The sequence below is a fragment of the Rhinatrema bivittatum genome, chromosome 4, assembly GCF_901001135.1.
Source record: "Rhinatrema bivittatum chromosome 4, aRhiBiv1.1, whole genome shotgun sequence".
In the NCBI taxonomy this organism is placed as follows: domain Eukaryota; kingdom Metazoa; phylum Chordata; class Amphibia; order Gymnophiona; family Rhinatrematidae; genus Rhinatrema; species Rhinatrema bivittatum.
Genome location: NC_042618.1, coordinates 324,677,728 through 325,640,943, shown reverse-complemented (window position 1 = coordinate 325,640,943; position 963,216 = coordinate 324,677,728). Strand labels below are relative to the sequence as shown.

Sequence of the window (963,216 nt, the reverse complement as noted above, 5' to 3'; positions counted from 1 at the left end):
TCATACAAATATTGTATACAGCAGTTCCTATGTATAATGAAGAGGTTGGGAACCAGTGAACTTGACTGTTATAAAGAAAGTTTGTTTTAACAGAAAGCAAATACCGTATAGGATTTTCTGTATGGGAAATCTGTTTGCTAAAAGGGGGGGGGGTGTGTTATAAAGAGGGAACGGATTGTGGAAAAAAAAAAGAGGAATCGTGCTATTTTCATTTGAGATGGAGATCACTAAAGCATAGACATCCGCTTCGTCAGCAAAAAATACTATTATTGTAAATGAAGATTTTTTTCATTTCCTATATAGACACAATATTAAGATACTTCTAAGAGGAGTGCCAGCATAGGCTTGGTTCCTAAAATAGCTGCATATCTAGAATTGGATATCTGTACTGTTGGACACAGATATTCCTGTTAACATTACAAGACTGCAATTTCCATATCAAGAGAAATGATCTCTGAGATATTTACCCATGATGCAGAAGCTGGATTTCACTCTTGTATCACAGCACTGCTGTTTAATGTTACAAAAAAAGAAAACTCGCTTCAAATGTATAATCTAATGAACCAATAGTACAGCAGTAAATTAATGTATGTACTCTGGTGCCAATTCAACTTTATTTCCAGTGAACTTATTTTCTCTTGAGTAACGGTCACCAGTAGGAGAGTGTCAAATTATTAGTACAACAGGAAACAAACCAAAAAAAAATTAGTTTTACAGTACTAGACTGGCCCACTCAATCTGCTCCAAGTCTCTGGCAATGCAGCCACAAATATTTACACAATTCTGCAGAAAGTTCAGTAGCCAAGTGCACAACTTTATGAAGACATGCTCACTGCAATAGTTCATGAACTTGCAGCCTTCCTTCTGACCACATTCTTTAATTTGGATTTAGGCTTCAGCAGGAGATTGCACATCTTACCATACTTAGCCATGAAAACTCACAGGTTGCTGCTGAGTGCTAGTAGTTAAAAGAAGGGCCAGCACACTAGTATAAGAACCCTGTTTCTTATTTCTTTTAATATCTGATTCTGAATGACCAGGTAAAAGTCTTGATTAAAACACAGGTATAGAAATACACAAATACTGGGTAAACACAAATACGGGCTGAAAAAAATAATTAGTACATGAAAAATGTATTGATCTCTAACAATGCAACAGAAGGACCTGACTATGTGCAGTATTGGCTCATGGCATGGTGTGGACATTCACAATTCCCTTCTGTTTGTACATCTGCTTGGATTCTAACACTGAAATGCTAAGGTACTGTGAGTAGTGTGAAAGCAATAATATTTTCAAGAAATGTAATATAGATTTTGTAACAGGGTAAAAGGATGGTTAGCATATGCATCCTGATTCTGAAGGGCAGCTAAAATGCCAAAACAGTTACAGTAAATCATATAGATGTATCATTTCAAAAGGGGCTGCTTTTTGTGGTGTCTCCATCTGTCAGTATTCATTCTTTCCCCATTACACAGACCTGTCTGAATCCTGCATTATCATTTCTGTTAATATCCTGTATTGTAAATTTTATTTAGTTTTGGACACGGCATACTTTTTGGGGGTGTGTTTGCAATGTTTCTTTACAATGCATACTAATATATTATGGTTATTATATATGAATATATTTAATGACACGTGAAAAGTTGTGGATTTTCTTTTTTTTTTTTTTTCTTTTTTTTTAGATGGTTGTAACTCATCCAGAAGGAACTTGTAACTGTTGAGCACCCACTTGGTAGGACTAAATTAAAAATAAAAACAGTTGAATAATCTTGTAAAATGTGTGGCTTATTTCATGTTATCTTCTAAAGAATTTATTAATGATCACAGTAGGAGAAAAATGATTTTATGCTTCATCTTCTGGCTGAATATTCAATTAAGGGATTTTCAAAACAGTTTTCAACTAGAGAGGATAGAATACAATAATTTATTTGCATTTCAAAAACCAACAAAGTTGTGCACAACAAATAACCAAAAACTGTAATAAAGTAAAAAACAAACAAACCAAAAAATAAAAAAAACAAGTTTGTTTAACATAAATTGTGCTTCTATAGATGGCAGGAAGAAGTAGTCATTACATGTGGGAGATGTCATCCAATGGTACTGAATGGACTCTTCTCTCCAGCAGGCCGATACGCCACTGGATGCGCATTTTCCCTTACCCCTTATTCAGTAAGGGGCCGAAAACGCGCGTCCAATCTGCCAAACCTAATAGCGCCCGCAACATGCAAATGCAAGTTGATGGCCCTATTAGGTATTCCCGCGCGATTCACAAAGCAAACTGTGCAACCAAGCCGCACATTTTGCTTTCAGAAATTAGCGCCTACCCAAAGGTAGGCGCTAATTTCTTCGGGCACCGGGAAAGTGCACTGAAAAGCAGTAAAAACTGCTTTTCTGTGCACCCTCCGACTTAATATCATGGCAATATTAAGTTGGAGGTCCCAAAACTTTCCAAAAGTAAAAAAAAAAAAAAATAATAAAAATTTGAAGTCGGCCGGCATCCGGTTTCTGAGCCCGTGGCTGTCAGCGGGCTCGAGAACCGATGCCGGCAAAATTGAGCGTCGGCTGTCAAACCCGCTGACAGCAGCCGCTCCGGTCCAAAAGGAGGCCCGTTTTTACTGCCGGGCCTCATTTAAATACAGAATCGCGTGCACAGGAGAGTGGCTTGTGCATTCGCCCCCCCCCCGGACTTTACTGAATCGGCCCGCAAGATAGTAGAGCTTTGAGCTCTAGTGAGCATGTGCAGGAATTCCTGTGCAGACATGCCTCATGAGTCTTCTCACTCTGACCTAGAGCTAGAATAGCTATGTAGTTGACTCGCCAGGGAGGAGGGTGAGGATTTAATGGCTAATTCATCCCTCTACAGCTCGATGAGGGGCTGCCTAGTCCCAAATCAAGAATGCTTCCTGGAAGAGGGGCCACAATCCAATGGCCATTTGGTTGTCAGTGCAATTTCTTTTATTGCTTGAAACTCCAGAAAGTTGATTTAGAGACTTTTGTCAAGGGACAAGGTGCCTTGAATTCAAGCTGATCTGTTGTGGATACCCCAGCCCTTTGTGGAGGCACCTGTCACTAATGATCCATGATATGGAAGCTGGAGAAGTGGAGCTCCTTTCTTAGAACTAGAGGGCTCAACCACCATTTGAGTTCTGTGCTCATGTCCTTGGAAATCTGAATGACAGTCGAGAGTGGTCCCATTGGGAGCGGAGACCCCATTGGAGGTAACAGATGTGACGGCAGTTCAGCTGCTGCCATATGATCTAAGATTATGAGTAGTGCCCTAGCTGTTCAGTGTGGAGAGGAGAGCAACTTGCATATGAGTACAGTCATGGTGGCCACGCGAACTGAGGGTAGGATCTTAGATAGGGAGTCTATCCAAGATTCTATAAACTGGATTCATTGAGTGGGCACTAAATAGGTCTTCTTGAAATTGATAAGGAACCCCAACTCTTGAAGAAGCAAATTTGTTCTGTGCAGAGAGTTGATGACTGCATCCCAAGACCTTGCTGTGATTAGTCCAGGAAAGGGAAGACCTGAATCCCCCGCTGACAGAGATAAGTCGCTACCACTGCTAGGCATTTGCTAAACCGTCTTGGGGCTGCCGACAGGCCAAACAGAAGCACTTTGGGTTGATATTTGGAAGAATCCACTTGGAATCAAAGGGAGCACCAATGCAAATAGTTCCAGCACTTCAGGCTTAAGAGGCAGAACAACAGGTATGTTCCACTCCATCCCCTCCCCCCCTCCAGGCAGCCTGCAGGAAACAGAAAAAGATGAGTTAAGGTTGGAGCATGCAGAGAACAGTCATTTTGCTTCCTAATCTAACCCTCTCCTCTTGTTCCCCCTTTCTTCATTTTGCAAAGAACCTCTGGGGAAGGGGAAATACTGAAACAGATACTGCAAAGAACAGACACAAGGGTTTGAATCAGCACAAGCTTGAAACTTGTGAGCATTAGTGCCAAGTGTCAAGCATCATCCCTTGACGTTTTGCACTACTTGGTGAATGACACTATTGTTCACAACTTTCAAACTTGTGCTAATTCAACCCCTTTTTATATCTATTACTGAGGCCTTAATTTCTGGCAGAACATCCCAGAATGGCGGTCTGCCACCTTTTTTCTGGGATCCAAGAAAGCAAAGCAGAGCAGAGCCAGCAGTGTACATCACTTCTTGGTCCCCTAAGGAAATGGAACAGAGCCAGTAGTTACATGGATAATTTATGGCCTCCCCAGACCTTGGAGGAAGCAGAGATCAGAGACTTTTTGAGCTGTTTACCCTGAGACAAGGGCAGCCACATAGCTTTGATTCAGGTATTGATGTATGTGAGAGAGTTCACACCTGGCCCTGGTCCCGCCCCTTTGCAGAGGTCACACCTGACATTGGCCCTGCCCTTCTCCCCCTCCCCCTCCACAGTTCCACTTCCTTTTTGTCTACAAATTAAGCCTTGCATATAGGTGTCCTTCAGATCCATTCACTCATTTGTATGTACAGAAAGATCATGCCGAGTGTGTTCATTTTTGAATGTCTTGAAGGAGGTGCTTGTTCAGCCGGCTCAGGAGAAAACTTGACCGCAGTCCTCCCAATTTCTTGGGATGAGGAAGTAAGGGGAATAGAAACCCTGTGCATTTTGAGAGACAAAGAACACTCCTATCACTTGTTAAAGGGGGTGATTGGACTTCCAGGTGAAACTGAGACGGTTGAAATGGATGTGAATGGGGTGCTGAACAATGAAGAAGGAATAATATGCAAGACAAATGTAAACAGTAATCGGACCTCACTATTTGGAGGACCCAGTTGTCCTTCCCCCACCACCGCCAAAGGGCATGGTTTGGGGGGGTGGAGTGTATGTCTAAAACTTGGCCCAGATTTAGGTTGGGTTTATTGCATGGTCTTCAGTTGCCAGTGGTTGTACCGTCAAAGCCAGGCCAGCAACGTTTGCTGACGTTGGGCTGGAAGCAATGAAATACAGTAATGTTCAAAGAGGCAATAAGGAAATTCATTAAAATATGGTCGCTTAAAAGTATAAAATGGCCTTGTAGTGGTAGGGTGTTCAAGGCCCATAGATAAAGGACCAGAATATAGCTGCACCATCCCTATATGCACGACTGTGTCTCTGAGCTTCTCCCTAAATAGGTTCTCTCCTAGACATGGGTGATCCACCAGTTTTTTGTGAATTTCCTCCCATACGCTGCTGGCTCTGAGCCACACCATGTGATGGGCTCCAATGGAGGTGGTAAAAGTGAGGAAAATGGAATTGAAAGCCTCATATACCAATCAGAGGAGTGGCAGCTAAAAATGGCAGAGGGTAGCAGGAAGAACTGTTATCGGGTTGGAGGAAAAGCTTCAGGTTTTGGATGGAATGTGAATGTACTGCTCCATATAGAATTGCTGTATGGTAATACGAACCATCAACATTCTCAAAGTTGAACAACCCTAACCTCTTTAGCCTTTCCTCTTAGGGGAGCCTTTATCATTTTTTTTGCCCTTCTCTGTACTTTCTCCAGTGCAGTTATATCTTTTTTGAGATGCGGCGACCAGAATTGTACACAGTATTCAAGGTGTAGTCTCACCATGGAGCAAGAAAACAAAGAGGCATCTATTCTGTTTTGTTTTCCTGACTGACTGAGGCATCTATTCTGTTTTGTTTTCCTCACCATGGAGCAATACAGAGGCATTACGACATTTGTTGTTTTACTCATCATTCCCTTCCTAATAATTCCTAACATTGTTTGCTTTTTTGACTGTCACAGCACACTGAGCTAATGATTTCAATGTATTATCCACTATGATGCCTAGATCTTTTTCCTGGGTGGTAACTCCTAATGCAGAACCTAACATCGTGTAACTACAGCATGGATTATTTTTCCTTATAAGCATCACCTTGCACTTGTCCACATTAAATTTCATCTGCCATTTGGACTCTCAAACTTCCAGTCTCACAAGGTCCTCCTGCAATTTATCACAATCCACAGGTAATTTAACTATTCTGAATAATTTTGTGTCATCTGCAACTTTGATCTCCTCATTCGTCTTATCCCTTTCCAGATCATTTATAAATATATTAAAAAGCACCGGGCCAAGTACAGAACTCTGAGGCACTTCACTGTTTACCTTTTCCCACTAAGAAAATTGACTAATCTTACTCTGTTTCCTATCTTTTAACTAATTTGTATTCCACCAAAGGACATCACCTCCTATCCCATGACTTTAGTTTTCTCAGAAGCCTCTCATGAGGGACTTTGTCAGATGCCTTCTGAAAATCCAAATACACTACATCTACTAGTTTATCTTTATCCACATGTTTATTAACCCTTCAACATTTTTTTCGGGTATCTACGATTTCAAGACGAACCAGTAGCTCTGAACATGGATCCTTGTCTTTACAGATATGAATGTTGTGGGCTGAAGCCATCTTCTCCACAAACCTGGAGTATGTGAGATCCTCTGGCGGTGAAGTATGGTCTGGTGGTTCTGGCAGAGTTAGAAGGTATCCTCCTGGAATTCTCTTCTGAGCCCAGTTGAATTGGTTTGCTCACCCAGGAATGGAGTGATGACGGAGAGCCCAGGGAGTTGATCTGGAAGCAGGATGGGATGTTCCACAACATCTGACCTACTAGACTCCACTGCAACTAATCGGGATGACAAAAAAACTGGAAGGGAATCTGATGACATATTCCTCCATATAAGGAAATAAAGGGCACCCATGGGAGGGATCATCACAGCTATGTTGGAATGGAGAGGTTGTAAAGAGCCCTCCAACTCCTTGGATAGGTAAGTGAAGAATAATTTGACTAGTTTAGTAATTTGCTCAAGTGACTGATGTGTCCTCTGACCTGAGATGGGTGGTGAGACATCCTCCTCAGATACCAAGATTGGTTTCTGCATCTGGGTATGTGGCCTCCTAGAGATAAGCAGGACCAATGAGCATATGGGGCAGATTTTCAAAGGGATACGCGCGTAACCCCCGAAAAGATGTCCTTGTGCGCGCTGAGCCTATCTTGCATAGGCTCGGAGGTGCGTGCAAGCCCCGGGACGCGCGTATGTCCCGGGGCAGGTCCAGGGCCTTGGCGGAGGTCTGGGGGCAGTCCCGAGTCCTCCGGCACAGCGGCCTGTGCTGGGGGATGGTGCGCCAGCGCGTGCAAGTTATGCCTGCCTCTGGCAGGTGTAACTTCTGAAATAAAGGTGGGGGGGGGACTAGATAGGGCTGGGGGGTGGGTTAGATAGGGGAAGGTGGGGGGGGGAGTGGTAGAAAAGTTCCCTCCGAGGCCGCTCCAATTTCGGAGCGACCTCGGAGGGAACGGAGGCAGCCTGCGTGTCTCGGCGCCGCAAGTTGCACAATTGTGCACCCCCTTGCTTGCGCTGACCCTGGATTTTATATGCGCGCGGCAGCATGCGCATGTTATAAAATCGGGCGTAGATTTATTTGCGCGAACAAATCTGTGCCCGCGCGCAGGTTTTAAAATCTGCCCCATAGAGTCTAGCATCTTCGTGAAAACCTGCAAGCAGCATCAAAGGTAGAAAGCCATCTTGATTGGAGGGGGCAGAGGCAATTTGACCCCTTCCCTGCAGATCTAGGATGAATCTTATACAAGTGAATAGGCAAGGCAGCCTGAAGAACTGGATGCTTGGTTGGAGCTGAATGCTTATAGGACCTCACAGACTGGGCTTTTAATTGATTCGAAGTATCTCTATCTCATTGCTTCAAGGAGTCAGGAATGCTGCTTCAATGGGAGCGCCATGCAAGCCTACTTTGAGACGAGAGTAAAGGTTCAGGTGCATCGATGAGATAAAGCCTAGGAACCTTAGGGTACATGGATGCAGTGTGTTCCATAGTCTTCAGCACATCAAGCCTGGGTATATTGATGCATTGTGCATCAGGAGCTGTGATCCAGTCTGCGTCAGATGCTTCGATGCAGCTTGCTTCTGCTTCCTTGAGACCTCATGCATAAAGTGCTTCAGTGCACCAGTGGATCTTGCACCGGGGATCTCGGTGACCATGCATTGAGCATTTTTCTGCATGCATGTGTGGTGCCAATGAAGGTCACACCAACAACACTGGCACAGCTGCACCATGCTTTGAGTGCTTTTTAGGATGCTCCAGTGAAATATGGTGCTTTTTCTTTGATGCAAGATGGGAGTCTGATCTCGACCCTGTGGCTTTGGCCTGCACAGGCAAGGAATTCTTTGAGGACCTGCCACTGAGCTCAAATCCCAGAGAGGCAAATGATGCTGCACTGCAGGATGAGGACTTGCTGTAACTTTGAAGAGATTTATGCAGCTCCTCTATGCGATGTGCCCTGGAGTGTTGCAAGCATGCGGTCCACAAGCATAGCAGTTGTTGGTCATGCACCGGTCAGAGGCAAATATAGCAGAGCTCATGGCCATCAGTTAAGGACATTACCTTCCCACAGATGCAGCGTTTAAAACCTCTAATCATTGGCTCTTTCTTCTGTGCCATCCCTTTCTTCTGAGGTTTCTTTTCTTTTCTTTTTATTGTGAAGAAGCAGGCCTCCAATAGAGAAGACAGACAGACCATCTATCTCTGTATGGTAGAAATGAGAAGTGCTGTTGTGGGGCTGCAGAAGCAGTCAGGCAACAAAAAATTGAAGAAAACTGTTAGAATATAAGAGAAGAAACTGTTAAAGTAAGAGACTTGGTACACATTAGTGCAGTGCTCAGACAAAAAAAGATTGAGGCGGCTCATGAGGCAACACTTGCACGGAACTCAAAAGCTCTATTATCTTGGAGAGATGAATCTATTCAGTGCTGCCGGATGACATCACCTACATGTAATGGCTAATTGAGCCTGCTTACCATCAGAAAAATTCTGAAATATATAATGCACAGGTATTACCCCAGAAACATGGATATAATCATCTCTTGGATGAATATCACGAGCTTTGTAATCATGTAGATCATGCCCATTTTACCACCCCATCTTGGATTGCAGTTTTCTACACACACCAAAATAATGTGAATATGTGAAAAAAAACAAAAACCAATCTTTATCTATAAAATTGTAATTTTTTTTTCCTAACGTCAAATTCTTTAACTGATCCAAAATCTTATTATGGTTGAAAAGCCAGTTCATACCACTATTGCTGTGGTTATCTTAGTGCTATCATTTTATAGCAATACCATGTTTGCAGACTGAAATGTTACAATCACTGGCGAAAAAAACATCCATGTGAAACTCTACAACATAAAATAAAAAACTGATAGAATGGCATGTGACAGCTACGATAAGAAGCAAGCTTGCTAAAAAAAAAACCAAACAATCAATTATGTATAACCTGCTTCTGTTAACTACAGAGACTTACGTTATCTAACAGCAAATGCTCTCAAATCAAATTGGAATAGGGTTGACAAACTTTGTTAAGTTTGTGTGCTTTTCTACTTCACCAGCTGCTTTTTTGTTTCAACTGTAGTCACATAACCCTTCTGACTTTTATAATTCAGAAAACAATTTTACCACAGATAAAAAAGCATTTTACATGCATTAATTGTCTGAAAACTGCCCTCTCTCGATGCGGATAAAAATCCACGCGTGCTTTCACAACATGCATACTTTTAGCCACATTGACAGGAGACATTCCTGAGTGCATACTAGATCGGGGGAGGAAAAGGACATATATATAAACTGCCTTCTCAAATCTACACGCGCTTTTTCCCAGCAAAATTCTACCTACAGAAAATGCAGATGCAAATGACGATGCCTACTTGGTGCCTGCAGCAAATTTGAAAGTGAAAGTACATGTGAACTTTTGCTTTTACAATTGGTGCAAAGCCTGCATCTAAAAAGTAAACAGACTTTGCCCCATGCGGACAGTTCGAAAATTGTCCATTGTATTGTAATGGTCCCTATTTATAGTAAATAGAGTGGTAGCCTGTAATTTTGGTTTCACATGGGAGAATGCAACTCCTTTATGACGCGAAGCGTAATTTCCAAACATCTCGCATAGGCTACAGCCTGCGGGTCCTTTTACCTGCAAACTTTAACCAGAATTTTCAACACAGATTTATCTGTGGCTGTGTGTGTAACTGGCACCAACATTCACGTACTGAAATATTGAAAATGTGTGTAATTTGTCCCACCCTAACCCCATATGCTTCTTTGTTGTCCATGTAGAAATATGCGCAAAATGATTTTTGTATGTACTTTTACATGTGCAACTTCCCCGTGCAATTTTTAAAAGTCCATTTATATGCATAAAAGTGAGGTTTGTGCACACAAATCTTTTTGAAAATTACTTCATTGTTCAATATTTACTTCATTGTAAAAAGGGTTAGTGTCATACAGAGAAATCACTGCAGTATCACTCAGCTTTTTAAGTAACAAAAATGATCTGTGAATTTGCAGTTGTTCTCATAGAAGTAAATTTTCAAAGGAGTTATGCATGTAAAAGTAGCATATAGAGGTAGATTTTAAAAACATACGCGCACGCGTACTTTTGTTCTCGCACTAGGCGCAAACAAAAGTACGCTGGATTTTATAAGATATGCGCGTAGCCGTGCGTATCTTATAAAATCCGGGGTGAGCGCGCGCTGCCCGTTCCCTCCGAGGCCGCTCCGAAATCGGAGCGGCCTCGGAGGGAACTTTTTTTTCTACCCCCCCCCCCGGCCCTATCTAGACCCCCCCCCTACCTTTATCGGAGAAGTTACTACTGCCTCTGGGCAGTAGTAACTTACGCGCGCCAGCGCGGCAAGCCCCGACACAGGCCGCTGTGTCGGGGCACTCGGCCACGCCCCCGGACTGCCCACACGCCCCGGACACGCCACCGATCCCTAACCGTGCCCCCTGGCCACGCCCCCGACCGCCCCTTTTTTCAAGCCCCGGGACTTATGCGCGCCCCGGAGCTTGCGCGCGCCGCCGAGCCTATGCAAAATAGGCTCAGCGGCGCAGAGGGGGGGTTTGGGGTAGGTTTTCGGGGGGTACACGCGTATCGTACATATGTACCCCTTTGAAAATCTACCCCATAGTGTAGCAATTTTCAAAAGCCCATTCCTGCACATAAAGGGCTGGATTTTCAAAACGTTACGCGTGTAAATGGACCTATGCGCGCCGGATCTATTTTTAAAAGGCCCAGTGACACACGTAAAGCCCCGAGATGTGTCTAAGTCCCGGGGCTTTCAAAAAGGGGCGGGGAGGGGTGAGGTGGGGCGGTCTGGGGGCGGGGCTGGGCGGGGTCAGGGGCTCCCTGCACAGCTGCCATTTGCCGCTGTGCCGGGGATCGCGTGCCGGCAGTCGGCCAGCGCGCACAACTTACTTCAGCCCCAGGGCTGAAGTAAGAACAAACGGAAAAGAAAGTAAAAGGTAGGGGGGAAAGGGTGAGGGAGGTAGGGGAAGGGAAGGTGGGGTGGAGGGGTAGGGAAGTTTCCTCCGAGGCTGCTCCGATTTTGGAGCAGCTTGGGAGGGAATGGAGGAAGGCATCACGGCTCAGCACGCGCAAGGTGCACAATTGTGCACCCCCTTTCGCACACTGACCCCTGATTTTATAACTTATGCATGCAAGTTATAAAATTGGGCATACATGTGGGTGCGCTGGGTAGCGCGCGCACATGTACGCCCGCGCACTGTTTTGAAAATCTACCCCAAGTCCTTTTGAAAATTACCTTCCCTATAATACTGATTTAAAGGATAATTGTCATTTTATTTCCCTGCTTCAATTAATAGGCTGTTCTATTCGTTTTCATTAAAACGTTTGGTGATCACGGAAAAGGCGTACACACAAAATAATCTCGTAACATTATCTTACAAGACTGGGTTATCTTCGTATAATTGTAACTTTTCTCAACTTATTTTATCCAATTAGTGGTTCTGAAAGATGTGAATTTACAGCACTGTCAGTGTCAGTGGTAATTTCTTTTCCTATTCCCCTACCCCCCAATAAAATACACACACTCACACAACTGCACCCCAGTAATGCTCTATCTATAAGCCTAGATAGAGTTGTTCTCTATCTAGGCTTATACAATCCTTGATCCCTAGGGTGCCAAATTCAGTGTCAGATTTAATGAACACCTGTCCACTGGGAAATGAGGTAGGACCACCAATTCATTTCCTACAGGCAGTAAAACACCCTTCTGATAGCAATGACTTTTGGTCAGTAAGTGACAAGCTGCAGTGAAATATTGTTTTACTTTTCAAGTTAATTTGTTTTACATCTGGATAGGGGCACATGATATGAGTGACCTAATTTCATGGAGCCTAAAAGATTATGGGAGGTCACCAGTGTAGCCTGCACAACTGCAAAAGACAGATCTATATAGCCCACGAAGCCAAGAAACATTAACAAGGGATATAAATTTGCCAGAATATTACAGTGAATTTTTTATGAATGAAAACATGAAACATTTCTTTTTTCAGGACAGAAGAGCTCTGATTTGTGATGTAGCTGTTTCCAAAGGCATGGCATAGTTTTTACAAATGTATGGAACAAATGGTTTTCCACAGCTGGTTTGCTCTGCCTTGTAATTTGTACATGGAACATTTTTATTTTTTCTTTAACTATAATACCTTTTCAATATTTATTCTTGGACTGTCTTGACAGGAATATAGCAAAGAAAGAAAATACTTGGACATAACAGCTTCAATTGCACAAAAAGAAAAAAAAATCTTATTCCTTCTCCACCAAAATAAGTCCACAAAAGCATGAAGAGAAACCAATTATACAAGATGAAAAACTTAAAAAAAAAAAAGGGGGGGGGGGAATGAAGAAATCTCTCAATTAAGAAAAAGAAACAAAGAAAGGTCGAGCAGGTCTGTAATAATGAAAAAAAGAGCTTAATACAAGAAATATACTTATATATACAGAAAAAAGGGAAAGCTGATTTTCCAGAAGGAACTGGGAGTTCTCATAAGGAGAGTAATCTGGGAACCTATGACCTTATTTTTAAGAAAACACAAGGAGGTCAATATCTAAATTCATTTAGATGTATAACTCAGAAGCTATCCATCTAAAGGGCAAGATTTTGAATACTGAGCTACTTATCCAGCTAAGGGGTAGATTTTAAAAGCCCTGCGTACATAAATCCTGTCGGATTTATGCGCGCAGGGCACTTGTGCACCGGCGCGCCTATTTTGCATAGCTCGCCGGTGCGCGCGTAAGTCCTGGGGCTTGCTGAAATGGGCGGTCCGGGGGGGGGGGGTGTCTGCGGTCCAGGGGCGTGTCTGGGGGGCGTGTCTGTGGTCTGGGGGCGCGGCCTGTGTTGGGGCATGGCCAGCCGGCAGGCGTAACTCCATCAAACAAGGTGTGGGGGGGGGGGGTTAGATAAGGGAAGGGGGGGGGGGACAGAAAAAAAGTTCCCTCCGAGGCCGCTCCGATTTCAGAGCGGCCTCGGAGGGAACGGAGGCAGGCTGCGCAGCTCGGCGCGCGCAGGCTGCCGATTTTGCACAGCCGTGCGCGCGCCGACCCCGGATTTTAAAAACTACGCGCGTATCTTTTAAAATCCGGCGTACTTTTGTTCGCGCGCCTAAATCATTATCTGGCTAAAATCTAGACTGATAAAAAGAGAAGCATTCAGCGGCACCCCTAAGTTATCTGGCCAAATTTAAGTTCTATACAGCTAAGACTGTAGCTCTGACACAGCCATGCGGGCACACATGCATGTGCATGTTATAACGTTCGCATATATGCGTGCATGGGATAAAATATGCTGCACACGCGTACATACGTGCACAATTTTATTTGGATGCGAGCATGTGCGCGCAAATGCCGCCTCTACTGCACAAGTGAGGGTATTTTAGTTGACACGTGCGCCAGCGCAATTACCAGTTTCCCCAGTTAACCAGGGAAAGGGTGGGGGAGCACAACCTACAGACCCTGGAACATTATTTTCAAATACAGGAGGGATTTGGGGGGGTGGAGGGTGCATGACCCAGTAGGGCCATATATGAAATTTTTTTTTGGGGGTGGGGGTGGGGGGGGGAATAGTTCTACAGGCCCCTTTACGTCATTTTTCATGGTATCATTTAACTAGATAACTTTGAAGATATTTGGTTAAGTAACAAGTTATCTGGCTATACACGGCTGGATAACTTAAAAACCTAACTAGTTATATTCAAACATATCCAGTTAGGTCTTTAAGTTATTTAGCTACAAGTAGCCAGATAAATTTGGGCCAGATTTTGTAATCTACGCCCAATTTTATAACATGTGCACGCAGCTGCGCGCATGTTATAAAATCCGGTGTCCTAGGGGAGACCCGATGGCTTTCCCCATTCCCTCCGAGGCCGCTCCAAAATTGGAGCGGCCTCGGAGGGAACTTTCCTTCCACCCCCCTCCCACCTTCTCCTCCCTTCCCCTATCTAACCTGCCCCCCAGTCCTATCTAAATCCCCCTCTACCTTTGTTTATTTACGCCTGCCTGCCCCGGGGGCCGTTGCACCGGAGGCCTCGTTCCCACCCCCGGCCTGCCCATCTTTTCAAGCCCCGGGACATAACGCACGTCCCGGGGCTTGCGCGCGTCGCCGAGCCTATGCAAAATAGGCTCGGCGTGCGTAACCCTTTTAAAATCCGCCCCTTTATGAGTATAGTCATTGGAACATTTATCCCACTGAATATCCACGACAAATTATCTGGTAAACTTTAGCTGGATAAATTGTCTGCCTGCCAGCTCACTGAATATAGATCTCCATTTATTTAAAAAAAATGTTAAAAATCTATTCTTCTTATGATTAATTATTAACAATGAAACTAGACTGAACTCAGTGCCTAATTATGCTGTTTCCTACTGGAGACTTAACTTCTTGGGGCCAATATTCAAAAAAAGCTGAACTCCTATATTTAGGCTCCTATTTTCCGCTGAACTTAGGAGCCTAACGGGAAGCGTTTTCAAAATGTTACGTGTGCAAGTTCTCACCCAATTGGATTTCAGGACACTGGTCCATATTACCAACTTTATGAAGAGCGGAACTAATCTAGATGCCTTTGGGAACAGGTTTACTCATTGGGTAGGAACAGAAGATGATGCTTTAGTGGATGAATTGATGAAAATTTGGAATTTGAACAGTCGTAAGACCTTAGAAGCTATCGTTCCAAGTATGGCCTAGGATTAAATTAAATCCCCCAAAATCTGGCTGGGAGTCGGGCAAGCTACGTCAGCTAAAAAGATCCATTCAGTGGCTAGAGAAATGCTTATTACTCAGTAAAGCTCCATCTGCTGAAAAGATGTGAAGAACAAGGGCTGCCAATCGGTATTCTGCTAGGACTTTAAGGGGTGAATTTTCAAAGCCATTTACGCACATAAAATCTGGTTTTGTGAGATTAAATAGCTTTTTGAAAACTGTTTAGTGGATTGTGTATAGAAAAGTATGTACAAAAACAATTTCATCTTTACTTTTACATACACTACAAAGAAGAGTGCTAGAGTCTGGATTTGGGATGGGGGAAATCATTTATGCGCATACTCTTATGAGGCCAACTGTAAATGTGTGCTGTCATTGATTTTAGGTGCACCCAGGAATTTTCAACATGATCTTATGCACAGAATGTTTTGAAAATGTGGCCTATCATCTGTGCTGTCAGCTAAAAGTTATACTCTGTAAGCTAAGAAAGCTTAATATGAGAACCAGATCATGTCAGCTACAAATAATACAGAGGAATTGTTTTCAGTAATTATAAAGCTGTATGGTAAAAATGTTGACAGTGGAGGACTCCAGCATGTTCTCAAACCCAGCTGCAGAGGATGGCATGATGGTCTGGCTGGCCTGGATATTTGGAACTGTGAAAGAAAGAGCATCAGCACTGCATAAAAAAAGAAAAATAATCTCTTTATTAGCATCTTGGAGGCTGAAAAGCTGCTGGCCTACCAGTTTCCTTGAAACAACTGCTGGAGGAGCAGGCCAGAGCTGACATTATGCTGCCCTGTGCAAAGTTCCAACAACGCTGCTGAATCCTGGCTCAAGATCGGGAGAGGGCCAGCTGACCTGGACCTATCAACTGCAACAGCCTTCTGTCGCCTTCTGATGTTGCTGTAGCTTGGGGCTGAAAAAACACAATTTATTTGATTCGTATTCTGCCTTTTGGCACTTCAAAGCAGTAGTGTAGGTATTTTGCAATCCCCAGAGTGCTTACAATCTAAGGTGGTCATTTACTAAGTCACTGTATTTTTCTCCCCAGGAGAAACTATGTAGTATTTTTCTTTGACAGTAAAAATCCGTGTGGAATTATAGCATGAGTAAATGAAAAAAAAATGCCCTGCAATGGCAGCCAGGGTCACCATCTTCTTACAGGGCCATCATACCCCAAAAGGCCCTCCTCAACATATGTACCCCTCCCCCCACCTCTATTGGTGGCCCTCATATGGTAAACTCCCCCCCCCCCCCCCCAATTTTAAAACATGATAGGGCACCATTTTGAAGTGAGCGAGTACTGGGCCTGGAGCTTGGGAGGGGGTACTATATAGCTCCCCTAGGCTATTAGCTATGTCTGGTGGGATGGGCTATGGTGGGTCAGGGCGGGGGCATGAATACTACTGCCGGGAGGAACCTTTGAAACCCAGAGGGGGCCATCTCTAGAGGTGGTGGGGGTAGGCAGAAGTCTCATAAGACCCCCCCATGGAGGTTATACATGTTGGGGGAGGTCTTTCAGGCTATATTGGTCCTTTTAGAACTAGCATCCCGATGCTCCTAGGGAAAGTTACACAGCTTTTGCTTTCTGAGGTAAGCTGGTTGTTTTATTAGCATAAAATTACCTAGTAATGAGCATTAGCAAAACTTAGGCATGCAAAGCAGATCATTACCGTGTTATTTTGGGTTAAATAATGTGTTATTTGCCATGGTAAACACTGTTTAATGTGTGATAAATGCCTAATGAAGCTTAGTAATAGACCCCTAAATTTGTACCTGAGATAATGGCGCATTGCCTCCAAAGAAGTAACCCAAAGGATATTTTCCCCTTTTGAGTGCCTCAGAGTGCTCCCAGGAGGGAGTGGGAATGAGTCGGGGTGAGTCTATGCAATATGTTAAATGATTTGGTACTACAGGTCTTTATTAGGCTGAGGGTAGAAGGGATTTTATAGCCTTGGCCTATCTCCAGTGAGAATGAGGACCAAGGCTTAAGAGTTGTGATTTTTATTATGTGATGGCATGTATGAGGTATTTATTGTTGTATATTTCTGAAATGATAGTTTTGCTGTGTTGATTTTTTATATTTTCAATTCTACTGTATTATTTGTAATTCTTTAAACATTTTCAAAACATATCAAAATATCAATAAACATATCAAATCAATTCTATTATATTATTATTTTAACTATTTTTTAAATCTAATTTAGAACATACATAATCAAGAAAACTTGCAATTCACAACAAATTAAGAAAGCAAGAAACAATAAAAAGTAGGAAAACTTAAGGTTCCAAATAACTTTAATATGGAGGGAAAACAAGAAAAATAAAGGAAAATACAGCCTGCATTAAATTTATATTGATGCTCAAGATGAATGTTCATATGTGAATGCTTGTTCATCGAGGAGAGCTCATTACAGGACATTCTCTATTACTAAGAAAACCTTTCAAAGAGATAGGATCAAATAACACATAGTTATTTAATATAATCATAAATTTGCAAGAAAACTGAAGCATAAATGTGCCTCCTAAGGCCAACAAGCACTGGGGCGGATTTTAAAACCCCTGCGCTCGTAAATCCTTCCGGATTTACGTGTGCAGGGCCCTCGCGCGCCTATTTTGCATAGGCCGCCGGCACGCGCAGAGCCCCGGGACGCGCGTTAGTCCCGGGGCTTCCTGTCGGGGGTGTGGCGGGGGGCGTGGCGGGATGACGCAGCGTTTAGGGGGTGGGGTGTTTCGGGGGCGGCGACGTGGGTGTGGTTTCGGCCCGGGGGCGTTCCGGGGGCGTGGCCACGGCCTCCGGAACAACCCACGGGACCGGACCACGGAGCGGGGCAGCCGGCCAACGCGCGCAAAGTTAAGGTGGGGTTTAGATAGGGCCGGGGGGGTGGGTTAGGGAGGGGAAGGTAGGGGGAGGGCGAAGGAAAGTTCCCTCCGAGGCCGCTCTGAAATCGGAGCGGCCTCGGAGGGAACAGGCAGCGCGCGCTGGGCTCGGCGCACGCAGGTTGCACAAATGTGCACCCCCTTGCGCGCACCGACCCCGGATTTTATAGGCTACACGCGTATCTTATAAAATCCAGCGTACTTTTGTTCACGCCTGCTGCGTGAACAAAAGTACGCGCTCGCGCAAGTATTTAAAATCTGCCCCTATGCTTTTCAAACAAAAAGACTTTCACCTCTATTGAGTTTCATGTGCAACATCAGGAAATATTGAAAATCTAGAACCAAGAAACATCTTGGAATGAAAAAACATGTCCATACCTCTTCAGATTCTAATACATACATAACAAATAATGTAGATTAGCTAAATCAACAAGCAATTCTTCATTAGCCAAGGTTGTGTCAGTATTCCCAGTTGTAAGGTAAAATATCTTAGATACTGAGGAAACCAAAGCAGCTGGGTCCTTCAAGAAATCAACATACAATTCGTTTTTTTTTACATTTCTCTAGGAGCAATTATAGATATTTTAGAGAAATTCAAGAATTGAAGATTTCATCTTCTTGTAAAGTTCTCAAATATTTCTATCTTACGATGTAAACTATTTTTATCTTGAATCATTGCATAATCAAATTCCTATAACATTTTATACGAGTTTCATTAGCCAATTTGACTGCATTATCTTGAATACACTGATTTTGAGAATTGACTTGAGACTTAAGATCCCCTATAATAGATAAGATGATATCAATTCTACTATAGGGACTTAAATACTTTTGCAGCACTCCACAGTGTCTACAGGGTAAATAGGGCTGATTTATCCCCCGAAGGGTATAAGAACTCTAGTGGAGCTGTCCAATTTTGCACCTTCTTCAACAACTTTTGTTGTACTGACTTCATCCAAGCAAACGCTGGCCCATCTTCAGGAAGAATTGCTGTAGCACCAACAGGCACAGTCCCTATAGTGGAAGAAGCATGTATATCAGGGCTCCAAGTTATAGATGAAGAATCCAAAATGGAGTAGAGTTACATACCTGTAACAAGTGTTCTCAGAGGAAAGCAGGATGTCAGTCCTCACACATAGGGTTACATCAACGGAAGGAGCTTGGCCCAGAACTTGATTTCAAAGATTCTAGAACTTTCAATCATGACTTACTGAGCTTGTGCAGCTGTAGCTATCACTCAGCCCCCTAGGCAGAGTCCCTTAGTCCATGATATAGATAATACATGGAGAAATCAACTTACAGGGGAGGCAGGTAGGTTTCATGAGGACTGACATCCTGCTGCCTTGGAGAACACCTGTTACAGGTAAGCAACCCTGCTTTTTCCGAGGACAAGCAGGACGGCAGTCCTCACACATGGGTAAATCTCTAGCTTCAAGCTGCTCAAACAGGAAAAAGCAGAGAACCCCCACAGTGCTGAAAGCACCTTTCTTTCATTTGGCTGTGAGGCAAATAAGAAATAATAGACTGAGACACATATAATAGACTGAGACACAAATACCCCGATGCGCAGCAGAGGCACCTAAGTCCAACAAGAAGCATAGTTTGCAGGACAATTACAATCAGGGTTTTGGATCAGCAAACCCTGACAAACAAAGTAGGTCTAGATCCTCCTGGATACAGGAAAAATCCTAGAGAATCAACCAAGAGAAGAACTCTTGGACAAAGAGCGCACAGTTTCCTTCAGTGTCACAAGACAATCAAAAAACCAACTGAGGCCAGAAAGCCCTCCAGAAAGAAACTGCGGGCCACTAGCATCTGAAGGACAGAATGCATTTGCAGAAGCATGCCCAATGATTGGCTGATAGGCACAATGGGTAGAAAAACCTAAGCAACAGTTGGAAGAGAAAGCGGCAATAATGGCCAAATCTGTCGCAGACCTTACCTGCCAGACAGATCTGACCACCCAGGACAAACGCCAAGAGTGTCATGGGATGAAAACAATCCCTGAAACTGGATCATTACCCCAAAAACCCCTGAGTAGAGAGTTAAGCTAGGCCTGATGCTAACCACGCTTCACCCTTTCAAGGGTAGGCCGATCCATACTGTCCAAAGGATAGTTCAGGTGAGCAGGAAAGCACTTTGGTCAACCCAGTGAAGTATGAAAAGCTAAAGACAGCACTGGCCAGAACTTGGTGAAAAACAAAGTGGTATACCAATCCCTGCAGGTATACACTAAGATATACCATGAATGCCCTAGATTTCTTACCCCCCCCCCCACCCCTGACATTCTGAACAGAAATTGGAAGGAGTGAAGAACACAAGGAGGCAGACCCTGGGGCTGTAGGGATAAGAAAAAGCTGCTAGGCTGTATTTATCAACACCCAACCAAACAACTCACTGCTGATTCCAGTAGGGAGTTTACCCCCGAAGTAGACCTCTCAGCATGATAGGAACAGCCAAAACCGAGAGCGAACCTCCTGGGGAAGAAATCCACAAAGAGACAGAATGTAGGGATGCCACAAATGCAAACCCCTGTAGAAACAGGATTTGTATACCTATGATTACTTTCCCCAAGGAATCATGCCATCCAGTAAGGGAATCAGTGCCTTCCTGCCCGCAGACATGGTTATCCCAAAAAGAGGGACGTTTAGCCCCCAAACCACCAAAAGTGTAACACCTCTGTTGCGGGGTCCTTCATCCCCTAACACATAGCCATGGATATGGATATGGCTATGGCGAGAAGTTGAAAGGTACCAAGGTAGGGTCCCGCATGCGAGAATGACTGGCAAAAGCCGTCATCTGCAAAAAATGCACATTATGCTCCGCAGGTATCAAAAAAGTGATTCCTGCATGGGAGAAACCCCTAATCTTTGCTGGGGAGCTGCCCAGAAGAAGATACCCCAGGAACGACAGGGAGACTGAATCTGGAATAACTCCCTCATGAAATAGACCTGCTGTGCCTTAGGATGACCTAGGAAAGCACGCAGGGAACAGAGAGCGACCGCCAGTCAGAGATAATGAAATCCCTTTTTCTGGAAACGGAGGAGGAGGGCCACCTCTTGTAGGGGTGGACAACCTAGCATCCAAGGGTGAACCCATAAGGGTCACCACTGGAAACCCAGTCATATCTCCCCTGTCTGAAGGGACTGTTAAAGCAACTGGAATCTCGATCCTAAAAAATCTTCCTACTCTCCAGAGGAGAATAGGTTACTATCGCTGATCGCTGAGGTTCATAAGCAACGAAAACGGCCATAGGTGGCTACCTGGTCAAACAGGTCACTACAGTAATCCATAGATCAGCAAGAACAGTCCAAAGACCACCATTTCCATCCCCCCAATGCCCGCAAGTCCTGGCCTGCAAGGAGATGCACAGGTTCAAAAGAATCAAGGCTCTAGTTTGGAGACTCGGACCTGCAAGAAATGGAGCCCCAGAGGCTTACCTCCCTAAGAGGATTCAACGAAAGCTAACATAGAAAGGGTTGAAAGACATACCACTCTTCCATGGTAGGGAACACTACTCTCCTGGTATCCACATCCCTAGTGGTTCGAGTTTGGTTTACCCTCGATTTGTGTGTAGTAAGCTGCTATGGGGCACTGAGATGTCCTCTTACTGATGAAGTACCTAGATTTAAGGAAGAGAGAAGTAACTTTTCGGTTTCACCTATACATAGAAACATAGAAATGATGGCAGAAGAAGACCAAACGGCCCATCTAGTCTGCCCAGCAAGCTACGCACTTTATCCATTTTTTTTCCCCTTTTTCTCTCTCCCACCTGTTACTATTGGCTTCCAGTACCCTCCAGCCCTAATTCCCCTCCACCCCACCACCAATTTAGAGATCAGCTCTGTATCTGCATCCAAGTGACTTCTAGCTCAATTAGGGGAAGCTCAATTAGGGGAAGCAACCAAGTGACATCCAGCTCAATTAGGGGAAGCAACCGCTGTAACAAGCAGGCCACACCCTTGCCCCATACTCTTACCCACCCCTGTTTTTATTTTTTTGTTTTGTTTTTGGAGATAGCAGCCCTCCATCCTTCTGCTCTGTGAAGGTGGAACACTAACTACTGGCCACTGGCATCCCGCTCCGTGAATGCCTCTGTGGCTACTGCCGCTCCGTGCAGTGTTTTGCTGCCTCCACTTTATTCACGCCCTCTAGACTATGAACAGATCCATGGAAAATTGTTGATACTATGTGGAGAATAGTATCCATGCATACTGGTGATACTGGGACTCCTTCTCATATGATTAAATCTGACATTTTGGGAGGGGGGAAAAAAAAAAAAAGAGGTTGGAAAATACATTCCTTATCCCTGGCCTGGTGTAGGTGGTGATACTAGGATGGAATCTTGCACATCTTCTGGGCTCTGCAAAATTTGTACAGGTGGCCAGTTAGATGTGAGAGGTATTGGAGAATAAATAGGGTCTGGCATTTCTAGATGCAGGCCTTGCTCTAGTAACTTCATAGAAACATAAAAACATGATGTTAGAAAAAGACCATATGGCCCATGCAGTTTGCCCATCTGTCCAATTAATTTAGCATTATAATTCTTTCACTTCCTTAGAGATCCCCTGTATTTATCCCATGCTTTCTTGAATTCAGATACTGGTTTTGTCTCCAGCACTTCCACTGGAAGGCTGTTCCACACATCCACCAATCTCTCTGTAAAGAAATAATTCCTATGACTACTCCATTGGTGAAAGTGTTCTGGGAATTGGAGGGGGCAAGTAGATCATATCTCCTCGTGCCCATGATAAAATTCCCATATGCATGGTAGTGACTGGTAAGTCAGTGAAAAGGTGCATCAGAAGCACTGCAGCCCAATGTGTTGATGATGGAGCAGTGTTTTCAGATGCTTTAAGGTTCAATTAATGCATTTCGAGCTCCGTGGCTAAATGCGTCAAATGTGTCATGACCTTGTGCGTCGATAGTGCCAATGCCCCATGTGTCGGTGGCATCAAGGATTGATGTGCCAGAGAATGGCAGTGCTTTTCAGTGACAGCACCACTGGTGGATCCCCAGAGTGGTGCTGTTTTTTTTTTTCAATGCATTCCTTGACTTTTTCTGGATACTTGATCCTGAGGACTTGACCTGCTCTGCCGAAGGGGGAGATATTTTTTAGGAGCTCCTGCTCAACTCAACACCCAGAGAGTCAGTTGAGGTTGCACTCTGGGAACAGGATTGACTGCAGTTTCTCAGAGACTTACACAATTCCATTTTCCAGGTCCTTGACTTTTGGGAATGCAGGGGCATCTGGCTACAATAGTAACAGTTCACTTGGTTGTGGTTCGGTCTGACGCAGTGGTAACAGATGTCATGTCTGTCGGTAATCACATTTTCCTACCACATGTAGGGCCAGATTTTAAAACTAGGCACGGGCGTAGATTTGTGCACACAACCCGGTGTGCACAAATCTATGCCCGATTTTATAACATGTGCGCATGTTATAAAATCCAGGGTCGGCGCTCGCAAGGGGGTGCACAATTGTGCAACTTGCATGCGCCGAGAAGTGCAGCCTTCCTCTGTTCCCTCCAAGGCTGCTCCGAAATCAGAGGAAACTTTCCTTCCGCCCCCCCCCCCCCCCCACCTTGCCCTCCCTTCCACTACCTAACCCGCCCCCAGCCCTACCTAACCCCCCCTCCTTACCGTTAACTTTTAAGTTGCGCCTGCCTCCGGGCCTATGCAAAATAGGCTCGGCTCGCACAGGAGGGTTTTAAAAGGGTTACGCGCGTAACCCTTTTAAAATCCTCCCCATACAGTTTTTCAAGCTACTGATTTTGTGCTTTTTGGAGCTTAACATCTTGCTAAGAAAATTTCTTCCTTTTTTTTTTTTTATTTGAAATAGCACTGAAAAAGGCAGCGAGGCAACTTTTGAGAAAAAAAATAAACTTTAAAGATTTTATTTATTTAACACTTTTTTTTATACCGACCTTCATAGTAATAACCATATCGGATCGGTTTACATTTAACAAGGGTATAACTGTAGCGTAACTAAAAGAAAAATTAAACAAAAGAAATGAATAAGGCAAAAGTTACATTCAACAAGGATAAAGAACTTGGAAGCTTATGTAGCTGGAAGGAAGTAAAGGTGGTAATAATTAAGAAATACAATAGAGGATACGGGTTAAAGCTTAAAAGTGCTTTAACCTAGAGGTGCCATAGTCTATCGTTCATGAAGATCATAGTAAAAAAGGAAAAAATTATAGAGATAGGTTACACATCTATGCTGATGCTCAGATGAAAAAAGCCAGAGGGAAACTCATGAGGTGACCCCTGTGCGGGAATTCCTGCACATGCTCTTTGGAGCAAAACTCTATGAGCTTAAGAGAGAAGGGTCTGTTTGGTGCCATCAGATGACATCACCCACATGTCGTGGCTATTTCAGTAATTCGGCCCTGCTTATTTATGGAGAATGTTTAGTACATCTTGGCCATATAATAGCACTTATTAGCTCATATATAAATATGCTATTGAGGGATGATGGATTCCAAATGTATGCCTGTATTCCAAGATAGGGAGTGGAGTAGCGCAGTAGTTAAAGCAGTGTGCTGTGAACCAGGAAAGCCAAGGTTCAAATCCCACTGCCACTCCCTGTGACCTTGGGCAAATCACTTCACTCTCCATTGCCTCAGGTACAAATATGATTGTGAGTCCTCTGGGGACAGGGAAATTCCTACAGTACCAGAATGTAATTTGCACTGAAGTGCCTAAAAAGCAGAATATTAAAAAAAAAAAAATGTAAAAAATGTTAAAATAGAGATTGGTGAAATAAAGAGGTTTAGTTTAGTCTGTAGCATAATATTAAAATCTGTGCTCTGGTTAAATATTGATATGACTACATGAAGCAAATATATCCATTTTTGTTATTTTCATCTGAAGTATGTAATGGATTATTTGTTAAATCGCACAAATTGGGAAAGGGGAATGTTGAAAGATATTATTCGGCAATTTAACATTTTACATTTTGCTGTAATCTTCTCTTCTATCCATACAAGAAAGAGCTCAGAAAAAAATGTAGATGTTGTCAGGCAATATGGTGCATTTGTAAAACAGTTATATCCATGTCAAAATAAAATATAACAAAGGAGCAGTGAAGTAAAATAAGGTGTAAAAACAATGTTTATATCTTTATTAAAACTTAATTTGCGTTAACTATTCTATGCCAGTATGCTATTTTACTTTGTTGAAAACACTTTTGCCTACATAACTATCACAGCACCACTAAACTACAGCGCAGAGAAGATGGGCATGTACACATTCAAGCCTTTTCTTTCTCACGAGTTCTGCAGGATGTCTCTTATTATTGTTCCGTCATTGGCATCCCATAGAATCTATTAACTGTTTTGTCAACCAGGAAAAGCCTTTTCATTTCTCTGTGGTGTTGCAAAGGGTTAATAGTGCCTAAACAATTACTTTTAACTTGGTACTGCTCATATCAGTTAATATTAATATTATATGTCAATATTATATCAACTAATATTGATATGTCTTGAAAGGTGAGTACTATTGTATAGCACATACTTTGTGGATTCCACTGTTGCAGCAGAACGTGCTGTATATGCAATTGGTAAGCTTTGGAAAATATGTCCCTATGCACGTTTTTTGGTTAAAGAAATACTACTGATACATCACAGAACAATTTGTTTACATTTCCACAGGAATCTCTGAAGTTCAAGGTCACATAAGAATTCTTTCAAAATCAGTCAACTGCAATCAGTGATATCTAAAAATCATAGCGAAGTCCTATAAGTATAGAAAAGATTGAATACTGTGGATGCCTTTGATTGCTATGGCAGCCATGTTCTTCTGCTTAACTGAACATAAAGTAAGCAGGAAGACATAATACTGGAGTAATTTTGTAACATTGCGGCTAATTTATACAGCATTTAAGTGCATAAGTTACACCAATTTTCAGAACAAAAATATGTGAAAGTATGCTAATGATCTCATCTGCAAAGTTACTCCTGCTCTTTGCAACACATGACTTGTGTGTGAATTTATGCGCATACTTTATAAAATCAAATGTACGTGCATACATTCAAGCTCTGCCCACATTCCCCCGGGAATACCTCATTTTTGTGCATTGGGTTATAAGCATACTTTCATGTGCACAATCCCTGGGTAATTTTAGAACAAGCCATTCATACACATTATAGCCTATGATTTATGCATGTAAATGGCTTTGAAGCTTCACCTCTGCATATGTAACAGTGCAGTCTGATCCATACTGATGATGAGAGGAGCATCACTGGTACGGAGTGGGAGATTTATAAGAGGAAAGTTGGCAGAGGAGGCAACATTACTGATGAATGTATCAGTCAATAACCAAGCATTAATGACACTATGCTGCAATCTTTTAACAAGGCCTAATAAGTTACGCATTCCCTGCAAACTTTCTGCCTTTGTGCATCTAAAAGCACATCATACAGCCTAACACATTCAATGTTCTTTAATTGCTTTCACTTGGAAAGGCAATAAGTTTCGATTTCAAGCTACTCATTTGTGTTTGCTTTTTTGTCTATTTATAAAGCAGCAAGAGAAGCTTCCCAAAACCTGCCCTCTAAGTACTGCCAAAGTCCATCTCATTTTATTTCCTTGCTAACCATACTACTGATAAAAGGAAAAATAATCTTCAGTGTGGCTCAGTTAAATATTTTCAACATATATGCCTATGTGGTTCTCCTTCTTTTCCATATTGAAATAATAAGCATTAGTTCAAGCAACAGCAAGTAAGAAACTGTCTTATTAGCTTCAATGGCTCCAGTTCAGCTTACTGTGGAATTGTTTTGCATTTTTTAACATCCTAGTTAACATATGCTGAAGTTTTCATTAAAACCATCCAGCTGAAAGCTTTAAAATTAATTAAAATGTACAACATCCAAAGCCTCCTGATTATGTAACTAAGTCTGGCATATTGTCTTATTGATTACTTAATTCAGGTAAGTATAAAATGAATATACGAGTACATATCTTCTTTTGTTTTATATTTATTAGTATTTAGCAATATATACCAAGAAACATGTCAGATAATGACATTGATTCCAGGAAGCAAATTCAAAAGTTAACACCCTCACCCCTAGATTCATCAAAATGCTATAATAACACATGGATAACAACCACCCTGAGAAAAAGGGGTGTGTTTATGGAAATTTTAGAATTACAGGAAGGAGGGAGGGAGAGAGAGAGAGACTATCTATAAGGCCCTCATAGTAGTCAAGTATTTATATCGCTATAGGAGGGCCAGCTAATAGCTCGAGGTGAGGTGTTGGTGGTGGTTTAGGGGCCAGTTTTACATGCAGACTAAGATATATGAACAGCACAGTACAACTCGGTGAAGATTTGACGTCATTTGGAGTGAGGAAAGTCTCACAAAGATGACATTTCTACTATGTTCTCTCGCCCTAGCTTGATAGTCTCTATAACAGGGTACCATCAAGCTAGGGCGAGATAACATAGTAGAAATCTCTCATACTTGATTACTATGAGGGCCTTATAGATAGTCTCTCTCTTACTCAGAAATGGCCGAAATGCAATTCGAAAAATTTATTGAGAATTGCGTTACGGCCATTTCGGTCATATTGCACAGCTTAATGCCTAAAAAACGTGTAGTTATTTCTGGCATTAAAACCATGGGATAACATAAGGCATGCTATCGCATAGTGTGATATTGCCCCTCATTTCCATAAATCCCACCCAAACTCCTTCCTAATCCCCTCTTCCAAAAATTTGCATTTGCGCCGTGTGCTAGCGTTATTATCGCATGCAGTATGGTGTTAACGTCATAACGCATTGGATGAATGATCCTGTTAGTTGGCACAACCAAGAACTAGGGAAACAAAAGGAATATCGATACAGTTTGAAGGACAATTTTCAAACCATTTAGTAATTTATCAGCCTAAATCAGTTATCTAATATTTGCCCTCCCTCAATGCCTCTAAAGGTACACAGATTCTTTTAGCCAGATTAAGAGATGATGCTCTTGGGAGAACGGTTTAGTTGGGAATGCGCAGTGTGTGTGTAATGTCAACACAACGCATGCTATTTTCCACTCAAAACATGCCCACAGAAAAAGTAAGTGCAAATGTTTGCAGACACTTTTACCTGCTGCTAGCTTCACAGTGAATGTGTGTATGTGCCTTAGCTTTGAAACATGGCACAGTCTGAGTCTAAAGCACCTGCTGACTTTTATCCCATAGCACACAGTTTGACATTTGTCCCTTTTTGAGTCCAAAATATGCAGAAAGAATCCAAGTCTCATCACCAAGAAAAAAAACAACCATGCTGCACTTAATTCCAGTTCCTGGAAAGAAAAGGACAGTAAGAGCAGATGTACAGCTAATTCACATTGTAGGTTACAACATCCATAGTGAAAAACTCAAATAGTTACAGGAGGAAAAGGCGGCAGCGGGATAGAGGAGAGAATTCATAGACTAACTTGTCACCAAGGAAAAGAACCAACTGCGAGGACTCAAAATATATAATTTTTCCATTTGATAATTAATGGCACACTTACATAGAAATTAACAAAAACAAAGTTCTTAAATGAATGGCTCTGAGTCCTATTTCCAAAAACTGCCACTTTTCTGAGTAGCTTTTGCCACATCAAGAAAAATTTAAACTTTCTAATTTAAAAACAATGCATCATGCCGCCTATAAAAAACCCAACCTTATGTGCAGAGTGGAGCGTCACGTTTCTAGGAAAGTGAGACTGCTATGGTTCGTGGGCACAGCACCTGCAAGCCGCACCCGTGGCGGCAGACCCCGACGGGACCCCCCTACCGGCTCCGATGCTCCTCTTCACGCTCCGCACCGCGAAAGGCCTCCTAGAGCCTGCCGCATGGCTGCTGACGCTGTCCTGCTTCCCTCAGCAAAGGCTCCTCCTTGACACGCGCGGGAAACTCCGCCCCTTTAAGGGGCAGTGACGCAACAGAGGATGATCTCATAAAGAAGGGAGTATTTAGACCTGGTAGCTGCTGTGGAGAGTTGCCTTAGCAACAGGTTGTCTCTCCTGAAGGTTCAGTTGCTGTTCCTGCTCCATGCCTTGTTCCTGCTCCTGCTCCTGTATTCAATCCTTGGCTTGATTCCTCGGTTTGACCTCAGCTTCGTCTCCTGACTTCCTTCTTGTCTGCCGCCTGCCTTGAACCTCTGGACTGTTATTGACTCTTCTTGCCTTCCGCCTGTCACAACTTGGACTGCTCACTACTTCTCTCATCTCCAAGACACCTCCTAAGTCCTGCTGGCCCTCTCAGTACCTAAGGGCTCAACCTGCAGGGAATGAGGGCTGGTATAGGTAAAGGCTCTGTCAGGTCTCCTGGTCTTGATCCACCTCCCAGCTACAAGCATCGCTGCAGGCCTTCCTGCAGTAGCTACATCTCTCACTCTAGCCGGCCCAAGGGTCCACAAACTCAACAGTTTGCTAAGGCCATGGACCCGGTGGATTTGTCCGGCATCCACATTATCCCTGGTATGGCCCAACGAATACAACAGCAGCAACATCTAGAGAGTTTGTCCGCCACGGTGGAGCGCTTGGTCAATCATCTGGAATCTGCTCCAGGGCTGGGGGCAGTCGCCCCTCCCCCTTGGTTCCAGTTGCTCCCTCTCCTCTGACTCATATTCCGGTCCTGCCTAGGTTTGCCGGAGATCCAAAGCAGTGCCGGGGGTTTTTGAACCACTGCTTTATCCAATTCTTGCTCCAGGCCCAGCAGTTTCCAACAGATCAAGTTAAAACCTCCTTCATCCTGTCCTTATTGGATGGCAAGGCCCTGGCCTGGGTGTCCTTGCTGTGGGAGCGCGGGGATCCCATTCTCAGAGATCTGTCTCGCTTTATCCAGACCTTCCGCCAGGTTTTTGATGAGCCAGGTCGTTTATCCACTGTCACCTCCGAACTGTTTAATCTCTGCCAAAGGTCACGCCCGCTGGCCAAATTTGCAGTAGAATTCCGCACTTTGGCATCCAAACCGGGTTGGCGTGAGGACAGCCTACGTGGTATTTTCCTTGGGTTGTCTCCCTGTATCAAGGATGAACTGGCTGCTCAAGACCTCCCGGGTGGACTTGAGTCTCTCATTGATCTGGCCGGCAAGATCGATCGGCGGTTGCAGCAACATGCAAGAGAACTTAAGCCTGCTCGTTACCCGGTTCCCCTGGCTCCCTCCTTCACATGCCCAATGGCTCATCAAGTGACATCAACGGGTGCACCAGAACACGGGGAGGAGCCCATGAAACTGGGGCGCAGTCGTCTCACTGCAGAAGAAAAGCTGCATCGAAGAATGTTGGGCCTATGCCTTTACTGCGGTGGTAAAGGGCATCTGTTGGGCCCAGTGCTCCGAGCGTCCGGGAAACTCCCGGGTCTAGGTGTCTCCAGGGTGCTGACCCTAGGCTGCATCAATCCTGCTCCCCCAATGTACTGTTCCTGTCTCTCTTCAGTTCCCCGGGGGTTCGCTCACGACATTGGCTTTCATTGATTCTGGAGCTGGAGCCCACCTTTGATCATCTCGTCCATTCAAGGGGAGCCATTCCCAGGTCGAGTTACCTCCTGCACAGCCCCCGTTACTCCCTTTACTGGAGTCCTCCATAAGGAGGAAATTTCTTTCTTCATCCTAGAAAAGGCGGTCCACCCAGTTGTATTGGATCTCCCTTGGTTATAGAAACACGTGCCTACTGTTGACTGGAAAACTCTTCAAATTACGGCTTGGGATTCCGAGTGTTTCACTACCTGCCTGCACCAGAAGCCGCAACCACGGGTCCAACTTGCTACTACTACTACCCTCCAACTACCACCACAATACGCCGACTTTTCAGACGTCTTTTCCAAGGAGGAGGCAGAGACCCTTCTGGCGTATCGTCCCTTTGACTGCGCAATCGACTTGCTACCTGATACAGTTCCACCCCAAGGACTGGTATACCCGCTATCCTTGCCAGAGACTCAAGCTATGTCCAAATACATAAAAGAGAACCTGGACCAGGGGTTCATTCGTCCTTCTTCGTCCCCAGCTTGTGCCGGGTTTTTCTTTGTATCCAAAAAGGATGGATCATTAAGACCCTGCATAGACTACCGGGGACTCAACGCCATCACCCGCAAGGATCGCTATCCTCTCCCTTTAATTCCTGAGCTCTTGGACCGTCTTCATGGAGCCCGAGTATTTACCAAGTTGACTTGCGGGGTGCATGCAACTTGGTCTGGATCAAGCTAGGGGATGAGTGGAAAACCGCGTTTAACATGTGTGACGGTCATTAAGAGTATCTTGTGATGCCATTCGGACTTTGTAATGCGCCCGCAGTCTTTCAGAATCTAATGAATGAAATATTTCAGGATATGCTACACAAGGGAGTTATTGTTTATTTGGATGACATCCTAATCTATTCTAGGGATCTAGCCACCCATCACTCTGATATCCGCCGGGTTCTCCAACGTCTCAGAGAGAACAGTCTATTCGCGAAACTCAAGAAGTGTCTTTTTGAGCAACAGTCTTTACCCTTCTTGTGCTACATTGTCTCCACCCCTGGCTTCCGAATGGACCCAGATAAACTAGTCAGCATCCGGGAGTGGCCGCAACTGGTGGGCCTTCGCTCAGTACAACGCTTTCTTGGTTTCACCAACTTCTACAGAAACTTCATTCCTTGCCACTCTCATATTGTAGCGCCAATTACGGCCCTGACCAAGAAGAGTGCGGATCCTAGACACTGGCTCAGTGAGGCTGTTCAAGCATTCAAGGAACTCAAGGCTGCCTTCCTGCAAGAACCCTGTCTCCATCATCCAGATCCAACCCGGCCATTCATTGTGGAGGTGGACGCCTCTGACCTTGCGGTGGGGGCAGTCCTTAGTCAACATTCTAACCAGGGGACTCTACTTCCCTGCTCCTATTTCTTTCATAAGTTTTCATCAGCAGAAAAGAACTATGGAATTGGCGATAAAGAATTGCTAGCGATAAAGATGGCTCTTGAGGAATGGAGGCAGTGGCTGGAGGGGGTGCAGCACACCTTTACGGTCTACACCGACCACAAAAACTTAGAATATCTCAGCAAAGCTCAGCGACTGAACCCATGTCAAGCCCACTGGTCCTTGTTCTTTAGCCGTTTTGATTTCATATTACGTTACCGCCCGGTGGTGAAAAATGTGCGAGCAGATGCTCCCTCCAGACTGTATGAATCTGAAGACTCACAAGACTGACCTAGTTATGTCCTGAATCCAGCTAAAATTCTACTAGCCATCATGGATACGGTACCACCAGTGAAGACGGTGGTCCCACTCCGCTTTCACCAAAGTACTTTCTTGGGCGCACGACTCTCACTCCGCGGGGCACCCAGGGAGAGCACGAACACTAGAACTTTTATCCCGCTACTACTGGTGGCCTCATATGATGCAAAATATTCATGCCTACGTTAGCTCCTGCCCAACTTGCTCCCAACAAAAACCGCTACCCGACCGACCTTGGGGGCTTCTTCAACCTCTGTCCCCACCACGAGAACCTTGGACTCATATATCTACTGATTTTGTGGTGGACCTACCCATGTCTTCAGGGAATCAAGTAATATGGGTCGTGGTTGACAGGCTTTCCAAAATGGCGCACTTCATTCCATTGCCCAAGCTTCCATCAGCTCCTGAGCTGGCACATCTGTTCACCCTATACGTGTTCTGGCTGCATGGCCTTCCATTACACATAACATCAGACCGAGGTCCTCAATTCATAGCCAAATATTGGGAGGCACTGTGTAAAAAATTCAGAATACAGTTGGACTTTACCACAGCATTCCATCCTCAGGGAAATGGACAAGCGGAACGTGTCAACAGGGGTTTGAAGACATTCATCCGCTCATTTGTGAACTGCCATCAGGACAATTGGGCCACATTCTTGCCTTGGGCGGAATTTTCACATAACTCCCACATACACTCCGCTACTGGGAATTCCCCCTTCCAAATCGTATATGGCAAACTTCCGAGACTGCCGCTGCCACTGCCACTTTCTGTAACTTCCCCAGTGGCTCAAATTACGGCCGAACAACTACATGCCCTATGGGAAGATACTAACTCCAACTTAGTCCAGGCTGCCAACGCTGCCAAACGTATGGCTGATAAGCACCTTTCTCTATTACTGATCGCCTGGGACCGGTAACCTATCGCTTGCAGTTTCCCACAAGTCTCCGGATACATAATTCCTTCCATGTATCCCTTTTAAAACTGTTAGTACTCTCTCCCTTCCATGCGGCCCCATCTGAACTATCTGTCGCGGTGTCTGATGATGACTGTTTATCAGGTTCAGGAAATTCTTCATGTCCGCTGGCACCATAGACGCTGGGAATATCTGATTGCGTGGGAAGGCTTTGGTGCTACCATCCTCCAACATTCTTGACAAGGCATTGCTTCAGCACTTTCATCAGACACACCCTGGCAAGCCTGGCCCTTCTCAGAGGGGGCGTAAGAGGGGGGTACTATTACGGTTCGCGGGCGCAGCGCCCGCGAGCTGCGCCCGTGGCAGCAGACCCCGACGGGACCCCCTACTGGCTCCGACGCTCCTCTTCATGCTCCGCACCGCGGAAGGCCTCCCAGAACCTGCCGCATGGCTGCCAACGCTGTCCTGCTTCCCTCAGCAAAGGATCCTCCTTGACATGCATGGGAAACTCCGCCTCCTTTAAGGGGCAGTGACGCGACAGAGGATGATCTCATAAAGGAGGGAGTATTTAGACCTGGTAGCTGCTGTGGAGAGTTGCCTTAGCAACAGGTTGTCTCTCCTGAAGGTTCAGTTGCTGTTCCTGCTCCGTGCCTTGTTTCTGCTCAGTGCCTTGTTCCTGCTCCCTCGGTTTGACCTCAGCTTCGTCTCCTGACTTCCTTCTTGTCTGCCGCCTGCCTTGAACCTCTGGACTGTCATTGACTCTTCTCATCTTCCGCCTGTCACGACTTGGACTGCTTACTACTTCTCTCGTCTCCAAGAGACCTCCTAAGTCCTGCTGGCCCTCTCAGTACCTAAGGGCTCAACCCGCGGGGAATGAGGGCTGGTATAGGTGAAGGCCCTGTCAGGTCTCCTGGTCTTGATCCACCTCCCGGCTACGAGCATCGCTGCAGGCCTTCCTGCAGTAGTTACATCTCTCACTCTAGCCGGCCCAAGGGTCCACGAACTCAACAGAGGCACCCCTTAAAAATGTCCCCCTTCACATATGGTGCCACAATATTCCCTTTCTCCTTTTGCTATAGCCTTTTTATCTTGATTTATTACCTCATATCACTTCACCTACTGTCACAGTTCTCCCAACCTTTTTAATCTTTTGGGAAAGGACAAGCTTTCACCTATTGTATTTAATTATGACAGTGCTGCATACTTTACTGGTTATGAAAAGAAGAAAAGCAGTCCTCCAAAAACGTATCACATGTTCAAGGAGGCCATCAGAGGATAGGAATTCAGCATCTGCCATTTTGCTTAAGTTAGGGTTTCACATTCAAATGGCTTAATAACTTTTTAAAACTTGAGCAATTGAACCAACCAGTTAATACCTATCTAAACAAATTCTGAATCTTTTCTTTTTCAAATTTATTGCAGAATATTGGGAGGACAAAACCACAGCCATATCTGCAGATAAAATCCGTTTTACCCTCGTAAATGGGTTTTTTGATTACTGCCCACTCTCTATCAGGTCGATACAGTAACGTTGAGTTAAAGATTCCCCGTCTGTAACGTGCTGGGAGCGCACAATACAGACGAGTAAGGCCATCCAGCGATACAGTCTCCAGTTTCACACGTCCCTAGCGCTTCCTAAAATAGACACATAACCCTTTCCGCACCCAGCATGTAAATGAACGAAAAAGCTGTATAATGAAGGAATTAGCTATTCCCCTCCGATACTGTAACGGGCGCTGATACTACCTCCTCCGTAACCCGCTGTTCTGTCGCAGCCTTAACGTGCTAGTTTACCGCCTCCCCCTAGTAGGAGTTAGTGTAAGGAGAGACAGAAGGTCATGAAGCACCAAGCAGTGCAATCGGAAACCAGAAAGATGCTGCAGCAAGACAAAGAAATGGAATCAACTGAAGCCACCCACCTGATTAACAAGACTTTCTGAGTGCACTTCGGCATGTTGCTGGTATATATTAGATCTTAGGAGCTCCAGAAGGAAGCTTTCTTTGGTACAAAGCAAACATCCCGAAGAGCATTAGCAGTACATTTGAGACTGAGATCGTACTCAACAAACCCTGACTTGTGAATGAGGTCCCCGCCTATCATGGCAACTCTGACCCCCAGAGGCACCCACTGCCCTGAAATACCTTCTTTTAACCCACCTCTCACAGAAAACCAGCTCGGCTTAATAGCTCAATGACAAGGCAACCCCCAACCCATGCCTCAGGCAGTGGCAAGGGCTGTAAAAAAAAAAAAAGAGGCACCTGTTTTCTAAAGGGATTGGGGGGGGGGGGGTGTTCGATCGGGCGGGCGGGTAGGTGACAGCGGCGCAGCAAAAAAAACCAAAGCGCCAAAAGTAACTTACTTTTCCGCGGCAGCGGGGCCGGGGGGGGGGGGGGGGGGGGGGGTTCGACCGGGCGGGCGGGTAGGTGAAAAAAACCCAAACTTTTCTGAGCCATCAGTAGCCATCAGTAGCTCCCCCGACGAAGACAAAAAGATGGCCGCCTGCACGGGGAAAGCGTGCAATTGGCCGCTGAGGACGTGTCTTCAGCGGCCAATTGCACGCTTTCCCCGTGCAGGCGGCCATCTTTTTGTCTTCGTCGGGGGAGCTACTGATGGCTCAGAAAAGTTTGGTTTTTTTTCACCTACCCGCCCACCCGGTCGAATATTAAATCAAGCAAGCAGTAATGGAAAGAATCCAGGTGTTTCACCTAACCCATAATATTAAGTATAGACAGCAGAAAGGCATACTGAAGTGATAAGCCATCAGAAATGAAAGGACAGAAATTATTTCTTTATATCATGTAAAAACAGATAAATGTAGTAAGAGAAAAACATATGATGGTTTGTCTATCTGCCACTGATATATTTTTATCCTTTTACATGTCTGAACTTTGGGGAGAAGTGGCCTAATGTTAGAGTTAAGTCAGATGACATCGAATCCCCATGGGATCTTAGGGCGGTCTCTATTTCACTGTGATTTGCATCTACTAGGACCCAGCTGAAAATAAAGAATGAACTTAATCAGGCTTTCCCAGTCAATACATCACAAAATACATTTTTAAGCTTTGTCTTCTTAGCATTTTTCATGTCTGAAAAGCGCCTATTCAGAAGCTCATTCTGTCCATCTGTTGGTTAGATAACATTCATTAACGTGGACTGATCAGGTTCAAACTCCACGCAAAGGCCAATCTTGCCTTGCAATTTACCCAAATGAACTTCATCATAATCAGTCCTACAAAATCCATGCATATGCATTGTTTTGACTATCTTGTTTTTAATCTGCTGCCTTGCTATCTATCCCATATAGAAAGTCTGCTCAAATTATTCATAAATGGAAATCAGTTTTACTATTTTGTCACTGATCCAATAGCTTTAACTGGAAAGATATAAAAGAAGACCATATTATAAAGATGAAAGAAAAACAAAAGAAATGAAATTGCTAGAAAAAAAAGAAGATATGTATTACATTTTTTTATTATAATTATTGCTGTATCAACATTACAAATCTGCTTGGCATGTAACAAAACAATGACTTCAGAAAGATATTCATGAAGTGAAATACTTTTTCATAATCATCTTTATATAGTAAAGGGGTTTGCATCTCAGGCTGTTAGAATCAGTTTTGGGAAGGTGAAAACTTCGGAAATCCATGCAAATGTTAATTTATAAGATGACTCTGATATAGTCCCCATATGGCACTGTTCATCCATTTTAATGGGAAAATAAATTCAAAAAGCTTATTAAAGTTTGTTCAGCTCAAGGGATTTCCTTCTTGTGACATCTTGGTTCCTACTTCAATACTAAATCTTGACAATGCAAAATACTGGCTTCATTCCTATATGTTGAGATTAACACTGCCATTTCCTCAGATGTGAGCAGACCATATACTGGAAATGTAGAGTTAAGTCAAGAAATCTGTCTTGACTTTCAGATCCTAAAACAAACTTTGTCAAAGCAAGAATTCAGTGATCACAGATACATCAAAAAGGCAAAACCTTAATCCTACATTACTTACAACAGCTTCCTCAGGGCTTGCATGTCATATACAAGCTGTGGTAGGTACTATGGGCCCATTAAAATGACTGACATATGACTTAGCCCTACTCCAATTTACATAAATCAAAACGAGTTAGGGATATGGTTGATCCTAGCACTGCCTGGTCATCTCTAGGTTTCTTTTACAATGAGAAAAAAAAGCCACTGCATTATGACATTTGTTCCAAAAATAATGCACCCGGGTCCCTTGGCATTCTGCTAAGGCAATGAGGACGAGTTTATGCAAAAAAGACTACACTAGAAATCACAACCATATGGAGTTGGGTTGAATTTATCTCATGTAATATACATAAAATCATGGACTTAAAGGGTGTAATTTTCAAAGTCATTTAATGCACACAAAACCTGCTTTTATGCACTTAAATAACCATATTAAATCACTCAGGGCTGAATATGTGTACTTTTATGTGAATTGAGTTGAGGTGTTCTGGGGTGGGGAGGAAGGAAGGGGGCGGAGTATGATTTTTTTTATTTTAAAAAGTATGTGAGGACATTACGCCCTCTGAAGAGGAGGGGTAACAGCACAAATGAATGTGTGTGTGTGTGTGTGTGTGTGTGTGTACATGGGCAATTACCTAAGTCATTTCAAAGCAAACTTATGGGTATAAATTTGAAAATCCTTGGTAAAGTCTGTATGTACAATGTACACACAGACTTTACTGCCATGTGGATCATATGAAAATGACCCTCCCTATGTATTCTTGTGAGAATGGGGCACTGGTACACACAACACTTTGCTGTTAATGACACGTGTGCCTGTGTTCTTTCAGGTTTCCTATAAACTTTCCCCTTGCAAATATTCACTTTTCTGAAGCATGTAATATGCTTAGCGTCCACAAACAGCCCGATGAAAAGGAAGCAAAGAAATCCTGCAATGAAATGAGGAGTTAAAGCACAAAAAAATAAACTTTTTTTCTAACCAACAAATGAATCTTGAGGTCAGTGAAAAAAAGAAGGGAAGATGAAAAGCAGAATGCAAGAAAGCGTTACCAAGAGTGGATTACTGTATAGTGCTGACCCAACCAATTATAAGATTCATGCAGTTTCAGTGATAGGTCCTTCTAAAGATCAACCAACCAACGAGAAGTTCATTTGAGGTCCAGCACACCGATGAATGCATAGTATCCCATCTTGCTTTGTGCTGTCTTTGGGTGTGCAGCAGAGGTTAGGCGAAGGCTGCAGCGTTCCAGAAGGCGCAGAGTTTGCACCTATGTCTTGTTGAAGCACAAGAATAGTTGGTTTTTTTTTATGACACAGAAGTACTCTGTGTCCCAGATAAGTTGGATCTGTGAGAGCTCATCTTTTTCTGTGTCATTTCGTCGGCCAGACCGCAACTACCACAATCGCAATCAGCAACAGTACGATCACCACTAGCATCCCTAAACAAAGAAAACAAAAAAGCACACAATGAATTTCCTCATTCAGTAATCAGTTAAAAACAAATAACCTTTTGGTGGGGGTGGGGAATAGAAATAAAAAAAACAACAACCCTCAGCGATTAAAATAACCAAGTAATTTTACCCAGTTATCGTTAACTGAATTTTCACCCATACCTAATCATCTAAGTTTGTGGCTAAAAATACCTAAATCTAGCCAGACATAATACAAATCCAAGCTTTATATTGTGTATATAGAGATATACACACACATACTACAATCGCTATATTTGCATATTACACAGGAACATTATTCAATGTACATATAACAATGTACATATTTGCTCAGAAAACTTTAGATAGAAGGCTGCAATTTCATTTACAACAATTGTTAAATTTAGTTGAACCATTTTAATTGTATAAGGGCTATAAAGTGCTCATGCTCTGATCATCAGCATATACCTCTCTCAGGTAGATAAATGTATAGATTAGGGATAGGCAACTCTGGTCTGAGTGCTGCAAGTCAGTTGGGTTTTCAAGATATTCACACCGAATATTCATGAGATACACCGCCTCCATTGTATGCAAATACATCTCAGGAATATTCTGATTGGTTTTCAGGACTTGAAGACTGGGGTTGCCTACCCCTGAAATGCATATACAGTTTCTTTAAAACAAATGCAACGCCATCCTCTCACATACTGAATTTCCTCAGATCTAACTGGTTAATCTGCTGACAGTCTTATTACTGGAAATCATACACAGGTCACTAGCAACAAAATGTTTCAAAATATGAAATCTGCTGAATTCAAAAGACAACATAATAATAATAATAATAATGTCTGTTGGATTCAAAGATAAGTTATGTAGTATTCTGGAATTAAATGATTTACTGTAGCAGGATTAACTGTAGAAGCTTCATTTGACATAGTAAAAAAGAATTCCCTCCCCCCATTTATTTTTCAACAAAACATTTACATTTTGAAATTAGCAGGAATAACTGCAGTTTCAATGACAGGCATGAAAGTCCTAAATTGTGCCAAACCACCCAAAATAATGGCCAACTTCTAACTTGGCAAAATCTGGGCAATGCTAGCTTTCCACTCAACAGTCCAGTCCATATGGTCAAACTGCTTTTTCATGGAAGCATCACTGTAGTATTTAAACAGTTTTGGGGGGGGGGGGGGGTTTATATCCATCAAGAAATACCCTGTAGAGTTGTGAGAATCTCATCAGGATTCCATGAGTGGGGGGAAAAAAATCCTTGCATTTGGTCTGAGAGCAAATGAATATTACTCAGTCATTTTGCATATTTATTTGCAAGTCCAGTCCATAGCAATTTAAAAAAGGATGCATTTAAAACTAAACTTCTTCCAAGTTGGAAAAGGATATTATACAGCCTCACCATATAAAGTGCCATATGTGCTAGGCAGAAAGAGGAGCTCTATGCCAGCAACCCTCACTGAATGTGTTTTGGCATTTTAAAAAATATTTGCTTGTCAGTATTCTCATCATTGGTATTTACCACTGGGTAGTGTGCTCCAAGTTTCATCACTGAATACAAAGTCCAAAGCAAAAAAGGAAACCTTTAGATGTAGGACAACTGCGAATAACTGATCTCATTGTGGTTTTAACTAGGGATGTGAATCGTGTCCTCGATCGTCTTAACGATCGATTTCGGCTGGGAGGGGGAGGGAATCGTATTGTTGCCGTTTGGGGGGGTAAAATATCGTGAAAAATCGTGAAAAATCGTGAAAAATCAAAAAAACGTAAAATCGCAAAACCGGCACATTAAAACCCCCTAAAACCCACCCCCGACCCTTTAAATTAAATCCCCCACCCTCCCGAACCCCCCCCCAAATGACTTAAATAACCTGCGGGTCCAGCGGCGGTCCGGAACGGCAGCGGTCCGGAACGGGCTCCTGCTACTGAATCTTGTTGTCTTCAGCCGGCGCCATTTTCCAAAATGGCGCCGAAAAATGGCGGCGGCCATAGACGAACACGATTGGACGGCAGGAGGTCCTTCCGGACCCCCGCTGGACTTTTGGCAAGTCTTGTGGGGGTCAGGAGGCCCCCCCCCAAGCTGGCCAAAAGTTCCTGGAGGTCCAGCGGGGGTCAGGGAGCGATTTCCCGCCGCGAATCGTTTTCGTACGGAAAATGGCGCCGGCAGGAGATCGACTGCAGGAGGTCGTTCAGCGAGGCGCCGGAACCCTCGCTGAACGACCTCCTGCAGTCGATCTCCTGCCGGCGCCATTTTCCGTACGGAAACGATTCGCGGCGGGAAATCGCTCCCTGACCCCCGCTGGACCTCCAGGAACTTTTGGCCAGCTTGGGGGGGGCCTCCTGACCCCCACAAGACTTGCCAAAAGTCCAGCGGGGGTCCGGACGGACCTCCTGCCGTCCAATCGTGTTCGTCTATGGCCGCCGCCATTTTTCGGCGCCATTTTGGAAAATGGCGCCGGCTGAAGACAACAAGATTCAGTAGCAGGAGCCCGTTCCGGACCGCTGCTGTTCCGGACCGCCGCTGGACCCGCAGGTTATTTAAGTCATTGGGGGGGGGGGTTCGGGAGGGTGGGGGATTTAATTTAAAGGGTCGGGGGTGGGTTTTAGGGGGTTTTAGTGTGCCGGCTCACGATTCTAATGATTTATAACGATAAATCGTTAGAATCTCTATTGTATTGTGTTCCATAACGGTTTAAGACGATATTAAAATTATCGGACGATAATTTTAATCGTCCTAAAACGATTCACATCCCTAGTTTTAACAGAAGTCTATCACCAAATGCACACAGGATTCTGCACCTTGCAAAACTGAATTTATTCTGCTATCATGTGTGCCATAATGACTAGTGAAACTGTCATTTGAGTCTACAAAACTTACAAAACTGCCTAGGACAATATGCACTTTATAGAGATTACATTTAGGGAGTAATTTTACAAGCCATTTACATGTATAAATCACAGGTTTATGTATGTAAATGGCTCATTATAAATTGGCCCGAGATGAGTACTCGTAAATAGTATGCATGCAATCCAATTTCATGCCTACTTTTGCAGAAAGAATAAGCTTTGTAGGACGTAAAGTTGGGATTTACACCCACACCTCAGATTCTAAAAAGTATGCTTATAAAAAATTCTGCTACCAAGCTTTAGACCATGATAAGAGGATAAGAACGTTGGAAGAACAAGTTAGCAGGATGGGCCTTCAAGTTTCAGCACTGCATAATACCGGTTTGGCACATACTAAGTCTAACTTGATTTTTACTTTCTAAATGGAAAGCTTTGGAGAAAGAAGCTAGGGTCAAAAAGTTGTGTGTCTTTAATCTTCCAAAGACTAGGCTGTTACCTCCTCAAGAGCTTATCAAGAAATAACAGGCCGCGTGTTTTCAACGCGCTAGCTTTACCACTTATACAGTAAGGATGTGAATCGTTTTTTGATGATTTAAAACAATCGTCAGATATATTTTAAATCGTCAAAAATTGTTAAGAGTCGCGATACAATAGAAATTTCCCCGATTTATCATGAAAAATCGTAAATCGGGGGAGGGCAGGGAAAACCGGCACACCAAAAAAACCCCTAAACCCACTTCGACCCTATAAAACGAATCCCTTACCTTCCCCCACCCTCCCGAACCCCCCCAAAACTTTTTACGAGTACCTGGTGGTCCAGTGGGGGCGCGGAGACCGATCTCCCGCTCTCGGTCCATCGGCGCCATTTTGGCTGCCACTCAAAAATGGCGCCGATGGCCCGATAAAAAAACAACCCACCCGACCCTTTAAAAACGACCCCTTAGCTTCCTCCACCCTCCCGATCCCCCCCAAACATACCTGGTGGTCTAGTGGTGGTCCCAGGAGCGATCTCCCGTTCTCAGGCCGTCGGCTGCCATTCATAAAGATGGCACCGATGGCCCTTTGCCCTTACCATATGACAGGGTATCCATGCCATTGGCTGGCCCCTGTCACATGGTAGGAGCACTGGCTGGCTGGCGCCATCTTTAAAGATGGCCGCCGCCGTATTTAAAGATGGCCGCCGCCGTATTTAAAGATGGCCGCCGCCATCTTTAAAGATGGCACCGGCCATACAGTGCTCCTACCATGTGACAGGAGCCGGCCAATGGCACGGATACCCTGTCATATGGTAAGGGCAAAGGGCCATCGGCGCCATCTTTATGAGTGGCAGCCGACAGCCTGAGAACGGGAGATCGCTCCCGGGACCACCACTAGACCACCAGGTATGTTTTGGGGGGCTCGGGAGGGTGGGGGAAGCTAAGGGGTCGTTTTTAAAGGGTCGGGTGGGGTTTTTTTTTATCGAGCCATCGGCGCCATTTTTGAGTGGCAGCCAAAATAGAGCCGATGGCCCGAGAACGGGAGATCGGTCCCCGTGCCCCCACTGGACCACCAGGTAATCGTAAAAAGTTTTGGGGGGGTTCGGGAGGGTGGGGGAAGGTAAGGGGTTAATTTTAAAGGGTCGGGCCTCACTACAAAAAAAATAACAATGTGAATCGGAACCAATTCCGATTCACATCACCCACGATCAGATTTTTTCCCCCCTCTGGCCGAACCCGATCGTTAAGACGATCGGGCACACGATTCACATCTCTATTATACAGTAAGGGGTAATAGTGCGTCAAAAACGCACGGACAACCCCCCCCCCAAACCATTAGCGCCCGCAACATGCAAATGCATGTTGATGGCCCTATTAGTTATTCCCGCGCGATACAGAAAGTAAAATGTGCAGCCAAGCCACATATTTTATTTTCAGAAATTAGCGCCTACCCAAAGGAAGGCGTTAATTTCTGCTGGCACCAGAAAAGTGTACAGAAAAGCAGTAAAAACTAGGGATGTGAATCGTTTTTCAACGATTAAAATTATCGTCCGATAATGTTTATATCGTCTTAAATCGTTATAGAACACGATACAATAGAAATTCTAACGATTTATCGTTAAAAATCGTTAAATCGTGTTAGTGCGCACTAAATCGAGTTAGTGCGCACTAACTGAAAATGATACAAATAAACACTTTCCAGGTCACTGAAGGTCAGTTAGGAATGAATATGTGTTCCTATTGGCTGGCTGCCCTCTTATCTATTGATGTTACCAAGGTTACCACTGAGGTGATGGTTGGGGGGATGGGAAATGGAACTGGAAACTAACGAACACCAACAGAAAATGAAACAAAGTGTTCACACTTCCCAGGTCAGTAAAGGTCACTTAGGAATGAATATGTATGTATGTATTCCTATTGGCTGGCTATGCTCTTATCTATTGATGTTACCAAGGCTAACACTGAGGTAATGGTTGGAGGGATGTGAAATGGAAACAGTTGGAAGCTTGACAAAAAAAGTAATGTAATGATCAGCACTCACGTGACTAGAACTTGTTTGTTTATTATTTTTGTTAGCAGGCACCTGAAATGCTAGTGCATGTTGAATTTGCCAATCACTGTGCATTTTAGAAAGGTGGTCCTGGCTGGAACTGTACACAGTTCAAATATATGTAATTGATTGTTGGTAAGTGTATTTTTTAAGTAGCCACACTGGCACAAGTATGTTTACTTTTCCTCCTACTTAACTCACTAGCTCAGCTTTGTAAGAAGGGCTTCTCTGCTTGTGTGTTGTTTTTGTTTGGTGTGAGGAGAGCAGAAACATCAGATCTTTATTCAATCTACTACAGTCATCTCTTACAGTGCCCTATCCCTATTAATACCAGGAGTGTTGTGATCTTCCTGCACACAGTGCCCTAACCCTGATACCAGTCTGAGACAGCTCCCTCCCTGCATTACTAGTGAGAGGCTGGCTTCACAGACAGGGGGGAGCTGCCTGACCCTCACTCCTGACTACCCCATGTCCCAGCTAGTGAATGGTGTGTGGGTGAGGGGGGGGGGGAGGAGGATGGTGAAGTCTGAGACAGCTCCCTCCCTGCATTACTAGTGAGAGGCTGGCTTCACAGACAGGGGGGAGCTGCCTGACCCTCACTCCTGACTTCCCCCATGTCCCAGCTAGTGAATGGTGTGTGGGTGAGGGGGGGGGGGGGGAGGATGGTGAAGTCTGAGACAGCTCCCTCCCTGCATTACTAGTGAGAGGCTGGCTTCACAGACAGGGGGGAGCTGCCTGACCCTCACTCCTGACTTCCCCCATGTCCCAGCTAGTGAATGGTGTGTGGGTGAGGGGGGGGGGGAGGATGGTGAAGTCTGAGACAGCTCCCTCCCTGCATTACTAGTGAGAGGCTGGCTTCACAGACAGGGGGGAGCTGCCTGACCCTCACTCCTGACTTCCCCCATGTCCCAGCTAGTGAATGGTGTGTGGGTGAGGGGGGGGGGGGAGGAGGATGGTGAAGTCTGAGACAGCTCCCTCCCTGCATTACTAGTGAGAGGCTGGCTTCACAGACAGGGGGGAGCTGCCTGACCCTCACTCCTGACTTCCCCCATGTCCCAGCTAGTGAATGGTGTGTGGGTGAGGGGGGGGGGGGGGAGGATGGTGAAGTCTGAGACAGCCCCCTCCCTGCATTACTAGTGAGAGGCTGGCTTCACAGACAGGGGGGAGCTGCCTGACCCTCACTCCTGACTTCCCCCATGTCCCAGCTAGTGAATGGTGTGTGGGTGAGGGGGGGGGGGGGGAGGAGGATGGTGAAGTCTGAGACAGCTCCCTCCCTGCATTACTAGTGAGAGGCTGGCTTCACAGACAGGGGGGAGCTGCCTGACCCTCACTCCTGACTTCCCCCATGTCCCAGCTAGTGAATGGTGTGTGGGTGAGGGGGGGGGGGGGGGGGGAGGCTGGTGAAGTCTGAGACAGCTCCCTCCCTGCATTACTAGTGAGAGGCTGGCTTCACAGACAGGGGGGAGCTGCCTGACCCTCACTCCTGACTTCCCCCATGTCCCAGCTAGTGAATGGTGTGTGGGTGAGGGGGGGGGGGGAGGATGGTGAAGTCTGAGACAGCTCCCTCCCTGCATTACTAGTGAGAGGCTGGCTTCACAGACAGGGGGGAGCTGCCTGACCCTCACTCCTGACTTCCCCCATGTCCCAGCTAGTGAATGGTGTGTGGGTGGGGGGGGGGGGGGGAGGATGGTGAAGTCTGAGACAGCTCCCTCCCTGCATTACTAGTGAGAGGCTGGCTTCACAGACAGGGGGGAGCTGCCTGACCCTCACTCCTGACTTCCCCCATGTCCCAGCTAGTGAATGGTGTGTGGGTGAGGGGGGGGGGGAGGATGGTGAAGTCTGAGACAGCTCCCTCCCTGCATTACTAGTGAGAGGCTGGCTTCACAGACAGGGGGGAGCTGCCTGACCCTCACTCCTGACTTCCCCCATGTCCCAGCTAGTGAATGGTGTGTGGGTGAGGGGGGGGGGGGAGGATGGTGAAGTCTGAGACAGCTCCCTCCCTGCATTACTAGTGAGAGGCTGGCTTCACAGACAGGGGGGAGCTGCCTGACCCTCACTCCTGACTTCCTCCATGTCCCAGCTAGTGAATGGTGTGTGGGTGAGGGGGGGGGGGGGAGGATGGTGAAGTCTGAGACAGCTCCCTCCCTGCATTACTAGTGAGAGGCTGGCTTCACAGACAGGGGGGAGCTGCCTGACCCTCACTCCTGACTTCCCCCATGTCCCAGCTAGTGAATGGTGTGTGGGTGAGGGGGGGGGGGGAGGATGGTGAAGTCTGAGACAGCTCCCTCCCTGCATTACTAGTGAGAGGCTGGCTTCACAGACAGGGGGGAGCTGCCTGACCCTCACTCAAGCAGAGAAGCCCTTCTTACAAAGCTGAGCTAGTGAGTTAAGTAGGAGGAAAAGTAAACATACTTGTGCCAGTGTGGCTACTTAAAAAATACACTTACCAACAATCAATTACATATATTTGAACTGTGTACAGTTCCAGCCAGGACCACCTTTCTAAAATGCACAGTGATTGGCAAATTCAACATGCACTAGCATTTCAGGTGCCTGCTAACAAAAATAATAAACAAAGAAGTTCTAGTCACGTGAGTGCTGATCATCACATGTCAAGCTTCCAACTGTTTCCATTTCACATCCCCCCAACCATTACCTCAGTGGTAACCTTGGTAACATCAATAGATAAGAGCACAGCCTGCCAATAGGAATACATATTCATTCCTAAGTGACCTTTACTGACCTGGGAAGTGTGAACACTTTGTTTCATTTTCTGTTGGTGTTCATGAGTTTCCAGTTCCATTTCCCATCCCCCCAACCATCACCTCAGTGGAAACCTTGGTAACATCAATAGATAAGAGGGCAGCCAGCCAATAGGAACACATATTCATTCCTAACTGACCTTCAGTGACCTGGAAAGTGTCTATTTGTATCATTTTGAGTTAGTGCGCACTAACTCGAGTTAGTGCGCACTAATCGGAAAAAACGATTTTTAACGATTTTTCAATGAAATAATCGTGCCAAACACGATTTTCTTCTCCTGCCACACGATTTCTATCGTTAAGACGATATGGAAAACGATTCACATCCCTAGTAAAAACTGCTTTTCTGTACACCCTCCGACTTAATATCATGGCGAAATTAAGTCGGAGGCCCCAAAAGTAAAAAATAATTTAAAATAATTTTAAAAATAATTTTAAATCAGCCTGCGGCTCGAAAACAGGACGCTCAATTTTGCTGGTGTCCGGTTTCCGAACCCGTGGCTGTCAGCGGGTTTGAGAACCGACGCCGGCAAAATTGAGCTTTGGCTGTCAAACTCGCTGACAGCCGCCGCTCCTGTCAAAAATGTGCTAGGGACGCGCTAGTGTCCCTAGCGTCTCTTTTTACCGCGGGCCTGTATGTATCAGGCTGTATGTGAGGGAAGTTCTTCAAATATCAAGTGAGGATGCAGTTAGACTAGCCAAATTGTATTATGTCCCACAAGGAGAATGTGGCAGGAGGGATGCGTGACACTATTCTTACTAAGGGCAGTTTGGATATTTCAGATTTTTTAGAGTCTTTGCAGGATGAGATTATTACTAGGGTGACTGTGCTTGTTTCCTTATGTTCCAAAATGGAAAAGAAATTGGTTTTGCAGTTATATTTTAAATTTAAAAATGATCCCTTTTGTGGTCAAAGGGTGATGATTTTTCCCTGACATGGCACAAGTTTTACAGTTTACAAGGAGGATATTTTTGAAGAAGAGGGCCACATATTGGTACTGGGTGCTTCTTTTTAAAAAATATTTCCATGCAAATTCATAATCAGACTTCAAGGGAACAAGTACTGGAGGCTGCTGACTTAACTCAGGTCAGTAGGGAATAGACTCATTGGATGGGCCATACATTAGATTTACTAATTCTTGAAGGCTTCATTTCTGGTTTAAAAATAGACAATGAAGGTTGGTCTGATCATTATTTATTACATTTTAGATAAATGTTGCCAATTACTTTAGGACAAAGGGAAAACAAAGTGGTGTGCCTCATGTTGATGTGGAAAGTTTTACCCGAGTATAGGATAGGTGATCTTTGCCAATAATGGATTCGTCCACCAAATCCTTCTACCCTAAATAATAAAATAGATTCTGTGATAAATTATGTGGCTCCTCTGCAATTGTGGAATCTGCGTAGTTTCCGATCACATGTTCCCTGGTTTTCTAGTGAATTAATGGAGAGCAAGAAGGTATTGAGACTTGCTGAGCATAATTGGCAACACTTACCAACAGAGAAATTTATAAGTTGCTTTATGCCTATAAAAAGCAGTTTGAGAATGCACCCAAGAACAGTTGCAAACTTCTTTGAATTATCTGTTTGAATTGTTTGCATTGGTAAACAGTTTAATTTGACCTGCTAAGTTGGCTGATGAAACAGAGGTTCTAAATTGTGGGAGATTTGACAGCTATTGTGAACAAAAGGTCATAGACCTATAGAATGGACTGGGTGTAACTTCCCCTGTTATTGATAACACTGGTCTACATCAATTTTGCTGACTACAAGATAACATGGGATCTTTATGTATTTTAGTGTGCTGAATCCATAAATCACACATCCTTTTCCTCCAGTCACATCCAGTTTTTCCGCAAAACACTGTGTACTCAAACTCTTATAGCAATAATGTAACATTATTATTTAGATATGCTGAATACGCAAAAAGATAATTAATGTGCAGAAAGACATGCTGAATATGCAATCGATATAACCAATAGGAAGACTGCTTATTAAACAGTTTAAAACCACTGACGTCGGCATTTTATGGCTATATAAGCAGCGTGAAAACCGACAGCAGCATTCAGTCATTCAAGAGGTTTAGAAGCAGCAAATTTAACTCTGTTAAATCTGTTTTTGTTGAATATGTCATCCAACACTCAAATAGTTTGGGGATGGTGCCGGAATCATCCTGATATATTCTGTTACATTTATGGTTGTTTTACAACACCCAAACAAAGGTCAAATATATCTGACTTTGTACGAAAAGCTTAATCATGTATATTTCAGGATTAAACTGGGTGACCAGGACAAACCTTGGGCACCACATAAAGCATGCAGGACATGTGTTGAAAACCTGAGACAGAGGACTAAAGGACAAAGAAAAACATGAGTGTCAAATTGCATTTCTTTGATAGCCACCTGAACTACTTCCCCTCAAATCTTGGAGCTATGAGTGAAGAACAAGGAGAACGCTTCCACCAAGACATCAAGACCATGGAACACAAACGTGATGGCAGACTACTGCTGGTGTTTACAGCATGACAACCCTGATCATAACTATTCCAGAGCATCCAAAAAGAGAAAATTTCTCCCTAACAATTAAAATTTACACAACTATTGCTCTCTTGGTTAGACGATAGACTCATTTTTTGCATGAAACAAATATATTATGTGCTATCGCTTCTTCAGAATGTATTACCCTTGATATTCGACTTTATAATCTTTAATCAAACATTTCTCATTTGTGAAAAAATTTGACGTATTGCATATTTTTTTACTTCATATTTGGAAACAGCACCTTTCATTTGAGTAAAATCAGCAAAAATAATTAGGTCAGTAGAAAACCTTTTTTCAAATGTAGACCAGTGTAATATTATTGTTAGTTGTTCAGGTAGGCATGTAGTCTGGGACACTTTTCCGATATGTTACTTGAGGTCAAGGAAATTTTATCATGCTTGAAATCATCTCATTGCCTTCTTGATTCTTTTTCCATTGGGATCTTTCATCAGTTATGTTCAATATATTTTTATTTTGTAATTAATAAAAACAAAGAGAGCCAAGTGTGTTGGTTTCTTACACACCCCACAACCAACGAAGAACAATAAGCAACTATATAACAAAGTATTGGCTCTAAGCCCCATACCCCCTTCCTCCCATTTCCACCCAAGACCAATTACCAGATAGACACAGATAACAAGAATGTCCAGGCAATCATGTTGCAGCGTTCATCACTAAGCTTCTTGCACTCGGAGAAAGCGACCAAAGATAAGAGTTCCACATTGCCAAAAAGGATCTTTGACTCTTAAAAGACCTTAATGATGCTCTGCGGTCAGCAGCGGATTCCCGATGAAGACCAGCCCGGGGATTTGCTGCCCAGGCTGGCCCAGGAGATACCTCGTGGTCTGCCGAGCGTGGCTCTGTCACCGGGGGATGCCCGATCCCCCGATAGGCCAATCCACCCCTGTCTGCGGTCTGTTTGTAACATATCATGTAATAGATTACACCACTGCTAAAAAGATGGACCTTTGGGTTCCCTCCAAGTCAACAAAATAGCCTGTTTACCCAGCAGTTAGGCTTTTCTGAAGAAAAGGGCATCTCCTTTATTTTCCCAAGGCCAATGGAGGAAAATGTTTAAAGAGAACAACCTCTGGATGTATTAGAGTTGGATAACTCAGAAGGTTGGTTACATAGTCTGTCAGTCGAGTCCAAAAATGTTGGGATTTCAGGCATGACCAAAAAACATGGAATAAGGTACCGGCCTCCAATTTTGCAATACACACACAAGTCTGAATCTGCTATGCTAGCCCGGTAGGCTTGAACTTTAGATATATACACGTCTCAGGAACTTGTGATGAAATTCACGTAAAGAAACCTTTCAAACAGCTCCTTGAAATGACGAAAGCTGGATCATAGTATGGGGTCCGTAATGATAAGTCCACCATCTACTTTCATCAAAGAGTAATCTCTTGGGTATCTTCACTAATTGGTTAATTTGTCTTTGTCAAGTGGTAAGGCCCTGGATGCTTTATAAAGTGTCATATGTCTGGTTTTAAAGAAAGGAGTTAAGAATTTTCCTGGTCCATCTGGATATTGTTCAATATCTAACCTATCAGTTTTGTGTAAGTTGCTATAAAAGGCAGTGTTGGCTCAATAAACTCATTTATTTGGATGGTTTTTGTAAGCATAACAGCATAGAAATGTTATCTGTTCATGATCTTTTGTTACATCAACTTGATAAGGGACAACCATGTATTTTAGTCTGGCTGGATATTTCAGCAGCATTTGACATGGTTAATATCAAGCTTGTTGCTAGACATACTTTCTTTGTTGGATATTGGGGGCAAGGTTTTACATTGGTTTCGCAATTATCTTCATTAAAACAGGCACAGTTGGTGGGACGCATGTTAACATGGCATCTACTCAAGGGTGAAGTCCCTCAAGGTTCTGCCATTTCTTCTATTCTTTTTAATATTTATATACAGCCATAATGTTCTGTTATTTAAAAGTGGGGACTGCAATTAATGATTTATGCAGATGATGTATAGATCATCTGCCTTGTCAGTCATGATTTGGATTCTGCTACTAAACCTTTTGTCGTGCTTGCATGATGTATGTGTCTGGTTGACCCAACACTGTCTCTCATTAAATATTTTAAAAAAACCCTGAGGCTGTACTGATAAGCTACGCTATTGCAAATATGTACCTGCCTAATCTTATTATAGATGTAATTCCATTGACTATTTCATCTGCTGTTTGAAATTTTAGGTTTTTATTTCATACCCATTTATCTTTAAAACCTGAGTTTCAGTTTTTGTCAAAATCTTCCTTTTCTAAATTATATATGGTGAGATGACTGAGGTAACACGTCAAGAATTTTATACAGTAGTCCAGGCATTTATTATCACATCCTTGAACTACTGTTACTCATTATATATAGTTTTACCTAAAACTAGGTAAGGATTTTTCAAATGATCCAAAATGCAGCCGCATGGCTTATTACATCCAGCTCTGGCTTTGATCATATAACTCCTATATTAAAGCACATACATTGGCTACAAATTCATTATAGAATCATGTTTAAGGTGATTTGTTTTTTAAAGTTCTGCATGTAGGGAAGCTGCACTATTTGTGGGACATATTACATGCATATGTGCCTCAGCAGTCATTGCATTCTTAGGCTCAAAGGTTAGTAGTTATTCCTTCAATGAAAGATGCAAAGGTGGTCACTATAAGGGAATTGGTCCTCAACCGTCTCAGCTGTGACCACCTCGCCTCCATATAATTGCCCATGCCCCCCTCTTCCAATTGTACTGATCACATATGTAAGAGACAACTCGGACACAGTTTTCGAAATGAAGATCTTTATTAGATAGATATGCTGTAGCATAGGTCAACTGAATATAATTCAGTAACTATAGATATCAATTATTAAACATATTCTCAAACATCAAGGATGACCATGCCCTTGGTTGATGAATTTCAATTCACAAAGGCTAAAAAAGTATCATACTACAGCAATTTAGCACTGTTGGGGATGCAGGGCTGTTACAGATTCAACCATGAGGTTATCTTGCAATTGATCCTTGATTACTGACAAACGTTCTCAGCGATTCACTAACTTCCTGGTCCGTAAAAGAGTAGGAGTCATTTATTAAGGATGCCAACACAATTTTGAGTAGTGAGCAGGCCAGTCCTGGCCGTCAAAGTTGAAGACTTGACAAGCAACTTGTCTCACTCTCACCCATTGATACAATGTAGCAGCAGGAATACCCACCACATGGTATTCCCTTCCCGGCCAGCTTTTAAACATTGCACTTGCTGTGAGCCCTAGAATATGATCAACCCACCACAAGCCCAGGGTAACAACACCTCGCTTGCAGTGGGCTTCCCACTAACCTAACTGCTGCCATATCTTAATCGTTAATGCTGCCTATAACTGTAAAGACCATGGTAAAGCAATAATATTGCTGCAGATATAACAAGACTCGCTGTTTATTGCTGCTGAGATGATAAAACCCATCCAAACTGTATACTGCTGCAGATATAATAAGGTTCACTCTATATTGCTGCTGAAAATAAAGCTCATCTGAGGCCAGAGAGTGTATTGCTGATTGACACTAAAGAATAATGTTGATTGGCTCCAAAACGTGCAGTTGCCCCCATGCAGTCTCGGTAGTGCATGATATATATTGCCACAAGTCTGTTAAGACCCTTTCCAGTAATTGCCACTGCTTATCCACAAAATGAGCCTATAATTCACACTTTTGTACAATATAAGGCTCCTCCTGGGCTAGTGTTGTACATAAGACTTACAAACCGAGACACCTGGTGAAACAAGGTAGTGATGACCAGCAATGCAAAGTGGAGCACAACAACAACAATGCTACCATGTCTCCAGCTTTGTGCTTATCAAAAAAAATCTACAACAAAGGGAAAAGATTCCAATCAGTATTGCGCTGCCAGATATAAAACACAGTCATGTATTACAAAACACCTTTGCTTGATAGAACAAAGATGCAATTAACCCATACTGCCTAGCCAACAGCCCCATATCAAAACAGCAATAGGCCCCAAGCTGAAAACATAGCCTCAGCTGAACTGATCACACATAGGATTATGAGATGTGCAGGAAATAGTACTCTCAAAAACAGAGCAATGAATCAGTAGGTTCTGTGGTAGAAATAAAATCACCTTAGTGTGAGGTTGCAAGAGCTGCAGGAAACCATGTGAAGATATCAAGGCTTTATGATCCATGCAGTGAGACTGTAAGGCATGGTGGAAATCCTGAGATATGGTGATGTAGCTGCAATGTCTCTATGTAGCTTCGTCAGGAATTTCTAAAGCTTGCTTATCTGACCTAGATGCTAGACCAAGAGTGCAATCCATACCTAAATGAATGAGGAAAGTGTCACAGATGAGGTGATTAACCATCAAACAGTATCTCTGCTACCCTTCAGTGTCAATTTGCCAAATGGAATATGTGGGGAGAAAGGTGAGAACATGGCACTGGGCGCCAGAACCACTTTGGACAATGGCACCTAGGTGCAGGGCTGTCTGATCGAATTGAAAGTCAAAAAGGCCAAAATCCATGTTGGTTAAGGAAGTGTGAAATGGCCAACTAAATTATGTGATTCACAAGAAAATATCTGTGAAACTGCATAGCAATGAGTCTAGAGACTTTGCAGTTAAGAGATATAATTACTGTTCTAGAGTGCAAGGTTGCGAGAGCCACAGAATTTGCGGAAAGATCTTCAGAATACATGGTGGAAAAAGCTTCAGAGATGGTGACAAGTCCCAGATATTACTAGGGGTGCATACCAACCATAACTGAATTCACCTGACGGAATGAGATTAGCCACCTACTAGCACCACTGCCGTGCATTGCTATGTTCTTGCCTCAGCAAGGTTGAATAGCTGAAAAAGACTGTCCTGCCTGGAAAAAACAACCTGTCATCAGTTGAAGCAACAGCTTGTGGAAAAGAAAAATGGCTTGAGAGAGCTATGGCTGCTAGAGGCCATGACAGAATACGCCATATAGATATGTTATATATACTGGTATTGAGCAGATAAATTGCTCTCTGCAAAAACCTGACAAGCTTAACGTGTCACGGTTCTCATCTACAGGAATACCTGCATATCTCGAACATCAGAACATAAGAAATTGCCATGCTGGGTCAGACCAAGGGTCCATCAAGCCCAGCATCCTGTTTCCAACAGAGGCCAAACCAGGCCACAAGAACCTGGCAATTACCCAGACACTAAGAAGATCCCATGCCACTGATGCTAGCTTGCATCTATTGTACTGTACCATCAGTGCTTAGCCCTGTATCTCGCACGGATTCTCATACTTGTAATGTATCCACCTGCATACTGAAAATTCTTCACCTGCATTCTGTATTATACTCTGTTTTATATTATATTATATTCTGTATGATATTCTGTATTATACTTGCACTCCACCTGCATTCTGTATTATACCTACACTCTGCACATGTATTGCATCCACCTGCATCTATTGTATCCACCTGCATATATTGTATTTTATCCGCCTGCATCCACCTGTTTTCTGCACATGTATTGTATCCACATGATAACTTAAATGACATTACAGCACCTCGCATGTATAACCTAAGTAAAGCCTTTCTAAACAGTCACGCTATTTACCTCAAAGGACAGATACACCGCCAGCAACCGGTCAGACAACTCCATTCACAACTACGGAGGACAGAGCACTCCTCCAGCCGAACCAACAAACTTACAAACACTCTCAACAATCTTCCCAATCTCTCTTCAATCAGACAGACACCTTCTTTCAACCATTCTTCGCAGACTAAACCTCCTCCAGAATTCCACGCATCATGCACATTTACAACATCCCAATCATCCACAACCAAAGGAGAATACCTTCAACTAATTCCACTAACGTCATACAAAAAAGAATTATCCCTATCATGACATCTCCATTGAACCAACTTCTAGGCCTCACGCTTCTATCAGTCACCCTCTTCAATGCGCAATCCTTAACTAAGAAGAGACATATCCTCAATGATTACCTTTTGGATTCCAACCCAGACATCTGTGCCATCACAGAAACCTGGTTAAAAAACTCGGACATAGCCTTAACCAACCAACTACCCATCCAGACGTATGACATTTTCACCTTCCATAGACACAAAAAAAGAGGAGGTGGACTCCTCCTAGCCTCCAAGAAAGAACTCAGACTGACCGCACTCTCAATCAAGACAAAGTCCAAATTGGAAATGGGTCTAGTCAAGTCAAAACATCTACAAATACTCTTAGTCTACGCTCCCCCGGGAGTTCTAGAAACGGACCCGTCACCCCTCATAGAATCCATCGTGAAACATATTAACTCAGACCTTCCAACAATGATCATGGGGGATTTCAACCTCCATACAAACGCAACACCTCTTTCTGCAAACTGCGAAGCCCTCCTCACCACCCTCAGCGCTATGGGATTTACTCAGACCATCAACAGCCCCACACATAAAGCTGGACACACTTTGGATCAAATATTCATCAACTCCAATTTCACATGCACTATAGAACCTTCTTGTACCCCGATCCCTTGGTCAGATCATTTCCTGATAGAATCTTCCTTCTCCACACACAAACAGACACACACCGCCCCACTCCTTTCCACCATTCAATTTAGGAAAGCATGTCCATCGGATACTCTCAGCGATCAGCTCTCCAAAGAACTTTCTAACTTAGACCTAGCTAACCCCGACTCAGCCCTATCCTCCTGGCAAAAGATTACAGAAGCGGTCGCAAACAAATGGTGCCCTTTAGTCTCCAAATCAATCAACCCAACAAAAAAGGGAAATCAACCCTGGTTCAGCGCTGAACTTAAACAAATGAAACAGACCTTACGCCATAAGGAAAACAGATGGCGAAAAACCCCTAACACTTCTACCCTTTCTACATACAAGGGATTCTTACATCACTACAGGACCGCCATTCTACAGAAAAAAAAGGAATACTATGCAAACAAAATACACCATTTCCAATATGATGCCCAGGCCCTATTCGCCTACGTGACACAAATCACCAAATCTACCCCCCCACCTATTCCAGACGAACAAGCTCTTTCCAAGGCTAATGAGCTCGCTACATTCTTCCAACAGAAGATCTTAAATACACTCGCCCTACTGCCTTCAAATACTACACCTCCCAAGCCAGGTGAGAATCTCCAGTCTCTTACTAGACCCAAATTTGACAGTTTCGAGTCAATCTCCACTAAAGAGATTGAATCCCTTTTAAAAAGGCAGAAACCATCAAGCCATCCGGCTGATAACATCCCATCGAGACTCCTGCTTCTCATCCCAAATGTGATCTCAGGACCTCTGACCAGCATCATAAACAGCCTTCTAACGCAAGGAAGCTACCCAGACAGTCTAAAAACCGCCTCACTCAAGCCCCTCCTCAAGAAACACAACTTAGATCCTAATGTACCAGCTAATTTCAGACCCATCTCTAACCTCCCATTTGTTGCCAAACTAACGGAGAAACTGGTAAACACCCAGCTTTCTGAATATCTTGAAGACCACAAGATCCTATTCCCATCGCAATATGGGTTCCGTAAATCACGCAACACGGAAACCCTTCTCATTTCACTTACTGACCATATTATCATGGGGTTGGACAAAGGACACTCCTTTCTGTTGGTCCTGTTAGACATCTCGGCGGCATTTGACACCGTCAACCATACCATCCTGCTGGATCGCCTAACAGACATCGGCATCTCCGGATCTGCCCACAACTGGTTCAAGTCCTTCCTCAGCAATAGGACTTTCAAAGTCAAAATCAACAATAAAGAGTCACCCCTAACTAAATCAACTCTTGGCGTACCTCAGGGTTCCTCCTTATCTCCTACCCTCTTTAATATTTACCTCCTCCCCCTCTGCCAATTGTTAACAGACCTCAACCTAATTCACTATTTGTACGCAGACGACGTGCAGATTCTAATACCGATAACAGAATCAATCTCAAAAGCGCTCACCCATTGGAACAACTGCCTTCTATCCATCACTAATCTACTCAACAGTTTAAACCTGGTTCTTAATGCCTCCAAGACAGAGCTGCTCCACATATCCTCAAACGAAATCAATATCTCCCCACCATCTCCACACATCTCTCACATTACTTGCAAGCAGGTTAGAGACCTTGGGGTAATACTAGACAATCATCTAAACCTTAAGAAAATGGTCAACACAACCTCCAAAGACTGTTTCTTCAGATTACAGATTCTAAAACGACTTAAACCACTCTTATTCTTCCACGACTTCAGGACAATCCTCCAAGCGCTACTGTTCGCCAAAATAGACTACTGCAGTGCCCTTTTCCTAGGCCTTCCCAAATCCACTACCAAACCACTGCAGATGTTACAAAATGCGGCTGCGAGATTGCTGACCAGTACCAGCCGCAGCGAACACATCTCTCCCATCCTCAGGAACCTACACTGGTTACCAGTTAATTTCAGAATTCTATACAAATCAATCACCGTAATTCATAAAACTATCCATCATCATCTTCAACTCGACCTGGAAATCCCATTCAAACTCCACTCCTCTAACAGACCAACTAGAGATACTCTTAAAGGCACCCTGAAATTTCCCCCTACTAAAGCTTCACGCCTCTCGATGACCAAAGACAGAGCTTTTTCGATAGCTGGCCCATCTATCTGGAATAGCATCCCTTCAAGTCTCAGAGTGGAGCCTTGCCTGTTAACTTTTAGAAAAAGACTTAAAACCTGGCTCTTTCACCAAGCCTTCACCGACCCACCAGACAATCACTAGTTGTCCTTCACGCTTACCCGTTATGATGATTATACTCACGAATGGACTCTGACTCTCCCAGGTTAAAGCACCATTAAGCTTTAACCCGTACACCCTATGGCATCACTTCATATTTATTTCCTGCCTTATCTTCTTTCCAGCTTGTTGCAAGCTTCCAAGTTCTCTTCCCTGTTGATTGTAACTTTGACTCATTCCTACTTACTGTTTATCTTTCGTTTACTTGAATAGTTACCCCAGTTTTTTATTCTTGTTAATTGTAAACCGATCCGATATGGTTATTTACTATGAAGGTCGGTATATAAAACTGTTAAATAAATAAATTAATTAATAGCAGTGGCTATTCCCTAAGTAAATTTGATTAATAGCCGTTACTGGACTTCTCCTCCAAGAACTTATCCAAACCTTTTTTATACCCAGCTACACTAACTGCACTAACCACATCCTCTGGCAACAAATTCCAGAGCTTTATTGTGCATCGAAGGAACAAGGATATGCAACAATCAGTTTCAAAGGCAGAATAAGTAGTGTAGCAGATCAACTCACTTTGGAAATGCCAACAACCATAGAATGGATGCCTGCAAACCAAATACAGGAAATAACTTATCCACCAAAAGAGAACAATGAAATTCATAACAATGCTAATGCGTAGGAACCAGACATGTGATGTCACTGTAGCGAGTCGGCACATTTGAAGAAGTAATCCACCTGGAATTAGTTGGTCGTTGCTTGAGGAAGAAGAGAAGGCATCTAACAAATTAAAATGCATTATGTGATGTGGAAAGCACGGCTTGTGAGAGCTTCTGTTGGAGGTTGTCAAGAACAGAAAAATGAAGGGATGCCACAATCTCTAGGGAAGATGAGAGAATTTGATTAGGTAACCAGTTCGCTCCCTAACGGCAACAAACATAGAATGTGCGCCTGAAAATGCTGAAATGCAATAAGTACCGGACATGGCCAAGGGCAGCAGAGAACATTATAACATCACCATGCCTAGGGACAATGACATGTGCCTATCACCACAGACTATGTATATATGAAATTAGTCATTCTAACTGGAAATAGATACATGCTATCCTACCTCAATGCTGATATGAAGATCCCTCACAAATGGAGGGATGTGCGATCTGTACTGCACCGATGAAATTAGGCACTCCTTTTGGAAACATATGCCTGCTGACAAAATGCAGGATCTCCCAGTGAATGGAGGCAAAGGCATACATGCACATTCAGTAAGCCTACTGATTTGTGAACTGATCTGGATATCACCTTCTTTTGTTTTAATGGATGTGTGGAGCTGCAGTTAAATTCAGTGTAAGCAAGGGATTACTGGATATAAACAAACAGTCACAACAGAGCTGCTAAGCCAGAGGAGTGTATGTGTTTAGAACGAATCACGCATGCTTTACACCATCGGGACGTAAGGGATCATGTCAGACCGGTAGGGCCTAGCAAGGAATGTTCTGCTGGGTGTCAATTATCTAGAAATTAAAGGAAGCACCTCGGATGACTGCAGCATGAATAGAATATGCATTGTTAGTATACAGTGTATGAAGTGATATGTGGTTATTAATTAATTAGGATGTTCCCACTGGAAAGCTGAAACTCAGCTTACCCCATACCCATTGATCCAGATACCACAGCACCATCACCTTACATAACAATGTAACTGTTTACCATCCCTTAAGACATGCCTCCAGGAAATATTATCAGCCAATCATTGTATTGCCAAGCCCAGATATGTCAGTCAACTAAATATTTATCTGCATTAAAAACACTTGCATAAACCAGGCAATGTTACAAATACAAAATGAAATGACTTGAATTCACTTTAGACACACTGCTTTCTGGGACTGGGTCAAATGGGTGTATATACTATAGCCACTATAGGTAATTTATCTTCTGAGTCACTGGACATTTTTTATAACAGATAGAAGCAGCTATGATAATATTGCATACAGATGGTTGCTTAGTAGCATTCAGATCTCATGCTAGTGAACTTAAAAAAAATGATGGTGAATACTGGGAAGGAGGGGGAATCTTTTTAACTCTCAGTACCTGCTCAGCAAAAGACAGTTTATGAGACTCAAGATAGTCTCTTTCTTTTCAAAAGAAAAATATGTTAATACTTTCTGATGATGTCATTGGAGGCAAGCTATGCTCATAATGAAAAAAACATGTGCATTAATATGATTTTAGGGTAGTAAATCAAGAACAACTGACTGGGAAGTCAGGGAGCAACCGTGTAAGGCAATTCAAAGGTGTAAGTTTTACAAAGTGGCCTCTCACCTGAAGGACATTTTAAGATGAGACAAATCTGTACAATCAGAAGATAATACAAGCAATCCAGAGGAGGGCTACTTAAATGTTCCTAAGGCTATACCATAACCTTTACCAGATGAAAATGAAAATCCTAAATGTGTATACTCTAAAGGAGGAGGCAGAGAAAGTTTGCTTAGTGTAAAAGAAGTTCTCTGTAGATAGCAGGATGAATTAGCCATATCATCAGACAGCATTGACTGGATCCATCGCTGTAGCTCAGTAAAGTTTTATTACTGAGCATGTGCAAGAGTTTCTCTCTGTCTCATGAGCCCCTCAATTGACTGTAGAGCTTAACTTTAACTCTATAGTTGACTCTCCAGGGAGGTGGGCAGGTATTAAGCATGGCTTTCTCGGACAATAAGTAGGGCTGAATAGGCCATGACACATGGTTGCATAGCAGAGCATTTACTGAATAAGCAACCTGGACCCTGGTGGAGAGTGGAGTACTGGATGAACAGGCTTTGCAAATTGCTTACCCAAAGTTACTTTTTGACAGACTGACAGTAATGGGACATGAAGGTGTGAAGTGATGACCAAGTTGCAGTTTTACAGATATCTTCAATGGACAAGGCTCTTAAATGAGCCACTGAGGCAACCATGGCTCTTACTTGATGAGCCTTGATATGGATTGTGATCTGGAGGCCTGTCAGAGCACAACAATCAGTGATACAGTCTGCTAGCCAGTTGGACAACATGCATTTGGCAACAGCTACTCCCAGTCTGTTAGGATCCTAGGAGATGAAAAGTTGAGAAACCTGATGATGTCACTGAGGTCTCTTCAGATAACTGGCCAAGGCCCTGTTACAGTCCAGTGAATGGAGGGAATTCTCCCATTTATGTGCATGAGGTCCTGGAAAGAACCTGGACAAAATAATCATTTGATTCAAATGAAATGCAGAAACTACTTCTGGCAGAAACTTGTGTAAGTGCGGAATACCACCCTGTTGTGGAAAATCTGTAAGTATGGAGAGTAATGAAACCAATGCTTGAAGCTCGCTGACTCTTCTAGCCAACGAGATGGTGACTAGGAGTACCACTTTCCAGGCAAGAAGCTTTAGGGAAGCAGAATCCAACAGCTTGTAGGGAGACTTCATCAGATGTGCCAAGATGGATATTGAGATCCCATGGCATCAGTGACTTAACAACCAGAGGACTCATATGCCACAAACCCTTCATGAACTTTAATACCAGTAGATGGATGGATGGAGATCATCTTTCCATGCACTAGAAAGCAGTAAGTGGCAATGGCACCAAGATGCACTTTGACAATGTACTGAGGCCAGAAGAGAAGAGAGGAAACAAGACCAAAGCAGATCTTTTGAAAACAGTCAAAAAATGCTTCCATTTAAAACTGAATACTCTTCTGATAGATGACTTTCTGGCTGAAATCATAGTGGCCTCAATTTCTTTAGACAGTGGCAAGAGACTATTGTGTGCTCGACATCCATGCTATCAAGTTGAGGGAGGGAGGCTCAAATGATGACCCTCCTCTTGAGTTAGAGGAATCAGTAGGTAGACTTAACAACCTGACAAGGTAAGAAAATCAGATTTGCCTGAGCAAAGTTGGAGCAATGAGAAAAGATGTTCCTGGTCTTTGAGTACCTTCTGCACTGTCCTCACTACTAATAAAAGCAGAGGAAAAGCACTTAAGCAGAAAAACATCCAGAGTGGATTGATCTTGCTTTGAAGAATGGACCAGAATTTGTCAACTTTTCTGTTGTTTTCTGATGCAAACTTGTCAATTGATGGGCGACCCCCAGAGGTTGAATAGCCTATTTTACCACTACCTGGTCTAGGGACCCTCATAGGGGCAAAAAAAACCCTGCTGAGGCAATCCACCAGTGTGTTAGAGATCTGAGAAGTTAAATTGTTTGGAGAAAAGCTCTGACTGTGAGCCCACTCCCAAATTTCCATAGCTTCCTGGCAGAGGGACCTGGCTCCTATGCCCCCTTGTTTGTACATATCAAACATTGCCACTTGGTTGTCAGTTTGGATCAGAATTATTTTTCCCTAAAGGAGATGCAGAAAATTCTTAATGCATTTTGAATGGCTCACAGCTCAAAGAGGTTAATCTGGAACATGTGTTCCACTGCCGACCTAAATTTGGAAGGAGCCTATGTGCACACTCCACCTCCGGTGGACACATCCATCGCCTGCATTACCTGATGAGGTAGAACTAGAAGAAGGGTGCCTATCGCCAAGACATTTGGATCTAGCCAACAACGGAGGGATTATTTCATCTCTATGGTTACCTGTATAGGATGCAACAAGGGCTGACACAGTTTATTTAAATGAGAATGAAGGCTCCAAGGGAGAATACTCATGTTCAGGTGACTCATGAGGAACACATACACCCATTACCGCCATGTGTGCGAGGACCCCTATGATTATTCAGGCTGATAGTTGATCCTGCTTCAGCAAATTCTAGACCAGTGCTCAAAAACACAACACCCAATCTGATGGAAGGAATTCTCTCTCTTCCATGCCCTGATGAATTTGATTCTCTGGGTAGGGACAAGGTTCGACTTGGCAAAGTTGACTATGAAATCTAGTGATTTGAAGAAGCTGGATCGTCTTTTACAAGGGGTCCAACACCTCTGCATGAAAAGATCCCATCACTAGCCAGTTTTTCAGATAAGGAAAGTCAAAAATCCCCTGATGATGAAGGTGTGCCATTGCTACTGATATGCATTTCATAAAGTCCATTGGGGCTGCAGAGAAGAATCCATCATGAATGAGAATGGATGTGAATGTGAGCATACAGGTCTTTCAGATCCAAGGTCCAAATCCAGTCTCCAGTATGAATGAAGGGTAGGATAATGAGGAGAGCATTCATTAAAAACTTTTCCCATAAAAAGCTCTTATTCAGTCTTCGTAAATCTATATAAATAAAAATGTTAAATAGTTTGAACAAAATCGCTAACCTCAGAAACCACTGAACTGATTGCTTTCAAATTTGGACACAACCTTCATTTCGCATACAGGAAGGTTCTTCTGTACTTACATTACAGATATGTCACATCTGTGACAGGTAAAATAGGTTTAAATTTTTTTTTGAGAAAACAGTGATATCTGCTGGATGTAAGCGCCATCTGTTACACCTTACACTAACACACGCTACACTAATCATTTCGCCAGTCCAGGTCTACGTTTCACTTCCATTTTAACACATTCGCACACTTTTTTTCGCCGGAAGATAACTATTTCCTTTACAGATAAAATACACCCACCACCCTCCTCACAACCCCCACACACATGCCAAATTGATTTACTTCCCAGGCCCTCACAACACACACAAAACCTGACAGAAGTCCGGGAGGCTCCAGTGGGGGGCCAAGACTGGTCCGGGACACATCTCCTGCACTACGGCCGTCGGCTGCCAGCAATCAACAGGGCGTCGACGGCCCTTTCCCTTACTATGCCACTCAGGGACACCAATGGCGGCAGTAGCCCATGTGACATAGTAAGGGCGAGGGCCCCTCGGCGCCATTTTCAGGACTGGCAGCCGGCGGACCTTTGCCCTTACTATGTCAGAGGACCTACTGCTGCCATTGCTCCACCCCACTGACATAGTAAGGGCAAAGGGCCATCGGAACCCGTTTCAGTGCTCGCAGCTGATGGACCAATGCCAATACATCGCTCCTGGACCGCTCCTGAACGCCCGCTCCACCGACTGACATTTGTATCAGGTCTCAGGGGGTCTGGAGGGTGGGGGGTGGTAATGAATTTATTGCGAACATCTTGGGGAGGGGTCACGAGGGGGGGCAAGGTTCAATCATTCATTCAGCAACTCTGGGGGGCAGGGGGTGGGCTACTGTTTTCGCAGGGCTGGGGTGGGGGGGGGGGGCAGGAGAGTGTGGGGAGGTTAGTTTAAGAGAATTTTTCTCATAGGGTTGTTTTTTGGGGGAAGGGGGAGGTTCACACACAAATACATACACTAAACTTGCATGATCTCAGGAACGCACCAAAATAGCCCTCCCCAGACCACAAAACAAATTTGGAAGTGCAAATTTGGTTAGGCACTCCCCTATTTGGCGACATAACACGCTCAGATGCCCAGGGACAGACCACATGCAGCATCAACAATTTTAATTTCCCAGGTCTTGGGAGGGGGCAGGAGGGTGGGGGGTTATTATTTGATTTAAAGGGTTGGGATTGGGGGGGGTTTGGGGTGGGGGGTTCCCACAGAAATAGAAAGACAAAGGTTTTCTGATCTGAAGGGTAGGCAGTAAGCGGGGGGAGGTGACAGTGAGGGGAGGGAGAATGAGGGGAGAGTGTTGGAGTGGGGACAGGGGAGGGAAGGGGGGGTGAGTGACCAAGGGGGAGGAGGATGAGTGACTGAGGTAAATGAGCAAGGGGAAGGGGGAGGGAGGGTAAAGAACCTGACTGTGCCACTGCAACGTGTGGCCTGGTACCGCTAGTTTAGGATATATCTTAATGCTGGGAATAGAACCTTTTGCCATGATCTTTGGGAAGGATAGGTTCTATTGCCTGCTGAGTGAGAAGAAATTCTACCTCCAGACTGACCTGCATCGAGTGAAACAGATCCAGACTGAAGGCTAAACACTGTGGAGTGCTGGGGAACAGAAGTGCAAATGGTAACTAGATTCCACAATTTTGAAGAATTCAATGATTTTTAGTGATTTTCCATCATTCTTCAAGGAACAGGTGACTCCTTCCCCCTACCAGAGTGTGGATTTTTAAATAACCACTTAAACTGACAGTTAGAAGTACTCCTGGAGCAAAAAAAAAAAAAGAAAAGAAAATACTGCACACAAAAATTGAAAATTCTGCAAAATTCTGCATTTAAAATGTAATACAGAAAAAAGTTATTACTTAAAAATGCAGAGTTTTAAATTGTTTGAGCAGAATTTCCTTAGAAGTACATTGTAAGAATGTCCCTTCCACCCTTTCTCCCTATTCCCCTGGCTACTTTCACTTTGCCTTCTTAGGCCCCCAACTCATCCACCCTCCACTATCTTTCCCCTTCCCTGTTAGGCTCAATCCCTTCTACTCTTTCTCCACTCCCAGAGACTGACCCCTCTCCCTCACTATTGCCCCTTCAAACAGGCTCTCTTTGTCTTTCTTTCTCTCACACACAGGTTCCCTCTCTCTCTTGCGCACACACCCATAGAGGCTCCCTTTCTCTCTTATACATACACTTCACACAGACTTTCTCTTTCTCTCACTCACTGTACATTGGTTCCCTCTCTCTCTCTCTCAAACACCCACCAGCTCCCTCTCTCACACATACACATCCCTTCACACAGGCTCCCTCTCTCACAAACAAGTCCCCTCACTCCCTCACATACGCACAATCCTTTTTCAATGCACATCAGCTCCCAAGGTTTGGATAAGTTCTTGGAGGAGAAGTCCATTAACTGCTATTAATCAAGTTTACTTAGGGAATAGCCACTGCTATTAATTGCATCAGTAGCATGGGATCTTCTTCGTGTTTGGGTGATTGTCAGGTTCGCCTCTGTTGGAAACAGGATGCTGAGCTTGATGGACCCTTGGTCTGACCCAGCATGGCAATTTCTTATGTTATGTTCTTAGAAACCCTGCATATTTTGAGTTGATAGACTTGGCTCTATTGCTTGTTGTTGAAGCGATTGGATTTCCAGACAAAGTTGCAGTAGATGAGATTGAACAGAATGGAGTACTGAAAAATATGGAAGGGATAGTGGCCAGGAGAAATGTAACCAGTATACAGACTGCACAATTTGGAGGACTTGAGGGACCTTGGTGATCTGACACCATTCCTCTACAAAATGTTGCTAATGTTATCTAGAAGTTTGTGGTCTTTTCCTGGAGGAGAATTTGAACAAATCTGTGTCTTCTTTGCCTTTTTGTAGCAGATTCAACCACTATGGACCAGTGAGGAAGCTGAACACCACCAAAGACTGGTGCGTGCTGGACTCTGAATGTGAAGTCTAATTTTCTAGCTGTAAGAGTGATCAAAATGGGAGTTTCCCCACATACTCATTTTTAGAAAACTGAGGATGTTGTAAACTGGATGGGCTGCCGGTTCAACTGGAATGTCCTGTATTTGAAGACCACCAAGGAGTTCAAAGTGGGGATCTTTGTGCTGAAATTGATGCCCAGTGATGTACCCATCATTTCCAGAAACTTAGAATAAGTAAGATCCTCTGGTGGCAAGGAGTGGCCTAGAAGATCTGGAAGAGGATATGTCAGTAGACTTAACATCTGAGCCTAACAGTACAAATTTAGATAGGGACAGGAAAATAACCTACAGTATCTGAATGTGATCTGATTTGAAGTGACTGAAAGGCAGATTATAAATTGAATAAATCGATCAATAAAGGTACTGGTTTACTTATCCAGGACTCCAATAACAAAGAGGGTGAACTGGGAGAGGCTTGGTACAAAACCTCTGATCTACTTACTAGAATCCACTGCAAAAAATGAAGTACCCCTACTCAAGGATTCTCATGATGAGTTCACCCCGTAGGTGAGAGAATGAAAAAGGATTTAAGAAAACTGGAAAAGTAGTCAAAGACTGGTCAAAGATTTGGCAGCTGGGATTCAATGCCAAGAAGTGCAGAGTCATGCATCTGGGATGCAGTAATCCAAAAGAGCTGTCTGTGATGGGGTAAAAAATTGATGTGCATGGACCAAGAGAGGGATCTTAGGATTATAGTGTCTGGAAATCTTAAGATGGCAAAGCAATGTGGAGTCATGGAATATTTTTTATTTCTATTTGTTTGAATTATTGGACTTTATTTGATATGTCTACTGTTTTGAAATATTTTATTGGTGTTTGGTAAATTTAAAAAATGTTTAATATATTATTAATTATTGGATGCTATTCTTTTCATCAGCTCTTTTGAAATATTTATGAATGATATTGAAATATGATTTAACTATTAAGATGTTTTATATTTCTTGGCCTTATTGTTTTGTGAGGAATGGTGATGTTTCTTTTTTTCCATTCTTGCACTATATAAGGAGTCTGGCTTGTTGTTTCCAATTGCACATTTCTGTTTATACTTTATGGTCTCTGTATTTGGTGAGGATCTGTCTGTTCTGCATGTGTGACCTACATGCGCTATTCTGCTAGTGTATATTTTCTGTATAGGGATCTATAGAAGCCTGCCTTGTTCTGTTTCCTAATAGGAGGTATATTGGTTTTAGGGCCTGAAGTAATATTTTAAGTGTCTTTTCTTAGACAGGATTTTTGAGTGCTGGCATATTGTTTTCTTTTGGGAGGTTTACTATACTGTAATTCAGTTTACTCATGGCTTTCTGGTAGCCAAGCCCACACAAAACACACGTTATAATAGGCCTAATACCACATGGGTTTCAAGTATTTTTTTTTTGCAGGATTTTTGTTTGGCACCATAGCAGTGCACGTAAATATAATATACATGTTGTAAGTCATATTTTTTACCCCAGAAGACTGTACTTTGAAGGTCCTTTTCCATGTAAGATCTGTTATAACTGCATAATTTTAACTGTGTGTGAGGAAGGGAGTCACACAAGGCTATAAACTTTGCCTAGGGCACTTCATACTCTTGCACCAGCCCTATGATAGCAGTGGTGGGTAAAGGGGTGTCATATTAGGTTTAAAAAAAACCCAAAAAACAAGATAGTGGGAACAAGTTGGGGTTTGGTTGCATGGGAACAAGTTCATGTTTGGTTGCATGTGGGAATATGTATGCTCATCTACCCAAAGCTGAGAATCTCAACTGGGCAGACTGGATGGACCAATTTGGGCTTCATCTGCGATCATCTATATCTTACTATGAAACTGATCACTAGCTTAAAAGATAAACTGTAATGGGACAAAATAGATTTAATGAGTTATTAAAAAGTTTGTGCAACCTGAAAATGACAAGTATTTGTGATTCCTCAAATCAAATGCACATTTTCCTAATGATGGGGGTGGCAGTTGTTAAGTAATTGTGGTTTTTCTGACTGTTCTAATAGAATGTTATTGGTATTTTTATATTTGGGATCATATAGTTGCTCCTTGGATTTGTGCACAGTTTTCTAGCAATAAGGCAAGTAATAAAAGTTTAAAATAAACAGTTGTGTGGAAAGATAAAGGTGAATATTTTCTCCATTTGTCCAAGTGTTCGGAATTTTCACATTTGAAAGTTGGCAACCCTAGGTGAATGGGAGGGAACGAGACACACTTAGAATTACCTACCTTTCTTTTCTTTTTATCAGGTACACACATTTAGAATTACCTACTTTTCCTTTTTAATGAAGCTCACAAACTAAGGATTAATTTACTCTACAATCTCACTCTCCCCCAAGCCTAAGTCCCCAAATTACCCAGCAATGTGATACTCACCAATACTCTTTAGCCACCAACAAAGTCTTCTGCTTTCAGTGCTCCCTCAGAATTGTTCTGTTTCCTTAATCAGATAAGACAAAAACTCTTCACCAAATGTGCGATCTGGTCAATTGACTGATGTGTCCTCTAGCCTGGAGTAGGTCGTGGGAAATTTTCTTCTGAGACTAGGAGAGGCTCCTACATGAGAGTGGGTGGCCTATTAGAAGTAAGTAGTACTATAGAGGATACTGATTCTGCAATCTCCAGGCAAAGTTCTTCCACCACTAGTTTAGGTGAGGTGAGTGCCCTGGTTATTTGAGGGGGGAGGGACAACCTGACCCCCATCTCCTGTGTACTTGTGCTGACAAAACAGCCTGACAGATTGAAGCTGGGGGTGGATGTGCCAGTGGCTTCAATGGGGTAGAGTGCTTGGATACCTTTGATGACTTAGCATGCTTTGACGGGTCTTTGGAGATACGCATTGAGGAATCCGGTGTTGGTTGACGATATTGTGTCAGTTCCATTGAGGCTGCACTGTGTATCCTTCAACTGAGCATCACGGGATTATGTGGTATAAGATCCTGATCACCATGTGACTGAAGAGGTAAGGCATTGGCGAGCAGCTGCATTATGTTTCAGTGTCGTCAGAGCATCAAGTATAGAGTTCATTGGTGCATTGTGTGTTGACTGCATTGGAGCTCCGTGCGACAATGCATTGAGCACTACTTCAATGTGCTGTGCTAAGAAAGCATCAATGGAAGATGTGTTGGGCATGTTGATGCATCATACATTGAGGACACAGATGCTGTTTACGCCAACAGTGCCAATGCACCTCACTTAGAATGTTTGTACTTTGATGCAGGCTGCAATGGCTACAGTGAATGATGCCATTTATAGTCTTCAAAGCAGGACAGTTGGTGGAACTTGATTCTGCGGCTTCAGCCTGACTGAAGGGGAGAGTTTTAAAGAAGCTCCTGCTCAACTCTTTATCTGGTGAGGCAGGCGAGGTTGCACTGCAGGACGAGGATCTACTACGACTCCTGAGAGATTTTTGCAGTTCCACAATGCTTAGAACCCTAGAATCCTGCGAATGTAGCAACATTCATCTACAGTCATAGCAGTTCTTTTGATCATGTTCCGGACTGAGGCATCGGTAACACAGTTCATGCCTATCTACAGATGCAACTTTTAAAGCCACTCACCACTGATGACTACTTTTCTGGCAAGACATAATTGAAAAGAAGTTCAGGTTCCTTTGTTTTTAACAACACTGAAAAGAGCTGTTGTGGGGCTGCAGAGGCAGCAAGGAAACTCAGTAAGGTGAGTTCAAAGAAAAATGTATAGAATTTAGAAGATTTTAAGGATTTCTGAGGAAAAATTATTAGGAGAGACTGAACTCATGTTTGTGCTATATTTGAACAAAAAATGACCGAGAAGGCTCACAAGGCAACATACAAATCTGCACATGCTCATTGGAGCTCAAAGTGCTACTAGCTGGGAGAGACGGGCCTGTTTGGTGCCATCAAATGATGTCACCCACATGTAATGTGTAATTCAGCCTTCTTATCGATGGAAAATATATGGAAATATTATTTCACAGAAAAGGTGATGGATGCATAGAACAGTCACTCAATAGAATGGGTGGGTATTAAAAAAATAGCAACAAAATTAGAGAAAGCATTGAAGACAGAGCCAATGCTTAGTAGCAATAAAGTTTATTTTGTGTTATTTATATTCCACCTTTCAGACACTTGAAAGTGGAATACATTTAGGTAGGTATGTCCCTATCCCCAGAGATCAAGTAAGATTTGCAGTATGAAGGGAAAATGAGCAAACTAGAAAATCCTCATAGTTGTTTTCTGCCATCATAATGTATATTTCTGTGGCATCCTGCTTAATATTCTTCAAATACTGAAATGCAAAAAACCCACACACTTCAGAGTAAGAAAGTGGAAAATGGTACAACCAATAATCAGTGGGGTTAGACAAGAGTGAAGATTAAATTCCTGTCATGCTGTACAATAGTTGTATTATAATTCTATCGCCTAACAAGTCTAAAGTAGGAGTAAGGATGAACTTTAATCAAACCCCCTTCGAGTTGCATGTTCAATAAAGTTTGAAACTGAGGAGCACTGACCTGAAATCCAGAGATTTTTTTTTTAAATTAAAGACAATTTCATAAAAGAAAGTACTATACCAAACTTTTCTAATCTCTCCCCCCAAAATCCACATACATACACACCATTGTGTTTGTACTGCAAGGAAGCATTGAAGTCTGCTACAGATACAGCTCTGGCAAATAGACATGGGAAGGTTTCCAACAAGCTGATTATGCTGTATTTAGCAAGCTGCTAATTAACAACAGTTGAAGTCTTGAGACACTGAATTGACACAAAGTAGGATCAACAATAAGATATCAAGTTCTCTTCACTAAATACAGTCCATGGTATGAACACGAGAATAGCTATGAAATATAATTTGCCCTGAAGAAGCCTGTATGACGAAACAGAGGCCTCTGTAGGGACAGAGAGAATACAGAACATAGCAGAAGTGTAACAGAGACTACACAGAATACTGGAAACATCATTGGGACAGAGTCAATACAGGACACAGAAATGGTAGTGGAACCTATATGAAGTGATAGAGATATGCATGCATGGGACTCTACATAACATTTCTGTGAAACAATTACAAAGTATCCTTTCTTGTGGACTGTTGTGAAGGTGTCTTTCATGTAACTCATTTGCAAGTCACAAAGTATCTTTTTGAAGATCAACTCTATTGCAAGTGTTTTGTTTCATTACAAGCACTCTGTATATATTTTGGCAATGTTTTAAATGCACAACTAAAGAGAGTTTAGTAGTGGTGTGAATGAGGAATGACTGACTAGGATAATTGATCAATATATATGTGTGTGTTATTGTGCCAGTTTTATCTTTTGAATAGTTTTGATATTCTTTGTCATTGTGTAAAAGTTTGCAACATTAAGCGTCTTTCAAATCATTTAAAACAATAGTGGTGTTACCCTATTTTAGGGTTCTCTGACAGGTATATCCTTTACAAATAACCATTTTGTTTACATTTATTTTTATTTTAAAGAATCAAAACTAAAAAAACATGTCTGAAAGAGATAATGCGACATGCATATTTTCACGATGCCAATAATACATTGTGGCTTGGAGCAAGGGCTGCCTCAAAAGCCTCATTAGCAGTTCACCAATGGCCTTTTCCCAACTATTTGGGCTTCTGGAGCCAAATTTTTCAACCACAGGACAGAGTTCTAAATATTTACCAGAAATCCCTAATTGTTACTCGCTATGGCGTCCTTTTCAAAATCTGAGTTGTAACATAAAACTTCTTTGGGTACTAAACATTAAATTTTGAACTACCACCAAATTCTTTCTGCACTTTGCATGATCCAGCAAAAGAATATTGATCAGAGAAACAAATTTATAACACTACCCAACCCAGCATGTATGAAAATAAGGCTGTGATTAAAAAAAAGTGAAGTGTGTTAATGTTAATTTTTATTTTTATTAAGTGCATTTAAAATTTAATTAATTCATCCAAAGTGAGCCACAGCTATTCTTTTATGTTGTCCATATTCAAATACATTTGTCTTATATGAACAGGAAGAACAACTCCACAACAAGGGAAGGAAAATTTATCAAAAATCAGTTTCATAAATCAAAAAGATATTATAAAACTGGACAGCCTACCGGGACAAGTGGCTCTTAGCCCTTGGAATGCTTTATTGTGCTATTAGTCAGTTGTCCTGGTAGATAAATGGAACAGCTAAGTCAGTCAACCAAATGTTGATTACTCATGGACTCTAGCTATCAGGATAAATTAAAAAACAAAACAAAACTGGAAAACCAAATAAATAATTTTTCTTAACACGTTTATTTTTTTTACAAAGTGATAGTCACTTCGCCATTGGGTTCTATCTTGCATCACATTGTATAGCTTTGGCCAGAAGCCACATATTAACTTGCATCACATGGAGTAGCCTAAAGACTGAGACCATTCTACTCGGAGCACTGATGCTTAAATGATACCCAGTTTTTTAATGACAATATTTGGGTTTTTTTGGAGGCGTAATTTCTTAGCGAAATGCCTGTCAACAGTTCTTCATGCTCTGTATTTGAAAATAGATGCTTTTTACTGATCTGGCCCTAGCATAGTAAAACATTAACGCAGTAATGACAGCAGATAAAGGTCAAATGATCCATCCAGTCTTCCCAGAAATTTGTTCATGTTAGTAACTGCTGTTCCGTGCAAGTTACCCCCATTTGGTCTGTTCAGGATAGTAACTGCCGCTTCATGAAGGTTTCCCCCATTCTGTTAAGGGTAATAACCGCTGTTCCATGCCAGTTATCCCCATTCAGAAATGTTACACCACTCCTTTCTTCTTTTTCAACTTCAAACCTTTAGGGATCCACAGCATTTGTCCCATGTCCTTTTAAACTCATTTACTATTCTCATCTTCACCATTTCTTCCGGGAGGGCATTCCAGGCATCCACCCCCCCCCCTCCCCCCCCCCCCCCTCTTTGAGAAAAATATTTCCTTATATTGATTGTGAGTCATGCCCCTCCCCCATCACCCGGAGTTCATACCTAGAGTTTCACATCATGACCCCTAGTTCTACTGCTTCCTGTCCAACGGAAAAAGTTTGATGTTTGTGCATTGTTAATACCTGTCAGGTATGTGAAGGTCTTATCATATCTCCCATGTACCTCTTTCTCTTCCAGAGTATACATATTTAGATACTTCAGCATATCCTTATAAGTATTCTGAAACAGACTCCACACCATTTTGGTCACCTTCCTCTGGACCGTTTCCATCCTTTTTGAGATAGTCTCCAGAACTGAACACAGTACTCCAGATGAGGCCTCACCAAGGACCTGTACAAGAGCATTATCATCTCCTTTATTCTGCTGGTTATTTCTCGCTCATGCAGCCAAGAATCTTTCTGGCTTTAGCTACTCCCTTGTCACATTTATTTATTTAAAAATTCTTCTAACCTGCATGTTCTATTTGGAGTTCACAGCAGCTTACAGACAGTTACATACATAATAAAAACACTAAAAAAACAAAGTACAATAATCAAATTAAAGATTATGTTTGATGGGCAAGTTCAAATAAATACTACTTGAATATTTTTTATGATGCAACTATATGTATCGATTCCGGGAGGCAATTTCATAAACGAGGTGCGACTACAGAAAAAGCTCTGTTCTTGGTAATTTCCAATCTCTCTATTTTTATCATCTAAATCTCCAGAAGGTTTTCATCTACTGATCTCAAATTCTGTGCAGGATTATAAAGTCTGAGCGCTGATGCCAGCCAGGAAGAAGATTCAGTATTTAACAATTTATATACCATGTTGAGGACTTCGAATTTAGATCTCCAAATGATGGGCAGCCAATGTAGGTTCATGACAGAGAGGGTAACATGCTCTCTTAGCTTTGATCCTGTTAATATTCTTGCTGAGGTGTGCTGGATGATTTGTAATGGGCGAATTGATGAATTTGGGAATCCAAGATAAAGTGAATTACAGTAATCTAAAGTACTGAGGATCAATGCTTGGAGTACTGAGCGAAAGTTTTGCAAATCTAATAAAGGCTTAAAATTTATCAATAAATGCAATTTATAAAAGGATGACCTGACTACATTCTTAATATGTTCATTCATAGGAATTTAGTGATCTGTAAGGGCGAGTGAAGTAGGGAATGGGCGGAAAGGATTTTTTATTGTTGAACGTATGACTATTTCAGTTTTGGAAAGATTAAGTTCTAATCTGTGATGAGTTAGCCATTGCTTGACTGTACTGATAGGGATGTAAAATCTAGTGTATTGTTCCATGTAATTGAATATGATATAAAAAAAAACTGAATATCATCTGCGTACGTGTTGTGGTTAACACCCAAGCAAGAGCATAATTAGCAAAGTGGAGCCAGATAAATATTAAACAGAATGGGAGAGACAGAAGAGCCTTGTGGAACCCCAGCATTATTTTTGAACCAAACTGAGTTAAATGAGCCAATGTTTCATTGTTTTAAGTTCCGGGGAAAACCATGGAGCATAATGGTTCCTTGTTTTGTGAATATTTCTTTTTTAGCCACTTCATCTAAAGTTTTATCCAACAGATTCTTTCCAATTAGTTCTATTGAGTTAATGTCATCAGAATTGTTGGACAAACATTTTGGGACCAAGCCCATTGAAAAATCTCTGATTGATGTAACCTCTTCTAAGTGAATTACCAGAGGGGTGTTCTCAATTATAGGGGACAGCAATAATTGGTGCACAGTAAAAAGAGATAAGGAGGTGGTCTGACTAAGGAGCTGGTTTGTGTGATAATGTTATAGTGGCTTTATCGCAAAACAAAGGATTAACACATAGAAAGTCGAGGGTGAATGTGTGTGAGTTGCTCCCAACCCAACGCCTAGCATCGTGTCTTGTAAGACTTGTGCTGATGATGGTAATGGCACACTGTCAAAGTGTAAATTGAAGTCCACAAGGATTATGGTTTTATTTGAATCATATTGTAAAGTGGAAAAAAATTCTATGAGTGGTGATACATTTTGAGCTAAGAGACTACGGGGGATAGTATACTGTGCAAAAATTTAAAAATTTTGATGAAACTAATAATAAAGGCATTACTTCACTGCCTTCAGATCACTAGACACAATAATCCCAAGGTCTTTCTCCTGGTCTGTGCATGATAGTCTTTTGCCCCTCCCCCCATCACATACAGTTCTTTTGGATTACTGCACTCCAGGTGCACAAATCTGCACTTCATAAGAACATGCCATACTGGGTCAGACCAAGGGTCCATCAAGCCCAGCATCTTGTTTCCAACAGTGGCCAATCCAAGCTATAAGTACCTGGCAAGTACCCAAAAACTAAGTAGATCCCATGCTATTGAGGCTATTTTCTAAGTCAACTTGATTAATAGCAGGTAATGGATTTCTCTTCCAAGAACTTATCCAAACTATTTTTAAAACCAGCTACACTAAGGGGCAGATTTTAAAAAAGTACGTGCGCGCGTACTTTTGTTCGCGCAACAGACGCAAACAAAAGTACGCCGGATTTTAAAAGATACGCGTGTAGCCGCATGTATCTTTTAAAATCCGGGGTCGGCGCATGCAACGCTGCGCAAAATCTGCAGCCTGCGTGCGCCGAGCCGCACAGCCTGCCTCCGTTCCCTCCGAGGCCGCTCCGAAATCGAAACGGCCTCAGAGGGAACTTTTTTTTTGTCCCCCTCACCTTTCCCTCCCCTTCTCCTATCTAACCCACCCCCCCTCCCTAACTAAATCCCCCTCCCCTATCTTATTTCGTTGAGTTACGCCTGCCTCTGGCAGGCGTAACTTGCGTGCGTCGCCGGCTCCCTGCCCAGGCACAGGCCACTGTGCTGGAGCACTTGGCCCCGCCCCCGGATCGCCGCCACGCCTCTGTACATGCCCTGGACACGCCCCGAACGCCTCACTGCCCCCGACACGCCCCCCAAGCAAAGCCCCGGGGCTTATGCATGTCCCAGGGTTTTGCGCGCGCTGGCGGCCTATGCAAAATAGGCGCGCCGGCACGCAAGTGCCCTGCATGCATAAATCCGGCAGGATTTACGCACGCAGGGCTTTTAAAATCTACCCCTAACTGCACTAACCACATCCCCTGGCAACAAATTCCAGAGTTTAATTGTGCATTGAGTGAAAAATAACTTTCTCTGATTAGTTTTAAATGTGCTACCTGCTAATTTCATGGAGTGCCCCCTAGTCCTTCTATTATCTGAAAGAGTAAATAACCGATTCACATTTACCTGTTCTAGACCTCTCATGATTTTAAAAACCTCTATCATATCCCCCATCAGCCATCTCTTCTCCAAGCTGAACAGTCCTAACCTCTTTAGTCTTTCCTCATAGGGGAGCTGTTCCGTCCCCTTTATCATTTTGGCCACCCTTCTCTGTACCTTCTCCATAGCAACTATATCTTTTTTGAGATGCAGCAACCAGAATTGTACACAGTATTCAAGGTGCGGTCTCTCCATGGAGTGATATAGAGTCATTATGACATTTTCCTTTTTATTCACCATTCCCTTCCTAATAATTCCCAAAATTCTGTTTTCTTTTTTGACTGCCACAGCACACTGACCTGACAATTTCAATGTATTATCCACTATGACGCCTAGATCTCTTTCCTGGGTGGTAGCTCCTAATGCAGAACCTAAAATCGTGTAACTACAGCATGGCTTATTTTTCCCTATATGCATCACCTTGCACTTATCCACATTAAATTTCATCTGCCATTTGGATGCCCAATTTTACAGTCTTGGAATTGAAACACAGCTGCCAAATCTTCTATCATGCTTCAAGTTTTATTAAGTCAATTTTCATTCTGTCTACTCTTTCAGGCATGAACACTCCATCGCAGATCTTAGTTATATCCACACAAAAAAGCTAACATTTCCTTCTAACCCCTCTGCAATGTTCCTCACGAAGATATTAAACAGAACTGGTCCCAAAACCAATTCTTGAGGTACTTCACTTCACTGTTTGCTCATCAAGCAGGCTCTATTTACCATATCACATTGCTGTCAACCAGCTATTAATCCCCTCTACCAGGTTGGCACCCACACCCAGGCTTCTCTTTTATTCACAGGCCTCCTATGTGGAATCATATTGAAAGCTTTGCTGAAATCCAAGTAAATTATATCAAGTGCTCCTCCTTGATCCAATTCTCTAGTCACCCAATCAAAAAAGTCTATCAGATTTGTCTGACAGGTCCTTCCCCTGGTGAATCCATGCTGCCTCGGGTCCAGCAACCCACTGGATTGTAAATAGGTCACTATCCTTTCCTTCAGCAGGCTCTCTATTAATTTTCCCACCACTGCGGTGAGGCTAACCGACCTGTAGTTTCCAGCCTCCTCTCTGCTACCACTCTTGTGAAACAGGACCACAATTGCTTTTCTCCAATCTTGCGGCACTACTCCCTGTTCCAGGGATCTATTGAACAGGCTTTCAGTGGATCCATCAGCACATCTCTGGCCTTGTTCACTTTCAGTTTTCCTCGCTCTTCCCATTTATTCTTTTCTACCCTACTCCCATCCATGGTCTTCTCAACCAGCAATGATCCTTCTCCAGTGTTTTCTTTAGTGAACACCAAACTGAAGTATCTATTTAATACTTCTGTTATTTTTTCGTCTTTCTCCACACATTGCTTCCTGTCACCTTTCAATTTTACTATACTGGCTCGGGCCTTCCTTCTTTCTCTGAGATATCTGAAAAATATTTTGTCACCTCACTTTACGTCTTTGGCAATCCTTTCTTCCACTTGAATTTTTGCTTTCCTGATTTCTTTTTTTGCCTCCCTCAGTTTCACCAAGTATTCTTTCCTGTGTTCCTCATTGTAGCATCCTTTGTACTTCTTAAATGCTGTTCTTTTGCCTTTATTTTTTCAGCCACATCCTTTGAGAACCAGATCAGTTTCTTTTGTCTCTTACATGTGTTTACTTTTCTGATATATAGATTTTTTTGCCTTAGTAGTAGCTCCTTTTAATTGGCCCTCTGTTGTTCCACCTACCCCATTTTCTTCCAGTCTTCTAGTTCTTCCTCCAGGTACATCCCCATTTTGACGAAGTCCGTATTTTTGAAATTCAACACTTGAATCCTCATGTGACCTCTCTGTATCCTATTTGAGATATCAAACCATACCATCTGATGATCACTGGTGCCAAGGTGGGCATCTGTCTGGATATTAGAGACATCATCCCCATTTGTGAACACTAGGTCAAGTATCACACCCTCCCTCGATGGGTTCCACTAACATTTGTTTGAAGGACATCCACACTCCCTCTCCTCTTCTTGTAGATTCTGCAGTAGGGATAACTCCAATCCACATCTGGCAGATTAAAATCTCCAAAAAAACACGACTCTCTTCTTTCCCATCTTTTGGATGTCTTCAACCAGATCTCTATCCAGTTCTTCTGTTTGAGTCAGAGGCCTGTACACCATGCCAGTGTAAATGGAAGCACCATCTTCTTTTTTCAGGTCAGCCCATAATGCTTCTTCCCTATTCCATGTGCCTTGCATTTCAGTTGCTTGGATATTGTTTTTGATATAAAGAGGTACTCCTCCCTTTTCTGTCATCTCTGTCCTTCTTTAATAAGCTATAGCCTGGGATGGCCTTATCCCAAACATGAGGCTCAGTGAACCATTTCTTTTTAACAGCAACAATGTCCAAGTCTGTTTCCACCATTAGGGCCTGCAGGTCTGAGATTTTATTGCCCAGACTATGAGCATTTGTGGTAATATCTTTTCAAATTTTCTCCCTTGCTTTGCTGCTTTTCCTAGTCACTTTTTCTGCTTTTTTGAGCTGATTATATTCCATTTTCTAAATTGCTTGGGGGGGGGGTGACATATCGATTTCATTTGCCACCTCCTGCCACTCCCGCTCACTAGTTTAAATGCCTGATAATGTATAATCTGAGTTTCTCACTTAGCATCCTCTTTCCTACCACAGACAAATGTAGGCCATACAGCCTTTTACTGCTCCGTGCATGGCCCTCGTCTCCAATATATCCAAACCCACTTTCTTTATACCAGGTTTTGAGCTAGGAATTGAAAATATCTATATGGCTTAGCCTTTCCTTTCCCTTTCCATGAAAAGGTAATACTTCCAAAAAGGCTATAGTCTTTGCTATGTGTCTAATCTTCTTCCCTAAATTTTGCATGATCTGTGTTTGCATGGTTTGAAATCTGTCTTTATATTTATCCTGGTTATATAGAATTATAAAAATCCTTGCTAGTCTTTGTTAAAAAAAAAAAAAAAAAAAAAAAAAAGGGAAGGCTGGTATCTTTTGAGTCTGTGACCTTGGTTTAGGTGTGCAGGTAATCGGCAACTGGAGTGCTATCCCTGACCAAAGTACTTGCTGTTGTCTGCCTTTCCTCCCCAGTGCACTTGGTTTCCAAATATCATAGTAAATTTAATTTCTGCCATTTCCTCCATAGCTGTGTAATTTTAGTATCTGAATTCTCTGCCACCAAAAATAGATTCTGCCATTAAAAAAACATCCCCAGTGATCACTCATTTTTAACAGCTTAGGAGCAAAGGGATATGTGTGTATAAAGGTGGTTTGTCATAGCATAGCTACTTCCAAACGTGTTCCTCAAGAAACCTCCAAAAGTCTGGTCTTCAGAGTAATCAAAATGTACAAATTAATCTAGATCTCAGACTTGAATAAGAACGGAGCAGATAGGAATAACTGAGCAGACAATGGGCCAATTGGTCTTTTTTTCCCCATCATCTGTGTTATTATATCATCTTACAAACATTTATTGTAGATATCCTGAAACCCAGAGCTGTTGTGGCTTCTCAAATAATGGATTTAGGGACCGCTATTAAAACAGAATGCAACAGCAGTAATGTACAGTAGACATGTAGGGAGAGAACAATTGTCTTCTTCTTTCTAAACATTTGTTATATTATGATGCTCGGCCATAGCTGATCTGAGGGCTTCTGCTAAGATAAAAGCTGTTTTTGACTGGCTCCACTGTTTTGTCATTTTTAATTAAAGAAAGAAGATATTAAATAATAAAATGCTAAGTAGAGAGCAATTAAACAGGGTTGTTTTGTGCAAGGAGAAAAGTAGATATTAGGAATGGACAAGCCCTTAAAAAAATAATCAGAGTAATAGCTTGACCGGATAAGAAACCAAGACAATCCTTCGCAATATCCTCTCAAAACAATTGATTGTTGCTTGTCAAACTGATGTTTAACGCCTGTTTTCCGACACGCCAATATGTACCGTGAAATATCTACTTATTGTACAGCATGTAACTCTTGGGAATCCAAGTGTGTTTAGAAGCTGGCAGCCATTCAAGTGCCTTTGAAAAGGCAGTCAGGAACTCTGTCATAAATATGTCTCATTTTGACAACTCCCTCTTGAATAAGTGTCAAAAGATTTCTAGTCTGCTTCTATCAGGCAATTGATTTACTGTTAAAAGTCACTCTGTAGTCTTTCGTTTGCTGTCTGTGTATGGAATGAGTATACTTAATATGGTATCAATTAGGAACTAGAGTAATAGGCTTCTAATGGATCATGTGTGACATGTAACAGGTTTAGCAGTTAAAAGATAATTGGTGCAAAAAAGCTATGTCTCAGTGCTGAAAAAGAGGGAGAAGAATATTATTTTCTTAGCTATTTCGGTTTGCAGTTAAACAAGCAAGATCCTTTCTTTTTCCATGCTGATTTATAGTGCATTCATCACACTGGACAATGTCACTGGAAGCAGTGGAATATAATATTTTTTTGAGGCAATACTAGTGTTTTGGATACTTGTATTACTTAGCCAAGCCCTCAGTTATAAACCAAAATCAATCTGACCACTGCCACATAGTAATTTATAAAATGACAGCAGAAAAAGACCAAAATGACCTAGCCATTCTTCCCTGTCTACTCTGGGCAGATGTACACACAAATTCCCACATGGAACCCAACATCCATTCCACCTTCCCCTATGTTTCTCACTAAACCTCTCAAGTTATACCATTGCCCTTTTCAGATTGTAACTGCTATTCCATGAAGGTTACTTCAGTGCTTCATTGCCATCCTTTTTCTACTATCTTTATCATAAACAAAAAGTATGATATAACATGGAGCCAAAAATAAAACACCTCTTATTTCAGAAAACTGTAAATATAATACATAATTCCAACTAACTATGGTGGGCTTGCTAAACTCCCTCTCCCCCTATAAAAATAACATTCTTTATAGAAACAATAAAAATATCTCCTTATTCTGAGTTATGTCTTGAAATATTGCATGGCATTTTGTTATTTTAAAAACGAATCATCTTATAATGCTAAAGGGTGTGGTTAGAATGCTACAATGGGAATCTTGTGTTTTGACTGGCCCAGTATCTAAGAAAATTAGGCATTAATGGCCAAGGAAAATGTCAGCCCCGATGGACATTTGATCTCCTTATAACTAAATCAACTATATAGCCATGCAAAAGATGACAAGGGTTTGCTCCTAGTAACCTGCAATTTCACTATAATACAAAGTTAAACATTTTTACCTTTTTTGTTTAAAAAAATTGTTTTATATATTACTAATCATATTTCGGTCAAAACGTTTCTTAGTTCACTGTTGGACTATCCTCCAACAAGACAAAAAAAAACCAGAAGAAGTCTGACATGTACATAATTATTTTTTACATTTTCCTCTTAGTAAATGCTGAATGGGGCAAACTGTGGAGACTGTCCTGGGCTCTTTACCCACTGCCCCCACCCCCCCTAAAGATGCACCATGATTTTCTCATCCTGCTACCATCAAGCCATGCTAGAATAGACCCAGAGGGGCCTTGCCATGCTGTGATTGAAAATCAACAGTATGGGCTGGATTTTCAAAAGGTTACGTGCGCCGAGCCTATTTTCAAAAGGCCCAGCGACGCGCGTAAAGCCCCGGGATGCGTGTAAGTCCCGGGGCTTGCAAAAAGGGGCGGTCCGGGGGGCAGAGAAGAACCCGGCTCAGTGGCAATTTGCTGCTGTGTTGGGGATCGCGCGCTGGCCAACTGCCGGCTGAAGTAAGTTTAGGAATAAAAAAGTTTAGGAATAAAAGAAAAAAAAAAGAAAAAGGTAGGGGGGAAAGGGCGGGGGAGGTAGGGGAAGGGAAGGGAAGCTGGGGTAGGGGGTAGGGAATTTCCCTCCGAGGCTGCTTCGATTTCGGAGCGGCCTGGGAGGGAACGGGGGAAGGCAGCGCGGCTTGGCGTGGGCTTTGCGCGCCGACTCCCGATTTTATAACATGCGCGCACATGTTATAAAATCACATGTCCATGTGTGTGCGCACATGGACGCGCTTGCGCTGGTTTGAAAATTTACCCCTATGATTTCCTGAAGGGGTCTCCACACTCCCGCTCCATCAACCTTGCAGGAGAGTCTGAAATATATATGCTTGGGCAAGGAGCCCCACACTTACCATATTGCCTCAGGCCCTTAAATTCCCCAAGGATCAGCCCTAATTCTAAAATGATACTGAGCAGTTATCAACATTAATATTAATATTCCAACATGGAAAAGAAATAGAATAAAATCTCTTCTCATTATCTCCAGTCCATGTTTTTGTTATTTCTGGCCTCGGACTTTACAAGTTCCCTTCTAACAGGCCTTCTTTGCATCAGCAGTATAACTTTAATTTATAACCACGTTTTATTTATTTAGTGTACAAATCAACTCCTCTTGTTGGAATTTTCATCACTTATAAGGTCTAAAATTCTTTAATGATGTCAATTTTACAATGGATACCTCTGAATGCGTCTGTAACACCACCTCCCAAAAGCTCCCCCCAAATCAGTGATCCCTTACGATGGTCCGTATACAGAGTATCAAACTGAGCCTTATAAAGAGTCTCTCTCTCTCCCTGCAGACATACGCACGTGAAGAGTATTTTATAAACTACGCATACAGGGCCGGATTTTAAATCACCTATGCGCGCCGGGGCAATTTTCAAAGTCCCAGGTTTTGTGAAAGGGGAAGTCGGGGGGGCGGAGTGGGGCGGTCCAGGGACAGGACGGGGCTAGAGTTGCCTGGCACAGCAGCCATTTGCCGCTGTGCCGGGGGACACAACTTGCGTCTGCTCAAAGCAGGCGCAAAAGGTAGGTTAAAGATTTTTTTTGGGGGGGGGGGTTTAGGATAGGGATAGGGAAAAGGGAAGGGAGGTCAGGCTAGGGGGTTGGGAATTTCCCGATGCATCACCGAGCGTAACTGCGAAAATCCTCCCCCCCCCTTTCGCGCACCGACCCAGCATTTTATAAGATGCGTGCCCCAGTACACACATGTTATAAAATCGTGCATCCATGTGTGCGCCCGGGTAGCGCACGCACATGGACACGCACGTGCAATCTTTTAAAATCTACCCCACAGTTTATAAAATAGCGCGTATCTTTGCATGCGGTGAGATGCGTGCATTTATTGGCCCACGAACGGCCCTTTTATAATCTACCCATATGTGAGAAAAAGCAAACAAAGGAACTTTTTCTTTCTGCTTCAAAAGTGGTTAAAAAATCCATGATAAAGAGCTATTTGCTGGGGGCAACAATTGGTTTTTTTTTTTTGGCTAGGTTGCGGGGAGGGGGGGGGAAATGGGGTTGCTGTCATTGATGGTTTCTAATTAAGGGATTTGGACATTTTCAGGTAAGTACAAATTTATTTCTAGCTGAAGTTATTACTTGTGCTTTTAATGAAATAGATTCAATGGTTTTAACTTCAATTAATCTGACATTTTTTTCTGTTTAGTTTAAAAAGGCTCCAAGGTCATGGCTGTCCTATGTGATTCCTGTAGATGAGATTTTGTGTTGCATGCAATACATTATTTAACATTCCTTGTTTATCCCTCTACCCCTCCTTTCCCCATGGGCTGCCAAAAGCAGGCAACAATGTTCCTACAGAAAATAAACAAAATGCTCTCTTTACCACTTGTCTACTTCTTAGGAAAAAGAGTAAAAGGAAAACTCTTCGCTGGTGCCATTCTTTACTACTGTTTTGATGTATTATGGGAACTTTATGCAAGTGTAGTTGCCATGAAATGACATCAGAATACTTAAGCCAGCACAGCCTTGTGTTTGAAGAAAGAAATCTATGTCAAGGGCAACTAGATGAGCCAGTCCTACGTTTACTCTATTGCACACATGGAGAGCAGTCCTCCCGTTCTTAGGGAAATCAGAGCTACAACTCAAGGTAGGACTGGCTCAGATGTCTGCTTTGACATGGAGCTTATATATGGTCACCCTATCCATACGGTATCTAGTTGGAATTTTAAACTTCTTAGATTTTATGGTTTGATCATAGGGTGCATTGTTAAAACAAAGTTGCTGAGCTCAAATCAGAGACTTTGCCATTTAATGGGATTTAATTAAAGAGATCCAAGATCAGTTCAATAAGCCCCACCAGGGGTTTGCAATCACTAACCACAGATTTTTGATCCATGAAATGGACTGAAAAGGCTGCATGTACTTTGGGGTGACATTTATTTTTAGTAAAGTAATTTTTTGAGCATGAATACAGCAGCACCTACTCAGCTAGTGAACAACTGCAGAGAGTCACCCATACGTCTCCCTTGAGCAGTCCCACTGTGGAACTGTGTAGCCTTATGCCTTTGACTTCCGACTGCAGACAACAGGATAACCATAACTAGCTGTAAGTACAGAGGTTAATATTCAGCAGCGCAAGAGGACAATTTATTCGGTTAGATAAACTGTCACAGATATTCAGCGGAGCACTGCTGAATAGGTGCTCTGCTGAGTATAGCCAGATAAAAGTTCTGGTTAGCTGGATAAACTTATCTGGCTAACTTTAGAACCGCTGTCTTAGCACAACCAGGCTTAGCTGAATAAATTATCCAGCTAACTCTGAATATCGAAATTTTATCAGGCTAGCATAAACCGGTCCTGGAACCCCTTCAACTTAACTGGTTGGCCTTTATTCAGTTAAACAGTCGGATAATTCGGAGGCATTCAGAGTGGAGGGAAATTAAAAATTGGGGATTTGTCTGGCTATGTCCTGAACTCAGTTATATAAACCATCTAAATATTGACCCCCCACAGTATTTAATTTCCAATGTAGGTTTTATATTATAACTAGGATAGGATATAAATAGTATGAAATGGGTATCATATGGAATCCTCTCATTTTAAATTTTTTTCTTCTATATACAAGTTACTTTGAATGCATTTAACTATGAGGAACTGACAACTGAGAGTTGCCTTAGACTAAAATACATTACATATTATAAAGTGGGCATGATTTACCATAACATGCACTATAATATATCTTTCTGCAGGCTCTTTTGTTGACATATACATGGTACTTTTGTGTTTAGAAAAAAAAGTTTAAATTAATAATTCAAAGATGAACAATATTTTTAGCAGCTTGCTCACTCTCTGGCAATTGAATCCAAGCAACGTACAAACTGTGGAAAATCTGTAACTAAATATTTAAGTTATTAGCGCAGTTTACAGATGTTAATAGCTACAAGGGATCTTTTTAAAAAGCCAAGGGAAATATTAGACAGTGCGAGATAAACTGGAGCATATTTTTTCTATAGCCAAGTCAATAAATATCAAATCGTGATGAGAGATCATGTTAGAGTCACACAATCAATGTGCAGTCTGACAGCCTCTTGGTTAGCATTATGTACTGCCAAGTGAGACACAGGAGTTGAAATTCTTGGCTCTGCTGAAGCTCATGAGGAAAAAAATAGTGGTGCAGTAGCACTTAAAGTTCCTGTTATAAAAGCATTCAGGGGCCGATATTCAAAAAAAGCTGAACTCCTAAATTTAGGTTCTGTACCGTAGGATTTATCATTTTGCTATAAATATAGTGGAATGATGACCCATGGCCAGAAAAGGGACAATGGGGGCAATAGTGTGCACCCGGCCACATTGTGGCAATTTTCACCCACCACGATTGCAGCCACAGCGCACACTATCGCCCCCATAACGTATAGGGCGCACATTATCGCCCCTGCAAAACATGTAGTTATTTCCGGCGCTATTGCAGTTGATAATGTGTAAAACATTATCGCTCGCAGCGCAAGAGGGCCCAACATTTTTTAAACCTGCCTAAATTCCTCCCCTTTCCCTCATTTAAATGTTATCGTCGGGAGGACCATGTGATGCCGTGAGAGCAGTAAGATGTGATTTGCTGCTCTCCTGGGTTCCCATCCCACCACCCGTAGCTTTCTGGGATCTATCCCGGCTAAAATGCTAATATTTTGGTTTGGGACAGTCTGCTGATTCAAACGGTACCTGCATTGTAGTGGAGAATGTCTCCAAGGCCGGTGCAGAAGGAGAGAGAGAAGGAGAAATTAAAACCAAGCTCCCCCAAGATGGCCGTTGGCAGACCAGAAAACATGCAGGAGGCTGCTCCCACGCTGGCAATCAACGAACTCAAAGCCATTGTAGTTACAGCACTGGAACCAGAATTTAAAAAGTTTGCCGATAACTTGGATGATGTTTCTGCCTCACTTATTGGGATCGAATGCCGCATGACAGAAGCGGAGCAACGTATCTCAGACACACAAGATGGCCTCTTAGGCACAAAATCAGAACTGAAAGAAATGCAAGGAATCCTAGAATGCCAGGAAGTATGGCTTGAAGACTTAGAAAACCGGTCTCGCCACAACAGTTTGAGGCTGGTAGGTATCCCGGAGTCAGTGGAAGATCGTAAGCTTGCACCATTTTTGGAAACATGGCTCTATCGGGAATTTAACATGGAAAGCAAATATGTTGACTTACGCATTGAACAAGCACATTGCCTAGCCCCTAAACGAGAGAACTCTGAGTGCCCCCGAGTAGTCATCCTTAGAGTTCTAAATTTTGACAGAAGGTGGAGCTGCAGCAAGCACTTCGGGCCGGGAAGCAACTCACGTTCGAAGGAAAGAAGATCCTTGTGTTTCAAGACTACACCTCTAAATTATCTGCCCTGCGCCAGGAGTTTTCTCCTGTTTGCGCTAAGCAGTTTCAACTTGGCCTTCAGCCAGCGCTCTTCTATCCAGCCCAACTTAGAATCACTCACAAGGTGGAAATTAAATGGCTAAATACAGTGCAAAAAGCAAAAAGGTTCCTGGCTGCCTATGAGACCGAGCAAACCCCCACCTGAAAGTACTCAGTCAGCTACCTAGGTATTGAACAAAGGATTATCGGTAGCAAGAACAGGTTATAGCTCTGTACTGAAAACAGAACGGCCCTCCAGTAACTCTTGAACTGGATTACAATTTCCATGTATGGATATTTTCATGCCAGTTTTTTGTGCAGGCTAATTGATATTTTGTATAGCCATATTATTGCTGTTCCTTTACAACTTGAAGTCAATCTTTTGGTTAATGTTTTGAATTTGAACTGTTATTTAACTAAGGTACCGGGTCACTGCAGCCCTCAAATGCAAGGGGATTATAGTTTGTCTGTAAGCGGGTGGTGGGAAGACGATCCCTAGGCTCCCTGGGTGATCTCCTTCACAGATGTGGGTGTTTGTCAGTAGAAAAGGGGAGGGGGAGGGGGGTGGGAAAGAATTGGGTTGGCTCATATGATTTTTCTTGTTTTGGCACTACCACAGATTATTTCAGAGAGAGAGAATAGAGGTTTAGTCAGGATCGATGGTCTGGTAACGCAGGGGAGCTCGGGCTGGGGGACCCCCTTGTATTAGTACACGAGTACAGTTGTCTTTATCTCTGTAACTGAGAAACATGCCACAGGGGAAAATAAATTTAATTTCCTGGAATGTGTGCAGAGTAAATTCAGCAATTAAGAGATCCAAAATTATTTCCACATTAAACTGAATGCAGATATTGCACTCTTATAAGAAACGCATTTAAGTGATGCTGAACATCAAAAGCTTAAACGTTGGTGGGTGGGCGAAGTTAGGTATGCTTCGGCATCTACAAAATCAGCAGGTGTGGCCATTTTGATTAGAAAAAATATACCGCTCATGATACACCAAGAAATTCTGGACCCTTCTGGGCATTTCCTGATATTGATAGCAGAATTACATCGCAAGCCCATAATACTTTGTAATGTATATGCCCCCAACTCTTATAATCATGGTTTTTACGAATCTTTATACTCTCATCTCTGTCCTTATATGGCTGATAACTTGATTTTAGGTGGGGACTTTAATTGGGTCAGGGATCCAGATATGGACAAATCACATCCCTCATGAAAGGATAAATCTCACTCTCATAAGGGCATAGGTTATCTGGAAAAGGGACTGCAACTGATTGACGAATGGCATCTCCTTCATTCACTAGACAAAGATTTTACACACGTTTCCCGTGCACATGCCTCATACTTTAAACTTGATTACGTCTTAGTTTCCCACCATCTATTCATATATATCTTTGGGGCATCCATAAATAATATCACCATATCCGACCTTGCACCAATTGTGATCCAGTTATTAAGCACTTTGGGAGAACAGACCTGCCGAGCTTGGAGGTTCCCATATTTTTTGGCCAGACCCCAGTTTTCAAGGATATCTTAAGGAAAAATGGCAGACCTTTGCAAATTCTAACACAGAGCATTTAGATAACCCCATATTATTTTGGCAGATAGGAAAGGCAGTAATTCGGGGGGGAGATTATCTCCTTTGTGATCAGAAGATGGAGGGAAATAGACAAACAATTGGTCGAGGCAGAAAGACAATTACAGAAAGCCAAACACAGGTTACTGGGTAAAAATAGCAAGGTTGCTAGGGAGGAGTATTTAGCTCTTCATACCCACTTAAATACTTTAACACATCAGCGAACAAAAAAGAGTGTAGCATATTATAAATACAAATTATATCAATATAGTAATAAAACTGGTAAATATCTGGCCAACTTTGTCAGGCCCGCAAAGGGTTCCAGTTACATTCATAGGCTTCAAACAGCAACTGGGAATGTAGAGAAAGATAAGGCAATTGCTAATGCTATGATGGAGTATTATTGTGAACTTTACACCTCCCATCATAGCGCTCCGGAGTCGAGAAAGGAATTCTTAAAAAAGTTGAATCTACCCAAATTTTCAGAGACTCAATTAGCTTGGTTAAATCAGCCGATTTCGGAAGAGGAAATTTGCATACAAATTGGCGAGGCAAAACCCCTGAAGGCTTCTGTGCTGGATGGCTTTAGCGGGGAATTTTACAAAATTTTTAATGACCCAATACCTAAATTATTCGCAAGAATCTTTCCAGCACTCCTGGAAGAAGGGCGATATCCTGAAGGTGAAAATCTGGCCCAAATCATAATTCTTCCTAAGAAGGGTAAGAATCCCATGTCACCAGACTCCTACAGACCCATATCTTTATTGAATTTTGATCAAAAACTTTTTGTTAAAATCTGGAGAGACAGATTGGCCCTTCTTTTACCTAAATTTATCAGCCCAGGCAGGTTTTGAGCGTGGAAGACACGCCCTCACCAATGTCCGGCTGGTGATGTCAGCTATGCTCACTGCCGGTAAAATCAGGAGCCCTTCTTGGCGGTTAGTTTAGATGCAGAAAAAGCATTCGATAGGGTAGAATGAGATTATCTATTTGCAGTTATGAAGACACTAGGCTTGAAAAGCTCTTTTGGAAATGCAGTGAGACTGCTTTATTCCAACCCTTAAGCATTTGTGATGGCTAACCAAGCCCATTTTGATTGATTCACTATCGAAAGGGGTACATGACAAGGCTGCCCTTTGTCTCCACTACTCTTTCTGTTGTTCCTAGAACCTTTTCTGTGTGCTATGCAATATGACGATTCCATAGTTGGAATCCAACTGGAGAACTACCATTTTAAATATGCAGCCTTCGCGGATGTCATCCTAGTCTTCCTCACATCGCCGCCCACCTCTTAAACCTTTATACTGAATCTTTTTGCGCAATTGGGAAAATCTCAGGACTCAAACTTATTATAGACAAATCTGAAACACTAGTTTATCCGCCCTCTCTGACATCCAGCTGGTGCAATAACTTCCCGTTAAAATGGGAATATTTCTGTCTACCGACCCTACTGAACTCTATGAACTTAATATGAGCCGATTATTGACCTACACTAAAGATAAACTAAATTTATATAAGATGGTACTTTTCCCTAAGTGGCTCTATGTAATACAAACTCTTCCTCTGCGCCTGGCACATAGTGATCTTAACACTCTGAACGCCCTACTTTCCAAATGTATCTGGCAGGGAAAAAAATCACGCATTTCATTCACTTGCTTAAAACAGAACTGGGAACAGGGGGGACTGGCCTTACCAGACCTTGTAGAATACAATTTAATAAGTTTATTGTGAATAATACAGGACTGGGTGTATAATAAGTCTGATTGTATCAATATAGGGGGCAACAAAGCTTTGGTAGCCCCTTTAGATTTGTGGTTTATCCTTCTTGCCCAACCCAAGTCACTTCCCACTGGTGTAACTAACAATGTTTTAATATCCCCCTTGAGATGGGCATGGAAATGCTTAATGCAACGCTACAATCATTCCTCCACTTGTTCACAATTGCTACCTATACAAGGAAACCTGAACTTTACTCCAGGTAGCCAATCGAGGGACTTTAAGAAATGGTCCACTCGTGGAATCACCCAACTGCAACAAGTTTTGTCCGATGTGGGGAAACTGCAAACCTTTGCTACCTTGAAAGAGTCATATGATCTTACGGACTCAAGCTATTTCTCCTGTCTTCAGTTGAAATGTTATGTGGCCTCCCTGCCCATTCAGGAAGTAAACATCAATATTTTAGACTCTCTGGATGACCTCTTTTGCCCAGATTTAGACAAATGCTCAGTGGCTATTCTACGGAGGAAACTACAAAAACACTCTTCTCAGCCTGAACACATAGCAGTGGTCGCCTGTTGGTCGCAGGTCAGAGATCTACAAATCACGGCAGCCATGGTCGCTTACGGTTTTCTTCACTTGAAAGACCTCTCAGAGAACATAGCTCTATGAGAACTCCATCAAAAATTCTTGCGAAGAGCCTACATTTCACAAGTGCAAGCATTTCGGGCTGGCATTGCACTGTCACCACTCTGAATGTGATACCTTGAGGAATCAGGTGTATTAACTCATGCCTTCTGGTCCTGCCCTAAATCTCAACAATTTTGGTCATAAATCATGACATATCTCTCTAAAATCTTGTCTTATTCCATACCACTGAATTCCGAAGCTATTCTTTTTGATCATCTATCTCCAATATGCCTTTAATCTCAAGGAGAGGCCTTACTTTTTCGTAAAGCATGCCTATTGGGCAAAAAAGTCATTCTGCTGAACTGGAAAAAAGCTGCAGGCCCCTCTTTTTGGACCTGGCGCAATCTGTTCCACAATCTACTCGTGATGGATTATAAAGCTTCGCACCACTCCTTTAGGAAACAACAGACCTTTAAGAGGACTTGGTTAGGTTACTTACACACTCTCTCTCCAAAAGCCAGAAGTTTAGTCTTGAACAATGTTATATGACTCTCTCTCTATGCACACAAGGTTTTTCTTTCCTTTCCTTTCTTTTTTTTAAGTGCTAAACATTTTCTGTGTGTTTTGTGATTATTCAGGGGATGAGGGTGAGGGTGGGGGTGGGTGGGTTGGGATGATAATCTATCATCGTTAGAATCAATGTTATTATGATCTGTGTTTATGGGGTATGTAAGGAATCAACATACTCCATTTCATGCTATGTTTGTCATTTTATACTATTTTATAATAAAGACAGATTAACTATAAATTTTATTGTTGTGAAGCGATCATTATTGCGTGCATTAGGGCGTTTTGAAAAATGACCCTATAAGTTAGGTGCTTATTTTTAGAACAATTTAGGAGTCTAAGTTTTCAGTTGAAAATTCACATAAATGTAGGAGTCTAAAATTTAGGTACCTAAATTTAGGCCTGCTATTCATTTGCCTACATTTGTGCTCCTAAATTAGGTCCAAGAAAACAAGCCGGTAGCCGATCCAAGGTGGCTGTAGGCAATGAAAACGAGTAGATGGATCGGAGTAAACAAGAGTTTATTCAAGCATGCCCGACTCTGGCCGAGTTTCGCTCAGAGAGCTGCCTCAGGGGCTTACAAGCCACATCAGTTGGCTTAAAACATCGCAAGTGAAATCAAGTTGAAATAGCATAAAGGGTTTCTTTGGTTTTGAAGCAGAGCTCTGAAAATATTGGTATTGCATACCAGATTAGTAAGGCATTCGAAGAAGAGAGCTCGCATAGTCAGCGTTCAGCAGCGGGTATTCGCCAAAAAGGCTCCAATGTCTTCTCACCAATTCCTTAATCTTTGATGACTTTGACGAATATGGGATAGAGCAAATCATTCTGGATGGTGTTTCTTTCTGTGCTTTAATCAATAAGTTATCCCTATTAGAGAATAATGCTCTTTTGTAAGCTTTTTTCACCACTGATCTTGAATAGCCACGTGCCAAAAATTTGTCACTTAATATTTGTGCTTGCTGTTTAAAATCATCAACGGATGAACATAAGCGTCTGTATCTCAAAAATTGGCCAGTGGGAATGTTATTCTTCAACTGCCTGGAGTGAAAACTCCGAGAATGCAATAAATTATTTTTGTCAGTAGGTTCCTATATACTGTCGTGGCAATATGGTTCTCAGCCAAATAAACCCTCATATCCAAAAATGAAACCGAACATGAATCCACGGTAAAGGTAAATTTCAAATGTGGATCACCCTCATTAATCTCCTGCCAAAAAGAATTCAAATCATTTATAGACCCCTTCCAAATCAAAAAGACATCATCGATGTATCTTGCCCACCAAACCACCCGGTTCCACCAAGAAGATGTATACACCACTCTATTTTCAAAGCGAGAAACGTATAAACATGCTACCGTGGGAGCTATGGGAGAACCCATAGGAATCCCTGTGGTCTGTAAGAAAAAACGCGCTTTATAAGAAAAGAAGTTACATGTTAACACCAATTCCGCAATATTAATCAAAAAGTGCAACTTTCTATCAGAAAAATCCATTGCTGCTAATTCAACCTTTATGATCTCCAGCGCTGCCCATTGAGGTACGTTCGTATAAAGCGCCGTAATATCAGCTGTGGATAATAAAACTTCATCTGCAAAAGCTGAAAATTGTCCTACTTGATTAATAAAATCGATGGAATCCCTAATGTATGATGGTATCAATACTAATTTAGGCTGTAAGATCTTATCCAAGTACTTCGCTAAAGGCTCTAAAATAGAGCCAATGCCTGACACAATTGGTCTCCCAGGTGGAGAGGACAAGGATTTGTGTACTTTAGGAAGAATGAAAAAATGGGGTATTGATGGATGTACCACTGATAAAAAATTAAACTCTTTTCTAGAGATGATCTTATTCTCATAAACCCTCTGTAATAACTTATTTACCTTTTCATGCAATGCTGGAATAGGATTACTGTTTACTTCTTTATAAAATTGATCATCACTTCGGAGTCATAATCCACTTCATCCATTATTACCACGCCCCCCCCTTTATCCGCAGATGTAATTTTGATAGAAATGTCATCCCTTAAAAGCTTCATAGCATTCCATTCACTTTTAGTTAAGTTATATGATGGAAACTCAACTTCTTCCAATGAAGAAAGTTCACTAAGAATCAGAGTTTGAAAGGCTTGTAACAAAGCACTGGGGGGAGATGGCGGAATCCACCGAGAAGGTTTATACAGGGCATTACTATCAAAAGTGCTTTGTGTGGCACAAAAAAATTCCCTAATATGTAATCTTCTAAATATTTGTGCAATTCAACACGAGTCTGAAATGAATCATACGCGCCAAAGGGAGCATACGAAAAACCTTTATCTAACAATGAAATCATGGGGTCCGTCAACGTTTTCGTAGACAGATTAAACACCACAGAATCTCTCAATGACACCAGCATAGATTGTAACGGGTTTGCGTTTGTTGAAATCTTTGAGGTCTTGAACCCCTGAAATTTCTGCCTCCTTGAGCCCGAGACCCCAAAAAAGAAGACTGACGAACATCAGAACTTTCAACTAACAATAGGAAATGTAATTTTAAAAAACATGGTGATTTTTCATCTTCGGATGATTCTACTGATGATTCTGGAGAAAATTTGAGCAAAAATAAACATGATACTCGTCATGTTGGTTTTCAAGAGCCGTTAGTTGAAAGTTCTGATGTTCGTCTTTATACCACCCTTGGTGTGAACTTCGAGGGCGTTCCCTCATGCTGACATCGCGCCATCCGGGTATATTACCTTCACTAGTTTGCTAGCTCATTGAGGTAGCAAGGACTCAAATTCGTTTTTGTCTACGCTACTCTGCCGCTTCCGTGCTGCCGCTGGAAGCTCTCTCTCTGCCCTTCGGGGTAACTGCTAACCTGGGTACCCGCTCCTCGGGGGCCCTCTGCTTTATTTCAGGTGCCTTACAGGGAACAGGTATTCGCTCCTCGAAGGCCTGCACCTTCTTCAACATACCTGGTGGAATTGCATACCAACAGCAAACACCTAGGGGTAGATTTTTTAAAAAAGCACCAGGCGCAAACAAAAGTACGCTGGATTTTATAAGATACGCGCGTAGCCGCGCGTATCTTATAAAATCCTGGATCAACGTGCGCAAGGCTGCCGATTTTGGGCAGCCTGCCTCCTTTCCCACCGAGGCCGCTCCGAAATCGGAGCGGCCTCGGAGGGAACTTTCTTTCGCCCTCCCCTCACCTTCCCCTCCCTTCCCCTACCTAACCCACCCCCCCGGCCCTATCTAAACCCCCCCCTACCTTTATCCATAGATTTACGCCTCCCGGGGGCGGTTCCGGAGGGCGTGGCCATGCCACCGGAACACCCCGGGCCGAAACCACGCCCCCAGGCCCGCCCCCGAAACGCCGCATCCCGCCTCCAAAATGCTGCGTCGTTCGGCCCCGCCCCCGACACGCTCCCGACATGCCCCCTAAAAAAAACCCCAGGACTTATGCACGTCCCGGGGCTCTGCGCGCGCGCCGGCGGCCTATGCAAAAAATAGGCGCGCCAGCGCGCGAGGGCCCTGCTCGCGTAAATCTGGGCGGATTTACGTGAGCAGGGCTTTTAAAATCCGCCCGCTAGTGAGTACTCTAACTCTCAGTTTATCTCATCCACAGTATCTCCTAGCTGGGAAACCTGCTGTGGAACCTCCTATCATCATCAAGGAGAGAAGGGCTCCCTCTGCCGAGGTCCCTGAGACTGCAACTACCAGACTGCCTCACTACTGCCACCTCTGGTGGCTCCCTTCAAGCTGTTTAATAAAGAACTAACTGTGTTTTGTGCATTACGAGTCTAGCCCAGTGCTGTGGCTCCTCACAGGGCTCCTCCCCGTGGGCGTGGTCATCTCCCACAGCACCCAAGGATCCACCAAAACACACTTAACCATAACAACTATCACTCCAGAGAGATTTACACAGCTCTTCAATCCTAATTGCCCTGGAACGTTGGGAGCATGGGGACAACTTTTCTGATCATGGTCCAACCCAAATCACCGACAGCAGAGCTAATGGCCATTAGTGAGGGACATTAGCTTGCAAGAGATGCAGTTTATGAAGCCACTTACTGTAGCTTTTTATTCTGGCCCAACATGTTGAGGAGGCAAGGCCTTTAGAAAAATTATTTTCTTCCTTTTTTTAAATTTTATTTTAAGTACCATTGAAAAGTGCTGTTGTGGATGCTGCAGAAGTAGCAAGGCAACTAGAGAAAGAAATACTGAGGTAGAAAATATCGAATTCAAGAGCTTATAGAAAAATTATGAAGGAAGATTGAGTAAATGACTGAGAAGGCTCACAAGGCAATACCCACGTGGGAACTCCTGCACATGCTCAGTAGAGTTCAAAGCAATATTAGCTAGGAGAGATGTGTGTTTTGTGCCGCCAAATATTGTCACCCACATGTAATGGCTAATTCAGCCTGCTTATTGACGGAAAAAAATAATATGCATAAGGTCATTTTGATAATGATACAGGTCTCTCCTGGGACTCCATTAAAATATAGATTACTCTTCTCCAGTAGTTTCTTTTCATTTGAGTGCTAACAGAAGATCTTTCTAAGAGGGAAAGACTTATGCTGAAGCCCACACACATACAATAACCTTTGACATCTAAACATTGGTGTACAACACACAATTATTTTGGTTTTAGAAGACTCCATTGTCTCTTCTGTTTGGGGTGGCAATTCCCTTTGTTTAAAGTCCTGTCTAGAGCTGTGCCAAAAAAGTTAAATTTATGCAAGCATGGTGCACAAGGTCCCTTTTCATTTATATGAAAAAATGTTGAAGATAAAAAAATCTTTACAGTGATATTTTGTCTCTCTATTTTATCTGAGCCTTGGTATTTTCAGCAGCTTATAGCTTCAGTACATTCCCTTTTGTTACATTTATAAGCTGTCATAGCAGCAGGGAAAGAAAATGTCTAAGACTAACAAGGACATAATTGTACCAAGAATAAACAGAAGGAAAAATGTTGGAATTGAGAGTTATCACCAATGTAGCTTAAATCAGATATACCCTTAGGATCAAATATTACAGCATTTGTTGCTTATTAATACTGGGCATCCTCTTTGAATGCTCAATGCATATTAAAGACCAGTTTAATTCTATATTAGACTAGAAAATATAAATTCAACTTTCAAACAAATTATATTATCAACTATAAAGCAATATTCTTACTTTTCCAATAATTACAACTCAATAACAATATGTATTTTCAAAACGAAAATATGATTTTGTAACTAAATGAGAGTAATGCAAAAGATTCATATGTAGAAAAACAGGGATTCAAAAATTCACCTAAGACTCACTCACTGACACCTAGATTCATCAAAATGCTTTGTTTATTGCACGCCTATTGAGTGCGAAAAACGGCTTGCCACAGCACACAAAGTAAAGCACGTAGCTGTGCGTCATCGTATGCGGCAATGCGTCATCACGGTGCGTGGTACGTCATCATGCACCCAATATTTTTTCCTAGTATAAATGCTCACTTGCTGCTCCTCCTTTTTTGAGAGTGTATCAGGCGTTAGAGTGAGAGGAGAGGAGGTTAGTGGTGTTAGTGGAGTTCTGGTGGTGTAGTTTTGCGATTTCTGACTGAGTTGTGCTGTTTAGTGTTGTCTTTTGTTTCCCTTTCCTTTTGCGATATTTGTTGGAGTGAAAAGGAGCGGAGGAGTGTGTGTAAGGAGGAAAGCATGGAGCATGATAGGCCTGAGAAGAGAAGAGAGAAGAGGGGTGAAGATAGCAGTGGAAGGCAGTGGAAGAAGGAGCGGGAGGAGGAGGAGGGCAGGAGTGCCAGGAGGAGTAGGAGTAGGAGTAGGGACAGGGTGAGAAGTAGAGATAGGCAGGAGGGAAGGGATAGGAGGGTGGGGGTGGGGGAAGGGGTAAGGCAGGAAAGAGTGGTGGGAGGGGTAGGGCAGCAAAGGGTTAGAGAGGGCAGAGGGGAATGGAGTTGGTAGGCCAGGGTGAGGTGGGGAGGAGGAAGGGAGGGGAGAGTGGGACGGAGAGTGAGGGCAGGGAGGACACCTCTCCAGGAGAGGAAGTGGCACCCCCTTCGGGCAGCCAGCCAGCAGTACGCCAAAGGCAGCAGGCAATCAGGTTTGGTGTGGCAGAAAATGAGCGTCTCATCACTGGTGTCCTGTAGCACTGCGCCAGTTTGTTCAGGAACAGAGCAGCCAAGATGTCAAAAGCAGCTAAAGGACAAATTTGGCGCAAAATTGCCTAGGCCATCACCCAGCACAGCAGCATTCAAAGAAGCGGGTTGCAGGTAACCCATCACTACTGGGATGTCAAAGCCCAGCTGAAGGCCATGCTAGCAGAGCGATCCAAATATCTGCGGCAGACTGGAGGAGGGGCCCCCTGTCCCATTGTCATCAAAGAAATGGAGCAGTGACCGATTGATGGGCTGGGACTGGATGTGTTTGAGGGCATGAATCAGCAGCTAGACACCACACGAGCTGCCGCTGGTAAGTTCACCTCACCCATAAATGGGCAGACAGCAACGGCTGTAGACACAGGGAGTATTTTACTAGGCGTTTTTCCCATAGACACAGAATGGCAAAAACCCTTTAGTAAAAAGACCCCAGAAATTGGCATTAGATGATCACTTTGTTAAGAACCAAAGTGCACCTCTGTTGGCAAAAAAAAAAAAACAACTAGTGGCACTATTATTCCTGATTCAGTCAATCTCTCTAGAATTTAATGGAAATTTAGTAAGTTTAAAGTTTTTTGTATTGAAAAGTATTTTTTCAAATTTAGAGAACTAGTTGTCCCTCTCATTTTTTTGTTTTTGTTAAAAAGGAAAAAAAAAACTACTTGCTGCCATATGTACTTATGTTTTTTCTTCTTCTCTGTTTCCACAGCACTCGAGCAGAAATGTGCTGGTCCCAGCCAGGAATGCCCAGGGACCAGCCAGGATGCTCCTGGGAACAACCACCCAATATCCATGCTCCAGAGGACCTTAGTGATGGATGCAGACACACAGTGGGAGCAGGAGGAGCAGCAGCAGAAGGCAGAACGATCAGAGCCCCTGTATTTAATGCAGTCCCCAGGTTCAAGAAGTCCTATTAATGTTGACCTCGATCTCGACACCTTAATGGACTGGCAACATTCGGATGAACAGCTGCCAGGAACCAGCACCCCTTGCCACTTTGACAGAAGCTCAGCTAAGCCTACATTGCAGCTTCTGACACCACCAGCAACTTCACCACCGGCACCAACACCACCACCACTGGGCCAACCGCCAGCAGCACCCACACCACCACCATCAAGGCCACTGCAAGTAGCACCAGCACCTGCAGCAGCCATCTCGTCAGAAGTCTGGGAGTTGCGGGGAGAAATAAGGGTCGTGCGAAAAAGTATACAGCATCAAAACAGGATCCTACAGCAAAGTATGGTAGCCAGCACACAAAATGCCAGCTGCAGCCATCAGCAACCTAACAAATGTGATGACACAAATATTACAGCGGATGCTGGACCAGCCATCTGAATCATCAGCTACATCCCTCGGCTCGACACCCTGCAGCAGTCCAAGAGAATCACAATGCTGCAGGGGGCGGCCCAGCAAAACAAAATGCACCCCCAAGTGGGAAGTCACAGCGTGGCAAGGGGCCTTGAAAAAAGGAAAGACATGGAAAGTAAGGGGCAAGAAAGAAAATTTTGAAAAAAGACAGGGACGGGCTCTTGACAGAGTTGCTGTTCTGTCTAGATGGAAGAAACTGGCTCTGTGTGTGCTCACTACAGAGTTGCTGTCCCATCAAACACATTGCATGCTGTTATGTCAAGCATTTTCAAGCAGCACAGTCACTAACAAGCTGTCCTTCAGCCTTTGGGCCTATTACGGCCTACTTTAAGTAGCCTACAATGTCTTCGCAGATGCTGTCTCTTGTGAGGCTGTCCCATCTCCTGCTCCATGCTACAGGGTGTCATCTCTTCTCATCTCCTGCAAGTGCTGGCTCCATGCTGCGGGATCCTGACATCTCTTCTCATCTCCTGCAAATGCTGGCTCCATGCTGCGGGATCCTGACATCTCTTCTCATCTCCTGCAAGTGCTGGCTCCATGCTGCGGGATCCTGACATCTCTACTCATCTCCTGCAAATGCTGGCTCCATGCTGCGGGATCCTGACATCTCTTCTCATCTCCTGCAAATGCTGGCTCCATGCTGCGGGTGTCATCTCTTCTCATCTCCTGCAAGTGCTAGCTCCATGCTGCGGGGTGTCATCTCTTCTCATCTCCTCCAAGTGCTGGCTCCATGCTGCGGGATCCTGACATCTCTTCTCATCTCCTGCAAATGCTAGCTCCATGCTGCGGGGTGTCATCTCTTCTCATCTCCTGCAAGTGCTGGCTCCATGCTGCGGGTGTCATCTCTTCTCATCTCCTGCAAGTGCTGGCTCCATGCTGCGGGATCCTGACATCTCTTCTCATCTCCTGCCAGTGCTAGCTCCATGCTGCGGGATCCTTACATCTCTTCTCATCTCCTGCAAGTGCTGGCTCCATGCTGCGGGATCCTGACATCTCTTCTCATCTCCTGCAAGTGCTGGCTCCATGCTGCGGGATCCTGACATCTCTTCTCATCTCCTGCAAATGCTAGCTCCATGCTGCGGGGTGTCATCTCTTCTCATCTCCTGCAAGTGTTGGCTCCATGCTGCGGGGTGTCATCTCTTCTCATCTCCTGCAAATGCTGGCTCCATGCTGCGGGGTGTCATCTCTTCTCATCTCCTGCAAACGCTGGCTCCATGCTGCGGAGTGTCATCTCTTCTCATCTCCTGCAAGTGCTAGCTCCATGCTGCAGGGTGTCATCTCTTCTCATCTCCTGCAAGTGCTAGCTCCATGCTGCAGGGTGTCATCTCTTATCTCCTGCAAATGCTGGCTCCATGCTGCAGGATGTCATCTCTTCTCATCTCCTGCAAGTGCTGGCTTGTCCTGGGCCTCCTGCCTCCCTGCTGCTGCATCTTCTGCTGCTCCTGCGGTGGTGATGCATCACTTTGCAGTCCTACTCCTGCTGCCTACATGCTGAACTGTTTGCTCGTCCTTCTGCTGCCTATATGCTGAACTGTTTGCTTGTTCTCCTACAGCCTTAATGCTGACCCTTGCTGCCCTTAGGCTGTTCTCTTTGAATGCACTCTTTCAACATGCACTGTCTGGGGCCTTTACTCTAATTGGATCCTCACTTTAGGTCCAGTGCCTTGTTTGCCCACACTACTTTGGCAGGCCTCTGATACATGGACAGAGAAAGGCATGTCCTTGGCAATGAACTGCATACAGAATCACAGACGCCAGGTGTTATGCAACTGATCGTGTCCTACCCCCCATTTGGGTGGCATTGGCCACATACCCATAAGCATTGATGGAAATGAGAAAGAAAAGGGTGTCTTATCTATGAGCCAAACGTCACCATACAGGCCAGCCTCAAAATTGTCAAAGAGGCCTGATTTCCTAAGAATAAAGGAATCGTGCGTGGCTCCAGGATGCGCATTCGAGCGTCGCAGACCACTTGCACGATGATGGAGTGGAAGAGCTTTCTGTTGCGGTACGTCTCCTCTCTCTGATGGAGTGGAACAATGGCCATGTGAGCGCGGTCAATAGCTCTGACAACATTGGGAAAGTGTGTGAAGGCATAGAAACCTCTAAATCCATCTTGCCTGTCACAAGGAAATTTTATGTGTCGATTAATGCGGTCAGTTACAGCTTCAATGACCTGTAGTTTGGAAGGAACCGCTTGCCGTGAAATGGAGGGTGGCCAACAGTTTGGTGAGGCCAGGGACAGCGTGGGACCTTGCCGTGACCGGTTCCAGATCCCCTCGGATGTCTTCATATAATTCCAGGATTGCCCGAGAGCTGAGACGATACCTGCTAACCACAAAGTCCTCAGGCATGCCCATCAAGGATGTTCATGGAGGAAAGGTTCACTCCCTGTATCTCCTGAGCCCGTGGCTGGATGTGTGCCTGTCACTAGGCCGAGCCCTGAGCCTGCAGCAATGGACCCTCTTCCTGCGCTGCTGGTACTTCTCTCGAACGCCTTGGAAGTGGCCTTGGGTCCTGTTCGGGTTGCTCATCTTCCACATGTTGTTGCATGCGGCGAGGCTGGCATGGCATGAAGAATGCATGTACAAGTACACTTGCCACTCACCAAAGCTATTAGGAAGGTTGACCTGCTAAAAACAGCCGTTTTTATTGGTCCAGGAATGCTAGGTAGGTGTGGGTGTATTGACTGCATTGTTTATCGAGCAATCAGTACACACGCCGCGATAATACCTGCAATCAGACCGTATCACCCAGAGAAAAGGTGTAGCTATTACCCGCTTTACTGACCTGCGATAACATGCGATATGTATTGCACGCCGCGCTACCACCCCCTACTTTACATTTACCCCGCCCTAACTCCTCCCACTTGAATATTAAATTTTTTTTTGCATACACATTTTGAGATAGTCCCTTAGCGTGCGCATTATGGAATTATCACACGCAATATCGCCGTAACGCGTGCGATAACGGCCTATCGCATTTTGATGAATGACACTGTAAGGAAGACTAACCAGTTTAATGAGGCATGAGCTTCCCAGGACCAGAGTCCACTTCGCCAGTTGATTCTGAGGAAGTGGACTCTGTTCCTGGAAAGCTCATGCCTCATTCAATTGGTTCGTCTATAAGCTGCCACCTGACTCTTGACACTTTTTTTTTTTTAATTTTCTCTTTATTAAATTTTTCAAAATGTTACAAAATTTGTAAACATTCAAAGAAAACTAGTGATATACAGTTCAATTATATCAACCACTTAACATAATAGGAAATAAAATACTACTGTCTCACTATTATTTAACCCTCAATAAACCGGGGAGATCCTCACAGGAGACATTAGGAAATTAATATTACCATTTACCACCTCAAACAATCAGAAAGCATTAGGTTGGAGATGGATAATATTACATTATATTGAACAATTTTACCCTTAAGTGAGGTTTACACAGGTGCTACTTCTGAGACATCCTCTGGCAAGGCATTAATTCTATCATTCAAAAATATTTTTAACTGCTGTGGTTAAAAGAAAGTATAAGATATATCTCAGAATTTTATGAGACATTTACAGGGAAACCTTAAAAAAAATTGGGCACCCATTTGGACCACCCACTCTCTTAATTCAAGAAACTGTTTCCTCCTGGTCTGTGTCTCCTTTGCATAATCTGGAAAAATTAATACTTTCAGTCCACAAAATAATTCCGTTTTGTTTCGAAAATATTGCCTAAGGACCCAGTCCCTATCGGAATCTGGCAGAAAAGTAATTATTAATGTTGCTGGCTGGGCTTCTTCCTCCATTGATGACTCCAGGATCGCTGATATATTCAGAGGAGATAATTGTTGCAATTCATTACCTTCTATTTGAATCTTTTTCCTTATAGGGAAATAGTAAATTTTTGATAATGGGGGAAGGGCTATTTGAGGTATTTTCAAAGTCTCTAAGGCAAACTTTGTCCACATATCTGTTGGTGTTACTGACATTTTTTGGGGGAAATTGATCAGTCTCAAATTTTTACTTCTTTTTTGATTTTCCATATTTTCTAATTTTCTCAATATATACAAGTTATCTTTAATCATGCCTTGATTTAACTTTTTCATTTCCCCCATTTCGTATTTTAATTGTATTTCTTCCCTTTTGTTATCTGTAATTTTCTCTTTTATTTTTTGCAATTGTAATTCAGTCTGTCTGATTTTTCTTACTATAGGTTTAAATTGTGCAATTATATTGTTGTTCATTGCTTCATTGCCATCCATATTGATTCAAGAGAGAAAGTTTCTGGCCTTACTAGTGTTGTTAATTCGGGACATAGATCCTGCAAATCTTCCTCTCTCAATTCAGCCACTTGCCATGAAATTATCTCGTCGAGTGCCTGCTTCTCTCCTCCCTCGGGTATTTTACCCTCAGACCCAGTGGTTTCTGGAAGTGTCGTCCTCCTGGAGCTGTCTCCAGCTCTGGCTCTTGGTGTTTCCTCCTTCTCAGTTTGCCCTGGAAGAGACTCCGGGTGTTCGAGAGTAGCTGTCCGACTTTCCTTGGGGTTTCCGGGGGCTGTTCTATCATCCGAGGAGAGAGACAGTAATGAGTCAAGGAGGACGCCGGCTGTATCCGCGTCTCCAAGGCGTTCCCCCAGCGACTCCTCACCCAGTAAGTCTGCTCCTCTGAGGAGGTGAGCGTCCATCAGCCCCCGTATCGCTCCAGCTGGGGACTCCAAATTCAGCCTTTCTCTGGCCCTTCTTTTGTGTCTAGAGTGGGGCACGGGAAACCTAGAAGATATGGTAGGCCTAATTGACAAGCTGAAGAGTAGTAAATCACCTGGACCGGATGGTATACACCCTAGGGTCAAACTATTATGTGTTTTATTTCAGTTCCATTTTGGGTTCAGCTGCAACTGAAGTATCCGCAGACTTTAGCTCGAATTTTCACCGTGGACTTATGCAAATAAGCCTGCTTTGAAAATTTGCTGGTACTGTTGGTAAGTTGCACCTGCGTCTGAGCTGCTGTAACTTAATTCATGTACATGCATTCTTGCGAAAATCTCACGTATGTGTGTAAATGTTTTCTCCACCCCAACCCCAGCCCCCAAAACACCTCTCGCTAGTCCGTGAAAAGCTGCATACAAAATTCATGTTCTGCTGGTACTTTTACCCGGACTATCTCCCAGATAATTTCATAAGCAGATTTACACACACAAAGTGGTGATGTGTGTAAATTCTTTTGAAAATTACCCCCATAATGCATTTATGTGCTGTGCAGGTCAGTACGGTCTTTGTCCGTGACCAGCCGTATGGGCTGAAAGAAGGCTCAGGAATTGGCATCCAGCCCATGTGGATGGAAGAAAGTTGATGGTAAAGCCACAGGACAGCAACCCTCACAGGTAGCTAGAAGAAGCAAACAGCTGGATTTCTTGATCGGGGTGTGTGGAAGAGTGGAGAGAGAGCAGCAGTGGCTGGACAGGGTCATGAAACTAGGGGAGTGAGTGCTGGGGTCAGAGGGGCATGAAAATATTCATTCCTCCAGGAAGGTTTTGACAGTGTCTGCTACTGTAAATAATGGGGTAGATTTTCAAAGGGATATGCGCGTAACCCCCGAAACCTACCCCGGAGCGCGCGCCAAGCCTATTTTGCATAGGCTCGGCGGCGCGCACAAGCCCAAGGACGCGCGTATGTCCTGGGGCTTTCCAAAATGGGCGGTCCGGGGGCGATCCCGAGTGCTCCGACACAGCAGCCTGTGCCGGGGCATGGCGTGCCAGCAGCTGGCTGTCAGGCGTAACTCCTGAAAAAAAGGTAGGGGGGAATTTAGTTAGGGCTGGGGGGTGGGTTAGATAGGGGAAGGGAGGGAAATGTGTGTGTGTGGGGGGGGGAAATCGAAAAAAAAGTTCCCTCCAAGGCCGCTCCGATTTCAGAGCGGCCTTGGATGGAACGGGGAAAGCTATCAGGGCTCCCCTTGGGCTTGGCGCATGCAAGGTACACAAGCGTGCACCCCCTTGCGAGCGCTGACCCCAGATTTTATAACATGCGCGCGGCAGTGCACACATGTTATAAAATCGGGTGTACATTTGTGCGCGCCAGGCTGCGTGCACAAATGTACCCCCGCGCGTTTAACATTTAAAATCGGCCCCATAGTGCACATCAAATTGAACATTTACAAATAGGAGTGGACCAAGCTAATATTGACAAATCCACAACAGACTGGAAAAACCTTGTCAAACAACAACCCAAAGCAAGACAAAGATAAAAAATTAACAATATTCCTAATCTCACCACAATTGAAACAATTGTTGTCAAGCCAGAGACTCATGTGGCTAACTTGCACCTCTGTCAATCAGCTCTTATCATTTTCCTCCACAAAAACCTTTTTTTAAAGATAATTTTACACTTGCAAAAAAAAAATCATATGAGTAGACTGAAAATCCAGAAAAATGTTTTCTTCTTAGAATAAGCAAATCTGCAGACTAAGATTAAAATAAACAGACAACCCCTTTTGTCCCAACATGTTATTTTATAATAATACCATCATTGTCTTATTGTGAGCAAGTTCACAGACATCTTGTGCAACTGAAAATAACAAATGGTCCCGACACCAGCCGGTGTTTCATTCAGGCAAACTGCTTCAGGGGAAACATTAAATAGTATTTAACTCAATGTGGTGTTTTCCATCAGACCACTCCATTTTAAATTTGTGAAAGGAGTCAACTAATAGCTAGACATACCAAGATGTATGCATGAAAGAAAAACATTCTGGGCCTGATTTTCAAAAGCATTTACTAGCATAAAACCTGATTTTTTGCAGGTAAATGGCCTTTTGACAATCCACTGGGGATATGTGCAGATAATATGAAAATCTCTTAAATTTGTGTATACTTTTACCTGCACTTATGACAGGCATTCTGGGGGATGGAGTTAGGGTGGGGAAGGATTCATTTTTCAGGAGCAGGTGAAACTTTGAGTGTATAAACACAGTGAACCTGTAAACTTTTTTAAAGTGGACTTAAGTGTATAAGTCCACTTTGAAAGTTTTGGCTAAAGTCTGCAGGTAGGCACTACTTAGTCCTATGCAAGCATTTTCAAAATTACTCTTTATCAGTACTTAATAATAAATTTGAAATACATATTTTACTTGTTCCATCAATCCTGAAATACAAATCCTTCCAGATAATGATTTCAAGTAAATTTTTAAAGCCTTGCGCATGACCAAACTGGGAAATATGTGTACAAGTCAGGCTGGCGCGAGCCGAATGGATTTTAAACGCCGCTCATGGACGTGTGTATCTCCCGCTGCACGCACAAGTAAAACATTTCTAAAAAGAAGCGGAGAGTGGGCATGTCGGGGCCTGGCCAAGAAATGTGCACATAAATACTTACCTGGCGTGCAAGTATTAAAAAACAAAATCAGGGCTAGTCAGTGGGGTTTTAAGGGTCAGGGTTAACAGGGGGGAAGGAAGCTATTAAACTAGGGTGGGTTGGAAGTCCTATCCCTTAACTGGGCAATCTGGGAACGAACTGGGAAAACTAGATATGGCATTGGCGTGGGTCCCTTATAAAATCTCCCTACTTATGCAGTAGAAGCGGCATTAGCGCGCATATGCATGCGTTCATTTAAAAGTTTGCGCACATGTACGCATATCAGAGCTATTTTATAATATGTGCCTATACGTGCATATGATATAAAATGAATATGTCTCTGGATGCGAACCGACAAACGTGCCGGGAACTGCGCGCACATGGATGCGCGTGCTGCTTTGAAAATCTACCCCTATATTACTACAATCATATATACAAGTCCTCCTCCCCCTCGTCCCCCCATGTCATCTCCATACAGACTCTCCCAAATTGGTGGGGAGCGGTTTAACAAAGTTTGCACTTAACATGGAAACCCTACTACATAATAAAGTCATTGGGGCATGTCAACTAATCCACTGATTGGACTAGCTGAAAGGCCCCCACTCTACCCCCTCCCCTCGGTGCTTTACAGTTTTTCACTGAACAAGACCTTTATTTTCTTTTGAAATTCCACAAAAATATTTAATAAGATGACTTTGCTTCTCTCCCCCCAAAAAATACAACTAGCATCATGAAAAAATATGATACATGGAATTAATCGAAATGCAATGCACATCATCCATCAACGTTCAAGAAATGAATCACAGTACTATGTATATCAATCTATTTCCTTATATCTCATATGAAAGTATTAGAAAACTTTTTTATTTTATTTTATTGTTTTTTGTTTTTTTTTTAGAAGAGATTGATGGTTTCATATAAAGTAAAGGCTGTTACCATCCCGGTACTTAAAGCCACACTGTTTATATAATCATGAACCACCAACTACCTTTCTCTCTATAATGTTCTTTTTTTTTTTTTAAACAAAATGTTTAAAGAAATTTAAAGGCGTTTCAAAACAATGCTACCAATAATCTTTTTAAAAATATGCAAAAATAGCGCTCTGTTCAACTGGTGCCTGTATCGGATGCATTAAGTTGACAATACATTAACTTCAAGCTGGTAAAGGATAAAACAATACCATAAAGCCACACTAAAAAATGTGGAAAGATAAGCAAACCCACTAGAATGAATATCATGGAGACAGGTGTGTGGCAATAAAATATATACAGATGGTCCAACAGCCACAGAGTGAATATTTAGAATAAGCAATAAATGCCCACAGAATGTGTATATAGCAAAATTTATTGGATTCAGCCCATGCGAAACACTGTTCCGTGTCGGGGGACTTATTTTCCAATAAATTTTGCTATGGACACATTCTGAGGGCATTTACTGCTTATTCTAAACATTCACTCTGTGGCTGTTGGACCATCTGTATATATTTTATTGCCACACACCTGTCTCCATGGTAAAGGATAAAACAATGGCCTCAAATAGTAATGTCTCACTGCCCTCCTAACGAGAACACGTTTCAGATTAAATCCTTCGTCAGGGGAAATTTGTTTTAATTTGAAGCGTAGTCTCGTTGGGAGGGCAGTACGACATTACTATTTGATACCATTGTTTTATCCTTTACCTGCTTGAAGTTAATGTATTGGCAACTTAATGAATCCGGCACAGGCACCAGTTAAATAGAGCGCTATTTTTGCACATTTTTAAATGATTATTGGTAGCATTTCTGTGAAATTTCTTTAAAAAAATGTGTTTAATAAAATAAAATGAACATTATAGTGAGGAAGGTGGTTGGTGGTTCATGATTATATAAACAGTGTGGCTTTGCGTACCGGGATAGTAACAGCCTTTACTTTATATGAAACCATCAATCTCTTCTAAAAAAAATTTTTTGTAATACTTTCATATGGGATTATAAGGAAATAAATTGATATACATAGTACTGTGGTTCTTTTCTTGAACACTGATGGATGGTGTGCATTGTATTTTGTTTGGAGTATCACACCTTCTTGTGGTAATTTTATATACATGAAATTAATCTACACATGCCACTGTAGTTTTCTTCCTTGCATCTTCAGCTGTCTTCATAGAATAATCCCCTTTCATCACCAGAAAGAAAAAAAAAGGCAGGTGTCTATAAATTACATGGATCATTTGACTGAATTGAAACCTGCCCTGTGAAGTTGAGGGAATACCAGATGCTTTCTCAATACTGCTGTTTTCATAATATTACCATGCATGTCCTATATTAATCACACTTACTACGAAAGGTCCTTTACAGACTATTCTTTTCTTTATTGCATTTTTCCAGTTTTATTTTAATTTATTAGCAACTCACAAAATAATATATACATATATACATGTTTTCACTTCCGTCGCCAAAGGATCAAGATTCAAATATGAAAAAGTGACTGGCGTATTACATCACCCATAGCAGATGATATATTTGGACCATTTTGCTCTCCCGGCATCCTACTACCATCTGAGACACCATATTTCAAGCTTTCTGCTTTGCAAATAGCTTTACAACTTCAGATTTCAATGCCTGTGATATCTTAGAAGGTTGTAAGGGATAAGCATGTGACCACTGGAACTTCACATAAATTCAAATTAAAATGATTTTTTTTCCAGCTTACAGAAACATAGTAGTTTGTGTGTGATTTTATAAGGTATGAACTGCAGTTCTATACCTGCATCTCAGGCATGTTATGAGAAATGAGGTTTCTTACACAAATTGCAGACAAAACATGTATTCCCTTTGCACAGCTGTGCAACCTTAGCCTGGTTCAGACAATGTTTTTCCACAGAGAACATATTGCACCATCAAAACCCCCCAAAAGTAATTTTACAGTGTCATCAAAACAGAATTTTTTTCTTTTTTTTTTTTTTTTTAGCAGTAGAGAGTATGATGTCACTATTTCGGAGCACAGATAATGAGGTAATGTCATGGATATTTTTTTAAAAACTAGTTTGGTTCTCTATTATATACTACTAGAATATAAAATTTAGAACTGAGGTACAAACAGGGGGGAAAAAAAATCAGACCACTGTGGCAGCACACTTTGATCTGGCTGCTACAGGGGTAGGAGGTGGGTCTAGGCATTGCTCTCTTTATTCTTAACACCCTGTACTGCTCATAAATTTCTGGTTTGGTTGATATGTCTACGGATGGGGGCAAAATGCAACCAATGCAGCACCCAACAAGAAATGCCCCACTTAGGGTAAACATATTGGGGTAGATTTTAAAAAGCATTTACTCGAGCAAAACTGGTTTTTGCTCGAGTAAATACACTTTACTCAAGTAAGTGGGCTTTTCAAAATTGCTACAATATATGCCATTGAATTGTCCATAGGATTTACTCAAGTAAGTGCACTTTACTCGAGTAAATAGCTTTTGAAAATTGCTTCGATAGAATGTCACATTTACATGCGTAACTCCTTTGAAAATGACCCCCATTGTCTACAATGGGGCCAATGCAAAAAGCTGAGCATTAAAACTGTGCACTGAAATTCAGCTCATTTTTTTAAAACTCCTGATGCAGTAAGATAATATGCTAATGCATCAGGAATCAAAAAAATGTGCACAAACTGGAAAGTGTGTGCAAAGAAATGGCTTAGTACACAGCAAGCAAACAGCGCTTATGATTTCCACTCACGAAAACGATCATCCAAAAAGTAAATCCCAAAACACATACTTTTAAACTTCAAATGCCACTTACCAATGTAATATAATAGCAATGAATGTGTCAGTAAATTTTTTATGGCCGCATCATCAAGCCTGACAGCGTGCCCACCTGGTATTCAAAAGGAGGCCGCCCGGTCTTTTAATCATCTGCAGAGACGATTGGATGGTTTCTCGTTATAAGCTGACGCTTGATTTTGAGATGGTCTCTGTTCCTGTTGTTTGAACACCTCGAGACGATGGTCGTCCAGATTGCAGGTTCGGTTGTTATGCCAACACCAGATAAGTAACATGTTAAAGTTGCTAGTATTATAAGATATATTTTCTGTTATGTAGGAATCTATACAAATGGAGCGGTGACATATATATAGTTGAAAAATGGACTATTAATAGCTACAGCTCCTGTTGAAGCAGTTTCCTGCGAAACATCGGCCGGTTGTCGAGCTGATGAAACCACATACGGGCGGATTTTAAATGCCCTGCTCGCGCCGGCATGCCTATTTTGCATAGGCCGCCGGTGCGCGTAAGTCCCGGGGCTTTTTTAAGGGGGCGTGTTGGGGGCGTTGCCAAATGACGCGGCATTTCAGGGGCGTGACGCGGCGTTTGGGGGCGGGCGTAAATCCATGGATAAAGATAGGGGGGGTTTAGATAGGGACGGGGGGGGGGGGGGTTAGGTAGGGGAAGGGAGGGGAAGGTGAGGGGAGGGCGAAAAAAAGTTCCCTCCGAGGCAGGCTGTGCGGCTCGGTGCGCGCAGGCTGCCCAAAATTGGCAGTCATGCGCGCGCCGATCCCGGATTTTATAAGATACGCGCGTATCTTATAAAATCCAGCATACTTTTGTTTGCGCCTGGTGCGTGAACAAAAGTACGCGATCACGCTATTTTTTAAAATCTACCCCATAGTATTTTGGAATAGAGTTTACGTGAAGCGAGTTGATGAAACAACCTATATCACCGAGATATGAAGTTTACAAACAAATTAGTGATAACACCATGACTGTTCATGTCAAAAGAGTGCTGAAGAAATAACACTATCGTTTATATAAAAAAAAGATTGTGACCGCAGATGATTAAAAGACCATGCGGCATCCTTTTGAATACCAGGTGGGCAAGCTGTCAGGCTTGATGATGCGGCCATAAAAAATTTACAGACACATTCATTGCTATTATATTACATTGGTAAGTGGCATTTGAAGTTTAAAAGTATGTGTTTTGGGATTTCCTTTTTGGATAGTACACAGCAAAACATGATTTATGTGCATAACTCATTTTATGTGCAGAAAACATGGTTTATATGCACAAATCATGTTTTCCGCATATAAAGTTTGATTTAAATGCAAAAAAAAAAAAGGCTTTGAGCAGAGAGCATTTTTGTACACATAAATCATACTTTATGCAAGAAAACATTTTTTCTACACAAAGGGGTAGATTTTAAAAGGGTGCGCGCGCTATCTGGCGTGCACACGTGTACACCCGATTTTATAACTTGCGTGCGCTGCCTTCCCCCGTTCCCTCTCCCCTAGCCTGACCTTCCTACCCCTTCCCCCCCCTAGTCCTACTCTAAACCCCCCGCCTCGGCTTTTGTCTTACCTTTTGCACCTGCCTCCAGGCAGGTACAAGTTGTGCGCGCGCTGGCAGCCTGACGGCACGCAACCCTCTGACACAGCAGCAATGGCCGCTATGTCGGAAACCTCTGGCTCCGCCCATGCTCTGCCTCGCCCCACCCACGGCCCACCCCCGGACCGCCCCTTTAGTAAAGCCCCGGGACTTACATGCATCCTGGGGCTTTACGCACGTCGACAGGCCTTTTTAAAATAGGCCCGGCGCGCGTAGAGCTTTGAAAATCTGGCCCAAAGCATGTTGTACCTATATAAAATACCAAATACAGGTATCTACAAGAAGTAGAGAGATAGTAAATGCCCTTCAAGAGGCTCTGCTGAAACAAATGGCAATGGTAATGGAACCTACAAGGGACGGTGTAATCCTTAATCTAGTGCTCAATGATGGTGATAATATCTCTAATGTTCAGGTAGGGACTTACCTGAGCACCAATGAAAATAGAATACGGAGAAATAACACGAAGACCTGTGTTTTGAATTTCACATATATGGACTTTCTAAAAATGAGGAAGTACCTGGGGGAAGCACTGGAAGACTGGGAGAAAATGGGTGAGGTGGAAAACAGTGGGCCAAGTTAAAAGGAGCTAGTACAAAAGCCACAAATCTCTATGTTAGAAAAGTAAACAAGAGTAAGAGGAAAAAGAAACCGATCTGGTTCTCTAAAGAGGTGGCTGAAAAAAGAAAGGCAAAAAGAACAGCGTTCAAGAAGTATAAATGATCCCAATAAAGGGAACACAAGGTAGAATATCGGTTAAAACTGAGAGAAAAATAAGGAAAGCAAAAAGTCATGCGAAGAAATGATTGCCAAAGAGGAAAAGTGAGGTAACAAAACATTTTTTAGATATCTCAGAAAAAGAAGGGAGGCCAGAAGTGGTATAGTGAAATTGAACATATAGCTAAGCATAGTTTAATGGGACAAAGCCAACATGGATTTAGCCAAGGGAAGCTTTGCCTCACAAATTGCTACATTTTTTGGAGGGCGTAAATAAATGTATAAAGGTGAGTCAGCTGATATAGTATATATGAATTTCCCGAAAGCAACTGTCAAAGTCCCTCATGAGAGATTTCTTAGGAAATTAGAAAGTCATGGGATAGATGGCAGAGACCTATTGTGGTTTGTAAACTGGTTAAAAGATAGATAACACAGAGTAGGGCTAAACAGTACATTTTCCCAATGGAAAAAGGGGAATAGTGGAGTGCCCCAGGGATCTGTTCTGGGACCAATGCTTTTTAATATATTTATAATTGACCTGGAAATGGGAACAAGTGAGGTGATCAAATTTGCCGATGACACAAAATGATTCAAAGTTGTCAAATCACAAGAGGATTGTGAGAAACTGCAAGAGGACGTTGCAAAACTGGGAGACTGGGCATGCAAATGGAAAATAAAATTTAATGTAGACAAGTGCAAAGTGATGCACTTAGGGAAGAGTAACCCTAATTATACCTACAAAATGCAAGGTTCCACATTAGGAATCACCACTCAGGAAAAGGATCTAGGGAGGTGTCAGTTGAAAATACATTGAAATCTTCTGCTCAGTGTGCAGCAGCAGCAGCCAAGAAAGCAAATATAATGTTAGCGTTTATTAGGAAAAGAATGGAGAATAAAATAGAAAATATCATAATGCCTCTGTATCACTCCATGGTGTGACCTCATCTTGAGTATTGTGGTTACTGCTTATCAAGAAAGATATAGTAGAATTACAAAAGATACAGAGAAGGGTGACCAAGATGATAAAGGGGATGGAACAATTCCCCTATGAAGAAAGGCTAAAGAGGTTAGGACTCCAGCTTGGAGAAGAGATGGCTGAAGGGAAATATGATAGAGGTCTATAAAATAATGAGTGGAATGGAACAAGTAAATTTTAATCAGTTGTTTACTCTTTTGAAAAGTACAAAGACCAGGGGACATATAATGAAGTTACTGGGTAATACATTGATAACTAATAAGAGAAAATATTATTTTACTTAACATATAATTAAGCTCTGGAATTTGTTGCCAGAGGATGTGGTGAAAGCTATTAGTATAGCTGCATTTAAAAAAGGTTTGGACAAGTTTCTGGAGGAAAGGTCCATTAATAATTATTAAGGTAGAGTTGCAGAAATCCACTTCTTATTCTTGAAAACCGGCACACTAAAACAACCCTAAAACCCACCCCGACCCTTTAAAATAAATCCCCCACCCTCCCGAACCCCCCCAAAATGCCTTAAATTACCTGGGGTCCAGAGGAAGGGTCCCGGTGTGATCTTTTACTCTCGGACCTCCAGTGCGTTGTAGAAATGGCGCCGGCGCTACCTTTGCCTTGTCATATGACAGGTCAAAGGTAGCGCCGGCGCCATTTTGTTTTTTGTCGTGTTGCCGTATGGCCGGCGCCATTTTGCGCAAAATGGCGCCGGCCGTATGGCAACACGATTCGACTGCAGGAGGTCGTTCCGGACCCCCGCTGGACTTTTGGCAAGTCTTGTGGGGGTCAGGAGGCCCCCCCAAGCTGGCCAAAAGTCCCTGGGGGTCCAGCGGGGGTCCGGGAGCAATCTCCTACCGTGAATCGTTTTTCCGTATGGAAAAACGATTCGATTGCAGGAAGTCGTTCCCGTACTCCTGCTGGACTTTTGGCAAGTCTTGTGGGGGTCAGGAGGCCCCCCCCCAAGCTGGCCAAAAGTCCCTGGGGGTCCAGCGGGGGTCTGAGAGCGATCTCCTATGCTCCTGACGTCGGGAGACAAAAAACAAAATGGCGCCGGCGCTACCTTTGACCTGTCATATGATAAGGCAAAGGTAGCGCCGGCGCCATTTCTACAACGCACTGGAGGTCCGAGAGTAAAAGATCACACCGGGACCCTTCCTCTGGACCCCAGGTAATTTAAGGCATTTTGGGGGGGTTCGGGAGGGTGGGGGATTTATTTTAAAGGGTCGAGGTGGGTTTTAGGGTTGTTTTAGTGTGCCGGTTTTCCCGTCCTCCCCCTTCCCCTCCCCCTTCCCCCGATTTACGATTGTTTGACGATAAATCGGGGGAATTGTTATTGTATCGCGGCTCTAACGATTTTTGACGATTTAAAATATATCGGACAATATTTTAAATCGTCAAAAAACGATTCACATCCCTACAAGACACTAACATGGAGCCTTGGAACATTTTCCTACCTAGACCATCTAAGAATTTTTGCTCTTTTCCTGGAGGGGTTGAGGAATGAGGCTGCAAGCGCATTGCCTTTTTCTGTGCAGATTCAACCACAACTGAATGATGAGGCAGTTGTGGTTTTTGGAAGCCTGGAGCATGTTGAACGAGATATGTGGCATCTGTTTTTCTGTTGACAGGTGGAACAGTGCCAGGATGCTCCCATAGACGGTGTTGAAGGTCTAATAAGACTTCATGCACAGGAATGGCCATGATTTCTTTAGGCGCGTCAACAAATTGCAGAACCTCCAATGTCTTGTGACAAGGGTCCTCCTCTGTTACCAAGTTGAAAGGGATGGTTTCTGACATTTCTTTAATGAAACTGGCAAAAGAGAGGTCCCTCAGAAGGCTCTGAAAGTAATTCCTCTGATGTAGAGGAATCGGTATCCACGTCTTCCCATGAATCATAAGGAGTGTTTTGTCGAGATCCGGAAGGAGAGTGAATAGGCATTGAAAAAAATGTCGATGGCGGGTGTATTGGCATCGAAGGAGGCTTTGAAGGAATCGATGGCATCGGGGGAATCGATGGATGTTTAGGTCCAGAGAGTCCCGATGGTCCTGGAAGTGGTTCCCACTGCGATGGACCTGGAGCCGGACTGGACGTGGTGTCATCATCCTCCGAGGATCCCGGGATGGGTATCAGGAACTGCGGAGGTCTCAATGGCCGACTCGGCACCAATGGAACAGGCTGAGTCAGAAAGGCACGATGGGGACATCGAGTCGATGTAATAGCGGTGCAAACATCGATGGTTCAGTAGTCAGTGCCGGTACGGGGGCCGGCATCGGTGGAGGCTGGAGGTTTTGGACGGCATCGAGCACTGCCTGGCAGATGAGGACATTCAGTTCCTCCCTGAAAGCTGGTGTAGACAGAGCAGATACAGGGGGAGGCAGGCTAGGCGTTACTGGCCTTTCCACAATAATTTGTGAAGGCTCAGTACCCAGCACCGGTATCAGTGGGGAACGCCTCGGAGCATCAGGTGCAGAGGAGGATGGAGGCTCCTCTGACCGGGCCCTCTTCGATGGTGGCTCGGTGGCCTTCGATGCCGATGGGATGTCAGTGCTGGCATCGGGCAGGGAATCGGGTCGATGCTGATGCTTTATCCGATGCTCAGTGCGGTCTTTCCCAGACACCGAGGATGATGCAATAGATGTCCTGGATGGCGTCTGTGACGGACGGTCACCGGCTCTGTGTTGGTCCTGGCAAGGTTTGTCGGTAGATGGAGTTTTAGACGCCGGTGATGACTGGGCAGAAGTCAATGGAGCAGATTTTAACTGGAGAAGAGATTCCATTTTATCCAGACGTGCTTTTCTGCCCTTGGGAGTCATTTGGGCACATTCAGGACTCAGATGGACGTCGTGAGACGAGTCCAGGCATCGCGCACACACAGTGTGGGGGTCCGTGATGGACATTGTTCGCGGACAGTCTGGGCATTTTCAAAACCCGGTCGCCATGCCGGTAGAAAGGGTGCAAAAACGGTCGGTGGCCTGTGGAAACCGAGTGGCAGGCAGGAACCGGCCGGAGACGCGAGAGAGTACTCACCGAGCGACCTGATAGGTAATTTCTAAGAAGTAAACTTCAAAACTTTTCCGTGAGGAAAAAAGGAGTGAGAAAATTTCACAGAGCTCCTAAACCGTGAGGCAACTGCAGCAAGAAAAAAAAGAGACTGAAGGGAGACCCCTGTGGCTACAGGGATTATGGCATGCTGAGCATGCTCAGAGTGCCAGTCAAAAGTTCTAGAAACTTTGACAGAAAAGTTTCCGTGATAGGGCTCCGTCCAGTGACATCACCTACATGTGAGGACTACGATCCTGCTTGCCCTGGGAGAAAACATTTTATAAGTAGTTTTCTCAAGTGCCATGCTTTTAAAGATACTGGTACCCTATCCAGATACTTGTCATTACAGACAGCTACATGTTTGATAGAAAGTGCCATGCTTTTAAAGATACTGGTACCCTATCCAGATACATGTCATTACAGACAGCTACATGTTTGATAGAATGGTACTATCTAAATGTAAATCAGGGATTTCTGTGTTTGCTAACTGCAGTTTTGTTTTAGGTTCTGTACAAGGCTTCAAGGACTTTTCTAACTTAAGGCTGAAAGAAACATTTTTGGTGTGATCAAATGGCAAGGAACATCTCCCTGTAAACTTCCCTAGACATTAATCAGAGACTGACACTAGCACACAAGATTATATCTGCAAATCCAATCCTGCCACAAAATGCACTTTTTTTCCAAGCTGGTTTTGCTGATTTGAATAAAGGAGGGGATAAGGAAGGCGAGCAGGAAAAAAAACATTACAAGCAAAACTAGCAGTTTCTTTTTTACATTTTAGCTTTTGAAATACAGAGTGTGGCCCACAATATTCCTCACAAAAAAGGATGCATTTTAAGATTTCTTCCTCACTTAACCTGCAAATGTATATGGGAAACCATTAGCCCAAGCTGCTACAATTAACTCACAGATTGTCCCTTCAAAGGCTCAGACAATCCTACTTAGCATGCAAGCAACTTGGGAGATTCTTTCTACTTGTAATGCAGGAAGAGTGGTAAATTACTGAGATAAATAGATTATTGGAGGGAAAGAGTCACACTCAGAGGCCTCATGAGATGATTAGACCATGGGAAATTCATATTCTAAATCCCCAGTCTTCATTACAGGCTTAAATTTTTTTTTTTGGAGGGAGGAGAGGAGTACACTTGAGAGCTCTCTCTTGATGGCACTGAAACAGCCCACTCCTCTTTTTAAATGGATACTGAAAATCCTCAAAACTCTGCAGGCACATTTCGGCGATTTTTAAATCAAAGCTGGAGACAGGTACAGGACAGGTAAGTAACTGCACTACTTCTGCAAATTTCTGAATGCACTAAATATAAAAGTACCTCTATTACTAAGAACCTAGCATTTTTTTCTACATAAATTATGACCATTTATATTTATGAAAATAAGAAAACAGCATGACTACAATTCTTCAAAGAAGCAAACTGCATAGCTGATGACATCTGCATTAAATCTATACCATGTTATCAGCTATGGAACAGTTTGCCCCAGAGTAGTATTAAGGTAGATCAGCTTCCACTATACTACCAGCATGTAAAAGTGACAAACACTCAAGCTGTTTTATTAGAGAAATGTGCACCGAACAGAAAGAATTGTCAATTCACTTCATTAATAGAGCATTTTAAAAGCACACTTGCCACTATTACTTGACTGAATGTTATGACAACAGATATCAAGTTTTGGACACTGTGGCCTTCAAATTAGGAAAGGAGAAGGAGTTACATTACAATTACCCAGCTGCAGCCACAGATTCCAGTTTGTTACAGGTAGTGCTTTTGGTATCTATCATTTTTGTTGATGTCTGTGACTTGGCTATAAGTTTAGCACAATTTCATGGCTTAGCTAGGACTTCGACAGTTTCCATGTTGTCTTCATTTTATACTCCTCTGGGATTCTGTGCACAAAATTTTAAATTCTGGACACAAAAATTTTAAATTCTGCAAAATTCTACATATATATTGGTCAAAATAGCACAATGTACATCACAGTCTTTGAGTAATACATTTAAAATGTAATAAAGAAAAGTTATTTCTCAAAGATGCAGCATTTTAAATATTTTGAGCAGAATTTCCCAAAAAGTACACTGCAAGAGTGTCCCTTCCACCCTCTTTCCCAACTCCCTGGTCATACTACTTTCACTTTGCCCTCTCAGGCCCCAACTCCTCCATCTTCCACTATCTCTCCCCTACCCCTCTAAGCTCAACCCTTTCCACTCTATCTTCACTCTTCAGCCCTCTCTACTCCCAGAGTTTGAGCCCTCTCTCCTACAGGCTCCTTCTCTTGCATACACAGCCCCACACACAGGCTTCCTCTCTTTCTCATGCACACACACCCACACAGGCTCCCTCTCTCTCTCTTGCACATACACCCACACAAGCTCCCTCTATCTCTCTCTCTCACACACACACACACACTCTCTCTCTCTTAAAACATGCACCCTCATTCCCTCATACACACACATACACCAGCTCCCAAGTTCTCACTCATACAAACACCCTCATAATCTCTTCTCACATTCACACATACCCATGGCATGCACACTTACACAGGCTCCCTCTCTCGCACACATGCACCCTTAGACTCCCTTCTCTCTCTCACACACACACCCTTGCACACAAGCTCCCTCTCATACACATCCCCTTGCATACAAGCTTCCTCTCACACACACCCTTCACACAGCTCCCTCTCTCTCGCTTACAAAGACACCCTTCACACAGGCTCCCTCTCTCAGAAACAAACATGCACCCTCACTCCTTCATCTCCCAATCTCTCCTCACATTCACACACACCCATGGCATGCACCTTCACACAAGCTCCCGCTCTCTCTTGCACACACACACACACACACACACACACCCATGCACCCTCACAAAGGCTCCCCTTTCATACACACACACACACACACCGGCTCCCTCTCTCTCACATATACACCTCTGAACACAGGCTCTCTCTCACTGGGCATCTCATTCCTCCAAGCCTGTCACATCTTCACTGCAAGAGGGATGTGCTCCGCTCGCAGCCGCTGGACCTGCCAGGTCTTCATCTTTGCCACGAGTGGGATGGGCTCCACTCATGGACCACTGCCACTCTCTCTAAATTCTGCACAAAAAATGGAAATTCTGTGGAGGGAAATTCTGTGCTCCGCAGTAGCACAAAATTCCTCCAGGAGTGATTTTATATTATTTTCTTTGGGGGGTAAACACTTTTAAAGGCTTCTGGGCAAGGCAACAATGCATCATTATGCCAATTGTTCCACAAATCAAAAAGGTGAGTAGGATTTTTTTTTTTTTAATATAAAATGTCAAAGGTTATCTTTCTTTAAGATGTTGGCAATGAGGCTTCCTGTTCCAACCCCAGAATGATAATCACCTGTTTTGTAAGCTTGCAGTTTTAGGAAATGAAATGAAGCAAGTTTTATATTGAATGAACATCTGATTCTAAATTTATAAAGGAGATGTTGCCTTGTATAATGGGGTGATCATAAACTAGGAGTGAAAAAGCAGTTAGAAAACTTAGCCAGACAAAAGATTTTAGGACCTGGAGATTATTTTTTCCCTTTTTTTTCCTCCATTTTTCTTTTGCTTATTTTTAATTTTTTTCTTTTGCTCATTCTTTTTTGTGTCTTCTCTATTTGGGGGGGGTATTTTAGGTTCTTTTCCTTTAATTTAAGTTTTTCTTTCCTCTCCTCTTCTCGCTTCTCCAGCAACTCTCCCCCTTCTCAACACTCTCCTCTACCTTTGCCAACTTCTTCTCTTTTCTGCTGCCTTTCTCTGCTTCCAGATATCATCTCTTTATTATTTTTTGAAATATTTGTCTTTGTTTATAATTATTTTTTAAGGGTTATACGATTAAGTATATATTTTTTTGAAAATTTCTTTAACCTACTCTATCAAAAGAGAATTGTGACAAAGAAAATTTTTAAGGAAAGAGAGGGAAGGTTTCATACAATTTTCTGTATCACTACATCCAGTAGTGTATCCCATATAATCATTAACCAACCCCCTCCGACCTTTTATTAATTGTTATTTTTTATCAGCGTGTTATCAACTTTATTTATTCAATTAGTTTAAAACAACTCTTCGTATATCTTGACTGTCAATCATACATTTCTGTGCGTCATCTGCACTATTGCTCAACTCTCATCGATGTCTTTTCACTTAAACCTTTCCACAAACGCCAAAATTGATTGAAAGTTGAAACTGAACTGTTACCACATACAAAATTTATCCTAAACTTATCTTATTATGTTTCTTCATCCCAACAAGGCCTTGTTTCAGATCAACCAATCCTTCATCAGGGGATTTTCATATGCTTCTAGTTCAACAGGTTCTCATAGCGTTTCTCAAATGTGACTCTCACATCTTCCCAGTCGCTGAGTTGTAACTGGCGCCTCTCTTGCTGACTGCTTATATCCTACCCAATTCCTTTGCAAATTCGCCAATCACGATGCACGTTATCATGATGTCATCTCGTTTAATCCTAATATACGTCTCATGATGACATTTCGTCCATTTAACACACAGCCCTTCGACATGTCCAATCAGTCTCTAGCACCCATTCACTCCATTTGAACCTGGTTATAGAGTAAAGTACCCCATTCCAATTCTTCATTTAGCCCACTCGGTGATTGTGTCTGAAAAGTAAAAATCCAGTAAGCCTCTCTTCGATTCAGTAACTTAATATGGCTGCCACCATGTATGGATGGTTTCACTTGGTCTATAATTGTCCATTTTATCTGAGAAACGTGTGCCAATACTATAGGTGCTGTTAATGTCTGCGTATGTAAATGGAACTTGTGTTCATTCAGTCTCAATCTCATATTATGTGTAGTTCTTCCAATATACACCTTTGGACACTCACAAATCAATGCACACACTATATGGTCAGAATTACATGAGGTGAACGATCTCCGTTCCACTCTATACTTAGTTACCGGGTCTGTCCATATTTCACCTTCAATACAATTGATAAGGTGTGTACACTGGCCACATCTGAAATGGCCTTTCTCTACTTGATCCATATTTCGCCACGTTTGTGCATGGACAAGTCAGTCTCAAATATTTTCCCCTCTTTTCGTGACAATTAATGGAAATTCCTGAAATATCCCATGTAGACCTAAAATGTGCCAATGTTTTCGAATGGATGTTGCGATCGCAGTTGTGGCTGTTGTGTGTTTTAACACGCACACTAATTGTGGATCCTGTTTTCTAGGTTTATATGTTAAAAGAGATTGTCTGTCAGAGTATTTTGCCCGTTTATTGCCTGCTTAACTGCTTTCTTCGGATATCCCCACTGTAAAAATCTATCCCATAATGCTGCTACCTGTATTTCAAATTCAGATGTATTAGAGCATATCCACCTGATATTCGAGACCGACTTGTCCATGCACAAACGTGGCAAAATATGGATCAAGTAGAGAAAGGCCATTTCAAATGGTTGGTTAATGATTATATGGGATACACTACTGGATGTAGTGATACAGAAAATTGTATGTTGATGTGGACATTTCCCCTCTATTAACCTACATTATCAAAAATACAAAAGTAAAGCATTAAAACATTTAGCAGAACTCAGTTTCTGATTAACTACATTTATGACAGAGAGATTTCAAATAATTGCTATTCAAATTGTATGAAACCTTCCCTTTCTTTCTTTAAAGATTTTCTTTGTCACAATTCTCTTTTGATAGAGTAGGTTAAAGAAATTTTCAAAAAAATATATACTTAATTGTATAACCCTTAAAAAATACATATAAACAAAGAAAAATATTTCAAAAAAATAATAAAGATGTGATATCTGGTACAAATAAGATTCAAGATATATATCCCTCGGTATACTGGCATGAGTGCATCGATTTGATTGGTTTCTCTGCTTCCAGCCACTTCCTCCTGTCTCCCCATCTGTGTGTCCTCTCTGGGCCTTGGTAGCAGCAGCCATGACTCTCCCTGGGCCCAGGTACAGCCAGCTAGCAGCAGCCTGGTTGTGATCGGTGGTGGCAGCAGCAACTGCATCTCTCTCCAAAACCCGATAGTGGTGACATTTTTCCTGTTCTGGTGCTATAAGCCTAGGTGATATGGTGCCCAGGATTTTTCCAGCCCTGCCATATACTAGTATATTAAATTAACTGGGGGACATTAATCTTTAATGTACTGTTTCTCACTTAAAAATACTGTTTCAGTGTGCAACCACTATGGCACATGTTCATGTTTCCTGCATGGGATCAGTGGGGCTCCAGTGCATTACAGAGGTGAGAGAGAGAGAGCACATCTCTCCCGTATTAAAAGATCTTCACTGGCTCCCAGTAAACTACAGGATTCTCCATAAAATGCTCACAATTATTCACAAAAGCATTCACCATCAGACCCCTCTTGACCTGCTTCACCCTCTCAAATTTCACTCTGCGGCCAGACCCTTAAGGGAAGCCTACAAGGGATCCCTACATGTTCCTCCAATCAAAGTGGTGCACCACGCAAACATCAGAGATCGTGCATTTTCAACAATAGGTCCCTCCATCTGGAACACCATGTCCCCAGACCTCAGGCAGGAAACATGTCTACTAACATTTAAAAAGAAACTTAAAACATGGCTTTTTGGTCGAGCCTTCCCTATTCCCAGCCCTACAGCTTAACTCAGAATTATTCTCACCGCCTCTGTAAATGAACAAATACTAAAGCATACAAATACGTCACAATGAGGCTAGATCCTCTGCCTCCCTCCTACATCTTCATTTGTATATAGTAAACTATCTTTGTTCTCCCCTCTTTATTTCTTTTCCCCAGTTTACGTCCCCTGTGTTACAATGTAACTTTATGCTTCCTCAAATTTTGTCTCTTGTTACTTGTTTCTGTTAATTGCTTAGTTCGATGTAAACCGAGTTGATTTGATTTGTATCAAGAAAATCGGTATATAAAAGCCTTAAATAAATAAATAAATTAAATAAATGTACTTAATCTCCAAGGAGAAAGAGAAAGCAGCTGATTTATGCTTGCATAAGAGTCTTCAGCTAGCAAGGAAAACTGAATTACCTGGGTGAACTACCTGGGGGGGGGGGGGGGAGGGAAGAACTGGAGGAAAATTATGGAGGAAAAAAGTGTAAAGGACAACGCAAGCTTAGTTGATGTGGACATTTCCCCTCTATTAACCTACATTATCAAAAATACAAAAGTAAAGCATTAAAACATTTAGCAGAACTCAATTTCTGATTAACTACATTTATGACAGAGAGATTTCAAATAATTGCTATTCAACAAGCTTTACACAAAAGCCATTTAAATAGCGAAACAGCATTTTTAAAGATGTACTCTAAAACCAGAATAGTGATTAATAATCAAATATTCCACTGACTACTAGATAGGCAACCGATCCAAGTTAGTACACTTCCAACATACTTGAAACTTAAGAGATACCCAGACCTTTGAAGCCTACATCTACCACTGACATTCCAACAGGACCCAGGAGCACTAGTGTAAAACAGATGAAAGTTATTTGTATTTTAGAAACAGGGACTATAATGGCAGATAAGGATCATAAGGCCCATCTAGTTTGCCTAGTTTCATTATTCCTGGTGCATAGCTATATCCCCAATTGATCTCTGGCTATATAAACACTTCTTCACAACTAGGGTTCCTCTCTGTCATCCTATACTTTCTTGAATTCCATTACAGGATGGTTAAATAGATAAACAGCAAATGTGGCATATTCAGCCACATATTTGGCTAAATTATAACTGGATAGGCAATTATCCAGCTATAATTTAGCTTGTACAGCTTGTACAGCTTGTACAGCTTGTAGAGTTGACCAGAGGATGCAGTAGTGAGTATCTGTGAAATATCTGGCTAACTTAACTTCAAAGTTCAAAGCAGATTTAAAGTTATCCAGCCACACAAGGTCCGGCAGGGTCCCACCATAGAGAAGTCTCCTTCTATGGAATTAAAGTGGAATAGGCTTCTAGCTTGGTCCAGCACATACAAACAGGAGGAAACGGTGTTAATCTGTCACATAACCACCCTCCCTCAGCTTGGACCCATCGGTCCGAGTATCACTACTAACTCCTGGATCCCATCCAGGATAGTCCAACACATCTCATTCCCCTTCAACTGGCCTCCCACAAGCTAAGCTTGGGGATGGGCTTCCTGGGTCATGCTCACCCCCACACATTAGGGTTACCCCAGACCACACTGTTAGTACCACCCACTGCTACCATCGTCCAGCATGTACCCCCAGATCTTTGTCTAAGTCCATCTTTAGCTCCAGGTTCCACTTCCACCCTAGCAGGTGTTATGGTTTTGAGGTGTTTGGTGGATTTTTACGTTCTGCAGAGATGGACACGCCCACAGGGAGGAGCCCCGCGGGGAACTGCAGTACCAGGCTAGACTCCGATGCACAAACACAGAGATAACTTTATTGTACAGCTTGTAGAGTTGACCAGAGGATGCAGTAGTGAGTAGATTCCTGCAGCAGTAGTCCTGGGTCCTCGGCTGAGGAGACCCGTCCCACAATGGTGGTGCAGGGAGCTCCGATGCAGATTTCCAATAAGGAGCTGTAGGTGAGACAGACTGATAGATGTTAAGTTACTCACTCTCTTGTAGCTGTATTGGTAGAGTTCCCAGCAGATAGAAGTATTGGTAGCAGGCAACAAGGTAGACAACTCAGGCCCTCGAGGAGTGAGTACCTGGATACTGGATAGGCACCTGGAAAGAAGCATAGGACCCCCAAGGAGCGGGTACCCAAGTTAGTAGAACCCCGAAGGGTGGAGAGAGCTTCTAGCAGCAGCGAGAAGTGGCAGAGCAGCTTAGACCTGACGAGTCCAATCCTTGCTAACTCAAAAGTCAGTTAGCAAATGGGCAAACTAAATACCCGGATGTTGTGACATCACTCGAGAGGGACGCCCCCGAGGTTCACGCCATTGCTGGAATAAAGATGTGGGTGACGTGCGCGCGCACCCTAGGAGGCCCTTAGATGAATCATGGCGGAATGCCTTGCCATAGCTGCTCCGGGGACGCCGGGGAAAGTGGCAAGCAGACGCGGCGGTCGCCATCTTCCCGAGGCTGGTGGAGAAAGCATATAATGAGGTGAGGCATGTGGGACGAAGCAGTCTGAGTCCGACGGATGCAACAGCAGGACTCCTCTGCTCATCTCTGCATTGACTTCCACATCCTCTGCACTGTCATGATCAGCGCCCTTTGGCGACTCCATCGCAGCTCTTGCTGACTCTTTGTCGTTGCCACACATTGGCTCCTCTGAGCATCCTCTCACTAGGGACTCTGCCGACTCCTCTTCAGGGATTGGGCACCCTACAGGGTTTTCCTTAGGCCTCGTAATACTGCTTCCTCCTGGACAATCTGTGTTGCCCCTCCCAGGGCTTTCTGTGACCTCCCTTGCTCAGGGTTCTTCGTAGCCCCAGTCTCTGGGCTTCTCACAGGAGCTATTTCTGGACTCCCAGTAGTGTTTAAGTACCCTACAGGGTCTTCGTCATGACCTCCTGTAGTGCTAATCTCAGGCTGTTGCCACAATTTGACGAGTTCCTCAGACATTTCTGCCAGCAACTCGTCCATTTCCTCCACGAACTGTTGGCACTCTGTGTCCAGTCACTCCAGGCATCCACTCTCCTACCTGGCCTGGACTCCTGGGAGTGGGTTCCCTTGCTCCATCCACTCTCCCTGCCACACCTCGAGCCTCAGGTTCTCTCTCTCACTCTGAGAGATTGAGGAATTCCCACCTACACAGAAGTATATGGCTGTTCTTCTTTTAAGCCCACTGGCTTCTCTTTTCTTTTTTCTTCGCCTGCACTGCAATATACCCACTGGATCCAGATTAGGATTTTGGTAATACTGACAGGCCTCTAAACAGCTGCACTTTCACTCTGGGCCACGCCCTGCTCCAGCCACAATGTACATCTACTTTTATTTTTTCTTTCATGTTTTTTCTTTTAAAAGGAAAAAAAGGTTACAAAAAAAATCCTGCATCATTGGTACTTACACCACCATGAAACACCAACCCTAAACGTCATACAGAGCTGCCTCTTTAGTCACAAAACAAATGTCCCCCTGCCTAGCTTTCAGGCCCCTCAGCCCACTCATTAGCTAAAGGCGGTTTTGTTTTTGTTTTGTTTTTTCTCTGTGCTCTGCAACTCCAGCAGCACTGCTCTTTTTCGGTGTGCTCACAGAGCAACACCCTTTTACTTTTGATTTCCAGTGTTCTTGAGTACAGTTTAAGAACAGTGGTCTGCTTCAGTGTGCACCCTGTGCCACACCTTTTTGCTTGGCAGGCTATACAACAATCTTTCTGTTACAGTTCACCCCTCTGGAGGCTTGGATTTTTCTATTTGCGAGGCTTAGAGAAACCGCCCCCCCCACGAATGACACCAGTTTCCCTGGCTGGAGACAGAAATCCATACGGACTCCAGCCTGTCTGGTACAAATAAAACTTTATTAAACAAACACAATATTTCAGAATGGACTTCCTACCTTAGCAGTAGTCCCGCTCTCTGGACTCTTCCCTGGCCCTGCAGGGACCCACACACAGAGCATTCTCCTTCTATGGAATTAAGTGTACCAGGCTTCTAGCCTGGTCGTGCACATACAAACAGGGTCACTCTGTCACACCCAAAATGAATGAAACTAATGGGATATGTTTTATTTGTGGGATGGCCCCCATTCATTTCATAGACCCCAGAAATGAAACTAATGGGACCCATTTGTTTCAGATGTACATTTGTTTTAAAATGAATGCACATCCCTAACAGACAGACCACTTCTGTTCAGTTAAGGCCATGCTAGTAGAGTTGTGAGCTAGAAACAAAACCATCACTTAAAATAACAGGGTATTAACAAATAGGAAATGACTGAGAAGCCACTATTAATATTTAAATTATCAAATTATTAAAAAGAAGCCTCTGCAGAAAACTGAAGTCTTTGTAGAATGTGACATCTTTTAAAGGAGTAACTAGAGATATTGTAGCACAGTATAGAAGGCTTTTGAGACCTCAAAAGGCCTATTCTTCAAACATTACCTGTCTAATCCACAAATAGACTTTTCCAGTATTTATAAACAGTAATTATATCACATTTTAGTTTCTATCTCTCCAGCCTAAATATTTCTAGATTTTATGCCACTTTACATACTGATTATTATCAGTGGCAGGAAAACACCATGCTAATATTTAGAATATCAGTAAAGATACTGAGATCTCTAGTTAGCACTATTGCTACCAATACGTCGACCATCCAAATGACGTGCAACAACCATTCCTATTTACCACGATGTATCATACTATATTTGTCTAAGTTGAAGCTCATTTGCCAATTGCTTCATAGATTGCTAATCAATTTTGGATGAGATGCAAGGATGCTTGTAAAGGAGATACAAAAGTTTTTAGAATAGACCATAACACCTGGGAGGAAATGGCAGCAGAGAATCAGCAAAGGCCTACAAATTAGTGAGGGAGGATGAAATGTTCCTGACAAGCAGAGCCAAAGAGTTACACGTAGAACTAACCTTCTAAATGAGTAATATTAACAAACTTTGCAATAATTATATTAAGAATTTTATCTCACACTGAACCTTTTAGTTATAAACTAAAGGAATCTGAAAAACAAAGAAGGCTCAAATTCCATTCTCTATTTAGAGGCCTATAAAAATATGTACACACACACATACAAACATACATACACAGTTTGACCACAGAAAAATGAAAAAAAGTTTTATCTATTTTATGTAGTGCTAAAGCTCAAAGTTCTAACTAGAATGCCAGAGAATTTGCAACCTGTATGACAATGCATGCTCTATTGCGTTTGTAGTGTTGTAATTCAGCATACAATGGTATACACACAGTGAAAGTTCATTAGATCTTAGTTTGCGAAAAGATTACTCAACTTCCTGCATTAGATGTGTTTACTCTTCTTATAAAATATTTTTTTTAAAAAGAAATATAAAAAGATGACCTTTTACCAAACTCCAGCTTGCACTTGTTAGTGTCTGCAGTTTGGCAACATCGTACAAAGGCAGCATATAGGCATCCACTTTGTAAGCAGAGCCTCTATTCACAGGGGGCTGGATCTTCGCACATAAGGGGTCTCTAAGAAACAAAGCACTCAAGTTTCTCAATTAAGTCTGAGTGAAAGACAGATGAAAAAAGCATCCTGTAAATCTTCTGAGTACCTTTATTCTAAGCTTTAAAAAAAATCAGTGCTCCTCAAACCAGAGGAATTAATAGCTGGATTGCAGGGATAATTTTTTTTTTTTTTAATCATAGAGCTTTGTCCTTATTGAAGACTCTTCAAGCCCTCTCACACTCCCCTTGCAATTTTAGATATGTCTCTGGTTTATCCAATAGGAAACAAAGGGACTTGTGTGTTGCTGAAGGCACTCCAGAAGGTCTGCATTTCATGCCACTCTTCTCGAAAAAGTAATACAGTGTCTGGAGAGCTTTTTAGCTGGCTTCATCTCATTAACATTTCTATTAGGGATCCACGAATACATTAAACAATCTCATTTACAATTCTTGCTATGGAAACAGAATAATCATAATTAAAATGTTTTAAAAATGCATGTTAACTTTCTTTCCCTTGATCTATCACTTTATGTCTGTACCTTTAGGAATCCAGCTTTTAATATCTATTAAGGTCCTGATTCACAAAGGGCTTTTCCCATAGATAAAAAAAAATGGGAGAATAGTCTTGGTGAATCAGGCCGTATGTCTGGTATTCATCCAGTCATGTAGAAATCTCAAATAAACGCAGTTCCTTTGCAAAGTCCATTTTCCCAGCCTAAGCTTTCCTCCTTTCCAGTCTTGCTTTCTGTGTACCCAAGCAGTAAAATGTACACATCTAGTTTGATTCCCATACTCAACTACTGCTACTCAAGCAGGTCAGGGATAATGAGGAGGCAAAGTTCACAGCATTCAGAATGGGAGAGGGAATCTCCTTTTAGTGATCAGACTCAGATTATATATGTACTGGATTCCATACTAGGGTGGCCAACTTTTCAATGGACCATAACTGGATACCCCACTAAACTTCATGCTTTGGGAGGGGAGGCGGGGAAGGTTACAGACTACTGTTAGTTGTCGATCCACTCATTACTTGGTTTTCAAGAACCCCCCTCAATATACTTGGTTTTATAAAATGTTATTTCAACTATCCTCAAATCCATCAGCCTCTCTCATGCAGTTTTGCTCTCTATCACAACTAAAGCCTTTCTAATACACACACCCACCTTCATACTTCCCCATAAACACACAGTGTCCCCTCTTATACACACACAACCAAACATACAGCCTCCTCTCATCTACACATGCAAACTCCCAAACTGCACAACCTCCTCTCTCATACACACAGCCTCCTGTCAGACACACTCCCAAACACATAGCCTCCTCTCTCATAAGAAAATAAGATATGCCATACTGGGTCAGACCAAGGGTCCATCAAGCCCAGGATCCTGTTTCCAACAGTGGCCAATCCAAGTCACAAGTACCTGGCAAGTACCCAAACATTAGACAGATCACAAGCTACTATTGCTTATTAATTACCATCATAGCAGTTTATTGATTTATCCTCTAGAAACTTATCCAAACCTTTTTTAAACCCAGTTACACTAGCTGCTGTAACCACATCCCTCTGGCAATGAATTCCAGAGCTTAACTAAGCACTGAGTGAAAAAGAATTTTCTTTGATTTTTTGTAAATGAGCTACTTGCTAACTTCATGGAGTGCCCCCTAGTCCTTCTCTTATCTGAGAGAGTACATAGCCGATTTACATTAACTTGTTCAAGTCCTTTCATGATTTTGTAGACTTCTATCATATCCCCCCTCAGTCTTCTCTTCTCCATATCGTTTTGGTCGCCCTTCTCTGCACTCTCCAGTGCAGCTATATCCTTTTTGAGATGCAGTGACCAGAACTCACACAGTATTCAAAATGCAGTCTAAAACGGTTTGTGATGAATTGCAGGAGGATCTTACAAAGACTGGAAGACTGGGCTTCCAAATGGCAGATGAAATTTAATGTGGATAAGTGCAAGGTGCATATGCATATAGAGAAAAATAACTCATGCTATAGTTACATGATATTAGGTTCCATATTAGGAGCTACCACTCAGGAAAGAGATCTAGGCGTCATAGTGGATAATACATTGAAATCGTCGGCTCAGTGTGCTGCGGCAGTCAAAAAGGCAAACAGAGGGGGTGCTGGTCGAGAGCTGAGAGGAGAGGCCCCCAGAGGTCTGGAACCAACCCGGACTGTTTGGTTGAGTGTCCCCGCTGAGAGAAACACCTGAGCCCCGATTTGAGGGGCGGGACCAGTGACGTCATCGGGGAGAGACTCCCTTTAAAAACGAGTGAACAGCGGCGTTTTACCTGGGGTGCTGGTCGAGAGGTGAGAGGAGAGGCCCCCAGAGGTCTGGAACCAACCCGGACTGTTTGGTTGAGTGTCCCGCTGAGAGAAACACCTGAGCCCCGATTTGAGGGGCGGGACCAGTGACGTCATCGGGGAGAGACTCCCTTTAAAAACGAGTGAACAGCGGCGTTTTACCTGGGGTGCTGGTCGAGAGGTGAGAGGAGAGGCCCCCAGAGGTCTGGAACCAACCCGGACTGTTTGGTTGAGTGTCCCCGCTGAGAGAAACACCTGAGCCCCGATTTGAGGGGCGGGACCAGTGACGTCATCGGGGAGAGACTCCCTTTAAAAACGAGTGAACAGCGGCACATCGCCGCCGCCGGCGCGCGCCTAAGCCGCGCGCTCCAAAGGGGCGCGCGGCTTTGCCCGGCTTAGCCCGGAGAAGACCGGAAGAGTGGAGACAGACTGAGAAAGATCGAAGGGAGGAAGCAGCTGGTGAGTTCCAACACCATTTTTTGGATTGTGGAAGCTTTTTTCTGAATTCTCAGTACACCTCTTTATGGGGAGGAAAAGAAAGATAAAGAGCTTCCCCATATCCCCTATAACATCAAGGGGCCCAATGGACAACCATGTCTATAGACATGTTGATTTGCCACAGGGGAATAATTCAGGGGAGCAGTTGTTAGCCTCCCTGAGCCCCGGCTCTGGACCATCGTCTCCCACAAAACCTTTGCCGCCATTACCAGATGGATTTCTTCACCTAGAGGCTACCAGTTCACCCAAAGAAGGTGATGGTTGTGTTTCTGGTGTTATTGGAACTTTTAATAAATCTGAAGGGGAAGCAGTAGAGCCATATCAATGGCCCATTGAACCTCCGGACGATGTATCATTAAGAGACATTTGGAAAATGATGGCAAAAATGACTGAAAATGTGTTACAAATGAATAAGTCTGTGTCAGCTACTGTGAATATTAATAAGCTGCAAATAGAGGAACAGAAACAAGGTGTCTCTAGTTTAAGGGAGGATATGGGGAAGGTAACAACGAAAATAAAACTGTTGGAGGATACCGGGACAGCACATATAAAGGATAGTTTTACTATCCATAGGGAGATAGAGAAATTAGAAAATATGATGAGAATTAGAAATCTACGAATAAATAATTTCCCACAAACGAGATTATTATCCCCAATAGAGATGATCAAAAAGTATATGAGAGATATACTGCAATATGAAGAGAAAGACTTCCCATTAATTTCTAAAATCTTCTATTTCCCTGATAAACTAGTGGAACAGAAAAGAGAGAATATCGAGGCCTCATCTATTGGTGTCTCTACATTCCTAGAGGAATCTATAGACATCATACAGAAGAGAGCTACTTTATTTGTATCATTACAGTTTGAATCTGATAAAGACAGAATGTTTAGAGATTTTCTCAAACATAAAGATCTACATTTTTGTGGTCAAAAAATATACATTTTTCCTGATGTCTCAAGAGCCACTCAGGCTAGGAGGAGACATTTCCTATCCTTGAAAGGAAAGTTACTAGCAATTGGGGCTAGTTTTTTTTTTAAATATCCTAGTATTTGTTATGTCACCTTTCAAGGGAATAAATATAGTTTTTTGGACCCATTACATTTGGAGACATTTTTACAAGATAAAAATATAGTGGAAGATATTGTAGATGGTTAAAAAATTCTGAACCTCTCTCCTCTTATGTTTCTTTTTATATTATTGTTTGTTAAATGCAAAAATATGTTTTCTCCCCCAGTTATGGGATGTAATTTTGATACAAATTGATTTTTTTATGGGTATGAATAATTATTTTCTTTGTTATATTGTATCAGTTACTTACGTGATATTTTTGTTTCAAAGTTTTGAATGAAAATTGAATAAAGATTAAATTAAAAAAAAAAAAAAAAAGGCAAACAGAATGTTTGGAATTATTAGAAAGGAAATGATGAATAAAACGGAAAATGTCATAATGCCTCTGTATCGCTCCATGGTGAGACCGCACCTTGAATACTGTGCACAATTCTGGTCGCCGCATCTCAAAAAATATATAGTTGCGATGGAGAAGGTACAGAGAAGGGCGACCAAAATGATAAAGGGGATGGAACAGCTCCCCTATGAGGAAAGACTAAAGAGGTTAGGACTGTTCAGCTTGGAGAAGAGACGGCTGAAGGGGGATATCATAGAGGTGTTTAAAATCATGAGAGGTCTAGAATGGATAAAAGTGAATCAGTTATTTACTCTTTTGGATAATAGAAGGAATAGGGGGCATTCCATGAAATTTGCATGTAGCACATTTAAAACTAATTGGAGAAAGTTCTTTTTCACTCAACACACAATTAAACTCTGGAATTTGTTGCCAGGGGATGTGGTTAGTGCAGTTAGTGTAGCTGGCTTTAAAAAAGGTTTGGATAAGTTCTTGGAGGAGAAGTCCATTACCTGCTATTAATTAAGTTGACATAGAAAATAGCCACTGCTATTACTAGCATCAGCAGCATGAGATAAACTTAGTTTTTGGATACTTGCCAGGTTCTTATGGCCTGGATTGGCCACTGTTGGAAACAGGATGCTGGGCTTGATGGACCCTTGGTCTGACCCAGTATGGCATGTTCTTATGTTCTTATGTAGTATGCCCTGATGTTTCACTTTCCCAGGCAATATTTGGTAATTGAAATCTCCCATGATTACTGCACTACCAGTTTGGTTAGCTTCCCTCTTAGCATTTCACTGTCCGTCTCACCAGTTTGGCTAGGTGGACGGTAGTATACTCCCATCACTATTCTCTTCCCCAACACACAAGGGATTTCTATCCATAAAGATTTGATTTTACATTTAGTCTCAGGCAAGATCTTTATCCTGCTGGACTCTATGTCATCCCGGACATAAAACGCCACCCTGCCACCAAGATGCTCCTCTCTGACATTGCGATATAATTTGTACCCCGGTATAGCACTGTCCCATTTGTTATCCTCTTTCCACCATGTTTCAGAAATGTCAATTAATTCTATGTCATCATTCACTGCTATACACTCTAGTTCTCCCATTTTACTTCTTAGACTGCTGGCATTAGCATACAAACATTTCAAAGTGAGTTTTTTGTTTGTATTTACATTCTGTTTTTCAGTTGACAGGGATAACTTGGAATCTTTTAACTCAGGTGAGTTTTTAATTATAGGCACTTGGACTACTTTTCTTATTATTGGAACCTCTGTTGGGATGCCCTAACTCTAATGCTTCATTAGTATCCTTTGAAGATACCTCCCTCTTAACCATGCGCTGCTGAGCGACTGTCGGCTTTCACCTTTGTTCTTGTTTAAAAGAACATAGAGCCTCCTCATTCAGACACATTCCCAAACACAAGGCCTCCTCTCTCATTTACAGATGCAGACTCCCAAATGTACAACCTCCCTCTCTCATACACACAGCCTCCTCTCTCAGAGGTGGTTTGCTCTCCCTTTCCTTAAAACCTTCCCAGCCTTTCGTCTGTGTCTCCTGTTTCTCCAAATGCCCTCCCCCTCCTCTGTGCACTCTTCTCTTGTGCTACTTTCCTGTATCTAGTCCCCTCCCTCCCCATTTTTGTTTCTCTTCCTCCTTTCCTCCTGTCTCCCTCTCCTCCCCATTGCCTTCCTCTTCTCTATCTCCTTTCCTTTGTGCCTCTTCTGTCTCTTCCTTCTCTTCCCCCATTCTCCTGTTGTGCCTCTCTCCTCCCTTGCTCCTCATGTGTCTACCTTCCTTTCCCTCCCTTTTTCTCTGTGTCCCCCTCTATCTCTCCCCTTTCCTCACCCTGTGACTCTGACTGCCTCTTCCCCTCCTCTGTTCCTGTATCCCTCGGCTGTCTCGCTGCAGCCCTTCTCTCAGGTCTTGGCCCGGCACTCAGAGAGGGAGGAGGAAAGAGCCAAAGGGCACTGCTGCAGAAATCTATGGAGGCAGCTGGGAAATGAGGGCTGTGCTGTGCCCCGCCTCCTCTCTATATCCCATCCAATCACAACACAGGAAAGGGGGCAAGGGAGCGGGGACACAGCTCAGCTCTCGACTCTGTCTTTCCCTATAAACCAGGAAGCTGTGGGAAAGAGAAGTAGCCTCTTGCAAAATACCTGATTTTCAATGTCCGATCAGTACTTCTGACCGGACACTGTACAGCACATCTGAAAACCTGGCTGTCCAAAACCAGGCAGTTATCAACCCTATTCCATACAGAATCACAGTCTGTGGTCCCTGGTTGAGGCCTGTTGCTGCATTAACCGTGCTGAAAAAGAGGGGCAGGTACCTTTAAAAATGGGATAATATCCCAGGTAGTTGTGAATGAAAGACTGTGACATCAGTTCCCCAATAGAAGTCAATTCAGATAGGGCTAGAAAGTCAAATGAGCAGGAGGAAAATATTGGACCAAAAAGGAAATCAAGTAGCCCTACTGATCCTGGAGAAAACTGGAATCTTAGTAGGTTGTGATATCTTTTATTGGTCCAATATAAATAGAGTTTATAGTACAGGAGCTTTTGGATGTGAAGATTTATAAAATCAGATTAGACAAATATCAGCCTGGGACGCTTAAGTACAGTGACTCCTACCTGGAGACAGGGGAATAGACAAATTGATCTCTCAAAGTCCCATTCCAGTCTTATCTTTCAATAATTCGGATATACCACACTATCATATAGCACTAGACACCTGCAAGTTATATTCTTTTGAAATATGAGAGCCAGCATATATCAAAGAACAGTGAACTCCTTGCCCAGTACATAAGGAAGACTCTGCTTTTAAGAGACCAGCCAGGAATTTGGGACCTGGAATTGGTCCTGAAATTATAAAGTGCTTACTATTTCAGAAAACCAGGCACACCAATATCAGTAATATGAAGGGTTTTTAAAATCTATATACTCACCAACATTTTGGTCTTATTTTTAAATTGAATCATTGGAATATTTATAGATTAAAATGCCTGAGTTTTACAATTTTTTCTATTTCTGAAATTATTAATGTAAATAATGTTTTTCATTATATTTTTTTTTATCTCTCAGTGACATACAGTGCTTTCTAATGTGACTATGCTGTAAGGCCGTGTGTGAAATGATAATTTAATACAATGCGCAGCATGGCTGCATGGCAATCTGATACACTGTATTCTGTTAAATCACATTAACTGGAAGTTACTGCTCACACCATAAGCATTTGACTCCCAACCTTGTTTAAACTGCAACAATGCTGTGCTTATCCCAGGAAGTCAGTAAAATGTCTTGGATTTCAAATATTGCTCACGCTGGTACATGCTGGAGAGATGTCACAAGTCTACCATACAAAAGACTAATCAAACATTTGAGTATCCAGAGAAATACACTTGCAACTCAAAAAGTGAAAAATGAAAAACACTAAATTAATAGATGTAAAACAGTTGCTTGTAATTAACCCATTAGAGCTTTACACCACACAAATCAGCTAACAGCTAACTTTCATGTAAATTATTCCTGCTGTAAAGTAAAGAAAACAAAAAACCCTACAGTCAATGTATCTTATAGTGAGCCTGTGTTTCTCAGAATAAAGATCACTAAGGGGTGTATTTACTAACTAGAAGTAAAGCAGCGCGCCACCCACTGTTTTACCATGGTGTTTATTACTCCTGGGGGAATTCTGCGCAAAAAAACTTAAAATTCTGTGCAGAAAAACTTAAAATTCTGCAAAATTCTGCAAACTTTATATTGGTCAAAATAACACAATTTACATGACAGTCTTTAAGTAATTACATTTTAAATTAATACAGAAAAAAGTTATTACTTAAAGATGCAAAATTTTAAATATTTTAAGCAGAATTTCCCTAGAAATTCACTTGAGAGTGTTCCTTCCACTCACTCTCCCTACTCCCCTGGCCACTTTGCTCTCTCAGGCCCTAACTCCTCCACCTGCCAGTATCTCTCCCCTCCACCTCTAGGCTCAACCCCTTCCACTCTCTATTGCCAGTCCCAGAGTTTGACCCCGTTCTAAGTACTGCCTCTCACACAGGCTCCCTCTGTCCCTCCCTCACATACATACTCCCTCTCTCTAGTGCACATACACACACCCTCATACAGGCTCCCTTACTCTCTCGCACACACACATCCCCTCATACAGGGTTCCCTCTCTCTCTTGCATACACACAAGCTCCCTTTCTTTCTCATGCATACACCCTCACACAGGCTATGTCTCTCTCTCACACACATACACAATCCCTTCACACAGGCTAGCACCCTCACATATATATATGATCCCTTTTTCATACTCACCAGCGCCCAATCTCTCACACACATACACACTCCTTCACAATCTCCTCATATAGGCTCCCTCTCTCTGGCATCCACACTCAAGCACCCGCCCTGCTTACCCTCCCTGGTCTCTCTCTCACCCCCTGCTCTCCACTCTCCTGTCTCACCCCCCCTGCTCTCTCACACACACACATACACACACACACATACCTCTCTACACACATTCACTCTCACCGGGCCTTCATCTTTGCTGTGAACGGAGCGCATCCCACAGCACGCAGGAGCCTTCATCTTTGCTATGAATGGCGTGCCTTCCGTTCGTAGGAAGCCGGGGCCTTCATCTTTGCCGCGAATGGCGCGCACACAGTCATCTTCGCCACAAATGGCGCACCAGGGCCTTCATCTTCACCGCGAATGGCATGCGCTCCATTCGCAGCATGCTGGGGTCTCCGCTGCTATTTTCTACACATTTGGCAAATCTGCGCAAATTCTGCGCTCCGCAGTAGTGCAGAATTCCCCCAGGACTAATGTACTGAATTGTAGTATCAGAGCTATCAGTAGACCTAGGGCAGCAGAAATCTGGGGGCAGCAAGTTGGCTAAAGATTTACTGCTGTTCGGTGATGCTGAACCTCACTCAGCAGAGAACAGCCCTCTGCTTCCTGATCCAGCCCTCTCCCTCCTCCAGGCAGATTGAGCAATGGGGAACTATTTTGGGGAGATTAGGAGTGGCTGAACAGACATCATTGGAGGCTGGGGGGGATGTGTGTGATTATGTATGATTGGGTGTGTGTGACTGAGTGGGATGTTACAGAGGGGAATGCAAGGAGGAGCAGGACCGGAACATGGGAGGGATACCTCCTTCCTCTCATCCCTACCCACTGCAATTCAATCCTCCTTTCCTTAATCTTGGATTCTATCCCCCAGATTCTAGAACTTCCCTTCCCTTCTTTCCTACCTCTCCCTTCTCCCCAGATCTTAGAACCCACTCCCTAACCCTTCCTATTACTCCCCCCCCCCTTCCTCAATCCAAAATCCTCTCTCTCCTTTTCCCCATCCCGGATTCCTAATCTTCCCCATCTTCCATCTTTGCAACCCTAGTCTTCTTTCCTTCTCATTTCTCCTCACCCCATTCTTGATCCTCTTCCCATCCCAGAGGTCTCCTCCCTGTACTGAAACTTGAGAACACTTATCTTCACCCAATAAAATTAAATTATACTAATTAGGATATAAAACTACTTTATTTTTATAATGTAATATAATGCTGGAAATGTTTGCTAACTTGTTTTAGAACTTTTAAATTTTTGCCACAAGATCTACCCCTGAGCTGTCACAGGAAATCAGGGGACTGTGCCTTAGACCTTTTGCTCCCTATTTTCATACCTCGGAGCGGAGGGGAGGAGCATAACAGGGAGCGACAGCACCAACAGTGCCTAGGGGTGCCAAAATCCTAAATCCGTCACTGGCTATCAGAGGATATGCGTACAGATGTCCTCCTCCGCAATACAGGGGGTCACTAGCTCCGAAGCTAGTGACCCCCTCCTGGAGCAGAAAGCTGGTACCATACTGTTTATATCTGTTGTGAGCAGGTCTATCTCAGGAATTTCCCACTGAGAAAAGATACTGTTTCTATGGTCTGATTCAGGACTACCTGTGTAGGTCCAGCCAGGTCTGTAACTGGATTAAAGAGCACCTTGGTTCATAAAAGTGTGTGGGGGGGGGGGGAGGGGGTTCCCTTCACTATTCTAGTTGACTGATCCCCTTCTGAAGATACAGCACCCACACCCCATCCTCCAGCCATGCTCAGTGATGAATTTCGGATTTTTCCACTCATAGGCACAGTTAGTACCACCGTCCCTCTCCACCACAAGGTCGGACAACAGGCAGTAGAAAATCTAAGGCACTCCCCACAGTTTTCCTGTGGCAGGAATTCAAAAATTCTGAACACAATGGCAAATATTTCAATTTTTTTATATTACATTCTAAAATTATTTTCCCAACTCTGCTTGCGTTTGTAGAATATATTTTGTTTTTATTACATGATGAAAAGAGATCTCAAGTAATAGCACAGGAGGGAGATCTCAGAGATAGAAAGAAAAGAAGGAGAGGATAAGATGACAAGGGATGGGGAAAGAAGAGTGAGGACTGAGGATTGCGGAGAGAAGACCGAGGATGGGGAGGAGAGAGAGAGAGAGACAGGACTGGGGCTAAGAAGAATTGGGAAACTGGCATAGAGGAAGAGGAGGGAGAAAGAGGTAAGGGAGGGATCAGAGGATAGAAGATTTTTGGTTAGGAATTGGAGGAAGGAATTCCAGGATCTAGAAGGAGGAGAGTTAAGAAGGAAGGAAGGGAGGTTCCAGGGTCTGGGGCGTAGAATCCAAGTTCATATAAGTTAGAATTAATTTCCAGGGGAGTAGGAGGAAGAAAGAGACCCTACTGTGCTCTAGTATTGTTCCCCTTTGCATCTTTTAACCTCCCATTCAATCTGGTGTTTGTATATACACATACACACATAAACCTGGCACCAATCCCTTCTCTCTCTCTCGCACACTAGCCCCTTTTCCCGATTCCTCTTTCTCACACACAGCCACAAGCATCTCCGCTGATCCTTTCATCTCCCAGCCCCTTAACCTCCTCAAAATGACCCTTGTTTGTCTGCTCCTGGCTCACCTCCTCTGCTCCTGTTCTCTGCAGCTGGATAAGGAAGCAGAGAGCTATTCTGTGCTGAGTAAGATGTAGTCCTGTGGGAATTCTGCGCTGCATAGCAGTGCAGAATTCCCACAAAACTCCCTTCCTGCACAGCATCTGCGCAGAATTTGGCAGGCCCCAGTGTGCCGCAAGCGGGATGGATGCCGCTCGCGGCGTGCCTGGGTCTGCTTCATTTTCGCCATGAGTGGAGGCCATCCTGCGCGAGTGGAGGCCATCCTGCGTGAGTGGAGGCCATCCTGCTTGTGCAAGGATGGAACAGGCCCTAGTGAGAGTGAGTGAGAGTGTGTATGTGTGTGTGTGTGTATAAAACTGCAAGCCTGGGGGGCTGAGAGAGAGCATGTCTAATGGTGCTTGTTTGTTTGTAAGAGAAGGAGTCTGTGTGAGGGTGTGTGTATGTGTACAAAAGAGAGCCTGTGTGAAAGGATGCGTGTATGTTTATGAGAGACAGAGGGAACCTATATGTGTGTGTGTGTGAGGGGTGAGCAAGAGAGGGACCCAATGTGCAGAGGTTGTGTGAAAGAAAGAAATAGGTAGCCTGTTTGAGGGTGTATGCATAAGAGAGAAAGGGAGCCTGTATGAGTATGAGGGTGTAGGTGTGTGTGTGTGTGTGCAAGAGAGAGACAGGGAGGCAGCCTGTATGAGAGGGTGTGTATGTGCACTAGAGAGAGAGGGTGCCTCTGTGAAAGGCAGTACTGACAGAGGGGGTTAAACTCTGGGAGTGGAGATAGAGTGAAAGAGATTGAGCCTAGAGGGGGAGGGGAGAGATAGTGGCAAGTGGAGGAGTTGGGGCCTGAGAGGGCAAAGTGAAAGATGACTGGCCAGGGGAGAGGGGAGTAGGGAGAGAGGGTGGAAGAGACATTCTTACAGTGAACGTCTAGGGAAATTCTGCTCAAAATACTTGAAACTCTGCTACTTAAAGAAATAACTTTTTTTCCTGTATTACATTTTAAATTAATTACTTAAAGTCTATCATGTATACTGTGTTATTTTGACCAAAATAAAGTATGCAGAATTTTAAGTTTTTGTTGCAGAATTCCTCCAGGAGAAAAGATGGTCCAGTCTCACAATCTGACAGCTTACTGACACAGGAGAAATCTTTTGCCTCCCTGCTTCTTTATGCAGGACATGGTTACTTGACTGACATTCTGTCTGTCTGGACAAAACTATTTGATTGAGCACCTGATTTTTGAAAACCTGTAAAGAATAGCATATTGCCCTTAACTTCAGAAAACTAACGAAGCATTTTCTGCTGGAGGGAACAGAGGCTTTGGATGTGGAGTCCAATTGAAGTTGGAAGGGTATACCCTTTAGACAGACTGAAATGGGAATTCAACAACAGTGAGTCTCTGGTACACAGATACAATCCTGCAGTCCCGGAGTAGCTTGTTCCACTGGGACTTTAGTATCCATTGAGCATGACTCATATGGCAATATTCCATGGGAATTACAAGACTGTTGAAGTCATAAGGCCGAGCATCCGCACCATGAGGCCTTTATCTGCTGACTCTGCCTCACTTCCTCCACTGCAAATATTAACAAGATTCTATTAGCAGGGAAAAAGCCATGGCTTACGTTATGTCTAGCAAAGACCCTACAAATTCCAATTGAGGATTTCAGGCTGAATTTGGGAATTGGGATAACTAAAGACAAACCCTAGCAACTATAACACCTGAAAGGTGCTGTCTGTGGTGTCCGTCCTTGGAATAACATTCTCAGGTACAAAAACGTATCTCTTTGATTGCTAATTCCAGTATGTCCTGGCTCGGAGGCATTACTGAAGAGAACCTGAAACACGGAATGGTAGTCTTTGAGGACTTCCACAGCCTCAACTTCATCTCTGAAGAGATTCTTTCCAATACAAGGCACATAGATGAGTCTTTCCTACACATCCTCATGTATGCTAGATGCCCACAGTCATGAGGCTCTTGATTCCATCTCAAAAGCATCATATGCTTAATAGATAAGGGGCCAGATCTTAAAAGATACGCGCGGGCGTAGATTTGTTCGCGCAATCCGGCGCGAACAAATCTATGCCCGATTTTATAACATGGGCACGATGCCACACACATGTTATAAAATCCAGGATCGGCGCGCACAAGGGGGTGCACATTTGTGCACCTTGCGCATGCCGAGCCCTAAGGGAGCCCCGATGGCTTCCCAGTTCCCTCCGCCACCCCCACCTTCCCCTACCTAACCCGTTCCGCAGCCCTACCTAAACCCCCATCCTGACTTTTGTTGCAGAAGTTACGCCTGCCTCTGGGCAGGCGTAACTTGCGTGTGCCAGCTGGCTGCCGGCGCGCCATTCTCCGGCACGGCTGCAACGAAGGATGCCTCGGTCCCGCCCCCGGACCCCACCACGCCCCCTGGACCCGCCCCCTTCCCGCCCCTTTTTCAAAGCCCCGGGACATAAGCGCGTCCCGGGGCTTAGGCTCAGCGCACACAGGGGCAGCTTTTTGGGGGTTACACGCGTAACCCTTTGAAAATCTGCCCCAAGATGTTTTACACATTCTTTGCTTTCTGCCAATAGTGAATGGAATTTGCCATGGTCCTCCTGAGAGAAACTATACCCTTTCCAAAACGGTATGTAAGTGGCTAGACCACATAGGTCTGGTAGACTGCTAGGCAAGACTGAAAAATAAATGTTCTGATAATGCATCCTATCAAAACAGTCCACACTGTCTGAGATTCTTACCCCAGGGAGACCAAAAATTCAGCAAAGCTACTCTCTCTAATAGAATGGTGTCTCCTATAGCATCAAACGATGATGATAAATTAATGATTAACAACCTCCTACATTGTGTTTCCCAATCCTTTACTGGAGGCACCCCTAGCCAGTCAGGTTTTCAGGATTTCCACAATGAATATGCATGAGATAAATTTGCATACTCTGGGTCTCCAATATAAGAAAATCTATCTTATGAACATTATGGATATCCTGAATTCTGACTGGTTAGGTGTGCCTACAAAAGAGGGTTGGGAAACATTGTCCTACTTGACACCCTACACAACATCCTCCACCCATAACAGTAGTACAGTGTCTGTACTATGTCCAGTTCTAAAACCAGACTGGAACTGGTTAAAAAGATAGTTCTTTGACAGAAAATCCTGCATTTGTTGTACTACCACATTTTTTTTATTTTACAAAAGAAAAGCAAATTAGAAACTGGCCAGTAGTTGCTTTTTCAAGATCAGAGATATCATCGCTTTCTACTAGGATCACTGTAGCACAGAACAAGATGGTTCAAAGCCAGTATAGAAAAAATCTGATAAATAAATGCAAATTCTATAAAGGAAAACTAGAAATGGTTACATATCTAATCATTAAGTGTGATACACTAATATTAGAAGTCCTGTATACAGAAAGACATAAGGTGGCATGGCTCATCCAGTGGAAACTGTGTAAATATATCATCACAGTACAGGAAAAGCAATGGGATCATGGTCCTGAAAGAAATGTAGAGAAAGGAGAAGTTGTGATTTCTATATTCGATTTATAAATCTCAGTGTACCAAAGCACTCAATACGATTTACAATAACAAAAATAGAGCATAAAAAACATCATTTTACAAAACAATACCTAAATTAACATAATAAAACACAGCAGCTTAATAGCATTACAAGTAAAACTGCAACCAATTCTCAACCACAAGGCCCAAAACATTCTCAGATACATGCCATGATAAAAAGACAGGCCCTTAGATATTTACAAAACTTCAGGTAATCATCAGTTTTTTAATTTCTAATGGAAGGGCATTTCAAAGCTTTTGCAACAACAGAAAACACTCTAGATCTAAACATTTCCAACCTGATCTCACAGACTCACAGTACACAAAACAGACCCTGTTGAGAAGATCTTAAGGGTTTTGTAGGAAAAGACAAATCTATCTGACAAATAGGAGGGAGCCATACCATGCAAGGCCTTGAAAAGCAGGATTCAAATCTTAAAATGAATGCAAAATGTAGTTCTTGAGTTACAGAATCCCTCATAGAAAAGCCATCAATTAGTCTAGTTGATGTATTCTGTATAAGCTACAAACTAACAGTCTTTTTAGTAAGCCAAGGAAGACTACATTGCAATAGTAAATCTTGGATTAAACCACTGCCTTTACTACTGACTTCATGTCATTATAATAAAGGAAAGATTGAATCTGTCAGATGGTGTGAAGGTGAAAATAAGCAGCCATCAACAATCAGACTGCTTCATAAGACAGGAATTTAGCCAAATTCTGAGATCACATATCCTCCTCACAGCCAAAGTCTGGCTCAGGATCGACAGAACTTACCTACAACACCTCAGTTTTTTGAGTGCTCAGTTTAAGTTTATTGGCCCAACAGCATATAGAGATCTCTAAGACAACAGTTAATCTCTGACTAGTCTGCCTGCCCTCCCAATCTTACAGGAAAGACCAATAAAAATCAGTCATAAATATATGTATATATACTCCCAGTTCTCTCAGCATCTAGGATGGAAAAAGAATGGAATTCTAAACGGGACAAACCCAAATGAATGAATGATGATCATCTATTGACCATCTGTGACCTATTTTCTAAATAAGATGAAAATCAATCTGTTTGCTAGTACCGCAATCCCTGCTGTCCTTAATCAGTTGACCAAAACATCATAATCGACCATATCAAGGGCAGCGGAGAGATCAATAAAAACAACTGCTCTTTCCCCTCAAACCAAATCCCTCCAACAAACCCTCCAACAGGGAAACCAAAATTGTTTCAGTACTAACAAACTCTCGAAATTCTGGCTGGCAATCAAGATGACAAAATAATCTGCTGATTGCAGAGCCACCATTTTCTCCAACATTTTACTAACAAAAGACAGATTGGTCAGTAGTCCATAGTTATCTTTCACCAGCCTGTGACATTCCTATGAAAACTATTAAAAACTTGATGCAAGAAAAGCAGACATCATGGTAAAGGAAAAAAGCAAAAGAACAGCATCACTAAAAGAATTGTCAGTACCAAGCAAATATCATGTGGAATGTATGGAAAGAGAGAAGATCCGTAAGTACCAAAAGATTCAAATCACAAATTAAGAAAATATGATAAGAAGATAAACAAATCATTCTAAATGTATAAGGTGCTACTGGCCTAATTTAAAGGAAATTCCAGGCATACCTTAATATGTTGCCTATGGATATTATATCTTAAGAACTCCAGAAAGAAGCTGTGAGATAGAGCCCCTAATGTTCCCCTATTTACCTGTGCAAGACCAGACTGGACACCTGGTCCACCTTAAATCCACTAAGGATCCTGTGGGGCAGGTGGAACTCAGACAGCATAACTAGAGATTGGGGAATAAGAGCTGGGATCCAGGTGGGGATAACCAGACCAGGTCCAGGTATCCAGGAGGAAGGCAGCTCTTGTAACATAACATTGTCCAAACACTGAGCTGAGACGAAGCTGAACTGTGAGTACTGAGGAAAGCAGTACTGAACTGTAAGTAAAGAGAGTACACTGTTCTGAAGAGAAGACATTCTACTGTTATGCATGTGTGAAGTTGTAATAAAGATATACTGTTTTAAGAAAGGCTGGAATCAGACTAGTTTGTCTCCAGGTCTGTGGGAATCATCGTTCATTCCCACATATGGTGTCATGCATGGGATTTGTTTTCTAAACCTTTGCACAGAAAAAAAAACCCCTGGCTTCCAAGAAAGTGTCTGGAGTACAGAAAGAGTTGTAAAGAGGGCCTGTGGTTCTAAACATAGTACAGAGTGCAGGAATGCACAGAGCATGGTAGCTTGTGAAAGGGTGTAGCTCAGAAGATGCACTGAAGAAAAAAATAAAGTTTAAAAGTTTCAGGTAGAGAGGAAGCTATGAGTGGGCCTGGTTGCAAGGACAGCCAGGAAGTGGTAGGTTTTTTCTGGCTAATGGGAGAAACCCAGCTGGAGATAGATAGGGAATTAAATGTGATTTAGTCAATGCTGGTTATGCAGGGGGTTTTTTCCCCCACTTTTTATGCCTTAAAAAAGAGGAAGAAAAACTGGTGCAGCAGGGTTATGCTGAACAGGGTATGGACCTGGAAAAGCTGCCAGAGTGGGCTGTGAGTATGGTGAATGGAAATAAAGTGAGGTCCTCTTCCAGCAAGCAAGCCACTCTGCAGGGAAGGTGTGCAGCCATGAGAAAATCTAGAGTGGAGGAGCCAGGGTTCTGCAGCACCAGAATGCAGCAGTCAGAGCATGACTGAAAGAAGCTGGCAAGCACTGATCCAGAATCTTCAGGAGGAAGATAGGAAATTACAAGACAGCCTTCAAGGAGTCAGCAGGTCTAGGCTAAGCAAAAATGGAACTAGGAAGCACTCTGAGCTGTAGTCTTTTATTTGGAGTGGAGCCTCATGACCTTGTCAAGAAGCGGAGACACAGAGTGCCCAGGAGGGGGCATTACAAAGTGGCTAGTGGGCTGCAACATGGATTGGCCAGAGGATGGTGCCATAGGTGGTCCTGAGCCTGTAGGGTGCCCAAACACTACCAGGAGTCCAGAGACTGCTCCCATGAGAAGCCCCAAGAAAGGAGCAGTGAAGAACCATGAGAAAGAGGGGTCACAGAGAGCCCTGGAGAGGGCAACACAGACTGCCCAGGAGGAAGTAGTACTGAGAAGTTGGAAGTCGGCACTACAGAAGGTCCTGAAGAAGACTCTATAGGGTGCTCAAACACAACCAGGATTCCAGAGACAACACCGAGAGAAGCACAGAGAGAGAGAGGGAATGGAAAGGCAAGCGAGAGATACCATGGAGAGCCCAGAGGGTGGCACTATAGAGGAGCCCGTGACTAGCGTGAGCGAGTGGCCAGAGTGTACAGAGGTGGAAACTGTGGAGAGCCCAGAGGGAGGTGCTGCAGAATTTACAGATAAGGAAACTGCAGAGAGTACAGGGGGAGGTGCTGCAGTTTGTACAGAAAAATCCAGAGGGAGGCGCTGTGGAGAACCTGGAGGAAGAATTCACAGAGATCCCAAAGGATGGAATTGTGGAGACCCCAGCAACTGAGGATACAGAGGAGCCAAGGAGGAGCTCTACATCAGAGATACCAGATGCTGGAAAGTGTGCGCAGCTGATTATAGAGGAACCAGCACTGGTGATTCCCCAGTCAGTCCATAAAGCTCCACCAGGGTGGAATTCAAACCTTGAGCCAGCAAAGGACTTAGTTAAAGGACTGGGGATATGCACTGCATGAATAGCACACTGGATGTTAGTCGTGACGCTGTCGAGGGTAACCCTAAGAGATGGGGATGAATATGTGACTAGGTCTCTGTTACCCAGCGGAGCTGGTGGGAAGCCAGAGAAAGGGGAATGGGATGTCTTAGACTCTCCTGGATGGTAACCAGGTAGGAGTAGGAATTCTTGGCCCAACAGGTCCAAGCTGAGGGGAGGGGTATGTGAGATAGTGTCCCTAGTGTTTCTCTATTTACCTGTGCAGAACAAGGCTAGATGCCTTGTCCACCTTAAATCCACGAAGGTGAGTATGCTCTCTGGGTGGGATCCTGCGGGGCAGGTGGAGCTCAGAGGGCGTAACCAGAGACTCGGGAATAAGAGCTGAGATCCAGGTGGGATATTCAGACCAGGCCCAGGTCTAAAGGAGGAAGGTAGCTCCAGCAACATAACATTGTCGAAAGACTGAGCTGAGATGAAGCTGAACTGTGAGTACTGAGAGAAGCAGTACTGAACTGTAAATGATGAGAGTACACTGTTCTGAAAGGAAGACAGTTGTGCATGTGTGAAGCTGTAATAAAGATATACTGTTTAAAAAAAAAAGCTAGAATCAGACTAGTTTGTCTCCAGGCCTGTGGAAATCACTGCTCATTCCCACAGAAGCTCTCTTTGGTACAATGCAAGAATTAAGAAGGACATTAGCAGTACATCTAAGAGATGGAAATAATATCCAACATACCTTGGCTTAGAAGTAAAGTTCATTCCCAGCATGGTAGGCTCATAAACTAACCCATCTAGAGATTATTTCCATAAGAGACTGAGAGAACTGTCTCTCTTAAAGAGGCATTTATTATATGTTTAAGCCAAAGAGAGCAAAGGCCACCTAATGATTTCAAGAGCCATGAGGACATGGATCTCTCAGAGGCAGTTGGCCTCATCTTGATAAAGATACTCTTAATATCCTCTGAAGTTATTGGGGGAAAAAGTAGCCAGCTTAGGAAACAGAACATAATGATTCAAGTAGCAGGTGGTATAATCCAGCTATACCATTTTGTGCTATTTTTTCTCAGAAATATAAAGCAAAGTTTTTGCTATCTAGTAAAGAGTTAGAAACCATGGGTGAAGTGTGGCTGTTTGAGAAGCTCTTCTCAATTTTGAATAGATCTTGCAGCTAAAAGTTTTCTTTGCTTCCTCAATTGCCAGCTAGTAAACCTTCATCTGTATTATACATTTTATCTTATCAATATCTAATGCTGACTTCCTCCATATCCTCTCAGCATATCTCATTTGACTTTTAAGGTCTAGAAGTCCAATGAAAACCAAGGTGCAGTGTCTGATCTTAGGCTTGTATAAGATACCAAGAGGCAATTAGGTCCAATGTATGTCCCAGTTGCTCAATCCCACGCATTGACAAGCAAAGTTGTAAAGACAATTCCAGCTTCTAATGTAGAAGAATTCAAGTTGCCTACAAATTTATTTTGGCCAGTTTTCCCTTTTGCAAAAACTTCTTTGACAAAGTGTAATTTAGAGGGGTAATCCTCAAATCCTTTACCATCACAGTGGAGTTAACTCTGGAATAACATGTAAGATCCAGCTGCTGGCATGTGTAGCCTCATGAATGGACTAGGAGGTGAAACTCAACACTTCCATAAATAAGAAATAAAATCTGACTGGAAATGCCCAGAGGATTGTCAGATCTATTTCTTTTCCCTGTATCTTCTCTGAAATCCAAGAATATACTTGATCAGTGCTTACTTTGCACATTCCATATTCTTTCCTTTATGTTCAGACAACACAGAGTAGGAATTAGAAAGCATGTGTATGCAGATTTCTTTTAACCATGAGTTCACACATGTACCCAACTTCAGGGAATTAAAAAAAAAATTGCTCAAGAAAGTATTTTACCTTTTCTTTCGTCAAAAGACACATGAAACACACTATCTGCAAAAAATCAGTTTGTTCATTTCAAATGTAAACTCAAAGCAAAAACAATTTCATTGTTGGTATTGTACTAGGAGAGATCAATAGATTAACTTGAAAAGGTAACACTACATTATGTATCTCAAATTGACTTGCCCAACCTTAACTGTAATTCACTAAAGAGAAAAATATATGATAACATATAATGAAGTATTTCTGCCACATAAAAACCAGAAGGTGAGCTCAAATTCCCCAGTCATCACTGGCCACTTTACCATGGAAGCACTGACCAAGTTAATGATTGAGTTTACTATCCTCTACTATGTATACTTTTATTATCTAAGGCATGTGACTTGAATGTTGAATTCTATTTATTCTGCAATTTATTTACTTAGTTTTATAACCCACATATCGTACAATTATACTTGATATAGCATACAATACATGCAAAAATACAATCTTGTTGAAAACTATCATTCAAAATCAATTAACATCAAACCATCACAGCCCAAATAAACACAAGACAAATCAGTGATTCTAAAATCAACTAATATAAAACCTAAAAGAACCGAACAGCCATATACCAAAAAAATGATAATTGAACCTCATCTACCACCCTAAACAAAGGCAATCTCAAAAAGATGAGCATTATTCTTCAGAAACATAGCCAGTTTCTAAACTAGAACATGGGTGAACGACGTCGCTCAGCAGTGCATGGTTCAGAGGAAGATATCTTCAAAAAATACTAAAATAAAAGGGCATCCTGTTAGAGAAGTTCCAATAAAAGCAAAAGTGGCCATGTGTGCCTATAAGTAAAGAGCCACTAAGTTAAAATATTCCAAATTACCCCTGTCAATTCTATAAGGAGATTGTTAATACAAACAAAACACATACTTTTGAAATGTCTGCATGCTAATGCCAGAAGTCTAAAAAGTAAGATCGGAGAGTTGGAATGTACAACACTGAATGAAGAGGTAGATATAATTGGCATCACATAGATTTTGTGGAAGAATAACCAATGGGACAGTGCTATATAGGGTACAAATGATATTGCAATGATAGGGTAAATCAACTGGGTAGGGGAGGGGGGTGCTTTATGTTAGAGATGGCATAGAGTTCAACATGGATAAAATCCTGCAAGAGACTAATGCTCAGCAGAATCTTTATAGGTGAAACTGCATGTGTGATGGGGGTATACTACCATCCACCTAGCCAAAATGAACAGACAGATTATGAAATGCTAACAGATTAGAGAAGTTAACAAATTTGGCAGAACAGTAATAATGGTAGATTTCAGTTATCCCAATAGTGACTAGGTAAATGTAACCTAAAGTCAAACATAATTCCTGTTGAGTTCGATTTTTCAGCTGTTTTAGACTTAAATAGGCATGCTGATTTCAAAACTGCAGTTAGTTTTCTTCTATCATGTCAAGTTTTTTCTCTACAGCCTATCTTAGGCCTGGATTTATCAAAGTGCACTAAATATCACATGAGATAGGAAAAAGGGTGTGTTTTATGGTAATAGGCTGTTTATCGCAAAGTGCGCTATCTTAGCGCTTCGCATAGGTATTCTACATGAGCCACTTGTTGGCAGAAAGAACATTATATTCCCACCTCTGCACATAAAACTGGGTCTCATGAAGCAATTTGTTAAAGCTTTGCCAACCGAAGGAGACTGTTTCAAGTATCTTATTCTGGCATTTGCTAGCCTGTCATTTGAAAAGATGAACATTTCATCAGGACAATGTCAGAACTCCAAAAGAATGCTTGGTTGTCATTCAAAACCTTGTCAAGGACTTTCTTGGAAATACACAAGCACAGAATTACACCGAAATTGTCCAGAAACTCTTGGAAAGCTTCAAAATGCTTCGTTGCAACATTTATTTATTTATTTAACAGTTTTTTTATACCGACATTAAAGTACACATCATATCGGTTTACATAATAACAAAAGGTGGAAATTACAAATAACAGGAGGAGGGGGAATGGAGAACTAAGAGAAATTGGGGGTCGGGGGGACCCCAACAAATTAGAGCAGGAGCGAAGCAAGAGGAACAGTAACACATGGTTAAATAAGGTTTAAATATACAAATAAATATGGTTAAGTAAGGTACAGGAGTACAAAATGTACAAGAGATGCACGAGAACAGAAAATAAATGGAAAATATATATGATTAAATAAGGGGCAGGAGTACAAAATATACAGGGGGAGCATGAGTACAGGTAGCCGAGGTGTCAGGGATGTTAATCCGGGAAGGCTTGATGAAAGAGCCACGTTTTTAACTGTTTTCTAAATTTGAAAGGGCAGGGTTCCATACGGAGGTTGGGCGGTAGGTCATTCCAGAGCGTGGGGCCGGCAATTGAGAAGGCACGATTTCTTGTGGCTGATAGGCGGGCTTTTTTAAGGGGGGGAACTAGCAGGGTGCCTTTATGAATTGTTCTGGTAGGGCGGGAGGATTGTGTGGGTTGGAGGGGTTCATTAAGCCAAGAGGAGTTGAGGTTGTAAACGGCTTTGTGTACAATGGTGAGGGTTTTGAACAAGATGCGGTAGGAGATGGGGAGCCAGTGTAGGCTTTTGAGGATGGGGGTAATATGATCAGATTTGCGTGTGTTACTAGTGGTCCTTGCTGTGGCATTTTGTAGAATCTGGAGAGGTCTGATGGTGGAGGAAGGAAGGCCAAGATACAGGGAGTTGCAGTAATCAAGCTTAGATGTTAAAGTGGCATGAATAACAGTTTTGAGGTCGTGGGTGTGAAGAAGTGGCTTGAGCTTTTTTAGGACCATGAGCTTGTAAAAACCTCCCTTAATTATAGAGGTGATGTGGCTTTTTAGATTCAGATGTGGATCGATTAGGACCCCTAAATTCCGAACTGATGGTTGCGAGACTAGGGACGAGGTAAGAGGGTCAGTAGGTGTGATCAGTTTAAAGGTTTGGTGGTTATGTATGAGGAGTAGCTCAGTTTTGGCAGAGTTAAGGGCAAGTTGCATTGAAGTGAGTAAGGTGTTGATGGTGGAAAGGCATTTTTCCCAGAAATTTAGAGTGGTAGCAAGTAAGTTGCGGAAGGGAATGACGATTTGGACGTCATCTGCATAGATGTAGAATTTGAGTCCAAGTTCTGTTAGAAGATGACAGAGGGGGAGGAGGTATATGTTAAATAGTGTAGAGGAAAGGGAGGAGCCCTGGGGAACACCATGTGAGAGGGTGAAGCGTGAGGATTCAGAGGAGCCAAGTTTAACAGAGAAGCATCTGTTAGTTAGGTAGGATTTGAACCATAGAAGTGCAGTGCCAGAAATGCCAATGTCAGTTAGGCGGGCAATGAGGAGGTCGTGGCTTATGGTGTCGAAGGCAGCGGATATGTCGAGGAAGGCAATCAGGAAGTTATGACCTTGGTCGAGGCCGGTGAGGAGAAAGTCTGTAAGGGATAGGAGGAGGGTTTCGGTACTCAAGGTTTTGCGAAAACCAAACTGTGCTGTGTGGAGTATGTTGTAGTCCTCAAGGAATGTCATGAGCTGTGTATTGACTACCTTCTCCATGATTTTCGAAATGAAAGGGAGATTGGAGATGGGACTGTAGTTAGTTGGGTCTTTGGGGTCTAGGGAGGGCTTCTTGAGCAGGGGTTTGACTATCGCATGTTTAAGAGGGTCAGGGATGGATCCTGTGGAAAGGGAGCTGTTGATTAGGTCAGCTAGGGGTGACGCAATGGTGTTGGGAATGGAGATAAGATTTTTTGTGGGAATAGTGTGGGAAGGATGAGATGCGGGCTTGGATTTTTTGATGATAGCCTCAATTTCCTTTGGTGTGGTGAGTTCTATGGAGTCGAAAGGGGAGGGGTTATGGTGGGTTGTGGGAGGAAATCGGAGGAGTATGTTGGCGATTTTATTGTGGAAGAAAAGGGCAAGTTCTTCGCATTTCGTGCTGGTGTCTTCTTCAATAGCATTAAGGGAAAGAGGATTGGTGAGGGTTGCTACGTAGGAGAAGAGGGCTTTGGGGATGAAGGTGTATTGGTGGATTTTGGATGAGTAGTAATCACATTTAGTGTTTTGTATCGCTTGGCGGTATGTGTGTAGAAGAGATTTATAGGAAATGGAGCGCTGGGGGGTGGGGTCTTTATGCCATGCTCTTTCTTTGTGTCTAAGGTCATGTTTCAGATTGTGTAATTCTGTGGTGTACCAGGGTTTATTGTTGGAATGAGTGCGTTGTTGGCGAGTGATGAGGGGACAGATTTTGTCAGCTATGTCTTGGGTGGTCTTGACCCAGGAGGTGAGGGCAGTGTCAGGGGAAGAAAGGTCAAGGTTGGAAAGGGAGTCGGAAAGGGCTGTGGAGAGCTCCTCTGGTGAACAGGCTTTGCGGTATGAGATGGAGGTGTTGGTGTGAGGGGGGTTGCAGGAATTAGATGTGTCAAGGGAGAAGCGGGTCTCAATGAGGGCATGGTCAGACCACAGTACCGGGGTACAGGTTGGGGGAGAAGGGACATGTATACAAGAATTGGTAAAAATGAGATCAAGAGTGTGTCCCATTTTGTGTGTGGGGGTTGAGATGGTTTGGGAGAAGCCTAGAGCTTGGAGGGCCGTGAGGATGGTCTCACAGGAAGGGGAGAGGGGGAGGAGTCTACATGGAGATTGAAGTCTCCCAGGAGTATGGCAGGCTTTTCACAATTTATGTTATTGGAAACAAGTTCGATGAGTGGGGAGGGGTTTTGTTCTAGGAGGCCAGGGAGGGCGTATATGAGGCAGATTTGGAGGTCAGAAGATTTGAAAATCCCAGCTTCCAGTTTGGAGGTAGGCTTAATGTTCAGGGATCTAAGTTTGAGCATCAAGGTACATTTTCTGCATAGCCATCTTGCTGACTTCCCCAAAAACCTTGGTGCAGTCAGTGATGAGCAAGGTGAACAATTCCACCAAGATTTGAAGGTCATGGAGGCATGATATCAGGGTAGATGGGATGTACATATGATGGTTGGCTATTGTTGGAGCATCAGGCGAGATTGTCCACAGATTGAACACTGCCGGAAAAGCTACAAGCGTAAATTTGTACCTTAATATGTATGTTTGGTAGCAGAACTTTACTACTTGTACACAATTTGACTTACAGTAACAATATATAGCCTTTGTATGAATAAAATAATTCTAAATAAACATATTCAGGTAAGGTTTTCTTTTATTTCCTTTGTATGCACATTTTGTATGATTTTTGGGACAAAGGGAGGGTATCCTGTACCTTAAAAAGTTGACGTGACAGAGAAAAACTGGGGTCATTTTTGGATTCAGATGTCAAAAGTTAGTCAAAAACAAGTGTCAGATCTAACTCAACGAAAATTGTGTTCCCCAGTGTTATCCATTGTATTGAAGATCAGAGGGTGGCCAATGTAACCCTGATCTTTAAAAAAGACTCCAAGGGGTGACCCGAAAAACTATATACCAGTGAGTTTGATTTCAATGCCAGGAAAAATTGTAGAAACTATTCTAAAGAACAGAATCACAAAATATATGTAAAAACATGATTTAATGGGACAAAACCAGCAAAGATTTACACAACAGAATTCTTGCCTCACCAATCTGCAACATTTTTTTGAAACGGTTAATAAACACTTTGGGGTAGATTTTAAAAAATTGCGTGATCGCGTACTTTGGTTCGCGTAGCCGCGCGTATCTTATAAAATCCAGGGTCGCGCGTGCGCAAGGGGGTGCACATTTGTGCAACCTGCATGCGCCGAGCCCAGCGTGTGCTGCCTGTTCCCTCCGAGGCCACTCCAATTTCGAAGTGGCCTCGGAGGGAACTTTCCTTCGCCCTCCCCCCACCTTCCCCCCCCTTCCCCTACCTAACCCCCCCCCCCCCGGCCCTATCTAAACCCCCTCCTTACCTTTGTTGGCAGATTTACGCCTGCTAAAAGCAGACGTAAATCTGCGCGCGCCAGCGGGCTTCTGGCGCGCCGTCACCCGACCCGGGGGCTGGTCCGGAGGCCTCGACCACGCCCCTGGGCCGGCGCCACGCCCCCGGGCCCGCCCCCGAAACACCGCTTGGTTTCGGGAACGCCCCCGACAACCCCCCTCCGTGCCCCTTTTACAAAGCCCCGGGACTTACGCGCGTCCCGGGGCTCTGTGCGCGCTGGCGGCCTATGCAAAATAGGCGCGCCGGCACGTGAGGGCCCTGCTCACGTAAATCCGGAAGGATTTACCCGCACAGGGCTTTTAAAATCCGCCCCTTTGTGAAGTGGAGTAGCAGCCTATTGGTTAGATCAGTAGACTGTGAACCTGGGAAACCAGGGTTCAAATCCCACTGTTGCTCCTTGTGACCCTGGGCAAATTACTTCTGTCTCCTTTGCCTCAGGTAAAAACTTAAGGATAGATTAACTAAACCACGACAAGGTTTAACATGCATTAAAAAAAACCCCCACTGTTTTGCAGTTGGATTCCTGTAGCCTTCACATTAAGTCAAACTTTTGAAAAAAATAAAGCTACATGGTTGCCATACAAGTCCACCTGGGTATGCGGAAATCAAGGTCACTTTAGACACAAGATGCTTAATGTTTTAAGTTGGTTTTTATTATTCCAAGTAATTTGTAACCTATCATTAAAATAGTACATTTTATCTGAAGACTAGAGGATAGCCAATGTTACCCCGATATTTATAAAGGGCTCCGAGATGATCCGGGAAAATGACTCCAGTGCTGAGAAAAATCATGGAAACTATTATAAAGAACAGAATTACAGAACGTATAAATAGACATGGTTTAATGGGACTCAACCAGCATGGATTTACCCAAGAGAAGTTTTGCATCACAAATCTGCTACATTTTTTTGAAGGGGTTAATAAACAAATGGATAAAGGTAGCAAGTAGATTTAATATATTTGGATTTTCAGAAGGCATTTGACAAAGTCTCCCATGAGACTCTCCTAAGAAAATTAAAAAGTGATGGGATAAAAGGCAATGTCCTTTTGTGGATTGCAAACTGGCTAAAAGATGAGAAACAAAGAGTAGCATTAAATGTTTTCTCTGGAAAAAGGTTAACAGTGGAGTGCCACAGGAATCTGTCCTTGGACCAATGCTTTTTAATATATTTATAAATGACCTGGAAAGGGGAATAACGAATGAGGTGATCAAATTTTCAGATGACACAAAATTAGAGTTCTTAAATAACAAGCAGATTAAGGAAAATTGCAGGACCACCTTGCAAGACTGGAAGACTGGGCATCCAAATGGCAGATGAAATTTAATGTGAACAAGTGCAAAGTGATGTACATTAGGAAAGTAACACATGTTGTAGTTATATGATGTTAGGTACCATATTAGGAGTTACCACCCAGGAAAAAAGATCTAGGTGTCAATGCACTATAGCGGTCAAAAAAGCAAACAGAATGTTAGGAATTATTAGGAAGGGAATGGTAAATAAAATGGAGAATATTATAATGCCTCTGTATCACTCCATGGTGAGTACTGTGTACAATTCTTATCGAGCATCTCAAAAAAGATATAGTTGCACTGGAACAGGTTCGGAGAAGGATGACCAAAACCATCAGGTGCCGGCGAGCGGGGAGGCCACCCTCCATCCTGGACCCCCGCGAGAACTAAACAACAAACTGAATGGCAGGAAAAAAAAAAGATATGGAACCAACAACCAACAGCAGGAGGTGAGGGAAATTGAATGACTGAGATCTATGACCACGCCCCCCCTGACGTCACTGGGAGCTCCAGCGACGGTTGAAGAGTGCCTCACCATCAGGCGCCGGCGAGCGGGGAGGCCACCCTCCATCCTGGGCCCCCGCGAGAACTAAACAACAAACTGAATGGCAGAAAAAAAAAAAAAAAAGATACGGAACCAACAACCAACAGCAGGAGGTGAAGGAAATTGAATGACTGAGATCTATGACCACGCCCCCCCTGACATCACTGGGAGCTCCGGCAACGGTTGAAGAGCGCCTCACCATCAGGTGCCGCGTGCCGTGCGTCGCGCCCCAAAGGGGCGCGACAAAGAGGCCCTCCCCTTTGTGCACCCTTTTGTGCAACCCTTGTGCTTGTAAAAAAAAAAAAAAAATCTTTTATATTTTTCTTTTATTTAAACTTTATTCCAATTCTTTACCTTTTCTTTTCGCTTGTTAATAATTTTAATTAGAAATGTTCTTTGTATTAGACTATGGAAATTTATTTCCTGCTATTCTGTTTAATGTAAACCGGTATGATTTACATCGGATGTAAGAATGTCGGTATATAAAAATAAAAAATAAATAAATAAATAAATAAAGGGATAGATTGGCCCCCAATGAGGAAAGGCTAAAGAGGTTAGTGCTGTTCAGCTGAGGGGGGATATGATATAGCTCTCAAACAGTTTAGGAATTATTTTAGATCCATCACACTCTATCGGGTAGATTTTAAAAGGCCTGCGCGCGTAAATCCCAGGGTTTACACACGTGGTCGGGCCTTGCACCTGCCGGTCGAATTTTCAAAGGGGCCCGGCCACACACAAACTCCAGTATACGCGTAAGTGCCAGGCCTCTTCAAAGGGGCGGGGCAGGGGCAGGCCGGGACAGCACCATTGATTGCTGTCCCGAAGACTCGTGCGCCGGCAGCCGGCTGGCGTAAGCAACTTACTTCAGCTTGGGAGCTGAAATAAGTTATGAAACAAAAATAAAAAGGAAAGATAAGGTAGAGTTTAGGGGGTGGGGAGGAGAGGGAAAGAGGGAAGGAGTATAGGTAGGGGGGAGAGAACTGGGGAAGACTGGAATGCATCGCCTCGCGGAAATTGTGAAACTCTCCCCCTTGCGCATGCTACTCGCACAGATGCGCGCAGATTACAAAATCTGTCGCGCATGTGAGCGCAGCCAGCGGATTTTATAACATGCGCGCGCAGTGTGCGCATGTTATTAAATTGGGGCGTCCATGGGTGCGTGCCAGGAAGTGCGCGCGCATGTTTGAAAATCATTCAGCTTCATTTGTCAAATTGCGTTTATTGCAACATTTAAAACCTTTAATGTCGATTTTAAAAGCCCTTTGCGTGCCAAAGCCGGGGAGTTACGTGCATGTCTCGGGCCAGCGCACACTGCACGGATTTTAAGAATCACCCGAGTATGCGCATATCTCCCGGTACATATACAAAAGGCAAAAAAGGAGTGGGGCGTGGGTGAGGTCTGGGTGAGACACGGGCGGGCCGGTCTGTAATATGAGGTCTGCGCAGAAGCATTTACGTGCACAAGTGTGCGCTGGGGTCCCCGCTACTGTGTAACTTTATTTCCACTATGGATGGAATATAAGTTTTAAAATTAAAAAATATGAGCTAGACAGCAGGTTTGAAACGTCAAGGCTAATAGGGTAAAAGGGAGGCTATCTAGCTAGGGGGGTTAGGAAGTCCTATCCTTTACCGGGGCAAACTGGGAACGAACTGGGGAAATGGGTATTTGCTGTTGGCATGTGTGCCTAGCAAAATCCCCCCACTTTCACGGTAGAAGCATTTTGTGCGCACATGTGCACATCCATATAAATTTGTGCACATATGTATGCGTGTACTGTATAAAATGGCCATGTCCAGTGGAGCAAGCTGGCATACGCGCGTACATGTTTAAAAGTTGCCATCTTTACTAACACCCGTTTTCTGTTCAGTTCTGCAAGCATTGATTTTCAACAGCCTCGATTACTGAAATTCTTTCTACAACTGTTTACCTGCTTGCTCCATTCACCCACTATAAATAATACAGAACACGGCTGCACGGATGATAACAAGCATAAATGCCAGACATATCTCCAGTTTTACACTCTCTGCACTGACTACCTGTTCATCAAAGAATTGTTTATAAAATAGCTTTTATTCACAATTTACTAATTAATAACAATGTGCCTTGGATTAGTGCAACCCTTAGGATATATGCTCCCTCTCGATCCCTTCACTCTGTGACACAAAACCTGCTGGATATTCTCTTGCCCAGAGAAGTTCACCTGACAGAAACGTGAGGCACATCTTTTTTGATTGCTGACCCTAAAATAAGGAATATCCTTCCTCCTGAGGTCAGGAATATGCAAGATCAGGGCCGGTTCAAGGGGATTAAGTGCCCTAGGTGAACCTTCTGCCTTGTGCCTCCCCCCCCCCCCCCCCCCCCAGGTCATGCCACCATTCCCCCAGTCTCGGTCCCGATGCCTACCGCATTCGCAATTGCACCCGCCGAGTGTGTGGCTTTCTGGGCCGTGAGCAGGTTAGGCACTGCTTGCAGCCCGCCAAATTTCCATTCCTCTTTGCCGCTGGTCGTGGCCCTACATGGCTCGTGCCCCCTAATGTTCGGCACCCTAGACCCAGGCCTAGTTTCCCTAATAGGACGCGCCTGCCATGTGCAAAATACAAAGCTCTTTAAGAAAGCTTTAAACACCCATCTGTTTAAGGCTGCCTTTGAGTATTTGAGTCCCTTATTTATGCTGCCCATTGGTATAGCTGATTTAATTGTTTGGTACTTTTTTTTCTTTTAACTTTTGCCTATTTTGAATATGTATGTGCTGATATAACTCGCCCTGAATCTTGAAGGGTGCAGGATAGAAATATTTAAAATAAAATCAATCAATCATGAGAGGACTAGAACAGGTAAATGTAAATCAATTATTATCAAAAAATACAAAGCGGGAAAACAACAATCCATAAAGTTAGTAGCACATTCAAAACAAGTTGGAGAAAATTACTTTTCATTCAATGCACAACTAAACTCTGGAATTCATTGCCAGAGGATATAGGTAAGGCAGTTAGCAAAGCTGAGATTAAAACATATTTGGACTATTTTCTTGAGCAGTCTATAAATTGTTATTAACCAAGCAGACTTAGGAATTGCCACTGCTTATCACTGCCAGATAGGAGCATGGGATCTATTTACTGTTTGGGATTTTGCCAAGTACTTGTAACCTAGATTGGCCATGGTGAAGACTAAAACTGTGAAGGATTTCAAAGGGGCATGGGATAAACACTGTGGATCCCTAAAGGCTAGAGGATGGGAATAAATAAAAAAGCTTAGGGGTAACCTGCACAGTGCGGCAGTTACTACCCTTAAGAGAAACATGGGGGTAACCTGCACAGAGTGGCAGTAACTACCCTTAAGAGAAACATGGGGGTAACCTGCATAGAGCGGCAGTTACTACCTTGGGAAGCTTGCTAGGCAGACCAGATGGACCATTTTGTTCTTTTTCTGCCGTCATTACTATGTTACTAGGATACTGGGCTTGATGGACTCTCAAGTCTTACTCAGTATTGCAATTCTTATGTTCTTATGATCACATGAAAGTAATTCCAAAGTTTATCTCCATAGGAGGATGTTTGTCTCCTAATACACTCCAGTCGAATGTCCCTCAAGAGGAGACAATGCAAGTTGTGCTTCACTGGATAAGTGATAAGTTCTTCTTGAAACATGAAGTGATCAAATAACTAACAAGATGGTGCTATGTTATTAAAACTCTAGCAAAATATAGGTAGTCAGTGAAATCAACCAATAAAGGCATTGCATTTTGCCTGTTTAACACATTCAGAAGCCTAGTAGCATTATTTTGGATGACTAGGAGCCCACAAATTACAGATTTAAGTAAATCAGTGTTACAGTTGTTCAAAAACTGGATATCAAAGATTGGACCGACATAACTAAATCATTCTTCTTTAGAAATGGGCAAAGCTGCTTTACAATCAAAGCTGATAAGTGGCGAATTTAATAACCACAGACAGTTGATGTTTTATCGTTAATATCAAATCTATTAAAAAACCCCAAATGTCAACACTGATTTTGATGCAATCAATTAGCAAAGATTAAACAATGGCTTCTTTTAAAACTTTAGGAAAACAGCCCTTCTATAAAGATGCATTAATCAAGAATGTAAGCGGTTTAGACAAATCAACTCAAGCTTGCTTCACCAGCCAGGAAGGTCATGAATCTCTTAAGCAAAACTGAGGTCTAATTTGTGCCAAAATAACCTCAAGCTCATCAATACTTATAGGTTCAGAAGCGCACCAACATGGCCTCTTCTCAGAAGTACTTAACTCACTAGAGTCCATTTGTGGAGTTCTATCCAAGTCTGATCAAATAAGGAGAATTTTCAAAAAATTTTTAAACTCTGTTATTAACAGAAGGGACACTGACTCCAACCACACTGGCAGAGCTGAAAAGAAGTCACTTCAAAAGTTTAAACAGGACTCTGAGCCTATTAGATGAGAGTGCAAGGATTTAGATTTAGATTTATTAGGTTTTATATACTGTCACTAAGGACCCATCGTAACGGTTCACAACAAAAATAAAACATCACTCTTTATTAAAATACATTGCTGATAATCCTAAAATACATCATTAATAAACCTAAAATATATAATTAATAAATCTAAAATATATCATAATTAAGCTAAAATACATCTTAAATAATCCTAAAAATACTTTCATAATAAAAATAAAATGACTAAAAATACAATATAGTTAATCTAAAAGCAATTAGTTAAGATCAAATCTAAAACATACCCGATCTTAAAACTATTAACAACTACTCAACAGAAAGTAATGGTTTAAGACAAACTAAAACAGTTAAATTCATCACTTTACTCTCAAACAAGGACACTGTCATCAAACTTCCAGGGACGGAAAATTAAAACAAAACTCACTTTAAGATTGGCTTGAGTGAGCCACATTTTGAGGTCTCTCTTAAACTGCTTATAGATGGACTCTAGCCTAATTGCTGTCGGTAACAAATTCCAAATTTTGGGCCCTGCCAGGGATAGAGCTCTATCTCTCACCTGATTCAAGTGGTCTGATTGCACTAATGGTAAGGTCAATAAACCTTTGTTCGCAGATCGCAAATTTCTTTGGGGCACGTGTAGTTTAATGGCGGCATTCAACCAATCGACCTGTTCACTATAAATTACTTTATGCAAAATACAGATTGCTTTCAATTTCACCCGGTATTCAATTGGTAGCCAGTGTAGGTTAATTAATATGGGGGTAATATATTCAGTTTTCTTGGAGAAGCAAAGCACATTTGGATTTTAAAATCTCACTGATATTTTCTCATATGATTTTTACAGTTCAGTTTGTCCTGTGCTGGCAAGAACTTTTTCTACACGCTTTCAAGTCTGGGGCCTTCTTTTTTCAAATCCCTCAACTCTTCTATAAATAAAGGCGCCCCAATGATTGCTCATTGTATCTAGAAATTCAATATAAAAATAAATGCTGCTATAGAAAAACACTCACTGCATTTAAGAACATTTTTCCACTAGATCTGAACCTGAAACATGAGGGGAACATATCCGATGCACTGACTAGTCAATAAAAATATGCCACTTGCAAATGCATAGTACTGATTTTCTGCCAGGATTCTGACCCAAAACGTTTTCGAACTGAAGCACAGATTAGTGTTTTTCAAATTTAGGATTGCAGCACATTAATAACCAGGTCACAGTCCGGCCCCTGCACCACTGCAAAGTTGATCAGGTGTCGCACTGTGCCTGTGGGTGAATGTCTAGTGGCCATTCTTTATATTTGTCTCTCCCTACTGCTGCCTCAAGATGCCAGCAGCAGCAGCCTCTGACCAGGGAGAGAAACTCATATGTGACTTGGCTCCCCAGTGCTCATTAAGTTTGGCTGTTGCAAGACTCATACTCCTGAGGTGTTCTCACTGTGTTCTGTGACAAACACAAGAATATAGACAGCATATGATTCTAAGAAGACATAAGCAAAGGGACTACCACAGAACTATAAAAATGAGTGGCAGGAGAGCGTGAACACAAGGGAGAGGAGGCTTGTTTGCTAAAGATGAAAAGTGAGGGAGAGTGAGCAAGGGGCTGGTGAAAGAAGAGCCGGGAGTAAATAAGCAATGGGACTTGAGGGTGAGAGAGTGAGCAGGGAAAAATGGAGGGTGAAAGTGTGAATAATAGGATCTGGAGAAGTCAGAAAGTGGACATTCAGAGCTGGGGATGAGCAGGAGTGAACAATGGAGGCTAGAAGAGAAGTGAGACAGTACTGTCAGCAAGAGAAAGACAGAGAGAAAGTGACAGAAGAACAGACCTTGATCCATACTAGAAAGAGTTCAGGAACAGGCAGGTCCACATTAAAAAGAAATGAAACAACCTGATCTTTCTTCTTTTTTACCTTTTTATTTTTTTTTTACTGTTTTTAAAATGATTTTATTTATTCTGCTTATAATCTGCCTTCCCAGCCTCTAAAAGAAAATTAAAGCTGCCCAAAGCAGTCTATTACAGTTTACAAATGACATCAGTATCTGATTTCAGTTGCTACTTGAAATAAAGTGGTTATAGCTTGTAGTAATTGCCTTTCATCTTAATTTTATGAAAACTGAAATAGAAGATATTATTGTTTCTTCTACTGGATTCCCCCCCCCCCCCTTTGGACCCAGAGAAAAAAAAGTTTGAAACCACAGGTTTCTTACCAAAGTTTCTTACACCTACTACCTATAATCTGTGGCAAATTTACTTTTCATAATTACAATATTTTACCCATACTACATACGAAGCAGAAACAAAAAGGTCATTATCACCATTGGCAAAGAACCTGCCCTTGACCCATTTTGATTTTTAAGAAAATCACTTCTGGAAAAGCAGACAAATTATATACATTACTTAAGATGTGTGAATAATGTTCCTTCTGCATTGTACAGAATTAAGAATAAATATTTTGTTTAATGTTGCAACTATTGGCATAACCTGCGAAGAGAACACAACAGAAAGACATAAGACTTAAGTAACTCTACAGTATATAATACATAGGGATTTACTATATGGTACATCTTCATTTTATATATATATTTTTTTTTAAGTACCTTTGAAACAAAATGTATCCCAGAAAACTTTTATGTCCCAATTTAAAGCGACTCCACAGTTATAAAAAGCAGCACATCGAAATGAGATCTTTTGATGGAAAATCTCTGGCTACTCTCGGACTTCCAGGTCCTATTTGCTCCATTTACTAGCAAACAATCCCTCTCAGTTACTGCCCACTGGAAGCAGATTGTAAAGCTCAACCTCTCTGCCACTGCACAGACATAATACAGTCTGTTCCTCATTCAGGCAGCATAAAAGGACCACACAACAGCAGGAGGGGTGCCAAGATTATACTTAAATTAACATTTCAACACACATTTGCTAAGTCAAGAAAAAGTATTATGAATAATTATTTGAGTGGATTACTGCAATGTTGGAGTAATCAAAAGTCTTTTCAAACGCTGTTTATCATTTTCACTTTTGATTTATATGACGATGATTTTTGACTTTATATATATATATTTATTTATTTATTTTTTTGATGATGATGATGATGATATTTCCTATAGTAAGACACAGAGGGCAATAATGAGAACCATTTCCGCAGGTAGAAAGGGACATTTCTTATAGCAAGCTTAAAGACAGAGTGGATAATGAATAGAAAGTTTTATCTTGAAGAAGAAAAATAAGAGTTGGGAGTCAGCCAGAAAAAGGAAAGAAGGACCAAAGTGAGCCTGGAGAAAAACAAAGAGCAGAGGTCAATAAGAGACAGGGAAGGTAACTTTGAAAGAGATGCGCGGGCACGCATGTATGCACGTCTGCTGGCCTGCACCCAGGGCCACGGCCATTTTATACCATATGCACGTAAATGTGCGCATGGTATAAAATAGGCTGTATGTGTGCGCAAATACCGCTTCTACCACATAAATGGGGGGATTTTAGTGAGCACACGTGTCGACGCAATTACCAATTTTCTAAGTTTATTCCCAGTTCACCCAGGTAAGGGATACAACTTTCTAACCCCCCTAGTTAAATAGCCTCCCTTTTACACTGTTAACCCCAACCTTTGAAGCCCTGTTCACCTCTTTACTTTTTTTTTTGTTTTCTGACTTACCCGCCCGTCCATAGCAGAAGTAAAATTACGCAGCAGGGGACCCCAGCGTGTGTTTGTGCGGGTAAGTATGTTTGCTGGTTTCACTGAGAAATCCAGGAACGCCCACGTTCTGCCCTTTTTTTTTTTTTTTTTTTTTTTAAGAAAATTATTTTGTGTACATAATGGGAGATATGCGCTACGTGAGCGCCGTATAAAATCTGCATGGCGTGCACATCACCGGTTTTGGCACACGCCGGGCTTTCAAAATTCACCTACAAAGGTATAATGTACCTAAATTGTGAAATGTGCTAATGCACATTTTGAACTGAAAACACAGAGGGGATGTGCATTCGTTTAAAACGAATGTTAAAAAGTCAACAAATGAGGTCATTTTAGGTTTGTTCCAAATGGAATGAACAATAATGGCTTCCTACGAAATTATCAGAAAATATTTGGGCATTTTATTTGTTGTATTAAAAAAAATTGTATTAAAACAAAATTGAACTTAGGCTCCAACCTTTCCAGCTGGTTCTTCCCAGGCCCAGCTGACACCCCCCCCCCCCCCCAAAACTCCGGCCAAAAAAAATTGAAGCATACAAGAAAATGGCGCCAGTTGCACCAGAAGCAGGTGTTAAAGAGATGTCACTTTGGTGCCACCCTCCAAGCAAGATGGCACCATTTATAAAGTTCTTTTGCCAGGGCAGGAAGCAAGCCCTTAAGGATTCTGAGGACAGCAAGAATGAGTAAGCGAGTGCCAGGGAGGAAGCTCGCTATGGCAGATTTTAATGGGAGCAGAAAGGGGCTTGGGGAGGCCCAGCCAGATAGGCCCAGGTCAGAGTCTTGCTTTAATTTTAATGGCTGGACTGGGGATCAGAGGGGCCCGTAGGTGGCTTAGCCAAGCAGCCAGGAGCCCTGAGTTCAATTTTAGCAGGGTGGGAGAGTGTATGGAGGACAGTGGAAGTCTTTATTTTTAAACAGTTCATCTTTGTTTTTGTTTGGGGGTGCTGGAGTTTAATGGGGGGTTTTCGGTTTGGCACAAATGAACTGAAACAGAGAAAAACATTTAACAAACTGGAAAACAAAGCAAATACCCACCCCCCCCCCCCCACCCCTGAAAATGAAAATTTTGAGGCTACACATCTCTAAACACAGCTCTGAATCCAATATATTTATGCATTAAACCGACCATGATACTTAGAAGGGATAATTTTCAAAGCTATTATGTGGATAAAACCAGTTTTATGAATGTAAATGGCTGTTCTAAAATTGACCTGGGCTCAGAATGCATAAAAATGTGGGTTACTCAAATTCACCTGTCCTTTTACATGCATTGGGGGGGTGGGGGGCAGATTTGGGATAGCATCAGCACTTACAAGCTTAGGCCTGATTTTAAAAAGCATTTACATGTTTAAAAGTGAGCTTTACCCGTGTAAATGCGCTTTTGAAAATTGCTACAATATATGCCATTGACTTGTCCATAGAATTTACTTGTGTAAGTGCACTTTAGGCATGTAAATGGCTTTGAAAATTGCTATGATAGTATGTTACATTTACATGTGTAATTCCTTTTAAAATTACCTCCATACTTTTTCATGCGCATAAGTGTACACCCATAAGTTATGGCCTCCGAAGAAGAGATGTAATTTAAGCAAGTGAATGTACACATGTACTTGGACCATCATCTGAGAATTTTCAAAGCAAAACTGCCCAAGTAAGTTCACTTCGAAAATACTCTGTTAAGTCTACAAAGCCAATATTAAGTAAGCCTGCAAACAAAAAGTTATCCTACTATATGTAGCCAGATAACTTTAAAACCTAACCAGATATGTTTGAATATAACCAATTAGGTTTTGGAGTTATCTGGTACATGCACCCAGATAACATGCTACCTAACTGGATATATTCAAAATATATCTTGATATATGGCAACCAAAAATATATTTAAAAAAAACCAAAAGACCCAACCTAGTTGGCCTGATCCTCAACCACCCCACCCCACTAAAAGCTTTAAAATGATATGGGGTATTGTGCTTGATGCCTTCCGTTCCCCCCCCCTCCCCCACCCACATACCCTCAAGAGATCATTTTAAAGTTGCAGGCCTTTCAGCTTGACAAGCAGCCACAGCAACCCATCCCTGTGATTTCAAAATCAATATCGGAGCTTCGGGTCCCCTCCTTAATTCCCCCTCCCATGCCCCACACCAACATGAAAGCATCCAGATTTCTCGGAAACCCCCAGGCCACCTGGATGACAGTACAAGCATTCCAGTCCCGGCGGTGTCATGTGCTGCATGGATAGCCACGCCAGTAGTGCCGAATATGTGTGTACCATGTGCATGCAGCCTTTACAGCTATATGGGGGGTTTGAAAATTACCTTCAGAGAGATCACTTGACCACACCTGTACTGAAAAATGCTCTTGCACTAGCATGTTGAGCATTCTGTTATCCTACCAGTGGGATAATTCAATCTTGGGGGCTGATCAGTCTGTATGCAAGATTTTCAAGCCCACTGTTACAGGGTGCACTAATGCAGTTTATATACCAGTTAAAAATCATGCAATACTGTGTGGATTATAAAAGAATTCCTATGGAATTTTTTTTTTTTAATTGTGTGAACGAGATGCTCTAAGCTGTGTATCAGAAAACAGTGACTGAACTCGTTTGCACTGCCCAAAATGTTCCCAGCACAATGAATCCTGTGCACCTGACCAGCTTGTAAAATCTTCACCTCATGTGTTAAAAGTGCCAAACGCTCCCTTCTAGATTTCTAATTCAAATCTATTTCCTCCCTCACCCTTGTTCCCCTTTTCTTTTTTTCTCTTTTTTTCTATCTGCAATTCTTTGCTTTCTCACCAAAAATGCCCAGCAACATCCATCAGACGACAGGAGTGGGGAGGGGGGAATCCTGCAAACAAAGTGTAAAGGAAAGAAAAAACATTTTTTTTTTAAGTGCAAAGAAATTCTTCATTCACTGATTTGTAGAATACATTAATATCCTAAACTGTTGGCACAGCCTAAAATACTCAAGGGGGCTAACAATGCGGGCAGTGACTCGGGAGTCTGGGATCTTCAAATAAACCTCCCCCGCTGTCATGACCACCAGGAGACAGAACAACGGGCCATATTAGCTGACCTTCATTTTGCTGTTTCTTTAGAGCTGACTGCTGGACTTCTGTTTGCCTGTTACTAGGATTCCTTGGTTGAAAAATGTAAGTATTCTTAGGTAATACAAGAGCTGGTTTATTAGGCAAATAAAATGGGCAATAAGCAATCTCTTTCTGCTTGATAATGAGATGTATAGGAGGGAAATTTACCTCCTCTCCACCACCACGGTTACCCAATAAGTATAAATGATGCTAAAGCAAATATGTACAAATATACTTTGTTTTAAAACACAAATGGGCTGATTTTCAATGGGTTTATGAGTCTAACTTTGTGCGTTAGGATCCTAATCTGGCCCCTTTGAAAACAGACTAGGGCTAAGTGCCAAAATGTAGGTGCCTAGTTTCAGCATCCTAAAAAGTGGATGGCTATGGGAACAGATTTAGGGAGAGGAAAAACAGTTAGGAGACTGGCACTGATTTTCAGCACTAAGCATCTAATTTTGGACCCTAAATCAAGGCAAATGAATTGCAGGAATACATTTAGATGAATTTTCAGCTGAACATTTAGGCACCTAAGTTTGGCTGAAAATAGGCACCTAGCTTAGGAGTTCAGCTTTGTTTAAATATCAACCTCAAAGTTAAGAGGCAACCAGAAGAACTCTTGCATTTTATCCAGCATGCATTCAAATATCCAGATGCCCAGCACAATTACAACCCTTCAAATTATGCACATTTTCTAAGCTAAAGAGTTGATTCACCTCAACCTGAGACTTAGAAACATTTTGGCAGGGGGAGCGAGCAGGAGAAGGAGGGGCTGTCGGCCACCTCTCCCCGAGCTAACTGGCTGAAAGAAAGGACTTGTCTCTTAACAGCTGCAGCGAAACTTGAAGGGTCTCGCCGCTAAGAGAAGCCCTTTGAATTGGAAACATCTGCGGCAGAGAGGAACGACGCTTATGTCAGAGGGGGCGTGGCCACGGATTTTAAATCGATCCATGGTGCGGCGCTGTGATGCCACTGGCGTGATGCCTAAGTCGTGCACTCCAAAGGGGCGCGCGGCTTGGTCCGGTTTAGTCTGGGTGAGTTTGGGTATTTGGCCAGGAGATTTGTCTTTGTGAAAACTCCTATTCGTGGATGGGGAAGAAGAGAAGAGCAAGGACATTGCAGTCATCACCAGTGCCTCAACAACGCACCGGCCCAATGGATCAACACGTCGTTAGACAAAGGGTTGATCCTAATGAAAATGTGCTGGGGAGCTCTTCGTTAGCTTCCCTTAGTCCTGGAGATGGACCTGTTTTACCACCGCAGCCAAGTAAGAGTCCATCTACTGAACTGGTGACAGAACTGGTAGGAATTAGTCCTTTAGAAGTAAGCTTGGTAACCCGAGCAGAAAATCAAGGGACTGGAAAATCTTTATTAAATGTGTCAACTGTTGAACCTATTCCAGTTCTTACTCATAGCATTGTCATGGATTTCCCTCCTGATAATGTTACTTTATCTGATTTGTGGAAAGCTATTTCAATTTTAGATAATAATATTACTGTTATGAATAGATCATTGTCAGCTGTGATAAATGTTAATACAGAGAAAATTAATGAACAAGGGACAAAAGTCTTAAAGTGTGAAAAAGATATCTGATTTGAAGGAGAGAATGCAACTGGTTCAGTCTTCAGAAAATACTTTTGTGTGATAGTTTAAGTATTCATAAGGAACTAGAGCGTATGGAAAATGTATTGAGATCAAAAAATTTAAGGCTAGTGAATTTTCCAATAACTCTGTTGCGATCCCCCCTGTTGCTGCGCTACAGGAGGTCTCTTACCTTCCTCCGGAGACCGCTCTGAAGCCTGGGCCTCGCCTGTGTTCCATCCGGGACTTGCTCCAGGGCCTGAGAGGCCTAGCTGTGCCTGTGGCTTGCTTGCCAGCGTTTGGACTTCCTGTTTGGCGATGCCCTTCTCCTAGGGGCTGGCCCGCAGCTCTCCACCTGACTTATAGGACCAGCGGTGGGCGGTCCTGGCAAGCTCCTCCCAGGGAGTTGCCTTCTACCTCCAGTATTTAAGGACTTTCTGTTCACTTGCAAAGGGCCTTCGGATCAGGTCCTACAGTCGCCTGTATCCTTGCTGATCCAGGTCTTCCGTGATCACATATGCTTTGATGGATCCCTGTCCAGTGTCTCTGCCTAGATGTTTGTTCCTGTGCCTGCCAGCCGTAAGGACTTCGGATGTGAGTATCCCAGCATCGGAGTTCCTGTTCACCTGGAGTTTCCCTGCACCCTCCTTTCTTCAGCGTGGTCCGTGACCAGCCTTCCTGGGCTGTGTAGGGCGCGTCTGGGACGGGGTGGTCCGTGACCAGTCTAGCTGTGCTGGCTGAGTAGGGCGCCCTGATGGACAGTGCCATGTTTCCGTCCAGCCTTGTCTACAGTGTCTGCTTCAGCCCTTGCCCGGATGTCTTCCTGTCTCTGCCTTAACCTACGTCCTCGTCTGGTTCCTGAGCCTTCTGTCCTGTTGGGCCCTGGAGTGGCCAACAGGAGGGATTCGTCCCACGGGCTCTTGAGCTTCTGCCAGCCGAGGGGGCTTCGGATGTGAGTATCCCAGCATCGGAGTTCCTGCTCGCCTGGATCTTTCCTGTGTCTCGCGTCAGCCCTTGTCCTGATGTCTCCGTCTTGCTTCAGCCTGCTTCTGCCCCGTCTGATGTCTTCTGTTTAAGGACTCTGTCTGCCCTCGCCTCTGTCCGGCCTGCTGCCCATTGCCGTTCCCTGCGGCAGGTCCGAAAGGGCCGGGAACAGTCGGAGGACCGTTCATTAGTCAACTTCCCCGTGTTGGCTACCATGGGCATGCAGGTCCGGCTGAGGGTCGGACTCCCTGCTTCTGTTCCTGCCTGCCTCGCTCACCATGCCTGCTCAGCTCACCTCCCACGGTGTGGCTTGGGGCTCCTCCTTGAGTCCTGCCGTGGCCCAAGGGCTCACCACCACCCGCTTACGAAGACCGCGCCCGCGTGCGCTCGTAACAAACTCGTCTTTTGTCCACTTTAGAAATGTTTAAAAAATTTCTTAGGGAAGTATTCATGTATAAAGATGAAGAATTTCCTAATTTGTCTAAAATATATTATTTTAGAAAGAAAAAAGAGAGGAATATTCAAAATGATGGTCCGGAGACTCCTCCAAGTTTAGGAATATCAACCTTCTTGGAGGAGTCTCTGGACATAATTGAGAATAGGGCGACTCTCTTTATTGCCTTTATATCAGAACAGGACAAGGATAAACTATTCAGAAACATTTTTTCCAATAAAGATGTCTCTTTTTGCGGATACAAGATCCAAATTTTTCTGGATGTTGCTAGAGCCACCCAAGCAGGGAGGAAAATCTTCCTTGCACTGAAACATCATGTGGTGGCGTTGTGGGCAACTTTCTTTTTAAAATTTCCTTGTTTTTGTCTTATAAATTACAGAGGGAAAAAATTTGGGTTTACGGATCCGGTTCATTTAGAGACATTCTTGTTGGATAAATCAGCATCTGAAATTGAAATGTTAGAGGTAAAGGGCCTTCAAGAAAATTAGATACTCCATTCTCCATTTATTGATATTTATGTCTAATGGTAGTCCCAAGTAGGATAAATGGGACTATACTAGATATTAAATTTTCCTTAAATGATATGGTAACATTCTCCCCAATTATGTTTTACATATAACAATAATAATTTTCATTAAGGATATGTAAAAGATTGCTTTAAATATTGTCATACATATTTGTAGAGTTTTTCATGATGTAATCATTAAAAAGCAAAGAATAAATTATAAAAAAAAAGAAACATTTTGGCAAAAATGTATTCAACACTGCAGACAAATAAAAAGTTTGATATTGTTGAGAAGCCCTCTACATCATGACAACCCTAAATAAATTCGTTTTAGGAGGGTTTGTAGGCCTATCCATGCTGTCTACATTACCGGCTTCATTACAGTACATACGAGGTTCCTTATCCCTTTTTGGACATGCAAAATTGTTCTGCTAATGTCAGAGACATCTAGAACTAGGTGGAGAAAACACACAGAGTATGCACATGGTGTGCTGTCAGTGCATCTAAAGGCAAGAACCCTAAATTCCATGCCTACATTTCAGGCACAGGCACTGCTTCATCTTATTTAAACATGCTTTGAAAAGCTTATGCAACCTGACTCTATAAGAAGCAAACAATGAAGTATAGTATAATGAAGACCATAAAATACAACAGTTCAAAGCATTATCCCAAACATATCAACTCAACCGTATCAAACAGAATTGGTAGGATAAGAACTGATGTGCTATACTTAAGCTCTGATTTTCACGACACAGGACCTCACCACATCGCTTAGATCTCATGAAAGCACTTAACAGGATGCAGACAACATATCAAAGGCATCTTGAGAGTCCACTCCTTTTTTCTTGCTGCACTATGGAGGCACCAGGTCAAATCAATGTTGATAACCAGGATCTCACTTCCAGGGAGACTTGAGGTGTTCCCAGGGACCTTAATCCTCAAGAACGAACTGTTGCTTGCAGTAGCCAGGACCTCAGTCAACCTTTGTCCTCTAGATACTGGGAAGACATTGAGGATCCATAGCCTATGACAAATGACCAAGTATAAAAAGGACAGAAGTGCAACAAAGAAGTGTAGGTCATAGTTCATGAAGTGGTCTCAGATTTCCCACAGCTATATGGGGAACACTATAGAACCACTGACAGTGCTATCTAACAGGAGACCTGGAGCAAGTTCTGACTGCTGTTAAAAGTAGTGGTGGAGTGAAAGCATAGGTAGGTCCATAAAGGTCACCAGGAACAGGAACCATAACCAAAAGAGATTCATCCCTTCATGCTCTTGATGAAGCTGATTGATGAAAGCACTAAGCTGGGCATTCAGGGATGCACACTGGCAGCCAGTCTTATCCTGGTAAGTAACAAATCTGAACTAAAGCACTCAGTAACACCAGCATAATGATCACTCAGTTGGAACACCACATTCCTACAGGTAAAGCTACAAGAATACATGTATATGCTGATAAACATCTCAAAATGCAGAAAACATGGGGCGCCGCATGCACTATCAAATAATAAATTCCTTCAGGGTACACCCAGTACAGAATATATACACATACTTTCTTTAACAAAGAGAACTTCAGACATACTTGTTTTCAACTGGCACATACTTTATAAGGCTATCACTTCCTTAAACAGCCACATGAGCCAATCCACCTCCTTCAGTCCAAGACTCCTCGCAGTCTCCAGAGAGATTTACAACATCCAAAAGGAGTCCTGGAGGAAAGCATTTCCAGAAATCAAACCTTGTGGCTGAGCAATGTGAACACCCAGATAGGAACAGCACATGTAAACAACTTAGGCCAGATGAACAAAATAATTTTTCCCACTTTGTGTCCATGGGGAAAATGTTTAGGACATGTGGCCCCTTCTGCCATACTTGAGGCACAAGATTGTTTTGAGGACAACATGTGAATATATAAGGAGACTTTTTTTTGTAGATCATACTAGTGCTGAATTAGCTGAATAATATCCTGCAGATGCTAGGACAAGTGATGCCACAGAAGACATCTCTGTGGTTGATGAAGGGATTCCTCGTATTTTCATTTCCTCCCTAATCAGCCATCATTTGCTGCACAAGTGCTGTCCCCTATACAGCTCTCATCTCCCATCACTTCCCAAGTAAGGAATATAAATGGCTATAAATGTGTGACCAAAATATCACCTCCCAGGAGAATGATTTGAAGCCATGATAGGCCAATAGTGAGAGAATGACTCCCTCTTATTCCAGGGATCTTCTGGGCATAGTCCTACCCTGAGTAGGAATAAATGTATTTGAGGATGAGATCCCTAAGTGACAAATAAAAAAGGTATAACTATGGATGATAACCCCTTGTAGACCAGTCCAAGGGTAGAGGAAAAGAGATTAATAGATCATATGATATTGCTGCTTCCTGCATGCCCTGAATTTACTTTCGTGAACTATACAGAATACATATTTTAAACACTTTGAATCTCTCTCACATAATGGGGTGGATTTTAAAAGACGTGTGTGTGGCTTATATGTGGGCGCGCTACCTGGCGCGCGCGTATGTTATAAAATCCGGGGTCAGCGCGCACAAGAGGGATGCACAATTGTGCACCTTGCACGCGCCGAGCCGCACTGACTTCCTCCATTCCATTCCCTTCCCTTTAGCCTGACCTTCCCACTCCTTCCCCTAACCTTTCTTCCCCCTAGCCTTACTCTAACCCCCCCCCCCCCCCCGATCTTTATTTTACCTTTTGCCCCTGCCTCTAGGCAGGCGCAAGTTGCACGCGCCGGCCAATTGCCGGCACACAATCTCAGACACAGCGGCAAATGGCTGCTGTGCCAGGAGCCGGTGACCCCCCCCCCCCCCACGCCCCGCCCCATTTTTCAAGCCCCGGGACTTACACGCATCCCGGGGCTATAGGCCCAGCGCTCGTAAATCCTCCTGGATTTACGTGTGTAGGTCTTTGAAAATCTGCCCCAAAACCTTTTACAATAGTTACTGTTCAGCAACACTCAGATTTCCAGGGCTATTCATTTTGCCAATGCTAAATCTGCAGCTTGAGTTAGCTGCTGGAAAGTATGCAAGCATATTTGAAAATATAATATATGCTTGCATTCCTGTTTCCCTCTCCCCAATAAGACCCATTTTGATCTGTGGCAATATTTAGCTACTCAGTGGGGGACAATTTTCAAACCCTCTGATCTGACAGGTTAACTACTTAGGTAGCTGGCTACCTTATTCTGAAAATTCCCAGTCAACCCAAACCTACAGCAAAAAAGCTTGATAATATCATAAGCTTCTCAAATCTCATTACATTTTTCATCTTTTACTAGCATAAGTGCCCATCAAAAATGATGGGAAAAAGAGGTAATTTATAAATGTGTAAATGAATGAATTTGAATGTTTTAATATTATTTTATCTGATTTTTATACTCCGCTTTTCAGCACATCAAAGCAGATGACATTCAGGTACTATAGGTATTTCCCTATCCTAATAGGGTTTACAATCTAACAGGCTGATGCAATATGGGAGTGCGAAAAACAGGTGCTCAATCATGAGCGCCTGCTTTCATAACACGTGCCCATCCACCTCTCCCGGGCATGCAATGCAATATGTTAATGAGCTGCTGCATTAAAAAGGAGGTGCTAGGGGAAACTGTGCATTCCTTAGCATCAGGCACCCAGGAGAAGTGGCTGTGCACAGGTAAAGAAAATGGACACTCAATTTTATGAACGTCCATTTTCCTAACCCATGTACAGCCATGAGTTAGGAAATGGATGCTCACAAACTAAGCATCCATTTTCTGAACCCGCCTGATGTCAAGACTTACTTTTTTTTTTCCATGTTGCTGCCTTCTGTGGTTCCTCCAACTTAATATCGCGACGATTTCTGGGTTTTCTGCTTTTCTGTTCAACGTTTGGGGCTGGCATTAATTTTTGAGGGTTAAAATGTGCACCTGGGGCACACGGTTATTTTTTATATCAGGGTACCAGCTAATAGCCTCATCAACATAGCATTTACGTGTGATGAACGCTATTAACTACGCGCTGGTTTGGACATGCGTTTTGGATGCGCTGATCCCCTTATTGCATCAGGGGTTATGGGCGCGCATCCAAAATGGATGGGTTAACCTGTGCGCTAGCCCAAGCACACGATATTGCCTGATTCATTAAGGGTTTTTCCCAAAGACACAAAATGGGAGAAAAGCCTTAATTAATCTGGCCCTAAGTTTGAACCTGAGTCAACGGAGTGTAAAATGACTTATCCAAAGTCACAAGGAATGGCAGTAGAATTTGAATTCTGGTCTTCCTGGGTTGCAGCTCTCTGCTCTAACCACTAGGCTACTTCTCCACTAACATTGTTCATCAATCCACAGCCCTGTTCCTTCTGTCATCTTCATTGAATCTGTTTCCTCTTTCATTCTGTCTTTTACAGTCACTGCAATCCATTTACCTTTCCATTTAATCTTTTTTATGACATCCTGTTTACTTGTGTGTTTCATTTTCTCTTAGTCTTGACAGCTGAATGCAAAAAGCATGGCATCTATTCTCTAGTTCATCTTGGTTCTCGTTTGCTATTTTTGAGGAAAAGTTTTCAAACCATGCCCGTATTAGTGCCAGCAGACCAAGGTTGGTGCCATAATTACTTTGTCCTGCACAAAATGGCACCGCCAGACTTAGACCAGTGCCATTTTGTATGGAACAAAGTAATATCATCTGTGCTGTGTATACATACATAAATAAATATGGATCATTTACTATGGCAATTCCAAAATTATGGCATGATCTACCAGTATCAATTTTTGCAGAAAAGTGAAGACTTGGCTGATGTCCTATATGGGAATAAATAATTCTAATTCCAAATATTAAAGAAGGTGCATGATTGGTTATGGAGTAATTTTACTATATAATTGTATTTTATTTTAGTTTTTTCTTTTATTTTAATTATGGTATGTACAAATTATATCGCAATGACAGAGAGGAGCACTCGGGATGCAGTATGGCGCTTTGTCCGGGATGGCATAGAGTCCAACAGGATAAACATCCTGCATGAGAATAAATGCACAATTGAATCTTTATGGGTAGAAATTCCTTGTGTGTCGGGGAAGACTATAGTGATAGGAGTATACTACCATTCACCTGGTCAAGATGGTGAGACTGACAGTGAAATGCTAAGAGAAATTAGGGAAGCTAACCAAATTGGTAGTGCGGTAATAATAGGAGACTTCAATTACCCCAATATAGACTGGGTAAATGTATCTTATTGGTACATGCTAGAGATATAAAGTTCCTGGATGGAATAAATGACATTTTTATGGAGCAATTGGTTCAAGAACTGACAAGAGAGGGAGCAATTTTAGATCTAATTCTCAGTGGAGCACAGGATTTGGTAAGAGAGGTAACGGTGGTGGGGCCGCTTGGCAATAGTGATCATATTTGAATTACTGACTGGAAGGGGGACAGTAAGCAAATCCACGACTCTCGTGCTAAACTTTCAAAAGGGAAACTTTGATAAAATGAGAAAAATTGTTAGAAAAAAACTGAAAGGAGCAGCTACAAAGGTAAAATGTGTACAAGAGGTGTGGTCATTGTTAAAAAATACCATCCTAGAAGCACAGTCCAGATGTATTCCACACATTAAAAAATGGTGGAAAGAAGGCAAAACGATTACTGGCATGGTTAAAAGGGGAGGTGAAAGAAGCTATTTTAGCCAAAAGATCTTCATTCAAAAACTGGAAGAAGGATCCAACAGAAGAAAATAGGATAATGCATAAGCGTTGGCAAGTTAAATGTAAGACATTGATAAGACAGGCTAAGAGAGAATTTGAAAAGAAGTTGGCTGTAGAGGCAAAACCTCACAGTAAAAGCTTTTTTATATATATCCGAAGCAGAAAGCCTGTGAGGGAGTCAGTTGGACCGTTAGATGATCGAGGGGTTAAAGGGGCACTTAAAGAAGATAAGGCCATCACGGAAAGATTAAATGATTTCTTTGCTTCTGTGTTTATTGAAGAGGATGTTGGGGAGGTACCCATACTGGAGAAGGTTTTCATGGGTAATGATTCAGATGGACTGAACCAAATCACGGTAAACCTAGAAGATGTGGTAGACCTGATTGACAAACTGAAGAGTAGTAAATCACCTGGACCGGATGGTATACACCCCAGAGTTCTGAAGGAACTCAAAAATGAAATTTCAGAACTATTAGTAAAAATTTGTAACCTATCATTAAAACCTTCCATTGTACCTGAAGACTGGAGGATAGCTAATGTAACCCCAATATTTAAAAAGGGCTCCAGGGGTATTCCGGGAAACTACAGACCGGTTAAGCCTGACTTCAGTGCCAGGAAAAATAGTGGAAAGTGTTCTAAACATCAAAATCACAGAACAAGAAAGTCTTGCCTCACAAATCTGCTTCACTTTATTGAAGGAGTTAATAAACATGTGGATAAAGGTGAACCGGTAGATGTAGTGTACTTGGATTTTCAGAAGGCGTTTGACAAAGTTCCTCATGAGAGGCTTCTAGGAAAAGTAAAAAGCATGGGATAGGTGGTGATGTCCTTTCGTGGATTACAAACTGGCTAAAAGACAGGAAACAGAGAGTAGGATTAAATAGACAATTTTCTCAGTGGAAGGGCGTGGGCAGTGGAGTGCCTCAGGGATCTGTATTGGGACCCTTACTTTTCAATATATTTATCTATGATCTGGAAAGAAATATGACGAGTGAGGTAATCAAATTTGCAGATGATACAAAATTGTTCAGAGTAAATCACAAGCAGATTGTGATAAATTGCAGGAAGACCTTGTGAGACTGGAGAATTGGGCATCGAAATGGCAGATGAAATTTAATGTGGAAAAGTGCAAGTTGATGCATATAGGGAAAAATAACCCATGCTATAGTTACACAATGTTAGGTTCCATATTAGGTGCTACCACCCAAGAACGAGATCTAGGCGTCATAGTAGATAACACATTGAAATCATCAGTTTGGTGTGCTGCGGCAGTCAAAAAAGCAAAAGAATGTTGGGAATTATTAGAAAGGGAATGGTGAATAAAACGGAAAATGTCATAATGCCTCTGTATCGTTCCATGGTGAGACCGCACCTTGAATACTGTGTACAATTCTGGTCGCCACATCTCAAAAAAGATATAATTGCGATGGAGAAGGTACAGAGAAGGGCGACCAAAATGATAAGGGGAATGGAACAGCTCCCCTATGAGGAAAGACTAAAGAGATTAGGACTTTTCAGCTTGGAGAAGAGATGGCTGAAGTGGGATATGATAGAGGTGTTTAAAATCATGAGAGGTCTAGAACGGGTAGATGTGAATCGGTTATTTATTTATTTATGTATTTATTTGCTGAGTTTTATATACCGTCATTCAGTAGAGCCATCATAACGGTTTACAAAGTTCAGATTACAATGTTTTTTAACAATTGAGTAAAATATATAACAGGGAGCATATTAAACAGAGACAACCGATTGCAAAGATGATAATTGGCACATGCACTAAGGGGGTGCACAAAGGGGAGAACCCCTTTGTCGCGCCCCTTCGGCACATGACACACGGCGCGCAGAGCCTTGTAGTGAGGTGCATTTCAACGGTCGATGGATAATAGAAAGACTAGGGGTACTCCATGAAGTTAGCATGTGACACATTTAAAACTAATCGGAGAAAGTTCTTTTTCACTCAAAGCACAATTAAACTCTGGAATTTGTTGCCAGAGGATGTGGTTAGTGCAGTTAGTATAGCTGTGTTTAAAAAAGGATTGGATATGTTCTTCGAGGCAAAGTCCATTACCTGCTATTAACTGAGTTGACTTAGAAAATAGCCACTGCTATTACTAGCAACGGTAACATGGAATAGCTTAGTTTTTGGGTACTTGCCAGGTTCTTATGGCCTGAATTGGCCACTGTTGGAAACAGGATGCTGGGCTTGATGGACACTTGGGGCCTCATTTTCTAAAGTATCGCAGGCCTGCAATACTTTAGAAGATGAGGGGTGGGGGGCCGAAACGGGGGGGCGGGCCTGCGCTATCCGGCAGCGATCACACCGTCGCGGTGCGATCGCTGCCGGTTTCGCACCCAATAGCGCCACCATAGGAGGTGTAGCTATTGGGAGCGAAATAGGCAGCGAAAAGGCACTTACCTTTTCGCTGTGCGCGCCGTCGTCGCGGAGTCGGCCCCGATGACGCCCCGACTCCTCCTCTTCCGGGGCCGACTCCGCCCCCAATTTGGTATCGCACGTGAAAAGGGACATTTCGCGTGCGAAACGTCCCTTACCACGTGCGAATAATTTGGAAAATAAGGCCCTTGGTCTGACCCAGTATGGCATGTTCTTATGTTCTTTAAAGATTGTGGATTTTGTGTTTTGTAATACATGTTGTTATGTACATTGCTTTGAGTGATTTTATTGTAAAATCTGGAAAGCGATTCATAAATTTTAATTTTAATAAATAAATACACACACATACTCACAGATATAGAGACTGCTGTGAGCAAAAGGTTTTGTTCATGAGCAAAAGTTTTTGGCTACATTGCCCTGTAAGCATTACTTTCTTTGATTCAAAATATCTATCATTTTATATGTACACACATATACACTTTATTTATTTAGGTGTTTTATTTTCCATCGTTCCAGAATCAGATCAGAAAGGTTTACAATATCAGCCCTATGGTTGCTGGGTCAACATTCTCATTCTGATCAATGCTCATATCCTAGGATGATACAACAGCTTATACATTTTCTAGCAAATATATTTTCTAGGTAGATTTTATACATAAACTAGTTCATCTCAACAGTGAATGCGTATTCTGGGTCCATACATCAACATTAATTGGGATGCTTTGAAGTAGAATTATAACCTAAGATTTCCATTACATTATCCTTCATGTTATATTCAGAATACATCACTCAATATTTATTGCTCAGTCTGTTAGCATAATCTAATGTTCCATCAGTTATGTTATTAGCATCTTGGAGTTTTATTTAAGTTCGTATGCATTTATAAAGAGCCATGTTTTTAGTTCTTATTTGAAACTCTTTCTTTCTGTTATTTGGTGTAGTGGCTCTGGAAGAGAACTCCATATTCTTGGGCCTGCTATGGAAAACATTCTGTCTCTTATTTGTTTTAGGTGTGTGTTCTGTATTGTAGGTACCTTTAGAAGTCCTTTGTTTTGTGATCTTAGGGCTCTCTGCTGTGTGTATGGTTGAAGAGTCACTCCTATTAAGCCTGGGTTAATGTTGTTGATGATATTAAAAATTAGAGATAATACTTTATAGTGAATTCTGGATTGTACAGGAAGCCAGTGCAGTGCTATCAGTGAGGGGGTGATGTCAGATTTCTTAGTCCCTAGAAGAAGTCTGGCTGAGGCATTTTGTAGTAATTGTAGTAGTTTTAGTAATCCTGCAGGAAAGCCTAGTAATAGGGGGTTGCAGTAATCTATATTAGAAAATATTAATGTATGTAAAATCGTGCGGAAGTCTTGTAGTATTCTCAGTTTGGTGTATCCTGATTTAATGACTTTATGTATATGTTTTTTCATTGATAGGTTGTCATCGATCTGAATTACAAGACCTCATACTTGGTCTGAGGGTGAAATACTAAAATTTCCTAGGTCTAAGGATCGCAGTTTAATTAATGTGGAGTTTCTCCTTAACCACATATTTTCAGTTTTGTTTTGTTTTTTGCTTAAAGTTAGCTTCAGTTGAGATAGTTTTTGTTGTATTGCTTTCGTGTAGGTTGACAGGGATGAAGTAGTTTTTTCAAATGATTTGTCAAATGGTATGTAGAATTGTATGTCATCTGCATATAGGAAGAATTTCATTCCTAGATCAGCTAGTAATGTCCTTAGTGGTAGTATATATATGTTGAATAGTGTAGCTGAGACTGTGGATCCCTCTGGAACACCTGTGTCAATTGGGAAGGTGTCGGATAAGTGATTGTCTAATTTTACTTGGAATGATCTATCTGCTAGGAAGGAGGAGAACCAATCATGGACCTTTCCACCTATTCCAATTTTTTTCAACTGATGGCACAGTAGGGTGTGGTCCTTGGTGTCAAAGGTTGCTGTAAGATCAATTAGTACCAGAATATAGGATTCATCATAGTCAAATCCCTGTAGTACTGGGTCAGTTAAGGAAATGAGTAGAGATGTGCTTCGGGTAAAAATTTCGTGTCGGGCTTCGTTTCGGGGCTCCCCCGCAGGAATTTCGTTTTTCCCGCGGTTTGGCGGTTTTTTTTCGGGGGCCCCGATTTTCGGGTTAGTGCGCACTATCGGGAGTTAACGCGCACTAACTCAAAAATGACTCAATCACCGGACGACCTATCAAGTTTGGGATCTAACCCCACGTTCTAGTCACCATCCATAATAAAGGGAAAGAATGAAGAAGGCTCCACTATTCTGCAGAACTAGGTATATAAAAAGGGCCATTAACACCCTTATTGTTAACAAGTATATGGCACTCACAGTAGAACTAATTGTAGAGAACTGAGGGTGCAATGTGAAAGGCCTGTTTACAGGGAGTTGCAGTAATCAAGATTAGTAAGTATTAAAGATTGTCATTAGGTTCAAGGAGAAGTTTAATGTGGTGTAGCAATCTCAATTTAGCAAATGGTGATTGAAAGTGATTTCATTTGAGGTTTCATGGATGAAGTTGCATTGATTTTGACACCAAGATTATGGACTGAGGATGAAATGGGAAGTGACTGTTGGTCAAAGATGATTGATGAAGGAATTTGGTAAGGTGTTGGAGTGACATAGGATGATTGATTTCTGTTTTGCTGAAGTTCAAAGAAAGTTTATTGTGCTCGAGCCATAGGAAAGCAAAACAAGTAGTAGCTGACCAAGTGTTCTTTTTTTTTTTTAAGAGGAAAATAAATTTAATGTCATCATCATAAAGTCTGTATGACAGAGAGGTGTCAAATATATATTAAACAAGGCCATGAATAATGCAGGGCCATGAAGGACGCCTGTTGGGACTGAGTGCAATGATGATTTACTGAAGAGATTTGAATTTGTTAGGTCCAGTTATGAACCAGTTATAAATAGAGCCATTTAAGCCGATTTCAGAGAGGTATGCCAGTAGTATGTCGTGATTTATGGTATTGAATGCAGCAGTGAGATCAAGAACAAGCATGTAAGATGAGCCAGAATCAAATCCACGATGAATAATTGTCAGTACTTGACAACAGAAGATGCTGTCTACCACCACTTCCCTTGCCCTTGTCAGGAACAGCCCCTTCCCCTCCCCGGTCTTCTTGATGCCACAGGCTCGTTTTATTGCTAGTGGGAATCCTGGTATTATGTCATCCCAGGGCACCTGCTGCCATAGGGTACTCATGTCTGCTGGGGTGTGGGAACCCCATCAGCAAATCATCCCACAATACCCACTGCCACAGGGTCTTCCTTGCTGGCAGGGAGTGAAAGCCTCACCAGCATGTCATTCCGCGGCACCCTTTTATTGCTGGTGGAGAGTGGGAATCCCACATGCACGTCATTCCGCAGTGGGTTTGTTTTTTTTTTTTATTGCTGGTGGGGAGTGGGAATCCCACATGCACGTCATTCTGTGCTGCTGCAGATCTTTCTGCCAGAGGAGTGTAGAAATCCTGCTGGCATTAGCATTTAAATTAAAAAGTGAGGAAGCCATACAGGGGGATTTTGGGGGATACTTGCTGCTGTCCCCAAAAGGTTGCTGCCTCACCCTGCCTCAATGTAGAACCGCCCCTGATAGATAATTTAAAGTAAAATAATAAGACTAGAATTTCACTCTGTATTCTTAAATGAATCTTAGAACATGCTGCTGTGGGAACTATTGTAACCTGTCTGTTTTGGGTTTTTTTTTCTTCTTCGTGACCTAAAGAAAAACATATTTATCCCATTATTTTGAAAGTTATTGAAAGTGACGTCTAAGGGAAACTATTAATCCATTAAACTCAGGTTTCAAAAGCATTTTGCCCATTCTGTATCTGTAGAAAATATGGTCTATATTATACTGCTCTTTGTCCAGTTCAGAATTATTTTAATTTATAAAAGACAAGAAGATTGTAATGCCACCTTGTGGAAGAGGCGGCAACACAAGGACAAAACAAAGCTAAAATTTCCAATTAAGGCTTTTTTTTTTTCTTTGCAGGTGGCATAATCCTCCTGACTTTGACATGTTACATTACGGCATCCCCAGTGGGGCTGGGTGGCAGGGAATTAAGTCCCAATATTGTACAGGTTCTCAATATCAGCCAAAAGGCCAAGAAGGGACCAGTTTCAATTCTTAGCCCAGCACCTTCATTTAGATCTCAGTCAAAAAGAAACATGGAGCAATACTCCAGATAGTCCATCTGAACAGAAACCAGAGCCCAATCCAGGCAGTTATTTCAAAGCAGGCAATCAAAAGTCAGCTATGCTAAAATGCCCAAATCCAGATGCAGTCCACTGTGACAGAGGCAAAGTGCTTAACACATCATAGAGGAAAAAAACCAGGAAAAGCAGTCAGAAAATGCACATTCTCTCCTTGGTTTACGCTTCCTTGCCCATGTCAACCTGCATTTCCCCCATCCCCTTCATTGTCTCTGGTTGCCCCTCAGTCTCTTTGCTCTGATATTAATTCTGAAGCATCTTTTAGACGACCACCCAAAGAGTGTCATCTGAATGCAAGCTGGAATGGAATCACATGGCCATCAAACTATTAGAGAGCTTGTGAATGACCTCTGTCTGGACTGGATTCTAACCTTGAACTAAAAAACGTGGGGGAAGGGATGAAAGTTTTAATCCACTTTGTCATTCCCTCCACCCACTTCAGGATAAAACAAGTCTTATGTTTGTAGGTTTAGGATTTAACTCTGTCCTCACATGGGAAACTTGAATAGCAGGCATCAAAACTGGCCCAGGGAAGCTTAGTCTAGGATTGAGCACCAATAGATCAAAACCTGAAGCCCAGCTGCTACATTTAAACAACACATTTGAAGGCGGTTTTATTCCCTCAAACGTCCTTGTTCTATCACAGAAGCTTTGTAGTTTTTTTTTTTAATCTAACATTGTCTAATCAAAAAGAACATATCAAACCAGCAAACTAAAAATAAAATTAATTGTATTTCATGAAATTCACCACAGTAGTTGATTAGAAATGACACCTTTATTAGACTAATTAATATTTTAAGATGCAAGCTTTTGGGTTTACCAAAGGCCCCCTTGCCAGAGTAGTGGACAACAGTAGTTCCAAAACTCTACACCCTAAAACAGTCATTAGTTTAATAAACGGTATCAAACTGCTTCGTTGGCTTTCTTTTAACAAACGTTATTCATGTGCAATAAAGAACTATTAGTTATACACAGCAGCTTACTCAAGCTTAAATCTGTCATTTTTTAATATATTTCTTTTGAGTTTACTTAGAATAAGGCTCCTGGGTTCCGAGTCCAGCTCCTATTTTGTATGATCTAAAGTGTCTTTTTAACTCCATGTATTTTAGCCTACACAACTGCAAAGGAGTATGGTAAAGCAAATTTGCTTACCGTAAACAAGGTTCTACATAGACAACAGAATGAATTAGCCATGATACATGGGTGACATCATCATCTTTGTAGCTCAGAAAACTTTTACTGCTGAGCATATGCGGGAATTCCCACGAGTGTGCTGCCTCACGAGCCTCCCAGTCAATTGTAGAGCTTATATTAGCTAGGTAGTCAACTCTCCAGGGAGGTAGGCAGGTATTAAGCATGGCTAATGCATCCTGCTGTCTACAAGAAGCTCATTTATGGTACGCAAACTTGTTTTCTTCATTGACAAGCTGGGCTGAATTAGTCATGACACATGGGGCATCTAAAGATGAAGGTTGTTTGGAGGAGCACATACTGAAAAAGCAACCCGGGCCCCTCCCATGGAGAGTAGACCTCTGGGTGAATAGGGTGCTCAAAACTGTTTGCTCTAAGTTACTGTCACTTCTTGAGAGACTGCCCAGTCAGTAATGGGACGTAAAGGTGTGAAATGACGATAAAGTTGCAGCTTTGCAAATGTCCTCAGTAGGGACAGCTTAGGTGAGCTACAAAGGTGACCATGGCTCTTACTTGATGAGCCTTGACCGAGTCTGATCTGAAGGTCAGCTAAAGCGAGGCAATGTGCAATACAGTCTGCTATCCAGTTGAATAATATACTGGCCTGAGGCAATAAAGAGCGTAGTACTGTGCGCACAGCATAGTGCCAAAATGCATGAACATTTTTTGTTCGTACAAGGTATCCCCAAAGCAGGAAAGATTTTTGCACCTATAAAATGTGTGCACAAATAAGTGTATATAGGATAATGTTGCAGATGTAAATTTAATGTAAATGAAGATATTAGCCATTAATCTCCTATATAGGGAGACGGCTTAACATACTTTAATGCTGTGAATTTAACTTCAGCTCAGAGGTAAATGTTATCTCGCAATCTGGCTTCTGGTGTTGGTGAAGGATTCTTTTGCATTTTCTCATACAAGATGGTGTATATGCATTGCTTTATTCTGCTCACCTAACTCCTGCATATGTGGGTGAGAATAAGGAGAGCTAGAGAACAAAGAAAAAAGACAGAAGAACCAGGGAGCAGGAGGACAAGGAAAGGAGACGGAGCGTGGACCATGGGTCCAGATTGGAGCCATAATCCAGACACCCTGAAGCAGCATATATTTTGACCACGGACAATGCTGCTTGGATTCCCAAAGGCGGATGTGGTGCACAGGTATCCTTGGAGCTCCAGGTCTATTTTGTTCCTTTATGAGTACCTTTGTTATGATATTGATCCCCTCATGAACCATGGCCATGCAATACCCAAGCTGGTGAAATTGTTCAGTGCATTACATTTTCTGGCCAGTGGAAGTTTCGAAAATATGGTTGGAATAGTGGGTGGAATAGACCAGTAATCATTTTCAAGATACTTCAATCAAGTATTATAGGCAATGACAAAATGCACGAGGGACTATATCCAGTATCCAAAGCAGCAAGCACAACTGCATGTGGTTTTTATGATCTTTTATGATCTTGCTGGTAAACCAAATATGATGGGTGTGACAGATGGCACCCATGTTGTTTTCACCTCTTTGTCCAATCATGAGATGGCATTTCACAAAAGACTCTATGAATATACAGGTCGTGTGTGATGTGCATCTCAAAATTCAAAATGTTTCAAGATTTCCTGGGAGTTGCCAGGATTATAACATTCTCCCACAGTGCAATTTTGCCGATGGAAAATATGGTGATGGCTGGTTGCTGGGTAAGTACACAGCACAGGTAATACATTTCAGCTCTTATGGGCAGCACTTATTAATACTGATGGGGGAAGGGGGATCATCAGTCCTGTATTAATGATTGTCTATGTTTCAAGTGACCTGTTGGAAGACACGCTTTGGTGAAGATTAAGGGAATAGAATGTAAATGGAAGGTTGTCTAACATTTGAGCAGTGATATTGTTAATGTTAACAGTCATAGGTAATAGAAGATCTTTTGTATTAGTGGGATTTTTTCTGCAAGGGTTAGTGGGTTGTTATATGTATGAAGGTTTTAATTGGTGGGTGGGAGGGTTGATATGCATTTGATTTGTTATAATACAACACTGTATGTTTTAATTGGGGTTTGTTGTATATATGTTGTATTTGGTGGGTGGAAGATGTATTGATTTTCTGGGGGGGGGTTGTATTCATCATTAAAAAAAAGTATATGTGCTATGGAAATTATTGTATGAATTATTTTATGTATATTAATTGTCTGTGAACACTTTCCCTGATATGGTTGTTATATTATGGTGGGTTAGTGTGGGGTTTTTTTTTAGATTTAGACAGTCATTCTTTATCTGGGTAGGTTTATAAGGCACATATTGATGTGTAAGGAGTAATCATGTTCCGATTTGGGTTGAACTAAGAAACATCTCTTAGTACACACCCCCCCCCCAAAAAAAAAATTCTGGAGGTTGAATGTCTTATTACATGATGAAACAATTAATAAAAAGACTGAGAAGGAAATTAGGGAGGTCTTGCATTTGAATGATATGGGAGAGGTAAATCTCTTTTTGGTTTAGGACTGTTTAAAAGCAGTTTTGAGAGATAAGCTGATAACATGGGCATCGCAGGTGAAGAAGGAAAAACAGAGGGAAGCAGATGACCTAAGGGAGTCTACAGAATATCTGGAGAGGTTACACAAGTGTAGTGGTTCATTAAAAATTTTAGGGCAGTTGGAATAAGAGAGTATACTGAAAAACGTATCACTTGATCCAATTAGCTACCATATGCAACAAGTGAAGCAGATTTTCTTTGAACATGGAAATAAAACTTCAAAGCTACTGGCCTTTAAACTGAAGAGACAAATAACTCAAAATCAGATTACTTGATTAAGAAAAGATGATATATGAGCCTCATCTGATATTGCAGAGATTTTGGGAGTTCTATCAAGATTTCTATACAGAGGATATTTCTATATCAGAGGAGGATATTGACAAATATTTGAAGGAAGTTCAGCTATCCTCACTTTTTCTAGAACAGCAAGAAGGCTTGAATAAAGATATTACAGAATATGAAATTTATTTAGCCATCAAAGGTCTAAAGGTAGATAAATCCCCAGGGCTGGATGGGTACATAGCTCATTTTTATAAGCAATTCGAGGGTCTGTTATTGGCCCCTTCGAAGAACATGTTTAATTGCTGCTTGGAGATGGTTTTGCCTCCCTCTACAAGACTGGCAGGAATTACTCTACTTCCAAAGAGGGCAAGGATGCTAATGTGTGGGTCATATAGACCGATATCCTTATTGAATTTAGACATAAAAATACTGGCTAAAGGACAAGCTGATAAATTAGCAAAGAATGTCCCAATTAATATATTAAGCTCAATCTGGCTTTATTATGGGCAGGTGGATGTCAGACAGTGTTCAAAGGGTGCTTAATTTAATGTGGGTGGCTTGAGAAGAGAAAATGGATTTGTTGCTGTTGGCAACTGATGCCGAGAAGGCATCTCCTCTTGGAGGAGAAGTCCATTAACGGCTATTAATCAATTATACTTAGGGAATAGCCACTGCTATTAATCGCATCAGTAGCATGGGATCTTCTTAGTTTTTGGGTAATTGCCAGGTTCTTGTGGCCTGGTTTGGCCTCTGTTGGAAACAGGATGCTGGGCTTGATGGACCCTTGTCTGACCCAGCATGGCAATTTCTTATGTTCTTATGTTCTAAGGCAACTGATAGGGTGCAGTGGGTTTTTATGTATGAGGTTTTATGGAAGGTGGGTTTAGGTAATAACAATACCTGGGTAAGGTATTTTGTATGATGGATTGCTAGCCCATATTAAAGTGCCGGTACTCGGAAGAGTTAACTTTGAAGCACGGAACTAGACAAGGTTGTCCTCTGTTGCTCCTTCTTTTTGCGCTAGAAATGGAACCCTTTATTGAGAAAGTTAGACATAATTCTAGCATTAGAGGTATCTCCATAAAGCAGTATGAGTACAAAATTTCCCTGTTTGTCCTGTTCACCTAGCTTGGTCTTCGAGATATGGGGGCTTGGCGGGGTTCAAGATGAACATGAATAAGTCAGAAATATAAAATATTATGGTGGATGACAGCACTGCCGAACAGATACAGAATACTTACTTGTTTAAATGGACCTGGGATTCTTTAAGGTACTTGGGAGGTCAGTATCACTAGAGATAACCAAAAGATGGTGCAGATGAACAATAATATCTTTCTGAAGAAAATCTTTCTGAAGAAAATCTTATAAGGTTCAATGTATACTAAATTTTCTTGACTAGGAAGGACAGCAGTTGTCAAAATTAATGTCTTGATTCACTTGGGTTATCTATTTCAGACACTCCCTAAAGAAATCCCTGATATAAAAGTGAATAAAATCCAAAAGAAGTTTCTGGATTTTATTTGGAGACAGAAGCCTCCTAGGGTAGACAAAGCTATAATATATTTATCTAAGAGTATGGATGCGCTGGGGGCCCCCAGTGTGGGAAGGTACTTTAAGGTGGCACAACTCAGGGCGATGCATCTATGAAACAATGGGTAAGAACTGAACAATATTTCTTAGGCAAAATCCCAATTCAATTTTACTCCTAGGATTTGAAATATAAATGGATGTCTTGAATTTTAGCCAACCTATCATTAAATACACGTTTTGGATTTAGAATTCCTTGAGGGATAAATCATCATCCTGGAGAAAATATTTTCTTCTCATGCCCATCAGTTTAAAAGGTGACTTCCTTCCAGGGATTAACGGGGCAGATTTAATCATTGGGAAGGTAAGGGTCTAAGTAGATTAGGTCAACTTTGATCAGTACACGAGTTGTTGGATTTTGATTCATTGAAAGAGAGATATAAAGTAATGGATATGATCGTTATGTGTTTTTACAGATTCATCACTATTTGGTTTAGATAGGAAACAATATGCTCGCAAGGATAAATTGGAGTTTGAGAAGTTTTGCAAAGAAGGGATTTATCTCTAAGCTATATAAAGTGTTATTATTTGTGATAATTGTGGGTGAATCCTTGGGCCGGTGGCAGATGACCACGCCCCCGGGGGAAGATCCCGAGAGGAGCCACCGGTCAGGCTCAGAGTTGGGAGACAGACACACACTATATCTTTTATTAGACTGTATAGTGAACCACCAGAGGTGGCAGTGAGCTGGAAGAGCCCGGCTGGACTGTAGTCCCTCAGGCACTGGAACAGCGATCCCAGGATGGCTGAGCTGTAGAGAAACTAGATACAGTGAGTAGGTAGGGTATGCAGAGTTCAGAAACAGAACCTTGATGGTAACACTCACAATAGTCTCTCGAAGCAGCCCAGAGGCTGGAATGAAGTAGGCTTTCGAGGAGCGAGTACCTGGGTCCAGGGAAAGCTCTGAGAGAGAGATGGCAACTCACTGGTGTTGTAGGCAGCGGTGACTTCCTGGCAGTAGTAGTATTTGGTAGCAGGTCTGGGAACGTGGGCCCTCGAGGAGTGAGTACTGGTTCCAGAATGCGACCTGAAAAGCAAGAGAGAGCGAGGCCCCTGAGGAACGGGTACCCCTGGTAAAGTCCGAGGAGGCAGAGTAGCAAGGTATGCAGAGAGCGAATCCCATCCACAGTGATACCTGGAGGAATCTCCCCAAACCAAACCGTTGCTAACTCAAATAGCTAGCAAAAACGAAGACCTTAAATGACATCATCTCAGGGGGACGCCCCTGAGGTTCGCACCACTGCTGGTACTTGAGTTGGGGCCGCGCCACGCGCACATCCTTAGGCCTCAGGAGAACATGGCGGAAGGCAGCGTCTAACCGGTCCGGGGACGCGGGAGAACGGCAGGATGACGCCGCAGCAGCCAAACTTCCATCTATCAAAGAGGGAGTCGCAAAAGAGGTAAGGTGGGCGGAGTGGAGACATCGGGCAGCGACGGTCACAACAAAGAGTTAACTAATTGCAGGAAGGGGAAGCTTAAACTTGAAAAGAATGGGAGCAGAATTTACTTGGGGTTTTAGATGAAGAAACTAGGGAAGACATAAGATGGTGGGATACTAAAACTGCTATATCTGCTCTACTTGCTGAAAACTCTTTTAAAGTCTACTATAAGTGGTATTATAACCTAACTAGGTTGAAGAGCATTTACCCATCCTCTTCCAATAGCTGTTACAGAGAATGTGGGGGAGTGGGAACAATGGATCCTGTGACATTATAGCTCCATTTTGGAAATGAATGTAGAAACTTGTTGGGGACATTATGAAAGTTAACGTTGGTTGTAATCAGGCAATATATTTCCTTAATGCTCTAGTTGATGGTATTCCAGCAAATGTATATAAGTTTATTATTCAAATGTATGTGGCAGCAAAATATGAAATAGCAGCTCATTGGAATCAGACCCAATCTTAAAGTATAATGTCGGTCTACAAGAGATTATGGAGTGTTTTCCAGAAAGAGAGATTAACAGCTATAAAGAGGAACTTGATTGCATCTTTTATCCGCATCTGGATTTGTTTTCCGAAATGGAATACATCACATAAATAAGAAAATTTGGACTTGATGACCTAACATTAGAGGAGGGTAGAGGTAGGGGAGGGGGGGTTGGGATTGATAGTAATGTTATGTAGTTATGCTGTTACTGTTATTATTATTGATGTGTTTGGAAAATCCAATAAAAGAAAATTTAAAAAAATGAAGAGGATGAAGGATACCCTCCTTGTCGCTGGCCACCAACAAGTTAAACAAAGTCTTCACCCTATTCAGTCCTCTGGTCTATGGACTGTAATGTTCTTTGACTTGGTTGGGGAAGAGACATCCTCTGAAACCAGCACAGGGCCACCTCTTAAGAAGTAAGCACTGAACTCCAGAAATAGACTCCCTCCTAGACTAACTGCACTGATGACTGTATAGAGACCAAAGGCACAATGGAGCATATGAGATCTGGTGTCTCTAAACAAAGTCCACAGTCAAATTATAGAAGAGGGGCTCTGGAAGGTATGGAATGAGGAGGTGAGATGGAGTTAAGAATGCCAACCCAGAGGAAGGAACGTGTCTCCTCTGGGTCTTCCCAGTTCCTGTTCTTGCATCGAATGCACTGATGGAATTGAGAATAGGTGTGTAAGGTCTAGTACATCGACAGAGCCAAGGCTGAATGCATCAACAAAGACAAAGTTCTATGTGTTGATGCATGCTTCAGTACCAACTTCACCACCAGCTCCAACGAATGGCACTTCTACTCAGACAAGCCTCGTGAAGAGTGGTGAATGACCCATGAATGCACCTAGGACTCACCAGCTCTTGCACGCAAGGCTTCCACATATTGCTCAGCCCTTGAACTATAGCAGATCCAGAGCCCAGCACAGCAGGTGGAGCAGGTTTGCCAAAAGAGCTCCTGCTTGTCTCAACTTAGAGGGAGCCTGAAGAGGAATGGCTCTGACTTTTCATCGATCTGCAAAGTTCATGAATCTTCCAGATATATTTGATGGAATTGTCCAAAAATTCAATTATTCCAGAAAGAGCTTATAAAAGTAGGGGTCAGATTTTAAAAAGGTTACACGCGTAAATCCAGAGGATTTACGCGCGTAACCGGCCTTACGCACGCCGGGCCTATTTTAAAAAGGCCCAGCGACGCGCATAAAGCCCCGGGACGCACGTAAGTCACGGGGCTTGCTAAAAGGGGCGGAGAGGGGGCGGTCCGGGGCGAGGTCAGAGACTCCTGGCACAACGGCCATTTGCTGCTGTGCCGAGGATCGTGTGCCGGCAGTTGGCCGGCACGCCCAACTTGCACCTGCCCAGAGGCAGGCACAAAAGGTAAAATAAAGATCAAGGGGGTGGGTTAGAGTAGGGCTGGGGGGGGGGGGGGGGAAGGGTCAGGCTAGGGAAAAGGGAAGTTCCCTCTCAGGTTTTTGTACATACTTGTTATATTTTATTTTGTGCATAAAATATAAATGCGTATGTGTACTTTCAGAGCAGAACTACAGTGTATTTTATAAAGTGTGCAGCAACCCACTGCACATTTTATAAAATACTAGGATAAATCTCCTTATGTCCACTTACATGTACAAATCCAGTTCGATAGGTTTGAAAGGTAAGCTCCCTGTCTTTTTGTGATAGCAGTAAATCAACAAAATTGAACACATCTTGTGCATACATAAAGAAAAACATCACAAAGTACATACTTTCCCATAGAAAGAAACAAAATAAGTTTCATACTTGTAATTAAGGTAGATTGGTTAGTACATGGTTTTTGGCATACTTCAAAAAAGACCTCCAAATTCACTTGGATGACATTAAATTATTTTTTAACCAGCGCATGTATATTTTATGCACAAAATAAAATATATCAAGTATGTTAAAAAACCGTGATTTATACACAGAGGCAGGTATTTTATAAAGAATGCATGTATACCGTTTGGAAGCTACTTGAGCATGCACTTGAAATCACCAGTTTGCAGATACCGCTGCCAGTTCACCCAGTCCAACTCCAGTTCACCTAGACCCTCTACCATTTCATCCTGAACTCCCCCCAGTTCACCCAGACCTCCCACCCCAAAACTGCAGATGAGGCAAGTCGAATTTCATTTGTGCTATTCATTTAGCAGGTGTATAACTGTGTGAACAAGTTGGCTCTACATATATGCATAAATGTCATAAAAAAAAACAGCAACTCCTATGCATATTTTTTGACCCCATTCTGGAATGCCCCTAGACCGCCTTCTTTTTAAGCCATAAAATGCATGTGCGACACCGAAAATGCACATGTGCTTTCGATGTATATAAATAGCATGTGTGCGAATATAGACTACTTACATGTGGAATCCCTTTGATAATTTACTCAAAAGTTTGAAAAGAGTAAATATATTTTCTTGATTGGATTCAGCTAGGTGCAAAATGTTTCTTATTATTCATTTCTCTATTAGCCTCAAATGCAGTACTTTCAAACTGTACAGTCCACTCTATCATGCCTCAGAAAGGACAATATAACAAACAAAGGAAAAAACTGAAAGATTAATAATTAACATTTTATTTATATCCAACAAAAGTATAGTAATTCTGTTTCTTTTGAGAGAGACAAGTTTTTTTTCTCCATGAAACCTTCATGACTATAAGCTGTAAGAGCTGTATTCTTAAGTAGAACCAGGAAGTGTCTGCTTTCCCTCCTTTAGGAATTAGTCTCTGCAGAGTCCAGATTTCAGTACCCTTCCCTCCCTCTCTCTTACCCTCAAGTTCTGGGCCTCAGCATGCATTTCTGCTGACCCTATAGGCCAAAGTCTCAGATGAGCACTTTTTTTTTCTTCTTTCATAGCCATTTTCTGATGATAAGTATTTTTATCGGGGAACTGCATTAAAACAAATGCTCCCCACACATTTCCCCGGAGCTTGGCTTTACCTTGCGGCAGGTCACTTACCTGGGGCATGTGTAATTTTAGTAGCACCTAAACTCTATTGTTTATTATTTCTTACATTCAGCAGCAAGAAGAGAAATTACTCTGTGACATTTAAAACAAGCATTGACTTTAGGGCTTCTGCTATTATTGGCTTGTTTTCAACACCTGACGTTACAACATTATTTCTGAATCACGAGAAACATAACCTCCTCATACTCCCTAGCCTTACTGGGATGGGGGAAAGCTCTAGAATATCAAAAGATCCCAAATACTCCAAGCCTTGTAGGAGATATCAGACGTTTTTACCACTGTATGCAAACAAATATGAATACTGACTCCATAAGAGGGACACCTATTTCAGAAGATGGACGCTGACAGAAAAACAAGATGAGGAACTTTTGACCAGAAACACAATATGTGCCCAGATTATCTGATCTGCCTGTTTTACTAAGGACTATAGTTTCTTTCCACAAACATGAGCTAAGAATGCCCAGAACAGGGCCTGGTCACAGAAGTGAAATCAATCCAAATTTGCCTGGAGATGAAAAATAGCCTATAAAAAAAGAGTTTATCAGACAAGTCAGCTCACAGAAAAGCGCTGACACCACAAGACAGCTCGCAGGTCAAGAGGTTGCAGGACAGAGATCATATCCTGGTCCGGAGTTGTCACACAGCAGGAGCAGTGACTCCCTCCTCACCCTAATGGAAAAAGGGGGGCCAGCAGTATGAAATGGAGAAATGACCCCATCCATCCTGCTGCTTGACTGTGCAAGAGTGTCTAGCATAGTCATGCTTTGCGTGTTAAAAGCAGCAGGGGAAAGGGCTCAGGAAAGCATCAAAAGAAGAACCATCATGTAGATAAAAATGAAAAATAAATAAATAAATAAATCTAAAGATAACACCTGAGCTCACGCCCCCCCCCCCCCCCAATCCCTGCAATGAAGCAGATGAACTCCAGTGTCCTGCGCATGTACAAAGCCATGCTGTTACCTGGCTATTCATCTTGAACCTGCTTTTTTTTATTCTCCAGGGGCTCAAACCAGCCTTAGCCCAGCAAGCAACTGGAGCCAACAATGCCTGCTCCCTTTGGCAGATGCTGCTTCTTCAGAGACTGCTTCAGGGTGAAATGAAAAGTAATCTCCTAAAGTTAGAGGGTTAGTTAGCTAGTTCATTTATTAATATACTGTAAAACAAGTCAAGGTCTCAAATATATTAAGTTTACCAATGATGCAGAGTTTTACTCAGTATAAACTGATGCTAATCACCAATGACTATAGAGATATGTATCATCTATTTTATTCTAACTGCTAGACCTGAAAAGTCTGACAAATACAAGTCTGATTCTGTGGAAAAACCCTGTGGTCTTTTCCGAGCTATTCAAAGGTATAAGAGGTGATAGAGGCAATTGTCTATAGCATTGCCCATCCCGATAGGTGAAGGGGAAGGAGGTCCAGTATATCAGACAGGTTACAGAACACCCTTTTATTGCCCACACACTTACTAAATCTTTTTGGATTTCACATAATAAAAATAGTAAATTTATCAACAGAAGAAATTAGGAGGTCCATATTTATTCACTATCCAGATAGCAACGTTAGCTGGCTAAACTTATTCGACCAACTTTTATGATGGCGCTATTGAGTGCGAAAGCCGGCAGCGATCGCACCACAGAGGTGCGATCGCTGCCGGCTATCGCAGGCCCGCCCCCCTGCACCATGCGATTCACGACACCACGGTGTCTTAGAAAATCTAGGCCTAAGTTATCTAACTAACTCTGAATACTGGAGTTAGCCAGATAACTTAGGGGATCATTTATCAAAATGCGCTAAGGCGTTTTCGCATGCGAAAAGCCCCGTTGATGCATGCGATAAGCCCTTAATGCATGCGAAAGCACCATATCGTAAGGTGCGATGCAAATCCGAAAAAGAGGAGGAGTTAGGGGCAGGAGTGGGCTGGGTTTACCAGTTTGTGAAGTCCTATCGCACAGACTTAACCGCAATTTTAGCTACACCTTTTTCAGTAGCGTTAAGCTGTGCGATAGCTTGTGTTATGGGGTGGTAAGATGTTAGGGCATTTTGTGATGTCTCAGTAGGTTTGAAGCTCCCGGAGCACCAGCCTAGCCATCTTGGGGGGGGGGGGGGGGGGGAGAGAGAGAAAGAGAGGCTATCCGTAATGCCCTCTCCCTAGATAGGTATTTATATCCCTATGGGAGGCCCACCTAGTAACACACTCACTCTCTCTCTCTCTCTCTCTCATTATCTGGCTAAATTCTAGCTGGCTAAGTACCCAAATATTCATTTAGCTGGATAACTTCTGAGTTATCCACCTAAATGCTTCTGAATATGGACCTCCTGATATCTATGGAATGCCTAGACCTTTTTCATATATACTGTTATAACAGTATATTTAGGTACAGAGGCTTATGAATCGACAATTACTTTACTTCCTTGGCTACAAGAAAGTAAGCAATTAATCAACATCTGGATACAATTTGGCAAGATATGCTTTCCTAAATGGAAGCAATATGTAAACTCTTCAAACATTTTTCTCCCCAAGTAGACACATCTTACTTTTAAGGGGATAAAATCCATATTGAGTCCATGCTGTGGTTGATGTAATGGTCAATATTTGACCTTCCACTAGGTACTCTAGACCGTAGCTCCTCCTATTGTGACTGATAGCCTTCATAAAAAACAGTATTTTTTTAAATGTATTTTTGTTAGAAGACAAATGCAAAAAACACTAAAAACAAACAAGGCACAAAAATAGTGTTTACAAGGACAGATAAACTATGCAAGGTAAGCTGTCTCTTTTGAAGTCATCAACCTGATTTTCTGTAAATCATCAGTGGCTAATGGAATTGCAAAAAAAGTGAAGGAATCTCAGCTCTAATCCTAAATCCTGGATTCTATCACCAAGATGTGCCATTCTGAAATCTTAGGCTAGTGCTAATGCATCTTTGGCTGAAAATAATTTTATGAATATGAAAATCCCTTACATGAATAGAGATGGGAATGAAAAAAAGATAATTCAAATATTATTCTTAAATTTGTTCACTGTATATTTCACATGTAACAGTAACAAATATCTGGGGAGGGGAGGTTACAGAAGCAATTCAAATCTTACCACAGGATGTTGACTTTTTATCCACCAATTTCACTCTTCTGGTCTGGGTGCGGATTTTGTCATCTGTATTTTCCACCAAGTTGGTGAGGTCATCAATGATTTCTGGAAAAGGAAGAAAAACAGGGTTTAGATCAGATTTGTTTTAAGATGACTCCCTTTTATCCCATTTCCTAATAAAACATGATAGTCCCAAAGGCAAAGTTATGAAATAGGAACTTTGCCCTTGTGGTTTTCCCCCAATATTACAAACATATTTTCTACTTTTTGAGACAATAGTAAAAGTGAATGCCCTGGCTTGAACCACTTTTGGAGGATTACAAAGCCTTGCCAACGTGCTTTGCATTGGCCAACTGTACTTTTTCATTACAACAAACTACAAGGAAGGAAAAGGACAGCAATGTTGTCATAAGTCAGAGCAAAAACTAGCTTCACTGCTACACCTGACATGCTTAATGAAGGAATCTTATTCCATTTATTTATATTGGCATTTATGCGGCATGCTAACCAAGGGTACAAATTAACATACAAGTAAAATAAATCTTGCCACTAAAGAACTTGCAAAATACATGGGCACCCAAAGCAATAAAGTAACTTGCCCAAGGTCACAAAGAGTCGCTGGGCCAGAAGCAAAACTTGAAATTAAATGTAACCCCGATTCAGGCAATGCACAATGAAGAGAGGGCCTCAAACTCAATACCAGGGGCTAAGTCTCGGTCCTAAAATGTCCACTCTCCTTAACCCCAAAATATTGGATTCTTCATAGAAGGGGCGGTGGCCCTCCAAGCCTGGGTGTTGTGTGTGTCTATCTCCAAATGCACAAGAACCAGAAGAATATATAAATAAGGTTCAGTATACAGTCTTTATATTTTATCTGTCCATCATGATTTTATGAATATAGCACTGTAATTTGCACCGAACAGTTTGATTGGAATTAGCAAAATAAGCTTTTATAATAAATAAATAAAGCACTTGTTCAATACAATATGAGACAGAATACATTTTCTCTTTGGTAAATCCATAATCCATAAATAAATACTTCTAGCATCAAATCTTCAGATGGATAGCTGTGTTAGTCTGGTATAGCAAAAATGACAAGAAATGACGAACCAATTTATTGAGGCATGAGCGATTGAGGACAGAATCCATTTCGTTCAACTATATCCCTCATCTCTGTTAGTAAGACCCTATTTATTTCCCTCTTGAAATTAGAGACTCCCAGAACTCTATATACTCCAATTTAGAGTTCCCTTTTAGAACAGAATTTTTCTGATTTTCTGATCCTTTCTTCACTTCTAGCCCTCTTTTCACTCCCTGTTAAACCAGATAGGTATCTCCTTTACTCTTCTCTTTGTACCGGATAGATGTCTACACTGGATAAAAAACTTTGAAAGTGCGACTTCTCTCTCCCTTGTCTACCAAAAAGCTGATGGGTATCCTCTCCTCAACAAACACAACTGGAAGAGCATGGTTCCTCTCTTGCCTAAGGAGACCAGGTAGAAAAAACTTCAGGTCCCTTACCAAGAAATGGGAAAGGAAGAGTAGAAAAGGTTTCTTTCAAATGAAGTTCCAAAATACAATTTATTTATTTATTTTGATTTATATTCCACTTTTCGGGCATGTCAAAGTGGATTATTCTTCTTCGCAAAAAGAAAAATTTCTCAAATTTCAAAATCCTCTTTCCACTGAGCTGGGCCTAAGGTTTCCCCAAAAGGAAAGAATTGAAAAGAATACTCCTCATCCTTAGACTTTCAACACAAAAATCTGCAATTCCTCTAGGCACCTCTGTTAAATAAAGACACAAGAAACAGCTTCATGTGTGTGTGTGTGGGGGGGGGGGGGGGGCGGGGGGTTACAGCATAGATTTATTTATTTAGATTTTACATTCTGCTTTTTTGCACTTCAAAGCAATTACATTCAGGTACTGCAGGCATTTTCCTATCGCCCAATCAAAAATAGCATTCAACTTAATTTAAATGCTTTGATTATACATTCGCAAATAATAGAAAAATCAATACCAAGAAAACAAGGACAAAGAAATAGAGATGAGGACTGTTATAACACCCGTACGTGCAGACCAATTTTGCAGCACGAAATGCTTGATGAGCTTTGCTGTTGCCAATACATTCAACTATCACTAAGGGAAGTTTTCCTTTTTTAATCTGCATAAAAAATCTTTTAAAAAAAATTGAGAATGATGGGACACTGTATACGTGCTTAAATGATGGACCTATGATTAATTATGACCAGGGCATTTCGTGCTGCAAAATTGGTCTGCACGTGCCAATGTTTTCTTGGCATTGATTTTTCTATTATTTGCGAATGTATAATCAAAATATATTTAAATTTAAGTTGAATGCTATTTTTTGGGTTGGATTATTTGGGTTGCATTCACTTTGTGACTCTCTTTTCTGGTATTTTCCTATCACCAGATGACTTACAATCTAAGTACCTGATTCACTAAAGGTTTTTACTATAGACACAAAAATGGGAGAAAAGCCTTAATGAATCTGTCCCTAAGTTTGTACCTGAGGCAACAGAGGGCAAATTGGCTTGCCCAAGGTTACAAGGAGCAGCAGTGCGATTTTGAACTCTGGTTTCCCCGATTCATAGCCTGCTGCTCTAATCACTAGGCTACTCCTCCACTATAAAGATGATATGCTCTTGTCTCCTTTTCTAATTGTATAGCCCTTTTACAAGGCCACACCAATGAGGCCCTACATAAAGATTCCTGCTTTTAGATTTCATTACTCTAACTACCAAGTGACTCCCCTGGTTCAGGCATATAAAACAGTCTTTCACTGGTACAAACTTAGTCCAAGACACTAGAGATCATTAAAGATGTAGTTCAGTTTAGACAACAACAAAAAAATCTATGCTGAATTGTTATTTGCATTTGTCTAGCACTTAAACAGGATGCAATACACCTTTAGAAAAAGAAAATAGTTTTTTTCCCCTAGAATTATTGCCTTCTAAGAGCCCAACTTTCAAAAAGTGCATGTGAGGCACCAAATGCACTCATAAGTGAATATGTAGAGATTTATGGTGAGAGCCACACAATTTATATAATACCTCATATTTCTACCCTGAAAGTACACACTTGAAATTTGTAAAGCAGGAGCATGCAAATTTTCTCTGCTCATTTTATAAAAAAAAATGTGCATATTATTTTACATGTGTAATAATTGAAACAATTTGGGGTAGATTTTTAAAAGGTGCGCGCGGGAGTAGATTTGTTCGCACAACCCGGCGCGAACAAATCTACTCCCAATTTTATAACATGCGCGCGCTGCCGCGCACATGTTATAAAATACAGGGTCGGCTTGCACAAGGCTGCGCAAAATCGGCAGCCTGCGCATGCCGAGCCTCGGAGGGAACTTTCCTTCCGGCCCCCTCCCCCTTTTTAACCCACCCCCCAGCCCTATTTAATTCCCCCCTACCTTTATTTTACAAGTTATGCCTGCCCTAGGTATGGCAATGCAGGATGAAATAACTTGCCCAAGATCCCAAGGAGCAGCAGTGGGATATGAGCCCTGGCTTCTTTGGTTTGTAGCCCACTGCTCTAACTGCTAGGCTTCTCCTCCAGCACTTCACCCAGCTATCCTATCCAAAATGTGCAGTCAAAAGACGAGTCTGACTTTAATTGCATGAGTCATTTAGCAGGTGTAAACATGTACAAACAAGCTCAGTAATGTATGCACATACAACGCTTACAAAATAGCAATTTGCGCATATATTTCCCAACCCCACCCTGGAATGCCCCAAACCACCCCTTTATTCCCTATTTATATTTACACATGATTTTTCAAGTACCTGTGTACTTTCAAGGTTTCTAAACTAGCAAACATAGGCATACATGCTAATTTTATGTACACAGCCTCCACATAACTGAGCATTACCTCCTAAAACAGCACCATGATGGCTGACTTCATAGAGGGCTGGAGCACCACAAGAAAATGAACAAATGTTCTTTTCAAATGCACTAAATACTCAAATTATGGAGAAGAGACTGCAATCCCCAACCACCCTCAAAAATACAAATCTAGTAAAGGCATATAGTCAGAAATCAGATCTATGAATTAAAAGACTCATGCAGATTTGTTCTGCTTCACAATGAAATCTTACAAAAATTGCTTTTTCTGATTATTCAGCCTCTACTTTTCTGCACATGCTTGGCCTATGCTCCTCCATTAATTTAGCTTGTCTTTGAAATTCAGACCACAACACAAAGAAAGTCCAATCTTCCAATTTGGTCCTAGGGGTGCACCCCTTTGGCACATCCTACCAGCAGTTTTTTATGGATCTAACACACCCTCTGATGATATGGGAGGGCGGCAACCAACACCATTACCAATGGAAGGAGACTTCTCTGAGCTCTCCCTGAGGTGTGCCAGTACCAGCCGCTTTTTATGAGTTCCAGGCACCCTCTGATGATGTGAGAGAGAGAAACAGACACAACAAAGAAAGGTCCTCACAGGTTATGGTTTGTTGTTATGAATGAATTTTCCTATTCTTCATCATTGGACTGGGAGAGGCAAGGGAAAATGTAGAGGAAGTATTTGGGGTTCTCGGTACTGAAAAAGACCTAGCCATTACTTAACACTGATACCTATTAGCTAGGATAAGTGTGCTATATTCTAGAGATAAAGCAGAGTTGCTTACCTGTAATAGGTGTTTTCCTAGGACAGCAGGATATTAGTCCTTACAGATGGATGACATCATCAGATGGAGTCAGACATGGAAAACTTTTGTCAAAGTTTCTAGAACTTTGACTGGCACACTGAGCATGCCGCTATCCGCGCATCCACGCGGGGTCCCTCTTCAGTCTCGTAACATAGAATTCACGAGCGAAAAATATAAAACAACAAAACGCAGGAGAACCCAACTCTGCAGGGTTGCGGGCAGGTTTCCTGAGGACTAACATCCTGCTATCCTAGGAGAGCACCTGTTACAGGTAAGCAACTCTGCTTTCTCCTAGGACAAGCAGGATGGTAGTCCTTACAGATGGGTGAATACCAAGCTACAGGCTGCTCCCAGCAATAATCATGACCAGCAGGCACCAAACCAGGTGCCAACGAGCACTAAAATAACTGCTATTGATATTGATATTGTTCTATGTAAACCGATTTGATATGAATCTATTCATGAAGGTCGGTATAGAAAAGTATTAAATAAATAAATAAATAAATATAGGAGACCGCCTGAACCGAAACAATGGGCCCTAGATAGGGAGAGATGAGTTTAAGCCTGGAAGAGGTTGCAAAAGACAGACTAGCCAAAGCTGCTGAAATGTCGACCTTCCCTATCCATGCAGTAGTGGGCAGCGAATGTGTGTAGGGAACTCCACGTTGCAGCCTTGTAGATTTAGGCAAGTGGGCAACCGATGCCACCATGGCTTTCACAAAGTGAGCTTTTATGCAGCCTCCAAGCTGAAGGCCCACCTGCTCATAGCAGAAGGAGATACAATCCGCCAGCCAGTTGGACAAAGTTTGCCTGCCCATCGCAACGCCCAGCCTGTTCCTGTCATAGGATGTAAAGAGTTGCAAGGACTGCCTATGGCCTGCTGTGTATTTGAGATAGAACGTTAAAGCCCTCTTGCAGTCCAAACTGTGCAAAGCCCATTCATCCTGGTGAGAATGAGGCCTCGGAAAAAAGGTGGGCAGAATGATGGACTGATTAAGATGAAAATAAGTCACCACCATAGGCAGGAACTTTGGGTGCATACGCAAGACCACCCTATCATGAAAGAATTTTGTGTAGGGCGGATACGTAATAAACGCCTGAAGCTCACCCTGCGCACCAAAGCGACCGCCACCAGGAAGAGAACCTTCCAGGTCAGGAACTTAAGATCGCAGGAGCGCAAAGGCTCAAAAGAGTCACGCAGGAGTTGCGCCAATACTACATTGAGGTCCCAGGACACAACAGGAGGCCGAAGGGGAGGCTTCAGCTGAAGCAAGCCCCGCAGAAACTGCCCCACAATGGGTTGCACAAAGATGGGCGTATCACCCACACCCTGATGATAAGCGCTGATGGCACTCAGGTGTACTCTGACCGAGTTGGTTTTTAACTCAGCTTCCAAGAGGTGCCACAGATAGTCGAGCAACTTTGGAGTGGGGCAGGTAAACGGCTCCAAGCCTTGACCCTCGCACCAGAGAACCTCCACCATTTTAGTTGACAAGACTTCCTGATGGAAGGCTTCCTGGAAGTTAACTCCATCCAAGACCTGTCGTCAGAGAGGTCCAGGGGCTTCAGGACTAGGCGCTCATCATCAGGCCATCAAGGCTAATGCTCGGAGGTTTGGATGGCACAGTCTGCCCCGATCCTGTGTGATCAGATCAGGAAAGGTCCCCAGAAGGATGGGTTCTCTGACTGACAGGTCGTAAATAAGCTGGAATCAGACCTGTCTGGGCCAGTAAGGGGCCACGAGAATAATGGTTCCCTGGTCCTGCTGGAGCTTCAAGATAGTCTTCATGACCAGTGGAAGAGGAGGTTACACATGCAGGAGAAATCTGTGCCCTAATATCGGGCAAAGGTGTCCGAGGCTGGAAGTCCATATGTCCTGAACAGGGAGCAGAATTTGCTCATCTTGCAGTTGTAGGGGGAGGCAAAGAGATCCACGTCTGGAGTTCCCCACAGGCAGAAGATCCGGGCTGTCACTGTTGGATCCAGCAACCACTCGTGTGGCCAGAATGCTTGACTCAGATGGTCCACCACCACATTTCTGTTCCAGCTAGGTACATTGCTCTCAGGAGCATGCCCTGCGACAGAGCCCAGGACCAAATCTGTACCGCCTCTTGACAGAGGAGGAACGACCCAGTGCCTCCCTGGTTGTTGATGTATCACACTGCTACCTGTCCGTCCGGATCAGGACTACCTTGTGGGACAAATGGTCTTGAAATGCCCAAAGGGCGTAGTGAATCACTCAAAGCTCCAGGAAGTTGATCTGACATAGAGATTCCTGAGCCGTCCACTGACCTTGTATATGGAGGCCATCCACATGCGCCCCCCCCCCCCAACCCAGAGGGGGGGAGGCATCAGTGGTAAGCACCACCTGAGGCGGGGAAACCTGAAAAGGGACCCCCTGGCTCCAGGTTGGATAGAGCCTCCCACAAGGACAGGGAGACATGGAGAGGCGGAGATATGTGCCCCGAGGTCCTGGGATGCCTGCTGCCACTGTGACCGCAAGGTCCATTATGCCCTGCGCATGCATAGAAACATAGAAATGACGGCAGAAAAAAGCCAATCGGCCCATCCAGTCTACCCAGCAAGCTCCCACACTTATTTTCCCATACTTATCTGTTTCATTATTTTGCCATACTTATCTGTTTCATCATTTTCCCATACTTATCTGTTTCATCAACCACCAAGTTCAGGGCCCTTGTTGGTAACTGTTTGATTCAAATTTCCTGCCATCCCCTGTCATTGATGCAGAGAGTAGTGTTGGAGTTCCATCAAAGGTGAGCATAAGGCTTAATGGTTAAGGGTAGTAACCGCCGCATTAAGCAAGTTACCCCGATGCTTGGTTACTCAGACTGCACAGATCAATGCCTTGTTGGATGTTGTCTGAATATAAAACCTGTTTTCCACATTTCCCCCTACCGTTGAAGCAAAGAGCAGTGCTGTATATGTATTCAAAGTGATCAGGCTTAATTGGTTTAGGGTAGTAACCGCCATAATAAGTAAGCTACCCCCACGCTTATTTGTTTACCCAGATTGTGAAGTTCAGTCCTTGTTGGTGGTTGTCTGAATGCAAATCCTCTTTTCCACATTTCCCCTTGCTGTTTTGTTTACCCCCATGCTTCTTTGTTTACCCAGATTGTGAAGTTCAGTCCTTGTTGGTTGTTATCTGAATGCAAATCCTTTTTTCCGCATTTCCCCTTACCGAGTTGTGAAGGATTATTGAGTAAGGGTAGTAATCATCAGGTAGTAGCCTCTACTCCAGTACTCCACCCCCATGGCTCTTCTCTTTATAGGCGGGCCAAAGGGGTGCCATAGACAGACACAGCCATGTGACCCAAAAGACGAAGCAGCAGGCAGACAGAAACCTGTTGACAGTTGTGGACAAAGCTCACCAGTGACAACAGGGCAAGCACTCCATCACGAGACAGAAGCACCTTGTCTGGCCCCGATGAAGCCCAGGTATGGTGATGGGCTGAGGTGGGACTTGGGGTAACTGATAAACCCCAGAGATTGCAGCACCTGGATGGTTAGACGTAAGGAGTGAAGTGTCCACTACTGAGTGGCACTTTTGACCAGACAGTTGACCAAGTAGGGGAACACATGCACCCCCTGACATTGGAGTTGCACCCCCACCACTGCCAGGCATTTGGTGAAGGCTGGCAAAAGGCCGAATGGCAGCACTCGATACTGGAAGTGATTCTTTCCCACCACAATGCAAAGATACTTCCTGTGACCCAGGAAGATCACAACGTGGGCATAGACATCTTTCAGGTCAAGGGAGCAGAGCCAGTCTCCTCCTCTTAGGAGCGGGATCAGGGTGCCCAGAGAGACCATCTTGAACCTTTCTCTTTGAAGGAATTTGTTCAAGGCTCTCAGGTCGAGAAAAGGGTATAGGCCCCAGTTCCCTTTGATATCAGGGAACACAGAGTAGAATCCTCTGCCCCGCTGGCAGAGGGGAACGGGTTCTACCACTCCAGCCATTAGAAGGGCAGAGAGCTCTGTCAAAAGTATTTCCTGAGGAGTGGACATGGGGGAGAATTCACAGGGATGTCCCTGAAGTTCAGCTGGTACCCTCGGCGAACGATGGTGAGAACCCACTGGTCTGATGTAACATGGGGCCAGCGGTATGCAAAATGACACAGCCTGCCTCTGACTGGAGGCCAGGATACTGAGGGTATGGCAATCTGACTCACTCTCCCTCACTCCCAGTCAAAACCCCGTGGCAGGGCTTTGCTTGTGGGCTGGATGAAGCCTGGGGGTCCATTTCTGACAGGAACGAAACCTGGAACCAGCACAGGGTGTGCGGGCCCATGAGGCAGGAGGATAATATTTCCTCTGGTGATATAACGACTTCTTCGAGCCTTGTTGCAAGGATTTTCTGACTGAGATGGTCCTTCAACTGGGCCACTGCATCTTGACCTTATCTCTGAAGAGATTCTCACCCATACAGGGTAGATCTGCCAGATTTTCTTGGACCTCCGGCCGAAGGTCCAAGGCACGGAGCCAGAACATCCTGCGGGTGCCAATGCCCACTGCAGCCACTCTCACTGCCATTTCGAAAAAATCATAAGTGCACCTCACCTCGTGTATTTCCTGCCTCCAGACCCTGCTGTACTACCACTGAGAATGCATCCTACTGCTGTTGGGACAGACGCTCCAACAGCTCCTGGACCTGCTTCCTGGGGTTCCGGTTATATTGGGCCATATATAGATAGGCTGAGGTGCATATATAGGGAGGTGCCATATATAGGTAGGCTGAGGTGCATACACTCTCCTACCCAGGGCATCCAATGCCCTGTGATCTTGCCCTGGAGAGGCAGAGACATGGGTGTGGGAGCACTTGGCTTTTTTAAGAGTGGACTCTACCACGACCAACAGATGTGGGAGATGGTGCCTCTCAAAACCCAATGCCTGTTGGACTAGGTAGATGGCATTCACCTTTTGATTAACTGGAGGAATGGACACAGGATGCTCCCAGATCCTAAGGAGAAGTTCTTTAAAAATATCATGGACTGGGACAGCCACTATTCTCTCTGGAGCATCCACGAACTGGAGGACCTCCAGCATTTTATGTCGGGTATCCTCCTCCGTGAGCAGCTGAAATGGGATGGCTTCCGCCATGGTCCGGACAAAGCCCGCAAATGAAAGATCCTCTGGGGAAGATCTACGCCTCTCATCTGGCAGAGAAGGCTCTGAAAGAAGATCACCTGAGTCCTCCGGAGAGAACTCCGAGGTATCAACCCCCCAGGGCGCCGTCATGGATGGTCCTTGCCCAGACCTCTCGGTTTGGGCACCAGGAGCATCAACGGTGCTGAGGGCATCAACAGCACCGAAGGCATTAACGGCACCAATGGCACAGAGATCCTTGACGGCCTAGGAATGGAATCGGGAAACTCCAGCCGCGGGACCAGTGGCCCCGAAGGCGCCAACGGGTGCAGTAAGTCTGCTTCCTCAGAGGACCCAATGCGGAGCATCGGAGGCCACTGAGGAACCAATTGTCCTCCGGGCACCGCCTGCTTCGGAAGGACGCCTAAAAGGACGTCCAGATGCTCTAGCAAAGGTGCCAAGAGAGACGGTGCAGGCTCCAGCATCGGCATGGGGACTGGTGCTGGTGGTGTTTTGATACCCTACAGGGCTCGGAACACTGCCAGCTGAACCCTGCGATCCAACTCCTTCTGAAAATCTGTGAAGTTAGGATGGACAGAGGAGGAGGAGGAGGCTCGGTGCCCAGCACCGCCATCAGTAGGGAACGCTTGGGATTCCCGGGTCTGATAGAGGATGATGCCTCTTCACCACGGGGTCGCTTCGGTGGTGGCACAGCGGCTGCCGATGCTGCACCAGTCCCAGAGTTGTGCATAGAAGGCAACTGGTGACTATGTTTGTGGGACTTTTTGCAATTTGTTTTCCCAGCCTTTCCCTGACATCTTGGACCCCGACATCTTGGAGTGCAACGACACTGCAGACGGCCTATCTCCGGCTCCTCTCTCTCGTAAAAGGCCCTCAAGGAGGTGTGGAAAGGGACTGTATCTAATGGCACCCCTTGGCCTCTAGGTATCAACACCTCTGTTACCGGAATAGATGCATCAGACTTTTTTGGACCCAAAAAGCTTTTCCATTTTGTCCAGCCGGGCACTATGGCCTTTGGGGGTCATCTAATCACACAGATGGCACCCACGGACTTCGTGCCTCGCCCCCAGGGAGAGGATATAGACCTCATTCGGATCAGTAATAGACATGGGCTGCGGGCATTGGGGGCAAAAACTGGATGACACCATAAAAAACAGCCGGCAAGCGGTCGATGACCAGCAGCCACCGAGGAGCGACACGCTGGGAATCGACCTCAACGAAGGGAAAAAAACCACCTACCATGCCGACCAGAGAAGAGGGATCCGGAGCAGAAAAAAAAATCAAGCAACGACCAGGAAACACTTTAAGGAAACACTATAGAGCAGAGCTCCACCACCACGAGGCAACTACTTCGTGGAAAAAAAAGAGACTGAAGAGGGACCTTGCATAGATGCGCAGATAGTGGCATGCTGGGCATGCTCAGTGTGCCAGTCAAAGTTCTAGAAACTTTGACAAACGTTTTCCGTGCCGGGCTCCATCTGATTATGTCACCCATCTGTGAAGACTACCATCCTACTTGTCCTAGGAGAATGTCCATGCCTATCAGTCAAAACACGATCATTGCAATGGGCTGGTCTAACAAAGACTTTGAAAGGGATTAAAAATAGGAAAAAAAACCCAAACACACACATAGTAACTGTGAAAGAGGGATGGATGCATGGAACAGCTCTTTAGCAAGGTGGTAGGGACAAAAACAGTAACAGAATTCAAAAAGGCATGGGATAAGCACAAAAGATCCTTATCTGTAATGGTCAGTTGGGAGCATATGGTATTACAACATGAATTAAATTGGGTACACTGGATAGGCTTTATGATCCTGCTTTACCTTCATATACTATGAAGGTAACTTTAAAAAACTCCATGCAGCCCATATAGACATATATGGCCATGTGGAGAGATCTACTACAGAATTCTATAAATTGCGTGTATCAAGTACATGCAGATTACAAAATATGCATATGTGTACCTCCCAAAATATGGACGGATGTTTCCTTACACATGAATATCTGTAATGCATTGAAAGTGCAAACTTTTCTTACCTATTTTAAAAACGTATGAATGTGCAAAAAAAATTGTGACTTTCTCTTGTGAAACCATGCTCTGTCCCGAAGTTGATATATTTTAAAACATGTGCATGTAATTGAAATCACTAGTTTTCTAAAATCTCCAACAGTTTACCCAATCCTTCTCCAGGTCAAGACCTTCTTAGTTCTCCATGCTGAACACCCCTCTGACCTTCCACCCAAGTGCTAGTGGACAGTAGATGAGACTGATATCAATTGTGCAAGATAATCAACAGGTATAAAATTATGTGAATAAGATGACAAATGTATGCATGCAAGCATCTTATAAAATAGCAACTTGCACGTATACCTCTTGGCCCCGCCCCAGAATGCCCCTAAACCACCTGTTTTGAATGCATAAATGTGCATGCAAGACCAAAAATACACAAGAAATTTTGATGTTTATAAAATAGAATGTAAGTGAGTTCAAATTACTTACACCCCTATATGTTAATTTTATACACATAAATGTTTTGAAAATTCACTCCTAGTATTTTATTAATAAATGTCTATGGCATCAAAACCTCAGTTGGGTCAGATTCTGAAAGGACTGCAGTTCAATTCTTAAGACAGAACATCCACCCAGCTGTGTAATAGCCAATGTGCAGACAGAAGAGCTCTGGTATCCCTAAAGTACCACACAACATTCACTGTTAGTGATGGCCAAATCACCAAGGAGCATACTAAAAAATATTAGAGTGCGTGTTAAGATCAACATTAGTGGCCTAGTTAGAAAGATAATAAGATGTAGAGTGTGCACCCATAAGGAAGCCCGGGTCTTTAAATAGGTATGTGCTCTGCATCTTTAAATCTCCCAAATTAACCAGAACAAAGTGCAAGGACTGGTTAGCATGCTTCTCTCTTTATGTGACAAATTAAAGTGGTCCTCAGGGCTACTCCATCCCTTACATAAAAAATTGGTCTCCCTCCAAGCTTTCTTATCCATCTCCAACTGCAAAACATTGGCATTCAAGTCCCCCCTCCCAATTTCACCCATTCCCTATTTGGAAAGTCCACTCAGCCCTCCAGCAAAACACTAAGTCTTTGCCAGCAAGAGAGAATGCAGTCATCTGCTGATACTGGTGCTGAGCTCAAATGGTACCTCTTTATGGCATATAACACTGTATTGTGCTGCTGGAAAATACTGTTAGGTGGCATCATTTTGAGATCAGTGACAATGTTTAACAGCATGTTAACATCTAACATCTAACATCTACCCCTGATCTGGTGCAAAATTTACCAGAGCCAGCAGCCTCATTAAATTTAGCACTGGACAGAGAATAGGATGATAATAGCTAATGGGTTCATTAGCACCCTATCTAAATATTTTGCATGCACATGCTAATTTTTTTTAGCATGCACAAGTGTGCTAGATTAAATGCAGGTGCTTTTGAGTGTGCACACTAAATGTTAGCAGCCTTTATGCCTCAGCCTTTTTGGTCTAGAAAGGAAGTAAAGAATAGTGCTGCCCAGAATCCCCTGGGAGCAGCTCTGCACACCAGCTCAAAGCTCAGATTGAGTTCCGAGGGAAAAGAATACCTGAAAGGAAGCTGCATACATTAGCAGAGGAATGGCAGCCAGCAACTGCACAGGGTTTCAAACATGGTTTTCACTCAGGTTACACTTCTAAAATGCCCTCTCTGGTATCGATCAACGTCTTAATAAATTCAGGTTTAGAAGTCGAAAGTGTGTTCTGTGTCTTTTCAGATAAGTTCTGTGCTTACTGGAATGCCAACTGGCAGCCATTGAGTTATGAAGTCATTTGTACACAAATTGACGCAGAAGTATATGGCGTTTCTCAACAACTCTGCTGATGAAACTTCAAGACTTAATTGACAAGTTAGAAGGCAACTGTAAGAATAAGCTCATTAAATCCAGTAAATAGGGTAAATCTGTCATGCTTAGGACATTAAACCTCTGCGCATGTTCATATTAAATCAGTTTACATAATACCAACATCCTCTACAAAAGCACTACATAATAACTAAATAAAATTAATAATTTATTTTAGTAATGAAAGGCTAAACTCAAAAGGTATTCTTCCATTGCCTCCAGAGAAACATATAATTAACTCCTGCTCAGTGTAAAATATCACTAATCTTATTTTATTAGACAAGGACACACTCTTTCTTAATTCTCAGGTTTTGAATACAGTAACATCCAAAACTGGTTCTTTAGCCTTAACCTGGAATTTAAACATTTTAAGAGATTTTTAAACTATGAACAAATCAAGCTCTATGCAGATTAGTTTCCATCAATTCCACTTTTGCAAAATATCATCCCCTTCTCCAAGTAATGTTTTTTTTTACATTTTACAGTTATACAAATGCCCCCTTTCAAAGTCAGTCCAAAATCAGGTACTTTGTTACCTTTTACAAAAGCTACTTAGTTACACTTGCAGGAGAAGCAAAGAGGAAAACTGACAAACATTGTACTAAAGAAATTCCTTTGGAAAACAGAAACTGAAACTAAGATATGCACACAAAGAAGCCTAATTACAAGAAAAAAATGTACTTTGTCCATTTTAGCATTAATTTTTCTTTTTTTGGTATAAGCCTTTTCCATGTCTACCTGGTTGAATGAGATGGCACAGAAAAGGCTGAAATCAAAATGAAAGTCAAAACTGAAAATTCACAAATAAAAAGACATTAGCTTATAAAAAAAGAAAAAAAGAAAATCAAGTCTGTTTAAATGCTGTTGCATTAACTTTGCATTAATGTGGAAATAAATGAGAAGCTATGCCATATAAATAATTTCAATATCTGGCTCAAAACTTGGTGTATAGAAAATGGTTTTGGATACACTGGAGGCTGGGGTTGTGTTTAGAGCAGTAAAAGGCTATATGGTAAGGATGGCCTACATTTGTCTATAGCAGGAAGGAGGCTGCTGAGTGACAAATTCAGATCATATATTATCAGACATTTAAACTAAAGAATGGGGGTGGCAGGAGATGGCCAATGAAATTGACATGCCATCCCCTAACAATACAGGACATGGGAAGAGATAATAACAAAATCAATCAACTCAATAAAGCAGAAAAGGTGCCTAGGAACTACAACAAATCAAGGGAGAATAATTGGAAGGTTATGACTACAAATGCTCATAGTTTGGGTAATAAAATCCAAGACCTGCAGGCCATAATGGTGGAGGTGAACCTGGACATTGTTGCTGTTACGGAGAAATGATTCACGGATTCTCATGATTGGAATACAGCTATACCGGGCTACAACTTGTTAAGGAAGGACAGAGAGGACAGAAAAGGGGCAGGAGTAGCTCTTTATGTCAAAAACAATATCCAAGCAACTGAACTGCAAGGAATGTGGGGTAGAGAAGAAGCATTATGGGCCATCCTAGAAAAAGATGAGAGTGATTTCATTTTTACTGGTGTGGTTTACAGACCACCGACTCAAATGGAAGAAACTGACAGAGATCTGGTCAAAGACATCCAAAAGGTGGGAAAGAAGGGAGAAGTGTTGATTCTTGGAGACTTTAATCTGCTGGACGTAGACTGGAGAATCCCTTCTGTGAAATCTACCAGAAGTAAAGAGATAGTGGATGCCCTGCAAAAGGCGCTCTTCAAACAAATGGTAATGGAACCCAGGAGTGAAGGAGTTATACTCGACCTAGTACTCACTAATAGGGATAATGTCTCTAATATCCGGGTGGGTGCCCATCTCAGCACCAGTGATCATCAAATGGTATGGTTTGACATTGCAAATGAGATAAGGAGAAGTCACATGAATACCCGAGTTTTGTATTTCAAAAATACAGGCTTTGTTGAAAAGGGGACGAACCTGGAGGCAGAAATAGAAGACTGGGAGAAAATGGGAGAAAATGGGAGAGGTGAAACAGTGGGCCAAACTAAAAGGTGAAATCACAAAAGCAACACATCTGTATCTTAGAAAAGTAAACAAAAGTAAAAGAAATAAACTGATCTGGTTGTCAAAGGAGGTGACTGACACAATAAAAGCAAAAAGAATAGTGTTCAAGAAAAGCAAAATTGCTTACCTTGTAATAGGTGTTATCCCAGGACAGCAGGATGTAGTCCTCACATATGGGTGACATCAGTAATGGAGCCCTATGTACGGAAAACTTCTGTAAAAGTTTCTATGAAACTTTTGACTGGCACCAGAGTGCCTACTGAGCATGCCCAGCATGCTATGATATTCCCCTGCCACAGGGGTCTCCCTTTAGTCTTTGTTTGTAGCAAATAGCGTTAGCCAAAATTAAAATAATAAAACGTATCGGACCCAACTCCGCGGGGTGGCGGGTGGGTTTCGTGAGGACTACATCCTGCTGTCCTGGGATAACACCTATTACAAGGTAAGCAATTTTGCTTTATCCCAGGACAAGCAGGATGCTAGTCCTCACATATGGGTGATTAGCAAGCTAGAGGCTGAGTCATTTTGAGGTGAGGCAACAGTGAAGTATTGTTGTCGAAATGAATCAGCCGAAATCACAGCAGGTTGGATGTAGAAGGAGTTGGGATTACACTGGAAACAAGTTCTTTAAGACGGATTGTCCATATGCTGAATCTTGTCTTCCCTCTTTGTCTAGACAGTAGTGAGCTGCAAAGGTGTGAAGAGAACTCCATGTTGCTGCTTTACAAATGTCCAGAATAGGTACAGAGCGAAGGTGTGCTACTGAGGTTGACATTGCTCTGACTGAGTGTGCTTTTACTCGCCCTTGGAGAGTAAGGCCTGCTTTTTCATAACAAAATTGTATGCAATCTGCTAGCCAGTTTGACAGAGTATGCTTACCCACTGCTTTACCTGGTTTGTTTGGATCATAGGACACAAACAGCTGATTTGATTTTCTTTGGGCTGTAGTGCGGTTTAAATAGAAAGATAACACACGTTTACAGTCCAAAGTGTGTAAGGCTCTCTCTCCCTGGTGAGAGTGAGGCCTAGGAAAGAATGTAGGTAAAACTATTGTTTGGTTTAAATGAAATTCCGTGACAACCTTAGGAAGGAATTTTGGATGTGTACGGAGGACTACTCTGTCATGAAGGAACTTCGTGAAGGGTTCGTAAGTTACTAGTGCCTGCAGTTCACTGACCCTTCTAGCTGATGTAATGGCTATGAGAAATACCATTTTCCAAGTAAGGAATTTAAGGTCACAGGTATTTATGGGTTCAAAGGGAGAACGCATAAGCCTGGTTAAGACTACATTCAGGTCCCATTGAATGCTTGGGGAATGAACTGGAGGTTTAATGTGAGTTAGGCCTCTCATGAATTTACTGACGAGAGGCTGTGTGGAGATAGGTGCATCTCCTAGCCTGTTATGATAAGCTGAGATTGCACTTAAGTGAACCCTTACCGATGACGTCTTAAGACCAGAGTCTGAGAGATGGTAAAGGTAATCTAGTAGTGAAGTAGTGGGGCAAGTGAAAGGATCTAAATCTTTGTTAGTGCACCACAATGTAAACCTTTTCCATTTGTAGGAATAATTTTTCCTAGTGGAAGGTTTACGTGAAGCTATAAGTACTTGAGATATAGTGGTTGGAAGGTTGAGTGGTTGTAAGATCAAGCTTTCAACATCCATGCTGTCAGGGACAGGGATTGAAGGTTGGGATGGCGCAGCTGACCCTGTTCCTGAGTTATGAGATTGGGAGCTACTCCCAGGCGAATTGGATCCCTGACTGAGAGATCTAGCAGTGTGGGAAACCATACTTGTCGAGGCCAATATGGGGCTATGAGTATCATGGTCCCCTTGTCCTGTTGCAGCTTCACTAGTGTTTTGGTTATGAGCGGTATTGGTGGATACGCGTATAACAGGCCTGAATTCCAATGGCGGGCAAACGCGTCTCTTGGTAAGCTGTTCTGCTGCGAGAGGAGAGAGCAGTAATTGCTCACTTTGTAGTTCAGATGGGACGCAAAGAGATCTAATGATGGTTGACCCCAGCGTTGGAATATCCTGGCTGCCAGGGTCGGGTCTAGAGACCACTCGTGTGGTTGGAAATGACGACTGAGGCGATCTGCTACTGTGTTGTGGATGCCTGCTAGGTAGGTGGCCCGTAGTAGAATTGAGTGTGCTAGGGCCCAGTCCCATATTTGAGCTGCTTCCTGACAAAGGAGGTACGAGCCCGTACCACCCTGCTTGTTGATGTACCACATGGCTACTGTGTTGTCCATTTGGATCAGAACAGTCTTGTGTGAAAGGCAGTCCTTGAATGCATATAGAGCATAGCGTATAGCTTGAAGCTCCAGGAAATTTATCTGAAAGGAGGCTTCTTGCTTTGTCCACTTGCCCTGTGTTTTCAAATGAGCAATGTGCGCTCCCCATCCCAAGGTGGACGCATCTGTAGTTAAAGTCACTTGTGGAATTGGCTGCTGGAAAGGTAGGCCCTTGAGCAAGTTGATCGGTGATGTCCACCAGAGAAGGGAAAACTTCAGATCTGGTGTTATCTGAATGTGAGTGGACAGTGGCTGAGTGGCTTGAATCCATTGAGATTTGAGTGTCCATTGCATTAGTCGCATGGTCAGCCTGGCCATGGGAGTGACGTGAACTGTTGAGGCCATGTGTCCGAGTAGGATGAGGCACTGATGAGCTGTAACTGTATATTGATTGCGAATAGAGTGTGCCAGGAGAACGAGCGTTTGAGCCCGGTCTTTTGGAAGAAAGGCCTTTGCTGTGATGGTGTTGAGATCTGCACCTATGAACTGCAACTGGTGAGATGGTGTGAGATGGGATTTGTCGTAATTGATGAGAAATCCCAAGGAGTGAAGCAATCTTATTGTGAGATGGAGAGAAGTGACAGCTCCGCTCTGTGTATGACTCTTGATGAGCCAATCGTCCAAGTAGGGGAACACATGCACTTTTTGCTTGTGAAGATGTGCCACCGCTACTGCTAGACATTTTGTGAATACCCGAGGTGCTGATGCAAGGCCGAATGGTAGCACTCTGTATTGGAAATATTGACCTTGAACCAGAAATCGCAGGTACTGTCGATGAGGAGGGAAAATGGGAATGTGAGCGTAAGCGTCTTGAAGATCCAGAGAGCAGAGCCAATCTCCTTTTTGAAGAAGAGGTAGCATGGTGCCTAAGGACACCATCCTGAATTTTTCCTTCTTTAAAAATTTGTTGAGATTTCTGAGGTCCAGGATAGGACGTAGGCCCCTGGTTTTCTTTGGAATGAGGAAATATCGGGAGTAGAATCCTCTGCCCCACTGAGGCCTGGGAACTCTTTCGATGGCCCTGGCAGTCAGGAGGGTGGATAATTCTGCTTGCAGGATTGTGTAATGATGAGATACTGTCCAAGACGGAGTAGGGGGATTGTCTCTTGGCACAGTGAGGAAGTCCAAGTGGTACCCTTGAGTTATGATTGAGAGTACCCATTGGTCTGTAGTGATGGAGGTCCAAGTTTGAAGATGGTGAGCAACTCGGCCTCCGACCAGTACTTGTGGATAAGGATTTCGGGAATGACTCATGCCCTCTGCTTGTACTTCAAAATCCGGAAGTGGACGCCACAGGCGGAGGCTGCTGAGGCCTAACAGTTCTTTGGCGAGGCTGAGATCGTTGAGCAGGCCTTTGTTGTCTGGGCCTGGCTGCTGGTGGATAATACCGCCTAGGGCGGTAATATGGCTTTCTTTGTTCCCTTCTTGGAGGCCTCCTTGAAGGTTGATGTACCTCTTGTGGCAGCTGAGACAGCTGTTTGAGGGTTTCTGTGTGGTCCTTGATGGTTGCCACCGCCTCCTTGACTTTATCGCCAAAGAGGTTTTCCCCTAAACAAGGCAGGTCCGCCAAGCGCTCCTGTACCTCTGGTCTCAGCTCTGAAGATTTAAGCCAGGCCCATCTTCTAGCTGTTATTCCAGATGCAGACAATCTGGAGGCTGTCTCAAATGAATCATACGTGGCCCGAACCTCGTGTTTTCCTGCCTCTAGGCCTTTATGTACGAGGTTTTGAAATCCTTCTTGAAGATGGTCAGGTAACTGATGAGACAGGGATTCAACTTGCTTCCATAGGTCACGCTGGTATTGATTCATAAAAAGCTGGTATGAATTTATCCTAGATACCAGCATAGCAGCTTGGAAGATCTTCCGGCCAAGATTGTCCAAGAACCTGTTATCCTTTCCAGGAGGTATAGAGGCGTGTTGCTTTAATCTTTTGGCCTTCTTTTGGGCCAACTCAACCACCACTGATTGGTGCGGTAGTTGAGTTTTTTGGAACCCCGGAATGGGTTGCACTAGATAAGTGGCATCCGCCCGCTTATTAACAGCTGCCACCGACCCAGGGTGTTCCCATATCCTGTACATCAGTTCTTGTAATACTTCGTGAACAGGAATAGCAAGAATTTCCTTGGGAGGATCCACGAATTGAAGCACCTCCAAGGTTTTTTGCCTGCTGTCTACCTCAGAAATGAGGGAGAAGGGAATTGTCTGAGACATCTAAGTTGGAAAAAGACAAGTCCTCTGGTGGTGATTTTCTTCTATCTTCTGGCGGAGAAGGCTCAGACAGGAGATCTTCATCCGAGGAGAATTCTTGGTCACTATCATCCAGAGGGTGCTCCACCGGCCTAGTAGGCTTAGCTGGAATTTCAGATAGTGGAGTCTGAGGTCTAAGGGGTGGCATGACACCCGAGGGACCTGGTAATGGCTCTTGATTCTCATCCACATCTATAGGTTGTGGTAAAGATGAGAAGCAATGGATCAGTGAGTCCAGCTTATCCATCAAGGGTTGAAAAATGGAATCTTGAGTAGGCATCGACGGTGCCATCGGGGTCGATGGCCGTGGTGGAATCGATGGTAACCGGGGAATCGGCAGTGCTGGAACCGGTGGTTGCAGCCTAGGTAGAACCGGTGATGGAATCGGCGCCATCGAGGAGAGCGGTGATTTCCTCGGCATCGGTATTGAAGGTATCGGTGATGGGACCGGAGATCCTCCTATGACCGGTGTCGATGGCAGAACCGGAGTGGAAGGCCGTGGCATCGCCTCGATAAAGGCATCCTTAACCGCTTGACGTATGTAACTGTCAAGTTCCGCCCGCATGGATGATGTGAACAGAGCACCCATGGGGGGAGGCGGTGGCGGCGATAGTAGTACGACCTCAGGGCCCTGAGGAGGTACGATTCCTTCCGCCGGAATCGGCGAGGGTTGGCCTGTCGGTGGCTCAGAAGCCTTACTTTGGAGCCGGGCTTTCTTAATCGGTGCCCCGTCCTCCGTCGATGGCTCGCTGGGTATCGGGGCGGTGGTTGCTGTATGCGGCCTGCGATGCCGATGGCGATGTTTATCTTTTTCGCGCCCTTTTTCGCTGCTCGATGTGGACGCTCTAGACGATGGAGAGGGGGAGGAGAATGGAGCGTCTCCTGATTCCCCAGACTGTCGTTTCTTCAGGACGACCTTCCTAATCGACCCAGCCGGAGACGATTGTGTGGAAGTAGATGGAACAGTAACTAGCTGTATTTTAAACAATTGTTCCATCTTGTCGAGCCTAAGACGTCGACCTTTCGAGGTCATCGTAGCGCAAAGGGGACAATTTCTTACGTCATGGCCTTCTCCAAGGCAGAGGACACAGTCCTGATGAGGGTCTGTGATCGACATATTTCTTGAGCATTTTGGGCATTTTTTGAATCCTGTAGCCATTTTGTGGCCGGACAGCCGTCAACAGCCTTGACTCAGGTACAAAAAGTATTATGAAAAACGGAACGGAACGGAACCGTGAATCAAATGAAAAACTTACCCCGATAACTACTAAAGGGAGACCCTATGCGGCTAAGTTTTTCTGAGTTTTCCGTAAGGAAAATATTGTGGAAAATCCCACAGGACTCCTAAGAACTGCGAGGCTAACTGCTTCGCGGAAAAAAGAAGACTAAAGGGAGACCCCTGTGGCAGGGAATATCATAGCATGCTGGGCATGCTCAGTAGGCACTCTGGTGCCAGTCAAATGTTTCATAGAAACTTTTACAGAAGTTTTCCGTACATAGGGCTCCATTACTGATGTCACCCATATGTGAGGACTAGCATCCTGCTTGTCCTGGGATAATATAAAGAATCCTAAGATGAGGAACACAGGGAAGAATATCTGGTGAAACTGAGGGAGACGAAGAAAGTCATCAAGAAAGCAAAAAGTCAAATGGAAGAAAGAATTGCCAATGAGGTAAGGCGAAGTAACAAAACATTTTTCAGATACATCAGAGAAAGAAGAAAGGTCCAAAGTGGTATTCTGAAACTGAAAGTTGACAAGGATCAATGTGTGGAGAGAGAGAAAGACATGGCAGAAATATTAAACAAATACTTCAGTTCGGTGTTCACTAAAGAAAACCCTGAAGAAGGACCTTCACTAGTTAACAAGACTGTAGATGGGAGTGGAGTAGACAAATCTCCGTTTACAGAAGAGAACGTAAGGGAAGAGCTAGGAAAACTGAAAGTGGACAAAGCCATGGCACCTGATGAGGTTCATCCCAGGATACTGAGGGAGCTCAGAGATGTGCTGGTGGGTCCGCTGAGTGACCTGTTCAATAGATCCCTAGAAACGGAAGAGGTGCCAAGTGATTTGTGAAGTGGGACCACCACCGCTCTTCTCCAGAGTGGGAGCAGAGAGGAAGCTGGAAACTACAGGCCAGTTAGCCTCACCTCTGTGGTGGGAAAATTAATGGAGACTCTGCTGAAGCAAAGGTTAATGAACTATCTACAGACAGGAGGATTGCTGAACCCGAGACAGCATGGATTTATCAGGGGAAGGTCCTGACAGACAAATCTGATTGACTTTTTTGATTGGGTGACTAAAGAATTAGATTGAGGAAGAGTGCTTGATGTGATATACTTAGATTTTAGCAAAGCTTTTGATATGGTCCTACAAAGGAAGCTTGTGAATAAAATGAGAAGCTTGGGAGTGAGTGCCAAGGTGGTGGTATGGATTACAAACTGGTTGACGGACAGAAGACAGCACGTGATGGTAAATGGAACCTTCTCTGAAGAAAGAATGGTGCTAAGCAGAGTGCCACAAGGATCATTTGGGTCTGGTGCTGTTCAATATCTTTGTGAGCAACATTGCAGAAGGGATAGAAGGTAAAGTTTGTCTTTTTGTGAATGATACTAAGATCTGCAACAGAGTGGACATGCCGGAAGAAATAGAGAGAATGAATTGTGAGTTAAGGAAGCTTAAATGGTGGTCAAAGATATGGCAGCTGGGATTCAATGCCAAGAAGTGCAGAGTCATGCATCTGGGTATAGTAACCTGAAATAGCTGTATGTGATGGGAGATGGTCTGTTGTGCACGGAGCAAGTGAGGGACTTTGGGGTGATAGTGTCTAGCGATCTGAAGATGGCGAAGCAATGTGACAAGGTGAAAGCTAAAACCAGAAGGATGCTGGGCTGCATAGAGAGAGGAATATCCAGTAAGAAAAAGGAAGTGATAATTCCCTTGGTGAGGCCTCACCTGGAGTATTGTGTTCATTTCTGGAGACTGTATCTCAAAAGGGACAGATAGGATGGAGGCGGTCCAGAGAAGGGCGACAAAATTGGTGGGGGGGGGGGTCTCCATGAAATGACTTATGATGAGAGGTTGAAGAACCTAAATATGTATACCCTGGAGGAGAGGAGGTGCAGGAGAGATATGATACAGACCTTCAATATGTGAAAGGTTTTAATGATACATATTCAGCAAACCTTTTCTGTTGGAAAGAAATCAGTAGATCTAGGGGTCATGTCATGAAACTCCAGGGAGGACAACTCAGAACCAATGTGAGGAAATATTTCTTCATGGAGAGGGTGGTGGATGCCTGGAATGCCCTTCCGGAGGAGGTAGTGAAGACAAAAACGGTGAAAGATTTCAAAGGGGCATGGGATAAACACTATGGGCCAGATATTAAAACATACGAGCGGGCGTAGATTTGTGCACGCAACCCAGCGCGTACAAATCTACACTCGATTTTATAAAATGAGCGTGCAGCCGCGGGCATGTTATAAAATACGGGGTCGGCGCACACAAGGGGGTGCGGCCTCGAAGGGAACTTTCCTTCCGCCCCCCCCCCCACACCTTCCCCTCCCTTCCCCTACCTAATCCGCCCCCAGCCCTACCTAAACCCCCCCTTACCTTTATCTTTTAAGTTGTGCCTGCCTCCGGGCAGGCGTAGGTTACGCACGCCGGCCAACAGCCAGCCCGCGATCTCGGGCACAGCGGCAAATGGCCCCACCCCCTTTTTCAAGCCCTGGGACATATGTGCGTCCCGGCGCGCACAGGGACAAGTTTTCGGGGTTACACATGTAACCCTTTGAAAATCTGCCCCTATGGATCTCTAAAAGCTAGAGGATGGAAATGAGGAAAGAGCGCATAGGGGTAACTTGCTAGTGTGGCGGTTACTACCCTCAACCATCAAGCCTTCATACTGTTGATACAACTCATTATTGCTCTCTTCTTTAACGGCAAGGGAAAAGAGGAAAAGGAGAATTAATTTCACACAGCAACCAACAAGGACATGAATTCTTACGGTCTGGAAAAACAAATAAGCATGGGGGTAACTTGCTGATGCGGCTGTTATTACCCTTAACCAATAAGCCTTATACTTGTGTTGTAACTCCAGCATTGCTCTCTGCTTTATCGGCAAGAGCTAATGGGGAACTGGACTCAGACAGAAACCAGCAAGGGCCTTGACTTTAACGGTTTGGGAAAACAAGTATGAGAGGGGTAACTTGCAAGGCGGATGCCACCCCCTGATGATACCTTTATGGGAGAGACTTGCATGGCACGGCTGGGGCTACCATAAGCTTGCTGGGCAGACTGGATGGACCATTTGGTCCTGTCCTGCCATCATTTCTATGTTTCTATACAGAAATGGAAATAGAATTACTACCAAAAATTTAAAAAAAAACCACACTAAATTTTTCTCAAATTATTAAACTGCTCCTACATCTTTTTTTTTATTTCTTGCGAACAGCATTTATTTGTTCTGTGTAGTAAGTAGGTTCACATGATATGCCTATCTAGTAATCAAGCAATACCTGTAAACTATCAGGGATAGTGACAAGAATCAGTCCTCTGCTCTGAAAAACTTACTATTAACTATTTCCAGGTCAACATGCAGTGTTATGATTTAATAACTTAGCAATTGCCATTACAGAAAAATGGATCATAGTGACATACAACAATTTTAAAACAATATTGCAAAAACACTAGTAGCAGACCATCATTTCCGGTAAGCACAATTAAAGATATGTTATTCTAAACTAAGTTCAAGAAATTTGCTCATTTTCTCCATTAATAAAGGAGGAGGGTGATGAAGATAAAATGTGATATTTAATGAATGTTTTCTTGCAAGTATTACATAAAGGGAATTTCCATGCTTTCAGTTTTACAAAGAAATCATGTGTGTTTATTTTGTTTGGGCTTTTATCTTGCTCTAACCTTCACTGTGATCAACACCAGAGAAATTCTTTCTAAAATATTTTTTTCTACAACTAGTTTAGTCTAAAGTCCATTATTTCTCATGAACACTGTATATTAAATACACCCACATTGTTTTTGCTTTTAGCTAAGGGAAACAAAAATCCTCCAAAACACAACAAAAAATAAAAGAAAGCTGCTGCTTTCCACAATGTGTGTGAAATCCAGGTGACACGAAGCCATCCAAGAAATCTAGGCACAAAGAAAATGGGCTTCATATGTGGAAAGCATATAGCTTCATTTCGAGGGACAGGTTTAGCAAGTCTTAGGTTTGTCCCATAGATATGAAAGCCTGCTTAGAGAAAGCAGAACTACATCTCCCTGCATGCAATGGGGCAAAAGTCAGGACGGTCTCTGCATGTTCCCCTTGACATGAAGCTATATGGTCACCCTAATCATTTGACATAGTCACCTCAAGCAATCCTGGGACCTGTTCAAGGGAGAAAAAAGGAATGCAGGCCTAGTAGCCATACTGACTCTGGAGAAAACTCAGAAGCTCTAGGAGGTCATTTTCAAAGGGATGTCTGCAGGTAAAACAGTGTTTTATGCGCAGAAGTGGATTCTTACAAAACTGCTCATTCGATTTCCAGGTAAACTTGCGTGTGTGCGCCATGCTTACACATACATTTACCTGGATTTTGAAAAGGCCTTCTTGGGTGTGCAGTTGAGGGAGTGTTTGGATTTATGTGCATACTTTGTAAAATGTGACCATATGAGCATACATTTTCAGGAAACGTTTGTGTGCATCAAACAGTAGGGATAACTTGCGCAGCGCAAAGTCTGGTGGGATCACTTTCTAATCAAAACATAACATATGCAAGATGTTCAAAAATTGCCCTTTCTAAGAGCATCAAAAGAACCTTTACGACCACATGGGTCCCACCTCCAAATGGTAAAAAAGGAAAATATGGAGACCTACAAACCTGGTAGTCTGTCAGTAGGTCTGCCTTATTTATTGTTTGCATGTAAAGGAAAAGCTGCCACCTTTTGGCTTATTTCACTCCACATTTGGGGCTTGGAAAAATTTCCATTCATCAATCCCAGTAAAACAAAATAGTCAAATCCTTGGTTAAAAAAACATGACTCCGTTGCCCTGCATAACTCAGTAAAATCAAATAAACCCCCTTTTCATGCCTTTATAGATAGAGGAAGCCCTGCTCATCATAGAGCATATAGAAAGACATGGTTTAATGAAACACAGTCAACATGGATTTACCCAAGGGAAGTCTTGTCTAACAAATCTGCTTCATTTTTTTGAAGGGGTTAATAAACATGTGGATAAAGGTGAATAGATGTAGTGTATTTGGATTTTCAGAAGGCATTTGACAAAGTCCCTCCTGAGAAGCTCCTAAGAAAACTAAAAAGTCATGGGATAGGAGGCGATGTCCTTTCATGGATTACAAACTGGTTAAAAGACAGGAAACAGAAAGTAGGATTAAATGGTCAAATTTCTCAGTGGAAAAAGGTAAACAGTGGAGTGCCTCAGGGATCTGTACTTGGACCGGTGCTTTTAAATATATATATAAATGATCTGGAAAGGAATACGACGAGTGAGGTTTCAAATTTGCGGATGATACAAAATTATTCAGAGTAGTTAAATCACAAGCGGATTGTGATACATTACAGTAGGACCTTGCAAGACTGAAGATTGGGCATCCAAATGGCAGATGAAATTTAATGTAGACAAGTGCAAGGTGTTGCATATAGGGAAAAATAACCCTTGCTGTAGTTACACGATATTAGGTTAAGAACATAAGAAAATGCCATACTGGGTCAGACCAAGGGTCCATCAAGCCCAGCATCCTGTTTCCAACAGTGGCCAATCCAGGCCATAAGAACCTGGCAAATACCCAAAAATTAGGAGCTACCACCCAGGAAAAAGATCTAGGCATCATAGTGGATAATACTTTAAAATCGTTGGCTCAGTGTGCTACAGCAGTCAAAAAAGCAAACAGAATGCTAGGAATAATTAGGAAGGGAATGGTTAATAAAAACGGAAAATGTCATAATGCCTCTATATTGCTCCATGGTGAGATCTCACCTTGAATACTGTGTACAATTCTGGTCTCCACATCTCAAAAACGATATAGTTGCGATGGAGAAGGTACAGAGAAGGGAAATCAAAATGATAAAGGGGATGGAACAGCTCCACTATGAGGAAAGGTTGAAGAGGTTAGGGCTGTTCAGCTTGCAGAAGAGACGGCTGAGGGGGGGATATGATAGAGGTCTTTAAGATCATGAGAGGTCTTGAATGAGTAGATGTGAATCGGTTATTTACACCTTCGAATAATAGAAGGACTAGGGGGCATTCCATGAAGTTAGCAAGTAGCATATTTAAGACTAATCGGAGAAAATTCTTTTTCACTCAACGCACAATAAAGCTCTGGAATTTGTTGCCAGAGGATGTGATTAGTGCAGTTAGTGTAGCTGGGTTCAAAAAAGGTTTGGATAAGTTCTTGGAGGAGAAGTCCATTAACGGCTACTAATCAAGTTTACTTAGGGAATAGCCACTGTTATTAATTGCATCCATGGCTTGGGATTTTCTTAGTGTTTGGGTAATTGCCAGGTTCTTGTGGCCTGGTTTGGCCTCTGTTGGAAACAGGATCCTGGGCTTGATGGACCCTTGGTCTGACCCAGCATGGTAATTTCTTATGTTCTTATGCTCCAAATTGCATGTTATTAGATTCATTATAATATGTAAGCTCCTTATTTACCTTTTCAGTTTGACCTAATTTTTGCGCGTCCCGGCCGTGCTAGTGCCACGGCCGGGCCTGCTTACCTCGGGCTCCCCTCCACGAAGTCTGGTCCGTCCTCTCTCGCAGCCACAGCCAGCTCCCGGCGCCCACAGTGTCCCACCACGTCTCCAGGCCCCTCGGGGCCTTCAACCTCACTGCTCCTCACGGCGGGGCTCAGCGTCCTCATCGGCGACGGATCCACCCCTAGGTACACGGATCACCCGGCCCTTTAAAGAGCCAAGCGTGGGAAACTCCTCTGCGGTGTGCGACAATGACATCTCCTGATCCCTGCATAAAAGGCAAGGCTCAGGCTCCAGTTCCTTGCCTTGACAAATGGGTCGTCTTAGATTGTAAGCCCTCTGGGGATAGAAAAATACCTACAGTACCTGAATGTAAACCGGTGTGATATCTCAATTGAGATGAATGTCGGTATATAAAAAAAAAAAAATAAAATAAAAAAAAAATGAGAAGCTAGTTGCCGTCCTGTGTTCCTGTTTCCTTGATCCTGTGCTTGTTCCAGTGTTCCTGCATTCCTGTCCTTGTTCCAGTGTTCCTACATCTGTGTTCCCGTGGTCCTCCCTGTGTGCCAGCGTCTGTTCCTGATTCCTGCTCCGCTTCCCAGGTTGTACATTCTCGGACTGATTCAAGGTAATGACCTCGTCTTCCTTCTGACCACGTTTGGACTGATACCCGGTATTGATCTCTGCTCGCCACTGGCCACTCTTGGACCGCTGCCTGGAACTAACCTCTGCTCGCCACTGACCACGTCTGGACCGCTGCCTGGAACTGACCTCTGCTCGCCACTGACCATGCTTGGACTGATACCTGGAACTGACCTCTGCTTGCCACTGACCATGCTCGGACTGATACCTGAAACTGACCCTTGCTTTGGCTGACCACCCTCGGACGGATACCCTGACTTTGACCCTTGCGCTTCACTCAGACACTCTCTTCGCTTCTCCTGTGACCACCAGGTCTGCCTGATTTGACACTGCATGTGGCCTTCTACAAGCTAGACCACTAGGCGATGCCTATCCTGTCCGGAGGACCTTCAGTCCCTGTTCCGTTCCAGTGGTCTCCGGTACACTCTGTTCCAGTCTAGCTCAACTGTTCTCCACTAGCCGCGCACCCTTGCTCTTGGTGGGCACACCTCTCCGCTACCTTTCCGGGAGACCCTCTGAGGCCCACCTAAGCCCAGGAGGTCCGTGTACCCAAGGGCTCAACCTGTGGAACCCCCGGACTGTTAATGGTGAAGCTCTAGCTTATCTCTGTCTCCTCGTGTGCTCCGCCTCCTGGTGGCAGGCACCCTCTGGGACCTCCCTGAGGGTCGTACCAATCCTGCGCCAGGCCAAGGGTCCACCTCCAGCGCAACACTAATAGCATGAGGTTATTGTTTGCCCACATTTCACTCACCACATCCCTTCATTTAAACATGCTCCTAACTGCTTACATGAACAACTCTTTTAGATACAAAAGAGAAAAAGTAAGAATAAAAGAAACTTAAAATCTATCACTGGGAAAAAAAATAAAAACCTCATCACATTTAGAAGGCAATTGAAGAGAATCAGGGCTGGTGCAAGGGTATAAGTGCCTTAGGCGAACTTTCTGCCTTTGCGCCTGACCCCTCCCCCCCAAGTTCAGGCCCCAGCCCTGACCTCATTCAATCAGACAAGCCCCCTTCTCTTAAACAAACTTAGGTTCCTTGTCTTATTCACAGAGGCACTCTTATACAGGCTCCCTCCCTCTCTCTCGCTAACACCATTACTCTCTCATACACACACAATCCCTCTCAGTCACACACACACACACACGACTCACCAAACAGAGGCGCCGCTTGTGGCCCGCCGAAACTCTGCTTCTCTCGGCCGAGAGCAGGATGGGCGCTGCTTGCAGCCCGCCAAGTCTCTGTTTCTCTCGGCTGTGAGCAGGATTGGTGCTGCTCACGGCCCGCTGAGTGTCTGCATTTCTCGGCTGCGAGCAGGATTAGTGCTGCTCACGGCCCGCCAACTCTTGCTCCTCTCGGCCATGAGTGGGATGGGTTCCAATCACGGCCCCAAATGGCTGCTCTTTGCTGCCCCCTAGGCAACCATCTAGTTCACCTATTGGGACACATCAGCCCTGACTAGAATGCACACATGTACATGAAAGTCAGTGAAAAACGAAAAAGGGGGGGGGGGTGTCTTGTGCATCTAATACACTTTGTCTGGGCCTCACTCTCAATCTAGTTTCTCAGCACAGCAAGAACCATTCCCTTACCAAACATCTCTTTTCTAAAATCTAAAGGTCTACTTTTCACTCCCCCTTTCCCAGGATAACATTCATTTATCACTACACTCTGCACAATACTAAAACACAAGCCATGAATGGATGAGTGGAAGGAAAATGAGTAAAAAGTGGGTATCTGGCAAGGATGTTTAACCATCTTCTGGCTCACATCTCTCATCCAGAAAGTGGCATATCTCTGATAAGCACACCGGTATACTGCAAACCTAAATGGACCAATGTAAGTTTCTATATTATTTTCAGTTCAAGGGATGTTTTGCTTAAACATCTGGTGCACACGCATTTTTGCTTGTCTGTTTTTTTTTTTTTAATTTGGTGGATACTTCAATATGCTACAGTTATTCTCTTCTACAAAATAGTATTGTTGCCATATTAGTCCCCTTGAATACACAGACTAACATCACATTTCTTGACTAGCTGTTGAGGAAGGGAATAGCAGCTCCCAAAAGCTAGTCAAGAAATCTATTAAGTTAGTTCAATAAAAAGTTAGCTCGTTATTTGTTTTTTGTTACCCTTTCTTTTCAAGCTAAATCTTTTACAAAATGGTTTTCCTTTTAAAGCTCATTGCTCTTACATTAAAGTTATTATTACGCATTTTATCCCTATTGGTCAGTTCACTAATCAATACCATTAAAAATAAATAAGGCCATCTGATTTTAAAGACATAAGTGTAGCTGAAGGCAGTTTTTAGACAAGCTTTCTAAACAGGATACAGTTTCTTCAAAATAAAAGCAAGAGGCTTCAATGATATCTTGTGAACTGCTTATGAAGCTTTATCTATCCTGGGTGACTAGGTGCACACACACACAGCATTGCTTCACTGCAGTAGCTAGTCTTCTCATGCTTGCTTTTAAATGAAGAAAAAAAAGAAAGGCGGTAGGATTGGGGGGGGGGGGGGGGGGGGGGGGAGTAAGGTTCCCATCACAATTCAGTTTCCCATCGTTGTCAAGGACAAAGAACGATAAGCACGCTTGGGAAATGAGACGCAGGGCATTTGCCAACACTGACCAGACCCTCCTTGAAAAACATCCTCTGGAACTTGCTACGGCTAAAACGAGGAGCAACGCTTACAACCTCCGAGATGAGGGCTTCCAGTCTCAAGGTATTATTGCTCGGATCCTTCTGGGAGTTTCTTTTCAGCATTTCAGAGGCAATACAATTCTGCCTCCTCCCACCCACCCGTCAAAAAAAAAAAAAAAAAAAAGAGATTATGAAGGTCTTGTTAAATAGAGATTTTTTTCTTGCTTAGTCAAATGATTCCAGCTCCAAATACTTTGTCTGCCCAGGAAGATAAAATTATCAGCCACTTACTTATACATTACCCATTTTAACTCTGCCAATTATAACACGATGGTTAACAAGCATCCCCTTAATTCTCAGTGTATGAAAATGCCATTACTTTTGCATTCAGGTCATCACACAAAACTTAATCACACCACTAAAAGCCCTGTCTAACAGGGATTTTTACAGTATGCACACAAGGAAGAAAACCTGGCTGTGTGGCTCATGACATTAGTGTGAAACCTGAAGCCGTCCTCAAGTTCAAACCCATCTCCAGCAACCTCCGGGTAGGATCCCGAGTAAGCTCTTTCTGTGCTTTCCATAATCCTTCACTGAAGAGTGTACATTTCTTGGAGGGGGAGGGACACCATTTGCTCTCCATGCTCTGTAACAGTACAGCCCTTTGTAGGCTGATGTGCTCCAAAGTTAAGAACGTGTTATATTTTCTGAATAGAACCCTAACAGCCGAAATAAAAGATGCCTTGCACAATCAATATATATATATATTCCTGAATGTACTCAGCTTATTTTATCTGCAACAAATTTCCATAAACCATGAGGACATTTAAACATATTCCCTGAATTATCAATAATAAGGATATCTGTGGAAAAACCTATGTACACACAGCTTTACAGTTCTGCATAGCGGATACAACCATTTGTCCTCCTAAAGCAATACAATGAGTATCGGTCATAAATGGATAAATGCATTTCATAAAGTCCTTTAGGAAAAGATAGCACATATGAAATAGAATTTTTTACCCTCCTGCCTTTGGTTCCTAAACATTAGCAATGAGAATTAATAGGAAACAGCAGCATTAGTACAAGGCCTTGTACGCAGCAAAGGACTTAGAAAGGATAAAAATCCCAAATATGTTAATCGATTTTGTTACTCATTAAAATTTACGCTAGAGCGTCACTAAAACTCTGATAGGTACCAAAGAGATGCCAAGGTCTACTTTAGTGTTTCCTAACCAGTGTGCCTTCAGACCTGATGAGGTGCGCTACGGAGACGTCACCACTGCCTGCTGCTCAGATCCCGGCCAGCATCCAGGCTCTGTTCTCAGCACCTCACAGTAACCAGTGTCACCAGTGGGGGCTCTTCAAGGGATAGGATCTTCTTTGTGGAAGCGTGTGTACTCATGCATGCCCCTTCTTCCTGGCCTACAGCATGAGCCCTGGAGTGTGGCAAGTAATAGGCAGCAGGCAGGGCATGGATAGCTAGGACCTGATTTGCGCAGCACACCCAATGCACACAGTGTCCCCCTCATCTTCCCCGTTTTTGAGTCCTTCGAGGCACTGTCTTGTCTGCAGGGTGAGTAAGAGGGGGAGAGAGTGTGGCACTGAGCACTGGATGCGACTCACTTTGAGTGATAGAAGCAGCAGCAGCAGCAGCAGTGAAGGAGCTCAAGCAGCCACATGCGGCAGCCAAGGTAACTAACTGAGCCGGCTGCTTGCACCGCACGACTTCATGTGTGTCTTCGCCCCTTCTCTCCCTTTGTTTTAAAATTTGGAAGAGAGACAGATGGGGCTTTCAGGGCTTCCGTAGATCTTCTTTTGGCCATATGAGGCCTCTCCATGCCCACACTGCTCCATGGAGGGTGAAGTGCCACAACATTTTTGTTAATGTAGGTGTGCCTTGGGTGTGAAAACATTGGGAAACACTGATCTACTCCATGCTAAAAACAGAAATCAAATTAAAATATAATTCAAGATCACAAGTAAAGAAAAAAAATCTGAAAAGTACTTTGGACGGTTACTAAAACAAAAGTTTTCAAATTTCACAGTTCGGCTTCTATTTGAATGAGACAAAATTGCTGGCCTTTTATTAAGTTTATAAATAAAGTAAATAAGTATTCAGTAATGAAATAAGTGTGCTTCAGAGACATCTGCTTTAAGAAATAGTATAGCAAAGATGGAGAAGATGAACATGATGTCCGAAAGATGGGAGCAATACTCTGCACTCCTTTTGATCAAACATTTGTCTTTGAAAGCAACACATTATAAATTGAAATGTACAAGGAAAACATTTTTTCAAATACATTTACTATTTTAGGCATGTATTTCATTTCGAACGTATATGATCATTTACGAAAACCAATTGAATTTGTTCTAACATTTAAGGGCAATATAGATTTTTTTGGAAGGTTGGAACCAAATAAAAATATCTATGTCTCTATTTTTTTTAAAATCTGGTTTCAAGTTCATCCTCCATGCAAAGTAAGAGCCTAAAGTTTTTCAATATTCTGTCCATTTCAACACTCCAACCAATACAGATTTAAGTCACACTATTTATTGTGAGAATCTTGGTATACCATCTCGCTGACAATTACAGTTTCTGCAAATAAAGAAAACTGACTTCAGAGGGGCAAATTGGTGGGGGGGGGGGGGGGGAATTAAGTAAATGACATTAAAAGGTAAATATTTAAACAAGGAACTCTCCCCACAAATTCAAAGCAGCAGGAACTGTCTTGCTTCAAATAGAAATATTCATTGGCTCTTTATTTCTAATCATAGGTCCAAGGTCCAATAACTATTTGTATGGCTTTTTATAAGTTGTACTTCAAAACCAAGCTTATCTGATGCTGTTTTATCTGCAGTATCTCACAACCCAACACAGAAGTAGCTTCAGAGGATGATACAAATTACCGTATTTGTCTTATTTTCTGTATTATATATTTTTATGATGTGTTATGTCACATGGACGGCTGAGTATTTAACCAGACTACTGTATTTTTGCAGCAAGGCTGACAGGAAGTGAAGGTGCCGATAGCCACCTGGGGCTTTTTTGACATGATTTGTATCATCCCCTGAAGCAGTTTAATGCAAAACAGTCCATGCGAGATATGGGAGATAAAACAGCTTCAGATAAGTTTGGTTTTATGGTGCAACTTATAAAAAATCCATAAAAATAGTTACTGGTCCTTGGAACTATGACGACTAGAAACCACTAAATATTTTTGTTTGAAGCCAACGCTTCTTTCTATGATGGTCCACATATGAACAAACGGCCATGTTTTTCACCTTATTGAATCTGTGGGGAGATAACTTTAAATATTTACTTATTATCTTCCCACATTTGGACTTCTTTATATTTTGGCATAAATGGCATATGCCATTTGTATACCAAAAAGAAACAGGCAAAAAGTGAAAAAGCTGGAAGACAAAAGTAAAGATATCTTTGGGCTACAACTCTGACAAAAAAAAAAAAGAGCAATATGACAATATGCCAGCATGTTACTGGTTGCAGTTGCAGATGAGTACTCTGAAAATCACTGGAGAAGTTACAGTTATACAATATTCTCGACACAAAGCTAAACCTGAACTCACAGACCAAAACTTTCTTTAAAAATTCCCTCTTGAAAATCAAATTATTGAGACATGTTAAACCTTTGTTCGATCCGGTTCACTTTCGCACAATTGTACAGGGTGGCCCATGGGAAAAGTAGCCTGCCTGCGTGGCACTGGTATTGGAGGCGGGCTACTTTTCCATGGGCCACCCTGTACAATCACTAATTCTCTCCGGCATTGATTATTGTAATTCTTTGTTATTCAGCCTACCGCAAATCACTACCCGCCCGTTACAGTTACTACAAAACTCAGAAGCACGGCTTGTACACAATACCAAATTCCGTCATCACATTTCCCAGGTCCTTCATAAACTTCACTTGCTTCCTGTACAATATAAAACTCTAATGATTCTTCATACTATTATTTACAGTAATAATACCTCTTGGCTTTCTGCTTCACTTCACATATACACCCCATGCAGGAATCTCCGCTCCAAAAACAAACTCCTACTTCAGGTCCCGACGCCAGAAACTACCAGACTAGTTTCCACCAGAGAGCGTGCATTCTCAATAGCCAGACCCATACTTTGGAACTCAATTCCATCAGAAATCCGTTTAATTTCAGATAAAAATCTGTTCAAGAAAGCCATCAAACACTATCTCTTTATTCAAGCCTTTCCTGATCTATGCAAAACTTGACACATGAATTAGCCCTATCTGTTATTTTATCTCTTACTTATTTTATTGTTTCCAAGCTATGTCTGTGTTTTATATCATTTTAAGAATGTTTTGGGTCTTGTTATTTATTCTGTTTATTTTACATTATATTATGTATGTTACATTGTAACCCGCCCCGAACTTGGAAGGGGCGGGTTACATATATAAATATATATATATCTCATATGTACATAAGAAATTGCCATACTGGGTCAGACCAAAGGTCCATCAAGCCCAGCATCCTGTTTCCAACAGTGGCCAATCCAGGCTACAAATTCCTGGTAAGTAGATCCCAGCATTAAATATTTTAAAAGACCACCATCCCAAAAGACCACCATCTCCCATATCTCACATGGACTGTTTGCATTAAACTGTATCTCGCATGGACTGTTTTGAATTTTGTCAAAGCTCCACACCTATTCCAAAAGAAATGTGCTAAGGTGATTTTTTTCTCATCTTAAATAAGGACAGATCCATGGGACATGAGATTTGTAGTTTATCATTAAAATCAGTCATAGTACACTGGAGGGTGGCCAGTGTAATGCCAGTTTTTTGAAAAGAGATCAGGGGCAATATGGGAAACTATAGACCGATGAGCCTGACAGCTTAGGGCTTGTCAGCTTGGAGAATGGGCGACTCAGAGGGGATATGATAAAAGTTTGTAATATCCTGAGTAGAGCTGAACCACAGTTCTTTGCCCTTTGAAATAGTACCAAGACTAATGGATACTCCATGAAACCAACAATTTTTCACTCAACGCACAATTAAGCTGTGAAATTTGTTGTCATAAGATGTGATCAAGGCATCTAGCTTAGCTGAGTTTAAAAGCAGTTTGGACAAGTTCCTGGAGGAAAGGTTCATAAACCATTATTAGCCAGATGGATTTGGGAGTGAGCAACAAGAAATGGATCTACTCTTTGGGCTGGGTAATACGTGATCTGGATTGGCTACTGTCAGGGACAGCAAGCTGGGTTCGAGAGACCTTTGGTCTGGGCTCAGCATGGCATATCTTATGTTCTAATATAATTATTGGAACGCAGAGCCAGATCTAAACAAGAGAAAACTGTTTCACTTAAGAAAACAGCCTTCAACCTTACCATCAGCACCGTCGCTCTGTTCCAGGAAGTGTTGCTCGCCTGAAATAGGAAGGCGGTTTTGTTTGGAATGGTTTCCTCCCAGCGGGTCACAGAATTTCTCCGTTCATGTCCCATTCTGTTCGCATGGTGCTTGAGAGCGAGGGTGTCTGTGGGTGGGTATGAGGGGGAGGGAGCTAGGAGATGCTTGTTATATCCCTTCAGTTGTAGTGCATGTGTACTTTCAAAGGCAGAGTGAAAGTCTGTGGCACTCTCCTGATGTAAAACAGGCATGCTTCAACCTCAGGTCCTCTTTCAGAGCAGGCTCCACACTAATTGATTTTCTGATTTATTTAAAATACGGGGAAGCTTAATTTTCTTTTGGCACTTGCCTCTAGAGCTGTGCTCTTTTCCTTAGCCTCCCTTAGAGTAGGAACAGAGCCAAATGAAAGAACTAAATGAATTATTGGGCAGACAAAATCAGACCTTGAAAATATTCTCTCTCAGTGCTACATAAAAATAACTAAATGTGAACAGAACCACAAAAAAAAAAAAAAAATGAATTTACTAGAAGGATTTTTTTTTTTTTTTTAAATACTAGGAGATTTTTCATCTTTCTCCCTTTTAATTTTTTGTTAATTCAAACCGTGCACATTTCCTAAGCAGAATGGGGGAGATGGTCTTCATATTTAAACATGAATTATTATAATATCAAAATAGAATATACTGTTACAAAATGGATGACATTTGTTCCTCTGTAATAGATTTCACACCTTTAAACAAAAAATGACAATACTGCTTCCTTCCACACTTACTGTATTGCACAACTGGAAGAGAGTATAATTACATTTACAGAAGGAAAGGCTACAATAGTTGCACTTTAAAGCACACCCCAGCACAACCCACCATGGCAGCTATAATACTCGAGTGCCTCACACAAGGTTTTCATAGACTGGAAAGTGAACATGTTGCAACCGAGATCTGCATGCAACAGATATGAAGTTCATTTGAATTTGCTTTCAGATCCTGCCCCAACTCTAGCTTTCAGAACTGGTGTAGCCTGGCTTATAGCGCATTAGCATTTAACCTCTACGCCAGAAATTCAAGTTCTAATTTAACTACGGTCCAAAAGGGATGTGCTCATTGATCTTGAACTACAATAATCACTTTTCAGTCTCTTCTCTGAAAACGCATATGAGCATAACAGCCAAGGTGTCTGGGTGGAAGTACCCTGTCTCAGAGCTTTCTGGGACAATCCACTATAGCACACGCTTCTTAAGGGTCACCAGCATCTTTAAGGAGTATTAAAACTCAAAGCATAACAAAATATAAAAAAAATACCCAAACAAATTCAGAAGCCTAATGACAAGAACACAGAAAAACATCAAACACTGTTAGGATGAGAAGGCAGTGACCCACTGTTAGCATTTACTCCCTCCAACACTGTCATGATTATTTCTACTGAAATATATTGACCTTACTTCATAATTGGATTTTGGTCACTGTGACTGTGACATCAATATACTCCCAAGTTCCACCATCTTTCTTTTTTAGCATGCATTTAGAAACCAGCCAAAAACATTGGTCCCTCTATTCATGCAAGGCATTTATCTGCTCTTCTGTAATACTTCCAGAAGAGTTCAAAATGGTAAGGAAATCAATCGCATAAAGCTCATCTTGGATACATAAATGTCCTACCAACTGGCTAAGCATATAAACAGCTTTGACCTCAGTTCCAGGAAAAGGGGAAATGAAATTGTTACCAATGGAAATGATGGAAATCTTTGTTGCTTTTTTAACTTTGTGGTACGTTTCCTTCACAGCCTCTTCTCCTCCAACCTATGGCAGGCTAGTTTTGTGACTACAACTACAGTGCAACGGATGCAGTGGCAACTTTCATCCTTTTCCAGCTCTCAGATTTTCAACCACTATCTGAAATGCCTATGAAGAAAGTAGAGTTCTCAAAAGAAGTGCATATACACATGCACAAGTGTATATTAATTATGGATTCCATGCCCTGAAAATGTACTTGCAAAAAGTAAAATTCCTTCTTTATTCTAATTAAGGGGGTCATTTTCAAAAGCGATTGCACGCGATCACTAAATGGGGGCGGAGTTAGCCCCGAAAGAGGAGGAGTCGGGGCGGCACCGGGGCCAACTCTGCGAAGAGGTTGCTGACGGCGAAAAGGTAAGGCCCCTTTTCGCCACCAGTTTCGCGCCGAATAACTACACATTTTATGATGTAGTTATGTGGTGCGAAAGCCAGCCCCCCCCCCCCCCACCGCCGGATTTCTAAAGTCTGCGACCTTAGAAAATCCAGGCCTAAGTCTCCCACTCAGTCTCTCAGAGAAATATCCTTGACTCCCATATTCTATTTGCCTCTGGATTGTGACAATACTGTACCAAACACTATTGGGATCCGTTGTGTTAAATTTTTTATAAATTGATGATCTTTGGACAAATGTGGACGTTGTTCCATGAGTTGAAAGAAAAGCACAACCGCTTCATTCAGCCCTTAGAAAACAACCATTCAAGTGATCTTGCTCCATTAAGCTCTAAGTATGTGCCATATGCTTAGTGTATTTGATGGAAGCTCTCCAAGACCACCATATTAATTCTCCCATGGCACCATACAACACTAGAAACAATCTTATACTTTCTTGGTGCCAACATACATAAATTACACACCAAATAAATGTCATTAACCCCTTTTTTTACTTATGACAGGAGACAATAATGTTCATGTTAATAATGTCTAAAACCATTAATATAGCTTAAATAATTAAATATAACAGAAGCTATGAAATTCACAAAAAAATGCATGCTTAAAACTGCCCAATTTAAGACATATTTGCCAGCAGCAATCTACACGGTTTACAAGGGCCTGAGCTATGATTAGTTCTTTATTTCCATTTAACTGGGAGGCAGGAGAAATCCATGGAATCTGTTGTATCCCCATACTACATTTTATTTTTAAATTTACGAATGCTGTCCCTGCTCACTTAACCCATGCAACTGAAACTGTGTCATCAACAAATTATCTTCCTTTAACTTAAAACATATGTGCTACCTTCTGTCAGTTTGGTGTTTTTGTACAAATTCTGTGCTGTACTACATGTGGGTCAGAGCAAGTAATGCTGGCATTCTCTCTCTAGTATTCAATATTACAAAATATTTCAAAATATATAGGAGAGATTCAGAGACTGTATCTGCCACAAGACACACACACTGACATAAAAATTTGCCCAGGAAGACTGATTAGATGTGCTGAGCTTTTTAACATCTTTTATAAATAAGCTTTTATTATTCCTTTGTAGAACAAGATGTGCACTTTTCTGTTTTGAACCGTGATATCGTTGCATAGGATTTAGGTCCTTTTGCCTGTAGTCACTCTATAGCTTTCCCCATGGAATATTTTATGTAGCAATGAAAATGCCAATAGAAATTTCATCTCTCTCAGTTTGACTTATGAACTGCCTCACAAACTGGATTCCACAAAAAGCAGTGGCTACTGAACACTCCAGCCTATGCAACTCCTATAGTAAGACACATTGGGGCGGATTTTAAGAGCCCTGCGTGCCGGTGCGCCTATGTTCAATAGGCCTACCGGCGCGCACAGAGCCCCGGGACTCGCGTAAGACCCGGAGTTTTCCGAGGGGGGTGTGTCGGGGGCGTGGCTGAGTGGCGCGCCGTTTTCGGGGTGGGACGCGGCATTTCGGGGGCGGGCCCGGGGGCGTGGTTTCGGCCCGGGGTGGTCCGGGGGCATGGCCGCGCCCTCAGGAACCGCCCCCGGGTCGCGTCCCGGCGCGCTAGCGGCCCGCTGGCGCGCGGGGATTTACTTCTCCCTCTGAGAGGCGTAAATCCCCCAACAAAGGTAGGGGGGGGGTTTAGACAGGGCCGGGGGGGTGGGTTAGGTAGAGGAAGGGAGGGGAAGGTGAGGGGAGGGCGTTAGCGAATTCCCTCCGAGGCCGCTCCGATTTGGAGGGAACGGCGGCAGGCTGCGCGGCTCGGCGCGCGCCGGCTACACGGAATAGGCAGCCTTGCGCGCGCCGATCCAGGATTTGCGCGGCTACGCGCGTATCTACTAAAATCCCGCGTACTTTTGTTTGCGCCTGATGCGCCTACAAAAGTATGCGAGGGCGCCCTTTTTGTAAATCTACCCCATTGCTGTAATACTGTGCCAATTTATTTAAGCTATGGTGTAGAACAGGAAGAAGCATGAAGTACAAGGATGTGGAAATTTTGTTCAAAATGCTCTAAATGGGATGTCCCATGGCTCATCCCACAGCATTGCATTCTATAGTGTGGGAGATTCACAGAGATGGTGTGTGTTAAGGTCCTAGGGAGGGAAAAAAAGATGGCTGCAGTGACTGTGGTAAGCCCCACCAATCAAAGAACAGGGCTCAGAATGTACCTTGGAAAAAAAACACTCCTGCAGCCCTTGGGTTGGCAAGGACTTTTATTAACTGATCTTGCATTTATCTATTTATGAGTATTTATGTTCCACTTTTCACAATAAATCATCAGAGAAGAGCCAATTAAGATCATGCTATCCAGTGGGAAAAAGTGTGTTTAAAGACAGAGGGTAAAAAAAAGGGGAACACACTATAAAAATGTTTACTAATGGAAAGAAAATGGCACTGTCATATGCGAAGGAGTCTTTGTAATCTTTGAAAGGTTTTAGCTCACGTTCTCCAACATTTTTTGTTGGTCCTTTAAAAAATATTTCAATCTACAGAGTCTCCTATACTATTTAATTTCATACACACACTGATCTCTGACATACCCAAAGAGATGCACGACTCACCCATAAATTTGATATTTTCAGCCATGATTTAACCATTAGTACTTATATAAGTATACATTAAAGGTTAATGCTTTACATATTTCTAAGATTATGGCTCCCAGTGGTACAAGGGCCTTAGGTCACTCAACACTACCATCAAAATACTTAGAATGAGTAAGTCATCCCAGCGCACATCAGACCTCCTTTATGGTACATAGCAGAACATTTCTCACTGAAAATACAGTCATGTGCTATTGTTTTATATAAAACACTGTAGCATTCTCCCCTGCTGACTCCTTCATATTTTGCCAATTTTATTGCTCCGTACCATCCCAATCGCAATCTCAACAAGAACTGCTTAGATTATACCATCAGCTAGGGAGAGATCAGAATAGAGATCACCAGGAAATCCAGTTTCTCCTATCTAGGCCCCAGCATCTGTGCACTTAGAAAAAAATATTATTTAAAATTCAGGAAGGCTCTAAAAGCCTCTCCATTTCACAGGCATTTGCAACACTATAGAGTTTTTGACCTGTGCTTCTTTTGGTTATTTATTTATTTATTTGGTTATGACTAGTTTTTATGTATCATGATTTTATACTTAGTTTATATATATCATTCTTTTATACTTTGTTATGACCAGTTTTAATTATGTATTACGTTCCTATATAACTTTAGTTTTGAATAATAACCATTTAAGTTTAATTATGATTAATTTAGATTAGTTTATTTTGTTGGCAAAATGTAATTTTACTGTATATCGCTTTGAATTACGAGTTGTAAGATAGAGCGAGTCATCAAATGAAATAAACTATAAGTAAAAAAAATAAAAGGAACTCTCTGCAGAACTGTATACTGCATGCTAGATTCATCTGAATGCAACCCCAACTTAGGGCACCATACAATGATTGGAGGATTTTCCCTGTTGGAGCAAGGGTCCCCTCCCAAATTCATTTAGTGGATTCAAATTTATGAATCATGGTGAAATGAACCCAGAGACAGCAGGGATGGCTGACAATATCTGGACTGGTTAGAAACATCACCCCTCCCCTCCCCCCATGAACCCCGCACCTATAATTATTCCTAAGTGCTGGAACCAATAAAGTATTAAGTAGAGTCGCAACGCTTTTAGATTTTTAGGTACACATCCTTTCATATCTCAACCCTCCTTAACATACAGGACAGGTATAACCTGCCTTCAAATACCAGACTCACACCTACAGAGCACATGAAAATTTCAGTCTTAGCAGCTACTCACAACTCCCAGGTCACCCAACCTTCCACTCAGCTTTCTCCATTTCTTCCATTCAGCAACATGCAGGTCTCCCCATATCCTCAACTTCATGGCCATTGTTGGGGCATTCCTCATGTCGGAACAACCCCCTTCTCCTTCCTTCTAGACATTTCCTAGAGAGGAGAGGGGGAGCGGAAACTCCTCTCCACTCCCTGGGCCTCAAGCCCTTCCCTTGAAGGGAAAAGTTCCTGCAGGACTCCCACTTCATACGCAGATGGTCTCCAGGCCAACCAGCCCACAGGCCAGCTGCACCAGGTCATTAGATCCTCGAGGTCTCTGTCACTCAGACTCCAAGCTGGAAAGGGCAAATTCTCGCCTAATCCTCCCAAATTTATACCTCCTGTGAAACACATCTTCCACCAATTACTTGAACCCGAACTCTTAAGGGGACCAACACACTACCCCTTGTTCACAATATTAAGACATCCTATAGATCCTCCCCACAATAAATGCCATCCTGTGGTCATTCAGTGGTATTTCACATTCAACAGTTAAAAAACATTTTAGAGTAACAGTAACCAATGAAAATCCTGGGGGGTCTCCCCTACCCAAAATATTTTGCGCAACTAGAATGGAAAAGTGAGAACAAATTCGAGAATCTCCCCAAATTTATATCTTCCATGGCATTAGCCAACAAAATGTTCATTAAAACCGCACTTGATATCACAGTACTTTGCTGTGATAAAATTCAACTAAAAGAGTTAAGCATGGAGGAAAAAAGAATTCAAACAGCAAACTCTTTAAAAAAAAAAAAAAAAAAAAAAGTTACAACAATTGCAGGTTTCTGTGCCCTATTTCAGTATACAAGGCCATATAGCAATACTCACCCTGTATCAAACATTTTATTGCCACGTCATACTTTATAAAGTTACATTCACTGCTTCCCTGAAATTCTTATATATATTGCTGAAAGCAGGCATGCTCAGAGCAGTGTCTCAAATCACCTTACACCTTACACACTGAGGACCCAGCCGAATCACCTTACACAGGTGATTCGGCTGGGTCCTCAGTGCATGTGATGGTCACAAGCCAAAATGGACCAATTGGATATAATGGGAGTGGATCCCAGGGGTGCAGAAGTACTGCAGAGGAGTGGCTTAAATAATTTAAAAAAGAACTTTGCAGAATAATTTTTAATTCGCACAAGCTCTTTGCTTTGTGTAATTGCTCTAGTAATTTTCTGCATTGGAATATTTGAGCTGCATAACAGATGCAATTTCTTGGAAGTAAAAGACACTGAAGGGTCAGTTTTCAACGGGATGGAGTGCCTAACCTCAGGAGTCTTTTGAAAATTGACTAGAGTTGAACACTTAAATTTAGATTCATAAAAAATGGGTTGCAACAGGGACAGAGTTAGAGTAGGGAAAAAGTGTTAGGCCCTTGCACTGATTTTCACTAATAGGTACCTAACTTATGGCCAGATTCATTAAGGCTTTTCTCCCATTTTGTCTCTATGGGAAAACCCTTAGGGATAGATTTTCAAAGGGATACATGCGTAACCCCCGAAAACCTACACCTGCACGCGCCGAGCCTATTTTGCATAGGCTCAGCGGCGCGCGCAAGCCCCGGGACACGCGTATGTCCCGGGGCTTCGAAAAACGGGCAGGCCATGGGCAGGGCTGCAGTCCGGGGGTGTGTCCGGGGCGTGGGGTGGGGGCTGGGCTAGATAGGGGAAGGGAAGGGAGGGAAAGGTGGGGGAGACCAAAAAAAAATGTTCCCTCCAAGGCCGCTCCGATTTCGGAGCGGCCTTGGAGGGAACGGGGAAAGCCATCGGGCCTCCCCTAGGGCTTGGTGCGTGCAAGGTGCACAAGTGTGCACCCCCTTGCGCTTATAAAATCGGGTGTACATTTGTGCGTGCCGGGTAGCGCGCACAAATGTACCCCGTGCACGCAAAATTTAAAATAGGCCCCTTCGTGAATCAGATACTTAGTGGCCTATTTATGAAAATGCAGTAACATGTATTTACGTACTATGGAGCCAATACAATAAAGTGCCTCCAGCCTAGTGCACAGGTTTATGTGCAGTTGGGCACTCTAGACTAGAACCTATGCAGTAAGGAGAGTAGCATGTCCAAAACACGCACCCTAACAAATGTGTACCCGATAGTGCCCATCGGATTTAAATTCCATGTAGATGAGGGCATTACCTATTATCCCTCCCCCCCCCATGTAGTAAAGCACTGGGTGCCCAATGCACACATTTTAATGTGGCAAACTTAACTCCAGCCTTGGAGGTGGAGTAAAGTCAGCTCGCAGTCAATGGATCACAAAAAATAAATAAATAAAAAATTAGGGTTCTCTGTGTTGCGATAAGTGTGTCCTCCTTAGTATCATTGTGACACTTTACTGTCTGCTACATACTGATTTGTGTTATTGATTTCTTTAATAAAGAGTTTAAACATTAATTTACAGCTTAGGGTGGAGAAAAATCTTATGGCCAACAATTTAGACATCCATAGCAAGGGACGCCTAATATTTTGCTAATGTTGCTGAAATGTATTATAACAGAAACAGAAGTGGGATGAAAACAAACGCTCGTATTGAGTGCCTGTTGCAATCGGGCACCTGATGCAATAAACTATTGAGCACTACGGATGTACAATTCTCCTTTAGCACGCCCTTTTTAAAGCTGCCACTCCTTTAAATATTGCGTCGGGTGCTCAGGGGATGTGGCTGTGCACACATTAAGACAATGAGCTTCCAATACTAGCGCCCGTTTTCAGTGCTCTGGCCCCGCTGTTAGTAAATAGGTCCCTTAGAAATTAAAAGGACCAGTTTACTAAAATTGTGCATCAGTGCTTTTTCATAAAGAAGTAAATGAATTGCAAGACTAAATTAGGATTCGTAAGTTTAAGGCACCTAAACGTAGTCAAATTTTAAGCCAAAAATTTAGGATCATACATTTGGCTAGCTATCTGTCTAAATTTAGGAACAGAGCATTTTTTGAAAATTGATCCTTGAGTGTACATATTCAGGGTACCCATTGATTAAAGCAACATGTCACAGGCTAACATACTGTTCCTTGCATAATTAGTGAATTAGAAACATGGCAAAGAAATCTCCTGTTTTTTATGCAAAAGTAAAATTGATTGCAGAATTCACACTATTAATTAGAAATTTCATTTAAGCATACAGACTACTTATTTCCCCTTGCAGCTAGCTTATATTGTTTTATCTGAATACAAGAAAACTCCTAAGCATTATTTTAGTTGTATTTAATTGAATAATTTTTCTAGGGAATAGTTTATGGAGAGTTTAAAACTACTCGGGCTTCCAAGAGTCATTACTAGCTGGCATATACCACCATGTTACTGTGCCAACCAAAATACTGCGCCTCAAATGTTACTGGAACTCCTTGCAGCCCAGATGTGTTGAGAACTCCCAATGATATAATGCAGGCAATCAGTATATTTACATGAAAAAGTATTTTGAATATCCTTTTCCAGTTATCTGGAATGAGATAACAGTCCAGTTAATTGGAAGCATGTGAAATGTGAAGGCACATTAGGGTTGCTTTGTTCAAGACATGAATCCAGCATCTCTTGCTTTTCACTGTACTGGATGAGCCTTCTCTCTTCTTTACACATTATTATAGGCTCATGAAAAGACAAAATGGATACAGTCAACCAGAAACAATTTCATTTCATTAACAATTCTAAAGTCCACTGCACATTTCTTGAGACATGGAGAAAACAAACTGAGCCTTTCTTTGTCCAAACAAGTACGGAAAGCAGCAGAGGCATGGCTTTTGGGAAGGAGGTTGGGGCATGGGGGTTTGCGGTGTGCATATGCAGGAAAGGTTGGTGTGGAGTGTGCATTTTTGAGTTGAGAGGCGCTGGGTGGGTGGGAAGGGCTTCTGGAGGGGTTGTAAATATATGGAGGATATGGCTGCGTGACTGTAGATAGGCATGGATTGGAGGGTCTGTGTGTATGGTTGTACGTATATGGGAAGGGGTTGTGTGAGTAAGGGTGTCTGAGGAATATGTCCATGTATATCTGGAAGGGATAGGGATGGATGTGTGCAAGTTTGTGTACATAAGGGGTTGGAGGATCTGTGGAGGGAGTAACATGTGGCAGGGTTGTGTGTAGACAGGGGGGTTGTGGAGGTTTGGTTGGGGCAAATGTGTGTGTGTGGGCTATGTGTACCAGGGATTGGTGTGAATTGAAAAGCTGAGTTATTTCCCCATTTCTGTGAGGAGTCGGGGTTGTAGGTATGAGCGTGTGTGTGTGGATATGCTGGGGGCAGGTTTGTATCTACAGACTGTGTGTGTATTTAAGGGGGGTGCATGTGTTTGTGGGTGTGTGAGGGTGTGTAAGAATCTGTGTGGGGCAGTGGGTGTGCAGGTGTTATCAAGGGGTTTGTGTACGTGCGTGGGGATAGGTGGGTACAGGTGTGTGTAGGGGCGCAGATATATGATTTTGGAAGCATGAGACGGCGGATTCAGTTATTTTTCCCTCTCTCTGCCTACATTGCTGTGTGTTACAAGGTGAGTTGGAAGTTGGGGCGTGAGGTAGGGTTTGGAATGGAGTTCCAATCCTGCAGCAAGCAATGGGGATTTCTATTTTGCGGCATGATTTTCTGAAAATATTGACTCGATGTTTTTAGTTTTGGAACTTGTCTGAGATATTCTCATTACTGAAATGCAATAAACTAAATATGTAATTCAGAATCAAAAAGGCTTTCATTGTTATATTCTCTGTTGGAAACTTTTTTTTTATTTTTTTTACTTAATAGTTTCCTAAGGTACATACTTATTCTGTAGCTGGGACTTAACTTCATTTGAAAGTCAAAGTTTTATTGCAAAGTCCAGAACAGACTGGAGAAAAAAAAACAACTTTGTGCAATTAGAAATTGTGAATTTTAATTTTCATTGATCAGCATTGAGGAAATGTAGTTAGAAAATGAGCTAAATGAGGAAAATTGCAAGCATCCCATGGCCTCTGATCCTGTCAGATCTCAGACCTAAGCAGGGTCACAAGAGAAATCTCCAGAGAACACTAGGTGCCGCAAGAAAATATGCTGACAATTCAAAGGAGACGCTTTTTCCTTTGACCCAGCACTGAACTAATGCCTCAGCATGATGTTAAGGAATTGGTTACTGGTACTAAAGCAATGCCCCATCATATAGGAGACACTTCCCTGAGATCCAACACTGACCTGTGCTCCATAATTCTGTTATAACGCACTCTTCTCTCTCGGAATTAATTGAAGGTCCCCACAAGATGCAAATAGGCATTGCTGATCAGGCTGCCATTTTTCAGATATGAAAAAAATTAAAGATTGCTTGGCCAATGTTTCCTCTAAGCTGCACAGGGGGCCACTGACACCTGCCTAATTGCCAGGTGTGCTCCAGGCATCTTGCGGTTTGAACTGCACAGGGACACTTAGTCTTAGAGGAGCTGCCAGTCTCATATGATTAAAACTGCAAGATGGAATGGGTCTGGCTGTTAGATCTCATTTTAAGATTCTTTGTCTCACATTTAAAATTATTCACGATGTAGGACCTCATTATGTAATGGATAAGATCAGGAAATTTGAATCGGTAAAATATTTACATTCCAGAGAGAATTGTCACCTCTGGATTCCTTCTTTTAAAAAATATTAATTGGCAAACAACAGAAAACGCGATTGTAGTTGTGTGGTTCTTAATTTGTGGAATGCACTTCCTAAGGAGCTAAGACTTGAACACAACTAACTTCCATATAAGTGCCTCTTAAAAAGCCCATTTATTTAAGAAGGCTTTTAAATGATTTTAGGCCTGGATTCAATCCGGCGGTAACAGGGGGGTGAAGCGGGGGGGGCAGTCCAGCGATAGTCGGAGGCGATCGCACCTCTGCGGTGTGATCGCTGCCGGCTTTCGCAACGAATAACTACACCATAAAAGGAACCATAAAAGGTGTAGTTATTCGGTGCGAAACTGGCGGCGATAAGGAATCTTACCTTTCTCCGCCAGCGATGTGTCCACAGTGTCGGCCCCCGGTGCCGCCCTGACTCCTCCTCTTCTGGCGGCTGACTCTGCCCTGACTCCGCCCCGAGCTTAGCTATCACACGCGAAAAGAGACTTAGAGAATGACCCCCCTTTGTTTGGTGAAGGATGCTAGCATTATAATCCATTGGAGACCAAACCTGGCAAGAAGTGGAATATCGAATGTTGATAAACAAACACTTTTCTATTTATGTTAGGCCAGATTTTAAATTAAATCGTTTATGCGCGTCGGGCCATTTTCAAAGGCCCAGCCACACGTTTAACTCCCAGGGGTTAGTGAAAGGGGTGGTTCCGGAGGGGGGGGGGGGGGAGGGCGGAGCAGGGCTAGAGGCACCCGGCACGGCGGCCATTTGCTGCTGTGCTGGGGGATCACGTGCTGGCAGGGTGCCGGCGTGCGCAACTTGCTCCTGCTCAGAAGCAGGCGCAAAAGGTAAGTTAACGATTTTGGGGGGGATTTAGAATATGGATAGAGGGAGGGCAGGATAGGGGAAGGGGAGCCAGACTGGGAGGGAACTGGTGAAGGCCCCGATGTGTCACCGGCACTAAATGCAATATCTTCCCCCCCTTGCGCGTGCCGACGTGGCTTTTATAACATGCGCGAGCATGTTATAAAATCGTGCATCCATGTGTGCGCGCCGGGGTACCGTGTGCACCTGGACGCGCGCACGCAATGTTTTAAAATCTACCCTGTTATTTTTAAAATTCTTGTATTATGTATGACTACTGTTTTTATTATGCTTTCTGAGGTAGATCTTTAAAAAGTACGCCAGATTTTATAAGATACGTGCGTAGCCACGCATATCTTATAAAATCTGGGGTCAGCGCAAGCAAGGCTGCGCAAAATCAGCAGCCTGCGCGCGCCGAGCCGTGCAACCTACCTCCGTTCCCTCCGAGGGAACTTTCCTTCCGCGTCCCCCCACCTTCCCCTCCCTTCCCCTACCTAACCCACCCCCCAGCACTACCTAAATCTCCCCCCCTACCTTTGTTGGGCAAGTTACGCCTGCTTGAAGCAGACGTAACTTGCGCGTGCTGCCTCGCATCCCCCAGCACAGGCCGCAGTGCCAGGGAACTCGGGATCGTCCTCCCGGCCCGCCCCCGAACCGTCGCCACGCCCCCGGACCCACCCCAGACTGCCCCCTCCCGCCCCTTTTACGAAGCCCCGGGACTTGCGCGTGCCGGCTTTTAAAATCTAGCCCTCTATTTTTATGGATGCTTTATATGGGTTGGTTTTTTATACTTAACTCAGGGATCCAAATGAGTGATTAAGTTTGTTAAAATAAATAGATGGGTGTCTATGGTGCCCTGCACAGCTTAAAGGAAACATTGCTCTTGGTTCTTTGTTACAATTTTAGCCCCTTTAAACTTGCTGTTGTGTTTACATTTTAATAAAGATTTCATATTTAAAAAACCCCTTAAAACCATAGAAACATGATAGCAGAAAAAGACCATATGGCCCATTTAGTCTGCCCATCCATCCAATTAATTTACAATTCCCATCTCTTCCTCAGAGATCCCCTGTATTTATCCAATGCTTTCTTGAATTCAGATACTGCTTTTATCTCCAGCACCTCCATTGAGAGCCTGTTCTGTGCCTCCACCACCCTCTCCATATAGAAATATTTCCTAACATTACTCCTTGAGCCTATATCCCTTCATCCTCATCCCTTGGAGGCTTTAGAGCAAAGGGTCTTTATATTGAAAGAGGCTCACCTCCTGTGCATGGAATCCTTGGAGATATTTACATATATCACATCTTCCCTATCTCACGTTTCTTCCAGGGTGTATAACCTATATTTTTTAGCATTAAATCTTAGTGCCAGACCCTAGACCATTCCTCAAGCTTCGTTATATCCCACCTCCTATTTTCCATACCTTCCCGGCTGTCTGCCTGTTGCAGATTTTGGTATCCTTGACAAAATGACAAACCTTTCACGACAGTCCTCCCGCTATGGGGCTCATAAAAATGTTGAAAATAATCTGTACAAGGACCGATCCCTGAGTCACACCATTACTAATGCCTCTGTCCTTAGAGTGAAATTCATTTACCACTACCCTTTGTCACCTCCCACTCAGCCAGTTTCTAACCCAGTAATTCCAGTTCCTATATCAAGGACACTCAATTTATTTATAAGTCGCCTATGCGGAACTGTGTCAATGGCTTTGCTGAAATCAAAGTAGACTACACATCTAGCACTCTCCCCTGATACAACTCTCTGGTCACCCAGTCAAGAAATTGATCAGATTCATCTGACAAGATCTACCTCTGGTAAAACCATGCTGCTTGCAATCCTCTAGATTTAGCATCGATTTCAGAAATGTGCTCATCACAGAGGTCAGACTGAGAAGTCTGTAGTTCTTAGCCTTCTCTTTACTTCCACTTTTGTGAATAGGAACCACATCTATCCCTCTCCAGTCTTCTGGAACTACTCCTGATTCTAAAGAAGCATTGAAAAGATCAGCCAGCTGAGCTGCCAGGATTTCTCTAAGTTCCCTTACTACCTTCAGATATGTTCCTCATGAACACACGTTTTTGAAAATTGACTGAGGTTTACCTTGCTTCCAATCTTAGGTGTTCATTTTATGCATTCCTGTTCCTGGCTCTTCCACAGTGAATACTTAAATATTTGTTAAGCAATTTCACTTCTTCCCCATCACCCTCTACATAGTCGTCCCCTTCATCTCAGAGTCTCACAATGCCACTTTTGTACTTCCTTCAATCTCTAACATATCTTAACAAAAAAGTGTTGTCCCCCTATTTTACCGTATTTTCTATTTTTAATTCCATCTGAAATTTTGCATTCCTGACTACTTTTCCAGCTTCTCTTAGCTTTTCCAGATACTGTCGGCTGTCTTCCTCTTTTAATGATCTCTTGTAGTTTATGAATGCTAACCTTTTCTCCCTTATCTTTCAGCAACTTCTCCAGAAAACCATAGTGGTCATTATTTACTTTCCTAACAAAAAGTTTAATTTCCATTATTTTTTATTTATTTAGTTCATGCCTTTTCATTATGGATCAAGATGAGTTACATTCAGGTACAGCAGGTATTTTCCTGTCTCCAGAGGATTGACAATGTAAGTTTGCACCTGAGGCAATGGAGGGTAAAGTGACTTGCCCAAGATCACAAGGAGCAGAAGTGGGACTTGAACCCTGGCTTCTGTGGTTCTTAAACGTAAATCAAGAGCAACAAAATATTGCTCTGTCACTGCCTAGATGTGTTTTCTGCTAATTCAAAAACTGCTTTATTGAACTTTAAACATTTACTTTCTCAACCTACACTCCGTGGAACTATGTAATTTTCCAAAGAGGAAACTTTTCAAAAATTGAAAAATATATTAATGGAGTGGGTGGGAGGTTTCATATATAGTGTAGGTGACTCCGCACCAATGTGTGATTGGTTATAATCATTAACATACCACCATCTCCAAAGAACCCTTTTTTTTAAATGATATTTTTTATAAATGAGTGAAAAATAAAAGTCCCGAAAATGTTCAGTGGCATCCGTGGCACTATGATATTTATCTTACTAATGAAATAATTCAGTATGGCCTATAAATCTAGACATATGTTTTAAAGCGGGTACATAACCGAGTTCCCAAATGTTATTAGTAAGTGATGTCTGCAGACATCACTTACCAATTGGTGCGGAGTCACCTACACTATATATGAAACCTCCCACCCACTCCATTAATATATTTTTCAATTTTTGAAAAGTTTCTTCTTTGGAAAATTACACAGTTCCATGGAGTGTAGGTTGAGAAAGTAAATGTTTAAAGTTCAATAAAGCAGTTTTTGAATTAGCAGAAAACACATCTAGGCAGTGACAGAGCAATAATTTGTTGCTCTTGATTTACGTTTAATTATATTGGATCGCTGCATATAGTGGTGGTGGTTTTTGAGATTTATTTCTGTGGTTCTTAGCCTGCTACACTAACAACCAGGCTGCTACTCCACTCTTTTTAGTTTTGCCAGCTGCTCTTCTACTTCCCCTAGACTTTCCCATCCAGCCCATTACTCCTTGAGGTACTCCTCCATTTTAACAAACCTCCTGGATTTACGCGCACAGGGCACTTGCACACCGGCGCGCCTATTTTGCATAGGTGCGCCGGCGCGCGCAAAGCCCCGGGACGTGCATAAGTCCCGGGGCTTCGTAAAAAGGGTGGGAGGGGCATGTCCGGGGTCAGGGGGCAGTCTGGGAGGGCAGTCCCGAGTCCCCCAGCACTGCGGCCTATGCCGGGGGATGCGAGGGGGCGCGTGCAAGTTACACCTGCTTCAAGCAGGCGTAACTTGCCCAACAAAGGTGGGGGGGGGGTTAGGTAGGGGAAGGGAGGGGGGGGGAAGGTGGGGGGGGGGGGGGGCGCGGAAGGAAAGTTCCCGCCGAGGCCGCTCCGAAATTGGAGCGGCCTCGGAGGGAAAGGAGGCAGGCTGCACGGTTCGGCGCGCGCAGGCTTCCGATTTTGCGCAGCCTTGCGCACGCCGACCCCGGATTTTATATGATACTCGTGGCTACTTGAAGAAGTACGCGTGCGCGTACTTTTTAAAGATCTACCTCCTTAGTGAGTCAGGTCATTTGTTTTTCTTGCCTTTAAATGAACTTTCTTCTCCTGCACTCTAATACTGAACCTTGCCATCTGGTGATCACTGAATCCCAGATGATTGTCCACTGCAACATCAGAAATACTGCCCCTATTGATAAGCACCAGGTCTCTCCCATGTGGGTTCCATTACCAGTTCACAGAACTGATATTTTTCCTAATTCCATAATGTATAAGCATCTCATTTTTGCAAAGCTTGTGAAGCATGCTACACAATAATATAGTAGCTTCCAGTTTCTTCAAGTTCCTAACCTAAACATAAAGCTTTAAAAACAGAATATTCTTATTATATGCCTTTTATTTACTGAGCAGTTTGGGAAACAAGATTAATTACTCCTAATAAATCTGAATGCCGAGATTTTGTACTACTGGACCACTGAACAATATATTAATGATGAAAGGAGTTTAAGGAAAGGCTGATCGGTCACTAAGGAACAGACATGAACTCTTCTCTCTGACCTACACTGGCAAAATGTCGTCTCTGCTGTTCTAAAAGATAACTCTTAGAGGCAGGTCTATTCATTGATTACAAAGTTCAATCCACAGGGGAGACACTGGAGGAGTTTCCCAAGCACCTTGCATAGAGTCCAGTTACTCTGAGATGCCTACATCTAAGGAGAGTATTAGTTACGCTGAGGAAAGACTTAAGCAATTGATTACAAGGCTAATTCTCTCTCCTCCCCAAGGAAAGATTAGCAAGAGTCAATAGGTCTTTGGATGCACAACACAGTCTAAATTTAAATAAAGGAGCTGTAAGTAAAAGAGCACGTTTTCTAGGTTCTCCTGTAGCACTTTAAAGATAAATTTTCTAACAGCAGGAGATTTGAAATCCTGTGGCATACAGCTCCTACTAGAAAGTACTAGTTAAATCACCTATATGTAGCAGATAAGCACTGATGTGACACAGGTCAAGCTACCCTCTAAAAACGAAGCTAGTTTGTGGATCTATGGAGAGGGTATTTCATAGAATTCTATAGTCCTTCAATTTCTTCTACTTCTGCAATTTAGGATGTTCAATCTCCCTCTGCAAAGAGTTGCTACATATTCTCATATGGAAATGAAATATGGCCTTACACCAAAAGATATTACAGTATAACAAAATTACAGGCATTTGAAATGTGGTGCTATAGACGTTTTCAAATGAAAGGAAACATGAGATGATGGGAAGTGATGGGGTAGACTGGCTGCATACCACTGGCATTATATTAAGCAGGATTATTTTGTTTTTGTGTTTATTATATATGTTTGATTGTTCTCTGCAGAGATTTGCAGATCAGCAAGTTATAAATTTTATAAAATAAAGTGAAAGATCCTCAACAGATTTGGTCAAAAGAAATAGGAGATTTGCAAGTCATGTAGCCAGGGATTCTGGTGGCAAAATAGCTAATTTAGTATTAGAAGGCATGACAGAGAGCAAAAGAGGTAGAGAAAAAAAGAAAGTTGTCTGGGGTGATGACAAAAAAATGGTTAAACCCTGGAAACATGGGTGAAGTAAGAAGAAAGCTGATCATGGAACTGATGCACCATAGTTGCCAACCTTTGTAATGAAGATGGCACTTGATGATGATGATGACAGCAGTTAAGCGAGCACACAAAATATTCTCACAATAGGAAAGATGAAGCTGTAAGATTTGATAACACGAATGATGAAACAGAAAAACTGCAATAAAACAAAATGTAGCATATTATTCATTTCTGGTGAAGGGATTGAAAAATGATGTGCTACTATTATTGCCAAAATAATGCAAGAAGATAAGGAATATAGTTAAAATCTACTAATATATCCTTTGTGACGAAAATGAATTTCTGCAATCATTTTAAGTTGAATGACCCTGTGATTAGCCTGTCCAACTTCAATCGTAACATCTCAAATGAGACCTCATAAGGCACTGGACATTAATGAAGACCTTGCAGAGGAACATGTCAAAGTTGAGGAGACAGCCTTTGGGAGCCCAACATGAATCCGTTTTGGTTCAAAAGGTAAGCCAGTCTTCTAGACACGGCCATTTCGGAGCATGAGAAACATCAACCATATCCAAGGTCTTGGCACCATGCAATAAGGAGCACAAAGATACAGATGGCTTCATTCAAGGCTTGGCACTTGCCAGCTTCAACTTACAAGTCGAGCCCTTCAAGACTTTATGACAGTATCTCAAATAGGAGGGAAGCAAGATTTGTCCCTGGTCCAGGGAATATCTTCTAACTGAGAAGTCTAAGCAATTGAGGATCTCTTTGAAAAGCCTGGCCACCAGCATGATGGTAGTAAGCAGGCTTTGAGGCCTGTCTTCAGGTGGACTTACCTGTTCCAGTCAGGTAAGCTCTAAGAGTCTCCTAACTGGCTCAAAATTTTACCATCGCTTCAGTACTGGACAGAATATCCAATGTTTGATTAGAACAGCACTTATGTAGCTTTTTTGTTTTTTTAAATGTTGCAAATAAAAGCACTTATCTGGGTGGTTTAACATATTTTTGTTCACAGATGGCCTATGATTATAACATAGTAGAGATGTGAATCGTTTTCCATATCGTCTTAACGATAGAAATCGTGTGGCAGGGCAAGAAAATCGTGTTAGGCACGATTTTTTAGTTAAAAAATCGTTAAAAAATCGTTTTTTTCCGATTAGTGCGCACTAACTCGAGTTAGTGCGCACTAACTGAAAATGATACAATTTGACACTTTTCAGGTCAGTTAAGGTCAGTTTAGGAATGAATATGTATTCCTATTGGCTGCCCTCTTATTTATTCATGTTACCAAGCTTCCCACTGACAGTATATGGGGGATGGGAAATGGAAACAGTTGGTAGCTTGACAAAACAAGTAATGTGATCAGTCAATGTGACTAGAACTTGTGCCCTAACCCTGATACCAGGGGTATTGTGATCTTCCTGCACACAGTGCCCTATCCCTATTAATACCAGGAGTGTTGTGATCTTCCTGCACACAGTGCCCTAACCCTGGCACCAGGGCTGTTGTGATCTTCCTGCACACAGTGCCCTATCCCTATTAATACCAGGAGTGTTGTGATCTTCCTGCACACAGTGCCCTAACCCTGGCACCAGGGGTGTTGTGATCTTCCTGCACACAGTGCCCTATCCCTATTAATACCAGGAGTGTTGTGATCTTCCTGCACACAGTGCCCTAACCCTGGCACCAGGGTTGTTGTGATCTTCCTGCACACAGTGCCCTATCCCTATTAATACCAGGAGTGTTGTGATCTTCCTGCACACAGTGCCCTAACCCTGGCACCAGGGGTGTTGTGATCTTCCTGCACACAGTGCCCTATCCCTATTAATACCAGGAGTGTTGTGATCTTCCTGCACACAGTGCCCTAACCCTGGCACCAGGGGTGTTGTGATCTTCCTGCACACAGTGCCCTATCCCTATTAATACCAGGAGTGTTGTGATCTTCCTGCACACAGTGCCCTAACCCTGACACCAGGGGTGTTGTGATCTTCCTGCACACAGTGCCCTATCCCTGGCACCAGGGGTGTTGTGATCTTCATGTACACAATGCCCTATCCCTATTAATACCAGGAGTGTTGTGATCTTCCTGCACACAGTGCCCTATCCCTAATACCAGGGGTGTTGTGATCTTCCTGCACACAGTGCCCTATTCCTGATACCGGGGGTGTTGGGATCTTCTTGCACACATCCCGGTATCAGGGATAGGGCACTGCATGCAGGAAGATCACAACACTCCTGGTATTAGGGATAGGGCACTGTGTGCAGGAAGATCACAACACTCCTGGTATTAATAGGGATAGGGCACTGTGTACTAACGGGAGTTAGTGCGCACTAACACGATTTAACGATTTTTAACGATAAATCGTTAGAATTTCTATTGTATCGTGTTCTATAACGATTTAAGACGATATTAAAATTATCGGACGATAATTTTAATCGTTAAAAAACGATTCACATCCCTATAACATAGTGATGCTTTACATTAGCACAAATCATACAGTATGTGTGTCGCTTGCATCTGAAATATGGTCAAACTTGAACAATTTGATAGTTCTTTGATGCCATAGTGAAAATTCTTTACTTCTGTCAAAATATTTCCGATAACACGTTTGCAGAAAAACCAAATGCTGAACAATGATATCACTCTTCTTTACAATCTGTGAAGGATCTATTCTGTGAGTACTTTTGATACCTCTTCAAGATTTTGGTTTACTTCTTGACAGGGCTGGTGCTAGCTGCCCTGTGCCAACAATTACTGTGCTGCCCCCCCTCCACCCATGCCAACCCCACCTAATTCTTTCAGATTCTGTCCTGTTAAAAAAAAAAAAAAAAGCTCAGCTCCCTCCAGCAATCTATATTTTTAAAAAACAACTCCCGCCCCCCACCCCCAATGAACCCATGGTCAAGGGAAGGATATTAGATACCCTAGGTAAATCTTACAGTCTTGCACACACACCCCCACCTCTCCCCACTCCCTCTATGGACATACAAAATTAAATTATTTATTTATAACAGATTTTACATGAAAAAACATTCAAAAGTACAATCTTCTGAGGCAAAAATATCACTTATTATATTATACAAGCCGTAAAGCCCGTTAAAACGGGCTACATCCCTCTGTCTCTCACCTCCCCCTCATTCTCTCTCCCCTCACTCTTCACCACCCCCCTCCCCCACTCCTCCCCACCCTCCCTCTCCTCTCACTCAGTCCCCCCTCTCCCTCCCTCCCTCCCACTCAGTCCCCCCTCTCCCTCCCTCCCACTCACTCAGTCCCCCTCTCCCTCCCTCCCACTCACTCAGTCCCCCTCTCCCTCCCTCCCACTCAGTCCCTCCCTTCACCCACCTCCATTTCCTCCCGGCGCCGTAAGCGCGACTTCCCGCAACCCTCACCCGGCTCCATTAACTCCTCCCGCTCCTGCCGGCAGATCTCGGGGGGGGGGGGGGGGGTCACTCCCGCGCGCGCGGCAGTGACCCCCCCGAGATCTGCCGGCAGATCTGGGGAGAAGTAGCGGCACCGAGCGCGCGCGGTGCCGCTACTTCTCCTCCCGCTCCTGCCGGCAGATCTCGGGGGGGGGGGGGGCGCGGGAGTGACACCCCCCCCCCCGAGATCTGCCGGCAGATCTGGGGAGGAGAAGTAGCGGTGCTACTTCTCCTCCCGCTCCTGCCGGCAGATCTCGGGGGGTGGGGGGGCGCGGGAGTGACACCCCCCCGAGATCTGCCGGTAGATCTGGGGAGGAGAAGTAGCGGCACCGCGCGCGCGCGGCGCCGCTACTTCTCCTCCCGCTCCTGCGGCCCCACCGCCATTTTTTTTTCTGACCAACGTCCTTGCCCGCACATGCGCAGTAGAGCTGCGCTCTACTGCGCATTTGCGGGCCGTCGGTCACAGGCCATTTATAAGGTAGATTATATTTACATGCATTGCTATGGTACCAACCAGAAAGCTCTGCAGAAAAGACACTTGGAACCAGGGCTTAATTTGTGGAGGACTAGGTTGGAACGTAGTTCTGGCATCTTTTTGGGATTAAGAGGTAGAGCAGCAGGGGTGTTCTGCTACAGCCCTTCCTCTGTAAGCAGTCTGCATGGAAGAGAAGAGATGGGGCTGAGCCTGAAGCACACAGAGAAGAGATTCAGGAGGTCCACTCTGTTCCCTAATCCAGCCCCTCCTCCACTCCATTTCTCCTCCTGTACTGCAGGGAATAGAAGGGGAAGGGGTGATACTGAAGCAGACATTACAGAGCAAAAAGCAGACACAAAAAAAGGTTGAATTAGCGCAAGCTTGAAAGTTCTGAGCAGTAATGCCAATTGTCAAGGCTTCAACCCTGGTCTTGATGAATGGCACTACTGCTGACAACTTTCAAACTTGCGCTAATTCAACACCTTCTTGTGTCCATTACAGAGGGCTTCATTTCTGGCATAACAAGTCAGAACAGCATTCTACCACCTTTTTTTCTGGGACCCAAGAAAACAGAGCAGAGTCAGTAGTGTATATCATTTCTGGTTCCCCAGAGGAAACAGTAGTTACATGGATCATTCACGGCCCCCCAGCCTTTGGAGGAAGCAGAGAAGAATAGAGTGTTGGAGCTGTTTACCCTGAGACAAGCACAGCCACAAGACTTTGATCCAAGTATGTAAGTGAATGTTTGTGTGTCTGTCTGTCTGTCAGACCGATGCAATATCATGTGCATAAAAGCATGCATCCAAACCAGGCGTCCGTTTTTTCAACATGCACACATCCACCTTTCCTAGGCATGCAATGTTTTATTTTTAATAAGCCACTGCATTAAAAAGGACATGTTCAGCTAAAATTGTGCATTCCTAAGCGCTCAAAAGCTCTGGGTTTCCTGGGAAAACAAGCGCTCAATACAAGCGTCCATTTCATCCCGCCACAGAAAACTCACACGCACACCTACGTGTATATTGTGCACCCAGAAATTTTTTTTTGTAATCGAGCCCTTACATTTTTCCCCTAATTTTAAGTGCTGCAAGCAGTAGAACTTAGTATCACAATGATACTAATTCGTAGGAACCACAGAGATGAGGTTTTTTTTGTTTTTTCAGGGCTCCAGGGCTGGTGTTAAATTTGCCACATTAAAAAGAATGCATTGGTCGACCAACGTTTATTTGCATCGGGGATAATAGCCTATAGCCTCATCTACATGGCATTTACATGTGATGAGCTCTATGAGCTACACGTTTGTTTGGACACAGATTTTGGCCGCACTAATCCCTTTATTGCATCAGGTGTTAGTCTAGTGCATCCAAAACGCACGTCCAACCGCAGGTTAACCAGTGCGCTAGGCTAAGCAAATGTTATTGCATCGGCCCCTCTGTGTCTATGTGTGTATATGAGAGAGAGTTCACACCTGGCCCTAGCCCTGCCTGTTTGCTCTGGTCAACCCTGGTCCTGGCCGTACCCATCTCACCGCCTCCACAGTTCCATTTCCTTTCTGTTTACAAATTAAGCCCTACTTGGATCTCTTATGGAATTAGACTTTTTGTAATGTGTGATGGGTGTGGGCTTAGCCCTCAGAAAGCCTTGACTAAATGGAATTATGATTACAATAAAGCAAATCTCTTAAACCTAAATAACTCTAACTGCCAGCACTCAACTTATCTACGACAAGGCAAAACTGCCTTTTCGTATTAATCAGACCCTAGAACACCAATACATCTATTAGGAAAAAATAATCTGACTGCTATAAATCCTTACACAGAAACTACATGCCAACAAAATACCTCACCTTGGTCACATATACAGAACTCAGATGTTCCCTGACCAAATACAGAATAAATAGACCAGAAAGTATAAATAGAAACATGCAGAGAAGAATTGAAATGGAACCCACATTAAGCCAGCATCTATATGCAGAGCAACAATGGAAAAACAGAAACATAACCATTCATCATAAAATGTTAAATAATATAATCAAGAAATATAAACCAATCATAATAGTAAAATCATATTCAAAAAAAGAATAAATATTTCAAACCAGTTAATGAATACTCTATCCCAAATTTCCCAAACACCAATAAATTATTTCAAAACACAAGGATTTGAATAAGCAAATAAGGATTTAAAATATCCCTCTCTCCATACCTGGGAACTTATTTCCAGATGCCTGGAAGATTTAAAATTTTAGCATATCTGCACATATCTGCCCGCATACTCGTTCTAAATTTATAGTCATTTTGGGAAACGGCAAAAGCTGTTCTGAGGGGAGATATTTCTTTTATAAATAAGTATAAGAGGGACTTAGATAAAAATATTCTCCAGTGGGAAAAAGAGGTTCAAAAATCTAAGATAAGACTAGCTACTATTCATACAGAGGAAGTGAAAGTGAGTTATTTTGTCATACAAAATGCCTTAAATTCCTTGATTCACCAGAGGCTGAAAAAAAACATGTTATAATACAAATTCAAATTACATCTGTATGGTAATAAATCTGGCAAGTTGTTAGCTTCTGTAATTAAAGAGGCGGGAGGGCCAAACATTTATAGCTGCTATCAAAGATTATGCTGATGCTGTAGTTAACTCTAAGAAGCAAATACAGGAAATATTTTTACAATTTTTCAGAAAGCTTTATAGCGCAGAGGATGGGAGCATAGATGCAACATGACATTACCTTAGTAAAATTCCTATGCCGCAAGTCATGGCAGAACAGCTTCAACAATTAAATATGCCTATAGGAATGCAGGTATTCAGCAAGCTAAACTTTATAAGACATCAGGACCAGATGGCTTGGGGATGTAGACTTCTCTACTTGTTAGCTTTGATACATAGAAAGCATTTGATAGGGTGGATTGGGCTTACTTATTTGGTGTCCTAGAAAAAGTGAGTATCACTGGAACATTTCTCCACATGGTCCAATTACTATATTCTGCTCCCAAGGCTGAAATTTTGATTAATGGAGGGAAGACTCAGGAATTTGAACTTCATAAGGAAACTAGACAAGGCTGTCCCCTTTCTCCTATATTATTTCTTCTTTCCCTAGAGCTCATGTTATGATGGATTCATTGCATGACAGAGGTCAAGGAGGTCCAAATGGGAAGTTTGGAGTTTAAAATTGCTGCATTTGTAGATGATCTGTTGGTGCATATTACTAACCCTGTTGATTCGTTGAGGGTACTGATGCAGGAGTTTTCATTTTTTGGTTCTTTTTTGGGGTTGAAACTTAACCTTGATAAATCCGAGGCCATGGCATCCATCCCACAAATAAGGAACTTATGGACCTGGGAGTTCCTCCTGAGGTGAACAGAGGGCTCTTTTTGCTATTTAGGCATTATTCTCCTGTTGGATTCTACTAAGTTATATCAATGTAATGTCGTACCCTTGGTTGTGCAGTTAAAATCTAAGCTGCAACACTGGCAAGCTCTTCTATCACCATTGATTGGAAGGGTTAATTTATTCAAAATGGTTATACATGTTGCAACTATTGCCACTGCATATCTTAAAAAGGGATATGCGGACAATTTATAAGATGTTGTCTAAATTTCTCTGGCAGGGAAGCAAGTGGTGGCTCCAATTGAACCAATTTATGGGTACTTGGGAGGCTATAGGGCTTCTGGACCTAGAAAAAATATAATTGGGCTTATCAGCTGCACCATCTCTGGGACTGGCTTTGGGATACCAATCATTTCACTCTTCTAGAGATAGAGAGATATCTTGCCTATCCAGTACAACTTTGTTTCCTATTACATCCAAGTTGCACTGAACTGCAGCCTGGTACAAAAGTTGGAGAACTGTTTTTAGCTGTGAGAAAAACCTGGCAGTATCTGTGCGAACAATTGGATCACTCTTTTACATTGTCTCCATATTTGCCAATTCATGGTAATTTGAAATTTACCCCAGGAACTCATCATAGGGTTTTACATTCTTGAGCAGCAAAGGGGATCATGTAGCTCAGTCAGGTGTTAACTGTGGACAGGAAATTGCGGACATTTCAAGAACTACAGCAGGAATTTGATTTGGTAGCTAAGAATTTTTTGCTTATCTGCAGCTTCGACATTAGGTTGGTGGCATGGGGCATTCTCACTTGATGGAGGTCTTTTGTATCCCACGTAAGGAAACTTTCAGATTAGAGTTTATAAGAGGGTGAGAGTCTGTAGACTATATAGGTCCTTACTTACTGTTTGCTTGCTTCTGGGTCACAGACCTCTGCTGGATCAATGGAACAGAGAGTTATCCATTATGCTTACAGATTCGTAATTGCAGGAGGGTTTTAAACACATTAAAACTCTAATAATTAATGCGGGATTATGGAAAATGCAATTAAATTCTTAAAGCATGTATGTATATCTCCGGTTAAGGCTTTTAAATCAGGTTATGTGGCTACTGATATACGTCAAAGACATAAGACTGATAGGGGGCCCACTTGGCCATGTTTTTTGGACTCACAAAGCAATTAAAAAGTTCTGGGATGGAAGGGGGTCTTTTTGAAGATCCTGTTTCATTTCAAATTCAAAGAAAAAGTAACAGGATTCTTATATGAAGTAACAGGATTCTTATATGTAAGGCTTGTCTTATAGGGAAAAAGAGCATTCTCATGATGTGGAAATCTGATGATGCTTCGAATGATTGGGTATGGAGGAATACTTTCCATAATGTAATGCTACTGGGAAAAATGGCTACAGGCCAATCGGTTAAGTGCAGGTGGAACTTCCTGGAGGTGTGGACTGCATATCTTCAGGTATTACCTGCCAATATTCATAATTTGGTATTGAATGACTTGCAATTGTAAATTATATTTGAGATATCTGTGTTTTTGGAGACCAGGTTTTGTGAGTTAGTGAGTTCCCTTTGCACTTATGTTAATTATTCTATGACTTTCGCTCTACATTTGTCACTTACTCATGTCAGGTGTCTTTGTTTTACTTTAGAAGGAGAAGGGAGAGTGGGAAGGTAAACTCTCTCTCCGTATATGCTGTACTCCATAAGAACATATGAAATTGCGATTCTGGGTCAGACATGTGTCTATCAAGTCCAGCATCTTGTTTCCAACAGTGGCCAATCCAGGTTACAAGTACCTGGTAAGTACCCAAACACTAAGTAGATCCCATGCCATCCCAATGACAGTAATACCAGTGGCTAATAATAAAATCAACTTGATTAAAAGCAGTTAATGGACTTCTCCTCCAAGAACTTATCCAAACCTTTTTTAAACACAGCTACACTAACCATATCCCCTGGCAACAAATTCCAGAGCTTAATTTTGAGTTGAGTGAAAAAGAATTTTCTCTGATTAGTTTTAAATGTGCTACTTGCTAACTTCATGGAGTGCCCCCTAGTCCTTCTATTATCTGAAAGAGTAAATAACCGATTCACATTTACCCTTTCTAGTCCTCTCATGATTTAAAAAACCTGTATCATATGCCCCCCCCCCCCCCCCCTCAATAGCTGTCTCTTCTCCAAGCTGAACAGCCCTAACATCATAGGGGAGACATTCCATCCCCTTTATCATTTTGGTCGCCCTTCTCTGTTCCTTCTCCAGTGCAACTATATCCTTTTTGAGATGCGGCGACCAGAACTGCACACAGTACTCAAGGTGCGGTCTTACCATGGAATGATACAGAGGCATTATGATATTTTACATTTTATTCACCATTCCCTTTTTATTAATTCTTAATATTGCTTTTTTGACTGCTGCAGTACACTGAGCCGATGATTTCAATGTATTATCCATTTCTTTAGTTTGGGGAGAGATAGATGCCGGATGTCTTGTATAAATATTTATTGTGGTGGAGACTTGATAAAAATTGCCAAACTCTGGCCGAGTTTCGCCACTCTTAAGTGGCTGCTTCAGGGGTCTGAACGTGTGAAGACAGAGCATCTGTTAACAGAGAGCACGACATCAGACTTAATCTTTACAGTGGGAGATATATATACATACCTGCTTATTTAAGAAACGAGATCATGCAACACACTGTCCACAACCAAAGATACACCCCACTGCGGATATTTCTATAATGATATTACATCACAGATTTTGTCCATTGTTAATGGTGCTCGGTCCAAACTATAAATTAAGCCCCCGAGGCAGCCACTTAAGAGTGGCGAAACTCGGCCAGAGTTGGGCAATTTTTATCACATCTCCACCACAATAAATATTTATACAAGACATCTGGCATCTATCTCTTTTTGTTTACCCTCACAGCTTTCATAGATCGCCTACCTGTTTGTTTCTTGGGTCCATCCCTTTAGTTTGGGGAGAAAATGATAAAAATGTATTTTGCTGTTTCTATTGTATGTGGCATGCGTGTCATCAAGCGCAAGTTATTATTTTTTCTTGTATTAACATTTCTTAAAAAACAGTTTTGAAGAATAAAGTTACCATCATTGTGGGGGAGGGGGAGACGTAGGAAGATTCCAGATTGTAAGCACTGAATGCAGTTCAGCACATGTTGAGCCGCAATGACGAAGATAATAACAAAATGTTGAAAAGGGCTGAAAACAGACAGGTGCTCTCCAAGGACAGTGGGATGTCAGTTCTCACAAGTTTCAGGCTGGGCTTCAATGGAGCTTGATCCGGAAATTTTATATCAACGTTTCCAGAACTTTGTGCTACACAGAGCATACTACTATACCATATGTCCACGCAGGGAGCCCTTCAGTCTTGTATAAGGAGAATCCAACACCAAGGGGAGGCAAGCAGGTTTTATGAAAACTGACATCCTTTTTACCCCCTTTCAGAACACCTGTTAAAGGTAAGCAACTCTGATTTCTCCAAGGATAAGCAGCATGGCAGTCTTCACATGTGTGGAATACCTAGCTATAGACTGCCCTGAATAAAAAAAAGGGGTATAATAAACTGCCAACAGGCACAACAGAATATTTTTGTTGGCAACAAGCCTTTTTACCTTTTCATATCTTACTCATGAGAGGCAGCCTGGAACAAAATCAATGGGCTTTAGGAAGGAGTGGAGTTAGGTTCGACACCTCAAACAGATTCCACAGGACGGATTGACCAAATCTACTGTCATAATAGAACATGTGGAAAGAACACCATATCATAGCTTTGCAGTTTTCCTCCATGGAAACCAACCTTAGGTGAGCCACAGATGCTGCCATGGTTTGGACAGTTGGCAAGGTCCACCAGATTCAGGCTTACCAGGACTTACCAACAAAGAGAGATGTAATTTTCTAGCTAATTGGATAAAGTCTGTTTGGCAACAGTAATCCCCAGTTTGTTGGCGTCAAAAGAAACAAAAATCTGGGTGGACTTTTCATCCATTCCACGTAGAGGGTCAAGGCCCTCTTGAAGTCCAAACTGTGCAGTGCTTGTTCATCTTAGTGGACATAATGGCCTGGGAAAAAATGTTGGAATGATGATTGACTGGTTGAGACTGAATTCCAACACCATCTGAAGTAGAAATGTAGGATGGGTACACAAAACCACTCTCTCATGATAAAACTTAGTATAAAGTGTGTAAGTTACTAAAGCCTGAAGCTCAAAGACCCAGCAACTGAAGTGCCCACAACCAAAAATACAATCTTCCAGGTCAGGTATTTCAAGTCTCAGGAATGCAGTGGTTCACAGGGAGCTTTCATCAGCTGGGTCAGTACCATGATGTGGTGCATGTTAGGAATCAACACCCAGGAAAAGGACCTCTGAGTCTTTATGGACAACACATTTAAATCTTCAGTTCAGTATGTGACAGCAGTCAAAAAGACAAATAGAATGTTAAGAAATATTTGAAAAGAAATAGAGAATAAAACTGAGAATATCATAATGTATAGATCCATGGTGTGACCGCTCCTTGAGTACTGTGTGCAGTTCTGGTTGCCCCATACCAAAGACATAGTGTTATGACCGCCGGCCACGGCAGACCACGACCAGGGCCCGTCACTCACCGAAGCAGTGGGGCCAACTGCCGACGCTGAGGCCGGCGTCGGCAGGCCGTCTCCGTGGCAGTGCTGCTACCTTCCAACATGGCCGCAGCGTCCTCTCTGCGCAGCTAAGCCCCGCCACCTGAAGCTTCCTAGGGCCACGCGGGCAGCAAGAACCTGGATTTAAAGGAACCCCTACAGGAAGCAAGGGGGGTTCCTTCTTGCAGGCTCCATCTTCAGGGAACTATTTAAGGCAAGGTCTGAGCCTTCAGACCTTGCCTTGGCTTCGTGGCTCTGGTGGTCGTTCCTGTTCGTGGTTCCTGATTTGGTCCTCCGTGTGTGATTCCTGGATTGGCTGCCATTCCTGCCTGGCTCTTGACCCCTGGACTGGTTGCGGAATATTCTGGCTCTTGATCCCTGGACTGGCTGTGGTATCTTCTGCTCTCACGACCTGCTGGAGGTGCCAGCTTCTACTCTTATGACCTGCTGGAGGTGCCAGCTCCTGTTCTCACGACCTGCTGGAGGCGCCAGCTATCTGGATTACACGACCTGCAGGAGGCGCCTGCATCCAGATCTTCATTGATCACCTCGTGATTGGCCTCGCCTTCCGACGGTTGGACTTACATTCATCGCCGGACCGAGGGTTCACCTTTCCAGTCAGAACACATAGTAGACAAGGAAAAGGTACCAAGAAACACGACAAAAATTATAAAGGAGATGGAGACGTTCCCTTATGGAGAAAGGCTAAACAGATTAGGGCTCTTTATTTGGAAAAGAGATGACAGAGGGGATATGTTTGATATTTATAAAATCATGAGTGGAATGGGTAAATAGAAAAGTTATTTACCCTTTCAAACACTAAGGTTAGGGGATACTCCATGAAACTAGCAACTGGTAGATTTAAAATAAATTTTAGTGGGGAGAGGAGCGAGCAGCTGCACTTTCTTACCCTCTGTGACATCAGCAGGAAGGGTCTGGTGGCTTTAAAATCTTTTGTGCAGAAATTTTGTTGCTGGTGTCTCTGTGTCCGACGGTAATGGGAAAGAAGAGGAAAAGCAGTGGATATGCTTGCCTCTCTCAACCTAGTACTGCAGCCTCATCGAGCCAGCTGTCTATTGCTGCATTTTTTTCACCAGGTATGTCAGGATCAGTAGAACTTGGAGCAGTTTCCCCTGCTCAGGAGGAGACTGTGGTTTCCCTTAATTCCGCTGGGCCTTCACCTCCACTGGTTTTCAACCCAGCTTCCAGAAGATCTGTCAGTTGGGCAGGTGGCATGGATTCTTTCTCCCTACTGCCTGCTGAAGATGGGAGCTTCTCAGGAGTGATTTATTTATTTATTTATTTATTTAATTTCTTTTCCTATACCGATGCTCAAGACTAGGTCTTATCGTACCGGTTTACAATGTAACTGAGGGGAAACCAATTAACATCAAGGTAGAAAGTAAAGTTACATTAAACAGGGAGCATAAAACCTGGGCAATGGAAGACAGTGCAGAGTTTAAACTAAGAAACAATTAGAGAGAGATAAATATATAAATCAACAAGGTGATGGAGCTGGGTTTGTGTTTCCATCTCTAATGTGAACCAGACTCAAAATTTGACTCTCTGGCTAATATTCACAATGATTCTGCAGTTTTGAAAGAATATTCTCAAGATATTTCTAAACACTCTAGAACAACGTTTCTCAACCAGTGTGTCGCCAAACACCAGCAGGTGTGTCGCGTCTCCCGGTGTCCCACTGCCTTATTATACTTTCCTTCTCCCTTTTTCCAGCCCCCGCGGACCAATTGGAAGCCTCCTTTCTTCCTACCCCCATTGCCCAATGGGAAGCCTCCTTCTTTCTGCCTGCCCCCGCGCAGGCCAATTGGAAGCCTCCTCCCTTCTATCTGCCAGTGGGAGTAGGAAGAAGGGAGGAAGCCTTTGATTAGCTGGTGAGGCAGGCATCAGAAAGCCTGGGGGGTGGGATGGGAGGAATAGAAGTGTTGAACTCCGACGAAGCAAGGCCGCCACGAGAGCCCATTCCCGTGGCGGTGAAGAGGAAACCCGACCTCGACCAATCAAGGTCTCCACAGCCCTTGGCGGCGAAGAGGAAACCTGACCCCGACCAAGCAAGGCTGCCACAGCCCGTGGTGATGAAGAAGAAAAGTTAAACAGTTTACACCTAGGTCAAGCTGGGTAGGGCAAGACACTTTCTGAGAGTTTACTTGTCCTTTAGCTAATAAATGATCCCACAGCACTTATATCCCAATATGAAACAGATTATAATGACAGCTATACAATAAGAGAGATACTGGGAATTATTTTTTTTTGTGGGTTTTTTGAATCTTACAGCAAACTAATATCAAGAAACCAAACAGATTAGTATACAATATATCAAGAAACCAAACAGATTAGTATACAATAATAGAATAGTATTGTTACTGTTTGAGTGTGTTCCATAATACAGGTGTAACTTTGTGCGGGTTAGTTTGTGTGCATTATTGCAAATCCTGAGAGTCTGTTAGGTGCTATATTTCTCTTTCCATTTCTCAGGTTCGCACTACATACAGAGTGGCTTTTTTGGTTTTCCATTCCAGTTTTTGTCTCCATATTTATAATTTGTGGTTTTTCTGTACTTGTTGAAGGGTTTGTGACCGAGGTGAGGTATTTTACTGGCATGTAGGCATTTGTATCAATCTTATTTGTTGTGTTTTCTCAATAGGATATGCATTAGTGGTAAATTACTGTTTTTTCATAGGGAAGGCTATTTTGCCTGGTAGTTAAAGGAGTTAGTTTTGCTTTTACTGGGATGTCATCAGAACCAGAATATCTTTTTTGTTGGTGAATTGTACAGGGTAATGCCCTAGATCTGCTCTGTACTTATTGCTGGGGGTTGAGGGGATTCCTGTGGATGCAGAGTGCATGTTTACATTTAGCCCCGTGATGGTCACATGTGCAGTGTGTCACGCATGTGAGAACCATCTGTCAGGTGTGTCCCGGCTAAACAAAGGTTGAGAACCACTGCTCTAGAAAGCTTGGTGAATTGGAGCTCAAATATATTAAATTTCAGGAATGTGGTACAGCCCTTATTAAGAACTGTCAGTCTCGTCATCGCAGACTTGAAAATTTGAGCAAATATAATAGAAGGTGTAATTTAACATTTTTAAATTTTCCTGTTTGTGCTTAGAAAGTTTTATTTAGAAGTCCTTAAGATTTCTAAAGTAGCTCTACCAGAGTCTATAGTTTATTATTTACCAGAGATAAAAAGTTCCTTTTTTGTTTCTTCTCAGCCAGAAGTTCCTGGAAATGTAGTGGACCTTTCTGCTTTCTTAGAGCAGTCTAGATCAGAGAATTTAGATAGGTCTACTTTATTGGTAGTTTTTGCCAGAGAATCAGATAATAAACCTTTCTTTCGTCTCACAAGTAAAATTTTCATGGGTCAAAAAAATATCTTTGCTCCTGACATTGTCAGGGAGACCAGCTTTTTCCTGTAAAAAAACAAAACCTAGGGCTCTGGCCTTAGGTGCTACTTTTGTACTACACTTTCCTTGCAAGTGTATAATTACGCTTCAAAATGTCAAATACATCTTTACAGATGCTATCCAATTAGAAGCTTCTTTGCAAGGTAGACTGACTACAGCTGGGGCTAGCGAAATGGGTTATGTAACTTCTTAGGTAGACCCTCAGTAGTAGATATGGTGAATTCTTTACTTGTTTAAAATGGTATTTATTTTGTGCTCTTTTCTTCTTATTGACATGGACTAAATGGCAATTGTAATTGTGTTTATATTTCTTTTTTCCTATCTTTATATTCATGTCTGTTATTCTTTAAGCAAGCTATTTCTTGTGATTGTCTTTTTTGAAATAAAATAAAGAGATAATATAAAATACATTTTAGGAAGCATTTTTCCCCTAAGCACACAATCAAGCTGGAATTTATTGCCAGCGGGTGTGGTCAAAACAACTAAATCAGTGGGTTTACAAGAAGATTAGACAAGTTCCTAAAGGAAATGTCCATAAACAGATATTAGCCAAGGAGACTTGGAAAAGCCAGCTTTTATCCCTGAGAGTGAGATGCAAGAAACAGATCAACTCTTGGGGATTTGACTGGTACTTGTGACCTGGACTGGCCACTGTCGGAGACAGGATGCTGGGCTACAAGGACCTTGGTCTGACACAGCATGGCACTTCCTATGTTCTTATGTCCTAAGACGGGATGGACAAGTGCGGTCCTCAAGGGCCATAAACCAGTTGGGTTTACAGGATATCCCTAATGAATATGCATGAGAGAGATTTGCATACACATGAAATAGATTTGCACACAACTAAGGCAGAGTATATGCAAATCTCTCATGCATATTCATTAGGAATATCCTGAAAACCCGACTGGTATATGGCCCTTGAGGACTGGAATTGCCCATCCCTGTTCTAAGACATAGCAGAAGCCTTGATGGACGGCTTCAAATGAATCAGACCTCATATAAACTAGACAATCAAAGGCTGTACAGAGTTGGGTCTATCTTCTACATGCTGGTTAGAGGCACTAATTGCACCAAGGTGAATTCTTACTGAGGTGGTCTCTAGACCCAACTTGGATAAATATAGAAGGTAATCAAGCAGTTTTTGTGTGGAACCAGGAGAAAGGATCTAGGGCCTTTTGCTCGCACACGGCAAACTTCCTCCATTTTAGCCTATAGGACGTCTTGAAGCTAAAAACTCAAGATTCTTTGACAGATCAAGCAGTTGTAAGGTCAGCCTCTCAATATCCAAGCAGTGAGAGCATGTACTTGATATTCGGATAGTGCAACCTACCTTGATTCAGAGTAATGAGAACTTGGGAATTCCCCAGCCTGATTGGTTCCCTGATGGGCAACTCCCTCAAGAGTGGGAACCAAACTGATCTCTATCACAACACACTGCCGTTGTTTTATACTCCAAGGACAGGAGAAGGCTGGATGCTGGCAAGACTGGCTTGTGCAAAGAAAAGATCAGATATTCTTCTGCCTGTACTGATCACCTTTCCCTTGGGTTGAGCCCTCAGATGCTAGTGGCTGGCAGTACTTAAGCAGGAGGTGCACTCTAAAGACAGAGATTGAAGGACTTCCATTAAAGCAGGGATGAACTGCACAGAATTGAAAGGTCCCAACAAAACAAACAAGCAGCGCATAACAAGGCAGCAGCAAACAGATAAAACTGAACAAAACAGACCAAGACCGGAAGGCCATACACCAAACAGGACAAGCAAGGCAAGGAGGCCTCAAACTAGGACCACACACAGAACAGAATATGCAACAAGACAGAGCAAACAAAGAGAATTAGAAGGCCACACATTTAGGTCAAACAGATGAAAACAAACAAGGCCGAAGGCCTTAGTTTTGGGTCAATCAGGATTCATGCACAAAAAGTCATAGGGCTACAACTAAGGCTAACTAGGACCCAAGCTGAGGCAAAGTACTTAATGTGAAGCAGGCTTTTAACTGTGGCAGTGCCTGAAAAACATGGCTGCCAGCAGGACTTCCAAGCCATTGAGCTTGGAGGACTAGATAGCAGGTATTCATGGCTCACTGAGAACTCCTACTGGCAGGAGGCATACACTGCACACAGACCCCAGATATTCTATATTTGGTTTGCTATGCCTCGGTCCAAGTTCAATTTGTGGGGTTCCAGGACCTGACAATCTATCCACCAGAAAATTTTCCATGTCTGCCAGACCCTCCCGTTGTTTCATCGATTAGCAAATGTTAAACTACCATTAATCTGTTTGAATCTTGTAAACCATTGTGATGGCTACACCGAACAATGGTATATAAAACTCAACAAACAAATAAATAAATAAATAAATATGTGGCTCCAAGGACCTTCCCTTGAGACATGGCCCAGTCCCACAGCTGGACAATCTTTTGACTCAGGAGGAATTATCCCATTCATCTCTGCTTTTTGATGTAAAACATCATAACTTGGTTGTCCATCTGCACTCAGATGAGTCTTGGCCAATCGATCTCTGAAAGCCTTCAGAGCATTCCAGGAAATATATCTGATCAAGTGTTTTCTGAGCTGACCAAAGACGCTGGGTACATAGCTGCTCTGCACAGGTTTGCCAGTCCAGGTTGGATGCATCTGTGATAAGAACAATTTTGATTGGAAGAATTTGAAAGGATATATCCATGGCCAAATTGAAATAGCCTTGCCATCAGGACAGGGAGTCCTTCAGTGATGTAGATACTGTTATGAAAAATCTTGAGTGGCTTTTAGCCACTGAGATATGAGGATCCATTGGGCTCTCCCCTCAGAAGGCCCAACATCCTCAATATGTACCTATGTTGACATCTGCTGAATTACCTGGATCATTTTCATTATCAAGGTGATAACCCTCTGTTGTGGAAGGGCTGACAGGAGGCTATACTGGCATTTAGCATAACTCCATGAAATACTTTCCTCCCAAGAGCATTCAGGATTCTAAAATACTTCCCCATCAGCTCCGAGGAAGGAGTCCTAGATCTCTTGAAAGTGGATTAGACCACGACAGATTGATGCAATAGCTGCTTCTTGTCAAATCCAGGTGCCTTCTGGATGAGATAAATCACATATGCACTTTTATTAATGTGAGACACAAAGAGTGGGTTCTCCCACATCCTCATCTGTAACTCCTGAAGGATTTCATGAACTAGGACTGCCACAAACTTCTTAGTAGGCTCTACAAACTGGAAGTCCAGCATCTTATTTCTGGTTTCATCCTTCTTCAAAGTATAGGGAATGGCCTCTTATATTTTGCAAATAAACTCAGTAAAGGAGAGATCCTCTGGAGGGGTTGGAGGGGTGACCAATTAATTCCTCTTCTGCAGAGGCATCCCCAGATCTTCCGCCACACTCCTAAGAGAATTCTACCTGGTATGCTAGTTGTGAAAACCCAGACAGTGCTCACCCACAGACAAGACATCAGAGAGAAGAAAACTTGTATGTTGAGGCCTGGAACCCGAGGAACTCCTGTGCCTTGGGGAAACTTCTTCCCCCATGGACTGGAGATTACCATCAGGGCAGCCACCATCAAAATAGATTTCCCTCTGGGAATCAGCATCAGCACTGGATTGAGACCAGCAGCAGTGCTAGGCCACCAGGCAACTGAAGGGATTCGAGTGATGGCTGGACCTGACTGCCATCAATGCTGGAGCACCAAGGCCTCACAGGAACATGTCCAAGGCCTACTTTATCTTTTTGTCCGGCTCATCCTTGAAGATAGTTGATACGAACACTGCAGGAGGGATGGTCACATGTTTCTGGGAAATGAGAGGTAAACTGGTGGCAAAAATGAACTCTCAAAGACTGGCACAGTTTCCAGGTGTTTAATTCAGATGAGTTCTCCTCTTCGTGAGAAAACGACAGTGAGTTCTCGGCCACACCTAGACCATCCCTGCTCCCAGCATCTTGCAATGACAGAGACCTATGTTGATGCTTATGCTTCTTCATCTTTGTTCGATGCCTGGCATTTGAATTCCTCAGTACCAGAATCAAAGGAGCGGAACACGACGCCTTCTTCGAGTGGGAAGAGGAAGAAAGCAACTTATCTCTCTTCTCCCTACTGATACCTGATGTCAAGGGTGTGGAATGCTCCCTGATGGCAAAGCATTAACAGCAGCCAGTGAAACGCCTGGGTCCCTTGATGTTGATGTCCCTGACGCTGGTCTTTCAATGCTTTTCCATCAACTCCAACCAGGACTGTTGTCCTTTTGAAATCATGGTCATACACAGGCAACATCTTCAGAGGTCCTGCAATGCCTCCAAGCAAGATATCTCTATCATGAGGATCCATGATAGAAATAACCCTGGTGCACCAGGGCATTGTTGGAAGCCATTGGTTTGCTTATCCTTGGCTAGGACAGAAAATAAGGGAAACAGTATCAAACTAAATGACCATGTGATAGTCAATGCCTGCTGGTGCATCGGTTGGGCATGGGGAACGAAATGGAACCTTAGAAAAAAAATGACCAGATATCTTACCTAGGGTACAAGAAAGGGAGAAACAAGACTGCAGAACCCTGTGACTAATGAACCTGCAATGTTTTTCGCTGAAATTTACAGCCTGAGTAGTAGTGAGGAATCACAACCAATGGATTCTGCAGACAAAAAGACTGAAGGGGCCCTCACATGGACATGTGGTATAGTGGCATGCTGGACATGCCCAGTGAAGCAAAGTCCAAGTTCTAGAAATATTGACATAAAAGTTCCAGGTTGGCCTCCATCGGGCAATGTCACCTATATGTGAAGACTGCCATCTTGCTTGTCAGAGCAAAACGGAAGCTACTGATGATAAAAGGGAAAATAATAAAATATCTGATTGGCAAAAAGCACCAAAAAAGATAAAGGCCAAAACCCAAAAGAGCAACAGCAGTGGTCCAGCAGGACATCCTCCCCCTCTGAGAAATCTAAGAAGATCTGAAGAACATTAGATTCAGAAAAGCATATGAAATCCCTCACACATGCACAAGATTATCCTAGAACCATCTAGAAGAGTCCTTCAACTCCAGCCATAACTTAGTTGTGTGGTTCATTGTCGTTACTTGTCCTCAAAGAGGACTGCATCTGGTCTTTGTTATGTTTGGTATCGATGTGAACCCTGGGCTGAGGTGAGAGATGTCTCCGCTCACAGGGAGGAGCCCTGTGGGCCTCACCACCGGTAGGCACAGTCTCAGTAGCTAGGACTCAGCTGTAAAATATACTTTATTAGGAAAAGAGAGAGAGCGTAACCCGTGGAGTGGGGAATGCAGTCAAAGTACAGTTCTCAAGCTGAGGGTGCTCCCAGGGTGATACCTCAGATGTGACTATCCTGTAGTGACCCGCAGAGCGGGGTACGCCAGACGATCTTACTCAGTAGTGTAGCAGATACCTCAGGTGTGTACGATGATGAAGATGTTGAGGTAGTCTGAGGTCCTGGAGCTCAGAAGGTACTTGAGGATGAAGAAACGATATTCTGCAGCGCAGGGTAAGGTGTAGCGAATCCTGCTGGTGAGGCCTTGGTAGTGGCCCGAGGCACAGGGTGCACCGCGGGGAATTCCAGCAAGGCTTGGCAGAGATGAAGCGGACGTACTCACGAGGAATGGTTCCCAGAGATCAAGGCAGGAAGGCCCTCCAAGGAGCAGATAGCCTAGAAACACGGAAGAGCCCCCGAGAAGCGGGTACTCAGAGCATTCATACACCAAGACAAGAACAGGAACCAGAAGTCCAAGGAGAAGCGGATTCAGCAACAAGAAGAACTCCTTGCTAACTCGTAGGAGCATTGGGCCAGTCTGTTTAAGTACAGGTAGCGAGATGATGTCATGCTGAGGGGACGCCCCCGAGGTTCCCGCCATGACGTGTACATAGGTGGCCCATGCACGCGCGCGCCTGACTCCAGAAGCAAGATGGCAGTCGGCAGCGCCCACGCCGTCCCGGGAACGCCAGGGAGGTCGGCGGTGACTGGCGGAGGCCGCCATTCTTCTGAGAATTGATGGTGTAGCGGAAAAAGAGGTGAGCATGAGAGGTTGCAGCTGTCTGCAACTGACGGGCGCAACAGTCTTTAACAAAAATTAGCCATGAAATCTAGCAACAGAAATTCACTCATTCTAATTGTGCCATTCACTCAAACCAAATATATACAAAAATTTCCCAAAATGTTTTCATACCAAAATAAGGCACTTCTTTAAAAGACCAAGCAGATTCAGAGATGAAACTCTTCATCATGAATAGACTAAGTGGAGCAGTACGCTTTTTTGAATGAATCAATCAAAACATAAAATAACTAAAATCTCTTAGTAAATTCATCTAGTTGTTTCTATGTTAAAAAATAAATGGCAGGAAAATAGACTGATAGTTATAAGTTCAATGTGGATAGCAGACACTAGTCCATTGCATCTAACTTGATATGAATTATAAAGAATTGAATTGTGCTGTGTAAAGAAAACGGTAATCATTTGTATAGTCAATTCTCAGAACAAAGGCTAAAAAAAAGCAACAAGAAATGGATCTACTGGGTACTTCTAAGTAAACCAGATTAGACACAGACTGGTTGCTAGGCTTAGTGGACTTTCAGTATGACCCTGCATAGGACTATTTAGGTTATTTTGTTTAAAAAAAAATCTTAACTGTATACAATGGCAACAGAGTAGATGACAGCAAAAAAGAAAACACAAAGACCAACTGACCAATTCAGTCTGCCCAGTTATTCCTTTTCATATTGCTAAGGATATATCCCAGCTGCTAATCATAAAGCATGACTGTTTGTAAGATATCTTTCCTTATCCAGGACAGTTTTTGTTGTCTTCCTCATTTACACTCTACTATCTTAGGCAGATGAGAAATACAAGATACCTCACTTAGTTCACACCAAGCACCCTGTCCTTCCTATGTCTAACCACCAGAGTTTGTTACAATCTAAATAGCTATCAATACTAGAAAGGCTGTTGTCAAAACATCCAGCCTCCTAGATCCCCTGCAAATCTGCTTCCTGTCACTTTGAAGCAAGAATCTTGTCCAAGTCTTTTTGAAAGCATTTCAAATCTATCCTGTTTAAACAGGCCTTAGAGTCTGGTTCAGAGGTAATTGGGAAGTTAGTAAATTCAACAGGCATTCTGGACATTTGGACACTGAAAGAAGGAGTAAATGTTTAAGTTGCATCAGTAGCGGTCAATGCATAATTGGTTGAGTTTGTATTAGTTTGTGTATTTTATGGATGTTTTTAATTGTGAGCCACTAAGGACTATGTATAATGTGGAATATAAATGTCTGAAATAAAATAATTTTAAATTATATAGGATTAATACAGAGGATCCATAGTTGCAAAAAGTGAAGAGATAGCCATGTAGCAGCTCCAAAACTGTTTGTTGATTTGAGTACAACACTTTAAAACACATGCAACTAGATCACACTTTTGCTATCTCTTCACTTTTTGCAACTATGGATCCTCTGTATTAATCCTATATAATTTAAAAGGGTCAGTTATGGTTTTAGCCTCCATCATCTGCTCTGGAAAGGTATTCCCTGCATACATTTTCTATGAAAATTATTTTCTGACGTTGTTTCTCAGTCTACCCCCTTGGAGCCTCATATCATGCACGCTTGTTCTAGAACTTCCTTTCCACTGAAAAAAGGTTTACCTCTTGCACGTTAATACATTTCAGATATTTAAAAGGTCTGTATGGTATCTCCCCTTAGATCCTTAAGTTTCTTCTCATAGGGCTTTTGGTGCAGACCCCACAAAATATTGGTAGCTTCTCTCTGGACTGCCTCCACTCTGTCTATGTGATTCCGGAGGTACAGCCTATAGAACTGGAAACAATACTCCAGATGAAGACCCATTCATGACCTGTACAATGGCATAATCATTTCCCCTTATTCTACTAGTTATGCCTTTTCCTATGTACTCTTCCCTCTGGCCCTAGCCACCACCCTGTGTCACGTTTTTTGCTACCTTGAAATAATTGCATATAATAATACAAAAGTATCTTACTGTAATGTTTTGGCTGGCCACGGGATGAGTCTGCAACCGGCCACACTTTCCACCACGGCCCAGGATGCCACCAAAATGGCCAGCATGCTGCCATATAGCCTCTTGAAGGCCCCCATAGTAGGAATCTCCTTGCTGGCGCTTAGTGATGACATCACGTGGCTGGGTACTTAAGTCCCAGCCACGCTACTACAGACACCTCAGCAACAGGACCTCCTGCCTTGCAGTGCTTGTTGCTACTCCCTGTGCCTGCCTCATTATTCTGCTGTCTTGCCTTGCCTTGTTTGTGCTCTTGCCCTGCCTCCATTGCCTTGCCCTGTCCATCTGCCTTGTCCGTCTTGCCCTGTCTTATCCCTCTTGGCCTAATTTTCCTAACCTCTGTCTTGGATTCTGAATTTGTCTGCTCATTGCCTGCTCTGACCCTTGGCCTGGACCTGGATATCATCTGCTTGCTGCCTGTCCTGACCACTGCCCATATCTGGACTCTCTCTGACCATCCTTAAAGGTCACTCACCTAAACCCTGCCAGCCCCTGGAACCCAAAGGTTCAATCATTGGGGAACAGGACTAGTACAGGTGAAGTTTCAGCTCCAGTCCCAGAAAGGGCGTATCCACCAGCTGTCAATATGGGCCTAACTGGTTCACCTACTAGGCTTCATCAACCACACCACAGCCCAAGGGCTCACAACCTTTTCTGCTTTGTGAACATCATTATTTCTCACCTCCCCCCCCCCCCCCAACCTCACTGTGTTCTGCTCCCTCAGATTTTTACACCCTAAATGCATAACTGCATTTTTTATCATTGGAATTTAGCTTAAGGAGTGTATGACTGCCTGGCAGCTTTCTTAAATTGCTTCTCATTCTGTTTACTCCCTCAGGTGTATCCATCTGTTGCAGATCTTAGTGTCATCCACAAGAAAACAAAAAAAAGTATGTATGAGCAGTGCAGTCCCAACCCAAGATCAAAATCTCACAATTCCCATTTATCAAAATTTAGATCCCTAAAAACTGGGTTGCCACTGGAACAGAATTAGGGCAAGAAAACAAAGTTAGAAGCTCAGCATTAATTTTCATAATTAGGCATCTAATTTAGGAGTCTAAATTTAGGAAAATGAATAGCTGGCCTAAATTTTGCATTTTAAATTTTTAAAACTTAGGCCCCTACGTTCATCTGAAAATAGGCAACTAATGTAGGGGCCCTGCTTTTTTTAATATCGGCCCTATAGGCATAGGAATGGCGTTTCAAAGAGTTGCACACATAAAAATTAGTATCTACTTATGTACGTACTATTTTAGAAACATCAAACATATACATGTATTTTTGTTTTTGAGTACACACATACGCATGTAGAAAGGGCGGGGCCAACATTTACATGTGTAAGTTGCTTTTTTAAAAGACACTTACACACATCAATTTACCAATTTACATAATTTTACACCTGCCAATTGTAATGATCCTGACTGCTGTGCAGCCCTCCTGCCTGCAGGGGTCCTCAGTGAGCTGCAGTCTGAGCTGCGCAGGCTTGCCTATAAGGCACATGAAGCAGCCTTGCCATGCCTCAAAACCTGCTTCACTCACAGCCCAGTGCCTCATCATCAAGTTGCCTTTACTCTCTGCTGTGGCCATTCTTGCCTAGGTTCCTGTTTTTCCTTGTCCCTGTCTGTTTCCCTCTCTCCTGTATGGCCTCTCAGTGCCCTTTTGCCTATTTTCTGTCCTTGTTTGTCTGATTTCTGTCTTGCCCTGTCCTGGTCCCACCCTGTATCTGTCTAGCTCTGACCCTTTCCTGGACTTGGTGTCTTGTTTCTCCTGCCCTTGTTTTGCCTTGTCCCTGCCTTGCTTTGCACCCTGTTCCAGTTTTGCCCTACCTTTGCTCTGTGCTTATATTCTCAGTTCCTGTCTGTCTGCCCTGCTTTTCCTTTGCCTTAGACTGACTTCTTCCTGACCCGACCTGACCTTCAACATTGCCTAGCTTGTCACCAGCCCTGACCTTAGCCTCTGCTTGAACCCCTGCCCCAGGGGCACTGCCAGTGAAGTCCTGTTGGCCACCCGAACCTGCAGGCTCAACCCAAGGGGGAAGTGGCTGGTCAGGCAGAAGACTCTGCATTGCCTAGCTCTTGACCTAGGGATTACCTTTAACCGTCCTGCACGGCTGTGACACTAATTATTTTGCGTGATATTAAACATTTATTGTGTACTATTGGCCGGGTGGGAGGTCTGGGTGAACTGAGGAGAGTTCAGGCTGAAGAACCAGGGGGGTATCAATGACCTGGAGAAGGACTGGGGAAACTGGTGGAGTAATTGGTAAAACTGGTAATTTCAATTACATGTGCATGTTTTAAAAGATACCTATTTATGCGAGCAAGTCCTACTTTATTTTCGCACTTAAAATATACACACACATATTTTTAAAATAGGTAGGAAAAATACATACAATCAATACATTCAATGTATTTCTGAATAAAAATACAAATGCACGCATATGCTGTGGGGTAAAGATAGACGCATATTACAAAATATATGTATCTGATACACACGGGTTATAAAATACTATCGTAAATCTGCACATGGCCATATATATGTGTACATGCCATCAGGTGCAGTTGCTTGAAAGTTATCTTCAAAATATAGGGGTAGATTTTCAGAGCCCTGCTCGCCGGGAAGCCTATTTTACATAGGCCTCCCGGCGCGCGCAGAGCCCCGGGACTCGCGTAAGTCCCGGGGTTCTCGGAGGGGGGCGTGTCGGGGGCGTGTCGGGGGGCGGGCCCCGGTCGTCGCGGCGTTCCGGGGGCATGTCGGCAGCGTTTTGGGGGCGGGTACGGGGCGTGGCTACGGCCCGGGGGCGTGGCCGCGCCCTCCGTACCCGCCCCCAGGTCGCGGCCCGGCGCGCAGCAGGCCCGCTGGCGCGCGGGGATTTACGTCTCCCTCCGGGAGGCGTAAATCCCCCGACAAAGGTAAGGGGGGGGGTGTAGACAGGGCCGGGCGGGTGGGTTAGGTAGGGGAAGGGAGGGGAAGGTGAGGGGAGGGCAAAGGAAAGTTCCCTCCAAGGCCGCTCCGATTTCGGAGCGGCCTTGGAGGGAACGGGGGGAGGTAGCGCGGCTCGGCGCGCGCAGGCTATACAAAATCGATAGCCTTGCGCGCGCCGATCCAGGATTTTAGTGGATACGCGCGGCTCCGCGCGTATCTACTAAAATCCAGCGTACTTTTGTTTGCGCCTGGAGCGCAAACAAAAGTAGGCTGTTCGCGCTCGTCTGAAAATCTACCCCATAGAGTTCATGTTAGAAATTTATCTTCAGAACTATGTGAAGAATGTCATTTTGATGAGACAGTATATAAAAGGTGAAAATTATGGGTCGCCACAATTAAACTGAAGGTTAAATAAGATTTGTAGGGTTACAGGTTTCACCAGGAATGACTAAAAGCATAGTCATAACAATATAAATATGTACTTTACCAATTATTATTATTTTTTTTTTTAGAAATAGTTCATGGTATCTTGAAGGAAGGAAGGAAGTAATGCAGTTGCCATTTTAGGCCACTCAGACATGTGAAATAAAAGTCAATAAAAAAGTTGTAGGTGAAATCTTTCCACTGGATTAACTTAAAATATTTCTGACTAGCTCTCAAGACTTAAATTCTCTTCATCCAATCCTCTGAAAATAAAACAAGGAAAACAAACTATGCAGATTTATGGATTTGGAGTATTTCACAACTTTTGGCCTATTAAAAATGACTTCACCCTTATCAGGCCAAGGTCATTTTCAGTGGATTAGATGCCAGGCCCATGGTCAACCTTGCCTACAAAATTCCACCCTGAGCGGTTCACTAGCACATAAATTATCATGTCTCTGGACAGATGGATTTAACCCCACATTAGCATTTTCTAGCCTGCAGTTGAAAAGCGCTAACAAAAACATATCACATGCATCTCATGTGTTAACCTTTATTTCTATATATATCTGGTACCTAAATTCCTTCCAGTTTAGCCTTCCTATTAGATTAATGGAAAAGGATTTTTTAAAAGACTCAATCCTATACTTAATCAATAATACTGAAAAAAAATCTTACAAATATTGAATTTCATTTAGATGTGAAGTTTAAATTAATAGTAAATTGCAAAGAAATTTGATAAGGGGTTTGGGAAAAGGAGGGAAATATGCTTATGTGATGGCAATACTGTTTCGTATCATGTGCCGTGTTACCACATGCTGCATATTGTTCTGTTTGTACTGCTTATTTCTTTAACAAACAGTTTGAATAATAAAAATAAAATGCAAAACTGAAAGCACAGTGCAGTACATAGTAACTAGTTGCCAGTAATGTTTTGGGCAGTTAAAATGTGTCGGGATTTCAATTCTCTTATTACTGTATCCTGCAGGTCTGGATTTAATATGTCACAGAAGCATATTAATTACCTGTGTAAGTAAATCTTGATTAGGCCAACAAACAGAGCTCTACTATTAAGTTTTAAAGCAGGACTACAACACAGCCAACTGAAAATCTGGCCATGCTGGACCTGCTATCTGACAAAATACAAACAAACTGTTTTAGTTTCTCCTTTTTTCTGCGCCCACACATCTTTCTCTGAGAGCAGTGTAGCCAGCTGTCTTCCGATGCCCTGTAGGGTTGAGCAGATAGGGCCTTAAGAGGATTACAGGGCTGACAAGGTGAGAATATGGAGTTCCTGGCTCACCCAAGTGCATGCTAGAGGTTGAAAATTTATTTTGTGAAGTAATATTTTTTCTTCAAAATGGGCATCTTACACACACACACACACATACAGAAAGTAAGAAAGATTTTAACAGTTAAACATGCTGCTTTTAAAGTTAACCATCTTCATTCTAGAAAAATATTTAAAATCTTATCTGGCCTTCTTTGCCCAGTATTTTAAAAGAAATCACACTATAAATTGTAGCCGAAAGAAAGACCTCGTTAATTTTTTTTTTATATGCTGTTCAGACTGCTTCATGCCTCAAACACTAATCTTTTGGCATGCAGTGCTGCTATGGCTTTCTTGTAGGAAAATGATTTTCAAATCTTTTTACTGTGAAATTAATCTCAAAGCAAACTTATGGGCCGGATTTTTAAACCTACGCGCGCGGGGGTACATTTGTGCACGCTAACCGCCGCGCGCATGTTATAGAATACGGGGTCGGCGCATGCAAAGGGGTGCACACTAGTGCACCTTGCGCACGCTGAGCCCTAGGTGAGCCCCCCCACCTTCCCCTCCCTAACCCGCCCCCCCAGCTGTACCTAACCCCCCCCCCCCCCAAACCTTTATTTCATAAGTTGCCCCTGCCTCCGGGCAGGCGTAGGTTGCGCACGCTGGCTGAGTGCCAGCACGCAATCCCCCGGCACGGCCTCTGTGCCGGAGGCCTCGGTCCCGCCCCACCCCTTTCACAAAGCTCCGGGACATACGCGCATCCCGGGGCTTTTCTCGCATCGCCGGCCTATGCAAAATAGGCTCGGCGCGCGTAACCCTTTTAAAATCCGCTCCTATGCTTTTATTTACTTTTTGTTTTTTTAAGTACCAGCAGGGCGTTTTTTTCCAAGGGGTACTCTCCACTATTAAGGGCCACCACCTTTTCCTCCACCTGCTTGATTTGCCCTGTATTCTTCTTGAGTACGGCACCTTTTTTGCAGAAAGATTGCACTGTTTAGTACCAGTCATAAAGAAAGCCATAATACCAATCAGAGAAGTCTCTTTCCATATACCATAAAACCGAAGCATGGGCACATTCTCTGCATCCATCAGCCACATATAGTGTTGCCATAACCACAAAAAGAATAACCATTTGCATCCTTACAGAAAAAAATTAATGTTGAAATATTTTGAATGCTGAAGCTGAATGTTTTTCCTTCTTTTCAATTTCACATCAGCTCATTTCAGCTCTAAACAAAGGCCATCTTTCTGCTTGAGGTCTACACAAACGGAAGTATGGAGCCTCATCACAAGAGCAATACAACCAGTAGAAAGGAACATCATATTGTATAGTGAAATAAGCAGCACAATGAAAGCTTTGGAGCTTCTTTAGGGAGGATACATCTGACTGTAACATGCTTTATCTGGCACATATATGCTTTAAGATTAACAGCCCCAATTGTCAAAAACATATATACTTGTAACAACATGAAAGATTAGAATGATTTACATTATATATCATGCACTGTATAACAGCTTTGACAAAATACAACCAATTCCTTAATACCCAGCATTAGCAAGCCAGCATTCTAACGTTTATCATGCAATGTCAAGTTTATAAATTCACCCAGGCAGTCTATGCACATAGCAAAACCCCAGCATTAATAAAAAAGAATTTCAGTTAAAAGCTTCTAGAAACTTGCCAGAAGTTTTTCCCGCTTAAGGGCTCCGTGAATGACGTCACCCATATGTGAGGACTAGCATCCTGCTTGTCCTGGGATAAAAAAGAATTTCCAGCTGGGACTTTCTAGCATGAAGAACTCAGTGGAAGCAAAACACTTCTGCCATTAGCAGTGACTCTAAGCAACAAATGGGGTTATCAAAAGAAATTAAAAACAAAATACGGCAAGTTCCAGTTAGTGCCAGACACACACTTTTCAGTTGGCACCTGAAGAGGATACACAACTCTCTTATATATAGATGAGCCTAGAGCAAGGATTCTCAACTAGTCCACTGGACATACCTAGTTGGTCAGGTTTCCACAATGAATATGCAAGAGATAGATTTGCATACAATGGAGGCAGTGCATGCAAATCTATCTCATGCATATTCATTGTGGATATCCTGAAAACCTGGATAGGCTAGGTATGTCCTGAGGGCTGGGTTGAGAACTACTGCCCTAGAGGACAGGAGAGACGAGGGGATATGACAAATATATCTTAAAGGTATTATTAATGCATCAGAAGCAAACCTTTTCCAGTGGAAAGAAACCTGTAGAAAACTAGGGGTCATGATCTGAAACTCCAAGGGGGTAGACTCAAGAATGTTGGGAAATGTATTTTTAGAGAGGGGGGTTTGACACACGAAGTTTGCAATTAGCTCATTTAAAACAAATCTAAGAAAATTCTTTTTCACTCAGCACACAGTTAAGCGCTGGAATTCATTGCCAGAGGATGTGGTTACAGCAGTTAATGTAACTGGGTTTAAAGAAGGTGTGGATAAGTTCCTAGAGGAAAATTCTATAAACTGCTACTAATCAGTAAGGAATAGTAGCTTGAGATCTATTTAATGTTTGGGTACTTGTGACTTGGATTGGCCCCTGGTAGAAACAGGATACTGGGCTTGATGGACCCTTGGTCTGACCCAGTATGGCATATTTTATGTTCTTATGCCATCCCAGAGGAGGTAAAGGAGACAAAAAAAGTAACTGAATTCAAAAAGTGTAGGATAAACACAGAGGATCTCTAGTGGCAAGAGGATCATAATGAAGCGCTAGGGCAACCTGCAAGGAACAGCAGTTCAGACCAAAAAAACAGTGAAAGAGCTGTGCTGTGCTTCCAAGAAGGCCCAGGGGTAACCTGCATGGAGCAGCAGTTTCTGGGAAGACTGATAGTCTTTACCTGCCATCATTTACTATGTTACTGGCCTTAGCGCACATAGCTCACTATGCTGTATCATTACAATAAGTCATTTGAAAATCTCTCTTAAAAAATAGTAAAAACAAAAACTATACAGCCTCTCACCTTTTAAATAGTTGCCTACTATAAGATCTATGGTACCAATATATTCTGTGTCATGGTCTTTTCCCCCCATCATCTTAAGCTCAAAGTGAAATTATTTAACTCTCTCTTCTTTTGCCAGACTAGTTCCAGCTCAGTTTTTCCCCTTCACGTCAGAAACTATTACTGCCCATGGTATTGCATTATTGCTTTCAACAGCTAACAACGAAAAGTAAATCACATCTTTAGACCAAATCTATTTTTTTTCTTATTATGAAGGCTTTCTATGCTAACCAGAAATTAATCTACTATACTAAAAGGCCAGTTTATTTAACTTGCCTCTGCAAACCCACTATTAACCAGCCATTCCTAGCAATTAAGTTATATCTATCCAATCACATAAATTAAGTTGTAAACATCAAGTCCTTGACTGTCATCCTTTACAATGTTAGAGCACAGTGTTGCATAAATATGTTCCTTATGAGCAGTTAATGTTTTTTTTTTTATCACTGGTGTAGTATACAAAAAAAAAGTTTGTTAATGTCAGATGCTGCGGAGACAATAAAGATGTGCTGTAACAAAAATACAAATGAGGAAAATAACACAAATGTATTAAAAAAAACAAACAGTTACTGGTCCAGCTTGGTGGCTTAGTGGCAATTCAATTCTGTGCACTACCATACAGAAGAATCTGTGTTGAATTCGTGGCTCTGAGCATCCACTCCATGAGTCAACCAGGCGTGCTGATTCTGTGAAGGCAACATTCACAGCCCCTGAAGGGAGGGCATGGGTGGGGGACGGGGAGTCACAGTGATCACACAACAGTGACAATGTAAGTGGCTCAATTTAGTGCTTATGATTGTGAGGCTCTGGTAAGAACCCTAGTCCTTGCCTCCCAGCCAAGGACCTTCACTTCAGTGACTCAACTGGGAAGGGATATTAAAAAAAAAAAAAATACCATAAAAATCCAGAGGTGGGGAGTCATGTGATGCTCCAGCAGTAGGTGGTTGCTTACTTGGCTTGCTCTCTTTGTCACCCATCCAATTCAGCATTCCCCCTCCCCCACATACCAGTTTTGCTCAGAGATGGCTGATAAAGGGGTCCAAGAAATCAATTCCAATGCTTTGAGGTGAGCAGATATTACAGCCGAAAAGATCTAGTCAGAAAACTTCAAGTGACAAAGCAGCTGCCCCGGAGGACATGGTGTCGGAAGATGAGGTCCCAAACCAAGCCACGCTACCTAACAAAAGGGTAGAAACAATGAAGCCAGTCGTGCAGCAGCTGGGAGACAAGATACATGCCAGCCTGGATGCAAAGTTGGAGGGTGTTGTGAAGCAGGTGGGACAACTGGTCTCCATCGCTGGAGAGACAAGTACGAAGCTGGACAGAATGGTCGAACATGTTGAAGAAATGGAAATGTTTTTCACAACTGCCAGGCAGCGCTTTGAAGTGCTCGAGCAGGTCCACAAATGTATAGCTGAAAAATCAGATGATATAGAGCAGTGTCTATGCACTGCCTCCATAACATGCAAATTTTCTCTCATGCATATTCATTCTGGATATCCTGAAAACCCGACTGGCTGGTGGGCCCCCAGGACAGGGATGGGGACCACTGATTATAGAGAGCAGGGATCGGATGATATAAAGAACGACTGTAGGGCTGCTGGAAAAAATTGAAGGTGCAGACTTGATCGGGTTCCTGGCAAAATGGATCCCAGTGGCCTTAATCGGGAATGTAAAAATTGACTACTTAAAACGGACTGCACACTAGAACTTTGGCGCCAGCCCCCACAAAAAATGATTGCCCCAGAGCTCTGATTCTAAAGCTCCATCCTTATGTAGACAAGAACCGCATTTTGGAAGTTAGCAGAAGGAAAAACAAAATTCCTTATCAGGATCGGAGAGTGTACCGTATTTTTTCCAGGATCTCTCTCAAAGTTCAGAAGAGGTGCCAAGGATTCATTGAAGTGAAGGAGCTACAGAAAAGAGGGATCCCTTATGCACTGCTGTATCTGGTAAGACTGTATTCAGCATAATGGCAAAAACCTTGATATTTAATGAAGTGAAAGCGGATTTGTTTTTTGATCAACATCTCAGGATAGAGGAGGCTGGAGCTGCATAGCTCCTTAATACATATCCTTTAATTATGCTTAGGTACGCTGTGTGAATGTTACTGTGAATATGTGTGTGTGTGTGTGTGGGGGGGGGGGGGGGTTTATGGATAAGTGTGTGGTTCTATTATAGGCGGAGGGGAGGGATGAGGCCTGGGGTCTTCAGGGGTAGTTTGCTGGGTTTGTCAAGTGTTGGGATACTGACGAGGTGGGCAGATTTACTCTGAAATGTTTTTTCTTTGCCTGATTACTCCAATGCATGCTGGATCGCAGGCTACTTGCCTGGATCATTCAGTGGAGCCACAATTATTTGATATGCAAGCTGGTGGAAAAGCATGCGCTGGTGCAGAAGGAGCGGTTGTACACCCGGGAGAGAATGCCTGCAGACTCAGCAGAGGTGTGTCTGGTGAAACATTTGTTCTGCCCATGTTTGACACAGCAGATTTAGACTGTTGCATGACTGTACAACAGACTTGTTCTGTACTTTAACTGTATGTTGATCTGGACTTCTTGGGGGGGGGGGGAAGAGAGTGGACTGGGAAGAGGGACATGGGCGAGGTCGGGAGATGGGAGGGCATAGGTTTTTGCTGGGGTTTGATGGATTGGGTCATAGGTAGTTTGATTATCGGAGAGGCTGGGCTTCAAGGCTTGTTAGTGGGGGGAGAGTAAGGGGAAAGAGCACTGGAGGTGTGGAGCAAGTAGCTGTATGGTCAAGGGTGTCTCCCTTCACTGTTTGGCAGCTGCAGCTGTTCAGAAGGTTGTTGTTGGGCTGTTATGGGTGGTTTGGGTGGGGGCAGATTGTTAATTCAAAAAAAGGGGCCTGCATGGTGCTGCAGGGTAACAGTTCACATGCCTTTTGAGTACAGATGGTTAGTACAATAGTTACCATTATCTCTCTTAATATTAGAGAAACAGGCACACCGGTTAAGGGGAAAAAAAATTTTAATTACTTGAAATGCCATGGGTCTATGGTTGCACTATTACAAGAAACATTTATCACATGCAGAGCATAAACTGCATTAAGCAATATATATATATGGATTAAATATATATTTTTTTATTTTAATTCACAAAGCCCTTCCTGAGAACATCACTAGATTCCCTTACAGATCTCCCAGGTCACTTCACTGCTCTTGAGCAGTGCTCTATGGGCAGCAGTCTGAGCTCTATGGGCAGCAGTCTGAGCTGATTAATGTGTATGGTCCAAACAAGGGAAATCAGGTATATTATAAGCATCTGGCTGGGACTCTGGAAAACTTTTCACCCACCCCTATATATTATGGAGTTGGGGGGGGACGGGATGAGAATATATATCTGGACCCTGAACTGGACCAGTCGTCTTAGGCTAGTGAACAAGTGGAATGCTTGAGATTTTTGATGCAATGCCTGGGCTTAAATATATGGCGAGCTCAAGAGCATCTGGGTAGAGACATAAGAACATAAGATTTGCCATAGTAAGTCAGACGAAAAGTTCCTCAAGCCTTGTATTCTATTTCAAACTATGGCCAATCCAGGTCACAAGTACCTGGCAGGATCCCAAAAGGTCAATATATTCCATGCTGCTTATCCAATTGACTTTTTTCTGTGTTGCTAGTGAAGTTGTTTGGTCCATTAGATATATTGACGGTCACATCTCTGACCGTCGTCTGGTTTTATTGCCAATGAACATATCTCATGAAATGGAGGCAGTCAGAGGATGGCAGCTCAACACATCCCTTTTGGAGAATGATCAGTACTGTGTTACACTATCAAGGGCTATTAAGGAGTTCCACAAGGTTCACAAGGAAGTGGAAAAAACTCCTGTTGTACACTGGGAGACACTCAAGGCTGTAGTAAGGGGCAGGATTATTGGTTTTGAAAGTCTCCTTAATAGAGAAAGGCATCAAGAGAAAAGTGCCTGGAATGCTGAATACACCAATTAGAGATTAGACACAAAGTCATTTGCCCCCTCCCCTCGGTATACATGGCATTGCAGAAATATAGAGAAGAGCTTCAGCGTCTTCAGATTACTGGAACTGAGAGGTCTTTCAAGTGTGCCAGGCAAAAGATCTATGAACATCGTACTAAAAGAGGAGTTTTCCTGGCAGCATTCAGCCCTCAGTCACGCACTACACAGTTATCTCTCCAGCCCCTGAAGCAGATGTGGGATGTCGAAACACTGACAGTGTTGGGTGGCTACACAGCACCTTGTTTGAATCATCTAAAGTTTGGCGGACCGTTCACTTTCCATGGCAAGCTAAGTCTGCACGGTATTTGTTTTCAGCATAATAACAGGGTTCCACAATAGTGATTTTAAACTGTCTGATTTATTTAATTCACTATTTGAAGAAAGAAACTGCACATTATTTCAACACATGCACCAGCTTAAAAGTAAAAACTGTGTCTATTTCAGTTGAGGCACAACCTATACTTGGTTGTTACCCCATAAAATGATACCGGACACCAGAGTTTATGTAACAGATTTCTGATTCCCCGGTATTGGGTTTCGTTGTTAAAATAAGGGGGAACAATATTGAGGTTGGTGGGTTATTTTGGTGTACATAAAGATGTCATCATGCCATGTTACTCTGAGTTGTATTTGGCCAAGGGGGTATATCGTTCTTTCTTATTGCTACAGCAGAGTACATCTCTGTTGGCCATGCGGGCTAGGCAAGCCAATCTCCTTATATCTCTCATAAACCGAAGTTGTGGAAGGCTGTGGGCAGGAACCTAGGAATCTCTGTAGGACTGCTTTCTCCTCCGAGGGGTAATTCCTCCTTGCCAATTCACACCTACAGCAGAGACTTGGTAGATTGGTAGAGTGTAGTTTTAAAATTTGTGTTGCAGCTAAGAGAAGAGGAAAGTGTCAGATGCAAATCTTTTTCAGACCTCCATCTTGAGTATGGGGTTTGAGGGGAGTTTTTTTACACAAGGTTGTAGGACGTGCTAAGGTGGCACAGGGAGGTTGAGCTGGGAATCTGCTAGCCCATCTGTATTTGAGAAGAGAATTTATTTTGGAAGATATTTCCAGAAGGAGTATTTCCCAGCTTTATAAAGCTCCACCTCTAGAGGTGTGTCAAACAAATTTATGATATTGCTTTAACAGAGATGGTGACATTCATGCTGAAACATAACATGACAATGTATGACAATATTTGGAACAGTTTTTGGGAGTACTGGGACAGAAGAGGTAGATATCCCTGTGGAAGTGCTTAGGTGGTTTCCTATTGTCAATTTTAATTTATTTTGCTGAATTGTCATATGTACTGGATCACTGCTGTTACTCGTGCAGTGCTGCCCTAATTAAAATAAACAATAAAAAAAAAATCCACAGATGAGTGCAATTGAAGACTCATGGCCTCAGCCCTGATTTCAACTGAGCTGGATGTCTGAAGGAGCAGGATGAAACTACCAGGCCAAAACAAAAAGTCAGCTAGTATTGTATTTTATACTGTATATTGCTGTATTTGTTCAGGGCATTTTTTTTTTTTTTTTAATCGGTCAATTTTCTCCTGAGTACTTCCAGCTCAGCTGGAACCAGGGCTGGGATCTGGTGCCATGAGCTTTCATTTGGAACTATCTAGAGATTTTTCTCATTTTATATTCAGTCCCTCTACTGTATCTAGTCTGGTCATTGTAGCAACAGGAACCCTAGATCTGGCCATTCAGTGGGTTTCACAATGATGAATCCTATATCCTGGTACTAATCGTTCTTACAGCTGCCTTCGACACCATGGACCATATCCTACTATGCATAGCTGAACTGGTTTACTGGTATATCTTTCAAAACATTTCATATTATTCCAACTGTTCTATGGTTCCATGTAAAGCCCCTTTCTCTTTTGGGCAGTTCATCGTTTTATGTAAACCGGAGTGATTTGTAGTTCTTACAAGAACTTCGGTCTATAAAAATCAAAAATAAATAAATAAAATAAATAAATAGCCACATTAGAATATAATGTAATTGTTTAAAATATATTGTTTATGTAGGACCCACACTCCCAGAGTTTGTGTATCAATCAAACTCAAAATGGTAATAGGTCTCTATATTTTCAACATATTTTTATATTTGAATCTTTTTCAAAATATTTTTTTTTTTTATATTTTCAATAATATCTTTCTGTATGCTGACGAACTTCAATATCAATCTTCAAATGCAATTAGGTGAATACTCATAGAAGTACTACTAGAAATAAATCCAACCCTATTTAGATATCAATTTTCATTTGCAATTGATAAAGTACTCATCTCTATATATCTAGCAATAGTCCAGCCCCGACATGATCATGTTTCGAACCTACAGCTCCTGCTTCAGGGGGAATTCGTTTTAGAGTCTTCACAGTGGGAGAAAAATACAAAGATAGCCGGTTGGATATCGAGCTGATGGAACACTGTGAAGACTCTAAAACGAATTCCCCCTGAAGCAGGACCTGTTGGTTCGAAACATGATCATTTCGGGGCTGGACTATTGCTAGATATATGGAGATGAGTACTTTCTCAATTGCAAATGAAAATTGATATCTAAATAGGGTTGGATTTATTGCTAGTAGTATTTCTATGAGTATTCACCTAATTGCATATGAAAATTTATATTGAAGTTCATCAGCATACAGAAAGATATCATTGAAAATATTTAAAAAAAAATTTAGAAAAAGATTGAAATACAAAAATATGTTGAAAATAAAGTAAAGAGACCTATTACCATTTTGAGTTTGATACACAAACTCTGGGAGTGTGGGTCCTACATAAACAATATATTATATACATTTATATTTCTAATGTGACTATTTGAAATGTTTTGAAAGATATACCAGTAAACCAATTCAGATATGCTTGTGTGACTACTAGAGGTTTTCTGGAATACATTAAGTGTATTTTGGGCGGTTTTTGTGATCCATATCCTACCGTGCCATCAGTTGAGAAAAACTGGAATAGGCGGAAAGGTCAATGACTGGTTCTCTTCCTTCCTGACAGATAGATCATTCCACGTAAAATTAGACAATCACTTATCCAACACCTTCCCAATCAACACAGGCATTCCCCAGGGATTTGCACTCTCAGCTACACTATTCAACATGTACATGCTACCCCTATGCACATTATTAGTGGATCTTCCTATATGCAGGTGACATACAATTCTACATACCATTCAACAAGTCATTTGAAAAAACTGCTTAGTCCCTGTCCACTTACATGAAGGCAATACAACAAACACTTTCTCAACTGATGCTAACGCTAAATACAAAAAAAAAAAAAATGAAATTATGTGGTTAAGGAGAAACTCCACATTAATCAAACCACCAACCTTAGACCTAGGAAATTTTAGCATTTTACCCTCTGATCAAGAATGAGATCTAGGAATTCAGATCGATAAGAACCTTTCAATGAAAAAACATAAAAGTAATTAAATCAGAATATACCAAGCTGAGAATACTACACCGGCTGAAACCATTGCTAACAATACAAGACTTCTGTACGGTCTTACAAACACTAATATTTTCAAACAGATTACTGCGACTTCCTATTACTAGGCTTACCTGCAGGACAACTAAAACCATTACAATTACTATAAAATGCCTCAGCCAGACTTTTACTAGGGACAAAGAAATTTGACCACATCACCCCCTCACTGATAGCACTGCACTGGCTTCCTGAACAATCCAGAATTCACTATAAAGTATTATCTCTAATTTTTATATCATCAACATTAGCCCTTGTCCAATAGGAGTGACTCTTCAACCTTGCCCCTGTAGAGAGTCCTAAGATCGCAAAACAAAGGACTTCTAAAAGTGCCCACAATATGGAACACACATCTAACACAAATAAGAGACAAATGTTTTCCACAGAGGGCCCCAGATTATGGAACTCTCTTCCAGAGTTGCTATGCCAGATAACAGAAAGAAAGTGTTTCAAACGAGAACTAAAAACATGGCTATTTATAAATGCATATGAACTAACTTAAAACTCCAAAATGCTAATAACATAGCTGTCAGAACATAAAACTATGCTAACAGACTGAGTAATAAGTATTGAGTGATGTATTCTGATAATGGAAATCTTAGGTTATAATTCCACTTCAAAGCACCCCAATTAATGTTGAGGTATCGGCCCAGAATACACACTTACCGTTGAGATGAACTAGTTTTAGTATAAAATAGACTAGAAATATATCTGCTAGAAAATGTACATGATGTTATATCGACCTAGAACATGAGCATTGAAACAGAATAGGAATGTTGACCCAGCAATAGTAAGACAATATTGTAAACTGTTGTGATCTGATTTTGGAACAACGGCACATAAAACGCCTAAATAAATAAATAAATAAATAAATAAATAACTGTTACTGTGTTCATGCGGCCTTACACAATAGATGCCAGATTGATTGAGCTGGAAGCCCATAGGAGGAGAAAGAAACTGCTGGATCAAAATAGTCTATTCTCCACTGAAATATATTGGAAGTACAGTAGCACTAAAGCCAATGTTCATGTTATCAATGGATTCATTCTGAAAGGAATAAGTGCCATTTGTAGAGATATTGTAACATGTTGGCACACTATCATTAAACATAAGACCAATTCACTTCCATAATTATTATGGGTCACCTCAGTGTCATCATGGCTTATGGCATAGCTAGAAATGGTAGACTTGCCTAGGACAGTCATAACAGATATCCCTATGCAGCTATATTTGAAGCTGCTGGTATTGCACCAATAGGGAGTAATTTTCAAAATGATTTATGTGCTTAAAACTGAATTTTACTGCTTAAGTGGGCTCTTGAAAATTGCTATAATAGATGCTAATGAACTGACAATAGGTTTTAAGCACATAAGCACACTAGCACACTTTAAGCTCCTGAATGGGCTTCTGAAAATTGCTACTACGTATGCTACTTTTATGCATGTAAATCCTTCTGAAAATTACACCCATAGTATTGAGGCTAAGCAAATGTAGAATTTATAAGTACATTATTAGCAAAATACCTTACGTCATTTTGAGCAAATACTTTTCAGCAGTCAATGGTCTGGAACCAATGCTTCAGTTTCAAAGCTTGCAGAAAGCAACATATGGAACTAATTTGAAAATAATGTCCAGTGTGCCTGAGGAATGTAAAGCTGTCAGTTGTCACTTCCGTACATGAATCTCTCATTAAAATAAAATTCTACAATAAAATTCAAACTTCTATAATAGAAAAAAAAATACAGTGGTCCTCTGTTACAGTGAACCCTCTAATGGTGCCCATTTCCTAAGATCCCACTTCCTTCTACTGTAGCTCAGCTAGAGAATCTTCTTTACAGCCAACAACCATCGGGCAGCGTGATCACTCTTACCACGTTTTTCTCCTTCTGAACTGAACTTTATTATAAATATAAACTGAATACAATATGTGACTGCTTGATAAATGGCCATATATATTTTATTCAATGTGGCATATAGCTATTATGAGATTCTATTATGTTTTACTCAGAAATGTTAAGTGAAACCCTTGAGGAAACGTATGCAAATAATACATCAGTTCTCTGTCCTCCTGCTCCCTACATTAGAATTCTTCATTTTGAAGACTTGTTGCTTTTAAATCCGTAACTTAAAGCAGTACTACTAGCAAAAAAAAAAAATGTGGCTTAGAGATTTCAGCTGGCAATTACTCACCAATATCCTCCTTTATCATGCCAATTTGCAGTTCGTTTCAGAGGCGATAGCAGATATAAATCTTCAGAAAGCTCCTCCTACTTAGTCACACCCACCATCACAAGCCAAAGTAAATAGGGTGAAAGAAGGCATCATATTGATATAAGCAAAGTACTAACATAGAATGAGGAGGAAGAGAAAGCATAGGGAAGACGGAAAACAAAAATATCTGAATCTCATGACCATGAGAGGATGTGTGAAAAATTTTATTTTGTAATACAATGCAAATACATGAAATAAAATTAACGCTAAAAAGAAAAAGCTGCTTGAAACACACATAAAAGAAGAAATAACTGAGCAAAGCAATAGACAGTTTGATGTTCTGAATGTAACCAGAGCTGCTTTAAGAAATGCTTTATTGTATATATATATATATATATATATATATATATATATATATATATAAAGTAACCAACTAATTAATAATGGGACAATTTTCAACCTGCCCACATTGCTGCAAAGTCCATGGGTACATTTTACCCATGGTCTTTTCACCAGTGTTCAAAGTGAAAGCATGCATGTACATTTTCACTTTGAAATCTGCCCTGGGTACAAGGTATCTGTGGACATTTCTACCTGCTTTTTCCATGGAAAGCAGAGTTGCTTACCTGTAACAGGTGACAACATCAGATGGAGCCCCAACACCAAAACCTTATGTCAAGGTTTCTAGAACTTTGACCTGGCACTCTGAGTATGCCAGTATGCCCTAAACCACACGTCCATGCGGGATCCCTCTCCAGTCTTATAACATAGAATTATATATAAATGAAAATTAGGAGAAACCCAACTCCATGGGGTGGCAGGCAGGTTTTGTTGCTTTCTCCGAGCAGGATGGTAGTCCTCACACATGGGTGAATCCCTAGCTGCAGCTTGCTCCCCAACACAAAAAGAGGACCAACAGACACCCAACCAGGTGCCAATGGGCCCAACAATAGTGCTTTGGTAACAGAGGGGGGAGAAAGCCTGAACCCAAACAACAGGCCCTAGGCAGGAAGAATTGGGTTCTACACCTCAAACAGGTTCCGAAGGACAGACTGTCCGTACCTACTGTCTCGTCTGCCACCACTATCCATACAATAGTGCGATGTGAATGTGTGCAGAGAACTCCACACCACAGCCTTGCAGATCTCCACCGATGCTGCCATGGCTCTGACAGAATGAGTCTTGACATGACCCCCAAGATGCAGTCCACCTGGGCATAACAAAAGGAGATGCGATCTGCAAACCAATTGGATAATGTCTGTTTGGTAATGGCAGCACCCAACCTATTTCTATCAAAAGAAATAAAAAGTTGGGTGAACTGACTATGGGCTTCTACTCATTTGCAGTCCAAGTTGTAGTACTCATTCAACTTGGTGCGAATGGGGCCTGGGAAAGAATGTCGGCAGAAGCCCATCACCATCTTACTGTTGTGACCATCGCTGCCCGACGTCTCCACTACGCCCACTTTACCTCTTTGGTGACTCTCTCTTTGCTTGATGGAAGATTGGCCGCCGCAGCGTCATCTTGCTGACCTCCTCCGGCATCCCCGGACCGGCTAGACGCTGCAATCCGCCATGTTTCCCAGAAGCCTAAGAACGCACACGCGGCGCGGCCCCGACTCAAGTACCAGCAGTGGCGTGAACCTCAGGGGCGTCCTCCTGAGATGATGTCATCCTCACCGGATACTTAAGGTCTCTGAATTCACTAACTAATCGAGTTAGCAACGGAAAGGATTCCTAGCTTCCTCCAGGTATCACTGCGGATGGGATTCGCTCTCCGCATACCTTGCTACTCTGCCACCTCGGACTTTACCAAAGGTACCCGCTCCTCAGGGGTCTCGCTCTCTCTTGTTTTTCAGGTTGCAGTCTGGAACCGGTACTCGCTCCTCGAGGGCCCTCGTTCCCGGACTTGCTACTGAATACCACTTCTGCCAGGAAGTGTTCGCTGCCTACAACACCAGTGAGTTACCATCTCTCTCTCTCAGAGCATTCCCTGGAACCAGGTACTCGCTCCTCGAGGGCCTAATTCTTTTCCAGCTCCTGGGCTATTCACTATTGTGTGAGTGTTACCATCAAGGTTCTGCATACCCTGTCTATATTCAGTTTCTCTATAGCTCACTTAGTCCCTCAGTATCTGAGGGACTACAGCCCAGCAGGGCGCTTCCAGCTCACTACTGCCACCTCTGGTGGTTCAATATACTGTTTAATAAAAGAACTAGTGTGTGTCTGTCTCCAAACTCTGAGCCTGACCGGTGGTCCCTCTCGGGATCTTCCCCCCGGGGCGTGGTCATCTGCCACCGGCCCAAGAATCCACCCACAACTATCTCAAACACTAACACTTAGGCAGGAATTTAATGTGCATACACGAGACCACCTTGTCATGATAAAACAGTGTCCGAAGGATATATCACTAAGGCCTGGAGCTCGCTGACTCTGCATGCTGAGGTGATTGCCACCAAAAATATGACCTTCCAGGTCAGGTACTTCAAGTCACAGGTGTGCAGGAGCTTTCATCAGCTGAGCTAACACCACGTTGAAGTCCCAAGATACAGCAGGAGGCCTTAGGGGAGGCTTCAATTGAAGCAGGCTCTGCATAAATCGTACAACTATAGACTGTACAGAGACTGGCGTACCATCTACACCTTGGTGGAATGAGCCAACTGCACTGAGATGAACTCTAAAGGAGTTGGTTTTTAAGCCAGCTTCCAATAGGTGTAGAAGGTAATCAAGCAGTTTTTGTATGGTGCAGGAGAACGGATCTAGGGCCTTCTACTTGTACCACATGGAAAACCTCCTCCACTTCAGTCCATAGGACTTTCTAGTGGAACGCTTTCTAGAAGCCATCAGGACCTGAGACACATCCACTGAGCAGTTGCAGAATTAACCTCTCATCATCCAGGCTGTGGGCGATAGGGTCTGGTGTTTGGGATGCCGCAACCTGCCTTGATCTTGTTTGGTGAGATCTTGACTGATCGGTCTCCATATGGACAACTCCCGTAGGAATAGAAACCAAATCTGTCTTGGCCAATAAGCGGCTATGAGGATCATAGCCCCCTTGTCATCGTGAAACTGCAAGAGAGTCTTTGCTACTAAGGGAATTGGAAGATATGTGTACAGAAGAACCTTGCCCCAATGACAGGCAAAGGCATCTGAGGCTGGTTTGCTGTCTGACCTGTACAGGGAGCAGAACCGAGGCACCTTCCTGTTGCAAGGGGATGCAAAGAGATCTATGTCCGGGTTTCTCAGAGGCGGAATATCCAATTCTCTACCCCCTGGTCCAGGGACCACTCGTGGGTTCTAAAGGCTTGACTCAGCCTTTCCACTACCACATTCTCCATCCCAGCCAAGTACAAGGCCCTGAGCACCATTTCGTGGGATAGGTCCCAGGACCAGATCTGGACTGCTTCCTGACACAAGAGGTATGCCTCCCTACTTGCTGACATACCACAAAGACATCTGGTTGTTGGTTTGGATCAGGCCAACTTTGTTGGACAGTCGATCTCTGAAAGCCTATAGTACATACCTGAGCGCCAGAGCCTGGAGCTCCAGGAAATTGATTTGGCAACAGCTTTCCTGGGCAGACCAGAGACCCTGGGAGGTAAGCCCATCTACATGAGCTCCTCAGTCCAGGGTGGTCGCATCCGTGGTTAGGACAATTTGTATAGGAGGACTTTGAAAGAGATCCCTTGTTCCAGATTTGAAAGCACCTGCCACTAGGACAGTGAATTCTGGAGAGACTGGTTGACTCAGATGCGGTCTTGGAGGATTCTGTGTGGCCTGGCACCGCTGCGACCTCAGGGTCCATTGGGCTCTGTGCAAGTGTAAACATAGCAAGGGAGTGACATGGATGGTTGCGGCCATGTGGCCCAACAGCCTTAACATGTGCCAGGCTTACACCTGCTGACTCTGCTGAACCACGATGGTCGTCAAAGTGACAGCCTTGGATGAGGCAGGAAAGCCTTGGCCTGAGCCATATCTAGCAGGGCTCCTATGAAGTCCAATTGAGTTGACGGGCTGAGATGGGATTTCGGGTAGTTGACAAGCCCTAGCAACTGCAACACCCAGATGGTCAAATGCATGGTTCTGCCTGAGATGTGCTCTTGACCAGGTAATTGTCTTATAGAGGAAAACATGAACTCCCAGCCTGCAGAGGTGCACTGCCACCACGACTAGGCATTTTGTGAAGACTCATGGAACTGAAACTACCCCATACGACAACACCCTGTACTACAGGAGTTGTTTTCCCCCCACAAATTGGAAATACTTCCTGTGACTGAGGAAGATCTTGATGTGGGGGTATGCGTCCTTGAGATCGACAGAGCATAGCCAGTCCCCTTTTTGCAAAAGAGGGATTATGGTGTCCAGGGAAACTATCTTGAACTTTTCTTTTTTTTTAGAAATTTGTTCAAGGCCTTCAGGTCTAGGATAGGACGGAGTCCTCCTGTTTTCCTTGGAATCAGGATGTACCTGGAGTAGAATCCCCGCCCTCTTTGCCCTGGTGGGTCAGGCTTGACCTCTCTGGCCATTAAGAGGGAGGAAAGCTCCATTAGTAATACCACCAGATGTGCTATTGGCCCCCAATACGGGCTTGGAGGATAGATTCAATTGGTACCCTTGACGGATGATGGAAAGAACCCACTTGTCCAAGGTTATACTGGGCCACTGGTTCACAAAGAACTGCAGCATGTCCCTGATCAGAGGGTCCAATGTCCCGGATACAGGCAACTGGTGTACACCTCCTACAACTCAGTCAAAACCCCATCCCTAGAGTTGACTGAGGCGCCAGCTGGGGCTTGGGGACTCTCTGCTGCCTGAGACGACTGCGGGTGCCCTGATGGTGTTGACGGGGGACTTCTTCTTTTCCATTCTTGCCGACCTCCTAAACGAGGAGGACGAGTCCAGAGTGTTGGTGGAGAGTTGTTGGAGGATTTAATGGTAGTCCCTCAGCTGGGCCACTGTGTCCCTCACCCTATCTCCAAAGAGATTCTCCCCAGTAACCAACACATCAGCGAGTTGTTCCTGGTCGGAGATCTGAGGCCTGCAGCCATGCCATTCTGTGAACGCCAATTCCCACTGCAGAGACCCTCGATGCTGTCTCTAAAACACCATAGGTCGCTCGAACCTCATATTTTCTGCCAGGCCCTTATGCACCACTGACATGAGGGTGCCCTGCTACTGTTGAGGCAGCTGCTCTATCTCCAGCACCTGCTTCCAGATGTCCCCCAAGTATTGGCTCTTATAGAGCTGGTAGTAAGCAATGTGGGAAATTATCATGGCCCTTTGAAAGACTTTCCTCCCAAGAGCATCCATTCGCTCTGTGGTCCTTCCTCAGGGGAGCCGAGGAATGAGTCTGAGACCGCTTAGCTTTCTTGTAAGCAGATTCAACCACCACAGACTGGTGGGGTAGCTGACACTTAGAGAATCCAGCAGCCTTCTGGTCAATGTAAACCTCATCAGTTTACATTGACCAGAAGGCTGCTGGTCAATGTAATGACCAATGTAATGACCAATGCAAGAATATGGGAGGCACCTCATAGTGCCTCCCATATTCTTATTCATATGGGAGGCACTATGAGGGTGCATTCCCATATCCTCAGCAGACGCTCCTTAAGGATATCATGCACTGGGATCACCATGATCTCCTTAGAAGGCTCCTTGAACTGGAGGATCGCAAGCCTTTTGTGTCTGGCATCCTCTATCAGTAACTGAAACAGGATGGCTTCCACCATCGCCCTCACAAACCCTGTGAAGATTAAGTCCTCAGGCAGGGACTTTCTTTGCTCTTCTGGAGAAAGGTCTGAGGGAAGACCCTCAGAGCCCTTAGAGGAGGACTCCAAGGTATCCTGTGCCCCCAGAGATCATAGGTATCCTCAGCCTCACTGTAAGCCATAGAGGACAAGGCCCTAGGCACTCGGCCTTCATCTAGAGGTGTGGGCACCAGCAAAGCTGTATAGGGGGGAGGGGGCTACAGGCCTTGGTGTTTCTGCCGGCTAGGTAGAGATTCCTCCGCCAGGCACCAATGCCCTCCAAGGAACTGACACAAGCTGGGTGAGTAATGCATCTATGAGTGCATCGAGTTTCTCCAGCAGCAGTTCCCAGAAGTACTGTACCGGCTCTGGTGCATCCCCATGCATCAGCATGGCCTGGCACCGATGCCTCTATGGTTTGTCTCAATGCTTGGACTGGTCCTCCCCAGTGCCAAGGTCAATGATGAGGAACCCAATATCATCGGCCTGGAGGAGATCAACGATGATCGGTCTCCAGTGCCCCTGTTGGCTGGCAGCACTGATGAAACCGATTGTCCCTCAGATTTCGATGGCATGGTGTCCATTGGTGTAGCTCCAAGGTCCATCAATGCCGATGCTGATGGCTCGGTCTTCTTCAGCCCAAAGAGTTGTTCCACCTTGTCCAGCCGAAGTTGTCATCCCTTCGGGGTCATCTGTGTGCACAAGCAGCAACCCCGGACGTCATGTGATATCCCCAGGCAGAGGACACATATCTCGTCCGAGTCCATAATGGTCATGGTCTTTGGGCACTGGAAGCATCACTGAAAACCAAACATGGCCATGACAAGACGAAACATAAGGGCTGCAAAATCAAAATCGATGGCAGTGGGCATTGATCCCAGTGGGCACCAAAGCAACGCCACTGTGGGGGAATCAGTCATGAAAAAACTTACCAGAAGTGGCAACAACCCTGTCTAGAAGCACTACGGGGAAGCACCAAGAGGGACACAGTTTGCAAACTACAAGGAAAAACCATGAAAACCGCAAGAAAAACGAAGTTTTCCACAGGCCACAAAACAGCCAAAGTGAGTTCACTCACACCGCGATGCTTACAGCTCTGTTGAAAAAGGGAGACTGGAGAAGGACCCCGCATGGATGTGTGGTTTAGGGCTTGCTGGAAGTGCTCAGTGTGCCAAGTCAAAGTTCTAGAAACTCTGACGTAAGTTTTCCATGTCGGGGCTCCATCTGATGATATCACCCATGTGTGAGGACTACCATACTGCTTGTCCTCAGAGAAAATATATATTTGTGTGCACTGCATTTTTCTAATCTATGTGCATTATTTTCCTCCCCCAAGCTAAACACAGCCCCAGAAACACATCCTCCTAATGCGGCTAATAAACTATGAATGCTGTGGAATTCTGCCCGTATTTTTAGCTGGATTAAGGGTGAGCAATTCTCAAATTACCCAGGTTGATTAATATTTACCTAGGTAAGTAGCTAGGTAAGTAGCTTTTCAAAATTGCAGAAGATACTGGCACATTATTTTAGGTGTAATGTCAGTTGGCACACACTGCTACTTAAATCAAGCTTTCCTTTTTTCGATCTGGTAAAAAGAAATTCCATTAAAAAAAACAAAACTTTCCGAGTCCTCTGCCTTCCCTATCCCTCTCCCTTTGATGGTTCCACAGAATGGATTTTACTGGATGACCTAGGTCTCCAGTATGGTGCACCCAGGGCAATGAGTAGTTCACAGAACTAGTCCAAAAGTTTATTCTTTCAACAGGATTATTCTGTTAATGGCCAGTTTTTAACAGTTACTTCATATCTCTTCAAATATTTTGCTTTGAGGTACAGAAAAGCACTCCTTTAAAATAGTTTAGTCCTTTTAACAGTAATCTAAATGGATTAGACTGAAATGCAGGGACAGACAGAATTCTTTACTGAGCAATATAGGATAAGTTGTATTATAAACAGGTCTTCACTTTAGCAAAGATGAATGGCAAAAGCCAAGCTACAGTCTGCTTAGCTTTGGATGTTTACTTCTCTGAGATGATGGCTCCAAGCATAAGGAAACTTGTCAAGGCTGTGCAAAACTGTTTAGAATGCAAGATTTTGAAGTACAGTTTAAAAAAATAAAGATATTTTTAAAGCTGTGATATAAACCAGTTTGTGAAACAAACCATGACTGTGATCTCATTAGACTATCCACCTCATTGGAAATCATTAGGGGACCTAAGCCAATGGAATCACAGGCCTAACTAAACATTCAACAACTTATCTCCAGTGCAGCATGCTCCCATTCCATAAAATAGTAATAGACTATCCCACTGCAATAGCAAGGAATTCTTATTCTTTAATTCTTTTTTAAAGTACAAAACTTACAGAGAGAAAATTTGAAGTGTTTTTTGAAATAAGCTGGCCAGAGATAACAGCTAGCAACTCCAATATAAGATCCAACAAGGTACATCTCTATTTATTATAATAAAGGACATTTATTATGCTATAATCATACATTGCATATGCTATATCCTTATCTGGGAGTGGCCAATTAAATCAATGATGAGCCATGACACAAAGCATCTGTGGTTATATCATCACTTTGCTGGCTACCTTTCAAGTCTCTTACAATAAATCAATATAGCACAGGTTTATTGGTGAATGAATGGGCAGACTAGATAGGCCAAACGGTCTTTTTCTGCCATCATGTTTCTGTTTTTAGCAATTAGATTTACTGCAAGGTCAATAACACTATGTTCCTTCATCAGCAATCAGATCCTCAGTAGCCAGCACTGTACAGGTTTCATCTATGTAATATATAGTGAACCTATGGCAAATCTTACAGCTTTCAAATTGATGCAAACAGTTTAGCTGCAGTGAAAACTCAGATTGCAGTCCCTGCCCTTAGACATCACAGTCAACCCTTCCTAAACATGGATTTAGGATTTGCCACCCTTAGAGATTGGGGCTGTTGCTTCCCCTTCCACCCTCCATAAGGTCAGACAACAGACAGAGATTAGAAGATTCAAGGCACAGCCCCACAGTTTCCAGTGGCAGTTCAGGCATAGATTCTGCAGAAAATTCCGAAGAACGTTTCCATCTTTTATATTACATCATAAAAATAAAGTAGTTTTCCAGGATTGCTTGTGAATGCATAATTTTATTTAATTAATTTAAAGGGTTTCTTACCTACCCATCTACAGTTCAATTCTAGGCAGGTTACAATACAACATGCATAAAAATTAAAAAGACCCATTAAATTTTTCAATCATAATCTACATTATAAAAAACATAAAACCAACAACAGTCATACACCATAGACACATAAAAACAGCAACATAATCTAGACCTATCAAACAAATAGCTTCAATAAAGGATGTATGATGCAATAACTAATGAGCAAATCCTGCTAGAACATTAGAACATAAGATATGCCATACTAGGTCAGACCAAGGGCCCATCAAGCCCAGTATCCTGTTTCCAATAGTGGCCAATCCAAGTCACAAGTACCTGGCAGGTATTCAAACATCAGATAAATCACAAGCTACTATTGCTTATTAATTATCATAATAGCAGTGTATGGATTTTTCCTCTAGGAATTTATCCAAACCTTTTTTAAACCCAGTTACATTAACTGCTGTAACTACATCCTCTGGCAATGAATTCCAGAGCTTAACTATGTACTGAGTAAAAAAGAATTTTCTTCGATTTGTTTTAAATGAGCTACTTGCTAACTTCATCGAGTGCCCCCTGGTCCTTCTATTACCTGAGAAAGTAAATAAACGATTTACATTAACTTGATTAGAGTTCACCGAGCCAGTCTATCTCGACTGCACCGAATACCAATAGAGAGCAGGATCAAGTTCAAAACACTCCGCTTCGTCTACAAGATGAACAAATAGGCCCCAGAATATCTCTCCTTCTCCCTGATGCCCCCAAGAGAGAAAGATCTTCCCAACTGGCCCTACATTTCCACCCCGCCTCTGGCCTCTGCTAGAACTTCTGCACCAGACTTCAGGCCTTAGCCATTTTGCACCAAATATCTGAAACATACTTCCATTATTCCTATGCTTGCAGTCCAGCTACCTTATCTTCAGGAAAAAAGCAAAAGCATGGCTTTTTACCCAAGCATTCCTAATAGAAATTGCCTATCCAACAACCTAGTTACCACAGAAGTATTCCTATTTCTACAGCAACAACAAAATAACCTATGAATCTGTCTTTAAACATGTAGATGTTCAACCAATACTCTGGGATCTAATACTATTGCAACCTACCTTAAATTTATTGTAATCTGCTTTGAGACCATTCATGGTAAAAGAGCGGAATATCAAATCTCAATAAATAAATAATAAGAGTCCTCAAAAGCTTGATTAAAGATTCTTTTTATTGGGTAAGGAAAAGGGTTTTCAATAGAGGGAGATCTCAGAGATGGAGAGAGGAGAAGGTAAGAGGTCTAAAGATGGTGAGAAGAGAGGGAGGACTGTGGATTAGGGAGAGTGAGAGGAGGTCCAAGAATGGGATGAGAAGGTAAGAGAACTGAGGATGGGGATGGGAGGAATATGAGAAGGAAAGAGGACTGGAAATGGGAAGGAACAAAGGAAAGAGGAAGAGGAATTTGAGATGGAAGAAGAAGGAATTTTGGGGGAAGGGGCTCCAGGATCCAGGAAGAAGCAGGAAGGAAAGGAAGTACCGGGATCTATGGGATATAATCCAAGATCAACGAGAAATGATTTAAATTACAGTGAGGGATGGGGGGAAGTAAGTAAGTATCCTTACTATATTCCACTCCTGCTTCACCTTGCATCCCCTCCCAAACCTCCAGCCCAATCAGGCATACAGAAACCCCTGGCACCAAGACCTTGTCTCTCTCTCTCATATACAAACACTGCCTCTCTACCTCCATTCACCTCTCTCTCACACAGACAGACCCCCCCAGTAGATCTCCTCTCATCCTCCAATGATCACTCTTCCTAACATCCTCAAAATCCTTTGCACTATTCCAGGTTTAACACCTCCCTTCTTGTTCCTGAATGACTGATGAGTGGGGAAGGATTAAGGAGCAAAGTAGCTCTTCTGCTTCAGAGTCACCCCTTCTTCTTTTCCATGAACACTGCCTGGAAAGGGATGGAACAGGAATCAGAGAGCTGTTCTCTGCCGAGTGAGATTCAGCACAGCTGAAAGACAGAAACATTTCAGCCCACAGATTTTTGCCACTCTAGGCACAAGCTTTTTTTGCCTATTGACAAATCCAAGCCTAAGCAAAAGATTCCCTAAGATAGGGTAGGATGAGCCATAATCCTCAAAACTGTCATCCATATCATGCATAAGGCAGAAAAGTAGATAGTGGGGGGAGGGGGGGGGGCAGTTTATTTTTTTTTAATTTGCATTTTATACCTATTTTGATCTACCATATTCAGAATGGATAAACAGATTACTAAAGATTAATTTATTACATGGTTCAGTTTTAAAGTCTGATAGTAGGGTATCACTCAAGCTAATAACATACCCAATTACTTAATTAAAACTTGGTGGTCTTTCAAAATAAAGATACTTTGATGACATATCATCTACTAGAGAAAACTGCCTGGCATGTTTTGGTCCATAACAGCTAAAAATTTTAAAATCAAACAAAAATGATGATTAAAAAAAAAAGTTTGTTTTATTTTGTTAAGTAATTAACAGAAAGCATATAGAAACTTAGTGAAACTCTCCATAAACTACACTGACAGTATATTAGATGCCTGTTGTCCAGCTATAGAGTGCTAAATTGTGATTTGTTATCGGAAGATTAAAAAGCACTGGTTCTAGTACAGATCCTTGGGGCACTGCACTTTTTACTGTCTTCCACTGAGAGAACTGGCCAGTCATACTCTCTGTTTCCTGTCTTTTAACCAGTTTGCAATCCACAACAGTAGCGTAGCCATGGCCCACCCACTTAGGTCTGAGGCTCATGCAATCAGGGCTGCCCAACACTAGTAGAAGAGGCCTGCAGGATGGCTGCCATGGTTCCTATCCCGCAGCAACTAAAGGAGGAGAGAGCTGCCGCAGTCCCCATCCTATGATGGCTGAAGAAGGGGGTCTACTGGTGCCTGAATAAGACACCCTGTATGTGAATGCATGTGTGTGGGAGGGAGCCTATGCGCATGTCTGTGTAGGAGGCTGTGGGTGTGCATATGTGTGGGAACCTGAGTGACAAAGGCTTTGCAAACAGAGCATATTAGCAAGAGGTGCCTGGTGTAACTTAGGTTGCCTGGTTCACAACTGATATAAATTTTCAGAACCAACAATGGAAAAGATACATATTTTAATGTTTAAATTAAGAGCAGGGCCTCTGTGTGTGTATGTGAGAGTGAGAGTTAGAGCGTGAATATGAGAGAGAGAGAGAGACACACACAGACTGTGTGTGAGGGTGCAAGGGTGCCTGGGAGGTAGGGCTTTGCAGACAGAGGTTACTGTCTTTGCACAGTGCACCTTCCACTATTCAGGGTGCCACCTGATGACCACAGACAGACACAGTATTGTGACTGACCAACCCATGCCTTTTATAGATACCATTTTCATTTTTCACAGGTGACAGACTGGAGCCAAACCCTTGTTTTATCATCAAATGCAAAGAAATCACCAGCTCAATGAAATAGGGGCATTGTTTTATAATATGGTTTACCATCTATTTTGGAAAAATAGATTAGATGGTATATATTATGTGTAATCTGACCTTCATAATAGGCACTACCAGTTGAGCGACTTTCATCGCCTTACATTTAATCATTATCTGAAATATCAACGCATGCTTAAGAACATAAGAACATGCCATACTGGGTCAGACCAAGGGTCCTTCAAGCCCAGCATCCTGTTTCCAACAATGGCCGATCCAGGCCATAAGAACTTGGCAAGTACCCAAAGATTAAGTCTATTCCATGTTACCGTTGCTAGTAATATGGGTGATTATTATCTAAGTCAACTTAATAGCAGGTAATGGACTTCTCCTCCAAGAACTTATCCAATCCTTTTTTAAACACAGCTATACTAACTGCACTAACCACGTCTTCAGGCAACAAATTCCAGAGTTTAATTGTGCACTGAGTGAAAAAGAACTTCTCCGATTAGTTTTAAATGTGCCACATGTTAACTTCATGGAGTGCCCCCTAGTCTTTCTATTATCCGAAAGAGTAAGTAACCAATTCACATTAACACATTCTAGATCTCTCATGATTTTAAACACCTCTATCATATCCCTCCTCAGCCGTCTCTTCTCCAAGCTGAAAAGTCCTAACCTCTTTAGTCTTTCCACATAGGGGAGCTGTTCCATTCCCTTTATCATTTTTTTTAAACATTTTTAATTTATGCATATAAAACTCACCTTTGCACTGTTTGTCTCTTTAAATCCAATGTCTAATAGAGTTCCATTCCCGACACAGGCTGTGTTTCAAACAGATTCTACATCAGGGGAAGCATATCTTTAATCTTATAGCACAACTTGTGCTAGGGCAGGATACGGCAGGATGTGCCACAATCATCAAATATGTCATCCATGTCATGCATAAGACAGATAAAAGTAGATGGTCAAGGGTCAACTTTTTTTTTTTAATTAGTATTTATACCTATTTTGATTTACCAGATTCAGAATGGACAACAAACAAATTACTAAAGATTCATTTATTACATGGTTCAGTTTTAAAGACTGATAGTGTATCATTCAAGCTAAAAATGCACCCAATTGCTTATTTTATAAAATTTGGTCATCTTTCAAAATAAAGATACTTTGATGACATATGACATATCATCTACTAGCAAAAATTGCCCAGTGTTTTCTATTCCATAACAGCTATAAATTTTAAAATTAAATAAAAATGAAATGAGAAAGTTTTGTTATATGATTCAAGACATGCTTCTCCTAATGTAGAATCTGTTCAAAACACAGCCCCTGTCAGGAATGGGACTCTATTAGACATTGGACTTAACAAACAGCACAAAGATAAGCTTTATATGCATACATTTAAAAAAAAAAATTTAAAGCATGCATTGACATTTCAGACCAATGATTAAATGTAAAGCAATGACAGTCACTTGACTGGTAGTGCCTTTTATGATTGTCTGATTAACACATAATATAGCATCTAACATTTTTTTCAGCAATTGAATTTTGGTTTTGGTTTTGGGTAATCCTTGATAAGTGACACTCTTTTTTAAGCTACCATCTATTTTGACAATGGACGTCAAGAACCACCATCTATTTTCTTTGTCATTATTTATAATGACATATACATTATATACACGCAAAGTTTACTTGCTTTTTAGCAGGAAAGAGAACACTGATTTTAAGGGGCAAAAGATCTGGCTGGCCTTAAACCAGTGGATGGCTGGGATGGGAAACTGGAGCTCTGCCCTTTAACAATCCAGAAGGGGTTTGCAGCAGCCATGAGGTAAGACCTGCAACCTCGCCTCTGAGGATCCCAATTGGTCCTCAGGGATTACAAAATGGGAACACTGTTTCCAGGAATTTGAGGGCTGTTGAGTTGGTGCAGTCAACCCAATGGGAGATTCCATGAACATTCATTAATAAAGCATGTCTATCTGTCAGTATACTGGGTTGCCTACCTGAAGATCCTTAACCTGGAATGGATTTGATGCAAGTAATACAGATGGAACTTGCATATAGCTGCTTGGACCTGAAACCCTTAGGGCCGGATTTTAATACCTAAACCTGATTTTAGAACATGCGCGCACAGCCGCACGCATGTTATAAAATCCGGGGTCGGCGCGCGCAAGGGGCTGCACACTTGTGCATCTTGCACGCGCCGAGCCCTAGGGGAGCCCTGATGGCTTTTCCTGTTCCCTCCGCCCTCCCCCTACCTAATCCGCCCCCAGCCCTACCTAAAACCCCTCCCCTAACCTTTGTTCCATAAGTTGCGCCTGCCTTTATGCAGGCGTAGGTTGCGAGCACCGGCCGAGTGCCGGCGCGCGATCCCCTGGCACAGCCTCTGTGCTGGAGGCCCCGGGACATACGCGTGTCTCGGGGCTTGCGCACGTCGCCGGGTCTGTGCAAAACAGACTTGGCGCGCGTAGGGCTTTTATAAACTGCCCCTTGTTGTGTACATGTTCTTGGAAGTAAAGGTACTGCTTACATTTAGACCTGTAAGCCAGTATACCAGTGGTATGTTACCATTATTAATAAAATAAACTTAAATTTAATATCTGGATTAAAACCTGATACCCATTCAGAAGGCATGGATTTGCAAATGGAAACTGCTGTTGGAGACCTATAATTTTATACTAACAGACTGTGGTTATGAGGATTAATATTTGTATATGTTAACTCCTAGCATCTGACTGAAAACGAACTTCACTAATTAATTATATTGATCATATCACACCCGTTTTGATGAACTTACATTGGCTTCCAATAGCCCAAAGAATACTTTATAAAATATGTTGTACTCTACATAAGGCTATCTATGGGAAAGAAACAGATTGGCTGAACTTTTCAATTTGCCTACATACCCCATCATAGGACATTACGATCAGCCAACAAAGGCCTTCTCCAAATCCCTTCAGTAAATATAGCCCACCTCATGTTAGTTCATGAGAGGACCATCTCCATTGCAGGTCCCAGTGTACGGAATAAAAATGCCTGCTGAATTGAGACTCGAAACAGAGTTTAAAAAATTTAAAAAAGCCTTAAAGACCTGGCTTTTTGAAAAAGCGTACCCAGACAACCTTGAGAAATGATAACTTTGAGAGCTAAGGACTATTTTTAATTTCTGGTTGTGTTTTTTTTTGTTTTTTTTTTAGAATGAAGTAACTGTGTATTGAATGTGTGCTGTAAAATTCTAATATATATTCTGTGTTTTATATTTTATTTGTGAACCGTTGTGATGTATTTCAAACGACGGTATACAAAAATTTTTAAATAAATAAATACATTTCTTATATTTTCTGAAGAATTCTTTCATCTGAGCTGTAACGACTGATGCAGTTTCCTAACTACTTTTCTTCTAAATTAAACAGCCCTTAGTTTGGATTCTTAAATTCATTTAAAAATCTATTTGTTTTTGTTTAACCTTGGTTAAATTTTTACATCAACCAATCACCCATTTCCAAAAACAGTCCAGTTTTCTCATGCTGTTGTAATGGACACAGGTTCAGTTACCAATAAGCACCGGATACTCTCTATAGTGTTAGTGCAGTACAGGTTAGTGAAAGAGGGAAGGAACCATTCCCTCTCTGGGAGCTGGATGGCCAGCCCCTTTGAGAAGTTTTATAGCAGCGCTCCACAAAGGGCTCTGGGGCAGTGTGAGTTGATTTTGAAGTTAGTGAAGGTGTTTGGAGTTTTTCCTGTTTTGAATTTTTGGGCCTGCTCGCAGGGCTCTAGCAAATCCTACTGGGAGTCAAGTCAGGGATCTGCCTTGAAATACAAAATATATTGCAGGGGAAGAGCCAAGTAGACATCAATCCAGTGGGCACATTGAGAAGAGATCATCATCTTGCTGGTGGCTGAAGAGGATTAGTTAAGTGTTGCTTTGGAAAATCTTAGGACTTAAAAAAAATTCGGGGAGAGGTAAAATAATGGGGTATATTCTTTACAGTTTGTGTGCGTCTGAGATAAAAAGCAAGCCAGAGGAAGTAAATTTTAGTGTCTGTCTTTCCCTCCCTCCCTCCCACCCCTAGCTCATCCTTTGATTTATAGGCAAGAGATAATCTCTCATTAAAATCAATCAGGCTCTTATCTAAATCACACTATCGCACAAGCCATTGAGAGTTTAATCATCCCTTTGTAGGTTACTACCAGATTAATAGTGAATTCACCAATAAATTTAAAGGACTCTAATTGTATGTATTCATAATCCCATAGCAACCTAAACTTAACCAGGAACTCAACAAAATTAAGATGAAGGCAGCAGTCCAGCAGCAAGAAGAGGGCCTTCCAGTCTTTTGCATTGAGTGTCAGGACTCACAAGTAACTTCCTCAACAGCCAATGCTTCTCATTTATGAGCATTTAATTTTAAGCCCACAAATTTCTCAAATGTACTAAAAATATCCAATATACAAGGCATCGCCTGTGTAGGATTACCTAAAAATAATATATTTAAATGATAGGCACTATAGGGTTAAAATAGGCAACCATAAATCCGATCCTTTTGAACTAAAGCAGGGAGTCCCCCAAGGATCCTCACTTTCATCCACTCTGTTCAACATATACATGTTAACATTCTGCAAGTTATTATCTGGTCTAGGTCTCAAACACTTCATCTATGCAGATGATGTACAAATCCTAATTTCCATCACTGACACTATAGCCAAGGCCCTCAATCTTTGGGAGATTTACCTTTCTGCCATCAATCAGCTGCTAACTCAAATGAGTTTAGCGCTAAACTCTTCCAAGACAGAGTGATAAATGATAAAGTCCTTTCTGAGATTAACGATAATCAAATTAAACACCACACTGAGGTAAGAGACCTCGGTGTAATTCTATGAGGATAGGCTGAAGAGATAAGGGCTGTTCAGCTTGGAGAAGAGACGGCTGAGGGGGATATATGATAGAGGTCTTTAAGATCATGAGAGGTCTTGAACGAGTAGATGTGACTCGGTTATTTTCACTTTCGAATAATAGAAGGACTAGGGGGCATTCCATGAAGTTAGCAAGTAGCACATTTAAGACTAATCGGAGAAAATTCTTTTTCACTCAACGCACAATAAAGCTCTGGAATTTGTTGCCAGAGGATGTGGTTAGTGCAGTTAGTGTAGCTGGGTTCAAAAAAGGTTTGGATAAGTTCTTGGAGGAGAAGTCCATTAATGGCTATTAATCAATTATACTTAGGGAATAGCCACTGCTATTAATTGCATCAGTAGCATGAGATCTTCTTAGTGTTTGGGTAATTGCCAGGTTCTTGTGGCCTGGTTTTGGCCTCTGTTGGAAACAGGATGCTGGGCTTGATGGACCCTTGGTCTGACCCAGCATGGCAATTTCTTATGTTCTTGATTCTGAATTAAACCTAAAAAAATTCATAAGTACAACAAAGACTGTTATTATAAATTACAAGTTTTAAAAAAAGCAAGACCCCTTTTCCATCAAGCAGATTTCAGAACTGTGCTACAGGCATTAATTTTTCCCAAAATAGACTATTGTAATACCTTATTGTTAGAACTCCCAGCATCCACACTCAGACCTCTTCAACTCCATCAAAATGCCACCGCCAGACTACTTATAAACACACGAAAAAATGGAGCACAGGATTTGGTGAGAGAGGTAATGGTGGTAGGGCCGCTTAGCAATAGTGATCATAATATGATCAAATTTGAATTAATGATTGGAAGGGGGACAGTAAGCAAATCCACAGCTCTAATGCTAAACTTTCAAAAGGGAAATTTTGATAAAATGAGAAAAATAGAAAAAAACTGAAAGAAACAGCTACAAAGGTAAAAAGTGTACAAGAGGCATGGACATTGTTAAAAAATACCATCCTAGAAGCACAGTCCAGATATATTCCACATATTAAGAAAGGTGGAAGGAAGGCAAAACCTACCGGCATGGTTAAAAGGTGAAGTGAAAGAGGCTATTTTAGCCAAAAGATCTTCATTCAAAAATTGGAAGAAGAATCCAACAGAAAATAAGATAAAGCATAAGTGTTGGCAAGTTAAATGTAAGACATTGATAAGACAGGTTAAGAGAGAATTTGAAAAGAAGTTGGCTGTAGAGGCAAAAACTCACAGTAAAAACTTTTTAAAATATATCCGAAGCAGAAAACCTGCGAGGAAGTCACTTGGACCGTTAGATGATCGAGGGGTTAAAGGGGCACTTAGAGAAGATAAGGCCATCGCGGAAAGATTAAACTATGTCTTTGCTTCTGTGTTTACTGAAGAAGATGCTGAGGAGATACCCGTTCCGGAGAAGGTTTTCATGGGTAATGATTCAGATGGACTGAACCAAATCACGGTAAACCTAGAAGATGTGGTCGGCATGATTGACAAACTGAAGAGTAGTAAATCACATGGAATGGATGTATACACCCCAGGGTTCTGAAGGAACTCAAAAATGACATTTCAGATCTTTTAGTAAAAATTTGTAGCCTATCATTAAAATCATCCATTGTACCTGAAGACTGGAGAGTGGTCAATGTAACCCTGATATTTAAAAAGAGCTCCAGGAGTGATCCGGGAAATTACTGACTGGTGAGCTTGACTTCAGTGCCGAGAAAAATAGTGTAAACTATTCTAAAGAACAAAATCACAGAACATATAGAAAGACATGGTTTAATGGAACACAGCCAGCATGGATTACCTAAGGGAAGTCTTCCCTCTCAAACCTGCTACATTTTTTTGAAGGGGTTAAAAAACATGTTGGTAAAGGTGAACCGGTAGGAGGAGGATCCAAGATGGCGGATCGGAGCGGTTGACTGTGTATTTGCTCCATCGATTTCCCCATTGAAATTTTGGTAATGCCGCATACTGTGAGGAAGAGGCGAGCTAAGGAAAGAGAAGCTCTGCCTGCTTCCTCAGATTTTCCTAACCGAGGTCTGATGGACACACACATCATCCAACACACAGTTACTCCAGGAGATGGCTCGCTGCAGGAGCAGCGGGATGAAGTTGAAACGGCGCCCCGCTAGAGCTTCATACAACTTTGTCCCCAGAGGATCGAAGGCCTCCGGAGAACCCGGCGGCTGTGAGACACTCGGAGGGGATTTCCTTACTGACCAGTGGAGAGGAGGAGATTCTTGGAGTTTCAAGGGAAGCAAATACGGGAGATCATGGAGGTATTTTGGGGCCTTCAACACAGCTAACTGGATCCGGAGCGGCTGAGGCCAGTATTGAAACTCTGCAGTCAGGTGAGGACTTAATACTTGGGGCTATTAAATCTAGAAAATAACTTGTAAGACCTCAAATCATGTCCCTGGACTCAATATGGAATGCAATGCAAACGATAAATGGAATATTTCCTTACAATTAAGTCCTCTAGCATCCGTCATAAGGCAATTGGATATTCGCATGAAAAAACTGGAGAAGGAAGCGGAGGAGAGTAAAAAAGAATGTGTCCTTTTGGGGGGAGCAAATGAAAGATACTCTTAAGATACAAAAAAGTATTATTGTGGAGAATCAGTTGTTAAGTAAAACAGAACAACTAGAAAACCAAATAAGGGGGAAAAATCTCAGATGTATTAATTTTCCTAAAGATCCATTGGTTACACCATGGGATATGTGGAAACAATACCTAACTCAGACACTGAAAATTCCAGAGACGGCATTGCCAATAAAGTCTATTACATACCCCCTTATAAGAAATCTCCAGATATGGGTAAAGGACTGCAAGTCCTTACTCCAGTTTTTCCTGAATTGGATCTCACAAACCTTTTGGAATCCATACAAAAAGACACAGTATCACCTGCAACAATGATAGTATCCTTTTTGTTAGAGTCCGATAAATACTGGATATTGCAGATGTACTTTAGACACCAGACTGAATTATTTCTAAATTTAAAAATTAGCAAATACCCGGACCTAGCAAGGTCTACACAATCAAGGAGAAGATTATTTCTACAATTGAGACCTCAAGTAGTTAATGTAGGGGCTTTCTTTCTTCTGAAATACCCATGCAAGTGTATTGTCAAGTATAAGGGTAATACTTTTATGTTTTTTACACCACAACAACTTTCAGAGTTTTTGAAGGATAAGGAGCCGGTTATAGAAGTTTCTTTCCCTTTGGCTGTGGAATGAATACTCAAAGACCTCAGCTTATTCAATCATAAAGTGTTCTTGTATTATGATCCCATTTCTTTATAATGTCAAAATTTGGTTACCTAAAGTTGTGTTTGGAATCCTCTCAGGATGTGGACTCTATAAGTATATATTCTTTTGATTCTTTATATTAATGTATAGGTATTCTGAATTTCTATCTATTATTTCTTGGGATTGCTTGCAAATCAAGTGTTTTTGTTTGAAAATGTAAATGTAAAAAATGTAAAATAAAAAAAAAAGTGAACCGGTAGATATAGTCTATTTGAATTTTCAGAATGGATTTCATAAAGTCCCTCATGAGTGGATTCTAAGAAAACTAAAAAGTCATGGGATAGGAGGTTATGTCCTTTTGTGGATTGCAAATTGGTTAAAAGACAGGAAACAGAGAGTAGGATTAAATGGTCAGTTTTCTTGGTGGAGAAAGGTAAATAGTTTAGTGCCTCAGGATCAGTGCTTTTAATATATTTATAAATGATCTCGAAAGGGATACGATGAGTGGAGTGATCAAATTTGCAGATGACACAAAATTATTCAGAGTAGTTAAATCACATGCGGATTGTGATAAATTGCAAGATGACCTTGCAAGACTGGAAGATTGGGTGTCAAAAATGGCAGATGAATTTAATGTGGACAAGTGGAAGGTGATGCATATATAGGGAAACATAACCCATGCTGTAGTTACATAATGTTTGGTTCCATATCAAGAGTAACTACCCAGGAAAAAGATCTAGGCGTTATAGTGGATAATACATTGAAATCGTCAGCTCAGTATGCTGCAATGATGAAAAAAGCAAACAAAATGTTAGAAATTATTAGAAAGGGAATGGTGAATAGAGACTGTCATAATGCCTCTGTATTTCTCCATGTTGAGACTGCACCTTCAGTACTGTGTGCAATTCTGGTCACCGTAGTTCAAAAAAGATATGGTTGCACTGGAGAATATACAGAGAAGAGTGACCAAAATGATAAAGGGGATGGAACGGCTCCTCTATGAGGAAAGGCTAAAGAGGTTAGGGCTGTTCAGCTTAGAGAAGAGATGGTTGCTGTCCTAGGAGAACACCTGTTACAAGTAAGCAACTGTGCTTTCTCCTAGGACAAGCAGGATGGTAGTCCTCACATATGGGTGATTACAGAGGTCCAGACTGCACCCCTTGTAATCAGAGGGACCCACAGTAGCCAAACAAGGTGCCAACGGGCACAACACAACTGCGGCCTGTGGGAAAAACAGGGGCAGCCTGGCCCCACAGAGAGCACGATGAAAACAGTTGTTTCAAGACTGTGGAGGATAGACTGGCCAAAAGCGCTGTCCTGGTGACTATCCCTGTCAAGACAGTAGTGAGCCGCAAAAGTGTGGCGAGAACTCCAGGTCACAGCCCTACAGATCTCGGCAACAGGGACCGCACGCAGATGGGTCACTGATGCCGCCATAGCCCGCACAGAGTGAGCCTTCACCCTGCCAGCCAGCTGTAGGCATGCCTACTCGTAGCAGAAGGCAATGCAATCTGCTAGCCAGTTGGACAAGATTTGCTTCCCCACTGTTGCTCCCAGCCTATTGGGGTCAAAAGACACAAAGAGCTGGGTGGACTGCCTATGGGTCGCTGTACAGTCCAAGTAGAAAGTGAGCGCCCATTTGCAGTCCAGGGTGTAGAGAGCACGTTCCCCCGGGTGAGAATGAGGCTGTGGGAAGGATGATTGATTGGCTGATGTGGAAAGCAGTCACCACCTTCAGCAGAAATTTTGGATACGTGCGCAGCACCACATGATCAAGGAAGAATTTCGTGTAGGGAGGGTATGTAACCAGTGCCTGGATCTCACTGACTGCGAGCGGAAGTGAACGCCACTACAAACTTAACTTTCCAGGTGAGGAACTTCAGGTAACAGGATTTGAGAGGCTTGAAAGGATGCCACATGAGCCTCGTCAAGACAACATTGAGATTCCACAGGATTGCTGGCGGGTTAAGCGGGGGCTTCAGTTGAACCAGGCCCCGCATGAAACGCCTGACCAGTGGCTGGACTGAAATGGGCACCCTGGCAACCCCCTGGTGGTGGGCACTGAGGTGTACTCGAACTGAGCTGGTTTGAAGGCCAGACTTGGACAGGTGCAAAAGATAATCCAGCAGGTGGGGAAGCGGACAGGAGAAAGGGTCCAGTCCATGGCCGCCGCACCAGGTGGAGAAACGCTTCCACTTTAAGCTGAAAGATTTCCGTGATTCATTCAAGACCCTGGAGATACCATCCGAGAGCTGTAAGGGCTAGAGGATCATGCGCTCAACATCCATGGCCTGAGGGCTAGGGCCCGGAGGTTCAGATGGTGCAGAGTGCCCTGGTTCTGCGACAGGAGGTCGGGAACCAACCCCAGTGGAACCGGTGTGCTCACAGACAGGTCCTGCAGCAGAGAAAACCACACCTGCCTTGGTCAGGAGGGTGCCACCAGGATCATGGTCTCCCCGACCTCTTGCAGCTTCGTCAGAGCCCTCAAGAGGAGCAGAATAGGGGGGTACGCGTACATGAGACCTTGTCCCCACTGAAGGGAGAACTCATCGCAGGCTGGATGGTCCTTCCCTGGAATCAGGGAGCAGAACATACTCACCTTATGAATGTGGGGAGAAGCAAAAGGTCCATGTCCGATGTGCCCCAGCGACGGAATAGATCAGCTGCCACTGCTGGGTTGAGGGACCACTCATGCGGCTGAAAGGACTGGCTAAGGTGGTCCACCAGCGTGTTCAGGTGACCTGGCAGGTAGGTGGCACATAGATACATCCCCCTGGAAAGGGCCCAATCCCAGATCTGTATCGCTTCCTGGCAGAGGGGGAAGGAGCTTGTGCCGCCCTGCTTGTTGATGTACCACATCGCCACATGGTTATCCAATCTGGTGAGGATGACCTTGGAGGAAAGCCTGTCCTGGAAGGCCCATAAGGCATACCGGATCGCCCGCAGCTCCAGGAAGTTTATCTGGCAGCGGGACTTGGCCACAGTCCAAAGACCCTAGGTATACAGGCCATCCGTGTCGGCCCCCCACCCCTGAGACAAGGCATCGGTGGTGAGGGTCATCTGGGGTGGTGCAGGCTGAAATGGGAGTCCGATTTCCAGATTGGACAGGGCCTCCCACCAGGTCAGGGAGAGATGAAGAGGGTCCATGACCGTCACCGGCGCCTCCAGATTCTGGGATGTCTGCTGCCACTGGAACCATAAGGCTCACTGCGGGTCCCTCATGCAGAGGGGGTCACGTGGACAGAGGCCGCCATGTGGCCCAGCAGGCGGAGCAGCAGATGGACCGGCACCCTCTTTCTGTTGCGAACAAGGGTGGCCAGCGAGGAGAGGGCGACCAATCGATCCCTGGGCAGAAAAGCTTTTTGCTTGGGTCGTATCCAACCTGGCACTGATAAAGTCCAGCCTTGGAGACAGACTGAGATGTGACTTGGGGAAGTTGATAACGAATCCCAAGGTCTGAAACATCAAGGCCAGAGCATTCAGGGCCCTGGAGTGTGAGTGGCTCCGGATCAGCCAATCGTCCGGGTATGGAAAGACGTGGATCGAGTGACGCCTGAGGTAGGTAGCCACCACCGCCAAGCATTTCATGAAGACGCGTGGCTGAAGCCAGCCCAAAGGGCAACATTTGTACTGAAAATGTGCCATCCCCACCAGAAAGCGAAGGTACTTCCTGTGGTTGAGGACAATTGCAATATGGGTGTAAGCCTCCTCTTCAGAGGAGCGGGATCAGCATGCCCAGAGAGACCATTTTGAATTTTTCTCTTATGAGAAATCGGTTTAGCGCCCTGAGATCAAGGATGGGGCGCAAGCCTCCGTTCCTCTTCAGAATGAGGAAGTACCTCAAGTAGAAGCCGTGGGGAATCGGTTCTACCGCGTTGGCTGCTAGAAGGGCGAAAAGTTCCGATTGAAGGATGACCTGATGGGCAGGCATACCCCACAATGGACATGGGAAAGCGGTCTCTGGGAGCCTGCTGAAGTTCAAGCAGTAGCCCTGGCAGATAATGGACAGGACCCAACGGTCCGAAGTGATCGCTTCCCAACAGCGGGCGAAGCAAAGAAGTCTGCCACCAACTGGGGGATCAACCACCAGGGGAACTGGTGTTTGGCTCATGACCCCTTGCCACCAGTTAAAAGCCGGCAGAAAGGGCTTGCCGGGGGCTAGTTGGGCCCTCGTAACTTGCTGTTGCCATCCAGGACCTCTAGGGCTGGACCGAGGTGGGCGAATATGGGCAGCTGGAGGAAAGTACTTCCTCGGCCGGTAGAAGCGCTTGCGAGAGCCCGGCCTGGAGGACCTCCTGGCGGCAGACGGGCCTTCAGAGGGGCTGGCGGAGAGTTGCTGAAGAGTATCATGCTGATCTTTCAGCTGTGCCATGAACTCTTTCACTTTATCCCCAAGCAGGTTCTTGCCTATACAGGGGAGGTCTGCAAGCCCGTCCTGAACCTCTGGTCGGAGACCGGAGGTCCAAAGCCAAGCCAGCAGCTAGGCAGGCAGCAGTCTCAAAAACGTCATATGTAGACCTGACCTCATATCTACCCGCCTCAAGCCCCAGCGTGGCAATGGCTGTTAGAGACTCCTGCTGTTGCTGGGGAAGGCCCTCTGCAAGCTCCTGGACCTGCTTGGATAGATTGTGGTCATACTGGGTCATGTATAGCTGATAGGCCACAATACAGGCCACCAGCATAGCTCCCTGGAACATTTTTCTCCTTATGCCATCGAGCTCCCTGTGTCGCGCCCTGGAGGGGCAGAAGCGTGTGTCCAGGAGTTTCTGGCCTTTTTAAGCGCAGACTCCACCACTGCAGACTAGTGGGCTAAGTGCTGCCGCTCAAAGCCCATGGTCTGTTGAACCAGATAAGTCGCATCAGCCTTCCTGTTTACTGGGGCAACCGACACCGGGTGTTCTCACATACAGAGGAGGAGCTCCTTAAATATATCATGGTCCAGCACCACCACAATCTCCTTTGGAGAGTCAATGAACTGGAGGACCTCCAGCATCTTGTGATGGTTATTCTCCTCCAACAGGAGCTGGAAGGGAATGACCTCTGCCATGGCCCTTACAAAGCTGGCGAATGACAGTTCTTCCAGCGGAGATCGACGCCGCTCCTCCGGAGGGGAAGGCTCCAAGAGGGGGTCATCGGAGAACTCGGAGGCCGAGTTTGAGGAGTCATTGCCCCACGAGTCATAGGGACCCTCCTCCTCGCTAGGGTCCAGACGCTGAGGGCGGGGACCAGGAGGGACGGCAGGCCTGGGCCCCAAAGGCACTGACGGCATCGATTGACATCCGGGTATCGAGGGGGGCATCGGCCGTGGTATATCAGGAAGAGCCAGTAGCGGTCCAGGGAACAGTGGACATGGGCGCCTGGCCCCCGAGACCTCATCCTCCTCCTTGGACCCGGGAATCGGGATCGCTCCAGTGGAGGAAGTCAGTGGCAGAGGAGGCATCAGAGGCCTCTCGGGCACTGGTTGCTTCTGTAGGGCACCAAGAAGGATGTCCAGATGCTCTAGCAGGGGCGTGAGCACCGAAGGCAGAGGCTCGGGCACTGGTATTGGGGACAGTGGCGCCGGCAGCTTGACGCTCTGTAGCACTTTGAGCACCGCCAATTGCACCCTGCGGTTCAACTCCTCCTGAAAGTCCTGGGTAGAAAGTCCTGGAGGGGGACGAGGTGTCGCTGGCACACCCTTGGAGGGATCACGAGGAGACATGACGCCCAGCACCACTGCTGGTGGGGAACACCTCGGGCAACCGGGGGCACCGGAGGCTGGGGTCTCTGGTGGCTGGTGCCACTTCAATGGCGGCTCAGCAACCGCCAATGCCACTCCAGAATCGGAACCGTGGCAGGATGTGCTTCCTGGGTTTCCAGCACTTGGCCTTTTCCTGGCACCGATGAACTCCCTCTCCTCGATCCTTAGGGGTACTGGAGAGCGGGTCCGCCAGGGGAAGAGACGGGGATGGTTCCCCTCGGTCCTTAGGCGTGAAGGATACTGACGCCAAAGTGGAGGGTTTTGGTGAGCCAAAAAGCTTCTCTGTTTTACCAGGCACAAATGACGCTCTTTGGGAGTCATTTGATTGCACAAACGACACCCCCGGATGTCATGCAAGGCCCCCAGACAGAGGATACACACCTCATGCGGATCCGTGATGGACATGGTCCACAGGCACTGGGGGCACTGTCAAAAACCTGACGATGCCATTGAAAAAAGAGGCCGGTGCGCGGTCAATGACCGATGGGGACCCCAAAGCGGGAGTTGGGAATCGACTGCGAATAATAAAGTCAAAAGCCAAGGGTACCTACCGTATGGAGGAACCGAATGCGAAGGGGGACCTGACACAGAAACCACCCCCAAAAAACAGGAAAAACACTTTCAAGGATTTGGAGCTCCACAACTGTGAGGCTACTGTACTGCGGAAAAGAAGAGACTGAAGAGGGACCACGCATGGATGTGCGGATAGCAGCAGGCTGGGCATGCTCAGTCTGCCAGTCAAAGTTTCTAGAAACGTTGACAAATGTTTTCCGTGCCAGGCTCCATCAGATGATGTCACCCACATGTGAGGACTGCCATCCTTCTTGTCCTAGGAGAATAGAATAGGTTAATGTGAATCAGTTATTTACTCTTTCAGATAATAGAAGGACTAGGGGGTACTCCATGAAGTTAGCAAATAGCACATTTAAAATAAATCGGAGAAAATTCTTTTTCACTCAACACACAATTAAGCTCTGGCATTTGTTGCTAGGGGATGTGGTTAGTGCAGTTAGTGTAGCTGAGTTTAAAAAAGGTTTGGATAAGTTCCTGGAAGAGAAGTCCATAAACTGCTATTAATCAAGTTGACTTAGGAAACAGCCACTGCTATTATGGCATTAGTAGCATGGGATCTATTTAATGTTTGGGTACTTGCCAGGTGATTTCAACCTGGATTGGCACTGTTGAAAACAGGATGCTAGGCTTGATGAACCCTTGTTTGTCTGACCCAATATGGCAACTTCTTATGTTCTTATGTTCTGCCTTTCTTTTCCACTCCCTGGTAAGGAAGATCTGCATCCCAGGACTATTTTGGACTTTTGAAGAAACTTTAATTTATAGGAAACCTGGTGAAACCCTGTGAACCACCTGGGCTCAAGGCATGAAGAAGCTTGGGTCTGGGGTTGCCAAGGTTAAGAAAAACCTTCCCCTCTACACCCTCAGAGAGGATGGAAGAGGCGGTGACCTGATGCCAGGATTTTCCGGTGTTAATATCAGTTTGGCAAAGAAGAGTTTTTGTAAGAAGATCTGGGAGTAAGTTTTGACTGCCCCTCTTCCTGCTCATCAGAAGAAACAACCTGAGCTGCTGTTCCAACCTAGACCCTCCCCATCAGGGATTCGTCTGAACCAAAAGAATACTGAAATCCAGCTAACTGTGACTAAAGAAATAAGAACACTGAGAACACCCAACAGGGGAGAGATAGGTTCGGGCTCTCTGTGCAGAGACACTGACTTTCTATTTTTGCCAATTTGGAAGGGGTGTCCTACCTATCTAAGGGATACCCTGCCCATCTGGGGACTTTATTGTTTCCTAGCCCTGGATGGTAGAAGTTCTCTTATTCTAGTGTAAGAGAATATTGCATAGATAGAGAAAAGAGATTGTAACAGACAAAGAAACCCTGTGGTGCTGAGGATTAAGTTTAAATTGTGCCATTTTCATCTGACTTTTTACAACAGTAAAGAAGTTTAATTATGGACACTAACAGGCCAGTGCAATACCATGTGCTTAGGCTAGCACACAGGTTAACTCGCGGTTGACACACATCCATATTCCCTTAAGCAATAAGAGGATTAGTGTGTCCAAAACTTGCATCCAAACTAGCACGTAGAATAGATAATAGTACTCATCACACGTAAATGCCATGTTGATGAGGATATTAGCTATTACCTCCATATGTAGAGAATAAATGTGTGCCTGACGCACACATTTGTACCCTCAAAAATTAACGCCAGCCCTGGAGCTGGCATTAAGTCTTAGGGAGCCCAAAAGTTAACAGAAAAGCAGAAAATACTGCTTTTCTGTAGTTCCTCCGACTTAATATCGTGGCGATATTAAGCCAGAGGAACCGAAAAAAGGAGTAACATTATTATTATATATATAAATTTCAGTTAGGCAACAACGCAGTACTTGATGCTTAAAATGTGCATGAACTCACAGTCTGGCCCATCCTCATTACACCAACTGCTAGATGTTTAACCTGAAAATGAGGGATTATGGCTGGAGAGGGCTTTTAAACCCTCAGATTGCTACACATACTGTGCCCCAAGTCTCCTCTTGAATTTTACAGGGCTCAGCATATGACTGGCCCAAGACTCTGCTAGGTTCTCTCCCGTTCTCTTCCATTCCCTCAGCCATGCAAACGGCCTGACCCAAACCTCAGGGGAGGAACTGCTGGGAAGCAGGCTGGCATATCAACCAAGTTATGCAGACCCTGCATTTTAGGGACTGGGAGCTCTTCTGAAACTCAGCACTTCAAAAGTAAAGGCTAACAGTCATTGTAAGAAACAGAGAGTCTAGAGAGATGGTAAATTTATCAGTACATATTAAAAACCAAGTTAAGGACTCCAGTCTTTCAAACACAAGTTAAATAAACAGAAAAGAGTAGCAATGAATAAATTAAATACAATTTACCCATGAGAAAGTTTTCTTTGGATGAAATTGATCTTTAAAAATATTCAGTTATGTATATTTTAAACTCAAAGTGTGGCAAAAAAGTAATTGTAATATTAAGCCAGGACCTCAGTAGCTCTAGCTGGGACAGAGAAGTTAGGGCCTAGAAAAACAGTCCATGTCAGACAGCTGAGAAAAGCTGACATTGCCATAAATAGGAAAAAAATATTTTCTTTAGGGAAGGATGCGTTTCATTTCATGGGAACTAAATAACTTCCATGAATATTTAAATTTTTACTTTACAAAAGAGAATTTATCTAAACACATGGAAAATAATTCTGTTATAAAATCACATGGAAGTCAATTTTTAAAGGGTTTAGGTGCCTAACTTTGTGAGTGGCTCCTCAGAAAATTAATTAGGGCTAAGGGCATAAATTTAAGTCCCTAAAAAGTGGGCAGCAACAAGGGCAGAGAAAACAAGTTACGCACTTAGCACCGATTTTCAGCATTAGGCACTTAAATTAGGTTTCTAAATTTAGAGAAATACATTGCAGGCCTAAATTTACCTGCTAAGTTTGTCTGCCAGAAGTAGGCTGCCAAGTATGTGGCTCTTCGGGTCATCTTGTGAGATTTGGTTCAGTTCCAAACCTTGGCCATTTCCTGAAACAGGAGAATGGAACCCATTCTTCCCTTCTTGTTCAGAAGAACATAACCACCTGGCTCCTCTTTGGTCTAGGACAATTTGGATGGCTACCTGATTCCTGAGAGCCTTTAGAGCATGAAAAACTGACAGTGCCTCCAGTCTGTTGATCTGCAACTTCTTGTCCAGGAGAGACCAGAGGCCATGAATATGAAGCTCTTGTATGTGAGCTCTCTAACCCAGGTTGGAAGCATCTACAGTTAAGACAATTTGGTGAAGAGATACTAAGAAGAGTAAACTCCAATTGAAATTGGAATGGTAGAACCCCCAAAACAGGGTGTCTCTGAGCTGCTCTGTGACCCAGAAATTCTCCTGGGGCCCCTGAGTGGCCTTGTTCCACTGAAACTTTAGAGTCTATTGGGCTTGTCTAATATGGAGATGTGCCATGGATGTTATATGAGCCAAACTGTTTGCTGACTGACTTACTCCTTCCAGGTGAGGCCACTGTATATCAGCAGCCCTGTTAGTAGGGAGATAAACCATGGTTTGAGCCATGTTCAGCAGAGCCCCTATAAATTCAATTTGAAAAGATGGGGTAACTGACAATGAACCCTAGTGACTGCAGCACCCAAATGGTGCTCTATATAGATCTTTTTGATCCTGCCCAAGATGTGCTCTTCACCAATCAATTGTCCGATTAGGGAACCATATGAATCTCCAAATTGCATAGAAATGCTGTGATGACTGAAAGACATTTTGAGAATACCAGCAGTGCAGAGGCTAGGCCAAAAGGCACAATGTGGTACTGGTGGTGGCAATGCCCTACTACAAATCTGATATACATTTAATCTCCATGTGGGTTTATGTCTCCTTTAGATCCAGTCAACATAGCCAGTCTTTTGCTTAGAAGGGGATTTATGGACTCCAGGGTAACTATCTTAAGCTTTTCCTTTTTTGAGAATCTGTTCAAGGCCTTTAGTTCTAGGATGAGATGGAATTTTGTTTTTTTGGGGAACCAGAACATACCTAGAATGAAATCCCATCCTATAACATAAAAACATAAGACCCACTATAACAGGTCAGCCCTAGGATCCATCACGTCCAATATGAAAGTTCTTATATCTAATGCTAATCATCAAGAAAAGCTTTCAAATGACAGCTATGTCATGCTCCCCTTCTGAAATAGCCCTATTTGACTCTACTGTCCTCCCGCAACCTTGGAACAAAATTGCTCCCCATTTATTGAATTCATGATTGCCAACCTAATCCTCAATAAACCAATTATTATCCTTGGCAACTTTAACTTACACATGGACACATGCCCCCTATCAAACACCTGCAAAACAATCACAGATGCTCTTGCAACAATGGGAGTAGAACAAATAGTCAACGGATCAACACACAAAGCAGGTCACACTCTTGACCTTATTTTCATCAAACCAACATCTGGAACTCACATCACATAAAAATCACTGAAATCCCATGGTCAGACCACTACCTCATCCATACCACCCTTACTCAGAACACCACAACAGAAAACTACAATAAAACCATTTCATATCGCCCTCCCTTTGATAGCGAAACACTGCAACAAAATCTCCAAGACGAACTCAAGAATATTGATCTCACAAACACTGAAACAGCAACGACATCATGGATAAACATCACCAAATCCATAGCTGATAGAACAAATCCAATCATCACAAAAACATAAAAAAAATCCTAAATATAACAATCAATGGTACAATGACACCATAAAATCAGCTAAACGAGAACTCAGAAAAAAAGAAAGATTCTGGCGAAAGAATAAAACCTCTCCATCACTCAATGCATATCGATCCCATTTAGCATTTATTTATTTATTTAGAATTCTTATATACCGACATTCTTGTACAATTGACAAATCATATCTGTTTACAATCTAACAGAACAATCGCGGTTAAGGCGTTACATTAAAACAAAGCTTCTAATAGAGTAAATAGAACAACATAACGGTGGCAGCTAAGGCGTTACATTAAAACATAGGGTCTAGTATAAATATGAGAATAGATATGAGAATAAAAATGAATGAATAGATATGAGAATAAAAATGTAGCATACTACAAAGAAAGAATTCTACTCAACCAAAATAATCAAATACCAACAGAACCCTAGAATGCTTTTCCATAGTAAAAAACCTCATCAAATCACCTAATGAAACAAGACCACCTCCAAACACATAAAAAGCAGCGACTTTGCAGAATACTTTACTGAAAAAAATCAGAAAACTAGTAAACAACTCTAACATCTTCAACTCCTCACACATCCAATTTCCTATACCACCTCTGGAAATAACATCAACTTGGAATGATTTCAACTTTGCCTCAACACTTGAAATCAAAAAAATAATCAGAAAAATGAACCCAGCAAACCACCCCCATTGACAGCATCCCCATACAAACAATTAAACTACTTGATATCTCAATAATGAAATCATTAACGGACATAGTCAACCTCTCCCTCACAGAAGGGATGTATCCTGAATGCTTAAAATCTGCAATCATCAAACCACTAATAAAAAAGAGCAACCTAGATCCGGAAAACATCCAAAACTACAGACCCACATCTAACCTACCTTTCATTGCAAAAATCATAGAAAAAATCATCCACTCCCAACTATCAGAATACTTAGAATCGAACAACATACTTCAACCCACACAATTTGGTTTCAGAAAAAACTTAAGCACGGAAACATTACTCCTTTCACTGAATGTCACAGTTCTTTGAGGATTTGACAAAGGACAAAGTTACATTTTAATACTCCAGGATTTGTCAGCCGCCTTTGACACAGTCTGCCATGCCATTTTACTCGACAAACTTTCTGAAATAGGAATATCAGGCACTATTCTAAAATGGTTTACCTCATATTTATCCCAAAGAAGTTTCCAAGTAATATTCAATAACAACCTATCAAATAAAGTGAACCTAAATGCAGGAGTCCCACAAGGATGTGCACTGTCAGCAAGACTTTTTAACATCTATCTCCTACCTATTTGTCACACACTGGATAGTTTGGGTTTGACCCATTTTCTTTACGCTGATGACATCCAAATATTAGTCCCAATTCAAAATACGCTAGAAGAAACCTACAAGAAAATAACCTCTTCTCTCTCAAAAATCAAGCAATGTCTCTCCAACTTAAAACTCATAATCAACATCGATAAAACCAAATTAATCATCCTCGACAAAAAAATCAATGATTCACCCAGACAATCACTCAAAACAGAAAACCCAGAAACAATAATCTCTCCTGTTGACCATACCAGAAACCTCGGAATTACAATTGACAAAGAATTATCCTACAAAACCCATATAACAAATAAAATCAAAGAAGGTTATCACAAATTATTGACACTCAGATATCTCAAACCCTTCCTCACTCAAAATGACTTTAGAACAGTTCTGCAACTATTACTATTTGCAAACCTGGACTACTGTAACACCCTACTCCTCGGCCTCCCTTTTACCACCATACGTCCACTACAAATACTCCAGAACGCAGCCGCCAGGATTCTTTCAGGAACCAAGAAACAAGAACACATTACACCTACTCTCATATCCTTGCACTGGCTCCCTATTAAATACGGAATAGAATACAAAGTTTTATCAATCCTCCACAAATTAATCACAGGACAAGAAAACCATTGGCTAACAGAACACATTGAACTGCATGCTCCTAAAAGGAACCTTTGCTCAATGAATAAAGGCCTCCTCAAAATTCCTCATGCAAAAATCACGCATCTAATATCAACCCGAGAGAGAGCTATATCCATCACCAGCCCATCTCTATGGAACTCCTTACTCCTAAATGTAAGAACTCAAATTGACACCAAAACTTTCAAAAAAAGACTTAAAAACATGGCTTTTTACCAGAGCTTTCTCAGATGATCTTAACTACCAACATCAACAAACTCCCAACCAGACAACGCCAAAGAAAACAGAGACACCACCCTATCAACTTAGAATGGACCAATAAAACCATGAACTCTACAACAGACATCAAATAACTTTTTTTCCCTTATAATCTAACCCTTCCATTACCTCCCCAATGCTTCCCAACTTTATCTTTAAATTGTATTTGTTAAATCTCTAATGTCACTCTCCTAATGTAAACCGTTTTGATGGCAAAACTGAATATACGGTATACAAAACATGTTAAAATAAATAAATACATTTTGTTAGAGTATGGAGCTTCCACTCTAGGTACTTCCTGGTTCCCAAAAAAAAACAGAATTCCATCCTTTCTCCTGCAATGGGACAGGTTTAAATACTCTGGCCTGCAAAAGGAAGGAGATTCCCAACTGTAGCAGGTTCTGCAGTTGAGAACAACTCAGTGCTCTTTTGGGTTGGCAATCTGGAGGGATTCCCAACAGGACCCATGACCTAAAGGAACAACTGTCTAAAGTTACAATGGGCCAATAGTTTATTAAAAAAAAAAATTGCAAATCCCTCAGCCTTCCACTTACATGGAAGTCTTCTTGATTAGAGACTGGGGTTCTGGCCATCTCATCTGGCTTCAGTCAAAAACCCATCCCCAACTTAGAGCTCCCATGATCTCAATGACAAGGCCTTGAGCTCTACTATCTGGGGTGACTAGTGCTGAAAAATGTTTGTTTTGATGGAAAACCTGCTTCCAGATGGACCACTGTAAAATCTCTGATACACAGAAGGTGGTTCAGAGGTGGCAATAGGGGTTGAACAGATTTCCACTGCTGCAAGGCATGTATGTAAGCTGTTTTTGCAGATTATCATGAAGGTTCTAGGCCTGCAACTATGAGAGCTTAGGAACATCAGTAACCATAGCAGAGTCTCTTGATGCCATTTCAAAAGCATCATAGGTCATTTGGACCAGATGCTTCTCACCAATTTCCATCAGGTGACAAAATTCTGCCTGATGCTCTTGAGAAAAAAAAACTAGGTGAAATCCATGGCTCCTTCCAGGATTGAATGCAAGTATTGCATCATGTTCATATTGTTAAGGAGTTATGTGAGACTAGGGCATAATATTCTAGTAATGCTTCTTCCCAAAAAGGTCCAAAATCTTTGAGTCATGTCCAATGGATACTGAGACATGAGTTTGCAATTTCTAGGCCCTTTTAAATTAACCATGGTGAAGTAACCAGGGCTTGTCAAATCATTCAGTTATCCGGACACAATACTTTGTGTCTAATTTTTTACCAACTGGAAGTATAACTGGGCTAACCAACCACCAACTCAAAGTGGATGACCTAAATCATCCTCTGAAGACCTATTCCCAGCCTGTGGTGGACAGCATCCTGATGGGAGGTCCTCTGAGTATTCCTCTTCAGATCACTAAGTCTCTGCCATGGATGTCTGAGAATTCACCAACCCTGGCGTCAAAGATTCTGTGGCTTAAAACTTGATTCTTTGTCCATCAAGATCAAGAGGTGTCAAGGGACAGGAGAGACTTCCTGCTTCATACTTGTTTGGCTTCAGCTCAATGTGGATGGCTAGAACTGTGTGGCACCAAAAGAGAGATGCCAAAAAGAGCCAAGCTGTTTGAAACTAGGACCTCAACACACTTGGCATGCCAAGCGAACATATTAGCAACTCTCCTTTTCAACTCTACCTCAAGAAGTGCCAATGACAATAGTAGGATCAGCCTTGAAGAGGAATGAATGTCCTCCAAGACTCTAGAATGCACTTAAGTCAACTGGTGCAGGACTGTGTATGCCTAAAGGCAGCACTCACATCCAGTTGTGGACACTTTGGAAGTGCCACCATCAGGAGGAGAAGCACCAGTGGTGGCAGTCCACCATCTCCAGAAGGCACACTGCAGGCCACAGCATCCTCTCCCCATCCAAATAGGGCCACCTCCCCTTTTTGACCGGGATAGTAGGGATGCTTTGCTGGCCGAGGGAGGCCCGCATCATCCTCCACGTCTTCCAGCATCATCTGCTGGCCTGGTTGCAGAACCAAGCTCAGCGTCTGGAGCACTTGTTCTAGGCGCTGAGCCCGTTTCTCAGCAGCAGACTGCACAGGCCTCACAGATGATGGTGGAAGAGCTGAGGGTAATACAAGCAGCCTTTGGGGGTCTCGCTGACGAATCTGTGTGCCAAGTTGAGGTCCAGCAGCACCAGAGCCTAGCGCTGCTGGCTTGGGTTGGTACATGGGCATTTTTCAGTGAAGCCCCTAAATCTGTCATCTCTGGCCTCCCTATTGCCCTGGTCCCTTTTTCATTTCTTGTATATAGGTTTGGTCCCCAGTTTTTCCTATCCCCATCCTATTTTATTTTACTATTACAAAAAAACATTGTAAATAGTTTTTAAAAGAAATTATTAATTAAATGTTGATATATTTGCAACTTTGTGTGCATGTCCTTTCTTTTGTATTGCTTGATTAACAGTGTTTCATAGGTTGATCAGAAGACCCCCTCCACTGCTAACAGTACTTCTGCAATTAGACTCTCAATTCCTCTATCTTTCCTAGGGGTCAAGACTACCAACAAGCTAATGCTATAATCTTGGCACTAATAAAATGGATGCAGGTTTTCACTGCACATTTTGTAACGCCAATATTATTAATTTGGGAAAACATCTGATGCAGTAAGCTAATGATATGCTAATGCATCCACAGTTTATAAATGGCAAGAAACTGTACACTTTGCATGCGTTTGGCAAAGGTGCAATGCCCATTTTTACTAGGGAAAAGGCTGGAGGCATCCCTAACATGCTATCTGGGTACATAGTAGCTGCTGCCACTTACTTGCAAAAGTCCGTTATTATCTGGGTAAATGGGAGTGGCTGCCTGCACTGTATTGGACTATCTTTCATCTTTGTGTTAACTTTTTGACTCTTTTTATAATAGTGCTGCAAGTTTAACTCTAGCTGTAACCAGGGGGTTCTTTCCAGTGCAAAATAAGGTGCACTGACAAGATGCAGTCTCTGCATCAGGGAGAAAAGCTTAATGTTTTCATTGGCATGGGATTTCCCTATGAGGGCACTAAGCAGTACTCTCTTTTGGAAATGAGTGTTTTCTGGTTGCCAAATTCCTTGCTGCATTAGCCTTAACTTTTGCCCACAAAGAATGTGTGTTGAAGTGCATGCAGAAAGGTGTGTTTAGCTGAACATACATTTCTGCATAGGTCTGCAAGTGGGGATTGTTGGAAGTAAATAAATATAGATGTTATTGACAGCTTTCCAATGTCTCTCACAATTCCAGGGGAGCCCCTGGAACACACAGCTGTTGATGTTCCTCTATCAGGGCAGGAAGAAGGGGCATCCAGAGTCTTATTCCTGGGTCTGTTAACCACACTGTCTATACCAAAAAAGTCTGAAAAACGAGAAGACGCTGCAATGGCTCCCCACCATTCCTCTGCTTCCTAGGAAGGCCACAATGGGGCAAGTCTTCCCTATCTTGGTCCCCCCAGGGAGAGGGTCACTGTGCCCTCTCCCCAAGTAATGTCCAGGGGTCTCACAGGCTTCTGACAATGAGAAATCTCAGAAATATTACAGTACCAAAATTGAAAAATTTACAAACAACCCAAGAACCTTATTTTCTATAATTAAAAATCTCACAAATGACAAAACAGAATCTTCCTTAAACTTACCAGTAAATAGATGTAATGAGTTAGCTAACTTCTTCAAGGACAAAATTATGAACCTAAAAACAAAGATTCCAAAAACATCAAAACAAACAATCAAAATGCAAAAAAGAGACGTTGCACAATGGACATTATTCAATGAAATATCAGAACTAGAAGTAGAATCAATGCTAAAAAAGCTAAATCCCGCATCACATCCACAGGACACAAAACCAACCATAGACTTAAAAAAATTAGCCACCACAGTCTCCCCGACTCTAACACATATCATTAATCAATCCTTAACTGAAGGAACCATGCCAGATACACTCAAAGGAGCAATAGTAAAACCAATTTTAAAGAAAATAAAAAGTGATCCACTCGTCCTAGGTAACTAAAGACCAGTATCAAACCTACCTCTACTCGCAAAATTAATAGAAAAAACTGTACAAAACCAATTAGCAAAACACTTGGAAACCAATAATATCCTGTACCATCACAACACGGATTTCGCAAAAACTACAGCACCGAAACTCTCCTGCTTGCACTAACTGACAGCATCATGAGAGGCTTTGATAATGGTAAACACTACATATTAGTTATGCTAGACTATCAGCGGCATTCGATACAGCGAACCACGAAATACTTCTAGATAGATTAGAAGAAATAGGACTAAGCAATATAACAATTAAATGGTTCAAATCATACCTAAATAACAGGTATTTCCAAGTACAGATAAAGGATGTAATATCAGATAAAATAGACCTTCAAACAGGAGTCCCACAAGGGTCCACCCTGTCTGCCACACTTTTTAACATATACATGCTGCCACTTTGCCACCTACTAGCTGGACTGGGCATAACGCATTACATATACGCTGATGATATTCAACTAATAATTCCCATTGAACACACAATTGAAAAGACACTGGATCTGGCAAATATGTACCTAGATATCATTAAACAGCTTCTCAACCAAATGGAGTTAATTATAAATATAGAGAAAACAGAATTCATACATCTAGAAAGAAAAAATTTAGAAGTCATTCAGAAACCAATCACACTCAAAAACAGCCAAAAGATAGAACTAGCTGAGAAAGTACGAAACCTAGGAGTGATATTCGATACTGAACTAAATATGAAGCAACATATATCCTTTAAAATAAGGGAAGGTTACAACAAACTAATGACTCTTAGAAGACTAAAATCATTGCTAACACCAAGCAATTTCTGATCAGTGCTACAAGCATTAATTTTTGCAAGCACTGACTATTGTAATGCCATACTACTGGGCTTACCATACATAACAATTAGACCAGATACTGCAGAACACAGCAGCAAGAATTCTGACAGGAAAAAGTAAGAGAGACCATATCACTAACACCCTCATTGAACTACACTGGTTACCCATTGAGCAGAGAATACAATACAAGTCACTATGTACCATACATAAATTAATCCATGACGAAAAAACAGATTGGCTAAACACTGCACTTCGAGTACACGTCCCCAATAGGAACCTGAGATCTGCAAACAAAGCACTACTAACTATACCCTCAGTCAAAACAGCAAGGCTAACACAAGTAAGAGAGAGAGCCCTGTCATTAGCAGGGCCATCATTATGGAACACCATGCCGCTAGAAATCAGATTGCAAAAAGACATCAAACTATTCAGAAAAAGCCTAAAAACATGGCTATTTAAACAAGCATACTGCAAAGAGAATGGAGAATAGAATCCAGGGAATTGTAGAGAGCAATGAGTTTGTACACTAACGAAACACAACTAAGCAACATGACTTTGTTGTATTTTTAAGCATTAACAGATTACATGTAGATTATATATATTGTTAAAAACTGTTCTAATAAATCTAAACATATCTATCGCACTTATCACCCTACAGCTTTTATGAAAGACTAGGGGGCACTCCATGAAGTTAGCATGGGGCACATTTAAAACTAATCGGAGAAAGTTCTTTTTTACTCAACACACAATTAAACTCTGGAATTTGTTGCCAGAGGATGTGGTTAGTGCAGTTAGTATAGATGTGTTTAAAAAAGGATTGGATAAGTTCTTGGAGAAGTCCATTACCTGCTATTAAGTTCACTTAGAGAATAGCCACTGCCATTAGCAATGGTAACATGGAATAGACTTAGTTTTTGGGTACTTGCCAGGTTCTTATGGCCTGGATTGACCATTGTTGGAAACAGGATGCTGGGCTTGATGGACCCTTGGTCTGACCCAGTATGGCATTTTCTTATGTTCTTATGAAACTCTGTACCGTAACTTACAGGCACCTGTCTAGTTGGTATAATAAATGCATTTAGCAACATTAATTTATGTGCCTCATTGTTAACCGTTGTGATGGCTCCCAGCTTAACGACGGTATAAAAAATAATTTAAATAAATAAATTAAATAAATAAATAAATAAATAAATAAATAAATAAATCCCCAAATAACCCAAGATAGAAACCCTATTAGCCAGAGAGTGGACTGGAAGGGCAAATCCCCGACCTTTGCCGAGGGTCTGCAGGCAGATGGTACCTGTGTCCATGTGTAACGTGGCAGTCTTTGAGTTAACTATTTAAAGGGAAAGAAGGAAAACAACTGAGATGATTGGGTGTGGTGAGTAGAAAGAGAGAGGAATTCATACAGAAGCTACTGTAGATCTCTTCATTCCACACCAAAGGAGGACAACAGAAGATCATACAGTATAATACCAGGCAACACATCCATGTCCAAGGAGACCACTGAAGATACAGAGCACACCAGTGGCTTTCTGCCCCTTAAATGTTGCAGGCATAGGCTTCACCTATATCAGCCCTCGTTCTCCTTAGGTTGAACCCTTGGGTGCCCAGGCTGGCAGGTCTTAGGTGGGGGCCTCTGCTGACAAGCTGGATATCTGTAGAGATGGCCAGGTCACAGGTCAGGGTCCGAGGCAGGCTGGGTTGAGATGTAGTCTGAAGCAAGCAGTGGTCAAGGCAGGCAGCATTCAGATGTGGTTGTGAGTCAGGCAGTGGTCAGTGGCAGGCGGAGTTCAGGCAGTTGAGAGTCAAGCAGACCAAAATCAGAACCAGAAATCCATCTGAAGGCTGGCAGGATAGATAGGCAGGCAGGAAGATGAGGAACAGAACCGGCAGGCAGATGGGCACACAAAAGACATTGAAGAACTGAAGACTGACCACAAGACAAGGAACTGATGAAGAACTGAAGACTCACCACAGGACGAAGACACCCAGGAACTGAAGAATGAAGACCAGGACCATAGGAATGAAGACCAGGAAGACGTTAAGACAACTTGCTCTTCTTGAAGTAGAGAACCTATTGCTGAAGTATGGACTGCAGGGAGAGAGGGCCTTTTAAAGGCCTAGGTTGAGAGGTCATCAAGAGGGGCCACAGAGCCTTTCCTGCCACGGTCCCTTTAAACTTAACAAAGAGGAGCGTGCATACACCTAAGAAGGCTGCGTCTTGCAGAAATTGGTGGCAGTGACCTACCACAAGAGGGTTACTGGCGGGATCTTGCCACAGGCGGTGGCATGGTGCTTCGGGGAGACCTCTCCATGCTGGCACACAGTACTCCTGACTGGACCAGGGTAAATGTGAGAGTGGTGGTCTGTGGGGCTAGCATGCAGTCCACTGATTGTAACACTAAGCAAAGAGAAGTGACTTGATAAGGAAACCTGTACTTGAATGGTTAAGGAGGGAAAGAAGAAAATGAGATGTGAGCTTATTTTGTAGACCCTAAAGAAGTGGAACGTGGAGCTGGGGAGAGGGCAGGGAATGAACACTCTCCTAAATGCACACACTCATACACACACAGATGACAAAACAATTTTCTGCTTACTTATCCAGCCTCCTGCAATGCTCAACTCTAAGCCATTCTAATTCTAGACGAGCTCAATAAGCAATGGAGAGCAAAGGTTGACAGTGAGCTTCTAGAGGCTGCGGATGCTATGGTGACCCTTGTTCTTCATGCCAAGGCATACCAACATTCGATCTGAGATATCACATCAGTTTACATTCAGATACGGTAGGTATTTCCCTATCCCCAGAGGGTTTACAATCTAAGTTTTGTACCTAAGGCAATGGAGGGTAAAGTGACTTGCCCAAGGTCACAAGGAGCGACAGCGGGACTTGAACCCTGGTCTCCTGGTTCATAGCCTACTGCTCTAACCACTAGGCTATTCCTCCTTCCTCTTGGTCTTCTCCTCACCCTACCTCCTTCCAATCCCTTCATTCACTCCCCCCCCCCCGGTCAGATGTGGCCATAGGCCACTGCTCTTTCATCTCTGGGAGTAGAACCCCTAACCCCCAGTATTTTATGTCCACTGATTTCATTAATGCTGCCCTACTTCCCCTGATCATCCCTTCATTTACTCTCTTGCAGCTTCCCCCTACCCTAGTATGGTCACCAGAGGTGGTGGGAGAGCCAGAATGTTAAGCAGCAACTTGGCCAGGAAGCTGACATACACCTAGTAGTGCTTCAAGTAGTGGGACAAACAAGCAATCACCTTATATCTCTTCAGTCTTGACCATTAGACTTCATGGCCTTCTCAATTATGACAACAAAACACCCAAATCTGGGTCATGTGACTATTCTGTCTCTGGGTTAGCAGTTCCAACACTCTCAGCTCTGCTGTGCCTTCCCTGGGCAACCAGAACTGATCAGTGTTCTGCTCTGTTTGTGCAGGAAAGAAGGAACAAGTCATCAACCCCAGCTCAGCTCAATTTCTAGGGGTGAGGCAGAACTAGTATACACTGCTGCCCAACTCCACTTCTTTGGGTCTCAGAAAACCACTCTAGATTGTTTTCCTATATATTTATCTTCAAATAGATGTACAGAGTTGTATGGTTAGGAGAGGAACTGCTCCAGATTCACCAGGAGTAGGGCGATTACACATAGAGGCCTTATTACCACAGGGTGAAGAGAGAAGAAAGTACTCAGAAACACTTTATAATTAAAGAGTGGGCTAGGGATGTTGGTTCTGCATCACCAAAGCAAAGAGGAGTGGGGGACTGGAGTAAGAGAACCTCATAATCACTGCCATCTATAGTTTTCCACTGTGATCCTGCATTCCCAGTCTGCTGTAGTCCTTTAGCTACCTGCGCTCATCCAATATAAACAGAATGTGAAGAAATTGTTCGGGTACAAGCTTAACATTAAAAATTTCTAGTAATTCCATGGACTTCAGATGCAACAGAATATATATGCAATATGACACAAACAACTGATACGCAATAGCTATCTGTCCAAAAAAAAGGCTCTTACACATCCCTAACTTTCAGCCAGCCAACCCATCTCCATGCCGATAATATGGAGCCTTCAATGAGCAAACAAAAGAAAAGCTCTCCCATTCTACCCATCAGAGGGCTTCAGGCAGCTCCAAGCAGAAATCAAGCACTCTCTCCTTGCTGATATACAGTGTTGGCCCCCTTGATCTCTTTCATGTGTTGAATAAGCAGTGGACTAGAATAGTGACATGATTAAAAGTATTTAACAGAACTAATATAGCAGCTGGAGGTTCAGGCGATATGGGATTTTCCCCAGTTAGTTCACATTGATACTGATTTGATATCACAAAGGGATGAGAGGGAAGAAGAAAAGAAATGGGTGAAATATAAAATCTGGCAAGGATACTTTTAGAGATATAGGACACATATATAGTTACAGACTTCCTATATTAATGCCCCTGAGTAGATGGAGAGATTAAACAAGTTCCCTAGGATTTATCTTCCAGACCTCTTATGTTGCTGTATTGTATCCTCAGTTCCCTGAACTACCTGGTTCTGGGCCAAGAGCAACTGCATGCACATGTCCACTCCAGGTATTGCCCACATAGCAAGCCTTAGGGAGAACCCTGATCAGGATGTCAAAGTCACAGAGGATGTCATCCCAAGCATGTACCTCTAATAATCTACTCACTCCTCCACACTCCAAGGCAATCAGGTGTTCATGTTTTCCACAATGATTATGCATAAGCTGGAAGAGCCTCCCCTTTATAGCTTAATGATTTTCAGTCTTATCACTGTGAATATCATTAACACTTGGCCCTAGGTGTATCATGATGAGTGGATGGAGAATCCCACATAGAAACCATCTGCCTAATTGCCATGTGTAGGTTTAAGTAATATAAATTATACGCGCACAAATAAACGTGTGCATATTTCAAATAGAACACACATGTAGGCGTTTTCAGTCTATATGATAACTTACATGCATGGATGTGTGTATGTAATAAAATGGCCGCAACCTTTATAACAGACGCATATATGCGCTTGGTATCAAATAGACTGAAAGTGCCTAATGTGCGCCCTATTTGAAATGTGTACACAAATCCCAATTCTATCCCTTAACTCGACCAGTGAAGCAGCCAGTATCCCACTAATAGTACACTTCCCCCTAACATAAAATATTTTGGAAGACAAGGCAGGTATCATGATATTAACCACCATTACAGCCACGAGCCGCTCCTGTGATAAAAACTTTTTCCCCCCTTTACCACAACAAAAAAAGGTGTTATTTTCTTTATAAAATACCGTGTTAGTGTATGTTAAATTTTTGTGATATGGGATAGAAGTCCCTCATTTGCATAAAAAAGCTATCTTTTGCATATTCATTATAAAATTTGCATGCAAATATACAACAGGATAAACATTTGTTATTATTTGTGATAATTGTGGGTGGATCCTTGGGCCGGTGACAGATGACCACGCCCACGGGGGAAGATCCCGAGAGGGACCACCGGTCAGGCTCAGAGTTGGGAGACAGACACACACTTAGTTCTTTTATTAAACTGTTTTAGAGAACCACCAGAGGTGGCAGTAGTGAGCTGGGAGAGCCCAGCTGGGCTGTAGTCCCTCAGGCACTGGAACAGTGATCCCAGGATGACTGAGCTGTAGAGAAACTGAGATAGTGAGTAGGCAGAGTATGCAGAGTTCAGGAATAGAACTTTGATAGTAACACTCACACAATAGTCTCTTGCAACAGCCCAGGAGCTGGAATGAAGTAGGCCCTCGAGGAGCGAGTACTTGGTTCCAGGGAAGCTCTGAGAGAGAGATGGTAACTCACTGGTGTTGTAGGCAGCGGTGACTTCCTGGCAGAAGTTATATTCAGTAGCAGGTCCAGGAACGTGGGCCCTCGAGGAGCGAGTACCGGTTCCAGACTGCGACCTGAAAAGCAAGAGAGAGAGAGCGAAGCCCCCGAGGACTGGGTACCCCTGGTAAAGTCCAAGGAGACAGAGTAGCAAGGTAAGCGGAGAGTGAATCCCATCCACAGCGATACCTGGAGGCAGCTAGGTAGGAAACCCTTTGCTAACTTGATTAGCTAGCAAAACAAGAGACCTTAAATATCTGGCGATGATGACGTCATCTCAGGGGGACCCCCCTGAGGTTCGCGCCACAGCTGGTACTTGAGTCGGGGCCACGCCGCGCATGTGCCCCTAGGCCTCAAGAGAACATGGTGGAAGGCAGCATCCAGCCGGTCCGAGGATGCCGGAGGAGGTCGGCAAAATGACGCCGCGGCAGCCAAACTTCCATCAACCAAAGAGGGAGACGCCAAAGAGGTAAGGTGGGCGGAGTGGAGACGTTGGGCAGCGACGGTCGCAACAACATTGTACAGGTATCGTGCGATAAGGTCCTAATGAGATTTGATGAATGACCCTCTTAAGATTGTAAGCCCTCTGGGGATAGGAAAATACCTATAGTACCTGAATGTAGTCCGCTCTGAAGTGCCTGAATAGAAGAATATAAATAACATAAATATGTGCATCTTTGATGAATTTCATTTTAACTCCTTCCAGGCACAAACTGCTCTAGGTGGCATCTTTGCACAGATGTTACAGCTTGAAGCATTATGGCCTTGTGCCAGACACTTGTAGTAAAGCTCGTGATGACTTCTCTTTACAATTGGGCTGGAACTTGAAGCTACTAACTTGCTTCTTGGACATGGTGAGAAAAATAGATAAGCCAAAATCAAATGAAGAATTTTTCATTTTCATAAACATGGAACAGTTTGTTGGCATGGTTGCGCTGAAGAAAAAAAATAGACTGGTTTAGTAAGCCCAAAGAAAAAACAGCTTCTTGAATTCTTTGAAGCTGCAGAAGGAAAAACATATCTAATGTCTGTTGGGGAAAAAAGGCTGGGGGGGAGCTGCAGGGTTACAGCAACACAGAAACTATCTCGCGTGAGCAATGAATAATACGTATTGTTGGATAGGGCCCACACTATTTGCCATGCAAAGATGGTATCTCTATTCTTTACACAAATGCATTCTATACATGCATCTGGGGTGTGGTAATCTGAAAGAACTGTATGCGTTGGGGGTGAAGGGCTGATGTGCATGGAGCAGGAGAGAAACCTTGGGGTGATTGTGTCTAACAACCTGAAGTCGACGAAGCAGTGTGACATGGCGATAGCCAAAACTAGAAGAATGCTGGGCTGCATAGAGAGAGGAGTATCTAGTAAGAAAAGGGAAGTGATAAACCCCTTGTACAGGTCCTTGGTGAGGCCTCACCTGGAGTACTGTGTTCAGTTCAGGAGACAGAGACAGGATGGAGTTGATCCAGAGAAGGGCAACCAAAATGGTGGGTGGTCTCCATCAAATGGCTTATGAGGAGAGGTTGAAGAACCTGAATATGTATACCCTGGAGGAGAGGAGGAGCAGGGGATGATATGATACAGACCTTCAGATACTTAAAGGTTTTAATGATCCATGGTCATCAACAAACCTTTTCCATTGGAAACAATTTAGTAGAACTAGGGGTCACGATTTGAAACTCCAGGGAGGAAGACTTAGAACCAATGTCAGGAAATATTTCTTCACTGAGAGTGTGGTGGATGCCTGGAATGCCCTTCCAGAGGAAGTGGTGAAAACTAAAACTGTGAAGGACTTCAAAGAGGCATGGGATAAACACTGTGGATCCCTAAAGGCTACAGGATGGGAATGAATAAAAAAGCTTGGGGTAACCTCCACGGAGCGGCAGTTACTACACCTTGGGAAGCTTGCTGGGCAGACTAGATGGACCATTTTGGTCTTTTTCTGCCGTCATTACCATGTTACTATGTAAATGTCATGTCTGGCATGGAATGCTCCAATCATTAGGAATGCAGCTAATTCTTAATGGGATAATGAAAAACAGTAAAATTTTCTTCTGTTATTTGTTGCTTCATAAATTGATCAGAACTAGGACACTTAGCCTCCTTTGAAGTTGGGTGCAACACACAAAAATAACAATTACATTGGCATATTTGTTCTCACACAGGATTCATTTGTGATCTTTTCTGATAGCATGACACATCGTTAAGATTTTGTTAAAAATCAGGCACTCAGAATGTATAAAGTAGCACATAGAAATAATCTCCCAAAAACTGGCTATGCAGAAAAGCAGTCTCAGATTTCTACTCCTCTTACAGGGGATGAAGACTGCTAAAAAGCTGTTAATTTCTGTAAGCAATCTACATGTGCCCTTGGGAAAGTCCTGAAGCTATCCACAGATTACTCACAAATATTTGTCCATCTGTGCTATAAATAAGGCTACAAAGCTTTTGGAATACAAAATGTGAATATTTTAGGCAGTTACCATCATGGAATTTTATTGTACTCCCAGCTGATCACTATCTTTTCGGTGGAGCCTAACCAGAAGCTAGACCATGGAACAGAGGCACCCTGATAAAATGCAACCGTGGCTTATAGTGGCAATAAAAAGAAATGAGAGCTTTTGCATATGACCCAAAACATTTACAGAGATGATCAAGTATTTCATTTATAAATAAATCCGTGTACTACTGTGTCAAAATTCATGACTGAGCGTTTCACCACAGCTGATTCCTTTGATCAATTGTTGATATGTAGCAAACAAATCAGAAAATTATAATGTCAAAAATGCACGTTAATGTGGCTTTTACGATCGTTAACAATGCTACCATCTTTGTAGCACTATGAGAAAACAAAGCCTTATTTATGGAAACGTGTCTCTGTATAGTTTTCTAGAGGTCTGTGCCTTCGATAAGTAAGGCACATTTTAAACTGCAGGCACATTTTAAACTAAGTGCTTTATTAGTCAGCAGCCTGCCCTTGCCCAAGCCAGCTGTTAAAGTGTGTGCAATTTTAATGAAACCCCCACAAGAAAGATTGCCTTCAGTGTCAGTGATGATGAATAGTGGCTAATGAGTTCCTGCTGCGAGTCTAGACCCTTCCATCCATCCAATATTAACTCCTCTTTCCTGTTTTTGTTGCTGGCCCTGCACTGGTTTAAAAGCTTGGGTAAAGAATTCCTGGGCTCTGTAAAGAAACACTGTCAATCGGCTTTTCTTCCCTTCTTGCACTCACACTGAGATGCAGTGCCACTGGACTGGTAAAACAAGTTGCCTTTGTCAAAATACCATTCAAGTGTTTATATTCTGATTGTCCTGCAAGAGCACACTAGGTTATGCCGTCCTTTTTCAGTAAAGCACATGGCCTTCTACAAACCTATGTTCACTGTCCACTTCCTTTCTAAAGCCTGCTGGCCTTTGTAGTTCCATTGCTTTCACAGTAGAACTGCCCTGGGAGATCTGGATGAGAGTTAAGCCAAGCTATGGGAAAACAGGAGGACTATCATGGTTTTCACAGAGGGATCTGGTCAACTTTAACATAGAGATCGTGAAATTAATTTTACACGTGATGCATTTTCCAGAAACATCGTAAAAATATAAACAGGAAAAAGGGAAAGATATAGCTGTAACAGTAAAAAAAAAAAATGTTTAAGCAATTATGAGAGAGCAGAAGGAAGGATCCAACTATCATTTCAAAATAAAGACAACCTGTTTACTTTTTATCCTGACTTGCTGTTGAGTTTCATGTTTGGCTTGCAAAAGTCTCTCCAATGTGATCTTTAATTCAGTTGCCACAGCACAAAAAGCCACAAAAATATCACCAAGAAAATTGGCGGCCACTTCACAAACCTTCCCCCCCCCCCAGACTGCTCTGAATCCTTTGCCAGACACAAGTACAAAAGAATTTTTTATCTATCTCAGGATACTGGATGCAACACTAACACTTTTGCTGCAGTGTACAGAGCATAATAACTCATACATGCAAAGACACATAAAATATATTGTATACTCAGAAATTCACTTTGGTCACATAAGGGGGGGATATAAAAGGTTTAATTTATAATGACAGGCTAATATAGTCACAAAACCTATTTAATTATGAATTTTTTAGATTGGCTGCCAATATGATATAGCTCCAAACAAAAATACCTCTTTTGATTGCAAAAGAAAAATAAATTAATTTCCTTGAATTCAGTGAACAAAGAATTCAAGCTGCTGACTTTGAATGTTTTACTAGCAGGATCTGAGGCAGTGGGGACCAATCAGGATGACATCTGGTGAAATGTCAGGCGATTTATGATATAATAGGTTGCACATATGTGCCAAAAATGGATACATCTTAAAATTTTACAAAATTAAGATTAATTATCCATTGAAACACTTATAAACACAGAGCAATACAAGTGGCACAACAAACTGCCCCTCTTATTTTTATTTTAAGATGTCACAAAACAAGTTATTTATTTTTTAGGTCATCTTAAACAGTATGCTTCTCTGATCATACTCTCCCAGAGGGAACAGTGAAAACTGCTACTCCTCATTCATTTTCAGTGTGGATCTTGGCGTACCACAAAGAAAGATTAGCAAGGTCTTTACATGTGTAGCTTTGAAATCTTTTTCATACTTTAATACAAGCATAGCAGCAAAGGTCCATCATAAGTGACATCTAGGGATTTCAGATTAAATGATGAAATCCATAATGCATTAAAATTACAATATTTATAACTAGCACTTAAATGAAGCATAAGAGGAGAACAATGGAGGCAGAAAGGAGTTTTACATGAAAGTCTGCAGGATCACTTAGCAGATCAGCATAATATTGTAGAACTGGTCTAATTCAAAACCCATGTAGTATAAGCAATGTTACTTTATTTCTATGTATGTTTGCTTCCTTCTAGATAGAGTTTATTTCCACAGATAAATCTTACTGTTTTGGTACAGATTCACATATTTACAGCTTTTTGGGTTTGTTTGTTTGTTTTTGAAGAGTTGAAAAGTGTGAATTTAAATGATGTAGTTTTAGAAGTTTGCAATTCTACTGAGATACATTTGGAACTAGGTTAAAGGAGAAGAGGAGAGGGAAGATGGCATAGCATTTTCTTTGGTTAATGTTCTGAGTTGGATTTGCTCATTTGGAGACATGGGGAAAAATTGTATGTACGTTTACCATGAAAGGTACATTTCAGAAACTAAATGCATATTGCCTTGAGTTGTTTTATGCTGGATTGTTCAATAAACAACTTATATACTAATTTATATCAACAATCAAATTTATGCCAACAATTAAATACAAAACAATTTATATATATCCAATATTCATTTATAACAAAATATAAAGAACATCATACAAATATAGGATGTAAAGAGTATCATGCACAATATAAAAAATATCATACAAAGAAAGTAAAAATTATTACCATATATCATACATACCCAAACACACATCCACATACACACAAAAATGATAAAAATAAAAATAAAATCTAAATAAATGCAGCTCTACAACAATCTATAGATTCTCTCTTATACATAGACTCTTCTTGAGAAGGCAACCAAAACTTCAATCCAAAGAAAAGATCTTCATATAAGAGGTAATTTCCAGATTTTCACCCTAAAGTGTAAATCTTCTGTTGCACCCGGTCGCAGATGGCTGCGACCGCTCTGCCTTACCTCTTTTCTACCCTTTTCTTCCTCCTTGGGCAAGAGGCTGCCTCCGGTGCTGAGTGGCGAAACCCTCGGCATCTCCAATTCAGCATGGGCGTCCCAGTCCGCCATGCTCCTTCCCGTGGCCTCCTAGGGCTGGCACGTTGCCTACACCTATGTACACGTCATGGCGGGAACCTCGGGGGCGTCCCCACCATATGACGTCAATACCTCCTGGTATTTAAGCCTCCGCTACGCTACCTACTTTGAGTTAGCAAGGACTTCGGTTTAGCTACTTTGACTGCTCTAAGCTGCTCGCTTAGACGCCTTGCTACCCTCCAGGGAATCTTGCTCCTGACGAAGCTCTAGGCATCCGCTCCTCAGGGGCCTAGAGCTTCCAACTACCCTTCGGGGTTTCTACTAACTTGCCAACCGCTCCTCAGGGGTCTTTCTCTTTATTTCAGGATCTCCTGTACTATCAGGTACTCGCTCCTCGAGGGCCTACCAGGCCAATGTATCCTGCACCACTGACCTTTGGTCCCACCATCTTCATTGTCAGGAAGACGCTTGCATTACGCTCCAGTGAGTACCTCTATGATCCGATTCTCCAACTCCACCCACCAGGCTCGGCTTAACCTGCACCGCGGGTTCCTATCTACCTTGAACATCTGGCTGAGACTTTTACATCTGAGACTGTCAGAATGTATTGACACCTTGCCGGACTCAATTGCCTTTCCTTCCTGCCTCATACCATCTATCACCAGCAATACAATAAAGCTTTCCACCTACAAGTGTCCACTCTCTGCAGTTCCCCATGGGGCCCCTCCCCGTGGGAGGAGTCATCTCCACTGCAACTAAAGGTCCACACAATGCCACAAACACAACATCTTCATTTGGAAAGAAATCACGACCGGAGACCAAGTTTCACCTCAAAGGCGAGGCTACTTCAGGGGAACAACTAAAGATGAGATATGCCAAAAAATCAAAAGTAATATGTAAACCATTATCGATCAAAAGAAAACCTTTAAATACACTCCTGCATCAGCACTGCCAATCGGCATCAGGATTCACTATTGACCTAAAAAAATACCAAGACATACCTTCATCAGATAGGAACACTCATGTCACCGCAGAGAACAATAAACTAATATTACATAAAAACCATCTGGGATATTTAAACAACTGTTTATCAAAAGGAGAAATCCTTTGGAGATACTTCTACATCAGCACTACCCGCCGACAACAGGATACGCTATTTACCTTTATTTGGCAGAGAAACTTATGTTGCCAAACTTAAGTGGAAAAGCTGCAATTCCATCAAAACTCTCCGGGCAGAAAAAAATCTCACAGTATTGCAAACCGCACCAAACCAGCCCGAGCATGATACTCTTTGTATGATGCTCTTTATATCTTGTTATATGAATACTGGATATATATAAATTGTTTTGTATTTAATTGTTGGCATAAATTTGATTGTTGATATAAATTAGTATATAATTGTTCAAATCAATAAAAAAGTTTTTTTGAATGTATGTATTTAGGTTTATTTAAAATTGATTTTATACTTACCCTTATTGTGTTTTGGAGATAGTTTTCTAGGGAAGTAACTTAATTTTAGCCAATATAATTCTCTACTAAAATCCCCCCACTTACACAATAGAGGCAGCATTTGTATGCACATACATGCGACCAAATAAAATTGTGCACACATGTACACGCGTACAGCCTATTTTATACCATGCGCACATATACGGCAGAGTCCTTTGGCACGAGCCAGTATACGTACATACATGTGCACCCATGCGGCTGTTTCATAGACACCATCCAAGGAACAAAGGGATCTTTCTACTTCATGCCCAAGAGGCCTCAGAAAAAAGATAGGGAGGAGAAAGTATTGATTAATATGGGAAGAAGAAACAACTTTCAGAAGAAATTTTGGGTGAGTGCAAGTACCACCCTATTATGAAAAAACTGCATATATGGGGGATAGTGAATGAGAGCTTGGGAGTTCACTGACTCTTCAAACCGAGGTTACCGGTACAAGAAATTCCACTTTCCATGTCAAAAACTTAAGAGAAGCCATCTCCAATGGATCAAAAGATGGCTTCATCAACTGAGAAAGGACAACATTCAAGTCCTATAGAATTTGAAATTTTTGTATCAGAGATTTAATATACCAAAGACCTTTCATAAATCTCGATACTTTCTAGTCATGTGATTCCCATGTCCTCTGACTCAGTATGGGAGGGGATCATCCTCTTTGTAGACAAGAATAGTTCTTGTTCCTCAATAGGGGGCCTACTGGAGACAAGTGGTACGATGGAACATATCAGGTCTGGAGTCTCCAACTGGAAATCCTCTTCCAGTAATCTTGAAGGGGTGAGGGTTATTGTAATTGGAGAGAGCAGAGGCAACAAATCACCCTCTGTACCTGAACAAGGGCAACTAACATATAGCTGTGTAAGCAAAGTAGCATGATGACCTTGATCCAGGGCTCATTGCATCAACTGTGGCACCGCAGGAGACTTGTGCTTTGATGGCATCGAATGTTTCAAAGATCTTGAACTAGACTGCTTTGAATGTGTTGAGGGGCCTTCCTTCTATGGATACAAAGATGGGGCCGAGCAGGAATGCTCCAATGGTGATTGCATCATCTGTATCAGCATTGTTTGCCTCAAAGAGACACAGACACCGTGCATCATTAAACTAGAAAAAGGAGGAAAGCCGACAGTCACTCAGCAATGCATGGTTCAGAAGAATGTATCCTTGAAGGATACTAATGAAACAGGAAAGTTAGTGCATCCCAATAGAGAGGTTCCAATAAAAGCAAATGTAGTCTATGTGCCTATATGTAAAAAATCACCTGAGCTAAAGATTTCCAAATTATCCCTATCAACTGAAAAGCAGGTTGTTAATACAAACAAAAAACACACTTTGAAATGTCTGTATGCCAATGCCAGAAGTCTAAGAAGTAAGATGGGAGAGTTAGAGTGTATAGTAGTAAATGATGAGATTAACATAACTGGCATCACAGAGACCTAGTGGAAGGAGGATAACCAATGGGACAGTGCTATATCAGGGTACAAATTATATTGCAATGATAGGGAGGATCAACTTGGTGGGGGTGTGGCACTTTATGTATAGAGTTTGACAGGATAAAGATCACACAAGAGACTAAATGCTCAGTAGAACACACCATGTGTGTTGGGTAAGAGTATAGTGATAGGAGTATACTACCACCCAACTGGACAAAATGGTCAAACAGATTATGAAATGCTAAGAGAAATCAGGGAAGCTAACCAATTTGGCAGTGCAGTAATAATGGCAGATTTCATTAACCCCAATACTGACTGGGTAAATGTAACATCAGGACTTGCTAGAGACAAAGTTCCTGGATGTAATAAACAACTGTTTCATGGAGCAATTGGTTCAGGAATCAACGAGAGAGGGAGCTATTTTAGATTTAATTTTTATTGGTACGCAGGATTTGGTGAGAGAGGTAATGGTGGTGGGGCCACTTGGCAATAGTGATCATAACATGATCAAACTTAAATAACTGGAAGGGGGACAATAAGTAAATCTACAGCTCTAACACTAAATTTTCAAAAGGGAAACTTTGATAAAATGAGGAAAACAGGCATGGACATTGTTTAAAAATACAATCCTAGACGCGCAGTCCAGATGCATTCCATGCATTAAGAAAGGAGGAAGGAAGGCAAAATGATTACCGGCATGGTTAAAAGATGAGGTGAAAGAGACTATTTTAGCTAAAAAAAAACATCCTTCAAAAATTGGAAGAAAGATCCATCTGAAGAAAATTAAAAAAAGCATAACACTGTCAAGTTAAATGTACAATATTGATAAGACAGGCAAAGAGAGAATTTGAAATGAAGTTGGCCATAGAGGCAAAAACTCATAATAAAAACTTTTAAAAATATATCCAAAACAAGAAACGTGTGAGAGAGTCGGTTGGACCGTTAGATGACTGAGGGGTTAAAGGGGCTCTTAGGGAAGGTAAGGCCATTGCAGAAAGACTAAATTAATTCTTTGCTTTCATGTTTACTAATGAGGATGTTGGGGAGATACCAGTTCCGGAGGTGGTTTTCAAGGGTGATGAGTCAGATGAACTGAACCAAAGCACTGTGAACCTGGAAGATGTAGTAGGCCAGATTGACAAACTAAAGAGTAGCAAATCACCTGGACCAGATGGTATGCATCCTAGGGTACTGAAGGAACTAAAAAATGAAATTTCTGATCTATTAGTTAAAATTTCATTAAAATCATCCATTGTACCAGAAGACTGGAGGGTGGCCAATGTAACCCCAGTATTTAAAAAGGGCTTCAGGGGCGATCCGTGAACCTATAGATCAGTGAGTCTGACTTCAGTGCCGGTAAAAATAATGGAAACTATTTTAAAGATCAAAATCATAGAGCATATAGAAAGACATGGTTTAATGGATCACAGTCAACATGGATTTACCCAAGGGAAGTCTTGTCTAACAAATCTGCTTCTTTTTTTTTGAAGGGGTTAATAAACATGTGGATAAATGTGAACTGGTAGATGTAGTGTATTTGGATTTTCAGAAGGCATTTGACAAAGCCCCTCATGAGAGTCTCTAAGAAAACTAAAAAGTCATGGGATAGGAGCGTGGGCCCCAAGCTCCAAGTGCACTGATGCATTATGTACCGATGCTGCTGATGCACCAATCTTTGCAGGCTTATGCACCTTCAGTGAAGGCTCCAATGGCCCCAAGGAATGATGCTATTTCTTGCTTGAAGCAAGGCAGTTTGTGATACTCAACCCTGAGACTTCAGCCTGGGTAGATGGAGGAGTTTTCAAGGAGCTCCTGCTCAACTTGGTCTGGACCAAGACAATGATAGCACAGCTTATGTCTATCTGTGAGGGACATTACCTTGCCAGTTCTAGAATCTACTCACAGTAGGTTTCTTTTTGCCAGAAAATTTGAGGAAGGGTGGTAGTTTCATAGATTTTATAAGGCACTCTCCATGTTGCCTCCTTTAATTTAATCATTAACTACCCTCCAACCTCCATTTTTTATTCGAACAAATCTTTTAAAATTTTAAGTTTGGCTCCAACATTAGACCATTACTTATAACTTGTGGCTTATTTTTCCTTTTTTTTTAAATTTTTCCGTGTGTGCACACCTCTTAATTTTTATCACCGTCAGTGTAGCCTAAACAATTGCTTATGTTGTTTTGGCTTTTAAATGTTAAATGTTTACTTAACTTTCGCTTTGAAAGTCCCTGATAATTACAAATGCTCTTCAGCACAATCCCCGATGGTAATGTTGCAATATTCCTGTTTTAGTTTTTAAATGTTTTCTTAGCTTGCGCTTTGAAAATCCCCGATGGTTACAATGTTCTTCAACACTATCCCCGATGGTAGTGTTACAATGTTCCAACTTGTACAAGTTTCGGCATGAAATGCCTTCCTCAAGAAATCTTTTTCTTCTTTTGTTTGAAATGCTGTCTTGCAACTGAAATTGCTGTATCTCCTTAGATGGTGCTCACACAAAGCCTCCACCCGATGCTGACTGACAGTTCTCTTCCATTAAACACTTCCTGTTTCCTTTAAAAAGGACCTGTGGAATACCAGTGCTACCAATCAGAGGACTCTATACTAAAGACATCCAATCCAGTTGTTCATTAAGTCCAGAGGGCTGTTCCATACGTAATTTAAAAATCCATGCTTGTTCCCAGCGATTTAGTAATGTTGAACTGACTCTCTTCTCTTCAAAGCTGTCAATCACTGTCCACCATAGTTGATCAAATGTGTGTTTTTTTCCACACAATGTTGGACTATTGGAGCTGTTACTGTGACAGTGTTCAGTCTTGATCGATGTTCCATGATACGGGCTTTTATAGCTCTGCTGGTCCGTCCCACATAGACCTTTAAACAAGGGCATACAATCGCATATATAACTGATGTGGTAGTGCAATCTGTATCACTATTCCTATGCACTGTGTAGCCTGTTGTTGGATGGATCCATGTAGTGCCTTCAATGGTAGCAGCACATACCGTACATTTTCCACATTTCTTATGTTGTCCCTTACCATGCGTTTTACGTACTTTCACTTGTGCATGCACTATTTGATCACGGATATTCCGTTCCCTCTTGGTAGTTATTAATGGTTCTTCTACTAAAGATTCATGTAATGCTACAACATGCCAATGTCTCTTGATGGATTGCCTAATGGCTAAAGTGGATGTACTTTGTGGGAGGATACATGTAAGTCTATTTAATTCTCTATTTGGCTTATATTGCAATAGTGCTTCTCTGTCGCTATACCTCGCCCTCTTATACACCTGTCTTACTACTTTTCTTGGGTAACCCCTCTCAAGGAATCTTTGGGTGAGCAGATCAGCCTGTGTTTTAAATTCTGCAAGGGTTGCACAAATTCGACGGATGTGGAAAAATTGAGATACAGGAAGACCCTGCTTGAAATCTACTGGATGGTAACTCTCATATCGTAATAGATTGTTGTGGTCAGTAGATTTTCTATTGACCATGGTATGTATAGTATCTCCCGCAATGATCACAACCACATCCAAAAAAGCAATACGCTCCTTGCTCTGATTATGTGTAAACTTCAAATTATGATCCAGTGAATTGATCCATTGCATGAATGTATTGAGTTGCACTTCGGTACCCCTCCATACAATGTACTGCCACCACTCTGAGATATGAAGAAACAAACTGTGAAATGCTAGTTGGAATTAGAAATGCTAATATATTTGGCAACAGAATAATAGGAGATTTCAATTACCCCGGTATTGATTGGCTCAATGTCTCATCGGGACATTCTAGAGATGTTAAGGTTTTGGATGCCATAAATTACAGTTTCATGGAACAGCTGGTCCTAGAACAGACCAGAGAGGCAGCTAGTTTAGATCTAATCCTCAGTGGAATGCACAACCTCTTGCAAAGGGATACTTGTGGGGCCACCATGCAATAGCGATTACAACACAATTAAATATGACAATCACTGGAGAAAGGACCAAATAAAACTTCTGCAGTAGCATATACCTTTCAGAAAAAAATGTAAAGGAGCAGTTGCAAAAGTTAAAAAGTCTGGATGAGGTGCGGATATTTATTAAAAATAAAAGCCCAGATAAAATGTATCCCATGAATTAAAGATCAGAGGAAGACCAAACAATTGCCAGCATAATTTAATGGTAAAGTCAAAAAGGTATCATTCAAAAAATGGAAAACAGATCCAAATGAAGAAAATAGGCAAGAGCATAAATACTGGCAAGTTTAGATGTAGTAAGATAGGCCAAGAGAGTATTTTAGAAGAAATTTTCCAGAGATGCAAAAATTAATAGTAACTTTTTCAAGTACATTTGAAGCAAAAAGCCTGTGAGGGAATCAGTTGGGCTGCTAGATGACCAAGGGGTAAAATGGGTGCCCAGAAAAGACAAGAAAACAGCAGAAAAACTAAATAAATTCTTTGCCTCAGTCTTTATAGAAGAGGATGTTGGCAACATATCACACTAGAAATATTCTTGGATGGTGATAATTCTGAACAAGTACAAAAAATTTCTATGATAATAGAAGATGCAATAGATCAAACTGACAAATTAAAGAATAACAAATCACCAGAACTGGATGGCATCTACTCCAGTCCTAAAAACTCCAAAATGAAATTGCAAACCTGCTGCTAATAATCAGTAACCTATCATTTAAAATAGCTACAATACCTGAAGGCTGAAGGGTGTCCAATACAATGCCAGTTTTTAAAAAAGGTTCTGCAGAGATCTAGGAAACTATAAACCAGTAAGCCTAACATTAATGCTGGGCAAAACAGTGGAAGCTATTCTTAAAAACAAATCACTGGCCAAGTAGACAGATATTGATTAATGGGGAAGAGCCAATATAGTTTTAACAAAAGAAGTCTTGCCTTACCAATGTTTATATTTCCTTATGAAGAGTTAAACAAAACATGTAGATAAAGATCAGCCAGTTGATGTAGTGTATTTGCATTTTCAGAAGGCGTTTGACAAAGTCTCCCATGAGAGACTCCTCAGAAAATTAAAAAGTCATGGGATCCTATTGAAAATTGGTAACTGATTAAGAGACAAGAAAAAGAGGGTAGGACTTAATGGTCAGTTTTCTAAATGGAGAAAGGTCATTAATGAAGGACCATAGAGATCGGTAAGGAAACTTGTGCTGTCTAACATTCATAAATGATCTGGAAAAGGAACGAGTGACGTGATCAAATTTGCAGATGACACAAAATCATTCAAAGTTGTTAAATCAGCTGTAGATTGTGAGGAACCGCTGAAAAAGGACCTTGTGAGACTAGGTGAGAATGCATCTGAATGGCAGATGAAATTTAATGGGAAAAATACAAAGTGATGCACAGATAGAAAAATAATCCCAATTAAAGGCATACAACACTATGTTTTGTTTGGGAGTGACTACAGAGGAAAAAAACCTAGAAATCCCTGTGGACAATACATTGAAATCCTCTGCTTAGTGTGCAACGACAGTCAAAAAAAGCCAATAGAATGTTAGGAATATTCTGAAAAGGAATGGAGAATAAAATGGAAAATATATTGCCTCTCTATCAAATCATTGCCCAACCCCACCTTGAGTATTTAATGCAGTTCTGGTCACAGAATCTTAAAAAAAAAGACGACATAGTGAAACTAGAAAAGGTATAGAGGAAGGCAACAAAAATAATAACAGGGGATGAAAATGGCTCCCCTATGATGAGAGGCTGCACAGGTTAGGGCTCTTCAGCTTGGAAAAGAAAATGTTGAGAGGGATACAAGTTAATAAAATCATGAGTGGGATGGAATGGGTAAATAAAGGATAGATATTTAATCTTTTGAATAATACTAAAAGAAGGGAACATTCCAAAGAAATTAACAATCAACAGATTTAAAGCTATCATAGAAATTACTTTTTCATTTGGCACACAATCAAACTGTTGAATCAGTTGTCAGAGGATGTGGTCAAGATTACTAGCATAGCAGAGTTTAAAAGAGGTATGGACACGTTCCTGAAGAAGTTCATAAAATATTATTAGCAAAGTAGACTAAAAAGAAAGCTATTGCTATCTCTGGGAGTGAGTAACAAGAAGTAGATCTACTTTTTGGGATCTGCTGGGTACTTGTGACCCAAACAGCGACTGTCAAAAACAGATTGCTAGACTCAATGAACCTTGGTATGAAAAAAATCAGCTTTAAAATGTGAATGGAGATCGCTATGATAATATGGGCATCCAGGACCTCACTCATTCTCCACCGCCCTTTCACAATCCAATAACCACGATACACATTGCATTGGATAAATAAGGCCGCAGCTTTATTAACATGAAGGCCCGAGCCAGGCATAACACATTAACAATATGGTTTCAGCTTTCAACCCCTCTGACCATCCGCCGCTCCCCCCGGCAGGAATAGTCGCTACCAGCCACCCGGCTCGACGATCCGGCATGCCCCCACCGGGTTCAGACTCCCGCCGCCTGCCTGCAAGGAGCCAACCCGGGTGGACTCCCGCCGCCAACCTGCAAGGAGTCCGGCCGGCCATCTCCCACCGCTTTCCAGCAAGCAGCTCCTCCTCGACAACAGCCCCCCCAGTTGTCACCACCATCCTTTCGCTGAAACCCCATTTAACAATCAACCAAATACATAACTATTATGGCTCGGGCCATCCGCCAAACCCAGACCCCCCAAACAGCTGCGACAACGAAAATAGTACACCATCAACCTAAACATAAGGGCGGGTGGGAGGGGATAAGAACCCGCTGCCTGCCGCCGCGCCGCTGCCCGGAGATCTCCCCCTCGTGCTTGTGCGCTCCCCGTGCAGCCCTCCCTGCGCCTGCTCGTGCCGACCCACCGACCAATCAGGGCCGTCGTTGCCCTGGCAATGCGCCCTGTCCTCCTCGTCCTAGCCTGCCCCCTTTTCTCTCCACCCCCTCCCTTCCCCTTGGCCTCCCGGCGACCTATGCCCGCTCCTGCTCTCGCCCCCCCTTCAACTTCCCCCCCCCCTCGGGCCGCTAGCTCCCAGAGTGGGCCTGGGCCCACATAATCCTGCCCGAGCGGACACGGGGTCCGCTCAGGCTTCCAAGAAAAACAGTGAGCATGAGACCCACCTCCTTGTGATGTCATCCAGCCCAGCGTCGAGCCGGTAAACGGCGCCATTCCACCTGGCGTCGTGCGACAAAGGGGCACTCCCCTTTGTGCACCCCTTTGTGCAACCCTTGGTGCTACCTTTTTTTTTTTTCTTTTAAACTTTTATGTTTCTTCCTCTTTTGTTTACCTCTCTCTTTTTTCATAGTTGTTATCCCTTGTTAACAATTTTCATTGTTATTAATGTTAAATGTATTTGACAAAGGTAACTTTTTTCCTGCATCTCCTGTTTTAATGTAAACCGGTATGATTTGTATATTATACAAGAATGTCGGTATATAAAAATAATAAATAAATAAATGACCCAAATTGGCATCTGTGTTCTTATGTTCCTTAGAAAAGTTGGAAACAATTCCATTGCAACTACTACTATTTATTTCTATAGCACGATAAGCTGTAGGCATCTGAGGAGTTATCCTTCTACTACTACTATCAATATAGTGGTACAAGTTGTATGCAACATTGCACAGACACATACGAAACAAGCTCTGATCAATGGAGCTTACAACCTAGTCAAGATAAATGAGAACATTTTTTTTTAATTAAAGAAATGGGTAAATCATGAAGTCCATCACCAGGGAGAACCAGACTATTAGCTTTATAGTAGCAAAAACTGAATATGATTCATGTTTCAGTAACTAAGCATGACAAAAACATTTTTGTTAAATCCAATTCAAGCATTGGTTATTTCCTGGCTTTCTAAACATTAACTATGAATGCTCTGCATTGATCAGAATGAAATGCTTTATCATAAAGTCATAGCTGCTGCATTTCTCATCTCATTCTTGAATAACTATTCACCCACCGGGTAAGATACTGTAACAAGGTGTCATTTGCACAAAAGAAAATAACTCTGTCTCTGTTTTTCTTCATTGAGGAGACACAGGACCAGGAAAGAATGATGCATTCTGCCATTCAGAGAGGTACTTGGAGAAAGTGGTTAACCACATCCCACACAGAAAACTTCAAATGGCACTTTCAAAAGGACTGAACATTAAACTGAATTTCCTTTGGGAGACGGGAAGGTTGATACAATAGGCAAGACTGACAGTCCAGCCCAAGAACTGAGCTTTGACCCAATTGCGGCAGTCACGCTGTAGACAACAGAAATGACAAAAGGTACAGTGCAGCCCTTCAAAATTAGGATTAAAACTTTGCACTGCCTCAGCACTGATAAAAGACATACTAATTAAAGCCAGCTGTATAGAAGAAAGAAAAACGCTGGCCTTGACACGATTCAGGACTTTTCACGGCTAATTACACCTACTTGTGGCGAATCATTAATTTAGTTTGTTCATACTGAAAAGCTCAAACCCAGGCACTCAGATTTCTCCATGTGCAGGATGCAGCCAGCCAGATGAAAATGCAATGCTCCAACATATTACTTGCCTTCTCCCAAATATTGTCAGTTGTGGATTATTTGGCAAGTGGTAACATTAGTGCAACAACCACAAAAAGAAAAAGAAAAGGTTTCAGACTAGCCAAAATTGACTGGAAACTCCATGCTCTGTTGCTGCTAATGGAAAACGTTAAATCATAAATATGGTATAGTATGGGTTTTTTTTTTATTTGGAACTGTTAAAGGTGTCAACGTTTATGAAAATTTTGATTTATTAACTGCAGAAGACATGCAATGCGTTAAGGAAAAAAGAATGTAAACTGCAGAGTGCTTCATTAGAAATAGCTGTTGTTACCATAAACTGAGTGATGCTAGCATCCCTGTCAACTATATTTGTACAATTTTGTGAAGCACATGCTGATCCAGCAATGAGCACATTTTGATTATGCACTGTTCTAGATTCACAAAATAAAGTAGCAACATTACAAGGCAAGCCAAGCTACAAATTAAGAAAAGTTTAGGGATCTACTTCCAAATTACCGAATCTTATAAGCATGAGATTGTATGTCCAACCTCCTGGAAGCTAAAGAGTCAGAACGTACAATACATTTGAAGGGTCAGCAAAGGAGGAACACTGGCGTACAAACACATCCTCTCAAGGCACACACAGGTCTCAAAGGTTAGTAAAATAAACAACCAGAAAATGAGAGAATCATCAATATTCTTTAAAGACAAAATATGAAAAAACAAAAAGCAAATTTTCAGGCAACTGAGACTGTAAAACTGCTGCCCAGTTAATATTTAACTATCAATGTATACCAATTACTATAGGCTGTGCCTTTGGGGGAGGAATCTTTTATTACATAAAAGTGTTACTTTTACTAGGCAAAAGAAGCACAAAACTAACAAAGGAGCTTATTTATTAATCTGCGTTAAAAGAGCATGTTAGCATGCCATTTTAACACTACTTCACATGAGATTTACTAAACTGCAGCAACTCAGTTTAGTAACTCCTGAGTTCCTACCATGGCAGTTAACATCCTCATGCTCGCAGACCCCTCTCAGGCTGAGATCCTTAAAAGTGTCAGCTAACTCTGAATTTTGATCTTCTCAACACCCTTATTCCCCCCTCACCTTGGCATAACCCAACAGAGAATAGCCTGGTTGCCCCCCCCCCCCCCCCCCCCATCATCCTGCATCGAAAAGCAAATGTTGCTTACCTGATGTAACAGGTGTTCTCACAGGACAGCAGGATGTTAGTCCTCACAAATGGGTGACATCGAGGATGGAGCCCACCACGGAAAACTTCTGTAAAAGTTTAACAGAACTTTGACTGGCCCCTACTGGGCATGCCCAGCACGGCACTGACCCTGCAGCCAGCAGGGGTCTCCCTTCAGTCTGATTTTCAAAGCTACAGGCAGTGCCGAAAAAGTAAAAATAAAACGAACCCAACACCGCGGGGTGGCGGGCGGGTTTCGTGAGGACTAACATCCTGCTGTCCTGTGAGAACACCTGTTACATCAGGTAAGCAACATTTGCTTTCTCACAGGACAAGCAGGATGGTTGTCCTCACAAATGGGTGAGTACCGAGCTGAGGATGTCCTAACATGCACCAAATGTACCCAACGGCGTGCAACAGGCACAACAACAGGGGTGGAATTTGGGAGAGGGCATCCGCACCCTACCGGGAAGGTGGAAGGGTGTTGGTACCTCATGTTGGAAAAAGGTTACGCAAGACAGATTGGCCGAAGATGGAATCCTGTCTTCCAGCTTTGTCCAAACAATAGTGGGCTGCAAATGTATGGAGGGAACTCCAGGTTGCAGCCTTGCAGATGTCAGGAAGCGGCACCGATCGAAGGTGTGCTACTGAAGTCGCCATGGCCCTCACAGAGTGTGCTTTGACACGGTCTTGGAAAGGAATGCCAGCTTGCTGATAGCAGAAGGAGATGCAATCCGCCAACCAGGAGGAAAGAGCCTGCTTACCCACAGGTTGCCCTAACTTGTTAGGATGGAAAGAGACGAATAATTGAGTGCTCTTCCTGTGGGCAACTGTACGGTCTAGATAGAAAGCTAGAGCTCGTTTACAGTCAAGGGTATGCAGAGTCTGTTCCCCGGAGTTGGAGTGGGGCCTGGGAAAGAAGATAGGTAGTATGATGGATTGATTGATGTGAAACTCCGAAACTACCTTAGGCAAAAACTTAGGGTGAGTGCGGAGTACCGCCCGGTCCTGCAGGAGTTTAGTGTAAGGCGGATAAGTGACTAAGGCCTGTAGTTCACTAACCCTGCGAGCCGAAGTGATAGCCAAAAGGAATAACACTTTCCATGTGAGATATTTCAGGACACAGGAGTGAAGAGGTTCGAAAGGTGGTTTCATAAGGCGACCAAGAACCAGATTAAGGTCCCAAGATGGGGCCGGAGGACGTAAAGGTGGCTTCAGATGGAGCAAGCCTTTAAGAAAGCGTGTTACCAGGGGTTGTACTGAGATAGGACCACCCCCAATACCTTTATGGAAGGCGGCTACCACACTGACATGCATTCTAATGGAAGAGGTTTTAAGACCAGATTCCAATAGATGCCATAAACAGTCCAAGAACTTAGAGATTGGACAGGAAAGGGGATCAAGGGACTGAGAAGTGCACCATGATGTGTACCTTTTCCATTTATATGAATAGGATCTTCTGGTGGAGGGCTTTCGTGAAGCTATCAGGACACGAGAAACTGAATCCGAAAGGTTAAAAGGCTGAAGGACTAACCTTTCAACATCCATGCAGTCAGGGACAAGGCCTGGAGGTTGGGATGGAGGAGGCATCCGTCGTTTTGAGTGAGTAGATGCGGGTCCTTTCCCAAGGGAATGTGCCTGCGGATGGAGAGATCCTGGAGTATGGGAAACCACACTTGGCGTGGCCAGTGCGGTGCAATCAGGATCATGGTTCCCCCGTCCTGGCGTAGCTTCACGAGAGTCCTCGACAGAAGAGGAAGTGGAGGGAATGCATAGAGCAGACCGGTCGTCCACTTGAGGGAGAACGCATCCCTCGGCCGAGAGTGCTGGCTCCGAATGAGAGAGCAGTAATTGGCCACTTTGTGGTTCTGAGGGGACGCAAAGAGGTCTATGTAAGGATAACCCCACTGTTGAAACAGAGAGGTCGCTACTAAGGGATTGAGTGACCACTCGTGTGGTTGGAAGACACGGCTTAGCTGGTCTGCCAATACATTGTCTACTCCCGGCAGGTAGGTGGCACTGAGGTACATGGAGTGGGAGAGGGCTTCTGCCCAAATCTGCGCAGCTTCCTGACACAGAAGGAAGGAGCCTGTGCCTCCCTGCTTGTTTATGTACCACATGGCCACCTGGTTGTCTGTCTGGATCAAGATTATCTGATTCGATAGATGAGCTTGGAAAGTTCTGAGCGCATAGCGGATTGCTCGCAGTTCCAAGAAATTTATCTGGTGTTCGGCTTCCTCTCGAGACCAGAGTCCTTGAGTTTGTAAATCGTCCACATGGGCCCCCCAACCGATGTGGGAAGCGTCGGTGGTTAGGATTTCTTGGGGATCTGGTAGGAGAAAAGGTAAGCCCTGAAGGAGGTTGACTTGATTTGTCCACCAGGTTAAAGACAGGCGTAGCGCTTGTGTAATTGTGACAATGGAGGACAGAGGCTGAAGAGCTTGAATCCATTGGTGTCGCAGAGTCCATTGTGTAACTCTCATGGCTAGTCGGGTCATGGGAGTGACTTGAACCGAGGATGCCATGTGTCCTAGGAGAACAAGGAATTGGCGAGCCGTGGCAGTGTTTTGAGACTGGAGCTGGAGAGCTAGGGATATCAGTGTTTGAACCCTTTGATGAGGAAGGTAAGCCTTTGCCTGTAAGGTGTCCAAGTCTGCCCCAATGAAGGATAAGGTTTGAGATGGGACTAAGCAAGATTTCTCATAATTGACAAGAAACCCTAAGGAAAGGAGTGTTTGAATTGTCAATTTTAGGGAGGATTGAGCAATCTGTTGGGTGGAGGCCCTGATTAGCCAATCGTCCAGGTAGGGGTAGACGTGGACACCTTCCTTCCTGAGGAATGCTGCTACCACGACGAGGCATTTGGTAAAGACCCGTGGAGCAGATGCCAGGCCGAAAGGTAGTACTCGATATTGGTAATGGTTTCGGCCCACCAGAAAACGCAGGTACTTGCGATGGGATTGGGTAATCGCAATGTGGGTATAAGCGTCTTTGAGGTCTAGAGAGCATAGCCAATCCCCTCTTTGCAGCAAAGGGAGAAGGGAGCCCAGGGTTACCATCTTGAACTTTTCTTTTTGAAGGTACTTGTTGAGGGCTCGAAGGTCTAAGATGGGAAGAAGCCCCCCTGATTTCTTTGGTATCAGGAAGTACCTGGAGTAGAATCCCTTTCCTTGCTGAGAGGGAGGGACGGGTTCTATAGCGTTTGATTGCAGAAGAAGGAATACTTCTTGTTGTAACTGAGCCAAGTGATTGGTCAGACTCCATGCTTGTAGAGGCGGGGAGTCTGCAGGAAAAGTAGTGAAGTTGAGGTGGTAACCCTGTGCTATGATTGCTAGTACCCACTGATCTGAGGTGATTTGTAGCCAGCGGTCTAGAAAGTGGCATAGCCGACCTCCCACAGGGATGGCTGGAAGAGGGGTTTGGCAAGTGCTCTCTACAGGGAAGTCAAAGGCCCGCCGTAGGCCCAGGGGGTGGGGCTACTGTAGGCCTTTGCTTTCGAGGCTGGCGTGGCTGAGCTCTGTGGGAAGACCGTGCAGGTCGAGGCTTAGCCGATGGAGGGTAATACCGACGTGGCCTAAAGAACGACTTTTTAGAGTCTTTCTTAGGTGGTTGTTTGGAGGTCACATCAGAAGGAGTGGATGAGAGTTGTTTTAACGTCTCATGGTGATCTTTTAATTCAGCTACTATTTGCTGAATTTGTTCTCCAAACAAGTTGTCACCTAGGCAGGGTAAATCAGATAGCCTGTCCTGGACCTCTGGGCGAAGGTCTGATGATTTTAGCCAAGCCCAACGTCTGGCTGAGATGGCTGTGGCTGAAACTTTTGTGGAAGCATCGAAGATGTCATATGCAGATCGAATTTCATGCTTCCTGGCCTCAAACCCTTTGTTAAGGAGGGCTTGAAGCTGTGGTTGATATTGCTCAGGCAAGGTGTCCGCATATTCTTGCATCTGTTTTAGGATGGCTCTGTTGTATTGAGTCATATAAAGTTGATACGAAGCTATGCGTGAAATTAACATAGCTCCATGATACACCTTCCTTCCCACACTATCTAGGAATTTGTTGTCCTTGGTAGGTGGAGTTGAAGAGTGTGGCTTTAGACGCTTAGCTTTCTTTTGAGCTGACTCAACGACGACAGAGCGATGATCCAGTTGAGGCTTTTGAAACCCCGGTGCTGACTGGACAAGATATGTGGAGTCAGCTTTTTTATTGACTGGGGAGACAGATGAAGGAGATTCCCAGTTTTTCTTTAGAAGATCAAGAAACACCTGGTGAATAGGGATGGAAGCGATGATTTTGGGAGCATCCAGAAATTGGAGTAGTTCCATCATCTGGTGTCTGTCATCTTTTTCAGATTGTAGCTGAAAAGGGACTAACTCTGACATCTCCTTCACAAAATTAATGAAAGAGAGATCCTCAGGAGGAGAACGCTTTCTACTCTCTGTAGGAGACGGTGGTGAAGGTAAATCCGTGTCAGAAGAGGTATCATCACCCCAGGTATCATAGGGATCATGCGGGGCTTGAATCCCTGAAGGTCCTGGTTGAGGGTCCGAGACATTAAGAGGAACCACCGAGGGTATCGAGTATAATCTCGATGGCATCGGTGCTGCAGGCGGAGCTGGAAATGGCATCGAGGGCTTCGGTGCTGTCGATGGAATCGGTGCCGGCCTTGGAATCGGTGGAGCCGAAGGATATATCGGTGGCGAGGGATGAGAAAGCACCGATGGGACCACCCCTGAAGGGGGAATTACGAACGGTGTTTCTCCCCCCGATGATAATCCTGTCGGAGACGGCGGTGTTGTCGGTGCTACTGAAATCACCGATGGAAGGGCTGTTATAAGCGCCTCCATGCGGTGCAGTAGCGGTGCTAGAGCTTCCACCAGTGGCTCGGTGGTCGGTTCCGGAGTCGGTTCCGGAGTCGGTGCCGGAGACGGTGCCGGTGGAGGTTGGAATTTCTGCATCGCTTTTTCGATGGCCTCCTGGACCAGCCGGTCCAGTTCTGCCCGGAGACCAGGGGTAACGAGACCCGGCTCGACGGGAGAGGGAGGCTGAGGCTGAGCCGGAGGGACCACCGTAACCGGTGGGATCACGGCTCCCACACCCCGAGGGGGTGAGGGTTTCCTCGGTGCCTGCGAAAGAGACGTGGACGGTGCCAGGTCTGATCGAGGCTTTTTGGTCGGTGGCTCGGTCTGTACGGAGGTCGATGGTTCTGGATCCTCGACGGGCCAAGACTTGTGCCGTCGATGGCGATGCTTTTCCTTCCGATCCCCTCGCCCATCCGGGGAAGGGACGGGAGTCGACGGCCGGGAAGTCATCGATGGTGGACGGTCACCGGAGGGTTGACGATGATGATACAACTTCGACGGTGCCGGTTCCGATGACGTCGATGCTATTGATGGCGTTTGGGTGCGAGCATGGAAGAGGAGCCCCATCTTCTCCATCCTGGGTTTGCGACCTTTGGGTGTCATTAAGGCACATTTGGTGCAAGTCAGGACATCATGCTCGCTGCCTAAACACAAAACACAGACCCTATGGGGGTCTGTGATTGACATAGTCCGGGTACAATCAGGACATCGACGAAACCCCGACGCCATGGCCCAAAAATTTAGTCGCGGGATTGGTGACTGTCGACAGGCCTCAAGGGCCAAACTCGACGTAAGTCGACCAAAAACGGCAAAAAACTTACTGGAGTTCCGCGAGATGTAAAATTTGTCGAAGGGAGACCCCTAAGGGGCAAATTTTCTTCAGAATATAAAATTCCGATTTCCTGTCAGGAACGTGGTTAAGAGCTCCTTTCGCCGCGTGGCAATTGCTGCGCGGAAAAAAGAAGACTGAAGGGAGACCCCTGCTGGCTGCAGGGTCAGTGCCGTGCTGGGCATGCCCAGTAGGGGCCAGTCAAAGTTCTGTTAAACTTTGACAGAAGTTTTCCGTGGTGGGCTCCATCCTCAATGTCACCCATTTGTGAGGACAACCATCCTGCTTGTCCTGTGAGAAACACCCCAACCCCTAGATTCAAAAGAGAGATCCCTCTAGTTTCCTGGACCCTCTCCAGACTCAGGCGCACTGACCAAGAGCTCCTGCCCCGCTGGTATCAACATTCAAAATTATACCGGATAACCTTTTTGCCCTGCATACAAGCAGAGGAAGCGTAATTGGGCAATACGCCTTCCTAATGGACCCAAGGCTTTCCTCAGGTATGGGTCTGGGAGGCAGGGAAAGGGTTCTGTAAGTCACATGGGGGCAGGATTCAATGCATTAGCAGGGGACTACCAGTCAATTTTTCATTTGGAGGGAGGGGTTTAAAACTCAGGGCTAACTTCCCCTTTACAGATCTCAAAGGGGGGGAGGGGGCCAAGAGATCCCAAGGGCATCAGTAAGTGCCCATAATCTTGGGAACATAAATTACACATCAAGGTGTAATTAACTTTCCAAGGATTACCACAGATCATGATTATTATGATCTGTATTAAGCCTTTTTAATAGTAATGCGCTGCACTGCATGCAACAGTTTGCTATTATTTTCCTTGTGCTGGACAGGATCCGGTTTTTGTGTCATCAGTAATGCTCATGCAAACAGATAATATCCCCCAACAATTTTAAGGACTGAATTAGGCAATTAATGCTCGTTAACACATTAGCTTGACTTAATAAACAGACCCAAAAATCAGGCAATAACCTATCTTCTAAGACATAGTATAAGGAAGAAAGCAAAAATCATGCTTCTGCATGGATTTTCTATCACAATTACATGAACCTCGTCAGGTTCCAGTCATTTTCAATAGTGTTATTACGCAGTACCACAATGGACCTTTCCCTCTCCCTCCCCACTTATATTCAGACCCAATCATTACACATCAAGAGAAGTCATTTCCCCTCTAGACGGACAGATGACAGACAGAACCAGGCCCTAAAGCAATTTTTACATGGGGTTGTAAAGCACTAAATTTTAAAACTTTCATCTCCATACACATGCTATAAAATTTTAGTGGCTTCTTTCATTTAAAAAAAGTGCACAGGGAAAGTATTCTAGATAAGGGGTGAGGGGGCAGGTTGATCAACTGAGCTATTTCATTGGCTAAAAAATCCATAATGTTATACCATTCCAGGAAATGTGACAGCAAAGTAGCAATGAAACTTTTGATATTCATTTTCATTTTTACCAAAGTTGTTCCTTTCTCAAGAATGTTACTTCTATTCCTTTTAATACAGTTCCTCTTTTGAATGTATTTGCTCTAAGTCACAAGAAAAGAAAAACAAAGGTCACAGGTATGGGCCCAGCAGCAGGACTGCCAAGTTGCAAACCTAGGTTCATTTCCTAGATTTGGCACTTGGTCCCTTGCAGCACATGGTCTTCACAGCCCCTGGAAACGAGGTAAGTCTGTAGACAAGGCTGGCTGAGAAACTCTCTTGTTCCAGATTCCATAAGAACAAAAGAAATTGCCATGCTGGGTAGACCAAGGGTCCATCAAGCCCAGCATCCTGTTTCCAACAGAGGCCAAACCAGGCCGCAAGAACCTGGCAATTACCCAAACACTAAGAAGATCCCATGCTACTGATGCAATTAATAGCAGTGGCTATTCCCTAAGTCAACTTGATTAATAGCCGTTAATGGACTTCTCCTCCAAGAACTTATCCAAACCTTTTTTGAACCCAGCTACACTAATTGCACTAACCACATCCTCTGGCAACAAACTCCAGAGCTTTTATTGTGCGTTGAGTGAAAAAGAACTTTCTCTGATTAGTTTTAAATGTGCTACTTGCTAACTTCATGGAATGCCCCCTAGTCCTTCTATTGTTTGAAAGTGTAAATAACCGAGTCACATCTACTCGTTCAAGCCCTCTCATGATCTTAAAGACCTCTATCATATCCCACCTCAGCCGTCTCTTCTCCAAGCTGAACAGCCCTAACCTCTTCAGCCTTTCCTCCTAGGGGAGCTGTTCCATCCCCTTTATCATTTTGGTTGCCCTTCTCTGTACCTTCTCCATCGCAACTATATCTTTTTTGAGATGCAGCGACCAGAATTGTACACAGTATTCAAGGTGCGATCACACCATGGAGCGATATAGAGGCATTATGATATATTCTGTTTGCTTTTTTGACTGCTGCAGCACACTGAGCTGACAATTTTAAAGTACTATCCACTATGATGGCTAGAACTTTTCCCTGGGTGGTAGCTCCTAATATGGAAACTAACATCGTGTAACTACAGCAAGGGTTATTTTTCCCTATATGCAACACCCAGCACTTGTCCACATTAAATTTCATCTGCCATCTGGATCCCCAATCTTCCAGTCTTGGAAGGTCCTCCTGTAATGTATCACAGTCCGCTTGTGATTTAACTACTCGGAATAGTTAATAGACTTCTCCTCCAAGAACTTACCCAAACCTTTTTTAAACCCAACTACACTAACTGCACTAAACACATCCTCTGGCAACAAATTCCAGAGCTTAATTGTGCGTTGAGTGAAAAAGCATTTTTTTTCCAATTAGTTTTAAATGTGCTACTTGCTAAATCCATGGAGTGCCCCCTAGTCTTTCTATTATCTGAAAGTACAAATAACCGATTAACCTGTAATCATGATTTTAAAGACCTCTATCATATCTCCCCTCAGCTGTCTCTTCTCCAAGCTGAACATCCCTAACCTCTTTAGCCTTTCCTCATAGGCGAGCTCTTCCATCCCCTTTATCATTTGGTCGCCCACTTTTCCCCTGCTTAGATGGCAGGGGAAAAGTGAAAGTGGATTCAGACGACAACCGAAGGACCCAACTTCCGTGTCTGGGATACTGATGCGAGACTAATGCGGTGACCAGAACGGTACACAGTACTCAAGGTGCGGTCTCATCATTCCCTTTCTAATAATTTCTAACATTCTGTTTGCTTATTTGACTGCCGCAGCACACTGAGCTGACAATTTCAATGTTTGACGCCTAGATCTTTCTCCTGGGTGGTAGCTCCTAATATGGAAACTAACATCGTGTAACTACTGCTTGGGTTATTTTTCCCTATATGCAACACCTTGCACTTGTCCACATTAAATTTCATCTGCCATTTGGATGCCCAGTCTTCTAATCTCGCAAGGTCCTCCTGCAATTTATCACAATCCACTTGTGATTTAACTACTCTGAATAATTTTGTATCATCTGCAAATTTGATAACCTCACTCATCGAATTACTTTCCAGATCATTTATAAATATATTGAAAAGCACCGATCCAAGTACAGATCCCTGAGGCACTCCACTGTTTACCCTTTTCCACTGAGAAAATTGACCATTTAATCATATTCTCTGTTTCCTGTCTTTTAACCACTTTGTAATCCACGAAAGAACATCGCCTCCTATCCAATGACTTTTTAGTTTTCTTAGAAGCCTCTCATGAGGGACTTTGTCAAATGCCTTCTGAAAATCCAAATACACTACATCTACTGGTTCACCTTTATCCACATGTTTATTAACCCCTTCAAAAAAATGAAGCAGATTTGCGAGCCAAGACTTCCCTTGGGTAAATCCATGTTGACTATGTTCCATTACACCATGTCTTTCTATATACTCTGATTTTGAACTTTAGAATAGTTGCCACTATTTTTCCTGGCACTGAGGTCAGGCTTACTGGTCTATAGTTTCCCCGCTCACCCCTGGAGTCCTTTTTAAATATTGGTGTTACACTGACCACCCTCCAGTCTGTAGGTACAATGGATGATTTTAATGATAGGTTACAATTTTTAACTAATAGATCTGAAATTTTATCTTTTAGTTCCTTCAGAATCCTTGGATGCATACTATCTGGTCCAAGTGATTTGCTACTCTTTAGTTTGTCAATCTGGCCTACTAAATCTTCCAGGTTCACAGTGATTTGGTTCAGTTCAGCTTACTCATCACCCTTGAAAACCATCTCCGGAACTGGTATCTCCCCACATCCTCATTAGTAAACACAGAAGCAAAGAATTTGTTTAGTCTTTCTGCAATAGCCTTATCTTCCCTAAGAGCCCCTTTATCTCCTTGGTCATCTAATGGTCCAACCAACTCCCTCACAGGTTTCTTGCTTCAGATATATTTTTTAAAGTTTTTATTATGAGTTTTTGCCTCTATGGCCAACTTCATTTCAAACGCTTGATGTGGCAGTTACTATCCTTAACCAAAAGCCTGATACTATACTTCTGATGCAACTCCAACACTGCACATTGCTCTCTGATTCAACAGCAGGTGGGGGGGGGGTAATGAAGGAAATTGGATTCAAGCAGTAACCAACAAGAGCCCTGACCTTGGTGATCTGAGCAACTGATAAGTATAGGAAACTGATAACTATGGGAGCTTGCTAGGCAGACTGGATTGGCCGTAGGGTCCTTTTCTTCTGTCACTTTCTATATTTCTATGGAAAAGGTTCAAAGTCCATATATCTTTAAAACCTTTTAGGTACCTGAAGGTCTGTATCATATCTCCCCAGCACCTCCTCTCTTCCAGGGTATACATATTCGGATCCTTTAGCCTTTCCTCATAGGTTGTCCGATACAGACCCCGCACCATTTTCATTGCACTTCACTGGACTGCCTCCATCTTGTTTATGTCCTTTTTGAGATACGGGCTCCAGAACTGAACACAGTATTCCAGGTGAGGCCTCAACAAGAATCTGTATAAGGACATCACCTCCTTTTTCTTGCTGGTTATTCCTCTCTCTATGTAGACCAGTATTCTTCTGGCTTTAGCTATCGCCTTGTCACATTACTTTGTCATCTTCAGATCCCCAGACACTATCACCCCAAGATCAATCTCTTGGTCCATGCACATCAGCTTTTCACCCCCATCACATTCAGCTCTTTTGGATTACCACATCCCAGAAACATGACTGCACTTTTTGGCACTGAATCCCAGATGACAAATCTTCAACCGCTCTTCAAGCTTTCTTAAATCACTTTTCATTCCCTCTACTCCTTTCGGTGTGTCCATTCTGTTGCAATTCTTAGTATCATCTGCAAACAAACTTTACCTTCTATTCCTTCCACAATGTTGCTCTCAAAGATATTGAACAGAACCAGTCCCAACCCGGATCCCTGTGGCACTCTGCTTAACACGGCTCTCTCTTCAGAGTAGGTTCTATTTACCATGACACGCTGTTTCCTATAGATCAAACCAGTTTGTAATCCACACCACTACCTTTGCGCTCACTCCCAAGCTTCTCATTTTATGTTACGGTTCTGGGCCGTGCCCCAGGACCTCCTCTTACCTCGCGGCCAGCCCGGGCCGCTGGAAGCCTCCTTCAACTGCCTAAGCCCGAATTACCTCCTGCTGCAGCGTTCCCTCTGCGAGGGAGACGCCGCCGATCCTCTGTAGCTGGCCCCGCCCCCTAGGCGCGCGCGCAGGGGGCTCCAGATTTAAAGGGGCCAGAGCGGGAACTGAAGGACAGCCCTAGTGATGATGTCAGACGCTGCAGGGTTATTTAAACCCTGCAGCTGCCTCAATGCCTTGCCTTGCAACAAGGTTCACTCTTAGAGTTTCTAGTTGCTGCATCTGGATCCTTGATCGTCTTCAGCTTCTGACCCCTTGGCTTCCGACCCTGCTTTGTCCACTGACTCCAGCTTCAGCTTCCGTCCCTGGCTTTGTCTTTGGCTTCTGACTTCCGACCCTGCTTCGTCCACTGACTCCGGCTTCAGCTTCCATCCCTGGCTTTGTCTTTGGCATCTGACTCCCGGCTTCCGACCTTGGCGCATTCCTGGACTCTGGCTTCTGCCCTCTCCTCTTCCTCAGGTATCCTGTTCTTCACTCGTCTGGAGGTTTCGCCTAAGTCCCAGCGGCTCGGGTCCTCACGGGCTCCTTCCGGGGGGGGGGGGGGCGCGGGCTTCCAAGGGTGAAGTCTCTTCAGACCTCCTGGGCTCAGCCGCTTCGCTGGACTACCTCTTCGGGTTTCTTTTCTGGTCCTTGGTCACAGAGGCTCGCACCTAAGTCCAAGAGGCCTGGATCCCTACGGGCTCCTCCTGGGGGGACCTCTGGCTTCCAGCGGTGAAGCCTTCTCAAGACAACCTCTTCAGTGCCACCTCCCGGCTGCGACGTCCACTGTGGGCTCCCCACAGTGCAACACCATCTGTCTCAGCCAGCCCAAGGGTCCACATTCCTAACATTTTATTCACAAGCCTCCTATGCAGGACGTATCAAAAGCTTTGCTGAAGTGCAAGTAGATCACATCAAGTGGTCTTCCTCGATCTATTCTCTATCAGATTTGTCTGACAGGATCTTCCCTGGTAAATCCATGCTGCCTTGGGTCCAGCAACCCAACAGATTTGTAGATAGTTCACTATTCTTTCCCTCAGCAGCATCTCCATTAATTTTACCACCAACAATGTGAGGCTAATCGGCCTGTAGTTTCCAGCCTCCGCTCTGCTACCACTCTTGTGAAGTGGGACCACCACCGCTCTTCTCCAATCCCGCGGCACCACTCCCATTTCCATGGATCTATTGAAAAGGTTCTTCAGCGGATCCGCCAGCACATCTTTGAGCTCCCTCGGCATCCTGGGATATACTTCATCTAGCCCCATGGCCTTGTCCACTTTACGTTTGCCTAGCTCTTCCCATACATTCTGTTCTGTAAATGAGTTTCATCTACCCCATCTCCACCTTTGATCTTGTCTACCAGCAGCGGTCGTCCTCCAGGGTCTTCTTTAGTGAACCCTAAACTGAAGTATTTGTTTAATATTTCTGCCATTTCTTTGTCTTTCTCCTCACATTTTCAATTTCACTATACCACTTTGGACCTTCCTTCTTTCTCTGATATATCTGAAAAATGTTATTGCCTCGCTTTATCTCTTTGGCAATCCTTTCTTCCACTTGACTTTTTGCTTTCCTGATTTCTGTCTTCATCTCCTTCAGTTTCACCAGGTATTCTTCCCCATCTTCCTGTCACAGGCAGCGGGGTACCTTGATGAAACCCAAGACAGAGTTTTCTCTGTGGCAGATCCTTCATTCTGGAACTCAATATCCAAACAAATATGGGTCACAGCTTCCATTAAACCATTTAAGAAAGCATTGAAAATTCATTTACAATCAGGGCTTTTGAATCCGGATAGCCCAGAATGTATGCAGCAATGGAATCTAACAAGCAGTGAGAAAAATTAGTATTAGCTGATGTAGCATAATGTTATCTAATGTAATGTTGTTGTTTTGCTAAATATGTTGCTGCACTTTTACCTTCATGTTTTACTTTTGTGTATGTTTCTTTTGTTCTCCGCCACAAATGTTTTTGGATGTGTGCAGGCTATAAATCCTTTTAAATAAATAAAAATAAATAAAATGTACAAAGCTTGAGATTTCTCCCTGGGTCCTCCACAGCATCAACAATGTACAACTGGACAACATGCTGTCTGAGTAGCTCCCAGATGAAACACTGCTGGACTGGTCAGAGGGCAGCTCAGAAAGAAGAAACAAAGTAACATCTACCATAAGTCTGGCAAATACAGAGATCCCTTTTTTAAACCATATTTTTCTTTCCTCATAACATTACCAGAAAAAATTTAAGATGGTTAAAATAGTAGCTTGGCTATGCTCAAGTGATGCTTTATAGAAATAAGATGTCTAACAGTACATCTGAGCCTATTTAAATCCCATTCCATCCTACACTCTGACATTTACTGACAATGCTTAGAGACTTCCCTAAAAATAATTACTTTCATTTTCTGCCATAGCACTATCAATTGTTTTTGTAAGTGGAGAAATGTCAGGCCTTTCATATCAAGTGATTTAACAGCTCCAGTGTTAAAACTAAACCAGAAAGGACAAAGATGTTAAAATATTAATCTTCCTGCCTTGTATCCACTGGGAACAACTGAAGAGAGAAATTATTTGCTATATTCTGGCTTCACTTCCAGGTTACTGCCTGTGCACTATACAAAAACTCCTTTTCCTGTACATATGGCCAACTTGGGAAAGAATTTGCCTCGCTGAACTTCGAATGGCCAGTGAACACACACATTCCCCACATATAAACACAGATATCTGTAAGGTTTAAAAGAATCTGGAAGAGCATTAACTCTTCTCATTCAGCACAGCAATAAGCATACAGAGCAGTGAAACAGTAGGGTTTAGACCTCTTGATGCCATGGGCTTGATAAGAGACCGTCAGAATTAGATGTTCTGAAGCTTTCTCAAGACCACTTGAGAATTTTGCCTGCAGGTCCTGAGACTTGTCAGAATCAAAACTATATGCCACTGCTGTGGGTATCTAAATATTTACAGCTGTAAGACTTCAAGTGGATGGGGAACCACATGCCCAGTGTCCAGGGACAGTAGAACATCTGTTCAAGCACTGGACAAGGTGGTAGAAGTTTAAGAATTAGACATTGGACAGAAAAAAAGATATTTAGTCTACTGATAATGCTAAGAAGTAATAAACTAGTAACTAAACAACTTAATGACTGTTTTCTTGCTAAAACGCTTATAAAACTTCAAGTCTGGTTTTCAGGCTACCCACGTTTGCATGCATAGGGTCTAAAACCAAAGTTAATTTGCATAGCTGGATTCCTCTGAACACCAGAACTATTTGTGGCCCTGGAAGACTTGACTTAAGAACCTCCACCTTAGCGTCTTTTCCCCTATCTCATGTAATTATTGTGAACCCCCAAAAATAAAATACCCCAGTAAACTATACATAGCAGTAGGTGCTGAGAATTTACAGTCGTTTGACCATTTACCACAATTTACTTTGCTGTGTATTCTATAGAAGCACATCAAGGCATAAATAGCTTTTTTTTTTTTTGTCCTCTCTATCTCATCTCTCAGTGAGTATCTGAGTTTTAAAACAAAACTGGAATTTTAAATTTGGCTAAAACAAGTTCTATTTCAATTCCGATCTGTTCACTCCTCTCTATCTTCTTATCAAGATCTTAATACACTGAATAACTTAATAACGTGAAGCTGCAGTTCACATTATCTGCAAGTTTTTTCATCAGCCGACAGGAGACTGTTACAACATCTCTCTCCACTGTTAGAGCTCACATTTTCCTTAAAACATAAGGCAAAGGAAGATCCAAGGAGGGCTTTAGTAAGGTCATATTATAATTAATTTGATTTTATTATTTTTTAGTGTTCTATTTTTGCATCTCCCTACTTCTTTTTGCTCCTGCCAACAGATGTGTTTATATTCTACTGATGAGTGGTGCAACATCTGGGCAGAATTGGCCCATTATTATGGAAAAAAAAAACAAAAAACAAGCAGTACAACATCAAATAGGAAAAAAAAAAAAGTCACTTCACTACAGACTGGTTGACGCACAAGCTCCAGAGGCAGCACCAGAAGAGGAATGAACTCCAACACATATTTAGAGTCAATGCTTCCTCTGGTGAGTTGTCACAAGAATAAAGTATGCACATTTAATTACAGAACTGTTCCTTCAAGGCATTAAAAATAATTTGAAAAGTTTACATTAATTCATCCATGCCAGAAAATAGGTCCTAAAACTAAAAATCCATTTGGTCTTCCTCTTTGGAAATAATTTATGCTAATTGCCACCACTAGTGGATCTTAAAATCTATTCAATACCAAAACAAGAGAAAACAGACAGTTTGAGAACAAAAAGGAAAGTGTCTCATGATTGAAGAGGAAAACTTTGACCTTCCAAAGCAACTCTTGTTCCTATATTCCCACTTTACATAATCTGATTGATTAATTCATATAAAAGACACCACAACTGCATTCTGTAACAAATATCATAATTACTATTGCAATTAATAAAGACATTAATATTAAACAAAAGAAGAAATAGCACATATGTTGTTTCCTTAAAAGATCCCCTTTAAAACACGAATTGGGATATGTCATGTCAACTCCAAAAACATAATTAAATACAAAGTTATTTTTTCCTTAATATACAGAACGAAAATCCCTCACACCAGACAAGTCAACTTCCCATTTCTAACTTTTCTCCTTATTGCCATCTGCACTCTGCAACAAACTTCCTTTCCATGGCCAAGATACCATCCCTCTTTATACTTTCAGGACCAAACTAAAAACCTACCAACTTCAGCTTGTCTTCCCTGAGCATTAATGGCACTTTATTTTTGTATAATGGCACCCTATTCAACATGTCTGCTTTGACAACATAAAAATTGTAAATAAATATTTAAAAAATCTATTTCATCAGATTGATAATAATAGGGTGACTACTGTAATAGAACATTCATTATTATTATTTTTTTATTCAGCTTTTCGGCACTTCACAGTGTACATCAAAGCAGATTATATTCAGGTACAATAGGTATTTTCCTATCCCCATAAGCTTACAATCTAATTTTGTACCTGAGGCAATGGTTTCCCTGGGTGGAAGCCCACTGCTCTAAACACTAGGCTAGCATATGAGAGAGCCTGTGTGTTTGTGTGAGACAGCATGTGAGAGTGAGAAAGAGAGACAGCATGTGAAAGAGACAGTGGGGCAGATTTTAAAAGGGTTACGCGCATAACTTTAAAACCCCTCCTGCGCGCGCCGAGCCTATTTTGCAAAGGCTTGGCGGCGCTGGCAAGCCCCGGGACGCGCGTATGTCCTGGGGCTTTGGAAAAGGGGAGAGAAGGGGGTGGGGGTGTGGGCATGGTGCTGGTCCGGGGGCGGGACCGAGGCCTCCGGCACAGCTGCTGTGCCGGGGGATGGCGCGCTGGTAGCCGGCCGGTACGTGCAAGTTACACCTGCCAGAGGCAGGCGTAAATCGCGAAAAAAAGGTAGGGGGGGATTTAGGTAGGGCTGGGGGGTGGGTTAGATAGGGGAAGGGAGGGGAAGGTCCGGGTAGCGCGCACAAATGTACCCCGCGCGCGCTGTTTCTAAAATCTGCCCCAGTGTGTATTTATATATGAGAGAGTGCATGTGAGTGAGAGCACCTGTGTGTGTATGTGTGAGAGAAAGAGACAGCTTTAGAGAATGAGAGCCTGAGTGTGTGTGTGTGTGTGAGAGAGAAAGGCAGCATGAGATAATGAGAGCCTGAGTGTGTGTTTGAGGGAAAAAAAAGAAGAAGACAGGTGGATAGAGAAGAAACAGAAAAAAGAGATACCTAGAAAGACCAAGAAAGAGAAGGTGAAAAAAAAAGCCTGTGACCAACCAATTAGAAAACTAAGATCAGACAGCAAAGGTTAAAAAAAAAACATTTTTGAATTTTTAGTGATTGGCATATGTTATCTTTGGGAATGTGCAAGAAGAGTAACACTTTCTCTATGCCAATCTTGCGATGTACGAGATCAGAATGGAGGAACTGGAAGCTTTGCAAATTTTTTATACTTCAGGGCCTGCACAGAGGAGGCAGCAAAACAGATTTCAATGCCAGTAGCCGCGATCAGCACCTCTCCAATAGCCATTATTTTCTACAATCTAACAAGATTCTATAACTGTGTGTACATGTGAGTGTATGCAGTCTCATACCAGCAAACGACTCCCTATCCAATCATGACTATATATTTTTTTCAGTTTACAGACACCATGTTTCTTTTTGGTTAAATAAATTTAAGATCGTTTCAACTGGAGCAGTACAAAAGCATAAGTTCAAAAGTGTATACAGATGATTACATATTATTTTAAATAAAAGATAACAATAGATCAGACATCAATATCAGGCATTCTATTATCCAATTAAAACAATGAAACATTCTTCCCCTTTTTATCCTCACAAACATCAACCACTCAGTCACTCTCAACCATTCACACTAATCACACACCTATACATAGTGATTTGTCACCTCTCACATAACCCATGTTGTACCTTATTTACAGGCCTACACAGCACCAAATATGTCTGTCAAAGAGTTATAATATTCTCTCATTACTGAATATACAAGTGATTTATGTTTGTCTTTTTGGTAGTTTGTTTCTCAATAAATTTTATTTTTTTTCCCACTACTGCACAATTTTTCATTAATACCTTCCAGCTCAAGAAGGTAGGGAGCTCACCTCCCTTCCAAGATAGGAGGATTGTTTTTTTTAGCTAAACCAAAGCACTTATCAGAAATATTTTGCCCCCTCCCCCCTACTTTTAGGTAATCTGATTTCTGTTCAAAATCCAAAATTAGATCAGTTTATGAGACCACCTTACCAAACAGTTCAATACTTTATCCAAACAATTAAGTATTTTCCTCCAAAAGAAGCTCAGTTTATGACAACTGGTAAACATGCAATATAATGTCCCTAGCAAATGATTACATTTTGCCATAAATCTGATTCCCAAAGGTTCATCTTGACTTCCCAAACTAGAGATATATTCTGTGAGGTAATCTGAAATGTATCTCTCTCATACTTACTGATGTGAATGCTTTATTTCTGGAATGTGTATTTTTGAAATGTGACTTAACAATTGAGGAGATGTGTTGTTTCATTGATAAGTCCTCATTTTACAAACTATGGGCCAGATTCATTAAGGCTTTCCTCCCTTTTTATGTCTATGGGAAAACCCCCTTAGTGAATCAGGTAAAAAAAATGAAATCTTTGATAACAAAAGAAGATTTTCAAGCTGTAGTGCAAGCACAACTCATTATATTTAGGTCTTCCAGCAAATACAATTTGCCCACTACAACTCGTGCAAAATTTTGCAACCAGACTATTAAGTAGGACAAGAATGAAAGAGCATATAGCTCCTACACATATGAAGTTATACTAGCTTCCTGTGGCATGAAGGTCACAATACAAAGTTCTTAATCTTATTCATAAACCGCTAAATGAAGAATCGTTCACCTGGCTTGCTTCTACACTTCATTTATATAAGCCTACTTGTCAACACCGCTCGGCAGAGAAAAACTTCCTCGAAGTTCCAACCCCAAAATTATCATTATTCATGTGTTGATGTAAACCGCCTTGTACTGGGCCAAGGAACGTGCAGATTATAAATTTTAATAAATAAATACATTTATCAATCAATGTAAATGCCTGCTGAAACTTTTCAGCTGCAATTGCCTGTCCAATGTCTGCACTCTACAAGCCAGCCAGTCTACAAAGATAGTTATTTATGCTTTCTAACAGTGTCCCATACCAAATGGATATTTTACAAGTAGGGTCTCAGAATGACATACAAAAACGATGAGCTTGTAGGTAAGCAAAAAAATGAGCATTTGGAAGATCATATTTATCTCTCAATTTATTACATGGATTACCAGCCTTTTATAATTATAAAATTCACCCAAAGAGATTTACAGCATTGCTGAAATAATTTAAGACAGTTTGGGCCAGATTTTAAGACACGCCCGATTTTATAACATGTGCGCGCAGCCGCGCGCATGTTATAAAATCCAGGTTCGGCGCGCGCAAGGGGGTGCACACTTGTGCACCCCCTTGCGCGCGCCGAGCCCTAGGGGAGCCCCGATGGCTTTCCCCATTCCCTCCAAGGCTGCTCCGAGAGCCCCGATGCCCTAGGGGAGCCCCGATGGCTTTCCCCGTTCCCTCCGAGGCCGCTCTGAAATTGGAGCGGCCTCAGAGGGAACTTTCCTTCGGCCCCCCCCCCCCCCCCCACCTTCCCTTCCCCTACCTAACTCGCCTTCCAGCCCTACCTAAAAGCCCCCCTAACCTTTACTTTCTTAGTTGCGCCTGCCTTTGGGCAGGCGTAGGTTGCGCGCGCCGGCCAAATGCCGGCGCGCGATCCCCAGACCCAGCGGCAGTGGAGAGGCCTCTGGCCATGCCCACGCCCCACCCCCTGACCGCCCCACCCCACTCACGCCACGCCCAGTTTTTCAAGCCCCAGGACTTACACGTGTCCCGGGGCTTGCACGCATCACCGGGCCTATGCAAAATAGGCTCGGCGCGCGTAGGCTTTGAAAATCTGCCCCTTTACTGCTTATTGAACCAAATGCCCTACATGTAATTCTCTTCTTCTCCTGTCTCTAAAAAAGGGATCTCTAAGCATACTGGAAACTAAGTCTGCATTGCTTTGAAAAGTGAAAAAAGGGGGAAATGTTTAAATGTCTGCCAATTTTAAGCCTCGCCATCTCCATACCTTGCTTTTTTTTTCCAATTTAATCTTTATAGAAGTATATTTTCCATATAATAACTCAAAGAGCAATACTGAGCAACAGGATAACAATAAAGACATATTACAATGCCAATTCATACTCAAGAACCTCTCACAAAAATGTGCTGAACTCTCTAACAGATTCCCCCTACCAACCCCTCTATTTCCCCCCAACCCCTCCCAGTGACTGAGAGGTTCTATCCCAATCTTCAAATGGTTTCCAAACTTTTTTTTTTTATAAGTTTCTTTATTGGAAAAATAATTATAACAGTATAACTATACATAACATGCCTAATGTTTCCATTCACTTTAATCATAATACAACCAAGATTTCCTTCAGAGCTCCTTTTCCCTCTTCCACTTACCCACCTCCAACCCTCCTTTTTTTCAAATCCCCCAGGTAATCAAGGGCATTCTCAACTGGATTTGTCTCCAACTGAGTGCTATTCATACTTGCCTGTACCTATAACTTACATTTTCGTAATTATAAAAGGAAGCATTACCTAATCTTCTCATTACAAGGAAGGCCACTCTTTACAGCATTTTCACTCTAAACTTATTTCAAATTTCATCTGGTAGCTGTCACCCTATCATAATGCACTGCAGTCAACTTCTCCATATTATAAATCCCCCCAAAGCTGCTTATAAAGATCAGATATCCCAGGGGGGATAAGGTTTTTTCCAATGGGAGGTGACCTCATATCTTGCTGCTATTAAAACTTGATTAGCTTATAAAGAGGGTACAGTAGCCTCCTCTACCCACAAACAAAACACAATGTTTTGGATGCCATTAAATTTGTAATTCAGTTATGCCAAAAATCAACTTCCTCACTACTTCCTAAAACAGTACTTCACCCCACATCCCCACAAATAGGGCCTATTGAACACACCTTTCCACATCCACGCCAACACAAATAAATAACAGTGGAATATATGTAAGTTATGTAATCTTTGGGGAGTGAGATACCTTCTATAATACATCTTATAAGTACTCTCTATCAATTGTACAGCAATAGAAACCTTAGCCATCCGTAATCTTATATCTTCCAAATCTTTCTCCTCCAGATCAAACCCCAAAATCCATTCCCAGTCCAACTCATGCTTAAATTTCTCTCATGGAAAGCAGAATTTTATAAAGGTTTGATATTAACTCCTTGGATGTAGACATTTTATAACATATCTTTTCAAAACGGAAGCACAACCTATATATAACCGCCTTACCTCTGTGATTCTCTAGAACAGTGGTTCTCAACCCTGTCCTGGGGACCCCACTAGCCAGTCGGGTTTTCATGATATCCACAATGAATATGCATGAGAGAAAATTTGCATGCTATGGAGGCAGTGTATGCAAATTTTCTCTCATGCATATTCATTGTGGATATCATGAAAACCCGACTGGCTAGTGGGGTCCCCAGGACAGGGTTGAGAACCACTGCTCTAGAAAATGCCACATCTGAAGATAGGCAAAAAATTCCACATTATTCAAGTCAAACTTATTCCTAAATGTAGCAAACTCTAAACAACCCTGCAACCGCACCAGCTGTTCAAAGACCCATAGACCTTTCTCATCCCAATGTTTAAATGCAATTAAATCCTTCCCCAAGAGGAAGTCTCCATTATTCCTAATAGGATTGAGAGGGGAAAACCTCTCCCAAGAGATCAACTTCCCCCTCGTCAAGTCCCATAACCAAATGGTATGCTTAGTGTATGGATTAAGGGGATTCTTAGGCTCCTTCTTCTCCTAAGTAACCCAAGGATAATCTGCTATGTTAGACCCTTTCAAGAAAGTTTGATCAATCACTACCCACTGTTTAGGGTTAATCCTTTTCTTCCATTCCACCACTCCCTTCAATTTCTCTTTAAAAACTGCTTTATCTGCATTCCAGAAAGTTGTACAACTTATTTCAAGGGTATTATTATATAATTTATATTCTTTCCATGCATCCCTCAGGTACTGAACAAAACTTTTAGCATGAAACAATGCTGGATTCATTCTCCAAGTTTTTTCCACTTGCACCTGTTTAAAAAAAACTCAATCTGTACCCTCACTGCTACATCATCTGAAAAGGGTATTTCTTCTATGTCACAAAAGATTACATTGGCAAAAAAATGCTCAGACAGAAGGATATGGTCCAACCTTGTATAAATGTTATGTCCATGAGAATAAATTGTATAATTTTTTCATCAAAAACACAAGATGGGGAGAAACTGCACTCCAAAAATCATCCACACATCAAAAAAGGAGATGCAGAAATTAAACTTAGTCCATATAGTAATCAGCTTGTAGTGACATCAGTTTTGTATTTTATATTATTTACTCAAAAAGGCAACTCCATTGCTCATACTTTATAAGCAAAAGTAATTTCCAAATGGGTCCCCCGACATGGACAGTCCCTCCCGACGGCTGCGTCGGGAGGGACTGTTACAAGATGTGTTTCAAGGCTAAAAATAAAAGAAAATAACAGTGTCTTAATACATAAGGACTAATAAATAACCGGGACAAACTATAGAAACATTTCGCCAATATATACCTTCATGCAAAACCACACTCAAGTAGCAAGGAGCACAAACAGTATAGACAGACACAAGAATTTAAAGATCTAAAGATTATGGCGCGAAAAACAAACATCCAATGGGAAAACACCAACACAGACGGTTTTTAACCAATCACAGATGGGTGTTACAGTCCAACAGGAGGAGCAGTGGTGTCAAACAAGTAATGCCACTCTATTTCATTATTGAGACCTTTGGAAGATAGACAATCCAACCTGTAAATCCACTTCTCTTCTTTATGAATTAACATTTCAGAAAAATTGCTTCCCCGAGATGGAGGAGGCAACACGTCTTTCGTATGTTGCGTATCAAATGTTTTTTTGCAGATTCTCCTCCCAGTAATGATGTTTCTCTTGTTCATAAGAAGTCTAAGTGGATTCCTCTGGGACCAGTGAATCCTATCTTACCTTACTTTTCAAAAATTAGTACAATCAGACATTAATCATTTACCATTGAGACCTCCTGTGAAATATTATAACATCTCAAAGGAGGAAAAATTAGCCATTAGATCGTTGGCAGATCACCCTACAATCATTATTAAACCAGAGGATAAAGGGGAGGAATTGTGATTTTGGATAGGCATTGGTACATGAATGAGGTTACATGTCAACTACAGGACTTAAACTTTTACATTCCCTTACTGTTGGATCCTACATCTAAATTATAGATTTTGATTAAAGATCTCATACGACAAGCTTTGGAATCACAACAGATCACTCCCCGAGAAGCATCCTTTTTACAGGTTGACTTCCCAAGAATCCCCCTCTTTCTACATCCTCTCCAAGATTCATAAATCCTTACAAACCCCCCCGGGTCACCCCAATGTGTCTGAGATTGGCTCGGTGTTGGAACCATTGTCCCAATTTTTACAACTCTTTATGTGTCAAAGTCGTTCTTATGTTTGAGACTCAAGTCATTTTATTGGCATTCTTCGTGACTTACCCCTACCTTCTAGTCCCTGTTTTTTGGTGACCTTAGATATTGTCTCACTATATTCCAACACTCCTCAAGAGGAGGCCCTTTCGCTGATCGAGGATGTCCTTGATCATCGATCAGGGCCTATTCGAACACCTACATCTTTTCCACTGATGCTCACACGATTAGCACTGACAAGAAATTTATTTTCAATTTCAGTCAACATTTTACCAACAAGTGAAAGGGACTGCCATGGTCGCCACCATGGCACCCAGCCTAGCATGTTTATATGTTAGTAAATTTGAGGAGGACTTCGTTTATCCCTCTTCTTGGTTTACCTTTCTTCACATATGGCTTCGATATGACGATTTAACTGAAATAGCCAATACAAGTTCAATATACACACTATTATAGACGCTTCTGAATGCTGTTTAAATTAAACTCATTAGATTTTTGACCTTCATAATAGGCATCATCGTTAATGCTTTCGCGTGTTTAAACTCTGCCTTATATTTAATCATATGGTCAATTCAGTTCCTTTAGAGAAATAATTGAACGTATTTTTCAAAACATTTTCTTATGCATTTAAAAATAGACTCCATAAAATTTTCTTGTGCTAAAAATCAGCACTTATCTTATTTTTTCACTCGATCCACATCCTTAGATGTCTTGCTATGAGAAGCAAGAAACAGATGACCCAACACTGGACCGTGTTTCGGACTGCTGCCAAAATTACTCAGTTCTTTCTCAAGGGTTGAAGATTCTGCGTCAAAAAAAATAATTTTATCATAAATGAACTGCTGACTTCAAAATAAATACGTTCATTCACAGGACCTACAGTTATTCCGTTGCTACTAACGATATTACTGTGTACTCACTTTGAATTTTTGATCCATATTACTCTGGTCTCACAATGGCGACCCGGCGTTTTTTCTGCTTTTGACATCCGGCACCGGTTCGGTGCCGGATGTCAAAAGCAGAAAAAGCAGAAAAAACGCCGGGTCGCCATTGTGAGACCAGAGTAATATGGATCAAAAATTCAAAGTGAGTACACAGTAATATCGTTAGTAGCAACGGAATAACTGTAGGTCCTGTGAATGAACGTATTTATTTTGAAGTCAGCAGTTCATTTATGATAAAATTATTTTTTTTGACGCAGAATCTTCAACCCTTGAGAAAGGACTGAGTAATTTTGGCAGCAGTCCGAAACACGGTCCAGTGTTGGGTCATCTGTTTCTTGCTTCTCATAGCAAGACATCTAAGGATGTGGATCGAGTGAAAAAATAAGATAAGTGCTGATTTTTAGCACAAGAAAATTTTATGGAGTCTATTTTTAAATGCATAAGAAAATGTTTTGAAAAATACGTTCAATTATTTCTCTAAAGGAACTGAATTGACCATATGATTAAATATAAGGCAGAGTTTAAACACGTGAAAGCATTAACGATGATGCTTATTATGAAGGTCAAAAATCTAATGAGTTTAATTTAAACAGCATTCAGAAGCGTCTATAATAGTGTGTATGTTGAACTTGTATTGGCTATTTCAGTTAAGTCTTAGCTTTCCGATACAGTTGAATTCAATAACAATATAGTTCTCTCTCTGCATATAGTTGAGTTCGATATGACGATGTCATATTTTTTATTTGGACTGGGACTGACATCCAGATTTTTTCTGTTTTTGGACTGGCTCAACAATTGCAATAGACATCTGCAATTTAATTTCTGCATTAATTCCTTTAAGATCTCTTTCTTAGACATGACGATCACATTTGATTCAGAGTCTTTTTCAACATCTATTTTTCGAAAGGAAACAGACCGCAACATCTTATTAAAATTTGATAGTCATCATCCATCCCTCTTAAGGACGAATATACCTGTGGGTCAAGACTCCGGCGGCTCTGTTCATCGAGATCTGATTTTATAGACCAAGCTAAGCAGATGATGTCTAGGTTAAGGGAAAGAGGGTACCTGCAACGCATTCTCCGAAAGGCATTCAAGCATGCTCTCTACGCCAACTGGGATTTACTTTTTACTCCTCAAGCACGTTCCTCAGTTGGTTGTATCAATTATATTTTGCCCTTTTCAACCCATGTGCGGGATTTGACATCTATTATAAGCCGTCATTGGTCAGTTTTATCCCTCCATAAGATTTTTGACTGTCCTTTGAGGTTCACGTTTCGTCGGGGTAGAAATCTTAGGGATACATTGATCCACTCTCAACTTAGTGCTGAACCTTCCCTTGATCCACAGCTGTTCTCTGGTCTCCAACCTTGTGGACATTTTTGGTGTGTCCTTATGTTTTACCCATGACAATGTTTGAACACCCTGATTCGCATAAACATTATTCACTTAATTTTTCCACAACATGTCAATCTAAGGGAGTGATTTATGTGATTCTCCCAGGACAAGCAGGATGGTAGTCCTCACTTATGGGTGATGTCATTGGGCAGAGCCCTATTACGGAACACTTTTGTCAAAGTTTCTAGAAACTTTGACTGGCACACTGAGCATGCCCAGCATGCCATGATCCCTGTGTCCACAGGGGGTCTTCCCTTCAGTCTCTTTTTTTCCGCGCTGCAGTTTGCCTCGCGTTTAGAAACTCTGAGATTTTTTCTCACAACTTTTCCTCACAGAAAACCGAAGTTTTACTTCACAAATAATTTCCCTATATAGATCTCCCTTCGCTTACATTTTCATCGACGCTCAGTGACTACTATCCTGTGTTCTCCGGTTGGTTCCTGTCACCTCACTGTCAGTTTCCCCGGGTTACCAACCATTTGCGGCCCTCTTTTTTCTCTCCCTATGTCTATCACACTCGGTCCGCCCCACGATGCCCGCGGGTGTCCTTACTGCGATCTTCTACCGGGTCCTTCGGAGCTAGAGGGATTGGGGCATCCACGGAGGCCATCAATCCCATCAAGGCCGCCATCGATGCCGCCATCAAAGCCGCCGTTGAGGCCGCCCTAAATCCCATCGACGCCGCCATCGATGCTGTTGATACAGCCATCAAACCCGTCGATGCCGCCAGCGAAGCCGCCTTCGATTACATCAACATTGCCATCGATCCCGTCGATGCTATCGACCCCGCCATCGACACCACCATTGATGCTGTCAATACTATCGAAGCCGCCATCGATACCTCCATCGATGCCTCAGTGCCTTCGACTAACGAAAATGCTCCATACTTCGGGATCTCAACCAGAGCCCCCGTGTAATCCTTGGGCGAAAAACAACACCAGAAGCAGTAGAGGCACAGTGACCGTCCGTCACCGATGCCATCCAGGACAGCAGTGGCATCTTCTTCAGTGCTGGAGAATGACCGGGCCGAGCACCGTGGGAATCATCATCACCAGCACGGTAACCGTTCGTCACTGACGCCATCCATGATATCGGTGGCATCTTCCTCGGTGCTGGAGAATGACCGGGCCAAGCACAGAGGGAAACATCGTCGCTGGCACCGACACCACACTGGCATCGATGTCCATAGAACCAGTTGTGAAGCGGACCTGGGTACAAGAGTCTCCATGCTCCTCTGCACCCGAGGCGTTCCCCACTGACACTGGTGCCGGGTACTGAGCCACCACAGATCCATGTGGAAGTGCCAGTAATGCCTAGCCTGCCTCCCCCTGTAGTTGCGTTACCTATACCAACTTCCAGGGAGGAGCTGGACATCCTCATCCCTTGATGCCTTCCAGAGTCTACAACCTCATTCGATGCCGGCCCCCATACCGGCACCAACATCAGAGCCATCGATATTCGCACCATTTGGGCACTGCCTCGCTGCCCTCATTGGTACCCTACCAACGACAGCCTAAGTCATCGATGCTGACTCGTCCTTCTGAGCCTCCACAGGCCCCTATACCTATCTTGGGATCCTCGAAGGGCAATGGGGACTCTAATCCCGCTTCGGCATTGATCCCATCGAGGCCTAAACCAACCTCCTCTCAGAGCCTTCTCAACCAGAAGAGTGGAGACGATCCCTTCAAATGACATCTCCTTTGCCACTTTTGTAAAGGAAATGTCTGAAGCCATCCCTTTTGACCTGATCACTAAAGAGGACCAGAAGTTTTCGGAGGGTCTAGGTCATAAAATCGTCCGGGGATCCGTGTTGGTGTCACATATTGCTGTTTACCAGCTATGTTTGACACAACACCAAGGGGAACCTCACTGTCATCAACATGAAATTCCAACAACATGTGATTGCTTCGAAACATCCTCCCGTTGCCATCAACAGGACTCAGTGCTAGATGGTGAACCTGGCGTACAGCCCCTGATTTACGGCCCGAAGTCCAAGATACAGATCATCTCTTCGTGCTCAAGGTCCAGCAGACAGTGCCTCAATTGCAAGACCACTGCGAGACCCTGCGACAGCTCTCTACGTTTCTTGCAAATCCTCCCTCCTCGGCTAGAAAACCAGCGAAGAGGGAAGCTAGAATGACCTTTTACCGCTCACACGAGTATTATCCAGCTCCCACGTGAGACCAACCAGTCCTCTTCAAAAAGCACGTATACGTCAACAACTGATATCCAGATCACACCAGCTCTGCCAGTCGGGCAGGCTTCTGGATTTTGAAACCTTGCCAGAGAATAGAACGGTCCATCCTACTGAAGACCAGGGCTCGGGACACCGTTCCCCGGACACAGCAAGGCAGAGGATTTTAATCCCGCTATTTCCTACTTCCAAGGAAAACAAGTGATCTCCGCGCATCCGCAACCCCAGAAATCTCAACAAATTTCTTCAGAAAGAAACGTTCAGTATGGTGTCTCTCAGCACCATGCTTCCCTTACTGCAACAAGGAGGTTGACTCTATTCTCTGGACCTTCAATACGCTTCATAGTGAGTCAACAGCATTTTCAATACCAAGTTCTGCCATTTGAACTAGCTTCAACACTCCGTGTATTACACCAAATGCCTAGCAGTGATTGCCGCTCATCTACGAAAAAACAGCATTCACGTGTTTCCTTACCTGGACGATTGCCTAATAAGGAGTCAATCCAAACAAGGAGCTCTAAATTCTCTAAGACTCACTATAAATCTACTACATTTGCTGGGATTTCTGATCAACTACCAGAAATCCCATATGGATCCATCTCATCTTGCCTCCATCGGAGCAGATCTGAGCACTACAGTCCAAAAGGCCTTCCTGCCCAACAACCGCGCATACATCCTATCAAACTGTCCACATATCTGCACGCATGCAACATAGCCTCAGCCCATCAATTCTTCCCATTGCTGGGTGACATGGCTTCCACGGTCCACGTCACTCCTATGGCCAGACTAGCCATGGGAAAAACTCAATGGACTTTAATCGCTTTCGTCCTTGATCCATATCACCGATCCAGTAACCAGTTCCTCAGGTGACCTTGGCCACGATCGTATCCAACTTGGGTTGGGGAGCTCGTATTAACAACCTCCAAACCCAAGATGTGTAGACTCCCCTCGATGAACAGTATCAGATCAACTTCCTGGAGCTTCCAGCCATACATTATGCCCTTTATGCCTTTAAATACTGCCTCTCACACAAAACTGTGTGGATACAGACAGACAACATAGTGGCAATGTGGTACTCGAACAAGCAGGGACACACAGGCTTTTATCGGCTTTACTAGGAAGCCGCGCAGATCTGGGCCTGGGTCCTTCACTCCATGCATCTCTGGGCCACTTATCTAACAGGCATACCGAATGTACTAGCAGACCATCTCAAATGATGTCTCCATCCCCATGAGTGGTCTCTGAACTCATGTGTAGCAAGCAAAATCTTCTAGCGCTGAGGTCAATCAACCATCGACCTCTTTGCATCCGAATTGAACCACAAAGTGGACAGATTCTGCTCCCTACACAGGCAACGAAACACGTTAGCTATGGACGCATTTGCTCGCCCCTGGAACAAAGGCCTCCTATATAAGTCTCCTCCGATACCACTCATAGCCAAAAAACTCTCGTGAAGCTACAGCAGGAAGGGGTTTAATGATTCTCATACCCCCGTACTGGCCTCGACAAGTATGCGTCCCCCATACTTCTCGACCTATCAATCCAGGAACCAATTCGCCTGTCCACAGCTCAATCTCATAACACAGAATCATGGCAATTTATACCATCCGAACCTTTAAATCTTTTTACTAATGTTTTTCAGGTACTTGTAAGTTTCACAAAAACCTTCCACATGTAAATCTTACCATTCGCAATGGACAGGATTTACCAAATAGTGTACACAAAAAGGTATTGGCCCCTTTTTCTGCCCCTCTCAATCTCTATTAGGCTATATAGGATACCTGTCAGATTCTGGTCTCCAGACATCCTCTGCACAAGTACACCTCAGTGCGATTTCAGCATACCACCAGGGAGTAGGGGATGCCCTGATAACGGCTCAGCTCCTTATGAGTTGGCTTATGATGGGTTTTCTATAACTTAAGCCTCCTCTACGATCACCAGTTATGGAATGGGACCTAAATGTAGTGCTCACAAGGCTCATTCATTCCCCGTTTGAGCCTTTGCATTCCTATGACATTAAAAATTCTAACATGGAAAATTATTTTCCTCATAGCCATTACATCTGCTAAAAGGGTCAGTGAGTTACAAGCCCTTGTTTCATAATCACCCTACACTAGGTTCCTCCATGACTGAGTGGTCCTCCGTACTCACCCTAAATGTCTTCCTCAGGTGGACACAGTCTCTCCCCTGCCCATTCTTTTCCCAAGGCCTCACTCTCACCAGGGTGAAAGGTTTTTGCACACCTCGGACTGTAAGCGTGCACTTGCATTCTATTTAGACCGCACTGCAGTCCATAGGAATTCCACCCAACTCTGTTTCTTTTGATAAAAACAAGCTGGGAGCTGTAGTGGGCAATCAAACTCTCTCCAACTGGTTAGCAGACTGTATCGAATTCTGCTATGAAGAAGCAGGCCTTCCTCTCCAGGGATGAGTGAAGGCACATTTTGTAAGGGCCATGGCAACGTCGGTAACACACTATCATTCAGTACCAATTGCCGACATCTGCTAGGCTACAACATGGAACTCTCTTCACACATTCGCAGCCCACTACTGCTTAGATAAGGAAGGCTGTCAAGACTCTGCCTTTGGACTCCTTCCACAACCACCTGTTGTGATTTCAGGCTGCCTCATCATTGCCAATAGCACCCCAATTATTGAGCCTGTTGCACGAGTTGTCTGTTATTGGCCTGTTATAATATGAGTCAGCCTGTAACTTGCTAATCACCCATATGCGAGGACTACCATCCTGCTTGTCCTGGGAGAAAGCAGAGTTGCTTACCTGTAACAGGTGTTCTCCCAGGACAGCAGGATGTAGTCCTCACAAAACCCACCTGCCACCCCATGGAGTTAGGTCCACTTACGTTTTGTTATTTTATTTTTCACTCACATTTTTTTGCTACAAATGAGACTGAAGGGAGACACCTGTGGACACAGGGATCATGGCATGCTGGGCATGCTCAGTGTGCCCTAATAGGGCTCCGCCTAATGACATCACCCATATGTGAGGACTACATCCTGCTGTCCTGGGAAAACACCTGTTACAGGTAAGCAACTCTGCTTTATTTGCCCATGTCATAAATTGTATGTAGGTAAAACCACCCGTCCGATATGGACACGGATCATTGAACACCTGTCTAGCATCAGAACTGGCCAGGAAGTAGCTCCCTTAGTATCTCTTAGTATCTCTTAGTATTCTAACATGGAAAATTATTTTCCTCATAGCCATTACATCTGCTAAAAGGGTCAGTGAGTTACAAGCCCTTGTTTCATAATCACCCTACACTAGGTTCCTCCATGACTGAGTGGTCCTCCGTACTCACCCTAAATGTCTTCCTCAGGTGGACACAGTCTCTCCCCTGCCCATTCTTTTCCCAAGGCCTCACTCTCACCAGGGTGAAAGGTTTTTGCACACCTCGGACTGTAAGCGTGCACTTGCATTCTATTTAGACCGCACTGCAGTCCATAGGAATTCCACCCAACTCTGTTTCTTTTGATAAAAACAAGCTGGGAGCTGTAGTGGGCAATCAAACTCTCTCCAACTGGTTAGCAGACTGTATCGAATTCTGCTATGAAGAAGCAGGCCTTCCTCTCCAGGGATGAGTGAAGGCACATTTTGTAAGGGCCATGGCAACGTCGGTAACACACTATCATTCAGTACCAATTGCCGACATCTGCTAGGCTACAACATGGAACTCTCTTCACACATTCGCAGCCCACTACTGCTTAGATAAGGAAGGCTGTCAAGACTCTGCCTTTGGACTCCTTCCACATCCACCTGTTGTGATTTCAGGCTGCCTCATCATTGCCAATAGCACCCCAATTATTGAGCCTGTTGCACGAGTTGTCTGTTATTGGCCTGTTATAATATGAGTCAGCCTGTAACTTGCTAATCACCCATATGCGAGGACTACCATCCTGCTTGTCCTGGGAGAAAGCAGAGTTGCTTACCTGTAACAGGTGTTCTCCCAGGACAGCAGGATGTAGTCCTCACAAAACCCACCTGCCACCCCATGGAGTTAGGTCCACTTACGTTTTGTTATTTTATTTTTCACTCACATTTTTTTGCTACAAATGAGACTGAAGGGAGACACCTGTGGACACAGGGATCATGGCATGCTGGGCATGCTCAGTGTGCCCTAATAGGGCTCCGCCTAATGACATCACCCATATGTGAGGACTACATCCTGCTGTCCTGGGAAAACACCTGTTACAGGTAAGCAACTCTGCTTTATTTGCCCATGTCATAAATTGTATGTAGGTAAAACCACCCGTCCGATATGGACACGGATCATTGAACACCTGTCTAGCATCAGAACTGGCCAGGAAGTAGCTCCCTTAGTATCTCACTGGTTAGCTTTAGCACATTCTGAAGCGGACCTGAAGTTCTTTCTAATTGAGGTATTGCCTCCTCCACCTCGAGGAGGCAATTTTTCTGAAATGTTAATTCACAAAGAACAGAAGTGGATTTACAGGTTGGATTGTCTATCTCCCAAAGGTCTCCATAATGAAATAGAGTGGCATTATTTTGTTTGACACCACTGCTCCTCCTGTTGGACTGTAACACCCATCTGTGATTGGTTAAAAACCATCTGCGTTGGTGTTTTCCCATTGGACGTTTGTTTTTCGTGCCATAATCTTTAGACCTTTAAATTCTTGTGACTGTCTATACTGTTCGCACTCCTTGCTACTTGAGTGTGGTTTTGCATGAAGGTATGTATTGGCGAAATGTTTCTATGGTTTGTCCCAGTTATTTATTTGTCCTTATGTATTAAGACACTGTTTTCTTTTATTTTTAGCCTTGAAACACATCTTGTAACAGTCCCTCCCGACGCAGCTTTCTGGCAAAACATGGGGTCCATGTCGGAAGACCCGTTTGGAAATTACTTTTACTTATAAAGTATGAGCAATGGAGTTGCCTTTTTGAGTAAATAATATAAAATAAAAAACTGATGTCACTACAAGCTGATTAATATATGGACTATGTATAATTTTCTCATCAACATGTTTAGCCTCCACAGATTAAAGACCTGAAGTTCTCTACATAATAAACTTACTCAAATATCTTTTTCATTTTTCCTTGGATTTTTTAATGGTTTACAGTCTAAATATGAATTGTCTGCTATATTGAAATCTATCACCAATTGGTACTTATTTATCACCCCATCATGCCAATTTTGCCAATATAGAGCTAAAAAAAAACCTCTGTGAATACTGATTGGGTGCATAGAGATTACCCAAAGCTAATTTTTGACCATTTAGCACTCCTAAAACAATAGTAAAACTCACATTATTATCTTTAATCTGTCTTTCCATCTCAAAAGGAATATTCTTGTTAATCTGAATTGCTACACCTCTTTCTTTTCCTGAAAAAGATGAATAAAAACAGTCCTATCCATTCTCGTTTCAATTTCTAATGCTCTTGATCATCCAAATGTGATTCTTGAACAAAGACTTTGTTAATTCTCATCTTCTTAAGAGCTCCAAGCATTTTATTACTTTTTATTGGAGAATGTAAACCATCAATATTCTAAGTACAGGTATACTAGCCATGGAAAAATAATTACATTTCAAATATAAGACAGGTACATCAGGATAGACCTGCCAACCAGGGCTCTTGCCCCCCAAACTGTGTTCTTGTAATGGATATGGGGTCTGTCAAACATAACAGTTCTCCCTCATTAATAAAGCCTTAATTCAACAGTTAGACTTCAAATTGTCATATTTACAACACAAACATCCCAAATGTCAACACTTATACTTATATCCTTACTCACCCTTCACTCCCCTCCCCTCTCTTTTTTCTTCCCCCCCTAAAAAAAAATATTTTGTGTCCTTTAGACAAAACAGCTCTATTGAACTACTACAAGAAACTAACTTTGAAGCAGAGTAAAACATATAGTTATTTATATTGGTGTTTCCCAACCCTTCTCTCTGGAGGTACTCCTAACCATTTGGGTTTTCAGAATATCTGTAATGAATATGTGTGAGATATATATGCATACATTGGAGCCCTCCTGCATGCAAATCTCTCTCATGCATATTCATTGTGCCAATCCTAAAAACCCGACTGGATAGGTGTGCCTCCAGGAGGAGGTTAGGAAACACTTCCATATACAGAAGGCTTGTGTCGGTCAGTCACACTGTCATGTCTGTGCCTACCAGGTAGCAACCTGCAGAGGGGAAGGTAAACTGCGTAAGGACAATATGCTCTGCTGCAAAGCCCTTTTTCTCAGGCATCTATACATATACAGGCACACAAGCTCTCACACATATACACAGGTTCTTCACTTAATTTGTTGAAACATTAAAAGAATATTTATGTTTTCCATTTTTGTTTGGTTTCGATTTACATCATTTGTGAACCAGACAGCCCAAGCAATGCCAGGTACTTTCTGCTAATATGCTCTCTCTAAAAAGCCTTGTCTCTCAGGCTCCCACACACAGGTGCAGGCAGGCAGGCACACACACACACACAGAGCCCTATATATACACAGTCATGCAGCCCCACATACACACACAAGGTCCCATACATAAACACACCCACAGGGCATCTTCTTCAGGCACTGCCACACCTCTTCTTCAGCCGCCGCAGGATGGGGTCCTGCAGTGCCCGTCTCTCTCTTTGGCCTCCACAGGTTGGGAACCACAGTGGCCATCCTAAAATACTCTTCCACTGCTGTCAGGCAGTCCTGATTGCATGAGCCCGAATGCTAAGTGGGTGAGCTGTGGACCACTCGTGGCTATGTCACTGTTGTGGATTGTGAACTGGTTAAAAAGACAGGAAACAGAGAGTAAGACTAACTGATCAGATCTCTCAATGGAGGATGATAAATAGTGCAGTGCCCCAGGGATCTGAACTGGAACCAGTGCTTTTTCATCCTCCTCTGTAAAATCACTATTTAGTGTTCCCTACCACTGGGCAATGAAAGATGTCTACTATCAATGTAGTTTATGGAGAGGTTCCCCGAGTATCTATATGTTTTCTGTTAATTATTTAACACAATAAAAATATTTATTGTTTTCACTTTTGTTTTATTTTAAAATTTATAGCTGCTATGGACCAGACAACCTGAGCATTGCCAGGCAGGTTTGGCTTGTACTGTCATAAAGAGACGTTGTAATCTACACAAATCAACATTTCAGGTAGAATGTACACTGCTGAAATATAGCACCATATAGTCACAAAAGGGAAAAAAAAAAAAGTAGTTGGGAAAACTCTTTTCCCTATATTACAAATGTTTCTGCATCAAAATAACACTGCAGAACTTAAAACTTGTACATCCTGGCAAAGACTCTGAGATGAGGACAATGAATCAAGCAGGTGCAGAAGTACAGAAGCCAATCTAAAATTTCCATTAGTTTTCATTTTATCAAAGTGTCTGTGTATACAAACTCCGTGCCAGCCAGGCTATTTCATTTCCTTATCTTTCATCCTAAAAATAAATGCATAAATAAAAATACTCCTTACACACCTGTGTCTCATTTCTTAAGTAATTATTTTAGTGTGACCATACCAACATTCAGTATTGTATGGAAATAATGTAAGGCATTATTTTAATAAATAGTCTTGAAAAGCAACATTTCCAAACATGACAAGTACATTCTGAGGGCACTTTTCAGCTAAAAGGAACACAAGTTTCCATAGCATGCACAGTTTTAGCTGTGGAAAAAAAGAGTCATTCTCAGTGAAGGGGTGTTTAAGTCAGGGGAGGGAAACAATCATGTACCGGTATATTCAATTTTCAAATGAAGAGGTGCTATTTTACCCCCATCTGCAAAAATAGCAGGTGCTAAGTACGCATGCCCTTTGTATTCATGTAGACCACCCACTTTGGTGTTCAAGGCTGGTTATAAGGGAGATGTTATTTATAGAGGACACTCCCAGAAGCCCTCTTTCCTACTGTGCAAAGGCCCAAGACCTACCTAGTCAAGTATCCCAGAGGGAGAGTAGGGTTAAAAGGTAAAGGAAGCCAGAGTCAATAAAATAATTTAGTGCTGTCAGATTTATATAATAAGTTACCTTATTCTAAATGTTGCAACTTTACAAAATTCTAATTTTTATTCCCTTTTCCTACAGAATCAGTTCTGAAACTACCAGTGTGACCTTATCAGATAAATATTGTGTTTCTTTACCTCAAATTCAGCAAAAACTTGTTAACAAGTTCAGCTGAACAAATGTGTTTCAAAAGAATTTGATGCTTTGATTCCTTATTTTTTTCTCTTGCAAGTATTCTAAACTTCTACTGAAGGTTACTACAAGAAAGTATAAAACTATGATGTTAGGCTTTTAATCTTCTCTCCCTGTATTGTGTGTTTTGTGTCTTTTTTTTCTGTCAGTTGAAACTGTTTCTGTGCACACTTAACCTGATTATCATGCGCCTGTTGCTAGGGTGCATCACTTGCATGCGCTATATGATGTATTTACCTTTTGAATGTGCTGACTCTGGTATGTCTTAAGTGCATCGTCTCTGTCGAGGTGCGGTGTCCTCTTTCTTCTCTCTCACACACCTACACCACCATTCTTTAACTAAAATAACAGAATGGAAAACTATCTATACTCTCCCTGATGATCTTCTCAACAAACTAAAAGTGTTCCCCCTAGTGCAAGTTCCAGAAGACTTAGTTCTACTTAAACCCAAAATTAAAAGATAATTAATCTCCCTACTCTAAAGTGATCATTGAAGGAACTCCATTTGTGAGGGGAAGTATGGTTTGTTTTCTTATAAATTTCAACAACTAAATATGTATGTTCTATATTATCCCAAAAAGGAAAGCAAACGAGATGCTGACTCAAAATTAATCCAGAGTAACTTCCTCGATATTGGATTATTGATGGATTATTAAATCCTAAATCTGAATTTTCCTGCAGTTTATTATAGTTAACTGAGTTAAATATTGAACAGTGTTCTCCTGACTCAAAGGCCAGCAGATTTTTAGCCAATTATACTCCAAATACGTAGCTTTAACCAACCAAAGGGGTAATTCATGTCAGTAGATGACCAGTTATGTTTAGCAATTTCACAGGTTTATTTTCCTCTTTCGCACGTCCACTCAGACTCCTCAATAAAGCTGAGCTATTGTCCGTTATTCAGTTTAATAAATTACCATTACTTTAGTCCTTCCTATCACTTACCTTCATTTCTCACAATAAATTTAATAAATTAAATTACTTCTCATACATCCTCACATTATATTGAACGTTTCCTCAATGATATGTCACTTTAAATTAACTGTTGGATTGCCTTTGTTACAATTTAACTAATCCACAGGTCTGCTCTCGGCAATTGCAAAGATCATTCTCTCAATAATTCTAAACTGTAGCAAATATACCAGTATATCATTAATCGCCTGGCACTGAATAAGTAGTGCTGAAGATAACGCTGAGCTTCCCAACCTTTTAGACAGCATGACCTGATTTTAACCCTTGAAAATTCACCCTAGAAATTGACCAATTTAGCAGGGGTGCGATCCCCCTCCAAAAATCACTCCACTCTCACCCCTACCCACTCCGCAGTTGATCCCTGCTCTCAACCTCCACCTCCTCCAAAGGACCTCTTCTCTTAACCTCTTCTTCTCCAGCAGACATGCTTTTACATCCCCAACTCCTCTCACCTCCCCAGCCTGTCCCCTGTCTTTCACCCCTTCCAGCCCTTTTTGCGTCACCACAGTTGATCCTCTTTCACCCCAAGCCCTTTTATAACCCTCAACTGATCCTGTCATACCCTCCCTTTCACACCATCCCCCAGTCCCTCTTCACCTCCCCATCTTACCTCTTCCCCTCCAACCCTTCTTTCACATCCCCCTTAAGTGATCCCTTCTCACCCCAGCATCTCTGTTGCAATCCCCAGTGGATCTTCTATCATTCCCCCTCTCACACCATCCATAGCCAATCCCTACCCATCTGATCTAACCTTAAGCCCTCCTGCATCTGATCCCTCCCCTTTGAATAGCTCCTCCTCCAAAAATACCACGTGCCAGGGTCAGCAGCAACCTTTTCTTTTGGGAAGAGAAGGTAGGCTGATGACAGGAACAACATTTTTCTGTTGGGTAGATTTAGTTATGGGTGAGGAGAGAAGAGCAGTGGAAATCTCCACCAGCCCACACGTCAAGCCCTCCCCTCCCCCTCATAGGTGGTCCCAAGCTTGATGATGATCTGCAAACAGCAGGAGCATTAATGAAAGTATATAAGCCAGTGCAAGCTCACAGGCTCTGCAACGGCCCCAATCTCACCTCACGCATGGCTTCCTGTTACCACAAACTCATGTGAAAGCAGGATCACTGCAGGGCTTCTGAATGCATGCTGGTTCATATGCCCCATGCTGACTTCCACTGATGCCTGAAAAGCACTGTTTTTTGAGGCACTTGTGACTCCAGCTGAAGGTTTTGTGATCCCTACCTGGGGTCCCAACTCACAAATTGGGAAGCCCTGCACTACAATAACTAGTGACAGGGTGATCAACCCCCTGCTATATGTGAGGACTACATTTAAATAATTTTAATTCCCTTCATTTTGCCACAGATTATCATGAGAAACCCAGGGGATTTGGTCAATCTACCATCCATAGTATCCATCCGCAGGCTAATCACACATTGTTTACTGTCAAGCCTGCCACAAGTTAGCCAAGTTACCACAGTTGTAGCTTTCAAACAAGCCCAAGTCATGTTTTAAAGGCAGGTAAAACCCTGATCATCTCACCCTCCCCCCCCCCCCCCCCAACCCTACAATGAAGCTTTAAAAACAAAAACACATTTTTCCTCAAGCTCTCTTTGCCTCCAAAAGATGTTCTTTTAGACTTTACAGAGGTGGCAGAAGTTTGTCCACAGCAGCCTGTCACTTGTTTTATCTTTTTTTTTATTATTATTATAAAAAAAATCCAGCAACATGCTGGCATCTTTCCTAATTCTCCTCTGTGTTCCCTAGGGGCAAGGGTGTACTTAAAATGCTCCCTGCTCACTTTAAAATTGCCTCCTTGCTATATTTTATTTATTTTTATTTATTTTATTTTTCCCCATGCTGTTCTTTTCTTCTTGGCCTTTTCTAAACCCCACAGAGGTCTGTACAGAGACCCCCCTTCTTCCTTATTTTTGTCCCACTTTACTTTTACAGTTTTTGTTTATTTTTATTTACTTTATGATAGCACCGCATGCCTGGAAGTGATGTCATAATAATGTCATTGCCCGAATTGACCCACCCTTCCTTTTAGCATCAGGAGCTTTCCCAAGGCCCCCGGACGCTCCTGATAGCCTACTCTCTTGAAACTACGGTGACGCAAGTTTCTCTGTGCTGCTGAAGAGGTCAGGAAGAAGTGGCAGCAGAATAGATGGTGACCTGCTCATTCCTCCCCCCCCCCCTGCCAGGAGCCACAGAAGGAAGTATAAAACACTACCACGGACTGGCTGCAGGCAAATTCTGCCTCCTCCTTGCAACTCAATGCTGCTTTCTATCCAGCCTCCAGCCTCTCTCCCTTCAGCAAAAGACCTCATCTAAGAAAAAAACAAAGACTCCCAAGGCTCTTCAGCATGAAGAAATTTCTCCTGCCACTTCGTCTTGCTACACCAGTCCAGTCAACATAGGTGGGAAGTACAACAGCTCCACAGACCAGAATGAGAAAAAGCAAGGGCAACTTTGAGAATCCAGTTCCATAGGCAGAGTCCTCTTTGGCCAAAACATCCAGTCTGTAATGCTTCATAAAGGAATGCAAGGAAGACAAAGTGACCATCCTATAAATGTCTGCAGACAAAATCAAATTCACCTCCTCTCAAGAGGAAGATTGCAATCTTGTAATGTGCTCGTCAACTCAGGAGGCCTCCTACCATGGAGCACACAGACCAAGACAACAATTTCTTTGATCCAGCACACCAGAGTAGCCTTGGAAACAGCCTCCCATTTATGTGGCTCCCCCCAAATAAGAAAAAAAAGTCTATGGACTTACAAAAGGCATTATTTCCAGATAATGAAGCAGCACTCTATGGACATCCAAATATCTCATGAACTTAAACTCATTTTTGCCCTCGATGGAAGAGAGACCGCATGACTGATGTGAAAAAGAGAAATAATTTTCGGAAGAAAAGAAGGTACCAGCCAAAAGGTAACCACATCCAAAGAAATGATGAGAAAGGAGTCAAAGCAAGATAAAGCTTGAATCCTGAAATATAACAAGCAGAACAGATCACCACCAAAATGGCAGCCTTCAAAGAGAACTCCTTAAGTGAAATGTGTTTCAATGGCTCAAAGGGTGTCACTGTCAAGGCCCAAAGGACCAGGTTAAAATACCATTGGAGAAACAGAAGCTGAAAAGGCGGATGCAACCTTTCAACACCTGAAGGAAATGAGACTCATCTGGATGGGCTGCCATTGAAACCCCACCCAGTCGCTCATTGTAATAAGAAGTGGCAGCTACCTGCACCTTTATGGAATTCAGGGCCAGACCCTTTTTTCAGATCCTTCTGCAGAAAGGCTAGAATACAAGGAACCTCGAACTACCAAGGGGAATCCAAATGAATTTCACAGAAGACCTCAAACAGATGCCAGACTCAAATATAAGCTAACAAGTTTGAATTTTCTGAGCCTTCAAAAGGGTAGAAATCATAGAAGAGGATGCGGGGCTTGATGGACCCTTGGTCTGACCCAGCATGGCAATTTCTTATGTTCTTATGAGTAACCCTTCTTAGCAACCACTTCCGTTCAAGAGTAGAGCTACAAGACAAAATGCAGCCAGATCCTCCATGACCACCAGACCCTGAAAGCATAGAGGACAATTCAACTGCAGGCTCATCAGATCTGCATATCAAGGCCTTCATGGCCAATCTGGAGCTCCTAGGATGACCTGATCGCTTTACCCTGCAAAAACCCTGCCAATGAGAGGCCAGGGGGAAATGTAAAGAAGTTCCTCAACAGACCACGGCTGAACCAAGGCGTCAATGCCCATGGCTCTAAGTTCTTTTGACAGCTGAAAAAACAACAAATGTTGATCTGATAGTGACCTTTGGGTCACTATCAGATCAACATTTGGAAATCCCCACTACAGAGCTAAAAGGTGGAAGGTCTGATTCAGCTGCCACTCCCCTAGATCCAGAAGACACCTGCTGCAGAAATCTGCCTGCACATTCCCTTGTCCCGCAAAGTGGGCAAAGACAACAGCAGAAGATTATGCTCTGTCCACAGGAATCAATAGAAAAAGCCATCATACATCAAAACGATACAAATACACTGGCAATCAATGATATATCACAAAAATAGTCAAACAAAATATCATATAGTGACATATGTTATAAATCTTTATTTATTTTTCCAAAACTTTTTTCAGAAACAACCTTTCTTTTTAAAATTTCTAAATTCCAAAAACAGACCCAAGGAATACCAACCTTAAACTCCCAACCCCTACTTACAAACCATTCACACTTCCATTCATACATATACTCTCTAAAAACATTTCTCTGATCTTTTCTTGTATATTGGAATTTTACAAATATTTCTTTCCTCTCCAAACCAATTTTTCAAGAGCAGAAAAAGTTCTTTTTATGCTGTAAAATTTTCCGTCGCTACCAACGATCACACTCTCTTCTTCTGTGAATCCTTATAATATTTTTATACTCTCATCTGTTTTGCCTTTCCATAGGCTTCTTCAGGAGAGCATAAAAAATATTTACTGCAGCTCACATGTCTTCAATACATTCGTTTTTACAGTATTCCCATATAGGTTCCACCTACAAGAATTAACATATTCAAATAAAATTTACCCGAAAAACATTTTTCAAACCAATCCTTCTTCAATCAGTATTATACAATTATTACCTGTATGTCCAAAAATCATTGGACGCACCTAAACAGATACATCCCTCGACTCCCGCTTTTCATTGCATCATGACCGGCTCCCACAGGGTAACCACGCTTGCGGTATATCCCGTGCCTCTTTTTCAGATTTTACCTACAACGAATTAAATCAAACATTGTCTACACTTCTTAACATTTAGGTTCCAAAAACGGACTTATATCTACTCAAAAATGTGTGAGAAATTGAAAGAAACTTACCCCACCAATTTCAAAAAGGAACATCACCGCTACTATGGCATCCTGCCTCCATCTTTTTCAAGTGAATCAAGGGGATCAACAAACTCCACCCCTTGTGCCATCTTTTAAATCCATCAGAGCCAATCCAAAAGACACAACTGTATTCACATCTCACTGTCATATTCCTCAAGGAATTTAAAGGGATGAAGATGAATACTCCACCCCCTATCTTTCCTTAAGGAAAGAATTTCAAAACGTTTAAAAAGTGCCGACTGATCTCACAACCTACGTAACTAGAAACACGCAATCCAGTCAATTCTGTCATTTAATCCATTTGGCCACAGAGTCCTTAATGAAAAAATCCACCTCTGCTCCATTCGCAAAACATTTTGTTTAAATCGCCACCACATCTATTTTTTATTTCCTGGATCACAAAAAACCGAAGATCCTCAACCGAATGCTGACATTCACGCCAATGCTTCACCAATGGAGCAGTTTCAACCTCATTACGAATCCTGCTGCAGTGTTCTAATATTCGGCTTTAATCTTTCTTAACGTCTTACCAACGTAACATAAACCACACGGACATTTAATAATATAAACCACTGAAGCAGATTGACAGGTGGTAAATGCACTTAAGAAAATTTTCTGTCCCGAGATCGGATGAATAAAGAATTGTATTAATAAACTGTTAGAATCTGCTATGCTGATGGGAGGAGCAAGCAGATGGGAGTTGGCAATCTGTTAGGTTATGCTCCTCCAGAGGGGAGGAGTTAGTAATCCATTGTAATCTGCTGCTGGATACTCCTGTAGAGGGAGGAGTTTAGCAATCTGTTATGAGTCACCGTGCGGAGTTGCAATCTGTTAGGAACTGGCTCCCATGGAAGGAGGAGTTTAGCAATCTGAAATGCTCCGTAGGCAGAACTAGCAATCTTGTTATGATATAGAATGCTGAGTTGGCAATCTGTACCAGCGGAGTGCTAGAGAGGGCACTCAGCTGGAAAGGAATGTAAATAGGTGGATCCTTGGGCCGATGGCAGATGACAGCTCCCCCAGGAGGATATCCTGAGAGGGACCACCGGCTAGGCTTGGTATGGAGACAGACACAGATAGTTCTTTTATTAGACAGGTTAGTAGAACCACCAGAGGTGGCAGTAGTGAGCTGATATGCTCGGCAGGGCTGAAGTCCCTCAGATACTGGAACTGTGATCCCAGGGTTGCGGAACTGTAGAAAGACTATAGATAGTGAGTAGATAGGGTATGCTGTATTCATAGTCAGTAATAGATGACAATCTCACATAGGTTCTTAAGGAGGCTCAGTAGCTGGAAAGAGTTAGGCCCTCGAGGAACGAGTACCTGGTTCCAGGGAAAGCTCTGAGAGAGCGGTGGTAACTCACGAATGTCTGTATCTGCAATAGCATCCAGGCAGTAGAGAATCTTCAGAGAATTCAGGAACATGGGCCCTCAAGGAGCGAGTATCGGTTCCTATCTGCAATCTGAAATAGAGAAAAGAGAGCGAGGCCCCCGAGAAGAGGGTACCTCTAGTAAGTCCGAGGAGGCAGAGTAGCTTGGACAATCCGTATCCGTCCGTCCGTCCTAACTCGAATCGTAAGCGAAAGTGAAGACCTTTTATGTTGGAAGAGGATGACGTCAATACAGGGGGACGCCCCAGAGGTTCGCGCCCTTGCTGGTACATATTTCGGAGCGCACGCACCCTACATCATCAGGAACATGGATCCACAGCGTCGAGCGGTCCGGGGATGCCGGGGAGCAGCGGCATAGAGATGCCGCGGCAGCAAGCTGTCCATCAGACCCGGAGGGAGTCGCCACAGAGGTAGAGAAGGTGGAGCGAGGGCGTGGAGCAGCCACAAATGCAACATAAACATAGTTTGCAGACACTACAGTTGTTACATGAATTATGTCCTCCCATCACACCATCCATATTCTCTCTAGGTGCTAAATCCGAGGGTACAAGCATATCCCGTAAATTTTTAGGTCTCCGAAATGAAAACATCGGGGGGGTCTTTCAGACCAACAAAGCCACTGAACAAATGCCAATGGTTTTTAATGACCTGAATTAAATTACCCACCCTATTCAAGTAAGGTAAAATACATACCAATGATGGAGAATCCTCAGTCTTTCAGGGGGTCAATAAAAGATCTCGATTAATATATCTCGCTCTTTTATAAGCTTGTTTGATTACCCGATCCGGTTACCCCCTTACACTAAATCTTTCTCTTAAGTCTTTGGCATGTCTTTTAAAAACTTTTAAAATGTGAAAAAGAGGCACGGGATATACCGCAAGCGTGGTTACCCTGCGGGAGCCGGTCATGATGCAATGAAAAGCGGGAGTCGAGGGATGATTCTGTTTAGGTGCGTCCAATGATTTTTGGAAGTACAGGTAATAATTGTATAATACTGATTGAAAAAGGATTGGTTTGAAAAATGTTTTTCGGGTAAATTTTATTTGAATATGTTAATTCTTGTAGGTGGAACCTATATGGGAATACTGTAAAAACAAATGTATTGAAGACATGTGAGCAGCAGGAAATATTTTTTATGCTCTCCTGAAGAAACCTGTGGAAAGGCGAAACATGTTGGGAGGATGAGAGTATAAAAATATTATAAGGATTCACAGAAGAAGAGAGTGTGATCGTTGGTAGCGACGGAAAATTTTACAGCATAAAAAGAACTTTTTCTGCTCTTGAAAAATTGGTTTGGAGAGGAAAGAAATATTTGTAAAATTCCAATATACAAGAAAAGATCAGAGAAATGTTTTTAGAGAGTATATATATGAATGGAAGTGTGAATGGTTTGTAAGTAGGGGTTGGGATTTTTAGGTTGGTATTCCTTGGGTCTGTTTTTGGAATTTAGAAATTTTAAAAAGAAAGGTTGTTTCTGAAAAATGTTTTTGAAAAATAAAGATTTATAACATATTATATGTCACTATATGATATTTTGTCTGTCCACAGGAATGGCAAGTTTGAGTCCAACACGCCCTGACTCCTGGTGCCCCTTATCTGTTCATATAAACCGCCACTGTCCAGCTCTAAACAGGCATCACCATGTTCCTACCATCTACTGAAGGCAGAAAATAGTGGATTCCCTCTGAGCTGTATCACCTCTGTGGCAATGATGTCATGCTAGGAAAACAGTGTTCTCTGCCGTAGGGGAAAACAACTCAGCTCTATTGAATGGATTGGGGTAGCAGGACAAAGTGGAAAATGCTGCTTTCCTTCTTGCCAGGCTGTGAAAGGAAGGCTCACAGCTGTCAATTCTCTATCCTCTTCAATAGCACAACAGTGCTTATATCACCTGGGATGGTTGCTTTTTTTAATTCTTAAAAAAAATATATTCTGCCAAGACAGCTCTGTTCCTGGGCCACTACAGCTTCTATCCATGCCAGCTCTACTGCCACCTCCAGAAACAGAAGCTGCCCTTCCTCCAAAAGGTAAAGTGTCAATTTCAAATTTTTTAACCCCTATTACACTCATGTACTTTAGATTAACTAATTTTTAAAGTGAAACTACTTATGTAGTTTCTCTTTCAAAATTATCCTAAAGTACGAGTGCTAAAAGCACTCATTTGCTTTATAACAATGCTGGCTACATGAAAATTCCAACCCCCCCCCCCACACACACACACACACTCTTATATTTAATAAATATAGCCTTTGACTCAATCCAGACTATTTTTGTTTTATATATTTGTCATATTTTATTCTTTAAAAAGTCATATCTTCCTATTTATAGATTTTTACATTTTATGGTTTTAATATGCACATTGTTTAGAGCTCTTAATGAGGTGACTAATACGTTTTAATACATACATTCTAGAATGTAGCTGAAAAAGTGGTATGTTTTCACTTGATTCAAGCAAAAAATGCATCCTCAAATGACAATCTAGTGACTTAAAGCGTGTGAAGCGAGCTTGTGGTTTGAACACAATTCCCATGGGATGGTATCAGCATCCTAACTCTGTAATCACAACTGGCATCCTTGTGGTGAAGACACCACAAACTGAATATCGCCTCATCCCTGAAGGCAGTTCCTCAGAGCAGAACTATAATTCAACGGCCTCCTAATGAATGTAAGCTTGCATTGCTCTTGCCCACACTGTACTACAACTGCAGGATAACAGAAAACTTCAGGTCTCCAGAGCATCATCTGTCAACTTCAACAAGCACTAAAGTTTACAATAAAAAAAGCACTTTTAAGTTAGAGAAGGAGAGAAAAGGCAAGGTCTAGAAAAGATTGATAATATCCCTTGCAGAGAAATTATTTTTCAAGAGAAAATACCAAACTAAAATAAATATTGGATACTGAAGTCATATAAATGTAGTCAAACAAAATCCTTGAAATGGTCCAAACTATGTTAAAGACTCTGTCCAAAAATAAGAAAATCTGACATATATGAAGCATATAAGTTTACACTTAGAGTAATATACAATTATGTTTATAAAATGTGTATCTCCTCAGTTTTCCCTGGCTTCTGCTTTAAATTCTGTACTTCTCGGTTCCGTTTTCAAATCAGTCATGGAGGCAGAGTCTGTTTGATTATACCCTATAACCCCAGCAAATCTGTGACCTGTAGAAGCAGATGCCTTGACAAGCAAAACCTTTCAAGGATTATTACATTCTACAGCAGTATGGAAGAAAATTCAAGACTGCATTGAAAAATGGCACAGCAGCCTCATGTTTAGGTAGAAGGGGGGAACAATATGCTTCAACATAAACTGCTTTATGTTTTTCACTGCAGAGGAAGACATTTAAGAATATTTTCCCTAATTCTGTTTTCTGCTTCAGTGAAGCATGACATTTTAAATGGTTGCATTCTCAGTTTGTACATTAAACAGCCTGTTTTGGAGGGGTGACGAGTTCGGCCCCATAGGGCCTTGGCAACTCAGGTGGTGGGAGGGGGCGAAGAACAGGCCGCGATGTATTTATTTATTTATTTTTAAGGGAACATAACTTAACTGGATATATTCTTTTTTGAACATACTCGGTTAAGTCCAAAGTTATACAAGCCCACGAGGCCAGAAATCTTTAGACCTGATTCCAACAGGAATGCCCCTTATATATGCCATTTAACCCATTTACGGCCTCATTTTCCAAGCCGCTCATACGCAATAAGGGACCTTTCACACGTGAAAAGTCCCTTATCGCGTGCGATACCAGGATGGGGGCGGAGTCGGGGCGGAGTCGGCCCCGGAAGAGGAGGAGTCGGGGCGTTCACTCCCAATAGCTACATCTCCTATGGTGGCACTATTGGGTGCGAAACCGGCAGCGATCGCACCGCGATCGGTACTTTAGAAAATGAGGCCCTTAGACAGATAACTTGTAAGTTATTCGTCTAAAGGGCTCTTGAATATGTATCCCATTGTGTTTTTGGTAGATTTAATAATTGATTTCCTTAGGGTCTACACTTGGTATCCCACCAAAAGATGTCCACCAACCGTAAGTGAACAGTAAATACTAGAGATGTGAATCGGAACCAGAATCGGATCCGATTTCAGTTCCGATTCACATCTCTATAGATGTGAATCGGAACCAGAATCGGATCCGATTTCAGTTCCGATTCACATCTCTATAGATGTGAATCGGAACCAGAATCGGATCCGATTTCAGTTCCGATTCACATCTCTAGTAAATACAATTAAAAGGAGTGAATTTCTCAAAAGGTTTACTCATGTAAAACTGGAAGTTAAGCGTGTAAGTAGCATGTACATGCGTAAGTAGTATTTTGCACTAGTCTGAAGTAGACATATACTAGCAATGTTAAAGGAAAAAAATAAGCAGTTTAAGAGCATTTTAGGGCAGAGTTCAGAAATTTGTGCACAGGTGCTATTTTGTGAGAGGAATATGAACATACATTATCAAACTTGTTTGTATGCTTTTACATCTACTGACTCATACAATTGAAATCGCTCTTGTCTTTTGTCTGTAGTGTTTGGGTGGGAGGTCTGGGTGAAGTGCTAGAGGATCTGAATGAAAGGGTGGAGATATCAGTGAACTGGTGATCACAAGTATGTGTACAAGTAAGTATTTTCATAAGCAGTGCTCCTTGCCACACGGTTTACACAATAATAGCAGAAATCTATTGAATCTAAAAATAAATAAATAATAAATAAATAAATAAATCTCTGCTTGCGCACTGATACATGTATTTGACGACTTACGCAGGCTATTGAAAATTGGGCTCAAAATTATTTTTTCAAGGGATATATACAGGCAGAAATTTTCTACACAGGTAAGCATGTGTTTATGTGCATATGTGTTTATGTTGCCTGGTATCTGTGCAGGTAAGTGCAAGAGCTTTGTAAAGTGTATGTACTTTTATAGTGTTGTGAAAAGTGCATGCACTAACACCCCCCAGAAAAAATACAGAGGGATGGTAACTTTGAAACATCCGCGTGGGCACATATGTGCGTGCGTTTTCTGGCTAGTGTCCGGGTACATGGCCATCTTATAACATACGCACAAATATGCACGCATGGTATTAAATAGGCTGAACACACAGAAACACATATAAATGCCGTGTCTACCATGTAAGTGGAGGAATTTTATAAGGGACGCGCGTGAACGCCATAGGTAGTTTTCCCAGTTCATTCCCAGTTTGCCCAGTTAAGGGATAAAACTTCCTAACCCCCCCCTAGTTTCATAGTCTCCCTTCCCCCATTAGCCCCAACCCTTAAAATCCCACTGTCTAGCCTAGATTTTTTTATTTTATTACTTACACGTCATCCATAGCAGTAACAAATTTACACAGCAGGGGACCCCGGTGTGTGCCTGTGCACGTATATACTCGCATATATATCTTAGTCTTCCCCCGACATGCCCATGCCCCACCCATACTACGACCCTTTTTTAAAATTTTTGACTTTGCGCATAGCGGGAGATATGCACATACAAGGGCAGCTTATAAAATCCGCTCGAAGCGTACTGGCACAACTTGTGTGCGTATCTCCCGGCTTTGACACATGCAGGGCTTTTAAATTTTGCCTTACACTGTGTAACAGTGCACGTTCTGCCACTGAGAAAAGGAATGTTCCCATGGCGGAGGAGTGACAGTACACACCTAAATGACTTTTTTCTGTCATTTTTGTTGGGCTCTTATACTAGCCCCTTTTTAAATTGTCTCCTATTTTAACAGGAATATAACCCTATATCATAAAATGGGTACTAGGCGAGATAGAGTTGGGATCTATCTTTCAAAAAGACCAAGGAGAACAAGCAAGCCAAGCATACTATCCCACCAGGCCTTGTTCAGGAGGTAATGGGATATGAACTCAACATCAGTCTTGCATATCTGAAGAGTTAGACCTTGCATATTTCAAGAGTTAGACCTTGGATGGATGACTGCTGCCACCCATAGCTTTTCAATTATGGGCCTTAATATGCTCCTCTTAAAATCAGGCCTGCCTGAATATAACATAAGGAGATACAATCTACTATCCAATTAGAAAAAGAGCACATTCTTACAGTCCTCTCAGGCCTACTAAGATCAAAAGAAACAAAAAGCTGAGTTGATTTCTACTTGAGCCTGTGCCAGGTAAAAGGAATGTAACCAGAGTAAGCAGGTTTGCTTACCATAAATGGTTCTCCATAGACAGCAGGATGAATTAGCCATGACACAAGGGTGACATCATCCTATAACACCGAACGGACCAATCTCTTTAGCTCAGCAGAGCTTTTTCTAGTGAGCATATGTGGGAGGTTCCCACATGCGCCTTGCTTCAGGAGCTCCTCAGTTGATATTAGAGTTAAATCTAAGTAGGTAGTCAACTCTCCAGAGAAGCAGGTAGGTATTAAGCATGGCTAATTCATCTTGCGTTCTATGAGAATGCCATTTACAGTAAGCAAGCTTCCTTTCTCTGTCAACTAGCAGGTCTGAATTAGCCAGAACAGATGGGGATTCCCAAGTTGAGGGTTGCAGCAGAGCACTTACTGGAAAACAATTCAGATCCCACCACGTAGACTACTGGCAAACAGGCTAAGCCAAACTGCTTGTCCAAAAATATGGTTTCTGTTGGTAAGGATGTACATTCCACTACTGTCTGGACAGATGACCAAGTCTCAATTTTACAGATGAGTGCTATGGAGACTGTTCACAGAAGAGCAACAAAATGTGTAGCTCTGACTTTAAGAGTCTTGATAAAGTCTGTTGGCAAGGAACGAATGGCCTCTGCTACCCATGGATCAATGGATTCACAGAACATAGACAACTAAGAAGCTTGGCAATGTGGAAGAACTCTCATCTAGTAATATAGCTTGGCCCTCTCACAGAGGAACAAATGAAGGACCTTCTGTCCTCTGTGTATGCAGCATGATTTTGGTGAAAAACAGAGACCAATTGAGGAGAAATTCAAGATGGGTGTGGTGCATCCTTCTGTTATGAAAGGATTGCAGTCACTGACTCATCAGGTCAAAAAGATTGCAACTAGGAACTTCACCTTCCAAGTAAGATACTTCAAGAAGTCACGTTTAATACCTTGATTGTGAGATTGCATAAAGCAGGTGGTCTCAAAACTGGAAGTTTTAAGTGTCAACAAAACCTCCATAAATTGGGATATCCAAGAATGAAGTGAGATAGAATTTTCTGTACTTGGAAGAAGCAAGCTGCGATGGCAGTAAGGCACCAGGATCATTGATGAAGCATGACAGTGAAGAAAAGGTAGCCCAAACTTAAAGAACATTTCTGAATGGTTCTTGCCACTAACCGTACTTGTGTAAAACACAGACAGTAGGATATGCATCCCACATTAGCTAAAAGGGGACTGGAGCAGATCTATACTCGCTTTGTAGGATGGAACCAACTATTCAGACCTCTTGATACTTTGCAATGCTAAAAGGGCTAAGGACGAGTGCCTGAAAGGACAGTCCATCCATTAAGTTAGAAGGCCCTGTGAAGGTGACCCACTGAGTAGGAGACTCTGGGAAGATCTGTTCCATGAAGGGCAGATTTCTGACCAAGAGCTCATATCTTTTCTGCTGAGATTCTTGGCAGAAGGTCATGGGCCCTGTGGCTCCTTGCTAGCTTTTAAAGACTACCATTTGACTATAAGTTTGGATCAACCATCCCATTTCTTGCATGAGGTAGGGGAATACCTCTAGCGCAAACCAGAATGGTTCACAGCTCCAAGAACTTTATCTGGAAAAAATGTATTCTGTAATAGACTATGGTCCTTGAATGGAAGGAACCAGTGAACCAGATATGAAGAAAAAAACAAAGAGAGAAGTATTCCACTGACCAATAGGTTTAGCCATGCATGAAGGGACATGTTCATCAGAGAAGAATCAATATAAAGTGTAACTTGATCGAATCCAGTCAAAGCTGATGGGAGAGCTCTAAGGTTTAAGGGCATAAGAGGACTACAAGCCCTGATGCTGCTGCCATGTGGCTCAAAAGAAGTATCTGATGGAAAGAATGTAACTTTCTTCACCAAAGCTATCCTTATCCTGAAGCAATAATGTTTAATGACTGAGTACTGAAAGAGTTTATCAAATCCCAACACCAGCCATTCGTCAAGGCATGATCAGATGCACATTCCCTGGTGGTCTGAATATGCTACCGACAAATCAGTGAAGACCTTCAGGCAAGGATAGCATGCCATTGGCTTCTGAGCATTCATTCACCTCCCTGCTTTGAAAAACATCTCATTGTGGAGGGACATTCATCTTGAACTTCTCTCTGAATAACACCCTAAACAGCGTTTATAAAAAGGTGATAGAATTCAACTGATTTATATCCTTAAAGATTTATTTTTTTTTTTAATTTATTATTTTATTTACCAGGTTTTCTAGACCGTCGTTTAGTAAAAACTTTCACTACATACTTAAGAAAATAAATACATCTTTGGGTATAAAATAATTATGGGCATACACATCAATGCAATAAAAAAATTATGGGCATACACATCAATGCAATAAAACAAATTTTACAATAAAACAGACAGATAAAATCAATATAAAATATAGATAACAGCAGCATAAAAAGAATAAGAATAGTAAAAATAGTAAAAAGCATCACTCAGCCATTCTGTAAGCTCTCAAACAACCAGGTTTTCAGATTTCGTTTAAAAATTTTAAAATCCGATAAGGAGGATAGTGGAATAGAACCCATGTGCTACTCTCTTTGGGAGGAACAAATTCTAACACTCATTAGCAAAGGAATGACTTCCCCTCAAGATGCAATTGGGGCATCTGAAGTAGTCCAAATCAGATACCAAACATTAATGATGCACTAGAAGACAGAGGTAACTACATTCTATAACCTCGAAGACTCAACTGTCCTTCATAATTTTTCTGCAAGCATTAAAGAAAATGCAGAAAACTATCCTCTATAGATATAGACCGATGTTTTCAGAGACTGGTCAAAAACTGGGGCTGGGTGCTGCTCCTTACTCTCTAAAAGAGACTATTGTAGTAGAAGAGGATATCAGCCTGCTTGCTATTGTCATGCAAGCATCAGACCATATGAATCTGAAGAGTCATCATGCAAACATTCCATAAGAGTAGGGCTTCCCAAACTGTGGGTCGGGACCCCAAATGGGGTCATACATCCTTCAGTTGGGGTCACAAGTGCCTCGAGTGACAGCACTCTTTAGGTGCCAGCAGCAGCAGCATTAGTAGTGGAAGTCCACATGGGGCCTGTAAATAAGCACACATTCATAGACTGTGCAGTGGCACAGCCCTTGCATGAGTTTCTGTAGTTGCAGGAAGCCCTGCACAAGGAGGGATCAGGGCCGCTGCAGAGCCTGATGTGATCTGCATGTGGCAGCAGCTTGGGACCAGCCATGAAAGAAGGGGAGGGCTGTGTGTATGGCATGGGAATTTTCACTGCCACCCTCCCCTCACCAACTATTGAACCTAACCAAGAAAAAAAATGTTGCCCCTGTCATCAGCCTACTCTCTCTCTTCACACTGTTATCATCCACCTTTTGCCCAGAGCCCAAAAGAAAATGTTACCATTGACCCTGGTCAGTGAGATGTTTGGAAGAGGGGCTATTTGAAGAAAGGGATGACAGGCAAGAGGGGGGGGGGGGGGGGGTTTGTGTTGGATAAGGTAGGGTGGGATTACTTCTGGAGAGTGAGAGAGAAGGAATGACAGAAGATCAACTGAGGGATTAGAAAAAGAATGGAGATGTGAAAAAAAGGTTGGAGGGAGGAGATGAAGCTGAAAGGTTTGAGAGAGAGGATGAGAGGGAGGAGGCAATGGGAGATGGCGTGAGAGGGAGCAGATGACAGAGAATCAACTGGAAGATGTGAAAAGGACTAGAAGAGGTGAGAAAGAAGGGGTGGGCTGGGGAGTGAGAGATACAGAGATTGAGAGAGGAGAGGAGGTTAAGAGAGGGCAATAGATGGAGTACAGGAAGGGTGAGAAGGAGTGATTGATGGAGGGGAACTGTATCACTGCTAATTTGTTTTGGTCATCCTCTGGGCATCCTTGGGAACTCTCCGGATTTGGCCTGGAGACTCCAGAATTCTGAACGAATTGCCAGGTCTCTTGGTCAACACCTGATAACTCTGGGTGTCCTGCTGCAGAAAGCCGGAAGAAAAGGGTCTGGAGCAGCACAGGCTCAGGAAAGGAGGAACATCAGCACCTGTGCCTCAGGAAAATGATGTGAAAAGCAAAATGAGCAAGAGTGTTGCCCTCCCCCAAGGGAAAAAAGAAACTGCAGAGGCAGGAGGAGGAGTAACAATGTTGGGCTGCGTGTTGAAAATAAAACAAGGGCAGAGCAGCCAGACACTTCAGGATGAGGAGGAAGTAGAGCACATGTCCTGCAGGCCTGGGGAAAAAGGAGGCTCCTGTGGCTAATAAGAATTGAGGCGAGAAGAGAGAATGAGAGTGCATATGCGTGTGGAAGAGGGAGAGAAGTAAATGAGTATGTGTGTGTGAGTATATTCATTTATGGGCATATGTGGAAAAGGGACAGGATTGAGTGTGATTTGTATATATACGGCATTCGACACAGTTAACCATGATATATTGATAAATAGATTAGAAGAAATAGGACTAAGCAACTTGACAATCAAATGGTTTAAATCATACCTAAATAACAGATACTTCAAAGTACAAATCAAAGAAGTAATGTCAGAGAAAATAAACCTTCAAACAGGAGTTCCACAGGGATCTGCCCTATCTGCCACATTGTTCAACATATACATGCTGCCGTTATGTCACCTACTAGCAGGTTTAGGAATTTCGCACTACATCTACGCCGATGATATTCAGTTAATACTCCCAATTGACGACACAATTGAAAAAACACTAAACATAGCAAACATGTACCTAGATATAATAAAACAACTTCTAAACCAAATGGAACTAGTGATCAATATAGATAAAACCGATTTCTTACACCTAGAACGAAAAAACATAACGCTCATCCAGAACCCAATTACACTCAACAACAACCAAAAAATACATCTAGCTGAGAAAGTAAGAAACCTGGGAGTGATAATCGACCCAGAATTAAGTATGAAACAACATATATCTCAAAAAGTAAAAGAAGGATACACCAAACTTATGACTCTCAGAAGATTAAAACCACTACTAACGCCCACCAACTTCCGATCAGTCTTACAAGCCTTAATCTTTTCCAGTACCGATTATTGTAATGCCCTCCTACTGGGCATGCCATATACCACAATAAGACCATTACAGATTCTACAAAATTCAGCGGCAAGAATTTTAACTGGGAAAAGTAAAAAAGAACACATCACTGAAACCTTAATAGAATTACACTGGTTACCCATTGAACAAAGAATACATTACAAAACTTTATGCACCATTCATAAATTAATACACGACGAAAAAGCAGAGTGGCTGAACACAGCCCTCCGCTTACATACCCCCCCACAGAAATCTAAGGTCAGCAAACAAAGCACTGCTAACTATTCCGTCAGTCAAAACAGCCAGATTAACACAAGTAAGGGACAGGGCCCTATCCCTAGCAGGACCGATAATATGGAACACCATGCCGGTAGAAATCAGATTGGAAAGAGACATCAAAACATTAAAAAAAAAATTAAAAACATGGCTATTTAAGCAAGCATACCACAAAGAGAATCAAGAGTAGAACCCAGGGAACTGTTAGGTGCGGTCAAGCAAACACCGACACAAACACACTCCTTCCTTCTTAAAGTGTGTCTTCTCTCCTATATTCTAATTTCTTCCTTTATCTTAAACAACAAAGAACTAAAGTTAAATAACACCAAACTTTTAGCAGAGGTAGAAAACCTAGACATGACTTATAATACTCATCAAATAGTATTTATTATGATATAATGTTACAGTATTTTTGATGGCACCTGTTTAAGAGTTAGAATTCTAGACACTTTATTCAACATAGTTTTTGTGCCTTATTGTGAACCGTTGTAATGGCACCTGCTTAACGACGGTATAGAAAAGATTTTAAATAAATAAATAAATAAATAAATAAATAAATAAATAAATGTGTGTGTGCATTTGTGTAAAAGGGGGCAGGGTGGGGATAAGGCGGGGAGGGGAGGCTCGGTGTGACTGAAGTGTGAGTGGGTATGTCTGTTGACGGGTGGAGGGTGGGGGGAGGAGGGGTAGGTATGAGGAAATTGCTGGGGAAGGCATATACCTGCTGGCCGTAGTCTGTCATTACTGTTTGGGATTGATACGGTATTGTAATTCCTAGTTGTCTGAGCTTGGTTTTGTTAAGTTTTTTTTAGGCTGGTTGGTTGTGTTTTGCCAATAAAAATTATTCTGAAAAAAAAAAAAAAAAAAGAGTGAATGCATGTATGTGTGTGGAAGGAGAGAAGTGAGTGAGTGTGTATGTATATGTTTGGAAGAGTGTGTGTGTGTGTGTGTGTGTGTGTGTGTGGAAAAGGGAGATGAGTGAGTGCATGTGTATCTGAGTGCATGTATGTGTGTGGAACAAGGAGAGAAGTGAGTGTGCATATGTATATGGACAAGGGAGAGAAATGAATGAGTATGCGAGAATAAGCATGTAGGTGAGTGAGTGAACATGTGAGTGTGAGAATGTGTGAGAAAGTTTACACGCAGGCTGCTATCGCCTCCCCCCCCCCCCCCCCCCCCCCCCCCCCCCCCCGACCCTCATCAATCTCAGGGTGACAGGAAATCAAAAGTTCCCAGATATGCCTCTGGGGGTCATATGAATTTTCAAGTTCCAAAATAGGGTCACTTTGGATAAAAGTTTGGGAAGCCCTGCCATAGAGGTTTCTGGAGGACTCTGCCACTCAATACCTTTAAAGAAAGGAATTTTTTGCTGCTACAGGTCTACTATACACAATTGGCTACGGTGGTCAGTGAACCACTGTAGCATTGGGATCACAGCTATTTTAAAAATAAATAAATAAATACATCTCTGTCTAATGATTCCAATTACCTTCACCCAGAATTCTAGCATGAGAGGTCCAGTGACAGGGACAAGGAGTTCTTATCAGGGAATAAAAGGGTCTCCTTAGAACTCAACCACAAATATGACACTAAGTGAAATGGGAACCTTATTGATGTCAGAGGAAGAAAAAGGAGACTCCTCTGGAAATACACTTGCAATGTATCTGGCCCTTTGAATGAGGACACAGTCACCAGCATGTCAAGCAGATATCATTGACGGGACTCTGTATGCACATATATAACAAGATTCCTCACTGGACTAGGGCTACCTTCTATTGTGATGGACCTGCACACTTTTGTTGCCAGCGGATGTAGTCAAGTCTAGTAGTATAGCTGGGTTTAAAAAAAAAGTTTGGACAAGTTTCTGGAAGATAGGCCAATTAATTATTAGCTAGGTAGATTTGGGAATTGTCACCTCTTACTTCTGGGAATGAGAAACAGAGAATGATCTGCTGGTTACTTCCAAGAGACTTGGATTGGCTACTGTCAGAGACAAAATGCTGAGGTCAATGACCTAGCATGGCACTTCTTAGGTTCTTTAACGCGTCTAACAGAATTGGTGGACAAAAATGAACTGAATGGAACAGCGGATTGCTGCAGCACAGAAAGTACCATGCATAGGCAGTAAAAAGCTTTTGTCTTTTCTAGAAAGCTCTGGAAGAATTTATCTAATAGCCACATAGTGAAAACACATGACCCACTTTAGGGACTCTCTGAACTGCTAGTCTTCAGAGAAAACTGTTTACCTCTTACAAAAGAGGCTGAATTTTTAAGACATCAAGCACAAAAGGAATCCCACATTAGTTCAGTTAAAAGAATTTCTTTAGTTCAATGATAAAATAGGAGGAGAGGGGGGGTGATGATTGGAGCCAGAAGGCTATGTCAGAGCCTGCAGTCCCTGCTTGGCAAGTTAGATGATTTGTAAACCGTTGTGAAGGCCAGCTCCAAACAATGGTATAAAAAACACTTAAATAAATAAATTAAATAAATACAGTGTCTCACTCCTGCTGAAATGAATACATGGTAAAAAGAAAGGGGTAAACTCTTACACAGGTGCAAAATGCATTTCTAAGTACTCAGCCTGCTCAAAATATATGACTTCGCTAAAAATAAAATGAATGGGGACCCCTTGTGTGCTATAGCAGAGTGGTCCAACAATCGTGGAGGCTTTCTAAGCATATTATTCATCATTAGATTTTTGCCAAAACATTAAAAATATTTCTGAAAGCTGCTTGAGAGTAACAAAGATTAGCACCAATTTCCATAGTTTATCACTATTAACATTTATTCAGAGGCTTCTATGGTATCCCTTGCAGAGCTTTACACCATACATTTTTTAAAAGTATAGATTTCCTCAGGACACCCAGGAATAAAGCCTGGGACAGAGAGCATGCAGCCCATTGCAAAAAAAAAAAAAGCACGAGGTGGTATCTTTGCAGTATGAGGCAATCACTTGCCCACCTAGCTGCAAGATCTGCATGTACTTTTGTACCCACATACCTTGAAGATAATTTTACATGGAAACTACTTGGGTAGTTTCATTTTGAAAATTAGTTACAAGGTACGTGGGCACAAAAGTATCTACAGATGTTGCATCTCCTTTATCTGCAGGGCAAGTACACTTAGGACAATACATGCACAGATCTGAAAATCAGTAGACACACTCAGATGGTTACCTTTGCACTAGAATGAGTCCGAGATTTAAGTAACCAAAGCCCTTAATGGAGACCTAAAATGCTTCATTCCCTTCAGGAAACACATTACATCTGGGTGAGAGGACAAGGATTTACTCAATATTCGCCCCCATAACATGCGATACAGCAACCTGCATCTTCAAGGAATTAAGCACCATACCTTTAGAGAATCCCTCTTGCAAAACATCCAGAACCACCAGTACGGATGCTTTCTGGAAATATAATTGTTTCATCAGTGTACCATTGTTCGAATAGTCTCCTGATCCGGACATATGCCAAAGAAGTTAGTCACCCTGGCCTTTAAAAAAATATTCACTACCACTTGGGAATAACGTCTCTTAGCCAGACAAGTCCTCTCAAGGGCCAAGCCATAAGACAAAATTGATCTGAATCCTTGTGCTGAATTGGACCCTGAGTTAGCAACTCTCTTTGCTGAGGGATGCATAATGGACTGCCGTGCAACCACCACACTAAGCCTGCATATCAAGGATGCCTTGACCATCCTTCAGTGCTGCACCACCTTCACCCAGAATCGTAGTTCGCTTTATAATTGAGCAGACCAGTGCAACCACCTTCGGGAACTGAAGACTATCCCTCTCTTTAAAAACCACAGGATACAATTTAGTCAGGAGCCACGCCAGTTCAAGATCCTTCATACCTTGATATAAAGGAGTGATCCAGGGACAGAACCCTGCGCCCATAGAAAAAGCTTGCTTGAAACATCTAAAAAATCTCTTGAGAGAAAGATACCCAAGTTAAAGAGGAGCAGCTATACCTTTAAGATCCACAGCCATACAGGATTCCACTGCAGATCCTCCTGGCACTTGTCTTAAGGATGACTCTGCTCTTGTTCACTCCCATGTGGTCCTAAAATGGCCACCACAGTGATCTCTGAACCTCCTGGCTAGAAGGAAAGAGGCTGCCTGGCCTGCTCCGCTAACTCAGATTTGCATATTTGCTTGGGGATGCTAAATCACTGCATCACAGCTCCCCTTCTTCTCTCACATAAACACAGCATTGCTCAGCAGCTCCTCCGCAGGCAAGTTTCTTGATTCCACAGACCGGAGACAGTATGGCTTTCTTCCCGCAATCTACCATAAGCACCATTATAGCCTGGATATGCTCAAAATGGCACCACCAAAGCCTGCTTTTTTTTTTTAATTTTGCAGTTCACCCCAGTTCACACCAATTCAATGCTGAAGCAACCGGGTTCATGGCCCAACTGCACTCAGAGGTCTTTTTTTTTTTTTTTTTTTTTTTAACTTTATGGCAACTTTCACAAAAAGGCTACTAAAAAAGGACAGCAGGAGAAAAATACAGGCCACTGGTGGGGAGAGGGAGGAGTGGGAGAGGAGGGGGAAGGGGCAGAAGAGACAGAAAAGACCCCAACCATAAGTCTGGAAGCCCAGGCCCTGTTCAACTGAGGGACAGAGCAGTCTGCTTTCAGGAGTTGCCTCATTTATTATTTGACTATCCTAGGGCATTCTTCAACTGAGGGAGGGAGAGCTAGTTGATATTTCACCTCAGGAGCTGCCTGAAGGAGATTTGCTGTTCAGCCTAACCAGGCCTTAGTCCATAGCACAGGATACACATCTATACCGTCTGCTAGAGACAGAATTCTGGCAGGCTGAGGTTAGCATGGATTCTTATATGAGTGACAACAGCGAGCCTGTTTATCTCTGTCTCCATCCTGCTGGTCAGGGTACATAACCTGTTCATCTGGTCTGACTGGATAAAGAGGTAACATAAATAACTTTTTCCTAAAAACATTTTGGTTTTGCATCCAGTCCACACCACATTTTCAGAGGATGACAGGTGTTCAATAAGGATCATGACAGGATTTTTCTTTCAAATCATGTATATGCATATTCTACAAATATGCATATATAACATTTAATAATTTTTTGTTTTTGCATTCAATGCATACCAAATCTTCATGACAAGGTAGGGGTCTACAAGAATCACATGAGGGACTTTTGGGGGAAATTCACTTATTAGGTGATAAATATGTGGATTTCATCCAAAAAAACACTTGTTAAACACCTGTCATGACCTTAAGCTTTGGGGGTGCACTGAATGTAAAACCAAAATGTTATTATATGGCATAAATGCACACATAATTGTGGAATACGGATTCATATGAAATGAAAGAAAAATCCTATCATGTACCTCAGTGATCACCTGACATATCCCCTCAAAATGTGGTATACAATGGATGCAAAACCAAAATGTTATTAGATGACATAACTGCATGTATGTATGTATATATGGATTCCACCAAAAACACCCCTTTCATAATCCTCGTAGACTCCCATGCTCTGAAGATTTGGTGTGCACTGAATGCAAAAAGCAAATGTTGCTTACCTGATGTAACAGGTGTTCTCACAGGACAGCAGGATGTTAGTCCTCACGAATGGGTGACATCGAGGATGGAGCCCACCACGGAAAACTTCTGTCAAAGTTTAAACAGAACTTTGACTGGCCCCTACTGGGCATGCCCAGCAAGGCACTGACCCTGCAGCCAGCAGGGGTCTCCCTTCAGTCTGATTTTCAAAGCTACAGGCAGTGCCTAGAAAGTAAAAACAAAACAAACCCAACACCGCGGGGTGGCGGGCGGGTTTCGTGAGGACTAACATCCTGCTGTCCTGTGAGAACACCTGTTACATCAGGTAAGCAACATTTGCTTTCTCACAGAACAAGCAGGATGGTTGTCCTCACAAATGGGTGAGTACCGAGCTAAGGATGTCCCGACTTGCACCAAATGTACCCAACGGTGTGCAGCAGGCACAATAAGTGAGGAGAAATTTGGGAAAGGGCATCCGCACCCTACCGGGCAGGTGGAAGGGTGTTGGTACATCAGGTTGGAAAAAGGTTACGCAAGACAGACTGGCCGAAGATGGAGTCCTGTCTTCCAGCCTTGTCCAAACAATAATGGGCTGCAAAGGTATGGAGAGAACTCCAGGTTGCAGCTTTGCAGATGTCAGGAAGCGGCACCGATCGAAGGTGTGCCACTGACGTCGCCATGGCCCTCACAGAGTGTGCTTTAACACGGTCTTGAAAAGGAATGCCAGCTTGCTCATAGCAAAAAGAAATGCAGTCCGCCAACCAGGAAGAAAGAGCCTGCTTACCCACAGGTTGTCCCAACTTATTAGGATGGAAAGAGACGAATAATTGAGTGCTCTTCCTATGGGAAACTGTACGGTCTAGGTAAAAAGCTAGAGCTCGTTTACAGTCTAGGGTATGCAGGGTCTGCTCTCCAGAGTTGGAGTGGGGCCTGATAAAAAAGATAGGTAGTATGATGGATTGATTGATATGAAACTCAGAAACTACCTTAGGTAAAAATTTAGGGTGAGTGTGGAGTACCGCCCGGTCCTGCAGGAGCTTAGTGTAAGGTGGATAGGTAACTAGGGCCTGTAATTCACTAACCCTGCGAGCTGAAGTAATAGCCAAAAGGAATAACACTTTCCAAGTGAGATATTTAAAGTCACAGGAGCGCAGAGGTTCGAAAGGAGGTTTCATAAGACGACCAAGAACCAGGTTAAGGTCCCAGGATGGGGCCGGAGGACGCAAGGGTGGCTTTAGATGGAGCAAGCCCTTAAGAAAGCGTGTTACTAGGGGTTGTACTGAAATAGGATTACCCCCAATACCCTTATGGAAGGCGGCTACCGCACTGACATGCATTCTGATAGAAGAGGTTTTAAGACCTGATTCAGAGAGATGCCATAAATAGTCCAAGAATTTGGAGATTGGACAGGAAAGGGGATCAAGGGACTGAGAAGTGCACCATGATGTGTACCTTTTCCATTTGTATGAGTAAGACTTTCTTGTGGAAGGCTTTCGTGAAGCTATCAGGACCCGAGAAACGGAATCTGAAAGGTTGAAAGGCTGAAGGACTAACCTTTCAACATCCATGCCGTCAGGGACAAAGCTTGGAGGTTGGGATGGAGGAGGCATCCGTCGTTTTGAGTGAGCAGATGCGGGTCCTTTCCCAGAGGAATGTGCCTGCGGATGGAGAGATCCTGGAGTATTGGAAACCATACTTGGCGTGGCCAGTAAGGTGCTATCAGGATCATGGTTCCTCCGTCCTGGCGTAGCTTCACGAGAGTCTTTGACACAAGAGGGAGTGGAGGGAATGCATAGAGCAGACCGGTTGTCCACTGGAGGGAGAATGCATCCCTCGGCCGAGAGTGCTGGCTCCGAATGAGAGAGCAGTAATCGTCCACTTTGTGGTTCTGAGGGGACGCAAAGAGGTCTATGCGGGGAGAACCCCACTTGTGAAACAGAGAGGTCGCTACCAGAGGATCGAGTGACCACTCGTGTGGTTGGAAGACACGGCTCAGCTGGTCTGCCAATACATTGTCTACTCCCGGCAGGTAAGTGGCCCTGAGGTACATGGAGTGGGAGAGGGCTTCCGCCCAGATCTGCGCAGCTTCCTGACACAGAAGGAAGGAGCCTGTGCCTCCCTGCTTGTTTATGTACCACATGGCCACTTGGTTGTCCGTCTGGATTAAGATTATCTGATGAAAGAGATGATCTTTGAAAGTGCGGAGCGCATAGCGGATTGCTCGAAGTTCCAGGAAATTGATCTGGTGTTCGGCTTCCTCTTTGGACCATAACCCTTGGGTTTGAAAGGCGTCCACATGGGCTCCCCAACCGATGTGAGAAGCGTCGGTGGTTAGGATTACTTGCGGATCCGGTGGAAGAAAGGGTAAGCCCTGAAGGAGGTTGACCTGAGTCATCCACCAGGTTAAGGATAGGCGCAGCGCTTGTGTGACTGTGACTATGGAGGACAGAGGCTGAAAAGCTTGAATCCATTGGTGTCGTAGAGTCCATTGTGTTACTCTCATGGCTAGTCGGGTCATGGGAGTGACTTGAACCGAGGATGCCATGTGCCCTAGGAGAATGAGGAACTGGCGAGCCGTGGCAGTGTTCTGAGACTGGAGCTGGCGAGCCAGGGATATTAGGGTGTGGACCCTCTGAAGAGGAAGGTAAGCCTTTGCCTGTAAGGTGTCCAAGTCTGCCCCAATGAAGGATAAGGTTTGAGACGGGACTAAGCAAGATTTCTCGTAATTGACGAGAAACCCTAAGGAAAGGAGTGTTTGAATAGTCAATTTTAGGGAGGATTGAGCTATCTGTTGGCTGGAGGCCCTGATTAGCCAATCGTCCAGGTATGGGTAGACGTGGACACCTTCCTTCCTTAGGAATGCTGCTACCACTACGAGACATTTGGTAAAGACTCGTGGGGCAGAAGCTAGACCGAAAGGGAGGACACGGTATTGATAATGGTCGTGGCCTACTAGAAACCGCAGATATTTGCGATGGGATTGTGTGATCGCAATGTGGGTATAAGCGTCCTTGAGGTCGAGAGAGCACAGCCAATCCCCTCTTTGTAGCAGAGGGAGCAGCGCGCCTAGGGTTACCATTTTGAACTTCTCTTTTGAAGGTATTTGTTGAGGGCTCGCAGGTCCAAAATGGGACGTAGTCCCCCTGATTTCTTTGGTATTAGGAAGTATCTGGAATAGAATCCCTTGCCTCGTTGAGAGGGAGGAACGGGTTCTATAGCATTTGATTGCAGAAGAAGGGATACTTCCTGTTGTAATTGAGCCAAATGGGTGGATAGACCCCACGCTTGAAGAGGCGGGGAGTCTGCCGGAAGAGTTATGAAGTTGAGGTGGTAACCCTGTGCGATAATTGTTAGCACCCACTGATCTGAGGTGATCTGCAACCAAGGTTGTAGAAAATGGTACAGTCGACCTCCTACAGGGATGTCCGGAAGAGGGGTTTGGCATGTGTTCCCTACAGGGGAGTCAAAGGCCAGCCGCAGGCCCAGGAGGAGGGGCTACAGTAGGCCTTTGCTTCCTAGGCTGACGCGGTTGAGGCCTAGTAGAGGATCGAGCTGGACGAGGCCTCGCCGATGGAGGGTAATAACGGCGTGGTCGAAAGAATGACTTCTTAGAGTCTTTCTTTTGCGGTTGCTTGGAGGTCAGCTCAGGTGGGACAGATGAGAGTTGTTTTAACGTCTCATGGTGGTCTTTTAACTCTGCCACAATCTGCTGAATTTGCTCTCCAAACAAATTATCGCCTAAGCAGGGTAAATCAGCAAGACGATCTTGAACTTCTGGGCGAAGGTTGGATGATTTTAACCAAGCCCAACGTCTGGCTGAGATGGCTGTGGCTGAAACTTATGTGGAAGCATCGAATATGTCGTAGGCAGTCCTAATCTCGTGCTTCCCTGCCTCAAATCCCTTGTGAAGAAGAGCTTGAAGCTGCGGTTGGTATTGGTCTGGCAACGTGTCAGCATAGTCTTGCATCTGCTTAAGGATGGCTCTGTTGTACTGAGTCATGTAAAGTTGATATGAAGCTATGCGTGAAATCAACATAGCTCCATGATAGACTTTCCGTCCAACACTATCGAGGAACTTGTTGTCCCTGGTAGGTGGGGTAGAAGAGTGTGGCTTAAGACGCTTGGCCTTCTTCTGCGCGGACTCAACCACAACAGAGCGATGATCCAGTTGAGGTTTTTGGAAACCTGGTGCTGACTGGACAAGGTAGGTGGAGTCAGCTTTTTTGTTAACTGGTGACACTGATGAAGGAGATTCCCAGTTTTTCTTGAGCAGATCCAAAAACACCTGGTGTATAGGGATGGAAGCGATGATTTTTGGAGCATCCAGAAATTGAAGGAGTTCCATCATCTGGTGTCTGTCATCAGCTTCAGATTGTAGTTGAAAAGGTACAACTTCTGACATCTAACCTGCAAACATACAATACAGGATCCGCAAACATCTGGAAACTGCTCCATCTCCAAACCCTCACGCTCACTCGTACAGATACCAACCAGCATTCTTCAGACGGCAACGACTGCATTCGCCCAGCATTCCTCCGACTGCATTCGCCCAGCATTCCTCCGACTGCATTCGCCCAGCATTCCTCCGACTGCATTCGCCAAGCATTCCTCCGACTGCATTCGCCCAGCATTCTTCTGACTGCATTCGCCCAGCATTTCTCCGACTACTACGACTGCATTTGCTCAGCAATCCGCGGAACGCAACGACAACTTCAGTCACTCAGACTTCAGCCACCTCCACCTTCTCACATTTAACATGGGAATCTTCACTATTCCCATCATCCACAACTACAACTTGAGAGCACCCAAGCCCCCCACTCCTCCCCATCATAACCGTCAGCAGAGACTTAGACCTATCCTACTGACACCGATCACCCAATTTCTTGGGCTGGCTCTCTTCTCTCTCACGCTTGTCAACGCACAATCCGTCTCTAAGAAGAGTCATATACTCAATGACTTACTATCTGACGCAAAACCTGACATCTGTGCCATCACAGAAACTTGGTTAAAACCCACCGACACTGCTCTAATAAATCAGCTTCCCATCCAGGCATACGATCTTCTCTCTATACCCAGGCCCAAAAAAAGAGGAGGTGGACTCCTCCTAGCAGCTAAAAAAACACTAGGTCTGATATTGCAGACTTCTAATATCATATCAAATATTGAATTTGCGCTCTTCAACTCGAAACACCTGACAATCGGTCTAATTTATGCCCCGCCTGGAGCACTGGAAACAGAGCCTTCATCAATAATAGAACTCACAGCAAAACACCTAAACTCCGGAAAACCCGCCATCCTCCTGGGAGATTTTAACTTGCACATAGATGTACAACCTCACTCCACCAACTGTAAAACTCTTCTCGCCTCTCTCAGCAACATGGGCTTCAGACAGATTGTGACAGAACCAACCCATAAAGCAGGTCATACGTTGGACCTCGTCTTCATAAACGAGGGAATTGCAACACACACCATCCCAACTTGCCTTCCGGTACCGTGGACAGACCATTGTATCATATCTTCGGTATTAGAAATAAAAGAGCTCCCTCCGAAATCCACACAATCAATAACTATATCCGTCAGGAAACAGTGTTCTGGCGACCAACTAAGCGAACACCTGGCCAAGGAACTAGTGCACCTGGACCTCTCAGACGCCAACTCTGCAACTTCATCATGGACCAGCATCACCAAAAAGGTTGCAGACCAAATGTGCCCCATGACGACTAAATATATCAACCCTAACAAAGACAACAGGAAACCCTGGTTCACCCAGGAGCTGAAAAAACATAAACAAGAACTGAGATGCAAGGAACAAAATTGGAGAAAAAACCCATCTTCAACCACCCTCCTCATCTACAAAGCGTGCCTCAACTCATACACAAACGACATCAACAAAGCCAAAAGAGAATTCTACTCCAAAAAAATCCACCACCTCGTCTTTGACTCAAGGGCACTTTTCTCATATGTTTCAACTCTCACAAAACCCCCTGCACCCTCCATTCCAGATGATCAAGCTCTCAACAAAGCAAATGAACTAGCCGACTTCTTCGACAACAAAATAACAGCACTACTAGCCCCCCTCAAGGGAACAGCTACACTTCCAAACCACAAGCAACAATCATCACACTCAACCGTTCAACAATCATTGCACGCAACAAATCAACAAACCTATCACTCTATCGTCCAGCAATCTTCGCCTTCACACACGCAACAACCATCGCACTCAACCACTTTACAACCCAACACAACCCCAACAGTGCTCGACAAGTTCGAGCCCACTTCCACACTAGAAATAGAGAATATCCTCAAGAAGATTAAACCATCCTCTCACCCATCAGACCATATTCCATCAAACACCCTGAGTCTGATCACCAACACCATAGCCAAACCTGTCACAGACATCATCAACTGCTCACTCTCCCAAGGCCATGTACCTAACCAACTCAAGTTAGCCATGCTCAAACCGCTCCTTAAAAAACCCAACCTTCCCACCTCAGACCCAGCTAACTTCAGACCCATAGCAAACCTCCCTATGATAGCCAAAACTATGGAGAAAGTTGTTAACAAACAACTCACAGAATTTCTTGAAGAAAACAACATCCTCACCCCAAACCAATTTGGTTTTCGTAAGACTAGGAATACCGAATCGTTATTAGCCACCCTATCAGACACTATTATCTTTAATCTAGAAAAAGGCCAACCTAGCCTCCTCGCTCTCCTCGATCTCTCATCAGTGTTTGACACAGTAAACCACCAGTGCCTCCTGCAACGACTTACGGCCATAGGCATTACAGGAACAGCATTCAACTGGTTCAAATCATTTTTGGAAAACAGATCATACAAGGTCAAGATAAATAACAAAGAGTCTCACGCCATCGAATCCAAAAGGGGAGTACCGCAAGGATCATCCCTCTCCCCGACTCTCTTCAATATATATCTTCTCCCGCTCTGTCAATTACTCACCAACCTCAAGCTAACTCACTTTCTATATGCGGATGACATACAAATCCTCATCCCTATAGAAGACTCACTACACAAAGCTATGTCACACTGGAATAATTGTCTGTCAACTATCAACAATCTTCTCTCCAGCCTCAACCTAGTCCTAAACACAAACAAAACTGAAATTCTCATTATAGCACCGGAAAACTATGTCCCACCCACACCTCTTAATGCTAGCCAAAGCCAAGATACCTTTTCGCAACAAATAAAAGACCTGGGAGTCATCCTAGACAGTGGATTCAGCCTCAACAAATTCGTTAATAACACTACAAAAGAATGTTTCTTTAAACTACAAACCTTAAAGAAACTAAAACCACTCCTCTTATACAGAGCCTTCCGCATGGTACTATAGGCCATCATACTCCCAAAACTGGACTACTGCAACTCCCTCCTTCTAGGCCTACCAGCATGCACCACAAAACCACTTCAGATGGTCCTTAATGCCTCAGCAAGAATCCTCTCAAATGCCAAAAAAAGAGATCATATTACCCCAATCCTTCTTCATCTCCACTGGCTCCCGATTAAATTCAGGATCCAATTCAAATCCTTAATGATGATACATAAAGCTTTGCACAACATCGCACCGCTCAAGTTAACATTCCAAATTCAACTACACACATCTACAAAACCCACCAGAAGCGCTTATCAAAACAGACTAACCACCCAACCGGCTAAATCCTCGCTGAGGAAACGCGCTCTATCCACAGCGGGCCCTTCACTCTGGAACTCGCTTCCTCCTGACCTTCGCCTTGAACCATGCCACGCTACATTCAAAAAGAAACTTAAGACTTGGTTATTCAAACAAGCATTCCCATAGAACCAAGAGCAGGAAGAAAATCAGTCACATATTTTCCGATCACCCCAGCATATTTCACATAACCTTGTTATTTAACCATGTTATTTTCTCATTAACCCTCATGTTATTTTACCAACCGCTATTGTATTTTATTTAGTCATTTTTTATTGCCATTTTTCATTGATATTTATTGTTGTTTATTTATTAATTATTTATTAATTGTTATTGCATTTATTTTCATTTATTAATTGTTATTTATTAATTGTTAGCATTGTTATCTACCTTATAAATGGCCTGTGACCGACGGCCCGCAAATGCGCAGTAGAGCACAGCTCTACTGCACATGTGCGGGCAAGGATGTCGATCCGGAAAAAAAAATGGCGGTGGGGCCACAGGAGCGGGAGGAGAAGCAGCGGCGCGGGTGCCGCTGCTTCTCCTCCCCAGATCTGCCGGCAGATCTCGGGGGGGGGGGTGTCACTCCCGCGCCCCCCCCACCGAGATCTGCGGCAGATCTCGGGGGGGGGGGGTGTCACTCCCGCGCCCCCCCCACCGAGATCTGCCGGCAGATCTCGGGGGGGGTGTCACTCCCGCCCCCCCCCCCCCCCCGAGATCTGCCGGCAGGAGCGGAGGAGTTAATGGAGCCGGGTGAGGGTTGCGGGAAGTCGTGCTTACGGCGCCGGGAGGAAATGGAGGTGGGTGAAGGGAGGGAGGGAGGGAGGGAGAGGGGGACTGAGTGAGTGGGAGGGAGAGGGGGACTGAGTGAGTGGGAGGGAGGAGAGGGGGACTGAGTGAGTGGGAGGGAGGGAGAGGGGGGACTGAGTGGGAGGGAGTGAGGGGAGAGGGGGGACTGAGTGAGAGGAGAGGGAGGGTGGAGATGAGTGGGTGGGGGAGGGGGGGTGGTGAAGCGTGAGGGGAGAGAGACATGAGGGGAGGTGAGAGACAGAGGGATGTAGCCCGTTTTAACGGGCTTTACGGCTTGTATATATATATTTTATTCTGTTTCTTGGATTAACTATGTTCATTGTAAACCGCTAACTTGAAGCGATAGTTACTGTTCATTGTAAACCGGGGTGATATGTATATTATACAGGAACCTCCGGTATATAAATCCTTAAATAAATAAATAAATCTCTTTCACAAAATTAATGAAAGATAGATCCTCAGGAGGAGATCTTTTTCTACTCTCTGTAGGAGATGGTGGCGAAGGCAAATCTGTGTCAGAAGATGTATCATCATCATCACCCCAGGTATCGTAGGGATCAAGTGGGGCTTGTAGCCCTGATGGACCTGGCTGAGGCTCTGAAGGCATCGATGGAAACCGAGGTGGAATCGGTGCCGTAGGTGGAACCAGAAATGGCATCGATGGCTTCGGTGCTGCCGATGGAATCGGTGCCTGGCGTGGAATGGATGGAACCGAAGGATATATCGGTGGAGATATACCAGAAGGCACCGATGGAACCACCCCGGAAGGGAGAATCCGGAACGGTGTTTCTCCTGCCAATGAAAAACCAGTCGGAGACGGTGGTGTTGTCGATGGCACTGGAATCACCGATGGAAGGGCCGTCATGAGTGCCTCCATGCGGCTCAGTAGCGGTGCTAGCGCTTGTATCAACGGCTCGGTGGTCGGTTCCCTCCTCGGTGGCGAAGCCGGTGCCGGTGTCGGTGTCGGGGGCGGCACTGGAACCGGTGCCGGAGACGGTGCCGATGGAGGTTGCAATTTCTTCATCGCTTTCTCGATGGCCTCCTGGACCAGCCGGTCCAGTTCTGCCCGGAGACCAGGGGTAACCATACCCGGCTCGACGGGAGAGGGAGGCTGAGGCAGGGCCGGAGGGACCACCGTAACCGGTGGGATCACGGTCCCCGCACCCCGGGAGGGTGAGGGTTTCCTCGATGCCGGCGAACGAGACGTGGAGGGTGTCCGGTCTGTTCGCGGCTTCTTTGTCGGTGGCTCGGCTTGAGCAGAGGTCGATGGCTGTGGATCCTCGACAGGCCGAGACTTGTGCCGTCGATGGCGGTGCTTTTCCTTCCGATCCCCTCGCCCATCCGGGGAAGGGACGGGAGTCGACGGCCGAGAAGCGATCGATGGCGGACGGTCACCGGAGGGTTGACGATGATGGTACAACTTCGACGGTGCCGGTTCCGATGACGTCGATGCTATCGATGGCGTTGGGGTAGGTGCATGGAAGAGGAGCCCCATCTTCTCCATCCTGGCTTTGCGACCCTTGGGTGTCATTAAGGCACATTTGGTGCAAGTCAGGACATCATGCTCACTACCCAAACACATTACACAAACCCTGTGGGGGTCTGTGATGGACATAGTCCGGGTACAATCCGGACAACGGCGGAACCCCGTTGCCATGGCTTGAAGCCAAAATTTAGGCTGGGGATCGGTAAGTGCCAACAGGCCTCAAGGGCCAAAATCGACGGTAGTCGATGGAAAAAGGCAAAAACTTACCGGGTTCCGTAAGATGACTAAAAATTTGTCGAAGGGAGACCCCTGAGGGGCAAATTTTCTTAAGAAATTAACTTCCAAATTCCTGTCAGGAACGTGGTTAGAGAGCTCCTTTCACCGCGTGGCAACTGCTGCGCGGAAAAAAGAAGACTGAAGGGAGACCCCTGCTGGCTGCAGGGTCAGTGCCTTGCTGGGCATGCCCAGTAGGGGCCAGTCAAAGTTCTGTTTAAACTTTGACAGAAGTTTTCCGTGGTGGGCTCCATCCTCGATGTCACCCATTTGTGAGGACAACCATCCTGCTTGTCCTGTGAGAAAAACTAGAGCCAATTTTGCATTTTCACAGTCACATTCGTGTTTAGCACATGGAAATTTATAAGAATTGACTAATTTCATTTCCGTAACATGACTTTTGTGAAAATTTGTTGCCCAGTAGAATTCTGTGTTCCGATTGGCTGAAATTCTATTTTTCTTCCATGTTTAGTCTACTTTTCTAAACTAGCCGATTTCAGTAAATGAAGGACAGAAATTTGGCAATTTCAATGGCTGGTATAAACTATTTTGGCATATGACACTGTCCTGATTTACTTAGGGGTCAGAATTCTTAGATCTTCTCACAATAGCATTATGCCAATAAACTTCCTTTTAATGGGGATTATTTAACCCGTTTAAAAATGCAGAGCATTTGGAAGCAGCCTTGCAGTTGACACTGAAAGGAATAATAGGGGGAGGTGCTCCATATATAACAGCCCACATCAATAATGTTTACAGATCTTAGTCTTATTGAAAAGACAAGAGTTACTCTATGCAAATTACTGAATCAGCTGGCAATGGAGTAATATGCTGCAAGTTATTTTTAGCTCATTCTCTGGGTTGTTCTTTACAAAAGAAGACCTACAATGCAACCATTTGGCTTTAAAAGCATGTCAGTAAATTAGGAAACGTTCATAGCCTGTACATAGCACATCTGAAGTAAACACTATGGGTCATGTATCTTAATTTAGATTTTAATTCATCTTATCTCCACTAAAAATAAAATAGTATCTGCCTCTTATTAATGATCACAAGAACATTCCAACTTGTTTACACCATTAGTGACCAAACATCAGTCTTCAGAACAGTTTTACTAATAAACTCTTAGGTACTGAACACTGTAAAGTACAAAAAAAAAGGGGGTAATATTCAGTAAGCCAGCAGACAACTTATTTAGCTACAGTTAGCCAGATAACTTGCCCCGGACATTCAGTGGGATAAATGTCCCATTGAATATGCCCGATTAAAGATATCCAGCTAATCATAGCCAGATAACTTTAAACATAACCAGATATTCCTTTCAATAAGCCAGATAATGTTAGACTTAATTGGCTAAATTCAAAAGACTATAGCCAGTTAAGTGACAAATTGCTAGCTATAAAAAAAAAACAAAATTGTGGGCCCTCTGGCCCCTTCCTCCCACTTCCCCTTCTCACACAGCTCCTAGAAGCTCGATGCTGGAAGCCTGAGATTTCACTTGAGGTGGTCAGCGACGGCAGAAGCATCAGGCCTGGTTCGTAGTAGGTCGCTACAGCAATCTGGGCTGAGGATGAAGCTAAAATTAAGGTACAAAGAGGGTGGGGAGAGAAGAGGGGTGGGTCCTGGAGATTTAAAATTTTGAAAACTTATACCAGATCAGGAAGAAAGGGGAAGAGCCATGACCAGCACCAGTCCCAACCCATATATTTAAAAAAAAATAAAAAAAAATAGAAGGGGTTTAAGGGAGAAGATTGCAGGCTCAGCCGGCAGAGCTAAGTCTTTGGATCTAAGGTAGAAGAGAGGAGAGGGGCTGAGTTTAAGCCACTGGCCCACATTTCTTAAATACCTAGCACTTCACCACTTAACTAGCTATATTCTTTTGAATATAGATGGTTAAGTCTAAAGTCATCTGGGAACTGGTTCCTGGCTAACTTTAGACCTGCTCTCAGGCACATCTAGAGTTAGCCAAATAATTTATCTGGTTAATTCAATCCACCCTGGAACGACCCCCAATATGCCCTTGCTTATTCGACTAAATCTTAGCCATATAATTACTTATCTGGCTAACTTTCAACTGGATAAGCAAGGGAAATATTCAAAACTAGCCATTTAGATGTATAACTTGTGAGTTATGTAATTTCTTATCTTTGAGATGTAATTTCTTATGTTATTTATATGTATATGTTTCTATTTATTTCTCTGTAAACCGATGTGATGTGCAAACGAACGTCGGTATAGGAAAGCAATAAATATATAAATTAAATAAATAAGTTGCTTTGAATATTGACCTCAAAGTATATCCAAATTCTATACAGTTATATCTAAAAATTAAAAAAAATGTCCACAGCTTATATCCAATTTGTAAGCAATGTGCATAAATATAGTAAAACATTACAAGTCACCATAGCTTATTCATATTATTAATCATTAATTTTTGCAAGTTTTCTTTCCAATATGCTGTTGCATGTTCTTACCATTCTGTTCATCCAGTTCATTCCCAATATCTTGTCCCATCTGTTTCTGTCGAGACAAGACTGAGGAAAGAGCATCAAGACCAGCATCTTGCTCTGTACAGAAAAATAGATATAACACATTAAGTCTTTTGCAGACTAATTTTATTTTAATGTATTTTAATTAATGATTATTCTTGTTGTAAACCACACCAACCAGAGAAATTTTTGATGGAGCAGTATATCAAAGCGAATAAACAAACAAACAAACAAACAGTATTGTCGGCAGAAAAAGATCAAATGGTCCGTCCAGTCTGCCCAGCAAGTTTCTTATGGCAGTAACTGCTACTCCGTGAGGTTACCACCATGTCTTATGTTAAGGACAGTAACACTTATGATCAAAACCAAGCAACTGTCAAACCCATAACAAAATTACTGCTGGCAACATTTTTACATGGTGAGCAGCCTTCCTGATAATTCAGACAGTGCTGCTTGAACGTGCTTTGCTTTTGGCCTTGGCCATAGAAGCAGTCCTGTGCGTTATCCCTAATGTCAGCATATCAGTACTCCAGACAGTAAAAGTCAGGGCCCAGTGCTGGCTGGCTTCAGAATCCCCTTTCCCATTTATCCCCCCATTCCCCGCCAAAGGGGAGAGCGATGTTGCAGTTGCATCAAAAGCATCAAGGCTAATTGGTTACGGGTAGTAATTCCCATGTCTTCTGTTAAGGGTATTAACTGCCACTACGTGCAGGTTACTCCCATGCACCCTTTTCTTCAATATCATTCACAAGCCTTAGGGATCCACAGTGTCTATCCTATGTCCTTTTGAATTTGTAAACCGCTTTGGGTTTAATTTTTTTAGAAAAGCAGTATAAAAAAGTAAATAGAACAATAAAATAATCTGAATGAATGAAAGGAACGAAACTGCCATTACTGGTTTGTTTTTTTTTTAATATTTATTCTTTATTGTGGTTTTCACATATATAAAGTAAGATAAAACTTACAACGGAAAAGAGATATAGCCATATGCAATTATATACATTTCCATGTACAATAATCACTATACCTGGCCTAATCTTACAAAAGAAATTGAGGAGATGAATTCATAGGAGAAATTATATAGGTAAATCTGATTATCTTATTGACATCAGCTGACATATAGTGTCTATAAACAAAGTAGATCCCACTTAGTGCTCGCTGGGAGATATTACAGATATAACCCTAGCATTTACAAATGACTTGAGTTGTTTTGGGTATAAAAACACAAAACATTCATCCTTTCTTTTCACAATGCACTTACTTGGATATCTTAAAACAAAGGAATAACCTAAACTTTTCACCTGTGCTCTTAACATCAAGAATTCCCTTCTCCTTTGCTGTGTTAAACGAGCAAGGTCCGGGTAAATTCTCACCTCTGCTCCATAAAATGGAGAGGAGATGTTCTTAAAGAAATTTCTCATAACAATTCCCATATCTTGCACATTAGCAAAGGTAACCAGAAGAGTTGCTCTATCACATAATTCTAAAGAGGAATCCTCCAGATATCCAGTCAAATTTTCCATAATCTCAACCTGATTTAAGGTAGAAGGTTTAACCAATTGTGGGTTCTTTAGGAAAATTTGCTTTATGACACAAGGTAATCCTTGTTCATTTAGCTTTAAATTTTCAAGGAAATATTTTTTAAGAGTCATCTCAATTGTTTGACCCACAATTCTAGGAAAATTTGTAAATCTAAGGTTAAGATGTTTGGAATAATTTTCAAGATATTCTATTCTACGTGAAGCTGAGGTAACATCTTTAAGTAGCTGTAACTGAACAGAGGAATTATTTTCACATACAGCTTCAATCTTATTCAATCTAGATTCGGTTTTTTCTAATTTTTCTTCTATTATTTCAATCTTATTATTCAAGATTCCAACATTTGCATTGGTCTCGAAAAGAGCTTTACTCAAGCCTGCCACTAAGTCCCATAATAAATCAAGTGTCACAACTGCCGGTTTTGTTGGAGTCACATAATGAGTTATTCCACCCATTCGGTCAGCCGGCCTTTCACCCACTGTCACCAGCGTTCCTTTTCTCTCTCCAACTCCCTGTTCAGGGGTAGATGTAGATGTAGCCACCATGTTACCAACCACTACACCTCTCACGGTGCTTTCAGGAGATTCAAGTAGGCTAGGAAATTCTCTCCCGAGCTCCACCCATGTCGGTTCGGCTAAGGCCCCTTCGGCTCATAGCACACCGGCAAACTCAGGGGAATCAGTTGGGGGCATCATTATTAGGTGCCGAGGATCAGGAGGAGACAGAGTCACATCCCCAGACAGCGAGAGAGCTCCTATCTCTGAAGCCGTAGCGGGGAAAGTCTCCTCTATTGAAGACACTGACGCAGGGGTGTAAGCAGTTATTAAACGTTGAGTAACATTAGAAGGAGTGACGGGAGGATGGACCCGAACTCTCCCCTTTCTTTTCGGAGGCATAATTCCTAAGACAAATATTATAACTCACGCTTACTCACTGCGTTGCAGCTATTTAATCTCCTCATGACGAGCTGTTTGGTTAAGGCTTCCTTCCCCTCCACTCCTCCGTCCTGCTCCGGACTAAGCCGGACCAAGCCGGCGCGCCCCTTGTGCGCGCACGGCTTGGCAGAGCGCCGGCGTCGATGGAGTGCCGCACTGAGGCCGATTTTATGGGCCCTCGTCCCCTTCCGATGACGTCAGGGGCGGCAGGGGTGGAGCTCTGGGTCCGCGGAGAATAGCAGCTTGTAGGCTCCCCAAACAACGCTGCTAAGTTGTGTTCTCGGTTCGCCAGGCCAGATGGTCACCGTCTTTCCAAAACAGCCGCACTGTTTCCCCACACTGAGGCCGATTTTATGGGCCCTCGTCCCCTTCCGATGACGTCAGGGGCGGCAGGGGTGGAGCTCTGTGTCCGCGGAGAATAGCAGCTTGTAGGCTCCCCAAACAACGCTGCTAAGTTGTGTTCTCGGTTCGCCAGGCCAGATGGTCACCGTCTTTCCAAAACAGCCGCCGCCATTACTGTTTTAAATGTTAACGCCAAGATTACACCAAATTCCTATAAAAACAATGACGGCCTGAACCCACTGTAGATCAGACACACCCTGAAAGCAAAGGTGAAAAACAAACCAAGAAGATTGGAAAGATATACGCCACTGAGTACATAGAATTTTCAAAGGTGTTCTTTATCTCAGCATTTATCAGGGATGAAATGCACTCACCACATACTTCTCCTGCCACCATCCCCCTGACCCCACCTCAATAATTTGAGTAGAGGGGTAAGTGTTAGGAGGATATTGGTAGGATTTTTCCCTGGTAGATGAATGCTCCTCACCTTACCCTCCCCCCCCCCTGCCCATGCATCTCTCTTTCTCCCTCCCCTCATTCATCCCCCATCCTCCCCCGGTGCAGTCTTCTCTATCCCTTCATCCCTTTACCTACTCCTCCATCAATCTACTCTTCTTCCCTCCCAATCCAGCCCTCTCACTCTCCTCTTCTACTGACCTTCTCATTCTCCTACCCCCAATGAAGTATTTTCTGTATGCTCAGACTTGCTGTGAGCTAGAGAGGTGACCTCTTCTTGCTAAGCAGAGGCTTTCTCCAGCCCCCATGGCTGCATCCGAGGCAGAGAAGGCAGTGGTTGTCTTTGATTGGGAAAGCCCTACTAGCCCTGCTGAACATGTCACCAGCTCCTTCCTTTTGTCTTCAGCAGAAGGAGCCTGGAAAATACCACCATTACTGTAGTTCCGGCCTGTGGTTCTTCCTGCTGCTCTGGTGTCTTTCATCAGTGCATGCAAAAAAAACTTACGTATTGTAAATTTCCTTTGCCAGGAAAAATTACAATCGCAAATTCTCATGCATGTGTGCATGAAAACCAACACAGATGGATGTAGGCAAGAATTCCACTATTTAAAGTACTCACTGTAAAGATGCCTAAAAACAATTTTCTTATAATTTAAATTAACCTTTGTAAATAGAAAACAGAAAAGCTCCTGCAGAGTGTTACAAAGAACAGACAAATGCACAGCCTAAGAGCATCATGTTATACTGAAGAAAGGAGTTTTCTGATACGCTGAGGCAAAGATTGATTTTTAGTTCTTATAAAACAGTTCTATATTAAACAATTAAAGCAAACAGCATACGAAGAAAAAAAGAAACACTGCAAAGTATTCCAGAACATTAGAAGGACAACTTTCAAAGCAATTTAACACAAGTAAAAAGCATTTTATTTTCATTAATCAAATGTCTGAAAACTGCCTTCCCCTCAATGCCGCTAGAAGTCCACATATTGTTCCATAGCGATGTAGATTTTGAAAGGAGGAATTCCCAGAGGGCATTTTTAAGTCAGGGGAAGAAAAGTACGCCTGTAGCTAGCATTTTCACATCTTCGTGCACACTTTTCCAACAAACATCTACCCACAAAAGAAGCAGGTACAAAGTCAGCATGCTGACTTTGTACCTGCGGCAAGTTTCAGAACAGAAGGCCATGTGTAATTTTGCTTTGAATATTGGCGCAAAGCCCACAGGTAGAAAATGCACATGTGCTTTGTCTCAATGGGGACAGTTTGAAAATGGCTCTCTACGCTATTAGAAAAAGTAGAGTTAATCAAATTTAATACTATTAGACAAATTTAATTCAATTACTAAACAGGACACCTACATTAAAAATTATATTGATTAAAGTAATAAATCTATTTATGGACCAGCATTACTGTGCAGGAATTTGATCACAAAGATGATGTACTAGAGCTCTGAAGACAAGACAGAACATTTTCTGATCTGCTAAATAAGCTGTATCCATTTCTGTACAGGGCTTCTCTGGCATTAAAAAAATAAAGCAAATGTAAAGGGCTTCTCTGGCATTAAAAAAAGTAAAGCCGGCCCAATGTCTGAAACCCAAATCAGGTCCTCCACTCTCTGGCAGGCCGATACAGAAAGAAATGCGGGAGCGCCCGCTCTCCCGGCGCGCGCACAGGCCAGTGTCCTGGGCACGCGATCCAGTAAAGAAAAATATGCTAATTAGGGTCTGCGGTAAAAGGAAGCGCTAGGGACACTAGCTCGTCCCTAGCGCCTCCTTTTTGACAGGAGCGGCGGCTGTCAGCGGGTTTGACAGCCGATGCTCAATTTTTCCGGCATCAGTTCTCGAGCCCGCTGACAGCCACGAATTCGGAAACCGGATGCCGGCAAAATTGAGCATCTGGTTTTCAACCCGTGAGCTGCACGCTGATTTAAAATTTTTTATTTTTTTATTTTTAATTATTTTTTACTTTTGGGACCTGCAACTTAATATCGCCATGATATTAAGTCAGAGGGTGTACAGAAAAGCAGTTTTTACTGCTTTTCTGTACACTTTCCCGGTGCCGGCAGAAATTAACGCCTACCTTTGGGTAGGCGCTAATTTCTGAAAGTAAAACGTGCGGCTTGGCTGCACATTTTACTTACTGAATCGCGCGGGAATAACTAATAGGGTCATCAACATGCATCTGCATGGTGCTGGCGCTTTTCGTTTCGGGGGGTTGGCCACACGTTTTCGACGAGCTATTACCCCTTACTGAATAAGGAGTAAAGCTAGCGCGTCGAAAACGCGCGTCCAAATGCGGGTTAACAGTGCGCTCCGCTGGAGCACAATGTACTGTATCAGCCCGTGGGCCAGCTGGGGCTGGAGACACCGCAAAGGATTTTATGACCTGTGATTGCAAGGTTCCAAAATTAGCTCCATTTTATAATCCCCGGCTGAGGATTGTTGCTACCATGACTGGACTGGGTGAGTTGGGAGGAAAAAATCCCTGGCTAGCTGTGAACGAAGGCTCATGGTGTTGGATCCTGGCCCTGCTTCCAACTCTTCTGGAAGCCCAAAGAAGCAAGAGAAAAAAAAAACAGCTAAATCCCTCCCCTTTTCCAAAAAAAAAAGTATTAGATGTGATAAGAATATTCTAATTTATAAGAGTAAAAATAAACAGAAAATCAAGCCTCCACATACATCCATTAGATATGACTTGATGCCAAAGAGGGATGGTGTTTTTCTGCCCTGGTCCTTTTCCAGCACTACAGTCACACAAAATCAATAATCTGCAACGGATTTCTTCCGATCAAGTAATCCAAAAAACATTACAGCCCTATCTGAAGAAGTAATCAAGGGCACAAATCCAATCCTTTGTCCCACCACGTACAGCATGCATAAGAGTTGTTTTTAGATGCCGAAAAACTTTTAATCGGCCTATACGATTATCCACATCAGACACTGTCAGCACAGAAAGCTCCTCTATGCAGGACACATGCATCAGACACCGGAAAAAAAAGTCTGAATAAGACTCAGATTATTTTTTAAAACCAGTATTCTGGACCCCCAATTTTTATATCAGAAACAGATTAATGGCAAGCTCTATTTTAGCTCACAGCACTGCATACACAGTGCACATGTGTTATTTCACAGACACCTCAATTTTCTTCTTTTTCCTTTTGGTTTCCTGTAATCTGTGATTATGTCTGATCTGTTCCCAGACATCCCAAGAACAGACATCTATCTCAGTGTACATCTGCAGGGGCCCAGATGTATACCTAATTACATTTCCACTTCATTTAGTTCATTACTTAATGTCTACAATGAAGCTAAGACTGTGATGCTCTTGAAAGATGAAAAAGTATAAGCATTTCAGGCTTAAAGGGAGTAAGAAATTATTGCTCCTATATTGAACTGTCCACTTTGAATCTTTTTCTCTCCTGCTGGTATCCTGGCTTTTTATTTGCTAAAGCTTCTATGGTTTAATCATCCATCTATTGTTTAATGCCCACCCAGTCAATTCTCTTACTTATTATGCTATGTGGACAGTCTCTATAGCATTTGCTATTCATACTTTCATTGTTCAATTGGTTTCATCGCCATAAAAACAACCAAGCAAAATTACAATGCAGTATGTTTACTGCAAACCAAGTATGCTCTTAAAGTAAATTTTCAGTCACAATTCATTATTTCTCTGCATTTTTTTCAAAATAAAATTAAAAGGCAAAAGGGGCAAAAAAAAAAAAAAAAAGCCCAAATGAAGGCGGACAGAAAGAATAAAACTGCTGTGCAGCATTATTTATTACTGTAAAACAAAGCTTCAACCAGGCTGCACTGGGCACTAGGCCCATGCACCTTGTGGTTGTCCGAAAAAACCCCAAACAAACACTACCTAAAGGTACATGAGGGAGAAAACAAAACCCACAGGGCCCTCCCTGCAAGAAAAGACAGCTTCTGGAGCTGTGAAAGAAAGAACAAGCAGCAGCAGCACTCAACATCTATCTGGTCCCGTTTGGCAAGCTAACCAGGGACTACCAAATTCTCTTCCCCATCTATGCTGATGAAATTCCTCTGCCCCCTGGGTGCTGACCCTGAGCTAGGATTGCAGCCTGGTTACACCTGAACAAACTGAAGCTTAACACCCACAAGACAGAAGTACCTTGGAATGAAAAATCAAACCATTCTGCCACCATGTCCAAAATAGTCCCGGAAGAATCTATGAATCCATACAGCCACCAAGTCTGCATCCTAGACTCCAAGCTCACCATGGATGCTCAGATACTTTCCGTTACCAAAGATGTCTTTTCCACCTTCTCCATCTTATCTTTGACATCTCCATCCACTGCTTACCCTACCATCATCCAAGTTCATGTAATCTCCTGACTAGAATATTTCAATTCCCTTTACATTGGCCTCCCTAAAAAGCTCACTCGCCGCCCGTAGCTACTGTTGTGGTTCACTGCACTGATGGCCAGCATCTTATCACATCATCTTCAAAGTCCTGGTCCTGGCCTTTAAAGCCCCCAAAACCCTAGCATCACTTTTTCTGGCCAATTGACTCTCCCTGAATACCCCAGCCCGCCCACTGCATATGCTACCAATCAGTTCCCTGATAGTGCCTTCCCCCCCCGCCCCCAAGGAAATGCAGCTCATCAGCATGAGGACAAGGACCATTGCTGGATCCGTCCCAACCCTTTGGAACTCTCTGCCATTGGACATGAGGTGTTTTCTCAGCTCTCCTAGCCTACAGGAAAAAGCTGAAAACTTGACTACTTTGGCTCGTAGCAGAGACCCTTTAACTCTGGCCTATCTGGTCCTGGACCTCCTGCTATCATTTGCCCAGTTGACTGATCCCCCCTTCCTCCCCCTCTGCAGTGTTCTCAGGTGGCTTGTCCCTCTGTGCTGGTTAGCATATAGTGATGTATTATTGTACTGGCCCTTGTTCTAGTCTCTGCTTTACTCTCGTCCATTGACCTCTTTTCTGCCCTTTTCCTCTATGCGTCCTCTGATCTTTTCTTTCCATGTTGATGGTGCTGAAGCGGACACCTTGGCTGCTATTATGTAACAGGCAGCAATCTTCCCCATGTAAGGAAAACAGAAAAGAAAATATCAGCACCGGTCCTTTTTCCCCATAGGAGGGTCATTTAACTAGATATCTTTTGAAGATAGCAGGTTATCCGGCCACACAAGACTGGATAACTTTAGGCCTAACCAGCTATATTCAAAAGCTGATTGGTTAAGTTTAAAGTTATTTGGCTAAAGGTAGCTGGATAACTTTAGGTGAGCAAGATGTTCATCTCAATGAATATCCAGAATAAGTTCTCCAGCTAACTTTAGTTACATAACTTGTCCACTCGGCGGCTTACTGAATACAGAACTCCTAATATTCTAGTACTGGCAAGGAAAGCAAATGTTGCTTACCTGATGTAACAGGTGTTCTCACAGGACAGCAGGATGTTAGTCCTCACAAATGGGTGACATCGAGGATGGAGCCCTGTACGGAAAACTTTTCTGTCAAAGTTTCAACAAGCTTTGACTGACACTAGCACACTGGGTGCACTGAGCATGCCCAGCCTGCAATTATCCCTGTGAGCCACAGGTGTCTCCCTCAGTCTCGTCTTATAGCTAAAAAGCGCAAGCGAAACTAAAATAAAAGTATACAGACCCAACTCCGCGGGGTGGCGGGCGGGTTTCGTGAGGACTAACATCCTGCTGTCCTGTGAGAACACCTGTTACATCAGGTAAGCAACATTTGCTTTCTCACAGGACAAGCAGGATGGTAGTCCTCACAAATGGGTGAGTACCGAGCTGAGGATGCCCGGGAATGCACCAGATACACCGCAGATGCGCAAAGGCGTAACGACTGAGGTGGAAATGGGAACGGAGGGCATCCGCAACACCATAATGGGTTCGTGGAAGGATGTTGGGTAGTGAATTGAAAAAAGTAAGAGTAGGCGGACTGGCCAAACATGGAGCATGCCGGCTAGTCAAATGTAAGCAATAATAGGCTGCGAAGGTATGGAGAGGACTCCAGGCTGCAACCTGATAAAAAAGTACAAGCAGCAGTAACCAAAGGGAAGCTGTTAAGGCTAAGACGGACACAACAGTATGTGGATACCCACAGTGTTGTAGTGAAATGTCTGCTTGTTGGTAGGAAAGGAAATATAGACCACTTAATCAGAAGGATTAGGTCTGTGTGGCCACTGGAAGTAGCAGCTTGACCCTTGCATGAAGGAAAGAGTCCAGTGGAATTCACATGGAATGCAGTGCAATGTAGATAGAATGTAAGCGCAGCATTACTGTCCAGGAATGTGGAAAACCCAGTCTCTCCCTAGGGCGAGAGAGAGAGGTTAGGAAAAATTAATAGAGTATTTCCTGAGGAAAGGAGATACAACATCTACCTGAAAAGGATAGAAAGTTGAATGCGTAGAACTACTCAGTGGCAGAGGAACGGAGTCAGGTGAGTATGGAAAGAGTGCATAACTCACGGACCCTGCTGGCAGGAATGACATTAAGAGGGAAAGAAGTTCCCTTGCCAAACTGTGGAAGAGAGGAATGGAAAGGCTCAAACGTAGAATGTATGAGACTTATAAGGAGAATATATATGTTCATTCTGTGATTAGAGAAATAGAGGCGGCTTGATCAGTGGATAATCCATGGTAAGCCGACTCAGAGAGGATTACCGAAAACGGGAACCCAACTCCCAAAACGATACACCTCCTAAGAGAAAGGTGTATCTATGTGGAGGATGTCTGGAGAACAGAATCCGAGGGAGTAAGAAAAAATGGTGGAAAAGTAAAAGGGGTAATACCTCTTTTTTTTTTTTTTTTTTTTTTAGCGTCAGGAGGTAAAGCCTGCCATATTAAACGGCAAGATTTATGTTTAGAAGGTTTTGTGACGCTACCAGAACCTAAGAACATCAGTAAGTCTATGATTTGGGACTGACTGGTGAGAGAATAAAAGGTTACTGATATGATGGATTGAGAAGTATGGGAAAGCATACTGATCTCAGTCAGGGAGTGGGGAAAAGAATACTGAACCCCATCCCAGTTCAACATTAGAAGAATGCTGGCTACGAGAGGCAGCAGAAGAGATATATTGAAGAGGCCTTTGATGGAAGAAAAGGCATCTAAGGGAACGCATAGGAAACATGTGCAGGGAGCAGAACCTGTGCATCGTATGGAATGATGCAGACGCCGAGGAAAGTTTAGTTAAACTCAGCGTTAAAAGATTTGCCCTGTACACATGTAATTGAGACCATTCGAGAGGATAGAACCTACGTGGAGAAGGTCTGATAGAGCGTTCATTAAATCTCTTAGATATGTGGCCCAAGGACGCATGAAGTGAACAAGGGCCAAGGGTAGAGCTGCGCAGCTGTCTAGCAGAGCAGCTAAGAGGTAATGCGTGCTTATGAGTTGGAAAGCACATTGTCCCTATGCTGTCTGTCTGTATGCACAAAGAATTGTTGCAAAAGCAGTATTGGAAGGCATAAGGGCATAACTCATGGGTGCAACGTCCAGGAAGTTTATGAGAAACTATGCTGGAGTGCAATAGATGCATAATGGGTTGACAGCTTTCAGGAGAAACTTTATAACCCTAAGGAATTGCGAGCATGAGTCGAAGGAGACTAGGTCCTAGTTCGAACTGGGATAAGAATCAGGGACGAAAGCAATGAAACCACTTAGGTCCATTGAGTATAGAATGTCACTGAATATAACCCATAGCAGTTTTGAATTATGAGAAAAATGCATAGTGGGAAGAAACCCCATAGCCCAACCATGAAAAGTTGAAAGGCTGAGGTTATGGAAAATATGCGCAGGGACATATAACAATGTATCAGAATGTCTGTGCGCATGCTGGACAAGAGGGTCTTAAGACTGTGGTGTCCAGAAGTGTTACAGAAGGGATTTATGGCAGTGACAGTAATCCCAGTTAGTAAATGTATAGTGAGTCCTGAAAAAAGTGAGAGCTCCTTGCATGTACTGAAAGTGGTTAGCAGTAGTCTATGCAAGGAAAGTGAATGATGTTACACTCCGCAGAGAAAACAGCATTCACCAACAGTGATGCAAGAGACAGTTCACTTACCGAAGCTGGTGCCAGCGGCAGAGCTTGGGGTTGTAATGTTGACTCACCATAAAGCACATAGAAACATTAAAATAATGTACTTACTGCAGTATGGAGTGATGGTAACCAAAGATACCATTGTACCTGTGACGTCTAAAGAAAGTTGGATTTTCTTAGGTCCAGGATGTGCGGAGAGTAACTATTTTCTGTTAAAAGAAAGAATAGTGCAATTAAAACTCCCCAACCCCCTCCCTTCTCCCCTCTGCACTTCGTAGCGCCTGGGGGAGTGTACCGGGACTTTGGTACAAGGTGGGGTGGCCGCTCTGATATCTGACCAGATGGGAGACCAGGAGGTGTCCCAATGGAGGATATCATGTAGGCTCCTGCAGGTGTGTGAGCGGTAAGTGGTACCCCGCATTTCTGTTTGCTGTACAAGGAGACACTGAGACCTGTGGCCAGGCCTCAAGGTGGACTTGTACATGGGGCAATGGTTGCTGAATCTCATGTTTAGCAGATCAGCCAATGCAGCTGGACCTTGGTTGGGAGGGAACCAAGAGTCAGAGCATTGGTCGGCACAGGGACTTGTTACTGACAAGAGAAGAAGCCCTGCTGCAATCCCAAGAAGATAGAGGGGTTCTCCTGATATTGTGGCTAACATAGCTAACATAGCGATATGTGACACTAATACAGTTCTAAAAGGCACATGACCCAGAACTTTTCGAACCACGGTCCGAATGGGAGAACACAACTCTATGAGAATGCCGCCGAAGCGGGTACTTACCATCCGACGTGGATCGCCGCAAGACGAGCCGGTGAAGATTGTTGACTCCGACGGTCTCCGGAGTCCTCGAGGGTAAGGCCGGGGACGTAAACGTCCATCTCGCTCTGAAACCCGGTATGGTGGCACAGGTACAGAGGAGACAGGCCAGGCGTGAGTGGCGTTTAGACTGCTAAGTGTAACAGATGGCCATAGTCCCACACCACTTGACGGTGGGGCACGCCAGGAACAGAGGAGCCCTAACGGAACTCATGTTCCCTTCCCTCGTCCCAGCGGCTCGATGTGTCGTGACGCCAATGCAGAAGCTGTCGGACCTGGATCCGGAAGTTCTGGAACACCAAGGACTGCCAAAACTGTAGGAACAGTGCTGATGGCAGTGGTGATGTCGCTCTGCCCGAGCGTTGTCCAGCCTGGAGAAGGATGGCACCGATGTGCTGGATGGCGTCAGCGGCGGACGATCACGATGTCGGCGATGATGGGTGCCACGGTGCTCGGCCCGGTCTTTCCCCAGCGCCGAGATGGAAGCCCTCGTCGTCCTGGAAGGCGATCGATGACGAACTGTCAGCACGCCTGCTCTGCTCCTGACACAATGGAGTGTCTTAAACTAATACGGGGCTTAAAAAAGAACCTAAAGCGTGGAGCAATGTGAGGAGGCGAGGGTATTATGTGGCGGTGCTATGTCGGTATTGACGATATTGAAGGCAACCTAAGGGGCTTCGAGGATATCATCAAAATGGGTATGAAAAATTGTCGATGACTGGCCAGGAGAATGATGACAGTGACGGGCACTGACAGCAGTGGCATAGGTATCTTTGAAACGATGTGGAATCGAATAATCGAAAAACATTGCCGTTATTGAAAAAGATACCGGCATCGACTGAGTCGAAGTCGAATCAATAGGGCGTCAAGGACACCGAAGGAAAACGGAGGTGTCGAGGGCATCGATGCATGGAGGCGGGCATTTATGCCGTTTGTGGCATGGCCACGGGCATCAACTATAGGGCCACAGACGTTGACGGTATCGATTTGGACAGACTCAGATTTCCAAGTGTACATGGCATCGGTGCCCCAGACACGTGTGTCGGTGGCATCGATATGGACACGTATGGAATCGATGGCATGGATCTCCCAGTCGATGAATTCCATCCCGGCATCAACGCCAGTCCTGGAATCGGCATGGGCATCGATGCCAGCCATAAGGCTGGCATTGGCATCAACGCCCATCCACGGAATCGAGCCGGCATGGATACCCACCGATGGGACCCACCTGGGCATCGAATTTCACCGATGGGAGCAGCCTGGCATCGACTGCCCTCGATGGATGCATTCTAACATAGATGCCCATGGATGAAACACCTGGGCATCGGTGTCCATCGATGCAAAAGTACCTGGCACCGATGCCATCGACGGACGGCCATCCGGCACCAATGCCATCGACGGACAAGCCATCCGGCACCGATGTCCACCGATGGGGACCATCCGGCACCGATGTCCACCGATGGGGACCATCCGGCATCGATGCCCACCGACGAATCGATGTGGCACCGATGCCCACCGATGGAAAAGGGCTGGACATCGGTGGGGAGGATGGGGCATCGATGGCATCCCCAAAAGGGGGGTGGCATCGATGAAGTGACCCTGGGATCGTTAAAAAGTGTCTCGGGCAGCGGTGGCGGCGACCCGAGTATGCATGGCAGTGACTAACAGCGTGTGCGTCAATGGCATGCATCCGGGTAGGGACGGCACCGAGGAAGCCCAAGGAAAAAAACAGTGCGTAGGAGGAAAAAGCCTGGTAGCACTGAAAAGCAAAAAACATGGATAAAGGCATCAGGGCACCGTGGGGGGAGGGGCGCTGATGACATAAAAGCCCAGGGCGGTTTAGGAGGGTCCCGGTGTAGCGATAGGGTATCGACTGCGTGAGGGTACCAGGGAACGAAGGACTTGAAGCTACAGAGGTCCTAAAGTTAAGGAAAAAATCCCTACCCCACTAGCATAAGCAAGCAGAGTGTCACAGAGATACTCGCAAGCTGTTTAAAGCTAACTGAAAAATGGGGGAAGGGAAGGCTTCAGTCAGTTAACAGCCTTAAGATAGTGACAGAAACCGACCGAAAAATAAGAATTAGTACTCACCGAGCGTCGTAAAAACGTACGCGGAGGGAGACCTGTGCAGGGAAAAGTGTTTTTTGAAGTGAAAAGTTAAGTGTTTCCATGAGGTAATTAGTTAAAAAATCCTCACAGAGCTCCAACCGCTATGCTGACTGCAGAGCGGAAAAAAGAAGACTGAGGGAGACACCTGTGGCTCACAGGGATAATTGCAGGCTGGGTATGCTCAGTGCACCCAGTGTGCTAGTGTCAGTCAAAGCTTGTTGAAACTTTGACAGAAAAGTTTTCCGTACAGGGCTCCATCCTCGATGTCACCCATTTGTGAGGACTACCATCCTGCTTGTCCTGTGAGAAAGTCTCTTATTTGTATTGACTAAACATGAAAGCTCTATAAAGTAGGGACTATCTCTTATGTTAATATTTACAGTGCTGCGTACATCTAGGAGTGATATAAAAATAAGTAGCAGTAGAAAGATGATTTCCAGACTGAAACAGAAAGCTTAGTGCTCTGCAGGACTAAAGATACCTTTTTAATGTGTCAAGAGCAGGACCCAAAAGGATTTTTCAGTAACTTGGAAAGAGACAGTTACCTGCTATGATCCTTTGCTGTTGCTGTCTTATCTCTCCAAACCCCAACCCTCTGGTCTCCTCGGGTTCCTCTAGAAGCCAAGGGTTGCTTACACCATGATGACACTTGCCAGTCATTAAGCTAGACCTAAAATGAAAAAAATGCAATACAATTTAGTTTCTTATACAGGAAAAGACAGTTATATAAAGATACACATGTAACTAATTTTCCAGCTCTCCTTTAGGAGGGAGATATGCACTTACTTGATAACCCTCTCCAACACCACTCAGCCACCAAAAATGAAAAAAAAAACACATTTATATACATTCTTCCTTTTGCTCATTCAAAGGCATCTGAAAATTATCAATGTTAAGAAACAAAAGACTCACTTGTTTTTCACTGAACATCAGGCATGATGGACCTTTCTTTTTTGCCCTGCTACTCAATTTATGTTGTACTATTGCGTGCTTGCTCTAGTTTTATATAGTTTTTATTTCTTGTTAGGATTGTTTTTACATGTCAAAATTTATTTATGTACATTAAACTTTGTAAACCGCTTCTCAGCACGCACATGTTATAAAATATGATATCCGCGCATACATGCATGCCGGATTTTAACATCCGCACACGCATGTGCGGACAGGTGGGATTTTGTAAATTTCACGCGGTAACGCTATTGGCCTTTTTCCCAGTTCCCTCCCCCCCTACCTAACCTTTCTTCCCCCTTTCCCCTCGCCACCCTGACCCCTAACCCCTACCTATCTACCCCAAATGTTTTTGTTTCAATACTTACTGCTCTCCTCTGGAGCAGAAGTATCATCTGCACACCGGCCGGCTGCTGGCGCACACTTCCCTGGGACAGGGCCTTATGGCCGCTGTCCTGGCCGGCCCCCAGCCCCGACCTTTTGAAATGCCTGGCACTTCTGGCACTTCTGGCACTTCTGGCACAGCAGGGGAGAAGATAAACAACCAATAAGGGCTGTATAACATAATCTGGGTAAAAACAAATAAGCATGGGTGTAGCTTGCTTATTGCGGCGGTTACTACTCCTACTACCTCTAACTAATCAAGCTAGATATTTCACTTGGATGCAGCTCCTCCACCGCTCTCTACATTAATGGCGGGGGTGGAAGGGAATTAGAACCAAGAGCTAAGAGAAACAGATAAGTATGGGAGAAGAAATGAGGGAAGCTTGCTGGGCAGACTGGATGGGCCATTTGGTCTTCTTCTGCCGTCATTTCTATGTTTCTATGTTTCTATGTTTCTATGTTTCTGCACATACCAGAGGTTACGCGCGTGGCCGGGCCCGTTCTAAAATACACGGAGTGTGCGCAAGGCCCGGCCACGCGCGTGACCCCTGGATTTTATGCGCATGCGGATTTTAAAATCGGCCCGAAAATATATATTATATATATATAGAGAGAGAGCTATCTAAATATTTACATATATATATATCTATATCTATATATAAATCTAAAGATATTCTTATTTTCAGTATCATTTAATTCACTTTCTCTCCCCCCTTAGTTCTTCTTGGTTTAATCTTAAGAGCTCAAAATGCACAGACCTCCACATGTCTCATTCTCCAGCCCCTTATGGCACTGCACCTCGATATAAAATATTTGGTCATTTCTATATTTCTATATTTTTATAATATACTAATTTTATATTATTTTAATTTATATCATTTAATAGTAAATCGTTTTGATCTACATGTGTTGTAAAAGCAGTATACAAACATTTTTAAATAAATAGAGATTATAGCTATATAGATATACAAACACACACACACACACAGAACCAGATTAGAAGAGGGCATTAACAAAATAATATGAACAGGAAAAAGATAATAGGCAAGAACACCTCATATTACAAAATCCAATTTTATTTTTTTATTTATTTAAAATCTTTTCTATACCGTCGTTAAGCTAGGTACCATCACAACATTTTACAAAAAGGCAAAAATATTAATTAAATGTTTTAGGGTACTGAATTCGTATTACATCCTGCTAAACACAGGAGCTTCTTCAGAGCAACACGTTCAGTTTTTTAATTAATGTAATTGCTAAATTAGTGGTGTTTGTGTACCTTATTTCTCTCATAGATGATGTCTCCCTCTATTACTCATTCCTAATTGATGGAAAAATGATATTCTCCATTCACAACAAAAACACTTAGGAGTGACTTTTCAAGTGGGTTCAGCGCATAAAAACAACATATATGTGCATACAAGTTCATCGTAAATGGGGTTCTCCGTAACAGGATGAATTAACAATGATGCATGAGATGATGTCATCAGACAGTGCCAAACACACCCTTCTCTTCTAGCTCAAAGGACATTTTGCTTTACTGAGCGATCTGTAGGGGTTCCAGTATGTGCTCCTCAGTTGACTGTAGAGCTTAGCTTTAGCTAGATAATCAACTCTCCAGGGAGGCAGAAGGGTATTAAGCATGAAGAATTCATACTGCTTTGGAGAACCCCGGTTCACAGTAAGCAAATTTGCTTTCTCTGTCAACAAGGAGGGCTGAATTAGCTACTGTTGTGGTTCATTGAAAATAAGAATGCTTAAAGCCACTAGCTGTAGAGAAAAGTTTTTTTTATTAAAAGCTATAAAATAATATAAATCTTACACATTAAATAATAAGGAACCATATGGAGAGGCAGAGTGCCAGTCAAGGCACTAGGATAAACTCCCTCTCAAATGATTTTACTGATAACAAAGCATTATACAGAATTTCAGTTGTATATTTCCAACCCCTAAACTAGGTTACATAATTGTCAAAATTTATATGATTGACTGTATGGTAATTTCCTTTCATTCTCCAAGTTAATTAATCTTTGTCTCATATGTAAATGTTTTCTTGGAATTTCCAGTATTAGGAACATTGTGCTTGTTCTAAGAATATTTTCTATAATCTTAGAATGTCCTTGTTCTAGTTCTAGACATGCTTCTATAATCTTATATGGAATGTAATCTAACCTCGTCACTGTTCATAGATGGAATATAAACTAACTTCATATCAAGTCAAAATGTTCTACAGCCTTGTAGCTTAGCATCTTTATCTAGCTTATCGTGTCTGATTGTCTATACAAACAACTACAACACAAATATCATGTTACAATGTTATACTTCTAAGCAATTATAAAGGCTCCATATGAAAAATCAAAACTTAGAAGAAAAGAAATAATGACCTTGTATGATATATCAAAAAGTGTTTCACTATGGTTAAGGGCCTATGAACACCTATATAACTATGACACATAGGGAGTCCTAAGCCTAGGACTGCATGATGGAGAAGTTACTGAAAAAGCAACCCAGACCTCCATGGAGAGTGGGTACTGGGAGAACAGGCGTCGCAAAACTGTTTGCCCACTGTTACTGCCAACTCTTGACAGATTGTTTAGACAATAATGCAAGTTGCAGTTTTGCAGATGTCTCCCACGGACATGGCTCCTAGAGTTTGAACCACCGAGGCAGCCATTACGCGATGAGCCTTTGCAGTGTCTGATCTGGAGGCCAGCCAGAGCATAGTAATGTGTAATACAGTCTGCTAGCCAGTTGGACAATGAGCACTTGGCAACTGTTATTCCCAATCTACTGGGATTGTAAGGGACAAAAAGTTGAGAAGCCTAACAATGTGGATGAGTTCTCTTTAGATAACAAGCCAAGGCATTTTTACAGTACGGTAAATTAAGGGCATTCTCCCTGACATGTGTATGAAGTCTTTGAAAGAACATGGACCCCACAATGGCTTGATTCAGATAAAAAGCCGAAACTACTTTTAGTAAAAACTTAGGGTGAATGTCGTGGGAAAACTGTAGGTATGTAGGTAATGAACCAATTCCTGTAGTTTACTGACCCTTCTAGCCAAAATGATGGCAATTAGGAACACCACTTTCAGGTGAGGAACTTTAAGAAAGCCAACCAATCGTTTGCAGTGCGAATTTATTAGTTGTGCCAACCAATCGAAATTTCATGGCATCAGTGACTTGGCAACTGGAGGTTTTGTTTGCCATAATCCTCTCATGAACTTTGACACAAAGAGATGTATGGAGATCAGTTTGCCCTCCACTTGAATGTGGTGAGATGCACTGGCAATAAGATGCACCATAATGGATGACATACTGAGACCTGATGAAAGAGAGAGAATAAGTCCAACACCCCTGATTCAGAAGCCTCCATCACTAGCCAGTCATCCAGACAAGAAAAAAACACTAATTCCCTGGTAACAAAGGTGTGCCATTGTTGTTCAACCAGACCTTCCCTTAGTATGTTCATTTAAAAAAACTAAAGGTTTCACCACCCATAACCCTTTTACCATGAGGGGAAATATAGCCATTCAGGGTTTTTGTTTTTAGACTGTACCTGTCAATCCATTCTAATAGATTGTGAATCACTTTGAGACCAGTCTTGGAAAAAAGAAGAATATCAAATGTTTGGAAATAAATAAATACATTTTGTGAAGACTCTCGGAACCACAGAGTGTGTGAAGAGAAGAACCTTGTATAGGTAGCAACAGCAATCTACCACACAATGGAGGTATTTCCAAACAACATCGATGGATGGATATTTGAGTATAGACTACGGGTGTGCATTCGTTTGCAACAAAATAGGAAATGACGATATTTCCTATTTCGTTGCATTTCGGGGGCCTGACAAAACAAAAGGAAAAACCATGAAATTTCGTGTGGTTTTCCTATCGTTTTTTTTTTTTGGGGGGGGGGGGGGGAGAAAGGGCACACTTAAAAAAAAAAACCCCAAACCCACCCCAACCCTTCAAATTAAATTAAATTACAAACCCCCACCCTCCCGACCCCCCAAGACTTACCAAAAGTTCCTGGTGGTCCGGTGGGGGTCCCGGGAGCGATCTCCCCCTCTCGGGCCGTCGGCTGCCAGTAATCAAAATGGCGCTGGTGGCTCTTTGCCCTTACCATGTGACAGGGGCTACCGGTGCCATTGGTTGGCCCTGTCACATTGTAGGAGCATTGGATGGCCCGTGCCATTTTTTAAGATGGACTGATTGAGGTGGAAATCAGTCACAACCTTGGGCAGAAACTAAGACCACATGATCATGGAAGAACCTTGTGTATGGAGGGTACGGAACCAGAGCCTGAAGCTCACTGACCCTACAAGTAGAAGTAATCACCACCAGGAACATGACTTTCCAGGTGAGGAACTTCAGATCGCAGGGCTGCAGCGGCTCAAAGGGAGGGCGAGCATGAGCCGTGCTAGGACAATGTTCAGGTCCCAGGACGCAACAGGAGGCCAAAGAAGGGGCTTCAGCTGGAGGAGGCCCTGCATGAAATGGCCTAGTAAAGGCTGCATCACAACAGGTGTGCCCTTGACACCTCGATGGTACAGACTGACAGTGCTAAGGTGGACCCTGACCGAACTGGTTTGAAGCCCAGACTTGGAGAGGTGCCACAGGTAGTCCAACAGCCGGGGAAGGGGATATGAAAAAGGATCCAAGTCATGTCCGGTATACCAAATGGAAAATCTCTTCCACTTTAAGCTGTAGGACTTCCTGGTGGAAGGCTTCCGAGATGCCACCAGTACCTGGGAGACACAGTCCAAGAGCGCCAAGGGCTGGAGGACTACGTGCTCAAAATCCAAGCCATCAGGCCAAAGCCCAAAGATTTGGATGGTGCAGGGCGTCTTGGTTTTGCTTGATCAGATCGGGAGCAGTCCCCAGCCAGATAGGGGTCTTGACCAACAGGTCCCGCAGGAGCAGGAACCAGACCTGCTGGGGCCAGAAGAGTGCCATAAGAATCATGGTCCCTCTGTCCTGCTGAAACTTCAGTAGCATCTTCAAGAGGAGCGGCAGAGGAGGGAACGTGTACAGCAGACCCCTCCTCCACTGGAGGGAGAATGCATCGCAGGCCAGATGTCCGTCCCAGACAATAGGGAGCAGAACCTGCTCACCTTGTGGTTGTGTGGGGAGGCGAAGAGGTCCACATCCAGCATACCCCCATTGGCGAAAAAGCCTGGCTGCTACCTCCATGTTGAGGGACCACTCGTGTGGCTGGAAGGAGCGGCGTAAGCAGTTCACCAGCACATTCAGATGTCTCGGCAGATATGCTGCTCGCAGAGACATCCCCTGCAACAGGGCCCAAAGTCCAGACCTGCACCGCCTCGACAGAATAGGAATGAGCCTTTGCCTCCCTGTTTGTTGACGTACCACATTGCTACCTGGTTGTCTGTCAGGACTTCTTTGTGTGACAACCGGTCTCTGAACACCCACAAGCATAGCAGATCGCCCAAAGCTCCAGAAAATTTAGCTGACAGCGAGCTTCTGAGGTGGTCTAGAGACCCGGCGTGTGGATGCCGTCCACATGGCCTCCCCAGCCCTGAGGAGAGGCATCGGTGGTGAGGATCTACCTGAGGCGGAGCAGTTTGGAAGGTAATTCCCCTCTCCGGGTTGGAGAGGTCTTCCCACCAGAACAGAAACGCCCACAGGGGTTCCGTGACTGCAACACAAGCCTCGAGATCCTGGGAGGCCTTTCGTCATTGTGACCGCAAGGTCCATTGAGCTCTCCGCATGCACAAGCGCACGAGAGGGGTGACATGAATGGAGGCTACCAAGTGGCCCAGCAGACGGAGCAGAAGGCAGGCGGACACCTGTTGGTTGTTCCGGACAAAGGTGGCCAGCGAGGCGAGGGCAAGAGCCCGATCCCTGGGCAAAAACGCTTTTGCCTGCACCATGTTCAGCCTGGTCCCTATGAAGTCCAGCTGGGGGGACGGATAGAGGTGAGACTTAGGGTAGTTGATAACAAACCCCGAAGTCTGTAGTGTCTGCATTGTCAGGGCCAGAGCACTCAAGGCCCCTGCGTGAGAATTGCTCTTGACCAACCAGTCATCGAGGTATGGGAAGACATGCACCGTCTGACGTCTGAGATAGGTTGTCACCACCAGGCATTTGGTGAAAATATGGGGGGCTGAGGCCAATCCGAAGGGCAGCACCCTGTAGGAGTAATGATCCTTCCCCACCACAAAGCCGAGGTACTTCCTGTGGCCGGGGAAAAATGCTATGTGAACATAAGCTTCCTTGAGGTCGAGGGAGCAAAGCCAGTCTCCTCTTCTGAGGAGTGGAATCAGCGTACCCAGAGAGACCATCTTGAACTTTTCTATTGCAAGAAACTTGTTTAACGCCCTGAGGTCGAGAATGGGGTGCAAGCCGCCATTCCTTTTCGGAATGAAGAAATACCTCAAATGGAACCCTTGGCCATGCTGGGGGCGAGGTACTAGCTCTACCGCGCCCTTACAAGAAGGGTGGAGAGTTCCATTTGAAGTATGACCTGCTGGGCGGACGAACCCCACAATGGACATGGGGGCAAGGCCTCTGGGAGCCGACAAATTTAGACGGTATCCCTGACAGATGATAGTAAGGACCCATCGGTACGAAGTGATCTCTACCCAGCGATGGGCAAAGCCCAGGAGCCTGCCTCCTACCGGGGAGTCCGGCATCAGGGGTACAGTCAACTGTCTTCCGCTCCTTTGCCACCAGTCAAAAGCCTGTGGCTGGGGCGCCAGCTGGGGTTTAGGTACTTGCTGCTGGCGAGGGCAGACCCTGGAGCTGGTGTGTGGTGTACAAGCCCGGAGGCTGGAGGATAATATTTCCTCTGCCTGTAGAAGGGCTTCTGGGATCCCGGCCTAGAGGATTTCCTAGCCGAGGACAGGGCGTTAGAGGCACTGGTGGAAAGCTGTTGAAGGGTGTCATGATGGTCCTTCAACTGCACTACCGCATCCCGGACCTTATTCCCAAAGAGGTTTTCACCTGTGCAAGAGAGGTCAGCTAGCCTTTCCTGCACCTCCGGACGGAGGTCAGCAGCCCTGAGCCAGACCATTCTCCGTGCACCGATGCCCACCGCAGCCATGCAGGTCGCTATCTTGAAGACATCATAGGTGGAATGCACCTCATGCTTGCCAGATTTAGACCCAGTAGGACGATGGCCAAGAGTGCCTCCTGATGCTGTTGAGGCAGGCCTGTAAAGTCCTGAACCCATTTCCTGAGGTTCCGGTTGTACTGGGTCATGTATGGCTGATAGGCGGCAATGCAGGCAACCAGCATGGCACCTTGGAAGACCTTCCTGCCCAAGGCATCAAACTCCCTGTGCTCTCTCCCTGGGGGGGGGGGGGGGGGAGGGGGGCGAGGAGGCGTGTGTGTAGGAGTACTGGGCCTTTTTCAGGGTGGACTCCATGACCACCAACTGGTGAGGAAGGTGCCGCTTCTCGAACTCCATGGCTTGCTGCACCAAATAGGTAGCATCAGCCTTTCTGTTGACAGGAAAAACAGAAATGGGGTGCTTCCACATCCAGAGGAGGAGATCCTTGAAGATGTCGTGGATTGGAACCGCCATGATCTCCTTAGGAGCATTGACATCCTCCTCTTATGTCGCACATCCTCCTCTGTGAGCAACTGAAAGGAAATGGCTTCAACCATGGCCCTGATAGACCCCGCAAAGGACAGGTCCTTGTGGGGTAAACGGTGCCTTTCCTCCGGTGGGGAAGGCTTTGAGAGGGGGGTCATCCAGATAATCGGAGGATGACTCCATGGAGTCATCACCCCAAGGGTCGTAAGGCCCTTCTTCCTCACTTGGGCCAGCATGACGTGGGCGAGGTCTGTGAGGGGTATCAACCCTGGGCTCCGAAAGCTTCAGAAGTCGGGAGGGCACCACAGGAATCGATGGTTACCCTGGCACCTAGGGGACCAGAGGTCGCGTGAGGCCAAAGGGGCCCGAGGAAACATAGCCTGGGGAACATGGTACCAGCCATATCTTCCTCCTTGGAGGACCCGAGAATCAGGATCACGCCGGTGGGGTGCATCGGTAGCCGTTGGGGGTTTGAAGGCCCCTCAGGCACTGGTTGCGTCAGAAGGGCACCTAAAAGGACATCCAGATGCTCTAGCAGAGGTGCTAGCACTGACAGAGGAGGCTCGGGCACTGGTATGGGGGCCGGTGGCACTGGCAGCTCAATGCTCTGAAGTGCATTGAGCACCGTGGATTGCACCCTGTGGTCTAACTCCTGAAAGTCCATAGTGGCCAGGACTGAGGGATAGGGACGAGGCATCACTGGCTCTTCCTCAGATCTCCGAGATGGCACGGTGCCCGGCACCAATATTGATGGGGATTGCCTGGGACTGCCGGGGGCATTGGAGGATGGGGCTTCTGGTGGCAGCCCGGCAGCTGCCAGTGCTGTACCGGAACCAGAGCCGTGCGCCGATGGCAACCGGTGGCGATGCTTGTGGGATTTCCCTCAGTGCTCGGCCAGTGCCGAGAAAGCAGAGGATTCTGATGTCCGGGAGACCGGTGAAATCACGGAGGATCTATCACCATTTCCGCGATCCTTTGAAGTACTAGCGAGAGAAGTAGCGAGGGGGAGCGAGTCGAGGAGCTCCCTGTGACCTCTCAACATCAATGGTTCTGATGCAGGAGTAGAAGGAGCAAACCTTGGGGGCCCCGAAAAGTTTCTCCATCTTGTGAAGGCACGCCCGACGGCCTTTGGGGGGTCATCTGGTCACACAAATGACACCCATGGATGTCAGGCGAGGCCCCCAGGCAGAGGGACCTCATGCGGATCAATGATGGACATGGTCCGTGGGCACTGGGGGCACCGAAGAAAACTGGTCGACGCCATGAAAAACACCTGGCGTGCGGTCGATGACCAGCGGTCACCTTGAGGCGAGAGGTCGGGGATCAACCACAAAGTTCTAAAAGGTGAAAATAACCTACCACACCAAGGAGGCACCAACTGCGAAGGGGTGCCCAACAAGGAAAAAACCGGGAAAAGACCTGATACTATCTAAGACTGAAGGGGGACCTTGCGTGGACACGAGGACAGTAGCAAGCTGGGGTACTTTCAGTATGCTGGTCAAAGCTTCCAGAAATTTTGACAAAAGTTTTCCGTGCTGGGCTCCATAGGATGATGTCACCGACATGTGAGGACTACCATCCTGCTTGTCCTAGGAGAACTGATATAGCTGTTTCATATGTCAGTTGATCTCAAGATTATCTCACTTTATGTATGAGGGGTGTCTTCTCCTGTAAAGAGCCAGGATTTTGAAATTCATGAAAGACTGGAAGGGTCCAATTTTTTTTTTTATTTTAAAGGAGACGCATTTAATCAAAGTAGAAGCACTTAAAACTTAAGGCATTGGAATGAAGATTTTTGCTGCAATTCAATTCCAGAAGCAGGGGGATTTGCATTTTGATTCACAAAACCTTACCTATAAAAATAGTAGACTCTTTAATGGATCTCAAAGGCAGTTACGTCTTTCTCAATTGTCAGTTCTTTGAAAACAAATTTACCTTGGCAAATACCTATACTTCCAATATGGGGCATAGGAGTTCCTTGGATGACTTCTCTACTGGTCCTTTAATTGTTGGTGGCAACTGGAATGTCAGTTGCTCCTTAGCATTGGATAGATCAAGTTCTTCTGTTTGCAGTCTGCTGCCTCCACCAATATTTGGAGGTCTGAATCTCTTGCGAGTAAGGATCAAACATTTTTCTCACCTAGATTCAATTCCTATAGTAGGATAAACTTTTTTTCTCTACACACTTATGTTTTGTGGTATCAAATTACGATATTATACCATCTACTATCTCTGATGACCATGCTATTTCTCCGTCCCTCAGTTTTCCAAATGGGTTGGAACATCGCAGCACTTGGAGGCTTAATACTTCTTTGCTAGGAAAGGAAGACTTTGCTAATATGGTTTCTATGGCTTTAGATGATTTTTTTTATTACATCATAGGGCCTCATTTTCTAAAGTATCGCAGGCCTGCAATACTTTAGGTAATGAGGGGCGGGGGGGCCGGGGCGGGGGGCGGTCCTGCGCTAGCTGGCAGCGATCGCACCGCCGCGGTGCTATCGCTGCTGGTTTCGCACCCAATAGTGCCACCATAGAAGGTATAGCTATTGGGCGCGAAATAGGACGCGAAAAGGCCCTTACCTTTTCGTTGTCCGCGGCGTCTTCGCGGAGTCGGCCCCGGTGAGCCCAGACTCCTCCTCTTCTGGGGCCGACTCCACCCCCATCTTGGTATCGCACACGATAAGGGACTTTTCGCGTGCGAAACGTCCCTTATCGCGTGCGATCCGTCTGGTAAATGACCCCCATAGTTTGGGAGATTATTCTCCTACTTTGAAATGGGAAACCTTTAAGATGATGCTGAGGGGAAAACTTATTTCATATTGCATTAGTTGACTAAGACCTGTAGGGAGAGGGAGACAGTTCTGTTAGTGTCAATATAAGATTTACAAAAGCAACAGAAGGCCTCCTGCTTGAATTGTATTTTGCATAAAGTTTCTCTGGCTTGTGATGACTTGAAACTTTTGCAGACTGCTCACATGAACCATTTTATCATGGTGATAAATCTGGGAGATTCTTGGCTAGGGCAGTACAGAAGAAGCATGAGGCCTCTCTCATTCAACTCCAAATGGGATCTGGGCAGATTTGTAGTTACCCAGGTGACATCAGTGAGGAATTCAAAACATTTTAGGAAGCTTTATATTCCCCACTTACAAATGCTCCCACTGAGTTTATTTCAGCATTTATTGACAGTTTTACCTCCCTGTCTTTCCTCTTTGCAGTTTAAGTGGCTTTCCAGCCTTATTACACAATTGGAACTTATACAGGCCTTGTCTGCAATTCCTTCCAGAAAATACCCTGGCCCGGATGGTTATCAGATCCAATTTTTTTTTTACAATTTTGTCTGGGAAGTTGCCCCTTTTACTTGATCTTTTCAATTCTTTACAACAGCGATTCTCAACCAGTATGCTGTGACACACTAATGTGTCACCAAGCACTAGCAGATGTGTCGTGGCTTCTTGGTGTCTCGTTGCCCCGGTTGTGCTTCCCTCCCTCTCCTTCATGGCAGTGAGATGCACATATTCTCAGTGAATAAACAGTCAGTAAGGCAGTGAATAAACAAGTTAGACTTTGTATTTTTAAATAGTCAGTCAATAAGGCAGCTAGTAAGCAGTAGGTAGTGTGCTTATTTTTAAAAGTCTGTAAGGCAGCTAGTAAGCAGACCTGAATGTTTGTATTTAAAAAAAAAACAAAAAAAACCCCAAAAAGTAGCCAGAAGCTAGAAATAAGCTAGGAGCAGTGTATACCTAAGTAAAAAGGTTGAAAAGTTCAGTTCAGTTACTCACCTTGGAAAGGTGTTAAGGTAGTGTGATTCGGTTTGAATAGGTACCAACATTTGTTAATCAAGAGAGCAGTGAGCCACTCTGGCTGACTAACTGAAGTTAGCCTGTTTGTATTTCCCAACCCTCCCAGCTTTAGCTCATCCTTTAATTTATAGGCAGGTGCCACTTTAACAAAAAAAAAAAAAAAACCCCAACAACAAAAACTTTATTGAGAGTTTGATCAGACCCCGGTAGGCCACTACCAGACATATAGTGAATTCACTAATACATTTAAAGGACGTTAGACACATTCCTACTCCCATAGCAACCTAAAACTTAACTAGGAACTGATCAAAATTGAGATGAAGGCAGCAGTTCAGCAGCAAGAGGGGGGCTTCCCAGTCTTTTGCATCGAGTGTCACATGTATGATTTTTTACCCACCGGTGAGAAGTTGTACATGTGTATGTGATGCAAAGAGCTCCTGGCTCTCAGAGAACTAGTCCGATCTCTGGAGACTAGAGTGGCAGACCTGGAGGAGCTGAGGCAGACAGAGAGGTATATAGATGAGACCTTCAGGGACATAGTAGCCAAGTCCCAACTTCAGACTGGCAGCCCTGGTGCTGCCTTGGAGGAAGAAGGTCTCATGATTGGAGAGCATCAACCTGATGCAGCAGGAAAGGATCCTGTAGCAAGGACCTGCTTTCCAGGTGATGCATTGTCCTTTCGAACTGAGGATATCTGCCCAAGGCCTACTGCCCAGGAGGGAAGGGTTAGGTCGGCCGTCATAATTGGTGATTCGATTATTAGGAATGTAGATAGCTGAGTGGCTGGTGGGCGTGAGGATCGCCTGGTAACATGCCTACCTGGTGCGAAGGTGGAGGACCTCACGCGTCACCTAGATAGGATTTTAGACAGTGCTGGGGAGGAGCCGGCTGTCGTGGTACATGTGGGCACCAACGACAGGAAAATGTGGGAGGGAGGTTCTGGAAGCCAAATTTAGGCTCTTAGGTAGAAAGCTTAAATCCAGAACCTCCAGGGTAGCTTTCTCTGAAATGCTCCCTGCTCCACGTGCAGGTCACCAGAGGCAGGCAGAGCTACGGAGTCTCAATGCATGGATGAGACGATGGTGCAAGGAAGAGGGATTCAGTTTTGTTAGGAACTGGGGAACCTTTTGGGGAAGGGGGGAGTCTCTTCCGAAGGGATGGGCTCCACCTTAACCAGGGTGGAACCAGACTGCTGGCGCTAACCTTTAAAAAGGAGATAGAGCAGCTTTTAAACTAGAACAAAGGGGAAAGCCGACAGTCGCTCAGCAGCGCATGGTTCGGAGAGAGGTATCTTCAAAGGATACTAATGATGCATTAGAATTAGGGCATCCCGACAGTGAGGTTCCAATAATAAGAAAAGTAGTCCAAGTGCCTGTAACTAAATATTCACCTGAGCTAAAACATTCTAACTTATCCCTATCAATTAAAAAGCAGAATGAAAATACACACAAAAAACAAAATTTGAAATGTTTGTATGCTAATGCCAGAAGTCTAAGAAGTAAGATGGGAAAATTAGAATGTATAGCAGTGAATGATGACATAGACGTAACTGGCATCTCAGAGACATGGTGGAAGGAGGATAACCAATGGGACAGTGTTATACCGGGGTATAAATTATATCGCAATGACAGAGAGGAGCACCCAGGAGGCGGTGTGGCGCTTTATGTCCGGGATGGCATAGAGTCCAACAGGATAAACATCCTGCATGAGACTAAATACAAAATTGAATCTTTATGGGTAGAAATCCCTTGTGTGTCGGGGAAGACTATAGTGATAGGAGTATACTACAGTCCACCTGGTCAAGATGGTGAGACGGACAGTGAAATGCTAAGAGAAATTAGGGAAGCTAACCAAATTGGTAGTGCGGTAATAATGGGAGACTTCAATTACCCCAATATTGACTGGGTAAATGTATCATCGGGACATGCTAGAGAGATAATGTTCCTGGATGTAATAAATGATAGCTTTATGGAGCAATTGGTTCAGGAACCGAGAAGAGAGAGAGCAATTTTAGATCTAATTCTCAGTGGAGCACAGGACTTGGTGAGAGAGGTAACGGTGGTGGGGCCGCTTGGCAATAGTGATCATAATATGATCAAATTTGAATTAATGACTGGAAGAGGAACAGTATGCAAATCCACAGCTCTCATGCTAAACTTTCAAAAGGGAAACTTTGATAAAATGAGAAAAATTGTTAGAAAAAAACTGAAAGGAGCAGCTACAAAAGTAAAAAATGTGCAAGAGGCGTGGTCATTGTTAAAAAAATACCATTCTAGAAGCACAGTCCAGATGTATTCCACACATTAAGAAAGGCGGAAAGAAGGCAAAACGATTACTGGCATGGTTAAAAGGGGAGGTGAAAGAAGCTATTTTAGCCAAAAGATCTTCATTCAAAAATTGGAAGAAGGATCCAACAGAAGAAAATAGGATAATGCATAAACGTTGGCAAGTTAAATGTAAGACATTGATAAGACAGGCTAAGAGAGAATTTGAAAAGAAGTTGGCCGTAGAGGCAAAAACTCACAGTAAAAACTTTTTTAAAATATCCGAAGCAGAAAGCCTGTGAGGGAGTCAATTGGACCATTAGATGATCGAGGGGTTAAAGGGGCACTTAGAGAAGATAAGGCCATCGCGGAAATATTAAATGATTTCTTTGCTTCGGTGTTTAATGAAGAGGATGTTGGGGAGATACCCGTACGGGAGAAGGTTTTCATGGGTAATGATTAAGATGGACTGAATCAAATCACGGTGAACCTAGAAGATGTGGGAGACCTGATTGACAAACTGAAGAGTAGTAAATCACCTGGACTGGATGGTATACACCCCAGAGTTCTGAAGGAACTAAAAAATGAAATTTCAGACCTATTAGTAAAAATTTGTAACCTATCATTAAAATCATCCATTGTACCTGAAGACTGGAGGATAGCTAATGTAACCCTAATATTTAAAAAGGGCTCCAAGGGCGATCCGGGAAACTACAGACCGGTTAGCCTGACTTCAGTGCCAGGAAAAATAATGGAAAGTGTTCTAAACATCAAAATCACAGAACATATAGAAAGACATGGTTTAATGGAACAAAGTCAGCATGGCTTTACCCAAGGCAAGTCTTGCCTCACAAATCTGCTTCACTTTTTTGTAGGAGTTAATAAACATGTGGATAAAGGTGAACCGGTAGATGTAGTATACTTGAGGTTTAAATAAAAAGCCTCCTGTAATGTCATCCAGCAGTACTGAGAAGGGTTTCCAGATGCAGGGCTTATGCAAGGCATGAGGGTGCATGTGCCTATGGACACACACAGGAATGGTGGCATCCAATCTGTGAAGAAAGGAGCATGGCGTCAGGGACAGCCGGTGGTGTCCTGTGGTGACTGCAGCCAGTCGAGGGCCCATCCTGCGGCTGACCAAACGTTATAATAATCTATAACTTTTCCTTTCTTCTTTCTCTTCTTTAATTTATGTTGTCAAAGATTTTTTATTTATTTTTAACTTTTCTATACCGACGTTCCTGTATAAAATACATATCACATCGTTTTACAAGGCAACTGCAAAATTCGCTCTGGGGCGATACAATGAACAGGGGATACAATTAACAGTGGTGCGGGGTTATAAAAGCTTTACAAGAACAACTGAAGCGATAACTGAGAAAACAAAGAGAACACTGAACTGCTAACAATTAGCTCTGGGCGATACAAGTAGAAGGGGATACAATTAACTGTGGTGAGGGGATTTTGAAAAATGAGAAAATCCTAGGTTAAAACATTGAGCAACTAACATATGAATGCAATGTTAGAACATTGAGCAACTAACATATGAATTCATTATGACCAACTGACAGGGCCCAATTGACCAATTGACAGGGCAAAGTTACAATTAAAGATAATTGTAACTTTGGCTCCGCTATCAGTTGCATTACTGGTTATAAGCTTTGTTAGCTTATGTTATTAAATAAAGAGTTTACAAAACAAACTAGGCCCAGGTTTAGGCTGGGTCTGTTGCAGCGCCTTTGGCAGACATCTCAATGCCGGAAGCTGTTGATGTGGTAACTCAAGTGGTGCGCAATACCTCCAAAATTGGAAGAAGGGGCATCTTGGGAAGATGAAGCATATAAAAATGAAGCAAGGACACCTAGAGGAAGAAGGCTTCTTGGTTCTTGTCATTAGAGACCAAACTGCTACATGCTGCTCCTTAATTTGTGTGACCATTTCCCAGACCTAGTCTCCAAAGAGGTTGCCCTCCGAACAAGGGACATTAGCCAACTTGACCATGAACATCTTCACGCAAGCTGCTAGCTCTCAACCAGGCCAACTGGTATGCTCAAATGGCTGCTACAGACGATCATGACATAGTATACGCTGACCACAGACAATGTAGTTTGCACTCTTCTTTGTCCAGAAGAGCCCATTGATAGCTTTCCTGCTCTCCATCCAGCAACTCTACCAGAGGTCAGTGTGTCAATACACGTGTGTAAGCAATTGTACTATGTACAATTGCTGTGCTACAATGCATGTGTTGAGTATCGAACTCTGGAAAATCTTCTTCCCAAAACTAGAATCCTTACCCAGAGAAGTTTTGGAGTCTTTTTATCCTGTTTAATGCTGATTCTACTACCACTGACTGAGGTGGTAGCTGGACTATTCCAAACCCTCGGACCTATTGCATTCTATGCTTCAGTTCCAATTTTCTGATTACTGCGGTACAGGAAGACGGCCTGTTTGTAAAACTGTTTGTAAAACCCACAGGATCGAGTGAACTAGGATCACTGCAGGCTTGGATGACAGTTCTAGAATCCAGACAAGCCCAAAGACTTTGATGTGGGGATCTGTGTTCTTAGGGATGTGGACTCCTTTCACCTTGCCCAGCTTGACCAAGAAATCTGGTGGTGAAGAATGCTCTGGCAATCATGTAGTGGGTTAGGAAGGAATCCCCATTGACACTTCCGAAGAACAGAGAAGCATGAAGGAATACTAATCCACAACTCCAATGATAAAGGCGATCGGAGCAGGGTCCTCTGACATCTTGGAGGGGGAATATTCCCAGGGCATGCTCCAGATGGTGGTGTCTCATGCTCCTTCCTCAGACTGGCTAGATTATTCTGCAAAGAAAGATAGCTGGGGGCTAATCCACCACCAGGCTCTCTGATGTGATCCCCCCAAAGTGTGGACATGATGGAGACCACCTCTTGAGAGAACAAATCCACCATTCCAGTGCCCCCTTATTGCTTGCTGTTGGTGAGGCCAAAAAGTCTTTGCCAATTCAGCCACCTAGTCTATGGGTTGCAATGTCCTCTGACCCAGAGTTGGTAAAGATATCCTCTTCTGATAGCAGGTCATCCTCCTGTGAAGTTCCTCGTGGACTCCAGGAGGGAGCCCTCTCCTTGTTCAACTGAACTGACTGTCAAATGGAAACCAGGGGCACAACAGAATATATCAGATCCAGAATTTCCAAACAAAGTCCTAGATCGAAGGCATGGGATAGAGATAAGGCATCAACATGCAGTGAATCATCTCAGAGCCTCTCAATAATTGTTCCTGCCTTGAGTGCACCAATGGGGCCAAGGACTGATGCTCCGGTTATGCCGGGGCACGGAGCATCAGTGGTAATGAGGGTGGATATAAAGACAAAGTGAATAGCTGCACTGGCTGAATCAAGGGCTGATACATCGATGTCACCATAGTTTTATGCATCACTGGCACAGAGGGCCTGTGCATTGACTGTGTCAAGGTCTAATATAACAACACCACCAGAGACAGGTGCACTGATGGTGCCGGATGCATCAGACTGATCCTGAACTTAGTTTCAGTGGCACTAAGTGCATCGCTGGCTTAGAAATATTAAGCTTTTTATTCTTGCACACTGACGAGCCCTGCAGGGCATGCGATGAAATGATCATCGATCCCTGTTCATGATGCTTTCATGCCTTGCTCAACCCTGGCAGTGTAGCGGATCAGAAAACCAGCACCGCAAAAGGGGAAACATTGCTCAAGCAGCTAGCTCCTGCTCAGCATAGAGAGAACCCAAGGAGGTCCCACTCTGAGATAAGGAATGACTCAGACATTTTGCTGACCTGCAAAGTTCTTCCATCTTCAAGGCACTGCTCATCTGCGACCTCAGTGACATCCAACCACAGTCATAGCAGTTGGCTGTGTCGTAGTCTGGCCCCAGGCATTTGTAATAAATATTGTGGCCATTGTTGATGGACATCTTTTGTCTACACACACAATCCTTGAAGCCACTGGATGTGGCTTCTTGGAGCTGGATATTACTTTTTGTAACAACATTGTTTATGGGTTGTTTTTTTTGGTAGCACTGAACATTGCTGTTGAGAGGCTGCTGAGACAGCGAGGCAACTCAGTGAGTTTGAAGAAAAAAGAAAACTACAAAGTACCAAAAGAAAGAGGGTGCAGTTCTGGGCTTAAGTCCACACAAAAAAAAAAAAAAAGGCCGAGGTGTATGCACTTGAGAACTCCCATACATTCTCAGTAGAGCAAAAGTTCTATGAGTTAGGAAAGAAGGGTCCGTTCAGTGCTATCTAATGACGTCACCCCATGTGTCATGGCTACTTCAGCCATGATGGTCAACAAAGAAATGCTATTTTCTACATGTTGAGAGTACATACGTATTTTCAGTTTCAAATGTACCTTTTATCCATGAAAAATAAGGGGCGGTCTAGGGGCATTCAGGAGCAGGGTTCTGAAGTATGCATCCTCATTGCCATTTTGTAAGAGGTTCTGTATATGCTTATACATTACCCACCAAGTACACTAGATCATGCAGGATATACAAAATGATATATGTGCATACTTTATAAAATACCAGCCTCCGTGTTTATATCTGGGTGTTTATTTGTGCAGTGCATTAAATATTTTGCAGATAAAATATACATGCGTATGTTTATAAAATAGGTGAAGAAAGTTTGCGTTTTCTTGATTTGGAAATATACATGGGAACTGAAACATACAGTATACTTTCAGAGCAGAAATATGCAATATTTTATAAACTCTGCAGCTCCAGCTGTACAGTTTATATAATACTAGAAATAATCTCTGGGAGTTCACTTATGTGTGCAAATGCTGTACCTTGATAGGTTTGAAAGTTAGACTTTTAGCTAGTTAATATATTGTCAGAATACAAATAAACCTGAGAGGTTCCCTTTTATGATAGCATTGCCTGTATAAAATAACCTAAAATTCTTAGTGGTGCAGGGAAATTATAAAATTTGTACGTTAATGCTGTAAAACTTTATATTAACCAGTACAAGAACAAGTCAATTTAAATAATGTTTTTAAAATTTATGCTGTGATTCGGAAATACACAAATTTATAGAATGGCTTTTGTGACCAAAAATATACAAATATTAGCATGTTCTGCAATTCCATACAGACCAACTATCATATAAACCAGTTATAAAATCCAAATCTTCTCATGGAAAAATAAAGTCCATGAATGCTGTATGATTTTTGCAAGGTATTCTCACAGAGTACAGGGAAATTATAACAAAAGACTTCATAATCTACTGGAAAAATAACTCCCTTTCCTAATTTGTATTAACTTCCATAATCCTCAAATTTACTTGTCTATGCTTACAAGATATAGCATTCTCTACAATATAATAAGACTATTTGGGTAGTACCTGAAAAAATAAGTGTACACTCACTGGTGGAAGGAGGAGATAGGATGGATATAATAGAGGCTTTCAAGTGTTTGACAGGTTTTGGTGGGCTATGGGAGTCATTTATTTCTATTTTATATCCAGCCTATACACAAGGGCTGGGCAAACGTTTGTGCTGTGGCCACATTACAAGTTATCAAGCACAATGAGGTCTAGAGGGAGGGGAGGAGAGGGTCCTCTTTGGAGCTCCTCAACACAGCAATCAAATCCCCAACACTTGCTGCAGGCATTTCAATATCCAGCAGGCTTAAGCGCCATTGCTTTTAGCACCCAAGGAGCCCCTTCAACCGTAGATCCCAGCCTCTAACAAAATCAGAGAAATCTTCAACTCAACTGGTACAAGGCATTTTCCCAGCTAGCAGACCACTCAAATGCAGGCTATAAAGTATAAATAGTAAGGTGCAGCCAAAATCTGGACTGGAAATCACTAAAAGCCAGACTCTTGTGCAGTGCAACAAATCAAAAACAGAAATATCACCATTCCTCTTAAAACAAAGTCAATAAATATAAATCAGTCATAACAGTGAGGAAACCATACTAATAAACAGCATATTTCAAAACAAATGACAAATAGACCACATCCTAATAATTAAGAAGAATAAGGATAAAAAAATGTATACTTTTCCCCAAAATCAAACACATATTTCAAAACAGCAGACATATCAAACATCCAATAATTAAAACTAATAAGGATTTAAAAATCCCTCCCCTCCATACCTGGAAATTTTTCATTTCCAGTCACCCTGAGATTGTACAAGGAAGCAGAGGAGGGAACAAACAAACTTCCTCCTTTCTCTCTCATATACACACCCATACACTTCTACCCTCTCTTCTTCTCACTCCCCTCTTCTATTTCCTCCCTCCCTCCCTTTTCCCTTCCCTCTCACTCACCTTCAAATCATTCATCCCTTCCTCTCTCATTCACTCTCCTTCCCTATAGTCACTCAACCCCCCTCACCCTCCTCCCTCTGTCACACTCCTACTCAATCCCCTTACCTTTCCTCTGTCACTCACCCCCTCATTTCCACTCACCCTTTTCCCTTGCTTCATTCTCATACTTCCCTCTCAGTCACTCACCCCTCAGTCACTTCCCTCCCTTCATTTACTCCCCTCCTATTCCTCCTTCAGTCACTCACACTTACTCCCATTCACCCCCTTCCCTGACCACCTCCCTCTCAGTCACTCATCCTCTCCTTTTCACTTATTCATGTCCCTTCCATTTCAATCATTCACCACTTTCCCTTTCTTCCCTACTCCTATATTAATCATCACTCTTCCTCACAGCAGCACGGGGCCTCTCCTCATTGGCGGGGGATGGAAACTCGGCCAGCATGCCGACAAAAGGGTCTCTCCTTTCTGGCGGAGGGGGTGGGAGCCCCACCAGCCCAGCAACAAACAGGGCCTCTCCTCGCTGGCAGGGGTGGGAATCCCATCAGCACACTGACGAATAAGGTCTCCCCTCACTGGTGGGGGTGGAAAGCCTGCCAGTGCACTGACCTACAGAGCCTCTCCTCATTGGCGGAGGTAGGAAGCCCACCAGCGCACTGACGCATGGGGTCTCTCCTCACTGACAGGGGGTGGGACACCTGTCAGAGCATCATTAAACCGTGCCAATGCTCCAACTTACCTGCTCAAGCATCAAGGGTCATCAAGGGTGATAACTTGGCTTTTGAAAATGTCTTTGGATACTTGAGCAGGCAAGGTCAGAGCATCATCGGGACACACATAATGAAGAGCATCCAAGTGACAGACTGGTTGGAATAAAAACCTTTAGGGACCGGATTTGGCCCAAGGGCTGTAGTTTGCCCACCACTGCTATACACCATAGGCCCAAGGTGGCATACAAATTCATTATATAAAAATATGCAATGGAATATCACTGTAATATAAAAACCATCACTAAACAGTGACCAATCAAAAACAAACAACCCATGATTAAATATATATTACCTTCTATCCCAACCAACCCACTCCCCAATCCATAAACCCCTTCCCATCTATGCTACCCCATCCACGAACCCGCAAACTCCTCCAAACCCCACCCCATAACTCAGCCAAAAAAACATAACTCCCCATACTCCCCTACCCATAATCAAATGCCCTTCTTAATCAGTAGAACCAGGCCCCCTTTCCTACTTTCATCTCACAATATTAGCACAGAACATTTTCCTTAATTGGAGACTGCACAAACAGCCACACCTTTAACTGAGTACAAAACCTCACATGGTTATAGTCCATCCAAAGCTCTTGTTGTACAATGTTTCACATTTCGGGGCATAACAAGAGAAGAATGTTTGCCTGGTCGAAACTAGTTCAACTATTGACAAAACTAGAGTTGCAAGCAGTTGCTGCTGTGAGGAGCAAAAGGTCCTACTAGGTGTATAATAGTTAAGTAAAACTGATACGTTGGACCAGCTCCATTAAAGACATTTGTAAACCTAGCTCAAAACCTTAATTTGCACTCTTCCTACAATAGGGACTCAGTGGAGCTCTTGCAGGATAAATCATATGACCTTGCTGAGACTTTCTGACCAATAGCCTAGCAGCAATATTCTGGAACAGTTTAAGGCACTTAAGAGTACAATGGGGGGAAACCCTGATATAGAGAATTGCAATAATCCAAATGCCAGGACACCAGGCTGTGAATAACTGGCTAATTCTTTTGTTAGTGGAAGAGAACACAATTGGAAGATTTGCCTAAGATGTGCACACACGCCACACACCACTGCTGAATCCTAAGCAAAAATACTCACCTGGGCATCTAATTTAACCTCAGACTGTTAATTATGTCCTTAAGAGGAATATTCACCCCAGAAATAGAAAGGCAGGGTACTAGTGGCCTATTTCTACAACTAACCTGTAGGCACTGCTCCCTCTAAGCTGTGCGCGTGCACACAGACTGTGAACCCTGAGCACATGACAAAACACAATGTGCACAAAAATCCTGATATTAATTGCATTATGACTCATAGCACACAAATTTGAGCTTAGTTTATAAAAAGTTGCACAAAGGAACATTTTTGTGCACATAACCTTTCAAAAAGGACAGAACATTGCCTGCAGGGCCTTCAGATTTCACTGGATGCTGATAACAGGCTATCCACGCTTCTAAACATGAGTTCAAAAACTTTCAGCCTTTGTACCTGCTGTATATTCAGATATGCTATTATCTGGATATCAAAAGCATATAATTGTATTCATGAAAAAGCAAAACCCATGAATGAAGATTGAGTTTTACAAGGTACTGCCACAGAGCTTTTTCTGTGGAGAAGATGGTTTAGGAACAGGTTGGTGGGGAGAACATGGTGTGGGGTTGCAGGAAGGAGTGTATAGGGGAGGCATGAGAGTGTATTTTGTTTAGTGAGGGTGTGGTCTATGCCTGGGAATGGCTTGCTGGTGGTAATAGTGCTAATCAGAATCGGCACAAAATTTGGAAGTGCTTAGAGCACACAGCATTGTGGTGGAGGGTGATAACTAGCAGAGTATGTGAAGGGCAGTGATGACAGAGTTGAGAGATTAGATGGGGGGGACATAGGGGAGGGAGTTGGTGTTGGTTTCCAGTGAGAATTTGCATGTTCATGAAACCAAGTGGTAGAAAACCTGAGAGCGTGTCTCTCAATCTGGACAGATTGGATGGCCAGTTATATGCCACCATTTGTTATGTTATGTACAAGGTTACTTTTGCAACACAAACAAAATAGTACATTTCATCTTATATAATAATATCTTATGAAAAACAGTTTAGATTTACTGAAGTGATACTCTGAATTATGTAATGGTGCAAAAATTAATGCAGCAAATACTAAAACCCACATACAACCACCACAATTTTGACTATTTAAGTGACTATAATAAATTCAGTAAGCAGCTGTCCGGCACCATGTTCAGAACAGCTTCACAAATTTTCAGTGTTATCCAGCTGTTTTATGTTATGTTTATGATGTCATTAATGAGACAATATCCAATGCAAACCAAATCAGAACAAACCCATATAAACTAGTTTGTGAAACTGTTCTGAGCATTGCCACCAACTACTTGAATTTCAGGGAAATTTAAGGTAACTGACTGCCACTGTTAGTTTAAAAAGAAATATTTTTAATAGATGTAAAATGGGTATTTTTATTATATGAACTTGACAAACTTTGTACCATTCATGGTGTATACACTTTTTCTAAAGGAAAAAAGTTAAGACCAATGCAATGTGGCTCTTTCAATCTCAAGCAGCTCTGGATAATAAAGGCAGAGTAACAGATTTACTGTAGTCAAGAGACATCTGCTGGATATGATAGGAAAATCTACTAGATTGAAGGCAATGGCAAACTCTGTGGGATTAGTGCTGTATTATTTATTTATTTATTTATTTATTTCGGATTTTTATATACCGACATTCTCAATACAAGTATCGAATCAGGTCAGTTTACATATAACAAAACTTTCGCACAAATGGCGTTACATGGAACAGCGTTTCTTAACATATAACGTATAACATATAGCATTTAGCATATAACCTATAACATATAGATATTAATAATAGATTAAATTAAATATTACATAGATAATAATAATAATAATAATAATAATAGTAACTCGTCAACAGGACGTAGGTAAATGTTCGGCATGTTTATAGCGAGAGGTACACAGACCAATTACTACATTTATTACCAGATTATATTACTACCTTTTAGCTTAGTATACACTGGCAATAATAAAATGAATAGAACAAGTGTAAAATGTGTACTCCCACTGGACCTGCACAAAAGTGGGAGTGGTATTCTTGTATGCAGCTTCTTTTGAAGCCAACCTAATGTATAGACCTTCATTCACTTTCCCAAAGCACTAGCAGGTTTTTACATGTACAAAAACATTACAGTGGGTTTAAATATATATCGTCTCTTCTTCAGTGCTGATGTTCAAGTCTTGTAAGTGTCCACATGTAAACTCTCAAACATGAGCTCATTCTGTTGACTTATGTCTTCTAATACTATGTCACAGAGAGACACAATCACTGCATAACGTCTTCTTGCTTATACTTTATATAAAACGCCTATAAAGAGAAATGCTATCAGGAATCCCTTCATGGATAAGTTGTGTATAATGGAAATTTCCTTTGGGGATACAAGACCATCACAAATACCTAGCATGCAAAGAAATCAAAAAGATAAAACTATTTCAGAATAAAACTATGGACTGGCAGAGTTAACTGCCATAACCTGATAAAATAACTATTTTTTTTGTTCATGGCTGCAGTGGAAGCTTATGGACATCTCTGTTACGAGAAAAATGTGTGAAATATCTAAACCTAAGAAAATAGTTGGAGAAAAGCTGATAGCACAAGACCACGAAATGCCACCCAAACCTTCTACTTGGTGAAAGGAATATCAGAAGCATTACTTAAGAAACATACAAAAACTTTTTCAGCAGCTGTGAACGATAAACCGCCAAAACTTCAATTGGTGCTGAATGAGTTAAATGAGAAAACTGAGGTAAACAATAACACTAGCAATATAAACAAGCAAAGAACATCCTCACCAAGGTTGAATTGATACCATGCATAGTAATGTACTGAATTTACAAAAGAAAAATAAATTGCTTGAAGATACACTTGATTTGGAGACCGTAGCAAGAGGTTTCCCAGAAAGTATAAAAGAAGATGTGCTATTTTAATTTTGTGAAAAAATGGCTGACAAACACTTGGGACCAACAAGAATGATGGGAGAATCACTACTGAATATGCACACAAGGTTGAAGGCACTCGAGGACTGGAGTTTGCCAACCCTGGTCTAAGAATTTTAGTGATTACTTGCCTTGGTTTATCAGCCTTCAGCTTGTGCGCATATTCAGTAGTGATTCTCTCATCATTCTTGTTGGCCCCAAGCGTTTGTCAGCCATTGTTTCACAAAATTAAAATAGCACATCTTCTTTTATACTTTCTGGTAATCCAATGATCGGTATAGTATTCCTCTTGCTATGGTCTCCAAATCAAGTGTCTCTTCAAGCAAGATATACACAATGAATATGCATAAGATAGATTTGCATATAATGCATATTCATTGTGGAGATCCAGAAAACCTGGCCTGTTTGTGGCACTCGAGGACTGGAGTTCACCGTCCCTGACTTGGTCAATAACTTTTAAACAGCCGTGCGGGCGTTCATGTACACACGTATGCTGGCTTGCGCCAATGCACGTGGCCATTTATTAACATGCACGCGTATATGTGCACATGATATAAAACTGGCTGTCGGCATGCACATGTGCGCACAATTTTATATGGACATGTGCATCTGTGCGCAAATGCCGGCTCTAATGAGTAAGTGGGGGAATTTTAATAGATACGCGCGCTGATGCAATTACCAGTTTCCCCAGTCCATTCTCAGTCCGCCCACGGAAAGAAAAGGACTTCCTAACCCCTCTAGTTAAAATGCCTCCCTTTTACCCTGTTTGTCCCAACCCTTAAAACCCCACTGACTAGCCCATTTGTTTTTGTTTTACAACTTACATGCCATCTATAGCAAAAGTAAAGTTGTGTAGACAGGGACACCAGTGCGCACTTGTGGGCGTAAACAGTTGCGCACTGATTTCATTGAGAATATCAGGAACGCCCATGCACCACCTAGACCATGCCCATGCCCCACCCCTTTTTTTAAAACATTTTTTGTGCATGTACCAGGAGATAGGCTTGTACTCGCGTGCTTTTTTAAATCCGTGCGGCACATGCTGGCCCAATACACGCGCATATCTCCCGGTTTTCGCGCTTGTAAAGCTTTTAAAATCCGCCTTTTAATTTTGTGGATGCAGTTAAAGTTATCAGCTTTAAAGGAGCAAAACTGAAATGAAGAAGATCATAAAATTGTTGCCGTTTCCACATTTCTTGGCTATGGTTCTAGCCTGTTGCAACAAAGTAACACTATACTATACACAATTCCACCAAAGAGATATCAAATTCTCTTTGCAGTTTCCAGCACATCTTAAGATTTTTCAAAATGATGGGATTGACTCTTACCAGTAAAGAAATTAAATGGTTTATAAAGGGATTATAGTCTTACGAAAGGAGATTTTACATCTATTTAATGTCTAGCTATAGATGAGCTTTTATTTGCTTTTCCATCAAGCGCTGTGGTTTTCGATGATGGCAGAGATTTTATTTTGTATAATTTATATTCAAATTGCTAGATCTGTATGCTTTTCATAAAGAAAACAGTTTTGTTGGAGTATGGTTGTGTACCAGAAGGGTATATCTGGTTATGTACCAGAAGGGTACATCTGTATTTGGTATGCTCCATGTAACTAAGTGGTGAATGAAAGAGTTGTAGTTCCAAAATTAGTTAAGATTTGACTTTGGTACCAGAAATTTGTACCAGAAATTTGGTACCAGAAATTTGTATCCAAAATGCCAGATTTATTAGGTCTTCTGAAAGAAAAAGGTTTTTTGGAGAACACTTGGTGGGGAACAAAGAAAAAAAATTGTTTTGGTGACTTTTGATCAATTGAATGAATGCACACTTTTGTTTACTAGACCATTGATACATATATTTAAGAGGAGACAGATTTTGTGTTCATTTTCAGCATTTAAGGATTTCACAGATCATTTAAGCTGACAAGTTAAAATAAATGAGATTGTTTTATGAAGAGGAACTATAAGGGAGAATGAATTCTTCATATTGGGCTGGACTATTTTTGTTTTTGGAGACAGTTAATGTTCCCCTCTAGCTTCAGGAGCCTACACTGGAATTGACTGGGCAGAAGACCAAGATCAGGATGCCAGAGGAACACTATTTGGGCTTTGATTTCTATGGAGAAGGAGGGAAGGGGAGAGATTTTTTGGGAGATGCCGTATCTGGGAAGGCTCTTCCAAAGCTAATAGTGAATTTTTGCGACATGAACTACTGCTTTATTATAGCTAGCATGAATATTTGAACTTTAAATACTGATGGTTACATTCTCCAATTAAAAATGAAAAAATAATTACATTGCTTATAAAAATGAAAACTAACATTGAATTTATACAGGACACTCTTAAATGATCATGAACCTCAGCAAATAAAACATGAGTGGATTGTACAATTTTTTCCTCATCTTTTATAAAATGGCAAACAAGTGTAGCAATTTCCATTAATTGGAATACCCTTTTTGAAGTGGAAAAACAACTGGTAGATATATATGGAAGATTTGTTATTGTCCTGGGTAAACTGTATAATGAAAAAGTTTAATCTGTAATATTACATGGACTCAGTATTCGCAAAGGGGCGGATTTTAAGAGCCCTGCTCGCCTAAATCCGCCCAAAACCGGGCGGATTTAGGCGAGCAGGGCCCTGCGCGCCGGTGAGCCTATTTTACATAGGCCTACCGGCGCGCGCAGAGCCCCGGGACTCGCGTAAGTCCCGGGGTTTTTGGAGGGGGGCGTGTCGGGGGCGGGGCCGAGCGCCGCGCCGTTTTCAGGGCGTGTCGGCAGCGTTTTGGGGGCGGGCCCGGGGGCGTGGTTACGGCCCGGGGCGGTCCGGGGGCGTGGCCGCGCCCTCCGTACCCGCCCCCAGGTCGCGTCCTGCTGTGCTAGGGGCCCGCTGGCGCGCGGGGATTTACGTCTCCCTCCGGGAGGCGTAAATCCCCCGACAAAGGTAAGGGGGGGGTTTAGACAGGGCCGGGGGGGTGGGTTAGGTAGAGGAAGGGAGGGGAAGGTGAGGGGAGGGCGTTAGAGGATTCCCTCCAAGGCCACTCCGATTTCGGAGCGGCCTTGGAGGGAACGGGGGTAGGCTGCGCGGCTCGGCGCGCGCCGGCTATACGTAATCGACAGCCTTGCGCGCGCCGATCCAGGATTTTAGCGACTACGCACGTATCTACTAAACTCCCGCGTACTTTTGCTTGCGCCTGATGCGCCAGCAAAAGTACACGAACGCGCCGTGTTTGAAAATCTACCCCAAAGCTTTTTCTATTCTCTTTAGGCAAAGTTGGCTCAATCGGAAGAGTATTAGTTCATCATAAGTGGAGATTTTAATATCACTGCCAATCCTCAGATTACAAACCTGCTAAACAACCAAGAAAATATCAAAATAAAGGCCTGTTAGAAAAAAAACAGCTGCTGCAGTTCCAGAATTGTCACAGCAATAGCGGTGAGGGAGAGAGCAAAGCTGATACCATGACCACATAGCTCCATGGAAAAAGAAAGAATGACAGGCTCTGCCAAGGGGCAGGGAGGTGACTACAACTGCACATGCTCAGTAGAGCATGCTGAAAGCTCTAGAATCTTTCAGATCAAAGTTCCATGCCAGGCTCCATCTGGTGGTGCCACCCATGTGCGAGGACTGCCATTCTGCTTGACCTTTTTTTACAGTTCAATAGCTGTTTGCAAGATTAGATTATTTGCTTTTGTCAGAAGAATTCTTTGCTAGTTAAGAATGGTAAAATTGTGGAAATTGCCTTTTCTGATCATGCAATAGTGCATGTACAAGAGAAGGTAAATTTTAAAAAGGAAGTGAGGACATCCATGTGCGTGCGATTCCCAGTGTGCGCACATGGATGCCGACTCACGCACGCAAGGGGGGGAGTTTGTTATAAATGAACGCCGCCACAATCAACCCTTTCCCCAGTTCCCTAACCCCCTAACCCCCTACCTCCCTTTTCCCCTCTCCTCTCCTCCCCAACCCCTAAAACCCACCTACCCTAAATGTTTTTGTTTTACAACTTACCTGATCCTCCAAGCAGAATTAAGTTGCATGCACTGGCCAGCTTAATGGCGCTGTCCCAGCCAGACCCCGCCCCCAGCCCTCCCCTTTTTAAAAGCCCGGCACTTCTGCGGGTGCCGGAAGATATGCACATGGCCAGGTTGCTTGGAAAATGCACTAGGTGCACACCCAGCCCGGCCACCAGCAAACTTCCCGGGATTTGCACACCGCCCCCGGTCTTTTAAAATTGACTCCATTGAGTTTTTTTTAAAGAAAGGTAAAGAAGAAGTTAGCCGGATAATGAATCCATTTAGAACCTACAAGCTCCTGTTAAAAACACAGATCAAAAGCATCGGAGTCATACAGGATTTGCAACTCACCATGTTCCCTTAAAATCCAGGCAATAGTAAAGGCTGCCATTTTCTTTTTACTTTATTAAATTTTAATTATTATACAAAGCCAATGCATTGCCTACAGAAAACAGATACATAGAATATGTACTACATTGACGATAAAAGAAAACAATCCAAAAATGAAGAAAAAGATATCATATTCTAACATCTCCATAAAGAAAACCAATTGAAAGAAGGAACCCAATATTTATAGGAGAATACAAGCAATAATCAACAAAGCAATAGACAAGGTTTTACACAGCACTCAAAATAATGACTGCTTTGTTTTTTTTTTCCTTCATGATCAACTAAGGTCCGTCTTAGAATCCAGTAGGAAGATAATATATATATATAGCTTCCTACTGAGGGCTATCAGGAGATATTGTCATACTTCTGGATTCTAAGACGGACCTTAGTTGATCAGGAAGGAAAAAAAACAAAGCAGTCATCTCGAGCCTTTACAATACACCTACAAGGATAGCGTAAAACAAGGGCTGCCATTTTTAACTATGGAATTTACGAAGATTGTGCCTGCTCTTCAAGAAGACAAACTTACGGTGGTTCATGGTACGACAACCACAAAAGCAAAAAGGTAATGCAGATAAGGTATAAGTTGAACATTTTATTAGATTACAAAGCAATGAAAAAATGGCAGATTTTTCAATTGAAGTTACATAAATGAGATAATAAAGCAGGTAAAATATTGGTCAGGTTGATGAAGAATGAAGAAAGAAAAGCTTGATTCCACAGATATCTTATCAAGGACAAAATGCTAAGACTGCTTTCGAAATAGGGGAAACATTTATGAAATACTGCAAGTCTTTATATGCAAAAAGATCATATAACATTGAGGCACAAGAAGAATGTTTCAGATATTTATAGATACCACAGCTATCAGATGACTAATATATGGAAATAGAGGCTCTGTAACAGAAGCAGAAATTAGATTAGTTATTAAACAACTGCAACTGGTAAAAGTCACCTGGTCCAGATGGACTTGCCATGAATTTTATAAAATACTGGGTGATTTTATTTTGAGTCCTCCGAAGTGTATATTTCAAGAAGCAAGAGAGCTAGGTTCCTTTGAAGAGAATCAAAACCTGACAATAGTGGTGCTACTCTTCAAACCTGGGAAAGCTAACACAAAATCAGAATCCTATAAGCCTATTTTGCTCTTCAGTCAGGATTTAAAGATATTATCAGCAGTCTGATAGAAGAATAGTATAATCCAGCATATAATTCATAAGGATCAACCTGGATTTGTTTAAATTTAAAAAAAAAAAAGGCATTCAGTAGCCAATGTTTTAAAGGTTTTATCTGCAATTCATACCTCTAATAAAGCATTAAGGGGAGGCCTATTGGCTAGACTAAATGCCAAAACAGAATTTGACAAATTAACATGGGAATATTTTATTTGGAAGCTGGAGAAATTTGGGTTTGAAAGTAATTTAATTAGTTGGATTAAACTATTATACAATAATCCTTCAATGCAATTACTTATAGATAGGTAACTAACTCAGATATTTCTCCTGCTTGAAGACTAAAACAAAGATGTCTCTTGTCGACAACTTTTTTTCTTTTAACATTAGAATCTTTAATCCTATTTGCCGATGATATTTTGCTATATGTTGGAAATCCAGAGCAATCACTTCTTAATATTAGCAAACCAACAGAATTGTTTGGTACCTATTCAGGTTTGCAAATTGTGATAAATCTGAAGACTTTCCCTTTGAGGGATAAGATAACGGAAAACTAGCAGGGTCTTTTCCCACTTAAATGATCATTCAACAGTATAAAATACTGGAAGGGATTCACAAACCATGTATTCTTTAAATATAACTAAAGAAGTGGAAAATGTTAAAAGTATAATGGAAAAATGGAGTTGCCCCTTTCATTTTATTTTTTTTCTGCTGATATTTGTTATGTTTAGGAAAGATTTACAAACATTTAGATCTGTGATTACAGCATTTATCTGGAGTGATAAAATAACTAAAATTAAAATATTATTTTAATAGGCAATAAAAAAAAGGAAATTTGGCACTTCCTAATATGAGACTGTATAATGATGTTCATTTGATGAAATTTATATTCAACTCCTCTAAAGGAACCAGCAAATTTGAGTGAGAGCCTTTATTAACAGAAATGGTTCATTTTTATTCACCCATTAATTTGCTACATCTTAAATGAAATCACAAAAATACCTAAAGACTGTAAGGATAATTTCTGGCTAATCTCTTGAGGAAAGGCATGGAGATGGTGGAGGGCATAGATCGTGAGAAGCTCTGAAGGTTTTTTTTGTTGTTGTTTTGTTTTTACTTTGTGTTACAGCCTGGTCCACTGACAACACAAAGAAGTTACCATACCTGAGCAGTGGCATAATTCAGAATGGAAGATCCAGAGCCAATGCGGTCTGTCTGAAACTGCTGCCATTCTCCACAGGTTAGGTCCTTGGGTGCAGGCAGCCACCAGGATTTACCAGATGGAGGCTAGAAACAGAGCAGGACCCAGGAGCAGAATAGAAGACCAGGATCAGAGCCCAGGAATGCAGGAGACAGGACGCAGCAGGAACCAGAAACATGCAGGAAAAAATAAAAGGCCAGGCAACAGTAGGATCACAGAACAAACTCTAAGAGGCAAGTTGGACCAGCAAAGGCATATCAGGCTAGGGCCCTTTATATCCAGTCTTCAATTTGAGAAACTCCTATTGCTGGTCCAGTAGGGAGCCTCTGGGGGCAGGTCTCCCTAACATGGGGGCCGGTGCAATATGGTGCACTCAGCCAAGCACACTGTATAACCGGCAGTCGGACGCGGGTTGAATAGGCGCTAATGAATCCCCTAATGCAATAAGGGGATCGACGCCTATTCAACATGCTTCCGAAGCAGAGTGACTCTAATAGCGCTAATCATATGCATGTGATTGAGGCTATTAGCATTCACTTCAGATGCATAACAAAAATGTGAGTCTAGGACTCATATCTAGCGCTCAGTAATTAACGTCTGCCTGGAGCAGGCGTAATTGCTGAATGCTCCTTAAGCCAGTACAGAAAAGCAGAAAAAACTGCTTTTCTGTACTGCCCCCTACTTAATATTGCTGCGATATTAAGTAGGAGGGAAAACAAACAAATAAAATTAAAGAATAGAAAAAAAAAACACTGGCAATCGGGTGCAGGAAATAGATGCTTGAATGACAAGCGTCTGTTTCCTGAACCCCTAGCTGTGCGGCGTTTAGGAAACTGACGCCGATAAACTCAGTGTCGGTTTTCCTAACCGGCAGACCGACACCAATCGGGTCTGCGTTAGCAAGGAGCAGCTAAGAGCGCGCAAGCAATCCTAGCGCCTCCTTACTAACACGACCCCCTAATTTAAATATTGCATGGGGCCCCCTAATTTAAATGTGCCTGGGGTGCATTAAGAAAGTGGGCACTGACTGTTCAGCACCCGCTTTCTATGCAAATTTATTGCATCGGCCCCATGGTTTTAGCTTCATATCAGCTCTCCTTAACATGGTTTTAGCTTTATAGTTTCTACATAATTCTTGATGAGCCAGAGTCCCTGTGACTCCATTGCAAGCTCCCCTGGCCTTGAACACATGGGTCCACAGGTTTGATCCCCTAATCTTCCTAAGAACATAATGGTCACTCTGGGTCAGATGAAGGTTCCATCAAACTTGGTATCCTGTTTCCAACAGTGGCCAATTGAGGTCACAAGTACCTGGCATTATCCCAAACAGTAGATAGATCCCATGCTGCTAACGTTCAGGGATAAATAGTGGCTTTTCCCAAGTCTATCTGGGTAATAACGGTCTACAGACCTACCCTACAAGTCAGGGTAGATCTCTTTTTCAAATTTTGAGATCAAAAGGTTAATCTTATAAAGAGCAGCAGCTTCATATTACTGATTATATTGTCATTCCAACAAATTTGCAGACAAAGTTAAATTATTCTGAGTTGTTAAATCACAAGCAGATTGTGAGAAGTTGCAGGACCACCTTGTAAGACTGGAGACTGGGTATCCAAATGGCAGATGAAATTTAATACGGACAAATGCAAAGTGATGAACATAGGTAAAAGTAATCCAAAATGTAGTTACAGGATGTTAGGTTCCATATTGGGAGTTACCATCCAGGAAAAGAAGCTAGGCATCATCATGGACAATATTTTGAAATACATGGCTCAGTGCATGGTGGCAGTCAAAAGAGCAAACAGAATGTTAGGAATGGAGAATAAAACAATGTCATAATGCCTCTAACATTCAATGGTGCAACCACATCTAGAATACTGTGTGCAATTCTGTTGCCTCAAAAAAAAAAAAAAAAAAAAGATATAGCAGAACTGAAAGAGGTACAGAGAAGGGAAAGCAAAATGATAAAGGAAATAGAATGGCTCCCCTATGAGGAAAGGCTAAATAGGTTAGGGCTCTTCAGCTTTGAGAAGAGACAACTAAGGAGAGATATGAAAGTCTATAAATTTATGAATGAAATAGAATGGATAAATGCAAATCGGTTGTTTTTGCTTTCAAAATATTTTTGAAACTAGGGGACACTCCATGAAGCAGCACATTTAAAACAAAATCAGAGAAAATATTTTTTCACTCAATGCACAATTAAAGCTCTGGAATTCATTGCTGGAGGATGTGGTAAAGGCGGTTAGTGTAGCTGGGTTTAAAAAAAGGTTTGGACAAGTTCAGAGACAAAGTATCTATAAACCGCTATTAACCTGGTAGACTTGGGAAAGCCACTAATTTACCTCTGGGTGTTAGCAGCATGAGATCTATCTAATCTTTGGGATCCTGCTAGGTACATGTGACCTAGACTGGAAATAAGATATTGGGCTTTATGGACCGTTGATGTGACCTAGTATGGCAGTTCTTATGTTCTTAATTAAAAATCTAGTGGTATTTTCCAAATTTCCATTTCTTTGCTTTTTTTACAGGCTCAACATTATAGCAGTAGCAGGAAGCTGGAAAATATAAGGAACAATGAAGTGGAGGCAGCTTTTTGAGATACTACAAAAAAAAGTTAGAAATAGCCACCTGGCATGGAATGCTTAAAGGAAGTGCTAAATTAGCTGCTATTTGAAAGAATGAACTGGGAGTGGAAGTCTCAGGAGATATTCAATCAGCATTTACAGATCTTTATAAGCATATAATTCCAGTTAATTTGAGAGAAATACAATACAAGCTTTTACATAATCTCTATATTACAAAAACAATAATATACATAATCTCTATATTACAGAAACAAAGCTCTGGGATGTTGATCTGTGTATAAAATGTAATAATCAAAAGGGTACAATATGCCATATGTTTACTGATTGTCAAATTGCATACGCTCTGGAAGATAGTGCTTAATTGCATGGAAAAGATATTGTATGGTTAGACAAATTGATATATTGTGGAATCTTTAGTAATGATATGCGACTTCCTAAGAAAAGTAAAAGATTTTTTATTTTCTCTATTATGCAATCAAAAAGCTTTTGCTATGTTGGAAAGGAGATGAGATTCCTACTTTTTTGAATTGGAAGCTTACGATAAAATAATGTTAAAGAAAAACAGAACAAACAGTGGGGCAATGAAAGGAAGATAAATATTTTTCATACTGAAAATATTAAGGGAATAATGTTAATGTTGCAAGTTCACAGCTTGGAGCCAAGGTCTATACTGAAGTGGAGGTTGAATGATCTTATAATTGTTATGTGAGTGGGAATGAATTATAAGGTATGCATGGGAGTTAAGGAAAAAATTCAGTTTGTTTTGATCAGCTTATAATGATCGTTCATTTATATCAAGAGGACATTTACGCTTGACTATAATGTATATTATTTCTGTTAAGCTGATTGCTAATTTCTATATCTCTTATTGAAATAAGCTTAATAATAAATTTAATAAAAGAACAAAACTATACCCTTCATGTAATATTCAGTAATTCACAAAGTACACAAATCAAACAGTAATACTCATCCCATATCAATTAAACATTTTGCTGTTCAGGGCCATACTGTGCATCCAAAATTACCCACATAGGAGTGCAGTCAGGAAGGGTACGAGCAGCTGCAGGGCCAGAGGGGATATAATCATATGTCAAAAATGGTCAATAACAGATATGTTTCAACCTTTGTTTCTTTGCCTTTTTTCTTCATCTATTGTCCTCTACTGCCATCTTGCTTTCTGCTTCTCTTTTGCTCCTCTCTTCTGATTTCTCTTCAGTTTTTTTGTAAATTTCTTTACGCCTTTGCTATTATTTTATTCAAAATGTATTCATGTTGTCTCTCCCTCCATTTCTATTCAGATTTTCATTTAATTTTATAATTTCATCTCCTCTTTCACTTAAATGAGCTCATGTACAGTATGCAAAGCATTATTAGTAACATCTCTACCTATCTGTATGTATACAGTATAGAATAAAGCAGTTTCTGTTAAGCTCTTTAATGCACACAGGGGACAGGTTTTTTTTTCAAGCTATATACAAAAATTGCAGGAATGCATGATCTACACAGGTATGTACAAAGGCAGCATACACCTTATGTCTGCTGTGGCTTTGTTCATTTAAGCTAGGTCAAACTGTGCAGTGGTCTTTCATGTGTATGAAGAAATGCTGTCAGCTATAGTACACTTTTGTTTTTATGGCCATATAAAGTACAATATTTAAGGTGTAGTTGCATAGCATGTATATTAAAGCATAAGGGATGTTCTTTGTTTGGGCCTATCACCTCTGCCAGTTTCCACCTCACAAGTTCCCCAAAGCATAGGAAATGTATGTGGTCACAATAAGAAACTTCTATACCAATGGCAGAGATAACATCTATTATGTGTTTTTTCTGTGCTTTCCTACAGCTTAAGTGACAAGGCAGCCTTCAAAAGGAGCCTGCAAAAACAGGATGTGTGTTGAAAGCACGAGTGTGTAAAATGCGTGTGGAGGTACATGCAGAGCCTCAAGATTTCAAGAAGTGAGGATGTAATAGCTCCTACCCATGTATTCCTCAAGCCAGGGAGTGTGCAAACGTTTATCCTCTATGGTATGGGGTGGGATCCGCTAACAGTGAATGCATCCCTCACCACAGTAACTGTGCTACACAGTGACTCCAAAAGTCCATTATGACTGAGTCCCAGCAGTGCAAATAACATTTGGGGTGTCTTTGTGATTTTCTCTGCTTCTCTCCCCTTTCATTATTCTTCAAAGGACAGGGCTTTGTATTTGTATCAGTGGTAGACTGTGACCCAAATATGTAGAGCACAGTCAAAGTGCTGTCTCCTTAGAAATTCATAATACCCAAGGACTCTGCAGCCTGGCTTAAGCCCTCCTTCTGACTCAAGGAATATCAGCTGGAGTTTAAAGTAGGGTTGTGGCAATATTGAATGCTAGGGCCATTAATAGCTCTGTGCCACAGGACTAGCAATTAGATCTATCTAGTGGAGCATACATCCCATATGAACCAAAGTACAGAACACACCGATTGCCAGTGTCTGACATTTTCCTGTTTCTTTTTGTAGAGGAGCCAGATGATGAGCGTCCAGGACCTGCACCTAGATGGCCCCAAAGGCAGTACCGGCGTCTGCGGGAATCCCTGACAGCTCGGATGAGGAGGGAGAGGGAGCCCGTGAACAGCTGGAACACCTTGAGGAGGAAGAGGAGCAGCAGCAGCAGGAAGGAGCCGCCAGAGCACACACTGGCTGATCTGCTACAGTATTGCCCAAGGACAGCAGTGCGTCTGACCAGCCCGAACCTGAAATGGTTGCCAGTCTGGCTGAGAGGCTGTTAATACAGCAAAGCGCCAGCCTCTCAGACGCTATCTCAGACCTACCCAATGTAGTGAGGCAGGAAGCAGAATCCCTCCATGATACCATCAAGAAGGAATCACAATTCCTCCATGATACCATCAGGGAGGAAGGACAGGAGATTCAGCAAACCATATGGGACCTTTGCCAGGCAATAGATGAACAAACTGCAGTTTGCATGGAGATGCTGCAGTGGATGCCCCCCTTGCAGCCGCAGTCACGAGTGGCCCCAAGGCTTTTCATGGTGCCCTGGATGCATTTCCCTCCACCTTATGGGCCACCATACCCATGAATGGCACCTTCCCATGCTGAAGATCTTGCTGTGGCCCAGCCACCTGCACTTTAGCCTGCACCAGGCTATCTGTGGATGGTACCACCACCCTCGCCTGCACCACCTGGCATGCTGCTGCTGCCACCACCACCACCAGAGCCATTGCTGCCTCCGGCTATATCTTCCTCAGCCATGAACTAGAACTACCCCAACCTCCTTTGCCCTCTGAGGGCAGGAGTTCTCTGAGCAGGAGCTCCAGGTTGGTGCAGCCTACGCTTCCTGAAACCAGAAAAAGAGGCCAGCCAAGGAAGTGATATTTTAGTTTTTTATCCTTTATTCTGCTGCACTTTTTGGTAAATAAAAGCACTTTATTGTAAATAAATCTACTATCACCTTCTGAAATGTCTTTCTATGAGAGTGCTCCTTTGTTGTATAGCCTGCCTTTGACTCAAGTGATGGATTTCTTGCAATTCATCCTGAGTGAGACGCTCTTCCTCTTCCTCCTCCTCCTCATTCTCTTTATGGCCCTCCTCTGGAGAATGCCAATAATACAAATCCACAAAAATATATAATCACCTCCCTGAACAAAACTTGTTTAAATCTTCAAAATTACTAAACAGGCAACAAATCGCTCCCCCTTTTTGATGGTACCCTTTAAACTTAGATTTTAGAGCAATTCACTGTGCATAAATATTTAGGAAAGGGACGTTGGCTTCATACAAATATATTACCCCATGGTAATGTTTATGTAGTATATATAATCATTAGTGCCACCCTCCTTCCACATATTTTTTTTATATTAAACTGCTCAAAGTGCTTTATATTTTTATGAAGGAGTCTAAAATTGCAAACTCCTAAGAAACAGTCATAGGTCTCTATAAATGGTGTGGCACAATTCATTAAATCAAACAAAAAACAGGATACTTTCCTCCCAACATGGCCATGTTTCAAACTCTCCGTCCTTCCTCAGGGGGTATTGGAAAGTGAATGTCCCGCTGTTTCCCGTGATTTCCTTGAATATTCCTAAATCAATGGTATCTTTTACGCCGCCATGTTCCTGATTCCAATAAATTCTCTCCATTTAAATGCTTACCCAGAAGCTTGCATTCCAACCAATCAGAAATGCTTCCAACCATGTACCAAACCTCCACCAATCAGACACTCCTGTTGCCTATCAATCATTGAGCAGAGCTCCCACAAAAGAATCCTTATACATTAAATTAATGCTGACCAATTTATTTCATCATTTAACCCACTAGGGGTTGAAGTTTTTAATGTATAGATCCAAAAAGGCCTCTCGACGATCTAATTGAGCTAAGTTACCTCCATGGATTGAAGAATGAATTTGTTCGATAATAGTCCATTTTAGTTGAGTGAAACTATGGTTTACATCCATCAAATGTTGTACCATCAGTGCCGTGATTTTCAGTGTTTTATGGCGTGATTTATGTTCTGTAAGCCAAACCTTTACTGGGAGGGTGGTACGCCCAATTAGATCTTAGAACAGGGGCAGGTAACTGCATAGATCACATTTGCTGAGAGGCAGTTTGTGGCACTTTTTCTATCAATTTTGTATAGAGTTCCTGGTGCCTGCCAAACTTTCCCAGTTATTGCATACTCACAACATTCACACTGTTCACACTGAATGGCCTACATTTTCAGTGGCCATGGTAATATTTGACAATTGTACATGTACCACCTTGTCCCGAATATTCATTCCTCTAGACATCGCAATCAGAGGCAATTCTTTAAATATCCCATGAAGCGACAGCACATGCCAGTGTCTTCTAATCACGGCTGCTATAATTGCAACACCCATAGTTTGTTTTAAGACACAAGTCTTCTCCTCTGGAGAAGGCATGTGTCTGATTAGTGCAAGGTTATGTAGCATACAGCAGGCTAGAAAGATCTCACACACTTTAGGGGGGCTGAAAGAAGGCATCTTCCAGATCTTTCTAGACAGTGGAAGCGTGATTTAAGTAAGCCAAAGGTTCGCTCTATGACAGCCCTGGTCTTACGGTGTACCCTGTTGTAGTGACACTCAGCTGTAATTGCTGGGGAAGCAATGGGGATCATGAGCCAGGTTTTCAGTGGATAGCCTCTGTCACCTGTAGGAGAAGACACAGAAAATCTGGGTTACATATACCTTCTGGGTTTCATAGTGGTACAGCTCACAGAAACCCTGCAGTAGCACCCTAAATGTAAGGGTGACCGAAGTAAAACCGGGAAATGGGTATGATAGAAGTAGTTGGTATCTTGCTACCTAGAAGCTATCCTCCAGTGATGTGTCCTTGATGGAAATGGTCATGAATTCTTGATTGTGAGAGAATGTAGACATCGTGAGTGGATCCCGGAAAGTGGGGCACTACATTCATGATGAGGCCCTTCGCGTTGCAGACTACTTGCATGTTTAGGGAGTGGAATCCCTTGCAGGTGCGGTATGCGGCCTCGTCTCTTCCTGGTGCCATTATGGACACGTGAGTGCAATCTATAGCTCGCAAGACTATGGGGAAGCATGCAATTTCATAGAACTCTGTCATTATTTGTTGTTGTTCCCGTCTTCTGGAGGGGAAGGAGATAAAGTGTATTGTTTTCCTGAGCAAGGGTGCCAAGACATGGTCTAGCTACCTTGAGGTGGCAGACTGAGTGATTCCAGATGTAATTCCTAGAGGGGTTTGGATGGTGCTGGTAGCAAAAAAGGCCAGGGCAGTAGTCACCTTGATGTGGAATGGCAAGGCATTGCCCCTTTGGGTTATAGGTTGCAGTTCAGGATCTAACATGTGGCAGAAGTGCAGTATGGTTTCATTATAAAATCTGAACCTGCACATTACTTCCTCCTCAGAGAGATCCAGAAAATGTGTCCGAGTCCTGTAAACTCTGGTAAGGAATACCTCCTCCTCTGTATTCTTCTTCTACTCTCTCTCTTCTAAGCCGAATAGATCTGAGTATATGCAGCTATTATTGTTCAACCAAAAATATGAATATCCCACTCAACAGCTGTTCCTACACCATGTATTTCTCACCTCCTGCTCCAGTCTCTTTCCATTATAAAAAAAATCAACAATGCATTCCTGAACACTTTTTTCAGGTCTTAGTCCTTTGAAACCCAACTTGTAAACCTGATAGCCATGCGATAGTAGCTTTACGGTTTCCCAATTACCACCAGCAAGTCCCACAAGCTCTCACTCCCTTCTGCCTTGCTGCTGCATCCAGTGACCCAGAGCGAGAAGCAAAACAAACAGAAAACACCCGAGGAAACCTGAAAGTAGGCAGTCACTCGCATCTACAGGCAGTAGCAAATATATGCACGTGAGACTGGCAGAACACGCTGTCTCATCTGCACGGGTCCCTTATTAAATACGTCGTACGTACGCAAGTCAGGTGTCCGCCTCTGACATGCCCCTTTTTTAGGCGCACAAATTTGTGCACGCAAAATTTCATATGCGCGCCAACATTACATACACGCATAGGTGCCAATTTTTACACTTGTAGGCCTTTGAAAATCTACCCATAAGTGCACCACTTTGCACTTATCCACATTAAATTTCATTTTCAATTTGCATGCCCATAAGAAATTGCCATACTGGGTCAGACCAAGGGTCCATCAAGCCCAGCATCCTATTTCCAACAGTAGCTAAACCAGGCTACAAAAACCTGGTAAGTACTCAAACACTAAGAAGATCCCATTCAACTGATGCCAGTAGTAGCAGAGGCCATTCCCTAAGTCAACTTGATTAATAGCAGTTAATGGTCTTCTCTTCCAAGAACTTATCCAAACCTTTTTTAAAGCCAGCTACACTATCTGAACTAACCACATCCTCTGGCAACAAATTCCAGAGCTTAATTGAGCGTTAAGTGTAAAAGAAATGTCTCCGATTAGTTTTAAATGTGCTACTTACTAACTTCATGGAGTACCCCCTAGTCCTTCTATTATCCAAAAGTGTAAATAACCGATTCACATCTCCAAGTTCTAGACCTCTCATGACTTTAAAGGCCTCTATCATATCCCCCCCTCAGCCGTCTCTTCTCCAAGCTGAACAGCCCTAACCGTTTTAGCCTTTCCTCATAGGGGAGCTGTTCCATTCCCTTTATCATTTTGGTCGCTCTTCTCTGTACCTTCTCCAGTCCAACTATACCTTTTTTGAGATGCAGTGACCAGAACTGTACACTGTACTCAAGGTGTGGTCTCACCATGGAGTGATACAGAGGCATTATGACATTTTCCTTTTTATTCACTATTCCCTTCCTAGTAATTCCTAACATTGTTTGCTTTTTTGACTGCTGCAGCACACTGAGCTGACAATTTCAATGTATTATCCAATATCCACTATGATGCATTGATCTTTTTCCTGAGTGGTAGCTCCTAATATGGAACCTAACATCATGTAACTTCTGCTTGGGTTATTTTTCCCTATGTGCAACACCTTGCACTTGTACACATTAAATTTCACCTGCAATTTGAATGCCCAATCTTACAGCCTCGTAAGGTCCTCCTGCAAATTATAACAATCCGCTTATGATTTAACTACTCTGAATAATTCTGTATCATCTGCAAATTTAATAACCTCACTCGTCAAATTTCTTTCCAGATAATTTATAAATACATTGAAAAGCACCGGTCCAAGTACAGATCCCTGAGGCACTCTACTGTTTACCTTTTCAACTGAGAAACTGACCATTTAATCCTACTCTCTGTTTCCTGTCTTTTAACCAGTTTGTAATCCACGAAAGGACATCGCCTTCTATCACATGACTTTTTAGTTTCATAGAAGATTTCTACACATATAGGGGTAGATTTTTAAAGAAGCGCGCACGGAGTATATTTGTGCGCACTACCCGGCACGCACAAATGTACACCCGATTTTATAACGTGCGTGCGCTGCCGCATGCATGTTATAAAATTCAGGGTCGGCGCACACAAGGTGCACAAGGGGAGCCCCGATGGCTTTCCCCATTCCCTCTGAGGCCGCTCCGAAATCGGAGCAGACTCAGAGGGAACTTTCCTTCCACTCCCCCCCACCTTCCCCTCCCTTCCCCTATCTAACCCACCCCCCAGCCCTACCGAAATCCTCCCCCTACTTTTGTTTCAGGAGTTATGCCTGCCTCTGGCTGTGCCGGCTCGCCATCCCCCGGCACAGCCTCTGTGCCGGAGGCCTTGGTCCCACCCCCGGACTGGCGCCACACCCACGGCCCCGCCCCTCCCCCACCCCTTTTTCAAAGCCTCGGAACATACGCGTGTCATGTGGCTTGCTCCACGCGTGCAGGAGGGTTTTTAAAAGGTTACACGCGTAACCCTTTGAAAATCTACCCCATAGATTCTACTGAGCATTTAGTCTCTTGAACGATCTTTATCCTGTTGGACTCTATACCCTCCCGGACATAAAGTGCCACACCCCCACCAAGTTGATCCTCCCTATCATTGCGATATAATTTGGACCCTGATATAGCACTGTCCCATTGGTTATCCTACTTCCACCAGGTCTCTGAGATGCCAATAATGTCAATCTCATCATTTACTGCTATACACTCTAACTCTCCCATTTTACTTCTTAGACTTCTGGCATTGCACACAGACATTTCAAAGTGTGTTTTTTGTTTGTATTAACAACCTGCTTTTCAGTTGATATGGATAATTTGGAAATCTTTAGCTCAGGTGATTTTTTACATATAGGCACATGGATTATGGGGGTCATTTTCTATGCGGATCGCACGCGAAAAGTCCCTATCATGTGCGATACCAAGTTCAGGGCGGAGTCAGGGCGGCGTCAGCCACGGAAGAGGAGGAGTCAGGGCGGCACCGGGGCCGACGCCGCAAAGACTTCGTCGACAGCGAAAGGTACGCACCTTTATCGCTGCCAGTTTCACACTGAACACCACCACCTTTTATGGGATTGCGGAGGTGCGATCATTGCCGGCTAGAGCAGGACCGACCCCTGCTTTGCCCCCCCCCCGTTATTGCAGGATTCAAAGAGGCCTATGTTTGCTTTTATTGGAACCTCTCTGTTGGGATGCCCTAACTCTCCTGTTTCATTAGTATCCTCCAAGGATATATTCCTCCAAACCATGCACTGTTGAGTAACTGTCAGCTTTCCCCCTTGTTATTTAAAAGCTACTCTATCTCCTTTTTAAAAGTTAGTGCCAGCAGCCTGGTTCCACTGGTTAAGTTGGAGCCCATCCTTTTGGAAAAGTCTCCCCGTTTCCCAAAAGGCTCCCAGTTCCTTACAAAACTGAATCCCTCTTCCCTGCACCATCGTCTCATCCACGCATTGAGACTCCGGAGCTCTGCTTGCCTCTGGGGACCTGCACGTGAAACAGGGAGCATTTCAGAGAATGCCACCCTGGACGTTCTGAATTTCAGCTTTTTACCTAAAATCCTAAATTTGGCTTCCAGAACCTCTCTCCCACATTTTCCTACATCGTTGATGCCCACATGTACCAAGACAGCCGGCTCCACCCCAGCACTGTCTAATTCTATCTAAGTGATGCCTGAGGTCTGCCACCTTCTCACCAGACAGGCAAGTTACCAGGCGGTCCTCACTTTCACCAGCCACCCAGCTATCTACATTTCTAATAATCAAATCACCAATTATGATGGCCGACCTAACCTTTCCTTCCTGGGCAATAGCCCTGGGAGACTTGTCCTCAGTGCGAGACAACACATCACCTGGAGAGCAAGTCCTTGCTACAGGATCACTTCTTGCTTCACCAGGATGATGTTCTCCAACCAGGAGACCTTTCTGATGCAATTTCTCACAATCCTTATTTAATAACTTTGAATAGTTTGATGTCATCGGCAAATTTGATCACCTCAGCTGTAAGTGATGGGGGATGAAAGACTGATGTGCACAGACCAAGAGAAGGATCTTGAGGTAATAGTGCCTGGAGATCTGAAGATGACGAAGGAATGTCACAAGGCTAAAGCCAGAAGAATGCTGGGCTGCATAGAGGAATAACCAGTAACATAGGGAAGCCAAGACCCCCGGCTTGCTGCCCCACAACCCCCTCTCCCCCCCCCCATACAAAACACATCAACACAAGTTATGGCATTAAACACAAGGCCGCAGTTTATTAAACCACATAACCCGAGCCCTTGAACTTATACATAACATTAAATTACCCCTCACCCACCTCCCTTTTGCCCCCTCTTCACTTACCACCGCGTCCCAGTGGTAAGACTCGGTTGACACCCCCATCTCTTACCCCGCCACGGCTCCAGCGAGGGTAAGCGTGTGGCCTGAGCATCGCCCCCCCCCCCCCCCCCTTGCTCTTAGGCCTTCCCTTGTAGCAGCCCCAAACTACACGAGCATCCCCCCCCCCCCCCCCCCCCCAAATGTCCTTTGCAAACCAAATACAACACATTCCAACTTAGGGCTCGGGTTTTCCGCCACAAACAAAAGTAACCCTGTTACCTATGTTTCCCCACTGCGGCCCTCTAGTCACGCAACTGTTGCATAAATCCTTCCTCCAAGGCATTATTAAATAAATCTGTGCCAATTTCAGAAAGGTGAACCCCGTCCCCCAAAAAGAAACCCCCGAGCACCTCCTACGACCAAGTATACCGGACCCAGAACCCGCCCTGCTGAACCAACCATTTGCCAATCTGGTCGATTAAGTTTCTTGACTCCTTTACACCATAACGGTTCCAAACTGTGCTTAATCCACACTATCATATCCGACCATCCCACCCTTGTACCTGGCATGTCGTTCAGTATACTCGCCAAGTCCTTCCGTATTATTGCCACTAATTTACGGCAAGACATCCTGCCAATGTCGTTGCCCTCCAAGTGAATGATCATAATCTTTGGAGCTCCCCAAATTTGAACCTGCCTCTGGAGGAAAGATTGCAACTCACCCCAGCGCATACCTCCCTTCCCAAACCATCTCACGATCCAATTACGATTATTCAAATTGAAATGCTCTCCATAAGCCCTCTTCACAGCCCTTCGCTGCGCACGGTGAACGAATGAATGGCCCACGACCCAGGCGCATTCTCGTTTGGATATGACCCCCACATCTACAAAACAAAGGACTGCATTAGCCTCTATCCACCGCACCCACCCCACCCCCCGCTTTCTCTCATTTCCGCACATACGCCCGAAAGGCCGTCGATCTCCATTGCCCGATTGCTTGAATCCACAATGCGGACCATCCTAACTCCGCCGCTGTGATTGCCGCACCAATTCGAAAAGAGTGCGGCGAGTAAACTCCTGACTCCCAACCGAGTCCCTCAACTACTAACTGCAGCACCCGAGCGAATTGAAAAATCATTAAAGGTAAACCATCTTCGTGAATCAGGAAGGATCCCCAATTTTTGGTCGTACCTGAACAAAAGCTTTCGTGCCCCTGACCGGGCACACCAGCTCGTCACACGCCTCCACCAACGATATCCAGTCAGTCTTGGATTTTTGAATGCGCATGGTAATCTTATGCTCATACACCCACATGTCCTGCACCCGTAACCCCTCACCTCTATAGTTTGCCTTGGATTGCGCCACCAACTCCCCAACTCTCATGGCCCCGAAAAAAGCCAGTGAAAAAGCCACCCGAAATAACAATAACTCGACCAACACATCACTGCTAAATGTTTCGCAATCCGCAATAGGTCAACATACCATATGGGCCTCCGCTTGTCTTGGAGTTCCGTTTGCTCCCTTCCCCATCCCCTTAACACCCGCTGCACCATGAAGCCCTGAATCGGATTTCCATATCCCCCCAGCTTTTGAAAGAAAGCGAAACCCGCAAGCTGGCAACGCACCGACGCCCTCGAATAAGGCCTCCTTCACCCACAAAATATTGCATGATGTCCCCTTCCCTAACTGCCCCCCCCAATCCACCCCAACACCCGCAAAAAATGAGACACCGACTCGCCTGAGGCGCCTCGGCCCAGAATACGTCCCACTTGAAACGAGAGAGCATCAGCAATCAAATTCATGCTACCCCGCCACATGTCTCGTCGTGATAAGTTACGTTCCACTGCAAACACAAAAATATCAACTCCCTTAGCAATCCCGACACCCTTGGGCACCTTGCCGATTGCCTATTGACTATCTGCACCACACCCAAGTTATCGCACCACCAGGCTACTTTCTTGTTCTGCAGTTCACACCCCCCAAATCATTACTGCTACAATCATAGGGAAAAGCTCCAAGAACGTAATATTTTTTGTGATTCCCTCAGCTTCCCAGGACCCCGGCCACCGTTCTGCGCACCATGGACCCTGAAAATACACACCGAATCCGGTGGCACCTGCCGCAGAGTACAATTCCAAGGCCTCGCTCGATATCTCCTTCTCCTGCATCAGGCACACTCCATTGAACGACTCCAAGAAACCCTCCCATATTCCCAATTCGTCCTTCACTGCTTTTGTAACACGAATAAAATGGTGACCCGCTCTTATCCCTACTGTCCTGGCGGACAACCGCCCGACCCATTGGAATAACTCGACATGTGAAGTTCAGCGAACCAATCAAAGACTGCATCTGCTTAAGTGTCACCTTAACTGATCCACGAACCAACTTCACCAACTCCTTCAAGTGAACAACCTTATCCCACGGCAACCACGACACCATCTCGACCGAATCCAATTCAATACCTAAAAAGTAATCCTGGTGGCTGGCCCTTCCATTTTATCCTGCGCGATGGGCACTCCTAAGGCCCTTGCCACCTCCAAAAAACCCATTAACTGGTTCTGGCACGCACTAGTCCCCTTTGGCCCCCACGAACAGGAAATCATCTAAGTAATATAACATCTCCTTGTACCCATTACACTGCATCGTGTCCCATTGCAAAAAGGTGCTAAACGCCTCGAAGAACGTGCAAGAAACTGCGCAACCCATCGGGAGACAACGATCCATGAAGTAACCCCTGTCAAAGGAAAAACCCAATAACGGAAAACTGCTTGGGTGAATCGGGAGGAGCTGGAATGCGGATTTAATATCCGCCTTGTCTAGAAAGGCTCCCCATCCCGCCTCTCGCACTAAAGCTTGGCCTGATCAAAGGAAGCGTACTTCACCGTACATTTGTGCCGCGAAATAAAGTCATTTATAGAAGCACCTTCCGGGTACGATTAGTTCAAAATCAATCTGAACTTCCCTGGCGCCTTCTTTGGAATAACCGCTAACGGGGACAAATGCATCCTACTGTACGGCCGCTCCGCAAAAGGCCCCACCACCCTCCCCAACTGGATTTCCATATACAATTTCTGACGCGTTACCTCCGCCATCTGATAAGCCAACCTGGAATTCCGCACCCTCCCCCCTTCCCCAGGACCCTCGTATGGAATCCGAAACCCTTCATTAAACCCTGCACACAACAAAGTAGCCGCTTCTATATCCGGATAACACCTCAATCTCTCCTTCAACTCCGAGAGCACTATGGGTGAATCCGCCTTCTGATATAACACTTCAAAGTGTACTGTCCTTGGTAAAGGCCAGATTCTGTCCTTGCCCGCACTTAGTGGCCAGGTGCGACCCTCCGCAAGAAGCACAGGCATGCTTAAATTTTCATTGCGGGAACAAACAGGTAAGTTTGTTAAACCTCCAACATATGTCAGTTCCGCCCCCAGCAGCTCTACCCCCTGACTCAATCTTGTGGATGCTCCCCGTTCCACGAAAGGAACTACTCTGATTACCTATCCCTTCATGCCCTGCTACGCTACTGTTCCCACTAACACCTGTCACACCCCCTCTTCCTACGCTGGCTCCCTTTATTGTCATCTGTGTCAACCACAGATGGATATCCCGCGTTCCCCAGGACATAAATTTGTTAGCTGCCATTTTGTCCCGAAATTTCTCATCGTATTTGAGCCAGGCCCAACCTTCGTAGCCTTTGAATGCCCCCAATATGCTGTCCGCGTAGGACAACAATGCTCCATATTGCGTAGGGTCAAAATGGCTAACCACACTAGCCAATCTTAAAAAGCCTCTCACCCAATTGATTATGTTCTTAGAAATTTTGATGCCACCCTCACCTCGTTTTTCTTTCTTAGATTTCTTCCTGTGTTTACTGTCCCCTCTCCTACCTTCGAGTAACCTAAAGATGTTTACAAACTTACGCTTGCGAATACGTTTGACTATATGCTTAGGAATTTCCTCCCATAGCTCCGATAATGAAGCCAAGGCCGGGTGCCCCATATCCTGTCTAGGGCCCTCAGTTAACGCTGAATGTTGACCTCTTCCCTCATCCCTGGAACTTGACGATGTGGAGGAAGAGCTGGACGAACTACTGTCCCTAGCTCTATTTTTCTTCCTATGTTGCTCATACACACCCTGGCCATCCCCCGATGCACCATGCTCCGGCACCTCCGCAGAACCGTTCCTCCTGCAATCCTCCACACTGCCACGCACTATATACTTCGTGGTCCTTGGCTGCTCAAATCTCGCCGGAAAAATCCTGTCCCTCCACGCCTCTTGCCACGACGTCCCTGGGACCTCTGCATCCTCCGCTGCAGAAAAAAAATCCCCTGCGCGGCTCCCCTTAGACCGATGCCCCTCCCTTATGTCACTGACACCCCTACCTGGGACACCGTAATGCCATCCCGCTCCTCTGCTAACCCCTGTAATCTCGTCCTGCTCCCACTCCTCCCCAGCAAAAGCTTCCCTCCCCAAGGATCCTATCTCCTCTGGCATCCAACCACCTACACCCGGCAGGCTCCTGTCTACTTCTGAGCTCACTTCCTGTGGGCTGGGGCTGAACTTGGCCTCCACATACTGATTGATTAAGTCCGCTAATAATGCGGCATCCTTTCTGCCTAAAAAACTTTCCCTGCCCCTGGCCGCCTGTACTCGACCCTGTAGGCAAGGCTGGGCCTCTCGCTCCAGTGTTGCCGGTTTCTTACCCCCTTGCAAATGCCGCACCCACATCTTTCCCTTCCCCTTCCCCTCCCCCTCCACTTGCTTGCCAAGAGCGGCACTACCCACTGGGGAGGCCTGTCGCGCTGGAACCGGCCCGGAGTGAGCCGGCCGAGATCCCCCTCCCTGCTCTGGGTGTGGCCTGCACCCTGCTCCTGGCTTTCGCGCCCTCCGCTAACCGCCTAGGCCCGCATCTACCGCGGGAGCCATCTACTGAAGCACTCGACCGAAACCAAACCTGGGGTGCTATGCCATCGCCGGCTGGCAAGGCAGTGCCGCCGCCGCATTCTCGCACCCCCAAGGCTCCGCCCGCCATGGATGGCTCCTCCCCATACAACTCCCGGCCATCAGCGTGCAACAAAATTTTGGCGCCAGGCATGTTAGGCCGCTGGGTAGAGGAAGGAGAGGCTACAGCCGGCAACCCAGACCAGGTATCCTCGCCTTCAGGCTCGGGGCCACTCTCCCCCAAATCGACTTGGAGGTGGGGGGGGGGGGAAAGCAGGCGCCGGGGAGGCCAGATGTCTGCTGGTTGGGGCATACAATATGGCTCTGGGGAGCCCCGAACAACGACTTACCGGCCCGGTGCGCTTAGCGTCTGGTGCTGCACATCCCGCACCGGCCTCTGGCTCCCTTCCCCTCGCTGAGACCGCCCCTTGGGGCTTCACAGCAGGCTTGGCTCGTGCCCTGCGCATTCTCTGATCCGCCACCACAGGCTTGCTAAGGACTAAACGCCCAGCCAACAAACAGCAACGAAGCAAAGCAGAAAACCTGTCCCCTGCTTTGCTGCTGGTTGCAGTCTTCCGTTATTTTTGTGCTTCACCCCGCCAAAACAGCCCTGCACCAATAGCAAGACAGCAATTTAAACTTGTTGCCATTACTATCCCCCCCTTCTGGCTCCTCCCACTTTGCAGGTGCTCCCTGCAGCTTGTCCCATGTTACTAGCGGCAGCATGAAACGAGTCCACGCTGCCTTCTTTAAGAAAAAGGAGGTGATAATGCCTTTGTACAGGTCCTTGGTGAGGCCTGACTTGGAGTACTGTGTTCAGTTCTGGAATCCATCTCTCAAAAGGGACAAAACCGGATGGAGGTAGTCCAGAGAAGAGCAACCAAAATGATGTTGGGTCTGTATGTATGAGAAGAGGATGAAGAATCTGAATATCTATACACTTGAAGAGAGAAAGTGCAGGGGAGATATGATACAAACCTTCAGATCTGAAAGGTTTTAATGATGCACAATCGACAATCCTTTTCCGATGGAAAGAAATCAGTACAACTAGGGGGTCACATAATGAAACTCCAGGGAAGATGGCTCAGAACTGACGTCAGGAAATATTTCTTCACGGGGAGGGTGGTGAAGACAAAAACAGTAAAAGAATTCAAAGGGGCATGGGATAAACACTGTGGATCACTGAAAACTACAGGATGGAATCGAAGGAGTGAGTGCATGGGGGGTAACTTGCTGGTGTGATGGTTACTACCTTTAACCAGTAAGCCTTCATAATGTTGATACAACTCCATCAACATTCTCTGCTTCAATGGCAGGGGAAAAGGGGAATTGGATTCAGACACCAACCAATAAGGGCCCAGACTATGGTCTGGGAAACAAATAAGCATTGAGGTAACATGCTGATGCGGCGGTTACTACCCTTAACCACTAAGCCTGATACTTTTGATGCAACTCAACACTGCTCTCTCTTTAACAGCATGAGGTAACAGGGAACTGGATTCTAACAGCAACCAACAAGGGCCCGACTTTTATGGTCTGGGAATCTGTTAAGCATGGGGATAACCTGCACAGAGCAGCAGATACTACATAAGCTTGCTGGGCAGCCTGGATGGACCATTTGATCCTTTTCTGCCATCATTTCTATGCTTCTATTTCCAGGTCATTTATAAACATATTGAAAAGCACTGGTCCCAGAATAGATCCCTGGAGCACTCCACTATTCACCTTTCTCCACTGGGAAAATTTACCATTTAGCCCTACTCTTTCCTATCTTTTAACCAGTTCTCAATCCACAATAGAACACTACACCCTATTCCATGACTTTTTAATTTCCTAAGAAGTCTCTCATGAGGGACTTTGTTCCAAGCAAGCTGCATGTGTGTGCACACCACACATGTTACATTACTGCATAGCAAGGCACTGTGACAGTGGACAGCCAGTAGGCACTAGGCAGTGACATTAAATCCATAATGTCATGGAAAGCTAGATGTAGTCAAGTGATTGGGACTGGCAGAGGAGGCACTTCAAAAGACACTAGTGCCACTCCCCCATTAAAGTTAAAAAGGGACCTGTCTCAATCTAAACTCTTTGGAGGGGCAGGCAGTTCCATCCAGAAGAAATCTGACCATGATGCATCGCCATCGCCACCACCTGTTTCTGGCCCTGTAGTTTTGGAGGTAAGGGAAGGGGAGGCTGAGTCATGCCAGACAAAATGTCGACACCCAAAAGCGGCAGGGGGACAGAAGTCTCGACTAACACTTAGCGTTGACAACGTAGCGCAGTCACTGTTTGCTTCTGATTCAGATGAAGAATCATCTTGTGTGGGATTCTCATCAGAAATGGAACAAGTAATAGCTGACAAAGCTTTAGGAGGATCAGTTAGTCCTGTCTTAGCCTCCACTTCAGTGCAGCAGGGGAGAGATGAAACTGATGATGAGGAGGAGGAGGAGAAAAAGCAGTCGGCGCAGGCACAGAGGGTGACTGAGGCCCCTGACATTGCTTCTCAGGGTGCACCTACTACCTCAGCTCCAGTGCCAGCATCCACCCCCAAGGCTTTAGAGAAAGGAGGATCACGAAAGACATCTGCGATATGGAGCCACTTTAAAGTGACGGATGACCCACGTTTTACTCGGTGTAATTACTGTGGCAGGGATATTAGCAGAGGCAAGCAAATGGGACATCTATCTAATTTTGGCATGACGCATCATATGAAGAGGCAACACCCAACAAGAGTACTGCCATCTGGGGATGGTGGCAGTACCAGTCAGGGAACCCCTTCCAAGCAGCGTAAAGTGGTTCAAAAGCAGCAGAGTCAGCCCACGCCCTCATCTCCTTCTAGCAGTCAGGTGGCAGGCCAGCAACCCCCTGACATGTGGCAGAAGCAACAACCCACCATGGAGGAAATGGGATGGAGTGTGGTAATGCTATCCAAGGGTAGGAGGCAGGCAGCCTAAAAAGTTGTAACCAGGAGCATTGGGGAAATGATTGCCCTTGATGACCAGCCCTTGCAGTTAGTGGAGAATGTGGGTTTCAAGCGTTTTCTGAAGGTCGTAGTTCCAAATTACAAAGTCCCCTCCAGAACCACATTTAGCAGAAAGGTCATCCCCAGCCTGTACAAGCAGTGTCGCAGTCGCATGCAAGCGCTGCTAGCTAAGGCAGAGGGGAGAGTGCATTTCACCTGCGATATCTGGACCACCATGAACGCTGCACACTCTTACCTCTCCCTGACAGCACACTGGGGATTTCACTGCACAGACCGTCCCAATAATAAAGTTCAGTCTGTTAAACTACCCTCTGCCCACTGTCACAGTGCCTTGCTATGCACTAATGTAACATATGTGGTGTGTGCGCACACACGCAGCTTGCTTATAAGCACACTGCTGGCTAAAGCAGGGGCAGCCAGCAGCCACACATGCAGCTTGCTTGCAGGGGCAAGGGGGGCTGAGGCAGCGGCAGCCAGCAGCCACACATGCAGCTTGCTTGTAAGCAAACTGCTGGCTGAGGCAGGGGCAGCCAGCAGCCACACACTGCTGGCTGAGGCAGGGGCAGCCAGCAGCTCTATTGCTAAACAAGTATCAGGGTGGGGGTGGGCTTTACTACACACCCACCTGACAGACCAGGCCCATACCGCAGCCAATATTCTAGCATGTATCAGACAAATGCTGGAGGGCTGGCAACTACACCAGCGAGACAGGAATCCTCAGGCAGGGTTCTTTGTCACAGACAATGGTGCAAACATGGTTAAGGCAATAAATGACGGGCATTTTAAAAACATCCGATGTTTTGCACACACTCTGCCACACCTAGCCAAAGTGGCTCAGAGATATCTGTCATGTCCACCAACCAGTGTGCCTAGCTTTCTGGAAATCCAAATACACTATGGGGCGGATTTTAAAACCCCTGCGCGCGCCTATTTTGCATAGGCCGCCGGCACGCGCAGAGCCCCGGGACGCGCGTAAGTCCCGGGGTTTCCTGGTGGGGGCGAGGCGGGGGCGTGGCGGGATGACGCGGCGTTTAGGGAGTGGGATGATGCGGCATTTAGGGGGTGGCGACGTGGGCGTGGTTTCTGCCCGGGGGCGTGGCTGCGGCCTCCAGAACAGCCCCCGGGACCGGACCACGGAGCGGGGCAGCCAGCCGACGCGCGCAAAGTTAAGCCTGCTTTCAGCAGGCTTAACTTTGCCGACAAAGGTAAGGGGGGGGTTTAGATAGGGCCGGGGGGGTGGGTTAGGTAGGGGAAGGGAGGGGAAGGTGGGGGGAGGGCTAAGGAAAGTTCCTTCCGAGGCCGCTCCGAAATCGGAGCGGCCTCGGAGGGAACAGGCAGCGCACACTGGGCTCGGCGTACGCAGGTTGCACAAATGTGCACCCCCTTGCGCGCGCCAACCCTCCCTCTGAGGCCGCTCCGATTTTGGAGCGGCCTTGGAGGGAACAGAGGCAGGCTGCGCAGCTCGACACGCGCAGGCTGCCCAAAATCGACAGCCTTGCGCCCGCCGATCCCGGATTTTGCGCGTATCTTATAAAATCCAGCGTACTTTTGTTTGCGCCTGGTGCGCGAACAAAAGTACGCGATCGCGCTATTTTTTAAAATCTACCCCAATATGTATATTTTTTTATCAACAAATTTGATCACTTCACTCATTGATCCCATCTATAGGTCATTTATAAATATGTTTATAAAAGCAATAGTCTCAGTACAGATCCCTAGGTAACTCCATTATTCACCTTTCTTCATGGAGAAAACTGACCATTTAGCCCTATTCTGTTTTCTATCTTTTTTAACAGTTCTTGATCCACAGCAGAATCAAAAAGCAGACTTGAAGTAAATTAGACTAACAGAAAAACCACTTCACCTTATAAATTTATAATTTGTAATACAAGTGGGAAGGGAAAAAAAGACCTCAGAATAACAGCTGCGCTCAAAAAAGCTCAACAATACATCTTGTTTTAATCACTGGTTAAAAATCTCCAATATTATTTTTATACTTTTTACATAGCTGTGAATACCCAATCTTTTTGTGCAATTTTAACTTTTTTTATTTTTATTTTTTTTACCTTTTTAACAAAATTTAAAAAAGATAGACTCATCTACTGTCCAGCAAGGATTTTTTCAACTCCGCCAAGTTGATAATCATGGCTGGATAACAGTAGATGAGTCTGTTTGTTATTTTTAAAGTAAATTAAAAAAAGTTTGAAAATGCATAAAAAAAGATTGGATATTCACAGCTATGTAAACTGTACAGAAATAATATTGGAGTTTGAGTTTTTTGACCAATGATTGAAATAAGATGTATTAATGAGCTCTATTGAGCCCAGGCATCATTATTCTGGGATCTTTTCTCCCTTCCACTTATATTCCAAATTATAAATTTAAAAAAGTGAATTCTTTTTTTTAATGTTATGCTACTTGATCCACTGAGATTTTTTTCAGTTCCTCTGAATCATCACCTTTAAATATCACTTCTGGCATGGGGACCTGCCTTACATCTTCCTCAGTAAAGAATGAAGCAAAGAATTCATTCATTCTCTCCACGATGGCTTTGCTCTTCCTTATTGCCTCTTTTATCCCTCAATCATCTAATGGTCCAACTGATTCCCTTGCAGGCTTTTTGCTTCAAATGTATCTGAAAATGTTTTTGAGTTTTTGCTTCCACAACAAGCTTTATTTCAAATTTTTCCTTTGCTTTTCTTATCAATGCTTTGCATCTAGCTTGCCAGTGCTTATGCTGCTACCTGTTTCTTCATTCAGATTCATTTTCCATTTTTTGAAAGATGTTCTTTTATCTCTCTTGCCTCTCTCTTTTCACCATATTGGCAGTCGTTTGGCCTTCTTTCCAAGTTTTTTAATGCGTGAAATACATCTGATCTGGGCTTCCAAGATGGTATTTTTAATCATATATGCCTTATGTAAACTCTTAACTTTTATAGGTGCTCTTTTCAGTATTTTCCTAACCATTTTTCTCATTTTATCAGTCTCCATTTTGAAAGTTAAATGCTATCATACTAGATTTCCTTAGCATCCTCCCTCTAGTTAACAAGTCAAGTTTGATCATGTTATGATCACTGTTGCTTAGTGGCCCCAACATAGTTACTTTTCACACCAAATCATATGTTCCACTAAGGATTAGATCTAAAATAGCTCCCGCTATTGTCTGTTCTCATACCAGCTGCTCCATGAAGCAATTATTTATGTCATCTAGACATGTTATCTCCTTAGCACGTCCTGATGCGACATTTATTGTAATCATTCATTATTACTGCATTGCTAATTTTGTTAGCTTCCCTAATTTCTGTTAGCATTTCATTGTGTCTGTCTGTTAATTCTGGCCAGATGGACAGTAGTACACCCCCACTGCTATTCTATTCCCCTTCTCATATGGAATTTCTATCCATAAAGATTCTATAGTGCATTTTGTTTGCTGCAGAACTTGTATCCTGTTTAATTCTATGCCCTCTAACCTAGTGCCACCCCTCCACCAATTTGATCTATCCTATCATTGTGATATAATTTGTACCCTTGTATCAGTGACCCATTTGTTAACCTTCATCCACCAAGACTCTGAGATGCCAATTATATCTACCTAGTCATTCGGTGCTATATATTCTAAATCTCCTATCTTATTCTTTATACTTCTCGCATTTGTATACAGGCATTTCAAAGTATGTTTTTTGTTTGTATTAACAAACTGCTTATCAGTTGACCGAGGTAATTTAAAATCTTTCTGCTCTCTCTCTTTACTTAAGGTACTTGGGCTACTTTAGCATTTATTGTAACCTCTCTATAAGGATACCCTAATTTCCCTGTTTTATTAGTATACTTCAAAGACACATCGCTCCGAACCATGGACTTCTGAGCGACTGGCTGCTTTCTCCTATCATCTAATTTAAAAGATGTTCTATCTCTGGGGGCAGAACCAAGATGGCCGCAGAGAGGACGCTACTCTATACTGCTCTGCTGCTCCCTTAAGAATTTCTCTTTAAAAATATCTCCTTTCTTGTACTATGCCACACAAAAGGAAGGGGAACATCAGGGTTTTCCCATCTGAACCCTGTGTTCCTGCAGATCAGAGATTCATCAAGTTTGCTGTCCCTACCTTAGAATTGATGGCTTCTTGCCCCACTGATGAAACAGAGAGAGGAGATCTGTTTTCACCTGAGGAGATATCGCTGAGCCCTTCTGATCCTTGACTGCTGCTGTTGGCCTCTCCCTCAAGCACTGTCGACAGAGCTGGGACGCTGAGAAGTGTTTCTCTGGGGCTGTCTCAGTCAGATGGAGCTGTCTGCAGTTTGCCTGATTGGGTGTCGATTTCCTCTCCTGCCCAACAGCTTGGTGTTTCTGCATTGGTAGGCGTGATTGGCGGAGATGCCTCCCCGGTAACAACGGAGGGGAGTGCTTGTGCTGCAGGAGCTGAAGAGAGTGCTGTTTGGCTTCCCCTAGAGATTTTGAAACCAGCAGTGGTCACTTTAGGGTCCCTTTGGGACCTTATAGCAGGTATGACCTCTTCCTTCAATAAACAAATGTGATGGCTGGAAACTGTTTCACATAAATTTGATTTAATTACACAGAATCACCAGCAAATTCTTCAAGAACATTCTTCAACTATCCAGGCGTTGGGGAAGGATGTGAAAAATTTACAGGCCTCTAATGCTGCAATTATTTGTGAACGTATGTCTTCCTTGAGAAGGCTGGAATTTATGGAAAATTCTTTGAGACATCTGACTATTACATTTTCCTAAGGTACTAGGTGAGCCATTTTTGGTTACCCTTAAAAGATATATGGCTGAAGTTTTAAAGATCTCTACAGATCAAATTCCTGCCATAAGGAAGATCGTGTCCCTCTTACAGAGACAGAGTTTACCTCAATCTAATAATGAAGGAAACATTTCTAATTTGACTGAATATTTAGAAAACTCTAACACTGAAGAGTCCAATAGAATTACTCTGTAGGTGTCTTTTTTTTTTTTTTAGCAAGATTTAAGTTTGGTACAGTTTGGGTATATCCTGACCTTTCCCAGGTTACTCAACGTCGGAAAGCCTTTTTGAATATGCGTCCTGAAGTTCTTTCATTAGGCGCTAGTTTCTCTTTGCGTTATCCCTGTAAATGTATAATCAAGCTGTGGGATAATACCTATATTTGTTTCATTCCAAAGCAGCTGCGGGAGTTTTTGAATGTTATTGTTATGACTGTCCAAATCCAGAAGTGGATCCTTAGGCCGACCGACTCGGAGAAACGGCCGGGAGGCAGAATCATCACGGATGGGCTTCACCTGGAATCCTGCGACCCCTCCAGAGGAGCTGTGGGAGCCCGGATCGCCAGGACTTAGGAGTCTTCACCCTGGAAGCCCGAGGTCCCCGGGCCGCTGGGACTTAGGCGAAAAAAAGCAAGAACCCAGTCAGGAATACGAACCGGAGTCAGGACAGGAGGCAAGCAGGCTGAAGATGGAGTCACGGACCGGAGTGGGAACAGATAGCAATCAGACAGATGAAGAATCAAAATGACTAGCAGGAACTCAAGACCCAGATATCAGACAGTAATCAGAACCAAGCAGGCAGGCAGGCAGAAATCTGATGACAGACAGCAAAGGTCAGAAACCAGACGACAAACGGCAACAAGCTATTCAGTCAAAGATTCTCGTTGCAAGGCAACGTACAGTTCCTGGAACTTGTTTTAAAACTCCTACCAGCCTCTGACGTCATCAAGGGGTGTGTCCCTCCTACCAGCCTCTGATGTCATCAGGGGGCGTGTCCTTGCATCGATCCTGCCGGCTAAAACAACGTTGATTCTTGCGGGTTTGAGAGGCCCGGGACCCGAGGGACTGCTGCGCTTTAGGAGCAGGTAAAAGCCCGGTCACTGAGGCAGTGACCGGGATCGCAACAGTTATTTACATTTCCTGCTATTGATTAATAGTACCAGAAGATCATGCTATATTTGGTGGGTTGTCTTTCGCTGCATTTGATTTACCCGGTAATATGTTATATTTATCCTCCTCTTTATTCCCTCCCACCCACTTGATTTCCTCTATGATGGATGAGGGATTGATTTATCTTTTCTTATTGTACTCTCTATTGCTGTAAAAAGTATCACTTTGTTTAATATTGTAAAATTCAATAAATAAAAGTTAGTGCCAGCAGACTAGTTAAGGAGGAATTCATTCCATCTGAATAGGCTTCCCTTTCCCTAGAATGTTTACCAGTTTCTAACAAATCAGAAATCTTCTTCCCTGCACCACTGTTTCAACCACACATTGAGACTCTGGAATGTAGCCTGCTTCTGGGGTCCTGCACATGGAATATTTCTGAGAATGCAATCCTGGAGGTTCTGAATTTCATGTTCCTAAGAGCCTAAATCTAGCCTCCAGAACATTCCTCCTGCACCTTCCTATGTTATTGGCACCCACACGAACCAATCCAATGTGTTTATATTCTGCCTTTCAAACACTTCAAAGCAGATTATGTTCAAGTACTGTATGTATTTCCTTGTCCCCAGAGGGCTCACAATCTAAGGGGGTCATTTATCAAATCAAATTAGGGCATTATCGCAGGCATTAAGGCCCTAACGCCTGCGATAACTGTAAAGCATGCGATAAATACTGCATCGCAAAATGCGTATACAAATTTGAAAATTTTATTCAAGTGGGAGAAGTTTGGGCAGAGTAAATGGAAATGAGGGCTGGTTAACATTGCGTACGATAATGTAACGCACACTATCGCAGGATTTAAGGCCGGAAATAACTACAACTTTTTCCTGAGCGTTTTGCCTGCAATAGCTATGTGTTGCAGTCAAAACTGGATTTATCGCAAATTCCATTTCGGGAGGGGAGAGGAGAAAGCCTCTCTGAAGGCTCACTTATATCTGAACCTTTTATACCACCATAAGTGGGGGCATTATGAACTCGGGGTGAGGTTTGAGGGGTGAGTTGGGGTGAGTTGGGGTGCAATTTCACAAGCACAGTCATACTTACCAATAGCAGGGTTACCATCAGTGAAAATTTAAAGTGATTTGGAGTGATAAAAGGTGAAAGAAGAGTAGACTTGTACCATATTCTGTCTATCTTACTTGATGCACTCTTTACCTAGCTTCAAGCAAGCTAGGTAGAGAGAACATGGAACAAATCTACTCTTCTTTCATCATTCCAAATCATATTAAATCTTCACTGAGGGTTACTGTGCCATTCAAACATATGACTGTGCATGTAAAACTGCCCTCCAAAACCCAACTCACCACCCAAACCTCATCCCAAGTTACTAGTGCCCCCTCTTACAGTGATATAAATAGTTACCTTTTTGGTGAGTCTCTACAGAGGCGTTCTCTCTCTCTCTAAAATACCTATGCAAAGCATTACCAGGAAAATTATCCTAACCACCCCCCCCCCCTTTTTTTTATTTTATCATGGGTGCTATTCTTGCTATATTTATCACAAAATGATGAATCTAGGCCTAAGTTTGTACCTGAGACAATGGAGAGTGAAGTGACTTGCTCAAGGTCATAAGGAGCAACAGTGAGATGAACCTTGTTTCCCTGGTTTGTAGCCTGCTGCTCTAACCACTAGGCTACTACACCACAATCTCTAAAATCTTATCTAGGTGGCACATGAGGTCCACTGCCTTCACACCAGGAAGTCAAGTTGCCAAGCAATCCTCATGCCCACCAGTCAACCAGCTATCTACATTTCTAATGATCGAATCACCCACTATAACTGCTGTCCTAACCCTTCCTTCTCAGGCACATGACTCTGGGGAACCATTCTCGATGTCAGAGGATAAGGCATCACATTGAGAGTAAGTCCTAACTAGAGAATCACTTCCTGCCACACCAAGGTGATGGTCTCCTGCCAGGTGACCTTGCTCCTCCAAAACAGCTGCTTGACTGGAGTTGGGACTGCTCTATGTCCCTGAAGATCTCTTCTATGTACCTCTATCTGCCTCAGCTCCTATAGGTCTGCCACTTTGGCCTCCAGAGATTGGACTTGTTCTCTGAGAGCCAGGAGTTTTGCACCAGATGCACATATACAATATCACACCAACAAGCAGATAACCCTACAAATGGCACTCAGTGCAAAAGCCTGAATAGCCCCCAATTCACTCCTGGACTTCTGTCTGCATCTTAATTTTATTAAGTTACTAAAGTTTTAAAGCTGATTATGAAATAGCTATGTTTCTCAATTTAATAGCTATGTTTCTCAATTTAAGAGGTTTTAATGATAGAGGTCTTTAAGATCATGAGAGGTCTTGAACGAGTAGATGTGTCTCGGTTATTTACACTTTCAAATAATAGAAGGACTAGGGGGCATTCCATGAAGTTAGCAAGTAGCACATTTAAGACTAATCGGCGAAAATTCTTTTTCACTCAATGCACAATACAGCTCTGGAATTTGTTGCCAGAGGATGTGGTTATTGCAATTAGTGTAGCTGAGTTCAAAAAAGGTTTGGATAAGTTCTTGGAGAAGAAGTCCATTAATGGCTATTATTCAAGTTTACTTAGGGAATAGCCACTGCTATTAATTGCATTAGTAGCATGGGATCTTCTTAGTGTTTGGGTAATTGCCAGGTTCTTGTGGCCTGGTTTGGCCTCTGTTGGAAACAGGATGCTGGGCTTGATGGACCCTTGGTCTGACCCAGCATGGCAATTTCTTATGTTCTTAAATTATCTGGTGTCTTAAAATCTAAGATTTTTAAATTGATTCTGGTTTGTGAATGACCAGCAACAAGACTAAAATTAGTCAAGCATGAAAAACTGGTTAATTGTATATTATTCAAAATTGCTAATTGATTCCTATTTTCAATATTTTCCTCCTAACTGGGGTGCGTTATCTACTTAAGAAATAAACAGCCTGGTGTGGATGGGAGATGGGGGGAAAGGGGGGGGGAATCAAACTAGTAACTAATTGCCCAAAAACTAGTATTCTCACCTTTTCAGATCAAGTAAATAACATTTGCAAACTCTCAATTCTAATACTTACAAATACCAACTTACAAAATTTGCTCAAAATCTATTATCCCTAAACTCTCAAAATTCTTAACACTTGTAAACAAATACTAGCCTTAAAAACTAACACACAAACTCAGCCAGTAATAGTTTAACCTTTTAAAAAAAATTTTTTTAACTGTTCTTTCCTAGCAAGTCTAACTTATCAGCAGCAGATGAAGGTTCTACAGTCAAGCAATTAATTTGCATTTCTTGAAACTGTGTCAATAGGTAATGACAAAAAGGACTACTGTACTCGTCAGCTCTGTTTTCAGTATGTATGCTCAAGATAAACCATATACTATTTTTGACATTTTTTTGGATATGGGGAAAAGTGAGGTGGGTAAGGCAGTGTCCACATGTAATATTCCTCCCCCCCCCCCCCCCCCAATTCCTTGGAAAAAAAAGGAAAAAAAAACCATGCACTCTGACTCTCCTTCCCTTTCTGCTGCAGCTTCCTCTGTTTCTCTCCTGGGCTTCAAACTGCCCCAAATTTGTCAGAGAAACATTGCTAGAAATGTGCCCTCCGGTTACATCAGCGCCACCAGCTCTGTAGCACCAATGTCACTTTCTGGTAGACTTGGTTTGAATTAAGCACAGTCAGCATCTGAAGTTCAAGTGCTTATCTGGCAGTTCAAATGCAAATGAAAAACAGGCCAAAATATCACACAGAAATATGCATATAGTTTTGCCATGAATTTTGAATTTTCTCAACTCTAGACGTACACAAAGCATCTCAAACTTTTGAAAGGAGTAAAATAGTCATGACAGATTGAGATCCACTGCTTTAAGCAGCTCTTCAGCAAATTCCCTTGAACTCCTGACAACAGTCAAAAAATGACCACATACTCACTGAATCTCAATGATCTATATTGATTGCCTGGTCACATATGACATCATACATACTGCATGAACCAATTAAATCCCATTACCTTTGAGACAATTTGGCCAAATGTTCCAAACATGGCTGCTTTCAGGGGTTTAAGAAAATATCAAGGGGAGCAGCTAAAAGAATTTTAAAAATATGACTTACCAGTGACATAATTGACTCAAGTTAAGTATCACTTGTAGTCAGGAATGGATGTAAGATTTTGTCACCCATAGGCACAGTGTCAGTGGTGATTCTTTTTAAGCTGGATCCTCTTTGGTCTGGATATCTGGCGCCTTTGAATTTTTGCCTATGTTGCCTATTCCTAAATCCAGGCCTGCTTGTAGTAAATATAACTATGTATATTTCTGAAATATTGAAGAGGACACAGAAGGGACAGCTCTACTTGAAACACAAGTATTAAAATAATAGAATTTCGTGTTCTAGCTTTGACCCACACCAAGTACTTTATATCTTTCTTTCATACATAAGCCTAAATAAATAACATTACTATACTCTACTTAGAACTTTCAAAATACAAGGCCAGTACTCAATCATGTTTATTGTATTGCACTGTGTAAAGCAGTCTTACTGTTGTATAATTATGTATTTGAAGTTGTAATCCGCCGAAATTTCCAGACTGGCAGAATAAAAATTGGTTAAATAAATAAATCATAACAGTTCTGTGCATTTAAAAAACAAAACAAAAAAAAGATCTCTCTGGGCTATTCCTAAGGCTCAGTAGCACTGTCATGCAGAGAAATTGCATTAGATTCCTGGATCAGATCACCTGCTCCCCGAGCCAGCTGGAGATGCCTCAGACATAGCGATCACAGTCCCTGGGCAGGGGAGGATGTCAAAGCCATTGTACAAAAGTGACACCTAATGGCCAGACTTAGAATCCACATTCTCCAGGTTCCAGGAGGAGTTCTGGTTTGTGCCCCCCCCGGTCAAGGCCTATTGCTGTGATGGATGAGTTGAGCTGTGGGAAGAGGATCTAAAATAAGGGAAATAACTATGGATAGTTGCAAATGAAGGCTCATGGCATTGTAATCCAATAGAGACCAGTTTCAATTCAGTTGGAAACTGCCAGATCAAAAAAACAAGTTTTATAAAAGTTTTATCAGATGTCTTGGAAATGGATGTTATTTTCATTTTAATAAAGGGAAGGAAAAACAAATGACAGTACAAATACATTTAGAACAATTGCTGGTGCTGCCTCATTCTCTCTTTCTTTATGAATCTGCTTTTCATCTGGTTTGGGCCAAGACATTCAGCTGGCTTGTAACAGTAATCTTTCTGACATGTTTAGTAACTATCTTCCCACAGCACAACTTCCTACTTCCTCTGATCTTGTCATGTTGCACTTTGCTGGTGTGAAGATTAAAGCTTATCCAATTAGTCATCCACAGCCTCTGCCAAGTTAATCGCTTAAATCTTTGAAATCTTTACAGGGCACTGGAGTGTGCATATAGCTTTTGATTACATGAGCAGATTTAACTAATTATGAGGCTTAGCAATGTGCCCAAATATAAAAAAATGACTGGGAGAGGGAGGGAGAGCTTCAGAATCAGAAGGGTATGTCGCTGCTTAACAAGTAGGAGCTTAATCTCGGTGAGGCCATTGTTTAACTGATAATTCTTATAAAACTTCCCAAGATTACTCAACCAGTGAAAAACCTTAGATCAGGGCCACACATAAAGGCTTACTGCTTTAGAATAGTGATCAGCAGGACAGAATTTTAAACAAAGCCTTGGTCATATGACAAACAGTTGCTCAGTTAATTGAGGATTCCCTTTTAAAGGTGGCGGAATGCCAGAAGCTTTCAAGAAAAAGACAGGGGTCAATGTTGAGTTTTTCACTTGCATATTTTACATATTTTCAAAACTCTTAAAAAAATGGTTAGAATTCTCTCAAGACACAAATCTGGATGTGAATCTGTAATACGCACACAGCTCCTCTAAAGTCAGGTTGAAGAGAAACTACTAAAATGCTACAGCAAGGGCATGCAGATGGCACCAACTACACATAGTGCCAACTAGTAGAGCTATAAACTGGATCAATTGATATTGCTGTTCAATATGTCATGCAGATTCTTTGAAATTAGAACTATTTGGCAGTTCAACCAAACTCCAAACAAGAAAGAAAAGTGACGCTCCATCATTTATTAAAAATGGTTGATGTTTACCTGCCATTGTACTTTTTCAGGAGGCAGTTTCATTAACAACGGTTTTATTGCAAATGTTTTACAAATAAATGTATACTGGTGTCACTAGACACAAAGTTTCATCAAACGTTTAACACAGCAATTCCACTTTGTCCAACAATAGCCTTAATGGTGCATGCTGATGGAGAATCAACATCTACTTTATAGGAGGTGTTATTTTTCACCAAAAGACCAACAAATAAGGAGCTAGGTAATAAATTAGACCAATAAAAAAGGTATTACCTATCTCTTATTTGTTGATCTTTATTTCTTACATGATAACCACACTATTTCCCACAAAAAAACAATTCTCATATATGTTCCTTTATATTTTGTTGATCTCTATAATAAAGGATATTGGCCTGATTTTTAATGGCCCGAACGCATAAAACACAGGGGTTATGTGCGCGGCTGGGCCCCTTTTAAAATGCGTGCAAGGCCCGACCACACGCATAACCACTGTTACGCACACAAGAGCCGGGCCTCGACAAAGGGGCGGTCCAGGGAACAGGGAGGGGCAGGGCTGGAGGCGCTGGCACAGCGGCCATTTTCTGCTGTGCTGACACGCACAACCTGCTACTGCTCCTTCAGAGGAGCAAAATATAAGTTAAAAAAATGGGGAGGACCTAGGATAGGGATAGGGAGTGGGTAGGAGAGGGGAAGGAGAAAGGTTAGGGTAGGGAAGTTCCCTCTCAGTCCGCTCCTTAATTGGAGCGGACTGGGAGGGAACTGGGGAAGCCTGATGCGTCGCCGCACAATTTATGTTTTAGTCTGCCCTCCCTTGTGCGCACTGACGCACGAATGTTATAAAATCGCATGTCCATGTGTTTCACACGGACGCACGCGTGTTCTTTTTTAAAAATCTACCCCTATATGTCGGGCGATCCTGCTCTTCCACATTTCCTGTCTGCAAGTATATTCTATTCATCATATGATAGAATCTTTCAGACTTCATTTAGATTCCAGGTAGAGAAAACAAAATTAAGAAAAACAGAAAAAACATTTAAATGAGCAAAAAACATTGTAAAAATCAGTAAAGTGAAGGGCTAGTAATAACAGGTTACCCAGTCACGAGTTAGAGATAAACCAGTAACTAAATACTAGGGATGTGAATCGTTTTAGGACGATTAAAATTATCGTCCGATAATTTTAATATCGTCTTAAACCGTTATGGAACACAATACAATACAGATTCTAACGATTTATCGTTATAAATCGTTAGAATCGTGAGCCGGCACACTAAAACCCCCTAAAACCCACCCCCGACCCTTTAAATTAAATCCCCCACCCTCCCGAACCCCCCCCAAATAACTTAAATAACCTGCGGGTCCAGCGGCGGTCCAGAACGGCAGCGGTCCGGAACGGGCTCCTGCTCTGAATCTTGTCGTCTTCAGCCGGCGCCATTTTCCAAAATGGCGCCGAAAAATGGCGGCGGCCATAGACGAAAAAGATTGGACGGCAGGAGGTCCTTCCGGACCCCTGCTGGACTTTTGGCAAGTCTCGTGGGGGTCAGGAGGCCCCCCACAAGCTGGCCAAAAGTTCCTGGAGGTCCAGCGGGGGTCAGGGAGCGATTTCCCGCCGCGAATCGTTTTCGTACGGAAAATGGCGCCGGCAGGAGATCGACTGCAGGAGGTCGTTCAGCGAGGGTTCCGGCGCCTCGCTGAACGACCTCCTGCAGTCGATCTCCTGCCGGCGCCATTTTCCGTACGAAAACGATTCGCGGCGGGAAATCGCTCCCTGACCCCCGCTGGACCTCCAGGAACTTTTGGCCAGCTTGTGGGGGGCCTCCTGACCCCCACGAGACTTGCCAAAAGTCCAGCGGGGGTCCGGAAGGACCTCCTGCCGTCCAATCTTTTTCGTCTATGGCCGCCGCCATTTTTCGGCGCCATTTTGGAAAATGGCGCCGGCTGAAGACGACAAGATTCAGAGCAGGAGCCCGTTCCGGACCGCTGCCGTTCCGGACCGCCGCTGGACCCGCAGGTTATTTAAGTTATTTGGGGGGGGGTTCGGGAGGGTGGGGGATTTAATTTAAAGGGTCGGGGGTGGGTTTTAGGGGGTTTTAATGTGCCGGTTTTTCGATTTTTTCGATTTTTAACGATTTTTCACGATATTTTACCCCCCCAAACGGCAACAATACGATTCCCTCCCCCTCCCAGCCGAAATCGATCGTTAAGACGATCGAGGACACGATTCACATCCCTACTAAATACTAATGCAACAAAAAGGTGAGCATGGATTGGCAGAGTCTATCAAGTAAGCACAATTAAATAATGCACCTTCAGCCAGCCCAAGTGAGATTATGCTAATGTTGTAGTCTACTTTGAGATTTCTTTAAACCATTGCTTAAACAAGAGCCACATTTCAGCTTGTTACCTGGAAAGGCATCTCCCCCACCCCAAACTAGGTAACATGATTTCAAGTTTTCAGCCACACGCAGAGACAGTTTTCTTTAGTTGGAATCTGCATCTTAATTTATTTTTTGCTAAACAGTTTCCTTTATAAAATCTAGAGTTTGTGTTTATACAGCTAAGGGGGGAAAAACAAGGAACGCTGTTAAACTCTTTTTACTGTTGCCATTACATGGAAGTGTTTATAAAATGGCACTAACAGAACCAAACACACATTTAACCAAGCACTTTCTCTACTGTCCAGAGATCTAGTCAATAAACTATTAAAATAAAGATTTATTTAACAATGTATCTGAAACCATTATTCTATCACTTTACTGCACATCCACTTAAACAGCCACTCAAAAGAACAAACAGATTAGTGCACTGCATCATAAATCTACAACATCGTGCCTTCCGTTTTCTTCAAGTTGTGAAAGCTTTATTGCCAACTGTGAGCCTGACATGCCTCTGGCACACAGTTCTGTTTTGGATTTATATCACAGCAGGCTATAACTGATAGATGCAAGATTCCCTCATTCCTTTCCCCCCTCATTACCCCCTTTTGTTTCACAACTTTCCCACAAATCACACCACACTTTCTTTGGAGTAATAAAGGCCGCAGTTTATTAACCGACCCGAGCCTCGCCAAGTACTTATAATACCATATATAACAATCCCCCCCCCCCCCATTCGGGTAACAGTCCAACAGCGCCCCCCACCGTTTCCAGTGGTAGAGCATTCCCCTGTAAACAGTCTAACAGCGCCCCCCACCGTTTCCAGTGGTAGAGCATCCCCCTGTAAAGCCTCCGAGCATCGGCCCCCCTCTTGCTCTTTGGCAATCTCGTGCAGCAGCCCCCCCGCACTGCACAAGATTCCCCCCCCTTTGTAAACTTTAACAACACAATGCAATAAACAACATTTGAGGCTCGGGTTTACCGCCACTGCGACAAATACAACATTCTACTGAAAACACACCTTCTACTATACCGGGTGGGAGGGTGGGCAAGCCTCAACCTGTTCCCTCATTCGTTCCTCACCGACTGGCAGTTATTCCCCCCCCCCCTTCTTTCCTTTTCTTCCCCTATCCACCAATCTATGCCTCCTATTTGAATTCTACTCCCCCCATTGGCTACTGTCTCCTTAACGTCGCCTCCCCCCCTTTCCTGTCCCCTTAACCTAATATCCCGCCCTTCCTTTTCGCTCTCTTGACTACAGTTATGTTCGCAGGGCAAGACAGGCTCGCCCTGCTTGAACATCTCTTTATCAGCCATACAACTGGCTTTGAATCTCATCGCCAGTTTGCATTTTGCTAGATCCAGATACTGTAGCTCCCTGGAAATTCAAGAGGAGGTTTTTATTATTTTTCTTTTCTTCTACTTTAATATAAACTATTTTTAGAATGAGCATCTATTGGGATAGGATGAAAGGAAAAGTTATAACTTCATGAATTAGCAGAGGCCATACTGCTCTCAAAGGGCAAAACTAAGAGTTAGAAATAAACACAGTGGTTTCTATAGCAAATTTTGGTTATGACCAGGAGAACACTTGTCCTTCAAAGCAATTTATGTACAGCATACATCAATCAAATTCTATTACAAATTCTTTACCACAAATTTGTTGGCTCCTAAATATGGTTGTAAAAAGAAACAGCTGTACACAGTACAGTGCTATATATCTGAAGATCTATTAATCAGAAACTCACTATCTAGAAAAACAAAAATGCCCCCTAAGTCTTGATCCATTATCTGGAAAAAGTTCTATTCTCCAAAAATTGTTTGGCTTCATATGGATAAGTTATCAAAATAAAACAAAAAAACCTTGCATTATCTGAAATTCTTTTATCTGAAAAAACATACTACCAGAATAAAGTTTGAACAAAGATTGCATAACCTATACCATGCTGTCACACTGCTAAATGCATGTGCAACAATGCCCACAAAAAAGGGAAGAGGTGACCATCGCCAATGCACAGACCAGTAAAGTTTTGCATCAGTATATGCTAGGATATAAAAGGTGCCATCTCATTCTGGATGGTTGTAAAGCAGCAAAGTTAAACGGAGACATTTACATAAAACCACTCCCGGAGCACAACTGTCTCAATATATACTTATTAATTATTTTATAAAGTCACTTTCATTATAAAGAGAATCTGAAATCACTTTACAATTGCAGTACTTCATGCAGTATCTTTTAGGATAGATGGCTTTTCAGTTAACATTAAATAAGGAAGAGCCTTCGAACTACAGGGCAGTTAATCTGAGTAAATAAATGGAATCCAAGCACATATTTAATACATCCAGGCCTCTTTCAATAGAAAGATGGCTCTCAAAAGGTCATGGGATGAGGGAAAAAGGTGGTAAACTCAGGAGTAATCTAAGGAAATATTTCTTTGCAGAAAGGATAGCAGACACATAGAACAGCCTCCCTGTAGCGGTGGTGGAGACAAGGTCAATATCAGAATTCAAGAAAGTATGGGACAAGCACAGATGATCTCTGAGGAAGAGGAAGAGACTATAAAAATGAAGAGAAGATACAGAGATGGGCCCATATAGTCTTTATCTGCTGTCATGCTCTACGTTTCTATGTTTGTACTCTGCCCAGCAATTTCTAGAGGATAACATTAATCTTTAATATATAATTGATGTGCCAAGGTCAAAGAAATAGTGAAAGAGCTGGAATTAGAACTCAGAAGTTCCTGAGCTTCTCTGCTCTCCAATTTATTTTCTACTGAAGAGTTCTAATCCCTGCTTTGCAACTGACTCAGAATATCACTTTGCCTCCATGTATCTGTAAATAAGTAATATTAATAGTAATAATTGATAGCATAATAATGACCCAAAAGGTCCATTCAGTTTGCCCAGCAAAATGTTTAGAGTTGTAATTGCCACTCCATGTAATTAACCCCATGCCTACTGTTTTGGGTTGTAACTGCGACTCAATGAAAGTTAGCCCCATGCAGAAATATTAAAGTTACCACAGGTTACTCTGATTCTTTATTTCCAGCCTCTAGCCACCAGGAATCCTCTGTATTATCCCATGCCCTTTTGAACTCCATTAGTGTTCTTGTCTTCACCACCTTTTCTGGGATTACATTCCATGCATCCACCATCTTTTCTGTGAAGAAATACTTGCTGATGTTGTTCCTGAGTCTATCCCCTTGGAGTTTCATATTATGACCTCTAGTTCCACAGCTTCTTTTCCATTGGAAGAGGTTTGATTCTTGCGCATTAATACCTTTCAGGTATTTAAGTCTGTATCATATCTCCCCTGTGTCTCTTCTCCTTCTCCAGAGTATACATATTTAGGTCCTCCAGTCTTCTCTCGTAAGTCTTTGGTACACATCCCACTCATTTTGGTTGCCTCTCTCTGGATCAAATCAATCCTGTCTCTGTCCTTCTTGCGATATGGTCTCCAAAATAAAACACAGTACTTCAGATAAGGCCTCACCAATCACCTGTACAGGGGCATTATCTCCTCCTTTTTCCTGATGGTTATGTCTTTCTCTATGCAGCCCAGCATCCCTCTGCCCTTAGTTACCACCTGGTCGCATGTCTTTGCTACCTTCAGATCATCAGATACTATCACTCTGAGGTCTCTCTCCTTTTCCATGCACAGTGGTCCCCATCCAAGGTTCCTTTGGTTTACTGCATCACAAATGCATGAATCTCAGCTGCCAAACCATCTTTTAAATTTTCTCAGATTGCATCTCATTCTTTACATAAGAATTGCCATACTGGGTCAGACCAAGAGTCCATCACGCCCAGTATCCTGTTTCCAACAGTGGCCAATCCAAGTCACAAGTACCTGGCAAGTACCCAAACATTAAATAAATCTCAAGCTACTATTGCTTATTAATTAATAGCAGTTTATGGATTTTTCCTCTAGGAACTTATCCAAACACTAACGGCTGTAACCACATCCTCTGGCAATGAACTCCAGAGCTTAACTATGTGCAGAGTGAAAAAGAATTTACTTCGATTTGTTTTAAATGAGCTACTTGCTAATTTTATGGAGTGCCCACTAGTCCTTCTATTATCTGAGAGAGTAAATAACCGATTTACATTAACTTTTTCAAGTCCTTTCTATTCCATCAGGTGTCCACTGTTGCAAATCTTTGTGGCATCTGCAAAAAGATAATATTTTCCTTCTACCCCCTCTATAATGATTGTTTGCAAAGATATGCAACTGGCCTCAGAATTGATCCTTAATGTTCTCCACTTCTTACCCCTCTCTCCTCAAAGTAGGATCCATTGACCACTATTTGCCATCAACTGTCACTCAACCAATTTGTAATCCATTCTACTACCTTGGGACCCACTCCCAGGCTTCTCATTTTATTCATGCGCCTCCTATGTGCGACCATATTAAAAGCTTTGCTGAAATCCAAGTAAACTACATCAAGTACTTGTACTTGACCTTATTAGTCATCTGATCAAAAATATAAGGTTTGTTTGACACAACCTTCCTCTGATAAAACTATGATGTTTCGGATCCTGCAACCCATTGGATTGTAGATAGTTTACTATCCTTTCCTTCAGCAGAGTCTCCATTAGTTTTCTCACCACAGAGGCAAGATTAACTGGCTTATGGTTTCCAGGTTCCTCTCTACCTCTTTTGTAAAGTGGGGCCACATCCACTTTTCTGCAATCTTGCAGCATCACACCTGTCTTCAAGGAGTTATTGAACAGGTCCTTCAGCAGACTCATCAATACTTCCCTTAATATCCTGGGGTGTATCTCATCATACTCCATTGCCTTGTCCACTTTTAGTTTGCTAATTTCATCCAAACACTCTCTTCCATAAATGGGGTGGTATCTATTCCATACCCATCCATATTCTTGCCAACTAGCAACAGTTCCCTTCCAAAATTTTCTTTAATGAACACAGAACTAATGTTTTTAATCATCTCTGCTTTTCTTCATACATTGCTACTTGACGCCTTTCAATCTTACAATACCACCTCTGGACTTCCTTCTTTCTCGGATATATCTGAAAAATGCTTTGTCATCTCGTTTTACCTCTTTGGAGATCCTTTCTTCTACTTGAGGTTTTGCAATCCTGATTTCTTATCTCTTTCAGCTTCTCCAGATATTCTTCCCTGTCTTCATCTTTTTGAGATCCTTTAAACTTTTTGAAAGTTGACCTTTTTTACTTTATTTTTTCAGCTACCTCTTTGGAGAACCATATCAGTTTCCTTTTCCTCATACTTTTATTTACTTTTCTTACATAAAGATTTGTTGCCTTTGGGAAAGCTCATTTTTGTTTGGATCACTGTTCCACTTCACTTATCTTCTCCCAGCCACACAGCTCCTCCTCAAAGTACATCCCCATTTTCCCAAAGTCATCATTTTTGATATTCAGGATTTTGTACTTCATGTGACTTTTCTCCATCTTGGTTGTTGTATCAAATCATACCGTCTGATGATCACTGGTGATCAAGTGGATACCTACCCAGACAGTTAAGATAATGCCTCCATTTTTAAGTACCAGATCCAGTATCACTCTTCCCCTTGTGAGTTCCATTACCATTTGGTTTGAGTTGAGTCGTTTAAAAAGCATCCACAATATGAACTTCTTACAGATTTTGCAGAAGGGGTTTTCCAATCCACATCCGATAGATTAAAGTGGGATCTTCTTCCTGTTTGGGTACTTGCCAGGTTCTTGTGGCCTGGTTTGGCCTCTGTTGGAAACAGGATGCTGGGCTTGATGGACCCTTGGTCTGACCCAGCATGGCAATTTCTTATGTTCTTAAAAAGCAACATATCTTCCTTCCTTCCCAGCTTTAGGATGTCTAATATTGTTCCTTCTCCCCTCTCTTATTTAGAAGCTATTATATTCCATAAATGCACAGCCAAATTAGCTAGCCTTAAAAAAACTGCTTTCATATTTGTAAAACAATATCATTTTAAGGCTTAATGGTATTTTTAGAAAAAATATGCTTTACAAATTCAAATTATTTTTCTCTTACACAAGAATATGGTCATAACCATCATATTGTTGTCATTTAAATAGAACTAATTAGCTGTTCTTTTCTCCCCAATTTTGTATTTAATGCAAGACCTTATGAAAATAAGAAACCACCATGCAAAAAATGATGGAGTATGATTGATGGTGAATATCTTTATTGCTATCTATAACTGACTTCAGATTGCATCACTTTTTAACACAGAAACTATCCATCTACATACTACTGGGTGTATTCTAATTAAAGATGACAAGGCCAGAAAGCAAACTACAACATCAAGTAATTTAATTCTGCATTGTACATTCAAGATGAAGTGTTCACCAAGAATAAAAATGAATGTTATTAATTCTGCAGTATTATGCTACAAAATTGTTACAGTGATTTTCAAAAGATGTAAGTTCACTGAATGGTGACCAAATGTAAACTCTGATTAATTTCTGTAATACTTTCAGACTATCTTCTATGGGAAAGTGTAATATATGATCACCCAAGCAAAAAAAACTAATGAAGGAAACAGCTCATCTGCAAACGACTTCTGGAATTTGAGGCTGTCAGTCAGGAAACATCAAATCAAATCAGTTAGCAGAGAATGTGCACAGCAAAATCACTTGCTAGTCCATCATTAAAAACACAAACATTACAGAGCTCTCTAGCAATCTTATTTTCAGGGTCTAGTAATGGCCCCTGGTAAGAAAGATTATATGGAAAAAATTCAACATGTGGCAAGGTGCCAAAAAAAAAAAAACTAGGCCTCTGTTCAACCAAAGAAACAAAGTTGAAGATGGCAGGGTCTGAAATGGTCTACTAAGCTGAAAAGGTAGAGGTCTTGATTTTGCCAGATTTTGATTATGCTCTGGATACTAGTGGGAAAAGTACTGAAGGGACAGGTAAAAGACTTAGGGTGAGGAAGGAAGCAGGAGCTGGTGTTGGGTTGCACAAGGGATTTTGTGCATGTATATACCTATACCGGCTGAATCTCTACTGGGCAGACAGGATGTACCATTTTGGTCTTTATCTGCTGTTACTTTTTATGTTACTATGGTCACTCACCTGATACTAGAATAATGCAGACTTTTATAACAGTTATGCCCAACTGCCCTGTATTTACAGCTATAAATCTTGATAAGTGGTAAATGCTCTTTAGTGGGTCCATTTGATCTTGCTCTATGTAATACATATTCCTTCCTTGATAGTATATCTTTTATTACTATCAAAGCTACTTTAAAATGCTGTTGTACAGGAGCTTTCAAGACCACCCTTATTCAGATGTGATGGTTAGGATGCTTAATGGGATATATGTCTGTTTAAAGATAAAAAGAGATGTGCGAATATCAAAGAAAAATATCCTAGAAGAGAAGACCAATGAGATTTCCCCTTCTACCAGAAGATGGAAGCAGAAGACTAACTCCTTGCGTTTACACCCCCTATCTATATAATACAGCCAGTTTGAAGGAGGCATCAGTAGACTATTGCTCAAGCTGAGGGTAGTGTAGTATCCTCAGGGTAGTGTAGTATCCTCAGGGTAGTGTAGTATCCTTCTTCCAATGGATGCGTGCTCTTTGCTTCCCTCTACTCCTTTCCCAGAGGGACAATTAAACATTTTCTTTCAAATGTATCTAATATCTGGCATGAAAAATGTATTAAGAAAAACAAGATAAAAGGACTTGAGCCTTAATGTCACTCTTCCTTCTTTGGGTTCTTGCAGTGCAGGAAATATTTACCTTTCATATTCCCTACCACTGAGGCCTTTCTGTCCTCTATGCGTACTAACACGAAATGAAGCATAAGGAAATTTCTTCTCTTTGGGGTAGGTTCTGTCAGGACTAAAGGAAAGGAAATTAGCAGGTAAGATCCAATTTCACTTTCCTTAACATTTTGCAGACCAGTCCAGACCAATGGGGATGTATCCAAGCAGTACTTATCCCGGACGGGAGTGCCCCAGGGCTGCCTGCGTCACTCCTCTGGCAAACACCACATCCTTCTGTTCCTGTAAATTTAATTTACAGTGTTTTGTGAAGAAATGCAGTGAGGACCAAGTAGCTGCTTTGCAGATATCCCGTAGTAAGACTGCCTCAATGTGTGCCAGGCTGCTAGCACCTGCTGGCTCTGCTCAATCTATGCCACAATAGTTGTCAAAGTGATGGCCCTTTGATGAGGCAGGAAGGCCTTGGCCTGAGCTGTGTCTAGCAGAGCTCCTATGAATTCCAATTGAGGTGATGGGCCGAGATGGGACTTTAGGTTGTTGATAACGAACCCTAGTGACTCCAACATCCAGATGGTCAAGCGCATGGACCTGACGGCCCCTGCCTGAGATGTGCTCTTGACCAGCCAATTGTCCAGATAAAGGAAAACATGCAATCCCAACCTGCAGAGGTGCACCACCACCAAGGCCAGGCATTTTGTGAAGACTTGTGGCATTGACACTAGTCCAAATAGCAACACCCAGTACTGGAAGTGAGGTTTTCCCCACCAAAAATCAGAGATACTTCCTGTGACTGGGGAGGATCTCAATGTGAATGTACATGTCCTTTAAATCGAGGGAGCATAGCCAGTCCCCTTTTTGCAAAAGAGGGATCCAGATGCCCAGGGAAAGCATCTTGATCTTTTTATTTTTTTGACAAATCTGTTCAAGGTCCTTAGGTCTAGGATGGAACAGAGTCCTCCTGGTTTTTTTGGAATCAGGAAGTATCTGGAGTAAAATCCTCACCTTCTTTGCCTTGGTGGGACAGGCTTGACTGCTCTGGCCATTAAGAGGGAGGAGAGCACCATTAGCAGTATCTCCTGATGTGCTACCGGCCCCCAAAACGGGCTCGGAGGGCAATTTGGCAGGACATCCAATAGGTTCAATTAGTACCCTTGACAGATGAAAGAAAGAACCCACTGGCCCAATGTTATTCAGGACCACTGGTTCGCAAAGAAGCGCAGCCTGCCCCCAACTGGAATGTCCAACATTCCGGGTATGGGCGACTGGCATATTGCTTCCTGCAACCCAGTCAAAACCCCATTCCTGGAGTTCCCTGAGGCACCAGCTGGGGCTTGGGGGCTCTCTGCTGCCTGGGACAGCTGCAGGAGGGAGGGAGAGAAGGACAGTACTTCCTCTGGTGAAAGAAAGACTTCCTCTACCCCGAATTTGTCGACCTCCTAGAGGAAGAGGATAGGTCCGGAGTGCTGGTGGAGAGTTGCTGGAGGATTTCATGGTGGTCCCGGAGCTGGGCCACTGTGTCTCACACCCTATCGCCAAAAAGATTTTCCCCAGTACACGGCACATCAGCAAGTCATTCTTGTACCTCCTGTTGGGGAACTGAGGCCCTCAGCCATGCCATTCTGCGAGCACAGATTCCCACTTCAGAGTCTCAAAAACATTGTAGGTCATTCGAACCTTGCGTTTTCCGCACTCCAGGCCCTTATGCACCAGGACATGATGGTGTCCTGCTGCTGCTGAGGCAGCTTCTAGGCCACCTCCTGAACTGCTTCCAGTTGTCCCATGAGTACTGGCTCAAATAGAGCTGATAGGAAGCTATGTGGGCAATGAGCATGGCCCCCTGAAACACTTTTCTCCCAAGAGCATCCATCGCTGTGTAGCTCTTCCCTGGGGGCGCTGAGGAATGGGTCCAAGAATGCTTGGCTCTCTTGAGAGCAGATTCAATCACCACTGACTGGAGGGTCAGCTGACGCTTATTGAATCCAGCAGCCTTCTGGATGAGGTAGACCCCATCAGCCTTCTTGTTTATGGGAGGCGCTGCAAGAGGGGTGTTCCCATATCCTCTGCCGCAACGCCTTAAGGATATTGTGTACTGGGACCACCACAATCTTCTTAGGAGGCTCCACGAATGGAGAATCTCAAGCATTTTGTGTCCGGTATCCTCCTCCGTCAGTAACTGAAATGGGATGGCTTCCGCTATCACCCTCACAAACCCTATGAAGGTTAAGTCCTCAGGTGAAAACTTCCTTTGCTCTTCTGGAGAAGAAGTGTCTGACCAGGAGTTATAGAGACCCACATCCTCACTGAAAGCAACAAGGGAGGGGGGCCCTAGGCACTCAGCCTTCACCCAGAAGTGCAGGCACTGGCAGAGCTGGATGGAGTCTATAGGCCTCAGTGTCTGTTGGCCTAAGGGGAGCTTCCTCCTCCGAAGAACCGGCAAGGACTACCCTATCGGGGGAGGTTGCCGTGCTCTGATGGGCACAGATGCCATCCAGTACCAATGACAGCTGGTTCGCAAAGCTGGGTTGGTAATGCACCAATGAGCACATTGAGCTTCTCCATCAGTGGTTCCAGGACAGATGGTACCAGCTCCGGTGCATCGCCCGTTCCAACGCCAGTTCGACTCGCCACTCCAGCTTTTCCTCAAACGTTGCCGATGCCAACACTGACTGGGAGGAAGGAAGGGTGGCCAGATCCTCTTCGATCCACAAGGCGGATCAATAACTAGCATTAGGACCGGTGGAAACAGTCATGGACTTCTGACACTAATGGAAGACTGGCGTGCTTCGTCGCAGGGTCACTTCAGGGGCATCACAGCATGTGTCGCTGCATCCCTGTGCCCTGCACCATACATCGACAAGAACTGGTGCCGATGATTCTTTGGCTTCCCTCGATGCAAGACCCGGTCCTTCCCCGATGCAGAGGCTGATGACGAGGAATCAGACGTCCTCATCCTGGAGGAGCCCGATGGTGGTCGATCTCCAGCACCCCTATCCGCCAATGGCACGGACGGCTCTCCTGATGTCCATGGCACGGTGTCCACTGGTGTGGCTCCAAGGTCCATCGATGCTGATACCTCCGATGCCGATGCCAATGGCTCTGTCGACCTCGACCCGAAGAGGTGTTTTATCTTTTCGAGCCAAATATGATGTCCCTTCGGGGTCGTTTGTGTGTATAAGCAGCAACCCCAAATGTCATGCAGTGCCCCCAGGCAAAGGACACATGTCTCATGGGGGTCCATAATGGGTCTTCGGGCATAGAGGGCATCACCAGAAACCAGATGTTGCCTTGATGTGATGAAATAAAAGGGACACAAAATAAAAATCGATGGTGGCTGGCTTCAATGGCCGGTGGGAACGGAAGTCCCGCCACTGCAGGAGAATCGACCACAAAAGGAAACTTACCAATAAACAACAAAAACCCTAATTAGGAACACTGTTGGGGATGAAGTGAAAGGAACCCGGCATTGCCAGTCGAAAAAAAATGCAAAAAGAAGCGAAAGAGACAGTTTTCCAAAACAAGCCAAAAAGGCGAAGATTAGAACTCACCAACTGCGATGCTGCAGCTCCATGGAAAAAGAGAGAGTGGGACAGGGACCCCACATGGACAAGTGGTATAGGGCATGCTCAGTGTGCCAAGTCAAAGTTCTAGAAACTGTGTTGGAGTTCCATCTGATGATGTCACCTATGTGTGAGAACTACCATCCTGCTTGTCCTTGGACAACAGGTGAGTTAGATTGTGTATATGGAGGTGAGGAAGAGGATGAAGTTTGTGCACCCTATCACCTCCAACTAATCCAGGACAATCTCAGACTGACTGGAAATCAAATGTTCCTAGGTATGGAGAGCAAAGGATTTTTTTTCTTTGATTCCTATTAGTTTTAATTGTTGGATATTATTTGATAGATCTGCTGTTTTTAAATATTGTATTGATGTAATATTTGCAGTGCTGCTCTTTCCTGGGTAGAGTGTTTTCTATTTGAATCCTGGGAGTTAGTGTTTTGATGGCAGATTTGTCTCTTAGGGTAAACTGTATTCTTGGCAGGCTGTAAAAGATTTTATTGGGCTATGTATTATCCCAAAATACTGTACATGAGCTACTGAGACAATACAGGTCTTGTCCTTAGAAGTGAATATCTCTGATCTGATATCTGAAGGAACCTATACATTTTTTAAAACTTTTGAACAAAATGTTTAGGTACAGGTAGTTTTAGGCAACCTGTCTTATTCTATTTACCTAATAGGTGGTGTATTAGTGTTTTAGAGCCTGATGTAATATTTGCAGTGTCACCTTTTTATAGGTAGGGTTGTTATTGTTTGAGTGCTGGCAGTTAGTACTGCTTTGGTATGGGATGTTTACTATATTATAATTGTTTATTCATGGCTTTCAGAAGGCCAAGCCCACATCCAATGCTTGTAACAAAAGGCCTAATGCCATATGGGTTCCAACTGTTGTTTGTATATTTGGGAAAAGGGACAGAGAGCCCGAGATTGCTGAAGACTTGGGAGGGTGGTGGAAGTGGAGAGGGGGCTGAGGGAGCGTGACTGAATCCCCTACTATAAATGTCACTGCATGCCACTGAAAATAGTTAAAATCAGGATAGCTAAAACCTCGAAAAGCCATGGTTCAAGAGTTAAATGCAACCTCGAAAAGGTGGATGTTTAGACAGGCCTTGAATAACTCAGAATGGCTGTAACAGGAATGTGGGGCAGCAAGGGGGAAAGTGTGGAGCTAAAAGTGAGCATGGAGGTTTATGTGATGAAAATAAGACATGAGAAGAAATGCAGAGACAGACAGAAGAGAACTGAAATAAAAAGGTGGTTATTTAAATAAATAAACAAATAGATAAGTAAATAAATAAACAGCAAGCAGGAAAAATGCAAGCGCATGATGACTTCCCAGCCTATTTCCATAAAAGGAGCTCACCCATTTGAGAGTCCCACTTTAAAGCATTTTTCAGCATTAGACTCTAGCAAGGCTTTATGTCAGAACTGCTTCACTAAGAAAAGTGCTTAGTAGACTCTGTGCTTCTTGCTCAAATACTTCTAAGAACTTTGAAGTACACTAGATGGCGCAACAGGAAAATTTATCAAGCCCAAGTGAACCAAGCTTTCCCCCAAAACACTTCAAATCAATGCTAATTTTATAGCATATTCCCTTGGGCTTTGGGGATTATGCAGGAATGATCTGGGAAGCTTTGCTGCAGACTCAGCTCGGTTAGGTAGACTCGAAGTTGGATTTTGGATTTAATTACTCGCCTTTCCATACCCATGCTCAAGGCGAGTTACAATTCATGTGCTGAATAATGCTGACTGCACAGGCTGAAAAGCAGTGTTATGTGATTTTAGTTTTCAAACAGGCTGAGAATTTATGAGAAACTGACATTCAGGCCTGTTATCAATCTGACCAACTATAGGCCCATGTAACATCTATTCTAAGTTAAAAATGCAGTCCCGGAGGCTGTCTAAACGAGGGTCGGCTTATTTATTGTCATGCCAGAAAAAGAAAATTTTCTAGGCTCAATTTCATTTCTGGGACTAAACAGTGTGAGTACAGAAAACCCATCTTCAGCTCTCTCCCCCCCCCAAAAAAACGTATTCCTTCTTTTCAATTCTCTCATGCATTTTCTAGCTACACAATATTCCCAATTAACTCTTCTCTTTTTTAGTGCATCCTTCTTAACTTTCAAAGTATCCACATACTGTTGCTGACAAAAGAAGCTATAGCCTCCGAACAAGTAGAAGATCATAGTGAATTGGAAATGGTTGATTATGTACAGTTAACCCATACAAATCATTGCCCCCACCACCACCACCACCACAGTAGTAAATACTACAAAAACTGTGTACTTTATAGGGATGGATAATTTTCTGTAGCCTGTGTAGGGCTAAAAGCCTGCAGGTAAAAAGTATGTGCAGACTTTAGCCCGTATTTTCAGAGCTGACTTATGCGCATAGGTCCACACACTGAACATTTGCGGGTTGTGCTGCATATGCGCAGGGGGGCACAGACATGCGGAAATTACACCTGCTCAGGAGCAGGTGGTCCCTACTGTTACCCCTTTTTAAAATTCCAAAGAATACACAAAAACCCCGATCCCACCCCAACTCCACCCCCGGAATGACTAGTATACAATAAAAGCGCACGCAAAATCATGTTCCATGTACTTTTATGCACGACATGTACCAAGCTATTTTCAAAGACCCACTTGTGCACATGAAAGACCCACTTGAGTGCATAAGACCCACTTGAGTGCATAAGGGGTGGGTTAAATTGTATTGGATCTAATTATTATAGATACAACTTACCAATGTACCTTATACTAATTGTACACCCCAGTTTTGCTGTGGCATGCTTTAAACTCCTCTGCTGGAAAAGCGTGACTTAAGTTAACAACAATGAGGAGAAGGATGAAGATGCAACAGGGAAACGCTGACCAAACTCTACCCACAGGCAGCTAGAAAGAACAGAGAGAAAGCAGTATTCCCGAAGAAGTATTTGTTAGAGGGAGGACACAAAAGGATTGCATGGGAGATAGAGCCAGTCCCATGAGGGCCAAGGAAGGTGGCTGGGGCAGCAGGGTGGTAATGTTTCATAATAAGAGTTAAAGCAGGTGGAAAATATTTAGAGAACTTGAATACCAACCAACATTTTAGTTTTCCTTGTTACCTTTGTTTATCCCCTCCTGCAATTGATTTCTTTTTTGCTTTCTAGGGGCCAGATTTTCAAAGGGGTTCACGTGTAAGATACACGTGTACCCCCCGAAAACCTGGCCCAAACACTTCCGGCGCGCGCAAAGCCCCGGGACGCTTGTAAGTCCCGGGGCTTTCCTGGGGGGGGGGGGGGGGGCGTTTCGGGGGCGTGTCGCGACCTGCGCAGCATCGGGGGGCGTGTCGAGAGGGCGTGACGCGTTTAACGCGTCATCCGGGGGCGGTGCCGGGGGCGTGGTTTCAACCCGGGGGCGTGGCCGTGGCCTCCGGACCAGCCCCCGGACCGGAACATGGAGCATGGCAGCCGGCCCGGCGCGCGCAAAGTTACGCCTGCTTCGATTTCGGAGCGGCCTCGGAGGGAACAGAGGCAGGCTGCGTAGCTCGGCACACGCAGTCTGCCGATTTTGGGCAGCCTTGCGCGCGCCGACCCCAGATTTTAATGGCTACGCGCGTATCTATTGAAATCCCACGTACTCTTGTTCGCACCTGGTATGCGAACAAAAGTACGCGTGTGCGCAGATTTATAAAATCTGCCCTAGATGTATGGCACCTCTAGCTTCCCTAACCAAAAAGGAGTGTACCATTTAACCAGGGATGCCCAGTGCAGAATTAATGGAGAGGGATGGATATTTGCTCCCCCCATGTGGGAGCTGCAAATGGTGTGTGCTGGCTGTTTATCATCCTCAGGCACCATCTCCTGCCCCTTTATGTTTCCTAAGTATTAAAGGGAGAGGAGTTTGGCTTTCCCTTAAGGGTCTGTCTGAAAGTGTGACCCCCATTTGATGTTATTTTACTCTTTCAATCCATTTTTGGAGAATTCTTTTCTGAGAGCCTTGGTACCCTTTTTCTCAGAGGATTAGAGCATCCCTGTGTGAGGCATTATCAAAGGGTAGGGAAAACCTGCAGTGTGCTACTACCCCTCCAGACAATACACCTAACCAGTGACCCGATATAGAGGGACTTCAGTTTTAACTAACTGCTTTTGGACTCTCTCTTCAGTTGGGAAGACAAGGAAGTGTTTCCACTCTTCCTGTCTCTGCTTTGATTTTTCCCTTTTTTTTTTTTTTTTTTTTTAAATTAAATACTATTTTGTTATTTGGAACTGAGTGCCCTTGGTACGAAGGATTCAGTATCCATTCCATGGAACAGACGTGTGTTTCATTCTGGAGGAACCAGGAGATTGGAGAAATCATTCCAAGAGGGAGTTCTGCCCATTGCAGAAAACAAAAGGAGTTAAAGGTATTAAGAAAGGTATAAATTGCTGACTCGAATGATACATGAGAAGAGTGTGCCCATTTGGTGCTAAATATTATGGAATACTTCAGGAAAGGTATAAGAGCTGGGACTACGTTCTGCAAAGTACTGCCTGAAACCTTGCAGTGGGAAGAAGCTGGGATCTCACTGGAAATTTAAAGGATTGAACTATCTTCAATCTATGCAAATCTGAGTAATCTGAGAAACTGGGAAGGAGAAAGAGATCAAGTGTTAAGAAGGGTCCTTCCAAGGAATTAGGACACTTTGTCAACAGAGGTCACAAAGTTTATAAATTTTTCTGTGTCCTATTATTTGTTAACTTTATCTAAACCTAAAATGAAGCTGTAAATATTCCTCAGTCATCAAAATCAACTATCAGTAAACAAAGTTGGAATCCACCTTACTGTCATGATTCTTACTGCTTGGGAGATTATCAGTGCTGTGTACAGAGGACAGAAAGGGGCTTATACAGGGACTACTGCAAAAAGGGCCTTGGAATTATTATTCGCCCCCACTGGGAGCCCTGGAACTCAGAATGTAGTTACTATCCATGGACAGAGAGAGATTGAAAAGGAGTTGTGTGCAGAAAGGGTCCTCCATTTCTCTTTCCTATGTGCACCTGTATCTGTCCCGCCCACAGGTTACATTTATATTTTGGACTTTTTACTCTTTTCTCTTTTTGTCTATATTTCGGATTTCTTCTATCATTTTGCTTTCTTTTGTCATTTTTTTGGATTTGGGTTTTTCTGGGGTTTTTTTATTCGTCTATTTGATTATTTTCTTTGCTTGCTATGTTTTGCTTTTATTTTTCCCTTCTCCCTCTGTGCTGGCAGGGAGAAGTCCTAGGCTATAAGACTCCTTCTGAGGCAGCAGCTCTCTTTGAGCCTGGGCCAGCAATAGGAGTTTGGAAATTTTCCATCCCTTAAGAAAAATATCTGGCAGTAAACTTTGACTTTCTGATGGAAATTTTATTTAAAAATATATCTGGTATAGAAAAGCAGCATTTAAAATAAATCTGAGAAGGTATAAAGCCGCTGCAGAGAACAACTAGCTTGTACATCAAATATAAACTATAAAAACTAAGTGCAACTTTAGCTGACTTTGCCAGTTTTAAGTAGAATATTCCTTTCATAGATATAGGTTTTGCAGATAAATGGTGTTAAAACAAACCACAAAATAAGAAATGCTCTTGTACAGTCATGTCTGAAGAAGGAATCTGTTTGGCCTCATAAGTTCATGTACATCATCTGTAGATAATCCCTTATACTGGTTTAATAATATACATCACAACCTGAAGCCTTCAGATGAAAAAACAATTGCAGTTATATGCACTCTAAATTCTCCCAATTCTAAAACCTTGAATAGCAAACCAGCAAAACAAAAAATTCAGTTATTTCAATATTGCGAGTGAGACAGATTGGCTAATTTAGGCTTCAGGCATGCCTAGGGGAGGGGGGACCAGGCCAGTCAAGTGCCTGGTGTTGATTGCAGTGACCCCATTACAGCAATCAATACCAGGCATCTACAATAACTATTCTTAAAGAGAGGGGAGCTTCCCTGAGGCTCTCCACTCAATTGTACTTTCCATTTTTTCTGTAACTGAGGTAGAAACTCCCTGGGTCTGTTTCCACTCCTCTCTCAAACCACAGACCACCACCACCCTAACCTGTGGTGGGAAACATTCAGCTGCCTCAACTTGCACCTGGCTCTTCTTCTCCTAATAGGAAACAGTTAACAGACCTACCACTGCTGCCTCAAGGCCCTATACTGACCTCCTCTGTCGATAGCCCCCTCATCCTCGGGCCACAGCACAAGAAAGAAAAAAAAACACTATGGGGCCTTGTAAGCTGCCCCTTCCCACTCTAAAGAAAACCTCCTCCCTAAGCATTAACTGGCAGCCCACTTGTTCTCCCTGTCCCCACACCATCAATGAGTTGCTGACCTGTATGTGTAAATATGCATGCACATCTGTAACATGTCTGAAGATTTGTAGACATGTCTGAGAACATGCATGTGTGCAAGCAGGCATGTATTGTGAGGATGCGTGTGCATGTTCGAGGATATATGCACATATGTGAGCACACGGGTCTATGTGCATGTGGGAGAGAAACGAAAAAGTATATGCACAACCCCATCCAACTAATCCTCAACAATCTCAGATTGACTGGATTCAAAAGTTCCCAGGTATGGAAAGCAGGGTTTTTTAAATCCTTATTAGTTTTAACTATTTGATATGTCTGTTGGAAATATTTTGTTGGCATTTGTGAATTTTTAAAAATATTATTGGGAATGGATATTATTCATAGAAACATAGAAACATAGAAATGAAGGCAGAAGAAGACCAAACGGCCCATCCAGTCTGCCCATTTTTTCTCTCATACTTATTCATCAGCTGTTTTGAAATATTTTTTTTTATTAATATTGTTTTACTATTATGATTAATATTTTATGTATCTTGATTTTATTGTTTGTTTTATGAGTTATGGGGATATTTCTGTTTTTCCATTGTGGCACAGCATGGCTTTTTGCAGTTTCCAGTTTGGTTTTTAACTATATATTTCTGTTTATAGTCTCTTTATTCTGTATTTAGTGAGAGTCTGTGTTCTGCGTGTGTGACCAAGGTGCAGTATTCTGTTAGCATGAAGTGTTTTTGTAGTGATCTGTTGCAGTGCAGCTTGTTCTCTTTACCCAGTAGTAGGTGTATTGATGTTTTAGGGTCTGGTGTAATATTTGCAGTGCTGCCTTTTCATAGATAGGGTTGTCATTGTGATGCTGCAGCTGGTACAGTTTTGGTAAGGGAGGTTTACTATATTGTAACTGTAATTCAGTTTACACATGGCTTTCTGAGGGCTTGCCCACATCCAATGCACAGTACAATAAGCTTAATGCCTGAAGCCATAGGGCAGGGGTGATCAACTCTGGTCCTCAAGAGCCACAAAGTTGTCTGGATTTCAGGTTATCCACAATGAATATGCAGGAGACAGATTTGCATGTACTGCCTCCATTGTATGCAAATATACCTCAAGAATATTCAATGTAGAAATCCTGGAAACCAGACATATTTGTAGCTCTTGAGGATCAGAGTCGGATACCCATGCAATATGGGTTCCAAATATCTTTTTTTGCAGGGTCGCCTGGTTGGCACCATAGCAGCACATGTAAATATAACATGCAGGTTGTTGTGATATTTTTACCCCGGAAGACTGTACTCTGTCCTTCTACATGTAAAATCTGTTATGAATGCATAATTTTTTTATTGTGTGTAGGAATGGTGGGACCTGGGTGGTGGGTGCAAGGCTGTAAGCTTTGCATATACCCTTAGACTGCTGCCCTTGTTTCATGTTGAATGAAGGATTCCATCTGGAGCTGTGCTGCTTTGGGCTAGTAGCTCTCTCCAGTCTTGGCTGCAGCAGTGATTTGTGTAGTCTCAGCCAGGAATTAATTTTTTTTTTTTTTAAGCCTGAGAGGAAGCAGGTAGCATGGATCCCCTGCAGTAGGTAGGCAGAGCAGAGTCCGGGGGACCATAAAAGCAATAGATCGGTTAGCACATGGAGCGTGATTCATCAAGCATTTCCCCATAGACACAGAATGGGAGAAATGCCTTCGTGAAGCAGGCCCACAGTTAGGGACCTTGGTTTTCAGTTTTTTTTCCCAAGAATTTATCAATGCTTATAAATTTTGCTCTTGTTGTATTAAAGACCGATAAATTCTTGGGGAAAATAAAATAAAAACTGACCACAAAGATTCCAATACACAGACAACAGGAATGTGCTGGAGTAGCGGGGAGGGGGCTGGAGGCAAGCTACAGTCACAGAAAGAGAGGGGGATCAGCCAGGAGGATGTGCCTGTACAGTGTTGGTGAAGCTTCTGTCAGAGGTAGCTGGGGCTGAGCACTGAGAAGGATAGCTACCTGTGGAACCAGTGAATCTGCTGGAGACTGGGAATGGGAAAGGGAGGGTGCTGCTGCAAACTGGGGAAGGGCTGGCAGCAAGTAACAACTTTACATAATGATGTGACACTGCTGGGGCAGGGCTCATTGACTGAGCGTGCACATGAGCAGTAGCATAACAGCAAAATGTGCGTGTGCGCCTGCCTGACAATGGCTGCCAGTCTGGTTGCCTCATTGCTTGGCAGCTGGTTCAAGAGCTGATTGGTTTTCAAGAGAAACCAGGATATAGGATGTGTGGGGGGGCATATATGTATATATAAGAGATTTAACCAAATTTTGGGGGAAGAGCACCAAACAATTTACTGGATGGAAGGAGGACTTCAGCTCAGTCTGCTCACTCCTGGTCTAGGGTGTGATCTATTTAGTTAAGAAAAATATGAAATTTATATTGGAAATATATTAGCTCAGTTCTGCCAGACTCTAGGTCAAATGACGTACCCCCTCAAGTAGATCAACTCAAACTCCGCGCATATTTTCTTAATGCATAGGTTAAATTTTTTTTTAACTCCCGATACAGTAAGCTAATGCATCTGGAGTTAAAACGTGCAGATACCCAGTTAAAATGTGCATTCAGAACAGGCCAAATGCATCTTAACTTGAGGGGAAGGGGGGTTGGGAAGCAGTGACAGAAGGTGTCTCAGGGTGCTTTTACCCTCTTGATTTCACCGCAGCCTCAGGCATTACAAGCACCAAAACAGCTGAGAAATAAGTAATGGCTGCAAAACATGAGCTTTTAATCTTATTTTTTTTTCTTCTGGAATGTGACGAGAGGAGCAAGTTTACCTAGCTTTCCTGTATATGTAGACTAAGGGTAAAGCATACCTTGCACAAATCGGAACCTCTGTAATATGTTTGCTAGATCCCAGTGTCAGGAACTTCTTGCTTTGGGATCAGAGAGGGAAAGTGGAGGACCTCTTAAAAAGGGCCAGCAGCCCCAATGCAGCTGTCAATCCCACACTTGGGAGCTCTCAGCCTAAAACACATTTTATGCACAGAAAACATGCTTTTTCTGTAAAAAAAAATACAAATTAGTGAGGTTTCAGCTCTGAATTCAGGCAGGCCAATGCAACTCCCTTACCTTAATGATGGAAACTTTACTCCACCTCTGATCAGGAGCAAAATTTCCAGCAAACCTCTCTGTACTGGAAAGGAATAGCTAGTGCTCTCATTAGCATGCAATTTCCATGCAAAGGTGCTAAGACAAACACACTGTTTTACCTGCACATTTTTGGCACGTAAAGCAAGTTTGATTACCATAAACAGTCTTTTCCATTGACAGCAGGATGAATTAATCATGATAGGTAGGTGACTTCATGCAGGAGCACCATGCAGACTCATCTCTCCAAGCTAGTAGAAGCTTTGAGCTCTACTGAGCATGTGCAGTAACTCTCACACGGGTGTTGCCTCAAGATCCTCCTCAGTCTGTTACAGAGCTAACTAGCCATGTACACGACTCTCAAGGAGGGCTGGTATCTCATGGCTAATTCATCCTGCTATCTACAGAAAATACTGTTTATGGTAAGCAAGCTTGATTTTTTCATCAATAAGCAGGCTAAATTAGCCATAATGTGTGGGAAGTCCCAAGCTGAAGGTTGCAGAGGAGAGTTAATTAAAAGCAACCCAAACTCCACTGTGGAGAGGAGACTACTGGAAGAATATGTTATGCAACACTGCATGCCCAAAGGTACTGTCTGAAATTGATTGCGTTTCCAGACAGTAATCGGATGTAAAGGTATGCACTGATGACCAAGCGGCAGCCTTGCAAATTTCTTCAAGAAGTATCTCTCACAAATGGGCAATGGAGGAAGTCATGGCTCTAACATGATAAGCTTTTACTGGATCGGTAAGATCAATTCCTACATATGTGTAGCAGTGCTAAATGCATTCAAGTATCCAGTTGAACAAAGTGCGCTTCAACACTGGAGCAACTAGTCAATGAGGATCAAAGAAGATGAAGAGTTGTGAATCCTGATGATGTAGCTGAGTTCTCCTCTTCTAGTAGGGCAGAACTCATTTATAGTCCAAGGTATAGAGGTTCTTTGACCCTCAAGAGCATGTGGCTGTGGAAAAAATGTCAGCAATACTATGGACTGATTGATGTAGAAAGCTTATGCTACTTTCAGAAGAAATTTTGGATATGTACGAAGGACCACTTTATTTGAAAGAATGGATGAGAGTTTGTAAATCACTTACTCTGCACACTGTGGCCACAGCCACTAGGAAGATTACTTTCCATGAAAGGTACTTCAGGGATGCTGTTTCCATAAGCTCAAAGAGAGCACTTTTCAATTGTGCAAAGACAACACTGAAATCCCATGGTACTGGTGATTTATGAACTTCAAGAGTCATAACTCTTTCATTAATTTCGCCACCAAAGGATGTTGGGAGACAGGCTTGTTGTTCACTGGTACATAATAGACTGGTTTGGCACTAAGATGTACTCTTACTGAGGATGTAGCTAGGCTGGAACTCAATAAGAGGTGAAAATAAAAGAGGTGATGCCGCACCATTCCTGGTGCACCAAGTTGAATAACTGTTCCAATTAAAGGAATAGATGCACGTGGTTGAAGGCTTGCAGGCCAAAAGAACCATATCTTCAATTGACTTGAGCAAGCTATTATCAAGCGCTCAACATCCAAGCTGTGAGGTTGAGAGATTCCAGGTTGGATGAAGCAACTTGCTGTCTTCCTGAGACAGCAGATAAAGAGGCACTCAAAGGTGTTTCAGAGGATGTTGCAAAAAGATGAATGAGATATGCATACCAGACTTTTCTGGGCATTGATCGAGCTATGATAATCATGAAAGCTTAGTCTCAAAGCAGTTTCTGAATTGCCCTCGCTATAACAGGTAAGGGATGAAAAGCATATATAAGGCTTTGTCCCCAATCTATTAAGAAAACATCCTGAGTGACTGGAAGTTGGCTGGGAAGAATGGAGCAAAATTGATTGTGTTTCCGACTGCACTCCATCACAAACGGATCTTTCAAGGGATGATCCTACAACTCAAAGGGTTCGTCCACCATGGTCTGTCCAAGTGATCATTTGTGAGGCTGGAACACACTGCTGAGGCGGTCTGCTAATGTACTGGATAACCTGGGAAGGTATGTGGCCTGATGGATGACATGATGATCCATTGCCCATTGTCAGATTTCCATCGTCTCTTGACAAAGCTGTCAAGAACCAGTACCTCCCTGCTTGTTGACATAAAACATGGCAACCTGATTGACGGGTTGCACTAAGATGCTTTTCGCTTGCAGTTGATGTGTGAACATGCAAAAGTTCATTCTTGATCACTCTGAGTTCAAGATGATGGATTTGAAGATGACTTTCTTCTGAGTCTGACAGAACATAGTACATATGAACATAAGAAATGCCATACTGGGTCAGACCAAGGGTCAAGCCCAGTATCCTGTTTCAACAGTGGTCAATCCAAGTCACAAGTACCTGGCAAGTACCCAAACATTACATATAGCATGTGCTCCTCATCCTTTGGTGGAGGCATCAGTCACTAAGGTGACTTGGTAGGGAAAAGGTCGAAAGGGGCTCCACCTTGAAGGACATGAGGAAGAAGCCACCAGTGAAGGAGATTGAAATTATCGAGCTCAAGGGCTGAATGAGTTGATCCCATTGGTTGCACAAGCCCCACTGAAGATGGCGGATGTGCAGGTAAGTCAAGGGGACTGCATGAATTGCCACGGCCATGTGGCCAAGCCGACCAATATCTGACAGGCTGTGCAGTACTGAATGCACAGATGTTGTCAAATTAAGCGATGCAACATATGAGCTCTGCAGGAATGCCTTCTCTTGTAAGAAAACTATCCATGCCCCAATGAACTGGATTCGTTGGGTCAGCATCAGTGTAGACTTTTCAAAGTTGATCAAGAATCCAAGAGTCTGTACCAAATGTATCATGGCATGAAGAGCTTGCAACACTCCCTTTCGGGAGAATGCAGTTATGAGCCAGACATCCAGACACAGGAATGCCTGGTTAGCCTGACACATTAGGTGAGCAGACATCACTGGAAGGCACATGGTGAAGATCCTGGGAGCAGCCGGTAGGTCAAAACAGGAATACGTTTACTGGTAATGAGAAGAATCCAGCTTGAAATGAAGGCAATGCCAAAACGAGGGGTGGATTGGGATTTGTGCTTGCAGGTATCCCTTGAGATCCCACAAGCACATCCAATCTACTGCTTGAACAAAGGGAAGTATGGTGCTGAGGGAATTCATCTTGAACTTCTCCCAGAGGAAGTAGCTGTTCAGTTATCTCAAATCTAGAATGGGCTGCAATCCACCTAATTTCTTGGAAATGAAGTATCGGGAATATAATCCCTGGTATAATTGTGACCTGCTATATGGCTCACTGCTGCAGAAGAATCTAAAATTTCCATGCAAAGTCAATGGAGCTGCAACTGATTTGGGAGTGAAGCTCTGAGACACGGAAGAGGATGACTGAGAAAAACGTAAGCTGTAACCATATTGTATAGTTTTGAGGACTCATTTGTCCATTGTAATTAGGTGCCACATTCCCAGGAAGGATCAGATTTTCTGCCTCCCCCAACAGGAGCGGGATTGTCTAGGGAAACCAGGATAAAAAACTTGCCCCATGTTTTGGTTGGACCTGTTGAAACTATTTCATTCGTCAGCTTTCCCTCTGGCAAGTTCAAGCAGGTGCTGTCGTTGTACAGGAGGCAGACGATACTGATAGAAGGAGTGTTAAAGACGTCTGTGGTAGTAAGGTCTTCTGTATGAGAAGGCAGGCTGTTTTGGTGCAGTCAGAGGGTATGGTGCTGTAGACAAGGACTGGACTGCTACATTTTGCTCCTTTATCCAAGTTACTATCTCTCAAAGTTTTTCTTCAAAGAGGTGGTTTCCTAAAGCAAGAAAGATCTGCTAGCTTTTCATGAACATCTTCCCGGATCCTACTAGCTTGGAGCCACTTCATGTGTCTAGCTCCAATAGAAGTCATTGATGTTCATGCAACATCGAAAGTCTCAAACATCAAGTAAGAGATGTAAACTGGCTTCTTCTGATTAAAACATAGGCTGCAATGAGATGATCTCTCCAGCCTCAGATCGTATAAAAGGCTTCAGTTTTTGTATACAATCATGGACATATTGAGCCATGAAGAACTGACGAGTTATATAGGCTGTCAACACAGAACCATGGAATACTTTTTTTTTTTTTTTTTAATAAAGATGTCCAGGAGCTTGTGGTCCTTTCCTGGCAGAGAGTTTGAATACAGCCTAGACTTCTTGGCCTTCTTAAGTGTGGATTCCACAACTACTGATTGGTGTGGCAGTTGTATGATTCCGTAGCCCAGTGATTTTTGTATCCATGAACACACGTGTTGGTAAAGCCTTTTGAATTTGACATTGAGGGCCGGGCCCAATTTATCCACAAATTTAGATTAAAACAAGTCTTTAGGAGGAGACGACTGGTCAAGCAGCTCCAGAAGTGAGTAAGAGGGAATGCTCATGGAACTACCAGGCGAGTCCACTGGAGATGGAACACTGTGGCCATGATCACCCTGAAGATTGAGGTGATAGAGGTGGGATTGTTGGACAATTTGGTGAGGGGCAAAGCAGTTGGGCAACTCTCAAACATGAAGACTCCACTGCAAACAATGATGAAGAACCAAGGATCGGAGGACCCAGCGCTGGCAGTGATGTAGAAACCATTGTATGAATGAGTGAGAGTCATAGGAAACCAGGAAGACAAGGAATAGATGTGGTAGATTCTCCAGAAAGTGATGCAAATAAAGTCTTGACTATCTCTGTCACTTGGTCATTCACAGGATTTTGTGAGCTTCCTCTGAGCTTCCTCTGATACCAGAATGAGTTCTTACTCCACAATGGGAGGCCTGTTAGAAAGCAGTAAAACAATAGAACAGACAGGATCAGAGATCTCCAGAAATAAATCTTATGACAGCAACTGGGAGACCGGAAGCGATGTGGTAATAGAAGGTAGCAGGTGCAGAAATTGACTAAACATCACTGAACTGGCCTTTGCAGCGTAGAGCTGAGTGGGTAAGACCACACACAAAAAGTGAGATTCCAGAAGCCGTGGAGGCATAGAATGTTTGGATTTGGTCAAATAGTCTCCTAAGGCTTAATCAGAAGAGGAGTGATAAGCAGGTCTGGAGTGTTTGGAACTCCAATAAGAAGCAGCAGCAGAATGCACCAAGGAAATGCACTCTGAGTGGTGAAGAGAGTCCTCAAATGTCCTGTGCACAGAATGGTGTAGAATGGAATGATATACTTCTGATCATGATGCAATGGTGTGTTGAGAATTTGCACCAATGCACTGCATTGTGTTGAAGGAATCTGTACCAGGTGTGTCAATGCACTGTGTTGCTTTAATGAAATGCGCATCAGTAGCTTCGATGCACCTTGCCTCAATGAACCGTGATTTAGTGCACCATGCGGATGTGTCTTGAGCACACGTGTTGCTGTTTTCTTAGATGCATTATGTGCCAAGGAGCTAGAGTTTTTATGCCCCATTGACGCCAACATTCCCTGCATCAACAGTGCAGATGCATCTCAATGATTACATTTCTTCAATGCAGGATGCAGTTCTTCCAATGGTGCCACTTCCGTTTCAACGCTTGTCGGCCCTCAGTATTCAACCCAATAGCCAGTTGAGCTGATAGGGGATTGTTAAGCAGGGGTTAAGATAACCACATGGCATGGCAACTACAACCCTTAACAGAAGGTATGGGGGTAACCTGCATGGAGTGGCAGTTACTACCATTAGCAATTTGCTGGGCAGACTGCATGGACCATTTGGTCTTTATCTGCAGTCATTACTATGTTTCTATGGTAGAGGAGGTAGAGCTTGACTTCCTTCCTCACGAGGCAGCAGTGTGCACACTCCGGGAGGAGAATTTACTACTGCTTTTTGTGCTTGATGCAGAGCATGTATTTTTGCTGGACTGTTGGGACTGCATGGATGTCTGACCACAGGGCTAGCAGTTTCCTGATCGTGTTCTGGCCCTAAACGGTGGTAGCAGAGCTCAGGTCCATCTGTAATGAACATTACCTGGCCTCGGACAATTTTTAAAACCACTGACTATATGTTTTTTTATCCATGATATGACTGGAGGAGATATTCCAGAAATTTCTGTTTCTGAGGAGACAGTCTTCACTAAGAGGTAAATTTTCAAAGATGCGTGGTTCCCGGTGCAAGCACATGGATGTGATTTTATAACGTGTGACAAGATCGGGCCTTTGCCCAGTTCCCTCCCAGTCCGCTCCAATGAAAGAGGTTAATTAGAGGGATAAGAGCAAACTGGGAGGGAACTTCCCTATCCCCCTAACTAACCTTCCTCCCTTTTCCCCTCTCCACCCTGACCCCTAAACCCACCCTATCTAACCTATTTTTTTTTGTTTCACAACTTACCAGCTCCTCCGAGCAGAAGTAAGCTGTGTGCGCCAGCCGGCTGCTGGCGCACGCTGTCCCCCGCACAGACCCTGCCCCTTTTCAATAACCCTGCATTTCTGCGCATACTGGCAGATATGCTTGTGGCCGGGCCATTATGAAAATGTGCTCAGCGCAAGCATGGCCTGGCCACACGCATATCTGCCGCTATTAGTGCGCGCCGACGTTTGAAAATTCCCCCATAAGTTTTTAGTCTTCTTTTCATTTTTTTTTTTTTGTAGCACTGAAAAGTTCTGTTAGGAGTGCTGCTGAGGCAGCGAAGCAACAGAAAAAAAGATTTCAAAGAGAAAATGTATAAGGAGAAAGAGCACACATCCATGCTTGTGCTTAGACAAAAAAAAAACAAACTAAGGAGGCTCTGAAGACAACTCTTGCACAGAAGTTCCTGCACACACTCAATAGAGCTCAAAGTTCTACTAACTTGGAGAACTGAGTCCGTTCAGTGCCACTGTTTAACGTCACCCATATATTATTGCTAATTCAGTTTGCTTGTCGATGGAAAAAGTCCTTGCTGCATCGGCAATAAAGTTCATGCTCACAAAATGTGTGTTCAAGAGCAGGTAAAACTATGTGTTCAAGCTAAATGCACCTTATTGCAAAAGCCTAAAGGTTTGCCCTAATGTGCTTTCGGGAGCTGTGAAGCATGCACTGCACATAAAGTGCATTAGGGAGCCAGAAAGGTATCCTCTGGGCTGGTTTTAAAAAAAAAATCCCCCTGGCTGATGCACTCCCTGATGTTTATTAAAATTTCTTAATCACTTTATGCTTACGTTCTAAGGGGTAGATTTTAAAAAGATGCGCGCGCGGGTCCATGTGCGTGCGCTACCTGGCATGCACACACGGACGCGTGATTTTATAACATGCGCGCGCCAGTGCACGCATGTTATAAAATCAGCGGTGGCGTACGCAAAGGGGGGGGGGTCAACCACATTGGACGTCGCAGTCGGGAGGCGGCGCTAAAGAGGAACCCTCGAAGGCTTCACCCTTGGAAGCCCGCGGTCCCCCCAGGAGGAGCCCGTGAGGACCCGAGCCGCTGGGACTTAGGCGAGGTCCCCTGGAGGGCGAAGAACTGGATACCTGTGGATGACGAGAAGCCAGAAGTCAGTGGACGAGCCAAGGTCGGAAGCCAGGAGTCAGAGGGCGAAGATAAATCCAAGGGAGGAAGCAGAGACGTAGTCCAGGGACGGAAGCCAGAGTCAGGAACTAGAAGTCAAAACCGAAGTGAAGATCAGCGATCTGGAACAGCAACTAGAACCTCTTAAGCCGAGTGAACCTCGTTGCAAGGCAAGGTAAGTGCCTAGCTGCAGGATTTAGATACCCCTGCAGCATCTGACGTCATCCAGAGGCTGTCCTGCATCTTCCCGCGCTGGCCCCTTTAAATCACAAGCCCCTGCGCGCGCCCAGGAGGCAGGGCCAGACACGTTGGATCGCTGGCATCTCCCTCGACGAGGGAGCGCCGCAGCAGAGGCCAGAACGGGCCTAGCAGGAGGGAGAGGAGTTCCAGCGGCCCAGGCCGGCCCCGAGGTAGGTGGAGGGACTGGGGCACGGCCCGGGACCGTAACAAGCCAGCAGTTTCTCAAATTTTATCAAGCCCACTATACCGCCGACTCATGGATCACTACAGAGGCAATAGAATCGCATTTGGGCTCTATATCTCTTCCCCATCTCACTATGGAAGTGAGGGAAATTCTAAATGCCGATATCTCTTCCCCAGAGTTGTTATTGGCCATTAAAAGTCTGAAAAAGGGAAAGGCTCCCAGCCTGGATGGACTCACTGCAAAATTTTATAAGTCATTCGCCCCTCAATTGGTTACGCATCTGCAAATCTGCAATCTGCAAAAGTTATTTAATCATCGGTGGACGGGTAGCTCCCTACGCCAAGATTCGAACCTTGCAGGTATTACAATCATAGCCAAGCCAGGGCGTGATCCAACCCTATGTGGTTCTTACCGACCTATTTCTCTGATTAATCTTGATTTGAAATTGCTGGCCAAAGTTCTAGCTAACTGATTAAATGGTTTCATTGCCCATATTATTCACCCCGATCAAGCTGGCTTCATACCAGGCAGGATGGCCAGCAACGTTCAGAAAATCATAACCATAATATGGGGGGCACATAAATTCCCGCGCTCCTTCTTGCTATTGACGCAGAAAAGGCTTTCGATATGGTGCATTGACCCTTTTGTTTTTTTTCTTTTTTTTTTTATTCACTTTCCAATGAATTACAAAGCAATAAACTTTGTACAGAAATAAAGAAAAAAATGTTTAACAAATAGCTATACATATCCATTTACAATCATTCTTTTTAACTTAGACCACTAAGAGGCTGAAATTTGGATATGGAAGAATCAGGAAATTAGGAGCTAAAAAAAAAAAAAAAAGAAGAAATAACATTTTCTGAAGTTTTTTAAACATGCTTCCTACCCTCTATTACATATACCTAAGTTATGGGACTTTTTGAAACTTTGAAGGTCATGAGCTTTGGTTATTCTTTTCATAATTGGATTCAGGCCCTCTATGGTAATCCCAAACCTGTCTGAAAAAAAATGGGGGATATTCAGCTACCTTTAATGTACAACGAGGCACCAGACAAGGTTGTCCTCTCTCACCCATTCTATTTGCTGTATTTTTAGAACCCCTGGCCATCACCATCCATAATAATTCTCTCATTGAAGGCTTTGCTTTAGGGACAGAGACTTACAAACTCTCCCTATTTGCAGTTGATATCCTTTTTACAGTCAGCAACCCTCACACCTCGCTGCTAGCCATCGAGGAAAACTGGCGTCCTTTAGTGCAGTTTCCGGCTTTAAAATTAATTAAACAAAACAAAACAGGACAAAAAACAACCAATGGTTCAATTCACACATCAGAACTCTGAAATCCAATCTCAGAAAGTTGGAAAAAGAATGGCGCAAATCCAAATGCCAACAAACCATTCAAAGATACCGCACACAACTCGCCGACTACAAGAAAGCAATTCTGAACGCCAAACGTGAATACTATAGCCTAAAGATAAAAAAACTCTACAAATAAATCAAACTCCCTCTTCAACATCGTAAAAAACCTAATTGAAAATAACAATAAAAACATACCAACTACCGACGCAAATAACCTAAGCCAAGACCTCGCAAATTTCTTTAAGAACAAAATAGACAAGGTAACTGAATCCTTATGATCCACCATCAATAGCTACATGGTCGAAATTCGAACCAATTTCAATTATTGAAATAGAAAAGATGCTTCAAAAAATAAACCCTGCTCGACATGACCTTGATACTATCCCAACCCGAGTATTAAAGGAAATAACAAATATCATTGCACCACATTAGCTGCAATCATAAACAAATCACTCGAAGAGGGTCATCTACCAGCCAATCTGAAAACTGCAACAATCACTCCCATTTCAAAAAAAAAGAATCTAGACCAAAAAGACCTGAATAATTACTGCCCTATATCCAACCTTCCCTTACTTGCCAAGTTGACTGAAAAAGCAGCTTTGAATCAACTCAACGAACACCTTGAGATCAACAATATTCTTCACCCTGCACAACACAGTTTCAGAAAGAACTGCAGCACTGAAACCCTACTGATAAATTTATCTAACAAAATAATAAGAGGCTTCGACAACAAACTAAGTCACTTATTAATACTACTTGATCTATCTGCAGCCTTCGACACTGTAGACCACAAAAAACTAATTTCAAGTCTTGCCAACATAGGTCTTTCTGGAAAAACACTTGACCGGTTCACTTCATTCTTAAAAGAAAGATTCTTCAAAGTCTCCTTTAATAACATCTCATCTGATCCCTGTCCCCTCAAAACCGGGGTACCACAAGGGTCTGCCCTCTCGGCCACCCTCTTCAATATATACCTACTCCCACTCTGTCATTTCATTTCTAATCTAGGCATCAATTTCTTTCTGTATGCCGATGATATTCAATTACTCATCCCAATAACATCTACCATCCAAGATGCTATCTACCTCACAGTAAACCACCTCAACTCAATCAGAAAATTCTTGAACCAACTAAAGTTATGCCTCAATATGAACAAAACTGAATGCATCCTCATAAAAAGAAACAACCCAGAGCAAACATCCCAATTGCCTTCCATTCAAATCGACAAAATTAATATCCAACTGAAGAACCAAGTAAAAGACCTCGGTATCTGGTTAGACAACGAACTGAACCTCAAAAAATGCATCACAATAAAAACGAGAGAAGGTTTTCACAAACTTCAGGTATTAAAACATCTTAAACCACTATTACACCCGCATGATTTCAGAACAGTTCTACAATCACTCATCTTCTCAAGTCTTGATTATTGCAATGCGATTTTCATTGGCCTCCCCAAATCTACACTGAAACCTTTACAATTACTGCAAAATGCCGCAGCACGAGTTCTTACCGGCAAGAAGAAACATGAACACATTTCCCCAATTCTGATGAATCTCCATTGGCTACCAACCATACAAAGGATCAAGTACAAGACATTAACTACTGTACATAATGAAATCTACAAACTTGACAACTCCTCCCTTGATCACATGATTCAACTGCATAAAACACCACGCACTACAAGAATCACTGGCAAATTGCAACTAATCATACCCCCCCTTACCTCTGCTAAACTATCCAACACCAGGAATAGAGCCTTCTCTATTGCCAGACCAAAAGAATGGAACTCTCTACCAATCTACCTAAGTTCAATCAGGGACTCCAAATCTTTCAAAAAAGAACTTAAAACATGGTTATTTAGACAAACTTTCACAGACGAAGTTGGATAACCTAATCCATTATCTTAAGACTCACTCCCTGTAACAACCATGCTTTTAAATCCTCCTCACCCCTTCTTACCTATTACACCATTCCTCTTCTAATTTTATATTACTATTTATTTTTACTCCTCTATTTCCCTTGTACCTTTCCTTTTCCTTTTATTCCTAACCAGCTCACCTTTGAATAAATTGCTCTAACACGCCCTGCAATGTTACTTTTAAATTATTTCCCTAATTAACTAACTTCACTTGTTAAATCTCAGCAAGACCGATTTGTAAGTCGTTCTCTTTTTAAATCTGTTCTGCTTTTGCCAAAATGTTAATTATCATCTACATTTATGTGCGTTATGAACACGTTTTATGTATGAAGTTGTTTTTCACTGTAAACCGGAGTGAAGGCATTCTGCTATACTTCGGTATAAAAAAGAAACTAAATAAAATAAATAAATAATTGGGATAAGTCAGAAATATTAAACGTCTCGTGTGATTTCCAAACTGAAACACTTTTGAAATCTAGCCATCACTTTAGATGGGCCCAGTCCAAGATCAAATATCTGGGGGTGAACCTAGGAAAACACTTATCTGATCTTTTTCACTTGAACTATGCCCCATTATTTCAGGCAACTGAGCGGGACCTAGATCGGTGGAATCACCTCATCATCTCTTGGCTCAACAGGATTGCCATCATAAAGATGAATATCATACCAAGACTATATACTTACTAGCAACTCTACCCTTTCTACGCCCAGGCGGCGAGCCTTTTTATTGGCACATATGCTCTTAAGCAATTACATTTTAAATTATTAAAGAAAAAAGTTATTACTTAAAGTTGCAGAATTTTAAATATTTTGAGCAGAATTTCCCTAAAAATTCACTGTAAGAGTGTCCCTTCCACATACACACCCCCTCATACAGGCTCTCTCACTCTCTCGCGCACACACACACACATCCCCTCATATAGGCTCCCCTCTCTGAAACCCACACTCAAGCATCCCCCCACCCACCCTCTCTTATCTCCCATGCTCTCTCTCTCACACCCTCCCCACCCCCCTCTTACAACCATGCTCTCTGTCACCCTCCCTCTCTCACACACACATTCTCTCTCACCAGCATCCCCCCCCATGCTTTCTCTCACACCCTCCCCTCCCCAACACACATTCTCCGCGGGACCCGCACCGTTCGCAGTGAAGATGAAGGCCTGGCGCGCCGTTCGTGGCATACAGGGGCCTTCCATTTTCGCCTTGAGCAGAAAATAGCAGCGGAGACCCCAGCATGCTGTGAACGGAGCACGTCCCGTGGCACACGCTCCATTCGTGGCGAAGATGAAGACCCGGGCGCACCGATCGCGGCACACGGGGGCCTTCCCTTTTCGCCGCGAACAGCATGCCAGGCCTTCATCTTCGCCGCGACGGTGCGTGTGCCAAGGGACACGCTCTGTTCGTGGCATGCCAGGGTCTCCTCTGCTATTTTCTGCCTGTCCCGCGATGGCCGCTGTCCTTCCGGTTTTGAATAGTCATCTGGCGAGGGAGGAAATCTGCGAGAAGGAGGAATTCTGCGCAAAATCTGCATTCCACAGTAGCGCAGAATTCCCCCAGAAGTACCTCTTGTAGCTGGTGTTGTGACATGGCCGCTGTACTGCGTGTTTGAGCCGCCTGCGCCATCTATCGGCGGGCTGGGGAACATGCGCGAGCACTGACTGACAGACTATCAAGCCAGATATATTATAGTGCCATCTATCGGCGGGCTGGGGAACATATGCGAGCACTGACGGACACACTACCAAGCCCGATATATTATCATTTCAAACCCTCCCAATCCAGTTGCATAGCTCAACTCTAAAAAGGTGGCAGAAGAAATAGCTTCGCTTTGTTTGGAGACACTTCCCTCCCAGGGTAGCTAGGTCTATATTATTTCAGTCCAAGGTGGATAGGGGATTGGGACTACCAAACCTTACCTGGTATTATGCCGCAGCCCAACTACACTCCATCATTGACTGGCACCATACTCCAATAGTAAAACACTGGGTTTAAATCGAACAGACCTGGGTAGGAGACATGCCACTGCAAGCTATGGTTTGGCAACTTAGGAATTCCTGGCAACCATGTCCAAATTTAGCCCCCACTACTACGCACACCTTAAATGTTTGGTCTGCCTGGAAGCATAAATTGGTAGGCTCTGCTTCCTATTTGTACTCATCCTCTCTTTTTAACACCACTTTCTCCCCATGCACACATACCCTATCTTTCTCTGAATGGAAAGCTAGAGGTATTTCTCAGGTAGATCATATCCTCTCAAATGGTAAAATAATACCTTTTGATGATTTGCATGTTACCCGTGGCCTTCCTTACTCTGAATTCTTATCCTATCTTCAGATTGCCCACTTTTTAGCTACTATACAGAAGAAATCGCTGTTGTCCCCTGATAGATCCCTCTTTGAGGGGTATTGCTCCCAACCCCACTTGGTTAAGGGCCTGATATAAAAAATTTATAAATACCCGGATAAAGAACATGCTTCCCCACATAGTTGCTTAGGAACGGGATTTAGGCACATCGCTCTCTGAAGAACAGTGGTCTTTGATTTTTTTTGAGGACCAAGTCTGTCTCAATTTCTTCCTCTATAATTGAGCATTGCTATAAAGTTCTTTTTAGATGGTATCTGACACCTCTTCGCCTAAGCAAGTTCAATCCCAAAATCAGTGAGATGTGCTGGTGTAATTGCTTATTGCCAGGTTCCTTTCTCCACATGTGGTGGGACTGAAAACATATTCAACGCACCTGGCAGCAATTATCCATCCTCATTTCAAAAATTCTAAATATTCCCATTCAATTAACGATAATGCATGCGCTCCTCCATTTGCAAGATGAGGCTCTTCCATCTCCCACCCAAACTTTTATTCAGCACTGCTGTATTGCCATGAGGATGGAGATTGCTGCCTCTTGGAAAAGACCACATGCCACTACTATCCAAGAAGTTTAAAAGCAATTAGATAACACTTGTACAATATATAAAATTACAGCGGCCAAACACCATAGGTTGGGCAAGTTCCATCTAGTCTGGACACCTTACTTAACCTGGAGACAGGCACACCCTACATATTGCACTCCTCCAGCTTGCAACCCAGCGCATTAATGGTGGTTCTCTTCATTCATGTCTTCCGCACCTCTATTGGTTTATCATGAGTGAACTCCTGTGTATATCGATATTTACATTAATTCATACAACTCGATGTTTGGAACTGCAGCATGTGGGGGGGGGGGGGGATTTCGTTCATAGAATTTAAATGCTGTCCTTGGAACTTGTTGATGTATAATCTTTGATGATATGTTGTGCATGGTTTGTTATCTTTTTCACGGATTGCAATAAAAATTATAAATTATAAAAAAAAAGAACCCTAATATCCAGGCGGCACTACCAGGTATATACAGGCACTTATCAATCCAACACTTGCTTCAGCAGGAAAATATGGGACAGCTGCAAAGAAGAGCTTTCGATCAAATAGACATGACTGAAAATTGTTTCCATTAAATAAAGTACATGTGGTTTACAAGTTTCTTTCTGGTCAACAGATTGCATTCATTTTTTTTAGGTTGAAAGTTTAAACATGCAGGACTCATTCTGGGTTCTGGTCTTACAATGACTCTTGCATCTGAAAAAAAACTGAAGAGGAGCTGAAGGGAAAAGACCAACATTTTCACTCTAAAAAAAATTCCGGTGTCATCTTGGTCATCACAGAACTATCAAAATAGTTTTGTTTAAATGAGGCAAATTGTAGAAAATGAAAAATATGATGTGTAGAAAGTCTTAGTGTGGCAAACCATTAAAGAATTCCGATACTGTATTCAGAACACAAGCAAGTCTTGCTTAAGACATCCCAGATTATTAAAAAAAAAAAAAGTCCTACAATGAAAAATACTGAACTTGATAGATCAAATTATCTTGTTGACTAGAGACTCACCAAGCCAGAAAGAATTATTTGAGAGCAAGGAACAGGAAATGCACATAAAGGAATTTAATTTCCAAGGTACAAATAGAATATTTCCATGGCAGGGAAATGCAGACCTTTAAAACCATACAGGAGACATTGCTTGAAGGGTCAGGGACACAAACTGCAATAAAGAATATTTCTTGGCAAAGACATTCTCATAGTGTTTATTTGCATAATAAACCCTGGTCACATTGCTTAACTTAATTTCAACTTGCCAGACACTCCTACACGTCAGGAAAAGGTTGTCATTTTTAAGCCAACGGGATTTGCTGTTTTTCTAAAGCTACAATATTCCTCCTATCATTGCATCAATACTTGGGTGTGTGAACGCCACACAGAGAAATATTAATCTTATTAGATATGGCTCAAAAGCTCAATGATGCTGTAACCATGAAAATGCAGAAAAAGGTAAATTCTTCCAACTTCCTTTATCTATCTAGGCCTGTGCAAGACACTGTAAAATGGTCAGGGGTAGCACAGTCCTAAGTAAGAAAGTCTTTAAGACCTCAATACCATTTGCAGACTGTTGAGATAACTCCATTTGGTGAAGATCACATTCAGAATGCTTGGTAAACTGATAAAGCACTGCATGGCAATCATCTTAGCATTCAGAGTGTAAAGGTTAAGAAACCAATGATATCTTGGCTCAAGGATTACAGACCACGGGGTTATAAGCCTGTCTCAAAGTGTTCATGGCTTCTAAGTTGTAGTGGTGTAACTTTGCTTTATGAAGGGCAAATTCTTAAGGTCGCCCTTTAATGTTGCCATGCATGTAACTGTTTCTCCAATAGTTTTGGTGAAGAAGGATGCCAACAACACTTGATAAGTAGTGGTACGATGTAAGACAAAAGCATCCTTTTATAATCCAACAGATTCTCACTAAGCAGCACTTCTTCATTATATAGGAAATAGGAAATGTCCTGCATTCTAGTGAAGTACTATTCTAGGGCTTTCGCATCAACATCCCTCTAAGACACACACACACATATAGAGTAGTCATGTATGCTGCACAGGGCACAGCAGGGATCATGGGAGCCTGTCCCATAGCTGACAACTCTAATGTCTATGCCAACGCCACGAGCACATTTAAAACTTGTGGGACAGCACTTCCTAGCTACTGATCTCAAAATGCACAAGATCAAAAGGCTGGAAGGGTCAGCCCACAAGTTTTGGATGTGCATGCAGCGTGGGCACAGATGGGATAGAGCAGTTGGCAGCCAAGGAACAGGCTCCCACCTCTGTTAGGTTACCTGAGAGAGGAGAAGAGATGGATGCTTGGAAAGAATGAAGGAAGGACAGAGGCAGCAGAATGTATGCTGGGAAAGGTGGAGAGAGGCGGCAGGGAAGCAAATGCACAAGAGGTGGAGGAAAGAATGGAGTGTGCATGCTGGGGAAGGAGAAAAAGCAGAGGGAGGAAGAGGCAGGAAGGCAAGATGCTGGAGAAAATGAAAATGGAGGGCTGATGGCAGCAAGAAGTAAACAGAAAGGGAGACTATTTGGATGAAAATGGATATAAAGATAAGGAATTAGGAAGAGGCAAAAAAAAAAAAGAATCAAAAAGTAGGAGAGAGGAAAACAGTGGAGTGGTAAATTGGAGGGCTGAAAAATGTCAGAAAAGCTAGGAGAGGAGTAAAAACAGGATAATGAAGAGAAGAATGATGGACACCAAGAAGAGAAAGAGGACGAGAACATGGGAAAAAGATGGAGCTAGGGATGGTGATGCTGCCAGTGTCATGGTTAAAAAAAAAAGGGGGGGGGGATGGGGGAAGAGGCACAAAATGAGGATTCGTCCCCTGCCCCCATCTCATTGCAACCACAGTAGTGCGCACCCGAACACACCTGGTAACATTCTTACAGGGAACACTGCGCCTTCCTGCTGTATGACTCAGAGTAACCATTACATCTTGTTTGGTAAAGGAAGAATTTACTACTACTACTTTGTATTTGTAGTAGCTCTGCTCCACATTAAGCAATGACACCAAAAAAAAAAAAAAATTAAGTTCACAGAGAAAATAATTTGAGCTGTCTGCTCAAACTGGAGAGTCACCTGCTGAAACAGTGGATGAGATCACAATAGCTTAAGATAGCTTTGATATTAAACAAGCAAGGCTAAAGAAAGCAGAGTGCAGAAATCAGCTACTACCTGCTGAGCTGTTTCCATAAACTGGGAAATTTTGTTATGTGAGACTACACTTTATTTCTGTTTGCACTGACTTATCTATCAGCATCAGGAAAGGAAAAAGGAAATTATCCTTTTATGTTTTAATGCGGTTTAGTTAATTTGTTTTCAGTTGATTGGGCTATAGTCAGTATATCATGACCTCAGGGAGAAGTGGGGGGGGGGGGGGGGGGTGTTGGTTTTCTACCAGCATACGTTGACTGTACAGAATGATCAATGGATAAATTAATCCAAAAGAAAATTAGTATAAATTTAATGCACATAAAATAAATAGAAATGCATCCCAAAAAATAATAGAGAATAATATTGCCTAACATTAGAGGGAAAATATTACAGCTCATCAAAACAACTGAGACACTTCAGGAAGCTCTGCTTAGCATTTCAATTATTCACTCCTTGCTGTTAACAATATATTTTCTCATCTCCATGGTAAAGAGGTACAATAAAGGCTTGCATTACTGATATTCAAAATGGGCAGATTTACATTTTAATCCTAGAAGTGGGTGCTCAAGTAATCCAGAAAATAATGGATGTCTCCAATGTTGTTTATTCCGGGGTTAACAAAAAAAAAAAAAAAGTGATTCAAAAATAGAGCTGGGTAGTAACACTAACCTTACAAAAAATTTCAAGACTGTCAATTTACCAGCCAATATTTCTGTAAATTATATTTAATGTTAAAGCTGTTTATTAATACAGTAAAGAACAACAAACATTTGCGTGGCATATATTTGTTGCTTATTCATGCCAATTGAAACATAGAACATTTTAATTTTACAAATTTCCCATCCCCACATTCTACCCAAACATCCCTGAACATTTTCCCCAAGCAAGTGACAAAACCTCTCCTCCCCCCACCTTCCCTACCCAACCACCCAACTATCTGTTCAGATAAAGAAGTCTCCACCACACCACCTGAAGCTCCTCAAATACCCCAAGTGACAAATTACATTAAATGATTTAAACACAACTTACTAAGGCATCACAGAGCAGGCATTTAAACAAAAATTCTATACTAATACTGCAACTTATTGAGAAATGTACTTCATGCCCTAGGGACAAGCACCTGTACATAATCATTCTGTAAATTACATTTACATTAATAACCATGACCGTGATCCAAAAGGGAGGGCAAATTTCAAAGGCCATTTGCCCAGGCAAATGGTGTCTGAAAATTGCCATCCAGTTCCATGGCTCATGGTACCCATGTTTTTTTTATAGCATGGGTACTTTTGCCCACAGAGCGAAGCAGTTTTCCTGGGGGGGGGGGGGGGGGGGGGATGTTTAAATCCAGAGGGGAAAATGACCTGCGTAGAATGCACTTTCGAATCTACATGTGCTATTTTCTATGTTCCAGAAGAAAAAGTAGGTTCAAGTTTCTGCAGGTTCTATGCAGACACAGTGCAAGGCTCATGGGTAAGGTAGTGCTCATGGACTTTGAGTCAATGTGAGCAGTGTGAAAATTGTCTCCTTAAAAACATGCACAAAAATCAATATTCAGTTATCTTACACATGTACCAATATTGTATAAATATCTTTTCATCAACAAACATGAACACAGACTGAATAAATGGAAAACTATTGTTTACAGAATAACCCAGGAAACTGCACATTCAAGTGAACAGGTAACTATGAGCGTCACGTCTTTTGAACAAAGCCTCTATAGCAGGGGTGGGCAATTCCGGTCCTCGAGGGCTGCAAACCGGTTGGGTTTTCAGGATATCCCTAATGAATATGCATGAAAAAGATTTACATATGACTGAGGCAGAGTGCATGCAAATCTCTCTCGTGCATATTCATTAGGGATATCCTGAAAACCCAACCGGTTTGCGGCCCTCGAGGACTGGAATTGCCCATCCCTGCTCTATAGTCTTCAATGTTTTCCTTGTAGACTGTTTTAGCACCACAACCTCCCCGATTCCGAGTCAAATTCAGCCTGCCATTGAGTTTAATTTCCAGAATAATCTCAATATGCAAATTAACTATATGCTAGGACCACCACATACAAATCTATTTAACAAATATTCATTCTAAATATGCTGACAACATGATCTGTATGTGACAATTGAGGAACATAATTCACCATCCCCGCTTTACAGATGGAACAAGGGCCACTGAATTAGGGCTCCAGATTTCATGACTTTCAGCATTGTTTCAATTATACAGTCAAGAGGCCATGAGGTCCTTATTCAAACATTATCCAGCCAATAAAGTTAGATGGATAAACATATGCGGCCAACTTAGCCAAGATAATCAGTGGCATGGCTATGCTGCTGAATATACCCAGATGAATGAGTTAGCTGGACTTGTTCAATAACAGATCTAACTTATCTGGCTAACTTAGCCAGATAAGTATGATTACTACCACTTAGCAAGCTAAATTAGCCAGATAAGTAGCCACATCCTGAAATTCCTCCATCCCACCCACCACTTAGCCAGATAAACAGTTATCCAGCTAAGCAACCACCACTAAATGCAAATGCCGACCCTTAGCAGGGCAAATCCCAACTTATCCTGCTGTGGTGCTGAATATCAAGCCCCTTATGTATGGACATTGGGCCAGATTTTATAACATGCGTGCGCAGCCGCGCACATGTTATAAAATCCAGGGTCGGCGCAAGCAAGGGGGTGCGCAATTGTGCAACTTGCACACGCCGAGCAGCCTTCCTCCGTTCCCTCCGAGGCCGCTCCGAAATCGGAGCAGCCTTGGAGGGAACTTTCCTTCTGCCCCCCCGCACCTTCCCCTCCCTTCCCCATCTAACCTGCCCCCCAGCCCTAACTAAAACCCCCCCCCCGACCTTTGTTGAAGAAGTTACGCCTGCCTCCGGGCAGGCATAACTAGCACACACCGGCTCTCCATCCCCCGGCCCAGTGGCTCTCCATCCCCTCGGTCCCGCCCCTGAAACGCCTCCGGGCCGGCGCCCCGCCCCCGGACACCCATTTTTTCAAGCCCCGGGACTTACGCGCATCCCAGGGCATGTGCAGGGGGAGGCAGGGGTAGGTTTTCGGGGGTTGCGCACGTATCTTACGCGTGCAACCCTTTGAAAATCTACCCCATTCAGAAAATTATCTCATGAAGGATCCATTTAAGAGATTTTAAAAAAGTTTACATAGCTAAACTGGTATTGATCCAACAAAAGACATCAGACAACTTATCTTTATTTTTAAACAAAGGATAAATTCAAAACAATTTACATCCCTCCTATAAAATGTGGAACCAAAAACTAAATACAGCAAATCAATAAGCTAGAATGCATGAAATATTTTCAGAGGAACATGTCAAGAAAGAATTTAAACAAATCCCACATTTTAAAAACAGGCAATTCAACATACCTTATCAGATCAGGTTCTGTGCCTTCATTCTTATAAGATGCCTGAAGTTGTTTTTCTCGGGTGAGAAGATCATCCACTAAATTTTGCCTCCTGTCTCCCTCAAGTTGTGTTCTTCCAGCATCGAGTTAAGGCACAATACAATTATAAAGTACAATTATAAGACTAGTCCCCTTAGATTCGGGAATCCAGCTACAGTTGCCAGGAGCTGGACTCCATTGCCCCAATGTAGCTCAGCAGCACAACATGGCTACATAGCGAATGATAGCAGATAAAGATCAAAATGGCTCATCTAGTCTGAGCATTTGATTTTCATGCACATTGTAAATATGTATGTATGTTCCCCTATACAACCAACACCAGCTCCTCTATCCACATCTTCTGATGAACCTCCCCCACCCCCAACCCTAAGATTCCATATTCTCCCCAAGCATGCCCAAAATCTGTTATAATGATGGCCTCCATTTCTGCTAGTAGTCCCCATTCATGTTAAAACCTGGCCCCACCAGATTCATTGAAGCTTGGGTTTATCTATGGTCCCTCAATTCAGTTCCCAGCCTTCCTGGAGGTCCAATTCAATTACAGTACTGCTGTTTAGCATTGTAACCATCATTTCATGCAGGTTAGCTGAATGCTCTCTAGGAAGCACAACTCATTGCCAATGATGCTTTTGGGCAATCTTCAACCCAGCTAGATGGGCTCCACCCAGCCTCCTATGCAATAGGAGGTGTATGGCCACATTTATAAGATGAGGGAGGTTTGTTTGTTATGCACAAGATAAAAAAAAAATAAACACCGTCTCGATATTATTTATTTGAAATAAGTGAAATGAACTTGAAGTGAATTTGAAGTAAGTGAAATGAACATATAAATTACACGAATATAAAATAATAAATCAAACATTTACATAAATAAGCAGGCAAAGAAAAAAAAGATTACAAATCTAAAATATCACACTAAAAACATAAGGCAGAATGAAAATAAAATACAAATCATCTACCATAATATTTATATAATATTTCAGTGGGATTTTATTAAATGTAAATTGCTTTAAACTTTGACTAAGCGATTTATAAATTATTTATTTATTTATTTAAAACTAAGAAGAAAATGAGCATAACTGATCCAGCAAAAGACAACACACAACCTATTCAGGGACCTGGTGAATGGGAACTTTACCTGAAAATTTGGGGAACTTAGCCGAGTACGTATTTTGCTAAACATGGAGAAATTACTACTTACCTGATAATTTCCTTTTCTTTAGTACAGACAGGTGAATCCAGAACCAATGAGTTATGTACCTCTACCAGTAGATGGAGATGGAGCAAAGTTGACTTCACGGTATATATATATATATATATATATATATATATATATATATATATATATATATATATACACACACCCCTGCAGTGACATCAGTCCGCCAGTATTCTTTGCAAAAGCCAACTGTGGACAAACTAACAAAACTTGATTATTAACAGATAACCATTCCAGCACTCAGCCAACAGGAAAACACTGAGCTCAGACAAAGAGTGTAATAACACTAGTCTAGGGACTGGATTGACACTTATCAGTACTCCCTGGAACATACAGCCATGCAAGAGGACAATAGCACAACCAGTCGGCAGCCAAGGGAATCATTCTGCCCAACATGGGCCATGGGGGAAAGGCATACAGTAGCTTACCCTCCAGCCACTCCTGCACGAGAGCATCAATGCTCAAGGACTTTTGGTCTCTCCTGCGACTGAAGAAGTGATGAAACTTCATATTTCAAGAAGTCACCAGCAGGTCCAGAAACGGAAGGCCCCAGCGATCCACTTATTTGACAACTCCCATTCTCCTGTATCCAGACTCTGTCTGCTGAGAAAGTCAGCTCTTACATTGTCTTTTCCCACAGTGTACGAGGCTGAGATCTCCTGAAGATGCACTTCTGCCTATTTTTTCGGCTCCACAGGCTTTGTTCAGACACCAGTGATTTTCATGTTCAAGCCGAACACCTACACAACAGATTTTTAGAAAGAGGTTATCCTGCTCGCGTCATTCGCAGAGCACATAAGAGGGCAACATTTTCAGACAGGACACAACTGTTACAATACAAACAACGCAATGAAACTCCAAGTTTAATTTGTGTTCTTCAATATACAGAGCTCACATCATACATCAAACAAGCCATTATGAAGAACTGGCATGTACTCAGTCCACATTCATTCTTTTGAGAACCCCCCATGTTTGCATACACTCGTGGCTTGAACATCAAGCAAAGGGTAGTCAGAGCAGCTCCCCAAGTTCGCTCTGTTTCACAATCAGGTGGACAAACAGTATGTGGAAAATGTTCATTCTGTGGTTCAGCCATTGTAGGCTCCCGATGGAAAGATCCCTAAACAGGTTTCCAAATCACAAATAAACATGCAGTTAATTATAACACTGATTTTGTAATTTACGCGTTACAATGTCCATGCGACAAAATCTATGTAGGATGCATACGGCGCAAAATCCGCATCAGACTCATCGAGCATCGAAGCAGAATCAACAATAGAGACATCAAAGCCCCTTTGGTACAACACAGCATTCTACACGCACACTCATTCGATGACTACAAATGGATCATCCTTGAACACATTCCCCCCCATTGGAGAGGAGGAGATAGATCGTCACAGTTGAATTACAAAGAAAATCGTTGGATTTTTCATTTACATGCCACTGAACCATTTGGGCTAAATGAAAAGGTCGAATGGTTCTCTCTCATCTGACAGCACTTCCAATATGGCTGTCTTTGCAACGTCATTTCCCTTATATGGATCAACTACCCCGACAATCATTTTTCAAAATGCCCGTCATCATGATGTCATTACCCTTTCATCTGAGGCACCATGGGAATCACCTTAGGAATTCTCAACTGGGGCAGGGACCATTTGGTATCACCACAGGAGAGCGGGGGCAAATTAAATTTCCTTCTTCATTCTCCTTCTAAAACTTGAAGCAATCCCCAGTAGGGAGATGCACATCCACCATCTGCTAGAGACGGAGAATACTGGTGAGCTGAAGTCACTGCAGGGGTATATGTACTGTGATGTCAGCTTTGCTCCAACTCCATTTGCTGGTAGAGGTGCATAACCCACTGATTCTAGATTTATCTGTCTGGACGCTAAGAAACTTCCTTTTAAACTATGTTACTCAGGATGATTTCCTATTGCAAGCTTATGATTTTCTTTTCTTTTTTTTTTTTTGTGGTTGGCAGTAATTCCTCCTTCCAGCTGAAAATCAGACCCTGACTGGGATCCTGGCGCTATGATCTTTCATTTGCAACTATAAAAGGATTTTCCCCCTATTTTAATAGGCCCACTCTTCCATTGCAGCAACGGTCCTGAGGCTGGGAGTCATGCACTATGGGCACCAGGTGTCACCCTTAACAATGAGCATGACTCCTTCCCACCCCTATTCCTGGGGATGGTGTACGCTGCCTCTGCAGTATCCTCAGCTCCAGGTGACCTGGGGTGTGAAAAACCCAATCAGATAATCAAATTGGGAACCCTCCATATGGCAGCAAGCAGTATTACTACTACGTCACCGAACCAGCCATGCCTTTGTTTTTTGGAACCAAAATGCTCACCCAAAAGAGGACATGCCAATCTCAACAGGCCATATTACCCTGTATCTTTGGCATTACAAGATATTTCCTGCAAGGGTAACAGTTTCCATTATGAACTTTGTTGCTAGTTAATATCTGACATATAGGCGTACTGTATAATACATACATACTTTAGGCCATTATTATAAATAATGAGTCAATGGGAAGAACAAGGACCAAAAATGTTGCATGGAACAAAGCAAAAGGTCGAGAGCTCTGCTGCCTCTGAAAAAGGCACTATTGCTTGCTGAAGAACCAAAATGTTTCAATTATGGGGAACACTATGCTATAGGCCTAAAAAATGCGGATAAAGGTATACTGTGCAGCTAAGAGCTTACAAGCTCTTCAAATTAATTGGGTTTCCATCCTTTTACACTTTGATCTATATCCACAACAATGTTTTAAGGCACATTGCTTAGTTCAATTTTATTTGTAACTAGTGGTACCCGGCCACGCGTTGCAGTGGCAGAGTCAGGTTCTTTACCCTCCCTTCCCCTTGCTCATTTACCTCAGTCACTTATCATCCTCCCCCTTGGTCACTCACCCCCGCTTCCTTCCCCTGTCCCCACTCCAACTCTCTCCCCTCACACTCACCTCTCCCCTCATTCTCCCTCCCCTGACACTCACCTCCCCCCTCATTCTCCCTCCCCTCACTGTCACCTCCCCCCGCCTACTGCCTACCCTTCAGATCAGAAAACCTTTGTCTTTCTATTTCTGTGGGAACCCCCCACCCCAAAAAAAAACACAAACCCAATCCCAACCCTTTAAATCAAATAATAACCCCCCACCCTCCTGCCCCCTCCCAAGATCTGGGAAATTAAAATTGTTGGTGCTACCTGTGGTCTGTCCCTGGGCGTCTGTATGCGTTATGTAGCCAAATAGGGGAGTGCCTAACCAAATTTGCACTTCCAAATTTGTTTTGTGGTCTGGGGAGGGCTATTTTGGTGCGTTCCCGAGATTGTGCAAGTTTAGTGTATGTATTTGTGTGTGAACCTCCCCCTTCCCCCAAAAAACAACCCTATGAGAAAAGTTCTCTTAAACTAACCACCCACACTCTCCTGCCCCCCTCCCCCAGCCATGCGAAAAACAGTAGCCCACCTCCCTGCCCCCCCCCCAGAGTTGCTGAATGAATGAAACCTGCCCCCCCCTCGTGACCCCTCCCCAAGATGTTCACAATAAATTCATCACCACCCCCCACCCTCCAGACCCCCCGAGACCTGATAAAAATGTCAGTCGGTGGAGCAGGCGTTCAGGAACGGTCCGGGAGCGATGTATTGGTGTTGGTCCATCGGCTGCGAGCACTGAAACGGGTTCCGACGGCCCTTTGCTCTTACTATGTCAGTGGGGTGGAGCAATGGCAGCGGTAGGTCCTCTGACATAGTAAGGGCAAAGGTCTGCTGGCTGCCAGTCCTGAAAATGGCACCGAGGGGCCCTCGCCCTTACTATGTCACATGGGCTACTGCCGCCATTGGTGTCCCCGAGTGGCATAGTAAGGGAAAGAGCCGTCGGCGCCATGTTGATTGCTGGCAGCTGATGGCCATAGTGCAGGAGATGTGTTCCGGACCGGTCCTGGCCCCCCGCTGGAGCCTTCCGGATTTCTGTCATGTTTTGTGTGTGTTGTGAGGGCCTGGGAAGTAAATAAATTTGGCATGTGTGTGGGGGGTGTGAAGAGTGTGGTTTTGTGTGTGTTGGGAGGCTGTGGGAAGTAAATCAATTTGGCATGTGTGTGGGGGGCGTGAGGAGGGTGGTGAGTATATTTTATGTGAAACATGGATGTGAAACGTTTTATGTGAAACGTGGATGTGAAACGTGGACCTGGACTGGCGAAATGATTAGTGTAGCGTGTGTTAGTGTAAGGTGTAACAGATGGCGCTTACGTCCAGCAGATGTCGCTGTTTTCTGGAAAAAAATTTTAAACCTATTTTACCTGTCACAGGTGTGACATATCTGTAATGTAAGTACAGAAGAACCTTCCTGTATGTGAAATGAAGGTTGTGTCCAAATTTGAAAGCAATCGGTTCAGTGGTTTCTGAGATTAGCGATTTTGTCCAAACTATTTAACATTTTTATTTATATAGATTTGCAGTTTATAAAAATGTTTAAATAAATAAAATATCTAAGTAACAAAACAAATTAATCAAATAAATTCAATTTAAAATATTGCTCAAGGCTACGAGACAAAATTGTGAACCTAGGGCAAATTAATTAGCTTCATGGACAGACAGCTGGACACAGTTTTTTGTTTTTTTTTTTAAGAGAAAGAAGATAGAACACCAAGACACCATTTACAAGCAAGGATACATCTGGCGTGTTGAAACAGCTCTCAGCAATGAATCTTTCAGATATTCGATCTTTTCTTTGAGATTTTGCAAGAGGGTTCTTAATGCCATATTCACCTGAAGGAAAAAAACCATACAAAAAGATGTCTGCTGTACATTCAAACCCTCACAAACACCCATGCACCACAAAGCATCAGCGCTGCATGCTGTGGACACCAGTATCCAGATAACTATTAAAGCAGTAATGCTATGCAGAAGACTTAAAATACTGACTTGTGCATTTCTTCTTTGGATTCTCTTTTCTTGTCCTAGTTTAATTCATATTCAAAGCATTCTCGCTACCTCCCCGGAATTTATCAGTGTTTATTACAACTATAATGGAGATACAATCACTATTACACATAACTCATTGTTTTTCTGGATAAATATTCAGGTTTATTTTGTGGGACAGAAGTGTAAAGCATGGCCAGGCCTCTGCTCCTATGCTGGTCAGAGATCTGAAGGTTGGGAAAGAAAGACCAGAGATCATACTGGTTTGTGTGAGTGGAAAACTCCAGGGGCTGTGTGTTGCATTACAAAATTAAGGTGAAAATCAGTAAAAATAAAAACAGGGACTTTTTTCTGTAAAAACAGGTTAAACTGAAAATGAAAGGTCCTGTTTTTAAATACATAACTAATGATTTCTAAACATTTCCTTCCCAGAGCTCATTCTTCACCTGTTCATGTAAATTGTAAAAGTATGAACACACCAAGTACCATGACGACCTGCATGGAGTTCTGATAAGGATAAGCATGTAAGTTTCATAAAGTGCAAATGACTTAAGGAGGAAGATCTGAAACAAAAGAATATCAAATGACAGCAAACAGAGACTGCCAGGACCATTTAGTCTGCCCATTCCTGATGCAATGCAGGGTCTTTTTTCTGATGCAGTACAGGATCTCAAGTTTTAATGTCATATCCTCTACATAAGGATCTGGTTAGGGGACATATGTCTTTACCGAAATGACGGCAGCTGGCCATTAGAGGGAGATTGAGAAACCAGAGAGAAATAGATATCACTCTTCAGCAAAGCCTGCTGGGAGATTTAGTTAAGGAAATTTGGCCTTAAGGGACAGGTGAAAGCAATTACGAAAAAGAAAGTAGAAAAGCAAACAGTTGGCAGGTGACCAATAAGAGAAACAGACTGACCCCCATCAGGAAGAGACACATCAGTCTCTGGATCAGACATCCCAAGAGCTGGTAGGGAGTTTCCATTTAAGAAGCCAGCTGGTAGTAGCTTTAATCAGTTTGCCAGTATACAGAAGAAGGGCTTGCTTTCTGACTGTGCTTAATTATGTGGGCTGGTATGTAAACCCTTATGTGTATACAGCAAATTTACTTATCATAAGCGGGGTTCTCCATAATCAGCAGGATGGATTATCCATGACATGCAACATAGGTGACATCATCTGATTGCACCAAATGGACTGTTTTTCTCCTAGCAAAGTTTTTGCTCTGCTGATAATGTGCGGGAGCTCCCATGCAGGTGCTGCCTCATCAGCCCCCTCAGTTGGTCATAGAGCTGAGCTTTAGTTCAGTAGTTTACTATCCAGGGAGGTGTGCGGATATCAAGCACGGATAATTCATCCTGCAGTCTATGGAGAACACTGTTCACAGTAAGTAATCTTGTTTTCGCCATCAATAAACAGGGTTGAATTAGCCATGACATGCAGATAATCCCAAGCTGAGAGTTGCAGTGGAGCAATTACTTAAAAAGCAAGCTAAACCCCACCATGGAGTGTAGACTACTAGGTGAACAAGCTGCACAAAAAACTGCTTGTCCAAATTTACTATCACTTTTTGATAAATTGTTCAGGTAGTAATGGGACGTGAAGGTGTGAACTGACCATCAAATTGCAGCTTTGCAGATATCTAGGCATAATTCTCAGATGAGCCACTGAGGTAGCCATGGCTCTCACTTGATGAGCCTTGACATAGTCTGTGAGAGAGTAGCAATGGCGATACAGTCTGGTAGCCAGTTAGACAAAGCGCACTTGCCAACTGCTATGCCCAATCTGTTAAGATCATAAGAGACAAAACTTTGTGAGGCCTGATGACATGACTGAATTCTCTTTCGATAGTAAGTTAAGGCCCTTTTGCAATCCAAGGAATGTAGGGCATTCTCTCCATATGCATGTGGCCTGAGAAAGAATGTGGGCAACACAATGGCTTGATTTATATGAAAAGCCAAAACCACATTTTGGTACATACTTGAGGCGAATGCAGACCACCACTCTGTTGTAGAAAAGACTGCATATATGATGAAAAATGCATTAGTATCTGAAGTTCATGGACTCTTCTAGCCAACATAATAGCAACTAAAAATACTACTTTCCATGTGAGGAATTTCAAGGAGGCCAACGCCAATGGTTCATAAGGAGGCTTCATAAGCCGTGGCAATACTACACATATCCTATGGCACTGGTGGTTTGGCTACTGTAGGCCTCGAATGCTAGGGGTGTGCATTCGTTTTGAACAAATGCGCATTCCACAATGTATAGGTCCCTATTTGTTGCATTCATGGGTCAGCGAAATGCATGGCGAACCCCCACGAATGCAACGTATCATTACCGAATTTTTCCCTGTCTTAAGGAGCAAATTTAAACAAAACTAACTAAAACCCTCACCCTCCTGACCCCCCCCCCCCCCCCCAAGACTTGCCAAAAGTCCCTGGTGCGATCTCCTGCACTCGCGCCGTCGGCTGCCGGTATTCAAAATGGTGCCGATAGCCTTTGCCCTTACTATGTCACAAGGGCTACCGGTGCCATTGGTCGGCCCCTGTCACATGGTAGGAGCAATGGACGGCCGGCGCCATCTTGTGCTCCTACCATGTTTCAGGGGCCAACCAATGGCACCGGTAGCCCCTGTGACATAGTAAGGGCAAAGGCTATCGGCTCCATTTTGAATACCGGCAGCCGACGGCGCGAGTGCAGGAGATCGCTACAGGACCCATGGGGACTTTTGGCAAGTCTTGGTGGGGGGAGGGTCAGGAGGGTGTGGGGTTGTAGCTAATTAAATTTAAAGGGTTGGGGTGGGGGTTTTTTTTTTGTTTTTACAACTTTAATGGGAAACGAATACCGAATTCAACTAATGGACGGATCGGGTTTCCCCCCCATTGACCGAATGCAATGTATTTGGGTCCCGACGAATACCGAATCCAACGAATACTTTCCGTCTGCACATCCCTATCGAATGCCATAAGCTTGTCATGAATTTTGACACTAAAGGATGAATGGATATTGTTTTTCCATTCACTTGAATATGGTAAGCTGCTATGGCACAAAGATGCACTAAAACCAGAGGAAGACATGGAGAACCCCTATGGCAACAATTCCTGTGGTTCAAAAGCAAGCAGGTTCCGTGAGCTCTCTCAAAAAGCATTTCAGTTTAAAGTTGTAAGTCCTTTTGGTTGAAGGCTTCTTGGCAGAAACCAAAATGTCTTCAACTTCCATGGATAGGGATAGTGAAGCAATTAGTTACTGCTCAACATCCACGCTTTCAAGCTGAGAGAGGGAAGGTTCAGATGGTACACATGGCCCTCAATAATGTCAGATCAGGCTTCAGAGGAATCGGTGGGCTAATGGATAATTGAAAAGGGGATGAGAACCACACTTGTCTAATCCATGCTAGTACAATGAGTATCAAGTGAGTCTAATCTTTAAGTATCTTTTACACTATTCTAGCTATTAGTGGAAGTGGTGAAAAAGCATTCAGTAGATCTACATCCCATTTGAGCAGACATAAGAACATAAGAAATTGCCATGCTGGGTCAGACCTCCCCTCTGACACACCCTGGTCCGATCTCTCTTCCTTGCGTGTAACGTCAGCACGTCGATCAGAGCTCTGTCCGCACATGCGCAGTAGAGCTGCTCTCTACTTCGCATTTGTGGGCCGGTCAGAGCCCATTTATATTGTAGATACTTGAAGCCACTGACAAAGGTCTTCGTAGAGCTGGACATCTTTTTTGTCAGAAAACTGATGAATGCTATTGAGAAGCTGCCAAGGCAATGAGACAACATGAAAAAGTGTTGAGAAGTCAAAAAATTAAAAATAGCACAAAATATAAAGAGACTAAAACAGAGAGAAAAGGTCCTCATCTATGGGGTAGCTCAGACAAAAGAAGGACTGGGGAGGCTCACGAGGCAGCACCCGCATAGGAATTCCCACATATTCTCAGTAGAGCAAAACATCTATGAGCCAGAAGAAAAGGGTTCATTTGGTGTCACTGAATGACATCACACATGAAATGGCTAATTCAGCCCTGCTGGACGCTGGAAAACTAAAATAATTTGATGATTTAGACGTAGAACTGAGGTGTAAACTACTTAAATGAAAATAAAGAGGAACCATACCGTTGGCTAAAATGTTAATATTCTTTCTTTAATTTCCTCCCCTTTCAGATCCTAGTTATTTTTCCTTGTTTTTTGTAACTTTCTCACATCCTAAATATTGTTACAATGTTTTTATTTGTTAAGTTTCTTATTATATTTGATGTCGAATTGGGAAATGTTTCTACCATGTTACTCTCTGCAGTTATTCAGATTGTTAATTGTAAACCGGGTTGATGTGATTCATATCATGAAACTCGGTATAACAAAAATAATAAATAAATAAATAAATAAATATTTGGGAAGGAGACAAAAGTCAAGTCAAATCTACACCCCAAAACATTTACTGAGGGGAGCCCTTCCACAGATCCTCTGTGCTTATCCCAAGTTCTCTTTAGGGCATAATAATGGCCCATTTCAATGCACATTGTTACATCATCCTCACAGTAAGCCTGCACTTCATGTACTTCCCCTGACTGTACTCTGATCTTCGCTGGGCCTATCAGAAAAGCCAGCAAAGAAAGACAGCTGAAAATTACAATGGTCATAATGTATTTTGATAAATATTAGCCATCTCCCAAGAATGAATACTACTATTTAAGGTTTATGCACCTACAGCTAAATAATGTGAGATAATAGGTTCTGGTTGACAATTAAAATTTAGCTTTGAAAGAACAACAAAATGACTAGAGATGAAGTCTGTTTTCCAAGTCTTTCTTTCATATTTAACTCCTAAATTGGCTATTTTGAAAAATTTACTAAAGCTGAGTCCCTAAACAGAAACCTAAATTTAGATGCCTAAAAAGTAAATGGAATTATTTTTTACATTTATTTATATTCTACCTTTTGTGATTGGTCAGCCACCTCAAAGGATAGGGAAAAGGTTAGGTGCACTAAACATTTAACTTAGGGGCTTGTTTACTTTAGTATTTATGGGAAAAATGTTTAGTTAATTAACTCCTTAGGAATTTAACTAAGCAAATGAATAGCAGGAATACATTTAAGCTCCTAAATTTAGGTGAATTTTCAGCCAAAACATGCAGGACAAATTTGACTGAAAATAGGTACCTAATTTAAGGCCCTCAATTCAGGAGTTCAGGGGTTTTTTTTTAATATCAGCCTCAAAAACATTCATGACCCATCCATCTGCAAATTCAGAGGAAAAAAAAACATTCAGCATAAAGATAACATACTAGTCCCCATAAAAATGTAAATTTAGTCACAGCAAAACAAAAACAAATTCTGAAAATGCTGTTGTCAGCACCATTTTCACAGTCCAAAAAAAAAAAAAAAAAAAAAACCTGACTAATCAGATGTTTGCTGTTCAGTCCCACGTTCCTGTTATGACAGCAAACATTCCCAGGTGTTTTTGAACCTTGTGTATAATGAAAATATGTATTGGACATCTTGGAATGTTCTGCCAGTCAGTGATGAGTCTAGCTAGCCAGCCATTTCTACTTTTTAAATTTATTATTATTTTTTAAAATGAATCATATCTTCTGCAGTGGCCAAAGGAGAGGGATCAGCAGTTCTGTGACATCCTATGAATTGCACGGTTTTTTTTTCTGAGTACAACATGTTATATAACAGATGGTAAAGTACAACAGAAATCGGTAGGCGTTCATTATGTTGTGTATGTTGTGAAAACACACACATTTTATGATGGAACCCTTTCTGTTAGCTGAACCATGTCTTTCCTCTGTGTTTGCAAGTAGACTGAGAGTAGTTTACATTCAGAATGATTTGAAGGGTGTGTTTAATAATGCCAAAGAAGTTATAAGATTGATTGTATGCTCACACTTTTCAAATTGAAAACAGATTTCAAATTGAAAACAGGTAGATATAAGAAAGTCAAACGAACTTTAGGCAATACCTAGTTATTAGACAAATGTAATATACCTGTAATTAGCTTTTAAGAGTGGAGGAGTAGCCTAGTGGTTAGAGCAGTGGGTCGAGAATCAAGGAAGCCAAGGTTCAAATATTGCTTCATCCAGAAGCACCCTATTACCTTGGGCAAGTCACTTCATCCTCCATTGCCTTTTGACCAACTTAGGAGATCATTTACTAAAGGTTTTCTCCCATTTTGTGTCTATGGGAAAACTACTTAGTAAACACAGCCCTTACATTGTAAGCCCTCTGGGGCAGGAACTACCCACTGCACCTGAATGTAACTTGCTTTGAACTTGAGTTTGGAAAGTAGAGCAATCGACTCCAAAATCTTTTTATCAGCTCAATGTACTTGATCTGATGAAGGAAATGAAACTCTAAAAACTTAGTCAAATGTAAAACTTAATGATAAACCATATTCCCAAGTACACTCTTTCTAGATTGAAGTTATTTTCCACATTGTTATATGTTTTTCTTCCTATGCTGTATACTATCATTTTTAATTTTAATTAGTTTGATCTTCCACAAATTGGTGGACTTTAATATAAGCAAGGACTATGATACTATAATATTTCTGTGTTCTAATTCTGTATGGCTAAATTGTTCCTTGCCTTGGCAAATCTTTTTTGTTTTTTTATCCTATTACGTTTTGGAAAAATGTGTTAACATATTAAGCTAATGTATTAACATGGCAACCACACCATTTGACTCAAATTTAAAATAAAGCAAAACTGAATAGCTCTGAAAATTAAAAAGGTATAATTTGTTGGAAAAAGGACAGCAGAAGATTATTCACTTAGACAGCAAAGGGTTAGCTACTACCTCTGCAGCTCATCTACCCTGTAGGGGAGGAGGAAGAGTTGCCTAGCAACCTGGGACATGTTAATCACTTTTGTGTAGTGATCTGTAACCTAAATATCCTTCTTTCCTTTGTGCCATTTCATTTCCTTTAGCTCTCTCCAGTGTAATGCTCCTATTAAGCTCTTTTCTTATTTGAAGCTTTACAGTAAAAACTGTTAGTTAAAATTTTCTCCACAGCCTCCCCAGCCAGTTCAGGGAGCAGCAGATCTGACTTGGGGATTTACCCCAGGACCACAGCATGACAGTGCACAGTACTGATACTGAGCCACCTCTCTTCCTCCTATTTTACTTTCTTGGAAAGAAGAGCATACAAGATCCCTACTTAATTCCTTTCTGCACCCACCTCCCATGACCAACCGCAAAGCTCTGTAATAATCTTAATAATCAGTAATACCTGCATTCAGGCTTCCAAGTTCCCTACCAGACAGATCCACCTACGGGAGCACCTGTGTTTCTACCAAGACTTCAAGTTATCAAAAAAAAATATGCTAAATGTTTCATCAGTTCTACTCCCAATACTGAATTTTGTTTGTTATGTTATTATATATTAAAAAGAGCTCAATAATACTTACCATTTCTTTATATGCTCTTTGGTTCCCTGTAACTGCACTACAGAATGCCATCTTAGCACACCCTTTGCTAAGCTGACAGTGAAATTCAAACAGCTAACATCAAACAATTATCTTCTTGTCTGGTGATGTCAAAATTCACCCATCAGTCTTTTGCATCAAAAGAACATAAAAAACAACTATAACATGAAACTGTGCAAACAAACCCAAGCGTGCAGTTTCATTTTCCAAGTAATTTTAGTCAACAGACCTTGAAAAGAAACTTTTTTGCTGATGTTACCATAAAAATAGGCCTCATAAGTGAATACAGTACCTTAGCTGGATTCTCTCCACGTCTCTGACATCGATTGCGTTCATGGATCTTTTCAGCAATGTCTTGTGCAAGATGACAAGTAACATCGTATGTCGCCAGCCTGCACAAAAAATATTGTTCTAAATGCAAAATAATATTTCCAACTGTTTTTCATTGAGCAGAATTAAACTGGCATCAAACTATTGCAAGAAAAAGCAAGTTTGCTTACCAGAAACAGTGTTTTACTTACATAACAGGATAAGTTAGCCATGATCTGTGGGCAACATCTTCTGGCAGCACTGAATGGACTTGACTCTCCTAGCTAGTAGAGCTTTGAGTTCTATTGAACATCTGCAAGAGCCTCCTCCAACTATATCATAGCTAAATATAACTAGTAGGTCGATTCTCCAGGAAGGTGGGTAAGCATCTCATGGCTAATTCATCCTGCTATTTACAGAAAAAAAACCAACACACTTTAAGGTAAGGAAACTTGCTTTTTACGTCGATAAGCAAACCGAATTAGCCATGATATGTGAAAAGTCCCAAGCTGAAGGCTGCAGCAGAGAATTTACTGAATAAGCAATCTAAACTCCACCGTGAAGAATAGACTACTGCGATAACAAGTTATCCAAAACTGTTTGTCCAAAGGTAGTAGCAGTCCTTGAAAAGTTGTTCAGACAGCAATGGGACGTAAAGATGTGAACCGATGACCAAGCTGCAGCTTTGTAAATGTACTCTAACTATACTATCTTAAGATGAGCAACAGGAAAATGCAGACCTCTGAGCTGATGAGCTTTGACTGAGACTGTGATCTGCAATCCTGGTAATGTGTAGTAGTACTGAAAGCATTCGGCTATCCAAATGAACAATGTAGTAGGTTAGGAGACTCTGACACCAAGTCTATTAGTGGCATAAGTGACAGATGTGAAACCTGGTGATGCAGTTGAGTTCTTTTCTTATACTAAATGAAGACTCTTACAATACAAGGCATGAAGCACTCTTTCTCCTTCATGGACGTGCAATCTCGGAATAAGGTAGACAATATGATGGATTGATACTGGAAAACAGAGGCAACCTTTAGTAGAAAATTCAGGTGAGTAGAAAGGACTACCCAATCATAGAAAAATTGTTATCAAGCCAATACTGTAAAAATCGCAGGAGAGGGGGCGCTCTGTGTTGAACGCCTGCTCTACCGATGCGCGCACAGGCACCTCTCCTGGGCACACAATTCTCTACTTAATTGAGGTGGCACACCAACAAGGAGGTGCTAGGGACAATAGCATGACCCTAGCACCTCCTTATTAGCGGTAGAGCTGGCTGTCAGCGGGTCCGACAACCGACGTTCTACTTTACCGGCATCTGTTTTCAAACCCGCTGAAAGCCACGGGTTAGGAAAACAGATGCCGGTAAAATTAAGAATCCATTTTTCTAACCTGCTGACTGGCAGGCAGATTTTTCTTTTTAATTTTTTCTTCCTCTGACTTAAAATCGCTAAGATATTAAGTCGGAGAGTGTACAGAAAAGCATTTTTTTCTGCTTTTCTGTACACTTTTCTGGGTTAAGAACTTTTCATGTGATGAGCGCTATTAGTTTTCGAAGGGTTGGCCACATATTTTCGATGTGCTATTATCCCTTACAGTATAAGGGGTAATAAGAGCACGTCAAAACGCACAACCAAATGGGTGTTAAAACGGTGCACCTGGCCGAGCACACTGTACTCTATTGGCCTGTATGTATGGAGCCTCAGACTCTTGTAGCTGATGTAACTGCAATGAGGAATACTACTTTCCATGTCAAGAACTGAAGAGAATCTTTCTATACTGGCCTGAAATTTGGGCCCATGAGTTCAGAAAGAACAACATTTAAGCCCCACAGAAGGGGAGATTTTAGTGCCAGGGACGAAATGCAGCACAAGGCTTTCATAAAACTAGATATCAAATGGATGACAAGATATGGATCTAGTATATACAAGAACATGGTAAGCCACTAAGCATTAAAATGTGGCAAGGCCTGAACCAGAAAGGATCAGCAAGTACATTAGCAAGTGCTTGGGCTCACAAGAAAATGGCTTTTTGTTGGTACTATTTGGAGTATCTGATCCATTTGAAGGTAAAACGCTTTCTGGTGTATGGCATGCTAACTGGAACCAAAGTGTTCTCAATTCCTCTAGACAAAGATGAACAAGCACCGAGCATTTAACATCCAAACCATTGGATTAAGGAATAGAAAGCTTGGATAATAGAGCTTTCCTTCGTAATGACTTAACACAGTATCTGACCCCAGATATATGGATGCACAGCTAGAAAGTTGTATGAGATATACTAATTGTATCTGTCTGGGTCATGCTGGAGCTATAAGAAGCAAGCAAGCACAGTCTTGCAGCAGATTTTACATTGCCCTGGCAATCAGTAGTAGCAATGGAAAAGCTTTTGTCCCCCAATTGAGGAAAGTGCCATGGGCCAGTCTGAGATCGCTGGGTAGAACTGAGGAAAGCAGAGTTACTTACCTGAAACAGGTGTTCTCCTAGGAGAGCAGGATGTTAGTCCTCACACATGGGTGATATTATCAGATGGAGCCTGGCACAGAAAACTTATGTCAAAGTTTCTAGAGCTTTGACAGGTACACTGAGCATGCGTCCACTATCCACGCATCCACGTAGGGTACCTTTTCAGACTCATAACATAGAATTATGAAAAAATAAAATAAACATGGACAAAACCCAACTCCACGGGTTGGCGGGCAGGTTTTGTGAGGACTAATATCCTGCTGTTCTAGGAATTCACTTGTTACAGGTAAGCAACTCTGCTTTCTCCTAGGACAAGCAGGATGGCTGTCCACACACGTGGGTGAATCCCTAGCTACAGGCTGTCCCCGAAGACAAACAATCAACAGCCACCTAACCATGTGCCAATGGGCACAACAACAGAGCTGCTGTTGGGAACAGAGGGAGAGAGCCTGATCCTGAACAATAGGCCGTAGGAAGGAAGAGTTGGGTTCTACAGCTGAAAGAGATTCCGGAGGAGAGACTGGCTGAAGCTGCTATTGTGTCGGCCATCCATGTCCACAGTAGTGGGTGGCAAAAGTGTGGCGAGAACTCATCTCACAGTCTTGCAGATCTCAACCACAGGGACCGCTCTCAAGTGAGCCACCATGGCCCCCAAGCTGCAGTCCCGCTGGCATATAGCAGAAGGAAATGCAATCTGCCAGTCAGTTAGACGGGGTCTGCTTGGCAAACACAACTCCTAATCTATTCTTATCGAAAGAGACGAAGAGTTGCGTAGACTGCCTGTGGCCTGCTGTTCGCTTCAGGCAGAAGGCCAAGGCTCTCTTGCAATCCAAGCTGTACAAAGCCCATTCGCCCTGGTGCAAATGAGGCTTGGGAAAAAAGGTGGGCAGGACGATTGACTGGTTAGGCTAGAAATCCGTCACCACCTTAGGCCGGAATTTAGGGTGCGTACTCAGAATCACCCTATATTGAAAGAACTTCATGTATGGTGGATAAGTCACCAAAGCCTGAAGCTCACTGACTCTGCGTGCTGAAGTGACCGTGACCAAAAACATGCCCTTCCAGGTCAGGTACTTCAGATCACAGAGCACAGTGGCTCGAACAGATCTTTCATGAGCCGAGCCAATGATCGCAAAAATGACACCCCCAAACATCGTGCGATACCCCCAGGCAGAGGATACACATGTCATGCGGATCTGTGAGGGACATGGACTGAGGGCACGGGGGGCACTGATGAAAACCCGACAATGCCATAACCAAAAAAACCCAGTGAGTGGTCGATGATCAGCAGGTATCAAAAGGAACACTACCGGGAATTGATTGCACAGAAGGGAAAAACCTCCCACACCGCCCAACTAGCTAAGCCCAGGGAATGGAGAGGGACCCAGCGCAGGTAAGTTGACAAATCGACCGGTGAAAAAGCTTTCCAAACTGAAAAAGAGCATGAGTTCCACAACCGCGAGATGATAGTTCTGCGGAAAAGAAGGGACTGGAAAAGGACCCCATGGATAGTGGCATGCTGGGCATGATCAGTGTGCCAGTCAAAGTTCTAGAAACTTTGACGGGCATGATAGTGTGCCAGTCAAAGTTCTAGAAACTTTGACATAAGTTTTCCAAGACGGGCTCCATCTGATGATGTCACCCATATATGAGGACTACCATCCTGCTTGACCTAGGAGAAAAATTGATCCAGTTTTCTGTTCTGTTCTGACAAAAATAGGTGAACTATCAGCCGATCCCCTAAAATCAATGGTTCGTCAGTTGCCGATTGCCACAAAGACCACTCACACAGTTGGAATACTCTGTTTAGGTGATCTGTCAGCGTGTTGGAGGCTCCTGGAAGAAGGCTGGCTTCTAGGACAGGCCAATATCTGGCTGCACACTCCCCAATCTTTAATGATTCCTTGCAGAGGGGACAAGATTCTGTGCCTGTTTGCCAACTTAAAAAAATAGCAAACTGGAAGACTGTTTCAATTAAGATGATCTTCCCTCGAAGAAGATGCGTGAACTTTGATAAGAGTAGATTGATCCCATATGAGCATGACCCCCTTTCAAAAAGGTGTCCAACGCTAGTGAGACTTGATGAGGAAGTGTGCAAAGTGGCACCTCTGTCCTGAATCAGGCGGGGTTTTTAACATTAGAGTAACTCTTGCCTTGGAAACCCGGATTGTGGTAAATAATAGTTGGATCAGCTGATCCCACTGAAAGCAGAGACCCACACATAATGGCCACCACTATACGTCTTCACCCAACGAGATTCTCTCCCAACTGTCATGTAGTGAGAGGTCAGTAGTTTGAATATGAGCAACATTATGGTGTACACTTGATCCGCCAGCAATACTCTCTCTCCTGCAGTGAGTTGAGCCATGCTTAAATAGATTTCATTCTCTGAGCCTGTACTAGGTTTGACTTCTCAAAATTGACCAGAAACATCCAAATTATGTAGAAAACAGACCATCTCATGTAGGGAAAGCAATGCTTATTCACGAGAGCTCATTCCGATTAGCCAATCATCTTGAATCCCCTGGTGATGAGGGTGTGCAGCTACCACTGTAAGGCATTAGGTAAAGACTCTTGGAACTGCCAATAAAGCAAACAGAAGTAACTTGTACTGGTAGTGGGAAGAATCTACCTTGAAACGAAGGTAACACTAATTGGAAAGGATGGGTATATGAGCATAAACATCCTTCAAATTCGAGAGCTCACATCCATTCCTGTTTTTGGATGTAAGGGAGAGGCATACTGATGAAACCATTTTGAATTCCTATCAAAGTAGATGTTTGTTCAAGGGCCCCCAGATCCAATATAGGCTTCAACCTTCCTGATTACAAAATATGGCGAATAGAAACCCCAACTATGCTGTGATACAAAGACTGGATTTATCATTTGCTGGTGGGGAAAGGATTGCATTTTTTGGCAAAACTGCATTAAGTGAGACAGATGTTGATCAAGATTCTAACAACATGGAAGCGATGATAGCCAGGAGAAATACAGACTCCACGATTTAGAGGAGCTATAAGTGCTAGGTTATCTAGCACCATGCCTTCAAGAAGATTTGGATCCTGCCCACCTCCGGAGCAGAGTTTGGAAGGATGAAAGACGGCCAGGCACGTGCTGTGCCTTTTGTGTAGCCTTAGGCTGATGGCATTCAAGCTGCCAATGCATCACCGGAGGTGGTTGCTAATGTTGGACCGGACTGCTAAAACAGGCCAGAATTGACTCTTATCAAAGTATGACCATTGGTAAGCGTAGAAGGTGCTCAGGAACACTCAATAGTGTTAGACTGTCACATTTCATTTCTTAATTTATCACAGAAACTAGGTACGTCCAGAAACCTCTCATGGACATCATCTTGGATGCTACTTGCCCTGAGGCATTTCATACGGCAAGCTCCAATTGAAGCGGATGCATGAAAAAGAGTTGAAAAGCTTGTAGACAGACTGGAAAAGGAAACAAATGCCCTCTTCCACTTACAAAAGTAATTGTGGTCAATAAGATGCTCCTTCCCATAGGCTGCAGAAAAACTTTCAGATTTTGAATACAGTCGTGACGATATTGCATCACATGGAACTGGTGCATAGAGATACAGGCAGTAAGCATGGAGTTTTGGAAGACTTCCTTGCCAAGAATGTCTAGCAGTCTTATTCAGGACGGACCCAATGATGACTGACTAATGTGGCAGTTGGATGACTCCAAACTCTGAAGATTTTGAACTATGCATTTGAGATTCAACTTTGTAGCTGTAGAAATGCCAGATAACAGATGTTTCCACATCCACATCTTCAAACAGTTTAGAATACTGTAGACTGGGAGAGCCACTGGCTCTGACTGGGCTTCCAATACCTGGAAGGACCTGAAGATTTCTAAGCAGGAGTTATTTGAAGCTAACAGATGAATTTTCAAAGAAGTTACGCCTATAAATGTAACATCCTAACGTAGCAATTTTCAAAAGACATTTATCACGGTAAGTGCAAACATATGGACAATTCAATAGCATTTCTTGCAGCAGTTCTTAAAAAGCCATTTAATGCAGATAAAGTGTTTTTGTACAAGTACAGCCCAGAACTAAGCATGTAAATGCTTTTGAAAATCAGGTTCTAAGCGTTGTCCCCACCTGTTTCACAAATTTTGAACATGACAGGTGTTCCAGTGCAATGTCAGGCATATCTACAAATGGGTTAGAATTTATATCTATAGAACTCTCTCCTGAAAGTGAGGGTTAACTAACCCAGGACTCCAATGGATGACAAAGGTGAACCAAGGGCTCTTCTGGTTGCCTCAGAGGTGAAAAACCCTGGTCAGCCACCTCTGAACAGCTTGACTCTGTGCCAATGAGTGAGTTCTAAGGATGTGTTCACTTCGATGGGTGATGTTATGACTCTAGTCTGAGGGATCGTTGCAGCAATTATGAAGAGGAGTGGTTGGATTATTCTGTCTGTCTCTTTAAATCACAAGACAAAGAAATTTCTTACTAGACCTGCAGTCTGGTTGAGCTACTGATGCTCCAACCTGGTGTAAGTGGAAGAACATCCTCTATGACGTCAAGGATAGGTTCCTACACCTCAATAGGGGGGGGGGGGTTTGTTGTTGGGTTTATTTGGAGGTAAACAACAATATGAAGCATGCCAGAGCTGTAGTTTCTAATCAGAAGCCCTCCACTATCAATCTAGAAGGAATGAAGGCTGTGTAATTAGAGGATACAGGTAACATAAGCCCTTCAGCAGCTGGGCTAGAGTGTCCTCAGTACTTCGATGCTTTCTGTGCATTGACTGCTTCGTCTGTAGATACATGCATCAGTGTGCTGCGCATCTGGAGAGACCGAGTACATGTCCGTGCTGTGTTCAGACAAAAAAAAAAAAGAAAAGACTGAGAAGACTCGAGGCAACGCCCATGAGGGAACTCCTGCACATGCTCACTAGAACTCAAAACTCTAGCAAATAGAAGAGACGAGTCCGTTTGGTGCTGCCAAATGACGTTACCCACAAATCATGGCTAATTCAGCCTGCTTATCAACATAAAAAATACAAGAACTCAGTCTAAACATCCCTTACATTTAATGTGGCAGTATTACCAAGACTCCTACATATATCCTGTGGCCTGCTTCTTGGCTATCTTGCATCCTGGAGTCTTATTTCCAGGTCTGCCCTATTTTTTGGTCCCAATATGATTTATTATACTTTTACATTTTTGGAACAAAGCAGTGTGCACCTTTTATTATGGCCACACCCCATATTTTATGCTTAATTATCTTCTTCTCTTTCTGTTGTTGATACTAGGCGGATGGCACCTTATAGACTAACCATTTTATTGAGGCATGAACTTTCAAGGACAGAGTCTATAAGGTGCCACCTGCCTCATGTCATTTTTGTTACATTAGTTAACATAGAAACATAGAAATGACGGCAGAAAAAAGACCAATCGGCCCATTCAGTATGCCCAGCAAGCTCCCACACTTATTTTCCCATACTTATCTGTTTCATCAACCACCAAGTTCAGGGCCCTTGTTGATAACCGATTCAAATTTCCTGCCATCCCCTGTCACTGATGTAGAGAGTAATGTTGGAGTTGCATCAAAGGTGAGCATAAGGCGTAATGGTTAAGGGTAGTAACCGCTGCATCAAGCAAGTTACCCCAATGCTTGTTTACCCAGACTGCACAGATCAATGCCTTGTTGGATGTTGTCTGAATGTAAATCCTGTTTTCCACATTTCCCCTTGCCATTGAAGCAGAGAGCAATGCTGTATATGCATGCAAAGGGTTGTATCAGGCTTAATTGGTTTAGGGTAGTAACCGCCGTAATAAGCAAGCTACCCACACTTTTATTTGTTTACCAAGATTGTGTACAATTCTGGTCGCTGCATCTCAAAAAAGATATAGTTGCGATGGAGAAGGTACAGAGAAGGGAAACCAAAATGATAAAGGGGATGGAACAGCTCCCATATGAGGAAAGGCTGAAGAGTTTAGGGCTGTTCAGCTTGGAGAAGAGACGGCTGAGGGGGGATATGATAGAGGTCTTTAAGATCATGAGAGGTCTTGAACGAGTAGATGTGACTCAGTTATTTCAAATAATAGGATTAGAGGGTATTCCATGAAGTTAGCAAGTAGCACATTTAAGACTAATCAGAGAAAATTCTTTTTCACTCAACGCACAATAAAGCTCTGGAATTCGTTGCCAGAGGATGTGGTTAGTGAAGTTAGTGTAGCTGGGTTCAAAAAAGGTTTGGATAAGTTCTTGGAGTAGTCCATTAACGGCTATTAATCAAGTTTACTTAGTGAATAGCCACTACTATTAATTGCATCAGTAGCATGGGATCTTCTTAGTGTTTGGGTAATTGCCAGGTTCTTGTGGCCTGGTTTGGCCTCTGTTGGAAACAGGATGCTGGGCTTGATGGACCCTTGGTCTGACCCAGCATTTCTTATGTTCTTATGTGAAGTTCAGTCCCTGTTATCTGAATGCAAATCCTCTTTTCCACATTTCCCTTTGCCGTTGAAGCAGAGAGCAATGTTGGAGTTGCATTAACCGTGCGAAGGCTTGTTGAGTATGTGTAGTAATCACCAGGTAGTAGCCTCCACTCCAGTAATCCACCCCCTTAGCTCTTCTCTTCATTCCCATCCTCTAGCCTTTATGGATCCACAGTGTTTATCCTATGCCCCTTTGAAATCCTTCACAGTTTTAGTCTTCACCACTTGCTCCGGAAGGGCATTCCAGGCATCCACCACCCTCCCCATGAAGAAATACTTCCTGACATTGGTTCTGAGTCTTCCTCCCTGGAGCTTCAAATCGTGACCCCTAATTCTACTGATTTTTCTCCAACATAAAAGGTTTGTTGTTGACCATGGATCATTAAAACCTTTTAAGTATCTGAAAGTCTGTATCATATCACCCCTGCTCCTCCTGTCCTCCAGGGTGTACATATTTAGGTTCTTCAATTTCTCCTCCTAAGTCATTTTATGAAGACCATCCACCTTTTTGGTCACCCTTCTCTGGACTGCCTCCATCCTATCTCTGTCCCTTTGGAGATACAGTCTCCAAAACTGAACACAGTACTCCAGGTGAGGCCTCACCAAGGCCCTGTAGAAGGGGATCATCACTTCCTTTCTCTTACTAAATATTCCTCTCTTTATGCAGCCCAGCATTCTTCTGGCTTTAGCTATCGCCTTGTCACATTGTTTCGCCAACTTTAGATCGTTAGACACTCTCACCCAAGGTCTCTCTTCTGCTCCGTGCACATCAGCCCTTCACTCCCCATTAAATACAGTTCTTTCGGATTTCCACATCCCATATGCATGACTCTGCACTTTTTGGCATTGAATCTCAGCTGCCATATCTTCGACCATTCTTCCAGCTTCTTTAAATCCAGTCTCATTCTCTCCACTCCTTCTGGCATGTCCACTCTGTTGCAGATCTTAGTATCATCCGCAAAAAGACAAACCTTACCTTCTATCCCGTCCTTAATGTCACTCACAAAGATATTGAACAGGACAAGTCCCAACACCGATCCTTGCGGCACTCCGCTTAACACTGCTCTCTCTTCAGAGAGTAAGTTCCATTTACCATTGCACATTGTCTTCTGTCCGTCAACCAGTTTGCAAACCAGGCCACCACCTTGGCACTTACTCCTAAGCTTCTCATTTTCTCTCAAGCCTCCTATGCGGGACCATATCAAAAGCTTTGCTGAAATCCAAGTAGATGATATCAAGCGCTCTTCTTCGATCTAATTCCCTAGTCACCCCATCAAAAATGGTCAATCAGATTTGTCTGACAGGACCTTCCCCTGGTGAATCCATGCTGCCTCTGATCCAGCAATTCTTCTCACTGTAGATAGTTCACTATTCTTTCTTTCAGCAACGACTCCATTACTTTTCTTACCACCGAAGTGAGGCTGACTGGCCTGTAGTTTCCAGCCTCCTCTCTGCTCCCACTCTTGTGAAGCGGGACCACCACCACTCTACTCCAATCACTCGGCACAACTCCCGTTTCTAGGGATCTATTGAACAGGTCATGCAGCGGACCCGCCAGCACATCTCTGAGCTCCCTCAGTATCCTGGGATGAACCTCAGGCTCCATGGCTTTATCCACTTTTAGTTTTCCTAGCTCTTCCCATACATTCTCTTCTGTAAAACGGAGTTACATCTACTCCACTCCTCTACACGGCTATCCCTCTGAATAATTGTTGATGCTGTATTAATATGTATATATCATTGCTAAGCCAATAAATCAGCCTTATTTTTTTTTTTTATTATTCATATTACTAGCAGTGGCTGAATAAAACGAGAAAACAAAACAAAAACTTGTTCTCTCCTCATAAGTGCAATATAAATCAGAACAGATCAAAAATACTATTAATGATTGTATGTTTTACTTGCAGTAAAGCTTCTTTAAGCCTTAAGCGTTCCAAATTCTGCTATGGTATTGTGGTATTGAGAGTTTGCATGCATGGTTATGTTTTATAGAAGCTCTATTGATAGACTTCACCCCAGAAATCAGTACAGCATTAAAATTAAATAGTACTGCGTGATCTGCTACTAAAACAATGCAAATTTTAATTTTTAACTGATGCTATAAACCATTTTGGGTCCCATTTTCAAAGAAAATGGGACCCAAAATGGGTAGTATAGAAGTAGTAGTAGTAGTAGCAGCAGCAGTAGCAGCAGTAATAGTAGTAGTAATATAGAAGTATGTAAAAATGTCCTACATCAGTTCTCATCATCTCAGTTACCTGAGAGAATGACAGCAACCCTACACTCTCTCCCCCAAGCAATAGAGGGCATGTTTGGATAGCTGGAAAATGCAGTTGGAAGGAGGGATTTGCTCACCATCACTAGTCATAAGCAGGAAACACGTGGATTTATATGTGTCTTGGAAGACCCCACCTAAAGAGCTCACTTCTTGAACATATTTGTCAACAATGTTGTCCTTAGATATCAGGCTCCAGATGTTTTTGACTTGCTGCTAAGTGAAAATGTTTATGATCTTTTTTTATGCTAGGGGACAACTGGTTTTATATTTTAGATACTGCTGCTGCTTGATTCATCCCTTTTCTTAGTTTCAAGCAGTCAACTTAATTAAATTTATTGCTTAAACCAGTGGGCCAGGTTAGCAAGAAATATTCACATATCTATGGCCTATTTAGTGGCATTAAATTATTAATGAATGGAGTCAAACGCTTTATTTTAACAAAATATCAAATACTGCTGCAAACCATCATTTCTGGTTTTCAGTAACAGTCCAACGTCTTCAATCTGAAATCTACTTGCACAGCATCTGCTCTCTCGTTGATAAGTATTACAATTCATTAAGAGGTAGGACCAGGAAAAAAACAAAACCATGTATTTCTTGGTCCACTAACTATAGTAGCTTTTTATTTTATTCAAATACTATCTTGTGCCAGGTTTTTTTTTACAAGAGCAATTTTCAAAGTATTTTACCAGCATTAATTGGCTTTCTGAAAATTGCCCACCCTCAAAGTGGCTAAAAGTACTTGTGTTGCTCCACAGTGTTCCTACTTTAGCCATTTTAAGAGGCAGTTTAAGGAACATGTTCAGGTAAGGGGAGACAAAGAATACACATAGATGACATTTTCAAATCTACATTTGTACTTTTACACCAAAATTCTACCCACACATAAAGCAGCTGCGAGTGTCTGTGTGGATGTTGTATCTGCAGCAATTTTCAAGATAAAAGTCCTTCTGTACTTTGCCTTTGAAAAATTGGTGCGAAGATGACAGGCAAGACGTACACACACAAACTTTGCACCAAGTCAGGCAGTTTGAAAAATTTCCCCTTGTGTGCATATAACAGCCAAAATTGCAACTAATAAAATGAAAAACTGACCAGCTAATGTGAACAGCAAACTTGACCTAGGTACTCTCAAAATGCCTTAAAAATGCACTGACTAAAGTAAACTTAACCAGCAAATTCATGATCACTTATACTCAGGCCAGTTTGAAAGAAACACATGGGCTTAAAATGAAATTTTACATTAGCAGGTTTGATGTTCATACAGTGCTATAAGTTTAGACCACATTGTCCATTTTCACTAATTATATTTACAAATAACACGTACCACAGTAATACAGTATATCACATATCGCAGTGTGGGATGAGGATGAGGATGGATCAGAAAATCAAAAACAGTGTCCACGGTTCAAACAGCTTCAAATCTACGCAAATCGGAGTGAAGCTGAAACAGCACAACAATTTACAGTGTTTTAGGCATTAAGCACAGGTAAACCTGACGATAGCACAAGACCTATTAGTGAGTACGCACACAGAGAAGGCGTATCTGTTTATACTCCGAGTTTTCACCGCTACCCATTCTCACATTTGTATTGGAAAGTCTGCCCTGTGATATGACCTTAAATATAAAAAAGTTTATACATGGGACAAAGGAATCTTGCTGTCCAGGCTCACACAATAATATCTGCCATAGGCACAATCTTAATTTTATTGTAATCCACAGAAACTGACCATTTATCAAAATAGCTAGGATTTTAAATCAAGGGTGGAAAGGCAACTGAACTCAAGCTTGCTGGAACAACTGCTAATTAATATGGACTGCAACTTTAAACTTTTGAGCTCCTGTTAAAGATCACAAATTGTTCGGAAACATGATTTAATAATATATAAGGGTCATTTATTTTCACTAATTTACCAAAAACACAGCATCAGGAAAGACAGGGTATTAAATACCATAAATAAATTCAGTCAAAAAAAAAAAAAGCCTCACCTCTTCAAGATTGCTTTTAACACCTGAACTTCAGTTCTTCCTACTCATACAAAAGATTAATCAACCTATGCCCTAGGGTGTTTGTCGCAGAACTGTAACAACTTACAATGCCAGACTCCTTGAAACATTTCCATATTCCCTACATCCGATGATACTTAAAGTTGTCCCTTCCGCAATTTAATCCCACGTTCTTTAAATTTTCAGTCATGGCCTACGACTAGATCCAGATATTCTTTCATTAAGTGAACTAGGCAATCGTCGAGTGAACCAATATTTTTGGGGGCAGCAAAATCCCTGAAAACCTCCAAGTGCCACCTACCCATGTTTAAGGCACAGCAGCACAACAGAAAAGGCAATGAATGAAGGCTGGGTAAGGTGTAGGAAGTAGAGAAGGAGATGAAGTGGTGGTTTTGAGGAGAGAGAGGGTGCTAGGTGGGCAGAGATACAAAAGGGTGCTGAAAAGGTGAGGGCTGGGTGGAGAGAGAGAGAGGATGCTGGGCACTGCAAAAGAGAGCAAAGAGATTGGTGTGATGCTGGTGTTTTGATCGAGGAATGAAGGGGGAAGGAGGAGGATGCTAAGAGAAGACGACAGATGCTTGATCGGGAGAGGGGGGGAAGAAAGGATGCTGGCCACTGTGGTTAGAAGGCAATGAGAAGGGAGGTGCGGGATGGCAGAGTGTGAGAGGTGGATGCTGAGGGAGCCAAGAAAGGGGGATGCCATGCCAGTGCTGCCGCCAGTAAGCGAGTGTGCAAGGGGGAGGGTGCAAATGTGTAGGTTCTTTTAGGGTGCCCAATGCCCATGGCACACTCCCTGCTTGCTGCCTTAATTCAAAGTTTCTCTGTGTTGTTATGATCTTGTCTGTCTTGACTAGATTGTGAGCTCCAAGGAATAGGGACCATCCAGCATATGTTTCTGTACAGCACTGCTTACATCTGGTATGCACTATACTAATATACTGCATGACTTAAAGGTATACTACCCTTAGGTTATCTGAGCAGACAAATGTCAGTGAAAGATTTAGTCCAGGCAGAGCACACGATACATACTCCCACACAGTTGTGCTAGCAAGGAAAGCATTCCCTTTTCTAGATGCCAATACAGCTTGGCGCTGTCTTATGAATAAAGAAAACTGGCAGATGGTGCCAGTGGATACGTTTTCTAGTGATTCCAATCCAAATCATTGACAGCAAACATTGTAGAGATGGTGACAGAGAAGGAGTAGGTTTTTTGGTCAGGGAGAAAATGTAGATTTATATTCTAGATCAGGCAGGAAAGTTCCAGTCAAACACAGTCACAGCTAAGAGTATACCTAACTCCCAAAAGCCGCAGTTCCTGCTACACAAAGCAAAAAAGGTTAGAAAATGAGCATTGAACCCTTACTTTAAATAATGATATTGCAAACTTACTCCCTATTATAAAATTATTAGCAGAAATAAATGTCCTTTGCCCAGATTAGAGGACCCGCCAAGAGTGCCAAGGGTTAAAAAATCACTCCTCTGTTTATAAATAATGAGAACAGTGGTAGCTGTTTGAAGCGTTGAATAAATTATTTCAAGGTATAAAGTAAATATGCATAAATCAGAAACTAGTGTCTTTTAATCTTCTGTGGAACTCCATCCCACCGGACCTAAGACAGGAGCCCAGCCTCCCAACCTTCAGGAAGAGACTTAAGACCTGGCTATTTAAAAAAGCGTTCCCGGACACAGATTAATTCTATTCAGCCAGATCTACCACTTCCACATGTAAAAATGTTATTACTAATGTAAATACCTATACCTAATTCTCTCCCTTTTCTTCTCTTCTCCCAGTTCTATTACCTTGTTATTTGTAACTGCTTCCTTCTACACTAATAGGTTATTCAATTGTTCATTGTACACCCCTGTTATATGTAAACCGGCATGATGTGTTTGCAACATGAATGCCGGTATATAAAAATTTTAAATAAATAAATAAAATAAATAATCTAGCAGCCACAAGAGATGCAATAAATTAAATTTTAATTTTTGTCTCATCTAAACAAAATTTCTTCCGAATACTTGAGGGGGATTGTTAGATATTGTATAGAATATTGTTCTCTATTGAGACTTGTCCATTTGCTGTTTTAAAAAGAATTTCTTTTTAAAAGCCCCTTCTAAAAATAGCAAGTCTGAACAAAGAACTGGTTTTCAAATATTTTGAAGACTTGTGTTGCCTTAAAGAAGGCACAAGAAACCAGAAAGAAAGAGGGGTACTTTGTGTTCATATATTTGTCCTCTCCTCTGGTGCAATGTATTTGGAAACACAGCCTGGCAGTCCCTCTGCTTTCATTATTAGAGTAAATATTTCTTGGCGGTGTGGGGGTCTGAGATGTGTTTTTAGTGGAACCAAAATCTCTATGTACTATCCAAACCGTTCTGTAAACAGAGTCACTTTATTCTATTGAAAAAACACAAGAACATGAATAAGTTACACGGCTGACTACAATTACTGCTCAGTGACATTTGTTTTCACAATATACAAACATGGCATGGAATACAGAAGCAACTAATAGAAATTCTTGTACCATTAATATTTAACAGAGAACTTTTATCAATGTCTAAAGTACTCTAAACCATTTTTATTTATTCACCAAGCAGAGGCTTATCAGATTACTTCCAGATACTCAAAGCCAGAAAAGTTCATTTCAGCAAGTGATCCACTGCGAGTGTATATAAAATCAATTACATTAAAATGGGAAAAATGGCTGAATTTAAAAAATACTGTCTACACTTTACTCCCTCAGACTCATTTCTCCTCTCTCCTTGCACCAAGTCACGCTCTCGGATTACAGCAAGTAGAGTCAGTGTTCTCATATTAAGAGTCCAGTGTACGATAACTAAGATTTAGTTGAAGTCTGTTTATTAAAAATGCACAACTATACATCGTAAACCTAACACACATGGTACGTTATACTCTGCTACATACCACTTGTTCATATAACTCTTACCAGGATTCTTAACTGTTAAACTAAACCCAGCTATCCCCACCTAGTCCCTATCCCCAATCCAACCCCCACCCCCACCCCGCTGAGAGGACAAGAACATGCAGTACCCAACATATGCTAATAGTCAATGTTGTTCAATATTTTGCTTCTAGTTCTGCGTGGCAAGGATTGTATGTAAGGCATCCAGGCATCCAATGTCCGTTTTCTAAGCCAAAAAGAAGAGGATTGTTTGCACAAAATTAGTTCCATAGTAGATACTATTATGCCACTGGGTCATTGAAGGTATGTCCTGAAGTCTCCAGACCCGGAGAATAGTCGTGACAGCCAAAAAGAAAACTGTGTTGATCCAAAGTTTTTGTTTCGCATTCCTCGGAAAAGAGGTAGAAAATATACCAAATAATGTTGTCTGAGGAAGGAAAGGTATCTGAAGGTCTAATATGTGACCAGTATAATGAAAAACGTTCGTTCAGAAAGACTGGACGCGATCGCATCCCCAAAGAGAATGTCCAAGATGGGCAATTCCCTGAGTACACTTTAAACAGAGGTCATCATTGGTAAATTTGGCTATTCAAGCCTGATGTCGAGAAATATACAGTCTTTGTAAGATTTTATAGTGCGTTTCTCGCATTTATACATTACAGGTGATGGTGCGAACAGCAGAAAAACAAGCAACATAACCTGATAATGGAAATTGGGTCTGCAATTCCTGCTGCCATTTAGACTATACATTATCCAGGGACCAATTGTTAAATTTAAGAGAAATTTTAGAAAAAAGATATATAATGTCGATTAGACTCCTCTACATTAAACCAATCTTGGAGAAATTGCCTATTGGGATTGTGAAAATCCACAGCATTGAGAGCTGTATATAATGACAAATTTGATAATAGGGAAAAAAAATCTGTCATAGAGAGATTAAAATGCGCACGCAGGTCTGGGAAAGAGAGAATGGACCCATCATTTTTAAGTAATTGGGCAATAAAAACTAACCTCCTCAAGTCCCAGGTTTGAAAATAAGAAGGACCCAATCCCAGAGGGAAACCCACATTCCCCTGAATAAGTAAAAAAGGAGATGAGCAGGAATGTAAAAGCTACCTCTATGTCTTCCGGAGGGGTCAACAAAAATTGCAGATTGTACATAGTTAGAGACAAGAGAATAAGAATCCTGAAGTATTCACCTGAGGGAAATAGGAAAGGTCTATTGTGCTTCCAAGACAGTGTCTGAAAAATATTTCAAATTTAATAACCAGTCCCCAATATGTCTTAAATGAATCGCATGGTTAAAAAGCCACAGATCCAGTAAACCAAATCCTCCTTTTCTAGAGGTTTCATCAGGGTTGTCAAAGCCAGCCTTGGCTCCTCCTCCCTCCCCCCCAAGAAATCAGCAATAGGATCCATGCAGCCTTTTAAGGGTGGATCCAGAGAGTGAAAGAGGTAAAACCCCCAACACATATAACCACCTGGGAAGAATAGTCATTTTAAGTAGTTGGATATGGCCTAGCAAGGATAGAGGCAAATGTTTCCCAGGCGGCCAGAGACCTCTCCATCCGCTCCAACAATTTAGAAAGATTGATAAAGCACGGAGAGATCTCTGGGGAGCCAAACACCCAAATATTTGATTTGATTCCTAGCCCAGGTAAGCAGAAACCGATCCCCCCCCAAATGTTTACATCCCAGGAGCCAATGGCCATAGCTTCAGACTTATCCAAATTTAATTTAAAACCCGCAAGAGGGCCATAAATTGCAATTTCCTGCAAGGCAATTTGCAAAGACTTAACAGTGTCAGTAATATGGATCAATAAATCATCTGCAAATGCTGCTAGTTTAAAAGAGGTATGCTTGAAATCTATCCCATGAATGTCTATCAAAAACGTAAAATTTCTCAATAGGGGATCCAAAGAGAGTACAAAAAGCAGCAGTGACAGAGGACACCCCTGACGAGACCGCCTAGCTAACCAAAATCTTTACAAAATTCCCCATTTACCAAAAATGGCCACCTTCGGGTTTCAGTAAAACATGGTGAGAAAGGACAAAAACTGACCATGGAAACCATATGCTCTGATAGCTTCAAAAAGAAAGAGCCAGTTCACCCTATCGAATGCCTTTTCTGCATCGAAGCTGACTAGAAGGGAATTTAAACATTTTTTAATGGAGAGCTCTATGGAAGCCAGCACACATCTAACATTCACCACTGCTTGTCTGCCTTTTAACAAATCCCACCTGCACAGGTAAAATTAACTTAGGCAAAAAACAGGACAGACGATCCGCCATAATCTTCACCAAAAGTTTAACATCACAATTTAAAGGTGAAATAGGCCTATATGAGCTTGATTTGGGATAACAACTGCGGTAGCCTTATTGGCACTCCAGGTCTTAAAACTGGAGTCTGAAAGAATGTCAAAGAACTTCCCTAAAGGCAGACAAAGATCCTCAGAAAAGATCTTGTAAAACTCATTGGGCAAGCCATCTGGGCCAGGAGATTTACAAGGGAGGACTTGATTGCTAATGATAGTTCGGAGAGGGAAATTGGGGCATTTAAACGCTGGACATCCTCCTCAGACACTTGGGGGGGAGCAGCTTTAGCCAAATAAGCTTGAATAGAGGGGACCTTGCAAGGTTCGGAGCTGTATATATCCTGGTAATTCCTATAAAAGATATCACCAATATCTTTAGAAGAGAGTGTTTCACCTGTCCTGTCTGGTCTCTCAATGCTAAAATGTGGATCTTACCCTCCCAATACTTAATGAGATTAGCTAACGACTTCCCTGACTTATTGCCAAATTGGAAAAGTTTGTATTTATAATACAGCAAACTGAGTGCAAGTAAGTTATTGTTTTGCAGCAATAACTGCTTTTCTAGCCGGAGAATGCCACTGGTCAGTTCCTTTTTCTTCCTAGCAACATAGGCAATCACCTTGCCCTGTAACACCGCTTTCACAGCTTCCCAGTGGAGGACAAGAGTAGATAAGGGCCTCATTAAAATGAGCATATTCTTTTCATTTGTCCCGTATATAAGAATGAAAAGTGGTGTCATAATAAAAATGAGGAGGTAGTCTCCATCTCTGACTAGATACTGATGGGAAGAGACCCTCTATGTCAAGCATGATCAGAAATCACTAGAGGTACTATTGCAGAACCAGCCACCTTTGAGAAATAAGCCTCGAGAAATAATCCTCATTAGCAAAATAATCTAGACGCGATTTCAAACCATGCACCTGCGACACATGAGTGTAATCTGCCTCTAGAGGATGGAGGGTCCTCCAGACATCAATAGATTATTGCACAAAAAAGGTCAAGATCACCCTATAAGGGGGTTCAAGGTGGCTGTCTGTCAATAGCACTGTCATATACTGTATTAAAATCACCACCCAGATTTATTGGTATATGGGAATATTGTAAAGGAATATGGAGGATCCTACTAAAAAAAGGTTGAGAATATATGTTTGGAGCATATAAACTGCCCAGCACAATTTGCCTCCCGGAAAGCCCAACCACCAAGAAAAGATATCTGCCCTCTGGATCCACAACAGAATGCTGCACATTAAAGCTCTGTGGAAAAGTATAACCACTCCCACCCAGCGGAGAGTAGCTGGTTCAGAATACATCTTGCCCATTGTTTCTGTAATTTCTGGTGCTCATCCTCTGAGAGCTTTGTTTCTTGGAGCATGGCTCCATCAACACTTGACCGGCGCATTGCTTGCAAAATGTTATAGCATTTAGTGACTGAGTCAATCACACAGACATTCCAGGTGTAACACCGCAGAGGCATCTGAAACTCCTAAAGGGGACATAAAAGGAGCATATATATAAAAAAAAAAAAAAAGCAAGCAAGAAACTCCTTGCTGGTAGGTAATGGTCCCCAGCCTAGACCCACCAACCTGAAATAATAAAAGAGCAAAGTAATGCGGCCAAGCCACAGCAGATTAATATGTTCAAAGCGAAAATTAACTGCAGCCCACAGAACACAGTATGGCAGTGAGGAATGACATATAAAACACAATACAGAAACAAATTGTATGTCCTCTCAGCAGTAACCCAAAACAAAATAATAATAAAAAAGAAAACCCCAGCCTCAAGATATAATGGGTGAAGGAGAAAAAAAAAAAAAAAAAACTTACACCCCAAAATATCAACCAGATTAGCCGGAGCCTGCCATGTTGGGTGAGTCACGTGTGCTGTGAGGGCCCTCTCCTCCATCCAGCGTCCAGAATAAAACAAGTAACTTATTTAGAAAAATCAAGCAGCTATGAAAGCATAAACCCAATATGGAAACAGGAGAATTGTCAACCAGAGTCAGAACCAGAACTCAGTCCATGCAAAAAATTTTGGGCTTCTTATGGAGAACTGAAAAAAAAAAAAAAAGAGTTCTTTCCATTGTAAAAATAAACTTTCAGCCAGCTGTGAGCAGGAGCGATCAAATGCCTTTCTCCATGCAACCACCGCTGCCGAGTAATCTTGAAAAATTAAAACTTTGTCCCCCTCAAAGAGCAGCTCCTTCATGCGACGGTAAGCTCTAAGTATCACCAGCTTATGTGCATAATTAAGGACCCTGAATATTACTGCTCTGGGCTTGGTATTAGCTCGGTCCCCAGAAAGCACAAGCCCCAGGCAATGCACTCTTTCAATCTTCCAAACGAGACCCCAAAGCCTGATCTGGGATATAATCTGGAATCCCTATGATTCTCAAATTGTTCCTACGAGACCTATTCTCGAGGTCATCTACTTTAGACTGCAGCGTTTCACACTGAGATTTGAGCTGTACCATGCTGGTTAACAGAGAAACAGTGGTGTCTTCCACGTCATATATCCTTTGTTCAGTAGTTTGAAGTTGCTGCTGGATGTGCATTAGCTGGGTGCTTACCACAGAAAGTTGAGCCGAGAGTTAGGTAAACTTTCCATCTAAAGCAGCTAGGACATTGGCGACTACCTCCAATCCCATCGGGTCTACGCTGTCTGAGGTTGCAGGAAGATCCAGTGCGTCAGCCATTTTGAATTCAGCGCCCCTCACCTTCTCTCGTTTCACTGTTTTCGTCGCCATATAAGTGGGGTAAGCACTCCAGATATTCTGTTACGGGTCACAGAAAAAAAAAAAGGGAATGCAGAACTCCGGAAGATATGAAGGCAGGAGGCAGAAAATGCTGATAGATGATAGTTTAGAAGAGAGGGCCCTCTGAGAGATCAGTTGGAGCAATTGCTCTCCCTTACAGCATCACGTGATCCTAACTAAGATTTAAACACAAAATACATGTAGTTATGCATTCTGGGCAAGAAAATTCAAGGAAGCAAATGTGAGATGACAACCACCAAACAGGAGAAGGATCTGGAGGTGATCAAATCTGATGACTTCAAGGTTGCTATGAATTATGGCAGAGCAGTGGGGAAAGCTGATGTTATACAATGGGACAGCATAAGGAGGAAGAGGGGAAAAAAAGGGAGGTTGTTAATGGTCTTACCTCTTTACAAATTATCTTCTATAATCAATATTAGATGCCGTAACTCCAAAACATTACAGAAGATTATAAAAATGGTGTTGTTTCTGCACAAAAAGCCTTACAAGCAGAAACTAAAGGACCTTCATATGTACAGTATTGTGCCGGAGGTAGACCCTTGGCCCAAGGTGGGGTTGACACTACACGCAGGGCAAGCCCTACGGGTCCCCACCGTCGGAAGGTGGAGCTGGCTCTAAGATGCTGAGAGCAGAACCTGGGTGCTGGTTTGGATCTGAGCATCAGGCAGTGGTGACCTTTCCCTGGCACACCTGGTCAGCACTGTTTGGGAAACACTGTATTAAACAATGGCTGTTTTCAAACAATCTATTCCTTAACATGGAGAAAATGGATGTTACAATACTCAGTAAAGCTTCCCCATGTGAAGCACAATCCAGTAGTGCAGGCCTGCAATCTCAGTCTAATATGGACTGTAGTCTCAACATGTGCCTACACATCAAGTCTGTAGTTAAATCACATTTTATAAATGTTCTGTCCCTAGCAGTGGGTACATGTTTGTATCCATATATACTGTAGCTTAACTGTGTTTAGTGCAGCCCCTCCCTTCTGAGGACACTGAAACACTTTTTTGTAACCCACTATAAAAGCCTGTGAGCCTTGCCTTTAAGGGAGCTTTGCCCTTAAGAGAAGTTCCCTCCCCTTTTGCCTTCTCTCACTTGTGAAGAGCTTGAATGCCCTCTCAATCTAACTTGAGTCTTCCTAAGTGCCTTATTGGCTCAAGGGACTGCCCTTCATGCTCCCCCTGTGCCACATGGGTCTTAGGTTCGCTGCCTTTGGACCTTGCCCCCCCCCCCCCCAGCTTGTGGAGGCGTTTCTGTAACAGCTCTCTAGGAAAGTTTCAGTCTTGCCCATGCGGCTTCAAAGCCAGCAGAACTTTGTAAAGCTCTGTGAAACGATTGGCTTTTTTATATTTCTTCTTATCGCTTTATTCTAAAAAGATTAAATCAGCCTCAGAACCCTCTTGCCTTCTCACCCTGCAACCCAAGAAACTCTGTTCTCCCCTCTCCTACCTATCTCCAGCTACAAAGATCTTTGCCTGGGGCTACACATTTGGAATGCAACAACTGTAAGTAATGAAAAACCACTTGTACAATAAATAATTTCAAACTTAAAGGATCTTTGTCTCAAGGACTGATTGGGAAGAAAAGTTAGCTGTCTGGATGAGAAAACACGTATGTTTTTATTGAGCCAGCACAATAAATTATGAATGTTAAGACAATTAAGACTTAAGTTTCAATGATTGCCAGTTGATTTTACAAGCTTTAATTCTTACAAACCTTAATTACTGCAGTTCTGCTTTTCTCAGTCTCCCAACTAATGCACTACATGCTTTACAAATCATGCAAAATGCAGAGGCCCATATCGTAACCGGTAAATCCATCCATGAATATTATTTCTCCTGTTCTCTACTCCCTCAATTGGCTACCAGTTCAATAAAGAATAAAATACAAGGTCACCATGTTGATCCATAGACCTTCGAGTTTAAATACCTTTTGTTGAGAAAACTCCATGCTGTGGATCTATAAACCTCCAAGAACACTAGGATCATTGCAGTGAGGGCTCCTGGAAGCACCTTCTCTCCGTCTCACTAGGCTTGTTGAGATCCACAAAAGGGCCTTCTCAATTGCTGGTCCTATCTTCTGGAATGTCCATCCCGATTCCATCTGAACCCTCACAGATATTCAGTGCTTTAAAAAAGCCCTGAATGTTTTTTTGGGTTTTTTTGTTTTTTAATTTCAGTAGACTTTTCCACCTGAGCCTCATTAGGCAGGTATGACATGTACGGTTTTCTCTAGTCCTACAGAACACATTTCACTTAGGTGGCAAGGATTGTTTTTAGAGTTTTTTATTTTATGTATGCTTTTTCTCTGTTTTCTAGTCTTGATTTTGTTTTTATTGTTTGCTTTTTATATGTTTTACTATTGTTCCCCATCTTGAACCCTTTATTTATGTCTTAAATAAATAAATAAATTATGTCATCCAAAGAAACTGTATTGGGTCTCCAGCCTTGAAAATGGGTTGAGACTAGGAAGCTGTTCCAGGCAACTTGAAGGCCACTTGGCTCTAAGCTTCAAACCAAGACTTTGCTTCTGCAGTAACACACAAAAGTGCTCCAGTTTTGAAACCTTAAAGGTGAATTTTAAAAGCCAAACACACGCCAGAATCGGGAGATGGGTGTACATCTAGCACTTGCGCATGTCCACCCAATTTTATAAGGAGGCCAGATGCGCACACAAATGCTGATGCACATCAGCCAAAAAAAGGGGCAGGGTGTGGGCATTTCTGGGTGTGGCCAAGAGATGTGCACCCTTGTAGCTATGCGCCTGGATGCACATCTAGGTCCACTGCCACACAACTTTACGTCAGTAATGGATGAGGTGTAAGTCTGAAAAACAATTTCCAGGCATCTATGAAGTCTTTGAGGGGTTTGAAGTAACTGGGGGAGCGCAGGCTAAAGAACCAGGGGTTTTGGAGGACCTAGCTGAACACTGGGCAAACTGGTGAATGAACTGGTGAAACTGGTCATCAGCTGGACGGGCGTCTGTTATAAAATACCCTCGACTTGAGTGTCCATAAACTGACTTATGCTGCTGGGCACACACAAGCTTAAAATTAAGCGTACACATGTGCGCACCTAGGTTATTTTATAACATGCTGGGCTCGTGCCAATACATATGCATGTGAGTGCCCAGATACCCATTTGAAAGTTACTGTCCCTATGACTTGACTTGGCAGCTTATGCCCTAATCTGGACTGGACCTGTTACTAATGCACTTGTCTGCAACGCCTTCCTAATGCCAGACCGGCTCCAGACTGGCTTTGAACCCCAGAGACCAAGAACTATATACCTGGGACCCACACCATGGAGGTCTGTGCTCTTGTACTCAAGATAACCTGGATTGGGAACCTGCTGAATGATATACATTCAAATATCTCAAAGATATAAATAATGCACAAAGGACAAGCATGTTTTTCCAATTGTAAGGAAGTTCTAGATAATGGGGGGAGGGGGGGTCATATTTTGTTGAACTAGTGTAGTCTCAGGAATAACATAAGGAAGCATTTCTTCACAAACAGTGTGGTGGATGTAGAGAACAGTCTCTCAGTGGATTTGTTGAAGACAAAAATTGTTACAGAATTCAAGAAAACTTGAAATAAGCAGAGAAAGGGTCCTTGGCAGTATTAAGAAAACCTGAAAACCATGTAGTGTGATGCTAGTTATTAAAAGTATAACTGATTCTACGAAGTGTATTCCATGTGCTTCCAATATGAACAGCTCTACCCTTTACGAGGGTCGTTTTCAAACAGCCCGCACAGCACTAAAGTCTACATAGACTTTACCAAGATTTTCAAAGTGAACTTACTCGGGTAAGGTCACTTTAAAAATACTCAGGTAATTGGCTGAGTACCCGCACAGGTTACTACTATGCACAAACTCAACTGTTCCATGCAGGGCACAAATCGCAAGTGGTAATTTTAAAATGTGGACATGTGGGTAAGTCACAATTCTGCCCCAACTCCCAACTCCCACCCCAAACATTATAAAAGTATACACAAAAAAACTTTTATACTCATTCCCACCAGGGCACGAAAGCAGATGGCTTTGAAAATTAGCCCCATGACAGCTATATTAAAAAGCAGAGCCTGAGTTTTTCCACTTTAGCACTTACACTTCGAATGGACAAATTAATAACAGAGAAACCAATGTAATAAACTATATTTAATATCAGCCATTAAATGTTCATAAACATGATGTTTAATGAGATGCAAAATGAGGCACACATTATCATAGACATATGTGCAAACACAAAAGCTTAACTACATCTCCTTGAGGTATAGTTAATTTTGGGGGGTTAATACATCTGTGATACATTTTATGACTTTAATATGCAGAATATTTTGCTAATACATAATGAGTTGTTTTGCATATTTTTTCTCTCATCTCAGCACTAACGTGTATGAATCATTTGCAATACTTTTAACATGCTTTAGCACATTTTGCCTGTCTTTTTGGAACTAGCTTCTGCTTTCACAGTTCGATTTCCTCCTAGGAAGGGCAGGAGCTGAAAGCTTCCAGTGCTAGGCAGGAGAAAAAACAACTGCTCTGATGGTGGTAGCAGAAAGATGGAAATCACAGCAAATGCAATAGGAAGAAAACTTGCAAATACAGCACGGTCTTAGATTAGGTTTTTATCAGTCTATCACCATTCAGTTTGTTATTTACACTTTAAAATTTAATACAGAGAAAAATCAGTCTAGCTCTGTGCAGCTTCAGGTCAAGAAATCATATGTCTGCTCTGTGTTGACAAGTCTACTATTTTGTCTAGGTATCCTATTGATTTACAAAGGCTATTAGTCAGTCTTCAACTCCAAGTGTGTCCAAAACAACAAGAATAATGCCTTTTTTCTCAAGATATACTAATCAAAATTGATCATAGGTAATGAATGGTTACTCATATCTGGATATCATATTCTCTTATACAGCATAGTTGGTTAAGCAGGCAGCTCATGGAAAAATTAAAGCACACACAAACATCAGGTGGCATAGAGTAGTATTTCAGTAAAACAAGCTGATGGTATATTCCCATTGTCTGATTATTTATCAAGGTAAGCTCAACTCTCAATTGCTTTCCAGGCTGAAAATCTGCTGTTTAGAGCAGTGTTTCATGAACTTTTCAAGTCCAAGGCACAGCTACATTAAAAAAAAAAAAAAAGTGTTGTGTGACACAAGAACTTCCGCCCCCATTTAGTGATCGCACGCGAAAAGTCCCTTTTCGCGTGCAATCGCTTTTGAAAATGATCCCCTTAGATGGAAAGCGCGTCTTCGTAATTCTGTCTTACCTAGAGGTAAAACAGACAGTTGTGTGCTGTGATAACACTTATAGTGGATTATTGGTGAGGTCAATAAATCAGACAATGAGTAGAATACAACAGCATCTGAATTTTAGAAAAGATTTAATTAAAAGGAGGTCTATAAGAATTTGCTAACATCTATCTAGGTGATTGTTTTGTATGTCTAATTAGATTCTTATAGACCTCCTTTCAATTAAATCTTTTCTAAAATTCAGATTCTGTTTGCTGTATTATACTCATTTTATTACTTTGTCTGATTTATTGTCCTCACTAATAATCCACTATAAGTGTAGTCGCAGCACACAATTGTCTTTCTGCTAATTTTGCTGGTGTGTTTTCTGCACTTCGATACACCTTTTCCTTTAAGGGGTTTACCTAGAGGCAAGACAGTCGCAGGAAGGCTCAAAAAAGGAGCTGGTGCTGTGTGCATTGCACAAAACAAGGATCTGGACCTGGCTATCCATGTCCTGGTATGCTGCCCATTAAATACCACACACCGTGGCTCATGCTGTAGCTAGGAAGATGACCCATGCATGATTATATGTGGTCAGTCAGAAGCTCCTAGATATTGAATAACCACCACTGGTGATTCTTGTTGCTGCGAGGTGCCGAGGGCAGAGCCCAGGTAGTGGTGACTTTTCTACGGCACACATGATCAGATCTGAGGGCACAGTGGTTTAGAGAACCTGAAGCAGTGATTTTCTAAGTTCTTTGTCAAGATTCCATGGAAGAAGAAAATCTATTTCTTGGGACTCAGTGGAAGAAAAACACAACAGCCCTGTCCTTTTCAAGGCAGGAAAAGGTTGATGTGGCCTGAAATGTGGAAAAGCTGTTGCTTATAACATCTTATTGGAATTTTTTAAACAACTTGGACCTCATGCCTTAGTGTGGCTAACCTAGTTCTATGGCAAGAAGACAATGGATAGACCAGAAGCCTTGGATAGGGATACTTTATTTACAATTGGTTAAAAATGCCCAACTCTGGCCGAGTTTCGCCAAGCTAGCTGTATCACGGGCTGCAACACACATAAAAACTCAATTAGACTGAATATTCATAGAAAGTAAAACATGGATAAGTGACATAATTAAAATCATAAGAACATATAAACAATAAATAAATAAACAATAAATAAATAAAAACATAAATGAGCACATACTGATATAAATATTACACTACACACATTGTCTTCTTGCCTTCTGTCGCTGATAGACAGGCTTCTGGTTTGTTTCCTGTGACCTAGTTCTATTCAATATTAGCTCTGGTTACTCTTTGAGAAGTGGCGTATGGAAAAATCTAGTTTTGCTTGTTAATCTTCTTTCCTGGAGTCGTGCTACAGGCATGGGCTATCACTGCTTATTAGCAAACGGAAACAGAGGTCATACTCTTTCAGTGACATAAGCCCTTGTCATATGGGCTGGTGCAGCACCAGCCATAGCCAGTATTCTTGTGTCAAAGCAATGGAAAATACCAACTGCCCTAAAAGTCCAACTAATTTTAGAAACAATAAATAGAGACTTCATAAACAGAAGGGACAGAAAGAAACTCTCCTCTACATTTGTTCTGCTTAGAAAGCAAGTGCTGAGCAGGAACTGTGTGTCTCGTATCTCTGTACGGCACTGCACACACCAAGCAGTGCCAAAAGGAGAGATAAACAGTACAGAAAAGGGAGATAAAAGTAGCTTCGGGCGCACTTCTCAAGATGAAATTGAAATTTTCTGCCAAACCCAAAAGGTTAACTGTGCCTGCCATGACTCCCTGGGAGAATCCTGGACTGGTGTAGCATGACTTAAGAAAAGGAAATTAACAAGCAATACTAAAATTTCTCTTTCCTTATCCTGCTACACCAGTCCAGAGGCATTGGACATACCCAAGCCCATTCTAACATAGGTGGGAAAAAGACAAGACAGTTCTGAGAATGCCTCCCCCAAGACAGTGTCTCCCTTTGCTTGCACTATTAGCCTGAAGTGCCTATGAGTGAAGGTAAGGAAGACCAGGTGCCCGCCCCTACATATGACCTTCTGAGTGGGCGCTGTAAACTCTGCACAGGAGGAGGCCTGAGCCATCACAGATTGGGCATGAAGCGCCTTTGGAAGTTTTGACTCTTCAAAGCTGGAGGACATCATCTCCTTGATCCATAAGGGCAATGAAGATTCTGAAACTGTCTCTCCCCTCTGAGAGCCACCAAATAAAAGGCCTATCAGTTAGCTGAATGGGATTAGCCATCTTTAAAATACATGAGGAAGTTTCAAAGAACCTTTAATAAGAAGAGAGACTACCCTTATCATAGCACAATGGAAGAGATACTACCAGTTTAACTGAAGACAAAAACATTCTTGGTAAGAATGGCACTGGTTAAAAAAATGCAACAATGCACTGGTTCAAAACGTTTTAAAAATGTGTCAATGTTCCAAAATCTGAACAATACCGTTCACTCTGCACACACTCTTCAATCTTCAAGAAAGGAAAACATCAGACTGCCCCCTCACAAGTGTCAATCATTTGGGTTTCAGCTGCCATCATTGGGATAAAACTCTTTTGACACATCAAAACATAATACGCAATTATCCCCAAAAAATGAGAGAAGTGCATTACTTAAAAACCACCGATGTGGGCCACATTTTGCTGAGCAAAAGCTGCTTCAAGGCCAGTTAATATGGTATCATTATTCTTTGAAATAACTCAAACTCAATCTCCTGGCTATCTCTGTGTCACAAACATGGCTGCTGGAGACAGATAATGTTCTGCTTAACCAGCTATGTCCTCCAGGATATGTTGCAATTTCTAAACAAAGACCAAACAGACAAGGGGGAGGACTATTTCAGGTTATGAAGGGCAAATTCTCCAGTAGTCATGTAGATCTGAAGAGGAGGTGATCCGGGCCCGTCCGGAATCGCCGCCCATAACATGGGCACGAGCGAGGGACGGAAGTGCAGAGGGGGGAGGGGGGAAGGATTGAGCTGGCGGGGCACCAATGGGAGGCAGCATCTTTTGAATGCTGCGCTCCCATTGGTGGTAAGGCAGGACAGTAGGGGAAAGAGCAGGGAGGTGGTCAGTTGCGATCCAGGCAGCGTAGCAAGCAGAGCATTTTCTGTTTGCTGCGTGTCTGGGTCCCAACTGACTTGTGCGCTTGCTCCCAGCGACTTTTGGCGCTCCCCACCTTCATCATGAGGCGTTCCCGAGCGCAGGCGGCGCCTAAATCGCGGGCCCGGTCCTCCCGCGCGTCCTCTTCGGCGGCTGTTTCGCAGCGACGTTCCTCCACGGCTCCAACTTGCCCTTCGCCGGCTCCGGACCTGCATCTGGCGGTGAGTCCCGCAGCCCCCCCTGCTCCTTACCCCCTCCCTTCCCCGCTCGTTCCCATGCCTACCCCCGCCTGCCCCCCCCCCCCCCCCCCTCCCGTCTTCGACGCTGCGGACTCTGGGGAAAGCGGACCGGAGCCGGACACCCCCCCTCCTGCTGTCAGCCTGGGCTCTCATTTCGGCCTTTTCTCGGCCCCCCCCGCTCCTCCGGCGCTGCTTCCTGCTGTTTGTGGGGCTCCGGTCTTGCCTGTCTTGCCCGCGTGGCCGGCTGGCCCCCCCCCCTTCAGCTGCTGCCGCCCCCCCGGTCCTCCCAGCGCCATTGCTTCCCTCCTTGGCTTCGGGGCCTTTCCCTGTTTCTTCTTCCCCGGCGGAGCAGCCACCCTCTGGCCGGGCTGTAGCTTCTCCCGCTGCGCCAGGACCCGTCCTTGCCAGGGCACGCACCCGCACAGGCCGGTCCCGAGTAGGCCGGTCCCCCGCAGGAGCGGACCATGCGGTTTGCCATCGTGGCGCAGCTCGGAGGCCTTTCCCGGGGCAACCCCCCGTGTCCTCTCCTCGGGGTAGGCGCCGCACCCCTTTTGTTTGCCCTACCCCCCCTGCCCCTGTTCCTCCGCTGCCTTGCCCCCCCGGCACGCCCGCCCTGGCTGTTACGGCGGAGCTTATAGCCGAAGTTTTGAATCACTTGGCCAGGTCCGGGTACCGCTTCGTTTACGGCCCAGGTGATGTTAGCGTGGGCGGAGGCGCGGGAGTTGGTGGGTGGCCGCCCATGTCAGGGGTCCCGATGGGCGCCCCGATTTTCCCTGCTGCCACGGGCCCAGCTGCTGACTCTCCGGGAGCGTCGCAGCACCTGGAGCAGCCTCTGCCCGCGAGCGCAGCGCGGCGCGCGGGGGTCCCAAGGGAACATGGAGGGAGGAGTTTTTTCCCAGATGCTGCCGAGGATGATCTCCCTGGCCCGTCCAGCCGTGAAGCATGGAGGAACTGGGAGGCCCAAGGTGCCACGACTATGGCTGATGGTGCAGGCGTGCAGCGGACTGAGGCCACGGAACAGCAGACGGAGGGCGCTCTCAGCGATCACGCAGATATGGGTAAGGATGGGTCGCTGCGCCGGGGGGGGTCGCAGTAAGGGGAAGAGGCGGCGTTCTCGGGCCGAGTCCAGTGTTAGCTCTTCCTCCTCGGCTTCGAGTATTAGCACGGCTCCGCACAGCCGGCAGGTTTTGCTAGGCGATGGTCCTAAATGTGAGGCGGGTCACCCGGCCGTGGCTCCCTTATCTGAATTGTGGGAGGAGGTCCCGACTCGGTTGGTTAAGCGTATTCGTAAGCGCAAGTTCGTTAATATTTTCAAGCTCCTAGAAGGCAGACGGGGGGGGGAAGAGGTTATCTAAGAAAGCCAAAAAGCGTCTCAGGAAATCTGGTTCGGCCCCGCGCATTGCTAAAAACATCGTCAATTGGATGCGGGGGTTTTTACGGTTAGCCAGTGTAGTTAGTCACTTTGAGCCCTCTCAGTACGGTGCTTTGCTGTCCTACGCGGACAGCATTTTGGGCGCATTCCGGGACTATGATGGTTGGGCCTGGCTCAACTACGACGAGAAATTCCGGGACAAGATGGCAGGGAACACGTATACGTCCTGGGGCTCCCAGGATATTCATCTGTGGTTAACACAGATGACTAATAAGAGCGCAGGGTCTGTGCGCACCAGTCAACTGGGTACCGGAGCTTCCGTCCCTGTTGGCGCGGTGCCGGCCCCCGGGGCTGGTGGGTATTCCTTTCGGGCTGGGGGGCCGCGACCAGGTGGGGCTGGCTCCAAGGGTACGGGGGGGGCAGCGGACGTTTGTTGGCGCTACAACAAACTCATGTGCCTGTTTCCTCAGTGTAAGTTCCGACATGCTTGCGCAACCTGCGGCGGCGCGCACTCTGCCCTCAAGTGTTCGCAAGGGGCGGGAATCGGGGTCCCCAAGGGACCCAAATAGGTCCCTTTTACTTAACAAGGCGGCCTCCCCTATTTTCGTTCCCGAGTTGATCGCGGGTTTGAGTGCTTATCCGGATGGGATAGCAGCCGCTCTTTTGCGGGACGGGTTTAGGGACGGTTTTCGTATCCCATATACGGGTCCGGGGCATGGCGAGAAATTCTAAGTCTGTCCTTACCATGGCCCCGGTGGCCAAGGCCAAATTGCAGGAGGAGCTTGATCTGGGGCGTATGGTCGGCCCTTTTGTGGTTCGCCCATACGAGCGGATGCACTTATCCCCGTTGGCTGTCATTCCTAAAAAAGTAGCTGGTAAATTTCGCCTGATTCTGAATCTATCCCATCCGGCAGGGGGGTCAGTTAATGATTTTATTCCGAAGGCGGCGTGTGCGGTAAAGTACGCATCCTTTGACGACGCGGTGGCGTTGGTGCGTAAGGCTGGGCCGGGAGCATTGATGGCGAAGGCCGACATTGAATCGGCATTTCGCTTGCTGCCCATTCACCCGTCTTGTTTCCCGTTGTTGGGCTTCTCCTTTGAGGGTGGGTACTTCATTGATCGTTGCTTGCCGATGGGCTGCGCGGTGTCGTGTGCTTTTTTCGAGGCGTTCAGCACATTTATTCACTGGGCTACGATCCGGCATAATGGGTGCGCTGACTCGCTGCATTACCTAGATGACTTTTTCTTTGTTGGTCCTGGCGATTCGGATGCATGTCTGCAGCAGTTATGTGGTTTTCTCCACACGGCTGCACGTTTTGGCGTCCCGATTGCGCAGGACAAGACGGAGGGTCCTGTCACCCGCCTCACGTTCCTGGGTATTGAGCTGGATACCGTGGCCATGGTTTGTCGTTTACCGTTAGCTAAAGTACACCAGCTGCGGACCTTGGTCCACACGGTGAAAGGGGCGGTCAAGGTTACCTTGCGTCAGTTACAATCGTTGATTGGCTCCTTGAATTTTGCGTGTCGTGTCATCCCCATGGGGCGGGCATTCATTCGTCGATTGTCCTCCCGCACGGTTGGTGTTCGGTTGGGTCATCACTTCATTCGCGTGTCCAAGCCGGTAAAGGAGGAATTGGCGATCTGGGAGGAATTCTTGCGCTCGTTCAATGGTGTTTGCCTGATGAGGGCGCCGGAAGTGTCCACGGACGAGCTCGAGTTGTATTCTGATGCCGCGGGGGCGTCGGGTTTGGGCCTCTACTTTAGAGGTCGGTGGTGTGCTGAGCCCTGGCCTGCTTCTTGGTTTGCCGAGGGTATTGTGCGGAACATTACCTTCCTAGAACTTTTCCCGATTGTGGTGGCCTTGTCTCTCTGGGGGCAGCACCTGGCGAATCGGCAACTTGTCTGGTGGTGCGATAATTTTGCAGTCGTCCAGGTGGTGAACAAGCAGTCGGCTAAGTGCCCTAAGGTGTCCGCTCTTTTACGAGTTATGGTATTGTTATGCTTACAGTTGAATGTTCATTTGCGTGCGCATCATGTACCAGGGTCCTTGAACCGCATAGCTGATGCTCTCTCTCGTTTTAAGTGGGACTCCTTTCGGGCGGCGGCGCCTCAGGCAGAACGGCTGGGAGAGCCGGTCCCGGCACACTTGTGGACCCTTGGCCTGACGACATCCGGGACTTGATCCGGTGTTCCGTGGCTCCGACGACGTGGAGATCCTATGTGGCGGGGAACGCTGCCGTCCATCGCTTTCTCTTATCACAGGGCTGGTCTGGAGGCCGGGTGCCCGATGCGGCGATGGTCCAGTTCATCTTGTGGGCTAAGAACGCGGGCTTCTCCCTGGCGGCCGTTCGGGGTCAATTAGCGGGTTTTGCGTTTTTTTCGCAAGTTGGAGGGTCACGTCCCTCCTTTGCGCAGTTTCCTTGTTACGAAGCTGTTAGCCGGCTGGGGCAGGGGGGCGGGTGTCCGGGTGGATAGACGGCGGCCTATTCGGTATGGGGATTTGGTCGCCATAGCCTCCGGTCTGCAGGCGATTTGTGGCTCGCCTTACGAGCTGTTGTTGTTTCGATTGGCCTTTTCTTGGGCCTTTTTTGGTGCTCTTCGCATTGGGGAATTGGTTGCACGGTCCAAGGCGGCCGGCGATCAGGCTGGATTCCTGATTGGGGACGTGTCCGTATATGGGGAGCACGTCACGCTTCGCATTCGGCGGTCCAAAACTGACCAAATGGGCAAGGGCGCCATGATATCTTTAATCCCAGCGGCGTGCGGGGTGGTGTGTCCGGTGCGGTTGGCGCGAGCGTATGTAGCGCTGCGGCCGGAGGTTGGGGGTCATTTTCTCGTGCATGTGGACGGCTCCCCCCTCACCCGGTATCAGTTCATCGCTGTCTTGCGTAGCGTGGTGGGCAGCCTTGGGTGGGAGGTTAGCCGGTATACGTCCCATTCCTTTCGCATCGGTGCAGCTACCACAGCGGCGGAACTGGGCTGGTCAGCTGCAGGGATACAGGCGTTGGGGAGGTGGAAGTCGGCCGTGTTTCGAGCGTATGTGCGGCGGTAACGGGTGGTTCCTCCCCATGGCTACTTAGTAACCAGACTTTTTGTCTTGCAGATCGGGTCAGGGGAGCATACAGCGGGGAATGTGCTTGGATCGTGGGTCATTCCTTTATTCATCGTGCCTATCGCCGGGCTAAGAAGCGGCCAAATGGCGAGAACTTGAACCTTGATCGCCGACACGTCACAGTGCGTTGGATCGGAAAAGGAGGGATGAGATGGGGGGAGCTCTGTGACGTTTTACAAGGCAATATTGATCGCTGGGGTGTCCCTCGATGGGTAATCATTCATTTGGGTGGCAATGATATCGGTCACATGACCTGTAGGGAATTGCTCAAACTTATGCGCAAGGATTTGGCCTCTCTTCTTAATCGATTGCCCCACACTCACTTGGGTTGGTCTGATATGATTATTCGCCTACGCCACCAAGGGGAGCCTTTGTGGCGCCATGGCGTCAAAAAGTTAAACCGTCAAGTTGGTAAATGGTTGGTTCGCGAGGGTGGTTTTTGGATTCGGCATCAGTGGTCTTGGGACCTTTTAGAGGGTTATTTCCTGGGAGACGGGGTCCATCTTTCTGACGTTGGTTTCGACCTGTTCAATAATGCCTTGGAAGATGGACTGCGTCGGCAGCTGGCTTCTAGGGCCGCAGTGGGGGTACAAAGACTGTAGTCAGATCTTTGTTTGTGGCGGAAAACCCGAGCCATATGTTGGATTGTATTCTTATATTGTAATAGAATGTTCGGAGGGGGGGGAGGAATGCCCGTGTAGCTTGGAGCTGCTGCACGGGAAGGCCTGAAGAGCAAGGGGGGGGCCGATGCTCAGGCCGCAAGCTTACCCTCACTGTGACGCGGCGGGGTGAGTAGGGGAAAAAGGGGGGTCAAATGCCTGCTTATCACCGGGCCGCGGTGTAAGCGAAGAGTGGGAGGCAGCGGAGGAGGTGGAGAAAGGGACGTTATTTGTAATGATGTTATGATGTTGGCTCGGGTTATGTTCAATAAACTGCGGCCTTTTTGTTATACCATATAGTTGTCATGTGTATTATTTACAAAGGGAGGAGGAAGCGACTGCCGGAACGATGGTCTCGGGTCCCTATGTTAGAGGAGGTGATCCGGGCCCGTCCGGAATCGCCGCCCATAACATGGGCACGAGCAAGGGACGGAAGTGCAGAGGGGGGAGGGGGGAAGGATTGAGCTGGCGGGGCACCAATGGGAGGCAGCATCTTTTGAATGCTGCGCTCCCATTGGTGGTAAGGCAGGACAGTAGGGGAAAGAGCAGGGAGGTGGTCAGTTGCGATCCAGGCAGCGTAGCAAGCAGAGCATTTTCTGCCCGCCCTCCCTCCCTTTGTTTTGAGGTTTATTGATGGTGCTCCTGTGTTCATGTCGCAGTGCCGGCGGAAAACCCGAGCCATATGTTGGATTGTATTCTTATATTGTAATAGAATGTTCGGAGGGGGGGGAGGAATGCCCGTGTAGCTTGGAGCTGCTGCACGGGAAGGCCTGAAGAGCAAGGGGGGGGGCCGATGCTCAGGCCGCAAGCTTACCCTCGCTGTGACGCGGCGGGGTGAGTAGGGGAAAAAGGGGGGTCAAATGCCTGCTTATCACCGGGCCGCGGTGTAAGCGAAGAGTGGGAGGCAGCGGAGGAGGTGGAGAAAGGGACGTTATTTGTAATGATGTTATGATGTTGGCTCGGGTTATGTTCAATAAACTGCGGCCTTTTTGTTATACCATATAGTTGTCATGTGTATTATTTACAAAGGGAGGAGGAAGCGACTGCCGGAACGATGGTCTCGGGTCCCTATGTTATCAGATCTACCCCTATGAGTTTCTCACTATTGTTTCCTCTCTAGTAAATGTTTAGTAATTTGCCCGCCTACATTACTATCAAAAGAACATAAGAAATTGCCATGCTGGGTCAGACCAAGGGTCCATCAAGCCCAGCATCCTGTTTCCAACAGAGGCCAAACCAGGCCACAAGAACCTGGTAATTACCCAAACACTAAGAAGATCTCATGCTACTGATGCAATTAATAGCAGTGGCTATTCCCTAAGTAAACTTGATTAATAGCCGTTAATGGACTTCTCCTCCAAGAACTTATCCAAACCTTTTTTGAACCCAGCTACACTAACTGCACTAACCACAACTTCTGGCAACAAATTCCAGAGCTTTATTGTGCGTTGAGTGAAAAATAATTTTGATTAGTCTTAAATGTGCTACTTGCTAATTTCATGGAATGCCCCCTAGTCCTTCTATTATTCGAAAGTGTAAATAACCGATTCACATCTACTCGTTCAAGACCTCTCATGATCTTAAAGACCTCTATCATATCCCCCCCTCAGCCGTCTCTTCTCCAAACTGAACAGCCCTAACCTCTTCAGCCTTTCCTCATAGTGGAGCTGTTCCATCCCCTTTATCATTTTGGTTGCCCTTCTCTGTACCTTCTCCATCGCAACTATATCTTTTTTGAGATGCGGCGACCAGAATTGTACCCAGTATTCAAGGTGCAGTCTCACCATGGAGCGATATAGAGGCATTATGACATTTTCCGTTTTATTAACCATTCCCTTCCTAATAATTCCTAACATTCTGTTTGCTTGACTGCTGCAGCACACTGAGCCGACAATTTTAAAGTATTATCCACTATGATGCCTAGATCTTTTTCCTGGGTGGTAGCTCCTAATATGGAACCCAACATCGTGTAACTACAGTAAGGGTTATTTTTCCCGATATGCAACAACTTGCACTTGTCCACATTAAATTTCATCTGCCATTTGGATGCCCAATCTTCCAGTCTTGCAAGGTCCTCCTGTAATGTATCACAATCCGCTTGTGATTTAACTACTCTGAATAATTTTGTATCATCCGCAAATTTGATAACCTCACTCGTCGTATTCCTTTCCAGATCATTTATATATATATTGAAAAGCACTGTTCCAAGTACAGATTCCTGAGGCACTCCACTGTTTACCCTTTTCCACCAAGAAAATTGAACATTTAATCCTACTCTCTGTTTCCTGTCTTTTAACCAGTTTGTAATCCACGAAAGGACATCGTCTCCTATCCCATGACTTTTTAGTTTTCTTAGAAGCCTCTCATGAGGGACTTTGTCAAAACACCTTCTGAAAATCCAAATACACTACATCTACTGGTTCACCTTTATCCACATGTTTATTAACCCCTTCAAAAAATGAAGCAGATTTGGTAGGCAAGACTTCCCTTGGGTAAATCCATGTTGACTGTGTTCCATTAAACCATGTCTTTCTATATGCTCTACGATTTTGATCTTGAGAATAGTTTCCACTTTTTTTCCTCGCACTGAAGTCAGGCTCACTGGTCTATAGTTACCTGGATCGCCCCTGGAGCCTTTTTTAAATATTGGTGTTATATTGGCCACCCTCCAGTCTTCAGGTACAATGGATGATTTTAATGATAGGTTACAAATTTTAACTAATAGATCAGAAATTTCATTTTGAGTTCCTTCAATACCCTAGGATGCATACCATCCGGTCCAGGAGATTTGCTACTCTTTAGTTTGTCAATCTGGCCTACTACATCTTCCAGGTTCACAGTGATTTCGTTCAGTTCGTCTGACTCATCACCCCTGAAAACCATCTCCGGAACTGGTATCTCCCCAACATCCTCATTAGTAAACACGGAAGCAAAGAATTCATTTAGTCTTTCTGCAATGGCCTTATCTTCCCTAAGAGCCCCTTTAACCCCTCGGTCATCTAATGGTCCAACCGACTCCCTCACAGGTTTCTTGCTTCGGATATATTTTTTAAAGTTTTTATTATTAGTTTTTGCCTCTATGTCCAACTTCATTTCAAATTCTCTCTTCGCCTATCTTATCAATGTTTTACACTTAACTTGACAGTGCTTATGTTTTATCCTATTTTCTTCAGATGGATCCTTCTTCCAATTTTTGAAGGATGTTTTTTGGCTAAAATAGCCTCTTTCACCTCACCTTTTAATCATGACGGTAATTGTTTTGCCTTCCTTCCACCTTTCTTAATGTGTGGAATACATATGGACTGCGCCTCTCCATAAATCGAGATTTTATCATCTTTAAAACTGGATTTACAATCGACTAACTGTGCTTGGCGATTTTAATGCACAAATAAATAAGAGCTGCTGAGATTTTTCTTGACACTGTGGCTGGTCTAGGCTGGGAGCAGTTTAATTTTCCAACTCAAAAAGCATGGCCTCACCTTACACCTATTATTCATGAACCCAAAGGTATTAGTATAATCTCCAACCCTGCTTCAATCATTACAGATACCCTGGTCCGATCATGTTCTTATCTTATGTAATTATAAATTGAAGCCCAAGTCGGATAAGACTTATTTCATTAAGAAAGGCCACTTTGATGTTAACCAATTCAGGGAGATACTCATACCTGATAATTTTTCAGCATGCAATGTTGAGTAGGCTGTTTCCTCCTGGGATAATATGCTGACTACCACTGCAGATAAAATAGCCCTCATTAAGACCATTTACCTAAAATATTGTAAGTATGCCCCATGGTTAGGGACCTTCATTTTCGGTTTTTGTTTATTTTTTCCAGGAATTTATCAGGGTTTATTATGATGAGAACAAAAACAGGAGTAAATTGGTTGAAAAAAATTACTCATTTTTCTGGGTAAACATCAAAGTTTATTTTAGTGGACAGAAGCCAGGATAATAAAATAACACTATCAGATTCTCCCACCCACCCACTCAACAGCATCCCCATCTCTATCCACAACCTCTGCCTAACAAGGGCCTCTCTCCTCCCACTCCACTGAGAATCTCCTTCCCTCCTCACCCATTTCTGTTCCACATACACACAGCATTCATCCTTAATGGTGGTGGCTCCCAGCTTCTCTCTTCCTCTCTCTGCAGCACTGCACTTCTGCTTTTATGCAGGGCCATGGAGCCTGCTAGAAAGTGCTTCTGATGCACAGGGCCTGTTTGAATTGCATTCAAGGCAACAGACAGCAAATACTTTGGCTGCTTGAAGGTGAGGCGGCAGGACTTACGGCATAGGTGGCACTGGAGGGTGAGCGCTTTCACTGGTGAAGGGTGGGTCATAAAAAATAGCATGCACCTTGGCCCACACTAGCTTCTAGCAGTGACTGGAAGCCTTGAAACACTGCATCTGCAGCTCTGAAACAACTTTTTAATCATCCTAAAATTAGGGTGAATATCAGTTTAAACCAAATATCACCTTTGGGAAAAATCCAAGAATTTATGGGCAAAAATTGTTTTAAACTGAAGATGAAAGACCCTACCCCATGGTACAGCCCAGTTTTAACATAAGAACATGCCATACTGGGTCAGACCACGGGTCCATCAAGCCCAGCATCCTAGGCCAATCCAGGCCATAAGAACCTGGCAAGTTCCCAAAAACTAAGTCTATTCCATGCTACTGTTGCTAGTAATAGCAGTGGCTATTTTCTAAGTCAACTTAATAGCAGGTAATGAACTTCTCCTCCAAGAACTTATCCAATCCTTTTTTAAACACAGCTACACTAACTGCACGAACCACATCCTCTGGCAACAAATTCCAGAGTTTAATTGTGCGTTGAGTGAAAAAGAACTTTCTCCAATTAGTTTTAAATGTGCCCCATGCTAACTTCATGGAGTGCACCCTAGTCTTTCTATTATCCGAAAGAGTAAATAACCGATTCACATTAACCCGTTCTAGACCTCTCATGATTTTAAGCACCTCTATCATATTCCCCCTCAGCCATCTCTTCTCCAAGCTAAAGACCTAAAATGTAAGTTTAGAGATAGTGAGCACAATTGACAAAAAATCCCTCTGCAATAACAAAAATGGATTATCTGACACATCTATCTATATACTGTATAGAGATAAAGTCAATTTGACTAAATAACAATATTCAACACACAAAAATTTTACTGCGTGCCCTTTATTTTTTTAAACGCACGTATAGCCAGGTCTCCTGGGCACACTTTGCAGCATGGTAATGAGGTGCTGCGCTAAAAAGGACACACTAGGGATCAATTGTGCGTCCCTAGTGCATCCTTGGCATCGGGCACCCAGGAAACGTGGTTGTGCGCACAGCCATGGGATAGGAAACATAGAAACTGCGGCAGAAAAGGACTAAATGATCCACCCTTATGTTCTTATGTTCACCCTTTCTGCCCAGCAAGCTTATCCCAGCATCTGCTGCACTATGCAGGTTACTCCCATGCTTATCAGTTTATCAGACTGTAAAAGTCAGGGCCCTCGGATGCTGTTTGAATCCAATTTCCCTTAGTTGTTGCCGTGAAAGCAGAAAGCAATGTTGGAGTTGCATCAAAGTATCAGGCTTAGTGATTAAGGGTAGTAAGTATCGCATCAGCTAGTTACCCTCATGTTTATTTGTTCCCCAAACCATGAAAGTTGGGGCCCTCGGTTGCTGTCTGAATCCAGTTCCCCATTTCTCACTGCCATTGAAGCAGAGAGCAACGATAGAGTTGAATTAACACTATCAAGGCTTATTTGTTAAGGGTAGCAACTACCACACTGGTAAATTGAGTGTCCATTTCCTAAGCTGGCTGCCATCAAGAGGTTTTATTTATGTTGCTGCTTTCTGTGGTTCCTCCTACTTGATATTGCAACGATACTAAAAGTAGGAACAACCACAGAAAGCAGGACTTTTTTTATTTTTTAGTGAGCCCTCGATGTGCGGCAAGACTTAACGCCAGCTCCGGGGCTAGCGTTAAATTTGCTGTGTTAATTAAGTGCGCGTCGGGCGCACGGCAATTTTTTGTATTGAGAGTAATAGGTCATAGCCTCATCTACATGGCATTTACATGTGATGAGCGCAATTAGTTATGCGTGAATTTGGATGCACGTTTTGGACGCGCTAATTCCTTACTGCATCAGGTGTTAGCCTAGCACATCCAATCACTGGTTAAGCGGTGTGCTAGCCTGAGTGCATAATATAGCATCGGCCCCTTTATATTGGTCAAAATAACACAATAACATCACAGTCTTTGAGTAATTAATTTAAAATGTAATACAGAAGAGTTATTCAAAGATGCAGAGTTTTAAATATTTTGAGCAGAATTCCCCTAAAAGTACACTATAAGAGTATTCCACCTCTCTCCCTACTACCCTGGCCAGACTCCTTTCACTCTGCCTTCTCAGGCCCCAGTTCCTCTGTTCTCCACTATCTCTCCCATCCCCCTCCAGGCTCAACTCCTTCTATACTATTCTCCATCTCCCAGCCTTCCACTTCCAAAGTTTGACCCCTCTCTCATACAGCCCCCTCACACAGGCTCCCTCTTTCTTCCACACATACACCCCCTTATAGAGCTTCCTTCTCTCTCTTGAAGACACACACGCAGCCCCCCCCCCCCCACCCCAGATTCCCTCTCTCTCACACACAAACACACACAGGCTTCCTCCCTCTCTTGCACATAGACCCAAACACTCATAGGCTACCTCTCTTTCTCTCTCACACGCACACATATACCCCTGCATATAGGCTCACTCTCACACACAAACAAGCACCCTCCCTCAAACACACACTTCCTCACAATCTCTCCTCAAATGCACACTCTCCCCCTCTCAATCTCTGTCACTCACATTCACAGTGCCACACTTCCTCTATCACTCACAGGCTGTCTTACTTCTACTGTCTTCTTCAGCCGTGAGCGGCATAGGCTCCTCTCGCAGCCCACAAGGTCTCCTAGGCTATGAGCAGGATGAGCTCTGCTTGTGGCCTGCTGGGCCTTTCTCCAAATTCTGAACCAAAAAAAAAAGGCAAGTTTGCTTACAGTAAAAGGTGTTTTCTGTAGATAGTAGATGAATTAGCCATGCTGTCTGGGTACGTCTTCCGTGCCACTAGGTGGCAGAGCTCTCTAAGTCTGGTAAAGTCTTTCAGCTAGGTGCTCCCTCTTGTATCTTCCCGGGTTTGCCTGAGGCTCCTCAGTCTGTATCAAAGCAAGTTAGTATGCCATGTTGGAACTGTCCGGGGAGGCGGATGGGTTAGCATGTCTAATTCATCTGCTATCTACGGAAAACACCATTTACGGTAAGCAAACTTGCTTTTTTCACGTAGATAAGCAGCTGAATTAGCCATGCTGTCTGGGAGTCCCCAGCTGTCGTGTTGAGCAAAGTGATATAAGTGTAGTTTGTTTATTGTTGTGCTCAATACGTGAATTATAGCCAGACAGTTCTTATGAAGGCGTCTTATGTGTAGAACATGTGCTCTTCTGTAGTATAGTCCGTCCCATGTGCACATCCTCTTCAGTCTGTTTGTCTAAACAGTAATGGAATGTGAAAGTATGTAGAGATGACCAAGTCACTGCCTTACAGATGTCTATGAGAGGCACTTCATGGAGGTGGAAGACCGACGCGGCCATTGCACGAACTTGATGCGCCTTAGGTGTTGTTGATAGATGTTCTGAACATTTTTGATAGCAGAACTGTATGCAATTGGATATCCAGGAAGATAAAGTTCATTTTGTCACTGGATATCCTGTTGCGTTTGGGTTAAATGAGAGGAAGAGTTATGAGGGTCTGCTAGGTAAATGGGTGCACTGTTTGTAATAGGCAAGCGCACGTTTACAGTCAAGGGTGTGAAGTTTCCGCTCATTGTCATTGGCGTGAGGTTTTGGATAAAAAGTGGGTAAAGTGATGGTTTGGTTTAAGTGAAAACTGGAAACCACCTTCGGTAGAAAACTTGGGTGTGTGTGTAATGTCACTTTGTCATGGTAAAATTGTAGGAAAGGAAGGTAGTGAACTAAGGTTTGAAGCTCACTAACCCGTCTAGCTGATGTTAGGGCAGTCAAGAAAAGTACTTTCCAGGAGAGGTATCTTAGGTGACAAGTGTCCAACGGTTCAAAGGGCAGTAGCATTAGTTGCTCTAGGACTATGTTGATGTCCCAGGGCTCTGGCGGTTTTCTTGTCAGGAGGGGTAGGCGCAAAACCCCTTTCATGAATCTGGATACAAGAGAGTGACAGGATATGGGTTCACCGTTTAGGGAAGTATGATAAGCTGCTATATCACTTAAATGTACTCATAGAAAGGCTGTGGCTAGGCCTTCTGTATAGAGAGGATGAAGGTAGAAGGCGTTCTGGTGGGAAGGTAAGTGGATCAATACCTGTCATTGAGCACCAGGAAGTATAACGTGACCACTTTCTTTGGTAGTTGACTCTAGTGGACGGTTTTCTAGAGGAGACTAGGATGTCTTGGAGTGGAGGAACAATGTTTAAGTTTTGGAAAGCGAGCCTTTCAATCTCCATGCCATGAGGTGCAGGGAGGAATGTAGTAGATGAAGGAGTGATCCGTTCTCTTGGTAAGTAGTTGCGGGCTGTTGCCCAGAGGAACAGGGTCCCTTATTGATAGTTCTATGAGATAGCTGTACCTGGGTTGCCTTGGCCAGCTGGCGCTATGAGAATCAAATCCGCTTTGTCTTCGATGCATCGTTGGACTGTGTGAGAAATAAGTGGTATCGGAGGAAATGCGTACAGTAGACCTGGAGGCCAGTCTATGAGGAAAGCGTCCAGAGCTAGTCGGAGTGGGCTTGGGTACACTGAACAAAAACGTGTCTACTTTTCTGTTGCATTCCGTCGCGAACAGATCGATGCAGGGAAGACCCCAATTGGAGAATATGCAAAGCACTGTCTCCTGATGTAGTTCCCATTCGTGAGGGTGAAATATTCTGCTCAATTTGTCTGCTCTGGAATTGCTGACTCCAGGCAAGTAAGTTGCTTGTAGGTGGATGGACCTGCTGTGCACCCATTCCAGGATCTGGATTGTTTCCTTGCAGAGGGGTTCCAAGAACCTGACCCTCCCTTCTTTGTTTATGTAAAACATTGTGACTTGGTTGTCTGTGTGAATCATTACCGTTTGCCCTTGCAAGAAGTGTTCGAAGGCTCAAAGGGCATTTCGTACCACTCGGAGTTCCAGCAGGTTTATGTGTTGGTTGTGCTCCGTCGTGGACCATAACCCGAGTCTGAAGATGGTGTAGGTGAGCTCCCCATCCCTTGGAAGAGGTATCTGTAGTGAGTATTACCTGATGTCGAGGGGGTCGCAGAGGCGATCATGTTCATACTGTGGATGGAAGTATCCACCATTGTAGGTCCTACTTCATGCTGAACGTTATGTGTACAGGGTTGATAATGGATGTAGGAACTCAGTCCATTGATGTTTGAGGCCCCATTGGAGACAACGCATGTGTAAACGTGTGTGCGGGATCACATAGATAGATGCTGCCATGTGTCCTAGGATGGTCATGATTTAGCAGGCTGGGACAGTCACGGTTTTCAGAAGAAGTGAAGACAGCGTGCGAATAGCTAGTGCCCGCGGGTGCGGTAGGAACGCTTTGACTTGAATGGTGTCTATATAGGCTCCGATGAACTGCAAGGTTTGTGTTGGTTGAAGGTTTGACTTCTCGCAGTTGATCAGGAGACCCAGATTGTCAAGGCAAGAAATGCTGTGAAGTAAATTCTTTTGCAGGAGAGACTGGTTGGGTGCTACTATAAGCCAGTCATCCAGGTAAGGAAATATTTGCACCCCTGACGACGGAGGTGTGCCACCGCTACTGCTGGACATTTGGTGAATACTCTGGGGGCAGAGGAGAGGCCAAATGGTAGTACTTTGTATTGGAAATGCCTGTTGTCCATCTGGAAACAGAGGTAACACCAGGAATTGGGATGCATTGGTATGTGGGCATATGCATCCTTCAAGTCCAGTGAACACATCCAGTCGTTGGGCTGAAGGAAGGGAAGAATGGACTTGAGAGAAGTCATTTTGAATTTCTCCTTGTGGATGTATTTGTTGAGCGCACATAGGTCCAGGATTAGACGTAGTCCTCCCGATTTCTTGGGAATGAGGAAGTATTGTGAATAGAAAACGGGGTGCTGTGTCGAGGAAGGTAGTTCCCGAATGCAGTTTTGTTGGAGGAGAATCTTGACTTCCCGTAGGAGAGGGCCCCTGTGTGCTGCTCGATTTTTCTGGGGAACTAAGTGTGGTATGGTTGGAACGGATGTAAAGTGGAGAGAATAACAGTCTTTTATTATTGTGAGGACCCATTGATCGGATGTGATGTTGGACCATGCTGGGAGGAATTTGGATAATCTTCCTCGTATTGCCCATGTCTGAGCCGGTGGCAGAATTATCTTCAAAAAGATTGTTGTGTTTTTGATGGTTGGGATTCCGCTGTTGGCGAGCCTGTCAAGGGGCTCTTCTCCTAATACGCGGTATGTGGTTGGTAAGGTTGTTGTCGAGTTGGCTGATAAGGTTGAGGCCTATAATAAGAGTATGGCCTGTAGGTCCTTTGGTAAGTGGGCTTCTTGTAGGATGGGTAGTGTCGTCTGAACGATACAGGCTAATGTGGGGCCATTAGGGACAATACAGCTGTTTTCTGTTCCTTCAGTTTTGTGACTGTTTCGGTGAATTTGTCACCAAATAGATTATCCGGTCGGCATGGGAGGATAGCCAGCTTATCATGGACATCGTCCCTGATTGCGCTTGACCGGAGCCATGCTAATCGTCTTGTGGCTATAGAATTTGTTGAAGTTTTTGAAGACACCTCGAAGCCTTCATATATAGAACGTAGAAGATGTCTTAAATCTTCCTCCTTGTTGTGGAATTCCGCGGGCAGTGAAGAGTCTGAGGATCCCTGCGTCAGGTATGGTTTTAGAGTCTGCAAGTTCTCGAACAGATACTGAGCGATAAAAAATTGATAGTTTGAATTTTTGCATTAAACATGCTCAATTGGTACGAGCGCTTTGCAAAGTCGTCCAGTAATTTTGCATCTCTAGACGGGTGTATCTGAATGCAACCTAGACTTTTTTGCTTTTTGCATCACAGATTCTACAACAACCGATTGATGGGGTAGTTATACCGTAGAATAAAAGGGGGGAGTCCCTCATATGATATTTAATATCAGTTTTACATGAAGTGGATGGAGTAGTTAGAGGAGTGTCCCAGGACATCTCCATGAGGGCATTTAGCACTTGGTAATGAGGCAATGCTACAGGTTCGCTGGGAGTGTCAAATATTTTCAAAATACCCATCATCTCCTGACGGGGATCGTGAAGTTTTCTGGTCTCCACATTTAGAAGTAGACCTACTTTCTGTAGAAACTGTGAATAGGTTAAATCTTCAGGCAGAGATGCGGGTTCAGGCGGGACCTCAGCTGGATCTGAAGGGTATCCTGTTGATGAATCATCAGAGGAAGATGTAAGAATAAACTCTTTCAAATGTGTTGTTGGCCTCTGTGGCTGTACTTTCAGTGATGGCCCTGGAATAGAGGGAGTCTTCTGGTATAGATGGAACCTCCACTGGAGGAAGCGGTGGGGGCGGGTTTTGCTGCTATTCTATCGACTTCAAAAATTGCGATAGGATATTTGTTATCTGGGTCATAGCTTGCAAAGCTAGCCTAGAGGTTGATGGTACAGAAGGTTGGAGCTCTACCGACGATGGGGCAGTAGGAGGTGCCATGGTCAATGGGCTTTTTGGTTGTACCGGGATTGGTGGAGGTGGCACTACTCTATGATGCTGTGTGACCGGTGATGGATCCGATCTCCGTCCGGGAGAGGATGATTGACTGTCTGAGAGATGTGGTGGAGATATGTCTCTCCTATAGTTATGCAAAAAAAACCCCTTCTCAAATATCCCACCTTTTTGGCGACTTACTCCTTACAAGACCTTCATAATAGGCATCATTGTGCGGCAACTTGTACCATTGTTCACTCTGCCTTATTTTTAATCATCGGTCAGTCCATATTTTTTTGAAATTTTTGTGCTTGAAAATTAAAGTGCTCCGTGCTTTTAAAACTATTTCTCCGATTTTATATATTATGCAACATCAAATAAATAGAATCACTTAGCTTATAAATCTTGTCCGTTATCAATGTTGTAGCCCCTTATCTTCACATCCGATGAATTATAGCAACGTGATCCATCTCCACATTGCTATCTTGTGTCCGTGCCCGACACTGTACAATGTTTCGGACGTGGTCGTCCTTCTTCAAGGGCAATATTCTACGCCATAAAAAACGTTTGTTAAAGCTCAGTTCACTACATCACTCATTCCTCCACTGTTTGCGGAGATATGTCTCTGTCAGAATCGACCACAAGGAGTGAAGGCTCCCTAGGTCTTTTATGGCCAGAAGTATGTTTCTTGGGCCCTGGGTGTTTCGGGTGCGTCAGTTGTTTTGGTCTCTGAGATCCTGCATCAACGTGCGCCGGATGCGTCGGTGGTGCGTCGACTTGACGCTGCTGCGACACACTCTGCTCCGTGCATCGATGCTCTTTAGGCGCGTCGATGCTCTCGAGGCATAAGAGCATCGACGCGCCTAAAGAGCATAGACGCACGGAGCAGAGTGCGTCCTGGGACACCCCTCTAACTACTCCATTCACTTCACGTAAAACTGATATTAAATATCATATGAGAAACTCCCCCTTTTATTCTACGGTATAACTACCCCATCAATCGGCTGTTGTAGAATCTGCGATGCAAAAAGCAAAAAAGTCTAGGTTGCATTCAGATACACCCATCTAGAGATGCAAAATTACTGGACGACTTTGCAAAGTACCAATTGAGCATGCTTAATGCAAAAATTCAAAACTATCAATTTTTTTATCGCCCAGTACCTGTTCGAGAACTTGCAGACTCTAAAACCATACCTGACACAGGGATCCTCAGATGATCTCTGATGATTCGGAGCGTCGGTGCTTCAGACGCGGTTCCTGTTCCTTGCTTCGGGGAGCCGGTAGCATCGGTAGGGCATGCGGTCACGATGCCGTCGACACATCCCCCATGCCATGCACCGGTTCTTGAAAGAGCATCGGCTGTGGGTATTTTACCCTGGGGAGGTCAACAGAAGAAGCCCTTCTGTGAGATGTTGCCTTCTTTTTCGCTCTGGGCCCGTAGATGACCTGGTAGAGGCCTCTGAAGGGGCATAAGAGCCCGATGGTGCTGCCTTAAGTTGCTGGATTCGAGCTGCTCACTGTTACGGCCACAGTCTCTGCAACTTTCCTGATCATGATCAGGTCCCAGGCATATATAGCATGACTGATGGCCATCAGTCACTGACATTATTTTACCACAGGCGCAGAATTTAAATCCTGGGCGAGGCATGATAGAAAAAATAGCCTTTCATATGGTGAAAAAGGTTTGTTTCTTCTCTTTTTACCTCACAACTCAAAAAAGGTCTGGAGAGACAGAGCTCTGCGTGCGATCAGTCGCGAGGAAAAAAATGGACTAAGGAGCCTCAGGCAAACCCAGGAAGATACAAGAGGGAACACCTAGCTGAAATACTTTACCAGACTTAGTGGGTCATTTATCAAAGTGCTATATGGCGTTTTCACATGCGTTAAGGCGTTTTTGCATGCAAAAAACACATTTAACGCATGTGAAAACGCCATTAAAGCGTGCGAAAGCACCATAATGCATGGTGCGATGCAAATGAGAAAAAGGGGAGGATATTGGGGCAGGATTTGTGGCCAAGTGGGTTGGGCTCACAGTTTTGCAAAGCCATATCGCACGGCTTTAATGCAAATTTTAACTACACCTTTTTCATTTGCGTAAAGCTGTGCAATAGGGCTTTATCGCGCATTGCGATGTTTTCACACTTGCCGTTTCAAGCTCCTGGAGAGCCAGCCTAGCTATCAGGGCCCTCCTACAACCACTGGAGTTGGGGGAGAGAGACAGACAGACTAGCCATAATGCCCTCACACTAGATAGGTATTTATATCTCTATAGGAGGCCCACCTAGTAACTCGAGGTGAAGTGTAGGTATTAGTGTAGGGGTTAGGGGCCACTTTGACATTCAAAGTGAGACGTATGAACAGAACAGTGCTCTCTTGTGAAGATTTGATGACCTTTGGAGTAAGGAAACTCACCCAAAGATGGGATTTGTGCAATGTTCTCTAAACCTAGCTTGATGTTACCCAGGTAGAGAGTCCATCAAGTGGCCCCTAACCCCTACATTAATACCTAAACCTCACCTCGAGTGACCAGGTGGGCCTCCCATAGAGATATAAATATCTATCTAGTGTGAGGGCATTATGGCTAGGCGCTCTCTCTCTCTCCCTCTCCCCCTCCAGTAGTTGGAGAAGGGCCCTGATAGCTAGGCTGGCTCTCCAGGAGCTTAAAAAGACTAAACATGGTCCCCCCAGTGGCAGTATGTAGGAAATACAACACTTCTGGCACTTATCGCAAAGTGTGAAAAAGTTATCGCAATTAGCGCTTCGCATAGGTATTAGAGCAAATTGCAATAAACTGCCTATTACCATAAAACACACCCCTTTTCCTATCGCATGCGATATTTAGTGCATTTTGATAAATCCAAGCCTTAGAGAGCTCTGCCACCTAGTGGCACGGAAGACGTACCCAGACAGCATGGCCAATTCAGCTGCTTATCTACATGAAAATGCATAATTCTGCGCAGGAGGGGAATTCTGAGCTGCACAGTTGCACTGAATTCCCCCAGGAATACCTACAGCCATTCTTAAATTGGTCAAGAATGAGATTAGCCTGGTGATTGCTGACATCACTAATCTTTCCTTGAGTAGTGGTGTAGTTCCATCTTCCTTAAAGCAAGCATCAGTCAGACCAATACTGAAACAAACTACTGCTGACCCTTGCATATTTTCAAATTACCATCGATCTCATCTCTATCATTTTTTAGAAAAATCATTGGCACAGCAAGACTTCTATTAAGAACAAAGAAATTTGACCACATCACCCCTTCTCTGATTTCACTGCACTGGCTGCCAGTACAATCCAGAATCCATTATAAAATTATTAACAATAATTTTCAATATTATCCACTCCAGTAACCCCTGTTTGATCGGCATGTCTCTACAACCATACACACCACTGCAAACACTAAGATCACAAAATAAAGGATTATTGACTGTTCCAACAATGCGGAGTACACATCTGTCACAAATAAGAGAATGTGTATTTTCCATAGCGAGCCCAAAGTTGTGGAATTCCTTATCTGAGACATTACGTTTGCTACAAGATAGAAAGAGTTTTAAATGTGAACTAAAAACCTGGCTATTCAAACATGCATATGACCTAACTAAAAAAAAAAAAAACTTCAGAAGGCAAAGAACCACATTGTTAAGGTCAAAGATAATACTAGAATAATTAACAGCAATGAAAGAAATAAAGCATGCTAAGACAACTCACTGATAATATATGAATACCAATGAAACAGAACTTAACTATTACATTCTGCTGTCCTAGTCTGTTAGTTATTATGTACGAGGAAATCTAAGGAGATGTAGATTTATATCAATCTTGATGTGTTGACCTTTAATATGTATGTTACTATTGTAAACCGCTGTGATCTTCATTTGGAATGACGGTATATAAAATGTATGCATAAATAAATAAAATACTTGAACAAATGAACAATTTCATTGACGAGAGACTAGTCCTTGACCAGGGTCAGTTTGGTTTTAGGAAGACATAACACCGAGACTATTACTTTCCAACCTTGACACAAGTATTAGGGGCTTCAATATGAATGTAAATTATGTTCTAGTATTACCAGACACAGGCTGGTCAAGTGTGTCAAAGGCTGAGGTTTTCTCAACCTGGGGAAGTCACTAGGGGTTCCACAAAAGATTATGACTGAGAAAAAATAAACATTTTTTGAACTTTGTGCGCCATCCTGCCATTCATAGAAAAGCAATGAATATTTTGCTGCAGTTCTCAGCTTCTTACATGTGTGAGCAAGCATTTTCTTGTTTAACAAGCATCAAGAATAAGGACAGAAAACATCTCATTTCAAGTGAAGATGAAATCCGTGTGTGCTTATCTCAAGTTCAGCACACAATTAAGTATCTGTACAGCAACAAACAAGCCCAGGTTTCACATTAAAGATGTAAATTTCATTCTTTATTTTTAGTTTTCAAAAATAACATGTTTTATGCATATATAGGCCTATAAAAAAAGATCTAGAGTTTTTAAATTTATGGAGGGGGAACTAAACAAAAAGAGTAGGCTATTAAGTTGGCCAAAATAGACAGAGCCACAGAAAAATATCATTCCTTACTCAAAAGAGCATTGACAATTATTGGATTATACATACCTACAACTTACTGATCACGCTAACATACCATGAGCTGTAGAGAATTTTTATGCAGGGTTCCCTAAGACCTGAATATTATTGCAAGGGTTTTCCTCTATGGTAAAAAGGTTGAGAAAGGCTGCACTAGACCATAACATTCTGATTTATAGACTTCAATCCATTGGATTTATATCTACAGATCTTAGTTGGTTTTCTTCATATTTATCGAACCATTTACAACAGACAAAAATTGGAAATTCTGTTTCAGATTAGTATTCTATCTCCTCAGGAGTGTTACAAGGCTCCTGACTATTTGCATCCCTATTCAACATTTACATTGCCCGCTCTGCAAAATTAGGGCCTGTCTCAGCATAACTTATACAATTTGCAACGAAGACATCCAGTTTTTGTCCCATTTGAATCTTCCTGGCCTCCTATGTTTCAATATGCTTCATTAATCATTAACATGGTAAAACACTGGCTCTCTCATCATAAGTTACAGTTTAATATTCAGACTGAGATAATACTATCAACCAATAAATCTGTATCATTGACAATTATTGGATTATTATACCTATGGTACAACTTACTGATCACGCTAACATACCATGAGCTGTAGAGAATTTTTATGCAGGGTTCCCTAAGACCTGAATATTATTGACTTCCAAACTCAACACTGTTCATGATCTAGGCATCATACTTGACTCAACATTTATCAATGAAAGCTCAAAAACACTATAATAAAGTCTTCCTTTTACAAGTTACGCCTTGTATGAAGTCTGAAGCCCCTCTTTGATCCAACCGACTTCTATTTTGTGTTACAAGCATTAATTTTAAATGGACTAGACTACTGCAATTCATCATACCTATGTTTACTAGCTTACTCCATTAGGGCTTTACAAATAGTGCAAAATTCAGCAGCAAGGATATTATCTGGTGCTAAATTACATGACCATATTACTCCTGTTCTCCACTGACTCCACTGGCTGCCTATACAATACCACATCCAGTAAAAAGTAGCAAGTCTTATAAACTAACTTCTCTGCAGTGACATCCAAACTGGGCTCTCCTCAATCCTCCAGTTTTATAGGCCACAAAGAGCATTATGGTCAATTAATAAAATGTCATTCAAAATACCTTCACCAAGGCTGGCACATCTATGAAATGCCTTACCTGAAGCACTATGCGCCATTTGTTGTACAAAAGACTTTAAGAAAACATTAAAACTCACTTGTTTTCTCAGGCTTATGAAGCACCAGCATGAGCAGATTAAATAAATAAAATAAACTCGTCTGCTTCTGTCTTGGCGGCCATCTTTATTTATATATTTAAAAGATTTGTATTCTGCATATTCCACAGTTCAAGACAGAGTCCATAACATACATAACACATAAAAAGATAGTACAAAATAAAACAAAGACAAATTTAAAAAAGCAGAGTACATAAAAACATAAAATAAATCCAAAAAACAAAAGAATACCCCCTTTTTTTTTTCATGCATTTCCAAATAACAAGAATTCTTGTTACAGAAATGAGGTGTGCAAGATGAAAATACATATAATAGGAAATAAACTTAACCAAGCAATTACGCTATACATTTTCTCTTATAAAAGGAAATGGGAGAGACCAAGAAAAATTGCCAACTACTAAATATAACAGGCATGCGAATCTAAGAATGTTTGAAGTTGAGATGGTTAAAAAAAACATAATTCACATTAAGATATCTCACAGAACATTTATAGGGGTAGTGCAAAATAAAATGACACCCCCCCCCCTTAGATACCACCTCAAAATGCATAGAAATACATTTTTGGATGTAATTGGGTGACTCTAGTAACATCAGGGTAAATCCATACTTTTTGACCATAGAATAAAAATGAATGATTATGAAAGAAACATTTTTAAACATTATTCCTATCAGATTCCTCTCTGTGAAATCTCCATAGTTTTAGATGTTTCCAAAATATTTGAGAGATCCAGTGTAGAATCCTGAGATTGATTAGCAACAACTTCTTCTACAACTGATGGTAAATAGTATGCTTTAGTTATCACCGGCATTGCAGTTGAAGGAATTTTCAAAACCTGTGAAATATAATTTCTGAAAAGTTCTACAGGAGACACCAATCTTATAATAGGAAAATTCAAAACTCTAAGATTAGAGCTTCTCAGGGAATTTTCCATATGTTCCAATTTCTTGGAGTGTAGTTGGTCAGATTGAACTAATGCATGCTGAACTTTCTCAACTGAGGTAACACGAGAGTCAAAAGTATTCAACCTTGATCCAAAATTAGAAACTGAAGTTGCATTAACTAGTGTTCAATTATTAGTATTCCCAATGAGTTTAGTTAGTGATGATATTGAGGCTTCAAGAGTAACATGAGTATCCCAGACCACTACTAAAGTAATTTCAGGTGGTTTAATGAGACCCGACTTAAAACCACTCCATTCAAAGCACCGCCTCCACTGCCATTACCTTCACCACTAGCAGTGCCGAAAAGGCCGATATCGGGGCCGAGGCTGAGGGAATTAGCATTCCATTTGACTCAAAAAAAGATGTCTATTGTCTCCAATGGCATCCAATTTCGCCCTCGCGGCAGTGTCAGTGAGAGCCCCAGACTCCTCCACGGCCTCTTGTGTAAAGCTCGAAGCCCCCCAAAATTACCTCATGAGGGGCCGAGAGATGAATCAGTGATGACAACAGGCCTTGACGAGGAGGAGTAGGTGTAGGCGCACCGGGGGTTAAGGAGATAGATTCTGCCAGCAGGGCCGGCGTTAACTCTCCGTCTGTCTCCGCAACAACTCTCACACCCGGGCTCATTCCTGGCATTCCAGCAAAAAAAACCTTCAATCCGAGGTTGATAACTATCCAGCGAGGGAGAGCTGTAAATACTCTCTCTCAGCTTAGCCTTCCACTTGGTATGCGGCAAATTTAATCAAGAAAAAACAGCAAAGGCAAAGAAAAGCATGTTTGCTTCACTGTTGGGCGTGTAGCCAACAACTCTCATTGCTTGTCGTAACAAAACTGTATGCATTGAGTAATCCAACTAGATATGGTCCGTTTTGCCACTGGAAGGCCCGGCGCATTTGGGTTAAAAGAAACAAAGAGTTGCGATGATCTTGTAGCCGACTGAGTTCGCTGCTTATAATATGCCAATGCTTGTTTGCAGTCCAACGTGTGCAGGAGCTTTACTCTTTCTGTGGCATGAGGTTTTGGGTAGAATGTTGGCAGTTCAATGGATTGATTCATGTGGAACGAAGAGACCACCTTTGGAAGAAAAGAAGGATGTGGTTGCAACAGCAGCTTGTGGTGGTAGAATTGGAGATACGGGCTACAGTGTACCAGTGCCAGTAGTTCACTGACTCGACAAGCTGACGTAATGGCAGTTAAGAAGATTACCTTCCACATGAGGTACTTGACATGAGCCGATTCTAAGGATTCAAACGGTGATTTCATCAGTTGCTCCAGAACCAAGTTAAGGCTCCAAGGAACTGGAGGTTTAGAAGTCGGAGGGCGAAGATGTGTAAGGCCTCTTAGGAAGCGTGACACCATTGGGTGTAGGGAAATAGGCTGTCCGTCGTGCGGTCTGTGGAAGGCAGCAATTGCACTCAGATGAACTCGCACGGAGGCCGTGGCCAGTCCCGACTGGTATAAGGTATGAAGAGTCTAGGAGACGCGTCGGAGGACATGACAGTGGGTCAAGTTGTTCGGAGGCACACCAGGACGCATATCGTTTCCATTTGAATTGATAATTACGGCGTGTAGACGGTTTTCGCGATGCCAGCATCACCTCCTGAACTGTGAGGGAGAGTCCCTGTTCTGAGAGAAGGATCCGTTCAACCTCCAAGCTGTGAGGTGCAGGGAGGCGTGGAGTGGGTGAAGTAGGGCACCTTGTTCTTGTGTTTTTCCTCCCCTCCCCATGATAGCATGGTTAATTCAGCCCTGCTATCGATGGGAAAACAAGAGAGAGAGAGGTCTTGCTTGTCCTCTCAATCGGTGGCCATCTTGTCTCCTCCTTTTAGAAACTTTTGACTTCAAGACTGCCCCTTTTAAAGTCACTCTACTAAAAAAAAAAAAAGAACCAATCAAAAGTTCTCTACAATCAATCATAAATTCAATTCAATAGCCAAATTAAGGCCTTGGGGATGCAAGGACTGAATATAATGAATCCAATACTGTTCTCGATGAATGAGCTGACTGTCAAGTTTCCACCCTGCAGGTGCACAGGAACAATATCAATCATACAGCAATGTAGATCTAAAAAAGAATGCTGAGAAGTCAGACAATGTTGCACAACAGTAGCCTCTACTTGCTGTTGAAATAAACAGCTCTTATGCTGAAAAGGCATACCATATTTTTAATTTTTGGGTTGTTACACCCACATTGAGCTATTTGCATGGGCACAGTAAAATATACATGATAAATAAAGAGTCCATTTGAAACATATTTTAAAGGAAAATCCTTATCTAAGCCAGGATGTTGGAAAAACAAAATCTATATCATAATAGGACAGAATATACAATGTCCCCAAGATTTAAGCTCCAATGATGTCAACACTGCAGGAAGAATCAAAAGGACCAACATGTCATGCAGATTACAACTGCTGGTATATGTAAAACAAAGATATATTAAAACAAATTACACAAGGACATGATTTTCTAATGTTTTCTCTCAATCAATGCAATTTTCATAGATAAAATTAGAGCGCCTTACAATACAAACAAGGGAGAAGGGACTACCGTAGCAGGCCCGAGCCTTGCTACTTTTTCGGTTTTTTTTTTTTTTGCTTCGGGAGGAGGGGACAGGACTGGGGCTGCACCGGAGACCGGACGGGGCCTTGAGCGCCGAAATCGCCCCCATTTTTTACACTTTATTCCCGTTTTAATTTTCTAACACCACACTAACACCAAGTAGAGGGTGGCGGTAAACTAACAGGTTAAGGACGTGGCAAAATAGCGGGTTACAAAGGAGATAATCTGAGCGCGCGTCACAGTATCGGAGGGGAATAGCTAATTCCTTCATTATACAGCTAATTCGTTCATTTACATATCATATACATGCTGCGTGCGGAAAGGGTTATGCGTCTGTTTTAAGAAGCGCTAAGGACGCGTGAAACTGGAGACTGTATCGCCTTACGCGTCCGAATTGTGCGCTCCCAGCTCGTTACAGACGGGAAATCCTCAACCGCACGTTACAGTATCGACCTGAATATTTGGAGAACTAGAAAATGTCTTCTCTTACAATTGTAACAGAGATGCACAATCTGAAAACAAGGCATGCTTACACACATCAGATCACTTCTGTAGGATACCCACTGCGTAAACCTTTTCACAAAAACCTGAGCACGATGTTTAAAATTCATGTATCAGAACATAAACAATGACATCGTAAAAATTGTAAAAATGATAAATTCTGCTGCAAATGCTGAAGATGAAAACTAGAGAAATGTAATCCTGTATTCAGTGGGCTTATGAAATATTGCGGTAGAAAAACCATCTTCCCACTTCATGACCCAAATGTGAACAAAAGAAAAACAGTAAGGTCATATTGAAGACAAAAATGTAAGTTTGAATTACAAGAATTTAACTAATGACTAAATTCTTGTAGGGGAGCAATAGCACCCTTCCACAAGAAAAAGGTATCAGCGATAAGAAGGTCGATTTTAAAAGATCCGCGGGCGCATCCATGTGCGCTTGATTCCCGGTATGCGCACATAACTGTGCCAATTTTATAACATGCGTGTGCTGGCGCGCACATGTTAGAAAATCTGATGGGCGGGCCACGACTCGCGCGTGGGGGGGGGGGGGGGAGGATTTTATAACCTATGCATGGCAACACAATCGGGCCTCCCCCAGTTCCCTCCCAGTCCACTCCAACTAAGGAGTGGACTGGGAGGGAACTTTCCTATCCCTAACCCTACCCTTCCTACCTCTTCCCATCTCATTCCCGACCCCTAACCTAACCCTACCTATCCCTAATTTTTTTGTTCTGTTACTTACTACTCCTCTAGAGCATAAGTAATCTGTGTGCGCCGGCCAGCAGCTGGTGCGCGTTTCCCCAGGACAGCGGCTAATGGCGCTGTCCCAGCCTACCACCCCACCTAGACCCCACCCCCTGGGCCGCCCCTTTCTTTAGGCCCGGCACTTCAGCACGTATCGATGGTTACATGCGTGGCTGGGCCCTTTAGAAAATGCATGCGGAGGGCCCAGTCACGCATCTAACCGCCAGTATTTGCACACGGGGGCCTCTTGAAATTCAGCTGATAGTGTTTCCAAAAAAACTGAGAAGTGAAAAAAGTTGATGGATAAACCCACTGTGATACAAAATTTGCCACGTATAGATTGGCAATAGCGGGAGCAAAAACTGTGCACTTAGCTGTACCAGATGTATGTAAAAAAATTATAATTTTAAAGCCAAGGTTGCTAAAGAAAGAATAAATTCTATAGAAATTTGTAGAGATCTATGGCAGTTTTCTAGCACTTGTTCAGCCACTTGTAAAGCACCATCTTGAGGAATAAAGCTGTCACATCCAGAGTGGCCAATACTAATTCTGAAACATCTTCATGTACACCAGATAAATTCAAAAAAATAAGAATCTTGAATATATAAAGGAATGGACATGCCCAAGAGCCATAAAAACATATCCACATATTGAGAAAGAGGTTCAGGTAAAGAATCATTAGATGAGATCATCTGACATCCTGATGAATGAGCAGGATATTTATGGATCTTTGGTAACACGTAAAAGACCAGCAACCACAACAGTTTTTTATTCAAAAACTGAAATTTTCTCAATCAAAAAATCCAGTATATAGGGCATCCTCAGTAATACTTTTAAAATGCTCTTTAAGTGCAACAATAGGATCCCCAGTCAAAATCTGATGACTAGAAAAGTTCTGTAGTTTGGTAAAGACATTCATTAACATTAAAAAATCACAATCTAAAATCACAACTCCTCCCCCTTTGTCGACAGGCTTGATTACACTTGTATGATCTTGTCTAAGAGTTCCTTTGACACATTATAGTATAGCTGCGTGGTACAGATTCCAACTGCTCCTCATCACAGGGCACTAAGAGTCTGATTCACTTGGGCATTTCTCCCATTCTGTGTCTATAGGAAAATGCCTTGACGAATCAGGCCCTACATTTTTAAAGGAAAGCAAAATAGAGTCCAACACACTCAGTGGGACCAACACGATTTATAATAAACCCAGGATGGTGAGGAATCCACATCTGGATGCGGTACAAAGTATAATTTTAAATGTAACGTTTGCATGAATGGTTCCCAAACCACTCAAAACTGAAAACTATTATGAGAACAAAAAGGGGATAAAAGACAAATCTTACATCAATACTGAAAGCTCCACAGATGAAAACATGCAAGGTGAAAGATTAAAGATTAAGGCCCAGATTCATCATTTTGCTATAAATTTCACATGAATAGCACCCACAATAAATAAAGGGGCGTGGTTAGGGTAATTTTTTAGATACTGCAAAGCACACTATTTTAGCACTTTGCATAGGTATGTTTCCACAATATTTTTTGCATTGCAAGCTGCGAAGTGCCCAGAAATATTTCCACATTTTGGGCTGCTCCTGGAGAGGGAGGGAGAGAGGGAGACTCTTTATAAGGTTCTCATATAAGTCAACTATTTATACCACTGAAGGAGGGTGAACTAGTAACTTGAGGTAAGGTTTTGGTGGTGGTCTAGGGCAGTGGTCCCCAACTTTTTTGCACCAGGGATCGGCTTCAAGCAAGACCATTTTTCCATGGCCTGGCAGGGCGGGGTGGGGGTGGGGCAGGGGCGGGGTTGGATTTTAGTGCATACTTATCATTTAATTACGACATTTATAATGTGAATGTGACTCAACTCACCATAGGTTCTCACATGCATGACACACTGACCCATGATCGTCACGGAGCTAGATGTAAAAGTGCAGTTTGCATCCACAGGAACCCCCCTGACCCACAATAATGGATGTAAAGCGCGGGAAGAAGAAAAGGCCAGCCGCGGGTGCCACTGCTTCTTCTAGCACCGCTGCCGTTCCCACTGGGCTTGAATGTGCTGATAGCCCGGGAGCACGCGACACACCTGCCGGTGCTTGGCGGCGCTGCGGACCGGCAAAAAACCCCCAACGGCCCGGTCCTGGTCCGCGGACCGGTGGTTGGGAACCCCTGGTCTAGGGTTCGGGGGGGTAGGTTTACATGCACAATCAGAGGTACAAACAGCACAGCACACATCAGAGAATGTCATAGTTCCGCTTTACATCCATTATTGTGGCATGGGGGAAGGGGATTTCCTGTACATGCAAACTGTACTTTTACATTTAGCCCCATGACGGTCATGTGTTCAGTGTATCACGCATGTCCCGGCCGAAAAAAGGTTGAGAACCACTGCTCTAGGAATAACTAGCACTCAGTCTTCCCAGACCCAGTCCGAACAGTACTCCTAAAAGAAAATATTTACTAAGACAAGCCTTAGACTTCAGATCTGCTGCCCTGTCTCACTGGACCATGACAAATGCCAGGGCATCAACCTGAAGGACAATTCAGAACAAGCCCTTCTTTCCAGGATAACGTGAAGACAGATGAGCCATCCTTTCCACGGGATTGTCCTCCGCCATGCTCACCTCCCTTTCTGGCCCCAAGGGGAATCTGGTGGAAGAGACATTCTAGAAGCCAGAGGTTGCACTGGCCAGCCTTGGGAAAAAGGTGCTGAACCCCTATGCGGATAAAGGACTGGTGAGGACCAGCCAACATGTTTCCGAGCCCTCTCCCCATCCAGGCTTCAGCAAAAAGTAGAAGCGTGTTGAACGATAAAAAAAAAAAGTCTGGAAGAAGGATCACACTAAAGCTCCTGGACACCTTTCACTCTGAGGAGCTAGCTCCTTTTCCTCCATACAACAATAAGAGTCCAGACTGAGGGAGGAGCCAGCGGCACTATCTGGGGCCCAGGAACTGTCCCATAAGCATACCAAGGAATGTGTGAGGAAAACAGGCCTTCCATGCATGGCTTAAATTGAAGGCCGTCATAATACCTACAGTACCTGAATGTAAACCGATGTGATATCTCAGATCGAAGGTCGGTATATAAAAAAAATAATAGTAAATAAATAAATAATGCCTTTAACACAATGCCCTCTAAAAATGAGCCCCATGCTGATGATATAGTCTCTCCGGGTTTGCAGCACCTGTACATATATAAACACAGAAAAGATCTCCTCTGCCCATGGTCACCCACTCAGCCCAGATGGCCTCTAACATATCAGTACAAGTGGAAAATATGTGGCCGCATGGGACACCCCAAACTGGCAGTCCATGTGCTGGCAGCACCGGCTGTCGCAGTGCCAGGACTGCCTGCTTCCCTCCATCTTTTTCCTGTGCACAGGACAAACAACTTTTCATTAAAATCATCCATTGTACCTGAAGACTGGAGGATAGCAAATGTAACCCCAATATTTAAAAAGGGCTCCAGGGGCGATCCGGGAAACTACAGACCGGTTAGCCTGACTTCAGTGCCAGGAAAAATAGTGGAAAGTGTTCTAAACATCAAAATCACAGAACATATAGAAAGACATGGTTTAATGGAACAAAGTCAGCATGGCTTTACCCAGGGCAAGTCTTGCCTCACAAATCTGCTTCACTTTTTTGAAGGAGTTAATAAACATGTGGATAAAGGTGAACCGGTAGATATAGTATACTTGGATTTTCAGAAGGCATTTGACAAAGTTCCTCATGAGAGGCTTCTAGGAAAAGTAAAAAGTCATGGGATAGGTGGCGATGTCCTTTCGTGGATTGCAAACTGGCTAAAAGACAGGAAACAGAGAGTAGGATTAAATGGGCAATTTTCTCAGTGGAAGGGAGTGGACAGTGGAGTGCCTCAGGGATCTGTATTGGGACCCTTACTGTTCAATCTACCTTATAAATGGCCTGTGACCGACGGCCCGCAAATGCGCAGTAGAGACCAGCTCTACCGCGCATGTGCGGGCGAGCACGTCGCTCTGAGGCAGCTTCAGAAAGAAAAAAAAATGGCGGCGGCGGCGGTACCGGCAGCGGGCGGCGACGGCGGTAGCGAGCGGCGGCGGTACCGGCAGCGGGCGGCGACGGCGGTAGCGACGGCGGTAGCGGGCGGTAGCGAGGGAGGGAGAAGAGAGAGAGAGGGAGGGAGGGAGGGACGGACTGAGTGGGAGGGAGGGACGGAGAGAGAGAGTGGGAGGGAGTGACTGAGTGAGAGGGAGGGACTGAGTGAGAGGGAGGGAGTGGGACTGAGTGAGAGGGAGAGGGGGGACTGAGGGAGGGAGTGGGACTGGGAGAGAGAGGGAGGGAGTGGGACTGAGGGAGAGTGAGTGGGACTGAGTGAGTGAGAGGGAGGGGGGAGGGAGAAGGACTGAGTGGGAGGGAGGAGGGAGTGACTGAGGGGGAGGGAGGGAGGGATTGAGTGAGGGGGAGGGACTGAGGGAGGGAGTGGGACTGAGGGAGAGAGAGGGAGGGAGGGAGTGGGACTGAGGGAGAGGACGGAGGGAGTGGGGACTGAGTGAGAGTGAGTGGGACTGAGTGAGTGAGAGGGAGGGAGAGAGGGGGGAGGGAGTGAGTGAGACTGAGTGGGAGGGAGGGACTGAGTGATAGGAGAGGGAGGGTGGGGAGGAGAGGGAGGGTGGGGAGGAGTGGGTGAGGGAGGGGGTGGTGAAGAGTGAGGGGAGAGAGAAAGAGGGGGAGGTGAGAGACAGAGGGATGTAGCCCGTTTTAACGGGCTTAACGGCTTGTATATTTATAAATGATCTGGAAAGAAATACGACGAGTGAGATAATCAAATTTGCAGATGACACAAAATTGTTCAGAGTAGTTAAATCACAAGCAGATTGTGATAAATTGCAGGAAGACCTTGTGAGACTGGAAAATTGGGCATCCAAATGGCAGATGAAATTTAATGTGGATAAGTGCAAGGTGATGCATATAGGGAAAAATAACCCATGCTATAATTACACAATGTTGGGTTCCATATTAGGTGCTACAACCCAAGAAAGAGATCTAGGTGTCATAGTGGATATCACATTGAAATCGTCGGTGCAGTGTGCTGCAGCAGTCAAAAAAGCAAACAGAATGTTGGGAATTATTAGAAAAGGAATGATGAATAAAACGGAAAATGTCATAATGCCTCTGTATCGCTCCATGGTGAGACCGCACCTTGAATACTGTGTACAATTCTGGTCGCCGCATCTCAAAAAAGATATAATTGCAATGGAGAAAATACAGAGAAGGGCTACCAAAATGATAAGGGGAATGGAACAACTCCCCTATGAGGAAAGACTAAAGAGGTTAGGACTTTTCAGCTTGGAGAAGAGACGACTGAGGGGGGATATGATAGAGGTGTTTAAAATCATGAGAGGTCTAGAACGGGTAGATGTGAATCGGTTATTTACTCTTTCGGATAATAGAAAGACTAGGGGGCACTCCATGAAGTTAGCATGGAGCACATTTAAAACTAATCGGAGAAAGTTCTTTTTTACTCAACGCACAATTAAACTCTGGAATTTGTTGCCAGAGAATGTGGTTAGTGCAGTTGGTGTGGCTGTGTTTAAAAAAGGATTGGATGGGTTCTTGGAGGAGAAGTCCATTACCTGCTATTAAGTTCACTTAGGGGCGGATTTTCAGAGCCCTGCTCGCCTAAATCCGGGCGGATTTAGGCGAGCAGGGCCCTGCGCACCGGTGCACCTATGTTCAATAGGCCTACCGGCGCGTGCAGACCCCGGGACTCGCGCAAGTCCCGGGGTTTGGCGAGGGGGGCGTGTCGGGGGCGGGCCTGGTCGGCGCGGCGTTTTGGGGGCGTGTCGGCAGCGTTTTGGGGGCGGGCCCGGGGGTGTGGTTACGGCCCAGGGCGGTCCAGGGGCGTGGCCGAGCTCTCTGTACCCGCCCCCAGGTCGCGTCCCGGCGCGCTAGCGGCCCGCTGGCACGCGGGGATTTACGTCTCCCTCCGGGAGGCGTAAATCCCCCAACAAAGGTAAGGGGGGGTTTAGACAGGGCCGGGTGGGTGGGTTAGGTAGGGGAAGGGAGGGGAAGGTGAGGGGAGGGCAAAAGAAAGTTCCCTCCGAGGCCGCGGGGGTAGGCTGCGCGGCTCGGCGCACGCCGGCTATACAGAATCAATAGCCTTGCGCGCGCCGATCCAGGATTTTAGCGGCTACGCGCGTATCTACTAAAATCCTGCGTACTTTTGCTTGCGCCTGATGCACCAGCAAAAGTACGCCAATTCGCGCGGTTTGAAAATCTACCCCTTAGAGAACAGCCACTGCCATTAGTAATGGTTACATGGAATAGACTTAGTTTTTGGGTACTTGCCAGGTTCTTATGGCCTGGATTGGCCACTGTTGGAAACAGGATGCTGGGCTTGATGGACCCTTGGTCTGACCCAGTATGGCATTTTCTTATGTTCTTATAACTGAAAACCCCAGCTTCCTCAGAACAGCAGCAGAGCCTGCCACCAAAAAAACACTCCTGGCAGGCTGTAGAGGACACCTGCCCCTCTTTTAAAAGCGTTCTCCTCAAAATGCAGAAGTCTACATACCTCCAGGAAAGAAAAATGCCATAGGCAAGGCAATTTCCCTGACAGAAAGTTCCCATGGAGGCAAATACTTGCTCCTACTTGGAGGATATCCAAAAAGGAGAAGGCATTTCCTTGCTGCTCATGGCTCTGTAAACCATCTGCCACAATACCTGCTTGCTATATTATTTTTTTTCCTATAAAACAGCATTACTACTGCAGTCTAGCCCAGTGAGCCCAGAGGAATGGAAAATAAACCCAAGCGGGGGTCAGGGGTACTTTAAGGAGAAAGGATACGAAGCAGAGAGACGGATCTACACCCACAAGCCTCAAACTGAGGGCAACTTGCCAAAGGCTTCCTCTCTTAAGCCTATTGGACCTTTCAAGTCTCAACCAGGCTTCACTGGAGGCCTGGGAGCGACCTACCAGGCCTTGCTCACTCCAGGAGCCAGGCCCTGCTCACCCTGGTCCGAAAGAAAACCCAGGAACCACAAGACAGTTCCAGCTCAGCCTGGTCCCTAAGGGAACCCGGGAGCCACAGGCCAGGGCCTATTCCACTAAGGAAATAATCACAAAAATTGTTGCCCTAAGAGCCGAAATCCTGTTCCACCAGGGTTAAAAAAACAGCATGCAAGTTGTTCCCCTGGAAGCAACCTCCACCAAGGACTGGGCCCGAAGGCTGGAAACCTGGGAGCCAAAGAATCCTACTGCACTAGTTCAGTATATGTCAACCATCTACTGGAGACAGAATACTGGATATTGCACCTGCCTTTATAACAAGCGATAATCTCACTGAAAAAGGTGTGTCCTCTGTCTCCATCTATTTATAGACTGTGATAACCACATGTATGGACTGGTGTAGTATGATGATAATGAAAACAATAGTTTTTTTGAACACTTTCGCTACTCTGTGTGCTATAAGATCCTTGAACATCTAATTGTATAGTGGATATCCGTAGAAGAAGAGATCATCTTCAGGAGTTGACCAAGCCGGATTCTGCAAGGGCCGTAGCACATGCAATGAAGGTCTAGCACTTACCACCTATTTTGAAAATGATTTTAAGGGGACTCTAAAGACAGGTGTAGTGTTATTAGATCTCCCAGCTGCCTACAATATAGTATGGCACCCTGGCCTGCTCCGAAGTTGTCAAGAGTACTACCAAGCTGAGTTGTTACAGTCATCGAAACACTTCTAAATTGTTACAGGCAATTTAGATCCAAGGGATAAGCTCATGGAGGAGGCAGGTCATAGACTTCCATAGGGCTCAATGCTGATCCCAATCTTGTTCAACCTGCATAGAATGATCTACCAGCAAGTTAATCTCATAAATTCATCTAAACTAATGACATTTGCTGTCTTACTCTTTTCATTCTCTGGACCAGACCCTAAACAAAAGATATGATGAAGCTGGCAGATTATTGCACCACATGATGGCACATGCCAAGCCATGCCAAAACTGTATCCACTGATTTCCAACTCCACAACACCAGTTCCTAAAAATAACTTTACATCTACATTGGTGACCATAGATTAATACACAGTCCCTGTACAAAATACCGGAGCATCTCTAGACAGAAGCCTTACCTTCCAGGAACACCAGCAACAGAAACAATTTGCTAATCAAACCTTGGGAACTGTAACTATAATACTTTGGGCCTCAACATTTGCTCTATTACACTCAGCAGAAGAGTGAAACTGTCTGGTAAAGGTCAATCTATGCACATTTTGTTGATACTCAGCGGAACACCAATGCTTATCATGACTGGAACCCTCTATGCAATTCCTTTCCTCTGCCTTCCTGTTGTTGAAAATAGCATTCCCTCACACATCTATCGGCTGATAATAACCCATAAGCCAGTGAAAAGCATTTGTGCCGCTCCTTAACTGTACAATGTACCTATCCTCACAAAGGCCTCTTATGGAGCAACCTCCCTGACTAGGCGCAGTGTGCATAACCCTTAGGATCAAGGAATGGGAATCACGGGACTCAAGTAATGAGTTCCTTGTGTTAAACATCAATCAACTTCATAACTTTGAGCCAACATGCCAAGCTTAGTTCCTATTTACAGACATACAAGGGCCACTGTATAGTCAACCTCCATTGCCAAGGCCTTCAAATGGAGCTCAACAAAACCTGGGTGATAGGTGACCAGAAATTGAGATGTGGCGCCAACAGCCAAAGAGAATCAGTAGCAGGAACATTACCAACACCATGAGCAAGCGGAGAAAGAGGCGGCAGAGTTCAACCATTCTGGCCAAAAAGGTGATGGTAGTAATCGCAGACCAATGGGAGGGAGGCTGTGATAATGTCCATAGGCCCACACACGCAGAACAGAAAGAAGCATCAGCAATTCCACATGGGCAGAAGAGGCCACATCAGAAAAGCCAATGAGAGGGAGGAGGTAGTGAAATAACATAGTAAATGATGGCAGATCAAGACCAAAACAGTACATCCCAGTCTACCCAGTAATTAACATTCGAGATGTATTTTTTCCCTTTGTCTGGTCACTTATAATTATGAATGTTTACGCTGTAAACTGTTGTGATCTAGTGATTCTCACTTGCAACGACGGTATATAAAACCTCTAAATAAATAAATAAATAAGTTTAGGGTTATAACTGCCACTCTGTGCAGGTTACCCCATGCAGAAATGTTACACAAGTTACCTATTACTAGTATCAAGGTACACAACCACATGAAGGTAAATAGAAAGATTCCAATATCCAAACATATATCATATGAAGGAATCGAATGTTTCAAAACTTGTTTTTCATACATCTTTAATTAATGAACAATAAATTTAATTTTAAAAGAATATATCCCTGTTCATTATACATGCTAGGGATCTAGTGTGGCACAAAGTGCATAATGTTTTTATAATAATTAAATATCACACATTAATGTAAACACCATAACATATCTGCATACAATCCAAGACATTTTTGCATATATATAAAATATATATATATTCTTGATATATTCAGGATATATATTATATTATTATAAGACATTATGCACGTTGTACCACACTAGATCCCTGGCATGTATAATGAACAGGGATATATTCTTTTAAAATTATTGTTCATTAATTTAGATTTATGAAAAATAAGTTTTGAAACATATTCGATTCCTTCATATGATGCACCTACTACTACTAAACATTTCTATAGTGCTACACAACATAGGCAGCCCTGAACAAGGAGCACACAAAGAAAAAAGTCAGTCCCTGCTCAATAGAGCTTGCAATCTAATAAGACAAAACATACAGGAATTTAAGACAGATTGCAGTAGAGAGAGATGGCTTATAGAAACATAGAAATGACGGCAGAAGAAGACCAAACAGTCCATCCAGTCTGCCCTGCAAGTTTCACACTTTTTTTTTCCCCCTCATACTTATGTTACTCTTGGCTCTTATTTATTATTTATTTATTTAGCATTTTTATATACCGACTTTCCAATAACAGAATTACTGATCAATTCGGTTTACATTTTAACAGAACAATAACATTGACAAGTAAATGTCTTACAAAGAACAGGTCGATATAACTTGGATAAGTAAATATGGGGTTAACCAGTAAAGATACATTGCCTAATATAGGTATAAGTAAAAGATACAGTGCCTAATGTAGGTTAAATAAACAGTTGCTAATTATAAGGGGAGGCCTAAGTTAAATAAACAGTTGCTAATTATAAGACTAGGTTATGTCTTCGACTGCCATAGATTAAGTGAGTTCTATAGATGATCTAAATAGCTCTCAGGTGGGTAATCATTGGCCGAGATGTTCCACAGGAAGCTGTTATGGGAAAGCTTGGTTGAACAACCAAGTCTTGAGTCTTTTTTTAAATGTAGATGAGCATTGCACTGCTCTGAGTTCTGGTGGGAGAGAGTTCCAGATTTTGGGGCCCGCTGTAGAGAAGGCTCTTTTGCTTAATGCTGACTTCATCGGTAGTGTATGTAGGTTGTTTTTATAGGCTTGTCTTACTGGTCTGGAGGAGGTGTGGAATCGGAGAGGGATTTTGAGCTCGAGTGGTGCCAAGTTGTGTAGAGCCTTGTGGGTTAATGAGAGCACTTTGAATAGTATTCTGAATTTCACGGGTAGCCAGTGTAGGGTTTTCAAAATAGGTGATATGTGGTCTCTTTTATTGGACTTGGTTAAGATCCTTGCTGCTGCGTTTTGCAGCATCTGTAGGGGTTTTGTGGCGTTAGCGGGGAGGCCTAGTAGAAGCGAGTTGCAATAATCTATTTTCGTGAGAATGATAGCTTGCAGCACTAAACGGAAATCTTGGAAATGGAGGAGAGGTCTCAACCTTTTCAAAACTTGTAATTTGAAGAATCCATCCTTTACGATATTATTTATGAGAGATCTGTAATTCATTTGATTATCAAGGATAACCCCTAGATTTCTGACTTGTGTGGACATTGTTAATTGAGAAGACAAGATGGTACTGGGATGTGTGTGGGTTCCGTCTTGGGAGATGAGTAGGTATTCTGTTTTGCTTTGATTTAGAATCAGATTGAGGCTCGTGAGCAAGTTGTTGATGGCTAGTTGGCAAGAGTACCAGAAGTCCAGGGTTTTTTGGAGAGATTCAGTGATAGGAATCATTATCTGCACATCGTCTGCGTATAAGTAGTGTATGAGATTTAGATTAATGAGGAGCTGACAGAGTGGTAGAAGGTATATATTGAATAAGGTTGGAGAAAGTGACGAGCCTTGAGGGACTCCTAAGGTGCAGGTGACTGGTTGCGAAACTTCCTTGTTGACCTTGACCTTGTACTGTCTGTTCTGTAAGAATGATTTGCACCATTTGAGGGCCTCATCTCTGATGCCTATGTCTGACAGACGATCTATTAATGTGTTATGATTGACCGTGTCAAATGCCGCCGAGAGATCAAGTAGGATGAGAAGACAAGGGTGTCGGTTTTCCAGGTTTAGTAATATGGAGTCCGTTAGTGAGATAAGTAGAGTTTCCGTGCTTCGTGATTGGCGGAAACCGAACTGAGCTGGAGACAAAATGTTGTTATCGTTTAGGTATTCAGTTAGTTGTTTGTTTACAACACGTTCCATGATTTTTGCGATGAAAGGTAGATTTGCAATTGGGCGAAAATTGGATGGGTTTTCTGGAGAAAGACTAGATTTTTTTAGTAGTGGTTTTACGATTGCCATTTTTAGTGGATCAGGTACTAGCCCTTGGGAGAAGGAGCAGTTGATGATTTGTGCAATGGGTTTGGAGATGGTTTTAGCGCAGGCGATGAGTAGATTGGTGGGTATGGAGTCCTGAGGGCGTGAAGAAGGTTTGAGCTTTTTTAAGATATTTTCGATCTCTAAGGATGAGGTCGGTTCGAATTCCCTAAGGCTAACCTTTTGTGATGGGACAGCAGCTCGAGGTGTAACTGGTGAAGTGTTGATATTATTCTTGGACTGAGTTAGGAGTTTTGGGATCTTATTTTTAAAGTAGGTAGCCAGTTCTTCTGCTTTGCTTGCTGCTTTATCATCTGGTATAGATGTCAAAGTAACCTTAGTAACCTTTTGGTTCTATTTCCCTTCCACCCCCACCATTAATGAGAGAGCAGTGTTGGAACTGCATCTAAGTGAAATATCTAGCCCAATTAGTTAGGGGTAGCAACCGCCGCAATAAGCAAGCCACACCCACGCCCACCTGTCCACCCAGACTAAATAATTCAGTCCTTGTTGGTTGTTGTCTGTATATAGATCCACCTTTCTTCATTCCCCCTGCCGTTGAAGCAGAGAGTTATGCTGGATATGCATTACTGGGAGACCTGTGAAGAGCAGGTTGCAATAGTCTAAGCGGGAGGAGATAAGAGAGTGGAAAATGGGTCCGGTAATGTGTTCCAAAAGGAAGGGACAGATTTTGGTGGTTATAGAAGTTACCCTGTTTCTTCATGTCCATCTTCTAATCATTAGGGATCCTCTGTGCTTATCCCATGCTCTTTTGAATTTTGTAACTGTTCTTGTCTTCACCACCACTTGCAGGAAGACATTCCATGCATTTACCACCCTTTCCATGAAAAAATATTTCCTGATGTTGCTCCCGAGTCTGCCCCTTGGAGTTTTATATCATGTCAGTGGTTGTGGCAGCCACAAAGGTGCCATCAGCTATCCACAGCCGAAAGTAGTACTGACAGGCTGGAGGAGAAAGAGAGTTGCTCCTTACAAGAACACAGAAGGAAGGGGAATGGATAAGAGACAGAATACTTCGTGAAGGAGGGAAGATGTAGAGAAAGTAATAGGAGAATGAGTTTTGGAGGGGGGACTGTATAGAGAGGGGAAGATGTAGAGAGAGTGGGAGAATGCTTTGTGGGGGGGGGGGGGATAAGATGTGGAGATAGAGAATTCCTAAGGAATGAGGTGGGGGGGGGGGGGGGGGGAAGAGACTGATAGGGAAATAGTGGCAGAGCTCAGAAGGGGACTCCTCCCCAACTCTCTTCATTCTCACTCTCCATCTTGAGTGGGGAGACAGAGAGCTCTAAGTCACTAGCTCTTAAACTGAAGAAAAAAAGAAAGTTTAGTCAAGGCCTGCCTTACAGCCAACCAATTATGCACTTATAAAGAAATTCAAACTATGTTTCATGTTATAGAAAAGTGTTCCCTTTATAAAACTAAAAGGAGACGACAACCTTTAACAAGAAGACCATTGCTTTGCAAATTTGCATTTGCTAAATTATTATGCAGTGGCTGTTAGTACAGCTCTGCCTGATCAGTAGGGGATAGGTTAGCACTCCTTACACTCACCCTATAGCCCACACTAGCATCCTCCTGCCACTAAGCTCTATTGCTTCTTCCTCCCATTCCCTACCCCACCACAGACAGCTTCATCTGCTACCTTATCATCAGGTAAGGTCAGTTGATAGTAGCCCTCACAAGATGTAGGTTATGCCATTATGTGCAGAATCCATTCACAAACATTACTCAACTTAATGTGCTTGGAGAAAAAAGGTCATAAAAAAAAAAATAATCCTTTTCTTCCATAACAATTATTTTCCCAGTTGATAAATGTCCAGGCCTAACAGTTTTCCGATAATATGAAATATAGTATTCTGAATTAAAGCCATTTATGCCACTGAGGACGATGACTGTATGCCTCTTTTAAAGCATCCCAAAGAAATATTCAGAAATACACTTGACTCACAATTGATTCTATCACAAGGCAATCATGAATTTCACACAAGTTTCTAATCTTAAAGAGATCTAGGAAGGTCATCTCTAGAACAAAGACATAAACACACACAAAAAAAGTTAAACCTTCTACAAACACCACATTCAGATATCTATATCAAACAGCATTTGACTATTTAATCATCAATGAAGTTTTAAGTATTAAAATTATGTCAATACTACACTCAAACCACAGTGATTCTAAAATATGCTCATTCAGTCCTGATCATACTAAAAGAACTCTCAAGTAACCCTCGTTGCCTGATGGTCAAACCAGGGCATTTTGAATAAAAATATAGCATGCTATTCACCCAGGATTATCAGCAATCAGGTTTAAAGAGCATACAAATAATGTATACTGCAACTGAATATACATGATGGTCGTGTGGTCTAAGGCACTGAACTTAAGTGTTTCTTCTTCTCTGTGCTCGGTGTTCTGGTTTCCTGATGGAGTCGTGGGTTCAAATCCCACTTCTGATGTGCTCATTCTTCAATTTGTTTCCTTAATCTTTCAGACAACAACCAACAAGGACTGAACTACACAGTCTGGGTAAATAAATAAGTGTGGGGGTAGCTTGCTTATTGTGGCAGTTACCACCCTAAACCAATTAAGCCTGATACTTCACTTTGAATGCATATGCAGCGTTGCTCTCTGCTTCAACAGCAGGCGGAAAAGAGGGTAGCTTGCTTATTGCGGCAGTTACTGCCCTATTAAGCCTGATACTTCACTTTGAATGCATATACAACGTTGTTCTCTGCTTCAACGGCAGGGAAAAATGTGGAAAAGAGGATTTACATTCAGACAACATCCAACAAGGCATGGATCTGTGCAGCCTGGGTAAACAAGCATCGGGGTAACTTGCTAGATGCAGCGGTTACTACCCTTAACCATTAAGCCTTATGCTCACCTTTGATGCAACTCCAATATTACTCTCTGCATCAATGGCAGGGTGTGGAAGGAAATTTGAATCAGTTACCAACAAGGGCCCTGAACTTGGTGGTCGGTGAAATAAGCTAAGTATGGGAAAATGCTGGGCAGACTGGATGGGCCATTTGGTCTTTTTCTGCCGTCATTTCTATGTAAAATATGAATGAGAAACTTTAAGACTTGGGTATAGAAGATGAATTAGAGTGCAAATGACAAGCTGGTTTGGATTGTGCATCTGGCAGTTGGGTATGTTAATAAATGATAGTGTGACAGCAATCCAAAGACCAAGTGACAAACGGCAGTCACAAGAAGAGATCTACTCATAAATAAATTGTCAAAAGTCCAACAAACTTCCAAATGATTCTGAACAGTCTGGGTGAGACTCACGTATCCAGCAGCTAGATAATTAACCTCTTCCATAATTTCTGCCAGATTTGTTTCTTCTTTTAACACTGACAGTCCCAAAATATGCGAGGCAGTAAAAAAATGAGCAAAAAGGTAATAGGCGAGGGTCCAACCATCAAAGATGAAAGATCAATGAGAAGAGGAAGGACATAAAAGGTTCAAGCAATGTCCATAAAGTTCAAAGTTTTATTTATATTCAAGGCAAGAAAAACGTTCAAATTGTCAGCTTCGTGCCAAAAACATTCATGTCAGTGATTTCACGATCCCCCGACATGGGCTGTGTATCGAAAAGACTGTCTTGGGAGGAAGCCCTCCAACAGAAAAGGAAACAATCCAGAAAAGATTCTAAAGCAGGCTACTGGATAATGGCTTGGTTCAGAACAGTTCCTTTCCCTACTTCTTTACAAACTGAAATTGTTAAATCCTCCATTAATTGGAACTGTTCCCATTTCTGTTGCCTCACCTGATTGGCAGAAAGTGCTGAATACTGTTCCCCTTTCCTGTAACTTGCTCTTGATGGAAGTTACATGTTAAAGATGTAATTTCCACCATAAGCAAGCTTAAAAAAACAGCTAAAAAACATGTGGGCCCTTTTTGTCATCGCTGTCACTGCCAGGATCATCCTTCTCTTGCTGCTGTCAACCCTCTCCCCAGGCCGCAGGTGTCAGAACCTGCCTTTATTTCATTTTAGCTGCCATCCTGATCTGCACTGTGCTTCTGCTGCTGACCTCAGCAGCAGAAACAAAGAACCATAAGAAAAGATATGTGGAAGGGTAGTGGATGTGGATGGATGACGGGGAGGACTAGGAGAGTTGGCAAGCATGAGTTGATATCGGTGCTCATAGGCATGAGAGGTGAAGAGAGCAGGGAGAAGAGAGAACAAGGGTGTGGGAGCACGGGAGGAGGGAGGCTGAAGAGAGAGGGGGAAGTGACAAAAGAAGAGAACAAGGGTTGGGAGAGAATGAGGGTACTGCGTGGAGAAGAAAGGGCATGAGGCAAGTTCAATGGGGTGAAGAGAGCTGAAGGAGAAGAAGTTGGGGAGATGCTGGGTGCTAACTGCTGAAGGATGAAGAAGAAAGAGCTGAGAGCAGGGGAAAGGGGATGGAGGCAGAGAAGATAGAAGGGGGATTTCTCTCCTTCCACCTCACCCCAACGCCTTCCCTCTCATTCCATCCTCTTCTCTCTCCTATCTACACTGCCTTTTGCGCTCAACTCCTGCCCCGATCCATTCCCTCCGCCCCCTTCTCTTTCAACCCTTTTCCCCTTGCCCCCATTTCCCTGATCTCACCCACCTCGTGTTTTCTCTCTTCCCTGATCCCACATCTCCCTCTTCCTTTACTTTCTAACCTTCTTGTCCCCACCACTATCCACCTCCCATAAGAAAAAGGATATGGGCTTAGTGACACCAGCATAATACCTTAATCATTTTTTTAGTGAGGGATGGGTGGGTATTAATCTGGCACTGCCAAGCATTCATAATTTTTCACATAGGGGCAGACCTCTTCCTTCAGCTATCTCATCTTTCTTCCTGCCTCCAGTCCCTTTCTCTCTCCATAGCAAGCCCCAAACTATGGAACTCTCTACCTGAGACTCTACCACTGACTCCAGAAATAACAAAATTCAAATGTGACCTAAAGACATGATTGTTTCAAAATGCCTATAACCTAACCTACTTTCTGAACTAAGTATATGCTGCTACATGGACAAATTCATTAAGAGCCTAACTATTAAACTAAATACCTCATTACTCTCCAGGCCTTTCCAAACAAATAAAACAAACTTATTCTATATACCACCAACCTTATATACTTCTGTTACCTTGAGTTAAACGTGCTAGCTCATCCCTGCTTATCTTTTCACCTCTGATTACATTTATCAACATATGTGTCTATCTTTAAATTGTACAGATGTCTCCATCATTAAATTGTGTGTTATATGATCACATCAAGTCAATATTTGTTGACCTATAATATGTATGTCATGTTATGAACCGTTGTGATCTTCATTTGGAACAATGGTATATAAAATGGCCAAATAAATACATAATCTGCCACCAGCCATTTATTTCCCCTGTTCTCAGCCCTCATCTCTCTCCCCATCCCTTTCTTTACTCTTCAGCCCCTCCCTATGCCCACCCCCATGCTTACACCCCTGACGAGGCACATTGATACATCCCTCACCTCAGACCTGGCAGGCACTGTGTAAACTGGATGTCTGTCCTTCTGACAGCCCTTGATCCCTCTCTCCACTCCTCCCTGCCCAGCATTCCTCTGGTCCACTCTCTGCCCTACACCTCCTGCATGCAAATTTTGCAAATGCGGGGAGGAACAGATGGACAACTCTCCAGTCTTCTTGTCCAGTCCTGGTCTATGGAAAAGTAGGCAACCCTAGGTTATATAAGATTGAGGGTGACAAGAGGGAGAAGTAAATACAGTCATTTCTTAAGTCACCCATGAACTATCTTATGCTTTTGAAATATTTTGAAGCCAAAATAGAAAAAAAAGTGAAAATAAAACAATAAACATATTAATAACATGTATCCCGGTAGTCCGGCCTCGCAGACAGAGCCGGACATTAAACGCTCTAGGGAGCTGCTGCGGCTACAGCTCCTTGCTCAACTACACCAGCGGTAGCGGGAGTCCTACAACCCGAGAACGTTTCCTCCTGAGCCGGTGGTGAGGGAAAGGTCTAATCTCTTTTCCCCCTTTACGCTTACCAGGGATCCGGTGCCATGGTGCTAACAGCAACCACCCGACAGAAACTTCCTGCTTGTGTCACCTGACTAGGGGAAGCCGACCGGCTCAAATCACAGATGGGAACGGGAATCACTATTGCCAGATTAAGCTGTTTCACAACTACTTTTCTTCCCTTTTGTGCGGGTTGGACTGGGCGACTGGATAGCTGCGAGTTAGCAGCCCTCTGTGTTGCTGGCTCCTTTTTCTTTGCCTGAGGCAGCCCAGCCAGCAGTCGCACAGTGATGACAGATCAGAGCAGCCAATGAGGAAAGCAGAGCAGATGCAGAAGGCGACTGTAGGGTACGGAAGGAAGAGGGGGGTGTAGGTAGATGCATGGAGGGAGAGCTTTTCCGCCAGTACCCCCACCGTGCGCATAACCAAGCAATTTACTTTTCTTAACCAGAAGGAACAGGAAACGCTCGAGCCTGAATTCATCCCTGCAGCTGCAGAATTCCGAAATCCCTGCAAGTTCCAGAACCGTAGAGGAAGAGAGAGCAGAAGGAAGTTGCAAAATCGCCAGTCCTCTCCAGAGGATAAGGAGGAAGAAAACACAGCTTTTCACCCTATCTGGAGAACAACCCCCTTTTTTTCCGCACCAGCTAAAAGGTCTTCCCCCAAAACACTGCTGCAATAGTTAGAGGGTTTTGTGAGCACTATTCTTTCTTCCACCCCCTCCTCCCATTTACCCCCTTTGACTTATAGCACAAGCTCTTCTGGGTCTCCACTGATGCAGCAGGAGGCACGACAATTTCTGCAGGCCTGTGAAGCACCTGTAAAAGTCAGGTAACGGCTGAGGGTGGAGAATCAGTTGCTATGAACTGTTGAGGCTGGATTTCTCACTCTGCTCCCTCTCTCATTTTTAAGTTTGAACAGCTCAGACATCCCCTTTTCAGTCACAGGAACTCCATCGAGGAGGGTTACGGATTTATCCTTAAACTGCCGTTTTCTGCTTCTCCACGTGGCACGTCCCTCATTATATTGTCTTTCTCTCCCGTTTTATTCATGCAATCTGCAAACGGAGCCAGCAGCAACCTAGGTGCCTGCTGCTTCATTGATTAAACTTCGTTTGTTTACCCTGGCTTCCACTGCCCCGCTCTGATGTGAAGAGCAGAGAAGATGGTTATTGGTTTCTCTTTTTTCTCCCGTTTATTCGTTTCCCTTTTTTTCTTTTAGCCAGTTAACCCTATGAAGGAAGAGGGTCCCCCTCTGTACAAGACCCCTCATTGAAGCAAGGGTGAGGGCTGAAAGAAGAGAAAAAGTAGAGTGAGTGTCATAACTCCCTCCCTTTCCCTTTTTCTAAAGTTTCATCCCCCACCCCCAATTCCCCCTTTACTATTACTGGCTATAAAATCCCTTTTTTCCTTCAGGCTTCCTCTTTGTTATTAATTACTCCTCCCCTCCTTTTTTTCTATTCTAAAACTTTTCATCTGAACATGGCTAAACCAGTCATCCCTCAGGAAGATATTTTCAGCACCCTCTCTCCTACTCTAGAACTAGTGGCCAAGGCAGAAGCATTACTTTTCCAGCCTCACTCTACCGCAGAGCTAGAGGTCAAGGTGGGAGCAACAACCTCGCAGCCCCACTCCACCCTTAAATCCCAACCACTAACAGGCCGATACAGTACAGTTAACCTGCGATTGGACGCGCGTTTTCGACACGCTAGCTTTACCCCTTATTCACGGCTGATTCAGTAAAGTCTGCGGGAGAGCGGGCGAATGCACAGGCCAGTCGCCTGTGCGCGATTCAGTATTTAAATTAGGCCTGGCGGTAGAAACGGGCAATAAGGGGTAATAGCGCGTCAAAAACGCACGTCCAACCCCCCCCCCCCCCCCCGAAACTAAAAGCGCCCGCAACATGCAAATGCATGTTGATGGCCCTATTAGTTATTCCCGCGCAATTCACTAAGTAAAATGCGCAGCCAAGCCGCACATTTTACTTTCAGAAATTAGCGCCTACCCAAAGGTAGGCGTTAATTTCTCTCGGCACCGGGAAAGTGTACAGAAAAGCAGTAAAAATTGCTTTTCTGTACACCCTCCGACTTAATATCTTGGCAATATTAAGTCGGAGGTCCCAAAAGTAAAAATAATTAAAAAATTTTAAAAAATTTAAAATCAGCCCCCGGCTCGCGGGTTGAAAACCGGACGCTCAATTTTGCCGGCGTCCAGTTTCCAAACCCATGGCTGTCAGCGGGTCTGAGAACCGACGCCGGAAAAAGTGAGCATCGGCTGTCAAACCCGCTGACAACCGTCGCTCCTGTCAAAAAGGCGCTAGGGACGCGCTAGTGTCCTTAGCACCTCCTTTTACCGTGGGCCCTAATTAACATATTTTTATTTACTGTATCATGGTGATTTACTTCAATTCATCTGAATCATCACCTTTGAAAACTGTATCTGGAACAGTTATCTCCCCAACATCTTCATTTGTGAACATGGAAGCAACAAATTCATTTAGTCTTTCCGCAATGGCCTTATCTTCCCTAAGTGCCCCTTTAACCCCCTTGATCATCTAACAGTCCAACCGACTCCTTCACAGGCTTCCTGCTTTATTTATATTTTTAAAAGTTTTTATTATGAGTTTTTGACTCTCCGGTAAGCTTCTTTTCAAATTCTCTCATAGCCTGTCTTATCAGTGTTTTATATTTCACTTGCCAATGCATATGCTTTTTTCTATTTTCTTCAGATACATCCTCCTTCCAATTTTTGAAGGAAGATTGCTTTTGGCTAAAATAGCCTCTTTCTCTTTGCCTTTTAACCAAGCTAGCAGTCGTTTGGCTTTCCTTCCATCGTTTGGCTTTCCTTTCATCTTTCTGGACCACTTTTAAGATGGTATTTTTAAGCAATGTCCATACCCATTGAACACTCTTAACCTTTGGTGCTGCATCTTTCGGGTTTTTTTCTAATTATTTTCCTCTTTTTTTCAAAGTCTCCTTTTTGAAAGTTTAGTGCTAGAGCTGTAGATTTACTTATTGGGCCCCCTACCAGTCAATTCAAATTTGATCATGTTATGATCACTATTGCCAAGTGGCCCCACCACCATTATCTCTCTCACTAAATCTTATGTTCCCCTAAGAATTAGATTTAAAATAGTTACCTGTCTTGTCAATTCCTGAACCAATTGCTTCATGAAGCAGTCATTTATTCCATCCAAGAACTTTACCTCTCTAGCATGTCTTGATGTTACATTTACCCAGTCAATATTGGAGTAATAGAAATCTCCCATTAATATTGCATTGCCAAATTGGTTAGCTTCTCTTATTTCTCTTAGCATTTCCTCAGACGTCTTGTCATTTTGGCCAGGTGGACACTCCTGTCACTTTTCCAACACACATGGGATTTCTACCCATAAAGATTCTACTGTGCATTTAGTCTCTTGCAGGATCTTTATCTTGTTGGACTCTATTCCATCCCGAACATAAAGTGCCATCCAGCCCCCCAAGTTGATCCATCCTATCATTGCAGTGTAATTTGTACCTTGATATAGCACTGTCCCTTTGGTTATCCTCCTTCCACCAGGTCTCTGAGATGCCAATTATATCTATCTCTTCATTCAGTGCTATACACTCTATAAATCTCCCCTCTTTCTACTTAGACTTCTAGCATTGGCATACAAACATTTCAAATTATGGTTTTTGATGGTATGAACAGCCTGCTTTTTAGTTGGTAGGGATAATTTGGAATTTTTTTAACTCAGGATGTTTTCTACTTATAGGCACATGGTCTACTTTTGCTGTTATTCGAACCTCTCTGTTGGGATGCCCTAACTCTCCTATTTCATTAGTACTCTTTGAAGATACCTCCCTCCAAACCATACGCTGCAGAGTGACTGTTGGCTTTCCCCCTTGTTCTAGTTTAAAAGCTGCTTTATCACCTTTTTAAAGGTTAGATCCACCTGGTTAAGTTGGCGTCTGACCTTTTGGAAAAGACTTCCCCTTCCCCAAAAGGTTGCCCAGTTCCTTACAAAACTGAATCTCTCTTCCCTGTACCATCATCTCATCTCCACGCCTTGCATCAGAATAATTTTTTTCCTCATTGTCCTGCAGACCAGTCCAGATAGGTGCTGTTCATCTCCCCTACCAGCAGATGGAGGCAGAGTGCAAGTTGTTTGTCCTGACGTCCCTACCTATTTAACAAGGAAGGCATCAGTAGTTCTCTATATCCAGCAGATGGTAGGCAAAGAATGGTACAGAAGGAGGGTGAAAGAAGGAGACTGCTGGGGTAGGCTGTTTTCTCCAGGGGACCTTGGCCAAGTAGAGATATGGAGACCCTGACAAATCAGAAAGGTGGCTGCTTTTTCTCTCTCAGGGCAATCGGGGCTATAGATACCTCTGTTTCATTTACTGAGCAGAACTACAGGACTGCACCTTTAGAAGGCTCCAAAAAAAAAAGAGAACCAAGGTAGCAAGGAGCAGCCTATGGTGGTGACTTGGCCAAAAGTTCCATCCTTACTTGGAGAACTTCCACAAACCACAACTGTGGGGGCTGCAGGGCCCACTGATAGTGCAGCCAGCTCCTTTTGCAGGAGCTGTGATGGCACTGATACAAATGCAGTGCTGGGGAGGGAGCTATGGGTAGAGAAGCTACAGCTGAACTTGGGGGGGGGGGGGGGGGAGAATGCTCTTTCGAAGCTGCATTCTTGGCGCTGCTGGAACAAGTAAATGTAGCAAATTGTTTCAGGCACTCCTCAGCTGCCTTAGAGTTATTCTTGGGAAACCTGCAGCAGGAACAGGAAGCATGGGGCCAGGAGGGGAGTGAGAAACAGTTTACCTCATATCAGTTAAAGTTCAGGAAAAAGCAGGCAGGTCCTCTCTTGAGAAGGAACTCCACCTGCACAAGAAAACAAAATTGCTTCTTGACCAGAGTTTGCTCTGGGAAGAGGGTTCCCTTTCAGGAAAGGATGAACTAGAATCCTGGAAGATTCCCAAATGGGACAGGAGGAAGGGGAACTAATAGAACAGATAGCGGATGTGAAGGTCAGGCTATTTATAAGTGAGGAACTGGGGTAGCTCATCTCCAAAGTATCTCAGTCCTTAAAGCTGGAGGAGGATCAACCAAAACAAGAAGGGCCAAAAAGAGACCCAGTTCTGACAGGCATTCAGAGACCAGCTAAGGCATTTCTAGTCCATATAGCGATATTGGAAATGCTGGGAGTTGAGTGGGAACTCTTTGATGCGACATTTAAATGTAGAAGGGCTATGAAAAATACTTTCCCACTGCAGCTACAACAGAAGGACCAGTTATTCCGCTTGTTTGTGGTAGATGCCATGGTTGCAGCAGTGACCAAGAGAACTATAATTTCAGTCAAAGGCAGAGCAACACTCAAGGACCCACAGGACTGGAAGGTGGAGTCTGCACTGAAGAGATCATTTGAAATGGCTAGCCTTTCGCTTTAGGCAGCCATCTGTGGAAGATATATAGCAAGAGCCCTTGGGGCAAGGACCCAGAGACGACATTATCCAGTAGCATGCAGACAGCATGCTACTGGATAAAGTCAGCAGCGGCTTTTGTAGCAGATACTATGTATGATTTAGTCAGGGTATTGGGCAAACAAGTGGCAGCAACAGTGACTGTTCCCTGGATGTACCCAGATCAGTCCAGACTGCTGGGTTATGCCTCCTTTCCAGCAGATGGAGACAGAGAAAAACTTGAAGGGCACCCTCTCGTAACACGGTGTGCCACCTACGTCCCTTCAGTATTTATCTGTCTCCAGCAGATGAAAGTGGCAGAACCTGCGGTCCTCCTTTACCTTAAAAAAAAAAATTCTAAACTTTAGGGGATTCTGTCATTTAGGGATTCCCTTATTTGCCATTTCTTGGATCAAGCAAGTTTTGAAAAAAAAATTTGCATGGACTTCAAAAAAAAAGAAAAGAAAAAGTACAGGATCATGCAATGCTGTTCCTCCCAGGGGGTCGCTAGGTCCTAGGAGGACCATCCCCCCTTGTAGGTTGAGCTAAGGGTCAGGGGCCCAGTAGCTCGCGTACCCTGGGAGATTGACAGCCTGACTGGGTGAGTACTGGTGGTCCGGTCCCTCCCCCTCAGCCTTAGCCTCAGAGATGTGGCATTCCTCTGCAGAGGCCTTTAAAAAAAAAAAAGAGAAAGTTTGAAAGGCTGAGAGTGGATGATTTTTACCATGGTTTAGTGTTTTATTTACCTGCTCTCTTCCTCCCAGATGTCCGAGGCAGTTTTAATATTTTCTTGCTGACGCTGCCCTCCCCCCCCCCCCCCCCAATGCCACGTGCGATGTGATGTGCTGCCTGTGAGGAGCTGGTGTCACGGCTCTCCTGCAATAACCTTTGTTCAAGATGCCTCCCAGGCGTGGAGGGTCCCTCGATGGCAGCGTGGAGGTCAGGGGCCAGATTCTGCGCTTCAGACATGCATTCAGGTGCCTCTGTGAGTTGCTCTGTGAGTCGGCAGGCCCCATTCCTGCTGAGCGCAGGAATGGCGGCCATCTTGGATGCAGTCTCATCGGCAGCAACCTAGGCAGTAGGGGGAGGGGATTCTCCCGCTCCACTTTTTCCTCCCGATCTCAGTCCTGAGGGTCCCTTGGACTCTTTGCAGGTCTTGCAGGAGGAACTGATGACCCCCCCCCCCCCCCCCCCATGGGGGCTTTACCTCCTCAAACCCCTTTTTCTACTGACTTTGTGCTTTTAATGCACAAAGCCTATTTGGCCAGTTTTGCTCAGCAGGATGAGGTATCCCTCCCCGGAGCACATGTTCAGGCGACAGAGCCCCCTCCTCCAAAGATTCTTAGGTTGTCGGAGTCGCAGGAGGTTAATAGGATTCGTACGCTCCAAGGTGAAGGAGCTCCGGATCCGCCAGACCAAGATCCTGTCCCTGACCAGGACCTCGATCCTCACCAGAGCCTTCCAGTCAAAGGGGATGATCCGCGGGTGCTTTGCCTGTTCCAGAGGGATGAGCTTGACCCACTGATACCACACGTTCTAGCCGAGCTTGGAATTGGCACCCCTCAGGAGGTTCCGAATGACTCCACGGTGGATCCTGTCCTGGCAGGCTTGAGTGATCCAGCTTGTACTTTTCCCTTTCATGCCATGCTGCTGCAGTTGATGATGTGAGAGTGGGATATGCCAGAGGTGGGCCTGAGAGTGGGGCAGGCAATGGACAAACTCCATTGCCGGAGGATTCCCTGGATCTTCTTAAAGTTCCGAAGGTGGATGCTTCGGTTTCCATGGTAACCAAAAGGACAACTATCCCGGTCGCGGGTGCAGCGGCTCTTAAGGATGTGCAAAACCAGAAACTCGAGGTCCATCTTTTTTTTTTCTTTATTAATTTTAAACAATTACAAAGCATACATATCTTTGCACAGAAACTCAGTAATCTTGCCAATATTACATCTATTTTTAACTCAGAAGAATTTAATTTAAATAATATTTAACCACAATCTGTATTTAGTGGGGGTGGAGAGATTTAAGGGAGAAAGTTACACAATACAAAAACAAAGAAGTAATAGGCTTCACAGGGATTAATAACATTTATCCTTCATTACTGTTGTCTGAGTTATTCACAGTATTATCTCTAGGGGAAGATGTTAGTAAGCTCCTTTTTCTAGTATCAAGAAACATTCTTAATTGCTCTGGTGCAAAAAAAATAAAAACATCTTTATTATACGTTACTACGCATTTGCACGGATATCTTAGAAGAAACTTAGCACCAATAGCAACACATTCCTGTCTCATCAACAAAAAAGCTTTCCTCCTCTCCTGTGTTATTTTAGCCATATCCGGGAAAATTTGTACAGGATATCCCAGAAAATTTTCACCCATATGTTGAAAATAATATCTCATAAGCAGACTTACATCACTCTGTTATTAAAGAAATAAGTAAGGTTGATCTTTTTACTATTTCACATGAGGACTCTAGAAACTCTGTCAAGTTTCCAATATCTAGCTGTTGTTGAATAACTTCCCCTCCTCTCTTAAATGGAAGAAAGTACACTTTATTAAACGATGGCAAACTTTCATTAGGTATTCTCAATACTTCTATAAATTACTTTTTTAGAGTTACTCGAGGCATTTCACCAATAATCCTTGGGAAGTTTAGAACTCTCAAATTTAGTCTTCTCATTTTATTCTCCATAATTTCTAGCTTTCTAATCACAGTTTGTCCTGGGTTAACTTTGCACAAACATTCTGCGTTTCCTTTACTGATTCTTCTAAAATACCAATCTTGTCTGCGTATTCTTTAAAGCGTTTATCTTGTTCTGATGAAATTCTGTCCATTTTCCCAGATAATAGAAACAATTGTTGAGAATAGCCCTTAAACATAGGGCGGTATGAAGCATGTAACTCCCACAGGGAGTCTAGAGATACCGTTACTGGTTTAGGGATGTCTTCTACTTCCAGGAGCTTTTGGAGCTCTATCTGTTCTTCCGACAAGCCTCCACTCGCTTCTTCTTCTTCAGGAAAAGGTGCCACTCCACTCCTGAAGCCTGTCTTTACTCTCACTATCGCTCCTTCGAAACCAGTCTCACCAGGCGCCATTGTTGATCCGGAGCCTTCTAGCTCAGAAGCTGCTCCCTCAGCATTGCAGGTTATACTCTTTGGTATCCCCTCACTCAGCAACAGCACAGAGAGCTGACAGGATTCCGGCGCTTTCGGCGTTCTCAGATCTGGGGGGCTTAATGATGTCTCCCCAGATAGATTCGTCGCTCCCAATGGCTTTCCATCAACGGGGATTTCCGCTCCCCCAATTGGATAAATTGCGGTCAGTTCGGGGATCGTTTTCTGGCCTGGCAGTGTTGAGGGCATTGAGGGATATACCCTCACTCTGCCCTTCCTTTTAGGAGGCATTCTAACAGCGTATTTCAAAAAACGAAGAAAACAGGAACGGCCAGCTCCTCACTGCCGCTACTCTCCTGCCGCCAACTTGGCTCGCTCGAGGTCCTTCTTAAGAGAATTTTTGAAGTGTCAGCTGTTGTGGTCACGGCAGCTGTGTGTAGCAGCCTTATGCAACGTGCGAGCCTGAGATGGGTTCAGCAACTCAGTGCCAGGGATCTTTCTCCCCCAGAAGCGGAGCAGGCGGAGCATTTGGAGGCTATGGTGGCGTATGGCGCTGATGCCTTATATGACCTCCAGGTCTCCTCCCGGACCATGGTATCAGCAGTTTCGGCCAAGAGACTGCTCTAGCTCCACAACTGGTCAACAGACTCTTCTTCAAAGTCCCAGTTGGGGTCGCTTCCTTTTAAGGGTAAGTTTTTATTCGGGGAAGATCTGGAACAACTAATCAAGTCCTTGGGGAAAAACAAACTGCATAAGCTCCCAGAGGACAAACCCAGGGGGTCCAGGAATTTCCTTCACTCTCGTGCTCTGTTTAGGGGTCAGGGCCGTCTGCGTCAGAATAGGCCCTCATCCGTTGGGCAGAGACACCCTTCGGCAAGGTCACAGTCATGGGCTCACTCCTTTCACGGTCGCAGATCCACCCGAGATGGGTTCTCTCAGGGAGCTTCAGGCCCCAAGTCCACGCAATGAGATAGTGCCGGCCCACTCCTTGGTTCCATTGATAGGGGGTCGGCTCTCCCTGTTTAACGAGGAATGGGTCAAAATCACGTCGGATCAGTGGGTTCTAAGTGTCATCAAACACAGTTACGCTTTAGAGTTTGCTCGTCCTAGTTTCCCCCTGCGGTTCCCCAGAGAAGAAGCAAATAGTATGTCAAACTCTCCACAGGCTAGAGGATCTTGGCACCATCCTTCCTGTTCCCCGGGAGGAGTGCGAGACAGGCCACTACTCCATCTATTTTGTGGTTCCCAAAAAGGAAGGTTCATTCCATCCAGTTCTAGGCCTGAAGAATGTCTACAAAGCCCTCAAGGTTCCGCATTTTTGCATGGAGACTCTGTGGTCTGTCATCGCGGCAGTGAGCAGCGGAGAATTCCTGGCTTCCCTGGACTTATAGGAGGAGTATCTTCATATTGCAATATTATCAGATTATCAGAGGTTCCTGCGGTTCATGATCCTCTGGAACCATTACCAATTTCAAGACCTCCCATTCGGTTTGGCTACCGCTCTCCGTACCTTCACCAAGGTGATGGTCGTGGTGGTGGCTGCACTTCGTTGGGAGGGGGTCCTGGTCCACCCCTATCTGGACGACTGGCTCATTCTGGTGAAGTCGGAGGAACACTGCCGCCTGGTGATTCAAAAAGTGCTGCATCTTCTACGCTCCCTCGGCTTTGTGGTCAACTATGCCAAGAGCAACCTGGTACCTTCCCAGGTCCTGGAATCTTTGAGGGCGCTCTTCAATACTCTGGCAAAGTTTTTCTCAGGGACGAGTGCGCTCTTAAGCTAATGGCTCAAGTTCGGCATCTCTTGTCCCTGCAAGTTCCTAAGGTCTGGGATTATTTGCAGGTTCTTGGTTCTATGTCATCAACTCTGGATTTGGTACCTTGGGCTTTTGCTCATATGTTAAATACCAATAAGACCAAAATTCTGCTGATCCATCGTCCGCATTCTACACCTCTCCATGATTCGATCTGTATTGATAATATCCCATTTTCTCTTGATAAATCTATTATGAGTTTGGGTGTGTTACTTGATGCGACACTTTCTTTCAAATTTCAGATTAGATCTCTTACTAAAATTGGTTTTTTCAAACTTCGGCTTATTGCAGGTCTACGGCATTTACTGTACGATCATGATCTTCTCACAGTCGTATGAGCGATTATTTTCCCTCACGTAGATTATTTTAATAGTCTCTATATTGGACTTCCTAAGGTGACATTACACTCCATGCAATTATTGCTTAATAGAGATGTGAATCGTGTGCCAGATCGTCTTAACGATCAGATTCGGCTGGGGGGGGGAATCTGATCGTTAAGATATGTGAATTGGAATCGTTTCCGATTCCAATTCACATCGCTAATTTTTTTTTTAGGGAGGCCCGCACCGCTAAAAAAAAACCAACCCACCCGACCCTTTAAATCGACCCCACCCTCCCGAACCCCCAAAACCTTTTAAAATTACCTGGTGGTCCGGGGGGGCGTCAGGGGCATTTGTATTGTATCGTTAAATAGGGCACGGGAATTATTTGGGGGAGGGCAGGAAAACCGGGACACCAAAACAACCCCTAAACCCACCCTGACCCTTTAAAACTAATTCCTTACCCTCCCCCACCCTCCCGAACCCCCCCAAAATGTTAAATTACCTGGTGGTCCAATGGGGGGGGTCCCGGCGCGATCTCCCGCTCTCGGGCCATCGGCGCCATTTTGGCTGCCACTAATTAAAATGGCGCCGATGGCCCAATAAAAAAAAAAACCCACCTGACCCTTTAAATTGACCCCACCCTCCCGACCCCCCCAAAACCTTTTAAAATTACCTGGTGGTCCAGGGGGGTCTCGGGGGGCCTCGGAGAGAGATCCAGGGGGGCCTCGGGGAGAGGAGAGATCCAGGGGGGCCTCGGAGAGATTTCCCGTTCCCAGGCATCAGCTGTTCTAAAAAAAAATGGCGCCGATGCCCCTTTGCCCTTACCATGTGACAGGGTATCCATGCCATTGGCCGGCCCCTGTCATATGGTAGGAGCACTGGATGGCCGGCGCCATCTTTAAAGATGGCGCCGGCCATCTTTACTCATCAGCCCCTATTGTAGAGTATAGTATAATAGGGGCTGATGAGTAAAGATGGCGCCGGCCATCTTTACTCATCAGCCCCTATTATACTATACTCTATAATAGGGGCTGACATAGTGAGGGTAAAGGTAGCGCCGGCGCCATTTTGAAGATTGGCAATACGGCCCGCGTGCAGGAGGTCGCTCCCGGACCCCCGCTGGACTTTTGGCAAGTCTTGTGGGGGTCAGGAGGCCCCCCCCAAGCTGGCCAAAAGTCCCTGGGGGTTCAGCGGGGGTCCGGGAGCGATCTCCTGCACGCGTGACGTCGGGAGCCAGGAACCAAAATGGCGCCGGCGCTACCTTTGCCCTGTCACTTGATAAGGGCAAAGGGCCACCGGCGCCATTTCTCTTAACGCAGCCGTGGCCAGAGAGCGGGAGATCGCGCCGGGACCCCCCCACTGGACCCCAGGTAATTTAAAACATTTTGGGGGGATTCGGGAGGGTGGGGGATTTGTTTTATAGGTTCGGGGTGGGTTTTAGGGTTGTTTTGGTGTGCCGGTTTTCCCGCCCTCCCCCGATTTACGATTTTTAACGATTTTAAAAAAATACAAAACACGACAATCAGATTTCCCTCCCCCCCCCCAGCCAAAATCGATCGTTAAGACGATCGATCACACGATTCACACCCCTATTGTGCAAGTCCTGCTGCGGACATGGCTTGTTTGCTTAGAGAGGTTTTTATGTATGGTGTTCTCGTCTGTCTGGCTGGTAGATGTGGTCGAAGTGGAATGTTGAGTTCCAGTGGAGTGAGCTTGTGGATGGTTTTGTGTATGATCATTAGTGTTTTGTATAAGATTCTGTACTTGATTAGGAGCCAATGAGGGTTCCTTAAGATGGGGGTAATATGGTCTCTCTTGTTGGTCTTAGTCAGAATCCTGGCTGAGGCATTTTGCAGCATTTGTAGGGGTTTAATGGTGTTAGCTGGAAGGCCGATTAGCAAAGAATTGCAATAATCGATTTTTGAGAAAATGATTGCTTGGAGTACTGATCGGTAGTCTTGGAAGTGTAGGAGTGGTCTGAGTCATTTAAGGACTTGCAATTTAAAGAAGCCCTCCTTAGCAGTGTTATTGATGAATCGCTTTAGGTTTAATTGATCATCCATGATGACTCCGAGGTTTCTCACTTGAAACGAAAAGGTTGGTTGATTTATAGGGTTCAAGTTTGGCATAGTGTAGTTACCATCTTGAGAGATGAGGAGTATTTCCGTTTTATTGGAGTTAAGGATTAGGTTAAGGCTTGAGAGCAGGTTGTTGATGGATATAAGGCAGTTTTTCCAGAATTCTAGTGTTTTTTGTAGGGATTCTTTAATCGGTATGAAAATTTGCACGTCGTCTGCGTAAATAAAATGATTTAATTTTAGTTTGGAGAGGAGCTGGCATAGCGGTAGAAGGTATATGTTGAATAGAGTCGGTGATAATGAGGAGCCTTGAGGGACTCCCATAGAGGAGCAGAAGGGGAGTGATTCATTGTTGTTGATTCTGACTTTGTAAAATCTGTTTTGTAGAAATGACTTAAACCAGTTTAGAGCGGTGTCTTTGATTCCGATGTCGGCTAACCGCTCCAAGAGTAATGAGTGTTTCACCGTGTTGAAAGCGGCTGATAGATCAAGGAGTATGAGTAAGCAGGATTGTTTTTTATCAAGATTCAAGAATATTGTGTCAGTTAAAGAGATTAGAAGAGTTTCAGTGCTCCGTTCTTTGCGAAAGCTGAATTGCGAAGGAGCTAGGATTTTGTTGTCGTCTAAATACTCTGTCAGTTGCTTGTTTACTATTTTTTCTAGGATTTTAGAAATGAAGGGGAGTTTTGCAATAGGTCGATAATTGGCAGGGTCATCTGGAGAAAGGTTAGGTTTTTTCAGGAGCGGTTTGAGGATTGCAAGTTTCAGAGGATCTGGAACTGAGCCTTGCATTAGTGAACAATTGATGATGTCGGCGATTGGTTTGGCGACGGTTTTATGAGTAAATTGGAAGGGATCGCATCTGTGGGGTGTGATGCAGGTTTGAGTTTCTTTAGGATTGTTTCAATCTCTAGGGAGGAGGTCAGTTCAAATTTTTCCAGAGTTGTGTTCTGTTGGAAATGTGCAGAGTAGAGGGGAGGCGGGAGGGAACCCATATTGGCATTTAAAGGTGTGATAAGGTCTGTGATTTTTTTCTTGAAGTATGTTGCAAGCTCAGAGGCTTTGTTGGCAGCTTGATCATCCAGGATGGTCGGGGGGGGGGGGAGGATTTGGTGAGAGATGACACGAGAGCGAATAGGGCTTTAGGATCGAAGATGAAGTGGTGAATTTTCTGAGTGTAAAAATCCCTTTTAGTTTGTAGGATGGATATCCGGTAGCGGTGCATGAGAGATTTGTATGTCTCATGGTTGGATCGTGATGGATGTTTTCGCCATAGAAGTTCCCTACTTCTAAGCTCTTGTTTGAGGGTTTTCAGTTGTGGGGTGTACCAGGGTTTCCTGTTGTTCGAGTTGGGAAGGGTACTTTTTGTAATTAAAGGGCAAGTAAGGTCTGCAATGTTCTTCGTTATCTTGATCCAGGATTTCCCTTCTCCCTGGCTCACCACATCACGTGACCTCTATCTGAAAAGGTTTTAATGATACACATTCGACAAACCTTTTCCATTGGAAAGAAATCAGTAGAACTAGGGGGCCATGTCATGAAACTGCAGGGAGGACGACTCAGAACCAATGTCAGGAAATATTTCTTCACAAAAAGGGTGGTGGATGCCTGGAATGCCCTTCTGGAGGAGGTGGTGAAGACAAAAATGGTGAAAGATTTTTAAAAAAGCATGGGATAAACACTGTGGATCCCTAAAGGCTGGAGGATGGAAATGAGGAAAAGAGCACATGGAGTAACTTGCTGGGTGGCGGTTACTATCCTTAACCAATAAGCCTTCATACTGTTGATACAAATCCATTATTGCTCTCTGCTTTAACGGCAGGGGGGAAGAGGAAAAGGGGAATTAGTTTCAGACAGCAACCAACAAGGACATTGAATTTTACAGTCTGGGAAAACAAATAAGCATGGAAGTAACTTACTGATGCAGCTGTTACTACCCTTAACCAATAAGCTTTATACTTGTGATGCAACTTCAACATTGCCCTCTGCTTCAATCTCAAGAGGTAATGGAGAATTGGACTCAGACAGCAACCAATAAGAGTCCTGACATTGATGGATTGGGAAACTAAGTATGGGGGTAAATTGTATGGTGCGGCAGATGCCACCCCCTAATGCTACCATTATGGGGGAAACCTGCATGGCGAGGATGATGCTACCATAACTTTGCTGGGAAGACTGGATGGACCATTTGGTCCTTTTCTGCCATCATTTCTATGTTTCTATGTAAGAGAAGGGCAAAGGAGAGGATTTTCTCTACAGACCTCTCAGATCGCCCCTTGACTAGCCTTATGGACACTCACATAATTTGAGGGTGCAGTGTATCTGGAGGAGAGTTATTGGGGGGAAGAATGAGAGGAATATGCACTTGCCTCTCTCCCTGACTTGCTGCTATCTCTGTCCCCAATCGACAGAGTTCCCCAAGCAAGAGACCCAATCCTGTGGCTGGGGGTTGATGCGAGACCCAACCCTGTGGCTGGAGTTTGATGCAGGTGGATGATGCCAGCGGTACAACAGCTGAGGCAGAGAACATGGTGGATCAGGGTACAGCTGCTGACATTGACCTGGACACCACCAAAGGTCCAAGGGATATCTTTGCCACTAGCAGTCAGCAGGTATCGGGGACAGGATTTCAACAGTTTGCTGGTTCTGTTGCTGGAACTTCTGCTTCTGGGCATTTTTCATTGGTAAGACCAGCTTCATTTACTTTGGAGTCAATTTGGGAAGCCATTGAAGGTTTGGGCTCTGCTATTGTTGCTCAATTAAATTCTTTGGTATCAAAATATTCTGATCTTGAGGGCTGGATTCAGAATTTGCAATTCTCTACAGAGAATATGGGTCAGCAAATTTATACACTTAAGCAAAGTACTGAACATATTAAACTGTTGCAGAAGTCCCTTATGAAAGAAAATCTACTGTTTTCTAACAAACTGGAAAATTTAGAGAATTCAGTGAGGAAGGAATCTTCAACCTTTAAACTTCCCAAAGCTTCCCCCTATTTCACCTAAGAAAATATTTAAAATATATGTAATGGAGGTTTTGAAAATACCTGAACAAGCTGTTGCCCCAGTCTCTAAGAGCTATTATTTACCTCTGCTTAAAAAAGGGGATGATGCGAGTCAAAGAACACTACTGCCATTTGAGTCAAGCAATCTTAATATTGGAGTCTTCTAACAGTGACTTGGCTACTCCTGCTACTATGGCTGTTTCCTTTGTTTTAGAACTAGATAGAAATTAGATGTTTTTTAGACATAAAACTGGAACTTTTCTCCATCTTAAAGTTAAAGTCTTTCCAGATGTGACCAGACAAACCTAGAAAAAGGAAGCAATTTTTAATAATGTGGCCTACAGCCTTGCAATCGGGAATGTGTTTCTTTCTAAAATATCCATGTAAATGTTATATAAAGTACAGAGATGTATCATATTTTCTTTCAGCCTTCTCGGTTATCCCATTTTCTAAATGATAAGATTCCTCAGGAAAGAAGTGCCTTTGATGCCGACAGCTGTTTGACTTCTGGATGCGTATAATGTCTGAATTAATTAGTTATGTTCCCCATTGGAGTGCATGTCTTTTCTTGAAGATTTTGTTATGTTTTTGAATTGTGGATGGATCCCCATTGTTTTGAGGACTTGGGAAGAATATGACGTGTTAATTACCTGTTATTTGATCCATGTCTATTTCTGTTTTCCTTTACAAGTTGAGTCTTGAAAATTGTAATATGAAAAATTGTATAAATAAATTTAAAAAAAAAAAGCAAGGGTGTATGGGGTCCCGGACTCTGCCAGGAGGCCCAATTCATCTGGCAATGGGCAAGCAATCATGGGGCTTTGCTACAAGTGAATTATCTCCCAGGTGTTGAGAACACTTTGATGGACCACTTCAGTCGTATCTTTCTTCTTCATGAATGGTCATTGGATCATTCAGTGGTGAGCAACCTCTTCAACCTGTAGGGATTCCTCTGTCAATCTGTTTGCAATGTAGGGCAACAGAAAAGTAAAAAAGTTCAGCTCTGTCCTCCCGAGAAATCTCTCTTTCCTGATACCCTGGGACATGGGGCTGCTCTATGGATTCCCGCCTCTTCCACTAGTAGACAAAACAGTTCAGAAAATGCTGAAGGACAGAGCTTACCTCTTCCTCAATACCTCAACCATGGTTTTCTTATCTCATCAAGTTTTCAATGTGACCACCTGGGAATGTGATCATTTGGGAATGGACCTGGCCCTGCTAACACAGAACCACAGATGATTTCTTCAGCTCAACCTGAGCCCTCAATCTGAACGCATGGATGTTAAGCTCTCAGTAATATCTTCCTTGGCCCTCTTCAGGGAAATAGAAAATGTGCTGATTCCATCTAGAAAATGTTCTATCAGAAGAGTGTATGCATTTAACTGGAAACGTTTCTTCTCCTGGATCCATTTTCCTGCAACCTAAGCACTTACTCAAATATTCCTTAAACTTATCATCAGGGACGGATTGGCCTATGAGGGCTTCGGGCATGCCCCAGTGGGCTGGTCAAATTGGACATGTAACCTCTGTTTGCTGTATTCCCTGCACTCTAGAAGGAAGAGCCCAGAGGAACCACTATAGGATTTCATCCCATTGGTGGCCAAAAAAAGAAGAGAGACTATAGGCCACAAATGGCCAAAAAAAAGAGAGGCGAGGCTGCGGTCCATCACTGCCAGAGGCCAAAGAAAGGGAAGATAGGCCACAAGCCACTGCTGGCAGCAGCTGAAGAATGAGAAAAGCACAATGTGTGTTTGTGTTTGTGTGTGTGTGTCTGTGTGTATGAGGCAGCCTACTTGTGTGAGTGAATGGCCTGCATGTGTGTGTGTGTGTGTGTATGTGTGAGAGATGGACAGCCTGCTCTCTAGCAAACAGCAATCCATGGACCAAAAAAACAAAGCACACTCACTATTTGTACCACACATCCATACAGAGAGTCATGTACAAAAAAACATATCTTCTTGGGTCCTTTGCCTTGGCTACAGCAGCATTTGAGTCTCCTATCTAATAGGGCCAGTGGAGCTTGGGTGTGCTTCAGAGATGATATGTTTGTGCACTGGGGAGAGAAGGAAGACATCTGCCACAGTTGCGGTAACTGCTGTTGGTGTTAGGATAGATTCAAGCCCTGAAGGCCAGTAAGAGATCTTGTGTCTTCTGGGGAAGTCATCTGCATAGGGAATGTATTAAAGAGATGAAGGTGAGGGAAACAGATGGATGGATAGACTAGACAGTGAAAGGGTGACCATACAGCTCCTTGCCAGTGGGACAAGCTGAGTTAGTCCTGCATTTACCTCATAGCATGCATGAAGTAGTCCTGCTTTCTTAGGGACAAGACTGGGGAAATCAGAACTGCATCTTCAAGTATGCAATGGGATAAAATCAGAACTAGCTTAGATTGTCTCCTTGCACATGGAGATGTATGATGATCCTAAGTAGACATACCCCTCATAAGAACATAACATAAGAACATAAGAAATTGCCATGCTGGGTCAGATCAAGGGTCCATCAAGCCCAGCATCCTGTTTCCAACAGAGGCCAAACCAGGCCACAAGAACCTGGCAATTACCCAAACACTAAGAAGATCCCATGCTACTTAAACAATTAATAGCAGTGGTTATTCCCTAAGTAAACTTGATTAATAGCAGTTAATGGACTTCTCCTCCAAGAACTTATCCAAACCTTTTTTGAACCCAGCTACACTAACTGCACTAACCACATCATCTGGCAACAAATTAAACAGAGAGTCCTAATGGATCAGATGGTACACCCACTACCAAGGACATCACATGATACACAAATAAGAAGAAAATTACCATTTTTGACCTTCAGGTTGCTTGAATAGTACTCTTCTATGACAAAGTCTTATCTATACAGCCACAGCGATGGTTAAAACAACTTCCACTGCATGTTTGGTTACTGGACATTAAAAGTTAATTGACTTTTAGAATGATTCAGGAGTAGAAATCATTTCTCAACTTCAGTTCTTTTTTCCACAGCATGCCACTGATTTTGTTTTAACTGCCACGGAATTTTGCCAAACAATATTTTGCTGCTTTTGCCCTACTTCATCTTCACTGTGGTCTTTTTTCTGACCTGCTTCCTCACAGCTAGTTGTCTTCAAGTCACCTCAACTGTTTGGTCTCCAGAGGGTGCATACAGCCCAGGAGACTGCGCAAATATCTATGTGATGGACTAGCCATAATTAAAAAAAAAAAAGGTATAGAAAAAGAGTAAGCAAAAGTATTAGCAGAAAAATATTTATAAGGGCAAAAAAATTGCATAGAACTTGATGTTAGTCCATCAACAGAACAGTGGTCTCTTGTGAAGATTTGCTGGCCTTCGGAGTGAGGAAACTCAAGACTAACATCAAGCTAGGTTGAGAGAACATTGCCCAAATCTCATCTTGGAGTGAGTTTCCTCACTCCGAAGGCCAGCAAATCTTCACAAGAGACCACTGTTCTGTTCGTAGGTGTCACGTAGCATGTCAAAGTGGCTCCTAACCCCCTACACACTTACCTAATCCCCACCTCGAGTTACTAGGTGGGCCTACCCTAGGGATACAAATACCTGTCTATGGGCCATGATATTATGGCCAGTCTCTCTCTCTCTCTCACTCATTTATATCTGGGATCCTTAAACATGGTCCCCTAGTGGTTGACTGCAGGAAATACAACAGGTCTGGCACTTATCGCAGAATCTGAAATGGTATTGCAATTTGCACTAACTTAGCTCTTCGCACAGGTAATAATTGCAATAAATACTATATTAGCATAAAACACACCCCTTTTGCTATCGCATGCGGTACTTACTGCATTTTGATAAATCCAGGCCCATGTCACCTAAGGGGCTAAACAAGGAGATAGAGTGGATTCAGTTCATGTGAGGTCCTTTTTACATAAACAATTGCCTGTCAATCATAGCATGTCTCCTATCGCGTGAGTCAGATAAATTAGACTTGATTTCGACCCGACTGCACCTAAATGCTGAAGAAGGAAATGGTTGCAGTAACAGGTAAGCAGCTTGTCTGAGGCTTTAAACCGTTGTTCCCAATGTGCCTTTTATTGTTGACTAAGTCTGTATTATGTATCAAACTAACAGAGTCTCATTTACAAAAGTGATTTAATGGATCCTCCCCGTTAGTATAAAGACTTATAAATATCCAGAGTTGTCTTGTGACAGCGGTAGCTCGATCAAGTCGAAGAGTCCCTGAGGCAGCAGGGCGTGAAACGTGAATTCACGTCGGACTCTGGACTCTGATACCAAATACCTCAAAGACAAGTGAAGTACCATTTACTGCTTTTAAAAGAAAAAATATATATCTCTAAAAATGATTATTGCGGACCAATGATTAAAAGTGACCCCGAGCGGTAGATATGCAAGTGAAATTTGTGATCTTGCAAGCCGCGGGGTGGTATGATGGTCCATAGCATTTAAGTGTGAAACTTTTAATGAATATGAATAAAGAAAATAATTTCATGGGTTCTAAAAATTGACCAAAAGTGCTTGATGCATTTGATGCCATAAGTACTGGATACGTGTTTCTACGGCTTTTCTATGTCCACAATTTCCCATGACCCTCATGTTGCACTATGTGCACATAAAAAATAGTGGCATGACATGTCTTGACTCTGAATTATATTAGTCACATCCTATTAATAAATAAATGTGATTCCAATAATAGCACAGAAGTAGGACACAACAAGCCCTACTTGACCTGCCCAGTGCGTCTTGTCTCATGATGTTGAGTCACTTGGCTCTCAGCAACCCATGTCACAACCCATTCAAGGGGATTTGTACAGAATCTAACCAGGCAAAGCACTCTGTTTATTCTGATTTAAAAGCAATTTCTCCTTCCTACCAAACTTTCTGATACTTTCAGGTACTTCAAATTGCAGCAGCTTTAGAGACCCAGAGAAACTGTGGGTGTGGGGAGGGAATTAACTGTATTTGGAACTGTTTTTCCCAGATGGCTTTCATGTGATCTTGTATCATGAGCTGTTAATTGCTATCTGTTGACATAATACGTGGGTAATGGGCAGGATTTATGATTGCAATTCGAAATCACGATCTTTACGTCCACCTCTGTTTACAAAGTACATAATAGGCATTATTACTCATATTTTGAAAATTATTATGCGTATTCTAGTTACAGTACATGCATATCAATGTGCATGTATGCTTTGTACATGTATATTTAAATGAAGGTACATGTACTTACTGTGATGAACTGGCTATTGTAATAAATTGTTAATGCAGGGCTCCTTTACACTTTTCAACTGCATGCAAAGAAAAGAACTCTTACATTTTTCAAAGGAATAAATAATGTGAAAGAGGCAAGCATACTTTGGTGAGCAGAACATTATAGAACAAGGAATCATATTAGACTGGAAATAGTTTCTCCACAGAAAACGTGGTGGATACATGGAAGAGCTTCCTGCTGAAGGCAGGTAGTGGGCGCAAAAGCAATATTAAAATTTGTGAAAGCCTAGGATAAGCACAGGGGAGCACTATTGCTGGAGGCAGGATTAATAGGCCATGGAGACAGTTTGCAGGTTCGTACACACAGCAGGCACTTGAACTTTCACCTGCATTCAGGTAGGTGCAAAGTATGCACCAGAAAGTGCACATGCAGGCCGATACATACAGTGCGCTCCGGTGGAGCGCACTGTTAGCCCGCATTTGGACACGCATTTTATACGTGCTAGCTTTACCCCTTATTCAGTAAGGGGTCTAAAACGCGCGTCCAACCTCCCCCCCCCCCCCCCCCCCCCCGAAACTAATAGCGCCCGCAACATGCAAATGCATGTTGATGGCCCTATTAGTTATTCCCGCACGATTCAGTAGGCAAAATGTGCAGCCAAGCCGCACATTTTACTTTCAGAAATTAGCGCCTACCCAAAGGTAGGCGTTAATTTCTGCTGGCACCGGAAAAGTGCACAGAAAAGCAGTAAAAACTGCTTTTCTGTACACCCTCCGACTTAATATCATGGCGATATTAAGTCGGAGGTCCCAAAAGTAAAAAACAATTAAAAAAATAATCGGCCCGCAGCTCGCGGGTTGAAAACCGGATGCTCAATTTTGTCGGCGTCCAGTTTCCGAACCCATAGCTGTCAGCGGGTTTGAGAACCGACGCCGGCAAAATTGAGCGTCGGCTGTCAAACTCGCTGACAGCCGACGCTCTTGTCAAAAAAGAGGCGCTAGGGACGCGCTAGTGTCCCTAGCACCTCTTTTTGCTGTGGGCCCTCATTTAAATACTGAATTGCGCGCACCGGAGAGTGGCCTGTGCGTGCGCCGGGAGAGCAGGCGCTCGCCCGCTCTCCCGCCGCGACTTTCACTGAATCGGCCTGATGGTGATTTCAGAATGAAATTACCATGTGTACATTTTGTCCCCCTCCCCTGACCTAGCCCCACCCCTTTTATCCCTCACAGAGGAAGGACAATTTTCAAAACACAATTTTTCCCTTCAGGGGTAAACATTTTTCACTGTATGAAAGAATTTGAAAATTGTCCTCTAGCATCTAATCACCAGGCAATAAATATATAAAAACACTACAAGAGGCAGACAATTTTCAGTAGGACCATTTTTTTGCATTTCGGTCACTAGTTAAACACCAGACTGTATTCTTTTCATTAGATTGCTCTTTTCCATATCGGATATTTATTTATTTATTTATTATTTATAGACTTTGCCGACATTCGTGAGGCACATCATACCGGCTTAACTTGCTTAATTCATATACACTATGTAAATTTGTACATAATTCTTATACTGTTAGCACCCTCTCCTGCTTTTGCCCTTCTCTCCAGTTAGAATTTGTTTAAACTATCTTTCTCTAACAGCCTAGTTCCACATTCCCTGTTATAATGTAACTTTTGTTTTTGTTTGCTCTGTTAATTGGTTCCCCCTAGTTTTTATGTAAACCGGTACGATAGGACCTGGTCTTGAGCATCGGTATATTAAAAGAATTTAAATAAAATAAAATAAAATAAATAAATAAATAAATAAATAAAAGGAGGAAAATACAATGAACAGAATAACATGTCATAGTTAAACGCAAATGGTGTAAGATATAAGTATCATAAAAACATTCAGAGATATATAATAACATAAAAGAACTAAATAGCTATGGAGGAAAAGGTAGAAAGAAAGAAAGAGAAACTTTGTACAAACTAAGAAAACTTTATCTTTAACAATGAGAAAGTGGTATAGGGGTTATGAAGTGCAGCAAAGTTCCAGGGGGGGAGGGTAGGGGCACAGATGGAAAAAGGAGAAGAGCAAGGGGGGGAGGGGCACGTAATGGAGATTCTTAGAGAGGTCCATTTAGGAGAAGTCTACGTATTGGTTGAGTCGGGGTATGCCTGCTTGAAGAGCCATGTTTTGACTCCTTTTTTGAATTTGTTGAGTGATGGTTCTATTCGGCGGGAAGGGGGGAGGGAGTTCCAGAGGAAGAATACTTAGTATTCTTCCATTCAAATGATTCCTAAATTAACAACAACTCCCTTTCCTTAGAAGAAAAACATTTCCTTACTATAATCTAAAAATATAGTACGGTCCACCTCCTCGCCTTGAAAGCTCTCTTACTCCCTTGCATATCAATGGAGGATTAAGACATTTCATCTTAAGAGCTTTCATGCTAGCATGGTATATCCTCTTAACAAGAACCAAAGCAGCTGGCAGCAACCAGTCAGAAACAACATTTACCTGTTTATGATTCATCAGGTCAAGGACAGGTAATCATTACAAGTCACAATTTTTTGTTCTTGTTTTGCACACAATTTCCCCAGTAACAGTGGCATGGCAAATACATCCAAGAAAAAACACAGATTTGCCCTTGGAAAATCTGGCAATTCATCAGTTTTGTCATTTCAGTCATTTCTGTTTACATTTTGCCTTCTATAACTCTGACAAAGGAGATTTTGGCAGCATAGGGTGGGGCTTCTTGTCACGTTGTTTATTTTGAGGGGAGGAGCTAAGCCCACTGGAGCCTGTCATAAGATATTAAAGACGACTGTCACAGGCAACATAAACAGTTGGTAAGTAGCTATATGCTTTTCAAACTTAGAACTCCAGGACATAATTACGAATTCACCTTGGTGTAATTGCCAGATAGAGATTCCATTTGAACGAACGCAGCCTTATATTTCTTCGCACAAACAAGAGGGAAGGATTTGATCCCCCACTGTAACTTGGGAGAAGGTATGGAGGTCATGCAAGGTAGGTCAGCACTATATAACTACCAGTCATAATAAAGTAATAGAGTTATTTTGACTGTAAACTGTTTTGGACTAAGAAAGCTACCTTAAATTAAGATTTAATATACTCAGGTATATTATTTTACTGTATGTTTTGAGAGACTGGTGACAGACATTTGCTATCATTTGAAAATCATTAATGGGCATATTTTGGGAACACGGGTATTAGCCCACTGTCTAAAAGCACAAGACTAGATGCACTTTATGGAGGGACAAAGAAGCAATAAATGAGTTTTGGACACTACCAAGCTTGGCCTCCGTGAGGTAGGTTAGGATGCTCAGAAAAGGGTAGACTGAAGATTAAAATATATGGGGCCTGATACTGAAAGCACGTTCAGCACTCAATAGCCGGATAAGTATATCAGCTGCCGCTAGATAGACAGATAAATCACTTATCCATCCACTATCTGCTAGATAGCCAGCATGATAGTGGGCAGGCAGTAAGAGGATTTGGGCACCTGCCAATGAGCAGGTTTAACTTAGCTGGATATAACTTATAGCTTTGTAACTTAGCTGGATAAGTCATATCTGGCTAAGTAATTTACACAGCCATCTTTCAATTTTGGGCCTATGGTTTTCTTTTTAAGCTGGGAAGAATTTTTGTTTGACAGAAATATGAAAAATGTGAACCAACTTGTACAGTATTTTTTTTTTTTTACTATATTGTGTAATATTATACTATATAATGTGCTGATTTAGAAATGGTTTCTATGTCAGTATTTGCAAAATTATGTACCACATAAAAAATATGATTGTGGAAATCACCAGACATATCAATGAACTAATCCAGAGATATAGAATTCTTTTAACACTGGGTCACTGGCTGAAAACCTGCTCAGACTGGAAGTGACTCAAAGATAGTTTTAACTAACTTCAAACTAGATAATTGAATTGTTTAGTTTCCTTAATCCAGTGAAATGCTGCCAATTGCTTATCATGGAATTGTTGCCAGCTCTGCCTTTCTCTACTCTGTCACACTTCATTTATAAAATAATTTAACAATACAGAACTGCATCTATCCTTTCAAATAAGAGACTTAAATTATGACTTATTTTTCTTCAAAAATTGGGACATTGTTTTGACTTGCAAAGCAAATACTTTCTTATCATTATCAATATATATAATACAAGCCGTAAAGCCCGTTAAAACGGGCTACATCCCTCTGTCTCTCACCTCCCCCTCATTCTCTCTCCCCTCACTCTTCACCACCCCCCTCCCCCACCCACTCCTCTCCACCCTCCCTCTCCTCTCACTCAGTCCCCCCTCTCCCTCCCTCCCACTCAGTCCCCCCTCTCACTCAGTCCCCCCTCTCCCTCCCTCCCACTCAGTCCCTCCCTTCACCCACCTCCATTTCCTCCCGGCGCCGTAAGCGCGACTTCCCGCAACCCTCACCCGGCTCCATTAACTCCTCCCGCTCCTGCCGGCAGATCTCGGGGGGGGGGGGGGGGGTGTCACTCCCGCGCGCGCGGCAGTGACCCCCCCGAGATCTGCCGGCAGATCTGGGGAGGAGAAGTAGCGGCACCGCGCGCGCGCGGCGCCGCTACTTCTCCTCCCACTCCTGCCGGCAGATCTCGGGGGGGGGGGGGCGCGGGAGTGACACCCCCCCCCCCCCCCCCCCCGAGATCTGCCGGCAGATCTGGGGAGGAGAAGCAGCGGCACCGCGCGCGCGCGGCGCCGCTGCTTCTCCTCCCGCTCCTGCGGCCCCACCGCCATTTTTTTTTTCTGACCGACGTCCTTGCCCGCACATGCGCAGTAGAGCTGCGCTCTACTGCGCATTTGCGGGCCGTCGGTCACAGGCCATTTATAAGGTAGATGCTTAGCAAAACGTAGTATCTCCCAGTCTCTTAGTGCTTCATCACATTTGACTAGTGATTGCTCCATGATCCACAAAGTGTGCACTGCACCAAGCAAAGCTGCACATGACCCCACGGCTGGAGAGACATAGGGTCACAGGCAGGCAGGAAGAGAACCCTGGCAGTTACAACAATTAAGTTCTGGAATTCATTGCTGGAGGATGTGGTAAAGGCAGCTAGCATAGCTGAGTTTAAAAAAGGTTTGGACAAGTTCTTGGAGGAGAAGTCCATAAACTGTTATTAATCAGATAGACTTTAGAAAAGTCATGTTAGCAAAATAGAATCTATTTTCTATTTGGGATCCTGCCAGGAACTTGTGACCTGGTTTGGCCACTGTTGAAACAGGATACTGGACTTGATGGTCCCTCAGTCTGACCCAGTATGGCAATTCTTATGTTCTTACAACACTTGTACTAAGTGAAGCACAGCCATGAAGGGACACACACACTCAAAGAGTTGGAGGGTGGCAGCAGGATCAGGATACTCACAACTGCAGAGGCAGGAGGATGAAAAGGAGAAGAGGCCTGGTGTTGGATTGGGGAGGATAAGGGACACACATTCTCCACTGAATTGTCAATGGGTTGCAGCTAGTTTTTTGTTTTTTTTTTAAATTTCTGTACCCTTTTTCCAAGCACTACTCTGAACAGGGGCTACCACTCAATACTGGACAGAGTTCTATTTTACCCTTCCAGTCATGGTAGTGTTCTCTGATTGGAAAAGGGTTTTTCCTGCTGAGTCCAAGGTGCTAGACTTGATTTGTCATACTCATCACAGTGATGATGTTCCAAAATAAAAGTCTTTTCTGCAGAACTTTTTCAATATAAACAAACTGACACATGGCACATTTTCTCCATGATGCATCCATAATGACAAGTGGAATAAGCACTGGAGAATTCGGATCCTGTACGGTACACCCTTCTGGGATCCCCTCACCTCCCTTCTGGAATTTAAGTTTCCTCTGGTCTGGTGTTGGGTTCCTGACTCTCCAAGAACCCTCTGTTGTGCTTTTTTATCCGGTGTTTGTTTTCTGCTCCCTTCTCCTCTCTCTTCTGACTCCCGACTCCTTGGACAAAGCACCAAATGAGTGGTTCTATCTCCCTTCTTTTCAACAGTGTGAAAGGAATCTATATTAGGACCACTTTAAAAGACCAGGAACAGGCATTTAGCTGGTCCACCTTAAAACATAACCTAGGAGGGAATCCATGACCCAGGGCATTTTCCATAGCAGAGGGATAAGAGGTAAGGCCCAGGAGAGAACAAACTGGCCCCGAGGAGCTGGATGTAGGAGAGTATACCAAGATGCCTATGCCTGACTACTGCTGTTCCTGGTTTAAGCCCTGCTGAGTTAAGCAGGTCTTTTTCTGTTTTTGCATTTTTGTAAATAATAAAAGGATTCTGTGAAACAAGGCCGGAGTCCAGAGTGATCTCTCCTCCAGCACCCTACCTAAGCCTAGGCTATGCCACATGGTATGACAATTGTGTAAGCAGTGAGATTTCTGATCTAAAGTGCTTGCAAAAGCAGAGACCCATGCCAGAAAAAAGGAAACATTTTTTCCTGGGGCCTGGCTGCAGTGGCAGCCCAGGAATTAAAATACAGCAGGCCAAGAGGCTAGCCCTGCCAGGACAGAGAAGGACTTAGAGCCAGAAAGGCAAGGGGGTTTTTTTTCCCATCCCCCAAGGCAAAAGAGAAAGATTATAGGTTTTGTATTCCTGAAAAGGGCAGCAGCCCTCTAGGAAGAGCTCAATATGGAGTAATTATTACTGGTCCTCACAAAGGGATAACGGCAGTTACAAACTGTGGTACAGAACCAATATGCCAAGCAGCAAGCGCTTCAAGAGCAGGTTATGCAGTTGGTACATGTGGTACAAACTGTTACAGCATAGCTTACCCTGCTATCTCCTGTAGTGTTTAAGAAGGCTCTAGGCGAGAACCCTGACTGCTTCTTAATCAATGTCAAATTAACTGCCTGGCTGGTAGGATGGCCATAGTCCACTTGGCCCACATACCTTGGGAATCTACTGACAGGCATCAGCCAGGCTGCCTTTCAAGATGCAAACCCTGAAGGAAGGATCAGCTACACAGCAGTCAAAGCCACCATATTTGAGAGATGGGATGCACCCCAGAATTGTACAGGCAACAGTTTCAGCGGAGAGTCCTTCTACCCAAGGAAAGTTCCCCGGCCTTCTATCAGCTAAAAGAGAGAGTCTGGAAATGACTACAGCCTGAAAGGAAGACGGGCACTGAAGTAGCCAAACTGATTCTATTAGAACAGTTTTCGGATTGGTGGGACTGGCCTATGTGACACTGGGTATGTTGGCACCCAAAGCTCACTCTAGAGACAGCCCCGAGAATGGCTAACCCCTTCCACCAGCCTGGTCAATGCCAGAGGAAACGCATCTATCTGAGAAATCACCACCACTGAGACAGGATTTCCACAGTCCAAAAGTAGACTATCAGTCACAGGATCTAGGTCTGCCACTCTGCTTCAATTGTGGAAAAAGAAATTACTTCACACATGATTGTACTTGGGAACAAGATGAACCTATGAATGTTAAGTTGATGACCCTACATTTCTGCAGCTTAGTGGACATTCCACTTTTACAGTTCCATTAGAACTGAATAACTCTTCCACATAAGCCCTTGTAGACTCGGGGAAGTGTAAGGACTCTCATCCAGAGGGAGTTAGTCAAAAGAGTACAGATTGATTATGAGAAGACAGTGACCCTCGCCTCTATATATGGTGACAATATCCTATTAGTTAGGTCTTGCTGATAATCTCAGCTTGACAGATTAACAAAGAAATGGGACTACTACCTTGGCTCCCATACCCTATTGTTTTAGAACGTGATTATCCAGAGCTTGAGACATTCTGAAGCCAGTTTACGACCAATTCAACCAGCTCAGACCATACTGAGACATCTCTCCCTCAGGCTTTCCCATCAGAAGATCCAAATATGTGTCAGGGAACATAAGATGCCCAAATCACAATAAAAACACAGGAAAAACAAGCTCAGTGGTTTCCATCATTTAGAGGCCACCATAGATAGAGGCACTGGGATAAAGAGTATTCCCGAAGCATGATTCCTTAATTGTTCCTCCAAAGGGGGACAGGGAAAGTAACCCATATAATCTTGGGAGTACTCAAAGAGAAGATGAGTCAAATGACTCTGGGCTGATAGTCCCAGATAAAGGCCCAAGGAACCACACCTGAAACAAAGTCTCTGATATCCAAACTTCCCATGCTGTTAGTTTAAGTATCCATGATTCCCTTGGAGATTAATCTTCTAGGCCCTGTGCATTGCTTTAAGTCAAATCCCAATGTTACAGTCAATTGTAAATAGCACTGACAAGCATTTAGTTATATGTCTGTATACTGGAAGCTTGTGATGGTTTACAACATAACTTGGTGAAACTGATGAAAATTCTTTACAGTGTTTGAGGCTTCAAATCAGATATTACAAATGTACAGGGTCATTTACTATGCTGTGATATTTTACCTAAGCCTAGGCCACTCCCCACAGTATCATACAGTGGTACCTGGACATCTTGAGGTATCAACTAGGCTAGCTAATATTTCTCCTTTCTAACAGATGTACAACACAACTCTCCCATACTGTTCACTACTAGGGATGCAGTTCCACTCTGGAACTTTAACCTGGGTTTTCTTCCCTTGAAGACAAATCCAGGAGTGAAAGGTTTACTCCCTTTGCATGGGGATACTATCCACTTCAGCTGTAACACAGGAACAGGCAATACAGTGGGAATAAAAAGGGCAAACCTCCAACAGAGATTTTTTGCCAGTGAGACAAAAACTAATAATAAAAACTTTCTCAGGTACATTTGAAGTAAAGAGCCTATGAGGGAGTCAGTTGGGCTGCTAGATGACTGAGGGTTAAAAAAAAGTACTCAGAGAGGACAGGGAAATAAGAAGAACTGAATTAATTCTTTGCCTTTACCTTTACAAATGAGGATGTTGGGAACATGCCCGCACCTGAAGCATTCTTTAATGGTGGAGAGTCTGAACAGCTACAACAAATTTCTGTAAAACTGGAGGATGTAATAAATTAGACTGACAAACTATCGAGTAACAAATCAACAGGAATGGACGGCATCCATTCCAGAGTTCTAAAGGAACTAAAACATAAAGGGGTAGATTTTCAAAAAGCGCGCCTTCGCATACTTTTGTTGGCGCATCAGACGCAAACAAAAGTACGCTGGATTTTAGTAGATACGCGCGTAGCCGCTAAAATCCTGGATCGGTGCGCGCAAGGCTGCCGATTTCGTGTAGCCGAGCCGCGCAGCCTGCCACCGTTCCCTCCAAGGCCGCTCCGAAATCGGAGCGGCCTCGGAGGGAACTTGCTTTCGCCCTCCCCTCACCTTCCCCTCCCTTCCTCTATCTAACCCACCCCCCCGGCCCTATCTAGACCCCCCCTTACCTTTGTCGGGGGATTTACGCCTCCCGGAGGGAGAAGTAAATCCCTGCGCGCCAGCGGGCCTCTAGCGCGCCGAGACGGGACCTGGGGGCGGTTCCGGAGGGCGCGGCCATGCCCCCGGACCGCCCCAGCCAGAAACCATGCCCCCGGGCCCGCCCCCGAAACGCCGCATCCCACCCCCGAAAACGCCACGCCGATCGGCCCCGCCCCGACACGCCCCCTCGAAAAACCCTGGGACTTACGCGAGTCCCGGGGCTCTGCGCGCACCGGTAGGCCTATGTAAAATAGGCGCACCGGCGCGCAAGGCCCTGCTTGCGTAAATCCGGGCGGATTTACGCGAGCAGGGATCTTAAAATCTGCCCCAAAATCATTAATCTGTTAATGGTAATCTGTAATCTATCGTTTAAAACAGCCATAATTCCTGAACATTGGAAGGTGGCCAATGTAATGCTGACTTTTAAAAAAAGGCTCCAGGGGTGATCCAGGAAACTATAGACCAGTGAGCCTGAAGTTGGTGCCCAGCAAAATAGTAGAAGCCATTCCTAAAAACAAAATCATAGTCATGGCTTAATGGAGATGAATCAACATGGTTTTAGCAAGGGAATGTCTTATAATACCAATTTTAGAATTTTTTAAGGTGTAATTAAGCATATCGATAAAGATGAACCAGGATATAGCATATAGGATAGGAGGCAGTGTTCTATTGTGGATTGGTAACTGGTTAAAAGGCTTGAAACAGAGGATAGAACTAAATAGTCCATTTTTCAAATGGAGAAAGGTCATTAGTGGAGAACCACATGGATTGGTACTGGGACCTGTACTGTTTAACATATTCATAAATGATCTGGAAAAGGAAACGACAAGTGAGGTGATCAAATTTGCAGATGACACAAAATTATTAAAAGTTGTTAAAACAGCAGCAGATTGCGAGGAACTGCAAAAGGACCTTATGAGACGAGGAGATTGGGCAACTGAATGACAGCTGATATTTAATGTGGAAAAGTACAAAGTGATACACATAGGAAAAATAATCCCGTTTACAGTTATATTATACCAGGTTCGGTATTGAGAGTCATTACCTAGGGACCTTGAAGTCCTTGTGGACAATATGTTGAAATTCTCGGCTCAGAGTATGGCAGTGGTCAAAATAGCAAATAGAATGTTAAGAATAATTTGAAAAGGCATGGAGAACAAAATGGAAAATATCATATTGCTTGTATCAAGCCATAGTGCAGTTCTGGTCGTAGCAGAACTAGAAAAGGTGCAGAGGAGGATGTTAACAATGATGGATGGAACATCTCACCTGTGATGAGAGACTATGCAGGCCAGGGCTCTTAAGCCTGGGAAAAAGACAGCTGAGAAGGGACATGCTAGAAGTTTATAAAATCATGAGTGGGGTGGAACAGGTAAATAAAGGATGGTTATTTACTCTTTCAAATAATACTAAAACAAAGGAACATATCCTAACAACTAGCAGATTCAAAACAAATCGTAGAAAGTACTTTTTCACTCAGTGTACTGTCAAACTGTGGAATCTGTTGCCAAAAGATTTGATCAAGGTAACTAGCATAGTGGGCTTTAAATGAGCTTTGGACAAGTACCTGGAGAAAAAAAATCCATAATACATTAGCCAGGTAAACTAAAGAAAGCTATTGCTATCCCTTGGAGTGAATTAGAGGAATTAGATGAACTTTATAGGATCTGCCAGATATTTGTGACCTGGATTGACCTCTGTTGGAAACAACTTGCTAGACTCAATGGACCTTGGTCTGACCCACCATGGCAATGTTCTTATGACTGGGAATGGCCCCTATGCTCCACTGCTGACCCAGAGATGGGAGGTTGACTTCCTCCTTCCCCAAGTTCCACATTACTCCAACACACTCAGGAATTTTCTGTGGGTCATTATACTAAATCTAGGAATGTACCATTTGAGGCCAGTCCCAAGGGGATGGCCTTAGCAAATGGTTTAATTCATTCACTACTGTTGCGTTCGTGCCTGCTCTTTGCCCTCGCTCCACCCTCTCTACCTCTGTGGCGACTCCCTCCGGGTCTGATGGACGGCTTGCTGCCGCGGCGTCTCCATGCCGCTTCTCCCCGGTGTCCCCGGACCGGCTTGACGCTGCGGATCCGCCATGTTCCTGATGATGTAGGGCACGCGCGCGTGCTCCGAAGTATTTACCAGCAAGGGCGCAAACCTCAGGGGTTTCCCCCTGTATTGACGTCATCCGCTTCCAACATAAAAGGTCTTCACTTGCGCTTACGATTTGAGTTAGCAAGGATTGATTGCGGGGATTCATCTGGACCCGCTTCTCTCTACGCTACTCTGCCTCCTCGGACTTACCAGGGGTACCCGCTCCTCAGAGGCCTCGCTCTCTTTTCTTGATTTCAGATTGCAAAGACAGGAACCGGTACTCGCTCCTCGAGGGCCTATGTTCCTGAACACCCAGAAGACTCTCTATTTCCTGGAAGCGATCGCAGGTACAGACATTTGTGAGTTACTATTTCAGATTACAGATAGGAACTGGTACTCACTCCTTGAGGGCCCATGTTCCTAAACACTCTGAAGATTCTCTATTGTCTAGAAGCTATCGCAGGTACAGACATTGTGAGTTACTATTTCAGATTACAGACAGGAACCGGTACTCGCTCCTCAAGGGCCCATGTTCCTAAACACTCTGAAGATTCTCTATTGTCTAGAAGCTATCGCAGGTACAGACATTTGTGAGTTACTATTTCAGATTACAGATAGGAACCGGTACTCGCTCCTCGAGGGCCAATGTTCCTAAACACTCTGAAGATTCTTTACTGTCTAGAAACTATCGCAGGTACAGACATTTGTGAGTTACTATTTCAGATTGCATATAGGAACCAGTACTCGCCTCGAGGGCTCTTGTTCCTGAATACACTGAAGATTGTCTACTGCCTGGAAGCCATTACAGATACAGACAATTGTGAGTTACCATTGCTCTCTCAGAGCTTTCCCTGGAACCAGGCACTCGCTCCTCGAGGGCCTAACTCTTTCTAGCTATTGAGCCTTCTTAAGAATCTATGTGAGTGTGTCATCTACTACTGGCTATGTATACAGCATACCCTGTCTACTCACTATCTATAGTCTCTCTACAGCTCAGCAACCCTGGGATCGCAGTTCCAGTATCTGAAGGACTTCAGCCCTGCCGGGCACATCAGCTCACTACTGCCACCTCTGGTGGTTCTATTAACCTGTCTAATAAAAGAACTATCTGTATCTGTCTCCATACCCAAGCCTAGCCGGTGGTTCCTCTCAGGATATCCTCCTGGGGGCGCTGCCATCGGCCAAAGGATTCACCTATTTACATTAGAGTGCTCACTCCTCCTACTTCAGGAGCTGAGCACAACAGACTGCTAACCCTCATCTGCTTGCTCCTCTCATCAGCATAGCAGATCCTAACAGATTGCTAACTCCTTCCCTCTGGCTGAGCATATTATAACAGATTGCTAGCTCCTCCCCTCTGGAGGAGCAGTTCGTAACAACTACACTTTCCAATATATCCTCCAGTGGGATGAGCATAGTCTATAGTAAAGGGTCCATAGGCCCTTTTACACGTGTAAACTCTCTTCTGTTATGTCAGAGAAGGCAGTGGTCATACTCAGCTGCAAGGCTGTATAAGTCACAAAGTCTATTCAGCCCTGGGACATGGATTCTCTAAAAGAAGTGGGTGGATAGACCACCAGAGCCCCAGGCACAGGGGGGAACCTCTTCTCTGGATGTACTTGTTAAATATGTATAGGTGCAAAATAAACAGGGTGGACACTCTGGCTAAGTGTTCCAAACTTAAATTTTACTGTAGACTAGACACACTCAATCCTGGTTTCATCCATGTCCAAATCCTTTTCTCAAACTGCTTTTTGCGACCGCGACCTACATGTCCTGATGCAGGCGTGGCCGCTAGCTCATTGGAGAACATGAGTCCCTGAACCACAGCATGACTCAGAGAAGAGCCCCGAGCCACACCGTGGGAAGTGAGCGCATGCAAGCATGGATGGAACAGGAAGAAAGCAGGACTGGAACTAAAGCAAGGAACTCGGAACAGACACCAGGCAGGATCATCCCTCTGCTGGACCCACACGCACCAAGGAGACCCAGCAACGCAATGCTGATCTCAGGAGTAGCCCTTCGACCACTCGAACGCCCTTTTGGACCCACTGCTTGGGAACGACGCGTGTGTGAGGCCAGATGGAGGCTGAGGGCAGGAACAAGACGGAACTTGGAAGGACTCAGATAAGGACTTGGAACTTGGAAGGACTCAGATGAGGACTTGGAAAGACTCGGACAAGGATTCAGGCTACTCAGAAGACTTGGACAAGGATTCAGGTTACTCAGAAGAACTCAGGCAAGGTTTCAGGACTCAAGCGAAAGTACTGGGTGAGAACCGCATCACAGTGCGCCCTACACAGCTGCCCATGGCTGGTCGCGGACCACGTTGAGCACAAAGCAGATCCCAGGCGAAGTTGTGGAACTTGAGACTGGAACATGTCGAAGATTCAGTAGAGGCCTGCACTGGGGCACACCTGTTAGTGATCTGATGCCTGATGGGAGGAGCAATCAGATAGGAGTAGCAATCTGTTATAGATCTGTTACTAGTTAGACTGCAAAGTAGCAATCTGTTAATATTGGCTCCTAAAGAAGGAGGAGTCAGCAATTTTGTAGTGTCTCAGATATCATCTTGCTACGTAGTTAGCAATATGTTCAGGATCTGATATAGTTGTGGGTGGAACCATGTGCCGGTGGCAGATGACCACACCCCTGGGAGGATATCCTGAGAGGGACCACCGGCTAGGCTTGAGTATGGAGACAGACACACATAGTTCTTTTATTAAACAGGTTTTTGAAACCACCAGAGGTGGCAGTAGTGAGCTGATATGCCCGGCAGGGCTGTAGTCCCTCAGGTACTGGAACAGCGATCCAGGATGGCTGAGCTGTTGAGAAACTGTAGAAAGTGAGTAGGCAGAGTAGACAGAGTTCATGAACAGAACTAGATGACAAAACTCACATAAGATCTCAAGGAAGCTCAGGAGCTGGAAAGGTTTAGGCCCTCGAGGAGCGAGTACATGGTTCCAGGGAAAGCTCTGAGAGAGCGATGGTAATTCACAATTGTTTGTATCAGTGATAGCTTCCAGGCAGTAGAGAATCTTCAGAGTGTCCAGGAACATGGGCCCTCGAGCGAGTACTGGTTCCTATCTGTAATCTGAAAGTAAAGAAAAAGAGCGAGGCCCCGAGGAGCGGGTACCTCTGGTAAGTCCGAGGAGGCAGAGTAGCTTGGAGGAATCCGCATCCTTCCATTATCCGTTCCCATCCTTGCTAACTCGATTAGATAGCGAAATGGAGACCTTTAAATATTGGAAGCGGATGACGTCATCTCAGGGGGACGCTCCTGAGGTTCGCGCCCTTGATAGTACTTCAATCAGAGCGTACGCACGCATGCGCCCTAGGTCTTCAGGCAACATGGCGGATCTGCAACGTCGAGCCGGTCCGGGGACGCCAGAGGGAGTCGGCATGGAGACACCGCGGTTGCCAGCTGTCCATCAGACCCGTAGGGAGTCGCCACAGAGGTAAAGAGGGCGGAGTGAGGACGTCGAGCAGCAACGGTCACAACAATGCCCTACACAGCTGCCTGTGGCTGGTCGCGGACCACACTGGAGTGGAGCACATTCTGGCAGAGTCTTGGGCATGGTCGGAAGCAGGCAAGGAACTCCAAAGACTGGGTCAGGATTCAAGACTCAGGATTCAAGACTCGGGTCAATGGGTCAATGGGTACCCTTGCCTAGTGCCCCTCCCCAGGGTGAATTGTTCTGAAAAGAAACCATTCACAAGAAGCTGGGCCTGAGGCCCGATATATAGTAGATGTACCCACTGAATGAATTTAGATCCCAATCCAAATTGCCCCAGTATCCAATCAAGATATGACTGCTCCACAGGGTCAAACGCCTTCTGGGCATCCAGGCTGACTAGTAGCCCATCTGAAGTACCCTGAGTTGGCAAATACAGCATTGACAGTGCTTTAAATATATTGATGTTGGACAATCTGCCTTTTTTTAAGACCTGTTTGATCAGGGGATACCAGGCCAAGCTAGTACCACAGTTAATAATTTGATATCTTGATTAAGCAATGAAATGGAACAGTAGGACTCTGGGTAAAGTGGATTCTTACCAAGCCAAATTGTGCCCAGCTTCAAAAATCCCTCACTCTCATGCTGCTTGAAACATATTTTTAAGTGGGGTGGCAACCTGGTCACATAAAAGCTTACAAAATTCATGACCGAACCCATCTGGGCCCGGAAATTTGGCTAATTTCAACCCCTCAATAGCACTGCATATTTCTATCTCAGAGATGGGTGCTCCCACGCGCTCTCTAGAAATGATGCTCAAGCATGGGAGCGTCATATCATCAAAAACCCTTTGCTGCTCCAGTTCAGATGGCATTTCCGCAGTATATAGTTTTGTATAATATGCCTGAAAGCTTTGCAATATTGCAGGAGTGGATTTACAGGTTTGCGACTCATAAATCAACTGTGTGACCAGACCTCTAGGTCTATTATGAGATTTCACCAGTTTTGCAAGCAACTTCCAAGAATTAATCCCCCACTGATATAGTTGTAATATGCTAAATAATATAGACTGTTGTGCTTTGCTAGTCAAAATACCATCTAACTCACTCCTAATTGCCAATAACTTATCCTTTGAGGTCTGCATCATGTCACATATTTGAGTGCATTTCAAGGACTTTATTTGTTTGGTTAGCTCCAGCACATTCTTATCCTTTTCTTTGTGCTTGGATGCCTGATAAGCAATAATATGCCCCTTTAATACCACCTTAGCAGCATTTCAATAAATAATAGGGTCCAACTCAGGGGTATAGTTAAGTTCTGCATATTCCCTCCATCTGTCCCTCAGAAAGAGTACAAATGTTTTATCTTCATACAACCATGATGACATAAGCCATTGAAAAAAATCATTCCCACCCGCTCCCCAATTTAATATAGTAACAACAATTGTATGATCTGAATAGAGAACATCACAGATAGAACTGTCTGAGAATTTATTAAACAGGGATTCCGCAACAAGTATGTAATCAATACAGATGCAAACCTGATATACATGAGAAAAAAACATGAATTTGCTATCATTGACATGCATAGTGCGCCAAACATCAATCAATTGCAACTCCGTACACAGATTTCCCACTCCCATAGCTGACTGATTCTTTTTAGGCATTTTGGGAGGCTTGCAGTCAATCAAAGGGTTATCTGTGATGTTAAAATCACTCCTGATTAAGGTGAAATATCCATCCCACTAAGACACTTTCTCGAAAATAGAGGTGTAGTATTACATTTGCAAGCTTGTGGGACAGCCCTACGAGTTGGTGCATTTACCCCCAAACACTGCCACAGCAGGCCTTGCACACACAGCATGGATGCCACCACCATCGTGCTGGCTCCACTCCCCTTAGGCATGCGCATGTGCCACCTCCAGATCTTAAAGGGCCTGTGGTGGGAAACAGGCTGTGGAACCCCTGGATGACATCATCATCTTCAGCCCTTCAGATGCCTGACCTCACCTCGGCAATGGGTCGCCTGCATATCCTGTGTAGTATGAGTTGCTGCTTGTCCTGTTTTCCAGCCTTGCCTGTCTTGCCTCTCCAGCCTCACCTACCTCACCTCTCCAGCCTTGCCTGCTTCGGACAGACTTCTGGATTTGACCTCAGCCTGGACTTTGACCACTCTTGCCTGCTATCTGCCTCTGACCTTAGCCTGGACCCTGATCATTCCTGCCTGCCGTTCGCCACTGACCTTAGCTTGGACTCTTATTCCCCTTGCCTGCTGCCTGCCCTTGACCCTAGACTGGACAGAAGCCATTCTTACTTGCCACCTATCTTGAACCCTAGTCTGATTCTGGACCTATGGACCTCCTCAGAGACTCTCACCTAAGACCTGCTGGCCCTCAGAACCTGAGGGCTCAACACAAAAAAAAAGGGGCTGGTGTAGGTAAAGCTCCTGACCTGTCTCTGCCTAGCCTATGTCTGCCAGCTGTCAGCAAGGACCTTCAGGGTTTTCTCTATAGATTGAGCCAACTCACCATAGTAACAAGGATCCTCAAATGTTACATGTAGTACCTATGAGAGTAAGAGTTGGGAACATAAATGTGACCAGTATGACCTTAATGCCTTGTAAAAAGCCTACCACCATTACATAACACCCATTTATGTCATTTAACAACTTTTCCTGGTTGAACTGCACATTTTTATTGATCAAAATGGCCACCCTCCTCTGTCTGGAAGTAAAGGAGAAATAAAAACAATGGCCAACTGTTACGGAGCGCTCGGAGAGCGATCCCACTCCTGGGAGAGGTGTGTGTCCTTGGGCCGCGGCTCGACGCCAGAGAGTAGGAAGAGGTGCCGCGGGAGGCGTGGCATGCCCGAGCATGGGCTAGACGGCAGCAAGATGAAGAGAAGACTGGAAGACAGGCCCTCCTTCGAGCCTGCACGCTTCGGAAGACCCAACAACGCAATGTTGGTCTTGTGAACAGTCCTCCGATTGTTCCCAGCCCTTTCAGACCTGCCGCAGGGTACGGCATGAAGCGGCAGGCCGGATGGAGGCCAGGGCAGCGAGGACTGGTACATGGATGCAGACGAGACTCAGGCACAGGTACTGGAAGTGCAGACAAGGACTCAGAGACAAGGTACTGGACGTGCTGACGTAGACTCAGGAGCAAGGTACTGGACGTGTAGACGAGGACTCAGAGACTAGGTACTGGAAGTGTAGACGTGGATTCAGAGACAAGGTACTGGACGTGCTAACGTAGACTCAGAAGCAGGGTACCGGAAGTGTAGATGTAGACTCAGAAGCAAGGTACTGAAGGTGAAGACGTGGAGTCAGGAACGAGGTATGATGCTTACAGGAGACTCTAGGGCGAGGTACGAGACTGGCAACATGGAGCGCCCTACACAGCCCGCCCGTGGGGCTGGTCACGGACCACGACAGGGGTTGCCGCAGGATACCAGGCTTTCAGAGAGTTCAGGAATAGGGTAAGGGTTTCTCACAGATTCAGAAACGAGGTGCAAGGCTTGCATCACGAAGTGCCCTACTCAGCCTGCCCATAGGGTTGGTCACGGACCACGACATGGCTTGCCGCGAGGCACCAGGACATCCTGAAGAACCAGGCTTTCAGAGAGTTCAGGAATAGGGTAAGGGTTTCTCACAGATTCAGGAATGAGGTGCAAGGCTTGCATCACAAAGCGCCCTACTCAGTCCGCCCAAGGGGCTGCTCACGGACCACGACATGGCTTGCCGCGAGGCACCAGGACATCTTGAAGAATAGGAACGAGGTGCTAGCTTTCAGGAGACTCAGGAACAGGGTAAGGCAGGTAGCTGCAGTACAGGCAGTCTATAGCAGGGTTTGCTGCACACCGGCAGCCTGAAGCAGGGATTGCTGCCAGTTTGCTTAACTGAGTCAATTCTGCGTCAGCATTATCTACATGTTCCTCATGTTGGGTGACTGAGGATTCAGTCAAAATCACCAGTTGACTATGCTCAAACTTAGCATGCAATTTATCAAGGGATGACTGTAATTTTTGAAGCTGGCCTTTTAATGCTGCAAATTTGGCCTTAATTAACTCTTGCACCAATGCCTCAGATATGGCTTCAGTCTGGGCCTGCATTTCCAGCACCATTTTCTCTTCCTGTGAGGCTGTTTTGTTCACTGCCCCTTTCTTCCGTCTACCTGCCATCTCAGCCACATTTTTTGATAGCAAAATTATGCATGAAGTTAAACAATACTCGCCAGCAGTGTAATCAATATTAGCATCTGTTAACTAGTAAGTATATGAAGGACTCTCACCGATTCCCAAGGAGCTCAAAGCCCTGACCTCTACTCAGCCCCGCCTCTTTGCTGTGGTTTTAACCATTTTCTTAATAAATTAAATTTCCAAACTCTCATTTGTCCTGCATGTTTGTCTTGACTAGACTATAAGCTCTACTGAGAAGGGACTGTCCCTTATCTGTATTTGTGCAGCATTGAGTATGTCTAGCAGTGCTGTAGAATTAAGTTGCAGTAATAGTAGGGACAGACATCCACAATGTTGGAATCACCAGTATGGTCAGAATCCTAGCTGTCAGTCCCAGCAAAGACAGAAATCTGAACAGACACCAAACCCACTTTGCCATCCCATACCTGCACACTGCCTTCCACCTGCTGCTTACAGAATAAGGAAAGGACCTCATGTAATGGGATTGCACTGCATGATTCTAGCTGTCAACAGTAATTAATGATTAACTGAAGTGTTCCTATTAGAATGCCAGATCTTCTCTACCCACCACACTATCAATTTAGCCTCCTTTGTTCTTCAGACAAACAACCCTGAGCAGCAGAAAACTGACAGGGCTCCTGAGATTTGCAGGAGCCCTGTCAGTTTTCTCTTACTTTCTCATGGACTCTGCCTAAAGTTGGACAAAATCCTCTCTCTCATTTTACTGAACGCTAGTTGGGTAATAATAAAATATAGTTTTTTCTTCCCTCTCCCTTTTGAAAGATGTTATACACATAAGATATCAAAGCAGATTTTCCACCCTAGAGGCAGCTGCCAGTAGCCTAACTAGACTGGGGCAAGCAGGGCACCAACTTCAGATGCCAGTATAGGAAGAGGTGGGTTGCCAACATGCCATACAGTCCTGGCAAACCCTCCCCCAGCATGGGTACTGAGAAAATGGGCACCTGCACTCCCTAAAGTAGCCCTCATTTTTTGCCATGTGTTTCTGCTCAACAGGAAGCCTTTGAAGGAAGAGTAACCATGGGAATCCTGAGGACCTGCTGTCTCACAGTACCTGCATTGCCAGAGGATTTTTTATACACAGAAAGGAGAAGAAGAGGGGCGAGCAAAAAGAGAAAGAGATTTTTTATACACAGAAAAGAGAAGAAGAGGGGAGAGCAAAAAGAGAAAGAGAGAGAGAGCAAAGGGAAAATGAATGCAAAGAGTGGAGTGGAATGGGAAGATGTTGGATAGGGGCACCTGACAGTACTGCTTCAAGAAGCCATAGTACTATACCAGTGTTCTAGAGGAGCAACAGACAGTGTCAATGTAGAAAAAGAAAACAGAGGCCCTGCAAAGAGAAATGAGTGTAAATCCTGTGTTAATGGTATGTCCTGTGGTGAGCCCCATGGAATAACTGGGCATGTGTGAAAAGGTCTCTAGATTTCCAAAGAGGGAGAGGGAGAATGACTGGTGGCAGAGACTCTCCCAGCATGAGAGATTATCCAGGTTACATCAACCATGTGCCAGGTACAAGCCTAATAGCCCACTGGCTTGGCCACTTCGAAGGATTTTGGAGTCTGAAGCAACAAAACTTTATAATCAGATTAATAACAGCTGAGTCCCTCGACATTTACTTGTTTCGCAAAACAAACTGCATCGGGACGGACAGAATTCTAGACTCAAGAAAGAAACAAAAATTAATAGGAAAATCATAAATAAACACAAAATAATTACAAAATATCAAATAACACTGCAAACATCAGAAAAAAACATACCTGCATCAATCAGCAAAACAAATTAGAAAAGTGGTCTGTTTACACTGTAGATGGAACCACATTGTAAAATGTTACCTGTTCTAAGTTATACTGCAAGTTATACTGTAAAAATAAGCTGCTCCTGCCTTATTTACTGTTCAGTTTTATGTGAAACGATGTGATATCTCGATCAAATGTCGGTATACAAAAGCAAATAAATAAATTAAATTAAATATAGTGTTTTCAGAAAAAGCGCCAACTGCATGTACTCTGACAGTTCTACAGGGAAATGTTCAGTATAAGTTGAGTTCAGTGGTGAATCAGGGTGGGGTGAATGAATCAAAGCAGCAAGTTGCTGAGACACACAAAATCTCCTGGTCCTGGAAGCATGGTAGTGAAGAAATGACAGTTTCTGTTAGTTTATTTAAAAACTTTTCTATACCATCGCTAAGTTATATACCATCACAACGGTTTACAAATAGGCACATAGACTAAGGTAAGTAAATGTAGGATATCTTACATTCTAACAGGTGCCAATAAAGTTCGGTTACAATTTCATAAATAAAATCATTATTTGAGTAATGTTGGTCAAGTCCAGGTATATTACTGAGTTACTATCGCTTTGAAATATTACTTCTTAAATGTAGGATTGAGTAAATTCATTCTCATCTGCATTACCTTGTACTTTCATTCTCTACCCTCCACACTCTAGTTCCTGGAAAGAATATCCCAACATCTATAAAAGATTTTCAGTTAGGAGGCAACATGGAATTGTAAAGATTAAAGGGATCCTTCTACAGAATAAAATAAGGAAAGCAGACTCCTATTGTAATTTATTTTAAAGAGGGGAGGATCCGAGGATGAATGAGAAAAGCAATCTATAAATTTAAGAAGGCTAGGAGAAGTAGCACACTTCAGAATTTACACTCTTCTCATCGAAGGTCGTATGATAAAAAAATTAGGGCTCTTTCCTTGGAACTGTGAAATGCAAATCAAATACTCGCACAGAAATTTAAGAACGGTGTACAATCACATTGCTCCTCTGAAAAGTAGCATGTAAATAGGTTTCCTATGTAAATAAAGTCACTTTAGAGTTGGAACCTCAGCTTGGGAGTAGTTTGCAGTTATTCCAGGCTCTTGATCCCTGTAAAATTGTGCTGCCATAGAGGAAATTGGCTCTTTACACATAAATGTTTTCACCTATGGTTCACTACAATATCTGATGGACCAGAGATCAAAAGAACCCTTGGACCATTCAAGATAACCCCCTTCAACCCTCTCCAGGTCCTCTTCTTCCCCTGCCCCCAGACAACAGGCCAGATAGAGGAAGGGAAAAGGCTAAAATACAAATGCTTTGTCGGAGACATTCTGTCTGGCAGTGGTGCTGATGGCTCCGTTTTGCCACTTTGGGTTTGTGATTTTTTTTTTCTTTTGAAGCTAGGAATAAAGCTTGGTATTTTTAAACATAACTGGTTTCAACAATTTTTTGTGCTCTTTATTAAATGTCCTTATTATGACATTTTTGGAAGAAAAGGTTTTCTATGTCTAGACAAAGTTTTCATTATTTTCTCCTCTTTTTCTCCTCTTTTTCTCTCTTTTGTCCCCCTTCGAAAATCCTAGTGGGGCCCTTTTTATGTTTAAACGTTTTTTATTGATTTTGAACAACAACAAAGTGATACAACACTGAGTCAGGCTGGGTTCTGAACCCTCCTCAGAAATAAACACCAACATATAACAGACCACATATTTATTCCCATTCCTTCCCCCCCCACCTCCTTCCCACCCAAAGCATTAGGGTAAACAGCATTTACGGCAAGTACAATTCCCAATCCAGTTTCACAGTATACAGACAAAAGAAAGCTTGACACTCAATCATTGACTAGGAGGCTACGGATTCGATGTGGGAGAGCTTGAATATAAGGCTGCCACACCATGAGAAAGCGCTTCCTAGTATGTGGGGACTTTCGTGACGCCATACTCTCCATTGACATCATAGTGTGCAGGCTGTTCCTCCAAGCCCAGAATGACGGTACATCGGATGAACGCCACTCAGAAAGAATGATTTTTTTTCCCCCACAAGACAAGCTTTACGCAGGAGCATGCGCGAGCCAGGATCTCTGATCCGAATAGGGATATGCAACCAAATAACAGCCATAAAGGGGTAATAGGAAAAGCAACATCTAGCAAGTCTGCTAGGTAGTCTGCCACGCTCCGCCAGAAACGCTGTATAGGCGGGCAAGCCCAAAATACATGGGACAAAGTACCCGTGGCATGACCACAGCGAGTGCAACCCGCTGAGGGAGCTATGGTTAGGTGAAATGCTATCTGAGGGGACACATACGCCCGACTCAAAATTTAAATTGCAATTCCCAGTAATACATATTGATCGAGAGCCTGGCTACGCGGCGAAAACATACCTTGAGAATAGTCTGAGTAACAACAAAGTCCCCATCCTTATTCCAGCGGGATTCAAGTATTGCACACATATCCCCCTCCGAGCGCTTACGTAGTTGTGTATAGTAAAGTGATAAAGACGGGGCCTCAGGCTTCTCAAAGCGAAACACCTGGTCTAGGGAATGGAATACCGAGGGATTTTTGTAAGCCTCCGATATGGACTGCATATAGTGACCAATTTGTAGTGGGGCCCTTTTTAAGTTCTTGGGTGCCCTGAGGAAAGGTAAAAATCAAAAGTAGATAGTAGTGTCACAGAAATAGTGGGAGTGGTGGGTGGTAGGGGATTTTTAGCATAGTGATTCACGGGCTCAGTTTGTGGCACAATTTGCCATGAATTGGTAAATTTATTGCGAAACAAAGTGCTCTCTTTGAGCATCAATCTCAATAGGGACAAGATCTCCAAATTTTTCTTGGCTTAGTGGGGTGGCCCTAGAACAGTGGCTCTTATTCTTTATTGCACTTAGCACTCCACTGACTTCAGGTGGGCTCTCAGCTCCTCCTTTCCCCGTCTATGTCTCCATGAATGTAGCATGTCCAACTTGCTGAATCACGGGAGACCTGGAGATTTCTGCCCTGTACCCTCTCCCCCCCCCCAATTAAAAATAAATATATTTTAGTTAACTTTTAAAATATTTTTATTGGCACACATATCTATAAAAATATTACATTTCAACCATGGTATGTAAATGGCATTCACCTGTGTATTCTCATATACTGGATGATATGCCATATTTCAAAGTTTGAACAGTCCTATTCTACTCCTAGTGGAAGAGACAGGTGCAGTGGCCTCTTATGTCCTCATGCAGCTCTCATCCTGAAAAAGGAGAAACCTTGACAGTTCCAGCGTTCAAGGTACAGGTTTCTGGGAAACCCAGTGCTGTAACTGCAGGGACAAAGCAAGGTTATTAGACATCTTAGGCAATCATCGGTCTTGCACTCCTCTATCCCCAAGACTTATCTACTGGCGGCAGCTCCTGTGCTCTTCAGCCACCGGCAGGATAAGCCTTGCTGGTAGCCCCAGACACCTTCTCATGATTTTGATGCCCTCCCCCCCCCCCCACAAGGTGTGGCACTCTAGGCGACCATCTAGTTCACCTAATGGAAGCACCAGCCCTGAGAGATAGGAGGGAGGGCCGTCAGCTTGAGAATCTCCTAGAAGATTCGGGAGTCTTGGGTTGGCTAATGCATGCACTGGGTGGAGGGCGGGCAGACTCTATTCTCTTCTGGAGTAATCATGAAAATACATTAAAAATAAATGTGGATGATAGTTCAAAGGCAACAGTTCAATATATTAGTCACCTAAGACACCCTGTCCTCCTATTAGACTTTGTCTCTTATGTCCAATATGTGTAATATCCAGAGAGTTACCATTAAATATATCTTTGAAACTTCCTTCAAAAATACTGTAGTAAGATTATAGTACTGAAGATTCTAAATGTAAGAACATCCTTGTAAAGTCCTGATGCACTCGTTTCCAATTATTACTTTATTAGTACATCTGATTTGAAAATATATTTTTTATAGTCCCCATGCGTGTCTTTATAAATAATTTACTGCATTCTAAATTACTAAAATGTCAATAATAATTACTTTTGTACTGTTCACTACATTAAATTTACCACAGTACCTATATTATCTATTATTGAATAATTTATCAAATTAATACTTTAGATAAGCAGTGTAGTACAATAAAATAGTAGCATGGTTTTACTCCAGCATTTTCTCTGGGATGTTTCAGGATGCTTTCTGTGTGTATTTGTTCTATAATGGTGAGGTTCTGTATATTTTGTAAAATAGTTTCTTGTTCCATAGATATGGACATTTCTGCCGACATCCCAGTGCTGATCATCCCTGAGATGGAAACTTGGGATATTGACACTTCCTCATACATGGGCTGTGGGCAGTTTGTGGACTGGGACAAAATCCCTGACTCAAATCAAGAAATGAGCACTCACACAGAAGTCTTGCCTACAGACCAGAAGGCTCTGAAGAGAATGGCCAGGGAAGGCCATTGGGCCCACAATCAAAGCCTGAGAGCTGAAGCCTACACTCAGATTATCAAGAGCGTCCAATGCCGTATCGTGACCCCGGATGCCTCTGTCTACAGAGACGTAGCTGGCAGGCTGTTCGGCAAGCGTAGTGTAAGCTCCCACCCCTTGCCGGAATTTCTAGATGACTGCGTAATACCCACTTACTTCCTCAGTCTTCATGGTGTGACTGCTGTCAAAAAGATTCTCATCTGCATTGGTAACCAGTTCCCAGATATCACGTGCAGCCCCGCCCTCCCTGCAGTGGTGTCCCTGTTGTTGCATTACTGCAAGGATGAAGCTGAATGCTTTGAGAAGGTATGCCGTCTTATCGCTTGTGTTGACACCCACAAATGCTACATCGACCAAAGCTTTCTAGCCTATGAAGCCTCCTGCATGACCTTTGGCGATCTGGCCAAGAAGCACTGCCAGATAGGCTACAAGATCATTGCCACCACGTCTACGAATATCTCTGAGGTTTATGCTGACTGGCTGATGTGGATATTTGGAGATTTGCCATTTGACTATGCCATACGTGTATTTGATGTGTACCTGATAGAGGGATACAAGGTGCTCTATCGCATTGCACTGGCTTTGCTGAAGCAATACAGCCTCTCCATCAGTGCAAAAGCAGCTGAGGTCAGTGATGTCAGGCAGGACTTGCAAATCTTCGTGCAGAACATTACACAAAACATTGCGGTGGAAAAGCTTCTGGAGAAGGCTTTCAGCATCAGGTTGTTCTCCCACAAAGAAATTTGGCTCTTGCAGCTGGCCAACAGAAAGGCCTTATCACAGAGAGGCATTGCGATAATGCAGCGCAGGTGAGACATAGGCATCTACAAATAGAAGGAGAATACTTATCTGTAGTAACATAGTTACATAGTAATGGAGAAGCACTAACATGCAATGTACTTATTCAGCTACTCATCATCTGGCAACTAGGTGTTCCATTCATCCATTTAGAGGCAGAAAAGGAGGTCATGGTGATAGCTATTGTGATGTTCAATGGTCTTCAGCCAGTATTTTTCAGGACTATGTGGGGCAAATGTTTGCAATCAAGCTTAGTGATTTCTACACTCTGGGGAATTATAGCTTCATGGAAATGGAGTGTCTCTTTAAATCAGTGGGTTTCCGTTTTCCATCACAATGCTCCTTCTTTGTGTAATGGGCCAAGACCACACTGAGACAATAATTTTGACCCTGTTGTTAGATACCATTCCCATGCATCTACCCATTCAACCCTTTAATAACAACTCTAGGATCTGTCTGTTTAAGAAGCCTTGCTGTTGGGCTCTTGACCCTCCTTAATGACTCACTGAGCCACAATTTAATTCTTTAGGTTTTTTCTTTAATTTATTTGCTGTCTGTTACCTCACATTCAGCTGGGGCTGGAGCACCACCTTTAAAGCAACTGTTTTGGATGTCCAAAGACAACTCTCTTTTTGGAGTTTTCAATACAGTATTTCTCACAAACTCAGAAAACAGCACTACGCTACAGTTGTTAAAGCACAAGGCAGAAAGAGCTCAGCAATCCTTCTCACCTGGGCTGGCATATACCAACAGATTCTATGCCAGAGTTTCTAAAGCCGCCAGTTAAAGCAAGGCTTCCAACCTTAGGGACTGATGCAATACAGTGTGCTCAGATGAGCGCACTGTTAACCTGCAGTTGGACGCGGGTTGTAGAGGCACTAACTAATCCCCTTATGCAATAAGGGGATTAACGCCTCTACAACTCGCGTCCAACGCAGAGTGAATCTAATAGCACTCATCACATGCAAATGCATGTGAATGAGGCTATTAGCTATTCACTTCCTATGCAAAAAAAAAAAAAAGTGCATTTAGGAAGCTCATTTACAGGCCAATACAGTAAGGACGCGGTAGAAAAAGTGCGGCAGTGCCGGGCGCCCACTCGTTTGCCGCGCGCACAGTTTGGATCACATACCGCTCGATACAGTATTTAAATGGCATGCAAATGCAAGCCACGTCCAAAGCATGTCCAAGAAGCGTCCATGAAGCGCAATCCATTTTACTGTATAGAGCTCTATACAGCACCTATATTGTATCCTGGGTGCGCTGGTACCTGTCATTTCAAATGTCATTTCAAATGACATTTGAAATGACAGGTACCAGGAAGTGGATCCCAACTTTAAGCAAAAGAAAAGGATCAGAGAAGTATCAGCCGGCCATTAACAGCAAGGGTCATGATTTAGCAAGACAATTCCCCTAGGGGAAAAAAAATACAATCAAATCAGACCAAAAGAAAAATGTATTAGGAAGGACCTGTTGTTTCCAAGCATAACCTAAACTCTTGCCTGCCCAACCTAAAATCCAACGCACCGGGAAAGCCACTCTTCAGATCGCGACTAATCCCATCACTGGAAGGACGAAAGATTTTGTTAAGCGTCCCAGTTCCTCTCTCCGCTATGTCAATGCATTCTCCTTTCCACTGCAATGCGAACAGTATTCTGAAAAATAACTTTCAAACCCAGGGTGGTGGAGCATTGTTGTGCTTGATAAAACCTGCACTCAACAAGATCGGGCAAACTTTCCCCCAGCCCCTGCTCACCTGCCCTGGCCGCGTCCATGGGTGCCGGTCTCCGGAGCAGCCCCAGTCCTCTCTCCCCTCCTTCCGGGGGCAGCTGGCGGCGAGAGCGGCTTCAGCAGCCCGGGGCGGATCGGGCGCTCCCCATGCGAGGCGGCTTCCAGCAGCCCTTGCCGGCGATGGTGAATGAGCGCACGCCGTGACCTCGGACATCCAGCCAGGCACTCAGGTCAAGGCGTGCGTTCATGCACCCTCGCCGGCGGGGGCTGCTGGAAGCCTCCTCGCATGGGGAGCACCCGATCCGCCCCGGGCTGCTGAAGCCGCTCTCGCTCTCGCCGCTGGCTGCCCCCCGGGAGGAAGGGAGAGAGGACTGGGGCTGCTCCGGAGACCGGCACTCATGGATGCGGCCAGGGCAGGTGAGCGGGGGCTGGGGGAAAGTTTGCCCAGTCCTGTTGAGTGCAGGTTTTATCAAGCACAACAATGCTCCACCACCCTGGGTTTGAAAGTTATTTTTCAGAATACTGTTCGCATTGCAGTGGAAAGGAGAATGCATTGATATAGCAGAGAGAGGAACTGCGACGCTTAAAAAAATCTTTCGTCCTTCCAGTGATGGGATTAGTCGCGATCTGAAGAGTGGCTTTCCCGGTGCGTTGGATTTTAGGTTGGGCAGGCAAGAGTTTAGGTTATGCTTGGAAACAACAGGTCCTTCCTTCCTGCTCCGGAGCTGTCAGCGCGCCCGCACGGGAGACCGGCACCCATGGACGCGACCAGGGCAGGTGAGCGGGGGCTGGGGGAAAGTTTGCCCGATCCTGGCTCCTCTAAAGGTTTGTCTCGGGGGGTGAGGGGGTCGTTTACCTGTGAAATTTCGTCTCTCTGACCTGCGCTCCACACTAACGCAGGGATAAGGGTAGGCAGTAAATTAGCAGGTTAAACACGCGGCAAAACTGCAGCTTAAAAAGGCAATAATCGGGGCGCACGTTACTGTATGGGAGGGAATAGCTAATCCGATCGTTTACATATCATATACATGCCGCGGGCGGAAAGGGTTACCCGTTGATTTAAAGAAGCGGTAAGGATGGGTTAAAAGGGATAGTGAATCGCGGGTTGGACTTACGCGGCCAAATTGTGGGTACAAAGCAGGTTAGAAGCAGGGTAACCACGGCCGCGCTTTACTGTATCGGCCTGTATGTGATCAGAAATTAACTTCTGCCTGGAGCAGCTGCCATATCTTTGACCACTATTCAAGTTTCCTTAAATCACGTCTCAATCTCTCTACTCCCTCCAGCGTGTCTACTCTGTTGCTGATCTTAGTATCATCTGCAAATAGAAAAACTTTACTTTCTATCCCTTCCATAATGTCACTCACAAAGATATTAAACAGAATTGGTCCCAACACCTAGCCTTGTGGCACTCCACTTAACACTGCTCTCTCATCACAGTAGGTTCCATTTACCAACCCATGCTGTCTTCTGTCCGTCAACCAGTTTGAAATCCAGGCCACCACTTTGGTGCTCACTCCCAAGCTTCTCATTTTTTTCACAAGCCTCCTATTAGGGACCGTATCAAAAGCTTTGCTGAAATCCAAGTAGATCATATCGAGAGCCCTTCCTTCATCCAATTCTTTAGTTACCCAATCAAAAAAATCAATCAGATTTGTCTGACAGGACCTTCCCCTAGTGAATTCATGTTGTCTTGGGTCCAGCAATCCTCCTGACTGTAGATAGTTCAATATCCTTTCCTTCAGCAGAGTCTCCATTAATTTAGGTCCTTCAACTTCACTGAGGTGAGGTTAACCACCTGTAGTTTCCAGCCTCCTCTCTGCTATCACTCTTGTGGAGTTCCCAGGGGTCTATTGAACAGGTAACACAGTGGACCTGCCAGCACATCTCTGAGTTCCCTCAGTATCCCGGGATGAACCTCATCTGGCCCCAAAGCCTTGTCCACTTTCAGTTTTCCTAGTTCTTCCCATACATTCTCTTCTGTAAACGGAGTTTCATCTACCCCATTTCCACCAATGGTCTTGTCAACCAGCAAAGGTCTTTCTCCAGGGTCTTCTTTAGTGAACATTGAACTGAAGTATGTGTTTAATATTTCTGCCTTTTCTTCATCTCTCTCCACACATTGATCATTGTCACCTTTTAGTTTCACTATACCACTTTGGATCTTTCTCCTTTCTCTGATATATCTGAAAAATGTTTGTCACCTCTAAGAACATAAGAACATAAGAAATTGCCATGCTGGGTCAGACCAAGGGTCCATCAAGCCCAGCATCCTGTTTCCAACAGAGGCCAAACCAGGCCACAAGAACCTGGCAAGTACACAAACACCAAGAAGATCCCATGCTACTGATGTCAGTAATAGCAGAGGCCATTCCCTAAGTCAACTCTTTACCTCTTTGACGATCCTTTCTTCCACCTGACATTTAGCTTTCTTGATTTTCTTCTTTGTCTCTCTCAGTTTCATCAGATATTCTTCCCTGTGTTCCTCCTTTTGGGATCCTTTATATTTCTTGAAAGCTGTTCTTTTTGCTTTTATTTTATCAACCACCTCCTTTGAGAACCAGATCGGTTTCTTATTTCTCTAACTTTTGTTTACTTTTCTAACATATAGATTTGTTGCTTTTGTTAATTGCTCCTTTTAGTTTGGCCCACTGTTGTTTCATCTCTCCCATTTTCTCCCAGTCTTCTAATTCTACCTCCAGGTACTTCCCCATTTCGACAAAGTCCGTATTTTTTAAATTCAAAACCTGGGTCTTCGTGTGTGTTATGGATATGAGGTGTTGGAGTGGATTCTTGGGTACTGCAGTGATGGCCGCTCCCACGGGGAGGAGCCCTGTGAGGAACTGCAGTACCAGGCTAGACTCTATACACGCAAACACAGAGAAGCACTGCCCGGGAAGCAGACAGCCGTGGAAGGTAGCTCCAGCAGTAATAGTCCAGGGATCCTCAGCAGAGAGGACCCGTCTCAATCTTGAGAAGATGAAGGCAGCGCAGTGAACAGGAACAAGTCCCGGATGAGGAGCACTGAAGCTGTAGGTGAGATAGACTGATAGGTTAGTACTCACTGAAGCTGAAGCTGTATCTTTGGAGTTCCTGGCAGGCAGAAGTTGTAGAGTGGCAGGCACCATATTAGGGAGAGCAGGCCCTCGAGGAGTGAGATCCTAGTATCCCAGGATAGGCACCGAAGAAAGCAGAAGCGCCCCCGAGGAGCGGGTACCCAAGTTTAAGCAGAATTACCCCATAGGGCGGAGAGAGCCTCACTGCCCGGGAAGCGGACAGCAGTGGAAGGTAGCTTCAGCAGTAGTAGTCCAGGGATCCTCAGCATAGAAGACCCGTCTCACTCTTGAGTAGGTGAAGACAGCGCGGTGAACTGGAACAAGTCCCGGATGTAGAGCGCTGAAGCTGTAGGTGAGATAGACTGATATGGTTAGTTACTCACTGATGTAGATAGCTGTATTGATGAAGATCCTGGCAGGCAGAAATAGATCAGTAAGGCACCAGAGTAGGAAGAGCAGGCCCTCGAGGAGTGAGAACCCGATATCCCAGATAGGTACCTGTAAGAGAGCATAAGGGCCCCCGAGGAGTGGGTACCCAGGTTAGCGATGAAATACCCCGAAGGGCAGAGAGAGCTTCCCACGGCAGCTAGGAAGTGGCAGAGCAGCTTAGATCAGAGGCATTCCAATCCTTGCTAACAGGGAGTGAAGGTTGGAAGAAGCCTTAAATATCCCGCCTTGATGACATCATCCACGGGGCGGGGTCAGGGCTTCCAGCCCTGGCTTCTTTAAATCCTTGTTGATAGCGCGCGTGTGCGTAGGGACGTCCAGGAGGTGGAGCCCGAAGTGGCTGCAGCATCATGACCACGGGACCAGGCCTCCCGCCCAAGGGACAGGCCGTGAAGCACTGCGAAACGCCAGAAGGTGCCCCGCTTCTCCGTGGCACGGTTAAGGAGACAGTCGGTTGGCAGGTAAGCAGGCTCGGTAACGTCTAGCTGGGCCGAGCGGCACAACAGTGTGATTTCTCTGCATCCTGTTTGCGATATCAAACCATACCGTTTGATGATCACTAGTGCTGAGGCGGGCTCCCACTTGGAGATCAGAGACATTATTCCCATTAGTGATCACCAAGTTGAGTACCACATCTTCCCTTGTGGATTCCATTACCATCTATTTGAACAGAGACCCTTGCAGGGCATCCACTATCTCTCTCCTTCTGGTAGATTGTGCAGAAGGGATTCTCCAATCTACATCCAGCAGATTAAAATCTACAACAATCAACACTTCTCCCTTCTTTCCCATTTTCTGGATGTCCTTCACCAGATCTCTGTCCAGTTCTTTCAACTGAGTCGGAGGCCTGTAAACCACTCCACTATAAATGGATGCACTATAATCTTTTATTAGGATGGCCCATAATGCTTCTTCTCTACCCCATATTCCATGCAGTTCAGTTGCTTGTATATTGTTTTTGACATAAAAAGTTACTCCTCCCCCCTTTCTCTCCCCTCTGTCCTTCCTTATCAAGTTATAGCCCGATAGGGCTGTATCCCAATCATGAGAATCCATGAACCATATCTCCATGTCTGCAACAATGTCCAAAGTCCGCCTCCACCATTAGGGCCTGCAGGTCTGGGATTTTATTGCCCAAACTGTGAGCATTTGTAGTCATTGCTTTCCAATATTTCTCTCTTGTTTTGTTGCACTTCCTAGTCACCTTTTCTGGTTTATTGAGGTGATTGATTTTGTTATTTTCTCCTTCCACTTCCTATATTGCTGTTTGAGGGTTGATGTCAATTTCATTGGCCATTTCCTGGCACCCCATTCTTTAGTTTAAATGCCTGATAATATATGATCTGAATTTCTCACTTAGCATCTTCCTTCTTGCTACAGACAAATGTAGGCCGACCTTTCCATAAAGCCTTTTACTGCTCCATACACGACCCCAGGCTCCAATGTATCCAAAAAAACCACTTTATGCTCACCAGGTTTTGAGCCAGGAATTGAAATTATCTATATGGCATAACTTCTCATTTCCTTTTCCATGAACAGGTAGTACTTCCGAAAATGCAATAGACTTTATAGTGTATCTTATCATTTTTTTCTAGATTTTGGAAATCTTTTTATACTTCGTGGAAGCCTTTTCTATTGAGGTCATTGATTCCCAGATGGATGATAACACTGATATCAAAGTTTCTACTTTCTTCGTCAATGACTTTCTTTTTTGACATTTGATTCTGTTGAAGGGCTTCTTGGTGCAATGGGCAATTTTACTTTTAGCAAACATTTACAATTCTGTTGCTGAGGTTTCTTCATTCTCCAATGCAGAACAAGCATTTTGTTAGGGTAACAGTGGGAAGAGTGGGTGTCTTCATCACAGGCCTTATTCTGCCTGAGCCTACTGTTATCCAACTAAAAAATTGTTAGAAGTACAGGCCTTCTCTCTCTCTCTCTCTTTTTTTTTTAATCTGTGCCCCAGACAAGAAGGCACCCTTTTAGGTTTAGTTAATAATTTCCCCCCTCCTAAAAATAGGCACACACACAATCTTACAATTATACACCACTTCTATAATAGCCACTAATATATGAATACAATCAGAAAAAAAATTCACTTAGCGAGTTCTGGAAGGCTTGTGACCCAGGATTATCTGCAGACCAGAGACCCTGCTCCTTCCCTGTTCATGAGTCCCAAGACTTTGCTCTTCCTAGCGACAGAGCCTTATGGCCAGGTAACACCCCACCCCCACTCCAATCAATTGCTAGAAGTACAGGCCTTCTCTCTCTCTCTTTTTTTTTTTTTTTTTTTTAATCTGTGCCCTTTTAGGTTTAGTTAATAATTTGCCTGTCCTAAAAAAAACGGGCACCATAGAAAACTTTTCTGCACAAAAAGCAGGTGCCAAAATCTGCAGGTGCTTTATGCCTATGGCAAGTTTCAAAGAGAAAGAACATTAATAGACGCAATGATGGTAGCTCCACTTTCTACATGCTCCAAATAGTTTTCTACCACGTGAGGCAAAACATGTGTTTGTCAGGAAAATGCAAATATCTGGCATGAAAGAGAGGCCCAAATTAACAGGGATAAATTGACCCTTATGTTAACTAATAGAGCAATATGCTATTGTTTTTCTAATAGGCTAGCAAAATTAATACCACTATCAAAACATGCAAATCAATTCTTACAGTCTGAATCAAGCATTGGGACTATTTTGCTTGGTTGGGAGATCTTGGTCTCCTTTTGAAACCATCTTCGATGACTGATTACAGAACTAGTGACTCTCCTGCGCTCTGTGTTTCTCCTCCCACATGCAGGCAGTCCACGCAAATGAGTGTGGATCTTCTGAACTTCAGTTCTACGATCGTCACTGCTCAGGAGATGCGGCTTGTGTGGTCGTGGATCCCAGAAAGATTCTCCTTGTTCCCACCTGTCCTTCTGTTCACCACCATGGATCATGGGTACAGTTTGCAAAGGTAAAAAAACATTATTCCTGAAAGTTAGGAAATAAAAATGAAAACCTGGAAATGTCAAACCAAGGAGAGGACTTTGTACAGTTAAAGGAGAATTTTAAAAAACCCTAGGGGTTGTTTGGCCAATTAAATTTCTTGTTTGGTTGACAAACACCTTGCCCCTGGGTGGAGGCAGCTTGCCTAGTGAAATGACACCTGATATCTGCACTGCTGGAGCTGCTGTTGTTGACATGTTTTACTGTTTTAAGGTCATTACTGAGCCTGGGCTTGGTTCACCTCCCTCGCTGTCCTCATGGCCGCCTGCATGCAGTGATGATCTTAAACAGTAAAACTCATCAACAGCACGACCTATTAACTTAAAATTGGGACCACAGGTTGCAGTATGTATATAAATAAAAATAAAAATATATTATAATCAAGTATTATAATTTAACAGGTATTTTTTTTGTGTGTAATCTTATTTTTGGTTTGTATTTTATATTCTGTGCTTTTAATGTATGTGTTTGATTTAATGTTTATTTTATGATTGTAATGTTTAAGCCACATTGACTAATTGTATTAGAATTGCAGGGTATAAGAGCCTATAAAAGTAAAATAGAGTTCTTGGCAGCAATGCACTAATCCAGAACTTTCTTGCTACTCTGCAAAAGGTAGTACCATCATGTCCAACAACAGAACGTTTTGAGCCCAGGACAGACATAGATAATTGGTAGGGATGTGCAGAAGGAAAAAAATTGTTGCTATTCGGTATTTGTTGCATCGGGACCCAAATCCGTTGCATCCGTTTTTGGGGACACCCGATTCATCCATTAGTTGCATTTGGTATTCATTTCCCATTAAAGTTGGAAAATCAAAAATAAACCCCCCATCCCAACCCTTTAAATTTAATTAACTACAACCCCCATCCTCCTGACCCCCTAAGACTTGCCAAAAGTCCCTGTGGTCCAGCGGGGGTCCTGGAGCGATCTCCTGCACTCGGGCCGTTGGCTGCCGGTATTCAAAATGGCGCCGATAGCCTTTGCCCTTACTATGTCACAGGGGCTACCGATGCCATTGGTCGGCCCCGTCACATGGTAGGAGCACAAGATGGCGCCAGCCGTCCATTGCCGTTTTTGGCAAGTCTTTGGGGGGTCAGGAGGGTGGGGGATTTATTCATTAATGATACGTTGCATTCGTGGGGGTTCTCCATATGTTTCGTGGACCCAAGAATGCAACAAATAAAGACCTATACGTTGCGGATTGCGCATTCGTTCAAAACAAATGCACATCCCTAATAATTGGGGCCCTTAGATCATTCACCTTTCGCTTCCTCCCCAATATCTCCCAAGTCAACTACCTTTCCCTACCAGGGTTAGCTCACCCATCTCTCTCTCTGACTCCAGATCAACTCACACACCCTTTCCTGTCCCTCTATCTCCCCCACCTCCTTAGGTTAGCTCACTCACCTCTCCCTGTCCTTCTAGCCTCCAAGCTTAGCTCACTCTTCTCCTTACCCCCACCCCACAAATCAACTTCCTCACCTTTCTTCTTCCCTCACCCCAGGTCAGCTTTACTCACTTATCCCCAATCTGGACTCATTTCACTCCATCCTTCCTTCAATTCCCAGGTCAGCCTGTCTCTTCTTCCTCACTCTGCTATCAGCAGAAGAAGAGTAATGAGTAGAGAATTGTTATAATTAGTGAGGTTTGGGTGGACCCTTGGACACTGTGGCAGCTGACCACGCCCACTGGGGGAAATCCTGTGAGGGGCCACAGGTCAGGCTCAGCTTAAGACACACAAACACAGAGATTGATCTTTTATTAGACAATGTGATGAAGCCACCGGAGGTGGCAGTAGTGAGCAGTAGAAGTAGCCTGGCTGGGCTAGTATCCCTCAGGTGCTGGAACAGCGACTCCTCCGGTAGCAGTGCTGTAGTGGAAAGAACTGAGAATAATGAGTACAGTGGAATATGCACAAAGTCCCAGTATGGAGAACCCCAGGATTGGGATAGCAGGCCCCTCGAGGAGCGAGTACCTGATCCCTAAGAGCAGAGAGGCTTGAAGGTAATGTACTCACACAGCGGTTCCATGTAGGAGATGGCACTAGGGCTGGAACGGAGGCAGGCCCTCAAAGAGCGAGTACCTGGTTCCAGGGAACAGCTCTGAGGTGAAGATGGTAGTACTCACTGGTGTTGAAGATAGTGAATCCTTCCAGGCAGAAGAGAAGGTAGGAGCAGGCAGTGAGTCAGGGAACATGGGCCCTCGAGAAGCGAGTACCGGTTTCCTGATAGCAACCTGAAAAGCAAGTGAGGCCCCCGAGGAGCGGGTACCCCGTTAGCGTTAAGAGTCCAATGGAAGATTGGAGGCAGAGTAGCTGGGTACGGACAGCGAATCCCATCCGTAAGAATCCCCCTTGTTAACTCAAAGGCTAGCAAACATTGTAGGCTTTAAATATCCGGGCAGCGTGACATCATCACAGGGGGACGCCCCTGAGGTTCGCGCCAAGTAGGAAATAAGAGTGAGGGCCGCGCGCCCTAAGGTACCAGCAGAGCATGGCGGGAGGCAGCGCCCAAGCCGGTCTGGGGACGCCGGAGAAGACGGCAGGCAGATGCTGTGGCAGCCAGGCGCCCATCCATAGCGAGAGGAGGTGCAAAGAAAGAAAGGTAGGCAGAGTGCAGCCGTCGGGAAGGGACGGTTGCAACAAGAATGGAGCATAAAATTGAAATGCCATCTTCCTAGTGGCTATCAACCTTCCTTGTTTTGTTGCTGGAATATCGAAAAGTGCCCATGGAGATAACCTCAATGTCCTTGATGGGAAAATATCAAGTTAAATAGCATGAGAAATATGCTGGACCAGTCTGGTGAAGGTATTTAAAAGTTGTGGAAAGTATTTTAGAACTATCTCTGCTTTCAGTCAGAAGCCAGTGCAGTCATGCCACACTGCTGCCATTTCCCTGTACCCAAGTGCTGCAGTGACTCAGCAGCAGCTCAGGCAGAACTGATTCAGCAGGATGGACCATGCAAGCCCTAGTGACGGATTTAGGATTTCGCAGCCTCCAGGCATTGTTGGTGCTCCCCCGCTCCTCTCCGCCAACCCTTAAGGTCAGACAACTGGGAGTAGAAATTCTAAAGCACAGCTGCAGTTTCCAGCAGTAGCTCAAGGGCAGATTCTGTGGCAACAATCAGGAAATTCTAAAGCATATTGATAAACATTTTCATCTTTTATTTTACGTTATAGAAATAAAGTCGTTTTTCAAACTTGATTGTGTCTGTTGTTTTTCATTGCACGAGGAAAAAGGATCCCAAGTATCAATGGAAGGAGAAGATCTCAGGGATGGGGAGGGAGAAGGTGAGAGGACCATGGATGGAGCAAGGAAGAGAGAATGACCAGAAATGTAGAAGAGCAGGTGAAAGAGCTGGGAGATGGAGGAGGAGAGTGAAATGGAAAGAGGAGGGAATTGGGGGGGAGGAGGACCACAGATGGGGAGGATGGGAAATAGGGAAGTGCAAGGAAGTTGGGAGGGGGGAGAGGTCAGGAATATGGTATGGAGGAAGAGGAGAAAGAGAAAGAGAGGCTCTGGGATTGAGGAACGGGAGTGAAGAGTTGGAGGAGTTGGTGGGTGGATTCCAGGATCTAGGGAGAAGGAAGAGGTAGAAAGGAAAGGAAAGGAAAGGACGTTCCAGGATTTGGGGATAGAATCCAAGATCAAGGGACTGAGGATCTGATTTGCAGTTGGGGAGAATGAGGAGGCGGCCGGTATTCCTACCGTGCTCCCCCTTGCACCTCTTATCTGTCCTCCCACTCAATCTAGCACACACCTCCTCCCCCCCCCCCCCCCCCCGCCCCCAGCATCAGCCCTTCTCTCTCACATATGAACACTGCCTCTCTACCCCTCTCCCCCCCCCCCCCCCACGTTCCCCTTGTCTCCCACACACAGACTCCCTCCCTATTTCAGCTAACCCCTTTCATCCCCACCCCCCTATTGAACCCCTCCTAATCTCTCCAAAATGCTATGTGTGCTCCAGGCTCACCCCTGCAGCTGCCTGGGAGGGTAGGGGCTGGATCAGGAAGCAGAGGGCTGTTCTCTACTGAGTGAGATTCAGCATAGCTGGAAGGCATCCAACCTGCTGCCCCTAGGTTTTTTTCCATACTAGGCACAGGCCTATTGACAAATCCAGGTCTACCGAGCCCACTGCTCCAGTTTGTATGCCTTTGCGGCTGCACCACAGTTCTAAGTCAACATCTGTAACAACCCCAGTGCTTTTCTGAGTTGGGGGGGAGGTGTTGGTTGCATTTGAGCCTCCTGTATGCACTATTTCTAGGGCTTCATAATTCACTGGTGGTACATTTTTCTTTTGATATTTGTTGTTGCCTCCCGATTTCTTTGATGGCATGCTCTTTGCCTCTGTATTCTTTTCAAGAGACCAAGTTTGCACCAACTACTTTTATCCACTTTCCTCCATTATGCTGAAGATTTCCTCTGTTAAATGCGCTCAGTTTCCCCAGTCATTTTACCAAAGTGAAATCTGTGACTCCTGCCTGGGCTCTGATTGCTCTTAGTGACTGTAGCGAGGGCCATCCTACAGTAATCACTTTTGCCACTTCCAGACAATTCATGCTGCCAGCAGCCTGAATCAGCTTTCCTCTCTTTTCTTCTCCCCAGCTGCAGAATAAATGAAGGGTTTTTGAGCTTAATTATTCAACAGAAGTACCTCTTAAAATCACTTTCTGTGACAGGGAGTTGGATCTTTGTGTTTCCTACTCAGGCTTTTTATTCTGCATTGATCAGCAGTAAAGTTTATTTGCTATGCATTCAGTTCTTGTACATAGAGTTTCAGGAAACCTTATTTTGAAGCTTTTTTTTGTTTTTGTTGTTGTTGTTGTTGTTACTGAGAGAAAAAATGAAAAAGTGGCAGCACCAGCAAGATTATTCAACTCACATATTAATGGCAGGGTAGGATTTAAGATTTTGGCACCCATAGGCAGAGTGCCACAGTGTTGCCCCTTTGAAGCTCTGCCGGCACAAAGCTCTAAAGCAGGGCTTCCCAAACTGTGGCTTTGAACCCTACATTAGGCCACAAAACCTTCAGCTGAGGCCACAAGTACCTCAAAGAACAGTGCTCTTCAGGTACCAGCAGCCACATTAATAGTGGAAGTCAGCGTGGGGTCTGTGAGCCAGCACATGCTCACCAGCCCTGCCGTTGCATACGTTTCTGTGGTAACGGGAAGCCCTATATGAGGAGGGATCAGGAGCATTACAGGGTCTCATACTGAGTTTCATTATTAATGCTGCTGCCACCTGCTGATCACAGTCTGATTTGGAACCAGCCGTGAGGGAAAGGGGTGGGCTGAGTGTGAACAATGGCCAATCCAGGTCACAAGTACCTGGCAAGTACCCAAACATTAAATACATCCCATGCTACTAATGCCAGTGATAGCAATGGCTATTCCCTAACTCAACATGGACTTCTACTCCAGGAACTTATCCAAACCTTTTTTAAACCCAGCTGTACTAAATGCCCTTACCACATCCTCTGACAACAAATTCCAAAACTTAATTGTGCATTCAGAGAAAAAGAATGTTCTCTGATTTGTTTTAAATATGCTACTTGCTAACTTCATGGAGTGTCCTCTAGTCCTTCTGTTATCTGAAAGAGGAAATACCTGATTCACATTTACCCATTCTAGTCTTCCCATGGTTTTGTAGACCTCTATCATATCCCCCACTCAGCCATCTCTCCTCCAAGCTGAACAGCCCCAACCTCTTTAGCCTTTCTTCATAGGAGAGCCGTTCCATCCCTTTTTTCATTTTGGTTGCCCTTCCCTGTACCTTCTCCAATCACCTATATCTTTTTTGAGATGCTGCTACCAGAATTACACACATTATTCAATCTGGCACCCTAGGCAGGCCTAAATCCGGGCCTGATTAGTGGTCTACCAGACCTAGATTTGCCAACAGGCACACTAGACCTGTGCCCAGGGTAGCAAAAATCTGGAGGCAACACTGCCAGTTGTGCTGAATCTCACTCTGCAGAGATCAGTTCTCTGCGTCCTGCTCTAGCCCCTCCCAGAGCACAGAACAAGAAGGGAGGGGGGTGAGGCTAGAGAGGATAGAGCAGAGCAAAGAAAAACTGCATGTTTCCTAACCCAGCCCCTCCTCTCCTGTCCTGTGTAGGGAACAGGAAGGGAGGGGGTGAGACTGGAGCAAACAGCAGAGAGCAAAGAAGACTCATTCTCTCCCTAATCCAGCCCCTCTTCTCCTGTCATTCAGGGACAGGAAGGCAGGGATTGGACCTGAAACATACAGAGCAGAACAAAGAAGGGCTATGCCTTAGACCTTTGCTCTCTATTGTCTGATGTTGAGGGGAAGAGGCAAAAGCATTAATAGTTCAGAGAGGCAGCAAAAACGTAATTCCATCACTGCTTCCTACTTTGTTCTTATCATAGGGTCTTTTATTTTCTTTTTTTGCCCTAATACATTTTGGGGTAGATGTTGAAAAGTATAGTTGGGCTATACCCATGTAACTCTAAGAGTTAGGCAGGCATATCCGGCTATTTGAAAATTTACCTCCATATTAGCACGTAAAAAGTAAGTGCATATTTCTCTAGGTGTGCACTTTCACCTGTTTAAAAAGAGGCATTCCGGGGGTATATTGATGTTAGGAAGGAGGGGTATATTCTCATAGGCAGGTTACCGAAAATTGCTCTGTTCATTTCTTATATTTAGACACTTTATTTTGGAACAAAAGGTTTACACTTTCTTTTTTTTGACCCAGCAGTTTCCTTCTGCTCCTTTGTACTTCCATCTTGGTTGGTACCACGGCTGGAATCTGGTGCTACCAAGTCTTCATTTGTAACTCCCTGGGGTTTATTCCCTTATTTTCATGTCCCCTCCCTCCTCCCCAACTGAGCCCAGCCAATGCAGTGGCAAGCCTCGGCCAAAAGCAACCAACTGTGTCTCCCCTCTGGCATCCAGCGAACGTGGCCCCCTGAGTGTTTTCACTAGGTGCCGCCACTAAGTGATGCCTGAGGCTCCCCTCACCCACAGGGGACGTGGACACTGCCTCTGCAGCATTCTCAGCCCCAGTAGCAGAAACCTGGCCTGAGAATCAAACCCAGGTCCTCTGCATGGTAGAGAGTAGCGCTACCCCAAGCCCCATGTGTACGCTTTGTAATATGGTCATGCTTCTTTTTTTTTCCTTTTTTTTTTCAAGTATTTCTCTCTGAGTTCACCCTTCAGCTATCCATGTTGCATTCATTCTTTATTGCATCCATTTGATGCCTTCAGGAGGCTCTGATGAAAATTAGCAGAGCAACACCCAAATATAGTTTGATTTCGAATGGTGAGAGTGGCGGAATAAGGCATGTTTTCAGAAATATTAAATACAAATATTGCCTCACTTATTCCATTCCTAGCTCTTGTGTGAGGAGGGAGTGAGCACATGCTGGCTCATAAGCCCTCTGTTGATTTTCTTTCCTTTTACTGCCCCTGAAGGTCTTCTCTGGGACCAGCTGTGTCCCTCTCATCCCCGAGCAGGTCTGTGGGATTTGGATGTCCCAGGCAGTTGTCTTGGTTGCTGCCTAATGCTGGTCCTGTTCGGTTCTTTGCAGAGTCCAGTACAAGTGTGCTTTTGGTCAACCAGTAAAGGTCACTGTTGAGCGTAGGCCTGTTGGCCTCAAGGATTGGAGTTGCATAGCCTGCCTCTGCACTAGACATATGTGGGTTTTTTGTTTTTGTTTTTTTTTTGCAGCCCCAGCCAGCCCAAGATTTGGAAACTAGGTTCAAAACATTCCTTGTGCCAGTTGCACCAAGTTCTGATACTCCCTTTCAGATAAGTATCCTGGGTCCCTGATCTCCTAGTAATGCTACTCCCATGTGATCCATTCAGGTGGGATGTACAGAGGATCAGAGAGTAGCTGCTGGAGGCTGGAAGTAATCAGCAAGTTTTATGATTTAATTTTCAGAGCTGTACAGTGCAGTTTCCTGGTTCTATACACTCACCACTGCAGAATTTAATATACCAGAAAAGTGTTCAGGTTGTTGAGCTCTTGTTTTAATACCATTCAGTAAAATGATGCTGTTCCCTGTCCTTGCTTTAAAGCATACAGTATCTATAAGCAATTACAAGCATTCCTCCATTTATTATGGCAGGGTTTGTTTGGTTTGTGGGGGGTTTTTGGGTCTCCAGCTGCATAGATGCCTCAAGACTCTGCGCTACTTTTTTTTCCCTATTTAATTTTAAATTTACTCAAGTGATTATCTGCTTCACTGAGCAAAAATAAGACTTTGGAATCTCGGTAATATACAGGAGCTACTTTTACCAGTTATTACACTGACATGAAAGCTGCTGTATCTTAAATGATTAAACGTTTCTGCAAGAGTGGATTTATGGAACTGACATAGCTGTTTAACAGAACAGGACTTCTATACCAGAGCTATCTGCTAGCAGCCTGCTTACATCTGCCTGGATTTTTATTTTTTTTTTGGCAAAATGTTATAGGTTGAAACAACAAATAGATTGCCGGGTTTGTTTTCCACACAAATTTCTTTTTTTTTTCCTGCACTTCTGGGAAGAAAAAAAGCTTCTTGAAAGACTTCCAGCTTTTGAAAATCAATTACAGTTCCCTAGCTACCACTTATTATAAACTGTGTTGAAACAATGGTCATCTAACAAACAGTAGGTGATACCTTTATATTGAACTAACAGAACATACATATATGACTGGCTTTTAAGGACCATTCTGCACTGACCTGATGAGGGCATAATGGCCTCACAAAACTAATCACACACATGTTATCTTAGTCCAATAAAAAGGTGTCACCTACAACTTATGTGGACTAAGAAGGGATCCACTCTACTTTATAAACTATGTTGACCTTTAGCTGTCTGTGGTAATCATCACTGTCTTTATTATAAAGGTGGTTTGTTCTCGAAGTCCCCACGCCTCTCCTTTTCCCAGGGCTTTTACAGCTACATTACAGGCATGACTAATGGTTTTTAAATTCATTTTTAAGCTATTTTTATTTTTGAAATGGCAGGTTTGACTACAAAAGCCTTATATTTAGGGATAACTATGTGGAAAAATGTATTTAATTTTTGGGGGGTGTCAGACATGAGACACTTCTATAAAATCTAATGATAAAATACTAAAACCACCTTTTCTGTGGAAGTAATTCTTCCTAGGAGAGCATTCTGCTTATAAAAATGTCATTTAATCCAATCATCTTCCTGTCCTCTTCCTTTTGTTCTGCCACTAACAACCACGCAAAATAGATCCACCTACAGATTATAGATCATCCAGCTCTCAAGAACTAAAATGATAGTTCCACCCTCATGAAAAGTACCTCTGACTAGAGGTGAGCCCTGGCTCTGTAGATTCTGCAAGTACCAATACCGTCCCCTCCTATTAATTATTTTATTGCTAAGTCATTTTTTCAAACTCTTTCTATGATTAGCAGTTGAGCCTGAGGATCTGGGAGCAGCCATGTTCGGAAGGCTGCCACAAATAACCTCGAATGGAATCCAGTTTGTTGTTTGTGTGATGCCATTAGTGATGTCATAACCAATATGGGCCAATCAGGTTCAGAAGGCTTGAGTCAATTTGTGACGCTTGCTAACATGATTTAAGTAGCAGGAAAGTTAATAATGACTGCAAGAAGAACATTACTATTAATGAAATGCACGTTCCACTTTTGAAATATGAGACAGTACACAACTGCTACAACCAACAAGCATACTGTCCATCATACGGCGCTTGCAGTCATATACCAAGACGCCATCCAACTTTCAGATTTCCAACTTCCCAAAAATACTTTCTGCAGGGCTGTCCTTGGGAGGAGGGGGCAGCAAACAGAGGTGACCGCCCTGGGCCCTGCTTTTTTTTTTTTTTGGGGGGGGTGCCATTCTGCCATGGTAGCCCCATCACCAACATTATAATTTTTGTGTTCCAAGAGCCTGCTGCTGTTGATTCACCCTGGGCCCTGCACCCTCCTAAGGTCAGCCATGACTTACTGAAATATCAATACTCTGTGCAAGCCCCCATTCACTCTACCCGCCCCCCCCCCCCCCCCCCCCCCCCCCCCACACACACACACACACTTATGAAATAGCTTTCAGAGTGGACTTTACAATTTCAAGCTTAAAACCTGTTTTTAAATGTTTCCTTGATCAGGTTTTATTCACATTGTGAAGGTTATGAGCCAACAATACTGCTGATAAAAACAACCGATGATGAGGTAGGTATTTTCAAAATATAAAACAGTGTTGTGTGTACAAACACAGGATGTGCTGCTGACAAAAGGGGAATGCCGCATGAGTGCAGCCAGGGAAGGGCTGAAAGAAATAATGGAGTGACTCCTGCCTGGACTTTTCAGGCAGGATCCAGTCCTGGTTTTATCTCTACTTCATGCAGGGACCTGTAGCTGCGATTGCCTTAAGAAAATCAGGACTACAATCCCTTGCCTACCATGGGGGTAAAACCAGGACTGGATCAACCTCTCCTGAGAACATGGAGCCAGTTGGCATCCCTGCCCCTACCAGGAAAGCCAACTGCAGTCATGTGGTATTTGTGGTGTTGTAGAAGGCTGTAGCAACCCAACTATGCATTCAAAACTACAAAACGATTTCAGTTTTTAAGGTTTTTATTTAGCAGCTTAATTTATAACCTTGTGCTAGCTATTTTGTGAAGTAGCAAAGTTGTGATCATGTATACTTTATTTCACAGTTCGGAATATAAGCAGATTTAAATAGCCACATTTTATTTTTTACCCTTGCATAATGTTGCTTCTTTTGAACTGGAAATATATCACAGACCAGCACAAGGTGGTTTAAAAAAAAGGGCGGGCAGGACAGGTGCCTGCACAAGGAATGCCAGTGCGTGAGCATGATTGGAGGGTTAAACCCCCTCCTGCCCCTCTTGCCTGTCCTGGGCATGCCTCTGTGGTACTAGTCTCTAGAGGCTGTGAACCAGCACAGACAGGGGTGTTGGGTGCAGCTGGGACAGATGTTTAACTGGATGTTTAACTGGATGAGCATGCAGGATTTACTCCAGTTTGCAATCACTGCCCTGCAGGTGATAACCTCTGGAGACTGATAAAATAAATGTGGGGAGAGAGGGAATAATGTTGTTTAGGTTTAAGATTAGGCTTTATTCTGGCTAGGAGAACAACCAAACTTATGATCCTTAATTAGAGGCACAACAAGAGATATGCCCCTATACACTCTCTCCTGTTCAGTCCCTACACATTCTAACTCCCGATGCATTAGTAAAGCATTGAGTTGGGAATTTTAAAAATTTTTAACATGTGCATTAAAACTTTAGGCTGAAATTCAGGGCACGGGCTGGTAACACACTTATTGTATCAGCCTGATAGGAAGCTGTCAATAGAAGGCTGGTAATATGCACAAAAGTAATGTACCAGCCTCCATATGGAATACTGAACTCTGTGTAGTAAAATCAGATGTCTATAAGGAGGAGCAGAAATGCATAATAATATTTATGCTTAATTACACACTTGACTCAAGGATGGTGTTTAGTGACATTGTTTTATCCTTCAAATGATTCTTTCCTTAATTGTCTTGGAAATTCCCTGTCCTGAACCTGCCTTCTTCATTCATTTATCTGTGAACCTGACTCTTTGCCAGGTGTGTGGTGCCTTCCTCTCCTCAGACTGGGAAGAAAGGAAACGACACAGCGGGCAAGTTGCCACTTTCTTTGGGACAGGAGAATGCTTTGTTTTCAGTGTAAGTTGGTGGTTTCCAAACTAGGGTGGCATCATTTAGTGGATGGGGGGGGGGGTGAAATTAACTAGGGTTCTTATGCCATTGGGGGGGGGAGGGATGTCGCTGGAGGTGAGAAGTGCATGTGCAAGCCTGAGACTTTCCTTTCTGCTGTTAGTTTGCTGCACTGCTGCCATGCAGTACAATGTTGTACAATGTTGAGTCAGAAGCAGAAGATGCAGATTTTTTTTTTGGGTCCTCTGTAGCAGAAGGATGCACCAGGGGAGGAGAAGGAAAGGGAGAGATTTAGTCTGAAAAGAAACTTCTTCCCGGGCCCTCACCAGCAAGGGAACTTGAAAGACCTGGGCATGCCATCTGGGGATAGAAGATTTAAAATGGGAGAAAAAATTGAGAACAAAAATTTCTTTTTTTTTTTTTTTTTTTGCAAGTATTGCTTCTAAAAAAAATCCCCTCATTTTTTAAATGATTTGTGTTCACGTTCCCACTGGGCAAAACTGTATCCCTTTCATTGCGCAGGATTGTTGTGCAGCACCTTGGGAAAGAAACTGTTCAAAAATAAAAACTAAACAAATAAAGAAATGATTAATATTTGTCCCATCTGTAGTCACACATAAAAATCTGGACTATTTATAGAACTATATCTGCACTAAGAAAGCAAGAGTTAATTCCAGTTAACATTACAATAGTTACTTAAACTGTAATTAAACAATAGGGAAGTGATAGCAGTCAGAAGAACCTAATAATTGGTTGGTTGAATGGACTCTTTAAATGCATGTTTGGTCTCACTTCCTTAAGGTTTTTGAACCATTAAAAAGCCATATATTTGGACATATTTAGTTTTCATCATGTTTTCTTATAGTCTAATGAAGATATTTTGGTCCAGCTCAGGGTGACAGTTTGGCATAGCTCAGGGGGTTATTGAGGCTGAGAGTTATTCTTGTGCAGAATTTTTTGCTTAGAATATCACAGGCTTGAGTCTGTGGTGACTTGGTTACTTGTCTCTTAAAGGTTCGTCCTGAAATGGAGAGATACGAGTGGGTGGTCGCCAAGAAGCCGGAACTGAGCAAAATGGTTGCACCGCGCTCGCCGCGTTCTCCACGCCTGCCTCGCTCACGTTCTCCTTCTCCTGGATCGCCTCGCCGCTCATCTTCACCTTCCCGACCCTCTTCACTCTTATCCTCATCTCCTGGCAGTCATGGAATTTCAAACTACTTAACGGTTCCCGTGCCAGGAGCTGCTGATCGCCTCTCACCCTTCCTGTCGGTCAGGCACTTCCAGCTGCCCTCCAAAACTGCCTCCATGTTTATGTCGGGATCTCACGAAGGCTTCATCATTGGTATGCTGCAGACTTAAAACATAATTATGTTCCAGTCCTGCTTTACAAACACCACCCCAATCCTCAATGCATTTATACAGGACAAACTCTAGATTCCACTGAGCAACATGTTTGAAAACCAGGACAGGAATAATATGTCAAGATTTCATGCAGTCTGGTTGACACAGCCAGTGGAGTAATGTTGTGCTATTTCAGTATTCATGTTGTGTCAAGACCAAAATGAAGGTGGCCTACGCAAACTGTATCCACAGGTAGCACAACAATATCTATAAAACCTGCAAAACAAAGCCATTTGCCTACTTTAGGTTAAAAAAAAAAAAGACTGAGGTCAAAGTCTAAAAGGTTTTTCTATAGGGGAGAAGCAGCAGATACTAGGAGAGAACCAGGGCAGGGATGAGCAGGAGAGGATCCAAGCAGGCAAGAATTAGGGCTGGCTAATGGGAACAAGAACACCAAGACTAATGGGAACAAGAACACCAACACTAGGTCCAAGCAATTCTGTTGGAGAGCTGTAGATAGGAATTTTAATGCCCAGGGCAGGCAAGCAAGCATATTTGTGCCCCTCTGCCTCTATCCCGATCCCCTCTCCTCTCTCTCTCATCCTCAGTCCTTCTTCCCAGTATAGATGGTATGAAGGGAGCTGTACTCTTCCTATATTTTCATCTTCTGCCAGCTTGCATTTCAGTCATTTTTCTGCCCCCATGGAGCTTTGGGCCCTATCTGGCTGCCCCTCTTGCCCACCCTTAGTCTGTTGCAACAGCAGGATCCAGGAAGCAAAGAGGAAGTTAAATCTAGAAATCAAATCCAGTCTACTTCCTACTGGTCTGATCATGGAAGCTAGAGGTGATTTCTGATGGAAATTCAGGTGTAGTTATAGATCCTTCAGAAGAAGAATTCTACATGGCTGGACAGTGAGTGCACTGTGGCAGTCCCCAGATTAAGAATCCTCAAACTTGGCCAAGTTCGACAGTTCCTCAGTTTTTTAGACTATTTCCTTTCTCAGCTGGCATTTCCGGTACTTCTTTTCCATGTTTCACACATTTCTACTTCAATTACTGCACAAATGATATTTTCGCCAAGGCTGTCTATCCCTGTGCCTGACATTCATACCTCCCCGAGCAGTAAGGAGTCTGATGATGTCATCATCTGCAGTGTATTATGGGAATGTGAGGTTGTTAGAAAGTAAGATGACTACCCTGCATTCATCCCATGTTGCCCTTTAAATATTCATTTTTCTTGGCGAGCAAAGCATCAGACAATTACCAAAATATTTAACAGCCTGAATTAATTGGATTCTTTGTACTTCCTGTCAAAGGATATTAAAATGCATTTGCATGAAAAGAATGCAAGTAAAATCAAATAGTAAACTGCTCCAGGTGCTCCTATTGTACTATAAAGCCAGGGTATAAGATTAGATTTGATTAGACTACAGGTTCTGAAGTGAGAAATGGCATAAATTTGGAATTTGTGATTTAGGCCTGGATTCACTATTCTCGCAGAGAATAGTGAATTGCATGGTACTGGGGGGCGGGGGGTCGAAGCGGGGGACAGGCCTGCAAAAGCCGGCAGCCATTGCACCACTGCGGTGCGTTGGCTGCCGGCTTTCGCACCGAATAACTACACCATAAAAGGTGTAGTTATTCGGCGCGAAACTGGCGGCGATAAGGGTCCTTACCTTTTGCCGTCAGCGATGTCTTCGCGGCGTTGGCCCTGGTGCCGCCCCAACTCCTCCCCTTCCGGTGCCGCCGCCGCCCAGAACCTGCCCCGATTTAGGTATCGCAGGCGAAAAGGGACTTTTCCCTTTTCGCCTGCGATCCCTTTAGAGAATGACCCCCTTAGATATTAAGTGGTGTTTTTAGTATTGTTTTATTTGACGTAGGTGGTACTCTGTGTGTTGAATGGGTGTATTTTTTAAAATTAGTTTTATATTGCTATTTGTTGTGTTTTTGTATAATTATTTTCATTGATGCATTCTATGGTGGATTGATTTTATTGTGATTGCATATTTGCTATGTTGTTTTAGACTGTAGGGTATACCACTTTGATTAAAGTTTGATAGGAAAAGTGAGAGATAAATGTGAAAATTAAATTACCTTTCAACTTAGAACCTCTAAGAACATGTTTTTTGTTGCGATCCTGCCCGTGAGGAGCGCGGGCAGGCTCTTACCTTCGTGGCCAGTCAGGCCGCTGACGCTGCTGCTTCCTCTGAATCAGCTGGGGCCGTCCCCGCAGCTGTCTCCATGCTGCCGGGAGCTCCTCCATGCAGCCAGGACGGCTGCTGCTGCTCCAGCTCTCCCCCGAAGTCCTGCCTCACTGCCGGGGTCTTCAGCCGGCAGGGAGACCGTCCCTGCCGGTGCCTGCTTCAACCCGGATCCTCGCCCGGCAGGGAGCCATCCCTGTCGGTGCCTGCAGACAGGTACAGCTCCCTGCTTCCCCTGCAGCCAGCCTTACCTCTCTCTGCTTCTTCCTGCTTCAGTCCTTGCAGCTGGGAGCTGCTCCAGCCCATGGCTGCTCCGCTGCTTCCCTGGGCCTTCCACGTGGCTGAGGACGCCACCAGCTTCCAGCTCTTTGCTCCAGCTCCCTAGGGCGCGGGCGCACGCCTCTCTGCTCCTCTTCAAGGGCCAGCCAGGTGTGGCCCCCTGCTGACCCCTCCCTGGGCGTTGTCCACCTCAGTCCTACAAAAGGGCTCAACTTCCATTCCGTCTTTGCCTTCGCAAGGAGTTGGTCACTCCTGAGATCCTTCGCTCCAGGAAGTCGTCCGTGTTCCAGCACTTCTGCAAGGTCCTGTGTTCCGTGTTCTTGTCAGAGCTCCGCGTCCAGTCCTGATGTCTGCCTGCTGTTCCAGTCCTGATTTCTGCCTGCTGTACCAGCCCTGATGTTTGCCTGTTCATGTTCCTGCCCTAAGGTCTGTCTTCCAATCTGGTATCCATGTTCCAGCCCAGATGATGCAAGCCTTGTACCTTGTTCCTGAATTCGCCTGAAAGTTAAGTACCTTGTTCTTGAATCTCCTGAAAGCTAGCACCTTGTTCCTGAGTTGGTTAATGTCCTGGTACCTCGCGGCAAGCCATGTCGTGGTCCGTGACCAGCCCCACAGGTGGGCTGAGTAGGGCGCTTCATGATGCAAGCCATGTACCTCATTTCTGAGTCTCTGAGAAGTATTTACCTTGTTCCTGAATCTCCTGAAAGCTAGCACTTCGTTCCTGTGTCTTCAAAATCTCCTGGTACCTCACGGCAAGCCATGTCGTGGTCCGTGACCAGCCCCACGGGCGGGCTGAGTAGGGCGCTTCGTGATGCAAGCCATGTACCTCGTTTCTGAGTCTCCGAGAAGTCCTTACCTTGTTCCTGAAACCTCTGAAAGCCTGGTATCCTGCGGCAAGCCATGTCGTGGTCCGCGACCAGCCCCACGGGCGGGCTGAGTTGGGCGCTTCATGTTGCCAGTCTCGTACCTCGCCCTTGAGTCTCCCGTATGCATTACACCTCGTTCCTGAGCTCGTCTGTTCCTAGTCCATGTATACTTCCAGTACCTTGTTTCTGAGTCTATGCCTGCACTTCCAGTACCTTGTTCCTGAGTCCACGTCTGTGCCTGAGTCTACGTCTGTTACTGAGTCTCGTCTGCATCCATGTTCCAGTCTTCGCTGCCCTGGCCTCCCTCCGGCCTGCCGCTTCGTGCCGTACCCTGCGGCAGGTCCGAAAGGGCTGGGAACGGTCGGAGGACTGTTCACAAGACCAACATTGCATTGTTGGGTCTCCCGAAGCGTGCAGGCCCGGAGGAGGGCCTGTCTTCCAGTCATCACTCCAGCCTTGCTTCCGTCCAGCCCATGCTCGGGCATGCCACGCCTCCCGCGGCACCTCCTCGGAGTTCCTCTGGGGTCGAGCCGTGGCCCAAGGACACACATCTCCCAGGAGTGGGATCGCTCTCCTAGCGCTCCTCAACAGTTTTTGACATCCTATAGATGTCAAGTTGAGATCATAAATTTATGTGCGAGCCCGTCCTTTTTCAGAAAGAAGAAAGCCTCATATTCCTTTTGGCAAAATCTAAGTGCTGCCTTTATCATTAAAATCTATTATTCGCTGACTGTTTCCAGTGAAATGCTCTTAAAACAAGAACAGTAGTCTGGAAATATTGCCTGATGATTTCTGCTTTTCCCATCAGATGATACAAGAGATTTAGGGTCTAATTCATCAAGGTCTTTTCCCAATGACACAAGAAGAAAAAAAAAGCCTTAGTGGATCAGGGCAGAAGTGTGTGAGGGATGTTTATGTTTATGAGTGCCTTATACACTGGGAAACAGTGACAGAAGATTATCTAATAATAAAGAGCTTCCCAAGCCTGTCCTGGGGACCCCATGGCCAGTTAGGTTTTCAGAATATGCATAATAAATGTGCATGAGATAAATATGTATATACTGAGTCTCCAGTGACTGCAAATTTCCCTCATGCATATTCATTGTATATATCCCAAAAACCTAACTGGCTGTAGGGTCCCCGGGACAGCTTTGGGAAGCCCTAAGCTAATGTCTGTTCAGATTGGCAGTTTTTCTTTTTTTTTTTAATCAATAAAACAAACGTGCCTGGGTATCTGCAGCTTGCTGCTCTCCTTTTCACCTTGCTCTTGCTTTTGTTTTCCAGGTGGTGGAGGCGGCCAGGCCCTGAACATTGATGCTGATCTCCTCAACGGGAGGACACAGAATTGCGAAACCTTTGACAATCCTCCCCTCTGTCAAGAGACCTTCCAGGTTCAACTTCTTGAAGTCTGGGGTTTCCAGAACTCTTGAGCAGCCCTGACTATCCCCAGCCTCCAAAATCACAGCGTGATGGAGGCCCATTCCCATGGCATGAAATGCTGCCACTGGCAAAACACCTACCGTGCAGAGAGATACAAAGCCCTCTGACTTCCGTACCACTAGATGGCAGTACCCACCAGCATGACTGAATTTGGACTTGACTCTGCCAGTGGTCATTTTATTTAGAAGTGCCAATGTGTTAGTAGGATCAGCTAAACGAGAAGAACCTGAGATTTCTGTTGGTTGTAGTAAAGCTAAGTGTGCTAAATCGACGTTATCCAGCTAAGATGAAAGCTGGGTTTTTTTTGTCCAGTTTGTGCCTGCAGAGCTAAAACTGTGAGCTGGGACAGTGGGATAACCAACATGGGTCTCCATTGATAAAATTCACTAGGTAAAAGTCTGGCCTTCTGGTCATGTTACAACATTTTTTTGTTTTATATCTGTTCGATTTAATTGCTCCGCATTCATTTTTGGGGCCTCTCCTGTGGCTCAGCCCACATTGCTGCATGATTCTGCAGCCCAGCGGGACCAGCGTAAGTCTGGCGTGCTGTGGACGTGACATGCTTGATCCCAGGGAGGGAGGGAAGACAACTGCAGCAACCTCAATCAGTCAATGGAGTGGGGCTGATGGTAAGTTTTAGAGGGTACTTCCCTCCAGCCCTCCTGACTGGTGAGGGCATCACTTGGGCATGCTGTACAAGGTGAAGGGAGCGGTTCTGCAAAAACAGAGGGATGATAAAAAAGGACTTTTTTCACATGCAGTTACTGATAGCATAGGACAGGGATTCTCATCTCTGGTCCTTGAAAGCCACAACAGGTCTGGTTTTCAGGGTAACCAAAATATGCAAATTAACCTTGTTCTTAGACATAAGAACATAAGAAATTGCCATGCTGGGTCAGACCAAGGGTCCATCAAGCCCAGGATCCTGTTTTCAAAAGAGGCAAAACCAGGCCAAAAGAACCTGGCAAGTACCCAAACATCAAGAAGTTCCCATGCTACTGATGCCAGTAATAGCAGTGGCTACTCCTTAAGTCAACTTGATTAATAGCAGTTAATGGACTTCTCCTCCAAGAACTTATCCAAACCTTTTTTGTACCCAGCTATACTAACTGCACTAACCACATTCTCTGGCAACAAATTTCAGAGCTTAATTGTGCGTTGAGTGAAAAAGAATTTTCTACGATTAGTCTTAAATGTGCTACTTGCTAACTTCATGGAATGCCCCCTAGTCCTTCTATTATCCGAAAGTGTAAATAACCGATTCACATCTTCTCGTTCAAGACCTCTCATGATCTTAAAGACCATAATGTATATATGCATCTATACCTGAAGAATATGCTTTGTAGATATCCTGAAAACCAAACTTGTTTGTGGCACTTGCTGAGAATCCCCGGCATAGAAAGCTAAGAATAGTTTTTGAAAATGTAAAGCTCCATCACTTAAATAACTCCACCTCTCAACTGTGTGATTTAGAATGGACATGTGTAACAAGTCTGCACAACTCAAAGGTCTCCCCGAGGATGGGGAAGAGAGACTAGAGCAGAAAATAAAAACAACATACATAAAATAAAATACATAATGTCTTATTATTGTAAATAATGCAAACAAAATCAGTGCATTCACGTTTACATAATTCATTAGGGATCGAATACTCAATAGGAAACAGAGATACATGGCATTATAATAAAAGAAGAATGTACTTGCAGTGGAAAATTGTTTTATAAGTTAGAACAGAAAACTACTACCCCACCCAATCCTTCAATTCAAGACAAAAATTCAAAATTCCCAGCTAAATTCTGGCCAGAATATTACTCTAAGTTCTCAGTTAAATCTCAAGTGATTTTTTAATTTGTGCTATGCAGAAGGATGAAGCAGCTGCAGATGCTTGGGGTCCAGCACTTCACATAGATTCAGAGTCAACTTGTCTCATGGATAAAATGTCCAGACTTTCTCTGACACACACACACACCCCCACCCCCCCAAAATATTCCCTCTCTATTCTAAATAAAATCGCAAAAGTTCTTTGGAAATTCCCTACAACTAAATTAGCCTAACACTAAAGGTGTGCAGTTACTATGCTTAATATTGTCATCTAGCTTGAAAAAAATATCAGGGAATATCTGCAAATCACTCTCCTTTCCCTCACTAAAATATTACAAACATCTGTCTCAATACTAAGTAATTTTTTCAGATAATGAGTACAAGATTCTTACAGTTACCTGAACTTTTTTTTAAATTTCGTTGTCAGCAGCCAACAAACTAGAAACTGGAATTAAAGCCTCACTTCATGGCTATATCCTCTCTTTCCCTTTTTTTTTCCACATCTCTAACCCTCTAAACAACAACAACAAAAAAAACAGTCACCTTTCATACCTAATTAAAAAGGCTCATGGGTATTCAATTCCTTGCCACTCATTGGCTCTGGGCAGGCATTGCCTAACCAAGCTCTAGTGCAAAAGCCTTCAGTTTGTGAGTTCAGACATAAATTTGTGTTTTCATATGCTGAATGAAAAAGGTTAATTATACTAAATTTTAGTATCTCCCTTTTCCAGTAATCTCCACGTGGTGTCAGTGTAATCTAGCAAATAAGAGGCCCCCCTGCTGGAATGCTGGGAAGAAGAAAGATAATAAGTGTGAAAGACCATTGTTTTGACTTTCAAAGAAACATCAGGCATTTGCATTACTTTGTAACCAGCAAAGATTTTTTTATGTCACCATTTGTCTTTTGAACTCCTATGCTGAAGAGTAATTTAATTTACTCTAGCCAGGCACAGATTTTAATAAGCCACTGGTTTACACTTGCTAAATAGGCTAGTCATCTCAGACAGGGGGTCCCTAGCGCCTCTTTTTGGACAGGAGCGGCGGCTGTCAGCAGGTTTGATGGCCGACGCTCAATTTTGCCGGCGTCGGTTCTCGAGCCCGCTGACAGCCATGGGTTCGGAAACTGGACGCCGGCAAAATTGAGCGTCTGGTTTTGAACCCGCGAGCCGCAGGCCGATTTAAATTTTTTTTTTTGATTATTTTTAACTTTTGGGACCTCTGACTTAATATCGCCGTGCTATTAAGTCGGGGGTGTACAGAAAGGCAGTTTTTACTGCTTTTCTGTACACTTTCCCGGTGCCGAGAGAAATTAACGCCTACCTTTGGGTAGGCGCTAATTTCTGAAAGTAAAATGTGGGGCTTGGCTGCACATTTTATTTTCTGTATTGCGCGGGAATAACTAATAGGGCCATCAACATGCATTTCTTGGACGCGCGTTTTCGACGCACCATTACCCCTTACTGAATAAGGGGTAAAGCTAGTGTGTCGAAAACGCACGTCCAAACGCGGGTTAACAGTGCACTCCACCGGAGCGCACTGTACTGTATCGGCCTGCCAGAATGGGAAAAATGCTCTAGTAAATCAAGTTCTAGGTGTCACAATTGTACAGTGAAATGATCTCCCTCCCCATAGGGACAGAGACTATTATGCTATCAGTGCAGCATCTCATCTCCAGGAGCAGAAGCTGCTGTGCCTGTGAATCAAACTCAAGACTCCTGTACGGCAGCGCACAGCTCTGCATCTATGTTATCCGACTAGCACAACTGAATTGTTATGAGCTATTATGTAAATATTTAAACTACTTATTTTTTTTGTTGTTGTTACTTATTTTTGTTGTTGTTGTTACCAGTGTAGGGATTCTGGCACCGTAAGCTTTCATTCATAACTTTTCCCTTATTTTAATAGCCCCATCCCTTCCACTGTTCCTAATCTGGCCATTGCAGCAACAGTCCTGAGGCCAGAAGCCATACACCAGGGGCGCCTTATGGAAAACCTTATCATGGGCTCTAAATCCATGCTCTTAACAATGATCACCCATTCCCTTCCCCCCACCTATGCTTTGAGCATTGTTCTCCCTCCCCTAGCATCCCCAGCCCTAGCACTGCCACTGAGCCACCAGTCCAACTCCTGCTTTACTTTTTAAAACTAAATGTAAGAATGCTGAAAATAAAGTGATATATTATTTTTAAAAAGCAAGCACTTGGAAACTAACTTAGCACTAACTTAGCACTCGAAATGAATAGTAAAATGTGTGAAATGAATATAGAATAAATTTATATTTTCATAAATTTATATTCACGTGTCACCTATGCATGCAGTCTTTGCTGCCACATTTCAAAATTAAAACTGTACAGAAGCATAGTATGCAGGCTTTCTTTCGCTAAGTTATTTTCTCAAAACATGAGCATCCAGCTGGGTAAAAGTACCCTGTGACAGAGGACAGAAGCCCATGATGATGGATGCATGAAAAGAGCACAAGACACAACCAGAAATGTAACACTGAGACCTTTGGTGCCAGTAATGGGGTTATCCTAGTGCCAGAACACACCCCAGAGTGTTATGGCAGCCCTAAACTCAGTCATTCATCAATAACAGTGTTGTGATAAGGAGTGTTATCTGTCCATGACCTAGTGGTGTAATTTAGTGGTACCAGTAATCTGGTGGGGAGAAGGGGGAAGAAGAAACTGAATTATTTGTAGGCTGTGATACCTTTATATGGCCCAACATGATAATTGTACACAGATGATGCACATAACACCTGAAAACCTGGTTGCCCCATCTTCATATTTCAGTCTGCTCCTGGTAACAAAAACAGGTCATGAATAAAGCCCAAGGAATATGCTTCTGCCTAGGGTTTTCACAAAACAAGAGATGTTTTAGTTAACAGAATTTGTTTTTGAAGGCAGTTTTGTAGATAGTCAGCAGGCAAATGTGTACATACCCACATGATGATTAGATAAGTGTATTCTAAGCTGGTTACATTCCTACCATAATCAAGCAAAGGTGGAAGCAATGAAATAGAATTTATGGAGTTATTTACAAAGAGACACAGTAGCACTGCAGGCTGTCTAAACTACTTGTTATTTGTGTTTTTCATTGATATTAATATGCAAAAATATATATATGTGTATATATATATATATATATGTATGTGTGTGTGTGTGTAGATATAAATATATATATATATAATACTTAGAAGTGTTGCACAGGTATTTGTTGTTTTCAGAATATGAGTCTGCAGAAAAAAATTACAAGAACTGCTTATAAAATATTGTAAAGAAACATAAAATCAAGAAACAGTACAACAAAAATGAGTAATTTCTGTGTGAAAGTGTGGTCTATGCAGATGTCAGTGAGGCAGAGTGCGCGAGTAACAGGAAATAGATTTACTTTATGGGATCTGTCAAGTACTTATGACCTGGACTGGCCACTGTTTGAGACAGGAAGCTGGGCTGGATGGACCTTAGTCTGACCCAGCATGTTCTTATGACAGCATGTGTATGAGGGTGAGAGTTTAGTATGTGAGTTGGAGTGTATGAGTGGGTGCGTGAATTTTTCTTCTGGGTCTTAATTTACATAATCCAGTCAGTTCTTTTATTCACAGGTTTGTCTGAATTAGTAAAAAAAAAACAGCTTTAAAAATAATTTTGAGGATATATTTTAAGTATGGCCTTCAGTGCATATCTGCAGTTATTGTTTGGTCATTTGGAGTGCGTGAAGAGAGAAAGAGAGGAATAACACCATAGCTTTATTCAAGGACTAAAGCCTGCATATACAGAGGGATATATTGCTGTATGCATATATAAACAGATACTAAGGACTTTCAGCAACAATAAATCTGGCTGCCACATAAGACCATAAAATATGCCGTACTGGGTCCTACTAAGAATCCATCAAGCCCAGTATCCTGTCTCCAATAGTGGCCAATCCAAGTCTCAAGTACCTGGCAAGTACTCAAATATTAAATAGATCCCATGCTACTAATGCCGGCAACCAGCAGTGATTATTCCCTATTGATTAATATCAATTTATGGACTTCTTCAGGAACTTATCCAAACCTAACTGCCTTAACCACATCCTCTGGCAACAAATTCCAGAACTTAATTGTGCATTGAGTAAAAAAGAATGTTCTCCGATTTGTTTTAAATGTGCTACTTGCTAACTTCATAGTGTGCCCCTTAGTCCTTGAGTATCTGAAAGAGTAAATAACCATTTCACATTTACCAGTTCAAATTCTTTCATGATTTTGTAGACCTCTATCATATCCCCCCTCAGTCATCTCTTCTCCAAGCTGAACTCTTATAGGAGAGCTGTTCTATGCCCTTTATCATTTTGGCCACCCTTCTCTGTACTTCTTCAATTCAATTATATCTTTTTTGAGATGCAGCAACCAGAATCGCAGTGTAACCACTGTTTGTAACATTCTGTTTGCTTTTTTGACCGCCACAGCACACTAAGCCGATGATTTCAAAATAATATCAACTATGACGCCCAGATCTTTTTTCTGGGTGGGTAACTCCTAGGGATGTGCAATTGTTTTCAACGCATTGGCAATCCGCAACACATAAGTCCCTATTTGTTGTATTCATGGGTTCGTGAAATACATCGCGATCCCCCATGAATACAACATATCACATTAGTTTCATTCTTTTGGCTCGCAGTGATTTCTTAGCGGCCGTTTGAAATAGGAGATAGCAAAAACCAGCCCTTTCCTGTGAGTCATAAGTGACCTCACAGCCCTGTCACAGAGTGGGTCAGACAGGTTGGCAAGGAGACCAGAATGTAACCTATCAGAGCTAAGCATTTTTCTAATGCGGCCAATCCCGCTCTCTAATGCGGCCAATCCCGCTCTCATATAAATAGCGCTGCATCATCAGGAATAGCGTCACTCTGTGACGCTATTCCTGATGATGCAGCGCTATTTATATGTTAAGCATGTGGCATGCCACGCACTGAGAGCTAGTCTGAGTGTCTGAAATCTGTATTCAATTGCTCGCTACTTTGATAGAATTTTCCATTGAAAAAGATATTTCTTTGATTTGGCTGCAGTGCTGCCAGCTAGCCATGCTTTATTTGACTGCACTTTTTTTTTTTATTGATCTGAGACGGTCTCTCTGTCTGTTCCACTGAGACAAGCTAGTAGTAGTGGCATGTTGCTGGTTATTTTTATATTTTACCCCCTGGGGTAGGTTGCAAGCAGGATTTGGGTGTTGTGGGTGGGAGATATATTCAATTTTTAGCTAGTTTGATAGAATTTTCCATTGAAAAAGATATTCCTTCTTTTTTGCTACTGTGCCAAGCAAGCCATGCTTTTTATTTAACTGCAGTTTTTTTTAATTGAACTCAGGCTGTCTCTTTGTGCTCTTTTAAGCCAAGAAGACAATGAGTGCACTCACTGGGCATCAGTGGGCACTGGCCAGTTTTGCAGACTCACATATATATTATTGGGACAGCAGTGCTCTCTGAAGCCAAATCTCCAGTGGGCCTCTTTTGTAGTTACAAGCTTGGTGTGTGTGCATACAGCATTCCCAGTTTTAGTGTACATCCAGGCACAGCCTCGTGGGCCAGTGGGCACTTTTGCAGACTCATGTATATTGGGACAGCGGTGCTCTCTGAAGCCAAATCCCCAATGGGCCTCTTTTATAGTTACAAGCTTCGTGTGTGCATACAGCGGTCCCAGTTTTAGTGTACATCCAGGCACAGCCTCGTAGGCCTGGGGGCGGTTAGCAGACTCACATATATTGGGACAGCGGTGCTCTCTGAAGCCAAATCCCCAGTGGGCCTCTTTTGGAAATAATTCTTTTAATTGAAATCCCTAGTAGGCAGTGACATTAAATCCATAATGTCAGGGAAAGCTAGACATGGTCGAGTGACTGGGACTGGCAGTGCCAGCTCCCCATTAAAGTTAAAAAGGGACCTGTTCCAATCTAAAATCTCTGGAGGGGCAGGCAGTTCCATCCGGAAAAAAATGAAATTTAAAGATGATGCATCGCCACCACCTGTTTCTGACCCTGTAGTTTTGGAGGTGAGGGAAGGGGAGGCTGAGTCATGTCAGACAAAATGGCAACACCCAAAAGCAGCAGTGTGACAGCAGACTCTACATAGCATTGACAATGTAGCGCAGTCACTGTTTGCTTCTGATTCCGATGAAGAATCATCTTGTGTGGGATTCCCATCATCAGAAATGGAAGAAGTAATAGCTGAAGAAGGTTTAGGAGGATTAGTTAGTCCTATCTTAGCCTCCACTTCAGTGCAGCAGGGGAGAGATGAAACTGATGATGATGATGAGGAAGAGCAGTTAGCGCAGGCACAGAGTGTGACTGATGCCCCTGGCATTGCTTCTCAGGGTGCACCCACTACTTCAGCTCCAGTGCCAGCATCCACCCCGAAGGCTATAGAGAAGGGATCACGAAAGAAATCTGTGATCTGGAGCCACTTTAAAGTGACAGAGGACCAGTGTTTTGCTCAATGTAATTACTGTGCCAGGGCTATTAGCAAAGGCAAGAAATGGGACATCTATCTAACTTTGGCATGACGCATCATATGAAGATTTCATATTATAAACTGCAACAATATGATGTATAATTCTGTATCTAATAATGTGAAAACATCATATATTAAAAGCTGATGTTACTCTGTTGCTCTTCAGTTTACTGGAAAAGCTTGGGAAACCTCATAGCGTTTTGTTTTTCTTTTGTCTCACTTTAAAAACAGCCGTTACACAGCCTTTTGCCGCGTTAGTTGCTTAACACTGCTTTTTTTTTATGTGTGTTGGCTTTATTTTTAAGTGTATATTGCAGCCCATCAATTGGCATGGAGCTATATAATTTTAATCATTGGTTTCCAAGCTATAACTTTGAAACTGAAGCAAAGATATTGAATTGTTTAATTTTTTTAAACATTTTTTTAAACATTTTTAAGACACTAGCACTTATCATTTAAGAAAAAACCAGCACTTCAAAACCTCTCAACCCGACACGGCTCGTGTTTCGTACACTTCTTCAGGGGTGGCTTTTAAACTGTGCTGTTTCTAGTGTCATTATATCCTCTCTCGTCTGCTGCTGCCAACACACATAACAAAAAGCAGTGTTAAGCAACTAACGCGGCAAAGGCTGTGTAACGGCTGTTTTTAAAGTGAGACAAAAAAAAGAACAAAAACGCTATGAGGTTTCCCAAGCTTTTCCAGTAAACTGAAGAGCAACAGATTAACATCAGCTTTTAATATATGATGTTTTCACATTATTGGCATCATATGAAGAGGCAACACCCAACAACAGTACTGCTATCTGGGGATTGTGGCAGGACTCCTTTTTCCAGGCAGTGTAAAGTGGTTGAAAAGGAGCAGAGTCACCCTACGCCCTCAACCGCTTCTAGCAGTCAGGTGGCAGGCCAGCAACCCCCTGCCATGTGGCAGAAGCGACAACTCACCATGGAGGAAATGGGGTGGTGTGCGTTAACTCTATCCCAGGGTAAGAAACAGGCAGCCTCAAAGGTTTTAACCAGGATCATTGGGGAAATGATTGCCCTTGATGACCAGCCCTTGCAGATAGTGGAGAATGTGGGTTTCAAGCATTTGCTGAAGTTCTTAGTTCCAAATTGCAAAGTCCCCTCCAGAACCACATTTAACAGAAAGGTCATCTCCAGCCTGTACAACCAGTGTTGCAGTCGCATCCAAGCGCTGCTAGCTAAGGCACAGGGGAGTGTGCATTTCACCTGCGATATCTGGACCTCCATGAATGCTGCACACTCTTACCTCTCCCTGACAGCACACTTGTGGACCTGGCTGAGGCAGGGGCAGGCAGCAGCTCTATTAGTGAACAAGTATCAGAGTGGAGGTGGGCTTTACTGCACACCCACCTGACGGACGAGGCCCATACCTCAGCCAATATTCTAGCATGCATCAGACAGATGCTGGCGGGCTTGCAACTACACCAGCGAGACAGGAATCCTCAGACAGGGTTCTTTGTCACAGACAATGGTGCAACATAGTTAAGGCACTATACGACGGGCGCTTTCAGAACATTCGAAGTTTTGCACACACTCTGCACCTGGTAGTAAAGTCAGCTCTGGGGTTGGAGTCCAATCACCAAGAGAATGAATACCTGCATACGTTAATACACAAGTGCAGGAACATAGCAGCGCACTTCCACAGAAGTGTGAAGGCAGGGCAGGTTCTCTGACAAAAGCAGACTGATTTGGAGATGCCTCACAAGCGTCTCATCTTAAAGGTGGAATTCCACCTTTAAGATGCTGCAGAGATTAATGGAGCTGCAGACACCCCTTCATGAACTTTCTAGTTCAATGGACATAGATGTGCAGAATCCCCTAGGGCATCATGATTGGTTAGTCATGAGTCAGCTGGTAAAAATCCTGCAGCCCTTCAAGGATATCACGGAGGAGCTGAGTTCCAGAAGTGCCACCTGACATCATCCCTATAGCTAATTTTCTGGAGGAAATTTTTGAGGGCTTTAAACAGGAAGAGGGAATGACATCTGAGGTGCTGCATTGTCTGGACCTTTTGCAGAAGCAGGTGCAAGAAAGATTAAGGCCTTTAACAGAAGACCACACATACATGCTCGCCATAGTTTGTGATCCCCTTGTGAAAGGGAAACTTGCCCTACAATCCAATTGTCTTTCATTTGTGAAGGAACTGCTGTTAGCAAAAGTCCGTAATCAGGAGCACCATAGGCAGAGACAGATTAGGCATGAAGCAGAGGAGGAAACAGTGGCAGGCACTTCAGAGAGTTGCGCTAGCCCAAGCAGGAGCAGTACTCTGTCAACGACAGCTACTACCTCCTCCTCCTCCTCGACTTCAGTACGCCGAAAGTGCCAGAAAAATACAAAAGGCATGTTGCCCATAAAGAATCATCTGTTCTGCTACGGGCTAGAGAGAAAGCAGCTGGCATGAATGACTCTCAGCCCACCCAAGCAAAGGAGACCCCAACACAACTGTCAGTGACACGGTATCTCTCAGAGCCCAAGGAAGACATGTAGACAGATGGCATATTGGGCACACAAGTCCACTGTCTGGCCATACCTAGCCAAAGTGGCTCAGCGATATCTGTCATGTCCACCAACCAATTTGCCCAGTGAACGTGCATTTTCAATGACAGGGGATATCATGAGCCCTCACCGTTCAAGGCTGGCACCATAGTTGATGGAAATGCTGGTGTTTTTGAAAATAAACCTGCCTTTGCTTGGGTTTCCAAATTTTCCCTGTGAATGGCAAGATGAATAAAAGCATTTTGAAAGCCTTGCAGCAGCTCCAACTGCCTCCTAGGCTCCAGACAATATCAGCACATGTACCTGACCTGAAATGCTGTGCCTGTCCGTCCACTGTCCAGGCCGTATGTCCCTACAAGGGCCTGACCTGAAACGCTGTGCCTGTCCATCCACTGTCCTGGCCGTACATCCCTACAAGGGCCTGACCTGAAACGCTGTGCTTGTTTCAGTTTAGTTCTAGTATTTCTAATTTCAGTTTCATGTATTTGTGCATCACTTCTTTCCACAATATTCTTTTCCTGTTTTGCAACATTTAGAATGTAAGAACATAAAAAGCTGACTTCAGATGTTTGGAGCTTGCATAGTTCAAATGCTCAATAGTTTTCATGACCTTTATAATATGGGCCATTTTCCCTAAATCTTTCTTAGGTGCCAACATTAATGTTTCTAGTACTATAGAAAACTGGTGGTTGTTGCACTCTAGTTCATCCTCTGTGTATTGTGATCTGCTAGGCTGATGGGAGGAGCTAGCAGATGGGAGTATGCTTCTCCTCCTGAAGAAGGAGGAGTTAGCAATCTGTTACGGATCTTGCTACAGAGTTAGCAATCTGTTATCGCTCACCCCACCAGGAGGGCGGAGTTAACCATCTCTTGTTCTACGCTACAGAGATAGCAATCTATCACGCTTCGGCTACGGAGTAGCAATCTGTTATACATAAGGCTGCTGGTAATTCCCATAGAAAGAGGAGTTAGCGATCTGATACAGAATTGCTCCTCTAGCGGGTAGGAGACAGTAATCTGTTAGATATCTGCTATGCAGTTAACAATCTGTTCAATGTTGTTCCTCCAAGGGACAGAGCTAGCAATATATAATACTCCGTAAATGGGGTTAATGGTCTGTAGTGGTTGGTTCCCACAAAGTGGCAATCTGTATGATACTGCTAGTAGTGTAAGTACTAACCACTTAGAGGATGTTATGGACTGGCCTCCAAAAGGCCTTGCATTCTGTTGAGAACGGTGGTTTTAGTGTGCCCATAGGCCTCAGCCCAACCCCGGCCATCCTGGGCCGAACCAAGGGTTGACGGTGGCGCCGCGTAGCTGGACACTCTACCCTCTGCCAGGCTGGCAAGCTCTCATGGCCAAACATCCGAGGATGTTGGAAGGTGAATGGTCCTCCGACCATTCCGGGCCCTTTCGGACCTGCTGCAAGCAGCATGGAGCAGCAGGCCTGGCCTGAGGTTGAGGGCAGACGGGCCTTGACATGAAGACACTGGAGTTGATGCAACGGCATCACATGGCACGAAGACACTTGGCAGAAGACGTGACACCAGGGCTGTGGATACAAGAGACCAGGATCGATGCGGACGGCATCGCAGACGAGACACTTGACAAGGTTGATGCAGACGGCATCCAAGACGAGGATTCATGGCTGGGATGATGCGAACGGCATCCGAGGCAAGACACATGGCTGGATAAGGCAGACGAAGACACATGGCATCAAGGCAAGACACAAGGCAAGGACATTGGCACTGTCTCTCAGGGCGCCCTACTCAGGCCACCCGCGGGACTGAGTCGCGGACCACCCTGTCCGTTACGTGCCCTACACAGCCCCAAGGCTGGTCGCGGACCACGACGGGAGCGGGACAGCGCAGGAAAACACATCAGGCTTCACGGCTCAGGAGCACAGGACAACCGTCCACCGGTAGCCTAGTCCACCCAGGAACTACATCTGGGGAACCCCCGGTCTACCGATACCAGAAGGCTCCAGAGCGAGGACAAGGCGGAGTGAAGGGAAGAACGTTAGGAAGGCAGGAACACCAGGACGAAGACGAAGAAACCTGGACATGGACCTCAGGCGAAGACATGGCATAGCATGACGAGACGACATCAAGGTGAGGAGCTCCACAAAGAAGACCTTACATGGGCCCTGGCAGGCAGGAGCCTCCAGGGTGAAGACCAACGATGATGCAAGGCCAGGTAGAATGAACGAAGCAGCCCTATATAGGGCTCAGGCAGGAAATAGTCCTTGAGGTGGGGCCCAGACACTTTCTGTGTCTGGCCCTTTAAATATAGAAGAGAGATGCGGCCGCGCGTCTAAGGAGCAGGAGCAGGGCTGTGCAGGGCCCTGGACAGCGGCCTGCACAGCGTCTGCACGCCGGCAGCGTCAGACGCTGCAGAGAAGGCAGGGGAGAGCCTGGACGCAGGATCCAGCGTCGGCAGCGGCTCCAGCCGCTGCAGGAGGCCCCGGGGGCGGCTCCTGCCGCTAATCAAGCCCGGGGCTTTTGCGGCCTCCAGCCGCGAAGATGAAGATCACGTCAGGAGCGTCCCAGCCCCGAAGACAGCCTCGGCTCCGGCCACGGAGGTGGAGAAACAAGCAGGGCGGCCTCCTGGCCGCGTGGGCAGGCCGATGGCGGCGTCCTGCCGCATTGGCGAAGATTTCAGTGTGGGGTGAGTCCGTGCCTGCTCGCGGGGGAACCTGCGGGCAGGACAATTCATAACAGTACCCCCTCCTCAAAGCCCCCCCTTCCTCAAGCCTCCTGTCAGCAGCTCAAGGATAAGGGTACAGTTCATACCGGGTGGAGGTATTCGAGGGTCCAAAAAAGGAAGCTGGTAAGTCCGGGGACAGCATGAACAAACAAAGGCAAAGCAGCAGAAACATAGAAGACAAACCACAAAAAACCAGACAAGAACAAGACAAAACAAAACAGCACACAAACACAAGAGACAGGACGAGAGACCAAGAGCACGAGACCGAGAGACAGATGAGACAGAGGGAACATGGGACGAAGGGAACACGGGACCGAGGGAGCAGCGTCCGAGTGAACGGAGACCGCGCGAGCAGCGTCCGAGTGAACGGTGACCGCGCGAGCAGCGACCGAGCGAACGGTGACCGCGCGAGCAGCGACCGAGCGAATGGAGACCGCGTGAGCAGTGACCGAGCGAAGGGTGACCGCGCGAGCAGCGACCGAGCGAATGGTGACCGCGCGACCGACAACACAAAACACAAAAGAGGGAGCAAGGGAACGGAGAGCAAGGGAACAGAGAGCGAGAGAGCAGTGAGCAAGGGAACAGAGAGCGAGAGAGCAGAGAGCAAGGGAACAGAGAGCAAGGGAGCAGGGAGCAAGGGAGCAGAGAGCGAGAGAGCAGAGAGCAAGGGAACGGAGAGCGAGAGAGCAGAGAGCAAGGGAACAGAGAGCGAATGAGCAGAGAGCAAGGGAGCGGAGAGCGAAGGAGCTCAAAGAGCGAAACAGCCAAGAGTGAAAGAACAGAAGTGAGAGAGCGAAGGGCGAAAGAGCGAAGAGCGAGGAAGGGAAACGAGGGAACGGGAACGCGGGAACAAGGACGGGGAGCACACAAGCAAAAACCAACAAGCAGGAAGAAACAAGAGGAAACAACCAACAAGCAAGCAACAAAGAACAAGACACGACAAGCAACAAACAAGACCCAGAGAAGAAGCACCCAGAAATACGAAGAAGACCTGGGGGATGGAACCCAGGGTGGGAAAAAAAAGAAAACCAGCAAAACCAGTGGGGGTGCAGGCGCCTCCTGCAGGTCGTGAAACCCCAATCTGGCAACAAGATGGAAAAAAGTCTGGAGTAGGCGCCTCCTGCAGGTCGTTAAAAAAAATTCCAGACAGCTGGCGCCTCCAGCAGGTCGTGACTATGGCAAAACTGGCGCCTCCAGTAGGTCGTACACAGAAATAATCCTGAAAAAGGTTTCCGGTCCATCACAGTCCAGGACATGGAAACAAACTGTGGAACAAGGAGAGGATATCAGCAGAGCACCACCATCCGACACATGGCCTTGCATTCTGTTATGGACTGGCCTCGAAAGGCCTTGCATTCTGTTGAGAATGGTGGTTTTAGTGTGCCCATAGGCCTCAGCCCAACCCTGGCCATCCCGGGCCGAACCAAGGGTTGACGGTGGCTCCGCGTGGCTGGACACTCTACCCTCTGCCAGGCCGGCAAGCTCCCATGGCCAAACATCCGAGGATGTTGGAAGGTGAATGGTCCTCCGACCATTCCGGGCCCTTTCGGACCTGCTGCAAGCAGCATGGAGCAGCAGGCCTGGCCTGAGGTTGAGGGCAGACGGGCCTTGACATGAAGACACTGGAGTTGATGCAACGGCATCACATGGCACGAAGACACTTGGCAGAAGACGTGACACCAGGGCTGTGGATACAAGAGACCAGGATCGATGCGGATGGCATCGCAGATGAGACACTTGACAAGGTTGATGCAGACGGCATCCAAGACGAGGATTCATGGCTGGGATGATGCGAACGGCATCCGAGGCAAGACACATGGCTGGATAAGGCAGACGAAGACACATGGCATCAAGGCAAGACACAAGGCAAGGACATTGGCACTGTCTCTCAGGGCGCCCTACTCAGGCCACCCGCGGGACTGAGTCGCGGACCACCCTGTCCTTTACGCGCCCTACACAGCCCCAAGGCTGGTCGCGGACCACGACGGGAGCGGGACAGCGCAGGAAAACACATCAGGCTTCACGGCTCAGGAACACAGGACAACCGTCCACCGGTAGCCTAGTCCACCCAGGAACTACATCTGGGGAACCCCCGGCCTACCGGTACCAGAAGGCTCCAGAGCGAGGACGAGGCGGAGTGAAGGGAAGAACGTCAGGAAGGCAGGAACACCAGGACGAAGACGAAGAAACCTGGACATGGACCTCAGGCGAAGACATGGCATAGCATGACGAGACGACATCAAGGTGAGGAGCTCCACAAAGAAGACCTTACATGGGCCCTGGCAGTCAGGAGCCTCCAGGGTGAAGACCAACGACGATGCAAGGCCAGGCAGAATGAACGAAGCAGCCCTATATAGGGCTCAGGCAGGAAATAGTCCTTGAGGTGGGGCCCAGACACTTCCTGTGTCTGGTCCTTTAAATATAGAAGAGAGACGCGGCCGCGCATCTAAGGAGCAGGAGCAGGGCTGTGCAGGACCCTGGACAGCGGCCTGCACAGCGTCTGCACGCCCGCAGTGTCAGACACTGCAGAGAAGGCAGGGGAGAGCCTGGACGCAGGCTCCAGCGTCGGCAGCGGCTCCAGCCGCTGCAGGAGGCCCCGGGGGCAGCTCCTGCCGCTAATCGAGCCTGGGGCTTTTGCGGCCTCCACCCGCGAAGATGAAGATCGCGTCGGGGGCGTCCCAGCCCCGAAGACAGCCGCGGCTCCAGCCGCGGAGGTGGAGAAACAAGCAGGGCGGCCTCCTGGCTGCGTGGGCAGGCTGATGGCGGCGTCCTGCCGCATCGGCGAAGATTTCAGCGTGGGGTGAGTCCGTGCCTGCTCGCGGGGGGACCTGCGGGCAGGACAATTCATAACAGAGGAAATGGGAATCCCTGGGCCGATGGCAGATGACAGCTCCCCCAGGAGGAGATCGAGAGGGACCACCTGCTAGGCTGGAATATGAAACAAATCACAGATAGTTCTTTATTAGGCTGGAAGTTGAACCACCAGAGGTGGCAGTAGTGAGTCGATGTGCCCAGCAGGGCTGAAGTCCTTCTGATACTGGAATTATAATCTCTGAGTTGCTGAGCTGTAGAGAGAGACTATATGTAGTGAGTAGACAGGGTATGCTGGATACATAACCAGTAGAAGATGGTACACTCACAATTGTAGATATCTGAAAAGGTCTCCTATGCAACAGAGAGTCTTCAGTACGTTCAGGAACAAGAGCCGTAGGTGAGCACTGGTTTCTATAGACAGTCTGTAATAAGAACTCACAATAGCTGTGTATGGAGTGGCTTCTAGAATGGAAGAGAGTCTGTAAAGGATTTTAGGAACATGGGCCCTCGAGGAACAAATACTAGTTCCTATCTGCAATCTGCAAATATAACTTACGATCTCCGTATCTGCGATAACATCTTAGATAGAAGGGAGTCTTCAGAGATATAGGAATATAGGCCCTCGTGGAGCGAGTACTGATTCCTATCTTCAATAGAACTCACAGTGTTCACGTCTGTGATCACTTCCAGGCAGTGAGGAGTCTTCTGAGTATTCAGGGACATAGGCCCTCGAGGAGCGAGTACCGGATCCCGTCTTAGCAATCTGAAATCAAGAAGAAAGAGAACGGAGCCCCGAGAAGCGGGTACTCCTGGTAAGTTTGAAAAGGCCGAGCAGTCGAGAAGATTTCCCCTTGCTGACTCGGATCATTGCTGCAAGTAGCATGGACTGCTAAAGCAAAGTCCTGTTGGAGTTCCTTGCTAACTCGTTTGATATCAGATGCTGCAGGGGTATTTAAACCCTGCAGCTGGATCCATACCTTGCCTTGCAACGAGGTTCACTCGCTTCTGAGTTTCTAGTTGCAGTCCTGACTTTGGCTTGTTCCTGGCTTCTGACTTTGGCTTGTTCCTGGCTACTGACTTTGGCTTGTTCCTGGCTTTGACTCCGGTTCGACCCTCTGAGATCTGCGCTTCCATCCTCACGGGCTCCTCCCAGGGGGATCTCGGGCTTCCAGTGGTGAAGTTCCAGTTGGTCTCCTGGCATCTGCTTCCTCTTCTTCACTCCAGGACGTCTCTCCAGCTGCCACCCACAGGAGACCTTGTAAGTCCAAGCGGCTAGGATCCTCATGGGCTCCTCTTGGGGGGGATCTCGGGCTTCTAGTGGTAAAGATCCCTCTGGTCTCCTGCCTCGGGCCGCCTACCGGTTGCAACCTCCGCTGGGGGCCTTCCCCCAGTGCGTCACCATCTCTTAGAGTCGGCGCAAGGGTCCACGAACTCAACATACTCCTAACCTTTATAGCTTAAACTTTTCTGTTTTTTCTAACTATTTTTCTCATTTTATTAGATTCCCTTTTGAAAGTTTAGTGCTAGAGCTATGATTTACTTATTATCCCCCTTCCAGTCATTAATTAAAATTTGATCATGGTACGATCACTATTGCCTAGCCGCCCCACCACTGTTACCTCTGTCACCAAATTATGTGCTCCACTAAGAATTAGATCTAAAATAGATCCCTCTCTTGTCAGTTCCTGAAACAATTGCTCCATAAAGCTATAATTTATTCCAGCCAGGAACTTTATCTCTCTTGCATGTCCTGATGTTACATTTACCCAGTCAAAATTGGGGTAATTGAAATTTTCCATTATTACGGCAATATCAATTTGGTTAGCTTCCCTAATTTAGCATTTCATCATCTGTCTTATCATTTTGGCCAGATGGACGGTAGTATACGTCAATCGCTAGACTCTTCTCCGACACACATGGGATTTCTACCCATAAAGATTCTATTGTACATTTAATCTCTTGCAGGATCCTTATCTTATTGGACTCTTTGCCATCCCAGATAAAGGGGCAGATTTTCAAAGGGGTATGGGTGTAAGATACATGCATACCCCCTGAAAACCTGCCCCAAGTTCCCCCTGCGTGCGCCGAACCTATTTTGAATAGGCTCGGCGGCGTGCACAAGCCCCAGGATGCATGTAAGTCTCAGGGCTTTCCTGGGGGGCATGTCGCGGTGGCGCGTCATCCGGGGGCGGGGCTACGGGTGTGGTTCCGGCCTGGGGGCGTTTCAGGGGCGTGGCCGAGGCCTCCGAAATTGCTCCTGGGCCAGGGAATCGCGCAGCTGGTGCGCGCGAGTTATGCCTGACTCGTGCAGACGTAACTCTTCAAACAAAGGTAGGAGGGTTTAGATAGGGCTGGGGGGGTGGGTTAGGTAGGGGAAGGAAGGGGAAGGTGCGGAGTGGGGGGTGGAAGGAAAGTTCCCTCTGAGGCCGCCCTGATTTCCCTCCAATTTCGGAGCGGCCTCAGAGGGAACGGAAGCAGGCTGCGCGGCTCGGTGTGCGCAGGCTGCCGATTTTGCCCAGCCTTGTGCGCGCCGACCCCGGATTTTAAAGGATACGCGAGATAACGCGTGTATCTATTAAATCCGGCATACTTTATTAAATTCTACCCCATAAAGCGCCCCCCCCCTACCAATTTGCTCCTCCCTATCATTGCAATATAATGTGTACCCTGGTATGGCACTATTCCATTTGTTCCCATCCTTCCACCATGACTCTAAGATACCAATTAAGTCTATATCATCATTCACTGCTATACATTCTAACTCTCCCATTTTACTTCTTAGATTTCTGGCTTAGGGTGGCCAACTGGCTCCAAACTTTCAGGATAGGTTGATCCAGTCCTGGTTTTACTCCTCTGTATGTATATGCCTATAGTATTGCTTTTCTTAAGGAATGCAGTGGGGAAATCAGAATAAGTCCTAGCATGCATGAGGTAAAACCAGGACTGGATCAACCTGTCCTGAAAATCTGGAGCCAATTAGCAACCCTATTCTGGCTTTGGAATGCAGATATTTCAAAGTGTGTTTTTTGTTTATATTAACAACCTGATTTTCAGTTCAGAGTGATAATTTGGAATCTTAAAATTCAGGTGATCATTTATAGGCATATGCACTACTTTTGGATTTATTGGAACCTCTCTGTTGGGATGTCCTAACTCTCCTGTTTCTCTAGTATCCTTCGAAGATACCGCCCTCCGAACCGTGCACTGTTGAGCGACTGTCAGCTTTCCCCTTTGTTCTAGTTTAAAAGCTGCTGTTTCCTTTTTAAAGATTAGCGCCAGCAGCCTGGTTCCACCCTGGTTAAGGTGAAGCCCGTCCCTTTGGAAAAGACTTCCCTTTCCCCAAAAGGTTCCTCAATTCCTTACAAAACTGAATCCCTCTTCCTTGCACCAATGTCTCATCCATGCATTGAAAATCCAGAGCTCTGCTTAGCTGTGGGCCCTGCGCATGGAACAAGGAGCATTTCAGAGACTGCTACCCTGGAGTTTCTGGATTTCAACTTTCTACCTAAGAGCCTAAATTTGGCTTCCAGAGTCTTCCTCCCACATTTTCCTATGTCATTGGTGCCCACATGAATCATGACAGCCGGCCCCTCCCCAGCACTGTCTAAAATCTTATCTAGGTGACACATGAGGTCCGCCTCCTTCACACCAGGCAGGCATGTTATCAGGGATCCTCCCGCCCATCAGCCACCCAGCTACCTAGCAGATAGGGTCAATATTAACATACTAGGATTGAATAAATGATGGTATTTACATTTCTTCTGCAACTAAACTAGTGTTTTCAACTGAGTCTCCACAGATACCAAGGATTCTGCAAGCATCCCTAAGGTTTATGTGCAATTTTCAAATCATTATTCCTGGAGGAATTCACCTCTCTCTCTCTCCTGCTGCCATACCCCTTACCCCTCTCCTCAACCCATTCCCACTATTCTATAAATCTTAATCCTTACTCTCCCACCCCTACCTTGTTCTGATGATGGTTGCCACCCTCCCCAACCCTCCATCTCCCCGAGCTCTCAGTGTGTTTGAGCTACATGGTGCCCAAACTCCTACACTGGTCTGGCCTCAGGGTCACATGAGAACAGCATACGAATCTCAATACCAGGTGACTCAAATGTACTGACAGTCACACAAAGCCAGAAGGCAACAGCTGTTCCAGGATGGAAGCAGTGGCTGCAAGCCTTGGAACAAGGTGAGGTCAGAGGAGGAGGAACTCAGGAGGCTGACTAGCAGCTGGGGGGAGGGGATGGCTCAGTTGATGAATGTCTGGCAGTGGGAGGCTGGAGGCTTTGCTATTGTGGGAGAGAGTGGAGGGAAAAAGGGAGGGGGGGGGGGTTAGGTTCTTCAGAATTTCACGATATAGGGTTCTTCATCCAAAAAATGTTGAAACCACTGGGGTAAACTATAAGGATGAGAAGATACTTTTGTATACTGCAAAAGCACAGTAGAAAAATAGAAGTATGGTATCCCCAGAAAACTTGCTGAGTAAAAGTTCCAAAATAAATAAAGTTGTGTGGTTGTTGTGTTAGTCCATTTGGATAAAGAGAATAAAGATCAACAAAGAAAACTTTTTTTAAAATTTATTTCCTGCTTTTCTGAATAAGAAATTCACGCAAGGCTGGGTACAATATATTAGAGTGGCAGCATTTAAATTGGTTGTTTACTCTCTGTTTTAGTTATTAGGAACACTTATGAATCACCTTACAGATTACAGTAAATCTCTCAAAGCAATGTACATCAACCATCAGACATCAAACTGGAAGAACTATTTAAAGAAACCATTAAACAAGGGTTTAAAACCAGGACTAATAAACAGGACAAGTAATGCAGTCATGTAGAAATGACCTGATGTTGGTTGGCACCGTGATAGATTAGATGTACATCTGAGTTCTGAATCCTTTTACTCCTCTTCAGTTGAAATTTGATATTTACCACCCTGAGACAAGTTCCCAATTGGAAAGATGGGTGGTATCGAACAGAATATCTACTGCATGTCTTCTCTGTGAGTGGATTTCCTGTCATGCAGGGTGGATGGGATTAAATTCCTAATGATAGGAGTCCTAGCTGGTAGGACAGGCATATAATAGATCGAACTGAAGGCAGGACTGGTTGAACAGCCATGAAGGATATTAGCTGATAAGATTGGTTTTATTTTGGAGTGGACTGAAAGAATGCTTTAGTTTTCTTCCAGAAGGTGAGGTAGCACATTTCAAGGCAAATGGGCTGTGGGACCTCATTGGGAGCATAGCAGCTAAAGGTTTTCTGTTTCTGCTGGACAGTTTTGCAGCAGTCAGGGGAAGGGAGACAAGAAGGGACATCTATGAAGAGTGGCGTTCTCAAGAAGGGGTATAGGGAGTCAGGAGCTGACCCTGGGGCCAGTTTGTTTATACATTTGAAAGTGAGACAGAGAATCTTGAATTTTATGCTGGTTTCCAGAGGGAGCCAGTGTAGATCATATAGGAGATGCCTTATATGGTCTAAGGTTTTGGTGCCTATCAAGAGTTTACAGGAGGACCTTGCAAGACTGGAAGATTGGGCATCCAAATGGCAGATGAAATTTAATGTGGACAAGTGCAAGGTGTTGCATATAGGGAAAAATAACCCTGGCTGTAGTTACACGATGTTAGGTTCCATATTAGGAGCTACCAACCAGGAAAAATATCTAGGTATCATAGTGGATAATACTTTAAAATTGTCAGTTCAGTGAACTGCAGCAGTCAAAAAAGCAAACAGAATGTTAGGAATTATGAGGAAGGGAATGGTTAATAAAACGGAAAATGTCATAATGCCTCTATATCGCTCCATGGTGAGACCGCACCTTGAATACTGTGTACAATTCTGGTCGCCGCATCTCAAAAAAGATCTAGTTGCGATGGAGAAGGTACAGAGAAGGGCAACCAAAATGATAAAGGGGATGGAACAGCTCCCCTATGAGGAAAGGCTGAAGAGGTTAGGGCTGTTCAGCTTGGAGAAGAGACCGCTAAGGGGGGATATGATAGAGGTCTTTAAGATCATGAGAGGTCTTGAATGAATAGATGTGACTCGGTTATTTACACTTTCCAATAATAGAAGGACTAGGGGGCATTCCATGAAGTTAGCAAGTAGCACATTTAAGACTAATCAGAGAAAATTCTTTTTCATTCAACACACAATAAAACTCTGGAATTTGTTGCCAGAGGATGTGGTTAGTGCAGTTAGTGTAGCTGGGTTCAAAAAAGGTTTGGATAAGTTCTTGGAGGAGAAGTCCATTAACGGCTATTAATCAAGTTTACTTAGGGAATAGCCACTGCTATTAATTGCATCAGTAGCTTGGGATCTTCTTAGTGTTGGGTAATTGCCAGTTTCTTGTGGCCTGGTTTGGCTTTTGTTGGAAACAGGATGCTGGGCTTGATGGACCCTTGGTCTGACCCAGCATGGCAATTTCTTATGTTCTTGAGTCTGGAAGGGATGTTTTGTTCGCATTGTTGACATTACAAGTTGGTTTTTCTGATACCATTTAGTAGGGCATTGCAATAATCTAGCTGACTAGTGATTAAAGCATGAATGATTGGAGTTAAATTATTGCGATTGAAGTAGTGGCATAGTTACTTTTCAGATAATACAAGGACTGGGAGGCACTCCATGAAGTTGGTAAGTAGCACATTTAAAATAGATTGTAGAACATTGTTTTTCACTCATCGCATAATTATGCTCTGGAATTCATTGCCAGAGGATGTGGTTAAGGTAGTTAGCTTATCTGGGTTTAAAAAAGGTTTTGACAAGTTCCTAAAGAAGTCCATAAACTGCTATTAGTCAAGTTGATTTAGGGAATAGCCACTTTTATTATCAGCATTAGTAGTAAGGGATCTATTTAATGTCTGTGTACTTGCTAGATACTTGTATCCTGGATTGGCCACTGTTGGAAACAGGATGCTGGGCTTGTTGGATCCTCGGTCTGACCCAGTATGGCAACTTATGTTCTTATGTATGTAATCAGAGATTAGTTATCCAAGATTATTATAATTCAGGTACAATAATCACACTGGAAAAACAGGCAGAGTCTTGGAGTTGTATTCAAAACAAATTTACTGTAACTTAAAATAAGATCCAGTCCAAAAATAGCAAAAAGCCTCAAAATACAAAGGACAATGAAAACTCCAAGTGATGTAAATTCCTTCTCTTTTCTCAACCTGTAAGCCAGTGTCCAGAATCTTTTCCCAGTGGGGAGAAAGAAAAACCAAAAACTCTTCTCCAAGGGCAGGGAGATGGTGGTGGGAAAAATTTCCCTCCCGCTCACAGGCAAAATCCAAAAAACTGCCCTGCAAAATCAGTTCTTACTTATGGAACACTGCTAACTCCACTTTCAGAGGGTGCAGGGGCAAGCAGTACCCAGGCAGCTGCAACTCTGATTTAGCTAGGCGCAGAGAACAAAGCCACAACCCACTTCCCTAAGGCAGGGGGTAAAAGCCCTACCAAAATGGGACCATATCAATTTCAGAACCCACTCTCTTCAAAAAACACCAAAATCCACTCTTCAAACTTTTCTGGCACAAGCCATGACCCCTCAGAATTGGGAGGGCATTTTTAGGTCAAAACTTCAGTATGCGTCCTTCATCAAGACAAGAATTATAGAAAACTTCTGTGGGTGAAGAAATCAATGTGAATAACTTTTTTGGGGGGAAGGGCATATATCAAGCAAGCACCGCTGCTTAGTTAACCTGCCTTCATTTCCAGTTGTCCCCCGTAATGCACCATATTTCAAATGGAAAGAAGTAAAAACAATGGTGCACATAATACATTGTATTTTTTATTTCTCAAATGAGGGAGGCTCTATTTGCTAGGAAAAAATACCCCGATAAAAACCAGCGGATTCAGAATGAAAATGATACTGCTTTTAAATTATAATTTAAAAAAAAAAAACAACCCCAAAACTTTAATAGTTGCAGCAAACCAAGTCACTAGTTTGCACAACGCGTGCTACAACAATAAAGGAACGTAGGAAATCCCCTCCCCACATAGCTTGGCTACCTAGATTCAGCCCCACAACGCCGGGCACGTTATTGCGCTTGCGTTCCAAACCTCTCCTCCTGCGTTCCAAACCTCTCCTCCTACTCTTCTGCAGGACATCCTGCCACCCGGCGCAGGCGCACGAATGGTTTCCATAGCGACCGAAGTATACAAGAAAATTAGTTGCTAAGAGACTTCCTCCCCGCCTGCCGGCGCGACTGGGACCAGCAGCAGAACTTGCAGTTTGCAACTTGGAGCTTCCGAAAGCGGCAGAGGCGAGTGATGGGCGAGGAAACTCCGGAAGACGTGCCGCGGCTGGAGCTGGAGTCCATTATTGGATATAACGGTAACAAGGAAACGGCAACAACAAAAAAAGAAGTTTGTTCCATAGCAATGTGCCGCCTGGGCTGGCTCATACATGCCCGGACTCTTTACCGTCTATTGCACGTATACTTTTTCAGAAAATCGTACAATATGCGGAGGTCAGACTGAATTTCAGGCATAGGCATTTGATATATATGTGTGTATACACACACACAGGCACATATAGGTATATATTTATATATACATACATATACAAAGTTCATATACACATAAAAAAAACAGTGAACTCAAATTGGAGAATAAAGCATTCTCATACAAGACAAATGAAACAAAGTCAGTGGACCAAAACATTATAATAATAATACTGCTTGAAAAGGCACAAACGTTTGATTATTACAGGAATAATTCCTTAATTATAAGAACTTGCCATGCTGGGTCAGACCAAGAGTCCATCAAGCCCAGCATCCTGTTTCCAACAGAGGCCAAACCAGGCCACAAGAACCTGGCAATGACCCAAACACCAAGAAGATCCCATGCTACTGATGCAATTAATAGTAGTGGCTATTCCCCAAGTAAACTTGATTAATAGCAAATAATGGACTTCTCCGCCAAGAACTTATGCAAACCTTTTTTGAACCCAGCTACACTAACTGCACTAACCACATCCTCTGGCAACAAATTCCAGAGCTTAACTGTGCGTTGAGTGAAAAAGAATTTTCTCCGATTAGTCTTAAATGTGCTACTTGCTAACTTCATGGAATGCCCACTAGTCCTTGTATTATCCAAAAGTGTAAATACAAAGGCAAATAGAATCGCTCCAATTTATTGTCAGAACGGTTCCTTAAATTGTAAAGTCGTGTGTTGAAACGAGTCCTCATGCCCTAAAAAAGGCCATTTGTTTCAATGCATAAGCGGCTTCCTCAGGGGGAGGTTGTTATGCTTTGCTCCCCCAGAGGGGAGGAGTTAGCAATCTGTGATGAGTGAGCTCCCCAGGAGGGAGGAGTTGGCACTCTGTATAATCTCCGTGCTGAGTTGCAATCTGTTATGGTTCTGATGTCTGATGGGCGGAGACACAGATGAGAGCTAGCACTCTGTTATGCTCAGCTCCTGAAGTGGGAGGAGTGAGCACACTGTAATAAATAGGTAAATCCTTGGGCCGATGGTAGATGACAGCGCCCACAAGAGGATTTCCTGAGAGAGACCACCGGCTAGGCTTGAGTATGGAGACAGACACAGATAGTTCTTTTATTAGACAGGTTAGTCGAACCATCAGAGGTGGCAGTAGTGAGCTGGTATGCCCAGCAGGGCTGAAGTCCCTCAGATACTGGAACTGTGATCCCTGGGTTGCTGAGCTGTAGAGAGACTATAGATAGTGAGTAGACAGGATATGCTGTATACATAGCCAGTAGTAGATGACAATCTCACATAGAATCTTAAGGAGGCTCAGTAGCTGGAAAGAGTTAGGCCCTCGAGGAGCGAGTACCTGGTCTCAGGGAAAGCTCTGAGAGAGCGGTGGCAACTCACGATTGTCTGTATCTGTAATAGCTTCTAGGCAGTAGAGAATCTTCAGAGTCTTCAGGAACATGGGCCCTCGAGGAGTGAGTACCAGTTCCTATCTGCAATCTGAAATAGAGAAAAGAGAGCGAGGCCCCCGAGGAGCGGGCACCCCTGGTAAGTCCGAGGAGGAAGAGTAGCTTGGACGAATCCATATTCCTTGACCGAGTACGATATGTAGTTCGTAGTCCGAGTCTGAGTCCGTAGTCCTTGCTAACTCGAATAGTAAGCACAAGTGAAGACCTTTTATGTTGGAAGCGGATGACATCAATACAGGGGGATGCCCCTGAGTTTCGCGCCCTTGATGGTACATACTTCGGAGTGCGCGCACTCGCTTGCCCTAGATCATCAGGAACATGGCGGATCCGCAGCGTTGAGCCGGTCCGGGGACGCCAGAAAGAAGCGACATGGAGACGCCGCGGCAGCAAGCCGTCCATCAGGCCCGGAGGGAGTCGCCACAAAGGTAGAGAGGGTGGAGTGAGGGCGAAGAGCAGGCCCGAATGCAGCAGAAGTTTATTGTTATAACAAGGACCCGACAGAGGCTCCAAGAGTAACAAAAGGTGTGCCATTTTCACTGCTGCAGAACTGAAGGGTGATACTTTCTAACAAGTTTCTGTTAAATCTTCATTATTTGCAATATTGTCTGAGTTTTTTTACTGCCAACCTTCAAAACCAGAAATTTAAATGAGCTTTATAATTAAGGAATTATTCTTGTGATAAATAGTTGTGCCTTTTTATGCAGTATTATTATTATAATTTTTTGGTCCACAGGCTTTGTTTCATTTGTCTTGTATGAGAATGTTTTTCCTGTTGATAGCAGGGCTGAATTAGCCATGCTGTCATGGGAACTGTCAATCAGGGCCCGGGAGGTGGAGCTTCCAAAGAGTAAGACAGAGCTTTGCTCTGTGCGGCTGTGCGTGAGTTCCCGCGCAGGAAAGAGATCTCTCCTCAGTCTGTTTCCTTCCGTGCGCGGGAACGCACACGGAGCTTCTCTTCTCATAAGATTTGAAAAATTAGAAAAAATGTCAAAAATCGGTTCCAATTCCAGAACAATCATTACCAATATACAGTTCTTCCTTTTGGCCTATCATCGGCCCCCAGGGTTTTCATAAAATGCATAGCGGTGGTGATGGCATTCCTCCGGCAGCAGGGAATGAGAATATTTCCATACCTCAACGATTGGCTCCTAGTGGCATCGAATCCCACGCTACTGTTAACGCACCTACACCAATTGATCAAGACTCTGGATCAATTGGGCTTAGTCATCAACTTCCAGTAGTCGATCTTAACCCCTACACAAATCTTACAGTTCATAGGAGCACGACTGGATACCACGATCAAGACTCTGGATCAATTGGGCTTAGTCATCAACTTCCAGAAGTCGATCTTAACCCCTACACATATCTTACAGTTCATAGGAGCTCGACTGGATACCACTCGCAAACGAGCCTTCCTGCCGGAGGACAGGCGAATAGAGATGATTCGCCTGTTACATTCCCTCAGAATGACACAACATCCTTCGGCTCATCAGATCCTTTCAGTACTGGGACACATGGCAGCGGCCATCCACACGATTCCCAATACCAGATTGCTTATGGGTTTAAAGCGTCAATGGAATCAACACTCCCAACCACTTCGGTTCCGAGTGACACTCACAGCGGAAATGTCCAGGGACCTCACCTGGAGGCTCAACAAGACCACACTCACCAAGGGCACCCCTTTCACCACTCTGCCGCACAACACAGTGCTTACAACTGATGCCTCACACAAGGGCTGGGGAGCGCACCTCGAGCATTTACAGACACAGGGTCTATGGTCAACACACGAACAAAATTTACAAATAAATCTCTTAGAACTCAGAGCGATACGCAATGCAATACAGGCTTTTCTACCTACCTCACCTGCGAGGTCGAAGTGTAATGATCTACATGGACAAGCAAGTAGCAGTGTTTTATATCAACAAACAAGGAGGGTCAGGATCATGGTCCCTTTGCAGAGAGACCCTTCTCATCTATGAGAATGCACACCGACACTCCATACAGCTACAAGCGACATATCTTCCCGGGGTCAACAACACCCGGGTGGACAGACTCAGCAGAATTTTCTATCCTCACGAATGGTCCCTCAACCACCAGATAGCACAAAGCATCTTTGCGCAATGGGGAGTACCAACGATGGATCTTTTTGCCACGGAGGAGAACGCAAAGCTACCTCGATTCTGTTCAATCTGGCCAAGTCCTCAGCGGACGGCGCAAGATGCCTTCCTCCTCCCTTGGAAAGAAGGACTGCTTTACGCATTTCCTCCGATATCTCTCATAACAAGAACAATCCAAAAATGCATGCAGAATGCAACACAACTAATATTGATAGTTCCAGCTTGGCCAAGGCAACCGTGGTACACCTATCTACTAAATCTTTCCATAGAAGATCCGATTCTCTTACAGGATCAACCATATCTCCTAACACAAGAGGAGGGAACTCTCCTGCATCCAATGCACTCCTCCCTTCACTTGACAGCATGGAGATTGAACGGCTCCTCCTAGATGAACAGGGCATCTCCATTGAAGCACAAAAGATAATAATCAAATGCAGAAAACCATCCACCAGAAGAAATTATCAATTCAAGTGGAATCTATATTCAGCATGGTGCTCGAACAAGGGCCTTCATCCCTTAGATTATTCACCAGAGATTCTGCTAGATTACCTTCACACCTTGTACAAGGCTGGCCTAGCAACTTCATCGGTTCGAGTTCACCTCAGTGTCATTTCCGCCTATCACAGGCCACATCAAGGCCAACCTATTTCACTCCATCCTCTGGTATCTCATTTCATCAAGAGCCTTACGAAGGTTCGACCTCCAGTTCCATGGAACCTAAACATAATATTGGAAAAACTTATGCTATCACCATTCGAACCGTTGGACTCAGCCCACATTAAATACCTGACATGGAAAGTGGTGTTCCTGGTAGCAGTAACCTCACGGGCGGATTTTAAAAGCCCTGCTCGCGTAAATCCGCCTGGATTTACGTGAGCAGGGCCTTGCGCGCCGGCGCGCCTATTTTCCATAGGCCGCCGGCGCGCGCAGAGCCCCGGGACGCGCGTAGGTCCCGGGGTTTTTGGAAGGGGGCGTGTCGGGGCGTGTCTAGGGGGTGGGACCCGATGACGCTGCATTTCGGGGGCGGGACGCAGCGTTACGGGGGCAGGACAGGGGGCGTGGTTTCGGCCCGGGGCGTTTTGGGGGCATGGCCGCGCCCTCCGGAACCGCCCCCGGGTCGAGTCTCGGCGCGCCAGGAGCCCACTGGCGCGCGTGGATTTACGTCTCCCTCCGGGAGGCGTAAATCCGTGGATAAAGGTAGGGGGGGTTTAGATATGGCCAGGGGGGTGGGTTAGGTAGGGGAAGGGAGGGGAAGGTGAGGGGAGGGCAAAAGAAAGTTCCCTCCGAGGCCGCTCCGATTTCGGAGCGGCCTCAGAGGGAACGGTGACAGGCTGCGCGGCTCGGCGCGCGCCGGCTGCCCAAAATCGGCAGCCTTGCGCGTGCCGATCCAGGATTTTAGAAGATACGCGCGGCTACGCGCGTATCTTATAAAATCCAGCGTACTTTTGTTTGCGCCTGGTGCGCAAACAAAAGTACGCGAACGCGCTTTTTAAAAAAATCTACCCCTCAGCGCTTAGAGTTAGTGAGTTACAGGCCTTGGTACATTATAGTCTCTATCTACAATTTTACCATCATAAAGCTGTCCTACGACCTCATCCATCGTTTCTGCCAAAGGTGGTTTCCCAATTCCACCTAAACCAATCCATAGAACTTCCAACGTTCTTTCCTAGACCTCATCACACCGACAGGGAACGTGCACTACACACATTAGACTGTAAACATGCCTTATAATATAAAGAAAGGACACACTCACAAACAAGAGCTTCACAATTATTTGTCTCTTTTAATCCTAATGCTCTGGGAAACCCGGTAGCTAAACGAACAATTTCCAGCTGGATAGCACAATGTATTCAGTTTTGCTACGACAAACGGAACATGTCTCTTGCATCGCAACCTCATGCTCATCAAGTACGAGTAATGGCAACTTCCATAGCTCATCTAAGAAACATACAGCCCATTGACATTTGCAAAGCGGCTACCTGGTCATCTCTTCATACCTTCACATCTCATTGCTGCCTGGACCAGCAATCATCAGACGATGCCAGGATGAGTAAAACAATACTTCATTTTGGAACATCTTAATGCCTAGTCAACTTTCCACCACAAGCTACTCATGCAAAAAAAAAAAAAGATTCACATTGCGTTATAGGGAGCTATGGACTCCCATGACAGCATGGCTAATTCAGCCCTGCTATCAACGGGAAAAAGCAAGTTTGCTTACCGTAAACGGTGTTTCCGTAGATAGCAGGATGAATTAGCCATGCTGACCCACCCACCTCCCTGGATAATCGACCTAATGTTCTTTACATACATCTACTGCTTAATCACAGACTGAGGAGTGATCTCTTTCCTGCGTGGGAACTCACGTGCAGCCGCACAGAGCAAAGCTCTGTCTTACTCTTTGGAAGCTCCGCCTCCCGGGCCTTGATTGACAGTTCCCATGACAGCATGGCTAATTCATCCTGCTATATACGGAAATACCGTTTATGGTAAGCAAACTTGCTTTTATACTCCTATTTGAGTTCACAGTTTATTGTCTGAACATTTTTCTATCATGCTGTTTTGTAAATTCTACTAAGGTTTTTATGTGTATATGAACTGTGTATATTTATTTTATACTTTTTGATATTATCTGTGATATTTAATACAAATTTATTCTTTTGTTATATGCTCCATCATTAGAGTTCAATTTTTGTATTTGTTTATTTTTCATATGGAATACTTTAGTTTCTTGATTATCTGTCCTTCTATATGTTTTTTTTACTATATATGCACACACACACACACACACATACATACATATATATATATATGCATATAATACCTATGGTCTTTGAAATTCAGCCTGTCCTCTAGAAAGCCCATGCATATGCTTTCTTTATACTTATTTCCTTGAATAAAATTATACATGTATATAACATTTTATCAAAGATTATAGAGAGGACAGACTGAATTTCAAAGACATAGGCATTTTATATATATATATATATAGATATATATATATATATATAAAATGCCTATGTCTTTGAAATTCAGTCTGTCCTCTCTATAATCTTTGATAAAAGAGAGAGAGAGAGAGAGTGAGTCAAACAAGAAAGACAGAAGAAATATTATGACACATAGAACCCCACCCAATACAAAATATATTATTACTAATACAGGAACACAAACTTTTTTTTATATATATATCAAGTATGTTTATTCCATCAAAATTCAAAACAATATCTGTCCCTTAAAATATACATACAAAAATTGTACAAAGACTATGTAGAGTACAAAATCCTTTATAACAATATAGCACTCACAGTCTTTCTGCTTGTTGTTCTGCTTGTTTAGTGTTTGTACAATTTTTGTATGTAATTTTGATGGAATAAACTTACTTGATATATATATTAAAAAATGTGTGTTCCTGCATTAGTAAGAATATATATATATATATATATATATATGTGTGTGTGTGTGTGTGTGTGTGAGGGAGGGTAAAGAACCTGACTCTGCTGTGGCAGAGTCAGGTTCTTTACCCTCCCTCCCCCTTCCCCTTGCTCATTTACCTCAGTTACTCATCCTCCTCCCCCTTGGTCACTCACCCCCCCTTCCCTCCCCTGTCCCACTCCAAATCTCTCCCCTCACACTCACCTCTCCCCTCATTCTCCCTCCCCTCACTATCACCTCCCCCCCGCCTACTGCCTACCCTTCAGATCAGAAAACCTTTGCCTTTCTATTTCTGTGGGAACCCCCCCACCCCAAACCCCCCCCAATCCCAACCTTTTAAATCAAATAATAACCCCCCACCCTCCTGCCCCCTCCCAAGACCTGGGAAATTAAAATTGTTGGTGCTACATGTGGTCTGTCCCTGGGCATCTGTGCGCGTTATATAGCCAAATAGGGGAGTGCCTAACCAAATTTGCACTTCCAAATTTGTTTTGTGGTCTGGGGAGGGCTATTTTGGTGCGTTCCCGAGATCGTGCAAGTTTAGTGTATGTATTTGTGTGTGAACCTCCCCCTTCCCCCAAAAAACAACCATATGAGAAAAGTTCTCTTAAACTAACCAGCCCACACTTTCCTGCCCCCCCTCCCCCAGCCCTATGAAAAACAGTAGCCCCCCTGCCCCCCCCCGAGTTGCTGAATGAATGAAACCTGCTCCCCCCCTCGTGACCCCTCCCCAAGATGTTCGCAATAAATTCATTACCACCCTCCAGACCCCCGGAGACCTGATAAAAATGTCTGTCGGTGGAGCGGGTTCAGGAGCGGTCCGGGAGCGATGTATTGGCGTTGGTCCGTCGGCTGCGAGCACTGAAACGGGTTCCGACGGCCCTTTGCCCTTACTATGTCAGTGGGGTGGAGCAATGGCAGCGGTAGGTCCTCTGACATAGTAAGGGCAAAGGTCCGCCGGCTGCCAGTCCTGAAAATGGCGCCGAGGGGCCCTTGCCCTTACTATGTCACATGGGCTACTGCCGCCATTGGTGTCCCCGAGTGGCATAGTAAGGGAAAGGGCCGTCGGCGCCATGTTGATTGCTGGCAGCCGACGGCCGTAGTGCAGGAGATGTGTCCCGGACCGGTCCTGGCCCCCCGCTGGAGCCTCCCGGACTTCTGTCAGGTTTTGTGTGTGTTGTGAGGGCCTGGGAAGTAAATACATTTGGCATGTGTGTGGGGGGTGTGAGGAGGGTGGTTTTGTGTATGTTGGGAGGCTGTGGGAAGTAAATCAATTTGGCATGTGTGTGGGGGGCATGAGGAGGGTGGTGGGTGTATTTTATCTGTAAAGGAAATAGTTATCTTCCGGCGAAAAAAGTGCACGAATGTGTTAAAATGGAAGTGAAACGTGGACCTGGACTGGCGAAATGATTAGTATAGCGTGTGTTAGTGTAAGGTGTAACAGATGGCGCTTACGTCCAGCAGATGTCGCTGTTTTCTCGAAAAAATTTTTAAACCTATTTTACCTGTCACAGGTGTGACATATCTGTAATGTAAGTACAGAAGAACCTTCCTGAATGCGAAATGAAGGTTGTGTCCAAATTTGAAAGCAATCGGTTCAGTGGTTTCTGAGATTAGCGATTTTGTCCAAACTATTTAACATTTTTATTTATATAGATATAGATATATATAATTTTATTCAAGGAAAGACAAATAAAGCATGCATATGCTTCAAATGCCCCCCCCCTCCCCGTCCCCAGCACATTTTCTGTTCTTTTCCAGAGTGCAACAACAACAATAAAAATCATCCAGCCATGGGGCTTCATCACATTTATTTATTTATTTACGAGTATTATTACCCACCCCTCCTAACAGTTCGAGGCAGTTTACAATCAAACAAACACAATAATTAAAATTAAAATATAAACAGATACAACAAAGTACCTATGTCAGATGACAAAAGACATACTTTAACCACAAAATAAGGCTGTTAGATGGGCAATATTACAACTGTATGCTACAAATAAAAGTTTGTCAGAGTAATTTAAAGAGACGAATTATGAGGGAAGGCCAGCTGGAACAAGTCTGTCTTAAGTAGTTGTTTAAACAATTTGGCTGTCTAGTTAATTTTATCTTTTTTGGGAGGGAATTCCATAATGTAGGGCCATAGATTGAAAAAGAACACTCCCTTGTCACCATAAGCCATGCAACTTCTGGAGAAAAGAAATCTAAAAGATATTGATTGGCAGAATGCAGGGCACGAACTGTGGTAGGAATTCTTTTTTTGTTTTTTAATTCATCTTTATTGAGTCAGTAAATGCAGAAATGACAAACAATGTCGATATCACAAGCAGCCGTTACAGCATATTGGCTAATAAAATAACCATAATGACCCATCTTTTCAGCATTTCCCCCGTCCCAGTCAACCCCTACACACAGATATCCAGCCAGAACAGAATCACATACACAGTCACAAACCACACAAATACACACCCACTGTGAGTAGCCCAGATCCTAAAAAGAAAAAGGAAAACAGACTGGGCAACAAACATGCCATATCCCAGGTACCATTATCAATGATTGAGAAGTACCTTATCCCAGAGAGCAAAGTAGTCCTTCAGGAATAGAAATAATTTCTGAGTTGCAGAACCCACTTCTGATGCGAGTCCAGCTGCACAGTATGAAGCATCAGTTCTTTCCATGGAGCGAATGAGGGCACCTTCTCCAGTTTCCAACGTTGTAAAATAGTCTTTTTCGCAAGGAGGATGGCCACAGAAAGAAATTTACTACCCCTTCGGGGTAACAGGCATCCTTTATCTCAAAAACAGAAATATACAGAGACCCCAGACCATGAAATAGAGCACCCCAATAGCTTATCCAAATAAGCCATTATCTGGTTCCAAAAAGGCTGTAGCTTGGAACACCCCATAAACATATGACATAAATCACCTGGGGCAGCTTTACATTTCAGGCAGACATCAGCATCCCACAGGCTAATCAAGATACCCCATACCCTGGTGATGTAGGTTCTATGTAACAACTTATACTGAATTTCCCTCATGGTAGCTGCCAGATAATGTTTAGAAATCACCAAGAAGGCATGGGAGAGCAAGTCTGAGGATACTTCAGTACCAAGGTCTGCACTCCATTTCTCCACTAATCAGACCTTGTGGGGAGTGGGCAGGGCAAAGAGAAGCTGCCTCTCCCAAATAGCAATTTTATTAAATTTGCATGGGGTCTCCAGAAAGCTCTCCTCATCATCAGTGGGAACAAGAAGAGAACTATTGTTCTTATAAAGGCTAATACAGTAGTGACGGATTTGTAAATAAGCAAAAAAAATGATGCCTTGGTATATCCCAATCCTCCTGCAGCTGCTCAAATGAGTAAAGGCAAGAAGATTCAGAATCCATCAAGTGAGCCAGATTATGAATCCCCTTTGCAGAGAGAATAGTCTGCCAGGTCATAAATGGACCAAATTTATTGAGAAATAAGGGACCATCCAGGCAGACATCAAGCCCTCTACGTCAAATTTGGGATGGTTGAATATCTACTCCTTTAAGTGACAAAGAAGGCAAGCAGCGTTGTAAATGCCTAAATCTGGGAGAGCAACCCCACCAAATTTCCTGTCCAATCACAACACATCAAAGCCCACCCATGCTCTTTTATTATGTCAAATAAAAGAGCACAGCATAGCTTGGTAAGCCCAGACAGTTGAGGACTTAAGCCATGAGGACAGCATTTGCAGTGGGTAAAGAAATTTAGGAAGGACCACCATCTTGACTAAAGCACATCTACCCATTACAGGAAGAGTGAGGGCCTTCCAGTGCAACAACAAGGCCTGAGTGCTGTGTAAAACTGTGACAATATTAAGCGCGTAAAGCTCCTGAAATGGTCATGCCACCTGAATGCCCAGGTAGCGAAAATGAGACCCAGTCCAGACCAACGGAAAAGGGCCATCCCATCCTGATTGCAAAGTAGGAGATAATGGAAACGCCACTGATTTCCCATAGTTAATCCAGAGCCCCAAAAAACCCCAAATGGTTTATAACCCCAATAATATCCCCTACGCTCTCAACTGGGTTACCCATGTAAAGTAGCATGTCGTCTGTGAAAAGACTTAAAAGGACCTCCTTGGTTTAAATCTGAATATCATGAAAAGAGCGAAGGGCCCGTAATTTAGCCACCAGCAGTTCGACAGCAAGGACAAATAATAAAGGGGAGAGGGGGCAGTCCTGCCTGGTTCCCCTAACCAACAGAAATACTTCTGAGAGCATCTCATTCACCAGTAATTGAGCTTGAGGTGACTTGTATAACAATTGGACCCAGGACAGCATACAGTCGCCAAACCCAAAGTGGTCTAGTATCCGCAGTAAGTATGGCCATTCCACATGGTCAAATTTCTTTTTGGCATCAAGGCTGACAAGAAGGCCCTCACAGTTGGCAGGCAAAGAAGAAAGCGCTACTAGCATAGTTTTTAAGAGGTTAGAATTAGAAAGCCTACCCTTAATAAAATCTGTTTGATCTGGAGCAACTACCTCTGCTATTACAGAGTTCACCTGCTGGGCCAAAACAGCCACCAACAATTTAATATCTTGGTTAAGAAGGGAGATGGGTCTGTAAGACGTAGTCAAGGTGGGGTCCTTTCCTGACTTGGGGAGCAAAATTATTGTGGCAAGGTTATGTCCAGTATCAAACTCTCCTCGCTCTTGCGCAGCATGGAACATGTTCTTTAACGGGGTAAGAGTGAGATCATCCAGTAACTTGTAAAACTCTGGTCTGAGCCCATCAGACCGTGGAGCTTTTAGGAGCTTTAGTCACTGAATTCTCCCTGCAATTCCACCCCTTGAAGAGGCTTGGCTAACAGCTCTCTCACCCAAGTGCTCATTTCTGGTAGCTCCAAGTCCTGAAAGAAAGCATGATATGGTTGGTCATTAACAGGCCCAGCCACGTACTAGAACTTGTAATAGGAAACAAAAGTTCTGGATATTAAAGGATAGTAGTGATGATCAACGAATTATTCTTAATATGGGTGATGAGCCCTTTAGAGCGATCCGCAGAGTTTACCAATCTAGTCAGCAATTTACCAGATTTACTGCCCCATTGAAACAGTTTGTATTTAAGATATAAGATGTTCTGTCATGCCTTAAAATCTAGTAAATTATTGAGCTCCTTACGGGCTGCCTCCATGCGTTCTTTAGTAGCCGGACTGAGGTCCTTGACATGTTCTCTGTGCAATGCCAGAGTTTAATTGTGTGTTGAGTGAAAAAGAACTTTCTCCGATTAGTTTTAAATGTGCTACATGCCATCTTCATGGAGTGCCCCGTAGTCCTTCTGTTATCTGAAAGAGTAAATAACCGATTCACATTGACCCATTCTAGACCTCTCATGATTTTAAACACCTCTATCATATCCCCCCTCAGCCCTCTCTTCTCCAAGCTGAACAGTCCTAAACTCTTTAGTAACACAGTAACATAGTAATGACGGCAGAAAAAGACCAAATGGTACATCCAGTCTGCCCAGCAAGTTTCTTATGGTAGTAACTGCCGCTCCCTGCAGGTTACCCCATGTTTCTGTTAAGGGTAGTAATTGCTGCTTCATTCAGGTTACCCTCAAGCCTATGTTAAGGGTAGTAATATTTACAATCAAAACCAATCAACTATCAAACCCATAACAAAATTACTGCTAGCATATTTTTACAGGTTAATGATAATTCAGACAATACTGCTTGAATGCTTTGTTTTTGGACTTGGCCTTAGAAGCAGTTCTGTGCCTTTTCCCTAATGTCTGCTTATTAGTTCCCTAGACGGTAAAAGTTGGATCTCAGTATTGACTGTCATCTAAATCCAATTCCCCTTTTTCCCCTGCTATTGAAATGGAGAGCAATGATGCAGTTGTGTCAAATGCATCAAGAGTAATTGGTTAATGGTAATAATCCCCATGCCTCCACGCAGGTTAACCCCATCCACCCTTTTCTTCACTTTCAACCTCTAGCCATTAGGGATCCATAATGTTTATCCTATGCCCTTTTGAATTAATTTACTGTTTTCATCCTCATCACCTCTTCCAGAAGGGCATTCCAGGCATCCACCACCCTCTCTGGGGTAGATTTTATAATTCTACGCGCGCGTACTTTTGTTCGCACACCAGGCGCTGCGCGTATCTTATAAAATCCGGGGTCGGCGCGCGCAAGGGGGTGCACATTTGTGCAACTTGCGCGCGCCGAGCCCTGCACGTGCTGCCCGTTCCCTCCAAGGCCGCTCCGAAATCGGAGTGGCCTCGGAGGGAACTTTCCTTCCACCCCCCCAGCACCTTCCCCTCCATTCCCCTACCTAACCCACCCCCCCGGCCCTATCTAGACCCCCCCCCCCACCTTTATCTGAAAGTTACTACTGCCTCCGGGAAGTAGTAACTTACGTGCGCCGGTGCGGCAGGCCCGACACAGGCCGCTGTGTCGGGGCACTCGGCCATGCCCCCGGACCACCCACATGCTCCCAAACACGCCCCCGGTCCGAAACCACGCCCCGACCGCCCCTTTTTGCAAGCCCCGGGACTTACGCGCGTCCCAGGGCTTGCGCGCACTGCCGAACCTATGCAAAATAGGCTCGGCGCGCGCAGGGGTTTTTTAAAAGGGTTACGCGCATACCTTATGTGCGTAACCCTTTTAATATCCGGCCCTCTGTGTAGAAATATTTTCTTGATGTTGGCTCTGACTCATCCCCCCTGGAATTTCATATTATGAGCCCCTAGTTCTACTGTTTCCTTTCCAACAGAATAGGTTTCAAGTTCATGCATCATTAAAACCCTTCAGATATTTATTTATTTATTTATGTACTAGCCGTTAAACCCGTAACAACGGGCTACATTAAAAAAAAATTTTCGGTCCATTTCCTTTCCCCTCATTCTCCCCCCTCATTCTCCCCTCCCCCATTTTCCCTTTCTCCCCTCATTCTCCTCTCCTCCTCCCCCTCCTCCTTCTCTCCCCCTCCTTCTCTTCTCCCCCCTCCCCCTCATTTTCCTCTCCCCTTCATTCTCCCCCTCATTCTCTTCTCCCCCTTATTTTCTCCCTCCCCTCCCCCCATTCTCCTCTCCCCCCCATTCTCCTCATTCTCCCCTCCCCCCCTCAAGTCTCCCTCCCTCCTTCTCACCTCACTCTCTCCTCCTCTCTCAATCCCCTCGCGTCTCCCTCCCTCCCTCTCGCCTCCCTCTCTCCTCCTCCTCTCTCAATCCCCTCCCCTCCCCTCTCAGCTCATTCACAACCCCTTCGGATGGCGCAGACGGAAGATCTCCGGGGGAGGTCCCTCCCTCCCTTGTGCGCGTCGCCGCCGCCGCTACTGCTCCTTGCCGCCGCCGCAACAGCAAAATCATATTCTCGATCATGTCCATACATATTCTAAGTCAATGCATCAGCAAATATATAATCTAGTACATATTCATATATTTTCTAGATTGACATAACAGCAACTACAGATTCAGATTCTAATAACAATACATTTTACATTGTTTGGTCCTTATTGCTTGCTCTGCAAACATAGGGGGTTATTTTCATGTGATAGAATGAAACAGAGACCCATAATATGGAACACAATGCCTCCAGAGATCAGATTACAAAGTGATCTCAAGGCATTTAAGAAAAGTTTAAAAACATGGCTTTTTAAACAAGCATTTTACAAAGAGACGGGAGAATAGGAATTATTCAGAAATAGGCAGATGAGCACCGACACACAGTACTTAGGACGGTACAGTAGTCTATGAACTCTACATCACAATAAACATAATGATAACACTATGTATGATAAATTACCCGTGAAAGTACCTTCGGTACACTCGGTCATGATCTACTTCTCTAAAAATTATTATGTCTAATGATATATTGTAACCGAACCTTTGACAGCACCTGTTAGAATGTACTATAGTATACTTTTACCTTCATTAAATATGTGCCGCAAGAATTTTGACAGGCAAAAGAAGGAGAGATCATATCACTGAAACACTGGCTGAACTACACTGGCTGCCAATTGAATACAGGATAAAATATAAAACCCTTTGCACTATACATAAGCTAATCCACGACGAGAAGGCTGAATGGCTAAACACAGCGCTCCGTGTCCATGTCCCACACAGGAACCTGAGATCTGCCAACAAAGCCCTCCTAACCATCCCCTCAGTCAAAACTACAAAATTAACACAAGTCAGAGAAAGAGCACTATCATTGGCCGGGCCGATACTATGGAACACCATGCCCACAGAGGTAAGATTACAGAGAGACTTCAAGACTTTCAAAAAGAGCTTAAAGACATGGCTCTTTAGAGAAGCCTTTTCACAATGCGAGCGAGATAGAGAGAAACGCTGAAAGCTGTACACACAAAATCCTTATACAGCACTAGCACATTTTATGTAAGTACGTCATGGTTTGTCACGACAACATTAATTGAATGTAGAAACTAACAGTCTTTATTATAGTCACAGGTCAGATTGAACAACATGAAACATCTAGCCATTATTATGAAACTATGTTACCGAGACTACAAGGCACCCCCTCTACTTATAGCAAATGTACAATTTACTATATGTGCCTCTATGTAAACCGTTGTGACGGTAGTATACTGAACGACGGTATAGAAAAGATTTTAAATAAATAAATAAATAAATAAATAAACCGTTGCGATGGTATATAACTTAGCGACGGTATAGAAAAGAAAATAAATAAACAAATTAGGGGGAGGAGAGGAGTCGGGGTGGGGAGGGGGCGGAGTTGACGGTGTCTTCGCTGCCATCGATAATGTTACTAACATTATTGTCTGCCGTAGCACGCCGAATAGCACCACCTTTCATGGTGGTGCTATTCAGTGCGAAAATTCTATAACTTGGGGCCCGCTATTGAGAGCATTCGTTCTCTTCTTTGTGTTTGGAGTGTGTTCCGAATAGACTGCACCTTTAGAAGTCCTTTGTTTTGTGATCTTAAAGTTCTCTGTGATGTGTAATGTTGAAGTGACACTCCTAATAAGCATGGGTTATTATTGTTGATGATATTGAAAATTAGAGTTAATCCTTTGTAATGAATTCTGGATAGTACAGGAAACCAGTGCAGTGCTATCAGCGAGGGGGTAATGTCGTCAGATTTCCTTGTCCCTAGAGAGATTCTAGCAGAGGCATTTTGAAGTAATTGTAGTGGTTTAAGAAGGCCTGATGATAAGCCTAGTAATAAGGAGTTGCAGTAGTCTAAGTTAGAAAATATTAGAGTTTGTAACACAGTCGGAAGTCCTGTATTGTAAGTATATGTTTTGATTAATTTGTTTATATGCTTTTTCATTGTGAAGTTCTTGTTGATCTGTATTTCTAGGTCCTGTACTTGATCTGAGGGCGTAATGTTAATGATCCTAGGTCTAGGGTTGGACATTTGATTATTGTGTTATCTCTCCTTAACCACACAATTTCAGTTTTTTGGGGGTTTAGAGTTAGTTTCAGTTGTGAAAGTTTTTGTTGTTTTGCCTTCATGTGTGTTGACAGAGATGATATAGTTTTTTCAAATGTTTTGTTGAAAGGGATGTAGAATTGTATGTCGTCTGCATATAGGAAGTATTTATTTATTTATTTAGCATTTTTTATATACCGTCGCTCAGAGTCCATCGAAACGGTTAACAACATATAAAATTAGAAACATCATAATAAGTAAAATAACATACAGTAAAAAACTTAAAACTATCCCTCTCTACATAAAATTCTATTAATCCTAAAAACACAAATTCCTAAAAACATAGTTTCTATCATGTCCTACATCACTCCAGATTCTCCTTCAGTGAGCAAAACATTTGCTAGTAATGCGTACATAGGCAGCAAAAAGATGTTGAATAGCATGGCCGAGAGCACTGATCCTTGGGGGACACCTCTATCGATTGGGAAGGTGTCAGAAATTTCATTGCCCAGTTCCCTGTACGTACCTGGATCAGTCCAGACCTTGGGTTGAGCCTCCTGTCCAGCAGATGGAGACAGACCAAAATTGAAAGGGTATCCTATATGAGGACAGAGCCTACCTTGCATCCCTTCAGTATTTGTCTGTCTCCAGCAGATGCAGGTAGCTCACCTTGCGGTTCCCTTACTTTATTACTTTACCTTTGCTCTTTGTGGTTATTTTCTCTCTGTTTCATGCTCGAGCAAGTATTATTCTTATTTGTATTTAATTAAAAAAAAACAAATCTTTGGAGAAGTTTTGAAGCAGCTCTGTCCTTTAAGGAGACAGCGCTGTCTCCTCCCTCTTGGGGAGGCCTAGAGGGGCTTGCCCCTTGAGTTTTCTCAGTCTAGGCTCCCTTCCCTGTGACCCGTCTATCGGGGCGATACTGGTGGTCCAGTCACTCCCCTTAAGTAAATGCCTTGAGCACCGGGATGTTGTTATTCCCCGGCAGCCATTACAGGGAAGTTCATTCCCCTGTCTGAATAAAGATTTAAAAAAAAAAAAAAGGAGAAATAGAGATTTCAAGCTTCATTTTTTGTTACCTCAAATCGGATGGCAGTTTACTTCCTCTGCTGCAGCAGAGACGGGAACGGGCAGGGTTCATTCACCTGCACTTGCTCCTCTCCCTGGCACTAATCAGCTGATTTTTTTTTTCTCTCTCTGCTCGCGGGCTGCCCTGTCCATCATGCCGCGATCGCACTGTTTAGCCCACGGGGAGCCTGTTTGCGGCTCTCCCGCTAAGGGCTCTGCTAGGGCTGCTTCCCGGGTGAGGAGGGTCCCTCCAAACCGCCGACTCCATCAGGGACCTGGGGGCGTTCCTCGTGCTGCATGGCCAGGCTGTTCCTGTTGCGGCAGACTGCGGGAACGGCGGCCATTTTGAGTTTTTCTACAGCTCCCGATTTGGAGCCGCTGGGGGCAGGGGAATTGTATTTTCAGGGCTCCCCCCGAATTTGAGCCCTGTACACCCCCCCAATGGGGATTTCGACCTCCCCCCCGACCCCCCCGGGACACATTGATAGAGATTTTCTTCAGAATTTTGTGCTGCTGATGCACAAATCATACCTGGCTAGCTTGCAGGAGGAGGAGAACCCTCCCCCACTTCATCCGCCCGCCAAAATAAAAAAAAAATAATCCCACGGATGCCCACTCTGACCGCTCCTGCGGCGCCAGATCCTCAGGGCTCCGTTCAGGATTGGGTTGATTCCGGGGGTGCCCCCCCAGATCCACCTCAACTACCCGCTACTCCGGACCAGGCCCCGGATGCGGATTTGTCTTTGCCGGGCTCACCTTTCGAAGGGGATGACCCCCGTTTGCTACGTTTGTTTCAAAGGGAAGAGCTGGAGCCTCTTATCCCTTCATTCTAGAGGAACTGGGGATTGAAGTTCCACCAGTGGATGCGGTTTCGGCCGCGATGCCAGCTTATATGGACCCGGTCCTGGCAGGACTCAGGGCGTCTCCATGCACTGTTCAGTTCCATCCCATGCATAAGCTACTGCTCCTTCGAGAATGGGAAGCTCCCGAGTTGGGGCTATGTGTGGGTGGGGCTATGGTCATGCTCTACCCTCGTCCCAAGGATTGCCTGGAACTGCTGAAAATTCCTGAGGTGGACTCTTCCGTCTCGACGGTCACCAAGCACACTTCTATCCCAGTGGTGGGCGCCACCACTCTGAAGGATGTCTAGGACTGCAAGCTTGACTCTTATCTCAAGCGTATCTGCGAAATCTTGGCCTTGGGAGTCTGGGCGACGATCTGTAGCAGTCTCATGCAGCGGGCAAGCCTTAGGTGGATTCAACAATTGCTCAGCACCCAGAACCTCCTGTCTGCAGAGGCAGAGCAGGCTGAACGGCTGGAGGGTGCAGTGGCGTATGGAGAGGATGCTCTTTATGATTTACTCCGTGTACACGCTAAGGCAATGATCTCCGCAGTGTCGGCCAGACGCCTCCTCTGGTTGCGCCACTGGGTGGCGGACTCCTCTCCTAAATTCCAGCTGGGCCCGCTTCTTTTCAAAGGTAAGTTGCTTTTTGGCGAGGAGCTAGAGCAGCTTATTAAATCCTGGGGTGAAATCAAGGTTCATAAGCTGCTGGAGGACCGCCCTACACAGCCTAGGTATTTTTCCCTATGCGTTCCCGTTTCAGAGGGTAGCGGAGATTTAATAACAGGGCGCGGGGTTCCTTCCCTAGGGGGAACTCCTCCTGGTCCTAGGCCTGGTCTCATTCCTTTGTGGCCACCGTGCCTTCCGGGATGGTAGCTCACAGCATGCCACAGTGAAGCCTGCTTCCCAGTGAGATCCAGCCGGCCCATTTCTCCGTTCCAGACTTCGGTGGTCGTCCCTCCCGTTGTCTGGAGGAATGGGTCAAAGTCACAACAGAGCAGGGGGTCCTCGAGGTGATCGAGAAAAGTTACGCTTTGGAGTTTGCTCGAGATCTGCCGGATCTGTTTAGGGGTTCCCCTTGCGGTCCCAGGAAGCGGGCTACTGTCTGCCAGACTCTTGCCAGACTCCAGATTCTGGGAGCCATAGTCCCAGTTCTGGGGGAGGAGCAAGGCGCCGGCCAGTATTTCATCTACTTCGTCATGCCAGAAGACGGTTCCTTCCATCCCATCTTGGATCTCAAGAGAGTCAATCGGACCCTCAGGGTGCCCCATTTCCGAATGGAAACCCTGAGGGCGGTGATAGCGACAGTTTGTCCAGACGAATACCTGGCCTCCCTCGACTTGACGGAAGCCTATCTCCAGGTGGTGACGGCAGCACTTCGCCGAGGAGGAATCCTAGTCGATCCTCACCTGGACGACTGGCTTGTGCAGGTCAAGTCGGCAAACCTCTGCAGACTCGCAGTCGATCGGGTTCTTGCTTTCCTCACCTCACTCGGGTGGATAGTCAATTTCTCCAAGGGCCTTCAGCCATCCCAGGTTCTGGCTTTTTTGGGAGCGTGCTTCGATACCCGGGTCAGCAATGTGTTTCTCCCGGTCGCTCGGGCGCTCAAATTTATGGATCAAGTGCTCAAACTTCTCTCGCTCCCACTTTCCACAGCATGGGACTACCTTTAGGTACTGGAGATCATGGCTTCCACTATCGATATGGTCCCCTGGGTTTTTGCGCCTATGCGTCCATTACAGAAAGCTTTGCTATCCTGCTGGAAGCCGGTGTCAGAACAGTTTCAGATGCCCCTGCCCCTCTCCGGTTCTACCATTGCCGACATACAATGGTGGCTGTCGACAATACGCCTCTTCAAGGGAATGCCCTTATTGACTCCTCAGTGGATCGTAGTGACGACGGATGCCAGCCTCTCCGGGCGGGGTGCGGTCTGTCCATCCCAGGCCATGCAGGGGTACTGTTCCCAACTTTAGTCCCTCTGGCATATCAATCGGCTGGAGGCTCGAGTGGTATGTTCTAGCTCTTAAGGTGTGTCTTCCGTTGATTCGTTGCAAAGCGGTGCGTGTTCTCTCCGACAATTCCACCACGGTGGCCTACATCTCTCATTAAGGGGGCACCAGGAGTCGTCTGGTGACTCTCGAAGCCAGCAAGCCTGGGCAGAGAGGCACCTGGAACTTTTGGCGACCTCTCACATGGCAGGCAAAGGGAATATCCAAGCCAACTTCCTCAGCCAGTAACGTCTCGATCCCGGTGAGTGGACCTTGCGCAATGTCAAAGATCCCAGGTTATTCAGCCGCTGGCAGGAACACTGCTCGGAGGAAGTGGATGCTCTAGTCCTTCCGTGGCCTCACGATGCTCTCCTCTACGTGTTTCCTCTGTGGGCCCTACTGGGCAAGGTTCTCAGAAGAATAGATCTTCACAGGGGTCCGGTCATCCGAGTGGCTCCCGCATTGTCCCGCAGACTGTGGCTCGCGGACCTGGTGAATCTAGCATCTCGGCCATCTTCCACGACTGTTACAGCAGGGTTCCGTACTTTTCAAGCAGGCGGATTGCTTCTGTCTAGCGGCCTGGTTTTTGTACGGCGGAGACTATGGAGGAAGGGGGTCTAAGGATGAAGTTATTTCCACTCTGTTGCATTCTCGGAAACCATCCACTTCTCTCGCTTATGTTCAGATTTGGATGGTTTTCGACAATGCATGTGCCAAGTTAAGTGTTCTGGCTCGAAAGGCTCAGATGCCCCACATCCTCTTCTTTCTCCAGAAGGATCTACCTAAGGGTTGTTTTTCAGCTCCTTGCGGGCTCAAGTGTCCGCTCTCAGTTCCCTCTTAGGCAACATTGATGGATATTTGGTGCCAACTCATCCGGATATAATTTGTTTCCTCAAGGAGGCCAAACATTTGAATCCTTCCTCTTGGGCTCCTTGTCCCTTGTGGAGTCTCATTTTGGTTCTACGGGCTCTTGCGAGGCACTTTTTGAACCTCTTCGTCGGTGTATTGTTAAGGATTTGACGCTTAAGACTGTGTTTTCTGGTTTCTATTTGCTCCGCCAGACGGGTGTCGAAGATTCAAGCACTGTCTTGTAGGGAATCCTTTCTTCGTTTCTCGGTTTCAGGGGTTTCCGTCAAGACGGTCCCTTCCTTTCTCCCAAAGGTTTTTAGTCTTTCCATGTTAGTCAGCCGGTGGAACTCCCTGCGTTTTCTCCAGGAAATATCACAGGTACATCTGGGGGTGTCCTCCGGTGTCTGGATGTGAAGCGAATTCTATTGCATTACCTCCAGATTACCAATGATTTCCGAGTCTCGGCTATTCTTCTTTGCCCTTTGGAGTGGTCCAAATAGGGGTAACAAGGCTTCTATGGCTACGATTGCTTGCTGGCTGAAGGAGGCGATTGTGTCAGCCTATATCTGTCATGGCCGAGCGGTCCTGGACGGCTTTCTGGCTCATTCTTTGCGTTCCCAAGCAACATCGTGGGCGGAGAGTCAATTGGACTCTCCTCGGGAGATTTTGCAAGGCACCTACGTGACAATCTCTGCATACTGTTGCACGTCATTACTGTCTGGGTGTTCGGGTGACGTTTTGGCTCCTTCGGTCGACAGGGTCTTCAAGCGGGACTGTCTCGGTCCCACTCTATTTAGGGAAGCTTTGGTACATTCCAAGGTCTGGGCTGATCCGGGTACATACAGGGAAAGGAAAATGAGTTCTTACCTGTTAATTTTTGTTCCTGTAGTACCACGGATCAGTCCAGACACCCTCCGGTTCTCAGTCCGTCCGCTCGAATTCTTTCTTTTGTTCTTACAGGATTTTTCTGGATGTCTTTCTTGTGGCTTTTACCTGTGGGCACCGGAAGCATCTCTTAAGATGAACATGGATATTCATGCAAGAGCGATTACTTACAGAGTTCATTCAATTGTTCTGTTGTTTTATTAGTTATCTTGTTACTTGCTTGATCTTCCTCTCGTTGTCTTTATACTTTTCTGCTTTGACAATGGTTATACTGAAGGGATGCAGGGTAGGCTCTGTCCTCATATACGATACCCTTTCAGTTTTGGTCTGTCTCCATCTGCTGGACAGGAGGCTCAACCCAAGGTCTGGACTCATCCGTGGTACTACAGGAACGAAAATTAACAGGTAAGAACTAATTTTCCTTTTGACTTGGAATGTTCTATCTTTCAGGAAGGAGCAGAATGATTTGTTAACCTTTCTGTCTATTCCGATTTCTCTCAGTTGGTGACATAGCAAGGTATTATCAACTGTGTCGAATGGTGCTGTTAGATCAATTAGTGCCAGGATATAAGATTCATTGTTATCAAGGAAATAAGTAGGGTTTCTGTCAAGCGATTTTTTTCTGAATCCGAATTGGTTTGGATATAGTATATTATTGTCTTCTAGGTGGTTCTCTAGTTGCGATAACACTGCTTTTTCGAGGACTTTAGCAATGAAAGGTAGTTTGGAAATTGGTCAGTAATTGTGTTGCGATCCTGCCCGCGAGGAGCGCGGGCAGGCTCTTACCTCGTGTGGCCAGTCGGGCCGCTGACGCTGCTGCCACCGCGTCTGTCTCTCCGTGGCCTCCGGGTCCCCCTCCAGCCGCCTTCTGCTCCATGCAGTGGGGCCGACCCGCCGCGAGCTCTCCCTCGCAGTCAGGACCCCCGCTGCTGCTTCTGGCTCTCCCCGGCGTGCTCTCCCGCTCCCGGGGTCCTCGGCCGGCAGGGAAGGCATCCCTGCCGGTGCCCGTGCTGCATTCCAGGTCCTCGCCCGGCAGGGAGGCCGTCCCTGCCGGTGCCTGCAGCCACTCCAGCTTCCTAGGGCGTGGGCACGCGCCTCTCTACTCCTCTTCAAGGGCCAGCCAGGTGTGGCCCCCTGCTGGCCCCTCCCTGGGCGTTGTCATCATCAGCCCTACTAAAGGGCTCAGTTTCCAGTCTGGCGTTGCCTTCGCAAGGAGTTGGTCACTCCTGGGACTCTACCATCCTTGCTCCAGGAGTTGTCCGTGTTCCAGCCTTCTGCAAGGTCCAGTGTTGCTTGTTCTCTGTCGGAGCTCCTCATCCTGTCCTGATGTTTACCTGCTGTTCCAGTCCTGATGTCTGCTTGATGTACCAGCCCTGATGTTTGCCTGTTCCTGTTCCTGCCCTTGGCCTGTCTTCCAGTCCCGTACCCGTGTTCCAGTTAAGATGATGCTTACCTTGCCTTTGGCTGCCGGTGTGCAGCAAACCCTGCTTTAGGCTGCCGGTGTGCAGCAACCCTTGCCTTTGGCTGCCGGTGTGCAGCAACCCTGCTATAGGCTGCCAGGAGTGCAGCAACCTGCCTTACCCTGTTCCTGAATCTCCTGAAAGCTAGCACCTCGTTCCTGTGTCTTCGAGATGTCCTGGTGCCTCGCGGCAAGCCATGTCGTGGTCCGTGACCAGCCCCATGGGCGGGCTGAGTAGGGCGCTTCGTGATGCAAGCCATGCACCTCGTTCCTGAGCCTCTGAGAAAGCCTTACCTTGTTCCCGAACTTTCTGAAAGCCTGGTATCCTGCGGCAACCCCTGTTGTGGTCCGTGACCAGCCCCACGGGCGGGCTGTGTAGGGCGCTCCATGTTGCCAGTCTCGTACCTCGCCCTTGAGTCTCCTGTATGCATCATACCTCGTTCCTGACTCCATGTCTCTTCCTCCAGTACCTTGTTCCTGAGTCTATGTCAGCACATCCAGTACCTTGTCTCTGAGTCCACGTTTGCACTTCCAGTACCTCGTTCCTGAGTCTACGTCAGCACGTCCAGTACCTTGTCTCTGAGTCCACATTTGCACTCCCAGCACCCGTGCCTGAGTCTATGTCTGCACTTCCAGTACCTGTGCCTGAGTCTACGTCTGCACTTCCAGTACCTCGTTTCTGAGTCCATGTTCCAGTCTTCGCTGCCCTGGCCTCCATCCGGCCTGCCGCTTCGTGCCGTACCCTGCGGCAGGTCCGAAAGGGCTGGGAACGGTCGGAGGACTGTTCACAAGACCAACATAGCGTTGTTAGATCTTCCGAAGCGTGCAGGCCCGGAGGAGGGCCTGTCTTCCAGTCTTCACTCCAGCTTGCTTCCATCCAGCCCATGCTCGGGCATGCCACGCCTCCCGCGGCACCCCTTCAGACTTCTCTGGCGTCGAGCCGCGGCCCAAGGGCACACACATCTCCCAGGAGTGGGATCGCTCTCCTAGCACTCCCCAACAAATTGTTCCAATCGTCGATTCTGACAGTTTTATTTTTTAGGATTGGTTTAATCACAGTTTGTTTTGCTTTAGCTGGGACCAGTCCTTCTGCTAGCGAGTGGTTTATTATGGGTGTGAATACTGGAGTTATGGCACTTTTTCCTGTTTTTAGGGCACTAGCAGGTATAGGGTCCAGTGGGTGGATAGCAGGTTTGATTTTAGTGATGATTTGGTTTATTTCAAATTTGGAAACTAGGTTGAATGATTTCGCTTGACCAGAATTTTCTTTTGACTCTTTTGTTGGTAAGCAAGTGGAGAATTGTATTTTTAGATTATTTATTTTGTTTAACAACAAGGTAGCATACTCGTTGCATGAATTCTTTGTAAAGTTGTGGTTATTTGATGTGGAGAAGGATGTGTCCTTGGTTAGGTTTTTAACTGTTTTGAAGATTAATTTGGAATTAAATATTATGCTATGAATCTTTGTAGCGTAGTAGTCTTTTTTTGCATTGTTGATTTGTTTGCGGTATTTTGTTAAAAGGGATTTGTATTTTTCTAGGGATTTTGTAGTTTGGCATTTCTGCCATTGCTTTTCAGCTTTTCTCAGGGACAGTTTAGTGTGCCTAAGCTCTTCACTGTACCAGGGTTTCTTTTGTTTAGTTATGTTGCCTTCATTTTTGAATGATTTTTTCTGGATAGGGCATAGGGTATCTGCTATTTCATTGAATCAAAAGATGGAGTCAAAAAATGAGGAGGCATTATCATGATCGAATTCTATGTTATTTTTAATTGTTTCATCAAGTATTTCTGGTTTTATCTTTTTTCTGTAAGTGAAAGTGATAATTTTGTGAGTCTGTTTGCTGTGTGGTAAGGAGTGTTACTTCTGCTTTTATTAGTTGGTGATTTGACCATCCATTGCTCCTACCATGTGACGGGGCCAACTAATGGCACCAGTAGCCCCTATCACATGGTAAGGGCAAAGATCCACCGGCGCCATTTTGATTAGTGGCAGCTGACAGCCCTAGAGGTGGAAATCGCTCCCGGGACCCCCGCTGGACCACCAGGTATTTTTGGCAAGTTTTGGGGGGGTCTGGAGGGTAGGGGGATTGTAGGTAATTGAATTTGAAGGGTTGGGGTGTTTTGTTTTGTTTTTCGGGGCAGACGAAAAAAATTGGCCTGAACCGCAGGAAAATGAAATTTCTCGCAGCGGGCCGATAATGAAGGCTGAACCGAAAGGTTCAGCCGAAGCACATCTCTAGAAGATAATGGGATTTAGTTCCTCTAGTAGATCCTCTAGTAGGTATCTAAAGGTCTGTATCATATCTCCCCTGCATCTCTTCTCTTCCAGGATATACATATTTAGATACTTCAGCCTCTCCTCATAAGTCTTCTGATACAGATCCCACACCATCTTGGTCACCCTTCTTTGGAACACCTTCATCCTGTCTCTATTCTTTTTGAGATATGGATTCCAGAACTGAACACAGTACTCTAGCTGAGGCCTCACCAATGACTTGTATAAGGGAATTATCACTTCTTTTTTCTTACTGGTTAGTCTTTCCTCATAGGGAAGCTGTTCCATCCCCTTTATAATTTTGGGTGCCCTTCTCTGTACCTTCTCCATCGCAACTATATCTTTTTTGAGATGTGGCGACCAGAATTGTACACAGTATTCAAGGTGCGGTATCACCATGGAGCGATACAGAGGCATTACGACATTTTCCGTTTTATTCACCATTCCCTTCCTAATAATTCCTAACATTCTGTTTGCTTTTTTGACTGCTGCAGCACACTGAGCTGACGATTTCAATGACACCTAGATCTCTTTCCTGGGTGGTAGCTCCTAATATGAAACCTAACATCGTATAAATATTTTTCCCTATATGCATCATCTTGCACTTATCCACATTAAATTTCATCTGCCATTTGGATGCCCAGTTTTCCAGTCTTACAAGGTCTTCCTGCAATTTATTGCAATCCGCTTGTGATTTAACTACGCTGAATAATTTTATATCATCTGCAAATTTGATTCCCTCACTCATCATATTCTTTTCCAGATCATTTATAAATATATTGAAAAGCACAGATCCTAGTACAGATCCCTGAGGCACTCCATTGCCCACCCTCCTCCACTGAGAAAATTGTCCATTTAATCCTACTTTGTTTCCTATCTTTTAACCAGTTTGTAATTCACGAAAGGACACCTATCCCATGATTTTTTTCTTTCCTAGAAGCCTCTCATGAGGAACTTTGTCAAATGCCTTCTGAAAATCCAAATACACTACATCTACTAGTTCACCTTTACTTACATGTTTATTAACCCCTTCAAAAAAGTAAAACAGATTTGTGAGGCAAGACTTGCCTTGGGCATGCTGACTTTGTTCCATTAAATCATGTCTTTCTATATGTTCTATGATTTTGATCTTTAGAACACTTTCCACTATTTTTCCTGAAGTCAGGCTAACTGGTCTGTAGTTTCCCAGATCACCCCTGGAGTCCTTTTTAAATATTGGGATTATATTAGTCACCCTCCCGTCTTCAGGTACAATGGATGATTTTAATGATAGGTTACAAATTTTTACTAATAGATCTGCAATTTCATTTTTTAGTTCCTTCAGAACCCTGGGGTGTATACCATCTGATCCAGGTGATTTACTACTCTTCAGTTTGTCAATCCAGCCTACCACATCTTCTAAGTTCACCATGATTTGGTTCAGTTCATCTGAATCATTACCCATGAAAACCTTCTCCGGAACGGGTATCTCCCCAACATCCTCTTCAGTAAACACTGAAGCAAAGAAATCGTTTAATCTTTCCACAATGGCCTTATCTTTTCTAGGTGCCCCTTTAACCCCTCGATCATCTAACAGCCCAACTGACTCCCTTGCAGACTTTCTGCTTCGGATATATTTTAAAAGTTTTTACTGTGAGTTTTTGCCTCTACAGCCAACTTCTTTTCAAGTTCTCTCTTATCCTATCTTATCAATGTCTTACATTTAACTTGCCAACACTTATGCTTTATCCTATTTTCTTCTGTTGGATCCTTCTTCCAATTTTTGAATGAAGATCTTTTGGCTAAAATAGCATCTTACACCTCACCTTTTAACCATGACAGTAATCGTTTTGTCTTTCTTTCCATCTTTCTTAATGTGTGGAATACATCTGGACTGTGCTTCTAGGATGGTATTTTTTAACAATGTCCACGCCTCTTGCACACTTTTTACCTTTGTAGCTGCTCCTTTCAGTTTTTTTCTAACTATTTTTCTCATTTTATCAAAGTTTCCCTTTTGCAAGTTTAGCACTAGAGCCATGGATTTGCTTATTGTCCCCCTTCCAGTTATTAATTCTAATTTGATCATATTATGATCACTGTTGCCAAGTGGCCCCAACATTGTTACCTTTCTCACCAAATCCCATGCTCCACTAAGAATTAGATCTAAAATTGTTCCCTCTCTTGTCGGCTCCTGAACCAATTGCTCAATAAAACTGTCATTTATTTCATCCAGGCACTTTATCTCTCTAGCAAGTCCCGATGTTACATTTACCCAGTCAATATTGGGGTAATTGAAATCTCCCATTATTACTGTACTACCAATTTGGTTAGCTTCCCTAATTTCTCTTAGCATTTCACTGTCTATCTCACCATCTTGGCCAGGTGGACGGTAGTATACTCCTATCACTATACTCTTCCCCAACACACAAGGGATTTCTACCCATAAAGATTCGATTATGCATTTAGTCTCATGCAGGATCTTTGTCCTGTTGGACTTTATGCCATCCCGGAGATAAAGCGCCACTCCGCCTCCCGGATGCCCCTCTCTGTCATTGTGATATAATTTGTACCCCGGTATAGCACTGTCCCATTGGTTAACCTCCTTCCACCATGTCTCTGAGATGCCAATTAAGTCTATGTCATCATTCACTGCTAACACACATCAAAAACAAAGGGTATCACTGGTCAAATTTCATATACCTTAAAGTAATGAACCACATATATCAGGCTGAAAGGAACTCAATTTTTAGGACCTATAACTCGATGAGTTTGTCTATCATTCAAACTCATACTTGGGTACACGGTCCATTTGCTTTATTAGTCAAAAACCTTTTTTTTTAGTTTTTTATTTTATGGGACTCAAAAAGAGTTCATTTTCAATAAAATACTGTATCACTGAAGTGAAGCTGACCCACACACACACACATTAGATATCCTAGTGAATGTTTGTAAATGAGTGATGACTTGAAAATCATAAATTTCCCGTTTAGCTACAAACTTACTGAAACGATAATGCTCGCAAAAATAATGTCACTTCTATTTTCTTATATACATATCAATGATACTCATCTGAGTTGTAAAGTAGCACAAGTCTGTTTCAAAAAAATGTCCCACTTCAGGGGCAAACAGCTCGTCCGGAAAGATTTCTCATTGTCAAAATGCAAAACTTCAGTTCAGCTTCATTCGTTCAAAATGCTCTCGTGGTTGCATCAAACATTCTTCATGGCAGTCTGAATTCAAGACCACAGTTTTGCAAAAAACATGGCGAACCCTTAGGCTTTATGGACTCACGCCGGAAGTGCTAGAACTTGTACTGCCGTACTAGCACTTCCGGTGTGAGTACATAAAGCCTAAGGGTTTGCCATGCTTTTTGCAAAACTGCGGTCTTGAATTCAGACCGCCATGAAGAATGTTTGATGCAACCATGAGAGCAATTGAACGAATGCAACCATGAGGCCCATGTTCCTAGAATCCTTTACAGACTCTCTTCTACTCTAGAAGCCATTTCATATACAGCTATTGTGAGTTCTTATTATAGACTGTTTATAGGAACCAGTGCTCGCCTACGGCTCCTGTTCCTGAATATACTGAAGACTCTCTGTGGCATAGAGACCATTGCAAACATCTACTATTGTGAGTGTACCATCTTGTATCCAGTATACCCTGTTTACTCACTATTTCTAGTCTCTCTCTACAGCTCAGCTACCCAGAGATTATATTCCAGGATCAGAAGGACTTCAGCCCTGCCAGACACATCAACTCACTACTGTCACCACTGGTGGTCCAGTTTCCAGTTTAATAAAGAACTATTTGTGTTTATTTCATATTCCAGCCTAGCCGGTGGTTCCTCTCAGGATCTCCTCCTGGGGGCGCTGTCATCTGCCATCGGTCCAGGGATTCACCATTTCCTCCAAGTGGTCATTTCTTACACTACTATCACCCTGTGGGAACCAACCACTACAGACCACTAATACCGCTCACGGAAGTATTATATATATAGCTAACTCCTCTTTCTATGGGACTTGCCAACAGCCTATATATATAACAGATTGCTACTCCGTAGTGGAGGCATGATAGATTGCTATCTCAGTAGCGAAGTACAATATACCTATTGTTAGCTCCTCTCCTCAGAAGAGTATCATTGAACAGATTGCCAACTCCTCTTCCCTGGGGAGTTGATCCTTAACAGATTCCTACTCCCTTTCCTTACAGGAGCATCTAACAGCAGTTCGCTAACAGAATACTAACTCCACCCTCCTGACGGGGTAAGCACTACAGATAGCTAACTTCTCCCTTCTGGAGGAGCAGATCATGACAGGTTGCTAACTCCTCCTCTTTCAAGAGGAGAGCAGAACAGATTGCTAACTCCGCCCTCCCGGCGGAGGTGAGCGATGACAGACTGCTAACTCCCAGCAACATCACTAACAGATTGCTAACTCCTCCCCTCTGGAGGAGGAGAGCATAACTTTTTGCTAACTTCCTAGCAAGAACCGTAGCAAGTCCCTCAGTATTGACCTGTACCCAAGCCAATGAAGAGCCCCATATGAAAAACAACTCTCTCCTAGGGCAAACATTTTATTCCAGGTTGGAAACCCCCCTGGAGCCCGCATGTCCAACAGGACACAGAAAGAAACCGTTTGTGGGTCCAATGGATCTAACTATTTACAAATTTGAGCTCTGCTTTTACTCTCCAAAAACAACAATACACTCTTTCAGAATTAAGGGGAGCTTTAACTAGGGGGATGTTTACTCCCTGCTGGTCTCTTGGCCAGATAGACCTTGTGCCTCAGTAAATCAAATTCCATAGAAAAATCTTCCACTTCACTGCCCCCGTCAACAGGCTCTCACTCCTCCAATAGACCACCACCTCCTCCTCCTCCATGGGTTGAACCGCAAGAGAGAGTGGAGGAGGGGAGTCACTGGGCCCGCAAGGAGCTACCTGCTTCTTTACACGTGCAGATTTCCTGCCAGCTGCAGGCAAATCTCCCTCCAAATCGGCCTTGAGCGGCCCCTGGGAATGGGTGGCTCTCTTGTCATTTGCCACCCCCATGCAGAACGCAGAGCATGGCAGAATTCAGGTGCGCACGGCTTGAGCCACAGGCTTGGCAAGATTTCCCATGGTCCCTGTTGTAGAACCAGGGATCATGATATGAAACTCCAAAGGGAGTAGACTCAGGAACAAAGTAAGGAAACATTTATTTATGGAAAGGGTGATGGATGCATGGATGCCTTTCTAGAAGAGGTGGTGAAGACAAGAACAGTAATGAAATTCAAAAGGATATCGGATAAACATAGTGGATCCATAGTAGCTAGAGTATGGAAATGAAGAAATAGGGCAACCTATGTTAACTTTAGGTGTAACATTTCTTCATGTGGGGGTGGGTTGGGCAAACTAGATGGACCATTTGGGTCTTTGCTGTCATATCCATGTTACTATGTTACTCCTCATGTAAACTGTTACACTGAATGTAATAATGAATGTAAGGCGGCCATGAGGGGAACATCAAATGCAAAATAACAGATACCCATCTTGAATATTGGGAAGATCAGGAGCATTAGGTCCAATTCCAGGCTGCAAGGGAAGAGCCACTATATACTACATTTTGGAAATACTGAGCTGTTTCATATCCAATAATTGTTGACATCAGGCATCAGATTGATCTTCTAGCAGTGTGACAGGTGATACGTGGACCCAAATCTGACATTAGATAATGACAGATTACAACAAATTTATTCTCCTGTTCTTGTAAGGATAAATCTTTACAATGGGAACAATGTAATAATAATACAAATTTAAAATATAGTCATAGTTTATTATGTTAATTCTAGATATTATAGGATTACATTGCTCTGGATATCAGCTTTGACACCAGGGGAACAACAGACAGACAGTTTACATGCCAGAGAGGAGGAAGTGGCTAATAAGGAGCTACCATGAGGGGACATTGAAGGACTGGCTACCATAAAAGGGAACAAGAATATTAGAAGACATTAGAAGCCTCAAGCAGCTCATGATAAAACGGATGAGATATGACGTGATGTGGTGTGGTGGGTGAAGAATAAGGAGAAGGTTCAATGAAGAGAACATGGCAACTGGACTCAAAGAAAAGGACAGGAAGGAAACTGTTTTGCTATTTAAAAAAAAAAAGTGGGTGACTTGAAGGCCCAGAGTGGGTGAATGTTCCAAATGTGAGAGCAGAGAGTGAAAACAGGCAGAGACAGGCCATTGTGTTACTTGTAGTAGACTAATACTGAAACAGACTTAACTAGTGCAGGCTAGAAAATATGTTTTAATAGTATAACTACATTCACCATCCTGTTTTGAACATTTTCTTTTTGTTATTACTTTCTAACCTGTTTTAAAATGTTAAGCCACACACACAGAGTGTTAATTTGTTGTGCTATTACAGTTTTCACCTGGAAAGGTGCCAAATGTTGTATTTCCATTGCTCACATTTGCTCTTGTGTAATGTAAAACTTCACTTTTTTCACCTGTTACCTTTTATAGGAAATATACCTTCTGGCCTGAATTGCCATCCTGATCGTGATCATCTTGTCTTCCCTTTGGGATGTACAGTGATTATACAGAATATAAATACACACAAACAATACTTCCTGCAAGGACACACTAATAATGTCTCCTGTGTTGCTGTATCTCGTAGTGGGAAATATATTGCCTCTGGACAGGTCACTTATATGGGATTCAAGGTAGGTGATATAATAGAGATTAACAATTACAATAGCTTCTGTGAGATCTACAAAAAAGTATTTGTGTACATGATAATAATTCTATTTTGAAAGGATGGACTGATGGGATTGGCAGGAACAGATTTTTCTTAAGGAATAGTAAAAGATGAGCAGATAGATGGTCCCACTGTATTTATTAGAGGAACATTCAACACTGTATTAAGAGAAAACCTTTCCTGATTTACACATGAGATTCAGAAGCACAGAGAAATGGAAAGGAGGATTTATATTTATCATGACTATCCCTCATGTGGTGTTAAAGTAACTATAATCTGTGTAACAGATTGTGCTAAATGTCATTATGTGCTACATGTACAGTTTGCAGAACTGTGAGGTGCTGAGGAGAGGAGAAATACACTTGTACCAAAGGTCTTCAGGAATACAAGACCTCCATCAGTGTGTTCCTCCTCAGCATGTCCCTGTATGAATACTTAAGTCCATTTTAGGATTAACATGTGAAAGGAATATGATAGTCCCTCTGAATAACAAATGGACTGGCAGCAATTATTTTGATAATTTCAATGTACATTTGTCATCAAAAAATTTGATTCCTATAACAAATACTGAACAAGAATTACTTCTGAGGTACACAAGCCTCCAGTTAATTATTTATTTTTTATTTATTTTTGGTTTTTATATACCGGAAGTTCCTGTATAAAATACATATCACTCCGGTTCACAGGTAACAGAGATAACTACCGCCATGTGACGGTTTACATGGAACATATCAAACGCTTTATAATTATATTTATATTATATTTATAATTATATTTTATAATTATAATCAAGATGTATTGTAGGAGGGCTTGTTATCAAGAGAAACCACTGTGTTTAAGCAATAACTGCAGTGTCTTTACTGAAAAAATTTAGGTATATATCTGTTGCAGGTATGGCTGAGAAAACCAAAATTCAAATTGCCATCTACTATACTGTATGCATGGTAAAGAGCTGTAGTAATATCAGTCCTAACCATTTACTTTAGCTAGAAATTAAGTCTAGACTATTGTTACGGGGAGCGCTGGAGGTGGTCCCACGTCTGGAAAGATTGTGTACCCTTGGGCCATGACGCGACTGCAGAAGAACTCCAGGAAGCACCGAGATAGGCGAGGAGTGTCCAAGCACGGGCAGACAGGTTGAACCCTGGCCTCTGTTGAAACTGAATGCATCAGAGAGACCCAGCAATGCAATGTTGGTCTCTGGAGTAGCCCTCTGGCCACTCGATAGCCCTTTCGGACCTGCCATACGGAATGGCAGATGCGACAGGGCGAACAGAGGCTGAGGGCTGGAACGAACAGACTCAGATGAAGACTCAGGATACTTGAAGGATGAGACGAGACTCAGGATACTTTATGGATGAGACGAGACTCAGGATACTTTATGGATGAGATGAGACTCACAAATCAAGAGTTCTGAATAGGTACTGCCACACCACGTGCCCTAAACAGCCAATCAAGGCAGGCCACGAACCAGGTTCCCGATTCAGGTTACTTGGAGGTTTCAAGACGAAGATTCCGGCGAGGCCTGCACCGAGGCGCACCCTCCACAGCCAGTCAAGGCAAGGCACGGACCACGCTGGAACGGAACAGGTTTAGGCCGAGTTCTTAGTCATGGACGGAGACAGACACAAGGAGCTCCGAAGACCTGGACAGGATTCAGGATAAGGAGAAGACCTCAGGATCCAAGGACTCGGAGAAAAGGACTCGGTGCAAGAGCTCAAGTAGAACTCGGAGTATGGAACCTGAAGCTTGGAGGATTAAAAACAGGGGTCTTCCAGAGGTTTGCGCTGCCAAGACAAAGGACATCTGGATAAAGGAAGATCCGGAGGTGAAGACATCAGGAGAATAGGAGATCAGGACTTCAGGGGCTCTGAAGGATGAAACATCAGGAACATCAGGAAATCTGAAGAGAAGGATGTTGGTACATCAGGAACTGGACGGACGAAGATATAGGATCCGACGAGAGACCTTGCCGAAGATGAAGACGAAGACATGGAATTCCAACATGGAGCAGAGTGCCTAGGAGAAGCTGAGCTGAAGAGAAGTCCAAAGGAGGACTGGCTCCTTGCGAAGGCACTGAAGCAATGAAGACAGGCCCTTCTTATAGGGCTGAAGAAGGCACACCCAAGATGAAGTTATAAGGAGGGGCCGCAGGATCCTCCCACTGCAGGCCCTTTAAGAAATGAAGAGAGGCGCGGCCTTGCGCCGAAGAAGGAAGGAGCAGGACCTTGGAGAGCGGCGTCCCTGCCATGGCACAGTTCAGGAGCAGGGCTGGGCTGCGGAACAGGCCCCGACGCTGTAGCGGTGGCGTCCAAGCCACAAAGAAGAGGCTGGGAGTGATTCCCTGCCACAGGAAAGAAGCCAACGGTGGAGGCCTCCCTCCCGGAGGGGAGAAGATGACGTTGGTGGCCTCCAGGCTGCGTGGAAACGTCGGCGGTGGCCTCCTGGCCGCAAGGGCAGCACCTGGGCGGCTCCAGCACATGGAGAGAACGTCAGCGGCCTCCAAGCTGCAAAGGCTGCACTAGGGCGGCTCCAGCCGCGCAGAAGGGACGTCGGCGGCCTCCGCACTGCAAAAGGAGCTGAAAAAAGAGGTGAGAGACTACCCGCGGCTCCGACCATGGGTAGAATCGTAACAACTATAGTGAGATAAGATGCTTATTTTATAACTTGTGCTAGATCCTTTAAATGAAGGGTTATCTCTTCAGTTAACCTTGTATTCTGGAAAATGTTTACCTTTAGGTTTAAATTTCTTTCCTGTGATTTGTTTCAACTGTAGGCAGATATCAACCTGTGGGACTATGCTAAGAAAGAGCTGCTTGCCACCCTGACGATTCACAAGGTCAAAGTTGAAGCACTAACATTCTCACCAAACGATCTGTATTTATTGTCACTAGGAGGTCTGGATGATGGCAGGTAACAAATTGTATTTGCACAGGAAGAAAGTATAAACTTTCAAATTAGAACTTTCCAGCAATTATATATGTCAGAGGTCACCAGCATTACACTTTGAGAGCCATAAACAGCTATCTACAAAGAATGTATACTGTGAAACACATATTCTTATGCAAGTTGTCTAAAGCATTATATTTTAAAATTATTTGCTTTTTTCAAGGGTTATGGTACTATGTGGATCTATCAATCAAAATAAAAGTCCTTCAGGTCAAACAAGTGTTTCTCATAAAAGTGAAAAAAGTATGTTCATGACTGTCAATCTTTCTTACGTTTCAGAAAGAACAACAAACCTTCTCATCGTGAACATCACCCACCAAAAAACACTTTTGAACTTTTATAAAACTTCATAGTATTTCAAAGCGATTTGGAAAGCATTTTAAAATCTAAAACTGGCAGAAAGCACATGCACCCAGTAATTCAGTTATACTTAACTTATAGACTTCATACTGGCATCCAAACCGGGTGATTTCATTCTCAAAAAGATGGCCAATAAGTTAAGAAAATGAAAGCTCCACTAAAATGTCTGCTATCCAAAGATGGATCACTGTCATTATTTATTTATTTATTTAAAATCTTTTGTATACCCCTTATACAAAATGAGATTTAGGCGGTTTACATAATATAACATTCATAATAAAAACATTAAATTAGCAATAAAAGATAACAATACAGTAGTTATCAATACAGTATAGAAACTTGGTATACTTTAAATATATAAACAAAAGAAGATTATCAATTAAGAGTGTGATGTATTGAAAGCAATAGACCATAAGTAGGTTTTTAGTACAGTATTTTTCTAAATTCTTTGTCATCTCAGGGATCCCAGGGCTTCCAGCCAGTTTCAGATTTAAACTTTTTTTTTCAAACCTATTTGTAAAATTATGAAGTTTTGTAAAAATTCAAAAGTGGTTTTTTTTGGAAGGTGATGATTATGTTGATAAGATTTGTTGCTCTCCTTTCTGAAAAGTAAGAAAGATTTACAGTTATGAACATACCTTTTTCACCATTATAAGAAACACTTCTGTTTTTGGGAAGAGCAACTTGATTTTGACCTGAAGAACTCTTATTTTGTTTCAGTATGTTGTCTGAGGTCCTTAAAAAATGTTTGCCTTGGTAATTTTGCTGTGCAGTGTAACATTTTGGCCGGCTGCAGGATGCCTTGCGATTGGCCACACTTACCCCCAAATGCCGCTGTCATGGCTGAGACACCGCCATGCTGCCCTTCCCCTGGGCCTCCCTAGGTTCACATGCACAGCGCACTAACGCTTAAGGGCCTTGCGGAGGGAAATACAACTACCGGCGCACAGTGATGTGACAAGGCTGGATATTTAAACCCCAGCCGTGCTACAAACATTGCCTCAACAACAGGTCCTCCTGCAGTCTTGCAGTTCATGTTTCTTTCCTTGTTGCCTTGTCTCTTTGTTGCCTTGAATTCTCATTGCCTTGTCTTGCCTTGCCTCACCTTGCTTGCCCTTTCATGTCTTGGTCCCTTCGTGTCCTGCCCTGGTCTTGTCTGTCTCTGCCTGACTCTTGGTTTGACCTCGGCTTGAACTTCGACTGCTCTTCTGGATTTCCCTCTGTGCTGACCTCTGCCTGGAACTCGATGCTGCTTGATCTTCACCTGCCCTAATCTCTTACTGGAACTTGACCTGATCTCTTCTTGCCCTGACCTTGACACTCCTTATTCGCTGCCTGCCATGACCTTGGCCTTCTACTCAACCTCGTCTGACCGCTCCTTACAGGACTCGTGCATAAGACCTGTCAGTCCTTGGAAGTCAAGGGCTCAACTAGCGGGCAGTAGGGCTGGTTAGGTGAAGCCCTAGTTCCCCGTACGTACCAGGATCAGTCCAGAAGGTGGGTTATGTCCCTCGTCCAGCAGATGGAGTCAGAACAAAACTTCTGAGGGTGCTGCTCTATAAGCCAGTGCACCCTCAGCATGCTCTCAGTATTCTTCTGACTCCAGCAGATAGGAGCTGGGGAGCCTTAGCTCCCCTGGGATTTTAGAATTTGGTTCTTCTTTCCCTATTTCTACTTTCTTTTACTCTGTGTTGGTGAATCAAGTTGTTTAAAAAAAAAAAAAAAGAGGCAAGTTAGTTCATTTATCAAGCACTGCCCCTTCAAAACTTGCAATCAGCTCTGCCCTTGGGGTTTGCCTGGTTTCCTCCACTTCTTTCTCTCTGTGAGTGACTTCTGGGGTAAGTTCTTGGGAATTATTTATTTCTTTTAGGTTTGGACCTGCTTCTCTCGGGGGTGATCGCTGACGGGGTCAGCCCCTCCCGCCCCTTGCCGCGATTTGGCCTGCGGCCCCGAGACGCACATTCCTCGGGACCGCTGACTAAAGAGAGCAAGCTGCTCTGCAGTAGGGCCGGGGCACAGCAGACGCGTCTTCCTGCTGCCCGCGGCACCGGTTTCCTCGCGGCCCCCCCCCCCCCTTCTTTTTGATTTTCAATCGCGGCCATTATGCCGCGACCTCAGCGTTGCGCTGCCACTGGAGAGCCGGGGTCCCGGGGTCCCGGCTCTCCCGCGAGGGGGTGTGTTCGCGTTGCCTCCCTGGTGGGGAGGGCACCTCGCTGCCGACGAGACGGCCTGCATTTTGCTGGGTCGGCCCCTATCCCGTCTATGGCGGGAACGGCAGCTATTTTGACTTCGGGGGCAGCGTGTGCAGCGCTGGAGGGAGAGGAGATGGAGGACCTCCCAGACAATCCGCCGCCGATTCTTACCCCGGTGCAGCCCCTGGTCCCCGGGTGGCTGCCTGGGGACCTGCCTGTATTGCCCTCCTCAGGGCCCTCTCATTTTACCACAGAGTTTGTGGTTTTAATGCACAACAAGTACATTGCAAGCATGGGCCATCCTCTAGACCCAGCGTCAGCACCTCCACCGCTTAAGGTTCCTAGGGTGGGGGATACCTCTGGGACCAGGACATCAGGTTCATTGGCAGGGGCTTCCCGGGTAGGACTGGCACTCCCCCCAGTAGCGGGAGTTTCTTCAGCACCCGATCCATCTCTCGCGGATCCACTGAAGGGTCCGGATGATCCCCTACTGGCGGCCCAGCTGGAAGGTGACGATCCCTGAGTGCTGCGCATTTTTCAAAAGGAAGAGCTGGATGACCTCATTCCCCATGTCCTTCAGGAGCTGGACCTTGACGCGCCACAAGGACCCTCCGCTTCGGGGAAGAAGGGGGATCCGGTCCTGGCGGGCCTCCGCCCCTTAGCTAAAGCCTTTTCTACCCATCCCACCTTTATGCAACTGATAGGCAGGGAATGGGATGCACCCGAATCCTCATTGAAAGTCAGCAGGGCGATGGAAAAGCTCTACCCCCTCCCTGAGGAGTTACTGGACCTCCTTAAGGTCCCGACGGTGGCCTCAGGTACAAAAACTTAGATTGTAAGCCCTCTGGGGATAGAGAAATACCTACAGTACCTGAATGTAAACCGGTGTGATATCTCAATTGAGATCAAAATGTCGGTATATAAAATAAATAAATAAATAAATAAGCTGGATGTCTACCTCAAGAGGGTTTTTGAGGTCTCCGCCCTCGGGATCCGAGCAGCCCTCTGCACCTCCCTTGCACAGCGGGCGGGTCTTCACTGGGTGCAGCAGTTGTTGACGTCGCAGGCCCTACCTCCTGAGGAAGCCTCTCAGGCAGACCGCCTAGAAGCAGTTGTCGCTTACAGAGCTGATGCCCTTTACGACCTGGTGAGAGTACTAGCTAGATCAATGGTCTCGGTGGTCTCGGCACGACGTCTCCTGTGGCTCAGAAACTGGTCAGTGGACTCATCATCTAAGGCGCGGTTGGGATCTCTGCCGTTTAAGGGTAAGTTCCTCTTCGGGGAGGATCTAGACCAGATCATCAAGCTTCTGGGGGAAAATGCGGTACACCGCCTACCTGAGGACAGACCCAGGTCTTCCGGCTCCAGGTCCTTTAATCCCTCCCGAAACCGTTTCCAGACGCAGTGTAGATCCCGCGCCACCAGGCAGACGACACCTCGGACTCCCTCCGTGTGGACTCGGTCCTTTCGAGGCCGTAGACCAGCCAGGGACAGGGTGGCCCACGGGGCTTCCAACAAGTCTGCTCAATGATGCCAGAGTTGCCCACTCCTCGACCCCCAAGATCTGGGGGCGCATTTCGCTCTTCTACGAGGAGTGGGTTCACATCACCTCGGATCAGTGGATCTTGGACATTTTAAGACGAGACTACGCATTGGAATTTGTAAGGCCCCCGAGAGACAGGTTCCTTTTCTCCCCCTGCGGATGCCCCGCACAAACAGCTCGCGGTCTGCCAGACCCTCGACACACTTCTAGCTCTTGGGGCCATTATTCCAGTACCCCCACAGGAGGTGGGTTCCGGCCACTATTCAATCTATTTTATAGTCCCCAAAAAGGATGGCTCCTTTCGACCGATTCTGGATCTCAATATGGTCAACAAGTCACTCAGAGTTCTCCACTTCCGGATGGAAACTTTACGGTCCGTAATAGCGGCGGTCCACAGAGGGGAATTCCTTGCGTTGCTAGACCTGACGGAAGCTTACCTACACATACCCATTCGCCAGGAGCATCAGCGGTTCCTTCGATTCAAGATCCTGGGGCAGCACTTTCAATTTCAAGCGCTCCCGTTCGACCTTGTGACCGCTCCCCGAACTTTTTCCAAGGTAATGGTGGTGGTAGCTGCAGCCCTCAGACGAGAAGGCATTCTGGTTCACCCGTATCTAGACGATTGGCTCATTCGGGCCAAGACTCTCGCGCAGGGACATGCAGCGGTCTCTCGAGTGGTGCAACTTCTCCAATCCCTGGGTTGGGTCCAGAGCTCCCTACTCCCGTCGCAGAGCTTGGATTTCCTGGAGGCGCGCTTTGACACAGCCAAGGGCAAGGTTTACCTGCGTCCGGATCGGGCGCACTCAATTCGAGAACAAGTACATCGCTTCTCTGCCCTGCCAGCCCCCACGGCCTGGGATTACCTGCAACTCCTCAGATCCATGGCGTCCATCATAGACCTCGTACCCTGGGCTTTCACACATCTATGCCCCTTACAGAGGGCACTACTCTCTCGCTGGAAACCGGTGTCTCGGGACTATCAGCTTGTCCTCCCGCTCCCCCAGTGCGCCAGGGACAGCTTCCTGTGGTGGCTGGACCCACTCCATCTGGCTCAGGGAATGCCTCTGGAGGTTCTGGACTGGGTGGTGGTTACCACGGACGCCAGTCTGACCGGCTGGGGAGCAGTCTGCCAGTCAAGATCGGCCCAAGGGCTATGGACACAGGAACAGGCCATGTGGACCATCAATCGGCTGGAAACAAGGGCAGTGCGCCTGGCACTGGAGCAATTTCTCCCGCTCGTCCAGCATCGAGCGGTCCGGATACTGTCCGACAACGCGACCACTATGGCGTACATCAACCGTCAAGGGGGCACAAGGAGCCAACAAGTCTCCCTGGAAACAGACATTCTGATGTCTTGGGCGGAGGGACATCTCTCCCATCTGGTAGTCACACACATTGTGGGGGTGGACAATATCCAGGCAGACTTCCTGAGTCGACAGCATTTGGACCCAGGAGAGTGGGAGCTCTCCGAGGAGGCAATGTGGCTTCTCATTCAGCGTTGGGGGATCCCCCACCTAGATCTCATGGCCACCGATCAAAACGCCAAGGTGTCCAGATTCTTCAGTTGCAGATGGGACCATGGCACAGAAGGAGTGGACGCGCTGGTCCTTCCTTGGCCCCCTCATCTTCTGCTCTATGTATTTCCACCCTGGCCACTAGTGGGCAAGGTCCTTCGAAGAATAGAGAGGCACCAGGGATTGGTCAACCTCGTAGCCCCGGAGTGGCCGTGTTGGCCGTGGTTCGCGGACCTGATAAACCTAGCGGTGGACCGACCGCTCCGCCTGGGGCATCTGCCGCGACTCCTGCACCAAGGACCAGTATTTTTCGACCAGGCAGAACGCTTCTGTCTTGCGGCGTGGCTTTTGAAAGGCGGTGCCTCCAACGCCGGGGGTACCCGGATCCGGTAGTCGTGACCCTCCTCAAAGCTAGAAAAACATCCACTTCCATTGCTTATGTGCATGTCTGCTACGTCTTTGAGTCCTGGTGCATTTCACACTCTACAAGCCAAAGGGCGGCTTCTGTGCCTCAGATCCTTCAGTTTCTTCAGGATGGCGTGGACAAAGGCCTAGCCTACAACTCCATTCGGGTTCAAGTCGTGGCCCTGGGGGCCTTACAGGGGTCCTTGTCCTCCCATCCTGATATAGTTCGTTTCCTTCGGGGAGTTAGGCATTTGCGGCCTCCAGTCCAGACTCCTTGTCCCTCCTGGAGCCTCAATTTGGTCCTTCGCTCCCTAGCAGGATCTCCCTTTGAACCCCTGCGTTCCTCTACCCGCAAGGACCTCACTCTCAAGATGGTATTCCTCGTGGCCATCTGCTCTGCACGTTGAGTTTCAGAACTACAAGTGTTATCATGCAGAGAACCTACCTCCGTTTCACTGACTGGTGTGTCCTTACGCACGGTGCCTTCATTTCTTCCTAAGGTGGTCTCGGCCTTCCACTTGAATCAGACGGTAGAGTTGCCCTCCTTCTCTACAGAGGACTCATGGGATCTCCGAAGACTTGATGTCAAGCACACACTGATTCGCTACCTGGAGGTCACCAATGAATTTCGTCTTTCAGACCATCTCTTTGTCCTCTGGTCAGGGCCACGGAAAGGTCATAAGGCCACAAAGACAACCATCGCTCGCTGGCTCAAGGAGGCCATTGTAATGTCTTACATTGGAGCGGGTAGGGAGCCCCCGCGGGGGTTAAAGCCCACTCCCTCCGTTCACAGGCTGCTTCCTGGGCTGAAAGTCAATCTGTTTCTGTTCAGGAGATCTGACGAGCAGCGACTTGGAAGTCTCTGCATACTTTCGCGCGACACTACCGACTACAGCTCCAGTCGCCGACCTCCGGCTACTTTGGGGACAGGGTGGTTCGAACAGGGCTCTTAGGGGCCCACCCTCTTTAGGGACGCTTGGGTACATCCCACCGTCTGGACTGATCCTAGTACGTACGGGGAAAAGAAAATTACTACTTACCTGCTAATTTTCGTTCCTGTAGTACCATGGATCAGTCCAGACGCCCTCCCTCAGAAAATTGGGGGTTTACTGCTCAAACTAGCTCCTGTCTCTGTTTATTCAATTCAGCTGTTTCTCATCTATGTTCAGGGGGCTTGCCCCACAGTTCTGTTTGCAAGTTAATTCTCAGTTTTTTGATCACAGTTTGTGTCTTGCCCATACACAGTGGGTTTATATAGCTTGATTCATCATTATCCACATTTATCTGACTTTGGCTTTGATACTGAGAGCATGCTGAGGGTGCACTGGCTTATAGAGCAGCACCCTCAGAAGTTTTGTTCTGACTCCATCTGCTGGACGGGGGACATAACCCACCGTCTGGACTGATCCATGGTACTACAGGAACGAAAATTAGCAGTAAGAAGTAATTTTCTTTTCCCGTCCTTGTAAGATCGAGTCCACCTACTGTCGGCATGGGCCTGGTGGGTTCTCTGGCTAGGCTGCATCAACCATGCCATAGTCAAAGGGCTCACATCCGTGACATGCAGATCTATATCATATTTAGGGACATTTCTTTTCAGTTTTTCTTTTATTTTTCCCAGGAATTTATCAATGTTTATTGCAATAAGAACAAAAATGATATTTACATGGAAAAATGATGAGTCATTTCCTTCCACTGAGTTCTCCTGTTTTTGTTCTTGTAACAAACATTGATAAATTTCTGAAATAAAATAAATTGAAATAAAAACTGAAAATGAAGGCTGTAACCATTAAAGCGCTATACATGTATAGATTTCATAGCTTGGCTCACATAGGTTAGCATTCATAAATTACAAGAGATTGCAGAAAGAGGAAGACAGGCGACAATATCTAGAAAAATTAAGAGAAGCCGGGAAACAGGATTGTGAAAATTCATCTAGAGGAAAAATAGCAAATACGGTAAAATGGGAGGAGAAGATTTTTTTAGATATGTTAGTGATGGAAGTACAAAAGTGGCATTGTAAGACTCAAAGGTGAAAGGAAGGAATATGTGAATAAACATCTGTTACAAGGGTTCAGCAGCAGTGGATAGCAAATAGATCATTCTCATTTATGATTCCAGGCATGTGGAATAGTTAATAAGATTTTAGGGAAGAGAAGGAATTTTGAATTTCAGAAAGAAATTAAAATCATGTCTCATGTCAATGGTTTGGTGAGTGATTAGCAAAAGGGAAAAATTGTTTGCTAATATTGTTCTGTTGAGAGATTTGTTTATGGTATATGGTTTTAATGTAATGATCTTGTTGTAAATTGCTTTGAGAGATGTAATCAAGGAGGTGATTAAGAAATATTTTTTAAATATATAAATAAATAAATATATAAATGTAGAGGCTGATGAGGAAAAAGCAAAATTGTTTAACAAATATTTCTGTTCCATGTTTGCTGTGGAAGGGCCTGGAGCAGGACCACATAAAACAAACACAAATAAGATTGGAAATGAGGTAAACCTCAATTGATTTTCAGAATAGTGTGTTTATGAGGAGCTAACTAAACTTAAAATAGAGATGGGGCTGGATGGGATACATCTGAGGATACTAAGGGAACTAAGAGATGTTCTATTGGCTGACCTTTTCAATGTTTCTTTAGAGTATGGAGTAGTTCAGGAGGACTGGAAAAGGGGGAATATGGTTCCTATTCATAAAAGTGGAAGTAAGGAGGAGGCTGGGAACTACAGGCGAGTTAGTCTGAGCTCTGTGGTGAGCAAACTAATGGAATTGCTGCTAAAATTTCCAGTTTTATTTCCAGTTTTATTGTATTCTGCACACCTTGTTCAAATGTAAACCGGCATGATGTGATCTTATCATGAATGCCAGTATATAAAAAACCTAAATAAAATAAGTAAAATAAAACAGAGGATAGTGCCGTTTTTGGGATCCAATGGATTAATTGCAAGATCCGAGGCAGTATAGTTTTTACCAGAGGTAAATCTTGTCAGACAAATCTGATCAATTTCTTTGATTGGGTGACCAGAGAGTTAGATCAAGGGAGAGAGCGGTAGACATAGTATACTTGGATTACAGCAAGGCCTTTGACACACAGAAGACTTATAAATATTTTTTTACGCACAGAAGACTTATAAATAAATTGTGCACTCTTCGTATGGATCCTAGAGTGACTGACTGAGTTAGAAACTGGGACTCTTTCTTTTCAACATTTTTGTGAGCAACATAACAGAAGGGTTATTCGGAAAGGTTTGTCTTTTTACCAATGATTCCTAAAATCTGTAACAGAATGGAAATCTAGGAAGGAATGGAAAACATGCGGAGGAATCTAGCAAAGTTTGAGGAGTGGTCTAAGGTCTAGCAGCTAAGATTTAATGTCAAAAAATGCCGAGTAATGCATTTAGGATGCAAAAACCCAAAGGAAAGTCACAGTATTGGAGGTTAAATTGTTCTAAGCACAAAGGAAGAGTGTGATATAGGGGTATTTGTATCTGATGAGCTTAAGGTGGCCAAACTGGTGGATAAAATGATGGTAAAAGCCAGAAAGATGCTTAGCTGCATAGGGAGAGGCATGGTCAACAAAGTGATATTGCTCCTGTATAGGTCCCTGGTGAGACCTCACTTGGAATACTATGTACAATTCTGGACACTGCACCTTTAAAATGATATAAACAGGATGGAGTTGGTCCAGAGGGTGGCTACTAAAATGGTCAGTGGTCTTTGTTCTAAAGCATATGGGGATATACTTAAAGAGCTAAATATGTATACTCTAGAGGAAAGGCAAGATAGGTGAGATATGATAGAGACATTCAAATATCTCAGAGGTTTCTATGGATAGGAGGTGAGCCTTTTTCAATGGAAAGGAGGTTCTTGAACAAGGGATCATGAGATGAAGTTGAAAGGTGGTAAGAGTAATCTTAGGAAATATTTCTTTACAGCCTCCCAGTGGAAGTAATGGAGACAAAAACAGCCTCCCAGTGGAAGTAATGGAGACAAAAACTGTATCTGAATTCAAGAAAGCATTTGAGAAATAAAAGGGATCTCTAAGGAAGTGATGAGAATTATAAGCTAAATTAATTGGATGGATGGGCAGATTGGATGGGCCATATGATCTTTTTCTACTGTCATGTTTCTTTGAATTACAAGGCTGCTTTACATTAGGGATGTGAATTGTGTGCCCTATCGTCTTAACGATCGAAATCGTCTGGCAGGAGAAGAAAATCGTGTTTGGCACGATTTTTTAGTTAAAAAATCGTTAAAAATCGTTTTTTCCGATTAGTGCGCACTAACTCCCGTTAGTGCGCACTAATCGGAAAAAACTAACAGAAAATGATACAATTTGACACTTTTCAGGTCAGTTAGGTCAGTTTAGGAATGAATATGTATTCCTATTGGCTGCCCTCTTATTTATTCATGTTACCAAGGTTCCCACTGACAGTATATGGGGGATGTGAAATGGAAACAGTTGGTAGCTTGACAAAAAAAGTAATGTGATCAGTCAATGTGACTAGAACTTGTGCCCTAACCCTGATACCAGGGGTGTTGTGATCTTCCTGCACACAGTGCCCTAACCCTGGCACAAGCTGGAGTCAATGTGTGCAGTAAAGGAGACCTGCCTTTTCCACAAGCTGGAGTCAATGTGTGCAGGAAAGGAGACCTGCCTTTTCCCCAGCTGGAGTCAGTGTGTGCAGTAAAGGAGACCTGCCTTTTCCACAAGCTGGAGTCAATGTGTGCAGGAAAGGAGACCTGCCTTTTCCCCAGCTGGAGTCAGTGTGTGCAGTAAAGGAGATCTGCCTTGTCCACAAGCTGGAGTCAATGTGTGCAGGAAAGGAGACCTGCCTTTTCCCCAAGCTGGAGTCAATGTGCTGTAAAGGAGACCTGCCTTTTCCCCAAGCTGGAGTCAATGTGTGCAGGAAAGGAGACCTGCCTTGTACCCAAGCTGGAGTCAATGGGTGCAGTAAAGGAGACCTGCCTTGTCCCCAAGCTGGAGTCAGTGTGCTGTAAAGGAGACCTGCCTTATCCCCAAGCTGGAATCAATGTATGCAGTAAAGGAGATCTGCCTTGTCCACAAGCTGGAGTCAATGTGTGCAGGAAAGGAGACCTGCCTTATCCCCAAGCTGGAATCAATGTGTGCAGTAAAGGAGACCTGCCTTTTCCCCAACTGGAGTCAATGTGCTGTAAAGGAGATCTGCCTTTTCCCCAAGCTGGAGTCAATGTGTGCAGTAAAGGAGACCTGCCTTATCCCCAAGCTGGAATCAATGTGTGCAGTAAAGGAGACCTGCCTTTTCCCCAAGCTGGAGTCAATGTGCTGTAAAAGAGACCTGCCTTTTCCCCAAGCTGGGGTCATTGTGTGCAGGAAAGGAGACCTGCCTTGTACCCAAGCTGGAGTCAATGGGTGCAGTAAAGGAGACCTGCCTTGTCCCCAAGCTGGAGTCAGTGTGCTGTAAAGGAGACCTGCCTTTTCCACAAGCTGGAATCAATGTGTGCAGTAAAGGAGACCTGCCATTTTCCCCAAGCTGGAGTCAATGTGTGCAGTAAAGGAGACCTGCCTTGTCCCCAAGCTGGAGTCAATGTGTGCACATAATGCAATGCACAGGAAGCAATGATGTGACTGCTGGAGTGGTGCACTGCCTGCCTACCTAGGCATTTCACGTGCCTGCTAACAAAAATAATAAACAAACAAGTTCTAGTCACATGAGTGATGATCATCACATTACTTTTTTTGTCAAGCTTCCAACTGTTTCCATTTCACATCCCCCCAACCATTACCTCAGTGGGAACCTTGGTAACATCAATAGATAAGAGCACAGCCAGCCAATAGTGCGCACTAACTGGGAGTTAGTGCGCACTAACTCCCGTTAGTGTGCACTAACACGATTTAACGATTTTTAACGATAAATCGTTAGAATTTCTATTGTATTGTGTTCTATAACGATTTAAGACGATATTAAAAATATCAGACGATAATTTTAATCGTTGAAAAACGATTCACATCCCTAACAGCAAGTGTAATTGTATCCCGGTAGTTTTGGTGAGAGAATTTTTAAAGTGACCTTACGCGTGTAAGATTGCTTTGAAAACTGGTGTGACTTATGCATGTATTGATACAAATTGCCACCGCCCTCTGGACATGTAGTATTTTTCCTTCTGACCTTTATTTATTTACTTATTAATTAGATGAAATAACTTTCCAGGAAATTTGCTGGTTTCTAAGCTCTAGCCTCCCCTTTCCACAAAACCCGATTTACCAAGTGAACCAGTGAAAACTGAGTGCTTCTTACGAAGCTGGAGATTTCACTCTGCTTATCTTGGTTCTCCCTCCATCTGGCACCACTGAGGATCCAAGGAATCCACGCAGTTCATTTCACGCTCACAAAGCTCCGCTGGTTTGGAATCCTTACAATGCACTTCATCGCCCCTGATTGATTCTACCCCCAAGCCCTGAACACAGTAACTGTTATTGCTCAGCTGCTGTAACTGAGCAGAACATTTAAATAAGAATCTAATAAACAACTGACTGCCAGACACCGCTTAAGCACAGGCTGAATGGGCAGACCCTTGTACTAGCATTCCTCCCCGCACTCCGAGGTGGCTGGACACAGATCCCCGATTTATAAATGTCCAAAGTGATGGCAGCAACCATATTAGCAGTACAACACAAGGAGTCAAAGACGACAACTGCAGGCTGGTGGAGCTGCTTGGAAAGCTGCCATATTCCACTGAAAACAATCAAAGACAAGAAGCATTCTGTTATTACCTAAAGATACTGTCTTTGCTCGTGATCTTTTGCTCCTGCTGTTTTCTTTTTCCACAGAAGAGTCGGACTTTCTGAGGATTCTTTTCTCTGAATTGTTTGTTAAAAATATGCAAAGCCTCTGCAAGTTCCTAATGCCAGAAACAAATCTCTGTCTGTGCCCTAGTCAATTATTACCTTGCAGGGCCGACACTGTTTCAGAATTGTGGGTGAGGCTTAGCAGGTCAGAGGCCCTATGTGCGATAGTTGCTATTGAAAGGCTTGGTTTATGCCCAGTGTGCTGGATTCTGGTCTCGCCCTCATCCCTACCATTTCTCCTGCCTCCTTTGTATTTAGGGGAGGTTTTGTGTGTGTGTGTTTGAAAGACAGATGGTGGACTGGAGTGCATCACATGACCTGATGCAGGAGGAGGAACAGAGAGGAATTGTGAGGATGTTGATATGAAGGGTAGGTTTATTCTGATTGTAGACATAGGTGGTTTCTCGTAAGTCTGAAACCTGAAATATTAACTCCAATATGCATTTGAATTATTTTTTAAATCCCTGGCACAAAATCTCAGCTCCCCCCAGCCCTTCAGAGCAGTCTCCATTCGCATCTGACTTTATGCTCACTTTGAATTTTTAATCACTCTTTTCAGGTATGTTAAGACTGGGGACAATTTTAAAATTAACTGTGGATCTACAAGCAGGGGGAATGTGTGTACTTTATACTCACATTCTTTACAGCTAAAAGCACAAAATCTGCATGTTAAAGAGGGCAATCTACAGCCAGCAGGTCATATCCAGTTCATGGGAGGCTTTGATCTGGCTTGCAACAGCAAGACTGCGCCCGACACACAGTGGCAACAGCATGTCCCTGCTGCCCGAAAGGGACATCCACATCTGGAAGTGGTGTCGCCACTTGACTCTCGGGCAGTTGTAACTCCTCAAACTGGAATGAAACTCAGGAGGGACCTTCATTGGCTCCATCCCCTCCCCCACACACCTGAACTGGGCCCTCAGTGCAGCCATTGGGTCCAAAAGATTTCTCCCACCCATGCTTTGGAGAAACTGTCAGCCTTTTATGGGCTGAAAGTGGCACCTCATTTGCACTGCCATTGGTTGGCAGGTGAAGAAAAGTCAAATAACCTCTTTTTCTTTTATTTTTGCATTGAAAAAGGAGAAATCATTATTTACTACACAATGATATTTACTTTTGATTCTAGATTTTCAAAATCGTGCCTGCTCATGTACATTTTTTTGAAGGTTAGAATCCAAGTTTCTATCCGAGCACTAATATTGAAAGTGTACCTGCAGGGTCAGCCTGGTGGCTGAGCAGCAGTCCCTTTTCTTCCTGCTAGACCTGCTTGGGTTTTCTCCATTCCTTAGCTTTCAGAGACAGAGGTCACACCCCACTTATGATGTTACTCTTTTGCATAAAAGGGAAAGTAGGCAGAGGTAGCTGCAAACATGGGTAGAATAACTCATTGTTTACTCCCAGATTCATCAGTTGCACCCTGGCTGGTGGAGTTTACTAGCTTCTGGGATAACAACCTCTCAGGGTTGATTTTCCCAGTGCAGCTGTCTCCCAGAGATTTCTTTCTGGCTGTAGGTACCTAGGGCTTGAATCCTTGTTTGCGAGGGTCTGAGGATCCCTCCTAAGTTGACTTCCTTCCCTAGTAAGTGGTGATCCTGAGGGACCTGCCTTTATCAAAAAGAGTTTTGTTCTGGGGCTTGAGCTCTCTCACGCTCGCTGTCTCTGACTCCCTGCCCCCGTTTTTTGGTTGTTGAGTGTTCTGCTTTGCTCAGACTGAGATGAATACAACTAAGTAAAAGCAAGAGTTTTTCTACACCATATGAGCGAGGACTTCAGTGGTCTAAAGCACAGCAGCATTGAGCAGCGGTATTAGGTAGGTGGTGAGTAAGCCAGAGGGTGAAGCACATGAAAAGGAAGAGAGTGTAGGCCGCACCGAGCCGCAGCAGGGGTTAAGGCAGGCCTGTACACCAGCGGTAGCACCGCATTGTGCAAAAAAAAAAAAAAAAATGCAGTTGCTAGAATAGCTAACTATTGGCAGTGTGCTTGAACGGCACAGTGAAAACCTTGCTACAATTATTTAGAAATGCTAAAGCTATCTGGGCAGAGGATTTGGAGCTGGGATTTGTGGGGATTCTCTATATAAGTACAATTTGTGCTGGATACAGTGAGACGCTAACAGCTGAAAACATACTCTGTGGCTGCAGGTGCAGCTCCTTGGCACTTGGAAGGTGCCCAGTAAGGTAGGCTCCTTCTGCCCAACTTGTGATGGCAAACCGGATGTGGACACCTGGGAAGGGCATAACTGTATCTCTTCTCATGTAGGGGAAGAGCTTCGGGAGGGGTGAAACATCAGCTATGGATGGATGCTGCTTCCCTTACCCTAGGGAAAAAAGGTCTCATTCCAGGACAAGTAGACTCGGTAGCTCCTCTTGTGGAAGGGGAAACTGAAGCAGCCCAAAGGAACAGTATGATAGACTCATAGCAGGGCTTTGTTCTAGAATCAGCTTAGGGATACGGCAGGAGTTCACCCTAGAGGGTTTTCCCCTGATTTTGTCCTCGTAATATACCAGGCTTTCTGTGCTATGTAGAAGATGGGCTTTATGGCAAGTGCAAAATCCCTAGACCATGGATCTTTGGGGAACAGAACTGGAGCCCCTAACTGCTCACAGGAGACGTGGAAGTGGAGGGATTTGCCTGGTATGACCACCACGCCAGACTCCAGGAGAAGGATGGCTGGCAGTCAGATCTGTGCCGCGTGTACCCAGGAGTTCTCAGGAAGGACAGTGCTCTTTGAGGAAGAACTTGCAGACTTCATCACCAGCATTCAGACAGCCTTGAAAACAGCAAACACTAAAACAGAGGACATGTCGGAGGGCAACCTATATCTTACAGGTCATTAGTAAGCCCACAAGAACTATTTCATTAAATGAGGTCCTAAGATGGATGGTACTGTCAGAATGGAACTTCTCTCAGGGCGGCTCAAAGGCGGCAGGATAATGGAGTGATTATATCCTCTCCCTGAGGATGAGAAGAATTAGCTGCTGCGCGTCCCAAGAGTGGACATGCTCATGTCAGCTATGGCTTGCAAAACCACCATCCCATAGAGGAAGGTGCCCTTCCTTCCTGGGGGCCTTGAGGGACCCCAGGAAGGAAGACAGAGGCGGTTCTAAAGCAGGCCTTCGCCACAGTGGACATGACAATTCAGGACTCTATTTTCTGGAGTTATTAGCTCAAGCTACCCTAAGCTGTGTTCAACAATACCAAAGAATTGGCGGTAGCCTTTTTGGCACATATATTGTATGACCTGGTCAAGTTATCCTGAAGGTCGATTGCCTTTGAGATGGCAATTAGAAGACTACTGTGGCTCCATAATTGGGCAGCGGACTCAGCATCTAAGGCATGTCTGTGTAAGCTCCCGTTTGGGAGCGGAGAGGGGGCTCCTTGTTGGTGAAGTTAGAGAATCTAGTAAAGGACTTAGGCAAAACCAAGCCACAAAGGCAGGCAGAGGAAAGAGGTCATTTGAACATGTGAGGACTTAGAAAACCTTCAAAAAAGAACTAGGATGTTCACCAAAGCCTACCAACAGCCAATGACTCTGTTATAACTTCCTCCCTACCGACCCATATAAACATGTAGAACCAATCCAAAGCACGTAATTTAACCTGTACAGTTCAACAACCGAACTATCTTATAACGCCTACAATAAATATTTTAACAAGCACGTGAATTTTTAAACATCCTGTTAAACATCAAAACAGTAAATCGTTGTGATGGCGAAACCGAACGACGGTATATAAAACTCGATAAATAAATAAAAATAAAATAAAAAAGTACCAGCATAAGGGCAAGGAGGCTGGGTCGGTAACGTCACAGGTATCTAGAGGGAGATTCTAGTCCTTTTGTAGGGCCAAGAGGCTGAGGACCAACCCACCTGAAGCTGTGGATGGTAGCTACTCTGCCCAATAAAATATTCTAAGCCCCTCTGCTAGTAAGTCAAGGCAGCAATTTAACTCTACTTTCCTTGGAAGTGGCCCATATTTTAGTGAGCCAATGTTTTCCAAATATAACTTTAAAGGTGTACTTGCACAATGATGCCACCCCAGCTCCAGATTTATTTTTTATTTTCCCCCATGTTTGGCAGTTCAGAGTGTTTGTAGTAGAAGCATCCCTGCAAAGGATACAGGACATAGAAGCAATAATTCCAATCCTGCCACCAGGAAAGGGATAGAGAGTGTGTGTTCACTTTACTTTGTGGGGCCAAGGAAGGGCAAAGATGATGTGCCCATACTAGATTTAAGAGGAATGAGCAGGGACTTCAGGGTGCCTCATTTCAGACTGAGGACCCTTGTTATGGTTCTATAAATAAATGCTTAAACACTGGCATCTTAAGAAAGAACTTTATTTTAGATAAAATATGTAATATTTCAGGAGAGTGTGAGATTGTTTTGAATTGACTTGCTAGTAGTCTCAGAGAGCACTGCCAGATTAAATACACACCAAATTAAATAAATAGCCACATCCAATTTACACACCAATAAGCTAGTTTGTTTGCATAACATTTTCCTAATTGGTTGGAATTATAATTTTATCTCATGACTGGTAAAAGAAAATCTGAACACATTACACCTGTTCTCAACCAATTACAGTGGCTCCCAATAGAGAAAAGAATAGAATTCAAAGTTCTCTCAATACTTCATAAAGCAATTTATAAAGCAGACTACACTGCCCTTGATGACATCATACATATCCATTGTTCTCTACGCACAACAACTAGTAAACTTCAACTAGTGATTCCATCACTTCCACATGCCAAACTGTCTTCCACCAGAAACAGAGCCATTTCCATCATTGGCCCAAAGTTATGGAATTCGTTACCTCATTACCTAACCGTTCAAGAAAACATAAAATCTTTTAAAAAAGACCTAAAAGCCTGGCTACTCAGCCAAACTATTAATGACAGCACGCACAATGATCTTAAAATATAATCCCATAGCCTTCTAACATTCAGTCTCCCCCTATGACAATCTCTCCTGCTTTCAAGCTACAGATGTCTCCTTTTATGATTTGAACTCAGATATTTCAATGTACCTATCCTTTTGTATATCTTGTTTTGTTTATACTACATTATATGCCAGTTCTCAGTTTATTGTTAAAATTACATTTTAAATTTTTTAATGTAACAGGTTGTTATAAATGTAAACCGGAGTAAAGGCAACTCTGCTATACCTCAGTATATAAAAAAATGTTAAATAAATAAAATGTAAAGGCAGGAACGATATGTCATATTGAACTCAACATACTTTTTAGCTTTTGGCCTACATTCTAGCATTTCAACTTATTCTGGCATGCCAACAATCTTGAATAGTTTTACAACTCTATTTAGAGCAGTTTCACAGTGCAGTAATGATTTTTTTACTCAATTAGTTTGGTTTCATAGAAAAAACCTTTTCAAAGCACCCTAATATACACTGTTAAGTAGTCAGGATGGGGAGAAAAAGAGGTTACCTGGTATCAGAGCATCACCCCATAGGGAAAGCAGAGTAATGACCGCCCAAGGGACACTCTGATCTCTGGCCATACTGGCCCATCTAAGCTGGGCTAAAAGAGGCAGCACTAGAACTATTGAACAAAGCACAATCGAGGGTCATCAGAATACTACAGAGGATTCTCTGGCCAAGATTAAAGACTATGCGTGGCCCAAGAATAGACATGTGTTAACCCAGTCTGGGTCCCAGTTAGCAGTATGACATCTGGTAGGAAGAGAAGATATTTGTAAGGATCTTGTCAGGAGGTGCAGGCCAGACCTAGAAGTCAGTCATTGCAATGTGGAATCCAAGGATACAGTGACCTGCTTCCATCTGATACACAAGGTCAGTCTTCGGTTAATATTCTCATCTTGGTGACTGATACGTAAGGAAGGATAAAGATAAGGCCACCTATAAAAATGATGGCGGCAACACTGGTCTGACCAAGAAGAAGGCCTGATAAGATAGTGTGTGGCAACCCTGAGAACAGGGGTAGCCAGGACAGGGCCTGGTACAGACAGGAGAACCTTCTCCATCTTTGGGATATGGTCTGGCTCTTGAGAAGGTACGACTTCAAAACAGGATACTCGCAAGAAATATCCATACTAGCCACAATGCTGAAAGCATGTAAAAACTTAATCTCCTTAGCCTATGTCAGAATCTGGAGGTTGTTTGAGGTGGACTGTCAAGAGAATGGAATCTGACCATGGAAAATGGATGTATTGCAAATCTTGGACCTTCTACAGAAAGGCTTGGACAAGGGCCTAGCCCTCAATTCTCTTTCTCTCTCTTTCTCTCTCCATGCTCCCTCTTTGCCCTCCCCTGAGGAGGGGATGATCTCAAGCGATCATAAAAAATGTAATAAGAACTGAAAGAAAGGGCATACTTGAGATTTCTTGTCTGATTGCTCTGACTGAGGCTGCTGACCAGGGCCACTGACTACTCCCCCTTTTATGCAAAAGACTGATTGCAGAAGGGGTGTGTGATCTCTGTGACTGGCAGCTGAGGAATGAGGAAATCCAAAGGGTAATGGATTGGTCTAGCAGGACACGAGGAAAGAAAATTATCAGATAAAAACACTTTTACCATACTACATACTGCCATTAAAAGGACTTGAGTTCAGTAAGCTATTGACAGCCAGAAAGAATAGTCAGGAAAATACAATTGAACAGATAGCATCAACCTTTCAGATATTTATTATATACAATCTTATCTCTATCACAATACAAAACAGTTCAGAATATTTACATTCATCAAACAGGTAGTATGAAAACAGTCAAATTCTTCATTTTCATGACTTAGGAAAATAGAAAAATACAAATCCAGTGGTTTTCCAGTTCTTTAAATAATTAAAAAAAAAAATCCGATGATAAGGGATTGAAATAGTAAATGACATTGTCAGGATGATCTTGGCATCCATAATTTATTTATATTTTTAAAATTCCTCCATTTTACCAATAAAAATATAAGTATTGCCAAATGTACAGTACACTTTGGGGTAGATTTTAAAAAGCATTTACTCGAGCAAAACTGATTTTTGCTCGAGTAAATACACTTTACTCAAGTAAGTGGGCTTTTCAAAATTGCTACAATATATGCCATTGAATTGTCCATAGGATTTACTCAAGTGCACTTTACTCGAGTAAATAGCTTTTGAAAATTGCTACGATAGTATGTCACATTTACATGCGTAACTCCTTTGAAAATGACCCCCAGTAGGAACAATAAATTGTGGAAGTCCTCATAAAACAAATCTCAAAAGAAATATTTAGTTTGCAATCTCCTGAAAAAAGTAGTTTTTCTCCCCACAATCAGAACTGAAAGAGGTGATCCTGTTTTTAGTTGTCATGTCCATAAACGGGCGGATTTTAAAAGCCCTGCTCGCGTAAATCTGCCCGGATTTACGCGAGCAGGGCCTTGCGCGCCGGTGCGCCTATTTTCCATAGGCCGCCGGCGCGCGCAGAGCCCCGGGACACGCGTAGGTCCCGGGGTTTTTGGAAGGGGGCGTGTCAGGGGGCGGACCCGATGACGCGGCATTTCGGGGCGGGCGTGGCGTTTCGGGGGCGGGACCATGGGTGTGGCGCCGGCCCGGGGGCGTGGTCCAGGCCTTCGGACCAGCCCCCGGGTCGGAGCACGGGGCGCGTGTAGATTTACGTCTGCTTCTCGCAGGCGTAAATCTACGGACAAAGGTAAGGGGGGGGGTTATAGATAGGGCCGGGGGGGTGGGTTAGGTAGAGGAAGGGAGGGGAAGGTGAGGGGAGGGCGAAAGAGAGTTCCCTCTGAGGCCGCTCCGATTTCGGAGCGGCCTCGGAGGGAAAGGTGACAGGCTGCGCGGCTCGGCGCACGCCGGCTGCCCAAAATCGGCAGCCACGCCACGCGTAGGTGGCGTATCTTCTAAAACAAAGATTTTAGAAGATACACCACGCGTATCTTCTAAAATCCTGGATCGGCGCGCGCAAGGCTGCCGATTTTGGGCAGCCGGTGCGCGCCGAGCCGCGCAGCCTGTCACCGTTACCTCCGAGGCCGCTCCGAAATCGGAGCGGCCTCAGAGGGAACTCTCTTTCGCCCTCCCCTCACCTTCCCCTCCCTTCCTCTACCTAACCCACCCCTCCGGCCCTATCTAAACCCCCCCCTTACCTTTGTCCGTAGATTTACGCCTGCGAGAAGCAGACGTAAATCTACGCGCGCCCCGTGCTCCGACCCGGGGGTCTGGTTCGAAGGCCTGGACCACGCCCCCGGGCCGGCGCCATGCCCACGGTCCCGCCCCCAAAATGCCACGCCCTGCCCCCGAAACGCCGCGTCATCGGGTCCCGCCCCACGACACGCCCCCTTCCAAAAACCCCGGGACCTACGCACGTCCCGGGGCTCTGTGCGCGCCGGCGGCCTATGGGCCGGCGTATCTTCTAAAATCCAGCATACTTTTGTTTGCGCCTGGTGCGCAAACAAAAGTACGCGAACGCACTCTTTTTAAAAATCTACCCCAAAATGTATTTCCAGTCTCTTTAAATAATTTAAAAAAAAAATCCGATGATAAGGGATTGAAATAGTAAATGACATTGTCAGGATGATCTTAGCATCCATAACTTGTTTATATTTTTAAAATTCTTCCATTTTACCAATAAAAATATAAGTACTGCCAAATGTACGGTACACAGTAGGAACAATAAATTGTGGAATTCCTCATAAAACAAATCTCAAAAGAAATATTTAGTTTGCAATCTCCTGAAAAAAGTAGTTTTTCTCCCCACAATCAGAACTGAAAGAGGTGATCCTGTTTTTAGTTGTCATGTCCATAAAATGTATTTCCAGTCTCTTTAAATAATTTAAAAAAAATCCGATGATAAGGGATTGAAATAGTAAATGACATTGTCAGGATGATCTTAGCATCCATAACTTATTTATATTCTTAAAATTCCTCCATTTTACCAATAAAAATATAAGTATTGCCAAATGTACAGTACACAGTAGGAACAATAAATTGTGGAAGTCCTCATAAAACAAATCTCAAAAGAAATATTTAGTTTGCAATCTCCTGAAAAAAGTAGTTTTTCTCCCCACAATCAGAACTGAAAGAGGTGATCCTGTTTTTAGTTGTCATGTCCATAAAATGTATTTCCAGTCTCTTTAAATAATTAAAAAAAAATCCGATGATAAGGGATTGAAATAGTAAAGTGAAAAATGTAACTAGTGGAAGACAGAGATATAAAATTCATCCTTGGTTCCTCCCCACAGTTTGTGTCTGCTTGTTCTTTTCTTTAGCTGTCAACAAAGAAAATGTAAATATGGTTTTATTTGCAGTTATTCCAGTATCTTTAACTTTTTTTTTTATAGTTCTTTATTTGGATGCTAAGTTAATGTTTGTTTTTTGTTTTGCGCATAGTCATTTAGAAAGTAGCAGTCTCTTTTCTTGTGGGTCTAAAGACGGACTGTGGCAGACATCCCAACGAGACTCTGTTTTTTTGGGTTTGTTTTTTTTTCCCCTCTCACCAGTTGTTTCTGTTGAATGGTGTTACTAAGGTGACTTTGAATGAGCTGACATAACGGTGGTGATTGGAGGACGGTGGTAGGGAGCTGGTTCTTTTGAGTGCCAGCCCACGCAGGTAGGACCAGCTGCTTCCTCGGAACATCTTCTGTGGGTCTTCATACATCCGGGGTTGGCTCAACCTTGATGAGCCTGTGTTTCTTATTAACCCCGCAACAGTAGTAGCTGCAGGCGATTACAACCATCAGCAGCACGGCAACTAGGAAGAGGAATGGGAGAAGAGAGCAATTGATCAGCTTCTGTTTAACATGCAAAGAGAAACTCTGGTTTACTGGAAACAAACAGAGGTTAATTGTCATCAAAGCAGCAAGAAGAAGATGCTGCTGCCTGTGTTAACTTCATATTGGGGCATCTAGAGACAGAAATGTGAGAGGATAATTTCATTACTGCTGTCTCTGTTCAATAAACTCAAGCTGAAAGGGCTAGTGGGTGGGTGGGGGGCGGAAGGGGGCAGTTTTCACACTCTCCGCATGAACCAAATCTGTAGGTGCCTTTTTTACTCAAGGACTCTGCATCACCTTTAAGTTTGTGGGCAAGTGAGAGTCATTTTGAAATTTGTCATGGATATCAAGTACTCGGACGCTTTCAACTGCTCTTGGTGCCAGGTAAGAACATCTTCGGAAAATAATGCACGTAGACTTGAAAATATAATCTAAACATGCTAGTTTTCTATCCTGTTCCAAACATTCTTCTCCCCTACCCCTCCAGAACACCTCCCCTAAATGAGGCTAATGGTACAAGCATTGCGGAACACTCCTTGTTCTGTTGGCCTTAATTGAAGTAGGGCAACTTGCAGATAACCAGTGTACACGTGGCAATCACTATTAGTCTGCATAAATGGCTTTGAAAGTTGCCCTCTAAAACACACAGAGTGGTGTCGGCAGCGTGTAATACACTCTGGTGCTCTTCAGGGCAGCTTTTCCTTTCTCTTTCTTTTGTGCCATTCCCACTGAACCTTGGGCATAAAATTTGGGCAGTGCCCATTGTATTGTGGATCTACCATCCATTTCTCCTTATATCACACCTGCTGCTGGTAGCCAGTTCCACAGTCCCTTTGTCTGAATTGTGGTGGGGGGAGAGGTGATAATTTTTCCTTCCATGCTAGTAACAGCCAAGTTCCACTCTGCTGGAAGAGGGGCAAGATCACTAAAGTTCCTGGGAGGCTAAATGTGGAACTTAATATCCCAGGAAGCTCATAGCATTATTCAGCGGGGGAGCTTTGGTTTAGAGTTTAATAAGAAAAAGGAGTTTATTAAATAAAGTCTAGACAAAATTGTAATGTGGCATAAGCATGATGTGTATGAGGCCTTTACTTATTTCCCTAGCAAAATATTGTGGTCGCAATGTTAATTCACGTGAATATGTAGAAATTAGGTCAACAAAATATTGAACTAACTCATTACGTCTGTGACTAGCTTTCCCGAGCTATGCTCTCCAGGCTACTGTATTAGCCCCAGATGTACTGAGTTAGTCCATTAAAATGTTTTCACCTAGAACTAGTTTGACTGTTATTTCCCAAGAACATATTCATCCATGCAGACAAAATACCAAATCGTATCAAAATCCAAGGCATCATCTAAACAGCAGACTTCACTGATCTATGAGAACATGTTCTTTGAATTGTTTCTTTGAAATTAAGTATATTTAATATCTGGTCCTTGGCCTGTAGGTGGCATGTGTCCCTTTAAACCCTTTCCTTAGTATCTGGAGCACTACTTACCAATGAACAGAAGAAGAACGGTAAATGCAATAATGTTGAAGAACCCTGACTGAGGGAGTTCCTGAATCTTACTCAGGAATTTCTGTCCAATCGTCTTCAGGTCTTGGGACAGGTTTTGGGAAGCCATTTCTATCCTGCTTACCAAATCTTGTATTTTATTATTCTAAAAAAGAAAAGAGAGAGAGAGGGTGATTTGTACTACATATTTAATTGCTGCTATAATGGTTGCATGAATGGTTGCATGAAGAACATTTAGGTACATGAATAGGTTGTTGAATTGAAATGGACCAGTTTTATTCTGTCCTAGCAATCCACATCCTGGGCCATGGCTTATGCCCCTTTTTTGTGACTGCAGTCTCCTTTTTGAAATGCAAGCTACCCTCACAAGAAAGAGACTCCTGGGGGGAGAGGGTTTGTTCTCATATCATTTTCTATGCAAAAATGGTGAGTAAGGATCTTGTTTCAAAACTCAGATTGCGATCACAAAAATGTGCTAAACCATCACTAAACACGAATTGGTTGATTTGTCCGTCATCGTGGTCCTTAAATCAGAATTCCTTAATGATATCAACACTGTGCTTCTGACACCACTTCGCTCACCTGCCCTTCTTCCCCACAGACAAGCACTTCATTCGTTTGTATACACATCTTGAAATTAACACATGTACAGACACACAAATGCCACTAAATATTCTCGTCATATGTGTGTGTATGAATGTTACCTCCCTTCCCTCCTCCCTAGGATATCTTAATGCTTAAAGATAAAGTATGTAGGCCAACAAAAAATTTAAATCCCACATTGCAGTCATGGGAGATAGCAAACCATGTGCTGTTAGTATTCAGTCTCCCTGTAGCAAGCGCTCAGAACGTCCTCAAGTTTTCCAAGCCCAGAAGATCACTGTAACATTGAAGCAGTGGGTGTTCCCCATATCCAGGGTTAAGAACATAAGAACATAAGAAAGTGCCATACTGGGTCAGACCAAGGGTCCATCAAGCCCAGCATCCTGTTTCCAACAGTGGCCAATCCAGGCCATAAGAACCTGGCAAGTACCCAAAAACTAAGTCTATTCCATGTTACCATTGCTAATGGCAGTGGCTATTCTCTAAGGGGCGGATTTTCAGAGCCCTGCTCGCGTAAATCCGCCCAAAACCGGGCGGATTTACGCGAGCAGGGCCCTGCGCGCCGGTGAGCCTATTTTACATAGGCTCACCGGCGCGCGCAGAACCCCGGGACTCGCGTAAGTCCCGGGGTTTTCGGAGTGGGCGTGTCGGGAGGCGTGTCGGGGGGCGGGGCCGGAGCGCGCGGCGTTGCGGGGGCGTGTCGGCAGCGTTTTGGGGGCGGGTACGGGGGCGTGGCTACAGCCCGGGGGCGTGGCCGCGCCCTCCGTACCCGCCCCCAGGTCGCGGCCCGGCGCGCAGGAGGCCCGCTGGCGCGCGGGGATTTACGCCTCCCTCCGGGAGGCGTAAATCCCCCGACAAAGGTAGGATGGGGGTTTAGACAGGGCCGGGCGGGTGGGTTAGGTGGGGGAAGGGAGGGGAAGGTGAGGGGAGGGCAAAGGAAAGTTCCCTTCTAGGCCGCTCCGATTTCGGAGCGGCCTAGGAGGGAACGGGGGTAGGCTGCGCGGCTCGGCGCGCGCAGGCTATACGAAATCGATAGCCTTGCGCGCGCCGATCCAGGATTTTAGCCGATACGCGCGACTACGCGCGTATCTACTAAAATCCAGCGTACTTTTGTTTGCGCCTGGAGCGCAAACAAAAGTAGGCTGTTCGCGCTCGTCTGAAAATCTACCCCTAAGTGAACTTAATAGCAGGTAATGGACTTCTCCTCCAAGAACTTATCCAATCCTTTTTTAAACACAGTTATACTAACTGCACTAACCACATCCTCTGGCAACAAATTCCAGAGTTTAATTGTGCGTTGAGTAAAAAAGAACTTTCTCCAATTAGTTTTAAATGTGCTACTTGCTAACTTCATGAAATGCCCCCTAGTCCTCCTATTATCCGAAAGTGTAAATAACTGATTCACATCTACTCGTTCAAGACCTCTCATGATCTTAAACACCTCTATCATATCCCCCCTCAGCCGTCTCTTGTCCAAGGTGAACAGCCCTAACCTCTTTAGTCTTTCCTCATAGGGGAGCTGTTCCATTCCCCTTATCATTTTGGTTGCCCTTCTCTGTACCTTCTCCATCGCAATTATATCTTTTTCGAGATGCGGTGACCAGAATTGTACAAAAAGCCTAGAAAACTTGATAAATTACCATTTTAGTCGTACACTGAAACTGCTGAGAGCTGACAGTGACCCGAGGTATTTTCTGCCACCTAAAAGCAGAGCTGCTTCTTTTTCTTTTTCAAATGTTAAACACCTTCTTTCTTCTATCCACACTGGCAAAAAGCTCTTCTGACGTCCTGCTTGGAATTCTGGGCACCAACTAATAGTCACAAATTCTGAATTCTGTGCTCTAGAATATGCAGATCACTGTTAGTGAAATTTCACTCCAGCAGGCTGACATAGACGTTGAAGCTCCTTTACCAACTATAGACAGCATATCATCTGACTAAATATTTTACCAACTTCAACATTTGTCCTAAGTGGATCACAAAAAAAATGAAACCTCAGATTTACATAGCGTAAACATCATAAAGCAATATCAAATTTAAGGCATTACATTATGACAGTAGGAGTTAAAAGTGCAGCAGTTTTTGAAAAGGCTGGACACTGTGATCCTGAGATCACTCAAGCAAGGGGGGGAAATGCTTAAATAATTAGATTTTATATCGAAACATTGACTGAAAGTTTGTACAGATTGGTATGTTTTTTGGCTTCCAAGTCTGAAGAATTCAGAATTTCTTTTCCATATTTTGATATGTTGAAATCTGGATTTCCCTTTTAAATAGGATACCTAATGTGTTCTCTTCATAGCTGTGCAGATTTTTTTTTTGTAGTGCATCAGAAACTATGCCAATTTTTCTAATGTACAAGTTTAAGGGGGTGGATAAATCGGTGGAAGTTAACACTTGGCCTGCCAGACAACCTTCAAGTTTTCTGTCATCTCTAATCTAACCAAATTGGTAGTGCAGTAATAATGGGAGATTTCAATTACCCCAATATTGACTGGGTAAATGTAACATCAGGACATGCTAGAGAGAGAAAGTTCCTGGATGGAATAAATGACAATATTATGGAGCAATTGGTTCTGGAACTGATGAGAGAGGGAGCAATTTTAGATCTAATTCTTAATGGAGCACAGGATTTGGTGAGAGAGGTAATGGTGCTGGGGCCGGTTGGCAATAGTAATCATAATATGATCAAATTTGAATTAATGACAGGAAGGGGGACAGTAAGTAAATCTACGGCTCTAGCGCTAAACTTTCAAAAGGGAAACTGATAAAATGAGAAAAATAGAAAAAAACTGAAAGGAACAGCTACAAAGGTAAAAAGTGTGCAAGAGGCATGGACATGGTTTAAAAAAAACCAAACCATCCTAGAAGCACAGTCCAGATGTATTCCACACATTAAGAAAGATGGAAGGCAAAATGATTCCCAGCATGGTTAAAAGGTGAGATGAAAGAAGCTATTTTAGCCAAAAGATCTTTATTCAAAAATTGGAAGAAGGATCCGACAGAAGAAAATAGGATAAAGCATAAGCGCTGGCAAGTTAAATGTAAGACATTGATAAGACAGGCTAAGAGAGAATTTGAAAAGAAGTTGGCCGTAGAAGCAAAATCTCACAGTAAAAACCTTAAAAAAATATATCCGAAGCAGAAAGCCTGCAAGGGAGTCAGTTGGACCGTTAAATGATCGAGGGATTAAAGGGGCACAGAGAAGATAAGGCCATAGCGGAAAGATTAAACTATTTCTTTGCTTTGGTGTTTACTAAAGAGGATGTTAGGGAGATGCCAAATCACGGTGAACCTAGAAGATGTGGTAGGCCTGATTGAGAAACTGAAGAGTAGTAAATCACCTGGAGTGGATGGTATACACCCCAGGGTTCTGAAGGAACTCAAAAATGAAATTTCAGACGTATTAGTAAAAATTTGTAACCTATCATTAAAATCATCCATTGTACCTGAAGACTGGAGGGTGGCTAATGAAACCCCAATATTTAAAAAGGGCTCCAGGGGCGATCCGAGAATCTACAGACCAGTTAGCCTGACTTCAGTGCCAGGAAAAATAGTGGAAAGTGTTCTAAAGATCAAAATCAAGGAACATCTAGAAAGACATGGTTTAATGGAACAGAGTCAGCATGGCTTTACCCAAGGCAAGTCTTGCCTCACAAATCTTCACTTTTTTGAAGGGGTTAATAAACATATAGATATAGTATATAATGGATGTAGTGTATTTGGATTTTCAGAAGGCATTTGACAAAGTTCCTCATGAGAGGCTTCTAAGAAAAGTAAAAAGTCATGGAATAGGTGGCGATGTCCTTTCGTGGATTACAAACTGGTTAAAAGACAGTAAACAGAGAGTAGGATTAAATGGTCAATTTTCTCAGTGGAAAAGGGTATACAGTGGTGTGCCTCAGGGATCTGTACAAGGACCCGTTCTTTTCAATATATTTATAAAATGATCTGGAAAAGGATACGACGAGTGAGGTAATCAAATTTTGCAGTTGATACAAAATTATTCAGAATAGTTGAATCACAAGCAGATTGTGATAAATTGCAGGAGGACTTTGTGAGACTGGAAAATTGGGCATCCAAATGGCAGATGAAATTTAATGTGGACAAATGCAAGGTGATGCATATAGGGAAAAATAACCCATGCTATAGTTACACAATGTTCGGTTCCATATTAGGAGCTACCGTCCAGGAAAGAGATCTAGGCATCATAGAAACATAGAAACATAGAAATGACGGCAGAAGAAGACCAAACGGCCCATCCAGTCTGCCCAATAATACTTTGAAATTGTTGGCTCTGTGTGCTGTGGCAGTCAAGAAAGCAAACAGAATGTTAGGAATTATTAGGAAGGGAATGGTGAATAAAATGGAGGATGTCATAATGCCTCTTTATCGCTCCATGGTGAGACCACACCATGAATACTATGTACAATTCTGGTTGCTGCATCTCAAGAAAGATATAGTTTTGATGGAGAAGGTACAGAGAAGGGAAACCAAAATGATAAAGGGGATGGAACAGCTCCCCTATGAGGAAAGACTAAAGAGGTTAGGAATTTTCAGCTTGGAGAAGAGACGGCTGAGGAGGGATATGATCTAGATCTTTAAAATCTTGAGAGGTCTAGAACAGGTAAATGTGAATCTGTTATTTAGTCTTTCGGATAATAGAAAAACTAGGTGGCACTCCATGAAGGTAGCATGTGCACATTTAAAACTAATAGAAGAAAATTCTTTTTTTCACTCAACGCACAATTAAACTCTGGAATTTGTTGCCAGGGGATGTGGTTAGTGCAGTTAATGTAGCTGGGTTTTAAAAAAGTTAGTCCATTAAAATGTTTTCACCTAGAACTAGTTTGACTGTTATTTCCCAAGAACATATTCATCCATGCAGACAAAATACCAAATCATATCAAAATCCAAGGCATCATCTAAACAGCAGACTTCACTGATCTATGAGAACATGTTCTTTGAATTGTTTCTTTGAAATTAAGTATATTTAATATCTGGTCCTTGGCCTGTAGGTGGCATGTGTCCCTTTAATCCCTTTCCTTAGTATCTGGAGCACTACTTACCAATGAACAGAAGAAGAACGGTAAACGCAATAATGTTGAAGAACCCTGACTGAGGGAGTTCCTGAATCTTACTCAGGAATTTCTGTCCAATCGTCTTCAGGTCTTGGGACAGGTTTTGGGAAGCCATTTCTATCCTGCTTACCAAATCTTGTATTTTATTATTCTAAAGAAGAAAAGAGAGAGAGAGGGTGATTTGTACTACATATTTAATTGCTGCTATAATGGTTGCATGAAGAACATTTAGGTACATGAATAGGTTGTTGAATTGAAATGGACCAGTTTTATTCTGTCCTAGCAATCCACATCCTGGGCCATGGCTTATGCCCCTTTTTTGTGACTGCAGTCTCCTTTTTGAAATGCAAGCTACCCTCACAAGAAAGAGACTCCTGGGGGGAGAGGGTTTGTTCTCATATCATTTTCTATGCAAAAATGGTGAGTAAGGATCTTGTTTCAAAACTCAGATTGCGATCACAAAAATGTGCTAAACCATCACTAAACACGAATTGGTTGATTTGTCCGTCATCGTGGTCCTTAAATCAGAATGCCTTAATGATATCAACACTGTGCTTCTGACACCACTTCGCTCACCTGCCCTTCTTCCCCACAGACAAGCACTTCATTCGTTTGTATACACATCTTGAAATTAACACATGTACAGACACACAAATGCCACTAAATATTCTCGTCATATGTGTGTGTATGAATGTTACCTCCCTTCCCTCCTCCCTAGGATATCTTCATGCTTAAAGAAAGATAAAGTATGTAGGCCAACAAAAAATGTAAATCCCAAATTGCAGTCATGGGAGATAGCAAACCATGTGCTGTTAGTATTCAGTCTCCCTGTAGCAAGCGCTCAGAACGTCCTCAAGTTTTCGAAGCCCAGAAGATCACTGTAACATTGAAGCAGTGGGTGTTCCCCATATCCAGGGTTAAGAACATAAGAACATAAGAAAGTGCCATACTGGGTCAGACCAAGGGTCCATCAAGCCCAGCATCCTGTTTCCAACAGTGGCCAATCCAGGCCATAAGAACCTGGCAAGTACCCAAAAACTAAGTCTATTCCATGTTACCATTGCTAATGGCAGTGGCTATTCTCTAAGTGAACTTAATAGCAGGTAATGGACTTTTCCTCCAAGAACTTATCCAATCCTTTTTTAAACACAGCTATACTAACTGCACTAACCACATCCTCTGGCAACAAATTCCAGAGTTTAATTGTGCGTTGAGTAGAAAAGAACTTTCTCCAATTAGTTTTAAATGTGCTACTTGCTAACTTCATGAAATGCCCCCTAGTCCTCCTATTATCCGAAAGTGTAAATAACTGATTCACATCTACTCGTTCAAGACCTCTCATGATCTTAAAGACCTCTATCATATCCCCCCTCAGCTGTCTCTTGTCCAAGGTGAACAGCCCTAACCTCTTTAGTCTTTCCTCATAGGGGAGCTGTTCCATTCCCCTTATCATTTTGGTTGCCCTTCTCTGTACCTTCTCCATCGCAATTATATCTTTTTTGAGATGCGGCGACCAGAATTGTACAAAAAGCCTAGAAAACTTGATAAATTACCATTTTAGTCGTACACTGAAACTGCTGAGAGCTGACAGCGACCCGAGGTATTTTCTGCCACCTAAAAGCAGAGCTGCTTCTTTTCTTTTTCAAATGTTAAACACCTTCTTTCTTCTATCCACACTGGCAAAAAGCTCTTCTGACGTCCTGCTTGGAATTCTGGGCACCAACTAATAGTCACAAATTCTGAATTCTGTGCTCTAGAATATGCAGATCACTGTTAGTGACATTTCACTCCAGCAGGCTGACATAGACGTTGAAGCTCCTTTACCAACTATGGACAGCATATCATCTGACTAAATATTTTACCAACTTCAACATTTGTCCTAAGCGGATCACAAAAAAAATGAAACCTCAGATTTACATAGCGTAAACATCATAAAGCAATATCAAATTTAAGGCATTACATTATGACAGTAGGAGTTAAAAGTGCAGCAGTTTTTGAAAAGGCTGGACACTGTGATCCTGAGATCACTCAAGCAAGGGGGGAAATGCTTAAATAATTAGATTTTATATCGAAACATTGACTGAAAGTTTGTACAGATTGGTATGTTTTTTGGCTTCCAAGTCTGAAGAATTCAGAATTTCTTTTCCATATTTTGATATGTTGAAATCTGGATTTTCCTTTTAAATAGGATACCTAATGTGTTCTCTTCATAGCTGTGCAGATTTTTTTTTTGTAGTGCATCAGAAACTAAGCCAATTTTTCTAATGTACAAGTTTAAGGGGGTGGATAAATCGATGGAAGTTAACACTTGGCCTGCCAGACAACCTTCAAGTTTTCTGTCATCTCTAATCTAACCAAATTGGTAGTGCAGTAATAATGGGAGATTTCAATTACCCCAATATTGACTGGGTAAATGTAACATCAGGACATGCTAGAGAGAGAAAGTTCCTGGATGGAATAAATGATATTATGGAGCAATTGGTTCTGGAACTGATGAGAGAGGGAGCAATTTTAGATCTAATTCTTAATGGAGCACAGGATTTGGTGAGAGAGGTAATGGTGCTGGGGCCGGTTGGCAATAGTAATCATAATATGATCAAATTTGAATTAATGACAGGAAGGGGGACAGTAAGTAAATCTACGGCTCTAGCGCTAAACTTTCAAAAGGGAAACTGATAAAATGAGAAAAATAGAAAAAAACTGAAAGGAACAGCTACAAAGGTAAAAAGTGTGCAAGAGGCATGAACATGGTTTAAAAAAAACCAAACCATCCTAGAAGCACAGTCCAGATGTATTCCACACATTAAGAAAGGTGGAAGGAAGGCAAAATGATTCCCAGCATGGTTAAAAGGTGAGATGAAAGAAGCTATTTTAGCCAAAAGATCTTTATTCAAAAATTGGAAGAAGGATCCGACAGAAGAAAATAGGATAAAGCATAAGTGCTGGCAAGTTAAATGTAAGACATTGATAAGACAGGCTAAGAGAGAATTTGAAAAGAAGTTGGCCGTAGAAGCAAAATCTCACAGTAAAAACCTTAAAAAAATATATCCGAAGCAGAAAGCCTGCAAGGGAGTCAGTTGGACCGTTAAATGATCGAGGGATTAAAGGGGCACTTAGAGAAGATAAGGCCATAGCGGAAAGATTAAACTATTTCTTTGCTTTGGTGTTTACTAAAGAGGATGTTAGGGAGATGCCAAATCACGGTGAACCTAGAAGATGTGGTAGGCCTGATTGAGAAACTGAAGAGTAGTAAATCACCTGGAGTGGATGGTATACACCCCAGGGTTCTGAAGGAACTCAAAAATGAAATTTCAGACGTATTAGTAAAAATTTGTAACCTATCATTAAAATCATCCATTGTACCTGAAGACTGGAGGGTGGCTAATGAAACCCCAATATTTAAAAAGGGCTCCAGGGGCGATCCGAGAATCTACAGACCAGTTAGCCTGACTTCAGTGCCAGGAAAAATAGTGGAAAGTGTTCTAAAGATCAAAATCACAGAACATCTAGAAAGACATGGTTTAATGGAACAGAGTCAGCATGGCTTTACCCAAGGCAAGTCTTGCCTCACAAATCTTCACTTTTTTGAAGGGGTTAATAAACATATAGATATAGTATATAATGGATGTAGTGTATTTGGATTTTCAGAAGGCATTTGACAAAGTTCCTCATGAGAGGCTTCTAAGAAAAGTAAAAAGTCATGGAATAGGTGGCGATGTCCTTTCGTGGATTACAAACTGGTTAAAAGACAGGAAACAGAGAGTAGGATTAAATGGTCAATTTTCTCAGTGGAAAAGGGTATACAGTGGTGTGCCTCAGGGATCTGTACTAGGACCCGTTCTTTTCAATATATTTATAAAATGATCTGGAAAGGAATACAACGAGTGAGGTAATCAAATTTTGCAGATGATACAAAATTATTCAGAGTAGTTGAATCACAAGCAGATTGTGATAAATTGCAGGAGGACTTTGTGAGACTGGAAAATTGGGCATCCAAATGGCAGATGAAATTTAATGTGGACAAATGCAAGGTGATGCATATAGGGAAAAATAACCCATGCTATAGTTACACAATGTTCGGTTCCATATTAGGAGCTACCATCCAGGAAAGAGATCTAGGCAACATAGAAACATAGAAATGACGGCAGAAGAAGACCAAACGGCCCATCCAGTCTGCCCAATAATACTTTGAAATTGTTGGCTCTGTGTGCTGTGGCAGTCAAGAAAGCAAACAGAATGTTAGGAATTATTAGGAAGGGAATGGTGAATAAAATGGAGGATGTCATAATGCCTCTTTATCGCTCCATGGTGAGACCACACCATGAATACTATGTACAATTCTGGTTGCTGCATCTCAAGAAAGATATAGTTTTGATGGAGAAGGTACAGAGAAGGGAGACCAAAATGATAAAGGGGATGGAACAGCTCCCCTATGAGGAAAGACTAAAGAGGTTAGGAATTTTCAGCTTGGAGAAGAGACGGCTGAGGAGGGATATGATCTAGATCTTTAAAATCATGAGAGGTCTGGAACGGGTAAATGTGAATCTGTTATTTAGTCTTTCGGATAAGAGAAAAACTAGGTGGCACTCCATGAAGGTAGCATGTGCACATTTAAAACTAATAGAAGAAAATTGAACTGGCTAAGAACAATTGCAAAGAATTCACTGTAATTAGTTGTATCCAGGATCCAGTAAGTGGCCAATGAAATTGTCAGTCAAAGAATCAATTGAATTAAATAATCAGATCTAATTAACAAAATTAAACATTCAAGTGACGAAAAAATCCTAATGTTCAAAGTAACACTCCCAGTCCCCAAATTAAGAAACTCCCTTGACTGATTGTACAGTCAGTGCTCTTAGATATTTCTTGAAATGGAAAGACTCACAGTCATTGGTTTCCACTGGACACTGTCCTGTGGGAGAGTAAACATGTCGCCAAATAATGCTACTTCATTTACTGGCCAACTGCCAGTCGACCACCTTGGTTTGACATACCTGCCTTTCACTGCCTTTAAATGCTACAGTGCCCCGCTGACCGATTTGTCAGCTGACCTCTTGACATGCTATCTCTGCAACTTAGGGCATCAACATGCACCCCTGTTGCAGCTCCTTGTCCGAGCAGGTGGGCCTTTCCTCTCCTGGATTCACTCCTTTGGTAGTTTGTTGCTTGGGAAAGGATGCAGTTTTAGCCAGCTTCACGGCTCTTGCTTTTTGGTTCTTGCTGCTCGCTTCCAGATCACTGGAAAAAAAATGAAAGTATTGGAGACTGCTGCCCTGTCAGCTCACTAACCACCAACTGCCACAGCAAGAATATCATCTGGGTTTTGGTTTGGTTTTTGAAAAGTATTTCAAGATTGCATTACCTGACACACAGCAGGATCTTGCACTGGCTTATAAAGGGAAGAAGGGAAATAATTAAAATGACTGGCCAAAGTTTGCATTGCAGTATATTGCAAACTTTGTTCCTAGAATTTTTTTTTATCTTGCATCCCAGAAAAAGTCAACACATCCATTCTATGAGCCCAATAATAGCATATGGCTTTGGTGCATTATGTAGAGTAGGCCTGATTGACCTACGGACCATCTGAAAAATTATGTAGGGTAGGCCTGATTGACCTACGGACCATCTGAAAAATGTATCCAGAAATTGTTTCTGGAAGCACTTGTAATTGTGGCGTAAACTGGCATGTGCAAGTTACTGGATGGACTTGCAAAGAGCAGCATGAGATGGGGAGAAGCAGAAGGACACTGGAGTATGAAAACAGAAATAAACAGAGGATTACATCAGGAAGGAAGCAAAGGGTTGATGTGTTACTGATGTCCTGTTGCGGTTTAATGTAATATATCGATTTGTAGTGTCACTTCAGCATTATATATCGCAAGACCCTCGTGCATGCAGAGAAGTCCTGTTCTCAAAGGCTATCTTTAAAAAGCTATTTAAGTTGGCTTCAAATTTAGGAGCTCACAAAAACTCCTAAACCCAGAAAGTAACCACAAAAAATGTGTTTAAAAGCATAATGTGAGGATGGAATTCAGGAGAGCCAACCACAGATCTCTGCCCATCTTAAATCATCGGGGTGTGATCTTTGATTTATCTATAGCAGTCTGTCATTTTATAGTTTCCAACATGTCCTTCATTTCTATGTGCGTGTCTGGGCGCCAGAAAGTTTTAAAACTGATCCTAAAGTACTTACTGGGCAGCAGTGGAAAGCCAGAGAGAGACTGCAACTTTCTTTCCTGCGACTAATCCCACACCAAAAGCACCCGGGAACTCTTTAGAGTTTTATTGCCAATTTTGCTAGGCTGCGCGCTGTCTCTCTAGTTTGAAAACTTTGGAATCACATGGAAGGAGAATCTGCAAACTGATCTTATTTCATTTCTTACTAAGCAGGCGGCCTAACCTCAGGGTTAGTAGGGGAAGGTATTATGGATTAACCAAAACCTTTTCTAAGCCCTCTTAACAAAGGCTCTTCCAGTCTTGTTTATGTATCTCTTATTCCAGAGCATTCAAGGTTGTCTTGTCATTTTTTTTTTTCCTATTGAGCGTTCTGGGCAATAAATCCCAGAATGCTTTAGGCAGTTAGAAAACATGCTGCTCTTCAATGATTTGGAACTAATTGGTCATTTTGGTTGCTACCCAATGCAGATTTAAATTTGTGGTAATCTCCACATGTGCCATTTTGAGCTATGCTTTGGATGGGAGGTCACTTTGTTAAAATGAAGTTGTATGTGTGGGTGTGTTGCTCGGTGATTTCAGAGGATTTGAAATCTTCGGTGGTGCAAGAAACGCCATTGCATTGCTGTCAGACAAAGCAAAAGGACCGAATAAATAAAATGAAATGGCTACAGCTGGATGGGGTTCCAATGGCAAAAACTTTCAGTGCTTGCTTTTTTTTTTTTTTTTTTAAACACGCCAACTTGTTGCAGGAATGTAAATAGAATGAGTTAATCCTATAAAGTCAGCACAGTGTGCATTTGAGACAGTGTCTGCTTCCAGACTTTGAGGTCTGCCAACAGGTCTAGCTTTCATTATATATCCCAATTGCTCTTTGTCAGGTATATGTACAGCATGTACATTACAATCCCAACACCATTGTCAGTTTTAATAACTTTCTATAAATAACTTTTTTTTTTTAAATTTACTACTTCTTTTTCAAAATCTTAACTAATCAAGGTAAAGAACTGCTCTTAAGCAATGTGGAAAGGGAAAACCTCAGATAGCACCGCCCATGGAGGTCAGAGCGGATGGCAGTCGCTGATAGTCTTCTCAAGCGTGGGCCCTGAAGCAGCATGGATCACAGTGAAACATGGCCTTGGTGGCGTTCTTTCGTTAAAGATTTTGACTTTCTTGGGCCGGGATAAAGCCGTCTGTCCAGATGCTTATAAAGTCTCTTTTGAAGGCATTGAAGTATCAAAGAAATTCGATACTTCCCTGAAAACTACAAAATTTTAAATTTTGTATTGGTGCAGTCTCAGGTTTTCCCTCTCCACATTCCTTAAAAACAGTACTTTATCTTGTTTAATTTTTTCTCAAAACCTTAATTTTTTTTTTTTTTTTACAATTGTTAAATTTACTTATAGAAAGGTTATTAAATTGACATTGGTATTCTAGCTGTTTGGATTGGTGGCATTATGTACATTAGACATGAGATTTAAGGAACCCGGTAATTTGTGTATTTTGTTGTTTTGAAAACCGGACCTGGTGGTAGACCTTGGAGACCACTTAGAGGAGCTAGTGTATCTTGATATTTATTTCAGCACCTTTTATCTGATCTATTATCTGGAAACTCCCAATATCTTGAAAATCATAGTCCCCGGGTCATGTTCCCTTATCTAGATACATGTTTGACCCCCAAATATAACCTCCTTTAGATTCCCCAGCTGCAGATACTTTTCCCTTTCTCCCCTGACATGCTCCCTTCCCTCCCCCCACCTCTCCATCCCCATGGCCGGGCCTAACAAGACTCTTTCAGCCACACGTTTGTCATACCCTCTCCTTTGGCGCCTCTCCCTCCTGTCTGGTTCACAGTCTCAGATCAAGTGTTTGAACCGCATGTGGCTCCATAGTACACTGGGGATCCTCGACTAATATACTGCGACTGTTTGATTTAAAATCTGTTGTAGCCCACATTGGTAAAAGGCAGAATATCAAATCTCTCTCTCTCTCTCTCTCTCTATATATATATATATATTAAATGACTTGGTGTTATTTCAGTAATTAGACCAAGGGTGTTTGTGTTATAGGATTAGACCACACCCAGGTGATAGAGACACAAAGTAATGCCTCCCATCATAAAGCTTCCAGTTATGTTGTAACCTAGTTGATTGCACTTAATTATTATTACTTTTTTAAAATTCCTTTGTTTATCAGTTTGACATGAATCGAAAACTAATTCTGTGTAGTCCGATCCAGTGGCTTAGTGGCCAGTACTACCTGTTGCCATACGGAGGGACCCAGATTCGATTCCTGACTTAAGAACATAAAAGGCTGCCATATTGTGTCAGACCAAGGGTCCATCAAGGCCAACATCCTGTTTCCAAAAGTGGCCAATCCAGGTCGCAAGCACCTGGCAGGATCCCAAACAGTAAATAGATCCCATGCTGCTTCTACTCACCAGACTATGGCCATTTGCAACCTCCAGGGAGAGGGAATTATAGTCCTTGTGCAATAGCAGCACCTAGTGGCCAGATTTAGGACCCCTGATTGCCCAGGCACCTGGTCCCCAGCCGAGGACCTTCGCTGCAATAACTGGTCCACGGTTAGTTGAGAGGAGATATAAAATAGTCACGAATGAAGGTTCATGGTGCCAGATCCCAGCCCTGGTTCCATCTGAGCAGGAGGAACCTGCCAGGGTCAAAATGAAGAGAATTCTTCCATCTTCGTCTCCATTCTAATTCTCCGACGCTTACAATAAACAAGAAGGCTGGAAGGGACTCGCTGGTATCTGCTGTCAAGCACTTCTTTTGCAGAATCCAAATGGCAGTTCCTTTTCTTGAGCCTGCCTGGTTTCACATAAGTTAGTGTGCATTCTGGAACTCCAACAACGACTCTTTCTTCCTATTTTCCAGACATATGTTTTGAATTGAAGGGTTTTTTTTTTTCTTCCTCTTCACTATTGGAAGAGCTACGAGCCAACTCTCTCCCCGCTCTCCTTGCCAGGAAAACTCGGACCGTTTCTTCATCTGCTGTTCACCAGATCTGATTTTTTTTTCTTTTCTCGTTTGAAAGCCACCTTGCAAGTGTTTCAGACTAATAAGAGAGAGAGAGAGATTCAGAAATAGAGGGTGGAGACCCTGACGGGGAGAGGTTACCTATGTTCAGAATTCAAACTTAAATGATAGCGAAACAAACCCACTAATTAAAGTAGTGTAGTATGGTGCTGAGGATAGTCAGATGACAGAAGGAGGAGCACCACCCCTTCCAGTTTAACAGGATCAAAAGAGAGAGGCACCAGAGACAGGGATTTATTTATTTATTTAAGGATTTATATACCGGAGGTTCCTGTATAATATACATATCACCCCGGTTTACAATGAACAGTAACTATCGCTTCAAGTTAGCGGTTTACAATGAACATGGTTAATCCAAATAACAGGAAAATATATGTAATAATGTTAACAATTAAGAAGTAATAATAAATAGATAAAATAACAATTAATAAATAAATAAAAATAAATAAATAACTAACAGTAAACATCCATGAAAAGTAACAGTAAATAAGATAACAAGTTATGTGAAATATGCTGGGGTAAATGGATGATATGTGACCTGCTCTTAGCTCTGCGGGAATGCTTGTTTAAATAACCAAGTCTTAAGTTTCTTTTTAAATGTGGAGTGGCATGGTTCAAGGCGAAGGTCTGTGGGAAGTGAGTTCCAGAGTGAAGGGCCCGCTGTGGATAGGGCGCGTTTTCTCATGCGGATTTAGCTGGTTGGGTGATTAGTCTGTTCTGATAAGCGCTTCTGGTCGGTTTCATGGATGTGTGTAGCTGAATTTGGAATGTTAGCTTGAGAGGCGCGATGTTGTACAAGGCTTTATGTATCATCATTAAGGATTTGAATTGGATCCTGAATTTAATTGGGAGCCAGTGGAGATGAAGAAGGATTGGGGTAATATGATCTCTTTTTTTGGCATTTGAGAGGATTCTTGCTGAGGCATTAAGGACCATCTGAAGTGGTTTTGTGGTGCATGCTGGTAGGCCTAGAAGGAGGGAGTTGCAGTAGTCCAGTTTTGGGAGTATGATGGCCTGTAGTACCATGCGGAAGTCTCTGTATAGCAGGAGTGGTTTTAGTTTCTTTAAGGTTTGAAGTTTAAAGAAACATTCTTTTGTAGTGTTATTGACAAATTTGTTGAGGCTGAATCCGCTGTCTATGATGACTCCTAGGTCTTTTACTTGTTGTGAAAAGGTATCCAGGCTTTGGCTAGTATTAAGAGTTGTGGGTGGGACATAGTTTTCCGGTGCTATAATGAGGATTTCAGTTTTTTTTGTGTTTAAGACTAGGTTGAGGCTGGTGAGAAGGTTGTTGATAGCTGAGAGACATTTATTCCAGTGTGACATAGCTTTGTGTAGTGAGTCTTCTATAGGGATGAGGATTTGTATATCATCCGCATATAGAAAATGAATTAGCTTGAGGTTGGTGAGTAATTGACAGAGTGGGAGAAGATATATATTGAAGAGAGTCGGGGAGAGGGATGATCCTTGCGGTACTCCCCTTTTGGATTCGATGGCGTGGGACTCATTGTTGTTTATCTTGACCTTGTATGATCTGTTTTCCAAAAATGATTTGAACCAGTTGAATGCTGCTCCTGTAATGCCAATGTCCGTTAGTCGTTGTAGGAGGCACTGGTGGTTTACATTATCAAACGCTGATGAGAGATCAAGGAGAGCGAGGAGGCAAGGATGGCCTTTTTCTAGGTTAAAGATAATAGTGTCTGATAGAGTGGCTAATAACGATTCGGTATTCCTCGTCTTGCGAAAACCAAATTGGTTTGGGGTGAGGATGTTGTTTTCTTCAAGAAATTCTGTGAGTTGTTTGTTAACAACTTTCTCCATAGTTTTGGCTATCATAGGGAGGTTTGCTATGGGTCTGAAGTTAGCTGGGTCTGAGGTGGGAAGGTTGGGTTTTTTCAGAAGCGGTTTGAGCATGGCTAACTTGAGTTGGTTAGGTACATGGCCTTGGGTGAGAGAACAGTTAATGATGTCTGTGACAGGTTTGGCTATAGTGTTGGTGATCAGACTCAGTGTGTTTGATGGAATATGGTCTGCAGGGTGAGAGGATGGTTTTATCTTCTTGAGGATATTCTCTATTTCTAGTGTGGATGTAGGCTCAAACTTGTCGAGCATTGTTGGAGTTGTGTTAAGTTGTAAAGTGGTTGAGTGCGATGTTTGTTGCATGTGTGAAGGTGAAGATTGCTGGACGGTAGAGTGCGAGGTTTGTTGATCTGTTGCGTGCAAAGATTGTTGGATGGTTGATTGTGATGATTGTTGAACGTGGTTTGGAAGTGTAGCTGCTCCTTTGAAAGGGGCTAGGAGTGCTGTGATTTTGTTATCGAAGAAGTCAGCTAGTTCATTCGCTTTGTTGAGAGCTTGATCATCTGGAATGGAAGGCGCAGGGGGTTTAGTAAGAGTTGAAACATATGAGAACAGTGCCCTTGAATCAAAGATGAGGTGGTGGATTTTTTTGGAGAAGAATTCTCTTTTGGTTTTGTTAATGTCGTTTGTGTATGAGTTGAGGCACGTTTTGTAGATGAGGCGGGTGGTTGAAGATGGGTTTTTTCGCCAATTTTGTTCCTTGCATCTCAGTTCTTGTTTACATTTTTTCAGTTCCTGGGTGAACCAGGGTTTCCTGTTGTCTTTGTTAGGGTTGATATATTTGGTCGTCATGGGGCATATTTGATCTGCAACCTTTTTGGTGATGTTGATCCATGATAAAGTTGCAGAGTTGGCGTTGGAGAGGTCTAGGTGCACTAGTTCCTTGGCCAGGTGTTCGCTTAGTTGGTCTCCTGAGCACTGTTTCCGGACGGATATAGTTATTGGTTGTGTAGATGTCGTAGGGAGCTTTTTTATATCTAATACCGAAGATATGATACAATGGTCTGTCCACGGTACTGGAAGGCAAGTTGGGATGGTATGTGTTGCGATTCCCTCATTTATGAAGATGAGGTCCAACGTATGACCAGCTTTGTGGGTTGGTTCCGTCACAATTTGTCTGAAGCCCATATTGCTGAGAGAGGCGAGAAGCGTTTTACAGTTGGTGGAGTGAGGTTGGATATCTACGTGCAAGTTAAAATCTCCTAAGAGGATGGCAGGTTTTCCGGAGTTTAGGTGTTTTGCTGTGAGTTCTATGATTGATGAAGGGTCTGTTTCCAGTGCTCCAGGTGGGGCATAAATTAGGCCGATCGTCAGGTGTTTAGAGTTGAAGAGCGCAAATTCGATATTTGATAGGGTATTAGAAGTCTGCAATGTCAGACCTAGTGTTTTTTTGGCTGCGAGGAGGAGTCCACCTCCTCTTTTTTTGGGCCTGGGTATAGAGAGAATATCGTATGCCTGGATGGGAAGCTGATTTATTAGAGCAGTGTCGGTGGGTTTTAACCAAGTTTCTGTGATGGCACAGATGTCAGATTTTGTGTCAGATAGTAAGTCATTGAGTATATGACTCTTCTTCGAGATGGATTGTGCGTTAAAAAGTGTGAGAGAGAAGAGAGCCAGCCCAAGAAATTGTGTGATCGGTGTCAGCAGGATAGGCCTAAGTCTCTGTTGACGGTTATGATGGGGAGGAGTGGGGGGCTTGGGTGCTCTCAAGTTGTAGTTGTGGATGATGGGGATAGTGAAGATTCCCATGTTAGATGTGAGAAGGTGGGGGTGGTTGAGGTCTGAGTGACTGAAGAGGTCGTTCAGAGGCTTGCTGAGCGAATGCAGTCGTAGTAGTCTGAGGAATGCTGGGCGAATGCAGTTGGAAGAATGCTGGGCGAATGCAGTCGGAAGAATGCTGGGCGAATGCAGTCAGAAAGAATGCTGGGCGAATGCAGTCGTTGCCATCTGAAGAATGCTGGCTGGTATCTGAACAAGTGAGCGTGCGAGTCTGATGTTAGGGGAGGAGGTTGGCCGTTTGTGGGTTGTTCGGTGCTGGTTGAGTGCTGAGTGCTGTAGTATACTTTCTCTGGATGATCTGCAGTGTAGGAGCCGGAAGTAGGGTTGTCAAGAGACTTGTGCCAGGTTACAGCTGCTCCCTGTTGGAGTGAGAGATTGAAACACCGCAATGGGGAGGTGTGGGAAGAATGGCTGTCTTGCGAACCGAATGGGCTGAGTAGTTTCAGATTTCAAGATGGGGCTATCCTGCGGGGCTACACTAAGGGGCACACAAAGGGGCAGGCCCCTTTGTCGCGCTCCTTTGGTGCGCGACGCTCGGCGCGCGGCGCCTGGCTGGATCCAGATTTAAAGCCCCTCAAGGGCTGGCTCCTATTGGAGGAGCTGGAGCGGTGGGCGGGGCTCCCGTTTTTCGGCGCGGTTTTTTGTTTTTTCTCTTTCAGGTTAAAGAAAAGAAAAAAAAAAAACAAGCTGTGCTTACAGATTTTTTGCCGCGTTAGTCGTTGCCGAGCTCTCCCCGGGTGGGGAGAGAGAAGCCCAGGCCTTCCCCCGGCTGTGCAGGGATGTGCAGGGATGTGCAGGCAGGCTTGGTTTCATGGCGTAGTAAGGCTTAAGAAAAAAGAAAGCCAGAAATGGCAAACCTGACACAGAAAATCTCTTGTGCGAGTAGTTCAGCAGAAACCAGATTTATTTTAAACACCAAAGCATATTTCTTATTCCCTTTGTGGTGCGGTACAAGAGGCTGTCCCATGGCTGTGGGGTTTCCCACCACAAGAGACATTTAAACACAGAGAGGTCGATGTTCAAACCTGGATAAATCTTTGTTTTTACAAACGCCCTCCTCCCCCCCCCTCCCCCCAGTTCAGCAGGCAGATAATTTACCTGCATAAGAAGAGGTGGAGTTTGGAGGGCCCAGCAAAACTTTAGCCAGACTGCATTAGATATTCAGCGCTGTCTGGCTCAAGATATCCAGACAAGCCTGACTGGGGTGAAGGCCAGGCCTAACCTCAACCAGATAACTTTATTCGGGTATATTCAGCAGCACTGTTAGCTGGATAAGTGCCACCAGATATCCGGGTAGAGCAGGGGTGGGCAATTCCGGTCCTCGAGGGCTGCAAACCGGTCGGGTTTTCAGGATATCCCTAATGAATATGCATGAAAAAGATTTACATATGACTGAGGCAGAGTGCATGCAAATCTCTCTTGTGCATATTCATTAGGGATATCCTGAAAACCCGACCGGTTTGCGGCCCTCGAGGACTGGAATTGCCCATCCCTGGGGTAGAGTTAGCCAAATCAAGTGTTAGGGTTTAGCTTCTGCTGCTCTCCATGCCACTGGATATTGGGCTCAGGGGAGATTAAGTAACAAGGGGGGCCACATAGCATCTGATGGGGAAGGGAGTGGAATTTGTGTCTTAATATTTCACAGCTCCATGCTCTAGCCACAGCAATTCATGCAAGCTGGCATAAAGGGCAGCGTCTGACTCTATTTTGTCCTCCAAGGGCTATTCTGCTTAATGGCTATTCCGCGTCAGCTCCATGTCTCACCCCCAAGATGCTTTTGTTTCTGTATCTCAAAATGTATCTCTTCATTAGGAGCCATAGGAACATGTGCTCAGCCTTGTTAGAGAGAATTTGAGCAAATTCACATCAAAGAAAACACTGTGACATCAGCCTTGTTCCCTGTACGTACCAGGATCAGTCCAGACCGTGGGTTATGTCCCCAGTCCAGCAGATGGAGTCAGCACAAGCTTCGAGGGGGCATTCCCATATATACCACTACCCCCTCTGCTGGAGTTCAGTATCTTCTGACTCCAGCAGATGCGAGTAGGGGAATCGGAGCTTCCCCAATTTGGCAGGGGTTCTCTTCTTCTGCTTTCTTTTCCTCTGATTTCTGTCTAATTTCTGTTTATGTTCACAATTTGGATCAAGTTTAAAAAAAAATAAAAAATAATAATAATAATAAGAAAAGCTGTCAATTTTTGGGGAGGCATGGCTTTCACCTCTCTCCTTCTGTGCTGTCTCCCGCGTGCTTGTTTCTTGGACCGGGGGTAAGTTTTGTACTTTGTTAAAGTTCCTTTTCAGCTTATCGTTGGAGTGCCTCGCGGAAGCCGGTGGGGCCGGCCTCTCCGCGGTTTTTCCTCTTCCCTGGCCAGTTTCTTGCGCCGCGTGGTCGGCTGGACCTGGCAGAGAGGAGCATTTCGCTCAGGCAGCGCGGCCGTGCAGGCCCCCCCCGCGGCACCTACTCGCGCTCTGGGACGGCGGGCAGCGCAGGCCGACGGGCCCCCCCGCGTCTGTTCCCCCTGCTATTGGCCCCCCCCCCGAGGCTCTTAATTTTTATTTTCGCTGGGAGACCCGATGCCGCGGCCGTCGCACTGTTCGGCCTGCGGCGAGCCGGGGTCCCGGATTTCCCGCGAGGGCATCTGCGCCAGGTGTCTTCCCGGGGGGGAAGGCACCTCGCAGTCCCTCGGCGAATTTTCATTTTTTACAGCGTTGCCCGGGCGGCGCGGGCCGGCCACTCTGCCAGTTATGGCGGGAACGGCGGCCATTTTAAGTCCTCACTGCGAGGAGGAAACGCAGGCAGCGCAGGGAGATGGGGCTTTTGTCGACATTTCTCCCCCGATTCTGATGCCACAGCACGACTCTCAAGCCCAGGGGACGACAGCACCTTCTTCCTCGGGGACCCCCCCCGGGCAGGGCGGGGTTTTCCCCAGAGTTCATTTTACTGATGCACACTGCCTACCTACAGGGCTTGGAAGCCCCCGACGGGCCTCCCCCAGCGAAGATGCCCAGGCTTGCACCTCCAACATCGAATCCCCCTGACCCGGGGTTGCCGGGGGCCCATCCGGCACCCCCCCCCCCCCGGTCCGTCTGACACCCGCTGCAGGGGGGGCGGCCGCGGTCCCGGCAGGGCACGGCCCTGTGAGTCCGGATTTGGGACAAGGAGATGGATCGTCTGAGGGGGATGACCCGCGTACCCTGCGCCTCTTCCAGAGAGAAGAGCTGGACGATCTCATCCCACAGATCATACAGGAATTGGACCTCGAGCCGCCTCCGGACCCGCCTGCTCCGGTGGCTCCCGCTGTCGTAACATCTTCAAAGAAGAGCGATCCGGTCTTGGCGGCCCTTCGACCGAGGGCCAGGGCTTTTCCCATTCATGAGTCATTCATGCAACTACTCACCAGGGAATGGGATACACCGGAGGCGTCCCTGAAGGTCGGTCGTGCCATGGAGAAGCTGTATCCACTGCCTGAGGATTTCTTGGACCTCATCAAGGTTCCCAAGGTGGACTCCACCGTGTCGGCAGTCACGAAGAGGACGACCATTCCTGTGACGGGAGGAGTGGCCTTGCGGGATACGCAAGATTGCAAGTTGGAAGTCTTTCTCAAGAGGGTCTTCGAGGTCTCCGCCCTGGGTATGCGGGCAGTGATGTGCAGTTCGCTCGCTCAGCGGGCTAGCCTTCTCTGGGTACAACAACTCCTCACGTTGCAGGTTTTGCCCGCCGATGAGGCAGCCCAGGCGGATAGGCTAGAAGCGGCGGTGGCCTACGGGGCGGATGCCTCGTACGACCTGTTTCGGGTCCTGGCAAGATCCATGGTGTCCGTAGTGGTGGCTCGGCGCCTGCTGTGGCTTCGCAACTGGGCGGCGGATACGTCCTCCAAGTCGAGTCTGGGCTCCCTTCCATTCAGGGGTAAGTTCCTCTTCGGGGAGGATCTGGACCAGATCATCAAGTCTTTGGGGGAAAACGCGGTGCATCGTCTGCCGGAGGATAGATATTGGCCTTCGAGACCGTATGTCTCTTCCCGGACCAGATCCAGGGCGCAACGACGCTACAGGAGCTACAGGCCATCGGGCTCTAGACCCACCGCCTCCAGGCCCCAGACCTGGTCGTGTTCCTTTCGCGGTCGGAGGCCCGCACGCACCGCCCCCGGAGCAGGCAGCCCCTCTCCGAAGGCTTCACAATGATGTCAGGCTCGCCCACTCCGCCATTCCCAGAATCGGGGGTCGGCTGGCTCTTTTCTACCAGGAGTGGGCGCAGATCACCTCGGACCAGTGGGTCCTGGACACCATACACCACAGCTACGCCTTGGAATTTGTCCGCCCTCTGCGGACAAGGTTCATTTTCTCCCCCTGTGGTTCGGCGCTCAAGAGAAAGGGCGGTGTAGGCAACGCTGGACAGACTTCAGGAGATAGGCGCTATTGCGCCCGTGCCCTTCGGAGAGGTGGGCTCGGGCCACTATTCCATCTACTTCGTAGTGCCAAAGAAGGACGGTTCCTTCCGACCCATCCTGGATCTAAAGGAGGTCAACAAGTCCCTCTGGGTGGTCCGGTTTTGCATGGAAACGCTGCGGTCGGTGATTGCGGCGGTACATCGGGGGGAGTTCCTCGCCTCCCTGGATCTCACGGAGGCTTACCTGCACATTCCCATTCGACCGGATCAACACCGTCTTCTCCGGTTCAAGATCCTGGACCAGCACTTCCAATTCATAGCTCTCCCGTTTGGTCTGGCAACGGCACCGCGGACCTTTACCAAGATCATGGTAGTTGTGGCGGCAGCCCTTCGAAGGGAGGGCATGCTGGTCCATCCTTATCTGGACGATTGGCTCATCCGAGCGAAGTCTTTCAGCCAGGGCCAAGCGGCGGTGTCCAGGGTGGTACAGTTCCTACAGTCCCTGGGATGGGTAGTGAACTTCTCCAAGAGCTCCCTCGTACCCTCGCAGCGTTTGGATTTTTTGGGGGCGACCTTCGACACCCGGCTGGGCAAAGTTTTTCTGCGTCAGGACAAGGCGCAGGCTTTGCGGGATCATATACAGCGGTTCTCTGCGTTACAAGATCCCACATCCTGGGACTACCTCCAGCTCCTGGGGGTGATGGGATCTACCATCGACATGGTACCTTGGGCGTTTGCACATCTCCGGCCCTTGCAGTGGGCGCTCCTCTCACGTTGGAAACCAATTTCGCAAGACTACCAGATGATCCTCCCGCTCCCGCAGAACGCCAGGGACAGCCTGGGCTGGTGGCTGGAGCCGTCGAACCTGGCTCGCGGCGTGTCCCTAGATGTTCCAAACTGGGTGGTGGTGACCACCGATGCCAGTCTACTGGGCTGGGGAGCAGTTTGCGATCGAAGCGCCACGCAGGGGACATGGTCCACGCTGGAGGCGAAGTGGTCCATCAACCGTCTGGAAACCAGAGCGGTCAGGCTGGCTCTGCGACATTTCCTGCCGCTTCTTCGGAACCGGGAGGTCAGAGTTCTTTCGGACAACGCTACCACCGTGGCCTACATCAACCGCCAAGGAGGCACGCGCAGCCGGCAGGTCGCGCTAGAGGCGGCGCTGCTGATGCAATGGGCGGAGCGTCATCTCGTCCGGATAGCGGCCTCGCACATCGCCGGTGTGGACAATGTTCAGGCGGACTTCCTCAGCCGTCAACTGCTGGACCCCGGAGAGTGGTCTCTGTCCCAGGACGCGATGCAACTTCTCGTCCGTCGGTGGGGAGCCCCCCACCTAGATCTGATGGCCTCCGCTCTCAACACCAAGGCTCCACGCTTCTTCAGTCGCCGGAGGGAGCACGGCGCGGAGGGAGTGGATGCCCTGGCTCTCCCGTGGCCGCCACATCTGCTACTCTACGCTTTTCCACCGTGGCCACTGGTGGGCAGGATGCTTCGCAAAATAGAAAGCCATCAGGGAACCGTGATTTTCGTCGCCCCGGAATGGCCCAGGCGACCCTGGTTCGCGGACCTGCTGCAGCTGGTGATCGACGGTCCAGTCAGACTGGGACACCTCCCCCGTCTCTTACGTCAGGGTCCGGTATTTTTCGATCAGGCAGAACTCTTCTGTCTTGCGGCCTGGCTTTTGAGAGGCGCCGCCTCCGGCGCCGGGATACCCGGAGGCGGGTAGTATCCAACGCTGCTGAGGGCGCGTAAGACGTCGACGTCGGTGGCCTATGTGCGGGTCTGGAAGGTATTCGAGCTGTGGTGTGCCAGCCAGGACACGAGACCCACTAAGGCTTCCGTCCCTCAGATCCTCCAGTTCTTGCATGCGGGGGTGGAAAAGGGCTCGCCTATAATTCCATACGGGTCCAGGTGGCCGCCCTGGGCTCGCTGTTGCGCGATGGCGGCTCTCTGCTACAGCACCCGGAAGTGAGGAGAGGGGGGAGTGACTGAAGGGAGGGGGGAGGGAGGAGAGAGTGAGGGGAGGGAAGAGTGACTGAAGGGAGGGGGAGGGAGGAGAGGGGGAGGGGGGAGTGACTGAAGGGAGGGGAAGGGAGGTGAGAGGGAGTGGGAGGGAGAATGGGGAGGAGAGGTGGGAGGGAGAATGGGGAGGAGGGAGTGGGAAGGAGAATGAGTGGGAAGGAAATGGACAGAAAAAATGTTATAAAATGTAGCCCGTTGTTACGGGCTTAACGGCGAAAAGCAGGAGCGGCGGCGGGGTGCGCGAGGGAGGGCCCCCACCTCCGGAGATCTTCGTTGTGGATGAGCTGTGAGGGGAGAGAAGTGAGGAGAGGGGGGAGTGACTGAAGGGAGGGGGGAGGGAAGGAGAGAGTGAGGGGAGGAGGGATGTGAATGAAGGGAGGGGGTGGATGAAGGGAGGGGGGAGGGAGGAGAGAGTGAGGGGAGGGGGGAGTGACTGAAGGGAGGGGAAGAGAGAGTGAGGTGAGGGGAGGGGGAGTGACTGAAGGGAGGGGGGAGGGAGGAGGAAGTGAGGGGAGGGTGAGTGGAATGGGGGGAAGGCGGGGAGGATGAGAGTGAGGTGAGGGGGGGAGGAGAGAGGACTGAGGGAGGGGGAGGAGAGAGTGAGGGGAGGGGAGGAGAGAGTGAGGGGAGGGGGAGGAGAGAGTGACTGAAGGGAGGGGGGGAGGAGAGAGTGAGGGGAGGGGGAGTGACTGAAGGGAGGGGGGAGGGAGGAGAGGGGGGGGGGGAGTGACTGAAGGGGGGAAGGAAGGTGAGAGGGAAGTGGGAGGGAGAATGGGGAGGAGAGGTGGGAGGGAGAATGGGGAGGAGGGAGTGGGAAGGAGAATGAGTGGGAAGGAAATGGACAGAAAAATGTTATAAATGTAGCCCGTTGTTACGGGCTTAACGGCTAGTATATAATAAAATATACAATACTGAGAAAAGGTTTGTGAACTGCCTAGGATGATCTGCATTTTAGCACAATTTATTTTCAAAACATGAATAGATCCTAATCTAAACCCTGATAAAAGAGACAGGTAACCCTATTCAACAACTCAGACAAAAAGGGAGCTATTTTGAATATTTATTCAGCAAAAAGATTAAACAATGCACCTTTGTGTGAAAAAGTCTGCGAGCCCTTCATTCAATAACTGGTGGCACCACCTTTTGAGCAGCAATAACTTCAATTAAACATTTCCTGTAACTGCTGATCAGTCTCGCACATCGACCCTCAAGGAATTTTGGCCATTCTTCCACCTATAACTGTTTCAACTTCCATTTCGTGACACATTCCTTGCATTAACAGCTCACTTCAGGTCTTGCCACAACTCTGATAAGTAGATTATCGAAAATTCATTCCTCCTGGTGTTAAATTTGTCTCTTTCCAATCCATTACAGAAGAAAAGCAAAAATGCGGTCCCCTGTGTGCCGACAGTAAAATCCTCTGGGAGGGGAGGAATCTACCCTAACTGGTTTGCATTATTAACATTACACAGACACTGTATAATGAGGTCAGGGTGAGTGTTTATTCACTTTACTGCCCTTGATTCTAGACCGTAAGCACTAGAAGGCTACCAGTCCTACCTCTTTATCCTCTCTATTGTGGGATTGGTGTACATAGGTGCCCGCAGCAGAACTGATTCTTTCTGCTTTTCAGCACAATGGTTTTTCTTTCCCCGTTTTGCTCCCAATAAAAGTAGGGATTTTTTTTTTTGTTTACTTTGGGGAGAGCGCTGACGGCTGAAATCCGCATTTACAAGGTATGCTCGGGCTTCGGCCATAATTTTTCGAAGCAGATGTGCACGCGTAAATCTGCTTTGAAAATTGGCAGGCGCACACGCACTTTCTCCTTGCATGGGAGCAGGTGTAAGTGTTTACACCCGTGTTTGCATGTGTACTTTCGACTCCCCCCCCCCCCCTGGGGGTAACTTTCTATAGGCCTGTGCACGTGTGCAAAATAGCATGTTATTCACATACGTGCTTTGGAAAATCCACTCCTCAATGAGTAATTTACTGGTGGTTATAGTACCTCTTATTGTTGTACATAGATGTTATCCACAAACCTTTTTAAGGGGGGGGGGGTTCGTAATCCCGCTGCCCACCTTGGTGTAAATTCCACAGGAAGGTTTTACTCCTGGGGTTTGCCCCTAAGAATCAAAACAAAAACCTCACAGGTAGTTTTGCTTTGATTATTGCCCCAGGAAAGAATACCCGCAGAGATTTGTGCCTGGTTTCTCTGCGGTTGCATATTTTATTTTTAGCCAAAGCCATACCCGACGTTGCCCCCACCTGACTTAACCCCCAACCGCACGGAATACCTTTGAATGCGAGTAAAATGTAACACGAGTGCTCAAAAAAAGAATGCACGTAATTGTATCCGCGCAGAGGGTGAGCAATTTTCCAAAAGCCCACTTCTGTGGATCAAATGCTTTAACCCACAGAAACAGCTTTGAAAATTGCTCTCTTTGGGGATAATTTTGTAACGCCCTGCATTAGGTTTTAAATCAAATATGCACACAAGTTCAATTTTTTAGGGAAAGCACACGCATTCTCTCACCCGTTGAACATTGGGCAACAAAATGACCCGCCCACAATTACACCTGCTAATTTGTGTGCAGACATTTTTCGGGGAGAATTTTTATGCTCGTGCTTTTTTTGAAAAATTGAAAACTAAGCACGCAAGTCAAATCCCTCCCCGGCGCTGTTCGCGGGAATACCTCTGCTCGCTGCCAGTAAGCTTCCGCGTGGCGCAGGCGGGCGGTTTTGTAACAGGCTATTTCCACGGATAAAGCGCTGTTTAACCCATGGAAGTGCCTTTGAAAGTTCCCTTCCCTGTGCCCGCAGTAGCTGGAGCGCTAAAAAAAACCATCCACACACATTTGGAGTCAAAGTGGGGGGCGGATGGAGGGGCCATCCTAATGTAGCATTAGCAGAAACAGGAAAGCCCGGTGTGTATTGGCGTGACAGCACCCCAAAATAACCAGCAAGGGTTTTGGGGGTTTTTTTTTTTCCCTCCCAACTTTTGTCCGTCTTTTGCCAGGTAATTTCTTTTAGCACTGACCTTGGTATCAGGCCTTTTGGGCCTGGCTTTTATAAAGAAGTGCTAGCATGGAGAAGCTTACCTGGGAAAGAGGTGACAGGCGTGTTATATATTGTCTGCCTTTCTTGATAATGAACAGTTAATCGATATTAGACACCCCCCCATTTGAACTCTTATCTCTTATTAATTCATTGGAATTGTGGCTGAAACTTTTTTTTTTTCTCACTGCTGGAGGAGCAGTTTAGTTATGGACGGTTTGTGCAGTCCGTGGGGGTTAGAGTTGTTTTCTAGTGGGCTTTAATACTAGCATTTGTCCTGTATTTGATACTATAGGCTTTTTACTGCAGGAGCAACAGCATGTAGAAATATCGAGTATTGTGCGTGAAAGCTAATTGGGACTTATTTTACTAATCTTGTTACTCTCCTTGTGTTGAAATCTTGTTATACTTCTTGGGAAATCAATAACAATCGGAATAAAAATGCTGAAACAGAGCTCATGCCGCAGCTGAAGGGGGCTGCTGCTCTGCTTTTGCCAGCACTCGTTCCGTTTAAAGCCCCCACCGTTCAACAAACAACATTATAGCCTCCAGCAAATCCGTTTTAATCTGATCACAGCTGAAACTTTTCTCTTCTTCAGGCTGGTTCTGAAAGTAGCAGCTTCCCTTCCCCTCTCTGTGATGTCTAGCAACCTTAATATTCCTAACTTGTGGCGATGGAGCACCAAAGAGACAGGAAAGATGTTATCGTATGCAGGAGAGCTAGCCATGAGATGTTGCAGAGGATTAGTGAAGGTGGACAAAGAAAAGATCCTTACCCCGGGAGCAGTGTTTGTCCTTCTGCACTGCGCACTCTTTTTTTTTTTTCCACATACTGTAGGCCCCCATTTTGCCCCTTTCTCTGGCTGCTCTGTGTGTGTGTGCGCACCTCTCTCGTTCTCTCTCTCTCTCCTGGGTTTGCTGCTGACAGCCAGCTGCTGACTCTGCCTCAGTGGCTTTTGTTTTTTGGAGCTTGTGGAGATCCGAGGTTTCATGTTACATATTCCTTGGGCAGGGAAGGAGGAAGAGAAGGGGGCGGGGAAGGGGGGGGGGCATGAAGGCAGAACTGAGCAGCTAGTGCAGCTGCTTCCCAGAGCTCTGGGTGGCACCACTTTAATGGCAAAGCTTTTCTTTTTCCTTTGTATAACATTAAATTTTGCACAAATAATTGCTACGTTTTTCTAATCTAGCCGTGCAGTGTCCATGTTAAGAGTATGAGTTGCTAAAGAAAATAGGTTGTGGCTGTATAGTAATTTTGTGTTTTTGGGTAACACCTTTCTTCAAACCAGATTGCAACACACTTGTACAATAGATATTCAGCAAAGCCAAGCACAAAAGTTGTGATGGTCTTGCTCCTCCTCCAGTTAAAGAAAAAGCAGTGTCAACTAGGGATGTGAATCGTTTTTTGACGATTTAAAATATCGTCCGATATATTTTAAATCGTCAAAAATCGTTAGGGCCACGATACAATACCAATTCCCCCGATTTATCGTTAAAAAATCGTAAATCGGGGGAAGGGGGAGGGCAGGAAAACCGGCACACTAAAACCCCCTAAAACCCACCCCCGACCCTTTAAATTAAATCCCCCACCCTCCCGAACCCCCCCCCCCAATGCTTTAAATAACCTGGGGATCCAGCGGTGGTCCAGAACGGCGGCGGTCCGGAACGGCCCCCTCAAATGAATCCTGTTGTCTTCAGCCGGCGCCATTTTGCAAAATGGCCGCCGCAAAATGGCGGCGGCCATAGACAAAAACGATTCGACGCAGGAGGTCGTTCCGGACCCCCGCTGGACTTTTGGCAAGTCTTGTGGGGGTCAGGAGGCCCCCCCAAGCTGGCCAAAAGTTCCTGGGAGTCCAGCGGGGTTCAGGAAGCGATTTCTTGCCGCGAATCATTTTCCGTACGGAAAATGGCGCCGGCAGGAGATCGACTGCAGGAGGTCGTTCAGCGGGGGTTCCGGACCGCCGCTGAACGACCTCCTGCAGTCGATCTCCTGCCGGCGCCATTTTCCGTACGGAAACGATTCGCGGCAAGAAATCGCCATTTTGCGGCGGCCATTTTGCAAAATGGCACCGGCTGAAGACAACAGGATTCAATTGAGGGGGCCGTTCCGGACCGCCGCCGTTCTGGACCACCGCTGGATCCCCAGGTTATTTAAAGCATTTGGGGGGGGGGTTCGGGAGGGTGGGGGATTTAATTTAAAGGGTCGGGGGTGGGTTTTAGGGGGTTTTAGTGTGTCGGCTCACGATTTTAACGATTTTCACGATAGTTTACACACCCAAACGGCAACAATACGATTCCCTCCCCCTCCCAGCCGAAATCGATCGTTAAGACGATCGAGGACACGATTCACATCTCTAGTGTCAACCTCTTACCCCTCTCTCACCCAAAACAGAATCTGCATCAGCCTCACTTCCCCCTCCCCTGAACAAAGGCTCACTCTCCTGTCCACAAAGGCTTAATCTATGTCCACCCCCCCCCACCTCCCAAACAAGGAAAATCAAAACAGTTTTTCCTGTTCATACTCCAGATCAGTCCAAACAAGTGGGCTTTGCATCTCTACCAGCAGATGGAGGCAGAGAACAAAAACTTTGAGGCAGTGCTACATAACTGAGTGCGCCACCTGCAGTCCCTCAGTATTTCTCTGTCTCCAGCAGATGGTAGAGGTGCAAACCTGTAGTCTGGTTAGAGTAGTTTAAAATTAAAAAAAAAAAAAAAAGTTTAGAAACAGAGTAATCTTCTGGAGCTCCCTGAGGTGTTTGGAAATTTGTGGACCATCCTAAAGGTGGAGCCAGGTGAGTGCGGGTTTGGTGATCCCTGGACTGTTTTTGCCTACATCATCTCGGGGGGGGGGGGGGGTGTCTTATAGCCAGGGGTCCTTGCTCCCTCTTATCCTCAAAGAGCCTCTTCCCCTTTTGTGGCCAGCAACGGGAAAGTATTTGGTTTTACTTTTCCTTTCTTTGTCAGTGGCTCCTTTAAAAAAAAAAAAGAGATCGGGAGCTAGCTGAACTGTTGCGAGCAGGGTAGCAGCGGGGCTCCTCTTGTGTGGAGGAAGAGTTGCGCTGTTTGCCCAAAGTTGCTGATGGTTCCGAGGTGAGTCGGGGAAGTCCATCAGGGCTGTAGCAGGGATCTCCTTAGGCGTGCCTGAAATGCGGCAGCCATGTGGTAGGTCTGATGGCATCACAGCACGCGAAAGTGTGCAGAGCCTGTGGCACACAGTTGAAACAGCTCAATTCAGGAGTGGTATGCTGGGATTGTTCCTTGGGTGGTGAAGGAATCTCCTTGGAGGCTGCGGGTGCCCGGAGGGTCATTTATTCATCAGGACCAGCACTGGTTCCTCCCATGGGGGCTGAAGATGCAGCTCCAGGGAGGCATGTGGCAAACAAGCAGCAGCTGCTGCAAGGTCCAGGGAATCCCTTTCCTCTTCTTTCCCCAGTGGGAATGCCCCTGGGATGAGGGGCATCTGGAGGATTTCGTGCTGCTCCTCCACAGGAACTACTTGGCCAGATGGGGAACTGGGGAGAAGCGGCCCCTGGAGAGGAAGCCACAGTGTGCTTTAAAAAGGTCCAAGAGGGCCACAGCTGGGTGGTCCTTACTTTGGCGTCTTGGATTGGCATCTCCCTCAGGGGAGGGATAGTATGGAGAGGACCATGACACAGTTGGTCAAGATCCAGATGACCTGTTTGTGCTTGGAAGTGATTCGACAGATGATCCCAGGGGATGACCTCACAGTGAGCAGCTCAGCTAATGACCCAGGGGCGTTTAAGGATGGGGGTCAACCCGGATGAAGTACCGGTTTCAGAAGGGGACAACCCCAGGGTCATGCAGCTGTTCCAGAAAGAGGAATTAAGATCCCTCATTTCCTAGGTTTTGGGGGAGCTGGGTATCAAGGTTACCCAGGAAGATTTGGATAATGAGGGGGTGGATCTAGTACTGGATGGCCTACGGGAACTGCTAGAAGCATTTACTTTGCCGAAGAAACTGGTATAACAGGAATTGGATACCCTGGAGGCTGGTATGAAAGGTCAGCAGAGCATTGGCGAAGTTGTATCCGCTAATGGAAGAGATCTTGGAGTTACTGAGGTTCCCTAATGTGGATGCGATTACCAAGAAGACCATTATTCCAGTAGCAGGGTCTGCTGCTTTGAAGGATGTCCAGGACTGCAAATTGGATATTCAGTTGAAAAGAATGTTTGAGGTTTCAGCGTTAAGCCTCCAGGCAATAATTTGTGCTAGCCTGATGCAGAGGGCCTGTTTGTGCTGGGTGCAGAAGGCGCAGGAGAAAGGTCTGCTTATGGCAACTCCAATCAGGCGGCATGGCTGGAGGCCAGGGTGGCCTATGTGGCGGATGCTCTTTATGACATGGTCCGATCATCGACCAGAAATATGGTAGCAGCAAGGAGGCTTCTGTGGTTACAAAATTGGGTGGCAGATGTTTGTCCAAACCCCAACTTTGTAATCTCCATTTTAAGAGAAAGCTGCTCTTCAGCAAGGACCTGGAGCAATTGATGAGTGTTCTGGGCGAATCCAAGGGCAACAAGTTGCCGGAAGATAAGAAAGTGGCCAAGAAGACCTCTGCCCTCCCCCACACTCCCATTTTCGGGAGGTGAAGCATTTTCATTCAGGCAAGAGTGTCTCAGGCTCAGGGCAGACGCAGATCTCAGGAAGGAAACAGTCCTTTCAGGGTGTCCACAGGACTCAAAGAGATGACTCCAGTCTGTCCATGGAGGTGGAAATGCCTCACAATGAAGTCGTATGGTATTGTCACACAAGGGTCAAACAACAAACAACCTCTTCATCAGAGTAATACTAAATACACACAAGAAGAGGACCTATTCGGCAATTAAATTTATTTATTCATATATATCATTAACCTGTCTAACATTAAAATCTAGCTAACACACTTATCCATCACACATCCACTCACATATAAAATCAATTTTCATCAATACATGAAATACACAATGTATATAATGATGTAATTATACAGTACAAATTCTCATTACAGTATTTTTTTTTCTCCTTATTTAATAATTTATATAAAGTGCTAATAATCTATAAGGTGCAGGTATTGTAAAACAACCTGATGTAAGTCCAGAGAGTCCAACAAAGATCTTCGTTTCGCCAAGTTTATCTCAAAGGCTTCTTCAGGGATGGACTTAAACATCAAAAAATAAACAAACACCTATTCCCCAATGCTATTTTCTTAATTCTTTTCACAAGGTGTCTTTATTAGTATCATCAATTCTTGAAGAACCTTCAGACAAAATGCTTATAGGATCAATCACGATTGTTCATATTATATCCCAACAGGGACTTTATCATCTTCAAAGATCTTCAGAGCTCTTCAGCAATTTTCTCACACGATCAATCAGGATTATTCATATCACAACCAACCAAAAATTCATCATCTTCAACAGAATTCTTCAGGGGAACGATTATACATTCAATTTATAATGTCTCATAACATCTTATTTCCCGGAAAGGATTCGTCATCCGGAAGTGACGTCTACTTCATGTTTGAAAAGAGAAGGTCTACTTCATGTTGAAGAAGCCTTTGAGATAAACTTGGCGAAACGAAGATCTTTGTTGGACTCTCTGGACTTACATCAGGTTGTTTTACAATACCTGCACCTTATAGATTATTAGCACTTTATATAAATTATTAAATAAAGAGAAAAAAAATACTGTAATGAGAATTTGTACTGTATAATTACATCATTATATACATTGTGTATTTCATGTATTGATGAAAATTGATTTTATGTGTGAGTGTATGTGTGATGGGTGAGTGTGTTAGATAGATTTTAATGTTAGACAGGTTAAAGATATATATGAATAAATAAATTTAATTGCTGAATAGGTCCTCTTCTTGTGTGTATTTAGTATCACAATGAAGTCGGGCAGGTCCACTCTTCAATGGAAGTAGTAGGAGAGAGGTTGTCCCTTTTCTGTGGGCCAAGATCATGTTGGACCAGTATGTTTTGGAGGTGATAAACAGTTACGCCTTAGAACTTTCTCATCCGATAAAGGAGGCTTTTATGATGTCCCATTGCACATCCCGAAACAAACTAAAGGCCATCCAGGATATTCTCCACCACTTGCAGAACCTGGATGCAATTGTGCTGGTGCCTACTCCAGAGAGGAGGTGAGGAAAGGTATTCCATTTACTTCGTGGTCCCAAGAAAGAGGGTGCTTTTTGGCCCATTGTAGATCTACAGACGATCAATATGGCGCTGCGGATTCTGCATTTTTTAATGGAGGCGTTGCAGATGGTAATCGCAGCAGTCCAAAGAGGAAGAGTTTCTTGCATCCTTGGACTTGACAGAAGCCTATCTGCATATAGCCATTCAGCAGGAGCATAAAATGTTTCTGCGCTTCATAGTGCCGGGGCAGCATTTTCAATTTCAGGCCCTTCCTTTCGTATTAGCTATGGCACCTCACACATTCACGAAGTTGAATGTGATGGTGGCCCTGCAAAGGGAGAGGATTCTGGTTCACCCGTATTTGGATGATTGGCTCATTTGGGCAAAGTCCGAAGAGGAGTGTTCACAGGCAAGATGCCAGGTGATGGAAACGTTACAGTCGCTCAGCTGGGTGATAAACCTGGCCAAGAGTCACTTGGGGCCAAGTCAGTCTTTGGACTACCTGGGCTGGCAGGGTCTTTCCCACCCCAGAGAGGGTGGAAAAGATTCAGTCACTGGTACTGCGGTTTTTACATCTGCCAGTTCCCAAGGCCTGGGATTATTTACAGGTTCTTGGTTTTATGGCATCTACATTAGATTTGGTGCCGTGGGTGTTTGCCTGGCTGAGGCCTCTGCAGCAGGACCTGCTGTCATGGTGGAGTCCATCGTCAGAGGAGTATCAGCAGCCATTACCGTTACAGGAGGAATCCAGGTCCAATCTATTGTAGTGGCTTTCTTGTCACAATTTGGAGGAAGGGATGGACCTGGAGACTCTGGACTGGTTGATGGTGACCACGAATGCCAGCCTCACTAGTTGGGGGGGGGGGGGGCAGTCTGTCAAGGGCAGACAGCCCAGGGTCAGTTGTTGCTAGTAGAAGCAACCTGGTCAATCAATCGCTTGGAAACAAGGGCGGTATGCAGGGTTCTGATGGCTTTCCTTCCTCAGGTCCGAAGTCAAGTGGTAAGAGCATTCTTGGATAATGCGACGACGGCGTATATCAGTCGCCAGGGTGGAATGAAGAACTGTGCTTTAGCTCTTGAGGCCCAGGAGCTTTTTCTTTGGGCGGAAGGGCATCTGCAGGGATCGCGGCATCATGTGGCCAGAGTGGACAGTGTGCAGGCAGACTATCCCAACAGGCAACAGTTGGAGAATGGGAATTGTCAGGGGATCTCATCAGAGCTCGCTGGGCAACCCACAGCTGGATCTAATGGCATCATGATGCAATGCCGAGGTTCATCAGTCACAAGACAGGAAGTTGGGGCTGAGGGCATAGACGCTTTGGTTCTTCCATGGCAGGCAGGGACTCTGCTGTATGGGTTTCCTCCAAGGCCATTAATAGACCACATGTTGTGGCACATTGAGAGGCATCCAGGAAAGGTGATTCTTGTAGTGCTGGAGTGGCTGCAGCGGCCGTGGTTTGCAGATCTGATCCAGCTTGTCATGGACGGGAGCCCTCAGGCTATCTCATCTGTCGAGACTGAGGCAAGGCCCTATCTTCTTGGATCGGGCGGATCACTTTTGTCTCGTGGCTTGGCTTTTGAGAGGAGGCATTTAAGATCGAAAGGGTACTCTGAGCCGGTAATCTCCACTTTACTTCAGACCAGGAGACTGTCCACTTCCATGGCGTATGGAAGGCTTTTGAGGCATGATGTAGGGAGGAAGGCTTAGACCCGTTGAGGGTGTATATCCTTCATGTTTTAGCCTTTTTACAGCAGCGCTTGTCTAAGGGTCTGGCATATAATTCCCTGCATGTTCAGGTGGCGGCTTTGGGGTGTCTCAGAGGTAAGCTGTGTTGCATCAGATATAGTTCAGTTTTTGAAGGGGGCCAAGTATTTGCGACCACCAGTTGGTAGAATGTGTCCGGCATGGAGCTTGAATTTGGTGCTCAAGGTGCTATGCGGGCCTCCCTTTGAACCGTTACAGCGGGCATCACTTTAAGACCTCACCTTGAAAACTGTTTCTGGTGGTGATTTTTCAGCCAGTCGACTTTCGGAGCTTCAGGCTTTGCCCTGTAGGGAACCATTTTTGAGAATTTTGGATCATGGGGTGGTGTTGTGTACAGTACCTCATTTTTGCCTTCGTTCCACCTTAACCAGATGGTGGAGCTCCCTGTGTATCTGAATTGGTCTTCTGAATCTCCAAAGGAGAGAGAGCTTCATTTGTTGGATGTTCGGGTAATGTTGTGATACTTGAAGGTCACCAACTACTTTAAGCATTCGGATCACATATTTGTATTGGGGACCAAGGAACAGAAACAAAGTGTCGAAGAGCACGATTGCCCACTGGTTGAAGAAAACTTTTCAGCTTATATTTGCAAGGGTGACAGAATTCCAGAGGGGTTGCAAGCGCATTCTACTAGAGTGCAGGCGACCTCGTGGGCTGTCAGTTGGTGTCACCACAGGAGATCTGTAGGGCAGCAACGTGGATGTCACTGCACACTTTCTCCCGGAATTATCAACTGAATGTTCGCACACCAGGGGAGCCAAGTTTTGGTGAGTGTGTGTTGAGAGCAGGTCTTTCGGGTGCCTGCCCAGTGTAGAGGTGTTTTGGTACATCCCACTTGTCTGGACTGATCTGCAGTACAAACAGGAAAGGAAGGGCTTCCTGAAGGACCACAGATCAGTCCAGAGTCTGAGCCCATTGTGTGCGAAAGACCTTACTGATTATGATTAGCAAGATCTGATGAGATATTCAGTGTATAGAGTTTCAGAGCCTATAGGATGACCAGGTTTGGTTGGTTTCTTGGGTTCGATGTTTGGTTCCAGTTCAGAGGGGCTCCAACCCTATGTTTCTCGTTTTCACATTTGCCCTGGGAGACAGGGGATAGTTGAGTTTGGTTTCACTCTAGTTTTGCTTGGGTACAGGTCAATACTGAGGGACTGCAGGTGGCACTCTGTTATATAGCAGTGCCTCAGAGTTTTTGTTCTCTGCCTCCAACTGCTGGTAGGAATGCAAAACCCACTTATCTGGCTGATCAGGAATGAAAATTAGCAGGTGAGAACTAACTTTCCTGTAACCCTGAAGTATCTTCTATTAACAGCAATTCAAATGAGAATACTAATGATCCTAAGCTGGTGATTAATCAAAACAATGACAGATTGTAGTAAACACTAGGCCGAACCGTAAACCAAATTTCAGGCACATCATTGGAGATGGGGTAGGGGCTGTCCTTATTCCATTCAGGGAGCAGCACTGTACAGCTACACACAAGAGACAGTTCTTGCTCCTTGGCGCTTACAGTCTGGTTAAGACAGATGGAGAAGAGACACAAACAAATAAGAGGCTTTGAGTTAGTCGGGGACCATGATTGGGGAAAAATGAAACAGACTTTCTATTTCTGTTTGGCGTATTGAAAAGAATTCTGCATGCTGTCCGTGCTGCTAAAAATGTCAAAAACTCACAGAGCCGAGTGCTGGTGCTTACCCTGTACCACCGTTAGACCAATACCAAGTCATCGGTGTTCAATTCTTTATTTCCTCTGAACTTTTGCGGCCAACTGTGTTTGCAAGTGTCACAGATTTTAGTTCTGGTGGGTTGTTTTTTTTTGTGGGTTTTTTTGTGTTGTTTTTTTTTAAGTTCAGCAGTTTCCTCCTGCTCCTTTTGGCTTCAAGCTCACTCGGAACCAGCTGGAACCGTGGATGTGATTCCTGAAGCCCTCATTCACATTTACCCAGGGTTCCCATTCTCTCTCTCACACACACACACCCACACACACACACACATCTTTTTAACCCTTTTCCCTGCTTCCACCTAGTCCAGTCACTGTAGCAACTGTTCTTGGCCAGGTGCCACAGTACCATAGGCTCCTTCTGGAAACCAATGCACATACCATCTTGACCGCCACATGTTGCTACTGTGCAGTGGTGAAATGTTCCTCCCTCAGAGGGTTGTGAGTGCTACCTCTGCCACATACCCCTTTTTGTTTTACCTGCAGTGCATAACTGACTGAAGAATCTCAGGATTTCTTGTCTTTCTTTGGATAATTCCCAGCCTGGGCAGTACGAGGAAGGTTAAACTTATAGAAATATGGAAACATAGAAATGGTCCATCCAGTCCACCCAGCAAGCTTATGGTAGCATCATCCGTGCCATACAGATCTCCCCTATAATGGTAGCATCAGGGGTGGCATCTGCCACCCCCTGATGCAAAGAAAAGAACCGCGCCAAGGCCCGCCCACAAAGACAACTTCCAGCCTATCAGAGCCAGCCCGGCTGGGCTTTAAATCCAAGCTCTGCTAGGCGCCATCTCCTTTTCGCTGCCAAGCTCCGGATCGCCACCGCTGCCGATCGACCTGCGCGACCGGAGCCAAAGCCCCGCCGGGGGAAGGTCAGGTTAGTGATCGCCCTCCACACCCAGGAGGCCTCGGTGCCAGCCGCGCGCTCAGGGAAAAAAAATAAAAAAACCTGCAAAGAAAAGAACTGCGCCAAGGCCCGCCCACAAAGACAACTTCCAGCTTATCAGAGCCAGCCCGGCTGGGCTTAAAATCCAAGCTCTGCTAGGCACCGTGCGCCGAGCGGCAAAGGAGCGCGACAAAGGGGCAGGCCCCTTTGTGTGCCCCTTCATGCACCCCGGAAGGGCATCCCAGAATTAAGAAAGTTAGGACACCTAGAACTTCGCTGCTTCAGACCTGTGACTCACACACTGACTGCAAGTCCCAGCACATCCGGCATGCACTAAAATTGAGCCCTGCGCGCTTTCCGCCTACCTGGCTGTTGATTGGCCCACCGATGTCTCCCTGAGACCTCTTCTAACACCGACGTCCTCCCTGAAGCCACAGGCATACCCAATTGCCTATTTCCCTTTCTCCCCAAACTCTCATATCGGCGCTGACCTGACCGAGACACAAACCCTGCAGCCCTAACCGTCTGTTTTGCAAAATTTGTCCTTCTCCATCATTCTTAGCTCTCACCTACAGCCTCCCTCTGTAGCATAGCGCATTCTGCTCTTCCCTGCCTCCCATTCAGCCCAAACTCCCTCCCTCCAACATGCCCTTTCCCACCATTCCGATCATTACTTATCACAGGAGACCAGCAGCAAATATTACATGCCAAACAATCACCAAACATCAACAACAACAAAAAAGACTCATCCCCATCATGCTTTCACCACTGAACCAAGTACTAGGTCTTACCCTTTTCTCCCTAACTCTGTTAAATGCCCAATCACTCACAAAAAAAAACAATCTTCTATATGACCACCTTTTGGACGAATCGCCAGACCTATATGCAGTTACAGAAACCTGGCTCAAACCAGAAGACACGTTACTGCTGAATCAATTACCTATCCACACATACGACATATTCTCCATTCCCAGAAAGAAGAAAAGAGGAGGAGGTCTACTCCTTGCTGCAAAAAAAAATCTGGGGCTAACACTTCAATCAACCACCTCGTCCAGCTCCATTGAATTTGCAGTTTTCAAATCGGCTCATCTTCAAATAGGTCTCACTTATGCCCCACCTGGAAGCCTAGATTCCGACCCATCTCCCCTGATAGAAATTATAGCTAAATACATCAACTCTGACGCCCCAGCCATCCTATTAGGCGACTTTAATCTACATGTGGACGCCACTCCGCTTCCCTCTAACTGTGAATCCTTCCTTAATACTCTTTCATGCATGGGATTCAAACAACTTATAAAGGAGCCCACTCACAAAGCAGGGCACACCTTGGATTTAATTTTTATTAACCAAAGCCTAGCCCAAGCATCCCACATTGTCTGTCAGCCAATTCCCTGGTCTGACCACAAACTTATCTCCACGTCATTCCTTAACCAACTCCCTACGCCCTCCTCCTCACAGAAACCCACAATTCAACTCAGAAAATTATGCAATCAGGAAACCTTAATCTCTCACCTCTCTCCAGAGCTTAACCATTTGGACTTCACAGACGCAGACACTGCCTTATCCTCTTGGTCCAAAATTACGAGTAAAGTGGCAGGCTTGATCTGCCCCCTAAAAACTAAGGTTATCCTCTCAAACAAGGACATAAAAAAACCTTGGTTCTCTCCAGAATTAAAATCCATGAAACTCGAACTTAGAAAAAGGGAACAGAGCTGGCGCAGGAATCCTTCCTCCTCAAACCTAGCATCCTTCAAATCGATCATGCACCATTACAGGATCAAAATTCTTCAGACAAAAAAAGATTTCTACTCCCAGAAAATCCATAATTTCATCTTTGATCCAAAAGCCCTCTTCTCACTGGTTTCTTCTCTTACTAAACCTCCAGTTCCGACTATCCCAGATGACAAAGCAGCTCTCAAATCCATTGAACTTGCCAACTACTTCAAAGACAAAATAACTAACTTACTGGCCGCCCGCACAACACTAACATCCCCGGGCCAATCATGTCCTCTTCTCACGGCACCCCCTCTCATCTCTATGACTAATCAACCTTTCAAAGCCTCATCGCCTCATACGGCATTCCTGGAAGAATTCGAATCAACTTCTTCACTAGAAATAGAATCTCTACTGAGGAAACTAAAACCAGCCTCCCACCCTTTCGATGTGATTCCTGCCAATCTTCTCATTACAAGCACCACTGAATAGAGATGTGTATCGTGTGATCGATTGTCTTAACGATCGATTTCGGCTGGGGGGGAGGGAATCGGATCGTCGCGGTTTTGTTTTTTTTAAATATCGTGTAAATCGTAAATCGGGGGAGGGCGGGAAAACTGGCACACTAAAACATCCCTAAAACCCACCCCGACCATTTAAAATAAATCCCCCACCCTCCCGAACCCCCCCAAAATGTCTTAAATTACCTGGGGTCCAGTGGGGGGGGGGGTCCCGTTGTGATCTTCCACTCTCGGGGGTCGGGCGCGTTGATAGAAAATGGCGCCGGCGCCATTTTGGTTCCTGTTCCCCGACGTCACGAGCGTAGGAGATCGCTCCTGGACCCCCGCTGGACCCCCAGGGACTTTTGGCCAGCTTGGGGAGGCCTCCTGACCCCCACAAGACTTGCCAAAAGTCCAGCGGGGATCCGGGAACGACCTCCTGCAGTCGAATCGTGTTGCCGTACGGCAATATGGCCGTACAGCCGGCCATATGGCCGTATGGCCGGCGCCATATTGCCGTACAGCAAAATGGCGCCGGCCGTATGCCATATTGCCGTACGGCCGGCGCCATATTGCCATACAGCCATATTGCCGTACGCCATGTTGCCATACGGCCGGCGCCATATTGCCGTATAGCAAAATGGCGCCGGCCGTACGGCAACACGATTCGACTGCAGGAGGTCGTTCCCGGACCCCCGCTGGACATTTGGCAAGTCTTGTGGGGGTCAGGAGGCTTCCCAAGCTGGCCAAAAGTCCCTGGGGGTCCAGCGGGGGTCCGGGAGCGATCTCCTATGCTCGTGACATTGGGGAACAGGAACCAAAATGGCGCTGGCGCTACCTTTGCCCTGTCATATGACAGGGCAAAGGTAGCGCCGGCGCCATTTTCTATCAATGCGCCTGACGCGAGTGGAATCGTATTGCCTTACGGCCGGCGCCATTTTGCTGTACGGCAATATGGCCGGCGCCGTATGGCCATATGGCCATATGGCCGGCGCCATATTGCCGTACAGCTAAATGGCACCGGCCGTACGGCAACAAGATTCGAGTGCAGGAGGTCATTCCCGGACCCCCGCTGGACTTTTGGCAAGTCTTGTGGGGGTCAGGAGGCCCCCCCCAAGCTGGCCAAAAGTCCCTGGGGGTCCAGCGGGGGTCCGGGAGTGATCTCCTACGCTCGTGACATCGGGGAACAGGAACCAAAATGGCGCCAGCGCTACCTTTGCCCTGTCATATGACAGGGCAAAGGTAGCGCCGGCGCCATTTTCTATCAACGCGCTCGATGCCCGAGAGTGGAAGATCACAACGGGACCCCCCCACTGGACCCCAGGTAATTTAAGACATTTTGGGGGGGTTCGGGAGGGTAGGGGATTTATTTTAAAGGGTCGGGGTGGGTTTTAGGGATGTTTTAGTGTGCCGGTTTTCCCGCCCTCCCCCTTCCCCTCCCCCTTCCCCCGATTTATGATTTTTGACGATAAATCGGGGGAATTCCTATTAAATATCACCTCTAACGATTTTTGACGATTTAAAATATATCGGACGATATTTTAAATCGTCAAAAAACGATTCACATCCCTACCACTGAAGTTTCTAAGCCCATCTCGCTTATCATCAATGCCTCCTTAGCACAAGGCCATGTCCCCGACCCTCTCAAACTGGCTATCTTAAAACCCCTTCTAAAAAAAACTAACCTCTCCACAGACAACCCAGCAAACTTTCGTCCTATTGCAAACCTTCCTATCATCGCCAAGATCCTAGAAAGAATTGTCAAGAAACAACTCTCCGAGTTTCTGGACAATAACAATATCCTCTCCCCAGCTCAACTAGGATTTCGCAAAGCTAGAAATATTTATTTATTTATTTAACACTTTTCTATACCGACCTTCATGGTAGAGACCATATCAGATCGGTTTACATCGAATTGGGGAACTGAACCAAGAACAGTAACCAAAAACAATAGGTTGAGCATGAAAAAACAAAGTTACATTTAACGGGGAAATTAAACTTGGAAGCATAGGCTACTGGAAGGAAGGAAAGGCTTGAGATAGCGGAGGAATTATTAGTATAAACAAAGCAGAGTCAGGGGGCTCTTATTCTGGACATGGATAATATGGAGATCCATTGCTCCTGAAGGAAGTTCTGTCGACTATTGTGTGTCATGGGTATCTGAGAAGGCTTGGCGGAAAAGCCAGGTCTTAGGTTTTTTCTTAAATGTTAGTAGGCAGGGTTCCATTCTGAGGTCAGCTGGGATGTTGTTCCAGATAGTTGGGCCTGCTGTTGAGAAGGATCGGTCTTTAGTTGAGGTGAGACGTGTGGCTTTTGTAGGTGGGGTCTGTAGGGTTCCTTTATATATTTCTCTAGTCAGTCTGTTGGTGAGGTGGAGATTGAGGGGGAATTTGAGGTCCAGATGCAAGTGATTGTAGATGGCTTTGTGGATTAAAGTGAGTGATTTGTGGAGGGTTCTGTACTTCACTGGGAGCCAGTGTAGGTTACGTAGGATGGGGGATATGTGTTCTCCCCGGTTGGTGTTAGTCAGGATTCTTGCCGCAGCGTTCTGTATCAGCTGTAGCGGCTTAGTGGTTGAGCTGGGGAGTCCCAGGAGGAGTGCGCTGCAGTAGTCGATTTTAGCAAATATCAAGGCTTGCAGAACTGTTCTGAAACCGTGGAAAAAAAGTAGGGGTTTGAGTCTTTTTAGGACTTGAAGCCTGTAGAAACAGTCTTTGGTTGTGGTGTTGATCATTTTCTTGAGGTTTAAGCGGTTGTCTAGTAACACCCCGAGATCTCGTACGTGGGTATGCATGAGCTGGGTGTTAAGATTGGTCTGTGGGAGAGGGTTGTCTTGGTTAGAGGAGATGAGGAGGAGTTCGGTCTTGGATGCGTTAAGGACCAGATTAAGGCTGTTAAGAAGGTTGGTGATCCGATTTAGGCAGTTGTTCCAGTGCGAGAGTGATTTTGCGATGGATTCTGTTATCGGAATCAAAATCTGCACGTCATCTGCATACAGATAATGAATAAGGTTAAGGTCTGTTAGAAGCTGACAGAGTGGGAGGAGGTATATATTGAAGAGAGTGGGTGATAATGATGATCCTTGGGGTACTCTGAGTGAGGACCTTGTCGAAGGAGATTCTTTATTATTTATTTTAACTTTGAAACTTCTATTACTAAGGAAAGACGTGAACCAACTGAGGGCTGAACCTGATATACCTATTTCTGCTAGGAGAGTCAGAAGGATGGTGTGGTTGACGGTGTCGAAGGCTGCCGAGATGTCCAAAAGAACTAGAAGGAAGGAATGGCCCTTGTCTAATCCCAGAATGATATGGTCTGTTAAGGAGATGAGGAGTGTTTCTGTGTTGCGAGATTTGCGGAATCCGTATTGGGAAGGGAAAAGGATGTTGTGATCTTCTAGATATTCTGACAGCTGAGTGTTAACCAGTTTCTCTGTAAGTTTGGCTAAGAATGGTAGATTTGAGATGGGGCGGAAGTTAGCAGGTTCTTTGGGGTATAAGTTGTGCTTCTTGAGGAGGGGTTTAAGAGAAGCGGATTTTGAGCTATCTGGGTATCTCCCTTGTGCTAATGAGCAGTTTATAATATTAGCTAGAGGTCCTGCGATCATGTTTGGAATCAGTAGCAGGAGTTTGGATGGTATATTGTCCGCTGGATGGCTAGATGGTTTCTGTCTCTTAAGGAGGGATTCAATCTCCCCGGTAGATGTCAGATCGAAGTTGTCGAGCTTGATTCCAGTGTTGGTGTGAGTGGTGGAGAATGTAGAGCATGTGGTGGTGTTGGTTGGTAGGAGAGCCAGGGTATTTGTAATCTTCTGTTGAAAGAAAGTAGCAAGTTCATTGGCCTTGGATTGTGCTTGTTCATCAGGTATCGTTGGTGGGGATGACTTTGTGATTTGTGACACGTAAGAGAAAAGTGCCTTGGCGTCATATTGGAGGTTGTGGATTTTACTTGCATAGTATTCTCTTTTTGACTTTAGGATTGCGGTCCTATAATGGTGTAGGGTTCCTTTGTAAGATGAGAGTGTAACAGAGTTGGGGGCTTTGCGCCATCTATTTTCTTTGTGGCGAAGGATTTGTTTCATCCGTATTAGCTCTGTGGAGAACCATGGTTGATTTCCTTTCTTTTCAAGGTTTATTGTTTTGGAGACTGCAGGGCATAGTTTGTTAGCCACTGCTTCCGTGATGTTGTGCCATGAAAGAACTGCAGAGTCGGTGTTGGATAAGTCCAGGTTAGAGAGTTCTTTCGTAAGATGGTCGCTGAGAGTCTCGGATGCACATGATTTCCTGTAGTGAATGGTGGACTGAAGTTGCGGGCTGTAAGTTTGTTGTTTAGCGGCGATCTTGGTGGTTATCAGAAAGTGATCTGACCAGGGGACTGGGGTGCAGGTGGGTGTCGATGAGCAACTGAATTTTGAGTTGATGAAGATGAGATCTAGCGTGTGTCCTCCTTTGTGAGTCGGGTTGTTGACGATCTGCGTGAATCCCATTGTACTGAGGGAGTTGAGGAGGGTTTCGCAGTTGGGGGAGAGGGGTGAGGCGTCGGTGTGTAAGTTAAAGTCTCCCATGATCATGGTAAGGAGGTCAAAGTCGATGTGCTTCACTATGGATTCGATGAGGGGAGAGGCGTCCGCTTCAAGTAATCCCGGCGGAGCATAGACTAGTAGTAGTTGCAGATGTTGTGATTTGACTAAGCCCAGTTCCAGTTTGGACTCGGACTTGATTGTATGTGGAGTAAGTTTGAGTTCTTTTTTGGTTGCTAGTAGTAAGCCTCCCCCTCGTTTTTTGTGTCTGTGGGTTGATAGTATTTCATACTTGTGTATAGGTAATTGATTGATGAGCGCGATGTCGGAGTTTTTTAGCCATGTTTCTGTGATGGCACAGATATCGGGTTCTGAGTCCAGTAGATAATCGTTGAGGATGTGCGTCTTTTTAGTTAGTGATTGTGCATTAAATAGAGTTACCGAGAGTAGTGTGAGTCCTAAGAACTGGGTAAGAGGGGTGATCATGATTGGTATGAGGGATCTGTGACTTCTTGAAGGTAGTTCTGGCGTAGGATAGATGCTGGTTTGGCGACGGAGATGTCTGATTGGAATTTGATGAGTTAGTCTTTCTTCCCGCAGATGTGATGGCAGGATTTGTTGCCGGAGTAGGATTTGAGGTGATGGGGAATTAAGGTTCTGACGAGACGATGGCGTTGGCATAATGGGTCCTGTTAAAATCGTGTTACTGCTCTTTATCCATTCTCTTTATCAAATACAGAATCTCTCCTTATTTCTCTGTCAGATATCACCCTCATGAACCTGGAAAAGAAACGGCCCTGTCTCCTCATCCTCCTAGATTTATCGGCCGCATTCGACACAGTGAACCATCAGTGTCTTATTGACAGGCAACAAATCAAAAATACCGTACTAAACTGGTTCAAGTCCTTCCTCCAAAATAGGCATTACAAAGTCAAGATTAACAGCAAAGTATCCCCCCCCCCTTTCATCTCTTCCCTAGGAGTCCCTCAAGGTTCATCTTTATCCCCGACACTATTCAATATCTATCTTCTCCCCCTTTGCAATCTACTCTCCGAGCTGAAACTTACACATTATCTGTATGCTGACGATGTTCAAATCCTGATACCGATCACCGACTCGCTGCAAAAAACTCTTCTCCATTGGAATGCCTGTCTCACCCACATTAACAACCTCCTCTCAAAGCTTAATTTGTTACTCAACACTGAGAAAACAGAATACATCCTAATCACACAAGATGGCAGTGTACCAATAAATAACGCTCAACAGCCAAATTCCCCTACTTTCTCACCCAAGGTAAGAAACCTTGGGGTAATCATAGACAGCCAAATGACCTTCACAGGCTTCATCAACAACACAGTAAAGGAGTGTTATTTTAAACTCCAAGTTCTAAAACGACTAAGACCCCTCTTCCATTTCCACGATTTTAGGTCAGTTTTACAAGCCATCATATTCTCCAAAATTGACTATTGTAATTCACTCCTTCACGGCCTGCCTGATATTTCACTTAAACCTCTCCAGCTACTACAGAACGCCACGGCCAGGATCCTCACAAAATCCAATAAGAGGGACCATACAACTCCAATTTTAAAGAATCTACATTGGCTACCAATTAAGTTTAGAATCCTTCATAAACTATTAACAGTCACTCACAAAGCCATTCACAACATTACTCCTCTGGATCTTACAATACCTCTGCAGCTCCACACCTCGGTCCGTCCAATTAGACTAGCCCAGAGAGGCACTCTTCAAGCCCCCACCATCAAGACCTCCTTCAGTAAGAGAGCTATATCCGCCTCGGGTCCCAAGCAATGGAACCTGTTCCCTCCTGAACTGAGTCTGGAACAATGTCCAATCACCTTTAAGAAGAGACTTAAGACTTTGTTGTTCGAACAAGCCTTCCCATAACTACTCACCTCAGCCTTGGCTCTTATCCGCATCATGAGGACTCTATCCAACTTGATACCTTCATAGGCCCCCCCTATTTAATTTCCCTGCTTTTCGCCCAAGTTATACAGTCCCAATTCTCTATACTTTCTGCACCCATTTTATGTTTTCCAGGTTATTCTACCCTGTTCATTGTTTTTATCCAGGTTATTCCACCCTGTTCATTGTAAAACAAGACTTTGTCTCTGTTATTTTTTGCTGGTTGTAATGTAAACCGAAGTGATAATTAATCTTGTTAATTGAACCTCGGTATATAAAAGTTATAAATAATAATAATAATAATAATACAAGTTACCTCCATACTTAGTTTCCCAAACAGTCAGGACCCTTGTTGGTTACTGTCTAAGTCCAATTCCCCGTTATCTCTTATCTCTTGCCGTTGAAGCAGAGAGCAGTGTTGGAGTTACATCACAAGTTTAAGGCTAATTGGTTAAGGGTAGTGACAGTCACATCAGCAAGTTTCCCCCATGCTTATTTGTTTTCCCAGACCATAAAATTCAATGTCCTTGTTGGTTGTTGTCCAAAACTAATTCCCCTTTTCCTCTTTTCATCCTGCCATTAAATCAGAGAGCAATAATGAGTTGCATCAACAGAATGAAGGCTTCATGGTTAAAGGGTAGTAACCGCCACACCAGCAAGTTACCCCCATGCGCTCTTTTCCTCATTTCCATCCTCTAGCCTTAAAGGGTCCACAGTGTTTATCCCATGCCTCTTTGAAATCTTTCACCATTTTTGTTTTCACCACATCCTCTGGATGGGTATTCCCAGCATCCACCACCCTCTCCATGAAGAAATAGTTCCTGACGTTGGTTCTGAGTCATCCTCCTGGGAATTCCATTTCATGGCGCCTAGTTCCACTTATTTCTTTCCAACAGAGAAGGTTTGTCGATTGTGCATCATTAAAGCCTTTCAGGTATCTGAAGGTCTGTATCATATCTCCCCTGCACCTCCTCTCTACCAGGGTATACATATTTAGCTCCTTCAACCTCTCCTCATAAGTCATTTGAAGGAGAACCCCCACCATTATTGTCGCCCTTCTCTGGACCACCTCCATCCTGTCTCTGACCTTCTTGAGATGTGGTCTCCAGAACTGAACACAATACTCCAGGTGAGGCCTCACCAAGGACCTATACAAGGGATTATCACCTCCTTTTTCTTACTAGATATTCCTCTTTCTAAGCAGCCCAGTATTCTTGTGGCTTTAGCTATCGCCTTGTAACATTGCTTCACTGACTTCAGATCGTTAGACCTATCACCCCAAGATGCCTCTCTTGCTCTGTGCACAACAGCCTTTCCCTGCCCCATCACATACAGCTCTTTTGGATTACCGCACCCCAGATGCATGACTGCATTTCTTGGCATTGAAGCCCAGCTGCCGTATCTTCGACCACCGTTCAAGCTTCCTGAAATCACGTCTCATTCTCTCTACTCCTTCCTGCATATCCATTCTGCTGCAGACCTTAGTATCATCCGCAAATAGACTTTACCTTCTGCCCTCCGCAATGCACTCATGCCTCCTTTCACCTTGTAAGAGTCTGCCATGTTTGATTTATGAATACATTGAGTTTTAGACTATTCATGTCAAGTACTAAATGCATGTTTAATATTAGTAGACTGGCTCTGAGAAATTGAAAATAACCTAAAAATGCCCAACTTCTAATGTCTTCCTCTCTGGCACTATGAAATAGAAGAGGGATGGGGCAGGGCTGCCAACGATGATATTTCATAAGTGCAGTAAAGCCAAGTCTCTTTCTGTCTTTGGAGAAAAAAAGAAATGTCCTATAAAAGACATTTGACATTTCCCTAAATAGTTTCTCAGTGTCTCGGAGCAAGTTGCATCCAGTGGTGGTTTCTGAAGGCAAAGAACAAACTAGAAAGTTTGGGGTTTTTTTAAAATTTTATTTATTTATTTATTTATTTAACATCTTTTTTATACTGACATTAAAATACACATCATATCGGTTTACATTTTAACGAAAGGTTGAAATTACATAGAACAGGGGAGGGGAGAACCAGGAGATTATGAATGAGAGAGTAGAGGCTCTAGGGGGAGCCTGAAGGTAAAGCGAGGGGATGGGGGAAGGGGAGAAGAAAACATATTTACAAACATTAATCGTGGTCATGAAAGATAAACATAATTACATAATTACAGAGGAGGGAGCAAGGGTGGGTAGAGAGGGTGGCTAGTCTGGGAAGGCCTGGTGGAAAAGCCATGTTTTGAGCATCTTTCTGAATTTCAAGGGGCAGGGCTCCAGACGGAGGTGGGGTGGCATGGTGTTCCATTGCGTTGGACCGGCAATAGATAGGGCACGTTCCCTGGTTGCTGAAAGGCGGGGCTTCTTAAGGGGTGGGACTTGAAGGGTGCCAGTAAGTTTTGCTCTGGTGGGGCGGGCAGATCGCGAGAGTTGGAGAGGTTCGCTAAGCCATGAGGGATTGTTCTTGTAAATAGATTTGTGTATAATGGTGAGGGATTTGAAGAGGATGCGGAACGAGATGGGTAGCCAATGCAGTTGGCTACCCTAGTTTTGGCCCCTCGTTTTGGCCCCTAGTTGTGAAAGAAACCCTTTCTTTCTGTGCAAGAACAGAGGGGAGTGTCAGTGTGTTTTGCTGGTTTGGAGGGTGAATCAAAGCGGCATTGTAGCCCAGGCTCAGCATCCAGAGAGATGTGTGGAACAGTACCACAGGAACTTTGCAGTGTCCGAAACCACCTTCCTGAGCAGTGCACTAAAGCGTCACTTTAAAAACAGGCTCGTCAGGCTTCAGTCAGCCATAGGTTGTCAATGGGATAGGATATTATTATAGGATATTAAATCACTGAATGCTGTGAATCGTCCTCTTCAGATACATAGCAGTTCCATAAACTTACTGACAAAGCGAAATGTGCAGTAAATACAGTATTATATAAATGGAAGACATGGTTTCTAACTGGTTCCAGAATTCTATGATAGGTTAATCCAGTCCTGGTTTTTCCACACCACATGTTGGGACTTGTAGTCTTGTTTTTCTAAGGAAATCCAGTAGGGAAATCAGAATTACAAGTCCTTGCATGCAATGGGGTAAAACTTGGACTGAATAAACCTGTCCTGATAATCTGGAGCCAGATGAGAACTCTAGTAGGATTTTCTTATCGAGTTGCTAGATCCATTTTCATTTGCCTCATAAACTTTATGAATAAGGACCTTTGTTTTCAATTTTATTTTTTTTATTTATTTTTTTTTATAATTACAATTTTTTATCCAATCCATTACAAACCTTAAAACAAATATAATAAACTAGGGTTACATGATTCATAAGTTTTTCACAATATCAACCCTCTCTCCCTTTCTACTCCCTCCACACATGCATCCCTCCCCTATGAATAAAACATCCAAATAACATGGACATACACAGTGAACATCAAATTAAAAAATACAAAGCAAAGGGCTATCCTTTCAGATGTTATCTTCACACCAGACTGTATATAGTTCCCAGACTTTAAGAAATGAGTCCAGTGCCCCTCCACAAAGCTGTTTGCTTCCCCATTTAGTACATGTTCCATACCCACTTAACTAAAGAAAAAGATGGAACCAACACATTCTTCCAGTATGCAGCTATTTCACATTTAGTAGCAAACATTAGCTAAGCCAATAGTTCAATTGTTCTTGCAGACAAATCAGTGGGGAGCAATAACAGTAATACAATTTTAGGGTCTTTAGGCACTGAGACCCCTAACAATTTTTTAATCAAGTTAATAACCATATCCCAGTAAGATTGTACATGTGGGCACATCCACCATGAATGTAAAAAATGATCCAGGAAAACCACACATACGCCAGCAGTGAGGTAATACAACAGGAAAAATCCCATGTAACCTAACTGGCGACAAATACTAACACAGTAATATCTTATAACTGTTTTCCACAATTAAAGAAGAAATGGAGCTGTAAGCCACCCATTTAGTAACATTTATCCTATTGCTAGTCATCAAGAGCATGCCCTAAGTCAACCTCCCATGGAGTAATATGTTTAGCTGTATTGAATGGCTTAGGAATAAGGAGAGTACACAATTTAGAAATCATCTCATTTTTAGCACGAGCGGAACACAATATCTCAAAAGGTATCATATTCCTAGAAAACACAGCTGATATTCCTTTACCCATAATAAAATGGAGAATTTGTAAATATTCATAACAGTCTTGATCAGTAAGCCCAAGGCTTGCAGAAAGATCTGAGGAAGTTAAGAAAACCTTATTGGAGTATAGTTGACCCAATCTAGTCAGGTCCAACTGACTCATCTGTAAAAAATAGGAAACCAAACCCCCGGGAAGATGGAAACCGATAAAAGTCAATGGGGGATAATCTATATGACCAGTAATTAGTGATCTGTTGGCCCCTCATAGCTTAGGTATTAGCACTGTGAAGGAGTTAATTATCTGTCTATGCACTCCTAATGATCGAGAAGCCGAGCTCACAGCGCAAAGAAGTATCCTACCAACTATATCCATATAACCCATAACAGGACATTAGGGAGACACTGGTCAATGGACTAAACTGAACCGTAGAGAGACTCACCCTCTCTAGCATATCCCTCGATACGTAGAGAGACTCAACCTCTCTAGCATATTCCCCGATCCTGATTTAATGCCACTCATCCCACCCCCTCCTCGCTCTTCCTCTCCACCATCCTTCAACCAGATCTTCTCAATCCATCTTTCAGCCTGAGCTTCTCAACCCTCTCCTTCCTCATGGCCACCCGATTCCGCTGGGCCCCACCACGCCCTTTCTATTCCGCTTACCCATAGCAATATTTATTTATTAGATGCCTTACTTTATCGCTTTTCCACTGTTTATGCTGCCCCATTATATTTGTCATTCGTTTTTTTGACGACCTGTTTATTTATATTCAACTGTTATCTATCTATAATGGTTTTATTTATAAATGCTTATTTATAATTATTATTTTTTCTATATTCACCTGTTATTTAATGATTTGATGACTTGTTTCAATGTAACGCCACAGCTGCGACTGTTCTGTTTCAATGGAAACCGATTTGATTTGACAAGAATGTCAGTATATAAAAATTATAAATAAATAAATAAATAAAATATCCTGTTCAGTTGATCCCCACTGCTTGACACATGCTGCCACATACACACCGCCCTCAATTGTGCGGCTAGGTAGTATTGTTTAAAATTTGGAACTGCTAGTTTTATTTTATTTTTCACAGGAATTTCTTAGTTTGGTTTAACAACCAAAAATGGGAGGAAATCAGTGGAGAAAATGAGTTGTATTTTTCCTACTTATTTTCTCCCATTTTTGTTTGTTATAATAAATACTGAGAAATTGCCCAGAAAAATAAATTAAAACCCCCCAAAATAAAGGTCTCTACTTATGCATGAACTGCAGAGGATCCACTTTACACAGGTTTTTGCCCCTTTTTTGAACCTCTTCCCCCACCAATTGCTTTATAAGAAAATAAGAGATTTTGAAATGTTCAGTTCATCAAGCAATCTGAATATTTAAACATCACAAAGTGCTTTATTATTTATACACTTTTACTTTTCCAGTGAGGTCACCAAGACAGGTTTGAGAAACCCCTTGGTATGTGCAGGTTACATGCAGTCTGGACCTTGACAGACTTTTTAGATAAGAAGCCAAAGCATGCTTTCAACTTGAGTATTTTATAGTTATGACATTATCCACAGTTTGAGATATCTGACTATCATATTAGCATTCCCTCAGTGCCTACTTTTCCCTTTCCAGTTTGATTTTATGGAGCATAGAAAAACGAGAAGCTATCTGCGGAAGCACGGCCTCCCCAGTCAGCGTTGGAAATACTTTAACAATAAAGTTCTGCAATAATACTGATGACATCTTCATATCAGCTGGAAAGTAAGTGTCAGTAAAATAGTTTTCAGATTTCATATTTATTAAGATGTATGTCCTGTACCTATCATACATTCACAGTAGGTAGCAAGACTACATATATAATAAAATTCAATAAACATAATCTAATAAATAAAATGTTGATTCTAAAGAAACCACTGCAGCAGTTAGTAACTTGAGACTTTTAATTAAAGAAAGACAGAGACAAAGACAAAAAGGGAGGGGGAGGAACTAACAATGTTGTTCCCCAGAGTAGCACAGGGTCGCAGCAGTTCTGTGGACACCTTGCTACACATTCATCCAGCAATGTTCATAACTTTATATATTCTTCACAACAAAAGCAGTTGGGAAACAAACTAGTCAGATTGATATTACTCAGCTGGGATCGAATGCCAAGGTGAACAAATAAGTTGGGTTTTTTTTATTTTATTTTTATAATTTTCACAAAAAATCACAAGAATCCTCTTGTACAGCAATAAGGAGAATATCATATAGAAATACACCTCTTTAAATCACATATCACAAAACTATAAGAAATATCAAACATGAAATATTATCAAGCATGAAATCTCCAAGTAAAGGAAAATAAGGGGAGAAACAAGTGTAATCATAGCGGTTACAATGTACAGGGAAAAAAGAAAAATATCCCGTGAGTACCCCGCCACATAATTCTAGCATCTAACCCAAATACAAGGGAGTTCTTCAGGAATGAGAGTCAAGAATTGCTCGTAATTGTGTAGGTTCAAAAACCACATATTTTAAATCTGAATAATAAACATTTGCATGGGTTTCTCAACACAAATTTAGCTCTTCGTCATAAAGCCTCAATTCTCATATCGAGAAACTATTTCCTCCGTAACTGAGTGGCCCTTTAAGTCAGGGTGGATCCATATTTTTGGACCATAGAACAAAGAAGAATGCTTCCGCAAGAAAAACCTTAATACAGCATTTTTGTCAGACATAAAAGTAAATGAAACTAACAAAGTAGCATGATTAGTTACCACAGTAGAGACATTTCTAAAATATCAGGAAGATTTAAAGACTGCTCAGGTTGTTGTTGGTCAGCAGGTGGCCCTTGATTCTGTTGATTTGTAGGTAAATAATACATTTTTAAAAAAACCAGCACATTATCTAGGGGAAATCCCAATACCAGAGTTAACTAAGACTTAAACAGGTCAATAGGTGAAATCATTTTGACATATGGAAAGTTAAGTACATGAAGATTTAAAGTTTTCAGAGCATTTTCAATGTTTTCTATCTTCCTTGTGTGGGCCAGTTCAGATTGTACTAAACCCTGCTGAAGTCTCTCCACAGATGTTAAACGGGTATCTATCTGTCCCATTTTTTTGTTCAAGAATATTAACAGCTTTATCTATAGTTGGTATCCGTTGATTAATATCCAAGGCTATATAAGTCTATATATGTCTATATATGTCTCTGTAAGACATTTGCTTGTCACTGTTATTGTTCAAAATGTAAACCGAATTGATCAATAATTCTGTTATTGGAAAGTCGGTATAGAAAAAACTTTAAATAAATAAATAAATAAGGCTATATTCGTTAAAATAGAAATTGCCACCTCCAAAGAGACGAAAGCAGTCCATAAAATTCCAAAGTAATCACAGGAGGTTGTATCAAGGAGATTCTAGGCAAACAACATAACTTTGAGACGACATCTCCTGCTCCCAGGGAGATGGTATCGCCATCCCCAAATCCAGATGGACCAACTGAGCTGGTCAAGCCTGAGGCCTGGCCAGGGGTCTCAAGCAATGTCACTGGAGGCTCCACCCTTCCTTCTCCAAGGCCTTCCAGCTCGAGATCTTTCACCGACTTCAGGGCACCACAGTGGTCAAGATTGTACGGTTGGATTGTTAGCCCAAACAATAGAGTATCAAATGGTGGGGAGGGTGTTATAGGTGCGCTGGGACTCAGCGACACTCCTTCAGCCAGCAACGCCGATGTCCGCTCTGCATTGGCAGTTGCAGCGGCTGCTCCTTCCAGTGGCAAAAAAGTTTTCAATCCGTGGCTGATGATCATCAGATAAAGGAGAAGAAACTAAATTCTCCCTTATCTTTGCTTTCCTTTTTGTATGAGGCATCACCAAAAGGAAATATAACTCCCAGGAAAAAGAAAAGATGGAGAGAGCTCTTTAGTGTGCTTCATTGGTAGCAGCCATCTTGTCTCCTTCCCCCCCCCCCCCCCCTCGATTTATTAGCTCAACAAATAAGTTTTTAACAGTTTCCTGAAATGCTTGGGGCATTTAGTCATATGAAAGTGATCCAGGAGTGCACCCATATAATTGGGCCAGCTCTAGAAAAGGCTCTGTCCCAAGACTCACCAAGGCAAGCATGTTGAATGGAAAGCAGTTTGAGCAATCCTTGATTAGCTGATCGCAGTGATCTACTGTGATGGTAGATACCAAACGTGGAGTGTAGCTCTGTAGTAGTATGATTAAAGATATAACTTTATATTTTACTCTCAACTGTACAGGAAGTCAGTGTAGAGAATATAGTACTGGAATAATGTGTTCAGATAGAAACCGTGCTGCCAAATTCAGAATAATTTGTAAAGGTCTGAGAGAAGTAGCAGGAAAATCAAGATATAGAAACTTGTTGTAGTCTAGTCTATTTAGGTCTAGTGTCTGGAGTACAGGCTGGAAATTGTCATCTGACAGTATGGGTTTCAACTGATGAAGCATGTAGAGTTTGTACAGGGTAGCAAGGGTAAAACTCTTGATATGAGCCTTCATTGAGAAGTCACCTTTGAGCACAACACCTAGATTGCGGTGCCACTGAGAAATTTTAAAATTGCAGCTGTCAAACAGTAAGTCAGTGGATGGATTAGTCATGGGGGATCTGCTCAGTTTTGTTAGTATTCAGAGATAATTTATTATGAGTTATAGCAAAACTAAGGTTGTAATGATGGAAGAACTGGAATGAAAAACTGGATATCATTAGATTTTGTAGCAGACATCTAAGCCAGCCAGAAGCTTGCACAAAGCAGTAAGATATTAAAAAGCATAGCAGGATGAGTTGACCCTTGAGGGACCCCCGTGGCTGCTCCATGTCACGAAGAAACTGCGTGTACAACCTGTACTTGTTGGATACGGTTGGAGAGGAATGATTGAAACCAACGATGGACAGTTTCAGCAACACTGATATCCTGAAGTTGGGCCAACAGTATGATGTTGTTCAGATTATTGAAGGCTGAGGAGAAGTCAACATTGAAACATAGAAATGACGGCAGAAAAAGACCAAACAGTCTATCCAGTCTGCCCAGCAAGCTCCCATACTTATTTTCCCCTACTTATCTGTTTCACCGACCACCAAGTTCAGGGCCCATGTTGATAACTGATTCAAATTTCCTGCCACCCCCTGCTGTTGATGCAGAGTAATGTTGGAGTTGCATCAAAGGTGAATCATAAGGCTTAATAGTTAAGGGTAGTAACCGCCACATCAAGCAAGTTACCCCGATGCTTGTTTACCCAGATTGCACAGATCAATGCCTTGTTGGATGTTGTCTAAATGTAAATCCTCTTTTTCACATTTCCACCTGCCGTTGAAGCAAAGAGCAACGCTGTATATGCATTCAAAGTGAAGTATCAGGCTTAATTGGTTTAGGGTAGTAGCTGCCGCAATAAGCAAGCTACCCCCACGCTTATTCGTTTACCCAGACTGTGTAGTTCAGTCCTTGTTGATTGTTGTCTGAATGCAAATCCTCTTTTCCACATTTCCCCTTGCTGTTGAAGCAGAGAGCAATGTTGGAGTTGCATTAACCATGTGAAGACTTATTGAGTAAGGGTAGTAATCACCAGGTAGTAGCCACCATTCCAGCAAGCCACGCCCATGGCTCTTCTCTTCATTTCCATCCTCTAGCCATTATGAATCCACAATGTTTATCCCATGCCCCTTTGAAATCCTTCACAGTAAATACAACAAGAATATAACTTGTCCCATCCTCAAAACCATGACTTACCTTGTCGCGCATGGAAAACAACAGAACTTTGGTACATCAGAGTGAAGGTACAAGTCAATCACACACTTACTGCTATAAGTCCTAAGTCATCAATAAGATTTCAAGGCAGTCCTTGGTTTTATTCCGTGTAAAAATATGCTTGGGCTTTGTAGCTTTGTTTTCTTAATGTGACCAAAATTTCCAGTCATATACTTTTTGATGGGTGTTAATCTTCCCACACTTGTCACAAAATCATTAACGGGCCAATACAGTACGGACGCATAAGAAAAAGTGCGGCAGTTCCGGGCGCCCGCTCGTTTGACGCGTGCACATTTTGGTGCACAAGCCGCTCGATTCAGTATTCAAATTAGACGCAAATCCAAGCCGCGGCAAACGAGCGTCCAAGGCGCACCTATCAAGCAGTAGGCGTTCGCAATCCATTTTACTGTATAGAGCGGTATACAGCGCCTATACAGTATCCAGGGTGCACCATACCTGTCATTTCAAATGTCATTCCAGCAGGTAAGTGGATGGTTCTTTTCTACAGAGACCCCTCATGGACACCGGGGCCACAGCCCTGAGCATCCGGACGTCCTTGATCGGAGGCGACCCCCAACCTTCCACGTCCTGGTGCTTAAGGACGTGCAAGGACGTCCGGGCGTATGTGAAGAAAGACGGGAACGCTGCCTTACAACATCCATGGCCGCTGCCTTGAGCGCCGGCCGGATGTCCAAGGTCAGGGCCTTCGAGCATGGACGCCCGCAAAGAGACAGGAACGCTGCCTTGAGCACCTGGCCGGGTGTCCAAGGTCGGGGCCTCAGAGCATGGACACCTGCAAAGAGACAGGAATGCTGCCTTCCAACGTCCATGGCCACTGCCTTGAACGCCCACCCAAACGTCCAAGGCCGGGGTTTCTGCTCATGGACGTTGATGGACGTTCCTGCCTCTTTCTGGACATCCATGACTGAAAGGGCCTGCTGTTTTTACGGGCGTCTGCAAGTTCTGCATGTGCTCCTCTTCTGGTAGGTAGATTTTCCCTTTGTATTCTATGTGGTCCTCTTCTGTTTGGTAGATTTTCCCTTTGGATTCCATCTGTTAAACTCTGCATGTGCTCCTCTTCTGTTTGGGTAATTTTCCCTTTTAATTCCATGTGCTCTTCTTCTGTTTGGTTGATTTCACTTTGGATTCCATGTGCTCCTCTTCTGTTTGGTGGATTTTCCCTTTGGATTCCATCTGTTATACGCTGCATGTACTCCTCTTCTGTTTGGTAGATTTTCCCTTTGTATTCCATGTGCTCTTCTTCTGTTTGGTAGATTTTCCATTTGGATTGGATTCCATCTGTTATACTCTGCACGTGCTCCTCTTCTGTTTGGTAGATTTTCCCTTTGGATTCCATCTGTTATACTCTGCATGTGCTCCTCTTCTGTTTGGTAGATTTTCCCTTTGGATTCCGTCTGTATGCTCTGCATGTGCTCCTCATCCTCGGCAGTCATTCTGTTCTTGATTATCGCCACAGATGTTTATCACCACAGAAGTTTAATGCAATTAATTGTTGAAATGAAACTTTTACCTATTTTTAAATTCAAAGATAAATATAACTATCAACTATTTTCAAAAGGTTGGAAAATTATATGCAATTTGTGTATAGGAGAGCATGGGGAAATTGACAGGCTAAGCGAGCAGTTAGAGTGGAATCACTTCTCCACAGGATGAACACAATGAACAGATGTTCCAGGAAATGAGTTTCATGTGAGCTGACATCAATGCTGGGATGTCTTCTCAAACGATTTTGATAAGAGAAATGATGACAGAATTGATCAACGCCATTCGAGATGTCGCCTCGGCCTTTCGTTCCATTAACCTGCCTTAAATTTTTTAGATAAAAGTTTGTTTGGTCCATTGCCTGACATATCATTTTAATATGTCATCCCACCCCTCATGTAATGTAAAAAATATTAAACAAAAATGTCAATAAAGCAAACACAGTCGATATTCAAAGTGAAAAAAAAAATTATCAAACTATTTACAAAAACACATCTCTGTATTATTTACAACTGTTGCCAAACATTGCCAAACATTTTTTTTTACATTTTTATATATATATATATATATATATATATATTTATTTACATATGGGGTGGGATGGGAATGGGAAAGTGAAGGGAAGGGACCACGCCATGGGGGAAGAGGAGGCTCATCATTATTGATGTTGCTCTGACGGTGGCCGATCCCGCAGGAGCCTGTGCCATGACCAGCAAGGATTGTGCTCCAGCCATTGTGCACAGGAGCTCGATGATCTCCTGCTGGCCATGGCGCAGGTCGTGCAGGATGGTCACCGCTTGCATGGTCAGTCCCACCAGATCATCCAGGCTGTTGGACACCCAGCGCTGGTGTCCAACAGCATCCAGGCGTGCCTCAAGGGCAGGGGGCACTTCCCTGGCTGCTGCGCTGGCCCCCCCTGGATAATCTGGAGAGACCGGGTTGACAACATCAATAATGATGTCGTCCTCATCCCCCATGGCTGGTGGGGCAGGAGAGATGGGGGCAGGAGAGATGGCGGGAGGTGGAAATCATTGGCGCTGGAAGGGTAGATGGGGGGCTGGAGAGATGGGGGCTGGAGAGACGGGGGGTGGGAAAATCATTATTGGTGGCTCGCCCTCCATGGCTGGTCGGGCCGGAGAGAGGGGCGATGGGAGAATTATATGCGCCGGCTGATTGCGTTCCTCCTCTTCTGATGTATCTGAAAAGATAAAAAGCAAAAGCGTTACTGCTGTCGCGCACGCAAAGATACAGAACGGTAGGAAGGAGAACTTTCTTATATCCATTTTAAACAAGACATCCCCTCTTGCATTACCGTAAGCATGACATTTAAAATTCAAATGTGAGCGGCGTGCCAAACGGCATAAAACATCAATATACTTTTACATGGACTAAACTATTAAAGGCTTACCTTGGTGTTCTGGTGCCGGGGAAGGCGGAGGAGCGGATTCTGATGTATCTGAAGATTCAGAGGTGGTCTCTGAAAACAGAAATAGGAAAGTTTGACTGCCGCCCATGCAGAGATCCAGAATGGTACAAATGATACATTTCTTATAGTCATTGTTACAGAACACCTCGCCACTTGCATGTTAACCATGACATTTCAATTGCTGACAGCACAAACCTTCCGCCGCTCTGCGGTGGGCCCGCAGGTCCTGCAGGTAGCCAGGGTCCTCCTGCCTAATCCTTCTTGCCCTCTTTTTCAATGCCTCAACCTGGTGACAATAAAAAACAAATAGGAAAGATAAGTTAATATAAAAGCTTGACTTTGATTTACAGGCTAAAAGCTATTCTAACCAAACATGTCTCAGTGTATCTTTGCTGACCCCTAGCAATACAGAACATGAACAAATTACATTTTACTTGTTTTCTCTCTGTTACCGAACAAGTATAAGCTGTGTCATTCCTTATAAGCAACATATACCCGAACTTGGCAAACCACAACAGAGGCCTAAGAACTTACCTTCCTTGGGAAGGACGACTGGGCGTTGAATTCCTCCCTGAGCACCCGCCAGGCCTCGTCGGCCCGATCCTGGTCCCGCGGACGCCCAGGGTGAAAGTAAAGATGTCGTTCTTCCGCCAAGATTAAAGTGGCCAGCAGCCGGACGTTCCCCTCCGTGAAATTTGGCAGTCTGCCACGTGGCATCTTCATTCACCTGCTAAAGAAAAAAATGGCCGTCCAGGCGTGGCATCCCACATGCAAGCACCCGGACACCTGCTCCCTGCATTCCTTGAGGCGTACATTTGGTTCCGCCATGTGCGTACTGCTACCCACTTTTCTGGGCGCTGAAGACTGAACCCTAGAATTAGGTGTCCCTTCGGTTCCGCCATGTCCCTGCTGCTACAAACATTTCTGGCGCTCAAGGCTGGAGCCTAGAATTAGGCGTCCCTATGGTTCCGCCATTTCCCTACAGCTAAGAACATAAGAACATAAGAAAATGCCATACTGGGTCAGACCAAGGGTCCATCAAGCCCAGCATCCTGTTTTCAACAGTGGCCAATCCAGGCCACAAGAACCTGGCAAGTACCCAAAAACTAAGTCTATTCCATGTAACCATTGCTAATGGCAGTGGCTATTCTCTAAGTGAACTTAATAGCAGGTAATGGACTTCTCCTCCAAGAACTTATCCAATCCTTTTTTAAACACAGCTATACTAACTGCACGAACCACATTCTCTGGCAACAAATTCCAGAGTTTAATTGTGCGTTGAGTAAAAAAGAACTTTCTCCGATTAGTTTTAAATGTGCCCCATGCTAACTTCATGGAGTGCCCCCTAGTCTTTCTACAATCCGAAAGAGTAAATAACCGATTCACATCTACCCGTTCTAGACCTCTCATGATTTTAAACACCTCTATCATATCCCCCCTCAGTCGTCTCAGCTACCAACTTTTCTGTTCGCTTAGACTCGGGCGCTCAAGGATCAAGCTAAGAATTGGGCGTCCGTTTGGTTCTGCCATGTCACTGCTGCTACAAACATTTCTGGCGCTCAAAGCTGGAGCCTAGAATTAGGCGCCCCTTCGGTTCCGCCATGTCCCTATTGTACAAACATTTCTGGTGCTCAAGGCTGGATCCTAGTATTAGGCGCCCCTTCGGTTCCGCCATGTCCCTGCTTCAAACTTCAGGCGCTCAAGGGTGAACATGGAAGTTCCCACCTTTTTTCCCTCCCTTTTGGAGCTGCTGTTTCCCATTTGTGACATCATCACAGCGTCATAATCCTACCATGGACGTGTATATAATTCGCTTCTCCGAATGAAAAAGTCCCTTTCAAATTCGTTTTGGTCTAGGACAGACCGTGTACAACTGATCCGTCGGATATCTATTGGGAGATCGGCAAGGCTTTCAGCAGGTAGGCATAGCAATGCACGCTTCTTTCTTTCCAACAGGTACCACTAGGCCACCAGGATTCATGGATGCTGAGGCCACGCTAGCCACTTTCGAACGTTCAACCAACCTTTCCGGCACTCAAGGCAGCCTATCTTCCAACCTTGGTGATAGTCCGGAAAGGTTGGTAGCTAGACCATCATGTTCACTGAAGCCTAGAATTAGGCATCCCTTGGGTTACTCCATGTCCCGATGCTTCTCCCTTTTCTGTGCGCTTAGGCTGGGGCACTAAAGGATCAAGCCTAGAATTAGGCGTCCCTTTGGTTTCGCCGCAGGCCACGGACGTCGGAAGGTTACATGGCCGACGAACATGGACGTACCCGCCTATTTCTCACTACCCTCCATGGCCTCGACATCCATGGTGGCAGGTCTGTTTTTAATTTTCCTGTTTGCAATATATGTTCCCCTCTTCTTTCCGGTAATTATTTTTTTGATGTTCATGATTTTCACTGACTGTTAGCTGTATATGTGCCCCCCTTCTTAGCAGTTTTTTTTTATGTTTATTATTTTTACTGTTTTCTGTATATGTTACCCATTTCTTTGCGATTATTCTGTTTTTGATGTTCATGATTTTCTCTGTGACTGTTAGCTGTATATATGCCCCTTTTCTTAGCGCTAATTCTGTTTTTGATGTTTATTATTTTCACTGTTACCTGTATATGTTACTGTCTTCTTTGCGGTTATTCTGTTTTTGATGTTCCTGAGTGTATGTAACTGTTGGCTGTATATGTGCCCCTCTTCTTTCAGGGTTTAGACTCTTGGCTGTATGCTCTCCATTTGCCCTGTTCCATTGCTGTCATTCTTTTCTAAATTTTCATCACAGTCATTAATCCCTTTTCCCCTTGTTATTTTCTCTGATTCAGACAATGATGCCTGGAAAACATTGCATTGCACTGGTAGAGGAGTAGCCCGGAGACCGGCAACCAGTACTGGAAGGCACTTCAGGCTCCTGCTTGATGCTGTACATGGGCCTCTATAGTTTCTAGTATATTTTATTTATACAGATTTTGTTAATTTCCGTCATGCTGTCTTCCCATTCATTAATCACCGCTTATTTTTTTACCGTTCAGGTATTAATATGCCGGGAAAGCGCACAATCACTGAGGTTGAGGAGCGTGCCGTGGAGCATGAACAACAGGAAGGCACAAGTACTAGCCAGTCATCCAAAAAGTGAACCCGTAACGCTCGCTTTACGGATGAAGACAAGGAATTATTGTGCCGTGCCGTCTGCAAGAAATATAAAGTTCTTTTCCAGTCAAAGGTTTCGTGCTCCACGAAGAAAAGGATTTGGGAAAAGATAGCTCAGGATGTGAGCTCCCTTTCTGTCACACCCAGGGACGTGAGACAGGTGCAGCACCGGTGGCGAGACACCAGAAAAGAGGTCAAAGAGAAGGCCGCAAAAATAGACGCCTCGACAAAGAGGACCGGTGGAGGGCCACCATGTAACATCGTGCTCACACCAGTGGAGGAGCTGGTTCTCCAAACTGTCAGGCCGGAGGTTGTGGTAGGCGTGCAGACAGTACGGCGTTGACACGGCAGCCAGTGGAGGTATGCATGTACATAAATCGTTAGCATTGCATGTTAACTTTATGGCTCATGAGGGGTTGACTGATGTTTGATTGCTCTCTTTCCTTGTTTTCCACTTTTTTCCAACAGTTATTTTGAGATGTGCGGGATTGATTGCCATACCGTCACCCTCCTTATGGTAATACTATCTGATAAAATTTTGAAAATATGTCACATCTCTCTGTACTTTATAAGAATTCATGTTTGATATATATTGTTTTTATTTTGTTTTGTCCTCCGGATTTAAAATTTGGCTACACTTAACACATGATTACATGAGCCAAATGTTTGGAGTATGATGACGGTACTGCTATAAAGTCCGATGCACACTTCCTAGCTTATAGAATGATTGCAACCTCTTTCTATATCTTTATCCACAGATAGAGTGGACGATGGCGATGTTACCAGCGAGGAATCCATTCCCATGCCAGATGATTTCATCTTCCCGATGTCGAGTGCTGACTCCCCCAGTCAACACATGTCAACAGAGGACGTGGTAACACTGAACCTGTTTGATGTGTCTTCTCTCAGCTAATCACCAGAAGCATCGGTTCCCCTGGCCCCCGAGGATTCAGCACCCCTGGAAACATTTCTTGATTCGCAACCATCTCAGCTACAGGCTGACGCTCCACCAGTACTGGAAACAGTGTCAGTAGCGCAGGACCTAGAACTGGCACTTTTTGGAAATGATGGCCTGAGCGAGCAATTTTTGAGTGGAATAATCTCGGATCAGGATCAATATAATGAACTCCTCCTCCAGGAAGTGCGGTTGATGCGATCCGACCTCAACGCTGGGATGGCTGCTCAAGCAAATGCGATTCGAGAAACGATGGCGGAATTGATCGGCGCAATTTGAGAACTTGCCTCAGCTTATCGTGCCGTTAACCAATCTTAAAATTTTCAATAAAAGTTATTTTTTGCAATTTACTCACGTATCGTTTAATGTCACATCCAGCACTGAATATGTTCAAAAAAAGGTTAAGTAATCAAAGTAGACAATATTACAACATGGCAGAATCGCTATTTTTTTAATTATTATAGATTTATACATGGGGGATTAGATGGGTACGGCAAGGGAAGAAACCATGCAGTACGGGGGAATAAGAGCATCATTGTCATTGCGGTTGCCAGGGGAGAGACCGGGTTGATAATATCGATGTCACCCCATCCCCTATGTCTGGTATGAAGGTACAGAGGTGGGCAGTAGAGACGGGGGAGGGGGGGGGGGAATCCTTGGCACTGGAGGGGCGCTCCACATGCAAGAGTATAAAATACAAGGAAAGACAAGAATATTGTATACAATGGGTAGGCACACTTTATTGATGTTATAGTTCACGAACTGTTAATGGAACCTTAAAAAACAGAACACAATTAATTAGTTATTGCTGGGAAAAGCTTTGATATTCATACATGGAAAGAAAGAAATGTCTGTTAAATGTTTATGAACTTTATATTGATTTAACACTTCAAGCGATATAAATGCAACCATTAAAAACCCAAGACAATGAATAATATTTTGGTTGCGGGAAAAGGCCTAGATGTTCATACAAGAAGAAAGAAAGAATATTAGGTTACAATGGGATTTTAGATTTAATACTTCAAGAAATACCCTAATAAACAGAAGACAATGAATAATATTTTGATAGCTGGAAAGGGCCTAGATGTTCATACAAGAGGAAAGAAAGAAAATTAGGTTACAATGGGTTGTCAGAGTTTTTAGATTTAATGCTTCAAGAAATACCCTAAAAAACAGAAGACAATGAATAATATTTTGATTGCTGGAAAGGGCCTAGATGTTCATACAAGAGGAAAGAAAGAAAATTAGGTTACAATGGGTTCGACAAAGTTTTAACATTTTATACTTCAACAAATACCATAGAAAAACAGAAGACAATGAAAACATTTGTGCTTGTAAAGGGTTTGATGGAGGGGTCAACTTGCTGGTAAATGTTCTGAGGGGTGGATTGTTAGATGGATGCATCTCAGCTTCTGAAACAAAACCAAGACAAGAGTAAATAGGCCATACAGGCAGAGAAATAATTAATATCTAGAATTAATCAGAGCGATGAACTACAATGAAAGCGCCACATCAGTATGGGGCCCTGGAGACAGGAGTGGTGCTATAAGACAAAATAAGAGCAGTTATGAAAATGAATGTATAACATTTAATAGCTTACAAGAGAAATAACTTTCGATGATCCTTCGCCGGACTTCATGACCCTGTGCAGTGTTGTCCGCTTCAGCTGCCTGTTCCACAAGCGGATCTGGTGGCAAGTTTACAGCTACCTCTGCATCCACACCAAATCTCTGGCAAATGTTGTGTAGCATGCAGTAGGCAACAACTATGCTCACCACCTTTTCTGCACTGTACTGCAGGGCTCCCCCTGAGCGATCCAGACATCGGAAACGCCCCTTCAGAACTCCAAAAGTGCGCTCAATCACGTTTCTGGTGCTGCCATGAGCCTCATTGTAGCGTTTTTCGGCCGCTGTGCGTGGGGACTGGCGTGGAGTTAGCAACCAGGGCTTACAGCCATAGCTGCCATCACCTATAGGATCAATAATCCGGAATGCATCAAAAACAACTTCGCAGCGCCTAACATCATAAACATAACATCATAAACATTATTGTATACCGAACATCCCGAACATCCCCAGACCTGAACATATGACAGACAGAATCACAGGCAGTAGCCATTGTTACTTACCAAGTAGCCAACCTTCACCGTACTTTCCCTCTGGGAATTGGGTCCCCAGAGATGAATGTGCGAGAATGTAGGCATCATGGCAGCTCCCAGGATACTTCACTACAACATTTAGAATCCGAAGGTGTGCATCGCAAATGACTTGCACATTCATTGAATGGAAGTGCTTACGATTCCAGAACGCACTCTCTTCCTCCGACCTGGGGGTAAACACAATATGAGTGCAGTCGATAGCACCCAACACATTCGGCATCCCCGCAATACCCATGAACCCACTGCGGATCTGTTGCAGCTCCGCTGGATCCGTAGGATAGACGATGTACTTCCTCATCCGCTTCATCATGGCCTTCAACACCTGTGACAGATGCCATAAAATGGAGGCCTGTGTCATACCTGCAACGACACTCACAGGGTTTTGAAAACTTCCGTACCAAAAATATTTAAGGCACTGAGAAGTTTTGTCAACCCTGGCACAGCATGGTGGCGATTGGCCAGGGGGTCTAGGTTGCAGTGCAGATCTTCATAGAGGAACAAGATTGCCCGTGAGCTCAGCCGGTAGGTTCGGACAACATCTCGCTCACACATGCCAAACAGAGTTGTCCATGTGCGAATGAAACGTCCTGGCCTGCCGATGGCCTGCTGATGGCCTGGCCTGCCGATGGCACGGTGCTCTGCCTGCATGGAATACAACAGAGGCAAGCACAAGAAATTCAAATTAATTGATGAACACATATAAATCATTTAACAGCACATACATGGATATGCAACACTGTGGATTCTCGGGTGCACATAGATTACTAGCAGGGCAAATAGAAAATGTTTCCCAGTACATACATGGATATGCCACACTGTGGATTCTCTGGTGTACATAGTTTGACTAGCAGCACATATAAATTATTTAACAGTACATACATGGATCTGCAACACTGTGTATTCTCAAGTATGTATTCTTAAATGAGCTATGCGTTCTTATTTAAGCATGTACTACAATCAGCAGCCTCAGGGATGCCTAATTCTAGACGCTGGAGGAAGGCTCCGTATAGGCGCCCATATAGGCATCCGTATAGGCATCCGCTGTCCCCCCCCCCCCCCCCTCCCAGCCTCAGGACTGCCTAGCAGACGCTGGATGAAGGCCTGGTGTGGCTCCCATCTCTCCGGCGTCCATAGAAGCATCCATGTCTGGAGCCTAGAGACGGCCAGAGATGGATGGTACATTTGAACCCTGGCCTGGCGCGGCTCCCATCTCTCTGGCATCCGTAGAGGCTCCATGTCCGGAGCCTCAGAGACGCCCAGAGATGGATGGTACAATTGAACTCTGGCCTGGCGCGGCTCCCATCTCTCCAGCGTCCGTAGAGGCGTCCATATCCGGAGCCTCAGAGATGCCCAGAGATGGATGGTACAGTTGAACCCTGGCCTGGTGCGGCTCCCATCTCTCCGGCGTCCGTAGAGGCATCCATGTCCAGAGCCTCAGAGACGCCCAGAGATGGATGGTACAGTTGAACCCAAACAGAACACATACCTCCTCCGGTCTTGCTGCTGGGTTCTCCGGTCTTGCTGCTGGGTTCTCCGGTTGGCGGGGTTCTCCTTGCTGCTGGGCTCCCCTGTTGGCTTCTCCAATCTGCCGAGCATTTCAAGCATTTCTCATTCGAGCATTTCTCATTCTGCTTCTCAACTGAATGAAAAATATCGCCAGAGCCAATATATGCATGTTGTCCATGGCGCTGTCCGGTAGGAAGCTGGCTGAACACCACACTAACGCCAGGGTCAGGGTAGGCGGTAAATATTGAGGTTAAAGACGTGGTAAATAAGCTGGTTAAAAAGGCGATAATTTGGGCGCATGTTACTGTATCGGGGGGAATAGCTAATCCGATCATTAACATATCATATACATGCGGCATGCGGTAATGGATACGTGTCTTTTTCGGCAAGCGCTAAGGACGCGTAAAAGCCGATACTGAATCGCGCATCCGTCTTACGCGCTCAAAACGTGCGACCAAAGTGGGTCAAAAAATGGGCAACCGCAGCCGCGCTTTATTGTATCGGCCCGTAAAGGAGTTTAAAAATAAAATCTGATCCAATGGTTATAAGACATTAAGACTTAAAAGGGCCCTGAGCTTATGCAAGGTAGCCTTACTCAGATCTAGGAAAACCCTACCTTATCCTCACAGAGAAAAAAAAAAAAAAGAGTCGTTATTATGAAAAAACAATCTCAGTACCCAGTCCCAATCAGGCTCCAAAGCAAAAGAAACAAGAAGGGTGGTCCTAGGGACCTCTTTTGATGAGAATTCCAAACGTCTTGTAAAATTTAAACTATCCATAGACCAATCTCCATCTCTGTTGTTACAATCTGCTCCTCCAGAGGGGAGGAGTTAGCAATCTGTTATAATATGCTCTGCCAGAGGGGAGGAGTTAGCAATCTGTTAGGATCAGCTATGCTGATGAGAGGAGCAAGCAGATGAGAGTTAACAGTCTGTTGTGCTCAGCTCCTGAAGTGGGAGGAGTGAGCACTCTAATGTAAATAGGTGAATCCTTGGACCGATGGCAGATGACAGCGCCCCCAGGAGGATATCCTGAGAGGAACCACTGGCTAGGCTTGGGTATAGAGACAGACACAGATAGAGACACAAAGGTGGCAGTAGTGAGCTGATGTGCCCAGCAGGGCTGAAGTCCCTCAGATACTGGAACTGCGATCCCAGGGTTTCTGAGCTGCAGAGAGACTAGAGATAGTGAATAGACAGGATATGCAGATATACATAGCCAGTACTAGATGATAACTCTCATAAGATCTTGAGATGGCTCAGTAGCTGGAAAGGATTAGGCCCTCGAGGAGCGAGTACCTGGTTCCAGGGAAAGCTCTGAGAGAGCGGTGGTCACTCACAATAATCTGTATCTGAAATAGCTTCTAGTCAACAGAGAATCTTCAGTGTATTCAGGAACATGGGCCCTCAAGAAGCGAGTGCCGGTTCCTATATACCTTCTGATATAGTAACTCACAAATGTCTGCACATGCAATTAGAGATGTGAACCGGAATCGGTTCGGTTCCGGTTCCGATTCAAATCGTGCATTTTTTTTTGTCCGGCCCGTTCGTTTGTTTTTTTTTATCGGCTGCGCCCGATCCAATAAACAAAAGACCCACCCAGACCCTTTAAAACCGCTCCCTTAACCTCCACCACCCTCCCGACCCCCCCCAAAAATGTTTTAAAATTACCTGGTGGTCCAGTGGGCCCCGGGACCGATCTCCCGCTCTCGGGCCGTCGGCTGCCACTAATAAAAATGGCACCGATGGCCCTTTGCCCTTACCATATGACAGGGTAACCGTGCCATTGACCGGCCCCTGTCACATGGTAGGAGCACTGGACGGCCGGCGCCATCTTTAAAAACGCACGGGCCATCCAGTGCTCCTACCATGTGACAGGGGCCGGCCAATGGCACGGTTACCCTGTCACATGGTAAGGGCAAAGGGCCATCGGCGCCATTTTTATTAGTGGCAGCCGATGGCCCGAGAGCGGGAGATCACTCCTGGGGCCCACTGGACCACCAGGTAATTTTAAAACATTTTGGGGAGGGGGGGGGGGGGGGGGTCGGGAGGGTGGTGGAGGCTAAGGGAGCGGTTTTAAAAGGTCGGGGTGGGTTTTTTGTTTATTGGCCGACAGCTCGAGCATGAGAGAACACTCCTGGGACCCCCGCTGGACCACCAGGTAATTTAAAAATGTTTTTGGGGGGGTCAGGAGGGTGGTGGAGGCTAAGGGAGCAGTTTTAAAGGGTCGGGGTGGGTTTTTAGGTTGTGTCCTAACTCCCGTTAGTGTGCACTAACCCAATTAACGATTTTTTCATGATAAATCGGTGGAATTTCTATTGTATCGCACTCTAACAATTAATGACGATTTAAAAAAATATCGGACGATATTTTAAATCGTCAAAAAACTATTCACATCCCTACATGCAATAGCTTCTGGACAAAGAGAATCTTCAGAGTATTCAGGAACATAGGCCCTCGAGGACCGGGGAGAAAAGGCATGGAGATGCCGCGGCATCAAGCCGTCCATCAGGCTCGGAGGGAGTCGCCACACAGGTAGAGAGGGTGGAGTGAGGGTGAAAGCAGGCACGAATGCAACACCTATTAAAGCACAAGGTATTGATTTTGGAGGAATCAAGGAGACAAGCGCTTCCACCTATGCCAGTAAGAATTTGTAGGTCAGAGGGATATAATTCAGACTTGATGAGGGTGCAGGACTCCTCGTAGGCAGAATCACACCCTGTCTTTCCAGAGGATAATTGCAGGGTTATGCCCTTGTCTCAATTTCATGTCTGCTCTAAGCAACTTTGTGTGGGTATGCAGGCTGGAAAGGGAAACACCTTGAATACAAGAGTCCTGAGAGCTATTGTGGTTTCCTTACCTGGTCTGGGTAGAGCTTGGGTATTTGTGATTTGTCTAGTCTGGCATGGATGATAAGGAAGGTGAAATTTAAATTTATCTGTTAATTTATTTTCCTTTAATCCTTGTCAGTCCACTCCAGAACCCACTCAGTGAAGCTGCAATGATCAAGGACTCTCAGTTTGACCAATTTAGAAAACTAGTAGTGAGAACATTATTGCCGATTGTGAAGGAAGTTTGTCTAATCATGACCCTTGTGTAGCAATTAGCTAATTCCTAGGTTAATGAACATGGAGTGAAGTTTCCTGGCTATGGTGATGATCTGAAAACCAAAACAAACAATTGCCTTTTGTTATCTTAGCTTTGACATAGGATACTGAATAGCTGAAGGCAGTACTAGATCCCTATAGAGGGAGTGAAGTCAGCTTTGACCTTTTTTCTCTGTCTCCATCAGCTGGCAGGGGGGACATAGCCCACTTAACTGGACTATTCTGGCAGAATTAAAGGAAAGGAAATTAACCAGTAAGTTTACATTTCACTTTTACATCAATGAGTATGATTGGGCCATATATAGAGGGCAATGGTGGAAACAGGGTTGAGAGGTCAGATAAAAGACATAGAGGGAACTGATGTTCATTTAAATATGATAATTTATATGCTTATCTACTCAAAGTGGCAGAAAACTAGACAGTCTGGGTGGGCCATCACTTACTAGGTTACTATGTTATGGTGCTAATCGTCACAAAGAGATGCAATGAATGAAAAAACAGCATTGCATCCAAAATTTTAGCAAAGTTGTTTGCACCAGAGACCCATTGTATCTGGATCTAAATTTGTTTCTGCCTTTTTTTCTCTTAGTGGGACACTGCGTGTCTGGCAAGCAGACCTAGCTAACCGAAAAATACGTCCAACTGACTGCTATACTGGGCAATTGAAAAGAGTCATTTCATGTATATCAGTAAGTAGTTTTTCTGCTAAAGCCATATTGATAGGTATTTTTTAAGTTCAATATGTCATGATTGCTTTTGGCTACACTTCTAGAAATTTTATAATCAGGTATTTAAAACTAAGAATTCCACAGTATGACGGAAATTGCAATTGCACGCATATGATTTCAAATACGCCTACTGCGCCTACTGCGCCTACTGCGCGTAACTATGCTCCTAATTTTAATCAGTTACTCAAGCAAACGTACTTCGTGTATCTTCCTTAGCACTTTGTCGGTTTTAACGTGCACAGGTAAGCACATTTTAAAACATGCTCGTGTGAAAGACATTCCCAGTTTTAGCAAGTAGTTTACCGGTTTGCCCAGTCTATCTCGAGGTCATCCAGATCCCTCTGGTTCTTCAGCCTGCACACCCCCCCAGTTAAGCCGGACCTATCACCCTGTCGTGATAGGCCTAAAACGCAATTTCTGCAGACTTACACCAAATCATGAGCAGTAGTAAATGTGTGGTGGCTACTTAGCCACATATGCTGCGGCCTTCGTTTTTAAAATACGGATTTGCAAGTGTAATTGTTGGATCTGCCCTGGAACTTCCATGCCCTGCCAATTCCCCCCCCCCCCCCCTTTTCCGTCCCCTTTTTTTTTAGCTCATGCACATAATTAGCAGCTATTAAAATCCATGATGCCCACATGCAGCCGACCTCCTCAAATATCTGGGCCTTTTAGCACAAGCAATGTTTTTAAAATTTGACCCTAAGTGAATAAAATAAAGATGCAACACATTCTCCTCCTCCTACAAAATAATAATTATTAGCAGTAATAGTGCATGTATGAATCACTTAATAGTGCATGAGTGAATCACAGTAATAATGCATCACTTTCCAGTACATTGCACAGTGCTTAACCTTAAATGGAAACATATGAAAAGTACAAATAAGCCAATATTCAAAATAGGTGTTTCACCTATTTTGTGGAACATTTTTCCAGAGGAAATGCGCATAGCAGACAGTTTAAAAACTTTCAAATCTCTATTAAAAACATGGCTGTTTAAGCAGGTTTTTTATTAAGCTATGGCATTATTGCAAGCATATCCTGATTTGGCCATTGTCTGTCCATGTTCAAGTATATATTATATCGAAACATGATCATGTCAGGAGGCAATTGACAAAAAGCTAAGTTGATCGGGCGCTTTATATGTAGGAATATTAAGGTGGCATGTAAAAGAATATAAAGGTGGTGTATAAAAAAACTGTGGCTGAGAAAGAAAAAATTGTGATTGAGAGTGCTAAAAGAAACAAAGATTTAGACGTGGTGTGTAAAATAACCGTTAAGAAGAAAACCAGAACAGAGACGCCGAGAGGGTCAAAAGTGACTAATTGTTATTCGGACGCGGGAAGCGTTGAAGTGGTTAACACTCATTCCCTGTACGTACCAGGATCAGTCCAGACTGCTGGGTTATGCCTCCCTTCCAGCAGATGGAGTCAGAGAGAAACTGAAAAGGCACCTCCCACATAACCCGGGGTGCCACCTGCGATCCCTCAGTATTTTCTCTGACTCCAGCAGATTGAGAGGCATAACCTGCGGTCCTGATCTTTCCACATTTCTACGTTGGTTGTACAGGTTTTTCAGTTATTTTGAATAACCCTGACTAGATCAACTAGTTTGTTTAGCTTGTATGTAAAAAAAAAAAAAGAATAAGAAGAGGTAGTCATTTCTTTCTTTCGTGTTTCCCGCACAGCAAGGGGATAGGATTCAGGGCAGGCTTGGCAGGGCTATGCCCTAAGGCCATATTCCTGGAGGTAATCCCTAGGTGACCAGGGGGAGAGTTTACCGGTGGGCCGGTCAATCTCCCCCCCAGTTGAAGTATCCCAGAGGTTTTCCTCTGAAGGGGGCTTATTAGGAGCGGGGACATTGTTTTAAAAAAAAAAAGAAGTAAGAGTAAGTTGGTTGCATGGACACTTCAGTCCTGTTGGTGACAGGCAGTGTACAAGTTGCTTTCAGCCCTGGCCTGCCGTGTTACAGTCCCGGGTCTTCGGAGGGGGTGGCTGGCTCACCCGGCGCGCTTCTTTGCTCAGAGGCAGTAATTACCTTTTGGCGCTCTTTCTTCCTCCTTTTCTTCCCGCCTCTTCATGCCGCGATCTTCGGCCTGCACGGCCTGCGGGGGACGGGGTGCGACTCTCCCGAGAGGGTCTCTGCTCCCGTTGTCTTCCTGGGGGCAAGGGACCCTCTCAGGGGCCGAGCGCTGCCCGCAGCTCTACTTCTTCACGGCTGCGGAAAGTTTGTGGGACCCGGGCGTCAGCCCCGCCTCCCACAGAGAAGGAGGCGGTGGCCATTTTGATCACGTTGCCGTTGGAGGAGACGGCGTTGGAGGAGGAGGATTCCCCTCCTCCCTCCCCGCCGGCTCTCAGCCCGCAGAGCACGCCCAATTTTGGAGCCCCTCGGTCCCCGCCTCCCTCCCGACCTGCGGGGGACACTTTTAAAAGGCCAGCCCCGTTTTCCTCGCAGTTTGTGCTTTTAATGCACAAAGCCTTCTTAGAGGCAGAGGCGGGTTGGGAGGTTGCTGGACCCTCTCCACCCAAGATTCCCAAGGCAGCCCCGGACCAGGGGAAAGCGGGGGCTCGTGGTCACCGTCCACAGGGGGGCTCGGGGTTTTCGGAGGCCCCGGATCCCTCTCATGACCTCCTGGACACAGTTAGGGGTGGAGATTTGGACGGTCAGGTATCAGTGGAGGGGGATGATCCTCAGGTTCTTCGCTTATTTAGCAAGGACGAGCTAAATCATTTGATCCCGCACGTTTTGAAGGAGCTGGAAATCCAGGCACCACACCAGAAAGCGGATACTTCTCCGGGGGATGTAGCTTTGGCAGGTCTTCGGGACTCCCCGCAAACTTTTCCATTTCATCCCAAACTGTTTCAGATTGTCTCTAAGGAATGGGAACTTCCAGAAGCTTCCTTACGGGTCAGCAGGGCTATGGATAAGTTGTACCCCCTACCGACTGAGTCCTTGGACCTTCTCAAGATTCCCAAAGTGGATTTGGCGGTCACGGCCATGATAAAGCATACTACCATTCCCGTGACAGGGGGAATAGCGCTGAAGGATATCCAGGATCGAAAGGTGGAAATCTTATTGAAGCACATTTTTTAAGTTTCGGCTTTAGGTGTCTGGCAGCGGTCTGTAGCAGCCTCGTGCAGCAGGCCACACTTCGCTGGGTTCAACAATTGCTTACAGCCCAGGATCTTCTGCCGGACGAAGCGGAGCAGGCTAACTGCATGGAGGCTGCGGTCGCCTACACGGCGGATGCCTTATATGATCTCTTGTGGACTTCAGCTCGCACTATGTCCTCGGCTGTATCCACAAGGAGGTTGCTCTGGCTCCGGCGCTGGGCAGCAGATGCTTCCTCTAAGTCGCGCTTGGATTCTTTTCCCTTCAGGGGAAAGTTGTTGTTTGGAGACAAGCTGGATCAGCTCATCAAGGACTTGGGGGACAACAAGGTTTATAAGTTGCTCGAGGTCAAGCCCCGACAGTCTCAAACTTTCGGAAATTCCAGGGGCCAGTTTCGGGGCCAATGCCATTTCCGTATGGGCGGGGTGGTTCCTTTCCACAGAGACAGCAGGCTTCGAGGTCCCAATCTTGGACACCTTCCTTTCGTGGCAGACTGCCTCAGTGGTCAGGATCCTCGGAGGCCTTTACCCCCAACAAAGCTACACAATGAAGACGCGCAGGCCCATTCCTCAATTCTGCGCATCGGGGGTCAGTTGTCCCTATTTCGGGAGGAATAGGCCAAGATAACCTCGGACCAGTGGGTTATCGACGTTATAAGTCACGGTTATATTTTGGATTTTGCTCGCCCGCTCCGGGATCTGTTTCTGGTGTCGCCATGCGGTCCTCCGACGAAGCAGCTCATTATTACACAGATGTTGGACCGGTTGCGGGCACTGGGGGCGGTGATCCCAGTTCCGCCTGCCGAACATCAGGCTGGCCGGTACTCCATATACTTCGTGGTTCCGAAGAAGGAAGGCACGTTCAGACCGATTTTGGACTTAAAACGGGTCAACAGGGCCTTACACGTTCCGTATTTTCGTATGGAGACGCTGCGGTCTGTTATTGCGGCCGTCCACAAGGGAGAATTTTTGGCTTCTTTGGATCTAACCAAGGCGTATCTCCACATTGGAATCCAGGAACATCATCAGTGATTCCTGAGGTTCATGGTGATGGGGGACCATTTTCAGTTCTGCGCCCTTCCGTTCGGGTTAGCGACTTCCCCCAGAGTTTTCACCAAGGTTCTGGTGGTCGTGGCAGCTTCTCTTCACCGTCAAGGATTACTGGTACCTCCCTATCTCGACGATTGGCTCATCCGGGAAAATTCGGAAGCATTGTGCAAGCAAGCGGTTCGGTTAGTGGCGGAACAACTTCAGAAGTTAGGTTGGATAATCAACTTCGCGAAGAGCAGTCTAGAACCGACGCAGCAATTGGAGTTCCTGGGAGCCTGGTTCGATACTTCAGCGAATGGTCAATCTGATGGCGCAGGTGCGAAACCTGTTGGACCTGCCACTGCCTACGGCCTGGGATTATTTACAAGTCATTGGGCATATGGCGTCTACTCTGGAAATGGTGCCTTGGACCTTTGCGCATATGCGGCCTTTACAAAGAGCACTTCTTTCCCGCTGGGATCCCAGGTCCGAGGACTACGACATGCTGTTACCATTGGTGGAACCGGCCCGGTCCAGTCTCGCTTGGTGGTTGATCCCGGACCATCTTCTGCAGGGGGGGGACTTAGAACCTCCACCTTGGTTAGTCGTGATGACGGATGCCAGTCTGTCCGGAGGGGGGCTGTATGTCAGTCACGAGCAATGCAGGGGAAATGGTCCCCTCGACAGTCCACTTGGTCCATCAATCGCCTGGAGACCAGGGCGGTCCGTCTGGCCTTGCGTCAACTCCTACCGATGGTGCACCGTCGGGCGGTGCGAATTCTATCGGACAACGCGACCACTGTGGCATATATAAACAGGCAAGGGGGCACAAAAAGTCATCCGGTAGCGGCCAAAGCATCCTTGTTGATGACCTGGGTGGAACGCCATTTATCCTGCATAGCGGCCACCCATATTGCAGGCGTGGACAACGTTCAGGTGGATTATCTCAGTCGGCAACACCTAGACCCAGGAGAGTGGGAGCTGTCGGCCGAGGCGATGCACCTCATAACTCAACGATGGGGGGTTGGACTTGATGGCAACTCGGCTAAATGCCAAGGTGGAGCGTTTTTTCAGCCGAAGGCGAGAGCACGGATTGTAGGGGGTGGATGCGCTAGTGCTTCCGTGGCCCCCTCGCATCCTCCTTTATGTGTTTCCTCCATGGCCCCTGGTGGGGAAGGTTTTAAGGCGCATAGAATCCCATCAGGGTCTGGTAATTCTCATGGCTCCGGAGTGGCCAAGGCGCCCGTGGTTCGCAGATCTCGTCAATCTGGCAGTGGACGGACCTCAGCGTCTCAGTCATCTCCCAAATCTTCTTCGGCAGGGCCCAGTATTTTTCGATCTGGCAGATCGCTTTTGTCTGGCGGCTTGGCTTATGAGCGGCGACAGCTGAGAAAGAAAGGTATCCTGAAGCGGTGATTTCTATCCTCCTTCGGGCGCGCAGATCCTCGACTACTCTTACCTATGCTAGAGTATGAAAGGTCTTTGACTTCTGGTGCGGTGAGTTAAAGATTCCTCCACGGCAGGCTTCTGTAGGGCATATCCTTACGTTTTTGCAGGTCAGTTTGAAGAAAGGTTTGGCCTACATTTCACTTCGGGTTCAGGTGGCGGCTCTGGGCTGCCTGAGGGGCAAGATTGAAGGTTCTTCTCTTGCATGTCATCCAGATGTTGCTCGTTTTTTGCGCGGAGTTAGGAATTTGTGTCCCCCTGTGAGGGTTCCGTGTCCTTCCTGGAGCTTAAACTTGGTTCTCCGTGGCCTTTGCTCGGCTCCCTTTGAGCCTATTAAGAGGGCCACCTTTAAGGATTTAACTCTCAAGACAGTATTCCTAGTGGCCATTTCGTCCGCGCGTCGCGTTTCGGAACTTCAGGCTCTTTCGTGCAGAGAACCGTTCTTGCGTATTTCCGAGTCCGAGGTTTCTTTGCCCACAGTACCTTCCTTCTTGCCTAAGGTGGTATCGGCTTTTCATGTCAATCAGACGGTGGAATCGCCTTCCTTTATGGAGGAGGAGCTCCGGTCTTCTCAAGGTCATGATTTGAGGCGTTTGGATGTCCGTCGAGTACTCCTGCGGTACTTGGAGTTTACTAATGAATTTCGAAGGTCGGATCACTTGTTTGTGTTGTGGCATGGGCCCAAGAAGGGTCTGCAGGCATCCAAGATGACTGTTGCCCACTGGTTGAAGAGCGTGATCGCGTCCACATACATTGGCTGCAGAAAGTCTGTTCCTGAGGGGCTTAAGGCTCACTCTCTGCGTTCTCAGGCGGCTTCGTGGGCTGAAAGCCAGTTGGTGTCTTGCCAGGAGATTTGCAGGGCGGCCACTTGGAAATCCTTGCATACGTTTGCTAGGTATTATCGCTTGGATGTTCGTGGTCCGTCGACATTTAAGGCGGCTTGGGTGCATCCCAGCAGTCTGGACTGATCCTGGTACGTAGAGGGAAAGGAAAATTAGTTTCTTACCTGATAATTTTCGTTCCTGTAGTACCAAGGATCAGTCCAGACTCCCGCCCAAGTCAGTTTAGGGAGAGTCCGCTCGTGGTTCTATCTGTTTTTCCTTTCTTTTTGCAGTTTTCTACATCTGCGGATTATGGTGCTAAGTATTGCTGCATATTCTCCGGTAAGTTGTTCTGAGTTTCGTTTCTATTTTTGTGAATAGGGAGACAGGTTTGTTTATGTCTTTAGGGCAATGATATTACTTGATCTTGTCAGTGGTTGAGTTAAAAAGGTTTATTCATCAGCGGAAGTGTATGATTAGTTTTCCTTCTACTTGGATATTCTTTATACTGAGGGATCACAGGTGGCACCCTGGGTTATGTGGGAGGTGCCTTTTCAGTTTCTCTCTGACTCCATCTGCTGGAAGGGAGGCATAACCCAGCAGTCTGGACTGATCCTTGGTACTACAGGAACGAAAATGATCAGGTAAGAAACTAATTTTCCGTTATAACTATTTGAAGAAGAATAAAAATTTGAATAATATTGAGCTTTTTTAGCTGATTTTAAGCACACATTACACAATTTGTTTTTCACGATTTTTTCACAAACAAATTTTCAAAAAATTTTCCAAGGTAGGATGGAGGTCGGTTTATGATTATAAAACATAAACTTCTGTGTACAAGGCCGAGGAGGCATGTTACAGAAAAAATATGAAACCTTCCTCATCTTACTTTAAAAAATTTTTTATATGAGTGGTGTAAATTGAGTTGTTTTGGACAAATATATTTGCTGACATGTATTTAATGTATAAATATTATTTTATGTATGTTTTATGCTGTACATCACCTAGTTTTTTTAGGCGATTAATAAATTTAAATAAAAGATAAAGATACTTATCCAGACAAACCTGGGGGTTTAAATATGTCTTCCTGCTAACGAGATAAGTTTTAACTGGGTAAGTGATTACTCATCTAAAACTTATCCAGATAAAAAACAGGTGTACAGGAGACAGGGCTTAAATTTAGCCTGGCAGGGCTGTACAGCTAGGTTTAGCCACCTAAGTGTTGCGCTGGAGGTGGACCCTTGGCTGGTGCAGGATTGGTACGGCCCTCTGGTCAGACCCAGAGAGTGCCTGCCACCAGGAGGCAGAGCACACAAGGAGACAGAGGCTAGCTGGAGCTTCACCAATAACAGTCCGGGGTTTCCGCAGGTTGAGCCCTTGGATACCCAGACTGCCTGGACTTAGGTGGGCCTCAGATGGTCTCCCGGAGAGGTCGTAGAGGTGTGCCCACCATGAGCAAGGGTGCGTGGCTAACGCAGATAGGATGGATTAGATCCGGGCGAGACAGGCAGCGCCTATGGGTCTAGTCGGGTGGAAGCTGTGAGTGGATTCCCAGCAGGCCAGAAGAGAGTGTCCGAAAGAAGCGCAAGGGTCAGAACCAGAGTATCAGTCCAGGACCTCGCTTTTATATGAGGTTTATATGTTGTCATCGGGCTGCGCCGCGGAGCTGGTGCCCTTGGCCCTTTAAAGGGCCGGGTGGTCCGCTCACATGTGCCTAGAGGCGGAGCCGGCGCCGGAGGGGACGTCGCGCTCCGGCGTGGAACTAGGCCCGACGTGGAGGGCCTGGGAGATACCGCCGCGGTGTGCCGTGTACGGGAGGCACTTGCAGCAGCAGCGGGAGAAGACAGCCTGGGGCCCGACAGCACAGAAGCAAGGTGAGCAGGGCCGGGTGCAGGCCTAGCACAGACGGGACGTGCAACACTAAGACTGCCCATGCTCAGAGCAAATCTAAAGTTATCTGGGTACATGTACCGCCTGTGAGTAGTAGTGAGCAGTAGTGAGCATGTACCCAGATAACTTTAACCTTACATGGCTATATTCAAAATATATCTAGGTAACTTTAAAAAAAAAGACTTCTGGAACACCCACCCCGCCCCTGCCGAATACTCCTAAAACACGTCAGCGCATAGCAATCGATCCACATCCTAAAATTTTTAAAAAGTCTTGGACCATGGCAACCTGAGGACTCACACACATTTGTTGATTGAAATCTGCTCTGGCCCCTCCTGCCAACCCACCCACCCAAAATTCTTACCCTCCTGCCCCTCCCAAAAGCCCCCAAAGATGACAGGGAGTCAGTACATTCTTACTGTGTTCCTGGTCATTTCCAGTGTTGCTCTGATAACAGTGCTAGAAGCTAACAATATTGCTGTCAGAGCAGACACCGACCGCAATGTTGTTAGCTCACGCTTCCAGCACTGCTATCAGCGCAACACTGGAAGCGGCCGGGAGTACAGTAAGACTGTATAGACTCTCAGCTCATCTTTGGAGCCTTTTTAGGTTTTCCGGTAGGGGTGGCAGGGTGGGGTAGGGGTTTCAGGTGGGTGGGAAGGGTGGGGAGTTTGGGGCCAGAGCCAACATTTCAAATAAAGGGGTAGATTTTATAATTTTGCACAAGCGCGTACTTTTGTTCGCGCACCAGGCGCGAACAAAAGTACGCTGGATTTTATAAGATACACGCGTATCTTATAAAATCCGGGGTCGGCGCGCGCAAGGGGGTGCACATTTGTGCAACCTGCGTGCGCCGATCCCAGCGAGCGCTGCCTGTTCCCTCCGCCTCCCCTCACCTTCCCTCCCTTCCCCTACCTAACCCCCCCCCCCCCCCGGCCCTATCTAAACCCCCCCTACCTTTGTTGGCAGATTTACGCCTGCGGAAAGCAGGTGTAAATCTGCGCGCGCCAGCGGGCTGCTGGTGTGCCTACACCCGACCCGGGGGCTGGTCCGGAGGCCTCGACCACGCCCCCAGGCCAGCGCCACGCCCCCGGGCCCGCCCCCGAAACGCCGCGTCACTCGCGGCACACCCCCGACACGCCCCTCCATGCAAGCCCCGGGACTTACGCGTGTCCCGTGGCTTGCTCGCGCCGCCGAGCCTATGCAAAATAGGCTCGGTGCTCGCAGGGGGGGGGGGGTTTGGGGTAGGTTTTCGGGGGGTACGCGCGTACCCCTTTGAAAATCTACCCCAAAATGTGTGTGTGAGTGGGGGACTCAGGTTGGGGTGGCCCACAACTTTTTTATAGTGGGGGTTTGGGAGGAGGAATCAGATGCTATGCTAGACATTTATTTGAATATTTTGATGATTGGTAAAGGGAATGGGTCTGCTGGCTCAGAAGGATTTCCAAGTTATCTGGCTATAATTTGAATATAGCCAAGTAGGTTTATAGTTATCCGGGTAAACTTAACTGGATAACTTTAACCATGTATATTCAGGAGTACAACTAAAGTTATTTGGATAACTTTACCTGGCTAACTTTAGCCAAATATATTCAGCAGAAGACATCTCCCGCTGAATATCTCTTACAAATTATCTAATTTGTAAGAGATATTCTCTTACAAACTTCGTTTGTAAGAGAATATCACCTCACCTACTTCATTTACGCAGACGACATACAAATTCTACTCCCCATAACCAAATCCATTGAACTCACCTTGGAAAGATGGAACAAACTCAGTTCAAAACTATCACAACTGCTATCCCAACTATCACTCTGCCTCAACCAAGCCAAAACAGAAATCATTCACATCCAGGAAGACCGTCCCTCCTCCCCCCTCGAGAGCACCCCTTCAAACAACTCAGGAAGCTCAAACAACACGGGGATGCCAATCATACCAAGAACCTCACTCACACCATCCACAAAAAACCTAGGAGTAACTATCGACAGCCAACTCAACTTTAAACGACACATCTCCAATACAATCAAAGATGGATTTTTCAAACTACAAACACTTAAAAAACTCAAACCCCTCCTCCAACCGCATGATTTCCGAACAGTACTTCAATCAATTATTTTCTCAAAACTCGACTACTGCAACTCCCTCCTCCTTGGACTACCAGATACCCACATCAAGCCCCTACAAGTCCTACAAAACGCCGCCGCCAGAATTATCACCAACCACAAAAAATCCTCCCACATCACACCCACCCTCAAAGACCTCCACTGGCTGCCCATCACACAGAGAATCCAGTATAAAACCCTCACCCTTATACACAAAAAAATAAACAACAACAAAATGGTCTGGCTAAACAACACCATCCAACCATACATCACACAAAGATCTCTTAGATCCATCAACTCAGGTCTCCTCTCCATACCAAACCTCAAAAATGCCCACCTCAATGCAACACGCAAACGAGCCATTACAATAGCTGGCCCTACACTGTGGAACTCCCTCCCCACACATCTCAGAAACGAACCCTCACCACAAGTCTTTAAAAAACAGCTCAAAACATCGCTGTTCTTAAAAGCGTTCCCTCCTGAACCCCACCATACTAAAATACATGTTCTTGAAAGCCTACCCACTTGACTACCACACTGCACTAACGCTTAACACCCCATTCCCCCTTCACCACCCCCCCCACCTTTCCCTCCCTCCCTTTCCTCCCATATCCTTGTCCCCTCTCTACCCGTACCCAAGACATATTGTACATTTTGTAAATAGGCTATATGCCACAACTCTATACTCACATTTATATATACAATTGTTGCAAAGTTTCTTATGGTATTTTATTTTATTTTATTGTTTAAATTAAAATTAATTTAATTGTTATCTTGTTACAATGTAAAAATAGGGCAGTTCTCGCCCTATTCAACCTGTTATCTGGAAACCGATGTGATATCTCGATCGAATGTCGGTATACAAAATAAATAAATAAATAAATAAATAAATAATTTAGCAGAAAAACTTACTGAATATTACCTCAAAGTATCTCCTAAGCCTAATTAAGTAGTTTCAGCTGGTTGAAATTTAGTTATGACAACAGAGCTAGCATTCTTAACGTTTACAAAAAATTGACAGAGATCTTTAATGACTGTTGGATAGAAAGGACCTTGATTTAATGTCTCCTCTGAAAGATGGTACCCTCACAGTATAGTGCTTCCTGCCACCTTGTTGGAACATTGGTTCTGCACTAGCCCTAAATAAGAGTACCTTCTACTGAGCTACCAGTATCACTTTTTGCAGCACCCCAGTCCTCCTTGGAGGTCACCAATCCAAGTATCAGTTAAACCCAGCCCTGCCTAGCTTCTGATATAAAAGTGGTATGGTGGGTAAGAGTCCAAAGTGGTATGGCTGCAGGAAATTACTGTTTCCTAGCATACAGACAGGTGAATCCAAAACTAGTGGGTTATGCACCTCTACCAGCAGATGGAAATGGAGCAAAGCTGAAATCACAGTATATATATGCCTGCAGTGACATAAGCCCACCAATATTCTCCATCTCCAGCAGATGGTGGATGTGCATCTCCCTACTGGGGATTACTTTAAGTTTCAGAAGGAGAAAAGAAAAAGGAAATTTAATTTGCCCTGCTCTCCTGATTTGATAGCATATGGTCCCTCCCTTAGTTGAGAATTCCTAAAGTGATATCCTTGGATCCCTCCCTCAGATGAGTGCTTTGGTCCAGTAGCTGGTTTTCAGCCGGCGTGGACTTAGCTGTTAAAAAAACCCAAAATACAGCTGAAAGGCAGTGGGTGCAGGAAGCTAAGCACAGTGGTGAAGTATATGCCCTCTCCCTCTGCAGCCGGAGATCGATTCTGTTCTCAGCTGGGATAGGCTGAGCTCAGTGAAAGAAAAAAAAAATTATAATCAGAGTGTGAGTTTTTGTAGGGGTTCCTGTCTCCTTCGATCTCTGCTCAGGGCACCGATCCAATGGGAGTTTTGGGAATGTGGGCAGCCTGGCGGGTTGAGTGGTCTTTTGGCTAGTGTAGTAAATCTGCTGTTATTTGGACTGCGGAGTTAGCAATTTGTAGTATTCTCCGCGAGGAGTTAACAATCTGATGTTATTGGCTCCTAAGAAAGGAGGAGTCAGCAGACTTGTAGTGTCTCAGATATCGTCTTCCTAAGGAGTTAGCAATCTGTAATGAATCTGATATAGTTGTGGGTGGATCCCTGGGCCGGTGGCAAATGACCACGCCCCCGGGAGGATATCCCAAGAGGGACCACCGGCTAGGCTTGAGTATGGAGACAGATACACATTAGTTATTTTATTAAACAGGTTTTTGAAACCACCAGAGGTAGCAGTAGTGAGCTGATATGCCTGGCAGGGCTGTAATCCCTCAGGTACTGGAACAGCGATCCCAGAATGGCTGAGCTGTTGAGAAACTGTAGAAAGTGAGTAGGCAGAGTAGGCAGAGTTCATGAACAGAACTAGATGACAAAACTCACATAAAGTCTCAAGGAAGCTCAGGAGCTGGAAAGGTTTAGGCCCTCGAGGAGCCTAAACCTTTCCAGCTCCTGAGCTGAGAGAGCGATGGTAACTCAGAATTCTTTGTAGCAGCGATAGCTTCCAGGCAGTAGAGAATCTTCAGAGTGTCCAGGAACATGGGCCCTCGAGCGAGTACCAGTTTCTATCTGTAATCTGAAAGTAAAGAAAGAGTGAGGCCCCCGAGGAGCGGGTACCTCTGGTAAGTTCGAGGAGGCAGAGTAGCTTGGGAGCGTAGCCGAAGCAATCCCCTTGCTAACTCAGATAGTGAAATAGAGACCTTTAAATACTGGAAGCGGATGATGTCATCTCAGGGGAACGCCCCTGAGGTTCGTGCCCTTGCTGGTACTTCAATCAGAGCTCACGCGCGCCCTAGGTCTTCAGGTAACATGGCGGATCTGCAACATTGAGCCGGTCCGGGGACGCTGGAGGGAGACCGAATGGAGACGCCGCGGCAGCCAGCCGTCCATCAGACCCGGAGGGAGTCGCCACAGAGGTAAAGAGGGTGGAGTGAGGGCGTCGAGCAGCGAAGGTCGCAACACGCAACAGCTAGGCCCCGCTCTCAGGCTTTTTCCTTGTTCGCCATGTGGTAGGCTTTTTTCCTGCATATTAGGCTGCCATCTTCAGCTCCGTAGGATTGAGCGAGTGCCTAATTTGGGTGCCTAGTTGGACGCTTGGTTGGGTGCCTGGTTGGATGTCCAGTTGGTTAATTGCATCCATCTATGTGCCCATTCTCACATGCTTATCTGCAAGCAAGTGGTGTGATCTCGTGGGAATCCAGTTTTTGGCCCCCATCGAGATACAGTGTTGAGCGCCTACATTTTGGATGTCTAGTTTTTTGAACGGTTACAGCTGCATGTACACTCCTCAGATGCTTATTTCAGTGTACTGATAGACTGATGGCGCCTATAACTAAGAAACCTAAGTGCCTTTCCCTCTGTGCTGCTTGTCATATTTGGGCATCTCAGCTTGGCGTTCCTTCTAACTTGTGTCAGTGTTGCTTGGAGTCTCAGAGGGAATTGCCTTCTTCTGATCTTATTAAGCTTGGTTCTTCCCAGCTTGATGTGGGACTGGGAAAAGACCTGTAAGAAGGGTCACCTAACTTTTGAGCTCCCCTAACTGGTTCATCATTGGGGGCGGTAGCTCAATGGGCTCAGGACAGGTGCTGCCTAGTTTTGGCATGGATCCCTCTTCCTTTTCTTGGGTAGAATTTTTTCAAGGACTACAGTCTTTTCTTTAGGCACAGTCCTTGGCCCCAACCACTGTTACCAGTTCTGGGCTGCATGCAGTGAAACCCCGCACGCTTGGTGCTGCACGTAAACGCCGGGTATGCCTAGATCAGCTGCCAGTCTTCCTGATGAGGACTCAGATGACACGGATGATGAAACTGATCCTTATTTCTTGGAGGATGGGGACGTTGCTCCAGTATTGGAGCCATATAGAACTATGTTGCGGTTCTTTCATAAAAATGAGTTACCGGCTTTGATTTCCCAGACATTGAAGATGCTGGAAGTACCTGGGGCTGAATCCATTTCAGAGACAAAGATCCATTTTGATTTATTTGCGTAAAGCCTCATGTTTCTTTCCTATTATGGAGGCTATTCAAGAATTAATTGATTTTGAGAGGGGTGCCCCGGAAGCTGATTTCAAAGGGGGATGAGTCTTGGAAGGCCTTTACCCCCTAATCCAGCTGCGCGAGAGCAATTACGTTTTCCAAAGGAGGATGCGCTTGTGTGTGTTGCCACCAAGCGGATAACTATTCCTGTAGAAGGGGGAGCAGCCTTAAAGGATGCTCAGGATAGGAGAATTGAGGCTATCCTTAAGCAGGCCTTTGAAGCAATGGCAATTTGCAGATAGCTACCTGTTGTTCCCTCCCATGAGAGGTCTAGAACGGGTAGATGTGAATCGGTTATTTACTCTTTCGGATAGTAGAAAGACTAGGGGGCACTCCATGAAGTTAGCATGGGGCACATTTAAAACTAATCGGAGAAAGTTCTTTTTTACTCAACGCACAATTAAACTCTGGAATTTGTTGCCAGAGAATGTGGTTAGTGCAGTTAGTATAGCTGTGTTTAAAAAAGGATTGGATAAGTTCTTGGAGGAGAAGTCCATTACCTGCTATTAAGTTCACTTAGAGAATAGCCACTGCCATTAGCAATGGTTACATGGAATAGACTTAGTTTTTGGGTACTTGCCAGGTTCTTATGGCCTGGATTGGCCACTGTTGGAAACAGGATGCTGGGCTTGATGGACCCTTGGTCTGACCCAGTATGGCATTTTCTTATGTTCTTATGTTCTTAGGTAGTCAAGGCCACGTATGTGGATGCTGAGCAGCCGTTGCCTAGTCAGGTTAAGGCTCATTCCACTAGAGCTCAAGCAGTGCCATGGGCGGAGGTTAGATTGTTGTCTCCCGTCGATAGTTGCTAAACTGCAACATGATCCTCTTTACACACCTTTTCCAGGCATTATCACTTGAATGTGCAGGCCTGGGAGGACGCAGCCTTCGCACATGCAGTTTCGACTGGACCATGGGCAGCCTCCCGCCCTGTTCGGGAGAAGCTTTGGTATATCCCACTGGTTTTGGATTCTCCTGTCTGTATGCTAAGAAAGGAGAAATTGCTACTTGCCTGATAATTTCCTTTTCTTTACTACAGACAGGTGAATCCAACTTCCCACCCTTGGCTGCTGAACGGTTGTGCTATGGTCCTCCTGCGTGGCTGTGGGTGAGTTTCAGGGAGTACTGATAAGTGTAAATCCAGTCCCTAGATTAGTGTTATTACACTCTGGGGCGGAATTTTAAAGGGTTACGCACGTAAATCCTGCTCCTGTGCGCGCCGAGCCTGTTTTGCATAGGCCCAGCCATGCGCGCAAAGCCCCGGGATGCGCATATGTCCCGGGGCTTTGTGAAAGGGGCGGGGCAGGGAGGGACCAAGGCCTCCGGCACAGTGGCTGTGCCAGGAGATCGAATGCCGGCGGGCGGCCGGCGTGCGCAAGTTACGCCTGCCTAATTTACAAAATAAATGTAGGGGGGGATTTAGGTAGGGCTGGGGGGAAGGTTAGATAGGGGAAGGGAGGGGAAGGTGGGGGGGGGGGGCCGAAGGAAAGTTCCCTCCGAGGGAATGGAGAAAGTCATTGCCTTGTACGCGCCGATCCCAAATTTTATAACATGTGTGCGGCTGCACGCACATGTTATAAAATCGGGCGTACATTTGTGCGTGCTGGGTAGTGCGCACAAATGTAGGCCACGTGCATAGGTTTAAAAATCTTCCTCTCTTTGTCTGAGCTCAGTCTTTTCATATTGGCTAAGTGCTGGAATGGTTATCTGTTAATAATCAAGTTTTTTTTTTGTTTGTTTTTTTAATATTCACACTTTATTAAGTTTTCAAAAGTATACATAAATCATACTTTTCAGGTAAATAAATACAGATAAGCATAATAACAACTTAATCAAACAACTTTCCAAAAATTTATCTTCTCACTTTATATGCTATCTCAGGAAACAATAATTTGAGCAAGGGGCCTGTAACTTTAGGGAGAACTTGTTACACTATCTAACAAAGGATAACTGGCTTAACGTTTTTAAGTGGTGTATACTTAAATGACTGCCTAAGTTTCTTGCTATGGGATGGCCACATTTCTTGCATTTAAAAAGGATTTGAGTTGCTCTACAGCCGTAAATAGAAAGTTTTCACCTTTACCTTTAATGAGACACCTGCAAGGGTACCTCAAAAGAAACGTATAACCTAAGGCCACCACTTGTGGTCTTAGCTTAATAAACTCCTGCCTTCTTAATTGGGTGGGCCTTGAAAAGTCAGTGAAAATCTTTACCAATTGACCATAAAAATTTTCTGTAACATTTTGAAAGTATGCTTTCATTACATTACTAATATCCTTTTCTGTGACAAAGGATACTAATAAAGTACCTCTGCCTAATATTTCAATAGCAGAACTTTCTATAAATTGCGTTAAATTATCCAAAATGCCTAATTGGTTTTCTGTGATTTTCCTTTCTATCTTAGTAAGGAAATAGGCTTTATTGATTATTGGCAGATTAGATTCTCCAAATTTTAAGTTCTCAAGAAAAAACCTTTTTAATGTGCTTTGAACATCCTCCCCCAAAGCACGCGGAAAATTTAAGAATCTCAAATTCAAATGTCTACTATAATTCTCCAGCGATTCCAGTCTCTTCGACTGATATCCTAGATCTTTAATCATCTTTACGTTGACAATTTGAGCTTGTACTGATGTTTTCTCAATGTCTAAAAGCCTTTTACCAACTTCTTTATGGTGACCCTCCACTTTAAGAGTCAGGGACTGCATTCCAGTTTCCACTTTCTTGTATCTACAGTCTGCTTCTTTCACAAACTGACCAATGCCGGCCATTAAGTCCCAAAGTAAGTCCAGTGTCACCGTGGGTGGTTTGGGGGGAATAAAAAACTCACCCCTCTCCTGTTCCATCGATGCTCCTGAAAAATCCACCGTCTGAACCTCCAACAACCTCTTTCCTTCCTCACTCGGGGTAACAGGAGACACAAAAGGCTCCGGATCTTCCAAACCCGGTATCACTGCTGTTCCTAGCAGGCTTGAGGAAAGTCTTGAGGGCAGCACTACTTCCCCATCTCGGCGTCCTCCATCCGGGGACTGAGTGATGTCATCAGAAGGTGCTGCTTGTTGGAGATCTGCCCGTGCTACGGGTGCCGGTGGAGGTCGGCAGTCCGGGGGACTGAGAGTAACTTCCCCAGGTAGCGCTGGAGCTCCCTCTCCAGCTGCTGCAGCGGGGATTTCGCCACCCGTTTTCACCACCAAGGCAGTAGTGAAGTTTGTGATCAGCTTCTGATCAACAGGTAGGGACGGCTCGGGGGGGAAAACTCGAACCTTTCCCTTCCTTTTCGCAGGCATCTTAATTCAAAAGTCAGAACAATTTCAGGAGCTGCAAACCCCACATCTGCTCATGCCGCCATCTTGGCCCCCAATAATCAAGTTTTATTTTGTTTTTTAAAACTGTTTATTTAACAAGTTTTCTAAAATATACAATAAGAAAAGTCAAAATAAACATATTGCTTCAACTAAACCTTGAAAAGGGAATACACAGTTATCAGATATAATAACCTACCCTCAAAACAAAATTGAACCCGTCGGGTAATAAGCATGATACGGGCCCCTGATGTCTTGATACTGTTGCATGTCATGCCTGCGGCAGGCCCACAACTGCGCCTACCCACCTCCGGCGCCCGGCTACTGGACCTGGCACATCCTCACATCCCCATTGCCTCCTCGGACATTCCTGGCTCCTCTGCGGACCTCCACAGCTCCCGGCGGGTCTCCCCACGTGTACCACGGGGAGACGCCGCCGTTCAGCGTCCTGCCTTTCTCTAGGCGCGCGCGCGAGCCTTGCCGGTCTTTAAAGGGGCCACAGCGGGAAACTAGCCCGCGACCCCGGATGATGACATTATCGGACCCTGCTACTTAAGGCAGGGCCCACCACTCATTCCTTGCCTTGGCAACAGGTCTCCACGCTAGTCATGTGCTTCATTGCTCATCCTCGTTCCTGGTTCCTGATTCTGGTTCCTGTTCCTGACTCCGTTCCTGGTCCCTACCTAGCCTTGCCTTGGACTAATTACCAGGTTTGACCCCTGCTATATTGGACCACGCTCAGGATTGATTACCAGCTTTGACCCCTGCCACATTGGACTACTCTCAGGACTGATTACTGGCTTTCCAATACTCTTAGAACATAAGAACATGCCATACTGGGTCAGACCAAGGGTCCATCAAGCCCAGCATGCCGTCTCCAACAGCGGCCAATCCAGGCTACAAGAACCTGGCAAGTACCCAAAAACTAAGTCTATTCCATGCCACTGTTGCTAGTAATAGCAGCGGCCATTTTCCTAATTAATAGCAGGTAATGGACTTCTCCTCCAAGAACCCATCAAATCCCTCTTTAAACACAGCTACACCAACTGCATCAACCACATCCTCTGGCAACAAACTCCAGAGTTCAACTGTGCGCCGAGTAGAAAAGAACTTTCTCCGATTAGTTTCAAATGTGCCACATGCTAACTTCATGGAGTGCCCCCTAGTCCTGCCACCATCTGAAAGAGCAAACAACCGATCCACATCCACCCGTTCTAGACCTCTCATGATTTTAAACACCTCTATCATATCCCCCCTCAGCTGTCTCCTCTCCAAGTTGAAAAGTCCCAACCTCCTCAGTCTTTCCTCACAGGGGAGCTGTTCCATTCCCCTTGCTTCGTTGGAACTACGCTCAAGACCGATTACTGGCTTTGACCCCTGCTTCGTTGGAACTACCCTCAGGACTGATTTCTGGCTTGATCCTTGCTTCGTTGATCTACACTCAGGACTGTTTATTGGTTTTTACCCTTGCTTCGTTGGACTACGCTCAGGACTGATTACTGGCTTTAATCCTTGCTTCGTTGAACTTTGCCTTGGACTGATTATTGGCCTTGACTCTTGCTCTGCTTACCTCACCTAGCTCTATCGCCTGCCTCCACTCCAGCCTGCTCCGGACCACGCCTCTGATTCCCCCTGGTCTTGGCCTTGTCAGGCTCCGCCTTCTGCTGCCCGGGCGTCACCTACTCTTTCTTGTTCCTGGCTTGTCCTTGCCGCCCGGGCCTCTGGAACCCTGCCTCATCCGGACCTGCCTAGGCCCCTTTGATACCTTCACTGGTTCCTGGCTACCTGCTACAGCATCCACCGGGAGTCATCTGAAGGAGGCCCACATAAGACCAGCCGGCCCTGGCACCCATGGGCTCAACCTGTGGGGAACGAGGGCTGGTATTGGTGAAGTTCCAGTCGGCCTCCATCTCCTGATCTGCTCTGCCTGCCAACAGTGAGGACCCTTGGGGCTTGCGCTATGGGTAGCTTCAACCCCACCTCAGGCCAAGGGTCCACCAACAGCGCAACAGATACTTAAAACTTTCATTCTTTAAAGCAAATCACAAATGCTCAATATCTGCTATTTCACAAACTTGATCCTGCTAGTGGTGCATCCCAGGACTGGTAGCTATAGTAAACCTGGCAGCCAGCAAAAGCTGAATCACCAACAAGTTGTATTTCCAGGGAATCACCGAACCCACCCATCTACCAAGAAGACCCAATGTAGGAGTAATACCAATAGGAAATCCCAATATGTCAGCAATTTCCTGCATTATTAATAATCAAGTTTTGTTAGTTTGTCCACTTTTGTAGAGAATATTGGTGGGCTGATGTCACTGCATGGGTATATATACTATGATGTCAGCTTTGCTTTGTCTCCATCTGCTGGTAGAAGTGCATAACCCACTAGTTTTGGATTCACCTGTATGTACTAAGGAAAAGGAAATTATCAGGTAAATAGTAATTTCTCCTTAATTGCTTGTATTTTATTTTTGCTAATTTTGGAAATTTGTACATCACTGAGAACCTTTGTCTAAATAATAAATCAGACTGAAACTAACAAATAAATAATAATGAAGGTGGTACAACTTAGGATGGGTCATTGCAGCAGGGACTGGCTGATTGGAGAAATGATATGGGTGAAAATAGGGGAAGCATGCAAATGCTTATGTATTGAGTTAAAAAAATGAGACAAGACTAGAGATTTGTAAAACTGCCATGTTCATTCTCTTTTTAGTATTGTCAAAATGTAAAGATACAATCAAGTACATCAGTACAAAAGGAATCCTGATAAAAATGTCAGACTTTTTAAATATTTGTTATATTATACTATATATTCATGGTCTTATAAATATAGGAAATCATTACAATGGTATAATAGGTCTATATTTTAATTGTATGAGTGAAGTTGGTGTGTATGTGAATGAGAGAAAGAGTAATGGTTTTAGTGGGTGGAGATATAAATATAATGCACAGTGTGTTTTTGGTGAATTGTATTAAAATTGAGGTTAAATTATATGTATTTAAAGTTTTGTAATATTTTGCATAATGTAGAGCTATGTACCGTATTTGTGGAAATAGAATTTAATATTGTAATATAGTTTTGATTATATGTATTTGCATTTAAATTAGTATTCCTTTTGTATTGATATACTTTCTCTTTTTAGGCCACTTTATCTGGATTGTGATCCAGCTTCCCAAGCATGCTGTGATCTGGCTGAGACTAAAATCAACATTTTTCTGCCTGGTTCACATTTACTAAGTTTGCAATACTTCTGTAGTCTTGTGACATTTGCTGAAGTGAAACAGTACTCTGATGTCACTCTCTAAACCTTCCTCAGGTAGCTGAAGATGATAGTTTCTGCTTCTGTGGCACTACCAGTGGGGATGTCCTAATAATTAATTTAAAATCTAAATTGCTGAATACCTATGGGCCTTTGAAAGATAAGTTCAGCCAGGTAAGTAATAGTCTACACTTGTTTTTGTGCTGGCCCTACAACTGTCTGTCTGACTGTCTTGTTTAGTGATCAGAGCCTAGAGCTGTGAACCTGGCAACCACAACTCCATACCCCTATCTACTACTCAGTTTATGACCTTATGCAAGTCAGTTGATTTTCCTGTGCTTAAACTTAAATTGTAAGCTCTTTAGAAGGAGGAGATTTTAGCCCAATGATTTATCTCATGCTGTAATGTGTTCACTGACAGTACCATACAGTATGACATTCATTTTAAGGATACAAGTAAAGGAAAATATAAATAATAAGAAAATAAGAATTGCCATACTGGGTCAGACCAAGGGTCCATCAAGCCCAGTATTCTGTCTCCCGCAGTGGCTAATCCAGGTCCCAAGAACCTGGCAAGATTCCAAACAGTAAACAGATCTCATATTGCTAACTCTCAGCAAAATGTAATGGCTGTCCCGAAGTCCACCTGGTCAATAGCAGTCTAAAGATTTCTCCTCAAGGAGAAGATTTATAAATCTCAAAGATAGTCTATGATTGGATTTGATAGAGATTCAAAATTGAAAATGTTTCTCATCATATAAGGATGTATGAGCACCAAAGCTGAACATGGGTGGCTTAATTGGAAGAAGTCTAAACAGGATAGACTTTTTTTTTCAATCTAAAGCTATAAACCTGTTTCAGGCTTCCTGAATTGGCTCATATTTCCTGTGTAGAGAGGATTTTGTACCGGTAAATAAAATTGACCAGGCCAGCTTTTTGTGGCCCAGGATTTTTGAATAAGACAATTAGATTTTTAGAGTACAATAATCAGAAATTTTTATGCAGGTACCCATGTAAAAATATGGGCTATTTATTCCCTCCCCCTTCCATTAACAGAGTGCATACTTACCCTGCCAAAAACAGGGCAAAGATACATCGGAGAGGGAAATTACACACTGAGATTTATAATCAGATATCTGTGTGTAATTTCCAGCACATATTTTGCAATCGCTTTCCACAAGCTGACCAGATTTTCAAAAAGTAAGATTTTCAAGCAGTTTTCTTTTGAAAATGAGCTTGCAGTCTGTTATGGTTATTGATGTTTGGGTGAATCCTTGGACACTGTGGCAGCTGACCACCCCCACGGGGGGGCAGTCCCATGAGGGACCACAGTGTCAGGCTAAAATCTGGACATACAAACACAGATTTGAATCTTTTATTAAACAGTTTTGGAACTACCAGAGGTGGCAATAATGAGTAGGGGATGTTGAGCCCAGCTGGGCAGGTCTCCCACAGAACGCTGGAACAGTGAATCCTCTGCTAGGCTGTGCTGTAGTGGAAAGAGACTGAGAGTTATGAATACAAAATGAGAAGCATTCATAGTCCCAGGTAGAATTAGGAGAAGCTCCGAGACAGGGAGAGCAGGCCCTCGAGGAGCGAGTACCTGATCCCTTAGAACAGAGAGACTCAGTTGTATTGTACTCATGTAAGAGTAACAGAGATTCCACTAGATGAGAGGTCTGGCACCGGAACAGAGGGCAGGCCCTCGAGGAGTGAGCACCTGTTCCAGTGAAGCAGTACTGTGGAATAGATGGTAGTTGTACTCACAGATGGAAACTGTTAGTGAAGTCTTCCAAGAAGAAAGGTTTGAAGATGCAGGCAGCGACTCAGGGAACATGGGCCCTCGAGGAGCGAGTACCGGTTTCCTGATAGCACCTGAAAGAAGCAGAAGAGGCCCCCGAGGAGCGAGTACCCCGTTAGCAACCCCGAATGGTGTAAGAGTTCCAGATAGCTGCTCTGCCACTCCAGCGCTTCGGTATGGAGAGCGAATCCCATCCGTAGGGTTACCGTTGCTAACTCGATGAACTAACAAATACCGTAGGCTTAAATATCTGGGCAGCATGACATCATATCGGACCAAAGCAGGTCCGGGGACGCCGGAGAGGACGACAAACAGACGCCGCGGCAGCCAGTATTCCGAGGTGAGCGGGAGGAGCCGCAAGTAGTGAGAGGTAGGCGGGGTGAAGCCGTCGAAGACCGACGGTCGCAACAGTACCCCCCTTCAAAGGACAGACTCCAACTCTTGTACCAGGTCTTGGTTTTTGAGGATGCATCTGGTGAAACTGAAGAAGCATCTCTTTATCCAGGATATTAGCCATCGGTTCCCAAGAATTTTCTTCGGGGCCGTAACCTTCCCAAGACAGAAGGTATTCCCAAGTTTTGCCACGTCTTCTTACATCTAGAATAGCTTTGATCTTATATTCAAGGTCTTCTTCTGTGTTGATAGAAGTTGGTTCAGGAGACTTGGATGAGAACTCACTGAGAATGAGTGGTTTCAGAAGTGAAACGTGGAATGCGTTGTGGATTTTCAATCCAGACGGTAGCTTCAGACTGTATGTAATGTTGCCAAGACATTGGAGAATTGGAAACGGTCCAATGTAGCGAGGAGCAAATTGAGTGGAGGGTAACTTTAGTCTCAGATGCTTAGTTGATAGCCAGACTTTGTCACCAGGTTGAAACACAGGCGCTTTAGAATGGTGAGCGTCATAGGACTTCTTTGCTCGATCACCCGCTTTGATTAGCATATCTTTAGTCTGAGTCCATAATTGATGGATATCATCAGCAGTGGATTGAGCTGCTGGGGACGACAATGAGAGCTTCAGTAGAAGTGGTGGTGAAGGTAAACGACCATATACCACTTCAAAAGGTGTTGATCCAGTGGATGATGCTGGATGTGAATTAATGGCGAATTCAGCCCATGGTAACAGCTCGGCCCAGTTATTCTGATGGCAACTCACATAGGCCTGAATGAACTGTTTTAGGGTCCTATTCATCCTTTCAGTTTGGCCATTAGATTGTGGATGAAAGGCAGATGTATAATCCAGAGAGATATCAAATAGCTTGCACAAAGCCTTCCAGAATTTTGCCGTGAATTGAGATCCTCTATCCGAGACTATGTGCTTCGGTAGGCCATAAAGGCAAAAGATGTGTGCGATGAAGAGCTTTGCAAGCTCTAAGGCTGAGGGTAAGCCAGGCAGCGCCACGAAATGAGCCATCTTGCTGAAACGGTCAACCGTCACCCAGATAGTATTCATTTGTCCAGAAAGAGGTAAATCAACTACAAATTCATGTGAGTCCATGGCTGTTCTGGAACTGCTACAACCGCTGCGGTTGTAGCAATCCCCAAGGCTGACCAGAAGTAGGCTTATGTTTGGCACAGTTGGAGCATGATGCTACATAGGAGTATGTGTCTTCCTTGATAGTAGGCCACCAATAATACTTCTGTAATTTCAGCAGGGTACGGCATTGACCAGGATGGCCAGCCAATTTGGAATCATGAGCCCAGTATAGAAGTTTCTTTCTGAGGTTCTTAGGCACAATTGTTTTACCGGCAGGCACAGAATGGGTAGCCGCCAAGATGACTTTTTTCGGGTCGATGATGTGCTGAGGTTCTTCAGGAACATCCTCAGAGAGGAAAGAGCGTGACAGGGCATCAGCTCTGGTATTCATGTCTCCGGGGCGATATTTGAGCACGAAGTCAAAACGATTAAAAAACAAGGACCATCTGGATTGTCTGTGGTTAAGACTTTGCGCATGACAGAGATACTGTAGATTCTTGTGGTCCAAGAATACTGTAATTTGATGTGGGGCGCCTTCGAGCCAAGGCCACCATTCCTAGAATGCTAGTTTAATAACCAGGAGCTCTTTGTCTCCGATCCCATAGTTCTTCTCTGCAGGAGAAAAGCGTTGCGAGAAAAAGGAGCAGGGATGTAAGGCTTTAGAATCTCCAGTTTGGCTTAACACGGCTCCTACTCCAACATCTGAAGCGTCAACCTCCACGATGAAGGGTCTATTGGGGTCCGGGTGACGCAGACATGGCTCAGTGGAAAAGGCAGTCTTTAATTTCTCGAACGCGGAAATGGCCTCTGCAGACCATTTAGAAGCATTGGCCCCTTTCCGTGTCATTGCAGTTAAGGGCACTGTCAAAGAAGAATAGTTCTTTATAAAGCTTCTATAGTAATTTGTGAACCCCCAAAAATCGTCTCAGGGCCTTCAGGCTAGTAGGTTGAGACCAATTCTTGATACTCTCTAATTTTTGGGGATCCATCCAGAAGCCTTGTTTCGAGACGATATAGCCAAGAAAAGGCAGAGACTCTTTGTGAAATTCATACTTTGACAATTTGGCGTAGGGCCGATGTTCTCGAAGTCTCAGTAATACTTGTTTGACATCTCCTAGATGAGTAGACATATCATGTGAGAATATCAAGATGTCATCTAGGTAAACAACGACACTTTTTTACAGAAGGTCCCGCAGAATGTCATTCATCATGTTCTGAAACAGCGGGAGCGTTGCACAGGCCGAAGGGCATTATCAAATATTCGAAATGGCCATATCGAGTGTTGAAAGCTGTTTTCCACTCGTCGCCGTCGCGGATGCGAACCAAGTTATAGGCTCCCTTTAGGTCAAGATTTGAGAATATCTTGGCTCCTTGAAGTCGATCAAACAGCTCTGAGATCAGAGGTAAGGGATATCGGTCTTTAATCGTGATCTCGCTCAGACCTCGATAGTCAATACAAGGAAGCAGAGTGCCATCCTTCTTCCCCATGAAGAAGCCTGCGCCCGCAGGAGACTTAGACAGTCTAATGAAACCTTTTTGCAGGTTTTCCTCAATGTACTCGGACATGGCCTTGTTCTCTACCACTGACAGTGGGTAGACAGTTCCCTTAGGAGGTTCAGCATTAGGTTTCAGTCTTATTGCGCAGTCATAAGATCTATGTGGCGGAAGGATGTCAGCAGCTTCTTTGGAAAAAACATCATCAAATGATGCATACTGAGGCGGCAGTCCTGGCATCACTGGAGTTGTAGGCATGCAGAGAATAGGAGAGACTTCCTTTAGGCATTTGCCGTGACAATTTGGGCCCCAACGAGAGTTCAAACGTAGCCCAGTTGAATTGTGGCATGTGCAGCTGCAACCAAGGAAACCCCAGAACGATAGGGTGCATGGCCTTCTCTAACCCTCTGTATGGAGGGCTCCGGTGCGGAGGGATACTGGTTCGGTACAACAGGTAATATCACTTGGTAACGGCTCTCCATGTATAGACGATAAGAGTAGTGGAGTCTTCAAAGTGGTGAGAGGAATCCTCAAATGTTCCACTAGTTGTTGTAGAATAAAATTACCTCCTGCCCCTGAGTCCACCAGGGCAAGGGTCAGGAATTCCAAAGGTCAACAGATCAGAGAGACTGGGGGAGAGAGAGCGGAGGAGAGGGCATAATAAGGCCTAAAAAAAGTCCTCCCGCAGGACTTAGGCCCATCCGTTTCCCGGACATATGGGGCATGTTTGGACTGCATGACCTACTTGTCCACAGTACATGCACAAACCATTCCTCTTCCGAAGTCTTCTCTCTTTGGTTGTCAGGAAACCGCGACCAAGTTGCATCGGTTCTTCACCACTGGCAACAGGTGTTATAGGAACCATCCTGAGTGCAGGCTGAGCACGAACTTCTTTCTGAACAGGTCCTTTACCAGGCTTGAGTTCTTGCACCTTATCACAAAGCCGATGATCAGTTCTAGTAGCTAAGGCCACTTGCTCATCCAGCGAGTCAGGAGTCTCACAAGCGGGCCAGCTCGTCCTTCAAGCAAGAATCCAAACCACTGAAGAAGAGAGTTTTCAGGCATCTAGGGTCCCAGAGTAACTCAGTTGCAAGAGTCTTGAACTCTATAGCAAAATCAGCCAGTGGTCGGTTGCCTTGCTTCAGGTCCACCAAAGCATAACCAGCAACAGTGTGTCGGGCAGGATCATCAAAAATGGATTTGAACAAGTCCATAAATCCGTCAGTATCCTAAAGTATAGGGTCTTTGCGTGCCCACAGCGAGGAAGCCCAAGACAAGGCCCTTCCATCAAGATAAGATAGAATGTAAGTAGTCTTGACATAGGCTGCAGGGAAGTGAGAAAGTTGTAATGCAAAATGCATACAACACTGGTTTAAGAAGCCTCTAGTTCTCTGAATCTCCCCAGAGAAACATACTGGAGCAGCAAGAGGCACAGTAGTCTTTACAGTTACTTCATGTAAATGACCTTCATTACTGGAAGTAGAGCCTTGATTCTTCTGTGCGTGCAGCTGATGAAATGCAGAAGTAAGTTTTTCCAATGCGTCTTGTTGTTCAGCAATGCACAGGGCCAGGCCTGGAATGGCCTGCAAGGCATTGAGCTGAGCCGGATCCATGGAGTTAGCAATCTGTTATGGTTATTGATGTTTGGGTGAATCCTTGGACACTGTGGCAGCTGACCACACCCATGAGGGGCAGTCCCTTGAGGGACCACAGTGTCAGGCTAGACTCTGGACACACAAACACAGATTTGAATCTTTTATTAAACAGTTTTGGAAACCACCAGAGGTAGCAGTAATGAGTAGGGGATGTTGAGCCCGGCTGGGCAGGTCTCCCACAGAAAGCTGGAACAGTCCTGAGGGTGCAAGTTCCACAGAGAGGCATCCCAACAGAGAGGTTCCAATAAAAGCAATAGTAGTCCATGTACCTATATGTAATGAATCACCTGAGCTAAAGAATTCCAAATTATCCCTATCAATGGAAAAGCAGGTTGATAATACAAACAAAAAAAGTACTTTGAAATATCTGTTTGCCAATGCCAGAAGTCTAAGACGTAAGATGGGAGAGTTAGAGTGTATAGCAGTGAATGATAGACATAATTGGCATCTCAGAGACCTGGTGAAAGGAGGATAACTAATGGGACAGTGCTATATCAGGGTACAAATTATATCGCAATGATAGAGAGGATCAACTTGGTGGGGGTGTGGCACTTTACATCCGATAGGGTATAGAGTCCAACAGGATAAAGATCATACAAGAAACTAAATGCTCAGTAGAATCTGTAAGGGCAGAAATCCCATGTGTGTTGGGTAAGAGTATAGTGATAGGAGTATACTACCGTTCACCTGGTCAAAATGATCAGATAGATGATGAAATGCTAAGAGAAATCAGGGAAGCTAACCAATTTGGCAGTGCAGTAATAATGGGAGATTTTAATTACCCTAATTTTGACTGGGTAAATGTAACATCAGGATATGCTGGAGACATAAATTTTCCTGGATGGAATAAACAACTGCTTCATGGAGCAGTTGGTTCAGGAGCCAACGAGAGAGGGAGCTATTTTAGATTTAATTCTTAGTGGAATGCAGGATTTGGTGAGAGAGGTAACTGTGGTGGGGCCATTTGGCAATAGTGATCATAACATGATCATAACATGATCAAATTTCAACTAGTGACTGTAAGGGGACAATATGTAAATCTATAGCTATAACACTAAATTTTCAAAAGGGAAACTTTGATAAAATGAAGAAAATAGTTAGAAAAAAAACTGAAAGATGCAGCTGCAAAGGTTAAAAGTGTACAACAGGCATGGACATTGTTAAAAAATACAATCTTAGAAACACAGTCCAGATGTATTCCACGCATTAAGAAAGGTGGAAGGAAGGCAAAACATTTATCAGCATAGTTAAAAGGTGATGTGAAAGAGGCTATTTTAGTAAAAAAAAACACCCTTTAAAAACTGGAAGAAGAAAATAGGGAAAAGCATAAGCATTGTCAAGTTAAGTGTAAAACATTGATAAAGCAGGCTAAGATAGAATTTGAAATGAAGTTGGCCATAGATGCAAAAACCCATAATAAAAACTTTTAAAAATATATCCGAAGCAGGAAACCTGTGAGGGAGGCAGTTGGACCGTTAGATGACCGTGCCCTTAAAGAAGATAAGGCCCTTGCAGAAAGACTAAAAGAATTATTTGCTTCTGTGTTTACTAATGAGGATGTTCCAGAGATGATTTTCAAGGGTGATGAGTCAGATGAATTGAACCAAATCACTGTGAACGTGGAAGATGTAGTAGGCCAGATTGACCAACTAAAGAGTAAAATTCATCTGGACCGGATGGTATGCATCCCATGGTTCTGAAGGAACTAAAAAATGAAATTTCAGATCTATTAGTTAAAATTTGTAACCTATCATTGAAAACATCCATGGTACCTGAAGACTGGAAGGTGGCCAATGTAACTCCAATATTTAAAAAGGGCTCCAGGGGCAATCTGGAAAACTATAGACTAGTGAGCCTGACTTCAGTGCTGGAAAAAATAGTGGAAACTATTCTAAAGATCAAAATCACAAAGTATATAGAAAGACTGTCAGCATGGATTTTCCCAAGGGACGTCTTGCTTCATCTGCTTCATTTTTTGAAGATGTTAATAAATGTGGATAAAGGTGAACTGGTAGATGGATTATATTTGGATTTTCAGAAGGTGTTTGACAAAGTCCCTCATGAGAGGCTTCTAAGAACACTAAAAAGTCATGGGATAGGAGGCGATGTCCTTTCGTGGATTACAAACTGGTTAAAAGACAGGAAAAAGAGAGTAAGATTAAATGGTCAATTTTCTCAGTGGAAAAGGGTAAACAGTAGAGTGCCTCAGGGATCTGTTGTTGGACCAGTGTTTTTCAATATATTTATAAATGATCTGGAAAGGAATATGATATTTTATTTATTTATTTATTTATTTAATGATAAGTGAGGTAATCAAATTTGCAGATGATACAAAATTATTCAGAGTAGTTAAATCACAAGTGGATTGTGATAAATTGCAGGAGGACCTTGTGAGACTGGAAGATTGGGCATCCAAATGGCAGATAAAATTTAATGTGGACAAGTGCAAGGTGATGCATATAGGAAACAATAACCCATGCTGCAGTTACACAATGTTAGGTTCCATATTAGGAGCTACCACCCAGGAAAAAGATCTAGGTGTCATAGTAGATAATACATTGAAATTGTCTGCTCAGTGTGCTACAACAGTCAGAAAAGTAAACAAAATGTTAGGAATTATTAGTAAGGGAATGATGAATAAAATTGAAAATGTCATAATGCCTCTGTATCGCTCCATGGTTAGAGCACACCTTGAATTTTGTATACAATTCTGGTCGCCGCATCTCAAAAAATATATAGTTTCTCTGGAGAATATAAGGAGAAGGGTGACCAAAATGATAAAGGGGATGGAACAGCTCCCCAATGAGGAAAGACTAAAAGGTTAGGGCTGTTCAGCTTAGAGAAGAGACAGCTGAGGGGGGATATGATAGAGGTGTTTAAAATCATGAGAGGTCTAGAATGAGTAAATGTGAATAGATTATTTACTCTTTCGGATAAGAGATGGGCTAGGGGGCACTCCATGAAGTTAGCAAGTAGCACATTTAAAATTAATCAGATAAAATTCTTTTTCCCTCAAAGCACAATTAAGCTCTGGAATTTGTTGCCAGAGGATGTGATTAGTGCAGTTAGTGTATGTGGGTTTAAAAAAGGTTTGGATAAGTTCTTGGAGGAGAAGTCCATTAACTGCTGTTAATCAAGTTGACTTAGAGCAGTGCTTCTCAACCGGTGTGTCGCGACACACTAGTGTGTTGCCAAACACCGGCAGGTGTGTCGCCTCTCTCGGTGTCCCACTGCCCGTTGCATTTCCCTTCTCCCTTTTTCCAGCCCTCGCGGGCCAATTGGAAGCCTCCATTCTTCCTACCCCCATTGCTCAGTGGGAAGCCTCCTTCATTCTGCCTGCCCCCGCGCAGGCTAATTGGAAACCTCCTCCCTTCTACCTACCAGTGGGAATAGGAAGAAGGGAGGAAGCCGTGATTGGCTGGTGAGGCAGGCATCAGAATGCCCGGGGGTGGGGTGAATAGTTGAACTCCGATGAAGCAAGACCGCCACAGCCCATGGCGGCGAAGAGGAAAGCCGACCCCGACCGAGGCCACCACGGGAGCCCATCCCCATGGTGGCAAAGAGGAAACCCGCTCCCGACCGAGGCCACCACATGAACCCATTCCCATGGTAGTGCAAAAAGAAGGCCCGCCAGAGTAAAGCCCCGGCGGAACTGGAGCCCATCCCTGCAGTGAAGAAAGAATACATTTTTGGTGAGAGCTGGTGTGTCTGTGTGTGAACGAGTGCCTGGGTGAGAGCTTGTGTGTCTGGGTGTGAATGAGTGCCTGGGTGAGAGCTTGTGTGTCTGTGTGTGAATGGATGCATGGGTGAGAGCTGATGTGAATGGGTGCTTGGGTGAGAGCCTGGGTGAGAGCTGGTGTGTGTGGGTGCCTGGGTGAGAGTTTCTGTGTGTGGGTGTGAATGGGTGCTTGGGTGAGAGCTTGTGTGTTTGGGTGTGAATGGAAGCCTGGGTGAGAGGTGGTGTGAATAGGTGCTTGGGTGAGAGCTTGTGTGTGTGGGTGTGAATGGGTGCCTATGTGAGAGCTTGTGTGTGGGTGTGAGTGGATGCCTGAGTGAGAGCTTGTGTGTGTGTGGGTGTGAATGGATTCATGGGTGAGAGCTTGTGTCTGTGGGTGTGAATGGATTCATGGGTGAGAGCTTCTGTCTCTGGGTGTGAATGGATACATGGGTGAGAGCTTATGTGTGTGGGTGTGAATGGAAGCCTGGTTGAGAGCTTGTGTGTGTGGGTGTGAATGGATGCCTGGATGAGAGCTTGTGTCTCTGGGTGTGAATGGGTGCTTGGGTGAGTGCTTATGTGTGTGGGTGTGAATGGAAGCCTGGGTGAGAGCTTGTGTCTGTAAATGGTTACATGGGTGAGAGCTGGTGTGAATGGGTGCTTGGGTGAGAGCTTGTTGGTGTGAATGGAAGCCTGGGTGAGAGCTTGTACCTGTGGGTGTGAATGGATGCATGGGTGAGAGCTTGTGTGTGTGTGTGTGTGTGCTCCAGGATGAGAGCTGGTGTGAATGGGTGCTTGGGTGAGAGCTTGTGTGAGTGGGTGTGAATGGATGCCTGGGTGAGAGCTTGTGTCTGTGAGTGTGAATGGAAGCCTGGGTGAGAGCTTGTGTCTCTGGGTGTGAATGAATGCATGGGTGAGAGTTTGTGTCTGTGGGTGTGAATGGATGCCTGGGTGAGAGCTTCTGTCTGTGGGTGTGAATGGATGCCAGGGTGAGAGCTGGTGTGAATGGGTGTGAATGAGTGCCTGGGTGAGAGTTTGTGTCTGTGGGTGTGAATGGATGCCTGGGTGAGAGCTTCTGTCTATGGGTGTGAATAGGTGCCAGGGTGAGAGCTGGTGTGAATGGGTGCTTGGGTGAGAGCTTGTGTGTGTGAATGAGTGCCTGGGTGAGAGCTTGTGTGTGTGGGTGTGAATGAGTGCCTGTGTGAGAGCTGGCGTGTCTGTGTGTGTGAATGAGTGCCTGGATGAGAGCTTGTATGTCTGTGAGTGAATGGATGCATAGGTGAGAGCTGGTGTGTGTGGGTGCCTAGGTGAGAGCTGGTGTGTGTGTGTGGGTGCCTGGGTGAGAGCTTGTGTGTGTGGGTGTGAATGGGTGCCAGGTGAGAGCTGGTGTGAATGGGTGCTTGGGTGAGAGCTTGTGTGTTTAGGTGTGAATGGAAGCCTGGGTGAGAGGTGGTATGAATAGGTGATTGGGTGAGAGCTTGTGTGTGTGGGTGTGAATGGGTGCCTATGTGAGAGCTTGTGTCTGTGGGTGTGAATGGATGCATGGGTGAGAGCTTGTTTCTGTGGATGTGAATGGGTGCCAGGGTGAGAGTTTGTGTTTGTGGGTGTGAATGGATGCATAGGTGGGAGCTTGTGTCTGTGGGTGTGAATGGGTGCTTGGGTGAAAGCTTGTGTGTGTGGGTGTGAATGGATGCATGGTGAGAGCTTGTGTTTTTGTGTGTGTGTGCGCCAGGGTGAGAGCTGGTGTGAATGGGTGTTTGGGTGAGAGCTTGTGTGTGTGGGTGTGAATAGAAGCCTGGGTGAGAGCTTGTGTCTGTGGATGTGAATGGAAGCCTGGGTGAGAGCTTGTGTTTGTGGGTGTGAATGGATGCCTGGGTGAGAGCTTGTGTCTGAGGGTGTGAATGAATGCATGGGTGAGAGCTTGTGTCTGTGGGTGTGAATGGAAGCCTGGGTGAGAGCTGGTGTGAATGGATGCTTGGGTGAGAGCTTGTATGTCTGTGAGTGAATGGATGCATGGGTGAGAGCTGGTGTGTGTGGGTGCCTAGGTGAGAGCTGGTGTGTGTGTGTGGGTGCCTGGGTGAGAGCTTGTGTGTGTGTGGGTGTGAATGGGTGCCAGGTGAGAGCTGGTGTGAATGGGTGCTTGGGTGAGAGCTTGTGTGTTTGGGTGTGAATGGGTGCCTATGTGAGAGCTTGTGTCTGTGGGTGTGAATGGATGCATGGGTGAGAGCTTGTTTCTGTGGATGTGAATGGGTGCCAGGGTGAGAGTTTGTGTTTGTGGGTGTGAATGGATGCATGGGTGGGAGCTTGTGTATGTGGGTGTGAATGGGTGCTTGGGTGAAAACTTGTGTGTGTGGGTGTGAATGGATGCATGGTGAGAGCTTGTGTTTTGTGTGTGTGTGTGCGCCAGGGTGAGAGCTGGTGTGAATGGGTGTTTGGGTGAGAGCTTGTGTGTGTGGGTGTGAATGGAAGCCTGGGTGAGAGCTTGTGTCTGTGGGTGTGAATGGATGCCTGGGTGAGAGCTTGTGTCTGTGGATGTGAATGGAAGCCTGGGTGAGAGCTTGTGTCTGTGGGTGTGAATGGATGCCTGGGTGAGAGATTGTGTCTGAGGGTGTGAATGAATGCATGGGTGAGAGCTTGTGTCTGTGGGTGTGAATGGAAGCCTGGGTGAGAGCTGGTGTGAATGGGTGCTTGGGTGAGAGCTTGTGTGTGTAAGTGTGACTGGAAGCCTCGGTAAGAGCTGGTGCGAGAGCATTTGAGTGTGATTGAGAGCTTGTATATAAGAGACCATGAGTGTGATTGAGAGAGAGACTGGTCAGGAAGATGACTGATGTGAGAGAAACTGAGACTGGTCGTAGGGCTTAATTGGAGGTATGTGTGTGAGTGACTGGTTGTAGGCGCTAAGGAAGAGGACTGTGAGGACAGAGCTTCAGCAGCCTTTGCTGCTTCTGGTGAGTGCTATTGGCCTGGAAGGGAAAGGAATAGAAGAGTTGCTGGAGAGGGTTAGTAAAGGTGGCTTTTTAAATTTATTTTTCTTGATTGACTGCCATTTTAATTATTGGGTATTATGCGGTCTGCTGTTTTGAAATATGTTATTGATATTTGGACATGTTTTAATAATTTTTATGAGTTTTTAATTGTTGGATATTATTCTGTTCAGCAGCTGTTTTGTAACATTTTTAGTATAGCTTTACAATTATTTCTGTGTGGGGCTCTATAGCAGCTTGGCTTATTCTGTTTTCCCAATAGGAAATGTATTAGTGTTTAGGGCCTGTTTTAATAGTTGATTTCTTAGATAGGGTTGTTACTGTTTGAGTGTGTTCCATAATACAGGTGTAACTTTGTGCGGGTTAGTTTGTGTGCATTATTGCAAATCCTGAGAGTCTGTTAGGTGCTATATTTCTCTTTCCATTTCTCCAGGTTCGCACTGCATGCAGAGTGGCTTTTTTGGTTTTCCATTCCAGTTTCTGTCTCCATATTTATAATTTGTGGTTTTTCTGTACTTGGTGAAGGGTGTGTGACCGAGGTGAGGTATTTAACTAGCAAGTAGGCATTTGTATCAATCTTATTTGTTGTGTTTTCTCAATAGGATATGCATTAGTGATAAATTACTGTCTTTTTATAAGGAAGGCTATTTTGCCTGGTAGTAAAAGGAGTTTGTTTTGCTTTTACTGGGATGTCATCAGAACCAGAATATCTTTTTTGTATAGCGAGTTGTATAGGGTAATGCCCTAGATCTGCTCTGCACTCATTGCTGGGGGTTGAGGGGATTCCTGTTAATGCAGAGTCCATGTTTACATTTAGCCCCGTGATGGTCACATGCTCAGTGTGTCACGCATGTGAGAACAATCTGTCAGGTGTGTCCCGGCCAAAAAAAGGTTGAGAACCATTGACTTAGAGAATAACCACTGCTGGCATCAGTAGTGTGGGATCTACTTAGTGTTTGGGTACTTGCCAGATACTTGCAGCCTGGATTGGCCACTGTTGGAAACAGGATGCTGGGCTTGATGGACCCTTGGTCTGACCCAGTATGGCAATTTCTTATGTTCTTATTGTTCTTCCCATTTTTAATGGGGAAAAGGGAGGGGAAGAGAGATTAGAAATAAGAAGTTCCACCCAGATCTGAAGGGGCCTTCTTTTCTAGGACACACACAAATGAATGCATCCACGGATATTTATTTATTTATTTATTTATTTATTTATTTAACAGCTTTTCTATACCGACATTAAAGTACACATCATATCGGTTTACATTTCAACTAGAAGGAGGAAATTACAATAAAACGGGGAGGGGGGAAATTGGACAACTGGCAGAAAACGGTTTGAGGCTCTAAAGGTAGAGAGCATCGCATAAAATTGCAACAAGTAGGCGAGAAGGATAGCGATAACGATAAGGATATGTATAAGGATAAGGATATGCATGGATCCAAAAAAAAAGCCTCTGCTGTCAGAGTCCTCATGTCTCCCCAAACATGTCTGGAATATTTGGTGTGGATAGCACACAAAACACAAAAGTGAATAGGGATACACACAAACACATAAGCACAGAGTGATCTCATAAGCCTTATTTCACATTCAAAGTAATCTAAAAACCTGGAAATGGAGAAACCGTAGCATGCATATTGCACAATACGAATGAAATGTATTCCTGAATTGTCTCTCAGGGAATCACCGCTTTAGTGAGGCTGAAAACAGGAGATTTTCTTGTTGGCTCTGGAGATGGAAAGTTATCTCTCTGCAAAGAATCATCCTTTAAAAAAGTCAAGTAAGTACTCAGCTAAATAAAGTCTGTAACCCTAGTTCTGTATAGAAGTATGCTGGGAGAATAGTATTACATTCAAGGTAGTCACTCAAACAGAGAGAAACTATATAAAATTAGGCCTAAATTCAGTTAGCCCCTGAATTGATGGCAAAATATAAGCATGATTCAACAAAATAAGTCACTCTAGAAGCAGGTATCTATATGCTGTTACTTACGATATTGCCTATTACTGAATTATTACATCTTGAATATCATCCAGATTCCAAGAGAAAACACACCAAAGACAATATTTTTACACTGAATTCAAATGGTTAATGGAAACACTGTCATTCAAAAGGGAACCTCTGGAGCCTTGAAAAGTATAACTTCCATCTAGTGTATTGTGAGACTGCAAGTACCAGAATGCCATGGTTTATGACTCAACAAACAAGGCTAATCTCTAGTTGTATGTACTTGGGAAGGGAAAGGGAGAAGAGAAGGGAGGAAGGGAATAAATACTAAGAGGTTGATATTCAAAAGCCATTTAGATGGATAACAAAAGTTATCCATCTAAGGGGGTCATTTACTAAGCCTTTTTCTCTTAAACATAGAATGGGAAAAAAGCTTTATTAAATGAGGCCCTAAATGCTAAACTGGCATATTTAAAAACTTATTAGGCTAGAATTTAGTCGCATAAATGGAGGGAGTTCTGGGGGCGGGAGGAGCAGAGTTAGCTGCATAAGTTAATTTATGCGCAAGCTTGCCGCTGAATATATCCTGTTAGTTAGCTGGATATGTTTATCCTGCTAAATAGCTGAGCCGCTCAGCAGCTGAATATTGCCCCCTAAGTGATTTGGATAATAATAGATGTTCATTCTCTCTCATGTTAGGACAACTCAGTTACAGGGGTCAACAAATTCCATCTCGCTTCGTGGTCAAGGTCATCAGTTCTTTGTAGGAACAGGACTATCACAGATTTACCGTTTCAACTACTCAGAGTTTAAACAGGAACTCATTGCCACTTGTCACAATGAAGCCATCAATGATATTGTTTTCCCTTTGTAAGTATAAGATTTTTTCTGTCAGTTTGTAAATGTCTTCTCCAGACATGGTTCCACCAGTCATAGAGAACCCCTGAAGCAATCTTTTATCCATTATAAGGTATGATGAATTTTTCAGCTAATCAAATGGCTTATATGAGCCAGATGTATTAAAGGGTTTTCTCCATTTTTCTGTGGACAATACTGCCAAAAATAGGTTAATGTTATCTGATGGTACTAAGATTCTCCAAGCTCACAATATTTAGAAAACCTTTTCTGAACATGCACAAGAATTCCCGCTCTCATGCCACTGTGTGCCCTCCCTCAGTCTAATTTCGTCCATTTCGCAAACAGTTTGTTCCTGTTCGTACCCAGATCAGTTCAGACAAGTGGGAGACAGAGAACAAAACTTTGAGGCACTGCTATATAACCAAGAGTGCCACCTGCAGTCCCTCAGTATTTCTGTCTCCAGCGGATGGTAGAGGTGCAAACCTGCAGTATGAAAAAATAAAGTTTAGGATTGAAGAGAAGTTTAGGCTTGAAGGCTCCCTGAGGTGTTAGACTCCTTCATAGATCATCCCTCAGGTTGAGACGGGCAACCAGGGGGTTCGAAACCCCTGACTGTTGTTCACCCATGGCATTCCAGAGGTCCTGAAAGCTAGGGGACTGGTTCCCTCGAGTCCTCCGAGGTCTCTGCCTGCGAGCCTCTGGCCTATTCAGGGAAGTACCCTATTAAGTTAATAAAAAAAAAAAATTTAAAAAAAAAAGGAAACAGGACATGCAGTCAGGGGCACGGCGGTGAGGGTGCTTGGACAGCAGGAACTATTGGCGTCGGCAAATAGGGAGAGCGTGTTCCTTGCTTACCCCTTTCCCTGGGGGTCCCGGGGAGCAAAGGGAGGTTGTTTTTAGCTGTCACTTGGGCCGGCGATGCGGCAGGGTGCAGCGGTTCAGACACGGATGCAGCCTGACTGTCGATTTTTCTGTGCACCAGTTGGGTCAGCATGGCAGCGCGCACAGCGCTACTACCGTGTGGCCAGCTTGCTTGAGTTTCAGCACCACTCGGAGGCCGGCTTTATATTCAGGTGACTGCGTGCATTATGGCACCAAAGCCACGCATGGCAGAATGCAGGGCGTGTGGCCTATGATCCACCCATATAAATACACAGCCCCTGTGCTCAGGCTGGGCATCGTGGGATGAAGGTCCCTCTGCAGGAGCAGCCTTAGAGAAAAGAGCCCTTCAAACCTTGGGGGCCGCAGCTGCAGTTTCAAAGCGTTCTTAGGGTGCAGCCATTCCCGCGAGGAAGCACGGGCAGGTGTCCTCGGGCCCCAGGGATTCCCTTCCGCCCCTTTCTTCTATGGGACAGGAGGTTCAGGATGAGGAAAGGGATTCTGAAGACAGTCTGTTAGTGCAGAGTGATGAGGATCCAGAGAATTTTTCTCCGGAGTTTGTTCTTCTCTTGTATAAGGCCTTCCTGGTGAGGAAGGGGGTGGAAAGGAAGCACCCGTGAATGAGGCCTCCTCGTCCCTCTTCCAAAAGGCCTAAGGTGGTGGCTTCAGGAGGGTCTGGGGATCTGCTACAATGCCTGGGCCTGGGTCGAGCAGGCTTGGGGGTTGATCCCAAGGATTTGGGAGATTCGGATGATCCACAGGATGACCCTCTGGATCAACAGGTGGTGGATCTGGATGCAGACACGGACTCCAAATGCGGACTCGGATGTTAATAAAGATGACCCTGATCCGGATGAGTTTCCCATGTTGGAGGGGGATGATCCACGGGTGATCCGCTTGTTTAAGAATGTGTCCCCTTAATCCCCAGGTGTTGGAGGAACTGGGGGTTAAAGTGGCACAAGAAGAGTCTGATAATGAGGGCATGAATCCGGTCTTAGATGGACTGTGTGGTGCTCCAAGTTCCTTTCCCTTGCCTAAGATTCGGAATTTGGTTAACCAGGAGTGGGACTTCCCGGAGGCGGACCTGAAGGTTGGCAGGGCTATGGCTAAACTTTACCCCCTGATGGAAGAGACCCTGGAGCTCCTACGGGTGCCGAAGATGGATGCGACTGTTTCTGCGGTTACCAAAAAGATGACTATATTGGTGGTGGGTGCTGCCGCTCTGAAGGATGCTCAGATGGAGATGGAGATGGAGATTCATTTGAAGTGGATGTTTGAAGTTTCTGCCTTGAGTCTCTGGGCCATGATCTGTGGCTGTATGATGCAGAGGGCCTGCTTGTGCTGGGTGCAGAAAACTGAGGACCAAGCCTCGGCCGGGGATGTCAGTGGTCTGCAGTCGGTATGCTTGGAAGCTGGAGTGGCTTATGTTGCGGATGCACTTTATGACTTGGTGCACACTTCGTCATGGTCTTGGCGGTGGCAGCCCACAGGCTTTTGTGGTTGTGCAATTGGTTGGCAGACATGTGGGCCAAGGGAAGCTCCTTTTTGGGGAGGATTTGGATCAGCTGATGAAGACTTTGGGGGAGTCAAAAGGGAACAGGCTGCCAGAGGATAAGAAAACAACAAGAAGGTTTTTCCATCTCAATCTCGTTTTCGAGATTCATATATATTCCGGTCAGGCAAGCCCTCCTCCAGCTCGGGAGCGAAGCAGTTGGGGCATCAGCAGTCCTTTCGAGACACCTGCAGATTTTCCCAGGATGGTACCAGTCAGGGGGCCAGTGGTGGAAGGTCAGTGCAATGAAGCCAGGCTCACCCATTCTTCCGTAGAAGCGGTAGGGGGCAGATTATCCAGCTTTTACAAGGAGTGGGCCAAGATTACCTCAGACCATTGGGTCCTAGAGGTGGTGAAAGATGGCTATGCTCTTGAATTTTTGTGCCCTGTCAGGAAGACCTTTTCTGGAGTCCCATGTGGTCTTTCAAAGCAAGCGAGAGGTGGTGCGGGGGACTCTGCAAAGGTTGTTAGATTTCCGCGTGATACTTCTCATCCCGCGGGAAGAGCAGGGGCAGGGGAGGTACTCCATTTATTTTGTGGTTCCCAAGAAGGAGGGCACTTTTTGGCCCATTCTCAATTTGCGAAAAGTTAACAGAGCTCTGCGGATTCTGTGTTTTCGAATGGAGACCTTGTGCACAGTTATAGCAGCAGGCCACAGAGGAGAGTTTTTGGCGTTTCTTCGGTTCATGGTGCTAGGGCAGCCTTTCCAGTTCCAAGCTCGTCCCTTTGGCTTAGCCATGGCACCATGGACATTCACCAAGGTGATGGTGGTGGTGGAGGCAACTCTTTGGCGAAAAGGGATTTTGGTACATCCATATCTGGATGATTGGCTCATTCGTGCGAAGACGGAAGAGGAGTGCGTGTGGTCTTTTCAGTGAGTTATGGACACTTTCGGTTACTGGGTTGGGTCATAAATGTGGCAAAGAGTCATCTGGTACCGACCCAATCGTTGCATTATCTGGGGGCTCGCTTTGATACCCAGAAGGGCAGGATGTTTCTGACTTCAGACAGGTTGTCGAAGTTACAGGTGCAGGTGACACGCCTGCTTCATCTTGCAGTGCCGTGTGGGATTATTTGCTGGTACTGGGGTCCATGCCTTCCACATTGTATTTGGCTCCATGGGCCTTTGCACACATGAGACCACTTCTGAAGGTGCTATTGTCCAGGTGGCATCCATTGTCGGAGGAGTATCATCTGCCTTTGCCTCTTCTACAAGAATTCAGGTCCAGTCTCTTGTGGTGGCTGTCACGTCGTAACCTGGAAAAGGGAACGGATCTGGAGTCGCTGAGCTGGGTGGTGGTGACCACAACGCCAGTCTCATGGGTTGGGGGGCGGTGTGCCTGGAACGAGCTGCTCAAGGGCTTTGGTCGCCAGTGGAGAAGTCCTGGTCCATCAATCGTCTGGAAACAAGGGCGGTTCACCGGAAGTCTTCCTTCCTTGTGTCAGAGGCCAGATGGTGCATGTGTTCTTGGACAATGTGACAATGGTGGCATACATCAATCGGCAAGGCGGAACGAAGAGTCACATGGGTACTCTGGAAGCTCAGCTGTTTTTTTGTTTGGGTGGAACGCCATCTTGAGGGAATAGCGGCGTCCCACATCGCAGGCGCAGACAATGTGCAGGCAGATTTTCTCAGCAGACAGCAACTGGATTCGTGGGAATGGGAGTTGTCCCCGCAAGCTTGGGATCACATCTCTGCCATTTGGGGCATTCCCCAGCTGGAACTCATAGTGATGGGTGCCAAACCAAAGACAGCAAGGTTTTTCAGTCACAGAAAAGAGATCGGCACGGTGGGCCTGGATGCTCTGGTGTGCCCTTGGCTGATGGGGATCCTACTGTCCGTGTTTCTTCCTTGGCCACTCATCAGAAGAGTTCTGCGGTGCATAGAGGTGCATCCCGGGATGGTGGTGCTAGTGGTGCCAGAATGGCTGTGGCAGCCGTGGATCTGGTGCATTTCGCAGTAGAGTGACCACTAAGATTAGCCCACCTGCTAGGATTGCTTTGACAGGGTCTCATGTTTTTGGATTGGGAAGATCACTTTTGTCTCGCGGTTTGGCTTTTGAGAGATGGCGGTTGCACCTGAAAGGCTATACGGATCAGATTATTTCCATGCTCCTCCAGGCTTGGAGGCCCTCTTCGTCCCTGGTGTATGTCAGGCTCTGGAGGGTTTTTGAGTCGTGGTGTCTGCAACAACGTTTGGATTCCCTGTCTGTGGATGTTCCACATCTTAGCCTTTATGCAGAAAGGGTTGTCGAAGGGACTGGCCTATAGTTCACTTTGTGTGCAGGTGTCGGCTTTGGGTTCTCTTAGAGGCAAGTTGAGGGGGAAGTCAATGACCTCTTATTGTAATGTGGTTCAATTCTTGAAGGGGATTACGCACTTGTGTTCTCCAGTTTGGAAGCTATGTCCGGATTGGAACCTTAATTTAGCTCTGCAAGTGCTGTGTGGCTCTCCTTTTGAGCCTTTGAGAAGAGTGACTTTGAAGGATCTGACTTTGAAGACAGTGTTTCTGGTGGCCATGTGCTCTGCCAGATGGATTTCTGAATTACAGGCGCTGTCTTGCAGGGATATAAGTTTTTATAGATTTCTAATGACAGAGTCTTGCAGCAAATGGTCCCCTCTTTCTTACCAAAGGTGGTGTCCTCTTTTCGTGTTAATCAGATGTTAGATCTCCCGGCTTTTCCAGGATAGGGAACTGTATTTTTTGGAGGTAAGGCAGACTCAGTTGCAATATCTGGAAGTCACTAATGGTTTTCGGCGATCAGATCAATTTTTTGTATTGTATAGTGGCGCAAAGAAAGGGGATAAGGCCTGTAAGGCCACTATTTCTCGTTGGCTAAAGGAGGCCATTTGCTTGGCTTATATTTGTAAAGCAAATTTACAGTGGGACTGTAAGCGCATTCCACAAGAGCGCAGGCAGCTTCCTGGGCAGCCTGTCAGCTTTTGTCTCCCCAGGAGATTTGCAGAGCTGCAGTGTGGCCCTCTCTTCATACTTTCACCAGACACTACCAGTTGGATGCGTCCTTTGGTGAGAGTGTTCTTTGTGCGGGTCTTTCTGGTTCCTGCCTAGATTAGGGGTGCTTGGGTATATTCCACTTGTCTGGACTGATTCGAGTATGAACAAGAAAGGAAAATTGGTTCTTACCTGCTAATTTTCATTCTGTAATCCCACAGATCATTCCAGAGACCCACTCATTTGAGGCCGAAAGACTGAATTTCCTGAGAATCGATGTACAATTTATTCAAGGACTCCTGTACAGTTTGTACAGATGTTGAGTTCAGATTGTTTGTGTCAGTTTTTTTTTCGGGATGTACTAGAGGCTCCAGTTCAGGGGGTTCCAACCCTGAGTTCCCTGTTCGCCCGGGAGAGGGTGTTAGGGTTTAATTCTTTGGCTTGAGTATAGGTCATTACTGAGGACTGCAGGTGGCACACTTGGGTATATAGTAGTGCCTCAAAGTTTTGTTCTCTGCCTCCATCTGCTGGTAGGGATGCAAAACCCACTTGTCTGGACTGATCTGTGGAATTATGGGAATGAAAATTAGCAGGTAAGAGCCAATTTTCCTGTATTTAGCGCTGTCCTTTGTTATGGTTGAGTGTGTTTTGGTGGATCCTTGGGTGCTGTGGGAGATGGCCACGCCCATGGGGAGGAGCCCCGTGAGGAGCCACAGCACTGGGCTAGACTCGTAATGCACAAAACACAGTTAGTTCTTTATTAAACAGCTTGAAGAGAGCCACCAGAGGTGGCAGTAGTGAGGCAGTCTGGTAGTTGCAGTCTCAGGGACCTCAGCAGAGGGAGCCCTTCTCTCTTTGATGATGATAGGAGGTTCCGCAGCAGGTCTCCCAGCTAGGAGATACTGTGGATGAGATAGACTGAGAGTTAGAGTACTCACTAGGTGTTTGCTGTTGGTATGCGATTCCACCAGGTATGTTGAAGAAGGTACAGGCACCGAGGCAGGGAGAGCAGGCCCTCGAGGAACAAGTGCCTGTTCCCTGAATGGCACCTGAAATAAAGCAGAGGGTCCCCGAGGAGCGGGTACCCAGGTTAGCAGTTACCCCATAGGGCAGAGAGAGAGCTTCCAGCGGCAGCACGGAAGTGGCAGAGTAGCATAGACAAGAACGAATTCAAGTCCTTGCTAACTCATTGAGCTGGCAAACTAGTGAAGGTAATATACCCGGATGGCGTGACATCAGCATGAGGGTACGCCCTCGAGGTTCACGCCAAGGGTGGTATAAAGTCGTGGGGTGCGAGCGTGCGTGTACCCTAGTAGGTACCTGGGAGGAGCAATGGCGGGAGGCTGCACCGTAGCCGTTCCGGGGACGCTGGAGAGGTCGGCTTGTAGACGCTGCAGTAGCCATCTTTCCTAGGTAAGCAGGAGGAGCCGTGAATAAGGTGAGGCAAACGGGGCAAAGCCGTCTAGCATCGACAGACGCAACAGTAACCCCCTTCAAAGGGCGTCCACACTGTTTCCTACCAGGTCTTGGTTTTTGAGGATGCAATTTATGGAGGTCCTGTAGCATCTCTTTATCCAGGATATTAGACATTGGTGTCCAAGAGCTTTCTTCAGGGCCATACCCTTCCCATGACAGGAGGTATTCCCATACTCTGCCTCGTCTTCTCACATCAAGAACTGCATCTACTTTGTATTCGATGTTTTCTTCTGCATCTATAGGTGTAGCTTCAGGTATCTTGTTGTAGAACTCACTAAGAATCAATGGCTTCAATAGTGAGACATGGAATGTATTGTGGATCTTTAATGTAGATGGTAGCTTCAGACTGTAGGTGAGATTGCCCAGTCATCGGAGAATGGGAAATGGTCCAACGAAGCGAGGAGCAAAACGAGCTGAAGGAAGTTCAAGTCTTAAGTGCTTCGTGGAAAGCCAGACTTTATCACCAGGCTTGAATTCTGGAGCCTTGCAGTGATGAGCATTGTATCCTTTTTTGCTTGAAGTCCTGCTTTAATAAGCATCTCTTTTGTCTGAGTCCAAAGTTGTTGGATATCTTTGGCAGTAGATTGAGCTGCTGGGGACGACACTGATAACGGAAGTGGCAGTGGTGGTAGTGAGAGTCGTCCGTAGACCACTTCGAATGGTGTTGATCCAGTGGATGTTGCTGGATGAGAATTAATGGCAAATTCTGCCAGGGCAACAGTTCACTCCAATCATTCTGGCGAGTGTTCACGTAGGCACGAATGAACTACTTGAGTGTCCTGTTCATCCTCTCAGTTTGCCCGTTGGATTGTGGATGGTATGCTGAGGTGAAGTCGAGAGAAACATGGAACTTCTTACATAGTACCCTCCAGAAGTTAGCTGTGAATTGGGCTCCTCGATCAGAGACTATGTGCTTAGGCATGCCATGCAGGCGGAAGATATGCGTAATGAATAGCTCGGCGAGCTCCATTGCGGTGGGTAAGCCTGGGAGAGCCACAAAATGAGCCATCTTTGAGAAACGATCTACAGTTACCCAAATAGTGTTGTTTCCTCCTGAAGATGGTAAGTCTACCACGAAGTCTGTGACAATATGTGTCCATGGTTCTTCTGGCACTGGCAAGGGTTAGAGTAGACCCCATGGACGACCCGTCAGTGTCTTCTGTTTAGCACAGTTAGCGCAGGAAGCAACATAGGAGAATGTGTCTTCCTTCATGGTGGGCCACCAATAAAAGGTTTGAAGCTTAGACAAGGTTCTACGTTGACTAGGGTGTCCTGAAAGTTTAGAGGCGTGGGCCCAAGCCAATAACTTCTTTCTGAGGTTCTTGGGTACGATGGGTTTTTCTGCAGGTACAGAGTGAGTAGCTGCCAAAATAACCCTCTCAGGGTTAATGATGTGTTGCGGTTCTTCTGGAATGTCCTCGGAGAGGAATGAGTGAGATAGAGCGTCTGCTCTGATATTCTTATCTCCAGGGTGGTACTTGAGCACAAAGTTGAATCTGTTGAAAAACAGAGACCATCTCGCTTGTCTATGATTCAGGTGCTGTGCGTGGCGGAAGTACTCCAGATTCTTATGGTCTGTGAAGACTGTTACTTGATGTTGCGCTCCTTCGAGCCAAGGGCACCATTCTTCGAATGCCATCTTTATAGCCAGAAGCTCTTTATCTCCTATTCTGTAATTTTTCTCTGCAGGAGAGAAATGACGGGAGAAGAATGAGCATTGTTGTGGAATCTTTGAATCACTAGCCTGGCTAAATACGGCCCCAACACCAACGTCTGAGGCATCGACCTCCATGATGAAAGGCTTGGTGGGGTCTGGGTGTCGAAGGTACGGCTTGCTTGAAAAGGCATCTTTTAGTTTCTGGAATGTATCAATAGCCTCTGGAGACCAATTGGCAACATTGGCACTTTTCTTCATCATAGCAGTAAACAGTAAATGAAGAGTAGTTCTTGATGAAGGTCCTGTAATAGTTGGTGAAACCTAAGAAGCGTCTGAGAGCTTTTAACCCGGTGGGTTGCACCCATTTCTTAATACTCTCCAACTTCTGTGGATCCATTTGAAAGCCTTGATTGGAAACGATGTAGCCTAAGAAAGGCACTGATTCCTTGTGGAATTCACATTTGGATAGCTTGGTGTAGAGATGGTTCTCACGGAGCCTCTGCAGTACTCTCTTAACAGCTTCTAGATGAGTGGTCATGTCTTGAGAAAATATCAAGATGTCATCCAAGTAAATAACGACACACTTATAGAGGAGATCCTGGAAAATGTCGTTCATTAAATTTTGAAAGACAGCTGGGGCGTTGCATAGGCCAAAGGTCATCACTAGATATTCAAAGTGACCGTCCCGCGAGTTGAAGGCCGTCTTCCACTCATCGCCAGCTCGAATGCAAAATAAGTTGTAGGCTCCTTTCAGATCCAGCTTGGAGAAAATTTTAGCTCCTTGTAGTCTGTCGAATAGCTCTGAAATCAGAGGCAGGGGATAACGATACTTTATTGTTATTTCGTTGAGACCCCTGTAATCTATACATGGACGTAATGTTTCGTCCTTTTTTCCCACAAAGAAAAAGCCTGCACCAGCAGGGGACTTGGATGGTCTTATGAAGCCCTTTTGGAGGTTTTCCTGAATATATTCGGTTATGGCTTTATTCTCTGCCACGGACAGTAGGTATACCGTACCCTTGGGTGGCTCTGTATTAGGCTTCAAATTAATAACGCAGTCATAAGGTCTGTGAGGCGGTAGTACATCTGCAGCTTCTTTTGAAAAGACATCTTGGAAGGATGCATATTGAGGCGGCAAGCCCGGCATTACTGGGGTGGTAGGCATGCAGGGTAATGGAGCTACCTCCATCAGGCATTTATCATGGCAGTCTGGACCCCATCTTGACAGTTCCAGTGTAGCCCAATTGAATTGAGGCATATGCTGCTGCAGCCAGGGTAATCTCAGTACTATAGGGTGCATGGCTTTCTCTAAAACAAAGAAGGAGCTGGTCTCAGAATGGAGGGCACCGGTCCGTAGACATAATGGTTCGGTGAGTAGGGTTACTTCACCTGGTAAGGGCTCTCCATGAATGAACGACAGAAGTAGTGGAGACTTCATAGTGGAAGTGGGGATCCGTAGGTGCTCCACTAATCATTGTAAAATGAAGTTGCCTCCTGCCCCGGAGTCCACTAGGGCAAGAGTCTGATACTCTAAGGGTCCGCCGATCAAGGATACAGGAAGAGAGAGTGGAGGAGAAGGAGTGGTGAGACCTAAGAAGCGTCCTTCCACAGGACATAGGTCTGCCAGTTTCCCAGACATAGGGCAAGTTTGGACAGCATGGCCAGCTTGTCCACAGTACATACACAGCCCCAGTTTCTTCTGCGTTCTTCTCTCTTTTGATGTCAGATGGCTGTGGCCTAATTGCATAGGTTCTTCTTTGCCAGCTACTGGGACCAAAGGAACAGACCTGGGTGTGGACTTAGCTCGAACTTCACCCTGAAAGGGTTTTTTGGGAGTCTTAGTCTCTTGAACCTTGTCACGAAGTCGGCGATCAATCCTTGTTGCTAATTTCACTAGTTCAGCCAAGGTCTCAGGTATTTCATGAGCTGTGAGCTCGTCTTTCAGACGAGAGTTCAGTCCTTCAAAGAAGAAGGTCTTCAGGCATCTCGGGTCCCAGGATAATTCAGACGCCAGTGTCTTGAATTTGATAGCAAAGTCAGCTAGTGGTTTATTACTTTGCTTCAGGTGAACCAAGGAAGATCCTGCAATGGTATGACAGGCAGGGTCATCGAAAACTGACTTAAACAGTTCGAGAAATCCTTCAAGGTCATGAAGAATCGGATCCTTGCGCTCCCACAGCGAAGAGGCCTAAGACAATGCTCGTCTGTCCAGATATGACAGGATATAAGTGGTCTTGGCATATGCTGTGGGAAAGTGGCCAGGTTGCAATGAAAAGTGCACGCAGCACTGGTTAAGGAAGCCTCTGCATCTCCAAACTTCCCCTGAGAAGCGGGTGGGAGCTGATAGAGGCATAGTAGTTTTGACAGTCATCTTAGACGGTTTAGCTTCTTTACCTGTGGTGGAAGGCGAGTTCATCTGTGTGTGCAGTAGGTTGAATGCAGCGGTCAGTCCCTCCAGCGCAGTCTGCTGTTCGGAGATCCGCTGGGCCAGGCCTGGAATGGCCTGCAATGCAGTGAGCTGAGCCGGATCCATGGAGTTAGCAATCTGTTATGGTTGAGTGTGTTTTGGTGGATCCTTGGGTGCTGTGGGAGATGGCCACGCCCAAGGGGAGGAGCCCCTTGAGGAGCCACAGCACTGGGCTAGACTTGTATTGCACAAAACACAGTTAGTTCTTTGTTAAACAGCTTGAAGAGAGCCACCAGAGGTGGCAGTAGTGAGGCAGTCTGGTAGTTGCAGTCTCAGGGACCTCAGCAGAGGGAGCCCTTCTCTCTTTGATGATGATAGGAGGTTCCGCAGCAGGTCTCCCAGCTAGGAGATACTGTGGATGAGATAGACTGAGAGTTAGAGTACTCACTAGGTGTTTGCTGTTGGTATGCGATTCCACCAGGTATGTTGAAGAAGGTACAGGCACCGAGGCAGGGAGAGCAGGCCCTCGAGGAGCGAGTACCTGCTCCCTGAAAGGCACCTGAAATAAAGCAGAGGGTCCCCAAGGAGCGGGTACCCAGGTTAGCAGTTACCCCGAAGGGCAGAGAGAGAGCTTCCAGCGGCAGCATGGAAGCGGCAGAGTAGCATAAAGAACAAATTCGAGTCCTTGCTAACTCGATGAGCTAGCAAACTAGTGAAGGTAATATACCCGGATGGCGTGACGTCAGCATGAGGGAATGCCCTCGAGGTTCGCGCCAAGGGTGGTATAAAGACGTGGGGTGCACGCACGTGCGCGCACCCTAGTAGGTACCTGGGAGGAGCAATGGCGGGAGGCTGCACCATAGCCGTTCTGGGGTGCCGGAGAGGTCGGCTTGTAGATGTTGCGGTAGCCATCTTTCCTAGGTAAGCAGGAGCCGCCGTGAATAAGGTGAGGTAAACGGGGTGAAGCCGTCTAGCACCAACGGACGCAACGTCCTTCGTTGCTGTGGTTTTTCTTCAATTTTTTAGCAATAAAAAGAGAAAAAAATCAAAACATTTCTTCAGGAGGTAAGTTAGTTAAGGTTCTCATTTAGTTAAAAAAAACATTTTAAATTCATTTATTTCTTTTTGTCAGAAAAAAGTCCATTCAAACTTTGCAGTCAATGAAAACATAAGTCCAGCATGATCAATGTTTTAGATCAGTGGTTCTCAACCTTTTTTCTGTTGAGACACAACTGACAGATGGTTCTCACATGAGTGACACACTGAACACATGACCATCATGGGGCTAAGTATAAAAGTACAGTTTGCATCCACAGGAACCCCCTGACCCACAATAATGGATGTAAATCAGAATTACGACATTTCCCGTACAACTCACTCTACAAAAAAGATATTCTGGTTCTGGTGTCATCTCAGTAATAGCAACACAAACTCCTTCTACTACCAGGCTCAGTAGTCCTACTTATGAAAAGACAGTAGTTTACCACCAATGCATGTCCTCTTGAGAAAACACAACAAATAAGACTGATACAAACGCTTACATGCTAGTAAAATTCCTCACCTTGGTCACACACACAGAACCAACCTAACATACTCCCAGGATCTGCAGTAATGCACATAAACTAATCTGCACATCCTTACCCATTCACCAAAATATAACACTACAAGTTAGGAGACTCTGTCAAATGTTTGTACAGCAATGCCCAAGGCTTTTCAGCCTCGCACCCCCATCCCAGCATATCACATCCTCCCTACACACGATTAAAAATTATACATTTATAATAAAAGTTTCCTGTCGATAGCAGGGCTGAATTAGCCATGCTGTCATTGACAGATCCCATGTCAGCATGGCTAATTCATCCGGCTACCTACGGAAACATCGTTTACGGTAAGCAAACTTGCTTTTTACCGTCGATAGCAGGATGAATTAGCCGTGCTGACATTACTAGTTTCAGGCCTTGCCTTTTGGGCTGGCCACTGCGCCCAGGACCTTCTCCAATGTCATGGTGGTAGTGGTAGCGACAGCCTTGCACAAGGACAGCATTCTGGTTCACATGTATCTAGACGATTGGTTGATTCAAGCCAAGAGCGTGGAAGAGAGTTTCTGAGCTTCCACAAGGTAGTCTCCTTGTAACAGGAGCTAGGCTGGGTGGTAAACCTGGCCAAGAGCAGTTTGAAGCTGTCTCAGACTCTGGAATATATCTTGACGTTCACTTCGATATGAAGCAGGGCAGAGCAGTGGTGTACCTAAAGTATTTGGCACCTGGGGCGGATACTTCCTTTGGCAACCCCCAATATATAATTTTAAAATTTCCTAAACATCGATAAAATATTTCAAAACAGCAGAAACATCAAATAACACCCAATATTTAAAATTAATAAGGATTTTAAAAATTTCCCACTCTCCATATCTGTCATCTTAAGATTGTCGTAGACTGGGGGCACGCATGCACACACACAAACACACAATATGCTCCCTCTCTGTCACACACACACAAACACACTGGTGAGCATGTGTGTGTGTGAGAGAGACACATACACACTTTCTCTGTACTTCTCTCACACATACACTTCCTCGGTCTCTTTTACACAAACACACACACACACGCTTCTTCAGTCTCTCTCACATACCATGCTTCCTCTGTCTGTCTCTAATCCACTAACACACACACACACACACATGCTGTTACGGTTCTGGCCGCGAGCACCGCGGCCAGACCCTTACCTCCGAGCTCCCGGACCTGTTCCTGCTTCTGGAGGGCTGATTTGCGGCCTGTTTGATGGTGTCCCCGCGGGGGCCGCGCCGCCGGGAAGCCTCCCATGGATGTCCTGCTCCTAGGCGCGTGCGCGCACCACTCAGACGCTTTTCTAGGCCGTTTCCTGCCAAGGGTGACTCCGCCCAGTTCCTGACGTCAAACGCCGCGGCCTTGATAAGCCGGCCGTGGACCTTCAGTCTTTGCCTTGCAACAGGTTTACCTCCTGGTTCCCTGTTGCGTTGTGCCCCAGAGTGACCTGCCTTGCTACAGTACCTGCTTGGTTCCTGGTTCCCTGTTGCGTTGTGCCCCAGAGTGACTTGCCTGCTACAGTACCTGCTTGGTTCCTGCTTGCCTGCTACAGTTCCTGCCTGGTTCCAGTTCCCGAGTCTTGCTACAGTTCCTGCCTGGTTCCAGTACCCGACTCCTGCTACAGTTCCTGCCTGGTTCCAGTACCCAAGTCTTGCTACAGTTCCTGCCTGGATCCAGTACCCGAGTCCTGCTACAGTACTTGCTACTGTCCTAGTCTGGTTCCAGTTCCCGGTCTTGATCCACTACCCACCTATGTCCCAGCAGCCGGGCCCCTACGGGCTCCTCCCAGGGGGGCTTCGGCTTCCAAGGGTGAAGCCGCCTAAGTCCCAGCGGCTGGGCTCCTACGGGCTCCTCCCGGGGGAGTACCAGCTTCCAGGGTGAAGAGCATCTCTACGTCCTGCCTGATCATCTGCCTCCCGGCCTGCCGTATACTAGAGACTTTGACCATCTTTTCCCAGTCTCCTGCAGGTTGGCCCAAGGGTCCACTAAACTGAGACTCCATAACACATGCAGACAAAAACTGAACTGGAAACTACAAGCAAGATTCTGTATGCAGTGCAACAATTGAAAAGCAGAAAATCACTATTCCTCAAAACAATACAATCAAGAAATGTAAATCAATCAGAATAGTAAAACCATACTTAAAAATATACATTTCAAAACAGCTGGTGAATAGAATAATTATCAATAATAGAAGCTCCTGTACACATTTTTTAAAATTTCCTAAACATCGATAAAATATTTCAAAACAGCAGACATCAAATAAACACCCAGTGGTTAAAACTAATAAGGAATTTTAAAATCCCCCATTCTCCATACCTATCACCCTGAGAGTGTCTTGGACTAGGAGTACACACACACACACAAACAAAAAGCAAATATGCTACCTCTATTTCACACACACATACACGCTTGGTGAGAGACAGAAGGCGCTTGAGTGTGTGTGTGTGAGACAGACACACGTTTTCTCTGTCTCTCTCACACCACACACCCCCACACTTTCTCTGTATTTCTCACACATGATTCCTCTGTCTCACACACACATGCTTCCTCTCATACACACACACACACAGGCACCCTATCATACACACAATCCACACTCTCTCATATACACACACACACACACACACTCATACACTCACACACACCTTTCATACACACACATCCTCTCATACACCGGCACTCAGTCTCACAGGGCCAGTCTCTTGCTGTCTCACATACATTTTGGACCTCTTCTTTGGCCACTGGATGCACAGCAGAGTCTCTTCTTCTGCCACTGGCTCTGGAAAACGCCAGCGGCACCGCAGGGCCTCTTCTTCTGCTGTCAGCTCGGGAAACGCAAGCAGCACAGAGAGCCTCTTCTGCTGCCGGCTCTGGGGAAATGCCAGCAACACCCCAGGGCCTTTTCTTCATCTGCTATCAGTCTCTTCTTCCGCAGGACCTTGCTTTTTCTAGTGGGGAGTGGGAACCCCGCCAGCACTTCACTTCTCCGTGCCACCGCTGGACCTTTCTATATACTGGCAACAATGGCACCCCTCCTCCATTGTCACCTGGGGCCGACCACCCCCCTCGCCCTCCCCCCACTTAGTTCATCATTGGGGCAGAGTATTTCTGCCAGAGATTCAAATCCAAAGGTTGATTGCTCGAGTCCAAACCTTGACAAACACTATTCACCCAACAGTGTGGTCTTATCTACAGGTCCTGGGATTGATGTCTGCCACATTGGAAGTAATTCCCTGGGCAAGGGCACATATGTGACCTCTTCAACGTATGTTGCTTTCCCGATGGAACCCGCAATCGTAGGACTAAGCGGTGAGGCTTTTACTATCATTGGAGGTGAGGATTTAGATCATCTCAGGAAGGCAGTTTCCCTGGAGATGTTGGATTGGTTGGTGCTCAAGACAGATGTGAGCCTTCTGGATTGGGGGGGGCTCACTGTCAGGAGTTGATGGTGCAAGATCACTGGAATGCTGAGGAGTGGCAGTGGAGCAGCAACCAAATAGAAGTGTGGGCGGTTCAGCTAGCATGTTTGCGGTTCGCCGAGTGTCTAGAGGCTCGGGCGGTCTGGATAATGTCAGACAATGTGACGATTGTGGCCTACATCAGTTATCAGGGCAGTACCAAGAGTCAGCAGGTATTGGATAAGATAGATGCGCTCATGGTATGGGCAGAGCAACATCTTCTAGGCATAGCCACCTCTCAAGTTGCCAGAAGGGACAATATCAGAGCCGACTTCCTCAGCAGGAGAAACCTGGACCCAGGAGAATGGGAGCTGGCAGACGAAGCCTTTCAGCTCCTTGTGGAGCGCTGGCTCTAGACTTGTTAGCAACCTCTGACAATGTGAAAGTTCCACATTTTTACAGTCACAGACAGGACCCAAAAGCACTGGGCATCAATGCTTTTGTTCAGGAGTGGCCACAGGACAACCTGCTCTATGCATTCCCTCCCTGGCCTCTGATAGCAAGGATCATCTGGAAGATTGCATGTCAAACTAACACTGTCCTTTTAGTGGCTCCGGATTGGGCCTGGAGGCCGTGGTATACCGATCTGCAGAGACTGCTGGTGGGCAGCCCCCTCAGGCTACTGCCTTGGAAGGATCTGTTGCAGCAGGGACCTATTCTACATGATGATACAGGTCGGTTTGTCTTACGATTTAGCCATTGAAAGGGCTTGGTTGTTGAAACGTGGTTATTCGCCTGCCATGATTTCCATTTTGCTTCGGGCCAGGAAGTTTTCTATGTCTCTGTACTAAGAGTTTGGAGAGTTTTCGAGGCCTGGTGTACTGAGCGATGTTATCAGCCTCTCAAGTTGGATATTCCCTTAATTTTTTAATTCTTACTGGATGTATTATGTAAAAGACTGGCTCTTAACACCTTGAAGATTCAAGTGGCAGCCTTTGTTTGTTATAGGGAGCGAGTCAATGGTGAGCTTTTGTCTTCCCATCCCAATGTGTCTTGGTTCTTGAAGGGAGTTAAGCATCTTTGTCCTCCTTTGCGGCTTACGGTGCCTTTGTGGGACCTGAATCTGGTCCTGGAATTTTTTGCAGATCCAATTTTTCGGCCACTGTGTGATCTTTGTGGCTACTGTTGCGAGCGCGGAGGCTCAGTCGCTTGCTCAAAGAGATGTAAGCCGTTGGGCCACGGCGCAACTCAGGAAGAGCCCCATGACACACACCATGGGAGGAGAGAGTGTTCAGGCACAGGCTGGAGCTGGAACAAGGCTGGACCAGATCAAGACGAGGAACATCAGGAACTGGAACAAGGCAGGGTCAGCTCTCCATTGGACCTACACACACCGGTGAGACCCAACAATGCAATGCTGGTCTCAAGAGTAGCCCTCTGGCCACTCAGTAGCCCTTCTAGATCCGCTGCTTGGGAATGATGAGTGAGTGAAGCTAGACAAAGGCTGAGGGCAGGAACAAGACGAGACATGGAACTGGGGAATTGGAAGACTCAGACAAGGATACGTGGAACTTGGAAGACTCGGACGAGGTTTCAGGATACTTGGAAGACTCAGACAAGGACTCAGGAGACTTGGAAGACTCGGACTAGGATCCAGGATACTTGGAAGACTCAGGCGAGGATTCAGGGTTCAGGCACTAGTACAGGGTGAGTACTGCACTGCAGCGCACCCTACACAGCCGCCCATGGCTGGTAGCAGACCACGCCAAAAGCAAAGCAGACTCCAGGCAAGAAAGTGAAGACTTGGAACCGGGAACATGTCGAAGATTCAGGAGAGGCCTGCACCGAGGCGTGCCCTACACAGCCGCCCATGGCTGATCGCAGACCACGCTGGAGCGGAGCAGGTTCTGGCTTGAGTCTTGGGCATGGACGGAAGCAGGCACAAGGTACTCCAAAGACCGGGAACAAGATTCAAGACTCAGGATTCAAGACTTCGGAATTCGGATTTAGGAACAGACCTCGGAAATAAAAACAAGGAGCCTTCCGGAGACTTACGTTGCAGACATGAAGATAGGCCTTGTGCCACGAAGTGCCCTACACAGCCCCCCATGGGCTGGTCACGGACCACAATGGTGGCACGCCAGGAAAAGTGGACAAGCAGGGAACCTGGAAGCAGGACGAAGAGCCGGAAATGACATCAGGATCAGGACCGGAACACGGAACATCAGGAACTTCTGGACATGGAACATCAATACACCAAAGAGACAATGAAGGAGCTCCAACGAGGAACAGGACCAGGAACATCAGGACAAAGGAGACCAGGAACATCAAACAAGAAACCATCAAGACACGAGAAGACCACGGAGGACCTTGATCGTGATTGAACTTGGGAATACTCTGTATTACAGTTAATAATATGCAATTTTATGCAAAATTAAATTTCAATTTAATCTTACGTTTAATTTAAGTTCAACATGCTAATTGGCCTAATTTTAAGTTAATTTATGAAAATATTTAAGGATTTATTGTTATTGTTCAATGTTCTATGTAAAAAAAATGTTCATGTTATGAATGTATTATATGTTATTGTTCAATGTTCCTTGAAAAAAACCCCCGGTCTGACCTCCCAGACCAGGGCAATCTTTTCGTTTCATGTAAACCGGACTGATTTGTATTGTATACAGGAATTCCGGTATATAAAAATTAAAAATAAATAAATAAAATAAATGATCGGAAGAAGAGCACAGGCAACTGTGAAGTCCGGATTCGAAGGTCCCAAGGAAATGGAAGAGAGCCCTTTTATAGGGCTGGTGAAGGTGTCAACTGGTGATGTCATCATTGGGGCTGCGGGGCTTTTCCCGCCACTGGTCTTCAAATAATGTGGATAGCCGCAGGCCCGCACCTAGAGGAGCCCGGGAGGTGGAGGAAGTCAGCGGCAGCTCCAGGGCCACATGAAGACAGCCAGTGGCGGCTTCCTGCCGCGAAGATGAGGAACGTTGGCGGCACTCAGCCGCGCAGAGAGAGTCTACGGTGGCGGCACTCCACCTCTAAGAACAAGGCCCCAGAGCTGGCAGCATCCCAGGCTGCAAGAAGGACGTCCTGCGGCGTCGGGCCAGGGTAAGTGATGGCCTGCTCACGGGATGGGCTCCGCGAGCAGGATTGTAGCAGCTGCTTACCTTGAAAACAGTTTTTCGGTGGCAATCTGTTTGGCACATCGGGTTTCTGAATTGCAGACCCTTTCTTGCTGTGAGCCCTTTCTGCATATAACTCCAGGAGCGGTACAGCTTCGGACTGTGCCTTCATTTTTACCAAAAGTGGTTTCGGAGTTTCATTTGAATCAGTCCATTTCCCTGCCCACCTTTGTCAGGGACAGGGTTGGAAACGAGAATTGTCTTTTGCGTTCCTTGGATGTCAAGCGACATTAGCTGTGGTACTTGGAGGTATCACCTGTTTGTGCTCTATGTGCTGATAAACAGGGGGCACCTGCAACACGGGCAACTATAGCCCATTGGGTTAAGGAAGTCATTATGGCTGCTTATGTGGCTGCTAAGATTCCTTTGCCGAAAAAGATTAGACTGCATTCCATGTGGGCTCAGAAACAAATTTTGTTTGTTGTCACCTGTCGAGATTTGCTGAGCAGCGACGTGGTCATCCTTGCCCACCTTTTCCAAACATTACCGCTTGGATATTTGGGCTTGGGAGGATGTTGCATTTGCGTGGGCAGTGTTGACTAGACTGTGGGCAGCCTTTCACCCTATTTGGGAGTAGCTTTGGTGCATCCCATTGGTGGGGACTGGCCTGCCTGAATGAAGAAGGAGAAAATACTGCTTACCTGATAATTTCCTTTCCTCTAATGAGGACAGGCCTGACCTGCCCTTGGCTGCTGATGTTTAACTTTGGTTCATTTTTTTCAGGACAGACATTGCAGAGTATTATTCCTGCTATTCGTTGATGACTGGTAAGTGGCTTATCTAGCCCCTCAGTTTAGTGAAAAAATTACTTCTTTTGCCTGAGCTCAGTGTTCTCGATGGGTTGAAATAATGAATGCTTGATTGTTAATAATCATGTTCATGTATAATCAGTTTGTCCACAGTTTAGCTTTTCCAGAGAATACAGGCGGGCTGGTGTCAGGGCAGGACTATATATCTGTGATGACAGATTCTTACTCTGTCTCTATCTGCTTGCACTGGTGGAGATTGACCTGCCCTCATTAGAGGAAAGGAAATTATCAGGTAAATAGTAATTTCTCCTTTTTGACTAGTTGAGTTCAAACAGGAGCAACGGCTCTCCTTTTTGCCTAAAGCACCGCCATAAAGTCTTGAAATATTTTATGGCTCTCATAAGATAGCTCTGATGCCTGTCTGGAGAAGCATACAATTAAGCAATATTGCAATGACAATCTGTGGCACTGAACTGCAGCAGGGCACGCTCCAAGCCGATGTGCGCATTCAGTCCTTAAGGGTCCATTATTCTGGGAAAAAGTACTCAGCATAGTTAGCCATCATTCCAAAGTTCCTCACAGGTCCCTATCAGCAATAGACTCTGGGAACTCAATGACTCTTAGGGGGTCATTTACTAAAAGCTTTCTCCCATTTTGTGTCTATGGGAAAAATGCTTAGTAAATGACCCCCTTAGGTTGTTCTGCCTGGAGCGATTCTCCAGGTCTTCCATTTGGGCTAATGCTGTTGCCTTAAATTTGGTTAATTCAGTGATCTCCAACTTTGGATGGGTTACCAGATCTTCAGTAGTGGAGGCTCATTATTCAGTCTCCTGTATCCTCCTGGAAAAGTCAGCGAACTGTGAGTTAAGGCCCTCAAAGTTCTGAAACATTTTGTCAGATATAGTTTGAGAGCTGCCACCACCGCTGCAACCACATCCCCATAGACATTTTGATAATCCTGCTTGCTAGGCCATCTTCATATGCTTTGGCCATCTTGCCTTCCTTGTCTCCTTCTTTGCAGATTTCCTGGACATTGGCAATTCACCAAGGAGCCAAAAATCACTCTGTAAGAAGAAGGAATTACTCAGAAAACAAGTGGAGGGAGTCCAAAAAGTAAAACATCAAGATTTATAGCTGATTTTTGTTTTAGAGCTGGGAGGCCTCTGGAGTAGCCAAAAATTGATAGCTGATTTTTGCACTAGAGCAGGAAGGCCTCCGGACATGTCTTCGCTCCTACAGTGCATCATTGACCTCAAACAAATACTAATCTTAAAACAAGCAGACAATATAAACATCTAGTAATAGTTTAATCCTCCAAGAATTATTAATTTTTTGAATTTTGTTTCAAGATTTAAGCACTGATTCCCAGCCTGTCTGAACTTACCCTCCTCACCCCCCCCCCCCCCCCCCCCCACCCCCCTGCAGATGGAAGTTCCACTCTCAGTACTCCCTCTGGACTGAGGTTTTATTCAGTTCTTACTTTCCTTTATATCTGTGCTGAAAAGGCAATTACTTCAAACAAAAATACCTTAAAACAATCTCCTGTGAGTGATTTTAACTGCCAGTGGATTACAATTAGCCCTCTCAGCTAATCTCAGTAAACAGTTGGCCAGGAACCAGTACTCTCAACTTCTTAGATCAAGTAAGTAACCTTTGTAAACTCACAATTCAAACATTGGCAAAGAAATACTATCTTATACTAGCTCAGAGACTCGAGTCTATTTTCCTACTACACAAACAATTCTAAAACTGACAAACAAATACTAACCTTAAAACTAGCAGTCAGTATGAACAGCCAATAAAAATTTAACCCTTCAAGAATTATTATTTTTTATTTTGTCTCAAAATTTAAGCACTTATTCTAAAACATGGCTTTTCGAACAGGCTTATGTTGATTATCTTGAAAAAAAGGACTAATTGGTATAGAGAAGCATTATTTTTATCGTTGTTTTATGTTCATTTATTAATAATTTATCAACAATTTTATTTTTATCATATGTTAGTGTACCTTTTAGATATTTTATTTTGATTTTATGATTTTGTAACATGTAAACTGTTGTGATGTATATTATGAACGATGGTATACAAGAATCTTTAAATAAATAAATAAATAGCTAGCAAGTACAAACTTACAACCAGCAGATAGATGAAGGTTTCACTATCATCACTCCCTCTGGAGTAACAGGTTGCAAAACATTAAACAGGATAGTATGCATTCACTTGCAATCCTCAAAGTCCCCAGTTGTGTGGCAGTGTTGTCCACTTGTCCATGAAGAAAGAGATGTTGCTTACCTGTAACAGGTGTTCTCCATGGAGGGTGGACAAACAGCCACACAATTCCTCCCTCCTCCCCGGGAAGTTGAAGCTATCTAGTATTAGATGCATGGTAGAGGAGCTTAGAAATTCCTGACTCGGTGCTATTGGATGACAGCCCATTTGTATGGCTGTCTGCTGTCCACGGAAAACACCTGTTACAAATAAGCAACTTTGCTTTCTCTGTCTACGGGAAAAATGCTTTGTATATCTGGCCCTTACATTATTAACAGTTTACCTATATAATTGCACTGAGAGCAATAAAGGTAAGACTCATGAGTTCTGTGGTTTTTTTAAATGTATTCTTTGCATGAAGGAGGTCTAGCAGCAATAGAACACAGTTCTAGTAAATGCATATCATAGACTGCACCAGTGTCACTGAAAGAACAATAAACTAAGAGGTTGATGTAATTAGTTAAGCATTAAGACTGTGTGCCAAAATTCAGCACACAGTTTCATAAAGGTCCCACTCTGCCTCCCTGATGTCACCTGAGACACCGGCTTAAGGGCAGCACGTGATGCAAAGGACTTCCATCATGGCCCTCCTCTCTGCCTGCTGACTTCTCTTCCAGCGAGAACAACCCCATTGCTGCTGAACTGATTGCTGCCTTCACCATCTAAGCAGCCGCTTGAGCTGCATGAGTCTGTCCCGACCTGCCTCCCCTGACGTCATCTGAGGCGCCAGCTTAAGGGAAGCACATGATGCAAAGGACTTCCATAAAAGCCCTCTTCTTTGCCTTCTGACTGTTCTCTTCCAGTAAGAACAGCCCCACCGCTGCTGAACTGATTTCTGCCTTTACCACCTAAGCAGCCCCTTGAGCTGTGCGGATCTGTCCCACCCCGCCTCCCCTGAGGTCACCCGAGGTAGTGGCTTAAGGGCAGCATGTGAAGCTGAAGGCGTGCATGCCGAAGGAGTGCGACAAAGGGGCTCACCCCTTGTATGCACCTGTGCGCCCCTAGCCTTCTAACTTCTCTTCTCTGACAAAAACCTTCAATTCTCTACCCTTTTCCTATAGACCTATTTAATCTGTCCACTCTGTAAGTTGCTAACTATTTAACATTGCTAGTATGGAAATTTTCCCCATTAATGGAAACAGCCGCTATAATAAATCTAACATCCATTATAGAAAACCTCCTCTTCGCCGTCGCTCTAATCTGGTCCATATCACTCCTTTAATTAAAACCACAGCCCTATTATTTTATTCAATGCTCAATCAATTCGGAAAAAAATTCCAATCATTCATGACTTAATAACCGCCCAAGCTTCTGATGCAGTTTTAATTACTTGAAACTTGGCTTTACAAACATGATACAATAATTCTAAATACCATTTGCCCCCGATTAACATACTTTTCTCAACTGCGGAGGACGTTTACTAATTATAGTTAAGTCCACTTTACTACCGAAGTGAAGGGCCCTACCTTCCAACATCAACACTATTATAGAAATGATGCTTGTCTCTACTAATGTTACCAATTTTTGTATTGTGTACTGCCCTCCTGGCGTTCTTAAGAATGACTTGTCTCCTCTTATCAAATCTTTATCTACCCCACCTGCTGATCTTTCCATACTATTATAGCTGGTGATTTCAAACCCTCGTCCACTTTCTGTTTCTCATTTTCTAGAAGTCATGGAAGGATTAGGATGGTACAAACTAATAACAGCCTCCACTCACAAACATGGTCAAATTCCAGACCTTCTATTTCACAATCCCAATAATTCTGAACTCACAGCTTCAATCTAACCAATTCCCTGGTCAGATCATTACCTTATTCAAATTAATGGAATTGTAAACCCCTCTATTTCCCAACCACAACTCGCAACCAAAGAAACCTATAAAAGGAAAAAGGTAGACCCAGAAATCTTTGTTAACGAACTTCTCCCTTATCTATCTTCCATTATTGACAATGATGTTAACACATCAACTGAAAACTGGAACAATAGTATCATTAACTGCCTTGACACCATAGCCCAGAAATGGCTTGTTACTATCACAAAAAAGACCTAATGCTCCTTGGTATACTCATTCTCTGCGCATGATGAAAATAAAACTACGACGTCTGAAAGTCAGCAAAAAAATCCAATACCGGAAAGAAAATCTGATTACTTTAATTATCTAAACAAATATAAAAAAGAAATTATCTAAACAAATATAAAAAAGGAACATAAAAAAAATCTTACTTTGCTCAAAAAATACAACTCGCCAATGGTAACCTAAACACCTTATTTAATATTGTGAAATCCCTTCTACATGTCCAGAGCCAACAAATCATATTAAAAATGATTTTTGTAACAGCATTGCTCAACACTTCCAAGACAAAATATTGATCATCTCCACAGAATTCAAAAACCTACTAATTCCACACAGCACCTTATGTCACCTATTTGTTCTTGGTCCGATTCCAATCAAAAATTGTGTCCGTCGGTTCCCGATGCCCTCTCTCCGCCCTCCTTACCTTTTTGACGCCTCCCTCTTCACCCGCGGGAAGATTGGCTGCCGCGGTGTAATTCTGCCGAAGTCCTCCGGCGTCCCCGGACCGGCTAGACGCTGCAACCCGCCATGTTTCCTAGAGGTGCGCGCGCGGCGCAGCCCCGACTGAAGTACCAGCGATGGTGCGAACCTCAGGGGTGTCCCCCTAAGATGACGTCACCCGCGACGGATATATAAGGTCTTAGAATTTGCTAACAGATTGAGTTAGCAAGGGTTACTCTACCTAAGCTACTCTGCCTCCTCGGACTTACTAGGGGTACCCGCTCCGTGGGAGCCTCGCTCTCTCCTTTGTTTTTCAGGTAACAGTCTGGAACCGGTACTAGCTCCTCGAGGGCCCTCGTTCCCAGACTTACTCGGTACTCTCTTCTGCCTGGAAGTCATCACTGCCAACTACATCATTGAGTTACCATTGCTCTCTCAGAGCTTTCCCTGGAACCAGGTACTCGTTCCTCGAGGGCCTATACATTCCAGCTCCTGGGCTTCTCTGAGACATTGTGTGTGTTACCATCTGGTTCGGTACATGAACTCTGCATATCCTGCCTACTCACTATATTTCAGTTTCTCTATAGCTCAGCCACCAGGGATCGCTGTTCCAGTATCTGAGAGACTACAGCCCAGCCGGACATTCCAGCTCACTACTGCCATCTCTGGTGGTTCAGTATACTGTCTAATAAAAGAACTAGTTTGTGTCTGTCTCCATACTCTGAGCCTGACCGGTGGTCCCTCTCGGGATCTTTCCCCGGGGGCGTGGTCATCTGCCACCGGTCCAAGGATCCACCCACAACTCTCCTAAATAACAACAGATTGCTAACTCCTAAGCAGACTGTAGATCCGAACTGAACAGATTGCTAACTCCATGGATCCGGCACAACTGAATGCCTTGCAGGCCATACCGGGCCTGGCCCAGCGCATTGTGGAGCAGCAAGACGCCTTGGAGAAACTCACTGCAGCATTTCATCAGCTACACACACAGAAGGTTCAAGGCACAGCCTCCAACCAAGAAGGTCAGTCACCGGAGGTAACTTTGAAGACTGCTGGACCACTGGTGGCTCCAATCCGCTTTTCTGGAGAAATACAGAAGACCCGGGGCTTTTTGAACCAGTGCTGCATGCACTTTGCCTTACAGCCGTCTCTATTTCCTACAACTCTCTCCAAGACTACCTACATCCTTTCATACCTGGATGGTAGGGCCTTGTCTTGGGCATCTACCTTGTGGGAACGCAAGGACTCCATTTTGCAGGACAATCCCAATCACACTACCTCAACATCTCTTTGATAAGCTCCAAGGGGACAAAATATTCACGAAGCTGGACATCAGAGGGGCCTATAACCTGGTCCGAATATGCCAGGGTGATGAATGGAAGACAGTATTTAATACCCACGACGGCCATTTTGAATATTTGGTCATGCCCTTCGGCCTTTGCAACGCCCTGGCCGTATTTCAAAATATGATGAATGAAATCTTCAGGGACATGTTGTACAGCTGTGTAGTAGTATATCTAGACGACATACTGGCTTTTTCTCAAAACCTGCAGAGCCATCAAGTGGATGTCGCCAATGTTCTCCAAAGACTAAGGGATAACCATCTGTATGCCAAATTAGAGAAATGTTCTTTCCACCAGGAATCCATTTCTTTCATAGGCTATGTGGTATCCAGCCAGGGGTTCCAGATGAATCCGCAAAAAACCAAAAGCATCCGGTACTGGCCCCAACCTACTGGTCTTAAGGTTTTACGAAGATTTCTCAGATTCACGAACTACTACAGTTCCTTCATTCATCACTATTCTACTTTGACTGAGCCCCTTACAGCCATGATGCGGAAGGGAGCCAATCCCTCTCAATGGTCTGCAGAAGCTGTAGACGTCTTCCAGCAATTCAAAGAGGCGTTTGTTCAAGAACTATGTCTTCGCCACCCGGATCCCCAATGACCATTTATTGTCGAGGTGGATGCTTCGGACATCAGTGTTGGTGCTGTCCTTAGTCATCACAGTGACACCCACACATTATATCCCTGTTCCTTTTTCTCTTGACATTTCTTTCCTGCCGAGTGAAATTATGAGATAGGAGACAAGGAGCTACTTGCCATCAAATTGGCGTTCGAAGAATGGCTCGAGGTTGCACAACACCAGATAACGGTCTACACCGACCATAAAAATCTTGAATACCTACATCATGCGCAACGCTTGAACCACAGACAAGTCCGTTGGTCCCTATTTTTTAATCGATTTGATTTCTTATTGAAGTATCGCCCAGTGGACAAGAATACCCAGGCGGACACCCTCTCTCATTCCTTCATATCGGAGGACATCCCTGATACACCACGTCATATCATTGACCCTACCAGGGTACTTCTTTCAGCTACACACACGGTTCCAGTCGGGAAAACAGTGGTGAAAACAGTGGTGCCCCAGTCTCTCAGGAAGAAGATCCTTAGATGGGTCCATGACTCTCTGCTTGCAGGCCATCCTGGACAATCCTGAACACTCACCACCTTACAAAGGTACTACTGGTGGCCCTCTATGAAAGAAGATGTACGGGCCTATGTGGAGTCATGTCCTACCTGCGCAAGACAGAAACCTCTGGCTGATCATCCCTGGGGACTTCTCTAGCCACTACCCGCTCCTAGTGAACCATGGACTCATATAGCCATGGATCTTATTGTCGATTTGCCACTGTCCAATGGCAATAATACCATCTGAGTCACCATTAACCGCTTTTCTAAAATGGTTCATTTTGTGGCACTACCCGGTTTACCATCAGCCCTGGAATTAGCGAAGTTATTCATCCGTCACATCTTCCATCTACATGGCATGTTAAACACATCCTCTCTGACAGAGGGGTCCAGTTTACAGCAAAGTTCTGGAGATCCCTGTGCAAAACGTTTGACATATCCTTGGATCTTACCTCAGCTTACCACCCGCAAGCCAACGGACAGACGGAGAGAACGAATCGCACGCTAAAACAGTTCCTCCGGGCTTATGTTAATTCCAGACAAAGCGACTGGTCCGAGTTGCTCCCCTGGGCCGAATTTGCACTGAATTCTCATCGGTCATCTTCAACTAGGTCCTCACCTTTTCAACTAGTTTATAGACGTCAGCCACTACCTCCTCTACCAATGCCATTATCGGTAGCTTCCCCTGCAGCCCAGGCATCGGCACAAGAATTGCATCGTTGTGGGAACACACTAAAGAACTTCTCCAGAAGGCTGGACAACAGGCCAAGAAGTTCTACGATGCCCATCACAGAGCCACTCCACAGTTACAACCCGGAGACAAGGTAAGGCTTAGTATCCACTTCATCCGCCTTAAACTGCCATCTGCTCGATTTGCGTCAAGGTACATAGGACCTTTTTCAGTTCTCCGCCGCCTGGGTCCAGTCACGTACAGCCTGAAGCTACCACCTGCTCTTAGAATACATAACGCCTTCCACATCTCTCTTATGAAGCCGCTCGTCTTTTCAGAATTCTCCAGAAAGACACCTGAACAGCAGCCTCTCTCGGCCGAAGAAGACATAACGTACCAGGTGGAAGACATCTTTGATGTTAGAAAACATGGAAGACGTTGGGAGTACCTTATTTCCTGGGAAGGATTTGGTCCCAAGGAAAATAGTTGGGAATCTGCATGCAACATCCTCGACAAGGAGTTGATCCAACAATTTTACACGTCACATCCTAGGAAACCAAAACCCCCAGGGAGGGGCCCTAAGAAGGGGGGTACTATTACACCTGTCGGTCGTAGATGGCTGCGACCACTCATGCTCACCTCTTTTTTCCCTGCATCATCAATTCTGGGAAGAATGGCGGCCTCTGCTAACCCCTGCCGACCTCTACGGCATTCCCGGGACAGCGTGGGCGCTGCCAACTGCCATCTTGGATCCAAATCACTTAGGCGCGCGCGCGCGCGCAAGGGCCTCCTTTGTATATGTCATGGTGGGAACCTTGGGGGCGTCCCTTCCCGATGACGTCAATTCGCTGTTGTACTTAAGCTGACTGGCCCTTGCCTTCTACGACTTAGCAAGGAGTTTCCTCATTGCTGAATCCGCTTTATCCTAGGACTTCCTGTTCCTGACTCTGGTCTTGGCGTCCGATGCTCTGAGTACCCGCTCCTCGGGGGCTCTTCTGTGTTCCTGGCTATCCGCTCCTCGGAGGGCCTTCCTGTCTGACTGCTACCTGACCTGCCTCTCAGGTCTCTCTCTCCTGGAAACCACCTCATGTGAGTATCTCTACTGAGTTCTACTATACGAGCTGTATTGAGGATTCCCTGCGGTGTACCCTGTGCCTCGGGCCATTACCGCCTTTCTCTTCAGTAGAAGCTATTCAGCATACCCTGCGCTGCAGAGTATTGGCAAACCAACTACAGGAACCACTTCCGGGTTCCGGCACTTCTACCAGCTCTTCAACATCTACTGTACAGACATCCTCAGCAAACCCCGCTCCGCGGGCCACTACCGGATTTGTATTCCTGAGATGCCTACACTTGTCAGAGGGGATCCCCGGCATATCCCGCTCCTCAGGCCACTACCAAATCTTCTCGTCTGTGGTATTTCTCTGGGTATTTCCCACTGCTCAGAACTGTACTATTGCATCTCCTGCTCTGCGGACATTACTTTTTCTTTCCTTCATAATAAAGTCTCTATCTACAGCTGTGTTCTGCGCTCCTGAGACTACGCCTGCTGATGGTGAGGCTCACAGGACTCCTCCCTGTGGATGAAGACACCTCTCATCTCTGCCAGGGTTCACATTCTCACAAAGACATAACAAACTGTTTCAACATATTTGATTCGTGGGAAAATATGATCAAAGAGATTGCAGACGAGCATAGCCCATTACAAACAAAATCTACAAACAAAAATAAAGAAAATCTGAGAAAAATGAACCCCTAGTATAATGATAAACTGAAAGAGTCTAAAAAACTGCTAAGAAAACTAGAAAAAAGAGGGTGAAAATACCCTACAGCTGAATCACTAAGAAGATACAAATCTCACCTATCCCATTACCACACACGACTCAAAACTCTTGCTTGAAACAGTTAAGATTCTAATTAAACACCCTTCTCATCATACAATGAACACTATTTTTACAAAAACTTCATGTAATGATTAGACAACAGCACTAACAGTAAAAAGCAAAATGCAAAATCAACAAATCATCTCTTCCTACCCTAACAATAGAAGACCTGTCGGCACAAGATAAATGGTCATCATTTGACAGAGTATCAAAACTTGAGATAAGCAAAATTATTGCTAAACTAAAACCTGCTACACATCCCCTTGATCCGATATCAGAAACCCTGCTAAAACAAGTAAACCAGACAATAACCGCTACAATCACAATGCTAGTCAACCTTGCCCTTTTGGAAGGTTATTTGCCCCAAGGTCTAAAACAAGCAATTATAAAACCAATTTTAAAAAAACAAATCTGGAAGTCCTGATGATTGGAATAACTACCATCCAGTCTCCAACTTAACCTTCATTGCAAAAATACTTGAAAAAGCAGTCCTTACCAAACTTGAAAATCATCTTGAAGACAATTAATAGACTTTACCCTAACCAATTTGGATTCTGGAAAAAACACTCAACTGAAACTCTTCTTCAATCCTTAACTGATCCTATTTTACGAGGTTTTGACTCAAACGAATCATATTGCCTAGTCCTGATTGATCTAACAGCTGCCTTCGACACTGTTGACCATAACCTGCTTTGCCAACATCTTTAAAAATGGCGCGGGCCATCCAGTGGATGGCCGGCGCCATCTTTAAAAATGACGGCGGCCGTCCAGTGCTCCTACCATGTGACAGGGGCCGGCCAATGGCACGGTTACCCTGTCACATGGTAAGGGCAAAGGGCCATCGGCGCCATTTTTATTAGTGGCAGCTGACGGCCCAAGAGCGGGAGATCGCTCCCGGGGCCCACTGGACCACCAGGTAATTTTAAAACGTTTTTGGGGGGGTCGGGAGGGTGGTGGAGGCTAAGGGAGCGGTTTTAAAGGGTCGGGGTGGGTTTTTATGTTTATCGGCCGACAGCCCGAGCGTGAGAGAACACTCCCGGGACCCCTGCTGGACCACCAGGTAATTTTAAAACGTTTTGGGGGGGGGGGGGTCGGGAGGGTGGTGGAGGCTAAGGGAGCGGTTTTAAAGGGTCGGGGTGGTTTTTAGGTTGTGTCCTAACTCCCGTTAGTGTGCACTAACCCGATTAATGATTTTATCACGATAAATCGGTGGAATTTCTATTGTATCGCACTCTTTAACGATTAATGATGATTTAAAAAATATCGGACGATATTTTAAATCGTCAAAAAATGATTCACATCCCTACTTATTTGACACCTTCCAAAGCACAACTGGCATACCTCAAGGATCTGCCCTTTCAGCAACATTATTTAATATCTACATGCTGCCCATATGCAAATTACTGACAGACCTGGGTTTAAACTTTTTCCTATATGCAGATGATCTACAATTCTATATTCCCCTAACAAAATCTTTTGAAAATACAACATCTCTAATTTCTGAAAATATGATTAAAATAAAAGAAAAATTATCTCAATAAAAATTCTTGATGAACCCCAAAAAAACTGAAATAATTTGGTTAAGTTGCAACCCACAAAAAACTATACACCCAGGGATAGATCTCAGAAGTTGCAAAGTAACACCTGCATCTCATGTGAGAGATCTAGGGGTTCAAATTGATGAAAATTTAATGAAAATCCACATAAGCAAAATAATCAGATCTGGTTTCCACAAGCTTCGGATTTTGAGCCAAATAAAACCTCTATTAAACACAACAGATTTCAGAACTGTTTTACAATTCCTCATTTTCTCTAACCTAAACATGAAAAAACATATCAACAAAGTCCTGAAGGAAGGATTCTACAAGCTCAGCGTCATGAAAAAGCTCAAACCGCTTCTCCACACCCACGACCTCCGCACTGTTATTCAGGCAACCCTCTCATCCAGACTTGACTACTGCAACTCCCTCTTCCTTGGCCTCCCTACTCCTCTATAAGACCACTCCAAATGCTGTAGAATGCTATAGCTAGAACCATCACCCGTGCACGAAAATCCGACACATCACCCTTATCCTCAAAGACCTTCACTGGCTCCCTATCCCCTCTTGCATCCTCTTCAAAACCTTAACCATTATTCACAAATCCATTTACACACATAACTTGAACTGGCTTGACGAGCCCTTTCATTTCATACAAACCACCCGTCCCACTCAAACAAACCGTAACAGCATGCTCCATATCCCCTCTCTCAAAAAGGCACACCTATCTTCCACAAGAGATCGAGCCCTGTCCATTGCAGACCCCACCCAGTGGATCAAACTGCCTGTGAATCTCCGCCTTGAGCCCTGTAACAATAAATTCAGAAAAAAATTAAAGACCTGGCTCTTTAAACTGGCATACCCAGAATAACACCCTCCGCTTCTACTCTCCACGCATCCCCTCATTCTCAAATTTTTCCCTACTTTTATACATTACCTAGTCATGATATTTTTACCTTGTTATGGATATTTACCTTGTTATGATTTTCTCCTTGAAACCTATAACCATATAACCACACCACTCCCCCTGCTGTTATGTTGTTTTTAAGTCATTCTCATGTAATGATATAATCATGTTATTTACTACGCATTCTTTGTTCCTTTTCCTCCTGCCTATCCTTTTAACCAGTTATTCAGTTATCCCTCTTAGCCCCTGCTATCCTACCCCACCCTGTTTTATGTAATTTCTATCTTTAGTTTGATGTAAACCGATATGACGTTCTCACTAATACCGGTATAAAAAAAGCTTCTAAATAAATAAAAAATAAATATAAATAAATAAATAAATAACCTTGATTACTGTAATTCATTACTTCGAGGTCTTCCAACTAGTCACCTAAAACCCCTGAAACTTCTGCAAAAGGCTGCAGCTAGACTATTAGCTGAAGCAAGAAAATTTGACCACATCACCCCAATACTGATGGCTCTGCATTGGCTTCCTATGCAGTCAAGAATTCATTATAACATTCTAACAATAATATTCAGTAACATTAACCTGAATAACAACAATCTGCTAGGAATAACTTTTAAACTTCACAGAATAAAGGCCTCCTTGGAATTCCGAAAAGAGACTCTCATCTAATGCTCACTAGAGCATTAGATGATTTCAGTTGCTGGCCCTAAACTTTGGAATTCCATGCCAGAAGAACTTCGAACATTAACAGATAAAAAGAAACTCAAAAGTGACTTAAAAACTTGGCTTTTCAAAAATGCCTTCCACTTGACAGAAACAACCAGTTCCCCATGACTCAGATATCCTATATATTTCATGTCAATAACCACCCCCCTTGCAAACCCCTATAATCCAGCTTCATGTTTGTACCCTTCATGTACCTCTTCTCCTCGGCACGCTCCTCCTCACCAGCCTACCCCAAGCATAATTCACAACTCTCTGTTTTAAATTTATAATGTGTATTCACCCTCTAGCAATATACCAATGTATGTTACCAGTAATTTATCAACGTTTGTTACCTCATCTTATAGCCCCCCCCATGACATTAATATCACAAATTTATCAATGTTTGTTACCAACATCCCCCTTTGACATTAATATCTCAAATTTATTGCTTGTACTCAAATTTATTGCTTGTACATAAGAAGATTAATGTACATAAGTTAAAGAATATTAATGTATATTTTCTAAAGTAGAATATTGTATTTTATAACCTCCATTCCTAATTATAGCTTCCCCCCCTCCCTTAGTCCCCCTACTTAGTAGCTCCTTGTTTAATGGTCTTCCCACTCCCCAGTTTCATAATCAGTTCTACTGTAAAGCCTCTGTGGCTACATTTCTGTTTAATGGTAACTGATGTGATGTTATTAACGAATGTCGGTATATAAAAACATTGAATAAATAAATAAATATTTACTGTTGTACTACTTTTGTTTCTATGAATGTTTTTCACCTTGTTACACACATTATATTTTGTATGTTTTAAATGTAAACCGATGAACTAGTGATTCTCATATGGAATGACAGTATATAAAACATTTAAATAAAAAGTAAGTTGTGCATGCCAGCCAGCTGCTGGCGCACACTTCACCGGGACAGCTCCTCATGGCCCTGTCTCAGCCCCTGCCCCACCTAGACCTCGCCCCTGGCCCTCCCCTTTTTAAAAGCCCAGCACTTCTGCGCGATTCGGGAGATACACGCATGGCTGGGCCACTTGGAAAATGCTTGGCGCACGCGCGGCCTGGCCACGCACATATCTTCCAGTATTTGTGCATGCCGAGCTTTGAAAATTGGTCCCTTTGTGCATACTATAAAACTAAATGAAATGAAATAATGTGAAATTCCACATCTTTAGATTATAGTACACACTTTTTTGAAAAATAAATGGTATAGAAATTTAAATATAAAAATATTTTTTCATGGATTTCTTTGTTTTTGTTTTTGTTTTTAATTTTCTGCATCAATCCTACTGTTTGATTTGCAGGTTCAAGAAGTCAGATGATTCTTCTGGAGATTAAACGGCTGTGCAGAGTGAGCAGATATGGGACACATAAACTTGTACATATCTAGTATTGCAGCATTACTGCAAAATTATTGAAAAAAAATATATTTTCTTTAAACTGGCATCTTCCAGTGTATGTAAAAAATAGTCCACTGTATAAACTGATGCACCTATACGAAATCAACAATAAAGCATCAAGATACACAAATTTTTTAGTTAATTACTGGCATATTTTCTCAAAGAATACCAAAATTATATTTTTGTAAGTAGGACCTTCATAACATTCCACAGCAGCTCAGATTGCTTTCTGATTTTTGCTGCCATTCGGGGTCACATTTAATCATTGGTCAAAAGGCATATTGTGTATTTTTTAGAGAACATTTTTTTATGTTCTTATAAACAGGGTATAACGTCCCTTGAAATTAGTCCTCTGCAAGGATGTTCCAGTTTACTTCAGATCCAATAGTGCCTTCTGGGCTTTTTTATTTTGTTTTTTACTGTCACAGTGGTACCTCTGAACTCTTTGCTACCTGCTCCAAGAGTGACATCAGAGTGTGGTACAACTTAAGTAACAAGGAGCTGCTGCGCATCACGATCCCCAACATGACCTGTCATTCCATTGCATTCATGAAAGATGGCAAGAGCATCATTTCAGGTAACAGGTGCAAACATATGCTTGGAACAGAAGCTGAACAGCACAATGAATCTGCGCCATAATACTCATTCCCCAGTACCAATGTGCAAAAGAAAAATAATCTGATGTTCAAAAGATCTGGGCACCTAACTTAAGGAGTTAGGTGCTTAGGTCTTCCTAGAATAAAATTTTCCGAGTCCTGAAATTTAGCTCCCTAAAAAGTAGGCAGTACCTGGTCATCAGTGCTGATTTCTAACATTATGTGCCTAACTTATAGGGTCATTTTCCAACTTGCGTTATGGCATTTTTGCATGTGTTAAGGTATTTCTCACAGGACAAGCAGGATGGTAATCCTCACATATGGGTGACATCATCAGGATGGAGCCCAATCATGGAAAACTTCTGTCAAAGTTTCCAGAACTTTGACTGGCCCCTACTGGGCATGCCCAGCATGGCACCAACCCTGCAGCCAGCAGGGGTCCCCCCTCAGTCTTCTTTTTTCCGCGCAGCAGTAGCCTCGCGGTTTAGGAGCTCTGAAGAGATTCCTGACAGGAATTTTCCTCACGGAATTAATTAAACTTAAATTGCCCCACAGGGGTCCCTCCTCTAACTTTTCTCAGGCCGCGGTACTCCGGTAAGTTTTTTGCCGTCTTCCGTCGATTACCGTCGAGTTTGGCCCTCGCGGCCTACTGGCCGTCGACGTACCACGGCTCGATTTTTTTCTATGGCCATGGAGTTGGGGATGGAACAGCTTCCCTATGAGGAAAGGCTGAAGAGGTTAGGGCTGTTCAGCTTGGAGAAGAGACGGCTGAGGGGGGATATGATAGAGGTCTTTAAGATCATGAGAGGTCTTGAACAAGTAGATGTGACTCGGTTATTTTCACTTTCGAATAATAGAAGGACTAGGGGACATTCCATGAAGTTAGCAAGTAGCACATTTAAGACTATCGGAGAAAATTCTTTTTCACTCAACGCACAATAAAGCTCTGGAATTTGTTGCCAGAGGATGTGGTTAGTGCAGTTAGTGTAGCTGGGTTCAAAAAAGGTTTGGATAAGTTCTTGGAGGAGAAGTCCATTAATGGCTATTAATCAATTTTACTTAGGGAATAGCCACTGCTATTAATTGCATCAGTAGCATGGGATCTTCTTAGTGTTTGGGTAATTGCCAGGTTCTTGTGGCCTGGTTTTGGCCTCTGTTGGAAACAGGATGCTGGGCTTGATGGACCCTTGGTCTGACCCAGCATGGCAATTTCTTATGTTCTTATGCTCTTATGTTTCGTCGGTGCCCGGACTGTACTCGCACCATGTCTATCACAGATCCTCATGGAGTCTGTGTAATGTGTTTAGGCCGTGAGCATGAAGTCCTGACTTGCACCAAATGTGCCCTCATGATGCCAAAAGGTCGTAAAGCCAGAAAGGAGAAGATGGAACTCCTCTTTCGTGCTCAGACCCCGACGCCGTCCATCGCATCGATGTCATCAGAACCGTCGACATCGCGACAGCATCATCCACCGTCCAGTGACCGTCATCGACGTCTTCACGGCCATCGACACGCGCTACTCCCCCTCAGGTTCGAGGGGATCGCAGGGAGAAACATCGCCATCGACATCGTAGGACTCGGACCATCGAGGGAGCAAAATCATCGACCTCGCCACCGTCCGAGCCACCGTCAAAGAAGCCCCATCCAGGAAAGGCACCGGCCATTCCTGCGACCAGGTCACCGAGGCCACCCTCACCCGATTGGGGTTTGGGAGTCGCAATTCCACCTGTAAAGGTGGTCCCTCCGACTGTGCCTCTGCCTCCCTCTTCTGTTCCGGAGCTAGGGCTGCTTGCTCCAGGTCTCTGAGAAGAACCGGACCGGCTGGTTCAGGAGGCCATCGACAAGGCGATGCAACGGCTCTAGGTTCCTCTGACACTGGCACCGAGAGTGGAACCGGTCACCGACCCGATTGCAGCAGCTCTGGCACCGCTGCTATCCCGGATGGAGGCGCTCATGACCGCCCTTCCACCGGTGGTTCCTGGATCTTCGATGGCTCTGGTGCCCTCCCCGTTGACAACTTCATCGGAAGGAGAAACACCATTCCGCATTCCTCCATCGGGAGTTCTGCCTCAGCCATCGATGCCAATTCGTCCCTCGCCACCGACTCATCCAATGGTGCTGATACGTCCATCGGCGCTATCGATGCCGGTACCGATGCCTTCTGCGCCATCTTCGGTGCCCCCGGTGATTCCTCCGATTTTCTTGGAGCCTCGACCGGGGCCTTCAGGTATCCAACCCCCTTCTCGTCCTACAGGTCAGTCTGCTGATCCTTATGACACCTGGGGTGATGATACTTCCACAGACACCGATGACTTACCTTCACCTCCTTCTCCTACTGAAAGTAGAAAGCGTTCTCCTCCAGAGGTCCTTTCTTTCATTAATTTTGTGAAGGAAATGTCTGAGTTGGTCCCTTTTCAACTTCAGACGGAACAAGATAATAGGCACCAGATGATGGAGTTGCTCCAATTCCTGGATGCCCCCAAAGTGATCACTTCTATTCCCATTCATCAAGTTCTTCTTGACCTTCTCAAAAAGAACTGGGAGAACCCTGGATCCATTGCTCCAGTACACAGAAAGGCTGACACTACCTATTTAGTGCAGTCAGCCCCTGGCTTTCAAAAATCTCAGCTCGACCACCACTCAGTTGTGGCAGAGTCGGCTCCAAAGACAGCAAAAAGGTCGAAACCTCACTCATCTACCCCACCTGTTAAGGAACACAAGTTCCTAGACAATATTGGTCGATGAGTGTTCCAAGGGGCCATGCTCATCTCCCAAATTGTGGCTTACCAACTTTATATGACCAAATATAATAGGGTCATCTTCAAGCAGATACAGGACTTCTCTGAAACCCTGCCTGAACAATTCCAAGACCAGCTTCAAACCCTTGTAAACAAGGGTTTTGAGGCAGGAAAACATGAGATTAGAACATCTTATGATATCTTCGACACCTCTACTAGAGTGTCTGCAGCTGCTATTTTGGCAAGACGATGGGCCTGGCTCAAATCTTCCGACCTTCACCCAGAAGTACAAGACCAGCTATCTGACCTACCATGTGTAGGAGACAATCTGTTCAGTGAACAGATCCAGCGAATGGTGGCTGAATTAAAGGACCATCATGAGACCCTTAGACAGCTTTCATCAATGCCTTCCGACTTCTCCTTAAGACAGCCCTTCAGGAAGGACTCTAAGAAGTCGTTCTACCGTCCGAGGAAGGCCTATCCTCCTCCAGCAAGGTCCCGAACTACGAGACCTTATCAAAAGCCTCAGCCTTGCCAAGCCCAAAAGCAGAAATCACAAGCAGCTCCCCAGCCGGGGCCTGCTTCCGGTTTTTGACTTCCACTTGGAGAGCAGCAGCCTTATTCCTCTGCCAAGCATACCAGTAGGAGATTGATTATGCTACTTTCACAACATGTGGCAATCAATCACAACCGACCACTGGGTGCTAACAATCATTGCTCAGGGTTACCACCTGAACTTTCTTGCTCTGCCACCGGACTCACCACCTCTGCAGATGTGGGAGACATCCGACCACTCTATCCTTCTGGATCAGGAGGTTTCCCTCCTTCTCCAGTTAAAAGCAATAGAACCGGTCCCACTCTCGCACCAAGGCCTAGAGTTCTATTCCAGGTACTTTCTGATCCCCCAAAAATCTGGGGGAGTTTGTCAAATTCTGGACCTACATGCTCTCAACAAGTACCTCCAGCGAGAAAATTTCAAGATGGTTAACTTGGGGTCCCTTCTACCTCTTCTACAAAGAGGAGACAGGCTCTGCTTTCTGGACCTCCAGGATGACTACACACACATTGCGATAACTCCAGCTCAGCGCAAGTACCTCAGGTTTTTAGTAGGCCCAAAGCACTATCAATACCGAGTGCTTCCGTTCAGCCTAGCATCGGCACCACGAGTCTTTACCAAATGTCTCATAGTTGTCGCAGCTTTCCTTAGGAAAGAGGGTGTTCAAGTCTACCCCTTTCTGGACGACTGGTTAATCAGGGCTCCAACCCAGCAAGCGGCTTGGTCGTCCCTCGATTTGACCCTACACACTCTAATTTCTCTAGGATTTCTCGTCAATTACGAAAAATCCTATTTAGTCCCATCTCAAACCTTGTCATTCATTGGGGCAGACTTGGACACCTTGCAGACAAAAGCCTTTCTACCTCAACAACAAGCGCTAACCCTCGTGTCTCTCGCTCACCAGTTGCAATCTCAGCATACAGCAACAGCTCGCCAATTCCTCATCCTTCTAGGACACATGGCGACCTCAGTCCATGTTACACCAATGGCCCGCCTGGCCATGAGACTCATGCATTGGACTCTGAGGTCACAATGGATTCAAGCAGTTCAGCCTCCTTCGACCATTGTCCACATCACCGACTCACTCCGTCTGTCTCTTGCCTGGTGGAAAGATCGGAACAATCTCCCCCAGGGACTGCCCTTTCAAGTGCCAGATCCTCAATTCATTCTCACCACCGATGCTTCCAACCTCGGGTGGGGAGCCCATGTGGACAATCTACAGACACAAGGGTCTTGGTCTCCAGGGGAAGCCAAACATCAAATAAACTTCCTATAACTTCGAGCAATGCGATATGCTCTAAGGGCTTTTCAGGAACGCCTATCAAATCACGTCATCCTGATTCAGACGGACAACCAGGTGACCATGTGATACATCAACAAGCAGGGAGGCACAGGCTCCTTTCTTCTGTGTCAGGAAGCTGCGCAGATTTGGGCGGAAGCGCTCTCCCACTCGATGTACCTCAGGGCCACCTACTTACCGTGAGTGAACAATGTCTTGTCAGACAAACTGAGTCGCGTCTTCCAACCGCACGAGTGGTTTCTCAACCCCTCGGTAGCGACTTCAATCTTTGACAGTGGGGATACCCCCAGACAGACCTCTTTGCGTCCCCTCAGAATCACAAAGTGGACAACTACTGCTCTCTCATTCGGAGTGAGCGCTCTCCGCCCAGAGATGCATTCTCCCTCTCGTGGGCAACCGGTCTGCTCTATGTATTCCCTCCACTTCCTCTTCTCTCGAAGACTCTCGTGAAGCTACGTCAGGACAAGGGAACCATTATCCTGATAGCACCTCACTGACCACGCCAAGTGTGGTTTCCAATCCTACAGGATCTCTCCATCCGCAGGCACATCCCTTTGGGAATGGACCCGCATCTCATCACTCAAAACAACGGATGCCTACGCTATCCCAATCTTTAGGCCTTGTCTCTGACGGCATGGATGTTGAAAGGTTAATCCTTCATCCGCTTAACCTTTCAGATTCGGTTTCTCATGTCCTGATTGCTTCACGGAAGCCTTCCACGAGAAAATATTATTCCTATAAATGGAAAAGGTACACATCATGGTGTACCTCGCAGTCCCTAGATCCCTTTTCCTGTCCAATCCCAAGGTTTTTGGACTATCTCTGGCATTTGTCAGGATCAGGCCTAAAGACCTCTTCTATCAGAATGCATGTCACTGCAGTAGCCGCCTTCCATAAAGGTGTTGGGGATGTTCCTATATCGGTACAACCCCTCGTAACATGCTTTTTGAAGGGCTTGCTCCATATCAAGCCACCCTTACGTCCTCCGACCTCTTCTTGGAACCTTAATCTGGTTCTTGGTCGGCTCATGAAACCACCATTCGAGCCTCTTCACTCCTGTGACCTAAAATATCTCACATGGAAAGTGATTTTCCTTTTGGTTATCACTTCAGCTCGCAGGGTTAGTGAGTTACAGGCCTTAGTTACCTATCCGCTTTACACTAAACTCCTGCAGGACCAGGCGGTACTCCGCACTCACCCTAAGTTTTTACCTAAGGTAGTTTCGGAGTTTCACATTAATCAATCCATCATACTACCTACCTTCTTTCCCAGGCCCCATTCCAATCCAGGGGAACAGGCTCTGCATACCCTTGACTGTAAACGGGCTCTAGCGTTCTACCTAGACCGTACAGCTGCCCACAGGAAGAGCACTCAGTTATTCGTCTCTTTCCATCCCAACAAATTAGGGCAACTGGTGGGTAAGCAGACTCTCTCCTCCTGGTTGGCGGACTGCATATCTTTTTGCTATCAGCAAGCAGGCATTCCTTTTCAAAACCATGTTAAAGCACACTCTGTGAGGGCCATGGCGACTTCAGTAGCACACCTACAATCGGTGCCGCTTCCTGACATTTGCAGGACTGCCACCTGGAGTTCCTCCATACCTTCGCAGCTCACTATTGCTTGGACAAAGCTGGAAGACAAGATTCCATCTTCGGCCAGTCTGTCCTGCGTAACTTATTTCCAACGTAATGTACCTACACCCTTCCGCCTGCCTGGTGGGGTTCAGGATACCCTCTACCAAATTCCACCCCAGTTGTTGTGCCTGTTGCATGCCGTTGGGTACATTTGGTGCTGTTCGGACATCCTCAGCTTGATGAGGACTACCATCCTGCTTGTCCTGTGAGAAAGCAAATGTTGCTTACCTGTAACAGGTGTTCTCAAAGGACAGCAGGATGTTAGTCCTCACGAAACCTGCCCGCCGCCCCGCGGTGTTGGGTTCGTAACGTTTTGTTGTTTTATTTTTCGGCACTGCCTGTAGCTTTCAAATAAGACTGAGGGGGGAACCCCTGCTGGCTGCAGGGTTGGTGCCATGCTGGGCATGCCCAGTAGGGGCCAGTCAAAGTTCTGGAAACTTTGACAGAAGTTTTCCGTGATTGGACTCCATCCTGATGATGTCACCCATATGTGAGGACTAACATCCTGCTGTCCTGTGAGAACACCTGTTACAGGTAAGCAACATTTGCTTTTTGCATGCGAAAAACGCATTAACGCATGCAAAAAGCACCATAACGCATGGTGCGATGTTAATTTTTTTAATGGGGAGGAGTTGGGGCGGGAATTTTGTAAAAGTGGGCTGGCTTCACGAAGTTATAATGCATGATATTGCACAGTTTTAATGCCAAAAATAACTACACCTTTTTCATTAGCATTAGCATTAAGCTGTGTGATATCATGTGATATACCCATAACACAATTTGTGATTTTTTTTCACAAATTCTGTTGTGGGCATTTTTGGGCTGGGGAAGGGCCTGAGAGGGGGGAGGGGGAGGTAGAGAGAGAGAGAGCCTCGGGGGGGGGGGGGGGGGGAGGCACCCTAGTAATCAGCTATTTATGAAACTATAGGAGGCCCACCCGGTAACTCGAGGTGAGGTTTAGGTAGTCGTGTAGAGGTTAGGGGCCACTTTTACATGCAGAGTGAGACGTACGAACAGAACAGTGCACTCTTGTAAAGATTTGATGTCCTTTGGAGTGTGGAAACTCACACAACGATGAGATTTGTACAATGTTCTCTCAACCTAGCTTGGTGTTACCCAGTTAGAGAGTCTATCAAGCTAGGTTGAGAGAACATTGTACAAATCTCATCGTTGTGTGAGTTTCCTGCCTCCGAAAGACATTAAATCTTCACAAGAGTGCACTGTTATGTTCGTACATCTCACTCTGCATGTAAAAGTGGCCCCTAAACCCTACACTACTACCTAAACCTCACCTCGAGTTACTGGGTGGGCCTCATATGGTAGCATAAATAGCTAACTACTACAGAATACTTGAGGTAGTCTCTCTCTCACTCACTCTCTCTCCTCAGCTTTTAATTTACTCTACCAGTCTTATAGTATTCCCAGTGTATCTACAGCATTACATCTTCCTTTTTTTTCCTCTTTTCTTGTCTGCTGTTTGAGTATCATTCTCTTGTGTTGTACTTGCTTTATTGTCCTTTCATTATGACAGTAATTACATGTTATTACATCCATAGGACTGCAACTATGGAAATAATGAATAATGAATTCAGCATTGGTGTTGCTAATCTTTCACTATCAGTAGCACTAGCATTTAATTATGAAATGCAAGACGTTTAAGGAAAACATGTGCACTAATATGTAAATTGGACTGTTTATTCATATTTGTAAATTGACTGTTTGTGAATTTCACTAGCCTGGAATGATGGGAAAATCCGAGCATTTACCCCAGAGAGTGGTCGCTTGATGTATGTGATTGAAAATGCCCATAGCATAGGAGTAACAGCCATTGCTGTTACCAGTGAAGGCACACGGATCGTTAGTGGAGGAGGTGAAGGGCAGGTATGTACAGCTCTTATTCTTACTACATAGGTGCTGTGGTTTCTTATAAGAATAGCATGATAGGATTAAAACAATAATGCATTGAAGAACATGCAGCATTCACAATAATACAGCAAATGCATCCATAAGGTCGGCAAGGTGGCAAAAGGCAAATTAGTTTCACCAACTAAGTATTGTGATTACAGAAGAGCAATACATTCCCTGGAGAGCCTTACCGCTACTGTAAAATAGCTCTGGCTTGTTAAAAATATTCTTGTACTAATTTCTGTTTTTTGATAAACTTTTAAAAACCTGCATTCCATGTAGGGTTGCCAACTATCCAAATGTTTTCCAGACTGTACTAATTTTGGGGTTAATGTCTGGATTTTAACTTTCTCATTCCAGTGCTCAGCTCTGATTCTCCCCCTATGGCATGCTTGTAACTGAGTTCACCCTATATCCAGTGCAGATAGGTTGGTTGTTTGAAATGCATTTCAGTGAAGTATGAGCAAAGTTTGGGAGGCAGTGGCCTCATTAGCTCTAGGTTCATGGGCATGTGTACTGAGTTTCCACTTCTTTGGTGGTTGAGGAAGAAGCCCATGTATCTCACCCCACAGTGGCAGAAGACAAAGCCCAACAGGGCTGCCAAGAATCCCATCCTGTGGCAGAAGAAGATGAGGCCTGGCGGGATGTCGTAAATCCCATCCTGTTGCGACCGAAGACAAATCCTGGTGGGGCCGCTGTGGATCCTATCTCATAGAGGCTTGGCGGTGTTCAAAGAAAAGGCCTAGAAGAGAAGGGGAGGCTCTGAGAGTGTGTGTGTGTGTGGTGCATGTGTGTGTGTGTGTGTGTGTGTGTGTGTATGAGAGAGAGAGTCTATGTGAGTGAGTGAGAGTGTCAGAAGGGATGTGCGTGAGAGTGAGCCTGAGAGAGTGAAAGCCTGTGTGCATGTGAGAGAGAGAGAAGAGAGAGACAGCTTGTGGGAGTGGAAGCCTGTGTATATGTGTGTGTTGCGACTGTCGCTGCTCGACACCCTCACTCTGCCCTCTTTACCTCTGTGGCGACTCACTCCGGGTCTGATGGACGGCTGGCTGCCGCAGCGTCTCCATGCCATTTCCCTCCGGCGTCCCCGGACCGGCTCAACGTTGCAGATCCACCATGTTGCCTGAAGACTTAGGGCGCGCGCGCGCGCTCTGATTGAAGTACCAGCAAGGGCGCGAACCTCAGGGATGTTCCCCTGAGATGACGTCATCTGCTTCCAATATTTAAAGGTCTCTTTTATCGCTAGCTATCTGAGTTAGCAAGGATTTGCCAAGGATTCGCTAAGGACTTGCTTTGGCTATCCAAGCTACTCTGCCTCCTTGGACTTACCAGAGGTACCTGCTCCTCGGGGGCCTCGCTCTTTTCTTTACTTTCAGATTACAGATAGGAACCGGTACTCGCTCCTCGAGGGCCCATGTTCCTGGACACTCTGAAGATTCTCTACTGCCTGGAAGCGATCACTGCTACAAACAATTGTGAGTTACCATCGCTCTCTCAGAGCTTTCCCTGGAACCAGGTACTCGCTCCTCAAGGGCCTAAACCTTTCCAGCTCCTGAGCTTCCTTGAGACCTTACGTGAGTTTTGTCATCTCTGTGTGTGTGTGTGTGTGTGTGTGTGTGTGTGTCTGTTTGTAACATAGTAATATAGTAACATAGTATAGACCAGCGGTTCTCAACCAGTGTGTCGCCAAGCACCGGCAGGTGTGTCGTGGCTCCCGGTGTTCCACTGCCCTGCTTGTGCTTCCCTTCTCCCTAGGGGCGGGGCTGAAGAATGGAGAGATGCTGCGCGCCACTGCTGGAGGCCAGGCCAGCAGGGCCGAAGAGTAGAGAGACCTGTGCGCCACCACTGCCGGTGGAGCTGAAGAATGGAGAGACGCTGCGCGCTGCTGCCGGTGGCTGAAGAGTGGAGAGATCTGTGCTCTGCCGTCGGCGGGGACGAAGAATGGAAAGACGCTGCGCACTGCTGCCTGCGGCCGAAGAGTGGAGAGACCTGTGTTTCGCCATCGGCGGGGCCGAAGAATGGAGAGATGCTGTGCGCCGCTGCCTGCGGCCGAAGAGTGGAGAGGCCTGTGCTCTGCCATCGGCGGGGCCAAAGAATGGAGAGATGCTGTGCGCCGCTGCCTGCGGCCGAAGAGTGGAGAGACCTGTGCTCTGCCGTCGGTGGGGCCGAAGAATGGTGAGATGCTGTGTGCCGTTGCCGGCGGCCGAAGAATGGTGAGACACTGCACGCCGCTGCCGGCGGCCGAAGTGCGGAGAGACCCACCGGAGGTCAGGCAAGAGGCGGCTGAGAAGCGGAGGCCAGGCTTATTGGGCCAAAGAATGAGAAGAGACTCCAAGTGAGCTTTTGTGTGTGTGGTAGAATGGATGCATGTGTGAGAGCTTGTTTGTGTATGTTAGAATGGGTGCCTGGGTGCATGAGTGAGAGCTTGTGTGTGTGTGGTAGAATGGGTGCCTAGGTGCATGAGTGAGAGCTTGTGTGTGTGTAGTAGGTGCATGAGTGAGAGCTTGTGTGTGTGTAGTAGAATGGGTGCCTGGGTGCATGAGTGCGAGCTTTGTGTGTGTGTGGTAGCATGGGTGCCAGGGTGCGTGAGTGGCAGCTTTGTGTGTGTGTGGGGGGGGGGGGTAGAATGGGTGCCTGGGTGCGTGAGTGGCTGCTTTGTGTGTGTGTGTGTGTGTGTGTGTGTGTGTGTGAGTGTGTGCTAGAATGCATGCCTGGGTGCATGAGGTGCAGATTTGTGTGTGTGTGTGTGTGTGTGAGTGTGTGGTAGAATGGGTGCCTGGGTGGTGAGTGGCAGCTTTGTGTGTCTGTGGTACAATGGGTGCATGAGTGGCAGTGTGTGTGTGTGTGTGGTGCAATGGGTGCCTGGGTGCCTGAGTGAGAGCTTGTGTGTGTGTGTGTGTGTGGTAGAATGGGTGCCTAGGTGCATGAGTGAGAGCTTGTGTGTGTGTAGTAGAATGGGTGCCTGGGTGCATGAGTGGGAGCTTTGTGTGTGTGTGGTAGCATGGGTGCCAGGGAGCGTGAGTGGCAGCTTTTTGTGTGTGTGTGGGTGGGGGGGGGGGTAGAATGGGTGCCTGGGTGCGTGAGTGCAGCTTTGTGTGTGTGTGTGTGTGTGTGTGTGTTACAATGCATGCCTGGGTGCATGTGGTACAGATTTGTGTGTGTGTGTGTGTGTGTGTGTGTGTGTGTGTAGTTGTAAGTGACAGAGTATGTGTGAGCTTGTATGTAAGTGACAGAGCATGTGTGTGATTGAGAGAGACTGGTCAGGGAGGTGACTGGTGTGTGTGTGTGAGAGAGACAGAAACTGATCAGGGAGGTGACTGGGGTGTGTGTGTGTGAGAGAGAGAGAGACAGAGACTGGTCACTGAGGTGACTGGTGTCTGTGTAAGAGAGACAAAGACTGGTCAGGGAGGTGACGTGTGTGTGTGTATGTGTGTGTGAGTGTGTGTGTGTGTGTGTGTGTGAGAGACAGGCTGGTCAGGGAGGTGACTGGTTTGTGTGTGTGTATGTGTGTGTGAGAGACAGACTGGTCAGGGAGGTGACTGGTGTGTGTGTGTGGGAGAGACAGAGACTGGTCAGGGAGGTGACTGGTGTGTGTGTGAGGAAGAGATACTAGTTAGGGAAGTTACTGGTCTGTATGAGACAGAGACTGGTTGTGACTGGTTGTGGGCCCTAAGGAAGAGGACTGTGAGGACAGAGCTTCAGCAGCCACTATTGGCCTGCAAGGGAAAGGAGTAGGAGAGTTGCTGGAGAGGGTAAGTAAAGGCAGCTTTTTAAGTTTATTTTTCTTGATTGACTGCCATTTTAATTATTGGATATTATGTGATGTGTCTGCTGTTTTGAAACATTTTATTGATATTTGGACTATTTTTAATAATTTTTATGAGTTTTTAATTGTTGGATGTTATTCTGTTCATCAGCTGTTTTGTAACATTTATTAGTATAGTTTTACTATTATTTCTAAGTGGGTATCTATCTATAGCAGCTTGGCTTGCTCTGTTTTCCTAATAGGAGGTATATTAGTGTTTAGGGCCTGGTTAAATATTTGTAGTGGTAAATTACTGTCTTTTTATAATTGTGCTTGCCAGAAAAGAGAACTTGGCTTCTAATATTACTTGCCTACAATAGCATTAAAAGCCCTTCTAGTATTACAGTATTACATTAAAACATTCAAAGGAATGATGTTTTAAAAAAAGACACTACAGACTTACAGCATCCTATGGTAAGTCAGTGATGTGCTAGATTGGGGCCCTCAGAAGCTCCCAGGAGCATTTATTAAATTATTTATGAAAAAAGGGAGTATCTCCTGCGTTACCTCATGTGGCTAAAGGTAAATGGAGATGTGGAGCGTGAGTTCATGACTAGAAGGCTAAGTGCTATAGTCATATTGGGGTAGATATTGAAAAGTTTGACGGGTATCTAAGTTAGCTGGATAGACATATCTGTCTTAGACTTGCTATTGAGCAGGCCTAACTTAGCTGAATAAGTTATCTGTCTAAAGCTGAAGATTGCTACTTAGCCGATAACTTCTCCAGCTAAGTAGCGCCGCCTTGATCTGCCCATTGCCTGCCTACTTTGTCTCCAAGTAAAAGATAGCTGGATAAGCGACTTATCTGGCTATCAAGCTGCCGATGAATATAATTGGATATTCAGCAGCCTGCTAAGATAACTGGATAACTCCTACTTATCTGGCTATCGAATGCTGAACGTGCTTTGAATATTGAGTTCATTATGTTTATGTTTTGGAATTTGTTTGGGTTTTTTTTTCTTGTTGGTAATTTTATATTGTATTGTGCAGAAATTTTAAACCACATTTCTAAATAAACATAAATAATAAAAAAAAGAGAGTATCTAAATTTGTGGAGCAGAGCTGCTGAAAGCCCCTTGGCAGCCTATCACTGTGGTAAACGATTGTGATGTTCTTTTACAGGAATCTTCTTTAAAAGATCTGCAGCTGACTGGCCTGGTGGCTCAATGACAGTCATGTGGAAGGACTCTGAGTTAAGTCTTTCTTTCCCTGGTTAAGCTGAGGATGCTGTGGAGGCAGTATTCACATCCCCCAGGGAAGCAGGAGGAGGCATAGTCCTTACATAAGGATGACAGCTAGTAGTTGGATTCAGGGTCCATGAATGCAGGGCTCTAGAAGGAGTTCTGTAGCATGGTCCCTGACCTGGGACTGTCACTGCAATGATCAAACTATGTATATTGGGCTGGGGGGGGGGGGGGAATAATCCCCAGGTAGTTGTGAATGAAGGTTCATGGTGCCAGATCCCAGCTTTGGTTCCTACTGTGCTGGAGATACAAAGAAGGAAACTGCTGGGTCAAAAATAAAAAAAGGTCTTTGCTTGTCCTTTTTTAAAAGTGCTTTTGATGCCTTTCAGGTGAGAGTGTGGGAAGCTGTGGAGAAAAGCCACAAACTGATGGCATCAATGAAAGAGCACAAGTCTTCTGTGTCTTGCATTAAAATAAAAAAGAATGACCGTGAATGTGTCACTGCTGGCGCTGACGGGGCAATCATCATATGGGACCTGGTGTGAGTACATGTCTCTGACTGAAAACATCAGCTATCAAGCACATGCCACAGGCAGGGCGTGGTAGAACGGTTGGTGACTGGGGGGGGGAGTGGTTGGGCAGAACGATGTATCACGGGATAAAAGGGGAAATGGAGATGTGGGAAAGTGTTGCACCACTGCTGTAGATGTATTTGCCGGTTTTACTTTATATTTATTGTCAGGGCCATCAAAGGTGGCAGGATGATTGGGCACCCAGAGCACCGGGCTGGCAGGGCCTCAGTGCAAAATAACTGCCACCGTTCCAGTGGTTTAAACCCCAGCACTGCTGCTTCTGTGTGGCCACATTCTCATAGGGGGACCAATCAGTTGGATGCATCATCAGAAAAGGATTCCCTTCCCACCACTGACTGCCTGTGGTGCCAATTAACTCTACAGTAGTCCGGTTTATTACTATATATGGCGGCGTCTGTGTACTCCGTGCTGTACCCAATATTTATTTATTTAAAAAACTTATAACCTGCTTATCCTCAGCTCTAAGCAGATAACAAAAATTTGTTTATAAAATAAGCACATATTACATGGTCCTAGGGTTCCTGACCCAGTGAGCTTACAGTGTAAATAGGACTATTGGACGTGTAAGTGACTTCCTCAGGGTTATAGAATAAATAGTGATGTAATTGGAACTGTAATCTGCAGGTTTTTCAGTTGTGTTTCGAAATCTCAAGTTTACATTATCAGTCAGGCTTAATTTCTGGCTGATAAGGTAGGAGAAATAGTTACTGTATTTCCTCCAGACTACATTTTTTGTTGAGGAGGAGCTAGAGCTATTAACCACAACCTTCACTTCGAGCACAAATGCTTCCAGGTAGAGGATGGAACCTCACAGTTTAGGACAGCCAGAGAAAGTCAAGAAAACTCCAATGTATAGTTTTATTGATTCATCATATGGTATTTTCAGGCGATATGTGAGGAATCAAATGATCTTGGCCAATACCTTATTCCGTTGTGTCTGCTATCATCCTGAAGAGTTCCAGATAATAACTAGTGGAACGGACAGAAAGGTAACAAGTCTCAAAAAGCCAAATCCAGTCATTAACGCTATAATAATCTGAACAGGTCATATTGTCCCTGCCATGTCCAGTTCATCCTGGCTGCCCAAAGATGGTGCAATTCTAGAAGAAAAGAACTTATCCAGAGAAGCAGGTGTACCAGAGCCATGCCACACATTTTAAAAGCATGCACACATCCATTTCTTTAAAGGAAGGACCAGGCTTCATCAGATAACAACCGAATCACTCTCAGAAAAAAAATGTGGTTCTTAAAATTAGGAAGCCAAATTAAACTCTGAAACTGCTTCCCTAGAATTCCCTAACATTCCCTTCACATCCTATCACTGGAATGCTTTTTATGATTCACTTATATTTTCTGGTAATGTCATCTTTTGCTCATTCTATTTTGACCAGAGGAAGGGAGTATTATCTCTCAAAAGCTAGTCGGGAAATATATTACGTTATTCCAATATAAATATATCACCTCATACATTTTTTAAATTTTCATTTGTTAACCTTTATTTCTGTGCATTATAGTAGACTAATACCGCAACCACATTCTACACAGATGGTAGGACTCAGTTTTATAAGGACACTGAGAGGTCCTTTTAGCCTTGTAAGAGATTGCATCCAGTACATTCATTCATTTATAATATGAGAACCTCATCCCCCAATGATGCTGAAAGGTCTCTCACTCTTTTATTTCTGCCATAGATTGGATATTGGGAGGTGTTTGATGCTTCTCCAATCCGAGAACTAGAAGGCTCCCTGTCTGGTGCTCTAAATGGGATGGATATCTCACCAGAAGGGGTTCATTTTGTTACAGGTAAATAAAATCTGAAGAAAAACATTTACAATAGAGCAAGTGCAAAGAAAGACATCAATCCTTGTGCTGAATTATAAACTGCATCAATCACACTTCCTTCCCCACATCACCTGGGGCAGAAAGTTTTGTCACCGTAAGAACTTTCATTCAAGACCTTTTCTTTATTTAGCCGACTCAGTGGCGTGTCCTGCACATTGCCTTGCGGAGGACCCGGGTTCCTTTCCCAGGTCAGCCAGTGCAGAGATGCTGCAGAGGCAATGCTCATAGCCCTTGGGGGTAAGGAACCCTTAGTCATCCTCCAACAGGGACCCTGGTAACAAGACTCAAGGTTCATGTTATCTAGGCTGTCTTTATTCAATGGCTGAGCTGAGCTAGGACCAGATATAAAGATAAGTGAAAAAAACCTCCAGGTAGGTGCCAGTGATGGCTCATGGCAACAGTTCCCAGCCTTGGCTCAGACTGGGCTGGAAGCATGAAGGAATAAGAGGGAACTGCCAGAGCAGCAAAAAAGAGCCCTCGTATTTCTCTTGCTGCTGACTCAGCTGATTGCTAGGTTCTACAACAGCAACATGTTACAGCAGCTCAGGTGCTGCTCAGGCTTGTCAGCAGGTGGCGAGGCTATTGTTACAGTTCCCAGCACTTTCTTTATGTAAAGGCTGTGAAGCTGGGGAAGGGGGGAACAACCAACAATGCCCTCAGCAACAGGCTGATGTAATATCGTTCGCTGCGGCCAGCGCACAGCTCAACACGCGATTGGATGCGCGTTTGGATGCGTGTCCATAATTCCCGATGCAAAACGGTGGTTAACGTGTCCAAAACGCACGTCCGATCGAGCGCGTAGCTAATAGCGCTCATCACATGTAAATTCATGTTGATGAGGATATTAGCTATTACCCCGGATGAGAAAAAAAAAATGTGCATCCGAGATTCACATTTTTACTCTCAAAAATTAACTCCTGCCCTGGAGGAGTCCCAAAAGTTTACAGAAATGTAGAAAAGACTGCTTTTCTGTAGTTCCTCCGATTTAATATCTGTGGCGATATTAAGTCGGAGGAACTGAAAAAGAAGAACCGTAAAAAAAAAAAAAAAGTATGCTAGCGGTCAGGTGGCTGAGCACAGGATAGGAAAGCAGACGCTCATGCGTTCGTTTTCCTAACCTGCTGACAGCCACCCCTCCTGGGTGCCGATGCTGAGGAGGCGCTAGGGACACAAAAGTTTCCGTGGCGCCTCCTTTTTACCACAGCAGCCCATTTAAATACTAAATCGGGTAGCCGGGAGAGGTGGATCGGCGCGCATTAAGAGAGGGGGCGCTCAATCATGAGCGCCTGTTTAACATGTACCGATATTGCTTGGACCTGTAAGAGCATGTACAGGAAGTCTTCAACTTACTATACTTAAGTTGTTTCGAGTTGCAATGATTCAGAGTTTCGAGATTTCTAAATTGACATCCATTATCCAATTTACAACACGTTTCAACTTTAAGATGCCTGAACATCTCCCAGCAGACACACATTGATGTGCTGATGACCGAGGCCTGGGAAGTGACAACAGTAGGAAGAATACCAGGGACTTCTCTTCAAAATAGTGTCAGTGCAGTGTCCTAGAGGCATGCTTTGACACTTTCCTCTTCAGTATGCTTTTTATAGTACTATATATTACTAAATTCTGGGTTATTTTGGTGTGAATAGGGTTTCGATGAAGATGATGATTGAGCCCCTAGTGCTGAAACGAATCCCTCATTTAAAAAAATTGTTCTTCTGTGCCCATTGGTTTTAACTTATCTTTCGACTTAATACACAGTTTTCAGGAACCAATTAGGTTTTAAGTCTGAAGACTTCCTGTACATGTTTTACCATTTTTAGGCAGGAAGAACTTCAGCTAGCAAGGGAGCAAGACTGGATTTATATCCGTAGTGCCTTAAAGAAGGGTAGATTCCTTCCAAACTGCCTGCTAAGTGGGGTTCTCCTTGTTCCTCCCTTGGTCACAACTTCTCCCTCAAAGTCCTCTCCCTTCTTTCCCCCACCCCATCCTTCACTTGGCCCCTTCCCATGCCCTCTGTCCTCCCTCTCTTTCCCACATATAGTTGTTCTCGGGCCTGGCAGAGATCTTCAAGCAGCAGTCTCTGCAGCAACAACAGGAGAAGTTCAACAGAAGGGTCTGTGAATTGGCAAGCGCTCAAAGGCTCCTGCCACCACCTTTCGTAGACTTCCTTTTTGTCCAGGAAATTTGTGCAAGGATGGGGGACATTGCAAGGCCTGTGAGCATGCACCAGCTCACGTCCTGCACTGAATTTTTCCTGTTGTCACTGTAGAGGCTGCTGCTGCTAGAAGATTTGTACCACTCACCATTGCCCTAGTTGCTTGCTTCCATCCCTTCTTGATACCTGCCCTGGGCAGAGGGATGTGTATAGTACCCTCAAGGGAGGGCACAGACTTGCTAGGCACAGTAGCAGCTGTGGAGAAATGGAACTGATCCAGTAAAGGAAGTGGAACAGCAGTGGCACAGTGCCCTTAGACACATTCCTACTCTGGCTAAGGGCAAATCCTGCCCTGCCTGAAAGAAGGAATGATGAAACACTAATTTAACAAATAGACTGAAAGGTTAATGGATGGTAAGAGAAGTGGCAGCCTTGTTGACTGTTATTGTTCTCAGGTCTAAAACTTGTGCTAATTAAACCAGGGCAGAAACTACAGAGTGGGCCTAGCCAGTGCCAGGCTGACTCTGCTTCATCAAAATGACTCCAGGTAATTGTCCTGCTTGTTCCTCACCAAAACTGGCCATGAGAATAGCCAGTTTTCTGTGAGTTATCATGTGTTCAGTGTACATATGCTGTGTACTTTTCTGAGTAAATATTATATACACTGAAACTCAGAGGTGGGAGGAGAACTGTTTTCAGTTGTGAGAATCTCCTGCTCCTCTAAATGAATTCTGAGCTTCTAGCCGAGAATGGTGAGCCTAGAAGCAGTGATCTGATCTGAAAGTTTAACTTTGGTTTCCTATCTCTTATTACATAACATCCTATGCTCAGTAACCCATCCAGCTGGCCCTAAATTTCCACTCTGCTAATGATCTTATAGGCTGCTGCAATGCCACAGCTAAGGCCTAAAATCCAGCTCTTGCTTGGAATTCCTTATTCTCCACAGAATGGTGAGAAACCATGGGGGTTGGGACAAAGCTGAAGCAGCAGTAGCCTATGCATCTCTCTTCCTCCTCACTACAATCCAATCCAGGCTTAGAGTTAGGAGAAGGACAGTGGTGACATGGTGCCTCAGCTCATGTCGTCCTTCTCTGCTGTGTGATTGTGAACTATCATGGTTTGAACTAACCTGGATACCATAGTGTCACATGGTTCAAACTACAGTCCCGGGCACCAGGTGGAGGACGATGTGCCCTGAGATGCCAAGCTGCTTCTGTTCTTCTAATACCAAGCCCAGAATAGTGGGGATCAGAGATGGGAGTCAGAATGAGTTGGGGGAAGTAAAAAGAGGGAAGAGTTTAAGTTGGATGTGGGGTTCAAGTGAGGGGATCGGAGGGGGTGTGGGATGATATTCCCTGTAAGCTGTGCACATATATTTGTACACAAGAAAACATAACACAAGAAAAAGAAAATAGAATGGTGTTTCAAAGAACACTGCACAAATGTGTACACTGTGTTGCACAAGAACTTTTTTGTGCCCACAGCCAATTGTGTGGGGTGTAGGTGAGTGAGAGAAGAGACTGGCATTGGAGGGACGGGGTGTGAGAGTGGATCCTCCTTCCATATCCAATTTCCCCACCATCTCCTATCCCTCTGCCCCTCCTCCATGATCTCTTCTCCATCTCCCTCCTCCAAGATCCCCTCAGTCTCTTATCCTCCATTCCCCAGATCCCCTTCTCTACTCCTATTCTCTATGCCCTTCCTCCCTTCCCAGCACCAATCACTAAGATTCCTTTTCCTCAAAAATAGAATACAAATTATCTAGACTCACAAATTTAGTAATTGATTTTATTTTATAAAATTAAATACACATGTATGTTTTTTAATATGCAAATCTGTGCAAACATACTGCACAATTGCCATAGAATTAAGTCTTGCTACAAAATGTATCCTGGAAGTGCTTCAGAAAACTGGGGAATTACATTTTGGCAATAGTGTATTAGCTGAACCTTTGTCTTCTGTTGCAGGGGGTGACGACAAACTAGTGAAAGTGTGGGATTATAACGAGGGTGAGGTGACTCATGTTGGGATAGGTCACAGTGGCAACATCAGCAGCATCAGGATCTGCCCCTCAATCAAGTATATTATCAGTGTGAGCTCGGATGGTGCTATCTTGCGCTGGAAATATCCCCATGAGAACTAAAGGTGATTTACAGCCTCCAGTATTTTCATAAAGCATGTATATTGTGAGTAGAGAGAGAACATTTCAGCAGAACATCTGTCTAGCCTTCAAATCAGCTAAGCCACTGATTTTAATATGTGTTTTTATCAGACTCTTCTGTGTATATTGACTGTAATTGCTTTGGCCCTTTCAGGGAGCTTTAGGGAGCATAGCATACTGTAGGTGAGTGCATGCAAAAAATTTATGTTGTGCAAGTAAAAATGACCCTTTTCGGCCAGTCTGGTGGCTCAGTGTTCACAGCCCCTGGGTAAATGTGTGGGGGGGAGAAGAGAATCATGGTCCATTGCTTAAGGATGACAACTAATGGCCAAATTCAAGGGCCCATGATTGCAGGGCTCTGGAAAAAAAAAGCCATGGCTGGGGGGATGAGTCAGGGGAGTGTTGTGATCTAAAATAGGGGGGGGGAAATCCCTAAGTAGTTGCGAATGAAGGCTTATGGCACCAGATTCCACCCGTAGATCCAAATAAGCTAGATGTACAAAGGAGCAGGAGGAAACTACTGGGTCAAAAACAAGACCCGTTGTCTTATTTTCTTTAACCATGCATGCAGAGTCTTCTTCAGGGCATTCATTTCACAGCAAATTTGAATCTCCTGCCGCAGATGTGCTAGGAGTGCTGTCAGTGCAAGGGTTTACTGCATGGCACTTTTCTGCAGTCTCACTGCTTCTGCCCAGTTGTCTTTTTCTGAATTTAAAATAGTTCAATGCCATTTGGTTTGGTCGCTAAACATGTTTTAAAGTAATGTCAAAGGACTAAGAAAGTATAGCAAACTCTAGCTCCGTATTCCAGCAATCCTTGGTGCTGATGATACTTCTAAAGCTGACATTCGTTTGCAGGTTTTCTATGTTAGTGGAGCTCGATTTCTGCTTCAATTTATATCTTTGCTGTTGCGCTACAGAGGAAAATCAAAATTAAAATCCTACCAGTCTAATTTCTATAAAATTTTGGAGTTATACAAATTAAATTAAACTGATGCACCTAAGGCAAAATAAAAACAGGTTTAACCTGTTATGCCTCTGGTTGAATCGGTGAGGAGAGCAAGGCAGCTGCTCCAGACACAGCCCAGAAGGGGGCACCAGAGCTTCAGCTCCCTTCTTGCCGCTACTGCCTCCCTCCCCTCATCATTTTTAAAACAGGAGAAGCTGTTGGGGGGGGGGGGGGGGGGGGATGGACGGTGGTAGAGGTCAGTGAGCATGGGGTTCTGAATCAGTATGCCCTCACAGGCCCCACCTCCTCCTCGTACGCAAGTCTCGTTTTCAATCAGTAAGCCTGTGCGTGATGGGGGGGGAAGGGCTCTGACTCAGGTTCATACTCAACAGCAGTTGCCATCGGTGGGCCCAGGATCAGCCCCAACAAGACGTGGAAGGAGAGGCAGCAGTAGCTTGAAGGCCCATGGGAAGGATAAGAAAGGTGGAAGAGTGTGAAATTCTGTAGGGCAAAAGCAGAGATAGGCAGATGGCAGCAACAGGACCGGTGCAGCCCGCTGAGCAAAGTTCCTGTTGACTGCAGCTTAGTCTCTGTCTCTCACTTCATTTTGCATATCTTTGCTGCTGCATCAGGGTTTTGGAAAACAAGCAGCAGTCATTCTCATTATACTAGCCCAGATAGTCTC

At 44.0% G+C, this 963,216-nt stretch overlaps 3 protein-coding genes and 1 long non-coding RNA gene across 10 annotated transcripts; 2 read left to right on the top strand and 2 right to left on the bottom strand.

The window, feature by feature from the left end:
• Window positions 1-36,504: 36,504 nt before the first annotated feature.
• On the bottom strand, window positions 36,505-641,413 carry STX8 (syntaxin 8). 6 transcript variants are annotated; one of them, XM_029600328.1, is made up of 10 exons: window positions 641,334-641,413; window positions 565,857-565,956; window positions 557,881-557,975; window positions 551,952-552,062; window positions 443,249-443,373; window positions 436,688-436,789; window positions 428,450-428,542; window positions 427,433-427,551; window positions 197,182-197,283; window positions 36,505-38,483 (listed from the first exon to the last, which is right to left on the bottom strand). In XM_029600328.1, the coding sequence occupies exons 3-9, from the start codon at window positions 557,967-557,969 to the stop codon at window positions 197,212-197,214; spliced, it is 711 nt and encodes a 236-aa protein (XP_029456188.1). In that variant the 5' UTR covers window positions 557,970-557,975; window positions 565,857-565,956; window positions 641,334-641,413; the 3' UTR covers window positions 36,505-38,483; window positions 197,182-197,211. The 6 variants fall into 6 exon arrangements, with proteins under 6 accessions (XP_029456188.1, XP_029456183.1, XP_029456189.1 ...); XM_029600323.1 differs by lacking the exon at window positions 641,334-641,413 and adding an exon at window positions 640,925-641,209; XM_029600329.1 differs by lacking the exons at window positions 565,857-565,956; window positions 641,334-641,413 and adding an exon at window positions 640,925-641,238.
• Window positions 641,414-664,670: 23,257 nt separating this feature from the next.
• On the top strand, window positions 664,671-715,003 carry LOC115090807 (TBC1 domain family member 24-like). Of its 2 annotated transcripts, XM_029600321.1 has the most exons (7): window positions 664,673-664,883; window positions 687,017-688,052; window positions 696,072-696,230; window positions 706,380-706,443; window positions 707,852-707,950; window positions 708,956-709,283; window positions 713,913-715,003. In XM_029600321.1, exons 1-7 carry the CDS (start codon window positions 664,868-664,870, stop codon window positions 714,056-714,058), a joined length of 1,848 nt encoding a protein of 615 aa, XP_029456181.1. In that variant the 5' UTR covers window positions 664,673-664,867; the 3' UTR covers window positions 714,059-715,003. The 2 variants fall into 2 exon arrangements, with proteins under 2 accessions (XP_029456182.1, XP_029456181.1); XM_029600322.1 differs by lacking the exon at window positions 707,852-707,950 and having other exon boundaries at window positions 664,671-664,883.
• Window positions 715,004-738,585: 23,582 nt separating this feature from the next.
• Window positions 738,586-962,762, top strand: CFAP52 (cilia and flagella associated protein 52). Its single transcript, XM_029600320.1, has 14 exons — window positions 738,586-738,744; window positions 771,107-771,306; window positions 774,118-774,254; window positions 851,335-851,463; window positions 869,836-869,935; window positions 891,034-891,150; window positions 905,780-905,880; window positions 906,747-906,917; window positions 941,543-941,691; window positions 949,674-949,819; window positions 955,219-955,370; window positions 956,309-956,411; window positions 957,114-957,225; window positions 961,390-962,762. Exons 1-14 carry the CDS (start codon window positions 738,681-738,683, stop codon window positions 961,563-961,565), a joined length of 1,857 nt encoding a protein of 618 aa, XP_029456180.1. The 5' UTR covers window positions 738,586-738,680; the 3' UTR covers window positions 961,566-962,762.
• On the bottom strand, window positions 796,154-827,289 carry LOC115090806. The gene is made up of 7 exons (XR_003856513.1): window positions 827,172-827,289; window positions 809,058-809,301; window positions 805,617-805,816; window positions 804,052-804,214; window positions 798,362-798,524; window positions 796,587-796,840; window positions 796,154-796,358 (listed from the first exon to the last, which is right to left on the bottom strand). It is a non-coding gene; the product is annotated as an uncharacterized LOC115090806 (long non-coding RNA).
• Window positions 962,763-963,216: the final 454 nt, after the last annotated feature.

Excerpts from the sequence above, each read along its gene's own strand:
- STX8 (XM_029600323.1), bottom strand. Across the intron at positions 557,976-565,856 it reads GTGGAGAGAATCCAGCTAAG|GTGAATATGGCATTAAGAAC; the intron begins GTACTGTATTCA and ends TTTTTCCTTCAG. Across the intron at positions 436,790-443,248 it reads ACAGCAAAGGATCATAGCAG|ATTGCTGCCTGTTACATAAT; the intron begins GTAACTGTCTCT and ends TACATGGGGAAG.
- CFAP52 (XM_029600320.1), top strand. The coding sequence starts at position 738,681 with ATGGGCGAGGAAACTCCGGAAGACGTGCCGCGGCTGGAGCTGGAGTCC. Across the intron at positions 774,255-851,334 it reads GGAGGTCTGGATGATGGCAG|TTTGATTTTATGGAGCATAG; the intron begins GTAACAAATTGT and ends TTCCCTTTCCAG. Across the intron at positions 941,692-949,673 it reads TGGCAAGAGCATCATTTCAG|CCTGGAATGATGGGAAAATC; the intron begins GTAACAGGTGCA and ends GAATTTCACTAG.
- LOC115090807 (XM_029600321.1), top strand. Across the intron at positions 706,444-707,851 it reads TAAAAACAACCGATGATGAG|GTGTGTGGTGCCTTCCTCTC; the intron begins GTAGGTATTTTC and ends ACTCTTTGCCAG. Across the intron at positions 709,284-713,912 it reads TCACGAAGGCTTCATCATTG|GTGGTGGAGGCGGCCAGGCC; the intron begins GTATGCTGCAGA and ends TTTGTTTTCCAG.